At 37.6% G+C, this 1,153,433-nt stretch overlaps 5 protein-coding genes and 3 long non-coding RNA genes across 14 annotated transcripts; 3 read left to right on the top strand and 5 right to left on the bottom strand.

Annotated features, from left to right (window-relative positions):
• Nucleotides 1-350,115: 350,115 nt before the first annotated feature.
• LGSN (lengsin, lens protein with glutamine synthetase domain) lies at nt 350,116-365,068 on the bottom strand. The gene is made up of 3 exons (XM_061347842.1): nt 363,958-365,068; nt 354,203-354,381; nt 350,116-351,483 (listed from the first exon to the last, which is right to left on the bottom strand). The coding sequence occupies exons 1-3, from the start codon at nt 365,066-365,068 to the stop codon at nt 350,284-350,286; spliced, it is 2,490 nt and encodes an 829-aa protein (XP_061203826.1). The 3' UTR covers nt 350,116-350,283.
• A 22,524-nt stretch (nt 365,069-387,592) lies between these two features.
• LOC133209299 (uncharacterized) lies at nt 387,593-394,482 on the bottom strand. Its single transcript, XR_009724649.1, has 3 exons — nt 394,221-394,482; nt 388,765-388,862; nt 387,593-387,734 (listed from the first exon to the last, which is right to left on the bottom strand). It is a non-coding gene; the product is annotated as an uncharacterized LOC133209299 (long non-coding RNA).
• A 40,977-nt stretch (nt 394,483-435,459) lies between these two features.
• Nucleotides 435,460-440,075, bottom strand: LOC133209306 (uncharacterized). Its single transcript, XR_009724651.1, has 2 exons — nt 439,928-440,075; nt 435,460-436,118 (listed from the first exon to the last, which is right to left on the bottom strand). It is a non-coding gene; the product is annotated as an uncharacterized LOC133209306 (long non-coding RNA).
• On the bottom strand, nt 438,063-438,939 carry LOC133209305 (uncharacterized). The gene is made up of 2 exons (XR_009724650.1): nt 438,759-438,939; nt 438,063-438,250 (listed from the first exon to the last, which is right to left on the bottom strand). It is a non-coding gene; the product is annotated as an uncharacterized LOC133209305 (long non-coding RNA).
• Nucleotides 440,076-441,088: 1,013 nt separating the features above from the next.
• On the top strand, nt 441,089-448,769 carry LOC133209304 (uncharacterized). Its single transcript, XM_061347844.1, has 2 exons — nt 441,089-441,127; nt 448,674-448,769. The coding sequence occupies exons 1-2, from the start codon at nt 441,089-441,091 to the stop codon at nt 448,767-448,769; spliced, it is 135 nt and encodes a 44-aa protein (XP_061203828.1).
• Nucleotides 448,770-449,086: 317 nt separating this feature from the next.
• On the top strand, nt 449,087-456,098 carry PTP4A1 (protein tyrosine phosphatase 4A1). Its single transcript, XM_061347843.1, has 5 exons — nt 449,087-449,225; nt 450,694-450,786; nt 451,163-451,293; nt 453,346-453,420; nt 454,648-456,098. Exons 1-5 carry the CDS (start codon nt 449,121-449,123, stop codon nt 454,763-454,765), a joined length of 522 nt encoding a protein of 173 aa, XP_061203827.1. The 5' UTR covers nt 449,087-449,120; the 3' UTR covers nt 454,766-456,098.
• Nucleotides 456,099-477,960: 21,862 nt separating this feature from the next.
• PHF3 (PHD finger protein 3) lies at nt 477,961-533,267 on the top strand. Of its 7 annotated transcripts, none has more exons than XM_061347836.1 (17): nt 477,962-478,188; nt 496,733-496,867; nt 498,284-498,358; nt 498,983-499,144; nt 504,644-506,462; nt 516,863-517,190; nt 518,387-518,564; nt 520,245-520,395; nt 520,510-520,666; nt 521,662-521,778; nt 523,702-523,833; nt 524,413-524,545; nt 524,990-525,185; nt 526,542-526,689; nt 527,371-527,460; nt 528,687-528,882; nt 530,239-533,267. In XM_061347836.1, exons 4-17 carry the CDS (start codon nt 499,003-499,005, stop codon nt 532,410-532,412), a joined length of 5,961 nt encoding a protein of 1,986 aa, XP_061203820.1. In that variant the 5' UTR covers nt 477,962-478,188; nt 496,733-496,867; nt 498,284-498,358; nt 498,983-499,002; the 3' UTR covers nt 532,413-533,267. The 7 variants fall into 7 exon arrangements, with proteins under 7 accessions (XP_061203818.1, XP_061203820.1, XP_061203821.1 ...); XM_061347838.1 differs by lacking the exon at nt 477,962-478,188 and adding an exon at nt 488,405-488,541 and having other exon boundaries at nt 496,730-496,867; XM_061347840.1 differs by lacking the exon at nt 477,962-478,188 and adding an exon at nt 488,410-488,541.
• Nucleotides 533,268-536,364: 3,097 nt separating this feature from the next.
• Nucleotides 536,365-1,115,457, bottom strand: EYS (eyes shut homolog). Its single transcript, XM_061347833.1, has 37 exons — nt 1,115,307-1,115,457; nt 1,113,276-1,113,398; nt 1,097,081-1,097,185; nt 1,084,915-1,085,037; nt 1,083,002-1,083,115; nt 1,081,721-1,081,834; nt 1,081,155-1,081,268; nt 1,060,487-1,060,684; nt 1,058,833-1,058,954; nt 1,035,231-1,035,352; nt 1,009,213-1,009,472; nt 997,054-997,150; nt 995,909-996,016; nt 994,939-995,084; nt 970,737-970,908; nt 970,141-970,219; nt 960,414-960,613; nt 881,564-881,688; nt 876,155-876,279; nt 871,737-871,986; nt 800,096-800,286; nt 798,235-798,326; nt 781,874-782,024; nt 749,918-750,030; nt 726,824-727,053; nt 684,400-684,564; nt 675,031-675,184; nt 641,167-641,275; nt 637,510-637,730; nt 588,123-588,295; nt 578,669-578,851; nt 571,059-571,225; nt 570,729-570,873; nt 564,273-564,447; nt 558,755-558,927; nt 546,289-546,450; nt 536,365-537,653 (listed from the first exon to the last, which is right to left on the bottom strand). The coding sequence occupies exons 1-37, from the start codon at nt 1,115,455-1,115,457 to the stop codon at nt 536,455-536,457; spliced, it is 6,651 nt and encodes a 2,216-aa protein (XP_061203817.1). The 3' UTR covers nt 536,365-536,454.
• Between the last annotated feature and the right edge of the window lie 37,976 nt (nt 1,115,458-1,153,433).

Below are 1,153,433 nucleotides of genomic sequence, written 5' to 3'. Positions count from 1 at the left end.
CGTACTTTCAGATCCTGCGTCTTCAAGACAGGGAAGAGGATTTTGGAAGGGGATGTAATAGATTGGATATTGTGAAATTCCATAAGAAGGTGGGATTAGTGGGTTCCTGTTGCTGATCTTACACATTATAGGTGCATCAAAGACTGCTGGCTTCCCTGGCCAGGTGCTGGTGGCACCAGGGGTTCCCCATGGAGGGTCTGCCAGCAGCGGGGCAGCTGGGGGCACTGGGGCAGGCCCCTCCCTGGGGAACTGGAGAGCAGGGTCATGGGGAGCTAGAGACTGGCCCTGCTACAGCGTCACTGAGGTAGGGGCTGATGGCCCAATGCAGTTGACATGGGGTGTTTTGATGTGGGCAGGAGTTAGGGTAAGACTGGTGTGGTGGGGGAGGCCATAAGAGTCAGGGCTGGTGGTACCCTTGGGCTCTGCAGAGTACAGCTACAGAAGAAGCAGTAATTCAGATCTATAGGATTTGGTCCTGAAAATTCCTTGCTGGGATTGAACATCCCTCACAGATAACTTCTGCTGAGATGTAGGCCAACAGTTTCCAGAAATGAAATACATATTGATTTGAAAGCAGTGAAAATGCTCTCATTTGTTTGACTTGGCAGAGACTGATGGGTATAAATGTTCTGAGCCACTGCTTACATACCCTGAATATCATCTCTGCTTAAAAAGCCTGTTAGTGCCATCACTATTTTATGACAAGGCAAACATTGCATTTGGAAATACACAGGTTACTGGCATACTGCTCTGCCAGGCAGTTGTTTGTCCTGTTAGACTTTGCAAATGATTTGGGGCAAAGAACCAAGCCCTTGCCTGGCCAGGCAGGGATCAGCCATCTGTGACAGTTGGAGGCTAGTCCTTACTGCTAGGTAGCACAAGGTGAGTGTCGGGAGTGTGCATGTTTAGTAGCATGATTGCAGCATGTTCAATGCCAGCTGCCCTCAGTGCCAAAGGATGGCCTGGTAGGGATGTATCTATACAGTCTATGAAACACTTGTCTTCCTCACTCTAAACTATGACCTCTTATTCCCTTCCTATGCATCAAACATTTAGTATTTTCATGTGTTAATAAAGTTAAAACTGGGCAAATTTAAGAAATTATGTTATGCTCAGGCAGCACTTTATGTAATGCTTTCTTGCCTACTTGAGGCAGAAGAGATAGTTTGTCTTTGAAACTGCTGTGTAGTTATTAGAGTGCTGTTAAAATTGTCCAAAATATGACTCTTCTTTGCTGTAGAACATGAAATTAAGAGTGTTGTTAACCAGCATGAATTAGTTTCCATGATGAGAAAAAAGTATCTGCTGCACACATCAGGTCACTGAGTCTAAACTTTAAAGATTTAATACTGCCTTTACCAGTGCAGGCTGTTGAATCTTAGAATTTGTAAACTGGTCTTTTAGTGTGGTTCGAATGTGTACTTGCACTCGACAGGAAAAAACACAGATGTATTTAATTATCAAAAAGTTATGTTTAAATTTACAAAGTTAAAACAAGGAGTCAAATGCCCTGCCTGACTCTACTGTTCTCCAAGTTCCCTAAAACTGTTCTTTAGAGACAAATAAATTGGTTTTAGTAACTTCAGGTGCAGTGTAAAAAAATCTCAATTAATCAGTTGAGCTAAATTAGAAATGACATGTATAATAGTGTTAAAAGTTTCTTCATGCATTTTGCTTTTGAATGAGGTACTGTGAACACTAATCATAAATGTGTACTAAATGGAATAATCATATTAAGGAATCAGTACACCATAACTTGATGTTTTCTTATTTGAATGCATGGTGAATGACAGACACATTAAAATGTACTGCAGCTGCCTGATAAATAATTTTACCTTCCTTAGCAATTATTATGCACAGGAATACAACAGAACTGTCTATCAGTCCTGAAATCTCTTCATGATTTGTATAAGAATGAATACAAATCAATAGTTCTGTTGTATCCTTTGAGCAACCAAGATGGATGAGAACATGGTGACAGTCTGTCTAGGCAACACAAGACAAATGTCTTCAGTGAGTAACAGGATATGTATCACAATGTTTTCCTTCGGTGGTTAATCAAATACATTTCTTTATTGAGTTTGGTGATGTTATACATGTTTTTGAAGAAGCATGCTGTTAGTTTTTCTATCACTGTTATGTAATTCAATATATTGAAGGTATTTATTTTGTTATTATCTTAAATTGTTGAGTCATTTATTTCTAAATATGTCCTTTTCTTTAGAAAACCTTTCCTTCACACGAATACCAAAATTGACTTGTTTCATAACACCTATTCAAGCTCAGGAGCTATAAACGTCTCCAGGAATGTTAGGTTTCAAACAGTAGATATTTTTTTTATTTACGCTTGCTACAGTGAAATCAAGCATCATTCAGCCTCTTAACATGCTGACTTGCAGAGGTAATTCTGAAGTTTCAAGAGCATAGATACGTCAGGCCCAATGCTTTCTTCCCTTTCTGGAGCCCCAAGTATGACAGTCAGCCAAGCATATTAATTATATAGAAATAATCAATTGCACGAATAGAAGATAAGGAAACTTGTTTTCTTCAGAGTAGTTTTGCTGTAGTCCATAAAAATTAGTGTTTAGGCCCCAGGTGGACTCTGATGTGCTGTACTTTGAGAAAGACATAGTTTAACTGAAGAATCTAGGAATCACTGTGACTTAGAAATGATGATTTCAGGGGAAAAGAAAGTGAGTGCATTTTTTAAGTCTAAGGAACAAGTCTTTGGGGGAGGGGGGGGTGGGATAACTTATTGACCTTTTTTTGTGGAGAGCAGTGCCAGAACTAACAGGCTCAGAATCTCCATTACAAAGATTTCAATTTTAAATTGAAAAAAGAAAATGTTTTGGTTGTAGGTGTCTAGGTTTTGCTAACAGGGAGCTGCAGGGAAGCCTCTGTGAGGAGGTTCCAGAGGTTCCAGCTGGTTATAGCCAACCCACTGCAGGGCATGGCTGAACCCCATAGCAGAGGTGGTGGTGACTTGGGGAAAAGTATTCAGGAAAGGGTAAAAAATGCCACACAGGCAGAGGAGGGAAGAACAACAAAGTCAGAGGAGGAGGTGGAGGGACTGGTGCAGGCACCAGAGCAGAGATTCCTCTGCCCCTTGGGGAAGAGCCCACACTGGAGCAGGTGATTGTCTCCTGAAGGAACTGCAGCTTGTGGAAAGCCCATGTCTGAGCAGGGAAAAACTGTGAGGAGGAAGACATGGCAGAGAGAAGCCAATGAGTACCAACCATAAACCTCCATCCCCCTCCGCTGCTCAGCAGGGTGGGGGCTGTATAGTATTCTGGAGTAAAGAAGTGAAGTGGAGCCTTTGACAAGGGCAAGGAAAGGTGGTGTTATAATGTTTGTCTTTTTGTTTCTCACTACCCAAAACTATTTTAATTAGCAATAAAATAAATTAATTTTGACCAAGTGAAGTCTGTTTTGCCTGCAACAGTAATTGGTAAGTGATCTCCCTGTTTTATCCCAATCCCTGACCTTTCTCATCCTATTTTCTTTCTCCATCCTGCTGAGTGAGCAGCTGGGAGAGCATTTTACTGTTATGCAAGGCTAACCCACCACATGAACAAGTAAATTTTCTCTAATGCAAGACTGAAAATGCCAAAAGAGAATGCCCAGGGAGGCTTTGGAAATCTCATTTCAGATTTTTAAAAGGAGGTTACATCAACATTTACCAGAATGAGATAGGCAGAGGATAGACTAAACAATGTCTTGCGATTCTGTACCTTATTTTGCTATCACTTGGTAAGAATGAAACAAAAAATATATAAAAAATTATTTCTAGAATTTTTTTTGACCAAGGAAAAGATATTTTTTTCTGTATGGAGCATACTATCGATCACTTTAGAAAAGACAGCTAAGGTAAATGGCAGAAGTTCCATGAAAATGTGATGAAGCAGAAACTGAAATCAGTCACATTGAAGTACAGTGTAGAAGCATACAGAAACACTGTCATTTTGCATTTATCATCTTATTTCTTTAAATAAGAAGAGGTTGCCGACCAAACAAAAACTTTAAAACTTAGGATAATGTTGTTTCAGCAAATGCTGCTACCTTGCAGTTTTATCCTTCCTATATATCTTAAGAAAGTTAAACTAAAAAATGGAAGGACCACTGGAATAATGACAGGAATAGAGAATCCACCTGGAGAAAAATAACCAAAAACCCTGTCTTGTTCAATTTAATACGGCAGTTGCAACAGCTTAGCAAGCTGATCACTCTTAATAAATAACATATGTGGTTAAATATAAGGGTAAAAAAATGAGCCATTAAATCAAAATACAGCATTAGTCTAGGATCTAGACAACAGTAACTCAAGAAAAGAGTATTAACGGTACACTGCATTTGTACTGGTAATGAGGAGGAAAGTTTTAGCCATTAGAAGAAAAGTGACAATATCCAAATACTTCATTGTAGCCCAGACCAGATCCTGTGGCTTCTGTCCATAAGACTTAAATTGATTTACTTTGCTTAGATGTTTAGAATAATTTACAATCAAAACATCAGTAGATACAAAACATTCATCACTGCAATGCTAGTCAGAAATACCGCAAATCACATTTTTAAAACAAGTATGCAAAATTGGAAATTTGATATGCACAGTACATAAGAGGAGAGAAAGTTCTATTTTATAGATTCTGAAGAAAGACATTGTGTCTGTTTTGTTGTCTACTGAGACGTTATGATCCAGTATAAAAGAGACACATTGTGCATTAAGAAGATGAAATGTATCTACTGCATTTCTTCCAATTATTACTTTGATTTAAATATTTATAAAGCTGGACATTCTCCCACATGAATCAGATGTAAATCATCAGTCATAGATTAGCTGGATAATAGATCTTTAAGATAAGGTGTTTTTTTTTATAAAGCAAGTAGAATTTTAAGCAAAACTTTAAATAACTGTCCTTTATTTTGTGTTTTGTCAGCTGTTCATGGCTGAACAGAAGATGTAAAGTGCAACAATAAATAAAAATAACCTAATAACTTTAGGTGAAATAAGTCTCAGAAACTTTTTTTTCCTCTACAAAAAAATAACAAATCTATCTGAACACACAACTAGATTACAGAACTTGACTTTCTTTCGTTGTCTTTTGCACATACTTAGCTGCAAGTTGCTTGATAGCTGACTGATGCCAGAGGTCTTATCAGCTCATCAGCTGGAGACAGTATAATATAAATTTGTTAAATTTGAATCATACAAATTTATTTTCATGGTTTAATTGAGCAATAATATTTCCAGATTAGTAGCTTTTCCAAGGTGGTTGCTGAAATGATGATATTCTTATAAATGCCATTTTAACCAGGTAGTCATGTTTTAAAAAAATCACATGAAACTCACTTCTGGCATTTAGAAGGGGGAAAAAAATCTTTTTTATTTCACTTTCTCTTTTTTTTCCACATTTCCATTCAAAAGATTTATAATTTACAAAATTATAATTTGAAATTATGATAATCTAGTGTTTGATTTTGCAAGAGATAGTGGAACAAAATAGGGAAGGGAACAAATGACTTAGAAAATTGCTAGTGCTTTACTTTCTGTTTACTTCCCTTTGAATGGCCAAGACTGATATTAAAACAAGGGAATAAATTACTTATGTTGTAATCTCCCCCAATTCAGAAAATCCTACAGATTCTTAGGTAAGTACCAACACATTTCCTGAAAACATCAAGGCAACAGAGAATATGGGTAGAAATGATTTCTGTGTCTGAAAGTGAGGAAATAAAAGCAGTTCAAGCATCATGACAAACCTGCATTGTTTGAGCTACAAAATGCTCATTCTTGAATTGACGTCTAATGATACATTCTTGGAGTACTATTAGCCATTAGTAAGACCGATTTGTCATAGGAACAAGAGACAGTGCAGTCACAGAGAAAGAAATGGCTTATAAGTAAAGAGAAATTTTATCTCTCAACTTCTAACTTCTTGAAAGACTTTGAAGCATTCAGATACAGCCATCAAAAGCTTTATTACATGGAAAAAAATTGTACTTCCTGATTTTGAAATTCAGTTATGATATTTGTAAAGGTTTAGAAGCTGCTTATTAAAGGTCACTTTCTGTGCTGAGTAGGTGGTGTGGTTTAACAGGAAAAATGTTGGAAATAAGTACCGCTCTGGAAATGAAAAATGAAATTTCTCTGTAATCTCTAGGCACATGTTTCTAGACTCTATCTGGCCATGTCCTTCTGTAAAATAAAGCTTTTGACATCTTATACATCAAAATTCAGTGGTTCTTGCAAACTTCATGGGTATTTACCATATAGTAGCACAACTTCAGTTGTATACTGAAAGAGTGAGTTTCTACATCTTGTAGAATTAAAACAAATGTTTAAATACATCCATTGCATGTTTTGAGAAGCTCAGTATTTAAAATATGAGATGAACATACACACATACACATCTCCCGTTCACAACTGAAAATCATGGTAAGATGTTTTAAAGGGCAGTGATGAAAATAGTGTTTTACAATAAATTGCTGGTTTTGTAGAACTTAAATCAACAACTATACAAAAGTAACTTTTAGCTATCTCTTCAGAAGGCCTATCTGTGCCATTGAAGAGAATCTGTGTTTAAATTTTTTAATGTCCCCAAACTGTACACATATGGATAATTTCTTGGAAGCCTCACAGAACATTCTAAGGTGGACTCCTAGTAAGACTTCATTAGGTCTTATCAGCTCAAGCAGAGTGGAAGCCCCATTGCTACCACAATTTGTTTTTTTTCATCGCAAGATGTGTATTTTCGTTTGGGAACTCCCTATCAGTTAGTGTAACTGCTAACACATAATTTATTTAAGGTATTCAGATGTGCTTGATACGTCTTACCTTTACTACCTTGCAGTTTAAAGATCCCAGTCCAACCTAATAATACTCAAGGTTAATCTTTATGAATTAAATCCAAGAAGAGGACTTTAAATGGCATTTAAATGAAAGTTCTTTTCATAAATACAGAATGCCTGCTGCTTTAATTTCATATGCACCTCAGATTTTGAGTATAAAGTTCAAACTGAAAGACAACTGTGCGTTCTGTTTCTGCACAACTCAGCACCTAAACCCATTTAAGATTCAGAAAACAGATCTGCTCTACTTAGTAGGTTTTCTTAGAGCCTACTTAACGTAATTCACAGGAGTGGGATTCTGTACTCTATGGCAACATCCCCGTCTAAAAAACTGTAATAATTTAGTCACTAGCATACATCTAAAGGAGGCTCTACCTTATGAAAACATTCAACCTCTGTTTGATATTTCTTAGCAATGCATCTCGAAAATGATCTATACACTGTTTTGTAGAGAAGGAAAATGTTAACTGCTGCCGAAATTTACTGGAGAAGGAGAGAAAGTCAAAGAAGGTATGGCTGAAGTCTGTTAACAAAAGTCTGAGTCTGAGAGAGAAGACCTCAGGTCACACATTTTCCTAAGAAGGCTTTAAGAAACAAAAATGATATTGGAAACAGAGACCACAGATTTCCTAGTTAATATGTCCATTACGCTATAAACAAGTGTTCTCATTTCTGTTCTCGCACTAGACCCTGAAAATGAAATTTCACAGGATGACACTATTTGGAAACCTCTGGTTTTCCTGTAGTTCATATAAGACACCAACACTCATATTCCATTTTCCTGTATTCCATGCACGAGGTCCGAGGCAGAGAGAAAAAGGCAATTAGCACTGTAATTCGTCACATTGAAATGTCTAGTAGACAAGCATCCAAGTTCAGAAACTGAATCTGAATTCTGAGCTGGGAGATGAAGTCACCTTCCCAGAAGAGAAATCATCAAGCTGCTCTCTGGAAATAAAAATGTCTTCAAACTTAATCTTAAAATTGTGATCTTACACTGTTGCACTAGAAGAGCATCTCCAGACTGAGAATATAAGAGATTAGGCAAGAAAGACAGGCTCTGTTTGCCTTGCAGCCCGATGGTTTGTGTTGCTGGTTCCATGTAGTTTTGACAGTTGCATTTCATAGAATTAGCAGTCAATAAATAATGTGGCTATTGCAACATACCATGGAAAACAGGAATATAGACTCTTGTTGAAAGAGTTCGAGAGCTAAAATCAGTCATGTTCTAAGTAAGGGTAAGCATTTCAATGTCTAGATTACTATGCCACACCTTAGGCATCACTAAATGAATTTTCACCAAAGTGTAAGTGAAATTGTGTGTAAAACTCAAATCTGTTTCCTAATTATATTCAGAGCATGTCTACCAAATTCCTTAGAGGCACCGAGACCCAGAGTTTATGAATCTCAGATGGCCTTAGAAGACAGATAAGAAGAAAAATTTACACCTTTACAAATTTCATGAGAAATAAAGGCATTAGGGACGCTTAAATATTGTTTTGCATTTTATCCCAGGTGCGTAAGTGATAGTTATGTCCTAAATGAGATATAGCTTTATGTCTGGTTTATGAGTGGCAGGTTCTACCTAAAGATAACAATGTTGTAGAAGGTATAAATGAGTACACAATTATTAACTATTTTCTTGGCTGGGTTCCATCTCCATTTAGATGTCTATAATGTTTAAATCCTATTCTGTGTATGAAAGAATGGTAGCCACAATGCAGTGAATTCACTGATGGAAGCAATTCTTTTGAATCAAAGACTTGTTGATTAAAGCTGTCAATTAAACTGTCGACTTACATTGTTAAATTTACCATTTTTAGTTTCACTTTCCATAATGTCTGCCAATATTGTTTCATGCTTCCAATGTAAGACACTAAAATAGTTCATATCGTCAAAAGTAAAAAATTAAATGGTGGAGAAACTGTTTTGTGTAGAGGAATTATTCTGGCCAGTGCTTATTTGCCAATTAATTTATTCACTTGCTGTTTTGCTTTATTTAATCCTGACTCTTCATCTTTATGGTTTTACTTTACATAAAATGATTCTACTTCAGCTGCTTTACTTAACGTCCCTCAAATGAGCTTGAAATCCCTGCATAAATAGTCTTATACGACATACATTACTTTGCTGACATTTGTATGCTTGAAACAGTAATCCTTCAAACACACCTAATTTATACTAAAGAAATGCAAGTGATGTTTTCTTGTAATCAGTAGTAAAACTCAGAACCTGGAGGGACATTTTCATAATTTTATTACATAGAAAATGTGTAAGATGCTCTTAAGTACTGGTCACTTACTTTTCACATTAAATTTACATTTCTAGAGCATTATGTTCTGATGAATTCAACTAAATGTCTTTTAGTTTTTCAAAAGATTATTTCTAAAAGTAATTGCTTGATACAAAGGAGTGAACACTGATATGCTACCATGGGTTTGACTGTTACAAATCAATATGAATATACTCTTACATTTCAACTAGGAATATAGATAATAGTCATACTATACTCCCAGGTGGGTCACAAAATCAGAATTAATCTGTTCCTTGCAAGATTAACTTCACACAGTGAACTGCCTGCTTTGAATTAGTTTATGAATCAAAGAATTACCAGCTTTTCCCAAGCTCTTTTGCACAATATAGGAAATCTCATCATATGAAACTCTTGACTTCAGTTGTGAACACAACAGAAAAGGAAATAAGAAAAGGTTTGTTCTTTCAGTAATAAATGTAAAACAAATCTTATTTTTAGTACTGAATTTAATGCATATAAAGAATATTTGATTATGAAAACTTTGTTTAAAAATAAATGAGACTTCACTGAATTAAATTTTTATACTACTGCTCAGTGACAGAAGTCCAAAACTCAAATATGTGGTTTTTAGAGAAATAGGGTAATAGATACAACACGTATATAATGTTTTGCATCAATGAATTGACATACAGGTGAGACATCTGTGATGATACATATTTTTGGTGGATCTGAGGAAAGAGGGTGATGTTCTAATCCCTCTAAGATGCCTTGGCATGTGCCAAGCTCATTTTCTACAGTGACATTTTGCGACACAAATTCCATTTTCAATTTAAGTCAGTGACAAAATTCCTCCTGAAAGGGCTTCATCCTTCACACTTAAATATTTAAGCTACTCTTAGTCACATCAGGTGGTAGCAGCAAAGAAGCAGAAGACTATTTTCAGCAACATTTGCTCAATATTCTAATTTCCTGTTTCCTCAAGTCCAGTAAATATGTGAGAAATACAAAGAGGAGTTCAGCATAAAATTATAGGTCCTATCCTGGTCTAGCTGGAACTTCAGTACATTCCTGTGAGTCACTTGAATGATGGATTACTTCACACCACCTTTCTGATTCACCGTAAAAGAATGACTGACAGTGGTGCAGAATCTAGCAGCAATGGAACAGGTTTGATTTCATCAATGTGCAGTATCTAGACTTCAAAAGGCAGCTTATTCTTCTTCTAGAACAAATCAATAATGAAAATTTCAAAAATGATGAAATAGATGTGGCAGCAAATGGAAAACTTGAAAACTATATAATGCTCAACAGATGTTTTTTCTTATGATTTTAAGAAAGACGACGGGTAGAAGTGTTGGCCTTGCCAACTTGAAGCCAATATGGAGGAAAGATGAAATATCCATCAATGTAAACAAACAAACAAATCATCTGTGTTAGCTATGAATAGCTATATGTGCGATACAGGATGTTGCTTGTGTGCTGCTGCTAATATAACATTAGAGACAAAAAGATCAGAAAGTGTCAGTATGAAAGTCAGCTGTTGCCCTAAAGAGGTTCAGTCTTTTGGACATCAGTGAAAAAAGAACAGCCATCTTCAAATAAACAACCTAGTAAATGACGTAACAGACTTGTGTAAGAATTGTTTAGGTAAAAGAGTAGAGTAGGGAGATAAATATAAAAAATTTTACAGAGTAAAGAAAGACCTAAAAATTACTATTTTATGGATAACTTTATGACAGTTTGGCTCCAGACTTATTTTTCTGAGATGTACTGATCTTCTTATCATTCATACTACAAAACACTACATCTGTGTTTTGCACAGAATTTTTCTCCAGAAATAGTTTTTGTAGCTGACATCATTAACAATCAACTAGAGAAGAAAGGAAATAAAGAACTGCTGCTTTAATATATCAGTCTGTAAAATATTGTCTCATTGAATATTGTCTTATTGGTTGTTTGAGGGTTTTTTTCTATATACTGGGGACATTTTCTTGGTAAGCTGATATTCAAGCTGAATGCAGTATCCTCCGAATTCTTTTGCCAGAGAGTTTTTTTGCAAAGACAGCTTCTGTCTCTTGTCCCAGGCTTGGATGCTTGTCAATCCATAGTATTTAAGAGCATGCATCCATAATATTTTTTTTCTTCTAAAAATATCAATCCATTTTTTGATAAGTAGAAAAAAAAATTAAAGTCCAGAGTCCAGAGTAAAATTTTTTGTTTGTTTGTTTGGGTTTTTTACATCTTTGTTCTCAGTGATTTCTTAGGCTGGTTGAAGTTATTTAAAAAATCAAAACTAATGGAGCTTTAGAGTTTTACAAGAAAATTTATTACTTTAATATTGCACTCTTGGACTGTATCTGGAAGCTAAAATCTGACTGCTGTAAATGGCTGGTTCAAAAGGATGCATAATTAACTTCAACTCTCCTAATAATATTGTGTTGTGTTTTGACAAGCAAACAGTAAAACCTCAGTATGAACAACTCCTTTTTTTATTGAAATCAACAGACAGAAGCCATAAATAATCGTTACATGCCCTGCTGGTAATATCAATTAGCTCGCATAATTCAGGACCTAATGTAAACAAGTACAGTGTATTGTACCAGAGGTTTCAGCTACAAAGTAAAAAGCTTTGAGATACCCATGAGATAAATTTTGTCTTATGTGTTTTTCAGGGTTAGCAAAATCTGTCATGCTCAAAGATTGTTCCGTTAGACTTCATATCCTTAATATTTTTATTTATCTGTGGTCAACAGCAACAATAGATAATGTCAAGCATGCATTTCAAGAACAGTCATTATGACATAGAAGGCAAAATACAACAGTAAACTCTGAGGTACTCTAGCATGGTGTAGCCTAAGTAAGACCAGGAAATATAAGTGGAATTTCATATGGAAAAGCAGTTTAGGATTCATACATCACATAAACCTCAAAGAACATCTCAAAACCAGATTGAACTGTGAAATGAAAGCAAGAAATGGAAAGTGTACTGAAAGATATGTTCCACCTATACACGTTCTCTACCTCTTGGTCTGCAAGGAAAATGAAAGACGATCTAAATACCAAGCCATCCGTTCGGTGCATAAAAAACTGGCACCTACACAGTACAAGACATTGCCTCACAAGGCAGTGAAGATAGCTGTTCTAACATGGAGTGTGTTGCAGATGCTTTACCAAAATTAACACACTGTGCTTCTCAGTAAGATTTTGTAGCCTAGGGTGGAGCACCTTTTCCACTGAGTTTAGCTCTTCATTGTTCCCCAGGCTACCTTTGATACTGCCAGCACTGCATGGTGCCATGCAGGTAAACTGCTCCAGTGTCTACAATAACGGACAAGTCTTCACTAGTGCCTGAATTGCTGAATACTTGAAGTAGACAGCTCTTCATTTCTCCTGATGGGGCTTTTCTGCCCTTTCTACTCCTTTCCTAGTAGTTTTAGGGAATCCTGCAATCCTGCACTTGTAGGGTATGTGTCCTGGGTTTAGCAGTAGCAGTCATTTTTCTCTTTCTTGGTAGCTGGTGCAGTGCTGTGTTTTGATTTTCGGGCTGGGAACAGAGCTGATAAAAATGATGTTTTGGTTTGGCCAAGGACTTTGTGAGCCTCATGCTCTGCCAGGGAGAAGGGGATGCTGGGAGGAAGCAGAGACAGGACACCTGACCCAAACTGACCAAAGAGGTCATGCCCAGGATGTACCAGAGAGTTACCCGGAAGGGCTAGGGAGACTGCAGGGTTGGAGGAGATACCAGTTGGTGCTTGGTTGGGCTGCGGGGGGGGGGGGGCCGAGTTATCGGTCACCTGGTGATGAGGTGTTGTATTCTCTTCCCTTGTTATTTTCTTTATCATTACTGTTATTGGTAGCAGTAGTGATTTGTGTTATACCTTAGTTACTAAACTGTTCTTATCTCAAGCCGTGGGAGTTGCATTCTTTCTGATTCTCCTCTCCGTCCCTCCAGGAGTAGGGGGAGGGCAAGAAGAGGGGTGGGAGTGGGTAACAAGCTGTCTGGATGGGGTTAAACCATGACAGTGTGGAATAGAAATGAACCAGCTATTCCTAAAATACATAAGCCTCTATTGGACATTTATTTTCCTACTAAAATTCCGAAGAAAGCACTATAGCACCGTACAGTTTTGTGTTTAACAAAAAATCCCAAATACAACAAAAAGCAACAGATTTAGCAGCTCCTGCAGGAGTGACATATTTTTGGATGCTGAAGTCAATTTTAAAATCTGATGTTTATTACATACCATGACTCTACATCAATCTAAATTAACATTTTCAATGCTAGTTGTCAAGAGCTATGATCATCACAAATACTTGCTGCTCATGGTCACCACTGAAATCATTACTCTGAGAGAGCATTCCAGAAAATAAAACTGTGTAAGATATTGAAAGTACTTGAAGCTTGTTCTCACTGGTAAAAAAGTCTAATGTATGTTTTTGAATTTTCCCTATATTATCACAATCTATGTCTGTGCAGGATTCTCAAATCTGACACCCTTTTTTTCTGGCACAGAAAGGATCGAGGGAATTAAAATAGCTTTAATCTATCTTTAGTTTAGTAGTTCATAGCACAGGCATAGGACCAACATAATTTATTATCACTATCCACATTTCCATGCTGCTTCTCAAAGACATTTCCATAAGCAAGTTTCCTGGCAGTTGGTGAGAGCATATTAAAACTCTACATTTTAACGTTAAATTACAAAGATAGGACACTGTCATGTCAAAATGGTATTACATTTAGCTATTGGAAGGTCAGCACCTAAATTTACAGAACAATGATCACTGGGCACTTAACATTGTCTTTTGCAGTCAGTAGTAACTTCACTAAATTCATTCCCATGCACAATCTATGTCTATACAGGAACTTCTAAGATCTTATAAGGAAGGAAAAGAACCCACCAGGACAAAAACCTAATTCATGATGTTAGCAACTTACCTCCCTATTCTTAATCAGAATCACTGCCAGAGGTAGTACGTGTGAGCAAAACACATCACATAAACTATTGTGAATTTCTAGAAGATCCACTGTAAAATTTCTAATAACTCATATTCAAAAGAGCTTCTCTCTTTCACTCTGCAAGTCAATGTTTTATCACCTCTCGGATTTGGTTGGTAATACATGTTCTGTTACTCTGGTGAAGGCTACAGAATCTTTTGATTCATTTCATATACTTCTAAGAGCCATCCTACATCTATAAACAGGTGTGGTACACATTGAAAACTCTCTTGATGCCCTTTTCTACTCAGATCACCTCTGAACACCAGTTACTACTTTATGCTTTCTATCCAGTTAAAACCTACAGTGATTAGAGGTAGCAATCAACAGACACGCTTCCCACACCCCCTGTCTCCAGGCTTTGACCTAGGACTGCTTTGAGCTTCAGGTGGGTTTCATTTTCTGGATGTTTTGTTTCTTTTACATGGTGGACTTTCCAGGCCAAGAGACATGGTTAAATTTATAGTTTGAGGTCACTGGGAACAAATCAAAAGGAGAACAGCTGCGTTGTGACTAGTATCAGTGTTCCGTTAAAAAATGCCTGCCTGTACCCAGGCAAGTTACAGGTACTGGGTGTGCCTCTGTTCTTCAGCTTTTAAGTAAAGTGATCTTTCTCATCTCATCTGTCTTGTCCAGTTGCACCGCTAGGGTAAGAACTGCTGCTTCTGTATTTCTCAAAATCACTTGTCAGAATGAGATTGAAAATATGGTGGGGACATCTGCAGTACAGTTTATCATAGCCAATGAGAATTTCTACAACAGTACTCTTCTTTGGTTTGTTAGTCAATTATTCAACAGCTTTCATCTTCGGTTTTAGACTAAAGGTTCTTCCTGTTCCTCACTCTCTTCTTTCTTTTGCTCTACTGATTTAAATTTTAATAAGGATTTTAAGTATGGAAAGATTTGTATATATATATATATAATACTAGCTATGTGAGAAACAGCAGCAAACTGCTATACATTTTAGTGATCAAATACAGGTTCAGATTCTTGTAATAGACTGAAGGGAAACAGCAAGGGTGCAAAAGGCACAGGTGCGTTTCAGGAAAAGACTCTCAGCTGTTTGTTACTCCCTATAATAAAGGTGTTTAAATAGCATTCTAACTTAGAGCTAAGCTAATGTTAAAGTGTGAGATATGAAAAAGAATAGGCATTTTCAGGCATTTAAAATTTTATAAATCAGTATTTATTTTGACAAGAATTCAAGAAGGCAGCACCATGAAATTAAATTAATTAATTATTCCCAAGCCAGTAATGGCCTTTCAAGCATCTAAATATTTCCCAGCTAATAGACACAGGAGGGCAATTTCTCTGGGGCTGGCAGCTAATTGAGACTTGTTTTTATCTTCTCACTGATATTTTCTCTAAGCATATTTGGCCACTCTTCGCTGCACTCGCACATTAGTGAAGTGTGCAGCAGTGGAATTATAAGGCTGAGAGTCATAATCATCCCTGCCCTGGCAAGGGCTGAGGGACAGCGCACAAGATCTTCCCAACCGCTTTGGGGTGTGCTGCTCACCACAGTTTAGAGACTTTGAAATGCCTTGCTGGCATCAGCAGCTGCTCTCCCTTCTGGCACCTTTCTGCCTATGTTTGCTCCCAAGGCATCTCTCTAGCTGGACCCACTGAGCAGACAACAGCAGCAGCAGCGTCAAGCCATTTCCCTAACTCGTGCTGAAAGTGCTGCTCATAGGAGGAGACGATGGAAAGGAATCGTCTGGTGACACTGACACTAGAGAAGCCCAGAGATGTCCAGAATATATATAAAAAAAAAAGCAGTCAAATCCTCTGTGAGGGTGACTCAGTGGTTAACTTCAAATGAATCATGCAGTGCAGTCATCATTACATGAAGTAGCTGAAAACTTTTGTTTCTGATAACTTAGGTTGTCAGACTCGGTCAAAAACTTTCTACTCCAGAACAAAGGGCTGCTTAGCATATTTCCAAACAGAAATGTCAAAGAAAAGTACTTCAGCTACTTTTCTGTTGCTTTTTCCCCATTTATACTCCCAAACCGCAAAGCATTTATGCATGAGGTCAGCATTAAATGTTACACATGTGATAAAACACTATGCTGAACTAAGTCTTGGCTCTCCTCTTTTCCAAGAAGTCTTGCTCAAACTGTGGTTTATATGTAAGCAGTTTCTTAGCTTTTTCTAGCTGTTATTATTATTGCGAAAAGTAATTATGAATATACCATAGAATCATAGAATGGTTAGGGTTGGAAAGGACCTTAAGATCATCAAGTTCCAACCCCCCTGCCATGGGCAGGGACACCTCGCTGTAAACCATATCACCCAAGGCCTTGTCCAACCTGGACTTGAACACTGCCAGGGATGAAGCATTCACAACCTCCTTGGGCAACCTATTCCAGTGCCTCACCACCCTCACAATAAAGAGCTTCTTCTTTACATCTAATCTAAACTTCCGCTGTTTAGGTTTTAACCCATTGCTCCTTTTCCTACCACTAGACTCCCTAATGAAGAGTCCATCCCCAGCATCCCTGTATGCCCCCTTCAGATGCTGGAAGGCTGCTATGAGGTCTCCACACAGTCTTCTCTTCTCCAGGCTGAACAGCCCCAACTTTCTCAGCCTGTCTTCATACAGGAGGTGCTCCAGTCCCCTGATCATTCTCGTGGCCCTCCTCTGGACTTGTTCCAACAATTCCATGTCCTTTTTATGTTGAGGACACCAGAATTGAACACAATACTCCAAGTGAGGTCTCACAAGAGCAGAATAAAGGGGTAGGATCAAACTCTATTGTGCTAATTTTTAAAATAAAAAAGTTGTTAATTCTAATTTAGTGACCTGCAGCCTGATTATTTTCTTCCATTGTACCAATGCAATAGCCTTAATTAATAGATTAATTAAGTCTTTTTCCACATATAAGGTGGGAGTGCCTTCCTAAGCCTTAGCACAGCTCTGTATTGTTTGTCAGTTCAGCCAGCAACCACACAGATTTCAATTTGGTGTCTGTGAACGTGAAGCCCAGAAGCACTCTGGGAAAGGAAAGAGTAGAGTAATGCATGTTTGCTTGTCTCAGATCTGCCGCATGGCAGGGTTGTAGAAACCACTGGCCCCAGGTGCAGTTTCTTTGGTGGGTCTTACCTATGTAGTGTCAGGGCCAGGTAAGCTGCCTGTCCTTAAGATCAGTAGTTTAAGGCCAGCAGAAATTTGTATATGCACCATACTGAAGTCAGTCATTCTTTCACTGCAGTTCGGACGTCTAATGAAAGACAGGATGACCACAAGAAGGGCCAAGATTAGTCTGCATTAAATAAAAAAACTCACTCAGTCTCAACACTGTGAACCCTAAATATGAAATTCATGGGATGATAAACATTTCACTGTCTAGGTTATAATTCTGTATTCAAAAATATATTTTATTTAAATTCAACATTATGACTGTGAAATAAATTCCTCTATTGGCTTTTACCAAGCTACGCAGGAAAACACAATTCTAAAATATTATGAGTATATATATATGTGGGTATATATTAAAATATTTTAAGATTATGAGCTACTAAATTTGGGTTTATACTGGGAAGATGATTTCAGCTATATTGCTGTGTTAATCGCTATCAAATCAAGGTTCGTGGTTTAGCTACCTTTTAATTAGGAATTTGTTTTTATTATATTTGTCTACAGTCTGGTCCTGAACATTTCGCTGGAATTCTGTGGGCCTGTGCATGGAGAAAATATTTTCAGGATTAAACATCTCTTCTGTAAAAAGTTGGCTCCGTTTTTAATGGCACAGGCTTAAGTCCTCATTAATAAATGGTTACACAATGTAGAACACAATAATAAATAATTTTCATAGTTTTGGTTGCAAGAATAGATTGTAAAATAATTTGCACATTCAGACAGGATTTCTACTTTTGTTTATTAAACAACATGATTTTACGTTTTTTTTTCAAGTATTAATGACACAAATATACTTTAACCTCGTTTTGTCCTTTTTGAACAAAAGACTTTTTTAAAAGATTACTTTTTGTCATCACTTATATTAACATCTGTAAATGTTCAACGGCTACTGAATTCTTCTAGCTGACTTCCCATTAAGTTTCCTTTACTGTCCTTTTGTTTTTGTTTAGTATGTGCTGATTAGTGATTTGATGCCTTATTTGCGTATTTTTCATCTTATAACATTCATATTTTATACTATGTGACATCTGTTCTCCAAAAATATACCTCATTTTATTTCTGCTTCTCAGAAAAATAAGATATTCTGATTCAGGAAATACTACCGAGAACTGAAGTCTTTCCTATACTATGCAGTCATCAACTCCACAAGTTTTCTCTGAGATTGCTGTAACACAAATAGAGAATTAAGTAACTGCACTACAGGACCCTTGTTTGTCTCTGGAACTTTTAAAATTTACATTAAAATTGATGCTATTGTGGTAATGAACTGTCATACCCTGGCACAGTTTCTAGACCACATAAATCCAAAATCTAGTAATACAATTTTCTTAGACTCTCTTACAAGCTTTATTTTTGCTGAAGTATTTATCTAGTTGAGCATTCTGGAATGGCTGTTCCATAGGTGTGTGCACTCACACATGCTGAAGTAAATTAACCTGGGACATGATGTCACATTTTCCAGTAATGTAACCAATTATAGCTTGACAATTTGTTGTGCATTTGCAGTCTCAGAAAATGATATAACCAGCTGTTTCTTTAAAGATACTCTTCCTACCATTGTTTGGTTTGTTTTGGTTTTCATTTTATTTTATTTTACTAGTCCCAGATCAGCATTGCATCCAGGACTTCATCGCTCTAAGACTAGTGTGAACACTGAATTAAGAGGTGATCCTTGGCCCACAGATCAGGATTTATGAATTTGAACATAAGAAATAGTCTACAGAGACAGAGAATGAAAATCTGAGGCAACTAAGAAAATTCTGAACTTTACATGCTAGTAGTGGAACCCAACCATTGTGGAAATGCTGCAGACATTATACCAAAAAGAGAAGCTTAGGGGAATTTAAAAGAGATCATCAGAGGTTTATTGTAGGCATTATCAGGGAAATACTGGGGAAGGAGGAAAGAAGATGTTTGGAAAGAAAATTGTTTGAAAAATAAGGCAGGTGAAAGACTCAGGGACAGGACTGACATCTTCATGGTGAATGTGAAGTGATAGGATGGGAGAGATCATGGAAGACCCTGAAAATGAAAAAGCCAATTGTGTTTTACATTTTAAAGCAGAAAGAATGAGTGAAGCAATACACCGTAAGGCGCAATATTGATACTGACTTAAACAAGTATTTTATTGTGTACAGAGACATAGTCATGGACAAGGCTACAAGGATTCTCAAGATACAGAAGGCAAGCAACAAGATGGCCAGTCTTTCAAATCAGTGTGGGCCTTTCTCCTGTCAATAAGGCCTGAGAAATAGGCAAACAGCTGCAAAAGAAAACAGCTAGAGAAGCCTCTCAGGGCTGTAAATTAGCCCAAACAAGAACATGTAGTTAATTAGACTAAACACGCATTCCAATGTCCTTAACTAATGACCCCCAGAGACGACTCCTCGAAATTCACAGCGCCTGTGCCACAGTTTTATCTACCCAAATTACCAAATGTATGAGTACCAAGAATTGGGTGGGCATTTCACAGAATGGTAATGAATATGTATGTAATAAAGGTATATAAGACGTAAACTGTCTCTGCGGTGAGAGAAGTATCTTTTCGTGTATCTTCTGCATGATAGGCAGAGTGATCCCCCATGCACTCAGTACCATAATAAAGTAACATTGGCTTTCTAACCTGTCATTCTGGTTGGAGAGTTTATTTCCTGGATTTCTGTGACAATATCAAGGAGTCAAAAGGAGGAGTAACAACAGTCTTTGCATCACTGCTCTAAATAGATAATCCTAAATAGATCAGAAAAAAATATTTTGGCTTTTGACACAGAGACCTGAGATTGCTGAAGATTTTGCTTAGTGGCTAAGCCTTACATATCTGTTCAGTGCAAGAGGAAATCTAAAGGAATATTTTTAAGTAACGATCTCTGTATTACAATCTCAGGAATTCTACTGAGAAGAGAAAAAAAAAATTAAAGATAACAAAGACAAGTAGGAGGAAAGAGGAAACCGTGTTTTATCTATGCCCATCTTTGACTAAACATCCTGCTTAAGAAACAGGTCTATTGAAATCTTGGCGTGCAATGGAGATGTTTAGAATGGAACCAAATCTGAGAATTATCCACACATAGATGCTAACAGAATATAAGTGATAATAAATACAGCTTTGGTCTTAAAGTGTTGCCTGTGCTTAGTTGCAGAACAGGAAGAAATTCTCAACATGATTGCCCTTATCCCTGGTCCTTGTTCCTTCTTCATCTCCACAAAATAATCTAAGTATGGCAATGGAGTTTGCTTACAGCTCCTTCAGCAATTGCCTACTGCTACACCTGGAATTAAATTCAGCTATGTGTAAAATGTCAGATAATTTAAGCCACTTGGGGGAATTAGAGAAGAGTTTACAGAGTGCCTGTATTTCAACTAGCCCTAGATAAAAAGGAAAAAAATAAACCTTATTCTGAACAACCAACCTTCTCTGGTATTTTATGTAATGCCACAGATGCAGTACTCATGAGTCCTGGGTTCAGCTGTAGCAGTCCCCTAGGACATCATGTTATTTGAAGGGATATATAAATAGTCCTAAATACATAGAGATAAGAGCTTGTCACTCTGTCATGGAAGTCAGAATCTCATAAAATTTTAAATAATGCACTGATTCTGAGCATATAATAACCTATGAGAAGACCTCTACATGCCTAGTCCTAGTTTTTAGCGTCACTAAAAGTGTTTTTCACATTCTGAAGTCTGCAGTACTTATAAAAAAGATAGCATAGAGATCAAAGTTAACCCTGCTGCTAGCAACAGATACAGCACAGTAAAGTAAACACACTTTCCTCTGAGCAGAAGCTTAGCACAAACACTGGAAAAGTTTGATTATCTGAACACTGGCTGTCTTGAAGGAGATCAAATTGGCACTTAAAACTGCAGCTGAGCAAAGCCATAAATGGTTGTTTTAGAAAGTGTTACAACAGAAAAATATTTTTCATCAATTGCTGAGGATCAAACTTCACCTCTCCCAGAAGAAACTTCCACGAAACTAAGTCACTGAGTACCTACTGGCACCAATGTAGACTTTTCAAAGGTTAAAAACTCTACTGTGGCTGAAGTACTCTAATTTCATGATAGCCTGACAGTGCCTTCTGTTAATAAGTTTTGCTAGCCAACATAAATCAGAAACATTTAGCACCAGACATTTCAGTGTGCTACACTGCACAGAACATAAGCCAGTGTGGCAACAAGGTGCTGCGTCCTTTTGAGCTCCATTCTTTCAAAATACCCCACAGACCAAGGGTGTTTTGCCCAGATAAGACTCCTTTGACTTCACATGTGTTCCTGTGGCTGTAAAGAGCTCTGTGTCTCTATGCCAAAATCAGGGTGACAGGTTCCCCTGCTTCCTCTTTTGGACGTAGAGCATTTCTGTTTACTTTCCTCTACCACACCATAATCACTGATGATTATATTCTTCTTTAAAGTATGAAACCACCTAAAATACAGATCTCTTGAATGGGTAAATTAATAGTACATCATTAGTCAATGAGCTGGCATGCACCTGAATGGAAGAGGAATTTGGCATACTGACTATACTTTCTGAGCCAACCTGTTCTCATAGGTTTCCATGGATTAATTCCACATTGGTGATTAGGTAAATCCTTATTAATCTTTGTGTTTAACAGTCTGATATCTGTGAATTTGCAGACATTTCCATACTTGGTCCTTGAGTTTACCATGGAAGATCAGTATAAAAGTGGAAAAGAAGATTGTAGGGTTGATAAAAGACTTAGCAATATGATTAGAAATTCCTGGTGCATGATGACATTTTAAAGATATATGAAACATCAAACACTTTAAAGCCACATCCTTCATTAACTTTACGGCAGAGTTTGACACTGCCAATTTAGGACAGAGGGTGTGAAATAGAAGGAATTTAACAGAAACCAAAGGAGGAAGGTAAAATAAACCCTGCCCTTCTTTGATTATCATTGAAAAGCTTTTTCTCCTTCCTTCCACTCTCCTTTTCCCCTGAGTGATCAGGAAGAGCATGTGTGTGTGTCAGATAATTCTGGTTTCGGTTTTCTTTGCCTGTTCTTTTCTGCTGTCCATTTTGCTGGTTGTCATAGTTACAGTGACCTCAGTTCTCCTCGTCTTTCAGGGTCTTACAAGGATTTTTTAAGCCTTGTCTTGTAACAGTACTTTGCAATGCCAGCTTGTCCAATTCTTTAACTGTTAGTGTGTTTCTTAATCTGTTTGTCCCAGCAGTGTCCCTCTTTCCTGTGCTGCCTCTTGACAGGCTCCTCATAATAAGCTGGAAGTGCTCAGTTTTCATGTTCATCCCAGTATCAGTTTCTTTCTGACAAGACTTCCTGACTTTAATCTTTCCTTTCCTAACCTTTGAGTAATATTTTGGCCTTGTCTTTGTGTAGCTTTAAAGTGATATTTTTATAGCTCTTTTAGACTGAGTTAAACCAGATAGTCAAACTGTATTATCTCTAACTGCTTTTGCTGTTCTTTTTTACTTCAGTCCCATCCTCTGACTTGTGGTTATAAAGGAGTCTGACCAAGAGGCTTTTGCTGTAGTAGACAGGGACAAGGTCAACCTTGAAACCACAGAAACATGAGATGGCTCTTGGCTTCCCCTCAACACTTAATAGGGTCTAGCAGAGGGTCTCATATTGTCTCTGCCACTCAGGCTGCTACTTTTACAACTGCTGCCATAAAAGGGTCTAATCACTGACACGGAGGAGCAAGTATGGTGCTAAGTCACCAAGGGGTGAGTGGCTCTTACTGGATTCAGGGCTAATCTCAGCAAATGTGAGTATATCCCTTTTGGCACAGAAAACTGTGACTCCCTGTTAGACTGGTTTTGCTTGACAAATTTGGCCACAATTTTGTTTAAAGACTCAGATATCTATGATGATTTCCATATTATCACTCAGACAAGTCTCAGAAACAACTTTTATCTGTGCCTTCTAGGTATTAATTCAGAAATGGACAGTAGACCTGAGGATAACTACTTAGTTATACAGGCACAAACAGTATAGTTGCATCAATAGTGTTATAGAATGCTTGAACAAGAAAAAAGATATCTAACAGTGTTTACTTGGTAAGCCTTTAAAAGACGATGACATATAACTATCTATCCTCTAATATCCATTATGCAATTGTAGACTACCTAGTAGGCAGTCATACCCTTCTTTTCCATACATACAAAGATATCAACTCTAAGCTTGCTTATACGCATAGTCATCCTAAAGGATTTTAGGTATATAGTTACCGTTTAAATCTGCTTTTTAAAAAACATATACCTGATAAATATATTGGAAGTACATCTGAAACTGAAATACCGACAGTAAATGTACACAATTGCAGTTTTAATGGATACCTGCAGCACTCTAGTGGCCGTTCTTCATAAATGCAGCATCAAAAGCTGGGGATTATCATGGACAGTGGAGATCTAAAGGAAAAAGCTCTCAACAAAAATTAAATGGCTACATAGTTAGACATGAAAGTTCTGAAAATGAGAAATAACATACTGCATGCACACTAATTAAATTTGTTCAAGCAAACTTGTTTTAATTTAACAGCATTCTTGCTCTGCATTACAAATACAATACAAGAAGGTTGGAGTGGAATGCATTATAGTTTGTGGTCATTTTATGTTTTGATGTACTAGCTCACAAGTTCAAGACAACTTAGTTACTGGGAACTTCACGTAACTCGTTTTTCCTTCATCCCACTGACTGTAGGAGGAAAACAATAGGCAACATGAAAGGGGAAAAGACTCTCTCCAGTCCTTATCAGGTCCTTCAAAAAGAAGATTTTTTTTTTCCTTTCTTTGCCACTCTTTTTCTATCATTGTGGAATGTCTGTTTTCAGTGCCTACAGTAATAGAAGTCACATTTTCTCCTACCAAAGAATAAGACAAAAATTAATACATTTCTCTATGAGAAAAAAAGGATTTTTATTTGTTTTGCTTGAATATTTAGCTTGTTTTACTACATTATTCACCTCATTTGTTTAATTAGCATCCAGAAACTGCAAGAAGAAGGCATACAAGTGCTTCTATACGGGGAGCTGTGACTGTCAAGATGATGATAAGTAGTAAATTATCTCCTATATGCATATTCATATATTTTCTTTCACAAGAGGTCTAAGTATCAAATGCAAGAATTAACATTTGCATCTTATTTCAATTTTCATCGCATCTGTATGTGAATTACCAGCTGGAACTTATCTAGGAAAAGGAAAATCACATACAGATATTTTATTCATATGATTCTTATTTCAAGGAAGGTTGTAAACAAAAATGTGTCAGTAATTTTGTGTTAAGAGAAACATTCAAATACCAAAATTGTGGACATGAAGAGAAGAACCCTAATCAATTAGAATGAGAAGACAAGACACAAATGTTAAGAAGTTACAAAATCAAGGAATATGGTGTTGAGTCTCTGCACACTATTCTAACCAACAGCAAGTCTTGAGCACAAAGTTAAATAGGTCATATACTACTGTTATATTGTCTTACAGCAAGTGGAGAGATAATGGATGCTAAAATATTAACATTTCCCAAAATGCCATTTGAATAACTGCAAATATGCAACAAATAACTAGGATGATGTATATGTTTGCTTCCAGGAAGAAATGACACAATTTCTTTGCTATAGAAAGGCTCAGAAAAATGTGGCCCCATTGATTTTTGACATTTCAGAAGGAAAGCAACAAAACAGAGTTCTGAGATTTTTCAGCACTTTCACAATTCAGGATGCTAATTGGAAGGATCGTCGTTTCCCTCCATGGACAAGATTTGCTCAGGCTTTCCCACTTTACTCAGTAGCTGCTTTCATTCTGTGATTCTTTTCAGAGAGTTTGAGAGGCAGAAGAGAGGAAAGCACTTTAATAACAGAAAGAAACAAAATTAGGATCCACCCACCTTTACTGAAATTTCAAGAATAAAGCAAACCTGCCCTTCTCAAGGAAGCATCCACAATGCAGTGGATGTAGTCAAGGATGAGACATAGTGTCTTTACATTCCTGAAGAAAGATCCTGTTTGCCCAAGTGACATACTTTAACTCCTAACTAAAATGCAATAACTCAATCTGGAGACATTGAAAGGTTCTTCCTCCTTGTCACTGGTTATTTGGGGAATTCAAGCTGTGTTTCCATATACCCTTAATTCAACAGCATACTAGCTTAGTTGCTGATCCCTTATTCCCATCACAGTACTACCACTGAAGGTCCAGCAACACAGCTGGGTCAGGGAAAATACTTGGCTTGGATGGGTGGGTTCAAAGCCTCTAACAGTTGCAAGGATAGAAGATGAGAATACCTAAAATACCTTAAGACAAACATTATCAAACTGTACCTTTTAACACTATGGTTGAATAGAAGCTGAGATTTTTAATAGCTGGAGTTTAGATAGTCAGGACATTTCCTCAAGTAGACATTAGAAATCACATGAAATGCGTTCATTTATATAGCATTTTTCATTTTCCATAGTTGCCAACCATATGTTAGGAACCAGAGAAAACAATATCAAAGCTGTGAGTTTTTGCACAAGCTTTGTCAGAACAAAAGAGCAGTTGCTTATGATGATGCTCTGGGCATTATCCAAAACAAACAGGAAAACAACTGTATGGTACACCCAAGGATGGTTCAGGAGCTCAGCTTTTAATGGGAAGTGTGCTGAAAGCACCGGTGATCAAATGGGCCAATCACAGCTGTCTGTCCATGAACTACAGCTGAGGAGATCTAACTTGGGAGTAATGAATTCCTTCTTTTTGCCTGAAGCCTAAAACGAGCACATCCAGGAAAATGGTGGAGCTCAAATCCTGCCAGAGTTAGATGCTGTTTGTTCATATATATAACTAAACAATACCAGTTAATCTGTTTCACTACTGCTGCTACCTTCTGCTCAAAAATTATCTCACAATTGTACCTGGGTTTAATACTGAGAAACATTGCTGAAGAGGTTTTAAAATGTATCTGATTGGGAGAAAATGCTTAACACTTCAACTGCAAAACCCATCTTATTTTCTCCTCTTCTGTAAAACTGCATGAATCCCATAGGATCTGTCACCAATAGCAGCCACAGACAACTTTAGCAGCACAGTTTGAAGCCGAGATACAGACAGGACTACTGCAGCTGGCCAAGAATGTATGAACACAGAGGTCAAGGGGAAAAGTAAGAAAGTAGGCATGAGAGTCCATGACATGGAGTCCATTTTAAGTATGATGCTTCTAATCAACAGGATAGATATAAAATTAATTTCTGTCTGGCATTACAGAATACAAGTTAATATTGCACCTTACTGCGAAGACTGTGGAGGGGTAACCTGAATGAAAATAAAAGAACTTGGCAATGATCAGGGTTTAACTAAATCTCTAAAGTTTTAAAATTGTTTGAGATGTACATTGGTGAATGTCACCTTAGACCCTTTGGGTTTGATAAACTTAGATCTGTTTACATCGTCTGAAGAAATGATATTTTCACAGGTAGGTCTTTATTAATTTGATACTTTTCAGTCAATTTGGATGTCTGATGAATAATAATTTTATTTGAAAAATAAACCCTTAATAAAGTTCTAGAACACAGTGAATCTCCATTAGTCAATAGATACATGATAAGAATGTATAATATACATCTCTGATAAACAGAGAAAGTTACTGCAAGTGTATATGCTACTGCTTATTTGTAAGCAAGATGCTACTGTGTTAATGCAAAGTAAAATGTGTGTGACAGGAGGGGATTTATCTTAATGACTTCACAGACCCTCTCCAATTTTAATTCCTAAATCCAGATACAGATACAGCACTAGTGTTCAAATTTGTGTGCATGTTTAAAAGCATACTTGCTTTCCCCTTCATTTCCTTTCTCACATACAAGCTATGGACAATATTAAAGCACACTGTGGTCAGGGCTTGAAAAATACACACTAAGAAAAAGGCATCTTCCCTTTGGCAAATGTCATCACCTCTGCAAAGGTCAGGCTTTCATTGCAAACATACTTTTCACCACTTCCAGTTATGAGGATAATTGTCTAAATGTAAATTAAGTGAGAAGAAAACTGTCTTCATAAAATCTCAGACAAACAGCTCCCCAGCATTTGCGGTTGCTTGGATGTGTCAGCTTTTGCTGCTGTTACTGCAGACCCTCTGCTCAGACCTGAAACTGAGTTGGATTAGGTCATTTCCCCTCCCCTGCTGCCTGGGAGGTGCTGAGCATTGCATATGCAGGCAGAGAAGCCATCTCTCCTGGGAGCAGCACACAAATATCGCTACCTGCCAGGCAAGCCCACACTAGCAAAGAGCCTGTGCCACTATGCTGGCAGCAGCCAGGATGAGAGAGAAGAACTGAGAGGGATTTCTTCAATTTTTTAGCAGGTGAAGGAAAGGACGATGGTACTCACAAGCCAGGAGAAAACTTATGATTGTAGAAACTTGCAGAACTCAGATTTCTTACATCCTTTTGAACATGTATATTTCACCTGTATTCATTTTCCTACTATTCTCTTTCCACAGCAAAAGAAATGCTCAAAAGAGACTGCTGGCGCACACGCCCTTCTGGCATGTTTTGTTACAAATCTCTCTACTTCAAACAAAAAAAATAAAAAAAGTGTATGAGATCAATAACAAAGAAAAAGGTTTCCACAATTTAAAATGACATATCAAATACGAAAGAAGGAAAAAATGAAACTCTGAAAAACATAAATTTCTCTTGTGATGGCCTGTCATTTTGTTAAAGCAAAAGACAGGACCTACCAAAGAAAAAATCCAGTACAGAGGTAAACAAGTTATATTTTATTTACATGTTCTTGCTATTTGTCTTTGAAAAATCCCTGAAATATAAACTTTCTCTGTAGTGGCAAGAAGTGCAATACCAGCTATACCCATACAAATATTTCATCCCTCTGTAGCAGGAAGGCATGTTCCTGAAATGTATGTTTTCTCTTGGGTTATATCTTGTCTCATACATTTTGGTTCAATCCTTTGGGCTGTAGTTTCTACAAAAAGTAAAGAAGCTGTATTACTCACCTTGTACTGGAATTCAATCCCACCCAATGTCTCGATGCAAATCTCATACCACAATATTTTCCTATACAGGTAATCATGCTCGAAGTACAGTTTTATTATCAAAAAGACTTTTTCCCCCCATGTTGAAAAGTTTCTCTTATAAGCTAATCCATAAGGGTTTTGTTAAGTTTCCATTCCTATCCACATATCTGCCATGTGGCACAAGCCACATTTCTTGCTGAATGCATTAGCTGAGCTAAAGCATAGCTTGTTTCTTTGGACACTCTTACAATTTCCATACCTCCTTTCACAGGGATGCAGATGATGCCAATGAGGTGAGAAGCTAAACAATTTTCTCTCCTTCTCTCACCCTCTCTGTGCCTGGAGCATGCTCCACCCCCTAGGTTTTTGCAATAACTAAAGGCTTGTGAGCATGACCCTTCTTTGCAAAGAGATTTTGGAAACATGTTCACCGAGGAAGTCTCTGATCTTAATACATATTCTCAGAATAATAACATCTCAGACTATTGTATTATTGAGTCAGAAGAAAACAATATGGTCTTTTTTTTTTTTTTTTTAGGTTTTAATCAATAAATAGATCTGAATTTAAGGAGTATTCTGCTAAGGTTCAAGTCTCCACCTAGAAAACTATCAGACCACGATAGTCTGATATAGACCAATCCACAGGACCCATTTCACAGCCAGGTTCAGATTTAAAGTTTCCTTTGTTACGACAAAACCTGAAGACTACCTGACCAAGCTTATTGCTTTAAGAAATCTGGTATATTTTTTCCTATATATCTCATTCCAAAATTAAATTCTATGTTGCGGTCCAGTGCTTAGGATTTTTTTTCTTTTATTTTTTTAATGATGAAATTTTAGTCTCCTGGTTACATCTGTGATAGAGTAATTTTTCTTCCTAGTAGCTGGTATGGTGTATTTTGTATTAACCTCTTTGCAATTCTCATCCCCATCCCACTTTCCACTGGGAGGGGGGGGAGTGAATGAGCAGTTGCATGGTACTAGTTCCTGGCTGGGGTTAAACCATGACTGTGAGAGAAATACATACCATTTTTACATGTGTGTAAAATTTACATTTTACAGTGACCAGTTCATATATAAACTTAAGTGCAATTAATCCTTCTCCTTATGATTTATTTTCAGTGCAGAGATTGAGACTGACATTTGCTGCAGAGCGGACTAGATGTTCTATGAACAGAGAGCTTCAGAAGTGTAGCTACAGCCTTGGCAAGGTCAATGGTTAGTGCTGATCAACACTACTCAAAGTTTCTAATTCCTCAGTGATGGAAATGCTAACTTGCTCTTGTCAAAAGGGGGTGGGGGGGGGAATGCTGGAATGTGGTTCACTGCATCTATCATCTTAACATCTGTGTAAATGTGAGTTTGGCACCTATGTGAAACTGTTTATTGTTTCATCAAATATTTCAGCAATCATGTTAATGGAGGCATTAAAACAGAAATCAATTGTATCTTTTGAGAGCCTTGCTTAAATGTTCTGTTAGTTGCTAAAATTGACACAGACCTTTGTATTTTAAGTATTGGTCTTGAACATAAAAATCAAATAAATATATAACAGGATATTTTCATATAAGAAAAAAGAGAATTATATCAGTAATGAAAGTAATACAAGACAATTACTTTTGTAAAATTTTTGTTAATAATGAAGTAAAAAATAATCACAATGAAGTATCAGGAGAGGGTGGTTTTTTCTAGATATTTGCAACTTTTTTGTTGGTAATAATTATTTAGACATAAAGCTGGAGAGTGTAGATGTCCTCTACATTCCTAAGCTACCTCTAATGAAAGGAAATGAATACTTTTAGCATTGCATTAATTTAATAGTAAAATACTTCCATGGTATATTACTGGACAAAAATATTTGCTTTGACTTCATTTGATAGTTAGCAGAAATTGCATTTATTTAATCGTATTATTTTGAAAAACAAGCAGTAATACCTGGCCTCTAAATACTCCTCCTGATTATTGGAAAAGATGTATACAAGTACATCTGGGACTGGAGGGGGGTGATACATCTAATCAAATATCAACATTTACAGTGATAATATCTACACCTAACCAGTCAACTTTTCCGTGCTTAAAATCAAACAGAGAAATGAATGCTTTTGGAAGTAATTCATCCCATAGTAAAGCAGTCATTGAAAACAGATCAAGATGACTGGGACACTGAAAGTGCTGACTTCTCTCCACCGCTATAGTAAGAGTCAAGGGTGAATGCTTCACACATACATATATGTAAAGCTTGATGAATAAATCTGTGCAGTGTGAGAGTGGCATTCTAATGTGATTAATGTAGGCATAACGCGTTTGACACGGTCTCCCACAGCATCCTTGCAGCTAAATTGAGGAAGTGTGGTCTGGATGATCGGGTAGTGAGGTGGACTGTGAACTGGCTGAAGGAGAGAAGCCAGAGAGTTGTAGTCTATGGGGCGGAGTCTAGTTGGAGGCCTGTATCTAGTGGAGTGCCTCAAGGGTCGGTACTGGGACCAGTATTATTTAATATATTCATCAACGATTTAGATGAGGGAATTGAGTGTACTATCAGCAAGTTTGCTGATGACACTAAGCTGGGAGGGGTGGCCGACACGCCAGAAGGCTGTGCTGCCATCCAGAGGGACCTGGACAGGCTGGAGGGCTGGGCGGGGAATAACTTGATGAAATATAACAAGGGAAAGTGTAGAGTCCTGCATCTGGGCAGGAACAACCCCAGGTTCCAGTATAGGCTGGGGAACGACCTGTTAGAGAGCAGTGTAGGGGAGAGGGACCTGGGTCCTGGTGGACGACAGGGTGACCATGAGCCGACACTGTGCCCTTGTGGCCAAGAAGGCCAATGGCATCCTGGGTTGTATTAGAAGGGGGGTGGTTAGTAGGTCAGAGAGGTCCTCCTTCCCCTCTACTCTGCCCTGGTGAGACCTCATCTGGAATATTGTGTCCAGTTCTGGGCCCCTCAGTTTAAAAAGGACAGGGACCTGCTGGAGAGAGTCCAGCGCAGGGCAACTAAGATGATTAAGGGAGTGGAGCATCTCCCTTATGAGAAAGACTGAGGGAGCTGGGTCTCTATAGTTTGGAGAAGAGGAGATTGAGGGGTGACCTTATTAGTGTATATAAATATATAAAGGGGGAGTGTCACGAGGATGGAGCCAGGCTCTTCTCAGTGGCAAACAATGAAGGACAAGGGGTAATGGGTACAAATTGGACACAAGAGGTTCCACTTAAACTGAGAAGAAACTTCTTCTCAGTGAGGGTGACGGAACACTGGAACAGGCTGCCCAGGGAGGTTGTGGATCTCCTTCTTGGAGACATTCAAAACCCTCCTGGACACGTTCCTGTGTAACCTTATCTAGGTGTTCCTGCTCCGGCAGGGGGATTGGACTAGATGATCTTTTGAGGTCCCTTCCAATCTCTAACATACTGTGATACTGTGATAACATTAACCAACAGAGTACGTTGCATTATATAAAATATAAAGTACACAGCAACAGAAATAGTTCAGAAATAACAGTATAAATTAGATGACTTGGAAATTTAAAATAAAAAAAAAAAGTTACCATGTATATTTATGAAAGATTTAAAAAATCCATTAAATATCTTATTTTAGTAATATAAAGGGCTGTGACTAAAATGGCTGTTAGGATTTGGCTTTGATGGAGTATGAGTTGTGAAGAGTATTAATCAACTATTATGACTGTGCAAGTATAAAATATTTTCTACAATAACCTTCCGAGCCTATATTCAGCTATTTAGAAAGATAGACTAAGCTTAAAAAGCATTTGATTAGCCTGTCTTTGGCTACACCTGGTACCTTGAGAATCCATGGTCCCTAAGATGATACACATCCATCAGGTTGTACAACAGGCTGCATTTTATCCATATAATTTAGAAATTAGCAAGAAAGTGATGCTTTAGTCTTCCTTGTTTAAGAACATGCTGATCTAAAAATGCATTTTCTTATTCACAGCTTTCTTCACGCCAGTCAGGTCAAACACAGTCTACACCATAGTCTGTTCTCACAGTTCTCTAATTTTGAGAGTGAACGTGGAGAGACAAAACTGGACTTTACTGGTCTTTACTAAGCAAGCTTAAAAGTCTTATCTCCTTGTTGCAAATACAAAGCTCTTCCTCTTGAAATATTTATTTCTGCTAAATATCACTAACTCATTTTGAATGTATGACACACTGGATTTTTTATATATGAATAACAATCTTAAAATATCTCCAAAAAACTCTCTTCTTGGTGGTCGGAGTGAAGAAGGATTCCTCAGGTGAAAACTGTTTATGATAGAACCAGCGTTCCTTACAGAAAGTGTAAAGTGTTCTTTGTCCCTGTGTTACAGAGGAGGCAAATTGCTGCAATCTGCAGAAAATCATCTTGCTTTTTAGAACTAATACTTTCTAGCCTAAATGTATTGTATTGCAATGGTCCTCCTGAAAGCATGTAGGCTTTCAGCTCTTAAGATAAATTACTGATGTATGTATATTAGCTTCTTGAAGATAAAAGATGCACTCTACAGGCTGCAGCAACATAGATGGAATTTACAGTTGTAGTGCAGACAGTTTTTAAGTATTTATGGCACTGTACATACCCACACTGCACTGGTAATTCCTCAGCTAGCCCCTGCACAGAAGAGGCAGTGGACTGATTTAGGGCACTGAGCATTACCCCATTCAAAATCCCCTGAATGATAACTTTGTTTTTCTTTAACAATCTGTATGCAACAGACAATCTTTCTATGCAACAAGACCAAAATGCTGGAACCTGGCACCAAAGAAGAAATTTTCACCATTGCAAAGTGCAAATAGGCTTGATACTCACAAGGTCACAGGATAATTCAGGCTGGGAGGGACCTTAGAAAGCCTCCAGTGCAACCCTTTCTCAAAGCAAGGATAACTATAAACTATATGCAGAAGACAATATTGCAGGCTGTGAACATGGAGTATTGGATTGAATCCTGACAAGTTAAATACAGGCCTAGACAGGCTTAACAAAATTTAGAGGCCAAATTGTCACGGAGACGTCTGTTTCAGGTTTCAGCTGCAATTAACAGGTTTCATTTCATCTCTAAGTCTCCTCAGCAGCTGATGAGTCTGGAACAATGACCTCTTTAACAATTTTGGAAATCAAGCAAATAAAATTTCACATCTGTGAACGTCAGGAATTAGGTGGTCAAAATTCTTCCCATGAAGGTAGCATTTTGGCAGCTTTGTAAAGGTAGTTTCTTCTTCTTTTATGTTTAGAATAGACAAATGTGTCCATGAGAAACAGATAACATTCCTTTTCTTGAGTAAGTGAAGATTTAAGTATACCTCACCTTGTAATAGATGGAGTAATGGATGGATCTAGGCAAAATTTTTACTTTCGGGTACTTGCAACAGGTTTCCCCATTTGTCTGAAAAGAAGTATGTTTCCATTTCTCTCATTTATTTGATTTTAGGAGCAGAATGTTCAGGAATTCTTAGAAATTTGAAACACAGCAGCAAAGAGTGAAATTATTGGACTATTGGACTATTGATATCTCCATTCTTGAAACCTTGAAAGTGCAATTTCACAACTCAAAATGTCACAGACCAAAGAACTCCCAGGTTGAATAATAAATTAAATGCTTCTTCATATCCACTGTTTTTTTGAGACAAGGGGCTGTTAATGTGAGCTTTCACAAGATAACCTATCTACTTTATTGAAATAAAGTGTTTTTAAAATCTTTCTTGGCTCTGATCAAAACTACAAAAGAAAAAAGAAAACCAAATCTCACCAGCTTGCTATTTTTCACTAAGAAGCTGAAAGGAAATCTCCTACTACTAAATGGTTAGGAGCACTATTAGTGGATTTTCTACTTCAAGATGTTCCTCTGTTAGATTATTTCAAATCTCTATTCATTACAGTAATATGATCCAGAAGAATAGTGGCTATCCTGTGTAGAGTGGAAGAAGCCAAGAGAAGAGGCTGAGAGAAAATCCTTCTATGACATTCAATAGTCCTGTAATCAGGTAATTGATGTAGAACATACTGCGCTGCCTATACAAGGGGATTTGCAACTCCATCACTGCTCTCAAGGACTTTATTTTAAATCTTGAGATATTTATCTCTTTCACCAACAGTTCATCCTGATCCATAAGAATCTCTTAATAGAAAGATATTTTCCCATTGATAATATGATCCCCAATACTTACTTTCCATTTGAGATAATTTTGTTGAGATCCACAAAACCTACTCTTACAATTGTGAGGAAATTTAACTGCCCACTTAAGTGCAAACTACCCCTAAATCAATCACCAAACTTATTTTAATTACTTTTAAAACACATTTTCAAAACAAAGAGGTTTTATTTTAATGGTTAGTAAAATCTCCTTTGATTTTGGTTTTATGGTTATATGCACCCATATGACAAAATCTATCATTTTTTTTTCATATTTTAATCTTACTGCATATTTTTTTCTTGCTTTTTTGCATTTTGTATTGAGAACATCAAAAGACTGTTTTGTTACACTGGAAATAGAGTATACCACAGTACAGGGTTTGAGTGGCAAAGTCGGCTTTTTTCTTTTGCAGGGAGGGGAAGAGGGTATTGCACTGGCTTCTGTGGCAAGCTGCTGCTAGAGGCTTCTCCTGTGTCTGACAGAGTCAATGCCAGCCGGCTCCAAGATGGAGCTGAGGAACAAGAAGGCAGACACGTCTAAGGAGGAGGGAAAAAAAAGCCCCACAGCAACACAACTGCAACTGCTGCCAGAGAGGAGTGAGACTGTGTCAGAAACAGCTCTGCAGACACCAAGGTCAGTGCAGAAGGAGGGTTCCAGGTGCTCCGGGTTCCAGAGCAGATATTCCCCTGCAGCCCATGGTGCAGCCCATGGTGAGGCATCTGTGCCCCTGCAGCCCATGGAGGTCCATGGTGGAGCAGATCTCCATCTGCAGCCCAGGATGGAACCCGCACCAGAATAGGGGGATGCTGAAAGGAGGCTGTGGCCCTGTGGGAAGCCCGCACTGGAGCAGGTTTGCTGTCAGGACCTGTGACCCCGTGGAAGGGACCCATGATGGAGCAGTCTGTTTCTGAAGGATGCGCTCCATGGAAGGGACCCATGCTGGAGCCGTTCATGAAGAACGGCGGCCTGTGGGAGGGACCCCATGCTGAAGCAGGGGAAGAGTGTAAGGAGTCCTCCAGCAGCAGAGACAATGTGTGATGAACTGACCACAACCCCCATTCCCTGTCCCACTGTGGTGGGTAGGAGGTAGAGAATTTGTGAGTAAAGCTGAGCCAGAGAAGGGGGGAAGGTGTGTTAAGATCTGGTTTTATATCTCACTTGAATCTCATTTCTTTGATTTCATTGGTAATAAATTAGGCTAACTTCCCCAAGTCAAGTCTGGTTTGCCCAGGACGATAATTGTTGAGTGATCCATCCCTGTCCTTATCTCAATCCGCAAACCTTTCCTTACATTTACTCTCCCAATGTCCAGCTGAGGAGGGCAGTGGCTTTAGTGGGCAGCTGGTGTCCAGCCATGGTCAACCCACTACAACTTACTTCTCCTCCCAAAATCTCACAAATTAACTATTCTCAGAATAAAACATGTTTTCTTTACTATGCATTGTTCAATGTCATGCAGTCTCTCATTCAGAAAATTGATGGATTCAGTGGATATGATATAAAAGCTACTATGAAAAATATATTGCACTGAGTTGTATTAATGCATGTGAAGATCCTCACTGCAGTACTACATAAACAGCAAAAACTGACTCAGGCTGGACAACAAAATAAATTTTAGTTAAATTTATTTAAAAGATTAAATAAATATCCTTTTTTTCTTCTACAGCTTATAAGGCTCAGAGTTTGTTTTTATGGGGCTGCTAAAAATGCAAATATCCACCCCGTGAGATTTCCAAAAGTATGTGACTATTAAATTCCTGATTAGTTTCTATGAGTTTTTCTATATCATACCACATTTCTGTTGCATCTTGAATTTTCTGAATGCCTTTAGAAACCTTCAGTACTACTTGCATTTACCACAGCATAGAAAAGATAAAATCATTACCTCTACATTTCTAATGATAGTGTGAGAATGAGATATAACCAAGATACCATAAGAGGTAGTAGCAAAGAATGCTCCTCTAACCAAACACTCATGTCAAGTGTGTTGTTTTGTTTGTTATTTTTTAATATGAGACACAGATGCGTCTCTTTATGTGAATAAACATGGTCAAGTTAAAGTACCCGCAGCCGTGTTACTACTGGTAATATGCAGTTTTCTGAGTGACTTGGGGGATGCTGAGGCTTTTTGTGTTTCAGACGGAGTTTGTGGTTCCTTGTTTCCCTGTAAACATAAACTTGAAAAAACACCTTTTTGGTGTAATTTACAGCACAAAATATGTTACCTAATATCAACTAATGGATCTGTAGAAACTTGATATACCTATATAGTAGGGGAACAATATATAATAGAAATGCTTTATATCATCCCTACTGGATTTTTGTTCGTGCTATATCAATTTTCTGAATAAACATCAACTATCTTTATGGCATAGTAGAGATATGATAAAATGAATAAATGGTATTAATGTGAATTAAGAGGAAGAATAATTTGTTATTTCAACTTAGTTTTATAATAATCAAATATACAATCCCCTCTTAAATTAATTAATATTTCATGTAAATCTGACAAATATTATGTAGATCCTTTCTTTTCAAAGTATGATTTTTTTGTGCAGTTTTAGTGACAATCTGGAAGAGATTATCTCTGTTTTCTTTTTTTTTTTTCAGAGTATATTAACCTGAATCCTCTTTAATGTCAATCTTATGAAAATAATACATTGTCAATAATTTTAGATTGACTCATTCTACAGTGTTTTGCAAGTGCTGTCACTCATCTTGGCAAATCTGACTACCCATGGCTTTACTAGACTTCACATCTATCTAATTTTTTTGATAATGTATGTACAGATGGCTTAGCTTGAATTTTTTTTTCTTTGTGTACTGGCAACAAATTACTTCAGGATGAAGTCCAGTGGTACAGACTCTCCTTGTACAAAAATGCCAGCAACAACAGAAGTAATAACACAATTTGGATTGTAATCTGGAGATTGATCATACTTGTTACATCTGCAGATAGTCGCTTAAATTGAAAGCCACTCAACAATTATTACACTAAAAGTTAAGTTTATCTGAAGAAGATACTGAAAAGATCACCAGTATCTTTAACCCATTGTGGTTTAAATGAAAGTACATTCTGGCTACTACCATTCTGTTTCTCTCCTCTTCAGGATGCCTAGTGATCTGACAGGTCCTTTGTCACCAAAGTCTTTAGAAGTGGGATGTCTGAAAAACATGGGTGAGCTCTGCTGAAGCTGTGAGACTGACACTGGAATCATTTGATGAGATCTGTGACCTAGGTAGCATTAGATTAGCTGAATGCAATTCTGCCTGCTGGCTGTGCTACCCACAAATATTCAGGAATATCAAAACCATATCATTGACTACAGCTGGTAAACAGTTTATGGGATTTTACTGTATTTGTCAATTCCATTCTAGGTAGCTGGTCTGAAGATACCATCTACACAAATGTCTGATCTATTTTGAATCATAAGATTGAAAAGATTCCATGCCAAGTAGTTCCATCTGTCAAATTTATGTTTATTGGACCATGAAATTTGTCTAACATCTTGAGCTTTTAGCAGAGACTATCTTCTCCACGTTGAAATCAATCAGATTACTACTGACAAGACAAACCATTTCTACTAAAAAATAGACAGGATTTCAGCAGCTTACTTAATTTAAAAGAATGCCCAGTTTCAAAGAAAATATCACTACTAATACAGCTACTATATACATGTCCTGGTTTCAGGTGGGATAGATTTTCTTTTCTTCCCAGTAGGTGGTATAATGCTGTGTTTTGGCTTTAGTCTGAGAATAATGCTGATAACACACTGATGTTTTAGTTGTTGCTGCTTTTACGGAGTTGTAATACTGCTGAAATGAAATCCACTGAGGAAAAAAAGTGGAAAACCAGCAACAGAAAACTGATGGAGAAGGAAACACACAATGGCTAAAGGAATAAAAGTTGCAGATAAGTTCTTGTTAAAAATGAATGTAGTATAATAGCTATCGCAGTATGACAGCATTCCACCTCTTTGTGTCAGACTTTCTAACATATAAAGGAAGAAGGAAAAATATTTATTTTCCCAATAGGTGGCATAGATTTCCTTATATTGCAGAGACTTTTAGTAATCTCTTAGGGAGCAAGGTGAGCATATACGTATTAATTACACAGGATTCATTGCTGGGGCATTTCCATCTACTGCAATGATTTCCATGACAAAAATTTTAGCTTAGTATTGGAAACGGTGCAGATGAAAAGGTTTATATGATTTAAATTAAACAAATTCTCAATGCTTCATATAGTTATGGTAGAAGTAGACTACAGATCATTCCAACAATTGCTGGCTGTGATGTGTTCGTATGCATATGACAAAGATCTTTAAATAGTTTATAGCAGACATAAAGTCTATTAGCTTTTGTAAACATTTTAAAATTTTTTTCTGTGTAAATATTTTAGAAGAAATCCTCAACAAAGATGCAACTACATAACTTAGACTAATTTGCATAGGGAAGTATACGAGGTAAGAAAAAGTTTGTACATTAATATATTGCAAGTTTCTACTAACTGTAGATAAAAGTTAATGTTTTCATGAATTTATGATTTTAGGAATAGCATAATTTGACTTTATAGACTTTTAAAATACAACTTCCAGTGGAGATGTAAGTATAGGTGATTCTCAAGAACTATCAAATTATGTGCACGTTTCAAAGAAGCAATTACTTCGATGTCCATGGTTATTCTGCTCCATGAATGTAGAATAAACTTCACCATACTATTGTGGGTACTACCCACTTGTAACAGCTACCTCAATATTCTCCATTACAGCACAAGAGTACCTGATTAATGTATACTTTTATCATTACCATAGTCAAATAATACATTCGATTTTTTCATCATTATTCTGCAGAATGTTCCAGAGTGTTATTATGGAACAAAATACAGTACTGGCAACATTAATGCAGGAATGAAGAACAAAGCTAAATATATTCTTATACTGCCACCTGCTAAAAAGTGTCAGGGGTTTAAGAGATCAGAACAAAGCAGAAATCTCTCTTTAATTGCTTCAGGCATTTGCATTGTGCTGTCCTACTTTACAATGTTTTGCATGTTAACTATTCTTCCATAGCTTACTAAATACACATACAGGCATACAAGTTTATATCCATAAAAGTAAGAAAACCCAAACATTTATATATTTGCAATAAAGACATGTCAGGTGTTTTTAAAAACAGCTCAACAAAGCAGGTGATTATTTTGTTGTTATTAACTTCAGCACATAATCAAAGCTGATGGATGCCTTTTAGTGGGCTTCAATGGGTTTTAATTTGGATCCCTTCTTGGTGTCCCATAAGCACTAACTTTGGAAGCCAGTCTCCTTATAGCCAGTTTGGGAAGGAAAATCAGCATGATCAGACTATTGTACTAGATATCTCAGACCCTGACAACATAAACTTAATGACTTTGCCTTCTTCTTTGCCCCTTTCCTAAAATGTTAAAGTTGATAACTATTAATCTTTGAGGAGGTCTTGCTATTAGCTTCAGATTATGCCTAGATGTAATGGAACATGTCTCAGAGTTTCACCTGGAACTACAGGGGAAGCAATTTCACTGGAAACTTTAAACCTGCTTAATGTTTAAAAGGGGTAAAAAATACGGGTTTTTTTTCTCCTCATTAAAATCACAGAATGCATCATATCTGTGACAAACGTAGAGCCCATGTACACTGTAGAACTGATTCCATCTTTGGAGATTTTATCTATTCCCAGCTCAATAAATTATTAACATTTCATGACACTCATTTAGTGAAAAGAGGTGGTGAGAATAGACTTCTAATCAGGAGGAGCCAGCAGGATAGCAGCCTGTTTGTGTGAAAATTCCAGGATAAGAGAGAGGAAGGACATGTTCCCTTTTAAGGTAGCATTCTCCTTATTTATGGTAGCCATAGATAAGATATAAAAAATTCCTTACCACTCTACTTCTGAAAGTTTTTTTATGCTGATAATTTATGCTAAAATTTCAGGAGGTCGCCAAGAGTAGTAATAAGATATAAGGTACTCATCTATAAAACTGAGTATAGTCAGAAACAAAACCAACAACAATAATACAGTTCTGTAGTAAAGGTGTGTTAAAGAAAGAAACCTTTTCATGACATCCCTACAGTCCTTATTTCTTTGTCTGTTAGGAAAAGGATACAAAAGCTTAATCCCTTGTAATTTATTTCATACTGCCTATAGAGAAACAAAGATGAATCAGCCTAAAGACACCTCTCTGGTTTACAAGTCAGGATATTCACCTGAGAGGTCAGAGAAGCTAGTTCCAGTCTCTGCTCCCAGGGCTGTTCTGTTTTGGTTTTGGTTTACTGCTTTGCTGAACATATAGAAACAATAAAAAAAAAAAAAAATAACTGTAAAGGAAGACGCAATGCTGGAAAACATTGACAAACATAAATCCCTAAATTCTTTGGGTTTTACAAAACATATTCCACATATTAATTAGCATAAATGTGTGCACGCTATGTCATAGCAGTTTTTTAAATCATTAAGCCACAACTAGGTCATACCAGTGTGTGCAAGTACAGTATGAAATGCAGGTTTCATTGGGAGGTTTTAGATTTTGCACCATTTTGGCTGAGCTTCTTTTTGTCTATATTTGGCTGTTTATTTCAGTGTTGTGGTATTTAGGAATCACAGGGATTCAGAGGATTGTGTTTAAAGGTAGGCAAAAGTATTACAAAACTTCTGCTTGAAGTTATGAGCCTAGTATAGGTGTAAAGGACCTTGCTGGTCAAAGGAACAAGACTCTCCTGCATTCTGCTAGAAAATTAACACTTAAGAATTGAAAAATTGGTGTGTAAAGAGCTAGGAACTCACACATTTACCCTGGGTAGATGGTGTACACAGTGCATTGCTTGTCATGGTCGCATTCTCATAGTTAATACATGAGTGATCTACAAGTACGCTTTGCCTTTCAGAATGATTTCTGTGAAAGCAGAAAAAAATCAGGCCCACTTCTTTCTCCTAGCTCCTTGACAGCAGAGTACCACGGGCTTAGTGCTTATGTGCCAATTAAAAAAATATTTTTCACTTAGCAGTTGAAGTGTAAAGTAATGATCCTGCTGTTTAACGCAGGCACAGTCAGCTGTAGAGACGGTGTATGTGCCGCAGTCACCTGCCAGCCTCAGTGTCATTATTGCCACTAAATACTCATACTATTTTCCAGAATAACTGTCTCAGTGAGACCAGAGCTCTGAAAAGTAATATGCTGTCAGTGGTAGCTGCTGCTTTCCCATCTGACAGTTAACACAGCTGTTTTAATAAAACACAGTGTCTCAGAAGAAGCGTGTATCTTAGTTTTTGGTCCCATAGTGTCAACAGAGCTAATGGAAACTATCAGAAACACCTGAAAATTCAGTATTAATTTAGTGTGAAGTATGGCAAAAATTTCAGAGTTATTTGCTGCCCAAAAAGTAACAATGCTTGCACAGATTTAAATGGGTGGAAAAAATGGTAAGTGACCTAGCAGGTACATTTACCCTTCTCTTCTTGTACTTATATTCCTAGTGGGGTGCAAAATAGAGAAAAGTTTTAGGGGGTCCTATCATCTGTGAAAAAATTTGAGCCCTTACAGTACTATGCTTTTCTGATTCTAATGCAAAAACATTGTGTGAATTGTGTACTCATTTCCATATCAAAATAAGGACTGAATAGAAACGCATGCCTTTTAAATAAGACATAAATTCAACAATTTATTTTGGAAATCTGCCAATTTTAATTTCCATATCAAAATAAGGACTGAATAGAAACCCATGCCTTTTAAATAAGACATAAATTCAACAATTTATTTTGGAAATCTGCCAATTTTAATTGACGCGATTCTTTCTAAAAATCTTAGGGGACATACACAATATCCATTGTGACAAGAAATGTAATTATCTCATGCATGCCAATTAAATTGTAGCTGACAAATGGAAAAATTAGAAAAGTGTTTTAATTAAACATGCACTGTAAGATGTTCTTAAAGGAGTGAAAACCAAAATCAAAATATTACATCACAATACTACAGGTCAGGTTTGTTGCAAAATCTTTCATTTTGGTGAAAATTAAAAATGTGATTTATTTCTTTTAGCAATACATGACCGAGGCACCAAAGCCTAGGACTGTTTGGCTTCCTTACATTTTCTTTTGATTGTGCAGATGTTGTCTTAATCAGTAACTAATAATTATCAGAAGCATGTAACTCCCTGTAATTCCACTCAGACACTGTTCACTAAATAACAGAAGCCACTAAATACTGTAATTATTTTTAAATGTCCCCATTTCTTTTCTCTTTTCAGGTTTCGTATTTTTTAAAGTAACCACTGTATTTTAAATGCCAAAACATAAATTCTTCTGATACAAAAAAGAGCTCATTTTATCCATCCAGTCACACAATGCAAAGAGCTACCCTTGTGCATTTTCAAAAGAACAGTTTTATTTTAAAGGGGAAAAACAAGTAATCAAATCATATAGCTTAAACATCATTTACTGTTTCCATGAAAAAACATGAATTGTACCAGGCTGAAAACAGTTTAGCACCCTTGAGATATGTCAGTATTCCATATAATATGTTGCACTGTGTTGCACTTTGGATTTCAGGGGTTCTTTTTGTAAGCTACCAACAATTAATAATGCACAGTTGCAGTTGTGAGATATCATCAGAACCATATAGAACATTACTAAATTTGATGAGTTTATTGTATCTAAAAACAGATTTTGGACACATCAAAAACACTGAAAGAACAAACAGCCTGGAAAGCTCATTTCTGTTGTGCTGACACTCCCAAAGCCTGACTTTTTTATTGTGCTACTAGAGTGAGGCACAGAAGTACAACAAAGAGGGCAGAGAGGAAGAAGAAACAGCAACAACATTTTGTCACACTCCTGACTGTGTGTACACTCAAGAGGCAGTGCACAGTTTTCCAGGCGTGATTTGCATGACAGACACCTTACCAGAGATGATCTTAGTACACAATTGCCATTCACCTGCGAAGGATAATTCCCAAATGAGTGCATTAGAGAAAGTACATGGTATGTATTAGAAAAATGTAATTGATCTTTTACCAATTCAGCCAATTTTCATATCCTACATGAACCAATATTGTAAATCTGGTAGTAATATTCATTGCAACATTAGCTCATAAATTATAATATGGGTTGGGGAAAAATATTCAGCACTGAATAGTCTATAAAGATTGTTCAGTAGTTATCAGCATTTTTAAATGATTGTAACTCACCGTGGATATTAAAGGCAACAAGATGAAAGATATAGTAATGTATTTTCAATCATCTTTAGTTCCTATGTGAGTGGGTGACCTCTTAGATGGGCGTATATCCCTATTACATGGAATTTTAGTGTACTAGAATATCAAAGCTGATAACCATTTCCTATTCCTATTGGCAGCTTTCAGCTAAGTACAGAGATTCCATGAAGTACAAGCTGTCAAATTTCAACATGCTTTTCCTTAATTTACAACCAAGAATATTTTCTCAGTTGAAAATTCAGGCAGTTGATTGCAATATTATCACTCAGTTCAGTGCTACACATTGCTAATGCATTCATCTTGGACAGCTATTAGTTCAGAAAAGAGAAACAGGAGGTTAGAGAAGTCGGAAAAACCCGTCAGTTATGCCACTGATGTAATACATCTAAATTTTTAAAGCCATTAGAAATAAAAGATGCTTCTCATGCTTCCCATATTGTATAGTTTCTTAAAGTGCAGTTAATAGCATCATTCAATTTTGGCTGTTGGCATTTACCAAAAATTGAATACCCATGATAACAGGATGACACACCATGTATTCCAGTTAAAATAATGAATCTGAATTATTTCATTGCAGCAAAAACACTAAGCACAGCAACGGGTGATGCTGAGAATGAAGTCAAACTGAAGCCTTGACGGCTACCAATGAGCACAGCATATGTCTAATGCATGGAACAGAAAGCAGAGATAAATCCCATTTCCCAGTTTGTGACCAGTTTCTTCAAACGCCTTGGTAAGAAAATGGATCTTGAGACTTACCACTACCTGTTCTCACAGGCAGTTGATGTTTGTAAGCTGCATTTGTCTTAGAAAAAGGAAAAAAAATCCTCCCAAGTTACTTTGAACTGCTACTGGTTTACTGATTTATTTTTTTTCAGCATTGTCATTGCTATGGTGTTTTGGCACTAGCTGAAAGCAGCTACTTCCGACACTGGTTATATTCCTACATCTTACCTGTCAAAGGGGTGTCAAGCCAGCATGTTTGGTCTGATACACTGGTACTATTTACTGTGAGCCACAATTCTCAGGTAATGCAGTGCTGGCAATACTGTGACTGTTCCTGTGATATGCCTTCTCCCTCACTCTCACCAATGACAATTACATAAGAATTATGTGGGTTTATTGTTAATGTTCAACTTTAATTTCAATTGCATGGCTCCCCTTGCCTTTTTTATACTTCTGCATGTCACAGGGAAGTTACTAGTAAGATAGTAATCATTTGGGGTACATTGCTGCATTTTAAATCAAAAATCTGCAGTAGCAACCTAGAGAAAAGCATTTGACTTACAGAAGTTTCTCTGTCATTATAACTGAAAGTTCTAGCCAAGCACAGATTTACTGAAGTCTAAAGGGAGGTGATAGGAATGAGAATTTCTTGACATGTAAATTGTGAAAACTCTTGCATATGCTTACACATTAGTAATGAGTTAAAGCGGAACATGTAAAGGTGTAACACTGCAGCACTGTGTAATATAAACCAAAGTGGAAAAAAGGCAATTTCAGGAAGCTTTATTAATTTTGCTCTGTTCAATATCCTTTTCATTTTGTCCCCTAGTGTCTGGTTGCTGACACAAAGAAAGCATTTAGAAGAAATAATGAATATTTAACAACATAAAATTGAGTTAGCATTCAGAAAACTTTTATTGGTAATGCCCTTTAAACATTATGGAATATTGTGATTTAAATAGAAAAATGTACTAATTTATTAAGTATTTATTATACACGTTTTTAAAGTGTTAAACTGCTACCTGTGAAACTCCCAAGCAGACTTTTCAGCAATTCATTTCTGGTATAACTGAAAGCCTTCACCAACAACCTTTCTGGGCATACACTTGCAGCAAAAAACAGGAGACAAAATAGAATCAAAAAAAAGTTGCTTACAAGCAGAAGGGAAGCAAAATAAAATTCTGTAATCCTGTTTTTCTGCAAAGAACATCTAGTACTCTGTTCATTCAGTGCGTGAAGTTTCTTGCACTATCTCTTAGAGCTCCATGAAAGAAGACAAAGAAAGAAAAGTGCAGTTATAAGATGTATGCACAGAGAATAAATTGTTCATCCCATAATCAAAGAACCTAGAAAATTGCTGTCTGAGTGAGAAGAGACAGAAACATGCAGTCACAAACCTCCAGGCAGGTTGCAGAGTCCGAGTCATTTTGTTTGCAGGGTAAACCAGAGTTCGCATAATGAGGACAGAATGACTGGAAATGAAAAACTATAAAAAAAACCCAAACTCAAACCCCACAGAAAAACAGGTCAGCAGAAACCGGAATTAGTCAGAACATCTGTGCCCTGTAGCATCTTTCCACCCTGCGGCTGCTCAGGAGAATAGCCCTATAGTACTTACTAGAGTTTTGATGTATCAATCACAGGAACTGATTTCGGATTGAAGGAAAAGTTTAAAGGCGTGACAATTTATATAAAATGTACAAGATACACTTGAAGAATTGTGTTTATGAAGTAAGGAAGATGTTGTGCATAATTAGCAGTCATAGTTGGATAAAACTGCAGAGTTATGAGTTAGTTTTACCCTAGGAAGAGTCATCAGATTTTTTCTGTGCAGCCATGAAACTAGTCAGAATTTTTTAAATTTCACTGAGCTGCTCATTTCCTCTGAATTAAAGGATGTTGTCCTTTTAATAAAGTATTAATATTTTAGTAAAAGATTAAGGAGGGACAACTATTATCCTTTAAAAAATGAAACAGCACAAGAAATTAGTATTTCACATTTAATCAATTCCAAGTGTTCATCTGTTTATGGCATTCTCTTAAGGTAATTTTAATACAAGCCAGGGACATCATTTGCAAGCTTTTCTTATGACACAAAGCATGCAAAAATTTTACTTTAAAGCTGATCTTAAGTTCTAGTATTTAAAAATATTAAAGAGCAGCAGGTTGACATATGGATCTGTAAAATCAAAATCAGTTTGCAAGATCCTTATTTTTCTTCCTTCATTAATATCTAGGTGCCTGTACTGTTGTCTATTGTGAGTATAAGATCTTCAGCTTTCCTCAGTTCCATGTATGAGTAGGCTACACATTGAAATACTGTCTCACTGAGACACAATTTGTGATGTCAAGAGCATGGTTTAAATTGTTTTTCATAAATATATGGTTTACAATATATTTGCTATTCTTGTAAATAACTGTAGGTAGAGTTTCAGAAATATTTTTTATCCCTGTTGTGTTTTGATTACATCAGTAACCGGATGTTATAGAATTTCTGTTTACTGCTTGATGGTTGTCTGAGCTGCGTTAACTGAAAGAAGGCTGAAATCCAAAAAGCCAATATTTTTGACTTAACTCCTTGTTTACAGATGGACTTAGTCTTTAATTAACCTTCACAAAACTGTCATATACTAGCCAAAGAGATTTACAGCCTTCGAAATACAGTTGCTCAAATATGAATTGTGAGAGCTGATGAGTAATATGGGATTTCTGTTTTCCTATATTACATTTTAGGTGCTTACTATAGGATTGTATAAACATCCTTTAATCTGTTTCATACAGATAAATAGTTTTGCTGGGCTAACTTAGAATGCCATTGGCACTTGCTGAGTTATTGTAACTCACATCCTGTTATTCCCAAATTAGACATCACAAGATTACTTTCAAAGCTGAGCATTAAAAGTAGATGAACAGAGGCTATAAAATCTTATGGCAAGAGTCTGCATTTGTATCAGTTGAATGAATCATATTCTAAAGCCAGTAGTTTGTTGCTTATTGGTTATGCTTTGCTGATAGAATTAGCAAACAAATTGATAAATAAATCTCCCTTGAAATAAGAATGTATAAACTTATAGTAGTGTTTTATTGGTTTGTTTCCTCACTATTTTAGCTCCTGAATTTTTTCTCTAGGTAATCTCTGCTCTAGTGCCTGGAGCACCTGCTCCCCTCCTTCTGCACTGACCTTGGTGTCTGCAGAGCTGTTTCTCTCACATACTCTTACTCCTTTCTCTGGTTGCAATTGCTGTTGTACAATATTTTTCCTCCCCTTCTTAAATATGTCATCCCAGATGTGCTTCCATTGTCACTGGTGGGCTTGGCCTTGGCCGGCAGTGAGTCCATCTTGGAGCTGTCTGACATTGGCTCTATTGGACACAAGGGAAGCTTCTAGCAGTTTCTCACAGAAGCTATCTCTGCAGCACTTCCACTACAAAAACCTTGCCATGGAAACCCAATACATACATGAAAACAATCACAGACATATACTGTATTAATCTTTGACTGATATCATGCAACAAAGCTCCAGCATTTCAAACCGATTTTCCCACCAAATTTAGGATGGCTGGGGAATGTTCAGGATGATATCCAGATCTTTGTTTTATTGTTTAACATATGTTATACATTTATTTGCATCTCTCATCACAGAAGAGGGTAAGGGAGGGAAAAAAGGTTAAGGAATTAGGAGTGATTGTCATAAGGAAATAGATCTGGGTTTCCTCACCAACTCATAATTCTGAATGTACCTTCATTTCAGTGGATTAGTTACTTAAATCAAATCAAATGATAAACTTGGTCTAATATAAAACTGCAGACCACAGTAGTTTTAAATTATTCTGCGTTTCAGTATTTACAGATCTTTGTCCCAAAATACAACTTCTTTGTTTTCTTCTGTTTATGAGAATATGAACAAGGCTCGAGAAACAATAAATAATAGTAGCAGCTGTTGTTAGATAAATTGTCATGAGCCACCTCGTAAATTATCTTCAATATTAAATTTTCTGAAAGAATTAGGTTGCAGTCTAAACACAAGCTGCAGTGACTTTGAATCTAGAGTTTAAAAGTAAAGGTAAGTGATCACTATGATTTTTTGCAAATGTCTGTCACGTTAAGTTATTCTCTCATACATTGGTGTATGTAATAACCCAGCCTCTGATTTAAAGCCTGTATGACCGTGCAGTCAATTAGAGACATTAAATCCTGTTCATGAATAAATAACTGCTACGTTTATAATTGCAAAAGCAGACACCGGATATGAACTCCTTACAATTTAAAGCACTGCACAAGATGAATAGCCCATATGGATACTGACTTCCACATATCACATACAACAACCAAGTACACTTCAATATCATTATAAGTCACATCAAAATGCTCATTGAAGTACTATATTTTTGACCCTAGCATACCATCTCACTTTGCAGTACAGCTCAGGAAATGTTTTAGTTAAAACCTAACAAGTCCCTGCGATGACCTAATTCTGACAAGTTACCTGAGTTACAGAACTGACCTTTAAACAAAGCCAGAAAATGAGAAGCACAAGCTAAGGTCAGCATTCTCATGTTCTGCACATTGCTCAAAAGGCCTCTCTTAACTCATCCAAACTCATCCAAACATGTATCAGACACAGTACAACTGAGCAATCAACAGACGAAGGAAACAACAGGGACAAAAACTAAATACTGTACTTGCAGGTTCTTAAGAAGAATTTGTCAATGAGATATGAACAGTTGCTGCTCTGCAACTCTGCTGCAGCTAGGCCACATGACAATAGGATATTAGAAAAGGGGAACAGTTTCTTTATCTTGTGCTACTACCTGTATGCATGAGTGATATTTCAATCAATTTACCTATCTGACTCTTAATTTTCTTCTAACCCACCCCTACAAAGTAGAAAAATTACTTAAAAGTAAGACCCATTTACTCAAAGCTTACAGCATGTCTCAACAGGTGTTTTGATGTTTTATAACAAGAAAATGTTTGGGTTTTTTTAAGAAAATACTGTTTTTATTTTGGAGACAAGTGATGGAATTTTGTAGGTTATACAAGGAAGCAAAATTACGCAAAGCATCTGGGTTAAGATCAAGAAAGTTTAAGGCCCACAGAAGCAGTTTATTGGATTGAAATAATGTAATGGTTTTGGCTGGGATAAAGTTATTATTCATAGTAGCTAGTATAGGGCCATGTTTTGGATTCATGCTGGAAAGTGTGGTTAACATAGATGTTTTGACTGTTGCTGAGCAGTGCTTACACAGATTCAGGAACTTTTTTGCTCGTCATTCCACCCCACCAGCAAGTAGGCTGGGGTGCACAAGGAGTTGGGAGAGGACACAGCTGGGACAGCTGATCCCAACTGACCAAAGGGATATCCCATACCGTACAGCAACATGCTTAGCAATAAAAAGCTGGGAATTCCTCCCAAATATCAACAAGTGGTATGTAAGAGACAAAAACATATAATGACAGAGATAGAAATAAAATATATCACTCTGCAGCATATGAATGCATCAGTTCAAATATTACTGTCAGATGCATCTCTAGACTGACTTCTTACCATCTGTGGCCACAGGTATGAAAACTGCATTGTCTTCAGTTGGAAAGATCATAGAATCATAGAATAGTTAGGGTTGGAAAGGACCTTAAAATCATCTAGTTCCACCCCCCCGCCATGGGCAGGGACACCTCACTCTAAACCATACCATCCAAGGCTTCGTCCAACCTGGCCTTGATCCTCTGCTATAAAAGAATAAATAACTTTAGAAAAAGTATTTCAGGACACCAATGGTCAAGAGATACAGGAATATTTATGTTTGTTCAATACGTCTCTTTTGAGTGCTGGTTGCATGCAAGTACACAGGATAATTCTTGTTTGAGAATTTTGCTTTCATGTCACTAAAATGCTGTTACTAGAAAAGGAGACCTGATTATGGAACCCAGTGTATTAAGTTATTATTTTTGTTAGTTGAGTATTTCCAAATGATACTGGGCAACTGGCTCTAGGCATCCTTACTTGAGCAGATGGGTTGTGCAAGACAGCCTCCAGAAGAACCTTCCAGCCTCATCCATTCTGTGAAATTCCAATGTCTTTCCCATGCTGAGCTAAATGCAGCCTGTTGGCTATGCAGGTATTTCTTCACACAAGAGCAGGGTTATTCTGTCAAGTGCCTTCTAAGAGCAGATGTACACTTTCCTTACAGCTATTCACTCTCAGGGAACAAATTGCTTTTCTTCTGTTCTGCTCAAAGGGAAAGAAAATTCCTCTCTTTGATTCTGCTTGTGCCATTTCCCAGTTGTTTGTCAATAGGACAAATTGCCCTGCCTTTCTCTCTTTCTCCCTTTCATGCCAACTTCAAGGTCTTCAAAATCCTTTTCTCTTGCCAAAGTAATATTCCAAATATTGTCAGTAACTCAAGATACTCTTTCTGAAATCTCTTTTCAGTTCCCTAGCACAGTAAGCAATTCTCACTTGTTACGGTAAAGGAAGGATGGCTATTTTCACTGTTGGGAAAAAAAAAAAAAAGGAAAGTTTTAGAGAACAGCTCATTCTCTCTGTTCTCTCTGCAATTTTTTCTCCTTACAACTGTAGTTACACTTTTCATTTGTTTGTTTTGACGGAATTTTATGTCTTTTTGTGCCTAGCTGCACTCCTGATACCAAGGCAGATACTGTTATAAACAAGGGATGAGAAGGATGTCAAATCAATCAAAATGTCAGATTCCTCCTGTCCTTATTGGTCCTGGTCTTGTCCATGTACCCCATTGGATGTTTCTTTGCTGTACACAGTAATACCCATAGGGTATATAGTTTTGAAACAAACCTAAGCTCTGTTTGATGGTCAAAGGCACATAGAGCTGCAGAAGCATGGGCAATAGATACTATTTGCAAGCTGTGTGCAACGCTAAGAGTAAGTGAAATATTTGACAGAGAAAAATAGGTATTCACAAAATTGCTTGATCTGCATTTCAAAGGAAAAATTGAAATCACACTTCCATAAGCTTGAGGTATTAATCAATGAAGGGATGTTACTGTGTACTGGAGCCACTCTTTCTTCCAAGAATTCTTTCAGCTAAGAATCAGAGATGATTCTTAAAATGACCCAGTTTCAAAATGGCCTGAAGGAATAACAAGCTTTTGTTTCTCTTTTGCCTGTTGAATTTGCTGCTCCTCCATTAATTTTTAGAAAAAACACACTTAAACAACTTGTCTTCCCTAAAAAACATGGTCGACAGCTACAAAACAGGTGTTAATATAAAATATCATTACAAACACCAACAAATACAACTAAAATGAGGAGGAAAAACAAAAGGAAATTGAAATCTACAAGGGCATTATATCAAAACCAGAGATCATCTTTGCATTAACTGTAGGACTAAAAGTGTTGATTTCTGTTTCTGCCTTTGATTTACTATTTAATCCTAGGAATGTTACTCAGGTTCTGTTTTTCCACCTGTAAGGTATGTCTAGTGGAATGTTCTGAGGTTTAATTATTTTTTCACCACTTTGGGGCCTTTGGATACAACAGGTTACTGAACTGAAACAGGTCCTTACAGCACATCCCACAGAATAAATATGAAACAATAAAAAGGATATCTTTAGATCTGTTTGTTTAATTTTTCAGTGTCTAAACAAGTCAATACACATTTATGGTAAGAGTGTTGCCTTCTATATCATGGAGTTTTTCCTTGATCACGAAGGATAAGAAGCATTTTAGGAACTAAATCTTAGGTAGAAATTTAATTTAGGAAAATATATCTTACTCTTGAAGATAGTGTGGGTTTACACACAAGGCTGTAAAAGGATTCTGTACGATGAGTGTCAGAAAACTTTGCACCTCAGAAAATGCAATCCCTTCCATCCCTCAGAATGAACAGTAAGTGAGTTAATATCAATGTGTGCCTAACTGGACTCGGAACATGAGCATGAACTGTAGCTACTGGCTGGTAATAACATGGTCACAGGAAACAGCCATCTGAAAGCTCTTGGCTAAATATCAGTTCTACCTATTGACAAATACCTGTTTTGTATTGCAAACACAGTTATTATTTGCAGCAGTGGAGACTATCAGTGCTGCATAGGACATTTAAATAACAAGCAGCAGCAAGATATTTCAAAACTTGAGTGAGCAGCAAGAGTCATTATCAGCTTCAAACTGTTACAACCTGGGGACTCTTTTCGACCTCAAAGGGAGAACAACCTTTCAAAAAGGACTGCCTTTACCACTCATTAATTATAGATCATGCTGCCATCAAGACAGCGGAATTTTCCAGTCACTCAGAACTGCCTGTTTCTCCTACACTTGACGGGTATGTGTGTATTGGGTTGTCTAGACTGGGTAGATGAGGGCTTAAACCTAAACTCCATCAGGACCAGGAAACTTGAGTTTCTCACTGCTTACTGAATGAGGGACTTAATAATGCATCTTTATAGTCATCAAAACATTGGCTGCTACCATGCATTAAAATACTTGGGGAGGATGTGGTATTGATCTGCACCTCTTTTATTTGACAGTCTGATGAGAAAGGGCCTGGAGCCTGGAGTCTCTGTTGTAGGATTTCAAGTTGAGGGAGGTGATTCTTCTCTTCTACTCCACTCTCATAACACCCTCCCTCCCACCCTTGGAGTACTACATCCAATTCCAGGTCCCCTAGCATAAGAAGGATGCGGATCCACTTGGGCGAGTCCAGAGGAGAACCACAAAAATGATTGGAGGGCTGAAGCACCTCTCCTATGGAGTCAGGCTGACAGGGCTGGGATTGTACAGCCTGGAGAAGAGAAGGCTCTGGGGAGATCTTTGAACAGCTTTCCAGTGCCTACAGGGGGCTACAAGAAAGCTGGAGAGGAGCTTTTTTACAAGGGCATGTAGTGACAGGACAAGGGGGAATGGCTTTAAACTGACAGAGGGTAAATTCAGATTAGATATTAGGAAGAAATTCTTCCCTGCAAGGGTGATGAGGCACTGGCACAGGATGCTCAGAGAAGCTGTGGATGCCCCATCCCTGGCAGTGTTCAAGGTCAGGCTGGATGGTGCTTTGAGCAACTCGGTCTAGTAGAAGTTGTCCCTGCCCATAGCAGGGCATATCATTAGAAATAGATGATATTTAAGGTGCCTTCCAACCCAAACTTTTTCTATGATTTTATGATTCCATGTGATCAAGGAGCATGAACTGCATGCCAGACTTTCTATAGTCCTGCAAGATTTTTGTTCCTTCTGCCTCATTATGTGATTTGAATAAGAGACCAAACAGAAAGAATAACAGCCTTGCATGTGGAGACTGTCACCTGGCTTCAGAAAAAGTCACCAGTTTTAGTCCTTGATATATGGTCTATTCCAGTACCATACACCCTGTATCTTAAGCTTGTTCAAAGTGCAAAAATATAAATCCAGTCCGAGTCACACAAGGCACTATTTTAGTCTACAAGCCATCCACACATTTTGAAAGAAAGGCCTTGAAGAGAAGATTAAGACCTTTAAATCCTGAGTGGAGAAAATTACCTGCTCAGAACATATTGTAAAGCTCTGAAACCTTAAAAAAAGAAAAAGAAAGATTTAAAACATCTTTCCTTCACATATTCAGTTGGCAAGGCTGGCAAATTCAGGTTATGTTTAACTGGAGTGTAACCTCTAAATCAGTAAAATTGCTCTCTTCAGATAATGCTATTCATGATATTTTGTATTTAAGAAGAAACTTATACATTCAGGCTTATCGCTGGCAATTAAAGCTATATGAATGTTCTTTAAAAGGGGTATTCCAGACAAGCCCGTGTCTATGCCCAAAAGCCATGTTATAACTGTTATAGCAGTAAGACAGCAAGTCATTCCACAATAAGCCTTAACCTAAATTCTTTTTGTAGTTTCACTACAGAGCTTCCTTGGATTTTCTCACTTTTACTGCTTTCTTTTTAGTGCAATTAACCATATCTATTTGCTAAAGAAAGCCTAAGAACTTTGTCAGCAGCGCTATAAAACTCCTGCCTAGCAGGACAAATCAATGAAAACAGCCTATTTCTTTGTGTGAGCTGATTTACTTTCCACCTTGTTTCAAGTAATTTCTAAATGTTGCAAAATTCTGAACAAACTAAAAAATAAGAAGTACTCAACATTCCCTCAATGGCTGAACAAATCCTGCAGATCACCAAACTTGTTCATGACACAAAAGTTTCTAGGTGGTTAGCATGGAGATAAAGTTTCATTTAAGCAATTTATTAAAAAAATAATTAATTATTTCAAATGTATCCTTAGATAATGCCTCTTCATTTTCTACCTGTGGAGTTGAAAACAATCAGTAGTGAAGAAAAAAATGGAGGAGTTAATAATATACTATTCTACATTTACATATTGATCTAATTTTTAATTTAAATAATTCAACAATAATATTAACAACAGCAGTAAGTAATAGACTTGAGCTTTTAAGTAAGAAGAGAAGCTGTTGTCAATACTAATACTGAGGCACCTCTATAGTGACTGACAGAAACAGTGAGAAGTGCAGAGACTATGAGGCCTCATGATTTCCTACCAGGGCAATACTGTCCTCTCCAAGATATGCACTCATTAATCTTGGTCCGGACTAGATAACTCTCTTAAACGATGGTTTTTCTATGCTGCCATTGGGGAACTTGCATGGCTAAACAAATAACAGTATTAAGTTTACCCAATTTTAAGAGTAACTGGTAATGGAAGACCTAATACACCTAAATTTAGAGCTTCTTTTACAATATTACTGTTGACTCTTTATGCAGTCCTAAATTATTTCTTTTCTTACAGATATCAATTGAAATGTACAATATACAACTAAAATTGTATATTTCACCATCCTCAACCAGTACTATACTTTTAAAGAAATGAGGGTTTGTGCCCAAACTTAGCAAAGACTTGCATATGGTTTTAATCTTCATGTTCTTGGACATCAGCAGTTTCTACATCCACAAGGTTTATAAGCAAGTATATAGTCAGGTATTTGACAAAGTTTTAATATTTCTTATAAAACTACAGACTTGCTGTTAGGTAGGACGCTAACAAACATTTTAATTTTTAATGTTCTCTGGACTTTCTTATTACTTTTCCCCAAAAGTCTCTCAGATTATAACCTTTCAAAGGCTGAACTTCAGTTTGAAATGAAGGAAGATACCCAACATTGATTTCATCATAACAGAATGAAAAGGTGTTTTACCTCCATGCTGACAGGCAGCTTTAATTCGTCTAGGGAAAACTTAGAGACACATAAGTACAGATTTTAAAAAAGCTTGAAGTCCTTTTAAAATAAAGATGCTGAAGTGTCACTAGCTTCCTTTTCCTCCATTTATTTTTTCTTTTTGGCTACATTACATTATTATACTACTACATCTTTCTGTGGTTTATATTCTGATTTGCCCATTCCAGGGATTATCATTGTCTTGTTTTGCTTTGTTGTGTTGTATTTCAGTGGGGTTTTTTTATTGTAATAATAGGCATATTTCTAAAATTAGTCTCTTTTAAATTATAAGGTGCATCATTCTTAATTTATTTTCCTTCTAACAATTTTCCTAAGCTTCAAGCTTTTTTTGCGTTCTTGCATTCAGTCTCCACATTTCATTATAAGGTTGCTTATAATTTCTTTTATTTAGTGTTTTACTCATCACTTAAAATGGGTTGAATGACAATGACCCAAAAGTTTTCATAAACAATTTCTTGAGCCCTATACATTAAATATGGTATTGTTTTAAATGTACCAGACTATAAGATAATCTTTTTTTTTTAATTTTGTCTTTGCACATATAGCTTCCAATTATTTTCACATTTGTCAATTCTTTGCTCTAAGAAAATGGTCTATTAACCACTTAACTAGCAATGCTATTGCAAGTTTCTCCTTTTTTTCCTTCCAAACTTATGTTTAAGTTTCCAGATTTATTTTCTTTTCCAAGTCACTCTTATTTTATCTCTTTCTGACAAATACTTTTCTGAATTAACTCTGTTGACCTTGGTAGAACTGCTGTTTTTCTGATCTCTCTAGACTTGCCTCATTTAAGTTATTTCTCTCATACAAATACGGTAGAAATTGGAAGATGAGTTGATATGAAAGAAAAAATAGCTTAGCAGTTTTTCACACATAAAATAATGGAAAATAATTCTTTTATAAGAGCAATGAAGAATTTTTTGTCTTTTGAAACTATTACTGAAAAAGAAAAAAAATGAGTAACAGGTAGGATGCTAAATACTTCCAGCAGTTGCCACCAATCCCTAAGCAGTCCATGAAGACCTAATATTTACAAGCACAGAATTCTCATAAGGACAGCAGTGCTATCTTAGATTATTTTTGTCCTGTTGTAATAAGCTAGTTATCACTCAAATAATGCAATTTGTAACCTGAATACAGCTGATCCACTACAAGTGCAATATCTAGCAGAATACTTGTTTGGAAGATTAGCATGCCAGGGAGTTGAGCACCATGTCCTCTCATCCATTCACCCATCTTGTAGCAAGAGATTTATTTTGCCCTTTTTGTGTCCTTTACAAAATCATGACTTTAGAGTAAGTTATGATCTTGAAAAAACACAGTTAGTTATGGATTGCTGCTTAACTTGTCAAAACAACTCAAGGCAAATGAAGCCTAACCATGATGAAATATTGGTCTGCTTCATCACAGTACAAGCCTATATATAACCGCAGATGAAAACTGAAAAATGACAATTGAATGCCAGAGCTTTGTGGTATTATACAAAGATCAGAGATGGTGTCTCCAACTTTTTGAGGATAGGACCTTGATTAATACCTTGTCAGATACTCTACCTTTAAGCTGTCCTCTACCTGACTCAGGGGAAGGGATCTGAACAAAGATTTCTGTGTCTGAAACTTAAATGTAAAAATTCTGTTTAGCCATCACCTAGCATAGACCTTCTTCACGTTTGCCATATAAGCAGCTCATGTGATGCTTCAGCTGTGTTTGATTCACAGATGTTTCTTTCCCTATAATCATATCTGGAGTATACTCTAAAAAAATACTCTTACAATACAAATTCCACAGAACTTTGTCATTACCTACTTTCACATAAACATTGTTTAGTATAAATTTGTAGTCTTTTTTCCTCTCTGCTGAGTTTTGGATGAAGTTTACCCCAAGAATATACAGTGATTATTTCTCGTTAATAAAATAATTACTGTACAGGACTTCAAACTTTTATTTACCCTTGGATTTAAGGAGTGGAAAACATTTCTTGATTTCTGAAGACACTGAGGGCTAGAGGCACAAAGGTGTCTTGAAATTGAAATCTCTCATGCTCAAAGAAATCCCTCAGTCCAAGTTAGGTTCTGCTAACTACTATAGATCTACTAAATGTACTAAAGATTTCTCCAGCCCTCCACACAGATGTGAATCTGTCTGTGAATGGCAGGCAGATCTTTTATATACCCCATACTTTTTTTCCATAAGAGCATTTTACACCTTAATGAAAGCAGCATGCCAATTAGCAAGCTAGTATCAGTAGTATTTGCATTTTTGTAATTAAACCTCAAAAAAAAAGGAAAACAATCTCTGCTAAGATTGTGTTTTGACAGCAGTGTATCCTGATCTGCTAGATGAAGACAATATAAGCTACAGTGTGTTCAAGATTGAAATAGAAACAGAGGATTCAGAGAAGTTAACAAGTTCTTTCAAAAATATTAAATAAAGATGTAAGAACAGTTCATTTCTCCATTGCCTTAGAGCTTCCCACCTCACATCTCTAATCTTCCAGTCAGATCTCAGAGAGGAAGGCTGATAGATCTACTAAACATACTAAATGTTTCTATGAGAAAACAGCTAAATTGAGAAGGCGTTTTCATGGAAATCAGAGCAGACACATTTTGCAGTGAAAGCCCATGATGCATGTGGAACCATATCAGAGTTCAGTCATAACAGCTACAGAAATAGTATTTCACACTACAGTGAGTCTTAGATCATTCCCTTTGGGTCAGGTGTTCTGTCTCTGCTTCCTCCCATCTTCCCCTCCTCCCGGGCAGAGCATGAGACTCAAAAAGTCCTTGGTCAGAGTAAACATTACTGAGCAACAACTAAAAACATTGGTGTTATCAGTGCTGTTCCCAGGCTGAAAGTCAAAAACAGAGCACTGCAACAGCTACTAAAAAGGAGAAAAATGACTGCTACTGCTGAACCCAGGACAGGCGCAAAACGATATGTTATAAAAAATAAGACATCCTTTGAAAGCAATATAGGATCCCTGCACGTTCACATACTTTTGTTCCTCAAGGTACTTTTTCATCTTAAGAAAGGGGAAGGAAGAGGATATTTTCTTTTTTAGTAACCAGGAGGAAATAAAGAAACAGAGAAAGATCTGGGTTACAGCCCTCGTGGCTGCTAGAGGATGCTGTCCTCAGCAGTTGCACAAACACAAAGCATAATCTTTTATCCTAATACAGGCCAAATGTAGACACCAGAGATTTAGATTTCCAACAGCCTTCTGTGCTGAATCAAGAGAATTCGTATCAGGGCATGGTTATGTTAACAAGCTGCTGTTTACTTTTTCCATGTTGATTCTGGCATTAAGGAACTTAATCATGCTCTGAAAGGACTGTGCAGTAATCTAACTGAAATGCAACCAGTAATAACAAAGAGAAGCACTGAAGAATCTTGAGTTGGAGTTGTAGTGTTCAGCCACAGAGTACCAACAGGATAGATCATGATAATGACATTTTAGGCCCTGAACATTCAATGGGCACATTCTATTGACTTCAGGAGTGCTGGGAATTTAGACAACAGCTATACCTTCATGCAAAACAATTGTCTCTCTCCAAAGGTAAAACATGTCTCAAATAAAGGAATATTAGCTCACAGAAAGAAAGCTGGAAGGCGCTTTTGGAGGTCATCTAATCAAAACCCCGCTCAGAGCAGGCCCAATTAAATCAGATTGACTAGGGTCTTGTCCAGTAAAGTTTTTAGCCTTTCCAAAGGCGAGGAATGTCTGGACAACCTGTTCTAGAGTTTATCCAGCCTTGTCGTTAAAAAAACCCATAAATTCCAAGCTGTCAGATCAATATTTTCACCCTTCAGAAGCTATCCCTCCCCAGGAGCACCAGCTCACCATCAGTTCCCACAAGAACATACAGTAGTCCCTTGATGCTCAAGCCTGGAAATCATTGTGATAACTACTAATTAGTTTTCTGGAATCTCAACTTTGAAATGACTTGGTTAATAATGAGATATAAGAAAATAAAAGTCGATATTCATACATGTGTGATATAAAGTTGATATTAACGATGCTGGAATATTCTCTCATGTTCTCATAGTATTATTACTTATGATGAAGTTAAAGAAAAAGAAATCTTGCAGCTCAATGAAATGTAAACTACATCTGCTTTTAAAATTACTGTTTTTTCCTCACCCATTTTATTAGAGCCACGATTTCTGAGGGAAAGTCAGGGATTCACATTATTTTAGAAAGTTATATTTATTTAAATATTTACAGCAAACTATCTTGTGTTCCTAAGTGCCTTCCAGAATAGGAATGCCAGAATGTGCATGCAGACATGACATTTGGCTGGACCAAATGTCTCTTCAACTCGCTAGGCAAAGATATGCATGCAGAGGTATGCTTGTATTTAAAGGTAAACTCTTGGAGGCAGGCAAGGCTACTCAAAAGAATTTAAAGTATTTGAAAAGCCAGGAATATTTGTAGGTACTCAGTGATAGGCAAAAAGGATGACTTTGTGATGGAACATGGCTTGATGCAAAACACCTCTGAAATCAAAGCCATTTATCTATCTTGCTGTGACATTTTGCTAACTAAAACTGTCTGCTGATAAACTAGGCTTCCTTAGCAGAATCATCCTTCTCTGTTAATACATGTAAACAGTGTCTGCAGCATGCTTGCTGCCATCCAGTCAGTTCAGATTGTGAGAAACTTTAGCTGGATTTTGTTTGAAACTAATGATACAACAGATCATAAGAAATACCTTTTTTTTATATCACACTGAATTCTGCGGAGCTGTGGTTGGGAGAAGTAGAGCTGATAGCTGGCAGTAGCCTCTGGGTCTGCTATACCTGTCATTACCACAAAATTAGAGAAGGAGCAAGCAGTGTTTGTTAATTCCCTCGGTAGTGTTTCATTATTTCAAAATAAACGTGAACTGTACTTGGCATTCTACTGTTAATGGTATTTAAAGAGTGAAAAAAACCCAACACCAATGTCCTAAATCACTGTATGGAAAGTTGCTTGTTAAGATTCTCTGAAGTATGGGGGGATAAGGAGATCAATAACTTTTTATTTGCCCACTGTGGCAACACCTCTCCTTTTTGAATGCACAGAATTGCCTGCAGTGTGCCCAAGACATACATTAGAAAACTGTGCCATTACAGCTCATTAGTGAAGGGAACAAGAAAGTCACTACTGTAATTTGCCTAGCTTTTAGCAAATTATCATCATATGATTACAGTACTGTCTCTCACACTTATGACCCTATCGTAACCCTTGCTGCGAGAATACTGACACCAGAATTTTAAAAGCTACTGCCATCATATGATCTAGTTGCTGTATAACAAGGAAGTCATATATTCTAGCACTACAAAAACTGAATTCCATTTTGTGTGTGCAGTATTGCTGTCTAATTTGCACTTCCTATATAGGTGAAACCACCTGGCTTTCAGTCTCTGACCTCCCAGTCTACCTACAAGTGCACACAGGGAACAGCAGTGCAAGCCCTGGAGTATCTTGCTGCAGTTCTAATATGATGAGGTAAAAATCAAGTAATGTCTGGCAGTATATTTTTTATAATTTTTTTTTTGACAGATTGGGGATGCTTTTTGATGCTGAGATAAAATGATTCGTTAGATATGGAACCTTCAGAACAATGCAATTCCTCTTGAGTCAATTTTTTGCCTTTCAGTAACTCTGGACTAAACCATAATGAAATTTCAAGGACTGAATGTACAAAAAATGTATTAACAATAGAACAGTATATAACAGTGGTATAACTTGATGACATCAACACAGTAGCAAGAATCAATGACAATAGAGCAAGTTTGTTGATTGCATCAAACGTGCTGACTTGCAAAGCACAAAAAATTTACCGTGTGTTTAGAGAGTGCTTGGAGGCTATTCAAACAAAAGAAATTTTGTGAATAAATTTAACGTGCTATAAAGCATAGATTTACAACCATTGATTAAGACACAGTTCTTCTTGAAGTCAACTTACTGGTAATTTATGCATAGCATATGTCAAAATAAAAATTTAGATTTAGAATGAGTGAATGCTGTAACAATCAATAAAATAAACTCTCCACAAGACTAAGAATCTAGGGAAAACATATACAACTTATATTTTTTTATAGATGTGTTTATTCCAATTAAGGATAAAGAAGTGCCAGTCTAGGTGAAAAAAAAAAAAAGAAAAAGAAAAAGGAACCAGTGCCTGTGAAAAATTAAAAGGATAAATCTCAGAGCTCAAAGATTTTTTTCTACACGTTTACTTCTGAACAAAATAAAATGGCATTTAAATACTTTTTTTTTTCATTTAAAAGTAGTTACTCCTGACATCTTTACACTATTTTGTAATCTCAGTTATGTGTACAGCATGAACCACAGGCATGGACAGTGCAGAATATTGCTGTGCTTCTTCATTCACATTGGCTGAGCCCCTTTGAATTTTGAATCTAGACAAGCCTAAGTTTAGAAGAGCTAGAAACCTGTCAGCTAGAAACTAGACATTTTTAAAGGAAAGGTGAAGATTCTATGTCCATTGTTGAGACTGCAGTGGTGATGATAAAACTATCATATTGCAATGGATTCCTAAAAATTAACTTTTCATAATTTGCAAATGCACTTAAATTTCAGATGGGCACAGGAGTGTCTAAAACGACTGCATACACAAGAATGTAAGATATGGTGCTATATATTTCTTCATGTGAAGATGGTTGCTGTATAAAAACAATATTTAACAATCTTCATAATTGTTTTAGCTAATTCCAATACAGATAGAACAAATCCGCAGCTGCTGAAAGCAGGTCTATGTCTTCCTAACTTGGTCATGGTTAAAAATTAACCTATTCTGCTTATAAATAAATCTATGCATATGCAAACTGAAACTCTGTCCAAAACTGTTTTCCTGTTAACAAGAGATGACAGCTAGCAGTGATTTTTCTGAACAGGCAACAAAACACACTTTGGAAAATGTTTTGCTCTTACTTGGAGAATTTCCTCTTAAACTACATAATTCTCAAGAATGTATAAGGGTGAGAAAAAATTACAAATTATATTTGACAACAGAGGCATAAAGAAGACAAATAATAATGTAATGTTATTTTTTTCATATATATTGTAGAAATAAACATCTGCATTTTCTATTAACTCAGTTGCATGGCTCAAAATTCAACAACCTATTTTTGTGTTAACAATGTTTGCAGCCTACTAATTTTCTCAGAAGTTCTCATTTTAATAACCTGCACAGGGCAGTTTGCAACTGTATGGCCATCTGCCACGAAGTGATGTGTTTGTCCACAGAGAACAATAAGAGCTAGTCTGATGCAAAGTGATGCTGTGCAGCATTCTCTAAGGACAGGCACAATCACTACAACAGTAATGATAAATAGCAGAACACTATTAACTGAATGTTTTACCTGTTTATGTTGAGTCATAGTATAGAGAACATATCAATGTGGTTTTTTTATTTTTCAGCTGCTCTAGGAAGGTAACTTTGTGCAAAACAAACAGATAACCCCCCCAAAAACACAAAAGGAAAATAACTGCATGTTATTAACAAATAATATGGCAATATTCTGTCATTAAACACCAGTAGGAGTACATCAGGGTTCAGTAAATCAGAGGAAGGGTTTACATTTCAATGATAGACATCTGTTTGAGTTTCCTCAGCTCTGATCACTGCCCAGTACTTCTGAAACTAATTGTGCTTGTAGGCTGTGAGGGTCTGTAAAGATGGAAGCCATATATAGTACTCCTCTTCTGCTCAGTAGACAATTTTAGAAAGGTCATCCACATAACTGCATATCTGAAGCAAAATTTGGCCAGAGGAAGCAGCTGTGAAATAAGCAGAAAGGAGATGGTTGCAATGACATGCGGTAGTTTCCTACTTTGCTTTATGACCAGCCTAGGCAGAGCCACATTTTTTCTGCCACAGCTGTACACCACAGCTGCAGAGGGATGAGCCTTAGGTGGATGGACAAGAATAGCAGAGACACAGTGCACTGCAAAAGCAAAGAAGATACTTTTGCTGAGTGTAGGCTCATGTAGACATGTCACAGTGTCCCTGTAGCTATGCACAAGGGAACATGATCTTTGGTAAAGATGGAAAAAAAAAAAAAAGTGGCCAACTAAAAAAAAATATAAGAAAAGAAGAAAAACATGAGAAACAGCCTCTTCTGCTCCCTTATACAGTAACAAAGTAACATTATTGAGAAGAATCAGGAACTAACAAAGAAAGGCAAACTTTCCTTAAGTGAATGCATTCTGATTCAAGAATCAGATCAAATGAGGATAAAATTATACATCTTGCTGCAATTGCCCCAACTGAGGCAACTTGTCTCCACCCACTCATCACTGCTGTCTAGTCAGAGTTGTCTTCTAGCTGTCCGTCACTGGTTAGAATGAGCTGTGTGGGAAAGACCTTCTATTTAAAATGCTTGAATTACTCCATGTTGTTTTGAGTCAAACAGAGCAAATGCTCCCTATTATTTTGGCACTATTAGACCACCTTGCATTTCTTAGCTCAAGCCTCCTTCCCAGTTTCTGTAGCCAATGCCTCTTTCTCATACACCTTTAATCATAGAGATGTATATCAGGTGTTGAATATCTTTATTCCTTTCAAAGATAAAAAGCAAAATAAACTGAAAAATGTTACTTTGTGCTGCTACCAATTATTTTTTCCTGTGTTAATGGGATCTATTACTTGGAGACCTAATCTGAGAGCATTCAAATCTACATCCTAACACTACTTAATTCCTTAATGTATATGACACTTCACTATGAGCAAATTGCCTTTGAACAAAATAATTGTACAGGAAAAAGCTTATTCAGAGCAGGCACTTGCTACTGATGGAAGGGGGGCATTTAAGGTTTGGTTTCTGCAATTTTTATTTTGTTTCAGGTTCCTTAGTGAGAAAGTAAAATAAAGTATGAGAAAAGTTGGAACTAGGTAAAATGAAAGTCAGGTTCTAGGGATGTGAATTTTTTCATAAAAACGGTCTTCTTTAGAAATTTCTTTTTTGACATAATAATATTTGTTAGAACATGAATGAAGTTTGTGGTGAGTAATCAAAGTTCAAAACCACTAAATACAAATCGCTTAATAATTAGAGTATTAAACTAAATAGAAATATTTCAGGATTTATCTCTTTTTTACACTTTGTAGTAGTACTTATTAATGATTTAAATTTCGTTTCTATTTAATAGTTTTGATGTCAAAGTTTCTGCCATGTCTTTAGGTTACAGAACAAGCTGCTTTGTCTTGGTTCATAGTCTTGTCTTGCAAAGGTTCAGAAAAACAATGATAACACTCTGACCCCTAGCTTTAGAAAAATCAAGCTATGACAGAATTATCGAAGGAAGCAGTACTCAACAAACATGACAATAAAGTTTGATTCTTTTTTCACTCCAGATGTTATATGCATTATGATGCAGTAACAGCACTGCTAAAACCGGTGGATATTACCTTCTGTATTAGATTTCCTTGTTATTAGAATTTTTGTTGCAGTAAAATTTTGTGTTAAATGATGAATGAGAATTCCTTTCTCTGTTTAGTCTCTAAAAAATTGTGTTTGCTTGGAATCAATTTGGTGTAATAATGATGTGAAGAGAAAAAATAAGCATCTGTTCTAAGAATATCACAGAGTTAATGCCTGTATTACAAATGCTGTCACCCAAATAAATGAAGAATGACATAGTTTCCTTTCCACACCAGTGTGAATTTCAGTGCACTTTGATATTACTGAAGTCAGGGATAACCATTAGGTTGAGCTACTGTAAGTCCACAGATGTTTAAATATACATGCTATGCAAAGACTTCATCTCTTTCAACAGTAATCTTCCATTTAAAGAAGAGTTGACGGCACTTTATCACTTACATTCCTATTTCAAATATGCTGAATTAAAACTATTGATCCTAATCAACAGTATACTGCATGCTACATGTTAAAATGTTGATATTTCAAAGTGATGAGCTAGATTCACATTGCTGTAGAGAGTAAATTTGGTGAGATACCAGCAGGGTGATTCAGAGCCTATGGAAAACACATATCAATGGGAAGCAATGGGGAAATGCCCACGTAGGGTGCCATCTCATTCATGGGTTGCATGGGGACTGCAGGCTGCTTCGAAGGGCAATTTGCAATTTGATACATGTGCACTTACACCTGGAAACTTCTAAAAGGAAATGTCAGGCTCAGGGGTACATCTATCTGTCCGATTCAAGTCTCAAAATGAGCCTATTTACCGTTAAATCACTCTTTCATGGTAGGGCACCTACAGAAAGGAATAGCACAGGATTCCTGGCATAATTGTTTAAAGGCACTTGAAAAATAGGAGGTAGAGTTTTTATGTCTTCCCAGTTGCCCAGGGTGGATTTAAATTATCATGATCTGCTTCCCAATCAACCAACCTTAGCCTAGATGTGAGCAAAGCTAAAAGGCACTCTGCTCCATGTAAGGAAACTGGTTAATGTAGCCTTTGCCCTTTACTTCTCATCCAATGCCAACATTATTCCCGTGGGAGATGGGCATTCAAGTCCTTTAGGTAGCTGAAGGATAAAGCAAGTGGAGCTAGAATCCCAGGCTCCTGGTTCCTGCATGAGTGCACTGGCTACAGGGTAAGTTAGCATGCAAACTGCTCTCTTCCAATACTTTCTTCCTCCTTGAAGCTTTTCTGCCCCTCCCTCCCTATTTTGTAAAACAACCACTGTGCTGTGTGTTGAAATGGCTTCTATCTAGTTTGCAAATTATATAAAGAATCTAGAAGGTTAAAGTTCATGCCATCCAGGTCTGACTTGCCACAGAGCTTATGCAGCAGTTGGAAGTGTAATTGTCAGGAAGGCATGTTTGCTAAAATTGGCAGAAGACCAAGTTTTTAGTCTCCTGTAAAAAATGTGTATCAAAATGAAGGCAGCAATAGATTTACAGTACCTCTGGGGAAAAGGCAGAATTTCACAGTTAACCATCTGAATCGCTCTCAAAGTATGTGGTTACACGTTCTGTTTTCCTGAGATCCAGCTCAATATATTTCTCCCTCTCGCTGTAGTTAGTGAGGGATCTAGACCTGATTTTTACCCTCTGCCACACTAAAAGATACCCTTCACCAATTCACAATGTGTAAACTGCAGAATATTGACAGGAATGAGACTCAAGGTAGGTTTTTCCATCAAATAAAGTGTATTGTGAAATTATAAATTTATTTTCAGGTTGATAATGCAAATCAGATTTGGTATGGCTGTATGATATAAAGTACAGATAAAGTTTGCCAAGTTATGAAAGAACAAAATAGCAACAGGACAGGGTTGCCAGCTAAGGGGCTACCGTTGTCTCTACAGAGAAGACACATTTTTTCCCTGTAGTTCTTGCATTGCCAGTTCAGAGAATCCTGTGCCTGGTTTCATGGTCAGTTCAGTTTTAGGGATGCAAGTACCAAACTGAAATACTATACTTGTGTATGCACAAAGGATCAGTCTGATATAGATTCATTAATAAAAAAATAAATTGACAATGTTTTATTGTCACACCAGATGCCTGTGACACCTTTATGCTGTGAATGATCTGATAAGTGAGTGGTACTGCTGCTGTAAGCAGTTCAGGTGGGATTTAGTTCTCCTGATTCTAACAGTCTTCCCTCCCTCCTCTTTTTAATCAGTGGAGAGATAAGGCCATTCAAATAAGCTACCCATTTAATCAAATTTCAATCTAATTTGCAGTGAGATTCACACACAATTGCAGCAACACCAGTGACACCCTAGGGAAGAAACCTTAGGTGTAGGCGCCTGCGCTATAGGTATCTTTCCCATTATGGTCTACTTGCACTGGAAGATTTGTGAGATGAATGCCAATATTCTCATTTACAATTCCCTTTAACAATCTCAGGATTATTTAGTTTAAGAATACCAGTTTGGTTTAGAGGTCTAAGTTGGCATTTTCTTGCCAGGCCAAAGAAGATATTTTTTTAAAAATAGCAATTTTTTGTATTCAAAAAAAAAAAAAAAAGAAGAAAAGAAAAAGAAGTCCATGGTTTTCAGGTTTGAAAAGTGAGATTTTAAAAACTGTCCGGACTCTAGAATCTTTTTGGTCATGATCTAGGAACAACTTGACAAATAATTTTCACTGTTCTCAAATTTCATTTTCAGAAAAAATGTTATCCTGCTTATAAAAACTTGGAACTTCACAAACAGGCTGTCTTCCTTCAGTCACTTCTTAATAAAAAGTGTTTCTCTGGTTATATCACAACATCTGCAATCACATATCACAATATATGCAACAATAATATGTTCATAGAACAGCATGCTTCCATTTGCTTTATATAGATCTTTATATAACACAAATAATTTCAGTGTGTATGTCCAGATAGAGTTACTAAATAGTTATTTAATTGAAAGATTTGCTATGATTTTTATTTTCTAAATGGTAATGGATGCTTAAGGGTCATTATTCTTTTTCTGATGGGTTATTTTGGTTTGTAGGTAACTTTTTATTGATTTATTTTTCATTTACCAGGTGTTTCTACTGCTAAAAAGACTTTTATAGTTTAGTTGTGTACTACTTTCATTAAAGCAGTGTTAACTATATTAGGTCTGGTATTTCTGACAGCTTTGATGTCACTTTTAAATATATCTACTAGTAAAACAAAATCATTAAGATCAAAGCACTGAAGTAATCCATTTGCTTTACATGCTAGGAGAATTAAACAGACAACAGCAGTCACCAGCATTGCTTTCTTAAACAGCATCCAAATCAGCAACACACAAAACCCCTTCCCAACAGATTTTAAATACAGCCATGGTGAAAGCAAAGAAACTCACTGTAGAAGTTGTTTCCATAACTAACTTCAGAGGAGTTTCTAAAAGCAGTGCCTGAAATTCCAGTATTTAAGTCTTTTATCCTAGTTAGTTTTGGGGTTAGCTCAGCAGATATAGCTCCTGTTACAACAAGGCAAACTGGCTTCCCAGCTGCAGTCGATGGCGTACATTGCCTTCAGCCTCTGAAATTAATGATGGGAATCACTGCGTTTTGCAGACCACTCTAAGCTTGCTAGTATACCATGGCTCCTGTTGTGCTTTTGGACTGAAAATGCAACTGCATACTTTCAGTCTGAATATCAACTGATATTAAAAAAAAAAGGGGTGAATGAACACTAAAACTTTTGAAATGTTGGATGCTTTTGCACAGATACTGCTTTTCTCAGTTTTGATTTTTTTTAACCCTACCCAATGCTTTCAGCTAAGACCAGAAAATCTGTTTCAGCCAACAAATCACAGCATCTAAACCCTGCTGAGCTCAGAAACTGGATCCTCCAGAAGATATGTTTGCACTCTGTGGGTCAGATCATTTACCTTATGGCATGTGCAAAGTTGTAGCTTACCTTTCTACAAAAAATGATTAAAGCAATTGCCCTAGAAAATGCGGGTTTGAGTTCCATAAATGCTGTGCTTCTAAGGCTGTAAGTGTTTTGCCCTTTGTTTGTTTCTTGGTTGTTTTTTGTTTGTTTGTTTTTTTTATTGGTTTGGTTTTGGTTTGGTTTTTTTTTTTTTTGTTTTCTTCCTAAGTTCACAAAAAGAATAGCAAATTAATAATTGGGACTGATGAAGTTGGAGTTTAATTTATGTGGCAGTTCTCACATCTGCACTCTGCTATGAGAATTCACATCCCTATCAGTGTATTCAAGTGAATGTCCAGTAGCTGAAGCGCCTGCCAATTTGTGTACGTCATATCACAGAGCTACAGGACCAAGATAGATCCTGACATGACTGGAGAAGAGGTGCACAGCTCTTTAGCGTGGTGAAAACATGTATGTGTGTTTCTGAACTAAAATAGCTTGTTTCAGCTCCTTCTGACTTGCACAATAAAATTTTCTGAAATCCATTTGGAAAAGAATTTTAGCTTGTAATTTTCTTTCTGGAAGTATACAAAGTACATTAAAATAGCAGCTTGTATTTATTTAAATGCAAGAATAAAAATCAGCATATCTTTGCTCACACCAAAAGTTTCCACAAAGGGTGTCACATTTATAAGAGAGAGAAATGGAGACTGTGTCAAAAAAGGAGAAAGGTAAAGGACACAATCAGGCAGTCGGTAGTACCTGTGCCTCGTTTCAAAGGGAGTCCCTTTATGGGATTACTCGTGTATAAAGCTGAGCATGGGAATAATAGTAGAAGGTCATTAAAGCTAATGGAGTTACCACATAAAGAGCTTCTATTGTAGCAGTGCTGAGAAAATGTGTCTGTAATTTCCTCACCTCTGCTAATACATTTGCTTCAGAGGACCCACTTTGAAAAGCAGCAGCTAACTCAGACCATTTCAGCAACATGGGAAATCCTTTTTAAGGTTTCCTGTTCCAAGTCTGAAAGCACCGCAATCACATGATCTAAAGTGCCGATCTGATATAATCTCTGCTCACTCTGTGCTGTTCAAAACCGATGATGACAGATTAATTTTACACCAGTAGACTCCATGCCAGACTACAGATTGCTGCTTTATGCCAAGTAAGTTCCTGTTTATCTTCCCAGCAGGTTTAAAGCATAAAGCTGGAGTAAACATCATGACTTGTTCTGGTTCACTCAGCAAATATATGGTGGTGGAGATCAGACATGTCCTGCTGTGATCTGGCCATGCACAGGTCTGATATTAATCATTGTGGACTCATGGTCTTAGATGTGACAGGACTGGTGTACCTGTCCCTGCAGTGAAAGCTGGAGAAAGGTGAGTCTGTGGAAGAAAATCTTCCAGGTGTTAAAGCTTCAGGCTTGAAATTAGTACCTTAAGCAGCATGCAGGCTTACAGCACAATACAAATTCCTGAATAACATCATAAGTTCTAGAATAAAGGCACATTGTCATGAGCTAAAAAGTTATCCCTTCTGAATACAAATACCCACTCATTGGGTTATCCAGAAACACATCAGGGGAGAGCAGAGAAACTCTGTTGTGTTGACACAGTATTCAAACACTGAGAAATATTTAAAAGTATTGATATGGATTGCTCTATGTCTTCCCTCCTGTGTGGTCATCTTGGTCTTTCTAAAATAACTTCCCACCATTTTTTCGAAATTGTAAAACACGCTTGAAAAACAACTGCAAAGTCATTTGGGAAATCAGATTCTGAGACAGTCAAGAGTCCAGTTGTACAACTCAGTTGTAATGAAAGTCTGTTTCTCTGTATTCAAAAAAAAAAAATCTTTAAGAGGACCTGTATGGGACCTACATCCACCTCAAAAACTATGCTGATGTCCTTCAAATAAGCCGCATTGCTCTTTTCCCACATTCCCTATTCTTTGTCATCTTTCATAAGGATACATATGAAGACAGTAAAAAATGGTTTAACCATCTTGATTTTCTGGAAAATTTCAAGATAATCTCAATATTCTCCTGAAATATATCCCATACCTAGCAAAAGACCATGAACTTATAGTTAGAATGTTGCTTTGTGACATCACGAAAATTTATGAAATCTTACTTATACCTGAGAATCTCACCCTACTACCTTAGCAAGTGTTTAGCATTTGCCATTAGCATTACTAGCATAGAATCATAGAATCATAGAATCATAGAATAGTTAGGGTTGGAAAGGACCTTAAGATCATCAAGTTCCAACCCCCCTGCCATGGGCAGGGACACCTCGCTCTAAACCATAATACCCAAGGCCTTGTCCAACCTAGCCTTGAACACTGCCAGGGATGAAGCATTCACAACGTCCCTGGACAACCTATTCCAGTGCCTCACCACCCTAACCAGAAAGAATTTCCTCCTTATATCCAATCTAAACTTCCCCTGTTTAAGTTTTAAACCATTACCCCTTGTCCTACCACTACAGTCCCTAATGAAGAGTCCATCCCCATCATCCCTATATGCCCTCTTCAGATACTGGAAGACTGCTATGAGGTCTCCACGCACCCTTCTCTTCTCCAGGCTGAACAGCCCCAACTTTCTCAGCCTGTCTTCATACAGGAGGTGCTCCAGTCCCCTGATCATCCTCGTAGCCCTCCTCTGGACTTCTTCCAACAGATCCGTGTCCTTTTTATGTTGAGGACACCAGAACTGTACACAATACTCCAGGTGAGGTCTCACGAGAGCAGAATAAAGGGGCAGGATCACCTCCTTGGACCTGCTGGTCACGCTCCTTTTGATGCAGCCCAGGATATGGTTGGCTTTCTGGGCTGCAAGCGCACACTGCTGGCTCATGTTCATTTTCTCATCGACCAGCACCCCCAAGTCCTTCTCTGCAGGGCTGCTCTGAATCTCTTCTCTGCCCAACCTGTAGCTGTGCCTGGGATTGCTCCGACCAGGTGTAGGAGCAAACTTGCTGAGGGCGCACTCAATCCCACTGTCCATGTCAGCGACGAAGATGTTGAACAAGACCGGTCCCAACACCAATCCCTGAGGGACACCACTTGTTACAGGTCTCCAGCTGGACATTGAGCCGTTGACCACAAGTCTTTGTGTGCAGCCATCCAGCCAATTCTTTATCCACTGTGTGGTCCATTCATCAAATTGATGTCTCTCCAATTTAGAGACAAGAATGTCGTGTGGAGCAGTGTCGAACGCTTTACATAAGCCCAGGTAGATGACATCAACTGCTTTACCTCTGTCCATCAGTTCTGTAGCCCCATCATAGAAGGCCACCAAATTGGTGAGGCAGGATTTCCCCTTAGTGAAGCCATGCTGTCTGTCACCAAGCACCTTGTTGTTTTTCATGCCTTCCAGGAGAATCTACTCGAAGATTTTGCCAGGCACAGAGGTGAGACTGACTGGTCTGTAATTCCCCAGGTCATCCATTTTCCCCTTCTTGAAAATGGGGGTTATATTTCCCTTTTTCCAGTCGTTGGGAACTTCACCTGACTGCCATGATTTTTCAAATATGATGGCCAGCGGCTTAGCAACTTCATTTGCCAGCTCCTTCAGGACCCGCGGATGGATTTCATCAGGACCCATGGACTTGTGCACGTTCAGATTTTTAAGATGGTCTCAAACCAATTCCTCTCCTACAGTGGGCCCAAGGTCTTCATTCTCACAGTCCCTGCGTCTGCCTTCCAAGACTTGGGTGGTGCGGTCAGAGCCTTTGCTAGAGAAGACCGAGGCAAAGAAGTCATTCAGAACCTCAGCCTTCTCCAAATCCTGTGTAGCTAGTTCACCTGAGAGCTTCCTGAGGGGGCCTACGTTCTCCCTAATCTGTTTTTTATTTGCTATGTACCTGTAGAATCCCTTCCTGTTATCCTTAATATCCCTAGCCAAGTTTAATTCTAACTGGGCCTTAGCTTTCCTAACCTGGTCTCTAGCTTCCCGGACAATAACCCTGTACTCTTCCCAGGCCGCCTGTCCTTGCTTCCACTTTCTATAAAGCTCTTTTTTCATTTGAATTTTCCTCAGGAGCTCCTTATCCATCCAAGGAGGTCTCCTGGCCCTCCTGCTGCACTTCCTTCTAGTTGGGATGCAACACTCCTGAGCTTGTAGCAGGTGATCCTTGAAGACCAACCAAGAGTCTTGAGCCCCCCTGCCCTCTAGGGCTATATCCCATGGAACCTTACTAAGCAGGTTCCTGAAGAGGCTGAAGTCTGCTCTTTTGAAGTCTAGGGCAGTGAGCTTGCTGCATGCTCTTCTCACTGTCCTGAGGATCTCAAATTCAACCATCTCGTGGTCGCTGCATCCAAGGCTGCCCTGCAGTGCCACATTTCCAACGAGCCTTTCCCTGTTGGTGAGCACAAGGTCAAGCATGGCACCTTTCCTTGTCGGTTCCTCTCTTACTTGCAGAAGGAAGTTGTCTTCCACACAATTGAGGAACCTCCTGGATTGCTTGTGCCGGGCCGTACCGTCATTCCAACAGATGTCAGGGTGGTTGAAGTCACCCATGAGAACGAGGGCCTGTGAGCGTGAGGCTTTTCCTATCTGCCTATAGAGTAGTTCATCCGCAGATTCCTCTTGATCAGGTGGTCTGTAACAGATCCCCACAGTAATGTCTCCCATCGCTGTTTTCCCTTTAACCCTGACCCACAAACTCTCTGTTATCTGCTCACCTGTCCCCAGACAGAGTTCCATACTCTCCAGCCTATCCCTAACATAAAGGGCAGCTCCCCCTCCATGCCTGCCAGGCCTGTCTTTTCTAAAGAGTTGGTGCCCCCAGCCTGGCAATGTGAATTTACTAGTTTGTGTGATTCCGGTAACTTTTCATGGTCTAATTTTTAACGATTTTATTATACCAGTCAATCCAGATTACGTTTTTGTTTTGTTTTGTTTTTTTTTTTTTTAAACCCCCTTCTTAAAATCATGTATGAGCAATGACAACACAGTGGATTTGCGAAATTTTCAAAGTTCAATGTCAGTGTCAAATGACAATTCTGTAATTTTCTATGACTTCCTGTGACTTTTCCTACCATCTAATTATTGTCTGATAATTTATTTATAAGGGTAAATAAAGCACTTTGCTAAAATATGCTCTTTTATTAATAGTTAATGCTAAAATATGCTCTTTTATTAATAGTTAACTTTTTCTGCTATTTTGTACTTTATAAAATGAATTCCTGGTTTTGTACTCTCAGATACATTTTAAGTTATCAGCTGTCCTAAAATTATAAATGTTCTATTATAGAATACATATGATATTCAGCATTTTAAATAACAAGTTGTTCAAGTCACGCCAAATTACTTTTGTATTATTCACTGAAAATAATAGTTCAATATATGCCTATTTGTACACATGAAGAAATATGTTACCATTTCATTTAAGTAGCATGATAGATTAGAAATCTTTTCCATCTTGAAATGTTAAATAGCAATGTGATTATTGGGCACTTTTTTCCCATTTCTTTTTGTGCTGTGGATAATTTTGTGCATCGTTTATAAGGGCATGTCTCATTTTACAATTAGTTTTCAACTTAGTAGCTTAAAATTTTACCAAACGTCAACTTTTCCAGCAAAAACTCAGAGTATATACATTCTCCTTCCCAGAACATGAGGTGTAACATCTGATGTTAGGTGATTTGTTTTCAGTGCTTTCAAAAAGGAAAATTGACTTTGGTAGTGCAGAAGGAAATGGACAAAGTGGTATGACCGGCTCTTGGTTTTCAGCTGATTTTCCCCTAAATCACTTAAACAAAAAGCCAGAATATCTGAATAAACATTTTATATAATTTTCAAATCCTTTCAGACTGATATACAAGAAGGTGGGTTTGATAACAAGAAGGTCATTGCAAAGCAGGCTATCATCTGTGCAATATATGTTGCCTCCCCAAGATATTTAGAAAGGAGTTTCCAAAACTTCTGTGTAATTGTAGTGTTCTGCTCCCTGACATTTTCATGAAATAGAAATAGAAAAAGCATAGGATGGCCTATTTTGTTCTAAACAGCTTTCTATTTGTATCCCACAAACAGATACTTCTTAGAGAAATACAGACAGCATGACGCACATGCATGATACACAAAATCATGTGGCCATATTGCAGCCTCATGACCAGCTGCTTAGCCTGATGGGCAGCTGCCCAAGGTTAAAGATTAATTTTTTGACCATATCAACAAGCTTATCCAAACCACCCACTATACCAGAGGAAATGGGAAGACATGATCAGAGCAGAAGAAAATGAAGGTCACGTCTTTGATAGCAAGCTGTAGACAGATTATCTCACAGAATTTTTATGTACAAATCAAAAATGGAAAGTCTGCAAGGACACAGGCCTGCCATTGATTATACCACATGTGCTTGACAAAAACGGCAAAAAATTGAATTCCTGAGCTGTATGGGAACCAAGTAATTGAGTATGTTCTTCCCAGTAAAACACGACTTGTACTCTAAACCTTTTATAGTGTCAGTTCTATTCATTGAAAGGCAGGAAATAATTTGTAGCAACACAGAAAGTTTTTGAAAATCAAATTGAAATACAAAGAAAATAATTATTTTTTTTACAAACATAAAGTCACATATGCTATTATGGAAAACAAAGTACGATTTGTCTCTGAAAAATGATGCAGTAGATGTAGCTGTGGAGTCACAGGATTTTTTATGTTTCAAAGAATCTATAGTACACAAATGTCCTGGGTTTAGCAGTAGCAGTCATTTTTCTCTTTCTTGGTAGCTGGTGCAGTGCTGTGTTTTGACTTTCGGGCTGGGAACAGAGCTGATAACAATGATGTTTTGGTTTGGCCAAGGACTTTGTGAGCCTCATGCTCTGCCAGAGAGGAGGGGAAGCCGGAAGGAAGCAGAGACAGGACACCTGAACCAAACTGACCAAAGAGGTATTCCATACCACAGCACGTCATGCCCAGGATATAACTGGGAGAGGGACCCAGAAGGGGCTAGGTGGACTGCAGGGTTGGAGGAGGTATCGGTCGGTGCTTGGTCGGGCTGGGGGGCAAGTTATCGGTTGCCTGGTGATGGGGTGTTGTATTCTCTTCCCTTGTTATTTCCTTTATCATTACTATTATTGGTGGTAGCAGTAGTGATTTGTGTTATACCTTAGTTACTAAACCGTTCTTATCTCAACCCGTGGGAGTTGCATTCTTTTTGATTCTCCTCTCTGTCCCTCCGAGAGTAGGGGGAGGGCAAAAAGGGGGGGAGTGGGTAACAAGCTGTCTGTCTGTGGGTTAAACCACGACTACAAGCAAATCCACAAGTAAAAAGCTGGGTTTTATTTCTGTTACTGCTTCTAATCCAATCTTTTAGGGTCAAAATGTATTCTTTGTATCTTCTCTATAATTCTCAGTGATACAGGAAAGGTAGGCCAAATTTTTCTTCCAGAGACATCTCTACAATTTTACAGAAGTCAATCAAGATGCAGCCTACTACTTAGCTCAAAGTTACACTCTACTGCAGCATATAAGTACACTGACACAACAGGAAGCCAAAGAATAAATGAATACAGGTTCCCCAAAATATTTATGGCTGTATCAATTCTTTTAATGGCTCTTTCATAGTTTATTTTTTGCCAGATTCTTTTGGATATTTGGAGTAAGAAGGAGTGATTCATGTCCCCTCTCTGATCTTACCTGAACAATTGCATGTGATGGTGAGCTAAGAGCTTCCCCTGGCTTGTGTTTGAGTTGTGGTTCAATGCCGATTAGTGAGGAGATGAGTCTCAATTGTCCTTTACAGCCTCTGAAGCCAAGAAGATCATAGAATCATAGAATGGCTCAGGTTGGAAGGGATCTTAAAAATCATTTAGTTCCAACCTCTCTGCCGTGGGCAAGGATGACAGAGAATTTTGCAAACACACAGGTTCACACAGAAGAAGAAACTCAGGCATTTTTGCTATTCAAACCTGGGTGGTGGAAGAAAGATAGTGATTTCAATAAGTAAATGGATATGACCCTAATCAGACAGAAAAAAATGATTTATGGAGTAAGACTATGACAGCTTTACAAAGTCGCATTTCAGTGTGTAGAATTTTATGTCATGAAGCATAAGGAAAAAATGGTCCAGAAAAAAAAAACAGTGCTGAGGTAACTGAGGAAACCCAATCTATTTCTTTAAAATGTCTTCCTTTTTTGCATGATTGTTCATCTTGTCTCGCTGTGCTTGATTTAGCAAGGGCGAGTAAGCAACTCCACAAATTTGGAAGTAACTAATAAAAGTGTACTCTCCTGAACTATAAGCATTTGCAATGGTTGTATATTTCTGTTTGTTGTTTCTTTTCTTATTATTTTTTGTTATTTTTGTTGCCTTACTGTTTACACAGCACTTTCCCATAGACACATCCAGATGTAGATATTTGTCTGTGCCTAAAAAGATTGAATTATAGGATTATCTGGCTTCAGGCAAAATGTTTTTACAATGTAATCCGGTTACTGACTGACAACGAATATCATATTTATATTTAAAAAAATATCACAGGAGAGAAGGCAATTTCTCAAAGCACTAATACTAGTTCTTTGAACCACATACTGATTATAACCTGCATACAAAACTGTTGAAATGAATTGTTTATGTGAAACAAGGACAGTGTATGTCTTTTAATAAACTGCTGACAATAGACAGAGGATGTGCAATGCCACTTTCTCAAAAACCTAAATAGACAAAAACATTGTTTTGACAGTTACATTGTGGGCATTTTTTGTATTTGTTTTTCAGCAGTGCCCATTTTCTTGCCACAATTGACTACAGATTTTACAGTTAGGTTGGTAAACATAATACGGAGCTTAAAAATAAAGATTCACAACCATCTTCCCTTTCAGAAGCAGAGGAAATTTGATCACTTACATGATTTAATATAGAGTATCATCTCATTTGATAACTACCCCTTTCTCTGTACTTTCTTTGAAGACCATTATTCAGCATGGTGCTAAAATGGATCCCACTAACCTATGTATCATTGAATTCCTATTTGAACAGAAGAAACATTCTTTCTCTGAAAGAAATCTCAAATCACTCAGATCTGAGAACATTTCAGGACATTAATATTTTAGAATCATAGAATCATAAAATCATAGAATTGTTAGGGTTGAAAAGGACCTTAAGATCATCAAGTTCCAACCCCCCTGCCACAGGCAGGGACACCTTACACAAAACCATCTCACCCAAGGCTTCGTCCAACATGGCCTTGAACACTGCCAGGCATGGAACATTCACAACCTCCCTGGGCAACCCATTCCAGTGCCTCACTACCCTCACAGGAAAGAATTTCCTCCTTATATCCAATCTAAACTTCCCCTGTTTAAGTTTTAACCTGTTACCCCTTGTCCTGTCACTACAGTCCCTATTGAATAGTCCATCCCCAGCATTCCTATAGGCTCCTTTTAGATACTGGAAGGCTGCTGTGAGGTCTCCACGCCGTCTTCTCCAGGCCGAACAGCCCCAACTTTCTCAACCTATCTTCATACGGGAGGTGCTCCAGTCCCCTGATCATCCTCATGTTCCAACGGTTCCATGTGCTTTTTATGCTGAGGACACCAGAACTGTACACAATACTCCAGGTGAGATCTCACAAGAGCAGAATAAAGGGGCAGGATCACCTCCTTCAACCTGCTGGTCATGCTCATTTTCATGCAGCCCAGGATACAGTTGGCTTTCTGGGGTGCAAGCGCACACTGAAGCTGGATCATGTTCATTTTCTCATCAACCAGCACCCCTAAGTCCTTCTCCACAGGGCTGCTCTGAATCTCTTCTCTGCCCAGCCTGTAGCTGTGCCTGGGATTGCTCCGACCCAGGTGCAGGACCTTGCACTTGGCATGGTTAAACTTCATGAGGTTGGCATCAGCCCACCTCACAAGCATGTCAAGGTCCCTCTGGTTGGCATTCCTTCACTCCAGCGTATCAACCAGACCACACAGCTTGGTGTCATCGGCAAACTTGCTGAGGGCGCACTCAATCCCACTGTCCATGTCACTCACAAAGATGGTGAACAAGACCAGTCCCAACACCGATCCCTGAGGGACACCACTCGTTACTGGTCTCCAGCTGGACATTGAGCCATTGACCACAATTCTTTGTGTGTGGCCATCCAGCCAGTTCTTTATCCACTGTGTGGTCTATCCATCAAATTGATGTCTCCCCAGTTTAGACAAGGATGTCATTTGGGACAGTGTCGAACGCTTTGCACAAGTCCAGGTAGATGACGTCAACTGCTCTACCCCTGTCCCTCAGTTCCGTAGCCCCATCATAGAAGGCCACCAAATTGGTCAGGCGGGATTTCCCTTTAGTGAAGCCATGCTGGGTGTCACCAAACACCTTGTTGCTTTTCATGTGCCTCAGCATGCCTTCCAGGAGAATCTGCTCCAAGATTTTACTAGGCACAGCGGTGAGACTGACTGGTTATTCCCTGGGTTATTCGTTTTTCCCTTCTTGAAAACGGGGGTTATATTTCCCTTTTTCCAGTTGTCAGGAACTTCACCTGACTGCCATGATTTTTCAAATATGATGGCCAGTGGCTTAGCAACTTCATTCGGCAGCTCCTTTAGGACCCGTGGATGGATTTCATCAGGTCCCATGGACTTGTGCATGTTCAGGTTCTTAAGATAGTCTCAAACCAGATCCTCTCCTACGGTAGGCCCAAGATTTTCATTCTCACAGTCCCTGCGTCTACCTTCCAATACATGGGTGGTGCAGTCAGCGCCTTTGCAAGTGAAGACCGAGGCAAATAAGTCATTAAGAAGCTCAGCCTTCTCCAAATCCAGGGCAACCAGATCTCCTGATAGCTTCCAGAGGGGGCCTATGTTGTCCTTACTCTGTTTTTTCTTCACTAAGTACCTGTAGTCCTTATCCTGTTATCCTTAACATCCTTAGCCAAGTTTAATTCTAACTGGGCCTTAGCTTTCCTAACCTGGTCCCTAACTTCCCAGACAACATTCCTGTATACTTCCCAGTCTGCCTGTCCTTGCTTTCACCTTTTATAAGCCTCTGATTTTATTTGAATTTTTCTCAGCAGCTCGATGATGCCAGTTGCATAGTATACGGATTATGTAGATATCCCACAGGTTATCAGATAACAATTGGGAGAATTCTGTCAGTGTTCTACACCTGGTAACACCATCCCCAAATGGAACCTTAAGAGTGTTGTGAAATGAACATCAGGTCTCAGATTACCAGGTCCACCTTTGGTTACAACCACTCCAGTAACTCATTTACATTACCTGCACCTACTGCCTCAAAGCAAATACACTATTTCTGTGATGACAAAAAACTGAATTATTGATTAGACAATTGAAAATAGCATGTTGCGTTCATACAGCCCCTTTTTGGAACTGGAATAGCAGTCTGATCTGTAGGTGATATAAATTAAGGGATGGTATACATTTAGCCAATGCACTTAATTTATGAGGGATGAGACGCAATGGGTGGCCATGGCTCTCATAGCCATAACTGTCAGGGGACATGTTTCCAAGTTACAAATACCAGCAGTGTGTTTTCACTGGAAATTTGTTATCTGTCATGATTTTTAAGTCACTGTTTTGTGGAATTTTTATTTCTATTTTGTTTGTAATGAGTCATTCTTGACGTATCCGTGATGTAGAAGTTAAGAGTTTTACTTTAGTGTGTTATTTATGTCTTGTCTCCTCAGTGTATTTTTACTGCAGAATTCCAGTTACCTTAGCTATGAATGAAGCAGGAATACACAAATGCTGCACAGTCATCACAAATTAAGTCTTGCCTTTGACCACATACTTGGTCTTCTTGCTGCAAACTTTAAACAGCTATATACTGTCATATGGATTTTAAAGGTCCTTCATTGCTACTAAATAGAGGAAGAACAAAGCGCCAGTTTTCAAGTTCGTTGAAATAATTGACATTCAATGACTTTTCAAGTGTGAAACAAACTAAATAAGTTAAATGTAGTATAAAGGAGACAGAAGAGCAGGCAATTAAATGTGAATATTTTAGGGAGGTTTTTTTATAAACATTACCAGAGTGTTCTGTTAACAGTTCAACAGCACGAACATTATCCAAAATGTGTATCTATCTGACCTTGTACCTTCCAGTACAGATTTCCTCTTTGCATCTTGTTGCCTTCAGCAGGAAGCACAAACAATAACAGTAAAGGCTAAAATCCATCAGTTTTTCATCCATACTAGGGTCAATGATGTAGTCGTATTCTTCAGTGGGTAGAAAAAACTAAATTGTGTAGGTCCTTGAGTAGATTTTTTGCATGCATACTGTGTAATGTACTCCTAAGTGATGCTGTAAAATTTCTTCAAAGAAATTTTGATGTATTTTAAGGACTTCTAGAACATAATGGTGTACACATGCATCTAAACTGATACTATAAAAATATTAAATAACAGATGTGATTTGCAAAATGTAGTTTTGTTTAATATTTTAGTTAATATGGGCTTCAGTTTCTTTTTCTTTTTTCTTTGATATATCCTCTGATGAAGAAAAGTATATGCACCTAGAGACTTGCAGACTGTAAAATCACAACGTAATGAAGCACATGCAACTTTATTCATCCCAAATTTTACTTATTCAGTAATATGAATTGTCATTAATTATGGGATCAACAAATAAGTACTGAATTAATCTCACCATTTCACTTCAGTCTTAGAGACACAACATGTACTCGTTTCATTTTTGTGCAAGCAAGCTTTCTGTCTTCCTCAATAAATAAATACTCAAGCAGAACTCTGACGAATCTGTTGGTAGTTTGTTGTTTTGTTTGTTTGTTTTTCTTCTCAAATATTGGTGACTTCTTTTTTAAACTTAAAAAGCCCCTGCACTACTAAATATCACCTGCTTCTTTATAGAAAATTATGCATAGTGTACAGTCTGAAAGCTTGTATAGTATTTCTAGAAATGTAAAATATATTAAAACTTAAGTCTTACTTCCTGTCGTACTATCAGATAGGAAATACTGTTCTATTATGCTGTGTAAATTAAGCTACTCAACTGTATTATTAAAATACGTACTACAAGCAGTGGAACTAACACAACTCAGGTTGCTGCAGATTCTGTCTTATTTCTAAATTTCCCTTCTGCATCCAAAATAGGGTGCCCAAAACTCAATACCCAGTAGAGAGCTTAGTTGCAATATTTGAACATTAGAAATGCATCTCATAATAAGAAATGCATGATAGTGTCTTGACATTATATAAAGCTGAAACATCTAGCATTTTTATTTGCTAATAAGACTCCCAACTTTTAAATTTCTGTAAAATTGGAGACTCAAAGATAAAAGCTGTGTAGAGGGACTTGTTAGCAGAGAATGAGCCCTGGAGTGCTAACTTTCTGATTAAGATAATACTCAGTAGGGAATCTGTTTTGAATTCCTTAGACTGAAGGAATAAATGCCATGGGAAGGATAAAATAAATTATTCCTAAACAAACGTACAGCAAGTGTAGGAGTTTAGGCCCAGAATAATAAGCAAAAGAACTAAGAGATGATCACGAAGGGAAAGATTTGAAGCGTAGGTGGTAAAGAGAATAAGAAATGAATATAACTTTAAAATATCCAAGCAAAGCCACAGATTAAGTTTGGACTTACTTGCAGAAAAAGAAAAAAAAAAGAAAAAGAAAAAAAAAGAAAGCATTTCTGGAAAAGTACAAGGAAAGAACTTAAATATAAGATTCAAAAGCATTGAGAATAAAGTCATAAGCAATAGCTAGAGATGATCAAAGAACCAAAAGAGAGTAGAGTCATTACAGATGTCATCTGGTCAAAACTGGGAAAAAAGGATGTTTAGAAAAGAAAGGCTCACATATAACAAATAAGAAGAGCAAAGTGTCCATAGATACGTTGTAAATAGGTTTAGACAGAATATAGTTTTTAATAGAAGGATTAAAAATTTGCCACTGTGGCTATGTTTTAAAGTTTATCATCTGTAGTTATCTTTCATTCTTATATGATGACCCTGCATATATGCTGAGGTATTTAGGAACTCACAGTTACCTACCTGTGTATTATAAATGTTCGTTTCCATTGAGTGTTCTGGACTAAACTGTTATTTTGGTATTATCAGTAGTTTTTCTATAATATTCCTGTTGGCTCTATATATGGACTGACAACATGAAAGACTGTTAAAACTACTGTTGCCCTGATTTGTATTTTCTCTGATTTTTACCTTTAGAATAAATCACATGAAAACCTTGTACTAAGGTTACCCGTGCTCTCATGGAAGTAGCTCAGAATTTTTTTCCTTCCACTCCTGGGCAAGAGAATGGAGGAAATATTTAATTGGCATTTCTGTGAGGTTGTTCTTGTCAACCCTACACTGAAAAGTGGTATTAGTCACTTTAAAGTTTTAAAGACTTTGGGGCATCCCTGAGATGCTGGGAGGTATTTTATGAAATTGTTTAACTTCTTTCACACTACCTCATCTAAACCATAGGCATTGAACTCCAGCTGTGGTAACTGAGTTTTGTGTGTTGGTTTGTGAAATGTCATCGTGCAATGAAACAAAAATGCTTCACACAGCTCTAGTCAAATATTTGCCCCAAGGGACAGAACAAAAATACTTGTATTTGCCTTAAAAATACTTGTATTTGCCTTAAAACATTAGGAAAAGGAAGTTCGTGTAATGTGTGAGTATACTAATTTTTTTCCTTATAGCATGAAAAGTATCATTAGAGGCAGTAGTGTGAGCTTTCCCTTTCACATGAGTTGAAAATAGTTGTAAGAGCTGCTAAGCTACACTGGCAGGTGGGCAGATTAAGGAAGTCTTTCTCTTCCCACATTTTTTCATGTTTTTTTCTCTATTTTCCAGTGTCCTGGGTTTAGCAGTGGCAGTCATTTTCCTCTTTCTTGGTAGCTGGTGCAGTGCTGTGTTTTGACTTTCAGCTGGGAACAGAGCTGAAAAACAATGATGTTTTGGTTTGGCCAAGGACTTTGTGGGCCTCATGCTCTGCCAGGGAGGAGGGGAGCCGGGAGGAAGCAGAGACAGGACACCTGACCCAAACTGACCAAAGAGGTATTCCATACCACAGCACGTCATGCCCAGGATGTAACTGGGGAGTGACCCGGAAGGGGCTAAGTGGACTGCAGGGTTGGAGGAGGTATCGGTCAGTGCTTGGTCGGGCTGGGGGATGAGTTATCGGTCGGCTGGTGATGAGGTGTTGTATTCTCTTCCCTTGTTATTTCCTTTATCATTACTATTATTAGTGGTAACAGTAGTGATTTGTGTTATACCTTAGTTACTAAACTGTTCTTATCTCAACCCGTGGGAGTTGCATTCTTTTTGATTCTCCTCTCTGTCCCTCCGAAGGTAGGGGGAGGGCAAGAAGGGGGGGGAGTGAGTTAACAAGCTGTTTGGTTGGGTTAAAAGCTCCTCTATTTTCCAGGAACTGAACACTGCTCCTAATTAAAGGCCATAAAACCAGTTTTCATACCAAACCACAGTAACTGATCATCTGACCACTATTTTTAGCTTTGTCATAAACCTCTGGGTTTCAGGGGTCTTTTCTCAAGACAGATCCTGCTTCTCAGGAGAACAAATCCATGCATACTTTTGAATATTCAGGTATTCAACTGACCTTAAAAATAATTTCCATGACTGCAAGAATGTGTGTGAATGATTTTCTGGATAACGCTATGCTGCACACTACCAAGATCAATCCTCATATAAAGAACAAAACCACTGTAATGTGTTCTTAAAAGTACTTGTAAAAACTACCTCTAAAAAGATCAAGTAAAGACCTACCTATGCTAAAAACGTATTAAAAGTCTTGTCAAGATCCCATCTATTTGTTTCTGTAAATAAAAAAAGATTCTGGTACATTCATGAATCTTTGAAATTCAAGATAGAATCATAGAATAGTTAGGGTAAGAAGGACCACAGAGCCCTGGAAGAGGTGGTTAGGGGCTCTGGGGCTCAGACGGGTTTTTCATCAATCCTCCAGGTCAAAGGGGAGGACCTTAAAAAGGCCAGGTGGATTTAGCATGTTAATAAATGGTTAGAACTGTGGTGCCATAGTCAGGGGTTTGGGCATTTAGAACATTGGACTCAATTTGGGAGGCCAGGTCTACTGGAGGCTGGTGGAGCTGCTTTGGTAGACTTGCCAGGCTGATCAAGAAAGCTTTAAACTAGATGTGTTGGGGGAGGGGAGCATTGATCCATCCCAACACTCACAGCCAGTTACCGTCACCTATAATAAATGCTCGGAGCGATGCAGAGATATTTCAGCTGCTCCAACCAATGAGCTGGCTTCATTTGGAGCTCAGCTCAGATGCCTCTATAAAAACAACCATAGTATGGGGAATAAACAAGAGGAATTAGAGATGTGTTCACAGCTGTGGGGATATGATATAATTGGCATCACAAAAATATGGTGGGACGGCTCGTACAACTGGAGCATTGGAATAGAAAGTTATAGGCTCTTTAGGAAAGACAAGTCAGGCGGACAGGGAGTTGAAGTAGCTACTTATGTCAGTGATAGGCTGAAGAGTTTTGAAAATACTGAAAAAGTATGTCCACGAATACACAGTGCAAAATAAAAGCAAGCAAAGAAACTTTGGGCTACCTGTGATCTTTTGAAAGAAATGCATAGTAAAGGTATTTTGTACATCCAATTTTGCACTTGACTGTATATTTATTGAAATCCATAAGGAGTTAGAGGGCCACACAGCTTCTAAGATGTAGGCCTGAGGGTGCAGTGAAGTTGGGTGGCCTTTGTTCTCCCTATACAAATCTGCTTTTCCTTTTCACTTTGATAAAGCTGGCCAGATCTGCTGACTATTGTGTGAGGCCACTAATCACTACCTGCCTATCCTTTCATAGTCCTTTGATACTCATGTTTCTCAAGAAAGAACTAAAAGTAGCAATCTCTGGGCACCATACAATGTGAGAACTGCAGTTTACCAAAGGCTTGTAATGGCCATTCTCAGTGTGCATTCAGACTATAGAGGCATGCAGAATTTCTCTCTGGTTTAGGGGAAGAAGCCTCCCATACCTCAGTGTATGAATGCTTTATGGTTGTATCGTGGATAGGTGCCTGTGTAATACATTCATATAAAGATCTTAAATACATGCGATAATAAAATATACAATTTTTTTTCTTCCCATTTCCACTTCTGCCAGTGCAGTTTTCCTTGAATTAAAACCTTTCTGCAGAGGAATCCACAGACTTGTATAAATGAATAATACCTTGGAGAGGAAGTTAATTACTTCGCATAATTCGAAAGAATGCAAAATATCAACTACTTCTTGATTGACATGTGTATGCCTCCAAGTGAAGCTAGTTAAGGGGGAATAAACTACAAATATGACAGAATTTGAGAAATACAAATGTATTTACTTATGTAATGCATTTAATTCTTTGCTTTCAAAAAATCAAAAACAAGATAATTTTACTTTTTACAAGGAAGGATAAACCAGAAGTATTTTATATCCACTCTGCATGTACTTTTGTTGTACCTTATGTTTGCAGAATTGTGAATTATCCTTTTGTGTATTGAAATAGAAAGTTATAATTCTGACTGTTGTTAGTGTTGTGTTTCCAAAGTCTCATTCAGGCAACAGTCTTAAACACAGTTTTAATAAGATATTTTTACTCTGGCCAATTCAGTCACACTGTGCACAGAGCATGAGGCAGTCAGCTGAGGAATTATAATAGTTCGAACCCTCCGCAGGAACCCAGAATATGGAACCCACTGCCAATAAGGTAACAGCTCCCAGAAAAACACCTTTCAAAGGAGGACGACTGAACCTAGATTCCTACACATTTAAAACACTTGAAACTGATGCATGGTGTGAGATGCCAGTATTTTCAACCACAGCTTTCACTGTCATGCAAAGAATATACTTCTACATTTCTGGTTTTTGCCTGTTTCACTCTGTGTTTAATTAGCTGTTAAGTAAGCATTCCTTTTCCAATGGATTTCACTTCTGTTTCTAAATGACTTTAGACAATGTAGCTGTAAAAGACCCAGAACAACACACCCACATGATATTCCATGGGCAGATGGCATGCTAGCCTGACCTTGTTTATCACTGGACCACATCCTGTGACAAGGTTTGTTGGGTTTTTTTTTGTAATGACTGTAGCAGTCCCAGGCTTTCTATCACATTCCTCCCTTCCCCCCTTCTTATTCAGGTAACACAACTGTAAGGTCAGACAGCTGTTGACTTCATTTTGTAGTACCTAATTCCACTGGAGACCTTTGAAATCTTAAAACACATATTTTAATCAGTGCATCAAGTGATATTTTTTTGGGGGGTTAAAAATTATTCTAATGAATGATATTGCATTTATCGAGATAGACTCTGAACACAGCTTAATTACTGTTAAAAATAAGATTTTTTTTTTACTTACTTTAGGTTAATAAAGAATTCGTTTAAGCTAAATGGTTAATTGGTTTCTATTTGAAAAGTATTTGTAATTTATTGTCCCGGAAGTTTCAAGCCAGCTGTAGCAAGTATAAACACATCATTTTTATACATTAAAAATGCAAAAATTGTCTTTTATATCACATGTTTGAAACATTTTTACATGAAAAATGTAGTAGTTATTACTTAGCACATGTAACAATTTTTTCTCTACAGATTTTCAACTCAAAGTATACATATGTATCTTAATGTTTCCATCATTCTTGTCACTTTTATTAGCTTTTTTCGGTTTCAGCTTCCTTCTAAATTCTACCAAATAAGTAGGAGTTGCAACAGAAAGTAATTTGTGTTCATAAAGTAATAATAAATCCAGGGGAGAAGACCATTTATCCTTCTTTCTGTGAAAACCTCCTCTAGAGTTTGGCTAGTCCAGAAGCTGCCCTTTGAGAAGATAAAAAACTGAAGCTCAAAAGCTGGCACATCTTTGCACATGATAAGGTCAGCAGAAATTTCAGCAGACTATACTCTTTATTTTGGCAGTGCTGTGTATGCAGATATGGCTTCAGCTGCAGTTTACACATCTGCACTTTAAAAACACATTACCACTTTTCATCCAATCCCTAGTCTGTATAAGTGGTAGATTTTAAGCTTTGTGTCAATCCACAGTGCTTTACTTTGGCTTTGGAGTACAGATATGACTCCCGAGCAACTGTGATACATGAAGACTCACTCATCAACTTTCAGGCTAGGAATGATATGTAGGATATATCTGTTTTAAATAAAGGATGAGTCACAAAAGACAAATCAAAAAATGGCCCTACCAGGGACTGTTTTGGAAATCTGTTGTCAGTAACTTTACATATCTTATACTTGTGCCCAATGTATATAATGACAAATTATATATGTCAAAAAAACAGAGAACTCCGAATTAACATGGTGGGGTAACAGGACACTCAAACACATTTGCTAGAAAATATTGGCCTTTCAGGCTCTATCCTGTGGATTCTCTTCTTCAGCAGGCACTCAGTTTTCCTAAAGTCTAGCAAACCGTGCAGTCCCAAATCCCTTCAATCCCATGGCCCCAGGCGCACTGTGATTGTCCTTACCTGTACTATGAGACTGTCATGGCCTTCAGCAGAAGCTTCCTGCACCCTCAGTGCCCCTGGAGGGAGTCTGTAGCCTGCGTGAGCTCCTGAAGGGCATCAGACAATTACGTGTGAAGAACATTAGGTAGCTGGTGTTAAAGCCACAGCAGAGAGTCTTCTTACGGTTTAATAACACTACACTGTCAAGTCTCAGTGCTCATCCAGATGTGCACTGTTTTATCGTAAATACAGGTATTCTCTGAGGGCCTTGCTACATGAGGCGCTATGTAATTTTTTTTAATGAGACTTCTTTAATTCTACATTCTCAGCCTCTTATTTCTTCTAACAAGTGTCTTCTGCATGCTTCTAAGCCAAGGTGCCCGATGGTCTGAGCAATCAACTTTGTATTGCACAATCCCCTGCCAACTTCAGAAACTGTTTTCATCCAAGTCTTATGAATCCTTCGTCAAGATATGCAACACATATGGAGAAAAATAAACTCAGAATGCTTAATATTCATTATGCCGCTAAATCCATATCTTCCAAGTCACTGCTTGAGTCACCCCAGTATCTGCTCCTTGTCTGTACTCTACTTCGTTAGTATATATTTTTGTGATTGAATTTAATACAGTATTCACCTAAAATAGTTGTTCCATATTTCAGAGAAATCCAACAGTACAGGGAAGATAATGATACAAATCAACCCAAACTGAGCTAGCTCTCTAGCAAGTTAAAAGGAATGATGCATATGCTGAAGAAAAATTCTCACTTCATAAGAAGACACAGCAGAGAGCTACACAAGCAGACCCCCTGACTTTCATCTGCAGAACTGAAATCTGACATGTTATTATCTGTTTATACAATGCTACTTCTATTTTGATTGCTTAGTTCTTCCTATCTTAGCATTCTGCTTTCTTTTGTACTTCACTTTGTTAATCCTTAGCTGTTCAGGCTGAAAATTCCTGTGCTGGATATTTGTCTCAAAATGGAAAGCTTTAGGAAAACAGATTTGACAGTTTCTATGCTGAAATTAGCAAATTGTGATATTTTCCCATGTTAACAAATTATTCAGCAATAGATATACTTAATAACCTCTAATTTGTCCAGATTTTCCAACAAAACCTTGGATTTTGCCCTGATACCATGTTATCTAATGTTTTCAGTGAAAATCACACTTATCTGGCAAAATTATTTTCCTCTGAAAAGAGCCACAGTCCTCACATAATTTATTGAGACTTAATTAAGAAGAGCTATTTAGTTACCCAGGGGTTACATCTCTAATGAATGCGCTTTGATCCAAAGAAACCCTGTCTGCATCTGGACTGTATGTGTGTTATCTTGCAGACTTCCTGCGCAGAATTTTACTGAACACCTTGCTTTTAGGGATTATCTTGTGTTCTATGTGTTTTGAATACAATGTTTAATTATGTGATCCAAGGGGTGTTTTTTTAAGTAGGAGTGGGGACTGGAGAGTATCTCAGGAACATTATATATGGCACCTGGGGAGTTGCCAGGATTGTGCAGGAAATGAACCTGGTGTGTGGGAAACATTGCCTCAGTAGCAGACCATGAACATGAATAAAACAAGATTTTGCCAGAGAAGAAAGCAAGATGGCAGAATTCTACCCCACCTCTGCTTCGGACTTCCTATTTGATGTACAAAAAGTCCTTCAGACTGAATGATTCCTTGTCTCTGCTTGCCCCACAACAACCTTAGGCTGTGATTTACAGAGCATATGGACATTTCTACCTGCAGGCAATATCAGGGAGGAAATTTATCTTAATATCTCAATTGTTCAACTCTGAGTGGTAAAAACCCCTAATAATTTTACAGCCAGACCTGTTTTGTCTTTAACACCATTTCAAGAAAAAAGATTGCTACAGTGAATACCTAGTAGAGCTGGTTGAAAACTTCCACGGCGAATTTTAATTACTAAATATGAATTTGACATGGCCAAAATAGTTTATGAGAAAACAACAATTCTATCAAAAGTTTAAACAGGGACCGGACTGTTCTTGTATACAGTTTTTGGAGTATTTCTTCTGAAATTAAAAAAAAAATAAATAAAATGTTGGGGGAATTGACAATTACGTAATATGCCTCATCCTTGTAAGTGTTCAAGGCAAGGCTGTACAGGGTCTTTAACAAGCTGGTCTAATGAGAGGTGTCCCTGCTTATGACAGGGAGGGTGGAACTAGATCACCTTTAAGATTCCTTCCAACCCGAACAAACTATTCTGTGATTCTATGATAACATAAACATTATTGGAGCAGAATTATATCTCACTGTGTTACAGAAGAAAATGCTGTACCTACATTTCATTTTAATCCAATCTCCACATACTGAGTCTCTGCAATTAAAACAAATAACTAAAGCCACATTTTTCTCTCTTGATCTGCCCTTTTAGGTGTTGCATGATGAAAGGATGTATTTCTTTATTGGATCTGATTTTTAAGCTAATACATCTTATATAGCAAGAATGTCCCCTTTTCTTTACACAATAGACTGTGCATTGGCCAGCAGCCCCAAGAAACGTTTCCTCTTTGAAAGAAAAAGGATGGCATCAGGAACAACTCACAGGATGTATCTTCAATAGGTGTCCTGACAGGGGTGAATCAGGTCTTAGAGCAAACTAGTGATGCTGGTTTTGGTAGCTGTGTCCATTTTCCATTCCCATAAAAGCAGGCAAAGGATTTCTACTGGCCTTACTGCAGGTTGCATGATGTAACTCCAGCATGGGTTCTGCGAACAAAACACAAACTCTTGCATCACCTGAGTTTCACTGGTTTTCCTTCCTAAAATGACTTGCAACAATAAATGACGCTCCTTAACCAAATCTGATTTAGAATAAGGTCTGTTGGAAATTAGTCTTTTTGCTAAAAGAAACTTGTAATTGAAAAATGTGCCACACTTGTCAGGTAATACATCATTAGATTATGTCAAATTTAAATATTTTCGTGCTGTGGAGGAATCTGCCTACATGTGTTCCCAGGGCATTACCACTTTCAGTGCCCCTTTTTGTTACAGAGCAAAATTAAAGATTTTGTTTACTTAAGTTGTGGTAAGCCACAGGATAATTTGTGTAAGAACTACCTAAAAAAATAACTCGAAGTAAGACAAAATGTATTGATATTGCGCATCAGGCATTAATATAAAATATATGCTCAGTATCTCTCGTGCTTATGTCTCATTAAAAAAAATCCAAAACAAACCACTGTAGTTTTAGGAGGGGGTTGGTTAGCAGGCATTCAGGTTTGATTTATTATTACATTTTTTATAATTGCAGTTACATATACACACATGACTTCCATGCAGTCTAGAATAGTCTTCCTTATAAATGTGAGGTCTCTCCTTAATGTGAACATGTACATATCTATCTTCAGTCTGACTATACAACTTTGGTATTTATGACTAAGCTAGTTCTGTTAAACATTGAGTCTCTCATAAACAAATCAGTCTGAAGAGGTTATATGAAGTGGTTTTATTAAACTGAACAGCAAAAAATGTGGATTATTCATTACACTGGACAGCAAAACTGCAGGTTATATAGACATTACAGGAAGGTCATAGACATTTGGATGAAACCATATTCTTAAAAGACAGCTTTATTATTTTTTTTTCTTTATAAAGAGGTGGTATGTGGATTTACCAATTACCACAACATGCGTTACAACTGTATTTTATAATCAATGAACAACCAGTTGACAATCCTACAATAAACTATTTTATGCTCCTTTTCAACTGCAAGTATTGCAATACAGAATACTCTTAGGATAACCCACTTGTGAAACTCCACGTTCATTTGCCATTACTTTACTGTTACTGTGAAGTTACTTTAACATTGTATCTTTAGTATACATTCCTAGTATCTGTGCATCTGCAGATTATTTTCACCAGCATGTAGAGAATAATATTTAGAGAAAAGAAATTTATAGTTGTATGAAATCATCTCCTATCTTTAGTGAAAAAAGATTGATTTTGAGATTATTGTTTGAATGTATTACTTAATTTACATAGATAAAGAACAGATTATCATTTTGCTAATCTAGAAAATATTTTGTCAGTCATAAGACTTCAAAGAGGAGCTCTGACTATTCGGCTAAGCTCATTAACTGGCGGATTTCACTAGTTGCTTCCCTTATACAACAGCTCAAAACTTCCCGTTTGCATGTCTGCTTTGAAGCTCCCTGCAGAACAGATGTACTGCTACACAAACGCACCTAAAACCTCAGGATAGTTGTGGACATAAAGGATTGTATTAATCTTGACTAACTTCTCATGCATACAGCACTCATCTGCAGCTAATTTAATCACTCCAAACTCTGTAATCAAGGATAGGAACAGGGGTTTATGGAGCATAACTTGTCTCACTATAAAGATAAAATCGGCCAAATTTGTTGAGATTAATTTTATTTACCCCAAAAGGTGCTATGACTTAGAAGGCAATTAACAAAGTACACAAAGACAGGGTAAAGGAGGATAGTTTATAAAAGACTGTAGGGCAAAAACCAAAAGCCCACCCAGCTGCTCACTCATGACCCTTTCTTTAGGAGGATGAGCTGCAGAGAAAATAGGAAGAACAGGAGAGGAAAAGCTTGTGGGTTGAGGTAAAAGCAGGGAGATAGCTTACTAATTACTGTTGTTGGCAAAAGAGACTCAACTTGGGGAAAATTTAAGTTAATTTATTGCCAATTAAAATAGATTTGGACAGTGAGAACAAAAAGCCAAGCATAAAGCCCACGTTTTCTCCCCCCTTTTCCTGGCTCTACTTCATTCTTTCACTCCAGATGCCACTAGAAAGGGGGTGGAGAATACAGTTTGTGGTCAGTCCATAATAGCTCCTCTCTGCCATTTCTTCCCTCTCACACTTTTCCCCTCCTCCAGCATGGGCTCTCCACAGGCCACAGCTTCTTCAGGAGACATTCACTTACTCTGGCACGGGATCCTCCATGGGTGGCAGTGCAGATATTTGCTAGACAAAACAGCTCCCCTTAGTTGCCCCCAACAGGGTTCAGAGTTTTATGTTCCTTGTTTCCAGCCAGATGTTCAATATGATTGCTATACACCATTTTGAAAATAAAATATATAATGCACTTACAATAGCCATTAGAATGATTAAGGGATGTTTTCCTCTTAAGCCACAATTTTGAGGCTTTTATAAACTGAAAATTATTGCTTGCTGGGATGACCTTTCTTCAGGCATGTTTTCAATGCCAAAGTTATTTCTTTTCTTTGACTAAAGGAGGGGTTTGACAAAATTAAATGTTTCTGGGTTTGAACTGTCTGAGTGGGGAAAAAACATTGAGATGCTTATTTACAGAGTACTCAAAATGGCTTAATTCTATCTTCAATTTTGTGACTCACAAAAGAATAATTATAACGTAAAGCTATTTAAGGAAAAACTTCTTGCTTGAAAATGACATAAAGGGCAAGGTGGAACAGGTCCCTCAGTTTTCCAGATAAACCAGATATGCTTTTAGTGACATTTAAATAGATGTGTATATATGCCTGCAAATAAGTTCTTTATATTGTGTACGGGTTTCTTGTCCATCATTCTGTTGTACAACTTTGCAGCTACTTGATCTATATAGAAGGTAGAGCTAATAGGAAAAAAAAAAAATGTACTTGAGGTTATTTCATTTTTCTTCTTATAATAACTTGTCCTTTGTTACTATATATAACTATACTATGCTTAAAACATTCAGGCTGAAACTACTTGACCCATTCCCAAATCATAATCTAGCTCATGTCCTAAATGAAGTAAGAATCCAGTGACAATTATGATCACTCAATTATGTAGCATAACTTCCTATAAAGATTATTATAGCAAATTATTGAGATTATAGATTTTTAAAGGTATCTCTGTTCTAGTATTTCCCAATTTCTGAGTTTTCTACTTTTCAGCCATATCATTCTTTCACTATGTTGTTACAATCTCTTGGGTTTATTCTGACTATACATTGAGATTGCAAAAATGACATAAATTTTATTTAGATTGCTTGTATCTTAATCCAGCCTGAAATCTTAAAAGTTCTTTTTTCTCTTAAAAATTCCTTTCAAATTATGCATTTTTCCATCTCTGCCACAATGACACATCTTTCTGTCTGAAATTTACTTTCAAGTGACAAAAACCAGCACTGAAATTCCACCCTTTTAAAGTTAATATATGACTTTCCATTGCTTTCAGTGACTACACCTGATTCATCTGTAATGAATGCAAATGAAAAATAACTTCATGAGACTTTGGGAAACCTTATCCCCTCTTGCTTAATATCATCTGTCCCCATGTCAAGCCATGTCTAGTTTACAAAGCTAAGATTAGTACAATTTTAACGCTAAGTATGTGATGGATTTCAAGTTCGTAAGGAGCACTGCTTGATTCTGCCAGTATAATACTTTATCCGTATGCTGTACATATGAAACAAATGTTCCATACATACCACACATTTTTTACAATGCAAAACTCACATTTAAATGCAAAAATTCACTGAGAGTTTCTGATTTTGGTTTTGATCACTCAGATTTTTCTACTGAAATGACTTTGATAAGAGTGAATTGCTTTTCTCAGGGGGAAGTATAATTTTCTGCGGTATGATTTGACTTGGAAATAGTGGAAAAAAACAAAAAACTAAAAAAGAATCATGTTAGTCTACCAAAGGGCCATATTTAGCAAACTAATCACAAGCTGACATTAAAAGTAACCAAGTGGACAAATATGTATATAGTTTGGTATGCTCAGAAGTACTTTGGTGAACCAGAGGCACAGTGAAAACACTTATGATAATTTATACACTAGAATTGTTGGCGCCAAAGAAAATATCCTGTGATGGCAGTTATTAGTGCATCACTGTTGCAACAGAAAGTCAGCAAAAAATTTACAGCTGTAGTAATAGTTGTGAAGTATGCAGTTAGGCTCCGGTTTTAAACTGTGTTAAAATACAGTATTTCTTGCCCAAGCAAACTTTCAGTAATTTTTTCTGGTACCCATCTGTTAAAGGTACTACTGCACTGCTCAGAAAAAGGAGATCACTTCTATGTCAATGACAGTAGCTACTTTGTAGTTGCTTTTTTTTTTTTAATGCAACATATACTATGAAATATTATGAAAGATGTTTAAGTGTCTCATTTTCTACATGATCATTGTGCTTTTAAATTGTCTTCAAGTTTTATTGTATCAAAATGTTTTGATAGCTGTAATTCAATTAATACTTGCCATAATAAACTGTTTAAAGGGAATAACCATAATACCGGGTTTAGGTACTTTTTGAACTCAGCAGAATTTTCTGTAATTAACAGATGACATGTGGTGGAGGTATTTTGTTATTATGATTCTCACCTCATTTTCCTTGGCAAACTCATGTTTTGTTCTTTAGAAAGAGCTTGTTAGTTGAGTGAAACTGTCTTTAAAGCCAACAAAACAATAGTGTTTAAGAAACACTGAATGGGTTCTTTAAAATCTGTAAGAAACACGTTTGGTGCTGACAGAGGGGTTCAACTATTTTCCCTCCAGCTAAGCCTAAAGGCAGTCAAGAAATACAGATTCTCTAGTTCCTATGAAGCCTTCTGATGCTGCCAACCTGAATACTGCTAAAATGCTTAAATGCATAGAAGGACCAATAAGATGGTTTTGTCTTAATGAATTGACATTGATCAAGTCCTTTTAAGATGAAGTAAAGCACAATCAATTTCAGTCACACCCAAAAAAATGTATCAGTAAATGTACCACATAATCATTAAGATGTAAGTGTCATGACATTAAACAGTAGTTTTTCAGTTAGTATCTTTGGCCTCTAACTCAGCTTTCAGAAGAGGAAGAAGGGTGGACCGAAATCATTGAATTTCAGAACTATGACCAATTTTGGGGTTACTTTAATAAAAAAGTCTATTTTATTGTGGCTACTTTAGACATCTTTTTTTAAACGAGATATTTGGGAACCACTGTATCTTTCTGTATTTCATTAGACAAATTATCTTTAAATACAATGAATTAAATAGCTGATCTTCTTTCACTCGCTCTTTTGTCCAGGTGAAATCTGTGTGTATTTTAAGTCACTGATCATTTCAGAGACAGAAGGAAGGTGAGGATCAAAAGCATGAGTCCTATGAATAAATTATGACAAATCTCTAAGCACATGACTTTAAAGCAGGTTAAGGAGAGAGTATTCATACCGCATAATATTCAGATACCTAATCTAGCAGCCTGCATTCTGTGTATATCCAGAACAAAAACAGGATGCAAACTACTGCCTATGTCCATTAGAGGCCTAGGCTCCTAACTTTAGCTGTGTAATGTAGATGATAAACCCTCAGAGCATTAAGCAATCTTAACTGCAACTAATATGGCCGCTTCCACAGTAATATTTTTAAGGTATTAGAATAAACAGTGCTAAAGTTATCAGAATCACACCCCTGATGTATAGCCCACTAAATTTTTCACACAAGCTATCAGGGAGGCTAGAGCTTTTTAAAATTGATATTATTACTGCTCTTAGATTTTGCTTTTCTGTGTCAATTTTAAAACCTAATAAAATAGCATGAAACTTACCAAATGTCCTTCTTCCCCCTCCCCCTTCCCAGCCCTTCTGAAACACAACCATGTCAGATTTTCAGTAATGAAGTTGTCCAGACATGGCAAGCAGGTCTTCAAAAGAAAAGAGAATACTTTTACTTGGATTTTTTCATGTAAGATCTATGTAACAGAACACAGAAAAAGTAAGTGAAAAATCCTTGATCTTAGAACTTGATAGTGCTAGGAAGCTATTTGGCAATTTTTATTCATATTCTAGAGTGATGGTGTCCTCTACAGCCACATAAAAAGCAGATCTGAGAACTAACAGGTTAAACTTCCAAAATTCTCTCATGCTGTTTCACTGTATGATATTAAAAGTGCATAAAATAAACCATACCATTTATTATAGGTGTTTTGGTAAGATAAGTAAGAAAAGTTCTCTTATAGCATATAATAAAAAACTATACCAAATAGCATTTTCAATGGAGATATTTAGGGCTGACAAATGCATTTAGGATAAAATTTCCAACATTAAAAATAGGTGGAATTTCAGTGAAGAATATGAGATTTTCAAATCTTAGAAGATAAAGCTCAACATTGTGGAACTTGTAATGGCATTTAAAATAAGTATCTGTTAAACACTGCCCATCATCTTAGTCTGGAGATTTCTGTAATAGTATGTCTCTGAAGTTATCTGCATCTTGTGATGATTTTTTATTTTTCTTAAGTGTTCCTGTGTCTACACACAAAAAGCTTTATTTACACATTTCACATGGAGCTGGGTCAGTGTGTGCTATGTCTCTTATTCATGCTGCTTAGTAATTGCAGTTTTAAAAATGTTTACTTTAGTGTGGGTGGTAGTGAAATCTATAGTTACGGGTTTCTTTTTAGCAGATATTCCCTTGCTTTATATATATATAATAATATTTGTTGTTTTTATATATAATATATATAACGTTATATCTATTAGAGGCTTTTTAATACCATCTCAGTATCTTGCAGCTCAATTTTTTTTTTTTTAATTATAATAGTAACCTCACTCTACAAATAATAATAAAATTCTCACTGATTGCTAAATTCCTAATACAGCATAATACTGCCTTAATGGATCTGGATAACAGGATCATCCATTTGCAAATGCATATGAGCAGGAAATAATGATGTTAGTGCAAAGTTATGTTTTCATCCTTAAAAACGGGTATAGGGCTTAGAAGAACTGGATTCTGCTAATTTCTATGGACTTTACAAGGAAATGGGGGTGTCATGTAAATGTCTGTTACTGGAGACTAATTTAAGCTGTACCGTCACACACTTGAGTTAAGTAAGAACTATAGTCCAAAAAATATAACAAAAATTAAAGCTGAGACGCAAGCGAGTTCTAGAAATATGATCATGATACCAGACCAAATAAAGTGATAGACCCAAGAAGGTTTATTTTTGGTCTTAGTGCAACTGTAGTGAGTTGAGCCTTTCTAAGATGTGTCAATAGAAGAACATAACCTCATTATAATATACATCTCCTCTTTTTTCAAAAGACAATCCACATTAAAGTTTCATACTAATCTGGGTCCGTAGTGGAACAGATTATTTTATTTTATCCACCAGGAGAATAAGTGTACTCTAGTAAGGCAAAGGAGTAAATTCCTTGTGATAGAATTAGAAGCTAGCTATAAAATAGAACTATAAAATTAAGAAAATGCAAATTAAGAGGCCAGTGAGATTGACATCAGATATATTTTAGTCCCAGTTGTTTCTTAGGCATTACCTGAGACACTTCTCAAATATGAGACAAGGACCAAACCAGTACTAATTCTTGAAAGTACCGTCATTTGGAAATAGAACCCCAGCCTGAATCCCTTTTCCTGAAGTTTTATTAGAGATAATTGTATGTTCATGAGCACAAACAGGTTTCCAGATGTATTTTTCACAAATCTTCTCTTTTCCTTTCTACTCTAAACTATTCATGAAGAAACCTATTTCCTTGAGATTTTGGTTACTTGAAAAATGCATATAAAATATTGTCTATACTTTTTAGGGATGGTTTGTCTTTTAACATCTAAAGATTCTTTGACATGTTAATTTTTTTTGTGCTGGGTTTATCTTCCTACTTACAAGCTCTATTGAATTACAGTATCTTTTCCTTCCCAGACATTGTGATTTGCATTTATTATTCTTATAATTAAATATCATTAAAAATAACCTGCATAATTTTGTGGTAGTCTCATAGTATCTGATCTCCTGCTGTCTTTCTAATGAAGATTGCGGAGGACCACTGATGACTGATGTGACACTTGGGGTGCTTTCTTTTTAACTATTTTCCAAAGTAACTTCCCCAACCACCTTTTGTGAGATTTGAAGTTTCATGCTGGCACAGCCAAGTAGCTATTTAATCTTACAGTGACTGACAGGCGAAATAATTACTGAAAGAAACCAGAGATCCACTGGGGAACGTACGGGAAATTTGCTTTGTGGATTTACCTCACAAATCCATTTGAGCTGCTACATAATAGGTTCTTCTGCATCATTTAATAAGAAAAAGCTAAAATTTAGGCTAAAATGAGCCAGAAACTGCATCAAGATGTGGTAGCACAGAACTATAATAGATGTGTCATTGCAGCTTCCCTTGTCATGCGTGACTGAAAACTGGTATATTTCTCAGAGATTATGCAAATGGTCTGGGTTTCATGCCGCCACAGGGTATGGTTTCTTTTGTGTATGAAAGTTTAGAAACGCCTTTAAAAGCATCCTTGTGATAATGGCTATAGACCTGAAATGTAAAAATGCCATTTTTTTCAGAACATTTGGTTTCAGTAACGTTGTTCAGTTTTTACAGGGTGTCTCTAAGAGCTTAATTTAGTCAAACTATAAATAATGGGGCCATACACATTCCCTTCTACTCTCTGCCCAAAGATTCTGTAAGCAGACAAAAATTTCATTTAGCACAAGGCAATTGCCCTTTGACTTGCAACTGTATGTGAGAAACTTTGATCTTCTTGTAGCTTTCACCTGTCTCAGTTTGATGGATTAACAAAGACCTTATTTTTGAATTCTGAACTACTATTGATCTAGATAGGCAATAAAAATGATCCCACACAGAAGTTTACCTGTTTAAATACAGGTGATTTCAGATGTAACATAACAGTAGAATTTTGCTTCTTCTTTCCCCAAATCTTTAGTAGATTAAATGCCAGGAAAATATAAAATAGCAACGTGATAAAAAAGCAACATATGCATTCTAATATGAAAATAAGTAGTATTAATACTGAAAGTGCTTTTCCACTGTTGCCTGCACCTAGTCTGCAAAAGTTTATATTCCTTGCTCTCTTTCTCTCTCTTCTACAAATCTTTTGCTTCACCTTTCTTATGCAGTTTTACATCTTATCCTTTGTGTTCAGTCTTCCACACACTGGTGGGCAGCTCTTTCAGAACTATTTCTTTGTGAAAGTTCAACAAATCCGAAAACCATCATCTAAACTGAGAAGATAAACATGGGAGCTCACAGACAGTCACTGGAAAAAAATCAGGAAAAAATAATTCCTTTTTGAGGGCAGCTATTCATTTGTGATTTGACATTTTATTTCCAGAAGTAACATCACATCTTTTTATCTTCCTCTTTGTACTTGTAACTTATCTTTCTGAAGTTATCCTCCCTTTTTCCCAGTTGTCCTTGTTCTCACACAATACTAGTCTTTTTTTTTAAAGCTACCATTTATATTTTTATGTGAAAGGAGGAATACCTAGACCAGATTGCTCAGGGCTGGTTATAGTTGGGTTTGAATATCTCTAAAGATGGAGTCTCTACAGACTGTCTGGGCAATGTGTGATAGTACTTGTTTCCTGATGTTCAGAGAGCATCTCCTGTGTTAAAATGTGTGCATATTGTCCCTGGTCCTGTCACTGGGCACCACTGAAAAGAGCCTGGCTCTGTCCTCTTTATGCAGTCCTGTCAGGTATTTATACATTCTCATAACATCCTCCTTTATTTTTCTCTTCTCTAGGAAAACGGTTCCAGGTTTCTCAGCTTGTTCCTGTGGCATGTGCACCAATATCTTAATCACTTTCAAAGCTTCATTTTCTTGCTGGACTTTCTCCACTTTCCCTGAGTATACCCATGTCTGGACACAGCAACTTGGTGAAGGAGCATTTTGTCCCATCATCTAGATCTCAAGGAAGGTGTTATATAGTATTGCTCCCCCCATCAACCCCTGGAGTACTCCACTTAGTAATTCATCTTCAGCTGGACTTGATGTCACTGATCAAATCTCTTTAAGCCTTCCAGTTCAGCCAGTCACTTATCTAGCTTATACTTCTGAGTTTGCATACTTTTAAAAAGTATAACTTGGTCATACTGTGACATAAGATGTTATCATTAAGGTTCTAGATTGCAAAGTTTATGTCATTTAAGGGGAACAAATCATATCAGATTTATAAAGAGATTAATTTGCTCTAAATTTGACCATGTTTCCTCTCTTGATATATAATTCATATGATACATATATAGTTTTTCTTAAACCATGATGTATACAGAAGGGCAACAAAGGTAAATGTAGCCATGATATGGCAGTCTGACGAGTCAGGCTGAGATGACATTCTTTGTCCTTCAAAATTGTAGACAAAAGAGATGCAAAGTGACTATGCAACCAGTGGCAGCGATCAGAAAGCCAATACATAGATGTGATGTTTTTCATAACAGAAAAAAATAGACAGGAAGCCAAAATCAAACCTCCAAGGACATTTCAAGATATGAAATAAATATGAAAACAAACTCAAGTAACAATCAGCTATACACTGTGTCAATTGCTGTACAGGCATATGTGTTTCTCAGTTTTCAGAAGGTTCACACTATTCAAGAGCGAAATGTTTGTCATTCAGTAGTCACAATGTAATGACCTTGGATCTCTTCTGAAACACACACACATTTTCCCTACTGATTTTTTGTTTTTAACATCTGACCTCAATTATTTCTAGGTTTTGAATATATCGGTCCCTGTGTGGCCCACATGATTCTCTAACCTTTTGGTTAACTACGCAGAAGAGCCACACTAGAAAAACCAAGACATGCGAACTCAAAATTGTCTGTTTTCTATTGGTTTAGTTTCATAATTTATACCCAGTTTCAAGCATAATAAGCTGTGTTACTCCTTGACAAACAAATTTCAATAGGAATTTAAAGCTTCAGATGTAAATTATGTCAAATATTTTGAGATAAAATGGTGAACCTGTCAGTTAAGCACACCTTGGAATCCTTTTTACTGCCAGAAATCTACCTGAGTATTTGAATAATAGATGCAACTGAAGTATTCAATAGGCAGGAAAATTGTCACAAACTCAGATAATTGCAGCTGCAAGTTTCTGTAGATATTTGCCTTTGATAACTAAATAATGGCAATATCCAAATTTGGCTTTTCATTGCAAGTACAGGAATATTTAAAAGTTGCTATGGATGCCACAGTAAAATGAAGGCACAAGTCATTCATGTGTGAAAGGTTCACCCTTCTCTGTATGAAGGGATACAGGAATTATTCTATTTTCTCGTTGTGAATATGGAGCCTTAGCCTGTGCTAGGGATTAAAGTTTCTGAAGAATTAAAACTGATCAAACGTATAATGGAGGTCTCATGTGAGCTAGATGAAAATAATATACTAGAAGAACTCAGTGATGTGTTTGATTAAACTGCTTGCATTAAGGACACAATTCACATTTATTTAAACCCTTAAGTAACCCCATTTATTTCTTTACCTGGGAAAATTCTGTTGGAAGTGAGAGAGTGTGTTCGATAGAAACAGTAATACAAGATGAATTTATAAGTTATTAAGTCAGTGTGAACCACCTGGCTAGCTGCAGTCAAAGGTGGTTGATATGGGTAGAAAAGAGGAGGAGGAGATTGTTGGAGAGTATGCCAAGAAGTGAATAAATTTGGTAACAACTCAGTGAGAACACCTTCATGTATCAACTGTGAAAGAAATAAGTAGAACACTGGCAGTAAAACCTCAGTCTTCTAAATACAAACATTTAGGCCAATATGTATTCCCAGAAAAATACCTTTCACATAATATGTCCTTTAATAAATGCTACTCCTTGTGGTTACCTTAAATCCAGCAGATATGTTTCATGAGCACCTACAAGAACATGAAACGAAGCAGGAGCTAGACAAAAACCTGAGTGTGAACAGCTAAAAAGCAGGGTACCTTAGTCCAAGTGTACAATTCCCAAACCCGTTTCCCAGCTATCCATTTATTAAGAGCTTTAGTTTACAGTGTCAAATTTTGAGAGTTATTCAATGATATGTTGTTGTTTCTAGTAGACCTAGTTTTTCAGCCAAATGACTATACCATATTTTGGGAGCAGGGACAGGAATCGTGACATAGCAATTCCTGTGCTGTGTGCTGAAAGAGTCACTTCATCTCTTCTTTCTTCACCACATTCACGTTCCACAGACCATTGTCCTACTGGAGTGCAAGTCACATATCACAGTATCACAGCATGCTAGAGATTGGAAGGGACCTCAAAAGATCATGTAGTCCAATCCCCCTGCTGGAGCAGTAACACACAGATAAGGTTACACAGGAAGGTGTCCAGGCGGGTTTTGAATGTCTCCAGAGAAGGAGACTCCACAACCTCCCTGGGCAGCCTGTTCCAGTGTTCTGACACCCTCACTGAGAAGAAGTTTCTTCTCAAGTTTAAGTGGTACCTCTTGTGTTCCAGTTTGTACCCATTGCCCCTTGTCCTATCATTGTTTGCCACTGAGTAGAGCCTGGCTCCATCCTCGTGACACTCCCCCTTTATATATTTATATACACTAATAAGGTCACCCCTCAGTCTCCTCCAAACTATAGAGACCCAGCTCCCTCAGTCTTTCCTCATAAGGGAGATGCTCCACTCCCTTAATCATCTTAGTTGCCCTGCGCTGGACTCTCTCCAGCAGGTCCCTGTCCTTCTTGAACTGAGGGGCCCAGAGCTAGACACAATATTCCAGATGCGGTCTCACCAGGGCAGAATAGAGGGGAAGGAGGACCTCTCTCTACTTATTAAACACCCCCCTTCTAATACACCCCAGGATGCCATTGGCCTTCTTGAGCACAAGGGCACAGTGTTGGCTTATAGTCATCCTGTCGTCCACTAGGACCCCCAGGTCCCTCTCCCCTACACTGCTCTCTAACAGGTCATTCCCCAACCCATACTGGAATCTGGGGCTGTTCCATACCACTAGAGTATTAATAGTTTGGTGTGCTCAGTACCACAATTCCAAAAAGGATGCGGTACTACTACCCCTTTCTCCTACACTTTATAAGAAAAGTATGTATTTTACACACATTTCAAGTTAGCCTTTCAAGTTAGTGTAATTACACCTTGGTAACCCTGTGAAAGATAATTTTAAGATTTCACTGAAAACTGTAAAAAAACCCAAATCCCAACCCAAACCAAACAAAACTCCCTACATCATCAGGTAATTTTCCTTTTGGTCTCCAGCTGGCTCACCATGCTTTTTTCAGTTTGCGCTACGTCTCATGAGCTAATGCAGACTAAATATTTTTCATTGGTGAAGCTGGCACTACAGGTAGGCTGGGGTAAGAACTACAGGCTGAGAGAAATAGTTTTCTAAAGTTTCCCCTGTAACGTGCAAAAGCTCTTGTTTGAAAGCCTTGGGTGATTTCAGTGCAAAATTAAAAGCAATCTGAGAATGTGTGTATGATGAAGAACATAAAGAAACAATTTTTAAAGGTGCAGCCATTTAACTGTTGTTGAAGAATGGAAGCTGAGACCTAAGAACTGCCTAAGTGAAATTCTCCTCTCTGGGTTAGAGCTTCAGTCAGTTCTCCTTCCATCTACATGGCATAAGAAGTCAATCTTAGACTCTTGGAAAGGCCTTCTAGAACTTCCAGAATTCAGTACTTTTAGAGCTAAAACACTGGAGTTAGTGAATAAAGCTTTTTTTAGCCATGAGCCTGAACTTGAGACGTTAAACTTTCTGTGTAGAATTAACTACTGCTCCCTAGGCAGTGTATTCCAACTTGCTGACTAGCTGAAGGTGCAGATGCACAGAGATTCATGATTTTCAGCAGCTTCTTGATCCATGGGTGTGCATTTTGTGGGGTTTTTTATGGCACCGATACTCCCCATGGTAGGATACAGTACAGAGTATGTGTAGTGTAGTACAGGCAGTCATCAATCAAAGTGCTGATGTGTGCTTCTTAATTTATTCAAGGACAAGAAGGCACATTGTGAGGTTTGACGCAGTACAGAGGGAGAGCTGCCACAGCTATTAGCAATGCTGTGCCTTGTAGAAATACTCATCTGACACTGGCAACAATAAAGCTGTGTTAGCACAACTCCCATGTTAATAAACTAGTAATAAATCATATGAGAAATAGGTTAAGGAAAACAAAACATAAAACAAGTAAAGAATGATGTGTCAGTGTCAAGGCCTTAAGATATTCAAGCAAAACAAATTTCTACTGGCCTTTTTCAGTCATTGCAAGAACTGTACACTTAATTCTGAAATCTTTGAGACCTCTGAGAATTAGAGCTTAACCCAGATCCCTTAAACTCACGCTGAATTAAATTTTGAGGAACATGACTTGTTTTAGGAACAAAAAATAGCTGCAAATAAAAAAGGACAAATATAGGACAGATTTTCTTAGGACAGATTTCAGACAGAATTTCTTTAATAATATGGGCACATGCCTCAAAGGAAGGGTTAAGAGCTTAGTACATCCAATTTCTTGTCACTGTCTTCTCCTGATTCAGAGGTTATTTCTCCATGTGTTTTGCCACTTTAAACAGTTCCTCTCCTTAAGCAGTTTGTGTTACTACGTTCCTATTCAATCAGCCATGTGTATGTGTAAAATGCGCGGTTGATGTTGGTTGTTACTATGCTATAACTTGCTGTGACAACTCCCATTCCTGACATTCAAAAATCTGCATAAGAGTACTTTTATTGCAAATATCCACTTCCTCTAAAAGAATCTCAAAATAATCTATTCAAATCTTTTGTATTTCTAGGAAAAGAAGAATTAAGATTGCAAACACCTCTCAGCTTCAAAAGTCTTTTAGTTAACAAACTGCAAAGCTGAAGGGAGTAGTTATTACATAACTGATATAGTAGTGCAAAAGCATAACTAATCTGAAAACCTTAATTTGTAAAAATTTTCTCAGGATTTAGCATGCAGTTAAGAATGTAATATACATAAGAGGGTGATATAGCCAAAAACTTTACAATATGAGCTCCTGATCATAATAGAAGTATCATAACTAAAACAATACCTAACAGGCAATGATTCAGGCTGCAAAAGCCACTTGTACCTGGCAGTGCATGATGAAAGACAGATTTGTTTACAGCACAACTTAACTATGTGTAATATTATTGACATGGCTGAGACCGATACCAAGCAGATTGTGCTTTTCAGCTCCTTGTTTCATCCAGACATCACGACAGCTGCTCTCATTCCTTTCTTGAGACTTTTGTATGTTTTAAGGAAAATATTTACAGCCATTCATGGTCTACGAGATGTATCATAACTGTATTTCTGATTTTGCTTATCTTCAGCTGAGCAGGATCAGTCTTGATAATGCATCAATTAACCTTTTCTATTTCATCCAGAAAATCCAAATAATGTATTTTGTGAATATCTCAACCCATTTTTGTCTCAGGCAGCACCTGAACCCTTCTTTTTGCTGAAATCCTTATGAATCCTTCTCTTCATACACATACAGCTCCAGCACTTATCTATAATAAATAGGAAATATGTGGGTGATGGAAAGGAATAGGCAGAATTGGAACAGGTTCTCCTGGAAAAAAAATTGGAAACACACACTGTAAAGTCTTCTGTTGGAACTAGATGACCTTAAGGTTCCAACCCTAACCTAACTAGATGACCTTAAGGACCCAACCCTAGCTATTCTATGATTCTACAATTATTTAACAGTGTACTTATATATAAAACACTCGTCTACCTAATATCAGGCTATATCCACTGAATGGCAAACCATTTTATTTCAATAAAAGAAAGAAAACTCAGTAGAGCATGGCAAAAAAAAAAAAAAAAAACAAACACCAAAAAACAAGATGCAAAAAACTCCCATAAAACTAAAACCAAAATCAAAACACCTTGCCATAAAAGCTCAGCCAATTCAAACTAATTGTGTCTGTAAAAGCTTTGTGCAGACTTCTCCTAAATCACATTTTGTATGGCAAGCTACACATTACAATGTTTGGTCTTCTACTATTCAGGCTATTGCCTTTTCAAAAGATTCTCCTCATAAGATAATTAAGAAGGGATGAACATTTACTATACTTGTGTGTTTGCATATAAGATTTGCCTCATGCAGAGACTAAGAATTTGGCTGAAAAATTGAAAGCTTTGGATTGTTTGAATAATTAAAAAGAGAGAATTATACTATAATTTTTTTTGCAGCTAGTGTTAGCTGCTTGAAACAAATAGAAGAAAACAAAAAGAAGGTAATTTCGGGGATAGAGGAAAATTTTTATTTCTCTGTGTGCTCTTGAGATACAGAACAAAAGCAGGTTAATATTAATCAAAAATCAATTCTTTTTTAACTCAGCCTCAGTTGCTGTGACATGTGGCCTTATTTTGCCTGCATAATTACACAGAAGCAAAAGTACGATACAAGATCCATTTTCAGCTTGAAAATTTGATCCTCAATTTGGATTAATTCACTGATATGGGGAAGGTGTCTGAGTTTCTCTCAGTAATGTCAAGATCACAAACTTTAAAAAAAAAAACACAAAACAGTAACAAGAGAGATTCTTGTAAAATGAGTTTTACACACAATTACACAAGCAGCCTTTAAGTCATATGCAAGTCAGCAAGTCTTTCCTTTTGTTGACCAAAACAACACTATAAAAGACACTATTAAATAAAGGCAGCCAAATCTTGTAACTAGGCCTTAACAGGTCAAGAAAATAACATTTTTTTCATTCACACTTGGGATGTATTTCTTTAATGTTTACTCCAGTACGCTTGTAAATTTAAGCAAAGTTTTTCTTTCTTTAATGTAAAGATATTACGTATTGTTAGATTAACCACTTCTTTAATCAGTATTTTAATTAATTCGCATCCAAATGTCATTGCTGCCTTCATCAGATATCAAAAAACCAAGGCCCCAAGCATCTGAGATAAATCACACGACATTTGTATTATAGGATATAAGGTTCTGATACCTTTATCATAGCAAAATAAACAACATCTTGCTCAGCCACTGTACCTAAATTGTTGCTGTCATCAGAGCAAAACAATGTGGATTTAACAATCTTCGTCCAGTAGAATTATATTTGAAAGTCTGGGGGTTTAAAATTTGTTCTACTTTATCCCACTTGACTCCTGCCAGTGTAATTACCTCATTGTTTGATCCAAACATATACCTTTATGGTGATTATTTTTTTTCTATAGATCTGATTTTAGAACTAAGGTAATTCCATATGTTGGACAAATGATCACAGGAAAAAAGAAATCACTTCCATGAAAAGAAAGTTGTGGAAACAATGATTGTGAATCATTTGTGGACATTGTGCTTGACAGGCTTGGGGTTTTTGATGTATCTACTGTGTACTGTGCAGATATGACTGCAACTCATTTTACTGAACCCAGCTTCTGTTATGTGCAGTTTAGTTTATAAATCAGGTTTATATTAGCTGTTTTATATTAGATACTAAAAAAAAAAAAAAAAAGCTCCTGGCAACACAATATTCAACACAGCCTGCAAAACTGCCCAAGATCCTGAACTCAATGTTTAACATGCACTGAATTTAATTGCACTTTGACAACCTGGTGAACAGGACCAAACCTTATTTGCCAGCATGTCTATGTAAATCATAGTCATTTTTTTTTTTCATTTTGAAGCCAGTAGCCTATAGGGTCCAGAAATATGGGGAGAAAAGTGATCTGAGCAAATGTGATCTTCACAAGGAAGTGCAAACGTAACCAGACTTATTGTCAAAAGTTCATGTTTATTTGTCACACAATGCAGTGTAAGGACTTACTAACTGTAGGGTACAAACCAAGAGCTGGAGGGCTCATCAAGCTCTCAGAAATTACTCAGTCCAGCTTCTGCAATGCAGGAGGATTAATTTGCTCAAGAGATCCCCAACAAATAACAATTTAATTTGTTTTCAAAATTTCTGATAAAGATTTCAACATCTTTCTACAGTGATGCCATGTAGGATAATGTCGAAATAATTCAAAGACTTCTGTTTCTCTCTCTAGAATACCTTCTCTGTCTTCCCTTCATGTCAAAGGATGAATTTATGCATTTTTGTCATGATCCAGAAAACATTTTCTCTTTTTCTGTCACTTTATTATAACATTTAGTTTTCTATACTTCAAGGCACTCGAAGTACACTGAATTATCTAGAATTCCTCAAGGTGTCTTTTCTATCCTTTTTCATATATTTTTCTTTTTCAGCCCAGGGATAGCTCCTATGTTCTTAGAGAAATTTTAAAGCTTAACTTGGATAGTTCAAAGAGTGCTTTGATTAGTTTATTATATACATTCATCAGCCTCTCTGAACTTGCATCTTTCTATATTATGTTAATATTCTTTAAGGTCTTCTTTCCAGAATTTGCTTTAAATTTCTACTCAATTTTTGAAATTAACTTGGTGAATCTGGTCAGACTTCACTTTTCCTAGAAAGATTAAAGCAAAAATAAAACCTTTTATCATCATTTCTTTCTTTGTTACACATTTTTTCCTTTCCTTTCCTTTCTTTTCCTTCCTTTTCCTTCCCTTCCCTTCCCTTGCCTTTTCCCTTCCTTTTCCCCTTCCCTTCCCTTTTCACTTCCTTTTTCCCTTCCCTTCCCTTTTCCTTTCCCTTCCTGTTTCCCTTCCCTTCCCTTTTCCCTTCCCTTTCCTTCCTGTTTCCCTTCCCTTCTTTTCCCTTCCCTTTTCCCTTCCTTTTCTCTTTCCTTTTCCCTTTCCCTTTCCCTTTCCCTTTCCCTTTCCCTTTCCCTTTCCCTTTCCCTTTCCCTTTCCCTTTCCCTTTCCCTTTCCCTTTTTCCATTTCCCTTTCCCTTTCCAACCTTTCTTAATTCTGATAAATTATTAAAGTTTCTATTATTCCTTTTTATGTGTCTTGTTAATTGAAACACATTGTTTAATGTGACCCATAGGAAGGGAAGAATGCTGGAAAGCTTGAGGAATGCCCTTATTCTTATTATAAGACAACACAAACTGAGGCAGTCATAATGACTTATTTGATGAAAATTATGCATTTTTATAAAGATCAGGGGTGGGTATAGAAGTTGCTAAAATATTCTAAGTTGCCTGCTAGTGAAGGAATAGTAATAAGAGCATTTCATTTCTTAGGGGAACAAAGAATAGAATACAGTTATTAAAAATAGGAAAAGAGCCTCCAAATAAAGCTAGGAGGTCATATTTAATAACAGACTTAATGGAACATAAAACATTGAGAGCAAAGGCTCAATGGTTATGAGAGCAAAAGGAATATATTGGCACAGGTTTTACTCAAGAATTACATTAGGCATGATGGGTTCTAAGGTAAGATAAAAAGTCAAGAATAAAATTAGAGATCTGAAATTGGTAATTAGGGCCACATTCTAGTCTTGGACTTAAATGCACAACTCATATATACAGCCAAGTAAAGGAAATGTCTCTTCTTTTGAATGGAAGGTGTATCTGATATTGCAGCATAGAAAAATGGCCAAGTGTGTAAGAAAAGAGGAAGAAATGACAACTCCTTTCCTTTCTTTTCCTGTCCTCTCTTCACTGTCACTTAAGCATGGAGTAGTAAGTGTAAAAGGTTTAAAACGTTACATGTGTATAAACCCAGGATAATTCTATGCAGCTGAATTCACAGCCATCCCTGAACTTAAATTATTGAGATCAAAGGACATATTTAGAAATGAGAATTATAATATTGCAGGTTTTGGAATTTCCATACAACGACACAGTTCAATTCCTAAATTTTTTTCACAGTAAACTAAATATTTTGTTGAATGTGCTTTTCTAAACAAACAAAAAAAACCCCAACAAAACCAAAACAACACAATTAGAATCATGGAATCATAGAATACTTAGAGGTGGAAAGGATCTTAAGATCATCTAGTTTCAACCCCCTTGCAATGGGCAGGGACACCTCACACTAAACCATGTCACCCAAGGCTCTGCTCAACCTGGCCTTGAACACTGCCAGGGATGGAGCATTCACAACCTCCCGGGCCAACCCATTCCAGTGCCTCACCACCCTAACAGGGAAGAACTTCCTCCTTATATCCAATCTAAAATTCCCCTGTTTAAGTTTGAACCTGTTACCCCTTGTCCTGTCACTACAGTCCCTAATGAAGAGTCCATCCCCAGCATCCCTATAGGACCCCTTCAGATGCTGGAAGGCTGCTATGAGGTCTCAACACAGCCTTCTCTTCTCCAGGATGAACAGCCCCAACTTTCTCAGTCTTTCTTCATACGGGAGGTGCTCCAGTCCCCTGATCATCCTCATGGCCCTCCTCTGGACTTGTTCCAACAGTTCCATGTCCTTTTTATGTTGAGGACACCAGAACTGTACACAGTACTCCAAGTGAGGTCTCGTGAGAGCAGAATAAAGGGGGCAGGATCACTTCTTTTGACCTGCTGGTCACGCTCCTTTTGATGCAGCCCAGGATACGGTTGGCTTTCTGGGCTGCGAGTGCACACTGAAGCCTGCCTATGTTCATTTTCTCATCGACCAACACCCCCAGGTCCTTCTCCGCAGGGCTGCTCTGAATCTCTTCTCTGCCCAACCTGTAGCTGTGCCTGGGATTGCTCTGACCCAGGTTCAGGACCTTGCACTTGGCATGGTTAAACTTGATTAGGTTGGCATCAGCCCACCTCACAAGCATGTCAAGGTCCCTCCAGATGGCATTCCTTCCTTCCAGCCTATCAACTGAATCACACAGCTTGGTGTCACCAGCAAACTTGCTGAGGGCGCACTCAATCCCACCGTCCATGTCAGCGACAAAGATGTTGAACAAGACTGGTCCCAACACCGATCCCTGAGGGACACCACTTGTTCCTGGTCTCCAGCTGGACTTTGAGCCATTGACCACAACTCTTTGCATGCAGCCATCCAGCCAGTTCTTTATCCACCAAGTGGTCTACCTATCAAATTGATGTCTCTCCAATTTACAGACAAGGATGCCATGGGGGGCAATGTCAAATGCTTTGCACAAGCTTTAGCTGAGAAGGCACAAGTAATTTTCAACTAAGTTGGGTGCCAGCACTGTTCTGGCTATCTTCACAAATAGTGAATGGTCTGAAGTTAAATTTCTTTCCACATAACATCATCATAACACGTATGTAAGTTGAAGAGAAACAAGTTGCTGAAAATAAGGAGCTTGATGGGAAATGGACAAGAATGTTATTATTAACAGACAGCTAAATAATAAGAGTGTAGTATTTATGTCTTGTAAAACTTGTTTCTATCTGCATACCTGTTCTAGTTTCAAACAGCACTGGCAGAAGTGCAGCTTTAGCACAAGCTTTGAAGTACAGCCACCTCCTTTACACCCTCAGAAAACAAGGTCCCAGATCTCCAGCTGCTTCAAGCCAGCTACAGTCCTGCTGAGAGCTCCTCAGTTCTGTCCTTCATCTGCTGACATGCCCACTCTTTTCATTGCACCTCCAGGAAAGACTGGCTGTACCCTTTGGAGCTGAAAGTTCAAAATTGGATTTGGAGAATGAGGAGGGTGGCTGTAACCTTAGGGATACTTTTTTGCAATCTTAGTTATTTCAAATGTTTGTGGCAGTATTGCCTTAGCACGACAGCCTTTATGTCAAACCACTTAAAGGCAAACAAAGGAAGTTCTGGAATCATGTGAATAATTGGCACATATCATGCAAGTCTATTTTTTGTCCTTGAATGAGATTAGCAGACTGATAGGGTAGTAATAGGAGAAGGAAGAGGCTGCAAACATAACTCCGATATGAAATTAAGTTGTGAATGGACATGAAAGGTAGCATCAAGTGTATTTTCTTGCGTGTCCTTTCTTAGCTAGGGTATATCAGTTAAAAAAAGTAAATTGTGTAAATCTATAGCATAGATATGTTCAGAAAATTGTTAAAGTTTTGTGTTAATTTAAAAAAAAAATGCTTATTTCCTATTATAAGCAAGTTTCGAAAAATCATCCAGAGATAAAAAAAAGCTTTGCAATCTCAATCATTTTTGTAATACAACTTCATCATAAGTGATCTGGAGACAAATGACATCTTCTTCTGGGGCTATATAACACCATTTTCTTCTGCACTTGGCCTCAGCACGTCTTAAGCTACAGACTTGTTTCTGGTGTGTAGCTGAATGGCTTTGCAAATTACAATTTAGGTACAATTCTACTGATGATGCAGGTAATAGAAGAAATAGGATTTAGCTGAATCCTTTCTAAATGTGACGTAACAGCAATAAAGAAGCGAGAAAGAAAAAGAAAAAAAAGTCTTTTTTTTGGTTCTTAACAAGGTGCACACATATAACAAGAAGCTGAGCTGATGAATAATGGCACCTGCCATATAATGGCTCTCCGCATATGTAGATTTCATTGGTTGTATCTACATGCTATATTTCTAGAAGTATAATAATTTTTCTGTTAGTTGTTGATGTAATATTTTTATTTATATCCCTGATTTTTTCTTCCAAAGATACACAGCATTTAATTTATTACGAGATTAGACCCCTATTGTTATTTTGCTTAATTAATAACTATTCTGTTGAACAATCTTGTTAAAAATGGATTGTTACAAGTCTAATCTTATAATTATGAAAACAGGACTTAAGTGGATGTTCTGAGAAATTATTTCCATTGCTTAGCTCTTATTGGTTTGGGGGAAAAGCCAAAAAAAGCAAGAAGGCTTCCTTACCAGGGCAGCAAAGGATTGTTTAACTCTGAAAGTAAAATAAAGGATGCCCAGATTTTTGTTCCATCTCATCTCACTGTCAGAATCAAAATATTTTCTCTTTAGATTTTGATAATGAGCAGATGTACACTGATAAGTGCATCAAGTCACACTTTTATTCTGCCTACATAGTAAGAGGTCAGGATGTGTGAATCTAATTTCCTCTGTTTTCCTGAGCCTGAGCCAAGAAAACTATTTGCAGCAATGGTTATAGCCACACAGCTGAAAAAGGAAGAAAAGGATGAGAGCAATAGTAGGGAAACAAGCCATTTCCCCAGCTGGAACTGAGATTTAGTGCTCTGGTAATACAGCTAAACAGTTTCTAGACTGAATGCGACCAGTATCTAGAAAGCTACAGGTAGATTTATGAAAACAGAATTCCATTTTAGACTAATGTAGCCAAATTTAGGAGTGGAATTCAGTTGACGGTTAAGATAAATAAATTAATGTAAATTTCCTAAGCTCCTATTATATTCAATAAAGAGTGGGGTTGTGATGTGGTTGGATACATGTGTGTCCCCAGGACACAGAGTGCTCAGGATAGTCAAACAAGGGTGGCAGAAATGAAGCAAGTATCCCTTTCTGGAATAGTCTTCAAAGGCCAGATGCACTAATGTAGGAGTAGTGGGTGTCCTTGGATGACACCAGATGTTGAGGTTTAGGCAAGAGTGTCCCACTCACAGTCCACACAGAAACAGGACCCACAGCCACCTCCCCTCTCTCTTTACCTTTTTCTCTCTCTTGCTCATTCCCTTTCTCTCTCTCCCATCCTTTCCTTCTCTGTATCAGAGGAGCAAAATGATTCCAGATATAGCAATATGCAGTCAATGTTGAACCTCACTTGTGTTCTCTAAATGAATCAGAGGTGAGAAAAATCAAACAGGCCTGTTATTTGTGGTGAGACCCATGGAGGAGTCATGCAATATCCTAGTGATCCAAGTGTCTAAGCAGTATCTATTTTTCTCAGGATAAATACCTGAATATGGTAGGCTGACCTTGGCTGTTTGTCGTATATCCACTCAGCTGCCTTATCCCTCCACCCTGTTGAGTAAAACAAGCACTGGAAACAATTAGATGCTGTAGTATCGTGAATGCCTGGTAGCAATTGTACAGACAGACATGAATAGTTCTTCACTAATGAAATTTCAGCATTCTAGGAAGCAAATAAAGGATATTAATTTCTTCCATGCAATAAACAAGACAACCAAATATGGCATTCCTTGCAGAGTGGAATATGTTTCAGTGTTTCCATAATTTTCACTGATCCAGGATTCTTCAGTGAGTTCTAGGAATTCACCCAGAGTCTTGACCACTGAAGTTGTCCTCTGAATGCTTGATTCAGCTTGCAGATACACAAGAATATCTACCACTCCAGTAAGAAAAGTATCGCATTCAGACTGCATTAAAATTTCCTTTTACAGTGCTTTCTGGCAGGAAGTAGTATTTCCCCCTCTCTATCTCTTTTAAAATGTTTTTACTCCAGCTACTTTTCTTTTGGGGCCTTTTACACTGTTTTTATGGAACACCTGAAGATAATAATCTTTTCCAGCAGAAGACAGATCAATGAATCTTCAATTAAAATTTATCATCTTAAAAACATATAAAGGCATTTTCAAAGATTTCTTGTGCCCATCTGATGGTATCTCATAGCCCGAAAAGTTCATCTACTGCTCCTGATTATTCCTCACCTGAGGTGATAATCCTGTTTTCTGGTATGATAATCGTTTTCACAGCAACTGATTTTGGTGCCAGAGACAGACCATGACTTGGGTTAGAGAAAAAGTGTCCAAACCAGTTGAATTTACAAGAATTAAAAGATAGAATTTGTTTTTTACATTTTAACAAAAATTTTATAAGAAAAGGTTTCTTTTAAAAAAATTAACCTAAAATGAGACCTACTGTTCCAAGCTACCTTTCAGCATCAGTGAGTATTTTCAGGTTACACACCAATCAAAAGCTAGTGGTTTATTTCCGTCAAATAAAGATTTGTAGAAAGATAAATTTTCATTAAAATTAATATATTCCTAATAACATTAATTAAACCCTTCGGCAAATGCAAGTGAAAATAAAAATATAGTTATATCTAACAGCAGTGACAAGAATAATTTACATACACTGGTGGATATAGAAGATTTTAATCTCTTACAAATGCACTGTACATACATTTTCAAGTATGGGAAACACCTTGATATGCATTCCTATAGGACATTCTAACAGGATGCCATAAGGTTATAGCATGTTTTCTCTAGAATGACTGATTTTCAGGTGGCTTGCAGGTGTAATGCTTGAGAAAGTAAAACTCTTACTTTGTAAGTGGTTCTGCAATACCACAAAATTAGGAATTTTCACAGCATATACAGCAACAGAAATATACTTATTTAAAACATTAGAAAATATAACCATGGTTGTGTTTGTCTTGGATACCAAATCATATTGGAATTTACACAAATGAAATGACTGATTAGATTGCTGCAGCTACTGTTTAAAAGGAGTAACAGTCAAGTTTCTATTGTAATCTGAGACAAATGCTCTGCTTAATCAATGACCAATTCAAGCACAGTTGCTCATCAAACTGAAACAATAAATGATATGGAGGTCTTATATTCAGTACCTAAGAAGAGATTCTTTGTTTATCAAAACTAAAAGCAGCACACCACAGAATATTGATTGATTCTCTGAACTAAATTAAGGATTGGCTGAATCAGTCTGGGTACCAGGATGATACAAAAAATTACTGCCTTTCAGGTAAAGATGGCTTCCTGAAGAGCCAAATATAAAAATGTTTTCCTGTCCAATAACAGCCATGTGATGAGACAGTGACACAAGGGAGAACAATTTTTGATATTTGCACATTCCTCAGAGCGTTTCTGGGTCAATGGCAGTGATCAGAACTTACTAAAGGGAACCTGTCCAAAGGATTTGTCAAGGGACATCCTTTCACTTCTCCACCCTGAGTTTAGGATTTCCAAAATATATGGTACTTCCCCCAGCAAAACTGCATCACTGAACTGTAAAGCAGCAGCAAGTAACCTCTCTCTGGGTTACAGAGACTCCAGGGAAACAGTGTACCCAGGAGGAAATGCTTCTTGCAAGTCACCATGAGTCACTGCTCCAAACTGGCAAAGGAGTGCCAAGGACACGTCCACATCAGTGGAGTGAACTGCACATTTAATGAAAACTCTTGAATTTTGTGGACTATTGAGAGGGCAAAGAAAAGTAATAATAATGAATCACAAGCACTTATTCAGCTGACAACTGCAGCTTAGTTGCAATTATTTATAACACTTCATAATGTGCTAATAAATGTTCTGTAATAGCATGGCATGAAAATGTAATGAAGTCCTAGCGAAACACTCATTACGGCATTCAGCTCTTAATTCCGCTTTGAGAAACGAAAACACGGGAAAATATAATCTGTTCCTGAAACAGTGTTTCCCCTGTCTCATATATTTTTGTCTATTTCAATTATTTATTTTTTTTAAACTTTTCTGAGTTGTAAATGGATTATATTTTCCTTACTTTATAGAAAATCTCATTCTATACCTTTTCTTTCTTGCTGTGCCTATCAAAATCTCTTTACCTGAAATAGATAAATATGAATTTATAATGCCTTGAATTTAACTTCCTCTGCCCCTTTTTTATGCCTACTAGCTCTGCCCATTCCACTGAACTTTTTTTCAACTCATTCTGACATTGAATTCAAAAGTAGTATAGACAAAAATAGTTATACGTGTGAGTGTAGAGTCTGAATTAATTTTCTACCGGCACCATAAATCTAATTTCAAATTAGTTTCAAATTTCTAATTTGAAATGCATTTCAAATGCATTGTTCCAGTAGCGTTTTAGTTTGAATGTTCAAGTCAGGATTAATGCTGGGCTGCCCTACCTCAGGGCACTGTCATAATTTTCTAAATATTTGCTGTGTGCCTGGATATAACCTGGGAAGAATTGTAGAAGAAAAAGAAGCTCTTCAGGGTGCCACCCTGAGAAAGCTTTAATACTAAACGTTGAGCTCCCGAATTCTGCTGACACGGAACATTAAAAAGAAAGTGTTCTGCTTTCCTTCAGCATGTCTTAGATTCTTTCATCTGATCAAAGTCCAAGACCTGAGGGAAAATACCTATACCTATTTTTCTGGATGAGGTCAGACATCATTTAGTTCTTTAAAACAATTGAAAAATTGAGGTAAGAGATAAGACAATGACCAGACTTTAATTATACTTACCTTTACTCTGTCTACACTGAAATACAGTAATGTTTTATTGCTCACGTATGCTAGGCATCAGTTTTTAAGAAATATTATCTGAGCTTATGAAGTCCTGCAAGAACAACCTTCAGCACCTTTCATCATAAGTAATAAGAGCATTTTATCAATCCCTTATTCTCTCCTATGTGCACACTAATAAAAGTACTCCCTACTGGTGCCACTGAACATTTATGCTCTTTGTACAATGAGAAAAAGCTAAAGATCATGTTTTATTGAGATTGCCTATAATGTAACCAAACCAAAAGGCTGCACAGAAAGATACACAGAAGACATAGATTCTTCAGTAGGTGTAGGCCCATTCTTTTCCTTTGTGATATGCCAGTACACTTCAGCCAAATCTCAAGCCTATTACCTTTTGCATCTGCCCGGTGTGCATCTTTCTTATTCCTCTGCCACCTATTCATTGTAAGGATCAGAATGATAGTCCCTACAGATAACTTTTCTGCTTCATTTGTATAAATACTACAGGTTAGTCTGAAATCCTGGAGGAGCGGAATGAAATGTGGATTGAAGCCTTGTTTTAACACAGAAACATGTTAACAAAGACTTGTATAGGTAGAAGGTTTTTACCTGAAAGGTATCTTTCATGCCCTGTCAAAGAATGTGTAAGTAGTATCTTCTGAAAACAACTGAAGATGGTTTTGTCAGCTTGAGAAATTTTAATAGAACTATAGATTCTCTGTGCTTAAAAATAATGTATAATCAGTCAATATCATATTCCTAAATTATTTAGCAAATGCACAAAGATAGATCAGACATTTGATAATAACAGAAGCTCAGCAGTGGAGAAAATTGATTGAATGCACTTTGAGCATGAATAAAAGAGTTGATGATTTATTGACACTTTGTAGATTAATCTGAGGCCACATCAAGCAGTGGAGCAGAATAGTAAGCCTGATTTGCAGGAATTTTAAGAACAATCCTACAGCAGTGAAAAAAATATTAGATCACACTTTTTGACATAAAGTATTTCTGACAGCCTTCAGTGATCTTGAAAGACACCATCTCTAAACAATGGGGGAAAACCTGTGTACTTTGTGACATATGTGACAGATCCATTATTTCAAATGACAAAGAAAAGGTTGAAAAAAAGCTCAAACAAATACAAAATAAATCAAAACCAAAACAGCTCTATTTTAGTATGCTATGCTATGATTTTATGTAAATAATTATTAACTCATCAATTTTGTAAAGACAACATGTCTATTTCAGATTTACCAGTCTAGTCTTCCTTCATATGTGATTGCCTGTTTTGCATTTTATGAGATAATTCGAGGTTGGTATCTAACATGGAATTTTTGGATATTTGATATCAGGATTTGAATTTTGTAACTTCAGGATTATTTTTCCCCCACACCTTAAGTCACGGGTCTATTTTGTTTTCAGTGGACAAGAATGAGAAATGATTGTTATTCTGCTGTATACACAAAATGTGCTTAGACGATACAGACAGATTCTTTTGTCAGTTTCCAATCAGTTTTAGAATTTAGCTAATTTACTCATAGTAGTCTAATAGAAAAATATATATGAGAAAACCCTTTTAAAAGCAATGTGGACTGCCTAAGGGTAGTCAGCAGTAACAGTTGTTAAAAATGCTTGAAATACGTATACTTTTAATCTTCTCATAGTGATAGTGTATAGGCGAATCTACTGTGCTGATAGTTAAAAGCAATCTTCACTATATACATATGTATAAGGGATATAAGAACATGATACGCAAGTGTGTAACATTTGGGAATTATACACTTAAAGTACAGAGATTCTGTAAGGAGTTTTCTACCTGGGGTGATTTACTCAGTATGTGTGAAGCAGCAGAATATCCTGCCCAAATGTCACACAGACAAAAAAGTAACTTTACTTATTTCCTGACTTCATTGTATACAGAATATGAAGAAGACTTGTGGGAACCTTTTGTCTGGAAAGAGATATTCTACAAAATCCTAAATTATATTTCCTTCTAGTAGGTCATCTTGACAAATGACAGTTTTCTTTAAGAATTTGGTAGTCTCCATTTGCATTAATAAATGATACAAAGCAATGTAATATTTTTGATGAATGAGTTTTGATTAGGAAAAAAAGAGGCTATAACTAGACAGAGCAAGATGATAAAACAAAGTGGTCTAATGTAACTGCTTTATGTGTAGATGCTGCCTGTGAGAGAAAAATGAAACATTTGCAAAGACAGCAGTAAAAGTTGACAGGTATTGAAAGTAATGTTTGAACACAAGAAAATTCAGAAGTTTTTATTTTACTCAGATACAAAGGATTCTGGCAAGAGGAAAAAGACAAAAATATTGAAAGACAATATAAAAAGTCAAAAATCAATTAAACAGACACAGCTACAGGCTGGGCAGAGAAGAGATTCAGAGCAGCCCTGCAGAGAAGGACTTGGGGGTGCTGGTCAATGAGAAAATGAACATGAGCCAGCTTCAGTGTGCACTTGCAGCCCAGAAAGCCAACCGTATCCTGGGCTGCATCAAAAGGAGCGTGACCAGCAGGCCGAAGGAGGTGATCCTGCCCCTTTTATTCTGCTCTCGTGAGACCTCACTTGGAGTATTCTGTACAGTTCCGGTGTCCTCAACATAAAAAGGACATGGATCTGTTGGAACAAGTCCTGAGGAGGGCCACGAGAATGATCAGGGGACTGGAGCACCTCCCGTATGAAGATTGGCTGAGAAAGTTGGGGCTGTTCAGCCTGGAGAAGAGAAGGCTCTGTGGAGAACTCATAGCAGCCTTCCAGAATCTGAAGGGGGCATGGGGAGGGACTCTTCATTAGGGACTGTAGTGATAGGACAAGGGGTAATGGGTTAAAACTTAAACAGGGGAAGTTTAGATTTGATATAAGGAGGAAATTCTTTACAGTTAGGGTAGTGAGGCACTGGAATGGGTTGCCCAGGGAAGTTGTGAATGCTTCATCCCTGGCAGTGTTCAAGGCTAGGTTGGACGAGGACTTGGGTAATATGGTTTAGAGTGAGGTGTCCCTGCCCATGGCAGGGGGGTTGGAACTTGATGATCTTAAGGTCCTTTCCATCCCTAACTATTCTATGATTCTATGATTCTATGATCATCTAGTCCAATCCCCCTGCCAGAGCAGGAACACACAGATAAGGTTACACAGGAAGGTGTCCAGGCGGGTTTTGAATGTCTCCAGAGAAGGAGACTCCACAACCTCCCTGGGCAGCCTGTTCCAGTGTTCTGTCACCCTCACTGAGAAGAAGTTTCTTCTCAAGTTTAAGTGGAACCTCTTGTGTTCCAGTTTGTACCCATTACCTCTTGTCCTATCATTGTTTGCCACTGAGTAGAGCCTGGCTCCATCCTCATGACACTCCCCCTTTATATATTTATATACGCTAATAAGGTCACCCCTCAAACTCCTCTTCTCCCAACTATAGAGACCCAGCTCCCTCAGTCTTTCCTCATAAGGGAGATGCTCCACTCCTTTAATCATCTTAGTTGCCCTGCGCTGGACTCTCTCCAGCAGGTCCCTGTCCTTCTTAAACTGAAGGGCCCAGAACTGGACACAATATTCCAGATGCAGTCTCACCAGGGCAGAATAGAGGGGAAGGAGGACCTCTCTCGACCTACTAACCACCACCCTTCTAATACACCCCAAGATGCCATTGGCCTTCTTGAGCACAAGGGCACAGTGTTGGCTCATGGTCATCCTGTCATCCACTAGGACACCCAGGTCCCTCTCCCCTACCCTGCTCTCTAACAGGTCATTCCCCAACCTATACTGGAACCTGGGGTTGTTCCTGCCCAGATGCAGGACTCTACACTTTCCCTTGTTATATTTCATCAAGTTATTCCCTGCCCAACTCTCCAGCCTGTCCAGGTCTCGCTGGATGGCAGCACAGCCTTCTGGCGTGTCAGCCACTCCTCGCAGCTTAGTGTCATCAGCAAACTTGCTCAGAGTACACTCAATTCCCTCATCTAAAACGTTGATGAAGATATTAAATAATACTGGTCCCAGTACTGACCCTTGAGGCACTCCACTAGATACAGGCCTCCAACTAGACTCCACCCCATAGACTACAACTCTCTGGCTTCTCTCCTTCAGCCAGTTCACAGTCCACCTCACTACCTGATCATCCAGACCACACTTCCTCAATTTAGCTGTGAGGATGCTGTGGGAGACTGTGTCAAATGCTTTGCTGAAGTCAAGGTAGACCACATCCACCGCTCTGCCATCATCCATCCACTGTGTTATTTCCTCATAAAAGGCTATGTGATTGGTCAAGCATGACTTCCCCTTGGTGAAGCCATGTTGACTGCCCCTCATAGCCCTCTTATCCTTGTAGTATCTGAAGGGCGCATATAGGGATGCTGGGGATGGACTCTTCATTAGGTACTATAGTGATAGGACAAGGGGTAATAGGTTCAAACTTAAACAAGGGAAGTTTAGATTTGATATAAGGAGGAAATTCTTTCCTGTTAGGGTGGTGAGGCACTGGATTAGGTTGCCCAAGGAGGTTCTGAATGCTCCATCCCTGGCAGTGTTCAAGGCCAGGTTGGGTGAGGCCTTGGGTGATATGGTTTATAGTGAGGTGTCCCTGCCCTTGGCAGGGGGGTTGGAACTTGATGATCTTAAGGTCCTTTCCAACCCTAACTATTCTATGGTTCTATATGCCTTAAGATGGCACCAAGAATAAGGTGTTCCATCACTTTCCCAGGGATGGAGGTGAGGCTGACTGGTCTATAGTTACCCAGATCCTCCTTCTTGCCCTTTTTGAAGACTGGAGTGACATTTGCTTTCTTCCTGTCCTCAGGCACCTTTCCCATTTCCCAAAACTTGGTAAAGATAATGGAGAGTGGTCTAGCAATGACTTCCGCCAGTTCCCTCAGCACCCGCGGTTGCATCCCTTCTGGACCCATGGATTTATGGATGTTCAGGTTGCTCAACTGGTCTCTAACCCATTCCTCATCAACTAAGGCAAACCGCTCCGTTGACCTGACTTCATCTGAGGTCTCAGGGGTACAGGGCTCTTCAGGCCTGCCTCCAGCAGAGTAGACAGAGACAAAGAAGTCATTCAGTAACTCTGCCATCTCTGTATCTTCTGTCACCAGGGCACCCATCCCGTTCATCATTGGGCCTACATTGCCTCTGGTATATGAGGATGGTTGAAGTCCCCCATGAGAACAAAGGCCTGAGAGCTTTGTGCTTATCTGTCTATAGAACACTTCATCCATGGAGTCTTCTTGATCAGGCAGTCTGTAACAGATCCCCACAGTAATGTCTCCCATAGCTGTTCCCCCTTTAACCCTGACCCACAAACCCTCTGTTGACTGCTCACAGGTCCCCAGACAGAGTTCCATACTCTCCAGCCTATTCCTAACATAAATAGCAACTCCCCCTCCCTGCCTGCTGAGCCTGTCTTTTCTAAAGAGCCTGTAACCTTCCATTTCAGCACTCCAGTCATAGGAGCCATCCCACCATGTTTCTGTGATACCTATTATATCATACCCCCATATGTGCACACAACTCTAATTCCTCTTGTTTGTTCCCCATGCTATGGGCGTTTGTATAGAGGCAACTGAGCCGAGCTCCAAATAAAATTGGCTCATTGGCTGGAGCGGCTGAAATATCTCTACATTGCTCCAAGCATTTATTATAGGTGCTGGCAACTGACTGGGTGTGTTGGGATGAAATGATGCTCCCCTCCCCCAACACATCTAGTTTAAAGCTTTCTTGACCAACCTGGCAAGCCTCTTACCAAAACTGCTCTTCCCCTTTGTTGTCAGAGCAGTTTCACCAGCCCCCAGTAAACCTGGCTTACTAAATTGAGTCCCATGTTCTAGATACCCATACCCCTGACTGTTGCTTTGTTGCTTTGTGTTTGAACAATGATGAAGGGAGTTTATACCTTGTTTTCAAATATTTCCGCAAAGTCAGCAGCACAGGAAAGGATTAGAAATGCAACATAAAATTGGAACTTGGCAATAATATTTTTGTTTGATTTTGAGAGAGGTCATAGTTACATCAGCAGCAAAATGATTATAAATCTTTTTCTACATTACTAGCATTATTCTAGGATCATCAGTATTCTTATCTGATCACCTAAAATGCATGGAAAGAACAATAGTCATTAACCAAGGGAGAAAAAAAAGAAAAGGTGTTCATTGCCAGGCACATTTTTTGATTTTAAAAACAAGATAAAAGCTCTATGACTCAAATGACTCAAAGAAAACAATCAAAAGCTTTTTTTGTAGCCACAAGCATTATGTTTACCTAAAAGATTGTGATTATAAAAGCAAATATCTCTTACAGGAAGCTAAAAGAAAAGCTGTCAGAGAACTGGGTAATAAATAGCCCTGAAATTGTTTTCTTTGCTCATTTCAAAAGCTTAAGGCAAAGCTTGTTTGACATTTTACAAATGGGATGGTTTCCTCCAGGTCACAGCCCTGTGTTCTGAGTGCTGCTGGTTATGTGCAACTGGATACAGTCATCGTGAACAGTAAAACTCTTGATGCTGGCACAAACGCCTGCATAATGAGGATTTCTAAACCAATGGCATTTGCTTGTTTCAGTCCCAGAAAGTGTAGAATGTGTCTTTCTGCTTTCTCCATTCAGTTTTATTTCCACTTTTTTTTTGACAGGGGGAGCAATTAAAGGGTGTGGTTATTCTACATAACCCAGAAATTGTAAAGGGGTCAAGGAAAGAAATGTCAGAGCAAAAAAGCTGCTCTCAAAATTAAGATATCTGTGGTCTATTAGTTGTCACCTTGACATATTAATGAAATATGAAAGCTATTTCAAGCTTATATTACCCCTTATGAATATTATAATGAACATCGTATAAACTGTAGGGTAAATTTTGCACCCATTGAAAGCAACGGGAATTTCTACTATTAACCTCGCAAGAATAAGACTTGACTTTACAGTCAATTTATCTCCTGCACTTCATTAATAATCGTTGCTTCCATATTGCTTTCTTTCCACATAGCCAGTATGCATGTAAGTAGTTCACTGAAGCCATCCTTTTTTTTTTTTTATTATTATCTTGTGCTTCCTTAAGGTTTGCTTTTGGTACAGCCAGTGTAAAAGTCAAACAACTAGGTTATGCTATAGTTGCAAGTATCTGAGAGTACATATGTCTGTATTCTACCCCTGTTTGCAATTATGCACTTATGAAGTACCTAATCAGTGCTGTGAGGCAACATTTCTTCCACCTTTTTTTTGTTTTAACCATAATTCTTTTACAACTTTAGGGTTACTGTGGAAACTCCCAGGAGGAAGATACCTTGTGTTACATGTTTCTAATCCTTAAACTGGAACACAGGTGTTACCATAACAAGCTCTGTACACAGGAAAGTAAAAAGCACATCATAAACCCAAGATAATTTAAATATACTGTAAAAGATGGTTAGTTGAGTCCATAGAAATGTACTATTAGAAATTTGTAGGAACTATATACAGGTGAATGTATACTTTTTTGTCAGAATAGTTACTGACCAGTTATTTTAAGAAGTGTTTGTGAGAACACTATGAGACCTTCTCCAGTCTCTTGCTGATGGTCATTCAGGATTCACAAACTTCATAAATATTCCCTGTATCTAAGTCCTGTACGCCTGCAATACGGGAGCGGAGCAGAGCGAAGCGAGATCGGCATCCAGGAGCCTCACCTTGGAGCGACAAGAGCCACCGAGGAGGGAGCCTCAAGTCCTCGACAGGCCTTGCCCAGGAGCCAGCAGCTCAGCTCAGCTCAGCTCACTCGAGGAGCTGACTCACAGGGGGCGGAGCCAGGAGGCTCGGCAGCAGCTGTGAGTGGTTAAAAACCTGCCCTGGGAGCACAGCAAACAGAGTAGGTCGAGGCAGTTTGCTCACTTTGTTCCCGCGAGCAGGAGAGCGGGATAACTGCCTGATCAACAGGACTCGCCTGGAGCGCAGGAGGAGGAAGGACTGCTTGCTTGTGCGGATAGATGTACATGGACTGGTCGACCAGATCATGGTCACAACACAATCAAAAGCTGTAGTGAGGAGTGACCTGAGTACCCAGACTGAGCCTGCCTGCAGACATGTAGACATGAAGGTCTCTGACTGCAGTAAATGCCTGAGCCTGGCACTTGTATTGGAGGGAGCCAGTGACACTGCTTGTGTGCAGTGTGAGCAAATAAATGATCTGCTCAGGCAGGTGGTTGAACTGAGGGAGAAGGTAGAAAGGTTGAGAGCCATCAGAGAATGAGAAAGTGAAATAGGTTGGTGGAGCCACACCCTAAGGCAAGGTCAGAGGGAAGTGGTTGAACAAGTGGTGGGTCCCCTTCCCTCCTACCATCAGATAGAAGGAGTGAACTTAAGGGACAAGGAGGTCTGGAGGGAGGCCTCTCCTCAGAGAGGTAAGCGAAAACCCTTGCAATCCCTTCCTTCCTCCCAGTTACCCTTGAATAACAGGTATGAAGTCTTGGAACTACAGGGCCAGGTAAACGGAGATGGAGGGGTAGGTCTATCTACTGAGTCACCTAGGGCTTGTCACTCACCCCCATGCCTTAGAACTTCTTCAACCAAGAAGAAAAGAAGAGTGATTGTGATGGGTGACTCCCTTCTGAGAGGAACAGAAGGGCCCATTTGTCGACCAGACCCATCCCACAGGGAAGTCTGCTGCCTACCTGGGGCTCAGATTAGAGATGTTAAAAGGAAACTCTCTGATCTGGTGCAGCTCTCTGACTACTATCTGCTGCTGCTTTTTCAGGTTGGCAGTGGTGAAATTATTACAGGGAGGGCAAGGGCAATGAAGAGAGACTTCAGGGCCCTGAGACGGTTGGTTAGAGGGTCTGGAGCACAAGTGGTATTTGCCTCCACATCTGTTACAAGCAAGGGTGAAGAGATAAATAGAAAGAGTCTGCAGATTAATATATGGCTATGTGACTGGTGCCAAATGCAGTGTTTTGGCTTTTTTAATCATGGGCTGCTATATGAGACACCTGGTTTGCTGGTGGCAGACGGGATACACCAGTCCCAGAGGGGGAAAAGGTTTTTGGGGCAGGATTTAGCAGGGCTCATTGACAGGGCTTTAAACTAGATATGAAGGGGGAAGGGGAGATAACTGGGCCTGTTAGAGACAAGCCCAAGAGAAACATGCTAGGGCTTGAAGGATGGTGAACTAGGGAGGACTCTCAATCTATTGCTTCATGTGAGGGAAAGGATAGTTTCCCACAGCGGAAAAAGGGTATCAGGGTGAGAATCAACAGAGCTCACTCACAGAGCTTTAGGTTAGACTCAAAGTGTGAGGGGGGTTGTAGCTGGGTTTGAACTAGTGGGGTATTGTTCTAGTATTAATGAAGACCAAAGGCCTCCTGCTTCCCAAGGGTGCTACTAGCGTGCTCTGCTTGCTCCCTGAAATGCTTGTACACCAATGCATGCAGCATGGGAAATAAGCAGGAGGAGTTAGAAGTCTGTGTGAGGTCTAATGGTTACGATCTGGTGGCAGTTAGAGAGACATGGTGGAACAGCTCACATGACAGGAATGTGGTCATGGATGATTATGTCCTTTTTAGGACTAAAATGTATTGAGTTCTGTCCAGGGGCAGATGAGAATCAAGCGGAAATGCTGTGGGTATGAATTAAGGGACTGGCTGGTACAGGTGATACAGTTGTGGGGGTATATTATAGACCTCCTCATCAGGACGAAGGAGTTGATGAGGCTTTCTACAGGCAGCTGAAAGCAGCCTCACGACTACATGCCTTGGTCCTTATGGGGGATTTTAACTACCCCGATGTTTGCTGGAAGACTTACACAGCCAATCATTCACAGCCTAGGAGGTTCCTCCAGTGCACTGATGATAACTTCTTAATGCAAATGGTGGACAAACCAACTAGGAGAGGAGCGCTGCTGGATCTAGTACTCACCAACAAGGAGGGTCTGGTTGAAGTGGTGATGGTCAATGGCAGCCTTGGCTGCAGTGATCATGAGACGGTGGTGTTTAGGATCCTGTGTGGGAGGAATAGAATACCTAGCAAGGCCACAATTCTGGATTTCTGAAGGGCCAACTTTGGCCTCTTCAATCAATTGCTAAGGGAAGTTTCATGGGAAAGGGTATTAGGTGGTAAAGGGGCTCAAGATAGTTGGTCAGCATTTAAGGACCACTTCTTCCAAGCTCAGGATCAGAGTGTCCCAGCGGGTAGGAAATCAAGTAAGGGAGCTAGGAGACCGTCATTGTTAAACAAGGAATTGCTGGGCAAACTCATGTGGAAAAAGAATCTATGGATTATGGAAGGAGGGGCTGACCACTTGGGAGGAATATAGGACAGTTGTTAGAGGATGTAGGGAGGCAATTAGGACAGCTAAGGCCTCCTTGGAGCTTAATCTTGCAATTCAGGTTAAAGACAATAGAAAGGGCTTTTTCAAATACACAGCAGATAAAACTAACACAAGAGGCAGTATAGGCCCACTGTTGAACGAGGTTGGTGCCCTAGAGACAAAGGATTTAAAGACGGCAGAGGTACTGAATGCCTTCTTTGCCTCTGTCTTTACTCCTGCAGACTCTCCCTGGGGGCCCAAGATTCCTGTAGCCCCAGAAGGAGTCAGGATAAAGGAGGAGTTTGCTTTGGTAGATGAGGATTGGGTTAGGGATCAGTTAAGCAATCTGGACATCTATAAATCGATGGGTCCGGATGGAATACACCTGCGGGTGCTGAGGGAGCTGGTGGAGGTCATTGCTCAGACACTTTCCATCATCTTTGGTAAGTCGTTGGAAACATGAGAGGTGCCTGAAGATTGGAGGATGACAAGTGTCATGCCAGTCTATAAGAAAGGCAAGAAAGAGGACCCGAGTAATTATAGGCTGGTCAGCCTTACCTCCGTCCCTGGAAAGGTGATGGAACAACTTATTCTTGACACCATCTCTAGGCATATCAAGGATGAGGGGGTCATTAAGAGCAGCCAACATGGTTTTACCAAGGGGAAGTCATGATTGACCAACCTTATAGCTTTCTATAAGGAACTAACTAGGTGGATGGATGATGGTAGAGCAGTAGATGTGTTTTTTCTTGATTTCAGTAGGGCATTTGATGCTGTCTCCCACAGCATCCTCATAGATAAGCTAAGGAAGTGTGGGCTTGATGATCAGGTAGTGAGGTGGATCAAGAGCTGGTTGAAGGGAAGAAGGCAGAGAGTTGTAGTCAGTGAGGCAGAATCTAGCTGGAGGTCTGTGACTAGTGGAGTACCTCAGGGGTCGGTGCTGGGACCAGTGCTGTTTAATATTTTCATCAACGACCTGGATGAGGGAAATGAGTGTACCCTCAGCAAGTTCGTTGATGATACTAAACTGGGAGAAGTGGATCACACACCAGAAGGCTGTGTTGCCATTCAGCAAGACCTGGATAAGCTGGAGAGTTGGGCGGGGAGAAACTTGATGAATTTCAACAAGGGCAAGTGTAGAGTCTTGCATCTGGGGAAGAACAACCCCATGTACCAGTACAGGTTGGGGGTTGACCTGCTGGAAAGTAGTGAAGGGGAAAGAGACCTGGGGGTCCTGGTGGATAGGAGGATAATCATGAGCCAGCAATGTGCCTTTGTGGCCAAGAAGGCCAATGGTATCCTAGGGTGCATTAGAAAGGGTGTGGTTAGTAGGTCAAGAGAGGTTCTCCTCCCCCTCTATTCTGCCTTGGTGAGGCCACATCTGGAATACTGTGTCCAGTTCTGGGCCCCTCAGTTCAAGAAGGACAGGGAATTGCTTGAAAGAGTCCAGCACAGAGCCACAAAGATGATTAAGGGAGTGGAACATCTCCCTTATGAGGAGAGGCTGAGGGAGCTGGGTCTCTAGCTTGGAGAAGAGGAGACTGAGGGGTGACCTCATCAATACTTACAAATATGTAAAGGGGGAGCATCAGGATGATGGAGCTAGCTTTTTTTTTCAGTGATGTCCAGTGATAGGACAAGGGACAATGGGTGTAAACTGGAGCATAGGAGGTTCCATGTGAATATCAGGAAAAACTTCTTTACTGTGAGAGTGACAGAGCACTGGAACAGGTTGCCCAGGGGGGTTGTGGAGTCTCCTACATTGGAGATATTCAAGGCCTGCCTGGACAAGTTCTTGTGTAATGTACTCTAGGTTACCCTGCTCTTACACAGGGGTTGGGCTAAATGATCTTTTGAGGTCCCTTCCAGCCCTTGGGATTCTGTGATTCTGTGGTAGGTTTTTTTTAGATCAGTAACTTCACTAGTGTCCTGGGTTCAGCAGTAGCAGTCATTTTTTCTCCTTCTTAGTAGCTGGTGCAGCACTGTGGTTTTGACTTTTGGCCTGGGAACAGCGCTGATAACACCGATGTTTTTAGTTGTTGCTAAGTAATGTTTACTCTGACCAAGGACTTTCTGAGTCTCGTGCTCTGCCGAGGAGGAGGGGAAGCCAGGAGGAAGCAGAGACAGGACACCTGACCCAAACTAGCCAAAGAGGTATTCCATACTACAGCAAGTTTTGCCCAGTATATAAACTGGGACAGTTACCTGGAAGGGCTAGATCACTGCTCCAGTTGGACTGGGCATCGGTTAGCGGGTGGTGAGTGGTTGTATTATTTTCCTTTGTTATTTCCCTTATCATTATTATTATTGGTGGTAGCAGCAGCGGTTTGTGTTATACCTTAGTTACTGGACTGTTCTTATCTCAACCTGTGCGAGTTCCATTCTTTCGATTCTCAGCCTCATCCCTCCAAGAGCCTTGGGGAGCAAGGGGGGGGGGGGGGGGGGGGGAGGGGAGGAAGAAAGAGGGGAAGTGAGTAAGAGGGCTGTGTGGTTCTGATTTGCAGCCTGGGCTTAAATCACAGCAGTTCTTTTTGGAGCCCAACATGGGGCACGAAGGGTTGAGATAATGACAGATCCATCCAGAGTGTGTCTAATCGTTTTTGTGATAAGCATTCATTGTGCCGGATAAATAGTCACTCGTTACAATGCTGATTTATTGGTTCTCAAAGTTGTTGTTCCTGATCTCACAGTTTCAGTATGTAGTACCTTACTTACAGCCGGTATTTGCTGTGTGTTTATCAAGTGAGGGGCTTGGGCTAATGCTCTTGTCTCATTGTACTTTAGGGTAATGACTTGTAATACAATGGAATCATTGATTAGGAAACTGATCTGGCTTATGTTCCCAGTGTGGTCACCAGTATGGTAAGTGCTTAGCAATTACAATTTTGTCTGATTTCAAGAGTTAAGCAGAGTCGGGTTTGAGCCTTGTCTGGGGTTAGATGATGATATCGGAGGACCAAGAGGTTTTCCCCAAGGCTGGACAGCCATGAGTGGCAGGGTGTGTGGGATAGTATGGGCAAGTATCTAGGTCAGTGGGAGCTCCAGTACTTTGGAATTTCACCACCGAACAAGTGCAAAATCCAGAAAAATTAGTAAAACACTTAAATGAGGTGTGTGGTTATTCTGGCCATACCAGAGATGGAGAAATCATGGCAATGTGCTGGGGCTTGGCCTATGCTTACAGGGCCTTGTTCAATGCTATCCAGCACCTTCAAAAGGAAAAAAAATGTTGCTGGATGTGAGGTCAAAGCAACAGACAGTGCAGCTACTCCAGCTCCAAGCACAGCAGCTACACCACCCCCAGTGACAAGTACAGTAGCTACCCAAACTTTGACCACAACAGACAGCACAGCTACTCCAGTTCCAAACACAGCAGCTACACCAGCCCCAGTGACAAGTACAGTCACTATCAAACTTTGCTGCCACAGACAGCACAGCTACCCAGCTCCAAGCACAGCAGCTACACCACCCCCAGCGACAAGTACAGTGTCTACTCAAACCACAATGATAATCTCTGCAGCTTAGCCAGAGGACCAATTCGTACCAATATTGGTTGCCCCTGTATGCAAGAGGAAAAAAGAGGCAAGAAAGATAAAGCAAGGTAAAGACACAATGTACTCACCACCTGTTCCAGCATCTGATCAGGAGTCACCATCACATGATAAAGAAGAAGAAGAAGAGGTGACTTCTCAACCTTGGACCTCAACCAAGCTACGGAATATGCAAAAAATGTTTTACCTGTCAACCAGGGGAGCACATCATCACCTGGTTGCTCCAATGCTGGGACAATGGGGCCGACGGTTATGAACTAGAAGGTACAGAAGCCAAGCAGCTGGGATGACTTGCTAGAGAAGGGGAAATTGACAAAGCAATTGCAAGAGAGTAAAAGCCCCTCAGTCTTCGGAGGCGGCTCTTGGCAGCTGTGAAAGAAAGGTTTCCATACAAGGACGATGTTATGAGTCGTTCGGCAAAGTGGACTACTATAGACAAAGGCATCCAGTCTCTGAGGGAATCAGCCATCGTAGAGATGATCTATCACATCAAGTCAAATAACAGATATATACCCACAGACCCAGATGAAGTTGAATGTGCACGGCCCATGTGCCAAAAACTTACAGAGAATGCACCATAGTCATGTGCCCATTCATTGGCAACAGTAATCTGGAATGACGTAGTACCACTAACAGTGGATGAAATGGTTCGTAAACTCCGAGAGTTCGAAGACAATCTCACCCTTTCCATCATCTCAGCTGTGGAAAAGCTGTCCCAGGATCTCAGACAATTGAGAGATGATCTATCTGATCTATCCAGCTCCCCATGTGTACCAACACAAAACTCAGCTATTAACAAAAGGCATCCTACTGTTCGAGAGAGAAGATACAGAAGGTATATGCCATGGGCCACCCTATGGTTTTACCTGCGGGATCACGGAGAAGACATGAGGAAGTGGGATGGAAAAACTACTTCAGTTTTGGAGGAATGGGTGCATGAACCGAAGAGAACAAAGGTCAAGGCTGATAATCCCATGAAAGGTGCAGCTTCAGTCTCTGGTGAGCAGTTTCCCAGATGCAGTGGAAGAGCTGATTTTACTCCAGCTCCTGTGATAAAGAAGAATAATCCCTTTCAACACGACTTAAGTGTCCAACATTGTGATGACTATTAGAGGGGCCCTGCCTCCAGCCAGGTGGAGGTAGGGGACAACCGGATTTACTGGACTGTGTGGATCAGATGGCCTGACACATCAGTCCCACAGAAGTATAAGGCTCTAGTAGATACCGGTGCACAGTGTACCCTGATGCCATCCAGCTGTCAAGGGGTGGAACCCATCTATATTTCTGGAGTGACAGGAGGATCCCAAGAGTTGACTGTACTGGAGGCTGAAATCATCCTGACTGGGAGAGAATGGCAAAAGCAACCTATTGTGACTGGTCCAGAGGCTCCATACATCCTCGGCATAGACTACCTCAGGAGAGGGTACTTCAAAGACCCAAAAGGGTACCGATGGGCTTTTGGTATTGCTGCTTTGGAGACAGAGGAAATCGAGCAACTGTCCACCTTGCCTGGTCTCTCAGAGGATCCTTCTGTTGTGGGGTTGCTGAAGGTCGAAGAACAACAAGTGGCATTTGCAACCACAACAGTGCACCAGTGTCAGTATCGCACCAACTGGGACTTGCTCATTCCCATCCATCAGCTGATCTGTAGACTGAAGAGTCAAGGAGTGATCAGCAGGACCCGCTCAGCCTTTAACAGCCCCATATGGCCTAACAGAGTGTAGAGACTAACAGTAGACTATTGTGGCCTGAATGAAGTCACACCAGTGCTGCTGTACTGGACATGCTAGAACTTCAGTATGAACTGGAGTCCAAGGCATCCAAATGGTATGCCACGACTGATATTGCCAATGCATTTTTCTCAATTCCTTTGGCAGCAGAATGCAGGCCACAGTTTTTTACTTGGAGGGGCGTTCATTACACTTGGAACTGACTCCCCCAAGGGTGGAAACACAGATCTACCAGCTGCCATGGACGGATCCAGACTGCACTAGACCAGGGACAAGCTCCAGAACACCTGCAATACATTGATGACATTATTGTGTGGGGCGATACAGCAGAAGAAGTCTTTGAGAAAGGGAGGAAAATAATCCAAATCCTGCTGAAAGCCAGTTTTGCCATAAAAGAAATCTTGTGGTTTAAGCCCAGGCTGTAAATCAGAACCATGCAGCCCTCTCGCTCACTCCCTCCCCTTTCTTCCTCTCCACCTCCTCCCCCCCAGCCCCAGCTCTCAGAGGGATGGGAAGGAGAATCAAAAGAATGTAACTCCCATAGGTTGAGACAAGAACAGTCCAGTAACTAAGGTATAACACAAATCATTACTGCTACCATCAATAATAATAATGATAAGGAAAATAACAAGGGAAGAGAATACAATACCATCTCTTGATATGCAGCCCAACCAGAGCAGTGAGCCAGCCTTTCCAGGTAATACCCACTTTACATCCTGGGAATGACATGCTGTGGTATGGAAAACCTCTTTGGCTAGTTTGGGTCAGGTGTCCTGTCTCTGCTTCCTCCCGGCTTCCCCTCCTCCCTGGCAGAGCATGAGACTCAGAAAGTCCTTGGCCAGATGTCATGGTTTAAAACCAGTCAGGTGGCTCTTTCATTCACTCCCCCCCCCCCCCCCTTCTTGCCCTCCCCCTACTCCCAGAGGGATGGAGAGCAGAATCAAAAAGAATGCAACTCCCACGGGTTGAGATAAGAACAGTTTGGTAACTAAGGTGTAACACAAATCACTACTGCTACCACCAATAATAATAATGATAAAGGAAATAACAAGGGAAGAGAATACAACCCCCAGTACCAGCTGACTGATAGTTCATCCCCTCCCAGCCTGACCGATACCCAGTCCAACCCCCCAGTGCCACTAGCCCTTCCGGGTAACTCTCAGTTACACCCTGAGAATGATGTGCTGTGGTATGCAATACTTCTTTGGCTAGTTTGGGTCAGGTGTCCTGTCTCTGCTTCTTCCCGGCTTCCCCTCCTGAGCATGAGGCTCAGAAAGTCCTTGGCCAGACTAAAACATTTGAGCAGTAACTAAAAACATGGGTGCTATCAGCACCATTCCCAGGCTGAAAGTCAAAAAACACAGCACTGCATCAGCTACTAAGAAGGAGAAAAAATGACTGCTACTGCTAAACCCAGGACAGCAGACTAAACACTACTGAGCAACAACTAAAAACATCGATGTTATCAGCACTGTTCCCAGGCTGAAAGTAAAAATCATAGTGCTGCACCAGCTACTAAGAAGGAGAAAAAATGGCTGCTACTGCTGAACCCACGACAACTAGTAAGCACAGAAATCATTACACACTTCACTGAGAATTTAGTAGTAACATGGTAATTAGAACGCTTATACGAAAGTGGAAGAAAAAATTGTCTGTGTAAAGTGCCAAAAGTGCAATGAAAATGGATACTGTCTTGTTGGCTTGCTGCCTGGTTTGCAGCAGGTTATGAATGCAAGTTTGCCAGTGGCTTTCCTTCTGGAGCAAACCAAACAGTTCCTTCTTAGAAGAAATCTCACTATGGCTGAGAGAATGGTTTGAATTCGGGTTAGTTTCCTATTTGTCGGCCATTTAGTCCTTCACAGCAAAACTCCTATAAATCCAAAAACTATTATGTGAATCAGCTTACTGATGTCCACTGAAAGTCAGGAAATACATGTGTGAATGTCTCGTGGCCAAAAGATAGTCCTGATTGTGCTGAGAAACTCATGAAAGTAATGAACATTTTCTTGGCAGTTTTGGATGCTCTGGTGAACACCTTCAGGATCCTGAAGATCTGAAGCTTCTCCAGGATGGCTAGGTTCATCTGATTAATCTCAAAGGTTAAAAACACGAGTCTCAGGTACTATCATGATTTCCCATGATAAGAGCAATAGAAGTGGCAGCAGGGACAGAAGCACTGAAAATGGCAGTGTAAATAATAAGCTGCACAGATTTTACAATGAGGGTCAAACAGAATTTTCTAGCATGTATCAAGTATGTTAACCTCAGTGCTAACAGGGTTGCATGCCATACATGTAACTGACATGCAACCCTTTTTCTCTAAGTCACTTATGTCCAGCGTTCTTTAACGTTCACAAAGCAACTCTGAGAGAAACACATTTATTGACAGGTTCACATAATAGATACTGAAGACTAATCCTTACTAAACCACTCAATTAGCAACTGAACTGAAAGTCAGATGGGGAAATGCTAGTATTCCTTGCATATTGCTGACCTCTGTGCTTTTTTTGGCTTTTTTGTACTTTCTCTTGTCAGTATTTTTCATCTTGCATATTGTTTTATCACTATCTCAATGATTACGCTGTGTCCTGCTTATCTTACGTGATTTTAGCTCATGCATTTATTCCTTCATACCAATTTTCTTTGCAAAATTAAGCAAAGGTTTCACATTCAGGATGCACTGAATTAAACTTTAAATCAGAGACAACTGAAACTGAGGGCCGAGGCTCATCTGGTGATCATGGTGTATGTTAGAAAGGCCCCAGGCTATACAGACACAAAGGTCACTGGAGAACAATTCCATCTGTCATGCAGTACGATGGGGCCAGTGTCATCTGGTATATGCTTACCTTCAGCAGTTTGTACCTACTTGAGTTTATACCTACTTGAGGCACCATCAGGCCTGTGAATCAAGGCAATATATATGAAGTTGTTTACTCAAGGAGTGTCTTACCTTAAGGAAGCTCAATACCATTCAGCCTTCACTCATTTACTTTGCTAGGAACTGTAAAAGCACTGATTACTTAATACACTCTTTTTGTTGTTTAGAGCGCTGAAGTAGCTTCAGCATTGTGAAGAATCATTCATGAAGTCTAGTGTTTTGCCTTTTAGTGCTGCTGTGCATGGTGTAAGAATAGGCATTTACTTATATGTTTAAAATTTCTCTCATTGTGTGTGTCATTGGTGAACAGAAATATTCTATACAATAATATGTCACAATCTCTGTATCCTTAGTTTAATTCTATTTTCATTCTTATGCTCTAGGACCATATTAAAGAGGCTCAGAAGACCAAATGATAAGCTATTACTTAATGCTAATGATTGCACATGAAATCATAATTCTGATAAAATGGAAGAACATAGTTATACTCCCTAACAGGTTGGGAAAATATGTTGTTCGAAATTGCAATGGCTGAAAAAGCAAGGTACTATAAAGAATTCGACCCGTATAAGCATTTCTTTTAAAAGACCATGCAAGAAAAAAACTAGAGAGTAAGATCAAGTTCTACCTTTACTACTTAAAGGGATTAGAATCTCAAGGCTGGCTTTTTTTATCTTTTCTTGGTTGCTTCCCTCAAGAATTAAGGCATTTGCATCCTAAATGTTCCTTTACCTCTTGCAAATTATAACCTGGTATAGGATGCAAGTCATTTTTTATGGTAAATGAGTAAAGTTAAAAGATAAATATTTAATCTGGGTTATCCTATTTATTCTTGAAAAGCAGATGTCTTTCAGAGAATCCAACCCATGGGTTACAAGGAAGATTATTTTTTGAGTTTGTTTGCTTATTTTTCTTTTGGTTTATTTGTTGGTGCTTTTTTTTGTTGGTTATTTGTTTTTCAAGTGAAGAATCTTTAGCAGTTTGAACAAGCTTTTAAACAAAAATAGCAAAATAGATGACTATTTATATATACTGTCTCTACAATATTTTGTGTATTAAAAACCACATACCAACCAAGTGTCTAGCAAAGAAGATTGTCACTGAAATAAAAACATACTCCAAAATATCATGTACTCCAGTTTTGTATCAGTTCAACACACTATATATTTCTCTGGACATATACTATAATTTGAGTCATTCATTGTTGTTTTAATTAGTGGCAACAATGTTCACCACTTTCTGCTTTATCTCCATAAGATATGCCTGATGTATGAGCTCTGACAGTAAACATTAACATGGAGCTAATATGACAGTCTCAGCTTTCCTCTTGAATGGGGTTGTTAAAATAAGCATTTAGGAAAAAGATTGTTCCCACAGGTAACTGGCAAAAGCAGTCTTCATGTAACTCTTAGAAACAACATTTTTACAACTACCAAATGGAACTAATAGATGTCCAAAGAAAAGATGGTTCTTGTTGTGGTTTTGGACTGTTGCAAGCACATCATCATAGCTAAAATGCATAGGTAGAGTGCTAAAGAAACCTGAAGCTTCTTATTTAATTTATCTTAATATAAAGGCAATTTTGCAGAAAAATGTAATTATAATTACAACAGCACTATTAAACCCTTATAGTCAAAAGGCTTTCATTCAGCGTTTTCATTAAATACTTCTGTCTTCGTGGTTTTCAAACTGGGTTACAACATGCATTTTGGTCATAATCTAACACATACAGGGAAAAAAACCTTGCAATTTTATTTAAAATCTTCAAGAAAACACACAAGATTTCTTAGTTACGAAGACAAAAGAAGAGAAACATCCTCAATTCTCTTGCCTTTTTTACTCTATCCCTTTTGTAGTTCTTTCTCAGTAGTTGTCAAAAGAAAAACAAACAAACAAAAAAAGCCCCAGAAAATAAAAAAATGAGTTAATAATTCATTTAATATTTAAAAAACATTTCTTGTAGAAGAGTCACCTTTAGAGAAAACTCCAGAGATTTAAAATAAATGTGACTTTTGAAGGCATACCATCAACACTTAAGTAATTTCGAAAAACTGTAACTTACTGTGCTTCCTCTGCTCCCATCATGGGCTAACAATATCCTTATGTATATTTTCTGGTGCATAATTAAAATTCAAACATGACCATAGATATATAATTCAGTTTACTTCTTTTAACTTAAAAAAAAAAAAAAAATCCCCTCACAGGAATCTTGGCCTAGGTTTGTCTTTGTTTTTTACAGAAAATTAAGAATACATTTTATTTACATCAAGGGCAAAAGAATAATTTTTCAGATTACTAAGTACAAACTTCCTTCTCTATGACTGAAAGCACTAGCTAAACTCCACAAAAAAGATTCAGAAAGATGAGGACTAGCCTCTAAGTGTTTTTCTTGAAGCCATTCCATAATCATTTTTTATTTCAGATCTTTTTCTTTGGTATGTGATTCCCATTCCCAAATACCATCAATGTATGACAGTGCCGTTTGAAGTCACATACTGGCCTAGGAATTTAGTTTGTAGATTATATGTAAACAGTGGGAAATTATTTTTATCTGCACTGGAGCTTCTTCTAAGATAAGCATTCAGATACTCAAGAGGGCACAAACAATCTGCGTAGATTTGCTACTGCCTCTCAAAATGATGAGAGAAATTCAACTGCAAAGTCAGCAAACAGCCAAGTCCCTCAGTAAATTTATGACTTAAATCTATTTATAATTTGGCTTTTCCTCCCTCCCTTTTGAATAATTTGAATAAAATATGAAGTGAAAAAAGAATTTCATTATTCGAGTCTGGACTGTTATATTTCAACTTTTTTCTGCAGCTTTTAGAACCTAGAGTAGGAATGGTAGCTTGTTGTGCTCGAGCCACCTGAGATCTGTGAGCATTTTCAACACAGTTAGGCAGGATTAAGTGGGGAAAAAAATACAGCTGTGCTATCAGTAGAATCTGCAGCCTTGTTCTGCAGTGGAGTGGGTTGTGGATGGTTGCTGTCTTTGGTGTGCGAAATTCCTTCTGATCTTTCTATCCCACTTTTCCTTTTGGATATGGAACTTTGCCCTGTGGAGTTTGACTGCATAAAAATATTCATGTGCTGGTATGGTAACTTTTGCTGTACTGCCATGAAGCCTGATACTTGTCACGTGAAGTCTCTTTCACTGCTGGCCTTTGGTCCACCTGCTATTAAATGTTTCAAAAAAATCCCGACCTAACATCCTCCTCCTCCACCTTGCATTTACTGTATTTAAACTGCATGGTTTAAATTTAAAGTGGTGGGAGATGTGGCTGGATGGGGTATTCTTTCACTCCTCCAGTAAAAAAATAGACTCATCTGATGATTTTATTTGGTTCAGTTGAACTATTCTTTCTAGGAAGCCTAAATTAGACAAGCAAACAAGTAAGGAGGAAAGATAAAATTGTGAGAAATATTTACAAAGACAACATTTCAGGCTACATGCATAGGTCATTTTGACTAAAGAAAAAGGGGATCTTCAGGTAACCATTTTGTATCTTTTCTTTACTACCCCTACTGTCTTTGTCTCTCTGTATGGCTTCCTAAAACATTGGTCCTCCATTTCCTACCATCTTTGCAGACATCTTTGGTGATTCTTCTTCACATCACATACCCCTTCTTCCTTCTGATATGCTGCACTGTGTCTAAGGACATTTCCTTCCTTTGTGGTACTGTATTGCTATATACAGATTTTGAGAATGTGATAAGAATGTGAGGTCGTCATTCTAAATTTGTGAAATGGAGTTGTTCACATGGGATGCTGAAGGTCTACCTGGCCGGTTAGAGTCTGTGATTAATTATGGAGAAGATATATATAAGTAAATAGAAAGTAAGACTAAGGAAAGTATCTCCTCTTGTTTGGACACGTGGATTGCCACAGAAATCAGAACTGGTTTTGGAAATATCTCTGCTGGTGTTGTATGACAAGATTACTTTTAAGAACCTTTTCACTAAGATATTTTCTTATGCAAAAACGGTATACTGGGTTTGGAGATGTTTTATGCAGAGATCCACCTGTTTAGCTCTGCAACATGGATATCTACAGATCCCAATTCATTTGTTGAACACATAAAGCATGTCCTGAAGGAAAAAACATTGATCTTGTCATTGCCACATCATGAGCACATAGCCAACTCAGAATTACTGTTCTGTTCCGTTTGTGGCATCAGTGAGCTGGATCTGAGTAGAAAGGTTTGATGTGGGAATACAGGGATATACAGAGTATGTAAATTTTCACTAACCTTTAAGAACAGTATGAATATAGGATTATTTTTTGATGTTGTAGCAGAAAGTTCTCAATTTCTTTGTTTTGCGTCTGAAATAAGGATACCCAAAGCTATAATTCATTCTAAGCACCTACTGGCATTAATAATTAGAAATTTTTCTGCTATGTAACCAACACAGAAATATGATTCATGATGATTCATTTTTTGTATATTGTTTCAGTTGAATCAGAGATCCAAATACTTAAGCACATAATACAAGTTTGTGTGAAGAAAGCTTTAAATCTGTAAACCATTGAATGAAGCATATATATCCCTACCCGGAAAAGCCAGCAGCACTTACTCATTATCCCACTGGACAACATACAGTACTTTAGGTATGTTCTCATCAAGATTACTTTTTTGTGTTAGCAAATGCTTACAGAGGTTGAATATTTTATGTATTTCATTGGTTTTGAAACACCGAGATGTCTCTGATATATTTCCTGTTAAGGAGGAAAATCTGCATCTAGAATCTGACCAGCTGATAAACAGTCTACTTCTTTAAAGTCCTGTGTTTGACTGTAGTTCTTGCCACATGTAGAAAGATGGTCACAGAACTACATATTTTCAAGTTGTTTTCCAAGGCATGAGGTTTAAAACATGCCTTTTGATGTTTTCTGAGGAGTTGATATCTAAAAAAAAACTAAAATCTGATTTTCATCTTCTTATGCACTATGCAGAGAAAAGTTATGCAATATGTTTCAATTTTCAGCAGTTTTTGTATGGATTTTATTACTGTCTCATACCACATAAATAAAAATCAGCTGAGTTAGAAGTATTATTGCATCACATATATACGCTAAACTTACACTTCATAAAAAGTATTAGAAACAGCTTTAAAGGAACACGATCACATTTAGCTCACATTTTGACAGTCTAAATCTGAAATGGTCTGTTTTATTGGGGAGTATTTTAAAAACTTAAAATACTGCTTGGAGAGGGAGAAAGGTTAACCTTGCAATGTCCCTGTAATGTTTCTTAGGTAGTTTACATTAATGACCTATGTCTAACAAATTTCCCAATAATCTTAAAGAAGAACCTTGGTTAACTTTCTTTTTCATTTTACAGTTTTCAGTTAAGCACCATTTCATTGGGTAAGATTATATTCTGGTACATGTAAAATAGCTCTGCCAATGCTTCATAAAAGCAATATCTTCATCTCATTTTGTGTAATGGAAGTAGGTATTCTCTGTTAATTACATGCAGCGCGAAATGGACTCATGAAACAATTGAGTTCTGGATACTGGTCAAACACCCCAGAGAAAAAGATGGAAAACCAGAGGATTCTTTTTTTTCAAATATAGATAGATCCATTCAAAGAAAATTCAAAGCACTTTCTTTCAGACATAGAACCTGTCATTCTCATGATTGGTTTGAATATTAACTATCACGGGGCTCTGTATCCATTTAATATTCAATATATATTTATTTTTATATTATGTGGCAAAGGCCAAAGTTGAATAGTAACTTCTATTTTTATAGATTTTTCAATCCCATATGTATTCATATGTAGAACTTCCAATAAGAGCCAATTTTTATTGAAAAGAAACTGTTTATACCTTGTTTATAAGTAATATGAAAATATAATTAAGTGATTTAAAAGCAAATTTCTTAAATGAATGTTGTTAAAACTATAGCTCACAGCTCCCTGTAATGTACTTTGAAATTTCTTAAATAAAGTGTCACACAAATTCTCACTGTTGAAATGTGTAGGTAAAAATAGATAAAAATAGACACCCGAAAAAAAGAAAAAAAAAAAGAGGCATTAAATAGTAAAAAGTGTCCTGGGTTCAGCAGTAGCAGTCATTTTTTTTCTCCTTCTTAGTATCTGGTGCAGTGCTGTGTTTTTGACTTTCGGCCTGGGTATAGTGCTGATAACAGTGACGGTTTTAGTTGTTGCTAAGTAATGTTTAGTCTGGCAAAGGACTTTCTGAGTCTTATGCTCTGCCAAGGAGGAAGCGAAGCTAGGAAGAAGCAGAGACAGAACACCTGACCCAAACTACCCAAAGAGGTATTCCATACCACAACATGTCATGCCCAGTATATATGATGAGAGTCTGCAGTGCAGACTTCAGGGTGTAGAGAGTGCCTGCACTGGTCTGGTGAGGGAAAGGTACACAATGGGCAGGGCTGCACTCAGTGCTCCCTGGTGGAGGTCCTCCTGCAGCAGATGGTATTAATAGGCTAGAAGATGTCAGGGTAGCTGAGAGGAAGCAGGAATGCTTGCTCCGGGCCCAAACTGTGCAGAGTCCTCAAGCTTCCCCTGTAGCTCATGGAGGAAAGAAGGAGGCTGTTAACTCTCGAAGCTAGGAATTGGTGACAAAAAAAAAAAAAAAAAAAAAAAAAAAAAGGAGGAAAAGGTCAATTAAAAGCAAGGGACTTCCTCCTAAACCTGTTGCCCCCACGCAGAACCGCTTTGCTGTCCTGCAGGGGGCTCATGAAGAAAAGCACTTTTGCCAGAAACAGCCAGAAACAGCCTGTTGATGCACTAGTAAAAAAGATCTCTACTGGTGCTGCCAGGAAAAAGCGGTGGGTCGTAGTAGTAGGGGATGATGAAATCCATCCACGGGTCTTGAAGGAGCTGGCAAATGAAGTTGCTAAGCCACTGGCCATCATATTTGAAAAATCATGGCAGTCAGGTGAAGTTCCCGACAACTGGAAAAAGGGAAATATAACCCCCATTTTCAAGAAGGGGAAAATGGATGACCCGGGGAATTACAGACCAGTCAGTCTCACCTCTGTGCCTGGGCAAAACTTGGAGCAGATTCTCCTGGAAGGCATGCTGAGGCACATGAAAAACAACAAGGTGTTTGGTGACAGCCAGCATGGCTTCGCTAAGGGGAAATCCTGCCTGACCAATTTGGTGGCCTTTTATGATGGGGCTACAGAACCGATGGACTGGGGTAGAGTAGTTGATGTCATCTACCGGGACTTGTTTAAAGTGTTCGATACTGTCCCAAATGACATCCTTGTCTAAATTGGAGAGACATCAATTTGATGGATAGACCACACAGTGGATAAAGAACTGGCTGGATGGCCACACGCAAAGAGTTGTGGTCAATGGCTCAATGTCCAGCTGGAGACCTGTAACGAGTGGTGTCCCTCAGGGATCGGTGTTGGGACCAGTCTTGTTCACCATCTTTGTCAGTGACATGGACAGTGGGATTGAGTGCGCCCTCAGCAAGTTTGCCGATGACCCCAAGCTGTGTGGTTCGGTTGATACGCTGGAGGGAAGGAATGCCATCCAGAGGGACCTTGACATGCTTGTGAGGTGGGCTGATGCCAACCTAATCAAGTTTAACCATGCCAAGTGCAAGGTCCCGCACCTGGGTCGGAGCAATCCCAGGCACAGCTACAGGCTGGGCAGAGAAGAGATTCAGAGCAGCCCTGCGGAGAAGGACTTGGGGGTGCTAGTTGATGAGAAAATGAACATGAGCTGGCTTCAGTGTGCACTCACAGCCCAGAAAGCCAACCGTATCCTGGGCTGCAGCAAAAGGAGTGTGACCAGCAGGTCAAAAGAAGTGATCCTGCCCCCTTTATTCTGCTCTTGTGAGACCTCACTTGGAGTATTGTGTGCAGTTCTGGTGTCCTCAACATAAATAGGACATGGATCTGTTGGAGGAATTCCAGAGGAGGGCCAAGAGAATGATCAGGGGACTGGAGCACCTCCTGTATGTAGATAGGCTGAGAAAGTTGGGACTGTTCAGCCTGGAGAAGAGAAGGCTGGTGGAGACCTCATAGCAGCCTTCCAGAATCTGAAGAGGGCCTATAGGAGTGCTGGGGATGGACTCTTCATTAGGGACTGTAGTGATAGGACAAGGGGTAATGGGTTCAAACTTAAAGAGGTGTCGTGGTTTAACCCACCCAGACAGCTTGTTCACCAACTCCCCCCTCTTTCTCGCCCTCCCCCTACTCTCGGAGGGACAGAGAGAATCAGAAAGAATGCAACTCCCACGGGTTGAGATAAGAACAGTTTAGTAACTAAGGTATAACACAAATCACTACTGCTACCACCAATAGTAGTAATGATAAAGGAAATAACAAGGGAAGAGAATACAACACCTCACCACCAGGCGACCGATAACTTGCCCCCCCAGCCCGACCAAGCACCGACTGATACCTCCACCAACCCTGCAGTCCAGTCTAGCCCTTTCCAGGTCACTCTCCAGTTACATCCAGGGCATGACGTGCTGTGGTATGGAATACTTCTTTGGTCAATTTGGGTCAGGTGTCTTGTCCCTGCCTCCTCCCAGCTTCCCTCCTCCCTGGCAGAGCATGAGGCTCACAAAGGCCTTGGACAAACCAAACATCATTTTTAACAGCTCTGTTCCCAGCCTGAAAGTCAAAACACAGCACTGCACCAGCTACCAAGAAGGAGAAAAAAATGACTGCTACTGCTGAACCCAGGACAACAGGGGAAGTTTAGATTTGATATAAGGAGGAAATTCTTTACAGTTAGGGTGGTGAGGCACTGGAATAGGTTACTCAGGGAGGTTGTGAATGCTTCATCCCTGGCAGTGTTCAAGGCCAGGTTGGACGAGGCCTTGGGTAATATGGTTTACGGCGAGGTGTCCCTGCCCATGGCAGGGGGGTTGGAACTTGATGATCTTAAGATCCTTTCCAACCCTAACTATTCTATGATACTATGATTCTATAAACTGGGACAGTTACCTGGAAGGGCTAGATCACTGCTCAGGTTGGGCTGGGTATCGGTTAGCCGGTGGTGAGTGGTTTTATTCTCTTCCCTTGTTATTTCCCTTATCATTATTATCATTGGTGGCAGTAGCAGTGGTTTGTGTTATACCTTAGTTACTGGACTGTTCTTGTCTCAACCTGTGGAAGTTAAATTCTTTTGATTCTCCTCCCCATCCCTCTGGGAGTGGGGGGAGGAAGGCGGGGGGGGGGGGGGGTGAGCACACGGCTGCTTGGCTTCTTGGTTGCTTGCTAGACTTAAACCACACCAAAAAGATAGAGCTGTTTTCTCAAAAACTATTAGGGATTTGCACTGGGATCCAACTGAACTAATTTAGACATCGGAAAATTATTTGTCTAAACTTAAATAGTCAACCCAGATCACTTCCTAGTAACCTTCAGGGCCACACAAGATAAATATGCACCTTTAGAGAGCAAAATATTTTTTGCAAAGATTAACGCACAAAACAGGTTGAATGAACTGGAACCATCTTTACCTTCACAGTTCGTGGAGATATATATGTAGTGGTATCTGTACAGTGACTAATTTAGATTTAGACAACATCTAGATTTTCAAAAGTAAAAAAAAATCATTCTTATGTTCTGATACTTTTATATAAAAAATGTTTTCGTACACGGTGTCATTTGTTATGTAAGGGTGATACAGAAATGAAGTGATCCAGTCCACTTTCATTCATTCAGAATGCATCTCTTTGGAGGTGCTCTAATAAAGCAAATCTGCTGACAGACCTGAGATTTCAGGCATATGATTCTTGAGATATGAAGACTGAACTGTTCAAATCCCTGAACCATAATGTTTATATACCAGCAATTGGTATCTTTCTATTCCTATGCAGGTTCAGTCATTCAGACTAATAGGACTTTCATTTTGTCAGGTAAACTGCAAATACAAATAGACTACAAAAATTGTTTCTACCTTTTATAAAATCCACCTGCTTCTTGTGCCAAAAACACAAGATTCAATTGTGTGGAGGGCAAAGTGACCTGTGCTTTGTGAATTTGTGCTCATTAGAAGGAAAATGCCATGAGAAAAATGGAAAGAAAGATAAACAGAGATAAACTCTCAATTTACTCTTCTCATCCCTTTCTCTCACTATGGTTTTTATCCTGATAGGCTGAGCAGACAAAGAATACCCTTCAAAGCCATAAGCTGTTTTAACAGTTTTTCTTCCATGTGAGCAGGTGAAATGTATCTTGATTGAAGACAGAAATTAATCAGAGAAAATAAAAGGGGAGGAAAAAAAATAAAAAGAAAGGAAGTTCAGTGCTGTCCTGTTCTTAGATTTAGATCAAGGCCTTAGTGTTACTTACAGGACTTCTAGTTTTGTTTTAAAAAATTTTGTCTAATGATGGATTACAAAAGATGGCATCATAGAACTTCATTTCCCACAGATAAGATTAATTGCTCTCCTCCCTGCTATACCTGAGCAGAGCAGTCATTTGCATAGTTTCAGCCCAATTAGATGGAAAGCACAGAGAATAGTATGTGAGTTCTACTGCTATCTCCTCCCAGAGTGAAAAGAAAACATATTCACCTTCATGTTTGAAGAACAATTGCTAACAAAAACATCACAAAAGAGATGTGCTCTTTCATTAAATTAGATATTTTGTCTCTTCCTCTGAAATCTTAAAAAAAACCCCAACCATATTATTAGTAAACAATTCTTCATAAAACAGGATGAGAGAACTATTATTTCATAGATTTCCTTGGTCTGCAAAAATCAGATATGGAAAAATACATATACAAAATCAAAAGAGAATCATGCAGTCTGGGTGCCTTGTTCCCCAAACAGACCTAATAATCATAAGCTTCACTAAAAAAAAAAAAAATCTAACTCTCAGGGGAAGCTACACATTCCTGAAAAAGGCAAGTGATACTCCATTAAGAAATAAACTGATACAGTTTAGGAATTATTGTTTTCTTTCTCTTTCCCTTTTCTGTTTCTCTTTCCCTTTTTCTTCCTTTTCCCCTTTTCCTTTCTTTTCCTTTCTTGTTTCACTTTTATTTTCAGATTTGCAAAGTAGAAACTGCTTAGAAATTCAATAGACTAAGGATATCTGCTGTGATATTTTCTTATTTATTAATTTCTTGATGACTTTTGCATGTGAAAAAAAAAAAGTTTTGTCATAGAATCACAGAATTAATGAAGGGCTGATGGTGGACAGGACCTCTGGAGATTGTCTGGTCCTTCCTCCCTGATCAAGCAGGGCCACCTAGAACAGGTTGCCAACGACTATAATCAGACAACTTTTGAATATCTCCAAGGACGGAGTCTGCAGAACCTCTCTAGGAAACCTATCCTACTGCTAAGCTACCCTCACAGTGAAAGTGTGTTTTCTGATGTTCAGATGGATCTCTTACGTTTTAGCATGTATGCATTGCCTTTTGGCCTGTTACTGGGCACTGCTGAAAAGAGAGAGCCTGTCTTTGTCTTCTTTACACCCTCCTTTCAGGTATTTACATACATTGATGAGATTCTCCTCAAGACTTCTCTTTTCTACACTGAAGAGTTAGTTCCAGGTCTCCCAGCCTTTTCTCATATAAGAGGTGTTCCAGCCTGTTAATCATCCTTTTGCCCTTTGGTGAACCTATCCATTTAATTCTTATATGCAAACTTGCTGAGGGTACATTCTGCCCCATCAGCCAGATCATTAATGAAGATGTTAGAGGATTAAACCCAGTGTTCGCTTCTGGGATACACTGGTAGTTAGTGGCGTCTAACTATCCTTTGTGTCACTGATCACAATCCTCTGATCCTGGGTGGGCACAACATTTTCAGGCTACTTTCCTGTCTGTTCATCCAGCACATACTTCAACAGCTTCTTCATAAGGATCCTATGCGAGACAGTTTTGAACGCCTTACCAAAGTGTAGGTAAGCAAAAAGCTGTCCTTTCTTTTCCTTAGTGTCTCTCCTTATGTTAACATGTACCAAAGAAAATTAATTTTATGGCTTGGGCTGGGTTGACAAGCAAGGTCAAGGAAACTAGGATCTGTTCAAAGATGTATATTTCATAGTAAATTAGACCTATTTAAATGATGTTTCTATAAAGACTACAGGAGATAGGAGGACCCTATGTTTGCCTGGTAACAGAAACTGTCCCATAGACCTCATATTTTATAGATGAGTCCTAAATACATTTGGATGTCAGGTAATTACTGCTTATCTTCAGAAATAGTGTTCAAGGTATGAACAGAAGTGGAACTGTAGCTGTACAGGCAATATGACTGATTAGAAGTGTCTTTAACAGTGATCTCAAGTCCTATTGCAATTAATTATCTGCTTTTGAAGCTGTGTCTCACCAGATAGAAATTGCGAATTCTAATGGTGAGCCAGTAGATATCAAGGGCTATGCCAGAGTCAGTTCAAGGCCCAGAGAGATTGAGTATTGTGCTTTCATTTAACACAAGACAAAACAGCACAAATATACTATGATAAGTTGTCGTGGTTTAAACCAAGCCAGACAGCTCGTTCACCCATTCCCCCCCCCCCCTTCTTGCCCTCCCCCTAATCCTGGAGGGACGGAGAGGAGAATCAACAAGAATGTAACTCCCACAGGTTGAGATAAGAACAGTTTAGTAACTAAGGTATAACACAAATCACCACTGCTACCACCAACGACAACAATAATAAGAGAAAATAACAGGGGAAGAGAATACAATATCACTCTTTGAAAAACGAGTCCAACCCAGAAGACCCCTGTCCTTCCAGGTGACTCCCAGTTACATCCTGGGCATGATGTGTTGTGGTATGGAATACCTCTTTGGTCAGTTTGGGTCAGGTGTCCTGTCTCTGCTTCCTCCCGGCTTCCCCTCCTCCCTGGCAGAGCGTGAGGCTCAGAAAGTCCTTGGCCAAACCAAAACATCATTGTTATCAGCTCTGTTCCCAGGCCGAAAGTCAAAAACAGAGCACTGCACCAGATACCAAGAGGGAGAAAAATGACTGCTACTGCTGAACCCAGGACATAAGCAAAAAATTGAAGTAATTATTTTCCTAATGTATAGCTCTCCATATGTCAATTACTGTGTATAATTTACCAGAAAATCCATTATTTCTACAACTTAAAGCTCTTTCTTTTCTAAAAATAAGTACATAGAAAGTTCACTGAGATCTGTTTAATTCATTTTGTTAAATAGACAGCAATGTAAAATCCTGTGGCTATATTTGTTAACATATTCCTAAAACTTGCTAATTAACCTGAAAAACGTAGGCATGACCTAAGAGAATTTTGATTTATTAAACTCTGTTAAGTTCTAAATTTCCTATCAGTTCACCTGTAAAATGACAGATGTCTACAGCTTTAAGCTAACCACTTTGTAAATACATATTCTGGAAATACCTACATCTATGTCCAAGACAGAAGAAATCTATTAAAAAGGGCTCACCTTCTTAAAACTGTTCTCTTGATTTTTTTATTTCCCTCCTTCCCCCTCCCCAGTGTTAAACGGCTCTACTTTGCCAGGAAATGGTAGAATTTATAGGTATCATTAGAGCTAGCTAGTGGGTGAAAAATAGTAATTCATAATTTTCACTATTGAATTTGTACAGGACCTCTATGTACACATTTCCTTCCAGAGACAATGAGATTTAAGGATGTTTCTGCTGACAAAGTGACACAGATATTTGTTTATTGTTATCTTGTGTACCTCCTTTTCATGTAGCTGTTTTAAGTGCACAAGCACAGTAAGATAAGAAGTATTGACCATCTTACTGACATAATAAAAACCAGTAAGATTTTGTTCTCGGAGTTCTTCAATGAGATTATTCTTTCAACAGTATTTGTAATGTACCCAAAGATAATTTTTTTTTCCTCTTATTAATAGCACCTTTGGGGAACATTAATCTTAGAGTAATTGAGAAACACTGGCTAAGCTGTTGGTTTTAAATGACACATTCATAGCTGTCATTTAAATTGACAGTTACAACTGTAATTGAGACTAACGGTCAGAAAGTAACTACTCTGCCATTGAATTTTTACTGCTTTATTAAATTACTGATCTGATGCAACTCTGCACCTGGCTGCAGTGTATAATCATAAGCTATCAGAATCTTTTTAGCACATAAGGGCAGAAATTGTGATTTTGATCCTTCCTGTCATAAAACTTCATATTCTGGTTTCTATTGCTTATGCTGTTGAATTCTGGATGGATATGTGGATGGAAATTTTTTTTTTCAGTCTGCCTATCTAACTGACATCATGTCTGTACAATTTGCTGTGTCACACACCACATTGTGTGACCTTCAATGCAGTATTCCCTCAACTGTTTAGACCTTGCACAGAACCAATAATTATTTCTTACACAGAAAGCAAATAGAAAATATCCTATATGGAAGACCCTCAGTATTGTGGCACAAAGCTCAGTTGTTTCAATTTTTTTTTCCAGTGATGCTTTGCTTCAATTGGGTGTTTTTTAGAGACAAGTACGTGAGTTTGAATTATTTGAATTTATTATTATTTTACTTTCATAAATATTATTCAAAATGGAAGAAAAGACACTCCTTAACTTCTGTATTATTGCTATATGGCATTAAAAATGCGATTCTTTAACAGCTCATCATATTTGCACTTTTTACTCTTTGCAGACATAGTATAATTCTTAAAACTGCTGTTTGTGCTGTTATATTTGTAGAGACAGTTATAGTGATCTTTCTATCAAAATCTGGTATTTGATCACCGTGAGTGCACGTATTTAAATGCTTTCACTAGAATACTCAGGTTGATGTCAGACCTGCAGCTTACAAGGAAATGTGGTGAGATGGCTCCTATGACTGGAGTGTTGGAATGGAAAGTTATAGGCTTGTAGGAAACACAGGGCAGGCAGATGGGGAGGGTGTGTAGCTATTTATGTGAATGATAGGCTGAAGAGTATGGAACTGAACTCTGTCTGAGGACAGATGATCAGTCAACAGAGAGCTTGTGCGTCAGGGTCAAAGGGAGAACAATGATGGGGGACATTACTGTGGGGATCTGTTACAGACCGCCTGATCAAGAGGACTCTGTGGATGAAGCGTTCTATAGATAGGAACAGCGTCACACTCACAGGCCCTTGTCCTCATGGGGGACTTCAACTACCCTGATATCTGTTGGAGGGACAGTACTGCGCAGCACAAGCAAACCACGAGGTTCCTCGATTGTGTGGAAGACAACTTCCTTCTGCAAGTAACAGAGGAGCTGACAAGGAGAGGTGCCATGCTTGACCACGTGCTCACCAACAGGGAAGGGCTGGTTGGGAATGTGATGCTCCAGGGCAGTCTTAGATGCAGCGATCATGAAATGGTCGAAGTCAAGATCCTCAGGACAGTGAGAATAGTGTGCAGCAAGCTCACTGCCCTGGACTTCAAGAGAGCAGACTTTGGCCTCTTCAGGAACCTGCTTAGTAAGGTTCCATGGGATATAGCCTTAGAGGGCAGGGGGGCCCAAGACTGTTGGTTGATATTCAAGGATCACCTGCTCCAAGCTCAGAAGTGTTGCATCCCAACTAGAGGGAAATACAGCAGGAGGGCCAGGAGACCTCCATGGACGGGCAAGTTGCTGCTGAGAAAATTCAGAAGATAAAAAGAAGCTTATAAAAGGTGGAAGTGAGGACAGGCAGCCTGGGAAGAATACAGGGACATTGTCTGGGAAGCTAAGTCAGGAAAACTAAGGTCCAGTGAGAACTGAGTCTAGCCAAGGATGTCAGAAATAACACAATGGTTTCTATAGGTATTTTTCTAACAAAAGACAGACTAGGAATAAAGTGGGTCTTCTCTGAAGGTTACTCAACTGACTGAAGCAATGGATACTACCAGGTGCTTTTAGCAGTGATGTTCAGAACTTTCTTCTTATTAATGTCAGCTAATTGTTGCTAGGTAGGATTAGAAATAGCAGTATAATTCAGTTTAATATTTGGGCATAATTTTAATGTTAAATATGTACTTCATAACCCTCATTTCAAATTTGGTTTAGTCTGGGCTATGATTGCCTTTTTAAGTCATTTAGTCATTTGCTGCTAGATTTTCAGATCTCTTTACTACATTTGTAGTTATTGTGGCAATTAAAAAAATGTCTAATATTGTAGACTCATAAAAAAGTCTCAAATTAAATGCAGCAATGTAATGTAAAAAGGCTTACAGGTCTGCTTATGCTGTGACATTATTTGCCCAGTGGGCTTTCTCTCTGTACCAGTAGAAATCTGGTTTCTTTTCTTTTCCCACTTTGAGCCCTTTGGGTTTATAGAAGAATAAAATATGTATAAGTCAGAGAAGGTTTAGCTCGGTAATCTCTGAAATAAGTGCTATAAGACAGGGGATATTTTAAAGCTCTATCTGGCAAAGCATCTAAGAATTATTATTTGTATTTATATTAAGATACTAGATGGAACCATTTAACAAGACCTTTCCTATTCAGTGCATTAATTGCTAGGGCAGGGTCCCATGCTCTGGGGCTCTGGAATTAATGTATCATGATTGCTTCACATTTAGTCCAGTAACTGTGGAATTTGAAATCTTAAATAAACCTTTTTTGTGTTAAAGCTTTTAAACAATGCAGCAATCAACTATGTATCTCTGAGGGAGAACCAGGTTGTCATTTTCTAACATACAGGAGCTGAATATCAAAACTCACTTTTCATCTATCATATCAAGCTGATTATTTCAGATTGTATGCTAGACGGTTTCAAGAGGAGTAATTTCTGGTCTTAAGACTGTGAGCTATTTTCTGTGCAAGTACTGAAACTAACAGTGAGGCTAAATGTGGGTATCCAAGATGGACTGGAATCTATTTTAGATTACCTCTCTTGGTCCTTCCAGAGGTTTGAGTTGATCTGAAGGAAGATATGATCCTCATTGTCTGCTGAGGAGGTCATAGTTCAAAGAATGACTGAAGGTGCTCAGGAGGCTGGCATTTCATGCCCCTATTTTATTTTTTTTTTTTCTTGTTCCTCACTGACACCAATGTTAATGTGTATTCTTCTTCCAGCCATCTCAGTGGTCCTTCACATTTGTGCTGTTGGACCACAGGATCAGGCCCCTGCTTAACACAGCACCACTCTGTTCCCTGGTCCAGCAGTGATTCTTCAAATGGAAGGCAAAACTAGACATTTCAACCAACATTTCTCTGATTATAACACTTTCTTAGGATTACTAAACCAGTGATAATTTTAAACAATTTCTAATGAAAAGGGATGAAAATTTCTTCTATCAAGTGATACCCAAGTCTGATGAGATTCCATTTATTTTTAACTTATAGACCAGACTTTTTGAGACTTTACAGTCACATTGTGGAAGTATTAGAAAAGAAGAATATTATTTGGACCCCTTTCCTACTTCCAGAATGGAAATATGAAACGTCACTGAATTACAAGCTGCAGCATATGGGTCATTTTCCTTTTGAGTAAAGTTTGAGCCATGCTGGCTGCCATTGTCGATACTTGCCCACTCAATATGAATGGAATATATGAGTATTCTGTGTTTGGAAATGCTGTGGTTATAGTTCTCTAAGAATAGCTGTGGAGTGGTTTTCGATTAGTTCCCTTGTCCATCAAGATACTAAGATGCTGTGACTGCTTTGTCATCATAAATTGCCTGTTGCTGTGAAGGGATACAATTCAGGGCCCACATCTTTTGCTATTCTTGTGGAAAAATGTTTAAAAACACTTCACTATTAGGAATGGTAAAGCGAGTGTGCTCCTACCTATTTTTGATTAGTATTATGGGATGGTGTTATGATGTTCCTATCCTCTGTCTCTCTGCCAAACAGAGATGCTGATCTCTGTTCAGTCTTTCTATTCAGCTGAATGTATGTTAAATCACTCTTCAGAGTTCTGAGCAATATCTAGAACATATTGCAAACTCTGCATATTGTAAAGAAAGATAGCATAACTGAAGTTCTTTTGATATGAGGTGTACTGTGACTGTTCTCTATTAAGCTGAAATGATACCTTAAGGTCGTATGGTACTGTGATTGTGATTGTAGGGGAAGAATTTAAAATAAATTAATAACATACAAGTATCTCCTGACAGTTTACGTTTTATACGTGGCAGTCTGGGTGCTAAACACAAGGCTTACTAGTTGAACTAGCCATGGTAATACAAAGGGAATATACTGAATGAAGTGTTGGCTTAGCTGCAATTAAGGTATAGAATTATTTTCTGTTACTTCATTTATACAGACTGCTAATGCATCACACCTTGGCTCTGCAAAACTGTTAGTAACTTGGATACCAATGTTGCTGCTTTTATTTATTTTGAATGATTCTTTTCACTTTCCAAAATAAATTTAGCAAAGGAATACAAATACTTTAACACATCACAGGCCTTGTAACTGCAAGACATCACACAAGCTTGCATTTATTACCAGCTGTACTCTCACCATTTCTTCTGAATGTTATTTTTGTAATAGACACAGAAAACCTATCTTGCACACTTTAATGGAACATGACAGCAGCAGTTAAGCCTGCATAGGAATAATTGTCTCAACCCAGCATCACAGTCAATTCTTCCTCTGAATTGCAACTAAATTGATAGCCATTCTGTTCATTTGCAGCAATATATGTCTACCTTGGACAAGCCACCTATGCAGTTGAAATTATTTGGCAATATTCCATTTTATTTTCCAGTTCATCTTACTACTGCATAACATTCTGATTAAAACAAACAAATAAAAAGACAGATACAAACTTGAACCATACACTACCAATAGTATATTTTAAGGGCTGATTGAGAAATGAATGTGTTAGCCGGGATTTGCCCTAAAGTGAACATTTTTATATTTAAGTTCTATTGGGATTGATAAAAATCCCATTGCTACACAATATTTTCAACACTCATCTGAAATAATGAAAAAAATTGAAATAACATCTGGTAAATACAAGCAAGTGGCATAAAATAATGGAGGAATAATGAATAATAACTGGGAAAAAAACCTGATACACAGAGTGGTATGGACCATATGGTAGGTGATTAAGGTGTATTTTAACATTACTATATGTGCAATAACACATCTAGAAACAACATTTCATATGACATATAGGCTGTGACCTAATACCTCAGCATGTGTTCTCATCACAAAGGTTTGTGGAAAAAAAAAAAAAAGGTAGGTAGAATAATTTCAAATATAAATTGAATAGTGGTGTTTGACAGTAGAGAACAACTTTAGTGCTATGCACAAGTACAACTAATATCAGAGTAGTAGATACTTTGCCCATTCTTAAAAGGATGCTAAACCCCAGAAGATACAATTAAAAAAAAAGAACAGTCATACTTCAGAAATGTTGAAAAGTTCTTAAAGCATAATACTTTCAAAACTATTTGTCTGGGTCTGAGAAGAACTAGATTACATGGTGCATGTACCTTTACAAGGAGATAAGACCAGATTCTGGAATCTTAACAGTTTGTGGAGAAAAGGCGTAACAAGAACCAAATTCTAGCAGCTGAAGCCAGAAAAAAATTAAATTGGAAATTAAGAAACATGCTTTGACTAGTGAGAATGCAAAGCTGTTCATACAAAATACCATGTTAAATGATGACTCCTCCATTTCTTGTCTTCAAATCAAAGATTGGCTTTTCTGATCAAATTCAGTTCACAAGTGTGATGCATAATGACTTACAAATCTTTCTGGCTGTACACATTATTAATATGGATCTGTGGGAACCATGTAAGTAAACATGATCATATATATGGCTTTATCAGTATTATGGACTTATTTCTCCACAAATAGAAAAACAAAATCATGATGGAGACAGAATAGCTGCTAACATCGCCAAAAATCTCAGAACATGAAATACAGGAGTGTATGAAGGATAACAACATTATCTTGTTATGGTGACACACTAATGTTTTTCCTGTGCAAAGAGGTGACCACAGCAATATGTGCACTTCTCCAAATTAAATGGAAGCCAAGCAGGAGGGCTTTGTTATATGCACTAAAATTTGGCTGATCCATTGTTTTAGTATTTGTAGTTGGTAAATGTTAGTCAAGTCAGATCCATTTAAAGGTCACCAGCAATGAGAGGTCCTCGGATTAGCATATTATTCCCTGGCCAAATACACTGCAAATGACTGCAACACTCTTGGAAACTTCCTACTGAACAAATTGCTCTCTGTGTCCTATACTGCATATGGCATACACAATTAGAAAGAAGTTTGGATGAATAAGGACATCATAAATCTCACAGGTAGATTTAAGTACCATATTCTTCTACTGTATCTTCTCCTGGGGAAGGGAAAGAGTGTGAGGAGTCCTCCTCCTGATGAGGAAGGAATGGCAGAGGTAACCTGTGATGAAATGACAGTAACCCCCATTCCCAAAACCCTGTGCCACTCAGGGGAAGAACATAGAGAAAATCGGGAATAAAGTTAAGCCACGAAAGAATGGATGGGTGAGGGGAAGGTGGTTTAAGATTTGGTTTTAGTTCTTATTTTTCCCTACTCAAGTCTATTTTGCCTGTGATGGTAATTGGTGACTGATCTCTCCCTGTCCTTATCTTGACTCACAAGCCTTTTGTTATATATTCTCTTCCTGGGGGAAGTGATAGAATAGCTTTGATGAGCACCTGGTGTCCAGCCATGGTCAACCTGCCACATGCACTAACAACTTTTTTGAAAAGCACAGCTAGCAGTGGCATTGATGGATATGTGTTCTGTGCTGCTCTTTCTGACGTGACCATTTTGCAGCAAAGCATGCAAATGTTATGGCATCTGTGAGAAAACAACGGCAAATTCTTCTAACCATTTTTACTCAATGTTTATGTATATTAATCATTAAATAATAAACAGTGAGAAACAATTTCTGGAGCAAAAGAATGCAATATACCTGTCTCTAGACTGGTTGTCCCAGTAACAGGGATAGAAAAAATATTCTTCTCACCTGAACTTTCTCAGTCCTTTGACTCCGGAATCTGCTGTTCTCAGCTCCTCAGTGGTATGACTTGAACAGGAGAGCTAAAAATTAACCAGTCTAGTCTTTAGGGCTTGTTCTTCAGAGATGTGAAGTGTCTGATTGGCCTTAAAATGAAAAAAGTACAAAATACATGCCTCCTTGACTGGGTACTCTTCTCCTACAGGTTATTCTATAAAAGATGCATGACCTTACACAACAGCTACATATTAAATAAAATATATTTAAAACTTTCTTGCTATATTTCAACATCCATGATTCTTCAGATTTGGAATAAAGTAACAAAGCTAAAAGAAAATGGAAAAAATCCCATATCTTGCACTAAATGCAAGAAAAAATTGAAAGAAAATATTTTTTTTCACACGTCTTCCTAAATTCTCCTTTTCAGTTCTTTCCATTGATACACTTGTTTTAGCAAATTGTGTTATTTAGTGAAAATAAACTCATAGTTGAGCATCACTAAGAACTGATCCATCATGAGATAAAATCTAAGCATCCTGTTACAAGCTAGTTATGGCCCATAGCAAGAGGCAGCTTAATTACCTAACAAATGGAAATTGTGGGTTTTGTTGGTTTTATTTTTTATTGTGTATTGTGCTTTTCTTGAGAGATTTATGAAGAACATCATCCTCTGTAGGATATTCCTTACTGTGCTCTATTACTACTGAAGTTTTGACAGCTGGTGCATCTTTTTGATGATGTATGCAGGTACCCTGGAAGCCCATAATTCAGAATATAGCTAGATGTTTCTTCCTCTTCACAGCACAGGTTGCTGCTGACTGAATTAGGAATATATTTTAATTAACAATGTGCCTCCTTTCTTTGGAGTCATACCACAGAGGTTTCATGACACCTCTCTGTAGCTACGTTATTATTGTTGTTTTTTTTTTTTTTTTTTGTCATGTCTTTATCAGTTTCTTCCAGTTGAGCAATCCTTTTCCTCACCTATGCTTATGATACGTGCCACATCCAAAGCACATTACGGGAAATTAATTTTAACAAAGTAGAGTGTTTAACAGGGCAAAGCTATACATTATGTAAGTTTCACCACCAATTACCTTCCCTGACCATGTTTTCTGTGCCTTTACGCTCTGTTCTCTGTTCTATGATGTGAAATGAGTGTTAAAAAAACATACATCACATTGCACACTACCTAGTGGGAAATTAATATCATGAAAGAAGTATTGCAAAGCTCAACTACAATTCTTATTAGTCTTATTTAATAAAAATTGATACCTTGAAGAATTAACTGCACTATGCTGAAGCAGGATATTAGCGCAGATTAAAGAAAATCATAACCATGAAAAAATCATGGCCACAGAAATCAGCTTAATCATTAAATGTGCATTTTGGTCAAAATTTTGATGCATGTATCCATGCTGCAGAACACTGCAAAGGTCTCAAACCATCACTGAACTTTGGTTCAAAGTGAATCCCTTCGATGATTTAAGTTTTCAGACTACAGTGTAAGTCATCGTATTTCTGTTCTACTTCTGTCCCATGAGAAAAGTTTAAATATGCAAACAGAATCATAAAGCACATGAAGCAGTATCAGCATTTTGCAGATGCTCTATTACATTACCAGATTTTTTATTTATGAAATTTGCTCTGATGATGTTAATATCAGAGTTTATTATTTCTATTGATGGTAAAACTGTCATTAAACTAATTACTGATGATCAGTAATTAACTACTGATTTTCTGTATTAGCAGAATAATGTTAATTTGTAGGAATTATGTGCTAAATTTTAAAATCCATAGCAAGTAGACTTTTCTTATACATATATAAGAAATATGCATATATATGAATAGTATTCATTCCCAGGCATACTTCTGCTATTTCAGCATATTTTTGTACAATGCATTATTTCTTTCCTCTGGACTCAAAAATCTAATTATCTTAAGAAGCACAAGACGTGGGTCACATAAATTATTCTTTTCTTATCCTATGTATTGTCATGTAGATTAAGTTCAGAACTGTGGATTGTCAAAGAATTCTGTGTGAAAGCTGAAAGGTTCTGTATCAGTAAGCCATTACTAAGAGAATAAGTAGGTGGAGAAAAGGTAGATATGATGTAGTACAAAGAGCTTGTAGCCAAATGAGGGGGGTGTTGCAGCCAGAGAAGTAGAAGCATGCAAAGTAATATAATTGGCATTACTCACCTTGAACCCTGCTGTGGTTTAACCCAGCAAGTGGCTAAGCACCACACAGCTGCTCACTAATTTCCCCCCAGTGTGATGGGGGAGAGAATTGTGAAAAAATTTAAAACTCATGGGTTGAGATAAAGACAATTCAATAAGACATAAAAGGAAGGGAAATAATGATAATGATAAAATAATATACAAAACAAGTGATGCACAATGCAATTGCAACCTGCTGACTGATGCCCAGCCAGTCCCCAAGCAGCAGGCTCCACACCGCCAGCCTATTCCTCATAGTTTTATTGTTCAGCATAATGTCACACAGTGTGAAATATTCCCTGGGTCAGTTGGGATCAGCTGTCCTGGCCTTATGCCCTCCCAGCTTCTTGTGCACCCCCAGGCTCCTCACTGGCAGGGCAGCACAAGAAACTGTAGTCTTTGACTCAGCAACAACTAAAACATTAGTGTGTTATCAATGTTGTTCTCATTCTAAACCCAAAACACAACACTTTAGCAGCTGCTAGGACTAAAATTAACTATCTCAGCCAAAACCTGGACAAACCCACAAACAGCATAACAGGAAAAGAGAGTATAAACATATATAGCACAGTAATGCTGCTGAAAGTAAATCAGGCCTAGATACGTAAATGACCCACAACTAAAAGGGGTGAATAAGGACTTCTGTCTCCATTGCATAGTAGAGCACAGTGAACATCAACACATGCTCAAATAGTAAAATCTGCAAGACAGAAAAAGGATGTAAAACAAGCAAGAAAGTTCTGGTGAAATCAGAATATATTTGCAGAATGAGTGGGATGAAAAATGAAACAAATCCTTAGCTGAAAAATATGATCAGCTTTGTTGGAAGTGGCTGAGAGTCTCATCCTTTCCTTGGGGAAAGGGAAAGAATTGAAAAAAATCAGCAATGAAAGAGCTAAATGGAGAAGAAGCAAGTTGCCCACTTCAGTACTGGCCTTCTTCACTGAAGAGTACTCCAGCTCGGCTACCCCGGCCTCGAGGACTAAGGCCATCGGGGCTGTGACCTTCACTGCCAAGTACAGCATCAACTCTACTGTTCTGCATGTGGTTCTGAATGCACAGCATCAGCACTGTACCTAGGGCAAGATTGTTAAGGACCAGTCAGTTGAATACATAGTGATAATAGTGGGTGATGAGTAAGAACTAAGCCTTGGCAGCAAGTGTGAGGTTGATGAACGTCAGTCTTGTAAAATGCTGTTCTGAAGTTTGAAACTGACTTAAGTTACTGATATTTTAATGATTCCATCACAAAGACCTCTGATTTCCTAATTTGGGGTTTGTTGGTTTTAGGGTTTTTCATTATAGTTTAATGTTTTTTATAGTTATCATTCCTGTGTAGCCATAAAAAAAACCCAATCAAAACAAAACAAAAAAATCTAAACCAAACTAGTTGCTGATTAAAGTCAAATAAGTGCATTCCAGAAGTAAGTGTCTTCCCCTCACCTAGAACACACAGCATGACAAGTAGGTTTTCTTTGAATTAAACTTTCTTCATATTCTAAAGACCAACATAAAAGATGTGACGGGAGCTGGATGAAAGCAGAGGAAATTATACTGACACAGGTGATGAAAGAGCTAGAAAAGCTGGAAACTGTGGAGGAGCTGCAAAATGGTCACCAAAGGGAATAAAAAAGGAGCACTCAGAACAGTGGAAATGGATAAAATCGGGGATTAGCTTCAGTCTAAACTCAAAAGAAACGCTGCTTGACACTAGAATCTGTAGAAAAAAGAGATGGAGTGTCTTGTGGGTTGAGATACACTGGGAGATCGCTCATCCATTACCATCATGGGTGAAAGACAACTTGGGAAAAATTAATTTCCTTTATTGTCAATTAATATAGATTAGTGGGGGGGGGGGGGGAAAGGCAAAAAATTCAAACAGCACTTCAACACTCTCTCCTCCTCTCTGTTTCCCATGCTTAGCTTCAGTTCTTCAATCCTGAGTAGCGCTGTGGCTGAAGAGACAATATAGTCAGTACCCAGCAATTCTCTGCTGCTTCTTCCCTCTCACACTTTTCCCAGATCCAGAATGGGGTTTCTATGAGCCACAGGTTCTCTCAGAGTATCCAGCTGCTCCAGCATGGGGTCCTCACTGCAGGGGGACAATCTGCTTCTTCATGGTCTTTTCCAGGGGAATTTCAGCTCCAACCCCAGGAGCACCGCCTCCCCTCCTCCTTCTCTGACCTTGCTCACTCTTTCTACTCCCTACTCATCTCTACCTGGTATTTTGCGATTTCCTAAACACCTTTTCCAGAGGCACCCCACCTCGGCTGATGGGCTTAGCTGTGCCCTGTGGTGGGTCAGATGCATCTGGCCCGATCCAGCTGTATTTGGCATGGGGCAGCCCTGGCTTCTCCTCATAGAGGAGACCTGCAGCCCCATGTCTAGTTTATAGCATCATAGAATCATAGAATAGTTAGGGTTGGAAAGGACCTTAAGATCATCAAGTTCCAACCCCCCTGCCATGGGCAGGGACACCTCGCTCTAAGCCATATTACCTAAAGCCTCGTCCAACCTGGCCTTGAACACTGCCAGGGATGAAGCATTCACAACCTCCCTGGACAACCTATTCCAGTGCCTCACTACCCTATCAGGAAAGAATTTCCTCCTTATATCCAATCTAAACTTCCCCTGTTTAAGTTTTAACCCATTACCCCTTGTCCTATCACTACAGTCCCTAATGAAGAGTCCATCCCCAGCATCCCTATATGCCCCCTTCAGATACTGGAAGGCTGCTATGAGGTCTCCACACAGCCTCCTCTTCTCCAGGCTGAGCAGCCCTAACTTTCTCAGCCAATCTTCATACGGGAGGTGCTCCAGTCTCCTGATCATTCTCGTGGCCCTCCTCTGGACTTGTTCCAACAAATCCATATCCTTTTTATGTTGAGGACACCAGAACTGCACACAATACTCCAAGTGAGGTCTCACGAGAGCAGAATAAAAGGGGCAGGATCACCTCCTTCGACCTGTTGGTCACGCTCCTTTTGATGCAGCCCAGGATAAGGTTGGCTTTCTGGGTTGCAAGCGCACACTGAAGCTGGCTCATGTTCATTTTCTCATCGACCAGCACCCCCAAGTCCTTCTCCGCAGGGCTGCTCTGAATCTCTTCTCTGCCCAGCCTGTAGCTGTGTCTGGGATTGCTCCGACCTAGGTGTAGGACTTTGCACTTGGCATGGTTATCTCTGCCTTTCTGCAGAGGCATGGTCTGAAGTTTGCAATTCAATAGAACAATCGTGATTCATTCAAATGGCATTTTGTCCAGACCCTACAAGAAGCACCCCAAGAAGCTAGCAAGTTTTCTAACATCTTGTTCTGCCTTTTTTCTAAAATGTAGTAAATGTTTGAGGTATTTCCACAAGGAAACACTGGGTAACTTGTATTGTTCTGCATATGTTGATATTTCCTATGGAAAGTGATAACTGCATTTGTTTTTCTGATACACATTTTGACACAAATACAATTACAGGAAACTTTATCATATGGTGGTTTAAACCACCACAGCTTGTGACTTAGAAAAACAACCACCAAACAGAGAAGAGCTCCTAGTCCTCTGGAAGCTATATCAGCAAAAGGTATTATTGATAAATACACAGTTGTGTGGACAAGGGTTGAAGAGCCTGCATTACACTTGAGATGCTGGGATGGTGTTTTACTGAGAAAACTCATGTATTTTCCATCATAGCTACAGCTTTAAGCACAAATGTGCATCAGAGGCACATAGATCATAACACCACACATAATAGGCAGCCAGAGGTTGCATGTTGCTTCCTTGTCAGGTTCACTAGTTAGCTGTAAGGAGCTAGGATTCTAAATCCTATAGGTTAAGAATTACATTTTGGCCCTTATTGTAGTAGACATATCATCATTGTTCAGTAAAGCTTTAAAAAAAGTGACTGGATTGTTAAGGGATTGTTACTAGGGATACAAGCCACTCATAAGGTGGATCTTCAGGCTGAATCAGTAATAAAGTGTTTCCAAAATACTATTTTTAATTTGTGAGTTTTGGAAGGTAAATGAGATGTATCTGCTACAGCTGGAGTGAATATTTTCATTTTGATTCTCTAAATCCAAGAATTTTATACCCACAAAGTACTTCCTTACTTTAAATGCATATTATATATTTAGCAGTAGTTTTCAAAATCATTTTAATATCTAGACAAATATATTACTCACGGAGGAGGTCTAACATAGAATGTTAGATGATGATGGTTTCATGATATGATTTAGATACAAGTTAAGATGGTGTGGTAGAACGTGATCTCCATTCACAATTCCTACCAAACGGACCTTTAATTAGATAAATTCTGCAACACCTGTGACCTGTATAACCTTGCTACCTTTTATAAGGTTGCCATGTAAGCCAAAAGAATGGTTGCTTGGCATCAAAACCATCCTAGCTACAGGAACTCTCTGATTTATTTAGACTCATGTGAAAGCTAAAAATGTGCCCAACAGTTTTAAGTGCCCTCGACAAAATAAATCCTAAAGACAGGAATCTGAAATTGGCCAAAATAAATTACCCTCTTTCAATCATCTTTGTACGTGATTTTTTCAATTGCATATCTGTTCCTTCCATTGTAAAAATTGTAAAAGATAAATCTTTTAAAGTAATGCTAGCTGGCAACATGGTAGGTTGGTTTTGGTGGTTGTTTGGCTACTTGTCACATCTGGCTGGCATTACCTCCATGTCTTATAATTTGCTCTGAATATTAAGAAAACAGAAACTGTAGTAAACACTTTTATTACTCTTGATGGTTACAGCCATTCAGGCATATATTGCTATCTCACATGGTTTAGAATCAGAAACAGAATGCTTTTTTGCTGCCTTAACTTTTAGATAATCTGTCAAAATATTGTCTTTGGTGCTGCTGCTATTTCTTTATCCAGAAGCACAGTCTACTTCTGCCTTTGCTTCTGAACACAAACAAATCAATCTGTCTCTCACAAAAGAGAAGGGAGAAGCCTGTAAATTATCCCTTGTGAGAGAAACTTAAAAATAAGAGACAAGTGAAATAACATAATAAAAAATGAATAGATATGAAAAAAATACTATTTTCCCCTCATACAGGAGCTATCAGCAGAAAAACGAGAACTTTAATGAATTGCGTTCAGACCCTAATAGAGGATGTCAGTGATGGAAAAGCAAATAGTTTTGTTTGTGTTTTCACCATGGGATAGTAATATTGACTCAAGATGAGCAAAAAAGATACTATAAAGTATAAGAAAGTCTACATTTAAAAGAAATTCTAGGATCCTGTCATCACAGTGCAGTATGCTGCAATTTGATTCTTCTTGCCTCTATCTTCCATCATAATTTATTCAGACAGCAAAGCTAGAAACTTCCAGCTCCTGTCTAAGCCTGAATCTTACCTGGATCAAAAAGTAGAATGAGTCATTGGGATATGCCTACAGTGAAGACCACAATAGGCATGCCTTATCCAGCTTTAAAATAGCTGAGATGCAGTCTCACTGAAGCAGTGTGGCAAAGTACACCTCCCAGTCCTGCATGTGCTGTGCCCATTGACTCTAATTCTTTCACTATCTAACTTAAAACTAGATTGTGTCCCTTCACAACACTCTCTACTTGAAATTCTGACTCATCAACCTTGTGAAGATAGTGACTGCTGCTTGCCCTTAAAGGAGAAGAGGTCTTCTCTGCCCCATCCACAGCTTTGCAATTTAAAGCTCTAAGGCAGATGGTACTCCAGGTCTACAGCTGGAGACATTCAAGGCCAGGCTAGATGTGATTCTAGGCAATCTGATCTAGTCCAAGATGTCCCTGCTCATTGAGGGGGGGGGTCAGACTAGATAACCTTTGAAGGTCCCTTCCAACCCAATTCTATGATTCAGTGAACTTAAGTAGATGAATTGTGTCACCTTACAGCATGCAGTGATCTCTCCAAATAAGCACCAAGCATCCAATGAGAAAAGGAAAATCAAAGTATTTTTTACTGATGGCAGATGTCAAGGTGGCACCAGTGCTGCTAGAGGGAGGTGGTATACAAATTTTTGTGATACAAAGGAATGTCTTGTTCTGTCACTGAATACTTATAGGAAAACTGCATGTTATGTGGTAAGAAAAAAAAAAAATAGGTAAATTGGGACTATGAGACTGTCTCTGTATCTTTGTGATAGCTTGGCAATGGTCATTAATCATATTTGAATTCAACATTGTTGTGATATAAATCTGACTCATGAAGTCATCCACAGATGAGTGTTCAATACCACTGTGTAATTAGTATGGCTGAATATCATGCAAAGAAATTGGATAATACTTTCATAATGAAAAAAATGCAGCATTCTCTCTGATTTTTCTTTTTTTTAGTGGTGTTTTTAAAAGATATTCCCCCTATATCATATGCAAGTTTTGAATGCATTTTATCTGTTTGTGATTTTAAAAAATTACCAATATAGTCATACAGTAAATATTCCTTGTGTTTGTGCAGCTAATTATCCCTAAAACAGGTTCAAATTTTAAAGTGTTACATACTTAGGCTGACTGCTGAACATTCTGAAGCATTCTGAAGGAGAAATGTGGCTATATACAACATGGATTTTGGCCCAAAGCATCCCCTGGGCAGTAGAAATCAATACAGGGCACTGGATTGATCTGGGTGCATGGTGTGAAACAGTGGCTAGGAAAGAAAATGTGATTCTTAATTTCACAGTTTAATCCCAGCTGGTAACTAAGCACCACATAGCTGCTCGCTCCCTAGCCCACTCCTCCCCACAATGAGATGGGGAGAAGAAATGGAAAAAAAGATAACCAAAACCTGGCCACTTAGATAAATTGAAAAAGAAATGAAAAGTGGAAGCACATACCTATTTTTCAATCTCTATGATACTAGTGAGAACTATACTGTGTCTTGTTTTATAAACTCATTTTAAAGCAGTCTTTACATACTGAAAATGGCTTAAAAAAAGAGCTACAAGAATGATGGAAATTCTGAAAAAAAAACCACACACAAAAAAAAAACAAAACCCCAAAGCCTTCATAGTGCAATACTAAACCAGCTCAATCAATTTAGCTTAACGAAATGAAGGTTAAGAAGCAACCTGATCATGGTCTATAAATGCAAACGCTTCTGACACTAAAGGGAAGTTTGAATTATCAAAGGCATTAGAGACCTGCAGCATGGAGCATAGGTCAATTGAAACTAGAAATGAAGCATGCATTTTTACCATGAATCATCACTAACCAACAGAATAACTTAGCTAGATGCTTGATAAGTTCTCTTAGGTTCAGCAGTAGTAGTCATTTTCCTCCTTCTTAGTAGGTGGTTCAGTGCTGTGGTTTTGACTTTCAGCCTGGGAACAGTGCTGATAGCATTGATGTTTTTAGTTGTTGCTCAGTAATGTTTAGTATGACCAAGAACTTTCTGAGTCTCATGCTCTGCCAGGGAAGAGGGGAAGCTGGGAAGAAGCAAAGACAGGACACCTGATCCAAACTAGCCAAAGAGGTATACCATACCACAGCATGCCATGCCCAGGATGCAAACCTGGGGGCAGTTACCCAAAAGGGCTAGATCACTGCTTGGGTTGTACTGGGTATCGGTCGGTGGGTGGTGAGCAGCTGTATTCTCTTCCCTTGTTATTTCCCTTATCACTATTATTATTATTATTGGTGATAGCAGTAGTGATCTGTGTTATACCTTAGTTACTGGACTGCTCTTATCTCAACCCACGGGAGTTACATTCTTTTGATTCTCCTCTCCATCCCTCCGGGAGTGGGGGGAGGAAGGGAAGGAAGTGAGAGAGCAATTACATGGTTCTGAGTTACTGACTGGACTTAAACCACAACATGAGTGTTCAGAAAAAGATTAGATATCTTTCTGGAAAATACATCCCAGCTGAAACAGAAGTACTGAACTTGATATACCATTCAGGAAAACCCAATACATTAACAAGTAGGCCTCTTAAAACCTTTGTATTTAGCCAGGTTTGCTTTTCTTTCTGTGAAGGGACTCTGGGCTTAGTCTGAAATCAGAAATCTGCTCATACACTACATAGAATCAGAATGATTAGGATTGGAAAGGATCTTAAGATCATCTAGTTCCAAACCCCCTGTCATGGGCAGGGATACATGTCACCCTGTCACCCAACTCTGTCCAACCAACTGCCAGGGATGGAGCATTTATCATTATGGGCAACCTGTTCCGGTGCCTCACCACCCTAACAGCATGGCTTTCTTGGGCTGCAAATGGAGCTTGCCTGCCATGTGTTGAAGGTTCTTTATATTGCTTCTGGGGGCAGATTCACCCCTCAGTGCCACTGCAGTCTCTGATTATGAAATATGAAACTGAGAAAAATCTTGATTGACATCAGTAAGAAAGGCTGAGTAGCTAGTCTTTAGGACTCAGGATATATCCTGTAAAATTGTCATATGGTGTGGGGGAGGCTGTTGTGCCTACCCCTTGCACCTGCCCTGATTAAATATGCTCAGAATAAGCAACCTCAGTCTCATGTAGGAGATGACACCAAGATGAAAATAGGAGATAAATATCTTGATACTGATCAAATCTGATGCAGAAATATTTGAGCCTTCTGATGAGTGAGTGAAATTACTCTGTTCTAAGTTTCACAAACCAGAACTGCACAAGTGATAGACAGGAATGATGGACCCAGAAAAGCTGGTCGTAACTGAATCTATTTACAAGGAACTGGGTAAGACACAATGTCAGTAACCATATGATTATGGTTACTTCCAAGAATAGTCAGCTAATTACCTGGTAATCTGGCTGTGGAATAAGACATTCTTATTTACACTGGCATCCCTTTTTAATCTGAGGATAATAAGGAAGACTCAGCATGGGATTAATTCCTGCTTTTTAGGACTCCTTTTCCACTAGTAAAAAGAGTATATGAGCATTCATGTAACCTGAATGCTTCAATCTATACATTTGCTCCTTGTTTAGTGTGACTAAATCCAACTTCTCTTTTATAGCAACACATCTTATAAGTGTTCCTAGTGCAGATTTTTAGTCCTGATTTACCACAAACTGTGGAGGATTAGAGATACCACTTATTTAGGCTGTATCTAAAATTTGGAACCGAGAAACATTTTCAAGTGCAGCCTACCTCCACCCAAGCACACACCATCAGTCTTCATATGCCCTGCCCTGTACCTGGATTTCAAATGGAAAGATGTCCAGTGCATGAGGATCACAAGGGAGCTGCAGGACATGCTGCTCAGCCCCTAATCTGGACAGCCAAGGCACCAAGACCAATTCAGGCTGTCCCATAGCACACACCTGCAGCATAACTAAAGTGTCTTTGGTTGTACCTGCAGAGTCTGCTTCTTTTTCTGCTGAAGATTTCTGTGGAAAGGTGACTGATGCTTCATACAAATCCAGAAAGAAATATCTATTCGTATCTGCTAGGATAAAATGTCCTTTCAACTCTACTGTGTTCAACAGACAAGCTTATCCATGTGTTCATCTGAAACCAGACATGCACTATATGAACACATATTGAAAGAATGTTTACTGGGACAATACAAAATCCCAGACTTAATCTTGCAGGTGTGATTTTTTTGGGAGAATTTAGAAATCTATTTAGCATTACTGCTGGCAATATAGAGAAAACATCAGGTAGGAAAAAGCATTTGGTTCTTTTGCTGCTGGGATTGGGTTTTTTTCTGGTCTTTTTTGGGGGGGGAGGTTTTTTTTGTGGGGTTTTTGGTGGGGTTTTTTTGTTGGGTTTTGTTTGTTTGTTTGTGAGTTTTTGGTTTGGGTTTTTTTTGTTTGCAGATTTTGCTTTCATTGTAAACAACTAATGATACCTCCCAAAGGAATAAGTTAAAATTAAAAGTTTTATGTAACTGCACCCTTTTTAGATGTCTTATGAATACCCAAGTGTAAATGAATGTCCTGGGTTTAGCAGTAGCAGTCATTTTTTTCTCTTTCTTGGTAGCTGGTGCAGTGCTGTGTTTTGACTTTTGGGCTGGGAACAGAGCTGATAACAATGATGTTTTGGTTTGGCCAAGGACTTTGTGAGCCTCATGCTCTGCCAGGGAAGAGGGAAGCTGGGAGGAAGCAGATACAGGACACCTGACCCAAACTGACCAAAGAGGTATTCCATACCACAGCACGCCAGTTACACCAGGAGGTAACTGGGAGTTACCCGGAAGGACAGGGGGTCTGCTGGGTCAGACTCGTTGTTCAGCGGGTGGTATTGTACTCTTTTTCCTTGTTATTATCTCTTATCATTGTTGTTAGTGGTGGTAGCGGTGGTGATTTGTGTTGTACATTGGTTGCTGGACTGTTCTTAACCCATGGGAGTTGCATTCTTTCGATTCTCCTCCCCATCCCTCTGGGAGTGGGGAAGGGGGGGAGCCCCTGGGGGGGGGACGGGACGTGAGCCTCAACTGCTTCCAGGCCGGCACCACTCACTGGGAGTGAGTGCACAAGCTGTCTGGCTGGGTTTAAACCACAACAATGAATCTAAATTATGAACTGGTGTTACATATAGCTATTGATCAAGTAACTGGCTTCGTTGCAAACCAATTTCAAGATGAGACTTTGTTTATAAAATTCATTTCTCTTTCATTTCTGAAAGTGAATGAAATATTAAGGCAACTTTCTTAGTAGACTGTTCTGTAGTGTATTTCCAAACTTAGGAAGGTTGATAAGACATCACTTTCACCCATTTTTAGATAGTCATCATTTATTTGTCTTAAGGACAGAGCTAGAAGGAAGATCGAGGACAATTATCTTATTTCTTGACTAAAAATTGCAGAAAGTGTAGGAAATTACTTGGAAAATATATCATTTGCCATGTCAACCGTCTAAAGTTTATCACAGCTCTTTTCTTTTCTTTCCCCAGGGTCACACTAAATGGTTTTTATTTTTCACACTTACCATGGTAGCATGGAATTTTCAACTGGAGTCCTTTCTTCTGAGCTACACTGTCTCTCTTGCACCATTTTAGATCAGGGGCAACTTGAAAACACAGATACCATTCCAGTGCATATTTAACACAATACAGTAAAATTATTCTGCACATCAGGATTAGTTCCCATATGTTGGACAAAAGTACTCACTTGAGTAACATTTAGAGTATCTGCCAAGGCTGCTTTCATGAGACAGAGGGGAAGAGTGTTTTCTGTTTCCCCTACAAGTGATGTGTTTCAAAATCTATCCCATGTCTCTCTTTTACCTATGTCTTTCTTTTCACTTTGCTGGTTTCTATCTTACTAATTCTAACCTTCAATTTCCTGTTCAGGCTCTCCTCGTTGCAATTTCTCTTATATGTATTCAAGTTCTTTCTCCCATATTTCTTCTGCTTTTCTTTGACCTTGTCTTCTGTCCTACTGCTGGTCTCCCACGGAGTTAGCTGGTTCCTTTTCTTCCTACAGTTTAGTCTGTAAACCTTTTAAAATTACTTTGGTATTGCACACTAAGCATAAATTATTTACATAACACATCATCAATGAATGAAATTAATTACCAGTGAAATTCTCTTGATATTACTGAAGTTGTTCCTACAAACAGCAACAAGAAGGCTAGTTTAGTATTTTAAATGTTGTAGGCACTTTCTCCCTAGAGGATAACAAATCATAGAGGCACCATTCAAAAACACGGGAGAGAAAATGCAGCTTGCATAATGAAGTGATTTTCTTTAATAAACAAGATAAATACATGCCTTGAGTTCATTCTTGCTAGTATAAACATGAACAAAGCACAAAAAATATGACATTATTTTTCTTTCTTTTTATTTCCCCAGGTTATTATTTCAACAACTTTTTTTTTTAGGTGGAGCCAATATGGATTCTAATGCAAATTATGGATAAATCTGAAATGTGGGAATTAGGGTAAAAAACATTTATTTACATAATAAATATGTAAGACAAGCACAAGACAAGAGAAACAAGTTTTCTAATGTTCTGTATCATGAAGCTGAGGGTCTGCTGAATCTTAGACTGAGATGTTCATGATCTTTTAACAGAGAAGTAAAGTCTGACGCTCCTCAGCTTGCAGCCTAATATTACTCTTTTGGCCTTGACTAGCACTCCATTGAAGAAAAGCAGCAGAGATAAAAGCTTTTCTGTGTGCATCGCTTGGGGTGAAGAGAATACATTTTTCTTTATTTTTGGTAGAGCACCACATATACTTGTGTCAGTATGGAAATAATAACTTACTGGAAATTCATACTGTAGATTCACACTGTTACTATTGAAAGCAGTATTTAGGAAAAAAATGTTAACATTTCATGCCTCACATCGCCAGGGAGACTGAGGCTACTGGTACAAAAGCAGTCCTCTGTTTTATGCAGACTCTTGTGGAATGTTCAATGCCTTCAGCAGTAGGTACAGCTCTATCAGGTGTCCTCCAAAGCCTTCTTTATTTGTCTCACTACAGAGCTATCATGTATAAAAGATTCTGGTTCTACAGACCTGGGTATTTCAAAGCTTTTTCTGTACGCCACAGAGCCATCCCCTTTGTTTTCACACCCTTCACACTCATTGTCAAAAATGCATTATAAATAATTCAGAAGGTTAAAACAAAACAAAACCAAACCAAATACCACAAAGTTTTTACTGTTAAGGGGGTGAGGCACTGGAATGGGTTGCCCAGGGAAGCTGTGAATGCTCCATCCCTGGCGGTGTTCTAGGCCAGGCTGGACAGAGCCTTGGGTGGCATGGTTTAGTGCGAGGTGTCCCTGCCCATGGCAGGGCTGGGTGGAACTTGATGATCTTAAGGTCCTTTCCAATCCTAACTATTTTATGATTCTATAAAGTTGAGCTTTATAGGGAACATGTTTTGTTTCTCAGAGGAAGGGGAAATGGAATGATGTTCTAGCCCATTAGGCTAGTGCAAAGGCACATATACTTCTTTACATATTTAAAGGATTGCAAGAATAAATTAATTAATAGAAATAATGAATGGCCTGAAAAATCAGCACATAACAAGTGCCCATATTAATTCTAGCCTTTATGTTTCAGACACCTTTGACTCCTCCTAATTCTTTCCCTTCACACTGACAGTATAACCACACATGAGCTGTCCTTCACTATAAGAGCTTGATTTCCAATATCTAATTTTCAGAAACATGAGACAGTGAATGTTGATTTCAAAACCAATGAATCAAACAGGTTGTGCACATAACTTTTCAAATATCAAGTTTCCCTGTCTTGGACTGTTAGAAGCAGTTGTCCAAAGCAGTGATTTTTAAGCTGTATTTTCTGGATCCTAAGGTTATAACTTTTCAGTAAGTTAAACGACACCAGGGACCAGGACTGAACACTGGTATATGCTTGTTCATGCTGTTAAATTTTTAGTATAGTCATAGACGAGATTTGAGATCCCCTCATCAGGGACCTGTTCCAATATGCATCCAGGAGGTAGTCACACTATATGGGAGGAGTGTGAGAATACTTTTCTTATGAATGCCCACTGCCAACAGACTGTCCTTGCATCATTTTATGTATCGGTAATAGATTTAGACCAAGAGCTCAAGAATTGTTACTTTACATGTGTATACAAACGGCAACTAACAAAAAGCAGTTTATTGTCAGAAGACTATGATATTTTTTTAGATTTTTAGGGAATGTACAAATAGAAAAAGGCAGCAAACGCTAGTGCATAGGGAATTAGTTTGGTGTGCTTTCTCCCTGTATGCAAAATCTATGCCTTACAGCATCAATATTGTCCACTTCAGAAAAACAGTGCATGTACAGTTCCTCAGGCAAGAGAGACTTGTGGACAAATAGTGCTTTAAAAATATATGAGCATATATATTTGTACAAAATAAAACTCAAACACAAAAGATGTCATGTTAGCAAGGCAATCTCAATTCTTTGATGTTAATGACCAATTTCCGTATCTGTGAAACAGAGATAATGCTGGACTTTTCCTTTTTTGACTCAAAGTTTTTTTTCCTCCACGCGATGAGAAAAGACTAAGGAATCCCAGTAAAGATGGTGAAGTAAAACTAGTATTTTTTAATGAAGTACCTGGACTTCATTTATATCACTCATACTTTTGGTGAAAGACCATAGTAAATCTAATTACAACAATTAAAAAAAATGAAATATGAGTTTAAAATGAAGTTATTCTATGACTGTCTACCAGACATGGTGCTTGATACAGGAATGGTAACAGAAGATTAAAAAACATAACTATGCTGTAGCTCAAAGATCCAGACCTTGGAGGCATTAATTAAAGGGTAGTTCTACAAAAGCTAAAGCACTGTTTTGATAACTGTGTTTGATGACTTTCAAGATAGGAAGTTGCAGAGATCCACAACCCTACAAAAAATAAAGTAGGTAGATGTAACATTTGAAAAAGAAGGAGAGTAAGTACTAGCATTCACTGAAAGGCTTTTAATCATGCTTGGTACAATTACAAGCTTCACTGAGATCACAGGAATAGATCTGTGAAGTAAGACCTGGCACAAGGAGAAGGATGCTGAATATAAATCACTCAAGTTTTACATCAGCCATTATAATTTACAAAGTAAAATGCTTCTGATATTGCTTCTGTGTGTAGCAAAAGCCATTATCTCCTCACAGTCAAATTGTGATCTTCAGCCTTTTGGTGCTGTTAATGATCGTTTTCATCTTACTTAACATTGCACATCTAGCAGTCAAGCATCTAACTCTGTGCTAGTTACTCTAGTTTCCCAGAGGAGAGAAATAAGCAGTAGTTTTAGACTAATATGGATGAAGTAAAAATAATTGGAAGATTTGCTGACATTTCTTCAGTGGCAAAAGAAGGGCTGGAAAGAGGCCAGTGCTTACTGCACAGAAACCTGGCATACAAAGGGACCTCTGTGTTTCTCACCCTTTGCTCCCACTGTTTCCCCAGCAAGAGCTATTCTCTGAAGGCTGGAAGGTGCACTTCAGCTGTGCACTCACACTGACAAGTATCCTCTTGACAGAAACAGTGGAGGGCAAAATCTGATACGTAGATGGACTAGAGGACAAAAGTAAGACGCCTGAGCATGCATTTTTTCATACAGCTAAATGAGAACCTTTTGGTTTGAAGTGGTTTAACCTCTGAAGAGTCCTATAGTAACTGCAACCAAAGGCCATGTCTTTTCTCCCTGATGCCTCAATCTGCCTGCTTCAGTCCCATCATGTCTAAGGGCATCTCCATAGCCTCCAACATCCAGGCACGTATTTGTTGTTTTCATTTTGAGTATTCTGGAAGAGGACACTGGGCAACTGCGTTGGGCTCACTTGTGATTGGAGACTTTGCTGCTGCTGAGGTTTTTAGAAAAAAGAATAGAAATGCCTATTGATCTTAGCAGATTGCTATGCAAGAAATACATTCCCAGAAGTTTCAGGTTGTTGCCATTTCTAATTTTAAACTTGCCATCATGTGGTGACCATGACATAATTTTTTTCCACTTGACATATTCAAAGGGCAAACAAGATTTCGTGCACTCGTGTGCTGAATCAACGCTTGCAGAGTATTGTCAGCCTGGCTGATGACAGTCTTATTAATGTTATCAAAGTCATTGAACCTTATAATAACAGAATGATTAGGGGTGGAAGAGACCTTAATGATCATCTAGTTCCAACCCCCCTGCCATAGGCAGGGACACCTTCCACTAAACCAGTTTGCTCAAAGCCACAGCCAGCCTCGCCTTTTACACTTACAGGGGTGGGACATTCACATATAAGTCCCACCAAAACAATTCAGAAAAGCTTTACTCTTGTCATGATGGCTATCATCTGCTGAAATGAGAGTTACATCTGAAAACAGAGCTACAATGGAGATATATTCTTCTAATGGCTAAGGGCAGGCATGCAATTCCTATGAATACCAGAGCCATCCTATCGTACAACCCTTACTTGTAATGACTGTACATTACTCACAATTATTGCATTAAGCCATTATTATTTGATCATTGAACAGTAGTTACAATAAGAAGAGAGGAAGAGGAAAGAGGCTCCTTTTATGTCCTTCTAAATACAGGATTCTTTTAAGAATAAAAACTCTTCATCATATTTATGTATCTCTCTCAATTTTTCTCTTTTCTTTTTTTTTTTTTTTTTTTTTTCCCTGACAAGGTTATGATTAGCCCACAGATATTAAGCACAGGCAGTGAAGGAAGGAACTGAGCACTGAGGAGCAGTAGGGGAAAAAACTGAGCAGAGCAGTAACGTTTCTAGTGAAGGGATGAGGCTGGACCATCAAACCAGAGGACTGAGGAATTTCTGTCTTAAGCTAGTAAGTAATATATTCCCTCCAGTCCTTCCTATCCTGCACATTAGAAGCTTCTCTCAAGCAGCCTCACTAATTTCCAAATAAATATGCATCAGGGGGACCATTCTGCAGTTATTCTTTTTATAGATTCAGCAAGCATAGGAACATGACAACATCAGAAAGAGTTTTGTGCTGAAGAGCTAGTGGGAAAAAAAGGTGAATATAGTGATCCCAGTTCTCAGGTCATATTGATCAGTAAGACTTTATTTCTGTCTTTGCTTAAAAAAAGTTAGAAGCTTCTTATTAACCTAGGAAGCTAGATATAATCTTCTAAAGGGATTGAAAACCAAGTTCAAAAAGTGTTTAGAATGTTAATGAGGTGGGAATGATTACTAGCCATCATATTATGAATTATAAAAGGAAAATATCATTATCATTGTCTAATCATATAAACAAGACATAGTAACTATAATATTAATTTATGAATTGAGGTGCTTATATATATTTATTTATTAGGTGTATGGTAGAATATTTTTATATATACATATAAATATATATATGTCCATGTATCCTTTCCCAGTTGAAAGGGACCTCAGAAGATCATCTGGTGTGTGCGTATATAAAGCTTCATAGTTTTCTGTCTAAAACCTCTACACACTCAGTTTCCAAAAGCCTATATTTCTTTGAAAATAATTTGCCTTAGTATTCTAAGTTACATTGAAATTCTTTTTTTTACTATCTTTTATGAAATGTGAGAATCAGTGCTTTGTAAGTTGAACTACGTTGTAATTATTCTAGCTTCATACTTCAATTCTATACATATTTGCTTGTACAAAGAAGTGTCAGTCTCATAAAATATGACACTTTTGTTTGAGCTAAGTAAAGCCCTTACTCTAAGCATCCAACATTATTATTATTAAAAAAACCCAAAACTTTAAGAAAGTAAGATTAAGACCTTGGATCTTGCCCAATATTTCTGCAAGTAAATTATGTGCATCATTCCACACATTTCACAAAGCTGCATAAGGGTGTGTACATACTTGAGTCTATATAAAATCAAGAACTGAATTTATTAATTTGGGTACTTAACTTGATGTAAATAGTCTGTGAGATATATTAAGATCTGCAGCTTTCATTATTAACTCTTGTTAGTACGAATATCATGCCCTAGGTCATACAGGATTGTAACCTGACTATTTACACACCCACCTCATTTTTTAAAGTTCAGTTTTCTATTCCAGATCATTCAGGAAAGTAAACATCTGGAAGAATATTACATAGATTTCTGAGAAAAAAAATAAACCTGGAGACATTTTAGACCCTCAGGTTTTTTTATCTGACTTTCAGCTGCTGGTCCGGAAGTGTAGAGGTTTCTTTTAAGTCTTGTTTCTTATCTGCCAGACCCATGCAGGCATTTTATATATGCTAAGATGTCCAAAATTGTACAAAATTATTGTAACCAGGCTCCTGAGTATTACTGAATTTAGTTTTTTTGTTTAAAAAATCATGGAAATATAGACCATGGAAATTCAAATTCCCACATATATTTTTTGCCTCAAAAGGGCTTTGTCTTAGTTTTTTTTTTTTGTTTTGCATTGTTTCTATGTCACATAACAATCACAAAAAAAATCCCATAGGCAGAAGGAGAGCTTGATGGATTCAATTGCTTGGTGGATTTTTATTGTAATGTGTAGCAGTGGAATGGGGTCTCCCAGAAACCTTGCCTTTATTTTCTTCTTTTTTCCAGTAAGGATAGAAATCCTCCAACCCACTGTGTGACAGTCTGAACATGTCTATCTTGAAGCAACTTTAAATCTTTCAATATCTGACATCTATGGCATATTGTTTCCTGGTTTCATTAAGTATTTGCATTTTATTACAGTTCAGACAGTCTGGTTTTATGATGGAAATCTTTGCTACATTTGCTTACAGTTGGCATTTCAAGGCCTCTCCGTTGGCCAAGTATGAAAAAAGTCATTAATCCTGAATATATTTTCTTTGATATGGTCCATTTGGGGCTGATGAGAAAAATAATGAGGCAAAATACTGAAGCAATAATAAATTTAATTGTTTTAATTGTCTCACCACTTACTGACTGAGAGTTCATGACTAAATGATATATGATGTAGGCTTCTTTCTGGTTTGGAGCAAAATTCTGAAGAGATTTTATAGATTGCTCATGAAATCTATTACTTGCAGATTGATACATTCAGCACCATATCAGCCAAATATTAGGTCATCAGCATCAGCAGGTCATGGTTGCAAGCTTTTTTCTTTCCTGCTCAATGGAAAAGGAGGCTAAAGCAAATATTCTGTAGCTGTCAAAGTTTAACCATAGCCTGCAACTAAGTACCATTCAGATGCTTTCTCACTCCCTCCCAGTGGGGAAGAGAGAGAACTGGAAAAGTGAGAAAACTTGTGGGTTAGGATAAAGACAGTTTAATAGGTCAAGCAAAAGCCGTGCAAAAAAAAAAAAAAAAAAAAAGCAAAGCAAAACAAAGAATTCATTCACCACTGCCCAGGAAAACAGGACTGAATCATATATAATGGTTACTTGGGAAGGCAAAATGCTGTAGCTAGAAATGCCCACCCAAAACCTTCTTCTTGCCACATCTTCATATGCTGTGCACAATATCATATGGTCTCAAATATCCCATTGGTCAGTTGAGATCAGCTGACCTGGCTGTGTCCCCTCCAAACTTCTTGTGCAACCCCAGCCTTCTTGCTGGTGGGGTGGGGAGCAGAAAAGGCTCTGACTCTGTGTAAGCACTGCTCAGTGAGAACTGAAAAATATCAACACTCTTTTCAGCACAAATCTAAAACATAGTCCCATACTAGCTACTGTGAAGAAAGATGAGCTCTACCCCAGCCAAAACCAACACAGTGGCAAATTGTAAGACTGGATCTGCGGGTTTTGAGAAGCCATCATCACTCTATCCTAGTCTCTATTATATTCTGCCTCTTTTTTTCCTCCAATTGTGTTTATCTATCTAGTCAATATTTTGAAATCATAGAATCATAGAATAGTTAGTGTTGGAAAGGACCTTAGGATCATCAATTGCCAGCCCCCTGCCATGGGCAGGAACACCTTTACACTAAACCATGCCACCCAAGGCTCTGTCCAACCTGGCCTTGAACACAAACAGGGATGGAGCATTCAGAGCTTCCCTGGGCAACCCATCCCAGTGCCTCACCACCCTCACAGGGAAGAACTTCCTTACATCCAATATAAACTTCCCATGTTTAAGTTTGACCCTGTTACCCCTTGTCCTGTCACTACAGTCCCTATGAAGAGTCCCTCCCTAGTATCCTTATAGGCCCCCTTCAGATACTGGAAGGCTGCTATGAGGTCTCAACACAGCCTTCTCTTCTTCAGGCTGAACAGCCCCAACTTTCTCAGCCTGTCTTCATAAGGGAGGTGCTCACAGTTTTTTAATTTCTTCTGTTGGAAAATAGAACAGAAGGACGTGTCCATAATATTCAGTACAAGTGTTAACTGCAACTAAAAGCTCCTGTAATCAGTAACTATGATCCTTAAGAATGGATGTAGAGCAGCAGTAGATTAAAAGGAAGGTTATAATCATAAAGGAAAACTGAAAAGAATATTTTAACTGTTAAAACATACCAAAACTGAAACAAAAAGATGAACTGTCTGCGTCAACATAAAATGATTAAAAAGATTGATCAAGTCTGTAATGGAAAGCAACTGCAAGGGACCAAATGTCCTATGGAAGTGTGAAGAGGAAAACATCAATGAATGTTTTAGCAGGTATGACTGGCCATGTGTTTTCTGTCTTTCTAGTTCCTGGTTATTGTTTGCTGCCTGATTGAACTGAGAAGGAAAACAGGAACTTTTTGTTATGATGCTTGTTCTGACACCATAATGTCTGGCTGAATTCAGTTATTCTAATTTCTTCTCTAAATACTATATGTCTGCCATCAACTTTTGCAGAGAATCACAATGTTGATATTTATAGGCCACACTGGTGTAATAAGCTGCTGTTTGCCTATTTTTCTGTGTGTTAATATATGATCTGATCCAAAGTCAATACTTCTCTTATGCACTGAAGCATGTGTATTTCTTCATAAATACAAAAATATGCATCAATATTGCTTAATCAGAAAAAAGCCTTAATTCTGAACATGGCAGAAGTGAAACGGGGGTACATTGTGGTTTCAATTATCCACAGAATTATAATGTCACTTTCAATAGACAAAAATGTTGATAAGAATATGAGCAAAATATACTTAATTATCAACTTTCTTTAGATTTACATTCATGAAATTTTTAATCAATCAACCTTCCAGGGAAAACTGGATGAGATCTGCTTTATTTATTTTGACATTCTGTATTTTTTAAAAATAGAAGGAAACAAAACCACTCCCCATCCCCTCACCCTCTCTCCTATTTCTTGACTGGGAAGATCAGGCACATAGAAAATTTTTTTTCAGTGGCTCTTTTGTGTCTGGTGTCTTCTTCAAGTTCCTTTTCTCCCTACTGCTGTTCAAAATCAGGCATTAATTTTTTAATTCCTGAAAAAAAATAAACTCCTGCTTATCTTTGAAGAGTTATTAACAAATTTTTCCACTACTTTTTTCATATTTGAATATCCTCAGCTCATAGATTTACATTGTAAGCAATAAGCTATTATTGCTATGATAGTTTGCATGTGTTATTTTATGCATTCTTATTTGCTAAATGACAGTGACATGTTGCTTGTTGCGTAACACACAACTAATGACATCAGGGGCTTCAAAGGCCTTACAAAACTGTGGCTGTCATTTGTGAATGTGAATTCCTCTATGTAGGGAATATGCCCAAAGAGCAAGCGACAAAAATGCAGCTTCCTCTCAATGCAATCCAGATTTATTTATATATAACAGTTTCTATTGCTTAGGCAAGGCATTTCTTTTAAAGTTTTCAGGGGTACTTTCAGGTCCTAACTACTTCATAAAGTGACTCTCACAACACATGGCTGTCAATTTGCATGAGATATCACCTCCAGTCTTAACTTCTCACTAAGGCAGGCAGCTGTGCTCTGACAAATAAGATCAGATATCTCTGCCATTGAAAAGCAGATTTTTATGTCTCCTGTAAGAAGTAGGGTTAAAAAATGTCTTAGCAGTCTGTTTGACCAGACGAAACCTCCAACTTTGTTCAAGTTATTTTGCCCTTCAACTTAAAATAGAACTTATGCCTTTGTATTTTGAATTGATCTGCAAAGCCACTATCAATGTATTTTTAAGGCACCCAGGTGTACCGGATCCAGAAAGTGAGGCAACTAAAAATTCACTGTGACTTTGGTATCTTCTTCTTCCCATATTATGTCCTCTGAGAAAAATTTGCTTCTCTAACAAATGTGCAAGCTCCTTTAACTTAAAAACTGGGCAGATGGAATCACTAAAATTTAATCAGAATAAGAAACAAGATTGCATAAGAAAGGTAAAGTATCAGTAAAAGTAAAATAATCAAACTTGTTAATACATTTTTATTATACATAAATACATATTTAATTAACATATATATAAATACAATATTTAATTCACAATGGATGTACATGCAAACATGGATAATCAGGGATTGTAACTGTTAGTGTATAAACACAGATTTTCAAAAAAGAATGGGTTAATTAAAAAAAATTTATTTTTTTGATTGCTTTGTGTTGCTAGCTTCCTCGTTTTTCAAAAATTTTACCCTTGCTGATAACGGATATTTCAAAGCCTTGGCTATCAGAAATCCACTTTTTTTTTTTCCCTTAAATTCAAGTTCTCAAGATCTAATATTAATTAGAAAAAAATAAAAAAGGAAAGAATTTTGAAACAATCTCTATAAATAGTACTCTTATTTCAATAACTGTCATGATATGCAAGCCTGGTTAAACAGAAAGGAGTGTAGCTACTCCAAAGTGGAAGGGTTAGAGTGTTAAGCCCAAAAAGCTCCCAAGTAATCACATCCTCCTTTCTTTTTTTTAAAAAACCTAAAAGAGACTTGTTAGGATGCAGGTACAGGGCAAAGCTACAGTAATCAAAGATAGTAAAAAAATACAGTTTATTTTTCTCTCTATCATACTGACTTCCTGTTGTATCTCCTGTATCTTAGGGCTAAAGTCAAAACTGGAACACTGGCAAAAGTTCATTTAGCTCTGGATGTCACCCGTAACATCAAGGTATTAATTTATGTAGTTAAAAATTATCTGGATCTCAACAAAGTCACATTAGATCTCCATATCTCAGGTATTGACACCTTAACTCTTTCACTTATCATTCTTCAGTTTTTCTTAATTCTGAAATATCCCCTACCTATTTTTTCAGGCACTCTTGACAGTTTGTTTATACTTTTGATAGTTATACCATCAACAAGCTTACTTTTTTTGTTTTTAGGAACACAGAACCCCCTCTTCATTAAAGAGTTTATAATGTCAGCTAGGAACCATGAACTTTTGATGTTATACCTGACACTAATAAGTGAATTTTGGAATGAAACCTTTTACTGTTTTCTTTGCTCAAAGACAGGCTGACAGCAGACCCTAGCCCTTAGGGATTGCTTTTGCTCAGGGACCTGGATACACTTGGTGGGTAATGCGGGACAATGGGGAAGTCCGATGTATACCTCAAGGGGATTTAATTTTAGGGGAAAACAGCCAATGAACTTAATTGTATGTTGTTGCCTGCTGTGTAATACTTCAATAGCCCATCAACCAGATGTCTTCAGGCCACCAGCGACTAGCCCTGACTTCCCTTCAACCATCATACCAACAGAGAATGAACTTTGACAGAACCAGGCAAGTTCTACAGTAAGGGAATGATCAGCATCAGCAGGCCACGACCCAGTACTGCACACAGCCTCTCCTGTTCTGAAAGACTGTTACAAGAGATGGAGCCTGACATCATGGGCCAGATGGACTCAGCAGCTTTATAGGGATTGGTCCATGCACTAAGATAGAAGTGCACTGAGATCAGAGTGATGGTATATTGAAAATGGGGGATCTGAGCATGACGTGAATGGTATGGAATAAGGGGAGGATAATGTCCTGGGTTTAGCAGTAGCAGTCATTTTTTTCTCCTTCTTGGTAGCTGGTGCAGGGCTGTGTTTTGACTTTCGGGCTGGAAACAAAGTTGATAAAAATTATGTTTTGGTTTGGCCAAGGACTTTGTGAGCCTCATGCTCTGCCAGGGAGGAGGGGAAGCCGGGAGGAAGCAGAGACAGGACACCTGACCCAAACTGACCAAAGAGGTATTCCATACCACAGCACGTCATGCCCAGGGGGGAACTGGGAGTTACCCGGAAGGGGAGGGGGGGCTGCCGGGTCGGACTCGTTGTTCGGCGCGTGGTATTGTACTCCTTTCCCTTGCTATTTTCTCTTATTGTTGTCGTTGGTGGTAGCGGTGGTGATTTGTATTGTACATTAGTTGCTAGACTGTTCTTATCTCAGCCCGTGGGAGTTGCATTCTTTCGATACTCCTCCCCATCCCTCTGGGAGCGGGGAAGGGGGGGGGCAGCCCCTGGGGAAGGGGGGAACTAACGTGAGCCTCGATTGCTTCCAGCCTGGCACCACTCACTGGGAGTGAGTGCACAAGTTGTCTGGCTTGGTTTAAACCACGACAACATGATGGCATGTAGTCACCCCCTGGCCACAGGTGTACAGTGAGCTACTGGACAACTATGAACAGTGTAGCATTGTTCCCCAGCCATCTCAGATTGCCTGCCAGCGCTGCAGGCACACAGAAAAAACTTCCAGCCACTCTGCCTTCCAGAGGGACCTTGACACACCTGTGAGGTGGGCTGATGCCAACCTCATGAAGTTTAACCATGACAAGGTCCTACACCTGGGTCAGAGCAATCCCAGGCACAGCTACAGGCTGGGCAGAGAAGAGATTCAGAGCAGCCCTGTGGAGAAGGACTTGGGGGTGTTGGTCGATAAGAAAATGAACATGAGCCGGCTTCAGTGTGTGCTTGCAGCCCAGAAAGCCAGCTGTATCCTGGGCTGCATCAAAAGGAGCGTGACCAGCAGGTCAAAGGAGGTGATGGTGCCCCACTATTCTGCTCTTGTGAGACCTCACTTGGAGTACTGTGTGCAGTTCTGGTGTCCTCAACATAAAAAAGACATGGAACTGTTGGAACAAGTCCAGAGGAGGGCCACGAGGATGGTCAGGGGACTGAAGCATCTCCCATATGAAGACAGGCTGAGAAAGTTGGGGCTGTTCAGCCTGAAGAAGAGAAGGCTGCGTGGAGACCTCATAGCAGCTTTCCAGTATCTGAAGGGGGCCTATAAAGGGTGCTGGAGAGGGACTCTTCATTAGGGTCTGTAGTGACAGGACAAGGAGTAATGGGGTCAAACTTAAACATGGGAAGTTTATATTGGATGTAAGGAAGAACTTCTTTACTGTGAGGGTGGTGAGGCACTGGAATGGGTTGCCCAGGGAAGTTGTGAATGCTCCATCCCTGGTGGTGTTCAAGGCCAGGCTGGACAGAGCCTTGGGTGACATGGTTTAGCATGTGTCCCTGCCCATGGCAGGGGGTTGGAACTGGATGATCTTAAGGTCCTTTCCAACCCTAACCATTGTAAGATTCTTCATTGCCAACTTGACTTTACAAATGGGATGTGTTTTTTTCTTCACACATGTCTTTTAAGTTAGGTGTGCAGGTTTAATCAAGAGATCATAGAATCACAGAATCACAGAGCAGCAGTTTGGAAAGGATCACAACAATCACCTGGTCCAGCCTTTCTTGGCAAAAACATGGTCTAGACTACATGGCCCAGCACCCACTAGATGGTTCAGCTGAATTTTAAATGTATTTAGTTCTGGTGAATCCACCACTTCCCAGAGGAGCTTGTTCCTATGGACAATTGTTCTTATTGTGAAAAATTTTCCTCTACTGTCCAATTAGAATTTTCCCTGGAGTAACTTCTACTCATTACTCCTCTCCATTTCCAGGTGACTCCCTGTAAAAAGGGAGTTTCCATCTGCTGTTTAGCCACTCTTCAAATACTGGAACGCGGTCAAAAGGACTCCTCTGAGTCTTCTTTTCTCAAATCCAAACAAATCCAGTTCTCTCTGCCTTTCCTCACATGGCAGGCTTCCCAGTCCTTTAATCATCTTTGAGGCTTTTCTCTAGACCCTTTCCAGCCTGTCCACAGAACAGATGTATCAGATATTGGTATTTTCTCTCTGAAATTGGTTTATATTCCTCATTTGTCACCGAGGCCAAAATGTGATGAAATATCATAGAGAAAAATGTGCTTTTCCTTATGCAATCATAAATTAGAGGGTTAGAGGGTGTTGAAGAACATTTGACAGGTTTGTAACCTTAGGATTATTTACTTTATTTGGAAATGTATTCTGCTTGCCAGTTTAGATGATGTTATGAAAGTCCTAGGTTCCTTAGTGATGTTTCATTTCTATATAGTGGCCAGAAGTAATGCCCAAAAATAATGCTTTCTATCAACTCCAGCTGGCTAGGAAAATTTGATTCATCTTGGCAGATTATGACTTGATCACAGCTAGCCATGCCTTTTTCTGACTTGAATATTTATTGCAATTTATTGATCCATGTAGGTAGGAAGCTTGGGAATTCTGACTGGTACTGAACCTAAAGGATGCTGTTCAGGGCAGTTGGCAGCCTGGTTCCAGACTATCTAAATGCTAAGAACTTATAAAATGATGGCTTCCAATAATGTTAAATTTGCTTTGTACAGCAAAGACAGCTTTCTCAGGCGTATACATCTGCAGAAAGCACTTATCTAGAGACTAAAGCCTATCACAGAAGAATTTTTAGTTTATACTACTTCACTTTCCTTTCATATAGTCTTCCTTAACTCAGAATAGTGGTTGTGTATATCCATTTACAAGTGTATATGTTGATCCACATTTAGATACATGTAATGTAAAAGATCCCAAAATAAAATACACCAACCTTCCACCATTTGTGGTCTTGAAAAGAGAAAGGGAATGCCTGAGAAATGTAAATTGTAACATTTATTCTACCAGACACAGAATCTTAGATTATTATGGTGGTACTGATGGTGAATGAAGTAGAGAAGAAAAGAACGGAAGAGGAAGGGCAAAAGGTCAGAAGGTCCTTAATTGTGATCCAGTAAGTTGTCCCATAAATTTGTCCAGGCATGAGCCCTCTTGTTCTCTTTCTCTTCTCTAAATGGAAAGAAAGGGAATGGAAAATATTTCAGCACTCATTGCTGGCAGTGAAGGCAGAGTAAACACCTTGGATAAGGTTAAAGCCAAGGCTCTGTGGTTTATATTCTTTCTACTAACCATCTACCATATGAAGAAAACAGAAGAAAAACAATTCTTATTTATACCTGTACAGATGGTGCCAAAGACCAGGAAAAGAATGCAAAGGACCCACTGAGAATCTTGCCCTCCCTAGTGTAGTCCCACGACCAGTGATGAAAACTGATTTTAAAACCTGTGTACTCTTTATGTAATTGATAATAATGTTTATCATATTATTATTATGTTAGATTTTTTTAAACATTAGTAAATAAGTATATGTCAGCTGTTGCCAGATGAAATCAACATTTTAATGTATGCTCTACTTACTGATCAAATATCTATTAAAATTTTTGAGGGGTGCTTGTGGTATCTCGAGGTAGTTTTTTCTGTCTGAAATGTAAATGAAAACAGATCTTCACTAGCTAGTATTCTGATACAACAGAGTGTTTAACTGTCAGAAACCTGTAATTTATGGTAGTAACCATCACTAAATTTACTAAAATGCTGATGTAATGTGAGCTAGGAACATTTGACAGATTTCAGGGGGAAAAAAAGCATTTAGTATCTGTTTATGAAAGTGAATTGCCTTGAAAAATAAATTGATTCTTTGGTGCTCTTAGCGTTTAATCATCAGATAGAGTAATTGTTAGTTTTATTGCTCAAGTAAATTATCATCTACATACCTCTTTATATATTGCAAAGATATTCTTAACTCTACAGTCTCTGCACTTAATAATCCAGAACTACAATTAGATAATGATAAAACTAGTTCTCTCGTGATTTGCTTTCCTGGGTGCAGTCAAGGAATTTGCTGAAATATATCTGCAGTAGTACGTATCTGCAAGGCCATGCTTGTATCAGTGCTGTTGTGGACAAATTCATTCAGAGAAGAGAAAACTGGCTATGTCTGCAGAATAATATTCTTACTCTTGCCACTCTGCTAGCATCTTCCTCTGTTTGATCCTGTCTTTACAAACCTGTAATCATCAAGTTCCAGGCAGCATGCTCTTTAATGTGAAAATTGAAATAGGCTCAGAAGATTACTTCAAAACTCAGGTACCATAGGATTGTGCCCTGCAGTGTGCTATGATACAATGCAGAAACAGGCAGCTGTAGTGCTGCTTAAATTCTGGACATACAGAATGGGATCAAAATAAACTAGCAGGCATCGTGGGAATGCTGCCAGAAGGATCTTGCAGATTTTTTCATTGTCACCTTCACTTCATGGAAATATAAAGCTTAGTGGGGAGCAAGTGTGTAGTTCTGGTACTGATTAGAGAAGGCAAGAAGAGCTCCTGGAAGGAGGCTTTAAAAATAGTAGGCTTAAAGTCCTAAGCGTCACTCTGCTTATTTGGAGACTTTCATTCTCTGTCTAGATGACACCTTGTCAAGTAATGTGTTTGTGCAAGGACCTGTCTCTGAATGTTGGAAACTCAATTACACCTTGTGTTAACGTGGGTTGATTAGCCAGTGGCCTCCCACATAAAGGCAGTGGCCCTGCATATTTTTTATCTCACTTGAGGGTGGCACTTTGCCATGGACGTTCACATGCTAAAAAATATGCCTTTAAAACTATGTTTCAATGACAAATTTAGCTATTTTGTATGTCAAAATTTCAAGTAGGGCACAGTCCAAAATCACCGTTTCTTCTAAATCAAAGACTTCAGATGCATATATATTCAATATCTAAGAAAAATAATGCAGTGGTAATTGGTTATTTGTTTTGTTGCACTGAGATTTCAAGCATAACCAACCCTCTGTTATTGTATCCGATTGGAGTAAACAGACTAGCTGTGTGATGATTTTAAGAGTTCATAATCTCCTGTCCTTGACTATGACTAAATGGCTAATGGCAATTGAATTGGTATTCATATGGTCGAAGCGCATAGATATTTGAAGACAAAAATACAGAAATGAAGAATTACATTTGTTGTTCTTGCTGTGTTTCAGAGAATATAATTCTGCATTTCAAGACACTGAAGTAAAGCCAAATGTAAATATTATTAAACTGAGTTATTTCATACTAAGTGAACAATGCATATGATGAAGAACAGAGATTGAAATGAACTGTAAACTTTATTCTTGCTATATGTTGAATGTATATTATTAATCAGAATGTCAATTTCACTGTTTCTCATGACATGAACAAAAAGGCCTGGAAAGGTGCTCAACAGAAAAGATTGAGAGCAGTCACAATACTGAGAACTCCATCTTATCATACCTGTCTTTGCAGACAAAGTAGAATATGTGAAACTGAAAAGATAATAATATAGAATTCTATTGGCCTTTATTGTATGCATAGAAAAAGAGTAATTAGTAAGATGGACAGAGAAAGACTTCTCATCAGTGGTTTCTTTAAAAATACAAATTAATTATATTTCTGTAGGCTAAAAGTTCACAGAGGAATATTTCTCTCCGGCTGCAGGATGGGTTTGAGACTAGTTTACATAAAATACAGGTGAACTAAAATCATGACAATCCATTTAACTGGGCAGAAATTTTTATAGGATTTAATATGATGCACTAACTGAGAGAAAATGGGATCTTAAACCAAGTCACCTGTTGGGCAGTTGTTACTCTATTGTATGTGGCATCTCTGAAAGTCATGATGAAAGTCAGTTTATTAGGAATGCTATACTTGTTCCTTGGTGGGGAAAGAGGCCAAACAGTATTGCTTCTCCACTAAAGTTCATTCCGAAACACCACCTCCATAGGGATTTATTTTTCTTTTGCCTAAAACAAGAAGTATTAATTTAGCTCCTCAAGCAAATTCATCTTTCTTTAAATTTTGTGGGCATCTTTTATAGTTGTGCTTATTATTTCTCAGTCTTAACAAATTCTTACTCTTCTCAAAAATAAATGGTCTAATGAAGTTTGATATTTCTTTATCTAGATGGCCAAGTACAAATCAGTCTAGATGTTCCCAAGTTAGCCACAGCATGGATTCTGAATTCTGCTATCTTCTGTGGATCCAAACCCTTCTATACCCTAAACAGGGGCCATATCTTATTCCCAGGTTCCAGCTGGAGGTTCACAACTCAGTTTCGCAGCATATTGCACATAGGTAAAAGATACTTGGAATACTTGTCATTCCAGTCACTTTCAACACAAATATGAGCTTTTCTGTGCCCCAGTGCCCAATCAGACTTCAAATAACTTTTCCAAACATGTCAAATAGCATACTAAACATTCACCTCAATTTTTCTGAACGCTATACAAGCTTTTTCCTACAAATGTTAAAATTATTTGTATAAGAATACAGAAGATATACAAGGCCATTCAGCGAGACCTGGACAGGCTGGAGAGTTGGGCGGGGTATTCTTGATGAAATATAACAAGGGAAAGTGTAGAGTCCTGCATCTGGGCAGGAACAACCCCAGGTTCCAGTATAGGTTGGGGAACGACCTCTTAGAGAGCAGTGTAGGGGAGAGGGACCTGGGGGTCCTAGTGGACGACAGGGTGACCATGAGCCAACACTGTGCCCTTGTGGCCAAGAAGGCCAGTGGCATCCTGGGGTGTATTAGAAGGGGGGTGGTTAGTAGGTCAAGAGAGGTCCTCCTTCCCCTCTACTCTGCCCTGGTGAGACCGCATCTGGAATATTGTGTCCAGTTCTGGGCCCCTCAGTTTAAGAAGGACAGGGACCTGCTGAAGAGAGTTCAGTGCAGGGCAGCTAAGATGATTAAGGGAGTGGAGCATCTCCCTTATGAGGAAAGACTGAGGGAGCTGGGTCTCTATAGTTTGGAGAAGAGGAGTTTGAGGGGTGACCTTATTAGTGTATATAAATATATAAAGGGGGAGTGTCACGAGGATGGAGCCAGGCTCTTCTCAGTGGCAAACAATGATAGGACAAGGGGCAATGGGTACAAACTGGAACACAAGAGGTTCCACTTAAACTTGAGAAGAAACTTCTTCTCAGTGAGGGTGACGGAACACTGGAACAGGCTGCCCAGGGAGGTTGTGGAGTCTCCTTCTCTGGAGACATTCAAAACCCGCCTGGACACGTTCCTGTGTAACCTTATCTAGGTGTTCCTGCTCCGGCAGGGGGATTGGACTAGATGATCTTTTGAGGTCCCTTCCAATCTCTAACATACTGTGATACTGTGATATTCTGTTTTGTACCTGAAGTTTGAATACGTGTCTGGCCCCCACTTCAGAGAAAGTGTAGTCAAATTGGAAAAGCTGCAAAGAAGTCCTATGAAAATGATCAATTTCGCTGAACACTTCTGTTACAATTTTTCTTAGTTTAAAAGTCTGCTGCTTTGTAATTCAGCAGTTTTTGTCTGTCCTTCAATGTACTTTGAATAAAATTAGCTTGTATATAAATAACTTCCTCCAAGGTTATTTTATATAACTAACTCTTCCTTAATGTCCTCAAGAGTTATCAAAATAGCATCACCATTTTTAGGTCACTTTTCACATGGAGGAACAATTTAAGCAGGTGCTGCTCTTTAGTGCATTGGAACCTTGATGAGCTTCTTTACAATTAAATAATTAAGTAAAATTAACTTCCTGCCTTTCAAGTGAAAGATAAGCCACAGAAACTGGGACAGTAGAAGTCCTTTAGATGTCCCATTGGATCATATGAAATAATGAACACATAGGAAGCTATTTATATAACATCTGTCTTAATATGAAATAATTATTTTTTACTGCACCCTCTCAAAGCAAATTTGGGGTTTACATGAGTCAGAATGTTGTTTGTGATTCTTTGCTCTTCAGATCGTCTTTCCACATCAATTATTTTTTCATTACAGTCTTCCACATAGATAACTCATTGCATATTCTAAATACTGGCTAGTGGTAAAAGTTACTTCAAGTGTCAGCAAAATGCAGTTACTGTGCATTAAATGCATATACCACATCTATATGGAAACATACAGGGTAAAGCATTTGAAAATATTGTTTCTAGGACATCCTACTATGTAGGAAAGGCAACACTCATTTTTATTTTTTTTTCCCATTGACTTCAAAGGTCGCCTGAGTTAGCAAGCAAAAATGTAGATGTCTAGAAAGTTGAAGTTAAAATTTGTTAAAATTAATTCCATCCAAGGTCCACTGTCTGAAGTTGTTATGAAAATTTCACTATTTAAGTGGTGTAGAAAAAGAAGGTCCATGCAGGTCAGTTCACTTAGTAACTAAACAAGCACATAAAATACAGTATATTAGTGATTAAATTTATTTTAAGAAGTGACTTATGCAACCTTACTCATCTGCTGATGGTATTTGTTTATGAAAACTTTCCTTTTTTTTTTTTCTACCTGCTTTTGAGCATAATTTAGGTCACTTCAATTTTTAGTGTTTCTTCTTCCCTGGCTAAACTCTCACAGTGTTGCAGCATATTGCCCTCCCTCTCCCTTGCGATCCTCCTGCCCTCACTGTGGCAACTCACCCTCTGCCCCAGGGCAGCGCTAGCTGGGAGACAGGCAGAAAAGTCAGGACTTTCTTCTCCTGGGTACCTTATTCCTTCCTTCAGTGCTCATGCCCACTTCACCTTTGGTATGTTCTTTTTACTATACTGCTTTTTCTGTTTCTCTCCAACCCATGTTTCTGCAGAGTCATGGCTGTTTTGCAGAATGTGATATCTACTGATGCCATTATGATTTCTGCAGCACAGCACTGATGCAGCAAAATGAACTGAGCCATTAGTGCTCATCTCTTTTTGTCTCTTTCATTTTAGTTTGTGTATTCCAGTCACTGTTTTTTCTACTCTTTTTTTCCTTACTCTCTGTTCTTTTTAAAATTCTTTGTCTCTCTGGTTTTCAATTTAGCTATATTTTTCTACTTTCCTGTTAGCATACATAACAATGCTCTTTTTCTTGTTCACAGAATTCTTTTATGGGTATTTGTATTCATGAGTCTGAAGGACACGCAGCTTTAGTTCTGCTCCAGATGAAAGCTTGTATACCTTCCTGTTTATCTTTGTGAGCCTTTTTTCAAGCTGTTCGTTCTCTTTATTAAATATACTTATAAACTGTGCAGTGTAGCATTTGACAATATCAATGTATTTTGCTTACAGGTAAAGTAGATTCTTCAAGGCACAACTATTTATCTATCAAGATCAATAACAGAATTTATAAAATTAAAGAAAATTTCAAATTATTAAACCTCTCAAAGTGAGAAAAAAATAGATCAAATAAATATCCAGTAGGCAAATCAAATAGAAAGCAAAATACACTTGTAGTTTAGCTTTGATTGGTTAATTTGCATGACTCAAAGTCCAAAACCAAATTATTAACTAGTAGGGTCTCTCAAGGGTCCATACAGGGATTAATATTATCTAATACCTTCATCAACAGCATAGTGTAATTGTGTGCAACCTTAGTAAGTCTGCAGATGGCATGAAGCTGAGTGGTACAGTTGATACCCTCGAGGGAAAGGATGCCATTCAGAGGGACCTCCACGGGCTTGAGAAGTGGGTTGATGTGAACCTCATGAGGTTCAACAAGGCAAAGTACAAAGTCCTGCACCTAGGCTGGGGCAATCTCCAGTATCAGTACAGGATAGGGGATGAAGTGATTGACTGCAGTCCTTCAGAGAAGGGCCTAGGGATACTGATAGATGAAAAACTGGATATGACCCAACAATGTGCACTTAATTCTCTGATTTTGTAATTCCTTCATGTGATTTGTCAAAAGTCATGCCAAAACAATCTATTACAAAACATGAATGTAAATCCATTCAGACAGTTGCAATTCAAATTCACTACTTAGAGCTTCCACTGCTTTCTGTATTTATTCAGAGGGTAAAACTGAATGAAATATTGCATCATTATGAAAACTACAGGTGAAGATTTCCTACAAGTCTGCTCATCAGTAATAGTACTTTGTGCCACTTTGTGTCACAGCCCGGTTTTCCACTAAGATGCACATTATTGAAACTAGGATGAGGACTTCATTTTCAGTGAATAATATGTCTGATCACCAAGGATTTGGGTCTTACAATTTTGCATGTATCTATACTGATTTCTGCAAGTTGGTTTATCATTTTAATCTTTTTACTGAAGTCTGCCTACTAGCATGCAAATACACTTCGGATGGTGAGATCTTTACAAAAGATAAACTTAATAATTCACTGGCAATTATTTGTGGAAGCTGGTGACAGACATCTACTCTCCAGGGAAATTGAGAGATGTCATTAGTTTTGGCCAAATGTGCTACCTGTTGTATAAACACAGTGCCTTAAAAAAAGATTATGGGATATGAACTTATGCTCTTCATTATGTGGGCAGAATTCCTCATTGTTGCTGAAAGGTTAAATGCTTTCGTCTGTTGTTATGAAAGCAGTATAAGCTGATGACTACAGCATTGTCCTGAGAGACGCAAGTTCAGTTCCTAACATGACTGGTATCTTGCATCTTAATCTTTAACAAGCATTTCCCTTCTTTCTTCTATATATCAAATTCCCTTGGGCTGAACAGTGATTTTAATTCTCTGTACAGTATGACAAAAATTCTCACATCCTCAAGTCACATGAATAATTGCAATTATTATTCACATCAGTAGTTTGTTTTAATATTCAGTCTTGTTCTTAGATGATCTCTTAAATCCAAATCTTGGGGTTTAAAGTTTTGTTTTTAAGTAGTTGACAAAAGAACTTTTATATTTCAGCAGAATACATGATTAAGAGGTACATTTAAATTTTTTTTATTTCATTTCACACTGGTTTACTGAATTTTCTTTTTCAGTTGTTTGCATTTTAGTTTTATTTTAGACTAGAGAGGTGTATGGCAAACTGTACATACTGGTCTTTATTTAAGTTACATAAGCTTTTACCAACAGAGCTCTGTCTAAACTCATGTAACTCTTGTCTACTAACACATTTTTTACATTAGACCATAAAATAATTTCTAATTTAGTGGTTATATTTTATTCCTTTTCATACTTTAGCCAAACATAATTACATATGTTACGCTCATTTAATTAAGAACAAATGAATAAATAAAAAGACATCTACCATTAAAGCCCAGAGGAAGCATTCTGTAAGTATAGTAAGACTTACCAGAAGTTGTTATTCTTAAAAGTTTTGGAAATGAGTACACAATTCAAGGTCTTTATTATGTGGAAGGAGTAGATAAAATGATTGAAAAGTTGAAAAAAGACATTGCATAAGTAAAAATGTATGCATAAGTACATATACATAAAAATATGTAAATACATATATGAATGCATATATACATATATATACACACATACGTAAATATGTATAAAAAATATTCTGTGTTGTCATGTATACAGATTATCCAACAGTTTTCACAGTTTAGATGGATTTATTTTTTTTTGGACCATGTAGACATGGAATTTTTAACTACAGTTTTGTATGTGCATTCATGCATGTTTTCTAAAAAGTCTTAAAATCATAGAATAATTCAGGTTAGGAGGTCTTTTATCTTAAACTCTTCCTTACAGGAGGATCAACCAGGTTGTTTAGGACTTTATCCAGTCAGGTCTTGACTCCAGGATTGGAGACTGTACAATGGCTCTGGGAAACTTGTTCCAGAGTCTAATCAATCATGGTCATAATGTAAAATTTTGTCACTGTGTCAGACTCTCCCTTTTCAATTTATGGTCATTACCTCTGAACTTCCTGGCATGCACAGCTATGAAAAGCCTGTCTCCACCTTCTTGCCATCTTCCGTGTGGACACTGGAGGGCTGCATACATGCACTTGAAGCTGCCTCTTCTCCAGACTGAAGAAACCGAGCTGTCTCAGGCTGATCTTAGGTAGCAAGTTCTCCAGCCCCCAGTAATGCTGGATGGAGCAAGTCTGCTGGACTTGTGCTCATTCATCAGCGTTTCCTTTGGGGATCACAAACTGGACTGCATATAACAGGTATATTGTAATGAGGACTCAGTATGAGTAGACATTTTCCTCAATCAATTACCACGCTTCTGTAGACATATCCCAGGATGCTGTTCTCTTTCAGTGCTGCCCAGGCAGCACTAATATAGCACATTATAACCTGATGTCCACCAAGGCACGCAGCACCTACTGAGTGGAGTAGTAATTTATAGATCAGCCCTTCCATATCATCACTTTTTAAGGGGTGTTTTTTGAACTAGAATTAAAATGAGAGCTCCTTTTGGAAAGCGACTTTATTTGGGGAGTGAAAAGTATCCTGAATAACATTGCAGAGTTATGTTTTTCTGATCAGGTTGAATTTCCTGTCAACAATTTTCTCCTATTGTAGAAACATTCGTTTTGAAAGTTTCTGTTTTTTTATGTAAAATCCTTCACACCTTCACATGATTGATAAATTCACTTAATCCACTTACTGCCCACCAGTCCTGGAAACATCTGCTTGTCAATAATTTTCTGTTGGCTCAGCACCATAAATTGCAGGCTACATCTTTAATGTCGGTTCCATCTCTTGATTTTACTTTCTTATCTGAGTGTGCTAACTTTTGGTGTGTGAGTCTGAGCATCTCCAAACAGCCTTTGACAAGCATTGGGGAGCTTGAAGTTGTGTAAAGCAATTTGATTATTTGATGTGTTCGGTGTTTGTGCATATTCTTAACAGCTTTGTGTAACAATATAACATTTACCCAAGACACTGATTTTAAGTGGAAGGAGTTAATTATAAGGCACTACTCAAACTACCTTAATTCATGAAGATTGCTTGCTTTATATAGAACTGAGGGCTGAATGCAATCTATAGTCACTGGGAAGAGACTAAGCTTTCTTCCTGTGTTAGGTTTGCCCCTTAGGCAAGGATGTGTTCTCAGTACAGGTCACATAATTGCAGTATAGTCTTGCTGTGCAGGTTTGCTAAGGAAAGGAATAGGCGCTATAAAATAATCCTGGTTGCTGAGCAATTTCAAAGTTTCTACCAGGTAGAAAGACGTGATAGCACTAAACAGCAACTTGTGTGTGTGTGTGCTCATGTGTGTATGCAAGAGTTGCAAGAGGGGGAGTGGTGGTGAGCTAAATTTGTTGCAACTTGTCCTCCTCCCTTCTCAGCAAGTTTAAGAAAAAAATAACACCCTTATACTTCCTAACTATGGTCCCTTTGCAACAGGACTTATTCTTAAAAACCTCTGGATTAAAAAAGGTTGGAACTTGTTTTTGCTTAATATTCATGCAGTAATACATGAGGTGTGAAGATGGTAAGGGCAAAGTGGCTCATGAGGTATGTGATTTGGGAAATGAAGTGTTCAGCACTGCAATCAAACACACCTTCTTAATGAGAAATTGCCTGCTGGGGTAAATCAGAATATTTGCTTTGAAATAAGAAGCAATTATGGATTTTTATATTAGCTGAGATACAGTCCTGTACAACTTTATACAATTTGCTTTGTGTAGGTCATCATGAGGATGCCCAATGAATAATAATCACAGTAATTTGTTAATCTTGGGTGTATATATTGTCCAGTTTTGTGGTGTATATATAGAAAGCTATGCTATTTTTTATCCTAAAGAAAATACCCTTATTCTATATATATACATATATATAGGTATGTATACCTAATTTTTTTGTTTGTAAGAAATTTGAGACATTTTATAAAAAGTATATTCAATTTATGCATGTGCATATGCATTAGGATGAATGGAAGAGTGTTTTATTACATTTCAGAAGTAATTCTTTTATATTTCTAAAAGGTAAAAATAAATAATGTAAAAATGTTTAAAAGCTGTATAAAATTCTAGGCTTTTCTCTTTGAAATCTGAGTTTCCTGTTCTGACTTTGTTGCATGCCAAATTCTGCAGTCTAGAAAGACCTGAGTAATGCAGCAAAGTTTCTTTTCCAATCACTGCCTAAGCTGCCAGCACAGTTTTGGGCCTTTAATAAGAAATTTAACCTCAGCCAGCTGGAAAATTAGATTAAAACAGAATTTCAGGATAATCAGATGCCTCAAGTGAAAAGAGTATTACACGTGCAGACTATGTATATATGAAAAATATTACGATCTTGGAAAACTTTTAGTACAATTACAGGGTATAGGAAAAGTCAGTGTTTTTTAAAGATACTTGGCAATTTGGTGCTCACTTCTGCAAAGCCTTAGGGAAAAATGTAAAATATGACACGGACAGGAAAAGTGAGAGTCATCATTGTCAATGATAAGTCTTAAAGTTAGCTGCCCAAATCCTGATTAATCACCCTCAGTCGCTTTTATGGCCACGTCAAGAAACATGAATCCCCCAGATAGCTTAATACAGCCACATCCTAGGTCAGCTTTACAAATGTGCACTTAATTTTCCTGCATCCCTCAATTTTCCAAATAATGTTTTTTACAGTCTCCCTTCTTTATCAGCTGAGAATATAATTTATAAACAAAAGGCTGACTGAAACTGCTAGCAGAACTTTGGAAGAGAAAGGCAGATGAAAATGCTGAAAAACAGGTCTAAGCTGATCAGCATGTGGATGGTGACTGTACCAAAATACACACCTCCCAATAAAAAAACAACAACAAAAAAAACCCCACAACAAACAAACAACCCCCTCCCCCAAAAAAAAACCAAAAAAAACCCCACAACCAAGGAAAAGCAACTAAAATAACGGTATAGAAGCAGAGACTGAAAAATACGTTGCCAGCCTTTCAGTAAGCCTCACAAGAGTTGTCCTTGCTCAAAAACCCAGATCTTGATGTAGTTAATTGCCCATATAGACTTTGTGATTTGAGAGAAATATAATGTAAACTGGTGCAATCCATATTCAGTGCCAAAAAGCAAATGGAGAGAATGATTACTGTTCATTCTTAAGTCCTTTAAGCCAACCATGCAATTTGGGGTATTTTGTCTTTTTTCGGTAGTTGGAGTTGACTGTGCAATAGATGATAGCTAACAGCATGAAAAAAAACTGCATCAAGAAGTGGTAGTCGCAAGAACACACTGAGTTCCTATGACAACTGAGGACAGTCTGAAGGTTGCAGAGGAATCTCATCCTAAGTATGTGCTACTTAAAATGTTCAAAGAGGATATTTTCCTTTTATTCTTGTATTTTTAGTCAGAATTAGTTGCTTGCTTAGTATCAAATTGAATACTAATAACATATAGTACCATGACAAAGGCTCTGGTTGCAGCTTGACAAGGCTTTGTGAATAATGTAAAACTTATATTCCACAAAAGTAATTAATAAAACTACCATAGGGAGAAAAATTCTGCTTGTTAATTCATTTATTTTAGCTGCCTTTGCTTTTAACAACCATAGAGTATAAGTAGTTCACTGTACAGGGCATAGGCTAGGCTGATAAATTTCATAGGTTTGTAATGGGGAAAATGTTACGTTTCATGCTTTGCCACAGATTAATGGGAAAACCATATTTAAAATATGCAGACAATTTCTATACTTTAAACTGAATTTCAGAGGCATGCTTAGAAGAAAAACAAAATAAAGTAAGAGTTTATATAGGAAAAGAATGGCAATACAATGTTGAGACACCTTGGAACTTCTCTGTGGTAAAAGAGAAATTCATATTATGTGGGTTTTTTCTATGCCGTGTATAAATACATATATATATACACACACCAAAAAGAAAGGCGTGAAATCTTCACAAGCCTTCTGTGTGATTTATCTCTCCTAAACTACTAAATGTTTGACATCTAAGCTAATCATCCTAGGTTCCCTGTATAGTTAGCAAAGAGAAATAGGCATATCCTGAGGGTGATTCATCTACCCTGACTCAGACTCAAATTTTAAAACAAGTTGAAGTGTCTTCTGAATTTTTCTGGAAGAATCTGTTTCAGTAAGGTCAATCTCACATTTTGTGAGCCTGTGAGATGAGTGATGATCTATTCTGTAGATATATATTTTTATACAAGGCCTGTAGAAACTGTTGATTAAGGCAGTGGTAGAGTACAAGAACAAACCACAGGGAATACGTTTTTTCTAGTCCCAGGAGCAGCAAATTAGTGTTTGTGGGTATCAAGACACCTTCAAAATTGTAAATAAATCAGAAGAGAAACTATGCTATACACACAGTAGGAAAACGTTATAATTTCTGTTGCAAAGACTTACGGAAAAGACCTCAATGTGGCAAAACCTGAATTCCATATGACTGAAAAAATATATCTCAGAACTTTCTAATTTCTTTAGTTGCATATGTTTCACACACAATTTCTGTGTAAAGACCTCTCCTTTTCCTCTTTGGGATTCATCAACACATCAGAATAGCCTTTGCTTTTTAGTCACTTTGAAGTCATACAGTGTGCAGAATGTATTTTACACTTTTTTCTTTCTACTCTATCTTTGTGATATTTTAATATTTTCATCTCTTGCTTTCACCATTACTGTTCTCAGGGTACTGTCATGATCAGTCTCATTAGCTGAAGCAATAATCATATCATCAGCAATTACATCCTCCCTAGAAGTATCACCAAGTGCCTCATAACTCTCTTTCTACAGTATTTCACTGACACATTTAATCTCAAATGTTAATTTAGAAAACTGATAATGTCTTCCTGGAGAGTTAGAGGTACCAAAAAAGAGACATACCTCTCTAATTTTCCCTGCTGGGCCCCATCTTTCTTTTCTGAACTTGTAACAAGTTGTTCAATTGTTAATTGATGTTGCAAATCTGATGTCAACCTTAGCAGTGGTAACGAGCATGTTGCTATTTAATCTTCTGGTGTTAAAAATGATGAGTCATTTTTTTGTTCTTTGCTTTTTTTTCTGTTCCCATCAAAGTGCTGATGCATTCTCTTGCGATACCAAGTTTCTGTTATTTTCTGGTTAATCACTTCTGCTAGATCAGAGAATCAAAGAATCACAGAATGGATTGCATTGGAAGGGACCTTTAAAGTTCCATGGCTAGGGATAAATGAAATGGGTTCAGATGGTTTTGAAAGGGTTGTCTTGCCTGTGTTAAGGGCAAAAGACAGCACCACCAACATTTGAACAGAAAAATAGATAATCCTGGTGAGGACTTTGCCTTATTCATGTAGGAGGGTGAGCCAAGCTGAAGTGCATGCAATACTGATGTGGGTAAGAGATTAAAATTATATTTATACAGATTATTAAAAAGCCCAAGTATTTATCCTTCCAAAATAATCCTATATATATGGCATTTGCAAAAGAATAGGAGTGGTTCATCTCATTTAACTTAAAATGTGTGCAGTGTTTGTACTTCTTAGTCTATGAAGAAGAACAAGAACTTTAAAGATCCCAAGATGGATACGTCAGAAAACTTATCTTAAGTCAGAAGAATTACATTTTAGCAGTGCCATTAACAGCACAAATATATAAAATAAGCTTATAATTTGTACTGTTATACCTCGTGTAATCTAATGCATATGAATATTATATGCAGTTTTATAATATATATTTTATATAATTTATAAATAATAATTTATACTATGACATAGTATAAAGACTCCTATAGCATTTTAAGCCTTTTTTCCTTCCAAATTTTCACCAGGGTATTTTCTTAATCCATTCAGCCTTCAGTAATTGATATAGGTTTGCAGCTTGTACGTGCCTGTGCACTTCAGTGGTTCTCTAATGTATGTGTGTTCAGTGATTTGTCAGAAAAAGATTAAATTATGTTTGTAAATTCTGGAATATCTTTTGGTGGTTGATGGTCCAGCCATTCTCTGAATATCCAGACTCCCTTTGGCATTAGTTGTCCAGCTATAACTTTTTGGATCCAACAGGGTAAATTTGTGCTGCAAAGATTGCCTCCAAATTCCTAACGGTTTGCATGCAGGGCAAGATGGGACAGATGGTCTTTGCATGGCAGAAGCTCCCTAGAATCAATTTCACCTCTCTCTGCTAGAACAGCTGACAACAGCACTAATTGATCTCAGTTGTTGCACATTTAGGAGGGAACAGAGAACATGTAAATTCTTACAGTTTCTAAAAGAGATCTATAAAATCTATCATGCTTGCACAAATTCATAGAGGTTTGTTGGGAATGGTGCTTTTTCGTGCAAGATTTAGTTTTTTGGGTTTTGTTTTGCTTTTTTAAATACATTCTAAGCTTTCTCTTGCCAGGAAAAATAGTAACATGATCCAAAGAGATGTGTAGATCTGTCAGCTCTCTGAATGCATCATCAGTCCCATGAAGCTAGTGTAATTTAAAAAAATCTGTAATTTAAATACCTTTGCCCAGATGCTTTTATTGATAGCAATATAATCTATTGTTTCAGAGTAAGAAAAGGAAAATATTTGATTTTTCTAATTAAAATTGCTTAAGTAACAAGTTCTTTTTCAAATTAATGTATCTTCAAAGAAAAAAAGAATTATTAAATATTAGAAAGCATCAGAACATATATATCATAAGCATTACTATGCATCAGTTCCTTTTATGGGTGGATAAAAACCACAGGTTAAGAAAAAGGACAAGTACCTCACATACCATTTTGTGGAGCTCATATGTAGGGCTATGAAGACATCCTGTCATTAACTGTTGTTTATTTATAATGCTAAATTCTATCTCAAGCTGCACCTCAAAATATTTACCAGTAACAGATAGAAGAGTATTTGGTGAATAAAGTTTGAAACATTGCCATTTTCCACTCCACTGTGTAAGTGCCAGTGCTGAGGTCCTGAGGCCCCATATGGGAAAGTACACAGATTACTTTTTTTAAATGAATTCACATTAAAGAATTTCAGCAAAAGCTAGTCAGTTTATAATACAAATTTTTGACTTAGATCTAAACCAGCTCAGTGTCTGAGATTTGCAGTCCAATGTTAAAATTAGCTCATAGTTACTCTAGGAGGCTTCATGGACTATGCACAGTACAGCTGATGCAGAATGAATCTATGAAGTACACTGACAAAAACTATAACCTGTTGTTTAATGCTGTATTAATGAAACATATTATTAAGGAATTAGTTACAGAAGTGGTTCTTGTATAGTGTCAGCACCAGTATAACGTAGATAAATGAGATACATAGCTTTTTGAAATCTCTCCAACAACTTCCATGAAGATTCACCAATGAAACCACCAGATTTCAGCACTGATCTCTTGATATATGTGCAGTGATAACATGGAATTCTTCTATGTCAGTAGATGCAGAATTCAAGGACTGGCTGATGGTTAACAACCCATCAAAATTAGATTGCACATGTATATGATTTTATTCAGTTATTTTAATGAAAATAAAGCTTAAATTAGCTCATTAAAGCTTGAGCCTCTGTATCAGTTAAAGAAATTGTCTTCGAGATTAGACGCTGTTGGCCAGTTGCGTAGCGGACTCTAATGACTGTGACATAGAGGATGATTTGCTATGCTTAAAAGGCATTCAGAGCTCAAAGGGGGATGTAAAAATTTTAAGGGGACTGTGCAAGAACTTGGTAAAAAGAAGTTCACCAGAGGTCAGAAAATAACCTCTTAATTTTCTTGAATTACAAAATGTTTTGGTCTATTAACCATAAATAACATGAAAGTAGCTGGATATTTTCCTACATTATTCTAGTAAAACATCTGGAGTAAACAACAAGGATTTAACTTTCTCTGCAAAAGTAATTCTTACATTAATAATAGCTAATATAATGTCTGTGTCTATTATTTATTTATGATCTGTGAGATGATGTTCTCATCCTGTCAGTCATTTAGATGTCTCTTTCCTAGAACATGTCTGCTGGCTTTCATAGTTTTTTCATATGTTGTTAACTTTATTTTTCTCAGAAAACTACACAGTACTGCAAACTATAATTTTCTTTAAGTTTAAACTTAAAATACTTCAGACTTATTCAGTAATAATAGCTTGTGTACACTCACCCACCAAGTTCTTTCTGTCTGTTAAGATCAGAGTTGAATTCTACTCCATGTAAATGCTTAACAAGTGATGGGAACAGAATATAGCAACTTGATAGGGACAAGTATAAGATGTAAAGGTTGACTTCCATGGGAAAAACAGTGTAAACAGACTTTCTCTACAGAGTACTGTTAGAGCAAGATTTTAAGAAGAATAGTAAAAAAAAAAAAAGGAAAAGTAAAGAAATGGAGAATATGATGGTTAAAACCTTGTATTTGGTTTGTGTGACAAGGGTTTTTGGGGGGCAGGAACCTGCAGGGGTGAGTTCTGTGAGAAGCTGCTAGAAACTTTCCCATGTTTGATAGCCGGTGCCAGCTGGCTTCAAAATGGGCCTGCTCTGGCCATGGCGGAGCCCATCAGTGACAGTGGTAGCACCTCTGGGATAATAAAAAAATCCTGTAAGTGAATCAAGTGGATCAACTTGCCACAAAAAAAAAAAAATAAAATAGGCTTTGCTTGTCATGATTTAACCTAAAGAGTGCAAGAAATATGTCTTTATATTGCTTTCCCAGTTGCTGCTTTGTCTGTAGCTTAGGTGAATGTGTACTTAGGAGAAGTGAGATATAGGTTCTTGTTACCCACATAACATTTAATTCACTGCACTGTTGACTTATTCTCCAAGGTTTTTTTGCTATACACTAATTTGAATCATATTTTCACTTATATTTCCAAACACAATCTTTAAATAGCCAGCTGTGTTTTCCTCTGATCTCACTGGGAATAGCAAAAATTGAATTAAACAAAAATTTGCCATTCACACTCACTTCTAAGCTCCAGAAAACAGAGATGTGCCCTTCAGGACACTATTTTATAATGATATATAAACTTTTCATAAATGGTTGACCTATATCTCATAAAATAATGCAAATAGGAAAAACATGAACTCAAAACAGTAAAAGTGGGAAAAATGGTATCTTGTGGAAAAGCCTCTTATTTTGTGTATTTAATACATAATTTTGCCTAATCTACAACATATGAAGTTTGTCTGCTTTTTACTCATAAACTTCTTTGGCTCATTGTTTAAAGTCCACCACAGAGAGACTTTTTTCAGATTATCCCAAGGAGCTACCTCTTTTAAAAAATATAAACATAGCTTCTTCTTCATGTGTTCCTGGATTTTTTGTTCTCCATATAAGATTTGGGTTTTTTAGAGCTATTTATTACTTTCTAAGCAGTAGCTGAGGAAAACAAATCAGGTTAGAGCTTGTACGTGCAAAAATTAAAGGGAAATATTAACATGGTAAGTCTGTGCCCAGTATGAAAATTCTGGACACTGCATAAATCTTGTTAGTTGCCCTCAGGTCAGTCCAGCAAGCAGTACTTAACCACAGTAGCAGAGCTTGAAAGTGAAAAACAATATCCAAATAACAGAGATAACTGTACTGTGAAACAGAAACATAAGCACAAGTACAGGAAAATGAAGCTGCAGGGTGTTTTGAGGTGTATGAAAGTAAAATGAGGAAACCACACATCAAAACTTAATATTTGGAGAAATAAAATGTAACTGAATGAAAAACCTGCTTACCTTGGAGAACAAAGAAAAGAAGAAACAAAAATAATCTACGGCATATAGAAATTTTTAATGTGGGCTGGTTTGCATAAGTTGAAAAAGTCTAATTAAATGACTCTGCTGTTGGTGTGAAAGGGAAATAGCTCCATTTGGTTTTCATAATTATGGAAATTCATAAAATTATGATCCTTTTATCTGAAGTAAACATTTTTGGAAAAAAATCAAGATAAATTCATTCACATATAAAAAAGCTTTTGTTTTTTTAATTTGCTCAGTCAAAAACCACTTAGGAACGAATAAGCTATTTTTCTAACTTAGGAGAAAAATGTTATAAATATCTGCTGTGTTTGGGGAAATGCTGTCCTCTTCACACTTTGTAAATAAGACAATCTCTTGCACAACACCACAGCTTCACCAAACTAACTGTCTGAATGTGTAGTCTTATTAGACATGCATTCTTTGCTCAGTTTGAAAAAAAAGCTAAAAGATATAAGCTAGCATTAAAACAACAAAGCTAACATTAGTTATCTGATGTAAGTAAGCTTTTGCTAATCTAAGTTAGCAGAAACATTAGAGTGTATTTGATCAAATTACAGTTGCAGACCATGGAGACCTTAAGGTTAAAGTAACTGACCATTAGCTTATTGCAAGATAAAAGTTCCTTGCCACCTGGATGTTGCCAAATATGAGTAGAGTGAATAGAATGGCTCAGATAACAGATGGGAAGTAGAGCTCAACAGTGTAAGGCTGAGCTGTGATTATCACTCGAAAAATGAAAACACTGAGGGTGGACCATTTCAGAACTAGTGGTGATGTGTTTAATGAGATCTGTTACCTGATCTTGTGTCATCTCTGTAACAGTTTAAAGAAAGAGAGCAATGGAGAAATACAAATTCATATTCCCTAGATGAGTTAGATTTGATTCCTGTGTTTGTTTATGTGAAGATTCTACAGTCAAGTGGAATGTTAGGTTTCCCCAGAATCAATAAACCAAAGAATGCTTGAGGTTGGAATGGACCTCTGAAGATCATCTTGTCCAAACACTCTGCTCAAACAGGGCTGTCTCAAGCCATTTGCCCAGGTTATTTTCCAGATATCTTTTCAATATCTCCAAGGATAGAGACTTTAAAACCAATCTGAGCAACCTGTGGCAGTGCTTAGTCACCCTTACAGTGAAAAAGTGTTTTCTGATGTAGCAGACAGAACATCCTGTGTTTCAGTTTGGGCCCATTTCCTCTGGTCACAGGGCACCACTGAAAAGAGCCTGTCTCTGTCTTCTTTACAACCTTCTTGCAGATGTTTGCAACATTGATGAGATTCTCTGCAAGATTCTCTCCAAGAAAGAGATTCTCGTCTTTTCTAGGCTGAACTGCCCTAGATCTCTCAGCTTTTCCTCATATGTAAAGTGCTCCTTAATCTTCCTTGTGGCACTTCAGTGAACTCTCTCCAGTAAGTCCATGTCTCTTTTGTATTAGGGAGTCCAGAACTGTACACAGTACTCCAGATATGGCCTCGTAACCTTCCCACAGCTGCTGGCAATACTTTGTCTAATGCAGCTGAGGATACCATTCACTTTCTTCACAGCAAGGGTGCATTGCTAGCTTATGCTCAATCTGGTGTCCACGAGGACACCCAGTTTCTTTTCTGACAAGCTTCTTCACACCTGGGGGGCCCTGACCATATACTGATGCATGGAGTTGTTCCTCCTGAGGTACAGGACATTACATTTCCTTTTGTTGAAAATCAGGATATTTTTGTTGGCACATTCCTCCAGCTTGTCAAGGTCCTTCTGAATGGTAGCTTAGCCCCTTGGAATACCAGTTACTCCTCTCACACTGGTGTCATCTGCAGACTTGCTGAGGCTACACTGCTGAGGTTTGGAGATTACCAAAAAGGCTTTCAACACTCAGCTATAGTCAAGTAAATGAAACAAGCATGTTTTCTAGGACAATGTTGAACATGACAGGACTAATTACCAACTGTTAGTATACCTGGGAAACAAGGTGCCTGCAATGCCCCACATGGAAAGGGAAAAAATGGTAATCCTTCCTGAACATTGTCTGTCAGGGCTCTAATCCAACTAACAAAACCAGTATTACTATGGTAGGGTTTTTGAAATTTATACTTATTTAGCATATTTTGAAATACGTCTGTCTATCACATACATATTTTGAGTTCCTAAGAGCACATCATGTCCATCATCTACATTCCTCATGAAGTTTAGTTAACCTAGTAAAACAAGCCACTGTTATCTTAAGGATTAAAAGTTTCTTGATGTGTGGATGACAACAGCTATGTTGTTCAGTGTCAAAGCTGATCTCCAAGTCCTGAGGACAGAGCAATCTTTGCTTTTGGGATAGTTGTCCGGGGCTGAGAAGATTCCAGACTGTGGCCATCTGTAACGAACGCTGTGAAAACTTCCAGTTTAAAAATAGCTTGCCGACACTGAGAGTCACATTACCCTTCTGAAATGAAAATGACAACAGAAAAAAGATATTTCTATCTATCTGCTATAGAAATATAACAGAGTTTTTTGCTTATATATGTATTATACACGTAACATATCTAACAAAATAAACTTTCACTCTCCCTCAAAATCAGCTTTCATTTCCTGGAACTGAAGAATAAACAGAAATATAATAATGTATCTTTGTTATTTATTATATTTGGAAAGTATGTTAGATGCAATAGGTAAACTGATAAGATTTCATAAATTAATAAATACACATTCTGAGGCATAGCTCCTATCGTACCAGCTGAAGCTGAAGAAGTGGTGTATCTGGTATCAGCAATCTCTGTATTCCTTTACAGAGTTTTGTCTCTTACCAGTAATCTTTATTTTTTATTTCTTGTACTGCAAATCTTTTGCTAAGTGTAATAGCGAATGGGCTACACTGAGAGCATTTATATGCCTTTAAAACTCTATTTGTAGTCATCCTCAAAAATACAAGAGCCTTTAAGCCTCATTTCTTGAACAAACATGGCTTCTGTAATTACACTGTCCATTTGTTTATCTCTTTTCACATCTGCCTACCCATTTGTTATCCTTTTGATAAAGTGACTCTCCTTGCCAGGTTCCACCAAATTTGGCAGAAGTCACATAAATTCACATGAGTTTTGTACTGATCAGTAGCAGAATGGATGTGCATGTGAGGGAGGACAGGGACAGGATGTGGGAGAGGGACAGGGATATGAAGACTGAAATGGGATTCCTGCCGAGTATAAGGCTGAGCTGAGAGTTAGTGGAGTTGGGAAGTCGGTGAGGCTGCAAAAGGGTAATGGCGCAGAATTACATAGGGACAAAAAGGAGTAGTAAACAGAAAGTTAAAGGAAACAAGAATTTGTCAGCATGCTGTACGAGGCTAATAGTCTAATCTACATAGGTTTCTTAAATAGCATATATGGTGAGACACTGGAATAGGTTGCCCAAGGAGGTTGTGAATACTCCATCACTGTTCTAGGACAGGTTGGACAAGGCCTTGGGTGATATGGTTTAGAGTGAGGTGTCCCTGCCCATGGCAGAGGGGTTGGAACTTGATAATCTTAAGGTCCTTTCCAACCCTAACCATTCTATGATTCTATGATTCTATGATTTGAGGCTTCCAGTTAATTATAGCTCTTTAACAGGAGAATGCAGTGTAGCTATACATTGTGTGTCTAAGTGATGAAGGCTGAAAAAAAAAAAAAAAGAGTAGTAAAGTGAAGTGCTGCTCTTTAGAATATGAAAGGTGTAAAATTCCTATGAATCATAATGGGAAATTCCAATTTTAAGTGCTGAAAATACTTCTCTCAGTTTGCACTTTTGTAATAACTAACACTTAAGGCATTGATTTATTTTCTTTCTTTTCCTTTTGGTTTAGTTCCAAATGGAATATTTTTGTACACTTGAGCTTGAATATATTTTGTACTATTTATGGGGTTGATTTACACTGGAAGCTACAGCTATCAGTAGCTGTAATTTTGGAAAAGTTTTGAAAAGCTACAGCTTTTCAATTTTTCAAGTCAAATTGAAACACAGCTACTGTTTCTTCAAGGAATTATTTCACATTTCATTTAAACATTTAAAATACCAAAGTAATGACTTAAATCCTTACAGTGTATATAACTCATATGACATAGTAAAAGTGTCAACATCAAAGTGAGTACTAAACAAATGTCAAGTGAAAATCAGATCATTTAAAATGTAAACACATCTTATAACTCTGAAAGCTGAAGATAATAGCCGTGGAAGTGCACAGGCCTACACATCCTTAGAATAAAGTTACAAAAATTCACATGTTACAAGGATAACGTAGAACCACATGTCCATTCCTCGGTGATTTATATCAGAAGCAGCTGAATTACCTACAAATGCCTCTGTAACTAACTTGTTCCAAATCTCTGGTGCAAGTCCTTTTCAATAATGCCACTTTCAGATGCTCTTTTTAATGGTGGGGGACTCATTTATTCAAACCAGATTCCTGAATCTCCTCACTCTAGGAATTTTAGGACAAAAATAGGGCAAGTCTATGCATAGATAGTCTCCTTATATTTCCAGATGGTGTGGGGGTTTTGGTTTGGTTTGGTTTTGGTTTGGTTTGTTGTTTTTTTTTAATGGGTACGGGGATGCAGTGCATGACAAGAAAACTGCACCAAGAACAATGAAGCATTGCTTTGCATAAGGAGGCAAAAATGCTGTTATAACACCACATGCAAATCTTCATTTCCTCACCTCAGGCAAGCTCTTTGATGAAGCAAAGGCCAGAGTTCTGTCTTTTGGGGACTCTCAGATGCATTACATTGAATTAGGCCTCAAGGCTAGTCCATCTAAAACCTAGAATTAAGACTTCAATAGTGTTCAGTCAATTTTGTAAAGAGACAGTTTCTTGTAAGCATATGTGTAAAGCATGTAGGAAACTGAGTTGGTACTGTTTAAAATTGTATTAAGTTTGACACAAAAGCGGTCAGGCATTTACTAGCTTTTTTAATACTTTGTGCTTTATATACAGGGGTCCAGAGTAATGCTTTCACTGATTTTTATCAGATAGAAGAACATGTGCTTTTATTTCCCTCACTGATGCCTGTCTTTAAAATCTGACTGCTCTGCTGCATTTCTCTGATTTTTCAAGGTGAGAAGAAAAGCTCAAAGCTGACCTTTTTCAAACATTGAACAATTTCTTCAATATACCAGGCATGGATCAACAACTGATCAGTCTACTTAGCTACTGGTGAAGCAAAAATTAAGTCTGTAACTGAAGTGGTCCAGGTGTTGGGAACAACACCTGAGATAAGTATTTGTAAGACACCACAAGCCGAGCAGTCTTTTCCAAACATGCCTAACTAAAGTTGGTAAGAATCTGCTCACAGAGACTCAATCAAAAGAAGTCAGATGGCAGCTGTTGTGCTATTGTACATAACAATCCACATAATTTTCAAGTTTCCATTCCATTCCATAGCTGGTCACAACGGGATATAACCATTATCATAATGGAAATCTATTCTACTAGACTAAGTTGCAGTGATGCTTACCTTTATACAAAGTGATGTATTTGTTGTATTTGTTGAAATGTAAGCCTTCTGAGGAAAAAGCAGCTTTTTTTTTTTTGCTATGAATGCATTAGTCATTCAATTACGAGACCTGTCTTTAGCTTCTGTTCATACAGCTTTCCTAATTTATACCCGTTTTGGCTCATCCATTTATCATATGGTGAATACACAGTGTACGTCTGCTGGAGCTTCTGACTTGCTTTGCCTTGCAGCGTGTGCATCTGAGGTTAGACAGACCAGGTCTATGCCAGAAAACCAAGTTGGGTTCAAAGCCAGCCCCACCACAGTACACAGATTATTTAAACAGCAAATCAGTCAGGCTAGGCTCAGGCACAGCCTGCAGCACAGCTGGCTATTCAGAACTACTGTACGGTCAACCATACCCAGATAGACTATTGCAAGCCTCCTGCTGTGACTGGCAAGTGGAAAGATGCTAGGGAGAACGCTGAGCATACTCTCCTTGTTCAGAATAGTCTGTTCACATCTTTTCCGTGGAATGTATATGTGATGTCACTTTGTGGTAGAACAGACCTATGTATGGAAGTGACTTACAGTGCCAGTGCTTATCTTCTTGGGCAAAATAAAGCAGGGAAATTGCTGACTGACAGGCTGCTATGCTTGCATAATAACCCTTTTAACCCACACCTTAAAGCAGTCTTAAATCAACGTTCCCAATATCTATAATGACTGTGTGTACTGGCTCCTGATTCACCAGGAACTGTTTACTAATGGTGGGTGTTAAGGACAGTATCTCAGAAAGACACATGAGCAAATGCTTATAGAGCTTCCAAGCATTTTTTTCCTTTTTTGAAAATATATTTATTTATTTATGTTCTCCATTGATTTTAATTAAACTCACTCAAAATGAATCAGGGCATAGAGAAATACTAGTGGTTGCTAATTGAGGCTGGGATTTTAAATTAAATATCTATTGGAGATGTTATGTAGGCTAACTGTAGGCACACAGAAAATATTATGTGCCATGATATTTCTTTATGTAGGCTCAAGAGGGAAGCAGCCATGCTGAAATATCACCAGTAAGTCTATTTCCAGAAACTTCAAGTCAGGAAGGTTCTGTGTCACAGCTTTGCTCTTTATTTTACATGTAAGGGGTGCCAAAGTTATGCCTTAGTGTAAGTCATATTCCCAGTGTCACATCAAGTATGAACGTAATCTGTTTGAATGTGGACTTGAGACTACCATACCTCTATTTGCAAAACCAAAGGAGAAATTTTTAAAGTAGTTAGAATTTAATTTATGATTTTTTTTAGATTGCTTAAATATTCATATATCCAAAGCTTTTGGTGCGCATACAAAATATTAGTAGAAAATCCAGGAAAATAATGCTTCTATGTGAAATATCTCAGAGCTACTTTGCCAGAGGAAACTGCTGCATTCTAAAAGCTTTATTGCTCTCCAGAATATTTTTGGCTTTTCTTTCTTTTTCACTGACTTACATGTTAGTACAGAACTTTAGGAAAAGGACTTTTATTCTTCAAATACTCTGTGTAACTTTTATGGAAGTATAAAGATAAAAAGAAGAGGTGAGGTGGAGAAGGAGGGGGGAAAAGAAAAGGGAGTGGGAATGCAACAGAAGTGAAAAAGAAAATAGAAACAGAAAGCAAAATAAAAAGGAAAAGTAAGAAGATGAAGAAGAGAAGGAGGAAGAAAAAGAGAAAACAGAAAAGAAATAAGAAAACGAAGAAAACAAAAAAGAAAAAGAGAAAACAGAAAAGAAATAAGAAAATGAAGAAAACAAAAAAGAAAAAGAAATAAAGAAAAGGAAGAAAAAAAAGAAAAAGAAAAAGAAAAAGGAAAAGGAAAAAGAAAGAAAAAAGACAAAAAGAAAAAAGGGAAAAAGAGAAAAAGAAAAAGAAAAAGAAAAAGAAAAAGAAAAAGAAAAAGAAAAAGAAAAAGAAAAAGGGAAAAGAAAAAGGGAAAAGAAAAAGAAAAAAGAAAAAATGAGAAAGAGAAAAGAAAAAATGAGAAAGAGAAAAGAAAAAATGAGAAAGAGAAAAGAAAGAGAAAGAGAAAAAGAAAGAGAAAAAGAGAAAAGGGAAAATGGGAAGAAACAGAAAAGGCAAAGGAAAAACATGTGCATGTTCTGGTTCAATATACTTAACAGGACAAAAGCGTATGTTCTAAAATTACTTTCTAGCAAGATAAAGCTTTATTATCCATTAGACTAGTTCAATAAAACACATTTATTTGAAAAGCCTTCAATTGGACATTTAAAAAACAGTTTACCAACTCAAACTTCCTCAAAAAAAATCTGGTCTGACCTGATGAGACAAATCAGGACCACAGCAGTGATTTAATGGAGCAATCAGCAATGTGTCAAATCTGATTGATGTGCCCCTTCAGAAACCTGTCAGGTGATTTGATCCCCACCAGCACAGACAAATCTTCCCCAGAAGACCCTATTGCTAACAGAAGCCGTGGAAAGATTTTTCCAGTCAACATTTTTTTTTATTTTGCTCTTGAACTTAGATGATATTTTTTTGTCCAACCCCTTCACTTTGACTTGATTTGAATAATATTGTCCTGACCCAAAGATGTTATTTATGAGAGAACATTGCTCTTACTTTTCAAAATGTCAAACATCTTATCAGGTGGTGAAGTTATTTCTCCGCTGAAGCTAAATTTAGAAAATAATAAATGTAATTTTCACAAACCAGCAGTTCTACTGGCTATAAACGGATTTTAGAATCTATGAAATTAACAGTGAGAGTCAATAAGCATAGTTACCTTCTTTCTGAATTTTTAATTAAGTTACTGTAGAATGAATGCCGAAAAACGCAGAGAGCAAATAACAGGCATCAACCAATTAGAGGCTCATCATATTTCAAAACAGTTACAAATACCTCCATAATTATTTGGTTTTGTAAATTATGCATATTTGAAAGCTTTATTGAAAAATGTCATAAAAAAATATGTTAACTTGTGTCAACGGAAATCTACATGAGCTGCCTTGCTGCTTCCAAATCTGTAAACTTTAAAGGTCTCTGTCCTCTCTGCTTTACTACCCATTCACAGCCTTACATACAAACATAATTTTTTTAAACAAGACCTTACTGTAATTTGACATAGCAGGCTGCAGACACAATGGTCTTGTGTATATTAGTAAATGTCATTCGTGCTAAGGCCAGGGACACTGAAAGCATTGTAAATAACTTACTATATAAATATTCAACATTATGTAATTAGGAAGTTAGCATACACTGTTTATATAATACTAGGTGCATAATGAAAATAGTATAAATAGGGAGACTGTGAACAAACACTGCCAGCAAAACAAATGAGCTGGGGAAGCTTCTTGTCCCTGTCAGGGCAACTCAGTAAAGCTCTGAAGCTTGCTGTGGCAGAGGTGTGCGCTCAGAGGGAGGTTTCAGGAATGCAGGCATAAAGTGATGGTGGCATCAACATCCTTTCTCCCAGTACTGCTCCCCCAAACCGATGCTGTGCGGAAGGGGAGAGACAGCACATTGCCACTATTGCTCTGCAGCCCCAACCTCATGATCTAGTGTCCTGCCACGTACAGTCTGGGAGCAGTCTGAAAAAAGGTAGCTCAGGACTGAAGGGATCAGAGATGGAGACACCTTTTGCTCCTTGGTCTTTCTGGGTGCTCTGTGTACACACAGCTTTTGCCAGTGCGTTTTTTTCAGCTGCAACCAACAGTCAGGAGCTTGAGTCTACATGAACTAGAGTATGATCAGTGATGGATTTGAGTGGGTAGGTAAGATGTAGGTAGATTTGCAACAGAAAGGAAAGAGAGAATCAGTTTATTATAGAAATTTTATTTATAAAAATTGCTTCTTCACACAAGATCTACAAGCGATTTCCATTATAAAGGCATGAGCTTGTAGGGAGAATTGGGAAGAGAAAGAGCATAACTTCTATAGACTTAGGTCTACATGATGGTGTTTATTTTTCTTTATGAAATGTAAAAAAGTCTGTTTAACCTTTGAGCAGTAGAATAAGGTAATTATTTGCTATGCACTAGCAGTAATATGAAGTGTCATATAAAGTATGCGTGATCTGAATCAAGAGTATGTAAGGTCATTTCTTTTTAATGATGTCTGTTCATAATTAAAATCAACACAAGGGAATTATTTTTGGAGGATAGGAGCTAATCTGTAAATGTGCCTGCTACAGATCTTGTGTCCAGTCCCAGTTTGACTGTTTTATTATAATGCATTTGGTGTGCTTCTTTAACAAAAATCAATTTTAACACCTTTCTGCAAACAATTTCCTTCCTGTTAGAATAATTTTCATTTGTAATTATAAAACCATCAGTGTAACAAGATACACTTGGAGTTTGAATAGTATAGTTTATTTTTAATAACATTTAATGAATAATTGAAAATATATTAATCTAATGAAAATACATTTGAATTTATGATTGTCTCATTTTAATTTTTATTAAATCCATTTGCAAGATTTTTTTGAAGAATGCCTCTACATGTTCTACAGTTTGAATTTGTCATTAAATATCCCAAATAGGATTAAAACAATCTGATCCCTTATACTTGTTTTCTCCTAAGTTATACTCACATGAATGTGGTCCGTTAGGTACATTTGTGAAATTTAGTTTCTGTTAAAATTGAAGGCAAAATTCCTAGTCATGTAGAGAGGTCAATACTTGGCACATGGAAAGGGACAGCATAATCAAATAGGAAGGTCTTTCAGAAGAAATGCTGCTTTCATCTCATTCAGCCTATGCAGCTCCAACTTGAAAGAAAATGATGAACTTTGGCCCTCATTAGCATCTGTAGAGTCTGAGGGTATTCGGCATTTTCTCAGCAGCTTGCAAGTACCATGGCATAGTGTCAAACTAAAAGCCTATTAAAAGCATACATACAGCTCTTGCTGGTTCTGTGGACATAGGATCAGATCTGTTTCATTCGCCCTGAAGGTTAAAGACAGACAGCCTCTGAAGCTATTGGAAACCATTCTTCAATGATGAGTAGACAATGTTTTAAGAGATTCATCTGATGGATTTATCCATCTAGAAGTTGAATGTCTAGTCCAAATTTTCAGGGATTTTTTAAGTTTGCATCTCCCTTACAGAAAAATCTCAGGTTGACTAGCTACTATGAAGATCCTAGCTAATATGAAGAAAAATTAACACTACACCAGGCAAAAAAAAGACACATTGACTAATTTTAGATAGGCATAAGAGACAAATTCACCATAAAGGCAACTGAAATTTCCAAAATAATTATCAGTTTAGGTGCTATCAAGTTTTGTATGTTCAGCTTCAGACATCACAAAGTCCCTTGGGCTGAATAAAACTCTACTGCGTGGGTACTGAAGTATGCCTGTTTTCTGGATGTACAGTAGGCACAGTCTTACAGTATTTACAATTGCTGCATCAAGAAATGACTTGCTATGCAGAATGTTGAACTGAGGCCAACCTCTTAAAAAAAATAAAATCCTTTCAGCTCTAAGACCAGAAAAAGTTAAACCATAAATGGTTTTGATTACAAAATTGAGATAGGAATATATTTACCTCTAAATTGGCTATCCTGGTGATGCAGGTGCTCATTCTGGACTATAAAAACACTTTCAGTGTCATTCTAAAAAAAATTATTACATTATTCTGGTGCAGATCAATGAAATAAACACTGAGATTTCTGGATATTTTTAGGTTATAAACTGCAGGAAGCTGAATATTCATCCCTGATTATCTAAAACTATCTTTAAACTTGAGGAAGTCAAAGATTTCTGCTTTATTGATTTTGATTTTAGAGAAAACAGGGTTCAATATTTTTTTTTTAGTTCTGTTGGTAATGAAAAATTGTTATTCCATCATAAAACTAACAACCTTAATATGTGTGTCCTGAAACTGGCATTAAACACACTCTTTATAGCTACACATCAAATTAATGTGTTTGACTTGGAAAAATCTGACTATATTTGAGAGAAAAAAATCATAGAAGAAGAGTTGTCCTGGGTTTAGCACTAGCGGTCATTTTTTCTCTTCCTTGGTAGCTGGTGCAATGCTGTGCTTTGACTTTCAGGCTGGGAACAGAGCTGAAAAAAATGATGTTTTGGTTTGGCCAAGGACTTTGTGAGCCTCATGCTGTGCCAGGGAGGAGGGAAGCCGGGAGGAAGCAGAGACAGGACACCTGACCCAAACTGACCAAAGAGGTATTCCATACCACAGCACGTCATGCCTTGGATGTAACTGGGAGTTACCCAGAAGGGTTAAGGGACTGCAGGGTTGGAGGAGGTATCGGTCGGTGCTTGATCGGGCTGGGGGGGCAAGTTATTTGTTGCCTGGTGATGGGGTGTTGTATTCTCTTCCCTTGTTATTTCCTTTATCATTACTATTATTGGTGGTAGCAGTAGTGATTTGTGTTATACCTTAGTTACTAAACTGTTCTTCTCTCAACCTGTGGGAGTTGCATTCTTTGAGAGGGCAAGAAGGGGGGGGAGTGGGTGAACAAGCTGTCTGGCTGGGGTTAAACCACGACATGAGTAAAAAAGGTTTATTTACAACTTTGGAACTAGTTTAATATAGAATCTGCAGCAAGACTGTGTAGCTTAAAATCTTTGTGGTAATACAGTCTACATAATCCTGGTATTGCTACTGCTAAAATTGTAATTATTATTAGTGGTGCTGTATCTATGGAATGATTTCAGTTCTGAAATCTATGCATAAGAATGACCTGTATTTTATATACAGTTAGTAAAGAAAATAAAAAAAAAAAAATAGAAAATGCCAGAAAATGCTGTAGGCATATTTAAACACAAGTCTAGGAGACAGATAGTATTTTCTTTCTTATATGAACTTATTTACTCTTTTGATACTAATGGTATTTCTGCATTTACATAAAACCAGAAAGATTCTTCTGCATACTTTTCATAAGACAATCTTATGTCATTATGCAATTGAAGTGCACTTTGTTACATGTAGCATCTTTATGGGATTTACTTAACGTGTGTGAGATGCTCTAACAACCACATCTGGAAGGAAAATATAAAACAAGATAACTGTGAATGGCTGCTCATGGTTTTGCCTATATGTTCAGTTCACTCAAAAAATAACCAAAACCCAAACCTCTCAGTTGACAGACACAGTTAACAACTACAGTTGGATAGAAAAAGAATCATGAAAGTCTTTAAATTCCTTAAGGGTAAGCAATAGCATTTTTCAAGTTTCTGAAAGAAAACAGGTTCAGAGATCAGTTTGTCATATCATTTTACAAGATACAAGGAGACATCTCTTCCTCCAAGGTTATCATCTGCCATATGTCTTGCTCTATAGGTTTGCCAAAACTCACTTAATGCCATATGTCCTAAGCCACTTGTTATTTCAAACAGTACCTCAGCTGTTGCAGACAATCTCTGATAAAAATAGTCAGAAAAAGTTAATGTTTGTGCTTTGCTTCTATCAGAGACTCCATTTGTATATGGTAGGAACCATGAGAGGTGTACATTTTAAACCTTAATATTATTTTCTCCATTAGATAATTTTAAGTGATATGCATAGTTACATGTCCTGTAGCACTCCCGGGGGAGAGGCAACAGGTTTGCCTGTGCAGGCAGAGGTATACCAACCCAAGCATGCAGCTCCTCATTTCCCTAATGAAAATGTTAGAATTTCAGAAGGTTGAGAAACTTGTCAAAATGGTATTTAAGAAGCAGTGTCTAATCATAAAATGTTTACCAATGTAGTGAATAGCTGGAAGGAGTGGAAAGCATCCCCCATCTGTAATACTTTCTGTCTTTCCCACAGCTGGTAGACAGCTGCCTTGTCAAGTAGTTTCCTGAAAATTCATAAGTGTCAGTCTTTCTGAATAAAGGTTTGTCATGTGCCACTGTGTAAGATTCATGATACTTTAAGAAAAACCTTAACTTAGGGCAGAAAGAGTGCAGCAGGCCACACAACACATTAAGCTGTTCTTATTGAGTTAACCACTTTCTTCCACAAGAATATAAGTTAGGGATCTGTGGAAGCAGGAAATGTGTCTGGGGAAATATATTATTGGATTTCATTAAAAATCCTAGAACTTTACCTTAAACATTATAGTATTTGAGTACAGTTTACTACAATCTTTTTCTTAACGTTTGTTCCTAATTTTGAATTTTATTACATTTCAGAATTTTATTTCACATCTGACTTTTAGCCTAAACATTTGTTAAAATAAGATTCAAAGGAAAGCTTGATTTAAAGCCTTGAAAGAAATATATTACAAAAAGATAGATACAGCCAAAAGTGCAAGATCAAAAATGGTGCTCTCCTTTTGATCTTGTACTGCATATGGGTAGCTAGAGTACAAATTTTACTGTTTTCAGGCTGTATTTTGCTTTTCAGCTTGAGCAGAACAAATATTTGCTGATATAGACCCCAGAGACATAAGGAACACTATTTCATTTTGAGTATGATATGAAAACAAAGACCTGACTTCTTTTTGTTAAAATAGAATGGTGGTTCATGAGAATAGAGTTCCCATTTTGTCTTCTGTTCAAGCCTGAGCCTTATACTTTCTGACTTCTCCAGTAGTTTACATAAATATACCATCCTTTATTTAACACTCACTTTTCAACTCTTAGAATCACAAATAATCACTCATTTGTACAGCAAGACTGATTTTCCAAGATAAAATTTAGGGTTTTGCTTTCTAACAGTCTGTTTTCCTGAAGACTTTTCCTGAAGGAAAAAAAGAACACTGGAGTAAAACTCTGTGCAATTGTCCAGCATGCTCTGTTTAACTCTTTTGGAAGTCTGTGAAAGTGTGACTTTCAAAGCAAAAGAACTGAGCCCCTGACTAGACATTCATACACCCATCCTTAAATACAGGATCACAGAATCATAGAATAGTTAGGGTTGGAAAGGACCTCAAGATCATCTAGTTCCAACCCCCTCTGCCATGGGCAGGGAGACTTCACGTTAAACCATGTCACCCAAGGCTCTGTCCAACCTGGCCTTGAACACTGCCAGGGATGGAGCATTTATCACTTCCTCGGGCAACCCATTCCAGTGCCTCACCACCCTCACAGTAAAGAACTTCTTCCTTATATATAACCTAAATTTCCCCTGTTTAAGTTTGAACCCATTACCCCTTGTCCTATCACTGCAGTCCCTAATGAATCATCCTTATATGCCCCCTTCAGATACTAAATATGACCCTCTGCTCTGTCTCACGTGATAGGGGGTAGCTGTAGAAGCAAGACATGAAGAGCAATTTGTTTCCTGGTAAAGTATCAGAAGTACTCATTCCTTCTTTTTGCTTTCTATGCACCACCAGTTTTGTTTTTAGGTGTGTTGGACAGTCTTTGTTTCAACTGTGGTGAAGACAAACTTGTTGCTGCTGCAGCATTCAAGCAGCAAAATTCCCATGGAGCTACTGCAAAGTGGGTAGTGTGAGTTGGGTTTCCTTCTTCTGTTGCAGTGATTTTTATCATTAAAAGCCCTTGAACATGTATGTAGAAGTTCCGAGGTTGAATTACTCTGTTTTATCAGCGGGGCTAGAAAGTGTTGACTGTGCTTGGTCACTTCTTCATGGTTTTCTTTGCTAACAAGGAGATGGAATTACTCTTAAACTTTTTACAATGAAAGGTAAGACTTTAATTTTAAACATCAGCAAGCTTTCCCTTGCTATGAGTTCCAAGGTACTTAATTAGCTAAATTTTATTTGACTGTAGTAATATTGGAGTGATTATTCTTTGACTCAATGATACACTAAGTTTGAAGTGTAAAACAGACATTGCGTATAAGAAGAAATTTTGCTAGACTGGGCAATTAAAATATAATTAATTTCACAGAACCTTGCCTCAGAATAGCTTTAAATATGACAAACTACATTTCAAATCTAACCCTGCATCACTGAAGTTTTTTATAATCTGTATTCCTCCATGCCTTTGCAGTATTTTCAGATTTATTTTCTTTCTACATATAGATTGCCTAATGCATACTATTTTCAGTAAGTTGTCACCATTTTAAAATTAGTGGAAATAATTCACACAGATTTGGAGGAGTTTGAACTAGCACAAGTCTAGTCCAAGGCTATTATTCTCGAGAGCTGTCAAGAGTGATAATAACATACAAACTACTAAATGTAATTGTTCTTAATATTTTCATAATCTGAACTCACTACAAAGCCTTGCACCATATTTGTAGTAAGCCACAATAGCAGATGGACTGTGTGCAACTGTTTGCATAGCTGCAGTAATGCAATCCTCCTTAATTTACAAAGCTCTTCTGACTTTCTTTGGTGACTGTCAATACATGTATTTCTTTAACATGAAGTTCCTCTGCAGCTGGCCTTGGTGAACATAGCTCGGTTTATTCTTCCTGAAATTTTGCCCAAGACTGCAGCAATTTGATCATGCTACATAATAAAAGATTTCAGCTTGCCTTCCTTAACTCTAGACTACATGTAGGGGTACACCACCTTTTGCATATGATGTCCTTCGACATTTCTGGTATCACCGTCAAAAATTTGCATCCCTTGGTCCTTGCTCTCATTAAAACTGAGAATGCATTTGCTTTGATTGTACTCTGAAAATCTGTAGAGTCAGAAAGTCAGACTGTACCTGAGACAGTTCAGAATATTATTATTCTGTCCTTTAGCACAGTTAAAATTTTTGTCACAAAAATTACAAGTATCTGCAGCCTATTACTAATTCTGAAAATGAGAGGCTTCCCACTTGGATTATATGTATTTCCACATCATTTAACTTTCCTAATTTACAAGGACTCCATGAAGTTTCTGTAATATAAAATAAGCAGCAGCTACAATTAATATCATGCCTAAACAAGACTATTTAGTTCCTTTTAGCTGAGAATAAGTTGTACCAAAATGACAGTGACATTTCTTTCAAGTGTTTCATTAGCACAGAAAAAATAAAATCAGATGTCGTAGATCATTTTCAGTAGCAGTAAGTTATAATTTTATTTCTTTTTGCCTTAATTAGGGTTGATTCTGTAAACGGAGCCGCTCACTATGGAACACAAAGTTTTTGTCAAAAAGTATCATTTGAATGAAGAATGACTTTATACTGGCAAAACTTAGCAGCGGTAGCAAGAAAATATACATATTGATAATACCAGCTTACTTCTTTTTTAGAAAAAAATAATCCCTCACCATTGTATTTCAGCAATACCATGTTTTACAGCAGAACACATACACTGTGATTCACTTTCCCCCACATAATTGGGTTTTTCTTTGTCCTATAGCTATAAATTTTTTGTTGCTGTTGCTGATGTTTTTCTGACATTTATAAAATTTGTTGCTGGTTTTGGTCAGGATGTGACTATTCCATATTGTTTTTTCTCTGCAGTAAGACGTATATCTCAAGGAACTATGGGGATCTAGTCCTTGTATGCCCGTTCCTTTTAAACTGGACAGAAAGCATGTCTGTTTATCCTGAAACTCCAGGATAAGGTAATAAGGGTTCTCCAACCTTCTTAGACCTTGCAGCCCTCTTACCCACTGAAGATAATTGGATTTGACCCAGATTCTAGTCTTCAGTATGATGATTGATGCTCCATTGTCTGGGTCTCATCATACTCTCATGGCCTGTGCATACAAAATTTATTTGACCTTAAGCATGCTTTCCTTGCCAAGTCTTACTGCCTGGGAGCATCTTGGTTTCTGCTGATAAAGCTTACTAAGAAACTGCAGATGTCTGTTCCTGTGTAAAAGTGGTGCCACCTACAGCATATGGGCGAGAAAGCCATTCTTCCTCCTGGCCACTACACTGCCTCCCAGAAATCGTGTGAAAACCTTGCAAAGTTTATGTGACATGAATTCCCCGTCACACGTAAAAATTCGGGCATCACAGCTGAGCTGGATGGCTTTTCTTCTCTTATTACCAGTATGGAGAACTGGTGAAATGAAAAACTGACTGAAAAAAACTAGTGAAGAATGTTAATCATCCTCAGCAAGTGTCTGTGTCACCCCACTGACTGTAAGTGAAAATTATTGCTCAGCCTAGCAACAGCTTTTAGATCACGGAAATTACATAATATGACCATCCTTCGATATCCCATTTTGCTCACTCTTTTTTGTTGCCCTTGTTGTGACTAGTTTGCATAATAACATAAAATATTGTGGGAACAGAATCTCCCACAGTTATGAAGTCTATGAATTCAGCACTGATTTAATGATGATTGCAGACATCAACCAATAAGCTGGATCAGATATTAGGCAATTTCTCATAAGAAAAAATAGTTATAGTCATCAAATATAGCTGAAATCTAAAGCAATTTACCTAATGTAATTTTTTTCTTGTCATTTGAACAGTAAGTTTTCTTACATGTCTCTTAACGTGAAAATATCATTAAGGGACAGTTACACAAATTATGAAAAATCAACAACCTGCAATGGTTACAGCACTAATAACTCTAAATAAATGAAATATTATATGCTTTAATATGCACATGCACATATTTTAGACTTACCAGAGGCCACTTTTAGCTATACAAAGCATATTCCAATATGACCAACAGGGTACCAAAAGAATTCCACCTTCCTTTCTCAACACTTAAGTATTTGGGTAAAAAAAAAAAAAAAAACAAAAAACCCAAACAAACAAACAAAAAAAACCCACAGCAAAAAAACAACAAAACAAACAAACAAAAAGCCAAATAAAAAAAAACAAGCGACATCCCAAACAAAACAAAAATAAAAGAGAACATTCCTTTTTGGTTTTGCATACATATACTTTCCAATTTAAAAACTAGTCTTAGAATAGTTCTACTTTTATTTTCCGGTGGATAAATATTGTAATTTCTAATGCTGTTTCTGCACACCTTGAAACATATCCAAGATTTTAAACAACACTAGTGTGAAAACAGTCTGTTTCTAATGCATTCTGTAAGTGCTGTAGGCAGGCTCTTTCAGATGCACTTGAAAAGTTTGTACGTTTCTGAGGCCTTTTGACCATTAAGCCCAGTTACTTGGCTTCTATTCATACAACTATGTATTTTGTAGACATGTAACAGTATATTGTGTTTCTTAAGCAAGGTTCTTGAGTTTTTTAATTAAATATAAAAAAACACCTTTCCAATATTCATACTGCAGAGAAAAAAAAAAGTTTCCCAGAGAACTTTTTACTTTAAGGTAAAAGACATAAATTATCTATAGAAAGTTTCACTTGGACTCCATGAGAATGCTGATAAATAGATATAAAACCAAAAACAAGCAAACAAAATCCAGAAAAAAAATATCACAGCTTTCCCATGAGGAAAGCACAACAGTGGAGCAGGCTGTCCAGAGATGCGATTGAAAACTTTTCAAGACCAAACTGCAAGAAATCCTCAGCAAATTAGCCTGACCCCGTACCTGGACCTGCTTTGAAGAGGACATTGGACTGGAAGGCCCCTGAGGTCCCTTCACACATGAACTATCAATGATCTCATGAACTCACCATATTGAGTCCTTAATGAAAGCATGTCTACCAGTGCATGCTATCTTCTTCCATATCTAAAGGGGTGAAACAAACACAACATTGACGCACGCATCTGCACTGCTAAAACAACATCTATACCATGCCTTTCTTGGCTGTTACAACAGCAATCCATTTTAACCATGAAGAAGAATATGTTTGGTTTTTGAACAATACCTTTCATAGTACCCACAAAAAATTCTGAAAGTTCAGAGCTCCCTATTTACTCTTTAGTTTTCTAAAGTCTGACAAATGAGAACATTGGTACAGAAAGATGAGAACGCAGAAAACAGTGTCTAAAGAAAGAGAATCACACTATGCTTACTGTAGAAAGCTGTCATTATAGTTTGACAAAATAGTTCAGGTCATACTGAATGCTGCAATGAAGCTGAAGCAATAGCACATAAAATGGAGAAAGTTTAAATTGAAGAGTTCTGGAGATTTGTTTCAGTCAGGGCTACAGTGTTATATGTGATTTCTAAAGCTAATGTGCAACACTAGGCACCTTGAACGTGTGTTTAAGTGTAATTTGAAATCAGAAGATCCCAGTGAGATTGAGAGAGAGTATAAGAGTTCATATTCATTTGAACAGGAGCTGAAATTTTATTATGATTATAGTAATTGACATATTTTACAGATTATTTTTTTAATTTTGCACCCATTCAGTCATCACTGTTCATGTTATAGTAGTAGTACGATAGATTACTGTGGGTTTCCATTATTACTAAATTTAATTATTTTTGCTCATGTACCCAGATGTGAATAACATCAAGAGTTCTAATCTAATAATACAGACTGTTTGGAAAATATGTGCTGTCAATTAGAGGGATTTTATAATAGAAACAATAAAAAAGAGTCATTCATGAAAAGTAGTTTTCCTCCCTATGTACTGGCTTCAGTTAAGCAAAGTTGCTTTGAAATTGAAATCATTAATTAACTTTGCCTGGTTTTGTACCAGTCAAGCACTTTCAGAGTTTCTGGAAATCTGTGAAATTGAGTTACCCTGAAAACAAAATTTATGTGGAATTTTTTCCAAATATATTTTATTCTTTCCACCAATAATGTATTATACCTACATTGCTGCCTATCTGTAAGTAAAATAAAGAGGTAAAATTAAGATGGGAAATAACATTGCTGCACTCCATTTTCTAATGACACCTCATTTATGTTTTAAATGCTCATGCAATAGATAATGAAATATGTTATTTACATCAGTCCAATGTAAACTTTTTTTTCTTATTTCCAAGTATTTTAACAGGTACATTAATGATTGAAACAATTTAAGACAGTGTAAAAAATTTATTGAGAAACAGAAAAGCTATATGACCAAATCCCTTACAGAGTGATTCTGTAAATTAATCTTTCTGACAAAGTTGTGTCTTACCTAATTTTCTAATGTGAATTTTACATAGGAAGAGTTTACATTTTAAATTACATGGGTTCGTATGTTTAAAGGTTTATATGAAACTTTTTATTTTTTATTGTTTCAATCTGAGAGGGAAAACATTTTTCTGCTGCAAAGTGGTTAGTAAACAAAATTCATCAATTCTTCCTAATTACGAAAGGATAAACAGCTGAATTGCGTTGCCTAGTCCAGCTTTTAGTTTAAAAAAAGACTAAACATGAACAGAGCAGTTATAAGTACTACCAGGAGTAAAGAAAAGTTTAGGTATATGTAACATTATTCATGGCAAATTGAATATGGCAAAGTGAAAGTCAGAAAAGTGATCAAAGGGATACAATTATACATCCCTTACCCGGTAAGGAGATTTTCCTGTGTCTACACTGCACAACTTAGACTACAAAAATCTTCATGTAGGACCTATTGCATAGAAGATGCCAAAAGTACTTTCCTTCACCTGACAGTAATAAAAGTTGAAAGAGCTCAGCAGTATGACACAGAAAATGTGCACCTTTTATTTCTCAGAGAGTCAATCATGTTCTGCAAGGTCGGAGGCTGACAATAAAAGATTTTTAAAAGCTTTTGGCAAAAGGTATAAATAAAATGCTTTTCAAAATTTGTATTCATTTCAACCGTCATAGCTGTAACATAATGGTAACTATAATAATTTGCTGCATTTTCATCATGCTGGTAACAGTATAACACAAAGGAACAATGACAGATACCTTCCAAAAATGTCCATGCATTTACTGTAAGCGTGTCTATGCTCTTCATAGGGAATGCCAATATTGTTCTATGTGGGTGAGTAAACCTACGACTGTACATAACCTTGCAGTCTTTGGGAATGAATGGTTAATCTTGATAGGTTTAAAATGAAATGATGTGACTTATTTGAATCAATTTTTTTTTTTAATTTAATACAGTATTGGATTCTCATGATGGAACGCCATAGATAGGCTTAAAAAAGCAACCGTAAATCTAGTACTGACCATTAAGTATGGTCATCCAGCCAGTTCTTTATCCACCAAGTGGTCCACCTATCAAATTGATGTTTCTCCAATTTAGAGACAAGGATGTCGTGTGGGACAGTGTCGAATGCTTTGCACAAGTCCAGGTAGATAGTATCAACTGCTCTACCCCTGTCCATCAGTTCCGTTAGCCCCATCACAGAAGGTCACCAAATTGGTCAGGCAGGATTTCCCCTTAGTGAAGCCATGCTGGCTGTCACCAAGCACCTTGTAGTTTTTCATGTGCCTTAGCATGCCTTCCAGGAGAATCTGCTCCAAGATTTTGACAGGCACAGAGGTGAGACTGACTGGTCTGCAATTCCCTGGGTCATCCATTTTCCCCTTCTTGAAAATGAGGTTATATTTCCCTTTTTCCATTCATCGGGAACTTCACCTGACTGACATGAATATTCAAGAATGATGGACAGTGGCTTAGCAACTTCATTTGACAGCTCAAAGTATCAAAGATACTCAGTAGATTGTACAACATGTGAATCTCAAACAAGGCTGAAGCGTTCCTAGGTGAGTATTCTTCATTTTTCTCTATCTATGATAAAGATTCACTCAACAGAGTAAAAAACAGAACATCACAAAAAAATATACAGAGAATATGATGGTTCAGGGAATTAATGTAATTAGCTGAATCTATGCTGGTTCAGTGGTGATTGAAAGTCTTGAACATCTAGTAGCTGTCTGATGACCTCTGTAAGATGCATTAGTTGATATATTCAGTTCCTTGAAGACTTGCATTCACACCATGATCCACATATTCTTTCATTTTTCAGAATAGGTCTATTATTAGGGTGGCATATGAACTCTCATTATGTCAGTATGTCAGATAATACATTGTAAGTGACTGTGATATGTCAGACCTGGTAGGTCAAATAAATCGGGACTCGCTAGTACAGTATTGAAGTTTAAATTCTTTTTCTACCACCAAAAATGTTTCCTGCTGTATCAAAACCTAATATAAACAGGTGCAACTATTAGTTGCCAGTCTCTGCCTTTTTCTGTGCACCATGAGAGCCTTCCTTGGTGGATGTTTTCTATGCTGTGCACAAGGAGAACTGGAAACTGAATCATAAATCTTCAACTCTCCCATTTTGTGCTTAAGTGCCTATCTCTATTCTGTGCCAAAAGATAGCCCAGAACAAACATCTTCCAGCATTTTTTTTTCTGAAGCCATATTAAAATGAACTTCTTCTAGTAGTTTTTTTTCCAAAGATGCCTTAAAACTCCTGGGTTTTGTGTCTCGGTTTGGGGATTTGTTTGTTTGGTTTTTGTTTTGGTTTTTTTTTTCCTTTGAGCACAGTCCATTTCTTCCAAGAAGGTTAACATGCTACAACAGCAGGTAAAGCTTGGAATCAAAAAAACAAAGGAACAAGACCTCTAAGCACCTTCTTTTTGGAGGCACATTTGCCAGCAGGTCTCCTTCTTCCTAATACTATTTTGTCTCCAGATACCTAATGGTAGCCCTTCATATATCATTAGGCCAAATTGCTGAAAGCATTTTGACAGTTCAGATTACTGGAATCACTAGCTAAATGCAAGTAGGAGGCTACAAAAAAGACATATTAAAAACTCAAAACAAGAAAAGCAAAATCACCAACAAACTGGTGTTTATACTTTACAGAGGTGTTTTGGTTTGTATTTTAGTTATTTCATCCATAACTGCAAAATGTGCCAAATAGCAAGTGAAAAATAAACTGTCCTTTGAACATGTAGGACTAAATAATGACTACCAGAGCTTAAGACTACTTCTTCAAGCTGCTAAGACACCAGGAAGTTCTTAAGCTGTAGAGGGAAGCTATGAATGCATTGGTATTATAAAAGAAGAAAACCTGTATACAGTCAAATGAAATTTGATAGAAAAATGAAAAATTAAACCAGGATAGATGTAGTAGCAAAGATTTTAGGTGTCATAGTCTGAATTATCTCTAGCCAAAAACAACATGCATGAAAGGTGTTTCTGAAAGATGCCTGGACTTAATGTTCGTTCTTAGCTGTGTTTTATTCCTCAACTTTTCTAATGGTCTAAGTGAAAGCATAAAATGGCTGGCAGCAAAACATTATTTCAGATGTTTGAAATTTATAATTTATACTCTACATGTAGTCATGGAAGACAGGGATATCACCAAACACCAAGTCAGAGCTTACATAACCTGAACAGTTTTCTGGAGCAGCCTTTCCTTTCTACTGTGTCCTTCGTTATCTGCCTAAAATTCAGAACGATAAACCTGAAAACCTATATTCAAACCTGCATTTCTGGGAAGGCTGAATTGTCAAACTATTAGATTAGGTACTGTACAGTCACCAGAGTTTCAGTTTGGAAATACAAAAAAAAAAAAAAAAAATTTAGACAAAATAAAAATTATTTCAACAGTATACGTTTGGTCTGGAAAAATCTTTGTTGTGGAGAGCTACAACCTTTCTATCTACTGAATGCATCCAAGAGAATTTCAAATGTTAATTATAATATGGTTAATGAATACCTAAAAAGTGAGATTTTTCTGCTGAAAAGGGCTTCTCAGCCTAAAAAAAAGAGAAAAAGATATTTTAAGAACCAGAAGCTGGTGTCTAAATTTATATATAAATTTAGACAAGAGAGAAGAACCTTATTTTTAAAAAGAAAAGTTAACTAGCTATATAAAAAAGCCCAGCTTTATAGTGTTCTATCTTATTCCTCAAATCACCACTTGAAAACTTCAAATCAGTATCAGTTGCCATGCTTTAAAATATGCTGTAATGCAAATTTCATCAGTACCACAAGGATCACTGAATTCTGCAGCCTGGTTTATATAGTATCTTACATTAGAGAATTTACAATGTCCTTAAAAATCTACAGCCTTTAAAAATCTACAGCCCGTATACTGCATGAATAGATCCAGACCTTCACGGAAGCAGTTAGAACCTCCTGTTAAAACACAGAAATTTCCCAGTTGCCTGCTAAACAAAATAATACTCTGCACCTCTTGCAAGCTCAGTTCCTCCTGATGCTGCCTTCTCTGCCAGAAGCTCCTTTGCCTGTGCACAGGTTTTGACAGGTGACATCTTCTTTTCCACCTTCTTATACATCCAAAGAGTTGGCAATATCTTTTGCTGGTCTGGTTTTTGTCCCAGTTCAGATTCTCTCTCTCTGCCTCCAGACCTGTGTGTGGTCAACTTGTGTAAGACCACTGGAAAGGTGTCTGGACACAGAACTGTCTTCCTGCTTCTTGGGACCTTACACAACAGGGCTCATTTTTCTGGCATTATAAATACACCTGACATTATAAATACATCTGGGTAAACTGCTGAATATTAAACGTTTTGGTGGGAATTTTAAGTTTAGAAAGGCCTTTTAATCTAAGTTCAGGTCTAGCCCAGGGAATAAAAAAACATTACATCCCTTTCAAATGACATGGAAGGTCATGGCTAGCCTTTAGTAAATGGCTATAAATTAATCAAAGCACGTTTTGGACAACAATAATGACATAATCATCCTGTACGTGAATGCTGCCATCTGCTTTGGTAGTAAGAAGACATTATGGATTCTGAGTTTGGGAAAACTGTCATTGTTACAGCTCCTAAACTTTGCAGAAAATGTTTTTAAAACATTTTCAAACTCTGTTTTTAAAAATAAAATTAGGAATTGTTCTCTAAACACCATAGATTATTTAAAGAATAACAATTTCATTAACGTATGCAGGATATTTGTCCAAAGAAGATAAAATGCCTTTTTTGCTGTTGTTGTATCCAAGGGGAGAATCTTTCCTCTGAATAATAAAAAAAAAAAAAAATGGAATTCACTTAGTCATTTTGGGGTAAAATCTTAAAAAGAGGAAAAATATATACCCACAGTCTTCTGTAGGCATTTTTTAAATTAATAACTATTCTGCAATTTCTGTAATATAAAATCAAATTGGCAGATTGATTTTAAGGGAATTAGATAATAATGATTAGCATGCTCTTGAAATTTTAAGGCCACTTGCTTCAAAAATTGCCATAAATATAATATTTATCAGGACTACCCTGAAAATAAAATGAAAATAACTTTTTGTCTACTGACAGCTGATGTAATTAAAAGCCTTTGGGAAAAGGTTTTTATTGGTATGGAATAGTTAAGACACAATGTGAAAAAAAAAGCAGATGAGAAACAGAGTCTTGCCTGGATCAAATATAAAAAATAGACATTAGAAGTTTTAGGAACTGCAGTGAATAAAATGTTACTCCTGCTGTCAGTTTTCCTGTTCTTAGTATATTGACATTTTTCAGCCCTGTATAGGCTGTCAAGTTCCCTAGAAAAAATAAAATTAATAAATTAGTGCTCTAGAAATTTAACAAAGGTTTGTGCTTTGTAAACAGAAACTATGGGAGTATGAAAAAAGAATCAAGAAAACATTTTTCAGCACAGATATTTAACATCCTTTCATTGATCTAATTGCACTTGAACATCAGTTAATAGAATTTTTTCATGATCTCATTTACTGTCATTGTTTGCACAATTAGTGGATATCCTTACCATAGCTGCATACCGATACTCAGCAGAGCAATTATGTCATTGAACAGAAATGGACTGAGTGGGAAAATTTTAAGGGATCTAAGAGAATTCTGCTTTTAGCCATATAGTTACTGGCAAGATCCTTAATACTTCTGCTCAGCTGCAACTGTATTTTCATAGGTACGATGCTATAACCTCCTGCCATTTCGGAGGAACTTTTTGGTGCAGGATGAGTCTTAGGTTCATAATTTAAATTAAACTATGTTTTTAAGGAAAAAGGAATTTTAAACAGTAAGGGTAAACATCAAAGGTTATGTTTTCCAAAGTAAGCCAGTTATTTAGGAAGGCAGTTCCTATTTCAAACATGACTGTCACATTTAGAGTCAGATTTTCAGAACCTATGCTCAAAACCAAAAGTTATTCTGCCTGAGTACTGCCAGCTTCTCAGAGTTGAGATTGTTATTGCTTTTCTTTGGAGGATACTTCACCTCTTGAATGTCAGCATGCCTGCTGAGGGATGTGGAGATTAAGACTAGGTGCACACTGAAGCAAAATAAAGTTCCCACCTTGCTTATGCTGTTGGATTTCTTCCATGTCAGAAGCAGGTTTTAAGGAAGACTGATACATACATGAGCCTTTTAACTGAGTAAACTCAAGATGCTGCCACGGGATAAACTGTCTGGTGAAACAACTGCCAGTTCCACTGCCTTCTATTCAGAATTTGAATACTGTAAGGCTATTTTAATAGTTTAATGATTATTTTTTAATATATGAGCACAACTATTAAAAGCCAAGTTAATATCTTTTCCAGTGCATAGTACTTTGCCTTAAAAATGAGTTTGGAAGAAATAAAATTGTTTAACCTACAAAAATAATTAAAAAGATAAGAATATAGAAAACCAAGCTGACATATTTGAATTTTTAATTAAATTTCTAATCATATATATTTAAGTATTTAGTTTCAATCAACTTATTTTAACTCTAAGAAAGCCTGTATTTATTTTAAACTCAAATTTGTAATAGAAGAATAGTCATAGGTAAACTAAAAAAGGAAATTTTATTATTTATAAAAATGGAAGCGCTTTATTCCAGGTGGCAATAGTTTTGGTTTTGATATTGAATGTAGTTCAAACCAAAAGCCAACATTTTTCTCTTTTTTTGTTTTGGACTTAATATTGAATAAAAGGAAATTAATTTCCTTTCCAGGAGTATAATAGGTCTCATCAGAGGCAGAGAGTGTGTGCAGGAGGCTAACTTTGTAAATTGGGTAAGCTTGCACTACTTTTTTGCTGGAGTTGCTGTAGACTAACAAAATGTATATATTAATGAATATATCAGTGTAACATACTTTATTACAAAGAGAAGTTTATGAAAACTAAATGTAATTAAACACAGCATTGATAAGCAAAATATCATAAATAAAACATCAAACATGAGAAGGGAACAAGAAGGGAAATACAAAGAGGAGTTTTAAATATATAGGAAGAAAAACATCTGTAAAGTCTGGTACTCCAGGCAATTAAAAGGAACAAGGAGGAAGTTTGACAGGTGTTTATATTAATATTACTAAGTGCTCAAATGAATTCTTTGCCTTCAGAACTGAAGCTTTTTATCAACATTTGAAGTTTGCATATAATTTTCTAGAGGAAAGAATTATTGTAATAGCACAAAGGCAAGTAGCTCAACACCGCTTACTAAGTTCAACAGAGAAGTGGTTTTAAATTCCATGAAGTCCAATTGCAATCACATATGTTTACAAATAATATACTTGAATCTGGAGCCTATGAAGTGAACAGGGAGCAATGAACTGGTATTTTAGGTACTCTTCTTGTCTGATACTCAGTGACACCTTGATGTATTTACTATGTTTCATGAAAATGTATGAAGGAACAAGTTAGCCTTCCCCCACATTGTGCTGCTTCTGAGGCCATACCTTAAAACAACTTATCGAGTTACAGCATGTGACATTAGTTTAAATGTAATGTTGAGGGTTGTTTCGCAAAGTGGGGACATCACCTGTAATTCTGCCTATAATGTAATCTGTAATACATGAAAAATTAATACAAAGATTGGGAGGGTGTCTTTTCACTGCAGTGAATTTTTGGAGATGTTCTGGTGTCACTTTTAGCAATAAAAAGTAATATCAGAGAGCTAACCAAAATAAGTCATAAAAATGAGTACAGTACAAGCATTCCTAGAGTTGTAAAGAAACAGATAAGGTCAGATGTTTTAAGAGAATTAAGCTCCCACTTGTCCTATAGAAGTCTAGTATTTTTCAATACTTTATATCTTGTTATAATTTGTTCCTACTGGGAACTGTTCAAAACAAAACTCCTTTGAAAATCCAATCTACAAACTCATTTTTCCATCATCCAAGAATGAAAAGAAAGATTTTCTCAGGATTTCCAATATGCATTATAAGTAACTGTTAACAGCAGAAGAAAAAAATTACTATTTGTGCAAAACCTTTTAGGTCTACAATTTAAATCAATTTTCTGACCACTCACACTGATTCACACCTTCTACAAAAAGGAAATCAAGAAGAGGCACTGTATACCTATTGTTCTAGAAGTCATATATATGAACTCTATAAATCCTGAGTCTGAAAGTTTACCGTACATGGAGCTTTAAGTGTAGTTCAAGTACTACAAATGGGATTTGCAAAAATACAGGTAAGGTCTTTCACTGTCATAAGTGATTGGATATATTTTTACTTGTCTAAACCTCTTTACTTTTGCTATTGTAAAGCTGGTACTCATCTTGCTGACAAGTTTACCCACAGTATGACTCAGGTGCCATCATAATTCTTTTTCTCATCACATGTGAAAAAGATAAAATACAATTTGAAACAATGATTGGAAAATAAAAAATAATAAGCTAACACTATTGTCTTCTCAGTTGATAGAATTTTGTTACTGGAATGAAATATTTGGCTTTCTCCCTTTCAAAAAAATGTGACTTGGATTAGTAGATTAGCTGCCTTTTTCTTAAGAACTGCCTGGTTAATACAGTGGAACTGATTAATCCCATTAGAGACCCAGCAGAATCTTCACAGCAGATGGATGCTGACAAAAGATGACCAAAAAAGTTCCAGGTATATATGAGGTGTGATCAGAATCACTCAAGCTAGGAAGGAGACTCAGAAGAGACTCTTCAAAACTGTTCTTAGTTTAATCAGACTTTGGTGGATCTGCTTACAGTAGGACAGCAATCACATATTTTGCTGTAATAGTTGTTGTGGACTCTAGAAAATATGTTTATTTAACAACATGGTAGTTGTTGTACCAGACACATGGCAAGAGCCCAGCATATACCTCTGTCTTGGCAGTGACTCAAATCTTCCCTCAGAAGTTTTCTTTCACTCCTACCCACAGAAGCTTGTTATCTCCTACTGAGAAAATGATGTTTGCATTTTCAACAAAAAACCTATTTGATCTTCCATCCTCCCTTATATATCTGCTGCTTGACAACCTTATTCTCCTCTCTGAAGTTCCTTTCTGAACTGTTCAGTCAGAAAACATGTCTTTCACCTGTTGTGTTAGGTTTGTGTGGAAAGTTCTTGACTGGGGGGAGGAGAGCTGGGGTGCAGGCTACAGTGATGGCTTCTGTGAGAAGCTGTGAGAAGGTTCCCTTATGACCAATAGAGCAAAGGCCAACCAGCTACAAGATGGATCCTCTGCTTGCCAAGGCTGAGACCACCAGCACTGCTGGTAGCACCTTTGGGATAAGGTGTTTAAGAAGGGAAAAAAACCACAACAGCACAACAGCAATTGCAGCCAGAGAGAGGAGTGAAACAGTTCTGCAGACTGAGCAGAAGTGAGGAGGTGCTCCAGGTGCTATAGCAGAGATTCCCCTGCAGCCCATAGTGCAGCCCATGGAGGTCCATGGTAGAGCAGATTTCCACCTGCAGCCTGTGGAGGACCCCATGGTAAAGCAGGGGGATTCCCAAAGGAGGCTATGACCCCATGACCCCATGGGAAGCCCACACTGGAGCAAGTTTGCGAGAAGGTCCTGTGACCCCATGGAGACAGAAGCCCATGCTGGAGCAGTTTGTGGGAGAACTCACACTGGAGAAGCTCATTGAGGACTGTCTGCCATGGGAGGGACCCCAAACTGGAGCAGGTGAAGAGTGTACGGACTCTTCCCCCTGAGAAGGAAGGATTAGCAGAGACAATGTGAAGAATGCAGCACAGAACTGACCACAACCCCTGTTCCCAGTCCCCCCTGCACTGCTAGAGGGGAGGAAATAGAGAATTCAGAAGGAAAGTTAAGCCTGGGAAGAAGAGAGGGGTTTTAATATTAAGGAGTTATTTTCTTATTATCCTACTCTGATTTGATTGGTAATAAGTTAAACTAATTTCCTCAAGTTGAGTCTGTTTTGCCCATGATGTTAGTTGCTGAGTCATCTCTCCCTGTCCTTATTTCAACCTGCAAGCCCTTTGCTATGTTTGCTCTCCATTGTTGGGCTGTCCATACATGGCCTTACAATCCTCAAATCAAAAGAAGTTATTCTCTTATTTTCTTAGCACCATCTCGTGGTTTAACCCCAACCAGACAGCTTTCACTCACCTCCCCCCATGCCCCCCCTTTTTGCCCTCCCCCTACTCCTGGAGGGATGGAGAGGAGAATCAGTAAGAATGCAACTCCCACGGGCTGAGATAAGAACAGTTTAATACCTAAGGTATAACACAAATCACTACTGCTACCACCAATAATAGTAATGATAAAGGAAATAACAAGGGAAGAGAATACAACACCCCATCACCAAGCGACCGATAACTTGCACCCCCAGCCCGACCAAGCACCAACCGATACCTCCTCCAACCCCGCAGTCCCCCCAGCCCTTCCGGGTAACTCCCAGTTACTTCTTCGGCATGACGTGCTGTGGTATGGAATACTTCTTTCATCAGTTTGGGTCAGGTGTCCTGTCTCTGCTTCCTCCCAGCTTCCCCTCCTCCCTGGCAGAGCATGAGGCTCACAAAGTCCTTGGCCAAACCAAAACATCATTTTTATCAGCTCTGTTCCCAGCCCAAAAGTCAAAGCACAGCATTGTACCAGCTACCAAGAAAGAGAAAAATGACTGCTACTGCTGAACCCAGGACACACCATTTTGGGTAGAAAACAACAGTGAATGCCACTTCTGCAGCAAAGTGCTACAGCTGAATGGCTTCTAAAATTATTCCAGTTCCAAGACTAACTGTGCAAGATAATTCCAGAGAAATATCTACAATAAATGTCAGTAGTGTTTTCCTTTCAATAACTTAGTTAAGAGACAAGTTCAGGAATGTGAGTTCTGCAATTTCCAGAAAATTGCAATTGGGTTGGGGTTTTTTTCATAGAATATCTCTGCTGAGAATTGTTTTTTAACAAGGACTATTGTGAATTTAAAAAGTAAAGTTAATTCAATCTGACAATAACAGAATCTTATCAGCCTGTAGAACCAATAATTTTCCTTGGAGGTGTACCTTAAAGGACTAAAAAGAGATTATATTAATTCACTGTGCCTGAAGCAGGCGCTTAAAATTAAAGATCTCATTTAAGTAAATCTCAAACTATTCTGAAAACTAGCTTAAGCTGTTTGTGATGGAGAAATACAAGACCTTTAAAAACAAATATCATAACATTTGATTAGTTCCATTAGAATTTATGTGAAAAACCTCAACCCAGGTTTTAACAGAAGCACCTGAAAAAGGCCATCTGAGCAAACCACCATCACCATCTGGCACAAGGAGATAAAAGTAGCAGCTTCTTTCTGAGAATAGGGCAAGGATTTCATTAGGAAAATCGACTTAAGATGCATTTCACCTTCTATTCAAGGTACATATTTTGCTGATGCCTTTCCCAAGGTTGAGGTAGCTTTCTGGGTTATGACAGTAACTTTTAAGTAAATGCCCACTGGAGATTGCTCCTACAAGGAGGAGGCTGCCTTCTAAAGAGCCATCCTGGCTCCTACCAGACCTTAGCCAAAGGTAAGTCCACCTCCAACTGAGTCTGCCTGCAGAAAGAGATTAGCTGAAGCCTGGAGCTGCTGCCTTGTGCAAAAATCCGATTGTTACTTACCCTAGCGATAGCTGGAAGCTCCTGCTCCTCATCTACCTTCCACTGGGATTTCTCTAGCTGAAGGTAAAAGAACCAGGGTGAATACCAGAGAGGCAGAGACCAAGGCGCTGGGAGTGAGGGAAAATAACAACTCAGTCTGCCAAAGCCTGCTTAGGTCAGCTCTCTGGAACCTCAAATCTATGTGGTAAAAGGTGGGATCAAAATGTAATAATTAAGTCAGAATCTTCAGGCTGAGTCTGGTGAAGAGGAAATGGTGTTAGCTGAGGAGAATCTGATAGAGGGAATACTCTTCCATTGCTAAAATTAACGAGACAGGAAATTTCTCAAAATTGATTTAATTCTCTTTCCTCACTGTCAGAACTCTGATTTGTATGAGAGATGCAGCAAGGTTAAGATCCCTGCAGAAGAAAAGGATAATTTTAAGTTAAAAGGTTGTGAAACAAATTGTAAGTGTAAATTAAACAGGACCTTGCTTTCTATTAATGTATACACATGCTATGCTTTTCATTCTTTATGATTTATAATTCCAGAAGGCATATTTCAGGAGAAACCACATGGAAGATACAGTCTGACAGTAGAAGTATAATGGCAGCTCTGGAGAAAAATCTACCTCCTGCTATATTGCCATAATCTTATACATATCCATAAGGCTTTTTTGTTGACTGACATCGTATAAACAGAAATGGTGACCTCATGAAACTTTTACTTTTCCTATTTTCTACTTTTTATACCAATTAAAAGAAGGATTCCCCTACAGTGCATGCAAAAGCAGTTTGATGGGTTGGAATTATCCAAAGCTAATAGATTAAGCTAGACTTTACATCCTATACAGTGGCTCTGAATAAGAAAACTTTTGCAAGATTCAAGCTTAATAGGGACATGGAAATTAATTGTTACCCATTTCCTGTAATTAATATCTTTATTAATTAATTTTGCTTGGCACACAACATATCCATATGTTCCTATGTACATGGATATCTGTATTTTGCTAATAACTCCATGAGCTAATCAGAAAAATAGGATATCACTAATACCACTATCAAGGGCAAATCCCTCCTTACATAAGAAACAGACTTTCTGTGCCTTCAAAGACTACTATTTACACACAGATTTTGAGATTCAAACATGAAAGTTCAGCTTTTCGTCTCAAATTTTCCTGTGGATACATCTCCGTTAGGGTAAATTAATGGGAGTATTTGTCTGCTGTCTTGAAATATAGTACCAGCAGCACAAAGCCATAAACAGTATACTGTAGTAGCTTTGAATCATCTACAACACATGTTGACTCTATAATCAGATTATTTTCAGTTAATTGATTCATGAATTCCAGACTGCATCAGTTGAAAAATTGATCAGGTAAAAAACCGCTAGATGCTGTACTAACATTAGTATGTATAGGATGCTGCCTACTAAAAGAAGAGGGTGCCAAGGGACTTGTGATCTTTTCTCACTTTCTACAGAATGTCATAAATCATTCACAGGACTGAGAAAGAACAACAAAATATCTCACACTACAAATTCAAAAGTCTTGTGAGTGCACCTATAGAATAGTGCAGGCATTTATGTTCATCATTCACTGATTTAATCCATACAACTCCAGCAATAAGTTTTTTGTAATAATACAGCCACATTTTATCAAGCTGTGTGGACACAGCTGCACTGCAGCATTTAAGTATAAAGGGACACTTATTCTAGCTTATTAATATTTTCTGCAAGCTCAATATGCTTTAAAAGTATGCCACTGTTTTAAAGAACTCTAGGATGAGCCATATATACTATACTGCTGAGAAATTAAGGTTTGGCAGCAGCAATTCAGTGTAGGCAAAATTGAATTAACCCTCCTTTCCCTCAAAGGATGATATCAAAATAACTCATGCTGGACTATACTATCTCTGGAGCAGATAACAGACAATTTTGCAGTAGGAAAAAGTGGAAGATGGGGGAAGACAGGCTAGAAGGAATCTGAGATCAAAAGATTGAGTATAGCTGAGTCTGGGACAGCTCTGAGACTATGAGAGTCACACAAGTTTCCAGATGACTGACAGGGAAACTGGGAACACAGATTGTAAGAGAAAAAAGGGCCATGCCTTGAGTTTGGGTTATTTCCTTCAGCAGCAACCATTACCATGTTCAATTTTGTTTTTCCTGAACTAGCTTCTTCTAGCCCGCCCCAGCCCCAAGGCACCAATCCAGATGTCTCCGACTGTACTTTGCTTTGGCTGTATAATGAAGGCCATTGGCATTTTGCATTCTCTTTATCTGAGAATTCACTGTTTTAGTGGTGGCTATCAGATGCCCACCCAGCTGCTCTCTCACTCCCCCTTCTCAACAGGACAAAGTGAGAAAATAGGTGAAAAAGCTTGTGATGGGTCAAGATAAAGACAGGGAGATCACATGCCAATTGCCAGCATGAGCAAAACAGACAGCTTGGGGAAAATAAAATTAATTTATTCTCAGTTAAAAACAGAGAAAAAACACCTCCTCCTCCTTTCTTCCCAGGCTTGAGTTCATGCCTTAATTTCTGGATTTTCTGCCTTCTTCCTGCTTCAATCCTAGGACAGTGTGGCAGGAGAGGAGTCTGTAACAGCTCCTGTTATTCATCCTGTGTGTTGAACTTCATAGATGTCAGGAAGACACCTGTGTGCGAAATGGCCACAGGAGAGAGGATTAGGACACTAGCTGTAAGTTGAAGAAGGAAAAGAAAGCAATAAAAAAAAATATTATTAACTGGGTAAAACTGACAGTGGTTTTTATGCTTATGAATTTTTACAGAGGTATTGAAAAACGAACACATTAAAAATCAATTTCTGGAAAACTGATAAAATTACGCTGGTCTATTTATTTTCTGTATTTCATGAAGGTTCTTGAGAGTTCCGCTTTTGTCCTTGCAGGTAAAATGAATATTAATAAACGTTAGATTTCTGGTCATTATGCTTGTAGTAAGCATGGTTAAAGCCCTTCCCAAATCTTCGCTCACGAAGCCAAGCCATCAATTCAATTCAAATTTATTTTCTGTATTTTCATGAAGGTTCTTGAGAGTTTTGCTTTTGACCTTGCAGGTAAAATTAATATTAAGAAATGTTGATTTCCTTTATTTTTCTATAGTTTATATTTTATATTCTTTATTTAATATGTACTTCACACTTCAGTTCCATGTGTATTCACAGCAAATCAGATGTTCTAACAGTCAGAAACACTCCAGAGGAAACCATACCTTTGCACTACAGAATGAGTTAGAATTTTCATATTCTCCACAGCACGGCTTTTTTCACTGAACCATTATAAAAGCATAGAATGATAGAATAGTTAGGGTTGGAAAGAACCTTAAGGTCATCTAGTTCCAACCCCCCTGCCATGGGCAGGGACACCTCACACTAAATCATATTACCCAAGGCCTCGTCCAACCTGGCTTTGAACACTGCCAGGGATGGAGCATTCACAGCTTTCTTGGGCAACCCATTCCAGTACCTCACCATCCTAACAGGAAAGGATTTCCTTCTTATATCCAATCTAAACTTCCCCTGTTTAAGTTTTAACCCATTACCCCTTGTCCTATCACTACAGTCCCTAATGAAGAGTCCCTCCTCAGCATCCCTATAGACCCCCTTCAGATACTGGAAGGCTGCTATGAGGTCTCCACGCAGCCTTCTCTTCTCCAGGCCGAACAGCCCCAACTTTCTCAGCCTGTCTTCATATGGGAGGTGCTTCAGTTCCATGATCATCCTCGTGGCCCTCCTCTGGACTTGTTCCAACAGTTCCATGTCCTTTTTATGTTGAGGACACCAGAACTGCACACAATACTCCAAGTGAGGTCTCATGAGAGTAGAGTAGAAGGGCAGGATCACCTCCTTCAACCTGCTGGTCACACTCCTTTTGATGCAGCCCAGGATACAGTTGGCTTTCTGGGCTGCAAGCACACACTGAAGCCAGCTCATGTTCATTTTCTCATCAACCAACACCCCCAAGTCCTTCTCCGCAGGGCTGCTCTGAATCTCTTTTCTGCCCAGCTGTAGCTGTGCCTGGGATTGCTCTGACCCAGGCTTAGGACCTTGCACTTGTCGTGGTTAAACTTCACGAGATTGGCATCAGCCCACCTCACAAGTGTGTCAAGGTCCCTCTGGATGGCATTCCTTCCCTCCAGCCTATCAACCGAACCACACAGCTTGGTGTCATTGGCAAACTTGCTGAGGCCTGTCCTGGGTTTAGCACTAGTAGTCATTTTTTTCTCTTTCTTGGTAGCTGGTGCAGTGCTGTGTTTTGACTTTTGGGCTGGGAACAGAGCTGATAAAAATGATGTTTTGGTTTGGCCAAGGACTTTGTGAGCCTCATGCTCTGCCAGGGAGGAGGGGAAGCCAGGAGGAAGCAGAGACAGGACACCTGACCCAAACTGACCAAATAGGTAATCCATACCACACCGCGACATGCCCAGGAGGGAACTGGGAGTTACCTGGAAGGACAGGGGGTCGGCTAGGTCGGACTCGTTGTTCGGCGGGTGGTATTGTACTTTTTTTCCCTTGTTATTACCTCTTATCATTGTTGTCATTGGTGGTCGCGGTGGTGATTTATGTTGTACATTGGTTGCTGGACTGTTCTTATCTCAACCTGTGGGAGTTGCATTCTTTCGATTCTCCTCCCCATCCCTCTGGGAGTGGGGAAGGGGGGGAGCCCCTGGTGAGGGAGAGGGGGACGTGGGCCTCAACTCCTTCCAGGCCGGCACCACTCACTGGGAATGAGTGCACAAGCTGTCTGGCTGGGTTTAAACCACGACAAGGGCGCACTCAGTCCCACTGTCCATGTTACCAACAAAGATGTTAAACAAGACCGGTCCCAACACTGATCCCTGAGGGACACCACTCGTTGCTGGTCTCCAGCTGGACATTGAGCCATTTGACCACAACTCTTTGCGTGAGGTCATTCAGCCAGTTCTTTATCCACTGAGTGGTCCACCTATCAAATTGATGTCTCTACAATTTAGAGACAAGGATGTTGTGTGGGACAGTGTTGAACGCTTTACCCAAGTCCAGGTAAATGACATCAACTACTCTACCCCTGTTCATCAGTTCTGTAACCGCATCATAGAAGGCCACCAAATTGGTCAGGCAGGATTTCCCCTTGGTGAAGCCATGCTGGTTGTTACCAAGCACCTTGTTGTTTTTCATGTGCCTCAGCATGCCTTCCAGGAGAACCTGCTCCAAGATTTTGCCAGGCACAGAGGTGACACTGACTGGTCTGTAATTCCCCGGGTCATCCATTTTCCTCTTATTGGAATTGGGAGTTATATTTCCCTTTTTCCAGCTGTTGGGAGCTTCACCTGACTGCCATGATTTTTGAAATAAGATGGCCAGCAGCTTAGCAACTTCATTTGCCAGCTCCTTCAGGACCCATGGATGGATTTCATCAGGACCCATGGAAGAATTTCATCAGGACCCATGGACTTGTGCACGTTCAGATTATCTGTCATACTCCATAATAAGACACACTTTCACAAAAAAAGAATATTTTATATATTTTTGTAGCAGTGCTTCATTGGTTTTTTAATACTTTATCTTTAAGCGCAGTCACCCTTTTGCAAAATGTTCAATACTTTGGAAAACAGAAAGGTTATAAGCCATTCAGATTTCTTTTGTGGTACTTCAAACTGCGGAGTCTGAAAAGTTTCTACAGTTCACTGCTGATGGTTCACTTCTCCATAGATGTTTTCTTATTGTACATTGACGCATACAATAAAAACATCTCTGCTCTGAGTCTCATACCTAGAAATATATTCAGAGGGACCTTGACATGCTTGAGAGGTAAGCACATGAAAACCTCATGAAGTTCAATAAGGCCAGGTGCAAGCTTCTGCACCTGGGTTGAGGCAGCTCAAAACACAAACACAGGCTGGGCACAGAACGGACTGAGAGCAGCCCTGAAGAGAAGGACTTGAGGGTGCTGGACAATGAGAAGCTGAACACAAACCAGTAATGTGTTCTTGAGCCCAGAAAGCCAACTGTGTGCTGGGCTGCATCAAAAGGAACATGGCCAGCAGGTGGAAGGAAAGGATTCTCTTACTTCACTCTGGTCTAATGAGACCCCACCTGAACTACTGCTTCCAGCTCTGGGTCCCCCAACATCAAGACAAGGACCTGTTGGAGCATGTTCAGAGTGGAGGTGATGAAGTTGTTCAGAGGGCTGGAGCACCTCACCTATGAAGACAGACTGAGAGAACTAGGTTTTTTCACCTTGGAATCAGATCAGAGGAGACATTACAGAAGCTTTCCAGTACCTAAAAGGGGCCTACAAATAAGATAGGGAGGGATTTTTGCAAGGACATGGAGTGACAGGACAAGGAGGAATATCTTTAAGTTGAAAGAGGGTAGTTTTAGATTGGATATTAAGAAGAAGTTCTTTCCTCTGAGGGTGGTGAGACACTAGCACAGGTTGCCCAGAGAAGTTGTGGCTGCTCCATCCCTGGAAGTGTTCAAGGCCATATTGGACACAGCTTTGAACAACCTGGCCTAGTGAAAGGTGTTCCTGTCACAGTATCACAGTATCACAGTATGTTAGAGATTGGAAGGGACCTCAAAAGATCATCTAGTCCAATCCCCCTGCCGGAGCAGGAACACACAGATAAGGTTACACAGGAACGTGTCCAGGCGGGTTTTGAATGTCTCCAGAGAAGGAGACTCCACAACCTCCCTGGGCAGCTTGTTCCAGTGTTCTGTCACCCTCACTGAGAAGAAGTTTCTTCTCAAGTTTAAGTGGAACCTCTTGTGTTCCAGTTTGTACCCATTGCCCCTTGTCCTATCATTGTTTGCCACTGAGAAGAGCCTGGCTCCATCCTCGTGACACTCCCCCTTTATATATTTATACACACTAATAAGGTCACCCCTCAGTCTCCTCTTCTCCAAACTATAGAGACCCAGCTCCCTCAGTCTTTCCTCATAAGGGAGATGCTCCACTCCCTTAATCATCTTAGTTGCCCTGCGCTGGACTCTCTCCAGCAGGTCCCTGTCCTTCTTAAACTGAGGGGCCCAGAACTGGACACAATATTCCAGATGAGGTCTCACCAGGGCCGAGTAGAGGGGAAGGAGGACCTCTCTCGACCTACTAACCACCCCCCTTCTAATACAACCCAGAATGCCATTGGCCTTCTTGGCCACAAGGGCACAGTGTCGGCTCATGGTCACCCTGTCGTTCACCAGGACCCCCAGGTCCCTCTCCCCTACACTGCTCTCTAACAGGTCGTTCCCCAACCTATACTGGAACCTGGGGTTGTTCCTGCCCAGATGCAGGACTCTACACTTGCCCTTGTTATATTTCATCAAGTTATTCCCCTCCCAACTCTCCAGCCTGTCCACGTCTCGCTGGATGGCAGCACAGCCTTCTGGCGTGTCAGCCACCCCTCCCAGCTTAGTGCCATCAGCAAACTTGCTCAGAGTACACTCAATTCCCTCATCTAAATCATTGATGAATATATTACATAATACTGGTCCCAGTACCGACCCTTGAGGCACTCCACTAGATACAGGCCTCCAACTAGACTCCGCCCCATAGACTACAACTCCCTGGCTTCTCTCCTTCAGCCAGTTCACAGTCCACCTCACTACCTGATCATCCAGACCACACTTCCTCAATTTACCTGCAAGGATGCTGTGGGAGACTGTGCCAAACGCTTTGCTGTCCATGGCAAGTGTGTTGGAACCACATGCTCTTTAATGTACCATCCAACCAAAACCATTCTATGTTTCTATGTCACTCTTTATAGTGGGGGTGAGGTTTTTTTCCCACATTGGATATCTTTAGATTCAAGCTTCCATATTAGAAGAGATAAGCTACTGAGATGGTGTTTCTTTGTGCTCTTCTGCTAAGGAAAGAAACAGATATAACCAAGAAAATATTTCAGCCTCTTGAAAATTAATTAATGGCATAATGTGAGAGTTAGGAAGAGTTTGCCCTATCTCATTTCATAACCTGAAAGTTCCAACTATTTTACTTCCAATCTGAGTAAATTTTACTTGATGTTTTTGAATGGCAAAAAATTCCAGAACCCCATTATTTCATCTGAGTTAAAAAATTACTTTGTACAGTAAAATTGTACAACAGGAATCCTCAATATTTACCATAAAATCTTGATTTTATGACCCATATGTCTTGAACAGGAAATGTTTCTATTCAACATTTTTCACAATAATCACCTACATCCAAAAGATTATTTTTTTCTTCTGAAGAACTGAAGTTGCTTGGACATAAAAACCTAAAGTATTTGGAACTGAAGAAGAAGTTCTATTTAGTTATGGAAAACCCTAATATTGTGATTAAATGTTTTTAAATTAGTTTATTCTACTCAGTCTTCCAATTTTAATTTATTTCTTAGTCTTCAATATGCTATTTATTAAGACTTTCTAACTATGATGTTACCTACGCTTGGGCTTAAAAGGGACACAGAAATCATGAGGACAGGTATGAAAATAAATTATGCTCTCTTTGCATAAACTATGTTCATTTAAACTACAACTTACTTTCATAACTGGTTCAACTTCTTATCAAATATTCATTTATTTAAAGATTTCTATGCAATGGAAATATGGTGTTTGCCTGTCAGCCTTGTTACAATAAAACATTCAGTCACAGATGACAGATATATCCTGCCCATTAAATTGTTTCACAGGGCAAAAAGCTTCACTAGACTCTCAGACTACAGAGCACCCAGCTCCTGATAGTGAGCTATGATGAACTGAACGATACCTTAATTTTCTCAGGGACTAATGTTCTATTACAAAGTCTTGTGGACAGCTAAAGTCATTGTAACTGATAGAATTGACATACACCATACACCTACTCACCACAGCCAAGTTTCCATCCAGTATGTCTATTCATCAAATAAGCCCCCCATAGAAAGTTATTTATGTGTTGTCAGATTTCATAGCATAACTCCACCATTATTTCTGTATCTTATGACATTAGATATACAGGAAAGCATGCGTTGATTATATGCAGGGAATATAACTGAAAAAAAAAATGCATATAGATACCTGAAGCAGCAATAAATCAATACCTCCTTGATCATCTATACCTTTGTTATCTATTGTTGCTTCAAATTAAACTTTGCTCTTTGGTCAGTTAATGTCAATACACTAGCTTGTTTGGAAATCTTACATTTATTGACTTCTCAGTGTTATGAGAAAAACTCATGAGGTCAAAATGAAGTGCATGGACAGCTGCAATACACAGTCGCGGGGGGCCAAGGTAGGATACAAACCTATTCTGGATGTCTCAAGTGTTCATGGTTGCCTGACAGAATATTACTTAGGAGAATGGACACAGAAGAAGAAACAGCGATAATTTATTATTTCAGGAAAGCTGATGAACACAATTCTATTATAAAGACTATCTTTCAGTATTTACATAAGAAAAAAAAATAATTATTGGTTACTTCTCAGACCCAAATACCTACATTTAATTAGCAACTGTAGGGCAGAAACATCAACACCAAGTTTAGAAAAGAAATTCAGTGTTAGGCAGACCATCCTTTTGTCTGTTCAAATTTCATCCTCTCTGCTTATCTTCTCTCTGCAATAATGCAGGAAAAAGCCTTTGAAGAAGCTCAATTACAATACATTTTCTAAATGGCAAGGCATTGTAATGCAAGCTGAATTATCACTAATACAACTTCTGGCAACATTTAATCACTTCAAAAGTGCTTTCAACACAAATGTTTGGAACACAGTTGATGCAATGGGCTGGAAATATAAAGACCAGTCCTATGAGACAGTCTGCAGGAAATTGTTTCATGGAAAATATTGTTTACATTAATTGCAAATAGATTATCAACATCTAGAAAAGATCTTTATAATCTTCAGCATAGATTGAAGTTACACATAATGCCTGGATGGCAAGAAACTGGATGAGCTGTGATAACAATTCAATCAAAGTAGCATAAAGGCTGATAGTGCTCTTAAAATACAGTATGGTCCTCCCAGTCCCATTTCCACTTCCGGTGCAGATTTTTGAAAGATTACCTTTCTCACTGGAAAAGCTAAACCAAATGTCAGCATTATATTTTTTATTCAGTAAAAAATCCACCATCAGCTGCAAGGCTACTGAACACCTGTCTTCACAGCCCATCAGTTCACTCTAGCTATCACTTACTGTCTCAGAAATTCAGGTGACAAAGTACTTACTCTCATTTCAGTTGTGACACAGAGGCTTTGAGGCTTCTTAATCCTTAGAAAGCTTCTTCTGCTTATGTGACATAAAGTAGTGATCACCCAAAACTATAAACTTTGCCTGTTTGTCCATCTTTATAAGATGATGGATAGCAATTTCATAACTTCCTTCATGCAACAATTCTATTAAAAATTCCTGTCACTGTTACTACAAGGACCATATTTAACTGCCTTATTTAGCTATATAACAAAGACTTTTCCTGTCAGCAAATTTTGTTTCAGATACTGAAACTAACAAAAAGCTTAATCTTTTTTAGCTAACACATAGAACAAATACAGTCTCTCTACCTTTGTTGACCTGACAGTACCCCTTGAAATTGTCTACAGGGTCTTTAGGATCAGCTGCTTAGACAATTCATTCTGAGGTTTAGACAATTTCATGATGGAATGAAGGCAGGGTTCTAGCAAGTTTGAATGCTTTCAATTCACTTTCTCCAATAACAGAAACTCATGTCATCTTCCCAGTGGTGCTTTGTATCTAGTTCATCATAATCAGCTGGTTTCTACATCCTTCTGATATGCAGATTAGATTCAGGGCATGATGGAAAGCACTTAAATGTTCTTGTTCTGAGCAGCAAGACTGACTGATCTGTCTGCTGACAACTATACTCAGGTTGCTCACTCCCAGGAATCTATGCAAATAACAGTGAATTGATTTTCCTGTGCATGTTCACCTTTTGGTAGGATTAATGACCTTAAACCCACCACTTTTCTTGGTAAGCCATCAGCCATTAGTTAAAACTAACAGAAGGTGTGAGCTTCCAGCTGTAGAGAATTTATCTCCCCAGAATACCTCAGTGGTGGGAACAGATGAAATTTTCAGCAAACCCCAGATGCCCAGGGCAACCTTCAGAAGGTACAAAGATATTTTTTTGACAAGAAGAACTTAATTTTGCAGCTAAATTAAAGTCTGAAAGGTGTCTGTCAGGGCTCAACAAAAGTAAGCTGCTCCCCAGGGAAGGTGAGCTGCGAGCTGGGGTGACAGCAGGGTGACAGCAAGGTGACAGGGCAGTGTCCTCACCAGCAAGGGGAAAGTCCCACAGGACCCAAGTGAGGAGAGCAGGGCAGGTCCAGTGATGATAACCAGGATCAGTCATGGCCCAGAGATCCCCATGCAGGTCCCTCGTGATGAGGTAGGTCTGAGGTCAAGCTGGGAAGTCAAGTCAGCAGGTCAGGGTCTGTACAGCTGAATTTATTACATGTAGTGTATTTTATGAACCTTTTATGCTTTCTTTCTGTTCTCCTTGATAAAACTGATGATTTTTTCCAAATCTAGGCTTGCTTTTCTTTACGTGTCAGCTGGTGAGTGTCTGCTGCCAGCCTGTGTTCAGCTCTCTAAGCTACCACCATCATACCAAGCTTCTGTTCCTCTGCACTGCTTCACCACATTAGGGCCATAAATGCATCAGTCTACATGGAATAATAACTTGTAACTACCACTTATATAAAACTATGGCCATGCCACATGAAGGTAAGCTAAAGTGAAACAAATATAAGTCCAACCACTTCATCATTAGGAAAGCTGCTGTTGCAGCTGAACCATGGAAAAACAAACTCTAGGCAAGTAAAAATAAGTTCAGACTAAGTGAGCCTGACAAGCCTCAGTCCTGAGGTCTTGCAAATTGTCGTGGTTTAAGCTCAGTTGGTAAGTCAGAACCACACAGCCTCTCTCTCACTCCACCCCTTTCCTTTACCCTCTCCCAGAGGGATGGGAAGGAGAATCAAAAGAATGTAACTCCCAGGGGTTGAGATAAGAACAGTTTAGTAACTAAGGTATGACACAAACCACTGTTGCTACCACCAATAACAGTAATGATAAGGGAAATAACAAGGGAAGAGAATACAACCGCTCACCACCCACCAACCGATACCCAGTCCGACCGATCAGTGATCTAGCCCTTCCGGGTAACTGCCCCCATGGCCATGATGTGCTGCGGTATGGAATACCTGTTTGGTCAGTTTGGGTCAGGTGTCCTGTCTCTGCTTCCTCCCAGCTTCCCCTCCTCCCTGGCAGAGCATGAGACTCACAAAGTCCTTGGTCAGAGTAAACATTACCTAGCAACAACTAAAAACATTGGTGTTATCAGCATTGTTCCCAGGCCAAAAGTCAAAACCACAGCGTTGCACCAGCTACTAAGGAGAAAAATGACTGCTACTGCTGAACCCAGGTCACAAACACAATGCAAACCTATGTTCTGCTATTGTCAATGACAAAACTGTATTTACAGACCACAGGTCTACAATACAACATTTTGCTTGGAGGAAAAAAACAATTTTTTTAGAAGTTACACTAGAAACTATTGCACATTCTTATTCAAAAATCAATTCATATCTTGATATTGGAAGAAACTTTATCATTCTGAAGAGTTAAACAAAATATATGCTTTGGCAAGACTAAGGTCATTCAAACACATACAGAGATTTGGGAGTATTACTAAGAAATATAAGTAGTATTAATGTTCAGATTAAGGCTCATGGCAGTGTGAAGTAACTTATTTCTAAAATTCAGAAAGTTATAGGCCTGCAATATGAAAAGAATGTTTCTTAATCAGAGACGTCTTTGTTTAGTAAGCCACCTCTACCGTTAATATTGGCGTGCTGTCTTTGGTATTTGTTAAATTGCTGAAGGACAAATGCAGTGAGTTTAATGCACTTGTCTACGTATGGTTCTGACATGAATTTAACAACATCTTCTAAAAGAATTGATGGATTTGGGCTGGGAATAAAACATCAATCTTTTTTGTAAATGCTAGTAAACAAAGACACAAATATTCATATAAACAGTTATTGTATAATACTAAGTCATGACTACACATTCCCCTCTGATGTTCCATAAGTTTCAAGAGAGATATGTGACAGCAACTGGAATGCTCTTCATCAAGTTTACAGCTTAATATTTGTGTAGCCACAGTGAGTTCCGGGTCAGCTGAGTTATAGAAAACAAGTTGAAAGAGGAGCTTTTTAGAAGAGTTGAACTATGGATAAGAGTGCTTAGAGACTTAATCCTGTTTTATGAAGAAAAAATTCCAAGAGGCTGGATGTATACCCAAAACATCCAAGCTTTCTTATCTTGAAAGAACTAGATCAGAGATCTTAGTCTTTCTTTGAATATTTTAGCATTCCTATTGCAAATCAGAAATTGACTTATAGACAGTCAAATGGAAATCACAAATACACTAAAGTTAACCAAAACTTTTCAAACTCTGAAGTTTCACCTCTGCCTTGAGCTAAAACTTCATAGATTCAGAATCTTACCCTAAATCAGTAAAGTTGTCTCATCCATATTCTAATCTTGAGTAAAGGATTTTGTCTTGTCTGCTTGGAAGTAGTGGGAGTTGGAAATCTTGATTATTCAGACCTTCCTGCAATTGGATGCTATTTTTGTTTTAGCTAAGCCATGGATTACTTTTCCTAGAAATATCCTCAGGTCATATGATTTTTTAATACCTTGATGACAGGTAACCATTTTTCCTTGGTATGCTTCTACATTAGATGCTCAAATAAGAGGTTTAATTGTCTTGAGAGGTGTCTGGGAAGGACAGTATGAGTTAAAAAAGACTTACTAAGAACATTTTCATAGGCATAACCAATTTCTAGTTAGGAACAATATTAATTGAAAATGCAAATAATGAATTTCAAAAGACACCAAGTAAATACTAATATATTAAGATGAAAATTACTTAAGATAATGTGGGACTCTACATTAAACACAGCTGAAAGGTGCTTGCAAATATCAAAGAAGTAATATGTGTACATAACTCTGTTGTGACCACAACTGGAATGATTCAATCTCTTCTGAGTGTAATATTAACTAAAATATTGTGTTGGAGAGACCTCTATATAAGTAATGATACTAAAGATAAGGATGGCAAAGTAGTTAAGGGTACAGTTAACAGCCTTAAAATGCAATATGTTTTAAGATGTATGCATATTGCATACATCATGGTATTAATTAACCATTATGGTTACAATTAACCATTATGCTACATAAATACTGTGGTTCAGTATTCAGTCTGATCATATGCGCTTTGATGGACTTGCCATAAATGAAACAACCATCTAGTTTCTTAAGTGAAAGCTAAAGTCTAAAAAAATTCCAAGAGGTTATTCTTATAAGGTAATTATTTTAATGAGGCACAAAATTATGTAATTAAAATTGATAGGATGAATTTTATAGAAGAACAGTGAAGTTTATAACGTCAATGAAAATATTTTTGCTCTAAGATCTAGTGGACAGTGAACCGACATATTAACTGTGGCCCTACTTCAAGGAAGAAGAGAGAATTCTCATCTCTTTTGCTGTTTCCTGTGGCTGATAAAATCAGATTGAAAAAGCCTTTAGAGAAAATGCACTTGAGTTTTCGATTCATTTTCCTTGTTATAATCTTTTCCTACACCCTTTTTTTTCTGTTGTTAGGAATGGCATATTGAAGGAAAGAAATAGTCTTACTGTTGCAAAAATGCTTCCTGGGAAAAGAGGTAAGAGCAAATAAATGCAGCTTGAAAGACACTTAGCAAAGGCATTTCTGTTTCTAATATTAGTCTGATGTTAAAAGGATAATGGAACATGTCCAAAATGTCACTGAACCTCTTTCCTCTTCTTGATAATGCAACTCTGAACAAGTTGGCATATAGCACAGACTTAGAGTCTTCCAAAATAGCTTCTTAAGTGAATGCCTCTAAAAACATTTCACATATTCATAAAAATGTGTAAGAAAACTAGTTGATTCAAAGATAGCCTTTAATCTCTATCTAATATTGCAGGCATTCAGCCAGACATATTTGGGAATTATATTTACATTTTCCACATGCTACATAAAAAAAATTTAATTTAGAACTGAAGAAAGTAATAAAAACTGAGATGGAGATAAAATTAAGATTAGATTATTTTCTTGCACAAAAAAAAAAAGGCAAAACTATGAAAATGGTTTCAATTTAGAAGTTGTTTGACTGGGAATTTAAATATGCAATATTCATATTCTAAACCAACCAATGGTTGAGGGTTTTTTTATTTGATCTTTCTATATGACTATTTGCATTTCATTATTTCTTGCAAGTATCATTGATAATATGGGTTTCAATCTGTTGTTGAAATTAAAATGTTTCTTACTAAAGACTACATATGATATAGTTTATTATATTTAGCAGAGATAAATGAAGTATTAAATATAAAGCAAATTAAATCCTGTGCTAGAAAAATCAGTGACAATTTTAACATTAATTTCAATATTGCTAGTATTTTTCCTATGAAGTGTATATTCATTTGTAATCATATCTTTATAAGTCCATACCATAATTTACATGGAATATACTTGTAGCACATTGTACGTATGGACAAAGCTTTTCATATCAAATTAAATCACTAGTATAACTATTGAACATATCTTGGATTTATCTCCAGAGAAAAATTAATATCTATCATTGCAACAGGTTAGTAGTATCTACTAAAATAAAAGCAAAAATTGTTTTTAGTTAGTAATTTATGATGTAGTTAACTGGCATTGATAAAAATATTTATATTGTCCATACATTTCTATGATGAGAATATATTTATTCTATAATTATTTGGAATTGTTTGGTTTTAGCAGCCCACCTCACAACTATTCTCACTGATGCTAGTGGTAATGGTTTAACCAGTAGTTTCAAAATTTTTAGAAGCAGGTTCGCTGGAGCTTTTATTCTGAAGGACTTCACAGCTTTGAAAAGTAAATGAGATATTTACTTTTTATTTACAACCAGTTTTCTATGTAGTCTTGAGAATAGAATTTCCAGTTCAGTTTTCCAGAGTGCATTGTTCAAAGTCATCTCTGAGTTATATATAACTAAAAAGCACCAAGCATTTGGCTGTGAGAAGAGATCAAAAGATTAGACAGGACAGATGGATATGAAGAAACTGAGGTGGAAAGAATTGAAAATGAATATCAATCACTGAATGAAAACTCAAAGTTCTATAAAGCAATCAAGTAATGTCATTAATCTTAGACCTCTACATATCCAATCTACATATCCATCTCTACATGAACCAGTCATCACAGTACTAATTCATGTCATTCTTAAGGGACCACCTTCATTTGGGGGGAAGTGTTATGTGCATCATTAATGTGTGATGGCAGAAGATATGAGGGTGGAATTCCCCTACTTCTTTGTCTTTCAGAGTCATTACAGCTGTATCTCCCTGTAATCAAACATGTCAAGCATCCTTTCACTTGAAATTCAGGCTGAGAAAAATTCAAAACAGTCCCAACCAATTCAAGATGTATTTCAGTGGAAGTTCAGGGGTCACTGAAGCCTCCACAGGCTGAACTCCACACTCTAGACTTCCTCTGAAAAACTGAAGACTCCTTTAAGCCTCCCCAGGCTCAGTTTATATCTGTAGCATGCCAGCACATTGCATCCAGTCCAGAATCAAGGCACCACTGCTGGCACTGTGAACACAGAAGAGAAAACTAGTTTCATACCTTGAAGGTGTATACTCTAAGGCACAGTGATAGGCACACTGATGGTGTCTTAAAGGTAAGACAGCACATAGCAGTGCTCCTATCTCGTCATCAGGCAAACCCTCAGTTTCCCAGTGTATAGCTAATTTTCTAATCTTTACCTTCCTCTGATGGAGGATAGAAATGGAAGGAATACTTTGCTCAGGTTTACAAGCCACTATCCTTTCACTTGAACAACTAAACAAGTTTAATGTTCTTACATTGTGTAATCTTGTCATCATGGGTTAAGTACACTGAGATACCAATTCAAAACTAAACCAACAAAAATCTCCCTTTATGAGCTTATAAAACTGGATTCTTCCCTCAAACTTTGTCACAATATTTGCTATAAGACTCTTTGTTATGCAGTACATGTGTAATATTGATATTCTTGTCTTTAAGAGGTATGATTACCCAATACTTATCATTTACTTGCAGGAATAGAAACAACAAACTGGGTTTTCTCCTTCTCTAGAAGACATTTATGTGAGTTTGAGCAGGCATACAGAAGGGTGATGTTTTGTACTTTCCAGTAGGTAAATTCTTGGAATGTTGTAGTGAAAATGTAGTATAAGGTCTTCCCTAGCTATGCCACTTCTTGTTATAAACATGCTTGCAGCCAATTCAATGTTCTTTCTTCTTAGTAGTGTTTATTTTAAAACTAGATGCAATCTGGATTTTAAAATTCTATTTGAGTAGCTGATTAGATGCAGAAATTTTGCTTAGGATTTCTGCAAGGGCCTCTGTGAGGTTGTCCCTGTATTAACACCTTCCCTTACATTAACTGCATACCACAATATGACATTTTGTGTTAATAGGCTTTTACCAAGCTGGACTCAGAGTTTGCAGGTCTTATGGATTAAAAAAGTTGTATAATGTAGTTTTCCCAATTCAGTGATTTTAGAAAGGATGCAGTGAACTTCTAGTTGGGAAAAGTGATTGCTTTCACTTATTTCTCAGCAGGCACTTGTTTTCATAGTTTTCCACTGTTGTCAGACTTGAAGCACACAGTTGTGTTTCAATAAAATTGGCAAGTAGGAATGTGCTTGTGTCCTCGGTTTAGCAGCAGCAGTCATTTTTTCTCCTTCTTCGTAGCTGGTGCAGTGCTGTGTTTTGACTTTCGGGCTGGGAAAAAAGCTGATAAAAATGATGTTTTGGTTTGGCCAAGGACTTTGTGAGCCTCATGCTCTGCCAGGGAGGAGGGGAAGCTGGGAGGAAGCAGAGACAGGACACCTGACCCAAAGTGACCAAAGAGGTATTCCATACCACAGCACGCATGGCCCAGGGGGGAACTGGGAGTGACCCGGAAGGACAGAGGGTCGGCTGGGTCGGACTCGTTGTTCGGCGCATGGTATTGTACTCTTTTCCCTTGCTATTTTCTCCTATCATTGTTGTCGTTGGTGGTAGCAGTGGTGATTTATGTTGTACATTGGTTGCTAGACTGTTCTTATCTCAGCCCATGGGAGTTGCATTCTTTCAATTCTCCTCCCCATCCCTCTGGGAGCGGGGAAGGGGGGGCAGCCCCTGGGGAAGGGGGGGCTAACGTGGGCCTCGATTGCTTCCAGACTAACACCACTCACTGGGAGTGAGTGCACAAGTTGTCTGGCTGGGGTGAAACCACGACAGCTTGTTATTTCAGTAGTCAACGACTACTGAAGTCATACTCAACTACATTGTTTTAATTCTCTCGATGGTCTAAGTGTCATTTCTCCTATTCTTTAAAAGCCAGCTTTAAAATTAAATCATTCAGACATATCAACTGCAGCATGTAACATGATACACATTAGGATATTTATTAAGCACTTCTCAGCTAAACTTTATAATTCACATTTCCAATGTGTATCTACAACATTTCTGTTGCAAACTATATACAGAGTGGAAACTGGAACTCTGTACTGGGCACCTAAAATCAAAACCTACCTGCATAGTACAAGGAAGAGACTGATAAACCAGACACTCAAGTGTCACTGAAGTATGATTCACTGCCCCAGTTTAATGCTGGGTGTCTCTGAAAACTTTTATTCGGTTCTGCTAGTTAAAACCATGTTACTGCACAGAACAGAATTCAGCATTCACCAACACAGACAGTTGCCATTGTTGTCCTGTCCTAAACTTGTGAGGGGTTTTTCATATTCCATCAATATTGTATATACTACATAATTGTACTTAATGCAAAATATAAATACATACCTTGAATCTGTGGATAGTTTACAGCAGTGATTCCTGTCTTTTAGGTGGTTGTTACCACATGGTGTCCTCTTAACAGCAAGTATGTTCTCAGGGACTTTCCCACTTATGGTGGATACACCTGTTTGGATATCATCCTGGGAAGGATGAAGATATCATACCTCTCCTTTTCTGTCAAGAAATGCTCAGAAGAGCATAAGAAAAAAAATGTTATGCCCACTTGCTGAGATAAATAGGGGCAGATTATGACTGAATAGAAGTAGCGTATGCACACTTAGCCCAGCCCCTTGAATTCACTAAACATAGGTCTAAACTTACCCCTCCAACATACTCAGTATGCTCACTACCCAGTTCCAGGCCATAGAGAGAATTTAAGTTGAACTCACCTACATCCACATTAACATGCAATGCAGTACAGCAGAAGTGGAGCTGTAAAACAAAACGGTTGTTGTTAAGAACCAGATTTCCACATTGTGAGTATTTTAGGAGGGTTCTTTCTGAAAATATTTTAGCTCCATGAAATGTATGCTCTCAGGGTGAGCCTTGTGGCTGGCTCAGTTTTATTCAAAGAAACCCAAATTTATGTGCCCTGGTACTGGTGTAAAGTAAAGCATAATACATAGGAATGATTGGAGATTTTTATTTCTGAAGCACAGTTTTGACCTTGTCTGGAGCACTAACAAAGGTAAAACCATCATATAATCTTCCACTCAAGCTAGCTGTATACAGAACAGTAAATAGCTGATAATACAGAGAACACTGAAGTTATGGTTATACTGAATGACAGTGCCATTTGTCAGTAATTTTAATGATTTGTGAGTCATTAATTTCCCAACAAATAAGAAACTATATCAATCATAATATACTTTTCCTCTTTTTAATTTCATAATGAAATTATTTTCAGATTCTTTTCATCAATGAAATTATTTTCTTTAATTTCCAAATTAATTTTGAAAGTAGTATATCTTAAATCCATTTGGGGAGAAACAGTATAAAACCCAGGAGTTATTTTTATTTTTAGAGCACTTTAAAGCTTTGATTTTTAAATCAAAGAAAATCTTTGTCCCTCAGCTTGATTATCTTAAAGATTTTGTTATTACCCATTTCATATCATTATATTTTTATTAGTGCAAACAGAAAGGTTTTTAGCATCCCTTCTTCCCAGTATGCTCTCTAGGTATTTCAAAGGTTATATTTCTCTTTGTGATTCACAGAGTTACTGCTTCTCTGAAAATTAAAGGCAACATTAGAATGGAAAGCAGCTAACAACTGATACATGGTGACAAAACTGAAGAGAAGTAATTTCCTATGTCAGACAAATTGATACAGAGTAATTATATTTTGAATGTTGAAATAACTTAAATAAATAAAATAAAATAAATATAAAATAATAAAATAACATTAAATAAAATAAAGCCAACCAGTCCAAGCCAAAACAATTACCCAAACATTTCTTAGAAACTTTTCTAAAAAGTACGAGTTGTTTCTTTTAATAATTCAAGGTGAATATTTAATTAACAAAATAAACATTCAATTATGGATATTCCAAATGGTGTGGTGCGCAAGATGCAAAGCTATTAAAATTCATTAGTAGGGTACAACTGTTTTATGTACTTTTAAACTGTAGCCTGAGTTGATTGTGCCTTTTTGTCTATAAACCAGCTGTCCATTCTTTATTAAAGCATCTGTCAATTATTCATAGAAAAAGATAGTAAAAGTGAGTGCAGACAGCTTGTAACTCAGAACGTCACATTATTTCTAAGGAATATAAACGCAGAAAAGAAAATGCAAACAAGGCAAATATAAACAAGAAAAACACATGCAATCTGCATTAAATTTAATCTTTTTTATGGCACCTAATTTTATGAGCTTTAAACAGAGTCATTAATCTCAGGATGAATTGTTCTATTAAAAAAAAATTTCTTCCACATTTTTTGATAACAGTAAGACTGATAATGTAAAAACATTGTCTCTCTCACTCTCCTTTAGGAATTTAAAATTTAGCTATAATGGGTTACCTGAAACTTGGTAATAATGCTGAAAACAAAGCCTTCTATCTCTCAGCCTTCATTAAGCATGGTTAGTGAGATTTTGCTAGACCACTACTTCCTGCAGATTCACAAGTCTGAAGAATATGATTTTGGTCCTCCCAACTATCAAAACAAATTGCAAATGTACAAGTATAGTTCAATGGTTTCATGCTTCTGGTTCACGAAACTATAAGCAGGCCAAGGCTTTAGTTTTGATGTTAGAACATGCTTCTATCTCATGAAAACTGAATTCTGCCCTTCCTTTACCAAGGAGAAATGATAGTTGTGTGACCTAATTTGGATTACATAAGTGTAAGGTGCTAAACAATTGTTTCCCAAAATCTAACGTTTTGTGTTTTTTTCTATTAAGTGATAGATGTCTACTCAATAATTTAACACTTCCGTTAGAAATATTTTCTGAGAAGCTCAGGTCCATTCCCCTCTGGAACAACACCTTGACAAAAGGGAAGGGACTATCTATGTGGTCAGAGACCACATAGCCTAATCAAGTTATATACCGCTGAAAAATTCACCTCCACCTTGTTTAGTAATCCAATGACTTTTTGCCTCTTGAGGAATCCTCAAGGTGAAGATAGGTTAGGGCATGGCCACAAGAACAATCACTAGAAGACTTGAGCTCTGTTGTAGAAGTCACATGCTGGGGGCAAGTCTGACCATTGGTCAGCTTACCAGTCCTGACCCTGCCCCACATTCATGAGTGGGCTGATGTCCTGGCTTGGGTTTGTTGCCTCTCTGATCAAAACAAATACTAAAAGACATCCCCCAGTATCTGCTTCTCCAAGTTAGGTAAAACAAAGATCTGCAATGAGACCTTTTCTTTCCTGAGTGCACACACCTCAGCTCCTCCTCATTTAGTCTCTCAGAGAAAACCCTATTCAGGCTATAACACAAAAATAGTGTGTCTTTTTCCTCTTTCATCAGATCATTTCTCATTACTTTCTGGAACAATAATGTTTTTGCATATTTACACTTTGATAAGTGAAATCCTTACTCGAAAGGAAATTAAATGTGCATTTCAGTAACAGGTCTGTGGGTCTATGATGTAAGATTTACAACTGAATAAATAATGCTTTCTTTTTTTGTCTTTTAATATCTAGTTTACTTCTTGTAGGAGGCACCATGCATTTTACTCTGAAGAGAAACCTAATGAGAAACTAGACACGTTGTTTGATGTTGACTACTCTGTGTCTTTTCTGACTGAATTAAATGACTGTCGATTTTTAGCACTTAATCTCGCAATAATTTATTGCTGATAGAATAATACCATTTTTCAATTACTTTTTCTGCTCTGCTAACAAATGTGGTGTGTTACTGAAAAAGAATCTTTTAACTCTCAATAAAAATAAACACAGCATACATAGCCAAATAAACAATTTTAAAGAAATTTAAACTATTTAAGAGCTGAAAAAAACCAGATGGATAACTGAGAAAGACCCAAAGGTCTAAATTCCTCATAAGAAGAAATTAAATGTATTTATTATTTTGCCAGATTAATTTTCATTTCATATGATCCTGTTTTTCTTAATTACATCCCTGTGAGTAGTTTTGCTGACATGGGAAACAACATGTTTGCCTGAGTTAACCAGAAGACTATGCAAAGAAAGTGGGTTAATGCCATGCAAGGGGCTTGAAACTCCATGTAATCATGCAAACCATCACTTTTTGCAGTTAGTTATTCTGAAATAAACAGCGCAAAAATGAAGCAAATAGTGTGTTGCCTAAAAAATACTTTCTAAAATGTTTTTAATTTCTGCCTCTTGAGTGAAATATGAAGGAAAATTTTGTTTGTGCAATGTTCCATAAAGATTTATTTCAGTATGTCTATTTCTTCAGTTTAAAGTGACTGAGAAAATTTCTACCTGAAAGTGAATTCTGAAGTTCTATATTTTTCATTCACTTTTACTGCAGATCTTTCCAACTATGAAGACGTCACTCAAAATAGGCAACTGCCCTGAAAAGAAATACTGTTATTTTGATTAAATCCATCAAATTAAGAATTCAGTTGCAGTTCTTCTAATACACTTTGGTTTTTGGATACCAAAACCAGCTGTTTCAAAAAGAATAGCTAGAATGGAAATAGGGTAGTGAGACATTTGTCCATGGGTCATTCTTGTCCCTGTAATGTAGAATATATTTCATCTCCTTTAACAGGAGATCAGCAGTGTTTGTAAGAGTCCCCTTGCAGTTCCTGGAGATCATTACATAGCACACTACTAGTTTGTCCCTTTTCTAATGTTATCTATCTCCATCAGTAGCACAATGCACAGCTGATCATTCCAATCGCATGACTGTTTTCTGCAGCAGTTAGTCCTGATAGGTGGAGAATACATGTTTCTTTGGTTTTCTTTTATGAAAACTTACTCTAATATTTTTCTTTTATCTTTCCAAATACTTTTATGAGGAACATTGTCTCTCACTCCTATTTAGAGCCACATTTATGCAACTCAGAATGTTGACTGGAAATTAGTATTGTCAGGAAATTTTCTGAGTGATTCTCCGTACACTGAGTCCATCAACATCAAAGCATTCTGTGAGAAAGGGACACTGACAGTGGTGCTCTGAGGAGATATCTCTGCCAGGAGGGATTTTGGCTGGTTTACTGCCCAGTTGCTGCCTAAAGTGCTGCCCAAGTGTCAATCAAGTCTTCAGGCTATTGCCTGATCTGTCAGCTAGGTTACTGGCATCCAAAGATGCCCCAGCTCAGAATCTGGTTTTGTTTGGCAGGCGGACCATTATGGAGCTGGAACTCAAAAAAAAAAAAAAAAAAACAGGAAAGCCAAGAAATTGCCTCCTTTGGTGACAGGGCGCAAGGAATTGGGAAAACAATCCTCTACATTCTCAGTCAGCCAGCTTCATAAAAACATAGCAGGTGTCCTGCCATACGCTAAGGTAGATGATCAAAAAAGCTCTAAGTTTCTATTTTTGTGGCATTCCAAATGCTCTGGATCTTTCAAGATTTCAGTAGCACATCAATTGCTAAAAATAATGTCACATTAATTTGATTTTTGAGAAATCATATATTTGTTTTATTTTTTTATCCTTTCAAATTACTTACGCACTTTCTTCACTTGCTGTCTCATGAACAGCCAGCTTCTTGCTCTCAAAATATGTTAATCAGTATTGTAACGTTCTCTTTCTTTCATATTCTCGTTTTCTTAAATTGTTATGTCTTGTATTTATTGATATACTTATTTTGCAGTTCTGAGAAATCACTTTGTGCTTCCTGAGCGCTCTGCATATTTCACAACAGTCTCCTAATTCTAGTCAATAAACTAATTATTGTGTTTTCATATAGGAGAATTTCCCTTTGCTGGTTGATTGAAGGATGGTCTTCAGTGTGTACATCACTTGCTTTCTCTTTGCAGAACTATTTGCATCTTTTTTTTTTTTTTCCCTTGGGCAGCTCTGTGTTTGTATTCGAAGGTTTTTTGTTTCAAATGTTTCACTGCACTGTGATCAAGATATTAGTGCATAAAACATAAACATCTAATTTTCAGGCTGTTACCAGTAATGCACTATGTAAAATGGAGATTAGACTACTTCCTCCAAGTATCTGTGTTTTATAATAGAAGGTAGAAGTCTAAAGGATGTAACTAACCTTAGGGACAGCTGCATGTGTATGAAACAACCTATAACTCTTTGAAGCTTACATCTTTTGATGCCAAAAATCAGACAGGATCCAGAGAAAGTAAAGAACTTAGCAGGAAATTGAAAGAAGCAAATTTAAAATTTAGAGAATAATTAAAGACATGGCTGGACTGAAAACCAAATACTTGCACCTCTTTCATAATATTTAAAGTAGACTTTGTTAGCTATTTCTCACAAGATTAACAGAATTAATGGCTTCTTGTGTTGCTTTTATATAACCAAACCAAAAAATAACAATGTACATGTTTTACAAATTCAGGAGAACAGGGTAAGTGAACTTATATTCTTAAACTCATTTCCAGTATTTTAGAGGGGGAGGGAAACTCATATAATATGAACACATGAGGGTCTGAATTGTCTTTTATTTCTTTTCTTTTATGGAAATATTCTTTTTTACCTTTTATATGAAAGAGGTGATGAAACACATCTGTATGCCTAAAAGATGAATCTTTTTGGTAGGAACCTTCTCTCCCTATAAAAATGTCCTCTGCTGCTGTTTCTTGTAATTCTCCAAGAGGGTTCTGTCACTTAGCATATTTGCTGGCAGCTGCATTTAGTCTAATATATTAAAAAAAAAAAAAAGTATAGAAACATAATGGCAGATAATGATACTAAAACATAAACTTGTGTCCAGATAGGTCCTTTCAGTCACTGTTACCATCAAAGGCTGTAAGACTTTTCTCTTGTTTGACACAAGCAAATATGCCTCTCCCACTGTGGAGATGGTCGATACGCAGATAATTGGGTCCTCTGCTCTGTCCTGATCCTTAAATATAGGGTTAAAGTGCTGAAGGGCTGACAGAAACCCTATAAACCACAGTAGTAGAAAGGGGTTCTGGTATGATGAATAAGACCCCCTACATAAGTAAAAGGCACAGATGAGAAGATGGTACCAGGATCAAGTTGCTCCATGTAACATGGCAAAGGTCCAAGGCATGCCTATGAGCTTGCTGTAGGTTCAACAGACTCCTTGGCTTTTTCACTACAGATTATGATGAAAGACTCCTGGACTGAAGAGGTGCAAAGGCATTTCCTAGGCATCTTTGTGCTGCACTTCTCAGAGACGTAGCACAGAATATCTACAACAGTAGCTAAATTCTGTGTCCATTTACGTGATTGTAAATGATTGAAGAATTTACACTGGATTTACAGCCCTTCAGACCTTACAGGCAAGTCTGTATTGTCTTATAACTCTTCTTGTGGCAGAAGGACTGCAAGTCCCACAGTAGCATGTCTACAGTGTGATTGTGTTGCCTTCCAAAGCAATTATTCTTCAGGCATAAGAAAGAACAGATTCCCTGAGACTGCAGCTTCCCTGCAAAGGCAGAGGATAGGGCCTTGGCTAGCACAGATGAACCAGCACTGCAAAAGAGGTAATTTGTATTTATTACAGGGTTTGCACAGATTCCTGTCTCCCTGGAACAAGAAAGAGACTGAGAAAGAAAGACTTTACTTTCTTTTCTAGTTTGTCCTTAATGGCAAAGATCTATCATTCTTTACTCATGTTGAAATTCAAGTCAGATCTTTGCTGCACTGTGAAGTACTGAAGATAATGATAACAAACGAATTCATCATTGAATTAATTTTATTCTTAAAAATGGAGGGGCAACTTATGTGTCTGTTATTGTCCATTGTAGCCTTTCAAGTTTCATGAAAAACAAGATAAAGCTGTTACCAAGAACAATTATCCTAAACCCAACAGAAAGTTTTATTACTTTAGCAGCTTCAAGTTCATATCAACTATGGGATGCTTAAAACTTTAAAATATCTAGAATTTTGATTGATTAACTGACTCATAAAATGAACCTTTTATAAGCCTTTCAATATTAAACATAAATCTATAAAAATACATAACTTCCTATTTTAACAAACTAGACAGTCTACGGCAGGACTTCTACGCTGTAGGAGAAAAAAAATTGGTTCAAAGCCACGTCTTCCAGGCTCCAGATCAGAAGTTATACAAAAGTATGCCAAGGTCTTGCCCTCAGCTGTATTTCCTTTATGCAGTGTTAAAAGCAGTATCTCAGAAAGCATGAGGTGGAGAGACCATTAAAAATATCATTTGTCCATGACAAGGAGGAAATGAAACAACCTCTCTCTGACATAAGTCAAGTAATTTAGTCTAGCTCCTGACACAACTACATCCAAGGTGGCTATACAGTAAGTCAAGTGAAAAGAGATAAAAGGAAATACTGGATGTCAATGGAGTTTAAAATAAGTGTTAACGTGCATTAAATTTTATTTTGGGTTTGGGTTTTGTTTTTAATTTTGGAAAAGATATTATTAGTCTTATTTGCAAAGATTTAAATTTTAATATCAAGAATTAAAGAAGAAAAAGAAAGTTAACCAAACAATTCTTAGCCTGTAAATTCTTTCACTGGAAGTGTGAAATTATAGCTAGAACACAGCCTGGAAAAAAACGCTGCTGCACACAGTTCCTCCTTTGTTTACTGCCAGCTAGACGCCAGTTTTGAGAATGAAAGGAAATAACTTTTATATTATAAATGATAAATCATGGTATCAAAGACTAAAGTAGCGTGTTGAAAACTGTATGAACATCTTCCATGATTCTGATAGAATTGCAGACTTTTCAATAAATTTACACTTAGGTCATTGGTCTCAACATTTATGTTACTATGCTGTGTGATCATACAAAGTGGTCCAAATGGGAATTCAGCAATGCCCTTATAGACAGTCTGAAGCCTCTCTGCTGCCAGCCTTCCTCATTTCATTTGCTATCCCTCATGTTTTGAGGACATAATATCAGCATATACCAGCCCTATCTCAGCACTGGTCATAGAATTTTTCCCTTCTAAACCTAGGAATTTGCTTCTACACTCCAAAATGCAGGTAAATGGGGTTCTGCCTCGCACAGGCTGGAACAGTGTGTTGAGATTACCAGAGTATTAATTCTAGATCAGCATGCTTTGCTGTATCACTAAGCAGAGCGATCAGTACCTCAAACTGGTACTGATGAGACAGTTTTTGGAATTGATGAGAGTTTTTTGCTCAGTTGAATGAAGATGGGATTTCAATCCTGACCCAGCATGCTACCTACCCTCTAATGTACTGCTGGTTCGTATCAAATTTCATCAGTGCACAGGAAAGAATCAACAACATGGGTTTTTTTATATTTTAGGAGATAAAAAAATAAGTAAATAGAAGAATTAAGTGAAATGGCTCAACAGAAATAATACAGAGAGATTAGGATTAGAAAACTAAACTGAAAGTCAGAGAGAGTTGACTTGGTTTCTTGTTTTGAGTTTCTGAATACTTCAACAAAGATGGGTACTTCAAAGTTATTTCTGGTTTTGGTGCCCTTTTGTATTTCAGTAATACAGTTATTTGCTCAAACATACAAACTGTTCAGATAACAAGGGTCATGTGAACACAGACAATGGGAAAATTACCTTTTACTGTCTTTAAAAGACTGGTGAGGACTTGGGGCTTTTTTAGAAAAGCTGAAATGCGGAAATTACATTGTTAAAAGCATTGATCATTGGGAAAAAAAAAAGTTAAAAATTTGTTCTAGTTTCAGCTATGTGTTCTATAAACACTTAGCTTCCTCATAGACCAATTTGCCAGCTACTCTAAATGAGTAGAGATCCATTTAAAGCATTTTATGTCCCTTATGTGGCATAAAAAAATCTTATCTGCCCCCCAAAATAATCTTATCTGGCCAAAAATAATTTTCTGAGAGGTAGTGCAACTCTAAGACATGGCCTGTCATCAGCAGGTTTACTTACACAAAATATTTTGTCAGGACAGTTTATTGACTTTTTCTTTTGTCCTGAGAAAGGTAACCTACAACTTAAAGTCTTCCAATGAAACAGCTACTCTCATTAAAATTAATCTAACAAACAAAAATAGTGTTATTTGCAAGTACCAGTGAATGAATAAAATTGAAGGAATATCTAGTAACTGGTTTTGTGAATTATAAGAATGTGTTCTTTGTACTTGAAAGAAGCAGAAAATTGCAAACATTGATTTTAGAATAGAAGCTATTCGCTTGATTGTCGGGAGAGTGCCCATCAGAGAACAGTAAATTTCACTCACAGTAATCTCTTGGTACTCATGCCAAAAAACAAATGAGAAAATAGCCTTATTTTCTATAACTGCAGTATCTCCAGCTGTGAGACTTCTAATATGCTTGCTGCATCCTACAAAAAGAAAAAAAAAAAAAAGAAGTTGTGTTAAATAACTCTGAAACACCCACAATTAAATATATACACCGCTGAAAGTCTAAAGACTACAAAATCTGGTCTGTAAAACTGTTGAACTATTCTGAGGAAGGTAATCAATCATTGGGTTGATTAGTTTTCCCTTCATAATCATCTTCAGGTAAAGAAATTGGAAATTTAATGATCTCTTTAAACCAGACTTTTGTCCTCATGTTCTCTTAATTTCTGTTAACTTCAATAGAAATGCATGACCATGGGGATGGTCGTGATTACAGCTTATTATTTCTTTAGAGCTGCATGATGTTGGCAAAAGTCAAAATCATTACATTTTTATTAGTTGTATAATTGGGGGCTGACATATTCTTAATGGTGGAATAAATCTGTAGCAGAAATGATGTATCTGAGCTGCTCTGGACTATAACAGTATGGTCATGTCGGTGCAGGTCTGTGACGAGTTATTAAGTTGTCTCAGAATAGAAAATATTGTAAGTACACATTAATCATATATTACCAGCTCATTCATGCCCCAAAACTCATAGAACCATAGAATAATTTACATTTGAAAGAATGTTTGGAGCTGAACCCACTGCTATCTTCAAAGTTAGACCAGGTTTCTCAGAGCTTTGCCCAGTCAAGTTCTGAAGATATTCAAGGGTAAAGGTTTCACAGCCTCACTAAGCAACCTAGTTTAATATTTGATCAACTTCACTGTGAAAACTGCTTTTCTGAAATTTAGTCAGAATTTCCCCTGCTGCAGCCTGTGACTATTGTCATTTTTACTTTCATTGTCCCTTTCCAGGAAGTCTGTCCTCTCTAAAACTGTTATGTATTTGAAGACGGCATTTAGATTACCCCTCAGACTGTTCTTCAGGTTGCACAAACCCAATTTTTTCTGTCTCTTCTTGCATTATGTACACCAGTCCTATAGTCACCATGGTTGACTCTCCAGTTTATCTAAGCATTTTTGCACCAGGGAGTACCAAACTGGGCACAGTTCTCCTGGTGTGTTTTCACAAGAACTCATCAGAGCCTTTTCTCAATACAGTGGCTATACTTCTACTAATACAGCTTAGAATGTGTTTAACCTTCATAGCCACAGGGGCACACTGTTGACTCACATTCAATTTCATGTATACCAGGAAACTCAAGTCCTTTTCTGTATAGCTGCTTTCCAAACACTTGACTCCTCAGCCCATACAACTGCACAGGATTATTCCATCACAGGTGCATGTTTTCACATTTTTATTTATAGAACTTCCTGAGGTTCCCATCATACCCTTTCTTCAGTCTGATTCCAGCTGTCTGGAAACCATGCTCTTCAGCACATAAGTCCTTGCTCTAATTTTCTGACACCTGTAAGCTCATCAGGAGCACATATCATCCTAGCACAGATAACACCACCAGGACACACAGCTACTCAGTCTGCTCCTGGTAATAATCTGGCTATATCGTGTAGCTAGCCAAAAGAACTGCTAACCTTGAGCTCATATCTTCCTGGAGCTATCACACATGTTATTTCAGCCATGGAGGGGTTCATATTACAAAATAAACAATCCACTGTTCATATTATGAAATAAACAATCCACTGTGGTGAAGTTGTCGGCATTGTATGACAATGATGAAGTTCAACTTTCACATATTCAATTTCATATTTCTTAGAGTGATATATGTTTTTATTGAAAGTTTCTTGTGTGCATTTACAACAGAAAGTATATTCTGATTATATAGTCTAGAGGCTATATTCTGTGTTATTAAAAGTTATCAATATTAAAGGATTAAAGGATTAAATAAAAATATTAAAGACAAAACTCTTCACCTATAAAATTATGAGAATAATGAGAAAACCTTCCACCAGCTACACTCAATCAAATAGATGCCTGTGGAAGCAAGTACCCTTAACATATCATCCAGTCAGCAGATTTCCAGAGTTCATCATAGAATCATCATAAAGCCCAGGTTGGAAAGAACCTCTACAATCATCTGGTCCAAACTTTTGTGGGAAAGGGAGCCTAGATGAGATTACCTAGCAGCCTGTCCAGTCACATCTTGAGTTCACCATATAACCTATGCCAATGTTTGAAAATTAAACTGCAACAAAATAAAACTAGACTTCCAAGCTCAGGAAGGTGTCAGTTTCCACTCAAGTTCACAAACAAGGATGTGATTTATCCATTATCTGACTGTGTCCTGGAGACACTGAAGGATTTAGTGGCTATGCAACATAGAGGTGACAAGTAGTCTTACATTTCCAGCATTAAACATGTTCCATACTGAAACACCAGTCACTGAAGTAAGAGTTCATAATCTTTTTAAAGAACTCCTTGAGCATCCCCAGACAAAAGGGGAACACTTCATCTGGAAGCTTTACAAGACATAGGGTTAATGTGGTCTCTTAGCAGCCTCTTACTACTGTCTCTCTTGAACTTTCTATTGGGGTATGAAAAGTGAAATGTAGGAAATTAATTTAGACACATGGTTGGCAGGTAGTTTTAAGTTATAATTTTAAAGGAAAAGTATTAATGGAGAGATCATCAGCTTTCTGCTTTCAACTTCTAAAAGGAATTTCATAATTAGACTTTTTCCATTTCACATCCACAGATGATAAGTGTAACATTTTAATTTTAACCTGATCAGACAACTTGCAGAAATGAGATTTGATTGAACTGTGTTGTGACCGATGATTTCTTTTGAAGGTCCAACACTTTAGTGAGGATATTGAACTCAAGTGAATAAATAATACATGAACATCAATAAGGATAAGGAAACTCAAAGTTAAATAAAGTAAGATGTTAGAGGACAGCCACAGGATATTTAAATGTGTAACACAGACGTTATAATGAAAGAAAGGAATGTAATTAATTTATAACCACAGAAGGAGGCAGAAGAAAAAGTAAGAAAATAATTTGTGGCCGTCACCAGAGATAGGATAAAATGGTGCTGTGCAACAACTCTGTCCTGATTTGTGTGACAAGAGGATCTGCAGTAATATTCTGCAATATTTACAGTGTATACCCCATAGAATTATATTTGACTGTATAACAAGAGGCCAACTGAGAAATCACATTATATGTTAGACCACACAATATAGTTGGAAAAAATGGGCTTGCTTTCAGGTCTGTGAAATCATCTTCAGGCTTTCTTAGAAATTCATGTCCCACTATACTTGCATAGAGAAATGCAAGGGATTCAGCCATTTCAGCTATGCCTCTGGATTATGATGAGATCATATTTTGATTAGGGCTATTAGTGTAGAGTCCTGCATCTGGGCAGGAACCCCAGGTTCCAGTATAGATTGGGGAACGACCTGTTAGAGAGCAGTGTAGGGGAGAGGGACCTGGGGGTCCTAGTGGACGACAGGATGACCATGAGCCGACACTGTGCCCTTGTGGCCAAGAAGGCCAATGGCATCCTGGGGTGTATTAGAAGGGGGGTGGTTAGTAGGTCGAGAGAGGTTCTCCTTCCCCTCTACTCGGCCCTGGTGAGACCTCATCTGGAATATTGTGTCCAGTTCTGGGCCCCTCAGTTTAAGGACAGGGACCTGCTGGAGAGAGTCCAGCGCAGGGCAACTAAGATGATTAAGGGAGTGGAGCATCTCCCTTATGAGGAGAGGCTGAGGGAGCTGGGTCTCTATAGTTTGGAGAAGAGGAGATTGAGGGGTGACCTTATTAGTGTATATAAATATATAAAGGGGGAGTGTCACGAGGATGGAGCCAGGCTCTTCTCAGTGGCAAACAATGAAAGGACAAGGGGAAATGGGTATAAATTGGAACACAAGAGGTTCCACTTAAACCTGAGAAGAAACTTCTTCTCAGTGAGGGTGACGGAACACTGGAACAGGTTGCCCAGGGAGGTTGTGGAATCTCCTTCTTTGGAGACATTCAAAGCCCACCTGGACACGTTTCTGTGTAACCTTATCTGTGTGTTCCTGCTCCGGCAGGGGGATTGGACTAGATGATCTTTTGAGGTCCCTTCCAATCTCTAACATACTGTGATACTGTGATACTGTGATACTGCCCTTGCCTATGTGTAGCATACGGCTTGCTTTCCTTCTTGTCTGATTTTTGTGATATGTAGCGTGTAAGTTTCTATTCATCTCTACAGGATAAACCTGTGCAAGTGACACAGATCTTTGCAGCTGGAACCATGCTTGTTGCTGCTTGCAGCCCTACATGTACTCCAGAAATCAGTTCTTTCATTTTCCAATGTACAAATTGTTATTTAGTGTACCAACAACAACCATAAGATATGAACCTAATCAGAAATAATTAAGAGCCTCCCACCACACCCGTGAATTATGGGCCTCACCTCTTTGGATGACAAACAAAAGATATTTGCTTTGCTTCACAGAAGATGAGCTTTTACATAAAGAAACAACTAGATTACTAACCACAAGTGACCAATTTTTTTCTTTTGGTAATCCAATTTATTCTGATGGAGCAGTGGTCACCACTGATATTATTGTAAATGTGATTGAGGACTATTTTTTATTTTTTTTCCAAATAAAATCCCAATACTTCAAAGAACTCATCAGTCAAAAACACAAAAAAAACCTTTATGACTGCCTATCCTATTCTTGAAATGAGCAGTGCCTGATAGGGCTGCCAGTTTGTAAGAGGCTTGAGATCTTATTTTGGAGATAATTCTGGTGAAATTGCCACTGGAAGGTCCCAAAAGGTTTGGTAAATACAAACACTGTCATCAAAACAAAACAATAAAATATCACCACCTGCAAGGAATACCTCACACTACACTTCTGTTATAAGCACATTTTGCAGAAGTGAGTGGATTAAAAACAACACAACAGCTAGATAGGACTTTTGAGCATATCAAATGTTCCAAGAAAAAAAAAAAAAAGCATTGAATATGAGTGCATTGCTAATTGTCCATATAAAATATTTTAACAAGTTATCATAAGACAGCCACAAATAATAGCTGAAATGTCAAGTTTCATCTGCCAACAAGCAGCATATTTAACTACGAGCTATGGAGATCTTTTGGCAGCATTTCACACAGTACCTGTTTCAATGTACATAAAGTTTCTGAAAAATTGCCTGAAGACAGTTGACCAAACTTAGAGAATTGTTTTGACAAGAAAATGTTTCTAAAACAGCTTTTCATGATGATACGCCAGGGATATGTCAGAAACTAGAAACACGTCTGAATTGCATAGCACAGCTCCTGGCTAAGGATCAGCTTGGGGATAAACCTTTGTAGGCTAACTGAAATGCTGGCAATCCTTAATGTGCTCTTAACTTAAACTAAGGACAAGGCAAGCCTCCAGTGCAATAGGACAGATAAAATGGGATTTTCATGTTACTGACATTAACACTGAAGTTTTCCAAAGTAGGATTATCCACTCCTGTAATACTTGACAGAGGAAAGCATGAGTGTCCAGAGGGAATATAGAAATCCTAAGAAATGCAGTCACTATAGCCCAAAAGCATCACTTTCTGTGGAGTCACTCACCTTGAATTTAGTAATACAGGAGGTGTAAGAATTCAAATTCTCTCTAAAGTCAGGTAGTATTAATGCTGCGGAAAAAATCCTTTGCTTTCCATTTCTGTTGAGAGTCAGAAAGACAAGCAATTCTCAAATATAGCGGGGGGGGAGGGGGGAGTGGATAGAAGGTTAATAAAGGAAGATAATTTTTTTTTCACCTTTCTCACTGTTTAGATTTTTTTCCCCTTAATTCCCAATTTTATTTATCCATATTCATCCTTGATGAAAAATAAAAAAAAAAAAAAAGTACTTTGATTCTCCTTTTAGCCTTTGTATTACAAGCTGGGTCTGGAGATTTTTACTTAAGTGTAAAACCCCTGGCCAGTGAACCCGATGTTCTCTTGGAAGCAAAAGCTGACCTTTTTAGTCAATTCATCTGCTAACAACAAACTAACATTATCTTGACATTCTATGCATTGTTCTAGTTATTTTCAGTTGTTGCTATTGTAACCTACTTTAAGGCATCATGCTGAACACAGATTCAATTTTTAAATGACCCGAAGGTACTGTCAGTATTAATGAAGCATGCCAAAGTTGTCATCAAGTAGACTACAGCAAATGATGAAACAAAGCTGAGCTGCAAGTCAAAAATTAAGTATCTTCCAAAATATTTGACAGAAAGTAAGGACTTATCCAGAGTAAAATCCTCTGTAGTAGTCAAAGTGAACATAGAGGATAAGTGATAACATTCTGACTATTTTAAGAAACTGTAATTTTAAATAAAACACATAGATTCCGTCTTGGAAAATATTTTGTTTTCTGTTTCATGAAGACTGCCACTGAATGATGTGATAAACCTGTGGGCCATATGAAGTATGTTTTTGCCTTAAAAAAGTTTTATTTAAATATATTCATCATCTGTGCCAGGGTTAGTAGTGTTTCCCTCCATAATGTTTGCTATTGAAGAAAAAAAAGTTATATTTAATTAAATTTGTACTGAAAATATTAAACTCTTACTGATGCAGGTATCAAATATTCATGAATTACCAAAACCCTAAATGAACAACACTGAAGCATTTCAATTCAATTTGATGCTAATGCAGACCTCCAGGAACACTTTTTTTAACATCTTAGGCTTGCATAGATCTAGTATAAAAGATAAAAACATTAAGATACAGTGCATACATAAGATTTTTTAACTTGTCAAGGCTTATATGATGAGGACTCAACAAGATAATAGTACAAAGACCTGTTACTCTCAATTCCATAATTGTTTTTATTAAGAAATCTGAGAGGCAGAAAGTCAAAGGGGACTCCATGGGTTCTTGAATGATATACAGAATTCCTGATTGTGAAGAACATTAGTTAAGTTGGGTCAGAATTTGGAAAAGGATAGTTTTATGGTGTTGATTGCCAAATAGTTATGTTTGTAAAATCATTAAACAACTGTAGTGTCTAGAAATAAATAATTGCATCAGCCAAGAGCATTGAAATTGTTTCCTCTTAATATAAGTCCAATAACCTGACAATTACTATCTGAGTCACAGGAAGAACCAGTTGTCATCAAGTAGAAGAACCATGATTAAAGTTAGGTTTGTCAGTTTCTAATACTAAATAGTTATTAATAAAAAAAGGGAAAAGGCAAAAGGCAAAAGGCAAAAGGCAAAAGGGAAAAGGGAAAAGGGAAAAGGGAAAAGGAAAAAGGGAAAAGGGAAAAGGGAAAAGGGAAAAGGGAAAAGGGAAAAGGAAAGGAAAGGAAAGGAAAGGAAAGGAAAGGAAAGGAAAGGAAAGGAAAGGAAAGGAAAGGAAAGGAAAGGAAAGGAAAAGGAAAAACCCCTATGTATAAATAAGCTAGAAAAAAATGTTCCTTCTTTGAATGTTTGTTGCTGGAGTGTTTTTTACAGATATAATTCTCAAATTAGGTTTTCCTCACTTTGGGCACCATCCTTCAAATAGCTCTAAGGTGTATTATTTGTCAGATCTAAAGTGAGTTCGTTTGCAGCTAAGTGATGAGGATTTCTGCTTTGTTTTTCTTTGACTTTCTCATCTTGGAGTCACTCACAATTCTCCTAGAAACAAGTGTATACTGCTGTTGGGAATAGCTGAAAGGCTGAAACTCAAGCTGCCTCCCAACTTGCGTCTGTTTATAGTCAGTTGAAGTATGATGGGAAAGTCCAAATCAAAAGCAGACAAACTTTGAAATTGGGTTAGTTTACCTAAGCAGAAAAATAGGTGTGACTGTTAGTATCATTCATGTTTTTTATAGAAGAGTATCCTGTGAAGCACTGGAGTTTTGATCAACATCTATTTTGAGAATGTCTCAAATCAAAAGTTTTCACTTAGGGTATGAACCCTGTGAAGAGAATTTCAACAAAACAACTAATTGACTTCTAGGAATAGAGCTAAGGAAATTCTTTTGCTTTTGCCATATGAAAAAAAAAAATCTCCTATTGAAGTTCCAGGTAAACTAGCACCTCCAGAGCCAGAAAAAATGATGGCTTTTCCCTGACCTGTCAGATCTGATGCAGCATCCAAGCAAACCAAGACACTATTCTGCAGCTAGTACTCAGGTAGAATAAAGAAGCAAGCTGTTGGACTGGAAGTAAGGGGGGATAAAAACAAATAAACAAAAATGAGAACAGAATGGAGTGAAATGGAAGAAACTGGGAGAGGAGATGGGACTGGCTGTCTAAGGAGACTGGAAGGAGCAAATGGGAAAATGAAGTGCTCGACTTGGAGCTGTGCCAAACCTGCAAAATATGATTTTTCTCCCAACTCTCTCCAGTCCACATAGTGGAAGATAACTACTCTTTCTACCAGTTACACCAGTAGACATAGTGATAAGCTGAATGTGTTTTACCATACAGATCATGCAGGTGTCAGTGCACTTACATATAATGTAAGTGGAAAGGTTAAAACAGAGGTTTTAGAAATCTGTAAAATGACAGAGTACTTCTAATTTTATTAAGTCATTTCTCAAATACTTCCCACCCCCTTGAGTCAGGATTTACTAGGAAAATGTCAATATTTTTCCTTTAATTCAGTTCTTTTATGCACAGAATTTCTAATTTATATTTTCAGTTAAAAATGACCCTTCATTATTTTCTCCTCAGACTTATTGTGCATTTGGCATATATCTGCACAACTGGAAAAACCTCTGTGCAGGTCTAAATTAGTGCCTCCACTAGCTGATCATCCACACTATTCAATGACAAGCCCAGGCGGTCACCTCTTGGCTTGCAGTCTGAAACCTTCTGAGAACCAGTTAGGAAATCTAGGTCCCACAAGTGGAGTGGATGAGTCACAGCAAAACTGGATGGGTGACTATTGCTGAAAGCTGAGAGGCAGTACAAAAATGGCCTCATAAGGTGTGGTAAAGCTACAAATGAGACCTCCAAACCCTTACAGTTCTTTTCAACCCAAAAATCAAAGGTTATTGAAATATTTTCTGTTAGTTTATATTTGTATATAAGTACCCCTCCTGATGATAGCTCTAGATAAGTGATTTAAACATATGTTTTTGCCCAGGAACTAAACCATAGCATGAGTGTTCACAGAAATGAGTGTAGTTTGGAAGGGTCCTTCTTCCCTCCCCAACAGATATGGTACCCAGCCACAGACTGCTGGCATACAAGTGCAAGTCACACAGCATGCAAAAGTCCTGCTATTCCAAAGCCCTCAGACCAGAGGTGGAACCCCTGCCAGACCAGCCTCCTCCCTATAGGCAGGTAAGCCTATGCCACCTGTTTTCTGTTTCACTGCAATATTTATATGATATACAGTGAATAATGCAATGCCTAAGGACATCCATTGACCAGTGAGTGTAAAACAAAGACTCAGATCATTGCTTATCTGCAACCACTGAACATTTTCTGTATTAAATTAAATAAGGGCTGGAGAAAAAGTGCATCATATACTCTGTAATTATATGTTTCAGAAAACACAGGTACAATGGCTTAAAGTAAGGTGGCACCAACAACTGTAAGTCTGTCACTTTCTATCAGAAAAAATTTTGAATTTGCAGACTTTAAAAGGGCTTGACTGTCTTTGCTTGAATCTTTTGTCTGTTATACATATATATATGCATACAGAACTACTACTTGGACCAGCTTAAACTGGTATCAAATAAGCATTTTAATTCTCAATATTATTAAAAGTTAGTATCATTATAACAAGTTTTTCTCCTTCATAATTTTAACAATTTTGTAACATAGACCTTATGTTTCAGCCAAAAAGAATATACACACACTGCAAATAATGTGTTGTTGTTTTTTTTTTCCCTCGGGTGTTCTATATGCAATATCTTGTTCTAATCTGTATATACAGAAAAAAACCTGTATCTTTTGTGATAGATAATATATATTTCATATAAATTCCATTCATATTCAAAGTGCAGTAAGGAGACAGATGTTGGAAAATACATTGATCTTAAAAACTGTGAAAACATAGAGACAGTAACTCAAGATTCCTTTTTGTGTCAACAGGATTCTTCCACACTTCAAATCTTTTCTGCCTTCTGCTGATCCCTGTATTTTTCTCCAACTTGCTAAATGAAAGCCTTTCCTTTAGTAACCAAAATAACCACTTTGTATACTGGATGAGTGATGTTTTTAATTTCTCTATGTTACTTTGGACATGTAGTAGAAAACAAATTGTTATAACTGTACACTTCTGGAAGAGTAAATAAGCATGCTACTTTTACACTGAGAACATCCACAGTGAGTAGCATTTCGTAATTTCAGCAGATCTTTCTTGATCTTGGAAGCAACTACTGTACTAGGAAACCTAACGCATGAGAAACAATCTTAAAACAAAACATATTTCCAGCTCAACAAGAGAGAAAACTCAATCTGTTTAAAAGCTGCTCTCTCCCGTTTTTGCTTATGCTATCAGAAATGCAGGTGCAAAAAAGAAAGGGCTAAGATTTATGACTTTGTTTTCCTATCTTGACTCATACAAAAACTGACATGCTGTCTTTGTTAAACTGTTATTAAAAATATCTGATGGCAACCATAAAAAGATGTTATTATTATCTTTATTAGGCTTATAAAGTTTTATAGGTTAGATGGAATCAAATGCCTCAGTAACTCCAGTGTACACATTTCCTTGGGAACAGTCAAAAAGAACCAAATAATGTGCCAGAAAACTAGTGTAAGAGCCAACATACTTATTCAGTTTTACTTGCAGCTCCAGTATGAAATAAAGCTTTCCTGATTGTCTTGAAGCACTTAGAAATAATGTGGTCTGAAAAATGAAGATTCATTTTAATATATTTGACTGAATTCTTCATCAAATCATAACCTTAGATGTTTACATCTTACTACTAACTTTGATGAAAACAGATTTTGGACCATTATACTGAGAACGGTTCATTTAAGTATCTCAGTTGTATGAGAGGTAAGTAAAAAACAGTAGGGCACAGATTTTCAAAGCTACTTGGGATCCGTGGCTACTGAAATTTTGTTAACTGATGTCTGGAGGAATTAACAAATAACTCATATTTTACATTACAGATATTGCTATACCGTTGAACTGTAATATGCAACTAACAATAAGTAGATATGTCCTTTTTTCTAGTATTGAATTTTCAGTTCATTTTTTTTATCTTTTTTATCTTTTTTTTTTTAAGTAAAAAGTGTTGGTAACCCACCATGTTCCAGTGCATCCAGGTACACACGGAATTTAGTGGAGCTGTCAACAGACATTATGGGGAAACTGTACAATCTTTTTCTTCATTTTCTAGTTATGTACCAGAGGTGGAAGGACTAATGTTGTCACAATAGAAACAGAAGAAACCTACAAAACTGCTTTATTTTATCATCAGAAAACAGAGCAGTGACTCTGCCTTTAAAATGCTTTAACACATCTTTCAATGTGTGGTAGTATATTTACTGTAACCAGACTGGATACCACCATGAAATGTTTGAATGCATGAAATGTCACTGTAATGTGTAACTGTGCAATAAAATATTTTCACAGATGTTGTGAAAATAAAGACACTGTAGTCATTCTGCTTTCCTATTTTGTGCTTTGTACATTTATTATCTGCTTTCTAATTCCGTGTTCCTTTGTCCAATTAATGTACAAGATAGATCAGATCAAACATACCAAACAATGTGTAAAAATCCGTTTTCTTGGCACTTGTATGTTCTTACCCTTTTTCTTTTATTCCTTGTATAACCTCAATATGTTTTGAGTAAGAATTTTCATACTCATTATACCTATATATCAAACTTGAAGAAATTTTGAGAAATGTTTTTGTTTGGGTTTGTTTGGGTTGGGTTTTTTTATTTATTTGACTGGACTGACTTGGTTCCCTAAAAAAGTGTTGTAGTGTAGCTACATGGAATTAAATAAAAATTAATCCAACTTCAGCTTACAGCACGCTTAATAACTTACATTAAACTTGGCATAAGCCTATCACTGAACTGGGACCTATAATGTGAGAAGTTCCCCAATATCTTCCATGAAAAGGCAGCTTGTCTATTTGTTCTTCACCCTGGTTTAGATATACACCATGCTCTGTTGCACTCCAGTCGAAATATATTGTTACAATTTACAATTGTGATTGCAACCAGAAGAAACAACTGTGGAAAAGTTTTACACTGTTAAGATTGTGAACAGAAAATATTCAGTTATTTGACATGCTGTCAAATTCAAGTAGTGCTACAGAAAGGTAATTGTGAATTTTAATTATTGTGCCACAAAATTACTTTTTTTTAATAGAAAACACATCTATTCTAATTAATTCAATTTGGTTGAATAATATTATTCACCGCGATTGAGAAAAATGGCTCTGCCAATGTTTATAGTTTATGTAAGCAGTTTGACTTACTAATGGATGACATTTAAATTTAAAAAATTAATACTGTAGCATACCATTAGAGCATGCTTTTAGTGCTTTATGGAAACCAGAGTGACAGATCTCAAAAATCATTAGTTCATGTGAACTTATTGAAGAATTTCCCTGTGGGAAAAGGTATCTACTGACTTCCAAAGTAATCCTCTCAGCTCCTGCATTGCTCAACATTTTCCATGTGATAGAGCAATGTCTCCTCCTCAAAAGGCTGACTGCCATTCAGATCTAAGTCAAATGACGTAATTGAGAAACTGAAGATAATTGGCTTTTGCCATGACTATGCAGCCACATGTAAGAGTATCAGTCCTCAGCTCCTCCTGCTAGTCACTGAACCCACAGTATGAAAAACTTGGCTGCGTAACTATCACTTCTTGTGGCTTTTTCCTCTTTTTTCTCACTATTCCTTGTCTTATGTTCTTAGTAGTCTCTGGTTCTCCATACCAGGAAGCAGTACTCTAAAACAGAAGTTATTCCAAATATTAGACAAAACAGTTTGAGAAGCTTTCTGTCATCATGGTTTAATATTTTAAAGAATATTCTGCTGAGTTAATTTGGTAGCCTCTGTTCACAGATAGAAAGAGGTTCCTCAGTCTCTCAGCCAATCTTCTGTAAAAATAAAATCACTTAAAAGGGTGGTTTAGCTTGGTAACTAGAATATTATTGTCTGAGTTTCTCTCCCTCCATGGGCCCTTTGGTATATGCTAGGTTTTTGAAACTTAGCATGATTCTGCGGAGAGATTTAGCTGCTTTCTGTCTTTTAAGGGTCTGGGACTACAGCCTGGTAGTTAAGTATAAGCACTTTGCTGCATTTTAATGTATTGTACAATGACTACCATTTCTTCTCAGCATTGCTTGCTTATAAAGTGCATCTACCAGTTCTGAGGCTGAATGACAAAGGTATAAAATGGACTTCAGCATTTTTCTATCTATCTGGCTCAGTATGCATTGCCAGTTTTTTCCATAAAGTGAGGATTTATTTGAGCACAAGTTCATCTTTCTTATAAAAAGTAAATGTAGAAGAGAAGCTTTGAACAGTTTAACTTAACTACTTTTGAACACTAAAGCAGGTATAATGTATGCATTGTTGACTGAAACACATCCCATTTCCTTAGAAGAAAAAATGTGACAGCAAATCCACCTACCACAGAACAAAATTTACATTATGAACAAAAGAGAAAAATATAAATTTTGAATAATACATATAAATAAATGTGTACCATTTATTTTAGAAATTTAAAAATAGTACTTTATTTATGCTCCTACTATTTGAAAATAAATTGTTATCTTTGTGTTCAGGAGTACTGATTCATTATAAGAATGTGATCCAGAATCAATGTTCACCTCTTTAAATTTACTTCCAGCACATAATACTTAAGATACATCCTTTCTTTCAAAGGAACCCTTAGGATATTATCTATGACTAAAGAAGGTAACCACCAAGTATTTTCAACACCACATCCAACAGATACAGTAAAGGATAAAAAGATAGCCAGATAAACCATTATCTGCATGTTCAGACTACACATGTGACTTTATTTTAATCCATACTTATCTGTAACGCAGGTATATAAAATCGTCACAGGTTGAATTTTTGCATCTAGGCACAGCTTCATTCATGTAAATGAATTGCTCCTTGAATACAAATATCCAATAAAATAATTGCTATTCCTAATATTTGAGTGAGTTCCTACCTAGATAAGAAAGACAATAGAAACACAGACAACAGACAGAATAGCAATATATATGCTTCACAGCTATGTTCACAGTCCACAGAAATTAATGCTTTTCAATGATAAAAGGAAAAGGTTTTAAAAAGCAAAATGGGAAAAGCATCTAAGAGCTAAAACTGTCAGTAACTCCACAGGACACAGTGACGGTGGAAAACATTTCCTATGCTGGCAAATGAAGTTGCTAAGCCACTGTCCATAATATTTGAAAAATCATGGCAGTCAGGTAAAGTTCCCGACAACTGGAAAAAGGGAAATATAACCCCCATTTTCAAGTAGAGGAAAACAGATGACCCAGTGAATTACAGACCAGTCAGTCTCACCTCTGTGCCTAGCAAAATCTTGGAGCAGATTCTCCTGGAGGGTATGCTAAAGTACATGAAAAACAACAAGGTGCTTGGGGACAGCCAACATGGCTTTGCTAAGGGGAAATCCTGCCTGACCAATTTGGTGGCCTTCTATAATGGGGCTACAGAACTGATGGACAGGGATAGAGCAGCTGACATGATCTACATGGACTTTCACGACATCCTTGTCTCTAAATTGGAGAGACATCAATTTGATGGGTGGACCACTCAGTGGATAAAGAACTGGCTGGATGGCCGCACGCAAAGAGTTGTGGTCAATGGCTCAATGTCCAGCTGGAGACCAATAACAAGTGGTGTCCCTCAGGGATTGGTATTGGGACCAGTCTTGTTCAACATCTTTGTCGCTGACATGGACAGTGGGATTGAGTGCGCCCTCAGCAAGTTTGCTGATGACACCAAGCTGCGTGGTTCGGTTGATACGCTGGAGGGAAGGAATGCCATCCAGAGGGACCTTGACACACTTGTGAGGTGGGCTGATGCCAACCTCATGAAGTTTAACCATACCAAGTGCAAGGTCCTACGCCTGGGTTGGAGCAAACCCAGGCACAGCTACAGGTTGGGCAGAGAAGAGATGCAGAGCAGACCTGCGGAGGAGGACTTGGGGGTGCTGGTCGATGAGAAAATGAACATGAGCCAGCTTCAGTGTGTGCTTGCAACCCAGAAAGCCAACCGTATCCTGGGCTGCATCAAAAGGAGCGTGACCAGCAGGTCAAAGGAAGTGATCCTGCCCTTCTACTCTGCTCTCATGAGACCTCACTTGCCAGTATTGTGTGCACTTCTGGTGTCCTCAACATAAAAAGGACATGGAACTGTTGAAACAAGTCCAGAGGAAGACCATGAGGATGATCAGGGGACTGGAGCACCTCCTGTATGAAGATAGGCTGAGAAAGTTGGGGCTGTTCAGCCTGGAGAAGAGAAGGTTGTGTGAAGACCTCATAGCAGCCTTCCAGTATCTGAAGGGGGCTTACAAGGGTGCTGGATAGGGATTGTTCTTTAGGGACTGAAGTGATAGGACAAGGGGTAATGGGTTCAAACTTAACCAGGGGAAGTTTAGACTGAATGTAAGGAGGAAGTTCTTTACTGTGAGGGTGGTGAGGCACTGGAATGGGTTGCCCCAGGGAAGTTGTGAATGCTCCATCCCTGGCGGTGTTCAAGGCCAAGTTGGACAGAGCCTTGGGTGGCATGGTTTAGTGTGAGGTGTCCCTGCCCATGGCAGGGGGTTGGAACTAGATGACCTTAAGGCTCTTTCCAACCCTAACTATTCTATGATTCTATTCAAGGATGTGACTTTTCAATATAAAAAATCAAATAATTAAAAATCTGTAACCCCATTTTCTTTGTAAAATATTGAAAATTTAATTATCTTCCCTACAGTTGTCTTCTGGGTCTATTTCCTATAAAAACTTTTCCTACATCTGCAATTAATATTTCTGTACTTCATATTCCTCATTAAATCCATGTTACTGTTCAGTGATATCAGTATTGTCTTATGTTTTCACATTTTTCAGATAAATTTAACTACTCAGCAAGGTGAAAAAGTTGCAAGAATTCAGAAGTATCTTTCTCTGCTTCTTTAGTAATAATTCCATAGATTACACCTTTGTAAAATATATTTTCTGAAATATAATTTATTTTTTTCTAATGCACTAAAACTGATAATAACACCTGTTAAAGTCAACCACAATATTGCAGTCCTCTCATAGAGAATAAAACTTTGTTGTGATTCTGATCAGTGTTTTATTTACTGATGTTACTGCTGCCATTAAAATCTAATTAATCATTCACCAATATATTCTGTAGCACACAAGGGCAACAATGAAAGAAATGCAAAATTTACTTCAGTCATTAGCTATACTGTTGCTCAGAAGTTATTTTCCAAAACAATAAAAAAAATTTAAGAAAGATATTTTTATGGGTTATTTGAGAAAGGACTTTGCATCTAAATAGAATTTCACTGGGTTTATGACCATCTAGTCAATAGAAAAATGCAGATTATAAGATTCTGTTACAGGCCATGAACAACTAGCCTATCCTCTAAGAAGACACAGACTACAGAATCCCTTGAATTAATTCCTGTTTTATCTCAAGCATATTGTTTAATAAAATATCCAGTATAGATTCATAAATATTCTCCAGAGATGGAGATCGCATTAGCTAAATGCCTACTATAGGCAATTACTTTACTTCTTTGCTAGTTCTCTTTTAATAGGTTTCTATTCCCAACAAATTATTGATTACACTGGGGTCACCCCCCCCCAGACTTATCTTTTATTAGACAAATAGTATGAGGCATATATTTCAGTGAGATCCTTGTTTTTCCATCCCTTCCTCATTCTTAAGGTTTTTCTCTGAATCCACTCCAGTTTCTCAACATCCTTTCTGTGCTACAGGTGCTGTATCCTGTCTCTGTTCCAGCAGTAATCCTTCCACTCTCAATATGAAATACACTCACTTGACATTTCCTTAGTATGTGTCTTCCTTTGTATCTGAAAGGTTTTTTGCCTCAAGCTTATCAAGTGGCTCAAATCCACTCTTCCACTCTACTGGCAAAACCCTGTAAACTATGCATAGCCAAGAGCCCATTCCTCTGGGACACTGTAAGAAGCACATCTTGGTATAGATCTTGCTACATACCTTTCAGAAGTGTAACCTGGATTCAGCAATATTATTGTTTTTTCCAGCCACCTTGCAAATAATTGGAAGCTTGGTGGTTTTTTTTTTTCAGTAAAACAATTCTATTTCCTTATACTCCTGTTAATTCGTGTTTACTTCATTATCCTACTTTGAGTGGTAATTGATCAAACCCCATCTCAATTCAAACTCAATGTCATGTCAAACATTCTATAATTAACGCAGTATTTTTTTCCATCCTTTTTGAATGCAGCTACAATGTTGCCTTTCTTATACTTTTGCAGAACTTCTGCAAATCATTTTTAAGCTAATGACAATGTTCCAAGCAACTCCTTTTTGGGAAGCATAAAATTTCCAGTTGCTGTATTTATAATTTTTTTATTTCTCCTATCAACAAAAATTTGAAGATTATTCTCAAAATTGCATCAGCTCACTTCTAAAAGTCTCAAATGATCTGCTCAATAGCATTACATATAAATTAGATAGAACGTAATATTAGACAGAAATGTTTACTGAGGCAATGAGTGAAGTTCAGTTTCTGTGTGTGTCACTTGGCTGGTGGTGAACGGCTGCATCAGGAGCATGTGTGACTCTTTCACTCTGAGTGGCCTTTTGCAACATGTGCCTTCAGTTGGGAGGGTGTACCGTTATTTCTCCTCAGAACCAATAAAAGCATTTCTTTAACTACTGGATGACTGCTTTACCCACTGTACTGTTCTATAGAAGAGTGGGACTGCTCGACACACTATAAAAATGGTTCCCTGGGACTGAATTATATTCCTCACACAAATCAAAACCTTACTAGATGTCTATTTAGACCACAATAGTGTGAGATTCCCATGCCAGTATTAGTTGAAGTGCCCTAAAAAAAAATGTGGTACTTGTTAAAAAGCTCCTAATTAATTACTTATAATTCTTGTCTGAAAATAGTCTTGTGACTTCTGTTGAAAGAAATTGTAACAAAAGGAATTGAATATTAGTAATAAAAAAGAATTTGTAATTAATTAATTATTCCAACTTACCCAGCTACCAATATCATCTTTCTGTGTTCAGACATTTCCAGACATGCAAAAACTTAACCTTTTCTGAATCTAATTATATCTACAAAGCCGGTAGTTAAACCTAAGTATTTGGTTCATTTCCATTAGCATGAATATTAAAAATTATAATTTTGAATATGTATTTTTTTAAGACTACTAAAAAGCAGTCAGAATTTTCTGTATTTACACTTAATGTTATCTCGACAAAATATTAAGGCTTTTTATAGCTGTTCTATTTCCTACATAATATCTACAGACTCATTTAACTCTGCTTGTGGAAGATTTTTTTTTCTTCCAGGAACAATTTCTAGTTGTACATAACAACAACATCTATCCCTCAGATTATTTTTTATAATATTAAATATAGAATTATATATATTATAATTTTATATATATTATAGGTCAAGGCTGAACTAAAGCCAAGTGTTGTCAATCATTGTCATCCACATTCTTTCATAAAAGCATAGCTGCTAGTTTGTTTTGGATTAAATAGTGGAATTTTTTGATGTTTCACTCTGCTTCTAAAATCCAGAAGCGTGGGGAATGACAGATAAAAAAAAAAGCCTAACCCCTAACCTGTCAGATAAGTACCAAAAGCCTGAATGGACAAAAAAAAAATTGTTGTTTACAACTGATGCTGTTTACTCTTTTCTATAAAGAAGTTTCTTGAATCATTAGAGAAAGTGTGTTTCATCTGTCTCTGGTGGGATGCAGCACAGCTCCAGCACAAGACTGTGGTTTTGTCTGTGGTCACACAAGCCACAGACTCATCTAGTAGAGTTCTTGCCATCGGGCCAAACGTGTAGGCCACAGCTGAAACATGCACTGGCTTGTGCTGTTCACATGGCAAGATGCCCAGTCCACTCCAACAAACTCATCCCAGGGTGCAGCTGAGCCCCTGTGGTAAGATGGTTTTGCCTCTGGGAAAGTGTATGTCAGAAAGGACAAAACATTTCCTGGCAGAGAGCAGTGAGAAATAGCTCACCAAGGTGAGAGCAAAGGGAGGGCAGGAAGTTCTCCAAGTGTCGAAGAAGAGACTCCTCTGCAGACCTTGAAGAGGACTCACACTAGGGCATTTCATGAAGGACTGCAGCCTGTGGGATGGGCCTGCACAAGAAGAAGAGAAAAGTGTGAGGAAGAAGGACTGGCAGAGAACAGCGGTTGAGGACTGATCACAACCTGTTTCCTATCCAACTGTGCTGCTTGTGGAGAAGACAGAGGAGTCAGGTGTGACGGAGTTCATCCTGGGAAAAGGGGAAAGGAAGGAACAGAAAGTTGTTATTTTATTTTGTGTCTTTATTTCTTGCTATCCAAATATAGTTTAATTCCCAGTAAATTAAGCTAATTTTCCTCAAGCTGAGCCTGTGTTACCCATGATCACAACTAGTAAGTGATCTACCTGTTTTCCTCAGCCCATAAGCTTTTTCATCTTATTTCTGTCCGCTGTCCTTTTAAGGAGGGGAGGAAGAGAGTGGCTGGGTAGACATCTGGCCCTGTTATTAAACGAAGCCAAAGAATATACATCAGTTGGAAAGATGAAAAATATTAATAGTTACATATCAACTCAATGAGGTAGGATTCAGTAGTGAAAAATTACTATGTAAAGAAATAGTTTAAGATTGTGATTTTGTACAAGTACAGATCGAGGACAGTATTAAACCTGTGCAAACAGTCATCCTTCTTACCTGTAATATTTATTAAACAAAGGGGGGTTTAAAGCATGGTTTTTAATATAATTATCTTGCTCTCTCTCTTTTGCTATATATATACATGTGTATGTACACATATGTATTTATATGATTATAAAGATACCTATTTATTATGGTGTCATTCTTAAATATTTATATGTGTTGTCCGCATGCTTAATTTCCTACTATGCCAGAACAAATGTATTAGAGGATTTTTACAGTAAATTCTCCACTTCTGTAATGGAACAAATGCTCCTTTGACAGCTTAATTATTAAAAGAAAACTGTGGCTCTTTACAACATTTCAGATGTTTGGAGGGCAAATGCCTGTCCTGCAGACAGCTAATGATGTAATTTAACATGTCTCTGATTCTCAAGAATAGCTTCACCACGTTACTGGTATGTCTGTATATTGGAGCAGAATTTATCTGTGTATGTGTTTGTAACTGATCAGCTAAATATTACTCTTTGCCATCAAAAAATACTTGCAGTAAGAACAGATGAGAAAATCAGGTCCAACACTTTAGAGGTTATTCCATCTAATCTCATTCTTCAGAAGAAGGAGCCTTTCTGTTGTAATTAATTCTAACACTTTGACCAATCAGTTCTGAAGTGACTGTCACTCCAGGCTGTTCTTGTCTCAGCTGCACTGTCTTGCAGCTAGTTATCATTAGCTCTTTCACAATACTGTAATTTATCTCTGAGTTCCTTTTTTCTTTCTCACATCTGAGTCTGCTTTTTTTTAAAAGAGACTAGAATAATTTTTTTCTTAAGAGCACACGGGCTGATTTAACTTCTGATTTTCACCAGCACATCAGCATTACTACAGGATTAGGCAATGTTTTCCTTCAGTTGTGGAATCATTAAAAGAACAAAAGAATCAAGGTTGCTGTCAACAACCATCATTTCTAAAAATCAGGATCTAATTATCAGTATGTTTTTACAGCACATTCAGAGTTAGCTTTTTGCAGCAACATCCTGTGTAATGTCAGGGTTTGAATGAAAGCACCTTAAGAGTACACATAGAGTCAGCTACTCATGAGGCATGAAAACATTTTTGAAATAACCTTTCCATATATATCAAGAGAAACTTCTTAGTCAGTCTTGGGGTTCACAGACAAGAGTTTCAATTCTTTAGCAATTGATGCAACAGCGTTGTTGCTAAATCTGATTTAGTACCCTGCAGCCAAAAAAAAATTGTTGCAAAATGAGTGTTTTAGAGCCACTCAAAAAATGATCATCAAAGGTATTAGCAAGAGTAGTTTTAATACGAATTTGTAAAAGCAGAACTTAACAAAGTTCAATGGCAAGATTCGCTCTATTACTACATGGATGAAGCATACAAAGGAAAATATGGGTAAAATCAAGCTAAAATGGTTAAGGCTTCCAAGAAATTAACTTTTGCTATGTCTGAATGTAAATCAATGTGAGTGGCTGGTTCATTCTTTGTAGAAAAACAAGGAGGAGGGAAATGAAGGACAGTCTATAGGAAAAGAGCAAGGAAGAATGGCAGAGTACTGGGCCAAGAAGTATGCTATTGTGCTGGCATGAAAGAACAGATAAGGAGGGATGAACAATTGTGAACTGAGACCTCTGATCTCTCGTGATTTAAGATTTTTGGTCCCATTCCCAGAATATTCTGAGGAAATGGAATAATTCACTTCTTAGGGCCATGCTATGATCTCCTACATTACAATGGTAAGGCGGTATAATTTGCATCCACACCTGTGTTGTAGTTTTTTCTAATAACATAAAATTTCTCCCTCTATTGAGAAAAAAAAAATAAGAATAATATACAGAACACACACTTTTGTGAAAATATTTACCAAATATGACAGTTTATCAATAAATATAATTAAAAAAAAACAACAATAGAGTACTGAATTCAGTTCATTTTTCAACATGTGTCTTTCTGAGATTGTGCATTTTCTTTTCCCGGATCTCAGCCTGTGAAAGTTTAGCCATCCCTGCTGTAAGAAACATCTTCTCACAGAAATATGTTAGGAGAAAAACAGTAAAACAGAATTAGATTAGAGGTCAATTAAAAGGTTTCTGTGTTTGGTTTTTGTTAAATAAAGGCTTAAGAATTGTAACTTATTCACCTGTTATCTGAATAACAGTAATATCTTGAATAATTCCTTATGATATGTCTTCTTAAATCTGTGGAACAGCGTAGCAAATTATATGAACAAATATATATATAAATTAAATGATCAATAAGAACTGGCTACTATAACTGTGAAGTGTGAAAGAACTCAAAGCTGAGATGCGGTTCACAAACAGTAACTTCTTCCAACCTATCATTCAGTATCTGTCATATACGATTCATTCCCCTAATAGAAAGCTTAATTTTCCCACTGAGATCTGACAGTATTCTTGAACTAGTTTCACAGATAATGTATCTGCCACAAGTATAGATTGATGTGTCTTAGGCAGCATTACAGATGCCATTTTCTGTTGATTTGAGAAGAAAGAAATGGGACCACAATTTCACAAAAGTTTCATAGACTTTTTCAAGAAAATTAAAGAAATTTCAAACTGACCTTTAGGGGGAAAAGAGACAACACTTCAGAGCATCCAGCCCAGTAAAAAAACTGACACTTTTGAAATAATGCACACACTTTGAAGACTGAAAATTTGATTGATGTTTAAATTGATCATCTGACAACAAAATGCCAAGATGTTATTCATAAGCATGCAGTTCATTCTGTCCAAGAATTTTATTAAGAACATTTAAGAATGCTAAAAATCAAACTCAAAGACTAGAGGCTTATTTTGCTTGAATATCAGTAAACTTTGGGGATATTGCAAAAGTATTTGTTCTCCATTAAGACATGTTATGCAAGTTGCTCAAAAAAAAAAAAAAAAAACAAACAGGAAAAAGCATAATCATGTTCTCATTAAAGTGAAAAATAGGAAAAATAACATTTTTTGTTTCATTTTTACTGTGTTGAACATAATGGCTTGATAATGTTATGGGCGGTTTTTTTCCCCACACAAAATAAAAAAGAAAACATAGATTAAAATCTGTAAAAATGTAGTATTTAGATGAAGAAAGAAAAGAAAATTTAGCCATGTGATCAACAGCATTTTAGCAGGTATTTTTTTTTTTTTTGCACTCAGAGTCTACCATTTGTAGTACTGGGTAACTAGCAAAGCCTATGCTAAAACATTTTTCTTACAGATTCTATTTGAATAAGGTCTTGTGAAATATAACGACCATTTTCAAGAAGGGGAAAATGGATGACCCAGGGAATTACAGACCAGTCAGTCTCACCTCTGTACCTGGCAAAACCTTGGAGCAGATTCTCCTGGAAGGCATGCTAAAGTACATGAAAAACAACAAGGTGCTTGGGGACAGCCAGCATGGCTTTGCTAAGGGGAAATCCTGCCTGACCAATTTGGTGGCCTTCTATAATGGGGCTACAGAACTGATGGACAGCGGTAGGGCAGTTGATGTCATCTACCCGGATTTGTGTAAAGTGTTCGACACTGTCCCACACGACATCCTTGTCTCTAAATTGGAGAGACATCAATTTGATGGGTGGACCACACAGTGGATAAAGAACTGGCTGGATGGCCGCACGCAAAGAGTTGTGGTCAAATGCCTCAATGTCCAGCTGGAGACCAGTAACAAGTGGTGTTCCTCAGGGATTGGTGATGGGACCAGTCTTGTTTAACATCTTTGTCGCTGACATGGACAGTGGGATTGAGTATAGAATCATAGAATAGTTAGGGTTGGAAAGGACCTTAAGATCATCAAGTTCCAACCCCCCTGCCATGGGCAGGGACACCTCACTCTAAACCATATTACCCAAGGCCTCATCCAACTTGGCCTTGAACACTGCCAGGGATGGAGCACTCACAACCTCCCTATAGGACAACCTATTCCAGTGCCTCACCACCCTCACAGGAAAGAATTTCCTCCTTATATCAAATCTAAACTTCCCCTGGTTAAGTTTGAACCCATTACCCCTTGTCCTATCACTACAGTCCCTAAAGAAGAGTCCTTCCCCAGCATCCCTATATGCCCCCTTCAGATACTGGAAGGCTGCTATGAGGTCTCCACACAGCCTTCTCTTCTCCAGACTGAACAGCCCCAACTTTCTCAGCCTATCTTCATACAGGAGGTGCTCCAGTCCCCTGATCATCCTCATGGCCCTCCTCTGGACTTGTTCCAACAGTTCCATGTCCTTTTTATGTTGAGGACACCAGAACTACGCACAATACTCCAAGTGAGGTCTCACGAGAGAAGAGTAGAGAGGCAGGATCACCTCCTTCGACCTGCTGGTCGCACTCCTTTTGATGCAGCCCAGGATACGGTTGGCTTTCTGGGTTGCAAGCGCACACCGAAGCCGGCTCATGTTCATTTCCTCATCGACCAGCACCCCCAAGTCCTTCTGCGCTGGGCTGCTCTGAATCTCTTCTCTAATATCGTAAAGATTCTCTAATATGGTAAAGATTAAGTTCACACAAATTCATGAAGGCATTTTCATTGCCAAATACCACATCAGAGCTTCATGTTGGACTCCTTAGAGCTTTTGGAATCAGAGATAGACAAGAAGTTTAATGGCACAAAAAACTGAGATTTTCATTTTAACTTACGACACATGAAATACAACCACAAGGTTGTGAAAGGTTTAGCCAGTCATATTTTCACTTGAAAACTATTAATTTATTTATTTTAATTTTTGTGGAACAATTTGAATTAGGAGTGTTACCCGCCACTGGTACTTACTTGTTTGGCATGTGTATATTCCTTATTGTCCAAGCCCATGTTCTGGATACATGTATTTGTAACATTTTTTCTTGTCACCTTATAGTAGGATAAACTCTAGCATTAAATTAACAAATATGATAAAGCCACTAACCTTTTTGTGTTTTAATGATACGTGTATGACAATGTTTTTGGCTTAGTAAAGTGAAGGACAAATGTGTGTGAGGATACACCAGCTCTAAAAGGGAAAGAATGAGTACAAACATACATTAAAAGGAAATCTTTCTATGCTCGTGGAAAAACTATTTGTACTTATGATACTTGAAAGAGACACTTTAATGCATGAAATGAGAAGAAAGCACAATGAATATAACCCACTGCTTATGAGACTACATACTTCCTGACATGCTGCTAACCTGTTTCTGATTAAAAAGAAAAACTGTTTGAAGTCAGAACTTGTCTTAATGATAACTTTGAAAATCAAATTATAAAATACTAAACTAATAACTCTAAAACTTTTGTGTCTGGAATACAGAAAAAAAAGACAGTAAATGAATGCATGAAAGTGATGTGTTACTCTAGTATTACTGACAGAGTGAATGTTTAAGGTATTTTTAAAACTTCTTTGTCTTCAGGCATTATACTTCTAAGAATGTTCTTTTGAAAAATGTGTATTAAGAGAATTTTTGTATATTTATTGAATTCACTATATACAGCTCTATAAAAGTTAAACTAATACATCACCCACTTTCTGTTTACTTTTAGCTGTCATTAAAATAATCATAGTTTATACTGTAAAGCCAGACATACAAGATTCCCAGAGCTCCTTTGGAAAATATTTATGTAATATTTTACAGCATTTGTGGCATAGTCTGTAAATCAATGAAATAGTATTTTTCCTAGTCACTCTACCAGCTATTTAGTGGATGCTTGAAAATAAACTTATTCAGTGTTGTCCCCATGCACATAGACTCCACCTATCTCTTTACATGGTAAAGTTGTCAGTAGAAGGTAGCTGGATGCCAAAAGCAAGACACAACCATACTCATGGAGACTAGTCTACTCAAGAATGCAGGTGGATGAGTGTTTATTACTTTGCCTGTGCAAGATGATGAAGAAAATATAGAAACTCAACTAAATATGCACATGGCATAATGGGATATACCTGTACTGAATAACCAAATGAGGCATGCCCTTCATTCATAATGAATTCTTCTACAGATGTAATACAGTCCCTTTGTCACTGGCTATTTATTTATGAATTTAGTTGATAAATGGGAAAAGATTACTTTTCAATGGAGAATTTGACTTAGTCCCACTGACTTGCACGTTTCCTAACAAGAGCATGCCTTTGTCAAGGGATGGCTATTCAAATGTTGAAAATCATGTAAAAACAGTATACTTGTATAGTATATATGCTTGTATACTTGTAAGATCTGTACTTGCAGAATATTTTAGAATGTTCATTCTAAAAGCTGTGGAAAACTGACATCTCAGAATATGAATTTTGATCTAATCTTTATTAACCACTGATCTGTTGTCTTGTGACCAGAAAAACAAAGAGAAAACTGGCAAAGTGCCATTCAATTCAAATCTAAACTTACAGCTACCTAATTTCTGAAATAGAAGGAATTGCTGGATGGCAGGGTAGGAAACATAAGGTCTGTAGTTTTATTTGAAACTCATTATCACTTTCCATAAATAGAAAATACTACTAGGTAAAAGTGGTGAACCATAATGACAATTTTTCCCTTGGACAAGAACTTTCACTGGTACTCATTGCCATTTTGACTTTTCTACCTGCTGCGTAGTGTGTTTTATTTACTTACTGATTTTGCATGTCAGTTCTCTGAAAACAGGTTAACAACAAAGCTTTCTTGGAACTACAGAAAATTTAGATCGAAGCAAAAATAAGGTCAAGCTTAATTATAAAGGTGAAAAATTTGTTTGACCTTTCAAGAAAATAAAGTTTTGTACAGGGAGAAAAGAAGTATGATGTAGTCATCTGTGTAGAAACAAACTAATTAAAGAAATAAAGCTAGGAAAATAAGTTTTGTGTGTAGGCTTTTATTAGCAACGAACATCATTCATGTCAGGAAGTATCATGGTGTTGGTGCGTACAGGCTCAGCCTCCTTATAATGTCATTCATTATACACACACTAGTGAGGGTAACAGACACTAGCCATCATCAGAGCTGTGTTTCAGTATGGAGCTTAGGAAGAAATGAAACATCCTTTTTGGCTTTCATATGGAAATTCAGTCTTCAACCTAATGGATATCTAGCTTGTCACCCTTACCCATGTTCTTCTTTCTTGATTTCAATGGAAAACAGAATTATTCCCTTTGCTTTATGAAAAATGTTGATTCACATGCACAGAGTGCAAACAATTTCCATGGCATGGCACTATGTTAGATGGAGGGATAAAGATATCAAGAACTCTATGAATTTCTCTTCAAACCTGTCATTTCCACTTTGTTTCACACAACAGAAACTTACCCTGAAAACTCAAAGATTTATGGGTTTCAGGGACAAAATTATACAATTAAATTAATACTGAATCTAATTAACAAGTTAGATTTGGTGCAGCTATATAGAAATTACCTCCTACGGTGCTGAGCAATGTCATGAAATAACTTTGATTACTTCTGAACAACCCAAAATAAGTCAACATCCAACCACAGATATGCATAATTTTGGGGGGAAGGGGAAGGTAGGAAAAGCATTTTGTCTCAGGAAAATAAAGGGTGCTGTAGGAAGTTAGATCTGAGATCTCTTAATCCATGTTAAAAAATAAATGTGATGGATAATGAAAACTTGACAGGAGTAACAGTCATTAAAACATCTGAATTCTGCTGTTGAAATTATTTCTCTTATGTTGTCAAATGTCCTGAAACTCAGACATTATAGTGTATATTCCTCAAGGATGTTTCAGAATATATTTTTACCAGTATCAGCACAAGATGAAGACAGAAATGTGCTTGAAAAAGAAGGAAAACTTAAATGTACTAAATAAATAATCAAAGGACTGTTATTGACCAGTCACCATGTCTAGAACTATAAAGCAGAATATATATGCCACCAGACCTTGGACACCATAGCTGTTCTGTCTCTCTTGGCTTCACTCATAACTGAAGGAAAGCAAGATCCTCCTTCAAAAACCCACTTGGGGTAATAAATTTCACTGTAAATGGCCCAGGTCTGACTAAAAAAAACCTTATGGTCAGATCATTCAAAGTGCAAACTGGTATAATTTCTCCCTTTCAGCTGAGGTGCATTCAAAGCAATATGTGAGTGTTTAAGGGCTTAAGGTTTAGTAGTATGCATATTGCCTAGAGTAACCACCAGGCAAGACCTCACTTAAGAGGAAATGCATAATTCAGGTTTTCTTTCTTACTCTGTCTTTATTACTGCCTCAAGTGTCCAATTGATATAGGAAGAAAAGAAAATATTCACACTTCCAACTAAAGTAGTGGAACTCATGAAAGGAAAGCCATGTACCGTTACTAGTGGCCTGGAGCTGGGGTCCCTGTCTTCACCTTCACTCTTCAGTGCACAGCACAGAGCAGGAGACAACAGACTACTACACTTTACCATCTACGAGGTGGAATTAGTAATTCCTCCTTCACCTTGGGATCTGTGAAATCCTCTTGTAGAAAGGCTACATGGTTAGTTAGGCATGATTGTCACTGAAAAGGAAAAGGGGGACCTTTAAAGGTCTATTCAAACACAAAATATCCTATGATTCTATTACTGTTCAAACACGATTGTGCCAAAAGACGTGGGAAGGCAGCTCTTTGCCTGATGTTGACAGAGAATCAAGACAATTTTCTATGCTCCCTCCTTCCAGTTTGCCCTGGAGTTGTAGGGCACCTAGAATAGCTGCCACAGACCGTTTCCATTCTGTTTACAGATCCTTTTAGCAAATTGCTGGAAAAATTCTGTTTAGTATAATGCATGAAAAGGAATATGGAAGAGTGGGGACACACTTTTTATATGCTTAAGAGAAGAAACAGCATGAACCTTTTGCTTATATACTTCATTGTGGGAAATCATCTCTGTTTGAAATGCAGAATCTTCTACCCTAGGTCCTTCTGGACAACTAAAAATCTATCACTGAAAAATTTCTTAACAGAATGACAAAATTGCAATGCAGGGAGGACTAGTGGACTTCCCTAAGGGCAACGGAAGCAAATCCTGACTAACCACAAGACATCAATGCACCTGTACATGAACCACACTGTTTCTGCAAACAAGAACAAATAATTTCTACTAGTCTGCTTCTCAATGTGGAAAAAAAAAAAAAAAGAGCACTGAATGATTTGCCCTGTTGGAATGATTTATGATACAAAGTGAAAAATCAATTTTTATCTGTGAAACACAACCCATTGCTAGGAAATGTCTCATGTACCACATTAATGAGGAAAATTAATGTCTCATTAGGGTTAACTAAATTAAAAGGAAAATAGTAATTAAAGCAATTTTGTGAACTTCCTTTGGTAGCAATAATGGTAAATGACAAGTAGAAGAACAGAAAAAATGAAAATTCCAAGAGATAATACAACATGACAGAGAAAGATCTACAAAGGGAAGAAGAATAGCATAACTACAGGGAAGCAACTAATGTGACAGTGGTCAGCCATTGTTATTTTAAATCTTACCTTAAATCTAAATACGATACTTGTTACCAACGTTTCACATTAACATTTAACTTACCAGCAGACCATGTATAGCACCTGTCACTGATGTCTGTGTATGTATGCATTCAAAAAATGCAGCTCTCTAAATTCATCAGATTAGAAAGCTTGGAAATCAATTAAAAGAAAAGAACTCTGTTTAGTTTAAAAGAGAAATTCAAAATAAAGCATGCTCAACTTTAAAGAAAAACAATAGAAGAAATACTGGAGAAGTATTGTGATAAAGTCATCACAGAGGCAGAATTTCTCTGGAAAGCAGTTTAAGTAGAGAGAGATCTGGTTTATTTCTGTATTTCAATGACAGAGACACTTAAAGATATTTGATCTGATGTTATCTTTCAGACAACAAACAATGCTTAGCACAAACAAGGTGGCAAGCTCTGAAGAATTATCAATCATGTTACAAGAATCCTTCCTTGTCTTGCAATCAGAAACCTGGTCAACATAGCTTTGAACAAGAATTTATGCATCTCATATAAAACAAACTACATTTGACTTTATTTAGCACAGCACTGAATCAAAATATTGCAGAGAATTAGAATTGGAATGGTCTGGAATCTTTCAGTGTAACTAGCTAAGCTAATGTTATTGAGCTAGATGTACAAACAAAACAAAAAGAAAGTCCTTAGACAAAAGAACTAAAGTCTACTTAAAAAAAAATAAAAAAATACAAGCTGATGGAGCATGAAAATACAGATTCAGTGAGGCAGAGACCGCTTAATGATTTAACATGTACAAAAAAAACACTCCCCTGGGTTCAGGAGTAACCTCGATACTGATCCATGAATCACATATATGACTACTGCCCAAAATAAACACACACAGAAGAGCACATAGCAAACTCTCAGCAGATCTGCAATGATCAGGAAGTATAAGCAGACAGAAGAAGTAAGTTACCAGACCGGACAAGTATCTGAGGTGTGTGTTTTCCATAGATGCACAGTAAGTCTCTCTGTTGTCTTGCCAACAAAGTATCTAAGCAAAAATGGCAAAAGTGAAGCCAAAAGAAAGATATTATGTGGGTAGAGGAAAAGAATTAACATATCTAACGAGAATATTTTATTACATAGAGCAGTTGTAAATATTCTTATTATCATCCCATCAACATTTGGAGGTGTAAGAAGTGAGGCTAAGAGGAAGCACAAACAAGAGTTTGTATGGAGTTTATATGGACTATAGTACTAAGTCTGTAATTTTAGAAGAGGTTTGCTGGAGGCAAGAGAGGCAAGGGTTCTGCAATTTTATAAGCACAGTTTGGTGAGGGGCAGCCTACCCCTTATGCCTAGGAAGACACTGCCTCTTTATGTTCATCCCCCTTTCACCATAACTATATATTTGTGTGGTTTCCTGGTCTTCAAAGAGGCAGACTTGCCTGGAAAAATGGTAGATACTGCTATTTTACTATGCAGTGATTTTAGAACTGTGAAGAATAACAAAAAAAAAAAAAAAAAAAAGACTTAAAACACATTTGGGTGGAAACTTAGTAAAATAAAAGTTAAACATGTATATAAAGACAAATAACTGCTATTTACTGTTTCTGTTACAAAAGTTCTATGTATGTTTATTCTACCTTCAGTTGCTGAAGTGTTAGTAGATGCCTAGCTATAGTTTCTTATTCATTCCCTCTCCCCAAAACACAAAGAAGAGATATGAAAACGCACATTGATGGTAGGAGTCAAACAGCCATTAATAAACAAGTTCTGACATTTTTGGACTCTCAAAATTCTTATTCTGACTCCCCTTAGAAAACCAAAGAAAAACGGTTAGGACCTTGAAGCAATTCTTTCTTATAATCAAAGGCAGGTGAATGATCAGTGAGATTCTCCACCAGGGTGGAAGCACACTTGGGAGTGTTTTGACCTGGGAATGCTTCGAGTTGAGGTAAGAATTGATGCTATTACTCATTCAGCTGGCCAAGTTATTGCTGAGTAAAGTATTTACCTACCTAAATTGAATGCAAGTAATAACCTGTTCTTCTTGCAAAGGGATTCTAGAAAAGAAAAATAAATGAGCTGAACAGAATAAATTATTACTGTGTTGAAGCTTTAGAAGACCTGGGCGGGGGGGCCTGGGGGAGGGGAGGGGCAGGAAAAAGATCAGCAGAATTTAGAATAAGTTAGCAACTGGTCTAATCATTTGTTGGACAGAGTTCCGTGAGTCTGAAAGGAAATACCCAAACTCAGAAAGGTTCAAACTGTGCCACAGATGGCCTTTGGGCAAGAAAAAGCAGTTGTTTATATCACAGAACTCTGAAAAAGCAAAAATATTTTTTCTCTGGTCTGGCCTACCTTTTTTTCAATTTAGAGTTAAACTAATACATCTTTTTGTCTTGTTTTCCTTCATTGGTGGGGATGATCATAAGTTCCAAACAACCTTTATTGTTTTTTCATTGTAAGTTCATCTTTACCTAAGATATGTGATATGGCCTGTTAAGTGCATGACTGTAAACTTGCACAACTATGAAGTAAGCCATTTGAGCTGCTGTAGAACTATTTAAGAAGAGATTTATGTATGCTGATTCATCAAAGGTGAACATTTCACAGAATTATTTCAGCTTCTCCACCCTTCTGACAATGAGTAAATGGTTCCCATCAGAGAATTCCTTGTTTCCCATTGTCACGCATGGTGAACTGCTTCAGAACCTCACTTCGCAGAGTAAAAAGTGGTAGGACAACCTTGACCATGGGTTTTCCCTAAATCAGAGAACCCAGATCTTCCCCTACACAGGATTCAAAAATTGAACTATTTCTGTGTCTCAGGATTTTCTGTTGAGGAACAGAACATGGAAATCATGAGAATCCCAGTTTGATGCCAATGCAAAGCTTCCAAGCTTCTTACCATGAATGTGGCAGTCACAGGGACTACAACACACTACCTTGCCTGAGTGAGTTGACGATGCTTAGGGAAACAAGAAAGTGGAATTTTAATACCACATATAAAAGCTTACATTCTGTTCTGAGACTCATACTTTTTTTTTTTAATCTTGGTTTCTTCTAGCCATTTCTTCGTTGCACGCTCGTACAACTTATTTTGCTGAGATTTAATTCACAATTGCTAATTTACATCAAGTTAATTTTCTTTTTAGAATTTTTCTTTTGGGGAGCTGACTTACAAATAAAGCTCTTCTGATGTCCAATCATGTATGCACACTATTGGCTTCCATCATAAAATACATGAGATCTGTAATTTCAGCTTTGATGTATGACTGTAAAAGTGCTAAGATTTTAAAGCCTTGAGGTGATGTTCAGTTCATTATAGGAAGCTGGCAGTGCTTCTTCCACCAGATAAAAGGAATTTAATTACTGGCATCTACAGGAGACAGTTGTGTTGACTTTGAAAGCTATGATTTCTTTTATACCTAGCTAGTTGTAATTTCTGTGCTGTGCATTTTCCCTGAATGGATCTCACACTTCAGACAAGATTTCAGTAAGAAATCATCATAACAAGAACATCTTTCATTCATTTTCTTATCTCAAGAATAAAAACTAATCTGATGCTTGAAAGGTTTCTGAAGCCTGATGGCAGATTTTCAAAGGTCATCTTATTCTTTTGAGATTTTTCTGCCAAATTTCCAGTGCTTTCTCTCTTTCCTGACTCTTTGGCTGATGTAGAAGAGAATCACCATCTATGTGACAAGTTGTTTATTCTATTTATAAAATATACAGCTTTTTTTTTTGTTTGTCAGAGTGAGGTAGTGACATTATAAATATGTTGTAAGACTCTGGGGTGAGAATTAATTGCTCCAAATTAAATAACATTTTTAGAAGATTTTTCCTTACTGAAGAAGAAAATTGTAGCCTAGTCTACTTCTCTCAAAGAAAGAAGTATATATATTGTGTATATGCAAGGTCTGGCTGACCTTATGTCCTGGGTTCAGCAGGCTGCTTGGGTTACTGACTGCACTTAAACCACGACACCTTGTCATACGTACTTTAAACTAGGTATGAATCCAGCCATTGAAAGCCCAGCCAAAGAAAACCTCTAAGTGCTGGTATTGAGAGATGAATTTTAAAATCACTTTTTCTCAAACCAGAGGATAAGGAAAGTATACAACTTAAGCACTCATTTGGGGGCATGTGTATATAACTGCTTTCTGTAGCATCATTGGGGATCCCAAAACACTCTTTGGCCTCAGTTCAACACAGGCTGTACATGTTTTGAATAGAAATAAATGTAAGTAGTTCCTTATTTTTAAATATGCTGCTTTTCTGAAATGGGCCTTTCTGAGCATAATGTGAATTTTGATCAGACTGAAGTTATCTTTAATTTCTAGATTAAATTTCTATCTTTAACAATGTAAGTGGAATTTAAAAAACATCAGTTGCTCTGTAATAGGAATGGCATACATACTGACAGTCTTCACAGTCTGTTAGTAGCTGTATGTCTGAACTGACAAACCAATTTGGGCAAAATGTCAGTTGATTTTTAATGGGAGTTTTGCTTGTATAAGAATGCAAAATGAGTCTCTTTATGATTATGTGACATACTGAATAACCAGTAGGTTAAAGCATTACAAGAGCTTGCAAAATACTTTTGCAGCAACAGCTAATGTAAATCTAAAATAAACCTCGGTGTATCTTAACTATATGATTACAATTTTGCTCCATTTACATTTCAGAGAATAAAAAACCAAGACAGAGGTAATTTCTGGGCTGTGTTTTTTGTCCTGCAAGATATCTAAATCCTATTACAGGTCCAAGTTTCATTTCAAACATGGTCATTTGGTGGAGTAGATATGAACTTAATGGTACCATGACTCAACAGCACATATTGGAATATTGTGTGTATACATTTAATATTTTGATGGAAAATAGCTTCACCTTTTATAAACTGTTGTTTACCCAAGCTAAACTGCCCACTCATTCTGTATGTTTGAATAACTGCTTTATTAACCCATGTTCAATGACAGATTATACATCCTGATGTAGTATTTTAAAGCCTAGAAAATATATACAAGGTTTCTAGAAAATCTGGAGAGTCATAAATTAAGAACATCTTAAAAACACACATTCTTCAGTGATTTTCTACAGTTACAATGAAGAAGCAAATAACAGTATGATCATTACATACGTATAATGCTCAACCAAGAATTTGAGACTACAGAGGCAGAGATACAAGCATGTATACTTTATACTTGTGGTTTACCCTAGTCAGCAACTAAGTACCACGAAGCTACTTATTCACTCTCCTCACTACCCAGTGGGATGGGGAGGGATGGGAAAAAATGGTAAAACCCATGGGTTGAGACAAACACAGTTTAATAATTGAAATACAGTACAAAAAAAATAACAAGAATAATTCAAAAGATTACAAAAAACTGTTAAAAAAAAATAAAACAACAAAAAAACCCCCAACGATTAAACTCAATTTAAAAAAAAAAAAAAAAGAACAAGCCCAACTAAATCAAACAACAAACCAGCAGTGATGCACAATACACTTCCTCATCACCCCCTGACCAATACACAGCCTATCCCAAGCAGTGATCTGTCACTTCTGGGTAACTCTCCCCAGTTTATACACTGGGCATGCCGTGCTGCGGTACAGAATACCCCTTTGGCTGGTTTGGGTCAGGTATCCTGTCTTTGCTCCCTCTCATCTTCTCATGCCCTCCTCACTGGCAGGGCATAAGAGACTAAGAAGTCCTTGATCAGGGCAAGTGCTACTGGGCAACAACTGAAAAAAACATTGATGTGTTATCAGCATTGCTGTCAGACTAAAGCTGAAACACAGCACTGTACCAGCTACTGGGAAGAAAATTTTTTCCTTCTCCTAGAGGGAGAAGAAAACTCTTCCCCTACAGAAACCAGGACAATACTTTATTGATGCTGAATTATAAAGTTATGTAAAATTAGGAAGTTCATGGATAAATTACTAGGAACAATTTTCACATAATAATCCAAGATTTAAGTAAAGGTGAAGCTACAATAATTATTAGGATAGCCAGACAGGAAATAGAGGCACAAAATTCAAGCCCTTATCTCAAAAATGGAAAATTAATTAGATGCATCATTGAAATGAAAGGAATACAAAAAAGAGAATTTCTGTCATGCTGCATGTCCTACCATATTTCTATTACGTTGCAAGTGCTTTACACTTCTGTCTTTTGGTCTCGCCTTACATCTTTATCTGTAATTATTTTTCTGGTTTTAGGAATTTTATTTTTTTTTTCTTTTGTCTTTTATCTGTCAGTTCCTTTACTTCACACTTAGTTTCTTTCACACTGTTTTGTCCTTCCATCACACTGCTCTCTTGCTCTCCTTATTTAAATAATCCATCAAATAATATTACATGTGACCACTTTTTTAAGTATGACCTTAGACCTGTCTTTAAATCTGATTTCAGATGATGTATATGCAGTCACCTTTGTTGTTAGTTGCTTCCTAAAAAATATACAACAAAGACACCTATTCTTCTTGCTATTTTGGGGCTTTTTTCCCAAGCCTATCCCTTGGTTTTCAAAATTACCAGGAAAAAGAATTGCTAAATATATGGATTACCATGCAAAAAACAACTTTATATTTGAAATTAGAAAAGATTTTTTTAAAAATAATTCTGTACCCAAAGAGTCCTATTAAGTTGGTTTACTTTTTCTGGGTTTATCTACTGTATCAGTGTACTGAAGAGAAGCAAATCTAGACTGCTTTTTTTACCCCCTGGAAATGGCTTCTGACAGTCTCTTTCAGGGAGCAGAAAAGAAAACATAATGAAATAGTGCAAGGTGAGAGCTGCTTTGCTCAAACTACTTCCCAAGATACAATACAAACAAGTTAGTTTCATGACAAAGCTCAGGGTAGGCCTCTGAAACTCAAAATGATTGATAAATTTAAGATGTTTTTGTCTTAAGAAAGAGAGGAGAATACATTTGTGAATTAAGCAACAAGGCTCATTTCATTGATGTTCTTTGATGTTCTTTGTTCTAAAAGCTCTAGAATATGCACTGTGCATATTGACCATCTGCTGAAATCTCAGACCTAGTTAAGGAGTGAGAATAAACCAATGAGTTGTTCTATGCCTCAGTCACATGGAGACACAAGTTTCATACATTAGTTTCATAATAGATAGCAATAACAAGTGCCTTGACAGCCTGTGAGTTATGAGGTAATCATCAAAGAGGCTGTGACTGCAAAAATCTGAGAATCTGAGAAAATTTAGCACAAGGTACCAAAATCAGCAAGGTGATACTGAACTCACAAACTAACTTACAAACTTTCCGTGGAATAGCCTTAGGCTAGTCTAGTAACAACATAGTCCTGAGCTGGGGAAACAAAATAATAACTACTAGAGATTACAAAGTTGATATAAACAAAACAAAACAAAACAAAAAAAATAATTTTTCAGTTTTGTTCAACAATGTTTGCATCTGCATTTTTGTAATAACTGGAGAACCTAAGTAGGTGATATTGTGCTTGGTATTTTAAATACTATTGATGCTCCAGAGAGTTAACAATTTATGTATTTTTTATTTGAAAACAATAACGTTGTTGTAAAGTGATACATTCCTCCCAAGCAGTTTTTTTTAATGTGCTATCCTAACATTTAAGCAACAGAAAACATAATCAGCTGCTCATATAAAACGGATCCTGGATATTAGTATCTCAGCAAATGATAGAGGATGTAACAATAAAATGACAAACGTAGGCTTAGAGTTGCGCAAACTGTCAGAGGGATGTTCAGAAGATTTGGATCTGTAAAATCAGTTGTTAACATTCTGAGGATTGCTGCAGAACTGAATTCTGCTGGACCTAGGAACTGTAAGTGAATTATGCACATACTGCATTGCTGAGAACCATGTGGGGAAACAGTGTGTCATGCTTACAAATATCTTCCTTATGTTTGTTTACCAACCAGTGTTGTCTGAGTAGCATAAGATCGACTCAGAATAGGCTAAATAAAGACTACTAGTCAACTGTAAATTAATCTATCCTCATTCTTATTTTTATTATTGGTCTAAGCAAACTCGAATCCTTAACAGATTAAAATCAAGCCAGATCTATCACATATTTTGGATGATCTTATATCCAAGGAGTGCTATAGCAGAGATGGCAATCGGAAATGGAACAGTAGTAAAGAAAGAGGATTGACACAGTTCAATCTCTTAATGACAGATGAAGAGCTGTTAACAAGGGAATATTCCAAGATACATCTGATAAAGATTATTCTATGAAGGAGGCTATGGGGCTCAAGAGCAAAACTTACTAAGGTTAGAGAAGCTGAAGTTTCATGAGGACTCAATGGAAATCCTTGGAAGGAAGCAGCGTCCTCCAAGCACTCCATCTCTTCCAACCAGAGACAGAATTAGCTGGTTTAAAGTAATCTGTTAAAATTTATCAAGGAAGTATTAAGGTGAAATATGCATACATAGGAATGTTTATAACTTATGAACTTCCAGGTGAATAAAAATGTTTTCTTCTGAAGATGTCATTTTTTATCAGTATAATCAGACATTGACAATACCCAGAAGGAAAGAGATGTAGGTGAGAAATTATGCATATCATGTTAACTTCTCTCAGAATACCATTGCACCTTTGAGGAAGAAGATACCTCACCTTCGGCTGTTGCACTTGAATTGAATCTGAGTGTGACACAAAGAGGTCAGAAGAGCCTTACAATTCATGCTTAACCTATACCTATGATATTGCTTCTTTGCTCTTTCCAAACCAGGACAGTCCTTGGGTGTAATTGTTTAATTCATTTTGGGAGTCTTGAAATATTTGTCTTTGTTCTGCATATGAGGAGAAGAAAGGGTCTATAATTCCAGTTATTTGGGGGGTTTGCAGTACAAGCTTAGAAAGTAAATGTGTTGTGAAATAGAAATACTGGACAAAAATGTGGAATATAAGAATAAACTTTGATCAGCAATGGTCAGAAGAGATCAAGAAGTGGTGCCTTAGGGTAACAACTATGAAATCTTGTCTGTCATTTATAAAACTGGTACAGCTCTCTGAAAATCCCCTGAGTTTAGGGATAATTTTTTTGTGTTGAATCAGTTTGCATATTGCTAGTTATAAAACTAGAAAACATATTATCAACTGTGAAACTATATAATTAGTATCTTTATGGACCTGCAGTTTTTGCTAGATAAAATAAAAATTGTCACCAAATGCAGATGCCATTATGAATATGACAGGTCATTTATGGAAAAAAGGTTGTGTAGAATAACGTCTGATAATTTCTTGGAAACATTAGCATATAGATAGCTATGGGATGTGTGAAATATTGTCAGAAGAATTCTAATCTAAATTGCTGCAATGTCCAAATAGGATTTAGTGTTTTGTTACTATAATGCCTGTAGCAGTTCAGACTCAAACAATTTATAGACCTACCATTCAGCTGTGAATAGAACCATGCATTCTTTCTTCCTGTTAAAATTTTGAGAGCTGTTGAGAGCATAGATTATTGTATTATACAAAGATATGTGATCAAATGTTCAAAAGTGACTAATAATCCTGAGAAGAAATTATGATTTTTTTCCTACAAGACATTTGTATAGCAGGGGCAACTTTCTTTTCTAATTGTACTATTTGGCTAATATTGATAGGAGTGCTTTTACAGTTCCTGCATGAAGACGATTAGGTAAATATTTCCTGAAAAGGAAGAGTTTTTCTGTAGCCCTACTCCATTTAGAAAGCAAAGAAAAAAGAGCTAATCTGCAAAACCACTGCCTATGAGGGGAAAAAAAAAAACAACAAATCATACTGTTTCATGTGTAAATTGAGTGCTCTAAGGCAGCCTACCTTGACCTATGGACTAAGGCAATTCATTGAAATGGGGACCAGAAGTTTCCTGATCCTGAAATCCAAGATTTTCCCTATGCCAAGAAAGTAATTAGATGGTAGTAAAATTAGAATTCTTCTCCTGGGTGCTCAGGGAGCACCACTACTGTATACACTTGAATCCTCCACTGCTTGTATGGGCAGTGCAGATCTTGACTTTGAACTCAGTGCTACGAATCATGGATCAGATCAAAGATAGCACCTAGGAATCATGGATCAGATCAAAGATAGCACCTAATTCTTCACAAAGATGCTTGGCATTTTGTCTGAGAACTTCCACGAGACCAGTCGTATCAAAAATAATACTCTAACAGCTGCACAAATATCTTGTGCTGATCTGGTATCTTGCTCCAAAACTCCACATGGGAAAGTAAAGTCAGAATTCTTCCTGCTGATTTAAAAAGAAGCCTTCCTCTCTAATCATGCCTTTCAGTAATGGGAAATAAGAATTAATTCCTCAATAAATTAAGTAATTTTACATATTTGTATGTAAGTGGGTCAGGAAATATATGTAACATATGATGGACAGGACATAGTTCTAAGCTTATCTGGTGGAAAACAGTATGAATTATAAATGTAACTTAAAAAACTTAATTATGAATGTAATTTACTGTGAGAAAATGTAATATCTGCTTCTGATTTTTTTTCCTAGATTAAAAATCATTAAAACATTCTAAACTTTTTCATATTTGTTCTCTTCATTATGGTAAGAAAATTATTTTTTTGAATGAGACATGATGGGTATGTTCTGGTTAGTTTTTTTTAATTGTTTTTAGGAAGCTGGTTAATTACTGAACTAATAAGATAAAAGACAGTGACAATCTCTTAGGTAGGCATTTCAATTATGGCCCATGTTTCTGTTCTTAGAAGAACATCTACCTACACTTCAGCTAGAAGAACCTTCAGATTATTAGTGATGGCAAATGATATAGGGACACTTCCATAATTACTTAGGAACCAACGTCTGCCCATTCTGAAAATACTGAACCACACTTCCTGTATTAAATTCATGGCCCCGGATGTTTGACTGAAAGGTGATCAATAACTAAAAGCAGCACCATGTGATCTTAGAAAAGCATGGATCTTCTCTAGAAGTGCAGTTGTTTCCCCTGCAGCAGCAGAAATATCATAAGCTATGTGTTTTTATCTACCAGGAAACCTAAAGTAACACAAGATGAAAAAGCCATGTAGAACTGCTGTTAACATGAATAATACTTCATGCTTTCCAAATTTCAAACTTCTAATGATGAACCTGCACTATATTGGGAATAGGGGAAAAAAGAACTTGAACATAAGGATTTGCCAAGTTGAGGGAGGCCATAAAGAGAAACACTTCATTGAGTGCTCTTTCCTAAGATGAACTAAGACACTGTTGTATGTCTATCCTCAAAGCAAGCATACAAATACAAAATGAACCTCTTCATTCTTCTCTGACTTGGCCAACTAATTGCACTGGTTAACTGCTAAAATAGATGTTATGTAACTTCTCTTTCAAATTTTCTAATGCGAGAGTAACTGTCATTAGAAACAGAGTAATTTTACTTGATTGCCCGCTGGCTGCATTAATTGGTGGTTTGATCATGTGAACGCATTGATTTGGTGATTCAGTTTTAATTGTAACTTAGATTTTCACAGTTATCATCACCCTATGCCACTTTTAATTAGCTCTCTAAAACTGTAGTCTATCAGATTGATAATGTGTTTGCTTGATTTTATTAGAAGGATGAGCAAGTAAATATAAAACCATAAAAAATCACATAGGCTTGTATTTTCTCCACCAAACTGCTACATGGGTCATGTACTCAAGGACAAAGATAGCATTAATGTACATGAAGACTGCTTGGCTCACCTTTTATATTGAGTTACTCATGCTTGACTTCATCTATAGAGAATGGAATATGTTCTTTAAATGCTTGATCACGTAGATGAAACATTGGTATGTAGATATTTCATGATGTTTTCTTTGGACTATTTTAAAGAAGACTGGTTTGGGATCAAAATGAATTTTTTAATAACATTTCAATTTTAATCAGAACATTTTTCTTTATTCTGATCATGTGGAAACTAAAATGGAGTTATCTTGGGGAAAAAAATCAGAAATCTCCCTGACTCAGACATAGCTATGATCCTCATGAAAGAGCACAAATTCACTCCAATTATTACCAGAAACAAAATAATCTTTTTAATTAGGAATCTTCACACTTGTGAGTAATCTTCTGGCTTTAGGTGATGAATGTCTATCTGGGGAGCACCTACTCCATTTCTTTCCCTGTAGCTTTTCCAGGTGCCTTCTGGGCTTGCTTCCAGGTTTCATATAACAGCGTACTAGCACTCAAAGTACAAGGTTAGCAGACAACTTTCAATGCAAAAGAAAAATACTTTTTTTTTTTTAATATACCTAAATATTTTTTTAAAAACTACCTAGCTTCAACAGGTAAAATAGAAGGTGTTATTTCAAAACATCCTACGGCAAGCTTGACCACTCTTATGGAGATGAAACACCTGCATTTTAAAATTTAACCAAGGTGAGAAGTTCCGAACCTAGGTCTCCAGCCAACAAAATGAGACTTTTGTTGGAAAGCACAACTGGTTTATTACCATCATGTACCTCACTGGCAACCTGACTTCAGTATCTTCATAGCAGAAATATTAAAGCAAGCAACACAAATAAGAGAGCAAATAGGACAGGGAGAAGAACACTGTGTTTCTCATGAAGCTTAATTTTGAAATTGGTGCCAGGTAACTTAACCACCAAAACTCTTGTGCTTTTGCAAACAGCAAACAGGTACCAACATCTAATAAACTTCACTGATTGAAACTTCCCTATACGGGAAGTATTCTGGATAGGTGAGAGGTTCATGTGTGGAGCTGGGCATCTAAATTGACAGGTAGCTTCTGAAATAGCCCAAGGAGCAGCCAGCACTTTTCTGTGAAACAGATATAACACCAATAAAACAGTGACTTCTTGTTTGAAACCTCACAGGGGCCTGACCATCCAGGAAGCTAGGCACCTTGTCCTCTCCCTGTTCTGTCCCCATAGTAGCTGAGATGTGTAGGGACTGGGAGCATGCTGAGAGTCCCTAACATGTTACCAAGGAACAGTTTGTGATGGCCACCTCTTTTTTACTCCCAGCCCTGCAAGTTGTGGGGAAACATCTGGGGATGTGTTCTTTCCTGTTGTTCACATCACTGTAATATTTATCAGCTGTAAATGATGATGGCCAGAGTCAAGTTCTAGCAAGCACCTCAAGATTTATCACTTGTCAAAGTACAACAGCACTGTTATTTATTCAAAAAAACCTGAAATTTTGCGTGCTTGTTAAGTAAGAAACACTGCATCATTACAGCATCATTATGTTTTAGTTTTGCTTTACAACTTTTGGCTGGATTTCAGGCTGAAGATGAAAGGAAAACATTGTTTCTGAAGACATTTTCAAGGTTGTTGAGCTATTTTGCCTTTCCATTCATTTATATTATTGCATTATGCAGTGTTAAAGTACCAATTAACTCACAGAAAACTTCCAGGTTCTCATGATTATTAATCTCTGCTTTTCAAAGAGCTAACCGAGTTACTGTTGTGTAAACCCAGAGCATTATTCATGAGCCTGTGGCTGAAATGACATTTTTTTTCAATCTGCAACAAGATCAAACATATCCTTAATGAACAAGAGCAAACGGGAAATAAATCCAACAGAGGATTTTGATATTGAATTTGAAAAGGTTCTATCATTCTTGGCAAGAGAATTACATAAAAAACAGAAAAATAATATTTGGATTATGCATGCTAGAAAGAAAGATTGAAATGTATCCTGGTTGCATGAAAACACTAGGAATACTGTGATTATCAACTTTGCTGTGTAAACCTCATAAATATAATTGGGTACACCATTTCTAGTTCACTGCATATGGCATGCGATAACTGTTTAAAAAAACAAGCAAAGAAAAATCCCATAACCAAACACTTTAAGTTTCCAGGAACTCTTGTTCTGTATCCTTAAATAAAATATCACTGATTTCATTATTTTCCCTAGGACTATTTAGCACATTTAGAACAGTATGCAGCAAATCTGAGACTGAAAATTAAAATAAAAATTATTTCTCCCATTTCAAAAGACAAATATAAGTGTATTTTTTGTATTATATTCTTTCTATTAAGCCAGTTTTCGCTGTGAGATGATTCAGTTAGTGGTTTTACCCAAAAATCTGCTTTTTTAAAAATTCCTTTCCATAGTAAAAGTGAGTTTACCTCCATGGTGACCATTTCTGCAACATACTATAACACTGCCATAACATACTATATAACATACTATATAGCATACTATAACTCACTGCCATTAGCACCCACCAGTATGAAGACAGCAAGTTTTTTGCATCAAGTAGTAGAGAGGGTGTGAGGGGCAGTGCCATTCAGTGTTACTTTCCCACTCAATATATACACAGAAGTAAATCCTTGCCCCTTCTGTAAAACTTCCACACAAAAGCTGCGGAGAGGAGAGGGTACCCTTGAAGTGCTGCAGGAAAGGCTTCTGTCCCCGTCACTTGGACAGACAGTTTTTCTTTCTGGACACCTCCCACTTTACATAGTCACTGCACTGGCTATATGGAATTTTTCTATACTTCCATGAGTACCTTACCATTAAGTGCCTAAACTTAAAACAGAAATTAACACCCACATAAAGAAAACTTGATCATAACTTTCAGTTAGTTAAGTACCTTTAATTACCACACTCACATTAGTCAACAAGAACTGGCTATACTACACTCCACTCAAAAGCTGCTTTTATTCACGTGGATTAACACCCCATTCACTTCTTTCTGTTAATCGTGTTTTGTCTGTACTGCAGCATCAAGGGCCCCTTTCCCTTAGGCACTGTCTGTATTTCTCAATGTCTATTTACTTGAAAGATTTTGACACCTAAGTACAAAATCAGAAATGGATACAAAGAGGATGGTAGAGTCCTAAGGTAACAATGAGGTTATAATAATAAAGGAAGAAAAAACACTCATGTCAAACCAGCCATAAACCTAACCAGCTTAATTTGAAGACTGCAGTCATCTAATCTCCACATGTGAAATGGGACCATGTCAGCAAGAATCTGATTGCTGTTTTGCCTAGGAGGGTGTTGCTAAAACTATGTTCCCATCCCTTTGCAGAGGATTAAAGTTGTGCCAGTTTTCATCATTTTGAAGGAGATGAAAAAGGCTGATGAAATATTTGGATAGCATATTGGTGTCGCTGAATCTGCACCTTTCATGAGAAAATAAATTTTGACTCAAATATTCTATCCATTTCTATTGGTGAAGAGTTATTCTGACCGTGGACATGAAGATGGAGGATATGCTTGTATATCACTCAGATTTGTCAGCTAGAGCACAGTCATAGCTGCTTGGGAAAACCACCAAGGAAGACTTATACTCAGGCATGTACAGTGGTAATTTCACCAAAGACTTTATATAAAGCAAATAATTACATAGATGTGAAGTAAAACCAGGACACAACATACATGCAGAGTTGTCACCTGCTAGATTCACACCATGGTATGTCCAGCTTTCTAAGCAGTGTTTGGTTTTAAATAGACTTTGTTTCTGTGCTTAGGTAGAACATTTAACTAAGACTTTAGTAAGAAGAGAAAGAAAATAAACCACTCTTGTGCAGGGTTTGTTGTCTGGGTGGTGGTGGTGGTGGTGTTCAGCTAATTTGTGTAATATTGCTACATCATTTGTACCCAATTCAGTGACAAACTTGTAAAAGGACTTTATTATACTCTGTGCCTGCAACCAATTAAAGGGAAAAGGGCCCTTGTTCAGCTAAGCTTCTGAGTGTTATCAGAATGGTCCTTCTGAGCCCCATTTAGAAGTCTAAATACTTCTGGCTGTTGAAGTGTAGTGCTTCTAAATAATAAAAATTATAAATATCTCTAAACAAATGAAATCACTAGTGGCCCTGTACTTTGCCAATAAACTCTTGCTCAATGAACTCACTGAGCTGAGAACAACAAAGATGATGTAACCGGACAGCATATGGCAAAGTTATGTTTAAAGTTTCCAAGTAGTGTTCTTTTTCTGACTCACATTTAAATTGATGCGCTGTGGAAATAGAGGGTATATAACTCAACTTGTGGTAGAAGCAGATGTTCCAGGCAAGATGAAATTAAAGGAGTATACTTCAAGTATCTGACTTTATATTTTTCTTTGTATTTTTATACCACAAAAGTAATACCACAGATGCCAAATGTAGGTCTATAAGTAGTTTACTGATAGAAGCCATTTTAGATTCAATATAACACACCTTTTGTTTAAAATAATTCAAGGAACTTCATGAATTAAACATTTTGCAACTGCAGGTTCTTTCTTCATTTTTGTTTACTTGTACTTTAAGTAGTAATAATATGTTTTTATGCAGTAATATATCCTGTACAAATGCATCAATTTATTTATGCATCAAAAATAGCCAGACCTGAGTTAAAATCAGACAGGCAAATAAGTCAAAGCACTGTGCACAAATATTTATGATATTGTCATTTGTCTGGAGTAATGGTTTCCAGGTCCAAAATGTTTTTCAGTGCATATCCTCGAAATATTTATGGATTTGGGTATTCAAAGATACGAAAATTCAGTTCCACTTAAAACACTTTACTTTTCACGTGTTTAAAAGCACCTTAAATAATTCATTTCTTTTTGTATTTGAACAGAATTGCTTCAAAAAAAGTCAGCTGTCTGTGAAATGTAAATAAGTACACTAATAACCTTAGAGAATAAAGAAAACCTGGCCACATTGACATAACACTTCTATTTTGTGCAACTGTGATTAGAAATAGTGCTTGTAGAAATAAGATTTGCAGCATGACATCAAATTCTGGTCACCTACAAATGGCTATACTGGATGAGAAAAATAGCCTATCATTATCCTATCCTCAGCAGTGGCCATGAACACAAGTCGAAGGAAAAACAAAAACAGAGAAAGCATTTATGATACCTCCCATGAGTACACTCAGCCTTTGCCTGTTTTATGCTCCAGGGGTCCTGAGACTGATGTGGATTGTTATTTAGTTCTCACCTGGTCTCTCTTCCAAGTACTTCTCTGATAACCTTTGAATCAGTGTAAAATTTTTGCTTCTGCAAAATCCTTTGGAAATTATTTCCATGGGAATAATACCCACTGCAGTGCCCTTGTTCTCCTACTGACAGAGGTAATGAACAGTTTCACACTGTGCTTTTCTTGTCTCATATCATTCTGCAGATCTCTGTCACATTCCACCTGCATCAGTTCTGTTTGAACTGCAGCAGACTCATTGAGTCAGTCTGGCCTCACACAGAAACTATGTCCTGATTCTAATCATTCCCATTGCCTTTCCATGAATCTTTTTTAGTACTAATGTGCCTTTTATTGGTATGAGGGTATCAAAACTGCACATCATTTGCTGGGTGTAGAAGAACTGAAAAATTTGTTCCAGGTGTGTAACGATATTTTCTGGTTCATATTCTGTTCTTTCCCCTAAAATTCTTAACTCTGGATTTGGTTAAAAGGCTACTAAGCACTGAGCTGGTCCTTTCAGGGATCTACAAGACAGAACCTCAGATCTTCCTCATGAGTGATAACAGACATCTAAAATAGCTTTTGATCAGATACAATATTTTAGATAAAACTGGAAGTGTTCAAGGCCAGTTTGGATGCAATTTGATCTAGTGGAAGGTGTCCCTGCCCATGGGCCCAGTCCAGTAAAATTTTTTTTGTTAAATAGAGGCTATCTGTCATGGTTTAAACTCAGTCAGCCATGCAGTCTCTGTCTCGCTCCCCCCCTTCCTCCACCCACTCCCAGAGGGATGGGAAGGAGAATTGAAAGAATGCAACTCCCATGGGTTAAGAACGGTCCAGTAACTAAGGTACAACACAAACCACTGCTGCTGCCACCAGTGATAATAATGATAAGGGAAATAACAAGGGAAGAGAATATAACTGCTCACCACCCACTGACCGATACCCAGCCTGACCAAGCAGGAGACTCCCCTCCTCCCTGGCAGAGCATGAGACTCAGAAAGTCCTTGGTCAGAGTAAACATTACTGAGCACCAACTAAAAACATGGGTGTTATCAGTGCTGTTCCCAGGCCGAAAGTCAAAACCACAGCGTTGCACCAGCTACTAAGAAGGAGGAAAATGACTGCTACTGCTGAACCCAGGACACTACCATAGCTATTTACATCTCTATGTATCATAGAATTAGGTATAAAAGTTTCATCAAACTGCAGTTAACATGGAAACACTAGAAAAAATCTGAGACAGAGGGGTCTACAGATGTAGAATTTCAGATGAACTTTGTAGGACTTCTGGCATTGTTATTACTGTTGCAGTGTTAAGATACCATTTTAGCTATTGAATTTTTTTTATCTCTTTAAAGGTATAATATATAAATTTACAGGAATATGTAAGAAAATAGCCTAATATTAAAAATAAAAATAAAAAAATCTTGGGAAATAGTACCCCCCTGACGTTTTGTCATGGGAGGAGGACACTTATTTTACCTGTCATGAAACAATAACTCCAGAGGTCACAACAGATAGTGAGATGTGACTAAAAATAGAAGAATTCAGTGTGACTTACCTATCTCATTGCTTCAGAAGTTCGATAAATCCATAGGTCAAGGTTTTCAAAGAAGGGTTACAGAGGTCCAGTTCTGAAATACGTATATGTTGAAGCAAAGGTCTAGAACTTTGTCCTGGGTCCTAAATCACACAAAGAGTTTCCAACCTCAGAGTTTTCAAGCAAGTCATAGGCAGAACAGGAACCTCACTGATCTGCTTTTTATAAGATTGAACATTTAGCTGTTCCCACTGAATCCAGTAATACCTGCTGAAAACCTGGCATTTCTGACAGTACCATTTTCTATGAGAACAGCTATGAATCAGGAGTTAAACTAAAGATTTGATGATACATTCCCTATATGCAAGCAGAGGATGTGGGAATCAGTGATTGCATTTAAAACGTCGTTACAGATGTTTCAGGTCTGTACTGCATACAATTTTCATTTAAGAGTGTTAACTCTTAAAACTAGGTTTCTCTCTTCATTTCTGCCAAACACAATTTTCATTCTTCTAATCTAAATTGAACTGTCTGATGCAGCAAAGTACATTTCCTCAATGATAATCCCAGACTTATGTAATTTTCTCACATCCCAAAGTCTAATGTGAAGGATACAGCATGAAGTAATGCTACTTTTATAGATTGGAAAGTAAAATTAAGATAAAAATTCCATTACTGTACTTCATGGGAAAATGTAATTGCAAGATTTGAAACTAATTTGAATATTATTTGAGAAACTGGATGACAGTATGCAGAGCTCTGAAGGACATGGCAAATACCCTTGTTACTCTCTCACCTTTGACAGATGCAAAGGCAAAAGATATCAGCCTGAAAGTGGAAGACACTAGGGTTTTTTTACATTATTTTTACTTCATTCTCACATGAGGACGGTAAGACTTATTTTCTTTATTTCCTCGCAAAAGCCATACTTTAAATTAAGCTTCATATGAAAAAGAAGCTTTAATAAAGATGTGCAAGACATAAATTAATAAGAAATTAAGTAGTAAATGGGTAGAGAGATTCGAGAGCTATGGTTCAGCTAGTGGCCTAGTTGTTTATATGCTAAATCCTTATTAGGCTGTCATCACTATAGTCTTGGAAAAAAGTCAAAACTGTAATATATTTACCCTCTGTAGATCTCAGTGAAAAATGGAAGTAGTTTCTCAATATTAAGCAACCACAGGACTGAGTTATGGAGAGTTTAAAATGATGTTCCTAAGGTCATGCAGGGCATTTGAATAGGGACCTTCTTATTCTTCTGTTTGGTTTGTTGGGTTTAGTGGCTGGTGGTTTTTTTTCTAAATCATATGTATGGCCTAATATAATGTGACCTTGTGCAAGTCTGCACTAAGTACATGTCTGCTCAGTGTTAACATGGTAAATCCTAATCAATGTAATTCATCAGAAAATGAGAGATAAAGAACTGTAGAAGAAAATTAGAAGTCTTAATTTAATTTTAAATGTTTCACCTTTAGTTACTCCAGAGCAAACTCAATTTAGACAATCCATGCTTCGTTTACTTTGGAACACGTAATTTTAAATGTTCGGGTTTGTATATTGTCTCACTTTTTGTACTACTTTTAGTGGAAAAAATATAGAATGAAAGTTAGCAAGAATATGACAATAACTTAAACTTATTTTATATCGTTCAAAACTAATTTGCAGAAAAAAAATGTAAATGATATCTATTTTTTTTTCCTGAGATTTTTCAATTTTCTCAGGCTTTCTAGTGGGAAGAATGAAGAAAAAGAAATTTGAAAATATTAGAAATAAGGTTACACATTATTTTTAGTAACGTATCTTTTCAGAATTCCTTCATCAGAAATTAAAAAAAAGAAACATTGTAAGAATTAATGTCTTTCTATTACTTTTTGTTTCAACTAAACTCAGTGTTTCTCCTTGCATTTCTTGATGAGTATCTCAGCAGCATTTGTTAACACTGATGATAATGAAAGCTAGTTTATGTTAATTTTCTGGCTTGGGGCTATGGTTTCACAATAAAATTATTCAGAGAAAAAATTAGCTTAAAGTATTTCAGTCTCCTTTTGTCTCCTGACACTTCTTCCCACCTCTCAGTCATTCTCACCTACTCACTTTACTGTGTCATAAAATTGTTTGCAAGGTCACACTGCACACCAACCAGATCCTGGACCAGAGGGGCAACAAGAGGGTAGTATAATGCAAACATGAGACCAAGGAAAATCCTTTGTGCTGTAAAACAAGACGTTATCTATTGCAAGATAGACCAACATTTGCTTCAACACAAGGCATCAGAAATGTGGGCTACGCTCTTAGCCTCTCTCTATAAGCACTGGTAAGAACAGTAACTTCTTGGGCAGCAGGTCTCATTCTAAATCCACTGCCTTAGGATAGATAAATAACTCTTTCAAGACCCATATTTCTCTTTTTAAAAATAAATTTATAATTAAATGTTTAAAGTAGGTCAGTTTATTTACATCTATGACATTGTTCTTAAACTTGAAGTTTTCATGAATACATATAACCATACATGTGTGAAGTATATGTGTAATCTCAAAAGTGTAGACAATTGAATAGGAAAAAGAAAGGAGACACAGTCCCTGGATTAGGAATATCCTGCTAAACAGACAATACATAGATGACAAAAAAAGAGGAAATAAAACTAAGTCACTAGTTGGGTCAAATGCAACTTTCATGTTGGTGATTCAGGTTTTTCTGAGTTGAAAATAATTTCACATGTTTAAATGTTGAGTGTTTGGTGTCTATACATTTGAAATGCAGGCTATTACTCCAGTTAAGCACCCTGTTCCTGTACTGCGGATACTGACTTGCAGGTGGTATGCACAAAGCTCACTTGTGCCCAGCTTCTACACTGAACAACAGAACTGCAGCAATGTTCATGGTTATCTGCACGGGATGCTAGGTTTACAGAATGAAAATATTATGATTATTTGGAGCACATGAGTAAGACCATGATAATGTTAGGGGTGGTACGGATACCTGGAAATACAGATCAGAATCCCAGAACATGATATAAGGCTAGAAGATGAAACAATGGGAAGTTACATAAAAGTGTGTTATTCACAACACCAAAACTATTTTGGTCAATGTAATTGAATTGATGCATTAACATTGGTTCAAAACCTTGTAAGCAATGAAGCAATCACCCTTTACTCCTCAAACTGATCTTCTCTATCAACATAAGCTGAAAAAGTAAGAGGAGTTGCTCAGCACTGCACTGTCATCACAGTATGTTAGAGATTGGAAGGGACCTCAAAAGATCACCTAGTCAAAAAAAGTCTAGTCATACTTGCATGGTGCCTGAGATGTTTCTCCAGAGCACTGAAGCAGTGAGGAAGGCAGAGCAATGGCAAGACCTGCCTCTCCTTGCCTCTCTCTTCCTTCTGTTCACATGCAGTCCAAGAACTTTTTATAAAACTGTGATTCGTCCATGTGCACAAACAGAACAGTTGCTTTATGCTTCCAGGGGACAATCTGCACAGTGAACATCTGGTGCACAGAGATAAATGTGCGTGTACACCATCCAACTTGGTTTTTTTTGTTCAAAGTGGATAATGGCAGTATGAGCTCAGTGTTTCTCAATAAACTTGCTCAAAGTTCTGGTTCAAGAGAAAAAATCCTGAGTTACGATAAATATTCATAAAACTCAAGAAGTCAAAGCCTGCTCTCAGGAAAGCAGGGCATACATTTAAGGGTATTTTTATGAGTATATTGATTCCATAACAACACTGTCATAAAGAGACTCTTTATGCTGTTTTGCACAAGGAATGAATTTTATTCTTTATAACAAAATCTATTTAAATTTACTGAATACTAGCATATATTTTGGTCACAATAAAAATGACATTCTAACATTCTCCTTCTACTTAGCCTAGCAAAACAAAATGAATACTTGTCTTCCAAGATATATTTGTATACAGAAAATAATTCCTGTATCTGTAAAAGCAAATAAATTATTCTGCCAATCTGACATATAGAAAAGAGAGACAGAAAAAGAAAATAATAAAAGCAAGATGTGTTCCTAAATTTTAAACATATTTGAATTCCAGAATATTTCATTGAACATAATGAAAAATCACACACCATCTGCAAAATTCATATTTCCTATGGGTTGATTGACAGGAACAGTGGATAGTTGGTTCCAGGCCACGTGTGAATGGTGGCAGATTTTGCTCTCTACAGTATATTTAACAATACCTACGCTGACATTTTATAGAATTACCATGCCAGCACATGACATTATGAATAGAAGATTAAAAAAACATTTTAAACATTTAACTGACTTAATTCCAGCAACTGACCTAATTCCAGCAACTGACCTTTCTTTGTTGACATTACTAAAATGCTGTTTTGTGAAGAAAAAAAGTAGTTTCAATTGCTCACAGCCTGTGAGCTTTTCAAATTTCTACAGAAAAAAATCTTTTTCTTTTTTTCTTTTTTTCCTTTTTTTTAGTGGGGGGGTAGGTGTGGTTGGTTGGTGTGTTTTTTCCCTGGAAAACTGGCAACTTTCATGTTGGCCCGCATCAAAGACTGTTGAACAAGCTCAGCCACAGAAGGAGCAAAAGGAGGTGTCAATAACGCTGAGGGAACATTGTCAGTCAACAGGTTTTTCCTCAAGGTCTGACTCCACTGCTGTCCTCTAGGTAACTATAAATTTCAACAGATAGCCAGATTCTTTCATCAGAAACCTAGCTACGTCCCCAGTTTTTTATTTGGTTGGTTTTGGTCTAATAACATGGCTTAACATTTCCACAAGTTTGTCCTGAGCTACATAACAGCACTCTAGCAGGTGAACCTTCTGAGATTTTTCTCCTTTGATACCCTACTGGAAGAAAACATAGGTGGCCCAGCAAGTGCCATTTATTGTAGCATTTCAGATGCAAATGGAATAAATAAACACCATTTTAACTGCTGTGGTGGTGGTAATTATGGTTATTAAGACTAAAAATCAGAAGAAACCTTCTTTTTTTTTCTTAAATTCAGAATATCAGTTTCTTAAATAGATTCCTAAAAATTAAGCATGGTGGAATAGGTAGTTTGGAAACTAAATTAATGTAAAGATCATATGTATTTAACATTTAAAAGATCAGTTTGCCCATTATATCTCTCCTAAAATTTGTTCTAAAATTATGATTACATTTATTTCCAAGTTTATGTTAGCTTTCTTTCCTCCTACTTACTGTAACTATTTTAATTTCCTTATATTCTCTCAGGTGTTTTCCACAAGCTACAAAAAAACATAATGAATGAATAATACTAATCTAGTTTCTCCTGGCATCTTTCTGTTCCATTCACTTGTAATAAAACATACTCAAAAGAGCTTTTTCTGCACTTCATAGATCTGCATTTTCTTCTGACAGATACTCAGAGTATATTTTTAAGCTCTAATTCTAGTTTATACAGATTTACATTTTAAAATTCCACTAGAACTTTTGTGCCTTAAATCTTTAGTGATAATTAACATTTTTCTAAACCAAAGTGTGTCTGTAAGGATAAACCAGGTTGACATACACGTCATCAACTAGAATTGCTAATATCTGCACAGGTCATTGCATATGCTATTTAATCCCTATAGACAATGATTTATGTGCATGATCTTCTTTTTCGTTATCCTTGTCCATCACCATAAACTGCTCTGTCTTGCTAGAGAGCTGCCTGCTTTGGTAAAAATTTTCTTATATGAAACTAAACAGAGTGCAATTTATCACACTATTTAAAAAGAGGATTTAGGCATTCAAAAAGATGCCCAAAGTTTTGACTGCCTTTAGTTTTCTAGTCAAAACTTAAGGGCAGTCAAAGACATGATGATGAGCTGTCTCCCTGCTACTCTTTCGCTAGGGGCAAAACTTGTCTTCAGCTACAGCAACACCAGCAATGTGGAAGGTCTATCATTTCCTCATGACTTTAGAAAGGTTTTTTGGGCTGTTTCTCACTTTCCTCTACAATCTAAATCAGAATATAATCTTTTAATTGAGAAAGATCTTTTAAATTAAAGCCCTCATTTTTAATTTATATGAGATGCGTATCAGCAAAACAAAGGACCCTTTTTACTGACAACAAGTAGATGAAAATACAAACGTACGATTACTGATGTTTGTATGTTTCAAGTTTGTTAAATGCTCAACATTAATAGCTGTGATGACTGATAGCTTTGTCTATGTTAAGCTAAGTTTAGTGATTTTTCAACCCCATTGCACTTTGAAGTACGTGTTAGTACCAGGGCATGAATCCTCTTTTGAAATCTGCATGAGATCACTCTCTACCTGCTGTGCTTCATTTTAAAATCCAATTCTATCATTAAGGAAAGAGAGCTGTTTCCTCTTTTGCCTATGTGCTCTATTTCACACCAATTTCATCAAAAACTTTCCACAGTTCTTGCTATAAATTGATCCTGTGTAGCCCGGCCTGACCTTCAGACCCTATGAAGTGATATTTTTTAAAAGTTTAAAACCTTCTGCTATGACATCGGTACAGGCAAGAACACATTTGGTCCTCTTGTAATTCCACTGAAACTAATTAATTTACAAAACAAATGATTTTTTACACAAGCAGTGTAAAAAATAGCAGCTAGTACATTCTTGCTCACTCCAGTACCATGCAGATTGCAATCTGATTTTATTCATTTGACTGGAAAGACAGCAGAAGAAAAAGGAAACAGTAATTCCAGGTCTCACTTGACGGCTGCAGAATAGGCAAAAGCACCTTTATTTGAGAGTTACTGAGGTTACAGACTTGGAATCTTTACTGAATCTTCACGGATACCACAGCTGTATATGGCCTATGCTAAATTGTATCCTGGAATCTTGCTCTTCAGTTTATCTGACTCTTCGTTTTATATTTTAGTGTGATCATTTGTTTCTAATACCTCTCCCTACAGGATATAATTTTTATATCCTCTTCCTAATATGTTCCTTACTTAGGCTTCTAATTTTAAAAACTGTTACTGGGTACTGCTGTTCATCATCTTTTGTTAATAGAGAAAAAATGAAGTTTGGCCACACCCTATGTGTCTTTGGTAAAACTATTCATAGTCATGTATTCATACACATTTCTATATTTGAACTCCAAATTTGGAGATATCCAAACCTAAATACAGGGTTTGGGCTTTACATATTATCAAGAGAAAGGTATTTTTACAAAAAAAGATAAGTGTTATCAAGGAGTGAGTTTCCCTAACATTATTTTTTAAAACATTTCTATCAGAAAATAAATACCTTTCATTCCTGGGAGAAAAAAAAATGCAGTTTGCGAAGCACTCAAAGAAAACCTTACACTGTCTGCCTAAAAGGGAAGAACCCTTCTTCTCTAACTCCTGAATGTTTCTGGGTGAGGAAACATGATTAACATGGCTTTGAATGACTATGCTCATAATTTATGATATATTATATAATAATAACACTAATACACAGAAAATATGGTCTGAAAATACATAATATGGAAGAGCTGTTTCTAAATCAATTATGAGTACATTATTATAATATAATCCTAGAGCTGCTTCAGATGTCTCTGTAGTAAGTTCTATGGGACACAGTCAGACAAATAGTGCTAACTTCATTGCTCTGCTGGGCTAGAAACATCAATATTGACCTACCTCTGCAGTTCTGATTGGAGAGAATTTCAGTGAGAGTTTTCCTGGAATTACAATAGTGGAGTCACGCCCACTGTCTTTGCAAAGTCCAAATAACACCACAGATTACTAAACATGTCTTTTCACATATCGATGGATGCATGCAATATTAGCTTTTATATTTGATTTGAGAATGACACAGTAACACAGATGGTGCAATTAGGTGGTTGGCTTTCATATGTTGCACCTGCTTTTATGTCTTAACAACATAATGTTCTGATGTCTCTGGTCATTTTCTTTCTTGTAACATGTTTTTTCAACTGGTGAGAATGTGCTTCTTGTTTGCACTGCAGATCTTATACGGCAGCAAAGTCTTTCTTCACAGGAATATAGAGCCACGTTTTTACTTACCTGTGCTAATAGGACCATACAACTTTTACTCTCAGTTGGAGTACAATGCCGCAGTGTGATGTGTGAAACACAATTGCATTTTGATCACAAAAACTTCACTCTCAGTGAACTTGAAGAAAGTCTACAATGACAAATGTTCTGGACAGTAATGACAATCTACCTTTTTTAGTTGAAGTAGAACATGCGTTTTAAAAGGAGTTAAGGAAAAATAATTATAAAATGTTCCAAGTGCTGTGGCTGAAGAAAAGCTCTGGTTTTCATCTGAAGCACTTTGGTTTATTTTCCTAGATTACAGGGACTTTTTGGATGTCTTCTGACATTAGCTAAGAAAAAAGAGGTTGTTATTTTCATAGTGGCATTTCAAGCTTTTTCAGACCTCTGAAATCAGTGATCCATAGATAAAAGAGAGACAGCAGGACTCGGCAGGGATTTGAAAAAGACTGAGAGGTAGGTAAGGCCATAGCTTAAACCAAAAAGCAAGGATAACTGTCTAGGTTTTAGAAGACTTAACAATTCTGATGACTAACAGAAACTGTCAGCCCTGGATAAGCTGGGAATGAGCCCTTCATGCAGGGGAACCCTCACATTTGGTGCAGCTTCTGGAAGTAAATGTCTTAGGTAGATCATACTCAAACTTCATCCAGTTTAGATTACTGATAACTAATCAGAAGCTTTTCTTTAGTGTTGTGATAGGGCAAGGGATAATGAGTTAAAACTTAAATAAGGGAAGTTTAGATTGGATATAAGGTAGAAGTTCCTTACTGTAAGGGTGCTGAGGCACTGGAATGGGTCGCCCAGGGAGGCTGTGAATGCTCCATCCCTGGTGGTGTTCAAGGCCAGGTTGGACAGAGCCTTGGGTGGCATGGTTTAGTGTAAGGTGTCCCTGCCCATGGCAGGGTGGTTGGAACTTGATGATCTTAAGGTCCTTTCCAACCCTAAATATTCTATGCTTCTATGTGTCTTTTTCGTGAATCAGCAATTTTAGTATGTTAATCAAAAGACTTATAATCACTTCAGCCCTCTGGGAAATATCAATTATAGTATAATAAAATATAAAATGTAAATTTGGAGTTAAAATACTAATCAGAAGAATCATGCATGTGGTTTTTTTAACACCCTTTGCACAAAACACATTTAAATTTCTAAATCACTTAAATTTAGCTGTGTTTTTTTTAAGACTGAGTAACAAAGATCCTTCTTTCAACATGATTTCTTTGTCAATAAATCTACTTAAAAATTAAGAGGGAGACTCACTGAAATCACGTAGCCTTTTGTATTTCCAACTTTTCCTCCACTTTTTCAAATGACAATATTCTCTCCAAAGTTTCCATATTGATTGAAAATTGTACAGAACACACAGAATTGACTGATTTTTGTTTCACAGATAGACCGCACACAGCATGTGTTCAGATTCATACCACAGTGTTTGATAGTGTTTGATAGATCTATCTTTTAACAGATACAACTTTGGTTGTTGCAGCAGTGGATAACAGAATCATAGAATCAGAATAGTTAGGGTTGGAAAGGACCTTAAGATCATCAAGTTCCAACCACCCTGCCATGGGCAAGGACACCTCGCTTTAAACCATGCCACCCAAGGCTCTGTCCAACCTGGCCTTGAACACCGCCAGGGATGGAGCATTCACAGCTTCCCTGGGCAATCCATTCAAATGCCTCACCACCTTAAAAGGAAAGAACTTCTTCCTTATATCCAATCTAAACTTCCCCTGTTTAAGTTTTAACCCATTACCACTTGTCCTATCACTACAGTCCCTAATGAAGAGTCCATCCCCAGCATCCCTATAGCCCCCGTTCAGATACTGAAAGGCTTCTATGAGGTCTCCATGCAGCCTTCTCTTCTCCAGGCTAAACAGCCCCAACTTTCTCAGCCTATCTTCATACAGGAGGTGCTCCAGTCCCCTGATCATCCTCGTGGCCCTCCTCTGGATTTGTACCAACAGTTCCATGTCCTTATACTGAGGACACCAGGACTGTACACTGTACTCCAAGAGAGGTCTGATGAGAGAAGAGTAGAGGGGCAGCATCACCTCCTTCGACCTGCTGGTCACGCTCCTTTTGATGCAGCCCAGGATACGGTTGGCTTTCTGGGCTGCAACTCATACTGCTGGCTCATGTTCATTTTGTCATCCACCAGCATCCCCAAGTCCTTCTCTTCAGGTCTGCCCCGAATCTCTTCTCTGCCTAACCTGTAGCTGTGTCTGGGATTGCTCCAACTCAGGTGTAGGACCTTGCACTTGGCATGGTTAAACTTCATGAGATTGGCATCAGCCCACCTCACAAATGTGTCAAGGTCCCTCTGGATGGCATTCCTTCCCTCCAGCGTATCAATCAAACCACACAGCTTGGTGTCATTGGCAAACATGATAAGGGCGCACTCAGTCCCACTGTCCATGTCAGCGACAAAGATGTTAAACAAGACCAGTCCCAACACCGATCCCTGAGGGACACCACTCGTTACTGGTCTTCAGCTGAACATTGAGCCATTGACCACAATTTTTTCCATTCGGCCATCATCCAGTTCTTTATCCACCAAGTGGTCCACCCATCAAATCGATGTCTCTCCAATTTAGAGACAAGGATGTCGTGTGGGACAGTGTCGAGCTTTTCGCACATGTCCAGGTAGATGACATCAGCTGCTCTAACCCTGTCCATCAGTTCCACAGCCCCCTCATAGAAGGCCATGAAATTTGTAGTGCAGGATTTCCCTTTAGTGAAGCCATGCTGGCTCTCACTAACCACCTTCTTGATTTTTATGTGCCTTAGCATGCCTTCCAGGAGAATCTGCTCCAAGGTTTTGCTAGGCACAGAGGTGAGACTGACTGGTCTGTAGTTCCCCGGGTCATCTCTTTTCCCCTTCTTGAAAATGGGGGTTATATTTCCCTTTTTCCAGTCATCGGGAGCTTCACCTGACTGCCATGATTTTTCAAATATGATGGCCATCAGCTTAGCAATTTCATTTGCCAGCTCCTTCAGGACCCACGGATGGATTTCATCAGGACCCATGGACTTGTGCACATTCAGGTTTTTAAGACGGCCTTGAACCAGACCCTCTCCTACAGTGGGCACAAGGTCTTCATTCTCACAGTCCCTGAGTCTAACTTCCAAGACTAGGGTGGTGCGGTGAGAGCCTTTGGCAGAGAAGACTGAGGCAAAGAAGTCATTAAGAACCTCAGCCTTCTCCAAATCCAGGGTAGCCAGTTATAGGGGAACATAGTTTGCTTCAAATGTGAAGAAATGGAAGTGTCTTCTGTCTGACCAATAACAAAATTGGACATGCAGAACATTAAAATCTGTGATCTTCCTTTTTCTCTTTACACTGGTCTCCACAAACAAATAATTCAGCAGCTGATCTCCCTGCTCTTTCTCAAACCACCTAAACCTTCATTTAAGACCAACACTTTCTTTCAATTTACTTTGCATCTTGATGCCTTTACTTTCCATAGGAGAATCATGTTTACTAATTGCTTCCCAGAATCAGGATCCACAAAACACAGTTGATAAACATATGCAAATCCAAAGAAAATTAAATATATATCAAGTTGCAGACTCAAACGTAAAGGCACAAAGGAAGAGTATTCAGATCTCATCACTTAAATGCAAATTTTTGTAAAACACCTTTTTAAAAATAAGGGGTGACATAAATGTATAATACCTTCAGTTGTGTCATTGTGTAATTTCTCCAGTCTTTATGAATGAAGAGCCTATTAGTATGATCATAGTCCAGGGAAGTAGACACCACCAGACAGTATTTTAGTTTACAGTGTGAACTGCAGATTTATTTATTTTCCAAAACATACAAGATTTAATTTTTTAAAATAGCCAAGAAACTCAGAAAAGGTGCAAACTGACATGCATGTCAGAAATAAATGTGTCTAATATGTTACTGGTCATACATATGACCAATAACTCTCCCCTCCTGAAAAGAGCCAGGGAGTAAGTAAGATGAAAAAGCTCATAGCGGCGGGTAACGACAGGGGATCACTAACTTAGCACCTGCACCCAGTACAGTATATGAATATGTAACTGCATGTGTGCTGGGACAGCCAAACCCATCTGAGTGAACCTTTGCTCCAAATTGATAATCTTCGCTGTACATCACTAAGGAGAAACTCCAGGACAACCATTGATCAGATTAAACAGTAACCATAAAATTAAACAGACACTATTGAAACTGGCTGAAAAGTAATGTAAAAGAAACAGGAATTTGCAGAAAGTGTTGGGAGAGGCCTTGATGTTGGACAAGGAATAATGATCCTGGTGGGCACTGTCAGACATCACTCTCCAGCATCCCCATCCCTGCCTGGGCCACATCTGGCATGTCCTCATGAGTGCAGGAGCATCCTGCACAGAGACAGTGATTCACAGAACAAGGGTAGTGTTAGTGCACTCCTCCTCAGTATGCACATAGGACCATGTGGGTCACCTGTCCATGCAGGACACCCAGGAGACCTGCACCCACACAAAGCAGAGGGAGGGGCAAGTGAGCCACTAGAATGTGAATGTAAATATGGGGGGGGGAGGGGGCATTACTTGTGGAAGAATTTGGGGAAATCTGCTGGACTATATTAACATTTTTCAGGCATCTGGCATTGGTTTATCTGTTGTGTCGTCAGTATCGATCCTGAATGTATAGTTCACTGATTGCCAGTTAACTGTGTCATTAATAAATCAATAAGGCACTTTGATCCTAATTTGGCTTAAACCACAGGAGCTGAGCAGTTTTTTTCCCATGACACAAATGATCTATTGCTACACTGATTCAGAGGCCTGAGTCCCACAGAGAAGGATACATGACCCTGCTTACATCCATAAATAAAGACTCTTAGCTCAAAAGGATCAGCAGTGGCAAGGTTAAAAAAATAGCAGAATATGGAGGGTATGAAGCTCTAGAAAACAGAAGCTCTCATTATAAACCCATTGCTAGGCAGAGTAATTTGAGAAAATTATACAGCACGTTTTGCAAACATCAAGACTCCACTTTTAGGAGTTACTATTTTTTAAATGCATTGAAATAAACATTTTCCACTTGTTATTCACTGTTGATACATAAAGAAGCTAAAGGTTTCAACTATTTTGGCTTCTGTAAGGACAGAATGGGTTTCAGTTGCTAGTTTCGAATGCCAGCGCTTGGTTGCGGAATATGATTTCAAACTGCCAAGTTTGGCTATCCAGTGCAGCATGGATATGCAATAGTAGCCACCATGTAGAACAGACAGGTTAAACTGAAGAGAGAGTATTACAGCAAGACCTTCAATTTACTCTAGGGGCAAACTGCTTCTACAGCAAGGTACAGTCAGCCCAACAGAGACATTAATTAAAGGAAAGGAAAATCTGAACCATGCTCATAACTCAGAAATGAAATGTGTGTGAAAAAATGTCTAAATATTTATCAGGTGCAAGAACAAAAAAAAACCCTAAAACAACTCCCCCCCAAAAAAAACCAAACAAACAAACAAAAAAAAACCCATAACACCAAAACACAAGAAAGATAACTAAATTTAAAAAAATGAAGTATTAAAAAGGGGTCAAAAATTGCTGTGGAAAACCTCTTTCCTGAATCATTCCTTATAGAACAGTTTCATGCGAACAGACAAAACTTCCCAGTGCCTCCAAAACACAGAAAAAAATGATGCTTACTGACTTCCTAGATCCTAAATAGAGACTGTGGGGCAATTTGGTAGTTAACAGATAATTAGACCTTGTCTCTTAAAACATCTTTCTGTTCTAGAGTAGTCTTTAAAAGGAATGCTTGAAAGAAGAACAAAACATTTTCTGTGATTATTGTGTCATACAAAAAAAAAAAAAAAATGAAACCAGAAATTACACTGTCTCCATAACCAAGGTAATATTTTAAATCTACAGGGACCAGAAAACAAACATGAGTTAGTTTTGCTTCTTCTGTATATTCTGGTGCCAACAACAACCCAGAGTATTCTAGATAAATATAAGGTCTTTTAATTTAGAAGTAATTTACTTTCATAAAGTTTATCTTTAATAAATGTAAAAGAAGCATTCAAAGTTGAGAATTTTTTATAGCATTAACATCCAGCCTTTCTACAAAATAATTAATAATAATATTTTATTTTAGACAAAATTTCTTTTTGACAGTCAGTCATAAGGAAAAACTTTATCAGTAATTAAGATATTTTTTTTGCCAGTTTAGTTGTGCTGCTCTTCATTGCTAGACAAAAAACCTATTCATTACCTGATGTACTGAGTTGGCTTGCTGCAAAGCCACACAAGTGATGCTTGCAGAAGTGCACAGGAAGAACACATGATGGAGAGCACGTTACAAAATGCTCCTTAAAATCAACTAGAACCAACTCTGCTTTTTAAATTAGCCCTTTTCTGAATTCTGTAGACCATTACATCATCTATTTCACATAGCTGCTGTGATAGTGTGATAGATAATACGAAGAGGTCTGACAAATATATTATGCTTTCTCACAATCTGCATCAGAACAGAACAGTGTGTACAAATAAAAACAGGTCTAGGAAAGCAGAGGTTTTATTTCTGTTATAAAAAGAGTTACTTTTGAAAACAGTTGTTGAAGAGTATTCCAACACACTTTAGATTAGGAGTGACCTCATTAAGGAAGGAACTTTACAACAGATTGAAATTTTGTATTTTTATTTTTCTAGTGTCACTGGCACGTGCATCTTTTTCTTAAGGAGCATGAGATGTAAAGAGATCTACTTAATTCTCTGTTTTAGTTTATTGCCACTGCATATGTAGCATAACTATGCTACATAATCACTTTGAAAATCTATCGAGCTCATACTTTTCAAGAAATTTGTTAGATTTCTTGTCCCGAGTACTCCTATGAGAAGAGGTTTAATCCAGCTTTCAGTGTCAGCTAGTAATGCACACAATGGTTGAATATGTCTATAAAGGCCTCCAGTATTCTTTTTAAACACCGAACCAATGAGGAATCCTCTGTTTTTCTCTGCCAGATCACAGAAAGGTGTTTCTCATGCTGCCAGTCTTCTTCTTCCCTACAGGTTCTGTAGTTTAAAATTGCTCTTCTGTATTTCCATTTTTTGAACAAGCTACATTTCTCTTGAAAATATGAGCTTAAACATTTTCAAGTCCTTCCAGAATCTTTCAACTTCAGTGTTTTTTAAATATATAGCAACTATATTCTCTTTCCTTGACCTTCTCAACATTTACCTCTCACAAGCAGGAAACTGCCTTTACTGGAAACGTGTTATCCTCACTTGTGTGGTTTATTTAGATACAGATGAAATTAACTAACCTGTTACATGTAGACATAACAGCACTATGCCTTTCTCATCTTTTCCCAGCTCACCTACCAAAAACATTAGATACAGTTTAAGGCAGAGAGAAGTAAAATATAAAGATAGAATCATGCTGTAAGTCCAACTGGTTTTTATGAAATATGCAATATTCATAACACATACTGACTTTATGTCCCATCAAATGAGAATATTACATTGGGATATAGTCAGGATGTTCAACAAATAAATAAATGAAATAAGTTTCTTCTTCTCTTAACTTTCTCAAATCAGATGTGTATGTCAATATCAGAAAAGTAAAGAATTGTGCAAGTGCCTATTCTTGAATTCAGCAGGATGTATGGCTTAATCAAAATTGATTATCATTTTATTATCCGTTTGCTGACAAGATTTCCATAGCAACAGAAATACTAGTATATAATACTAAATCATCAATTTTGTGATTGAATTGATCAATGAATCAAACATATCAGTTTCTTCTCTGAAATATCTAAATTGCTTGTAAGACCCCCACAAAAATGGCTATAAATGCATATGTATGCAAAATGTTTGAAATTGTCTGTCTTTATACTGAAAAGCCCTTAATAATCAGCAAACAGAAGAAGTTTGGAAAAAATCTGAGCTAGACAAAAGTCAACAAATCCCACTACTTCCTGGAATTAGCAATGTAGCAAAGAAAAGGAATGTACATAAGAAAATAAATATTATAAAAAAGATAAGCATTAGCATCATTTTAGTGTAACAGAAATTAAGTATAAAGAAAATGTTACTTTAATATGTAATAGTGGCATTATATGGCCACTACATTGATGGGTAATACCCATGGCTACTCAATAAAGTATGTATTTGGTAACTGGTATCCCAGAAATACTCAGAAGGTATAAAATATATGCATTGAATGAGAAATAGTCTTCGTCAGAAGAGAAAGTTGACATTAATCTTCCTGAATCCTACATTTTCAGTTTGCACCCAAGCCAGCCACTATAGTGAGTTCTTTTAAGGCTTTTGATTCATTATTCATAGCACTGACTATGAATGCACAGTACAGTTCATGTCTCACTTTGCAACTTCTTGGAATAAAAAATACAGGGAAAGTGAAAAGAAAAAACTATTTTTGTGGAATCTTAAAAGAATAACTCATACTTATTCTCCTCTTATGCATAGACCATGTAATTGTTTCAAGCTGAATTCCACAGTTCTGAACAGGTCTGGATATTCAGAAGAATGCAGCAGTTGTCATTTACAAACCACTTTGTCTTAATGAAAGTGGACAGTTAATTTGCTGTCCGTTTTATGACAATGAAGTTTGAACACTTGGACAGCATAAATCCTAACACAGATTGTCCTCAGCCCACCCTCTGTCTCTTTTACCTACCTCATCTTTTCTTCACCCAGGCACAATGAAGTGCCAAGCTCTGAAACTTCATTTGTTTGAATTAAAAAACTGGAATTAATCCTGACAGAACAAATAAAACAGGTCATGTCTATGAAGTGCACATTTCAGTCACCTAAAAAAAAAGAAGACCTTCAAAACCTGTAACACATCTTCTGTACTTGTGAGAGAAACGTTATACTCATGCTTCAGGGAGTAAATAGTGCACATTTTAAATGATTCATTGAGCCATACTCAGCATTGTGGAGTGACAGAGGTCACTGGGCATTTTTTTTTTCCCAAGCATGTAAGAAAGAGAGCTGAAACATGATGAGCAAAAGTTTTGGCAATTTTAACAGAGAATTCTATACCAATGCTACCACAATGTTATGAACACCTTAATTACGGAAGTGCTAACAGCAACTTGCATATTGCATGGTTATTTGGATACCTTCATCATTTCTTGGTTGTTGTTTTTTTTTAAAAAGGTTGAATTTTACTTTAGATTCTGTTGCTTTGTTTCACATTCTAGACATTTAACATAATGCAAGTATTTGAATCTGTGTTCGTCAGTGTGTAAATTTAAAAAAAAAAAATTGGAAGAAGACACAGTGAAAGATGAAAATAAAATACCTTTTTCTGGCGTGTTCCTACACATTAACATTTTTACTTTCTGCAAAAGCCTAGGCATATTTATCATCTTTCCTGAGCTACTACACAAAAGCAAATCAAAGCACTCTTTGACGTCTGCTGAACATCAATCAATTGTATGACGCTGCACATCATAGAATAGTTAGGCTTGGAAAGGACCTTAAGATCATCAAGTTCCAACCCCCTGCCATGGGCAGGGACACCTCACACTGAACCATATCACCCAAGGCTCTGTCCAACCTGGCCTTGAACACTGCCAGTGATGGAGCATTCACAACCTACCTGGACAACCTATTCAAGTGCCTCACACCCTAACCAGAAAGAATTTCTTCCTTATATCAAATCTAAACTTCACTTGTTTAAGTTTTAACTCATTATCCCTTGCCCTGTCCCTACAGCTCCTAATGAAGAGGTCCTCCCCACTATCCTTATAGGCCCCCTTCAGATACTGGAAGGCTGCTATGAGGTCTCTATGCAGCCTTCTCTTCTCCAGGCTGAACAGTCCCAACTTTCTCAGCCTATCTTCATACAGGAGGTGCTCCAGTCCCCTGATCATCCTCATGGCCCTCCTCTGGACCTGTTCCAACAGTTCCATGTCCTTCTTTTATTGAGGACACCAGAACTGTACACAGTACTCCAAGTGAGGTCTCATGAGAGCAGAGTGGAAGGGAAGGATCACCTCCTTCAACCTGCTGGTCACGCTCCTTTTGATGGAGCCCAGGATACAGTTGGCTTTCTGGGCTGCAAGCACACACTGAAGCCGGCTCATGTTCATTTTCTCATCGACCAGCACCCCCAAGTCCTTCTCTGAAGGGCTGCTCTGAATCTCTTCTCTGCCCAGCTTGTAGCTGTGTCTGGGATTGCTCCAACCCAGGTGTAGGACCTTGCACTTGTCATGGTTAAATTTCATGAGATTGTCATCAGCCCACCTCACAAGTGTGTCATTACAAATATAAGGATAACTTGTTGGTCATAGCCTAATGAAGAAAAGTACCCTGGACTTCCTTCCCCAGCTGAAAACTTGAGTTTTGAAAAATAGAGTGATTTTGAACCTTATTGTTTTGTTAATGTCTTCTCTGGCATTATTCCAGCAGCACGCAGAAGAGTATGATTTAGCAGGACATGTGTAATTTAAAAAGAAGCACACCTTTTATTTGGATTGCCATTATTGATCCAAATATCAGGTCTCCAGTCCGAATACAATTGGCTTTATAAGGGAAGTTATTGTATCTTACATGTGTACTGGATAGTACAGTAATGAACAAGTGCCAAATAGAGTTTGCTGGAGCTGAAATAGTACTGACAGAGGTTTTATATATTGCTTTTGGCAATTGAGTGTAATGGCATTATTTTTATTACATCAACATAAAATATACAGGTAGATTAGATAAGTAGAATTAATCTGTTGAAATAAAGATATTTATAATACAAATGACTGAATTCAAGCTAGACCCTGTGGAATCTCCTTATAGCGAATAGAGAGAAAATAAGTAAGCTATGGTACAATTCATCTTACCCAGAACTGAAAGTCTATAACAGCTCAGATGCATCAAAACCAAGGAGGACTCGTATCCAGGATAACTAGGCTGGCAGTAGGCGCTCACATTGTGTACCTCTACGGTAAGATGAGATGACCGATGTGCGCTTCATACAGGAAGAACCAAGACTGGCAAGGTCCAGCCACATGCCTCAGCTTCTCAGAAGCTGGTGTCCAGCAGGATTAGTTCAATGGAGAAAGAAATTACTCAAAACAGCTCCACATCAGTAAGAAATTACTGATCCACAAAAGAAATTACTGATTCGCAAAACAGCTCCACAGTAAGAAATTACTCCAAAACAGCTGAATTCTGGGAGCAATTGATTCCAGTACTGGTTTTCATTAAGATAATTCAAAATTAATGTCGATGTAAATGAAAGATGAATTCCTGAGTAAGAGACAAAGAAATTAAAAAATATTCCTCAGCTTGAGAAAACAGGTTTGCAAAATAAAACATGCTTCATATCAAATTAATACTCTTTTCACTGCAGCTTTCTTCCACAGATAAAGAATGTCCTCTGAGATACACAGTTTAATAAACTGGGGCTTTATACTGATCCCCAAATCAAAATTTTGGAAAAACATGGAAAAATGTCTGAAGGCATATTTGAATATGACAGAAAATTAAGGAAGGTAAAATTTTCAGTCGGTCTATGCAATGGTAAGCCTGACAGGACATCAGCACCACTTTTCTCATTCAAAGCTAATAATCAAAGGCTAGATATGGAGAAAGTAGAAGTGCAGAAAGAATTAGTTTCAGTAGGCTCACTGAGGCTTGCTACGATTGGTAGCATCAGGTTCTGGGCTAAGTCTGTGAAAAAGCTGGATGGAATTGATACAGATAAATACTGAACTCACTCACTGAAAGGAGCATCTCCATCTCAGCCTCTTAGAAGTGGGATGAATGTCTCTAATCTTGACAGCAGCAATTCAGTCTGCAGTAAGAATGTTCGTGAAATATCATTGAGAACCAAAACACAGATAAATACAGATTGGCTCCTAAAAGGCTATGTTATGTCAGTAAATCGGCACAAGAAACCATTGCTCATTTCTCATGAAAAAGATATGCATTCGCAGGATAGTGAAGACCTGATGTGAGTTTCCTTAGGCAGAAACCCTGAATCACTGTTCTACCTGCCCAATTTAAGTGACTGAAATTCTTAGTACTATGCTTAATACTATGATTTTGGTTCATTCGGTTCCTGTTATATGTCAGAAGTTAAAACGTGTGTGCATGTACAGATGGTTCTTTCAAGCAAACTATTTTCCTGAGAAAGCTGTAAAGGAGTTTTGTGATGACAGCCCCCCTGGAGGAATGGGAAAAAAGCTTTCATATAACACTAACTACAATTAGTTCCATTCCTGTCTTGGGGTTCCTAGGTATATTTTATTGAATAAAGTCACTGATAAGGTGGTTCATGTTGCAGGTACAGTCCCTGGGTTGAAAGCATAATGTGATATCACCAGCAACAGAACCATATTTGAAATTCAATTTTTCTGACAAATTCATTAGTGTTATTCTTGCAAATATTTAAATATGCAGAACTGAGGACGCAAACTTGAGTTGCCATTTCTTGTTACCTTTGCTTTATCTACCAGCTTACCACATGTAAGGACTGAGACTGTACTTGAATACATTTTCAAAACATCTGTCTTTCCATGGAACAACAGAATTAGGCCCTCTCATTTTACCACTAAGAGACTACATTTCTACTACAGAACAGCCACATATGTTGGTTTTTTTTGTGATCATCAGAAATAGTGCAGAACCTACCATGGGAAAAATGAAATGTTCATTTCCCCTCTTCACTGCAGAGATTGGAAATATATGGAAACCTATCTTAATTTAGAACCTGCTTTTGTCTTCCTCAACGTTTTACACTCCATGTGCTGGAGTGTAACTCTAAAGCCTTGTCAAGCTTGTTTAAAGAAGCATCATCCCTAGAGCAAGCAAGATAATCAGACCTAACCAGTTCAGAAGTCAGGGAAGAGAAAAATCCCAAATGTAGGATGATGGGTTTTATCACAATGAACTTGGATTCCTTAATTATTTGGTTTTGTTTATCAGGATGAAACTATCTCATTTATTCCTTTTTCCCCTGTTTTCTCACTTACCAAAAAAGGGTTCAGCTGTCTTGCCTTTTTGTGCCTACCCTTTCTATCATCCCCCATTCAGGCATCTGAATGTAGCTCTTGCACAAAACACAAGCAACAAATTCAAAGACAGTAGAAGGAAAAGAAATACAGTTAAGCAGGAGTATTCCATTTTCCTAAGTATTTCACTCATCATTTTCCCTCGAACGCCTACATTTTGGTCTGTCTGTCCCTAGTTGCTGTCATGGCCTTGTAGCAAGCTTCATAGGTAAGAGCACAAGAGCAGGCCAGCTGACTGGAGGCAAAGCCTCACCTCCATCTGCCTGCTGCAGGCTCAGCCCTCCCTCAGACATGGATTGCTTAATTGCGAGTATACGATGCCAGCCTTTTCCTTTGCAAGCGCAGTAACTTTTGGGAAAGCACTGTTGAATATAAGAGACAATTACAATTTCAAAATAGAGCAGTTTGAAACATTCTATTTAATTCAATAAAATGTAATGGCAAATGGTATTTCTTCAAAAATTTCATAAAACAGTATAAAAAATCAATAAAAATCTATTTCCCTACCTCAGCTGCACTATTAGGAAAGCTACACTTTTTCGATTATACCTATGGGACATGATTACTTTGATCCCAATTCAATCTTATCACATTCTTCCTTAAGGAAAGCAAGAAAATTGACAACGGGAAAAACAAAACAAAAGAAAACTACTGTTACAAGGTCCAAAATTCACATTTTACAAAAACACAAAATCTCAAAACATAATGTTCAGTTTAACATTTTTGTAAAATCTATAAGACACTATCAGAGGAATAAACTCTAATAATGAGAGACTTCAGATTTCAAAAGGCATGTTTTTCAGTAGTTCATTACCTGTTTTCCAAGTAATTTTATCATGTAAGGCAAAAAGTTATGTCTGATATAAGATTTGAAGCTGAAATACCACACTCAATATGAAGAAAGCTGGTAATAATAAGAGGATTCAAGGCCATATCCTACAAATATAAAAATTAAAAAGGATAAAAGAATGAAAATATTTTTTATTTCACTTTCTCAAGCATGAGATTCAACATAATATATAAAATGAACTTTCAAACACAAAAACCTACCCAGTCTGAAAATGTGTTTATTTAAATTTCCAGACTAGAACAGAGGAGCACCAGGTGTCTCTTGGCAGAAGAAACACACGTGCCACACTGAGAAGTTTGCACTGATGCATAAAGTCCCCTAGCTCTATCTAGTGGATGGAAAGGAGCATACTGCTTTCTGTGTAAAAGCTGCCTAGTGCTTCTGCTTGCATATTTGTGTGCAACACAAAGACACCCTCTTTTCACTTTGAATGTAGTTATATTGTTTATAAATGGATTCAAGCAACAGCACAATTGGCTGTATTATTTTAGAATACTTCTGTTTTCTTCTTGCCCTGTGCAAAAGATAGGGCTTAACAAGTAATACTGAGGTGGGTTTGTAGAGAAAAATATTATTTTATTCATCAACTGATTATTATTGGACAAAGCCAAGACATTTTTTTTAGTCACACAAGTTCTTCTCTGGAGCTAAACCAGACTTGTGTATGAGTTAGGCAAAACTAACTCTTCAGTATTACTTTCTTCTTTTATTCCCTTTTCATAAACTGCTGTCATACGTTCATGAATCTTTTGTTTACAAAGATACTACTTGTTTCCTTCATTCACGGTCATGAATAAATACCATGACTATGCCACTAATACCAGTATAACAAATAATCTTTCCTTTTTTTACTTTCCTTAAGGCAATTTAATATGACATCCTTTTTTCTCATTTTGATATATACCTACATAGATAAAATAAAAGACAACAGGAGATTAAAATGTTTAGACATGGCTATTAGTGTTCTGACACTTGGCTGTAAATTCAGCCGAGGCTTCCACCTACTCCTGCAAAACCTTGTGCAAGGAGGCTTGCATGTGCGTTCCCAAATCCAGAACAAAGTGGGGTCAGGCAGCATGGTGCAGCCCCCACTGAGCTCAAGGGATGGCCAGAAGCCTGGCATGGAGTGAGAGAGGAAGACTTTGGTGAAAGTAAGGGATCCCCTGATGCCTCAAGGCAAAAATCACCTTTCTCATTAAATTTGAGAAAGTTGTTGGAACTGTCACATCCCTGCAAAAAAGCAAGAGGAGTTCAACGAGATTTCATGAGAGATCACCTATACCCTCCTGAGCAAGTACACTCACTCATTTAACAAGCCATTTGTCAGACTAAAGGATGTGGGAGCTACAGTATTGCTGGAGTTGTCATGCCATTTGTTTGTTATTGTCACACATTGCCTAAGTTTATGCATATTTGGGGTCCCTCGAACTAATGTTTACCACATGGGCTATTTTTGGAGCCCTGCAAGAAATTTATACTTTTGCTGAATGTAGTTCCCAGCATGTTTACTGAAGTGAAAAATAAGTCTGTCTCTTCTGAGAACTCTTGCTTAACTCTGCACATTGTTTGGCTTTTTCTTTTTATCTGCAAATCCCTCTATAGCTGGAACTTCATGCACTGACACAGCATTGATCTCTTGAAACATTTTAACCAACTTTAACTTTCAGTCTAGAGAAAGTTTTTTGAGCAGCCATCAACTTCTTGATGTATTGCAATTTCAGCAAAGGATAGTGCTGTAAACTTCTTGAAATTGCAACTACAATGAGAACCTCTTCAATCTAAATAAGCAAGGACAACCTCAGGAAAGGAAAAGAGAAGAGAAGGGAAATGAAAGATCATAGGTTTAGCTGGCATTAGAGAAAGATTTATTGTACAGCTGTAAGAAGAGACATTTCTAAGTTACATACATCTTTTGGCAGTGTAACATATCTAGCTTCACTCCAACAAGCTAAAGGGCACTAGCAAAAACAGGGTTGTTTTTTTACCCCATATAATTGTGTTTACAGGAGGATTTGCAACTACAAATGTTATTAATAACTCTAGTGCTAAACACTGTGATTTTCTAATGATATTGTAATTTCTTTAAACCAACTGACAGAGCTTATAAAAAATAGGCTATTTTTATCTTCAAAATTGCATCATTTTTAGTATGAAATTTTATCTAACAAAGATACACATTCTAGTCCCAGACTTCATACCCTCACAGCTGCAATACTAATACATACAACTAGAATCACCATATCATAAAAATTAGCTTTAAACCATTTTTTCCTAGCATTTTTCAAAGTATAGATATTTTGAAAGGTTTTCCATAGAAATACGGAAGAGCAAACTCTTCCTGTAGAGCAAACTTTACCAAAATGTTCTTAATTATCTTTGTTTAGACCAAATATCTTGAGAGTCCCATGGAACTACAGATTTCATTTAATCTACTTTGAACCACTAGACTTGTGCATCATAGTTTTTATAATGTGCCATTTTACTTACTATGAATTTGAGGAATTGCTGGCAATTGGCAGAAATGAGAAGAGGCAGTCTGGATTAGTACTTATCATCTGTAAACCACTCAAGTCTTATCATTAATTATTGGGTTTGCCTGAAGCTGAAGAGGATGTTAGAGGAAGTCTGGTGAGAGCTCAGAGCTATCTTGGACAAGGATGCTTAGAAAAATGTTGACTATGAAGAAGACACTATTATGTTTGGGATGGAAACACCTCTGTCCTCTTTGCTGTGAGACAGTAGTTCATTGGAATGATAACAATTCTAGCACATGATAATATGGTTAATAAATAATATTAATATTGATGTGTTAATATTGTATATATATTCAGATTTTGTTGATCTATCTTGTTTCTTAAGCAAAAAAAAAAATCACACAATTGAAATTATATAAGCAACAAATTAATATTAAAAGCTGCAGTAAAAATAGGAATATTATAGTAGTTTTGCAATTCAGTGATTTCACAGCCTAAACTCTACAACATGGGCCAGGATTGTAAAACTGGAAATGCTAGAAACCTACTTTGATGAAAAATTTCAAAATTCCTAAGACTTTTTTTTTGTCCTTTTGTGAGGTGTTCCAGATAATTTGAAATCTCTAAATATAAGATAGAAACATATATAGCATAGATTTCCACTTAATTGTATTAGAACTAACATACTTGTGGCTACAACTTGAGAACCCATTGAGGTTTCTCAACAGAAATTGAGGAATGGACCCATCAGATTATTTCATCTTGATTAGGAAAAACAAAGAGTGTAAAAGCCCCTGCAAATCCTGAATCCTTTTGTTGACAGCACAGTAGTTGCTCATAATGCATAGTTACTGTTTAGACATTTACTTGATATACTGAAATACTGCTATTTAACAGTTTGTAATACATCACCTTCCTAAATGGAGGCTCAAAGTACAATGTGTCCATATAGACAAATATTACCTTCACCATTGTGAAAACCCACACCAGGATACTCCCAGAGAAGTGAAATGGTTTACATCTTTGGCTGAAACACTTTCAACACTTATTTCTCAGACCTTTATATGAGCATTCACTATCATGGTGAAGGGATACCATTTCACCCCCTCCTATTTAAATTATATAAATAGCTACATAGATTGTAAACCATATATTTCTGTCTCCAAGTGCTATCTCTATTGTACATTGCCTATTAGGATTTAGTCATTACTTGAGATCATGAGCTTCATTCCCAAACTGATTATGACTGCAGCTTCTTCTTCTTGCTCGCCTCCAGACATTCAACTGCAAATACAGTAAAAAAAATATGCATTTCTTATAACACTCCCTTATATCTCTTACTATTGCCCTGCCTCCTGTTGTAATTCCTGATTTGCAGACTACTGCTGTAGGCAGTCCTGTAACACAAATAATGAGTCATTGAGAGCAGTATAAAGTGCCTAGGCAAACAGGTGAAATAAGTTACATGCCCAGGAGTGCTGCAGTGAGGCAATACGTAGACTTTAGACAGTGGCCATATATCTAAGGGATAGAGGAAGATATAAGCCCTTTCTCTCTCACCTAGTTGAAACGCAGTTAGAAAAGATGAAATTCACTATAGGAGCCCAGGCCATCCCAAGAGGGCAGTAATAATGAAGCAGCAAGAACAGCCTGCCAAAGGGAAATCAGATGAGGGGTCTATGTCTCTAAAATAATCTGCAAGAGGGGAGCAAACACATGGTAGGGAATGAACCCCTTGCACTGAACAGGAAACAGTTCAGCAGTTAGAAGGGCAAAAAAGAGAGACTCTCTTTTCAAGGGTCAGTGTACATGTAGAAGGTGATATATTCTATTGCCACAGTTCTGAGTTGCAGTTTATATGTCAAAACTCGCATATCTGATTTCACCCTCTCTCCAAGACAGATGGTTATGCTAGTGAAGGAACAGCTAGCAATGTTCCTTCAAAACAGGCACAGACATGGTTTTCAGAGCTATGTCTAAAATGGTAATTGCAAGAGATCTTCTAGCCACTGGTGCCTAAGCCACATCCCATATTAGCCTTTAATGGAATGTATGTAGATGTACACCAGCTTTGTCTCATCCTCCTTCATCTCAGCTCCTATGGGAAGGAAACCTGATCATTCCCTGCCAAAAAGGGACTGACGTACATTTTAATCTTTTTCCATTCTGAATGATCGAGGAATTCTTGTAAATACAAACATATTTATATGAGTCATGGCTCATACTCACTTTTTAACAGGGAAAACTGTAGCCTGCTTGTCAGTAAGCACAAAAAACACTCATCACACCTCTGACAGTATCACTGTGTCAGTAACACTTTGTAGGACTACAGCTGGTATTTTTTCAGTGCTGTTTCCAGAGAGCCAGAGCTACTCCCTAATGGTGTAAAAGCATAAAAGGCAAAAGTCTGTACCACAAAGGGTGAGTACACCAAAGCCTGTCCTTCCTGAGAGGCTCTTCTGATTGTGTATCTTTGGTTTGCTTTGTAAGAAGGAAACGACTAAGTTTACCATTCATGAAGATGAAATTGAGGGCTGAATTGTTGGGTTAAATGCTGCTATTACCATGATGTAATTACAGGGCAGCTTTACTCAAGTAGGTGGATTTAAACTGATGTAAAATATGTAAAAGAAGAGGCTAATAATACTAATACTATGGAAGCTTCCCACTGTTGGATGGTATTCTGTAAACTGAAGGCATTCAGAACAGGATTTTAAAATTAAAGGGTCTGAAAAAGAATACCCTTACACAGACCAGACAGGATTTTCACAGTATAAGGTCTGATACAGAAAATGCTGAGATTGTAGCCTACTATGACAGGAATCATGTTTAAAGCATCAGATAAGCTAGGAGAAATCTTCTTAAAGCTAATAATTGCTTTCATTGTTAATATTTACTCAGCAAAGAGATGTACCGATTATGAAAAAGGAGAAGGTGGCTTAGTTTTTTTCCACCTGTGTCTTTAAATATCTTAGAAAACAATGGCCTAGAGTTTAAACATGTTAAAGGATTCTATGTTTCTATGATTCTATGATTCTATTATTCTATTATTCTATGATATCAAGGAACTGAGTACTGTGATTATTTGGGGAATTGCACTAAAACAAGTAAGATTCTGCATAACTCAGTGGAGGTGAGATTTGCTTGCTATAAGAATCTTTTTTCCTTAAGTCTCCACATTTAAATTCACAACACTAGTGTCTGTTCAAACTGCTTTTTGAATTAAATGCACATAGCTGGTGTCTACACTATAACAGGTATAGGACATATTTTAAGAAAACAACCTAAAGCTGTGTCAGACAGAACTACAAAACACCTCCGCCTGCTGTAGAGAGGAATGGCTGGGCAGTAACTTACTCAAAATCCTGAACAAAGGTAAAAAATACAGTCAGTTATTATGCACTCAGTTGGCAGAACAGCTCTTAAGAAATGACAAGCAAGTATAATGAAAAGAGGATATTTGAAAACCTCTTAATTTTTACATAACTTTTAACAGTATAATTAATGAGAATTATGATAATTAATAATTATGATTTTGATTGGTATTAGAGAATACATAAATGTTAAAAAATTATATGCTTGCATGGGAAAAAAAATAATGCACATTTAAGACACAGTGATCCACAGACAGAAGACTAAAGAAACACTGTTTTTATTTTTCTTCTTTCCAACACTAGAAAACCCAGCAAACCAGAAGGAAATTAATGAGGAAAAAAAAAAAAAAAAAGACCTTGAAATTCTTTTCTGTCTTACTAATTGGCAGCTACATTTTGAAATTATTTTAAGCTCGGTACTATGCTGTGTAATCACTCATGTTCCCACCTCCACTTGTAACATTGCTGCAGGAAAAAAAAATGTTTTTATGGTTCTCTTCCAAATAGGCTCACTTGAATAGTTTGGCCTTACTAAAAAAAAAATTTAAAAAAAAATATACATTTATATTTGTAGTACTTTAAGTTTTGCAAGTCAACAAGAAGCACTGCAGAGTTAAACCTCCTGCTAATGCTTTTTATTGTCCAAGAATCTTTAAAATAAAATTCTCTTGTTTTCAAGACTCTTGGATGTATACTTGTAGACACCAGATAAACTAAGCTGGATACAAATGTGAATGCCACCAACGTGTGAATGTTCTCCCTTAATCTCTGAAATCCAGTCTGCTGGATGCCATTGCAGTGCCTGCCTTTATTGACTGTTGTGTTAGGACAGTTCACACACAGCATGCAGTGTCACTTCCAGGGATTAGAGTCAGATCTTTGTTAAAATGACAGATTAATTATTTATTTACACTTCAGCAAACTCCAGATTAAACCAGGTCTCTATGTGGCTTCTATAACTAATTGACGTTTCAATGCAATGACATCATTTGATAGTACTGGTCATGTGTACTTCAAGGTCAAAGATATGCTCTCAGTAGGGAAGCTCCATAAACACACTGAACTTCCCAAAGCATTTTAAGACATTTCCAAATTGACTTCCACTTGAACCTTCCTCTAGATGAATCCTTCCCACCCACTTTTTTGCTGGTTTATAATATTCCAGGTGTTTAGATGGAATGAAGTATGAATCCTTATGCCTGAAGCAGCCATATGATCTCTCTGTGTTTTGTTTTGCTTTCCCATGATCGACAGCAGCTTTTTGTTCTCATTCTACTGGTTTTATTGATACCTGTTCATCTGCATGAGTTTTCCCATTCCAATTCCAACTCCTAGCAAACCAGACTTCCAGTGAAAACACTCCTGTAAGAACATATTCTTAAGACTGCTTCCCTAGTTTCACAATTTTCAGTAAAAATGTTAGGAAAAGAAAATGTCATTGACTATGATCTGAAGCTACTCATCAAAACAAAACCAAAGCAAGTTTTAAACTGATATTTTCACAGCATTTCTGATAAATACTGCTTTGCTAGTGTCTAGTGAAGACTTCACTGAAGGGCAAAGTATCCTCAAAGGAGAACTGAAAGTTACTTTCAACTTTTTACTTAAAGAATGCATATGCTGCTAAGGCACACTACAGAGCCCCAGGATTAGTTCATCATCACTGTCAGGTGAGGTCAGCAGTGATGGAGCAATGTGCAGAATACCTACACTGAAGAGACTATCTCACTGTCCTTGCATGTCTAACTCTCTTTTGTTAATATGCCCATGTGTTGCAGAGCTACCGTGTTTCCAAGCAGCATAGTGAGCATCCCAAAGGAAGCACAAATTCGAACTGGCAAAAGGTAGCTGCATTCCATGTACATCCTCAAAGTCAAAGTGATTTGCCATTTTCCTTAACTTTACCTGTCAATGACAGATGCCCCTGTATCACTACAATAATAATAATAATAGCACAAATAAAGCAAGGTGCTTGACGGGCCTTTCTGTAACTTAGTGACTTATCATATATGACATGGGAGCTTAAAGGTGAACCTTATTGTGAATCTCCATGATTTAGTGTATATTGCAGAGAAGTGTACCATGTAATTCTGTTGTAAATTTATATTGATTGGCTGCACAATATACAGAACCTTATGGTGTAGCTTTATTATGAGACCCTTCTTATTTCTAGTATCATGCAGCTGTAACTGTAACTTCAGTGTGAAACTGGTGTACTAAGGGGCACAGAAGATTTCACTCACTGTGCAGGTTTGTTGTGACCCTCTAATGATGCGCACATTGAGTCCTTTAACAAGCCGCTAATGCTGTCAGGTGGCCAAAAATATGTGCAACCAGTAAAATATCTAAATATAAAAAGCAGTCTCCAAAGCACAGAATCTGTATTAAACCACATTTGCACATACAGAAAATATCTTTTTCTCCAGGATATCTAATGCCACTTGACATTTGGGTAAGCTCACTCAACTCTATACCTTTCCATTCTATTTGATGGAGTGTCAGAGTGAGAAACAGAGAAAACCTTGATGATGTGTGAGTACTGCTCAGCACTAGCTAAAGCACTGATGTGTCACCAACACTGTTTTAGTCACAAATCTAAAGCACAGCACTGTATGGGCTGCTATGAAGAAAATTATCTCCATCCCAGCCAGACTCAGTACACTGTTGAATGATGTTTAAGAAAGCAGGTTTCAGCAAGGTTGCCCTTAACCTTAACTTTAAAGCCACTGCAACAGACCTATAACAGTATGTCATAGGAAATGATATAATATTATAGGTGTCCTTTGGAGTTGTCTTATCTCTTGCCACTGAGCAGCCAGGGGTACTATGGGAGCTAAGATACTGAGGTGTACCAGTTCAGTGCTTAATATTTGGTGGAGTGAGTCTGTGCCCAGTAGCTTTGAATTCAACTTAATATTCTACAGAAAGAACACATATGGAAGAGGTACAAAACAATGTCATGTATTAACTGCAATGCTGGTGACAGGTTCCATCTTAGGTATCCTGTAACCTTATAAGACAAACAACTAGAACAAAAAAAATGAATAAAAAATAAGGACATAACATTTACCAGGATGGAATGTCATAGCTAGTGTGAGATGGTAGAAAGCACTATTTGTGGATGTTGTTATGATGAGAGCTTAGTGTCAGCAATCAAAAAGCACTCTAAAATTACAGATAAAATTGAACAATTGCTGTTGCATACCTTCAATCAAAGAAAATTGCTTTGGAGTTGCAAAATCATCCAAGTGGTTTCCCACCTTCAGCCAATCATTCTTCATGCAGGAGCTGGATTTGAGACTGCTGCCTTTGTGGGTTTTTCTCAGGCGATGAATTACAGCTTGCACAAAGCACTCTCAACTGCTTAGCCCTCTTCTCATCTTTCTCCACCCACTGTAGTCCTACACACACATTCAGTGGAATTGCTTGTAAATAGTTCTTCTCCTCTTTTCTTTCTTTAAATGCCTAGCCCTGGGACCACATTTGTCTGTTTTCCACAGATGGTGTATTAAAATGTGTTAAAACAGAAAAGTTTCAGAGCAGCTAAATTAATGCTCTGAAACATCCTTGTAGGATCAATTTTTATTTCAAACACTTGAAGAACCTTGAACGTAGCTGAACTTTTTAATTAAAAAAAAAATAATGAAAACATTGCAAAGAAACGGTCTGAGAAAAGGGATTGTTAAGACTTGAATACTACAACTTTGTGAAGGAATTTAATATGTGGAAAATGTGAGTTGTTGGAAGCAGACATGCAGGGCACAGCCATATACTTTTATGTAGTTAGAACAACTTAAAAATGCCCATTCCATGTACTGACAGTTATCTAGAATGTGTAGTTAAATTCCAGTAATTTGAATTATGAGTAAAGGTAGGTTTCTGCTCAGAAATAGACGGCTGGAATAGGTGTGTCTAAGGTGCATTTACTCACTGTGTTTATTATTTTCTTCCAGAAGACAGGAAAAAATTATTTGGAAAGGAAGGGAATCAATACAGGTAAAATGGTGGTACCTATAACAAATAGATTTCACAAAGTATTATAATAAGGTGGAAGTATGAAAGAGTTTATAGCTACAGCCTACTTTAAATTACAGATGTTGAATACTGACATTGAAAAATTTACACATTTGTTGCAATGTTAAAGAACACAGAAAGATGATACACATGCACACACACAAATATAAACGTGATTTTTACTAGATTAAGTTTTAAAAAGTGTTATCAGAAATTAAAATTAGATTTTGAGTCTTATAGTTCATCCTCTACTGAAAAGGCTATGCAAATTCAATAGCTAACCAAGCTTAACTAAACAAATGACAAAAGATACACATTAGCTTTCAGCTGCCATGCTGTATATGTAAGTGCATACACAAAATATACAGGCATATTTTGTATATGTAAGTGCATGTACAAAATATATAGGTATATTTTAGTGGGGGGGGGGGGGGGGTTCAGCACGGTGTAGAAGCTTGAAATCTCAGAGGAAAGTTGCACAGTACACTGCTGCCCTCTGGCCGGAGCCTGAAAGAACAGAGCCTGAATATCCGCTTGTGTGCACAGCATCAGCAGCTTAACGTGCTGCAGAAATGCTAGTTAATAAATCAAATTCTCTTTTCATATATCACAAAATCTGAAGCCTAGTTAGAAGCATAAAATTTCTAAATTCACAAGATACTGTATGGAGGGCTTTGTAGATTTGATGTTGTTTTATTACGCTATCACAAAATAGATCGAGACTTGTAACAAGGTGAGGTGCCTTTATTGTTCATTGCACAGCACAAAGTTTACCTGAACAATGATAGTGTGGTTTTTCAACACATTTTCACTGTGTTCCTAGTGTTTAATTACATTATGTGTCTAACTGTAGCTGTAGGCCAGTTTTTCTGACTGTTTTGCTAGTACATACCTTCTGGTCTACTATCATCCCTGCATAAGCGTATTATAAACAGATTCCCTCATTAAAAATAATGTGATTTATCTATTATTTTTATCTTCTAAAATAGGTAAGTCATTTTCCATTCCTATAAACTCAGCTATAAGCACAGTCTAGTCATTTGTTCTATGATCACAGAGCAACATGAGACCCCAGCAATCAAGGAAAATAAGCCAGTTTATCACACCTGTAAACATTATGCATCTAGGGATCTTGGTACATCATAAACTACATTTCAATATCCCTTATCAAAACCCTGCCACTTTCCACAGACTTCTACCTGGTACCACTTTCTTTCTCTGTAACACTCCGAAGTTTTCCAGACTGTCTAGTCTAAATCTTCCTTTATATAAGTCTTATTCTGTTCTATCTGTGATGGAGAGGAAGATAATAATACTGCTACATAGCCATATCTTTTACATGCCTGAAAACCATTTTTAACATGTATACCCTATCTCCTATTTCTAAGCTAAACACCGTCATTCAGCTCTTCCTGGTAAACACAGACTACCTAGACATGGTCATTTGCTTTGGCCACATCTGTATTTTCTCCAATTAATCTACATGTGCCTAAAGTGTATCACCTTATTAGCAAATCATGAGAATAATTCAATTGTGCAAAAGGACCAGTTTCTGGTTCTTGCAAGCTATGCCCTTGTTTATATTTCCAGCTTCTTCTTTGAAATTGCTGACCTAGTGAAACAAACACAACCCAGACTCCTCTCTGAACAAACATGTACTTAGGCAGTTCACATCCTTGTCTCAGTGTAGTACCGTTGTTCAAATACATGGGTTTTTTTGAGAACATTTCTCCAATTTGTTAATGCTATTTTTTCTTTTATCTTGTCCTCTAGCGTAAGTGTGGGGGTGGAAATACAAGTTCGGTGTTTTCAAAGACAATAAGCCTGTTCTCTATTTTATTAGCCAGGCAATTAGGGAAAACAATGAATACTGGGCTCCAGGACAGATCTCTTTGTCTGCTATTCTATACAATCTTCTGTTTTGACAAGTAATTTTTTTATAATTATCTATTCCTTTTTAGATTTTTCTGTAAAATTTACTACAGTTCTTGTTCCACTGAAATTATACACTGAATTCTCATCATGTTTGCAACTGGTTTCAGATCAGTTTTTATAAATGAATGACTTTTGAAAGTATCACTAAAATTTATAATCTGTCTGTGAGACACACTTTGTGGAAAAACTCTCACTGCACATTATAAGCAAGTGCTTTTCAGTGAAAAGATTGTTGATGTATACTAATAATGATGCAAATGCTAAATGGGCTATATAGCATGCATATGAATATTCTTCCATAAAATTCTATATATCCTAGCTGTTTCTGATTAAAAAAAAAAAAAAAGTCACTATTTTGAGTGAACGTTTATTTAACGTTTATTAATGGTATTGATCGAAAAGCTTAGCCAGCCTAGGAACTATTTATTTACCTGCATTTATTGAATTGCAGACTACCATAATGCCTTTATCATGCTGGCATTTCATAAGTCACCTTCCAGTATGTTAGAAGGATTAGGAGTTTACTGTAGTGCTCCTTATAATTCTTCCATACGCTATGGAAACAACGTCTGACATGAACTAACACTTAAAAGAAGCAGTTGTGACATGGCACAATGCCAAAAGTGGTGCCACTTTTTCAACAAAGATACAAATCCATATATTGTCTGCTTAAAGCTGAAAAGATTAAAAGATGCTTTAATAACATCAGAAATTTCTTATATAAAGCTTTACAGCATCTGGCTGTAGAAGTATCCTGGAAAATCATCAGGACCTTATGCAAAACTACAGATTTCAATTGTCTTCTTTTTTTTTTTCTTTATAACACTGCACAAGTCTAAATTATCTAAGTAGTGATGCTCAAGACATTGATCTTCGACCTGTAGAACAGTGGAGAGTACTTTCAAACAACATTTTGAGATGAAATGTTGACAATACAGCAGTCATTAGAATTAATTTCAATTGAGCAGTATGAAACAATTATTCTTTTCTTGTTGCCTTTCCAAAGGATATGCATGAGAATTTGGTTGAGGGTGCACAAAACTTTAAAAATTCATAACTGTTTATTTTGAAAGAAAATTATTTTATGTTTTCCCACAGAGTTTGTGCTATTTAGAACATATTTAGGAAACAGTATTAAACAAAGTGTTGACCACACTAGCTTCAAGCTGTATTTGTGAACCTTCCTATTTAAAAGAAAAAAAAAAAAAAAGGAATTCATTTGCCAGAAACAAGAAGAGTTTTTATTTAATCATATAACCACTGTCCTTTCAGAGCCTATGTCAATATGAGGACTAGTTAGGAAATACATGTAGGTTCATCTTACCAACTTATGTTATCTTGCTCTAGGACAACCTGTAGAACTTCAGTTCTAGTCAGTTGGGTTTTGTTTCTAAATAGTGACTTTCTATAACTGATTTAATCAGATAGTTGGACGTATACAGCAAAGGTTTAGGTTTTATGCCATTATTTTTTCAATGTTGTGATAAGAAAACAACATGGATAGTACATACATGAAGATAGCACATTATGTTCATTGAAGTCATTTATAGCAGCTCATTATATATTATCTCTCAAAAAGTGACTCTATACAGTGACAATTATAAATCCAAGATGAACCACATAAAAATTGTTTGAAAATTGACGTAGTAAGTAGCACGCCCTCCTACAAATATATGTATAAAATGAAGAGAAAAATAGACTTTTTAATCTGATATTTTTCATTCATTTTGCCATGCTTAAAATTAGGTTCAAAAGAAGTGGAATATAGGAAAGGAACTTAGATATATTCTGAGATTTCAACTTCAAAATGTGGCCAATGTTATGCCATGGCAGCTTTCCAAGTCCCAAAAGAACTGAAAGGGCAATGTAACTCAGTTTTATAAGGTGTTTCACTGAAAAGGCTGAGTATACTTAGGTTCTCTTTAATATGCTTTATTTTTAAAGAATAATTTATGAAAAGCAGATACAGATCTGAAACTGGATTTTGGAAACTCTGGTATGGGAATGTGTTTCAATTTCAAAACCATCTTCTAGATAAACCTTAAAATTAAGATCATTATGCCTGCAGAATCTTAATACAATGTTACACAACCAGCTGTGGTACAGGTTTGCTTAGCCAGCATATCTACTAACATACAGAAATCTTACCACATTAACACACACTATACCTGTGGTGCTGTGCTCTAGTACATCCTTGCCAGATGAAGGAATAGTTTCTTGTAAAACCTGTGTGACTGTTTTACCTGAGTAAGTTAAGCTGTCTGAGCGAGGAAAGAATTTTTATGGATGCCTTTTGCCAAAAGTTTGTGAAGATGGGAGTCGGAAATAAACAGAAAAAGAAGACATAAGACAGGTCAGCAAACAGACAGATTTCCAGAGCCCCTGAAGAAGTGACAGGGCAGCAAAAGATAAGCATTTTTTTCAGAACGGGAAGATCTGGTTAAATGCAGGGCTAGACCTGGTCAATGTAAATCAGCCTGGAGCAAAGAAAAATAGTCCTACTACCTGGAACAGCCAAAAAAAATGTGTCAGATGGGTAAGGGAGAGAAGTAAACATACCCACCAACCACAAACTAAGACAAGGGAATGCATTTATGTGTCCTTAGACTATCTATTTTCTTTTGTGTGCTACCCGACTATAATGTGAGTTCTTCTTTGGAATCTGCTCTGAGTTCAGCAATAGCAGTCATTTTTCTCCTTCTTAGCAGCTGGTGCAGCGCTGTGTTTTTGACTTTCAGCCTGGGAACAGTGCTGATAACACCGATGTTTGTAGTTACTGCTCAAATGTTTAGTCTGACCAAGGACTTTCTGAGCTTCATGCCCTGCCAGGGAGAAGGTGAAGCCAAAAGGAAACAGAGACAGGACACCTGACCCAAACTGGCCAAAGAGGCATTCCATACCACAGCACGTCATGACCAGGATGTAACTGAGAGTTACCCGGAAGGGCTGGTTCACTGCTCAGATGGGCTGGGTATTATCGGTCTGCAGGTGATGACATGTTGTATTCTCTTCCCTTGTTATTTCCTTTATCATTACTATTATTGGTGGTAACAGTAGTGATTCGTGTTATACCTTAGTTACTGGACTGTTCTTATCTCAAGCCGTGGGAGTTACATTCTTTCAATTCTCCTTCCCATACCTCCAGGAGCAGGGGGAAGAAAGTGGTGGGGGTGAAGTAGACTGTGTGGTTCTGATTTACGGCCTGAGTATAAACCACAACAGAATCCCACAAAAAGTTTTTGCGTACCATGCACTACATTTCAAGTACAACACTCTGTAGGCAAAGAGTAGAAGATCCATCAGTAGGTAACTAGCACATCTTCATACCTTCCATTTGACAGAGGCATTGACTGAATCTTGCTTTCACTCCACTGATGACCAAACACTCTCAATCATAAATTGCTACACATAGATCAAAATATTGTGACAAGATAAAGAACATCAGAAATCACTGTTAATGTAGAGGCAGAGTATGAAACAAGGGTTATCTTTAATAATAAAGAATGACAGTAGCAACAGTAACAAAACCAAAGAGCAAATCTAAACCCCACCTCCTGCCATTCCAAAAACTATCTTAATTTACACCAGCTGCCATTTCTAATTTTAGGATAAGTCTTCCCTTCCTTTAAACTATTATTTGCCAGTCTCTGAGTTCACATTTTCACTCATTCTTTCTGGCTTTAACCTACTCTCTGTGCTCCTCTCTTCACACTCATCTTCCTCATCCTTTGCAACATCAGTTTTCCCAATAAAGTTCAGTTTAAGCTCTTAGTTCTCTGGCATCTTTGCCCTTTTTTTTTTTTTCATTTTTCATTCGACTCTGAACTAACCCACTATCAAAACAGACAGAATGCCCAGTGGCCTGACACTCCTGGCTATCTCTGAATTATTCCTTCTTTGAGCCATCATTTGATTTGTTTAAATATCTTTATTCACTATAAGTGTTGCAAAATTCATTCAGCAGTGGAATTCCTGATGTATAGATTATTTTATCATCCCTCCTGTCTTTTTATTTATGGCAATTAGGATACTGATTCCTGACTCCCAGGTTCTACAGCTGCAGTTCTATAGCCTCTCTATAGTGCTCATCATTCTAGCCTAGATTTGAAATCAAAGTCAGATTCTTCTGGTTTAGCAATCCTTTAGCTATTGGGAGAAATCCTATAGCTATACTGAACAAGAAATCCCTCTCCTGCCTCAGTTCTTTTGCCCCCTGCATTGTCCCCACTTATTCCCACATTTCTGCATATCATACAGTCCTATTGCAGTTGCTTTTCACCAATTCACCTTCTCTTTTCTTCTTTTCATCAGCAGGCCTGTTCAATTAAAAAAAATAAAATACAACCCTCCTTTTTAAAAGCCTAATAATGCTTTTTCATGAATATCAGTTTTTGCATTGTCCTGAATATACACAGAAAATAAAATGCAATCACCATGTACTATACAAAGGAGGGGGAAAAAGTTCAATGCTTAAAAACATTTTAAAATATATTTAATAATTTCAAGGTTCTTAGCCATTCACTGTATGCATTTACACAGCATCACTACAGAAGAGTACTCTTCTAAATAAAATACCCCAAGCATTTATTTCTTTCGCTATCCATTTCTTCAGTTTCTAACTCATAATGTTTCATTGCAACAAAGTATCGGATAAAAGTTTCACCTAATGCTTCCTTAATGCAAGAATCTTTCTTAAGTGCAACAAGAGCATCTTCTAGTTTCAGAGGGACTGATGAATGTTTCAGATCAGCAGTGTGATTTTCTTCTTGGAGCATATCATCATACCTAAGTTCTCTCTTAATTCCATCTAGACCTGCAGCAATAGTAGCAGCAAGCACCAGGTAAGGGTTTGCTGCAGCAGAACTTAATTTATTCTCTATGTGAGTGCCTTTTCCACCATGACACTTGACATTAAAGGCACAGCTGTTATCATTATATGCCCATTTTGCATTTACAGTCTCTTTTGTTTCCTTACTGTATTTAGAATAAGGCTTACGGCAGCTGGTGGTAGGAGCCATCAAGCAGCTGATAGCTGCTGTGTGTGCCAAGAGACCTGATAACCAATTTTTTCCAATATCTGAGAGCTCCTCAACTCCATAACCAGCAGAAAACAAATTCTTCTGGCCATCCAAATCCCACAGGCTATGTGACAGAGCCCCTGAGTTGTAGAATCCTGATTCTGAGAAAAAGCTAGCCACATAGTTATATTTCTTGGCCACCTCTTTAATTCCTGTTCTAAATGTGAAAGCACTGTCAGCAGCATCTATGCCAAATGCTGGATGAAAAGTGATCTCCATTTGCCCAGGTCCAGTGGAAGAAGAAAAGCTTTCAATGTTGGCACCAGCGTAATACATTCCTTCAATGAGCTCCTGAATGAAAGTCTGGTCATGGTTATTTAGTATCGTGGCTGCAGGAAAGGATATTGTCTTTGAATTTACAACCTCAGTAATGCCATAAATACAAAATTCATAAGTGAAGGCAGAGCGCAGAGAAAAGCCATTGTCCTGAAGCTGGCTCAGCTGTTTCTTAGCAATGTGCCTTGGTGAGGTCATTAGCGGGTTACCCAGCACAGTGAAGGAATCGCATATCACTCTTGCAGTCTGCTCAGTCCAGGGCAGTACTCGAAATGTTGATAAATCCGGGTTCAGGATTATGTCACAATTAAAATTGGTTGCATTTATGTAATCTAATTCATTATCTTTAGGATTCAGTGTCAGCTCAAGGTAACTTCTGGGCATGGCAACACCATGAATTGCTTTCTCCTAAACACAGAGCAGAATGACAGATTACAAATGAGAAATCAATAGTATTTTTACATATGTAAAATATATAAAACCCAGATTCTCTGTAAGAGCAATTGTATTTTTCCTAAAAGAAGACTGAAATGCAGTGATCACTGAAGAGCAATAGCTCAGTTACTTTGACATTATGAAGCAGAACAAGTTTCTACAAGGTTAGTATGAAAACCCTGGCACCAAATATCCCAATGACCATTTCTTAAATTTCCATAAAGAACTAAAATAATGTTTAACACTTATCTCGCATGGTATTTGTACAACTATGGGCATCACCAGTTAGATGCAAACTTTGTGAGTCAAACTTGTATTTATAGTTACTACATTAGGCTTCCATATCCTCTGAGCATTTCCTTCACATAGGTCCAAGTGACCACACAAGACATACAACTTCAGGCTGCAACTTCCCTTTACATGCCATATCACATACCTCACTGTTTTTCAGATTGAAAGTTTAACTGAAAATTATCACTTCCTGGACATAATAAGTTTGGGGATAAAGTGCAGGGAAGCACCTCCAAGTGAAAAATCATTCCAATGTTTCAGTACTTTGCTTCTAGGTAGCAAAGACAATAAACTTGTAATTATACTTTCTTCTCCATTATAACAGGGAGCTCCAGTTTACAGAAATGAAATGCAGATAGGAGACCAACAAAGGATCATCTGCCTTCAAACAAGCACTTTTACAACTTACCTTACATTCAAACCTTTAGCTGATGAAAACTGCAATTATGCCAAGTTCGGTCAAGAGAAATTTGGCTTATGTTTGCATCTTACCTTTACTCTTCTAAGGGAGAGGATTGCCATCTAAGTGAGCAGAGGAGACAAAACAAACCTAGAAAGGGGCAAGCTAACATCTGAAAGAAACCCAAAGTTTTGCCTGACTAAATGGAAAATTGTTTAAATACTTCAAACTGCATAGAGTGGCTTCTCTTGAAATTAATAAAGTCCACCTTCTCTTAAGGAGGTTGCAGTCCAGTGGTAGCAATTCTCCCTGTGTGACACCCATAACCAAAACTGCACAGTATGGTGAATACTGCTCAAAGATTCCTAAGATGCCCATGTGACAGCAAAAAGGTGTTGAAGGTAATTACCCTGTAGTACTACCTCTCCCTACTCTAACCCCGCTATGTGAAAAAATGAGAAGAAAAAAAAAAGGAAATTTGTATCAGTTGCTCTGTATGTATACATGTGTGTGTGTATACATACACATTGTTTTATGTCAAAAGCTTTACTGTCATGCACAGCCTCGATGTGTTCAGATGGTAAGATAAATACAAAAGCTGTCTTTGAATAAGCTGACTAGACATTTGCAATTTGATATAGCAACTGAAAGAGAAGTTGCAATTAACCTACCACCCCTCACAAAAATTCAAATGACTGAAAGTTTATGCTTATAAAATCCACATAACAACAGAGAGAACAAATTGCATCTAGATTATACAGTTGCAGTTTAGCAATATAGAAAAGGGAAGTAGCGAAAATACAGCTTAGGTTTCAGAACAAACTTCAAACAAAACTGCTCTACATCTTTTCATGTTCATATCTTTTTTTGCGACCCCTCGGTATAGCTTATATATTCATAGTGAAACATGAGTGAAAATATAATGGAGTTATGCACATGAAGCAATATACTGAAATATGTCAGTATGTTTGTTGGAACAAGTCCAGAGGAGGACCACGAGGATGATCAGGGGACTGGAGCACCTCCTGTATGAAGATCGGCTGAGCAAGTTGGGGCTGTTCAGCCTGGAAAAGAGAAGGCTGTGTGGAGACCTCATAGCAGCCTTCCAGTATCTGAAGGGGGCCTAGAGGGATGCTGAGGAGGGACTCTTCATTAGGGACTGTAGTGATAGGACAAAGGGTAATGGGTTAAAACTTAAAGAGGGGAAGTTTAGATTGGATATAAGGAGGAAATTCTTTCCTGTTAGGGTGGTGAGGCACTGGAATAGGTTGCTCAGGGAGGTTGTGAATGCTCCATCCCTGGCAGTGTTCAAGGCCAGGTTGGACAAGGCCTTGGGTGATACGGTTTAGAGCGAGGTGTCCCTGCCCATGACAGGGGGGTTGGAACTTGATGATCTTAAGGTCCTTTCCAACCCTAACTATTCTATGATTCTATGATTCTATGTCACTGAAGCAATATACTGAAAGGGCTGATCAGTCAAGGATACATGTTGTAAGGATTTCTTTCTAATTTGGTTCTTATTTTCTGAATCATTAATATGGCAAATATTAAGTCATCATGCAACCCAATAGTATCTTCAGGTGATTGATGGCTATAAAATTTCTCATAGCTAATATCATTTTTATTCAGTTATTTTCTTTCATTCAGTATTTACTCCTTTTTGCAAATTAGTGATGTGCAATAAAACCAAATCTTTATAATTCATTGAACCTGAAAAAATAATTCTGAAGGAAGAAATTATTAGAAGTCCAGGGAACTGAAATTACTAGCCTTACTTAATTAGATTACTATCTGGGACAGTGGAATAGATTACAGTGATGAAAAAAGTCCAGATCCTTTGGGAGCATTAACAAGTGGAGGGAACAGATAATTTGTTCTAAGGTTGAATTTCTGCCTGCACTATGAAAAAAAAACCCAAACAAAAACCAAAACCATAGAAATTAAGGACAGAGCCATGAAAACACATAAAGATACAGTCAGAAACCAAAAAAAAAAACTTACGTGAAAAAAGCGAGAAGGAATATTCTTTGATCTTGACACACCATGGAGGTCTATTGATTCAAATCTAACAAACTGTACGTTGTCCCTGGCCATCTGCTGCTTAATAAATTCAATATGAGAGAACAGTTGAAGGAGAGTTGGACTTCCAAGGCCGTTTACATCAGGCTCTCTGCTGGATGCTGTAAGTGAAGAGGAATGGTCACATCAAGCAAAATAATGAACGCTGGAATAAAAGCTGTTTCGTAGCGTAATAGTGGGAAACTGTGCCATGGAGTGTAAAAGTGAAAATAAGAAAAATGTATCAATCATGAAACATTTTGGTAAATAAACACACTTACCCCATCCTTCCCACCCACATTCCCTCCCACTCCCCTGTGGGAGTGTACAAAGGCCCTTATTTTTTTGAATGGCCTGTAACTTACACTTTTTTTCAAGTTGATGAGAGAACACAGGAGAATCATACAGAAAAGCCAGGAATTACTGAGGGATACCTCAGATGTTATGTTCAGTGTTCTTAGGAGCACAAATAAGAGCCAGATACATATTTCCCACTAAAAGCTGATAGAATTCAGGTGGCATATTATTTCAATTCTTTTGAAAAAAAAACACGGATAAAGAAACATGGTAAAAGGGGCATTTGTCTTCTACTAAACCTTTCTCGAGACCTCCTGAGGACATCTGCCATTTTCTCCACCACAGGCAGCAGACTTTTAAGAGAAGTTTATGCATTTATGCATTTGCTTTTATAGAGCTGTCTTAACTGTATTACAGCAGCTGTAGGACTGTATAAATTTCTTGATGTGAAAGCAGTAACATCTAAGTTCTGTAATGGATCAGAGTGCTGGGCATAGGCACATCTTCTCACAGACCTCTTGATCTCACAGCCTGCTTTTCTTTTGAGTGCCTACGTATTTTTATTATTCAAAGTAAACTACATAAGGTATTCATTCTCATTTAGTCAATAAACAAGACCAAGAGTAATATTTTATACTAAAATATGAAAAATGTGGAAAAAAAATTTCTACACTTCTAGGAGGAAAGTCCTCCATTATTCATGAGGCTACAATCAGATGAATTTTTGCAGATCTTTTAGATCCACAGTGGAAGATCACTGACAGCAACAGTTCACCACCACCCTTCAAGTGGAAGTTGAAAGCCTTGTCCTGAAGCACCATGAAGGTTGATGGAATACTCCTGATCTCTCCAGTACCAACTCCAGGGACAGAAGTCTGAGGTTTTTTGCCTTTTTACAAGCAGTGGTCAGTCCCTTATTCTACATGTTACATTTCCTGTCTACCACTTGTCACACAGAGATTTTTATGCCTTATATTATTAAAAGTAAAGTTTTACCGGCAACACTTCACATAAGAATATTCTCAGGTTTTGACATAAATTTTGCACATATTTCTTACAATGTCCTGAAATGTTGCCTTTTAAATTTACACATACTGAAAAATATTTCTCAGGTTAAAAACATATAATTCACAGTAAACAACAACTTTGACCCATGTAATTCTTTAAATCAGTATTCCTAAGTTATATATATTATATAAAATAGCTAAGAAAAACACAAATTTGAATGCATTTATATTGTGTATGAATTTATTTTAAAAGTAAAACTACAGGTTTACTTGATTTAAACATCTACCAATGGTAGGTAATTTTCAAAATATTATATATATATTTATTAGTCATCTTCAAGCTAAATTTATTTGCATAAAAGCATAAATAAATCCTTGGATTATATGAAATCACATAAATTAACAGAAAATTCCTATAAAGTCACTTTTTAAAAGACATTAAGCAAGCAAAATTATTAAATAAAGAATTTGTTTTCTCCATTTGTACTTGCTATGATCCATGATAGATCTGTTTTAAATTATGAGACTAAAATTTATATACTGGTCTACTACTAGTCTGAAATTAGGCTATATACCAGTGTAGATAGCTCACTAACCAAAAGACATATACTTATTAATTAACAACAGCCTTTATCCAAAATATGTTAGAATCAATAGAAACACTCACACAGCTTTCACATACACTTTAGAGGCAATTCATCTATCATTTGCAGATTGTCTTTCCCATAGAAATAATAAGTTTTGTAAATAGTATGATAAATAAAAAAATACCATAATGACTTAATATCTCTGACTGATTTTTGGAAACATTAAAATGGATTTCTTTCTTAAATAATATTTCATGAATAACTACTGACAATACTTACTTTTCTCTAGCACAGGTCCCAGAATGTATTTTCTTGGTAGCCACTAAATGGATCACTGACAAACTAAGCCCATGAAGCTAATGAGGAATAAAGTTTGGAAACGTAGAGTAGGGAATTGAGTACTCTGTCTTTTCTGAGTTCATACAGTCATTATCTAGAGCATTAGTTACAGGAGGTAAAGTAGCTAATAAATAAGTATTAGATAAGTCTAGATGATTGAGATACACAGTCTAGGAGTCCTACATTCTTATGAGGGAGGATTGTGTTCATGAGTGTACTGTTTTCTCAGATCTCTGGGTCTCTAGAAATAATGGCACTTTTTTTTTTTTTTTTTTTTTTTCCAGAAAGCCTACTTGTGGAAACATGTATGTAAATTTCACAAGATGCTCAGATTTTGGTTCAGATTTTCATTTTGAAAATCAAATATAAATCCACACTGATCATCTTTCAAAATGATCATCATTCACCAAAGGAGAATGGTACATACAGATTCTTAGATGTCTATATCAAATTAGTAGGACACAGAAAAGCAGTTTGGTTTTCTATGGTTCTGTCTGCATTTCCCATTTAAGTTACCACTGAGAAAAAATTAGTATTACAATAATTCTTTCATGATTAGTACAAAATATCTTTGAACACATCTAATTATCTTCAGATATTTAAGAATATTAATAACACAAAACTAACAATATTACTCAAAAAAAATCTCAAAATTACAAAAATTGTATTATTATTCTTTACTGTGAAAGAGTGGTGCCATTCTTAGGTTGCTAACGTTGAAATAATTTAGATTGCTGAGAGCAGCTGACATCAGGCTAGGGCAAATACTTAATATCAACTTTATCTTCCCAACAACAAAAAAGCACCACAACAGAAAAAATGCACAGGTCCCAGATCAATCTGTCATTATCTGCTTATTCAAAGAAATCCTTTCCCATGGTCCCTTCTTAAATCACACTGCAGCTAAACCAAACATTTTCTCAGCTCTGTAAGAGGTGACCATGTCAAACTGATGAAAAAAAAAGAACGTGCTACATGTTGCCAGGGGACTTCACAATGACAGGAACAGACTGACCTAACAAATGTGGTAATATAGGAACTCTCCACTGTGAAACACAACCACCAATGTAATGTAAGGCAATAACAGCAGACACTAGCAGGTAGACTCCAGATAAGAATCATACATTGGCGAAGGAGATGCGTTTCCATCAGTCTTTCCGCAGTCTCTCCCTCCCACTGTCTCTCCAGCAGCAGCTGCTGCACTGCACATCCTCCTGCTGCCTGTGGGACAGGGTCTCAGCATACCTGAGTCCCATGATGTGTCAGAGAACTCATCCCTGTGCTCTCTGAAACACTGTGACACTTTCTACTGTCTCAGAGCAGTAGGGAAATAAAAACCCTTGCAAGCATAGGAATTGCCACTTCAGCCAAGGCAGTGTTTTATCACATACTGCTGTCTGGCAGCAGCTATTAACAGAAAAAGCAAGGTGTTCTTTGCAAAATAATCTGTCTAAACAGAGTGGGGTTTGCAGTTCCTCACTAAAAAGGCGGTTGTCCTTGGGAGCAGGAAGGTTAATATCCAAATTTGTCTTAATTTCTTCCTCATCCTAGGAAATCTAACACTGGGTGCTGTGAAGATCTGTGTAAATACTGACACCCTTTATAAAAACAGATACATTGTGCTGATGATAACCACTAGCAATGAGTCCCACAGTGTAATTGCACATCTGCACTTTTCTAAATCCTTTGGAAATCCACTGTAAGTGCTCTTCCTTATAGGACTCCAGTTTGGGTATTTAAGAACAGACACCCTATCTGATTTGTACAGCATGTTACTTACTGTTCTCATATTTGTCTTCAAAATTAACAGCCTCTATTTCTGAAACCTCATGTGACAGCTTTTCCTATGCTAGATATCACTCTTATTGCTAGTTTTTAAAGCCTTTATTTTTTATTCCTACTTGGTCTTTAACATAGTAAATAGACATGAGCATCGGGATACCTTTGATAAGTGCTATTGATGTAAATAGTGATTAGAAGCATTTTCAGTTGAAAACATTATGTAATTTACATTTCTTTTTCACCGCCCCAAAAAAGGTAGACTAAAAGTGTTCACTGATAGGTGAGTAAAGTATTTGATTTCTGCAGTCAAGTACATAAAAAGTTGTTTCTTACCTCGTATTTTTGCTCCTCAGCAACTACCCTAACAGAGTAATAAATATATAAGCACTAAATACATTTCCCTCATCTGTTTGATATTGATACTTTCAACTTTTTTCCCATCTGTTTCTTTGTCTCATGATAATCTGCTTTCTTTTTTAATCTTAAGTATGAAGGCTTTTTTACTGATATGGCCATGGGGAAGCTCAGGTCTTTTTAATGAGTTTTATAGGTAATTTAGAGACCAATGAACAGCTTCAATCATCTGTGAATTATTTTTCGCAACTGTATGACAGCAACACGATACAGCTTCTTAGAGGAGCTACATTATCAAGAACTGAATACAAAATAAGATTTTATTTTTCAATAGATGAAAGAGAAATCGCCTATACTGTTTTATTTTGTGAGGCATTTTATTAAAATGGCTCTTCTTTACTGAATGAGAAAATGATCAAAGTTTTACAGAAAGGTTAGAAAATATTCCGCCTAGGCAAGAAGATTTGAAAACAAAATATGCAGATGTCTGAAAAAAATTAAGGTGGATAATACCCACTGGAACCACCTAACTAATAACATGTACAAATCCCAAATATGATGCATCTACAGTGGCATGTCTGTCTTCAAACTCAAAAGGAAAATTTGGATTTCAGGAACAAACCACTGAGCAAAGTTGCATGAACTAAGATATACACTACTGCAAACTAGGTAGCTGCTTCTGGTCTAAAAATGTTTGATCTAATTTAAAAAAATTGGGTGAGAATGAGGTCTAATGGGAAGCAAGGTTATTTAAGGAAGATTTTTGCATGGTACTGAAGGTAAGGACTAAGCTCTTCTTGAATATATTGTAGAAGGAGGTGGATGACAGACATCAAGCAAAGAATGCTTACACTACCCTTACACTCGGTCTAAACTAAATGGTTTGGCAACCTTTCATTATTGCTAGAAAGAAAATAAGCGTCTCCAATGGGTGGGTCTGAATGCACCTTTGTCACACAGTCACAGGATGACTAGCTAACTACAGGCAGTAGAGACAGATGAGTTGGATCTTACCTGAAGGGGGACAAAATAGATCAGAAAAATGGGATGAAAGTGATGAGTATTTTTTCGTTTTGTATAGATTGAGGGGAAAAATGGAAAATCATAGAGTCACAGAGCAGGAAGATTTCAGCTATTTCAGGTATGGAAGATAAAGAACCTAAGAGCTTTGGTATGCTTTAAAGAAAAATGGTTGCTTTTAAGGCATGTGAGGTAAAAAAAAAAAAAAAAGAAAAAGCAAGTTATATATATCTCAGTTTACAAGGAGAAGGAAAGAAAAGGGTGGAAAATATGTATTTTTCAATAGAAAATAAGGGAAAGTTTAGAAAAGAGTGAAGCTTCATCCCTGCTCTGTTCAAGTTGAGTTCAAAATGCAGAGAAAGAAATATTGGGGAAAATATATTGGACTGCAGATAGGGCAGCTCAATAGACTTTTGAAAATGAAGAAGGAACATGAAGGAGCAATACGGCTTTGGATTTTCACTTTAGGAGAGATGCGAAACCAGCACAGATTGTATCAAATACAAAGCAGAGAAGAGTAGCAACTGAAAAACATGATCCCAAGTAAGCCGCAAAGTAAGACTGGTTATTCTGCAGAAATGATTGCAGAGGCAGTGAATGTGAAGTGTCCACTGACCTCCTGATAGTCCATTTACGGCTCCTAAAGAGTCTCTATTTTCTTCACCACTGGCTAGACTTACTGAACAGAATCAGTTCCTCCAGGTAAGCACAAAGGACAGTGAAATCCCAGGGGGAGTTCAAATTTTTTGAAAAGTGTATGGACAAATTTCTTAGTTTCAATGGAGGAAAAGGCCTGAGATATTTGTTTCGCTGAAGTCTTCTTTTCATAATTCTACCCCTAAATACTATGTATTATCATTTGTGACTGCCCTATTACTAAAAATAAGAGCTTTAAACAAGTTTAACGGGACAAGATGAGGTTATTCATTGCAAAAGAAAAGGGAATTGATTTTAGGACTGTTGATGTCTACTCAAGTATGAAATATAGTCTGTTAGTACCTACTTGATATGCTTTCTCTAAAATCACAGTTTAGCAAAGGAACCTTGTGTTTGGGGTCAGCGCTTGCATAACATTTCATGTGATTTTTGAAGTGTTCAAACCTTTTCTATCTGTGCACTTGAAATTTCAACAGTCACTAGGTAGCTACTGATGCTTGCAGCCACAGCATAGACTTATTTTCTTTCTTCAGAAATTTCGTTCTCCTTCCAACAGTTCCTGATTCTGTGCTGGTCATATTTACATGGACTCACTTGGTATGTGCTCCAGAAGATGAGCCCTGTTGAGATGACCTACTCCTGGAGGTGTTCAGGTTTCTGGGACCCAGCCCTGCAGTCTGCCCTCAAGCAGATTTTAACAAACATTTTATCCCAGCTACAGACGAAGAGATGCAAAGGGATTTGGAGTCTTAGGTGACAACCTGATTCCAATGTGGAATCAGGCTGCCTGGAGATTCTGTTGTGTCATAAAGTTCAGAGGAGAGATTTCTCCTAAACCTGTGTGGTAGGACCAGGCTCTGCAGGTCCCTCTGACCGTACATAGTACAAGTCATTTGAAGTCCCTGGCTGTGGTAACCCATGTTCTCCTGTGACAAAGAGAAGCCCAACAGTGTGGTGCACCATGATCCTTGGGAACTTCATATTGCTCAAATAAAGTTATTTAATTTGGACTCCTCTCTGGTTATCATAGTATTTATACTATTATAGTATACTATTTATACATTTATACTATTTATGCTATTAAATTTAGTAGCATGCAGAGCAGATGTAAAAACATCTCAGTTCAGAGAGATCAATATTACATTCTTACAGAACTTACATTCTGTGCTGTGTACACTATACATATACTGCATGCATGCATTTGTGTGTGTGCGTGTGTGTACATGTTATGAAGTGCTATATTACGCTATATGCACAAAATTTCATCTGAAATTTTACTCTTTAGAATCCTCCCTCTTGAGTCTCCCAAGAATGTAGGCACAGAACATATTAAGAAGCACTTGATAATTAATGACTACATACTAATTTGCAGAAGTGTGCATCATTATCATATATAGAGATATAAGCAAATAAAACTCCTAAACTCAGGTTGGTGTAGTCAGTACATTTAACTAATTAGCTAGATGTGTTAGTTTTTAATCTTTCCATGGTGATGAATTAGATTAAAAGAGCTTTAGCTTTAGCTTCAGCTCCAGTTTCACTGACACTGCCCAAGTAATATTTTTTGTACTGGCCCAAATAATTTGCATGTATGTCTCTTTTCTATTATTTTTTTCCCATGTCCAAGCATTTTGGATAAAAGTCCTGACAAGCAATGGACAAAATGCACGGTCAGTAATATTTTCACAGTTTCCAATCCGAATTTTGAAAAAATATATGGATTTATTATTTCAGAGGAATGTTAACCATGTAACTAACATGACTGTATTTCAGTTCTCTGCAGTCCACTGAAACAGTAAAGTTCAGCTACATGTCTTAGCTTTTTTAATGCTGACATCATCTATAGATTGTCCCTTAACTGTGTACTTTTAAAACAATAAGGTATATTCTGGCACTGGCCACAGCATGACACTAAGTAGATCTGAAATACAACCTCTTGTAATTTTTCCAGATATTTTGGATCAAGATTTGCAATTCAAGCAAGTACAAATATTTAAGAACTCCCAATTACAAGACACTGTATTTCATATATACTCAGTGTCGAGATATGTTTAGATCCAAGACTTCAGGCGCTTTCAGTAACTAAAATATTTAAGGTAATATTTTAGTCATAAAAATGAAATATTTATGATTTTATCTTATCATTTTTAATAATTTATCACTGGCAGCAATTAAGTAGTCTTTATGTTAAGGCTCATTAAAGAGTGCAGAATTTTATCTAAAAATGTCTTCTCTGAAGTTACTGAAGGTATTCAATGAAAATTAAATTTCAAACATCTACATTTCAAATTAAGTAGAAACTATTTCTCTGCATTCCATTTACTAGTGGAAACACACACTGAGCCCTACAATTTGTTTGTTCAAAGCCAAATGGAATCCAAACCTCATGAGATTCCAAGAATTTTGGAATCAAAATCATCAATTGTAGGCTGAGAAATAATTCTCTAATCTCTTTATTCTTATAGACATGAATAGAGAGTGATTTAAGCACAAAATATCTTTTCAAAGCTTTATATTTTTCATGCAGTGCCCTGAGTTAGGACTGCTAACATTCATCAGTATCTTGTTCAGGCCTGTTCAAACTGGGTTACACAATATATCTACTGAGAAATCCTATTGTAGCCAATAACATTTATATATTCAGATTTTCTGTTTTCAGAGTATGTACAGCAGTATGTCTACCCTTCTGAAAGGAGACTTAAAAACAAACAAACAAAAAAAAGCAGGATAACTTAATATTATTGTAAAAATTAATTGTTACTATTGTATTTTATTACATAGTTAATAATGGACAAAGTATCCTATCAATGAAGAGATTCATACTTCCTGTATCAGTGAGATAAGTCAGAGGGTAAGATGCCTATCCTGAAGAGCTGATAATATGATCCGAGCCTGATGCTCCTACTGGAAACTTATTAATCTGATACCTATTCAACTGGCAAATTGTTTTTCATTTGCTTCCTGGGATAGACACAAAACAAGGAGCTGATCTAAGCCCATTACATTATCATAGCTAATGGTAGCTTTCAGTTTGCTGATCCAGCTAGCCCTGTAGTATAGCTTTTACAGTTTCTAAGAAATCACAGCATATTAGTAGCAACTAATTGGCTTTATAAACACTTCCAAAATGGACTTATTAAACAGCATGAAGATAGTGGAAGTTCTCTGCTTCGTTTGCTTTTCTTCCCCTGTAGTTTATATGAGATGTTTTTGCATTCCAGTCCTCCCACAGGACAGATATTGAAAACATCATCCCTACATGGGAGCAATTTCTGCTTCTGGAAAGGTTAACAAAAAGGACACTTTAAGAACCCCAGACGCCATCAGTGTCCAGCAGACTTTTGGGAAATGTTTCCTGTGCTCAGTTCAAATGCAGAAATGTTTCAGTCGGAGTGAAAAAGACATGACCACTTGTGTGTGGCAGGTTTTGGCAGGCAGCTGAGATTCATAAATGCTTTTACTTTAAAAAAAAAAAAAAAAAAAAGAGCATAGACAGAGCACAATTTCTGATCCATCCCACTCACACAGAAACCACAGGTGACAATTCTCTCATGCATTGGTTCTGACTAAAGTTTACTGCTTAACAAAACCCCACAAAACAAGAGTAGGAGCATTTTCTTTAACAGAACAGCAGGTGATGTTTAAGTATCCTTACCAGCATGGTCTGCAGAGGAGTCAAAGGGAATTTCAGGAGCATTGTTTTCTGCATGTGGAGAAGCTGCCGGTAGTCCCAGAATGAGTTGATCCACATTGCTTCCCGCTGGTTGCTGCTGATCAGACCCAGCAGAGCTGAGGACCAGCAGAGGTTTGCTCTGTTGCCCCACTGCCTCCTTGTGGAAGCTGTGGTATTTTCGGTTCTCCTCTCCAAAATGAGGACTAAAACTCTCAAAGGGTCGGCCCTGCTTGTCAGCTGTCCTGTCTTGGGGCTTTATGTTTTTCTGAGGGAAAGTGCCACCTGCCTTGCTACTGTAGTTGGGCCTAGGAGCAGGCAGAGAACCTTCACTCAGCAGGTTTTTCAGCTCTTGCAGGCTTTGTTTAGAAAGGCCAGGTGCCCTTTGGAAGGACTTTGCAGCACTGTGTGCAGCACACCGTCCTTGCATGGTTGCAGTACCACATCCTTGTGTGGATACAGCGCCACCCAGGGAGCCCATCTTTGTCATGTGAAACTTGACATCTATTTCTTCCACCCCACCCTGTTCTTGCTTACTCTCTGACTTCTCATCACACTCTCCCCTGCAAGCTGACTCTACGCACACAGTTTTCCCTGCACTGCTTGCAGGTTGCACACCTGTGTGCTGCTCTGTTTTAGCTGTTGCATCTATTTCCTCATCTATTTGACCTAATATTCTTTTCCCAGTCCCATCATTCTGTTTTTCTCGTGTTTCTCCAGACATGTTTTCTTTCACACTGCTGTCAGTATGAGAACTGTCACTGCCCCCTGTGTCCTTCTGTACTAAAGCAAAGCTAGTTGGGTTTTGAAGAGATGGGTCTGATGGTGGTCCTGAGCAACCAGTAGTTCCTTGTTGAGGACAGCGATCTGGGTTTTCTGAAGTGCAGGACAGCTCCATCTTCGCATTTTGTAGAGGAGGTACATACTTTGTAGGACCTTTGACTCCCTTTTTCTTTCTGAAACCACATATATTGTTGCCATCAACTTCGTCATTGTTCCTTTCAGATGTGTTCTGTAACCAGCAACAAAATATACAACCAAATAACAGTAATGAATGAAACAGAACATGGCAATAGAGTACCACCAACAGCTGCATTTACCTTGTAGCACTTCCATTAATTATTGCTCATGGAGGTCTCTGTGGACACTTACTGACCCTCAAATTTTGCTATTTCAGTTTAAAAAAAAACTCACATAATTCTTTTTCTTATGTTTAAGAGCAAAATTGGTGAAAATACCTTTATCGTTTAGGGTTTTTTCCAGATTTAGTGTATTAAAATACAGACATTGTAGACTGTGTGACATCATTTGTCAGACATTTGTCACATGAGACCTTTAAATGTGAAAAAATACCCATATTAATAATTACATGTAAGTATCTTCTTGTTCATATTAAAAGCATTTGTATATTTAAAAAAAATGTCCTGAAACACAGAACACTGGCAATCCATGTAAGTCTGGGGAGCGAAACCTGCTTTTAAATGAATTTCAGGATCTAATTTGGCCAAAACCTGAACCTTCAGGGCAGTGATAAAAAGGAAAAACTCATATTTGTGTGCGTAAATGGGAAAAGACCAAAAGATGTTGTTTACCTTTATATATGGCATTGATGTGATTTATATTGTAGTGCTAGGAACAGATTTCAAAATGGTTGTAATCATGTAGAGAAGGTGCAAAAAGGAGGTATAAAAATTAATTGCTTGCATTATCCCAAAGAATATCAAGAAGTGTCTAGATCATTGTCTCTACTAAATATTCTGATAGTACTACCACAAGTGTGATTAATCTCACGTTGACTGGGAAAAGAATAGGAAATCAAAACCAGATGCATTCAAATTAAAAAATAGTGGGCATTTTAATATTGCGGGTGATCAATTACTTCACAAACTATCAAGGTAATTAATGAATTCTCCACCTTATGATGTGTTAAAATAGAATTCTTAATACAGTTTAACCCAAATATAAATCACTCTGTAACCAGTCACAGTTATATTGCCTCTGAATATCTACTCAAGCATGTATTTAAGACTCAGTAGCTTAACCAGCGGTCCTTGGTTTGTTTGGGTTAAGCTGGAATTAATGCCTGTGAAAACACTGCGAGATCAAGATATATTCTCTGAATTAAACCGTTCTTTACCTTTTCCACAAAGGAATAATTTGTACTCTTTGCAATTTCTGAGTTTCCAAAAGAAATAGGGGTCTGCACAAAAGCAAAGTGAATGCCAGTCTGGATAAGGCAAAAGAGATTCCTGTTGGCAGACAAAAGCATATAGAAGAGAAGGCAGCAGCATCTGATGTGCCTATGGAAGGAAGCAGTTACATGGTCTCCATTAAGGTCATTAACACCTCCCTTTTTCTATATTATTCCTCCCTATTTTTCCTATTTTCTCATTATGCGATTTTTCATCATTTTATAGTCAAAAAATGCTTATGAGTTTTGTTTTAACACAGGCTCATAGAAGTATTTCCTTCCTCTCTCCCCTTTGCTCTAAACTTCTGTGACATGCTGTTTACAGCTACTCTGGGAGCTTGCCAGGGCATTGCTGTTGGTATGAAAGGCAGCTGGCTGCCAGCTCTATAGGGAGAAGGCAACCTGTGCCTGCAACTCCCATGCACATAACTTGAAAATGTTTGTGATGCCCACTTGCAACCAAACACAGTAACTGCCTCATTCACAACATAATTCCTTGTTTACCCCAGTTTTCACTTTTAGTTTTTAATGAACCCATTTCTTCATCTAAAGGTTTTGGTATATTCCCATAATACACCATAATATACACCCCACAAAACAATTTGGGTATATTGCTGATACCTCTACACATTCACCCATGTAGAATAGACCTAATTCCTACAGCTCTGTGTCATTATGGAATACAAACATAACAAAGGAACTTTCCTGAATAACAGACCAGACAAAAACCTGCTTACAATGGAGAACTATAATGGAGAATTATAATGGAGAATTTTAACACCTCCTTTAGTAATACAGGAAAGTGAATGAAGCTGGTGGGGAGAGAGAGAGTAGGGGTGGAGGAACCAGCATCTGTCTAATAGAAAACCCAAATAATTTTAAAATAAAAGAGGCCTCAAATTACATATCTAGATGTATAAAATTATCTTTGAGAGAAAGAAGAGATCCAGCTATGAAAACTATAGTCATAAAAAGATTGTAATTTTTAATGTTTTCATGAAAAATATTTACTTATCCTCTGTGGCAGAGGTTGCTGTCATTAAAATATCCTGATTTCTGCTCCATGAAGTTTTCAGAACTGTGAATCATAGAATAGTTAGGGTTGGAAAGGACCTTAAGATCATCTAGTTCCAACCACCCGGCCATGGGCAGGGACACCTCGCTCTAAACCATATCACACAAGGCTCTGCCCGACCTGGCCTTGAACACCACCAGAAACGGAGCATTCACAACTTCCCTGGGCAACCCATTCCAGTGCCTCACCACCCTCACAGTAAAGAACTTCTTCCTTACATCCAATATAAACTTCCCCTGTTTAAGTTTTAACCCATCACCGTTTGTCCTATCACTACAGCCCCTAGTAAAGAGTCCCTCTCCAGCATCCTTGTAGGCCTCCTTCAGATACTGGAAGGCTGTTATGAGGTCTCCATGCAGCCTTCTCTTCTCCAGGCTGAACAGCCCCAGCTTTCTCAGCCTGTCTTCATACAGGAGGTACTCCAGTCCCCTGATCATCCTCGTGGCCCTCCTCTGGACTTGTTCCAACAGTTCCATATCCTTTTTATGTTGAGGACACCAGAACTGTACTCAATACTCCAGGTGAGGTCTCACAAGAGCAGAGTAGAGGGGCAGGATCACCTCCTTTGAATAACTTGAAACCAGTAACGTAGTCATAATACCATCTGCATTTCTGCTTTATAGTGTATTCCCACTCTCTGTGCTCAAAAATTATGATGAAAAATTTAATGTTGGATTAAGTTTTTTTCCTGTTCTCCCTATTGTAGCTCTCTGAAAAATTGTCAATAAAATGACCAAAGGAAAGACAAGCACATCTTTTTTTATAGCACCTGTTTACTGAAACCAGACAAAGAGTAATTCATGTATGAAAAGCAAAATTTCAGAAAAGTGCCTGTTCATAACATTAGCCATTCTAAATTGTTTCATGAACACAAGGTACCATCCTCACATTATAATTCTTAGTAAAACAAACTCCTTCTGAATAGACATGAACAGGATAAGGACCAGTAACTTGTAAATTTGTTAATGGAAACATTCATTTGCAATAGAACTCTAATAACTAATGTGTATAGTATCCCTGTTAGTAGTCTACAAAGTCTACATATAGTAGTCTACAAAGTCTGCATAGAGTAGTCTACAAAGGCTACATAGAGAAATTGAGACTATGGTACTGCATTTTGGTCATAGACCTAAAAAATATATTACACCCACCACTCTTACACAAAAGCAGTGAACATTTTACTTTTGAATAAACAAAAGTCCTGCATTTATGCAGAGAACAACCTATGCATTACTTAAGGTCCTCAGCACCAGGCACACTGGCTTTTTGCAGAATGACTCCATTTCTAAATAAACTCAGACATTCATGGACTTTCATTTAGAAATCTTACACAGTATTTTCCACAATGAATTAAACAGGGCTAGATATGTTGCAAGGTACAAATACAGCATCCCTTCATATTAAAGACATTCATATGTGTTATGGACTGTCACATGAGTTATGACACAGCCTTGGTTGCCTAGTAGTTTATGTGGTATCTACCATCAGAAAAGGCTAGTACCTGGGCACAGAGGGGAGAGCACCCAGAAAATGGGACTTATTTAACAATTATCTGTTTAACTTTGTATTACTAACATTTAGGTTTTTTCCTACAGAAAACAAGGTTAAGTAAAACAGCAGCTTGCAAGTTATGCTGCAAATGAGCTAGATATATATCATGACTTAACCTTATGGAAACATGTGTCCTGTACTGAAAAGAAAGCAAAACAGTTACAGCACTAGTATGGCAAGAGTTCTGATTTTTTATTTCATTGCTGAATATTCTTATATTTTTCTTGTTGTGTAGAAACAGTATCAGGAGATACTAGAGCTTCTTGAAATTTCTTTTAGCCAATATTTGCTTCAGCAGCATTCAATTTTTGTTTGTTTATTTTCAAATATTTACTGGCACCCTAAGTCAGAGCTTCAGTCTTGAAATTTTCAAGATTTGTTTCTCTTTCTTAGGAAGTGAACACACGCATGGTAACTCAAATATTCCTGCCAGAAGGATTAGGTCCAACATGCAAGCAGTGTGGGCCACATTATGGAACCAATCTGAGATTTAGATTTTTCATTCTAAAGATTCTATTTAATTATCATTTATAGGTATTATAACTGCCCCAAGTTTTGATTTCCATCAAGACTTCTTGCTCTAGTACTGCAATTAGTGTGGATACACCAATCCCTTCTGCACTGGGGCTTTGCGCCTTGTAGGCTTTCAGTAGAGACTGACAAGCACAAGTCCTACAGTAGATGGGATGGATTTAACTTCATATCCCATTATGGATAACTTCAGCTCATACAAATAACAGTTTTGCTTATCTTTACTTGTGTACTTTGGGTACTCAAGAGTCTAGATATCCGCAGTCATCAATGGAGCATAAAGGTAGGAACAGGATAATAGAGGACAGTATCGGCAAGTATTTCAGCACTTTACAAATGAAATTGCTTGCTCTGCTTAACCCAATTACATGCCACTCCTGGCATGCTGTCAGGCTTCTACAGCTGATAGACATTTTATAGCTTGTGGTAACACAGAAAACATACATCTAAAGCAATTTTTCTTAATCAGTTTGTGTTCACTTTTAGGCTTTGCACAAGCTCTGAAGTGGAACATTAACTATATCATGAAATACAGCACTGCTAAAAGGCAGTTCATCTGTAAACCTGCAGGTTGAGAGCATTTGGAAATGTAAAGTGCTGCCTTTGGGAGGAATAATACATGCTGAGTTTTCTGGTGTGTGAAACACAAGTGAAAATCTAAGGCAAATCTTGAAATTTTGCCTTTATGGGTTACTGAAAATACATCCATAACGTTCGATGAGGCAAATTCAGAGGCTGCAGAGGGGACCTTCTGTTTTTCTCCTATTTTTTGTTTGTGTCATGACCTCAGGCAAGACTGCAAATGCTACTGCAGTTTATAAATCTCTCTCAAAAACATATTCAAAAAAAGGGACAGGGAAATAAGAAAAAAGAAACTCACACTATAGCATTTGAAAGGGAGTGGTGGGAAAAGAAGAAAGGGAGTTAGTTTAGAAGATGTTCTTTGTAACTGGATGTATAGCTGCAGAAGGATTTCTATCATAGAAGAAGGTGAAAGAGTCAAGGTACAACTCTAGCAGGAACCTTTGTATGTCTAATCAACAAGATAACCCAATGCTCCTGCTACTGGCTACCCAAAAAAGTGGAGCAAACACTCAGCAAAACGTAAGGGGTCTCAGGCACTTTCTCACTTTCAATTTTGTTTCAGATCATTAACCAATTTTAGACAGTATTTTAACTGACTGTGAAGAGGTGAAATTGTAATGTTCTTTCTGAGCTGCTAAGAATTTTCCAAGAATGAAAGATTAATTTTGCAAAGAACATCAAAATGTCAAAATCTGACATAGCTAGGAACTACAAAAATAAGGGAAACTAAAAGAGAAAAGTAAAAAGTATGTAAATTTTGGTTGTCTGATTTTTTTATTTATGGAAAGTTATACTGCTTCACTTAAGTTTGACTTCCTTTTTTTTCTTTCCTATCATATAAGATAGGAAAAATATTGAAATAATAGTGTTCAGTTTTTATGCTAAAAAACTGAAACAAAATATTTCCAATCTAAGAAAAAAATTTAAAAATATTAAGTGAAGCTGGAGTGACATTATTCACATTGTTTGATTTTTTTTTCCAGCTATATTTCCAAAGTACTACAGTTTTTCAAAACAATTCAATTGCTATGAAAGCATGAATGATGAAGACCCTTTCCTGGCCCACTCTGGATGTTGCCAGGTTACCCTTTACAGCCCCCCCCGGTTGGTACAGTCAAGTTTAATCAATCTTTTAGTCTAGTAACAAATTTCAGAAACTAGAAGTCACCATGGGATGCTGATTAATACCTTACACAACAGTACACATAAAGCAAGTATACCCGTGCCCAAGTGCTTTCCCTGGCCTTTCCCTTGACAGATGAAAGCATTGTTCAACTGCTCCCTCAGTAACCAGGCATTGAATGAGCAGAGGACACAGGAACAAATTATCTACTGTTGGGAATTAATGCAGCTTCATTGGGGTCACTGGAGTTACACAGATTTGCACCAGAAGGGAGTCTGGCCATACAGTCCTACGGAGGACAACACAGACATTTCCAGGGGGCAGCTCCAGGCACAGGGATGGATTTTGGCTCCTGCATGAAGCACTAAAACAATGTGTGCTACGACGAACAGACACCACTGGCTTGTAAGACAGAGACATGAAGATCACAGCACATTGTCAAGATATTGCTGTGACTAATTTCTCCCTCAGTGACCTTGTTGGATGAAGTGGCTATTTGAGAGTGATTTACTGCTACAAAAACCTCCTAGTTAAAGGCCTACAAATGGCATAAATATCAAATGCATGTGCTTATTGTTCAGGTAGAGAAGCTGAAGCACAAACTTGACATGGGTCACAGGAATATGTGTGGCAATATGATCAGAAGCAAAGTCTCCTTTCTTCTTAGAAACTTTTAAATATACTCAAGCTTATCAATGTCCTTCGTGTGAAAATGAATGGAATGAGCGTAGCACACAATACTGTGACACTTATTTTCACATCTGACAAACTGGTACTCCCATCCAAAGCATTTATAATATAAATAATCTTTAGATGAGCTTCTCAAGGTCACTGCCTAGAAACAGCAGAGCTGACCTTATGGCAAGGTTATTTGCAAATATTTTCCCTTGGACTATGCCACCTGTACCACGTTTAAAAAAAAAATTAAATTCAGATAGAGCCTCAAAATGAGGAAGCTGATCTTGCCTTCAAAGTGATTTGAGACCACGAAGGTACACTGGTGGTGTCATCTCCAATTTGTGGCAGTGTAAATGAGGTCTAAAAGCAGGATCCATTTAACAGTTGACTAATCCTCAGGAAGATATTTGCAAGCAAATGGACTTAATGATCTACGAGACTTTTATGTCTAATTTCTATGACTCTTTTCATATACAAAGATGGTCTAGGAAGCAGCCAGTGACTCAGACTAGGTGCATCTCTAGCATATAAAGTATCAATTTGTTCACCTTGATAAAATTGTCTAGTAGTCTCAGGAAGTCTGCCTGCAGTTATTTCCAAGCCACATTACATCTTTCTCTTAAAAAAGCATTTTAATTTCTTGTTTTCACAGTGAGACCAAAACAAGAGGCACTTATTTATTGTTTTGTTTGTTTGCTTGCTTGCTTGCTTGCTGTTTAGGGGTTTTTTTACTTTATTAAAATGTATATATTGCAAATTCAGGACCAGAACCTGTTTTAAAGTCTACTCATATAGAAACTGAGCAGATCCACTTATGTCAGTAGGCTTAAGTCAGACTGGTCCACAAATTGTGATGCTTTTATTTACATTAATGAAGCCGAAGCCAAAAACCAATCTGTTTTCCCATGAATATTAATGGGTCAGATTTTAGACCTTTATTTTTATTACTTTTGATACATTGAAATGCATCAATATAAATGAAAGAAATAGGAAATTAAAATGTGTTAGAGTTGCTTCCTAAAGCAAATCAAGGGGTTTCGGCTTAAAGAAGAAGCCTTTCTTTGATCTGCGTTTGCTTCAGAATTAGACCATGCTCAACATACATGTATGGAAAGCCTTGCATATCATTCGCAATGAACTATTCACTTACTTGAAACCTTAAAGTGGATGCAAAAAGTATTTTATATGAGCATATCTGCTTAGAAATCATTCAGTCAGTCTCTTACCTGCTGAATGAGACCTTCCTTTTTGTTCATGTCCACTTCATTTTAGTTCAGGTCACCATTAGAAATGGCCTAGTAAAAACCCAGTAGAAAGACACCCCGTATTTATAGGCAGAGATACAATAAAGGTTAGTTAAAACAGTATTGCTGTAAAGTTCTTTTCCCAGAAGGCCAAGCAGATATTGAACCATAAAGAGCCATCCCAGTGTGTCATGGCCAAGAGCAACTCTTTCTGGAACAGTGCTAAAGTAGTAAACTGACAAATGGACATTACTGGCTGCATGCCTGCCTGGAAACAAAGACAACTGAGTATAAAATTGTTTTGCTCAACTTTTCTCACAAAAGGCTTTTGTCCTGTAGCAAGCCATTTCTGTTCTGGAATACCAGCTATTGTTAGGCTCCTTAGAGGTAAGACTTATATTGGGCATTATAACAACAGTATGTTATTGAGGCACATGGACAGGGATTTGAAAGGCACAGCACATTGCAATAATAACATGCAGTATTAGCCTGTTATTCTAGGTGCTTACATGTTGTTAATATTGGTGGATGTTGCTGTATTAAAATTAGGGGGAGAGGTCTTTTTTGCATTAGCTATCTTGAAGTGTTGTAAATATTAGATAGTTAAGCTTGTCCTTCTTATGCTTTTTTATTTATCAGGTTTCAACAAACTATATTTAACTGACATTTTTTCATTCAAGTTCCTTTAGGTGATACAACATTACAGGATGACCATATCATGTAGCCCTTCCCAACAACTGATCAATCACTGAACTCAAGCAAGCATGATGTTCAGGTTGGTATATACTTAATATACTTTAAAAATATAAAAGTTAAAATTGCCCCATCAAAATAATGACTGTGGGTTAGGAGCTATAGTTCATAAAAATCTTAGGTATTGACAGTGAAATGCATAAATACAGGTACCCAAATCCCAGACTGTGATTCCAAAAGTCTTTCCTTGTCTTGGAAACACTGAAAGGCCAGAGCTCCTAACTTTGTGACTCCATCTATGCTATTTCTGTAACTGCCCCTGTTCTAAACTGCCTCATTTGTCACAGACCAGAGCAGGCAACAGCTGAAAGTTTATTAGTATTCAATAAATAAGCTTACTTATAAGACCTGACATTTTGCCAAGCAGACATTTAAGAAACCAACACGCAGCACACTCCATAGGACTGGCCTCGTGTAAGACAGGTCAGATGGAAGTCAACATTTTGTTTGTGTAATAAGCACATAAAAGTATTGGCTTTCGCAAATCATAGGTGTTGCTATGTGGATATAACTGTATGAGTTCACACTAAAGACACAAGATTAGACAACAAGTTGAAAATGGACAGAACTCAAGCAAAATGGAGTCACATAGCAAAAGAATTTGTAAAGGTAAAAGAAAAGGGGTGTGAGCTTGATATAAGAAAAGCTAGTACCTGGGAAACATAGGGTTAAAGTACTTTTAGCCTAACTTAGGTCGAAGATAAAGAACAATGTGTTGTAAGTCTGTGGAATTTAGTGGCCCCACTAAACATGAGTAAATTGTTTCACATCATCCTTCTACTTATCAGTTAGTTTAGAGACAGTGCCTCCCAAACATCTGCTAGCTTTGGATACTCCTTGTCTGCCCGTCCTGCAATAAATTTTGCAGGAAGGTCACACTGTTCTAAATCTTTGCCAGCTATCAAGAATTACGGATACAGCTGGTTTCAGCTAGTTTTGTGATTACTGGGGCATCCAGTAGTGCCAAAGGTGAAAAGTACACCGCGAGGAAGACTGCTTACTTCATCTTGAAGACCCCTACTCACATGAGGAAGACTGCTTACTTCATTCTCAAGACCTCTTCCCACAGTCACTGGAGAGCAGTGCGCAGACACCAAGAGGAGGAGACTTATGATAATAAGTTCCTGGAGATAGTTATAATATTCCCCACCTATACACGGGAATTATGAATATGTATGACTAATGCAAAAGTGAAAGTATATAAACCTGTAACAAATGCTAATCAGTGCTCCTCTGGCTACGGTCACATGCCCAGTACTGCTGCTTTTGCTTTATGGATTTTGTCTCTCAATAAAAATGTATTTTGTTCAGAGGAGTGAGCTCGTATTTCACACTTGCAGAATACTTTTTTCAAAAATAGTTGCCCTCAGGCTGCCATCATACCACAGAAAAATTTCACAGTTTCGTTTTTAGGCAATGTACAGGTGTCATAAACCTATAGCTTGTGACTCTATGTTGTGATGAGCTGTAGCAAAAGGAGAGCATTTCTGAGCAGGACTACTCAGACCAAATAGTCTGAGAAGCAGAGGCCATACAGAAACAGGTCTTCTGGCTTTCCTTTTCTATTTTTGTTTCCATTTTGAATGCAAGCATGAAACGTCAGCTTATAGTTTGAAGAAGACACATTTCAAGTTAAAAATCTCATTTGTCAGAGCAATAAGGGTGGTCAAGCACTGGCACAGGTTACCCATAGAAACTCCATCCTTGGAGGGACTCAGAACTTGAGTGTACAAGGCTTTGAGTAACCTGATACAGTATCAAAGCTGGCCCTGATTTAATTGGTGGATCAAACATGATGACTTCCACAGATGCTATCCAGCCTATAATATTCTATGATTGTACATCTGACTCATTTATACATATTGTTAATTAACTTCATTACATTTTTGCAAGTACAAAAGATCTCTACTAGGCTTTGTATTCTGTTCTACTCTGTTCTGCTAATCAGAATATAAAGACAAGAAAGAACAAATTGTGGCTTAAAGAATAGTTTTTGAGGCATCAGTCTTGCAAACATCATTAGTAATGAATAATCTTTTCATTAGCACTGGAAGAATCATTTGTTTCCATCTCAAGTACCTATTAGGCCCTCCTAAAAACAGTATTGGTTTGCTTCATTTTATTTTCTGTACAGAGTGAAGTAGGGGAGGGAGATGGCTCTCTGACAACACGTGCCTGAAAAAGGCTACTGGTTTCAATGGTGCTGTGCAGACCAGAGAAGCTGAGAATCTGATCTAGAAACTGATGGAAGCTCATTTCACATCTGCCACAATACATGGAATACTGCAAAGAGCACCATTTGTACAGTAATACTCATTAACATTCCACCTTTGGCAAATAATATAAATCACTCCAAATCTATTGTATATCCACAAGGAAAATCCATATTAAAAAAAAAAAACAAGAAAAAAAAAAAACTGGCTTTTACATGTTTATTTAGAAAGACATTTTCTGTCACTAAGCTTTTGCAAAAAAAACTGCTGTCACACGCAAGTGAGAGTATTCATAAAAACAAACCTCTCTACAGACTTTCCTCCAAAAAATAAAAGCTCCAGAGGAAGGTATACTAAAAGGAAGAAATATTCTGTTAGTATCCAATAGAGAGAAGATAAAATGAATGGTACCATGCTTATTTTACATTTTTCATTGAATTATGTATAATAGACTTTATAAGTGGTGAATTCCACCAGAAAATCACTGGAAACCCAGTGTAGTGTCTGCACTGGGCACTAAAGAGTCACAGGGTCAAAAAGTATGATTAATGACTACCGTTCGATCATGGATGCAGCTGAGAGAAACATCCCTATTACCCCCACCCCACTAACCTTGGTTCTTGGCTGATGAATGGCCTGGAGCTGTCTGGCTCTACCTCTTTCAGCTGCTTGTCCCGTATTTCGTCCTCTCTTCCTTTTCCACTTGATTACAGAAGCATTTTTCTAGTCTTTAATCCTTTTAGGTAGGTGTAGCAAAATATGGATCTTCCTTCATAAAAAGCCTTGAGATGGTTTCAATCTTAACATTAGCATAACTCTGTGCTTTTTTTTTTCTTTCCCCGGCTCATATTTGCTACAAAGTCATGTTTAACATCCTTAGCAGTGAACCCACTTCCTCAAGCTGTATGCTCTTAGTAGCATCATTGGAAAAGGATCCTCAGAAGAACAACCCATCAGACTGTTCTCTGGAGGAGAAACAGATTTATGAAAAGGGATCCCTTTCTTTTAGAATGTAGAACTAATGAGTTTGTGCAACTGTTTAATTTAAATATGCTGTGCTTCAACCACAGTTTATCAAAAATTAATCTAAAACCTAGACACTTTGGAAATATAACACAGACAAAGGATCACAGAAATGATCACTTAATACTTTAACTACAGGTACTTTGTATACACTGTCTGTGATGAATAAGTGGTAATGAGAAAGTGCAAACTGCTCATTATTCCATTAGCAGCCCTTCAGCAGCTAAAAAATTGCAGCAAATAACTGCCAGTTCAGGGGAGCTCTCTGCTGGGAAGCTGTCAGCAACCTTATACACACAACTTCACCATCATCGTGGCTTAGAACTGTTGGAAAAGGGCGAAGTTTTTATGATAAAACAATTGTATAAAATAGTAGGAATGATTATGTTTGAGAAATTTATAAATCAATAGTGGGATTTTGTATATTAGAAAATTTTGTAACTTTGCAGTTTTGTAACACAGCTGCTCTGTAACCAGTGTTGCAATGGTAGTCTTAATAGCATAACCATATATGGTGAAAGGTGTACGGGTGGATTTATGGGCAGATTTAGAAAAGTATGTACTGAAGACTATACCCAAGTAGAACCTATGCATGAGGTAGCCAGAAGAGCATACCAGAAGCTGATAAGAAAATCCTAGCATCCACACAAGGGTTGGGATATGTCCCTGTAAGGGAAAGGTGAAGAGGACAACCTGAGGAAGACTTCTTACTTCATCTGAGGAAGACTCCTTACTTCATCGGAACGACCACCAGACGACCACCAGAGGGGGCTGCACAAGCGTAGAAGAGGCTGATGTAACATTTATGATGTGGCAATCCTTAATGCATATGCATTAGTTAATGTTGTAACCCGTTCTAAATGTGTATAAATTGCGACCGCGATGTGATGAGGTTGAAACCAGATTTGGGTGCGTACCCCTGGTTTCCCAGCACTGCAATAAAGCACCTCATATAACCATTCCCGTGGTTTTGCATTTGTTCCTACGCTAACAGAACTACTTCTGATTCTAGCTGCAGCAGAGGTTGAAAAGGTTGAAATAAAGAGGCTAAAATTATCACTGCTTGTATTCTCCTCCCATTCAAATTGGTTTTCTAGAAGGGGAAATTTCTATATACTCCAAATTAACATCATTTTAAGCAGCAAAGAATCAGGGCATCCACCAGGAAACTTCCTTTTTCTTCCCAGTAGTGTAGGTTACCTTCAGCTGTTAATTTCTGCAGGTCCGCTGAAATGTCTAAATTGTTCAAAAGATACTTTAGAGAATACAGGTTTTTGTATCTGAGCTAGGTCTTGGATAATGCCTAGTGTTCCTCAGGTTGGAAGAAGGGGGGATTACATCCTGTCATGCTCTCCTAGGCATGGAAAATTTCTCAAGATAATTTTATCATTTTTTCTCATTACCTAAATTTTATGGAATGTGACTACTCCCATTTCTAATCCTGTTTGGTTAAAAGACACATATCTGCACCAACTGACACATCTGCACCTAACTAACATTAGTTCTCTCTTTAAAGAAAGCTAAAGTAGGTGACTAAGGGTTAGCAGGAAAAATTGTTTCCTCCAGTTTCAGAAGCCCTCAAAACAAAAGGCCTTTCACAGCTTCATAGGATTTTTATAACACGTGGAGATTCCCAAAGTGGTGCCAGCTATTTAGTGTAACTAACATCCACACTATGCAGTACTGCATGGATATACAAGCTAAGATGGATTTTCCACAGACCTATCTCAGGAGCTTTTGAGAACCAAGATCCGTGACCTCCCAAGTTCTGAGGCTAGCAATTACATGGCCAGCAAGAGCAGATACTCAGTCCCCCCTTCACTGCCATAAACCTGTAACATTCTGTACTAATACCTAAAGGCTGGCAATACAAAGCCAAAGTTGAAATCTGAATGTCAAGATCGCTTCAGGAAAATCTAACCTAATATGTTCCTTCACCAACAGAATATATCTCTGGTTTTATCTGTAACCCTGTGCCTTGCCATGATTATTAAACAACACTGTAGTTTGTCTTGCAAAAATTGTTCTTTTCTTCTATATTTATTCACAGATGACATAAAAGATTATTCATTATCAAGATTTGCAAAAGACTTCAGCTAGTTAAATTCCATATTGCTACCTAGTAAAACATAAAAATAGAAAATTTATTAGAGCTTGGACTTGCAATGATCCTTATTCAGCTACTGTAGCTATCTTTCTGCTTTGTCCTCTTTTAAGATTTCTTCACATGGTTTTCTTTTCCCACATTCTCACAAGTATGCCTTTGCTATGCATGACCACATTTATCCAGTATCCCTCATTTGTTGCCCAGTGATTTATACTCCAGATATGTAGCTAGACATGCCACAGCAAAGCACTGCTCACTCCTCTATTTGCAGGTGCCAAAAGTTAGGCACTCACAGACAAGGATAGGACTGAAAAATGAGTCTAAAATGTATTAGAAGTTAATGAACTTAACTTTCATATCAATGGCATGCATAAGAAATCTTATCAATAGGTAATAATTATTTTATGCTCATAATAACTACAGCTGTCAAAAAGGTTGATTATTCGAAACTGTAACACTATTTGCTCTTCAAATGATGTCTTAATACAAGCTTTCCATAGTTCCAACATTAAAATGAAACACCAAATCTTATCACACCTTTCCCAGTTTTTTGTGTTCTATATATCAAATGTGCAAACAAAACACAGGGACCTTTTTAATTTTACTCTTAACAACACTTTTTTTTCTATATTTAGAATTTAAAACTGCTCTTCGAATTATAGAGAACCATTGATTAGAAGACAATGACAAGCCTGACACTGCATGAGTCAAAGTGATTCTCTTACACAAGCAGCCAAGCACTTGTGAGTTTGTATCATTCTTAATAAAAGGAATAAAATATGTTTCATCCTTGACATTGCTTCCTCTGTCTAATTAGGTGACTGAAAATAATTCTGTTTCTTTATCTATTGCTTTATTTTTTTTTTGCTTTCATTCTCTGACAAAACTAGAATTTCTCTTCCAGTCTGGAAGCCAGACTGTTCTTCATAGATTTAATAGAGACTTATACTAAAAGTATTTTCTCATAGGCCAGCTTTTATTTGCAAAGCATGTGCTACTTTATTTGCTCCTGTATACAGCTGTCACTGTAATGGAATTAAAAAAAAAACAAAAACTAAACAAAACAACCAGCCAAGTACAGAATAATATTAAGGGGTTTAGGTAAGTCATGAAGAATATAAAATCAAAACAAAAATAAGACCATAGCTAGAAGAAGTATTCCCATGCCCCTAGTTCTGCCCAGTACACCTTGTTCCAGTTTTTATAGCTATCCCTGTGATGCTGTTTAACTATGACACTCTCTCAGGTGAACTGGAAGAAGCTGCACAGCAGCAGCATCACCACCATCTTCTGTGGCAGCTGGGATTTTCCACATTGATTTACCACACAAATTCCTGGCTGATGTAACAGGTATTTCTTGACTCATCAACACAACGGTGTCACAGGCTGAGGTGCTGTAACTGCATAAAGTCTCATAATTTATTCCAGAACCATGCCAATTTGGGAGGCCATGAATCCGCACTGGAATAAGATCATATGGCTACCACCAGCTGTCAGCTTGGACCATGACCAGCCCACCATGATTTGATTCCTGTTATCTCTTGTTACTTGCCATCACCCTCCACAGCTTTTTCTTTTCCATATTCATTCAGTCTTGAAGAGCCCTTTTGACATTTTGCCTAACAATCAACCCCATTTTAGCAGAAGTCCCCACAAGCTCCTGCTGAGACAATTAAGGGAAAAGCAAAAAGTCATTCTATGCTTAGCTGCACTTGAATACATACATAGTCTTCAAAAACTTTCCTAACTAGGAGCAAGAAATCCAAACCAGTCATAAGAGCACAGGAGCAAAGTAATCACAGATGTAAAAATGTAAGATTAGTTATATAGTTTAACCAGAATTAACCTCAAAAATCTGTATTTTTCCTAGGGATCACTGAAATCAGAATACAGTTCTGATTCACAATAGGTTTTGCATTTTCTTGGAACCCTACCTGCCTTAAGAAAGCCAATTTAAGAATCCTTGCTTTCAATAAAAAAATATATTCCCGTCTCATATTTTCAAGGAAGCCTTGAAAACAAGCCAGTGTCACAGGAAACAGTTTCTTAGAGAGCTTTGCGGTTTAGGGGGAGATGGGTTGGTGGCTGTTTTTTATTTTGTCAAACCCTGTGCTAAACTAGCCTTAATTATGACTTTTATAGTGTCCAGTTTCAGTCGTGTGCAGCTTGCTACTGATATCAATGGATCTGCTTCACTGATTTCAGCGGCTCAGCTGACACCTTTTAATCCATTTAATCTGATCCAAACTGATCAGGCCTAGATAAGTGCAGACCTAACTACTTAGTGCAACATTGCTTTAGTCCCTTTGCTACCCACTAATCTCTCCTTATCCTTATATAACTTTAAATCCCTTTTCCTGTTATGGAAGAAATTCTTTAAAACACAATTCTGACCAGGTTCAACTGTATCCGAGACTCAATACTTAAGTTACAGCAACACAGAAGAGGTAAACTGCTGTAAACTACAATACATGCTCTTAAAATCTGAGTTGACCCTACTGATGAAAATACCAGCAGCATTGAGGTTTACACCAGTGACTGGGCCTGATCATGCCTAAGTCTGCGTCAATACAAATAGAGAGTAGTTTAGAGGGACAGCTGCTACTCTGTTAGGATTTCTCTAAGTCATTGTCCCTTGTTTCTTCTCAGCAGGCTTTGAAAATGTTCTCACGTGATAGGTGATTCCAGCTGAAGCTAGGAGAGCTGCAAGCAGCTAAATCTGAGAGATACTTAGTCAAATGTTTTCTGTATTTTCCATGTTTAAAAATCAAGAAATGGTCAAAATGTGTTGGTGAAAAAAAAAGACCAGAATAGAAGTGAATCTTGTAGAACTAAGACCTTTTCAGTCATTCCATGGAAATCTCTGGCAGAACAGCCTCCCAGATAATTAGACAGAAGGGATAAAAGAACACTAAATTCCTAACCTTGTTCCAACTGGCAATTTAACGTCAAATGGAAAATGATTGTCATGTTCTAAATTTACATTAGGTGGCACCATCCTCACAGATTCATGTTTTACGTCAAAAGCTGTAAAACATTTGATCTGAAATAGAGTATGAAATACCTTGATTTGCAACCAATAGAAACATTTTACACTATTTAGACAAGAAAGAGTACTTAGTTGCAGCACAGAAGAAATCTTTGTTACTAAAGAAAAATTGTAAGGAATAGCTAGCAGGAAAGAAGAAATGCCGAGGGATTTACTACTAAACCTTGATCTCTAACAGGCTCATTATGAAACCTGTAATGCACACTCCACCCCTAAACAGATTCTGTTCTCAGAAAAATAATAGCTAAAACCCACTTATGATCCAAGTTATTTAGATGGGTTATGATAATTTTCCAGGACCTAAAATTCTTTAGTTATTAATAAAGGAATTTCTCAAAGAAGTTGACTGAGGCTGCCAATTCCATTTTGTGACATTTATCACTATTTCACAGCATGGTTATCCTCGTGTTAAAATGAAGTCAGAACTTCTGAAACAGTTTCAGAAAAGGAGTGAAGGAGCGGTAATTGGCAACAGCAGCCAATATCTATTTCAACTCTTCTCAAATCACTTATGTGTCAAGCAAGCCATGGACTTAGAATGGTATCCAATGTCTCTAGGTGGTACCCCAGAATCAATGGTAATACATAATAAAGTTCCCTGCATCTGAAGAAAAGAGAAAACAAAACAAAACAAAACAAAACAAACCCACAAAACCCCTTTGTGTATTCTTAAACACATTTCTGCAAAATGTTGTCATTCTGAGGTACTTCAATACTTTCAATGCAGTGTTCCAGCTGGCAGGTCCTATTTCTGTGCCATTAGACTGCCATCACAGTTGAAAATCTCGTTAGAGAGAAATTCTCACAAGACTCATGACAATAGTGCTCCTGGTCTCAAGGAGAACTCTTGAAAGTTATTTACTTAAAAGCTTCAGGTTTAGTTTCACCAACCTTGGAAAAATATAGTCAAACAGATAGGAATAGATGGATGGTAACTGTGTAAATATTTCAGGAACTCAGGAGAGATGTAACTTTCTGTTTCATTGCTCCATCTCTGTAATACTCTAGGAGCTCATGCAATCAGTTTAGGTAACCTGTCTTTCATGGTCCTAGGACTTAGGGTCAAATTTGTAAAGGCAAATAGATGCTATTTCAAATTTTCATCCACACATCTTAGCACTGTTATTGTTAATGATCCTCTGATAGAAATTTCACCTCAGTGCAAGTTCATGCCATTTACCAATGCTCACAGAGACAGGTGACCAAACGGCCTGTAACTTAAATGGGAATTTGATAACAATGTTGGTTTTTAAAATCACACAAGGACCCAATATGCAATTTTAGATACTAGGCAGAGACAGCCTCTGAATCCTATTATAACTGGTGCTAATGGGAGGGCTTTTCATAAGCTTTAAGATTTGACCTAGTAATGATAAATATCCTTTCACTCTGTTTATGTCCAAAGCAAAAACCTATGATAATTTGAATTTATGACTCAGGGTAGGTGATTTAAGTAAAAAGCATGTTAAGGTATAGAAGACCCTAAATACTGAGCCTTATGGTGTTTCATACACACTCACATGCCAGGTGGCATTCTACTGAGCAATGCCTGGGCACAGGGCTTAGCACAGGCCAGCTGCCATTCCTAATAAGTGGCTTAGATATGCCAAATCCATTTTGGAAGGCAGAAGCTATTAGACGTAAGGGCATGAGTCACATGGTTCCAGTTAACCTCCAGATCCAGGAGATGTTCTTGACTATATTTAATGTTTACATTTAGGCTGACAGTCCAATATGGAAAAAGGAGGTAGATATGGTCCTTTGGGCCTACAAGGATGTTTGAGAGGGACTCCTCATCACAGACTGTAGTGATAGGACAAGGGGTAATGCGTTAAAACTTAAACAGGGGAAGTTTAGGTTAGATATAAGGAAGAAGTTCTTTACTGTGAGGATGGTGAGGAACTGAAATGATTGCCCAGGGAAGCTGTGAATGCTCCCTCCCTGGCACTGCTCAAGGCCAGGCTGGACAGACTCTTGGGTGATATGGTTTAGTGTGAGATGTCCCTGCCCATGGCAGGGAGGTTGGAACTAGATGATCTTAAGGTCCTTTCCAACCCTAACTATTCTATGATTCTATGGTAATAGCACATAGGAGGCTATGAAATGTGTGGTTCCTATGAGATACTTGTGAAAGCTATGGTAAGTAAACATGAAAAATTAGTTTCCCCAAAGTCATTGATTGAAGTATATTTGCTTTGTGGTGAAAGCACACATAACACATCTGGTCAGCTACTGGTAAAGTATCGATCTGAAAGTAACAATGAAGTTTGCAAGGGTCCTTAGTTTCTGTTGGAGAGATCTCATAAGCCTGAAGTAACAGCTTTCTCACAACTTTCCTGAATCTGTATGAATTGCAGTTGACATAATTATTAAGACTTCACAAAAATTTGGGGGGATTTTTGCATGTGTGATGGAAGGCTTATTTTTGACGTAAAAACTACCCCTCTGCCAAATTTACAATTCTTGCTTCAAAGCCGAGTGGGGCTGGAGAATTTTACAGAAAAGATCTCAAAGTATTAACATGAGCAAAGTGGCACTTTGTTCCTAGCCTCATTCACTGAAGGAGCTAAATTATTTGGCTGAAATATAACAGCATTCAGCCAGGGACACAGGCAGGGTATGAAAGGTTTTGGCTTAAACTCAGTGCTTCAATAACGTATAAACAATTAAAATCAGTTTTGTGTACTGGGAATGAAAGCTGTCTTCACTGGTGTCTTCAGAGGCACATAGCAAGTGGTGCAGCTCACACCATGTGTAAGACACATAGAGTTCTAAGTCTGCTTCTCTTTCCAATGCTGCAGCAGGGAAAATGATCTTTTAATAGAAATACCAGAATAGTTTAAAAGGTTGTTAATAGCCCAATCTATATAATATTCATTTATTTTCCACCTAGCATTCCATTTTAACTAGAAACTCAAGAAGCAACCAGGAAATAACATCACCTGAGAGTATTCCTAGCATTATTCTCTAGGACATGTCCAAAGCAGAACTCAAGTCTTCCAAGCTCATGAGAGACAAGGAGACTTATGAGGAGTGAGAGATGCATATCAGTCCTTCCTGTGTGCCAGCTGATGTTGAGAAGATGCACATGCCAGTATGACTCAGCAGCAACAGACCTTCATCTCCTGGAGGCTTCATGCATTTGACATCAGAATGACTCAGCATCCATACAGAGAGTACAGAAGTCCTTTGCACAGCTGCATCAGAGCATCTTTAAAAGAACTTCAGAGAAAGAAATGTAATTTTCAAGGTCTCCTTTTTCTTATAAGGTATTGCAGTAACCTTCCTGTGATTGTTTCAATGAGATATTGCTGCATGGGGCTGGCTGTGGCTCCACAAGTCTTACAAAATAGTATTGCATCTCCTCTAAGAAGTTCTTACCATCTTTTCCATCAGATTTTTATATTTGCCAATACTAAAGTAACTAAACACAAGTATTGTAAGATAAGGGTCTTCACTGAATTCTGATGAAAGGATGTCTAGCTACATCCTACAGTCTTGGGCATTTTTTGTGCCTAGAAATGAACAGCCTGCCTTCAACACGTGCCTAGTGAACAGCCTGCCTTCAACACGTGACCAGCTCTACACTCCCTAGCACAAACACACAGCCATTGCTAGGTCTTCCAACTCCAGTGAGGAGTTCTAATGGAAAATTTACACTAAAATGAGCAAGATCCCTTCACCCATGCTTTGAAGGAAGCCACAGCTATCCATCCTCAATCAAGAAGTCCCACACAGAGCACAGATTCACTCCACAGAGGAATCACTGTGTTTGTTATGCTTTCGAGTTCATGAGGTCATCTATGTAGTAGCACAAGGACTCATATTCCCACAAAGAATAACAGACTTCTTTTGACCAAAAGTCAGTTCTGTCAAGCTTTGACATCAGTGATGTGAAAAAGAGCTGGGGGTTCAAATCTGATGATAGACACTTTTACAGTGTCACAGGACAAGTTTTCAGTCACCTTTTCAAACCACAGCTAAGGAATTAACTTTAAAATTAATATGCAGAAAGATTACTTAGGCTGCAAGTCCTTTTGCTGTCATTTACAGTTTTAGCCATACGACTGTGGGACCACAGCTGGTACGTGACCAGCTGTCAAGGAATACAGGCTGAGGAACTGAGGTCTGACACTGGAAGTTAGGAATCATCAGATAAATTATTTCCTGGCAACCTTTATTCTGTTTGCTCATACAATTGCATTTAAATATAGTCTTTAATTATGTAATCACTTCTTCTTCTTCCCTTTTTTGCCCCTTACACTCAATTCAGACAATGGACATCCATGGTAGGTAAATTAAGAATTTTGGAGGCAACCATAGATGTGCAACAGACCCTTAATCTTAAATTATGTTTTTCAGCATAGTTCTTTTTTATATGTGAATTTATATGAACTGACAACATCAGTTAGGTGAATTTTGAGTGTCTTTTACTACAGTTTTGCAAGAGATTAGCAGAAGCAGTCTTTGCTTTTCATGCATCACAAGCTTGATCTCCAAGCATTGCTATGTGAAAAGTTCCAGTATTCAGTTGATTTGTTTCCAGAGAAAATTGTTTGTACTAAACACTAAAATGTGACCATTTTTCATGTGAGACGTTGCACTTTCACTGAACATCATGAAAAAATATGGGATATGAGCAATTGAGGTGCAGTTCCCACAAGGCACAAAAGTAGCATTCCACATTTAAAGAATCCAAACAAACAAACCAGTTTTAAACATAAAAGTCTGAGGTTGAAAATTGATGAGTTCAGGCTCAGACCTTCAGCATTCAATTTTTCACTGAAAAACCAATATTTTCTTTGGGGGAAGATTTCAGTCTTCCCACTAATTCTGCTTCCAAGCAGTAGCCAGCACTGTTTGAAAATGTTACTAGGCAATGGCAGAGCAGCAGCGAACAAATGAAACAAAATTCTTTCCTCAATGTACTTTAGCTTGCATATGAATTTCAAAAGAAGAAACTGTTTCTAGTTTTGTTTACTTAGCCTTTTTCAGCTCCTTTGTTTATGGTTATAATGAAGTTCTAGGGGCAGGATGACCCCCTCCTGAAGAACACTGTGTTTTTGTCCCTGCCAGTCAATTGCTCCAAGGATTGAAAACACAACAGTATGGGTGTTTTTTTTTCTCAGCAGTTTAAGAAGCTTTGATATTTGCTGTTTAATGCCTGTTTACCTTTTCTAACACACCGCTGCCCAGACCTGAAAGCTTTTCCCATTGTTCAGAAGAGGGTTATTAGTTCTAGTTTAATCTGGATAAGTTGTATACTTATATAAGTATATATATTATATATATACACTTATATATATTATATATATATAGAATCATAGAATCATAGAATAGTTAGGGTTGGAAAGGACCTTAAGATCATCAAGTTCCAACCCCCCTGCCATGGGCAGGGACACCTCACTCTAAACCATATTACCCAAGGCATATACTTATATATATACTTACATAAGTATACACAACTAATGTAATATAACTATAATAAAATACTAGGTGACTCATCTGTCATGGCTGCTTCTATTCTGGTCTGTCCGTATCTTCACACTGTTTTTCTAGGTTTGCCTGCAGTTTGCGTATGACTGACTTTAGGCAAATGTTCTTCATTTTGGCTCTTCTTTTCAGTTTCATAACTAAGCCTAAAGTGAGAACACAAAATAAACCAAATAACCCAGGATTGTGATGAAAAACAAAGCTTTCTTAGAAGTCAATAACCTGTGAACCTATTTAATCGGTCAAGAAGATTCAACTATATCATGTAACATGAGAAATATTTAAAACAAAGTTTTAATATGATAGAAACTTCTGGCTGAGGGGCTTTTGAATTAAATCTTTTTATAAATATTTAGGAAAACAGATTTTTCAGTCTGCAGCCCTGAGACTTTTTTTTGGCTTGCACCAGACATCCTGAGCCTGCAGCTAATAAATTGCTGAAATATCAAAATTTAAAGGCAATACTGTAGATTCCTATGGGACTCCTCTTTTCCAACAGCCCTTCATGCTACCAAAATACCCTTACCCCACTAAAATCAGGAGTTTCATCAGAAGTGGCTTGATGCAGATTGCCTATACTATCTCACTGCCTTATTAGAAGACAGGGAATACACTGCACAAAAGAGGCACCTCTAATCTGTTCAAGAAATTACGATTAGTAATTGGTTTTGCTTATCTGAATCAAACCCGCTACTGTGTACTGGATATGGCTCTTCCAGAGAATCTCTGCTGCTTTCTGGAAACATTTCTTGAGAAAAACATTCTCTTTTTATGGCATAGTTATAAGGGATTTTATTTTATTATAGCTCTCATTTTCATTATTATTAAAATAAACATTTCCATGAAACCAGGATTTTTATTCATTGAGAATTATTCATAATGCCAGCACTTTCTTTTATTCATTTAATTATTTTCATCTTTGAATAGCAATAAAACATGTTAGTTACTACTAACTAGTTACTATCTATCATGGTAGAACAGTATAAATCAATTCTTTTTTTTCCATTAACATCATAAACGTATATGTGACATTGCAGTAGACTGTCATCAAAAATACTATTTTCACACACAAATAGATGGTATTTTTATATAGGAGAAAAATGAGTGCCAGGAGAACTTTCACACAACTGTTTCTAAAATAAATGAGTTAAAAACCGGCACAGCACAAAAACATACTGATCTTTGATGCTTTCAGACTACTGTTGCTTCCTGCAGTCCGTCTCTGGAATCTTCATGTCATGTGTAAGTGAATCTAGAGAACAGGAATATGGATACTGCTTGTAGAAAATACTAAAGAAAAAATCAAATCAATAAATTTTATTTTACTAGCATACTTGTTCTCATTTTGTTGCACAAGGTGGTACAGCCATTGCAAAGTTGCCACAAAGAAAGAATTCATAGAATTATGGAATCATAGATTCATAGAATGGTTTGGATTGGAAGAAGGGAACTTAAAGATCGTCTAGTTCCAACCACCCTGCCATGGGTCAGTGACACCTTACACTAGACCAAGTTGCACAAAGCCCCATCCAGCCTGTGCAATGGGGCACCTACAACTTCTCTGGGAGGGAACTGTTAGGAATCCTAAGCGTTAGAAGATAATTTTCTATGAATTTATAACATACTGTTAATTTTTAGTAAGCCAAATAACGTATCCTTAATATTTTTGTGCCTATTAAAGCTTCTGACACATTTTATTAATCCACAGAGGTATAATACTGTAATCAAAGCTACTGTTCTTTTAATCCTCCTCACAATGCAGGTCTTGAACCCAGTTTTTAATTTTTAAGTCCAATCTTTTCTTTTTATGAATACAGACTAATTGTTGCCAGGAATATAAGGGGAAGTACAAGCCATATCTTTGATCCTTATTATAATGTTCCCTATTGCTCAACACAGGCATAGTTTCATCATAGAATCACAGAATAATTAGGGTTGGAAAGGACCTTAAGATCATCAAGTTCCAACCCTCATGCACACCTGGGAGAAAAAAAAAAATTAAACCACACACACACACACACACACACAAAAAAGGAAGAACTTAAAAAATAAAAAACCCACACCAAAAATGTTTAAGTTATTGGTGTTGGATATCCACATGAAAAATTGATCATACATCATACTGTAATGTTTTGTTTTCTTAACATTTGTCAGTACATCCTTCCACCTTTCATCATTCATGATCCTTTCTTTTTCTTTACTAAGACAGGATTTCCATTTGAAAAAGGATTTTCACATGATTTAAAGTATTTTTTTGACTTTTAAAATAATCCCTCAAAAGCTTGCCAAACTCCATGTCTACTGTCTAGTTCCAGAGGTGTCAAGGAGGATCATCTAGTAAGTTCTTCCTTCTCCAAAATGCTTTTATATGCTTCAAAAACTAAAAGCCTTCCTGTATAAATCTACTATTTCTTCATGTACTGGCCCCCTGGAATTCACCTGCCTAGCAATTAATTTTGCCTGTCAGTTTTGAAACATGGAAGATAAAATGACTAATGTGTTTGCAGAAAAATACTTCTTTTTCATGGGGACAAAAAAAAAAAAAAAAACAGAAAAAAAAAACGCCACCACCACTAACCAAAAAAAAAAAAAAAAAAAAAAAAAAAAAAAAGCGCCAAAACCAAACCCAAACCCAAACCATCCATATTTAGCTCTACATGGAGGTAAAACTTTTGGAGCAGTCAAATGACACTTTCTGAACCTTTTCATTGTCATGTAATCTTCACAGCCTATTCCTGGCCAGTATATCTTCTAGAAAGTCTTCTGCTATTGCTGATTTGCAAGGGTAATTTGCCTACCAAGTTTTCAATTCACGGCACTTTCTGGTGGTTTAAGGTGTGGACACTTTTCAGTGGGCAGGTCTGAAAGCACACACTGAACCTATTCCTATACAGTTGATACCTGGGAATTCCTCTACCTGAAGACAAACTGAGCACCCAGGCCAGAACACAGCCCCTCTAACCACCAGCAGTACCCCAAACTGTGCTGTGGGTCCTCCCAGGGAACACTCCTGCCCCCTTTATCAGAATTATGCATATGTATGAAGGAGGAATTTTGTTAAAACAGATTTTCATGGCAAACACATTGCTGCAAAAGCTGGATGATCCATCGAAAAATTATTTTTTAATGAAAAACACTAAAACACAATAGCTCACCTTATCATGAATGTAAAAGTGGTCCTTACTACCTACTGAGCAACAGCCATGGCTTCAGGAGCCTTGTCATCTAAGAGCTGTTATCCCCCTTTGTCTTCTATGAAGCTTCCTGGCCAGGCTATATTTCCCATTATTTGCTGGAGCCAACCCTTACTAGAATGGCATTTCTTCATCAGAACACAGGTTTCATATGGTGAGTTTTTCATTCTGTTCCTCTTTCCCCTATTATTGGACCATATTTCTGAGGTGGAAGACTGGCGCATCCAGGGCTGAAATTCATTCAGACTTCACAGTCTTCAAGCACTACTGGGACTTTGAGATCTATGAGTTGCAGCTTGCTATATTTTCCCTATGATAAATTCACAGCATCAGCTGAGCACCCTGTCGGCTTTAGAGCACCCTTATACTGCCCTGTCCCAAAGACTGGATATAAAATAGAAAGCACACAATGCATTTCTTGTACCTCCAGGCTCCACCATGCTGTATAGTTCAGCCATACATCTGGAAGTCCTGGATCCATTTACAGATAACAGTTACACAGTTCCCTTTTAATGAATCCAGGACTCAACTGCCGCAGAAAGCCAGCAGAATATTTTAATCTGAGGTTGAGGTCCAGAGATGAAGAAAACTGCTGATAGGCAGAGCCCACTTGCCAGCAATTTTTTACCACTTAGAAGGTTTAACAGAAAATGGTATTAAATTCAACTCCTTTCACCACTGACTTAGTCAAACTAATCATTAATTCATTAATGTGATGGGTGGCTTGTATCCATGGCTGAAATGCCACATATTTCAGTCTGACTCATTGCCGCTGCTGAAGTTCTGAATTGTTTTGTCTCACAGTGCTTTCAGCTACGCTGCTAGTCTTTGCTTACTCATATTAATAGCTTTGCCATAGCCTCATGTCTTCCTCTCCATCACCCTCCCAGCACCTGTGGGCACAACCCAATTCTTGTACTCTGAGACAGGCTGCAAGATTTACAGCCTCATCCACAAAAGAGGAATTCTCACTCCTCTGGAGAAGTCAGTCACAGCTTTATCTCTCCTTGTTGCTGAGTGTATGCTACAGCTGATCTAAGAAAGCCTTGGAAGGTGGCTGAGAACTGGAGCTGCTGGCAAGGCAAAGAAGTGGCAGTCATTCCTCACCGCCTCCAAGAATTCATTCTGCAAGGGGGATTTTCCTCTCATTTAAGCCTGAAAACATTCCTAAGAGGAACAGTTTGTCCTCAAGTTGGCATAATGTTGCACTAAACATTTGCCACTTACTGTTCTGCAATCTGTTAAGCTTCCTGTGAAAGCAGTAAGATACCACAGAAGCACTTTTGTAAACAGAGTCCTACATCATTTCATTAAAGTACTGTGGCAATACTTATCTGGGAACAAAACAAGGGGAAGTTGCATCAGTATGTGGGCTGCAAATGAGGCAAGGGGAACCATTATTCTAAATTAACACAGAAAAACAAATTGTATTCAACCATGAAGCTTTTTACGAGGAAGAGCACGTAGAAAATAAAAAATACAACTCTTAACACTAAGCATAGGACATACAGATAGAAATAGAAGGCTGTAATTTGAGAGTAGTCCTGACATGCATTTACAATTGAAAATAAAGAGAAGAAGAAAAACAGCGAAAGTTTCAATAAGCTCTAAAAACGCTCCTAGAAATAAAGGAGAAATGCGCTTCTTACAAAGATTCTGGACAAGTGAGAAAGAAGTTCCTTCCTTTCTCATTGTACAAGGACACCAGCACCACACTAGGCAACCCAGATTCCTTGCTTGTCTAAGGCTGTTGCTATTTCTTTACTTGCTAAATGGTAGAGTTTATTTGCAGTCTTGAATCATAATCCTATTTGCTATGCACTTTACAAGCCCTCTACTGCTAACAATCTAATTACAACACAAGAATTAACAGATAAACGCAGATTAACATCACTCAGTGGATCTAGGAAGTCCTTTCTAGTTTAGCATCTTGGGAAAGCACCCTGAAACAGTGTTGTTCACCATGACAAACACTGGTTGAAGGACATCAGCACCCTAACTGCTGACATCTGCACCCTAACTGCCATCAGTTTTTGCAGCTTTCTGATTTTTTGAATGGATCTTCAGGAATGTAGCAGAATGAGAGCCCTGTACTTGTGTGTATCTCTGAAAAAAGTGATCAGGCTGAACCTACTCAAGAGGTGGCAAGTAACCAGATTGCTGGAATAAACCAGTTAAAGCACTACACTGCAGAAGATTAAACATGCTTAGAACTGAAACTGAAACTGGCTAGACCAGAATGTCCTATGCCTGTGCTACTGACCACTATTTCTCTCCAAACCACAGGAGCTGCTTCCAAACTGACTGGAGGGAATAGCCTCTATTCTGTACTAAGTCTCAAGTACTGCCCAAAACCTGCTGGAAGGAGTCTGAGCTGACCCAGCTCAAACCTGGGACTATGTTAATGATCTAGTACTACAGATGACTGAGTTTATTACTCCAGGAGATTTAGCATAAGGATGTCACCTGTGGCACTAACCTCAAGGAAGTCATAAGCAAGAATTAACTGGAGAACAATGGTGCTTTCAAGATCTTACTGCAAAAGTACACTAACTGGTTTGCATGCCTCTGTGTACCATAGGAAGAAAACAAATTGATACTCTAGAAAGAAAGCTCCTAAAGGAGCTCTTGTTCAGCAGAACATTGCTTGGAAGGGCAAGCTCAGAACTATAAGCACAGAAACTATTTTCTTTTGTCTGCTGCTACTGTAAGGCAATGAGTTTGGTGAGTGCTGCAGAGAGGAAGGCTGAGGAGGAAGACAAGGGCATTCCTATTTACAGACAGACAAGACTGCACCAAAAATGTGCCCTACTTGACTTACATAAGCAATTTGAATTTCTGTTTATGTAAGCAATCCAGATAGACCACAAATACTTTCTAAGTGCTCAGGTGAAAAGTGATTGTAAGTCTGAGAAAATGCTCTGAAATGCAGAGCCCAAGGCTGTGACATCAACTGCAGACCTCTGCATACTAAGGCTGGATGATGGTGAGTCATGACATGCATAAAATGGTAGTATTTGAGAAGCTCATCATAACCAAGTCCAGTGAAATTTATTGTTCTTAATCTGCAATCAACTCAGAACAAATTGACATAATTGAGAGAATCTGACTTGGAGACATATATAAAGATGTATTTTAATGTATTTTAATATTTAATGTATTTTAAAATCTTATGTATAAGATGAATGCATTTTCTGTTCTTAAATGACATAAATGAGCATTACCTGTTTCTAAATGAAGTAATGCTGCATTTCACCCAGTAAAGAAGACAGGCCATAGCTGATTACTACTCATTCTGTCTCTGGGCTGAGAAACCGATTGATACTCTTAAATCCTGCCAAAACTGAACTTTTGTGCAAACTTGTGTCTTACAGTACAACTGAGGATTTACATCAACACATGGAGTTAGATCCTGCCTGAAGGCGCAACTGGATTTACCTTGCTATAAGAGAGACCCTTCAGTCTTTCTTTTTATTTTTTTCTTTTCCAGATAAAAATGCCAATTCCAATTTTACTCCTGGACTGCAGGACAAAACAACTTGTCCTATGTCAAGGGAGTTGGTCTGCCGTGGCAGCTGAAGGGGGATGTGTTGCGCATGAGTGGCATGAGCAGTAGCACACTCAACAGCGTGAGGCAGGTGTCACTAGGCAACAGGAGTAACCATAGTAACTTGCATCCCAAGCGGCGTGCAGATTTCCGAGATTAGTCATTCAACTGGAAAAACACGTTAAAGAAAAAAAAAATACTATCACAATACGACACGGTATCTACACAAATACTGTTGTAATGACGACATGCATTTAAATTAATCTTACTTTACCAGGACCTGTTTGTTCCACCTCAGACTTGAAGAGATTTAGGTCATATAATGGTTTGGGTTGCAAGGTCCCCTAAAGATCATCTAGTACCAGCCCTCCTACCACACACAGGGACACCTTCCACTAGATCAGGCTGCTCAAAGCCCCATCCAACCTGGCACTGAATACTGCCAGCAACAGGACATGGTCACTCACTTTCAGATATTTGGGGTTGCAGCATTAGCGACATAACAAGACCTTTGGACACAGGTCAAATGTTTTTAAATTTGTCATTAGGAAAATACCCTGGAGAAGCTTTAAATGCTACAGGAAAAATAGTAGAGATGCTTTAGATATAACGGACCAGTGAGATTGACCATTCCTTCCCCCAAAAGTTTTGATGTTTAAAAACATTGATGTTTAGTTGGCACATATGATTGTTGGTTGATTAATATCAAAGTTGCCAGTAATCATGTGCCCACATTAATGCCCTTAATGCTTGTCATCTTCTGTGTGCTGGAGATTTCCAAGAAGCAAAGGTGGCTCAGAGAGTGCAGTATCCAGGAGGCCTAAATCAAGCCATAGCAGCAGGGACAAAGAGCAGGAGGGTCACCAGCACCTTCCCTCCAGCACTTGCAAGAGCGCAATTGTGTAGAATACACCCACATTATTTTAACAAAGCCAGAAAGCTTCCAAAATCTTTGGCAGTCTGTGGCCACTACACCCCTGAGCAAAACTCCCAGTTCCAAGCTGCAAACCCTTTCAACCTTGCACATTCCACACATCCCCAGAGAGGCTAGTATCACCAGTTTCTTTCCTACCACTTCTTTCACCTAATGCTAAATAGCTGAGTCAACAAAATCAATCTGTAGTTAGTATAGGCATTCACAAGAGCATGGATTTATCCTTGCACAAAGGCTGTACTCCAACGGATTAGCTCAGTCGTTCCTTATAGGGGCTTGTAAAACAAATTATTGATTCCCAGGTGTTGAAGGGATGCTAATTAGAATTAGAATTCGCAGCAACAGCTATTTCATCAGAAAAACAATTGTAAAACCATATCAAGAAGCTCAGGTGGAAATTAAAAAGTAATCTTTCTTATCTGGATATATTAGCTACTTCAAATATGAATGTAAAGCACTAAACAAATGAAGTAATGATAATACACATGCTATGTCCAACATATCTTGCCTTGCTCAAACTAGTTTACTTGTTTACCATTGGAATGAGTCAGCCCCTGCAACTTACTTTAATCTACTTATTCAACTTTATTAAAATCATGCTTTTCAGTTTTGATCACTAAGCCAAATAATACACAATGTGAGCAAAAAGCTTATGAAAATCTGTATAAACTATTTTGATCAGTCTTAACCAAAAGATGAATTTGGCTTCAAACAATGAGCCTTTCTTTCTATGAAGCCTTTTAGGAAATCCCACTGCAAATATTCTTAAACTTGCATGGTAGCTACTGAGGCTACCATTTACATGCTAGAAACATTAAATTTGATTTACCGTGCACTGCAGAAAAACAGAGGAGAAAGGAAAAAAAAAAAAAAAAGCTGACACGTCATACATTTCCAATACTAACACAGAAACTACACTTTGACCAGTCTTGGGGTTGGGCTTAAGCAATGCTGGGTTCCTGGGACATAGGCATTTAGAAAGAGCTCCATAATTCTGTAGATTTTGCCTCATGAAGCCTAAATGTATATGCACTTCTATACAGTTTCATTGCAGACACTCTCACACATAGTTGCACAATTAGCAGAGATTCTGAGATTCAGGAAAAAGCTTTTTCTTAATCAGAGATGTGAAGAAGGAACAAAGTGGTTTGAGCCTTAGCAATGAGTGGCTTCTTTGTAAATAATATTTCACAGAAAGAGAAGTCTTAGACTAGATAATTAGAATTAATATATCTTATAGTAAGGTGACAGCCATCTAGAAAGACCACAAAGAAAACTGAAACATGACACACTATAATCGATGCTTAATATAAAAAACTATTTGGTTTAGAAGCTGGGCTGCAAATCTCATAACAAATTTATTTTCACATGACTGCCCAGACTTTCTGCTTTAGCCTGGCTTGGAAATGCCTTGGCCTTTCTCACAGTGTTACTGCATTTCTTCTCCCAAACCCAGCCAAAAGCTGAGGCACATCAGACTGCAAAAAATGAAGGAATAAATTATTTATGAAGTAAAACAAATCTCTTCCGGAACGTTGAAGCTAATAAAGCTCGGTTTCCTATAAATTTGTGCCTTGTACTTGCTTGACTTTGACCAGATGTGAGCAATTGAATCATTGCTTTTCACAAACTGCTGTCCAAATGAAGTTTTTCATTCCAGGCTCCAGGCTTCTTTTTCATGCACATTCTAATAGAGTATAAATTTCTACTGAAGGCTTTAATTAACACACTCCTCTAACTGTTCATTTATTCACAGAAAACTTGAAGCTTAATTATTTTTGAGATCTCTACCATTTTGCCAAATGTAATAGAAATCAGATAGGACTTCCCAGTTATTTGGGGGGATTCAGAAAATCATCATATATGTAAAACAACATCGGAACATAAATCTGTATAAACCTCATTTCTGTTTGACAAGATATATATACATTTTTATTTTTAAGTGTGGATTCAAGATTGGTTTGGTTGCATTACTCTGAAAGTTGCTACATTAGCCTGGGTCTGTACTGTAAAAGGTTCAGCTCTGGTGCCAAAATATGAGGGTTCTTGGCTTTTTGGACCTGGTGCTGCCCATAGGACTGTACATAAATTTTATTTAAATCTGGCTTTGACTTCTTTGTGCCATTATCATCTGTGAAGTTTGTGAAGATAGATTCTTAGTTCAAATCCCCTAGCTGCTGCTATTAATCTCTTCATATCTAAACAGTCTCTTAAAGGATGGAAAACTTCTTTATCCCATTTTCTCTTCATTATTAATCTGTTCACTGAAGTGCTGGAGTTGGTTCTGAATGCTAAGGAGGAGCACCTCTTAGCTTGCTAATAAGGACAAACACAATATAAGTATTTTTGCAAAATCCTAACAACTGTGGCTAGCTTTAGAAGAATTTTCTGTGGTGACAAATAAAATCAGTTCTTTATTAAAAAAAAAGTGTGCTGAATTTTCCCAGAGGAGAAATGGTTGCATATGAGATTCTCATACAACACTGCAGTATTTATTTTTGAATGCAGTGTCAGAGCATACAGTTCATACAATGCAATTGAGTACAAGTGCTTTTACATTTCAAACTGCATTAAATGGATCATATCTCACCATTACTGAGCTTAGGGCTGAACAGAAAACAGATATCTCCTCAAGAGGTTGCCTGCAATTGTCTGTTAGTTTTGATTTTTCTTAATTATTTATTTCAACACTTAATGTTCTGCAATTTAATATGCCCGTATCTGTAGTAAACTGCATTTTTAACATTTGTTTTCACAACATTGTCCCCATGGACTTCAATGAAGTCCAACAATATCACAAACAATTTGTGAAATAAGACAGTTCATGGACAAATTCAAGTAAACTAGCGTCACGGCAACTGAAATCGATCCTACCCACCTACAGTGTGGATTTTGGGGCTGAATGTGCCCAGACCAGAAGTGACCTCTCATGTTGCTGAGATTCCCTCACCTGCAACCACTGTTATTCCTGCTGGGCTGGAATAAGACTCTCAGGCCCTTGTGCATGCCCAGTGTGTCCACTGCCCTACAGCATGCACTAGCCTGAGAGGGCAAACAAGAGGGCACAGACACCCACAGCCTTTTTGAAACCGTGTTTCTCATTCTGGCTTCTGATCTGAGCTCTGCCTGTGCAATACCCGCTTAAGAGACATGGATAAAAGGCACAAACAGTATTGGGAATAGACATTTCCCCATTCCCTGCAAGTTTTTATCTTCCTGGCTCCATGAATTTTTTGCAGCCTTTTCTGCACAGTGGTCCAGCTTTATCCACACTATAGACATCTATAAGATTACACTCTAAACTGTTGTATTATATCTTCTGTGAACAGAAAGTGTTCATGCCACTTAACTGAAGGAAGAATTTTTAAGAGATGATAGATTAAATTTTCATTGGTATTTCAGTGAAATATATGGAAGATTTGATATCTGTCCTGATATTTTATTCTTTTTAAGCATGAGTAGCAAATAATAGAGACAAACAAATAGGTCACTTCTTTATATAAAAGTGTGTATCTGATATGTATTGATATGTATCAAATATTCAGATATGCATAAGGAAAGGGAGTTAAAAACAAAAGAGCTACTTCTCCCAATCTATCCATCTTAAGTTAGAAAACAGGCTCATATATTTTTCCTCAGAGATGATATTGAGAAATCTGGAGGAGGAATAATTGGCAATTGAAATTTATTTTAATCAAATTGCAAGATAATTATTGTTTAATATTCTACTTTGATAAAGCTGCTTTTCTGCTTGACACATCTGTTAAGCTGTACATTCAGAACTGTTCTCTGTGAGAACCTGAAAGCACAGATTACTCATCACCACCTAATTTGATAATGTTCACAATCAAGTACATTTGTATTCTGCTATATTTGTTCCACACCTGAAACAAACAGAGTGTATCTCACTTCACAAAGTACACAAAAGTAAAAATGTAGCATTACAAACCTAACTAATTAGGCAATGGTGAACTTCTGTTTAGGTGGCTGAAAAGATTGGCAGTCCCAGGTTGGTTGTTCCTGTCTGTCTCCTGCACGTTGTTGAGCCCACAACCCTGCTGTGGGAGGAAACTTGTAAACAATGCTCCTTTTACTTCAGGCAAAGGTATGTGGGCTTGTACACAGCCGTCTATCACCACTGCCACTGACTATCTTATCAATCTTGCCTGAAAGTAGATTAGAAAATGGATGCACAAGCCTTCTGGCAGACACGTCATAAACAACTAGGTGGTACATTTGGGGCCATTAATGGCTTCCACTGAGACACAGATTCAGAAGGCATGTTCACGCATAGCCTGATTGATGCCTTTTATTTAATTTACATTCTTCATCCAAAAAGTGAGTTTTCTACAGGCAAAAGATTTGTATTGGAAAACATGTCTTAAGAACTTTTCTGAGGCCAGTAAAGGAAATATTTTTTTCCTAAACAATCATCTCCCTTTGCTGTAAGCTTTCTAAAGACTTTTTTCTTGTTTTAGTAAGGAAAATAGGAGCACATGCAGTCATATTCACGAACTGTGACAGGATGTGGTGCAAGAAGTTTCCCTTCCAGGAATTAAATGGTGGTGCAAAGCTGGGCTATAATTTTCTAAGTCACCTGCACACACAGACCCACATCCAAGCACAAAGATACAGTGCACTCCAGAAACTCCAGCGTTTATAGTAGAACAAAGCAGACATTGTTACTGACGCAGAAACCGACGACCAAAAGGCAAAAAAAAGAAAAGCTAAAGAAACACCACTGGTTCTGGAGGTCAAAGAAATTACTTTAGAACAGCTTTCCTCACCTTTCAGAACTGAATATCGAATTGTTGATAAGTGCTTCTGCCATAGCCACATCCTTGGACAGCATATACTGAACACTGCAGGAAACACTACTCAGCTCATTTTATTACTATTTTATTTCCTTTCATCTGGAAATGTGGTTTTCTTCATCTAATGCTTCAACATGACAGTATAAAGTTATGTAAAGCAAAAAATTAGTCAATAAAAAATTGCATTTAAGCGTTCTGTGAGTAAAAAAGATGCTGGTTTTGTTTTTTGCTAGTCCCTTCTTTTTCCCTTTTTTCCTTTTTTTTTTTTTCTTTTTTTTTTTTTTTTTTTTTTTAATCCAGCAGAAAACTGTTATCTCTCTGCAAGGGAGCTTTTTTATTTTGCAATTCTGGAAAAAATTACCCCTTGAAATTACAAGTTCTTGCCACAGAGATGAAACTCATGCTCAGACATAGTGAGAGGCAGCTGCTAAGAGAAGGCAACCCAGGATCCAAGGGTGACCCCAGCATAGGTAGCACCTCAAGAGCAGGGCACAGTCCCATGGGGGCTAGTAGCAGGTTCCTTCAACAACCGTAGCAAGAGATGACCAAGGGTCCATGCAGGGAACTTAGCCAGAAGCAAAAGATATAGGGTTTGAGACAGGCTCAGACATATATCTGAGAGTCCATCCAGGAAGACCAGCCACCTACAACATAGGTCTGAGGCCCATTCAGGAAACAGGCATACCTACACCACAGCTCAGGCTTCAGAACAGACATGAATGACCACTGGAATGGGTTGCCCAGCGAAGCTGTGAATGCTCCATTCCTATTGGTATTCAAGGCCAGGTTGGACAGAGCCTTGGGTGACATGGTTTAGTGGGAGGTGTCCCTGCCCATGGCAGGGGGGTTGGAACTAGATGATCTTAAAGTCCTTTCCAACCCTAACTATTCTATGATTCTATGACCAGAAGCCCTGGGGCAGAGCATGGAGGTTCCCAGTGAGGTTGGTCAAGCCCATAAGGCCAATTGGCACTCTTAGCACCCTGACATATCTCACAATGAAGGAGCTGTAATGTCGCTCTTTATTGCAGCTTTCCATAAGAAAAAGAAAACAACAGTCAAAGAGTTATACCAGTATCAGTGGTATCAAAAACATTTTGTACGGGTCTAACAGTAGAAAGTTTTATCTGGTATTACATTTCTTATATCTATCAAAAACATTCTAAAAGATTATTATACCTCTTAGCATTAGATATAGTCCAACACTAGTCATCATTTCTTATCTTATCATGTATTAAATAAGGATTATTTATCCCTTTTGGTGTTTCAGTTAAGCTCTTTGTTGTGGGTGCTGTACAAGTATAAAATAGAAGTTAGCTTCTGCCCACAGTAAGCTTAGCTCAGCACACCACAATAAATATAAGTAGAAAAAAATGGAAAAGACAAAGGAGTCACACCATATATTAACAAAAGAGAGTGAAATGCCTCTGCATCATTTTGGCTTAATTATTCAGTTGGAAATCACACCTAATTATCAGAAATCCCCTTTGGCTGCTTACCTCCGGTAATATTTCCGGAATACTGTTTCAGCTCAGTGTAAAATTCAGAACACATAATTATTATTTTATTTCTTTGCCATCAATCATTCTCCAGTGATAAGAACTCCTGGCACTGAATTTAAAACAAAAATGATTTTTAATTGCCCTAGGATGTCTGCTGCCTGGCTGAGACAGTGTCTTGAAATAATGGAAAATGTATACAGATGTGCTACTTTCTGAGAAGCAACCAAGGAATGTCAGATGTACAGCATTCTACTCTTCTGAGACGAGCTGGAAACACAGATGTCTCTGAGACAATCTCAAGTTCTACAGAACTGTGAATTTTGTGGATGAAACATGTATGAGTCATAAAGGTCTAACATGTACATAAAATATTTAATAAAATGTATAGCTTAAGCATCTGGCCACTACATAACCTATTGTTAGATATCCTGATTTCTACAGGCAGCTGACAGCGGCCTCACAGTCACAGGCCGTGGTCGTCGTGGGGGATTTTAACTTCCCTGATGTTTGCTGGAAGGACTACTCGGCAACCCAGCCGCAGTCCAGGAGGTTCCTCCAGTGTATGGATGATAACTTCCTCATGCAAATGGTGGATGAGCCAACCAGGAGAGGTGCGCTGCTGGATCTCATCCTCACTAACAAGGAGGGTCTGGTTGAACGAGTGAAGGTTGAGGGCTGCCTTGGTTGCAGCGACCACGAGATGGTAGAATTCAGGATCTTGTGTGGTAGGGTCAGTAGAATAGCAAGTAGAATCGCAACCCTGGACTTTAGCAGGGCAAACTTTGGCCTCTTCAAGCGATTGCTAGGGGAAATCCAGTGGGCTAGGCTGCTTGAAGGGAAAGGGGCCCAAGATAGTTGGTTGACGTTCAAGGACTGCTTTTTCCGAGCTCAAGATCGGAGCATCCTGACACGTAGGAAGTCAAGGAAGAGGGTCAGGAGACCTGCGTGGCTAAATAGGGAATTGCTCGGTATGCTCAAGTGGAAGAGGAGAGTTTACAGGTCATGGAAAGAAGGGCTGGCCACTTGGGAAGAATATAAGGCTGCTGCTAGAGGATGTAGGAAAGCTGCTAGGATGGCTAAGGCCTCCTTGGAATTAAAGCTGGCGAGAGGGGTCAAGGACAGCAGAAAGAGCTTTTTCAAATACATGGCAGGTAAAACTAACACCAGAGGCAATGTAGGCCCGCTGATGAACGGGACGGGTGCCCTGGTGACAGAAGATACAGAGATGGCAGAGTTACTGAATGACTTCTTTGTCTCTGTCTACTCTGCTGGAGGCAGTCCTGAAGAGCCCTGTACCGCTGAGACCCCGGATGAAGATAGGTCAACGGAGCGGTCTGCCTTAGTCGATGAGGAATGGGTTAAAGACCAGTTGAGCAATCTGGATATCCATAAATCCATGGGTCCAGATGGGATGCACCCGCGGGTGCTGAGGGAACTGGCTGAGGTCATTGCTAGACCGCTCTCCATCATCTTTACCAAGTCTTGGGAAACGGGAGAGGTGCCTGAGGACTGGAGGAAAGCAAATGTCACTCCTGTCTTCAAAAAGGGCAAGAAGGAGGACCCGGGTAACTATAGACCGGTTAGCCTCACCTCCATTCCTGGGAAAGTGATGGAACACCTTATCCTTGGTGCCATCTTAAGGCATATCAAGGATAAGAGGGTTATGAGGGGCAGTCAACATGGCTTCACCAAGGGGAAGTCGTGCTTGACCAATCTCGTAGCCTTTTATGAGGAAATAACACGGTGGATGGATGATGGCAGAGCGGTGGATGTGGTCTACCTCGACTTCAGCAAAGCGTTTGACACGGTCTCCCACAGCATCCTCGCAGCTAAATTGAGGAAGTGTGGTCTGGATGATCGAGTAGTGAGGTGGACTGTGAACTGGCTGAAGGAGAGAAGCCAGAGAGTTGTAGTCTATGGGGCGGAGTCTAGTTGGAGGCCTGTATCTAGTGGAGTGCCTCAAGGGTTGGTACTGGGACCAGTATTATTTAATATATTCATCAACGATTTAGATGAGGGAATTGAGTGTACTATCAGCAAGTTTGCTGATGACACTAAGCTGGGAGGGGTGGCCGACACGCCAGAAGGCTGTGCTGCCATCCAGAGGGACCTGGACAGGCTGGAGAGCTGGGCAGGGAATAACTTGATGAAATATAACAAGGGAAAGTGTAGAGTCCTGCATCTGGGCAGGAACAACCCCAGGTTCCAGTATAGGCTGGGGAACGACCTGTTAGAGAGCAGTGTAGGGGAGAGGGACCTGGGGGTCCTGGTGGACGACAGGGTGACCATGAGCCGACACTGTGCCCTTGTGGCCAAGAAGGCCAATGGCATCCTGGGGTGTATTAGAAGGGGGGTGGTTAGTAGGTCGAGAGAGGTCCTCCTTCCCCTCTACTCTGCCCTGGTGAGACCTCATCTGGAATATTGTGTCCAGTTCTGGGCCCCTCAGTTTAAGAAGGACAGGGACCTGCTGGAGAGAGTCCAGCGCAGGGCAACTAAGATGATTAAGGGAGTGGAGCATCTCCCTTATGAGGAAAGACTGAGGGAGCTGGGTCTCTATAGTTTGGAGAAGAGGAGATTGAGGGGTGACCTTATTAGTGTATATAAATATATAAAGGGGGAGTGTCACGAGGATGGAGCCAGGCTCTTCTCAGTGGCAAACAATGAAAGGACAAGGGGTAATGGGTACAAATTGGAGCACAAGAGGTTCCACTTAAACCTGAGAAGAAACTTCTTCTCAGTGAGGGTGACGGAACACTGGAACAGGCTGCCCAGGGAGGTTGTGGAATCTCCTTCTTTGGAGACATTCAAGACCCGCCTGGACACGTTCCTGTGTAACCTTATCTAGGTGTTCCTGCTCCGGCAGGGGGATTGGACTAGATGATCTTTTGAGGTCCCTTCCAATCTCTAACATACTGTGATACTGTGATACTGTGAAAGAGGTAGCAATATAGATAATGGAATCACCCTCCCACCAATGTACATGTTAAAAGAAAGTTTTCTAAAGTCATGAAATGGAAAGTCATTGAAATGAATCACTTATTTAAAAAAACAAAATGGCGCTGGTTTCTCTTTTGGAGACTTGCTGCCTTTCTTAAACTTGTAGTTCAGTTCACCTATCCCCAGAGATCGAAAACTCAGACTTATCTGTGGAGGGTTTGTTTTTAAAGCCACATTTTGAAGAATTTAGCCTTTAAAACAGAAACAAAGGCTGAGGACACAAAGCTGCCTTTTAAATTTTATGCATGAACACCAATTTGATATCACATCTTCGTTAGTGAGAGTGATGTACAGCCTCATCACTCTCTGCTTGTTGAGGAAATTTAAGCCCAAGTAGCTTTGGATTGTACCTTAAGTACCAGACAAAAGACCAACTGGATAAAAATAGTATTTGCCATTGGTTTTGCTGGAACTGCCATTGTACACAGAAGAACGTAAATGTCATTTGGCCACACAGTACAAATGCAAGAGGCAATATGATGAAGTAGGCAAAACTTTTGGGTGAACAAAAGAGTAATGTTCTAATATCAACATTCATCACAGAAATATTTCAAAATCCAGCTCAATGTCCTCCCTGTGTATGGCCTAATTACTGCTCTATGGGGTCAAATTATCTCCTGTGCTCTCTTCACAACCCAATGAAATTGCCTACTTTCCTTCTCCAAATGCTTCATTTCTACAAAGAGAATGAGCAGAACGACTTCTTGGTCATATCACTGTCCACACTTGGTTGAAAGCAGGCTGCAGCAGAACATGTAGGAATCATTCTTTTCTGTGATTTGCACATGTTTTAAACTAGTATAAACAGCTTTAGACCTGTAACAACTTATAAGATAATATTAATAATATCTGAAATCTGAAATAAAGTAATTCTGATAACTTTTGTTGGGACCTCTACTTACTTTATGGTCTTGAGTTCCTGTGTGCATTGGCCTTATTCCTACACAGCATCCACATGCTAAGAGGGTCTGATCTATCCATAGCAGCTGTACCTGACTGAAGGGCAAGGAGCTTACTGAACTTCATCTCACAGCAGGAGGAAAATCCCAGCCAAAAGCAAGGCTTTACGACCCTTAATACCTTAGGCTTTAGTATAGCTACTTTTGGCAGAAAGATCAAATACAATTCAAATCTTGGGACTAGACATCAGTTCCACAAATAAATATAAGCAGGTCAAAGGAGTAGTTCTGTAGTCCAGGCCAGTACAATCACAGATGTTAGATGACATTAAGGAAAATAGGAACCCCTGAAGTCAGCTTGTATCCTCCAAAAATATCAGTAACCAGAACAAGGGTAAAAGATGCTCAGTTTTGGATTCAAATTAATTACATATAGTGAACTGTTGAGCTTATTGGGCATGTAATTGGGTTAGAAAACATTCCTCTGCATAAACTTTGGGAATGCTTTACGCTGTTCGGCAGTAAAAATCTATGTTAATATTTATAGGTCTCAAAAATTGTTTCCTGATACAGATAAAGGTGGTGGTTTGTGGTTGTTTTTTTTTTTGGGAGGGGGGGTGTTCATTTTTCTGTTTTGCTTCTGAATGCAGTATACATACCTATTTCCTGCCTCTCCAGAGGCTGTGCAAAGCAGCCTGGAAGCCTGTGCTAAATGAGAGGCAAACAAGACTCCATGGTGCATGGCTGGAGACTTAAGCCTTTGTTAAATGAACGTGGGTTGTCTCAAGGGAAGAACATACCATGCTTGAGTTCTTACATGAGCTAATCCTTTCAGAAACCACATTGAAAGTCAAGAAATGAAAGTGAGTTTTTATACCTTGGTTTAGATTGTCACTAAGAAGTAATAGTTCTTTATAATTTTTGTGCAAATAATAATACAAGGAGTAGCTGCAAGATAGAATAATTGCTCCTAATAGGAGGCTCAGCTGGTTTTCTAAATGTGAGATTTTACATACAACCTCAGGAATCTGTGCCTAAGATGCTATGAAGATTTCAGTAAATTACATTGTTTCCTAGTATTTCTTTATCCTCTTGCTTCCTTTTTTCCTCTCCTTTCTTTACTCTTATTTCAGAGAGCCATATGTACAGGCAGTGTCTAACATCAATTCTTTAGTTTTTCATGAGTCTGTACTGCTCTTCAGACACATGCAAAGGACTACAGATTGAAAAATCAAAAGGTTGTGAATTCTGGAAGTTAAATACATTTTAATGTGAATCCTGATTCAATTAAAGTTTTACTGAAAGCATCCAATTTAGTCTTCCTTTTTCACTATACTCTCCATAAATAAATCTGTCTTCCAACTAGGCAGTTAAAACAGTATCTCATGACTGTAACCTCTACACACTCTCATCTAGACTGATATGGAAAAGAAGATCTGTCTGTAGTGACAGAACAGGGGGTAATGGGTTTAAACTTAAACAAGGGAGATTAAGGTTAGATATTAGGAAGAAGTTCTTTACTGTGGGACTGGTGAGACACTGGAACAGGTTGCCCAAAGTCGTAAATGCTCCATTCCTGGCAGCGTTCAAGGCCAGGTTGGACAGAGCCTTCAGCAATGTTGTATAGTGTAAGGAATCCTGGCCCATGGCAGGGGGGCTGGAATTTGATGATCTTAAGGTCCTTTCCAACCCTGACCATTCTATGATTCTATTATTCTATGATATTTTCCAGGACTGTTTAGGGAATAAGGAATGTGGAGAATCAGGCATTGCCCCAAAACCTGGTTGAATGAACTGGTAGGAAATCCAAATGGTAATTTTTTGGTTGCCAGACACAGTGAAGAGAAAAATACTGGATGCAGCACCAAAGAAAGCGCTTAACAATTATTTGTTGCCATTATTTCTGAAATGTCTGAACATTAAACATATTTATATAAATTAGGATTACTCTGGTGATAGAAACAGACTACGTTTGTCAGAGAGCTTATTTAACAAAGAAGGTACTCTCTCAGCAAGTTCTTATCAGTGGAAAAAGATAATAAATGTGCTTCATGAATTTTTATTTTATTATTCTAATCTCAAAATTCAGTGTTGACTTGAAGTCAATAATTCTGCTCTATTCCTGTAATGAATTTCTATCTCGCACAGCAAGACTGAATCATATGCGTCCAAGTTTAGGTGCATAACTGAAGTCCAAGATGTAAAACATAAACCATAATGCTCCCCCAGAGGTTCAACAGATTTAACAAAGAATAAATGTTACACTTGTTTATGTTTCTTTTATGTTGGATGGAAGACTAAGAAGCAGTGCAGCTTTATTACATATTTCTATTCAGATATATTTACTTCCATACATCAGAATGGATTTCTGCTGCTTGAAACCCTTATTTTTTTATTTATGCATATTTTAGCAGACAACACCTTTAAAAACATGCCAGTTACAGATATTTAAAACTGCTTTGTTCATCTAAGATGTCATCTCTTATGAAGCAATCCCCAATTACCATTCGTTATCTAACCCCTCCTGAATCTGGTATTTTTCACTCAAGCATAAAAACTTCTACTTGTAAACAGCTTATATTTGACAGACACCACACACAACATTCTGACATTTTTCCCCAGTCAAAGAAAATCCAGTCTCTACAGTAACTCTAAAGATATTCCATAGTGAATTTTGGTTATTGCTTAGAAAGTAAATTCTGTCTAATTTCCAACTAATAATGACTATGAACCAGTAAAACTGAAGAAAAAATCTAGAAGGTTGTGCAAGATTGCATCTGCCTCTTTGGTTAAATTTAGGTATTCCTTGACTTGTCAAGTTTCACACAGTGAAACTGAGATAGACTTGGTTCCTAATTCCTGCACTTAAGACTACATACATTTACATTTTGTGACACCTCTGCTTCTCTGTTATCCTATGATCCCAAATGAATCACTATTATCAATGTACACTAGTATGTATAGCCTATAAATTTAAAGCACAAAAAAGAGGCCAAAAAAGGGCTACAGGAGAGAAAATGTCTTTCTTGGGGAAACACAATACCCCATGGAGCCAGGACTGTAAAATATAGACACCATAGTCTTGGTGTCCAAGAAAATGGGAAAAGATTAACTAAAATCTCATTCCAGCCTAGCTTCCTGTTAGTTTGCTGAGCCCTTTTATATGGTACCAGTCCATGAAGCTATTCAATCTTAGGAAACTACTGCTGTCTTCACAATCCATATGATGTATTAGTGAAGATTTGAAGTGAAATGCATAGTGACTTTTACCTCTGGTTACAGTGATATTGAAGTCCTTTAAATGGGTGGTTAATGTGGATCTCTAGACACTAGCTACCTGAATCTTTATTTTAAAAATATAGTTCCTAGCTTTCATCCTTCTATGTCAATCACCAACATGGAGTTTGAGGTAGTGCTGAGCCTTCTGTTGCCCACAGGAACTGGGTAAAGCTGTTCAACTGAAAACATTTCCTGAAGAGACCAAAGAACAGCTTCCTGCTGCTTCCCTGAGCTTTTCTTCATTATAGATGAGACACTGACAAATGTAAAGTCTGGACTTTTCAGCAGCATAAGCATGGCTGAATCCTAACCCCTGATCAAGAACTATAAATTATTTTTATCATGAGCAATAATTACCTTAAGGAATTCGTATTAAAGCTTCTCAATTAATTCAGATTTTTAAGAAGCTTTTGTCGATGGAGGAAGAATAAAAGTCCTTCCATGGATTACTAACTAGTCAAAGAACAAACAATAAAAATTACAAATAAATGGTAGATTTTTCACAATGAAGGAAGACACCAGCAGAGTCTCTCAAGTATCTGTGTTTAGACATATGATATTAAACACATTCTTAAATGATCTAGTTAAGCAGTAAATAATGATGCAAAAAAGTCTCAAAATGGCACAAAATTAATTAGAAGAGTCATCACGGGAAGTGACAAGGAAAAGCTGTAGAATGGTCTCACAAACCAGAATATCAGCATGACAGAGAGGTAAATAAAATTCACCCTCCAAGAATGCGAATTCATTCCTATCATAAAGGAGAGAAACAATTAATAAGTTTAGAAACAAAATACTACATTTCAAATGATCATGAAGAAGGTGATCCTGGAAGCAGATCTTATGGAAAGTTCTCTGAAAACAATTTTTCCATGTTCAGAAGTGATCAAAATAGAAAATAGAATAGCAAGAAATATTAGAAAAATGGTCAAGAATCAAATAAATTGAATAGAAATAAAGTACTGTGATTCTTCACCAAAGAAACACAGTAAAATAAGAAAATAAGTATAACAGGGGACTTGGAATGTTTCCACATGGGGTATAAACTAAGATTCTTCAGTATGGAAAATAAATAACTATGGGGAAAAGAGAGAAAAGTTTGTTGAAACTGTTAAAGGCAGAGAGAGGGTGAATAGGGAATAACTATTCACTGTTTCCCACAACACAAAGAAAAGCTGGAACAAAATGAAATTGTCAGGCAACTGGTTTAGAAAAAATAAAAGGCAGTATTTATCATGTTACACATTATTAAATTGTAGCATTCATTGCCATAGGATGTTGTGAGTGCCAAATGTATGAACAGGTTCAAAAAGCATTGAGACAAAATTAATGGAAGAATTCATTGAAGACCTGGATTCTGAAAATCCCTGAATCTCAGATTGCTGGAAGTTATAAAAAATCATTCTGTGCCTGTTTGATTGCCTTTCCCAGAGTACTACTAGTAGTCGTTGGCAGACAGACCAGTGATCTAGATAGATGTTTGCCCTGATCTAACAAACTTGTTCTTCTACTTTGAATTCAGCTGTTGGTCTGTGGGTTTGGGTTTGGGATTTTTTTGTTGTTGTTGATGTAAGTATGAACTTCACTTTTATTCTAAAGTGAGCATATTTTAGAACAAAAGTAATGATTAGACTTTTTATCAGTGGTTGGAGAGTGGCAGCAAGCTAGTGATGAAATTACTGGTTTGATGCTGCCCCAGCTCGGGCAATGACTAGAGGCTCTTGCCATTTGCAGTCAGTTTTATACAGTAGAATTGATGGGCTCAGTCTGATTCCCAGAGATGAGATGGTTGCACCCTAAAGCCATATTCACAAAACTCCAAATGAGAAGGACCTTGGTTTAGTATACTGCAGCCCTCTTCATTAGCAAGGCTCGTTGACTAGGGTACATCACAATGCTTGTACTGTGTGCAAGAACTTAATACATCCTCATGTAAACCCTCAGTAACATCACTGAAGAGCATTTTTCTCAAAATTATTGATACTCCTGAGGCTTACTCCTTGCATCTGCCATTTTCCAGGACTGCGGCCCTTGTCTTATTTTAAGTAATCTAGCGAATGGAAACTGGAGACAATTTCTCCTTTCAGAATCCGTGGAAGAGTTTCAATTTGTACAACAGCAAGTGACAAGACAGGTGTTAATGTAGGGAGTATTAATGGAGCTCATGTTTGTGGACTTCATTGCTTTCAGTGATGAGACAAGTGGAGTTTTGCCTATTCATTTAATATGTGTTTTCCTAAAGAAAGCATTGTGCTGTTGAATCACCAAGGGAAAATAATGGAGTAGGCAGGAAAAGGGAAAACAGAAGCAGAGATCTTTTCACATCTTTATTACTAATGCTTTAGTTTGCACGATGCCCCTGAACATAGTCAAGGATTTAGAAATCATTGAAAACTAATAATTAGTTCAGAAAAGACAATACTACTGAGGTTTCATGCTAATAATAAACCATTTCCTTCCTATTTTAAGCTGTGTAGCTCTTTTTCATTTTTTTCTGCATGTTTTGCATATGCGTGTACTTCTTCCTTTACTATGAGGAATTTAAATAATATAATAATTATTTTGTGGAATATATCCAGTTTTCATCAGTATTATTAAATAATGTTGCTTGGAAGTCAGGCAGATTACTAGACATGTGGATTTTGAGGTAAATCATGCCCTGTAGAAACAATCACCAGCAGTTCAGATAGCACAGATGATAAATGAGATAATCAATGGATTTTAGATCCCTGACAAGGAAAGACATAGATCAAGTTCATATCGTTACAACATTGACAAATCCATAACTATGAGAACAGAACTAATATGACTGTTTTCTAATAATTTAAGAGGGTTGAGTTGCTAAATGCATTGGGAATAAACAATCTTTTGATAACTGCAAAATCCTATATGGTCTGCAAGTGATTACATGCTTTCTGCCAGTTTGCTTTAGTCAGATTGCTGCACAGCATCATTTTAATCCAGGTACCAGATAACTGTAAATTTGCCAACAAAGTCAAATCTTTACTTACTGCTGAAAAGAGCCTATGAAATCTGAGGTCCAGATGAACAGACAGCAGTGGGAGGATAGCAGAAACAGACATGACACTGGGTTTATGTTTCATGGTGATCAGTATCTGAAAGACATCAGCAAGCAGCTAATTGTCTGTAAATGACTGTATTTACCAGTTCATGAGAGCAAATTTAAACCTAATGATACTTAAATCCTGCTACACAGACAGACCATAAATTAATTATTTTTAAATTACAGCTTTCTCACAACAGAAGCAAACAAACAAACGAGAAAAAATAATGTTTTAATTTGTTCTTTCAAAGCTAAATTCAGCATTTGTAGTGTTTACATATTGATGGATTGCTGAGGTAGAGATTCTGAATGAATCTCATGCCAATGCAGACAATACTGCACCTAAACTGAAAAGGACTGATTAGCTGTAATCTTGTAAGAGGTTTTTTCAGCTGCCCATTTCTGCCTTCTAATGAAATAACTGCTAATTTAGCATTAAGTGGTAATACCCCTAAGCATTTTGATCATATTTGCTTAATTCATTTCTTTTTGTTTTTTGTTTTATTGGTGACTTACAACAGAAGTGCATCTGCAAAAGAGACCAATTCTATTCTGCAAACTTTTGAGAGGCTAATATAACTATGAAATAGAAAATAATTTGGTTATATGTTATTTCTCATTCTCTGTCTAAAGATCTGAGCACATCACTTTTTATCATGCTCCAGCCTTGAACCTTCCCCATTGTTCTAAAATAAGCTAGTTTGTCAGTCTAGTATTTCAATCCTTCTGTGTCTTCTATACCTTCAGAGGCACACAAATAAGCTGTTTAATACTTTAAATACCGTGGAAGTGTTTCTGCTTGTTCATTTGCTATGCTTTATTGTCTTTGCTGTGTAATACTTGCTTATTCAAACTCTTTGCAATCATGTTTGTTTCCCAACCCCTGAGCAAAAGGGTAATGCAATCACCTTTCCTCGCATTCTTTTCCTGTTAGGTTATTAGCACTGAGGAGTTTACAATCACAACCTGTTGGCAACACATCTTGCTAGAATTTATGAGACATGAAACACCTCACTGCCAAGGCAGTTCTATGCTGTACATTTTTATAAGCTGCTAATAAATGCATTTTGATAAGTGTAACCATACATTCTGAGTAGCAAGACACAGCTTCATGTTGATGTCTTTCAAATGCTGATACCTCATCCAGAACACCTTCCTTCTAAACAAGGTATTTGCTTAGGCACAACGGGATCAGACAAGCCACAACAGTTCTCTGATAGCATCATACATTGAATAGCATAAACTCTGAGGTATGGGGGTGGGTCCAATGGAATTATATACTTCTGATGATGCCTTTTATCTGTGTTTCCTGTAAGATATTATAGCCATATTCAGAATAGTCATCCAGTGCTCTCGAGTTTGATGCCCTGAGTGAAGAGAGGGACTAAAAGCATGTTTAAAGCTGTCACTGACTTTAGCTGTTCGCTTCACTCCTTCTCTAAAGGACCACCATGGACACCTCAGGGGCCTCAAGAAATAAAGGGCATTTTGAGTGTCAGCAGGAAACCCTATCAGATTTTCCAAATTATGAGAAGATGGTTTGATACTTCCTGGGGATGAAGACATTGTTTCTGGATCTGTAAATGGCTTTTCTGAATAGTGCACAAGTATCTCCTAATGTCTAAGGCTACTTGCTACAGTGGAAACCAAGCAAAATTAGTTTTAGTATCCATATGGGTCTACAGGTAGCCCTGGTGAGCAGTACTGTTGGTTCTCTTCTATGGGTATGTATGGGTATCTAAAGGTATATGCTTTGGCTTCAGACTGGTTTCCATTTTATAGGTGTACAACCTGGAAGGAATGATAACTCCCTTCTTGCAGAAGTATATCCATCAGACACAAACATATTGCCAACTATCTCATAGTACACACATTTTGCAAAACTTTGCTTTTTTGGTGACTCACTGATGATAATATTTCTTGCCTGAGCACTTGTCTTTACTTGCAGTGCCATGTTTTGAAACACTACTAGACGCATGCATACAGTCTTCTCTTGTCCTGAGCAAATAGGCATTTTCATATCCTTGCTCAAAACAGACCAATTGCTCCCCTTGCTGTGCTAGGGTTGGCCATGTTTTTTTGTTATTCCGGAATATCAAGGAGAAAGACACTCCTGAGCTCACAGCATAGCATTGTGAGAAATGAAACCAATGCTCCAAGACCTAACACAGGCTCAAGTAAAGAATTGCTAACACCCACTCATTCTTTCATAGCATGAGACACATGGGAATGTCACTGTGCCCATTTGAAACTTCTGCATCTGATCACAATCCTTATAGAACAACTATCTGTTAACATTCATTTTTCTCTAGAAACTCAGAAATTGAGTGGAATGAGGAAAGACCAACAGAGATGGTGATGAAGTTAGCAGGTCAGTCAGTCTGGACTGCACAATTTCCACAGTGTCCCACCAAGCTCAGCAGTGATTCAGTGGCTGGGCACACATCACAGTATAACAGTATCACAGTATGTTAGAGATTGGAAGGGACCTCAAAAGATCATCTAGTCCAATCCCCCTGCCGGAGCAGGAACACCTAGATAAGGTTACACAGGAACGTGTCCAGGCGGGTCTTGAATGTTTCCAAAGAAGGAGATTCCACAACCTCCCTGGGCAGCCTGTTCCAGTGTTCCGTCACCCTCACTGAGAAGAAGTTTCTTCTCAGGTTTAAGTGGAACCTCTTGTGTTCCAATTTGTACCCATTTCCCCTTGTCCTTTCATTGTTTGCCACTGAGAAGAGCCTGGCTCCATCCTCGTGACACTCCCCCTTTATATATTTATATACACTAATAAGGTCACCCCTCAATCTCCTCTTCTCCAAACTATAGAGACCCAGCTCCCTCAGTCTTTCCTCATAAGGGAGATGCTCCACTCCCTTAATCATCTTAGTTGCCCTGCGCTGGACTCTCTCCAGCAGGTCCCTGTCCTTCTTAAACTGAGGGCCCCAGAACTGGACACAATATTCCAGATGAGGTCTCACCAGGGCAGAGTAGAGGGGAAGGAGGACCTCTCTCGACCTACTAACCACCCCCCTTCTAATACACCCCAGGATGCCATTGGCCTTCTTGGCCACAAGGGCACAGTGTCGGCTCATGGTCACCCTGTCGTCCACCAGGACCCCCAGGTCCCTCTCCCCTACACTGCTCTCTAACAGGTCGTTCCCCAACCTATACTGGAACCTGGGGTTGTTCCTGCCCAGATGCAGGACATCAGTACTTATATGCTTGAGACAGAAATATCAACACCTGCAAAACTCCTTCCAGAGCAGTATTTCTGGTCTTACTCGAGCACAGGTTAAAGGAAGGTTAGATAGAAACAGTGGCTACACCAGACAGAGTCAGCTTCTAGTGTAGCTGCCTCCTGCTGCAGCAGCTGAGCTATGAAGCAAAAAGCAGATAGAAAAGTGCTGGATATGGTAGATTTGTGGAAAGTAAAGGGAAGGTTAGACACAAGACAACCCAAAAGATAACGTAAAATACACAAGAAAAACTGGCACAAAAACATAATATATGATTTCTCCAGTGAAGGCAGTGACTATTCATGACCTGACCTTGAAAGTACATGTTGAACTGGTCCTAATCTACCAGCTAATCTGGCTCTGCACAGACATGGCATAACTGCTTTTATCATTAGACTTCATAAGTAAATCTAAAATCAAATAAACCCTTTGTTCTCAAACCTGCAATTTTATAAATTCATATTAAAATCCTACCAGATACAAAATAAAGTGTTCTAATAGAACACTCTAGATTCATTTTTTTGTTGAGACTTATACCTATTGAGAAATACAACATGAGAAATAGCTTGTGGTTTCATATCTCTTTAAAAGCACCAATTTAAGAGCTTTTTCAAGGACTAACAGTGTGTATATATGTATACATAAATAAATACACTTTATAAATATAAAATAAACAAATAAATATATGGTTTCTGATGTTCTGGGAGTTCCAATATCCTATAATCATGAATTATACACAGTACGAACAAAAGAATAGAAAACAGGCCTGTAAAGGAACTCAGAAGGTCATTCACTCTTTCTCTTAGCTGCAGTGAAGGATCAACTTGGCCACACTTGACAAAGTTTGTCTATTCTGTCCTTAAAAGCTTTCAGTAATGCGTATGCCTCAGTCCCCATAAAAAAGAAATTGTTTCAGTACTAAGGCTGGAATGAAACATTAAACATTCAATTTAAAAATCTTCGAGACAGAGTGCAGTCTTTTTTTCCCCTTTTGTTTATGCTTTGTTATAACAAAGTTCAGTACCTTGTTTGTTGACTGATTTGAGGATTTGAGGCACTGAACAACATTTCTTCTCAAAACCAATAGCACTGAGTAAAAAAAAGAACTTGTGTGGTATTGCTTACAAGATTTGTATGGGCTGAATTACATGCAGAAAAGTTTTGTGTGCAAAAACACTACAAGAAGGACTTGCAGGTACTGGTGAATGAAAGGCTGGATGTGAGCCAGCAATGTGTGCTCACTAATGCTGACTAAATTCTTTCTTAATAAAAGAATAATCATTGTTATCTCTTCTATTAAATATGTTTTAGAAAGCAGAGCAAGTTCTGATGGAATTTGAAGGATCTCAAATTTTTATGTGAAGTTAGGCATATCTGGAGCAAGGTTTTCAGATCAGATCTTTCTAAAGTTTTAACAGCTGCTTTGGATAGGTTTTGGATCCTACTACAGCAAAGGTGGAAGCCAAGCTGCTGAAACTGGGACAATGTAGAAACAGAAACTCTGAGCACAAATTAAACAGTCAGGATGACTTACTGAAATGAAGCACTTAGAGCCGTCACATGAAGGATTTTTGGTCTATGCCTGAACTAAGTGCAAGATTAAGCAACTTAAATTCAAGTGTTATAGGTATTTAAGCTGTGGAACTGATTTATTTGCAGTAAGGTCTTAGCCTTAGTGACTGTTCTAAGGTGAACTGAACTGCTTTTAGACTCCAACTGTGTTGCTTAGATTTCCATCAGCTATAATGGGGCTATAGGCATGTCTGTATATTTCTAAGTATAAAAATCTAAACTTTAAGAGTCTTAATTTCTAATCAAGTATCACTGTCATGCATTGCCCTAGATGCCATCAGTCTTTTTTTGTATGTGCCTCTGAATCACATTTCTCCAACAGTTTTTATGAACACCCGTTTATTATAGTGACCAATTTGTAATTTTTCTCACATTGCTCAAATAACAGCATTAAAAATTGCTAATTCATGATTAAATTACATATTTCTTAAGGTTTCATTTTGTGTAGTACAACTATTTCACACAGTTAAAAACTGGCATATTCGCATATGTTCTAGATGTTTGGTGGCATTTATGCTTAGCATAACATGGTCCCATACTCTGGGTTAATGTTCCCTGAAAGTTTAACAATGGACAGACTGCATGACATGAAAATCAGTATATCTCAAGTAATTATTTGCTTATTTATTTTCCCACAAATTTTCCACTATTCATAGATAACGTGCCATGGTAAAATATTCATGTATTTCTGATCCAATCAGGTTGCAATTTACTTTTTGCAGTGAGAGTATACTATTGTTCTTAGAAGTTCAGACAACAATATCTGAAATCTCTTGTTTAGTTACATAGCAACATTCATATCTAATGATAAAGTATATTTCCCCCAAATTTTGCTGTTGATAGTTTCAGTGCTGAATAAAATAGTCCAGGTTTCCAAAGAATGAGATTAAATCTGCCCTTTTTTCACTCTGTTCTTGATTGTAAGCTCACTATAACCTTACAGTTGTTAAAGTACAAGTAGAAATTGAGATCTTTAGGTCTTTATTGGCAATTCCTTGCTGACTGTTCAGACCCGTACATTCCCTTACCTTTCATTTCTGTTTTCCTTCGTGTGTGGTGCTCATGGTATAGTTCAGAACCTCATCTAATTCAGCATGAAAACAAATTTTACTCATCTTAAACATCACTAAGGTGTTGGATTTTGAAGGAAGTTCTGATTATTCTTCCTGCTGTTACATACAAATACCCTTTGAAACTATTTTGTGTTTATGTTTGCCCTGATTTGGGTCACTTTAGAGAGCTCCAAGAAGAAACATCTGATTTCCTCTCTTGCAGTGGTTATGGTATGAAGCTAAGGAAAGAATGATGCATAGGCAGTGCAGAAGGAGCAGTTCCATGGGAACCTCTTTCCAAACAGGCACCCTTTCTCTGTCCCTTTAACTGGAACTGGAACTTGTGGAGCTTTACAAAGGGCTTCCACCCTCTGTAGCTTTCCGCCCACACACCTTTGACAGAGCTGAACATGAATGGGGCTCTGAGCAATCTGATACAGTTGAAGATGTTCCTGCTCATTGCAGGAGTTTGGACCAGGTGACCTTTAAATGTCTCTTTCAATCCAAATCATTCTATGATTCTATGTTCTATGCCTTCTTTGCTGATTACAGCACTACAGTTTTGGATACTCCTGCACATTTTTAGTAATGTTTTATTTCTTTTGGTTTACATCCAAAAGGCATATGTCTAAGTACAAAGGAAATGAGCTCTAGTGGTGATATGGATAGTCTGCTGCTACCTCACATAAATCCTGACCATGGAGTAGTGCACAGACAAATTTTGAAGTTCTATCATTAATTTTCATGTTGGTAAGAGGTATGATGTAAAAAACACCTATGGAAAATGTAAGATGAGTGGCAGAATATGAAACTCTTTTCTTTCTTGCTTGCAGTAACAGATGGGGGATATCCTGTTCCTATTCAATTCTGCCAAAAACTGCCAAAAGTCACTACATAAATTTTACTCAGAATAGGTTTCTTTATCCTAAAGGCTGAAGTGATTCTTTCTCTGTTTTGATACATTAGTATCTGTTAATACTGGCCTAATATGATTTTTGAAATCTGTGATTAAAAAAAAAAAAATTGTAGATTTTATCCTCTGCTTATATAAATCAATTCTAGTGGCCTCTTCTATTTTACTCAACATAAAAATTGAAATTCTTACTTTCTGAAGTTGTTACAAAATATAAAATACACCGAAACAGCAGGCTAAGCCAGGCTCTCCTATATCCCAGTTTAAAGCTACTTTTTTTTTTTTCTTTTTCCCTGTACCAATGAATAATTACATTGTAGAATGAAACTGTTTTGGTGTGGTTTTTTATCTCCTTTGTATTCTGTTGATTAAGGTGTTCTCACATAAAAGCAGAAGACTGCTCCAGATCCTGGTATATTAAAATGAAAATTTGAATATAAGTTTTATCTTCCCACATGTGTGTCCCAACTATTGTTTTTTTGGAAGGAATGTGTATATCCACAATCACACAGACTGTAAAAGCCTTTATCATTCATTGGAAATGGTATAACATCACTCCCCTAAGAGAAAATAGGATAGCTGGGAAGATGTCTGTTTTAGCAATCCTGTCAGGAGATAATTTTCAGTGTAGGTCCCCAAGCAATGAAGTGGCATCCAGTGTAAAGTGATAAAGCATCCCAGGTGCAGAAATTCACACAGTACACGATCTGCAAAATTGGCACTACCTGAGTGAAAGACTTGTGCATTAAGCGTTATTTGGTATTAGATTTCCGCCTCAGAGAATGAAGAGAACTGTTCTCTCCCAACCTTGTAGGGATTGTGGGGAAATAGATGCCTTAAATATTGCAAGGTTCTGACACCAACAGGTAAATAGTCTTTCACATGGCTTTCTAGGATTACACACAGTGTTCAGGACCTATGAGAAAATGATTAGTCTAAACAGATGGACAATGCAAAATAGTGGAGTGGAAAATTTAGAGATGGCACAGAAATATTCTGAGGAATGAAGAAACATTTTCAAGTATAAATCTTCAGAAGCCATGCATATAGTGAAAGAAGCATCTTGTCTGAAAGAAGCTGCTCAGAAGTGTTGGATCCACCAGCACAGACTGCCCTGGTTATTTATTTAATATTATAGGGCTTAAGTGAGCATTCAAGCTTGAAAATGATCATCTGTTGCTCACTACAATGCTCCAAACCAAGAATGAGGTAGGTAAGGTTCATGCCATGAAATATTCACACATAATTGCTGCTCATAGAGCCAGACTTCAGGTATCATGATAACTTTTCCTTATCTAAGGAGGCATTAATCACCAAGCACTTTTACGCATGGGCATCAAATAATGGCTTTGGACAAAAAATTGTCCCAGGAAAATGGTAAATGTGAGAATCTCTGTGAAAATAAATAAAAGCGTTGCAGGAAAATTCTCTTTCTCTTCCATTTTCCTCTTCTTTCCCTCTATCTTTTTTGTTTTGCTCATTCTGTTTTTATTTCACATTTAACCTCCTTCAGAAATTGTATTCCCAAACAAGCCTCCTACTCCCTAATCCTCACTCAGTAACTCCTATAGTGGTGCAAACCAGGCTTTGGAATCAGTGTACTGAAATCTTCCTGTGATTGATAAATCAAAGAATCGACTGTATTTAGATTTTTTAAGGCAGTATTTCCTATGTCTGACTGACAGAAGGAGTTCAGGATGGATGATTTCAACTTCTGTCATTTGTATTTCTCATAATCCAGCCCAGATTCTTGTTTGTTTTGTTTTTCCTTCACATTTTGTAAGATTTAAATTTCTCATTTCTCTTCCTGTCCTCTTTCCCCAGTGTCTTCCCAATCATATCTCTTAGCTCTGCTGGGGTTTTTTTCTGCCTGTAAGAAAAAGATCAAACTAACTTACCCTGTTTCTTCACTGTTTTTACATATGTTTAAGAAATAAAGCTCTCTTAAAGGAAGGACTTTTTTAGTTAAATACAGTCACACATTTTCAGAAATCGATGACAAAACATGATGCAGTATTTCACTGTCTTAGTTTATGTAGTTCACAAAACAGTCCTATGAACTTCAGAATATGTATCAAAGCATGTGTTATATGTACGTTATCTATGCACATATGTACATGTGTGTAAGAATATGGGTGAGACAGAAGGGGAGCTACAGCTTGTTATCCCTGTACATACCCTCAGAAAAAGAAGCTAGCTCCACACAACTCTCCGTAGAGTTCATAGAAACCTTGACAGAAGCCTGCAATGCCTATAATGCCTGTAATGACTATAATGCCAAGGATTTCACAATATGCCTAATATTTTTATCATTTCCTGAAATGACTGATTTCACGTAATATATTTTCTGTGCACTGTTCTTATTATTAAAGTAACACAATTTTAAAGTAAAATAATGTTTGGATGAGACTTGAACTAATAAAGTGATTAGCAAAGAAAAGAGACTCTATTTTTCTATGAGAAACTAGTAAATCATAATTTAAAAAAAAGGATATAGGAGAAGTAAAATAGCTGCTTCTATGACGAAAAGCCAATGTCCGTGAATGAAAGATTTGACTTAGCTCCATGTGTGTATAAAGTCTGACATGACATTTGATACTTTAATTTCCAGATTGGTAAGAAAATAAAGGCAACATAAACAGAACAAAAGTCATCCTGGTCTTGCTAAGACACTGTTGTGCTTGGTACTGCAGAAGTAAGGCAAAAGTCAAGGCTCTTGACTATAATTCTTCATCAAAATGGAATTTCTGGACAATGGTAGTTGCCTAGAGAGACAAGACACTCATAGATACTTAACTTCTTATTCTAGTTTGCACAAGGAAAAAAGAGGAAAAATATGCTTATCATAATTTGTACTTTTTGAATACAAATGCATGACTGTTCTGCCCTTTTTATTGATATACACTTTAAGTATTATCGTCTTATCTGTCTTACAGTTGAAAATAGAAGCTGTCCTAACAGTATTCACTCCATGTAGCTTTATTAAAATCAGTTCACTCCTCTCATTTGCTCCAGTTTTAAAGTCATGTAATTATACTCCTGGTTTGCACAAAGTGCAAGAGATCTCTGAGGATTTGGCATGGGATTGTTCTTTTACAAATGTCAGTGGATTTCATTCTAAAAGATATATATGCACTTCTTATTGTGCTTTAGCTGAGGGATTAATCTGGTCTTGGAAAATAAAAAAGATTTTATGTAAATTAAGTTGCTTATATGGAATTACTGAGTGTCAGGATGCAGATAATTGAAGGTAAGTTGGAGAACACACTGGGCTTTCTCCTAAAAAATTGCCAGTGTGTCTGGAAAAGCAAAAGAACCTAGAAATGCTTCTAAATACTTAATAAGGAAAAAAAAAACCAACCATACTTCATTGCCTCATTTATAGCTGTTCAATACCCAGTATATTTCTATCAGGCACCATGCGTTTCTTAACCAAATAATTATTTTAAATATTTTTGACATAATTTTTATTATTTGACATCATTTTGCACTAATGTTATTTCTTTTACAGAAATTAAACTATTTTGGACTTGTATTGGTGTAATTTTGACCAGAACGAGGTCCTTAGAAGTACCAGAAGGGCAGGTGGCTGAGATAACCATAGCCAATACTTTCCGGGAGAGGAAGTTGGATCAGTTATTTTAAACTTGCCTAACAATAGTTGTTTTAGCTGACATTTTCCATACTGGAAATCTAGCTGAGCCTGGAAACATTTAGAAAATATTATCAGTAACATTTTGGTTATTTGTGAGAGGGGAATAAGGAAAACCATGATGATTTCTACATATTAAGGGGAAAAAAAAAAAACCAAACAAAAAAACCCAAAAACAAACAAACAAAAAAATGTCTGGCATCATGCCTTAGGATTTTATCCCCATCTCACTCTCTCTCACCTTTCCCTCCTCCATACTTTGTACCACAGCTCTGAACCTGAGCAAGATATGAACGTTTCAAGGACTCATCTCTCACTGTCCCTGTGAACTACCATCTTAAATGGCCATAATTGTAAAGCTTTAAAGTGCCACCCACACATAGACATAGGGACATGTGAGAGACAACAAATTAGAGTACTCACTGAACACATCAAAGCTTGACAAGGTTTGTAGTGATGAGTAGGCTGGTTTTGCACTATCTCCATAAAGTAAATGACTGAGCTCATCCACATAGTTTTGGAAATCTTCCCCTTTCCTGGCTGTCCCCAGCTGCTCTGCCTCAGAGAGGTTCTTCTACAAGTGAAAATTGCAACCACATAGCCCGATTTTTTTAAGTGTTAAGGGACTCAAGACTGTAAAAGTTGTCAGAAGGACCTCTCCTCTAGACATACAAATTGCTAAAATTACTACTTTATCTGAAAAATGAGGTCTTTCCAGTTACACACATGAAATTAATGAATTCCTTTGATCTCAGTCTCTCCATACTTCAGCTTCCTACAGTCAAATAGGGATAATTCCATTATTTCACATGGGCACTGAGATAATAAATCAATGAATTTTTGTGGTGATTCCAGATGCAAGAGATACATTTCATAGAAAAGTCTGTGAGAAAGGTAATGATTCAGAGAAGACTCTAAACACTGTGCACTGTCAGCAGTAATGAGTTAGGTAATATTTTGAATATGTTCTTCTATATCATAATACATAGGCAGTTGGATGCCAAATTAAGATTGCAGCTATATTTTTCATTTTGTCACTTACAAACATTTTATTGCTTGGTTTCTCAACCTACTCACATGTTTATGTTTGTGCATATGTCTATAGCCTTTAAAACAGTGAATTTTGCAGCACCAGCACTTCAAGTCTGTAGTTAATGGCAAATTCTAAGGCCTATGAATAGGAAAGGACTTGTTTCAGTCTGCCAAAATAATTGTTATTAAATAATACTGACTTTAGTTTGCTTTTACAGTCTGTTTTCTCCCTGTATGCCCTGCTTGCATTTTTGTAATCTCATGAAAGCTGAAAAGACACTTCAGTGTCCCTCATTGCTTTACAACATTCTCACTGCTCTGCAGTTATGCTACCTGAGCACAGAGCTCTATTTATAAACATTTTAACCTTTCAGTTGCTGATCATAATGAAAAATAAATTACCACTACACTATTGAAGAAAGGATTCACTCCCAGAATTTTGCGTACAGATTATGAAATCAGATAAATGAACTGGAGAATAGTTTACTATTTCTTGCCTTGTTGCACCTCCAAGGGACATTTTTACAGACAAGTTTGTTTTAGCATCACTCAACTTTAAGGAAGGTTCAAAATTTCAGTTTATGCTACATGTCAGTGCATTTAATGCCATTTTTAACTGTTGACAGTTAAAGTCAGCATATATAAATATGCCCTTGATGTTCTAGAGATATGAAGGGGGTTAGCAGGAATATATTTTCTACTTTGTTTTGTCACTGGCTTACTCTTGCAGGTGTGGCTCTCAATTAATAAAGAAATATATTTACTTAGTAAGAAAGTGCCACATTTATATAAATAGTGTCCAAAGAAAGTCACAGCTTGACATTTTAACTAGAATTTGAATAAAGTGGAAATTGTAGTATTCAGTAGCCTAGATAGAAAAGACAACGTGCCTATCTATTTACACTAATACCATGGTTAAATCCAAGATGGAAAAACACCAAAAGTAACAGATGTTGTGGCAAATTTTGCACATCATCAGAAAGAAGATATGAACTGTTGTTTTATTTGTATGCTGTTCAAGCAGTCAGACTTCTAGACACATCCTTTTAAAAAAAAGCATAGCCAAAAAGACTTAGTCTGGACACTGTGACAGCCAAGTAGGTCACCAAGAAGACAGCCTAACTAATGTAAAACAGAAATAATCCTGAAGATAACTAAACAAAAAAACTCGGGGATCTAGCTGAAGCAATCATCTGAATCCTAATGAAAAATAAAATAAACAGGTTATACAGAACAATTTCTCTAAGAGAGATCACTATAAATCCAGATCAACAAAGATTAATATAGCAACAGGAGAAATCTGCAAATCAATTTTACAAAGTAAAAGTCCTTTATCTCAGTGACAAACTAGAGAGAAACTAAAAGCATGCAAGAGAAAATCAGACAAAAGTATTAACTACTACCTCTGGTGTAATATATCAAAGTTAAGGCTAGAATATCATCCAGTAAGTTTAAAGCTTACAAATGTAAAGAGAACATAAAACTTTTGATGAATCCTGAGATCAGGATAATTTGGTGTACAGTATTTATGTTAGAAGTATCACAAAATCCCAGTCAGAAGCAAAATCCCCTATCCAAAAAACATACGAAATCATGATCACTGTTCTAAGCTACGAAGTATAAGCAAGATACAGCCTGAGCTTGCTTTATTCACTGGAGCTTTTACAAGACAAAAATGATGGGGTTTTCTAAATACATTTGCTGTGCTGCTGTGAGTTTATCCATAATGAAGGTCCTACAAATTATGGGTGTTAGGATAGAATTCAGATATATGCATAGGCTTTAAATAGACATAGAAAGCTGCTAGGGACCAAATGCAATATCACATAGAACAACAGCTTTTGAACATTACAGCCTAAGCTTAACAAAAACTAAAATTCAGTTAACTGTGGACTGCATTGAGGTTCCCATGTTATAGCAATAAAAGCAATATATTTTAATCTTTCTTACAAAATACAAATTTGCTTTAGTCGGAAGACAGTTCACATTCAACATTCCAAAAACCGTTCCTCCTGTACATTTTCCTCTTCAGTCAGATAATTATGATTTCTTCAAGTAACTGTAATCGTGTTTGCAACTCCAAACATCTGCCAGTTTTGTAAAAAAGCTGAACAGACAGGCTAGACATAAAGAATTCAGAAAGACCAAGCTCTAAACCCAAGGTTTAGATCTGCTAAGGATTTGACTTCTTAAAATCAGTGATTCAGTCATAAAAGCAAGGATATTCAAAGACCACTGAAAAAACTGAAGGAGTAGGCTCTTTCTGAACACTTTGAAAATCCAAGGTATGATCAACGAACAGAGTAGCATTTATTTTTCTATCATGCACTAATGATTTAGCCAATCAGATTAGAAGAGAGCAAAAACAGCAAAAAACCCCAAGAGTTTTAGTAACAGCACCCATCTCTTATGACTTTGATTAATGCGAAGGTATTTAAACATAGCAACAAACTAACAACAAGGTACATAAGTGAGAATGATTGTAAAGAGCACTGGAACAACTCAGTTCACAAGACAATGTATACCTGTAGGATATGCTTCTAAACCAAACTTCAGAAACAGATTCCCTAAGAGATTCCTGCCCCATTCTCTTCTTTTTTTAATAATCATTGTCTATTCGCATCTTACTGACTGAAATTCTAAGGTCCTGTCTCAGTAAGCTCTGACCTCAAGAGGAAATCTCAACAGGATTATCTGCACAAAGTCTGACTCTTCAAAATTAATTCAGGGACCTAGCATGCATATTCTATTCATTCAGTTACTCAACAATTTATTAAAATTGTGCTGGTTTTAAATTATGTCAGTATTTGCTTTTCCCTCAGCATATAAATGTTTCTTCCTCAGCCTTATTGAGAGGCATGGAGACCTTACATAGTAGTAAGGAAGTCAGATACAACACATGTGCAAGCACTGGTATGTGAAAGGTAACTTGGGCAACAAGTTCATAAGCTGTCAGTAGCTCACTTCAATGTCCATAAGGGCTAGTAGGAAGATTTGCATTTGATTGTGGATACTGGGCCCAAAAAGCAGGTATATTTGGATTATAGGTTTTTCCAGCAACTATCAAAGCTTTAAGAGGTCTTTACTGCAGATTGCTGACCTACATTAGCATTTAAGTATGTAAACAGCATAAATACATGAAAAAAAATGTTAATATGTTAGAATACTTTACGCATTTGTAGTTTCAGGATATTAAAAAATAGATCAAATTTCCCTTTATCAAAGAAGATGGTTAGTTACTGTTGTGGTTTAAGCCCAGCCTGTAACACAGGCATTTTTACACACATTGTTTCTTGTAGTACAACCACAGTGATTAAAAAATCTCAATAAGAAAGTCAACTAATTAATCTAGTCTTTTTTTCCCCTATTCATGAAATAGCAGCAACTAAAAATATTTTTAAATATGTACTGAAGTAAAACCAGTTCTCTGTAAATATCAGTATTTGTTAATTTGTATAATTTACTTGCAGTTATCAGTTATCAGGAACATCATTGGGCTTGTTTTGTCATTATATGAGAGTACAAGTTTACTTAATTATTGTATATTTCAAAAAGGAAGTTTGCCCACTTTTTCTTTAACTTCATTTTGCTTAATCTCATTAACTTCAATACTTTTCCATTCTATTCTTTCCTTTAACAAGATGGACAGCTTAATTGAATATTTCTCTTTGCCTTTCTCATCTCAGCTCTCCAAATCACTAGACAGTGACAAAAGGCAATTGGCAATTATTAACTGGGGCTTGTCTCTACTTGTTTTACACTTTAGAAGTGTTGCATAAATCCCATTATTCTTAAAAAAATGTCCTTTTGCAGAAATTCCTAACTATATTTTCCTTGTCATATCAATGGAAGTGTTAAAACCAGTAACAGCTCGGGTGCTGACTCATTCCCCATTGCCTTCAAAGACATTGGGCTGAATTAATATGAACAGTACATTTAAAGGGTATTTTCCCCATGAACCGAGCAGTAATGCACTGTTTTTAATTCCAAAATGTTGCAAATCAAACTTGCAAACTCCTTTTCCATAATTTTAAGGCAGGAATCAAACAGGTCCTACTGTTATTTTGTTGCTATGTTCAAATAAGAGGTAAGTATCTTGCCAAATTTGAAGAAGAGCTTTGCCTGATATAAAAAACAAACAAAAAAAACAGAAACAAAAACAAAAACTAACCTTTTTCTTTAGAAAATCTAAAAAATTATAATTTTTAATATATAGCTCTGTAACATCTATGTGGCAAAAGCAGGTGATGCACTGGGTTGCAAGTTTCTCTTCCAGTAATAGAATACAATAGCTTGGTATTAGCTCAAATTTACACTAATTTTCTCCTACCTAGTATTTCTACAATATTTTATTCCTGTGCATCCAAAGCAAGTGTTTTCTTCTCTTCTTAGAATTCAGCAGTTGCTAGGTAATAATTCCAAGCCAAATTGCTCCAAACCAAACAGCAGAACTCTCAGTGGCAAATGAGCTAGAAAAGAATTTTCTTCTAGAAAGTTTTGGAATATGTTCCTTGCAAAGACTAAGTAAGATTGGAAATTTGAGGTTTCCTGCTCTCTTGTGCAGTCTTCTTTTTTCTAGAACAAAAGAAAGAAAGGGAAAACTGAAAGATAATATACAAGACGCTCACTTGCAGGCACATGCAGACTTGCTAGAACTGTACTGCATTTTCTACCACTGCAGTCTTTGGAACACATGTTTTTTGCCTTAATGCATCTACCTGTCCCACATACATCCTACTTTCTTCTCAAATTAACTCGTATTGTAACAATCATCTTTTGGCCTTCTCTGTTAAACTGCTTGTATTTCATGGTGAACAGCCAATGCTATTGACTAATTTTATGTAGCTAAAATTAAAGGACAAAAAACTTTACTAAGCTTTCCTTTACTCAAAAAATGGCTTTTTTAACATAAGTTGGTTTATGTTTTTATTTAAGAAGAGATAAATCACATGAAGCTGGGTCTTGTCTGGAAGATTGCAGTCCCCAAAATACCAGTAGTATTCCAATCATCAAAATAGGGCTTTGTAGAGGCCATCCCAGTTTAGCTTAAGTATTGCTCTCCTGACACTGTCATTATATGAACACAAAGCTCTTCCTATTCTCAGCTCCCACTTGCTGTTTATAAATAGCTGTAGTGCTCAGTGCAAAAACAGGTTGCAAACAAGATGGAAAGAACCAGCAGTGGGAAATAAACTACCTTTTTGCTGGGGGCTAATTATTGTTTGCACTGCTGTAATGACCAGAGTCAAAGCACTTGAGTACCCTGTGTGCTTTAGAAATGATCAATGTCCTTTGAATCTTCCTCAGGATTTTGTGGACATGATTCATAAAACAACACCAAAGCAGTCCAGTAATGATTGGTTGATCAAAAGAATAGTTGAGATTAAAAATAATTTCCCTTGTTTTTCCGACACTACCATGTCTTCATGTTTCTTCAGGCAACTTTTCTGCCTGCAGTGACAGGGGAAGAGAAATTTTGGTGGTATGAGGGCAAAGGAGCACATAATGTCACTAGAAGGTCCTCACCGCATTCAGTGGCAGGCGCAATATGTAGGAGACCTACCAGTGACAGCTGCTGCCCACAGCCCATGCGATTTGGCTTGCCTGGGGAAAGGCATGATCAGATTACTTTGTCTGGACAAAGAACAATTTGTAAATAATCTTAAAAGTCTCAATAGAAATTGAAAATTGTTGGATAAGTTTCCCCTTGCAAGGGAATTGCCCTACACATGTACTCTTTAACCTCTTTGACTTTTTTTTTTTTTTAGAGAGATGCTATTAACCTTGCAAAAATGCAGAAAAATTCAATAACCCTATAGTCAAGACAGTTCTTAGCTCAGAAAGTTCAACATAGTGTCTATCTGGTGTGCTCCTAAGACTGAACAGAACCTGTCTTCCCAATACAGCTTGCTCCTGTGCCCTCTCTGCCCCTGATACTCCCGGCTGGAAACCCTTGGCCTAAAATCATATTGCATCCTCTACTCAAAAATCTGAAAAGAGACCCAAGAAAAATATTTAAACACTTGGTCCCAGGAGTAGGTTTCAAAACCAAGGATTTAGCATCCATATGACATATATAGCACACAGCAGTATGTATGTCACTTAGAATGAAAACACAAAAATTTGATACCCTGCTGCCCAGACAATAAAAAAAACCCAAGGATAGTAACATGTCTGAAATCCATCCTTTCCAGTAATGCCGCATGTAATGCCAGACAACAGTAAGGCATTCCTGTCCACTCATGATCCACAGTCATGGATTCTTGCTTGATAGTCAGCTGGGACCAGATTTATTACTTTCTTTCTAGAATGCAACAGAATGGTTTCTGCATAACTGCCCTGAGGTTAACATCCTGTTAAGGAAAGGACTGCCTTGGGTTTAAAATATGTCTGCAATCAGAAACCTAGGGTTTTATTTTCTAGAGATTTTTCTAATTGACACACTAGCTGTATGCTGTAAATGAGGTTCCAGAAAAAATAACACATTTTAAAAAGAGGCAGAGAGGGAAACAGGAACTTATGAACCAGTCAGACAACTGTAATTCTCAGAAAAATACTGCAACAAACAGCAACAGTTTGGAGGTTTTTAAGAGATAGTCTGAAAGATTTGTAGGGAATCCCTTGAGTTAAACCAATTTAATCTCCTTCTAAACCAGACTATAGGCTTTGTAGATAGGAGAAAAGAAGAAAGGATCTCAAGTACTAACTTGCAAGGAGTTTTTTGGTACTACCATGAGACTTTATTTCAAGCAAAGAAAAATGTATTGATGAAACTAAAGTAAGACAGGTGCAGAAGCACTTGAGAAACTTTAAACATTTTTTTAAAGAAAATTTAAAATTAATAGTTCATTGTCCAAAGGGAGGGGTGATGGAGTATAAAACTACAGAAATCTTCCTTACAACTGGCACTATTCAATAATGCAAAATCAGTACATTAGATTATCACATAAAAGAATAATTTATTACAGTTGCATTTTATATTATGTTTTGGAGCATACATAGAATCATAGAATCATAGAATAGTTAGGGTTGGAAAGGACCTTAAGATCATAAGCAGATTGACAGAACTAGAATTATCGTGCTTAACAAAATTCTTTCTAGGGGCTAGCAAAAGTACAGCTGCAAGATGACTAGACAGAAATTCCTTGAAAATGAATTTGGGAGTCACTGTGGTTTGTAAGCCAGGGTGAATCAACACTGTCTTACTGTTGTGAAAATGTAAGCCATACTGGGATGCATGAACAACAGTGTTGCAGACAACACAGTGAAGTAGTGTTTCTACTCCCACTGACATGGATAGATATTAAATTGAGTACTGCATCCTGTTTCAGGCATCTAACTTCAAAGAAGGATTTCGACTAACTGGATGGAACAGGATAAGGAGCAAAATATGTACTCTGGGGCAAAAGACTAAGGGAACCAGTTTGCTTAATTTCAGAAGAAACTAAACCTATAGAACTCCAGCAATGCTTTAAGCAGATGGTCCATTAGTTGCTCTAGAAAATGACCAAAGCTGTGACCAAAGTGCTGTAAAGTATTAAATTTCTTCTATTGTCCAGAGCTGAAGCAACAGTGAAACAGTGAATGCAAATGAAGATGGATCTAGAGGGGAAAAAAAATTAAAAAAAGAAAAATTAAATGTAAACTAGGAAAAAAAGAGTATTTCAAATATTTAACTACATTTGGAAATGTATTCTCAAATATCTGTTTCAGGTCATATAAGTTAGGGAAATATTCACTGAAAACCAAGGTACCTATGCAGCAAGTCTCTGTTTTTAACCAGATGACTAATTACTACCCACAGGAAGGATAGCATCAGCAAAGTCTTCCTTACACCATTTAGTCCAGAACAACTTTGACAAAGAGCCATTAAAAGCAGTAATGCAACTTTCAATACTTAGTTTACACATTCTTAAAAAATTAGATTTCAAATTTAGAAATGAAATCAGAAGTCACCATATATTTTGTCCAATGAAATCAAGTAAAATTCATTTTGGATTATTATACCTCCCTCCCAAATTACAGGTAGATCTTTGACATTGATAATCAGCAAACACCATTTATTACAGACATCAAAATGGGTGGAAAATGGTGCCTCCTAAGGTCTGTATTTCATGTTAAAAGGCATTAAAATGTAAACTCTTTGTTGAAATACATACCTGAAATCTATTTTTTAACAAGATGTATGGTTGAAACTGTATTTTTAAATGGATGTTTAAAGACTGAGCTATTGTACCTTTTATATAAGCAGCAGAAGACAAGGTTTCAATTTGGATGAATGCCCCCAAGCAGAAGGCAGTAACCAGAATCCAGAATTCTTTTTGTGTCACACTAACTAAAGTTATGTCCATAGTTCAGCTAAGGTATATTCGCAGCACAGAGCTTCATTAATCCTACAATCTAGGGATTTGTCCCTTCTAAACTGACATTAATCTCACTGCCAGCCTTTTAGTTTTCATTCTTATTATGCTGAATTTCTTAAAATATAATTGAAATACCCTGTACCTCCTTGCTATTTTAAATCCAGCAATAAGACATAAATTACTAGTTGTTAAATTTATGTGCATTATTGTGGAAACCTTGAGACTTCTGTTTAAATAATTATCCAGAAACAAACAGACCTAACTTAAAATCCTGTTTCTTTAATCACTGTCTATCCCAGATCTACCTGGGCCACCAGTGATACCATTGCACTATGAATATAAAGCATAAATAATCAGTGAGTCAGAAACCAAAAAAGTGAGAAGGTAGACACTTAACTAACAGGTATGGCACATGTGTTCAGCAAGGATTTTTACATCTTGTCAGAGAGTAGTAGAGTAACAGAAGAGATTGAGAGGCCGTAGTCACCCACTATATACCGAAGATGCAGTACAGTCTCAGGATTAAGGGAATCTTCTGAGAGATATAGGCTCAAATCCCAGAAGGTGGAAAAGAAGATTACATTTACAGTCTTGTAGTCCTGAACAAGTGCCTTTGACCTTGCAGTATTAGGCCAATACCACAACACAGTTGTATTTGGAAAGCAGGTGAGGCCCTTCATTTATTTTGCTTTTCTTAAGAGCGCATAATGCTGTAAAAATGAAACTATGATGGTTTCTGTTCCTGAAGGTTTCTAAATGATTTTAAGGTAGGGATAACAAAAAACTGAAACAGATGTTGAAGAGGTTGTAGTATGCCAACTATTGGAACACAGCCAGGACAGGTGAGAAAAGCACCTGTCAGGAATGACACATACTGACCCATAACTTTTTGTGACAGCAAAATGGACTGGATGACTTCCTGAGGTTCTTAGCTAGCTCCATTTTATTCTGATCATCTACCCTCCAGAAGGGATCAGACCAGTTTTAATCTTAGCAAAAGCAGAAATTCCTCCCACAGGTTTAAAGACTATAAATTCACTTGAAATGTAAGAAATTTGGATTCAAATGAATAATTCGAAACATTGAGGTATGTTCTTAGGGCTTGCAAGTACTCTATATGTCATCTTAACTCATATTTTAAATACGGTATCACTATGTAACTTTGGGGTGATGAGTTAAGAGAATGTATTGAAATATTGCAGAAGAAATGTAGAAAATCATGTCCTGTGAAATACTTGATGTACTGTCAACTGACTGAATATATTTATCAATAGTCATATCTGATTGTGTTGCAATTTTATCAGTTTCCACAAGTTAAGTGGATTAAAGTCTTTTTGGTATGTAGCACACCTCAAAGTAAAATATCAGGCAGAGTATGGGCACAGACACTGTTTAGAACTAAGCCAGACACCTACATGGGTTTAGGTATTAATAGGGTATGTTTTTTCAGACGACCGATATGCTAAAGCCATTGGTAAGGAAAGTCTATGTCATTCTATATGGGCAAGACTTGGAGTATCACTTCTGGCATGGCACCCAACCTCACATAAAATCTACAGTTTCAACAGACACAAAGGCGGTCTTCCTATCACAGGTTGTTAGGGAGACTTCTAATGCAAAGATGTTTCACTTCAGTATGGTTATTGTTTTCATATGACTGTATTAAAAGTTATAGGACAGTAAACATCAGAGGTATTCAGGGTATCACAATGTAATTTTAGAATTCACCCTTTATTTTTAGATTTATTCTTGCTTGAGACAGTACCTACCATTACAGTTAAAAGGGGAAAAGTATTTTTAATATTTATAGCCACTAATTTTAAATATTAAAGTTTGACTCACTGAAAGTGTATACTTTAGCATGAATAAATACTAACACAAAGCTAAGAAGTACTACAAATAGGACTATAATTAGACAGATGTGGAAATACCAGAATTTGATATCAGACACTGTGTGCTGTTGAACAGTCATACATTTCTTGCTAATCCTATAATTTCATCAATTAAAAAAATTAGGCATTTGAATACTGAGGAGGCATATGGAATGAAGGGACACCAGATCTTTAGAAAGGACAGGCTAGGAAGACCTAAGGAGGAGGGGGAATTGCCCTTTATGTGAAAGAGCAGTTGGAGTGCATGGAGCTCTACATGCGGATACATAAGAGCGAAACAAGAGTTCAGGTATTGGAGCATCTCTCATACAAGGCCAGGCTGAGCAAACTGGGACTCTTCAGCCTGGAGAAGAGAAGGTTCTGGGGAATATCATCAATGCATATAAATACCTGAAAGAAGAGCATAAAGAAAAATGAAGACCAACTCTTTTCAGTGGTGCCCAGTGGCAGACCCAGTTTCACAAACTGAAACACAGGAGGTGCCATCTGAACATCAGTAAACACTTTTCACATTTTCTATGACATGTCCTAAATTTCCTTCTTGCAGAATAATTTTAATTGCAATTTAATGGTGTAAGCTTGAATCTAAAGACGTAACAGAACTGCAGCAGGGCTTGTGTTACCAAGCTTTGCCTTCTATCTTTCAATCTCAGAATTAAAATCAAAGGCAACAATTTTCAACAATAAAGAAATGCCACCAAATTAAAAACTGACAATGCAGCGGATCAGTTGGCAGAAGAATAGACTGAGTTATGCAAGAGGACCTATAAAGCTTTCCTGTGTCGGTAATTTGCTGATATTTTGCTGTACAACAAAAAACAACACCAAAAAAAAAAAAAAAAAAAAAACAAAGCCGCCAAATGGAAAAATCAATGAATATTCCTCCCTAGCAACTGAGAAGAAAAATCAGGAGCAGTGTGGACAGGATGATGAACAGGCAGTAACTGACTGATGGCTGCAGTAATCTGAAGGGACTCAGCAGAAATCACTGTTTAGTTCTGGCTGCAGCAGTAATACCAGGCAACAAAATGCGGTTAACATTTTAGACCAAGACCGTAAATGAATTTTCACATTCATCAAAAAAAAAAAAAAAAAAAAAAAGTAAAAGGTAATAGTTATCAGTCCTTGCAATTGTAGTACATCTTGTAATTGCCATTAAATGTCAAAGATATTATTATTAAAGTACCAGTCTAGCAGCCTTCATGTGTACCACTGTTGAAAGACATCAACAAAAAAAAATCAGAATTAGATTGCAGTTTTGTGACAGCAGCTGTATAGGATCTTTATGCTACAATTTATTACATATATGGTCATTTCAAATATGAAGAACTATAAGCACCAAAAGCTCTACCTGTAATCCCTATGGCGAGGCTCTGATTTGCTCCCCTAACCTATCTTGAGAAAATATTCCCAGGCTGTCAGCACGAAAGCTTGCTGAGATAAATGCCATGACATATCCAGAATGTCAGACCACTGGACTGTTCCAAAAAGAGTCACTGTAGAAAACCTAATTTAAATGAAATCAAAAGGCCCAACTTTCCTAATGACAGAGCTAACCTACTTTAATAGTAGTAAATGAGACGTTGTAAAAGTGTGTAACAGAAAACTTACATGCGAGCAATATTGTGCAAATTTTTTTGAAACTATTAATCTTTAGGATTACTCCTGTATTACTTAAACACCATCTATTTGAATTGTGTGTTGCCTAACTTCCAATCATGAATGTTAAACCTGATGAGTGACAATTACAACAAGAAGAGCACAACTTTTTCAGTCATAAAAAATCCTTCTTTAGCAGACCTCCAAAGTTTTAAGAGATACTGGGCAGAAAGTCCTTGACTGAGACAATTCTTCCATTGAACAGACAGAAGTAACATGAGTAATTCATTGAATTTTCCCAATAAATAACTGAAATGGGGTTTCACAATATTTGATTGTGTTTGTGAAGTATCGGGAGTAGTTCTCTATTCCCTCTAACCAGTTCCTGACCAGAGTTCCAGAGAGAAATGGAAAAGGCCTTCTCTTCCAAACCCAGCAGTTTTATGAGCTGAAAATAGAAAACAACTCATCACTAAAGCATATGGACATGATCTATCCCAAGATCATGATGCTATACCAGAAATGTTTAGCATACCACATCTCGTATATAAAGTGCCCTATTACACTAAGAGGTGAAAGGATCTGTGCTAAATCCTCATAATGAATTCTGATTATTTTTCTAAATATGCATAGCCAAAGAAACCAAACAAGTAAGAGCCCACTGTAAAATATTTCCATTTTGGTAACGTGCTGGAGCAACACACACAAATTTCCCACAATAATGAAGAGCGTACCACTCTTCAACCAGTTCATTCCACTCAGAACCACAAATACATCAAAAATATCTTCAGCACGTCTGCACAGAAATTTCCATAGCAGAGCACCCCCCCCCTCCTTGTAGCACAGAGCACGTCTGTCCCATCAGTCTTGCTAGAAGCGTTCCTTAGGTAGTATATGCCAGCAGCAGAGGGCTCAGAGGCATGCTGTAACCCTGTGAGGCCAACCCATGGAAATAGAACAGGCTTCCTGACTGCACAGTTGAGCAAAACCTGGACGTAGGAGAAAAATGAATTAATATTTAACAGTCACGAGACTTTTTAAAGGACTGATCAAAATTAAGCAGTTTGAAAACAGACTACAACTGAGAACACCCATCAAACAATAAAGAAGAAAATATGTTAGAGGGGACAATAAACGAGACCAGCCACAGAAATGAAACTGACATAGTGAAAATTGACATGAGCAACAAAGTAATTTAGAAGAATTTTATAGACAAAGAAATTATTATCACTGGAAAAATATAAAGAAGCAGATGGTTAAATTGTAAGTATTAATGAAAGTTAGAAACATTAAAAGCAGAATTTCCAGGTGAAACAAAATGTGAGAAAAAGTGCTAAGAGTAGCAGTGGTAAATTTAAAGGAGTAGGTAATAGGACACACAAAAAATGCCACACAGAGACTCAAGACAGTTGGGTTGGGTTTTTTTTTTTTATAACAGAAAATAAGGTAACTTGAGAAGGCTGTGGTCAACAGCGTGGTATTTCAATAGCTGGTATTGATGCTATTTATAAATAAAAATCTTTCTACTCACAATTTCAGGTTATATATCTAAGGATCACATAAGGATCATTTTTACTGTTACCAAAGAACTGCCCTGGGAGTTGATATTGGCTTACTTGTGCATTAAAATCCCTGGACTCTTTTGAGAATAACAGAAACATTCTTAAAAACTTCTAATTCTTGCTTGTGTTCCTGGTTCTAGGTGTTTGACTTTGCAAGTGTTTACACTAAAATTACACTTCCAAGTGAATCCGAATTACTAAAAAAAAAATCTATATTACTCCACAAAACTACACTGACATCATTGCTATTTACTATTAATCAGTCTTTGCATTACACTCCTTTGATAAAACTGAAAACATGAACATTTAGTGCTACAGCTATGTAGTTAGTTTTATGCCAATCTTGTAATCTTATCAAAGCATTAAGTCAGCTTTCTTTACAACAGCTATTTTCCCTAGAACTGTTGACTTGCATTAATTATATTCTTATACTTTTTTTTTTGTTTTAACCAGCTTAGTCACATGAGTTTTCTGTTAGACAACAGTCTAACCCAGTCATAGTTAACTCACTTAACTTATTTAAACATTGGCATGACATGGGTATAAACACAGCTTTCAGAAATTTCACCACAGAAAGCTACCATTAATATCAGCAAATCAAAAACCTAACCAACAAACCCTTAAGTAAGTTAATTCACAGAATCACAGAATGCTTTGGGTCAGAATAGACTTTAAAGGTCATCTAGTTCTAACCCCACCACCACAAGACGGCACACAGCACAAATCATACAATTCAAAACTGCATTTTTGTCCATACAACTTGTAACTCCATACTAGTAATAGACATGACACCAGTATCTATATAAAATGCCCCTGACCACATTCAGATTTAAAATAGGATTAGTCCACACAAACACACTGAAACTACAGTTAAACTACATTCAACTGATACTTTAACAAATTCAGATTCTTTTATTTCTTTCCAGTATACAACTCTTTGTGGTTTTTTGCCCTCATGATACACAAGACACACCTAAATGGGTGCAACTGACTTCTGTTGAGATGGACTAAGGAAGTTAAGTGTCTGCAAAAAACAAGCACAGTAAAAATCAGAATATTTTATTTAGTCTTTGCGTAATAGTTACATTAGTTTATACATATAGATACACACTTCAAACATAAGAGCAATATTTTAAAGCTTAACTTTCATAACTCCCATAGGAATGGCATTCTCAAACCAGAACACATGTACTAGCAAGAAATTAATACAAACCACTTCAAAGTAATGCATGGATGCTGTGTGACTGGATGCTGAAAACTACTTCTACTTCTGCCTCGAGTTAAACAATAATATATTTTTTGGAAGCACATGAAAGTTGACGAAGATGATCAGAAATTTTAAAAAATTGCTTCCTAACTACATTAGGACTCCCCTTGTTGACAAAAATGGCTGAGAGAGCATATAAAGTATATAGACTTTTACATAAAGAAAGTGACTAGGGAATCTTTTCCACTATTGTACTTCAGAGAATAAGGCAACATCAAATTACCAGAGATTATAAAACACCAGGTTTTCTAAAACAAAAGTAATCATAATGTGTATCTTACCATTATGATTTCTGAAACTGGTATTCTTTAAATTCACTGGTTTAACGCACAACTTCCTATCAAAACTTTCGAAAGATACTGGTTATAGTCGACTACGTACCGGCTAGACATTCAGGCAATGCCCAGATTTTATTTTTGACTCACACTGCTTTAAAAATATATTCAAATTCTACCCTATTATAGCCTCTTATCATAAAAGTGGTATTATGTTTCCTAATACCGCAATACTGGTGATGATCACATCTTTGCTCCTCAGACTAATAATGTTAATTACTTATGAATTCACCCCACTTCTCTTTACAAGCATTTTTTTAGTCTTTAAAGTTCTTCAGGAGCCTTTTCTCTTCCTGTTATTTTCTGCCTCCTCAACTCACATTGTTTCACCAGTTCAGTACCTGGCACCCTGTAACTATCCACTTGTCTATCTCTCCTATAAATATCTCTGTCCTATGATACATGAAATGGTGGACTACTTTATTGTAGAATACTTGTAACGCTCCATGTAACTCATCACCTCACAGTGTAAAACACAGGAACTGCATCTGAAGTACCAACTAGTAAGACATAATTAATCACAACTAGGGGGTCCAGATAGGGACTATCACAATACAAATTAATCTTAAATAGTTAAAATGACACAGGCATTCTTTTTTATTAAAAAGAAAAAAAAGTAAAAAAAAAATCATGCAGTTTTAGACTAAATGATGGTTTTAGACTAAACTTTCTGAACTAAATCCTTTTTTCGTGGAGTATACTGTTCCAAAGAAACTGCCAGTGACTCTTCTTTCCAACCTACTGTGCCACAGCACTGAAAGGATGTTGTAGCAGAAAGTAATTTGATCCTAAAATCCTGATCAGTTTAATGTGCAATGAAAAGTAAACAAAAGCTTGCATTGTTGCAGGGGAAAAAAAGCATCAAAACCCAACATTGTGGATTAAAGCAGGTAAAGAACTGTTTGATCTGTCTCAGAACTCTATCCAGAGCAAGCTGTTCAAACTTGACTGATGAGGGGAGCTGTGTTGACTTTTTTTCCTTCCCTAAAAAGCTTCCTAACACTGTAATCACCAACAAAAAAATCTCACATTATTCCAAGCTGCCATTAACCTTGGGATCATCTTATTATTTGGTAGGATTCTGTGCATATTTTCAAGAAGTCTTACATGGAGAAGTGGAAACAGCTGCAAGTTCATCAGACAAGCCCAGAGTCAGTCAGAAAATAAAAACACTCAAATGTAAATACATACAGCCCAGATGTAGTTTATAACCCAGAAAAGCTGAATGTATTATCCTAGCAGAGACATGGCTCCCAGTCAGAAATTAGCTTATGCTCACCTGAAGTCAGGTGGAATGAAAGATAATACAGACACTGAGTAACACATCTCTCGTGTAGATTACCATGAAAACCTCCTCTGTACAAGCCATGGTCTCTGCAGGTTGTACAAAATCAGACAATTTGGGCAAAACCACAAAGTGGCCATGCTTTGTACAAGCCAACACAAACTGCCGAGATTCAGAATTGAGCTATTTATTTTCTAGATGAAAAACAACTTCTGCAGACTCTTGTAATAGGTAAAGTGACAGTAAAATAACACGCAGAAGAAAGGCGTAACTAGTTAAGCGTAACTAGAACAGTATCAGCCTAACTGAAGCTAAAAATAGCCTGTTATTTCATAAAGCTAGTGCTGACCCACATTGAGGTGTTTTCCAGGCCGGCAGTATCTGGCTGGGGACTGACTCCCATGCCTCCACCAGTTACGCACGGAGCTGACACCACAGGTGTTTCCCACTGCCGGATTCACGCTGGAGACGTCCGCCTGTCAGTAAACCCCGTGTCTAAGAAGGGGCTTCTTAGGGGCGAGAGACAGAAGTCCACGTTCTTTCCCACTCCACTTCTGCCCTTCTGGGCCGATCCCCCACCTATAAAACCAGAAACCATGATTTAATTTGTCTCAAAAGCACAGAATAATTTGCGGACAAAACGCACCGAGAGCTTCCTATTAGCATCAAACTCTCAAAAGAGGTTTTGCGACAGGGGCGTTAAGGCGCTTAGGAATTAGAACGCAGAGCCGCGACTGCTTCACCACCGTCCGCTTCCGAGGCCGGAGTGCCGCAACACGCCATCCCGCTCCCCGCTCCCCCCTCACCCCGCACCATTTCCGCCTCTCAGCCCCGCCGGGCGCCCCACCCTCAGGCACCCCCCAACCCGGGAACTGGCTGTCTGCAGCCGGCGAGCCGCAGCGGCTGCGGAGCGCCCATCGACCGCCCTGTACCCAGGGCGGAGGGAACCGTCTAAAACTCGCCGTCCCACGGGAGTCGGGGGCCGTGCCGGGTGGCTCAAGGCCAAGCCGCCGGTGTGGGGACCAGCTCCCGCGCAGGGTGACTCCTAACCGGAGCCCAGAGGAGCGCCCCGCTCTGCCCGCGCACCGCCGCACCCACCCGGCCCTGCCGCCACCCGCTTCATTCACTAACCGGTTCTCGCCGGCTGCCTCCGCCTCCCGGCTGCCCCCCATCTCCGCCCAGCCTGCCTGCGCCACACCCCCCGGCACCTTCGCTCCCGCCCGCGCGCGCTGGCGGCGCCCCTAATTGGGCGACAGAAACGCTCATCGGTGACGTCCAGGAGCGAGGGTGGGTCCTGGGGCGCCTTTGCGGGAGGCGGCGCCGAGTGTCCCTGCTGGTGCAGCCGCATCCGCTCCGCGCCAGTCCGCAGAGCCGCCCGCCGCCACAGCTGTATGGTTCATCCCCGCTCTGCCGCTGAACCCCCTCCGGCAGCTCCGCGGCCTCCAGCGCCTCCGCGTCCTCCTGGTTCTGCTCCTCCTGCCCCCGGCGGTGGCGCCCGCACCCCGGCTGTATGATCAGGCTACAGTCTTCAATGAGTAACCATATTCCTGTGAGTGTCGCCCGCACGTCCGCGCCCCAGCCCGCATTCCCGGGCCCCTAGCCTCGCCGGCTGTGCGGTCCTCAGGCTGCCCGCGTGTGTCCTGCTACCGCGCCTCTCCTCCCCCTTTCCCTCTGCCTTCCCCGTTTCCTCCATCTTTCTTTGTTCTGTCGCCCGGGCCACGCCGGCTCCGGGCGGCTGCTCGCAGGGCCAGGCTGCGGCTTCTCCCGGCGGGTTACAGGAGAGCCGAAGAAGCTAGGCCCGGTGCGGGGGGGTTCGACCCTTCTGGCTCCCCTTAGCTCCTTCTCTCGCCTGACGGTGCCCGTTCCTTCTTTGCCGGGGAGAAGGAGGGGGCGACCTGTCCGCAGCTCCCGAGCGGTCCGGCCTGGGCACAAAGCCGCTTTGTGATCCTGGCTGCTGCCGGCCCCTCCCGCCGGCCCGGCATTCTCCCCCGCCGGTGTCTGTCTGGCGGCGTATGCCGGGCCGGGCCGGGTTGGGAGTGCGGGCGGCCGCCGGGAAGGGCAGCGCCCTTGCGGCCGGGGCCCCAGCACCCCCGGACGCCGTCAGGCCGGCAGTGGCGGGAGCCGGGAGCCCCCTGCCGGGGGGAGGCCGGGGCCGGGCGGCGGCTCCGGGGGACAAGATGGCTCCGTGTCGGGAGCCTGATCGAAGCGTGATGCGAACCCGTGACCGCCGCAACTGGGGCGACGGCCCGGCCCTTGGGGCGGTGTCACGGCTGGGACAGCAGCTCCTCACTGGGGAGAGACGGGCAGGTCGGGAGCCTGGCGCCCCAAGGCTGACGCGACGCTGGGGGCGTCCGGAGCCTGGGTCTTAGCGGGCAAGCCCCGGCTTGCCCGTGGCTGCCCGCCAGCCCAGTGGTGCGGTGGGGAGCGTGGCCGGGCCATGCCGCTGGCGGCTGGTTGCTGGGGCGGCCGGTGCTCGCTCCCCGCCGTGGCCCCACGTGTGCGGCCGCCGCCGGGGTGGGGGCGCCGAGCTGCTGCTTTGTCTCCGGCGTCCTCGGGTGGACGTGAATCCTTTCCGAAATGAGTTTTACGCAGCAGAGGTGGGGTATGCACGAACTCCCGTATGCAGCTGGCCTTGTTCAGGCCGGGCTTTGAGATGGCTCTTCGGCCGGATGAAAAGTCCGCAGAGGAGTCACTTGAGTACACGTTGAAGTCGATGTTTCTGCAACAGTGTGCCATTATCCCTCAGAAGCTCATAAACGCGGTCAAATTTTGACCGAAGCTGCTTTTAAGATCTTACCGTCTGGCTTTTCGAGGAAGGCATTTTCTTCCGGAGGTGGATCACGGTTTCAGCATCTTAAGTTTTTGCTTTCCTCATCTGCTTGCCAACTCCCTGTTCTCCCTTCCCCCTCCCAGGTAGTCTCGGTGCCAGTTGCTGCCTAGCATCTGTGACCGCAGCACACAAACAATGCAAGGCTTGCTGGTGGTAGTAAATCCTTCAAAAGTGGGGAAGCAAGCAAGACAAAGCGTTATGAGAATCAAGTAATCTACAGTAATAGAAACAGGATTAGTGATGGTTATGTGCAGATCTTGGTTGTGGTCTCGTAACCATCCATGCACATAGCAAATGTTACGAACTGACAAATGCACAGTCTCTAGCGTGAGGGTCCTGCAATTCTAATGTTTCTTAATACTGCTGTAGACAACTTTCCAATATGTCTCCTGCACAGGAGAAGTTTAGATTGGGTATAAGGAGGAAATTCTTTCCTGTTAGGGTGGTGAGGCACTGGAATAGGTTGCCCAGGGAGGTTGTGAATGCTCCATCCCTGGCAGTGTTCAAAGCCAGGCTGGCCGAGGCCTTGGGTGACATGGTTTAGTGTGAGGTGTCCCTGCCCATGGCAGGGGGGTTGGAACTTGATGATCTTAAGGTCCCTTCCAGCCCTAACTATTCTATGATTCTATCTACAGAGTCTTTCCCAAGCAGTCAGTGACTCAGATGTATGAACCCTGTCTCCTTGTAATCTTGTAAAACTGTGAAATCAAAAACCATGAAGGTGACACTTAAATGTCAGTTCTTACTATTCCATTGATGAAACAACAAAGTGTTTTGAAATTGTTGTACAGAAACAGAGTTGTTTTTGGGGAAATATAAAAGAAGCAGCACAACATTACACAGCCATGGCAGGAATTAAGATGGTGAGAAAGAAAAATGGGTGACAGAGCAGGAGCCAAAGAAGGATGTCATTGTCCTATTGAAACTAAATGTGTCAGTAAGACAGTAAATAAATAGAATTTAGCCTTATCTAATAACTTCTATCTTGTGCAGCCTTCCTGTTCTGACAGACTACATGCCACGTAAGAGTGCTGGATCTGTCCCAGTGTGTGGGCTGACTATAAGTGATCACTTGTTCCCTTAAAGATTAACCAGAGCACCCAGATCAGAGTATTACTGAATTCTGAATAATCTAGATAGCAGATAGTAACTTTATTTAAAAAAAAAACCCAACAAAACAGCTAAATTCACTCTCTTAGGTCAATACAAGAGGTACTTCTGTGTTAAATCTGTAACTCCTTACAGTTTTCTTCACAGATTAAACTTCTTGTTTGGCACTCTTACCCTTATTAGACGCAGTAAAATAGAGCAATAACTGTCTTTGCATGTATAAGCTAAATTTCTCATGTTACTGCTTTAAACATAATGGAGTAATTCTTGACTAGGATGGCAGGGTTTATGTCACTTGCTATTGAAGTGACAGCGTTAAGTCATTTTGAGATTCTCCTTTCAGAAACTCAAGGCTGCACTAGACAAGTGCATGGTTTCTGTGATTTATTATTTTTTCCCAATATCTGCTGAAGCTTCTTTGTGGGATTTTTTTTGTTGGTTAGTTGGGGAGGGTGGAGGTTGGTCATTTTGGTTTTTTTTTCCGTGGTCCAAGAAGAACTAGAAACACAACCACATGGCCTTAGTTTTTATCATCTCTGGAAGCTATATTGACTTGTTAGATAGGAAGCTTTGAGATAATTTTTTCTTCCCCCTAAACTGCATTCTTGAATCACAAGAAACATCCTTCCTTCACAGAGCATGTTGCAACAAATTTGTGATAAAACCTTTGGAATCTCCCCTCTGTGATAACTAGTGTATTAATATGTATTTTCTTAGGCCATCGGTCACTTTCTCTGGTCCAAAATGGTTAGTGTTATCACCATGGGTATCCTAATACAGGGATTTGTGTGCCCAGTAGATAGGACACCCATCATGTAAACAGTACCTAATGATGTGCCTCTACTTTGTGTAATGATTTTGCAGTTTGTACCCCTTACCCTCCCACTTCTTGTCTGCTTTAGCAGTTGTTACTTAGGCCTTGGGTAATAAGGGAAAGGGGTGTTTGTCCCTCAGTCTTTCAGTAACTTTTTGTCACGTAGGAAGTTAGAACAATGAACTTACTTGCAGGTGTTCTTAAACTATAATGAAATGTAGTTCTAGTTTTCTAGTTCTGATCCTGTTGTTTCAGTAGTTGAGCAAGTGATAGGTCTGTGACTGCAGAGAATGTGGTAGCACATGGTTGGTTCTGGATATGTTTCTGGTCTATGAACAGGTGGACTGAGCAACTGTGAACCATCTTGCACATCTTCTGAAGGTAGAGTGAAGTGTTCCGTAACTGTAAACAAGCACTTTTGTTTGCATGCTTCTCAAGATGCTGCCTAGTTGTGAACAAGTCAACAGCATAGGATAACTTTATACCTCTCTGCTTTCCACCTGTCAGTAAAAGTCTAGTAAGTTACTTGTTACTTTCATAAGCAGTTTTTGCCAGACACAAGTGATTGTTTCAAACCCAGAATTAACATGCAACTGAATCTACTTGTCAATGGGGACAGATACTTTAGCTTCCAGCCCTAAAGAAATACATGAATTAAAGCTTTTCTTTTCAAGATTAATTCCTCTTGCTTGAATTCTCTTAACTTTTCCTAGCATAAACGATGGTAGATGGTACAATCATAATTAACATTACTTTATCCCATATTGGACAGGATACCTTCTCTTAGTAGGTGGTCCTGCTGTTTTAACCTTAGTTTTGTTTTCCAAGTTTATTTTGATGGGTCTAACAGCCTAAATGTTTGGCTTTCAGTTACTGGTAGGAACAGCTGCTTAATTTCCAAATCCCTGATGTGTTAATTTTCCTCAAGGAAAACTCATGTAAACTGAAAGGAATATGCTGGAATATCCAGCTTGATGGTACAAACAATGAGTTGCTGTTAAGTGTACAATACTCTGCACTTGAGTTTCACTTCTGCAGCCTTAAGCTTACATACACCATCTTGACTTTTTTGATAGCTTACCTACCAACTAGTTAACTGTCTCAGACAATAAAGTAATTTAAAAGTGTATTTCCAAGCTTCTCAAAAGTTTGCTTCTGTAATTTGAGTTTTCTCTAAGCCTGAAGTGGTCTTAATTACTACAACACTCTTTATAGCTGATTTCTTATCCTCCAACAAGTCTTTTTGCTAAAGGGTGAAGCATACTACTCTGGCTTAGTGCCATAACACAAACAGTATGCCAGGGTACTACTTGTCTTTAATTTTCATTTGACTCCCAGAACAGAACTAAACTTGGTTAGCAACGCTGTCTTAAGTGTGCAGTGTGTCCCTGGCCAGAGAAGTTGGTCTGCATGTGGAGCTTTCTGGCTAGGAATGGTGAGAAGTGGTGGCATTCACATCAAAGGAAAATGTGAGCTTTGCTCCTTTGTACTGGGGCAGCAGTAGTTGCTAAGGCAAACAGTGAAAACTCAAGCTTAATATTGTGTAATATACTTGCTTCAACTTCGTGTAAGAATTTGAACTTTGCACCCAGTTTCTAGATACGATTAACAATCTGCATTTAAAAAGTAGGTTTTATTACTTGACTAATGCTTTGCTGCCTGTCTTCCTCTTTACCCCTGTGATCAGTTTGTTTGGTATCGCACTGAGTACTAATTGTATACTAATGGCAGCATGCCTACCAGGCTGGATGAACCCTGATTACATCTTGCTTCCTACTTTCCTTAGTGTGGGGTCATATTTACTGTTTACAATTACTCTACATTCTTTCTTCCCTAAAAATCTCTATCTTGCAGATTGAAAGGTCTTTTATTTACCCTAGTGACCTCATTCTATCTCCTTGAGTTCACTTGCATGCTTTTCTATTTCTGTTTCTGACAACCTTCACTCTGTCAGGGAGAAAAACTGTCTATGGCTCCTCTTAGCAGTCTTAGAAGAGATAAACATGAGATCTGCCCGAGCATTTGAAAAGCAGCACAAGACCTTGTGCAGCACTATCTGCTTAAAGCTGTTCCTGTTCTTTTTTGCTGTTCTGCTTCTTAAACTAATTTGAAGTGATTTTAAATAAGCTAACTTTTGGTCTTTTTTTTTTTAGTTACTATTTTAGGTGTTCCTTAGGTCTGCTCCTAGGAGTCTTTTTAATATACACCTACCTTCTGTTAGGGCATGGCTGTGTCAGATCATGATTCTTGGAGGTCTGAGTCTGAATTATCATGATTCCTGTTACTCTGTTGGCCTTTGACTTCAGAGGGTCTTCCTTATTCCTTTCATGCCTTTTATATTTAGAGTTCTCACTGTTCCTCAAGCTATCACAAATAAAACCTTCATTCTACAGCCCGTACAGAAATACGTATGGTAATTATCTGGGGTGGCTGCCTAGTGCATATGAAATTGTCTTATTAGTTTCCTGTATTTGTTAGCAGGTTTTCTTTCTTTGGGGTGTTGTTTTTTGTTTGTCTTGTCTTGTTTTCTGTGGTTTTGCTAGTGGGGTTTGTTTGTTTTCTTGTTGTTTTCTTGTTTGTTTTTTTTTTTTTTTTATAAATTTATTTATTGAAGCCTTAAAACTTCTTACAGGGAAGCTGTCTAAAAACATGAAAAGGATGCCTGAATGTGTTTGGTCTGCATTTTTTTAGAGGTCTTTTGCAACATTGTGCAATGCTGCTCTACTTATCTGTTACAATCCAATCTCCTAATGATTCTGATCTTTTCTGTTACTACTACTCTGTTACTGAGCTTCCTCTTCTCTGAACTTATGAATGGGGCAAAACTATGTCTACAACATAAAACACTGCTGCAATTCTTTAAATTATAGTTGTCTTTAAGAACTCTTATACTGCCAAGGTACCTAGATGGCCTTTAAAAGGTCCCTTTCAACAACTATTCTGTGATTCTGTACCTCTTAGAAAACTCAACAGTTATTAAACTATTGGTCTGTTGTGGCTTCTACTTAACAATAGTTTTTGTTAGATAGAGTCACTGTAGTCTTATAGTATATGGTTTAATGCCTGTAGTGGAATCTTGGACTAACTTCAAATCCTAGATGGCAGTTAATGACCATGATTTATTTGCATGTCACTTTTTCTTCCTGCCCTTTGGGGAAGTGAATGAAGATACTGGTTATTACCAGCACTTACTGTATAGTTGTCTTAATTTGCTTTCTTATGATTGGAAAGCTTTTCAACACAGGCTGCTGCTTTCATAATCTTTTGAATGGGAGGGTTGGAGTGTAGAACACTGAAATAATGACTCTTATTTTCTCATGCATGCTTGCACTGATTATATATGTGGATGGATGCACAGAGCTCGCTTGTAGTTAAAAAGAGAAATCCGAACGCTGCTGCAGTGAAGTTACGGCTTCTGTTTGCTAGATACTAGATTCATGAAGGCAAAGAACTGATATTACGTAGTTTTAGCTAGACTATGACCACTATCTTGGAATATTAATAAAGTCATAGTGTAAAAAGGCAGTTAAAGGCAGATGAAGGTTGCCTTGAGTCTTCAGCCTCTAGTGTGTGACATGTTCCTTAGTCAGAAATCTGTGTGACCTGAAAGTCTCAAAAAATGTTCAGAAGATCAGTTTTTTTGTTAGCCGACAAAAACCTTGCATCTGCTTCCACAGCTTCCCATTTGAGACAGTTGGATTTAGGTGAATTTTTAAATTTTTTTTTAACTGGCTATTCTGTATGTTAATTAATGATGTTTATATGCAAAGTAAGTCTTTTGCCTTTAAGAGAAGTGACTTTACATCTATGTAGAGACTTGTAGGGTTTCTTTAACACTAGAAATTGCTTGATACTCAGCTTGAGTATCAAACAAGGAATCTCATCCTTGCCTTCATGGGGCTGCTTAAGGTCAGTATAACTTTAGTACATGTTGTATGTCTCCCAGTTCAGAATGTAAAATACACTTGTATGGGTATCCTGGAAAAGCTATACTTTATATAAATACAAGGTTTCTTGAAACTTGGTGTCTTCTTGCTATGTTTATCACATTTGAATTGGTATTTTAATACATTTCCATTTCTGGTGTTGAAAAAACCCTATGTGCGAACTTTGTATTAGTTAAATGCATTTATTTTCAAGTAATGCTTGCTAAGAAAGGTTAACAGGATTCTTGTGTGAACCTGATTCTTGGATTAAAAAACAAAACTTGTGAAACTGCTTAGTTGCCCTGATTTTAATTTTTAATTTTATAATGCTTAGTGTCTTCAAAACCTCACTTCACCTATGCTCATTATGCTTCTTTTTTTGTTTTGTTTTGTTTTTTTACCCTTCTCTTTACAGCAGTTCTGTGGTGTTCTTGGTCACACATTTATGGAGTTTCTGAAGGGCAGTGGAGACTACTGCCAGGCACAGCACGACCTCTATGCAGACAAGTGAACTGTAGAAATTCATTACTACTCCACCAAGAAGCCCCCCTAAGAGTGGTTGACCAGGATAAGTAGTATTGAATTGAAATTGGCAGAGCATTTAACAACAGAATTCAGACCTGGATGGGGTAAACCTCAGTGCACTGCCTTTCTTTTGCCTCAGTATTACTGGATTGAAGAGTTGCTGCTTCTTGTTAGGAGGTTCATTTCATTTCCCATTGCTCCCAACTTCATACGTCCAAGCACTGAGAATTTCACGTGGAGTATAGTGAAGTAGACTTCCGTTTCTCTACATCACTTCTGTATTAGAATTTTTTTTTGAATCCTTTCATAATCTTGTTGCATGTTTATCTAAATCAATATGGCCCGAATGAACCGCCCAGCTCCTGTGGAAATCACCTACAAGAACATGAGATTCCTAATCACACACAATCCAACCAATGCAACCTTAAACAAATTTATAGAGGTAAGGCCAGAACAAAGTTCTTATTGGTGTATTTTTTTTAATGTCTGAACAGCATGCTGTGTTGACAGTTTTCCTCCTTTACTAGTTGATAACAGATGTGGAAGCCATATGAAGAGGTATGACACTATTTGTGTACTGACCTTTTTCAAATACTGATCCAAAGAGCTACAGATAAATCTGCTCAAAAAAACATACTTCTGAAAGTGAAGCAAAGAAATAATTATACCATATAATATGTTGTACATTGGTTAGATCTGAAAACAGGAATTATCTGGCAGAGTTATGTGTAGAATGATACAAAAGTAGGCTAGTGATAAGAATTCACTTTTAGATTAATTTAACGTAACATTTCTCTGCACCTATTGCGTAGTGATTAAAGAGAATAATTAACTATGCATTGTGGATCAGAAGCTTAGGAACAAATAACAGGAGGGCAATATGCTTTCATGACTCTAATATAGCTTAAGGGAATCCTCTGAGAGTCATAGTGAAATTTGTGGTGGTAGGCTTGCTCTTCATCCTGAGCTGCTGAAGCTGTTGTAAGTATTTTGGCACATGCTGCAGTTGTTACTGACTAAAGCTAGGTTGCTTGGCATAAATTTCTAGTATCTGAGTAGATCATCTGAACCTTGAATCTATCATGTTGGAGCTGTGAACTGCACAGTTAAAGTGGATGCATATATTCTAACAACAGGTTTCTCCAGAGTTACCTCCTGGTAAGGTCTGAGCTTGTAATGCAGTCTCTTGTCCAGTGTGGGATAATTTACAAGAAACAGTGAGATAACTTTTGCTTGCCTTTATACTCTCACTACTAAGTCAAAGATGCTTAGGCTACATTTCAGTCATTTCAGTGACAGCTACAGTGACAATGATGGGTTGCTGCAAGGAAAATGAAGACTGATCACTTTTTTTTTCATTATTATTATTGAGGGTAATAGCAAAATGAAAAGCAAAATTTTGTTATTCTTTAGTTACAGTAATTCAGGAACTGGAACATTGTATTGTCCTGTGCTCTTAACAGTAGGAGGTTTTGTAAGCCTGTTCTAAATAGAAGGAGAGAAGGGGAAGATCTAATCCTCATATCAAAATGCTTTTTGTGAAGTATATAGCTTTGCAAACCAGGAAACATCCTGTTCCTTTAAAAGGAATTATCTTTTTGGAGATAGACTACTTATTTCATCAGTATTTGTTTGGATATGATTTTAAAAGAAAAAAGTCTGATCAAATGTAACAAACCTTAATCTTCAGATCTGTTTGCAGCAACAGGTTAAAGGTCTCTGGCATTAGCACACAGGTTTTTAGTTACTTCAGCTGTCTGTATTCCACACAGGGTGGCAAGAATGCCTCTGAGTTTACTTACGGAATATTTTCAAGCGTTGTTAAGCTAACCAACAGAAAATTCAGTCAAGTCAGTTTTCTCTTAAAGCTTGTTGTTTGTTTTGTTTTGATTTAATTTATAATTCCCTAGGAACTTAAGAAATACGGTGTTACCACAGTGGTAAGAGTGTGTGAAGCTACTTACGACACTGCTCCGGTGGAAAAAGAAGGCATTCAGGTTTTGGTAAGTAGTGTAGGAGCAGAGTTTAAAACCAACCCACTCCCTCACCCCACCTCAAAAAGCAATTTCGGTTGACACCACATTATTAGCTCTACAAATGTATTCCAGCAGCTGATGGAGGCAACAGCAGTACAGATGTTTTCTCTTTCTCAGGAAAAAACAGCCAGGCTTGAGCAAAATAATTGGCTCAATGAAAATTGATTGAAAGGACTATATTGCTAATATTGCTATAGTTATACTGCTAGAAAATGTAAGCTAGAGTGGTTCCCTTAGCTGTTAGCTCTTTTTTCCATTGTTCCCTGCACACTGCATATGCACACAGCATACAGCATAAAGAGTTCTATGCTTATGTATTTATATATGTCATCCTGTATTCTAGGATTGGCCCTTTGATGACGGTGCTCCACCATCTAACCAGATTGTTGATGATTGGCTAAACCTCCTTAAAGTTAAATTTCGTGAAGAACCTGGTTGTTGTATTGCTGTACACTGTGTTGCTGGTCTTGGAAGGTGGGTAAAGTTTTAAACTGTTGAATTGCCATGCCTGGTCAGACTTGTTAAGATCAAGTACAGAAGTTTACTTGAGGTGAATGTAAAATAGTCACATACCACGTACTGGAATGGTGTCACAGTTAAAAGTCATTCAGATGGCAAGGAAATGGTTGCAAGTACATATTAGACTTAAAGGATTTTCATTAATAGGTGATGCTATTATCACAGCTCTTTCACAAAAACTACTGGGTGAAATAAGTATAGTCTTGTACCAAGCATACTGATGACTGTCCTATATTATGTCTTGCTAAGTTGTCTTCATTCTAATGGAGGTGGTTTTTTACCAAGTTTTTTCTTCATCCCCATTTCAGCAGTATTATCAGCCTCCTTGTACTGAGGGTATTGTAACCACTAGCCACAAAAAAAGAGGGGTGTTCTTGCACATCGTGACAAACTTTCATCTACTACCTCTTTGGGGGATGAAAAGCGTTTTCCAAAGTCCCAAAGCTTTGTTTCAATTTCAGTCTCAGTTGTGAGAACATAATGGTTTTGCTGCTATTGTTCTAGACTACCTGGAACTAGATGTGTTAAAAAAACAGTAGCCATATTCTAGCCATGGATTTCAGCATATCCAGTATAAAATGTAGGTTTCTGGTCTTGCTGTCCATAAGCCTGACTTATCCACTGTTTGTGTTATGGCTTCACATTAACAAATTTGACTGTAGTGGTGAATGCTACCAAAAGAAGTCCCTTCAGCTGCTTAAAATGTTATCTGCTGGGCTTTCCTCAAAATTAGGCAGTTAATGGGTTGCAGATCCTAGTTTTTTTATCATGTTGGATTTTTGTTTGTGGGTTGTTTTGTTTTGTTTGGGGGGTTTGTTACTTCATTTGGGGGTTTTTTGTTTGGTTTTGGCTTTTTGGTTTCTGTTTTGTTGTTTTGTTTTTTTTTTTTAATCCTTGAACATATGAGACTCCTTAAGCTTGCTATGAGGTGCACAAGTCTATTGTTAGTCTGTGGCATGAGGGTTTGTCGTGAGGGTTTTTTGGGGGGTTTTGTGGTTCTTTTTAAGCCATAAATTGCAAATGTATTTGAGTTTGATTCGTGTCAAGCTTTCCTGACTGAAAACTGTGTTCTGTCAGAAGAATAATACTGTGGCAAACAAGGCAGTCCTTGGGGGTGTGCAGCACCCTGTGGATTGCATCTGTTCCTAAAACTTGTAACGAGTTCTAGGACTTGTCGGTCCTTGTTGCTTCCAAGGAGGCTTGTTTATGGGAATAGAAGCCCATATGCAACTCTTGCTCACTATCAATTGGTTTTGAAACAAACGGGCAAATATTACTTGCATTTTATTCCTGCCGTTCTCTCCTATACCTTAAAGTAGATGAACAAAGCTCGGGTTAATTTAAACCCCATTTTTACATGAGGATGGGTAGCTCAAATGGATGGTATAATGGCTAAGTTAATGTAAAAAATCAATCGGGTGGACTGCGTTGATGAAGCCCGCTACAGGCAGGTAGGAGCAGCCTCAGTCTTGCAGGCCCTCGTTCTCATGGGAGAACCTCATAGCAGCCTTCCAGTATCTGAAGGGGGCCTACAGGGATGCCAGAGAGGTACTCTTTATCAGAGACTGTAGCAATAGGACAAGGGGTAATGGGTTTAAATTTCAGCAGAAGTTCAGGTTAGATATAATGAAGAAGTTCTTTATTGTGAGGATGCTGAGGCACTGGAAAAGGTTGCCAAAGAAGTGGAAAATGCTCCATCCCTGGCAGTGTTCAAGGCCAGGTTGGTCAGAGCTTTGGGCGATGTGGTCTAGTGTGAAGTGTCGCTGCCCATGGCAGGGGGTTTGGAACTAGATGATCTTAAGGTCCTTTCAGCCCCTAACCATTCTATGAAAATCAGCTTCTGCGTGTCTTTTTTGCTTCCTCATGGGAGAAATATCAGATACACAGAAGGACAGAAAAGAGAACTGGGGGAAGTTAACTCTTTTCTAAATATGTATTGGCAAATGGTAAACTGATGTTGGGTTTGGTTTTGTTTTTTGTTTGGTTTTGTTTGTTTTTTTTAACCAGAGCTCCAGTCTTAGTTGCCCTTGCACTGATAGAATGTGGAATGAAATATGAAGATGCAGTGCAATTCATAAGACAGTAAGTATGAAGCTAATATCTAGCTGTTTCCAAGATTTAACATATTGATGTATCCTTGGGCACTAAACCAAAGCAAATTCTGAATACTGTTCTTGTCTTACACTCTCAAAATATTTAGTACGTGTGAACATTTTAACACACATGATGAATACAGGCAGCGTTGTAGGACTTTGCTTGTGTGGTGGGTTTTTTTTCTTGTTCCTGTGGAAACCAGAGTCAGGAAGCAATCATTTGTGCAAGATTTTTTTTTTAATCTAAATAAAACCTTTAACAACTAACCTTCAGTTAGATCTGCAGGGTTATCTTTGTGTATATGAGAGTCAGAATACCTTTGAAATTTAGGTTCTGTCCCATAGCTAGAGCCAACAGTCATTCATGTTTGTGGATCCTTTCTTCTGTATTATATCAAAGTGTGCTAAACAGTTCTTCCTAGTGTGGTATTGTTTATTTGGGGGCGGGGGGGTGTTCTGCTATTCTACTGCAGAAAAATATTTCCTTGGGTTTTTTTAATAAACACATGTATGTTGGATGAGAAAAGTTGTAGTCTCAGTGCCTTAAGTTTGCATATATTTAATTAACTATATTTATAAGAAGCTGCAGATCATATAAACCATACCAGAATACTTTTTGCATAATTGCCAAGCCTTCAAAGAATTAAATTTCGTATGTATGTCTTAGTAGGCTGATGTATATAAAGTGAGAAATAAGCCCAGTACATATTCCAAACGCTCAACAAATATGTACTCTTTTTTCACATAATTTGGTTTGCAGAAACCAAGAAAGCTCAATTTCTGTTAACCTTTTATTATGGGGAATTACAGTGTTCATAATATATACTTTAATACTGCAGTAATCTCCATAATTATTTGAAGAGATTGCGTAACTTCAACCTCAAGACCACCATATCATGTCTGCTTTCTAGCTTCCTTTTGAAGTTCCTTCTAAGGATATTAATATAAGATCACTGGCTTGTGCATATCGGAGGCTAACACACTGTCTAAAATGCTGAGTACTCCTTTTAGCATGCAGTTCAGTGAGGCATTTGTGAAAGGAAGCTACCACCCTCTTTTCTGGCACTTCTAATTATCCGTATTTTGGTTACAGTCTTGACTTAATGGTGGGGTTTTTTTTAAGGGACCTAAAAATATTTTATCTCTGGTTGGTGGTATTATTTCACTGGGCAGTAGATTAATGTTCTGTTTACAATATTTTTTTCCCTTCCTCTAGGAAGCGGCGTGGAGCTTTTAACAGCAAGCAACTTCTGTACTTGGAGAAATACCGCCCCAAGATGCGTCTGCGCTTTAAAGACTCCAATGGTCACCGAAATAATTGTTGTATTCAGTAAAGCTCAACAGCCTATAGTACTTCTTTGGGAATAAAGGATGGAAACTAAAATTAAGCAGACTGCATGCCAAAGACATCAGTCTGATACTTGTTTTTTAGTAGCAAAGGAAGCTTCCTTAGGAGTATTTAATAGGCTGAAGGCTTAGTAGAAATGCAACTTCTGTGTTTAGATAAATATCCATCTGTTTGGAGACCCAGTAAATGTTTTTGCTGTACCCTGTTTCTGAGCTGTCTCCTTGTTCATTAACTACCGGTCCAAATAACCTTTAATCATGCCATTGAGTCATTACCACATAGTTTCAACTACTAAAAATTGGGGTACTAAAAGAAATCAATTTGTAGAGAGATTAGGTGCCAAAATACCCAGCATATCAGCTGTATGTTTTTCCTTATAAATGAGCATAGTTCTGATGATGTGAGAACTACCAGCTTACCCTGGACCCTTATTACCTTTTTTTTTTTCTACAGTCATTTCAATATTTAAGAATATGGCCTCTAAGGTAGTCTTGCCTGCTCACTGTATGTATTGTCTCCCACAATCGCACTAGAATTACCAGGATTTGCACAGTCTTGTCTTTTTAATACTATGAATTACAGTGACTTTTTACCCCAGCATCTGTACTTTTCTGTTACCTGAACCTCTCCATTTTACAAATCATTACTCTCTGGTTACTCATGTAGAAAATCTTTTAAATTGTACAGAAGCACACAAGTCTTTAATGTCTCCAGACAAAAAGCCTTACAGTAAAATTAATGTTGGCACTTCATGTGCAGCTTAACAGAGGGCCTGAAAATGTTGGGAGGGGCTATTTAATATTTCTAGTAAAATGTTGCCTTTGTCTCGTGCAGGAAGTATAGAATATGCCCTTTACTTTAGTAAATATTTTTTTAAAATGTAGAAATGCTTTGTTATTGTAGCTAAAAAATCTTAATCTGAAAATTTCTGAAAAATCTTGTAGTTTCTTTTACTGTACCTATTGGAAGTTGTTTACCAACTATTGCGTTGTTGAAAGTGTATTTTCTTTCTTTTTTTTCTTTTTTCTTTTGTTTTTTTCTCATTGAGTTTCTGCTATGAATTGGGCAGACCTCTGTAATATTTTGTATGCCTTTCAAGTTGCGTAACTTAATATTTGGATACTTGATAATTTGTTTTATTATGTAATTGATAAAATGGTGATGTGTATTAATGTTAGTTCAACCATATATTTATACTGTCTTGGGAATGTGTGGTTATAGTTCTGTGGGAGAAATAATTTTGCCAGTGTTCACCAGCTTGTAAAACCTAGTGCGAGAGCTTAAACATCTAAATAAATACTGAAATGCACTTAAAAAGTCTGTTGAAACGCTCATGACTTTCACTTTTTGGTGTGCTTTGTCTGCAATCTTGAGGTGCCTAAGTTCAGAATTATCCAGGCATCTGTTTTCTTTTAAATCTGGCCCTGAAAGTCCCCTTTGCTGTAATGTTTGCTGATTGTTTTACTCATAAATAAATGTGGACAAAAATTAATAGTAGAAAGTACAATATTTATTTATGTAGCTTGTTTTTTAAATTCCCCACTATTAAAATAGTTGCTTACTGTTCTTGAAACTCTCTTTGCAGTAAATGCAGAAGCATACGCACATCTGAAAAGCTTGGAGAACAATTTTATCAGTAGTCTTAGAAGGTAATTACAAAATAGTATGATACAATGCTTCATTTTCAAGACTGAAGCTATATCCAGACAGGAGATAGCCTAAGAATTATGTGAGCTAAGAGCTGTGTTTGAGTTTACAGTGGTGACCAAACTTCCTGATGAGAACTGGAAAATGTTCTTACTAACCAGCTGAGGTGGTGATCATAAGCTCAGGCCAAAATTAACCTATGGTTAAATATATGTTGTCTTCTTAAGCAGTGAGGTGGGATGCTATGTGCAACATCTTCCTGAATGAGATTTGATGAAAGGTACAGTCTCATTATACTTTGAAATTCTGTATGATTTAAAATGCCTGATAATGAATATAACTTAGCTTAGTCCACAAAGCAGCAAAACTTTTAAATCAGCTTTCCTTTGGAAGTCAAACTTGCTTTAAAGGATATTTTTATAAAGGAATACAGCTTTTGGCTGAGAAAATAAGGCCTTTTCTTTTGGAATGCTGGCCAAAGTCATCAATGTTTCTGTTGTCAAAACGGACTGGACTTCAGCAAAGACATAACCTACTAAAATTCTGTAACTCATAAGTACAGCAGGCTGATGTAAATACTGGTTTAACACAGATTAATATCCACGTTGAGCTAAAACTATTCACTTGGTCACTCATGCAAGTAGGAGGAATCTGTAAAACAACTGCCAGTAAAATACCTGATTTTTTTTTCTTATTTAAATATATCAGTGCAATTTCTGTACATATATCAGATTTTATTGTATTCTCCACATTATTTACACTGGGAAGGAGGGCTGCATTTGGGTTAAGAACTCTAACATGACAGTGATGTGAACATGGTCCTTTGAACTCTTCAAACCTGAGAGTGGACTTGATTTCAGTAGATAGAGATTTCTAAAGAGGAAATATTTTTGCATACTGTCTCTGTTTAAAGCAAAGATGAAGTCAACTTCTGAACTATTCTCACACTTAGACATGAATCTTAAAAAGAAAATACCTCTTCCTCTTTTATCTAACAACTGGTAGTGTTTAGGGACTAAAATGCTGACTACTCAAGACATGAAAATAAAATAGCAGATGGAAATACATAAAACAAATAACAATATGTAATTTATATCAATTCACAAAAGGGAAGAAGATCTTAATGGAATTACTGGATCTTCAGGGTAAAGCCTGGCATGGAAGACATGCTCTAAATGTCTAATTTTAGACGCTTAGAATAGCTATATAACTGTTTTGTCCTTTTTTCAAGAGTTATGTTGTGGCAGTACTTAATTACATTGTAGCACATTTTTGTCCTTTACTAGGCTATGTTTTGTGCTGTGGACCTAATGGCTTGGGTGGGTATGGTTTTTAAATGGTGGTAGTATTACAGGATTCCTTAGCATGTAATAGAAAATACATACTTATGGGAAACGGAACAGGAAGACCATGATCTTACAAATACTGACATAGAAAACATAAGCTCCCTATACTGTTCTGTAATATAGTCTCTAATGCTGAGGAAAGATAGTAAAACAAGATATTCTGTTACTGGACATTGAAAATCAGGTATAAAGTCAAATGTGATTTTCTTGAATCTGATTCTCAAGTTCTGACCTGTCAGTTTCAAATGAAGTCAGTAAATACTGTACTTATATATGAAACTATGTAGTATTGCGTATTTCTGAACAGTCCTGAAGCATTTTAGACTGTGTACTCGGAACTACTGAGGAAAATTCAAATGAAAAAAGAGGCTTATAAAAAGTAGAAGCAAGGACAGAAGGCCTGGGAAGAGTACAGGGAAGTTGTCCAGGAAGCTAGGGACCACGTTAGGAAAACTAAGGCCCAGTTGGAAATAAACTTGGCTAGGGATATTAAGGATAACAGGAAGGGATTCTACAGGTACATAGCAAATGAGAAACAGACTAGGGACAACATAGGCCCCCTCTGGAACCTCTTGGGAGAACTAGCTACACAGGATTTGGAGAAGGCTGAGTTCTGAATGACTTCTTTGCCTCGGTCTTCAATGACAAAGGCTCTGATCGCACCACCCAAGTCTTGGAAGGCAGACGCAGGGACTGTGAGAATGAAGACCCTAGGTCCACTGTAGGAGAGGATCTGGTTCGAGACCATCTTAAGAACCTGAATGTGCACAAGTCCATGGGACCTGATGAAATCCATCCGTGGGTCCTGAAGAAGCTGGCAAATGAAGTTGCTAAGCCACTGTCCATCATATTTGAAAAATCATGGCAGTCAGGTGAAGTTCCCGACCACTGGAAAAAGGGAAATATAACCCCCATTTTCAAGAAGCGGAAAACAGATGACCCGGGGAATTACAGACCAGTCAGTCTCACCTCTGTGCCTGGCAAAATCTTGGAGCAGATTCTCCTGGAAGGCATGCTAAGGCACATGAAAATCAACAAGGTGCTTGTTGACAGCCAGCATGGCTTCACTAAAGGGAAATCCTGCCTGACCAATTTGGTGGCATTCTATGATGGGGCTACGAAACTGATGGACAGGGGTAGAGCAGTTGATGTCATCTACCTGGACACTGTCCCACATGACATCCTTGTCTCTAAATTGGAGAGACATCAATTTGATGAATGGACCACTCGGTGGATAAAGAACTGGCTGGATGACTGCATACAAAGAGTTGTGGTCAATGGCTCAATGTCCGGCTGGAGACCGGTAACAAGTGGTGTCTGTCAGGCATCGGTGTTGGAAATGGTCTTGTTCAAAATCTTCGCTGCTGACATGGACAGTGGGATTGAGTGTGCCCTCAGCACGTTTGCCAATGACACCAAGCTGTGTGGTTCGGTTGATACGCTGGAGGGAAGGAATGCCATCCAGAGGCACCTTGACACACTTGTGAGGTGGGCTGATGCCAACCTTATGAAGTTTAACCATGCTAAGTGCAAGGTGCTACACCTGGGTCAGCGGAATCCCAGACACAGCTACAGGTTGGGCAAAGAAGAAATTCAGAGCATCCCTGCGGAGAATTACTTGGGGGTGCTGGTCGGTGAGAAAATGGACATGAGCTGGCTTCAGTGTGTGCTTGCAGCCCAGAAAGCCAACCGTATCCTGGGCTGCATCAAAAGGAGCGTGACCAGCAGGTCGAAGGAGGTGATCCTGCCCCTCTACTCTGCTCTTGTGAGACCTCACTTGGAGTATTGTGTACAGTTCTGGTGTCCTCAACATAAAAAGGACATGGAACTGTTGGAACAAGTCCAGAGGAGAGTCATGAGGATGATCGGGGGACTGGAGCACCTCCTGTATGAAGACAGGCTGAGAAAGTTGGGGCTGTTCAGCCTGGAAAAGAGAAGGCTGTGTGGAGACCTCACAGCAGCCTTCCATTATCTGAAGGTGGCCTATAGGGATGCTGGGGCCTATAGGGATGCTGGGGATGGACTCTTCGTTAGGGACTGTAGTGATAGGACAAAGAGTAATGGGTTAAAACTTAAACAAAGGAAGTTTAGATTGGATATAAGGAAGAAATTCTTTCCTGTTAGGGTGGGGACGCACTGGAATGGGTTTCCCAGGGAAGTTGTGAATGCTCCGCCTCTGGTGTTCAAGGCCAGGCTGGACAGAGCCTTGGGTGAGATGGTTTAGAGTGAGGTGTCCCTGCCCATGGCAGGGGGGTTGGAACTAGATGATCTTATGGTCCTTTCCAACCCTAACTATTCTGATTCTGTGACAGGAATGAATGATTTTTTATGCTCAGAAAACTGAAGACCAGGGAGATTAACAAGCATAAACTAGTTAGAATCATAGAATAGTTAGGCTTGGAAAGGATCTTAAGATTAAGTTTGAACCCCCCTGCCATGGGCAGGGATGTCTCAGTTTTGGAGATAAGCAGTAATTTCTGAACTAATCAGACACATCTGTATAATTGCAGCAGAAACAGGAAAATGTGTAGTTCTGTATTGAGTGTAAAACCTAGATGAGACTTAAGATCTTGTTTGGCCATAGGAGTGGTAGTAAAGCACTGCTCATTCATGTGAGCATTGTTCATCCTTCCAAGTGAGATGCGGGGTGGGGGGAAAGCTGTGTAATTAGAAGGTCAGATTAAGGTTTCATAGATGACGTTACCTGTATCATTTTTAAGCTTTTGAGTGTTTGTGTACTATTAACAGTTTTTTCATTTTTATTTTAAGTATGTGCAACATTAAGTTAGATAGTAACTGAGAGATGGTATTCAATATTTTGGGTTTGTTGGGATTTTGCTGTATCATGAAGTATTTTCAGGAAGTATGGGCAAAGTTGTCAAACTGGAGATCATAGTTAATCTACTTGGAACAATGCGTTTGGGTTTTGGTTTGTGGGGTTTTTTTGTACACATTTGTATAATCCCACTGTAATAAAAAGAATACTTGTAGTTGAATTCACATTTTAAAATCAGGCTGAAAATTGGTGGGGTATTTATTACTTTGGACTCATCTAACAGATAGAGACTTACACATGAGTAGAGGCTTCCCTTACACTTAGTGAAAGGGATTTTGCACTTCTCAGGCAATTAATCATGTGCTGAGAGATATCTAAAATAGGGTAGAACTCCAAAAGTAAGAGCATACTCTGTTAAGAGAGCATGGGACAGCAAATTCAGTTTGTTATGTTGGGATCTACAAGTAGATTAAATCAATCTCGCCTTACTTGTTTGAGTGCAATATTACAAAGTATCAGGTAAAGTATTGTGTATTCCTTTCAATGTACTTGAGAGATTACCTGCTCCTAATTTGTAATAAGCATTGTCAATTATAACCTGATTTGATTTTGATTGATTTAGATTTATGCTACAAATAATTAGAGCGAGCCCTATCAGGCATTATTTTTCCTCTTGATAATCACCTGCATGAATGCTGCTAACTTTGACAGATATTGTTCTAATGCATTCTGTCCTCAATGCATTGATATTTAATTATCTCAATAACAACACAAGTTACTTATCAGTGGAAAACATCTTTGTAAATTAATAGTGGTTAAACGGTGGTCTGACAAGAAACGATAAGGACAGTGCCAGAAGATCGAGTTGCCTGCTTCAGTTTCTGATTCAAATGAAAACTCTTTCAAAGCACAGCTGAAGAAAACCAAATAGCAGAGTGTTTAGATACATGGGAATGCCCAGTATAGAAATACTCAAACAATAGAAGACAGGTAAGCTGTGTCAGTGTAACAAAACCTGTGGAGACAGTGTTCTTACAAGAGAAGGGATAATTGGTACATAAATCCTGAAAGATACAGCAAGGCCATGAGAGGCCCGAGGAAGCCTAAACAAGCAAGATAAGAAGCTGGAATTAATGGAGTTAATGAGAACTGTGGACTGTTGGCAAGTTTTCGAGGTCAAATTCTCACACCTGTGCTTAACCAATTATATGTTAGTCGCCAAGGGTCTTCAAGACATGTATCCAATCATAATATGCCAAATCATTGTAAGTGCATGTAAGAAATAGCATATAAGGGGTTAAGGCTTTGTAATAAACAGCTTTTGTCTGATCATATTGATCTCTGACTGGGCCCATATATTTTCTGCGGCAAATGGTGCCCCAACATGGGGCACCCCCCTATTTTTCATATTGAAACTGTGGGAATTAAAGCGTGTGGCACTGAAGAAAGTGGAAAAGTGGAGCCGCAGGGACGTTGGCTGGATTCGATCCGGCAGGACCAGGATCGGGAGGTAGATGCCTCGGAACGGAGCCTTGTGAGCCCAGAAAACACTGCACAGTGCAAATAAGGTAACAGCCAACGGGGTCTGGAAGAGGGTTAGGATGGGGAATCAATCAAGTAAAGAAGATACGGTCATCCTTAAGCTCTTCCAGCATATCCTCTCAGTGAGAGGGATAAAATATGACAATAATCTGTCAAAAAGACTATTGCTGTGGAGTAAAGAAAAAAAGCTAATCAAGGGGGTTAATGAAGCTTTTGATCTCAGGACTTCTTAAAAAAAGAAAAAGAAAAATTGGGGCATGCCTGTGGGATGAAGTTACCTGTGGGTCTAAGGAGGCAAAGTCTCTTGTTGCCCCCTGGCTACTACTGAAAGAGACTCTAGCCGCAATGAAGGCTGAGAAACAGGCGGAAAAATCTGCTTTTACAGCTCTCTCTGACTCTCCTTCACAACAGCAGGGCTGGGCACCTACACTAGATTCAGCACCTGGCACTACAGCCATGGTATTGCCCTCTGTTTCGGGTATAAAACATTCTGGCCAATAACCGGCCCGCCGTGAGTTACAAATGTTTGAGGACTGCGCCTTTCCCGTATCCTGTGTTGACAAGGCCTTTACCTTCGGTAGCTCCAGCTGGTACTCGGGAGCCAGTAGCAGCTACTGAGCAACCGAAACAAACTGATGTTAACCCTTCTCATGCTGCTACTGCCCCTAAACTTAATCTCCAAGATTTTTTTTTGCCAGGGTGGGAGTCTCCTAAGGAGGAGAGTGTAACTCCGAATAAATACCCACCTCCACCACCTACACCACCACTTGCATCGCTCCCACCGGAGCCGCAAAATGAGTGGGACTGGGGACGATGGACAAAATCCTTAGATAAACAGTTACAGGACTTGTGAGACCGTCTGGACAAATTGGGGGAGGAGAGGGAGCAAGCCCCAGGAAAACGGGAAAAAATGGACAAACCGAGTAAGATCAGTCCTTGTGATGTGCCGTTACCACTGACTCCTACATCTAATAAAGTTAATCCGAGTGCCATGAGATGGCAAGGCTGCATTCAGGGTTATTATAAATACTCAGGGACAGCCTGTCTGAATTCCTGTGGACTGGAAAGCTATGAAAGGAATTAAGGGAGCAATTAATCAGTATGGGTTGTCTTCCCCATATACACAGCAAATGTTATCTGCTTTCTTTTCTAGTACTGTTCTAACTCCAAATGATTGTCTTAGGGTGGCTGCGATTTATTAACTCCTTCACAGCTCCTACACTTTAAAAGTGGGTTTGAGGAGCTTGCTGCAAGGGCTGCAGACGAGAATTCAGAGTGTAATCCTCATCAACCTTTGCATGGTGTTTCATCTGAAATGTTATTGGGAAAGGGACAATGTCACCCTGATGGAGTACGAGCTCATATGAAAACTGACGTTTTACAGCAAGCACAGCAATTAGCTTTAGCTGCTCTGAAAGCTGTGCAGGAAACAGGAAAACCTAATCCTTCATATACATCAGTGAAGCAGGGATTTACTGAGCCATATATGCAATTTATAGGCAGATTGACAGAGGCTATTGAAAAGAACATTGATCCGGCATCTAATGCTAAAGAATCGATGCTTATGTCTCTGGCTATGGAAAATGCTAACCTAGCTTGTAAGCGTATTTTGCAGGTTTTGCAAAATCTGCTGGTCTTCAAGCATGTTCTAAATGTTTGGATGCATGTTCTAAAGTGGGCACAGCAGAGGAGAAGGCTGGATACATGGCTACTGCCTTCGCTGCTGCTGTTAAACCCCTTCTACAACAAGGTCAGGGTGATCGTGGGGGTACTAAAGGTATGAGATGTTATAATTGTGGACAGATGGGACATCTTAAAAAGCAGTGTAAAGAAAATTAGTTCAGCAACCCACCCCCCTCAGTCTGGTGTTACTGATTTTGCAGACAAATGTATTAAATGTGACAGATTTGGCCACAAGACAATTAATATTGTTCAAAGTTAAAAAAGGATGGAACCCCGTTGGGAAGCTTGAATGTGAGTGCGATGCCACCCCACGCAACGACACAAAATCAGGGTGTCTGGACTGCGTCTCATCCACCACTGCAGGGAGTGCCGGAGTGGACGTGGCAGCAGCAATAGATTTTACCATAACTGATACTTCTGTTCATTGCATTCCATCTAAATTAAATGGGCCCCTTGGTCATGGGTTACATGATTTGCTACTGGGACGATCATCAACATCAAGGAAAGGAATATTTGTATTACCCGGTGTAACTGATGCTGACTATACTGGAAATATTGGGATCATGGTACAAACGCATGCTCCTCCGGTCAACATCCCTGAAAATTCGAAAATAGCTCAATTAATCCCATTTGAGGCAAAAGTCCCTCAGATGGGGTCAAAAATTAGAGGAAATCAGGCCTGGGGTTCCACAGGAATACCACAAATTTTATTCGCTTTGAGCATAGCAAAGCACAAACCTGAGGACCAAGTCTCTTTAAGAGGTTGTGATAATCAAACAATTAAGCTGTCTATGTTAATTGATACCGGAGCTGATATACCATATCATCAATGGCCAAAGACCTGGCTTTTGGAACTTGCCACAGCAGGAGTTGTTGGAATAGGGGGAATGCAATCAACTCAGATCAGTAAAGAATTGGTGGATGTGTTTATGTCTGATGGAAGTCATGCCAAAATTAGACCATCTGTTATTCCTTCTCCTATTGCATTGCTTGGATGAGATGCTCTCAGTCAAATGGGAATGAAATTTACCACAAGAAATTTTTAGTGGTGGCCATTGAAGGACAGACAACCTATAAATTGCAATGGCTTACTGGAACACCTGTATGGGTTGATCAATGGCCGCTGACAAAAGAAAAGCTGTCCCATATTCACCAATTGATCAATGAACAGTTAGAAGCAGGCCATATCGTGCCTTCCACTAGTCCATGGAATACTTCAATATTTACCATTCCTAAGAAAAATGGAAAATGGAGACTGCTACATGACCTCAGAGCTATCAATGCAGTTATGAAGGACATGGGAGCTTTACAACCTGGTTTGCCTAGCCCTTCAATGATACCTCAGGGCTGGAATTTAATGATAATTGATTCAAAAGACTGTTTTTTCACAATTCCTCTACACCCAAGTGACTGTGAAAAATTTGCTTTCTCTGTCCCAGCAATTAGCAAAGGAGAGCCTGCTAAGAGATATGAATGGGTTGTGTTACCTCAAGGTATGAAAAATTCTCCTGTTATTTGTCAACTCTATGTTGTCTGGGCATTTCAACCAATCTGACAAAAACTGCAAAAATGTGTAATCTATCACTATATGGATGATACCCTAATTGCAGGCAAAGATTTAAACAAGGACCATCTGCTCTGCCTGCTACAATCAGAATTAGCGAAAGCAGGACTGGTAATTGCACCAGACAGGTGCAATGTGAAGCACCTTGGAAATATCTGGGGTGGATCATTTTCAGAACTGAAATTAGGCCTCAAAAAGTTAAAATTACCACACAGATAAAAGCCTTGTCTGACGTGCAGAAATTGATGGGTGATATTCAATAGATCTGCCCTTTGTGTGGAATCACAAATGATGATCTGACTGATCTCATGCCCCTTCTAACGGGTGAGTCAAAAAAAAAAAAAAAAAAAAAATAAGAGTTCTATCAAAAGCTCACTCAGAATGAGGCCTTAGATCACATCATGACAAAAATCACTACCTCTTATGCTTCTCAATGGAATCCAGATTTATAGGTTATTCTGTTTATTGTCAACAGTATTATCTATTTAGTCTACCAGCATAGTGGGATCTTCAAAAGACTGATCCTTTATGCATTTTAGAATGGATTTTCCTGCCTTATTGATTACGTAAAACTGTAACTACTCGGTTATAAGTATTTGCTCTTTTGATTGTACAAGGTCGTTCACGTTTTCAGGAAATTATGGGCTGTGATCCATCACAAATTTGTTTGCCACTTACCAGGGTATGGTTAGACTGGGCACAACAATCTAGCTCTGCTTTTCAGTTTGCTCTGATAGGTTTTGTTGGTCCTCTTAATATACATTTTCCACCTCATAATATGTTTACAATGCTAAAGAATAATCAGTTTGAAGATGTTACCTTTTATCCTAGTAAACTTGTTGTAGGATTAACTATCTTTACAGATGCAAGCAAAATCAGTCACACAGCCGGATATGTTTGACAAACAGACGATGGTTGGAAAGAGCAGAAGATACTTGGTCATTTTTCTGATTCGCTCCAAACACTAGAGCTAAGTGCTGTTATTGCAGTATTTCAGCGATGGCCTGACACCTCTCTTAGTATTGTCTGTGATTCTTGATATGTCGTAGGCATTGTTCAACGTACAGAAAGGGCAATTTTACAAAAAGTCACTAATCACAGGTTGTGGATCTTGTTAAAAACCTTATTACATCTTGTGAATACTCGTAAATGTATGTATTTTATTATGCATTTTTGAGTCATTCAGGCCTTCCAGGAAGCCTTAGTGAAGGCAATAACAAAGTGGATAAATTAGTTGCCCCAGCATGGGCAGCACCCTCTGTAAATATCTTTCAACAAGCTCGAGCATCCCATGCCTTCTTCCATCAATCAGCAAAGATGTTAGTTCGACAGTTTGAACTGTCCCTAACAGATGCCTGAGGCATTGTGCAATCTTGTCCCTATTGTCAAGGCCAAGCCGTAGGTATAGGCCTTGGAGTCAACCCTCGAGGCCTCCAGCCTCTTCAGCTTTGGCAAATGGATGTGACTCATGTACCCTCTTTCTGAAAATTGAAATATGTCCATGTTACTATTGACACTTTTTCTCACTTTGTTTGGGCCACTCCCCTGGCTGGTGAGACTGCGTGCCATGTAATCATACATCTACATGGTTGTTTTGCAGCTATGGGAGTACCTTCACAGCTAAAAAGAGACAATGCATCCAGATATACCTCTTCATCACTTTCTAGATTTTTGAATACTTGGGGTATTTCTCATATCACTCATTCTCCTCAATCCTCATTCTCCTACAGGATAAGCTATTATTGAACAAACACATCAAACTCTGAAACAGTTGTTGGAAAAACAAAAAATGGGGGAAGAAGAACTTACACCAATAGCAAGCATACAGAAAGCTGTATATGTTATGAATTTTTTGAGATTGACAGGAGCTTTTAATGACCCCCCTGCCATAATACATGGTCAGGCATTAGGTTCAGGTTGTATGACTAAAACTCCAGGTATTCTGGTCCAGTACAAGGATTTGGAAACTGGCATGTGGAAAGGCCCTGCAGAAGTAAAACTAACGGGTCGAGGTTATATGTGTGTAATTACAGATTCTAGTCTGTGGTGGGTGCCAGCCCGATGGGTGAAACCCTGGAAAGAGTCAGCACGGCCCCAAGACACCCCCACTTGTCAGTGATTAAATGAATTGAAACGTGAGCTTAGGACATCCGTTTTATGGATGTTTTCAGGCCTTCTTAAAATGAAGGGAGCAACCTCTTTTACATTAAAGTAAAAACAAACAAGCAAACAAAAAACAAACAAACAAAAATCACACACACACACACACACACACCCCCCCCCCGAAACCTCTAAACACGCGAGACCAGCGCAGGATACAGATGTATTGTGTGCTTTACTGGTGGTGGGAAGGTCTCTTGTATGCTTTTATCAGGGGTATTGGGCAGATTGTGACAGACCATGGACTTGGAACCCCATATACAACTCGTTTAATACAGTCTCTCTGTGATACTCATGTACTAGAACTTGGTAAAGACAAGTATGTCCAGGTTTCTGTCGACCTTTGGAGACCTTTATAGATATTGCTGGCCACTTCTTCCAACATAGGCTGGCCACCTGTATTGGAATGAGTGTGCATTTTGGTCAGTATAAAAGCCCAAGCCTCATGCGATGTGGGGGAGGCAGAGCCTCTGCAGGGACGCCCGCTAAGGTTGAGCCTGCCACCTCGCACTGCGATGATGCTTCTCGGAGCTGGTTTCCTGTTAGTCTCCACAGAGTCCTTGTGCCACATTCTGTACGTGGGATTGTGTGCTGAGAGTAACGGTTGTCTGGATTTTGTGCTTCAAATATTGTACTTGTGTCGAGTGTGCTTATGGGATCCCATACGTGTGTGTGTGTGTGTGTGTGTTTTTGTTGTTGTTGTCGGGTTCATGTAAAAGCTTAACAGGTAGTAGTTTAACATTTCGGGCAAGAAAGGGTTAATGCAAAAGTGCGGCTGCCGGCAGGTATTTGTAGGTGCTGCTGAGCAGGCCGGCTAGGGTGAGTAAAAAAAATAAATAAAAAAAAAAAAGAACAAAACCTGGAGGAGGAGGTATATTTGTGTCCTCCTGCCTACAGGTCCATGGTGACTGCCTGCAAAGATTGTCAAGCCTTGCCATGAGCTGGACAGACGAATGGAGGAACCTGATGCTTCAGCTACAGGAGCTGACCGTGAATACCCCAAGCAGAATGAGATAGAGGAAGAGAAAAACTAATGATTGCAAAACATCATTTGGGGGCAACTGAAAAGTAACAGCTTGAATATGTGTGTTTGTAAAGTATCTATTGTTAGATGCTGTGATTTTGTGTATAAAAACACCTGTATTTACTAGCCAGTTGTTAATAAGAAACTACACCTTGTATAGATTTGTCACTAGTAAAAGAGATGTTAGAGTATAGAAATTTGCAGTAGCTGCTAGAAAATCCTAAGGCAAAAGATAGAAATATTCTAATACAATGGTAGTGTTATAAAGCAGACAGTGAAACAAATTAAGAGGGTAGGAAAATTCCACTGGTAAGAAATTTCTTTGACTAGTCCCTCGCTGCTATCAGCGTTTTCAATATGCTACTGCACCCTGTAATAATGTAAATCTGTGTGTGTGCCTTGCCATAATAATGACTTGTTACTGGATAAAGCAGGTGAAACTCTGCACTGACAACAAGGAGCAAGGACTGAGGCTGACCAAATGCCTTCTATCACAATCAAGGGCAAGACTGGGTTGGCCTCTGTGTTTGCCACCAAGAACCTTTAGCTCCGCTGCTGGCTGCAACCCAGCAGGCGTGGAGCACTGGGGACACATGCCATGCCAGACCTTGATGTGAAGGATGGCCTCCTCTGTTACCAGAGAGCCATACAGGAGAAAAAAGGGGACAGGCCCAGCAGCCTGTAGTTGGCATATGTTGAAAATATGATCTAGCCCAAATCCCCTGCTTAAGTAGGGTCGTCCAAAAGATACATAAAACAAAAAGGGGGAGATGTGGAGACAGTGGTCTTACAGGAGAAGGGATAATTGGTACATAAATCCTGAAAGATACAGCAAGGTCATGAGAGGCCCAAGGAAGCCTAAACAAGCAAGATAAAAAGAAGCTGGAATTAACGGAGTTAACGAGAACTGTGGACTGTTGGCAAGCTTTCGAGGTCAAGTTCTCACACCTGTGCTTAACCAATTATATGTTAGTTGCTAAGGGTCTTCAAGACATGTATCCAATCATAATATGCCAAATCACTGTAAGTGCGTGTAAGAAATAGTATATAAGGGGTTAAGGCTTTGTAATAAATGCCTTTTGTCTGATCATACTGATCTCTGACTGGGTCCATATATTTTCTGCAGCAAAAACCTAAGTAAGTATATCTAGTGGGCTGGAGTTTTAATTCTACTTTATTGGTAGAAGTTTCTACTGGCACAAATAGATTCTTAATTTTCACATAAACTTGTATGTGACAATATGTCATCAGCAAATTTCACAGATACTTGTTCTGAAGAACTTGAATTACATTTGGGTTTTGGAGAAGAAATAATTGAAGGCAGTAAACTCTTCTTCCCAAACCATAGGCCCATTGTTATGATATTGATCTGAACAGGACAGTGCCGCTCAGCACTGACACATATTTCATTGGCTCCTAACAGGAGGCTACACACTCCTCAGTGTTTGCTTTCTTCAATTCCCTAGTAAATCTGTGTGTCACAAGGTAGAACACGCAAACCTTGAACTTGCCTTTCACATTTCAATTCAACTCTACAACAACTTTTAATTCTTCCTAATAAAAGCACATAAAGGCAATGAGGACATAGCAGACCTGTAAAGCTGGGAAAGAGTTCCCATATACTGCAAATACAACCATGTATTTAAGCTCAATACACAAGGTGTTCTACAGTAACCAGGTCCTTTCTGCAATGCTGCTTTCCTGCCAACTGACCCCCAGCCTGTACTGGTGCATGGGCTATTACATGCCACATGCAGGAGTTAACAACAAAAATTACAATGCTCTTCATCCACTGAAGCAACCATCTCATCAAATGCTATCAGATTGGTCAGACAATTCTTGACCTTGGTAAATCCAAGCTGGCATGCACACAATCCCTTCTTTTTCATGTGCTTCCTGGGAAAGGAAGTGAGGCTGATGGGTCTGTTTTTTCCTGAATCATCTTTCTTGCCTTTCTTGAAGATGTGCACGAGGGTCTCCTTCCTCCAGACACCAGAAACTTCCCCAAACACCATAACTTTTCAAAGATTAGAGAAGTCTCACAAGTCCAGCCAGCTCCAACATTATTGTTGCATGCACCCCATCTGGTTAGTTAGCTTAATTGCTCCTAAAGCTGATCTTTCTCTACTGTGTCTCAGTCTTGAATAAGACAAAGGCTATGAAGGTTATGGAAATAAGAATGTAGAATGAGAATAATTCATACGGAGGCAATTCCAAAGTTTCTTGTTTTCTAGTTGGAGGGGCTGGAAAATGCCAATGTCTAAATTTGGAAAGAACTGACTCTTCGCATTTCAAGTTCAGAGGCAAAAGGTGGTGATCTTTGAATGGTATGAAGCTGTGCCAGGAGAGGTTTAGACTGGACATTAGAAAACATCTGCTTACTGATGGGGCCATCAAATACTGGAACAAGCTCCCTAAAGAGGTGATCAATGCCCCAATCCTGTTTGTGTTTTAGAGGCATGTGAAGAATTGCTCATATTAATATGCCTTAACCAGCTCTGAATTGGGCAGGCAGTTGGACTAAATGACCATGGTAGGTCCCTTTCAACTGGAATAGTAGCCTATTGTGTTCCTTACCCTATCCTTTCTTTTCTTCTTTTTCTTTTATATACTGTGACAAAGCCAGAGGCAAGCACCCAGGAGCAGTTTTGTGTCTATTGCAGCTAAGGCTGGGACTGAACCATGCAACTGCAGTTGTCTCCCTGCATACCCAACGATTCTCCCTGAGGAGCACTGGGAGCAGTGGCCTGTCTGTGTTGGTAGGGCATGAAGGCTAGGAATATCCTGACCTAATACATAATAATATATCCATACAGAAATGATTATTTAACTGCATTTTCATAAAACCTACAATAAGATCAAGAATTGTGCTAAGAAATATCAGAATGTTACGCATAGCTCTTGTTACGTTTGTTTAAGACAGGTGAATTAAAACTAAAGCATGTGTGCTTAATAAGATTTCTTTTCCAACAGCGTGGAGGAATTTTAGCAATATCAAATTCAAATTGTGCCATGCCCACTCCCCTGCTACTTTATGCTCTATCACCGTTGTTGTCAGGAAAAGCACTTAAAACAACTGGTTACTGAACGTGCCTAGAGCGTAGTGATTAATGGAGAACATATCTGCATAGGAAATGCAATGCTTAGCCTTACTGGAAAATCAGAGAGGAAATCTCACACAATAGAAATCAGCTTTACAAGAAACTTGTACAGGTTTTAATGCATAATATATCACATGCACACTACAATGCTTATCAATAAAGCTGTAAGGATTCAGAAAATTATTTATATGAATAAAAATTACTTAAAATAATAACTGATAACTCAGCTCTCTCTTCTTACAAATATACAGAAAATAAGCCCTGATAAATACCAAATGCGCATTTATGCAGTATAAAATCATTTGCTATTGTCTTTTACTACTGTTTTATTGCCTCAACAGAACATAAAAAATAAGGTAAACAGCACTGGAGTGAAATCTCGCTCTAGTGAGATTGAGAGGATTAGTAGCTCTAGCAGCAGTTCCACAGGCAAGTTCCATAGGCAACTGCCCAAACTAGTTTGGGAGATCAGACTCAAAGGCCTGTTTTGTGCTAGCTATCATAGTTTGCTTTCCTCTAGCACTGCATAACCTCATTCAAGGATTTCTTTTTTGTGTGTGTGGTGTACACATATCTCTTCAAAAAAATTTCAACGATATCCATTTTATCCTTCCGGAATAAAATGGCTTTTTTCTTTTTCTTTTTTTTTTTTTTCCCCAGCCTCAAATCTGTGCATTTCATTAGATAATTCTTAATAAATAGCTTGTAGCTTCTGTATGCTTCATTTCTGTACAAAATGTACCCTTAGTCATACAATCAATAGCTAAACATCCTTTGTCTTCAGAACCTTACCTTTGTTCACCAAAGTATAATGTTGATTTTAAAAGCTACAGTCCCTTTCACCTCTGGAAATGAATGGTTTTCTGCTACTTCCTAAAGTACAACATGCAACTACTGTTTGAAATGACTGGCAGCTGCTAGCGAGTTTTTATGTGTGGCAAGAGAATGATCTTATCTTAAACTTGCTGAAAAGGCGGTAAAGTGGAACATGTTACTCCTCCTGTACTAGCTACAGCAAGGAAAGTTGGGCATTATAAGGAAAAATGGTGTAAAAATCAGTCACTGTTAATAAAAAGTGGGACTAGAAAATTTTAGATTATTGACTGTTATTCTTCTGCATTTGAAGAAGTCAAATAATTCTTATTACAATAAGAAATAGAAAAGATCTGAAGAACTAAGTTTTAAATTTTGCTAAGGATACTAGCTCACAGTAATTTACATCAAATAGGGTTTGAATGACCTATCAATGGAGCTTCCTGAAATCTTGATATTGGCAAATCCTGGGTATTGTGTGCAGGCAGTCTGCTGTTCATCCTGGGGGAAAACATGGCAAATGTGGTATGAAAGGCAGTTTTCTAATTATTAAGAGGTGTAAATGTAACATTTATGAATTTTCATGAAACAGAAGGAAAAAAAAAGCTTGCTCAGTGTTGCAAATTCAGCAGATAAATGCAACTGCTGCTTTAGTATAATTCTTTTAGAGGTCTCATTCTGCTTTGTATGACATTCTAAGAAGTTATGTAACTTACAAACTAAATAAACCACTTCCGTTTTAAAATCATTTGAATCAAGTATCTTGAGAGAATTCAAATAGACATACGCAGCCAAAACCAAGATTCTCCTGTGAGACTTTGCTTGCATAGTTAAACTTGGCTAAGGATGTTAAGGATAACAGGAAGGGATGCTGTAAGTACGTAGTGAATAAAAGAGACTAGGGACAACGTAGGCCCCCACTGGAAGCTATCAGGAGAACTGGCTACCCTAGATTTGGAGAAGGCTGAGGTTCTTAATGACGTGTTTGCCTTGGTCTTCAATGGCAAAGGCTCTGATCGCACCACCCAAGTCTTGGAAGGCAGACGCAGGGACTGTGAGAATGAAGACCCTAGGCCCACTGTAGGAGAGGATCTGGTTCGAGACCATCTTAAGAACCTGAATGTGCACAAGTCCATGGGACCTGATGAAATCCACCTGCAGGTCCTGAAGGAGCTGGCAAATGAAGTTGCTAAGCCACTGTCCATCATATTTGAAAAATCATGGCAGTCAGGTGAAGTTCCCGACCACTGGAAAAGGGGAAATATAACCCCCATTTTCAAGAAGCGGAAAACAGATGACCCGGGGAATTACAGACCAGTCAGTCTCACCTCTGTGCCTGGCAAAATCTTGGAGCAGATTCTCCTGGAAGGCATGCTAAGGCACATGAAAAACAAGGAGGAGGTTGGTGAAAGCCAGCATGGCTTCACTAAAGGGAAATCCTGCCTCACCAATTTGGTGGCCTTCTATGATGGGGCTATGGAACTGATGGACAGGGGTAGAGCAGTTGATGTCATCTACCTGGACACTGTCCCGCACAACATCCTTGTCTCTAAATTGGAGAGACATCAATTTGATAGGTGGACCACTCAGTTGGATAAAGAACTGGATGGATTGCCTCACGCAAAGAGTTGTGGTCAATGGCTCAATGTCCAGCTGGATACCAGTAACAAGTGGTGTCTGTCAGGCATCGGTGTTGGAAATGGTCTTGTTCAAAATCTTCGCTGCTGACATGGACAGTGGGATTGAGTGCGCCCTCAGCAAGTTTGCCAAGCTGTGTGGTTCGGTTGATATGCTGGAGGGAAGGAATGCCATCCGGGGGGACCTTGACATGCTTGTGAGGTGGGCTGATGCCAACCTTATGAAGTTTAACCATGCTAAGTGCAAGGTGCTACACCTGGGTCAGCGGAATCCCAGACACAGCTACAGGTTGGGCAGAGAAGAGATTCAGAGCAGCCCTGCAGAGAAGGACTTTGGGGTGCTGGTCGATGAGAAAATGAACATGAGCCAGCAGTGTGCGTTTGCAGCCCAGAAAGCCAACCGTATCCTGGGCTGCATCAAAAGGAGCGTGACCAGCAGGTCAAAGAGGTGATCCAGCCCCTCTGCTCTCATGAGACCTCACTTGGAGTATTGTGCGCAGTTCTGGTGTCCTCAACATAAAAAGGACATGGATCTGTTGGAACAAGTCCAGAGGAGGGCCACGAGAATGATCAGGGGACTGGAGCACATTTCCAACCCTAACCTATGATTCTATTATATGATTCTATAGTTATTGGCCTACTGTTATAAAATATCTCAGCTTTTGAGCTTTTGACAGGAGCAAATACCATCATGCAGCACAGGAGAAAACCTGCCAGTTTGCTATCGTGTCAAACAACTCCTTTATCCAGTTAAGTGTATGGAACAATACAACTCCCTTCTACATTCTGACAACTGGAGAACTAGTAATTAACAGTCAAAAGCAAACCATGTGTAAGACCAGTACAGCAGGGGAAGGCTTTTAAGAAAGTTATTCTGGAACCTCTTGGAAAGAGCTGTGCTGAAAAGAGACTTGGAACTACAAGCAAATAAACTGCCTTCTGATGCTTTCTCTTACGTTCAAGGCACTACTTGACTGTTTCCTGAAAATAAATAGGTTGCTTTCCAGTGGAAACAACTTGCAAGATCTGGATTATTACCAAGTAGCTCATGTGTAAAGGGACAACATGATAAAAAACATTGCTAGGAAAGATAGCAGATGGTGCAGTTGTAATTGGATAAAGCTGATCTACCATTGTATACAGAGATCTCTAATACCTATTCAATTGTCTGTTGAGGTGGATTTTTTCTTTTTCTTCTGTTGTGGTTTAACCCCAGCCAGACAGCTTATCATAGAATCATAGAATAGTTAGGGTTGGAAAGGACCTTAAGATCACCAAGTTCCAACCCCCTGCCATGGGCAGGGACACCTCGCTCTAAACCATATTACCCAAGGCCTCGTCCAACCTGGCCTTGAACACCCACTCCCCCGCCCCCTCCTTCTTGCCCTCCCCCTACTCCTGGAGGGACGGAGAGGAGAATCAGAAAGAATGCATCTGCCACGGCTTGAGATAAGAACAGTTTAATAACTAAGGTATAACACAAATCACTACTGCTACCACCAATAATAGTAATGATAAAGGAAATAACAAGGGAAGAGAATACAACACCTCATCACCAGGTGACCGATAACTCGCCCCCCAGCCCAACCAAGCACCGACCGATACCTCCTCCAACCCTGCAGTCCACTTAGCCCTTCCAGGTAACTCTCCCAGTTACATCCTGGGCATGACGTGCTGTGGTATGGAATACTTCTTTCATCAGTTTGGGTCAGGTGTTCTGTCTCTGCTTCCTCCTAGCTTCCCTCCTCCCTGGCAGAGCATGAGGCTCACAAAGTCCTTGGCCAAACCAAAACATCATTTTTATCAGCTCTGTTCCTAGCCTGGAAGTCAAAACACAGCACTGCACCAGCTACCAAGAAGGAGAAAAATTACTGCTACTGCTAAACCCAGGACATCTTCTTTCTCTTTTTTGTTAAATTAAACCACAATGAAGGTGCTACAGGTGGGCAAGGTAATTATTTATCTAACAAACATGACTATAAAGGGACTGTCACAGCATAGGTCATGGTGAAATTATGCCGACTCTATTAAACTGAGATGGGTCACTGGAGTTACATGACTTTTGAAAGCATAAAGAAAGAACTGAATAGGACAATGAACAATGATCAGATTACTAACAGTGCTTTGCCTTCTCCTTGTGTCAAAAGCAATGAGATCAAAATGGCTGAATGCTGGAAAACTGCTGACATTCAGTATGTAACTGGATTTCACTTCCAACAATAATTTTATTTCTTAGTCTCAACAATGTGGCAGAGGTTTAGCACCTTGTTGAAAGATTGTGCTTAAAAACCCTCTGAAGAAATTACACGACCAGCCCAGTAGCTCAGTTCTGTGCATAATAAGACAGTTTTATTTTTTAAAAGACACTTGCCTTGGAAAGGAGGGAGAATTTCTGTAATTGGGAAAGCATGGGAAGAAAACTGGAATAAAAAAAAACCCTTGTGGTGATTTGCATAAAGGTGATATAAGGACAGACAAAAAACCCCAAACAAGTATGTTAACAACTGTGCTCTGCTTCAAAGGTGTTACTACCTTATTGCAACTACCCTGTGTAGTGCCTGAAAATGTCACTGTTGTCATGCCTTCAGTTTAAAGCATCCTTTTCCACTGTGATGATAGCAAGAGAAATATTTAATGTATTTCAGCCTATATGGCACCACAGAAGGCCCTAGAGAATAGGCATCTCAAAGACTCAAAGCAGAACTGAAAGAAGAAAAAAAAAACAAACAAAAAAACCTGATCCATTTTAACTTCATCTTTTTGTTATACTTTCTGTCCTGCCTTCCTAAGATGCTTGCATTTCATTACAGAATAGGAGGAATATATAAAGGTAGTATTAATACACTCATTCAGAAGGTAATTCTAAATTTGACTTTTAGAAATAATGTTAAAACTTTGTTTTGGGGGTGTATTCGATTTGTAACTTGGTATATGCAGTAAACCCCCAGTACTGCACTTCATAGCAACCATGAGGCTGAAAGAAGCATACAGACATTGCATTTAACTAATGATACAGTGCAAACTCGAGTCCTTTTCTGAGATAACATTATGTAGAGACCGAGTTACTTGAGGTTCTGATGAGGGCTGTTAAAGATGGAATCTTATTAAACACACATGCCTTAATTTGAATTCATCTGCCTTGGACGAACTCGCACCACAAGCGCCTGGTCGGTGGGTATTTGTGCCAAGGTGTGTGCTGCACGTACCTACAGCGCTTATGGAGGACCTGCTTGCAGAAGGGAAGGCCTAGTAGGAAACGTGCGTGCCGAGAGACAGCAGGAGACGCGCCCGCCCCTTAGGGACTTACAGGCTCTGGAAACCGCTCCTGTTCAACCTGTAGCAACCAATGAACGTGGTACGCGGACGGCTGAAGGAACCTGCCCAAGGCCGCCGGCACACAGGAAGAACCGACACCAGTCAGCGTAACACTGACTGCTCCGAGGAGCATCTGCCGTTCGCAAAGGCCTCAGTTACAGTCGCGCCCAACAGCGCGGTGCCGGCTCGCCATCCCCTCGTAGGGCAGCGTCCTGCTCCCATCTCCTCTGCTTTGGCCTTAAGGGGATATACTGCTGCCACCCCTCACCGACCCGCAGGTCGAGCCCTGCCACGCGCATTGCTCGGCACTGCGGCCACGAGGTCCCCGCCTTCGCAAAAGTGCCCGGGACGCGCCAGGCGCGCCATGCAGGCCGGCTCCGGCGGGGCGCCCTCGCGAGGCGTGACGCCTTTGCCCAAGAACAGCAGGTTCCCCCAAAAACAAGATGCGGAAAGCACCAAATCCCCGCACAAGCCCCGGCCCACCCCAGCTCAGCCCCCTGCCCGGCGCCTGCGCACCGCAGCTTCCTCCCCGCCCCCCCGTAAACAGGGGCGTCACGTGAGAGCCCGGGCCCGGCGCAGCTCGCCTGACGCCGCGGGGGCGCGCCTAAGGGGCAACGGGCACGCGGCCGGGACCGCGAGCCGAGCCAGGCCAGGCCGGGCGGGACCACCGGCGCTGAGGCAGCCCGCGCGCACCCTGCTCCCACAGGCCGCGGGGCTGCGTGCGCCGCCCTTTCTCCCTGCGGCGCTGCCGCTGCATCCTTCACTCCGCGGCTCCGGGTTAGCGCTGGGCAGCGGAGCAGGGTGAGTTACCACTGCCAGGCAGCGCTGCGGACTGCGGCAAGTAAAGGGGTTAGAGGGGGAGCGACGGGGACAGCCAGGTTGTGCGGCCTAGTCCTGCCTTCGCCGGGGAACGGCGGGCGGACGGGCAGGGCTGGGCTGGGCTGGGCCGGGCCGGGCTGGGCCTGGCCTGCTGCGGCGGCAGGGCCGCGGCCTGTATTGGCCTGGCCTGACGTCTGGGCCCGGCGCGGTGGGGCGGCCCAGGTGGAAGCCTCCTGCTTCTGACGCGGCGCCGCTGGCATAGGCTATACGCGGAGGCAGTGCGGACGGTGGCAGTTGTGGAGAGGCGGTTCACGGTCTGGCAGCAGGCCCGGGGACGCTTTCTGGGCGACCCGCGGCCGCCCCGCACCGTTCCGCCTGGGCGCGGCCTCGCGGGCTGGTGCTGACCTTGTGGAGGCTGAGCTCTGCGGCCCCAGGGCGGCCGTGGCCCGGGCTCCTCGCCCTGCGCTCTGGCATGGCCTTCTGGCTCCGGCCTCGCTGCCTGCCGCGGCCTCCCCGTTTGCCGCCCGTCCCGGCTTCCGTGCGGCACCCTGCCGAAGGCCCCCTGCCTGCAGCCGTGCTGCGGCTGGCTTTCCCGCACCGCCTCTCCTGCCCTGTGTTTGGTAGGTCTTGCTCCTTCTTAGCAGTGCTTGTCGCTTCCCATCTCATCTCGTGAGCCGCTGATGCCTTCTTGCCCCACACAAAGCTGAGGAACAAACGCTAATTTAGACCCCGCTGTGCTTCCTGCTATTGGTCTGACCCGCTCCGGGCTCCTCCTCCCGTCTCTCAAACTTAGCATCATCAACAATTTCTGTGTTTAACTCTTGTGTATAATACCCACTGTAGGAAGTGCAGGAGAAAATGTGGTCATCGGCAGTATCTGGGGGATTCAGTGGCCTGGTAATATTTCCAGGTCCTGTTCTCGGATGAGATGCTCTTTTTGAGGGAATGTGTCCATACTTCTTGCTTGCTACTGGAATGCTAGTAATTAGTATCTGTGAGGCTATAGAAGAGCCATTGCTCATATGATTGTGAGTGTGCTTTCTGTATGGTCTGCACAACAGAGACCTATTACAGCTATGAAGTGAGGGTCTAGAAGAGCACTTTATGCTGTGTAGGTTGAGTTAGTAGGAACAAGCAGTAGAATGAAGCATAAAAGTGAGGAAGGGAATACAGGAGCATGTGATGACGACAGCTGTACCATACAAATTGTAGCTGTGGTGTTGTCTTTTATGTAGCTGTTAATCCATTATGTAATTTCTATACATTTGCAGTTATGAAAATGGATGATAACATCAGTAACCCGTGGAAATATTCTAGGATTAAATGAAAGGATGGTAAACATACAGCATCTCTTTAACACCATTAATTCATGCTTTGTTTTCATTAGTAAATTAATATTTTGAGGTTTGGAACACAGTGTAAGGGAAATCTTGAAAACCAGGGTTTTATGTCTTAGAATAATTACACTTAGTGTGTAGCCCACAATGAAACTGCTATTCAGCTCCCTTATTTGCTTTGCCAAGTATCTTCTGCTTTTAATTTCTATAGTTAGCTTGAAATATAATGCATAGAAATACACAGTTCTGAACACCTAAATTTTTTTCAACTGTCATTGCCCATTACTCAGTCATTCAGTTTTTATGTGCATTTTATATTTGCAACCTCTCAGGAATTTCAAGTAGCTGAAAGGGCACCTAACTGCAAACTCTGTTCTCTAGATCTAATTCAGTATAGTTAACTGAAATAATTCAACACAGTAGTAAGGTGTTCTTAAGAAAAGAAAAGCTCTAAAACGTCTGCAATTCTTATCAGCCATATTTTGCAACCTCCTCTTTTTAGAAAGCTGAGCTCTACCTCCTGGAGTAAATACTACTAATGTTGTGCAAAGACCTGAGTGGATGTATGCTGTATAATGGTTTTCTAAGCTGTTATTTTAATGGAAGTTTGTATTAAAAAAATGTATTTTTCCCTGGTCAACTTAAATATCATTATATCCAAGTCTTAAAAATAATAAGGGGAGATAAATTATTTGTAGGAAATAATCAACTTTAATTGTTTTATTGTATTACTCAGCCATGCTATGCCGGAAAGTGTTAGTTTGTTGTAATGGCAAGGGAGTATTCTTGAAAGGCAATATTATGAGGTAGCAATGGCAGTGTCCACTAAACGGGGATATGAGTGATCATTACGTAGCAGCAAAAGGCAAAAAATACAGACAGCTTGTAATATCTGCCTGAGTGGTGCCAACATAGCTACATGATGGTTGGTATATTCCTGTGGAATGAAGAAGCCATTAAGCTTCTAAATACTTCTGAAAAACAAGCACTCTAATGTGTGTTTCCAAATTAGTCATTATCAGAGAGATGCTGACAAGTTTAAAAGGTATTTCAAGTGAAATTGTTTGGGTTACTGACAGATAATCCGTGTAACCTGTTACACAGCTTCCCGTTATACTGTGTTTAAGCTGAAAATACTTGAAACAATGCTTGAGGAACTTGAGGGTGGAAAAGAGTTGAAGTGCATAGCAGTAGTGATGGAAAAATAATGTGTCCTCATCTTTTTTTTTTCAGGGGATGTCTCTTACAAAATCTTAGAGTTAGATGCAGTGGTGGAGAGATTAATAGAATGGTATATACTGTTTGTGGTATTCAAGAGTAGTCATTGATGGTACAGCAAATGAAAACAGTGTACTTCACAAATAATTTTGCAAGATTTTCCAACATAAAGACATATTTGTAACAGAACACAACTTCTAGTGCAGCAGTGTGCCTCTTCTAGCTGTAAAGTGAGGGTGAGGAATTTTTTGGGTATTTTTTTGGAAGTTAGTCTGTTCAAAGATAACAGTTAAGTTGATTTTCTGTGATATAATAGTTTGATCTCAGTTAAGAAAAGGCCTCTCTGTACTTTTTCTGCATTTCATTGTATTCTAATTAAATCCTTTGAAATTTGCTTTTTCTTCCTGTTCACTGAAATGAGGTGTAGTTCTGGCTGGTGAATGTAACTCTTTTGGATAGTGAAGGTTTAATAAAGAAAATATCTTGAGCTGTCTGCTTTTCTTCAGATGCCATGATAACAAGTAGTAAGGGATTTCCTGTGTCAGTGAGGGCAGCAGCAAGCTTCAGGTTATAGACAGATTTCTGGGATGTGGTTATTACTTGATGTGTAATCTATTGAGATTTCAGTAGCAGAGTGCTAAGATTCATGTCAGTTGGTGTCTGAAGACTAGTGTGAGTAGAACACAAAAATAGTGTAGAAGAGCTGGTTAAGAACAAATGCTCAGATTTACATTTCTTTTTCTTTGATTTGTGACAGGGCTTTGGTTTTGGTGCCACTAAAAGCTGTATCTTTGATTTCTAAATACGGGATGAAATAGTAAATAATAAATAGGGGATTTACATAAGGCAACATATGGTGTATGCATACTTATAGGTTGATGTTTCTGATGTTCAGTTTTTGTTAGTATACCCGGGCCTTCTTTACAGTAATACTGGTGTTTAAGATGAACCTGTTAAGTATATATTGCTGTTTGGCAGGTCTTGTTTAATGGGAGATGGGTAAGTGAGGAAGATCAAATTTTATTATGCTCAAAGGCCAAAGCTCAGCAAACCATGTTCTATCCAAGTGGTGTTTTTTGTGTTTTTTTTTGGTTGGTTTTTTTTTTTTTTTTTTGAGAAAAGACGTTGAAATTCTTTTTAACAGTTCTGAATGTGGTTTTTGATGGCTGTTTTGGAGTTCATATGCTCATAAATCAAATAGCTTGTCCCATCAAAAATGTTTTGTAAGCTAATTCAGTTCCTGAAGATTGCCCTAAGTGATGGGATTTGAGCTAGTGTGAACCAGAATAGAAAGTGCATTAGTGTGAGAGTTGTAAAGTCGAAATTTTCTTGCCAGCTCTGCCACTGATGCACTGTCTGGTATTGACTTCCTTTTTTTATCCTGTGATGTGTTTAGACAATGAGCTCAGTTGGCCAAAATCTGTTACTGTAGAGGACCTGGGTTTTGGGTTTGGCGTTTGGTCCTGTAGTATTCATGTGTGTCGTGAGTGCAGCACCTAGTGCTTAAAACTGAACTTCCCGTTAATTTTCAGTTAGGTGCTTGTGACCTTAAACTTTAAAGTTGTGTAGATGAGGAAGGGGAAGGTATCAGTGAGCACATGGGATGGTCCAACATCACAGCTCCAGTGAACAGACAGGCATTTTATACCTTGATTACCTTAAATGGTTACAGTATTTGCCAGAAGATTCAGATGAGGATTTTTTTTTTATTGTTACCTGCCTGTGGTGTTACCTAATTTCATTTTTTAATTGAATTGAAAATTTATAATTTTCAATTACAGTGCAATTTCCCTCTTTTAGTGAAAAGTTATTATTTGATTCCTCTGTGACAGTGTGGAGTCAGCTTTTCCCATGTCTTTTGACATTGAAGGTGCTATTTATCCAAATAGCTCTGTTCTTTTTGTATACTTTTCTGACCAGCATTTATTATTACTTCTTGAAGAAATAAATATAATAGGGATTTTTTTTTTTTAAATGGAGTATGTTACTGTTATGTCTAGTCCTTGCTCTCAGTCATCTGGCCTATGGGTAAGCTAAAGGAAGGTGTTTACAGGTTAAGGGACCAAGTCTTGTATTTTGAGTGTTGTGATGCTTCTAACAAAGTCCAGTCAATAACTAGATTTACAAAAGCTTTTAAAAGTACTAGATGGGTTCACTGAATTTGAAGCAACAGACACTATTAAGAAAGGTACATACATGAAAGGGAAGTTAACTGTGACCTTCAGCAGCCTCAAACTCACTGATTCAGGTAGGTCAATAAAGTGGATAGGATCGCAAACAGCTAGGGTTTTGAGTATTCTAAATAAGCAGTGTAAGGGTTTTTTTTCCTTTATCTGGTTATGTTTCTTCAGATCCCCCTTATTCCCAATTTAGGCATTTTTTGTAAAGTTTCTTTGTAGAAATATTGTATGTTTCTGAAGTCTTAACTTCTGAGGACTTTCATAAGCCAGATTTTTTTTTTAAATTCACAATCAGTAAACATACAGGAACCTCTATTTTATATTCCTAAGTTTAAAATATAAGCTAATATAGGAGTGTCAAGTTTCAAATGAAAGCTAACATCTGAAAGTCACACCCTGGGCAGAGAGGGGAGGAGAGGAAGTAATTACAGTGAATGTTATTTAAAACTATGAAACTTACTTTTTGCTTAGTAAAATAAATGGTGTAGGAATACTGTTAAAATGGAATAAAACATATGTGGAGGAAAATAATAAAATATCAAGACAAATACAAAAATCTAAAGCCATGAAAGATGGTATGGTCAGCATGTACATCAGCTAAGAAACACTTAGGCTTTCTAGTGGTATGTGAAATTTGTGATCGCCTCTGCCTGAGGTGGATTTTAGATAAGATGGTAGAGACACGTTGATGCAGTTGGATATGTCCACAAAACTCTGTTCCAATTGCTGTGTTCCAATTAGAAAATAATGTAACAAGTGAACTGATTTTCTGCCTCTTTCACAAACTAAATAATGAGAAACCGTAAAGATGTAGAGTATCTTTTATCCATGTACTAGTCTTCCTTCTACTTGAAAATTAGCTAGAAAGGATATACTTCTTTGAGATCTGAAGTTTCTTTCCTTTGCAAGTGATCATTCTGGCTATTTATCTTTTAATTTTGGAAAGTATTTTAGAGCTGCTAGGGATGTAATGAAAAAGTAGTAAGTGGGAACAAGATAGGAATCTGCCATATCAGATCTTACAGCATGCTTATTTCATACCAGTATTTTTTGGGATTTGAGGTTGTATTATGACATCCCTGACTTAAACTAATTCAGCAGCTGAAGAAATTTTTCTTTTTTTTTAAGCTGACTCAGGCTGAAAAAGGAAACGACGTTGAGACCATGAAGAGATTTTATGGTAAACATAACGTGAGTGAAATTCGGGAAGTCATATTTGATTGACATGCTTTTTCTCGTTAACATGGTTGTTTTTAGTGATGCAATCAGTAATGAAAGATTCCATATGGTGGGTTACTTCTGTGAGTACCTACTGTTGCAGTGGGGAGGCTGAAACTAATCAGTCTTAAAAATGTAAGAGAAATGTACTTTATTTAAGGAATCAAGGAGAATGCTTTCTGTACTTTTAGCTTTTCTTGATGGTCAGATCTTGTTGCTTCCACACTCCTGTGTCTTGCTATGCTGTGTGCTGTAGGCAGTCTCAGTACATGCCCTGGTGTTGCAGGAGCCAGCAGGTAGAAGTTTCATGTCTGCCCAGACTCAACCTGGCTCAGACTTCCTCTGTCATTTTCTCCTTTGCCTTGTTTTTGAATGCTCCTCGTAGTGTTTCTCCATATATGAGACTTTCCATATTCTGTTGCTTCTGATTAACTACCCAGTGGGAAAGCACTTTTGAATTATTGCATGGTGGGGGTACGCTTGGTATGTTCACTTTTGCTGTGAGTGATGCTAGGCCATTGGCCTTTAAGGTTCAAGTGGAGGACACAGCTGTTTTTCAGGGGAACAGTGAATTCCTCCTCCAGGTGGTGAGAGTTATCTTTGGAAATAAGTGACCATGAAAAACTAAACTCTGTTTTTACTTTTACCTCTGGATACTTTTTTCACCGTGTTTCAAATGCAAAATAAACTGTTTGAAATGCATACACTTTAGGCATTGTGTAGGGGCAGATATTTTTTTTTCCTTGTAGCAACTGTTTCTAACAGTCAGCTGTGTAGCAAGAAGTGTGTCTTCTTTCATTGTCAGTCCCACAAATGCTACACTTCACATGGATCTAGAAATGCTAGAAATTTTCTAAACTTGATACTGTACAAGTTATACGCAGAACTGAACAGTGGTTTCTTGAATGACATAAAGCAAAAGTTGGATTTCATGCATTGAAGTTTTGATATGCATTCATATTGTAGAAAATTCCTCTTGAATTTTCTCTAATAACTGGTTAGGTGTCATTGAAGGTGGCTGCGGCCATTGTATGTATAGTTGCTTTCACAGTTATTTTGCAGTGCTTTTAGTGTTCTGAATGGCTGCATGGTAGTCTGGCAAAACTTGCTGGTATTCTTTTCTCATCACACTGCTGAAGTCAGGTTTATTTCTGTCAGGAGTAATTTCTTTAGCAAGAGCTAACATTCTGCTTGAGCTTTGCTACTTAACACTGCTCCTAATGAAGAGGTGAGAGCTGCTTTGGTAACAGCAGTATTTGAGTAACAATTATATAAGTGTTCTCCTTCTTTCCAGAAAGAAAACCTGGAGGTGCATTATTGTAAATGTGTTCAAAGGCCCTGCCATTCTTTAATTTTGGGTACAAAAGGTTTCTGGAGTAATTCAGAGGTGTTCTGTTATTAGTGTCAGGGTTCACCTTCATCTGTTACTCTTGTGCTCCTGTGCTAATGTGAAAAAAAACCCTGAAACTTTACAGGAAGGTGTTTGAAAGTACTGTATTGGGGCATTCATAATAATTTGCTTACTTTAAGCCACTGCAGCTCATGTATTTTATCCTCTGTAATACCAGATTGTTGTAACTACATGGCATAATAAATACAGATTATACAGTGCAGCACGCTTCTTCAGCAGCAGTTAGTTTGCCAGATTAGGAAAATTGTTTTGACAACTGCAAAAGGAATGTGGGCTATAAGTGCTAGTTGGCATGGTGTACATGTGGAAGCACTGCATTGCTTGATAAGAACAGTCCATTTTTTGGTGAGGGAGCTTTAAATTGTGACACACTTGCTGCTGTGAGACTGTTAACTGCTTATGAAATGCACCTGTGTCCTGGGTTCAGCAGTAGTGTTCATTTTCCTCCTTAGCTGGTGCAGTGCTCTGGTTTTGACTTTCAGCCTGGGAACAATGCTGATAACACCAATGTTTTTAGTTGTTGCTAGGTAATGTTTACTCTGACCAAGGACTTTCTGAGTCTCATGCTCTGCCAGGGAGGAGGGGAAGCTGTGAGGAAGCAGAGACAGGACACCTGACCCAAACTAGCCAAAGAGGTATTCCATACCACATTACGTCATGCCCAGTATATAAACTGGGGGCAGTTACCTGGAAGGGCTAGATCGTTGCTTGGGTCAGGCTGGGTATCAGTCAGTGGGTGAGCGGTTGTATTCTTTTCCCTTGTTATTTCCTTTATCATTATCATTATTGGTGGTAGCAGTAGTGGTTTGTGTTACACCTTAGTTACTGGACTGCTCTTATCTCAACCCATGGGAGTTACATTCTTTTGATTCTCCTCCCCATCCCTCCTGGAGCGGGGAGAAAATGAACGCGGCGGGGGGAGTGAGTGAGTGGCTGCATCATTCTGAATTACCGGTTGGGCTTAAACAATAACAGCCTGCTGTGGCCTCACTTTGCTTCTTGCTAGCTGTTGCATCGTAGGACATTGCGTATTAGACTGTTTTGTCATGGTTAGTGTGTAGATACTGTAGAGGCACTGTGCTCTTCAAAGACATAATGCTGTACCTGACCATTGTTCTTTTAAACTGCCCTGTGGGAGAAGGAAGAAAGACTGACATATTTAAAAAAAAATAGCCCCAAAACCCCCCAAAGCAAGCAAAAAATAAAAAACAAAGCCCACAGACAGACAAACAAACACCCAACAAAACAACAAACAAAAACAAAGCAAAAAAGAAACATTTTTAAAGTTCACATGTAGTTTTTGTTAATTTTGGAAATTAAATAGATTGTGTAAATAGGGTTGAAATTGTATCAGAGCTCTTACATGAGTATGGCTAGAATTTCCCCTGTTGATTGCTAAACCAGAAATGTCCCATTAATGTATATAAGGAAGCATATTTACTGTTACAGTAAGCATTAGGAGGTACTTGGATTTGTATAGTGGTAGGTTGCTGGAATAGGGGTCTAGAAAGTAATTCAAGCACTACAAACTCTAAATCTTACTTCTCCTCCTTTTCCTTTAATTAGTGTGTTCATTGAAAAAAAGAAAAAAAAATCCTGTCTGGTGTGTGGGAGAGGGATGATGAAGGATGGAGAGAGAAAGAATGTATGTCCTTCTCCTGTTCCCAAAGCTTGAACAGCTTTGTGTGTGCCAAAACTGGTCTCCCAGACTTTCCTGTATACCAAATTAAGCAGGGCACTGCTGCAGTACTCCATTTTTCTTGCTTCTGTGACGATATTTGCTATAATTCTCTCTTTCCACTCTAAGATGTGCTTATGCTAAGGTTCTGAAGAAGCACTTTAACTTTTTTTTCTACTCTGTTGTGTCATTACACATTCTTATTAGTTGAATCTCTGCTGCAATAGTTGCATTTCTGCTGTATCTCACATCAGTGATCTAGAAAATACTTTCTTGTAGAATGTAGGTGCCAGCTTTGAATACAGTTCCTTCAGTTTTACCTAAACTTCTTCAAAATGGAAGCTTCTAAAAGGCTGCTAGCTCTTTTGAAGGCAGCGCAGAATTCTCATGTACTTGACTGAGGTCAGGTTTTAATCTAAAGTTTCTGTAACTTTATTGAATTTAAGGATAAGTGAAAAATAATAAGGCCTTGCTACTTAAAAATAGTTTCTTGCTATGAAGTACTTGGTAGTTCTTTTATGAACATAAGTACAGTTCTTCTCAGTATTGGGCCTACTGTATCAGGCTCCTGAGCCTTCTCAGCTCCACTAGTGTTGGTAGAAGCTGACCTCACCTTTTTCACATTTAAAGGTGAGGTATACTATCAGTGCTGTTAACCAGGTTAGTTTTATTTCCCCCTCCCTCTAGTGTCCCACTTCTTTGGGTTGGTTAAGGTTTAAACAAATTTTAGAAAGGAAGTGTTTCAGTTACCCACACTGTTGAAGTGGCAGTACTCTGGTACTGATAGCAGAGTTTATATTAACTTAGCATGGTGTTTCTTTTTTTTTAATAATAGTTGGAGAATTGATCTTTAGCTGTGCAGTCAGCCATCCTAAGGCATAAGCAGATTCTTCTGTTTGTTACAATTCTAAAATACCTTAAGCATTCTTTATAAAACACAACAGCCAGAACGATTTGCTGTTTTCTTAGGTGTTTTATAATTTGTAGCTTATTTTCTTATGGTATTTTTCTTGTCTTTCTATAGGGCTGAAAGACACACAGGACTCTTCATGGATATAGTTGATACATTTAACCATTTAATTCCTACTGAACACTTAGATGATGCCCTATTTCTAGAATCCAACCTGGAGAATGAAGGCTGTGAGGATTTTAGTACAAGTCAAAATGTCTTAGAGGATTCGCTGAAGATCATGCTCAGCGATAAGGATCCTATGCTAGGATCTGCAAGTGCCCAGTTCTGTTTGCCTGTTTTGGATAGCAATGATCCCAATTTCCAGATGCCTTGTTCAACAGGTAAATCTTATAATTTTTTAAGATTACAATTTAAATTACAGTTATACTCTAGTACAAACCCTTTTTTGTGATGTAGAAATATTAATTTGGGATTTCTGTCTCCTTCCTGCCCTTTTTGTTACTCTGCTTACATGCCTGGCATGTAAACTGCGTGCAGTTCTTTTTAACTTTGTTGTTTAACCATAGAGGAAGGCTCCTAATCTGGAGCAGGAGTAATTTAGGCTTTGTCTTGAGTATGTGTAAATTATTCCAAATTAAAGTCGTGATTTGTTTAGAGTACATACTGTGCCTCATCAGTGAAGTTGCTAGTTGTCATAAAAAAAAATGTAGTAATTCTGGATTAGCAGTAGGAGTATGAGAGTTGTACAAATTACTGCTCTGACCTCAGGGTTTAGTTCTAGGCATTCTAGTACTGGGTTGATATGGATTCTTAGTGCTTTGGTTTGGTTGGCTTCAGACAAAACCCTCAATGGTAATACAGTTCTCTTTTTCTTTTTTTTTACTGTTTGGAAACAATTTAGAGAAAAGCTTTAAATAAAAATAATTTTAGGTGTTGTGGAGTAGTTTTTGAAGGGTGGGGGTTTTGTGTGTGTGCGTGGGGTTTGTTTTGTTTTTTTTTTTTTTTCCTAAAGTGTGATTAGTCGCTAAAATTCTTTATATTGATGAACAGTTAGAATAATTAAACCAGCTTGTTGTAAGAGACGAAAAGACACTCTTTGCTCAATATTTTCCTATTTGAATGAAAGTTAAAAAAAAAAAAATAAATCTTGGGTTCATTACTGAAAGGTGGTGTAGAGCACTTTATGTCAACATGTATGCTCAATATTTTCCTATTTGAATGAAAGTTAAAAAAAAAAAAATAAATCTTGGGTTCATTACTGAAAGGTGGTGTAGAGCACTTTATGTCAACATGTATTTTTTTCCAGTAACTTTTATAGCTGTTTCTGAAAATCCCAGCCATTTTCTGATGCAATAGATATCTTGTTCCTACTAGCAGGCTAAATTCTCACCTTCACTAAGTTAAGTCTGTTACAGTACAGAGATAAAAGAAACCAACCAAAACCAAAAAATCCAAACTCTGTAAATCAGAGGTAATACTGACTTGAGGTGTTTGAAAGCAAACTACAAAGCCAGAACAAGACATTTGGTCTTTACTACTTTAGTAGGATATTATTTGAGGCCATCCTTAATATTTTTGTTTATTCTGTCTGTAGTCTGTATCCTTATACATTTTTTTAACCCCCAAAACAAAAGCGTGTCAGTCTTAATGTGCATGAGTGTACAACGTACACAACCAGATTCACAGTATCACAGTATGTTAGAGATTGGAAGGGACCTCAAAAGATCATCTAGTCCAATCCCCCTGCCGGAGCAGGAACACCTAGATAAGGTTACACATTCCTCCTCTAATTTTTTTTATTTCCTTCTAATCAAACATGATGCAGATCCTTTTTTCGCACTGCATCCTGTGCAGCCTCCAGTAAACCTATTCTTTTTTTTAATTAACCATTGGGTGCAGATGGATGTTTTTAAAGTTGTAGGGAGACTTAAGGGCTTCTTGGCACATATTTATCCTAAAAGTAATCAGCACTGCAATAATTAATACTACTGATGGTAAAATAATCACAATTAATTTTTCAGGTCCATTAAAATAAGCAAGCTAGCTCTCTTACGTGAGGGCTATTAGTCTGTCTGCAGACTAAGGGAATCAAAAACTGACTAGATTTAGCAGAGTTCATTAATGTAGCTTTTTTTTTTTTTAATCTGAAAGCAAGAGTAGAGCCATATTTCAGTAAGTAAATGAAAACATACAATTTGGAATTAATGTAGTACGCATTCAAAAGGACATGAAATATTCTTGCTGTTGCTTATTCTTTCTAGGTCTTGATAAGAACTGTCCCTATTCTGAGATGGTAGAACCACAGTATGTATTTATAGGGTTTTTGTTTAGTTGAGAATAACAATTATCAGTTCAAAGCAAAGATTCTTTGCGTGTCTCTCTTCCTTGAGTATTTATATAGCTCATGATTGATTTGATCTGTCTGAGACCACTGGTGATCTAACACAGCTTATGTAGTCTGCTGGTAAGGATGCAGTCATACAACATAATAGTACCCTCGGTAAGAATTATGCTTACAAAGCCTGTTGTTTGTTGGTTTGTTTTTTTTTTTTCCCAGACATTATGTGGGAAAGCTAACCTTTACACCAACATCAGTTTGTCTAAAAAATAAAAAAGCATAGTTCTTTACCAACAAACTTGCCTTACTTGCATCCTTAGAGCTACAACTCCATTGGTGTGTCATATGGAATGATGGTGTGCATTATTCTGGTCCTTCCAGTTCTTACCCCTTATCATCTCCCTGCCCCGTATTGCTTTAAGCAGTATGGTAACAGAATGGTTTGTTATTGGCTCTTTCACTAGGGCTGTAATTGTACTTAAAAAATGTATTGTGAGGAAAGTTTTACTAGGTTGAGGTACATTTGTTGTTACCTATTTAAGTTAATGAGGGCAAGACTTAGGAAATACTGGAATGATAGATGATGGTTTTTATGGTATTGATAGCATTCGGGAAGAAAAGACCTTCAAACAGTATTTTGCATAATCCATGCCTAGGCCGTGGAACTGTTTAAGAAAAAGAACAAAATGCTCATGGAAATCAGTCAGAGGGCCAGCAAAGGACAGACTGCTCCATGAATAACTGGAATGTACTCTCTTCAGTCCAGTTTTTAAAGTGGTGATTTCATGCTGTAGCTTATTTGATTGCTGTGAGGAAGCTGAAGACGTAAAGGTAAAAGTAGTTGGACTGAGGAGGTGAGTCAGCTAAAGTGGTATTAGGTGTCATAGACAACATGGAGGAGCAGAAAGTGTGGCTAATACTTCTTTGAAAGCCTGGTTTGAGCAGAGTTCAAGACTATTTGTAAACCTGTACACAAACCAAGACACTATAGTCTTTCAACCCAAGGAGCTTGTACCATGTTCTAAATACGAAATTTCTTAGGTGAACATGGGTATATGTGAGTGGCAGAAGCTTTGAGAATGACTCGTTTCAGGCATGCTTACTCACATACCAAATTACTTGTGTTCGTGACATTTTCTCTACTTCACTTCGGAGATCAAGTCTTTTTGCCCAAGGGTGCTTTCTGTCTTGCTCATAACTTGGGTTTGAGTATGAATTTGTTTGCTATTTTTCTTACAGCTGCATTGACATTAGTTTTTGTTGGGTGTTATTTACAACCTAATCCAAGGTTATTACTCATAAACATTGCATCTGTCTTGCTTAGCTTCCGGGTTTATATTGCACATCATTTACCATGAACTAGCTGTTTTGTTCGTAGCAAGCAAGTGGTGAGTTACCAGTTGTATGACTGTATGTCATATAACCAATAGCTACCAGTATGTTTTCTAAACAGCTCAAGTACTTATCTGTAAGACAGAAACACATAGCTTTCTGTGAGTTTAAGTTTGATTTCCATTCAGTGCTTGTTAGAGGCATCTATCCAGAAAACGCAAGTTTTGTGAGTTGAATTAGAAGTGCTTCTCTTGGGGAGGATGGTAGCATAGAATTGTAGAATAGCTTGGGTTGGAAGGAACTTTTGAAGGTCATCTAGTCCAGCCCCCCTGCAAGGAGCAGAGCAGGGACATCTGCAACTAGACCAGATTGCTCAGAGCCCTGTTCAACCTGACCTTGAAGGTTTCCAGGGATGTGGCATCTACAGCCTCTCTGGGCAACCTGTTCCAGGTGTCATCCTCATTGTAAAAGATTTCTTCCTTGTATCTAGGCTGAATCTACCCTCTTTTAGTTTAAAACCACTGCCCTTTGTCCTGTTGGAATAGGCCCTCTAAAAAGTCTGTCCCTGTCTTTTGTAGAATCTTTCTTTAAGTATTGGAAGGCTGCAGGAGGGTGTCCTAGAGCCTTTTAGTCCACGTCCTCCTTGTACTGGGTATCTCATAATCAAAAGTACTGGTGTGTAACAAATAATGAGGAGCATAGAATGGATGTCTGTTGCCTCTCTATCAATAGGAAGAACTGTAACAATACCAGTAAAGTAGTCTTGTGTTTATGTCTTGGCCTGAATCCACTTTGTATCACAGTATCACAGTATGTTAGAGATTGGAAGGGACCTCAAAAGATCATCTAGTCCAATCCCCCTGCCGGAGCAGGAACACCTAGATAAGGTTACACAGGAACGTGTCCAGGCGGGTTTTGAATGTCTCCAAAGAAGGAGATTCCACAACCTCCCTGGGCAGCCTGTTCCAGTGTTCCGTCACCCTCACTGAGAAGAAGTTTCTTCTCAGTTTAAGTGGAACCTCTTGTGCTCCAATTTGTACCCATTACCCCTTGTCCTTTCATTGTTTGCCACTGAGAAGAGCCTGGCTCCATCCTCGTGACACTCCCCCTTTATATATTTATATACACTAATAAGGTCACCCCTTAATCTCCTCTTCTCCAAACTATAGAGACCCAGCTCCCTCAGTCTTTCCTCATAAGGGAGATGCTCCACTCCCTTAATCATCTTAGTTGCCCTGCGCTGGACTCTCTCCAGCAGGTCCCTGTCCTTTTAAACTGAGGGGCCCAGAACTGGACACAATATTCCAGATGAGGTCTCACCAGGGCAGAGTAGAGGGGAAGGAGGACCTCTCTCGACCTACTAACCACCCCCCTTCTAATACACCCAGGATGCCATTGGCCTTCTTGGCCACAAGGGCACAGTGTCGGCTCATGGTCACCCTGTCGTCCACCAGGACCCCCAGGTCCCTCTCCCCTACACTGCTCTCTAACAGGTCGTTCCCCAGCCTATACTGGAACCTGGGGTTGTTCCTGCCCAGATGCAGGACTCTACACTTTCCCCTGTTATATTTCATCAAGTTATTCCCCACCCAGCTCTCCAGCCTGTCCAGGTCCCTCTGGATGGCAGCACAGCCTTCTGGCGTGTCGGCCACCCCTCCCAGCTTAGTGTCATCAGCAAACTTGCTGATAGTACACTCAATTCCCTGGATCAAAACGGGTCCTTCGGTTAAGTTACATTGTTGATCTTTGTCTACTCTCTGAGCAGGCTTGGTGATTGCCACTGAGTAACTGAATAGGGTTGTCTTCAATTTTCATTGAAGTTACGTGTTTGAAGAAGATTCTTTGCAGGTGATCCTGGTAATGGCTTTGAGCAGATGTAGAAGGAACTCTGACCTTCTCACAAGCTGGAAAGGTTATGGGTCAAAATAACAGCTGTTATGCTGAAATCCTTTTAGGATGTGTTTGTGAAGAATGACTGCTAAACTGTAAAGATATAGCTGAGTTGCAAGTTTGTGGAGTTAGAGTGAGCAGATTGCTGCTCTTACAGCACAGTTAGGAGGTTTTCTGTTATTGAATGAATCAAGGTACAAGCTGTCCATAGATCTTATTATTCACTGCAGCTCCTAGGAGCTTAGCAGTAGTGGAAGAAGCAGTTTACTGTCCTGAAGTAGGTATTAGCAGGAAGACCTACTGTTGATAGGGGAAGCAGATACATGTGTTGTCTTTGCCAGTTGAAGGACGGAATTTGACAAAATGAGGCTTTTGAGAGCTAAGTGCAACCAAAGTTCTTTAAACAAGCAGAAGTGTCCAATACCATATTTTAGGTGTGTGTTTCTGATCATCAGAGTGGTCTGGTGGCTGTTCTTCCAAGAACTGAATGACTGACACAGGAGGGGCTCTTTGGCATTTTTAATCTTTGGGTGGTGTGGGTGGGTGTGGAAGTGTGATTCTGCTGTATTGTGGGGTTTCTTTTGTTTGTTTTCCCTGAGCAATTCATTGATCAGAAGTGAAAACTTCTGAAGCTTAGAATGTGACTTAACTCTTGAGAGCAACACCTTTTTTTCAGCTTTGGATGGTACCCTAGTGTTAGGTGTTCTGTTTTCTTCTGTAATTTCCTGCTGGAAGACATGCTGGAATCTTATCCACTGGTTTTATAAGCTTGTGAGCATCGCAGGTCAGACTGGTCACAGGCAGTTGAACTAAATAACCAACACTCATACTAAGTTGTTATTTCTCAGCTATCACAAGTTCCGTAGCTTTTCAGGATGTCATTTACTGGGGCAGTTTGATTATACATGTAATAGAGGTAACGGAATTTGAATAGCGTATCATTTGGACACATTTCTGGATTTAATAATAAAAAATCAAACCAATTTAGTTTATGAGTGTTTATTAAATCAGGTGTTTCTCATTAATGATGAGGAAAACCAATCCTACAAGAATGTACTAAGACTCTTAAGGACATCTTTTAATTGTCTTTTTTTTCCTGTCCCTCTGTATTGCTGCTGGGAAATTGTTTCACTCAGGTGCAGTCTGTTCTTTCTAGTTTTAGACTGTGTTTTCATGACCTCTGTTGAAAGCAGCATTACCTCTGCTAAAATCGTGATCACCTACTGAATATCTGAAACCAAACCAGTTGTTCTGACTACAAGTGTGTCTTTTCTTTAGATAGCGTCCTGTTTGGGCATGTAAGTCATATCAGGATTTTTTTCACTAAATCCAAATGTGTGTGTGTTTTTCCTCCTGCAGGTGAAATAATTTTGAGTGTAACATTCAGAATGCAGCCCAAAATTGAGTCTAATGTTGTTTCTCTCAAGTTTTCTTACCTCTTTATGCCTTCCTTCCTCCAAGCTGTCCATGCGAACAGTTGTACAGTTTCTTGTGACCAAGGTAGTAACTTTCCTGTATAAAGTTTAAATTTACTATATTGATATTATACTTAGAACCTGGAGAATGTTTATTTTTCACTCTTTTCTGTTTGTAGGTAACAAGCTATCATTTGAAAGCTTTAGTTATTTATTCCTTTGGATCAGTTTTATGGATGGAGAGAGGTTGAATGTGTAATAGGATTTAAAAGGCGGTTCATGTATTTATGAATCACAGAGCTCATATAAAGGCTCTCTTCTTTATAAAATAATTTGCTTTAAAGTGCTTGGTTTGGTGCTGTGTTTTTACTTTGTTGATGAAATTTGTTCTTTACGACTCCTTATTTCCAAAGTAACAGGCTCCTGTGCTAAAGAACCATAAACCAGTAGCCGGTGATGTAACTCCCATCTTTTTTTGAAAGATGCATGTTTTATTAAATTTAGTAATCCTAGTTGATTTTCATATGTTTTATTAAAACGAGAAAATCCCTCTACAATTCAGAGATTAATGAAGAATGGGAGTAAATCTTTAGTGTTTCCCATGGTACTTATTGTGTTTCTTTTCTTGCGCTGGGCAGTTAGTACAGAGTACTCACAGGCACATTCTTTTTTAAGCAGGTTACAGGCTTACAGGAGAACTTTTGTAAAGCAGTTGGGATTTGGTGTTTCCTTACGTAAATTATATCAGTGACCTTGTTTCCCTTGCAAATACATTTTTTTCTGACAGAGCATTTTTAATTCTGTCTATTGGATGTATGCATCACAAATGTCAGTAGAAAAATGTTTTAATATGAAGTATGCCATCTTTATTTACATTCTAGAGACTTAGTAATACCTTAGTATTTCTAATTTTGGCTGAAGAAAATCAAAGGAAGACTTGCATTAATAAAAACAAAGATTTATAAAGTTCAAAGATTTTGATAATGTTTTTAGGGGTATTTTCTTCCCTGTCCCTCTTTTACTACCAGCAAGTAAGGGTTGTTTTGCTCAATTTTACATTGCTGAAGAATTAAAAAATGGCCATGCTTTTGTTTTAATGCATGGAAAATTTTACTTTAAACTTGCAAGTGATTTTTTTTTTTTCCTGCATGTTATTCTATTATTGTATAACATAAACATCAGCACAGCACAGTAGTTTGGAAGTTTAAATACTTCACAAGTAATGGAGAGACTCAAAATACTAAGGTGAAGGCCAGTGGTGTCTTTTCCAGTACAAATATGTTGAATGTGACTCATAATTTCGTTATTTGCAGCTTGTTCAGTTGTACACTGGTGTACAACTTTTTCTATTCACGTTTTTCCTTTATTTTTTCCTTTCTTTTGTATTTTATCATTCTGTCTTAATTTCTGTATTACTGAAATAATCTTAAATATTACTAAGACCATCTGTATCTTTCTAGTTCTGTCTGGTTTTGCTTTTGTTTGTTTACTTTTCCCAGTGCTGTTTTTCTACTTCTGCTTCTTTTTTCATAATTTAATTTCCTAGTCTTCTCTGTATCTATTACTGTTCTCTGTCCCTTTTTCTCTTCCCAGCAGGGTCTGTGTCGAATGCTCCTCATCCTGGGGCCTCATGGGGCTGTACTAGCCGAGTTATAGCTCAGGTGGTTTGAAATTTGCAAGATTCTGTGCTTCAAATTCCTCTGTAAAATTAAAGCTACAGCACAGAGTCTTGTAAGTATGAAAATACTTTAATTCTGATATTTCAAACTGTCAACAGTAGACAAAATGTGTCCCCTTTGTTACTGATAAAGGAGGGTGTGTAAATTCAGTAACTTGAGCAAGAACCTTGTAAACCCGAAGACTAATGGCAGCCCTGAAATCTGCTCCAGAGCTGTTTCAGAAGTCTGAGTAGTTTTTATTTGTAATGTTGTCCTCCATAGCTTGGTAGTTTAGTTCTACAGTGAGGAAACAGAAGAGGATCTGAAAGGAGCCTCCTTTGTCACAGTCTGTTCCCCAATACCAGTTCCACATTTTGAAGGAATGTTCTTTAATGAGAATGCTAATACCAAAGTGCAGAGCAGTTGGTAGGACGCATTTGAGAACACAAGAATGAGCAGCTGGAATTAGGGTGAGAGTCCGTCTTGTTCAGTTTTCCATCTTGGACAGTGGGAAGTATTAGATATTTAGGGGAAAATAAAGTCTAACAGGGCACTTGTAATGTCATCTTTTTGCCAGTGTGTCCTTTTCTCCAGGAGGTAGCTTATAGCAAATAAGTGATGAAAGAATATTTGGATGAGTGGAGTAAGACCATCTTATCAGTCCTCTGCAGCTTGTGTGTGGTGTTGGTTACATAAATACATACACACAGACATAAAGGTGGCTCTGTGGATTGGAAAGTGAAAATTGCCAGTAATTTAATGAGACACACTTTTCCTGTAAATTGATGTGCACAATACAGTAACTAAAAATTATGGTTAAAATAAAATGAGTAAAAATAAATTGTCAGTTCAAGAAACTCCTAGCTTTCAGTTCCTGGCAACCATCTAATTTTGGAGGTTTAGAGTGCGGATTACCTGGTTCCAGGGTCAGGCTTCCTTAAGAGGCTTTTTAAAATCTTAATACTTGAACTTTAACATTACCAGGTGGTTTGGTTGGCTTATTTTAATTTTTCATGACAGGTGCTTGTGGATTGAATAGACTTGTTTAGTCATTAGTAGCAGTGTTTTGCAACTTCCAATTTTCATTATCTTAAAAGTATGTTCATTATTGTAGTGCCTTTGCAAGAACATTATTTTTTTTGAAGTTGTAAGTAACATCGGACTTCAGAAGGAGCAAGAATTGACAGATTTTTTTGAGACAGTCTAAAGATTTTAACAATTTTTATTTTCTGTTGTTTATTTTGATTTCTAAGATAAATTTATTAATTTAAATCAGTTTTAAGTAAGCAATTGATAGAAATTTTTAGGTATCTTATTTCTGTCATATGAGGTAGTTTATCTTAAAAATGCTTCTAGTTAGTTTCCTGAATAGTGAAAAACAGGCATATTTGGTTGTTTGGAGTCTGTGCTGTATTTGTCAGACCCTCCTACATGTTTTGTAAAGTCACATGGGTGTTTGGCTTGATCTTGCAAATTTCTCATTCCACAGGGACCAGGATTCATTAATCACACATAGGATCTTGCGATAGGAGAGGCTACCATTGCAGAACTAAACTTAGAGAAGGTGAGGAGAATGGCTGGTACAGTGGCCTGTCTGTTAGGAAATGTATTTGCAGGAGATACCTCAGCGATCCTTTGTAGGGGAGGTTAGGCATTTAACAAAGATAATATTCTTACTCTCCTAGGAGACTAGTGCATGCTGCACTCCATACTCTTCCCAAAAGGGGTTGCAGATATGTGATGCGGGTGGGACTTAAAGTTTTAAAGTTGTGTCCTGTGAGAAAACTGTGATTTTAAACTCTTTACACTACTGGATCAGCTCTTTCTGCTGTTTACCTTTCTTCACTTTCTCTTAGGTGGGAGGGGACAGTGAGGGGACAGCTGATCCTCTAAGTCTGGGGACCTTCCTGTGGCAAAACAAAACAAAACAGTAAAAATGTGAGTCCACCAAAAAGCTGTAAGGAATAAAGCTACAGAATTTTAAGCTTTGGGTAATAGCTTCTTCTACACTGAAACTGCCTCACATGGAAATTTTGTCTTGCGTTTCTTCATTTTTTCCCGTTTGTTTTTAGACGGCAAATTAATTTATTTTTCCCTGTCTCTTCCCCTGTCTTGCTTGGCATTACAGCTGCAATATTTTTGATCATTTTAAGTTTTAGGCTCTTTCTTGTTTGCTTGTTTTTTCCAGTGATCGGTCTTGATGATATTATGGATGAAGAAGGAGTTAAAGAGAGTGGGAATGACACCATCGATGATGATGAGCTTGTTTTACCTAACAGGAATTTGAGGAGCCGTTGTGAGGAAACATCAGTCACATCACCAAGAAAATCACCACGATTAATGGCACAAGGTGAGCATTCAATTTATTATGTGTATTTGCACATTTAAAGTAAATTAAATTTTTATAATCCCACACCCCTAACATTTATAAGATTAAAGTAAAGCTTTGATGTTTGCTTCTATGAATTCAAGTACAGATACATCATTTTTATTCACTGCAGCTTGAAGTCAGCATCCATAGAGTACTACTCAGTTTGAGTTCCTGTTTAATAAATATTTTGTGTCCATTTTTTGGCCAGTGGTCCTGATAGTAATTTTAAGATTTTGATCCTTTTACCTGCATCAGATTAGCACTGTGGTTCTTCACTAACAGAAGCATGGTGGATTTGCAAATAACATTGGAATATTAGGTTACCGTGTTTATTTTAAATTAAAATTTTAATTCTAGTGATTTTTGTTAGTGTATTTTAGAATCATAGAATAGTTTGGGTTGGAAAGGACCTTAAGATCATCAAGTTCCAGTCCCCCTGCCATGGGCACGGACACCTCACTCTAAACCATATTACCCAAGGCCTTGTCCAACGTGGACTTGAACTCTGCCAGGGATGGAGCATTCACAACCTCCCTGGGTGACCTATTCCAGTGCCTCACCACCCTAACAGGAAAGAATTTCCTCCTTATATCTAATTTAAACTTCCCCTGTTTAAGTTTTAACCCATTACCCCTTGTCTACCACTACAGTCCATAATGAAGAGTCCATCCCCAGCATCCCTATATGCCCCCTTCAGATACTGGAAGGCTGCTATGAGGTCTCCACGCACCCTTCTCTTCTCCAGGCTGAACAGCCCCAACTTTTTCAGCCTGTCTTCATAGAGGAGGTGCTCCAGTCCGCTGATCATTCTCGTGGTCCTCCTCTGGACTTGTTCCAACAGATCCATGTCTTTTTTATGTTGAGGACACCAGAACTGCACACAATATTCCAAGTGAGGTCTCACGAGAGCAGAGTAAAGGGGCAGGATCACCTCCTTCGACCTGCTGGTCACGCTCCTTTTGATGCAGCCCAGGATACAGTTGGCTTTCTGGGCTGCAAGCGCACACTGCTGGCTCATGTTCATTTTCTCATCGACCAGCACCCCCAAGTCCTTCTTTGCAGGGCTGCCCTGAATCTCTTCTCTGCCCAGCTTGTAGCTGTGTCTGGGATTGCTTCGACCCAGGTGTAGGACCTTACACTTGGCATGGTTAAACTTCATAAGGTTGGCATCAGCCCACCTTACAAGCATGTCGAGGTCCCTCTGAATGGCATTCCTTCCCTCCAGCGTATCAACCGAACCACACAGCTTGGTGTCATCGGCAAACTTGCTGAGGGCGCACTCAATCCCACTGTCCATGTCAGCAGCGAAGATGTTAAACAAGACTGGTCCCAACACCGATCCCTGAGGGACACCATTTGTTACAGGTCTCCAGCCAGACATTGAGCCATTGACCACAACTCTTTGTGTGCGGCCATCCATCCAGTTCTTTATCCACCGAGTGGTCCATTCATCAAATTGATGTCTGTCCAGTTTAGAGACAAGAATGTTGTGTGGAACAGTGTCAGTCGCTTTACACAAATCCAAGTAGATGACATCAACTGCTTTACCGCTGTCTATCAGTTCCATAGCCCCATTATAGAAGGCCACCAAATTGATCAGGCAGGATCTCCCCTTAGTGAAGCCATGCTGGCTGTCACCAAGCACCTTGTTGATTTTCATGTGCCTTAGCATGCCTTCCAGGAGAACCTGCTCCAAGATTTTGCCAGGCACAGAGGTGAGACTGACTGGTCTGTAATTCCCCGGGTCATCCATTTTCCCCTTCTTGAAAATGGGGGTTATATTTCCCATTTTCCAGTGGTCGGGAACTTCACCTGACTGCCATGGTTTTTCAAATATGATGGACAGTGGCTTAGCAACTTCATTTGCCAGCTCCTTCAGGACCCGTGCATGGCTTTCATCAGGACCCATGGACTTGTGCACATTCAGATTTTTAAGATGGTCTCGAACCAATTCCTCTCCTACAGTGGGCCCAAGGTCTTCATTCTCACAGTCCCTGCGTCTGCCTTCCAAGACTTGGGTGGTGCGGTCAGAGCCTTTGCTAGAGAAGACCGAGGCAAAGAAGTCATTCAGAACCTCAGCCTTCTCCAAATCCTGTGTAGCTAGTTCACCCGAGAGCTTCCTGAGGGGGCGTACATTCTCCCTAATCTGTTTTTTATTTGCTATGTACCTGTAGAATCCCTTCCTGTTATCTTTAATATCTCTAGCCAAGTTTAATTCTAACTGGGCCTTAGCTTTCCTAACCTGGTCCCTAGCTTCCCAAACAATATCCTTGTACTCTTCCCAGGCCGCCTGTCCTTGCTTACACTTTCTATAAAACTCTTTTTTTCATTTGAGTTTTCCTCAGGAGCTCCTTATCCATCCAAGGAGGTCTCCTGGCCCTCCTGCTGCACTTCCTTCTAGTTGGGATGCAACACTCCTGAGCTTGTAGCAGGTGATCCTTGAAGACCAACCAAGAGTCTTGAGCCCCCCTGTCCTCTAGGGCTATATCCCATGGAACCTTACTAAGCAGGTTCCTGAAGAGGCCCAAGTCTGCTCTTTTGAAGTCTAGGGCAGTGAGCTTGCTGCACGCTCTTTCCTCTGTCCTAAGGATCTCAAATTCAACCATCTCGTGGTTGCTGCATCCAGGGCTGCCCTGCAGTGCCACATTTCCAACGAGCCCTTCCCTGTTGGTGAGCAGGAGGTCAAGCATGTCACCTCTCCTTGTCGGCTCCTCTATTACTTGCAGAAGGAAGTTGTCTTCCACACAATCGAGGAACCTCCTGGATTGCTTGTGCCTGGCCGTACCGTCATTCCAACAGATGTCAGGGTGGTTGAAGTCACCCATGAGAACGAGGGCCTGTGAGCATGAGGCTTTTCCTATCTGCCTATAGAGTACTTCATCCGCAGATTCCTCTTGATCAGGTGGTCTGTAACATATCCCCACAGTAATGTCTCCCATTGCTGTTTTCCCTTTAACCCTGACCCACAAGCTCTCTGTTAACTGCTCACCTGTCCCCAGACAGAGTTCCATACTCTCCAGCCTATCCCTAACATAAAGGGCAACTCCCCCTCCGCACCTGCCAGGCCTGTCTTTCCTAAAGAGTCTGTAACCTTCCATTCCAACACTCCAGTCATAGGAGCCATCCCACCATGTTTCTGTGATGCCTATAATATCATACCCCCATAGACGAGCACACATCTCTAATTCCTCTTGTTTGTTCCCCATGCTACGGGCATTTGTATAGAGGCATCTGAGTTGAGCTCCAAATGAAGCTGGCTCATTGGCTGGAGCAGCTTGAATATCTCTGCATTGGTCCAAGCATTTATTATAGGTGCTGGCAACTGACTGGGAGTGTTGGGATGGAATGATGCCCCCCTCCCCCAACACATCTAGTTTAAAGCCTCCTTAACCAGTCTGGCAAGCCTCCTACCAAAACTGTTCTACCCCTTCTTGATCAGACCAGCTCCACCAGCCCCCGCTATACCTGGCTTACAAACTTGGGTCCCATCTGTCTGGCAAGCCTCCTACCAAAACTGTTTTACCCCTTCTTGATCAGACCAGCTCCACCAGCCCCCGCTATACCTGGCTTACAAACTTGGGTCCCATCTTCAAGGCACCCAAACCCCTGACTATGATGCCACCCTTTTAACCATTTATTAACCTGGCTAATCCTCCTAGCTTTTTTTAGGTCCTCCCCTGTATCCTGGAGAATAGACGAAAAGGCTGTCTGAGCTCCAGAGGCCTTAACCACCTCTCCCAGGGCTCTGTAGTCCTTCTTTATGTTCCCCAGGCTACTACTATGTATATCCCTAGCACCCACATGTATCACCAGAAGTGGGTAATAGTCCGTGGGGCTTACCAGAGCAGGCAGCCTCTCTGCCACATCCCTGATCTGTGCCCCTGGCAGGCAGCACACCTCCCTTGAGACCGGGTCAGGCTGACAGACGAGTGCTTCTGTCCCTTTCAAAGTAGAATCCCCTACTACTACGACCCACGGCTTTTTCCTGGCAGCACCAGTAGAAATCTTCTTTACTAGTGCATCACCAGGCTGTTTCTGGCGCAACTGCGTTTCCTCGTGAGCCCACTGCGGGACAGCAGAGCGGTTCTGCGTGGGGGCAACAGGTTCAGGAGGAAGTCCCTTGCTTTTAATTGTCCTTTTCCTCCTTTTTTTGTTGTTATTTTGTCACCAATTCCCAGCTTTGAGAGTTAACAACCTCCTTCTTTCCTCCATGAGCTACAGGGGAAGCTTGAGGACTCTGCACAGTTTGGGCAGGGAGCAAGCATTCCTGTTTTCTCTCAGCTACCCTGACATCTTGTAGCCTATTAATAGCTCCCTGCAGCTCAGTCACCTGCTGCAGGAGAGCCTCCACCAGGGAGCACTGAGTGCAGCCCTGCCCATTGTGTACCTTTCCCTCACCAGACCAGTGCAGGCACTCTCTACACCCCAAAGTCTGCACTGCAGACTCCCCTCTCATCGGCTCTGTCTTGAGTGCCTGCGGTGGCCACCGCCGGGGCAGCCAGAGCAGAACTCCCAGACCGGGCCCTGGTCATACGGCGAGTGCTCACCATCCCGCTCGCCTGCCCGCATGAAGTGCTGCGCGAACTGCCTCGACCTGCTCTGTTCACCCGCTCTGTTCACCGCGCTCCTGGGTTTATAGCAATTGCAGTCAGTCTTCCATCAGAATACTCAATATGCCTAAGTATTTTAATCAAATTTTAAATTGTGTGGCTGCTAGTTTCTTATGGTTAGGGTTTTTTCTAACTTGGTGAATTGATGGAGTAATTTACAGCACTGCTTATTCCCCCTGTAGTGTAGGCTGAGTTAAAAAAATAAAATCAGGGTTTAAATAAGAGCCTGTGGTACAAAGCTGATGAGTATGCTTTTTAAAAAGACACCATGCAGGCATGGTGTGTTGTTCAGAAAATGTAGGAGATGGCATCGAGTGAGAATATGGTTGAATCTCAGATTCTGGTACTGTGTTTTCTAAAAGCTTTGTAAGCTTCACAGCTTTACTTCCAAACACAATATAACTTAGTTGTGCAACTTTTACTTGAGGTAAAAAAAATTGAACTGTAGAAAAGTACAGTGGGTTTTGATTGCCTTTGTTCTCACTTCTGTTTTGTATATGCTATTCAGAACTTTTGTAGCCATTAGAATAAAGAGGACTTACCTCCATACTGTAGTAGTGTAAAATTGAAATGCAAGTAATTTACTACTTTTTAAAGTAGACAGCTGTGAGGGCTTTTTATGATTTTTGTTTGTTTTTTTTTGGTTGCTCGGTTGGTTTTTTGTTTGTTTGTGTTTTTGAGGGGGGTGTGTTTGTTTGGGGAAGGGTGTTTGGGTTTTATTTGGTTGGGTATTTTAAGTTTAATAAACAGCGAAGTTGTAAGTTCTCTTTGTGTCCAGTAAGCTAAATCAGTTCTATTCTAGATAGGTCTTGTATTTACAAAGAGGAGGATGCAGTATAGCTAAGATATTTTCTTTCTCCCTTTCTAGAACCAGTACGGAGTTTGCGACAGAGCACGCTAGCCAAGCGTTCAAACGTTGCACCTCTAGTTAATACCAAGAAATCATCTGTAAAAAGTGGATCTGCTCCAAAAACTGGACAGAAACAAGAGAGAAGTCCAGCTAAAGAGGCAGATGTTGCTGCACCCTTGAAAACGGAGCAGCCTAAAGAAGTTAGGCGGAGTGCAAGAAGATCAGGACAGATAGAAGGAACTGCAGCAGCAGTTACAGCATCCCAGAGTAATACAGAATGTCCTCCTGGTCCCGAAGACATGAATGAAGTCAAGTCTGAAACCCCATACCAGGCAAAAGTTGAGGAAGCATCCCAAGAGTTAAGTTGTGCTAGTTTAGCGGGAGCCTGTTCTTCTGAAGAAGAAAAAAAGAAAATAACTGAGGTTGCAATGAAGACTGAATCTGAAAATGTTGAGTCAGCTTGTTCAGTATCTGCAGATACTGAAATTACTGCAGTTAAAAATGAAGCAAATGATGTGCTTGATTCAGTGGTCTCTGAAACTTCTTCAGAAGAAAAGTCTGAAAATAAAACAGAGGAATTGAAGAAGAAAACAGAAGAGCACGAACAAAGTGTGGTAACTGGAAAAGCTAATAATCCATCTAGTGTTTGTGTGAATCCAAGTGAAATCTCTGAGACCTTTTTGAGTTTGTCCAGCTCTGTAGAGGAGGGGGTTGATTGTATTTTAGGTTCCCAGAATGTGGAAGTTCCTGATGGAAATACGCTGTCAATAAAGGAATGTATAACAGAACTTGCAGATAATGACAAGGGAATGGAGAAAACTGTAACTTCATCTGAGAAACCGTTGGACAGTACAAATTTTGATAATAAAGACTTAAAAAGCAAAGAGTTTACTTCTGCTGACCCAGGAATTAACATTTTGGAATGCACTGATCTTGACCAGGCAAGCCAAAATGTACAGCAGCAGATCAGCACTGAAGTAGAAAGCCCTGAAGCATCAAAGTCGCAGGATGATGATAAACAAGTTAACATTCCATCAAAATGTGACAAGAATATTAGGCCCCGGCACAGTAAATCTGTTACACAGAATAAACAAAATCTGACTGCAGGTACTCGACAGAAGTCAGGTGCAGCACAACAAGAAATAACACGTTCAAGAACAAGAGCTGGTCTTACAGCTTCAGGTCTTCATAGTCCCTATTCAGCAAGTCTGAAGCGGAATGCAGATGATCAAGAGAGCCATCAGGATTCAAATAACCCAGTTAAAATTAGAAAGAAACAGTCTGACCTGAGTTCGAAATCAAAGAGCTGTATTTCAGGGGTGACTGTAAAAAAGCAGACCAATACAATGCCGAAGAAAATACCCCGAGTTCAAACTTCTGGGCAAGTACAGAAGTCATCAATTCAAAGAGCAAGTGAGAAATCTCCTACTCATCATAGCTTTTCTAAAGATACCCACCACTCTGCATACTCATTGTCAGGGCATGTTTCAAATCTTGGTCAGAAGCAAGCTCAGGGCCAGAAACACCAGCTTGCAACTGTTATGAAAACAAGTAGCTCCACGAAGGAAGAGGCAGAGACAAAAGATCCCACTGTTGTAGAACATCTGAAGGAGGATGATAAAGAAAAAAACAAATCAAAAAGAATTGATAAGAATCTCCAACCTCGGCAGAGAAGAAGTAGCAGAAGTCTTTCACTCGATGAACCTCCGTTGTTCATTCCAGATAACATTTCGACAGTTAAACGGGAAGGCTTGGAACACACCTCTATTAGTGAAAGCAAATATGTTTGGGTGCCCAACAAGCAGTGTGGCTTTTGCAGAAAGCCACATGGCAACAGGTGTGTGTAGCTTTGTGTCTGAGGAATTTATTATTGGTCTCAGAAGATAATTTTTTTCCTCTTTTACCAAATGTTTCATGCTGCTGCTGTTGAAGCAAAAAGGCATAGCCTCGTAATGGAATACTGTCTATTACACTGTCAGTTAATTTCCTTGGCCTCATAATGGAATACTCTCTGTTACACTGTCAGTTAATTTCCTTTGCACTCATACACTTCTGTGTCTTTTAAATAGAGTAGTAGAAACTAGTTTGACAAAATTTACTGGAAATGCTTAGTTCTAGGAATAAATTTGTTGATGATCTCTTGAGGTCCCTTCCAACCCTTGGGATTCTGGGATTCTGTGATTCTGTGATGAATGTGTAATTCTGCTATGCTGCTAAAATGTGTACTTTAAACTTGACTTTTATTCACAGAAGAGAAATAAGGCTAAGATGTCTGTTCCAGATTGTCATTTCCTTCTTTACAGAGACGTCTTAAATCAAAGGATTACTATCAGCCAAAAAAAAAAACCACAAAAAAACCCAAGTACCCAAGTAGCTGTTTACATGTGACTTTTATCTGGTAGAAGTGTGATTCTGTTTTTTTGGTTGTTTTTTTTTTTTTTTCAATTTGTATAGTCATTGTCCCTGCTTATGGCAGGGGGGTTGGAACTGGACGATCTTAAGGTCCTTTCCAACCCTAACTATTCTGTGATTCTGTGATGGCTGTGAGGCTTTCCTGTCACAGGAGTACTGAAGTAGTTGACGGGGGTGGTAGAAAGAATGTAAGTCTCAACCCCAGAAAACTTTCATGTGAGGCATATCTGAAATTGCCTTTAACTAAACCTAATCATGAGTTTGTCTGAAGTTGATAATGTCCCTCTGTGGCAAAACTTACTCTTCCACACTGTAAGTGAACTGAAAAAGGCTGTTGGGTTTCACTAATGAACTGCCACTCAAAGACTTAAGAATTCCTTTATTACCACTTCTTATTTTCTGGATTTTATATTGAAGTATTTTTTGAAGCTACAGTTCTACCTCCCAGCCTTTTTGATGGTTTTTTTTTTTTTGTTTTTTTGTTTGTTTTGTGGGTTTTTTTGGTTTGGTTTGTTGTTTGTGGGTTTTTTTTTTGTTTTGTTTTGTGTTTTATGAACGTATGTCTGATTAGTCCTTTCCTTATGTGAAAGAAAATGGTAATTTTCAGTGAGTGTGCTTTAGAACTCCATATATCAGGGTGAAATATGGAACAATTACCTTTGGTGCCTGAGGTTTTTATAGCCTTCATTTGTAAGAAGAGCCTTTGTGACTTTTATTGACTGCTTACATAATTTGAAAAGCTAATACATCAAATTCATTTACTGTGTGACTATAGTAACTGCATCAGTGTGGCCTATTAAAAGAATTACGGCTATATTTCCCTGCCTGGTTGGTAAGAATTACCTGATTTAAGGGGCACTCAGGCTTATTTCTGTGTGATTTTGTGCTTTTTTTTTTTTTTCTCATTTTTTTGGTTTGGTTTTCGTTTTTTTTTTTTTTTAATGCTTCTATTGTTAGGGCTGTCCCTTTACCATTTGGACCTCTACAGCAGTGTTTAATTTTATGTTACAATATTGTTTAAGTCTGTGCGCTTTGCATTTCCTTAGTTTTTATCATCTTGTGTATTACTACAATGGTAGAAGTATATAGCCTGCATTTCAGTGAATTGTTTAAATTCAGAAAGGCTGCTTCATGACATGAACACTTTTATGTGGATATTTTTAGAGCAAAATATGCTTATTTGGGGTTTAAACTGCTTTCTTAATGTCAGTCTTGTTTTTTTGTTTGGTGATGATTTTTTGTTGTGTTGTTATTCTTGTTTGATTTGTTTTTAATATCTGTTACAAGACTGCTGGCAACCAGCAGTTTCAGGAGAAAAGGAACAGATTTGCTAAATGTAAAAATATACAGAAGTTCGGTATATAGAATATGACTGAGACACACTAGTAGAAGTGAGGAAGCTTGCAGTATTGAGCTTTGTGCTTAATAATAGAAGACTTAAAGACTGTCATTCCAGCACTTTTTACCATCACTATTCTAAAAAATGTTTTAATTTGTTCACGTTATTTTTATTTTGTAGCTGTATGCTGCAAATAAAAACTCAAACTTTTCAGATTCATTTGGTGACATGACGATACAAAAGGAACCAAAGCTTGTATCTCAAGTGCCTTACCATGTTGTGTTTAATTATTGGTGCAAGAGCAAGAAGATGTTTTTAGTACAGTGCAATAGAAAAAAATCTTAACACAAATTTCACTTTCATCCCTTGGAAAAACGTCAAAACTATCAAAATTGAGTTTATTGATAAGGGGGTTTCATTCGCTTTGTGGATTGCTTTTTAAGGAATTTTTGTTTCCCTTTTCTAACAGCCTGGCTGGTCAGTCTGTTTCCTCTATGTGGTTTTTTTTGGGTTTTTTTTTTTTTTGTTTTTAGGGTTTTTTTTTATTCTTTTATCTGCTCATTTCATAAGAGAAAGGAGAAAGTTCAAGATACAAGTATTGTCAAATGACAGTAAGTTCAACAATTGTCAAAGCCAGAGCTAAGGTCTGAAACATTTGTGATTTTGTCCTGCTTTATGGTTATTTGAAATTTGGAGATTTTAACAGTGCTCTGGTAAAATTTACCAGAAAAAGAAGTTGAACTGGAGTTGCAACCTCAAGGTGGAAATAATGTGCATAAGAGCTTTGTAGTACGTCATGTTAATGTAACACATTTAGAATTCAGGCTGCAAATTAGTTGTCACTGGAACCTTTTTGTGTTCCCTGCAAAAAATGAAAAACCAGTAGCTTGCTGTAAATGTAGTAGTAAGCTAGGAAAATTGATTTGGGTTGAAGATTTGGAGATGTGTTGGAGATGGTTTCATCAGCTTTGTTTGTGTGCAGAATCACCGAAGGGGAATGCTTATATTGGCCTTTCACACCCCCAGAGTAAACTTATTGTGCCTGCAGGAAGAGTCAAAGTATGCTTACCTTGCACTACCAGTGCAGTGGGTTTGGCTGTAAAAGGAGAAATCCTTTTTAACAAATGTGACTTGCATGATCAAAACAAGTTTACAAGTTAGAACGTGTCTTGACTTTTAAGAGGCAATATATATTTTTTTCTTTTCCTGTTAATAATTGCATTCTTTGGCACCTGAGCTTTTGAACAATGGCTATTCATACTTTGTTTTCCACTTGTCTTGATGCTTATAAGCTGGAACCAACATAACAGGGTTTTTTTGTATCTTCCATTACCCATAGCGGGTAAGCAATGTTTGGCTTTAGAACTGTTTCAGTCTGTTGGCTTGATGTGTGTTGATTCACCTTCAGAGTTTTACCCTTATAACAAAAAAGTAATTGTACTTTCATGTGAAAACTAAACCATTTTTTGTTTTTTGGCAAGTCAGATAACTATGGTCTAGCTTTGTCCTTAGTAATTTTCAGCATATCTGAAAATAGTTTTTTTGTTTGCTTATGTTCCAGTGCAAAGTTTGAATTATTGTTGTTACTCATTATAGTATTGCTTTCAATTTCTTTGACTTTGCCATTGTATCACATTGATGTTAGATGTTTTCTCATCAGCTAATATAAATCATATATCTAGATTTTCATTGATCCATAGATGAAACGTGTATGGATATGCATATCACATAAATGTTACAGACTGAAGTTACTACCTCAACTTCTTGATGAGTTCATGCAATGATGAAAAGAATAAGTCTTCTCACAAGCAGTAGTTATTTTTCTGAAAACAGATTGAAGGTGTTTAAAGACAGTTGAAGAAAAAAACAATTTTATTTCTTGACAATAGAACTAAGTGAAGGTCATAGCTCTGCTGGCACTGAGTAATCTACTGATGTAAGATTCCTTCTTGTGTGCCTTATATGTCCCCTTCCAATGTAAAGGCGCCTATTACAAATTTTTCCAGTTTTCACCATATACGTTCAAGTTATCTGCAGGCTGGAGAGCTGAACTCCTTTCTTTCTTGTACAGATAGACAAAGCCTAACTACTGTTTTGCAGATTGTCTCCCTTGTCTTCACCAAGTCGTGTTCAATGGAAGAAATTCCATCAAATTCCAGTTAATAATTCATAGCACCTAAGTTGAGATGCTCTGTTTCTAAGCAAATTTTCTCGAAAGCATTGTGTCACCAAGAAAGTTTGTATCTTCAATTTCTTGCTGGTGACTTCCCCTTTTGATTTCTACAATTCTACTAAGTTTTTTGTTGTTTGGTTTTGTTTTTTTTTAATAGGATGTGAGAGTTTGGGCATTCTCTTTTGTTGTTTTTTTGGGGGGTTGTTTGTTGTTTGTGTTTTCCTGTTTGTTTTTGTTTTGCTGTTGCTTGGGATTTGGTCATGCAGTTTGTGTGGTTGTGCACAAACAGGCCTCCTCAGAGCTCACAGAAAGATTAAGTGATGCAGGACCAGAGTTTTACTCCGCTTTAATGTAGAGGAAAAGTTAGTAATATTGTAAAAGGTAGTTTACTGGAAAGTGCAGGAGTTGATTTAGCAAAGATTCAGTATTCCTGATCTCTTGAATATGCATAGCCACTAAAATGTTTCTACACAGCTGTCATACAGAAAATTACTTTGTCTCATGGGTGAAGTTAAAAAAGAAACCTTAAAACTGTTTTTTCCTGTTGTAAACATCACTGGGGCATTTGTTTTTTCAAAGTAGTGCTTATACTTCAGTAAACTATTTTGGAATCAGGCAGTCATGTAATTTTCATAGCCAGTACAAAAGAGAATGGCTAAGAAAGGAGATTAATGCTCCAAACTTATAACCACCCTTAAATTAAGTGTGCATATTTTTTAAGGGTGGGTGCATATAAAAGCAACTGAATCATTGTTGTGACAACACTTCAGAAGAAACAGCCATTAAAATAATTATGATGCCTCAGTTCTAGTACTGAATAGTATATTTTATACTGCACATTATGCAAGATGTCATCAGTTTACAGTCATGGATGATGTTTTTAAGTTTTCTGCCTCTGTTACTGCTTTCTTCCACTGTGAAAGCCTTGCAGCATTTAAAGCTATCAGCCGTGTCCACCCACAGCTGTAGAAAAACTGTATGACCGTATAAACAAAATCGCATTGTAATGTATAATTAGTGAATGGAAGGACTCAGCTGTGGTTTGTATTTACAGCAGTGTCACTTTATTAGTAGATTTTTATAAAGATTATATTACTGTGCTGCAGTATAGGTAGGATTATTATTAACACCATTAGGGATTCAAGCAAATGGATGAGTTGTTTAAAATGCATAGTTTGATATATCTGTATCTCTCTCTGAGTTAGAGAATGTACAATCCTGATCCTGCGAGATGCATTATGTGTGTAGAATCCTCTGGTAGTGGAGCTTCCCTTAATGATTTTTTTTTTTTTTTAAATATGGATTTGTTATTAATGTTAGGATAGGTACCATTTTTGTCAGGGTTTCAGAAAGTTCAGTGATTCTGTTTTTCCTGTTACTGGGCATGTTTCATGCATTTACCTTTAGTTCAAAGAGCAGAGGGATGTTTGTTTCCTTTTTGGAGAGGTTCATTTAACATAAAAACCTAAAATTACAGTTTTGCAGAAAAAAGAAACTTACATAAAAGATGGGCTGTTGGAAATCAATACTTAAAAAGGTTTGCAGTGTATTTTTTTTATGCTGCAAATTTTGTGCAGAGAGATATGCTGATAGTGTTTCTTTGAAGATAGGTTGTTCTTGTTAGATCAAAACCCGACAGTTCATGTCACCTGTATTAGACTTACACGAGCAGTTTCTCTTCTTTTCTTTTGTACATGTTCTTTGTCAAGGTAATGCAGTTTTTTGTTTTGGCACTTTTTTTTGGCAAACAGTTGTTTCACTTCAGCTGTGAATCAAGCCCATGCTACTTCACTGATGTGGACCATAAATGCTGCTAAAGCTGTTACAAATATCTTACTACTAGTAGTGCCTTTATTAGCTGAAGAAATAATTCCATGTAGTATCACTGCTTTAACGTTGACTAGCATCAGTGCAGCTGAGATGTTAATATGACTTTACAATAGATGTTATGGAAGATAGATGAACAGTGCCATTAATGGGGGAGAAAACGCAGACATGAGACATGCTTTAAATATTTGAGTTCTTTAAAAGTGTGTGAACAGTAGTTTTACTCCTCTTAAGTGTACTTTTTGTCTAGGGTGTCATTTTGAATAGTTTGGCCTGACTTTTTGAGATTTGAGTCCTGTTACGGTGTTTTCCCAAATGCAAAGGACTAAAGAGAAGCAATTATTTCTGAAGTAAATTATTTTCTTACATTATCTTAGAATGCCCACACTGAACTATTCTGACAGCTTCCAATTTTTGTATTTATGTCATTCATAATTACAGCTTTATAATGAACAACTGTTTTATTAATACAATGGTTTCTGCCCATTTTAATTGTAAAAGTCTTATTTCATAGTAAGGGATATCTCTGGAAACTTGCTTTTGATACATAAATGGAATGTTTTTTACATACATTTAATTTACATACATTTAAAGAGTGGCTTCTATATTTTGAAGATAAATCATCCAAGCTTGAGTTTTTTTTATCTAACAGATGAATTTAATTTAATACAAATAACACACCAAACAAAATCTTGCAATCCTAAGAGAGCTTGTGGAAAAATTGTATTATTTATCTCTTTTTATGTATCATCCATTACTTTCTAATTTTAAGGTACATCTTTTCATCCCAATGCATGGACTACCAAGAGGATTCTTTAAAGAGATGAAACAGTAACCTGTTGTATGCAAAGGTCCCGATCTACTATAGTACTCTTTGCTGTCACCTGTCAGCTCTTTTTAATTTTTTTCTTAAAGTCTGGTTTTATATTGAAGTCCAGTGAAAACAATTCTGTTATTTAACATGGCACGATTTAACATTTTAAAAGACATTTTTCTTTCTCTTTCAGCTTTACATCTTCCAATCCAGCCTTACAACATGGGTAAAACTCCTGCACTTCAAACTTGAAGCAATCTACAATCAGAAACTTTGGTGTTTTCATAGTCCAAGATATCAGAACCTCTTCAGTCACAACTTTGACAGCTGTGCAAGAGGACATCCTTGATACTTCAAGCCAGGCTTCAGTTTCCCTTACTTCCCTTTTTAGTCTTTAAGCATTGCCCATTACCCAATTATAATTGCTGTTACAAATCATAATTATGTTTTTTGTGCAGTTACATGGAAGAGATAAATATGTAAAAGTGGCCTTATGGTAAAAAAGGATTATTTGCATTACTGGTACCAAAATCAGTGCGTTCTCTTCCATCCTCAGAAGTTGTAGTATTTCAGTTGACTAGTGTGAAAATATAAGTAGAAATAGTGAATTTTTGAGGCAGGCAGTGCTGGTATTCTTATTACCATTTTGTATAACTAGGTTCAAGCAAGATAATTGTAAACATTACATTCTGTTTTATAGTACAGGCTTCATGGACATTTCCAGATTCTCTTTGTAGTCCTAGTTTATGAATTCTGAAGTTTTATTGTTTGTGTTTAAATATAGTGTAATTGAAACCTTGTTGTGAAGACTGGAATGAAGGCAAATGGATATTCCATCTCAGTAGTTTGCCTAAGGTGGTTTGAATGACATCTGTCCGTCTTGGTGTATTCTTAGTGAAAAATGGTCTTTTCTGAACTGAGTTCATTACAGGGGGTCTTTTTTTTTTTTTTTTTTTTTTTGGATAGACCTGAAAATAAAGATATAAGACTGGATGCCTATCATGGTGCTTTAATTATATCCTACACCATCCCTATTGCCCACATACTATGTGTGAGCTAAGCTGAAAAATTACATGTGCTGTCAATTTAAAGTTGAAGATGTGCAGCATCTTGTGTATGTTAGTCTCTGCAGTTAATCTTTTCTGCAAGTTTAGTCTATTTTCTAAATATTAATGAAAATCTTGTTGTGGTTGCTAAATGTTGCAATCTAGCTTTCTCATTTAACAAAATAGTCTCCAATGCTTGAGTTTCAAACTGGGGAAAGATACATACATTTTAAATAAAAATCCAAGTAGCAGTTGTGGCTTCAAGACGGTGTATTCTTGGTTTGCTTTTATTTTTGACTGAAAGTCGTTCATTCATTGGTACACCAAAATACACTTTAAGCAAGAAGCACTTTCCTATACGCTTTGATTTTTACTTCAGCATTGCAGAAATTGATTTGGATTTTTTGTGGCTATTTTCAGTGTTTCCAAAGCTTTACTAATAATTTCTTGCAATAATACAAGATACATCTTATGTAACATATCCTGTTGTGGATCCTTGCAATTGTGAAATAGGCACCCATGCTATATTTTGTGTCATCACATGTTTGGCTCCAGCTTCTCAGAAAGGAGCAGTCATCTTTGTGCTGAATTCTCATTGCTTCTATCTTTGTTTTCCTGTTGTGTTTATGGATGCTATGGTATTACTCTGGTAAAACCTTAGAAGCAGTTGTTCCCTAATGTTACCTTTCTTTTAAATTCACTTTGCTGGAACATGGATTTGAAAAGATTGAGATGCTGACAAAACATGAAGGAAGCTCTGCCTTCCTAATTGAAGCTGCTAAGTAGATGGACAGTTTATTGTTTGCTAGTGATAAGTAATACCACAAATGTACTTGAAGCTCAGGGAAAAAAAAAAAAAAAGGAAAGAATGATAAAATAGTTTGTGAAGAAAACTGGATTGAAACCTTCTTCAAATCTAGCAAACAGCATCACAGGCTAGTGAAGCTGAAAATGACTTCTCAAGCTGCTTGAGTTTTAAAACTACTCAGATTCATTTTGCATCAAAAGATTATTTACTTCAGCAGAATTTAATCCTAATTTATTTTGGGTAAGCAAGGCCACAATATAAGCACAACATACTATTCTCATTTCAAACATCTGCTGTTAGATAGTAAGAACTTTCATCTCTTGCGATATCAGTATTTCTTGACTACAATACTTGCATCATGGTTTTGCAAAGTAGGTAAGTCAACAGATGGCAGATTCTAACCTGAATAGGAACATACATAAATTAGGAATCATTTTTCTTAGACTAATCTTATGAAAGAGATTTATAGGCTATTGGATTAAAGGCACAGGGTTTGCAGGTTGGTGTATTTAGCTTCTGGCATAAATTGCTGAAACAACCAGCATTTTATGAATTACTATGTAAGTATGAAACAAAAGCAAACCCAGAGATACAAAAGGGAAAAGAGAATGAGTGGATTGTGCAAGAGATCTTCCTAGATCATTTGAAAGCAGATCTTTAGTAATGATGCCAGAAGAATCATTACTACCATGTAAGTGTCCTGGAATCACTTTATTGAGGGGTTTTAACCTATGTGATTTTGAAATTTCACATCCCTCCCAAATTGTTCCACTGGCAGTTGTACCTATCAGTGCAAGTAGGTACTAGTGATAATTAAGGAAGTTTTCAAAATGCTCCCACAAAATAATCAGAAATTGTGGCTTTATTTTAGGCTGAGTGATCTTTACTTTGAAAATACTATCTCTACCTAAAGTTACTTTTACTATTAAAGTAATGAAGGACCTGAAGTACCTCTGAGATGAAAGGTGTCCTTTGGTGTTTGAAACATCCTTTAAATAGTTATTAGCTCTGAATAACATAGCAACACAAAAGTGGCATGTACCTTGTTTAAAACAAACCAGTCACTGCAAGCTAGACAGATACAGTTGGAAGGCTCCTGGTTCCATATTCGCCAGTAAAAAGGAATTTTCTGTAAGTATTTCAGTAATAATGGTCTAAGGAATGTGATGTTAAAATAGCAACTAGTTTAGAATAGCTTGATGTTGCTGTGTTCCTCATATTTGTCAGAATGCTTAAATATCTGACTGATGCGGAAGACTGCAGTAGGTATGGTGCAGTGGGTAGGATGGTGAGTGATCATATTTGAAGGAAATAAAGGATAATAGGAACTTGGAAGGAACTTTCCAAACCTTTCAAATACAAGTTTACTGGTTTGGAGAGTGTAGGTGTGTGGTTGGTTTTTGGTTTTTGGTTGTTTTGGTGGGTTTTGTGGTGGTGGTGGGTTTGGGTTTTTTGGTTGGTTTTTTTTTTTTTTTCCTTAATCCAGTCAGGATTTTTTTTTTTTTTTTTTTTTTATTTTTAATAGTAGTCTGAAAAATCCTGTTGGTAGGATTTGGGGGCAGGTTACAAAAACAAAAGGAGGTTATGATAGTCTCTTGGACTACTGCTAAAAGCAGAATGGCTTAAAAAGTATTTCTCAGGAATTCTGTGCCATGTCGTAAGGCTGGAGATGGATGTAAAGCTACAAAGAAAATCCCTTCCCAGGTAAGAATGAATTGTTGAGATGCACCAATCGAAACAAGTATGGTACGTTCTGCTCTACTTGCTGTATCTTCTTTGGTAGTCTGTATGCTGACTTACCTCTTCTTTTGTTTTCAGGTTTATGGTAGGCTGTGGTAGATGTGATGATTGGTTTCATGGTGATTGTGTTGGACTGAGCCTTTCTCAAGCACAGCAGATGGGTGAAGAAGATAAAGAATATGTGTGTGTGAAATGCTGTGCTGAAGAAGACAAAAAAATTGAGTGTTTGGATCAAAGTGTACCAGATAATCAAGTGAAAACTGAAATCCACAGAGAAGAAAAAGAAAGTCAGTGTGAAAAACTGGGGACGTCGAAGCAAACACCTGCTTGTAATCTGAATGTAACAACTGAAAAAACAAAGCAAATGGAGGACACTGGGAAGCACAAAGTCAAAATCTTCGGACGGGTGTGTCTTATTTAATGCTTAAGATGCTGTTAATTATTGGGGGTAGAAGGAATTTCCTCCTAACCCCCAGCTATTTAAAATGCCACGTTTCAAATATTTTTGTGAATCTTAATTTCAAGCTTATCCAGTATTATTTTCAGAGTTACTTCATTTTCTAACTGGTTTGACTGTTTTTTAATGATAGTGATGAACTCCTCTTATACTGAGCAGGGTTATGTGCACATCATATGCATTTGTGTATATACACCTATACATACTGGTGTATATAGAAAAGGTGAAGAACTTCATGCGTTTTTCTTCAGATTTCTAAGCACTTCTACAGGACATCTTATCAATTTGCTGTATGATATAAACTGCAGTTGTTTTAAATATATGTAAAGCAAGTCACGCAGTGACACAGGCTGCCCTGAGAAGCTGTTGGCTGCCCTGTCCCTGAAAGTATGGAAGGCCAGGTTGGATGGGCCTTTGAGCAACCTGGTCTAGTGGAAGGTGTCCTTGCCCATGGCATAGAAGTAGGAACTAGATGATCTCTAAGGTTCTTTTCAGCACAAGCCGTTCTATGATTCTGGGAATATGAAAACAGTATTTTAGCTTGGCTGTTTAAGTTCAGTTTATATGCAGAAGAAAATGCCTAACGTTTTAACTGGGGCCTTTCTACTTTCTCTGTGTCTCATATTATTAGCCGAACGACAATTTGCAAGAGCAGTGAGATGGTTTTTGTTACAATTCTTTAGAGGGTTTCAGTATATAGCATATTCCTCATAACTTAATCCAATAAGCCTTTTTGTCTTTATTTTTGAGTAGTAGTATAATTCAGACACGTAAGTATTGTGTTAAATTTTGGTTTACATGTGCTTTCTAAAGATAAGTGACTTCCTGTGGATATGTGGTTAAGGGATGTTCATTCGTATCCCCGGTCTTTTAAAGTAACTGGAAGCATAGTGGTTTTCAACATGGAGTTTAACTGCAAATTGCCTGTGATGTGTTTTCAGCCAATATTTCAAAATCGTTGTTAACCAGTGCTTTGCAATAATCTGGGATATTCAGTAACCTTTTAGAAAATACTATACATACATCCAGGGAATTCATTATATGCTTTGATTTATACTTTAAAAAAATGTGGAAGATTTGTGGTAATTACATAGTTGTTCATTGTAGCATTCAGTAGCATGCTAACGTGTAAATGTTTACTTCAGGAGTCTGGTGATGGGAAGAACTTGCCAGAGTCCAGAGACTCAGATACGAAAAAAGGGCAACACATTCCTGCTCGAAAAGGATCACAAACTGCTGTAGTTCCTCGGCGATCCCCTGAAGACAAAAATGAAAAAATAAGTAAAGAATCCCTTAGTGTGGTTGAAAGGTCCACAAAATCAGGTAGTGAGGTTTGGTAATGTACTCCATGCTGTAATTCACATAAATGTACAGTGAAGGATAATGACTTTTATAGTACCAGTTTTTCAAGTGCAAATAGGGTGAAGTGAAATGAATCTTAGGCATCTATGAAATAATTCTTCTAAAACAGGTTGCTTGAACTAGGAGGTGACAAAAAGATTTTACGATCACGATTTCAGAATATAAGTTAATCTAAAAATCTTTTTAAGCAGAGGAGAGGTTTGGTAGTCTCATTTAGGACAGTTACTATAAAATTATTAATCAGCACATTTGTCTTAATCTCTTAACTGCTTTGAATTATGCTTATAGTGGAATTGTTTATTGCTAATCTTGCCCATAGCCTCCCTGTTGCAGGACTGTGTTTTCAGAGAGTTGAAACTTTGCCAAAACGTTGCTGGCATGTGGAGGTTTTCCTTTTTCCATGCCTTCCTCAGGCTATTGGTTTTAGTCTAGTTCTTCATCCTCCTCTTGAGGAGAAGATAAGCACAAAAATGCATTGAGCAAATAAAGCATTGTTAGAGCTGCTTTAATAAACAAACCTATTATCTGAATACTTTAAATCACAGTGCAGAATGGCAAACTGGTCTTGGGTCAGTACTACCTTGCTGCCAAGGAGGGGAAAATCAGTAATTTTGATAGGGATCATAGTCAAAATAATGAGAGACTTGATGATCCAACCACACAGTCTTCCCAACAGAAAAGAAAATCTGTCTTTATTAACTACTTGAAAACATAGTTCATTTGCATCTGGTATTAATACATTTTAAATTGTACTTAGTGGCTGAAACTAATAATAAAGAAATAGGGTATTTTACCATCAAACACATAAGTTAGATATTTATCAAGTCTTCAATTTGTTTCAGTTTTCAGAGTAGAAAGTAAATAAATTAATATTATTTATTTCCCATTGCTTTCATAAATAAAAAGCTACTGCTTTGTATTAATGACATTCACAGGCTGAGACAAACAAGCTTTCAGTTTACATTCTGAAAATTTAAGTTTGAAGAAATTTGGGTTTTTGCTTTAGCAGTTTTAATTTGATTAGAATTTTTCATTCATATTATTTGTGACACAAACCTTCTGATGGCCTTGTTTAAGAATGTCTGTTACCTGAATCAGAAGCTGAGATTATTATAATTGAAATAATTCTGATGGCTAACAGATACGGAAATGCTAAGTTTAATGAAAAATGGTATCTTAATGTAAAGTTTATGGTGCTTATTATACGTGCTTCCCAGATGTTTCCCAGATGTTTCTCAGTATACTCATTTTAAAATTAATGTATGCCATTACAGAAACTGAGAGTCAAAATTCCCAAGTAAAATCAAGCTGATGACCACTGGTCATCTTGGTTCAGTGTAGAAGAAAATACCTTTAGTCAAAGAGCAACAGTCCTGTTTGTTTCTTTTAAAGAAGTTTCTTTTGGATTAATCTAATTAAAACAAGATCCAAATAAAAAAAAACAAAACAACCAAAGAAACAAAGCAAACAAACCCCCAAACAAACAAAACAATGAAACAACTAACCTTCCTATGGGTCCATTCCTTTTCCTTGAAGGTCACTTCTTAGCAGTTTAAGAATAAAACTTTATGACATCCAGCAACAGTAAAAGTTTATAGCAGTGGCTTGAGTAGCTTATGTTTTTTAACTGTGTTTTGGTAGGTATTCATGAGAAACAAGAAATTAAGAAAAAGAAAAATGAGAAAGGATCCTTTAGTGCAACACACCTGCCAGCTGTGCCAGCTTCCAAACCTTCTGCTGATCAGATAAGACAAAGTGTCAAGCAGTCTCTTAAGGAAATTCTGATGAAAAGGTAAAGATTTATATATAACTATAATATTAAATTACACTTGTAATTATTTCAGAAGTCAGTGAAAAAAATTATTTGGAAGCATTTGGTAATTTTTGCCATTGTGTTCTCTCACAGACTGACAGACTCCAGTTTAAAGATTCCTGAGGAGAGAGCAGCAAAAGTTGCCACAAGGATTGAAAGAGAGCTGTTTTCTTTTTTTCGGGACACCGACTCAAAGTACAAGAACAAATATAGAAGTTTAATGTTCAATCTAAAAGATCCTAAAAATAATGTACGTATTATTTGTCTGTTGTGCTTTATGTAAATCCTTTAGTTGCTGTAAAGTCTCCTATGTAGATACATTATTAATCCTTTCAGAGTTTATCTTGTTTGGTTTGTTTCTTTCAACTTCCGTCATCTCTTTGATGTCATTTGCCTTGTGCACACAGTGTTCCCTGTGTTCTTTTTCAGCTGTTCCTCATCATTAATTCTTCAACTCCTTGCTCTGAGAGTACTTCTTATAATGGGATTTCAAAATGTAGTAGATACAGCTTGCCTAATGTGTTTGTCTTTATCTCTGATCTGTTATCTTGGTGTCCCCACCTTCCTCCTCCCCCACCCCCAGCCTTTGCTGCTTACTGCACACACTTTTGTTTCTGTCCTGTACCTTGTCTCACTGCTTTTTCATACCCACATTTCTCAAGTTTGGTCTTTTCTCTCTCTTCTGCTTTCTTTGAGCCCATTATTCAGTATCGTGCTTCCTCAGTTTCTATCTTTTATCCTTTGATCAGTTATTCTGATCAAATTGCTTTGTCTGCAGTATTTTACTATTGCAGTTAGCCAGCTGTAGATTGTGTGAGCAGGGTAAGTTCTGTCACTGGCTTCTCTTTACTCATGCTGCTAAATTATGTGGGAACCCAGGAATTTGGTTCAGTCAACAGGCAAAGACATCATCTTAGTACTAACTTCTTTCTGCTGGGTAATACAGGGGAGTTACTGCTGCCATGGGCATAAATTTACCTTCTGTTTTGGAACAACAGTTAATGTGTCTGATCATTAATGTGCATAATGCAGATACAATCTGTTGTGTAGAATAAATGGAACTCTGGAACTGGGGTTTTTATGTTGCAAAATCTAGTACAGCTTCCTGCAGTGTGAGATAACTGTGAAACCACAGTACCCGTATAGCTGTACAGGGTATGTTGTTTGTTTCTTCTCTGCTTTATTCCCAGCTGCAAGCTGCTTCTGTCTTGATAGCAATAGTGAAGCTTTTCTTCTTTCTTCTAGATATTATTTAAGAAAGTATTGAAAGGAGAGGTTACTCCTGACCATCTAATAAAAATGAGCCCAGAAGAACTGGCTTCCAAAGAACTGGCTGCTTGGAGACAAAGAGAAAACAGACACGTAAGATTTGTCAACTTATATTGTTTACTTCACTGCTTAAGCATATCTAACTTCTACATACACTTAATGTGCAAACAGAAAGAACAGAATCCATGTTGCACAAAGCAGGAAGATCTCTATAATTTATTCAGTGTTCAAAACCCAAAGGGTTTGTTTGGACAGAAGTAAAAGAAATAAATTCCTGAAAGGGGGAAACCATGTGTTTTCCCTTGCTGTGCACCTGTGTTGTTGCTTGTCCTTCCTTTCTTCTGTCTTAAGTGTGAAGGCTTCTTTGTCATTATTTCTAACAAGTTTTTAAAGCTCTAGCTGGAGCTTTATAGACACCAGTTTCTTAAAAATGGAGAGAGATCTCTTTGGACAAACCAAACACAACTGTTGTTTGCAACTTACATACTGATGGAGCATGACAGTTTGCTCACCAAGAAGCAGACCTGAAGCTGGAAATCTGATCTGCCACTGTGAAAAGAGTTCAAAGGGGAAAAAAAACCACTCACACCCCCAACCCAGACCCCTACCCACAAAAAGAAGCCCCAAACAAGTTTAAAACAACACCCCCCCCAACCCAAACCAAAACAAAAAACCCAAACAAAAAATATGCCACCAAAAAGGCCCTATCAGAGTTTACTAGGTTAGTTTGGGCATTAATTTTCTTGAAACAGGAAGTCACACTGTATCTGTAGCTGTGTTAACAGCTTAGAAGGTCTAACAGGAATATGAGGAGCTGTATTATTTTTATAGAACATCCTTTTTTCTTAGTAACCTATTTATTGTGCGGTTAGTCCAATTACAGTTAACTGCAGCTGCTCAGAAATGCCTGGTTTATAGCATCAAGTTTTGTAGCTTACAAAATCTGGATTTGTGTTGGCAAAATCTTTTTATATTTGTATGTTGCTTCATAGAACTGAAAGGCACAAAATTCGGGTAATGTTAACTGGCACGCATTTTGTTTTTGCTCACCTTCTGTAGTACATCTTTATTACATTTACTTTTGTAAAAATTAATAAAATACTGAAAACAGACCACACAAAACAACATTCCGCTGCTGTGAGGAATAGCTTCAAAACAAAAGTGTATGCTGCTTGAAAATTGCTGAAGGGGGTCCTAACGTTTCAGAGAAATACTTTGAAATTTCTAGAAGTTGAAACGGAACATGGTGTGTGAAACAAATAACAATGTATTATTTGATGATATTTTTCATTTTATTTAAGCAAGACTTTGAGAGTGCTACATAATGATCTTTTTAAAAGTTTCCCTAACAATGTTCTAGAGTAACTAAGTATTTGGCAGACAGATAAAACAATCATAGAATCTTGTTTCCTTGTAAAACCAGGCTTCAAATACTGGGGACTGCCAAAATAAACTGATTTTGGTTTAAGTAGAACTGAGCTTCAAGAAACAATTTTATAAATAATGGTTATGTTTAATTTTTTGCAACAGAGCAAAGCAGCAGTACTGATCAGAATTAGCATATTCATTACCTTAAGAATACTCTGAAATGTATGGGTTTTTTTGAGGCAGAGTGTTAGGTTTACGTACTAAAAAATGAGCTATTAAAAATTGCACAAATCTTTATGTCCTACATTGTCCCTACTGTTATGGAAATAAGAGTTGATGTGTTTTTCTTCTTTAGCTACTGTAAATTCAGGATTGCCTATCTTTAATTTTAGTGTCAAACGTCTGCTTTATGACATGGTTAAATACATGACCAATAAGGACTTGCTGCATTGTAAGTCAGATTAAGATGGCTGCTTGTGCATTTGCTTTATGAAATTATCTCACACTTGCAAAGTAAGGTTATATTCTTTTTTCTGTATGTGGTTTCCTAATTGTAATCCAATTTTTTGTTTATATATGTAGTATATATGTGGTATTTCAAATTTTATTGTATAGAATTAAACACATATAACTTCTTGTTTTTTACAGACAATTGAAATGATTGAGAAAGAACAGAGGGAAGTTGAAAGAAGACCTATCACAAAAATTACTCACAAAGGAGAAATAGAAATTGAAAGTGAAACACCAATGAAAGAACAAGAGGAAGCCATGGAAATTCAGGTAGAAAAGAAAACATGACAGCAAAGTGTATTCAGTTTGCCTAGGGAGGTTGTGAATGCTCCATCCCTGGCAGTGTTCAAGACCAGGTTGAATGAGGCCTTGGGTGATACGGTTTAGTGTGAGGTGTCCGTGCCCATGGCAGGGGGGTTGGAACTTGATCTTAAAGTCCTTTCCAACCCTAACTATTCTATGATTCTATGATTGTATTCTAATGTTGTTGTAAACTGGTCTGTGTATGATTTTATTGTTTAGATCTGTGATTATATGTTATATCTGATTTAATTTTTTTTTTTATCCTTCCTTACTTTCACCTCCGGGCCTGGTGGTTTTGTGTCCATCACTGTATGATGAATACTGGCAATAGCAGAAAATATATCTTACCCAAAAAATATTTAGGAATACCAATTCATTCTTTTAATGGATCTACAGATTTTGGGATAACCTTTTAGGCTGTACAGCTGAAGGGAGAGCTTTATGTCTGAAGGGAAGAAAATGCCATAAAATATTTAAGCAATGTGAAGGGCAATAATAGGATTATTAACAAGAAAAAAGACTAACAGAGATGTGTTTAACTTCTAGGAACCTCATACAAAGGTGTTTGAAAAGTCAGAGGAAGCTGAAAAAGATAAGGGTATAAACGAATCTGCATCTCCGGACACCACAAGTCAACATAAAAATCATCTCTTCGATCTTAACTGCAAAATCTGCATAGGTAATTTTGAAAGCTTGTCAAAATAAATACGTCATGCTTGTGTAATGCTTTTCAGTCATAACTCTCTGTGTAGCTCAAGGATGTAAATAAATGTGGGTTTTTTTCACTAGTTTGGTGACAAAGATGTAGAAGAAGTGTTTTACTTCATAATTTATGAAAGAGACTATTGAAATGACAGGCTGTGGGCATAAACTTGTCTTCTATACTTCAGAGAAGAAAATCCCTTTAATGTGTGTACATACTGTTTTTTAATTCCTCTTTCTTGTATCCCATTAGTGGTAATATTTATGTATAATATTGCATAAATATGTAATAAAATCAGTTTATGCTGCCCCACTTCAGTGGCAGTTGTAGTGGTTTTGATGCATCTTCCATGTCTTTGAAGGAAATCTTCTTTTGTTTCTTCAATAAAAAATAAAAAACGTTACATTTCTTTCCCTGCAGGACGAATGGCACCACCTACTGATGATCCTTCTGCAAAAAAAGTGAAAGTGTCTGTTGGAGTTGCACGAAAGCAATCAGACAATGAAGCAGAGAGCATTGCAGATGCGCTTTCTTCAACATCAAGTATTTTAGCTTCTGAATTACTAGAAGATGATAAGCAAGACTCATCAAAGTCATCATTCACACCTCTCCCAAAGTAAGATAAAATGTAGAAACAGTATTTTTAAGGGAAAGACACTGTTAATATTGTTAAGCTATTATGACTAAGGCCAATTTTTTAATGACATTTCAGTAATCTGTTTGTGTACTTGAACTTGTACACCTCTGTTTAGGAATGGGATTCTCTTCTGAAGTAAATGATGCTATGCATTTATATAAATAATACTTGGTATATTGTTGTGATTATGAACTTCTAATTGCCATGTTGCCTTTTGGGGAAAAGTAAGCTACCTTACGTTCTATGGTGCAAAAAGATCTAAAAAGGCACATGAGTTCATATTAAAAAGTCAAGATATAGATTTCATATTTTGCTGTTAAGGAACATTGTACAGTTCTGCGTTTGAATGTGTGTGTGTGTGTTTCTATGTATAAGGCTGGGGAATTTGAGATTGCTCTAAACAGAGCATTTACGCTGATAAATCAGGCTAGTTGCAAATCCTAAAGCAACACTTTTCTAGCAATGAGAATTAACAGCAGCTTTTTTGATATTTTGCCATATTTTCTGCCAGTTCTGTCTTTATTTTGTTCCACACTCTACTCTGCTACCTGCTAAACAGGAAATTTCATTTTACGAGGCTGTTTTTTTTCTGGCTTGAGGGAAGGTTTTCTAGAAAAACATTGATTCCCAGTTATTTAGAATTGACCAGAGTTTGTGCTGAAATTCTGCCTTTCTCAGGACAGTGCGCTCCTTTACCGAGGACAGTGGACTTCTAAGTAACTTGCAGAAGTTATTTTGAATAAAGATTAAGATCTTGCTGAAGATTCAAAGAAGCAATTTCTAGTGTAGACGGAAAGAAATGTGTTGTGTTACTGTAACAGCACATTGGTACTGCTAGTGGCTAGCTTAAAACCACTAATAGCGTACCTAGGATATTTTGATATTTAGGAGGAGGCAATCACAGAAGTTGTGGAAGTAATGCATGGGTGAGAAGAGATGAGGAAACAGCTTGTGGGGCAAGGCTGCGGAAGGGGATTGCAGGTATTCAGGTCATGGATAGACAATGTTGCAACAAAATGTGGGAATTAGGAAAGCAGGGTTGAGGATAGGTCAGCAGGTACTATGTTGTTTTCTGTCCGTTCTTAAAAGGTACATCAGTGAACTAATGTGCTGCTTATCTGACTGTCCTTCTTGTAACTTGTTTCTACTTCACTGGAAGATGAGAAATATGGTTGTATGCCTATCTCTTTTCATTGACCTTCAAGTATGCTTAATGGAAAAAGAAAATTCTTAATGGCACATCATTTCTTCTGGAAAGAAAAATGAAGATTTATATTATCTTGTGGGTTATATCATGTTGTAAACAAAGTGATTTTTGTTTGTCTTTTTTTTTAGGTCAGAAACACCTGGTACGGTGGAATGTGAAAGCCTGTTTCTGGCACGCCTGAATTTCATCTGGAAGGGTTTTATCAATATGCCTTCAGTGGCAAAGTTTGTCATTAAGGCTTATCCAGTTTCTGGCTCTTTTGAATATTTAACAGAGGTATGTATATTTACTGCAAAAAATGAACAGTTAATTTATTAACTTCAACAACCTGTTTACATTCTAGGCTAATAATAGTATCATAATGAAACACAGTGAAGCATGATCATTGTACTGAGTAAAGTATTTGTGGGAGGGCATAGGTTAGGGTATGTTTTTCCTGAAGTGTTCCTAAATGACATGAAAGTCTGGTTTTGTTGCTTATAAACAGTGAACTCAGCCATATCCCAGAAGAAATTTATGTCTATATGTACACACACGTCTACGTTACTTTTTCCCTTTATGATTAAGATTTTGAAAGTTTATTATTTACATAGGTGTGGGCCTGTCATAGCAGCTTGATCTTGTGAATCGTACAGATAACTTGAGTGTTTCCAGAGCACAGTACACTTGTTTGCAGTTAATGTTACTGAAATAAATAGTTTTGGAAAGGTGTAGATGAACAGTATTGAATGGTAACTGATTTAGTACGAATCAGTGACTTTGCACTAAAAATGTGAATTTAAATATCCCAAAGTTAAATCAATTTGCTTCCACTGTCGTAACTTTTACTGAGATTTTAAAATTATAATTTGAGAACTGAAAGAATTAAATATGTTTTGAATATATGAACATATACTGGATGAAGGATTTACCACAGTTTGTATGTTGGATTCAGATTTCTCTTGTCCTTTCTCATAGGATTTACCTGATAGTATTCAGGTAGGTGGCAGGATATCTCCTCACACTGTCTGGGAGTATGTAGAAAAAATCAAGGCTTCGGGGACCAAGGTAAGAATTTTACATATTGGAAGTCTTGTGGTGTAACATACATCGTATTTGCCCTCAAGATCTTGGTCTTTTTCCCTGGGGCATTTGCAAAGTACATGATACTTCAAGGTCTGACGGTTAATTGGATGGATGGCAGCTGGTAGTGTTTATTTTCTCGCTATCTAACCTTAACCTTTCAGGTGCTGTTTGAGAATCCTTGTATTCCTTTGAGACAGTAACTCATCATGAATGCTTGGACATCGTGTCTCAACTCTGCCCATTTGTTTTGGTACTGTTACAGTGCACAAAACCATCTTGGTGGGCCTCTGCTGAACTTGTCCCACTGTGTGCAGCTTGTCCTTGTGCTAGGGAGCCCAAAACTAGATGGTGTTCTCCAGGTGCACTCTCACAATATCTAGATAGGTAGAAAGAATCATTTCCCTTGGCCCCATGACTGCTTTGGTTCTGCCAGCCAGCATGCAGTTGGCATTCTTGATGTGGACTCATTGCTGATTCATACAGCTTGTCCACCAGCAGTATCCCCCCATGTCCTTTTATGCCAACCTTCTTTCAAGCCAGTTAGTCCCCCAACCTCTCCTGGTGTATGGGGTTACTCCATCTCAAGGCACATGATTTTGTTTGCCCTTGCTGACCATGTCAAAGGTCAGCCCAATTTCTGAGCCTGTTCAGTCCCCTCTGAATGGCAGCCAGCCCTTCAGCATATCAACCACTGCCCCTGATAAGGTCCCATCTCAGTTTTGAATGATGTCTGCTGTGCCATCTTCCAGGTCATTAATTAAGACATTAAATAACATCAGCTCCAGCTGGGTTGTAGTTCTGGAATCTGAACACTAGGTCTTCTCCCAGTGTTAATGGGTATCTTGACACAGTAACACTACAAAATAAAACTTTCTGGTAATGTTAGAACTAGGGAGAGAAACAATTAAGTGGAAGCTGACATTCTGCCATAAAACTTGGTGTTTAGCTGGCTGATAAAATGTTGGCTTTTTTGTGTTATACGCTGTAATTCTTTTTGTTACACTGAATGCTTTTTGTTTTCTCCAGTTTTCCGTAGTTATTTTTGGCCCTGTTTCTGCTGCTTCTGTCTCCTCTGTTTTCTGCTTTTTTTGGGGAGGCTTTTTTTCTCCTCTGAGCTGTGCTTTTAAATAAAGAGCAGTTACTAAACCAGTTAAAATGTCATAGAAAAATGCATCTGACCATCTTTTCCTCTCTTTTTTTATATACAGGAGATCTGTGTAGTTCGCTTTACCCCAGTAACTGAAGAGGATCAGATATCCTATGCATTACTGTTTGCCTATTTCAGCAGTAGAAAGCGTTACGGTGTAGCAGCCAATAACATGAAGCAGGTGAAAGATTTGTACCTCATCCCTTTAGGTTCCTCAGATAAGGTCCCACATCATCTTGTGCCTTTTGATGGGCCTGGTAAGTACATCTTGGAATTTAGAACTTTATTATCATAATGCTACTTAACAAGTTTTACAACAGAACTATAAGAGAAATTAAATTTAAAAATGCCACCTGTTCTGTTCAAACATGTTTTGAGTTTTCCATAGGTTTCCATATCAGTTTCCATATTAGGTTTACTGAGAAAGCATTAATTTCCCATTGTAAGATTATTTTGTTTACTTTATTGTTGTCAAAAAATTTACTGTGCATAACTTCGTTTCATGTTTACTGCATTCTTCTCTAACCTATGTGGCTTTGTAGGTTACAGTCCCAGTAAATTCAGTAATGCAAGTGAACTGTGGCAGTAGTCATACTGAGTTCCAAATTGATACTGTGACTTTAAAATAGCATTTTTCAATATTTGAAAAGTGCTAATTCCTTTTTTCTCAAGTGTCCCAAACTTCCAAAAAAATAAAAATAAATTTAAAAAACAGATGGCAAGGAAGGAAAGATCCTGAAGTGTCTCAGTTCTGCTTGCACCCAACTTATTTTGTATCAGTTTATATTGGTTATAGTAGGGCTGAAATGAAGAGAGGATGAGGGACAAGAGGTAACAGCCTCAAGCTGCAGTTGAGAAGATTTAGATTGGATATTAGGAAAAATCTCTTCACAGAGAGGGTGCTCAGGCATTGGAGCAGGCTGCCCAGGGGCAGTGGTGGAATCACCATCTCTGGAAGTGTTCAAAAACCGTACAGATGACATGGTTTAGTGGTGGACTTAGCAATCCTGGGTAAAGGTTGGACTTGATGATCTTAAAGATCTTTTCCAACTTGACTGATTCTGTGATTCTTCTTTGGAAGAAGCTAAATTATAGAGAACAAAATACATAGTGAAGAGATGGCTAATAGTGTACCTTGAAACACAGTGCCTTCCTGGAATGAGGGAAGCATTTTGGGAAGTCACTCTTGGGAAATCTTTGAAGAAGTATTTCCAACACAAATTGATGAGGAGACACTGTGGTTGCAAGTGTGCTCTTCACCTTTTTCTTTTTTTTTTTTTTTGCTTTGCTTCCACTGTTACCAGACTGTAGCCTTGTTAGACTAGCACGATGTTTAACTTCAGTGTTTTTTCTTATGTGACTAGATTTCCTTTGTAACTGTCTCATGTTCTGTATTTGGAAGTTATAATGGGCAATATAATACTTAAAGCAATTTTAAGTTGGAGTGTTTGAAGTCATAATTTTTATGTTGGAAATGTTTTTTTATTGTTTGTTATGTTTTAATCTTAAAATGAAGACTTCCTACAATGTATTATAAGAGTATGGAATTATTTTGTTCAAACGATTGCCTTAACATAAAGGAGATGATAAATTGCTGTTACAATTTTGTACAGGGATTGAAATACATCGACCAAATTTATTACTCGGATTGATAATTCGCCAGAAAATGAAGAGGCAGATTACTGCTGTTTCAAGTGTGACTAATAGTTTTGTTGATGAGGCTTCTGAAAGTACCTTGAGTAACTTGCCACCAGAGAAGAAAAGCAAGCCAAACAAACCTGAAGTCTCTCATCATGAGTTGACAATAGAAGAAGAAGAGGAAAATGATTTTTTTAATTCCTTCACAACTGTCCTACACAAGCAGAGAAATAAACCTCAGCAATCTGCTGTAGAAGACGTTCCAGCAGTTACTGAACCGTTGGTGGAAAGTACCAAACATGAACCGCCAAAGCCTCTCAGATTTCTTCCTGGAGTCCTGGTTGGGTGGGAAAATCAGCCTTCTACTCTGGAGCTAGCAAACAAACCGTTGCCAGTGGATGATATTCTTCAAAGCCTGTTGGGTACAACAGGACAGGTATACGAGCACAGCAAGTCAGAAACAAGTACCAGTGAAGATATACCATTATTAAATGAACAGCCAACCTTAAAAGAGGAAAACATGGATGTTACTGATGTAACTACTGAAGTTAGTGAAGCAAAGACTGGTTTGCATGATCTACAAGAATCCACTGACACTGCTGTGACTGTGGATGCAGCAGCTGTAGGGACCTCAAGTTCTGCAAGAAGTGCTGGATCTTTGATAGGACTGAGTCTTAAGGGAAAACCTCCAGATGTCTCCACAGAAACATTTTTAGCAAATCTATCTGCTCATTCACAGAATAAAGAAACTGAAGAAAGTAAAGAAAATGACCCGAAGCAGCAGTTAACTGACAAGGATAATAACGCTGCACAGGAAGTTAGGACCACAAATTCCAGCTTTTCTTCCTCATCAAATGGAGGGAAAAAGCCCAGTGAGAGCAATGTTAATGTAGGCACTGCTGAAGGTACCACTGCTAATGCCTCTAAATCATCTCCATTTATTAATCTTAAGAGAGACCCGCGACAGGCAGCTGGACGGAGCCAGCAGACTAATGCTGCAGAAAACAAGGAAGGAGATGTTAGCAGAAATGAAGACAGACAGAATGCTTCAGGAAGTGATCAAACAGAACCAGAGAATAAGCAGTCTGGAGAAGTGGGTGTAAACCTGTATCAAAGCGATGCACAAACCAGTGAGACACAGTACAGTTCAACTGCAGCAAAAGCAGATAACACAGTTGCATCAAAAGCGGAAGATACCAAACACTTACAGGAGGATGCAGTAATGCAAAACATTGAAACTCTGAACTCATTTAGAAGAGTACCAGCAGCAACTTCATCTCATTTTGAAACCGAAAACTCTTCTCGTTCTGAATTTATTTCCAGTGTTCCAAGCCCTCTTGGAAGTGCTAGCTTCTCGTCTGTTAGACCTCCACAGCAGAATTTTCAGCATCCTAAATCTAATCCACCTGGATTTCAGTTTCAGGCTCCTGCACCTCATAACTTCCCTCCACAAAACAACCCTATGTTTGGATTTCCTCCTCATTTACCACATCCACTTCTTCCTCCTCCTGGCTTTGGCTTTCCTCAAAATCCTATGATGCCATGGCCAGTAGCTCATTTATCAGGTCAGCCACCACACTATGCCGGACCCATTGCACAAGGGCTACCAGTGGCTCACAAACAACCACGATTTATGGGGCCAGAAAATTTTTTTCAGAGTAAAGACAGTAGGAGACCAGAAAGACGCCACAGTGATCCTTGGGGCAGACAGGAACAGCATCTGGAGAGAGGGTTCAGTAGAAGCAAAAATGATCAACACAGACAAAGATTTTACAGTGATTCCCATCACCAAAAGAAAGACAGACATGAAAAAGAGTGGAACAATGAAAAATACTGGGAGCAAGATTCTGAAAGAAACAGACGCAGAGACAGAAACCAGGAAAAAGAGAGAGATAGGAAGAGTAGGGAGGAAGGCCAGAGAGACAAAGAAAGATTGCGATCTCCACACAGTGATAGGGCTGCTGATGTAAAAAGCCCCAGAGAGACTAGAAATCCAGAAAAAAAGACAGAGAAGCCTAAAAGTGAAGAACAGCCTCATGAAAAAGATAAGGAGAGGGAGAAAAGCAAAGAAAAGCATAGAGAACGAGACAGTGAAAAGAACAGAGAGAGACATAGGGACCACAGTGACAGAAATAAAAGCAAAAGGTGAAAAGATACAGGCAGTCTTTTAGGATTTTATTTAAGTAAACTGTTAAGAGTTATGTCGTAAAACTTTGTATAAAACAAAAGCCTGCTAGGATTGTGCCATCTTTTTTATTCTGTGTTGGTGTTTTGCAGAAACAAGTCTGTGTTTTGGTACCGCTTGATGTACCAATACTCATCCTTTTTTTCATTATACCAACTATCGCTAGAAGTAGGAGTTTAATATTTTTAAAAATTTTACATTGCTGTATATTCAAAAATTTTAAAAATTTATTAATATGCAATAAAGGCTTAGAAGTTTTCTTAGCTGATGAAGTTGGCTTTAGTCAAGTCTGCAATACAGTTGCTGCCTTTGGTAATTTATGCTCTCTTCTGTTTTAAGATGCCTGGATAATTTTAAAGGTGAATTTCATACAATAACCTTTTTAAATTGCACTGTTTTTAAAGACTGTAGCAGAGCCTGAGAATCCACACACGTTACAACAAAATTGAACATGCTTGGTGGTGTAAAGAGTTTTTTGAATTATTTGGTAGTACAATAAAATAATTCAAGTATATTTCATTAGTTTTTCAAGTATTTCCTAAGCATCTGAAGCAGTTTGTGACCAGAAATTGGAAGGCTGAGCTGTTCGAATGTTATTGCTTTAAATGGCACTCATTTTAATAAGAAAGCATTTTTAACATGAATTCTTAAAAATATGATTTGTAGTAATAAATTCATTTCTCCCAGCATTTCCCATGCTTCAAAAACTTGAATACTTAAGCTTGTACATTACTTTGTGTTTTGCTATCCTTTTTACTGTAAAATGTAAATATTTTAAGGGATATTTTGATTCTAAAATGATAAAACTTTCTCACATGCTGTGTGTGTTTGATTTCATAGGTGTGAAACTGTAGGCTAAATGAATACAGGAGGCTGAGTTACAGAATGCCAAATTTGTTGTATGCTTCATGGCTTGGTCATTTCAGATTTTGAGGGGCAAAGGGAGGGAGGAGAAGGGCATTGGGACTTACTGTAAATTGATATATTGCAGTGACTGCTATCCACTGATGCAAGCTAGAAAGCCAGAAAAAATGCAAACCTGAAGACAAACTAAGATATCCTGCTCTTACACTTCTTAAAATACACTGTTCATTTTGTTGAGTCTGTCAGAAACAACAGAAATATTCCACCATATAAAGGAAAACTTATTTGTTGTTCTGGTTTTCAGTGTTTTGGTTTTTATTTTACTTTTGAGTACATCACTTTATGTACTGATGTAGCATTTGCACTTTGCTGTAGAAACCTCTTCTTTCCAGAAAGGTCTTTCCAGTTTAACAGCATACTAATTGTTAAGTTTTAATTATGAATCCATTTTAAAGTAAAACTCCATTTGGATACCTTGCAGGTAGCTTCATCGTCAAACTGACTAAAATGAAAAACCTTGCATGGAATAAAGGGGTGGTAGAGTGTTATTAGGTAATGTTTCTAGTAGTTGAAAAGATGCATAAAGAAACGTTCTCAGGTTTTGGAAACTAGAAACAATATTACACTTTTATAGCTTAATAACATTATGTGATTAAATTAGTCTTTTCCAAATTTATTCCATTGCAGTGCCAATGGCAGCAGTGCCATTGAATATATCTGGCGGTATTATGCATGTGTTGTTTAAATATTTCCATCAGAGTTTTTTAGGCATAGAAGTGCATCAAAGCATTGCTTTGGTTTTTAGAAGAAGTTTTAAAATCAGTAGCTCTGTTTGTAAAGGTTTTCTTTTAACCTCTTCCAAAGTAGTCTTTTCCTGGTCCACTGGTGATCCATTTCTCATATTCACATCCATTTGCGCTTCAAAACTAAACTGGGAGCAGTGAAAACTGCAACTGTCTGTACAGAAGGGATGGGAATGCTTTCTAACAGAACTGCAAGAAATAGTTTGCTTGGAAAGAATATGTAAATGTTTTCCAGGTTTGCCAAGTGCTTTGCTACCTGCCTTGTGTATGTAGAATCCAAAAAGAGTCACAGTAAATCAGCTTTTGAGGGAGAATTTTGTTAAGAGTTTAAATAAACAAGCAGCAACAGTTTCCAGGATTTGGTCCTAGAATCTGAGTTGGTGTAATGGGAATAAATCCCATTACTACAGGAATAAAGGATTTTGTCTTCAGTCACTCTCCTTCCAGCACTCATATTAGCTGGAGGTGCTCCGATTACTGGTTTTACACTGAATCACTGCTCAGACCACAGAAAATAGAGTATGCTGATGAGGAACTGGCAGTACACCAGGAGCCCCAGAGAGAACAAGATAAACCCTGAATACATTCCCTTGGCATCAAGTGGCCATAAAAGGCCCTGCTAAGCGAAACGGAAAGAGGGGAAGAATCTGGGGCACCTCAAATGCCAAGTGGTCTTCATGAGCTGCCTGCTGGGGAAAGGGGAAGGAGGTCTTTTGCATCAGGCTGGTCACTTTAGGGCTTAGAGCAGCTGAAGATGATAGAATGAGCCTCACAAAGATATTGGCAGGTACTTATTAAAACATCTGGGGGTAGTTCCATCACCCCACCCCCCCTCCATTAGTTATTTTCAACTCATCCGTAACTGACTTGGCAGTGTATTCATCGCTACATACTGATTACGGTTATGTGGAAACAAATGTGTGTCACCTAGTTTTTACTGTGCTTGTTGTCTCTGCTCCGTATCTGCTTTACGGAAAGACAGAAAACAAATTAGAAATAGTTACTTGCTGTTGATGGGTACCCACTGAAGACTTGTATTCAGAAAATTACTGTACAAGGAGGTGATGATTGATTGTGTGCTTTTGAGCAGTAGTGAAGTAAAAAAGGAAAAGATAGGAATCAATTGCTATTATTTTTATTGAATAATTTTACTTAGATAATAAGACAGCAGTCAAATGATAAATGTAGATACCATCATAAGTCTCTCATTAAGCACATTAAAATAGAATTTGATTTTTTCTTTTTATTGCTCACTTAAGTATAATATAACTTGAGTTTTTTTCAGAAGGAAATAGAATTTTTGCATTTACATATGAAGAGCTCTGTTTACTTTTGAGATTGTAAATTCATGAAGAACATAGTCATGGAAATTCAATTTACTGTGGCCCAAACCTTTGCCTATCTCAAAATTTCCTTTGGGAACACATAAGCGAGACAGCTAAAGCAAAGCAGTTCTTAGACTTTGTGGTTTTCAAGCTGTTGGGAGTAGAAGTTAGTTGTAGGCAGCCAGCCAGGTTCCCACATTCCAGTTGTGAGTGGTTAAACGAAAATGTTTCCCTGTAGTCAAATAAGGGACACCTCTGCTGTGCAAAACCATCAGGTATGTTTTATTATCATCAGTAATTAAGTGAAATACATTTTCTGCTCTTAGGATCATTCTTCAAATGGGAGTATTTTAGTGTGAAGACAGGCTTAAGTTCTGTCGTTTTACATAAATGCATACCCAATGGACAGAAACTCAACTTGGAGGGAGAACAACTTTGTTGCCTAGAATAATCGTTGTGGAGTTAAGAAGTAATTACAGATACTGTGATTAAAAAAAAATATATATAATTACAATAAATACGAGCTTTTTATCCCAAGTACACCTTTTCTTCCCATCTTACTCCCCTCCCCCGTCCCCTCCCAAATTTTACACTTGCCCTTAATGTTAAATGTTGTAAGGGAAACTCTTCATTCTAATGGAATTTAAGAGTTTTGGAGGAACAGGTAAGTTGTCTGCTCATAAAGCAACAACCAGTTAATACTGGAGTGATGGTTGGCTTTATAAGCTAATTACTACCTGTTTGTCTACACACCTATTTCCAGAACAATAAAGAAAAAAACCTCAGACTTTCCAGTTATTTTAAGGTAAATACTAAGGACTACATAGAATTAATTTTCTGAATGAAACATCTGATGACATTTTAGGCAAACTATTAATAGTCAACATTAAAAAAAATAGTTAGGGATAATTATTTGGTGTTTTCCTATGTTGGTTCCTGAGTCTTACACTGCCTGCTACTACAAGAAACAGGAGGAAAAGAAAATTTACCACTTTTAAAGACATAGTTTTTCAGTTAATTTCTGTAATTTCCATTGTAAACATTATACCCTTCTGCTTTCATGAGGTGAATCTTCTTGGAGTCTTGGAAGAGCACAACATCTTTAATTTTACCAATGAATTCCTTGTGAAAAAGCCCTGTAGTGACTGTATTGACTTCCCTGCCAATTTCAAACCCACCAAAATAACAAATACCACCATAGTTTAAAGCAGTGTATTTTCTGTGTGGATCAATATCTTCAAAAAGAATTAGCTCCTCATCAAGGTAGACCTTAATGCAAGTTTGGTTTTGAACTACAGTAACGAAATGCCACCTTTCGTCACAACAGGAGGAGTAATTACTATGAATTAGAGGAACAGAGATTCTTTCTCCAAGATTAATCACAACTTTTAGTGTTCCATTGGCAAGACCAATGGCAAGGAAATCATTATCTTCATCTTCAGCTTTCCCCATCCATACTATTAAGCCTTCAGATTGATTGGTAGTAAAATTTAAAGAAATGCGGCTATACTGGAGGTCTCTTTTTCCATAATAAGGATCTGTGTATTTCATGTAGGAGTTGCCGACAAACTTTGCTATAAAAAAATGGATTTTGCTATCACAGTATTTACCTGACCAGCCTAGTGCACACATGCAGGAATATGAAAACGAAGTAGGTTGAGGAATACAGAGAGCCTGAGACCCACACCTGTGTTGTGAACAGTGAATAGATTTTTCACATGTGCTCCCTGTCCACTCCTGTGGGCAAGAACAAGAAAAGCCTGAGTTTTCAGCTTTACATGTTCCATTATTTTTGCACACCGTGTACCCGCAAACTGTTCCATCACAGTCACCAACATTGGCTCCACCTGTGGGGTCACTCACAGTAAGCTTCAGTTCCCTGTTGTTGATAAGAAGTTCTCGTATACAACCAGTGAAACCTGTGGGTTCATTTTCTACTGCCATTGAATTAACAAGGTTTAAGGAGGACACCCCTCCAACAAAAAAGTCTGTCCGTGTGTCTAGTGCATTCATTCCAGGACTAGCTTTATGAGTAATGTTCACACCATCCAGGTCCACGTAGCCTTCATTGCCAACTCTTCCTGCTTTGAGTGAATGCCATATACTTCCATTTGTACTGACTTTCTGAAAGGTCTGTAGGATGACTGTCTTGTCTCCGAGATTGTAGCGTAACTGTATAAATCCATTTACTAATGATATACATAAGAAGTCACCTGTAACAAGCAGGATAAAATAGTTTTAATTTTTAGAGATGGCACACGGAACAACAGCAAATTCCTAATCCTGATGTTTTCATACCTGTGCTTCAAATCAGTAATTTTCAGCAGTCTTGTATCATCACTGTATCTAAACAACACAAAGGGGAACGAACGTTCCCTGATGAGCTGCTTGTGTCCTTGTGTGGTTTTTATTTTTTTTTTTTTTGTTTGTTTGTTTGTTTTTGGAAACTGAGCTTGTGTTTGCTTCAAAGTAAGAAGCCTGACCTTCTGAGAAGCTTTCCTTGTTCAGAGACTTAGGTAACTGTGAGCTAGGAGGGAATGGGATCATGTTGGCACCCAGGGAGCGTGAGTTGGTGTTCCTATGAAAAGAAGTTTTGGCAAGCTACAAATACCGAAATATTCTTAATTTCTGTATGTTGAATAAAGGCTGATAGATTTATCAGTTTAATGCACTGAAGGTTTGTTTGTGTGAAACACGGTTTTCCCTGCAGCTGCTTTTTGCAGCAGGAATTTTTTGGGTTTAATATCCTGGCAGCTGTAGGAACAGATAAACCTTTTATTGAACTGGAGGTCTCCATGACAAGAAGTATTAGGAGAGAGTTATATTTTCTTGTACTATCAGTGTATCTGTCCTTACAGGCAAAGTAGAAGGAGAATACTGCTCTGAAGTATACCTACAAACATGAAGAAAAGCTGGGAATGGTTAGGAAACAGGAGCTGATACGAAAGTTAAGGGCAGAAACAGAGCCTAATAGGAGAAGGCGACAAAGGGGACAGAAGAGGACAGCAGAAGAGTCTGCAAATGGAAGTCACATTCACAAACTTACTGATATTTGCCTGTGCAATTTAACTTTTTCTTATGTTGCTTTTGGAAATAGTAGCCATCAGGGTTTAGGGTTTTTTGGTTTGTTTGGGGTTTTTTTTAAGTCCATCAGTTAAATTGATAAATAATGTTTGTTAAATTTTAATGTAAATCTTTGTTCCTAATAACTACTAGTAAAACTTACATTTTATGTAGTATTTTTCTAATGAAGAAATACTTTTAAATTTGGAAAGCACAGTTTCCTTACAGATTCAGCATTCTGAAGGGTGGACCTGTTAATGAAATGATAGTTTTCTTGAGGGTTTAATTTTTGAGTATTTCTAATTCTTAAGTTACACTGCCTTTAGTGAAGTTAAAAATGAATGGCTTAGTTTACTGGAGGCTTGTGAAAGTTACTAAAATTGTATCTCTGCAGTAATTGCTCAGGTTCCCATTCAGGCAGATGTTTCAATTAAGATGTTCCAATATGTTAGCGTCTGTAGAGCACATGCATAGTGCCTCACCTTCCCAGCCCCAGACACCCATGGGAAGAATGAGAAGGCTCTTCCTCCTTTCAGCTTCAGTCCAACAATAGCAGGCACTTCCGTGTAGCTAGTTAGTTCCAGTTGTGATTATCTGTTTTATTTCCCAGTGTTTAGTGTTCTTTTTGAGTACCTTATTTGTTTCTGCCTTTTTTTTCAGAAAATGATTACCTTCACTTGTGGTTTCTCTTGCTCAGAGATGTGGCTTTAAGCTTACTTTATTTTTCATTGCATAGTTTGAAAGCACTAATCTTTCTTGTTTGTTTGAGCAGTGTATATAATCTGCTTGTCTGTTGCTTTTTATCAGGACCTTAATCCTTAGGGTACTTGCAGTCAGTTTGAGCGTCTTACTACAAGAGGAAATCTGAGTTAGATTACACTGTAGATAGTATTTACAATCTACAATGTAAAGAGAGGTTGTGGCTGAGTCCTCTGGATTATGCTATAGCACATATTTGAGGCCTCTCTTCAAACTGGAGTAACTTCCTTTTCTGCTAGTTATGAACAAAAAAAATGGCACTTCCCACTTTAAGCTCTCCCTGGGGCTCTCAAGGCACTTTCTTATTGCCTTGGTTAGCCCCCCTCTTTTCACAGATGACTTGCTATTTTAGTCGTTGGGAAGAACAGCAGAGTGTTGAGATAAATTTTAATCATGTGGATGTTGATCCCGGGGTTTAGCTCAGTATTTCTTCATGAAGTTTATCATGCTGTAGGCACTACGCAGGGACAACTGGCTGAAATCATTTGGGGACTCTGAAGTGCTGTGTGCTTGGTGTCCGTGAAACTGCCGTGAAACTGCCTCTCAGAGTGAAGGCAAATTATTGACTTTGTTTCTCTTCACTTTAGCAACCACTGACATTTTCAACAAGGGGCCTCGGTTGTCCCTGTCTCTGAGGGACGGCTTGCACAGCTGCAGCCTGTGCAGGCCTATGCCATCATAAGAATCGCATCCATTATTTTAAACAACATTCTTACTACTGAATTTCCCCTCTGGTCAGTCTCAATATGGGAGGCCATGAACACTGTTCCAGTTTTAGCTTTATTCAGACGTGTCCTGTAAACCCTAACTGGAGCCAAAGACCTTTCTGAGGAGGTTTGCTTCAGAAAGAGATTACATACTCAGTGTTTCTGGACTAGATGTTATGGTCCTTTCTAGAAAATACCAGAAAGTACACAGGACACACGACTTTGCAGCTTTTCAGATTAGCATCTCCTCCAATACAGAGTATTTATCCCCATCAGTAGAGTCACAAAACACAGAAGCAAAGGAACACTTGAGGTGGGCATTCATTGTTCTTTTCTTGTGCACACAAGTCTTTGCTCAGCCTGTGGGATGGTGTGCAAGGGAACTGTAAGGCAATCTTTATCAATAAGGTTGAATCTTCTTTAGATACAGTCTGCTGTAGCTTAGCTGAGTCTTGAAACTGGAATATCTCAAGACCCTGGGTGTTGAACAAAATCTTCAATAGTTACAGCATTCAGTTCTATTCTGATGCTCCTTCCTTCCTCATCTTCTGTGTCTCAGTAAAATAGAAGGGTTTTTATATAGCCCAAATGATTAAAGGTTGTTTCCTTGTCTTCTCAGGCGATAGGCATTTTGTAGCAGGTGTTACCTTAAGGAACTGTTCCGGAGAGAAGATAGCACTTTTACTTGCAAATCCTAGTTCAGGGTTTTCACCAAATGACTGAAGGTCAAAGTTGCTCCATCTGAGGGTGGATTGTCTCTATTCCGCAGTAGAAGCCAGCACTCCAAAACAGTCCCCAAAGCAGGTCTTAGCCTGCTTCTGTATCAGTTGTCAGCATTTCCTAAGCCAAGTCAATTCCATGCCCTCAGCAGTCAAGTTTCTAAAACTGTGAGTTTACGAGAAGTCTCTTGTAAGTGTATCTGACTACTACTGTGAGATCTGGATTATCTATGATGGTATCTGCTTATATGACTTCTTATGATGGATTCTGAAAATTGCTGATTTGACTTACAATGATTAATTCTGAATGCATCACAAAAATTTTCAGCTTGCTACTATTCTGCGTGAGTACGTAAGTCTGTAAGCAAGTTAGTTACAGTCACACGGTCAAGTTTTAAATTCCCCAGACGGTGACAATGCCCTTCCGTGTTCAGCCTTTATCTAGACATGCCTGTGTGTATGTATATCCCCATCTTGAGAAGGGATCATGTTTAAGCAATGGCAGGTCACCATGTTTTTATGTTTCCACAGGAAATCCACATCATAATGTGTCAAAATTTTGTACAGTTGGGAACTCGGGATGTCCTATTCATGCCAGAAGTATTACCATACGTAGCAGATGTGATAGTGTTAAATTTACACAGCTGTAAAGCTGATCTTTGCAGAGGGGCAAAGATCTCAGCAGTTACAGCCTTCACTATCAAATCTGCCTAATGCCATACCTTTCCCAGGAGGACTGGATATGATGTCAGAGGATCTTAGGCTGACAGAGCATGGCAGGGAGGGTGTCCTGGTATTTTTAACATTACTCTTACAGGGTCAATTACCCACAATGATGGAAAGTGTACCCTTGTGCTCCATGTGTATGCATATGAGGCAAAGCCTTTTTTACCTGCCAGAGTACCTGAATTTATTCCCACACTTCACAAATTAACAAGAAGAAGGATTTCCCACTACTTTGTAAAGCCAAAGAAGCTTCCAAAACATCCTTTTAAGTAACTTTGGAAGCAGTGAATGCAGTCTTCTAAGTCAGTGGCATCCACCTTTTTGATGCAGGTGTCATATCCCCAGCGATACAGAGATACAAGTCTCCATAAGGGCTCCTTCTTTGCTCAAAACTCACTGATGAGTTTCTGGACTACTGAAGGTCTAGATTTCATTATAAAGCTTTGAAAGACAGCTGATGCTTGTCGTTTTTCTCATCCTGTGTTACCAAATAGAAGCCTCTGTGTTATTCTGGAACAGAGGCTTTGATGCTTCAGCAGCTTCTGCAAGGTAAGTTGTCTCAAGCTGTAGGCAGTGGTTTTCTGGTTACAGAGCATCTATAGACTTGGTTCTTTCAGCCATTTCAGAGACCTGAGATGGCATCTCTGGAGGTATGTTTGATGGCCTCCGTCTATGCCTTCTGTTTCTTTTTCCTCACCTTTCCATCCTCTAGCACAAGGCCTGAACTTGTAAGTAAGCAGAAAGTTTCTTCCAGTTGGAGCATCACCCCAGAGCAGAAAGGCATAGCTGGGATCTGGAGCGATCCAGCAGGCAGTGTGATGCTCATGCACCTAGAAGGTATGGGTGATTATTGATTTGTAGGTTAGACCATTCAGCCTCATCTATAAAAAATGCTGCTTTCCTTGCTGAAGAAAGTTTTTCTGCTTCCTGTAGCCACCACTATCACCCTGGGATGTCTCAGCAGCTAGAAGCAACCTTCCTTGAGCAACATCAATGTGCCTGTCATAATTCTGATTTGCTTGCCAGTGGCAAATGGGTAACAACAACACTTCATATGCAAAAGATTTCAGGACGATAGCAGTGTCAGATGGGTAACTAGCAGTTATGCTTCTTATGTTGATAATTTCCATAGAAATGATCACAAAACTAGTGACAAAGCAGAAATGATGTCCCTGCTGGCTAAGAAACATGGCTGCCAAGAGAGAAGACTTAACCACCCTGTTCTGAAAGTGGGTGGATAATCAATTTATTTCTGATCAGGAAAACAACACTTCTCCCATGTGAGAATTCTAGAAATTTCTAGAGTATTTCCAGAAGATTTCAGTCCAGTTCCATTATTCTGTTTTTGCTGTAAGCAGTGTCAGAAAACTGCACACATCACACCCCCATACTGGCCGTCTCTGATTTTCATGCTTCAGGGGTTTAAACTGAAATGCCTCAAATATCTGGAGTTGAAGTTCCGCGGGGTTTTTTTCAGACCAGCTAGGTAACATAATCATGTTGAAGAGAGACAGAGCATTGCTGTTCCAAATGTTAAGTATTAAATTCAGCATGAGTCATCCCATTCTGTCTATTAAACTGACTTCCTTCTTAGTCACCCAGTATATCTGTTCTCCCTCATCTCATCGGGGAGCAAACCTTTCCATCAACCTGGCCTGGACTTTGGAAGAGTGCAGACAGTCCGCAGCATAATCCACCTTCATAAACAAACGTAGAGCTTCAGTAATGCTGTGACTCAACAAAAAAGTAATGTTTCTTACTTGTTTTTAGCCAGATTGCCGAGGCCTTCAAATATATAGAATGGTTGCTATGTAAATGGGCTGAATTATTCATTGTTCAAGCTGTTGATGGTCACTTGGCAAACGCTGTCTGAATTAAAAGCTGTCACACTTTTGCTGGTAGAAATAGGATACACTGCACTTGAAAAAATGTGAATTGGGCCTGCTTTCACTGACTGCTGAACTCCACAAATAATTCTGTGTTATCTGCAGAGGACTCACTCAGAAACAGCGCATACAGCTGTCTGTATCTCCCACATTTTTGCCTCATTGGCATAAAACAAGTAATCAAAGCAAGGGGAAAAAGTCCCATTGTCATATCTGCAAGTTTCCAAACTAAAATCTTCATACACAGCTCACTTATTGGGGTTTCTTTTCAGCTTATAACTAACATAGCCAGCGGTGTAAGTTTTGCCAAACTTTGGAAATGGTTTTCTCAGGGCCTGCAGAAATCAATAGTACCAGACTTAAATTTATGATACACATTCAGAAACAGCTGGCAAAGCGAGAAAACCAGTAACTGACAGAATTACAGGAAATTCTGTTAACAGATAAAGATTCATAAGATGTTCTCCATTTTATGCCAATTTGCTAGGTGTTCAAATGTGTGTACTGAAGGAATCACATTGTTAGAGGAGTAAGTAGAATAGCCACCTCACCACCCTTTCTAGAAATGCATGTAATGTTCTTTGGAAAGAACAGAGCAAGAAGGAAATGTTTTAGTGGAATTCTCATGTTTATTTCTTCACCTATTAAAGATTCTTTTTTGACGACGGGAGGATTTTTCGGCAGGCGCATACCCCTGAAGAGAAGGTCCCAGTTTAGTGTTTACATGGGTGACAAGCCAAGCCAGTGTACATCTGTGCCACTCAGTATCATTGCTAAATTGGCTGCGTAATCAGAGCTCATTTCTTTTAAAAAAACCCAGCACTGCCTAGTGAGGAAGAAAAGGAATTGTAATTACTTCCTATTAAAAGGGAATTTGTAAAAAAAAAAAAAAATCCTGTGATTTTGGCAATTAATTTATTAAGTCTTATATAACTGTGTAGGAGAAAAGGCTTTATCTAAAGTGCTTTCTAAACTAATCCCCAACAGAAAGCTCTTTCACATCTGCTGGCTGCTAAGAATACTTCTGAGTCTTTCATCAGTCTAATTCCATCTGGATTTGACAGGCTTATACGAAAGCAAATATAAAGACCTAGACTATTAGCTTTTCCCAAATCTTTCAAAACTTCAGGACGGTGAAAATGGAAGTAAGGAAGTAAAGAAATTAAATTACTCTATAGAGGATGGGGTTTATTTTGAAATGAAATTGTTATGATTCTAGAAAATGATTTAAAGAAAATATTTCTTCCTGTGCAAACTAAACATTCATGAATGGCAACAGAATGAAGGCATGCTCATGCTAAAACACCCCTGGTCCAAGTTAAATGGACTTAGCAGTCTCTTTGATGCTTCCAAAGAGATACTGAATTTCTTTATACACTAGTTGCTTCCCTGACCTCTGACTATTCTTTTGAGAGAGATCCTTTTTTCTCTTCTATTTTTCATGGCCCATGTAATGATTTAGTTTATACAGGAGAGAACTGTTCACTGAGAATCTCAGAATTTGGCCTGTAAGTGATAGAATTATAAAAGATTCATTGTGGAAGACAGAGTTCTTTGCAAATAAATGTATTTGTATTACAGATATGCCATATATTTTTCTTTGAAGCTATTCTCTGCATGTGGTTGAAATTAGAACAAAAGTAAATGGGAGTTACCAGCAGTGTATGATGTGTTATAAGTCTTACAAAAAAGCAGCCTGTTAAAACGTCTGTGGATAGAATAAGAAGTTGGTAACATGGGCATATGTGTTTCTGTGCATATGTGCTTGAATATGTTTATTGAAATGTCTCAAAGCTTTAAGCTTTGAGCAGAGGAATGTAAAAATACGTGTTAAATAGTTAAGTGCTTTTTTTTTTTTTTGTCATGCAAAGGCCTGGTTCTGCAAAACATACTGCTTGATTTTGCTCTAAGATTATGTTATGGTATGTAACACTTCTGTTTAAAAATGTGGAAGATACCACATAAATGCAATATAAAGTATGTTAATAAAGTAATTATAACAGATTTCTACCTTAAAAACTACAATTTAAAATGTATTTACACTGATTGGCAAATAATGTTTTCTTGCCATGAAGTTTTAGGAATCTTAACTCAGTTTATAACCCAGTGTTACAAGGAATCACCTGGAAAATACAGGTGGTAGTAGGCGCAAGTTACTCTTGGGGAGGTTCTGGTTGGACACAAGACGAATGTTTTTCACAATGAGAACAATCAGCCATTGTAATAATCTCCCCAGGGAAGTGGTGGATGCCCCAACATTGGACTTTTTTAAAATTCATCAGGACAGGGTGCTGGGGCATGTGGTATAGACTTTTTTTGCAAAGAAAGGTTGGATCAGATGATCCTCGAGGTGCCTTCCAGCCTGGTGTTCTATGACTTTACGGTTCACCAAAGTTTAAAACACTTCTATAAATAGCGGAAATACCTTATTTAGATTTGTTTTGCACCCTGCATAGCTGGCAAACACAAAACTTTTGCATGTTTTTTGCATGCTGCCCCAGCAAGATTTTCAGCATTATGTAATAAAAAGTTAAACTTGCAGTAAAGCTCATAAATCTCTCAGAGTCTGTTCACTTTCACTTAACTTGTTTGATCAGTTTTTTTATTGCTTTATTTCTGGTCATTTTAAAATGCTGGGCCAAACACCCAGACAGTGAATCCTAGGGTAGCTGCACTGAAACTGTGGGATTAGTATTAGTAAATGTCTGTCATAAAGCTGGCTAGAGTAACTTTTTGGGGTAAAATGGTTTCCTGAACTAATTCGTTAAATATTTGATGGCTTTGGACTAGTCTGCAATTTTATTATGTTTTTTCTTGTTTATGGTTTGTTATGTTTTTTCTGATGAACTCGATTAATCACAGTTCAAAACCCAGTCACTATGGAGAGGGAGTCACAGGGACTGAAGGCCTGAATCACTTCAATATACTGTCTTTCTTCAAAATAAAGGTACCTGCATGTATGATACCAGCAAGCTGGAAGTTTCTTACCTGACTGAGTACCCAAATGCTGTGCAGTGTAAAACAAGATACCATCTGGAGATAGAGGCTGAAACTGCAGTTTGATATGAGTCTTATGCCGGATATAAAAGGGTGCAAATGACATCCATGATGATTCATTACTTCTGAAAGATGGATCACTAATGGAAATATCTGAAAAATACAAGAGGAAGTGTCTTCTGAAAGGTGTTTGTTTTGTTTTGTTTTCATTTTTATGGCACTAGCTGTTTACAGTTATTTTGTATAGTTCATAAATGCTGTACAGAATACTTGCAAATCTTCCCTTTCCAAAGACTAAAAATAACCCAGATACAGAATAAAGCAGATAATAGCAAATGAATGCCATTTTGTCTTCTGTGTGCCTTATTTTCATTAACGATCGATCCCATCATTGTAATGCAAAATAAATATGATCTTGTTAGTGTTCATTTTCAAATAAATATAAGTGCAAATTTTACATTGTTTAGAAATTCAAATGTAAAATACTGTTGCAGGAGTCAGAATAAACATTCATTTCTTCACCATCCAGATTAAAACCTTAGTGAAGGATTTTTAAGGAACTGCTGTGTGTGTGTAATAAGAATGCACAATTTAAATGGAATGTGTTCATTAATTGTTGCTGAAATTCATTCTTAGGGTAATCATGCTGAGATGCTTGATAATTCAAATTGTCCTATCTTATGCTGAAATCGAGCATAATTACAGTGAAGTTACAATGTACACTTTTGACCTATACACAAATCCGTTGTTCTGTCTTACCACTTCTACTCAGCGCTGATTGTTCATATACCCCTAGGAAACTGAGCTGGTTAAACTTCAGCCAACTGATGAATTATTGTACTCTTCTATGCTTGAAACTGTTTCCAGTTTTTCCCATTATAACAACATTATATATTTGAGTTACATTAGTTATTAGCTAATTCATTATGGAGTGCTTGCTAATCTGCTGTATTTGTGGGATCATAGGAATAAATCTAGCTATTTAGAGGTGGAGGATATATTTAGACTTCTGTGTGATAAGCCCTTTTTATTACTTAGTTAACAGCAGTGCTAAATTCCCGCACTCTAAGTGCTTCCTCCCGCAGTTTTCAGTTTTACTGCTGAAGCTATGCTGTTTCTCTTCAGATAATCCAACAGCTTTCTTCGTTTTTGCTCTTCCAATTTCATAGTTTTATAGTAAGCTGTTTGCAGTCAAATATACCTTCAAGGTGTCCTCGTAGTGCATTCCTAGGCAAGCTTATGCTATCTATCTTTCCACACTCAGGTTTTCTGCACTGTGAAAGCACTGGCCATCCAGTTGCACCTTGTATTGCCTATCACAGATGGAACTTGGTTATTAGTTAGGTATGCAGTCAGCATGCTACAAAATTTTGAAATTAGTCTATTTGTCACACCACCTCTCTCAGAATAGGATTCATGGTGTTCCTTGTGGACTGAATCCAGCAGGCAGATGGACCATTGTATAGGATCCAGATCTCTCACTTGCTATAAGCATATGACTTGAGGATGCCTCTTGAATAGGTATTAACAATACGGCTGGCTTTTTTATTGTTCATTTCCACCACCAGATCACAGTTAATACTTCTGAGGAGGGTGCATGGATGTAACATCACAAATTCTCAGCAAGTCTATAAAAGTAAGTTTTAATCTCTGAATAAATGTATGGATTTATGAAATGCTTAAATTATCAGAATCAGGCTTTTGATGACCTGAAACTCCACATATGTATACATTCTCATGCAAACATAATACATTAACAAATCACTTCCATCTTAAGCATCATAGCTGTTATGATATCAAGGCTAGGTAGTGTCTGCAGTAATATATTCCATAATGTCCAAAAAGTGAAGTTCCTGGCCTCTATACTTAAAAGCTGAAAGAAATAACAATAGTTTTAAGAGCAGCAATTACCCTGGAAGATAAATACTAGTAAACTTCTAGACATATTAAGTTATGTAACTTGTATCACTAAATTGTTTTCAAAAGACAAAATAACACTTAATAATTTTCATATGCATTTTTAGGTGCTGTTAATTTTTTTCAATGCATAAGAAACAACGTTCTGCATTAGTACTTAAATATCTAATCCCTATACTGATGTCTCCTTATTTAAAAATCAATCAGAAATAATAATTCATTTTGTACATAAACATCTTTCCTTTATGCATCATTTAGAAGTCAGCCTTCTCTTAGCAAATTTTTGCACAGTGGGACTTACATATGGAGTAACTGTGTCACAGTGATCAATCTTACATTAAAATGTGCTGCTGCTTAAAATGTTATACCAGGTGAAGTGTACAATGAGGTATCTGGAAGTCTTTGTGTCAGATTCAGTCTCACTTTGTCAGTGTAGTTATTTCTTTACTGCTTCTGAAGAAAGCATGGACAAAGGCTAGTGTGAAAGCAAAATGTTCAGCTGCAGCAGGATTGAAATGCTACATTGCTTATCATTGCAAGGTACATGAAAGGAAGATTGTTACGATAAAAAGCCTGGAGCAGAGAGAGAACAAGGATGAAAAAAGGTAATTTTACAGTATCACTCAGAGAATGAATGAAATCCATGGTTTAACATTGCAAACAGAGTAATAAAAAAATAACACCCATATCTTGAGCAGATGTGTGAATGCTTTATAAAGCAGGTATTAATCTGATTGATAGATACCGAATAAAATGCTCTGTTTAATAAAGTTCATTCTGAAACTTCTAAGATACAAATATTTTATTCCCATTTTGGTGAAAAGGTGTTTTATTCCAAATAAATATATCCTAATAAATGTCAGAAAGCAACATGTTTTGAAACAATACAGCAGCACTAACTGCAGGAAGTACTAGAATGCCTTCTAGTTTTCTTGTAAATTATCTTTAGATCCTGTGAGTGCTGATTGTATGCATGGAGGAAGTCTGACTTGACAGGTACATGGAAATGTACACCCATATCTCAGAACAGAATGCTTTAACTCTACTGCAGTGCACAAAGAAGACCAGTATAAAAATTCATTTTTGCAAAATTGCATCTATAGATAGACAAACTTTTAAGGTGAAGAATAAGACAATTTAAGATTTTCAATTTGCTTTTATGGCAAGTACGTGCAAAACTAACATGTCATGTCAAATGCTGTTGATCTTGTGGCAATAAACTTGCCACTCAAGAAAATAAGTTCAGCTAAACTTCCACAAGATAGTTGCTGTGTTACATATGCTTACTCCAGAGAAACTCTTTACTTAAATAAATGAAGTGAAAATGAACATGAACCAGCTTCAGTGTGTGCTTGCAGCCCACAGAGCCAACCGTATCCTGGGCTGCATCAAAAGGAGTGTGACCAGCAGGTCGAAGGAGGTGATCCTGCCCCTTTACTCTGCTCTCGCGAGACCTCACTTGGAGTATTGTGTGCAGTTCTGGTGTCCTCAACATAAAAAAGACATGGAACTGTTGGAACGAGTCCAGAGGAGGGCCATGAGGATGATCAGGGGACTGGAGCACCTCCTGTATGAGGATCGGCTGAGCAAGTTGTGGCTGTTCAGCCTGGAGATGAGAAGGCTGCGTGGAGACCTCATAGCAGCCTTCCAGTATCTGAAGGGGGCATATAGGGATGCTGGGGATGGACTCTTCATTATGGACTGTAGTGGTAGGACAAGGGGTAATGGGTTAAAACTTAAACAGGGGAAGTTTAAATTAGATATAAGGAGGAAATTCTTTCCTGTTAGGGTGGTGAGGAACTGGAATAGGTTGCCCAGGGAGGTTGTGAATGCTCCATCCCTGGCAGTGTTCAAGTCCAGGTTGGACGAAGCCTTGGGTGGTATGGTTTAGAGCGAGGTGTCCCTGCCCATGGCAGGGGGATTGGAACTTGATCTTAAGGTCCTTTCCAACCCTAACTATTCTATGATTCTATGATATCTTTGCTAATCCTATAGAATGAATTTGTAGGACCTGTGTTGTGTAACTACTGCATTACTCACTAGGGTGCTCAGCACTGTGTGGTGTATTGTAAACACAACAGGCATTTAAGCAAATATTTCTTTTCTGTACCTGATTAATGACCCACTTCTCTAAGCTGAGCAGTAGTATCTGATGAAGTTATAGATTTCTAAATGATACCAAGAGAAACTCTAAATCTGTCTAGACCACTTACAGCTATGGAAACACAAAGTTTCTGCAAGTACTATTGCTGAAGCATGATTTTCTTCCCCTCTGCTCTCCGGGTATCTCCTGCTATCCTTGTTTGATCAGCCTTGTAAACTCTCACATATCCTATGTAACTGTTGTTATGATCAAAGCTTTTTAGGTTACATTCTTGCAGCTCAATTTCCATCACTGGAACAGATGTGTTTGTACACATCCCAGTCTACATTTTGATGGCATTATATCACATTACTTTCAGCAAGCCCATTTTGCTGTTCAGCATGTCAAGGAAACTTACAGTGGAAAAGCATAAAAGGCAACATGAAAAACTGAGCTGAAAATCCAAGATGGAAGCACAGAGGCTGTGGAAGTAGGGATGGGCCACCCAGCAGGAATACAAAGCCTCAGAGATGAAGTTCCAAATGAAGATGAAGAGTCAAAACGCACCAGGGTTTGAAACTGGCAAAGGATATGAAAGGAAACAAGGGCTTCCAACAAGAAGGAAACCAGAGTAATGACATGGCTGGCAGGGAGAGACCTCTTTAGCAACGGCCTTGCCCAGAGTAGGGCAAGCCGAGGGAGCAGCCACATCAGCTCCAGAGGCCAGATAAGCAGGGAGTTCCACAGTGATGAGGCAGAAGTTAAGGTCAAGCCTGCAAGTCAGTCTGTGGGTCAGGGTCCAGGTCCAGGTTAACACAACCAGGCAAGGCATGAATGTGATGCTGCTGCAGCATAGATCAGCAAAGGATAAATGGCAGGAGCCTCTAAAAGCTGCTCCTGAAGCAAGGCAGGAGGAAAATCCTGCTCAGGCTTCTCAGCAAAACTGTCTTCAAGACCAGACACCAGCCCTGTCCCTAGGCCAGCTCTGCAGCCAATCAGACAAACCCTCAGGAAGTGGTGGGAGGATGGGCTCAGGGTCCTGGCACTTGCAGTGCAACTTTAGCAGCTCATTAGCAATAAACAACTGTCTGAAAGCTTCAAACTCCACTGTCAGAAATTTTCGATGATTTCATTCATTCATAGAGAGAGAGCGAGGAGCTCTGTCAGTTGCTTTTTTAATTTTGGAAAACAATGAGAAATATGGCTGTGTGGAAGTCTTAAGATGCAATTTACTTAAGGCTGTAGCTCAAAGATTTCTGATGTTGCACAGACATATTTTCCTTTTCCTGTGCAAATATTTGGAAAAATTGAAAACAAAATCACCTTATCTAAATGGATTTTTCTGATGAATTATCACTTTTTATTTAATCTTTGAAGACCTAACTGTTCAGAATTCAGAAACTAATCCATATATAACAAAAAAAGAAAAAAAAAGAAAAAGTATAGCTCAACTTCCATTTTTTAACAAGTAGAGCATGTTAACAGAAGTATAAATTAACACAACTCAAATATGATACTATGATTCTATAACAACAATGTACTCATGAAAGCTGTAATTTTGCCAGGCCTGCAGCCATTAGTAATCCTTGCTGTCCCTGAAGAGCAGAAAATGAGGCAATAGTTATTCTGAGCAATAGTAGAACAGAAGACTGCAATTTTGTAAGCTAAGTCTACAGTTCTGTTTGGTTTTGTTGTAGTGGAGTTGCAATCTTTACTATGAGCTAAATAGACATCTAATTATCTAAGAAGTAACACTGAGGAGCATATAGCTAAATCTCTAAACAGACTTCTGGTCTTCCAAAGCCTAAAATAACTTTTACTAGCCAAAGTCAAAACAGTAGAACTCAGTCTTTCAGTACGACACATATTAAGAGATGAGTGCCAAAGAATAAGTTATATGAGCCAACAAATGGTAATAGGAGCAGATATGAAACCTTGGTACTAGGAAATCTATTGGACCAGAAATTTGAATCTGATTCTCCTGCATCTGAGGGTATGGGTATTATAACCAGAATAAGGGTAATTTCTATTTCAGCTGTCTAATGAATATTTTAGTAAACAAAAATTTCCTAGAAGAGATCAGATCATAGAAGCAAAACCCCAAAACCCTACATACCAATCGCTCAGTGGTTATTATTTTCTTTGAGGATATGACATATACATGGGTTCAAATATTTGCATTATGATAGCGAAAGTGAATGCTTAATCACAAGGCAATTAGGATAATGGGATATAAACAAAATCTACAAATGTTGAACCCATGCCTGCATTTGGTAGTAAGCTTATTCTAGGTACTGAAATCTCTGAAGATGCTTTCAATATGAAACCTGCAAGAAGAAACACCCAGTCTGAGATTCCCTCACTGTAATCATTTTGGCACTGGAAACCTTCAATTATCTGAAGACTAGGGCATTGAGTGGGACTGTGAGTATTTCAGTGCAGCCTGATAAAGCAATTGGAAAAGAATTCTCTATCTGTGACTTTGTAAATCTAGTTTCAAACTGAGATATCCACTTACATTTTTGATTGGATTTTGTATGACAGTAGTGCAAGTGTGCTTTGAGGAGAACTGGAACACAAGAGAGTCCAGGCAGATGACATCAACTGCTCTACCCCTGTCCATCAGTTCCATAGCCCCAGTATAGAAGGCCACCAAATTGGTCAGGCAGGACTTCCCCTTAGTCAAGCCATGCTGGCTGTCACCAAGCACCTTGTTGTTTTCATGTGCCTTAGCATGCCTTCCAGGAGAATCTGCTCCAAGATTTTGCCAGGCACAGAGGTGAGACTGACTGGTCTGTAATTCTCCGGATTGTCCATTTTCCAATTCTTGAAAATGGGGGTTATATTTCCCCTTTTCCAGTGGTCAGGAACTTCACCTGACTGCCATAATTTTTCAAATATGATGGACAGTGGCTTAGCAACTCCATTTGCCAGCTCCTTCAGGATCCATGGATGGATTTCATCAGGTCCCAATGACTTTTATACGTTCAGGTTCTTAAGATGGTCTTGAACCAGATCCTCTCCTACAGTGGGCCCAAGGTCTTCATCAAAGTCAGGGAAATAAGGATTAATTTTGGCATTAAGACACTTACATTTAGCATGAAAGCACCCATTATTTTCAATATAACGTAAGACATGATTAAATTACTTAAATATGTTTGTCACTTGCCACTGAGATGCTTTAGCATCTCCAGGCCATCCGCATGGACCTGGTTGGTATAATAGCAAGCACAGGACCTGCTACAGTTGGCAGCTTCCAGCTGTGAGGAATGCTTGATGGAAACAGAAGGCTCAAACTAAGCTAGTAAGTGGCTGCAGTTGTCCTTTAAATGGTGTTGTGGTTTAAAACCAGTCAGGCAGCTTGTTCACTCACTTTCCCCCCTTTTTGCCTTTCCCTTACTCCCAGAGGGACGTAGAGGAGATTGAAAAGAATGCAACTCCCACGGGTTGAGGTAAGAACAGTTTAGTAACTAAGGTATAACACAAATCACTACTGCTACCATCAATAATAATGATAAAGAAAATAACAAGGGAAGAGAATACAACACCTCACCACCAGCCAACCAATAACTAGCCCACCCAGCCCGACCAAGCACTGACCGATACCTCCTCCAACCCTGCAATCCCTAGCCCTTCTGGGTAACTACCAGTTACATCCCTGGCATGACGTCCTGTGGTATGGAATACTTCTTTGGTCAGTTTGGATCAGGTGGCCTGCCTCTGCTTCCTCCTGGCATCCCCTCCTCCCTGGCAGAGCATGAGGCTCAGAAAGTCCTTGGTCAGACTAAAACATCAGTGTTATCAGCTCTGTTCCCAGGCCGAAAGTCAAAACATGAAAACACAGCACTGCACCAGCTACCAAGAAGGAGAAAAAATTACTGCTACTGCTGAAACCAGGACAAATGATTAAACACACAAACACAAGTTTCCAAATAATAACTGTGAAATAGTTTGTGCATTAAGCCAGCAACTGCACTGTCAGATAAACTCATATGCATGCATACATGTATGTGTGCTTAAGTGTTTGTATGTAAGGTGTCTTGCCATTTAAGTCATGAGCTAAGTCATACTGAGAACTAATTTGTCTTACAATAGCAATCAAAATATGTCAAGTAAAGTTCTAGGCTATGTAGAAAGAAAAAGTCCTTTATAGTAAAAATTATTCTGAAAGTCAGTTTTTGCCATTTTTCATTCATTCATCGTGACTGTGAAGAAGGATTAGTTACAGAACTTGCATTATTTTTTCTTTTCTGATAATTTATCAGGTATTTTCAAAAATTTGCTGTATTTCTTGTATCAGAATAATGGAATTTGATATCAGAATATCAGGAAGATGACTTGAGCTGATACACATTGCCAAAGATGTTTGCCATTTGTTCATCAAAGAAATAGCTTTATTGCTTGAGAAGTATCTCATTAAATTGAGATAGAACAATGAAAAGCTCTTTACATTTGCTTTCATTTCTTTAAGAGCTGTACATTGACATGCAGTATTTGTAGCTATGGAATTCAGAGACTAATACGTAATTGAAGAAATGCATTAACTTATTTCTTTGTGAAAAGGGCAATAGCATTGACTATGATGCCTTAAAGTTAAGAAAAAATCTTTTAATAGATTTTATGAAAGTATGTGGCACAAACTAATCCTATTAAAGAAAACTGCTGAATAATTTTAAATTTATGGAAATACTGTGATCAACACTGGGTTTATTTTAGCCATTGACAAGTCTTCTCCAATACTGCCATCTATAGAGTCTTCCGAATATTACATTGCTGTCCCCTTAAATGAGAATATTACCACGCCTGTGAAATCTTACAATTGACCAATCTGAAATTATTTGGTTCTTCATTCCTCCACAGAATCAAGTAAATTATCTAGGACATAAATTTCATATTCTTACTATCTAGAGGATTTCTAGCTTGTGTGTGAATATATCTCAGTGCTTAACAAAATGTCAGAGGAACTTCATTGACTCCAAATTTATTTTTGCTCGTTTTCCACTGTCTGAAGTGATACTGTTTATGACAAGATGAGAGACGTGATCGAATCCACTAAACAAATAGGGGAAAAAAAAAACACCGGAAAAAAAGAAAAGAAAAGATAAGCCACAAATGTTTGGATGTTGATGACTACTTCAAGGAGATGTCATATATTGCTGCTGTGTGAAACTTAACTCTAAACCTTCATTACTGGCCACTGCTAAAGACAGGATTACTAGCCTCACAGAGGGACACTGTTCTTATAGAGGAATAAGCTGCTGAGATACAATCTAATAGGGATTAGAATACAACTGCAGACAGTCATGGATAACATACCTATTTTTAATGTTCATATCCCTTAATGACTATTAGTTATGAAACAGATATTGAGTTCAAATATATAATAATAATGTGCTATAAATCAAATTATCTGCAGCAAAAGGTGCTTAGGTTGTTGCTTCTACCCCAGGAAGAATCATCCTTGACATTCAAATCTTCGCTACTTTTTCTCACAAGTAGTAATCATACTGAAGCCTATAGGTCTACTATACACTTACAGGAGAGCTGAAACGAGTACCTTAGAGATTTCTCCCTCTTCAGGAACCCTTTAAGATACCTAATTACAGAGGTACTCATTGTGCTAAACAATAAGCTGGAATTTGGTGTGCAAAGCCATGCAGTAGACTCCCCAAAGTGCTGGGAGCTGGAACCTCTATTGGTTTTGAACATTGTGTTAATGAAATAACTATACTAAATTGCATGCTGATGTGGGTTAAAGGTTCACTTAATCAAAATACAATTTAGAGTTGTGTGGTACTTCAGTTGCAAACTTTAAATCAGATGAACAAAAGCCTTTATTAACATTATATTTCAGTGGAAAATGTAACTACATTAAAAAAGATAATCCTAGAAAAACTGTTTTCCTTGCATTCTTAATCCTAGTGGTTAAGGCAGCAATAAACTAAGAATTAACACTGTGCCAGATCTTGGCAATGTTTGGTTGCTCTTTATGCACTTCATGATTTGGGCTGGGTTTGCTGCATTGATGTTACAGTTCTGACCTTTTCAAACCAGTGAGACAGAATTATCTGCTGCTTCATGTGTCATGAGCAGTCTTAGAAGTGGTCTGAGTCCAGATGGCAATGTTTACACTAAGTAAAAAAGACTCCTAGATAAATACTCCATTTCCTCCCTATTTCATTACTGATTTTTATTCTGACAGTATAAATTAATCATTTTTTAATTTGTTTACATCAATTTTACCATTACAAACCCAACACCCTTGTAGAACCATCCTGTCTTATGAGTGTTAATGGGTTTGGACAACACAGAACATCAAAGAAGTGGAGCTTTAATTTATTCTAGAATTACTGTGTTACGCTGCCTTGCCTGAGCAGGCTTTGTTCCTTGGACCCATGCAGATGTAATTTTCAACACCCTTCTCTCTTTCTGGTGCTCCTTATGGATGCTTGCCTGTCCAAAATAGGTCCTCAATTTCATAGCCATCTTCCTGCTGCACTTCAGTCACCAGCCTACTGCCTACCTGCTATACCATTTGATCTTTCTCCTAGAAAAGCAGGTCCTGTCACTACAATGAAATGTTTGATCTCAGAGTGTCAGACCAAAAAATACCAGTGTACTACTCACTGAATATTCATTGATCATGTACAGCCTGTTGGAAAGGCAGGATAATTGAAACTGCTACCCTCTTTTCATCAGTTCGGTTGATTTCTTCTAACTGCCTCTAAAATACATGATTTAATACACATCTCACCACAACGTTCTGAGAATATTGCTCAGTGTTTATGCTTTGGCAATGAGCATTGTGAAAATGGACCTCTCCGTGAATTTCAGGCCATATGAGCCATTAAAACTATGTTTTTTAAGTGATGTTGCTCTCCCTGGGTTTACCTTTGTACTAAGTTTTCCAACTACCAAACACTTGCTCATGCAGCTCTGACTTCTAAAGCTTAACCATAATATACCATATCTCTGTGCTGATAGTCATTGCACCCTTGGTGGTTTGAGTTGCTGCTCTAAGCAGGTTTATTCATGTTACTCTTTAAGAACAGTTATGTCTTCAGCTGCAGATATACTTTCATCACCAATTTACATAGTTCATAAAGAACAACAATAATTTTTAGTGTTTGCTAGGCAAGTTAGTTGTTTGATTTTTGTCAGTTTATATTTAAGCACCCTCAAATTTGTGGTCACAGTAGTCTTCCTTATTGTGGTTCTACCCCTAATGCCCCATTTACTCACTTCACCTGACCTGTCTTCATGCAGTTCATACTGTTCTCCTGTATTTACTGGTTGCTATTATTTGGTAAAGTCCTATTTGTTCTTACTGCTTGTTATTCTTCTCTGCTTTTTCTCTCATAAATCTCATCTGTCTTTTTCTCACACTTCTCCCTCTTCTTTCTTGCACATTTATTAGTCCCCATCATTTGATTACCATTTGTTCTCTCCTGGTCCCTTGGGCTGTTCATTGCTCTCTGTCTCCTTTTCTTTTGGCTCCAATAGCCACCATCAATCCAAAGATGAGATATTCAGTCTTGATAAGCAGCTGCTTTTTAGCAATTTGCCATCAACTAAAAGTGCAAACTGCACTTCAAAAAATCTCATGATAATTCATTATTCTGACAGAGTGAGGTGAAACACAGGGCAAAGAGTTTGGTCAGGACCCATATTCCCTATTCATAAAACCCCATCTTTTAAATAAACCAGAGAGGAACTCTCTAATGTGTTTACCAGATAGAGGAATTACTAAAAGGTTGACAATCTACAAGAAATACAATTTTCTGTTCCTCAGATATGCGCTATTTATACTGGTAATAGTGGCCATCACAAAAAGAACCAAATCTATTCTGAAACAAGAACATGGAGTGTTTACCTGATTAATTACCTGCTTTATGTATAACACCTGCCCTGGTGATCCATGTCCTGAATCCAGATGGCATTACTTTCAAAAAGCTCACTTGAAATGAGAATTCAAAGTTGAAAAGTTCATCTAAAAAGCCCTGAAAAGCTCTTTGCAGCAGATACAATAGAGCAAGCACATTCTTACATGGAATAAAGAATTTAAGAATGACTTCCAACATACTTTGTTATGGTGAGCTTGGGAATTGAACTAATCACTGTAATGCTGCTTTGCAAGGCTTTCTGTCCTCTTGGCATTTAACAAATCACAGCTACACTGCCCATGAAAATCTCATTGAATAATTTGAAAAAAAATGAAGAAACGGATGTAAAAAATAAGCAGTTAGAAAACAATATCTAAAAATGTATAGCTTTTTTTTTTTATTTGTTGATTTTTTTTTTTTCTAATAGAAAGGAGCACCACTTTCTAATATAAAATCTATTTTGTACTTCGGGTCTTTGTGTCACATTTAATTGATATACTACAACATACTGTGTTTTTTCCACCAAGGCATTATAGCATACCTGTATGTACAGTGTACTATCCATTTGACATACCTTGTTCACAATAGGTACCAGTTGTTCCAAGAGGACAGTGACATGTGTAGTCGTTAGGCAGCGGCACACAAGTACCACCTTGCTTACACAGATGCGGAGGAACGTGCTCAGGTTCACACACTGACACTGTTTCTGTGCAAAATGCACCTTTCCATCCAGTGAGGCAGTCACAGCTACAGTGGTAAGGGAAAGGAAAGAATGCAACATTATTACCAAAACAATCAACAAGACAGTAGCAATGTAATCAACACTTTCAAGTCTGGATACCTGTATTTAGTCATCTGAACCAAAATTGTTACGAGAAAAGTGTAGTAACAAAGTTTCTCATGGTCATTTTAGGTTTGTTTTATTGTAAAAGAAATACATACTCAATAGGAAATATTTTATTTTACATCTTAGTATTAACACTAACTGCAATTTTAAAATTAGTATGAATTCTATAAAAATTGTTAAATAAAGAATACAGTTATCATTGATGTTACTAGTGCCCTCCTTACTAAAATGTTTTGAAATAGTTAAAATGAAATATTTCAGATCTGTATTTTGCAACTTAGTGACACTTTAAGATAAGCAGAATTATTCCCTTGATTAAGAGCACTTACAGATTTTTCCCTGGAAGTTTCCTCTGTCAGAGCTAAGAAAGAAAACCTGTATATCTTGACTGATTCTCAGGCCATGTCTTGTATATGTGCAAAATCTTGAATTTTGTTTCAAACTCACTGCACTACACTTTCCCCATTTATCAGCTCACTGTTTCTGGGCAAAACTTAATGAGGATTCTGTGAAACTCTGCTGTTTTACTGAACCTTCAGATAAGACAGCAACATGTAAACAAAGCACAGCCAACAAGCCTTTCAGAGTGATAAACAGCTATTTGGAATGAAGGGGAAAAGAGGACAGGACCTTGCAAAAGCAAAAGCACCTCAATTCATCAAAGTCAGTATCAGAACACTTCCTGTCTCAGCTATAAATGTTATGCTTTGATGCATGAAAGCTACTGAGAAGGGGGAGCAATTTAATTCCCTGAGTGGAAACAGAAATGTCTGTTTCTTGGGCTGGGAAGCAGGGTGTTTGGAGCTGAAGCTACTGCTGTTGGGCAGCATACATAATGGTTCTTCCCCTTTTCTCTTGCTGTGTATAAATTTCTTTTAATTCATGTCTTTTAGGACCTAAAAAAAGCTAGGCTTCTAAACGAGTTGAAAAACATTTGCAGAGAGTTGAACATATTTGTTGTGGGCTACAGTGGCAAAGGTCTATGAAAGAATGAGATCTCTTACTTAACAGTCCTAAGAATGTTAGACTTGGATTGGAAAGTTTAGATCCAAAATTTCCTAATCTTTAGCAAGATAAGGGAAGATGTAATCTTTCAAATCCTTTCCATCATGTGGCCTGCTATGCTGGTCTAGTTTTCTGTATATTTTATTGATTGTCATTGCTTGTTTTTCCAAACCAGGAGAACACAATGGCTTTCAACATCTCTACTGCCTCTACTCTTAGAGATTTAAAGACCCATTTAGAATTATAGAGCATCTCAAATTAGAAGGGACCCATAGGAACTGTTGAGTTCCTACTTCTTGCTCCTAGTTCCTACTGTTCCTACTTCTTGCTCCTTGCAAGACTACCTAAAACTAAATCATATGGCTAAGAGCACCATCCAGATGTTACTTGAATTTCTCAGATATAAATGTAAATTTCATTCTGAGAGCTAGACACCTAATTTTACGTTATGCTTGATGTTGCCTTCCTAGAGATATGTGAGAGACAACTAATAGAGACCACTGAATGCTCAAGTTTAGGCAATGGGATCCTCGAGTAGCTGCTTGAGCTCATGTGCTAATCAATAATGTGATCCAGCTGAAACAGTCAGGGGAACTGAGCACTGTCAATCTCACAAACCAATGCACACATGGCTCTAATGATGAGGTGCTGCATTCAGTTGCCTCAACACAGGTATTTAGTGCCATCTGACATGCCATGGTATATCTGAGGGATCTGCACAAAACCAGCAGATAAGATAGAAGAGCTGCAGAAGACTTGTGTCCTTCTAGACATCCTATAAAGACTGAAGAAGGTGTCTCAGGATCTGTGCTATTAAAATGTAACTGACTGTGTAGGATCTTACACATTTAGCTCACATGGAGTCCGAAGAGATTAAGATTGGAAGGAAATTAACTATACTTAAACAAAGAGAATGATGGAATACTACAAATGTGTCCCATTAAATAAGCCAATTTGGATGACTTTTAGATAGCAAATTCACTCCAAAACCTTTACTGAAGTAAGCCACAATAATTAAATAGAGAAATGCCTTTACTCTTACAAACTATGCAAGTATGTCCTTGCATTGAAATTTAATTCCATCCATGCACTGAAAATGGGTTCAAATTGAATTAAACCTAATAATGAAACAACAGCAAATAAATCTGTGGGGCTCTACCATATAGATGTATGGTTTGATTTCCTAAACTGAAGTGACTAGTGCTATTTAAAAGCTATAAAATACAGGAAAATCTATGTCAGGTTTGGAGATACAACACAAGACTTAAATGAGTCCTAAGCTCTTCTGAAGCAGCAGCTGAAGGCCAAATGGTGTACCCATGAGCATCTAGAGTGACAGCACATGCTTCCATTTAACAAATCGAGTCCTGCTTGTTATGCCTGATGTTCTGTTCCAAGTGCACACAAGACATGCTTTTTCTCTTATTCAGCAACAAGCAATAGCCATAACACATCATAACAATCTGTTATATGCATTTTCTATTTTGTATGATTCTGTGCCATAAGTAAAATAATGGAGCATATTATTGTCCTTTGAATATAAAAGTCTTAATTTTATTATTCAAATATTTCATCTTTCTTTAAAAAAAACATAGTAGTTGTCCTCTCTTGCAGGCCAGAATGTAAAGTGTAATGCTGTATATCCCTGCTTCCATTTAAATCAAAGCATTATCCCTACAGCAACTGAATCTACAGCATTGCACCCTTTCTGGTACATTGGTGAAAGTAAGACATAAAAATAGCTCAAAGGAGCAGGAAAACCTCTGGAGAGACTTCGTTTCAGGAGGAAAAATATTTGAACACAAATCCAGTTCCCTTAAGGACTCTGCTTTCAAAGGAACACAGATAGTTTGAAAACAGAAAGAAGTTCCTTCTGGGAAAATGTGCGATGGCATCAACAGCTACTGCTACATTGACAAAAATGATATGCGTTCTATGTCCACACCTCTTTCTTTGGCAAAGTTTCACTTTTTTGTGAGAGGAAAAGGTGGCCACTACTAGTACATGCATGCTTATATACATAGTCTGTGAAGACCTAGCTGTCCTGAAATACGAGGAGAAGAATATAATTCAGCAGTAAGTCTTGACAAATTAAAAGCAAATGAAACCCAGAAGACAAAAAAAATGAGAACCCCACTATTTTAGAGCAATCCCTAAACAAATCTGGAATCATCATCATCATCATAAACAAATCTGGAATACTAAGTATGAAACTATAATGATGAAAAAGAACTTTGTTATCATATCAAGCTTGCAGTATGGCTATGTCAACAGCTGCCACTCTAGCCTCCCACCTTCTTTCCAGATGTTCTCTATATCTTGCTGGTGGTGGCTCTGTGTATCTTATGGTTGGGAAGATGACTTTTTATAGCTGGGAAAGTTGCTGAAGCAAGGATTTAGAGTGGATGGTGGAGGTGGGTAGATGAGAGTCTGCATTTCTAATACCTTTTTTTCCTTGCAGTTTTGGTTTTGTATCTCCTCTGATATCCTCATATGTGAAACGAGTGCCATTCTCCTTTCTTGTTCCTCAGAAAGGTCAAACACTCTGAAAATTAAGGGTTTAACCTTTCTGGAAAGATCATGCAAAGTGCATTAGTTGGGACATAATGTAGTGCAACAAATGGAAAGCAATCCCAAATTTTATCATTCAAAGCATTTCCTTCGTTTCTGTATTTAAAAGACTATAAATACCCTTGTGAGGGGAATGGGGAGGAAACTGTGCACTGCCTCTCAAGGGTGAATATTTTAAATTTTCGTACAGCCTTACTAGCTTTGTAGTAGCTTCTAGTTTTGTACAGGTTTTCTTGCAGATGAAGATTTGTCTAAGGGCAGGAAAACCAGTTACCATACAACGCTGTCTCCAACACACAGTTATTAGACTGTTTTTAGCTTGACAGGTATGCAGACACTTTTCTTTGTAGCACACAGAATGACAAGTCTTTGTTGTTTTGAAGAAGAATCACACAGAGGTTCCATTGTGCAAAACTTGTGTTTTTCTTCTTCTTGTCTTGCTGTCTGCAATGTTTTCAATCAGTGTCTTCAGATGTTTTAAATCAGCACCTCTGTCGTTTTTAAAAAATATGTAAATACATGTAAATAAATGAGCACATGAGGAAGCACATGAGGGGAAGCAAGTATAATTAATCTTGCCAGATACTTCCAAAATCAGAAGTGCTCCTAAGCAAAGATTTTACAGCTGAGTTACAAAGTGTTTGAAAAAGTGTTTGAAAGAGTGTTTGAAAAAGTGTTTTGAAAACACACACCAGCAATTTGGAACTGCAAATATATTTCCTTCTTGTATGCCTTTACAGTCTGGACACTATGATCCATCTGCGCTTAGTGATGAGGCATGAAAGACGATACACACATCTGGGGCAGCTGTCCCTTCCCACCACTTATTATCCCATAGATCAGCCAGGTGATCAGCTTACATGAACTGAACTAGTTAAACCTATTTCAACATAAGATTCTTACTAATACACTTTGTTTTGATTGAAATTGATTAAGAGCAGGCTAGCCAGCATATCTGGAAAGGCAACCATGAATGAATGCTTGAGTGGCATGAAGACTGACCAGGAAGGTGCATTTGAGAGTCAGGAAAACATCCACAGAAATCACAACTGAAGGCACAGAGAACTGTGTGTATTAAGGAGTGACTGAGCATGAGAGAAGGATGCATAGGTGCTAGGTAAGGAAAATCCTAAGGATTTAAACTGGCTCAGAACTTTCTGATATTGAGCAGTCAGTGGTTTACTCCAGAAATAGATTCTTAGATAAAAAACACTATTTTCCAGGAAACAGAACTCACCTATTTCTATTTCATCAACCATGTTTATATATTAAGGCAGTCAAGCTCTTCTTTTTGCTATTTGTTCTCTGCTAACTAGGTTTCTCACTGAGTTTTTGAAAAATGTCTTTCTTACCCATCTAGTTCTTTCCATGCATTTTTTCATGAATGGATGTCAGTGACTTCAGTGAAGCAGAACCAGTCCATGGAATTTCTTCAGAAAGTTCCCCAGGAAGTGGCAACACATAATTCTAATATATCAGTTTTGATTTTACTAAAGTAAGATTAAAATTCTCTGTGTAATTAAAGGAACTTCAACAGTTTTCATTCTTTCCTTCCTCCTAATAAGGTGATAGGCTCCTGGAAATGTCTGTTACCAAGCCACTAATCTACCATAGTTATAAGTCTAGAGATCAGTCCATGCTGTAGTCTAAACCATATATATATACTTACTAAACAGTAGAGCCACTTTCTATGCACTTCCCACCGTTTCTGCATTTTATTAAACTGCATGGAGAATCTTTACATTGTCCAACACTGCGACCAGAATTGGGGTGACCTTCTGGATTTCCAGGTGATTTGAACTCTTGATTCATGCTGGTGCGAACTTGAACATCAAAAATGCAACCTCAAAAGTCAAACGAAAAAATAAATGAAGTTTAATCTAGACACAGGAAGTCAAAAGAAGCCGAAGAGCCAGACAGTGGACTGAGGAGTGACTAGGTACAATTTTGTGTTTACACATGCATGCTCTTATAAGAATGCTTCTATATAAGATAAAAGTGGTAGCCTGTCACCCCCAAGAAAAAAAACCCAACCCCCCCGCCCCGAAAAACACAACAGGAAAAACAACAACAGAAAAGGAGAACAGACATCAGGAATTCTGTTTAACGTAAAATGTGTAAGGATCTAGAGAACACACAAATAGGCAACGTGGATTTGAAACCCCTTAGGCTGAAAAGGACCCCTTCAAGGAAAGACAGAAATAGTCCTCTTCTTAAGTGAATGTGTCAGTCCCTAGTACCTACAGATCACGTCACACATGATCACATTTTAAAATAGGCCTATGCAGCCCCTTTAGACTCTTAATCTCAGGAAACATTTCTAAGGTTTCATGTGTACTATTAAGGCAAACACTTCCAGGGACTGTTACTTGGTCCTGTGGGCAACTGACCTGGTAGTAGTCATGGTTATATTACAGAACTTTAGAGCAGTATAGCTGCATCCAGGCTACTGATGGGAAATGGTCCCTAGATTATGTTAAGTCCCCAAATACACCAAATAGTTGTTTGGAAAAAATGATAGTTGTCACAAATCAAATATCTGTTGGGGCCACTCTAAGAATATATTTGCAGAGATGATTGGCTGCCAGCGCCTGGATCTATGCCCTGGCATTTTTGTGATTTGGTAATATATTGGTATCCCAAATGAAAAGGGGAGCCAAAGCTTCAGAGTGAAGTAGAGATGTTCCTTACACTCTACCTCCAGGCAGCTTCTGCTTAGGCAAAGACTTTGGAGTGTCCTTGCACTTCCTAGAGGCTGCACACGGTGGTTAGCTTTATGGGTCTAACCTAATTCCATAGTATTTCTGAATCATGTTTCCAGATTTACATGCTTATTTATGTACAGCAAAGATGAAGATTATGCATATAGTATATAATTTTTGATCAAACCCCAAATAACTTTTCAAAATATACCTGAACATCCAGTTGATTTAAAGCCACATTTAAAAGTAGTCTTAAACAATTTTGAAATGCCACCCCCATCTATACATAAATATACACAATTTCAAACTAAAAATCATTTTAGTTAAGTCAGTACAGCAATGTGTTTGGAAATATCAATACCTTTCTAAGTCTGATTTATACAATTTAGCTGTGAATTCCCATAGTGCCTGAAATAATGAGAAAGTAGGCATTCAGCAGTGCATGCCAGAGGCTCATTGCTTAATATTAAAATCAAGGAAAGGATATGATAAGGAGGTTGAAAGTAATCATCACACTTTTTTTAGAAAGTTTGTGCATGATTCACTGAAATCATGTAAGAAAAAGTCTTTTACCTGAAAGATAGAATGAATGTCGCATAATTTATTTCGAACAAATTAGAAATAATATTTACAGTAAGATAACTATTTTAATTATAGTTAGAACAGTGTTCCTAAAAGTAGCTTTTGTAGGCTTTTCCCATATTACACACATTTTGTGGTTCTGTTTATATGGACAGATAACTCATTAAGCAATTTAAAATAACCTGGTTTGATGATTATTTGCAATCTTCATAATATTGCTTCTCTGCTTTTAACAGTGCTGGTTTTAGGTCTCTCTATGCTCACTAAATCCTAAGTAATGTTTCGTCTGTTTATCAGTAGCAGATAAAGCATGTTCTGTTCTCTCCAGTCTTGCTGGAGTGCTAAGAAAAAGCAGCCCAGAGCTCTTTGTAAACAATGGAAAGCACACTGAGTACCCAAGAACTGGTAAGGTCATCATAGAAAATTAACTGTCATTTGTGTTGATGACTACTTTAACTGTACCAGCAGAACATCTAGGTTAGGAACAATTCTTGAGCACTTGTAAACAAAGCATATAGTAGGTGCAATAGTATTTTGGCCCAGCTTTATGAGTTTAACTGTTTTTCTTTAATTTAATTTTCTTAGTTTCTTCTAGTTCTTAGTCAGTGGGATGTAGAGGAAGGACTCAGAGAAGCAATTTGAGCCTGTTGTAGCAAGCACTATAAAACCTTCTGCAGAGGGATCAGCTGATGAATGTGCTTTCTTTCTGACCTGAATTCGCTCTGCTGTGCCTGTTCTGGGCCTCTTTTAATGAGAGACTGCCAACTATTCTGAATAGTGGAGAGGTTTTCTGACACAGCCAAGTCTGTAAGAGGAGCTCAAAAGAAGGTTCTGAATTTTGAGTTAGACTTGGTTTGATCCTGAAGATCAGAGTTTGATGCAAGTAAGCTGAAACACAAGACAGTGTACTCACAGAGGGTATCCTTTTATTTGAAATCTTTTGTCTAGTGACTCCTTAGACCACACTTAGAGCTTTCTGTCAATTACTTTTTTTTTTTTTCACTCTCAATTTAACCTATGGCTTTCACCCCAAGCTAGCAGATCTCTCAAACCACCAAAGAGCTACCAATAATGGATCAAGGAAACTTCAGAGATTATAATAGAAAATACAGCTTCATTACTCAGCCTTAACGTTGTTGGGGTTTGTTTCTCATATATACTTATCACATAAAGAATTTTTTGCAAAAATTTCTCACTAGTGTCCCTTACCTGCTTGTAAGAGCTTGGCACTAATTTGACTATAAAATACAGCCATTTTCAAAATGTACTAAAAATGCAGCAACTTACAGAAGTAGATAATCCTAAATTTACACATTTCTAGAATTCTACCTGTCCTGAAGTGCTTTGTTTTTTCCCTGTTTTTATTCAAGGTTTATGAGTAGTGTGGTGCTTGCCCAGTAGAGAAGGCCCCCACAGTGACCACCCAGTGCTGCTCTGAGCCGTGAGCCAAACACTTAGAGGTCCTGTATGAATCATAACAAACTGTGATGCGAAAGGCAACGCTGATTAAAAATTGCTTCAGGTATCACTTTCCTTCTGGGACATCTGTGATGCATTAACATAAAGAAAAGTAGTCTTTGCCCTGGCAGGCTTGCAATGTATTCCATTTTATTAGGAACATAAACTTTGACCACAAGGCTATATTTGTATCTATTTGGAACATCACTGAGTTCTGGGTTTACTTTAAAAAATGACTTCAGTAGCTGGAATTTCATTTACTTCTTTGCAAAATCATTTCTGTGAAAATATGTCTCTTTCAGTGTGAAAAATGTTTCTCAAAAGTTCAGCTTAATGGTAAGAGCTTCTTTTCCCTTTTTGCTCCTTCATCTAATACTATTTGCTGTGAAACAACAGGTTGCTTCTATAGCCGTACTTAATCCTGTTTACAAGACTGCAGGATCAGTTACTCCTGCTTCTCTGTTCTTCACTTCTTTCTGGCTAAAGACTGCATCATGCCACCATGGATGGCACGTTTCATGCCTTATGATGTTTCATGCCTTACCATGAAACATTAGAAGTTTGCCTCTTTTTCTACCTGCCACCAGATTTCTCTCTGCCTGTTTCAGCTATGTGAAGTCTGGAAACTGAGCTGTAACTTCTTTTTCTAAATAACAGTCTATCTCATTTTGTGTAGGTGAGTCATAGAGCTGAGTTGTGCAGACCTGAACAGAAGGCAATTGCTTTTATACTGCGTTTCAAATTGTCCATAATGAGTAGACTGAGTCTCTCTGGCCACAAGACTTGAGCTACCTAAAACCCACACTGACTTTTTAGAGCTGACGCAGTATGGTCTGCTACACACCTCAGAAAACTCTCAAAGGTCCTTTAGTTGCCCTGTTATAGGTCAATAAGGAAAAGCTGGACACTTAAGTAAACTATACTACCATGTTAACATTACAAAAGCCACATATAAGCTCACAAAGAGCTACAAATTCAGATAAAGCTCAAAGTTAACAGCACCTCAAACTCCACATGAACTTGGTTTCATCAGAGCTCTACCATTACATGCTAATGTTAGGGAAGACCAACAGAAATCCGGTGCTTCACTTTAACCAGTTTTACAGTTTTTTGACAGTTTTACAGGTTCCTCATGTTGCAACTGTGTTACAATGGCCAAATTTCTACAAATGCAGTTTATCACAGAGGCTGAAGGAAGTTTTCTAAATCATTCAAGGTGCCATCAAATATTCTTCAGCCTACCAAAAGAATCTGTAGGTGGCAGTGCACAAATTTCCTAAACATTAAACTCCCAACCTTTTTCTTATTAAGTTACAGTTTATTAAGGACATTTCCTTTCAGTTTTCTTCTCCCCCACAGAAACTCCTTGAGCAACAACTGCTAAAGGCGTGCAGGTAGGAGAGGAAATGGTCTGAAACAGTAGCTGTACACAACAAAAATCCTAAATGATTGCACACTGACACTGGGGACAGTTAGTCTGCAGCAGCAAGGCTGACCTCAATGTTTCTTGACCTATCAGTGGCTGCTTACAAAAGAAGAGGTATACTCTGGTATCAGAAGCAAAATGGTTTTGATAAATCTTGTCTTTAAAAGCAGCCAACATCAGCTTTCCAAAAGTCTGAGTAGTTTAATCAACAACGTGCTAGATAAATTAATCTTGGCTGTCACTTTCAGAGTTTTAATGCGGGCCCCCTATAGCTGTAGATTGGCTAAAGTAAAATGCTTTTATATTAGTGGTACTGCAGTTCCCACTCTAGAGAAGGGCTATGGAAGTTTATTTCTGATCATGAGGATCCTGAGAGCTGAAACTGGGGAGATTTTTTCTGAGCTAGAAGAACAAATGAGGTGCTGGCAACATCTGAAAATGTCATGAGAAATTGGTCATAGAGAAGCGCAGCTCCCTTGAAAGTCAAAATGCTCTGGAGATCGACACAAGCTGCTGCTGGGAAGTGAAGCATGGAATGAATTAGGAAATGTAATAGACTTAATACTGTGAATGGTAGGGACAAAGAGAAAATTGTGTATGTTCCACACATTTGACAAAATTTTGAGGTAAAGAGTTTAAACATTAGTAAAAATAAAAAAAATGGGGTGCTGACTAACAATACATGAATTTTGAACTACTTTTTATTTTTTGGAAGAATCTTCATCTTGCATTTGTAGAAATTTGGTTATCACAATACAGTTGCAACATGAGGAACCTGTAAAACCAGCAAAATGTTTGCGGTTGAAGTGAAGCACAAGATTCCTGTTGGTCACCGCTATTAACATGTCTATTAAAAAATCCAGAAGTATTTCAGAAATATTGACAGTATTAAAATATTTACATAGACATTATGTTTTATGCTATGCCAATTTGCAAGCTGTTAAGAAGTTATGAAATTTATAGCTATTCAACCCATACTTCCTGAAAAAACAGAGACAGATGACATATTAATTCATCTGTCTTTTTGAGTGAAAAGTTAACTGCAGGAAAAGAAATTGAAGTTGAGGAAGTTTCTGTGTAAGAATGAAAAGTAAGGTGATGGCTGGAAAAGCAGCAGTTACATGGTCTTAGTGGAAATGGGGTGTAGCAGTGTATGAAAGTGATTTTTTTCTATTCTTGCCCTTCATAATGTGCCCCAATTTTATAATTGAGAACTCCAACTTTGCTCTGTTATAGCAAAATGTTTTCATTTAAAGGGCTTTCTAGTGCTTAAAATAAATAGATGTTTACCTCACAAATATTAAGCACATTATTTCTATGGAAGTAAGGAATGCAAATACAGAAGTGTTATGAACAAATACTTTATTTCATTGCTAGTCTGGTAGGAGTTGAATTAAGAGTTTTACAGAGCTTCAGTTGCCAGTTTTGTGGTAGGAATAATTATTTGTTAGACAAATAGCTGAAATACAGCTAACAGGAATTACTTGGGTCCTATCTAGAGATGTAGATCATGATGTTAGGGAAAGAAATCAGATTTCATGATGTTTTATCAGAAAGAATCTTCTAGCATGAAAGCTATTACCCAAACCAACACTGCCAGTAGCAATGGTCAGAGCGAGCTGGGAAAAAAATCTAAGCTACTTGACTGCAGAGAAAAGAAGTCCTTCTGGAGTGATGCTGCACAATAGTGACAGATAAGAAAAAATGATACCATAGCAAAATTCCATTTTTATCAGAAATGGAAAGTATTAAAAATATTTAGCAAAACGTCTCTTTGCATAATGTGTCTTAGTTATCACAGTGAAATAATGAAAAAGCCGCAGGAATTTGCTTGGGTGAGCAGGGACATCTTAGTTCTTTTTTTGTAAGAAAAAGATTTCAGATCTTTATTTCATAGGCAGCTGAAATAATTTAATGCATGTTTTAAAAGGAATTGAAAACAGTAGATAATGCTTACCTTGGAAGCTGTTCTTAAATCTGGATCCCTTTGGCAGGAGTTCTGGAGCATATTCCCGATAGCCTCCTAAATAAAACTGACTGAAAACATTGAGTCCAACCAGTCTCCCAGGAGAAGTGACAGTTTTATTCTTCTGATCATTCACCTTTCAATGAAACATTTATATTTGTTACAACAAAGGAATTTACCTTATTTAGGAACTCCCAATGAAGATGGTCCTCTAAACTTAACAGGGAACACAAAAGTAATTTTTAAACTTTCCATATAAAATGTGAATAAAAAGAACACTCTCATCTAAAAGCTATCCTTCTAAAGGAAATGATTCCTTACCTTTAGCCAGCCTTTTTGGAGATATCTGCCAAGACGGATGACATGAATATTGAGTGTCAGATCAAGTGGTTTACTAATGATTGTTGCTGTGCCAGAACCTAGATTGTAACTATATACTACTCTGCCATTACGGAGGCCTAACTCCAGGAAATCATCTCCATTGAGACCTGAAAAGACAAATTTAGAATAACTGCTTATTCCAGTCTTTACTGGATACTGACGCAGAAAACATTCTCCAAATGCACTGAAAATATATCAGTTTTGGAAAATTCTAGCCAGGAAGGTTTTATGTTTTGTATATCTATTTAATATTCTCTGTTTAACTTGTAATACTGTTTCCAGAATTCTTATAGATTAAAATAGAAACTGCAGAAATTTTGAATATATAGGGGTTTTGGAGGCCTTTTTTTCGTACTATAATATGTCAGTGACAACCATAAAGCCTATGTGTTGTTGTGTCTGTTGGATTTAGCAGTCACTGCTGTTCTCCCTGCAACAGGAATAAATTCTTAACTTTCTCCAAAATCTTAAAAAAAAAGCAAATTGAAATTCCAAATCACATGTGAGAATAGCCAATTACTCAGTTCTACTCCACTATGCTTTCAGCTTTCATGGTAGGTACTTTGACAAAAAACTTGAGAGCACCTGCTGCAGTCAGGTAAGGAACCAACAGGGATATGGACTTGAAGCTCTAGCAGCTTCTATCAAGCTTGAACAGTTGTCCTCGACTCAAGAATGCTGGGGACTTTATTGCAGCTGCCCCCACCTAGAGTATTTGTTACTGAAGTTTCTCTGGTCAGAAAGTCATAGGATTTAATTCTCTGAAGTCTTCTTAAACTTTCAGGTTAGAACTCATGAATTTGCAAATATGCAGTAAATAGTTTAAATTCTTTACATTTAGGACTACATGCTGTAAGTATAGTCTGTGTTTTTCAGGTACCATAGTATAAAATCTCACTTGAAAGATCTCATTAGAAAGTCTAACAAAAAGCATATGAGTAAGAGTTAAATTCTTGGACCCATTCCTGGTCATCCAGATACATGGATTTTAAGGCCATCATCTTTGAAGAGAATTCGATCCCTCTTCTCATGTAGGCACGAGTGGAACCACCATTGTTAGATCGTTTTAAAGAAAACACAATCACCCGGTTTCTTTTTAAAAACCCTATCTTTTCTTTTGCATATACTCTTAGTATGGTAAAAGAACTGAGATACAAAGAGTGGTAAAAGGAAAGAAAGTTCCCAGTCTTGGTTTAGGGTGTCCTGAATTGAAATTCAAAGCCATCAGTTTCTTTTTACAACTCTCCTGTGAATTCAAGCAATTTGGTGCTCAATTTCATGCCAGTAAATGATGTTTTATTTGATATTTTCTTGTTTCCCTAAGACTATTTCATTTTGTATTTGTTTTAGTGAAGGTCTCTTCCTATTTGTTCTTGCAGTGTCATATGGTGGCCTTCATATCAAATACGTGTCTTGATGCCCCTGCTCCAAGTGCATGGAAAATTTGCTTCATTTGTAAAAGATAAAGTGAGCTAGCTTCTCCCCCCAAGAAGCAATGATACTTATATCTCCTCCTCCCACTGAAGCTGTGCATACTGCTGTTTCATGTCCAAAATTTCTATATTCCACTTATCTTAGACGTGGTGGGACAGCTCACATGACTGGAATATAGTCATGGAGGGCTATGTCCTTTTCCGGAAAGACAGTCCAGCCAGGCGGGGTGGTGGGGTTGCTCTTTATGCGCGAGAGCAGCTACAATGCGTTGAGTTCTGTCCGGGGATAGATGATGAGCGAGTCGAGAGTCTGTGGGTGAGAATTAAGGGGCAGGCTGGCAGGGGCGATACAGTTGTGGGGGTCTGTTACAGGCCACCGGATCAGGGTGAGGAAGTTGACGAGGCCTTCTACAGGCAGCTGAGAGCGGCCTCACAGTCACAGGCCGTGGTCGTCGTGGGGGATTTTAACTTCCCTGACGTTTGCTGGAAGGACTACTAGGCAACCCAGCCGCAGTCCAGGAGGTTCCTCCAGTGTATGGATGATAACTTCCTCATGCAAATGGTGGATGAGCCAACCAGGAGAGGTGTGCTGCTGGATCTCATCCTCACTAACAAGGAGGGTCTGGTTGAAGGAGTGAAGGTTGAGGGCTGCCTTGGTTGCAGCGACCACGAGATGGTAGAATTCAGGATCTTGTGTGGTAGGGTCAGTAGAATAGCAAGTAGAATCGCAACCCTGGACTTTAGCAGGGCAAACTTTGGCCTCTTCAAGCGATTGCTAGGGGAAATCCCATGGGCTAGGCTGCTTGAAGGGAAAGGGGCCCAAGATAGTTGGTTGACGTTCAAGGACTGCTTTTTCCGAGCTCAAGATCGGAGCATCCCGACACGTAGGAAGTCAAGGAAGAGGGTCAGGAGACCTGCGTGGCTAAATAGGGAATTGCTGGGTATGCTCAAGTGGAAGAGGAGAGTTTACAGGTCATGGAAGGAAGGGCTGGCCACTTGGGAAGAATATAAGGCTGCTGCTAGAGGATGTAGGAAAGCTGCTAGGATGACTAAGGCCTCCTTGGAATTAAAGCTGGCGAGAGGGGTCAAGGACAGCAGAAAGAGCTTTTTCAAATACATGGCAGGTAAAACTAACACCAGAGGCAATGTAGGCCCGCTGATGAATGGGGGGGGTGCCCTGGTGACAGAAGATACAGAGATGGCAGAGTTACTGAATGCCTTCTTTGTCTCTGTCTACTCTGCCGGAGGCAGTCCTGAAGAGCCCTGTACCGCTGAGACCTCGGATGAAGATAGGTCAACGGAGCGGTCTGCCTTAGTCGATGAGGAATGGGTTAAAGACCAGTTGAGCAATCTGGATATCCATAAATCCATGGGTCCAGATGGGATGCACCCGCGGGTGCTGAGGGAACTGGCTGAGGTCATTGCTAGACCGCTCTCCATCATCTTTACCAAGTCTTGGGAAACGGGAGAGGTGCCTGAGGACTGGAGGAAAGCAAATGTCACTCCTGTCTTCAAAAAGGGCAAGAAGGAGGACCCGGGTAACTATAGACCGGTTAGCCTCACCTCCATTCCTGGGAAAGTGATGGAACACCTTATCCTTGGTGCCATCTTAAGGCATATCAAGGATAAGAGGGTTATGAGGGGCAGTCAACATGGCTTCACCAAGGGGAAGTCGTGCTTGACCAATCTCGTAGTCTTTTATGAGGAAATAACACGATGGATGGATGATGGTAGAGCGGTGGATGTGGTCTACCTTGACTTCAGCAAAGCGTTTGACACGGTCTCCCACAGCATCCTTGCGGCTAAATTGAGGAAGTGTGGTCTGGATGATAGGGTAGTGAGGTGGACTGTGAACTGGCTGAAGGAGAGAAGCCAGAGAGTTGTAGTCTATGGGGCGGAGTCTAGTTGGAGGCCTGTATCTAGTGGAGTGCCTCAAGGGTTGGTACTGGGACCAGTATTATTTAATATATTCATCAACGATTTAGATGAGGGAATTGAGTGTACTATCAGCAAGTTTGCTGATGACACTAAGCTGGGAGGGGTGGCCGACACGCCAGAAGGCTGTGCTGCCATCCAGAGAGACCTGGACAGGCTGGAGAGTTGGGCGGGGAATAACTTGATGAAATATAACAAGGGAAAGTGTAGAGTCCTGCATCTGGGCAGGAACAACCCCAGGTTCCAGTATAGGCTGGGGAACGACCTGTTAGAGAGCAGTGTAGGGGAGAGGGACCTGGGGGTCCTGGTGGACGACAGGGTGACCATGAGCCGACACTGTGCCCTTGTGGCCAAGAAGGCCAATGGCATCCTGGGGTGTATTAGAAGGGGGGTGGTTAGTAGGTCGAGAGAGGTCCTCCTTCCCCTCTACTCTGCCCTGGTGAGACCTCATCTGGAATATTGTGTCCAGTTCTGGGCCCCTCAGTTTAAAAAGGACAGGGACCTGCTGGAGAGAGTCCAGCGCAGGGCAACTAAGATGATTAAGGGAGTGGAGCATCTCCCTTATGAGGAAAGACTGAGGGAGCTGGGTCTCTATAGTTTGGAGAAGAGGAGATTGAGGGGTGACCTTATTAGTGTATATAAATATATAAAGGGGGAGTGTCACGAGGATGGAGCCAGGCTCTTCTCAGTGGCAAACAATGAAAGGACAAGGGGAAATGGGTACAAATTGGAACACAAGAGGTTCCACTTAAACCTGAGAAGAAACTTCTTCTCAGTGAGGGTGATGGAACACTGGAACAGGCTGCCCAGGGAGGTTGTGGAATCTCCTTGTTTGGAGACATTCAAAACCCTCCTGGACACGTTCCTGTGTAACCTTATCTAGGTGTTCCTGCTCTGGCAGGGGGATTGGACTAGATGATCTTTTGAGGTCCCTTCCAATCTCTAACATACTGTGATACTGTGATACTATCTCACATGTTCTAAATGAGCGTGCTGCACTAGCAATGCACAGGTACAACACCACAGTACTCTGCTTTTTCTATACAAAAGTTTGATTTTTCTATACAGTTACTATTTTGATGCACCATGAATTATGCAAAAAAGAAAAACTTATTCCAAAGAATTTGAACACACAGCCTCTGTAGAAAATGTTCAATTACATTCAGTTCAATACAACGCAAACACTGTTAATTTTTATTACAGTGATTAGTTCATGACTGAATGAAACAACATTGACTTCAGTTACACTGGCACACTACCAGTGAACAACTTCCAAATGGAAAATAACATTTTTTTTTTAAATTATGACCAAAGTTTCTATTTTTCAGCAACTTTCACAATGTACTTGCTTGTTTTGGCCTGCAAAACTAGGGGCGGCACATTAAAGACAAAGTGTTTTTTAAAATGCTGTCTGGATTTTTAAAAAGCTTTCTTGGAAATTAAGTGCATAAAAGAAATGCAACAGTGTCCATGTTCCACAAAATTGACCTGATGGTGAAGGTAAGGTTAATTAGTAGTCTGCTTAAACAAGACAGCTTTTCACTGTTTGGTTGGCTTTGATTCTTTCAACTTACTCCTTGTCTGTACCAAGAATGGAGGGGAAAACAGATTCTCGAGTAAGCTTCAAAGAAATAAGGCCATCTTAAATTCCCATTCTTTTTGTTGATTTCTGACTGACTTATTTTGGGATTCAAAACCAGTTGATTTTTACTTCTACATTAGTCTTATAAAGGCATAATTTTATCAGCTTAGTTTTTATTACACTAATATAACTGCAAATAGAATCAGATCCAAAATGTTTTAACATTTTATGCTTTCAAGGTTGTAACTTAAATGGCTTCAAACCTTCACTATGAAAACCAGTGGTGGTTATTTGCTAAGCACTAATAAATGCACTTCAGGGAGGAAGTATTTCCTGCTTTTTCTGCTTTCGTATCTGTTATTAGTTCTGTTACTAAAGTTTCTCTGGTCAGAATGCTTTAATTCCCTGAAGTCTTCTTAAATTTTCAGTTTACAAGTAGTTCATTTAAAAATATGAAGTAAATAACTGCTTTAAAATTAGGACTACATATGCTATCATTGGCAGAAGTCCTTTGAAAGACATGTTTAGGGTTTTTTGGGAACACACACACACACAAAAAAACCACAATACATTTTCATTTCAAGAGGGCAGCAAATGAATCTTGGAATTATTTGTTTCAAACTATTTTTTACTGTACAATATTTGAACCCTGCAGCTGTTGACAGAGCACAGTTTTGTACATTCTAGTTTTAAGTGTCCTGCAACATAGGGCTATGGTAAACATAATTTAAAAATAATTTACACTGAGAACAAATGTTTGGTGTGTATAAATAATCTCAGGAGGGTTTGCTTTTACTTTAACATTATTACTCCTACTTATAGAATAACTACCACTTACAGAAGCTTAATGTTACATAAGCTTAACATAACAGCTATTTACATAAGCTTAACATATGTTAGGGTCCAACTTCACTTCTTCACTACAGTCCCCTCTTCTCCACCCCTAACACCAAGTGGGGCATGGTGACGGGGGCCTGTAGTCAATACACAATTGTTTCTGTCTGCTGCTTCTTCCTCCCCACACCTTTCCTTTGCTCAAGAGTATTGCTAGTCTGATGGCTGTGAGAATTTTGGTTTTAAGTGAGATATTAGAACAAGAGTGACTTTGTGGGTGTAAGAGGAAGATCTTATACATTTCTGTATTAGACCACATTTGATAGTAATTCACCAGAGGTTATCCATGACATCAGTGTACAGACAGGTTTAGGCAGATATGGCGAAACAGGGGAATCAGGTAGGGTATTGCAAAGGAATACTTGCTATAAGAAATAAAATGAAGTGGCGAAAGGGGAAAATGAAAAGAGAACATTAAAAATACTTCCTTAAGGCAAGATCAGAGACTGTGCAAATCTTCATGCTCCTCATGTTAAGAGCATTATTGTCAGAACAACAGCATCTCCACTTGATCAAATAAGCAATGTTCATTTGGTAAGAAATACTGCTTTCTGGTCATTGAAACAGGGGTTACTCAGTCTTCCAAGCTATTTAAACTAAGGAGAAAATAAATAAACCTGTGATTTACAAGGCATCTCATTGTTTTTCAGCCTTGCCGACAGCTGGTGCTCTGCTATCTACCCATCATTTGACACGATGCTGAAGAAATGTCTTACTACTCTATGGCGGTGTTCACAAAAATTTACAAGAAAATAATAAAAATCCAGGTTCCTGATAGACAACTGTGTAATAAGCCCAGAATGCTAGCATTCTGGTTGATAAAAATGACATCAGTAAGAGCTGTTTTTTTCTCAGTTCAGCTGTATGTGGTTGCAAGACCTACATTTCACATGACTTTGACATTACAGGGTACAACCTGCAGGCAGGTCTTTCTGAGACAAACTTTAGTGCTATGTATTGCTAAAATCTTAGTACAGATATAAGTAGATTTATATAACCTGCTTCTTATCTGTTTTAATCACACCAAGTTGGATACTATGTAACACAGACTATAGCACAACTTACTGATAGCTAGATTGGGTTAACCTGCATTGAGTGACTTCAGGGGTTAGGGTCTGTTAAGTAAATAACAGAGTCCAATTCTGTCTGCCACAGGGTTGGATTTCAGTGTTGAGAGTCCTCTGGGCTCTGGAAGTGCAGCCCTGTGACAACAGCAGCAATTCATAGCTACTCCTGTGGCTGTTTGAGAACACAGGAAGAAGAAATGCAGGGTAACTGCGGCACATTGGATTGATGGATTGATTTTCCAATAAAGTATCAGTGGAAGAAGATTTGAGGCAGCATCTCTCGAAACTGCATACCAAATGGATGTAACCAATAATGAAATTTATGTTTATGCCTGAAAAGAGAACTTGAATATTCTGTTTTCCATTTATTTTGTTCAGAAATATGCTGCCTCAAGTATCAGATTAACTGATGACTTTAATGAATGGAAGAAGTTATACTTCTTAATGAAAAGAAACATTTATACAGCCTGATTGTTTACTGTGTGTTTACAAAAGAGTATAGTATAAAAGAGATTATTTTCCTCCTAATGAAATTTTAGTCTAAAAATAATCAAGAAAAAAAACTGTGTGTGCTTTTAAAGTACTTGTTTAATGAATTTTTCAAAGCCTGTAAGGGTAGATAATAAAAATAAAGCTTACCTTGACCTTTCTGTCCAGTGAAAAAAATCAGGTTATCTTGTAAAGCTGAGTGGTGGTTTGCCAAATGAAATTTCAAGCTAAATTCATAGTAGAAGGTGATATTTGGGATGGTAGAATAAGCCAGAAACGAGGTATAGCCAAAAGCATCTGTGCCACTGAAACTCGGTTGGCTAATATTAATAGCTGGATTAGAAAAATAAATTCAGTGTTAGAGCAAACTCTTTAACATATATATTTGCAAATTCTATTTAAGAGACTTTTTAGACCTTAAAAACTAATAATACTAAGAGTTCATAACGTTGTAATATTTTACACACATGCAGATATAGTTTGGCTTTCCTCTGAGTGTAATCCTTATTTTTCAGCTCTTGTGAATAGGTTTCTCTTACAAGTGAATTATTGGCAACTACTGCCATCTTCTGGATTCTATGTTACATTGTTGTAAACAGAAGTGCACAAATATTTACTCAAAACTCAGGTAGACGAAAGAAAACAGACATTCTCCCATTAAAAGAACTGCCACCTCTGAGAGATGTGTCCCAATGGCTCTAATTATACGCCTGCAAAAACACACTCCAATTAACATTGTGCCCAAACCGCACACCACTCTGCCATGGAGCTGAGGCCTCTTAATCAACTTTTTGTCCTTGATCATGCTCTGTGTCTGTCAGTCCTATGCCATTCATCACTGTTTTCTTCTGCATTCCCAGTACTGAACAGGTAATAAGGTATGATTTGTCCCATTGACTCACTAACAAATAATGACAAATTATCACATTATATAAACATATCAATATGGTTGGCTAAATTTCCCTTTGTATACATTATCAGAGGTGAGCACAGAAGTGGGAGGTAAAAAAAATTAATTATAGTTTGATAACAATCTTAACAAAGAGGAGAAAATAAAGTGACAAAGAAAAAAGAGAATAATAATTTCATTATCTTTGGATTATGTTCCTTTCAGTGTTCACAGCTAATGTACCTTGAATCATAACTTTACAATACATTGTAAAAAAACAAGACAGATGAAAGGGATAGAGAGAGATGAAGATTTCAGGCTACAGAATTACAATTGCATAATACAGCTTTTTATATTATCATTGACTAACTGTGTACAGTTATTAGCCCAGTGTCTGGATTTGGGATCAGCAGAAATATACACAGGATGATGAGTATAAATTTAGTCCTAAATACCAGCTCACATATTTGAAAGACACTGTTGAAAAAGGAATGCAAATCACTACCAAGCATTGTATTTTCCAGTCTTCCAAGCTGTGGTGGGCTGCGGTCAGTTCACTACACACTGGATATGCTGCTGCTTCCTCCTAAGGGGGAGAATTCCTCACACTCTTCCTCTGCTCTAGTATAGGGTCCATCTCACAGGAGACAGTTCTCTGTGAACTTCTCCAGCGTAAGTAAATCCTTTGCATCTGAACTGGGTTGGCCCTAGACCTGAAACTGGAGGAACGCTTCTGGTGAATAGTTGCCTGTCAGATATAGCCCATTCACTACAACTGTTTGAGCTCTGCCCTTCAGTCAGTTCTTGACCCAGAGCAGCATGTACCTGCTCATCCCACAGTTGGACAACATCTTCAGACTGTAAGGAACAGTATCAAAAGCTTTACTAAAAATCTTCCCTCGTGCCCTTTTCTTTGGATTTGAATAACATTCCAGTCAGCAGAGACCTCCCCAGGCTCCCAAGACCTTTAGTAGATGATCAAGAGAGGCCCTGCTGTAATGTTTGCTAGTTCATTCTGAATTCTGGGAGGAATCCCATCAGGCACCATGGGCTTGTAAACATGTAGCTGAAGTAACTGGTCTCTTACAGTTTCAGCGTCCGCAAATGGAAAATCACTGTTCCCATGCTTCTTGTGCTCCAGCTCAGGGGACTGGGCAGGCCAAAGTCTGTCAGTCTTATTAAAAACTGAGGCAAAAAATATATTGAATGCCTATGCTTTTTCTTCATCCCTATTAATCAGATGACCATCTTCAACAAGTATCAGTCGAATGTTTTCTTTAGACTTGCTATTAACATACTTGAAATGCCATCTTCTTATTATCTGACACAACACTAGGCAGTTCCAACTAATTGAACTTTGGTCTTTTGTGTCTTCTCCCTGCGTAAATGAACCACAGCTCTGTACTCTTCCTGAGGAGCCTGACTTTACTTCCAGAGATCATATGGTTTGTTTTTTCTCTTGAGCTCCATGAGGAGTTCCCTGTTTAGCCAAGATGGTTTTCTTCCCCACTTGCTCAACTTGCAACACAGTGGAATTGCATGCTCCTGTGTATTTAGTTCACATGATCTGCTAGTGCTACGTTAATGATGTTTTCATTAATAGGCAATCCAATTTCCTTACAGGAAACTCTGGGAAGTACAAGGAGGAAAAGGTAAGGGGTGCTGGAACTGCAGAGCAGTGCAGTGTCAGCTAAGCTAAGGTGGTAGTAAAAGACTCTTGATGTCTGGAAAACTATTGTATGAGGAATTAGTGATCCACATAATGGATAATTCAGATATATGCCTTTCCCTCCCCAGCTGCAGTAAACACTTATGTTCCTTTTATTTGTCTTGTGGTATTAGTAGTCATGGAGCCATGGGCCCATTAGCTTAGCTTATTTCTAGTAACTTGTACTCCTGATCTGAAATAATAAAAGTGATTTCACTGCTTAAGTATGAAAATATGAATCTGAAAAACTGGTAATACAGCAGTGACATTAATAGCATGTGTCCTGGGTTTAGCAATAGCAGTCATTTTTTCTCCTTCTTAGTAGCTGGTGCAGTGCTGTGTTTTTGACTTTCGGCCTGGGAACAGCACTGGTAACACTAAATATTTTGCCTGGCCGAGGACTTTGTGAGCCTCATGCTCTGTCAGGGAGGAGGGAACCCGGGAGGAAGCACAGACAGGACACCTGACCCAAACTGACCAAAGAGGTATTCCATACCACAGCACATCATGCCTGGGGAGGCAACTGGGAGTTACTGGGAAGGGCTAGTTCACTGCAGGGTAGGACTAGGTATCAGTCCGTGCTTGGTCGGGTGGGGTGGGGTGAATTATCGGTCAGCTGGTGAGATGTTGTATTCTCTTCCCTATTATTATTATTGGTGGTAGCAGCAGTGGTTTGTGTTATACCATAGTTACAGGGTTGTTCTTATCTCAGCCTGTGGGAGTTTCATTCTTTCAATTCTCCTTCCCATCCCTCCAGGAACAGGGGGGGAAGAAAAGGGGGAGGGGGTGAGAGAGCGACTGCATGATTTATGGCTGACTGGGTTTAAACCACGACAGCATGTGAATGTGCATATGTGTGGTTTGTACAGTTTTTATGACATTCCTCACTTGGAGGGGAGGGGGAAATTAAAGGCCAGCTAAAAACAAATGACCCAGAAAATAAATTCTCTTGAACAGGAAGAGCAGCAATCCAGATCAGCATTCCCCAAAGTCTCTTTCCACTGACCAGAAGCCTTGCAATGCAGGGTTTTTTTGTTTTTTTTTTATCTAAGGAAATTCCCTTTGGGCATCTGCTGTCACTGAACTGTGCTATTTAGTCTGCAGACCCAAACAAGTCTGAAGGTGACATTATGTGCCAGACATAGTTGCACAGAAGCAATTCACTTCCAGTCTGATTTTCACTCTTCAGAGCTTGGAGCAAGTGACTATTCCCACTTCAGCACTTGGAAATTAATTTTATACATGTGGGGAATACATCCTACGGAAATCCTGCTGGAAATCTTTGCACTGTGAAGCATCACCATAAATGCTGCTCAGAAAAGTTTCAAGAAAGATACTCAGAGATTGCTGTGAATGCATACTGTGGATGGCCCTTTTGAGTGTTTATCAATCACAATGTCACAGCAAGGACTCTTTTATTGAAACTAAACCACTGAAGTTTGGTTTAAACCACGAGAATTGACACATTTACTCATCTTAGCAATGCACATTCCATTGAAATGCTTCTTTAAATTTACCTTTGTGTTACGAACTGCTTGCTCTTGATTCCTGACTTAACAAAATACTTCATCTTATGACCAACAGCTTTCCAGAAGGGATCACTTTCTTGTGTAACACATGATTAACAATAAAATCATAAATCATAGAATAGTTAGGGTTGGAAAGGACCATCAAGTTCCAACCCCCCTGCCATGGGCTGGGACACCTCACACTAAACCGTGTCATCAAGACTCTGTCCAGCCTGGCCTTTAATACCACTAAATCAAGAGTTTAGAAGTCAAAGTGTTCATTTCCATTCCTGGTGAATGAACCATTTCTGCTTCACTCACATTTAGAAGGCCATCACAACTCTGCAATACAATTATATCCTGATATTTCCTCTTTAAAATTTTCCTTGCACTCAGATAATTCAAACATACTGGCCTTATGTATTACGGACCATGCCAGTTTCCTGTACCAAACAGGGAATGCTTTCAGTCTGTACCTAGGGCTTAAAAAATTTGAAAAATGAAATAAAGGCGCATTACAGAGATTGCAGAAATTGAACAATTCTTTCATTTTTCAACTCTTGGGGAACAAGAACAGTGTCTTAAACTTTGCATATTTTGGTGAGACACAACAATATAATTTTAATACTTTAATTTCATTGAAACTACTTGACTTTAAACAACAGTGATTTGGACACATTTCTGTTCAAATCATTATAACTAGAATTCAGCTTAATTTCAAAAGAATTTAAGTATGGTGATCTGGACATCTCTCTGACTGTCTGTGCTCAAGTTTGTCTTTAGATCAAGCAAGCACCATGGACGTTCATTTAAGCCTTAGAGCTTATGAAATGACAAATTTCCCTGGATGACAGGCACTTTAGAGCTAATCTAATCCTCGCTTCAATGAGTTGTTATGTCTTCCTGACCAACTTCAAAAGCAGAAATATCAAATATATAGGAATTATTTTAACAAGCATTTTACAGAAAAAAAAAAAAAAGAACATTCATAGCACCACTGGAGAATGCGTATCCTGTATTCGTTTGGTCTGAAATGGTGCTATCTGTAAGCACTTTCATTCAGCAGTGTGACCCTAAAGACTGGAGGAGACTTAACAATCTGCAAGAAACACAATGCAAGCAACTTGTTACTAAATTAGGTATGAAAAATTTTATTAGAGCAGGGCTTGAATGTTGACCGCTTTCACATAAAACTACTAAAAAAACAGAACTCATAACTGGACTCAGTTTAAATGATATAGATCACTTTCTGTACAGCTTAAAAAGCCAAAGTCACCTTGGAGATTGAGTCAAGTTGCCCATGTAGACACAGTCTCTCTACCAAATTGTTGCATACTGATCATGTTCATAGCTAAATATTTCCTGTTTTCTATTTTAATAAGTGACTAAATTCTTATTTCAGGCAACTACACCCCTTTGAGTTGAAAGTCATGGGGGCATTTAACTCCTCAAATCAAGAGTGTTTGGTTATGTGATAAATGCTTGCCCTCACACACACAAAGCAGCACAGAGACAATGGCAGGTGGTGGAACTCAATTATGACTTTGCCTCAGCTACTCCCAGCCCTACCCCAGGAACCATCAGCCCACCACAGGTCCACCCCCACAATCCCAGAGAAGCACAGGGTCCAAAGGAAGGTGGGAACCAAAGTAAGGATTCAGAGGAAGAGACACCCTGTTTGGGCTCCTCCCAGGGGTAACCCAAGAGACTCTCAGCCCTAGTGTCCAGCTGTGGCACTCACCATGACAAATCAGCACTAGAGCACCTTTTAAACAGTGGGGTGCAACTGCTATGGAGTTGGGGACATATTATGGGATGCAGGTGAAGAACATTTTGGAACAGCACAGGATTTATGGATGTCTAGGGGAAAAAAAAAGAGGGAAGAAGGAGGGAATTGGGTGGTTTAGGAGGAATGAGTGTGGGAAAATAGAGGGATACAGGAACAAAAGGGGCATGAAAATGGTTGGCTGGTCAGTATGTTTGTCTGGATGTGTCTTTCATCTGATCAGCACAGTCTGTCCTCTCTTTTAACTTATATTACCATCCCCTGGGGCTACAGACCCGTTCATTATGACTTAGCTATGTAGCTTCATGAGAGAGATTTCAACATATAACAGTCAACTTGCAGTTATAATAACACGGTCATCTAATGATAAAAGCAAGAAAAGATGTGTAGTGAGAGATAATGCACTTTATTATACATATTTGGAAAAAAACAGGCATGATTTTAGGAAGTTTTTCTTGATGTCTGAAACAAGCATAGGTAACTAAGATAAACTCAGAGCAATTGTTATGAGCCTGTTCAGGTTGCTGTATGCTCCATCTGCTTCAGAAATAGAAGAAAAAATCTTTGCTAGTCCCAGAAGCTTGACTGTTTATTTATATAGGTTTTTGCCTCATTTGTCATATTTATGGTAGCCCTGCAGTTTTCTCACTTTTAGAATATTGTTGTTTCCCATAAAATGAGGCATTTTTAACTTGTTCCGCCAAGCATTTTGGTTTTGTTTTTATTTTGTATTTATTTTTCCCAACATTTAATAGTAGCATAGATTTATTATTAGTTTTTCTTATATATTTGCAGAGGTTGATGTAGTTAGAGTGTCTTCTAAGTCTTAACAGATGGTAATTGAAGCTCTGATAGGTGCAAGTTCTGTAGCAGTGGGTTATTTTGTGGTTTTGTTCACATATTTATTTAGCATTACTTTGTCTTTTGTAAATAATATCTGTTGGTAGGAGCAGCAATGCTGGCTTGAAATCTGCAGTTCTATTTGGTACATTTGCTATATTAATTTTATCAAATAGTCACTGTAACTTCTTGCACATTTCTTGTTGATGAAGTCCAAGCAGTACTCAATAAGCATTTAGGAGAAACAAGCTTTCCTTCAGTGTTTCAGACATAAAGTAGTATGCACGTGGTTACTAATCTTAATAGCAGAGACAACATTTTGGTATATCTTAAAGAGAAGATGATTCATTGAAAATCTGTGCACCTAGAATTTAAATTTTATGGACCATTTCTTTCTAGCAATCTTATTATCTGGGCTGTTCATTTTGTTATAGTAAACAATCAAATTTGTGTTCTGTTTCTAATGTAATTTATATTGCTCTAATTGTAATTAGGCAATCTATCACTATCTTCAAAACACTTCACCAAATGTACGCCTTTGATGCTGCTAGGGCTATCCCTAAAGCTGCGCCCAGACTTCACTGCATTGTGGCTGTTTCTTCTCTGTTTGTTCTGTTTTAGCATTTGTGATAAAAAGGCTTTTTTTTTGCAGCTCATTTTAAGTTTCAGTGCAAAGTCCAGCTTAACAGGACTCCTGTCTGTGATTAGTTAATTTCTATTCTAAACTCTCAAGACACAGGTCAATAGAATAAATATTTGTATTTCAATATTTTTTTTGTGTTGTGGACTTATTGACCCTAAATTTATACTCTGTGCTAAGAAGCTGGGTGTTCTTCCCCATTTTGTTTGCTTACAGTGATGATCCAAAAAGTTTTCCCTTTCCATTAAAAAAAAATATTAATTCTTTCTTTGTTTTAAAAGCCTTCAGCTCTCTAGTCTAATCAAATTAATGATTTTGTGTACTTTCCCCCAATTTAGGCTCAGTCAATTTTTACTCTCAATTTAGGGACAGCTAACTACAAAGAGTTGCAAAGAGCCTCATTGAACTACTACAGGGAAAAAGCGTTAGATGATACTCAGTGTTGACAGATGTAAATTGAGATAGATTACACAAACAGTCCTAGCCTTATATAGAGAATTGTGGACTCTGAACTTGCCATCAGTATTCAAAGAAAAAGATGTTAAGAGTTTTAATAAGCAGTTTCATGAAAAACACCAGTGTACTCGTAAAAGGAAATAGGCTGGAAGAAAAGTTTAAGGAAACGACATAGAGTAAACCAGAAAGATGTGTAACAGCGTTATATATTATCACACCTTCAGTACTGCAGTCAGCTCTGGATCCTCATTTTGAAGAGGGTGCAGTGGCACTGAGAAGCAACAAAGAAAGGAAGTCTGGATGACTGAAGATACAGCATGGCTGGTGTTCCAAAAATGAATGAATCTACTTGAACTATTCAGAAATATTTTTTGGGGGGTTATAATAAGGATATATATAAAATCATGAGGGGCATGGAGAGCGTGAACAGGGAAACATTCATAAAACAGGGAACAACTCTGAAACATCTGTTCTCACACAGAAGCTTGAGTCGTTAATGTCATTAGTAATTGGAGCAGTTAAGCAAACAAATGGAAGTACTTCTGCACAAGTTATATACTTAAGCTCTGGAACTTTGGCCACAGGATGTTGTGTATCAAGTTTATATGGACCAATTAGAGAGGTACATGGAAGAAAATAAATCTATCAAAGGCTACACCAGGTACCAAGCGCAGCACAAGAAGCCCCAGTGTCTTGTGATACCACAAGTTAAGCTTGGCTTCGCGAGCGAAGGTTTGGGAAGGGATTTAACCACACTTACTACAAGCACGATGACCAAAGATTACCAAGGAAGTATCATACATGTTTCATACACTTGCCTACACATTCAGTACTGGCCATCAATTATCAGGGTTAGGCTAAAACATGGATAAACCAAACATTAATCTGCTGCAAATTTTTGAAATAAAAATTTTAAATAAGAGTTAGAGATGTATGTGATATGAAGAAAAAGACAATGTAGATTTTGATCTAATCTGAACATTGCTTAATACTTATTTTGAAAAGCACTTCATATGCACTGTTAAATCAGCTCAGAACCAATGATTATTTTCTATATGCAGGTTTTTTCTATCATTACTTCTTATTGCATTGTTAAGGGAAAAGAGAACCTTGGATGTTCACACACAGGAATTTCTGACCTAGAGCAATCGTTATAATCAATGACTGAAGAACAAAAGCCATTCATTTGGTAATATTAGTCAAAATGACCAATTTACTTAGCTTTATTAGTTTCCCTTCATCCTGTCTCCTGTTTCATATCAACACAGTTGGTAAATTTTAATTTGTTCCTCTTTTTGACCTGAGAAATTAATCAAATTTTAACACCTGCGGGTATTTTTACAATCCAGAAAGTATTATTTATACACTCCTTTAATGTACAAAATGTACAACGTAATGCTTCCCTAAGTAGAGGAAAATTCAAGCTACAGGAGAAATTAATTTCTCCAAAGCACCTCTCAATCAAATCTCTCAGCTTCTTTAGAGGTAAATTACTAAAACATCAGATGCTATCTGTTTTTTCCTAGCTTGTCTACTCTTAAATTCTTTGACCCTCTGTCTTCCTTTCTCTGGTCAACACTTTTATGAAACAACAGGCAGTGAGGGTGCTCAGTTGCGACATTTTTTTTGCATGTGATTGGATTTTGGGCTTTGTTTGTAGGTAGGTGGGAAGCTGGTCAGTTTCAGTGTTTTGCTTTCAAACCATTTGGCTTGTTTATTGTATATTTTCTACGAATGATAGTAATTATCACCTATGCATAAAGAAAATGTTTCTTACCATCACTGCAGAGGATGCCAGATCTTCCGTATGGACAAAGGCAAACAGCATCTCGTCTGGACTTTGGAAAACACGTAGCACCATTTCCACATGGATTTTCTTCACAAGTTGCAAACTGGCAGAGTTTTCCAGAGTAAAGTTTAGGGCATTCACAAAACCAATTTTCTGCATCACTGACAAATTTAAATGAAAAACAAAAAAATATGTATAAGTACCAAAATGCCTTAAAAAACCCAGGATGGGTTTTATATTCACAGAAAATCAGTGACATTTGACTTACAGTTGAAATACTTTTTTTTTTTTTTGTTTGGTTTTTTGCTTGTGTACTTGACATTACAGATGCCAAAATGCTTTACGGCATATGGGTGGCATGACTTGAGAGATTCTTTCGGGTTTAATTTTATATTTTGTCTTATCTTTCCTTTCCTGGTAAAATATATGGCTTTTAGCATGTATTACTTGTTATTCGTGCTGCTGCTTTTATAGCACAGTTGAAATAAGTGCTACAGAAAAACAGCTCTGCTATTATGGTTGAAAAAAGGAAAGTGAAAACCAAAATTATAAAGCTACTAGCTTACTTTGCAAATGGAAACGTCATTTGTACATTGAGCTATTATATATAGCTTGTGACAAGACAGTAGGATCTAAAGAACTGAAATAAAAATACTTACAGTAGTGCTTACATTGAAACTGAACCAGAATAAACAGGTAATATCTCTGCTTTCATATATTTTGTGTTCTCAGTCATAGAATAGTAGAATAGGCAAGGGAAAGAAAAAGTCGGAATCAGTCTTGAGAGGTGATAAAAACAAATGTTTAGAAACACACATATTCTGTTTGTATGAATTACCCGGGTTTTAGTATACAAAGGTAGCACAACAGCAGATATGACAGGAAAACCAAAATAAGATAGGTAAACCAGGAGTGTAAGACATTTCTACCTATTACTTATTATAAATATTATTTTATTAAAGGTTTTATTTGATTTTCCCCTTGTTTTATGACTGAAATTAGATGACAGCTAGATAGGTCAATTCATGTCATTACTACACATCCTCAGTATTGAACAGAAACATGTCTGTCCTGTATTTGATAAGGTCAAATGTGCCTGTGGGTACGAACACAGAAGACATGATGTGAGCTGTATCAAACCACAGTCTTTGTGTTTGTCCAGATAATAGCATAATTATTAGGGTGTTCAATGACAAAATGAAAGATACATGTGATGTTTTAAAATCTTGATAATGCTTATGATATTCATACAATCAAGTTGGAGAAAATAACCTAGGGTTGAGAGAACCCCTGTATTTCTTAAAACAGGGAAATAAGTGAACCTTGTGACAGCCTTTGTGCATAGCAATTGATGAGTGCATTTCTAAACTGACCACCTGCAGTTCTGGGGAGAGATGATCTCAGCTGGAGAGACTACCAGAATGAATCTCCTGAATAATGCCTCCAGACACCTTTGCAAAAGAAAATTACTATCAGCTGCAATAATAAATTTATGTGTGTAGCCTATTCTATTTATAGATCTGCTGCAGACACCAGCAGAGGAATGTAAATGAGATCCTGGATTGCTTTTGTTTGTGCAGCATCAAGAAGTCTGCTTTCTACGGTTTTAATATCAGCATTACATGATTCAGCTAATTAAAAAAGAAACAATAAACCGAATTCTTCCTGGAAATCTACAATTGATGGTGATGATCACTACATCATCAAATGTATTTCTGTTTGTTTATAGAAGAGAAGACAGATCATCCTTGCTGACTGCCAATATGCATAGACTTTAGTTTTCATCTTTAGAAAAACAATTTTCACGAATTCTTCTATTGAGCCGTATATGTCACCATTGTCCATTTCTTTTTATAGCCTTACTTTTGCTATTGTAGAAAACATTAAAAATAAAAGCTCTCATAACAAACTGTGAGGAGTTTATTGTTATAAAAATAAGCAATGTTTCAACAATTCACTATTCATGCTGTAACACTCTAATAATGAGTGATTCCTAATGAAGCAAGACGATTTTTAAAAAGTTTTACAAAATCATACAAAACTTGTAATAAAACAGCTAGCCATAGAGAAAAAGTATCACATCACATGAAGTTTCAGATGACTTACTTATTCTCTTTCAAAACATTCTGTCACTGTACTTATAAAGGACAAGATTCCCCATATTCTGCTGAATTAATCTCAGCTGCAAGAAACACATAAATGCTTGAATGACAGTGGACTTCTCTCTTCCTGAGTGGATTTCACTATTTCATGATCCTGCTATCCTTTATAAATGCAAGAAGCAAATGAAAAAGGACAGCAAATCAGAACAGTAATATTTTTTGTCTACGTTGTACCTGTGAATGCTCTAAGAAAAAGTTCTTGGATAGTTGCACACATGAGCTGAAAAAAGTAAATAATGCATTAAAGAAAAAAGAAAATTATCAGAATTTGAGGCTTCAAAATTAGAAACAAATTTGGAATGTTTTTCTGAAATGTGTTATATATCTACACTTGTGTTTGAGTTCAGATGTAGAGAGATCTGAAAGAAATTTGAAGAAAACCTCCCTGTTGTCACCAGTTGAAATGCCTTCATTTATATTGTGGTCTTGAGTGCGTGAACTCAATTTCTTTCAGATGAACCTGCACCCGAAGATTTTCTTACACCTCAGGTACTCCAGCTGTTAGTGGGCATTCAGACCATGGGTCCAGACCAGGTCCAGTGTGATTTAAAGCTCCCTGAAACATGAATAATGGGGATGCTGGGTCCTTAGCATTAATTGATATGCCCTGTATATCTATTCCTATCAAACTATGTTATCTGGTAATGTGGATACATATTTATATGCCAACAAAAGAAAATCAGGTAGCTATGGCGGAGGTTATATACCAGAAAAGACTCCAGATTTTAAACTGAAATATTGAAGAACTCCAGAAGTAGATAGAGAAAAAGACTTAACCATCCAGAATCATATGAAGAAAGAATGATACAAACAGTGTGAGAAAATGGAAGAAGAGACAGAAATAGTGAAGAAAAGACAAGAACAATACTCCTAGAGCAGTGTTACCTCATGTCACCAGACATGATATATAAAGAAAAACGTGCAGGGAAGATGAACTGTCCTCTGAATAACTCTGAAATGGTGAGAGACACACTTCTTTTTATTACCATTACCCATGTTAAAATACTCCTTTTGTCTTCAGTCTAGACATTAGCTTGGAAAGAAAATAATCAAGAAGACTTTTCATGGTACAACATGATACTGGTAGTTCCATCAAATCCTTGTCCTTGAATCTGTATGACATCAGTGACCTGATCTAATGAAATCAAAGTTTTGTGTAAGATTGACAGCTTTGGGATGCCAAAACAGGTTTTGATTAATTCCTGTTTTTAAATATAGCATAATAAGGGGAGGCTGGATTGTAACACATTAATAATACAGTCACAGCTGTATTTAATCACAGTTTTTTGCTTTTAAACTAATTCTGTTTTTAAAAGAAAAGGTTATAATGCCTCTGTGCAACGTGCCATGGGCATAATTTTCACCCTGGTGGTATAGTGCTGTGGTTTTCCAAAGCAGGCTATAATTTTCAATGCGCTTGTGCTTTTTCCATCTCTGAAGTGGGAGCACTATATTCTGCCATTCCCAGGGAAAGCACTGTACATGCCGTTGTTATAGTCACATATGAGAGGGCTTCCCTGAAATGCAAACCTCTCCACACCCTTTAATCATGACAGTACTAAGCTGAGAATGTAAGAAACTATGTGCTGGAGTGGGTTCAATATATTTAACTACAAAAGTTCTTTTAATGCACTCACTATATTGTATGGGACAGTTATGGAAGTTGGAGGAAAGAGCTTCCCAAGCTTCTTCAGTTAATAAATAGTAGGTATAATTCAGTTAATTTTACAGTTGTTACTATTATTTATTGCTACTCCATTTTGTTTTAAAGAACAAGAAACTGAAAGGAGCATCACAATTGATCACTTTAAACTTTAAGTTGAATTGCACTTCATGCAAAGATTCATTTAACCTCCTTATAGAAAAATAACAGGATAATGTAAAGGGGATTAGGATCTTCCTTTGAAAGCTTTGTGTAATAGCCAAATCCACAGAAACTCATTGCAGCCAGAAGGACAACTTCATCTCAACAATAATCTTAAAAATATTAAAGGACAATATACAAAGGAAGCATTTCTTCCTTGTGCACAGCAGGTGTTTTTCTACTATATAATACATCTGCCAATCTTTCCTTGAATTATACAGTGCCTGAAAATCATTTCAGCTTTCCTGCTGCTTTAGTACTTTCAACCAGGTTTCCTCAATTACAGTATCTTCTCTAGATCTGAGTGCTTTTTGTTAACTTTACTGTTTTGAATCCTTTTTTCCCAGTCAGGAATTATTATTCTGAAAGCTCTTGTTATTCACTATATTTTATTTATGTTTTTTTCTTTTTTTTACTGAAAGGACTTATGTATTGGGTCTGTGTGGCCAGGTTTTGATAGGGGGAGAGAGGAGTGGGGTGACTACATAGGTGGCTTCTGTGAAAAGCTGCTAGAAGCTTCCCCAGCATCTGACAGAGCCAATGCCAGCGGGTTACAAGACGGTCCCACTGCCAGCCAAGACTGAGCCCATCAGTGATGGTGGTGGTGCCTCTGGGATAACATGTTTTGAAAGGGGAGAAAGTTACTGTGCAGGAGAAACTGCAGCCAGATAGAGGAGTGAGCGTATGTGTCAGAAACAACCCTGCAGACACCAAGGTCAGTTCAGAAGGAGGGCAGGAGGTGCTCCAGGTGCCAGAGCAGATATTCCCCTGCAGCCCATGGTGCAGCCCATGGTGAGGCAGTTGTGCCCCTGCAGCCCATGGATATTGATGGTGGAGCAGATCTCCACCTGCAGCCCATGGAGGATCCCACACCAGAGTAGGGAGATGCCTGAAGGAGGCTGTGATCTTGTGGGAAGCCTGTGCTGTATCAGGCTCCTGGCAGGACCCGTGGCCACATGGAGAGAAGAGCCCCCACTGGATCAGGTTTGCTGCAGGACTCCTGACCCCACAGGGGACTCACACAGGAGCAGTCTGTGAAGAACTGCATCCCCTGGGAAAGACCTGAATTAGAGAAGTTTGTGGAGAACTCCCATGGGAGGGATGCTACATGGGAGCAGAGGAAGGAGCAGCAGAGACAAAGTGTGGTGAACTGACTTCATGCCACATTCCGTGTCCCCCCAAGATGCTGGAGGGGAGGAGGTTCAAAAAATCAGGAATAAAGTTGAGCCAGGAAGAAGGGAGGGCTGGGGGAAGGTGTTTCTAAGAGTTAGTTTTTTAATTTCTCATTACCCTACTCTGATTTGACTGGTAATAAATTAATTTCCCCAAGTCAAGTCTATTTTGCTCATGACGGTAACTCATGAGTGATCTATCCTTGTCCTTATCTCAACCCACGAGCCTTTAGTTATATTTTCACACCCTTATCCTGCTGAGGAGGAGAGTGATAGAGAGGGTTTCATGAGCATCTGGTGTCCGGTCAGGGTCAACCCACCACAGCTTTCTGAACTGATTCTCTTTATTCAAACTACCACTGACAGGCTTTTTTTAAACCAAGTCTTAATCACTTATGAACTATATCAGTTCTGAAAACTCTTAGGGAAAATATTTCCAGATTGAGTGCACTCATAGAAAAATGTTTTTGCTTTAAATTTTCTTAGAGGCAGGCTTATACTCAGTTATGCTGGTTCTACCATGGACTAAATAGGTTCTCCCATTTAAAAGATATTTTCAAATTCTTTGATCCAGATTAAAAAATATTGGAGTGGGAAGGTACAAATTCCACTTCAAAAAGGAGGATAGGAGAAACAAAAAAGTTCCAATATGTCGTTTGCATGCTGCCGACATGCAAGAAATAGACCATTGTGTAAAAAACAGTTCAGCTCAAATGAAAAATTAATTTTTAGGACCTTGAAAGATGTCATTATTTTCAGGAATTTAGGGTTCTATGATTCTATGATTGTTTTATTTAGGAATGTACACATTCAAATATCTAACACAGTGCTATCGATCTTTTCAGGATCAAGAAGCATCTCCTGCAGTCTTTTGTAAACCCTATTTAACCTCTATTTTCCACTCAGATGGTGAATACACAGGTGATTCCCCATCACAATGGATACACATCCATTGAAAAGTATGATGCTTAAAAAGTCATGCCCTCTCATGTGACAGTTATGACCATTCCTGTCACATAAGAGGATACACAAGTGTGGGTTATCAAGCACTTCTGGACACATAACACTTAATGGTGCATGGTTAAAGATCTCTCAGGAAAAAGTACATCAAGCAGTGGTTGGTCAGAACAATTTATGTGGGCAGAAATCCATTCCCTGGCCACATCTAGGAACAGAAATAATCGTCAGTCAGGCTGAGTCCACCTCAAGGGCTGCAATTAACACTGACACTACTCCTCTCCCCAGTATCTTCTACCTTTCCCATTAATCTACATTTTCTCTTTCCTTGTGTTGTATGGGACAAATAGAAAATAGATAGTATCATCTGCTAAAATGTATTTATAAAAAAGAAATTAAAAATATTAAAAAGTTGAAAGGCTATGATTTTAATAATAAAAAATTAGCACTATATGAAATGTGGTTGGGGAAATACATGAACATTTTAAACAGTGTAAAGTAGAAGCCAGATCTCCATCTCTCACTGAAATCACATGCTGCCTAACTTCAGCTCGTCCTATGAAAATCTCTCATAATTCCTTATGACAGAAAGTTTCCAGTTGCTCCCAGCAGTCCCTAGAGCTCTGAACAGTCTTTTCTCCAATGTATCTGCTATTTTCAGCGGAACTTATAAGCAACATATTCAAAGTAGTGACACTGAACATGGATGTGCAGCATATTGCTTGTTGCACTGTTCTCATTAAACATGCATTGTATATTGTTACTCATTTCTGTTCAAATTTTAAAACTTTTAGCAAAAAACTATTCATTACTTCAATATTAGATTAATTTGTAGGTTGCAGAACTATGTAACTTAGTAATTCCCAAGATTTCGAAGTCTTATCATAGTAAACTGCAGTTTGCTACATTGATCATGAGGAGCTCAAGTGCTCAGATAAGCCATGTAGTCTGGCTTTTGTGCATCAACAGGCAAATGACTACCTTGAAAAAGTAAATTACATGAGAATTTATGTTAGAGGAAACCCATTGCATCACAACATTGTTAACAGTACTTGTACCTTCAAACGAACAAGTCTGTTGCTCTTCCTTGACATCACAATGACGATCCATTTTGTTACATTTATGTAGAAGAATACCATGAAGTTACTCTGTCAGTCTGGCTCTACAGGCTATCTTATCTTGAAAGCTTCAGGGGAAAGGAAATAAGCTGCTCTTTTAAAGAAGACACTTGAATTTACAAATACGTGACTAAGATAACCCAAATTCAGACTGGAAATACATATGTGATCATTTACATTTAAGCATATCAGTGTTTAGAGTAGTATCTATGAGATAAGGGCTTTAACAAATCTTTAACTGATATAAAATATAGTCAATTATAAACATTTATTAATAATTTTTCAACTGTACTATTTAAAATATAAAATCAATGTTTATATGATGAGTAAATTCTTTTAATATTTCACTTTCCATTTGTATTTAGACTACCATTTATTTTTAAAGGTGTCAAGGAGATGAAAAACTGGACTATTTTAAAATATGTTACTATTAATAATCTTTTAATTTGTTAAACAGCAATAAAATTCATACCACGGTGGTATTTGTGAGAAGGGCACCTCTGGCAGAGGTTTTTGCTAATGCAACTGAAACGGAACATCTTCACCAGGATTTAATCTGCTTTGTGATTGTAAAGAAAGCCGAGTAAGAGCAGTTTGTGTTGCAGATGCTGATTTGAGTCTCCAAGATTTTACTGAGCACAACATTCTTTTCTGGCAGAAATTTCTGTAACTCAGATAGCTACCTTTAAATATATCTTCTGTGTGATTTAATTCTGTCTTTTAGTATAATTTAAAACAGTGTTTATGTTTAAGGTATCATTTATATGTTTTCTCTGTTCCAGCAATTAGATTTACGCTTGTCTAGAAATTGCAGTACTGGAAGACTGGAGTGATTCATTGCTAAGGTGCTTCTATTGTAAGCTTTTCCACTACTGTAAATGTTCAACTCCTCAGGTGGCAGCTGTGGCAGCATCAGTTGTGCAGACAGAATACCATGCAGATTCTGATGGTTTAAGGAAGGCTATTTATTGCTAAAAGAAGTCCTATACAGCATGATATTTACATATGGTACTAATTACAGTTTCTCTTAAAGACTAACTCAGGCACATTGAGAGTCTCTGTAATAAATGGTAAAAACAGAAAAAAAGAAGATATTATAGATTGACTTAGTAAACAAAGAACATTTGAAGATGTACAAGTCCTAAGCAGAAGACATAAAAAGTGCTGACATGACTTTAAAACGTCTATAATATATAAACTGTAAGATTTTGTTATATTTGCCCATTTTGTCTAAGGGTGACCTTTAGCTTCAAAGTAGGAGTTATGCTCCAAACAGACAAACTAACCTAGTTTACACAGAACTCCATAAATCTCAAATTTTAGGTAAGACAAGAAAAAGCATAGCTTTTGTGGAGCCCCTTTAGCACTCTATTTGTTACTTATCAAATATCTTTTTGTATATATAGCTAAGCTGTGCTGCTGACATGATACAGTGAGATGAAAGGAGCACTAGATCTATGAATTCATCTAAGAGCCACCAGCATAACTCATAGAGGAGCATGAACTGTATATTAATCACTCCTTCCTTATACGTCACCACCTGCCAGGGGATGGCTGGTAATGTGCCCTCTCATTCTTAAACAGTTGCCTGAAATAGTATTATGTCCTATTTTATGAAGGTTAAGTGTCCTGGAGGAAAGGCATTGTCCTCTTACTAGCCAAGCTATTAAAGCCTCATCCCCCATTCATCACCATTTCAGCGACTACTTGCTGTGTAGTCACTGTGTTCCCCTGTCTGCCAGGGAGTGCAACCTCTGGAGAGCACAACCCTCAGCATGTTCCTACCACTTGTCATATTGCAACGGTCGAGTTTTTCCAAATGCACGCCACAGACCAGGTAAGAAAGCTCCAAAACAGACTTTACTGCAGACAATCTGATAACAAAGAAAAAAATTCCTTCATTCTGTCCCAGAAGAAATTAGAGCAGTGTTCACAGAAGCTTGCAGGATTCGCAACTGTACTCTGACCTACAAATGAAAACTAATGATCTCCCTGCAAAGGAGTTGTGGTTGATGGGGCAGTATCATGCACTCTTTCTTTTCTGAAAAATGAAAAAGAGCTGGTGATCTAGCCGAGTCATTTTTGACATGTCTTATTAACTCATGGGAGAAACTCAGAATCCTTTCTTCCTCCAAGCAAAGCCATACTCCCTTTTAGCTTATGTGGCATACAATCTTGAAATGGAAACTCTTAAGACCTGTCCTGTGGCCAAGACACACTGACACCAAACTATGCCTCCTCACCAGAAACAGTACAGGGTAGCAGAGACATATGATATTTTTATCTTTTGCTACTCTGGTGATGTTTCAAAAATTAACAATTTTGAAATGGTGTGATGGCAAAGAGAAAAGAGGTGTGAAGTGGAAAGCCTAGTTATTACACTCCATCACATTCAGCACCAAGATAAAAGATCTTTTATTCCCCAAAATAGCAGAATGGTTTATGTTGGAAGGGACCACTAAGGGTCATCTAGTCCAACCTTCCTGCTCAAGCAGGGCCACCTAGAGCACATTGCTCAGGATTGTTTCCAGAAGGCTCTTGAGTATCTCCAGGGATGCCACAACTCTGGGCAACCTTTTCCAATGCTCACCCTCCAATAAGGAAGTTCTTCCTCACATTCAGGTGGAACTACCTGTGTATTAGTTTATGCCTGTTGCTTCTTGTCCTATCACCTGACACCACTGAGAAAAGTCTGGCTCCATCCTCTTGACACTCTCACTTCAGATACTTGTATCCATTGATCTGATCCCTTATCAACTGTCTCTTCTCCAGGCTGAACAGGTCCAGCTCCCTCAGTCTTTCTACATATGAGAAAAGGGTCTGATGCTCTAGACCCTTAATCACTCTAGTAGCCTTTTGCTGGACTTCCTCTAGGAGCTCCATGTCTCTCTTGTACTGGGGAGCCTGGAACTCAACACAGTACTGCAGGTGATCTCTCACCAGGGCTGAGTAGAGAGGGAGTATTACCTAATCTTCTTCCTAATCCACCTCAGAGTACCATTGGCCACAAGGGCATAATGCTGGCTCATGGTCAACTTCTTGTCCACCAGGACCCCCAGGTCCTTCCCTGCAGAGCTACTTTCCAGCAGGTCAGCCCCAGTCTGTGCTGGTGCATGAGGTTATTCGTCCCCTGTGCAGGACCCTGCATTTTCCCTTGTTGAACTTCAAGATGTTCCTCCAAGCCCATCTCTCCAGCCTGTCTAGATCCTTCTGAATGACAGCACAGCACTCCTGGGTATCAGCCACTTCTCCCAGTTTTGTATCATCAGCAAACTCCTGACAAAAATGTTTTCAATTAAAAATGCTTTTATTTTTAAAGTTAACTTTTCAATTGTTATCTTATTATTACCACCATGACATTTCTAATACTGCAAACATTTCACATTGCTGAGATGGTCTGTCTTGTGACAGACATTAGGAAAAACATCAGTTTAATTTTTCTACTGAGTTGAATTTTATGCAGGGTTTGAAACACATTGGGTTTTTGACGGGAACTAGCTTTGCCAGAGAATGGGTAGGTGTCTCATGCATTCGATTTAGGTCAAAGTTTGTACTTCATCTATTCTTTGTGTCTCACTGCCAACAAAGAAGCCAATTGCTGCTGAATGCACAGAGTGAGGACATTCTCCCTCTAAAATCTAAAGAGATCATAAGGCAGGTTGATGTGGACATTATTTATGATTTTATACATTGACCTATTACTGAAACGTAGTCTACTGGATACTTCATAGTTCATTACTGTTGCAACAGATCAGACAATAAGGTTGTCAACATCATGCCAACTACCTGGAATGGGTCTCTCTGGGAAAGAGTAAATTTTCTTCATAGCATCCTGTATGGTGCTGTGTTTTGGATTTGTGATGGAAGCAGTGTTATGGATCAATGTTTTAGCTATTGCTGAACAGTGCTTGCACAGCATCAAGATCTTCTCTGTTTCTCACTCTGAGTAGGCTGGCAGTGGGCAGGATGTTAGAAAGCGACACAATCAGGACAACTGACCTGAACTGGCCAAAGAGAAATCTTATACCATATGAGACAGTGCTCAGCAATGAAAAATGAAAGGTTGTCTTTCCAAAGTATCTGTTGCTTGGGGACTGGCTGGGCACTGGTCTGTTGAGGGTAAATGATTTCTTTTGCATTATTTGGATTTTTTTCTTCATTTTCCTTCACTTACAAAACTGTCTTTATCGCAGCTCACCAGTTGTCCTGCTTTTGCCCTTCCAATTGCTCCACATTTTGCTGGAGGAGAGTGAGTGAACAACTGGCAGAGGCTTATCTGTTGGCCAGGGTCAAACCATCCCACTGAGTAACTGACAAATTCCAAACTGCCCTGGGAGCTACAGTAGCAGGAACTGCAATACAGTCACATGTGCTATTCAAGGACAAATGATGTGGCCCAAGGACTGGAAAATACGGAATTTTCAAGGGACATCAACTTTGTGCAATTCTTCCACATTTTGATAACAATAAACATTTGTCAGAGTGAGTTCACTAGCAGGTCAGGATTTATGTGACAACCAGGCTGCCACACATTTAATCAAGAAGTAGAGAGCAGAAACCCTGCATATCCTTAAAGGCTTTAATTCTTCATTTTGACTTTGTTCCTGCTGGCCTGCAGACCACAGTGGACTCCTTGCCTGCGTTCTGAGATGGCAAATACAAAAAATCCACTTCCCTGGAGTCAGTACAAACCCCAGTCACGTGCCGACAGAGCTATGAATAAGTCCTTGGAGCTGACACTAAGTGGGGCTGAGCAGCACACATACGCAGAGACTCTTTGATCTGACCCACTGCAGAAAAAAAGGACTGAAGGGGCAGTGAGCTGCATACTATCAAGGGAATCAACTTAGGTGGTTAACATGTATCATTCTCAAGTTGTTTAGCAACTCTGACCTTTGATTAACATTGGTGATTTTCTCCAAATTTATTGTGAGCATTCTTGTAATAAGAAATACTGGAGGGTGAGACCCAAGAGGATGGACCAAAGCACACCAGGGACTTGATTTTTGTGGGGCATTTTGTGATACTTGTAGATACTAGCTTTGAGAAGGAGGCACTGTTTCTTCACATGCTATTTGTAAGAGTACTTCAGAGAATTAAGAGCTAGAAAATTGCTTCCACTGTTGGCAAAAAATGGTCAGTCAGAGTTCTAGACATGCTGATCTACACTGGATGCTAGGTTTGCCTGGAGTCTGGGACCAAAAGCATCCAAAAACAATTCAGTATTGTCCCAAGACATTTAAGCAGGCAAACTAGCAAATTACAGTCACTTTTAGGGAGAAATATACAGGAATGCTATACCTAGTACAATTATATAACAAGACAGGAATGTGAGAACAGTTACTCAGGTCAGACCAATGTGCGTTTTGACCATTATTCTATCTCTGACAACAGACAAAGCTGTAATCTCACAAAAGAAGATAGCTATAAATCATGACCTGCAGCAAAGAATGTCTTGAATCAGACATGTTTCACAGTCCCTAATAGATACTTTTTATCCATGAACCTCTCTGATTCCTTTCTGAACCCATGCCAGCTTTGAACATTTACACTGTGTGGTGCAGTTCCACTAAGCATGTATCCCTGCTCTGTTTGAATTTCTTTCTTTTTTTTTAATGTGATGTACAAAGTTGTATTAGAAGATGAACAACTATTGTCTATTTGCTTTTCTCATGTCTCTCCTGATGCGGACATCTTTCATAACACTCTTCAAACATTTTTCTTTTCTGCAGTAGGAAATGTCAAGCTAATATGTTCAATGAATGGATTCCATTTCTTCGATTACCCTTCTCACCTTTTTCCCTTTCACATCACCACTCTCATTTTGGAGATGAGAGAATAAAATGACAAAATAATGCAGGGTAATGGAGCCATATTAATTCATATCTGTGCTTTCATGATGCTTCTACCCTCCCTTCCTAAGGATTTACTCTTTGCTTTCTTAATTGCTACTGAACACAGAGTTGGTGTATTTCATAGATTATTCAGAAAGTGCTGCAGAGAATAATAGAACCTATAAACTTCCAAAACCTTTCCTGAGAGGTAGTTTCTGATTCAGAGCCGACCCTTCCATTTGAAAAGTTAAGGTCTTCCCCTCTTTTAATGTGTTTTGCTTCTCAGTATGTATCGACTTTCTTTATATTGAATTTCTATCCACATTTATTTTTCACTCTGTCACTCAGTATTATAACTCTCATACAATTCTTCACAGTTGGCTTGGATGGCTACAGATCAGCCTTTAGAGGTAAAGGATAAAGTAATGAGAACAAAATGTTATAGTGGACCCTGAGCAGTCAAGAACCAACTTGAAGCTGAGAATATTGTAAGACTGGCTTACTTACCATGAGCTTTGGGAAAGACAGCAAAACCTCTGTATTTACTGAACCAAATGCCTTAACTATTTACCCTAAGTGGAATAAAGCTTTTTTTTAATATTTCAAATTCTAGAATATGAGAGAGAACAGGTAAACAATATCAATGCACCAGATACATGCTTAATGCGTAGTTTAAAGATGTGTCTGATACACTGCAGTTACAACTTTCCCTTGTAATTTCAGGTCACCTTTTGTGTCTGTATTTCAGTTAATGTTTAAAAGTGATTCCATAATCATTAAAATGCATATCTAGTTAAAAAAAATGAATTAAAGTTAGGAAAAGGCCATGTTCTTTATAGCAAAAAAAACCCGAAAATGACATCTTGCTTATTATGTCACACCCTGTTGACTTTAATCCAATAAAATGCCAGTTTTAGAAAGCTGTTAATTATATTCTAAGATGCTCTGAAGTAAAATAATATTAAGTCTGTTTCTAAATGTGTTTCCATTCAAGGCAGATTAAGGCAATTTATCTCAAAGGGCTGTTGTGCAGAGATGATAAGATTACAAACACATCCTTATTGTGAAGAGCCATCAGCCATTTCTGGAATATAAAGGAAAGTGGTGCTAAGGAAATATGACATTCACCTGGAATTTTGTAAATTTATATTTTCATCTATCATGTCAATTTTTCTAGAAATCAGCTAATAGAGCTACTAAAGCAGAGAAAATTAATAAAATCTAAAGTAGACTTTCTGCTGTTTAGTCTCCCAGTGTCAGCAGCGATACATTTAGTATGCAAATGTCCTGAAGGCACAAGTTAGTTTATGCCTCCTGCTCTGAGGACTGTGATATGTCTTATTTCTCAGGAAGAGTGAAGTTGCCATTGGAAATTACATTTAAACCTAGTAAATCTCTAGAAAGCAAAGAATAAAAACCATCAAAATACAGATGGGTGCCAGACATCTGCATTTTGAATAAATGCTTCTCATGGTCCAAGGCTCATTACTGTTCAGTTTCTGAATAGTCCTGCTGCATTTATGCGGAAGATATGGTAGGACTGGAATGTGCTAAGAGCTGTGGTATGGGGAAAATCCTTGCTTTTCCACAGATTTTCAGACCTTGGTCAAATCTTTTGAATATTTTCACTGAAGACCACACTTAAGAGAGCAATAGCTTCACTACAGCATAGCACCTACAAAGCAGCCTAAGATCCTTCTGTTAGTGCAACCAACTTGAGTTAAAAAGGTCAACATACATATGTTTTTGGTAATAAAAGAATTAGAGTTAGATGCAAGACTCAACTTTGAATTGGAATAATTTTTCACCTAAGGGAAAACAAGGATTTTTCTATGCTAAGGTTCTTGAGCTGTAAAATCAGTATCATTTTAGTTTTCTGGATGTGTTATAGTGCTATAATGATCATAATGAAGCACTGGAAATATCACAGTATCACAGTATCACAGTATGTTAGAGATTGGAAGGGACCTCAAAAGATCATCTAGTCCAATCCCCCTGGAGCAGGAAACTAGAAGCAGGAACGTGTAGGGGGTTTTAATGTCTAAGGAGATCCCACCTCCTGGGCAGCCTGTCAGTGGTCACCTCACAGAGAAGTTTTCAGGTTTAAGTGGAACCTCTTGTGCTCCAATTTGTACCCATTACCCCTTGTCCTTTCATTGTTTGCCACTGAGAAGAGCCTGGCTCCATCCTCGTGACACTCCCCCTTTATATATGACCCAGATAACTCCTTAATGCATATTTAAAACAAAACCTATTACAACAACTTATATTGTCTGCTCATAGACTCATCTAACACCAGTGATTCAATAGAATGAAGTAATATTTCTACTTCCATTTAGCAATATTTACCCCTTGGCCTTAATTTCAGTGTGTTAGTGTACTGGCTGGAAAAAAAATGTTATCTTATTGTCTTACAAAACGGAAAGGTTTTCATTTGGAGAGGAAATATGAAAGTTGTTGAATGCAAAATTACTTATTTTTTCTGAATTAAGGAAATTACTAGAATTATTTTTGTATTTTTATTTGAAGTCATACTTACAAATAAAAGGTTGCAGAAGCAAAATCAGTAATATCATAGCATTATTAATGTTTTGTACAGTAAACTTACTGAAGATACTTACATGCAAATGGATGTGTGACTTCGTGTTAGCCTGCTAAAAATGGCTGTAGTGCTAGCCAGACTATCACTGGTGTAATAAGGGCTTCAGGATAGTTCCTGTAAGCCTGCCTGAGCCCTTCAGCAGGGGCCTTAGCCCTTTTGCAGAAAACTTTTCTGCAAAACTATACTCCCTTCACTGAAGGTTGTACACAAGCTATCTAGGTTTGATAAATCTAGTTGTGTTCCACCATCTCTAACTGTTGTTTTAGAAGAAACATAATTTTTTTCCTAAAAGAATAGGAACTTGAGTTATTATTAGGATTTTTTTTTTTAAATAAGCCTATATAGAACAATATATTTCTGCTTACAATCAGAAGAAACCCCCAATAGTCTGAGACTTAGACCTGCAAGCCATTGCTGATATTTCAAACAGATCAGAAGGGGCAAAGTAACTATAACTAGTAGGCAAATATCACTATCATAAACAGACATATAAACTTATCAAAAGCCCAAGCATATAAACCTAGGACTATACATGATGATATACTGGATGTAATACCACAGGAAAAGTTTCTCTTCCACCACCTTTTTGAACAGCTGTCAGTCGTTTAAAATAAAAATAAATGTAGCTGTGTAAAAACCCGCCATAAATCCTGAACACAGATAATAGCCAAACATCTATTCAAATCATCTGCAAATAAAGACTGACACTCAGTAAGTGGAAGAAGAAAGCTCACCCTCTGAACGAGTACTGGAGTTCATCTTTGAAAAGTTATAGTGGGGAAATTGAATGTAAAAATGCCACTGGAAGAAATTGGCTTAACAAATCACTTTTGAAACTTTCAAAACTGAAATTTAAATAGACCTGAAAGTCTCTAAATCAAATAAAATAATTCCAGTGGCTTCTATTTACCCCAGTTTCTCTAGTGAGTAAATGAAGACTATTGGCACCATATGCATTTAATTCCTTTTGAAAAAAATGTCAGCTGGTATATACATCATAATAGAAAAACAGCCTTGTAATAGGCTTTTAATAGTGTTAAATATATTCTTTTATGTGTTTATGCCTTTGTTTTCTTTCTCTTTTTTTCTGTATCTAGCATTCTGCCACCCTCCCATCTGAAGTGATTTGTCAATGAAAGTGTCTTAACGTTACATGTTAACAAACAAACATTCAGACAGTGTCTTGTGAAACCATTAAGGATTGTGTCCTATTCTAAGAGATATTTAACACAGAGAGAGTCAGATCTGGCAGTGTAATGTTTGAAGACTCTGGTAACGGATATATTCCTGCAGTTACTTATATACTATGGAGATTATAATGTTATAAACAGAAATCCCAAAGATGTCAATAGATTGCTAGCTTCAACAGCTACTGTGCTCCTTTCTCTGTAGGCTGGAAGTGGTGAATGCTCCATTCCTGGCAGTGTTCAAGGCCAGGCTGGACAGAGCCTTGGGTGGCATGGTTTAGTGTGAGGTGTACCTGCTCATGGCCAGGGGGATTGGAGCTAGATGACCATAAGGTCCCTTCTAACCCTAACTGTTCTATGATTCTACGAAAGATGAGGGGGCTCATATCTCACTGCTGCCCCACTCCTCAAATCTATCTATAAGCAGAAGTGACAAACCTCCATACATTCCTTAATACAGTTCATACTGGTGAGCATTTTTGCTATGTATGCTAGGGGTCCTCCATGTCCCAAAAGTTTGAGAAAAAGGTTTGCACCACTAGGCCACTGTTTATAAGATTATTTCATTATGCTTAAATGCTTGAAAAGTTAAACAGCAGTGTAGTAATTTCATTGTAGGTACAATTGGGGAATGAACCATTTTAGCAAATTAAAGTCTGCCCAGCATGTTACAAATGTTTGTGCATTTGCAATTTGTTATCAGAGTGTAACTGGCTCCTTCTAGCTTTGGTATCCACAGCAGTAAGCTTAAGTACTGCAGAGAGTTACAACCAAGAGCCTTCATCAGTCAGGTTTCAGGATTGCTTCATGACAGTTTGCAATGTTTATGATTCTGGCAACTGTCTGTAATGTAAACTCTGTGGTCATCTGTTTAAAATAATGCTCTTAAAATAATATGATAAACCAGAACTACTATGTAGAATATATTACATATATTATAATGCCCTTCATTTAGCATTATCTTAATGTACTCTGTTTCAATAAGGCTCTGTACATTTGCAATAATATACTGCAATTTTATACAGTTACATAAAAGCCTTACTGAAATAATACTGCACAGCATTTTTATGCATTTCTTAAAATAGCAGAGACATAATGTAACCTAAAAATCATAGGCTATTTAATAATGCATGAGATGTTAAAATTATGCTTCTTTTGTATTGTAAATTGTTCTTCTTTTCTTCATCTTAGTGTTTCAATATGCTCTTCAGCACTCTGCTTACTTCACCCTCCTTCACTGATCTCAATGCAAAGAAGAATAATTTTACAGCACACTACTGCTGTATTTTTCCACCACTCTATAATGCATTATAAGAAGCAGTTAAAAAATAAAGTAGTTCCTTTTGCCCCTGCTTCCCCATTCTCTTTGCTTCATTTGTACGCATTCAGAAAAAGTTGAAGGAACCACTGTGTTTATCTTGATGAATGCTATTTCAGAAATTATAAAAGCAAGGAAGAGATTCAGGGCTCATGATAATCTTATGCATAATTTTGTTGTTCTTTGGACACCCTTAGACATAAAAAGCTATGTACACAGAAACTAAAGACTTTACCTACCGGTCTATGTTTTTCAGTCAACACAAAGATACTATAAAAGTCAGTGTTCACAGAGTTTACCAGAAAAAAAATACCCTTGCCTCTTCAGTTCCTGAAGTAGGCAGGCATTGTCTTAAGTGTACAACACATTTATACAATGAGGGGACCCTAAAGCAGTACAATCCTGTTGCTTAGCAATATCAAACAAAATTAGAAATAATTCCCTTCAACCTATTCCCCTCTGCCCCACACTTGTTCCTTTTCTGAAATATCCAGGGGCACTTATGACTAAGCCATGCTAGGCTTATATCGAGTATGATAGCCTATATTTTCTAAAATATGAAAAAGGCACTTTTATGAAAATCGTTAAGGGAGGTACCAGCCATTATTGGATGTTTAAAATTATTAGAGCGCTACTAAGAACAGGACACATACAGTGACATTTCTGGCAAACAAAACCAGTCTTCAGATTCAGATTCTTTAAAAAATAATACTGTGCCAGAAGCAGAATTCCTGTTTCAAAGATTACAGATTCAGAGAATGGCTGGAAGGCACCTCTAGAGGTCACCTGGTCCAACTGCTGTGCTCAAGCCGGGTCTCCTACAGCCTCTTGCTCAGGATCATGTCCAGACAGCTTTTGAGTCTTTTTTTTGTTTTGTTTTATTCTTTTTTTTGTTTTGTTTCCAGTCCAAAAAGCTGTTTGAGCTTTTAAGGATGGAGACTCCACAGCCTCTCTGGACAATGTGTATCATCATATGTTTAGCTAATTATGTAGTACAAAGCAGGTTATAACAAGTTCTGAATACATTTTACTGCTGATTTCACTCCTTATCAGATAGTTAAAAGGAAAACCCAAGAAATACAGATGCTGACAACCTGACAAAAACCCACTTCAATTTCAAGATAAATTACAGCAGTCAGTCAAATGGAAGTTGCTTATGTAGATGAAATAACACCAGAACAGTCCAAACAGACCATGAAGGAAGTTCATTAGATTTTGAGCATTTTAAATGTTAATAATGCTTGCTTACCATTTGGCTGGCTTGCATTTATAATAAAATTTTCAGACTCACTGTGCCTTGCAAACAAATGCCAAGACATTTTTTTTAGAAACTGTAACACCCAGCTATTGAACCGAATGCTTGTAATTCCAGAAAGCTAAATTTTCTCCAGCATTTTATGTTTACTGAACAGTTCAAATTATAATATTTCTTATTCTACAGGAAATGAATATTAATAAATGCATACGTAACACTTAAAAGTCTTCAAAGATCACAGATTAATCGAATGCCTCTAAAGAATTAGAAGAATCTCTGTAGATGAGACAAATGACGCTGAATAAAGACGCAGAGTCAAAAGAGCTGAGCAATACCCAAGAGAATATATAGCACAGAATATATAGAGAGAGCTATGTTAAAGGGGAAAAGTCTTTATTGTTAGAAAAATACAGTTGTGGGTTTTTTTTTCGCTTCCCTTTTGTATGATAAATACAGATCTAATCACTTTTAATGACGGCCCCTTTTACAAAAATTTCAAATTTATCTCGGCCATGTACTGTAAAATACACTAGGTGGCAGCAAAAAGTAAGATAACAAATCCGTACCATGAAGGTATATACCAAGATTAGTGCAGAAAATATGCATTATTTCAGCAGGGAACAAAGGTGAAAAGAAGGAAATCCTAGTTTTATTTTGCTTAGACCTTTTCCATTAAGTAGTGCAATGCTTAAGCAAGTTGTCCATTGCACTATTATATCGCAAAGCTGAGATATTCACAATGGTCTTAAGGATGACGAAATATAGAGTCACTATGTGGCCCAGTGCGAAGAAAGTCAGTAACAAACCCACTGGTGCTAACAGATGCACAAATGGCTATGCCATGCACTCAATACTTCAGGTCAAATATTTTAGTTAAAATGATACACTGCACTTATATACAAGAAAATGATGAAGAATACATTCCAAAATAGGGCCCCGATTTTCAAATTATTTCTACTGCTTCCTCCCCTTTAATATATTTTGTTTTCTATAATCAGGATTTCAAAATAAAGTCATCCCAAGTTTCATGTATTGACCAGTACATTCTGATTAAAAGTGAATCTCTTCCATAAAAATAAAAAAGCCATGAAAAGCTGTACCACTTTAACCTTATCTAAAATAGCTGCCAGAATATTAGGTATAATACAAAGGACAGCTGCCAAGACATTATACACTGGAAAACATTTGGAAGCTATCATATAGTACTTACCATGGCTCCCATTAAAGTTAATTACGTACATCTAACTGCTTGCCTATACAAGAGACATAAAAAGTTACAACTAACTAACAGAAGTTTAACATAATTTTTATTATATTACAAGAAGGAATCCTTTTATCATATTTTTAACCCCAGCTGGCAACTAAGCACCACACAGGCTCTCCCTCCTAACCCCACTGTGGGAAGAGTAAAAGTGGGAAAACTTGTGGGTTGAGATAAAGGCAGTTTAATGGGACAGAAAAGAAAGAAAATAACAATAGTGATAATAATAATGATAAATTAATTTGAGCATACAAACCATGTGATGCACAATGCAATTGCTTAACACCTGCTGACGGATGTCCAGCCAGTTCCTAAGCAGCTGCCTCCAACCAGCTTTCACCCCAGTTCACATACTGAGCATGACATTATATGGTATGGAATATCCATTTGGATAGCTGTGATCAGCTGTCCTGGCTGTGTTCCTTCCCAGCTTTATGTGGCCCTCCAGCCTTCTCACTGGCAGGGTGTGAGAAGCTGAAAAGTCCTGGACTCAATGTAAACACTGCTTAGCCTCAACTAAAAACATCAGAGAGTTAATACTATTCTCATGCTAAATGCAAACCATAATAATATCCCAGCCATTAGAAAGAAAATTAGCTCTACGCTAGCTGAAACTAGGACAGCCAGGTGGATTGGTATTAAGGTACTGATCTGTGAAGAGGAGGAATTGGACCATGTTGACATGTTCTGTCCTACCGATTCTCTGCAATGGTGTTAACTCCAACAGAGGATGGTGCTGACAGCTGAGGAGTTGAAACTCAGTCAATTTGACTGCTTATGATGTATGGGAAAGCCAGAGATTAGGGAATCTTATATGTAGGACAGCAATTTACCTCATCTCTTCTTTTTTGCTACGTTTGGGTTGGTTTTATTTTTTTGTGTGTGTTTTTTTTTTTTTTTTTATGATCGCAATTGCTTATTTTGGTAACCCAGACTTTATTCCCTTTATATCCTGAATAACTCAAGTACTTTATCATATTTGTAAGCCCACTGAAATCATGGATTTAATGGCAAGTGGGTCATTGTGACTGTCCAGCTTGGGATATGTCATGATGTAGACAACATTTTAATCTCATCACAGTCTGTTGATATGCCTGTTAGTTTGCTTTAGCTATAGCAAATCTCTTAATACGTACAGTCCTTTTTACTGTTTGAAAATAATTTACGTATTCGTAAAGAGGAACTTAGGTTTAGTTAATGTTTGGTTACTTAAGGATGTAATACTGATCTCTCCATTAACTGTATTTTATAATTCAATGGTACACTAATAAGAAGTAAATGTGTCACAGATTAAATATCTAGGGAAGATTACTGAGCTCCCTTTTCTCTTGGACATTCAAAAAACCTTAATGGACTAGATGTAGTTTATGAAGTCAATTAAAATTTGGGTAATTCTTTTCTTAAAAACTATTTTCATTTTCATTAGTACATGCTGACATTCCTTTAGTGCTTTGTTCCCTTTCTTGATCATCAAAATGCAAGGTAACTATCACACAGGATTTCTGAGTTGTTTCCAGGTTTTTGTCCAAGTACACATGTGCAGTGCCTCTCCAAGGCACACAGATATGTTGACATATTTCAGAAAATAATTTTCTGAATCTGGATTCTTAACTGCTGCTCATCTAATCGGAAATGGAAATGTAGAGACTTGAAACACTATTCTTAAATCTCATTTAGTACTTTTGGAAGGTGTGGATACAACAGATAAAAGGTTAAATAACTGCTGCCACTGTTGCCACATCGAGGATTCATGGCACGTATTTGGATTGCTTCTGTCAATATGTAGAACAAGGTCAAGCTTAAGCTTGTGACCCAAAGAGAAAACTAATAAAATAAAAAGGAAGTTGAGCATTCAAGTTTTAACTGGCATGTCTGAGTTTATAGAAAGAAGCACTATACCCTGTCTTGTAGAAGCAGCAATATGGTAGGAATAGTAATTTCTTGGCAGTTGCAGCTATGCTGTAAATGTCTTCCTGAGCTCCTTGTGGAGAATATTTTTCCTTAAAAAAGCCCAGAGGGAAAGACATATCATATAGCAGAGACATGTCAAGGAGGAATTATTTGGAAACTATCAGGACTGGGCTGCAGTACTGGAAGAAGAGCAACGTTACAGAAATAATATTTTTTCAAGTATGGTGCAGAGTTAAAAGAACTGAAAATGCCTTAAAGAACTTAGAATCTAATTAGAGAGAGGTAAGATAGACATGGTTTGTTGTCATATCCATTTGCATAAAAATAATTGGAACTGAGCATTACAAGCTGCAGCATTTGAAAGACTGTAGTGGTTACATATGAATGTCTGAGTCAGCCTCTCTGAGGGTGATGGGAGAAGATGCTGAAATATGACAAACCAGCATAATGGATAAGAAGCAAAGGTTAGAGACAAATTATGATTAATTAGTGCAAAATACAGACTGAAACCCTCTGGAAACTGAAAGATTTTGTTTCCTTCATAATTTACAAACAGTGTGAATACAGTTCTTAAGAGTAGACAAAGCATTATGTGTGGGAAATACCCATACCATTCACTCTTACCTTGTTTTTACCAACTTTAATAAGCACAGTTAAAAAAATTTGGAGTTGTTAAATGAAATATTGCAAGGAAAGCTACCAATATGTATTTCTCGTTTGTCAAGATCAGTGGTCAGTTCAAGCAAAATCTAAGTTGGTCAGTCTGTGAAGTCACTACGTCAGGTAAAGTCAAAGTATTCCTTTGTCTTGGCTGAAGTAAGCCTAAGATTATCTTGAGGTTGCAAATGTAACTGTTTTATTGTGTGCCAGGTTTTCAGTCCCTGCATTCTCTAATTGCATTCTTGAGACTATTATGCTTCATAACAACTTGCTGGAAATGACTGTGGAAGTACTAACAGACCATAGAAAATAAGGACTTTTAGGGAAATACTGATGAAGTTTTCTGAATCAACTGGCTACTACAAGCATATTTGATGTTATTTATTTACATCTTCCAGAGTCCCAGACAAGTGTGTTGTAGGAAAGAATCAGGAATAGAATCTGACATGGTCTGGAGAGGGTTATACACTACGGCCTTTTTATTCTTCTCAAAATACCTGGATCCTGTGAAAACAATTTCACATCAGTAGTTGCACAACAGGGACTTGTGGCACTTTACCTTGCATTGTTAATTACACATGAGAAGTACCAGTTTTGAGGGAGTATTTCACAGTGAGGAGGAAAATTAATAAAGTATATTCCACATGAGAAATCCTAACTAGGATTAGTAGTTCTTGACAGTCTTTAGCGAAGAAAAATGGCCTTTTCTTTATCAATGGTTAATTTCTCTTGAAAGTATAAGTTTTCTGGCAGGCTGTAAATCAACTAATAAGAGAAAGTTGGTGCTTGAGTTTAAGCCCAGCAGACTGAAGTTTTTTACACTCTGATGATCACTGCTTATTTATTTTCTTTATATTTCACAGGCTTTATTACCACAGTGTAGGGCTTAGAGTAGTACAGTGAAAATCAGATTAGAAACAGTTCACTTCATCTGATTCAGTTTTCATTAAAATCCTTTAAATAATACATTAGTACACATTACTTCTGACTTCCTCAAAGGTATGACACTGATCCTGTTCTGACCTGCTCAACTTATTTGCACACTTGGTAATTCCAAGTCATGCGTTCACTTTAGCTCAATGTAAATTGGACTTATGCTGCAACAATCATAAATGTTCTCAATGCTTCCTTGAGTTTGTATGAAACCTGCATGCTGCCAGTGTTGCTCTAAATGGTTTCTGCCTCAAGGATGATTATAAAATCATACCTAACAGCTTCCTTTCAATTTATTTTATATATGAGAAAAATAAATTTTCTCCAATGCAGATTTGTATACTTACCTTCTGAGAAAGCTTCTAAAATATGGGCAAAAATTTGTTTTTTAAGGATTTTAAAGCTGCATGTATAAATGTGTTTACCTGAACAGACCCTGTGGTTTGTAATACTGTATCAGTACTCCACAAGGTCCACCTGATGCTAAGGGGAAGCAGCAGAACAAATAAATAATTGCCTTTCAGAAAGAAAGGGCATAGAATAGTGTGAGAGGTGCATATACCCGGTTGGCCTATTGTATTTTGCAGTAAAACTGCCAGAACTGTTAAGCTGTGTGATACTGGTTCAGTGATCAGATAGGAAACCTCTGCAGAAAACCCAGGTGGCAAAGAATCATAATTGTTGATTCAGCAAGGGACTCATGTTTTAAAAATCAATTCTGGTTAAATGTCTTAGTCTGATGCTAAAGAACACAGCAATTCTCTTTCAGATGAGACCTTAGGTATGAGTCTTTCTTGCTTGCAATTGTTAAAGGTTGGCTGATACTTCAAAAATAACGTATGGCAGATTCATGAAGGAGTAACCTACTGGCTGGAAAACAAGAGGGATTCTTGCAGTTCTCCTTGCACACACAAATACATTATTTCCTACCTGGATGTTCAGTTCTCATTAAGCCAATATTGTTTTCCTTGCTTAAGAAGGCTGCACTTAAGTGGTAACAAAAACCGATCCTTTAAGCATATTTTTTTTGTGGAGACAGTGTTCTCATGGGAGAATGGATAATTGGTACATGAACTCTGAATAATCCCAAAAGATACAGCAAGGCCATGAGAGGCCCGAGGAAGCTTAAGCATGCAAGATAAGAAGAAGCTGGAATTCACTGAGTTATGAGAACTGTGGACTGTTGGCAAGCTTTCGAGGTCAAGTTCTCACACCTGTGCTTAACCAATTATGTGTTACTCACTAAGGGTCTTCAAGACATGTATCCAATCATAATATGCCAAATCACTGTAAGTGTATGTAAGAAATAGTATATAAGGGGTTAAGGCTTTGCAATAAATGGATTTTGTCTGATCATATTGATCTCTGACTGGGTCCGTATTTTTTCTGCTGCAATTTTTCAATTAGATTTCTTAACTACAAAAAAATCTTAATTTTAGACACTATAAGACAGTTGATTCTGTTCAGATGAGGACAGTTACCATTTTGTAGGAAAGGCGTATAAAAAAAAGGATAAACATTGTATTAAGGGTGGGAATATCTTGACAAAAAATACTTTTGACTGCAATAAAATAAGAAATATTACATGTCAAATTCCGCTTTGGATAGTTAGTAAAATGCAAATTTAAAATTGATGGTTTTTAATATTAAAGATGATATTTAAGATCAGTTACTTAGACACTTCAAATGAAATTTCTTTCTTACAGGGCTGTTACTTTCTACCACAATACTCATCAGGTTCTGTAGTTTAAATTTGCAGTCTATAGGTTATTTGGGATTTCAGCTGATGGCCAAAATCGTGTTGACACAGTTGTGTTATGCATGCTGAATTTGCCAAATAATATGAATTTGCAACAAAGTTGTCATGTCTGACCCCAAATAATTCAACCGATTAGTCTGTTAAGACTATATACTAAAGCAATTAAAATTAAAGAATTCACTCTTCTGATCTTTAAACAAAGTCTTCTGGTAACTTTTCCTTTTCCCTCTTCCTCGTTTCCTAGGCAAAGCAAACCCTGAGGTAGACAGGTGTGCAGAAAAGCATATTTGGATGCAAAGTTTGAGCTACTGAAATTAGTTCATTGTTTGTAGTTCTGAGATAGAAGGGAAGCTAGGAAGAGTTAAAAAATATAAAAGTATTATCAATAGCAAGTTATCTGCTTTACGCATGTTGTGTTTGGATTGCTTGCCTCTGGTCTTTTGATCTATTTGCAAGTTCCCTGCTTCCTTTAATACAGCAACATTTAAAATGGTATCCTGGTTTTGCCTGGGACAGAGCTAACTTTCTTTCTAATAGTTGGAATAGTATTGAGGTTTGAATTTAGTATGAGAATAAGGTTGAAAACCCACTGACGTTTTTAGTTGAGGGTAAAGAGTGTTTATACTAAGTCCAGGACTTTTCAGCTCTTCACACCCTGCCAATGAGGGCCACAAGAAGTTGGGAGGGGACACAGGCATGACAGTTCATCTGAACTGACCACAGGGATATCACACACAATATGATATGATGCTCAATGTGTAAATGGGGGTGAAAGCTGGTCGGGGGCCACTGCTTGGGAAATGGCTGGGCATCAGTCAGCAGGTGTTGAGCAACTGCATTGTGCATCACTTGTTTTGTATATTTTAATTCTTTTGTCATTATTATTACCACTATTGTTATTTTATTCCTTTTCTGTCCCATTAAACTGTCTCTGTCTGAGCCCATGAGTTTGAGCTTTCTGATTCTCTCTCCCATCCCACTGCAGGGGTGAGTGAGTGAATTGCTGTGTGGTGCTTAGTTGCTGGCTGGGATAAACCATGATACTGGCTTATACTAAAATGCCAAACTGGGTGATGAGATACAGGCATTCATTCCTTCATCTGGTACAGAAATAGAGCAGACAGTTTGAACAGGCACTGCCAGCATTATCTGTCAGAGCTCTGAATGAGTTCATCTAGATCTGGAAATTTTTACTGGACAAGGGAGTTCGTGTGACATCTTTCTTTTTGGACTCTGGGGGTTTATCTATTTGAAAAACAAAGATGACAGGCTACCCTAAATAGTCAAACAATGTTATGTAAGTGTATTTGCATAAAATTTGGGTTACAAATGTTAAATTATCACCTTCTGCATGCTTTCTGCTGCTGTATATACATTATTTGATATCTCAGAGTATGTTCCTCTGGTCCTTATTGTTATAACTTACTGCACTGTTACACTACATGTGATGCTACCAAATTCTCTTTTGCAAATGTCCTTCAAAGTTATTTTTAAACAATGGTCTCAGATGATCAGACTTGTGTATTGAACTGAACACCATACACAGTCATTTTAATGCACTATAAACAGTTCTTGCAGTTCCTCTATTGATTGTAAAGTGCAATTCTTTTTTTTTATTGCTTTTCAATAACACTGCCATCAGCAGGATATCATTTCAAAACTGAATCAAATGTTATCAGGATGCCTTGTTTCCAATATTTTGTATGGTGCATATTAACTACCAAGACATTGATTCACTACATTTTCAAAAAGGGTGAGAATTCTGTCTTTTAACTTGAGTGGTCTGAAATTTAGACAGCAAGACCAAGCTAATTATCCTCATACCCTTGACAGTCAAATAGGCAGAAAATTACTTCCAGAGAAGGATTTATCAAGTACTAAGACATATGTCTAAGAAGGGCTGTGTACTCTGCCAAAAGTGCCTGCAAGTCTGTGCTGACGGAGGAGGAAGCACACACACAATTTACATCAGACATCTTACTTGCTGGGGGCCTACACTGGTATGGTAAATCTTATTCTAGTGGTTCACCTGAAGGTTGAAAAAGAGCTGTATTCTGAAATTTAGGGTTTGACATCATGCATAGGCTAGTAATGGTAGCTAGTTCTGTATTAATTTTAAAATTAAAAATTTAAAGGTTTCTTTTTTATGTTTTTTAAAATCAGACATTTGAAAAATATATTACAAAAGTTTAAAATACATATCTTAGTGAAAAAGCAGAACACCTGAGAAAGTGTGTTTGTGTGATTTAATAAATTAGCTGCCACTTAATTCTGTTAAATTTAGCAAATCAGATGGAGGCACAGTTACAGAAAAAAAGTTGACATCTTGATAGCATCAACATATCATTATATGACATTCAGTATAGTTATAATTTGCATATGGATAAATTATGATTTCTGTTATATAAAACCATACAATCATAGAATCATAGAATAGTTAGGGTTGGAAAGGACCTTAAGATCATCAAGTTCCAATCCCCCTGCCATGGGCAGGGACACCTCACACTAAACCATGTCACCCAAGGCTCTGTGCAACCTGGCCTTGAACACTGCCAGGGATGGAGCATTCACAGCTTCCCTGGGCAACCCATAGCAGTGCCTCACCACCCTTACAGGAAAGAATTTCCTTCTTATATCCAATCTAAACTTCCCCTGTTTAAGTCGGAACCCGTTACCCCTTGTCCTGTCACTACAGTCCCTACTAAAGAGTCCCTCCCCAGCATCCCTATAGGCCCCCTTCAGATACTGGAAGGCTGCTATGAGGTCTCCACGCAGCCTTCTCTTCTCCAGGTTTAACAGTCCCAACTTTCTCAGCCTATCTTCATACAGGAGGTGCTCCAGTCCCCTGATCATCCTCGTGACCCTCCTCTGGACTTGTTCCAACAGTTCCATGTCCTTCTTATATTGAAGACACCAGAACTGCACACAATACTACAGGTGAGGTCTCACGAGAGCAGAGTAGAGGGGCAGGATCACCCTCCTTTGACCTGCTGGTCACGCTCCTTGTAATGCAGCCCAGGATACCCCTGGCTTTCTGAGCTGCGAGCGCACACTGAAGCTGGCTCATGTTCATTTTCGCATTGACCAACACCCCCAAGTCTTTCTCCACAGGGCTGCTCTAACATATTAGATGAGCTGTGTTGTGTCTCTGTCTGAATTACAAAGTCGTAGAAGAACACCTGACATTTTTTCCAGCTTTCACATTTTGATTGACAGGAGTAAATTCCTGATGAGAAATAAATCTTCTTATTTAACAATCTGGTGTTCCAGACCATTAAAATCAAGGGTTTCCGTAACTGCTGCAGTAACAAACTCAGTACCACGCTATCTCCTTCTTACTCCCCCCACCCTTTCATCATCCCTGCTCCCTGAGGGATGGGGAGGAGAATCGAAAGGATGTAACTCCCACAAGTCAAGATAAGAACAGCCCAGTAACTATGTTATAACACAAACCACTAGTGCTACCACGAATAATGATAAGGGAAATAACAAGGGAAGAGAATACAACTGCTCACCACCCGCTGACTGATACCCAGCTCAACCGAGCAGTGATCTCCCCCTTCCAGGTAACTGCCCCAGTTTATATAGTGGGCATGATGTGCTGTGGTATGGAATACCTCTTTGGTCAGTTTGGGTCAGGTGTCCTGTCTCTGCTTCCTCACAGCTTCCCCTCCTCCCTGGCAGAGCATGAGACTCACAAAGTCCTTGGTCAGAGTAAACATTACTGAGCAACAACTAAAAACGTCAGTGTTATCAGTGCTGTTCCCAGGCTGAAAGTAAAAAACACAGCACTGCACCAGCTGCTAAGAAGGATTAAAATGCTACTGCTGAACTCAGGACACTGCCCTTGAAGATTTCACAGGAAAAGGTGGCCTTGGTCCAACTGGAATGCAAGAGAATGTTTACCAGGAGCTTCCTCTCCTTGGCATCACAGGAAACCAAACCATACATCCTGCATTGGTACTGATTGTTTCCATAGACATTTTGGAATTCTGAGCCGATTCATTGCTGATGTGAGCAGGTGCCACTCCAACAGTCCTATCAACAGTGAATTTGGCTCTAGGTAACATAATAGACAAAATAGTCCATTTAAATCTAAGTGCAGAGAATAGCAATGAAATGCAAATGAAGCCTTCCAGCTTCAAGAGAAGGAAGTTAAATGTGTGATGCAGTTACTAGAATTATTTAGTTCCAGCACAGGTTTGGCAATGTATGGTTATTGGAAATACCTGCATAAATAATTTTCTCAGGTGAGTTCAGTACCTTAAGGGGGCCTACAAGAAATCTGGAGAGGGGCCTTTTATAAGGGCATGTAGTGTCAGGACAAGGGGGAATAGCTTCATGCTGAAAGAGTGTAGATTTATATTACATATTAGGAAAAAGTTCTTTACTGTGAGGGTGGTGAGGCACTGGCACAGGTTGCCCATAGAAGTTGTGTATGCCCCATCCCTGGAATTCTTCAAGGCCAGGCTGGACAGGGCTTTGAGTAGCCTGGTCTAGTGGAAAGTGCCCCTGCCCATGGCATGGGGGTTGGAACAAGTCTTTAAAGGTCCCTTCCAACCCAAACCATTCTATGATTCTGCCTGAGTATATGGAACAATGGATTTGTACTGCTTATGGCAAATTCTAAACTAAACCAAACTAAAAAATGATCTGTTTGTACCATATTTGCATATAAAGAAAAAGGCAGGCAAGCAAAGATACTTCAGTCATAAACTAATCCCTGTAATAAGAGGTCAAACAGAAACAAAAAGATATAATTATTAACAGGAGCAATAATCCAGCAATTAAGTTAGTAAAATAATTAAATGATTGTATTTCAAGTTAGAAGAGTGGGTATTAACAGTGAGGAAAATAATGGCCTAGATATTTTAGTACTAAAATTTAAAGAATTTAAGCATTACAGAAAAAAAAACAAAAACAACCCACCAAACAGTGAGCATAAGCAGACCATGAAATTTGATGTAATAGAAATAATAGAAAAATGGTAAATGTACCATTAGAAGTTTGCTTATGATACCAAATTGGGAAGTGCCATTGACTTTCCCAAGGCACAAGAGGCCTTGCAGAGGGATCTAGATAGATTGGAGGACTGAGCTATGATTACTGTGAGGAATTTAACAAGTCAAAATGCTGGATTCTGCAGCTGGGATGGATAATGCTGAGCACAGGTATGAATTTGGACAGGAGTGGCTGGAGGAGCCCTGCAGAAAAGGACCTGGGTGTTGGATGACCGCAGGCTCAGTGTGAGTCAGCAGTGTGCTCTGGCAGCCAAGAGGGCAAACCACATTCTCAGTACATCAAACACAGCACAAACAGCTGCTCAAAAGAGGTGATCATCTGACTGTATTCAGCATTGCTGTGGATTCACCATGAGTACTGTGTGCAGTGCTGTGCCCCACACTTTAAGGACATGAAGGTCCTTGAATGCCTCCAGAGGAGGGCAACAGACCTGGTGAAAGGGCTGGAATGAATGCCCTATGAGGAAAGGCTGAGAAATGTGGTCTTGTGTTACTGGAGAAAAGGAGGTCAAGGGGAGAATTTATTGCTTCCTACAGACCCTTGAGGAGGGAAAGTGGAGAGGGAGGTGCTGAGCTCTTCTCCCTGCTATCCAGGACATGTGGGAATGGTTCAAAGCTGCCATACAGGAGGTATAGACTGGACATTAGGAAGCATTTCTTTACCAAACAGGTGGTCAGCATTAGAAAAGTCTTCCTAGAAAGGTAGTCGATGTCCCAAGCCTGCCAGTGGTTAAGACATTAGACAGTGTCTGTAACATTCTTTAACTTGGACAACCTTGAATTGGTCAGGCAGTAAAATCAGACAACTGCTATAGGTCCATACAAATAATTCCATTCTACTCTATGCCTAGTCTAGTCTAGTCTATTGTCTATCCTGTTTAATTCTTTCTCAGGAAACAAAGAAAGGGTGACGCACCCATAATGTAAAATAAACATAAAATATCTGGACCTCAGTAGATTATTTACTTGATGGTAAAGTGCTGAACTGTACAATAATGGGTGGGGATGTGCATACCTTTTTTACCTGGTCCACCTTCAGCAAAATGTCCTTGAAAACAACAGCTGATAACTTAGCGATGTCACTGTGCTACAATGTATGTGATGGGACACCCAAAACCACATGAATATTTGTCCCAAACTCAAATTGTTAATTAGGAACTCCATGATACCATCACCCACACAAAGCAGTAACAAAGAATTACAAAGAAACTTTAGAATTCAAGGAGTCAACTTGAAATGCAGTATAGAAGCACAGAAATCAGTTAAAGATGCTGGGAGAGACAGGGTCAGCAGCAGTGACTCTGGTTGGACATCACCTGGTGGTATCCCCAGGCCTGCCTGGGTGAGGCCCATCGTCAGCCTATGGCGGACACTAGCAACCTGCACCCAGCTAAAGACCCACAGTGTGGGAAGGGCACCACAGAACCCACCCTTAGGGTTCAGGTGGAGATGTGTGGAGTCTGCTGTGCTGGTGCCTCACTAGGGTGCCAGCAGCAGCAGCATGGAAGGACACAAAGCTGCAGCACCCACCTCTCCAGAGGAGGATCTGGAGACTTTTCAGTGTTTCCAAAATCCACACTGCCTGCAAGGGGCTGGGTGTACATACCCCATATGCGTAGATTAGTTACAGAAAGTTGCTTAGAAATTTGTAGATGTTTATTAACATTCTGCAGTGTCTAACACTTAAGTTTATCTGGGACATTGCTGATACTCATCCTGAATACTTAGTTCACTTATTGTCACTTCATTAATAAATAAATAATTATATATATCATTAATAAATAATTATTTTGATCGTGATTTAAACTACATAAATTAAGCAGCTTTTCCCTGTGACAAATGTCTGTAAAAATGTTAAGATAGGAAAAGAATTAGCCAGTCCAGCCTGCCTCTACCTTCTTGTACTATGTAATTCTGAGCATGCACAGACTGTTGTGCTTATATATTTTAGGAAAGTCAAAATGAAAGTACCAGCTAATTTTAAAGACCTCTTGGAGCTAGGAAGTGCTTTAGAGGAATCATGTGAATTACTGCCTGAGGCAACCTAAAGTTTGTCTAAACTGAGAAAATAAATGTAGAGAGAAAAAAATGCAAGTGTGGACATCCAAATAATTATCCACATTGCACAGTGACAGATCTGTTTCCAGCTGTATCAAACACAGATGAAAGCACTTAATGGAACAAAGCCTGTGAAGCATTATGTTAGCTAAAACTAGATGCAAAGCTTCACAGTCATGCTCTCTGTAGAATAAAGAAGACCCCTGAATTAGACTCCTACTTTTCAGACAGAATTAATTGGTTATTACTCAAGACTTCCATTGTCTGAAAAAAATCAACCCACTTTCCTTCTCTCTTGAAGGGGAATTATAGTCAAAACAGAAAGAATAAGGGAATTGTGGCGCTGTTTATCAGTAGCTATGGTGACTGCTTGCAGTAAAGGGTAATATGTTCACAGAGGAACAAAAAAACACTCCCTGTGTCCTTCTTTGAATAAAATTAAGCAAAACCAAACCTGCTCATTTTTCATATATGTTTCTTTACCCACGCAAACAGAGTGGGAAGCAAACAAACTTCCTACAGTTCAACACATTAATTGGAAAATTGTTCTAGGAAAAGTGTTGTAACACTTCAGGAATGCTGTGAGATACTATATCATCTCTCTGTGCTAAAGATCTCTCTAATAGCTGGCAGCTTTGTAATAATTAACTCCTTCCAGAAAGCAGAATGATAAAGAGGAGGGAAAATGTTAATAGTTCATGCAATAGTCAGGATTACTGGTATATTATCATTATAAATAATTGGGTCAAGTAGGCTTCCTGTCTGCAACGTACCCTTGAGATGCTGGGTTCTTGTTCATATTGATGTGGTTCTGGGACACAATATTGATTTAATAATGATGATTAAATTATTAAATCAGTGGTAGAAAAACAGGCCAGGTTTATACTTCTGTACATAATTAATTCCAAGATAGAGAGATCTGAACGTGTTTATTGGCAATTGCCCTCTCTGTTTGCACTGCACTTATCCACCAGCCATTTTTAAGATGGAGTACAAAAATGTACCACTTAATCGTGAGCTAATATTCATTCATAGCAGTGGGCTGTAAGGAACATATCAGATCATTGTATTTCAGCAATTCTAAATACATTCTAACACCTAACATATTTAAAGACAAATGTGACAATTGACTTGATATTAGTTCAGAGCTTACGGTCCATCTGTGTCACTATTTATCAGGCCTGTGTGGATCACTGAGTCACTCTATGAAAGGTGTTGAAAAGTCATCTCAAGATGAAAAGACTATTTTTCTTTCAAAGGATGAATTCTCAGACTTCTCAGCAACACATACACTTATCCATGACTGCTACTGCTAGAAGTAGAACAGCTTTTGTCCTTTTCTTTGTCCAAGAAGTGAGAAGGTAGTGGATTTCACTCTTCCCAAGTTTCACTTTACACTGACATCCATAATGACACATGCTGGCAGCAGCAAGCCAGTGACATCACAGCAATTTCTCTCCTACAGAGCCATTCATTCAGCATTTTGAAATGACTCAAACAGTGCTTTATTGTTCTGTTTTCCATCACTTGTTATACCACACCATCTCTCCCATTCTAGCTGGCTACTTTTCTCTATAAAGAATAACAAAAATAAAGTTGGACAACTTCTTAATCAACAGGACTGCAGTAATTTTGGTGGTATTCTCCCTGCCCCTAGTCTTTATCTTTTATCCATATAAACCACTTAAGAATTTCAAGACATTTTTATGCGTGCTTCTGACTGCAGGTCCTTCATTGATTTCTAAGGATGATCCAGCTGAGTATGGCAATGAAACAAGCACCTTAAGAACTTTTATTAGGTTCTAAATGAGACACTGTTTCTCAGGTTTCCCTCCTGTTGTTTTCTGTTCAGTTCTGTAATGCAGATCAATACAATCCAGATTTATCCTAGATGAACAAAAAGTTGTTGAATGTATCCAGCTGTGGTCTTGATTAGATTTTCACTTCACTGGTACAAATCAGAGTAACTCCACATAAAGCAGGGGGATCTCAGCACCCTAAATTGGTGCAATCTCAGATGTAAACAAGAATCAAGTTCCATTTTCTTTCTTCTTCTGCTCAGTGTTAGCTCCAAACCCTGCATCAGAGGATGGTATTCCTTTATGTATAAACACTGAATTGTACAATAATAATTTTTAATTATTACAATATTTTGGCAGAGAAGAATATGCCCCTAACATCTGTTGTCTAGAAAGATAATTGGAGATGCTGCCTGAAAGAATATGTACTTCTGCCTCTGTGACTCATATATCAGTACACAATTTCTGCTTGAAGAAAGTGTTCTGAAGAAATGTTAGTTACAAGCTGGATTATGTTGATTTTATTTCCTTAATACAATAATGTATTCCTGTGGTCTTTTCATAGTACAATGAATTCTTGTGTTTTTTTTTTTTTTTCCTATACTCATTCGTGTTCAAAAATGAAAAACAAAACAAAACAAAACAGAGTCATACCTTAAATGTAATTCCTGTGTTAAAAATGCAAGATAAAAAAAAATATTCTCTGCAAATGATGATAAGTTAGCAGTGCCATGCAGGCTCTTGCCCAAGTGCTTACACGTTTCACTGTGCAAGGATGCCTTCATGAACACAGCATTTCTACTAAAATGCATAATTAGCTAAATCTCACTGGAACTACTTACATAAGAAATGCTTTTGGGAGTGAAGAAGCTTGATCAGCCCACACAGAGCACTCTTCTTTAATGTAGCATAGAAAGTGAAATGAAATCAAGAAGAACATAGGAGGAAAAAAATCAGATACCACAGTAGTAGTGAAAAAAGAGGAAACACTTGAATAGAAGCAAACAACAACAGTTTCCCTTCCTTCCCATGCATACAGAATTTTTCATGCCATTATTTACTAGGATAAGCACCCAGAATGATTATTAAGAGTAAGCAACCCTGAATTTTCTGTGTTGAAAAGGATACTGAAATTAAGCACAGACCAAAAAAGGTAGGAGCAGTTGTAGGAAACGGCACACCAGTGCTGGGCATTATTATTCCTGTTCTCCCGAAGTCTTAATGCAGTAGGGAGGAGGGACAGAGGTTATGGGAGAAAAAAAAACAACACTTCCTAAGTGTCTTAAAATATTGCAGTACACAAAACCACAATCACTACTTAGGTCCCACCAGAGTATAATCTTATTTTTTTTTTCTTTCTGGTAAATCTCAGAATGTTTCAAATGTTAGAAAGCTGAGGGTTTGAGTTTGGGTGTTGATTTTTTTTTTTTCTCTCCTCTCTATGAAATGTAAGTTCTGCAACATTCCTGCTAAGGTACTGCCAGTAGGAAGGTACTGTAATGAGAAGAAAATTGCTTGAATATGCTACTGGGGGATTTACTTTCTCTGTAGCCCTAATTTTATTTAAATGTTATAAAAACACCCTGGCAAAACCCAATTGCTAACAGCTCATCAAAGTGCTCCTTTAGCTCACCTCTAAGATCTGCTGCATTTTTGTTCAGAGAGGCTTTAGTGCAAGGTCCATTTCTCTAGATCGGAGTTGGTGGCATTCCAGTTGTAGGTGGCAGTAACCCACAGCTCTTCCATTTCAGAGCCTAGTGGAGAATTAAAACCATCCGGGCCACATGGAAGAGTTTCACTCAAATGCAGCAGAACAAAATATGGATAACAAGAATTTTTCCTACCTAGGATCCCAGAGTTTTCCTGGCAAAGAAAATGAGATTTTGAAGCACCCATTTACTTACATTATGATCTCTGTTTTTTTTATTTTTTTTTTTATTAATTGTAATTGTACAAATCAGGTATTTTTCTTTACCTCAGTTTTGTTTGTTAGCATTTTTGTTTTCATTTTTGCTTTTGCTTTCTTTCTTTCTTTTTGTTGGTTTGGTTTTTTTTTTTTTTTTTTTAGTTTGGTTTTGTTTTAGAAAAGGACTGTTTTGCTCTTGGACAGTGTAAACCCAATTGTCTACAAAGCAAAAAGATAAATTTAGCATAAACCAAACCTTTTTCATTTTGTCTAAAATTTTATTTTTGTAAATTGGGGTAATCTCTACTGGATGAGCTCAGGATGCTTTGGAAATTCTTTTGTATTTGTGGCTAAGGTTGCAGTGTTCTAGTCTATGGAAAGTTAATCGTACATGTACCTAGCTTCTTAGTGTAAGTTGATGGTAGAATACACAAGTGATCTGTATCAAGGACTTGAGAAATACAGAGGTATTGAAGTTATTAAAAGTGCATAATATCAAGACTAGCCTAAAGGAAATGGTTACAAATTTTAAATAATTCATACTAAAAAAAATCCTACCCCAAAATATGGGCAAAACCATATTTATAAACAAAATCATTATGTGTTCATATATATGAATTTATTTATTAATATTATTTATGGTTATACTTATGTAACAATGTACAACTGTTTTTCCTACTACACAAATATTTATCCACTAAAAGTGGATCAAAGCTGAGTTTTTAACTGCATTAGTTCTAGGCAGGAAAGAAAAAATAAAGCCATGTTCATTTCAATTACCATTTTTAACCTATTCCACATCTAGCAAGATTAGTTCACACCCACAAATGCCATCTTGTTCGTATTAAATCATAGCATTTTACCATCAAACCAGAGGACAAGAAGCCTCTCATTTTTAAACTAAGTATAACCCCACATCTGCTCCTAAATCATCTTTGAGCTTTAATGACCTGCTTGAAAACAAGCAAGCAGCTGTCAATAAATAGTGTCCTGATATTGAATCCTGCTTCATCTGAGCATTGACTCTTGCCTTGCAGCAGCTCATATGCAAAACATGCTATCCTACAGATGGAATCCACTTGTCCTTGCTATTAAGTGAAACAGCAGGACCCAGGGAGCATTTGCTGAAGCTGGAAACCGATTTTATAATTTAGCCTTGAATCTTGAGCTGGCATAGCTATCATGTTATAAATCTGGATGCTGAGTCTCAACACTTGTAAAGCAAATAAAATAAACTCCTGATTGCTTTGTCCTTTTCATCGCATACATACTAAAGCTAGATTTCAATACTAAAAACATCTTATGTTTGTCCACTCAAGGAATTTCAATACCTAACAATTAAACAGGTACCTACCAAGAGCAAAACAAATATGATTTGTCTACCTCACTGTTTTTCAAAGCAGGGGGAGTAGCAAGGATACACAAGGACTGCATCAGCTTTTAAAATGTGAGTGGCTACATTTAACTTACTGTGTAAACAGATGCACATTTATATACTGCATTCTTGGTCCATCATCCCTGCAACAGTGAGAAATCAAGGAACTGTTTTCCAGGGGCAGTGCAAAGCCTGTGTCCCGCTTCAACTCTGCTTCCAGGGTTTAAATGACACTTAAGTAGGCAAATTTCACCCTGGGGAAGGTAAGGCTATAAGAATCAGAAACCGAGAGAAAGCACCAGGAAAAGGAATAGGACTGTTAACTGTTTCCCTGTAGACCTAAGGGTGGGGTGTGGCATTTAGACCTTCTGTCTAATTGACAGATTTGGTATTAGTCATAAGGATGATTCTTTTAGGATGCTCTCGTTTGGATAAAAGGAGAATAGGGATCTATCAGACGTGATTATCAGCTATAAGTGCATTGTAATTTGGAGTAAAAGCACCTTACAGACTGTGCATGCTGGGAAACAGGGAGATTCCAACCCTTTGGCAAACTTTCAAATTACCTTCTCCATTAAATGAGCTTGGGGGAAAGTTAAAAAAAAGGTTAAAAAGCTGTCCACCTTTACAATACACCTTGCTAATGGTTCTTATATCCAAATGGTTTCCGGTCCAATTTACCCTAGAGTTTTCTAAGCGGTTTATTCTTTTCGTTACACTAGTGTATTTACCCAGGTAGCAACTCTGATCCATGTAACAATATCATGAATACTAATGAATGCCAAGAATAAAATATGGATTACGTAGAATGATAACATGTTGAAAACAAGCTTAGCTTGAATTTGGGGATTTAAATCAATCTCTGAATGTTTTGATAAGGTGTGAAGTCCATAATTAATCCCTGAAGTTATCCAGGAAAGAGCTTAAATCTGCGTTAATGAACTACCAGGCTTGGTTTCCAGCCTAGAAACATACTGCACTGTTTCTGAAAATGGTTTACAGAATAGAAAAGTAGATGAATAATTGGATGAGTGTGGCAACTGAAATATAATGGTGATGTGCTATAATATTATATCCGTCTACAACAACAAAAAATCCTGGATATTCTGCAGCCTTCAGATAGTAGCAATCTTTGTGTTTTACTTGAAGATTTGTGTTCGAAATGCTGTTTATAACTCAAACCCCCTTGTTGTTAAGAAGGTTTTTTTTTTAGGTTGAATGTAGGTTATTGATGCCATACCATCTTCTAATATATTTCTGTGTGTTTCTCTGTGACTTTTCTTTTGCTTTTCCAGATCCCCAGCCTAAATAATTCTGAAGAAAATAAATTAAATTAAAGCTTTGAAAAGTAGCAGGGCTAACAGTGACATAAAGAAAGAAGAAAAAAATGGTTATTTACAGGACAGCAATTGTGTAACTTGAACAAACCAGTCATATGTCATTAATACAATTCACTATAAATATACTCCTTCACCAGTCTGTTGGGGGTTTTACCTATTTTCTCATTGACCTGGTCTTTACAACCGGGGGAGTGGTGAGGGGAGGAGAGAAACAAAATAAACCCAATTGCTTTTAGTACACTCACCAACAATGTATCATAAAACTCCATAGTATAGTAAAGAGAAGACAATTATGAACAAAGGAATAATACACACAGCACAACTACAGTTACCATATAATTAAATTATTTGAGTGCATAGACGTACACATGTATCCAGTCACAGAAATGAGTATGAGAAATGTCTAAAAATTCATAAGAGTATTTCATATAACTTATTTCAATGTCACAACCACATTAGAAGATTATAAGAAGCAGCAGCATGGTCAGCCTTCTATGTAGCTTCTCTTCAGAGCAATGTAATGTTTTCTTAGCTGCCTATAAAACTCTTTACTGAGTCAATGTCTGAAGAAATCTAATGCACATACTGACCTCCAAGCCAGATGAATTTTCCAAAGCACACAGAAAGGCTAAATTGATGGGCATATTGAGAAGGTGACCTGAATACAAGAGAACACAGCAACCCATACGGAACTCTCATGCCCTGTGGAACAATACAGATCATGCCTTGACTCCCCTGATCCTCTAACTCATAACTCCTAAGCACTAGCTGATTTTGAAGCAGAAAAGAATCAATACCAGCTGTACCCTTACAAGCACACAAAGAGCACAGTTTAACTTGGTATGACTAATAAGGCTGGTGATAATACAAACACAACTATTGAAAACTGTGGACTGTCCCTAAAGGAAAGATTAAGTTTTTTAAAGCTATGTAGGACATTTTTATTTAGTAATACAGTACCTTAGATATTTAATTAAATAGTATTGATACTGAATAATAGATAAATGAGATAGACAATAGACAACAGAAAACTATTAGTGAAAATAATGACATGGGCTTTCAAAGTGCTGCTGTGAAATGATTTTTATAGTTTCACAGCTAATGTACAGAGATGTTAGATGGCTCGCAGACTATGGAAGATACAAATGCACCTATATTAGAACTTGTGCTGACCACTTCTACCATGATTTGAGGTAACCCAAGAAAGGTCCTGGTGAAGGACAAACAGATTTCTGTGGTTCTAGGGTCCTTTTATCTTCATATGTCCTAAGATATTACAGGTTTCAGAGAACCAGTCTTGACGACCAACAAATGTTGGGGTCAACAAGGCCAGGCTGGATGGGACTTTGAGCAACCTGATCTAGTGAAAGATGGCCCTGCCTGTGGCAGGGGACTAGAGCTAGACAATCCTTAAGGTCCCTTCCAACTCAAAACATTCTATGATTCTGTGATACTATGAAGATGAGTTGTTTTGTACATACTTTTCTCCAAAGTAGTCTTTTTCTTTTTTTTTTACCCTCTAAGAGGGATGCACTAATTTTCTACTTAAATTGCTGATTATGAGGACATATAATAATATTTAGATCTTTGATTTTTTAATTAATTTATCTTCTATGCACTGCTTAGAAGTAATGTAAAACATCAATAGGTCCTCCCAAGTAAAAAAAATTAAAAAATAAAACCACCAAAACCAACCAACCAACCAAACCTCAACATGACCCCCCCAAAAAAAAACAAAACAAAAAAAACCCCAAACAAAACAAAAACCCAAACCCCAAAACCCCCACATTTCCCTCTTTACAACATGCAAGGCTAATATTTAATCTGAAATGACTGGAGTCATATGTGTGGAAGACTGTACAAGCACAATGTTTACTGGCTCATGACAACGGGCAGAGAGAAGTGAGGTACTAGTGAGGTTAACTCTGCCTTTTAATAGCTGGCTGAACACCCACATAATATCTCCTTTATTTCTGTCTTTCTCCTCCCTAAAAGCTTATCTTTTAGCTAGGTTTGGCATTTTGATCACAAAGCTGATTGGCTTTACTAGATCCAAAACCGAAAGCTTACTGGTAAAAAAAAATCCCATTTCCTATATTTCTAAAAAGCAAACTTAAGTGTTGTTACTGAGAAAGAAATAAAGTAGCAAAATGAAATTTGGTGACATGGCAATCTTCTGCATCAAGATGATAACTCGTATCCAGACTTATCAAATTCAACAAGCTAACAAAGGTGAAGGAATTTTCTCTCAAATTCTCTGTTCTGTTATGTGACCTCAGATAAACTTCACTCTTCCTTTCAATGATAAGCTCCCCAAACAGGGATTCAGAACAATGATGTTCTCATACATTCAACTGCAGTAGTCAGGACTGATATTTCATAATTTTCTCTTCCCTTATGTAATTTTCATTGCTTGAAGTGTAGAAATCTATCACTAGTAGGTAGGTGTATATTTTAGCTTAGCCGCAAAGGAGTAAATGTTCTAACATATATTACAGATAGTGCATTATTCATCTTCTGCACAGTCTTGTAATCTTATTGTGAAAACTTACTGCAAACAGCTAGAGCATATAATGTGTCCTTGTGGAAAACTTGCATATTTCACTAAAAGGATTATCTCTGTGGGATTTTTGAAAACCATGAGTACAAATAATATGGCGTGTTTTCATTTTTTGTACACGAACTACATGAAACAACTTATAACAAATAGTACCAGCTAAATTATTTTTCAGGATTTATAGCAGAGTGAAATTCTTATTAAGACTCCATGCACTACTTCTCTAGTTAGACGAATATGTATAAGCAGTGTTTTGAGTATTTCTATATATACTTAAACATCGCACTGGCCTTGGAAAAAGATTCAATTGATTTTGCTGATATGTGTTTTAAAGCTACTCCAAATAAGATACTCCTTTGGGAATCAAAGCTATCAGAAATGCTGATTTGGTTGGGCTGTAATTCTCAAAAGCAACATTAGATAGTATTTCTGGGAATTGAGTCAAAGCATTGTAAGATGACAGGGATTAAAATGGCATTTTTGAGATTTCAATACCCCCAGTAAAATTTTAGCCATCGCAGCTTCCTTAAGTAAAATTGAATTGAGATTATGTATAAACATCACGTTCAACAAATTTTGTGCACAGCTTTTACATTATCTAAACAGTTAGGAATTTGAAGTGATATTTATATTTGGATGCTTGATTTTTCTTTGTGCTCTGTATTCAGCACATTAATTTTCACATTAATTGAATACTAAATCTGCAGAACTGAGAACATAAGAAATTGATTTTTCCACAAACATTTTTAATAGGACTGCCACTGATTAACATTGAAGATTTATACTAAAAGGAGACCACAACATTTCTTAAGTTACTCCACCTGCTTTTCTCAGTATCTGCAGCACTTGGAGTTCTATCACTTAACGAAGTTCAACTATAAGATTTCCTTTAACTTACAAGAAAGCTAATCTAGACCTCATTTTGTAATTAAAAAAAAAAAAAGGTGTTCAAAATCTTATCAGATTATTTGGTAATCAGATCTTTAAGACTTAAGAATTTCAAGATGCTGTAGCATGCTGCATGCAGTTTCTGAAATACTATTTAAAATATGGCTTTTCCTATTAGCTGAAAAGATATAATCCTAATGAGACCACATATCCATGAAGGTATTATTTCTTTCATTATCAGGAGATGAAAATCGAAAAATTACATTCCTTGTGTATTTGTGGTGATTACAGGATTCATGGTGGTTGAAATCTGAAGATAAATGTCTCTCTATTGAAATTCATTGCTAATTGAGTTTGATTTTTCAGTCTTAGTTAATTGATTAACATTAATGGACCCATCTGCTGCACCAATATATGGGAACAACAACAGGAAGAATAATCGCTGTGAGAACAGTTTGAGACACTGGAAACATGATTGTGGGAGCAATTAACTTCAAGATTGTACTCTCAACTCTAAAAGCTAAGCTTGTCTATGTTTACATTTTGTTGAGTCTATACAATTTAAAACCAATGTATTAATCAACTTCTACTAGTGTAGTGGCTGTCATAATTGTCAAATCATTGATGGAGTAATTTTATGAGTTTATTTCCCACATACAGATATGTCTTCTTAACACTATGCTTGGTTTGGCTCATATGAACAGGGGCCACTCAGAATGTTAAGAGTTTCTTAGGTTAATCTTTCCATGCCCTTTTCAAACATACACTTTAAAATCCAATGAGCTTTGAATTTACTAAATTAATCATAGAACTATATGACACGCAAGCCATAAATTTATCAAATAGCTGTCATATTTTTTCCTCTGAAATTAACCAGTCTCTGGAATTTTACATTAGCATGGATATAAAGTGCAGTAAAAGAGCTAGTGAACTTGCAAAAGTGCTTCTAAAAGCAGTAAAGCATTTATGCAGGAGAGTACTTTGTTTTTAAAACTAATAAAATAATGGCTATGTAAAGAATTAGAAATTTACATTTTTACTGAACCGCTCATCTGATACAGCATATATTTAAATAATCTTGAAACAGAATAACTTTTGTGCCATTGTGCTGGTTTTGGCTAAGTTAGAGTTACTTTTCTTCGCAATAGCTAGTATGGGGCTACGTTCTGGATTTGGGCTGGAATCAGTGTCGATAACACAGAGATGTTTCAGTTATTGCTGTGCAGTGCTGGCACAGAGTCAAGGCCTTTTCTGCCTCTCAGACCACCAGTGAGGAGGCTGGGGCTGCACAAGGAGTTAGGAGGTGGCACAGCCAGGACAGCTGGCCGAACTGATCACAGGGACATCCCATACTATATGATGTCATGTGTAGCAACAAATAGCTAGAGGAAGAAGAAAGAGGGGACTTTTGGTGTGATGTAATTTGTCTTCCCAAGTAACTGTTACGCATCATGGGGCCCTGCTTTCCTGCAGATGGCTGAACACCTGCCTGCCAATGGGAAGTGGTGAATGCATTACTTGTTCTGCTTTGCTTGTGTGTGTGGCTTCTCCTCCACCTACTAAACTGTCTTTAACTGAACCCACCAGTTTTATCATTTTTACTCTTCAATTCTCTCCCCATCTCAACCAGAGGAGGGGCAGCAAGTGGATGTCTGGTGCTGAGTTGCCAGCTGGAGTTAAAACATGACACCTGTACAGAGATATTTTAGTTAAAAAAAGAAAAAAAGGAACCTATGCAACATTCTTTTTTTCTTTCCTTTTTTTTTTTTAACAAAAGCAAAACGTGTCTTAGCTTAAAAAGGATTAAGACAACTAAAGATTTCCAGTTCCACAATATATGTTACACTTAGTAGTATAATGGGAAAATGGTGATTGTGCAGCCTATCCTTATCCCCAAGGCCCTGTCTGAGCACCTTGGGATTGTGCCCGGTCCTGGTTCCCCTCACTGGGCTTCATCCTGATCCCCCATCAATGTCCCAGCCTTGCCTCTGCCCATCCCATCATTATGCCCAGGGATGTACCTGATGCCCAAGCCTAGCTGCCCAGAGCCCTCCAGCTGCCCTGCTTGTGTGAGGGACACAGGGATGGACCTTGGCCACCAGGCCCTGCCCTAGCTGGTCCCTGGGGAGCACCTGATGCAGCCAGTGGCCAGACCAAGAGGAGCAACTGGCCTCTGCTGCATCCTGAAATTCTGAAATTCTGCATCTGAGAACTAGGGACACTAATCCCTGTCTCTCACTATCAAAAATACAAAGAAAACAATTTTCCTGTCAAAGAAATTTCTTCTGCATAATTATTGTAATTAATAAAATTAACACTACAGTAACATTTTTATACTTGATGAGGAAAAACAAATAACTTTAAGAATGAGCTTAAAAAATGTTTATTATGAAACACACCTGTCTATGCCAGCAGTATGTGATGACAAGCTCCAGTATTCATTATAAAACACAGCTGAGGTATTTGTGCCTTTTCAGAAGCAAAAGATTTAATTAGTTGCCAAGCACCTGAAGAATAACACACACTGAAAAATCTTTTTTCATGCCACTAAATACTGTAATTGAAAGAACTGGCAAAATTTTAAACAGGTCAATAATACTTTCATATGAATTGTCAAAGTGTTTGTTTTGCCTGATTTTTTTAAAATAAAACTAAGTTGTTTTACAGTAATGAATACACAAATGGACAATTAATGGTGTAGATGGTAATATTTTTTAACATTATAGATTATTTATAGCTCTCATTGGCTTCAGTCTCCTGAATACAAACTCACTATCTGAAGCTAACACAGTTGTACAGTCCACATGCACCCCTTGAACACTGGGTCTGAAGCTTGGAAATTTTTCCTCATAAACTGTACACAAAATGTTCATCTCTGGCTTTTCAAATCTCCTGCTCCACACATGCCATTGTGTGAATCAAGATGATGTGACAGATTGATGACCAGGTAAATAATCAAATAATTGCTAGGATAAAGCAACAAAGTGTGGGGATAAACCTCTGTCTTTGAGCTAAATAGGTATGCTATTTGTAAACAAAGCACTGAAGTACAACAAGACTAACACACTCAAAATTGGTCCACTTACTGAATAGAGGTTGTTGCAGTATGAACATTTACTAAATAGATTCATGATGTTTGCAGGCCCTGCCTGGAAAGAAGTACAGGAAGAGTCTATAGCACATAATCTCTCATCACTCAGGAGATGATTTGCGTACTGAAGCACTGGACAAACAAACTTTGCAAGCATTCAGAGGTTCTGGAGCCAGACCAGCTAAGGCTGATCAGGCGGTACGTAAGTCATTCTTATCTGCTCAGGCCTGTGGAAAATGGAATCAGTATACAGCAAAGTGAAGCATTCCCCAAAGGGGTTTCTGACTCTGGCATTCTGTCAGGTAGAGTCTGTGTAAAATGCCTGCCAATACTCCTGAAAAATGGCTGCTAGCACAGGCAAATTTTCATCCCAGCATGACACCTTTTTTACATCATCTATCAAGAAATTGGTGAAGTGAGGTAGATGACTTATCAAGAAGTGAATCTTTTAGGTCTGTCACTCTTAGCAAAGCAAAAGCCATTTGATTGATTACATGGTATACAGTGGTGGAGCAGTATTTTGTCACATATATGTTTAACTCTCCAGGAAAGGGAATGTTGCATACACTGTAGACAGACTGAAGCTTCAGGACTTTGGGATGCAGGAATTGCTCCTCTGAAGACCACTACCTAGTAACCTATCCAAGGGAGACTTCCAAATCCTGAGAAGTAATTTGTTGTGATAGTTTTTGTTGGCAGCCTTGACACCTAAGAGGAATGATCAGCTTCTTATAAAGAAAAAAACTATTCTGTCAAGTGAACAGTCTGAATTGAGAGCTGCAGAAATTGGATGCAAGAAATGGCATCTAGATCTTCCTAGCAATGTGAAACTTACTCAACATGAACACCTTGTGAACTGACTGAAGAATGTGTACATGGACATATGAAAACCAGCAAACCAGGTGAGAAGAGAAGAGAGGAACCTCCCTTGACCCACTAATGCAGGATGCTGTTGGCTTGCTTTGTTACTAGGGCACTTCGCTGACTCATGGTCAACTAGTCCACCAGAACTAGTAAGTCTGTGCAAAGCTGCTTTCTAGCCAGTCAAATCTGCCTCCAGATGGAATTTCTGTTGCTGATCCTTTGCTCTTTTTGAGCCTGCCCTTCAGCCAGTTTACAGCTCACCTCACTGTGCACTTACCTAGCCAGTACTTAATCAGTTTGTCACCAACAATTTAATGGAAGGCAGTGTTGGAGCCTTACTAAAGTTGAGTAAATAACATCCAGTGTTGTCCTCTCATCTGTCAATGAAGTCATCTCATTGTGGAAGGCTATAGAGTTGGTTAAGCACAATTTCCCCTTCACAAATCCATTGTGACCACTCCCAACCACTTCCTTGTCCTTAATGTGTTTGGAAACAAATTTCAGGACAATTTGTTTCTTCAGCTTCCAATAGATCAAAGTGAGGCTAACCATCCTGTAGTTTGCCCTTCCTGAAAGTAGTCTTCTAGTCCTCAGGAACCTCTCCCTTGATCTTTCAGCGATTATCAGGATTGACCTTGCTATGACGTCAGATAGCTTCCTCAGCATTCATATGACTCCTATCAGATCTCAAGGACTCATGCATATCCAGTTAGTTTGAATGTTCCCTAATCTGATCCTTCTCCACCAAGTATAAATCTTCCTTGCTCCAGACATTCTCCTACATGCCTGAGAGGAAAGGGATTCCTGAAAGTCAGACTTATAAACAAAGACTGAGCCAAAAAAAGTGCTGAGTTTCTAAGTCTTTTCTGGATGCTTTGTCACCAGAATGCCTGCCCCTTTCAGCAGCAAGCTCACATTTTCCCAAGTCTTCCATTTGCTGCTGACATATTTGTAGAAGCCTTTGGTTTGTCTCTGCATGTCTCCTGCCAGCTTAATATCCAGATGGACTTTGGCTTTCCCCGTATCTGTGTATTTGGATATATTCTCTATACTCCTCCCACGTCACCCAGCCATTCTTTTACCTCTCACATGCTTCCTTTTAATGTTTAAGTTTTGTCAGGAGTATTCTGTTCATCCATGCAGGTTTCCTGCCACTTGATTCCTTACTCATTGGAATGGACCACTGAGAGCTTGGAGGAGGTGATCCTTGAAAATCAGTTGGCGGCTGTAGAAAATCATGAAAGTTGTTCTTCCATAGAGCTGCCTATCCCTGGCTTGCACATGCACATGGCTTCTGTGTCTCCTCCGAACAGGAGAGCAGTGACCCATTTCAGAACAAAAACATTTCTGAAAAGGGCTGAGGCCAGCAGTTGGAAAGCAGAAAAGCAGGAAACAAATCCAATAGTCATGAATTATTCAGGACCCAAGCTTTAAATGAAACAGTATTCCATAACGATAGATAACAGGACAGTCGTTAGATGCCAGAGATATCAAGGGATAAAAGAGGAAAACCAGACTCATTACTCCCAAGTACACACTCACTTTCACCATACTGCTAGGCAAATTGTGCTTGTTTTCATAAAGTTCCCTTGCTTTCGTCTGTACTCTAGTCAAAAAAGACTTTGAGATCAAAAACCTGTTTGGTGTTCTTTCTGTGCTTACATCAATCAAGAGAGGCAAAGATGGCACCTCAAAACTTTGATTCCAGGTGTCCTCAACCTAAGAAACACACAGTGATCCAGAGCTTCAAAAGGACTTTAGACTATATTCTGTTCAGCATTTGCCTTGAAGTACAATTTTTAAAATAGACATGGCAGCTACTTCGCAAATATTATCAGTTTTAAACAGAAACATGGTTCTCAAATGCTAACTGCCTTAGGCAGTGATCAAGTTGCTGTGCCCCAGTAGAACCATCATTCAGCTGAACTATCATCCTCTGCTTTTAACCCATGTCACTTTTGGACCCCATTTCCTCTTTTAGCATGTTGCACTTTAACTTTCAAAGGTTCTTTGACAATGATTAGTCACACATCCTGACGGTGGTCTTACCTGTTAGTGCTTTCTTAGCATGATACTGAAGGCCTATGCTGTCTACCCAGGAGTACACCATGAAGATGTGTGAGGGTACAAGGCTTAAAAATATACAGTTTTTAGACAGAAGAATAAGTCTTATGTGTTTCTGTCCAAAACGTCTATAAACAACCTGATTTAGTCACCAAGCCTTGTAGTGGAACTGATCTAGTTGATTGCAAAGTAATTCTGGCAGCAGCCCAATACGTATACTGTGTTGGCAATGTAATTACATTTTGTATCTTTTTTTCATGTGAGCAAGCAAGCTATAAAATCCCCCTGGTTAGGCATGAGGATGTCACATTTTCTATTTCTGCATTATGCAGAATATTATAGTAATTTTTCACAAAGGATGAATCTACCAGTCACAGAGTGTAAACAGATGATAAAATGATTAAAGGGGTGACTCTCACCTTGTGCAGGTACCACCATTGTGACATGGATGATAATCACATATTGGAACATTGCAGTTCTCAACATTCCTCCCTCCAAGTGCCTCATCTATGATGAATAACTCTTTGTTGTTAACTTGAAAATCCCTAATGCATCCTTTATAGCCATGTATCTGTCCAGCACATCGATGAACCTCTTCATGAACAGGAACATTTCCAAGGAAGATTGATCCAAAGGTGATCTGCAGAAACAAGAAAAAATTTATCAGAAAAGAATATTATTTGAGGTATTACTGTAAGCAACCAGTGAACAATAATTAGAGATAAAGGAAATTGCTATTACTTGAAGCTTGCCAAAAGCTATCAAACTTGCTGAAAGGATTAGTTTTTCAAATGTGGTTCTGTGGTTCTCTTAAAAAAAAAATAATAATAAAAAAAGCCATACAAAAGAGTGATTTATTGTATTTACATATCTTCAAATGTGTAAGACAACATGCACATGAATTGGAATTCCCAGCCTTAATCATAATAAACATAGTAAGGATTTCTCATTGCTTCCCTTATTCTGTTCTATGAATTTTACATTCATGGTTGAGTATTTGTGCAGGAATACAGGTCAAGTTTTAGCCCTAAAGACAAAGTTGTTTTTTTTTTTTCAGGATCTGGATCCTATAGGACCCCAAGAAAAGGGGAATACAGAAAAAAGATTGGTTTTTTTGATGAATAACATAAACCAGACCACTATACTGAAGCCCAGGGGGAAAGGGAAAGTTTTAGGTAGCAAATTCTACAGCCACAAATGTCTAGAACTTCAACTTGGTACCAAAAAGCCACCCACAAGTATTTCATACTAGTACTGACTAAACTGTATTTGTGCTCAGCATGATATTTCCTGTGTTACCTGTCACAGAAGTCAAACCTTTCACCATCACATATAAAGGATCTGTGACTTATTTAGCACCGAATTCTACTCCTCAAACCAATGCCTGATTTTCTGGAGCTCTGACATGAGATTTCACCATTCCGAGGTTCCTTTGCTAAATGCCTGTCATGAAGAATTGAAAAGATATATTTTTTTTCCACATGTGTATCACATTGTGGTGCATCTATTTGTACAATACCATTAATCCTGACGGAAGGTGAAACCTAGCCAATCTAAGCCAAGTTGGAATAAGCCAGTAGTATGGAAAATATAACACACTATGTGCAAAGCATGTGATGAGATAATTTATAGAGAAGAGGCTCTTCACCATCATATTCAGACATCAACTGTATAAATCTAGGAAAACATCACATTGTTTTTTTCTGGAGTTTACACATCTGTATGATTTTGCTGTTTCCTATATTGCTTTTATCAGTCTTGGAGCTATGTTGCTGACAATTGTAAGTTTGGAGGTACAATGAACATGAACACCACCAGACAATCCTTTACTTACAAGATCTTTTGTTTCAAAGAGAAAGAAAAATCACTGCTTCTTTTAGAACATGGATAAAATTAAATCAGAGTTTTCATGTGGAAGGAATTCCAAGATAGAGGCTCAGCATTTGTTGAATTCATTTAATATCAGTTTATACCTTTTCAAACAAAACTATGAACAGTCATAGTTATACGCAAGATTTGTAAACAATTTTTGCAGACAGGCATTTTCTCTCTGCTTGTGAACCTGTTACAAAAATGAAGCAAAGCATTGGACTGGAATGTAAAACATCTATAATTAGGAAACATAGTTTTAACTCTCCTCTTGCAATGCAGTATTTCTATTACTTGGCTTATTTTATGAAAGCACTGACCTTGGGGGCAGATCCAGTGCACCACAGAACAACTTCAGTAGCCTTTGTTCAGCTTCTCACATCAATGTATTTTATCATGGTATGTTAGATATGCTAGTACACCATAATACATATTATTTCTCTAAAGGTCCTGTTCTGAATTTAAGTGGAATATATTTTAAGAAAGCACTCATGAATAATGCCTGCAAGTCTTATTAAAAGGTTCAACATAACATTATATTAGCATTATGTTAACTTCTGTAATAGTAATGCTTAACTTTTCAAATATTAATTTGAAATTGTCCTCCTTCACTTGGAGCCTGAGTGGTAAAAAGGATTAGCTTGACCAGTAATGGGAAGAAATTAATTAGTCCTCTTAGTGGTAAGAAATGTCTTCCTTCCTTCCTTCCTTCCTTCCTTCCTTCCTTCCTTCCTTCCTTCCTTCCTTCCTTCCTTCCTTCCTTCCTTCCTTCCTTCCTTCCTTCCTTCCTTCCTTCCTTCCTTCCTTCCTTCCTTCCTTCCTTCCTTCCTTCCTTCCTTTTCCTTCCTTCCTTCCTTCCTTCCTTCCTTCCTTCCTTCCTCTGCTTGTGTACCTCGTAAAGAAAATCAGGGCTCTGAGAGATTAGGAGCAGACCTGTGAAGTGTAGTAGTCATGAACATTCATGCTACATGCCATGGAAGCGGTGATTCTGGACAAACTATAATTTAGTGCCATGAAATACCTATTTGTGGTTACAACATATCAAGTGTATTTATAGAGAGCATCTCTTGTACTATTTTAGCCTAAAAGAATTCAGCTGTCACACTCCAGGACGCTATTCAACATGAACCAAACTGTGGTAAGTGGGAACATTCACTTCAAACCCTCATTTTGTGGTATGAAATGTGGACATACCCCCCAGCCCCAGCCAAATAAAAGAAACAGAGAACAGCTGTCGACTTTCTTAGGAGCCAAGGAAATTTCCTGATTAGGAAAAGAAATATTCTGATGTATGATCTTGGTTCATGACATCAAAGGTAGCTACATGTAAGTTTTTCTACTAGTAAGGTATTGCTGGCTTATCTATGTAATTAGGTACTGATGGGTATGTTCTTTCCTCATATTCTCTATGCAGAAGCTGGCAATAGCGTTAGCTTTATGTTCTGCCAGAGTAAATGAACCTGAAACACAAAGTGAGAGACAAAGCAACCTTCTGCAGCAAAACATCAGATTGATCATCTGGAGTCTAGGAAAAGACAACTGATTGGTCTAATAGCAACATCTAATACAAGTTACTTTACCTCAGACTGAACAAAGACCTAGATACTGACTCACAGAAGAAAGAGGGAAGAAATTCCATTACTAACTAGCAGTGCAATACACTGAGATGTACTTCATGATTAACAGCTCTACAGCTAACTGGCCTGACTTCTAGTGAACAAATTTCCAAAATGAACTGTCAATCACAGTTCATATTCTCAAGTCTGAAAACATTTAAAATGTATCATGCAGAAATAACCTTGTGATGAGAGAATGCATAACAGGAAGAAGTTATGACATGGAGACAAAAAATAACAGAAAAACTCTAGATTTGGGAAAGACGGCATATTGCCCATTTATAATAAGTCTTATGATTCCAATTTCAAAATAGGGACAGTGATGAACTTTATGCAGTTAAAATAAAATTTTGAAAATCAGTTAAATGAAATCAGTTAAAAGCAAATACTGTGGATACTTGATGTGAAAAGAGATACTAAAGAGAACTTAAGTTCTATGATTCTATGATATATGATGATATCTGATGAGGAATTATATTTCTTCCATTAGAAAAAGTTATAATACCTATTCTCCTTTGAAAATAACTAAAGTGCATATGCAGATGAAACGTTCAAAGCAAATAACTGTTTTTTGATATTTTGCAGACTCACCTGAGTTGTTTGATATAAGAGAGAAAGTCTGTGTTGTACAGGAGGATTTCCATCTACAGCCATTTCAATCATACAGTAGCCTTGAGGACTGCTCACAGGCAACATATAACTGGAAGGAAATGGAAAGTATCATTACTACTTACGCTATTGACAGCAGAGTATCCAAACCTCACACAGCAAAAGCAAGGTGAAAAAGAAGTTTCTGCCTCTGTAAAGAATGACAATCTTTGGACACTAATAATTCAAGTTTCATGGCTACTTGGACTACCCAGGAGACAAAATATGCAAGTTTCTTCTAACATCCCTTTTTTATTTGCTTTCCTACTGATTTTGACTCAGGTGTTTGAAATGTATACAAAGAAATCTTTACATATGTAAGTGGGTATTGATAGATTTTAAGTGCTCACTGTGGCTGACATATGTTCTCCCTAGTATAGAAAATGTTGGACGAGTAACAATGCTGAATGATGCTGAAGTCCCTCAATGGAAATTTCCTTTTCCTGCCCTACAGGGGAAACAGAAATAGAATAAGAAATGAAAGGCTGCATGCCTCTGAGCAGCAAGATTACACTGTGATATAGTTACTGCTACTTGGGAAGCATGTTGTTAATGGAAACTCTGGTACTGAGCTTCAGAGATAAAGATGAATATAAGGTTAAGAGAATTTGTAAAGTAAATACTAGAGAGCATTCAATGAAACACTGAGAATTCTTCAGGTTCTTCCTATGATGAGATCCTAAAAAAATGCAATTTATAGTATCAGCAATAAAAATTCAATTGAACAAGATGATTTTTCAAATATACTGGGTTTGTATTTAGAAAGGAAACTTGCATAAACATTATCACAGTGGCAGAATAAGAGAATAGTAGTGAATAGATTCTTTTAAACTGAGCTTTGCTAGTTTTGTAGAAAGCTTCCCAATTACATTTTGCCTCAGTTTTATTTTTCACAACCTTTATAACAGAATGTGATGGACCTCCTTTTAGGAGGCATGCTGAGGTTTACTGACTATATGCACTTTGTACATGAAATCCTATTTGATCAAATCCATATATTTTGGTTTCCAGAGTAAGGCCTTTAACAAGAGCAATGTTAAATTCTTGTGTAACGTTTCACAAATGTTACGCAAAAGATTTTACAAGAGATTCTGAAAAAAACCCAAGCCATATATACAGACTGCCAAATTTTCTTTTTCTTTTTATTTTTTATTTGGGCAAATAGTAAAGGAGGATTGAAGGAAACTTATAAACTATTTTGTGCTGGGATAGATTAAGTTTTATGTTAGGCCATAGACATATGAAAGAGTTAACATTTTTTAAAACCCATTATGTCCTGAACACTGGAAGCATAGATTACTGTTCCTAAAAATGACCTCAGCACAGCCAAAGAGAAATTTGTCTTTGAATAATCCTGAATAAACAACATCAAGACCTACCATGCTCCCGAATGCCTCCCTTTTCATGCACCACACTTTGTTGGTTGTGCACAGCTGCTGTTGTATGATTTATCCCATATGATGCCTTGAGCTTTGTTTTTCTACTATTGTGTCTATGGTCTTACTGTTTCATTTGCTGTCTGTAGATTCAGTATGAAATTTAGTCTCAGTCTGCACCTCCGAGGTTAGTGGGAACATTGTATTGACATGAATGGATATAGTATTGGTCCCCTAATGAATATTTATATCATTCACTGCAGTGCAGTGGTTTCTGAGAGAGTCTTATTTGCGGTATATTTGTATCAGCAGGTGATGCACCCATATTAATAAATCTTACCTTTCCAATGGTTATATTGCTTCTGGTTCCAGAGTAAATTCAGTCAATATTAATTCATTGACTTTTCACTGTGCTCTGCTGCATGGGGTTGAAATGTGTTAAGTTATTCCACCTTTGCGAATATGCAACACTTTTCTGATTTTTGAGCCAGAAAGAACAATGTTTTTAATTTTGTTTTTAAAGAGTGAGCTATTTCAATGGCATATTCTATTATTACCTTTTGAAATGTGATCTAGACCCCTAGATATTCAAATATGCTTGAAAAATGTTAATTTTTCTTTCTTATTTCAGATTAAAAAAAAAAAAGATCATGTTGTTTTAAGTATATTTTAAGTTCCTTCTCATGTAGTCTAAATTTTGCATAACAATCTGCTTTTGAGTGTAAGGAATAAGAAGCAATGTCTGCTGTTCTGAGGATCACCTAATTTTCACAATTCCATTATAAAATGTGAACTGATTAAATAGAAGTTCCTCCTTAAAAATAATGAGTATAATGGAAGATAGTTTTGTGATCGCCTTTTTGGATACTTGAAATAAGGACAATTTTGGAGGAAGTATTTTCAGCTACTATGATTTCCAACCAATTCTTGATATATAAAATATACGTGAATTTTATTTATTATTCCTATTTATATTTCACCTGCTGGGAATTGTCCAGGTAAATCACAGTGTATAAACTTTCTCACATGAAAGAAAATCAGCTCATTTAGGATTTGCAGAGGGAAAAATAACTCATAACCTTTCCTTGATGCTATCTACTCTGAGTGGATACTTTAGTATAGACTTAACATACTCCTGGCAAAGCCTAACCTTTGCCTTGTCCCTGCATTTTAGTAAGGTTTCTGAAGTCCGCATCTCCTGCAATTTCTAAATCAATTTATGGTTTAACACCTTATATCACATATTATAATAGTCTAGCCCACTAAGAGCAAATGTTTAAGTGATGCAGAAAAGTTAGTAAAGAAAAATGTTATCTAATGGAAAAGAAAAGAACAATATGATCTGTGCCAGTTTGATCATTTTCAAGGAATTAGCCATCCAAGCCAAATTCAGCACTGTAAACTTTCACTGCAAATGGCTGGCATTCAGACATTCTCATTGTCTTGTACACATAATTTCTTGTTTTGATTCTGTGCTAGGGGAAAAGAAAAGGTGGAACATTAAAAATAGGTACAATCAAAATAAGCCTTAAATATTTCTTCAGGCTGACATGGTTTTTACTGCAGTATGTTTATGTAGACAAGCCCAAGTACCCTAAATTCATATAGATAATAACACAGTCACCCCTACACAGGCATATCTTGTGATCCATTCTATCTTTAAAGAAATGTGTCAGAAAAAAAAAAAGAAAAAATAATTGCCAAAGATCCCCAGTCCCTATAAACAGCAGTTTCATTACCCAGTGATTATCATCATTAGGTCTCAACTCCACAAAGGAAATAATGCCTTTCTTTTATATTTAAGATATAGCAATGAAATCTTAAATAAAAGAACTGTTTTGTTTGACATCAACAAGTAGATTATAGTGACTAAGTTGTGAGGAAAAAAACCCACAGGCTATAAGCAGCAATGCACTGCCCTGGATATGGAGTGCACATTTGGAATGCTACCTACTTTCTTCAGCATTTGTGCCTTTCTCTGCAAGGATTTCCAAGCAAGTAATACCAGAAATTCCTCTCTGTCTTGTGTCAGAAAGGAAAAACTGTCATTTGAAATGTGAACAGAATGAATATTTTTCATGCTTACAGTACCGCAAAATTAGGACTGTTTGAATTTGCTAGATTACTTGAATATGTTTAGAATAGCTTTTAGAAAGAGGCAGAGCATGGAAAATTACAGCCCAGAAAGACAGTTTTCTGAGAAAATTATGAAAATAATGAAAAATGGCAATTAAACCAGAAATGCTGTCTCTATCTTTAGTATAGCATTTAAACCCATGAAGTGCTACAGTATAGACATATGCAAGACACAATGATACTAGTTTTTTTAAAAAATAGCAGGAAAAAGAATGTACTTGAAATATTCTGTGACAGAAATGACCTGAACTAAAATACCACTTCATGGACCTCTATAACTTGATCATATTTTTCTTATAATCTAAGATTAAATTTGTCATTATCTTGCAACTGGATAAATGCAGTTGTATTATTTCATGCATCTCATAGAAGATTGAAATCCATTATCCACATTAGAAAAGACAAAATGGGACTAATGATTTATTCTCTTGACATTTTTTCTTTATTTTTCTAATTAACCTTATATTATGAGATGCTGACCTCACATTAAGAACACCTGAGCTGTAATTGGCTAATCATTGACGTCTTTAAATTTTGAAGTATTTTTAGTTCAGTTGTACTTTTTCAGTCATTTAGATGCTGAAGGCATTTCAGTCCATCTGCCTCGCATCTCAGTGGTGTATTTCAGTTGCATTCAAAGCCAGTGTATTTTTCCCTCCAGAGACAGCTACAGGAGAGAATGTAATGTGATTCCTACTGCATGATTATTTTTTGTCAGGCACCAAAACTGTGATCCATGCCCATCATACTTATAATGATATAAAAAGGATTTACAGGCCAGTAGAGAAGTGAGTGTGTGGGGAGTAGTTATAGGAAATTAGTGTGGGGTGGGGATCTAATGGAATGTTAGGCACAAAAATCTAAATAGGTCTAGAGCCATGTGGAGCCAAACCTTTTCCTGTAATGTACAGGCCTGATGTAGTGCTTGTTTCCACAATTTGAAATAAGAAGAGGTTCAGCCTTCCTTTATATGCTTGTCTTAGGATAACTTGATTTTTTTTTCATAGCTGCTGTGGATTTTATATAAAGTAGTTAAGAACAAGTATTAACAAAGCATTTTTTACAGGGGCTGTTTCTTTACAAAAGACTCATGGACCTTGACAGATGCAAAACAGAAGTTATAAAGAGTGATTACTCTTTATAACTAGTTGCATCTTGACTAATTATGTGTATGAACACTGAATTTCTATCCAAATGCAATGTTTACTTAACATACTTATACATATGACATATACCAGTGGATATTAAGTATTGGATTAATTTCAGTCTGGAAGTGATATAGAAAGGAATTGTCTTAATCTAGCTAACATTGAGGCATTTCTAAATGAAATGTTACTTGCTATAATCTTGCTCGAGCAAATGTTTTAGCTTAAATTATCACAGCTACTTCACCTGGAAATGTAATCCTATTTTTTTTCTTTCTTTCAAACTAGTCACCAGGTGGCACTCAAGGAGCACAGTAGAAAGAATGAAGACAAAATTCTACTAATGTTTCTTCTAATCATTGGAGAAACTGACTTAAGCCCTAATTGATAGCATGATTGTTTCAGCTTCCAGTTTATATCAAGGGAAACACAGTAAAGTGTCTTAAACTGATTACATATTTGACAACGTGGATGAGAATAGGTCTGGAGACTGGAACTTCTGGATGACTTTTAACTACATTCATGCATTATAATTATTTAATGTAATCATGTAGAAATGGTGCATTAATGCTTGTGTAAACATACTTAAGGAAATTTAGTTTATAGCAATTATGTTTTCTATATAGTGTTGAAGGTGCAGCCATATTTCTAACCCATTAAGGAGAGGCATAACAAAATTAAAATGTCAGATCATCAGGTATAAAAAACCCTACCACCATTTTAACAAGAAACAGCCTCTGTTTTTATCCACACTAAATTATTATGATAAAGGATTTTTCTGAGCACGTATCTCTCACTACTGCAGACCAGGGTTTCTGGTCTTCTGGAAAATGATTACAAAGTAGTTATATACTACTGTCTATTTTCTAATGCCACAGTTGGAGGATTATATTTAGAACTATTTGTTATTTTCTTCCCTACAAACTGACAAACACTAGCCCAGCTTAACAGCTCAACACAGGAAAAAAATCCTCATAAAAATACTCCTTACTGAAAAAAGTGTTGATATTAAAGACACAATATAAAATGACTCCTGGAAAACACTGAAACAGTGGATTCATCTACACCCTTGATTAACCAGAGCAGTTGTCAAGGGAACATCTAACCAGCTGTCAAGAAATACAGAATTTTCAAGAGCAGTGATTTTACTTTTGACTGAACACATTGAATTCAGAAGTGTGAAAATCTGTACTGTGTCTTACAGTTTTAATAACCTCTTGGTACTTCTTTCTAAAATTCTTGCACTCACTATTTTTTTTTCCTCAAAAACAAATCATTATTAAAAAATACTTACTCTTCCTAAAATTATATTCAAAATGCTGCTTTCATGGAAGTTTTCATGTGTCTACCTTATTTTATTTCAACAAGGTCAAATTTTGGTATTTCTTACCACTTTCAATTACAGCACTAAGAACTGAAAATTATAAAAATGAATGTTTCATTTTATGTCTGACATTTTATTTGAAACATCTGTCATAACCTGCAGTATTCAACACAAATATCAGGTTTTCTAGTTGCTATGAGCTGACCGAAATGTAAAAAAAAGAAAAGAGAAAGAAAAAAAGAAAGAGCTGTGTGAAGTTTTGGAATGCATTTAGGGAGGCATTTGTCCTACACCTGGTTTGGAGCAATCCCAGACACAGCTACAGGCTGGGCAGAGAAGAGATTCAGAGCAGCCCTGCACAGAAGGACTTTGGGGTGCTGGTCGATGAGAAAATGAACATAAGCTGGCAGTGTGTGCTTGCAGCCCAGAAAGCCAACCGTATCCTGGGCTGCATCTAAGAAGTGTGACCAGCAGGTCAAAAGAGGTGATCCTGCCCCTTTATTCTGCTCTCGTGAGACCTCACCTGGAGTATTGTGTGCAGTTCTGGTGTCCTCAATATAAAAAGGACATGGAACTGTTGGAACAAGTCCAGAGGAGGGCCACGAGAATGATCAGGGGACTGGAGCACCTCCCATATGAAGATCAGCTGAGAAAGTTGGGGTTGTTCAACCTGGAGAAGAGAAGGCTGTGTGGAGACCTCATAGCAGCCTTCCAATATCTGAAGGGGGCCAATAGGGATGCTGGGGATGGACTCTTCATTAGGGACTGTAGTGATAGGACAATGGATAATGGGTTAAAACTTAAACAGGGGAGGTTTAGATTGGATATAAGGAGGAAATTCTTCCCTGTTAGGGTGGTGAGGCACTGGAATGTGTTGCCCAGGGAAGTTGTGAATGCTCCATCCCTGGCAGTGTTCAAGGTCAGGTTGGACGAGGCCTTGGGTGATGTGGTTTAGAGTGAGGTGTCCCTGCCCATGGCAGGGGGGTTGGAACTTGATGATCTTAAGGTCCTTTCCAACCCTAACTATTCTATGATTCTATGATAAACTCCAGCTGATCCTGAATTTGTTCTAGGCTTGCAGCTCCAGCCAGTTGCACATAAACCTGTGGGCCTGATGGGAGTCATCCAAGATACTGAAGGAACTGGGTGGTGTTATTGCAGGACCTCTTGCCATTATTTTATAATAGTCTTGGGAGTCTGGAGAGGTCTCAGTCAACCTGAAGCTGGCAAATGTCCCAGTTTTTAAGGAAGATAAGAAAGAAGACCCTGGTAATTACATGCCTGTCAGTCTCACTTCAGTACCTGGTAAAATATGGAGAAGGGTATTCTGGGAATTATTGAAAACCACTTCAGAGACAATGGTCATAGCCAATAGTTCATGAGGGGAAAGCCCTTATGATAAGGTCACCCATGTAACTGACCGAGGAAAGCCAATAGATATGGTGGCTTTGGATTTTAGCAAAGCTTTTGATGCTTTTTTTCACAGTCCAGCACACAGCTGAACAAGTTTGTAGTATGTTGGGTGAGCAACTGGCTGATTGGTGAGGTTCAGAGACAAAATAAATGGGGTTACATCAGGCTGACAACCAGTCACCGGTGAGGTTCCCCTGGGCTCAATTTTAAGGACAATTCTCTTTAAAGTTTTTATAAATTACTTTTATTCAGGAATCAAAGGTACATTAAGTAAGTTTGCCCATGATACTAAAAACTAGGAAGAGCTGTGGATTCCTTTAAGGGTAGTCTCTACTTACAGAGAGGCTTTATAGAGAGAACTGAATAGACTAGAGAGCTGGGCAATCACCAGCTGTGTGAAATAACAAGAGCAAAGTCTGAATTCTCCATGTAGGATGGGACAATCCTGAGAGACTGAGAACAACCCTGCAAAAATATCTGGGGGTTTGGGTTGATGGCAAGTTGAATACGAGTCAACAGTGTGCCCTGACAGCCAAAAGGGCCAACTGTGTCCTAGGGTGCATATAGTACAGTATATCTAGCCAGCTGAGGGAGGTAATTGTCCAACTCTACACTGCATTGGTGCAACCCCATCTTGAGTACTGTGTGCAGTTTTGGATGCCTCAACATAAGAAGGACATCAGACAATTAGTGTGTCCAGAGAAGTGACCAAGATGGTGAAAAGTCTTTAGGGCAAGACTTATGAGGAGTGGCTGAGGTCTCAGTTTGTTCACGTTGGAGAAGAAAAGGCTGAGGGGTGATCTCATTGCAGGCTACAGCTTCCTCAAGGCAGGCAGTGGAGTAGGAGGTTATGATCTCCTCTCTCTTATGGCCGGTGATAGGACATGAGGAAGTGAAATGAAGCTGTGTCAGGGAAAGTTCAGACTGGACATTAGGAAAAGATTCTTCATTGGGAATGGTTTATCATTGGAATAAGATATCCAGGCAAGTGATCATGTCACCATAGCTGTCAGAGTTCAAGGAGCATTTGGACAATGCTGTTAGTCAAATGGTTTAGTTTTACGTAGTCCTGTGAGGAGCAGGGATTTGGACTCAATGATCCTCATGGGTCCCTTTCAACCTGAGATATTCTGATTCTGATTAGTTGTCAGAGGTCTGTGTTTGGAGAAGAAAAGAAACCCTAATTATAAAAGGCTCTTCTGATGGGGCAGAAAATCTGACAGTTTTGCTGATGGTTTATTTTCAGTGTTTTCTTAATTGTTGTGTCCTAGAATATCTGGTATTTGTGTAATATTTAAAAGCTGTTCCCCACTATGTGAAGGAAAACAGTTAACAGTCTTTGGCAGCATTAGACTGAACATTATATTCCCCATTATTGCTGACAGCTTCCCATATCCACACATAGAAGGCTGTTCCTCCTAACAATGCTAAAAAATGTTCTGCTATTTGCTCTTAAATTCCTCTTTCATTTCTTTATCAGCTTTAGTAGAATATGTAGGAAAATAACTAAAAATACACAAAGGTGATTGAATTTCAGAGAGTGAGCCCTGAAAGATAGTAAATTAGCATAGTAGTGCACATGAATATTTCTGGGGGTCTAGCTTGCCTTATGAGTATAAGCACTTGCTCTCACGTGTTTCCAATAGTAAGGGCACTATGGCTAGGAGAGAAATTATATTGCTTATCTATCTCTGTGCATTATACAGCTTGGTGTGTTTCTACAGTATAGTGGGTCCTGCAGTACCACATGATTTTTGTTGATTCAAAAAGACATTAGATGTTCTGTTACTAGCTGCTGCTGAAAATGAAAAATATTTTAAATTGAATTGGAGTTTTTTCCTACCATTGTACACAGTGCCTTGTCTTCAGCTCAGTTCATCTCTGAGTGTCCCATATTGCACTGCTGCAAAATACTACTTATGGTTTTCAATGAAAAGAGTTAAAAAAAAGTGCTCTAAAAACCCTTAAGTTTTCAGCAGTTTGACTTTGAAAGTCTTCAAAAAACTTCGTTTTCTCTTTCTTCATTGTAGTTGCAAAGAAGGAAACATAAAAAGGAGCTACCTATTTGTTACCGAACACAGATACACAGTTTTATGGGAATACCAGTCTTAGGCACTACTTTTAACATCAGTTGCCTTTTGAATTAAATGTTTCTGATTTGCATTTGATTATAGATTTATTGACAGTGTTGTTTTATCTATAGAACACACTTGATTTTCTCCCAGACTTTTGGATTTATCTGTGGGAAATAACAAGTACTTCTGTCAACACATTAAAATCTATGAGAAAGTTTGAATTGAGTTGTACATATGATGTTTACACCAGAACTCCTCTGTAATACGCAGAATGATTTGCACAGTAATATCATAGTTTTTGTACGAAATGCATGCTGTTCCCCTATTCCGCCACACAGCTTTTTTCCTTCTTTTAAAATATCTTCAAATTTACATGTCTGAGAAGGAAAAACAAGAAATGGTGAAACCTTATAGCTTTTCCCCATGTGATTTTGCATATTCCAGGAGGTCATAATTTTCTTAACAAAAATCTGACCATATTAATAAAAGTGCTGTTATGTTACCATGTCTAATCTCTCTCACAGATATTTTATACACTTTGCTATAAAGATGATACAGAGTTTGGCATTAAAATTGTACTAGTTGCCTCTTGTTTCTTAGTAGACTGCCAGGTAGAGTAATTTGTTGTACGTTTGGAGAATGTAATTTGTCAAAATTCTGACTTCAAAAGTCAGAGTACTTGCTGGGTATTCTGAGAACAGGCCAAATTCTAACAAAAAGTATAACACATGTTAACAAACTTGCATTAACACAAGAGAGAAAATATGGCTAGCTCTTCCTCAGTTCTGATTAAGGAAGAATAATAGCGTTCTCACATGGCTCTCATATTAATGTTGCTGAGCATTCTCCCATCATACATATATCAAGCTATAAGAAATTAAGTATCCATAAGAAGACAACACATATTGGCTTTCCCTTATTAACATGCTGTGAGTATATTTTGCATACTACCAAAATGAACCTGCTAAATTTCAAACCTGTTTATTATATGTGAGCTTCCATACTCCTCAGTTTTATTATGAAAAGATGTCAGTCTGACACTGATGTTTTACCATGGTTTTGTTGGACAAAACCTCTTCTGTTACATTAAAAGGTATTTTTTTTTTAAGTTTATTTATTCTACTCTTCTATTCCTGTGACATTTTCTTTGTTTAGAGATAAATTAATATAATAAAGGTTCACCAGAAACTGGCTTGATGCAAATCATCAGCTTTCATCCAGTTAGCTCTTAAGGGCATGTTTTGCTAGGCTTGTTGTCATGTCCTTTCTCATAATCCAGTAATAATTAATCTAGTATTAACATAATGAACACAGTGCTTAATATGGCATAATAATTATAAGGAAAATGTGCTTCACAGTGGATTTTGGAAGCTCCTAGGACTTGGAAAGTTACACAGTTCCACAGAAAAGATCCTTGAGAGTAGATGACAAGCTGAAATTAAGTCAACAATGTCATCCTATTACAAAAAATGTAAGCACAATAATGGAATGTACAGATAGGTATAGAGACAGCAGACATATAAAACGTTTTTCCGCTTTCTTCAAAGGTGAGGCCAAAGACTGATGCAGTATTTCTTAACAGCCCACTTTATTAATCAGCAGGAATTTTGATTAATCCTTTTACTGATCTCTGATCTTCTGTTCCCTTATTATCATCAGCATATTTGGTATCTGCATTCCCTCATTTTGATTGTTGCCTGCTACATAAGGCATACTAATAGCCTTCAAATGGTGCTTCACATTGAAGAATATGTGAGACTATATATCTTTACGATCACTACATTGCAGAATGTCCCTTTTTTCTCTTGCTGTGGAGATATGAATAGAATTGGAGAGCCTAAGGAGAACAAACACATTTTATCTTGTCTAATATTGTCTATCAAGCACAGAAGATGCAATTTCTTTACTTAATGTTGGCATACAGTTTTTCACACATCATATAGAATCTTAAAAAAACCCCAGAAATTCATGTTTTCTGTGTAAGCACAGATGAAAATGGTAATATCTACCTAAGGTCAAACAGATGCTGTTTATGCTAGGCTCTACTTAGCTTGCTTTATGCCTCACATACTCTAGCTCTGCCAGTCCAACAGTCAAGTATATGATCCTTTAGTAGATTGGTTAATGGGACTCTTTCTATTGCATATATCACCGAGCATACTACAGGCAGCATGAAACTAAGGATCATTTACTTCATAGGAATGCTTTTCTTCAAGATATATACTTCATGAATCATGACTTTAAAGATATCTGTTCTCAGTCTGGATTCTTAAAGGAAAGTGCAAATTCCGCTCTTAATCATATCTCTGCAGTTGCACTGACTTCACAGGGACTGCAGTGGTATCAACATATCAGTGTGCTGTGACAGCACACTGAAAAACTGACATCTTCATTTCACACACAAAAAAATGGGAATAACACAAACATGCTGGAAAAATTAGTATTAACACTTACGCAGAGTTTTGAAGCTACAACAAAATTTAATATTTATCATCATTATGACAGTTATTGTCAGTTACCCATGATCATGACCATACTGGAATAGATTGTTACAAAACTAATTGTGACAGTAGTCACCAGCTCTTCTGGAAACTTTATGTGCTAATCTGAGTTTCAGGACAGCATGTTCTTAGAAGGTTGGAGAATATGTACTGTGTTTGTGCTTATGTACTGACTATTCTGTTTGATCATAATTAGCTCCTTTGCATATTTTATGGGCTTTTTTCTGTTACATAAGTTCATGGAGCCAATAGCTTTTATTGCTGATAAAAAAACATTTTAAATCCAGTAACTGGCCTTTAAGAACGGAATATTGTTGCTTTTCCTGTTTCTGACAGCTTTGCCTAAGGTTCATGTACTAACTGGGTATTTGTTGCACCTGAAGAAGGCTGTTTTAGTTTCCATTACGGCTACTTTTAACTTTTCTTTGATTCTACATTAAACCAAAGAAAAAGACTTCTACTGTCCTACTTTTTGGAGCTCGAGAGGTGGATATTCCTCAGGTAAAGTGCTTTGAGTCTTTTGCACAGCTCGTTCTTACCTTCTAATCTTGCTTTTCTAATTCCCTTATTTTTTAATATAGATGCAATTTAATTCAAGCAATTTTATTAAAAAATATATAACAACAGAAAGTTTTCTCTTTCCTTCAGCTAAAGCCTCCAGTTATAGCCTATGCAAGACCTAATATAAAGTGCAGAAGGAGTGGAAAAATGAGGGGAATTCAAATATAATTTTAACTGAAAGAATATTCTAATGTGAAAAGAGAGTAAACCCTTTTTCTGAATATTCATTATATAATAGGTTTTGACCTATTCTTTTCTTAAATAGAGATGAATCCATTTCAGCAAACAAAATGGTAAACAAGCTCCCTAACACGGATCTATTATCTCAAAAATAATACATTTTAGGGGAATTAAATTAGGTGATATTGTTAATTTAGAAAAAGTCATAATTGTAATCAATGCAACAAAACAATATTGTATTGATGAAGGGTGAGTTGTGAGACTTCTGCTAAACAATGAACAAATTGAAGCCTAAATTTGATTACATGGAGCAGTTGAACAATAACTTTACAAGATGAGTACAAAAGTACGAGACTTTACCAATGTAGAGATATTTTATTCTCAAGAGAAACTTAACTAGCTGTCCATCATTAGCCATAATATTCTTTTTAAGTACAAAATCACTTGCAGTTACAATGATTTTGAACACCCTGAGAAAGTGTATTGGATTGTGCTTCTATAAAAAATACCAAACCAGTATCTGTAGAAGCATGTTATAACTATATAAGAGACATTCAGTATTATCTCCCAGTGAGCAAACTAACATATGGCAAAATATGAGAGTGCACTCAGTAAAAATCTCAAATTTCAAAATTTATTTGGATACTGTGTACACGGTTGCATTACAAACTATGATATTGCATCTTAAAACTCTTTGTTAAATCACTTATCTACTTACCAGCAAATTGAGTCTTATACGTAAGAAAGTATTGATGAAAATAAAAGAAAATGGTAAATCAGTGTATGTATGTATAGAAGCAATGGTCCCATGAAATGCCTGTGAGATACAAAGATCTGAGAAAATACAGGCATACATAAACTTCTGACAACCCACATTTACCTACAATATGGTTATGATAATTTGCCTACAGTGTTGGGTTGTTTTTTGTTTGTTTGTTTGTTTGTTTATTCATAATTTGTGTGTGTTAAAATGGTTAAAACAGACCAAAAAAAGGTATAAAGAAAAAGAATAATGTATCCAAAATACCATATTTAGAGGTGGGAAAATTACGCTTAATAATAAAAAAGGTAACTTCAAGCAAATGTTGAGGTTTCAATTGTTCTAACACCTCACCAACTAAATGCCTCAAAAATAGTTGGAAATATGCTAACAAAGAGGTCTAGTAGGTAATGCCCTACTAGTTATGGTCAGCTTCCCTGAAGAGGCCTATCACTCCCAGCAGCAGAGCAACTCTTCTGGAGTTATCAGGAGCATAGCATTGCACAAGAGTATAGGGATAAATGTTTATGTTGAGCTATCTTCAGATATAGCCTTCCATTTAGTGTCTCACATAAATCTGATCCTATGAATGAAAATTAGGAATCCAACTGACACATGAATAAATCTGTATCAATGCAAAGTTGTACAGATAACAATGCAGTACTGCCATGACTTTGATTGAGAATCTTCTGTTTTCTTACCTATTACAGACAGAAAAAATACAGTAACAAGTAACATCTTATTTCCACAGAGCAGCACTAATTAATTTTCATTTGTGTAGTCTAATGGTCTAAAATTGCTACCTCCGCTCTACATGGGAAAACTAAAGAGAAAAATTGGTTAAATAATCTGGTTAATGAGAAACCGTCTTTGACTAGAATGCCAGGAGAAGGACCAATTTATATACTTATACTGAAAGTTCTGCAGAGACTCTAAAGCATAAAAACCTTCTATTGCCAAGTAGCTCAAGCCCTGAGGTTGATGCTGGCATTTTTGCTAGCACTCGTAGTCAAGAGACATCCTGCTGGTATTTAGGTTTTATGCATTCAAGTAGGAAAAAAACCCAACAACCCAAAACAAACCCAAACCGAAAAAAAAACAACTAAAAAACCCTGTGGTATTTTGATTTCAGACTTTTTAAGGCTCATGTCTTCTAATCTTTTATAACCTTAAGTCTTTGGACCTTGGAGCTACTCGCACACTGCTGTAATTGCAGCTTAAACAAACCTTATGTGTCTGCTTCTCATTCACTCAGACAGCCTATTCTTGGCCTCTGCTTATCACATTAAATAATTTGGTTCTTCACATTCTCAGAAGCATCTTAGTTGCAAAAAAGGAATAGGCAGACACCTAAAATCTCTTATAATGGAGGAACAAGTGCTGAAGCACATGTATCCTGTACTCTACTCTTCTATAAAGGTCTGAGAATACCTAATTCAGTTGAATGACATTACAGTCAACTGAAAAGGTGGCAAGAGAATGTGGGTCAAGGCATATGGAGCCCAGGAGAGACTCTTAAAAAGGATATCAAATTTTCTACTTCTTAATTTGGAAAATTATTATTTTAATTTCATTCAAGGTGCCAATATATTTTTTTTTGCTAAAGAATAGTTTTATATGTATGACAAGAATAATCATTAATATTTTATCTGTGGAAAGCATTACTTCTTATGTTGTCATAAAGGGCCAAGCAGACCTGCAGAGTATACTGTAGAAGGGTAACTCAGATGACACTGGGGATAAATAATTAATCTTTCTTAGTAAGCTGTAACAACATCCATGAATGTTATCTCTGTGTCTGCAGCCTCACCAAAATTTTCTGTTGTTTGATACCATCTGTAAGAAATAAGATCTTTTTCATTATAATTCTTTCAGGCTCTCTTCAATACATGTAAGAATAATTTGGATTTCAGATAAATGAAAGTTAGCAGTGCTACTTAAAGTTCTGGCCATATTATAAATGTGCTTTCACAAAGCATGAGCAACTCACTTGAAGTTAATAATACAACACAGAAACATTAAATTGCATATCCTCTTACCAGATTTATTGATTCCTGAAGCCTAACTGCAAAGCAATGTAATCAGTTAATTGCATTTTTAAAAAACTTATTTTGTGACTGATACTTCATTGAATGCACAAAGGAGAAGAATGGAGCAGATCTGTGCTTTCAAAATATATACATAAATACAGAATTACATGGAACTTCACTGTTGTAGTCTGAACTGATTAAAGGGGTCCACTCACCTTTAATTGGACCAGCCTCATTAGGTATTTTAAAGCGGTCTGGTTATGGTAATACATACGCTATGTTTTTCACTGTCATCAAAAACCTATGAGCTTTACAACAGCTATTTCAAAGAAATCAAGATTCTCACAGTATTTTCATATGTACTTTGTAGCTGAAGCTGTCTGAATTGCAGCATCCAGCATGAACAGCCAAGAATATTTTGTTAAGCTATAACTAACTACTTTTAAATAAAAAGAAAAAAAGAAAAAGAGTCTGCTTTATGGTGATAACATTTATTCATATTTTTGCTGCAATTTTCTTTAAATATACTCTTAAATATATATGAAAGTAAGGATCATAATGCTTATCCTCTATTTGAATATAAAAAGGCAAAATACAGATTTCAAAGTCATTCAGAGGTGCTTCAATAGAGACTACTGAAATAGAAAACAGTACATTTTCTAATGCATTAGAAATGTACCACCTATTTTTTCAGTCACTTTGATTAGTGATTTGAGCTAAAGTGTATTTTTGAAAAATAAACATTGCTCAAAATTCAGGAATATTAACTACAAAAAAGAAAAAATAGGTAAATATGATGTTTAGATTGAATAAACGTGTGCTCAGAAGCCACACTTTATTAAATTTTCTGTTTTCTTCTTTTTTAAATGAGATAAATTCCATCAAATTTCAGAAACAAAAAGTATGTGATACTCTTGGAAAAGAGCAATCTTGTATGATATGAAAGGTGCTATACTTCATGTGTAGAAAAAATCTTATGTAGAACAGCAGCCTTTTAACAAGATTATATTTTATGAGTGTAACTCATTAAGGAAATTATTAAAGTATAAACAAACAACAATAAGTGTTGCTGTGTATGTACAGTCTGGTTTTCCTTAGAAATGAGGTGCTTTATTTCTTCATTTTGATGTCCACTTTTTCACTTAAATATTATGAATGCAAATACACACATACAAGAAAAAATTGAGATTAACTCTTTCATTTCAGAGAGATGCTCAGTTCTGTTAGCAGTATGGATACTTTAGTTAAAAAAATCAAGTACTGAATAAAGATTTAGTTTATCAGAATAAACATTTCTAATTGAGAAAAATTAATTTCATATTATGCTGTCTCTGATCTGCAACAGTTTAGATTAAATGCAAAAATCAAATCATATGAATTTTAAATATCCTGTTCAATAATGTGAAACTACCAAGTTCCCACCTGGAAGTGTGAATTAATGCAGATTTTACTCCCACTGCAGGAGACTGCTTATGTAAACTAACCATGGTACTACAAAAACTTTGGTGGGAGAAAAGATGCTCTGAAGACCCTAGAGGAGTTACCACCAGTAGGTCCAACCTCTGCATGGAAGTACTGCCTTATAGGAGAAAGTACAGGAGCATTGATCATTCATTGCTTGAAGGTAGACCAAGTGTAATATTACAGACTTGACCAGTCAGGACAGAGTGTGGACTAGGTGGTCCCTCAAGGCTGGGGTGTCATGAGTCACTGGGACTCTCTGGGTTAACAGGGCAAAGACTGGCAGCCAGGGCCTTTCCTACCGCCTCAGCCAGAAGCAGGGCAGCTCTAGAAATGATGAAGAGTTGTTTTCTTATAAGAAAATCCAATAGCTCAAATGATCAAACTGGGGTAACCCTCTGATTGGAAACCCATTTGATGCTGCACAACCCAATGTTACCATTGTCTGAAGAAATGTAAGATGCCTGTACTATCCTCTTTAGAGTGTTAGGCCTAATAAATAGCATTTTAAATGATACTTTACAGAGTCTAAGTGCCTTTCTTACTGTGATCATTTAGAAACAGCATCTCCTGGTGCAGAACATGAGCCTGTGCTGAGCCCAGGATGGGAGGTCAGCCCATGGGTTGGTATTGAGGTTGGGACCTGAACTGGTGGGTTACATGGCCAAGAACAGGCACTGCTGGGAGACACAGGTGCAGCAGCAGAACCTCAGCTGACAGAAGCACCTGATGGATGGGGATTACCACTGGCTGTGTTCATGTCAGGTGGGAAAAGTGTCCTCCAAGGTGTGGGCTCTGAGCCAGCCCTAGCAGCCAGGCATATTCAGGGCCCTGCCAGGATTAGGGTGAACATGGTGCATGGCCTCCCTGCTGCAGCTGTAGCATGGGCTGCAGGTGTCGTGCAACTGTAACAGGTTATTCCTGAGTGAGATGTCTATGTGTTGTGTTGTTACTAGGTACAGCTGTTGTTTAAGTAGTTCTTTGTTTGGTATTCTTGGGTTTCTAATTCTAATTATTATTGGTTTCTTAGGTAATAAAATAAATACTGAATTAAGTAAGGTGTTGTCTTCTTTCCTGGCATAACTACCTGTACACTAATCAATCAAAAATTTCAAGATGAAATCTGGTGTGCAGTGCATTGGCAGAAGGTACTAACTGTAGAGGAAGTCACAAGCTATTCCTCATGTTTCAGCACTATGATTCCTTTGTTTTCCTCAGAAAGACCCAATGTGCTACTTTATTATTTCTTTTTGTCACAGTATTGAGCTCTGTCACCTAGACTATGCACTGCTGACCATCAAATTTTCCACCCACTTAGCTAATATGGATATAAGGGTCTTATGGGAGGCAATGATGAAAGCCAAACTGAAAGGACAGAAAGGACAGCAGTAGGTTAAAGCAATGGTTTTTTTAAATATTTTAATTGAATAGCAGTGTATTTTAGGAAAGACCTTTACTTATCAGACATAAGCTATTTTAGTCTTCAGTTATGCATCTCAGCACTTTGTGATTATTAATAAATTTTATAATAACAAGATCTCCGCAAATCTTTTATCACAGGGAAAGGGCTGAAGCAAAGATAGATGAGAAGTCTCGTCCAAGATCATGTCCTAGGAATGCCAAGTATGTCAAGTAATGAGTGCAATTTCTGTGATTGTCATGGTTATATCCACTAGGTAATTGTTCCTATATGAAGTTACTAGAAATTAGAAGAATCAATCTAAACCCAACTTGCTTTTAAAGAGCACACCCACTGAAATTATTAACTTGCAGCAGTTAAATATTTTTCTGTCTTTGGTCAATATTAAGTACTTTGCTTAATGATGAATCTGGAAAATTTCTATTTATATCTGCCTCTCATTTGCCAACAGCAGCAGAACTGTAGACAGGAAGACAGTGAGCAGCATTAGATCAGCTAATCCTACCTCTGCTTTCGGTAAACAGCTATTGGATTGTTTTTCAAATAAAAAAAAAAAACAACAAAAATACACTACTGTCTAGTCAGGAAGGAAAAATCCAAATCCAAAGACCTATGCCTGGCATGTGAATAGCTGGGTGCATGCTCATGATGATTCAACTATAATATGTGCTGCACATAATTAGATAAGCAAAATAAATTGTTTGAGGAATCTAGTATGGAATATCTGCTGCATGATTAATTAACATTTTTTTCTTTCCACTGTCTTTTTTTATCACCCTTTTCTCATTGGGAGTGTTGGAGGAGCAAAGGAAGTTGTCCTGGGCTCAGCATTAGCAGTCATTTTTCCCCTTAGTAGTTGGTGCAGTGCTGTATTTTTGACTTTCAGCCTGGGAACAATGCTGATAAAACTGACGTTTTTAGTTGCTGCCCAGTAATGTTTACTCTGACCAAGGACTTTGTGAGTCTCATGCTCTGCCAGGGAGGAGGGGAAGCCGGGAGGAAGCACAGACAGGACACCTGACCCAAACTAACCAAAGAGGTATTCCATACCACAGCATGTCATGCCCAGTGTATAAACCAGAGGCAGTAACTCGAAAGGGTTAGATCACTGCTTGGGTCAGTCTGGGTATCAGTCGGTGGGTGGTGAGCGGTTGTATTCTCTTCCGTTATCATTATTATTATTGTTGGTAGCAGCAGTGGTTTTGTGTTATACCTTAGTTACTGGATTGCTCTTATCTCAACCCATGGGAGTTACATTCTTTTGATGCCCCTCTCCATTCCTCTGTGAGTAGGGGAGGAAGAAAGCAGGAGTGAGAGTATGACTGTGTGTTTCTGAGTCACTGGCTGGGCTTAAATCACAACAGAAATTCTGTGTGTCTACTATTGTTACTGCTGAATGCTGATATAACAGTTTGGTTAGGTAGGGAAGAAACAGCCCTTATTTGGCTTAAATCAGAAGCCAACTCTATACTGATGTAAACAGACAACATGATTCTTTTCATAGAGGTAACTGCAAAGGAGAGGGTAAGAAGCTTGTTAGACAAAGTTTTTAATACTTGTGTTTCATCAGCTCAGCAATTTGAAATCTACTTGTCCTCCATCCATGATGATGATTTAAAACATACCGTTTTAATAAGAGAAGTTCCTTGGAGCCCATGGAAAACTATCCTTAATTATCTGGGATTAAAACTAGCAGGGATACTCTCAGCCGCTGACATCTAAGATATCTGAAATGACTGAATATGCTGTTTGAAGGAATAGAAACTTTTAATTTTTGTCTACCTTTTATTTAAAGGTATGCAATGAGATTTGAAAAGTCTAAAATATGTACCTACAATTTTCCCAGTTATTAGGCAATTTAATTTATTTCATCATCTGAGATGCAGCAGCAGTATGCTGTGAAACTTGCAGGTGGCAAAACATTAGTTCATGTTTAGTTCAAGAACTTCTCTTAGGCGAGATGATATATACTGGCTTCTTGCAGCTCAGCCTGTATTTAAACTGAGCGATTCTGTGCTGCTTAATTTCCTACTTAATGTAGCTGTAAATGTTTCAGCCCTTTGGAATTCTGTATTCAACATGCACCTTTGGCATACTTAACAGTCTTCCTCTTCATAACTGAGAAAAATTACATCCTTTCTCTGTCTTCTTAAAACAGGTTTTGAGCAGTTTACCAAAAAAAAAAAATTAAAAATCATTGAAAGAGTTGTGACAGCAAAAAAGCATTCTGCATTTAAGCACTGATTTAGTATCACATGGACAAGAAGACAAAAGCTACCAACAAAAAACACTCACAAAATTGCTGCAAACCTGTCAGAAAACACAAGCTGTAATTAAAATTATATGGACAAATCACTTTAAACCACAAAGCAGTTGTATGAAATGAACAGTGATGTGCCCATTCTCTTTGGATAAAGTTTGTCTTCTATACATTAACTCATCAGATTAAGAATTAGCAGAATCTATAAAGAACAAGAGAGGAATTTCCAAGTTTAAGCCTCTTTTGGCTTATGACTACCATACTTGCCTGAGTGGTAAAATATTTCATATTTAATCTACTGCTAATAAGGGGCAGATTTATTCAGTCTGAGACTGTGCTGGTGACAAACAGAATGGTGCCCATTAGCACCTTGCTACAGGTGTTCAATGAGTGTGATTAGAGACCTGATCCCGCTAAAACCCAAATTAGCAAATCCCCTAAAAGATGATTTTTATAGTCAGTTCAAGAGGAATTCTGTAGCCCTTCACAGCTGATAAGACAATGTTAGCCTTTTCTTTTGGTTGCCTGCCCAGTAAGACTGACACTACCCTCCTGAGCAAAGAGGGCTTTAATATGAGATATATTGATTCCAAAAGCTGTAAGATGCTGATCAGTGTAAAACTTACAAGAAAAAAAATGTTACAGGTGTTATATTGTCTTAAAATATTTTATGTTGAAATGCAGTATATGCAATGAATTAATGTTGTAGGTGTTGGAATGTGTGAACACTTGAATACCATAGGATTACTTTTTAGCATTCTCAGATGTTTTGCAGTTTTTAGTAAGGATGAAGCAGATGGTGATGCCTACCATGTTTCCCTATTATGAAATAGAGACTTCCCCTATTTTTAAGTATGTTCTGGAAAAAAAACCAAACCACTAAACAAAAACCAAAACAAACCCAAACCCAACAAAACAAACCCCAAAACTTTCTGGCTTAAATATGAGTCTTACAGAGGTTAAGAGGAAGCATATGGAATAATATAGGCTTAGAAAACATTCCTTGTCCTTGGGGGAGGAATTGGGTGTTTAGCAAGACCAGCAATACTATGTCTTTAGCTGGGAGAACCTCAGGGCATCACCACACTGAATTCTAAAATTAAAAAACATATATACACATTTGGCATATGCTGCTGCTGAGCTTATTGTCTACATCAAGCAACCAGCAAACTTCACACATGTAACTGTAAGCCTGTTTTATCTGACATATCTCCACCTTATGCTGATCTCCATGAGAACTGAAGAAACACCATTTACAAAGTGGTACAATAGAAACGCCAGATTCAGTACCAGCATGAAATACAGCTAGCAATCTGAGGTAAAGGAGACTCTACAGAAAGATTAAGGGGTAAGTATTTGGTCCAAATAAATTCACTAAAACAAAGTGATATGTGCCTCTCTTCTGTTAAAGGTGAAGGAAGAACTCACAATCCTGATAATCATAGAATCATAGAATGGTTTGGATTGTAAGGGCCCTTAAAGATCACCTAGTTCTACCCCTCTGCCATAGGCAGGGAAATAATAGATATCTGCCTTCAGGAAAAGTGTTTTTCATCCAAGGAAAAAATGGTCAGATTATGCTTTGTCTTATGTGAGCCACAGACTGGTATTTAGTTTTGTATTTTTCACAACATTTGCCATTGAGCAAAACTTACACCATTCCCCAGAAGGTCTGCAAGTATAATCCAGTTATTTTCCAGATGGGTGAACAAAAGAGGTTGCAGAAGATTGCTTCTGACAGTGCTGGGAACAAAACCCAGGGGCCAAACCACCTATCAGATTTACATAAAATGTATTCAAATGCAAGAGAAAATGTATTTTCTGAAGGTGTTTTGAACAGCTGCTGTGTAATTTAGTAGTAACACAGCATGCTACGTTATAGCTCCTATATTCACGTCTCTCATTACTTCCAGTTCACTAGGTGCTGGCAGCTCTGACAAGACAATGTGAACTGTAGGGGGGATAAAACAATTTCTGTGACGATGTACAGATCCTTAGTTCCTGGTGTTCTCACTAAAACCCATCAAGTCGTATCCAGCATCAATGCAAATGGCTGACCAGCACTGCAAACTGCATGGAAGCTGTAGAAGAAAAACCACAGGGACATACATCCCAAAGCTACATATGCACCATTTTCTTAGATAGGGAAAGGTACAGCAAACATGTGGTCCTGCAGTTGAGCAAAACCTCCAGAAAAGGCAGTCTACAGCCTGAAGAGGAATTTAATTTTATTGTAATCCAAACCACCATATTGCATACCCGTTTAACACAGTTTGCTTGGAGTGTGAGCTCAGTGCAGATTTGGCCTTATATAAAGTCTTGTTATTTCACAGTAAAGCACAGTTTCCAGAGACCTAGAGAACCTTTTTACAAATTATGACAAAATAGTTACTATATCCTGAAATGCCCCTGGAAAGACAACAGCACCAGTAGTGCTAGATATTAATTAGTTTCCTATGCTAATTATATTATAAAACTTATAATGTGACTGCAAGAATTCTACAGTATAGTCACCTTTACCTTCTGCTGAGCAACAGAAGAATAAAACCTTATCCAACACAAGGCAGCACTAGCTGTAGTTTAAGTAAACTACATAGGTCACATTTATTACAGTGTTTTACCCACACAACTACGTATGCAAGGAATGTAGAAAAACCTCTCCACAGCTCCTTCTTTGATGGGTTGACTTTGGCCAGTTGCCAGCTACCCACCCAGCTGCATTCTCACTCCCCTTTATAAGGATAACAGTGGGGGAATAAGATGAAAAAGCTCCCAGGCTGAGATACTTACCTATTACAGACATAGGTAAAACAGACTTGCCGTGGGGAAAAATAATTTAACTAATTAATTACTTAAATCTCAGCTCTGGTGCCTGAAGTGCCTCCTCCCCATCTTGTTGACCTCTGTGCTCACAGAACTGCTTCCCCTTCCCCCCTCCACATCTTCCTGTGTGGTGTTTGCCCTTCCTTAAAAATGTTTCCCAAGGCACCCCCACCTCAGATGCGGGGCTCAGCCGTGCCCTGCTGTGGGGGGGCTGGATCTGGAACTGGCTGTGTCCAGCACAGGACAGCCCTGGTCTCTCATAGATGTCGCCTGGCAGCCCCTGCTGCCAGTTCCTGGGCACCCACACTTGGTACACCTTCTTCCTATAAGCTCTGCATGCACTTTGCTGAAAGATTTAAGATATTGACATGTGGATGTAAATATGTTAGCTGAAAACCTAAGTGACTTATTGTACAACCTTGTCAGTACCAGTATGACAGCAATGGCTTTGAAAACTAGTCTTAGCTATTTTAAAATAGCTTACCTTGTTTTGAACTGCATGATGTAATACTAGCATAAATCTGCACACTTAACCTGCTCCTTTTGAAGGTGCCTGCCCTCTAGTTTCTGCTACATTTACCCACAGCTTTGATTTCTTTCTGCAGTCTCCAGTGAAGTGCATTATTTTAATTCTGTATTTCCAGCCATGCCAAGGACAAGATCAAGTAATGGTCACAAAATGACAAAGCATTTTTAGATGAAGGTGATCAGAAACAGATGTAACAGCAGCATCAGTAACTCTATAGGAAATAGATCAGTAAAGCTAAAGACAGTGGGATAAAAGGCAAGGGGCACACAATGATAAGCAAACAGAGGAGAAAGTTTCATGGACATTGTTTGGTCTAATAAAAAGCCAGGTCAATGTGTGCTTCAAAGAACAAGCAGGAGATAACGACAGTCAAGAAAGTGGAGAGATGAAAAAAAAGCTTCTCCCACTTGAATTAATTACACTCCAGAATATAAATACATCACATAATATACTTCAGTTGAAGGGAGAGAAATAACTTCCTTCCTCAGTTGTATTCCTGAGTTTCTTTCAGACTTTTAGAAAGGTGCAGCTCACATGTGTCTCTCTCAGATGTATCTCTGTCTCAAACCTGAACAGTCAAGAAGACTATTTAACCAATGTATGTATGAATTTTACTCAATACGCTCCTTAATCAAGTAATTAAGTTTGCAGCACCAAATTTTCTCACTGCCAGTATGTAAAGCTAGAATTAAACTGGTTAGTTTTGAAACAATCAGCTGTCTGATGTCCCATTTATTTCCTTCTCTTCATATATGGGAACTATATATAAAATATCTGCCTGCAATTCATTTAGAAAGCAAGAAGTTAGAAATCAGGTTATAGCAATTAAAATAAAATAATAGTAATAAACCACAGAGAAACTGTTGCTATTTCTTCCTTCCCTTATCACCTTGAATATAGATTTCCAAATAACTGTATGAAACAGACATCCCTAGTTAGTATATCTGAGGTTCTGTGATGATTTTGGGTTACACAGCTGGATTGAGTATAGTACAATATACAGATCATGTATCAGGATCTCAATGACACATTTTAAAAATCTGTTTAAATACTTGGCCTCAGGACTTTTAAATTTTTGAACATCTTTCTGAGATAGGAAAGCAATACTCCCACTTCAGAGCTGTGCAAGCTAAGTAACAAGCCAAGAGTAACCAGACTCTTTCAGACCACATAGGAAGTTTGCTGCTGAGCTAGGAGCTAATCACCTAGACCAAGAACTGCTCCCTTCTCCTTAGCACACAGGAGAAAATTCAGCTCATCTCGCAGCAGTCTGGACTGCACGACTTCATTGCCTGTTTCATTGTTTGTGGAGACCTGCCCTCTGATTACAGCTACTGGAGCTCATGAGGTATATCAGAGAGCTCAACTGGCTTGTCTGGACACACATTCTCTTCCTTTTCCCTCCACTACTCCTTTCTTGGACATTCATGTAAACTCTAGCTGCCTACTGTTTTTTGATTTTACTGATTTTCAATATTTACAGGGAAAATTGCACTTCCTATTTCTTTCAGCTAAAACAAACCCATAGAGAATTGCAAACTGCTAGAAGCACACTGAACCAATTTTCTTTTTCTGTATTGAACTTCCACTTATGCAACAACAGACTTGAGGAAGAGAATTTTTAAAATTGCTTTGCCTTCACAGGGTCTTTTTTTTTTTTTTTTTTTTTTGCTTGTTTAGCTCTTCAGAACTCACAAATACAACAGTGTGAACATTTACTCTCATCTTGCTTCTTGTGAAGAAGACATGGGTATTTGGCAACATACTATATTGTTATAGTTCCACATGCTGTGCCAAACTAACATGAATTATCATGTATGTGAAGGAACTGTTCTTCCTTCCAAGAAGATCAGAAAGGCTCTGCATTCTGCTTCTTTGATGGAATAGCTGGAACAGCCAAGCATTTTGAAATCTTTGCTATCTGTTTCAGACAAACTTGTTTAGCTACAAGAAGACAAAAAAAGTGAATACTATGAGATCATGGAGCAGAAGCTATCTGTCTAGAGAAACTGCAGAGAGTAAGCAATCCCATCAACAGTACGTGAAATACAATGCTTTATGTATCACAAGGGAAATAAAAGTACTACGGTGTGTTTGAAAGGATCACCATTAAAGCTTTAATACATGAGTACATGAAGGGAGTGTTCTAAAGAGTTTAACAAAATTCTGGAAATTTAGGATAAAAATGGTTTAGAATTTCCCTGATATAATAAAAAGAACACTTACAAATGCTTTAGCTGTAACATTGCTAAGAGGCAAATCATATAATTTTCAAAGCAGATGTATACAGAAAACGGGAGTTGTGTTATAAAGACTATTAGAACTTTAATCTTGCTGTTTTCCTTGCAGAAACACAGAGATTCTTCAAAACTTATTATAATTTTTAAAATTATAACACAAAATCAAACCTAAAAATAAAAGGTAATGAAATGTGCATTCATATTGTTTTATAATGTATACCTTATTTCTGGTGAATATGCAGATCAATGTCTTTATAAGACCCAGTGAATTGTGACATAGAGCTTCAGTAAAATCACATAAACTAAAAATTGCTATTAGCAACATCAATCACTGAGAAATTAATAAATAATTATTGCAATTATCAACAGTGAATTGAAATGGTTTCTTTAATGTGATTACTAATCCTAGAGATTTCTTTGGAAAATGAGTTCTTCTGGTTATTCTTGCTTCTGAAAATTACACTAGCTATTAGTCATCTCAATTTTGATAAAACAGGCAGCTAAACAGGAAGGTGTTAGAATATTCTGAATCATACGATACTTTAGTCATGCTTTGTGAAGGTTATAACTTGAAAACCTAGCAATCTCTTCACATATCTAACTACCAAAATAGTTTTAATATGCACAACACAGAGATAATGAACCTTAGAGATTTCTATGGTTATCCTTTTTAAACAAGTGAATATGGATCTGACAAAGTTTGTAAGTAGTCCTATTCCTATCATAATTTCAATCCTACTGGGAAAAATACAAAGAAAATATGCTGTCTTGAGCCACTTGGTATTTCCTTAAAATCAATAGTTGACAGCAATGGAATTCATGGTTTGAGGGGTATTACTGAAATGTTCAACTTGTCTTTGGGAAAACAAGTGTAACAAAAAATATTGGTCAAAACCGAGAATATCAACCATCATCATTATTTTCGAGTATGATCCTCTATTTAGAGATGAAGACTGGGGAAAATGCAACAAAATTGTTGGCCAGGAATTAACCTTAACCACTGAAAAGGTACAAAACACCTTCCATTTTACCACCAGGCTATACAGGCACTCTCACTGAGACAGTTAATATACAAAATATAAAGCCTAACAAGACAAAAATCATCAGAAGTATTTCTTTTTTTTGCTCAACATCATAATGTGTATGTCTTGTACATTAGTGAAAAGTTAACTCTTCAAGTCTTTATGACTAATAATTATTTAGTTTACATAGTTACGAGACAGTTACACCTGCAGGAAAACAAAATAACATCACAAAATGAGAAACAAAAATATTTCTCTATTTTCAATATAAATGTCTAGGAAAAGGAACAGCTTTATTGAAGTCAAAGTTTACCAGCTGCCACAGGCTTGAAGAAAGGAACTCAAACTAGTCTTTCTTCACATACATGTACATATATGTATGCTATTAATAAATTAATTCCTAGGATACTGTACATGTGCAAACAAAAGCACACATTGGTAGAATTAATATCTTGTGATAATTTTCAAATGTTATGTTGCTATACTAGAAGTCTTTGAATGAGACAGATTTGCTAGTCGTCTCTTAGGATGAGTTAGTTCATCCTAGAAAGTAAATGCAATGCAAAATAAACTACTACGAATGTTACTCTAATTTTTGTGTGTTACCTGATTTTGCTTAATTATGCTAAGTTGGACTGCTTATAACTATAAATACCCCCAACAGCCTTGGGAATACAAATGAAGTATGTTAATTTTTTAAAACAGATAAGAGTATAGGATCATAGATTTTATTTTTCTATGATTTATAAAACAGATAATAATATAGGTAAAAATAACAGCTGTCCTTACTTCTTACAGTGAATACAGTCATCTGTAGCATCTCTTATTCTGTCAAGTAAAGTTTAAATTCTCGTGGATGATACTTTGAAGAGTAGAGGTTAAATTGTGCCCTCCTTTTTTTCAGGACACTGAATGGCTGACAAGAATTTACTATGCCAATTTCAAGCTCAAGCTCAGAGTTATCTTTTTGAGTTAAAAGTCAGCATTTGACCCCAGACAGAATTGGATTTAATAGAATGTCAGATAAGACATAAAATTTGATAACATAGAATAACAAACAAAATTTATTTTTTTAAATTCCATTAGGAGGTTGGAAGGTGCACTGTACTAACAGGACTTAAGAAAGAGTAAATTGTTTAAAATTCAAATAACTTTGTCACTGTTTACACTAATGTTTTTCATGGTACTAAAAAAATTTAAAAAATTTATTCCTTTTGCCATTAAGGCTCACAACATCAGAATCTTTTTAAGTAGATTTGAAGTTGCAGCAATTTCAAAAGAAATAAGGCTTTGTCAGTGGGGAAAACATTGTGAGAAAGTAATAACTTTTGTTTTGCAGATCTATTCTTTTATCTTTTCAGAATGTTTGTCATTTAACACTGATCTCTATTTTTCAGTGGAGGTAGACAACCTAAAGAAAAATTTCAGCTAAATGGCAAAAAGTTCTAGTGAGCGATAATAGTCTGAGTACTGTATGAATTTTTTTTTTCCCCATTAATCCACATATTTAGATGTACTAACTCCTTTAGACTAGATACCTGAGAGCAGATAAGGTTAGATGGAATGACTACAAGCCATTGAATATTTCTTGAATAGCATAAGTAGTCAACAGCTCTTTTTTTTTTTTTTTAATCTTTGAAATATCATAAACATACTTTGCTTATGTTTCCCTGTGGTTTCAGGTAGGTGACTGTATTCCATGTGACTCAGAGTAGACATCATTATGATGGAGGGTGCTGTTCACAACTGTGAGAAGATCTGTCGATGCCTATCACTTCAGTAATACTGCTATCAGTATTACTGAACTGTTGCTATAGTTCACATTTAAAAATTTACATAGGTATGTATGTATTTGAAAAAGACTGAAGAAAACTCACACCTAATTACATAAGTAATTAAATGTTCTTTAACTTTTTTTTTCATCAGTTGTTTTAGCTTCTGGACTAGACATCCTTACAGGTACTCAAATGACATTTAATATAGCTTGCTAACTTGCAAATAAGAAAGCACAGCACGTATCAATCACTTCCATAGTGATATAGCCCTTTTATCTGAGAGAAAAGCAGAATGACATGTGATTTCATACACTATGAACTTGTCTGCAGTAAGGAGACCCTAGGCTAGAACTGGGCAAACAACATTAACTGAGTAATTTATTTAACAAATAAAGCCTTTTATGGATGGCTAAAGGTGCCCATTTCAACCATGAGTAAATGCTTACATCCATACCACTAATTAAAGTGTGACAGAAAACTGGAAACTACATTTGATATCACAGTATCACAGTATGTTAGAGATTGGAAGGGTCCTCAAAAGATCATCTAGTCCAATCCCCCTGCTGGAGCAGGAACACCTAGAGAAGGTTACACAGGAACGTGTCCAGGCGGGTTTTGAATGTCTCCAGAGAAGGAGACTCCACAACCTCCCTGGGCAGCCTGTTCCAGTGTTCCGTCACCCTCACTGAGAAGAAGTTTCTTCTCAAGTTTAAGTGGAACCTCTTGTGTTCCAGTTTGTACCCATTGCCCCTTGTCCTATCATTGTTTGCCACTGAGAAGAGCCTGGCTCCATCCTCGTGACACTCCCCCTTTATATATTTATATGCACTAATAAGGTCACCCCTCAGTCTCCTCTTCTCCAAACTATAGAGACCCAGCTCCCTCAGTCTTTCCTCATAAGGGAGATGCTCCACTCTGTTAATCATCTTAGTTGCCCTGTGCGGAACTCTCTCCAGCAGGTCCCTGTCCTTCTTAAACTGAGGGGCCCAGAACTGGACACAATATTCCGGATGCGGTCTCACCAGGGCAGAGTGGACCTCTCTCGACCTACTAACCACCCCCTTTCTAATACACCCCAGGATGACACTGGCCTTCTTGGCCACAAGGGCACAGTGTCGGCTCATGGTCACCCTGTCGTCCACTAGGACCCCCAGGTCCCTCTCCCCTACACTGCTCTCTAAGAGGTCGTTCCCCAACCTATGCTGGAACCTGGGGTTGTTCACTTGGAAGATACATGAAATATTAATATACAGAATACATTGATAAAGCTCTGTGGGGATGACTACTATGTTCATTAAATTCCACAGCAAAATTCTGACAATTCTGCAGGTAAATAAAATGGAACAGAATGACACTATAACACATAGGCAAGATTTTAATTAATGGTTGCCTAGAATCTTCCAAACAGAAAAGAATCTATATCCTCCATTGTTGTCTAGAACAATCTAAATTTTTTAATGAACTACCATTTAAAATATAAAATTTAGAGAAGAAAAGTGTAAGATGTTTAAAAAATTATATAAGCATTCCTGCTTTAAAAGGTAAAATCCACCCCACTATCTCAAAGAATCAATGGTGACTTGATCATTTAAATCTCTTGCTTGTTACAATTACTTTCCTTTAACCACTGAATTGAAGAAACACCATCTGTCCCCAGTGACAATGACATCATTTTAACCACATATAACATACAGCAAATTTTGCACGAGGAAACACATTTCAGAATCCACATATAGAATGAAATGTGTTTGAACTAATATGCTTTGAATAACTTTAAGGAACAAATCCATAAAGGCAATCTAAACTACATCTCACATGTGTGCTCAAAGCTTTAACTGAAAAGTTCAATACAATCTCAATTATCTAATCACAAAAATTGAAAACCAAACAAATGCACATTTTGAAAACCAGAAATCAAATTATTCTAAAATAAACATAAATGGAAACACAGAATAAAACTGCATTGCAACCAGTTTCTAGTTTCTACAGGCAAGGCAAAAAAAAAAGCAAGCAATCAGAGTTTTATAGCTTTTTCCTATAAAGCTGTCATATCACAAGGACCGTAAAAGCAATGTCTGAGCATTTAAAACTCATTAAATCTTCATCGGATTTGAAAGAAATGGCCATATCTAAGAAAAATAACTACATAGTTAAGAGAAAGCAGTAGTTGTAAACTATGAGTATATCTTAGTTTCCTGCACATTGTGGATGGAGAAACAAGAAGTTTGAGAAGATTAAAATCTTTTTTATAGACATTATTTGTTGTGTTAACTACACTGTTTATCCACTGGAGCCATAGTTGCACCCAGAACTGTAATATCTGTGAAATGAAATCTTATAGACCTATTAGAAGTCAAGTTTAACAGAAATATTGCCTCCCAGTTGGAGTGTTTTCAAATAGAAACAAAAAAAGTTATTTTTTCCAGTGTGTCTCTTTTCCTGCATTACAGGGGGGGGGGAAGAAATCAAAACCCCTCATTAATTATGCAGGTAAAATGTACTGATATAGTTATCTATCTTCAGCAGTCACTAAGAGGACACAAATCAATAGTTCTGTTATGATACAAGATCGGGGGGGGGAGGCTGGGTGGGCAAAAATGCCTTGTCATTTGGTTTTTAATTTGGCAAAGGTTAAGGAAGATTGCTGAAGGATTATAAGTTTATTGCTGCTTGGTGAAGGATATACTGCTCTCTACATTTTGGAAGGACTCACAAGAATAATCACTAGTCGTTTTGAAGGCCAAGCCTGTAAACTCAGATGCATGTAAATCCCCACCAGTCACAGTCTACAATCACACCTTGCAAGTTATTTAATATGCCACTTTTAAAGATAGCAGTATAAATTCCAGTAAACAAAGGTAAAGTGTAAATTGAACTGACATTACTTTTCAATGTAACTGTATACTGTTAATTTTAAGCTGGAAAACGAGGGAAATTTTTTTATTGTGAACATGAACTTTATAACTAGAATCAATCTTTTCAATACCATTTAGCTGCATTTGTTGTTTATTATTAGACTTTGAAATTTGTACAGCATTTTAAAGTCTCAATCTTACAAAGCAGAGACACAGTGCTACCACAGCTAATACAGTGCCGACAGTTAGCTGGGCAATGTCTCACACAAAAGTAGACTTTGCAATTAAAAAAACCCTTTGGAATTATTTGTTAATATTGAGCTTTGTACTTCTAACAAGTGTCTTCAAAGGGAAAAATAAATCTTTATCTGTTGTCTTTTAGGGATAGCAAGAGATAGAATTTTTTTATAAATTTAAAATACATTTACAATTTGTACAAAACCCCTAAAATAGATTAATATACTTTCAACTAACATGTAAGTAGATTTGAATGCATGCTATGTGACTTTGTTTCATTAATATTAGGGATTAATGCTAATATAAAATGAAAGAAAAAAAACTGGTCTAAATGTAGCACAAGAGTAATGTATAGACCTGTGGCTGAGAAGAAATATGACGGAAATGGAACAATTTCTTAAATGATAGATCCTTTCATTCTTCCATATGTTGAAAAGACATTTTATATTTACATTCTAATAACTTTGTTTATAAAAGATTATGGTAAAGCTTATGGGGTGAGAAGAATAGCTCAAAAAAAAGACTAAACAGTCCTTTCTCCCCATATCAATCTACTTAATATACTGACATCTCAATCTCGGAAGGCAAATACAAAAACCTTTAGATGTGATTTTACTTTCATTTTTGGTAGTTAAAAGCAATTTTGAGAATTCTGATGTGCATGTTTTAGAGTAACTTTTTCAGTCTCCTCTAACACGAAAATCGGTCCTGTCTAAAACTACCTTTAATTTAATAACGTGTGCAATGAGTTCCCTGACATCATAAATTCTTACAGTTCAGGTGCACCAATTAGCTCTGATATTTTAACTATTTAATAAATAAAATAGTATCTTAATTATAGTAAATTTAAAATTTATATAGGTGTCAGAATTATTGCTAAACCATTCCTAGGATAAACATTAGTTACTTCATAATATAACACAGCATCTATAATATCTTATTCATAGCTTTTTCCAAACTAGCACATATGAAATTCCATGAATATAAAAGCATTTAATCTTTTAACAAGGCATGATACCAATATATTTTCCAAAATTATAAATTAACCATTCCGTGAACTATTGTGTGTACTGGGTTAAAAATAACAGCAACCACTGTATACTGCTGACAGGACAGTTGCATATGTAGCAATGACAGCTTATAAAATCATAGAATTGTTTAGGTTGGAGAAGACCCTTAAGATCATCAAGTCCAGCCTACACTGCGAGATGTTGTTAGCATGCTAATTTTTTAATTTTTCATCTTAAAAATAAATTAGTCCTATATTTACCATGAGAATTCTGATGCCAAGTGTCATTTATTCAATGTAGAAATTAATAAGCAGAAATTATGAGCTACCAATTTGATAGCAATTTGGTAGCTCAAATTATGAACTACCTCCAGTGTTATGTCTAAATTGTTTCAGCTCTCAAACTGGCTTTATCTGTATCTGTAAAAGTGTCTGAAGTTTGAATGATTCCTCAGTTCTACAAAGGGCAGAACTAATATGTATGAACTAAAATGTCTTTTCAATCAACAACACTACCTTATGAAAAAGTTTTCTAAATGTGCATACAGTTTTGTTTTCCAATATGTCTTGTCTTTTTATTGTCAAAAAAAAAAAAAAGGTGAAGTCAGACTTCATTGCTCTCTCTCTATATATATGACTAAAACTCTTCAGTGCAACACAGTGGTAAGTTCTTACCTTATTGTGATAGGGATGAGTGTACCTTTGCTAATGGATTGATTGACAGATACAGTCAGAATGTTCTGAGAGTTTCCACAGCTGAATCGAACTGTTGGTCTTCCTTCCACAATATACAAGTGCAGGAACTGTTCTCCAAAATTCCTTTCACTAGCTTTGAAAACAAAAATGGAGATAGTCACACTTCTGAAAGTGTAGGACCTTCCAAAACTATTCCACACTACTGGAATGCCATCACCAGTCATAATGCGTGTGTCTTATTATAATTATGACAATTATGTGTTGCAGTTGAGGAGTCTTCTATCAATATAAAGGACTCTGCTTAAGTGACTGTCTGAATAAAAGCAAACTCTGTATCAACAGCTGAAAACAAGACAAAGTAAAAGAAAATAACCAAAAGACAGAACTTATTTTTAGACCAGTGTAATTGCATAAACCTTAAAGAGATATTTACATTAATTGAAGGTGAACATTTCTCTATATTCAGGAGTATTATTAAGGTGCCAAAGGTGAGACAAAAACACCAAACAAATAACAAAAATACTGTATCATGATTTACTATTTCATTCAGCTTTCAACCATATTATAGAAAACAAAGATTATAAGAGAACATCTCCCTGTTCTTATAATCTCTGTAAAGATCATAAACAAGTCACCTTTCCTAATTAATGACACATGTCAGACTTGATAAGAGTAATTGCTGTTACTTGCACAGTTCAAACTAAGGATAAAAGTATATTAAAAAAAAAAATAATCTTCCAGTCTTTGTTCGCTTCCACTGAATAGTGTATTGTAAAGATCACAGCAAAATATTTCTATTTAAATTATGGGTGGCACATTGATAACACCTACAATGGCAAATTATTTTGAATGGGTAATGTTTTATGAATTTGACCTTTGAATTTAATTGTACTTACTTCTCATAGAAGCTAAGACACAGTTCCTGTTTAGGATTTTTATTCCCCATTAAGGCAAGCTGTTAAAATATTAATCTGTTATTTGCTCTATATTTTACCATATTTAACTGAAGTAAAAAAGGCACAATAGCTAGGTCATGAAATTGAATTTACTGGCTATACTTTTTCAGCAGTATTTGAGCAGAAGGTTACTACTTTCTTCTTAACTTCCAGAATCCTACCTATATCCAATTCTCCAGCTTATCTGTAGTTCAGTTGAGAAAAAACCACAACACATACAATATACAAATAAATACTTTATGAATACTTTATGTGGTAGGAGAGAACATTTTCTTCTTTAAGATTACCTGATCAACAACTTTATCAAACATGATGATAAGGAAAAAGGGCGAAATCAAAACATACAGAGGCACAAACTCGACCAACAAATGGAGATAGTAACAAGAACCAAGCCTGGTGGTTTACACTAACTGGTATGGGCATGCAGTGTGTGGGAATGCTTGTTTCAGTAAGATTATCTTATTGAGGACCGATAATGGGTGCCAAAATGGGAAGATAAGGAAAAAGGAAGGCAATAAGCAAAACACAAATGTGACAAACAGCCACAGAAAACAGTAACAGAAGCAACGAACAGAAGTAACAGAAACCAGTCTTACCAGTCACAGTAATGGATGGACTATTATGAAACTTCAGACGTCACTTCAGAGTGCTAACCTGGACTTTGCAATTGAGAAGGGTGCCAGCGTGGGGGTCCAGGATACTGAGGAGGATTGTGTTGGTGGAGCTATGCAAACAGGAAGCTGGGGAGGAACAACCCATGAATGCACGTCCTTTTAAATCTAGCAAGTGCCATGTGTGTGCCTTCACTGAATCTCTACCAGTCAAAGAGAATTTGACTTTCTACAGCCATGTTTTGTGAGTCCTGTAGACAAATGCTGTTGGAATCAGTGCCTTGCCCATGGCAGACTGTGTAGCCAGCTGTGTAGTGTTCTCTGTGTGTCTGCATGTGTGCACACGCCTGTGTGCCTCTGGCATACATGATGAACTTTGCATAGTTTAAACAGCAAATGGGAAAGCAACAGCCATGCCAGTCAGACTGGGATGGAGATCAGGTCTTTGGGCTGGGTTCCAGTGGCTGGGTAAGAAAGATTTCCAGACCTGGAGCTGCTGGAGAACACAGCTTAATATCCCTTAACATTTTTATTCAGAAAGGTAGAAAGAATGTGGGTGTACTTGGAACATATACCTGCTGGAAAGCCTACTGATTTGTTAAGAGAAAAGGATCAATTTTCATTTGGAGGACAAAACGGAAAGGAAAAGGTAATAGCAGATAGAGAGGGGCAACAGGTGCTAACAACTTCCTGATCATTTGCTTTTGTATAATTCATAGGAAAAACATTTCAAAAAGTAAACTCTGCTCTCTAGAGAAGCTTTCTAGTCAACAGAGTCTGTTACAAATCCTGATGACCCCCTGAAATTCTGTTATGCTTGGCCATATTTTGTATTCTGAATACCTAATTAACTCCAAAGACTCTTTAATTTGACTGGATTTTATGCTTTTGTCTTTTATGTTTTCCTCCTACAATAATCTGTTAATTCTCTTTCAAAATATATTGCAGTTAAAAAAGCCACTGCCTTTTAACCCCAGCATAACTGATATATGCACATACTGCATCATTCGTTTCCTTATCTTCTTCTCCCCTTCCTGCACATGCTGTTCCATGCATTTCTAATTTCTATCAATAAGCAAATCTGTAAGCTAAATTGAATTCAGAGAGAAAGAAGTGGGGAGGGTTGTGAATGTATATACTGACAACATGTCATGAAGAAACAAAATTACAGATGAATAGATCATTTCTCCCAGTGAATCTGTCTGTCCATTCATATGGCCCATTAGTAAAAACTTGGACGTAGGTCATTATTATTATTTTTATTATTATTATTAAGTAAAAAATCTGTGACAGATCCTCCAAAGGCAGTATTACCCTTTGAAACTTCAGCAAATGTTAATGCCTGAACTTCAACCTAGGGAGTGCTTATAAGTCACACTTGCTGGAGACTAATATCATTCTTCGTATTATCTGCTAGGTCGTATGAGACCCTTGGAAAGGACAGTCCTTCAAATCATTCTACAGTGAACACGAAAAGGCAGAGTGTCCCTGTGAAAAATTTTGTTCAGGCAATGTAAAGGAGCATATGGTACTTAGCATATATGGTGGGAAATTGCCTCCATGGGAAGAGCCCTAGCCCTTAAGCACAAGAGACATATTCCAGGAACAAACACAGATAGGGAACCATCTGAGTGAAAAAAATGTTGATGGATATTAAGGGTAACTTATCTTAACCTTAGTAGAGATTATGTCAGGGGATCAGGTCAAAGAAACCAGGTCTCAGCAATCATCCTTTCACAGGAAATGGCAAGGTGGAAGGCTATATTTGTATGACTGCAAGCAAGTGGCCACTGGGGTCAAATGGTTGTCTATCTAAAAAAGACAGATTTAAACTCCTATTAAGCTATGGCATGAGGCCTTATTATGCAAAAACATTTTGACACAGAGGAAGGATACTGTGAAATGCTCTGCTTGAGAATGCTAGCTGAAAGACAAATAGACTATGACTGAGTTGCCTGAAATGACCATTCTTGGTTTTAGGAGAGGAAGTAGCACTGGGGAACAGAGATACTGAAAGCATTTCTTATGAAAAAGGAGACGGTGTCCTTAAGGAATGCTATAAACATGGGCTGGGCCACCTGAAATCCAATTGTCAGAAGATATAAACTGCCATATATACTAGAAGTTAAACAATCTGTCCTTGAAGGGATTGTGAACAGCATTACGCTAACCCTGTTAAAAGTGGCAATGATGAAGAGAAGCTTTATAACTGTATTAGGTTTTTTATGACTACTTGAATTTATTTTGCTTTGTGGTTAAATGCCACAATTTGCTTTTATATGTTTTTTAAATTAAAGCATTCAAACAAGTAAAATCATGAAGGAATGAAATAAAAAAAATGGTAAGAATGCAAACTGTATTCAACAAAGAAATATTTCTCAAATTATGTCTAATCTTTATTGGCAAAAATATAGTAACTGTTTATATTTTGAATTTTTTTTCTTCTGACATATTTAAAGAAAAATCTCCTCACAGTCTACCAATAAATTAAAGACAAGGTCCAGACAAAAATTCCAAACAATGTTAGCCCATTGACTGTTACTATTTTTATGCTTATTAAACACATATTGAAAATAATTAGGGAAAACATAATCAGTAAGAAGGAAAGTGGATTTGTCATTGTATTAAAACAGATGATGTCTTATAATCTATTAAATATGATATGCTAACCCTTTCTTCTTGGGTTACTTTCTGTGCCCCCAGTACATGGAGCAATTTTCTACAAATAGGATGTAAACTTACATCCTATCCCTTTCCCCATGTTTTTAACAACCTATTTTTGCCAGCCTCTACAAAAACAGTTAGTCCTTAGCATTTCTTGTTCTTAACCAACAATTGACAAAATCTTCTTTAATTAAGGTATTAAATAGGAAAATGTTTTCCAACAATATAGCTCACATCAGTAAAGTGACATGTGCAGGACACTAACTGATTCTTCTATTCTGCCTATCAGGTAGCCTATATAGTCTATAAGTAGGCTTGCTTTATGTATATACATATTTTATTTTTCTTATTTGTATTTTTATATGGGTATTTACATCAGCTGCTAAAAGCTATGAAAAGAATGCATCAGTACTTCTAAGTGTTCACTTTATTTTAAGATGCATGTATATGAACAAGAGAAGAAGGCACAGATCACCTTTTTGATTCTCATTGGGTGGTATACTACATAAAGATAAATGCAAGTTTTAATGCTTTCATATTTTCCTTTAAGATTCTGAATTAAATATTCTTCTTATGCACGCTTTCAGATTCTAGTCATTTGTACAGCAAAAGCATTTTGTCTGAGATTTCTCATTGAAATTAAATGTTTACTAATTATCTGCTAGAGAAAAGGATGGAACCTCATGACCACCTGGTAAAATTAGGTGTTCTTGTAAAAAGGATAGATCTGCAAGCGGAATAATTAAAAAAAGATAAATTGTAATTATTTTCTAGTAAAATACACATGACACATGCAGATCACTGTGATTTTCTTATTTTTTAAAATATTTTGGACAAAGGCAGAAGATATTTGCTTTTTGAATGTGTGAAACTTGTTGCAACCTTAATCACAAGCTATTGTTAACATCTGTATATTAAGAGAATATGAAAATGTAGGGAACATTAAACTTTTTTTGTAATTCTCTAGTTCTTGTTTCTAGTGAGTGTACTAGCCTCAAAATGACTTTCTGCTGACAGTTCATTTCTCAGCTGTTTGATAGTAGCACAGCAGCAGCAGAAGCAGGAGAACAGCTGGCAACAGCAGCTTCTCTTTTGAAATTGTTAGAATGGAAAATGGAAGACAGAGCAAGGAACAAAAAACAGATGAAGGAAGAACAGAGGAGGCATATAAGCTCATGAATGATATTATGTATATTTATCTGACAGAAGAGTTTGTTGCATAAAAAAATAATAAACTACAAAATTCAGCATAATCTGTATATGCATATTATACTCATTTAGAAAATGTTAGAGATTCAAGTATGATGGGTTTCTCAGAGACAGCAAAGAAAATGTAAGTAAAACGTCTGCTAGAAATCATGAAAAATTACCCTAAGTTCCTGGAACTGTCCCAGCTCAGTGTCCGGGTTAGAACTGAACTCATACCATTTCATTCTGACCCTCCTTTCTTCCCTCTGTCTGGGTTTGTGAAGGGACAAGAAGGGAGCTGTGACAAAGTCAGTGGAGGTCTCAGATATCGGTAACTGGAAAGCACTAGTATCATACTACCTTTCTAGAAGTGCAAAGACAAAGAATGTGAAGTGCTCAAATTCTGCTGTAACAAAATCTCTGTAAACACCTCAAAATCTTGCATTAGCAATTTCCCACAGAAAGCATGAACTCATAACTGAACAGCTATGAGGTTAAATCCAGGATGAGTACATTATCTAGAAAAGAATGTATGTAGAATCACAGAATAGTTTGTGTTGGAAGGGACCATCACAGGTCATCTAGTCCAATGCCTTCAACTAGGTCAGGTTGCTCGAAGCCCTGTTCAATCTGACCTTGAGTTTTTCCAGGGATGGGGTATATACCACCTCTCTGGAAGACCCCTTCCAGTATTGCAATATGCTCATCAAAAGAAATTCCTTTCTTATATTTAGTCTGCCCTCTTAGTTTACAACTATTACCCCTCGTTCTGTTTCTACAGGGCTTACTAAAAAGTCTGTCCCCATCTTTTCTGGAAGCCTGCTTTAGGTACTGAAAGAATGCTATAGATCTCCCCAGAGCCTGTTCTTCTCCAGGCTGAACAAGCCCGACTTTCTCAGCTTGTCTTCATAGGAGAAGTGCTCCATCCTTCTGATCATTTTTGTGGCCCTCCTCTAGACCCACTCAAACAGGTCCATGTCCTTCTTATGCATTTCATTCTTGCCCTTTAGTTTGACCAGCAGATCTTAACTCAGCCATGAGTTTCTTCCAGATTTCTTAAATCTGGGGATCAAGAGCTCCTGCATACTATGGAAAGTGTCCTTCAAGATCTGCCAGATCTGTTCTGCTTCCTTGTCCCTGAAGGCAGTTTTCTACAGGGTCCTACTAATTCTTTAAGCAGCTGGAAATTTGCTTTCCTAAAATTGAGGGTCCTGAATTTACTCCTTGCTTGACCCATATTCCTCATGACCCTGAACTCCACCAGTGTGTGACCACTGTAGCCCAGACTGCCTTCAATCTTGACATCACTGATTAGCACACTTGTGTTGGTGACCATCAGGTCCGGTATTGCAACCCCTCTGGTAGTGCTATTACCTGGTTTAAGAAGTTATCCTCAATGTACTCCAGGAGTCTCTTGGATTGCCTACAGCTCGCTGTGCTACATTTTCAGCTGATGTCAGGGTGGTTAGAGTCCCCTAGGATGACAAGAGCCTGCAAGTGAAATGCTTTCTGTAGCTGGAGTAAGAAGTCTCCCACTGTTTGGGCAGCCTGTAGCAGACACCAACCACAAGATCCCCTTGGCTGCCTTGGTCCCTAGTACTTGCCCATAAGCCTTCAACCTTCTCATGGCTATAATTCAGAGAAAAGCTCTTCTCACTCTATCCATAGACGAAAGTCCCTCCATCTTATTTGGTGGGGTTTATTTTGCACTAATTAAATACAAAGTAACATCAAAATGTCCATAAAATTATCCAGTATTTGAATGCATATAACTGAATTAGGCATAAAGGAACTGTGTTTTTGTTAAATCAGTTTTGGGTTGTAAAGTTGTTTTTTTTAAAATATAAATATATATATATACATACAAACAATGCTAGAAGCAGATTCATTGGGATGCAGAGAATAAAGTTAAGGAGTGTAATGCAAGTCATTTATGGCTGCTGTGGTGTTCTCCCACAGTGTACAAAGAAGGCATCCACATATGTGTTTGTAATTATTGGAAAACATAGATAGTGAAAGAGTTGGAGTTTGATTTTCAGTTACAAATTTTGAATATTTGATGTTTGCAAAGATAGGGAAATTCTTTCTGTGTAAAATGGTGAAGTTGTAAACTAAACAAACATATCCGGCATTGTAATTTCTGTTTCAAAGCCAGCCACCATCCCTCCCTTGCTTCATGAATTTGCTACTTTTTAATAGAATCATAGAATAGTAAGGGTTGGAAAGGACCTTAAGATCAAGTTCCTTGGGCAGGGACACCTCACTGACATGTCCACTGCCATGGGCAGGGACACCTCACACTAAACCATCTCACCCAAGGCCTCATCCAACCTGGCATTCACAACCTCCCTGGGCAACCTATTCCAGTGCCTCACTACCCTGACAGGAAAGAATTTCCTCCTTCTATCCAATCTAAACTTCCCCTGTTTAAGTTTGACCCCATTACCCCTTGTTCTATCACTACAGTCCCTTTCCAACAAGTACTGATAGAAACAAATTTGTCTCTGCTTGTAGGAGTAGAGTACACTTATCCAAGTTTTCAGAAAACGCCACTTCCTCATCAGAATAACAAAGGAGCTTCCATTTTAGATCTTTTTTTTTTTTTTTTAACAGACAAGCTTACTCAGGGCTTATGGGTAGATAGCGAGCTTTACTTTAACTCTTGCTGGAAACCAACTACTTTGGAGTGATGAGGTAAATATATTCAAAGTACTTCCAGTGACCCTCCTTGAAATCCTTTTGAAGGACAAATAACTTCTCTGCAAATTGAAACAACTAACAAGTATAAAACACTTAAAGAGATGCCACCTACCCATGATTTTTAGCAAATTTTACAGCCATGCAGCTTAGGCAGCTGCAGCAACAGGCCAGCTATAACATAATAGGATTTGATATATCATTTTGAAAAGCAGTAAACATAAACATTCAGTTTGGGCTACAGTGTTTTACACCTAAAGAAAGCATAATTAAATAATACCATGGAGCTTATACTATTTTCAAATCTGGCTTATAAATATTGACATAGTGCAGGTGAATTCACATATATTATGTCCATATTAATATGTCAATAACAAAAATAAAATAATTTATATTAAATCAAGATTTCAGTGTGTAGAAAAGCCTTAGGAAACTGCTGTGAACAGAGAATCCTAATGATTTTCCCTTTGTGAAGTAAATCTATTGCATAGATTACACAAACATATTTCTCTACCTCTTCCTGGATTTGGGAAGAAATCACTTCATTTTCCAGGTTTTGCATTTGGATAGAAATTACAATATAAAATATGTGATAAGATATTCAACTGGCAGAGAAGCCTATTTCTCTTGCTGACTAATGAAAAGCACACTGTCTCAGAAGTTCATGCCATATACTGAAGAATGAAATATGCAGGCAAGAAGGAACATTCTTATGTGGTATTATCAAGCACACATCTAACTCTGCAAGTATGCTCTCCAGGGACCAGAAAAGGATCCTCTGAATTGCGAAATCAAAAATATGGCAAATTTTCAGAAACTAAGATACTTCCACAAATCAAACTATATATTGAACCGAGATCACAACCTCGTTATGGAGATGTTTTTCTGTAATAAATTGATCAAAACTTCTTTAACATTTGTATTTTAGAGTTGTAACACTTATCACTGGAGTCATATGCTTACTATGTTCTTTCTTGTCAGGAAGCATCTTTTTCACTTGTAAGTTTATTTTGTTCAATGAGTCATAAATTAAAGAACTTTCCAGAGGAACACAAAGAAGGATTTTTCAAATTTTATAATGCATCACACATTAGAATACCAAAAGGCTTCTACTGCAGTTTAATGACTCATTTTGCAGCTGAATAGGAAACGCCAGCTGATGTACACTAAAGTTAATAAGGACCTGAAGGAGCTAAAACTGATACTTAACTTCAAGTATCATTGGTACTCACTGTAAAGAATTGTGCCATTAAGAGCAGTTGTTTTCACTGACAAGTACAGAGTCGTCAGATTGCTTGTTTCCTGCCCAGATGCAGTCCTGGTCTCAGATACAGATGTCAGAGAAGGTAGTTCCAAATAAGAATTTCCAGTGAAGGATGGAAAAAACAGTGCTGTATCTGTAATGAATAACCAAAAGCTAACTTTATTAAATTATTACAAAATAAAGTGATAAAATAAAATATGACCAGCAAAGCACGCTTAAAAATATTAATTCTGCATACCTGTGAATAGTGTAATCAACTACGTTATTTGCAAAGCATGCATACATATTTAATTTCAAACATTCAAGTTAATTACGCAGAAAATGAAAATGTTCTAGCATCTGCATATTGCCAGAAGCATAAAGAACATTTTAACAGGGACTGCACTCAGAAGATGCAAAGTTAGAAAGATTGCCACAATTTTTAATCTTTACAGATGTGTCTGTGCAGAACTTTTATCCCATGACATCCCTGTGAAGTACCTTTGGTTTATAGTTGTAGACTACAATCACAAGTTTTCTTCATTTTGACGATACTCATATATTTTGGGTTTGAAACTATGATGAGGATGACATTGGGTGGTATATACATTATTCCATTACACTACTCTTGCCTTGCAAATGAATAGTCATAAGAGAAAATTTTTAACTATGAAAGCTTAACATTTGCAACATTTATTGCATTCATTATCTTTGTCATTATGTTTTGTATTATTTTGGTTTGGTATTTTTCCCCCTGTAGCTGTGATAATAATAACCACTCAAGCAAGAAGAAAACAAAGTAGAATAAAAAAAATAATTCTGAATAAAGTAATGCACTAATCAGAACACAATTCCAAAAGAAGGCCTGGAGAGGAAACTGTAATTCATTGGCAAGCATTAGATAAGCAAATAGCTCAATATATGGCAAGACAGCGAAGCATGTAGGAACGCCAGCATCCCAAGCATACCTGTAGCAATATCCATTAAGTCTTTTTGTCTTCTATCTCACATGTAGTAGAAACACCTTTTAAATGCTCTCAATATTTGTCAAACAACATGAAATTCTTTTTCACTATTGCTGCATTTGGCAAAAGTAACAAAATCTAAACCCTACTTTTGAATCACTTTTCACATCTCATCTTTTATCCTTAACAGAATTTATACATACAGCTAACTTTAGACCCAGAATTTGAAATTAATTCAGTAACAGCAGCAAAAAGTTTGATAACAGGGAATAGGTTGATGTAATGCAAACAATTATTTGCAGCAAATTGCAGCCTCACACACAGCATTATTCTTCCTGAAGATTATCAAGATCTATCAAATGACACAGTAGTTTTGGAAAAACTTAGCAATAACCTTTGACAGATTTCCTTAAGATATGCATTAGGAGTTCACTGATAGTGGAATGTTGCTATCAGAATTGTAAGAAATCCATAAACTAAAGAAACACCATAATTCAAAATGAAGATCTTGTCAAGCTCCTGATAACTTATACACATACTTATAGATCCATTCCATAAGCCTATGTTGAACAGTAATATGTAATTCCCTGACATGGGATTCTAGGAAGGAGACATTTTATGTACCATAAGAAATCGCTGTCTCAAACTTATTGTTTTCAATTTATACATATAATTGGTAATAATCAACAGTGAAAAGATGAATTATGTTTAACATGTATAAATAGTACATGAGGATGATTACTGATAAACCCTTTCTAAATATTAACAAAATAGTAGCCTTGAAAGAAAAAAACAAACTGTGAAAAATCATGGAAAAAAAGTAACTTAAAAAAAAATATTGTGGAAAATACATGTATCTACAAGTGGCACCTATACTAAGATAAAACTATGGTTCTGAAAAATCAGTTGTTGCTCCTTGATGTAGTTAATTAAGTTTGTGTATTAAGAGCCTAAAATCCAGGTTTGTGATGAAATAGGTAGAATAGTACACACAAAGCTGCTTGTCTGGAATCTCTTTTTACTCTTCTTTCATTTTACTGAACTCTGAATTAGCAAAAATTGGGGTCCCATGAAGCACTGAGCATTGCTGCACAGTACTAGGTTATGTAAATCAAAGTGAAGGAGGGCATATGCTGAAATTCAATAAGCTAATTACATGCTATCAATGCCAGCTATGATGTTTGTATAAGACTTATTTTATAGGATATGTTTTCTAGTAACATTTACAGATGTCTGTCTTTTAAGATGGTTGTGGGTAATAAGTGATTCTGTACTTCATTTATTTATTCTCTCCTGGGGCCACTATCTACCAGCTGTCAGCTCTGTCCTTGACTCCAGTGGACTCTACTAGGGCAGTGGTCTCCAAAGTGGAGTGCATGCACCCAAGAGGGTACACAAGACCATTTGCTGGGGTGCAAGAAGAAAAATATTAGAACTGCCATAACACATAAATGTAATTTATAAATAAATGTATTTATACATTGGTGTAGTGACTTCAAAAATTTTTTACTGATGGGGTGTGCAAGCCACATAGTTTGGAGATTGCTGCACTAGGGAAAAATTGAAGGACAATAGGGACTTGCCAACTATGTCTCCCACAAGAAGGAGAGGGAATGTAACGGAGTAACCAGCACAGCATTTCTGTAGTATGGAGAATTTCTACAAAGAAATTATGATTCTTTGACGTAAGTTTTACCATTTGCAGAATGTAACTTTTTGAGATATTAACTGTTACTCCAACTAAACAGTGACAAATGTGACACTCTACCAATAGAGAACAGTGAGAAAAGTAGAACGATACAGCTAATCAAATTCATGCAGTACTTCTAGACTCAGACCATGTGCCTGTTTCAACAAACAAAATGGCTTAAGAAACTTAGGACATTTTCTGCATACAAGCTTTATCAGGAAGCAACATAATACAGTGATAAAATTAATATATAAAAAAGATTAATTACAAGACAATTAATGCAACAGATATACAGATTTCAATTCCCCTGGAAGAAATAAAAAAATCTAACATTTTAAGGGTAAAAAGGGAGACTGCAAGTAATTCAAGATATAATACCTGAAAAAATTCATAACAGAGACTACATAGTTGGGTCTTGGATTCCCTGAACAGTGCATATTGTTAAGAATTGCACTTTAACTGTTTAACTGAAGGCTCAGATTTTCTGCTGAAATAAATAGATTATCTGGTATATTATTGACTAAGATCTTCATAATACCACATGTGCAAACAAATTTCCATTATGATCCTATTTAACCTTTCCTTAATTAGAAAATAAACAGCAGTAAGGGGAAGAATAAGGTTTTATACTATTAATAAATTCGAATCAATCTGTTTCCACTTTCACTATGAATTTTGTGACGTTTGGCTTAGTACTGAGTTCTGTTAAATTCTATTGAATTCTGTCCAAAATAAATTTTGAAATCTCAAAGATCAACTGCACCAGCCTCACTAAATAAATTCAAATGAGAAACAAATAACGCTTTTAATAGTAACAAGAAGTAAGGAAAAAAAACCCCCACAAAACAACAAGGCACCAGAAAACACAAAGTCTTTCTGGTAGAAGAGATCTGATGAAACATCTGACCAAACCATCTAAAACCTACAGGGTAGATAACTGCTTTGAAAGTCCTTGGTCCTCTTGAACAACAAAGAGAAATGGATAATCCTATGATGCAAGTCTCCTGAGCTTTTAGTAAACATTTAAAAAGACCAGGTGAATCATGGCCTAAACCTGCCTAGTTCTCTTCATTTGATGTAAAGGGACTTGAGGGTTTCTAGTTTAGCTGTAGACATGTACACCAGCAGTATCTGAAGTTAATGAAAATTCTAACCCTTAATGTCTGTACATCAGAATGAAATGTCCTGCTGGAGGATCTTCTTTAGGCAAAACCAAGTTAATAGAGTAGTTCGGAGTTGAAATGTTAGAGATGTGAACTGACTAGGATGTCAGAAGTTTAAGTCATGGGTTTAAATTCTGAATTTGCTATTTGTATTTTTCAATTACAGTGGTAAACATCCAGAGATGTTACCACAGAGATCTGAAACTGATGGACAGGTTCTGTTCTTGTTCTTCTTTTCCATCACTCAAAGAAAACTGTGGAAATACAGATGATAAAAGCTTTGCCAACCAGTGGATCAGACCTTTTCCTTATTACCAAGAACGAAGGTGTTTCCTTCCAGCACGCAAAAAGGAAGTTTAGCAGCACTATCAAGGGGCTGATGAAAACGTGACTTGCTCTATCCATCTTATGCTCACAGAATATCCCAGGGACCCCAATTTAACTACCTGAGAGTAATACATTCTTTTATCTCATGTTCACAATGTGAAGAAAATCAAAGTGAAATAAATATGATTCAGATAATTCCTAGGGATTATGTCTGGTGCATACAAAATCTGACCTGGGTATTTCATAAGGCATCACACACACCTACAATGGTACAGAAATACAATCAGCATTTCCTTAATGACTGTAACTTTAGAAATCTATGAACTAATTAATTAGTTGAGTTCATCTGTTTCCAGACAATAAAATATGAAACAAAATAGATTTCACCCTTGCTGCTTTCATTCATTTGTTTCAATGCACAAAAACCTGCTTGCTGTAACTGAACTCCTACATCATGAGGCAAAAAATCCCTGTGGAATAAAATGCAGAAGTTGTTATTTATCAGGCCAGTTTAGTGCCTTGTTGATAATGCTCTCCGCTGTCAATTGGGAGATCTGAATTCAGATCACTGACTTAATATCTTACTTTGTAGATTGCTGGGGGCTTCATATGACAGAAAGACGGTATATGCAACTGTGAAGACTTAGAGGAGGCACTGGAAGACAACGGCTCACATAAGCAATCCTCGAGAGCAGGACAGAATTTCATTTTCATTGAAGGAAACTGCCATACATGTGGAGAAGTATTAGATGAAAAGAGTGTAAAAAATTACAGGCAAATAAAGCAGATGATACCATTGAAAGCCTCTTCTGATTTTTTCCATGCAGCCTGGTAACATTTGTATGCAGAGGTACCATGAAACACAAGAGAAACAGGGATGATCAAAGGGATGGTATGGCTTCCAGAGTGAGAAACAGACCAGGCCTATTCAACATGCAGATGAAAATGTGAAAAACAAATGACCGCTCCATGTCTTCTAATACAAAAACTAAGGGCACTCATGGGTAATATCAGGTCACAGTTTTGTAAAGCCAAAAGCAAATGATTACTAGCCATTCACAGAATGCATACCTGTAAGAAAATACAAGAAAACCAATCCACCAGACTAGCAACTATAATAGATTCACAGCTCAGGAAATCCTAGTCTCACTGTCTAAAGGAAGCTGAAGTAATTGTACTTCAGGAAAAATCACATTTGCCCTGTTTTTTATATCCCTTCTAAATATCTTTGGTTTTGCTCAGAGACAGGATATTAAGCTAGATGACCTGCTGGCCTGATCCAGTTAATAATTTTTATCTGACTTATTCTTCTTTCTGTATTACTGCTAAGACTGCATGACAGAACATAAAGAGTTACGCACACCATTTAACATAAAGGAAATTAATGATTCCATAGTTATCTGAAACATATAACAATTGTCATTACATACCACCTAGAGATCAAGTTACCCTCTTTGGCAGTTGCACTGTAATAAGTAGATCAACCCAATGTAAATACTTTATTAGTTTTATTTCAGGAAAAACAATTGATCTGTTAATAGTTTTAGTATTCCTTACATACTGAAAAGTTCAAGAATTGGCTGCTTACCTGACAAAATGGAATCACAGTAAAGCAGCTTGATGTTCATATGCTTTGGGAAACAGGAAACCACAAGAAAAAGAAATTATTTTCGTATTCCTGTTTAGTGCCCTAATCATTCCTCTTCTGATCTCACATTTTAGGAGGGAAGAATCACTTTTTTATTTTTTTGCCTAGACCCTCAGTTGCTGTACACCAGTAAAGTTATAACTTCATTGATTTATTGCATATGAGAATTCAGTATTTCCTGCCAATTCCTGTGTATCCCTAAAATGGAGAATATTATCTGTCTCATAGAATAAGACAAAACTTACTCAGTTAATGGCCACAAATGGTCATTCATATTCAGTTCAAGATTCTGTGAAGACAGTACCTCAACAGAAGGTGTGAAAAATAATCAAGAAGTTGGGTGTCGAAGAAACTGCAAGCAATCCAGGGTTATTCAAAACCCAGAAACAAAATTAGCAACTTGCTACCTGCTTTTACTAATTTAAAAAACAACTCGGTCATTTATCTTTTAATGCTTGATTAGTTTAATCTAAATAATTTACTGTACTTTGCTCCTAAATGTGTTGGATTTTAAAGCAAAAAGAATGTTCTTAATTGATACAGTGCCTAATCAGATGTATTTCGCCACCTGCATTCAAAATGATGCATAAGTACTTAAATCTTTTCCTGAATTTGACATAGAGGAAATTGGGAAGTTATTATCTAATATTTCCTTCAAGCTTAACATATTTGAGAGGAAATATGAACTTCCTGCAAAAACACCAGAGTTTTATCTATTAAAAAAAAAAAAAGAAAAAAATCTATCTTTTTATAGATAAGAGGGAAATGAAGGTCCTTTAGATCTTCATTTCTATTTTTTAATCTCTTCCAATTACAGGAAAAAAATTAAGGTAGCTTTGAATATCAAACCTTAATTTACACTGGAGTTGTCATGATGCACTATTATACTTGATGTTGAAAAGCGGTTTGCTTTTAAGGTCACTGTGACACATACTATGGCAAATTTTAATGAAGCAAGGACTTGTAAAAATCTTTTGAAGTTCACTCATTAATACATTTGTTCTGTAAAGTATGAACATGAGTTTTCACAGTCTTGATTCAGGTCTAACAAACTGGTAAAAGGAGTGAATGAAGTAAAGTATTGGTTTTCAGGGTGAAAAAGGCATCTGTCAGAATACATTTGTAAACTCAGACTTTTCATAACATGTTGGTCTACTAGAGGTCATGTATTACTCATTGTAGTAATAACTGTTTAGTTATACTAATGAATGCAGCTCAATAGCTTCATTTTCAGTTGGTTTACAGTGAGTGTCAGATAATGTGTACAAGTCTACCAAAATTCTAAGGTCATCTTTTTTTGCTTTATGAGATATCAATGTATTTATTTTCAGTCCGTTCAATTTTATATCTTCCTGCTAATTTTAATTTTAATTTCCCTCAGTGGTGCTTGAACACATAAACTAACATTTCTATCCCAAATGATCAGAGAAATACTTGTCGAGTAATTGGCTATAAAAGTCTAATTTGAACAAATATTCAGACTTTTTCACTGTGTATGTCATATTTAGTCAGTTGAAGTGGAATCTTCCATCTGGATAACACTACAGACTAATTTGTCCTATGGTTGGCACCAGATAATTGATGATCAATATTATGTGTGAAATACAAGCTACATTTTTGAGAACATTAAATTTAATGTTCACAGATAAATAACAGTTTATGTATTGCTACAATTGTGTATGTAAGAATTTTTTATTATTTACCTAGGAGATTTTTATGAGGTTTTGATTAGACTTTCCTATTATTATTTAGGCATATAGATGCATAATTTTCAGAATTATGTAAATCTAATCTGTTTGGTTTTTTTAGGTTTAGGTTGCAAAGGTTGTTCCTGAAATTTCTCATTTTCTGGCTATCAGTACCTCCTCTGTAACAGTAAGTTCCTTCAAGTACCAACTGCAAAGTGTTTTTAATATACTACTGACATTCATTTGAGCTATTTATCTCCTATTTTTTACCAAATATTCATACAATGAAGAAATTAATTAGTGTGTCAAGTGATTAACCAACCAATGATCAATTGACATCCTTCTCCTAATGCTTTTAATGTAGAAAACATTGATGTGGCCTTTTTAGATTTCTGTTTTGAAATGAAATTCAGTATGTTCCCTAGGACTTTGCAAGATCTCTAAACTATATAAGAGCATCTTATAGAGGTCCTTATGCCTCTTTATTTTGACACACAATAATTTGTGCTCAATGCATTCAGTGTTTCTCCAGGAAGGTGGCTGTATTTCGTTATTACAAATTACTTTTGGGGTTGGTTTTGTTCGTTTGTTTGATTTCTTTTTTTTCTGGGGAGGATTAGTGTATGAATATACATTCTTAATTAAAAAAAAAAAAAGGAAACAGTAATGTGTCTGCAGATAAATGGGCAGAATATTGTACCACAGAACAGATGACTGAGCAGCTACTGGCACACAAAACCAAAGGAAAAAAAAACCCAGCAAAAAAACCCCAGGACTTAAGTGCAACATCATACTAAGAAAAAATATAAGAAAATTATACAAGTAATGATGCAACAAAAGTAAATATGTGGTATTCAGCGGAAGATTGGATTTCAAAGTCAATGTCATACTGTAGACTCCCATTTACAAAACTAATTAGGTGGTTGAACAATAAAATCCACAAAGCTACAACAGAATTATAAAAATAAATGCTGTATTTTGGCAGAAGAATACTAAAACCACAAACAGCAAGTTCAGCAAGAAGTCCTCACTTCTTGGACCAGAGAGTGTAAGCTTTTCTACTTTATAAGCATGAAATGAATTAATTTACTAGATTCTATTTCTTACTTAAAATGAATCACTGGATTGATTGCAATGTTTTAATTTGTTTAAATTGGCATCTTACGGTATTCCCTGGGATGGAGTATGCCTCGATACTGTTGCTATGTATGATAACAGCCTGAGATTAGCCAGTGACACTGTTTACAAGTGAGAATGAGAAAGGTTAGAAACAACGTGAGCATAAACATTGCTAATTTGTACCCTGTCAAAATGTGTATTTTTAAAAGGAAGCATGAGTGCCACAAAAACAGGAAAACAAAAGTGATTTCTTCTCCATTTTCCATTTATATTAACACCTTGCCATGGCTTTGTGGATCCCCACAGTTTTGATAACGTAATTTATTTATTTTTAGCCAGGATTTTCTGAAGAACTTGAAACTATAAAATGAAAAAAATATCTCCATTCCTTTCCTTCATTTCTAAATATTTGGTACTGTTACATTAGGAAGTACCAAATTAGAAATACCACTTACATAGCGCATGGGTAGCTTGAGATAGCTCAGGAGATGACAGTCCTGGTCAGGCACTTCCTGATTGCCTAAGCTGCCTTTTTTTCCAACCAGATTTGCTTATCCCACATGCCCTTGGTCATCGTGCTTGTAGTAAGCGTGGTTAAAGCTCTTTCTAAATCTTCGCTTGCGAAGCCAAGCCATCAATCAATCAATCAGTAATGATCATTTAAAACATTTGCAGTAGACCATATCTAACATTGAATGGTCTTAGAAAAGTATTTTTCAATTGATTTTTAGGCTATTTACTGTATTAATATTTAATAATGACAACAATAATATCTGAATTGCAACAACTTTGGTTGTTATTTTGACAGTTAGAAGACAACAACATTTGGAGGAAGCAGTAACATTTGCAAATACACGTTCTCTTAATCCCAACAGCAACAATTTCAAAATAGTTTAATTGGGCTCAGTGTTGCAGGCACACAACCAGTTTAGTCACATGAAATCGCAAAAGACTGTAAGTAAGCAATATTATCAGATTACTTAATGAAGAGGCGAACTGAAACCCAGAAATGTACAATCCCGTTCTTTTTTAAATAATTCTTTATTTTTCGCAGCCTTATCCTGCCAAGTTGTAAATTCAATACTGTCTGGCATTACCTTAAATGAATGATTTTATTGTTTTTATGTTGACTGTCTTGGCTTCGAGTGTAGTACCGTCACTCTCACCTTCCAAAACATAACCAGTAGTAGAAATGCCAGAGGAGATGGATGCTCAGTACTAGAGCTTTCAGCTCACGTTCTTGCTTTTTTCCACTGACTTGATGTTACAGTGATGTGGCAAACCCCTACCCTGGGTATAGGTGAAACTAAAAGTGTAACTGTTCAATTTACTTGTAGATTGTCTGCTGTGTGCAAACTGAAGCATGGATTTTTAGACTGTAGCATTGAAGGGCCTTTGAACAATCTGATCTGGTTAAAGATGTCCCTGATCATGGCAGGAAGGTGGGACTAGATGACCTTTAAAGGTACCTTCCAAACCAACCCACTGTATGATTCTGTCATTTTCTTAAAGCAGAAATGACTGAACAGCAGATAAGAATCTTATTGCCTTGCCATAGCTGCTGCATTTTGGGTCAGTGTAAGTCCATCCTGAGAAAGAAGAAAGAGGGAGAAGACTGCTTCCCCAAGGAACAGCTGTGCAAGCTCCATTTGGAGATGGAAGAATCCTTCAGCATGGCTGTAAACACAGACATTCCCAACTCCATCTCTTCTCACCCTCCATTCTGTCTGTTCAAAGAGGCCTGACAAAATTCAGTCAGAGGTAATAAAAAAGTCTATGAGAGTTTCAATAAACCCAGGAGACCACCCTTCCGTAATAGATGTTTTCTATCCCTTTTAGCCTCTTTACAGTAAGGATCTGACTTTCATCTATACAAAAATTTACTTTATTCTAATTTTGTGGTTTATGTTCTATGTGACAAAGATGCCTTTCATGTTTTGGGGTGTTCTCTCTGAAAAGATATGAAAACAATATTTTAGCTTTAGACTGCAGTTTACTTAGGAACCTGTCAAGTGATTAGTACAGACTAAAAGTTCTTATTTCAGAACCACTCCAGTTACTACAAAATACCACATGCTTATTGATAGTGAAGCATTACATATCACCTACCATAATTTACCTTTTGTTTAACTGTAAAGAAATAGATTTTAGCACTGATGTAAAACCTTTTGTATTGCTGTAAGTAGGTCTACTCAAACACGGTGTTGATTTGATTTACAGCAATAGTTTGTAAATGTACTTAAATAAATATACTCAGATTAATAGCAAGGTGGTCAAAGAAACAGCAGATAATAATTTTACCCTACAGAAAAATACTCGTAGACAAAAATTTAATTTTCTCTCTGTCTTTACTGCAGACTTCAAACACATTAGTTTCAAGGTAAGAAAACCTTCTGCTTGATAATAATTCAAGTCCAGGTGGCCAAGCTACATCACCAGAATATGATTTGCAAAATACCAAATGATTTGCAAAATACCAAATGAAGTGACACAAATGCTGGAGAGCAAGTGACAAATTATTTTCCAGTGTTTGCCAAAATTTTAGAAACACTTTCTTGTATACATATGTATTTCCACAAAGGATCTTCCAGGCAAGAAAACAAATGCAGCAACATTTGTCATGTATTAAAGTAATCCTTGTACCTTAAATGCAAAAGAGAATTTCTGAAGCAAGGTATGTAAGCAGCAACAGATCTTTAGTATTCCTCGCTTGATAGTGAAAAACCACAGGAGCTTTTAAAAAATTGTTTGATGCTCTCTGATGCAAGGAATACAAACTAGAACATATATGAATGTTACATGACAATGAAAGTATAAAATATGCCAATATTAAAGAGTTTCTCAGTGAACCAGGACAAGTTCCTAAAATGTCCTTATTATATGATTCTATGAAAATATTAATGGGTTAGTATGCTTTTTTTTTCCTCTTCAGTTCAGAAGGTAACTGCATTTGAGCTACTGAAAATTTGTCTGTCTGACAGACAAAAGCAGGACATTACTGTGGAAGCAAAAGAGACTCACAATTTGTAAATCTCCAAACGCCAGTCTATTCTGAGACTATGAGCACATATTCTGCTTACACAATGAGGTAGGTCTTGTTGGAGATGGCAATGTACGAAGCGAAGCTAAGCAAAATATTTGAAGCTGGTTTAGCGCATTAATGAATAGTGAAATGCAAATGACGTGTAACAGAAAAGTTTCCATTAAACGTTTTCCAAATTAGATTGATTCCTCATTCACTTTTACATATCTAAGGAAACAGCTCTTCTTTTCATCTCAAGATTTGGTGCTGCTACTGTCAAGCAAGTAGCATTTACCTCTGATGATCGTGTCAGTGCTAGAGGACTCACTGCGCTGCACAGCTTTTAAGTACTTTTAAGTGCCCAGAGGATGTAGAAAAAAGACAAAAAGCTCTTAGAAAACACATCCAGGTCTCCTGCATTGTGATGCTGAAATGTTTAAAAAAAACCTGTTATTCTTTAATTTTATCATTATTATATATGAAATGACAAAATTTTAAGCAAATGGAATGGAAAACCCCAGTAAATTAAAAAGTTTTATCACATGCAGATTACATCCCATTAGTGATATTAATCCATCTTAAAAAGAAATTAATTTGAGTAATTTTTAATAATTCAGTGTTAGTGATTGTTGCACTAGAGAATTAATATCATGGTATTGTATTTTCAAATTAATTACCTACTTTAAAATAGTGTGCTGCATGTTTTCATAGTTTCTCAAATTGTCTATTTCTTTCACTGATGTCAATGATTTTCTCATGTAGCGTGATGACTTTCACCATATTCTTAGGGGAGAAAAATGATCATTCTAGCAGTTTTCTATTATAAGACCTGTTTAACAGCTGAGTTGTAATTAAAAAAAATCCAGCACCTGGAAGCTGATACTGAGTTTTTGTAGCACAGACAGGAATCTAAACTGTTCCACTTAGACTTTAATGTAAAGTAAATTCAGGAGAGTCTGACCTTCAAGTCAGTGATAAAAAAGATAGGAAGGAAGCAATTTTATTTTTATACAATTAGTATTTTTATAAAACACAGTGGCAAATGACACAAGAAAAATGACATTATAAACACTACAAGGAGTTTTGAGTTCAGAAGCATTTTGTAGGTGTGATCAAGAGAAAGAAAAGTGAGGAAGATATCAGGGAGAATATCAGCCCAGAAGAGAAACATTTTTCAGGCATGGTTATAATATGCAGATGGAATCCATCTCTCAAGTCTGAATAGGGTTCACCTGAGTGAACCACTTAGATCACAGACAAGTGGCTATGTTAGAAGTATGAATCATGTTGTACAAACTTACTCTTCACTTCATACAACTCTATGGAACTGCAGTTCAGACAGATATGTATTAGGATACTGTATCAGGATACTGTATCAAGGATCCACATCAATTCAAGTACTCAGAGAATTAAGTTTTATTTAGAGGTAAGTGGAGCAATTTTTCTGGTTGGAGCTGTTAAAAACTACAGAGCCTGGACATGACAAGTGTTCTTTTCTCTCCCTTCCTGATTTGGATCAGTGCTTTGTATAAACAAAAACTGTGACAAATAACAACATGAAGTCTCAAAACAAGTAACTTTATATTTTGTTTGACATTTGCATGTCTACCAATTCACACATATTCCTTTGAAAGCCACAAGTAATCATAGAATAGTTGGGGTTGGAAAAGACCTTAAGGTCATCTAGTTCCAACCCCCTTGCCATGGGCAGGGACACCTCACAGTAAACCATGCCACCCAAAGCTTCGTCCAACCTGGCCTTGAACACTGCCAGGGATGGAGCATACACAGCCTCCCTGGGCAACCCATTTCAGTGCCTCACCAACCTTACAGTAAAGAACTTCTTCCTTATATCCAATCTAAACTTCCCCTGTTTAAGTTTGAAACCATTACCCCTTGTCCTATCACTACAGTTCCTTGTGAAGAGTCCCTCTCCAGCATCCTTAAAATCCCCCTTTAGATACTGGAAGGCTGCTATGAGGTCTCCACACAGCCTTCTCTTTTCCAAGATGAACAGCCCCAACTTTCTCAGTCTATCTTCATACAGGAGGCGCTCCAGTCCCCTGTTCATCCTCGTGGACCTCCTCTGGACTTGTTCCAACAGTTCCATGTCCTTTTTATATTGAGTTCACTTGAACTGCACACAATACTCCAAGTGAGGTCTCACAAGAGCAGAGTAGAGGGGCAGGATCACCTCCTTCAACCTGCTGGTCATGCTCCTTTTGATGCAGCCCAGGATACGGTTGGCTTTCTGGGCTGCGTGAGCACACTGAAGCCAGTTCATGTTCATTTTCTTATTGACCAACACCCCCAAGTCCTTCTCTGCAGAGCTGTTCTGAGTATCTTTGCCCAACCTGTAGCTGTGTGTGGGATTGCTTTGACCCAGGTGTAGGACCTAGGGTTAAACTTCATAAGGTTGGCATCAGCCCACCTCACAAGCGTGTCAAGGTCCCTCTGGATGGCATTCTTTCCCTCCAGTGTATCAACCGAACCACACAGCTTGGTGTCATCAGCAAACTTGCTGAGGGCACACTCAATCCCACTGTCCATGTCAGCGACAAAAATGTTGAACAAGACCTGTCCCAAAACCGATCCCTGAGGGACACCACTTCTCAGTCTAACTTTATAACATAATATTACTGGCATGAAGCAAAATAAACTTACAAGTTTGATGTACTGGTAGTAAAATAACAGAACTTTTAGGGATAGCTATTTTCTCCTTTGTTCCATTTATCACTGATATATGGTTAATAGGTATAAAATGAAAGGTTATCTACCATTTTGCACTACCTTAATTCTATCACTTAACATATTGGAGGATACCATAAAAGTAAAAAAAATAAATTTGCTTTTATAAAGCTAAAAAGAACCAATAATCTAGACCATCATTAATTAGTTAATGTGCTGGTCTTTCTACCTTGTTAATTAGGATTTCAAGAGTTACTTCATGAAGTTCAATACTTTGCTGTTGTTACTGTTTATAATCATAGAATCAACTAGGTTGGAAAAGACCTTTAAGATCATCAAGTCCAGCCATTGCCCCAGGACTGCCAAGGCCACCACTAAACCACATCACTGAGGGCCTCATCTACATGTTTTTTCAACACTTCCAGGGACAGTAATCCTACCACTTTCCTGGGAAGCCTGTTTAACACATAATGTGATTCGTCCAGTTTTATACTTGAGATGTTCCACAGCAAATTTCAGTGGCATGACTTTACTGGTTTTGGCTGGGACACAGGTAATTTTTTTCACATGTTTCACTGTATGGTGCTATGTTTTGGACTTGTGATGAAAACAGTGTTTCTCACTTTTGACTTTCCGATTCTCTTTACCATCCCACTAAGTGAGCAAGCAGCTGTGTGGGGCTGAGCTGCCTACTGGGGTTAAACCACAGCACTGTTCTATAAAAATACTTCCAGGCCATCTGGAATGCATTGTAACACAGTTTACTGTTATTTTTAGAAACAATTAATTGTTCTGAAAAACAAGCAATGATCCTTGCTTAGTCTTGGATAATGGAAACTATATCTGGGAAGTATGCATACATGAGAGTCTTAAGATTAAAGATAGAACTGTCAAATTGAGCCTCACTGACTGGCAACTTAAATAATTTCTAAAAAAGATCTGAAATGTCTGAAGCAACAGGATCCAGAACTATAATTGATAGATTAGAAAAACGGTAGTATCACTCCTTTGACAGTTTCATTTTGAAAACTACTTGCACTACTTTAGTGTTAATTTTCTATACATTTTTTCCAGTCTGATGAGCAACTGCAATTGTAAAACAACCTTACAGCAGTGTCACAGCTCTGGCACTAACACCACCAGATATTATGATTGTTTAGTACCTGATAAAGAAAACAGGAAAGCAGTGAACAAAACAATACTGAAATTACATTTACTGCTACTTTTAAATATGCTACTCATCTACTTTACTAATATCTGCTTGGGTTTAAATAGTCATCTATGAAATTACTTCTTTTTCAAATCATAGATGAAAAATGAATATGGGAGGAAAAAACAAGTTTGAAATGAGCTATCATTCAGCACAGCTCAGATACAATTTAGAGCAGCAGCAGTGCTGATGATTCTTTTGAAACAAACAGAATCTCAAAACACACTGAAAGGGAGATAAAACCAAAATATGTTCACAAGAACATGTCCCAGGATAAGGAACACCCGCCCTTTTAGCTTGATGTATCTAATTATTAACAAAGGCACATTCTGCATTTTAGTGCTGTCTGATTGTTCCTCTTTGAACCATATTTCACCCTGAGTCACACCTCAGATATTTTCTAACAGTCTCAGTGCTGATGGATTTCAGATTGGAAAATGTAATTGCTTTTCTTGGTTTTTACTACATTCATTTGGTAACAAACCTACTAAAAAGTGTCACAATGGATGAACTGCTGGTAAATGATCCAAGACATTTAATCTAATTTATCTATTAAATCACTTTAATTAGTTTTGGAATGTCAGCTGTTACTTTCAGATTTAAAAAAAAACCCAAAAATAACAAAACCTCTCATTTGAAAAAAAAAAAAAAGGAAAAAAAAAGACTGCTACATGCTTTCTCAAGTCAAATAACCTCTCACAAATTAAAGAAACACACAGAGATAAACCCCCATGTCATTAGTATACTACTTCCAGTTCACAACTTGGATGACACGAAATAACTAACACCTGTCATTTTGAAAAGTGTTTGCCTTTGTTATCTAATGCCTAGCATAGTCAGACACTGAGTAGTCTTGTTTAAGCTGATTCAAATTTACATTTATTTTAATGCATGTGTATAAATATTGAAATTTGCATTTGGTTTGGGGTTTTTTTGAACATTGCTTATTGATGTCAGATACAGTAGTACAAAGCCAAAATAAAGAGTCTGTAAAGCTAAGTATGACAGTGACTGCTATCACAAAGTGTTTGCAGCTGTTATTAATATAAACTATCATAAAAAATGACTAACATCTTTTTGTATCTTTGGCCAACAGAATGAAAACGTCTTCTGTTTTCTTTTATGCACTGCATATAAATAAACAATAGATGTTTAAAAACTCATTATAGAGTGTGTTCCTTTGTTCCTGAACTGTTTCCTGTACAGAAACTGTTTTGTAAGAGGCTTCATATTGGTTTTAAAGAACTAATTGTATGACATAAAGCCAACAGTTTCTCACTGTTCTCAACAGTGAAACATTTTCTCACTGTTCTCAACAGTGAAACATTTTCAAAATTATACTCAAGCCCAAAATGAATTTGTAAATCATGTTGGCATTACTAAGAGCTCACAGTAGAGGTCTTGCTCTTGCGTTACCCCTTTGGCTTTGTTAGACTTGTTTAAAAATGTGGAAGAGGAACTAAGAAAGAGCAAATAATAACATGAACATAGACTGGCATCTTACCCCCAAAGTCCTACAAGCTGATATATTTGCTTCTTAATCTATAGGAAATTTTCAGTTATATCAAGAACTCTGGGACTTTTTTTATTCTTTGGCAATCAATGAAGTTATTTACTACTATGTCATACAACTCTGCCATGGAACAGAATGTGTGGCAACTGAACAGATACTATTGCTCTAAAAATGTACCGCCTGGTCTTTAATTAGATTCACACATTTGCATAAGGAGGTATCTGGAGACAAAACATATTGATTCTACTTTGCTTATGTTTATGCATCAAGGAGATAAAAAACAAAGTCCTGATGGATCAACAAAATAAATTAATTATAGTTTCTCTACAATTAGAGTGGCAACCCTTCTGTTTTTCTAAGGGGGCTGGGAAGGCACTAGAGCAGCAGCTGGTGCATGTCACGGATTCAAGGTCTACTAAGAGAAACATCAGACAGGAGATTTCCAAATGGGAAAACATAAAGGAGGGATCTGAGTGTATCTTCAGATATGAGAGATCTGGGGTCAAAAATGTCAAGGTGGTGAGCCTGTTTTCAGTTGCTCATCCCTCCAAACAGGCCTTGCATCTCCTATAACCATCGCGTTCTTTGTTTTCTGTGAGAAACAGCCAAGGTAAAGCATAGATGAAGCTTGCATGTGAGTAAAGCTATTACACAAGTAAAACCCCGGTATTGTAAGAACAGGTAGTCCAGCCACTGCCTAGACCAGGATTCTCTTTACGATAGGGGCTAAGAGAAGATACCACAGAAGAAGATACAAACGTGGCAAATATGTACTGATGCTTCTGGAATACTCTTCCGGACTCCAACAATTTGCACCTTGTGGACTTTATGAGCCAAAGATTCTGACTTTTAATTTAGTATGTTTTAACGAATCTCAATCTCATGAATTTATATATGTTTCTTTTTGAACCCATGTAACATTTAGTATCCACAATGCCCTATAAAAAATGTCGCTATGTGAAGTAAACAAGCAAGAGAATCCCCAGTGATTTCAACTAGGCTGGCGGTTCTTTCCCCTCAGAACATACAGTGCCTTAAAAAAGACAAAACCCTTGAAAGAGGTGGGAAAATATGAATTCCATGAAACAGTTATTTGGACATTTTGTTAGCAGTTCTACATTATACCCCAAGAAATTAGTTTCAGAACTGATATTTTTTTTTTTCTGAAGAAATTCATATTTATCCTTAGAATCTAAAAGCTAAGAAAACTTATTATAGGTTTCAGCACATTTGCTGAGAATAATAACAGCAAACAACTGATTCTACTAAAGCAAATTATAAATAGAAGAAATCTTAATGACTAAAGAGTATATAGGCGTAAGAAAAATATAACAAGCTACAATTCCTAATGTAAATAAATAAATAAATAAAAGAAAGAGTATCTTCTATTAAGAAATTGGTTTCTATAGGCATAAATTTACAGGGAGAGCTCAAGAAGCTCTGAGCCCTCTATTATTTCTCTATGCAGTGTGCATTCTGGAGTCATGGGAGAAATTCCTGTTCAAAACCCTCATGTTCATGCAGAGACATCTAGCCTTGTCTGTGTATCTGTAAAAATAAATTTAATTCATGATTAAATTATTTTTTTTTCTTCCAAGAAATACTGACATCTAATGAAAGAATTGAAGTTTAACTAATTTATCTGAAAAAGAACATCAGAGGACATACAACGGAGAGCAAGAACTTGCTAATTTGAAAATAAAAGCAGGAAAATCTTTCCTTAAATGAGCTACAGTTTTGGAAATAGTGAAAATGTTGACACTATACTCATGTTCATTTATGAATTAGATACAGTACCTTAAAATGTTACTTCAGCTGCTCATTACTGTGTCATCAGATAAGATCTAATAATGTGAATCGTGAATCCTTTCAGCACATTTCAGTGCACAGTAAAACATGTTAAATTAAATCTTCTAACAAATGAGAACATAAGAGAATCAATTTTTATCACCATGGATTACAATAATATCCTAAATCGGGTGAAAACTTAGACAGTAGGCTCACTTTATGGAGTCTCTGAAAAATCTATAAAAATAAGCCTTTTGCTTTACTTATTCAAATTTGTGCTTCCAAAAGCCAAATGAGCTTTCGGCTTTTCAGGAAACAGAACACTTCACAATTTAAAAAAAATTGTCAGCTGTTAGAGTAATAATGAAATTAGTACTGTCGCGGGACACATATTTGGAAAACACAGCCTTCTAAAGGACCAGAACACACTTGTTAGCTTAATTAGCCCAAAATAGTAATAAAGAACATCCAACACACACTCAGAAGCAGCTCTTATCATCTATGTTTCCTGTTCGTAACTCACTCATTCTGTATTAGTTTCATTTTATATTAATATAATAAAATGCTATCAATGCAAAACTCAATTTTAGAGTTATACCTTGCTCCTCTGCATGGTATTTTGGCATGATCCTGTTCAGAATTTTTCATACAAAAATAAAAAACTCTCAAGTATGACAAAAGATTTGTAGTGGTCATTTTTAGATAATCTACATAAAGTAAAATATTTCAACACTTTTTGTTCAGGATTTTGTGTTCCATAGACAATTTTTAGCAACATCACCAGCTGTGTGAGAAATATTTTTGTCATAGTTATGAAACAGCTGATGTAGAGCTTCAACCTCTATAGGTATGGCATTGACTGTTGATGTAAAACGACCACTGAAGTTTGTTATAACAAAGCTTATAATAGAATATTTCTATTTCTTTAGGTCTACTACAAACAGAGTAAGGCTAGAAAGTATATCATGGTATCAGTGAGGCATTTATTGACAGTTTCAGTTGTTTAGCACTTCGTTAAATGAAGCAAACTGAAATTTTGACCATGTAAAGTCTGACTCATGCCCAAAAGATGCTATTAGCATGTTAGAATTCAGCTATACTGATTGAAAGGAAACTAAGAAAATTAACATTCACAGATTAAGTCTGGCTAAACTCAATTGACCTTTACGCCTCAGAAGGAGGGCCCATCATCCATGCTTAGAAACACAGAATGACTGGGGTTGGAAAGAACCTTTAAAGATAACCTAGTCCAGCATTCACTGCTTGAGTGAGAACTGTAAATGGATGCACAGACAATGGATATTTCCATGCTGTATGTGAGGCAGCTCTCAAGTAACCTGGAAAACGTCACACATTCCTGCTGCAGGAAGGTAAAGCTCTGGTTACCACACACTCAAAGCACCAAGAGCTTCTCAATCTCAGGCTTCTTCTTCACACCAACTAACCATGTAAAATGTGGCACTGACACCTTTCTACAGAGGTGAGATCACTGTGAGATTGTAAGCTTTCAACAACGTACATGAAAGTACTCGGTGGTGCTATCCCATTTCTGATTCAATGTCAATACCACACCATAACAAGTTGTACTGTGAATAATTTTAATCCCATCAGTTATCTTCGAGGTATTTTTGTCATGTCCTAGAGATAAATGCTCTAAAATGTTACTGTCAGTAATTCAGTAAGGATGCTAGTACTGCTGTTCTATCTGTTACAAGCACTCTGCTTATTTGGAGAAAAGAAACAGGGATCTTAGAGCTTTGCTGCATGAGGCTCTTCAATCATGAAAACCAACCTGCCATTCCAAAGAATAACTTTTAAGGAATGTTCAGTTTCTTAAATATCTTCATATTTTCTTTTTTTTCACAACTTTTTAAAGAAATCCACTAGGTGCTGTAATTTTATAATTAACAGTGAAGTCCATATTTCTGTGACATAAATATATGATGGTGCCAAAGAAGTATATGTTAGGACTGGAATTAGCTGTTTAGCTTACAGACACTGCTAAATGTTACTGAAGGCACATTTAAGACTGCTGCAACATTCCTTATAGATTTTCTCTGCATTTTTTCTGTTTTCCTGACCAAGATATTTGAGTAAACACATGACAGTTGTATTATGCTGCACTGTATTAGCAAAATCAACTGCTTACATATAGATGACCTTTATTCCCACCAATAGAACAAGACCTGTATTTGTTCCTGAAGAAAAGTATATATTGATGCATCATTACTGTCTTAAAATTATGCATAGATCCCCTGAAATGGAACCTAACACCCAATTATGCAGACAGTAGAAACTGTGCTGAGAGGAATTCTACTTTTCTGAAGCATTCTTCATTGTAATAGATAAAATATATTTTATCCACCCAAATAAATAATAAAAAAAAATAATCAGCCAGAGCTGATGATACAGAAAACCGAAAATAAGTGTAAATAGTATAAAATAACGCACAAAAGCCAAGACCAGCAACTGATACTGTCATTCTGTCACTCATTTAAAAGGCTTATTTAGTGGATACTTCATACATAGTAACTTTTATTAATTTATAAGTGGTTCATTAGGATATCATAGGCAATATACATAAATAATGAAAACAATGATTTAGATGAGGGAATTTTGAGTGTACTATCATCAAGTTTGATGATGACAGTAAGCTGGGAGGAGTGGCTGACACGCTAGAAGGCTGTGCTGCCATCCAGAGAGACCTGGACAGGCTGGAGAGTTGGGCGGGGAATAACTTGATGAAATATAACAAGGGAAAGTGTAGAGTCCTGCATCTGGGCAGGAACAACCCCAGGTTCCAGTATAGATTGGGGAACGACCTGTTAGAGAGCAGTGTAGGGGAGAGGGACCTGGGGGTCCTAGTGGACGACAGGGTGACCATGAGCCGACACTGTGCCCTTGTGGCCAAGAAGGCCAGTGGCATCCTGGGGTGTATTAGAAGGGGGGTGGTTAGTAGGTCGAGAGAGGTCCTCCTTTCCCTCTACTCTGCCCTGGTGAGACCGCATCCGGAATATTGTGTCCAGTTCTGGGCCCCTCAGTTTAAGAAGGACAGGGACCTGCTGGAGAGAGTTCAGCACAGGGCAACTAAGATGATTAACAGAGTGGAGCATCTCCCTTATGAGGAAAGACTGAGGGAGCTGGGTCTCTATAGTTTGGAGAAGAGGAGACTGAGGGGTGACCTTATTAGTGTATATAAATATATAAAGGGGGAGTGTCACGAGGATGGAGCTAGGCTCTTCTCAGTGGCAAACAATGATAGGACAAGGGGCAATGGGTACAAACTGGAACACAAGAGGTTCCACTTAAACTTGAGAAGAAACTTCTTCTCAGTGAGGGTGACGGATCACTGGAACAGGCTGCCCAGGGAGGTTGTGGAGTCTCCTTCTCTGGAGACATTCGAAACCTGCCTGGACACGTTCCTGTGTAACCTTATCTAGGTGTCCCTGCTCCGGCAGGGGGATTGGACTAGATGATCTTTTGAGGTCCCTTCCAATCTCTAACATACTGTGATACTGTGAATATAGCAATGCATATAAGAAATATATGCAAGTGATAACAAGCACTGAAGTGCCTTATGACAGCTAGTGGGTTTTGAGAGACACCGTGCATGATTGATAGTATTTTTCTCTTTTCAAGACAGATTCTCTGGAATTTACTAACAGCAGTAGAGGCAGTTCCTTCTCTGCAAAGTTTTCACAACTAAGTACGGAGAACAAAAAGCACATCACAAAATGCAGCTACAACATATTTCAAAGTTCATCATTTACTGGGAGATAAGAGACAGTTTCCTATAGCTACACTATGGCTATGTGTACATATCCTACTGCTGATGATCTTCTGCAGTAGGGTTTTTTTAACAGAAATTCTGAGCAAAAAGAAAAAAATCTACATTGAACAAAGCAAAGTATACTAAGTTTCATATCATCAAAACAAGGGAACAGGTATGCATTTGGTGAAAAGATATTAAAAGATGATTGTATCACATTCCCCAAAGCATCCAAGCTAAATAATTGCTGACGCTTAATGCTTGTCTGGGGGCCTGACTCCTAAAACCAGCTGAAATTTTGTCAAAAGCAGCAAGTCTTTCAGCCATGTGATGATATACCTGATGCATCCACATATTCCACTGGGCATACCTTAATTAGTGACAGACCTGTATTTTATTCTTCAACCATATATTCCCAGCTCTCCAGGACATTTTCAAAATGTACCTGTCTAGATAGCTTGAAAATTCTCTGCAAACATGCAGCGTTACAGTCTGAGATCTCCTTACCAGAAAGTCGTTTGGAAATGCTGGCAAGGGGATAGGTTCACTTGTGAAATGACACACAACTAACTTTGTCATATCTATAATATGTAATTTCACAAAAACTTAATGAAATATGGCAGGAGATTCAATTATCAATGTCTATTACTCACTTCATTTGTGGAGGTATTGCCACAAGTAATGAGATATAAAATGTGAGTCTAAAATTTGGGATCATGAGGTTTGATAAATCCAAATGCAAATATAAACTACAGTATGCATCCACTGAATGAACTTCTATTTAAATCCTTTGGAAAGGCAGACATTTGCTGACAAAATGCTGAAAAAGCCCTGTAATAGATGATACATGGCTGAGATAGCAGCTAACTATACTGTTATCAAATCCAGCGACAGGCACAGCTGCTTAAGCAAACAGTTTAAGATATCTGGAATCAGAGGTACTGTTAGTAATGGCTGTTATTGTGGCAAAAATGATAACTGTATTTTTCACTTTGCTGGTATCTAGGTCTGCTAGAATTGCTTCTGTTATGCTTAGACCTCTATGATACTTCTGAAGCATGCACATTGTCTTGAGAAAATCAGGCACTGAGCTTCCAGTAAGGCAGGCTGCACAATGAGCTGAAACAAGGCTTAGGTGCACTAAGTTACCTTTACCTTAAAAAGATGGTGTTCTGAAGTACATGAAGTGTGGGTGGCCTCAATAATCAGCTACTCACAAGCTATTTCATCTTTATTATTATCTGAACAACAAAAGATTATTACACTGCAACTACTGCTAACCATATATAATGGCAGCATGCTTTGAGCATGAAAATGAAAAAAACCCTAGCAAACCCTCTATTGTCTGTGAAAATAGAGAAAGTGTGAGAGTCTCCTATACCCACAGAGGGGAAAATGGCACAAGCACTGGAAAGAGAACAGTGGGCCGCTGGGTTTGAAAGCCTATTGTTGTGTTTGGGGTTTACTACCATGTGAAGATTGGCACTCACAATTAGTCAGAATTTCTAAAGTGAAAATGCAGTAGCAGCTGCATCACTTTAGGATAAACTAAGCCTGCTGTATTTGACAGCCTGAATGCCAACAAAAAGAAAGGCAGAGCAACTGGCAAAAGTTATTTTAGCTATGTGACACTTAATAACTTGGTTATATAAAGTGGTTATAAGGCACTCATAGATTTTTTTTTCTTGTCATAAATTAAAAACTTCAATGTTTAAGCAAACAACCAAAAATGTAAGAGCTGTCCTTACATAATCTTCAGGCATGTTCACAGCATTTTTTGTCTTTTAATGCTTCTGTGCATCTCATGACTTTAAACAGCGTCTGAGGAAATCTTTTTTTTTCCCTATCTGCTTCTGCTCAGAATTCAGAGTGTTAAAGTAATAATGGAAAAAATGCTGCTGTTGTTGCCTTAGGGTGATGTTGCAGTCTCAAGAAAATGAGGGCTCATTATCAAATTCCCTGGTTTATTATTATTAATGTTAAAAGAATCCAAATGGTGTCAGTTTGAATTGTATGCAGATTGTAGCTAAACAAAATCCAATGAAAACCAACAATTAACTTACATATCAGTTTACCATTTCAGTGCCATAAAACAATAGCCAATTGCATAATAATCCTTGTAAATAAGAATTACCTTTATATTTTCAGGGAAAAGCAGTGTTTCTATTCAAGTGTTTATACTCACAGAGTATTCATTCATGCACTTTAAGGCAGTTAGGAAACTTGCACCTTCAGCAATGGCCCAGCAGGCTCAAACACAACACACTACTGTCTGGTCAATAATCTAATTAGCTTTGGGCTTTGAGTTAAACTCTCCATTTGCCATGGCACAGAGCTGGTTAAACCTTGTTGATCTCCAGGCAACTCCCCTGTCCCTAAGTGCCAATGGCATCACTCGCCTGCATGTAGAGAACCTTCCAGAGCAACAGATAGGGAAGCCTGCATACTGGCAGCCATTCACCAGGTGCCATGAGAACTTAAGACAATCAGAACTGGGTATTGCACCTCTGCCCATATGACTGACACGACATGTGGTAGCTGAGGGACAGGGCAGGTAGAGGCCCCGCATGTGGTGGCTGGAACACTTTGGGTTTCTGGCCCCTGGCCCAGCCCCATGTCTAGGAGTGCTGCGCTGACCTGCCCAACCTCCTCCCTGTGCTGCATCTCCCTACCACATCAACAACCACTACCACTGTTGCTGCGGAGGGGCAGGGATGTTGTGTGAGGAACCTTTAACCTCATCCACCTGGCTTCTTTCCCAGGCTGTCTCATGTACCCAGCCATATGCAGGGATGCCTGTCATTCCTAAGCATTAAATACTTATTTACACTAAAAATGTTTCAATACCTGAGTCCATTTGTCTCCGCACAGTCAGTTCAGTCTCAGACACTCTTATAACCTGATTTAAACACTGATTGTTTATAGCATTCCCAATGAAAAGCTGCTAGAAAAGGACTAACTGAAAATTATACAGTGATTGCTTATATGGCACTTACCATATTAAATTTTAACTCAATGTAGCTCATTACAAAATACACTTTCAACAAAGTTCATGAACAGTGTGGCATCACCACTGATTTTCTGCAACTTTCTGAAGAAAACAAAAGAACATGCCCAGGAGGGACACAATCATCCTAATGTATATTTCGATCATATTAGAAAGTACCTAGATTTCAGCAGGGTAAGAAAGTATTTTCTGCAACTTAGCATTACTGTTTGAATACATACTGCCCATTCAGCAGTTCAGACTAAGTATTTTTATGGTGTTTAGCCTGATAAGTACTTCTTTTGGAAACTTCTTTTGGATAAATTACACATTTAATCCAAAAGAAGGAAGTGCTTATTTTTTGCACTATTTGAAGTCAGAAGTATGCTTATTTTTTGCACTATTTGAAGTCAGAAGTATGATCTGATGAAAGCATGTTTGTGGGACGAATGTACGGGAATGTATACTTAAAGATTCATAAATAATTTGTCACATGCTTTAAAAACTCTTCACATGGTTTCTGTTGCTATTTGGTACACTGATACAGCTATTTACGTCTTGTGCCCAAGAAAGATACAATATCACTGTTATGTCAAAAATAAATAAATGAAAAATTGGTGTCTACAAGGGAAAAGTTACCTAACCAGTTTTAAACCTGCTTTTTCAACTCTGGTTAAATATTAATTTCCCAAATCCTTCTCACCCTGAAATAAAAAGACTTGACTTACTCTTCTTGCTAAATGAGTCTCATTAGGAATGTGATTAATACAGCAAAAATTTGCAGTCCATGGCAAGTTTAGTATGATCAATTGGTAGCCAGTTTTATAGGCTGATAATAGAGAGAGACATTCTTCTTTTAAACTTACACAGTATAGCCTCACTGGATATCAGCAACAAGAGATAAGTTATGTGGATACTCACAAAACGATTCATCTTAATTACTAGTAAGGACACCAACACATATCATATATCTTCAATCTGTGTTCACCTGGCTCAAACTTAAAAGCAATCGAAGTTCAAAGTCTGTAATCACATCTTATTTCATATGTAAATAATTTGAAAGCCAAATACTTGCTTCTAGAAAGCTGAGAAAAAATGTCTGATTAAAAACTATTCTTCTCACATTCTTCATGTTTTTACAGAAGATAAAACTTCCTTCCTGTTGAGTGGATACATAGCACTGTATATCAAGACAATGCCAGGAGTGACAGCTTAGCTACTTAGTCTGCTGTCAAGTTTTACTTTACTATTTTTAAACTACTGTAGTTACAAAATTGCTGGAAAAATTGTGTTAGTTTATCCAACAGTGAATAATATTTTCAGTATTTTAGCTCTCCAGTGGTCGCACGTCTTTTTTTTTTTTGCCTAGCACTCTGGTTAAAATAAAGCTCTCCTACCTGGTTTTCCAATGCAGCTTTCCATTTTCACTAGTCTCTTATAAGGGTGTATTCTCTCAGGTAATGGATTTAAGTGATTTACACAGAGTTAGACCAAGGGAGCAGAAATTTCTGTGCTCCTCAGAGCAGCCACACTTTTAATCAAATATAGCTCATACATCACATTTACAACTTTCAGAGCTCAATCAATAGGATACTTTATAGTCTGTAACAAAATTATCTGGAAAGAAGGAGAAGTACCAGAGGGATGTTAGTGAAGGGCCACTCACACCCAGGCTCTACACCCTGTCTGCCTTTAGGGATTAAACTGCCGATTTTAACAGTGAGTGACCTGTCCCAGAACTCTAATGCATTTATAGGCAACGCACAGTTGGCTGCTAATGCAGTATTTTAGGAGGCTATAATCAATAGTATCAAAGAACAGCAAGTTTTCTATTCCACTTTACCCTAGTTTGGTGACAAGTGTTAGTACTTTTCTCATCAAACTTTAGTTAAAGACTTCTATTCTCGTGGGCAGAAGTTTTTGTGGTTTTGCTAACTCGACAATACTAAATCTCTCTGAAGATGTCTTCAAGTGAGTCACAGAATACCAAGGACTTCTCAGTGCTAATTCAGTTACATGTCTTCTTTGAATTCAATTTGCATATTAAATATAGCAAATTCTTCATCAAGTGTTTAATTTAGATACATAATACTGAACAGTCTCCTTCTATAAAATGTAGTAAAAATTATTGCATTGCACAGTACTTCATCTAGGACTGACGTACATAAGTAAACAGCAAATTCTGTAAAGTACTGATAAAACACCTACATAACTTCAACTATATATTAGATAACTTTTTCATAGCTTCTGGAGTATGCAACAGAAAATAAGAACTTAATCACATTAGATACTTCTTTAAAATGTGTTGCCTACTTATATATTCCACTAACGACAGAAATACGCTGTATCTATTTTGTGTTGAAGATTTATTTACAATTTTCCCCTGCAAAAGGCACCATGAGAACTCTCATACTCTGTTCTAAGACTATAAATAACAAAAAGTATTATCTTGACCTCTTAAAGATGTAATGACAGCAGCTTTCACGAAAATACAAGCCTTTGCCTGCAACTGTTGTATCAATATCCAAATTGCACACATTCTGTAGTGATACCAGGGAGTGCTGGCTAAGTGAATTTTAAGTGATAGACTACTCAACAACAAGTTTTCATTCAGATGAAAATCATCTTAATAGACTGTATTCAGCTAGATTTGCTTTTCATTCCTTTTTGAGACCTCTCCCAAAAGTATTGGCAAATATATGGATGATTTCAGGTTTTGAAGACAGAAGACTAGAACACACTGAACACTGAAGATATGAGAGTTGTTACCAGCTCTTAAAGCATACAAAGGATAAAAATTAGGAAATAGCACTGATACATTCAGACCTTGTATTAAAATTTATTTCCAGTATTACTTTCAGCAACTCGGATGGAGAAAATGCCACCACAGATAGGAAGTCCATTCTCTTGCCAAATTGCAAGTGACTTTTAATATTATGTCTATGAGTGATCATGTTGCCACAGATTCAAGACAGTTCTACATGCTAAAAATGTTAAAGTAAGGTCCTAGATGTGACAGGGTCTTTAATGGGTTTAAACATTTGTCCTTTTCAATATAAACCTTCAATAATTTTACTTTAAACTAAGGTTGGGAGAAAGTTGTTTGGCAGATATATGGCAAATATGATCTGGTGTTGGGTGGTCAGCTTCCAGACAAACCCTCTTCTTGTAGATGGAGAATATGGCACCTAATAAAATTACCATATTTATCTATTTTCTACCAGAAACAGAACCCTCTGATTTATGCCCATTATGAAAAGGTTGTCAATAAGATCTTTCTGGTATTCAGCAGCAATTGGATGGACATACAGAGGCCTGCCTGCATGATCTGGTACAGAAAAATACTTACTAATTCAATTTCTATTCAAAGTTGGCAGGCCACGAATCAGATCTGGTCTACAAGGCATTGTGCTGCAGTAATGCACACAGATGGTAGTAATTTTCCCAAATGTGTGAATTCCCATGCTAATAAAATCACATAATTTATGATTTCTTCACACACTGCTTCAAGACCAATGATTTCTCAGATGAAGTCAGGGCATGACCATCTGTCAGTGATCATAGATATGTATAGAGTGGAGCAATCATGCAGCATCTGGTCAAAATATAATTCAAAAGGCCAATAATGGCTACATAATCTGCAGTATGCTATGATAAAAGTTATCATATCATGAAACAGACTTATGTGTTAGCAAGGCAAGTAATGTTATACTATGGGGCCTGGAATTTTTCTGATTATAAGATTCTGAAATCTTTACCAAACCAGATAAACCCTGAGCTTAGACTTTTCTCAGGAGTAATCATATCAGAGCAGGGTTGTTTAGCCTGTTGACTATATGCTGAGCACCCAGCTTTTAAGAGGAAGCTTTCTTTTGTATCAGCCAATCACAAAGGAAAAGTTCACCAAGATAAAGGTTTTTTTAAATTATGTGTGCAACTGATTCCATTAAAACTGAAGGAAATTGACTTTATGCAATTACTAGACTGACAGGCATATTTTTTATTAATAACAAGTAGAATATGCTGTCAAGAATTTATTATGGATACTTGATGTGCATTGATAGTACTGATATAGAAAAATACATATTTTAAAATTGTTCAGTGCAAATAAGTTTCTTTTGCACATTAATGTTTTGAGTTTTCAAATCCATGAAAGCTTTCTGTTGACATAAAAAAACATTCTGGGTAAAAAAAAAAAAAAAAAGAAAAAAGAAATTACTGGTAATGTACACATATGACTGTTTCAGAGAAACGTTAAAGGTTTGCCTTCTGTGAAAACATGTAAAGAATAGGATCCTTGAAAACACATGGTGTATCTGTGGTTGGTCTTACATACTGGGCAGTGGATTTAAAACTGTTGATCAGAAATACCTGCATCCACAATTTAATGTTAACAGTTTCTCTATCAAGCACTGAATTTGTTGAGACTACAGTAGAAAAAAAATACATCAGTAACTGGAAAATCAGTTTCTTGCAGAGCATGCATGGAGTTGCTTCTGGTGCCCTGAAGTGCTCTCTGTAAGTTACTCCCAGGAATAGGCTTTTGCTCTAATAAATTACTGTAGGTTTTCTTGGGGGTGGAGGCAGGGATACTCTTTTCACTTCCTTATCTGATTGTTTCTTTCCTCAAATACATTCTGTGTTGACTGAGAAACAGTCACATTCTTTGATTTGTGACACTCTATTTTACTTTTCTTTCAGTATGTTTTGCTTTGTTATTTCTTTCCTTACACTGAATATTGTCTGTACAAGTACCTCTACTCCTTCCATGGAACAACTGAATAGCTGGCCCCAGGAAACCAATCCTGCAAAGCTACCTGACATCATCTTTCTCCAGAACCTATCTCTTTCAAGTCAGACTCTCTGGAAACTAATCTCTCTTTATGCTCCACCTTTGTGAAGGTCTTTTTCTTTGCTACCTTTTTATAATCTACTGCGTACAGCCAAAGAAAACAATTTCTGTTGTCTCACTAGATTGATTCAGGCCATCTCAGAATATATGTATTATTCTTCCTCCCTTTCCTTTATTATTCTTGTAGATCTTGTACATATGCAGAGCACCAAGCTAAGATGTGTGGTGGATTCTGTTCTCTGCTGTATCATATATGTGATGGCCCACTGGTCACAAAAACAATGAAAATAAGCGACAAGCTACTGCAGATTTTGAGAAGGACTTATGGAACCACCAAAAAACCCCACAAAATGCAGGCCCTTGGTTTTGTGGTCAAAGATAGGACAAGTAAAACATAGTAATTACTAATGCCAGATTGGTACACCCATATCTGGATATACTTTCTGAAATAATCTCTGGCTGATAGCAGTGAAGTTATTCAGCTATTTATTTGAATTCTCCAAACATTTCCTAATATTGCCTCTTTAGTTGACTAATATATTAATAAAAATTCAACCCCACATTTTAATGATTTTTTTTCCATTTCACCTTCAAGGCATTCTATCACTTTTTAAGATCACAATGGCTGCCAATTCAGTTGAGTCTCATGCTCTTTATTACATTATATCAGCTTTTGAAAACAGCTGATCTGAATGATCAGACATTCCAGGATTAGAAAAGGAAGGAAGTAAATAAGGGCTTTACAACATGACATACCAAAGTAGTTATTGGAAAAACTTATTGGTTTTATTCTGCACATGCTGTAGTCCAAAAACATTAAGGGCAAAAGAAGCAATGCTTACAAACATTATGAAGATAGTTGAAGTTTAACCTTTTCTCAGTTTTTGCTCTCATTCTTCTAAGTAGTTATTTAATACTTATGCTGTCATACCTTTATTCTACTAGAATGTTTCCCATTTTCAGCCAGAATAAAAAATAATAATTGTAGTACAGAAAATATAAATGGAAACTACAAAAAAGAAGAAATGTCATGGATCAGTCTTTATTCAGTGATGACAACAGGGAAACATTCATGCTCCTTTAAGAAAAAAGTCTAAGTTGGACTTGATTAGACTAAACATGATTGGTTTTAGACTCTCCTGGGTTCAGAAGTAGCAGTCATTTTTCTCCTTCTTAGTAGATAGTGCAGTGCTGTGGTTTTGAGTTTCAGCCTAGGAACAACACTGATTACACCAATGTTTTTAGTTGTTCCTCAGTAATAATTACTCTGACCAAGGACTCATGCTGTGCCAGGGAGGAGGGAAAGCTGGGAGGAAGCAGAGACAGGACACCTGACCCAAACTAGCCAAAGAGGTATTCCATACCACAGCACATCATGCCCAGCATATAAACTGGGGGCATTTACTCAGAAGAGCTAGATCACTGCCCTGGTCGGGCTGGGTATCGTTGGCGGGTGGTGAGCAGTTGTATTCTCTTCCCTTGTTATTTCCCTTATAATTATTATTATTGGTGGTAGCAGCAGTGGTTTGTGTTGTACCTTAGTTACTGGACTGTTCTTATCTCAATCCATGGGAGTTACATTCTTTCGATTCTCTTTCCCATCCCTCCAGCGGGTGGGGGGGGTGCGGGGCGGGTGATGAAGGAAGGGGGTGTGAGTGGGTGGCTGTGTGGTTCTGGGTTGCTGGCTGCTGGCTGGGCTTAAACCACGACATAGACTCACACACAGCTTTCTATCAAGAGATAATTAAATTCAGATTTTGTTCAGTAAATATTGTCTCATTTTCAAAGTTACTGTAATCATCATTTATACATAACCACAAAGCACACTCAGCATTTGCAGAGAGCACCTAAAAGCAATGAGAAAACTTCAGGAGCATTTTATGTAGAAATATTTTTCATAAATACTTCTATTTATAATTTAATCACAACATTTAGCATTTTACTAAATACTATAATTAAGCATTTAGTAAAAACATCAGTAGTAAAGAACATCACTTTAGCTTCTTGTCTCACTCAGTTTATCAAATGTGATGTGGTACACAACACTTCTACTCACCTATCTTCCCACCACAGGGGCCACCACAACCACCTTTAGCCACAACTACTGTGAATGCCTTTATCACAGAATGCATCTCCTGCTGACTCATGTAAAATGAGATTACTTCAAACAAATGCTGTTCTAGGTGAGCAAGCTGAGCAGCTACTAAATGGCTCAGACTGCCCCACAGAATGGCATTGCAGCTGATACACAACGTGCTAATATATGCTTTGCTGTGTCTGTAAAGTTAATTTTAGATTAAATTGGTTTGGACTGGAAAGAAAAAATTCTCCACATATGATGGACTACACACGTTTTCCACATAACTGGACTACAAAAAGAATAATGCAAGTTTGTAACAGGAGGCAGGCATTATGCGGAAGACATCACTTTCCATCTGAGCAGGGATTTAAAAACCTCAGACCAGGTCTCCCTTCTTTTTGACACTGTCATGAGTGTAAGGGTAACAAATAAATTGTGTAAGACAAGGAGATGTTAAAAATGTCCCTATCATTATATCATGGCTCATAAAAAAGGAGATACAGTTTTTTTCTGTTCTGTTCACACTGCACTGGAGCGGAGGGTAGGCCAGTCACAAGAGACTGTAACAGCCACAAAACTAAGGGAGAATAAACAAACAAAAAAGTTGACAGGAAAAGAGATACAAATATTATGAGACCATTTCTAGATGCTTTTTGTGTATTATACACATATACACAGTAGCACATATCCAGTTTATTCCTTGAGGAGAAAATTTGGAAAAGAAATGACATAGTATCAGTATTGCACATGGTCTGTAGCATAGCATTTAGAAAGGAAGGAAGAAGCTGTGTTGGTAAAGTTTGGAAAGAAGCAGCGTTTCTGTTATTTAGCGAAGACACTACTTTTAATAACATTTCAGAGTATTTTCATAGATGCCTTTAAGCATTTCTTTAGCTGGTGTTTTGTTTTTTTTTTTTTTTTAGGCAGACATTGATTATATCTTCTCTTAAAGACTCATTAATCAAATGTTAAGGTGGAAGACACGTTTTGTTAGGAGAGCACCTTTTAAAGCAGAGAATGAAAATAGCCATGTTATGAGCAAAAAAAATCATGGCATAGATAAATGAAGACATTGCCAGAACTTTTATAAAAATCCTTATGTCATGCACAATGCCTAAACCTTATTGATTGTCAGGAGCGAGATTCAGCACTACTCCTAGAGTTCTACATAGTTTTGGCAAGCTGTTTATGTGAAAAGTAAGATACAGCAATATAATAGGATAGTATTAATCTACTACTTCTAAAACTGTAACAACTCAGCAGGATTTCAGTGTAGCACTACTGGAGCTGGAAGAAAGAATGAAGAATGTCTCTGTTCTGGAAATACAGCAAATGTATAATGTATTTTCAGAGATAACATAAAACACAGACAAATGCAGAGGTTGGTAACGGCCTTGCTGAAATCTCATTTTAAGAACAACAAAGTAGTAACACACCTCTGCACTGAGGTAAGATGGTAATACTGCAAGATGAAAGAGTTTGTGGAAATGTCAAGTATAAAATATTAGTTTCCATCAACAGATAGTTCTTAGTTTTTTCTTAACATTCCCTGTGTCGAAGATTTTTTTTTTTATTCTTATAAGATACTTTTAGCTGGTTTAAATGTAATGCTGATGAATCCTTTATAACTCCTCATTTCATTTTCTTTTCTAGCTTAGTATTTCAAGAATATTTTCAGTATTGAGCTGCCCTATCACACCAGCTCAGAAATCTGTCCTGTCTGCTGCTAAATGACAGAGTAGTAGTTTCTTTATTATCTTCCCTCCTCCTATCCTTAAATGTCATCAACTGTTTAGCGTATTTAAGAGGGACCAAAGGCCTTATAATCTTTTTAATGTACCTAAATCCCCATGAAACTAATGCTTTGTTGTTTAAAAAAACAACAACAACAAAAAAAAACCAAAACAAAACAAAAAAAAAAAGCAAGGGTGACCTTTGCACCAAACACATTTTAAGCCAGTATTTTGGATCACAATATTCTGTTTTGGCCAAATTTACTGTTACTGTTTCATCAAAACCTTTTGCCTCCCCAGCCTCTCTGGATAAATTTAAGATCCTCAAACATCACTATCTTGATTACTCACAAAAATATTCAGGCTTTAAATCTGGGCTGATATTTTCCCCTTTATTCTCAGCTGCACCCAGGCTGGTCTCTAGAAATGTCAGAAAAAGTGAGACTGATTCTGCTCATCTGGAGCTGAATTTTGTCGTATCATTTCCTGTCTTGAGTCTGTCTGGCTTCATCTTTAAAGGAAGAGATTTATACAGTATGCTGGATTTCAAAAGGCAATGAATGAAATGTCCCTTCACACTCAACTTTTTTTTAGTGCATGTAAATCCTACATTTTCTGCACCTTTTCTATGCATTCTTTTTTTTTTTTAATGAGTGATTTAAACTGCTTTTATATCAAGATCAGAATTAAAATAACAGGAGTTCCTATAAAATTCCTATATAAGAATCTCCAGGAACAAAGGGTTGCATGCTGATTCTACTATGCTCTTAACAAGACATTTAATGAAGTACACGCATACCTAATAGGAATATCCCCATCTTATTTTTTTGTTGTTACTAAAATAACGGATCCACCATTAAAACTATATACAAAGTTTAAATGATAAATCTTTTTTGTTTTGCACTGAGCTGAAGAAAATATCCCAGTAACATAATCCCTGTTATATGAGAAAATGTACGTGATGAGGTGTCTGAAAAGAGACTGGCCTTCTGCTGTTAACTCTAAGAGAAACCTTGAATACTGCATTTTGTCACATCATGCGTATTTTACTCATATAAATTCCTGGTTAATTTATTCTTCTTATTTTGCTGAAGTTCACCAGTTGCTGAAGCAGATTGTTCAGATGAATAAAAACCCCCAGTCACTACAGCTTATGATAATTTAAAAAAGATAATGTTAAGAATAATACCATGTACTGTAAAACATTTTTGGAATTCAGATGAGTCTACAGTTTTCCACTATGAGTGGTAGAGGCTAACAAGATACTTGCCTTTATTCTCTTGGTTTTATTTTCCATATTTATATATTTTCCCTTGTGTTCAGTATGCAAGAAATTTGTGTTATTTATATATAGATATTGTTCTTTATGCAATTTCCTGTCTTAAATATGAATGTAAAATAAAGTAGGAATGTGACACTAAATGCCTCAACTCTTTGCTCTGTTTGATGATGTATTTAGTATTGTCACTAATTCCACTGAAACACAGGGGGACTCTACATGCGAAGTTCTTGAACCTCCCAAACATTCTGCACAGAACGGATCTACAGGCATAAAGAATGTAAATAAATAAGTACAGGAAATTCATCTTTTGAATCCTGAATTTCCTGGGTAGTTGAATACCTTAAATAGATAAAATGTTTTTGCTATATAATTACTTGCATATTTTATGACCACAAACTGTTATTGCAAAAATGTAAAGAAAATACAATTGTAGAAGAAAAGCTGTCTTTTTATAGTATAAGCTGACATCTTTCCCTTGAAGGAGGTTTGCTCTCTTAAGGAGCCCCAAAACAGTGATTTCCTAACATTTATACCTTAAATTTTCCTCCCCTTTGAACAACAGTAGTTCGAGATTTTATGTAAACACAAGCACCACTGTTCCATGAAGACGCATGAAAAGGAACGTGTCAGGCAATCCTAATTAGAAATAATGGGGGGTTTCACAGTTGAGCCAGTTTTATGCTCAGGCCAGGAAAGAACAAAGGCATTTCCTTTGTAACAACACCATGTAAGTGGTCAGTGTCCTCCCAGAATGACCATTCACTTTGGAATTTGACATGAAAGAATCTGCCAGTTGGCATTGTTCTGAGCAGGATGCTTTTAGGGAGTTCCTGATGTTCACTTCACATTCACAGCTAGCTGAAGCTCCTGAGAGTGGTCTGGGAGCAGACCAACAGTTGCACACCTTTGTATCCAGGATCGAAAAAAATCCCGTGCTTTTAATCAACATTCTTGAAATAAAAATGTCATAGTAGCACAATATACTGTTATCCTAAGTCACTAACACAGGTGATTTCACTGGTAAGAGGACTAATTGTTTATTCTGTGCTATAAAAGCAAACTAGTAGTCCTTTCTCTTTCTTACAGGCTACATAATAAAGCTCAAAGACATTATTTAATACCTCACCTGCTTTATCACATGACATTTCCTGTGGAATAATGCAAATGAGTCTAGCTCAGAAAATAAGCACTGCCATACAGCCTGGGGAGACAAATAACATTTCCAGAGATGACTTGATTATCAACAAATTAGCACCAACAGAACAAATGCCAGCAATTCAAGCATCACTGAAAGAAGGTGTTTCCAGAAAATGCCATAAATGGAGAAAAGGAAGAAAAGAAGCAAGTATTTGTCACCTATGCAGCAATGGTTATCTTCAAATGTAAAATGACTCAAAGGTGTTGGGAGATTAGCAGCTGAATAGGTAACAAGGTTTAGAAAAAAATCAATTTTATAGTGACATTTTCAAACAGAAAATGAATGGAAGAAAACTTGTTCCCCACAAATTCTAAACTTGCCATTGTTACATTTTGTGTTATCTGTTCTTGTGTAAAATATGTTATAAAATTGTTTCAGCTCTCTTAAAGATTATTATGACAAGAAAACTTTCATCCACAGTAAAGAAATTGTGCTTCAGATGCCTAATGGTAGAAATGCCAACATTTCATAGGTCTGATCTACATGGGAAAGCAAAGAGGTTTCTACTGCTTTTATAATTCATTTTTCCCAGAAAAGGCTGACTTCTTGAGATGTGCTTATGCATGAAAGCCTTTATAGCAGAATGCTCATTTTTAATAACACTCAAATGATTAAAAAAAAATCTTTAAAAATACTTTACTGCAGCGACCATATGCTAAGTCCAGGTGACTGTGCATGTAACGTGATTACTCACAGATGCATGGCAATATGAAGAACTAACACGTTACATTTCACAAGGTTTGGCTAGTCTCATATCAAAGTGCAAGGTCAGACCTACATGTGAAAGTGCAGAGAACATTAGAATTAATTTAAATAATTCCTTTTTCTTTGCATTGCTCATCAAAATATTACCTCTGTTGAATTCTAATGTACCAACTAAACTGTATGGGAATGGCTAGCTATTTCCTACACACAGTTTTAAAATTGTTGCAAGTGCAACCTGTGTATCAAAGCCAACACACAAAGTTATTGAAATTCTGGATAAATCTTTGGTCGTAAGTATCCCACTATGTTTTAATTTTTAATGTCTTCCTCTCAATCTGAAGGGAAGACTTCATAATTTTTATAAATTTAGCCCAAATCTAAATAGTTAATGTGAAAGTTTTCCATACACATATAAATGCATTTTGTGGGAAATTAATAGATATCTCATATGTTTAGACATTGACTGTGGTTTATAATATCAAATTAATTACTGAAGTTTATACATAGCTCTAAACCTGCTGTTTTTCTACTCACAGAGTCCTATCAAGTTATGAATCATTTTGAGGGAGGGCAAAATCAGTGAAAGAACACCTGAACTCTGAAAAAAACCAGAACATATGGGGTGACAGTCTCACATTTTTCTTTCTGGGTATCTGAAACAGAGACTTGAATGTGGAGATGAAAACACAACTGTCCTTCCTCACTCACACATCTTCATGTGATTCCTCATCCTTCTTTTTGATGGAAGCTGTCACATAATTGTTTTAAATCATACATACATAGTATAAACATTATTAAACAGAAGAATTATGTCTTACTGAGACATGAGATTTTTCTAAATATGGCCAAAATCACAGACCAATTGGACCAATTACATTTATTTTCAAAGCCAAATACATTGACATACTAGTCAATGATGCAAGTTAGAAATGTTAAGTTAGGAAAAATCTCTATAAAACTGCTAGTAAAAGAAAAATCTAATGTTAGGGTGGTATTACAAAGCATTGCTTGACAAATCAGGAATTCTGAAAGTGTATCCCAGGGAACAAATGTAGCAAAGTCCCCAGGTGGGATGGTTGCGAAATAAATGCAGGCAACAACCTCCTATTTTACTCCTGGTTTTGCAGCTTTGTGGAAGGAGGTGACCTTTAAGTAATGTACAGAATATATACAGTCAACATATAAAAATTTAAAAGATCTCTCATTTTTTAACATGACATTTAAATATTCTTTTTATTGGACAATTTATAAAACTTCTACAGAATGAAAAAAAATTTGGTGACTTTAAAAATGTTAATCTTATAATTAACAGTCAGGGACATACTTTCTTTACACATAGAAGACAATGATATTCCAAACCTATTGCTATGAACTTTACACTAATAGACAACCATCTGCCTTCATACTAAAGCATTACATTTTTCCCGCTCTTGTGTGTGGATTTCACAATGAAGCAGACAGAACCTCTTAGCTAATCATTGTTTCATGGATGAAAGAATGACACATTTAATATTAAAGTCAAAAGACTTATTTACCCAGAAAGGAAAAAGAAAAAAGCTAGCTCAGAGTACGCTACCCTTCACTGTGTTCCCTGTCCACAGAATCTCCCCTTTCTAGTGTATGACCTAGCACTCACTACTCAGTAATAAAGTTTAAGTTTATACTGACACCAAATTTTCTATGCTGCATTTAAGGTTAGAGGTTAGAGTTTTTAAAGACAAACTTGTAGCAACTTTTTATTTCCAGATGACTTTGGTAATCTGTAGTATACTTAGGCATATATCCAGCACTGATAGCTTCAGCTTGACTTTGGCAAATACCCTGATTCATACACATGAATTTCTGTTTCATTAGGAAATGGAGCTAGATTTCCACTTTTCAAAATTGTCACTTAGAGATATTTCAGATTCAGAGGTATTTGACTGTAAATATACCATGCATTTAAATGAACTGGCTTGGCCCTAATATGTCCATAATGACTATTTTGACTTGGAACACATTTCTCGTACGGGCAGAACAACCTACTGAAGTTTATTAGTTAAAGTGCAATCAAATAGGAAAATGCAATAATGCATATAATAACACACTATCAAATTAAACCACATAATTAAGATAATAGCATTCACTTTCACTCTAGAAGCTGGTCTTATGAACTGTAAGAAATATACAGTTGTTGCTAACTGGCATATCTTAACCTAGAAATATACAACACATTTTAATGAAGCCAGAGTATCTAAACAGGCTTTGTGTATAAGACTCTGTGGTATGCTATATTGACTGTTAGTATACCAGCTGTGTGATATATTTTCTTGCTGACCTGTAGTTAATTGTTGGTGCAAGGTAGACCACTAAGATGTTTAATAAGTATATATTACTGGAATGCAGACGTATACATTACAGCATGATTAAAACAGGTCACAGCTATCTCTAAGGAGTTAAGAGACAATATTCTTGACTGGAAAAAAGTTCTGGATTGCATAGATGATAATTTAGTTTATCACTTTCAATGTTTAGAGTAAATAATTATAAAATGATTAGAGATGCCCTTATCTTCTGCAATTATGAGTTCTTTCCAGACTTCTTAAAGAACTGGTCTATGACTATCAAAGGCTTATAATGCTAGTTCAGTTGTGCAATTTCTGGTCTCCTTACATGAAATTATCAATCTCATTGAAACTTTGGAATTAAGTAAAAGGACATTATGTTTCCATTACTTTTCATCTGTTAAATACAGGATAAATCAAATCTGATCCTGATCTACCTAAGCACACAATATGACAGCATATGCCCTGCACTGTAGCTGCCTCAGTGAGATGCCGATGAGCCTGTCATATACCACAGTTCTGGCTGACCCAGGATTGCTAAACATGAAGAAGGAAGCTATTCCCTGTATTGATGGTGGGATTGTAGGGTGTAAAAGCAGGGCTCTGTGAAAAGAGGAACTCCTTAATCGGTCTTCTTACAGAAAGGGAAAAAGAAGAGGAACGTTCCAGAGCTATTAAAAGACATCTGATGTAGAAAAATGGATCGCTGCTAAAATCCTATCATCAAGCATAACTGCAAGGCTCTGCAAAGAAAACAGCATCTCTTCCAAGTATAGGAAAAAAAAAGAAAAAGAAGATATCTCATGGAAATTAGACATAACCAGTGAAAGGGTGAAATGATTATACAACTGAGGTTATATTCTCAAAAGGATCTAATTGTTTCAGGGTTTTTTTTAAGGCTTGCATACTGATTTTAGTGAATGGAATAGTTACCAGTGTGTCTAACACAGGATGCTTCAGTCTTAATCTTCAGAGATTTGGTTTCAACTGCAATTTATTGTAATAATCCCTTGCTTTTAATCTGCTCTACAGGCAGTCATTATTCAGTCATATTTTCACACATTTTTGAAACAAAGTAACAAAGAGAGAAGGCGACCCCTTTGTTTACACAGGTAAGATAAACATGCAAAATTCCCTTGGAAATATCACTGAAAAACAGTCAACTCATTACATTGTATGAACTCAGCAGGCTTGTATTGGTTAAATTTCAAAGGAGAAATGATTTAGGATGATGTATTTTTGAATGAGCAACCCAAATATAGCTGTTTCTGCCAATGGACTGAAAGGTTCTTCCATTAATGTCTGTGGCACAGGGAGGTAAGTACTCAGCGCAGATAATATAATTAAAGATAGATTATGTCATTTAAAAAAAAAAACAAAGCCAAACTGTCAAAGACTCCTGGAGACTGACAGATCAACAGGGAGAAAAGATTGGGTCAGTAGAAGGCAGCAATCTTGAAAGAAACATGCTTTTTTGGTTCCACTATTTTATGGTTCAGTTTGCACAACTGCCATGTACTGAAAGCAAGTGCAAAGAGTATGCCCAGATACCAAATGCATAGAAGATATTCACAGAATTAATTACCTAATGACACTGACAACTTGAAATTATATGATTTAGTTTATTATAAAATTGGGAAAGGCTGAAAGATAAAATAGTCTCTGGTATCTAAGCAACACATCACAATTTTTTTTTATTTTAAGCTTACAATCATTGATTACTTTCACACACAGTGAGTGTAATGGCCTACTTTCAGACAGTAATACAAGGTGACGTTAGCTCAGATACACTGTCAACCTAGCAAGTGCATTTTTAACTCTAGTAGCTTGTATTTCATACCATGGCAAGTTCATTAGGAGGATGTTACAGTTATATAACCATAAACTAGACACTTATTTTAGTTTTGGTTTTTTTTTCCTGTGCACTGGTAATGCCCTTCAATACTATGAGAATTATCCACTGCCATTTAAAACCCCTGTACCTTAAAAGTGAAAACAGATTTTGAAGCCAGCTGTAAAATGTCATAAAAAGAACTTTCTGAAATCTAATAATGCAAAATAATTATAACTACAAAATAGCAACATAGATCAGTTTGTCTTACAGCATTGATTCCTTTTACAAATAAGCCCAAATTGTCTGAAGAATTATTTTTTATTCAAATTCTAATTAAATTATGTTCATTTGACTAATACGTGCTTTATGAGCAACCGCAGTACAATAGAAGTACAAATGTGCAGCAGAGTAAAAAAAGCCTTTTTAAACAAAGGACCAGTCACAGTGGCAAAAAAGACTTCAATCTGTAGAAATGGAAACTATATAATCTTTTAAGGAGATCTTCTTATTTTCACAAGTTAACTTTCTTCTGTCTCAGAAATAATACTTTACATAACATGCATTCACACATTGCACAACAATTTGCACACTTTTTTTTTTTAATTTACTCAAGCTTGCTATCTTTACTAGTGCCTGACTGATACCACCAAACTTATGCTGCAAGTAAATATTATTCTAAATACCTCAGTGAATTTACTTCTGAGTTTCCAACAGTAACTGGGATGAAAAGCAGGGAAACATGTTGATCGTCATCTCTTCCCTTTTCCAGCTCCAAAAACCATAAGAATTGCATTTCACAACTAATACAGAAAGAATGACCCACAACTACCTTTTTCGCAGAACCGACCAGTGAAGTGTAGTGGGCAGTCGCACTGAAATGAAGTTGCCCCAGTAGGCAGAGAGAGAGGATGACAAGTCCCTCCATTATGGCACAGTCCATCCTGGCATACAGATGGCAATGTGGGGAAAATCTGAGAGGGCACAACAGGCTCAGGCAGCTCAGGCACATCAGAAGAAACCATAGGAAACGCTGTGGACAGATGTGTGGATACAGGGATCCTGATAGGAAAGAGAAAATATATCAAAACAAACAAAAATCCCAAGACTTTTCCACTTCAGCTTCGTTTAAAAACAGTGTGTGTGGGGGTTGTTTAGAAATTCAGATTATATTTAAGAAAATGTGAGTACATTAGTAATTCCCAAATCAAGTCCCCATTCTGAAATCTATCAGAGAGATAATGAAAGTATTTTTCCCTGAGAGTGCAAGAAATAATGTGCATGCATATAGCACAGTTTGTACATGCTCTCACAATTCCTTTTTAGTGGATGAAAACAATGGAGTGATAAATACAGGCTTGTATTATTAAGCATTTTATTGCTCGAAGTTACCAAATCTCATAAGGCAGTTCTACAAGACGTGACTTTCATACAAGTATATTAAGCATACACAATCAGAAAAGAAATGATGCAGTACAGCAATAGAGTATATTTTAATTCATAGATATGACTGGGATGATGGTGAGAGAAAGGCAGATGATTTTGCCTTCATTTTCCCCCATAACTTTTCTTGTTTGGAATGACATTCTCTGTCTCTTAACTTTTGAGCTCTCACATTAACTACTAGACTGATAAGTTAATCAGTAACCTCCTTTTTTATTATTTCCTACCTCAAAGTTGCTAGAAATAAATGAGCAACACCACCTGTTTGCCCTAATTGCCAGCTCTATTTGTTACTGCTTTTTGTTTCATCCAGAAAGCCAAACTTACAACTCACTAAAACCATACAAATTTAAGGTTACTGATTTACTAACTAGAACAACTTATGTGCATCACAGAAATTACTAGGATGAGGGTAAAGTAAAAAGAATCAACAGTTACAGGAAGTCATGACCATTTAATAAGTTTGCACAATACTAAGAGATAGACTTTATTCATTTTATAAAGTTCAAAAGGTTCTATTTTTTCCCAGAAAGTAACTTTTAATTCTGAAATTTGGCAACAGTAATCTGATAAAATACCTTGCTATTTTTACTTCACTGGTATTTTTAAACTTTCTGAATATTTCTCCTATGTCTTCATGTTGTAAAAAACAACAACAACAAAAAACCAACATATTAGAGAATGGGAGACTAGGTTGAACTGATATGTCACTAACACTTTGGCCAAAACAGAAATTAGAAATTAAATGCTTCATGCAATGATTTATAGGTGTAACACCTTTTGAAATACAGCATTTTCAGCAATGTGTTAAATATCAACAGTCAAATTCTTATTTTGGTGAAAATGGTGGTATATACCTGCTTTACAAAAAAAATAATATTAAGAAAAAATCATACATTGGCCCCTGCTGCACCCTCCCCTCTCTCCTTGTCACCTGCTCTTATATCATCTACCATGTCTGCTTTCATATTGTAGAGATTGGAGTATGTCTTAACAAGAAGCATTTGAAAGGGATGACTCACCATGAAAATAGATTGTGACTCCAGAAGCAGTGTGATGGGGTACCCTCAGTGTGATTTTGCATTCACAACTACAAGCATTTGTCTCCTTAAATCTTATCTTCCAAATTTTTTATATATCCCAGTTAGCCATGACAACCCGAAAACTGATTTTATTAGTTTACTTTTTTGCAACCCATATGTGATGCTTTGGGCCAGGATAGGGTTAATTTTCTTCATAGTAGCTGGTAGGGGGCTACATTTTAGATTTGTGCTGGAAACAGAGTTGATAACAGAGATGTTTTAGTTTTAGAGCAGTGCTTACAGAGTCAAGGCATTTTCTGCTCCTTCCCTCACCCCACCAGCAAGTAGGCTGGGGGTGCACAAGAAACTTGGAGGGAACATAGCCAGGACAGCTGATCCCAACTGACCAAGGGGACAACCTATAGAATAGATATCATGCTCACAATACCAGCTGGGTGAAGAAGGAAGGGGGGGACGTTTGGAGTTATGCTCTTTGTATTCCCAAGTAACTATTACACGTGATGGAGCCTTGCTTTTCTGGAGATGGCTGAACACTTGCCTGTTGGTGGGAATGAATTCCTTGTTTTGCTTTACTCACACGCACAGCTTTTGCTTGACATATTAAACTGTCTCAACCCATGAGTTTTCTCAGTTTTACCCCTCCAATTCTCTCCCCCATTCCATCAGGGAAAATAAGCAGGTGTATCTGAATGTTTAATTAATGGGCTTGCTTAATTGCTGGCTGAGGTTAAACCATAACACTATATTTCTAAAACTACTAACAAACTTCATAATATTCTGAAAGAAAACAATAAAACATATCCCAAGTAAGTATATTGTCTGAAAATATCACTACTGAAAAAATCAGTTATATGCATTGTTAATAGATCACCTTTACAGAGAAGACAATACATGTGGAGAGGCAGGTAGCAAGGAAAAGAATCTAGGAAGAGGAAGGACAGAAATAATTTGAGACAAAGTAAGTATCTAAGGGGAGCCAGAGGAAGGCACAATAATTGAGAAACGGTGGAGCCTGCAAAAGAACAAAAGGGACACAGGGCTTATGTGACAGCAAAGAGGGACATGCTGAGCAATAACGGTAAGGGAAGCATTAGAATAGGATACTGAAGCAGAGACACAGATTGTATCCAAAACAAGATAGCCAAAACACTCACACTGTGGTGCTTAGAAATGAGGATACAGTGATTTCAATATGGTTAAAAGCCATCCACTTGACTGAGAGAAATGCACCCAAAAAGATGTCAGACAAAAAGAAGGCTGAAACCAAATCCCTAAAAGGTTTTGAAGGGAGAAGACATGCTGATAAGAGGCTTGGAATTTTAAGAACATTACTGACTTCCTGTTTATTTCCATTTACACGAATAGAATAACATTTCCATTCATATGATTAAAATTACAACAAAGAAATTTCTGTGTTTATAACCACCCTTTTTTTCTCCTACGGGAAATAGCTAACATGATCTTCATATAGGCTATTCCATCCAGAGTAGCACTAAGAGTACACTAATGTGTGTGTTATCTTCCACCACGCTAGCACAGCAAATTAAAAATGTTCAGTCACCTGCTGCTGAGATTACAACCAGTGATTAAAAAAAAAAATAAATTAAAATCTTCATTTTCTCCCCAAACATAGCCTAAATGCCTGAGAAACTCTGAACTAATTACATAAAGAATCAGGAGAAATTTCTTGGGAGCTATTACTAGGATTTGGGGTTGATTTTTTTGTTCCTTCTGAGGGAAAAAAAAAAACCACCCAAAAAACAACGAAATCACAAACCCCTTAAAACCTTAAATACATCTGGGGAAGAATCAGGGTATAAACTTCACTCTCACTACAAGTAATTACAGAGATCATTTCTTTAATGGCAGATAATCCTATAGATGACCATTGCAAAATTTACTCCTCTTAACCCAGTTGCAACTAATGTCAGGGATAAAAGACTGAATGAGAGGGTATTTGCCTCACTGGCAGGTTGTGCATTCTTGCATCTACTTGGAAGCACTGATCTACAGCTGTGGAAGTTTCACATGCCCTTTCTGATGGGAAGCTACTGTTTTTCTCTAAATTAGAATGACAGGAGTGTGCTTCAAATGACATTTTCAGTGCAAGTAATGCAGCCTGGCTTCATTTTTTGGTTGACATTCTAATCCACAGAGAAGCAAGAAAGAAAGCTCCTTGGTAGGTTGATTTCTCCCTGGTTCATTTGCTAATATTTCGCTGGTTTTGTCAGCCTTTGCTGTGTTGTTCTGGATGTTTTGCTTCTAGATGGTGCCTGACTGCTTATGTGCAGATGCCCTGTGGCTCGCTGGCTTACTGGAAAAGCAGAGAAGAATTTGCCTTGGCTGGTTAGTGGGGCAAAGGTCTGCAGCTGCACCCAAGAGCCATTGAAGCTGCTGCTGCAAATAATCAATGACCTCCGGTCAACACAGTTTAACTAAAACATTTATTTGAACCAAGAGCCAGGAAATGTTTAAACAAACACAGTAATTGAGGTGTTAGAAGTTTTGTCAAAGTGTAACAAAAATAAATCGGGCAAAACTTGGTTCACTGATGTTACCCAACAAGGCTGCAATTTGCAATTTTCTGTTTGCTTGCTTGTGTTTTCCCAGACTCATTGCCTTGCATGTCAGTAATGCACAGAAAGATCTTTTGAGTTGCTGTGAGCATCAACATATTCTTTTTAATCTTAAAATTAGCTCAGCTGAAATTTAAAGGCCTGCAATCTTGTGTTTCATAGCTGAGTGCATGCAAGTTTGAAATGCTTGTCTAAATATAGGTGTTAGTGCAATCTGAAGTCTTGGTTGTTCTATATTGCACTTTGCCACTCAAGCAGATGTATGATAAACTGAATAGCAGGAATATATGAATCATGCTTGATGTTATGTCATTAAAATATAAGTACATATACTAATACCAGCTGTGCTCCCCACTCCCCTGTGCTGTCCTCTTTTCTAAAAGAGCCTGAAACTATTAGCGTGTGGAGTTAGAAGCACTTTTAACCTAGTTGACTCTATGATTCTATCTGGCTTAACATGAGCGAGCAGTGTGCCCCGGCAGCCCAGAAGGCCAATGGCCTGTATCAGAAATGTTGTGGTCAGCAGGGCCAGGGCAATGATCTTCATCTTGTACTTGGCACTGGTGGGGCTGCACTATGCTCACTTCTGTGCCCCTGAGTACAAGAGAGACATTGAGGTGCTGGAGCGGGTCCTGAGAAGGGCAACGAAGCTGGTGAAGGGTCTGGAGAATAAGTCTTATGAAGAAGAGCTGAGGGAACTGGATTTGTTTAGTCTGGAGAAGAGAAGGCTCAGGGGGGACCTTATTGCTCTCTGCAACTGCCTGAACGGATGATGGAGATACAAGGTGGCTGATCTCTTTTCCCAAGGAAGAAGTTATAGGACAAGAGGTAACAGAGGAGGTTAAGATTGGATATTAGGAAAAAATTCTTCATCAAGAGGGTGATCAGGCATTGGGACAGGCTGCCCAATCACTGGTGGAAGTGGTGGAATCATTTCCCCTGCAAGTGTTAAAAAATTGTATAGATGAGCCCCCTAATGTCATGGTTTAGTGGTGGACCTGGAAGGCCTTGGGATAAAGGTTGGACTTGATGTTCCTAAAGGTCTTTTCCAACCTAATTGTTTCTATGATTCTGTGGACTAAAAAAGTTAACAAACCTTCTGAAATGCCCTGGCTGTGCTCTGACCCAGCACTGCAGTGCCTGAGCTACCTGTCACTGATCACCCTGTACCAGTGATCAGGGCAGAAAGCTGGGACTGTTCAGCCTGGAGAAGGGAAGGCTTGGGGGAATCTTGCTAAGATGTAGAAATACCTGAGGGGTATTTTTTTTCTTTTTAGGGGAGATTTATCTGTATGAAGGACTTCAAACCGAAGCCTGCAAACAGAGCAGACTTGTCTCGAAAGCAATTCATTATCAGGCTGATGGCAGACATGTCTACAGAAGCACTCTGACATTTTTCCATGAAGCAGGTTAATGAGACATGCAATGGCACTGGAGTCCCAGTGATAACATCTCCACTGCCCATATCTTCTGGTACTTACACACTTAACATTTTATTACTGAAGTAATGGATTTAGCCTTATCTGATATGAGTGCGATAAGGAAGTTTGTATTTTTAGCTTGTCAATAAAGTAATTTGTGCTGGGAAGCAACTGATGTTATTTGCAATTTTCTTTGGTGGGAAAGTCTGTACATGTCATTTTTCTTAGGTTGTGACAGGATATTATTTTAAGCAAGTGTTTCAGATTTTGGAGCCAAAGGAGAGATTTTCCAAGGGCATTAGTATGCATGGTAGAATATAAATTCAAAACATACTGAAACTGAAAACAACTTCACTTCATGGAAATGTTGGTGTAAACAGGAATAAAACACTAGTAACTTTCATGTAATTTGTCAAGAATGAGCAAAGCCTTTTACAGGTTGTTTATTTAAATATTCACAACCTTGTCAAGGACAATACTTTAAATAGTACGTCACTGATTGCAGTGAATCCTTAGAACAGTGTATCTGCATGCTTACTTTACTGGAGAAACCACTTAAATCACTCAACACAGTAATTTAGAAAGCAATTGAGGAGATTATTAGAAAGGTATATATTTCAGCAGTTTGCATCTGATTTTTATTTCTTCTCCCTCCCTTCCTCCCTCCCAAACCTCAGTGTTTGTTTGATTTGGAAGAATCAGGTGTCTGCCTAATAGAGATGACTTATGATCAGGCATGTCTCTGAAAAATTCAATTCACAATGTATGTTCCAGGCCATAAGACCAGCTTCTCCCTCCCACTAGGCACAATATTTGGTAGCAGAACTCAGTGATACTGTAGTTGCAGCTTTCCATTTAAAAATTCACAGTTGGTCTAACATCATTTGCAACTGCTTTTGCACACACAGCATCTCGTTTAATGGTGCAAACTCTTAGCAATGAAAATAATATATTCAATATATAGTGAAGCTGAGGATGTGAGAATACAATTAACAGATATAATGAAGTTTATGAAAGTTCGGTTTACAAATCCAAAGAAAACATTATGAACTCCAGGATGCATAGCAGTGACAGATATGGGAAGAAATGGCAGGTATGGAAAGACGTGAAAGGGGAAAGAGATGTACTAAGAAACATCTTCCTGTTCTGTTTGCTTTAAAGCATGTAGATTCCATAGACTTTGCAACAGATAAATAAGTTAACGACATAGAATTTGCAGCAACAACACTTTATGTTGAAAGTTTAATAGCAAAAGCCTTCCTAAATAAGACATTGAAGTGAGTTTACCTTAGATTATCTTTGAAAAAAAAACAACCTTATTCCCTAAGTTTAGGACATGACAAATAATGATTTTGCTAGAACTGAATTTCTGTACCAAGTCCAGTCCTCTTTTTCTTGGATTGCTTTCGGAAGTAAGTGAACATCGAATCTTTCAACTGTTCTCAATGATATTTGGCTTAGTTTTGCTGGTTTGTAGACTTTCCCATTCTCCCTTTGACTCTTGACTTCCTAGCATCCAAACAGCAAACTAAGAAAAAAGGTGAGCAATCAAAACTACTGAGCACTGAGTAGACCAATGTGCCAATCTTTAACTTTCTGAAGATCAAACAAATCTCAAATCTGCCTGAGCTTCAGCTTTCTTTTTCACATTTCATCAATAATCACAGTTAGAAAACCTCTTCTCAATTTCATCTTAGCTACTGCTTAGAAAAACAGCACTTAAAATGCCCAAGTATTGCATCTTTACTGATTTATGAAACTACTTATCTTTCTTGAAACTAGTGGGTTTGAATGGGAAAACCACTTTCATTCCCTCCTTGAAGATCCTCTCAGCAGATCAGAAATGTTATTTTTTTATCATGGCACTGTACTTGTACATCTGAAAAGCCTCTGTTAGAACGGAATACAACTATCCTGTCCCAGTCCTAGCTGGCTAAGAAAGATGCTGTGAGAGCCATCTAAAAAATCATGCTTCAAGAAGGCAGTCACTACTGTTTACCAAAGCTTCTATCTAGCTTCAAGGACTAAAGACATTCACCCACCTCAATAATGACGTCCAGAATTTAGACTCCAAAATGGAAGATCTACCTATGAAATTTTATTGCTCAATGTGTCTGTGACGGATAAAGGAGAATCACTTCTTGCTCCTGAATATGCAATTGATTTCCTAAGTGATAATTCTTCTCAGGCAAGACTCCCACATTTAATTCTCAGGACTGCAGTACCTAAACCTTTGGTCTTTGCCTCCAGATGTCTGGAGCCCTGCTTCAAAGAAAGAAAATGAAATGCTTCAAGAGCAATTGATACAATGGAAAAGTTTGTATTCAGATGAATAACCCAAGAGATGGGGAACCACATGCAAACACTTTTCCTTTCTCCACTCATCTCAATGAATGCTTGTTCCATGCAGGACAGAACAGGCTGACGAACTGGTTTGATGAGTTCTTACAGTCCTGGTAGCAGACTAGCAAGTTGATAATTCCATCAAGCTAAGAACACAACTGAAGTCAAGCATTCCATAAACCAGAACAGTGCTCTTACTACTGATATGAAGAACAAAAAGTGAAAGCAAGTATCTGCCATCATTGACTATGTCTTGTACACTCTTCTCAATTTCTTCTGGGCATGCCTAATAGATCTTGCTTCCTGCGAGATACACTTAGGAATAACAAGTAAAGGCATTGTCAGACTCTGACAGGAGTGAGGGGGATTCTAGAGAATGACAGAACTCCCATATATACATAGAAACACACACTTTGGCAGGCCGCAACTTCAATGGACCCTGACTACATTACAGATAAAACGCAGTACATACTTTGCTCTATAAGAAACTATATATAACTATAAGAATAGTTTAGGCATCTGAATAATTTTTAAAAACATTTTGTCATTCAAAGACTGTATGAATGGAGAGAGAAAGGAATATAAAAGGCATTCTGTACCACTCATTATGAAATTACCATAAGAGCAGGCCTGCAAGCAGGAAGACAAAGAAATATGAAATTATTAGTACAGGAAGAGTTAAAAATACAGATTACTGTTACGCATTATCTAGTCTTTCTTTCAGGCTTCATTTCTAATTATAACATAATGCTGGAGAACGGCTGGCATGCATACACACAAACATCATTTATTCATCAGTAATCTGGCATTTAATTAAAATATTACTGCATTCTCATTGAGTGCATAAAGAGAAATGCTGTAAGTATGACAAGTCAAAAGCTTCCTGTGATATTACAGTGAAAAAATATATTACCAAAAGCTTCCTAGATAGTATTTTACAAGTTAACAGATAAGGAACTAAAATAATAGGCCTTTATGTACTTTTATTCTGTGAGGAAAAAATATTTTACAGTCAATAAAGCATGTTTCACAGATGAGAGAGCAAACTACAGCCCATAGTGGATCTGGATACTGAGGTTTACTTAAGAACTGGTGAGATTAAAGCTTTTACCCTGCTTGTTTATCTCACACTTTTCCTCATTCCACCCCATGCCCTGTTATGTTCACTAGTTTTCCACTTCCCTTCCGAACAGGAAGTTTGCTGCTGGTCTGGGAAGCATAAGTGGAAAGCAATGTTAGTTCACATTGAGCTGCTGGTCTTAACTGTTACCAGCTATGATCCCTGGTGTTCATCTCCATGCACCTTCCTCATTTACATTACCTTCCTCCACTTCCAGGATCCTCCAGGCAGGATGTTTACCTCCTTCTTTCCCGGCCCCCTTCTTTTGTCCAAGACGAAGTCTTTTCAGGAGTTCTTATTTTTCAGCACTCACTTTCCTCTCCACAATGCCCAGCACCTATTTTTCCCAACCAAAATAGTCTCTTTGTGTAGAAGCACAATGTGATATCAGCCTCCTACGGGGTGCTTTTGTCTCATGTATCTTTATTAATTAGAAGCTTCAGGATATGCAATTATTGTTTGGTCCAGACATTATCAAAATTTACAGCCACCTCATACTGATTGAAGCTATCAAGAAGGAAGCTTCTATTTGAGAATTCACAGGTTCAGCTTGGGATACTTGTATGTATATTATCTGCTGCCTGCTATTACTTCCAATTGAAATTTTTCTTTTTTCTTTTTTTTCCTTACAGCAGTATCATATTTTAGAGTGTCCTAGTGTAAGAGCCAATACTGGTAGAGGTCTTTTCTTTCTTTCTTTCTCATATTAATATGGTATTACTGTAAGAGTATAGTAAATAAAGTTACACTCTTACTAATGGGATTTTCCTAAAGAAAGGTTGCTAAATGCTGGAGCATGGAATATTTTTTTCTCACAATTTTCTGACCACAGTGCATTTGTATTGAGCACTGTCACTTTACTTGAGAGTGAATAAATACTGTAAGAGTGACAATGACAGCAGTAAAAAGAACAATCAATAATAAAGTAATTAAAATATTTAATACTTGTGACCTTATGTTCATTCCCCTTTCAATTCCAAATTCTCCAAGGCTTCAAAATGCCATCCAAAATAGCCTTTCCCTTCCTAAATATTTGAAGAAATTTTATCTGCCAATAAAGCTCTAGGACAGAATTCACTTTGTCAAACATTATCTGCCTAAGAGCTTGGAAACTTGCCTGACCTATTGCCTTCCTTCTCCCTGTAGACAGTTTATAGGCAGGGAGAAGCACCTCCAGTTCAACCCATTCTAAGAAAAATACCACCTTCTCCATTGACTAGGGATTGACCTGAACAAGCTAACTCTCATTTGAGAATATTTTAGATCTTTTGGTTTATGAAATGGATTTTATAAATCCAAAAGGTAAATGCTGGAAGCCAGTTATTGGTGTTATACATACGTTTATAGTGCCCAGAAACTGAAGAGATTGAATCACTTCCCTTCATTTTCATACCATACTTACTCAATTTTATAACGTCAATGAAATATGTTAGCAGTTAGTTCTAAGAATTTAATGTATGGGCAATGTAATTTGGCCTTCAGCCTTGCTTCTTACAGATGTAAAAACCTTCATATTATATCTCACTATTTTTATAAGGAATTATTTTGACAGTTAAGAAATGCTAACTCATGCTTTATGTCATCTAGGACCTTTTATGAGTAACTAGCAGTGTAGCATCTTAATCTATCTACCCCATAATTTTAGACTGGGTGGAGAAAGGGAAAGTGGGAAAATCTGGCTTCAGAAAGCTGGTCTGGAACATGTATCTTTCAGTAAGCTCACCGCATAGAGACAGGTGTTTTTTTGAAGTTCAAGTCATTTGTGTTCATGTCCTATTTTTGACACTGCTTGCAATTTTAACAGTTTAGGATTTTATAAGCTGACACCCTTCCTTTTCTCCATACATACGTGAATTACTTAAGATTTCTACTATGGCTATGATCAAGCACTGCTTCCTTTAAACTTCAAAGCTTCAAAAGAAATCCATAAACCCATAACTAATGTTATTCTAGAAATTTAGTAACCATTTGAGAAGATGTGAGCAGGAGCTGAAGGGGTGGACACAAACCCCAAACTTTTATTTTATGTGTGATTTCGAGTAAATTGCCAAAAATATACATGAATACCTACAGCAGTTTTTCACATAAAACAATAATTTCTGTACATTCTGAACATCCTACACATTACAGAATTTGTCTCTTGGAAGATCAAATTCTTTTTGTAACCAATTTTTTTTTGTAACTATTTTTTTTGTAACTTTTTGTAACTATTTATTTTAAAGTTTACACATATATTCTGAATTGGTTATGCTTCTGGTTTCTGCTTTTCATATGCTGGGTTTTTTGATGAAAAACAGAAAGAATTTTCTTTTTTTAATCACAAATATATCAAAATGTGCCCTAATTTTTAGGTTAAATTTCTGACACATTTTCTCTTTACCCAAAAGCTGTGATTTCACTTTTAAAGAAGGAAGGAGGAAAAAACAAAAATTACAACAGGATTCAAAGCTGTTCTTTTTCTGAATAGTTACTTCAACAAAGATCAAGAACGTACTTTTTAAAACGTTATACTAGTATTTCTAGTCTGCAGGGGGCGCTGATGCACTGTACTTCTACCGTACTGCAGAGCAAGATTCAGACAGGATATGATTACAGGTTACAGGTACAGAAAAAACACACGAACAATTTATAGTCAATTTAGGCTTTAAGAAATTATGTAATTGTAAAATACCCATATGAATTTTGGAGGGGAATTAATGTTTCTTTTACTGGTAAATATATTTGTTTTTCAGCTGCAATCAAGTAATTTTAAGGATAAAACTGTTTTCTTAACTTTATAACAAAGGACCTTTGAAGGATAATACATATTTCCAGTATTACATTATTTAATATTACAGCCTTAAACAAACAGAAATTCTGCATTCCCTGTAGAAAATAAAATTTTGTTTTACAGCTCCCTGGAGAAGCCCATTTATTGACTGCTGATGACATTTTTGTGTATTGATCAACCAATACAGTTACTATTTGACTCACAGACTCATTTAGGCAAGAACATATTACAGTAAGAAATAATTATGCATTTTAATAAATAATTATGCATTTTGTCAGTTGATTTCTCTATTTTAGGATCTAATCATCTAAGATGTAGAGATCTCCTGATAAGAATGCAAGTTCTCAGTCAGCGGCATACAGTAGGATGCATCAGTTTTGTCTCTTATTTATCTCAGATGTTCATATTGCCTCCAGTTATAAATGTACTTAGCCCATAAGTTATGTCTGTTTAGAGAATTCTTTCTAGAAAAACATGCAATCTAATTTTAACACAGGAACACATGAAGAAGCCACTACTTCAACTGGTAGCTTGTACCAATTATAATCATCATTACTGTTACAGTTTTTTTGGCTTATTATGAATTCAGATGTGGTTACAGCTTTCAGCCATTGGATCTAACATGCTTGTTTCTGCTAAGCTAAAGAAACCTCTTCTCTGTCCAGTTTCTCCTCATTAAACATATGTCCTATCTTCATGTACACTATAACCACCTCAGTCATATTTTAGGAAAAAAAACAGAGTGACTAAATAACAGTCTCTTTCTGTACACCTTTTGTAAAAAGTACCCCCAATTTCTTTGAGGTTTTTTAAATTATAATTTTCATCTTGTGTGCTTTTTAGGTATTGCTCCAGTGCACACCCGTACACAGCACAACCAGTATCGCAATCAATAGTATACACAAAAATGAAATTGTCTCCCTACTTGCTTGTTCAGACACAACAGAAATCATATTTATCACTTTGCTCCAGAAAGTCTTCAGGACATTGTTCTTTGGGGCTTAGCTTGTTGAAAGCTGAACTTCTAATATGAAATTTTGCACAAAGTTAATTTTAAAAGCATTACTACATATTTCCTTTTTTCAGGCTTTCCTTTTTCTCATAATAATTAAACCTTAAACGTTAGAGCAATTTTAGAGGAAATTTATTTTATTGCCAATACCTCTTATGAAGTCAATGCTTATTAGTACAACAAATTTTGATTTATAGGTTCACAATATGTATCTCCACAATGGATATCTTTTGGATATCAATAATAGAAGATACTTAAAAAAAAACCCCAAACCAACAATTCACAAAACCACCCAGTTTTAAAGTTGGACTCTTTAATAATTTTAGATCTGAAATAGTTTTTATTAAAACTGCTCTGCCAAAAAGAAGCTCAAACTATCTTATGGATTGTAAAAAATGTTCGAGACTTTTTTTAAGAATTTACGATTATTTATATATATATATATCTTGTGGATTGTTCCAGTTTTAGCTTTGTTAAATGAGATTTTTACAAACCCGCATATATTTTATAAGTTGTGAAGTCCTGTGGTCTTCACTGACACAGTGAAGGACACAGAATTAATGACAACAGAGAGCTGCTCTACAGAATAAACTGAACTTCCAAGCTTCCCTCTTGACATTCTGGTTGCTAGCAGTTGAAGGCAATTCTTATCACTTCTGTATCAAATTCAAAAGTGAATCTCGAATATGAAAAAAGTCAAAGTATTATACTGATTCAAGCTTCCATTAGGCAAATTATTCCTTTCAGTATTACTCCTTCTTACTTATTCTAATATGCTTCTCTTCACAATACAGTCTGGTTTTAATAATACAAGCAACTGCATCTCCATTGAAAGGCACTCCCTGCACATAACATGGAAGTCATGGAAACCTGCTCCAAGAAAGGTTTAATTATTTGTTAGCATATCACAAAAGGTTTTTTTTCCTATTCCTAGGTTTCTGTAATTGGAATGACATGAAATGCTAGCACTAAAGCTAAGTGTCATTGCAGTCCAATAAGGAAAGCATGCAGTATAATTTATTATTAAATTGATTTTAGACAATTCCTCCTGTTTTACAGTTTGCTTTTTCTGAACCACTGCTCATAACAAATTTAAGACTAGATATTTAGGGAAATATTCCTAAAGCAGAATTCCACCAAGCCATCCATGCACCCATCTGCAGGCTTTAGATGCGCAGAACAAAATGGAGATTATTTTTTTCTATTCTAAGACAGTAGAAGAAGAACGTTGTAATATTCATATACTTGTCTGGCTAGAAGCCCAAGTCAGTATTTCAGGAAGCTACTGAACCATAGCACTTGATGTCTTGTGTCACTAAGATAATTTTTCTTAAGAATTAAGATAAAGTTTCCAAAGAGCATTACAATGGCTATGACATACGACGCTATTAATTTTGTAAAAAATACATATAGTGAAGTTTTAAGAAGGGCTTTACGTTTAGTTTTTATTTTGTGAATCTGCTCCAATTTTGTAGGAAAGTTGAGATGTTCTCAACCCAATCCTTTTTTTTTTTTTTTTTTTTTAATTCTAACAAAGCCCTTCTATTTTCATATTTATGGTATTACTTGGTTTTTAGGGGAAGTTATGCTGAAATCTGAAATAAAAGATGTTACATTAATTCATGAAAATGAGTTTTTTACATAAATCTTAAGGATGTATCTTCTCAATGCATACTTTTTTATGGCTTTACATTTAAAAAAAATAATAATGTTCAAGCCCAGTTCTTGTTTGGATGACAGAGTTTCTAGGAAAGTATAAATACTGAAAGCAATTTGGCAGAAGATAATGAACACCTTTGATAACCTAGAGCAACCCAAAATCATGCGGCAATCTATAGTGTTCCTGGGACTGCAATCTTTGATGTAAAGCAAAAATGGAGTCCTTCACATTTGCTGGAGCTAAAAATACACAGCAGATATCTTGTATCTCTCCACCCATCTGATTACCATATAATCCACAGGTAAGAAAGGCTGAAAGACTGCAAAAAGTCTTTAAAGTTATCTTAGCAGCCTTCTAATTCTGATCACTCTTAACACTGAAGAAGTTCCAAGTACAGAGAATTCACTGTGTTGTCAGCTAGACTGTAATGCCGCCCATAACTTCTGAACCATCAGGCTGGTCCACTAAGCAATGTCATACCTTAACTTTCTTATCTCCTTCCTATATGAGAACTTGTGATGATATACTGAACAAGCACCTGATGGGCTATCTATCTCATTCCCACATTTTAACAATGTGCTGTGGATGGATACAGTGACTTTTTACACTAATTGCAGATATTCATGGGCTTTGAATCTACCAAGGTAAAGAGGTCAAAGCAGACTTATTTTGTTGTTGTAACAGAAGTCTTTAACGAATATTTCTCCTTCCTAAAGTATTTATTTAACAAATTCAGTTCTATTGTGTGAATATTCTGATTAAAGCTTAGAATTTTACTGATGTATAAAGCGGTATATTCTTATGCAACAGTTAAGCATTTTGGGTAAGAGAAGCTTTATAAATTTCTTTAATAAATTTACTAATCATATACAGCAGGAATCACCAGTAATTGGGTTCAATATTATATAACTGCACTAAAATATATATAAAATTGGGAAACGAGCACAAGTTAACATTTCTCCAGCACTGGAGCCTTTTCTTTAGCATGTGAAACAAATACGTTATAAAATAATGAAGTACATACAAACAGTAGTAGGAAGAAAATTTCATTAAAAATCCTATGAATCCTATTCATAAGAAAATTTTCTTTCTGTGCTACTTGTGTCAGAGAGCTTTCCAAAGTATTTAACTGAAATGTTTATTTTCAGTAATGCACTACCTCAGACTTATGCATTGGCATGCATACACTGATATATATACTTGCAAAAGGCTCCTTAATGAAAACAGAAGGAAAAAGTGCATGATACTCCTTTAAGGCTTATTAGCTTCAGTGCAGGCACCTGGCAATTTCAGAAGAAAACAAGATCTCATTACAATTGCTATTATGAATAGAGACAGTGACTGCCACTGAATTCTGTTGAAAGAACTAAGAAACAATCCCCTGTTGGTATAATGCACACACCTAAAGTTACAGCAGGGTAAGTAAGGTCAAGATAAACATCAGCAAAATCTGTTATTAATCTTATAGAAATAGACAATTACCCTAAAGAAGATTTGTGTTAGTTTTGCAGTATGCTGATAAAAGGCAACCTTTTCCAGGAGCAGGGAGAGAAATGTAGTATTTACAAATAACCATTATCTCACCTGCATATATTTGACATATGCATTTCACTAATATCCATCACAATTTACAGTGATTCTGAGGATTTATAAAAGTACGAAAGATTAGATCAGGTACTTCTTTCTTTTTGTTTTTCTTTTCAACATTGAAGTCTGTGTCACTGAAATGTCATTATCTGAACGGGAAGGCGAAGGGAGGGAGGGAGGGAGGAAGGAAGGAAGGAAGGAGGGAGGGAAGGAAGGAAGGAGGAAAGGAAGGAAGGAAATGTAACAGGAAAAATACAGGGAATTCATGTACACATATGGAGCAGAAAGGAAGTTGCACAAGACAAAAAACCTCACAAATGAAAAGAAAACATGCAAAGAAATGTAAAAGATAAGGGAAATCAAAAAGAGCAAATCAAGCAAAGAGAAAGACTATACAAGCAACTCAGGCAGTGGGAAAGGAGGAAGGGGCAATTAGGAACACAGAAAGGGTTATTAGACAGCAAAAGCAATAGATGAGAGAGAAATAAGTAAAAAGATAAATGTAGAAAGAACAAAAAAATGCTTGCTATCATTCTGATAAAATTGCACAGAATTTTTTGTCAACATAATATCATGCATCATATGCGATGAAGACAAATGGATGATATTTCTTATCTTCAGTTCTGTACTTCAGAAACATTTAGTCCAATTTCTATGTTAACCATGGAATACACAGAAAACCTGTTAAATAATTAAAATTTAGTGGTGTCAGTTCTGTTTGTTTATAATTTTCTTCTGCAGTGTGCAGAGCACTATATATACCTTTTTTTTTTCTGTTTCAGAATTAAGCACGTAACTCCAAATTGTTAATGAAAAAATATGAACATGACTACTTACACTGATATGTAAGAAGATAAAGTCTTAATATTTTCTCTTTCACATAAAACAGGACCTCAGTGCTTCTTATAGGATCTTGCATACTAAGATGCAAGTAGACAGAAGAGCTTAAATTTGGAACTCAGTGATTTCCCTTTCAGGTTTGAGCCAGCTTGTGCGTTTGATTAAATATAAGTTTTTCAGCTCAGGTGTACTCATATGACAGAACCCTTTGACCTTACTTGAGTCTTGTATGGATTCTTACAATGAAGTCTAACAGACTTACAATGAAGTCTAACAGTATGTACCACCATAGGCACTTTTCCTTTTCTAGGTGTGGAACGGTATCTGACTTTCATGACCAGCTGAAAAATAACTTTTCAGCAGACCCAACTTTTTTCAAAGTATGTAGTTAATTTCAAAGACAGAAATCAAACATTTCAGATGCCTGGTGTCAGATGCTCTGAGTTGTGATGTTTTATAATACTCTGAAAAAGCAGGAAGCTCCATAAAGAAAGAGACATGTTGAGAAATTGCACAGGAGACTGAACTTCACAAAGGTGTTTGTGGTCTGTTAGGATGTTTGTAAAAATACCACAGAAAACTACAGGATGGAAAGGGGAGTACTCACACGTAAGGAAAGGGATTTAGAGCTTGTTGGGAAGTCAATAAGTGAGGGGAAAGTGGAACTGAGGGCTTACTGAAATTGTATTGTACAGCTCCTGAGAAAACTGCCGTGCATTAGGAAGCCCATCAGTCCTCTTGATCGAATGGAACTTGCATAATGCACATTCAAGAGCCTTTTCCCTAAATGCAAATGGCAATCAGTCTTTGCGGAAATGAAGCTCAGTTTCAGCCTGGAAAAAACACCTTAAGATAAATCAACAGCAAAATAAAATCTTTAAAATATTAACCAGAAATCTGTTTGATGGGCAGTAATGAAGAACTGTGCTTATTATCTCCTATCTGTGAGTGCAAATCAGCCTTGTACATTTGCATTCATCAGTAAAACTCCTCTTAGGAAAACAGCAAACAGTATTTTTCTGTTTCCTAGTTAGGAATGTTTTCAAAAAGGAATAAATTGTGGCTTTGATTGATATAAATATATGCATATTCATATGTGTATGCATATGCTTTATGTATGTGTGTGTGTGTGTGTGTTTGGAACCTTTAAATTTACTACATACTCTTACAGGAATATATAGCAGTCCTAACTCCCAGAGACTAAACCAAAAGTGAGCTGTAGCAGATACCAGCTTTTAATACTGGGATTCAAAGCTTCATTTGTATCTGTCATCCACCTGAACTCTACCTGAAAGTGATACACATTCATCCTGCAAATCTATTCCAGTAACATTTTCTGAAACACTTACAGGAGCTTTATGTTGCATTGACACTTCATGAGTATCTTATTTGCTTCAGAAGAAGGAAAAAAATAATTCATTTTTCTAACAGACCTCATCAGAGATCCATTATTTCCAATTGTCTCTCCTACTACTGTTGGTCATTATATAATCTCTTTCAAAATTGCCTATATATTCACAGCTCGGAGACAGGAATAGTTTAGACAGAATCTTAAAATAAACTTACAAGATTTAAATAAATACATAGCTTAGTATAACTGCAGAAAAATACCTGTTGGAGGCTGACCTTTACTAATTGATATGGTTTTCTTATAACCTTTCTTGAAAGCAATAGCTTCATAGCTCAGGGGACTTCTATGGCTGCAAATCTGCTCTCACAGAGTCAAGCTTAAATTCATTCTCCTGCCCATACCATTATTCTGCTGTTTTTTATTCCACCTTGGTTACATCTTGTGGCAGGAAGCTCTGATGAGCCTTCAGTGCAATACATCCCTCCTAGCTGTTCTGTCCTCCCTGTGGTATTGTGTGTTATTGCATATCTATGAACTCTAGGCTTAAACAGCGATTCATGGGATTAGCAGAAGGATTTGGGCTATGACTTTACAGATTAGCTGAGTTAAATCCTCATACTTGAAAGAGTGCTTCTGAGCATGCAGACATTCTATATCTTTCAGCAGGATCGAGATTATTGCAAGTTTTAAGATCATTGACCTTATCCAATTGCCTGGTGCTACGTTCATCAATTATCTTCTTGAATTTAAGCAGAAGTTTAGCATCTGCTTCCAAAACACCATGAAAGGCAACTTCCATGTTGCTTCCATCTCCCATTTAGTTCTACCAAATAATTCTACCTCCTTTGCAGTGTATGATATTTGCAGTACAAGATTCTGAAGGAACAAAGACCACTCTTGTCCTGCATATATAATGTATTTTAAGCAGATAGTCAGGTATGTATGACAGTGAAATTAATGTTATGGCTTCATTTTTTTACATTGTGCAATTCTCAAAGACTTTTAAACAGTAACTTAAATGGCATTAACAACTGAGATCAGCAACATGAAGTATATACCTATGAAAGGTACTGACTTGTCCTGAAGTAGTGATGACAATAGTTTTTGAAAGGTTAATTAACTGTTTCTAAAATTTGGTTTTGACAGCTGTCTATATTCTTTGCACATATTAGCTCATCGTTAGGTATTTTAAAATTCAAATAGATCCAGTTAAAAAAATGGCAGAACACATCTGAGTAAATTTCAAACCTATTAAAAATTCATAACCTTAAAATTTACTCACAAACCCATACTCTTTAAGAAGTTTCTGCATGTCTCCCTTTGGCTGACCTCCTACACCAAAATAATGAAGCAATCCGTGCTGTTGAGAAACCAAGAAGTGAATCCCACAGCAGGGTAAATGAATGCCACTAGAGTATGGCTAAATATGCAAAAGCAGGGGCATTCAAAAGGATTAAAAGTCTACAAACTGTTGATGATAGTTAGAAAGTCAGTTAAAGACAAATTACAACAGCAAGAACAGAAATGTATAGTGTCACTGAATGGTAAATACAGGAAGGTTTTTACAGAAAGAAATTGGATTGCTTTGAAAGCCACATTGTAGAGTACTCTTAAACTGACAGGCAGCTCCAACTGTAGCAATATTGCATCAACAGAGCCATACGAAGTCTGAAAATACAATATAGGTACACCAGGCTTTCTAATATTCACCAGCTACTCAAGTTTGCAACATATATAATCTATTACTGCTATATTTAAGGAACTTTCTTCAATCAATTTCTCCTTCCTTCTCAACACAAATGTGTTTTCCCAACAAGCCTGTCTTGAATAAAAAGAATGGCTGCTGGGATTCCTATATGCTTCCTGAGAAGCAGAATTTATGTCTAAGGACTGATGATGGTCAGGATGCATGGGGTTATACCTAAAGTGAAAAGCAAAGGATAATGTAAGCTGCCATGTGTCGGCAGATATGAGATTTTTGTGTCATAAAGAAAAGAATGAGTAATGAGAATGCTTGCCACGCTTCCCTGTGGTCCACTCCTATGGGACAACCACGCCACTGAGGGAAATTCAGTCTAATTTCACTTCTGTTTCCCAGCTTTTCACAGACAGAAATACTTGTGATTTGGAGCAGGATGGAGCCAGCTCTGTGTTGACTGCATGGAGCTCAACACTGTTAGGCTCATCTGTAGCATTCTGAGATAAACAGGGGGGTAAAATGAGCATATTGTCCAGAATAGAGGATTAAGAAGGCTCAGCATCCTTCCAGCAACCCTTTAAGTACAAGACTATTTCAACAGTTCATCTGTACAAACTTACCATATTAATTCAATTACTTAATCTGTTACATATACACAGTATTTGCAAGAAACAGCCCTAGAATGGTAATTGCTGAGTTCTGATTGAAATAATGCAAAATTTAATGTCTGTATCATACTGTAAAAGCCATATTTCTATGCTAATTGACTAAGTACGAAGGGAAGTGTCAGAAGCAATACAAAATGTAGTAATTTTGGCATATAAGTCTATAGATTAGAATAGGTAATATAGTATTCTGTATTAAAGAAATTAAAAAAGAAACAAACTCAGATTTTCTTATAAGCCATCTTCTTCCTGTCTATATCCCTCTATACATTATGTACACAGACTGGAAAAAGCAAACTTCATTGGTCTTGTTTCTTGAAGGCTACTGGTTCTTAACTGAATGGTTATATAAACTACTCAATAGGAAAAAAATTAATGAAGAATGTCAAAAAGCCCAAGGGTGCAGACACCTATCTCAGAGAAACTATTCTTTTTGGCAAATGAAAGAAAGCACAGAGGATACTAAGAGTCCTGGGTTTTAAGTTATCTCTCTTTTATCTAGTAGTTTAAAAAAAAAAAAAAGGTGCTTTAGTGTTAGCACAAGAGGGAATGGCTTTAAACTGAAGGAGGGTAGATAGATAAGTTACTAGGAACACCTCACCATGAGGGTGGTGAGACACTGGAACAGGTTGCCCAGAGAAGTTGTGGCTGCCCCATCCTCTGGCAGTGTTCAAGGCCAGGTTGGACAGGGCTTTGAGCAACCTGATCTAGTGGAAGGTGTCCCTGCCCATGGCAGGGGGTTGGAGCTAGGTGATCTTTAAGGTCCCTTCCAACCCAAACCATTCTCTGATTCTATGATCTTGCTTAGGATTTGGGACACCAAAGCTCTAATACCTGTGCAAAAACTAGAACAATTTCCTGCCCTAACCAGAGAAGACAACTGGGATGGCTTATGTTTTTTTTTTTTTTTAATGATTATTTAATTTCTAATACATAAAGAGTTCTTAAAATGAAGATTATTTTCCCCCTAAGTTAATACCTGAATTAAATGCATGAAGCATCTTCCTCACTTGCCTTCATCTCCATGAATTTCTGTTCTGCAAAGGGGCATAGTTCCACAGACAGGTATATCTTCGGTTTTTGAGGAGACCAGTTCTCACTAGGGAAAATTTCTGTGCAGAAATTCAGGAGAGGAGCAATTGCTTCCTTCTTAGCTGGGATTTGCCACAACAGAAGCCAGAGTTCTGTATTTTGTGTAGGATTTATGCCCACAACAGTTTGTTAAATGCACTCAGAGAACATCTTCCAAACAAAATGCCTTGGGGAACTCAAATGGTGTAAAGATTTATTTCTTAGTCAAGGTTGGACAAGGACATGACACTGAGCTGCTGTTCTAAATAAAAATCGAGGTGGCAGGTCTGTGCAGGTGTAACAAGCTGAACTTTATGTTCTGAGTAAGTTTTACACGCAAAAGCTTAGATGTCTAGGACTTGAGTTAGGTGGTTTATTTTATAATGGGTTTGATGCATACCCTCCTTTCATACCTTTGAGTGTGATGTGTGCAAATTCATGAAGGAGCTAATGGTAGAAGTGGAAGCAGAGTTCATATCTCATGGATTTTTAATTAATGATCTAGTCAGTTTCCATTAGCTTTCTAACATTGTTTAAACAAGCACATGAACATTAAGTAAAATATTCTGTAAATATTAGAGAAAAAATTTAAAGCCATATGTAGAAAGGATTATATGAAATTCCCCAGGGATATTGGACATACATGGCCTACAATTAAAATCATACCCTGTTTTGAAAAACCTCATGATCTACAAATGCAACTCACCTCTACTTTCTTTTGTTTTCCACTTTCCTGTATTTAAATCTTTTATAAAAGAGAATAGAATCCTAATCTACACCATTGCCTCTGTTTAGCCTTTTATTTCAATCAGTTAATGACCAACAGCAATGTGAATATACAAAAAATAAAACCTAGTGGGATTTTTATGTATTCAGAAACAATACTTTCCAGCATTTTTCACAATCTCATATAAGTGTAGCACCAAGTCATCAGTATTTGGTAAAAGATTAACAGAAATCCCAAAACCGTAAGTAGAAACATAGCCAGAACATCACCCCAGTTCCCACTCTTGTATTTTCTTGCAGATTATCTTGCTTTGTACAGCAAGATAATGTTTCAGCATTCAGTGGGTGTAAACACTCTAAATAAACTGTCAAGCTTAACTGAACTATTCTGCAAAAAGTATCTTCCATAAAGAATATGCTTCAGAAGCATAGAAGAAAGAATAATATCTCTCCATATATTTTTTTTTTTCTGAAATGGTTACATTTACAGTATTTACAGGTAAACTGTTGAAATTACCTAAAACAGTAATCTTATTTCGGGAAGAAAGCAAGATCAACACAGCTTTTTCTGATTTGAAAAGGCCCAGAAGTTGGTTTACCTGCAGTTGTCAGCATTATTTCTTCCTACAGCACTAGAGAAGTTGAAAGGTCCCACATCATTAATTTCTATAACTTGTATACAGCCAGTGAAATTATAAACAGGTCCAGGTATCTACAAAGGAGAAAAAGCACACAATTCTTTTGTCTGTTGTCATTGTGATCAGTGTAAAAAATAATTAACTTTTTGCAAAAGTTTTGCAACATAATTTAACTCCTGAAGACCCCTCCCAACCTCCATTTTTAATTTAATGAAACGCTATTAAAAAAAATTATATGTGAAAAGAAGTTACAGCAAGATAAGCAGTACTGACTTAAAAATAAACTCATGGAGTTTTGGACATGCAGACAGCCCAACAGGTATTAGCCGAAAGTGGATTTAATTAGGTATTTATTTTTTATAGATGATCACAGGTCATGGAGAATGGTAAACAAGGAAGCTTTGAAAAGTCTACTTTTAAGTTTATTACTTCCCTGCTCAAAAGACGTCTAGTACCATTAATCATGTTTCAAAGATGCCTAAGGAGCTACTAAAAAAGGGAATCAATGCCCCATGCCAGAACTTCTTTTTAGTAGGGATACATCAGAGATCTGTCTCAATTAAATTATTATTGTAAAAATGTTTTAAAATTAATTAACAAAGTTAACAGTATCTACAAAGAGAAAGGCCAAATAATATTTGCACAGTAGTCCTATGGGAAATTACTGTGGTCATCACTTAAAATGGTGTGCAAACATCAGGAACAGTAGATGTGGATTTTTTGTTTTGTTTTGTTTCATTTTTTTGTTGTTTGTTTGGGTTTTTTTTTGTTGCCTTTTTTTTTTTTTTTTTTTTTTTAATGGTTTGGGGAAGGGGGAGAAGGCTAGGGAATGCAAAGGCACACCTCAAACTAGCATCAGTAAGTCCCAGTTCCATTCTAGACAAATCATTAAGAGCTTCTATAAAAAACAGAATTAACAGATACATAGATGAACATAATGTACTGGGGAATAGCTGAGATGGTTTCTGAAAAGGAAAACTGTAACTCACAGGAGGAACACTGAATACGTAAAAAGGATGCCTTGGCACATAGCCTTTGATTTCCAAAAGGCTTTTAAGAAGTTTCTATGCTAAAAGATTCTAAAGTAACTTGGTCACCCTGGGATAACAACAAAAGCCTTCAATATATTAAGAGAATGGGTAAAATAGAAGCATAAACATCGGTAATAAATAGTGAGCTTTCTCAATACGGAGAGCTCCCAGAAATTCCCTCACCAATCTGCATTAGTGTCCATGCCCTTCAGCATATTGACAAGTGGCTCTATGTTTCCCATGTTACTCAGAATAGCAAAAACAAAATTTTGAGCATATGATTTCACAACATGCAAAAACTATAAGGTATGTGAGGATGGCAATACGTATGAGAATTTCTGAACTGACAGTGACTGTATAGACTAGGAATCTTTACACAGGGAAACCCATTATCAAGGAGAGTTAGAACAGAGTGGTGTGCAGATGAATAAAGAGTTTTCACAGTTTCTCACTATACAGGAACAAAAGGACATGAAATCATATAGGTAAGTGTGACGATCAAAGCAAGATAAAGGGTGTACTTTTCATACTCCCCAAAATTAAGCTGAAGAACTCTTCCATAGGAGGTTGTGGACGGTATAAGTCTAAATGGGGTCAAAATTTGATAGAATTAATGGAAGATATTTTTCCAGAATGGTCTTCCTCATCTCTTTTCTCATCATTAAGCATCACAAAAAGAATGGTAGCCTCTAGCCTGTATATTCACCTTCTTCCTTACCAGCCAGTAAAGCACATTTCACATTGTGATGGCTCCATGCTCTGTCCAGAGCCTTGAAATAAAACCACCTTCCATTTTTTTTTAAAGGAAAAAGAGATTCTGAGAGACTGAAATATTTTAAAACTATGTTTACTAAAATAAAAAATCCTAAATTAGAACATGGCAACCATTTAACAGATTTCTGATGTGCTGGGTGATAGATATATTTCCCACTTCCCTTGTCCACCTTTGCAGGGAGGGCACTTTCCTCAAGTTTTGCTTTTTAAAAAGCTCAGTGACTTCAGTGTAAAAAGCATTTGGCATTCTAGGTGCATACAGCTGCTTCTGGGTCACAAGGAAAATTTCCTTTTTGCTATCACTTCTACAAGGGGGCTGAGAGTCACTTCCAAGCTTTAAGAAAGCACCTTGTTCCTCCCAGGGCTGCCCCAGCCTCTTCTTTCCCAAAGGCTTTCTGCCTGGGGCTGCCAAAAGCTCCTTCCAGGTCTCTTGGAAAAAGAGAAATCTCTCCCTCCCAGCAGAGAGATACACTGTGCAAACACAACACAGCTTTTCACTGTTCAGACACTCTGTAAGATAACACACCTTGACATGCTATACAATAAATGAAATGAACTGGCCTTCCAACCCATGGGAAGGATCAAAAAAGTTCACTAACAGTTCGCTGTTTATTCCTTTAGCAGCAAAAGCTCAAGGGCGGTTAAGACTTGGAAACACGTTACTATGTTACTACAGTGCAACAATGTGGAAAGTTATGTAACCGTTTAATGTGGCATTTAAAGTCAGAAAAGTTCAAGTGCTGGAATTTGGAAGATAGTATCTCTGTGCAGTAAACATGTTTTAGAGGATTGTACTCAGGCTTCCCGGAGCTTAGAAAGAAATAAAACCCTCACTCAAAGACTGGATATGAACATGCCTCTTTTCAAAGATACACTTCAGATGTTGAGAGAACAATGCTGCTTGATATACCATGAAAACGGACTATTGATTACAGACAATAGAAGATAGTCTCTCTTCCTTTTTTGACCGTCATTTTGGCAAAGAAGTAAGTGTGATGGACTGCCAGGTCTTATACTCAGCAGTCTGCTTTTGCTGCCATTATCAAGACAAACGACACCACATAATCTTTAAAAATGTGTGTCTGACTAGGTTTCACATTGCTTTTTATAAACACAAACTTTTTATTCTTTTCTTTCTTTTTTTTTTTTTTCCTGCCTTTTGTGAATAGTAAGTAAAATAATTTCAAATTAACAATTCAGGATCTATTGCAAATTTAATATGAACACAGACAGAAAATTAAAGATTTTGAGTTGGAAATTACGTGGGACCCACAATATTGCTTAAAAATTTGAAAAATTAAACATGTTTTAATATTGTGATAGTTCTGCTGCTTCTTCTCTCCCTTACCCGCAATGAAGTTTCGCTAAATATTAATTATGGTTGTTCCAGTCACAGCATGGGTGTTTTTGAAGAAAAGCCAAGCTCTCATTCTTGAGATTGTAAAAACAAATGAATAAATAAATAGAAAACAAAAGGAACTAATAAATGCAGAGGCCAGATACAACACAGTTTTAATATTTACTCAAGCTACTGTGCCTAGCTAAGTTCTTTCAAGAATCTGAATGTCAGGTGGTATATGAAAAATTCACTATGGCAACCTATGATCCATTTTGCACACTGAACAGCAAATTAATAGCTTGGTTTGGGAATAAAAAAATTACCTGTGTGTTTCCCCGAGCACTATTATCAGTGAATATTTTAACAACATGGTTTCCTTCCCCCAGACCAAACATACTGATTGGTTCCTAATTTCTCTTACACTGATATGTGAATATTTTGAATGCAGTGCATTCCTCTAAAGTAATATTAAACCACTTTGTTTTATAATTAGTGCCACACCATAAAAACTCTGGTGAAACAATTACTTGCCTTTGAACTGCTATGCTATCTATAAACAAAACTAGTATCTTCTTATATTTAGGAATAAGCACTATTTATTAATAATCAAAACTATGTAGCTTTTACTTTACTATTTTTGAGAATAGATTTGTGATTAGCAGAGTATTAAAATGTAGACTTTACATGTAGCTGGGTTTCCTTTCATTTCCAAGAATACATTAATATGCTGGCAATCTGTAATACTTAAATTGCCTGAAAATGTCAGGGTCATAGCAACACCAGAAATTTAATTTAACACAATTCAGTATTCAGAAACTATGCAGATATGTTTGACATATAGTTACCACGCTCTTTAAATGCCCTTTATACCTGACAAAAATGAGTACAGATACTTACCTGGTAGGAAAAGTTCACACATATATGCCAAACCATTTATTAACACCCCTTACTGACTAGACCAAATTAAACCTCCTGTTAGGTAGAATTAACCTAGAATTGAGTTCCATGTGAAATCAGCTTGCTTGCTGTTATTTATCTCCAGATTCATAAATAATATAATGAGGCTTTGGCTTATGATCAGAGCATTTGTAAGAAAAATCATAATTAACTCAAAAGAAAACAAAGCAGAGCACAACCTTTCATCATTTGTCTCCAGTCAAGACAAATTTTATATATCTGAAAAATTCTTACTACAAATATTACAATGTACCAGGATACACATTTCAATAATCTTTCATGTCTTTATGATTCCTGTGAATCTTTTGCAGAGAGTTCTATGAATCAGACTCCATAATCAATCAGACATATTTCCCATGAGTGAAAGATATGAACTTTTTCAAATTACAGTATTTTAAACATAAACAAAATGGACCGGGTACACATTTTTGAATGCTCTAGGAACATTTTTATTTATATTTACTAACAATATTTTAAACAGTTTGGAAATTAATGCAGAAATCAAAGCCAAAAATCAACCATGAGATAACAATTTCTCTATTACTGTTCTGGTTCTTGATAGGGGCCAGAATCATATGAAATTTCCATAATGATCTTTGAAATTAAGCAAGTTCTATTCTCAACTCTGTATTCTCTTCAGATTGTCCAAAAAAGCAACAAATTTGACTAACCATATTGGGTTTAATCTGGTTCAAACCTACTGCAGCTGAACTTCAGGATCATACCCACTAAAAAAAAAAAAAAAAAATAATAAAAGATCAGAAAACCAAAATTAAACTTAAAAAACCCCAAACCAAACCCAAAATTCCATGGTGGTGGTGGTGTTCTTTCCTCCCTAAAGAATTTAGTCTTTAAGAAAAGTCATTTTACAACCCATATTTCTCAGTTAAAATTAAATGCAGCACAAAACGAAACTATATAGACTATCAAATTAGCACCAAGGCAAACAGAATGTGTTTAATCCAACAGGACCTTATTCTGTCTTTGTATTCCATTTAATGAGCACTTAAACTTGCTTGCATTTGAGGGAACATGCTATAGATAGAATTTCCCAGTCTCTTCAAGCAACCAAATTTTAAAGGGTTTGTTAAAAATGAAGTGGGATTGGTTGTGAAAGCAAAAGTAAAAAAAGAAGACACTTAACATATGGGACAAGGAATATTGGTTCAGCTTCTCTACTAGTACAGAAATGGGAAGCAAAAATGAGAAGGTATACTTGTAAAACTGCTTACATGCCACCATATATATAATAAAGTGGCTGAAACACAAAAGAACTGAAATATTTCCTACATACTGAGCAGTACTGGTTATTATATGAAACACTAAATCTATGCAAAATATAAAAGTTCTATTTAATCAATGTGTTAATATAATACACATTTTTACACTGCAACTGCGGTTTTGAGTTAAACATCAAAAGAACCATTTTAATTTACAATTAAACACAAATTAACACAACTAAAAAACACAACTAACACAACTAAAAGGGGGTTAAGAAGTAAGTTAAGATTCTTTTCTTTTTCATGTAGCTTCTCTAATGCTTTTTTTAAAATAACCTCTTATTATTCTGAATCTGCACTGACATCTACCATGGATATTGAATCTTATCACAAGACTTTCATGAAACAAGAGTGGTAAAGTATCATAAAACAGGCAGCAGAGCAGGAAAAAAAATCATCCCCAAACTGCCTAGAATGGAAGAGATTTCCATTTCCAATCAGGGGCTCAAAAACTTTTAATCCTGGTAGTTCTCCCATATGTGAAATCAGGAAGTCAGGAGTTCTTCCAGTCTCCTGTGCTTTAAGGCAAGGAACTGAGACTATCCTCTCATGTTAGATTTGTAAAACACCTCCTGGGCTGCTGCGCTCTACAGTGGGAACCAGTCTGGTCATCTGCCTAGTCCCAGATTCTGATGGAGCCAGCTCACCATGTAACAGATATTCACTCTTTCATAATTTCTTTTTCTAAAGTGGCTGGCAATGTAATATTTGAGAGTGTTTCACTGTCAATTTCCTATGATTCTGCCAGTTTATGCTGGATGAAAATGGTTCATTAAGCCACAAAGGATTAATTAAAGTCAGTAAGTCTGAAAGATTCAAGGGTATTGAGAAATTCCATTACCATTTTTATGAAAGTTTGTCCCTGGCCAAGATCCTTATCTTTTAAACTCACTCTTGCCTTGCAGTTAAGGAAGTGCAGTGTTGCATTTCAGAAGTGCTATGGAGAATCATTAAGTAAGGAAGGACTTCCCTAAGTTTCATAATTATCAACATCTGGCTTTTTTGTCAACAATTTCAGTGTTTACACTTACAAGCATAATGCATGATTTACTTACTGTGTTTGCTATTCTTCATAAGCTCAATTACTGTAATTTATCTAATTCTCTCTTATTAATGTGGTACAATACCTTGCCCATGAGCAAGGTGGAAAATATACTGACCTGAGACAACTGAACAGGTAGAGTGAAATTTGGAAAATAGACTTGTATTTCTTAACTAGTACAGACTCTATCAACTGACTGTGGAAATCAGCTCAGTCCCCTGCATGTCAGCTTTTCAGAGTAATGCTGAAGTTAGACATAGAATCTGCTAGTCTAATATAGTACAGTATTACAGCACATCAGAGAAAAAAATGTTTGGAGCCCACCAGCATGAGCTAGTTTCCAGTCCAAGCTAGTTGACTTCTGTAGTTCTGGCTCTTGTCCAGTCAATAACCAATAGCTCAGACCTACAAACATGTAACTGGAGAGATGTTTGTATCAAGTATATATGTTTATGCAGTGATGTATTTGCATCAAGTGTATACATTCATGTACTGATGCATTTGATGATCCTTAGGGTCAGTTTCAAATCAAGGTATTCTGTGATACATAAAACAGGATTCAGTGTGAAACACTTGTTATTGAATCATTAATGTTGAGTTACAAAAAAGGATTGAAACAAGCAGCTGTACCTCTGTCTGAACTAGAGGAGATAATACTTTACCTAAAAAAAAAAATCTACATGTCAAAGTAATTAATACTTAGATGATGACCAGGCTATCTCTGGCATAAGGAGGAAACATTTATGTTTCAGGGAGAACAACTGTATTTATCTGGAATAACTTGAGGTCTTCAGAAAGGAAAAAATGGGTATAAAAGCTAAAATATTCCAACAGAATAGTTTTTTCTTGTTGTGTTGTTTTGTTTTTGTTTGGGTTTTTTTTTTTTTCCTGCTGAATGTAAACTGAAGTATATGGTATTCAGAAGGGATTCATTTTGCCAGTTCTAAGAAAGTTGAAAGTTCTCAGGCAAAGAAGGGAGAGACAAGAAAAAAATGTCTTCATAAATTCTTGTGATTATGTACTTTTTTATATCATGCCTATACATCTTTTTATAAACATCTGCATCTGGATTGTCTGGTTTTGTAGACTGTAAACACTTCTCCCCCCCCCCCCCTTTCAAATCAAAGGGTTTGAAGGTAACACAGTATTCCTCACACAATATATAAACAATATATCAGCTGGCACGCTATGCCTTTCAGAAAATGCATTAATGCCTTTACTTTCCAAAAATGCTTAGAGAATCCTAAATCTAACAGTGTAGCATATTTAAGCTATCAGGACCAGGTGAGAACTTGTATTCCATAGTTTGCAGTGTTAGGAACATGATAAGGAGAGCTGCCTGACACCTAACAAGTAGTTTAGAAAAGTGCATGCATTCCAAGGTCACCAAGACATTAGTCACACGTATTTCTGTTATCAGAGGTGTACCTACAGTAGACAATCACATAAAAATGTTAACCATGATGTGTGAAGAAGGTAAACATCTGTGTAGTTCCAAAATGATTTAATTCTCTTATAGTAAGACAAGACAATTTTTGTGTGTGTGTGTTCTGAACACAATAAACTCTATCAATGAGTAAAAATTTAAAACCTTTATCAATTTTTGATGAGACAGCTGACAGGTTACTATCCACTGTTGTCTGTACTGTCTTTCAGATAGATGCTACTGCCCATGTGCAAATGTAACAGAATAGGAAAACATATTTATAATTCATGATATTAACATAGATTGAGATTACTGGCAGTTTAACTTGGCAGGACTGAGAAGCAGACCCATGACCTATTTCATCATCTCTCCTGAGGAAATAAAAACCTTTAGCAAAGGTGTGAGGTAAGCAGTTGGATTCGGTTACCTAATTATTTGGTTTAGCTTGAATTACCAGTTTGAGAGTCATAGTCCTGAGACTCACGACAGTATGTGTTTCCCCAGAGCTGGGAACTTTCTCTGTACTCCCTACTCATTGCCAGAGGCAGATGTAGGCTCATGTGAAATACTTCCTTTTGTTCTAGCTCTCAATTGTATCTGCCTCCACCTTGACTTGTATACTATTCATATATTTGCCAAAAGACACCTAATCCTGAGATACTCATAATTGCCCTGAATTTCATGTTCTTAGAGGCCTTGCCTACAGCATTTACAAATTTTATTTGGAATTGATAGTGCCCGGGAAAGCCAGAGTAGACAAAAGGGTCAGGTTCACATGAATCTGTATTTTGCACTAGACGATTCAGATGAGAAAACTGGAAGTATGAAACAAGTTCTTCACTTAAAAAATATATGAAACAAGTACTAAAATAATTAAATATGCATGGCAGATTCTAAATAAATTCCTTACTTGTTCTCATCACTCAGGTCCTGGAACTGAGCTCCTTCCCCTCCCTCCCTAGAATTGCTTTAAACCTTAATGCTGCCCTACCCTTCTGAAGATGAAATCTTACTTCTTTTATTTTTACTCTCAACATACTCCAGGCTGTTATTCAGGGGAAACACCACAGAGTCAGCCCTTTCCTTGTCTTGAGATTCCAGAACATTTGTATTCTTTCTGTAGCACATTCCTTCTGGTTCAACAAACTTTCAGCTGTCACATTTTTTTTAAGGCTATTAAAAGCTTTTGTAATTATATATTAAAAAAGTTGGTCATACAATATACACCTTACCAAACTAACAGCATTTAGTTTTCTATTCTATCTCCACAAAGACTACAAGTGTCAGTAATAGCAGTATAGAGATCTGGTACTCAGGGGGCTCTGAACCCCCTCTTCCACTGTTCTGCAGGCATTGAGGCTTCTACTGCCACATCTAACCATGGGGAAAAAAAACTGAAATTTCTTCTCCACCCCCAACTTTCTCCTAGAAACAGAAATATTAGATGAGAGTAAAGAATCATCTTCACCAAGCACTGAACCTGTACCCTATATCTCAAGTAGCAACCAATAAAAAGTCATAGGGAAGAGAAAAATAACATATTATGTGGGCTGTGGTATCTCACTTAACCACAGCATGGTTGAAGTTAACCAGGAATCTCCTTTAACTATATCATAGAATGATTAGGGTTGGAAAGGACCATAAGATCATCTAATTCCAACCACCCTGCCATGGGCAGAAACGCCCCACACTAAACCATGAAGCCCAATGCTCTGTCCAACCTGGCCTTGGACACTGCCAGGGGTGGAGCATTCACAACTGTCCTGGGTTTAGCAGTAGCAGTCATTTTTCTCCTTCTTGGTAGCCGGTGCAGTGCTGTGCTTTGACTTTCAGCCTGGGAACAGAACTGATAACACCGATGTTTTTAGTTGTTGGTCAGTAATGTTTACTCTGACCAAGGACTTTGTGAGCCTCATGCTCTGCCAGGAAGGAGGGGAGGCCGGGAGGAAGCAGCGACAGGACACCTGACCCAAGCTAGCCAAAGGGGTATTCCATACCACAGCACATCATGCCCGGGGAGGTAACTGGGAGTTACCCAGAAGGGCATGGGTCACTTTTTTGGGGTTGGGCTCATTTCAGGGGGTAGTACTGTATTCTCTTCCCTCGTTATTTCTCTTACCATTATTATAATTGGTGGTAGCAGCAGTGATTTGTGTTATACCTTAGTTACTGGACTGTTCTTATCTCAATCCGTGGGAGTTACATTCTTTCCATTCACCTCCCCATCCCTCCAGGAACGGGGAATTGGGGGGGGAAGGAAAGAACCGGGGGGGAGGGGGGGGGGGGGAGGGAGTAGAAACTGTGTGGCTGACTGGGTTTAAACCACGACACCTGGGCTATCCATTACAGTGCCTCACCACCATCACAGTAAAGAACTTCTTCCTTATATCAAACCTGAACTTCCCCTGTTCAAGTTTAAACCCAATACCCCCTGTCCTATTGCTACAGTCCCTGATGAAGAGTCCCTCTCCGTCATCCTTCTAGGCCCCCTTCAGATATTGGAAGGCTGCTATAGAAGTCTCCATGCAGCCTTCTCCAAATTACATCTGATAAATACATAAATAGATCTGATTCGTTCAAATCCCTCTCCTCCAACACCATTAAAGGATTCAGAAGTATTTTGCTTTATGCCAGAAAGCTAACCAAAGATAGACAGAAGGTTTGCAGCATGGGTGAACAGTTTTCACAGCCTGATTAGAAGGCAAAATCAATAGCTTTGTTTTTTGGGTGTTGAATACCCATGAGCTCACAAATGGTAAATAATATAGGCTTATGTGAAAAGCCAAGATATCCCTACCTTTTCAGGTTACATTAACATTTCATCTTATAATTAATTTGTATCAATTCTGAAATACATCCTATAAGTGTATTTGGTTTTAAGGTTTTTTCTTCTATTTTTCCCTATAGTTTGCCTGTTCTCTGAACAATAGTCTGTAACACAGCATTCTGTAACCTTGAATGAGAATCTGTATAATGAGACAGTGGCACAATCCGAGAACACTTTTTCTCTTTACTATTATACACCAAGAAAGAAGCTTTCAGTAGTTGTATACATAACTCTGAGAATTTAGTAGCCACCAGCAAAGTAGGTAAAAGCTAAATAAGCAAATAAGAAGGAAGTCTAAACTACACAGGAGTGACAGGCACTGACACAGTTACTTATCTTTACTCCTTTTTGCCTTTAAAAAGCATAGTAGTAATACTAACAAAATAGGAAATTAATGATTTTATTCTAATGCTCTTCAAAGTTCCTTTATTCTTTCACTTCCAAATGAAAGAACAGAAAACAAGAATTACATTTCCAGTGGTATCATGTATAAAAGCTGCCAATTCCTTTGTTCCTTTCTTGTTTTTATGATGCACACCAAAAATCAGAAATTCACAATGTGATCACCGTGTTCCTCTCTTAATACTGACTCTTTCTTTATACTACAACAGGTTAGTTGGTTTCTATCATTGAGCAGAGTGCACTTCCTACTGACTTGGCTACTTTGACTATTTTTCAGGCTCAGCTATTCTCTGCATGCCCAATGGGTACATTCAGATATTTAGTTTGAAGTGATGCTGTTAAGCAAACAGCACTGAAAGGCTTATTTGCCAGGGATCAGAAATGGACTCCACTTACTATAGTTTTCTATAAAAATTGCCTCTGCTACATTGCTTGAAGTTGGGAAAAAAAATGAAACAACACAGTGAAATGTCAAAGCTGCCAAGATCTGCGAAGTCATTTATTATTACTGAAATATTGGAAACTTGTATGTAGAAGATCAATGAGAACAGAAAATCTTGGTAGTGAGAATGAATGCAGAGAAAGACCATTAACATTATTAGAGAAGCAGGTTCTAGAGGAAATCACACAACTATAAGACTAACTTAGCACACATAACAGGAAAACAAATGCTTTCGATTTTGATAGAATCTCTATTCCTCAGCAAAACTTTTTTTTTTTGTTTTAATATTTTTTTTATTCATCAAATGTGCAGTCAGCTTGAAAAAGATGATGATGCATTATATTTTAGTTTAGTTTGACAAATGTCAAAGACACTATAGAAACACTAGTCGCCCAGATTAACTCTGGAAGGAGCAAATAGGAATCACTATAATTTATACAGAGCCTAGACAAACAAAACTATGAAGATTTTCTCTTTTGGAAGGAAAAAGTACAAAATTAAAGGAACCAGTTGAAGAACTGAAAACATCAAAGGTGGGAGGTGTGAAATTTCATGATTAAAGTGGCAGAAATGTCAGACAATCACCAGCTGGATGACCGCACTTGGAATAATGAAGAACACAAACATACACACACAGAGAAAGAGCTAAGAATTTTATGTGCTAGCACAGAAAGCTCAAAATAAAGATGAAATAACACTTGCCAGAGCTCAAACTGAGCTGGAACTTCCTTAAAATTTGAACACATTGGGAAAGGAAAAGTAGGTGACTACAAGTGAAAGGATCGACCAAGTTACAGATATTGTAGCTGTCACCAAAACCCTTTGTCTTATTAACAGTGGAGAAGCGCTCCTAGGGTTCTCCTAGACTGTCTTGTATCAGCATGCTGCTGCAATAGGCTGCATATTATATTTGCTTCTATTTTAAGTTAATATTATGTCTGTAGAAAGGGAAAAATATGATTTATTTCCACAAGGAGCCACAGAGTGGCCCTGGTTAAGAAATGCAAGAGTTCCACAGAAAAAGCCAGATGGCAGGCCACAGGCATACCAGGGAAGTAGCAGACTGCAGCTGAGCAGAGGAACTGAAACTGCTGTTAGGAGAACACGGCAGAGAACCTGAGCTCAGAAGTAATGGAGAGGAGAAGAGAGTCAAAGAAGATGCAAATTCACTAAACTTTAGAAAGGCAGTGAGGGACTAAAAACTCACCTGCAAGATCATGGTGGCTGGGAGAGGATTGTGTTTAGCCATTTTTCTCCTATTTTTGTCTGACACCATGCTAAGCTTTTATAATAAAGAGATCAAATGTTCTAGATTTTATTCTGCTAAAGCCTGGGATATTTCTTATTTTGAATACTTTTGTTTTTCTTGGTTAAGTATTATCATGTACAGGTATCTTCCTGTAATTTGAGTCAGATCAGGAGTCTATAAATTGTGAGAGCATTTATGTAGCCCTGAGTTAAGATTCAGTGAGGAATTATTTCAACATCCCATTATTTCAACATTCCCTTAATTGAAAGATTAGAGAAAGCATATAACCCTATATGACTATTTTCTTGCTGGAGTACCTTTCAGTATAGTTTCCTGTAATTTGTAAACCAGATACTTCTACTACCTGAAGAGTTTAGTAAATGAAGAAAAAAAAAAAGAGTAAAAAAAAAAGATGCAAAAGTAGTCACTCATCACCAGCAGACCATTGCCCAACTGAGCAATGACTACTTTGGAAAAATTTTCCCCTGGTTTACATCTTGAGCCTGATGCTATGTAGTATGGGATATCCTTTTGCTCAGCTGTGTCCCCTCCCAGCCTCAGGCAACTCGTTGAGGGTAAGAGCAAGAAATTAAGAAGGCCCTGATGCTGTCTAAGCCCTGTTCAGCAACTGCCAAAACATCCCTGTGTTAGCAACTGCTTTGGTCATCAATTTAAAACATAGCATCATACAGGTTGCTATGAAGAAAATTAGCTTCGTCTCAGACTGCCTGACCAACTACAGGCAATCAATATGATTCCAGAATTTCTCAGACATATGACAAGAGTAGTTAGGCTTACCATGAGTCAGTGCACGGAAATACAAACTGCCACTAAAGATGTTAGAGAAATGCAAAGTCATACAAACATTACTTTAGTGATAATGGTGACAGAGATGAGAAAAATACCACAAATTTATGTCCCAGAATACTGTAAAAACACAGCTGTGAGAACAAAGATTTTTTATTAATCTCAATTCAGGTGGCAGTATATGTTATGGAATAATAAATAAACTACCTCAATATACTTTCTCACTACATGCATGCTTTTGATTACTAAGTGCGTATTTATCAGAAATGGCAACAATTTGCTCCACTTGCCATCCAAAGCACACAAGTTTAATCAGTAAAAGTAATTTTCAATGGGATTTTGTGGGATTTAGCAGAAAATTGCCTCCTTTTTTTCCTGAAGAGAAACTCTCGGATTTGCATCCTAATAAGGTAGAGGTTTACACCGAAAACATCATGTCTGTGGCATAAACCACTCTGCTGTTAAACAAAAATGGAGAAAAATCATGCATACATAAAATAGGGACAGATGAATAATTGTTTTGTCTATTAAAATGTCATAAGAAGTTTGCATGATGCATTTTTTCTCATGTGGTTGTATTGCCGCAGCTTATGCCTACATGTTTACCGATATCAAAACCAAGTTAACAGAGGAGTAAATAGATAGCTGAAGATCAGTTCATGATTTTAGCTGTGTGTTTCAAGGAAGGCACAAAGAAATACAAGGTAATATATGAGCATTTTCAGTAATTGCAGAAAGAATGAGTTTGAAAGGGATGAACCTACAGTTCCCAAACACACAAAGAGCAGGCTTCAGTCTGGTTTTTTAAGCTGAAAGGGCCCTACCTAAGTGACATGGAAGTAATTGCTTGTTGCACATTTCCCTTCTAGGTTCACACCATCAGGCTGTATCATCACAAGAACTGCAAAGGAAGATCACAGGCTATTAACTGGCATCTGCTGGTTTGCCTGGACAACAAATCCCCTTTTCTGAGGAGTACACCCCCACTCTTCCCTGTACTTCACTGTTTATAGGGAGAGTACAGTGGCCAGTATTCAAGACGTAGACATAATTCTACCTTGCAAAAGAGACTAAAAGGTTGGGGTGAGCCAGAGTGACCAACAGTTGTGAACTGCATGTGAATTTTATGTGTGAAACCTTTTTTTTGTTTGTTTGAGGAAAATGTGCCCATACACATTTTCAGTCCAAGCAGATACTCTTCCATCAAGCTTCTTACAGAATATCCCAGAGTACCCTTATGCAATGAATGATTATAAGTTATCCTCCAAAGCTTTGGGAGATTGCTTGGAAACAACATAATGCTCAGTCAGTGTCTGGAAGGAGCTCAAAGTGCTTAGATGACAGATGTTTGGGATGCAAGCACTGAAGGGCACTGCTGCATTAAGTCACTTCACCATAATTTCTTAAAGCTTTAAGCTTTGTTGGAAGGGATTGATACCAAACACGTACTCTAAGGGCTCATAAAAGTTATCTGCTAACTGCTCAAGCCTTACTTCTCACTTATCATCAACTAGACTTGCTGAAATTTTCCAAAAAGGGTAGCAGAGTCACACAGAGGAATTACTGAAATGTCATCTTCACAGATGATGCCATCTGTTGAGCTCCATTGCTTACAAAGGAAATTATTTCTTTTAGTTGTTTGTATAACATGTGGAGCAAAACCATACTTACAATTCTCAAAAGTATATACATTATGAGTTTCATCAACTTCCAAGATGTCAGTATGAAGGCATAGCTCCATCAAACACTACAGATCCTGTGTAGCAGACTGCTTGAATGTGCTCTCCTTTCCATAATGCTGTGTGCAGCCACTTTCAAGACAATAATCAGATTTAAAAAATCATCTTCCAGAATGGATCATGAACAATAGGTGAATAAAGGTGAAGTACCTGACAAAGTACCTGAAAAGGTGTTATGTACATACACACAGCCACATTTCCATGTGAGTCAAACAATCAGAAACATGGAAACTGATGGATAAAAAGGTTTGAATATGCTTAGTAGAAATCACCCTAAATGTCTGTAACTGCTCTGAATTTTTCAAAGTGAATACGAAGAAGAGACAAATGGTTAACATTAGAGAAGCAGGGCTCTCAGAAAATGAAAGCATCAAAGACAGGCTGAAAATTTTCTCACAGGACCATTACCACATCAGCCCACACATCAAGATAAGGTGTCAAGGATATGTCTTGCCAACAAAAAAGGACTGTAGCTGTTGCCAGGATCCTCTTGGAATATGCAGGAGCAGTTGACTAATTAAGTGGCAACTTCAAACACAAACTGAAGATCTTAACAGCCAAGTCAGCCTGTCAGCTATGGAAAAATAAGTGCCCTCACAGTTAAAAGACAAAAAGCTATCCTGTAGTCTTGCCAATATATTAAAAAAGAAATGATCACCTGTAAATTCATGAAAGCAACTTCAACTTGCAAGTTCAAAACAGTGTCATACCTCCAAAATGTTCTTCAAGATAAGGTAACAATGTCACAGAAACAGAATCGTATATTTGCACATCATCAAATCATACCTTTGCATATTGCTAGAATATCTTTTCTCTGATAAAATTATTGGCTTTTTCTATGGAGTGTATGTATCAAGGTTTTGGCAGTGAGGAGGCTGCAGAGATGACCTGTGTGAGAGGAGGCTGGGATTGCCCAGTGCCAGGGGCAGCCAGTTCCAGCTGGCTCCAACAGACCCATGCACAGGGCACAGCTGAGCCTAGCAGCCAAGATGGTGATGCTTCTGTGAAAATGCCACTGAAGCAGAGGAGGCATGGAGAAAAAAAGAGAGAGGGAAACAGAAGTGTGAACATTAAGGGCAATATCTGCTCCATGTTGTCAGAGCAGATATTCCCCTGGTGCCCATGGGGAGGGCAAAAACGGAAGTACTAAGGGTACCAAAAGGGGGAGGTACAAATAGCTGAAGAAGAGTTTTCAGCTCTATGGAATAGTTGGCGGCAGTGATGTAAAAGTCCACTAAGGTACTATTCAGAACAGATTAATCAGTTTCAGGTATTTTATTGGTGAGTTCTTAGTGGTGAACAAAGCCCAAGCAGTTCATTAGTGAAACCTAAGGGATACAGGAGAATAAGCTTTTCTTCTAGCAGTCAGTCTCCTAAGATCCCATTTTCCTGTGAAGCACTTGCCTTTACACTCCTCTGATACAGCCATGAGAGTAAAGGAAAAAGACAAAGGAATACACATAGGTACTCGGTATTCCTGGAGGTTTAGCAGTTCATTCATTTTACGGATGACAGTAAGAGGGTAACAGTTGCCAAATTGCCTGGTCAGGCTCCAGCAAGGCCTCACAGATTGAAAATAATCTTGCACGTGTTAATATAGAAGTAAACTTTTACTATGCTGTGTCTGATATTACTCTTTGAATGCTGAATAGAAGTTTCCAGGATCAAACAGCACACTGGATTAGTAGAAGAAGGCAGGCTTAACCTGAGAACTTCCAAAGCCCAAGAACACCACCTCTCAAGGCATGCATGCCTGTGAGAAAACATGTATCCATTTCTTTGCTGGCCACAGTGCCATATTATGACAATACACAGAAGATACTCTGAAGAGGAGTTTAACTTGTGGCTCCAGAGCAAAAAATTCAATAGTGAATTGCCAAGGAGAGGTAGAAAAGAAGGAGTTACCAGTAGGCCTGTGGACTGATGAGCAAAACCCTGTGAGCATTTAGAAGTAAAAGAAGAGGGAGGACTTGAGAGGAAGGGATGGCAAAACCAAAAGAACAGTCCCAGATGTTTCAGTTTTTCCTCATATGAGAGATGTTTCAGTCTCTTAATCATCTTTGTGGCCCTGTGCTGGAGATGCCCCAGTAAATCCATATATTTCTTGTACTGGGATCACATTAATTCAGATGTGGCCTCACCAATACTGAGTAAAGAGGATGAATCCCCTCACTTGACCTGTGGGAAATGCTCTTCCTAATTCATCTGCAGGATACTGTTGGCCTTCCTGCATCACTGGCTCATGGTCAGCTTGCTGTTCACCAGAACTCCAGATCATCCTTTGAAAAGCTGTTCTCCAACCACTTGACCCATCTTATGTTTGTGTATACAGTTCTTTGCCCTCAGGTGCAGGACTTCACAACTCTCCTTGTTGAATTTCATGAGATTCCACTGGATGGCAGCATGACCCTCCGCAGAATTAGCCAATCCTCCCAGTTTTGTACCGTCTGCAAACTTGCTGAAAGTGCACTCTCTTCCATCATCTGTCAGTAATAAAGATGTTGAACAGTGTTGGACCCACTACTGAATCCTGGCATACACTACTAGCTACTGGCTTCAACCAGACTTTGGGTCACTGATCACAACACTCCACGCCTGGTCATTCAGCTGGTTTTTAATCCACCTCACTGAGGACTTACTAACACCTGTACTTTGTCAGTTGTCCATGATGATGTAATGGGAGACCGCACCAAAGACTTTACTGAAGTTGAGGCAGACAACATCCACTGCTCTCCCTTGTCTTCCAAGCTAGTTACCTAATTGCAGAAGGCTACGAAGCTGGTCAAGTATGATTTCCCATTGTAAATCCATGTTCATGACTCCCAGAGACCTTCTAGTCTTCCATGTGTTTGGGAATTGTTTCCAGGAGGGTTTTCTGCATCATGTTCCCAGGGACTAAGGAGAAACTAAGCTATAGCTTCACAGATCTTCTTTCTTGCCCTTTTCAAAGACAATGATATTTACTCTCTTCTTCAGGAACCTCTCCTAATTGCCATTACATTAAAAGATAGTGACCTCACAATGACATCAGATAGCTTCTTCAGGGCTCCTGATGCAACCAGTCAGGCCTCATGGACTTAATGCATGAACTGTGCTCCCTAACTTGGATCTTCTCCACTAATGTAAGTATTCCTTGCTTCAGACTTTCCCTCTGGTCTTGAGGGCCTGTGAGTGCTGAAGGCTGGTGGGCAATGACCAAAGCAATGAAGGCATCAAGTATCTTGGCCTTCTCTGCCATTTGTAACAAGTTCCTCTCTCCTGTTCTGCAATGGACTTACTGTTTCCTAGTGGATGAAAAGTGAATGCCCACGATGGACCTGTCTTGCCAGACAAGATTTGAATCAGTCGTGTCAGTACAAAAAAATATAATATGTCTCAGAAAACGGGGTACAAACCCACAGCTGGCACAAAGATGAAAGGGAGCCAGTGTTGAGTTCCTAAACTCTAAAAGGCAAAGCCAGTTTCTATTTTACATGCTGAGTAATAGGAGAGAAAGAGCTTGAGCAGCCCCTCTAGAGGTACTGCAACAGAAAAATTCTGGTGTTACACAGGAATACACATCTACTTTCCTTCAAATAAATATATATTCCTACAGTGGTATATAAATTCATCTGAGTGTGTTCACCAGTTGCCTTTAGAAATTGAACGATATCATACTATTTTCCTTTTAATTTGTCTTTTATTTCCAAACCCCTTGTTTCTGTCTACAGGAAACACTAGTTATAAAAAGAAAATGTTTCTTCCACACTAATCAGAAATCTGAACTCAAATCTCTTATTAAATTCTCCAAATACAGAGTTTGTTTATATCCTCTTCCCCCATATGTTTTTCAAAAAAATATCTCAAGAGAACAAGGCAGAGAAAGTTTCAGTCATACTTTTGTATCAGCCTTTTAATTTACTGAGGATGCTCTCTGGTTAGCTTCAAGCATTTAGAAAACACAAATCTGAGTTCTCAGGCATTGTAAGTATGAAACAATTAAAATACTTCTGAGAAAAATACTTTTATAAAGTCAAATCTGAGGGGAGTTCAATGAGACAGTGGCAATCATCATTCAGGATTAGCAGGAGACTTTTCTATTTTTTCTTTTCCTTTTCTCCACACATACCTTTAATTTCAGACTCAGAAGATTCAGCAGTTTGATTTCCCCATGCACAGAGAGGCCTGGATGTTTCTAACTGCATGGAAGAGCTTCTGGAGAACTTGGTTAAAGCCATGCATACCAAAACTTTCATACAAGTAAGAAACAGGAATAATTTATTGGGCTCAGCATCCTGATTCTGCCCAGAGTTCTGGACTGCAGACCCATTGTTTTTAATGTCCTGATTCAGTGTGGCTGCTCCTAGTGATGGCCTGCTCCACAGATGGCCCACAACATCTTAACGTTCATTGGCTTCTTTTCTACAGAATATTGTAATTATATCACTAGTTTGGGTGATCTATAGACCTGTAATAAGTATAATGAACCTGGAATTCTAGCATTACCTAATCAGACTGAATCACATTTTTAATCTTCCTTGTAGTAAACAGTTTATACTGTGGATTGCTGACATATTACGTGTGGAAAGTAAATGCATTTTTTTCATGTAGACTTGTGCTATTAGTGAGATTTTGCATTTCTATAAAGCACAGCCATGTAAAAATTTGTATACAATCTTAAAACATCTCCTTTAATTTGATGCACTAGATGATCACTGAAAAAAGAACTTGATTTCTCACCACCAATACTTCCTGGTGAGTGTACTTAAAACAGTGAAAGATATTTTCTGCTTTCTGGTTTGTAATTATGTTGTTATGTTTTTGCTAGATCACATGGTAAATATTAATAATAATATACTATTAATACAACATTAACATATATTAGTATTACTATCAACAGTTAATATAATATTGGTGTTGACACTACTAATATTATTTTTATATAATATAATAATGAATAAATTAATATAAAATTATAATATATAAATATAATATATACACATATGAAAATATAATTTCTTGAAACCAACCTTAATAAAACTAAAAAATGGAGTAAAAATATTTCAGAATATAGCTGGAGAAAAGGCAGAAAAAAGATAGCTGCTTCTAATATACAAGTTTACAATGAATAAGAAGTCTGATATTATAAATGTCAGAAATACTTTTCTCAATATCTTCCTAACAAAATATAAAATGCAATCTGTAACTAGCAAAATTGCCTAAATTAATATGAACTTTTCAATATAGAGTTATCGATAAGCATTCAGGAGATAGGAGTAGTAACCAAAAAGAGTTGAAGGATATTTATGTTTACTTTTACAAATTTTGAACTTATTAGACATACTAGAAGGATTTAACATTTTGATTAATATAGTCTAGGTTTAGATTTTACTATAACTAGCAGAATCCAAGACTTCTGCAGTCTGAGTGAGCAGGCTTTTTTTTTTTTAGCTTTAAGGATTGCAAAGTACTACTACTGATCTGCAAGAATTCAAACTTGTTTCAAGAGGACAGGTCAGCAATAAACTCTCCAAAACACTTACATGAACATATTCAGATGTAAGAAGCACCAACAAATCAATAATATGTCTATAAGCATGCTGATTAATTAGAAAAAAAACCACCAACAAACAAACCAGAATGTGGCACTATACACTACAATGCTCTCCATTCATATCTCTAAGTTGATACTCAAATACTGCAATATCCATGATCATCTTCTGCAGACTTTACAACACACCTTGACTTGAAAGGAAGAATGCAGGCAAGCAATACGGGATTACAGGAACATGTTAGATTTTCCTTGAGGGTATCACTTCTGTGTCTCTGTTAGCCTTAAAGATCTAGAAAGACCACATCCACAGATGGTAAGGGCTACTGACACACTAGTAACAAAGAATCCCAACTGGGAAGCATTGTGTACATCCAGAAATAAATATTTTTTTTAATAAAATATTTACATTTTAAACATACATGACTCAACTGTGGTAGGTAAGTATGTTTAAAAAAAAAAAAATGAACAATTTGTGTGCTTTTAGATACAGCCCACTTTCTGTCAATCTGCTAAACCATTATTCCATTTCAACAGACAAGTAAATATCTGGAAATATCTGAATTCCAAAAATTTGAATTCTACCTTGATGGCAGAAAAATAAACACTGAGATACTATGATGCAAGTAAGAGAATCATGACAGGCACAAGCTGCACCAGAAAAAAAAGCCAGTATAAGGGAAGTAGTTGAAAAAAAAAATAAATATATATATATATAGATATTATCTAGCACAAATCCTTTTGCACTAAAAGTTCATGCAGAAAGAAAAATACCGTGTTAGAGCTATCTCATACATCACCTAACCAAGATGATGATGTTGCTTGTTAAATACTAAAACAGGTTATAAAGAATAAGGCAGAAAACACAGTAATAGGAGAGTTTAATTACTCCCAAGCAGCCTGGTAAGAAATCATGAAAGACATGATGTCGGGACTATATTTTTAGATGCTGTAAATAATGGTTTCTTGGAACCATTAGAGAAACCACAGGAGAAATAACTCTTGATTTTGCATTAAGCTAGGCATAGGATCTGTTTCAATATATAATCAACAAAAAACTCCATTTACAAACACTGACTATAACGTACTCAACTTCAGTGTTCTTCTGGGAATAAAATATGCTTTAAAAATCCACCAAAATAGTTTAACTTGAATGGGACAAGGTTAGTAAGGATAAAAATAAATGGCAAAACTAATGGGTAATATGTTTGCAGGTTACAGCAGAACAGTTCCATGGAGTTCAGATAACTATGTATTCTCCAGCAGAAAAAGAAAACAAGTGTGACTTTAAAAAAAAGGAGCACGAATGACAAAACAGCAGAATAAGACTACTAGCTGAGACCTTTCAAACTGAAATAAGGGTGGAGGGTATCAAGGAGAATACCTGGTAAATTAAATTTACAACTATGCAATTTCTAAAAGATTCTAGAGTATAATTTATTTTAGGCAAAGAAAAATACCCATAGAACCATAGAATCATAGAACCATAGAATCATAGAACAGCCCAGACTGGAAGGGACCACGAAAGTTTATTCCATCCAACATTTCATGGGAAAGGGAGCTTAGATGTGATTATTTAGCACGCAATATTAAATTGCATATTGAAAACCTCTAGTGTTGGGGACTCCAATACGTTCCTCAGAGGGTTGTTCCAGTAATCACCAAAACTATTTAAAACACAAGAAGTAAGAAGCCTGAGGGTGTTCAAAGACAGTATGCAACTTTTCACATGAATCATGCTTTGTACTAAAACACAGGAAAGTGACAAATGCAATACTAGGTTTTTAAAAGGACTAATGAAAGGCCAAAATAAATGAAGTAAACTAAACTCAACAAATGTGTATTCAGAGGGAGTTTCCTAAAATTTGCAATACGGAATGTAAGAAGCAAAAACATGAAGAATGTGACATAAAAAATCAGTGTAAAATTTTGTACAAGGAAGTTATTTCCCCAATAATTAGACTTCCTTGAACAAGAGTGTCATCAAACAGCATAGATAATTTAATTTCCAAAATTATTTTGACAACTTTATTTTAAAATGGTGTCAAAATTATTTTGACACCATTATTTTAAAACTAAAAGTTTTAATCAAAATTGATAATTATGGGAAATTCAGGAAGGTCTGCTTTTGTGTTTATAAACTGCTTAAAAGATAGAAAAAAAGTTAAAAATAGTAGGTCAGTTTTCACATTGGCTATCTGTCACAAATATTGCCGAGTCCAATGCTGTTATACACATTCGCAAGTTATCTGAGAATGTACAAAGTACTGAGGTGAAAAAGTCTCTTGATCACAATAAACTATTCAGTACAGGCAAAGCAGTAGCTCCCTGCAGAAGACTGCAGAATTATCTCTCCACTGAAGAGACAGGATCCCTGATTTCAGGGAAAACATTAACTGTATAAGAACAGAGCATGTAGACCATGATTCTCAATCTAAAGAAGAATGAGTAGCAGTGAGTGTGACAACAGCCAATAAAACAATGAATGACATGTAGAAGATGTATTTTTGGTGATGTGGCAAATATCTAGTCTCTTATCTGTATATTTATATAAAACATAAATATATAAAACAGCTTGAGGAAGAATAAGTAGAGCTGTTAATTAGAATAAACATTTGGGTGGTGCAAAGACAGTTCCAGAGCACACCTTAAATAGGACACCAGAAAGAAAATAGTTGTCAGGATCTAAGGTTGTCATGTCAATATCCAAGAAGAAACTAGACATTCTTCAGGATGTACAGTGCATTTCAAACAAATAAACAGTCCGGAAAAGCCCTTCTGAACACTGTAATCACAAACCTGACAACAGAGCTGAATCAGAAGATTTATAATGTGTGTAAGAAAAGTCAAATTAAAAGGGAGTAAAAGGACAAATATTTTTATCCCTTTTTTTGAAAAATATAGGTGCTGGAATTGATACAAGGAGGAACGGCTCACAGTTTCCACAATGTAGTACTGGAATCCCATAAAGATGTAGGATAGAAGAGTCAACACTGTTCACTTTCATTTTCTGTATCACAGCAGAACCTCAAACTGAAGTGCATAGCTACTACAAGCTAAACACCTGTATTCTCCTATACTTTGAGTGAAGACTAATGCCTGGCAACTAACTCCCAGTTAGTCTATTCTAATCTACAGCTTAAAGTCATGGAGCAGATGATGCTTTAAATAATATCAAATATGAATTACCTTTGAACAACTGTCAAGCAGATTTATGATCTAATGAAAGAAAGTATAACCAGTCTACAGGTCTTATTGTATACATTGATAAAAAAAAAATCCAAGAACATTGAAGCAATTTTTCTAAAACTTAGAGGACTCTGAAGAGATGTGGTAATTTGACTAATAGTCAATATATCAAAATTCTGTCAAAATAAGATGGTTTCATATATCTTATTATTTTTAATAGCTACGTGTGAAAATTTCAGGTATGTTGTGGACTAACAGGAAATTTATGGAGGTTCAGGAACTAGCCCCTCTGATGTTTCAAACTACTCACTCTTGCTTATACCACTGTAGCAAACAGTTGTGGCCATGTAACAAGCTAGTATGCCTTGTAACCCTATGAGATTGGATGTCCTTTCCTCTGATGGCTTCTCCAGGAATCTTCTCAAACTGGACACAGTAGCCCAGGGGGCATTAACTGGATCAGGACCACTGTAATTTGCTTACATCCGTCGACTACTGTAGGAGGATGTTAAAGCATCATCTAAGTACAATATTAGAAATTATTATGTGAAAGTTACTGACAGAGCCCCATTCTGCAGCTTTATCAGATAAGGTGAATGCCAGATAATCAAACTTGAATATGGTGCACAGATTGTACTAAATTCTCCCACTGCTTTATAATACTTTGGCAGAGGAAATAGATCATAAACTATGTATAACTAGGTAGTTACAGAGAGATTACTGTTGCTTTGGTCTATGGAAGCACAGCAGCTGTAGCATACTGTAAACTGCCTTTGGATCATTCTAAATGGAGGGCCTGATACTGTATTTTACATTGTCTATTCCTTCACTCACTGACATTGAATTCAGCGGAAGAGTAATTGAGACAGAAAGTATGTAATTTTATATATTTTAGCAGTAATTTACTGATGGACAGCAGTAGAGCAGTTGATGTCATCTACCTGGATTTGTGTAAAGCATTCGACACTGTCCCACACGACATCCTTGTCTTTAAATTGGACAGATATCAATTGATGGATGGACCACTTGGTGGATAAAGAACTGGCTGGTTGACCGCACACAAAGAGTTGTGGTCAATGGCTCAATGTCCGGCTGGAGACCTGTAATGAGTGGTGCCCCTCAGGGATCAGTGTTGGGACCGGTCTTGTTTAACATCTTTGTTGGTGACATGGACAGTGGGACTGAGTGTGCCCTCAGCAAGTTTGCAGATGACACCAAGCTGTGTGGTTCGGTTGATATGCTGGAGGGAAGGAATGCCATCAAGAGGGACCTGGACACGCTTGTGAGCTGGGCTGATGCCAGCCTCATGAAGTTTAACCATGCCAAGTGCAAGGTCCTACACCTGGGTCGGAGCAATCCCCGGCACAGCTACAGGCTGGGCAGAGAAGAGATTCAGAGCAGCCCTGCACAGAAGGACTTTGGGGTGCTGGTCGATGAGAAAATGAATATGAGCCGGCTTCAGTGTGCACTCGCAGCCCAGAAAGCCAACTGTATCCTGGGCTGCATCAAAAGGAGCGTGACCAGCAGGTCGAAGGAGGTGATCCTGCCCCTTTATTCTGCTCTCGTGAGACCTCACCTGGAGTACTGTGGGCAGTTCTGGTGTCCTCAACATAAAAAGGACATGGATCTGTTGGAACAAGTCCAGAGGAGGGCCACGAGAATGATCAGGGGACTGGAGCACCTCCCATATGAAGACAGGCTGAGAAAGTTGGGTCTCTTCAGCCTGGAGAAGGCTGCGTGGAGACCCCATAGCAGCCTTCCAGTATCTGAAGGTGGCCTATAGGGATGCTGGGGATGGACTCTTCATTAGGGACTGTAGTGATAGGACAATGGGTAATGGGTTAAAACTTAAACAGGGGAAGTTTAGATTGAATATAAGGAAGAAATTCTTTCCTGCTAGGGTGGTGAGGCACTGGAATGTGTTGCCCAGGGAAGTTGTGAATGCTCCATCCCTGGCAGTGTTCAAGGCCAGGTTGGACGAGGCCTTGGGTGATATGGTTTAGAGTGAGGTATCCCTGCCCATAGCAGGGGGGGTTGGAACTTGATGATCTTAAGGTCCTTTCCAACCTTAACCATTCTATGATTCTATGATTCTATGTTGAAAATATTTTTATCGACATATGGTTATACCTGACAATTTTCTGTGACTAAATGGGCAGTTTTGTTTCATCATATGATTTTGATATCACACTATCTCTTTTTCATGAGAAAAACATATGTTTTCTTACATATGCACTACATATTTTAGACCTACATATTTGAAATGTGTGCGCCCACAAAAAAACTCACCAGGTCTAACTGAGAGCATGATTTCCATCTTACAACGCTAACACACTATTATCCTGAGCTTATCACTCAACTATCTCTTGCCATTTCCCAATTATCTGTTGACGTTTCCCCACTGGTAACATGGGAATACCAATGTCCACATATATATTTCCACACTTTCCACTTAATGTTTTATCTTTATTTAGAAGGCTGTTCACTTTGTACAGAAGCTTCCTTTCCTTCTGAAATTTTCTTTTCTGAATCCTTGCAAAGTTTAATTATAAAGATCTGCTTATGTTGAAAAAGAATATGAAGATATAATGACATTTCATATTCTCAATACTAAAATACTATTAAGTCCAGAAATGTAAGTTATTGGAGGAATTATAGCAGCAGAAATAACACTATTACTGCAATCAGCTGTTGCTGTAGGTATTTCAGAACAATCCTTAATTTCCCTTTGAGTGTACCAATCTTCTCTGCAGAGGAACAAGCTACTGCAAACCATTAATGACACTGAAGCTGGCATGAAATTAATTATGCTGAAACATGTCTCAAGTTTTTCTCTTTTTTTTATTATTTCTGATTTAAAATGTCTTCTTTCTGTATGCAATTTGGTTTCTATTCCTGTGTTGTTGATTTTTAGGTCTTATGAAACAGCTATCATAAACAGCTATAAAGCCCCAATGTTTTAAAAAGATGACATTACTTAAAGATTAACTGATTTCACCATTTACATGGTTTTTATATGTGACAAGTCTCAATTATGCCTATCACATTCTTCAATGAAGAAATAAGATACGATTTAAAAATAAGTAATAAACAAAGCTGGCAGAGAACTGAATGGGAGGTTTTTTGCTCTGCAGAAACAGCAGGATGAGACGTCTGTTCCCTCCTGACTGTTCAGCTCTGCCTTCCTACACTCTCAGATGAACCCACTAAACTTTGCAAAGGACAGGGAGTCATAAAACCAATTTCTTGCTGTGCCTGAAACAGTTTGCACTGCTTGAACTTGGATGAATTTGTCCAAGGTGTTTCAGAGATGTGTCTGTCAACTCATTTTCCATCCATGTCTTCAGATCCTTCAGAATCCATAGCTAGGCAAATACTATTTTTATCTTTGGCCTGTGGGTACATAACATCAAAAAACTTTAGATGTGTATGAAGAAGGAGTTGCAGAGATGACTTATTCTGAACTGACCACAACTCCCATTCCCCTTCACCCTGTGTTGCTTGTGGGAGGAGATAGAGGAGCTGGGAATGAAATTGAGTCTGGAAAAAAAAAGCATGGAAAGAAACCTGCTCTCCCTTTAGTCCACAGAGCCAGTCATCTGAACATGGAAGGCAATCATACTCATCAGGCAGTTTCCCCTTGGTACATCTATGTTGGTGGTTCTCAAATACCTATTTCTTTTTCATTTGTTTCTACAGTTTTCTCAGGAGTTGTCCCACTGGCTTGACCAGTTCATAATTACCCAGATCTTCCTCCTTGGTCTTTTTGAAGATGAGCATGATATCACATTTGCCTTTTTCCAGCCACTGGGGACCTCTTCTGATTGCTGTAATCTTCCAGAGCTGATAGAGAGTGGCTTTGTGATAACATCTGCCAGTGGCATGTGCTTGTAGGCATCCCATCTGGACCCATGATGGTATGTCTGGTTTACTTAAGTAGCCCATAACTGTAACCTGCTCTACTGTTATTAGTGTTTCCCCCACCAACCACAGCCACTGGGCACACAGATCTCAAAGTTCTGAGAACTTCTGATTAGTGAAGAAAACTATTAGGTATTATGACATGGCTTCCCTAAATGTTATGGATGTTGTTTCAAATACATCACTGCCTTAAAGGTAAGGCTGTAATCTGTTCTCCTGAAGTGCCTTTCCAAGCTGTGGAAGCAACCAGGGAAAACAATAGAGTGATTAGTCAAGAAATTAAAATTAAGTCTGCTAACACGGTGGGTAGTGGTAACATACATAGTGTTTATCAAGTCTTCCAAAATATGACTATTGTGACTTTGTTTATCGATACTTCTATTCAAAAAGTGTATAATAAGTAGAATGCCAATCAGGTTCATAAAAGAATCAAAACACCTCATTGTGTACATACAGAGAAACAGTACCTTCTCTTAATTATTCCTGAAAGACCTTATGATTTCCTAATCAATCTTTAAGGAGCACTGAAACAATTTTCTTCCTTAAAGAAAGAGTAAAAGACTACCCCTTACAGAACCCCCTATAAAAAATGGCATTAAAGAAAAAAAGGAGAAAACTGTCAAGATAGGGAGGTATAACCCTTCTCATTTTTGGAGAAGAAAGCTTCCACTTTTTAAGACTGAAAGGCAGAGAATAGTTGTTGCACATTGCCTTACATGTGGAGGGCACGCTGACTCTAAGTAATACCAAATAATAAACATACAGACAAGAAATAAATATGTGGAAAAATTCCACTGACACTTCAGAGCTGATTAGGAAATTGCAGTACAGGAAATCCTCAGAGGACACAATATTTCACACTGAGGGCTTCACAGATCATATCAAACTTCAGCCATAAAGGAAGAGGAATCTATCCTGGAAATTAATAATGTAGCATGAGCCAATTCTAGTGATATGGAACTCGTGGCTCAACAGTTTCTGTCACTGAGAGGTAGAAGTTCCTGTTAGAAACTGAAGCAGTCTAGGGTCTGAAGTCACTGCTCTCTACAACTTTGACAATATTGGAAGGTAAAGAGCTGACAGCAGAGTGAAGTATTCCAGTGAGGGAAAGAGCTCATCTAAAACAAGGCAATGTATTATTAGACAGATACTACGAATATCACAAGGGTCATCAGACTTGACTTCAAGAGTGATAAGAGCATTTGTCAGAAGACGCTGAGTCTCAGCTGGAGCAGAAATCTCCCTTGAAGCAAACTGCAGGATGAAGGTCAGAAACAGACCTTTTCAGTTTCTGGAATGATGAAGCTTTTATAATAGAAGCCGGACTGCCTGGGTCAAAGCTGATGATAAGGAAACTTTCTGGAGTGGTTTCCTACTGCTGGGACTGAAAAGTCCACCTAAAGAGAGAACTTGAACAGACAGCTCTCTAACTAAAAGGAAAAATATAGCCTTTATAGAGTGTATGTGGCTTATAACCAACAGACCTTAATAGTGAACCCAAGGAAAACTAAACTTGCCTAAAGCTACAAAAAAGGAAAAATTAAGCAAAATGAAACACCAAGATCAAAATGAACACAAAAATCACAAAGGAGCAAACAAAGGAAGTGAAATAAAAGGTAATATCAAACAGGAAGCTTCGCAGACAACTGGAGAAGCAACCGTGGATGCGTTTTTACCGTTTGGGGAACTTATACGAACATATGTTTTCCAAGTACTAAGAGAGGTTAAGTACCACCAGCTCGAGCACTTGCACATGACTCACATCTATTGCCTCATCTAAATAACAAGCATGTACCATAATATTTCATCTATTAGTCCTGCATTTAGAATAACCTATTTAACTACAACATCCATAAAGAAAGAAAACCCATCTTGATATGGCAACCCAATGCATATATGGGCAAAATATTTTAACAGTAGATTACCCTTAAAATATTGTGGTTTACTGCTATTTCAACTTACCTAAGGTAAACCTAGCTTCTGGATTTTATTTTGCTTTTAGCTAGTGAAGAGCTATTTACCATCTCAAATTTCCTTCTCACACACACATTATTATGTATAATCCTAAAAAAAATTGTTTCTTTACATGTTCCTAAATACTCTCCATGGTTTGAACTTCTTTAAGGTTTCACTATAAATTCTTTCGGGCAATCCCCAAAATTATTTCTCTTAGCTTCTGGAAGATAAGTCATTTAAACACTGAAAATATAATTTCCTTCCACCTTATTAGTATAGAACATTTCTTGAAGACACATTTGTATAGTAAATAAATTTTTATGTGCAACTAATAGGATAAAATATTCCAGATGAATGGACAGTTTGCATATGAACATTTAAATTAAGGGAAGAGTTATATAACTACAAATACTCTTTGGTATGTTTTTTAATGCCATTATGTGATATTTAGAAGTATACCCTTGCCTGAGTATTTTTGAACCCTAAAAACACCTACTCACAAAGACTTCTAAATTGGGCTTCAACAGTATTGTCACTTCATTGGTTACTCTGTTATTTATTATAAGCATCAAAACCACTTCTGTGCTTCAAATGACTGTATTTGCCTGATTATGACTTTTATTTCCCAAAGAACAGAACAGAAAAGAAAAGGTTAAAACAATTGTCACAGAGTGAATCCTACCCAAAAGTACAGCTTAAAAAATGAAATCTGGACTACATATGTCCAGCTCTGATTATATGACTCTGCTTTGCACTAGGAAAACAAAAACCCCCACAGGTTAACTTAGCTACAGTTGGGGGGTTAATAGGTATCCAGACATCACTGCTCAGATAAATGAGTCCTGGACTACACCAACCCAGCACTAACAGATTAGTTTATCGCATTATGCATGGAAAACAAAGAAAGACTTGCAGATAATTTTTATGATGTAATGGTGAACAGCTTTACATTCTGGTAATACATTTGGGACATGAGACTAGAATGTGAAACAATCCAGGGAGCCACACTGGTTGGCTTTATCTAAAGGGAAAATCAGAGTCTGACTTGGAGCTATGTAACTAGCAAAGCCACTGGCACTTTATGGAAACAAATTTATTCAAAAAATTCATATATAGTTATGACATTAGCCCCTTGGGTACAGAGGGGGGCTTTGCACAGGGGTCAAGCTGGCAGGAGCTGGACTGAGTGTCCCCTGGGTGTACAGTGCCAGCCTCAAATGAATTATGGGGGCTGGGATTTTGCTATATGTAAGTGTGAAGTTTAAGTGTTATAGACTAGGATAGAAATTGCTATATATACTCATCCTGCTTTGAAAAAAAAAGTTTAGACCAGAACTCACTTAAGTGGCGTGCATCTATTATAGTGACTACCCCAAATTCCTCCATAACAACAATTCAGTAATGAACCACTTCTCTCCAACCCTTTGCATAACCCTGTGTGTACTCTTCTTCCCTAGTAGTATGCTGGCCCTAATGCACATCATTACTTCTCACCCCTGCATATGCCATTACCCTAGCTGCAAGCAGGGCCCCACACATTCAAGCTCCTTTACTATACCTCTCATTGATTACTGTAGCTCTTCAGGTTAACTTGCTTGGTCTGTTTTTACACACATTTGTCTGTGCTAGCAGAGGATGTAAGCAAAGAGCCTCATTCATTACAGCACCTAGTACAGTTATACTTTTTATATTTTTATATAACTAGGACCTGAGGGAACAGGTACAGAATCTAAATTTGATCATACTTGCTCCTTAACTCTGCCTACTCAAGGCAAACAGGATTGCAGATAATAACTTCAGGTCAGAATGTTGTTTCTGTTCACTTACCATCAGCAAAACTCTGCAAGGGACCATACTCATCTGTTAGATGCAATCCTCAAAAAGCCCCAGCCGAAGTAATTTTAAATATTTGCATAGTTTAAGCCACTTCAGTTATACCCTATTCAATACACCACTCCCCAAATCAAAACATTTTAAATAAAGATAAATAATAAGAAAAAAGTTACCTGTTTTATTGCATAATGATGAGGCAAACCACCAACAAATACGGATCCTGTTTCAAGCCGGTATGAACTGGACCAGAAATTTTTAGGTGTACTTGTCTTTGCAGATATCCTCAGGACTGACATTTCTGCTTCACATGGTACCATACCTTGCCTGCATAAATTTAGAAATAGGCACATTTTACCACCATAAATAGCTTACATTACTGTCTATCTGACAAATTAATTGGGCTGTTACTAAGCCAATGAGGAAAGAAAATCAAGTAAATAAATGATTTTATATTAAAGACTATAAACATAAAAGAAACTGTTTAACAAGCTGCAAATTGGTACGTATTTGGGGTTTGACAATCTATTAAAATGAAACCGTATTGTAAATCTGCACAGTGTAACTGCTAAAAGGGCCAAAGCACACAACAATGGCTGAATAAAAAAGTTAGACAATTTTTAACAATAACAAGAAGGTTTTGTAATTTGAAAAAAAAAAGACATCTATTGACATCAAATATCTCATATATCCTTTTTTTCTACACAAAGAAAGATAACCCAGGAAATCAATTTAAAATAAACTGCATTTTAGAAAGTGCAGATGTACTATCATCTGCAATACTTATCTTCAAAAGCATCATTCCTGAAACTGAAAGCAGTAACATTAAGCCCTTAAATTAATACATATGTTCCCTTCTCCCCACCCCCATGCACACACCTTCTCAACAGTGTTGCTCTTAACAGCACTGTAAATTGTTAACAGTAAACAGAAAGTGCAAAGTAAACAATTTGGATTTCTTATTTTTTTTTTAAATGATGCAAAACTCATTTACATACTGATAACCAATTGACAGCAAGCACTTTGTCTTCATGAAAAACGCACAGGAAAAAAACAGCAGAACTGAACAAGAGTCTCTTGTAGGAATTTTTCTTAGCCTATTCTTCTTCCTTCCCGCAAAACAAATCTGAGTTCAACCAGCTGTATGTTTAAAAATATTCCAGTGCCTCTTTAGTATAGGTGCCACAAAAAACCCCAACACACAACTGTGTGAAAATAGCACACACACACATATATATATATAAAGTCAGAAAAAAAAACAAGAAAAACCCAAAACTATAAAAGCAACAGTCTGTAATTTAGTTTGGATGCTCTAAGTAAAGTATGAATTCAGTTTATCTTTTCTAATGCAAAATTAGGTTCTGAAACATCTTAGTTATAAAAAGAGCGTAGAAATTTTCTTCGCTACCTTCTATCAGATACTGAAATACAAAGGATTTCTCATATACCATTTCATAAGATGTTCTATCATTTTTTAAATTGAGAGCATGTAGACTTCACATTTGCAACATTTGCAGACAGTTCTCTATGTTTGTTTTCCATATAATTCTGTTAGTGGATACTTCCAGGAAAATATGCAAACATGGTACTAGCCTTTTAAAAGAAATAACTATAAATGTTTTTCTGAGCAAAATGGCCTTTTTAACCTAGGATAAATAACTTTGGATAAAGAACATAAACTTTTGTTGTTAAACTCAAGACTCAAAAAGAGAAATAAATTTGGTTTTTAATTCTGTGGACTAGAAATAAACTTCTTACAGGACCAGTCCAGGAGAATTTTTTTCTTTTGTTTTCGCCTCAATTTTTTATGCTTTTTTTTTTTTTTTTAAGCTTGCTAATTAGTAACATGAATGAGAAAAAGGGAATATTTGTAGTCAGAAGTGCAGCCAAGGAAAGGAATGTTTTGTAGCACATTTTGTAGGTATTATAGAATGGTTGTATGTGTAAGCACACACACGAGGTTCTGCAGCACACTGTTTTCATTATTTGCTTAGAAAGGAGATTTGTTTGTATGTCATACACGCATTCTCAGTAGCTCTGTTTGCAATGATCAAGCAGCTTTTACTAAGGCTTGAACCCAATGTGACATCTTGGATATACCCATTTTACAACAGAAAGCTGTGGTGAGATTTTTAAGGAAAAAAATTTTGATTTTTAAATATTTAAAATGTCTTCTCTTTCTGATAAAAGGATATAATATCAATAAATGCATAATATTAGGATCGCAATCTTTCTGAAATATTTTAAATTAGACCTGGTTTAATGCAAAGTAATTTTTAAGAATGGAGTAGAAGAGGGTCAGTAGGGGAACTGATCGGAATTTTTTATTTTTCAAACTAATTAACAGATATCTAATTAAATGAAAGCTGCCCGAACAACTTCATTTATTATTTTAAAATTCCTGTTTCTTCTATACATTTTGATAACTCTGTAACTGATTCCGTGACCAAGTATGTACTTCCATTACACAAGCACCCTATTTCTAAATGTAGTTCTTTTCACATTAGCTTTATGCATATTTGTTAGCTTGTCCTTAATAGCTAATATGATGGATATGCAGAGGTATTATTGTGTGCATATATAAACATATTTTGAAATTAATTACCAGTACTTTATGTCAGAAAACAAGTTAATGCAATTCAATAACACCAGCTGCCTTCGCCCTAAGCTTGTTAGAATGTCAGCCATGCACCTTTGATTGTGCTTAATTGAATCTAGCAGGGTCTGGCCAAATTAGAGTAACAACCATAAACCATTATTGTTTAGCATTTGCTGATAATACAATCAATGGGTCATATATTCACTCCATGAAATTTCCATCAGGCTTTTAAAATTCTTTTTCAGCAATCAGCACATTGGGTGCTTTAAAGGTCAAGTAAGAAGACAGAGCTTTTTGCATAATTATAAATGTGGAAATGCATACAGCGATTCTCAAGCACTTTTGCTGGGTAAGCTACCAGTAATTGTGCCTCAGTCCAACCCAGCAGTAATAGCTCACACTTTCTTTATTTGTACTCACATAAATGTAATGATTAAAGACTGGCCTATTAATTATAACCTGAAGATGAGTTCTGTCTAAACAGAATTAAATCCATTGCCCAATGCCTCGCAGGTTGGAAGGATGGAAAGGTCAGATAATAATTTGATAACTGTTGGGATAACAGTACCTAAACATGACAATGTCTGAATGAAATCCAAATCCTTTTACATAATGACCTTACTTGCTGACATTTGTTAGTAATGATTAAATTACACATTTGGGATTGTCATAAAATGCTAAAAAAATAAAACAGCTTGGGGAAGAGGAGGAGGGAAAAGGGGGAGGTGTCCAGATAAAGTATTGTCAGTCAGGCTGTGCATTCCTGGGAATAAAGCTTCTTTGATATGGCGATCCTGATCAGAAAGGGAAATCTCTTCTTCTAGAAACAAGATTGAAACTTACACCCAACTCTAGCAATTCCACTTTGAAGGTGACCATGCTAAACCACAACAAACAATTCACTAATTGCCCCTGAAGTATTTAGGATGTAATGTTAACATTCAGTCTATTAAAAAAAACCCAGCAGTAGGTTTGCAAACAGCTACGCAAACATGAGTTGTGAAAAATTAAATTTTAATTTTTAAAACAAAAATTAAAGAGGTTTTATTATCATATATTCTAAAAAAAATCCAAAATTTCCCTGATTTTATTAAAGAAAACTGATTAACTAAAGCTAAGAAACATATTTCATTTTCACTGTGTTTATTATTTTACATATTTCCTACCTGAAAAAAATCAAAACAAACTCATGTTTCCCTGAGTATCTAGTAGTTTGAATTTTCTGGTTCCTACTGAAATTTCTCTTTGCAGTTGAATGTTTATTTTTGTAAAATTGTAGGGGGGGGGGGGAAAGACCTACTGTCACAGATAATTAAAAGTTACATTTTCTTAATTCACTTTTTGACCAGCACTGGTTTTGAAACACTTAAGGCTTTGCAAAGGTGTTTGAGACAACTTGAAGAATGGAACACCTGCACCTGTGCAGGTTTTACCCTTGGAGGTTTTCAAAACCTGGCTAAATAAAGCCCCAAACAACTTGTTCTGACCCCTTGGCTGGCCCTGCTTTGCCCAGAAGGTTGGACTAGATACCTCCTGGGTCCTTCTTATGATTCTACAAACCTTCAATATTTTCCTTTTGCAAAAAACGCTGAACCCTGTAGTAACGGGCTTTAGAGAGTAAGGCAGAATCTCATATTACCCTCAGCAGATTTATTTAGACAGAAATTATACCAGTTACACTCACAGTCATTAAATTTTCTCTCCTCAGTAACATGCATCATTTTAGACAGCTCATATCTACTGGTGTTGACTGTGCCTTGCGGAGGCAGCAGGTAACACCTGCTTTCATGTTGCAGATGAGCTAGAATCAGCCATGTATCTTTCCTCATTCCCTCTGACAACAGGCTCATAGTTCCTGGTCCTGGAGCTGATTTTTAAGCTAGTCTTAGAGAGTGATTTAGCTAAATACGTAAGAAAAATTAAGCTAATCACAAGGCATGATGTAAATTTCTCCAAGAAATTGGAGCGGGGGTGGGAAGAGAGAATAACCTCTGTTTCACATTCTAAGGAATGAATAAATATGGTACACTCTTATTCTTTTCACAGAGGTTAAACTTACATTACTAAACCTAAAAAGGTCCACAACATGAGTTCCCGCCCTAACAGATAAAAATCCATATTTTTATGAATTTATCACAATTCCTGTTACAGTTGCCACTCAGACTAGCTGCCACTTCCAGTTCTGAAACTGAGCAAGTTCTGTGGTCAGTGCAATTCAGGAATCATTCCTAGCTTAAATGTTGCCAACCTACTTTACAATAATTACTTTTACAGACATTATCTGGAACCTCTGGTTGGCCTTAGGTACAGAGAATAGTCTTCAGATTTCAGTTTTATTTATTACTACAGATTTAGATAGAGAAAAAACAATGATCCATGCCTCTGGCCATTTCTGTCATTGCAATTTGGAGAGCTTCAAGTTTCCTGCTGTTCACATTATAACAAACTTAAATACTATTTGCACATATTATACCTAGAAAATACGTATTTATTTCAAGTTGATGTAAATACAGTGTAATTTGTTGAAAAGCTTAGCCTAAATGAGAATACTGTATTAAAACATCCAAACAGTGGCAAGTTTAGTGTCAGATCTAGATTTGCAACACCAACATTTTATTTCAAGTGAAACTGAAAGTCTTCAATGAATAAGATAGTTACACAATGGAAATTCGTATTTACAACTCTGTAGGCCAGAATTATTTCTGTGCTGTATACCCCTCCCCCGTCTGTGTTCTCCTTAGTATCATTTCTGTGCTTCTGACATGGGGTCACAGAACATTGAACCTTTAACTATCCATAAGCATGCTTTGATATTCCTCAGAAAATAATAAAGAACAAAGTTTTAAGTATGTTATCAGAGTCTTACTCTATTATCCTTAAGTTTCTGTCCCTGAAATAAGCTGTTTCAGAATTTAATGCAGAAAATGTGTGATCTAACAAGCACTTTTGAGATCCAAAGTAAAAGAAAGCAGCAATTTTTAGTTTTTATCTACTTAAGTAATCTGAGCAAGAATAGAACGCTATATATCACAGATTTGTCTCTTTGATCATTCTAAATTCTAACTTGTGTCTCTTTTGATGGCAGAGTTCTGACAAGGCATAGAATGTGATTTGTACCCAAGATGTGGCATGACTAAACAAGTAAGCTCTTATCTTAAAGAGGCTATAAAACAACAGTTTGTTTCAAACTAATTGGTGGTATTAAGTCGCTGTTAGATGTTAATATGATCAATTTAGCATAATTAAATCCATTGCAGTCAAACACATTGCTCAAAAAAGTCAGTTTTGTTTAGTCTCAGTTGACTCACATGAAGTTTATGAAAAAATAGTCACTTTTTATGGAATATCAAAAACATACACAACATACTGAGTTTTGATTTCATGACAATTTTTCATTCCAATTAAGATTTCTTTACACCCTATTGATGCAAAATAAAATTATATTATTTACCTGCAAACAAATGCACTTAGTTTTAGTCTTTCATTTTATTACAAGATTTGACCAGTGCAGGGGTTTTTGTATACTGTGGCAGATATGCAAGAAGAAAGTCTACTTTCATTATTCTCAGTTTCTGGAAACTAAATGCAAGATATGAAAATATTAAATCAAGTTCTGTCATTATTTCTAGGTTTCGTCCATTTCCACTATTCCTCCTTTTTCTGTGCAATGCTAGTTCTTGTTGAATGAATAAAGCACTTGTAGAGACTTCAGAATAGCAAAGGGTATTCTGATATGTCTGGCAATGCAGAACTGAGATCTTTACTACACATTGTTCAAAAGCAGTATGCTTATGAAACATCAATAATATAACAGCATGATTTATTTATTTTTTCCTGAGAATTAAATTGCTCATTTAAGGAAGACAAGCTTTAAGCTAAGACTTTAGAGAAATTCTGAAAGTGAATGAAGGACTGTGAATATGTACAGTAGATACAGTAGGGCCCAGGTCATCTCACTGGCATTTCTTACACATCTATAGGTGTGGTTTGACAGGCAATTTAGGCAAAGGACTGACTCCCAGCCTTTATTCCATGGGCATTCATATGTTCTTCATGTAGCAATTTGCATTAAAGAAGTAATTTACCTGAAAACGCTAAAAAGTATATATACTTTAACTGATCAGTTTTCTATGTGAGCTCTAGCCACACGAGTCATAGCCAGATTAAAAAAACCCCAAAGAAACAAACAAACAAAAAACCCACAAAAGGAATAGAGGGAGAACAAACCAGGCTGAACATGATAAAAGCAACCAAGTTCCCCTGAGGGCAGAAGTCTCCCTTTGAAGGGACTTTGAATTGTCTTCCTTTAGTTAAAGGGACTTCTCAAAAAAGACATAAAAGGAGCTCCCTTTTTAATAAAGTCGTTTAAGACAGACTTTATTTAGATTTTTAAAAGGTAACATTTTAAATATTGAAAATGTAGAAATAAGTGTGATAGATTAAACAGAAGGCAATTTTATTCTCTAACTTGAATAAATTCTTTACTATACACTGTTGATCCGTAACAAATTCTCCTTCCCTCCATGGTCTGACAAGGCTCATCTTAGCGCTCCCTTATGACAGCAGTCTGCTTTTGTTTAGTTGGTTACTTGGTTGGGTTTGGAGTTTTTTTGTTATTTTTTGTTAGTTTTTTTTTTTTAGGATTTTCCCAGTCTGCACTATTGTACTATTGCTGCAGACACTCTGCAAGCTCTATCCTGTCCTTCAGGGAGACAAAGCTTATTTGCTTTCAGAAAAGGAGCAATCTCCTTGCCTTCAGATGACTCTGACTGAAAGGGAATAATATGAGATAAAGTAAAGACAGCTTCCTTCTTACTAAGTATGTGTTACAGTGTACAGCATTCACACAGCACTGTCTGAATAAACAAGAAGAGAAGACTGCATGGAGACCTCATAGCAGCCTTTCAGCATCTGAAGGGGGCCTTTATAGGCTGTGAAGGGACTCCTCATTAAGGACTGTAGTGATAGGACAAGGGGTAATGGGTTAAAACTTAAACAGGGGAACTTTAGATTGGATATAAGAAAAAATTCTTTACTGTTAGGGTGGTGAGGCCCTGGAATGGGTTGCCCAAGGAGGTTGTGAATGCTCCATCCCTGGCGGTGTTGAAGGCCAGGTTAGACAGAGCCTTGGGTGGCATGGTTTAGTGTGAGGTGTCCTTGCCCATGGCAAGGGGGTTGGAACTAGAAGATTTTAAGGTCCTTTCCAACCCTAACTATTCTATGATTCCATGATTCTAAGACAGCTATGCTGGTTGGCCTACTCTCTGCACATCCCTCTTTCTTCAGTGATAAAAGTGTGGCTTGCGTCATCTTTCAAATACTCATGGTTCCTCATATCTGACTCAGTACAATGATTTTCATAAAAAAATGCCTTCATGTTAGGCAACGTTCAGTGCCTAACAGCAGTCACATTGTTTTTGTTTCTCCATTCCCTGGGACAGCTCTCAAATAGCAGACTTTGAGGTTTGTGGTGAAATGTTATCTAGCAGGTAAAAAAAATCTTTGAGGTGAGAGGGAATTACACCTCTCACATGTCTGCCACTGCTTGTTCATGTAGTTCAGATCACATATATGAGACATAGGGTTAGCAACGTCAGACAGTAATCTGTACCCAGATTTTATTTTAAACTTTTCACTGAAGTATTAGCTGGGGGTTGCTAGCCATAATGACATGGATGAATAAATTCCTCACAAGTGCTGTTGGCTTAGTAAGAGGTGACCAGAGTAGAATGTGTCTTAGGGAAATATTGAAGAAAGTGAAGGGCTTGATTTAACTGAAGTGTGGCTTTCTGAACAAAATATTAGGTTTGATATAAGGAAGTTTTTTTACTGCGAGAGTTCCTTACTTTTTACTGTGTGAGTGGGAGGCACTGGAACAGGTTGCCCAAAGAATTGGTATATGCTCCATCCCTGGCAGCATTCAAGGCCAGGTGGGACAGAGCCTTGGGTGACATGGTCTAGTCTGAGGTGTCCCTGCCCATGGCAGGGGGGGTGGAACTAGATGATCTTAAGGTCCTTTCCAACCCTAACTATTCTATGACTTATAACATAGAGAAGGTCAGCCTAATGGTCCCTTGGTGGTCAAGTGAATGGTCCCTTCTGAAACTCTAAACCTGAGAAATTTTAAAACTCTTATCTTAGATAAAAATGTTAGCCTACAGTACCTTATTCTGTAGTGTCAAAATGATCTAACATGTTCATCCATGGGGGGGGTGGGGGTGGGGAAGTTTCACAAAATGTTTTTAAAATCCTACACTGTTTTTTCCATAAGCTTCTTTTGTGATAGCTGATGCATTTACTTCTAATTACTCTGCATATATTGTATGAACTATATTTACATCCCATTTGAAAACACAAGAATTTAAATTCACTTTGTTAAGGAGGTCAAATGGCTAAGCACATTTAAGTGTCTAAAAGAAAATACTGGATTGTGTGCATTATATATATTTTAGGTCTGTTTTCCATGTAATAAATCCATTCAGAAATAAGATACTGTTATGTTCAATTACTTTATAAATGGAAAAAATATTTCAAATGCATAACAGATGTCAGTCAATGTTATTTTTTGTTTAAAAAATTAGCAATTTAGGTTATTCTGAGAATATAATTATGACTAGTCAGGGAAATTAACAACATGAAGAATGGAGTTACTGTATAGATTGCATGGGAAAGAACAGGATTTAAATATGTTTAAAGGGAGAACCAGCTTAGGACATGTCCTGAGGAAAAGCCTCCAGCACATATATAAATTATTGAGACAGAATCTCTGATATAGAATTAAGTGATATGCAGCAGTCAGTAAGAGAGAGCATGTTGTTTCTTTGGTTTTTTTTACTGAAGATATAGAAAGGAAGGCAATTGTAAGTGTGGAAAAAAATAATTGTGAATCTAGATATAAAAATATAGGTTTGGTTTTGATGATAATGACACTTTAAAGAAGAGATGATAGTTTTGGTAAAAAATTTCTAGTACCAAAGCTTAAAACATCTTTTCAGAAAAAAAAAAAAAAAAAGGAACTAACTGAAATTTGAAAATACCTAACATTAACAGAATATAACTGCATTGATAAACTGCATAGTAAAACTAATTTCTGGTATTTGTGCACAAAAATAATTTTCAACTACAAAAATGCATACTTAAAAAGCAAAATGGATAATTTTATTCACTATCACTTTCCTTAATATTTCTTCAACAGCACATGTTATCAACGCATTCTCAGTGTTCAACTTGCACATAGACTAGTTTGCTTATCTGAATTTATAACTGTTTAACTGTTCAGATAGTTTTTATTGAGATGCTATATTTGTATACACATTGCTATTTCTCTCTAGCATTCACAAAATCATTATTTCTATAGTGCTTTAAGTCATTAAAAAGTGATGATTAAGATCTTGGACAAAAAAAAGTATAACCTTAAAACCATTATTGATTGAACATTTATTCTTAAGAAGCACCACCATTTATTTTGAACACTTGACCTCCAAATAGGAAGACAGATTAAGCTACATTTAAATTAAGTATTTATGAGATAAAGTAATGAATAAAATTAGTCACAGGAGGGAATGTTATTAGTCCAACTCCCCTTCTACATATCTGTGGAAGGATTAAAATCAAATTAATTCTCTCTAAATGTACTGCACAGGTTAGCAGAATTAATTGAAAAATATATGAAGATATATTCTGACTAGCAAGATTTCAAAACTTTTTGTCTATTTAGTGTTTTTAATTCATATTTGGTTTTAATCTCACAGTTCATCAATCAGAATCACCTCTGATTCTCTTGATTCAATCCAGCATTGCCATTTCTGTAGCACTGTCATGCACTGCTAGTGGTCAGTAATAGTGTCACTGTGTAACAGACATCTTTAGGATCTAGAAATTAGTTTTCCACTTTTTGAGCTACTTTTGCTAACAGCTACTCTTTCCCATTGCAAATTCAGTCTCTTTTTCCTTTCAGAGGTATGCCAGAATACTCTTTTTTTTTGGGGAGATATTCTCCACTCCTGCCTTTTCATCTGTGTGATAGTCACCATAAATATTTTTAACATAAATTATTTATCTCTGTCCAAAACCTCCTGTCCTGGGTTTAGCAGTGGCAGTCATTTTTTCTCCTTCTTGGTAGCTGGTGCAGTGCTGTGTTTTGACTTTCAGCTGGGAACAGAGCTGGAAAACAGTGATGTTTTGGTTTGGCCAAGGACTTTGTGCGCCTCATGCTCTGCCAGGGAGGAGGGAAGCTGGGAGGAAGCAGAGACAGGACACCTGACCCAAACTGACCAAAGAGGTATTCCATACCACAGCACGTCATGCACAGGATGTAACTGAGAGGGACCCGGAAGAGGGAGAGTGGACCGCAGGGTTGGAGGAGGTATCGGTCGGTGCTTGGTCGGGCTGGGGGGGCAAGTTATCGGTCGCCTGGTGATGGGGTGCTGTATTCTCTTCCTTTGTTATTTCCTTTATCATTACTATTATTGTTGGTAGCAGTAGTGATTTGTGTTATACCTTAGTTACTAAACTGTTCTTATCTCAACCCGTGGGACTTGCATTCTTTTTGATACTCTCCGTCCCTCCGAGAACAGGGGAGGGCAAGAAGGGGGGGGGTGGGGAGTGAGTGGACAAGCTGTCTGGCATTGGTTAAACCACGACACCTCCAAACTAAACAAAAAAAAGAATCCTTTCAATTTTCTTGAGGTGTCATAATCAACTCATTCCTATTTTCTACCTTACAAATCCAGGTTTTGATAGTAAGGTCATTATTTAAAAAATGTTCATCTAAACTATATTCTTAAATCAGTTTGTTTTCACTGACTTTGCCTCTCTGCAATGAGCTTCCTTGGGAGAGGCCTAGAAGATGAAAAGACCATGAAGCTATCTTCTATCAAGAGTATACTTACTGCATTTTATAAATATTGAATACACTTCTCTAATTAAGCAGCATCCATTACTATTAATATATTGTGGTTTAAATTTTTTATGGAAGATGGCCCATTAAGCATATTTTTATTAAGTAGACTACATGGCATTTACACAGTACATGAAACAACAGATGAACGACTTATTCATTTATGTGTTGTTACATTAAAAAATGAAGGCCAATGTTTAGCACCTTTGCAATTAAATAAAAATAGGATTTTAAAATAAAATAAAATAAATAAATAAAAAAAACCCAAAGCACAAAACAGAAAAGTATCTGCATTTTTTTTTCTAATCTTTTAATCTATGATCTGCTTATCTTACCTGCCTGTAAACCATAAGGAAAATGTAAGCTTTGTAGTATATTCTGAAGGATAATAAATACAGCATATTTTCTACCATATGGATTATCTCAAGCCTTCATTAAAAGCGACCAAAACCAAGCAATAGACAAGATCCAGAGTGAGCATATGTTGCATTATGACATGATTAGAAGGATCTTTTTCTAACTACAGGAATCAGAAAACATCTACAAACCCAAGACAATCAATCGTCAAACGTCCTATAGTTAACTAGTGCAAACCTCAAATCACAAATATTAGGAGTTAAAGGAGAAGAATAATGCACTCCTTAGAAATGAAAATTGTCACATTTTGCAGCTGTTCTCTGGACTGATGGAGAATCTATACCAGTTTTGTAATCCTAATGCTCACAGTCAATTAAAAAAGGTCAAAGGGGATAGACTCATTTTTAAAGAAACAAGTTGCATTTGTGACATTTACTGCATAATCAATTTATATATAATCAATTTGCTAAAGCAATCAACAATTGTGATCTGAGATGAAAAATAAAATAAAAATTGCTCTTTAATCAAGGAGAATATTATTAGCAGTACTGAAATAATTGTTGAAATGAAGCATAATGAATAAAAGAAAAGGATAAATTTCTAATACCTCTGTTACAGATTGGCATGTTTCTGCAATACGTGTTATTTTATCAACTTGTTTTGATGACAAAGATCAAGCAAGATAAATCTTAAAGCAACTAAAGAAGGCAGTTTTATAAGGGCTGGAATGAGAAGATTGTGGTAGAGCATCCCAAACATGTAAACTTCACAATTTCCTTTCCTTCATAATAACCTGCAGAAATGTAATCCCTTGATGACATTGCCCATACATGTTTTACACTTTTGCTGTTTCACTTCCCTGGAAAGATTCTTAAGAAAACCAAAATAATACAGTCAGAAATCTGAAACAGCTGCAATGATTTCCATTAATAGCTAGACTTAGCAAACAACCGTACAAGCCTGCACATAAACCAGAATTCTTAGCTATTACTCTGAGACAAACCTTGGCAACATGTTGGTTTTAGCAGCCAATGCTAGAAAACTAATCTGAGGCAAAAAGTTATATCCTATCCAAAATTATTGAGTTATCTCAGATTTTGATCCAAATCCATACCTTTTAGTGTATTCAATTTTATTAAATTGTTACAATTGTTGTAGCCACAGTATATCCATCATCACATTGTTGTACTTCAGCAATGCTGCCATTTTACTTTCAGCCTGAGTACTCTGGTGAACTATAAGAACTGGATACAGTGCAGTGTATGACAGTAATATGCACATCTATTTGCAAACATTAAAAGGTGTGAAATTTCTTTAATTCACACCAGGAATAATTTCTGTGGGATAAAGGAAGCAGAAAAATATACCTCTGTAAGCAGAAAAGGAAGATATCATCACTACCTAATTTTTACTGTATTCAAACATGTACTACACAGCACTCATACTTTTAAGTCTATTTCTTTCATTTAATACAATATTGTAGAGGCAGAATATTTTTTGCATATGGCTTATCTTCAGTTGCTGAAATGCACTGCTGTTAGTAAATCTGAAAGACAAAAATCTCTCCATTGCAGGGAAAGATCAAAACCACTCCAAGAATTAGGAATACTTTAAGCAAAGAGAATGAGCATTTTCTTTCAACAAACTAGTACAATATGGTATTATTTTTTCATCACCATCTTGTCTGTTCATAATACTTCATACCTGCAAAGAAAATCTCACACTATGCATACCCACTATATTAAAATATCTAGTAGCTGCTACATACCCATTCTGACTTCACCAACATCCCAGATAACATTGTTCAACTTATCTTACTGGAAACCAGTTCTGAGAAAATAAAACAAACTTTTTAAAGCTGTAGACAGCTGTTGAGTAAGCTACAGCAATTTTTAAGTTTCACTATGCCATATTATACTACAGTTGATTAAATTAAATGGTCATAACCCAAGAAATATACATAGTTCAAGAGCAACTTTATAAAATATAATTGTCAATATATCTTTATTAATAAAGAAAAAATATGTAAAGCAGTAGTTATACTTTTCCGTGAAATATATACATTTTCTTAATTAACTCAAGCACATGTGAAGATGCACTAAATTAAAATAAGAAGCAACTTTAACAAAATCATTCTGACATCTGTGCCATTAAGACTTTAAATCTTAGAAGCATAGAATCATTTAGGCTGGAAAAGACCTTTAAGATCATTGAGTCCAATCATTAACCCAGCACTGCCAAATCCACCCCTAAACCAAACCACTACTAAATCCACCACTAAACCAACTGTAAGCACCACACATATATGCCTTTCAAATGCTTCCAGGAATGGCAGCAACTACTTCCCTGGGTAGCCTGTTCCAATGCTTGACAGCCTTTTCAGTGAAGAATTTTTCCCTAATATCCAACCTAAACCTCTCCTGGCACAACTTAAGACCATTTTCCCTTGTCCTATTGCTTGTTACTTGGAAGAAGTGACTAATATCCACCTCCCTACAACCTCCTTTCAGGCAGTTGCAGAGACTGATAAGGTCTCTCCTGAGCCTCCTTCTGTCCAGGCTGAATAATCCCAGTTCCCTCAGCCCCCAAAAGACTTAAGCTCTAGACCTTTCACCAGCTTTGTTGCCCTTCTTTGAAACTGCTCCAGCACCTCAATGTCTTTCTTGTAGTGAGGGGCCCAAAACTGATCACAGGATTCTAGGTGCAGCCTCACTGATGCCCAGTACAGGGGGATGACCACTGCCCTGCCCTGCTGGCTACGCTATTTCTGATATAGGCCAGGATGCCACTGGCCTTCTTTTCCACCTGGGCACACAGCTCATATTCAGACAGCTGTTGACCAACACCCACAGCTCCTTTTCCACCAGGAAGCTTTCCAGCCACTCTTCCTAAAGCCTATAGCATTGCATGAGGTTGTGGCCCAAATGCAGGACCCAGCACTGAGCCTTGTTGAACCTCATGCAACTGATCTCAGCCCATCAATTCAGCCTGTTCAGATCCCTCTATAAAGCCTTTCTATTCTCAAGCAGATCAACACTCCTGCCCAACTTGGTGGTGTCTGCATAGTGTCATCCTAAAACAATGTCCAAAACCATTTCCAGTCTACTAAAGTGAGTAGAGTGATTAATTAATAATTGCTTACTAATTAGCCCAAATCCCAGAAATATTATGCATTCCTTCTCTTTTAACAGCAAAAATCAATGTGGCTCATCTTACCTGAGCTGTCCTGAAATAATTTCCATTCTCTGCAAATGTAAGAAGATACCTTTTTCTTCCTTCCTTTTTAGGCTCAAATGGAACACCAGAAATAGAAGTTGGGTTATTTTTCTTTCCAGCTATTGCCATAGGGTGATTTACAGATTGAAGTTGTTTTCTGCTCAGTAGAGTTGGGGCAAAATGCATAAGAGGTGCACTCACATCATGGTAGCTAGTGCTACCTGAGCAGTGTCAACTAGGGAAAGGTTGTTTTTCTCAAAGGCTCCTACAGTACTTAGGGTTCGGGTATTCATTCATTTGTTTTTTTCCAGGATCTTAAGTCTTCCTTAAAATTAACAACAAAGGAGTAACAATACAATCGTAGTAGATTAAACTAGCTAACAGACTAAAGATTTTATGTCTCCAGCCCTTATACATTTCTTCTGTGTCACTTGTGATTTCAGAGAATTTTGTATTCTCCCACAGTCGTCTTTAATGGACTTGCAGAGTTCCCTGGTTGTTTAGTCATTATTTAGAAGCTGCTTAATGCCTTTATAATCCTTGCATCTCCTCTCTAAATAAAATTCCAATCACACTTTCTCCATTTTGATATTGAGAGGGAGTCAAAAACAGAGAAATCATGTTGTTCAAGATTCTAGACACTTTCATAGTGTCTCAGAGATGTCTTCTATTCCTTCTTGGTCAGAGAGGAGCTTACACTTGCTTTTAGCTTCCATTAGCAAGGTTTGGTTTTATGTTGTTTACTTTTTGGGTAATAAGCACAACTGCTGTGAATTATTGATTTTTGTTCCTTGTATAAGTTTGCACTTACTGTGTGGTTTGGAGCTTGAGCCTAGTTTACCATGGTAGAAAAAAAACCACAAAATAAAGATGACAGCTGAAATGCAGCAACAAACTGTGGTCCTTCTCACTGACTGCTCACTGCCACATCTGAGCAAAGCACAATACAAAAACCTACTACCTACCTCATTTCTTCCTTTCTTTTTATGCTCATTCAATTGCATGTGTTGTTACCTTTGCAGGATTAATATGTCCTCTTATGAGTTGCAAGTCAACAGCAGCAAACTCTTGGTGCTGCTTCTGCTTATATATTTTCCAAGATTTTTCTGTTAGTTACACTCTTATTAATGGAAATTCATGTATTTCGCCTATCCTGGACCTACTGTACAGTAGCTTCTCTGACAGAATGTTTATATTTGCTATGGTACATGATTGCAGTGAGAATAAATTTATTTCTATTAAGCATATCAGTGATGTGATGGGCATTGTCCAGCTGTATTGCAGGTTTAAACATTCTTTCCAAGTTTGTGTTGTAGTCCACGCTGTCATAACATGATTTTACAGCACATGTTCAGGTATCACTCCTAGTTAACGAGATACATTATCACTGGAATTTACTAACTATGCAACTTAGAAGACCTTTGAAGCAATTAGAAACACAGAAAACAGTAAAATAGAAAACTTACCTAATTTGCACTTCATACCAGTGTCCATCATCCACTCTAGCAGTAGTAGTGATGTTTTTGACTTCTGCAGCTTCATCACATAAAAACTGGTACTACAGAGTGGGAAAAACACTTTTATTATATAATTTCTAGTAATTAAACAGTTACAGACCTTAAAACTGAAATTTAAAAATTACAAATGGCTTCATAAAACCCCAAAGGATCAAATGTGCATTCAGTAAAGATAATGTTTCATTAAAGATCTGGATCAGGAAGTCTATTGCACCAAACAAACACAAGCACACATATATGCTTCCTAGCCTGCATGAAAATGCTCTAATCTATGTGTATTTGTACAATCACATATTACAGGCCTGATTTGCAAAGAAGTTGACCATCTGCAACCCAGCTGAAATTAATGTTGGCCATGGGTGAATTTCACTTACCATTTTATGGCCTCCTTACACTTTCAAACACGTAATGTAGCATGGAGACATGAGCACTTTGGAACACCATTTAATTTCCTATACTAATGTGAACAAGCACTTGATTTCATGGTTTGTCTACTTGTAATTGTAGCATGATTGTAAGCTTAGAACCATTTGTTCATAGGGCTTTAAATCTACATTTAACTGACCAGCTTTGTGAATGATTAAGTGAATTCAATTAATTTTAACATGGCACACTGGGATCTCTGAATAGATTTTTGTCAATTAAAGTACTTTCATATTTTATGGTGCTAATGATATGTTAGAAAAATATTTTTCTACATCATTACTTTACCATGAATACAAGTAAGATGGACCTAAAGCCATCAACATTTTCTAAAGCTTGGATAACGTCCTGCTCCTGACTGATCCCATTTGTTGTGAACAAATGGGATTAGTCAAAATAGATAGTCAAAGCATACTAAAACACAGCAAATCAGAATATAATAAAATAAAATAAAAGGTTTTTTATCCTACTGTTTATCTGCAATTTATATACCTTTTTAGTACAATCATGATCTTTAAACGTGAAGGCAAATATAACTAAAATATGCTGTTCTTAACAGTCATTTCATAGCTTTTAGAGAAGAATATAATTGCAGCAAAGCTTTCAGAAATTTTTAACAGGATGATAGAAGATCCATTATAAGAAACGTAGCTTCTTTTTTAATAGCTTTTTAGAGTGTCTTTAGTATTTGCCCATCTCTTCATAAGGCTCAAGATTTATCCCTTCCTCAGAAAAGAAGGAATAAGTTACTAAAGATAAAGGTACACTGGGACACATGCTTTATTCCTTAAAGCTTATAAACAAGTTTATTCTTATTCAGTTTGTCTATTAAAGCCAAGCAAATGTTTGGGGACTTTTTGTGATCCTGTGAAACTGTGTACTAACATAACAGATGAAATAAAAGGCTTCTAGTCAGAGCCACATGGTAACAAAGATACACTCTATTCCCTCTTTACAGTAAATTTTCTTATGACAATTAACTCAGTTCCACAGCCTCCCTTATAATAATTTTAATGAACTTTCACATGAGGAGGTTCAGTCAGCTTAAGCTTCAAATACTAAATAGGATACCTTAATTCATACTGGTTGTGAAGACAAAGTCCACCTTCTTTATTTTTGTCTTTTAATGTGTACTTTTTATATGACACATTCCAATTATAATCACTATTCAATTTTCCTCAAGCACCACATCTTGTGAGACATATTAATAATATTAGCCATGAATTACTTGTAACAGACAGCAAGTTTGACAGCTATTTTCCTTAAAATAATAAAGAACGTCAAGACTCTCTGTAACACTATCATCTTCTACAATAGGAAGCATAAAAAAAACCCCAAAACAGTTTTACAGATCCTAGCTTTAATTCTCCTTCAGGAGATGCCTTACCTGTAAGTTGCCATGTTTGATGAAAAGCTGGATTAAAAAATGTCCTATTGTTTCTGGGCTCTGTTCAATATACAGGAGGAGTCCATGTGGACTGTATGTTTTAAATTCCAAGCGGATGAAGTTTTGTGTGTTCAAATGCAAGCCTTTAAATTCCAGGTAAGAATCACCATAGTAGTGAGTATAATTAAAATCTGTAAATAGAATTGTGATATAAGGATACAAACACATTTTTCTTCTTCACCCACTGCTTTCTTATTCTGCTCATGGTAGCATAGATATAGGATGCTCTTTTACATCTGTCAAGGAGGCAGACATGAATCTGAAAATTTATATTAGTTTTCTTCTGTCAAAGACATAACACTGAGAGTTTATAAAACTAGACATATAGCTTTAGGTCAAATTATATTAAACAGGCAACTAAGATCAATGCCTGAAAGAAAAGGCAATGAACACAATAGCACCTGCTAAGTATCTAGAAACTTTGGCTCCCCATAAGACAAGAATGGTCTTTTAAAAATTAGGCATTCACAGCTTTTGATGAAGAATGAGCAAGTTTGAAGTCTTAGCAGAAACCACAGTATGTAAAGGGAGGAAGACATTCCAAAACCTAGTGATGAAATTGACATCTCAATCAAATATGTCAACTATTTCTGCCTAAAACAACAAACCCCATGTTAGGATGAAACCTAAAAATTTGCCTTCTGACTACATCTAGCTTGTCTGTTTATCTAGATGCCTCTTAACCTCCAGCACCCTGTGCTATACCTGGCAAAGGAAGATGCAGCTCTTAATGAAAAAGGTATGTGAATACATGGCTGCAAGCACATAAGATGATAGAGGGGTACAATTAAAAGGTGTTTCCCCCCCATCTTTCCTCTCTACTCTCCTTTCCTTTTCCCTGTTCTTTATCGTTTCTTCTCCTTCATTCCTTTTTTCCTTCCTTTTTCTTTTTTCTATGTATTTTTTTCTTTTTTCTTTCTTTTTTCTTTCCCTTTCTTTTCTTCATTTTGTTTCTCTTTCTCTCTCTACATGTCTTCCTCCCTCCTTTGTATTTCCCCTTTCCTGCTCTTCCTTTGTTTCTTCCTTCCTCTTCTTTCCCTTTCCATCCTCTTCTTCCTCTTCCATAACGTGTGGTTTTACAGAAGAGCATTCAACATACACATGTTGTGGTATAATCTCGGCCAGTGACTAAGCACCACGCAGACAGTCACTCACTGACCCTGTCTGCAGAGGGATGGGGAAGAGAATTAGTGGAGCAAGAAGTGAGAAAACTCACAGATTAAGTTAAAGATAGTTCTATGGGAGAGAAAAGGAAGAAAATAATAACAATGATAACAATAAAATTAAAATATACAAAATAACTGATGCACAATGCAACTGTTCAATACCTGCTAATCAATGCCTAGCCAGATCCTCAGCAACAACCAGCCCCTCCCAGTCAACTCCCCTGAATTTATATGCTGAGCATGATGTCATTTGGTATCTAGAATAGCCCTTTGGTCAGTTGGGATCAGCTGTCTTGGGTGTGTCACCTCCCAACCTTTTGTGCACCCCCAGCCTACTCACTGGTGGGATGGGGTGAGAGGCAGAAAAGGCCCTGACTCTGTGTAAGCAGTGCCAATCAGTAATTTAAACGTCTGAATTATTAACAGTATTTCTTGTACCCCTCCAGTCTTCTCCCTGGAAGAGGAGAAAAAGAGGCTGAAAAGTCCTTGATTTAGTATAAACACTATTTAGCAACAACTAAAACATCTGTGTGTTATCAGCATTATTTTCCTACAATTTCAAAACACAACAGCTATTACCCCAGCTGAAGCCAGGACAGCATGGGCACTCACTCACACTCAGATGCAGTCATGCACTTCTTAGGTATTTTTATTTGCTAATATTTAAACTGAGACTCAGATCAGTACATTTATCTACTCATAAGGAGTTAAAAATGTGTGTCCCCTTGCAAAAAACGTAAAATGAGGGGCTAAGCTGTTTCATTTTAGCACAGCTATACTGTTTTGATTTTTGCACAAATAGAAATACGTTTTAGTCTCACTTGAAGAATCACCCGGTGTACAATTATTTGTTTAATCAACTTTATGAGACTGTTGAAAATGTAAAAAAAAACATTAACAACTCAACCATCTTGTTAAAAAAGCCAGTGCTCAGATTTCACTGAATCATCTATACAGGGACTCTAAGTATCTTTGAAGGTCACAGATCTGTTTCTATTTTCCAAAAATATGCAAAACTTTAATCTGTTCTGGCATCAACTCCAGTAGCAAATACATTACTACATATGCTTAAATTCTGAACATCAGTGATACTGGGATAAATTGCGAACTCCTATATAAATTGCACTCCAATATATCACTGTAAGACTATGCTGAATTTTATCCTTTCATGACTTTTCAAAAAGCTATTTACAAAGTCAGAGTCACTGTGGTCAAATCCCAAACAAAGCTCTTCTAACAAGTTCTCAGGAAGAGATGGGAAACAGCAAAAAAATCAGTGATATATGCACATATACATGTAAGAAAACAAATAAAAAATTTCGAGCAATACCAATCGACCACTGATTCAAAAAAGATGACCATGTAATTTTACATGTATTTAGTCATTAAAAACTCTGTTTTGAAATATAAGCCTGTATGTGTAAATTTCAGAAAACTCAAAACAAACAAAAACCACAAAATTGCAGAGAACTTCTTCCATTTTATTGACAAGGCAATTTCTCTAAGGAAGGGCAGACACTGCTTTAGAGGATTACCTCCAATCCCTAACCCTTGTTTTTCTTCCTGAGCTCACCACTGAGCTCTAAGTCCTTTCCTTATTCCATTTGCCCCAAGTTGCCCCTGCACATGGTTTTGCTTCTTCTACTGAACCATTCAGTTTTCTCCACACTCCTGAGACGCTGGTATCTAACCACCTCTTTTTGTTGATTCCACTTAGGAGATCAGCTTGTCTGAAAGACAGATAAGTTTCATGGACTTTTTCTTTCCTGAAACTCTAATTCCTTCTGTACATTCTCAGGACTTTGGAGGGTTTTTTTTCTTTTGCATTGGTGTTTTGGTTTGTTTTGTTTTTTTGCATTGTTCTGCATACAATTAACTACACATGTGAGAATACATCAAAATCATGTCAGTTCTTTGGTGTTTTGCCAACACAGGGCATTCGAGCCCCTAGATCTCACTACAAAAATAAAATCATTAATTGAGAGGAGGAAAAAAAAAAGTGAGTGGGGGAAGAAAGCGGTTTATTCCTGGTTCTTGAGACCGATCGGTAACTGAGGGCAGACTGGATTATCTACTAAATTTCAAGAAAGAACAAACAAGAAAAAGCTGGTGGCATCTACATTTAGCTTTCTATGTATAACTGCAATAAGTACACAGAGCACTGCAGTCAATAAATGCACTTTATTGTTGCTAACATCCATATCTTTTTATCTTCCTATGATGATAATGATGCTGCCTTGCAAGACAACATACTCCATTATTCTATGGATTTGAGGCCAGTTTGGTTTCTTATAGGAAATATATTCGTGGTGCTAAGCAGACAGCTTTTTTAAAGAATCAGATGCAGCAAAATTGCTGCAATTGCTCTGTGTCCATAAATATGGAAAGAGCTAATGAGAGAAAGCACTGGGGAATATTTAGCAGACTCAAGGTTCTTGTGAAACCATGAAAACATGCTGCTTGAATCACAAATAACTACATACGTTACCACAAAAGCTATTAACAAAACCCCGTGCTGTGGCTTTATCCATAAAGATTCTCACATTGTTAGTAACAGTACACAGCCTCTTTTTACAGAACATAAGCTTTGCTTATAATCCTTTTATGACTCTTACATGTAGCTTTTTCATTTGACCTCTAGAGTTGGCTTCCTAGATTGCTATTTGTCCTAGTGCAGAGTATTCATCATCACCCAAGCCTTCAGAAAAAAAAAGAATAAAAAAGCTGAAGTTGTATTTTATCTTTCACTCTGAACGTCTAACACTCGCTTTCCTAAGAAACAGGAAAGACCTTTGGCCTACAAAATCCTTTCAGCTGTAGCTCGCTCCCCTGTGTACATACAGCTCCCCTCGTTTTTCTGTTTACATGCATTCACTTTAATGTCAGAACGTTAAAAGGTTTGAGACCTAGCTGTAACGGTAGGCAAATACTCAGGCAGGTGTGCAACCCAGCTGACTGGCAAAGCTTCATTAGGTCTTGCCAATACCTACCCATTTTCCTCTGTTCCACTGAGCTTCAGCTGCAACAGCTTCAGAATGGAGGCCTTCAAAAGTAAAACTTCGTGAGAGTAGGCAACCAAAAGTGTTGTTTTTTAAAAGGCAGGCAGAGACAACAAAAACCTTTTAATATGCTCATGAGCATATGCTCCTGTGGATGATGGAGCTTCTGTACCTTGATATTTCTAACGTGTACCCTGCAGTTTGCATAGATTCAAGCACAGAGAAGATTCTAATACTACTTTTCTTCTTTTATCTGTTTTTTTTTTTTTTTTGTGTTGTTACACCTTAGAACAAAACACTCATGTTCGAGCTATCATTTCTGATATGGACACAACTTTTACATCATTTGCTATTCTTTTAATTAGCAATACATCGCAAAATTCAAAGAGAAGGCATCATTGCTGTGGGAAGATATGAACAATTAATTTGCTGTTTGGAAATTTTATTCATTTTTTTAGAAAGAAGGAACAGATCTCTTACAACAGTACAAAACTATGGTCATAAGAAAGTTATGTTTGTTTAAGACTGGGGAATGCCAAATGAAAAAATAGTTTTAGAAAAGCAAAATGAAAAGCTCAGAGCAAGGCCTGCTTCACTGGGCTGGCTACAGACTCTTCCAGCCCAACTATTGACTTCCAATTGCTGCCATGGACCAGGCTCATGGGAAGAGCATGCAAGGAACAATGCTTTTCCTGGGACAGCCTGTAAGCTGCAACCATAAACAATACTATTTAATATATTTAATATATTCATCAATGATTTAGATGAGGGAATTGAGTGTACGATCAGCAAATTTGCTGATGACACTAAGCTGGGAGGAGTGGCTGACACGCCAGAAGGCTGTGCTGCCATCCAGAGAGACCTGGACAGGCTGGAGAGTTGGGCGGGGAATAACTTGATGAAATATAACAAGGGAAAGTGTAGAGTCCTGCATCTGGGCAGGAACAACCCCAGGTTCCAGTATAGGTTGGGGAACGACCTGTTAGAGAGCAGTGTAGGGGAGAGGGACCTGGGGGTCCTGGTGGACGACAGGGTGACCATGAGCCGACACTGTGCCCTTGTGGCCAAGAAGGCCAATGGCATCCTGGGGTGTATTAGAAGGGGGGTGGTTAGTAGGTCGAGAGAGGTCCTCCTTCCCCTCTACTCTGCCCTGGTGAGACCTCATCTGGAATATTGTGTCCAGTTCTGGGCCCCTCAGTTTAAGAAGGACAGGGACCTGCTGGAGAGAGTCCAGCGCAGGGCAACTAAGATGATTAAGGGAGTGGAGCATCTCCCTTATGAGGAAAGACTGAGGGAGCTGGGTCTCTATAGTTTGGAGAAGAGGAGATTGAGGGGTGACCTTATTAGTGTATATAAATATGTAAAGGGGGAGTGTCACGAGGATGGAGCCAGGCTCTTCTCAGTGGCAAACAATGAAAGGACAAGGGGCAATGGGTACAAACTGGAACACAAGAGGTTCCACTTAAACCTGAGAAGAAACTTCTTCTCAGTGAGGGTGACGGAACACTGGAACAGGCTGCCCAGGGAGGTTGTGGAATCTCCTTCTTTGGAGACATTCAAAACCCGCCTGGACACGTTTCTGTGTAACCTTATCTAGGTGTTCCTGCTCCGGCAGGGGGATTGGACTAGATGATCTTTTGAGGTCCCTTCCAATCTCTAACATACTGTGATACTGTGATACTAGGGCTTCCTCATACTGGGTATTCACCCCTGCTTACCACCTTCCATAAGCCTGGCTGGGACACCAAAACTGGGACACGGAGTGCCGGGCCCCTCCAATGGCTACACCAATGACTCCCTTGTGACTCCTTGCTGCTGCTTGCAGCTGGGTCTCTCAGCATGCTCTGGCTGCAGCACTGTGTTGTCAAATGAGGGAGTTGCAGGGGGAGATGTGTTTCCCACCATCAGAGAAGATAAGGGTGTTTGCAGATATGTGTGCTTGAAGGAATCTGAGCCACCCAAAGGAAAGGAGCAGGCACAGCTGGCGGCCATGGCCCCATGAAGTGGCTGGCTGGCTCTTGAGATGGGGGAGACTGCAGTCTTGTGACCTCTGGTCAATCAGAAACTGCCCAGGGCACTTCTGAAGGCAAACAGGATATTTTAGGAGACCCCTCAGGGCCAGTTCAACCTAGAGTTTATGTCTGCAGAAGGTAACAAAGACAAGTGGGACCATTCCTGGGCTGCCTTTTGTGAGGTATGGAAGCACCAATCCACTAGTCCAAACTGATGTCTCTGGAGGCTTGCTGCCTGGCAGGGCCAGGATCTGGGATTTTGCAGCAGCCTCCTGTCTCAGGTGGTCTACGCATGTAGGAGTGTTTCTTCTTTACTGAAAATATGCTGAAAGTACTTTAGCTTTCATGTTCCTTACTTTTCTATGTTTTATCTCCAAGAGCTCCATTTTTTTGAGGTTTTAATGAGTCATGTCAATCATTCTCTTTTGCATTCTAAAATAAGATCAAGCATTCCAGCAAGTCCTGGAGGACAGCCGCAGCAAAATAATCAGTAAGTTTTATTCTTTAGTCCCTTAAATACAGCAACATACTTCATACTTGTAATCAGCACTTAAAAGGTTTTAGTGTATTTTCAAATGAGTCGTGTTCTTTGGTATGTTTTATTTAGTCTTCCCAGCTGAAACACCTTGAAGACAGATCAGAACAATGGTCTTCAACTGTTATTTCTATCTTGAGGTGCAATGTTATCTTACTGTGATATGCCTCACCTTTGGTTTCACATAACATACCCACAGTTACAGTGAACCTATGTTCTATGCTGTCAGTCTGTGCTGCATGACTAGCAAGGAATTGTAGTTGAAATGTTTTCTAATGTGGCGTGCTAGACAACAATAAAATGTGATTAACATCCAGAACTGTTGTCAGTGCAGCCCACAAGCAGCTTTCAAGCTAAGAAAAACAATAGTTATGAATAAACCCTCTTTACTGTTCCTTTGTCATGCTTACACAGAGCTACAGATTTGAGTAGACTGCAAAATTCTTCTGAAAGAAAAACACAGCTGTTTTAGATCTCCTATAATTCACAGTGTCTACACTTCTAGCCTAAACATATGCATACACACATATACAAACACCTACATAGAATTCATCTGTTTTAAAGGGCTGGAAAATCAGATCCTTAACCCCAGAAAACTCCTTCCCTTTTGCTGCCATTACTGTGTATCTTTCCTCACAGATACATCAATCATGTTTGTTGATGCATGTTTTGATTCCTAACTCCTTCACGTTCAAAAGTCAATCTGCAATACTGTCAGGAATGAGATCTGCTCTTAGCCTCCCTGCTCACCCCATAAAGGAGACAATTGGCTGCATTTTCTATTAATTTTCACTTCTCCCCTCCATTCTGTTCAAAAGCTTTAAAATACAGTTGGAAACAACAACAACAACAACAAAAACCCCAATACATGAAAGGTTTTCTTATTTCATTTTTTCACCAAAGATACATATTCACACAGAACAAAGATCTTTAGAAAGAAGAGAGGCATAAAAAGGACAACAACAGAGATAGATAGATTGAAATTCAGAGATTTCTAGTAACACAAGTAGCAACATTCTGTAATATAGACTTATTTTATAGGAAGTGGAAGTAAAATCCACTTTTAAAAATGTAAATAATTTCTTTATTATTTACAGTATTTGGAGACTCTGGGGAAAATGGGCATGAAACTTGTTTATATTCAGGGATAAGAAGAAATTATATTCACAGTAATTTCTTTTTCTATATATTGAGATATAGATATATATAGGCACTACTTACCAAATTTCTTTGTATAAAATACATAGACCACACACTTTTTAAAATATATTGGGAAAGATGAAAAAAGTTTCTTTTAAACTATTCTAGATTTTTTTTACCTAAAAGAAAACTGAGCACAAGCAAATAGCTCTATTTTTGTCTCTTTTCTATGACTCATATGGGTCAAAAAAAGAGGTTCTGGAGGGTTCCCTGTGGAAAGGAGGCATTGGAATGCTGGACTGACCCCAGCAATGTGGACTATGTCTCACACTGACATACAGTATGTGCCAGTGCAACATTTGTGCTCCAAGAATCTTTCAAAAGTATAATAGAAATGCGTCCATTTCAAACTAAATGGAAATCAGATATACATTTTTTTCGTCTTGGAGAGCTCTAAGACCTGCAACTTTATTCATGAATGCTGAGAATTCCTCAATTACTTTTAAATTATTTTAGGATGATAGATACTCAATTGTAATGCCTAAAATGAAGCTCTCAGTTTTTTTTTATTTCCATTCTGATTTTCATTGATGATTACATTCTGACAGCCAAATTGTTGGCCATTTACAGACAGTCAGGTCAGCACTTTTAATTCAGCATCTTTCCAGAATCACCTGTTGCAGGTAAGGTGTGGCTGTGCTCTACCTTACCAAAACATTTATAGCTACACTGTATTTCTGGAAATAGTTATTTGCTAGTTATATAGGTAATATATGTGTATTTCAACACCCTAAAGCTCCATATTTATTAGCAGTTAATCTAACGTTTCTGGTTTTCTCCACTCCTCTTCCATATACTGAATTTGAAGAGTGCCATGCTCATGCAATGTGGTCTTTCTCTACCGCTGTTACTTGCCTGTGAGCAAGACTTTAATTACCAGTTTTACCTACTTACTTTCAGATGTCAAATTCCCTCTGCCTCTTTTGCACTCAGACATCTATCAGGGCTCAGTATAATATAGTTTCCTGCGTTTAGCAAAACCTTGCTGCAGCCCTGTGCCAAAACACCTTTTGGTGTATTCCACCGATGCTTAAATTAGACTGACAGAAATGTCTTCTCTAAAAACAAGACTACAGAAGATTGCTATTCAAGACATGTCAACTGGCCCAACACACTTGAAAACCTTTACGTTTTTCTTGTCTCTGCATTTATCACTAAGAGGGTTATACCAAATGATTCTCCTGCTACCACTACAGCTAAATTAAATCCAATAATCAACCAGAAAATACAAGTGTGCTACGTTATAGAAAAATTGATATTGAGAAAAAAGTCAGGATAAGATATATGCAATACGGCTTAATGAAGTGAAAGTTTTGTTAGAATGGGAGTGTAGTAACAACTGTGAAGCACTTATTCTGTTGGTTTCTAATACTAAAACTACTTAAAATGCCCACAGATGAAGAAGAGCATGACAATCTTGATGTTTTAAGCATTTCTGTTTTAATTTGATATCGTGCTCACGCATGTGTTGAATAAGTATTTTTCTGTCTACAAATAAATACAATTCCTTTTCTAGAAAATTCACACATGCAGCAACAGCAGTGAATATTATATGCTTATGTATGTATTAGAGTGGAATAGCAGATGTTACCTGATTTTTTTCTTAAAAGTGCGCATAAACAAGTAAATAAACTAATTACTGTACCTTTAAAAATAGTAATTTCTATACTCCTATTCATACATATATCAACTGCAAAGAACTGAGAAGACGGCAAGTCTTAGCCTTTCCTTGAAGTGAGGGAAAACGAGGGCAGAGTCTTGTAGCAGTAATTCATTTAAATTATAGGAGGCACCTGGAATGTAATTAGTGAAGGAAATTGTTTCATTATTATCATTAACATATAAATATTTCCTAAAACAGGATTCTGTTTCAGGCTCAGGTGTGGAATTTAACATAAAATACACTCCATGACTGTATTAATTACAATATTAGCTTAGCGAGATGAACTGAGACTTATGTGACTGCTATCTGTCAGTCACACAAAAGATTTTTTAACATGTGTGCTGGCTCCACAACGTATAGATAATGGAGAGAGGTGCTAAGAGTTACTGCAATGAGCAGGTTAGTAGAAGAGATTCTTTCACTAAAGATATAAAACCATATATATACATATATATATATATATATATATAAAATCCAGAAAAACCCTAGCTGTGTGTGGTTCAGTTTCAGCTAAAACCTGTGAGGTTTTTTCCTTTTTTAAATGTACCATAAGGAACACAGAGAAGATCAAGTAGTATTACAGCAGAACTCAGGAGCAGGCCTTTCCATGGGGATAATTTGGTCTGCTCTCAGCAGAAATTCACAAGCCTCACTAAAATCTTTCCCTTCTGCTGCACTTTCTACAAATTGCTGGCAACTGGCATACAGCCAGCACAAAGCACAGTGCCATTGCTTGCATCTTGATAACCCCCATGGTTAGAAAGCATTAGAGCTGCCACTGGGAGAGCAGGTGTTTCCATAAGAAAAGCTTTTACACTTGTAGTAATAAACCAACTTTCTAATTTCAGTCTCTTACAACTAAACTTAAAACAAACAGAACTGGACTAATTTTAACTTCTTATCAAGTGTTTTAAAGATTATATCCAGTATCAATGGTCACAGCATGAAGTGCACATAGTATGGCTTTAAAATGTCCTTTATAGTATTATAGGTTACTCCAGAAGGCATTTATCTCGCTATTACTCAGAATAAATAATATAGAAGCTTATGGAACAATAATCAAAATGTCGCAATGCATTGCAATAATGGCATATCGAAAGCATAAGTTTTAATTCTATAATGCAGGAAAAAATAGGTCAGTAATCATCCTTCCTCCATTAACCCCCAATACCAAATCAAACACTTAAGCAAGATTAATTTTTACTGGAAAACAAAACAAAATGAAACATTCTTGTAAAATCCAGAGCAAACCAATATTTCTATCGGGCCAAATTCACTGGTAGAGGTTTCATACATTTTGTTGAGGATGCATGTACTGCATCTAGCTGTCTTGGGTTAAGCAGTAGCAGTCCTTTTTCTCCTTAGTAGCTGGTGCAATGCTGTGGTTTTGATTTTCAGCCTGGGAACAGCACTGATAACACCAATGTTTTTAGTTGTTGCTCAGTCATGTTTACTCTGACCAAGGAATTTTTTGAGTCTTGTGCTCTGGCAGGGAGGAGGGGAAGCCAGGAGGAAGCAAAGACAGGACACCTGACCCAAGCTGGCCAAAAAGGTATTCCATACCACAGCACGTCATGCCCAGAATAAAAACTGAGGGCAGTTACCTGGAAGGGTTAGATCGCTGCTCGGGTCAGGCTGGGTATCGGTCGGTGGGTGGTGAGTGATTGCATTCTCTTCCCTTGTTATTTCCTTTACCATCATTATTATTATTGGTGGTAGCAGCAGAGGTTTGTGTTATACCTTAGTTACTGGACTGTTCTTATCTAAACCCGTGCGAGTTCCATTATCATAGAATCATAGAATAGTTAGGGTTGGAAAGGACCTTAAGATCATCAAGTTCCAACCCCCCTGCCATGGGCAGGGACACCTCACTCTAAACCATATCACCCAAGGCCTCGACCAACCTGGCCTTGAACACTGCCAAGGATGGAGCATTCACAACTTCCCTGGGCAATACATTCCAGTGCATCAACACCCTACCAGGGAAGAATTTCCTCCTTATATCCAATCTAAACTTCCCCTGTTTAAGTTTGAACCCATTACCCCTTGTCCTATCACTACAGTCCCTAATGAAGAGTCCATCCCCAGCACCCCTATATGCCACCTTCAGATACTGGGAGGCTGCTATGAGGTCTCCACGCAGCCTTCTCTTCTCCAGGCTGAACAGCCCCAACTTTCTCAGCCTGTCTTCATACAGGAGGTGCTCCAGTCCCCTGATCATCCTCGTGGCCCTTCTCTGGACTTGTTCCAACAGCTCCATGTCCTTTTTATGATGAGGACACCAGAACTGCACACAATACTCCAAGTGAGGTCTCACGAGAGCAGAATAAAGGGGCAGGATCACCTCCTTCTACCTGCTGGTCACATTCCTTTTGATGCAGCCCAGGATACGGTTGGCTTTCTGGGCTGCAAGCACACAGTGCTGGGTCATGTTCATTTTCCCATTGACCAGAACCCCCAAGTCTTTCTGTGCAGGGCTGCTCTGAATCTGTTCTCTGCCCTGCCTGTAGCAGTGCCTGGGATTGCTCCGACCCCGGTGTAGGACCTTGCACTTGCCATGGTTAAACTTCATGAGGTTGGCAACAGCCCACCTCACAAACGTATCAAGGTCCTCTGGATGGCATTCCTTCCCTCTAGTGTATTAACCGTTGTTAAACAAGACTGATCCCAACACTGATCCCTGAGGGACACCACTCGTTACTGGTCTCCAGACGGACATTGAGCCATTGACCACAACTCTTTGTGTGCAGCCATCCAGCCAGTTCTTTATCCACCGAGTTGTCCATTCATCAAATTGATGTCTCTCCAATTTGGAGACAAGGATGTCGTGTGGGACAGTGTCGAACGCTTTACACAAATCCAGGTAGATGACATCAACTGCTCTACCGCTGCCCATCAGTTCTGTAGCCCCATCATAAAAGGCCACCAAATTGGTCGGGCAGCATTTCCCCTTAGTGAAGCCATGCTGGCTGTCACCAAGCAACTTGTTGTTTTTCATGTGCCTTAGCATGCCTTTCAGGAGAATCAAATCATTATCTCGATTCTCCTCCCCATTCCTCCGGGAGCAGGGGGAGGAAGGGAGTGGGGAGAGAGGTAGAAGCTGCATGGTTCTGGTTTGCTGACTGGGCTTAAACCATGACACTAGTGTAGCAGGATAATGGAACTCTCTGTGAATAATTTGTTCTTGTTTCAGATCCAAATCTTGAAAGATCAAACATTCTGATTTAGCTGAAATTAGTGTGAGTTGCTAGCACTACACTGCTCTGGGGGAGGTGATATTTAGGTGATTTGCTGACAAGTATTCTCAGGAGGGTGCTTTTTTCAGTGTAAGATTATTGGGAAAATTCTTGTGAAGTAATAAGTTTAAAAGTGTGGTCATTCTGAAAGCCATCTCTCCTCAGTCACTGATGATACTGTGGGAAGATGGCATTGTAAGATAAGCTACACTTGTTCTTCATGATTTATAGTAATTTTTACCTATTAATGGCACCCTGACTAAAATGACATTCAAGTTTTATCTGTTCAGTATTTATAAGTATGTTGTATTTACTGCAGTTGCAACTTTGCATAAGCATATATTTGCCCAATGAGTTGCAGTTAAATCAGACAAGTGCATGTCTCTAGTATGCCTTGTTTTTGTCATAGTTACGTATGCCAGCTCTCAGTGGTGGCAAACCTGTTAGTGAGCAGGTACAACAGCTGCAGAATGTCTTTATCCTGCACATATGGAACCTGAAAACAATCTCAACTGAGCTGCACCTTCAGACATGGAGAGGATTCACAGTAGTACCTTATCAAACTGCATTTTAGAAATAGGGCTGATGCTATTGATCCTAACGGCAGAGCCTGAAATAACACCTGACTTCTTCTGGTGAAGTTGCCTCTTTCAACTAGTATCTTACACATAGTATTTTATTCACTCTGTTTGCATCTCTCTGCTTTCCTTTCCCTCAAAGTACTTTGTAGTGTAAACATTCTAAACAGTTAGTTAAGAGCATGGTAAACCTTATTTCTACTCCCTTCATCTTATGTCAGTTATTAGAAGCCTGCAGGCTGTCTTGTGTACTGGTATGCATTTTATTCTCCCTTAACTAATAAAGAGCCGCATGCATTCAAAGCATCAACAAAAAAAGAAAAACAACCCTCAGTGAATTTTAATAGCACTCATTCTTAACTTCCTTGATGATGTCCAATAAAGGAGGTGTAACATAGATGCATACAATATACAATTTTCCGTTTCACTTTCTGTATCACAGTGGTCTAGGGTCTGCTAATGCTATCAAGTACTATGGAAACATGCTGCTGTGAATATTTCAGAATATAAATAAAGAATGAATCATTAATAACATAGTAGTCCAGCATTGCACCACATAAAACTCAGTGAATATGTTGAAGGACACACAAATGAAACTCTGGTTAAAAACAGGATCAGGAAATTTAGTAGGTAGCTTTTATGACACATAAGCTACTGGAGAAAAACAAAACTCCAAAACTCAAAACCTAAAATAGATGGTTCATAAATTATGTCTTGAGAGATGTACATTATAATAAATAGTCCCAGCTGCTTTCCTTCCTGTTTTGTATGTGCTGTAGTCACTTCCAACATCTAAATGCAAAATTCTGCTTTGGTAGCTTTTTAATATGGGAACTTGGCAGCTCAAATGATGGGGAAGATTCTGAATGACAGTGCTGCTTAGGTAATTTATTTCAAAATATAAATTTAAAGTAATTTCTGTGCTGAAAAATTAAGTTATACATTTGGAGTGTTAGTGTAAGCACTGCAGAATAGTTTCCCCTCTGTAGAACTTAAAAGCACAAAAGGAAGCTGTCACACAAATTTTCTGTAGCACAAATTTTGCATGAATCCTGAAGAAAATATTAGTGTTCAGACACAAGCCATCTTCCAAAATAATGGAATTGAAACTTCTTACTGTTATACCTGTGTTTATACATGTGTTAATATATGTTTTAATAGTGCTTGGCTCTCGTGTTTTTTATTTCAATGCAGTTTGTACTCTGAAGAAAGTACACTGTGGTCTGTAGAAAAGAATTCGTGAAAAGTTTCCCACTTCTGGTCATTATATTCAGTTAAATAGAAAGCTAACTGCCGTGGTTTAAATGGGCTTAAACCATGACACTAACTTAAAACCTAACTGAAGGGACATGTCTGGAAGAAAAATGGCTTACAAATGCTAGCTAGCTAGCAACCAGGGCTGCAAAACAAGTAAGTTACCAACATACCTTTAGTTTTGAAGGGGAAAAAAAAGCAAATAGGTAAAGATGTCTGCTATCAAGGTTACACAGACAATTAAGGTAGCAAGAACGAAATTATTTGCTTCTGCAAAACCCATGTGAAATAGACAATATTTTAGTATGTTACAAAGGCATGTATTTATATATTTCCAACAGAGCTCAGAAATTAAGATGACAACAACAGAAGCTGGGAACACTGATCATATTTAGAATAGATCCAAAGACAAAAATGTTGCTAGAACACCAAATGCCTAAGACAAAAAAAAGAGGAAATGTACAGTTATTTATGTTTGAGACACATTCTGAAGGTCAACATGAGTTCAAAATTAGTGTCAATGAAAAGGATCACTTAGCCAGTGGCTGGGTTATCTAATTTATCCTTACAAGATCTGGAAAGGAGCTTTATATCAAATTCTCTTCCTGTTCAGTAAATGGAAGAAGTATGACCAGTGGGAAGTTCACTCATCCCAAGGCAACTTTCTAAAAGAATAGAAAAGGCATCTTTTCCACTACTGAAAGATCCCAGATCACCATCTTCTGTTGGTCATTTGGAGAATTACTAGTATCTATATAAGAAATGACTTGCCCAAGAAAACAGTTGGAGTTTTTGTTTGGTTTTATAAATCTCTGGGTATACAGGTAGCAGGGCTACTAGAACTGCAGTCTGCTTTAGGACGGGCCCTTTACTGTTATGAGTTTGAACAGACCAGATGTATATAACATCAGGTCATGAACTTCTTAATATACCTGCCTCCTTTTAAAATAAAAATTGGATATCGATAAGCTGGTTACCAAATAATCACTGTTTCAAATTTATACTTATTCCTTAGAAGTCTTTACACAATTTTCTGACTATAATTGTTTATATTGCTGAAATTATATTAAGTAGGAGTAAAGCCAGTGTATTTTCTACATATTGTGAATACCACTAGTATTTGAAAACAGTCTGTATATTTATCTTCTAATTAGAAAATAAAAAAAGAAAATCTTTGTAAACAGGTTGAATATAAAGCACCATCTTACCTGCTCCTGTTATCTCTAACAATAAAGACAGAAACATCTGAGGATTTGAGGAAGGACTGAGGAGCAAAATTACAATTTGTATGGGAGATGGAAAAACTCTTTTTTCACAGCCAGGCCCACACACAATTCTTAGTTGTTCTGTTCCTTGGTTCTCTCCCTAATCTGGTAATATGCCAAGCACTTCCACCTAAATGTATTTGTTGCCTCTCACAGAAATCTAAAACCTCACCACTGGTAAGCCCTGTGTTCACCTGCCCTATATAAAATACCACTTAAGAAAAAAAATGTTGTCCCATATGCCTGCAAGTAAACATAACTCAGGAAAATCAAGCTACAAATAATGGCTTATGCTTATATGCCACATAGCAACAGTCACTGAGGAATTCTTGACAAACAGTGGATTCTGTTTTGATCAAAACAATGAGAAAAAAAACCTGCAAAAACAGATTACTATTTGGGAGCTAGAGCACATTGTATTTTGTTTCTTTAGAATGTTAGACATGATAAGGATGGTTAAAATCCCTTAGCTACGCCAAACAAAATTTGAAAAAAAAAATTTATAATCTCAGGTATGATGACATTTCATTTATCCGACTCTGCTTAAAATTCTCTCCAAAATGCTAGCTTGATTTAATAGAATGTTTAGGTATGAAATGCTAGCAATTTGAAACAAGTATTTTCAGATACAAAAAAATACAAAAGCTGACTGCTACAGATATTTGTATAATAGATAGGGTTTTCACAAAAAACATTAATGTGACAATCACTTGGTTGAAAAGAAACATTGTAGGATTTCAAATTTATTATTTCCAATTGCTAATACATCAAAAGTAACAAGGTAGTTGCAGCGTATTTTGTGACAACAGGAATGAGTACTGCACACCCTTTTTGAAGAACAGTCATTAATGGAAACCAGAAAAAGCCTGGAATACAAAGTCCTTGTCCTGAAAACTAGTGTTAGCTCAGCACATATAGACTTAGAGTGTAGTATGGCAGTAATCAATCCTTGAATTATTTAGCATGGTCTTTCCAGGGTTAGAGAAATATTGAAAGCACTGATTCTAACTACTGTTGATATAATTCACTGGCTTCTTTACCTGGTTTCTTTCTCTTCATGGGATAAAAATTTGTACACAATTTGGTTATGCTAAGTGAAATTTCAGGCTAGCAAATAATGACTATGCTTAATATCCCCAAGTGAATTTCTTTATTTCTATATTATAAGGAAATATTGGGAAAATATTTAAACAAAACCCCCAAAACAACCAAAAAACAACCCAAAAACCAACCAACTAAAAAAAAAACCAAACACCATACACACACACAAAAAAACCCCAAACCACATAGGAAAGAGAAAGTGCATTGCAGAATTAAGGACATATAAGATCTAACCAATGCCTTTTACAGCCTGCCCCCGAATTTTTATTTTTAAACTGAATACATTTAAATGTTTTAACCCTAAGAGATCCAAAACATCAGAAATTTGTCTTATGTCTTTCAAATATTCAAATTCAAGGTTACATGAAAATTAAATGCTAGTATTACCAATTGTTAGCATTAGAAATAACATTTTCAAGAATAAGAACATTCACAATTTTGTCATGAAGCTTATCCATCTCCATAGGTACAAGTTCTATCAACTTGCTAAAGACAGAATCAAAATTGGCCTCACGTTTAAAACTTGGTTGTTGTAAAGTTCTAATGAGGATTAACTTCTTACTGTAAAGGAAATAGTTAAAAAAGCATTATGCTAATCAGAACATTGAGCTTTGTCAGCAGCTTTAAGCTCTAAGGACTTAAAATCGGCTCACTTATTTAAAGTACGAAACAGGCTTCTCCACCCACAAGGAGCATAGTTCTAAGCCCTCTGAAGGAATAAGCAGCATTTTCTTCTCTTATATGAACAGTAGACATGACAACAATTTACACATACACACACATTACAACCAAGGAAGAGTCATATATATTAGAAACTCCCCCTGCCTGAAGAGGTTTAACCTACAGCTCTCACCTTCCTTGGGAGAGTTATAGATCATATTCATGTCTTAATAATACCATTCTTCAGAAATGAATTGAAAACCCACTGGGACAGACAAAATGAGGGAGATGTCCAAGACTTCCAGTTGTAGCCTAGTTAAAAAGGCTGTCACCTGGCTAGAAGTTTGAGAGGATATGGACACTGTAACAGGATTTTGACTGTATGATTCCAACTGTGCCACAAATACAGAGAAGAATTGCATTTAGATCATCTTTTAACACTAAGAAATTCTATGCTGTTAAAGGAATGTGTCATTTTTGGATGGGAGTTGAGAAAACGTTTGTAAGAATAAAGAAGAGGAGACTGCAAATTAAGTCTGGGAAAGATCGTGCAAATATGGTGGCTTATATCAGTTGAGGTATGCCTGGAAAAGCTAGAAGAAAAAAAGATGACAGTTTTAGTGGATTAAACCTCTTCTCTGGTCTGAAAAAGGTATAATTATATATATTGGGCTTGAAATAATCAAAGACAATTAAAAAATAGGTATCTAAATATTCAGTTTGATGAATAATGAACATTCTGCTTTTGGTTTTTGTTGGGTTTTTTTTACATAATTCAGGGAATTATTGATTGAACACCATCACCACCGGAGTGATCATGCACAAATCCCTATACTGTGGCTTTCTAGCCACCTGAAATGGGATCAAGAGCTACCCAGTACTTGGAAAACTGATAATTTTAAAACTATAATCCACAACCTGTATACAAAGGAGGAACCTGTCTAATGCTAGATAATAGAAACTAGGAAAGGTAGCATCTGGGACTTTGACCCCTCCTCAGCTGCCTGGTGTCTGATTACACAGATCTGTCCACCTGGAAGCTGAAGGTCAGAATTTTCTGCTGTGCATCGACATACACAATAGTACTTTCAAAGAACTAAACAGAGATCATTATTTTCCCTTACAGCAGTACCACAGAGGTGATGGTAGTTCCACTGTTCACTTTTCATGCTACAAAGCAATTAGTACAACATTGAGCCAGTGGGAGAAGCAGGTTCATTTTTGGCTCCGTCTAGTACTCAATATTTGTATCTTCTATGTATTAGCAAATGTCCTAGAAACTAGAAAGCTAGTTCAGAGGGCATTTTGTCCTCCAGAATGACAAAACTCAAGAGGAGGAAAGTATAGATTTTGTAGCCTTAGGTGATAAAAATGCATTTATCTGAGACCAAGCAGACACAGTATGATTAGGATTTGCTTTATAATGGATGGATAGAGAGGTACTTCTACAATATGATTTACCTGAATAATTTTTTATGCATTCCTTGAGATGAATTACACCCTAAAACCATCTATTTCTCTGTATAAAGACAGTTGAGTGTCAGATTCCAAATCCTGCCCTGGGCAAAAAAGAAAACAACATTTATATGGTGCCGTGAAAACCGTGTTTTAAAGGTCTCTTATCACATACTACCCAATCAATACAGAAATGGCTCATTAATTTAGTTAAAATAGTTATGTGATGAAGTCATCCTAGTATCTTTCCCTTTTCTTCACTGTTATTTGCTGTCAACTTTCCTGTTTCCTCCTGAGTCCTAAGCATGACTTTTTGGTCTCCCCAAGAGTAACGGGGGTGAGAGTTTGTAAGGGGGGGTCACAGTGAGATGTCAGCATCCTCAGATTCTAACAGAAAGTGTTATGTTTCTTTCTCCTCAGGCCTGTGCTCTGTTTTGGGTTCTTTTTATACATTTCCCTGTCACAGCCCATTTCCTTCTCTCAAGCTGCCAGCTGCAGCTCCCTCCCCAGCCCTGCCAGCCCCAGGCACACAGAGGGCTGTGTTTTGCCAGGCAGTGACAGGCAGGAGGTGTCATCCCCTCCCCACTGGGGGCCATCTCCAGAGCATAAGTTGGAGCTGGGGAGGCAGCAGTCAAGGGCCCAGTGCAGGGGTTAAACCAGTAACATGATGAGGCTGAGTCCCTGGGGTTGGGACACAGCTGGGGCATCCCCCTGCTGAGGGTAGACATTGTATTTACTGGGTTGCAATAGTTATCTAGTTCCCATATCATTATCATCATAAACCTCCAAAGTTAAGTATTACAAAGTCTATCTTTCATGTTTTGCTAAGATCAAACTCTGGACTATTAATGATCAAGTGCAAGACAAAGAATATCTATTGCAAATTAAGTCAGTCAAGCTGACTTTTCTGATGTGATTAAAAATTACTTTGTATGCCCTTGAAAGCAAGGGGATAAAAAGAAAAGGAGCAGGATAGAACTAAAATTACTAGTTGGTAAAAGCAACTCTATATATACCTGCAAGATTCTGAGAAGTATCTATTCACTCATGTGCGGAAGTAAGAGAAGTTAAATTAATTGAATGAAATCTTTACCTTTTTCTTCCCTCATAGTTCCCCCAAATCCCATAATCTCTAAGAGAAGGAATTTTCAAATTCAAGGAATGTGAGATGACTCCAAATTCAATGAACTTAAAAATTTTTTAGACAAAACAAAGAGGTAACTGCTGCATTTATGGACACTAAATTAAGGAATTTAACACCCAATTTGTCTCTCATATTCACTCAGTACACCCCTACTGATGTCATTGCCCTGATCCTCAACATGCATTTCTTTTCTGCTGTTTATTTAGAAGCCATCTGAAGCACTAAACTGAGTACTTGCATTTTCATTAGGAAAAGTCCTGCTTTTTCTGCTCAACTGAAAGGATAAAGGAATACCACATCAGGATTTTACTGATCACGGAGTTGTTTCTGTCTTAATTTCTGTTAATCTAGAAAGTAACATTATCTGATAAAACTTAGTCCATCAGTGATTCCAAACAGAAGCCTGTAACATTACTGAACCAGAACAAAAGGAAAGACAGCTCATATTCTCTGAAAAATAATCTATTACAGGAACATTTCTTGCACCCTGTCCTTTACTGACCAGGTCCTTAAAATTTTAGAAAATGAACAAAAGAGGTTTTTTAAAGCCTTGAGAAACTGTTTATTTTTCATTTATCAGAATCAAATGGAATGTGTCTAGAACCTGCAGTCTATTAAATACGTAAGTTTTTTAAATTGCTAGTAAAGCTAAGGTAACAAAAAAGGTAACAAACTCCTTATATCTTTACTTAGTTGCCATTTTATTTGGTTACCATGATGTTTGGTGTGGTTTTAAGTCTTCTATTTCTAAATGTGCTGATTAATCATGGGATTTTAAGACACATTCATGTCAAGAAAGAAAAAAAATTATATGTTTAACTACTAGAAATATTACAATAAGAACAGTTCTTATTTTGAAGCCATGTTTCTTACGATTTCTATTATACAGCAATTTGAATTCAAAGTAAATCAAAACCACATCTATTTATTTATTTATTGTTTTTTTTTCTAGTCTCTACTGAAGGAATTCCAGTTCAGATGCATTCATAGATTAATAAAGAAAAAGGGTTACATTAAGGTTAATTCCAAGCTAGCAGAAAATTCAAGAAACCACCTATTGTGTATTTTGACTGTATTGGGCTTAGTGTCACAAAATATTTTTTAACTGGGCCAAATCTCCCACAAGAGCAGCTCAGAGACTTCAGCATGGTTGAGTCCCAAACTCTAGCTGTGTTTTGATCTCAGATATGACTCCCAGTAGAAACCCAATTTAAATCAAAACATATTCTGATTAATCAGTCTCTTTTAGTTTGTGTAAGTGAACAGATGTACTTTTATACTATAAAAAAATAGCAGCCTTCTATAACTGTTTAGTGTTAACTAAATATTTTACATCCTACAAAGAAGGAAGGGTAAATATCAAACTAATTTTCTATTTTTTTCCTATCTTTATCTATTTCTTTGTCCCTGACAGAAAGACAGTGACTTAAAAATTTCATATATATAATACCCAACAAAATTAAACTATGTTATACAAGCCTGTTGTCATTTGTCTTCTGCTGCTCTTAAGACTTCTTCTGGTAAAGGTTGCTTCTGGAATATTTTGGTAATAATTCACACACCATTTTCAGTACAGATAATCTGTGCTGTTGAGGAGAACCATAATATCAACCAAATTTAAGATAATGAATTTTCTCAAAATTTATTTTAAAGCAAGAAAAAACCGTAGTAGTTCATATTGAACACACGTAACAAAACTGGTGTAGTTGCTTGGCAACCAGGATCAGACTTTTTGGAGAAAAACAAATACCTACAGCAGTCTATAGAGATCTGTCTATAACAGAAAGAGTTAGCCAATACTTCTTGGCAGGTTGGTTTTCCCACTACACGAGTTCTGCCTGGGTGTTTTCTTGTGATTAACAGTTTGAATTTCTCTGTTTAGACTGCTGATGGTGTTGTATTCATTTTATTTCTTCGTCTCAACCTACATTGTAAAAGTAGCAACTATCAGGTGAATCTGTTGAGCAGATCCTCTGTCCAGTCTCCAAAATGACTTTGAAGGTTTCTTGGAGCATCTACATTTGCTTAATCAAGAAGTGGCTAACTTTGAACCACTGCTTCTGGGGAGACTTTTCAGAACAGTATCTCCTAGCAGTGTAAAAGGTTGTATTTGCTTTCGCAGCACATTTCAGGCATCAGTACATAGAACACGCCCAAGTCCAACCCTCTTGGGTTTCTGTGCTGTGATGAATAAAGGTGCAGACCTGGACATCTGCAGAAAACTGTAAGTAAGACCTGCATCACTCTTACACTCAAAACAAAACCCACCTGCAGTATGAATGCTTGGAGTACTTTGTGCCTGGCCTAGTGGCATACATTTTTATAATTCCTGACCTCTCCAGTTTGAAAGAGCCCCAAGACTGCCTACTAGAAAAGTTAATGTGAGCTGTAGACAGTGTAAACATAGGCTGCTTAGACATGTCTATAGATGATCTCCAAAACCAGCAGCTTGTTTTCAAACAGCTGAATCAAGAAGATTGAGGTCTGATCCTTTTTTCCTGACTTGGCACTCTATTATCAACATAGATATAGCCTTTCCTGTAAGGTGAACTATATCAGAGTTTTAGAGAAAGAAAAAACTTGCAATCAGCAAAAAATATATTAACTGGGAATAACTGCTTTCTGCACAGATGCTTCATTGCCTCCTATGTTCCAGGTAAAATGCTAATAGCTGGTAAAATATCCTCTGCTCTGAAAGAGAAGTTGATCATTTCATTACAGATTAACCTGGTTTCTACTATCAGATTTGTCACGTATGATGTAACAGCGCTTAGAGGTATGAACTTCAGTGAACACGTAGAGGGATTCCCTTTAGAGAGAACTTAACTCTCTCTAGACTGAGCTATCAGTGCAATGGAAGCTCAACATACAAGGTAAAAGAAAAAGGGAATTGTGGTGCAAACTGTCTTTCTGGTTGAGGTTCATTTCTGTAATCAAGTGTGGCCTTGTGTACACAGAGCAAGTGTGAATCATAAAAGCACCCTCCTGTTTTATCACAAAAAGAGCTAATTATTCATAGCCAATAAGAATAATAAAGGTATCATGCTGCTCTGGTAACTTTAGGTAAAGCCTAACTTTATTTTTCCTTTGGTTATAGAATACTTCTGCTTATATAAATGTGTGTGTTCTCTCACAGCCTTCCCCTTCTATTTCCACCTTTAAAGTATTGTTTAAGGCTTCAGTCAAGATGTCAAGAAAGGTTTTTAAAAAGGAGTGAGAACATGGCAGTATTATAATGAAAAGAGAAGAATTCATTTCTGACCTACAGATATACAGATTTTCTTTAAAATAATTTCCTCAGGTTAATGCTCCCATACTGTGAACAGGATACCTGATGATAAAGGACAAGAGTTTAAATAATATTTTATTTTCTCTTAGGCACTAAGAGAAAACTAAACTTACAAGACTAAATATGCTTCAAAGGGATTAAAAACAGACATAAAAGTGGAAAACACTGCAGAATAAACAAGACAGTGTTTTATCTTTTTTTCCATCTGACTACAGTGGATGAGTAAATCTAAGGTAACTTCCATTTGATTTAACTGTCTGTGGAGAATAGCATGAAACTAGAGCAAGCCATAAAAAGGGAAACAAAGATTCCAAATGTTTCTGGTTTTTCTGACACATAACCAGATGCCCCACATTTCATTAGTGCATGAATAAGATACTGGTAGATATGCTGAAAGTAACACCTTTCTTTTCTATTTAATACTCTAACCTCAAAGAATGAGAATAAAGTGTTTTCTATTAATAGGCCCATATAGATTTCATAGAAATTCTTTACAGCTGTTTACAAGAACACAACTATTGATGGGACTGCACATGGAGGTACAGAATCAGTTTGTATGTACTAATTCCAAATAATACACTTAGATTTCATTATCTCTCTGCCTTTGTTCACTCTGCCTTTGGTTCCTCATTTAACATAATATCACTGAACTGTAATACTGCTTCATATATGAAACCTTCAACAATTTAACTGTTTTTAGTGGTCTTACCAATTTTATCTGTAATGCGGAAGTAGAAAAAGCCTTCTGATGCTTGATACCTATAAACCTGTCATTGTAGATCACAGAAATTCTATTATACCAGTGAACACTTTCTGCTTCAAAAGGAAATGAGCAGGCAAACCTTTTAGGGCAATTTGAGAGGCATTTAATGGTGTGAATCACTATTGAGAAGTTTTTTATACATGTATTAAATCCAATATAATACTTGAGCTGAAGAAGGTGACAAGCATTGCATAATAATTCTGTCACTTCATAGGTTGCACCAAGTGTTAATGAAAATGACATTGGATGACTTAGCAGAAAACAAAACAAAATGCTGTCATTTGAAAATATCACATTTAAATTAAATATTAGAACAAAAACAAACAAAAGAATAAGAAAAAAGAAAGGAAGAAAAATCTGGATGTGAATCTTATTTATATTTTGCTAATAGCAGTAAACCTCCCACCAGTCAATAAACCTCATACTTCCTCCAAACTAGCTCAGCTGAAGTATAGCCCACTACTTACAGAATCAATTTTTTAATTCAGTCAACACCTGTCTCATTATTAGCGAAGAGTTTTCCATCCAGAGCCTTTGATATACATTATAAAGTTTCTTACAGATTTAATAAATGTAGTGTTCCATCTCCTTACTGTTATAAAGGTCTTCACAATAGCTTTTTTGAAGTTTTGAGTTAAAGTATCAGAAATATCAGCAAGGATAGACTTCTCTAGCTTAGATTTTATAACAGTGACTCTAATGCTTCTAACTCATGCCAACACAGAGGTAAATTTCTGCTGTTCAGTGTTTTGTATATTGAGTACTTGTGCACTCTTTAGATGAGCTCAGAGATGCAGGAAAATGAGCAGTGGCTGGTATGGGCTAATTTCTTAGGTTTCATTGCAGGTTTCACAGTGGTGAGCTCTGTGCTGGTAAGACTATTCTGACTATTCTGATGTCTTCACCACAGCAAGCTAGTTTAAAGCTTGGTTCTCCACACCTACATAAGCTGTAGTCATATCTTTGACTATGTTCTATTTAGAATGACTTTTAATTAAATGTTGATGGTGCAAATGTGATGTAAAAGAATATGGAGCTTTGAGAATTTTACTACTCACAATTAGACAAGGATGGTATACAAAATTAACATTCAGGTAATTCTCCTGATTTCTGTCTGTATCTTGCAGAACAGCAGGAATTCCTAGAATTTTCTCCTTTTTTCATTTCATTGCACAAACTTTTCTGTTTTGGTGAACAACTGTCAACCTCAGTAATTATGTGATCAATACTCTGGAGTAAATAAATGTAATTTCATGTAAGACTGTGTGCAAAACAACATCAGAGATAAAAATACAATCTAGGCTGAATGTAGGCACAGAAGAAAAATGTCTTCTAAAGCTGACAATAGTTGAAGAATTCTGCATTCTGTTCTCAACTTTAGTTAGGTAAGCTGGAGCAGGACTCCCCTAGAGAGGCAGAGACACCACTATTTGTCCATCTGCGAAAAAGGGATACTCAAAGAATGCAAGGCAGGAAAAAAAACCAACCAAACAAAAAAAACCCCAAACAACTGATAATTACAAGGCAGTCCTCATTCCATAGGCTTGCACTGTCCCTCTCACTTTTACCATCATTCTTTCTTGGACTTTCTTTTTTGTTGTTGTTGTAGAAGGCAGATCTTCCTTCACTACACTGACTGAGCTTGTGGAAAACATGCAGAGATAAGGCCTTGGAGATAATTAGTACTAGTGTTATAGAATGTATTGCTTCAGGAGGTAGACTGGAAGTTTTGTTAAAATAGGGTATAAGCAAGCATGTAGAACTGCGTCAGGATACAGTGATGAAAATAATAATAAAGCACTGCTGACCGTGTAAAGTAGTCTATGCACCTCTCATGTGCCATCAGGAACATGGAGGTGTAGAGTTCATAGTTGTGAAATGTGTAATATTTTCCTACCCAGGCCCTATGTCGGGATTAAATTCTCTTCCATTGCTTAAACCATGATTTTTATCACTAATTATATTTATTAATAATTACATTTATTAAATGCTTAGAAGCAAAATAGGTTGTTTGTAATAACAGCAGCTTTCCTTTATCCACCATGGTTTGAATGCTGCATGCCAGTTATTTGATTGTCACTCCACTGCATGTATCAGAAGAACTAGAAAAATGAGACATAATTTGCAGTTGAGCAAAGGAATAAAATATCATATGAGTCATCTCTCACACTGTTAATGACCTGAAAAGAGAATATATTGCAAAAAGATCCTCTCATGTACACAAACTTGATTTTTATTAGACAAAGATGATTTTGCTATGGAAGATAAATAATGCTTTAAACATGGTCATTACCACCACCACCGATTATTAAGAAAAGGGTGGTTTCTGGAATGAAAGTAGTAAATCTAATTCTCCAGTTGATATGAATATCATTTTTTGTTGAACCTGAAGGATTTCTGTGAAGAATGACGCCCACATCCCCAACAGGGAAAAAAAATAATCCATTTTAATGTGGTGGTCCAGCTGAGTAGCACATTTTCTTGAAAATAACATGTTTTAAAGCTGCACTGGCAAGTTATTGTCATGACCAAAGTATAGAGTCAGGAACCAACAAAGCTATACCCTTCCTTCTCGGAATTCAACTTCCTTTTTGCATCTTAATTTTGCTGATCCTCTATATGCTCTGCCATATTTACTCCCAACTCTATGAGGAAAAGGACCATGTTTCCACATGACTGTAAAATGCCAAACTCATTTAAGAAACTGCACAGCTAACAGAAAAAAATCACTGTCAGCACAGTTTAATTGAGTTGTACCTTTAAGTTTCACAATTTAGACAAATGTAGCTGGAACTTAAAACCTAATGCAAGCAGCCACTTCCCTGCCCTCCTCCAGCCTTATATTTTTATAGACAGTACTCAAGAAACCAAATATACAGGACATTTCTTTTTTTAAAAAAAAAAAAAAAGAAAACAACCAAGCAAACAAAACCCCAGATATGTAAACCACAACAGAGCTAAGGGTTAAAATTTATCTTTTATCTATCACTTTGTTGTGATATATTATTTACTTTAGTCCCTTTTTTCTTAGTAATTTTTGTCTTCTATTTAAACATTCACCATGTCTACTTACATAAATGCGTTCCCTCAGCTATATGGTGCAATTCTTGCACCCCATCTTTCCTTAGCTTAAAGGAATGTGTAAATCACAGCCCTGTTAAATCTGTAAAATTCCTAAATCCCTAGGAATCCACAGAAGCTCTTTTATCCATGTCATGGATTGCTCACTATTTCCCTGGTGCGACCCTCTTCAGGTTGAGGGCCTTACATGTCATAGGATCACAGAATCATTGAAAGGTTAGGGTTGCAAAGGACCTTAAGATGATCTAGTTCCAGTCCCCCTTGCAATGGCCAGGGATACCTCACACTAGACCATGTTGGCCAAGCCTCTGCCCAGCCCTCACAGTAAAGAACTTCTTCCTTATATCCAATCTAAAACTCCCCTGTTTAAGTTTTAACCTGTTACCCCTTGTCCTATCACTACAGTCCTGTGGAAGGATGGTTGCATGACAGAGGAAGACCTGCACTCCTTGGAGTGAGCAACCCAGTCTTTAGGGTGTAAGGGAAAAGGCCAGGGCCTAGCCCTGGCTCTTGACCTTTCTTGAACGCCTTTAGCTGAGAACAGTAAACAACTCTTGAGGAAGTGCCCCGGGGACTTCCAGAAGTACATCTTGCTTGAGCAATGTAAGCAATCCTGTGGACAGCTTGCCATCACCAATCAGATGAGAGACCGTGGCATGTGACAGCGGGCGATCACCAGTCAGAGGTGAGACCGTGGCGTGTGACAGCGGACGATCACCAGTCAGAAGAGAGACCGTGGCGCTTGACAGCGGGCGATCACCAGTCAGAGGTGAGACCGTGGCGTGTGACAGCGGCGATCACCAGTCAGAAGAGAGACCGTGGCGCTTGACAGCGGGCGATCACCAGTCAGAAGAGAGACCGTGGTGTGTGACAGCAGGCGATCACCAATCAGAAGAGAGACCGTGGCGCGTGACAGTTGTTGGGGACCAATGATAACTTTGCTTTAGGCGCGCGGCTTACTTTAAATCCTATATAAGCACTGCGTATGCAGACAATAAAGGAGAACGATCATACTCATATTGAAGTTGCGTCGTTACTCCGGGCCCGACTCCCGCTCCGACACAGTCCCTAATGAAGAGTCCCTCTCCATCATCCTTGTAGCCCCCCTTCAGATAATGGAAGGCTGCTATGAGCTCTCCATGCAGCTTTCTCTTCTTCAGGCTAAACAGCCCCAACTTTCTCAACCTGTCTTTATACGGGAGGTGATCCAGTCCCCTGATCATCCTCGTGGCCCTCTAGACTTCCTCCAACATCTCCATGTCATCTGCAAGTCTTGCAAAATGACACTGGTTCTTCTGAGTTTGAATTTGCAAGATTTGTCCACAGAATCTTGTATTCTTATTTTTGCCTACTATTTTATTTTTTTTTTTTGTTCTTACCTAACCCCACTGGTTCAGGAATTTTCTGTATGACTGTAGCTGCACATTGCAGCTACAGGAGATAATGAGGCAGAAAACATTCCAGACACCAAAGAATTCCATGACTGCACCTTTGAGTGAAGAAATGATTGCTGCAGTCACATGAGAGGCACTACATTTTATGTCTTAAATTCAGCAAACCCTGAGGATGAGTTAAGCATAGTTTCAGTCTATATTCTTGATCTAACTTTCAACTGAAATAACCCTGAAAACAACAGTATATCATTCAGAAGGAATTCTGTATGGTTATAGAAGTCCTTATGATGACTAACACAAAAAAAAAAAAATCTTTGTATCCCCAAAACCATATCTTTTACACACACAGGGAGTTAGGCATGCCTCAAGGATCATGTCATTCTTGAAAATCAAGATGAAGTGAACTAATGCCCACCTCAGCTTTCCACATTTTACATCTTTTTCATGGCAAGGGTCAGGTCACTCATTTCTCCTCCTTTTGTAATGTGACAGAGAATGACTACTGGGAAAATCTATTCTGCCTGACCAATAGAACTGATCAATCATTGTAACCCACTAATGGTGAAAATAATGCACAGGAAACAAACAAACAAACAAAACCTAAACCTAAAAAAGCCCAATATCTGAGAAATCGGAGCAGGATTTATGTTAAGGATATAAAAAAATCTACAGGAAACATACCCTTTCCTTTTTAACTGTGGTCACTAAACTTAAAAAATCACTATAGATATACATTACATGCTTTTGCCAAAGCAAATACACAGATTGTTTTTAAGGGTTCTTGGGAAAGGTTTTCTATTTCTTTTTGTTTTCTTAGAGTCTCTAGTTTTAAATGGAAGATCTTATAGGAAAGAACTCTCTCTGGGTAAGATAAGACACAGCCAAGTATATCTCACAAACTAAAATTAATTTAAGGCAATAATGTTACTGAAATCCATTTACACTTACAAAGGTTGAGTTAATTTAATAAATAAATAAATAAGGTCAAGTGCTTTGTAATGTAAGATGAGCTTTTTACAGATAACAATATAGAGATGAAAGATGTATCAGCAAAGAAACTAAAATCTTTGCATAATAGTTCAAAATTAGTATAATAATCAGATTAAGAAAAAAAACTGATGTAATTAAGTGGAATAAATGGACATAAACAAGAAGAGTGAAGAATGGAGGATAAACATAGACTAGGATGAAGAAAAACAGGTCATAAAATTGCAATGTAATAATGTAAAGGTATTAGACCAATAGCCCAAACATGGCCATTCTGAAATCAATCTTTCTTGCATTAACAGGTCACCTACAGAAGACATGGAGATATAGTTTTAACATTAAAATAGGGAAAATGTACCTTTAAATATAGTTTTAGGTATCTAACCCAACATACCATGAATTTGAAACATACAAGTACATGCTACACACACAGAAAGCAATATTCATGCTAAATTTCACTAGTCTGAAAATACATACATTTATTAATTCTACACTCATTTGTAAAGAAAGTCTTTGAAGAAGTGTCACTTTCTAATTCCATCCATATTAATTCTTTATACAGACGATATTACATGATCCACTACATCAGATCACAGGGTTTACCTAGAGCAGACACATGCATCGAAGTGCATCTAGTATAACAAGCAGATGATTTTACCTAAACAATCAGAATTTTGGAATATGTTGTACTGATTGCTTTGACTACAAAGGCACAATTTTTAACTTTGGTATTAGAAACCATGTTTGATACATAATAAATGATTTCTTTACAGCAGTGCAGCTTTGACTGTTCTGGGATTAATATGCAGAATACATATCGTTCACAAAGAAAAGATGTCTGGGAGTATCTAGATGTAAAGCAGCTAATACACATTGTTTCTCCCAAAACCTGACAATCTTCTAATGCTTCTGTAACAGACCAGGAATAATATAATTCAGAATGAATTTCATTAATTGTGTCTCAAACTTGTCTCAGATATACTTATTATAAAATATTTACATGAAATCACTCAAATGTTTATAAGGTGAAAAAACATTATCATGGCCTTGCTTTGGCTAGGGGTATAATGTAATTAGGGCCCAAGTTTGGAACACTGTTTAAAAGGACATTCAGAAGAGAACCTAAGTACTCTAAGTCTCAGCACGTGCCATGGATTGATAACCAACAGGAAAACAGTGCCTGAAACTGCTGGAAAGATGCATCATGACAGCATGTCCTGGTTTTGGCAAATCACATAGTGATTTGATTGGCAGCCTGTGCTGAAATCTGGCTGTAAACATCCCCTTGTAACCTAGCGATTATAGTACATGATAAAGATGGGGGGAGAAACATTTTTATATGGATGCAGAGGACCTGAGGTACAACAGTTTTGTGTTTGCGCAGAGCTGCTTGCCAGAGCCCAGTCCTGAGAGTTACCTTCCCCTGACTTTGATGGTGCCTGCTGATCACAGCAGCAGGGGTGGGTCTTGGTTAACAGTGTATGTGTGTGTGCACAGAACACAGCCCTGTGGGTCCCCTCATTAAATCAAAAGTACAAGTAGCAGACTGCTCCTTTCTCTTCTGTGACTACGGGGTCCTTCTATGTTTTCTAACTTGCAATTTATTTTTTTTTCCAAAGATGGCGTAAGACAATTTTATATGTAAAAATCTAAAGGAGTTAAACAGAAAAGCTGATTTACTCTAGCCTTCTTGTGCTGTAGCACAATTAAGTTCCCACAGAGCAAGAATACAATGATCTGAGGACTTCTGGCCATCCTGCAAGTTGAAGACAGGAAGATATCTCTCAGACTGGACAAGAGAAGGCTATAAGGAAACTTTTTTTTTTTTTTTGCCTTTAAATACTTAAAAGGGGGCTTATAAAAAAGATGGGGACAGACTTTTTAGTAGGGGCTGTTGCAATAGGACAAGGGGTGATGGGTTTAAACTAAAAGAGAGTAGATTTAGACTAGATAGAAGAAGGGTTTTTTTACAATGAGGGTGGTGAAGCCCTCACAGGTTTCCCAGAGAGGTGGTAGATGCTCCACCCCTGGAAATATTCAAGATTAGGGTAGATTGGGCTCTGAACAACCTGATCTGTTCGAAGATGCCACGGATCATTGCAATGGAGTCAGACTAGATTACCTTTAAAGGTCTGTTCCAACCCAAAATATTCTGTGATTGATTCTGTGATTCTATGTTGTTCTGAATCCAGCACTGTGACTTCAGTAACAGAACAAGGAGTGCACCACAGACACCTCTATCAGAAATACTAGGCTCCTTTATATTCAGTTTGTAAGTGTACTTACAAGAAGAGTCACAGACTGATCAACTGCAGTGCAAGAATTCAAAAAGGATTTTCATAGATAGTGGTTTCCTTCCAAATCACTTTCCTTTGATAAAGAGAAATGCAATAGTATGTTCTTGTATTGTATATTTCTAATACTGGATCTCAAAGCTCTTTGCTGACAACATCTAGTATATTAATCACTCATTGTAGAGATGGGGAAATAGAAATACGCTGAAATGACTTTTATGAAGTCAACACATCAAAAGCAGAGACTGAAACCAGAAACAAGATGGAAACAACTGATGCTTTCACTGAAAAGTGATCGATATGGTCTTTTCTGAGAACCTTATTAGGGCAGCTGAACTATTGCCTCCTACACTTTAGGGTTTCACTTGACAGTACTCAGATATCATTTGTATGTGGATCCATTCATCTACTCCTCTCTTCCCTAAGAAACATGACACATCTAAGAATGCATTCAATCATGCCCCTACCCCAGCCACCAATACAACCCTTGATAGTCAAACCAGAACTTTTTTCAAATCAACTAAGTAAAAAAAAATGTGTATACTCTCAGGCAACATGAATTTACCTGTGCAATACCTGTGGAACAGACTGCATTTTCTGTTTTTTAAATACATCTTTATAGAAAATTAATTTCGCTGTGGTTTGTTAAAATTTCTATGAAAGCACTTATTAATTATTGAAACATGTAACTCTTTTTTATTAAAAAAAAGCAAAATCCAGACTTCTTCTTCTGTAGTTTTTATCAAGGTTGTACATTTAAAAAGGAAAATAAATAGCATGAGTGTCATCTTCCCAATTTAAATATTGAACAAGCATGAAAAATCAGTAAAGGCAGATATATATGTGTTAGCAGCAAGCTTTTAGGCCAGAACTAAATGAGTGCAAACATTAAAAATATGCAGCTAACCCATAAACACTACTTAAAGGCAAGCCTAGCAGTAATGCACATTGACCAGGAGTTAGTGAAAAGAAATGAGTGGAATTGTACTAGGTCATATTAATGAATATGCCGATTACAGTTCAGGGATCATGAGAAATCTGAATTAGTAACGATTATAACTTGTGCTCATACTAGACAGCTAGAAAACAGAACTGACCAACACAAAAAAATTATTGTATCTGACTTTTTAATTTGCTCTCCATACAGACTGCAGCTAAAGAGAGAAAAAAAGTTACAGCTCTGAACTATAAAGTAACCAAGAAATAATTAACTGTTCCTGTGGTAGGTCTGATGCATTACTAATAGCACAAAATTAAAAATAAAAAAAATGTGCTCAGAAGAGGCATTTTTCCCTGACAGATATTATATGGAAGCTAAACTCTTGAGGAATATAGGCAGATTTGTAAATTCTTGAAAGACAAAAGGTGGTTAATAGTATTAAATTATTTAGCACAGCAACAAAGAAGTTTCCTACAACTTATAAGCAAATGCTGGTATCTAAAATGAAAGAGGGTTGGGGAGAATGGAAGCAGCTAAAACAACAAACACTTTTGTTAAAATAATTGTCAGACATTAATTTTTTTCAATTACTTTGATTGTCAGCTGCTCAGATCCTGTCGTTACAGTGAACTCTGTAGCTGTATTTGCATTCCCCAGCTCTTGGTATATCATTTTCCAGTGAGCAAAAGACAGGAAAATCCTGTGGGTGGCCAATAATAACAGCCTCATAAGCAACTATTCTGCAATCAAGATGCTATTATTATAAGGAAATATTGCTATGCATTTGATATTCTCCTTATCAGACATTTTTTTCCACGCCTTTCAAAAATATGTACTTTGGATTGTAAATATCACGAAAATCCTAAGAGGAAAAAAAAAAAGATAACATAGATAAAGCTTCTGAATATCAAATGTCTCAAGTGCCAGTCCCCTGCCTTTTTCTGAAGGCTAGAAGGAGAGAGGAATATTAGCATGGACTAAGACTCATATGTAGATCTACAGCTTTTAAGGACAGTTAAAGGTAAGCACAAGAAATTAAGCTTTAAAAATGCACTGCCCAGAGTCTACAGGCATCCTAACGTATATGAAATTTGTCAGCTGCCATCAAATTTGTCAGCTGGCTACAGTAACATCTTTAGACCAGTCAGAAAGTATGCCATTAGTACTTGTTTCTATCATTATTCTCATGGATCTTGGTGTTTCATGGAAAAAAAGATTTATACTAACTGTTCACATGTATGAAAACACTCCCAGCATTATTAATTGGTCCTGACAAAAGCAATATTTTTTTTGCTGTATACAACTGAGCAAAAAGCCTTACTTAGTGCAAAGCTTTCATCAAATTATCTACCAGTGAAAGCTGACAAGCTGATTGAATGTGCCAGAGGAAGGAGGAGGTGATATATAACAGTACAATTTTCATTGCACAAAACAATATTTTTAGCCCTTACAATTTGTACTGAAACACATTATTCTTCTCCATTATGGGCAAAGGGGAAATTCTGTAAGTGCCCAAGTCTGTGACTTCTCTAATTTTAAATCTAGCTCAATTGACTGCTTTCTGCAGGGAGGTGACTACATGATATACAGCGCTCACCAGGCATTTGTCTCTTGTTCACATTCAAGGAAATCTGACAAGAATTAAACTCTGTGCAGGCATTACACTGCTGGGAATATTAAAGCTGGGACTTTGCTACATTAGATACAGCGTAATGAAGGATGTTGCATTGCAGTCAATCTAGAATTGATGTCACAGGACAGATGCCTGTGTCACAAACAGAAATAGCTACAGCACTGTCATTCGGTACCTGCTCTAGAGCAAACACTTCTTGACATAACATAATGACTTGCCATCTATGTGGCCTCGTTGTCTTTTATCACAGCAAGAATTGATTGAACTGCCTGGACACACCAGTGTAAATAATGGTCTAATAGTATTCATTATATGCACACAAATGAGAAAATGATACTAACAGCTGATGAGAATGTGTAAAACCATTTGAAAAAACTATAGTAAAAAAGACTTTCTGAACTTCTTTTAAGTGAAATTAGCCAAGTGGTAAATTCAATATAGTAAAATCAAGTAATTCCCTGACCTTTTTTTTTTTTTTTTTGTTATTTTTGGTTGGTTTTGGTTTTTTTGTATTAAGAACTATTTTATATCTATATTTTAGAAACAAATTAGATCAAGAAATTTCAACCAAGTTTTTTCTTGACCTAGTAAATCATATTATACAAGGCAATATAGCACAAACATGAATTTTCTATTTAACAAGAAATGTCTAGTTGTAACAGGTGCTTTTAATTTTAAATAAATAAATAATAATGAATTCTAAATATTATTTAAAGTAATTTTAATTATTTTCTTCTTTATTTCAAAGACTCAGTTACTTGCAGTATATGCATTAAACACTCATTACAGAGAGACTGTACTGAGGTAAAGGAAGTAGCAGTTGTGGCTCTGCAGTACTTTTTAGGGGACCATCCACTAAACCCACACGGCCACAGAGGATGAAGTAATATTTTACCCAAGGTCATGCAGGAGCCAAGTCCTGTAGCTGACTTTTACTTTAGTGAAATGTTTTATAGACTGTGGATGAAAAAATTCCCAGTCTGCCCTTAAAAGCAAGTAACATTACAGGTCATGGCTAAGGTCATCACTGTTGTATGCCTCTGTGTGTTCCTTCAGCAGAATGTGTATTTTACCTCAAGTTCTTCACTTCCAAAGCAAAGTGAACTAAGATATGCATATTATTCAACTACAGTAACAATAGTGTGAAGTGTACCAAGGGAAAAGTTAAACTTGCTACTGTCTCTCCCATAGTACTTCAACATTTTAGGGTTGAGGCAATTCATCATCCCCCCCACCACCAAACACCCAACCAACCAAACAGAACACCACCCGCATTTTGTGTTTAAAGACAACTACAGATGAAGGTCAGCAGCACACACAAACCATGTTCAGTAGTTATTACAAGAAAAATAAAACTACAAAGGTCAAAGTCACACTAGAAATACCTTAGATACCAGTAAATTCCCAGTAGACACAAGAAACTGCTTAGTAAGGAGCAGAACTACTCTTCTTTTTCCAGGGTAAAAAGACTATTAAGATCAAATCTGTTATCGAAAACTTGTACCTGGGACTCTTCTACCTTGTGAGAATGCAAAAATCTGCGTATTCCAGTGGATGATCAGTCTAGATGGAAACTTTACAGGCCCTTTCCTTGACATCTGCTCATAGAATCATAGAATAGTTAAGGTTAGAAAGGAACTTCAGATGATCTAGCTCCAACCCCCCTGACATGGGCAGGGACACCTCGCTCTAAACCACATTACCCAAGGCTCTGTCCAACATGGCCTTGAACACTGCCAGGGATGGAGCATTCACAACTTCCTTGGGCAACCTATTCCAGTGCGTCACCACCCTCACAGTAAAGAACTTCTTCCTTATATCCAACCTAAACTTCCCCTGTTTAAGTTTGAAAGCATTACCCCTTGCCCTATCACTACAGTCCCTAGTGAAGAGTTCCTCCCCAGCATCCCTATTGACCCCCTTCAGATACTGGAAGGCTGCTATGAGGTCTCCACGCAGCTTTCTCTTCTCCAGGTTGAACAGCCCCAACTTTCTCAGCCTATCTTCATATGGGAGGTGCTCCAGTCCCCTGATCATCCTCGTGGCCCTCCTTTGGACTTCTTCCAACAGCTCCATGTCCTTTTTATGTTGAGGACACCAGAACTGCACACAATACTCCAAGTGAGGTCTCACAAGAGCAGAGTAGACAGGCAGGATCACCTCTTTCGACCTGCTGGTCATGCTCCTTTGGATGCAGCCCAGGATATGTTTGTCCCTAGTCTGTCTTTTATTCACTATGTACTTACAGAATCCCTGCCTGTTATCTTTCACATCCCTAGCCAAATATAATGAAAACTGGGCCTTAGCTTTCCTTACCTGATCCCTAGCTTCCCAGACAACATTCCTGTATCCTTCCCAGGCCGCCTGTCCTTGCTTCTACTTTTAGTAAGCCTCTTTTTTCCTTTGAATTTTCCTCAGCATCTCCCTATCCATGCAAGGAGGTCTCCCGCCCTCCTGCTGTGCTTCCTTCTCGTTGGGATACAACACTCCTGAGCTTGCAGTATGTGATCCTTGTATTCATCCAACAGTTTTGGGCCCCCCCTGCCCTCTCAGGTTATATCCCATGGAACCTTACTAAGCAGGTTCCTGAAGAGGCCAAAGTCTGCTCTTTTGAAGTCCAGGGCAGTGAGCTTGGTGCATGCTCTTCTCACTGTCCTGAGGATCTTGAATTCGACCATCTCATGATCGGTGCATCCAAGGCTGCCTTGGAGTGTCACATTTCCAATGAGCCCTTCCTTGTTGGTAAGCATGGAACCTCTCCTTGTCGGCTCCTCTATTACTTGTGGAAGGAAGTTGTCTTCCACACAATCAAGGAACCTCCTGGTTTGCTTGTGCTGGGCCGTACCGTTGCTCCAACTGATACCAGGGGGGTTGAAGTCCCCCATGAGAGCAAGGGGCTGAGGGTGTGAGGCTGTTCCTATCTATCTATAGAGTGCTTCATCCACAGGTTCTCCTTGATCAGGCGGTCTATAACAGATCCCCACAGTAATGTCTCCCATCTCTGTTTTCCTTTTAAACCTTACCCACAAACTCTCTGTTAACTGCGCACCTGTCTCCAGACAGAGTTCCATACTCTCCAGCCTATCCTTAACATAAATAGCAACTCTCCCTCCCCGCCTGCCAGGCCTGTCTTTTCTAAAGAGCCTGTAACCTTCCATTCCAACACTCCAGTCATAGGAGCCATCCCACCATGTTTCTGTGATGCCTATTATATCATACACCCATAGATGTGCACACAACTCTAATTCTTCTTGTTTGTTCCCCATGCTACAGGCATTTGTATAGAGGCATCTGAGCCGAGCTCTAAATGAAGCCAGCTCATTGGCTAGAGCAGCTGAAATATCTCTATATTTCTCTGAGCATTTATAGAGGTGCTGGCACCTAACTGTGTGTGTTGGGATGGAATGATGCCCCCCTCCCCCAACACATCTAGTTTAAAGCATCCTTGACCAATCTGGCAAGCCTTCTACCAAAACTCAATGCTAATAGTATTGTTTAATCATTTCATAGGAAGTCTGGGACTCAAACTTTTGTCTACTGGCTCTATATGTAAATATACTATTTAGCTATAAACATCCCCCTCCCCAAACACTGAATAATAGGGTAACAACTAAGCATGTACACCCCTTCATCTTAGAAAGGTAGAACTGAAGTTCCCTGCATACGTAGCCAATGGTCAGCTAGTGATCGCAGTCCACACAACAGGGGTCAGCAACTCCATCTCAGGAGCAGCAATACAACATTTAAAGTCTTGCAGTGTCTTGCAATCTCATCATGTTTTACTTCTACACAAAAAAAAAAAACAACCTCCTCTTAATCATGAAATGGGAATTTAGTCTGGGTTTCTTGAGGAAGCAGTTAACAGGAAAACCCAAACTTCCCCTTTGGTTATCCCTCCTTGATATCTTGATATTGGTTATCTCTATCTTGTCTATGTCAATATTAAAATCAAAAGAGCTTTGCAATACCTGTCACTTCAGCAGCCAGGCCCTTAGAATAATTCTGACCTGACTCATTGGAGGAGGGTGGTTGGAGTAACGGGATCCTGGTTACTTCTATTGCAGTCCTTTGCTCATCCTCAAAACATCGTCAGCTGTACATAAAACATGGAGATGAAATCTTGACAGTTCTTTAGAACTTCATGGAAATTTTATAACATATATACAAGTTCTCTGGCAGCAGTCTATGGTCAGCTGAGATCTGTAAGTGGAATTAAGTACTATGGAATTTCAAATTACTTGCTAGAATACCAGCATGAGCAGATAGAGAAGCAATACACAAAGTCCACTCACATCCACTTCATTTTGTGTTTCCAAGTGTTTTTACCACCCCAGCTTTGCAGAACACTGAAAAACACTGGCCACGTTAATTTTTGTCTTTCTTATTGCATAGCATATATGATTATTTTACTCCTGTTTGAATAGGTGTACCCCAAAACCAGAATGCAAAATTATCTTGTAAAGTCTGTGCGTGGTGGTGCATGATTGTTCAAATGTTTGTAAGAAAGTTATTTCCTCAGTGGAAAGAAAGAGGTCAGGATCTGAAAGTCAACTTGATACCTAATCAAAGAAAAGAACAAAATCACTAGTAATAAAGTTTTTGAAAGTCAACTGTTTCCTTCAGCTACTTCTATGGAAGCTGACTATTCCCAAAATAGACTTTAAATTACATCTTTACAATTCTTTTATCTTTAGTATAGTAGGATCTGAGGGTGTAATTTGAAGAAAAATAATTTTGAAAAAAGACACAAATAAAACTGGGTTCTGATGACTATGTGCAAAATAAAATATATTCTAATTCAATTTCAGATTAATGTTGTTTATAAAACATCAAAAGAAAATCCTGCAAAAATATGCCAGTAAAGTATGTAGAAGCATACAAACAAGTAAACATAAAGGCAAGTAAAATGACTTTTTTTAATATAGTCATTTCAGGACTCAATTACATATTTAGGGAAATGAATGGATTTATATTTTCCCTCTGTTGTTTGTCTTTTGCTCCAGGTACTGGCCAAAGATGAGTCAAAGATATTGTTACTCATTAGTAGCAGACTAGACAGCAAAAGGACAGCCTTCCAAGAAAGAGCTATAAGGTACAGGAAGTTATTCACACAGGAGGGTTAAAACATGATATTTTTTAATTATCTGTGTATTTTAATGACAATAGAAGTGTGATGATAAAAAAAAAGCCTAGTCTAGAAAAAGAAAACTAGAGAATGTAGAGAATTTTAAATGCCATTTTATGATTTAATGTCCCTGTAGGTCTTTCTGAAAATAAAAGGAAACCAGAAAGTTAAACTACGGTGAAGTTAGGAGAAAAATGAGTTGTGAGAAAACTAAAGATTGCTGCATAAGAACTACAGATAATTTTTTTTCCCCATTAATATAAAAAGAAAATGAGACCAGTGACAGGAAAAAAGAAAATGGGAAAACAAGTAAGAAAAATAACACTGTATGTAAGAAAAATAGCATTATATATCTGGAACAAGAAGGAATTTAGTTGAAAATATTAATAATGCGATGGTAAAGAGTGTCAAAGACAAACTCTCTAGGGTAAATGATAATTCAGCAGCATTTGTTCTCTGTCTTGGAATTCTCTGGCAGAAACTGCTATGCAGCCTTTAACAAATCTTTCTGCTATCCATAGGTTCATTGGAAAATCAATTGTATATTGGTTTCGCTATCTGTCTTAGCATCATTTTCTGTTAAGACATTCTCAGTGAACTCCTAATGAGAATGAAAACTTTGAAAATTTTAAGAGATAATATTAATATGTGAATTTTTTTTAATTTTTTTCCTGTTTACCATGATTGTTTGACAGTACTATTTCTTGACAGTACTATTCTAAAGTTCTTTGCAGTTCCATAAGAAGACCAAAGACTATTTTAGCTTGCTAACTTATTATTTTTGCTTATAAAATTAAATCTATATAATCAAGTGAGATCACTGTTTCTCAGTACAAATTTGCTTATTATATCCAAACTAAGAAACATATATATATATATCTTAAATTATACTAGTACAGGGATAAAGATGCTGGGTATATTTAAACTTCCTGGTTGAACAAAATAACCAGAAGACAAACCTTTAACATAAATATATTTCCCCATAAAATGTGAATATAAAATAATTATTCCATTTCAGTTATTTTTCCAGTAGAGTTTACAATTTTTCCCTGACCTAATTAAAAATTACTCCATATACAGTTCAGATCTATGTCAATTCATTAATGATCTACTACAAAAGCAACAAATAGAAAAAAAAACTCACCAGTTCCCTACAACACAGATTCCACTCAACAAAGAACTGAAAAGAGGAAAACACGAGAAAAGCAGTTCTGAAGACTTCTTAGGTATTGTAAAGATTCTCATGCTTTTGAGAGCTATGTTGTCTAAATCATGTACAAGCAACCTCTTACTAGAAGAATCATGGGTAAAGGACAACGCCTTTCTACAAGGCTTTTCAACACATTAGGTCATAAGAATGATTCTTCAAAGGGAGTAAAACACTCATGCCTTTCTAAAATGTCTCAGTGTTCAGACTTGATTATAGACTGGTTTGGGTTCGAAGGGACTTTAAAAATCATCTGACTGGCCTGTAGTTCCCATGGTCTTCCTTTTTTCTCTTCTCCAAACTGGAGCAAGTTTTTGTCACTGACTCTTTGGGACTTAGAATGACCATTATTGGATCACAATTAAGACAAGTATGATGAAGTCAATCACTTTTGTCAACAAGCTCAGCCTCCATTTTGATGCACATACTACTACAAATAACTACTTCTTGACATGACCTAAATCCAAAAATATGGGTGACAGCGGTGTATTAAAAAAAACAAAAAACCAACCAAACAAAAAAAACCCCAACCAACTAACCAACCAACCAACCAACCACTTTTTCAAAGGATTTTTTAAATTTTTATTTATCTTTAAGTAGAAAGGCAGCATTAAAATTCTGCTCTGGCTATTCCCAGCAAGCTTGAAACCACTAGTGAATACCTAAGGACACAGTATCTTCCCTGGGAGTCTAAGAGGAAATATTATTTGTGCAGACTACAGGGAGAGCAGGATGTTCTGTCTAAGAGCACTCTGTTTTAATATGTTTTCTTGACATCTCCAAATTAAAAACAGAAAAGACAAAACTGTAGCAAGCAAATCAATTGAACAATAGGAAACAAAAAATATTCTTCAACTACTTATAAGTTGACTACAATTTTGGTGAAAGTTGGAGGAGAGAATACTTTTAGCAGACTAGTATAACTTTTAAGAGTACTAGGATCCTGGAGAGATTTGAATAGCAGCAATGATTTAGTAATAATGGGCTGGATTTCAAAAGGAAATACAAATGTACTCAGAGTATAGAAAATTAATTAGCATGCTGTAAAATGACTATTTGATAAATTACTAATGATAAAGACTTTCAAAGTTATAGTTTTTATAGATCTTCCTGGTTTCTCTTGAATGTACTTTATTCTTAGATTTCATTTGTAATTATTTGATGTTTTCCTTATGCAACAACACCATAAAGGATTCATAAAATTTGACAGCTCTTGTATTTTTCAACTTTAAACTTTTCTGAAGAAATTAGAGTTTAGCATTTCAGTTTCCACTTTTTCTCTTATAAAGTGAAATAGCTTTTACAATATGTACCATAGTGGACACGTTTTAAAGTAGCTGTCTAAAAACCCCTGAAAGAAATAAGGATTTCTGCTTCTATTTGTAGAATGTTCTTTGCTGTTACACATACACAGTTTAACAAACAACACAGTTGGAGGTTCAGGAATGGAGATTACACAGAAACAATATGCAGAGAACATGTAACCAATTTTGTTATTGAAAAATGGATATGCAGTTTCTGGATGGACGAGCATTCCTCCTGACCTGAGCTCAAGCACAGCTTGTGCTTTGGGTCTTAGCTACCTTTGTAGGTTGGTAGTGAGACCTGCCTAACCTCATCTGGCTACAACCAGCTATAGCTGGGAACTTCAATTGGTTTATCTGGAAACCAGATCATGTGCTGCTGAGTGGTACAGAAAACCCATAAAAAAAAAATTTATCTCTAGTATGACTCTAGAAAAGCTAATATGTAAGACTAAATTGGGCCTTCTAAATTAAAGTTTTTACTAAAATTTTTACTGCTCAAAATTTGAAAACCCCCCTTTATACCACTGCTTATAACTCAATGGCAATAACATCAGTAAGGACTACAATAAGGACGAATCTTCTGTCAAGTCAAGAGATAGCAACAATGAAACTCTGGTTTTCATATAATGCTTGTGAAGTTTTCAGGATCAAGAACTGTCTCTACAGCTTTCCTGATGTCAGTGAGTTCTTTTGGTTATCTTTGGTCACTGGAAGACTGACCCCTTCCATACCAGCTCTCATACTGAGAACACAGCATCTGCACCATGATGATGAAGGGCAATTGCTGGGGAATGCCCAAACCTTATTTATAAGGATTTCTCCACAGTTAAGTAAATTTGCACACAAAATGAAGAGAACAATTGAGTAACGATTATGAATAGACACTATTTACAGAGAAAATGGAATAGAAGGTTTAAAAAAATGCACCTAGATTGAGAGTGTCCTTGGATATTTCTGTATATACATCTCTGATGATGCTGAAATTTTCTTAAGATTCAGGTGACATAAGAGGTAAAGAGAGGCTTCCAATACATGCAGAGACCTTTCTTGTGCCAGCCCAACCTTCCAGTATGATTTATTCTCATTAATGAAAGCTTTTTCTTTCATATTTTGGCAGTAACATTACTATGTTCATGTTTTTTACTTATTAATATTACTATGAGTTTCATAAAAGGATAAGATTTTTTTTCCTCTCCTTTTAATTTGTGCCAGAGTTTCTATTAGGATTTTGTCTTGAGAACTACTTAATACATGTCTTATTTCAGTCTGTTTTCTCCCTTCTGAAAATACACTCTGTACTTAAATTTTTCCAATGCAAGTTTTCCAATTATCTTACAAGAAAGAAATTTTGTGTTTATGAATATCAGAAAGATAACACTTGAAACCAAAGATGTTAATATTTAGAAATGAGTGCTATGTTGAAAGAGACAACCACCTATTTGTGTACTAACTTAGTTTAAATCCTGACAGATTTGGGATACCACTGCCTTGGTTTCAATGTATCTGGTAATGAGATTTCAAATTACTCAAAGACAAGTCAGAGATATTAGACTTAAAACACAGAGATCATAGTACCATGTCCATAGCCGTAAACAATTAAATCCCTTCAGATTCAGAGCTAGTGACTCAGGTGGGAGCACACGAAACCAAGAGCAATGGATGAAAGGTAATACAGTCTCAGTACCATTAAATGTCAAACCTGTAACTGCTGTAAATTTTCATGTCATTTTGATGAGGCCTGCAGTTAATTGTTCAGTAAGGGGCAGAGAGGCAGCTACTCTGTTTTACAGAGAATTGAGTATTTATCTCATTTGCCAGAACAGTACAGAAGCATCTAAACCAGCACAATTTTCTATTCCATCAGGCTGAAGTCATTTTGCTGGAGTTTCTTGGCAAGTATATACAAATACAGACCTCTGGAGCTCATACACTTAGTCTTAGTCTATAGAGGATTTCCTCTGGTCCTCTGTTCATGTTTCAGGTACAGATAGCTGCTGCTGACTGAAGGGGATTCAAGACTTTATGTCTATGGTTATGTTTTGATATGCATCAAGAAACACATTTCATATAGAATCATAGAACAGTTAGGCTTGGAAAGGACCTTAAGATCATCTAGTTCCAACCCCCCTGCCATAGGCAGGGACACTTCACACTAAAACATATTACGAAAGGCTCTGTCCAACCTGGGCTTGAACACTGCCAGGGATGGAGCATTCACAACCTCCTTGGGCAACCCTTTCCAGTGCCTCACCACCCTTACAGGAAAGAACTTCTTCCTTATGTCCAATCTAAACTTCCTCTGTTTAAGTTTTAACCCATTACCCCTTGTCCTATCACTACAGTTCCTAGTGAAGAGTCCCTCCCCAGCATCCCTATAAACCCCCTTCAAGTACTGGAAGGCTGCTATGAGGTCTCCACACAGCCTTCTCTTATCCAGGCTGAACAGCCCTAACTTCCTCAGCCTATCTTCATACGGGAGCTGTTCCAGTCCCCTGATCATCCTCGTGGCCCTCCTCTGGACTTGTTCCAACAGCTCCATGTCCTTTTTATGTTGAGGACACCAGAACTGCACACAATACTCCAAGTGAGGTCTCACGAGAGCAGAATAAAGGGGTAGGATCACCTCCTTCGACCTGCTGGTCACACTCCCCTTGATGCAGCCCAGGATACAGTCGGCTTGACAAGTTTCTCAGGGTTGTACAGAAGTATTCTTTAGAACTGATTTTGTTGCTTATTAACCTTCTGGGTTCTCTCAAAAACCAGATTCACAAAAGGATTTAATGAACTATTTAACCTGGAACTCCTTAATGTTTACTTTTTTTGGTTTCTACTGAGGAAGCCCAAATTTCTTTGTAGGTAAATGCTTCATGAATGCCCCAATTCAACTAGCTGAAGAATCAGTTGCCATTGAGGAGGACCAGTGCAAAGATTATCTCCTGTCTCATATTGTCTAAATTGTGAAGAATGGTCTGAAACTGAGCACTGGAGAACCATTTTGACTCATTTTTACATTCAGCACTGTTACCCCTTAACTCTGGTATTTTTAACAGATTAAAACATCAGTGGTTTAATCTGTAGAGAAAGATAGTTCTTGGTAACAAAAATTCAAAATAGAATTTGTAGTAACTGACAGAAAAGGTGCTGATTTTAAAACTCTTCAATGCAATCCACAGAGATTAGATACTTAAGAACTATTTGCTTACTCCCTACTTAATATAGTTCAAATGATATAATAAACCACAAGAGAACTCTAAGGCCCTTATGAGGATAGAAGCATCGAGATATACATGGCCCTACTGATGGGGCTTTTATCAGGACCACCTATTTGAAGAAATTCCAGTTTGCCAATCATCTCCATTAAAATAAGCACTCTGGTTCTAAACTGTATTTACAACCTTTTTATTCGTGATACTTCATAGCAGTCTTTCTTTGCCCTTACTGCAGATTCAAATTTGGAAGCACTAGTTTCTGTGGCATCTTTACATGTAGCTTGTGTAGATGCAGTTTTGTTCCATTACCTATCTCCCACCCCAAGAATCTGGCTGATACAATCAGAAATTGGTGATGAAAAAGCTGACACAGCCATTAGGGTTTTTTTTGTGGCTCCCTGAAATGATTTTGCACCTGTGATAGAATGGAGAAACTGCAGCCATTCAGAGACCAGTACAATGTGGGAGATAGGAATCACAAAATCTATATTCTGAATATAGTGCTATCTCTCATATAAGCAGCTATCACAATCACATCATTAAAACAGAAAGCCTTTGGTGGGTACAAGTTTCCAGTCACTATATTTTCAGAACTTCCAAATAACAGAAGCTACTAAAGAGATTTCTAGAAGGGTGTTTGTGGGTTTATTTAAAGTTGCAGTGTACATTAGGAAGTCTAAAAAGTAATGACCAACACATATATTAATAACCACCACATTCTGAGAGCGCCTTCCTCTCCTAAATCAAAGAAGGAAACACATTTTATTGCCACGAGAGGGTATAAAACTGTCTACAAGCCAAGCATCACAAAAAGCATGAAAGTTATGTACGTTGCTTATAGCTCTGTCTTTACTTTTTAATGTGATTGACTGCTCATCTCTTTTACTAACATTTCTATGGATCAATTTTTGCCTTTCCTTTCCCTCTTCTAATGGTATATCAGATTTTCGTTATTTTCTTTCAATTTCTCTCTAATCATTGATTGCTGGCTCTCTTTTGTCACACTTAGGAAATTTTCCCCCAAGTGCTTCTTGCATGTTAAATAGATTGTTATTCTAAGGTATTTATACAGTGAATGGTACTTCTTGACTGGTATTAAATGCTTTATTGGAGCTAGTCTTTGAACAGTGAAAGGTCTGTGTTTGCACAAGGTTCATTCCACAAAGCTCATGTAAGGTCAGGCACCAAAATATGTTCAGGAAACTTTTTTAAGAGATAATTGTTGAGATAATCAGAATATACGGGTACTTTTGATATACTGCTGCTGAAGTTGGACACTATCTGCCAGATCCCTTCCTGAAGAAAGAGGTCAGGAAATTTCTCAATGTACTTGGCAGGAATTTTGTTTTTCTTTTAAGAATGGGGGTGCCAGTGTCACTGTAGCTGCTACCTCTGTGAATTATATCCTATCCTTCTGGAGACAAGAATAAAAAAAATCATTTGTGCACACATGTGCACATATACAGTTTACTTATATTTATATTAGGAACAATGTTTAAGGAGAAATTTGATCATAAACAGAGAGATACCCAGCACAAAACAAGCACTAAATTTACTCCTACAGTGAATTTATACAGTGCAGTAAAAGTCATGCTGACAAAAGAATAAACATGCACTTCCACTTTATTCTGTTCTTAAGATTAGATGTCCACTGTGACTCTACAACCTTCCAGTTAAAAGCTGAAATAACTCCTCCAAACCACAGAGCTACATTTCCCCCTTCAGTTCTAGAAGGTCATGACAGCTTAAGTTTCTGAGCTGATGATTGTTACGCCAAGTGAACTGGAAAAAATGTATAAGGGTTTTGCAATATTAACTTAGAGAGCAATAAAATTATGACTGGCATTCAATGTAAATAAAGGTGAAGTGATGTTAGACACTAAGAACATAGAGACAAGGAAACAGAAAAGACCTTATTAGGCTCATGTAGTGGTGATGTCCCCATTCTATGAATACTGAGTGGTCTGGCCCTTTTGTCATAAATTGGCAGTGTGAAACTGGAAAAATAACAGAGGACAACTTCTTTCTTACTAAATAGAGTAGGAAGGATGGAATAATAGTATAAGAAAGGAATAGGAAGCTATGGGTGACATTAGAAAGGTTAATGAAGCATTCACCATTTTCCAACAGAAAAAAAATGAGGACTTATCTTAAATCTATCTCAGCTGACCAAGGCAAACTAGCAGCAAATGCACTAGTTCGTCATAATTTCCATAATTTTTAAGTCAACCTGTGTCATTCTGCTCTCCTAGGATTTGTTATGGTATTTGGGAAGATGAAAAACAAACATTAGGTTCCATGTTTAATCTAAATGACTCAGCAGTGCTTTGTGTTTAATTAGTTGCCCTGAGCCCACAAGAAAGTATACTCACTCATTTTTTTAGAAATGCACTTGCAAGTGCTACCTTGAAGCATAAAGTTTATTAAATGCCTTTGAACAATGGTACAGATTAAAAAAAAACCCAACAAAACAAAACCAACCCAACCCCCCAGAACAAATAACAAAACAAATCAACCATTTTTCTTCATGCATGCAATTTAGAAGTTGCAGTCACTGGTCTTTCTTTGAAAGCAATATTGCACAGTTATTCCAGTAATTTTCTTGAAATAGTGCCTATGCACTTTGCAAGCTGAAGCTATGCTGTCATAAAACCACCACTGCACTGAGAAGCCACAGTTTTAAGGCTGGGGCAAACACTGCAGAAGTACTTGGAATCTGTGCAGATGGACAGAGGGCAGGGGGGTTGGAACTAGATGATCTTAAGGTCCTTTCCCACTCTAACTATTCTATGATTCTGTGATCCATTCCCATGAGAATCCCCCATAAGGACACCATTAGGATTTGAAGGAGCATGCCCATGAGAGTGACAGTACAAGAACATGGGAACCATACCATCACCACACCTGTGCACATTGGTGGCTTATGCTCAGCTGGCATCCTCTCAGATTCTTCTCAACAGAGTTGCTCCCCAGCCAGGCAGTCCCCTATATTTTTCAGTTACAAGCTCTAACAGTAATTTAATTCTTCTGTTCCTACATCAGATACACCAGCATATTAAGTCTTTTGGCAGCAAACTTCTGCCTCAGTTTCTTCTGGTTTTGGCTTCCCTGTATCTTTGTATTCCAACTCCCTCCCAATTACTCTAGCCACCCCTCTGTGAAACACAGGCAGCCTCACTTACACAACCACAGCTACCTCTATAATTTCACAACATTTTTAGAAAAATTCCTTCAACTTGAAGTCTTAATTTCAAATTACTCATAATATTGTCATGAATTTACTTCTCACAACTTTATTCCCTTTGCAAAGAAGGATTATCTCCAGAAATCTTACTTCTGAAACATTCCTGAATGTGCAAGAACTTTATCCTAGGATTCAAATATGATGAAGACTAACTAGTTCTGCTATTTATTACACATAATTATTGTGTCTTTTGAGCTGTAACCACAGGTATTAAAGCTATGTTTTCCACTCTGGCTACACGCAATACTCTCACTTCACTTACAGAATCAGCAGAGCTTAGCAGACTATTTTAATATAGTTTATGCCTGTCTTGTGCATCATATCCCACAGATGCTTAGCCAACTTATGCTCTGAAATGGGTGCCTCATTAACTGACAAGTTAAATCCTGAATGAATATTCTATACTTGCAGTCTGAATAATGATCTTCTTTGCCACAGGGCAGGGGCATGAGAAATTTTATCTTCACAACTAGAAAATTTTTGATGAGCTACTGCAATTGAGTATTTCAGATGCTCCACATCATTATGGCACATGTTTCTCAATGTAAATGTATATTCTTCCCTATTGTAGGAAGCATAAGCTAGCTGAGTGCAACAGGGAATCATGGAATAGTCAGGGCAGTATGTGACGTTATGTCCACTGCCTGCATGGAACCATATCTAACTTTCCAGAAAGAATCAAAGGTGCAAATCCCTTGAACTGCCCTGTTCCCCTCACCTCTTTCTGTGCTTAAGCAATAACTTGGCTATTCTCCCATGCATTAAGCTTTAAAATATATTTAAAAAAAAAAATGCAATACAATGTACTCTGAGAGAAAGAATGGTGAACTAAAATCTACCACTTGGATTAACAGAATTGCTACATACCTTATATGAAGTAGATTTGAAAACTCTGAGAAATTCTCTTAAATACATTTTAACTTGCATTTCTTTGCTAATGCTGTTGGAAATAAATAAAATCAATTCCTAAAATGCAGAATAGATCAGTTTTCAGAAACTGGAATATACAGAGCCATCTTATACAAGCATACTAGCAAGTTCACTTGTGAAAATACTTTTCACATCATATGCCATAACTATCACACACTAGCGATGTCCACTTACATCATAAAGATACTAAGATCTATTAGACTGGTGATTATCACATCACGCAGATTAAAAGAATAGCAAGAACTACATTTGCTTGAGTGTTTCTTTACTAATTCATTCTGCTATTGTGAATGGGGAGAAAGAACACTGCTGCTTGCACTATTTTCTGCTTTAAGTAACCAACAAATGACAGCATTCGGATAGTGTGATATTGCATCTGTAGGAAGGGAAGTGTCCCTATAATCTTCCCAGGATACCTGTGTCTCCCTGCATTTTCTTCTTGCCCTTTAGTTTTTGAACAGTTAAGTCTTGACTCAGTTATGCTGCTCTCTTGCCTTCCTTACCTGATTTCCCATGCCTGGGAATTGTGAACTCCTGTGCCCTAAGTAAGTCTCCTTAAAGATCTGCCAGCCTTGAAAGCAGTTTTCCAAGGGTCTTACTGATTAGATTCTTGAAGAGCTGGAAGTTGGTTTTCATAAAGCTCAGGGTCCTGACTATATTCTTTGCCTGTCCCACCTTCCTCAGACCTGTGAACTCCACAAATGCATGATTTCTGCAGCTTCCAATCTTGACACCACTGGTTAGTTCACTTACATTGGGTAACCCTCTGATGCAGTGTTGCATCCCCCCTGATAGGGCTATTGTCTGGCTTAATAAGTTATCCTCAATGCACTCCAAGATATCTTGGATTGCCTACAGCCAGCTGTGCTACTTTTCCAGCTGAAATGAAGGGTGGTTGAAGTCCCCCAGCAGGACAAGATCCTGTGAACACAATGACTTCTGTAGCCGGAATACAAAGTCTCCCACTGATTGGGCAGCCTGTAGTAGACACTAACCACAAAGTTCGTTTGTTGCCTCGGTCTCTGATTTTTACCCATAAGTTTTCAATCCGCTTGTGGATATTTTCAGAGACAACTCTTCACACTTGATCTTTCAGATGGATATCTATCTCCTCCACCCGTCCTTCCTTGCCTACCCCTTCTGAACAGCCTGTAGGCAGCCTTTCTGACCCTATCACCACTTCTGGTATAGATGGACCTTTATCCTCCGCATCCATTGACTGGCCTTTCACATCCAGAGCCTCATACCTGTTGTGCAGAGGCATCTGGGAGAGTAAAGTGGGCCATGGGGGGTTCTGTGTGGGCCGTGGGGTTCTTTTCCAAGTGTGGACTTGCATCCGTTCACTCCTTTCCCTTGAGATACTGTATTCAGTTTGGCAGGGGGAGGATTCAGTACTCCCTGGGTCCTGTTTTTTTCTGCTGGCCCTTCCTGTTCCTGTCTCAGTAACACCAGAGGCTGATTCCACCACTCTACCTTCTTCTAAGACTCCCTGATGATTTTTAACCTTTCTATTCCTTCTTTTAGCTCTGCCACCAGGCAGAGCAGATCATCCACCTGGTCACATCTGACACAGCTGCTGTCTCTTCTGCCATCCCATACTAGAGAAAGGCTGTGACACTCCCTGCTGCCAGAGACCTGGATGGCTGCATGTTTTTCATGGGAGCACCAGCTAGGTTGCTACATCTTTTCTGGTGAGTGCAGAGGACATAACTTTGCAGCAGGTGGACAGTATACCCAAGTTCCTTCTGGGAGGTTGATAGCCACCTCACAGAGCTGGTGAGGGGCCTACACCCTTCCTGCAGGAACTGTTGCACCACAAACCTGGGTCAGAACAATCCCAGGCACAGCTACAGGTTGGGCAGAGAAGAGATTCAGAGCAGCCCTGCAGAGAAGGACTTGGGGGTGTTGGTCAATGAGAAAATGAACATGAGCCAGCTTCAGTGTGTGGTCTCAGCCCAGAAAGCCAACCATATCCTGGGCTGCATCAAAAAGAGTGTGACCAGCAGGTCGAAGGAGGTGATCCTGCCCCTCTACTCTGCCCTTGTGAGACCTCACTTGGAGTATCGTGTGCAGTTCTGGTGTCCTCAACATAAAAAGGACATGGATCTGTTGCAACAAGTCCAGAGGAGGGCCACGGGGATGATCAGGGGACTGCTCCCATAAGAAGACAAGCTGAGAAAGTTGGGGCTGTTCAGCCTAGAGAACAGAAGGCTGACCTCATAGCAGCCTTCCATTATCTGAAGGGGGCCTATAAGGGTGCTGGAGAGGTACTCTTTTATCAAGGATGGTAACGATAAGACAAGGTGTAATGGGTTTAAACTTAAACAGGAGAAGTCCAGGTTAGATATAAGGAGGAAGTTCTTTACCATGAGGTTGGTGAGGCACTGGAATGGGTTGCCCAAGGAAGTTGTGAATGCTCCATCCCTGGCAGTGTTCAAGGCCATGTTGGACAGAGACTTGGGTGACATGTTTTAGTGTAAGGTGTCCCTGCCCATGGCAGGGTGTCTGGAACTAGATGATCTTAAGGTCCTTTCCAACCCTAACCATTCTATGATTTTATGAAATATATGTCTTCTCCCTGGAGATGATTGTATTATAAGGATACTTCCCACCCACCCAATCAAAGATATGAAACTGTTGCAACCCAAAATATGCCATTAATAAACCCTGTAACCAAGTAAGCAAACACTAAAAATTTCTTAAAGTAAAGCACATTAAAGGCTTACAAAGGAAGACTAAAGTGCATGGCACAACAGTGTTGTGACAACCAGAAACACATTATGAAATAAATACAAAGGGCAGACTGGAAGTCAGTAGATTTCCATTACAAAATACACAGAAAATCCTGGAAGAGTGGGAACACAGGACTCTCTCTTCTTTAGAAGAGACATAGACACAAGTATTGGTTACATTCCTATCTAAGAATGTAAGCATACACTTCATATCTCTGTTTAAATATTGTAGCCTAAGGACCTGCACATTACTTTAGGTGATGATTAAAGCAAAACACATGGCAGATGAAGCCTCCTCTTTCACTTAATATTAAAATGAAGAACTTCATAAAACTCCCACCTTTTAAAAGGTATTTTTTCTCCTCATTTTCCAAATTAATTCTGGTAGAAAACTCCACTCTTTGAATACCAAATTCATGTTTCACTGAATAAGACATTTTCATCTATAGTTCCCTAACCAGCCTGAGGCAGTTGAAAATTCTCATAATGATTTATGTAACAAAATTTACTCACCTCAACTTCCAAGTACAATTTCAGAACACATCATTAAACCAGTGTAGCAACTGCAACTTTCCACCCTGACACTGATAATTATGTTTTGTTCCTTACTTTTTGAAAAAAAAGGTCAATTGGCATATTTAATTTGGTTGTTTGACTGACCAAACTTACATTGAAAATTGCCAAGTGGTACAACTGTCTCATTAGCCCTGCCTTAGTTAGCTCTGTGTATTCATCTTCTACTAAACAAATCTACTCCATAGGATTTTCTGCAGAGAAAGACAATTAGAACTTTTTTTTTTTTTGATATTAACTGTATTTCCACAACTGTCAGACCAAAATGTTAAGCTCTGTTTCTCTAGCAAGACCAAATATTTCGAAAATGAAGTTAAAGTAAGTCTCAGTATTCATGACACACTTTTCAGTTTCTTTATTACTGTGTCAGTTAAGAGCAAATCTCCTGGAACATTTGTTCCAAGTTCTAGCAAAACATTACACCTCTATCCTGGAGACTTCTACCCCAGGGTCTACAAGAGAGCAGAAATAAACATGTGAGACAAAGAAGCCATATGCCCTTGCCTGTGAAAATTCTCATTTCAGAAGATCTCACTAGGAACAGAATTCAATGATTTTATGGCTTCTTTACACTACACAAGAAAATGGGATGGAGAAAGATAGTATAACCAGTATAACCAATTGTTTACGGTATTGTTGTGATGATCTCGAAGTGAGTAAGTGTTAGAAATGAAGATTAACAGTTTGAAAGTCTTTAAAGTAGAATTCAAACTATATATATATCTCTCTAAAAAAAATGATATTGTAAAAGCACCAGCATGTGTTGGCATTTCAAGGTAAAATAAATCATCTACTGAATTGCACTAAGATAGATGAGCCAAATTAACTTGCTGCAGGTTTGTTTGTTTTTTTTTTATTATTTTTGTTCTTTTTTTTCTGTTTAATATTGGTCTATAACAACCAATCAATAATTCTGTCAAAATGAGGATGGAACTCCAAATTTTGTCATAGGAGATGTAACAACAGCCATATTGTTTGATTTCATAAGTCCCCATTCTCCAGAAGTATTTAAAATGAATAACTGTACAAAGGCAAGAACAGATCAAACATACAAGTGTCTTTGTTAATCTATTACTCTTCAGCTCAGATGCAGATTTTGTGGCTTTCACACTAAAATCTTCAATATTCTCCTCTAATCTTTCCCAATTTTATTATATCTCTTTGAAAAGAGTTAGGAAGACCGAAAGTACAGATGGTAAACAAGATATGAACATCTATGCTGTATCTTTGATGCTATAGAATCCCCCATTTATTTTCTTAATAATTCCTAATACTTTATTTGTGTTTTTTTTGTAATTACTCAGCACTGAACTGACACTTCCATTAAAATATTAGGCATGAACCCCAAATACTGCTCCTTAGTCTGTCACTGTAACCTGAGTCAGGATTTTCTCATCTTCCTTCTATGACTGTTCACCATTTCAGACATATGTCAAATTTTATCATGCCATTTCATAATGCAGTCCCACAGTGTCATAAAGCTCTTTCTTCTGTTCTTCAACTAACTTGCTTTCTTCAGTAAGCTGTTTATCATTGCAATCACTATTTCATTTTCAGGGCATTAAGGAACTTATCAGCTGGTAGAATTTAACTTCTGCTCTCCAGCCACAATAAACATTTATGGTTTTACTGTTTCTACCCTTTAGCTTCTCACTTTCCTCAAAAATCTGTTTTACGGGACTCAGGAGCAGCCTTTGGAAATTTAGAAAACTTTCACCAATCCCTTACCCACATGATAGCTAAATCTTCCATGCCTTTCAATAGGTTTTAAGGTATAATTTCTATTTAAAACAAACCAAACATGTTGACTGCTCTGAACTAGGTCATATTTACCTGTGTATTCACCAATTCTATCCTTAAATATTACTTCTATTACATTACCTGATACAGCAGGACAGAAGTCCTATGGCCTGTAGTTTTCTACAGCTTTCCTAAATCCTGTATGTCATTGCTTTAAAACTGACTTGGCATTGAAGACAGAAAATTTCTGATGTTCATTTTCTCAGTTTATTCAGCTATCGTTGATGCAGTTTCTTTTCCAAAAGCGTCTTTTGAAGACTTGCACTCAAACAAGGGATTCAGCCTAAATGCTTCCTTGGTTTCTTGTAAGTGAAGACAAAATAAAGAGCATAAAGATATAAGGACTGATTTCAGTTTTGAGGTAATGGCCCTGGCTGCTCCAGTACTCCTTTTTTACCTTTATCCATCAGCCTTATGGACTCGCTTGCTGACATCCTGCCTTTGCAATACAGAAGAAAAACGTGTCATTAGATTGACACATTTTGCTAGTGGTTTTTCGAAGCCTTTTTCACCTGCCTTATGTTTTTATGTTTAGCCTGCCAGAGTTTCAGAATTTATCATCTTTAATTCTCCTTGAACAATACTTAACAATACCAGTTGCCTATGGTGCTTTCTGCAGACTCTAAATATTCTGCCATAATATGCAATCTCTTTCATTGCTGCTTTAGATTTGTAGAAAACAGCACTAAATGCTTAAAGGGGACAGCACCCAACTTTCTAGTCCTGCTATTAGAGCAGACAGAAGTACAGATTACTGGGTTCCACTCTTTCCTCCAGGGCAGCTTCCACAAATTATCAACATATTTTAAATACAAATGTGAATGAGTTAAAAAACAGGGCCAGGTGAGACGTAGATAATAAGATTCTGTTTTCCTTCTTTCCCTGGTACATTTTGCCATGTTGTACTGAATAGGAAATGCTAAATGCTTGTATTCCTTTTAGGTGCAAATTTATATCTCTACAGTGTGTGATACTTGATATCTGCTAAATATAACGTGACAGGAAATTAAATCAACACCATAAACACCAGGCAGACTTTAGCTAATTTAGAGGCTGTGCTTTGATCACATTGAGAAGAAAGTTATACGTACCATGACAAATAAGTTACTGATCCTGGCAGTAAAAAGCAGTCTCTCACTAACTCCCTTGCTCTGCAAATACTTGAAGGTGTATATGTGTTATATTTTAATTTCATATTTAACTGCCTTGCTTAGAATATTCAAGAAATATACTTTATGCTTACTGCTTCTTAAAACACATGAATTTTTTTCTATATTAGAAAACTGAAAGTTTACAAAATAGAAAGCTATCCTGATTATAGCTTTATCTCTTAAGGAACTGTTACTACCTTTGCAGAAGCCTTAGCTAGCTTTGCACTTTCCAAGTTAGATATTGTACACACTTATTTCCAAACATTTCTGAATTCACTACAAATTCAGGAACTAAGGCAAGAGCCCTTGTCTTTTATTAAATGGAACTTTCTAATACATTTCTAAGATGGTCTTTTAAACCATGCATTTGTACCTAGGTCATTGCCAGGGGCTTCAGCAATTAAGACAATCTATACACTGCTACTGTTTGCTCTTTTTCTGTTAAATTAGAACATGAAGTAAGAGAAAGAAATTCAGCAGTGAGGGCTGGTATCTTAACTATGGACAAAAAGGTTATTGATGTTTTGCATCAGGATCTTCTTCCTTTTTTTAAATAAATTCAAAGAGAAAACAGAATTAATTATATTTGGGTTATGTAGCCTATTTTTATAATTCAGCTTCATAATCAGTGTATAATCACATTTCCAGTGGCAATGTCTCTTCTCTTTCATACACTGAGAGAATGCCCTTCATGCCCTTCCTCGGAAATTTACAGTGGTACTTATATTAATCTTATTTCTTGTTTGCTTACCTTTTATTTTCAAATTTAGACGAGTACTTTACCTGCTGACCGAAAGTCAATTAAGCTACTTTCATGAAAAAAAATTGAGGAAACAAAATGAACACGAAAAGCTCCACTCTAGTCAGTCAGTTGATTCTGAAAAGTGACTCAAATAAAAATCCTTGATTTTTCCCCATTCCATTTCAAAATTTTAATTTCAGTCTAGGAAACTCTGACTAGGATCTGAAGGAGGAAAAATTATTTGGGTTCTTATGAATTGTTTAACAATCTGCCATTTTCATGCCCTTTACAGGCTTTACTCGAAAACTTATACAGTGGGAATGGCTGTACCCATGCATTGATTTTCTGTGTTGATGAGCAGAAATGTATGCAGCCTGCCTGCTGTTATACTAGCAGAAAATAATGCCCTTTACAGTAAGAGCAGAAGGGCAATATAGTGTTGTGCATTTGAATGTAAAAGAATCAAGAACTGAACAGTAGTAGGGTGCATTAGAACATTTTTTCTTTGAATTACTGATTTTTTTGTTCCCTTGAGCCTGGTGGGACTTTTAATTATGAAAGTGCATCTCACCTCATTTTCTGTCACCTCTTGGGAAAGAAAAACATGTTGAGCCACAAAATAAACAAAATTACCTCCCACTGATTAGAAGGATGAGTCATTTGTTTGCTTCACTTCCATGGATGCAATGTACCTGTATAAACCATTTGCTTGCACCTTATAGGCCAATGCTGTATTACGCCCAGCAAATTACATTTCAAGAGATTACACTATGCATTAAGCAATTAGTTCAGTACTTGAAGAACTGTTATTGCTTTTCTTGCCACTCTTACAATTTCTTTTTTAAATGTATCTGAATGAAATGGTTACCAGGATTAAGCTAATCAAGTCTGTGTCACGCTTGTGTAATAAAGGTATTTTAAGTGTTTAGTAAGTGAAAGCTGCATATGGCAGCAGCCTGTACTGTTACAAAACTGAAGCTATTCTTAAAGTAGGGCATTATTTAAAAGCAAAGATTTGGAAATAAAGTAGTCAGAGATTTTATAATGATTCTCTTGATTATGAGTGGATACTTCACAGTCTCATTGAGTTAATGCTTTATTAATATTACTAAGTTATTTTACTGTAAGTGTTGGTATTGAAATGTTTTCATTTGAAATTAGTAAAGAACAATGATTAGCCATCTATCACAAATGTAGTGGACTAAGCTTTAATAGCTCAACAATACACAGAAAAAGTTTTAAAATGCTGAAGTTCAGTGAGATAGGTGTTTTAACAGCTTTTTCAATTTAAACCCAAGAACACCTGTATCATTTGTATGACCTACACTTGCTTACCCTGCAAACACGGCATGATACATTCAGCAGTTACTATAGCAATAATTTAGTAATTATTTTAAATTGCAGAAAAGGTACTCCAGTAAAACTCACAAAAAATATCTTCATCTAACTATATTCCATTGAAGCTTCAACTGTTGAGGCTTTTTGGGGAGTTTGTTTGTTTGTTTTGGGGGTTTCTTTTCCCCTAATTAAAAAAAACCCAACACACACACACAAAAACAAAACAAAACAAACAAACAAACAAAACAAAACAAAACAAAACAAAAAAAACCCAAACCAAACAAAAAAAAAAGACAACAACTTTTGGTAAAAGCTTTTAGTTACCCACTCTAAGGTCTTGATAAAAAAATATGTACATAAGACTGATACACATATGATGAACATAACAAGTGCCCCACATTTTAAGCAGATAAACTCATAGAGCCAACAAAGATTTTAAAATTGGCATAATAAAACATACAACTTGCTGTGGACTAGAATCTGCAACTCACATCACAGTAAAATCAATTTCATGACAGGGAGCATTACATCCTTAGCAATTGCTTGTAGGATTATATGGAAATTTTGCTTCCCTATTGAATGCACAGATACATAAAACACTTGTGTGTATGTATATATATATGTATATAAGTATTATATGCTATTAATCAGTCTTATAACACTAAAGAATACAAGAGATCCCTTTCCTTTCTAATGAACTGGAAGTCATATCTTTTCTCAGCACTATAAGATTATTGTTTATAACTGGTGGTCCAGAGCAAACAGGCTTGAAAAAACAAAACAAGGGACCTAAAAATAAAATTTAATAAAATTTTTATGCTTACTAGAAGAAAGATTACCAGGAAAGAAAACTTAATATCTGACTATTATTTCTTTACCAGATGGCAACTGGCAAGTTTAAAAGTATATTGTAAATAATCACATCAATTCAAATAAGTCCTGATTTCTGTACTTGTACCTTAAGATAAATGTTCAATCATCTATTAAATGAAAGCCACACTTGTGCACACAAGTGTACCATTTACCTTCAACTCTAGGTCAATAAATATTTTAGTGAAGTTAGATAGTTACAAATAAACATAATTTTCAGAAGAGACATGACCGCAATATTATTTATAGTTGAGGAACAGGAGATCACAGTATGTATATATTTGTCAATCTTTTCTGTGCCTTTACAGACTCTATTATTAGTGCTGGTGGAATAGTTTCATGCTAGCAGTTATTGACATTAACTCAGAAATGTTTCTTATAATTTTTTTTTTTTAGTTCAGTGTAAATATTTGATTTTTATTTATATTAGAAAATGTGTTTTCATGTAAAAGTACTTAAAAAACAAGTGATTACTAAGCTTTCAATGATTAGACTTGTATATTCATTTAAATATGGGATTACAGAAATTTTAAACTGTTCTTAGTTTTTCTAATACACCAACACGCCAGTTCACCCAGATAACCTTGAGAAGTGTGTATTAAATGAACCAGATATGTTAATTCACCCAGATCTCCATTTTTGCACTGCAGTAATTTGCCTTCAAGAGCAACTTACTTTTTGAACTTACAATTTTTAGTGTTTCTTTGTATTTGTAAGATCAGAATGCACCTAGTACAGCATGTTTAGCAATCAAGACAGCATACATCTCTCCTAAGTAACTCAAGTCAAAAGACAGTCAAACTGATGAACTAATAGGACTTAGCCACAGTCCACTCTTGGCAGTTTGCTATTTCTAAGAATATCTAAACTATCTGTGAACTCCTTTTTCCCCAGAGAGCCCAGAGCTCTGTTAGGCGTCTGTGTTCTTTACACACTTCTTAGACAGTCTGAAACCTCTGCAGCAGCCTAGAAGAAAACTAACATATTCATGGCAAAAATTGTTTCCCTACATCCTTAGTCAGTCCCACCTGCCAAATTCACAATACATTTTTTGATCAAAGTCCATGGCAAAAATCTCATAGGATAAGTATTATCAAGGATTCCACATGCAAGTGCTTCCCTTCATGAGAGAATTCATTACTTTCCTTGCAGCAGCTGGGTTTAGTGAGGACCCTGAATCTCTGGCTAGTGTTTTCATTGAAGACATGTTAGTGAGACTTCCTTCTCCCCACACAACACTAATCCTCAGACCACTTACAGAGTGATCATGCAGTGTAGTCTGCACTTCACCTTCACTACAAAGCTCAATAGAACTGGAAATAGATTTCCTCCTCCAGGGTTTACTGAAAATTTGTTCTCATTGACAAAGAAAGAGAACTTCAAAAGAATCAGAGATGAAAAGTCTTGTAGCAAAAGAACACTTCTTTCTCAGGAAAGGCAAAGGAAGGCAAAGTAAAGGAAGGGAAAGCCTCAAGTCCTAACACTGTATTTTCAGAAATGATGGTTACCTAGTTGTCTCTACACGTGGGTAAACTTTAAGATTTGACATACTAAAAAAAAAATCTAGATTTGCTTCCCCACCACCAGTAATTTTGGTTCTCTCTTGTTTCAAATTCCACTTTCCTTAGAGTGCTGTTATATTAAAGCATAAAAGCAATTAAATTCTTCTCACCAACAAAAGAATATTATTTTTACCAATATTTATAAAGATAAATATAGCCAAAGTAATTAATAAAAAAGTCTTAAGCAAAATTCCATCCTTTCCAGAAAAAGATGTAGTATATGCAGAGTACTGGAGGTAGAGCTACTTTATACTTTATAATCCTAGTTTGAAATATAATGATCTTTAGACTTTCTTCCAGTATCCCCACCGTTATGTAAAGTTTAAGTAGCTGCATGCATAAAAAATTAATGTTACCAAGGAAACGATCTCTAAAGAGAGAAGAGAAAGCACGGATGTAAATGATGGTATCTGTACACAAAAAGAAGACAAAAGAAAATCAGAAAATTTGTTCTACTTTTCCATGTCCTGCTATGTTTCAGATGTGATCTTTAAATCAGATCCACCAAAGATAATTTAGTCACTGTTATAAGTTTTCCTTTAAGAAATCACAGCTGTTTTGTTGAAATAAGTATTCTTGGTAGAAATTAAATACATTGTCAAATGTGCTGTTGCACTGCACACGTTTACCACTCCCTTTTGCTTAATATCTCTAAGAGATCATTAAAAAGACTGAATAAAACTGTGACTCGAATATTGCTGTTCTTTTAGGAGCATCCAGTAGTCTCCAACAGTTAAGGGGAAATGCTATATACTAGGATATTTTCTAATACTTGGTGTATTCCCCAAATTAGGATAAAAAACTTCAACAAAAACATCATTCAAACTAAAGACTAAGAAATCAGGAGAAACTGAGAATACTTGGTCCACAGAGTACATAGAGATACTCAAGCATTTAAGATCATGTTACTACCCATGGTTGAAATACTAAGTTGGAAGAGAACTGCTCTTCTGTGTAAGAAAAAATATTCTGATTGTTTCATTTCTACTTCTATCATGGAAAACAGGGCAGACTTTTAACTCATGTTTCTAAATTGAGTATGTTCAGAGTGATTTATCCCCTCCAAACTTCCCTGATTCATTTACTGTTATACTGAATAAATTCTGAATAATTCTAAACAAAATTATTCTCAATTTACTTTTTTAGAGTTACTAGTACAAAAACTGCTTGTGATACGCACAATGACCGAACTGCCATATGACATTTTTTGATACTTTACAGTGCAGTTTATTTGATATTTGGAATATAAAAGAGTTTGCTACAATGCAAATCATAATCTAAGTAAGGATTACCAGCATTGCACCTTCCCAGCTTGGAAAGAAAAAAAAAGATTTTCTGCAGTAAATTATGCCATGAGATGCTAAACCACTTCTCCCCTCTCCCCCTAGTAGAAAAAAAGTGCTCAAGAGATGTACATTAAAACCTTTAGCTGGGGAGCAGCTATTTCCAGCCAATAAAAAGGGTAAAGCATTTTTCATCTGGTATATTCTTGACCTATTCAGGTATGAAAAAAAGGCATAACTCCAACACCTCTTCAGCTATCTTATTTGTCCTCTTATAGTAACAGGTGTTCATAATCAACTGTTTAGTTAACAGATACTGGCAAGGTATATAAAGACATTTAAGGTATCTTTAGCTTCTGAAGCAGAACAAAGATGAGTATTTGAGAAAATTTGCTCCAGCTCCCCACTGTGTATTTACTAACAGGGAAACCGTGTTGCATCTTTCAGTAATAAGAAAAAAAAAATTACTACATATGACAGATTGCTGGCCAGGCCAAATGAAGCCACAGGGCAGTTTACTGTGGCATAATCAGGCATAGTTATCTCAAGAGTATTGAGTAATCAGTTCAGTCTTTATGAAAAAGTGACCCATGTGCCATCAAAGGAAAAAATAGGATTGGCTTATGAAGTCATTTTATGTTTCCCATAACTGCACACAAAGATTTATTAGCTACCTGAAACAAGACAACCCTCCTGGTCAAAGGTCTAAGGTGCATAATACACTCTTGCTCACAACCATAAAAGCCTGTTAAAATTAGAGGTATTGAAAGGGTAAAATAGCGAGTATGCATGACACACAGTAGGAACACTACTGCTTTGCTCATGAGAAGTTATTGCTTCTTGTTTCCATCAGGGTAAATATGGGTATTTTTAGGATTAATACATTGGCAGAAACTGAAAAGAATCTGGAAAGAATACAGGCACTCTAGTTTTCTTTGGGACCACTTACTTGTCATAACATTTCCGGTCTTGCCCCTAAATACGTCACCCTGAATGATCTCACATTCTTGATCAAGTTTCCTGCTTGATTCTTATCACTCGTCACTTATTGTTTACCTCACTGTGCACCCACTTCTGCTTATCGTGTCCTGACCCTACAAAGTCACCTACTTTGTACTTCACATATTTCTCTCCTTTTCACCCTCCCCATCCTACAACTTCCTTCACTTGCAAACAGATATTACAGCACTTTAGAATATTTGTTTTCTTCTTCAAAAGCACACTGCCCCATTACATCTTTACAGATATGACTGAATTGAGAATAGAGCTGAGACTTATATTTAGCCAACAGTTCCTCTATCTTACTGTAATGTCTATGCAAGCAGAGATCTCAATCAAAGGAAGAGAGTTTTTTAGATGCATCAAATCAAGAAAGAATTTTTTTTACCTTAAGTACTTATTATATTTTCTTAGATGGATGAAGTCTGAGAATTCACATCATTTAAAGCTAAATACAGGTCAAGTTTGATCAGAGTTACTCAGAAATGCTATGGTTATTTGCAAGGAAAATCATACATCATCCACCCTTAATGTTTTTCTTTTTTCTCTTCAGTCTTACATGGGTGATAACTGTATGTCCTGGGTTCAGCAGTAGCAGTCATTTTTTAAAAGATAAACCTGATTACATATTTGAGAAATACAAATGTTATCACTAAAGACTTGACTTGATTTTGTTATTTGTACAAAGTATTTCTTCTTGCTGTGAATCACTGTCATCAGGAAAAAGGCTTTTACTATAGATATATCCTGTATGCAATCTCCTTGAAAAGTCTGTTTCTAATTTCTATGGGAAGGAGCTAGTCAGTACACTTTACTGTCAGATATTACACAGTGCTATGAACTAGTTTCTCATGTCAGATTTTAAAATTGTTAACAAAAATGTTATCTGAATATAATTCTGTTACATTTTTGGAAGTTTATATTCTTATGGTTACTATGTCAGCTGATAACAGAAAATACAAAGTGAAAAAATCAAGGTAAAATATTTATGAAATGAAAATTAAGTGACCTAATTTAATAGACAGGCTTAATTGATCTTAGTTTCATTTGACCAAGAGCTCATATAAAATTGATTAAAATGTGAAGGATTTCTACTTTGTTAGGAACATGAAATTATTAACATAGTAGACTGGGTCTACAAGAAATCTGGAGAGGGGTTTTTTACAAGGCCATGTAGTGACAAGACAAGCGGAAATGGTTTTAAAATGAAAGAGGGTAGATTTACGTTGGATATTAGGAAGAAATTCCTTTATATGAAGGCTGTGAGACACTGGAACAGAGAAGTTGTGGCTACCTCATCCTTACAAGAGTGTTCAAAGCCAGGTTGGGTGGAGTGTTGGAGTTCTGAGCAACCTGGTCTAGTGGAAGGTACCCCTGCCCATGGCAGGGGGTTGGAACTGGATGACATTTAAGGTCCCTTCCAAATCTAACCACTCTGTGGAATTCCAAATTTTGATTTCTGACTCACATTGAATTATTAGTTAAAGACTCCTAAACTAGTTAAATTTTCCTAGAAGAAATGAAAATTCAGAGCTTTCATTTTTTTTACACTCTGTTTTTCATAATAATGTAATGCTCCTTCATCTTTCTCCTCAATCAGGTTCTATTCAATCATGCGAAATAGTGTGTGCTGAGGTTTCTGAAAAATGTTGAAATTACATGACACCTTTGCCTTCTAATTCTGTTTTATCATATTGAATTGTGTCCGTTACATTCACTAGATTTGCCATGATTCTAGTGATTCCTTTAAACTCTGTCTTCTCTCAGTTTGGCAAGACATATTATTATTCAGCCCATTTTAGTTTCCCTGTTCTCAATATCTGTAATCATATGCTGATTTAAATGTGTCTTGTTACATCTGCTATATCAAGGAAGGAAATACTTTTAACGTCATTAAGATGCCAGCTATGTAGGTTAGCATGGAATTCCATGCAAAGTGACTGCATCGAACCTTGATCCAGTATTTGCACTATATCTGTAACTGCTAGAAGCCTGAACCTGGCAACTTTCCAGACCTCTTTCACAAACAGTCATTCTCTCCAGTGATCTGATAAAGAACACATAAAGTGTTAATGCAAACCTGACCTGCTTCTGCTTTTATTTAAGTGCCACCTGCTGCCCTGCAAACAAAAGGATTTTGATAGCCTGTAACTTTAAAGTGTGCTTTTTACTCTGCTTCATACTCAGACTTCATGGCAAGTAAGATATATAGGAAAATCTGTGGGAATTCTATATATGTAAATGCCACAGCTAGAAGGAGGTAAAAAGTGTACATAACTTTTTTACTTTCTAAGTTTCTATATGGCAGGGGGGTTGGAACTTGATGATCTTAAGGTCCTTTCCAACCCTAACTATTCTATGATTCTATGATTCTATGATTAGAATGAAAATGAGTACATGGGAAATGATTAGTGATCTCCTACATCACTTAGGCATGCAGAAGTCTATGGGGCTGGATGGGATCCACACAGGGGTACTGAGGGACCTGGCAGAAGTGCTCACCAAGCTATTTTCAATTAGTTATCAGCAGCCCTAGCTAACTTGGAGGTCGCAGTTGACTGGTAGTTAGGAAATGTGAGATCTACCTAGAAGAAGGGCCAGAAGGAGGGTCCAGGGAACTACAGGCATGTCAGTCTGACCTCATTGCTGGGGAGGATTATGAAGCAGATCATCTTGAGCACCTCACAACCCTCACAGTGAAAAATCTCTAATATCTCATATAAGTGTACCCTCTTGTAGTTTAAAGCCATGCCCCCTTGTCCTACCCCTACATGCCCTTGTAAACTCTCCAGATTACTTGTAGTCCCCTCTAGGCACTAGAAGGCTGCTATAATGTGTCCCTGGAGCCTTCTTCATGTTGAACAAACTCACCTCTGTCAGCCTCAGATAACTTGACCTCATGAGTGTAGGTGCCGTATCAGGAGGCACTTCTGACAGTAAGAATTTGATCTGTCTACTTATGCATGCATACTGAAAATGAAATCTACATGGACAAGTGTTCACAGGAAAAAAAAGCCCTGTTATTCTATGCCAAAAAATCATGGTTTACTTGACTTTTGGCACCTTTATACTTATCATCCATAGTTTAGAATCCTTTTCAATTTTCTATGTGAATTAAGTCAATGGTATAAAACCATTTTTCCTACACAACCCCCCAAGCAAAGAATGAAAAGCAATTCTCTTTCTCCTTGGTTTGATGGATATTCATTTTCTAGAAGGCATTTTTATAAAGGAATATAATAGTAACACAGTCCAAACCAATCTATATTCTCTAATGTTTAATTCTAGAATTCACAGTTTTGTGTGTTCTTTTAATTCTCTAAGAGTTCTGATGTTCTTACGAAAGTACTGTTTAAAAAGAAATGTAGCCATCGTCTGTCTCATTTTGGAATGAGAAGTGCAAGTTAATTATATTATATATAAAAATGACTCTCTCAAGAGATAAAAATACATTTTTTCTATACCTACTTTACATTTAAAATGTTAATAATTATATACTGAATTTATATGTAAGTATGATGAAAGCTACACCTGAAATCCTGAAAACTTTACTGTAGTGAAGTGAAACTGTTCAGTTGCTGATTGCCTGCCAGCATTATAGCAGCCTCCAACCTGCTTCTATATTGATCTAGTAGCCTATGTTGCAGAACATAAAGAATAACCATCTGTGTCAGGTACAGCAGCAGGTGCTGTATTCATTGAACAGGCTGCTGCCTGATTACAATAAATCTTTTTGAAGCACCTGGTAACCTTGACAGACACTTTTATCTTTGTATAAAAACACCCCACCACCTCAAAAACTTGTCTGAATAGAAATGAGAAACTCAAGAGATAACATCAGCTCATAAAGGAAAGAAACTGAATCTACTGCAGATATACTGTGAAGTCTAGGTAAGACAGTATTTAGATTCACGAGGAACTCCTTATCATACACAGGCAGTAGTGTCTGCTGATTGCGTGTGTTTCAGTACAATATTGTTAATGTTATTGCAAGGCAGAACTTAAAGTAGGATAACAGGTATGTAAAGATAAATGCTTTGTCACTAACATTTTACAGATTTCTGTTTGCACAGACGAGGCTTGTGCAGATAAACCAAGTAAGATAACTCACTAGAAGATTTAAATAATGATGACCTTTCAGGGTATCTGTCAGGAGGTTTTTGTAGGAAGATGATATACATCAATAATACTTGACCAGACTGGGTTTTTTGTTTAATATTTTAAGTGTCTCATCTGTATTTATTAGTAGATGTATTTTTGAACTCAGAACTATTGTTTATTATGTGTGTTAAAAGTAATTCTTGAGATAAACTACTCAGCTGAATGTTTAAGAAAGTCCTCTGACTTAATGAATATCTCTGTAACTGGACCATGTAGTTTTGTCTCCAGTAATTGTTGAATTTCTTCTGTTGTCACGTGCTCAATAGTAGTTAATAATTTTGTCAAGTCAACATTTCTCTCTCTAAAGAACATACATGATGAAAATGAAGATTATAAAGATATAGTCTTTAAAGGAAAAATAGTCTGACAATATGAATAAAACCATGGAAAATTAACATCTGATTCTTCTGAAGGAAAAGGCAGAATAGAGAATTGTATCAGAGATGTGTGTGTGTGTATTTCCTGTAGTGGGATGCAAGGATGACAGTCATGTGAACTCCAGTGATGTTATTTTGCTAGATGAAGAACATAAATACCCAGAAGTAATAGCAGGAGCTCCCATTAGTGTGTACCAGCTGGTTAATATCACTGAGTTAATCCAAAATATCTCATAAAGTGGAAACTGTTTGCTATGCAGAACTTGGTCTGAGAATTCATTGGTTTTATTCCAGTCATAGAAAATGCTGCACATATTTGGCTTAACTCACTTAAAGAATCAGCAGACTGTGGTTTGATGTTTGTGAGTATCTGGCTGATGAATGAAGCAGTAACAGCCAGATATTTACTAGGAAGAGATGTTCTGAATTTGAGTTTTGTGACTGAGGAAAGATGTCTGGTTTTATATGTATATATTAGTAGAGGAATGAGAAATTATTGGAGGACTTTGTAATCTGCACTTTTCTGATACTGAAAAAACACCTGACAATTTTCAGGAGCTTCTTGAAACAACTTGGAGAGAACTGAAGCTCTACTTGTAGAATCAGTTGCAAACCGTAACCCATATGAGAGTAATGACTTGCCATTTAATTCTATTTCAGCCCTTGATCTATTCCTAATTTCTGAACTCATATCTGTGGCAGATAATCAACAGGCTAGTGCTCCTGTAATGATGATACTTTTTTAGGAAAAGTGTCATTAAGGGACTAGTGATAAATGAGTTTGTATCATGATTATGCTTTGGAAGAGGTACTGACCTTAAATCTATAGAAGTATCAGTAGCCATGTATGGTACAGGCAGATATTAGACTTTATTTTTACTGAGACCTTAACAGATGAACTAAGAAAAAGTGTGAAGAGAGAACACCTGTTGATGTTATCCTGAATACAGCTGAAGACTTTCCAGTGGCAATTAGTCCTCCTAGTCCATAACTCAGTTTAGCCAAATCAGTGGTCAGAAGTGTCGCACCATTGAAAATATCTGACTGGTTTAGGCCTTTAAGTATAAAAATTTAGAAAAAAAAAAAAAACCAACCCAACCAACAAAAAAAAACATGTAAGAGAAAGAAAAAAATAACTAACTTCAGCCCTAGACTGACTCTGCAGCAAATTACATGGACACCAAAACCTCACTCAGTGTTACCAAGGTATTTTATAGCAAACAAATGCCACTCTGGAAATCATATTATTAATAAAAGTGTAAAAGCGGTTTTAGTGACCTCATGAGTGAAGTAAATGCAAATCTCCCATTATTCATATTCTGTATGAGGGCCAAAATCAGAACAAGTGACACTGCTCGGATGTATTAGATTTTCTAACTCAAACTGCTACCATGAATCAATATAAAAAGGAATGAATTACAAATATTACCCATTGAGAACATCAGCAAACTAGCTGACATGATATTCTGGAAGATATACAGATGTAACTGCATTTTCTAACTGCTTTTCACTGTGTCATTACTTACACCAAGAAGGAATATTGCCTATTAAGAATGCAAGAAAACCTTAGAATCATAGAATAGCAAGTTGGAAGGGACCTCAAGGATCATGTAGTCCAGCCTTTCTTGGCAAAAACACAGTCGAGACAAGATGACCCAGCTGAACACAGTATTTCAGGTGTGGCCTGACAGATGCTGAGTAGAGCAAATGGCTTCTTTATTTCTGCTGGTGATGCCTTTGTTGATGCAACCCAGATTCCTGTTGGCTTTCTTTGCCATAGCTTCACACTGTTCACTCATACTGAGCTTGCTGTCCACCAGGGCCCCCAGGTCTCTTTCCACAGAGCTGCTCTCAAGAGGGGCAAATCCCAGCCTGTACTGTATTCTTGCATTGTGTTTACCCACATGAGAGACATTACACTTGTCCTTGCTGAACTTCAGGAAGTTCTTGCTAGCCCACTCTTCCAGCCTATCCAGGTCTTCCTGCAGAGTAGTGCTCCCAAAGTGTTCACTTCTCCACTCAGTTTGATATCATTGGCAAACTTGATCAGGATATACTTGATCCCATCTTCCAGATCATTTATGAAGATACTGAACAGTTCTGAGCCCAGTGTTGATCCCTGGGGAATCCCCCAGGTTCAAACTGGCACATTACCAGTTTGAAAAGGAGCTATTCACCACCACCCTCTGGGTGCAGCCAGTCAGCCAGTTCCCCACCGATCATATAGACCACTTAAGACCATAACGTGACAGTTTCTCTAGGAGGAGTCTGTGAAAAACCCTGTTGAGAGCCCTGGAGAAATACAGGTAGACAATGTCTACCACTTGCCCCACATCAGCTGGGAACACTATTGTAGAAGGTGATCAGGTTTGTCAAGCATGATTTTCCCCTTGTGAATCCATGCTATTTTTCCCAATCACATGCTTCATTTGATTAGTGATAGCCTGCAGGAGATTCATTCCATAACCTTCCCAGAGACTGAAGTAAGACTGATAGACCAATAATTTCCCTGATCCTCCTTTGAGCCCTTCTTGTAGATGAAGGTGACATTTGCCTTCTTCCAGTCTTTCTGGGACATCCTCTAATGTCCATGACTTCTCAAAGATTACAGAAAGCCAGCTCTTTTACACCCTCTGGTGCAAATTGTCAGGGCCCATAAGTTTGTAGGGGTCAAGCTTCTGTAACACTTCACATACCAACTCTTCTTTCACCGACAGTGGGTCTGTGTTTTCATCAACCTGGATTTTTGTTCTCAAGGCCTAGGGCTCAATAGTGCTGGTAAAGACAGAGGTGAAGAAAGTCTTGAGGACTTCTGCCTTTTCAGTGTTGCTGATAATATTGACATCTCCTGCTTAACAGTGGACCAATACTTTCCTTCTGTTTCTGCTTGTTGTTTATAAACCTGAAGAATCCTTTCTTGTAGGTTTTGACATATCTGGCCAATTTCAATTCAGGAAGAGCTTTTGTTTTTCTGTGTCTGTGCACCCCCTGTCAATACCCTTGTAGTTCTCAATGGGTATTTGCCCACTTTCCCATCTCTGGTATCCTTATGTTTTGGTTTTGAGCAGACTCAAGCTCACAGCTAGGCCAAAGGGTTCTCTGACCTATGAAGGTTCCTTCCAACTCAAACTATTCTATGATTCTGATTCTTGTTCCACCTTCTTCCCTCACCTTCAAAGGGCATTAACTGTTTTTTGTGCTTCCAGGAGTGTTATTGAAATGCTCTTGGCACTCTCTTGCTCCTTTATCCTCCATAGAAGCTTCCCATGGAATCCCTCCCAGCTGAGTGCTATCCAAGCTGAAGTTGGCTCTTCTAAAATCTAAGAACTATGTTTTATTACTAACCTTCACCTAGATCCCAGACTCCACAATATTATGCTCAGTGCACCAGGGCTGGCACTAACCAGTATATTACACAGCGGGTTTTCTTGATTTGTGAGTAACAAGTCCAACAGTGCCTCATTCCTACTTGACACATATGTGTATCTCCAAAAGACTAGTCTGTACAGAAATCAAGCATTAAGTAAAACTCATTTACCTAAATTAAAAAAAGCAGTACCCCTGTCTTATTTCTTATACAAGTAATTACTTGGAAAGAGTATAGAAGCAAACAATTCTGAAACTGTAAAGAGGACACCTTATATACATGCTATCTGTACAGTACTAGCTTTAATAAAACGAACAGGCCACAATCTTCAAAACAAAATGTTGCACTTGTGTTAGTGTTGACTTTTCTTCAAATATGTTAGAAATAACAGGATAGGAGTCTCTTGGGCTTCCCAAAAACATCACTATAAACAGTTCAGAGTGGCAGAGATGTTGAGAGGCTTGTTGCAGATATTTTTAGTGAAAAAACTGCCTAGATGCACAGAAAGGGAAGAACTGAGAAAACACGTAAAGCAGGAAAGGCAAATCAAGCCTCCATGGAGTAAGGCAAATTATCTTTCTGTTGCTGACTAGCAGAAAAAAGGAAAGATTGGCATTAGGGTCAGAGATGGCTGAACTCAATATGAGGTATATGAAATTGTACACTCTAGCAAAGCAAACCGAAAACCAAAATCAGAGAAAATGCAATTTTCCCTACTGGATGTGTAAGATGCTTGGAGAAAACACTTTTGAGTGAAAAGAGTAATTTTCCAATTACATATGAATGCAATTAAAAAAGCATGATGGATTAAATTAATGGGAGAAAAGGTAGTACAGGAAGTAGAAAATAACATTCTTAAGAAAAAAATATATTTTGAGTACTCTTACCATTAAAAAAGCACAAACAAGGAAAGAAGACTGACACATGCAATTACTCAGAAGCTCTTTCTACTTACCTTGGGACACTTCTTCTGTATGAAAATCAGGAGAAGAATGTTCAGACCAAAGTTCCATAGACACAGCTAGGGCTGACGGAAGGTCATTGTCTAAAATCTCATCAGGAAACACTTCAGCCACTTCAGTGACAGTTTTCTTGCTTTGGGGGATAGGTAAACAGGTGATATTGTTTATTCCATCAACACAAAGAAACCCAGTGGAGCAGGACTGTATAAGACAATCATTGTAATTAAGCTCACAGCTTCGTCCCTGAAAGAGAATTTTCAAAAAGCCATTTTTAAAAGCAATTTGCATTTCATAGTTACATTAGTTCAAATTATTGCTTCCTCTTCACTTTAAAATGCTGTTTGCTTATATTAAGCTTTCCACACTTTTGAAAGCAAATCTAATCATGTGGAAAATATTGCTTTACTAATTTTATGGTGTAGTCGTATACTTTAAATTTTAACTGAATGACATTTTGACTCTATTACAAATTACCAATATAAATAGTTTTTCCACAGATTTATAACTGCAAAGTATTAAAGATAGTATTTTCACTAGTAATAAAAAGTGTTTAGAATAATCATCTGCAGTTGACATGTAGTTATGCAGAAAATTTTATACAGTGGACTTGGCTGTCCAAAAGCCTGTGGTTTGCTCTGATTGTCAAATTAATGCTCTTTCTTTTTGTACACTGAAGCTAAGTATTTGCTTAAGTATTTGCCTTTTGTCAGCAAATGTTCAGACAGAACCTTGCTAATACATTAAGTTCAGAGATACCTCTTGGAAAAAACATGTAGTGGCAGTCTCAAATTTGATCTGGTACTCACTTTTTATTTTTTTATCAAGACTAACAATTCATGGGAAGCCTGAAATATCCTTCCTAATAATAAATTAAAAATGCTTTATTCAGTGGGTTGTAAAAAAGACAAGAAATACTGCATTTTTATAGCAATAAGTACATGAATTAAACGCATTCTTGAAGTGTGAAATAAACATATTCTGAAGCCAGACCTGAGTTCATTTTATTTTCACTTCCGTTGTAATGAACTAATGGGTTATGTGAAGAGATACAGCTAACTCAGCTAACCTAGAAGGTTCCTACATATCTGGATAGCTACTTAAAATATGCATGGTGTCATCTCAAGACATGCATCTCTGACAACATATCATCATGATACAATTTCTGACGGAAGCTTTTCCTACAGCTGGGGCACATACAGAATCATAGAATAGCTAGGGTTGGAAAAGATCTTAAGATCATCTAGTTCCAACCCCCCTGCCATGGACAGGGACACCTCGCTCTAAATCATATCACCCAAGGCCTCGTCCAACCTGGCCTTGAACACTGCCAGGGATGGAGCATTCACAACCTCCTTGGGCAACCTATTCCTGTGCATCAACACCCTAACAGGAAAGAATTTCCTCCTTATATCCAATCTAAACTTCCCCTGTTTAAGTTTTAACCCATTACCCATTGTCCTATCACTACAGCCCCTAATGAAGAGTCCATCCCTAGCATCCCTATATGCCCCCTTCAGGTACTGGAAGACTGCTATGAGGTCTCCACACAGCCTTCTCTTCTCCAGGCTGAACAGCCCCAACTTTCTCAGCCTATCTTCATACAGGAGGTGCTCCAGTCCCCTAATCATCCTCGTGGCCCTCCTCTGGACTTGTTCCAACAGATCCATGTCCTTTTTACGTTGAGGACACCAGAACTGCACACAATACTCCAAGTGAGGTCTCACGAGAGCAGAATAAAGGGGCAGGATCACCTCCTTTGACCTGCTGGTCACACTCCTTTTGATGTAGCCCAGGATACGGTTGGCTTTCTGGGCTGCAAGTGCACACTGTAGTGCTCAATAAGCATGTGCTCATCGCACTCTTCCCTCAAACAAAATGCTTAAATAGTCTCTCTTGGCTACCTGGCTTGCTATTCACACAAAACTTGAGCAACTTACATTTTCTTAGATCGCTATCAACTCTATTAAATTCATTTATAATGTTGGGAAATAATAGGAGGTGAAAGAGAGAAAGGCAAAAATACAGAGAAAATGAAATTATTAGTCTTATAAGTAGTTTAAATAATTCAGTGTTTAAAATGGAAGAGGTTAAATTGACGGGTTTTGAATGATTTAGATATATCCATTCCTGTTTAAATCAAGTTCTTACTTTACTTTGGCAAGCAGATGAGCTATCTAGTAAATACATGGCATCTTATAAAATCACTCACTGTATCAGTATTCCAAAAAGCATGAAGGAACAGCAGGCCAATTCATATGTCATGTTCCCACAGAATAATAAAAACATTCTTCCTTGATCCATTTTAATTCCACACATAGCACAAATTATCAGTTTGAATAATATTTCTGTCTAATAATTTTTTTAATCCTATAAAACTTTTTTATTCTGACTTTCCCTATTACTTATTAGTGCATTTTTATTACTTTTACATGTAATGGTGAAGAGCATTTCATTAAGATTTTATGACTCATAGAAACAAAGCGGATGTGGATAACCTCTGCTGTGTGTGAAGGGTACATTAAATAGTCATAGATAAATTTGACAGCCTTGAAAGTCTGTCTGTAAATGCTTTAACAGCTTTCATGCAGGTAAATCATAGAATCATAGAATCATATAACTGTTTAGGTTGTGCAGATCTGCATTTAAAAGTATTCACAGCTGTTTCATTTTAAAAGTAAACATCTCTTCGATATGCCACTGGCTATGCTTTCCCTCTCAAAATTTATGAGAAACTTCATGATCCATACTTTATAATCTATACTTCATACAGTATCACATACATAGACTACAGAAGATTTACTTTACACACAGTATAGCTGGAGATCCTTGAATACTTACTTCCGTGGGAGGTCCACTCTTTCCTCCTCACACTTACCCAATAGTTAGGAACCAGAACCCATTAAGGGCCTACCAAATACATATTTTAGGATGTTTAATCACTCTGATGGTTCCTCTCTGATGGTTTTATTTGATGTTCAGAAGATTTTTTTGGGTGAGAAATTAATATCAAAAAACATAGTACAATTCATCTTCTGCTTAGACCTGCTTTGTGATCATAGACTTGCCTGGCAGTACTTGGAAGAACCTTTTGGATGGTTAACATAATTACTTGTCTTGCTTTGCTGTCTTTTTCCAAGTACTATGGGACTCAATCCCTTGCCTGTAAGCTCATTGCCTCTGCCTACCTTGCTGCTATCCTTGGCTTCTGGCCTACCTTTGCTTCTAAAGCAGCCCACTTGACACCTGTGCTTCTTGACATGTGCTAGTATGTACTGGGGAACTCCTTGAGGGAATTGATGTTTTGGGATGGAAATGAGATTAAAGGTGCCTGAGAAGAACTGAAGACAGAAGGGTTTTTTTCTGCTTTTCAGAAAAACTCTTTTCTTTACCATTTTATTGCTTTTTTACTTTTTCCCTCATTGACAGTAAATGAGAATCTTCTGCTGTAGAAAGAAGCCCTGAAACCAGCTAATGTCTGAAAAGTTGCTTTTTCTTGACTTGATTGCCAAGATATATGAAAGTGAATCTGAATCTTACTTGCAATATCCTGTTCCTTCTATTTTACAGCTGTAAACACATCAAATAAATTGTCAGCATTTATAAAGAAAAGGTATTCAAACAACAATTTCAAACTTAGAGTTGTAGAGATAAGAATTACTGAAATAAGAAAAAAACCCTAAAATCATATACTCCTTTTTTCTTCTCATAACTAACCCCAAATTAACAAATGATATAAAAAAAAGATGATATCAAAACTGAAGTGTGATGACATAAAGCACAAGCTAAGATTGTATGTACCAACTGCATGTCTTCAGCTACAGAAAGAGCCGGTAAAAAAAGGTGGTAGCAGCATGGAAATTTCAACCTTACATGAATGCAGCATTGGCATTTAGCCACCCTCAAAGGATTCTTTTGGTATGCTGAACAGAGAGAATAAAACAGCATCAAAGCCTAGAGTGTCAAGCACAAAAAGGAACTATTTGGTTTAGTTACAGGGAACTTGTTTTCAAAGTACCTGTATGCAATAGTCTCAAGCATGAGTTATCTTAGTATGTAAAAATATTAATCAATAAGTGAAATAGAACCATTGATTTGTATGTATGATAAAATTAGTGTTTTTTTTAAATACTAACATACTTTTCTGACTCACAAAGCCATTACATGCACACACTTTTCCACTTTTTGTCAATATCAGATAGCTATTTCTCTGGAATATTAGAGTTACTATTACTAAAACAAAAAAACCAAACCAAACCAAATCAAAGAACAGTTACTAACATACTGTATTTTTCTGAAAAGCCAGGCTTTATCTGAGCTAGGCTAGAAAGGAAAATGATTGCATATTGTGTTTTCCATGTAACAATGAATAGTCAAGCTAAGGGAAGGACAAGAAAGAATTCCAGCATCTCACCACAAATCCTGCCTTGCAAAAACAGGAGTAACCAAAGCTTGGGTCCTGCTGAACACAAATGCCATGTATGCAGGGGTTGGATATGCACTCATTGACATCCAGCTCACAATGGAGGCCTTCCCATCCTGTCAGAAAAGAAACAAAATCCAATCAAAACAACAACAACAACAAAAAACCCAAACTTAAGACTTATTACAATCCAAATCTATTTATAGAATGTCAATAAAAAAAACCTGTGAGTAACTGTAATCAATTATTACATATAAATATATAGAAACATATAGCATAAGATGGCTTTAAACTGAAAGAAAGTAGACTTAGATTAGATATTACAAAAAAAATATTCTCTATGACAATGGTGAGACACTGGCACGGGTTGCCCAGGGAAGTTGTGGTGGGCGGCCCCATCCTTGGAATTGTTCAAGACCAGGTTTGAGCAACCTGGTCTAGTGGAAGGTGTCCTTGCCCATGGCAAGGGTGTTGGAACTAAATGATCTTTAAAGTCTCTTCCAACCTAAACCATTCTATGATCCTATGATTCTATATATTAGAGAAATTAATGTTTGCCAACTTCAGTTTCTGTAGAGACATAAGTAAGCAAACAAGAGTAAAAGCTGAATATATTATTTCTTTACTGAATTAAGTGACTTGATGGGTTGCCCTTTACCTACAGAATTATCTGTATCCTTACCTCTCTTGTGGCTAAGAATTAGAAAGTGTAAAACATTCCCTGAAACCTCTTATCTCCTTTCAGATTGCATAGTGCAACCAAAGCCATATTGTTTTTTCCAAATCTAAACTGAAAGAGTATGGAATTGCCTGTATTAATTTTTGACCATTTTTACCCTATTCATTAAATTTGTGCATTATTGCCACACTGAGGAATGAAAACTGGATATTTAGATAGACGAAAATAGTTACATTACACAACATAAAATAAGGGGAAAAATTTTAAAAGAGAAACTCTGAAACAGATTACTATACCAGATCAATAAGGACAATTTCTGATGAAATACAGGTTTGTGTTTCAATACCATCAGAATACCACCTGCTTATATTTCAATTGTCAGATTACTGGAATTTTTGTCAATAGGCATTTCTTATAAAAATCATTTTTACATCATAAATTAGAGGCCAACAGCTGATCTGGAAGCTGTTTTTTAAATCACATAATTTGAGCCTGTATTGAACTTGCTCCTTAGAGGCTAAACTAAACTGGAAGGAGCCCAATTGCTTGGTAAATATGATCCCAGAATTCTGTAAAATATAGCTAGTTATTGAAAAACAGCAGACTCTGCCGTGATACTCCCACTACCTGTGACATACTTGTTATTTCTCCAACTAAATTTTTCCATTTCTAAACAAACAAATGAATGTAACTTGACTTCCCCCCACAAAAAACCTCCAAAACAAAACCAAAGCAAAATGGAAAAAACCCAAGAAACCAAACCAAAAAAAAACCCAAACCACAACACAAAAGCCCCCAACCTAACAAGAAAACAAAAAACCCCACAAGCCATCTTCAGCTGATAAAAATCTAGTTGTTACCCCTTGCCTGCATTTGCCTCGCAGCATGCATCAAGCGGACCCACCAGTTACATTGCAGTCCTGCTTTCAGCAGTTCTGGCAGAAATGCAGCCTGCCACAGTTAAAGACTTCAGCTGTGAGGCCACTATTAGTTCCAACAGCTGCTGTTGTTTCTTTTGAGCTGTCTGAGATGCTGTTAGAATATCGTTTATATCTCTCTATGCTGCTTCTGCACCTGAACAGCCTGCAGCTGCAGTCACAGATCCTGAACATGCATCTATTGTTCTAAGGGCATGGGGCCTGCTACTGGGACAATAGCTGACAAAATTCATGATCCATTACAGAATGGATTTGTCAGAGCTAAATCAATTTCCTTTTCTGGTATCACATGCTGTCACCACATGCTTCATTTTATTCTCTGGAGGTTTTTTGGAAAGCTGCAGTCATCTGCTTTGTTCCTACTTCTGTCTTGCTACTATCCCTTTTCCATTTTATTAAATTCCAACTGTTGATCTATTGCTGGATATCTCACACCTTCTGCCTGAAGTTCTTTCACATAGTTGCCTTTACAAATCCAAAAATACTCAATGTCATCTCCATATTTCTATAGAAGAAGCTTAGTAGAGAAAAGCAAGACCTATCATATGTGAACAGCAGTAGCCTGCAACAACAGCAAATTTGTTCCAAGCATTTCTAGTTTCTGTCTCTGCAAGATATTTTTAATTCATCTTCTTTAAAGCCCTTTTTTTCAGTTGTGTAACATTTAGAGCTGTTCCTCCTAAAGATTCCCCTGCATCTCCAAATTCACTTGCTTTCTGAGTTGCAACCTTCTTATCTCTTCAGGTGTTTCAGAGACTCAAAAAAGATTTGAAAATTCCATATTAATTGAAATAAAAAGCAAAATATATAACTGTGATGTATCTACCTAATGAATGTGATTCCTTCACTGTGTCTTTTCCTGGTAGAGAAATAATGTAGAGTTTTTTCACCCCTGCTAATGAATGCTATTATGAAAAGAAATGCAAAAGGAAGGCATCTTACACTTTGGCTGGATGTAGTTTAAAACATGTTAGCAGTAGGAGAGAGTTCCAAGACCCCAGAGAAGCTTATTCTACTTATACCAAGCATTTCCATGTACTGTTGCATAGAGACAGCAGTTATAGTCTCTGACTGGCAAGCAACTTCTAGATGTCTATATTCAAATACAGTTAAAATATTACTAGCTTTAAAAATCAGAAAAATCTTAAGGTCCACAATGGGTATGTTCTGTGTGAAGGACTGTAATGATAAAAAAAAATATATTTCAACATTTTAAGTCATTTCTATTGGTGAAGCAATATAAGGCCATATGCAGAACCAGGTAGAGTGAGAGGACACAGTTTTACCCACAAGAAATTTTGATTGTGTAACTATGTTTGGACGAGGTTGAGGTTCTCAATGACTTCCTTGCCTCAGTCTTCACTGGCAAAGGCTCTGACCACACCACCCAAGTCTTGGAAGGCAGATGCAGGGACTGTCAGAATGAAGACCTTGGGCCCACTCCAGAAGAGGATCTGGTTTGATACCATCTTAAAAACATGAAGGTGCACAAGTCCATGGGACCTGATTAAATACATCCACGGGTCATGAAGGAGCTGGCGAATGAAGCTGCTAAGCCACTGTCCATCATATTTGAAAAATCCTGGCAGTCAGCTGAAGGTCCTGATGACTGGAAAAAGGGAAATATAACCCCCATTTTCAAGAAGGGGAAAATGGATGACCCAGGGAATTACAGACCAGTCAGTTTCACTTCTGTGCCTGGCAAAATCTTGGAGCAAATTCTCCTGGAAGGCATGCTAAGGCACATGAAAAACAACAAGGTGCTTGATGACAGCCAGCACGGCTTCACTAAGGGAAAATCCTGCCTGACCAATTCGGTGGACTTCTATGATGGGGTTACAGAACTGATGGACAGGGGTATAGCAGTTGACATGATCTACCTGGACTTGTGCAAAGCATTTGACACTGTCCCATATGACATCCTTGTCCCTTAATTGGAGAGACATCAATTTGATGGGTGGACCATTCGGTGGATAAAGAGCTGGATGGATGGCCACATGCAAAGAGTTCTGGTCAATGGCTCAATGTCCAGCTGGAGACCTGTAACAAGTGGTGTCCCTCAGGGATCGGTGTTGGGACCAGTCTTGTTCAACATCTTTGCTGGTGACATGGACAGTGGGACTGAGTGCACCCTCAACAAGTTTGCCGATGACACCAAGCTGTGTGGTTCGGTTGATACGCTGGAGGGAAGGAATGCCATCCAGAGGGACCTTGACATGCTTGTGAGGTGGGCTGATGCCAACCTCATGAAGTTTAACCACGCTAAGTGCAAGGTCCTACACCTGGGTTGGAGCAATCGCAGGCACAGCTACAGGCTGGGCAGAGAAAAGAGTCAGAGCAGCCCTGCAGAGAAGGAGTTGGGGGTGCTGGTTGACGAGAAAATGAACAGCAGGTCAAAGGAGGTGATCCTGCCCCTCAGCTCTGTTCTTGTGAGACCTCACTTGTAGTATTGTGTGCAGTTCTGGTGTCCTCAACATAAAAAGGACATGGAACTGATGGAAAAAGTCCAGAGAAGGGCCATGAGGATGATCAGGGGACTGGAGCACCTCCCATATGAAGATAGGCTGGGAAAGTTGGTACTGTTCATCCTGGAGAAGAGAAGGCTGTGTGGAGACCTCATAGCAGCCTTCCGTATCTGAAGGGGGTCAATAGGGATGCTGGGGAGGAACTCTTCATTAGGGACTGTAGTGATAGGACAAGGAGTAATGGGTTAACATAAACAGGGGAAGATTAGATTGGATGTAAGGAGGAAGTTCTTTCTTATAAGGCTGTTGATGCACTGGAATGGGTTGCCCAAGGACGTTGTGAATGCTCTATTTCTGGCAGTCTTCAAGGACAGGTTGGACAGAGCATTAGGTGACAAGGTTTAGTGTGAGGTGTCCCTGCCCATGGCACGGGTGTTGGAACTAGATGATCTTAAGGTCCTTTCCAGTCCTAGCTATTATATGATTCTATGATTTATAATAGTTCAGAAAAGTTGTTTTCATCCCACCCAGCAGATACAACCATGGATATGTGTGACAGCAATAATAATAAATGTTGGTTAAAATGTTCAGAATCTCTTTTCAATCAACTTTATTAAATAGCTAGTTAAATTCTGTAGTTGATGTACATTTCCTGTTTGACTGCTTGCTTGGTCAGTAAGTTACATTAGTAAATCACAGAATCGTAGAATCATAGAATATAAGTTTGGAAGGGACCTCAAAGATCATCTAGTACAACCTTTCTTGGTGAAGTGTGACTTAGACTAGATGCCCGAGCATGCTGTCCAGCCAGATCTTACAAGAGTACAGTACTGGGGAGTCCACTTCCCTGGGGAGATTGTTCCAATGGCTGATTGTTCTCATTGTGAAAATTTTTCCTCTTGTGTCCAACCGGTATCTCCTCAAGAGTAACTTGTGCCCATTACCCCTCCTCTTTTCCATGTGACTTCTTGTAAAAAGGGTGTCTTTATCTTTGTTGTCACCCTTTAAATACTGGAACATGGTGATAAGGTCTCTCCTGAGAGAAATCATATATAATAAACCTAGCTCCAGATAATTCTGCAGACTTACTTAATGAACTGGGTTTAGTTTTAAGTGTTTCTAATGTGCTTATTAGAATAGTTAATTCTTTTCAGATTTCATTTTAAAAACTTGACATAGAGAGCTAATATTTGTGCACCCGATAGGTTATATACAAATAGTAAGTTTGATATAATTTACCAATTTTCTTGGTAGTAGCACCAATACAAGGTTTAATAAACTATCGTTGTTTAAGATTATTCTGTCAAATGCCAGTTACCTTTTTGACATTTACAAGTGTATCCACTGATACGATCTTCACAAGTTGAGCCATGTAGACAAGGTGATGAATTACACTCATTAACTTCTATTTCACAAAACTGTCCCGAAAATCCAGCAAGACACCTGAAGCAAACAACATTCAAAGGGGTTATACTATGCATAACCAGCATACAAAACATAGTTTGTGAGGAAAAAATATAAAATGTATAATGTATGTGTAATAACAAAGACACAATCTCATATATTCCTTTCAGGTTTAAGAAGTACTTTACTGGAACTCTTCCACATTTCACATTTTAACCCGTGGTGACCTGTTAGAGGATTTATGATGGCAAAACCCAATAACCCAATCACAGATTTCACATCTGGATCATAATGAAACATAACAGCCTCAGTTACAGTTTACAGGTTCTATGAAGGTGAGTACAAACTTTTCTTAATATATTATTGGGAGACTGTTTACTAAAACAATTTAGTTAACTAAATAACTTCAGCCTCCGTTCAGAAAACTGCTTGTTGAGAAATATTGCACCATTCAATGTAACTACTGCATGAAAACTAACCTTCAGGGTTATTTATAGTTCTAGTTATCAGATGTTAGTCATCTTGGAAAATCTCTTCTGTATATTTCTGGTTGCAAATCCTACATGATCATTTATACTAAAGAACTATGATTTCATACAACTAACCCAAATAGACACACAAGACCTCTAATGAAGCTCAGAAATTTTGCTAATCTCATAATTGACACATCCTTGCATACATACGCACAACTTTATAGATATACTCAAATACATTTTGCAAAACAGGGCCCCATGATGGTATTTACAATACTTGTTCTTTTGAGATGTGTTGTACACATTTCATATGAGACAGTGTATTCAAAAACTTCTGTTGGCAAGTGGGTGGTGCACATCTTGTATGTTGTCTTGGTTCTAATGAAGAGCTTAAAATTTTATGCCCCATTTTAAGGAAGATAAGTACATTAACAAATTACGTTAGAGTAAATTAGAATAGTCATTGTCACCTAGTCCTCAAGCTGCTACATTGTGTGAATGCAAAACACATCACTGGAATGAAGTATCTGCAGTGTCTACCTGAGCTTTCCAAATCCTGAAGAAACAGAGGAGGATAGGCCACAGAAGAGGTATGTGTAACACTTCTGAAAGATTATGACACTGTGTATCAGTAACTACATTTTGGTTTATTTCTGCCTTGACTACTAGAACATATTTGTTTCATTTTATATGGAATACACTCTGGGAAATGGGAATTTGTAATCTATCGACACAATGACAGCAGATTTCCAAAAGTCTACGTCAGTTACAGACCGCAGCAATATACTGCTTGGAAAATGTACAAATTGAAGCACACACTATTATTTTTCAAATACCTAATTATAATGTGCAAGAGAAAAACTTAATGAGTGAACTGTAAGGCCACCTGTGTCCCTCTTTGTCCAGAAGACACTAAGCAAAACTTACCTACTGAGAAGATACAGTTTGGCCTTTCATCCTGTCAGCAAATGCCAAAAACTAGTATTTGAAACCAAATTTGTTCCACCTAACTTCACATGCCTAACTGTAACAACCCTAGGATTCTCTTACACTTGGTGGAATAGGGGGTGCAGAGGATTATTCTGCTCACTGTAAACTTAAATACTTCTCTGCAGATATATTTGTCTTTCCACTGGCTGCACAACATATTAAAAAAAAAAAATTAAAGGAAAAGAAATAGTTGAAGGGAACGACTTCTCCCACATACGTGAATGGAGTCCAGGAAGGATGAACACCTATAGAATAACTGAAAGAATATTCTACAGGAAAAAAGGCAGCTAGACACAGGAAAAATTGGGACCGTTTAAGATCAATTCAAGTTCATACTTTGGGGTGTTCATAGCCATTTCATTTGGAAAAAGGTGATTACAACATCAACTACAAGAAAGACACATTTTTTATCTAAAAATTTAGGACAGAATAACTATACTTGCATTTATCTAAGATGAGTGGTCTTGATTTTTCAGTCTGCAAAATGCAAATACTGAAGAAAAGTTTAAAGGTCTTTTTCAGAGTTCTTCTGCTGGCAGCTTCAAGTGGGCATATTTTTATATATGATGTGTATATTCGCTGACAGGTAGAAACTAGTAAATTCAAAAGCAGTTTACCCAGTTACTGCTGTCATAAGTAGTTGGAGAAGGTTGATATAACTCCAATGGAGAGAATCGATAGAATTGAATCAGCTTCATATCACAGGATACAGCCTGGATAAGCTTTCAGTGATTTTCTACTCAGTTTATATTGACGCTTCAGAGGCACTATACAGCCATGGGCCTAACTCTAAACACTGAAGTAGAGAAACAGATATATGTATATGTATAAATGTTTGGTAAAATATATTTCGTACTGAAAACATTCCAGATATTTATTAAGTGTATAATACTACATAGAGTGATGGTGGCACCACCAAAAAAGAGAGGTTATAAAAAATATTACTCTGCTTTCAAGTAGAAAATATAAAGTCATGAAAGCTCTTGGATATCCAGTAAACCAAATACCACATTAATTAATTTGCACAAAGGACACTTTCTCCCAAGTCAAACAATCATTCAACTTAGAAAATATTTAATACTACTGCAAGTATTTCACATACTGATCTGTTTTATTTATTGCAAAACATTACAATACCACAGTGTTCACTTTGCTTCTGTTCCGATAGCATAATTAGATGAAAATGATGCTTCATGACTGCAGGGGCAGGCACTCTACTAACTAAATGATTCTGAGCAATTATGAAACACCAGCAGCAAACATATTACTGATGCTTGTAAGTCATAAAACAACACCTCAATGTCAGCAGCTTTTGTAAATTTCACAAAAGTGTAATAAATAGTATGCTTTATTAAGAGTGTTAATGACATTAACAATTAAAAAAATTCCTGAGTTTTGTACATTCTTACTTTTTTTAAAATTTATATTTCTGTTGTGCTCCTCCTCATTCATACCTTCCTTCTGTCATTTCTTTTAGTGCATTAGAGGGGACACAAAAAAAAAAAAAGAATATAAATACTACTGACATTAGAAAGTGAAAGCAGGTATGCAAAATAGTTGTTGTGCCGTATATAGTATTAAATCTAACTCAAATATTTCAGAAAACATTTTTATGTGGTTGCTGGGATATGATCATTCTGCAAGTGAAAAACAGGGTCTTTATTTTTTTTAATTTTCATACCAAGGTATGACCACTGCAAATTTTGTACCTTGATTACTACTTAATGAAAAAACAATTCATGTCTTTGTAAGTAAATGCATACTTAGGTTTAGCAGCAAGTATCTCTTAGACCTTATCTGATATAGAAAGCTAATACACTAAGAAGGCTGAACTTTAATACTTAGAAAGGTATCAACGCAAAATCAACAGTTTAGTACCAAAAAGCTGCAAAAAAATAGTGCTCATTTGCTGTAAGCATAATGCATTCACAATTTAATTATCATAGAATCATAGAACGGTTAGGTTTGGAAATGACCTTAAGATCATCTAGTTTCAACCCCCCTGTTGTGAACAGGAATGCCTTATCCTAGACCAGTTTATAGGGATTTCATCAAAGATCTTTCTCTTTTTTATCATTCTCCCCAGATTTTTTTCTCTCATAAAAAATGCTGACATAAAATGGTGCCTCTTTTGTTGCACCTTTACATCAATCATTAACAGGGTTGATCATCTTATTTTGGGCATATGACAATGCAATAGCTGAACAGAAGACTAAAAAGATTCTATTGAATTTGATGGAATTCAAACAGAAAAACCTAACTTCAGTACTTTTGCACTGCAGTAAAGAACAAAGACCGGAATAAGCATTTCAGCAAAATGCTCAGCTGAGGATTAGTGTGGTGTAGAAGGTGACAGTTCATTTTCTTCTTCCAGAAGAACATGGCTAAGGAGACACCATTAAATTTCCTATATAGCTGAAGGAGCCAGTTCTTTGCAGTTTTCAACCTGCATCTGACATTAACTGCAAATTGTGATGCAATCATACTTGCAAACTTTCAGTTTTGAAATCTTTCCTCACTCCCCATTAATCTCAGCTGTATTGGAAACTCTTGTCTTCTAAAATTAATTCAGGAGTTTATTCGGATAACCCTGAAGATCCTATAGGAAGCTAATGGGCATTTAACCTGGTTATGACAAACACTCTTTCAAAAGTGCCTATATTAAGTAGCACAATGAAGAACAGAAGTGAAAAGAAGAGGTATACATGCCTCTAAGTGTCTAAACTGCCCTTAAAAATATACACAGGTTTAGAATCAGTGGCCATCTAGTAAGACCTATCTGAAGGGGGCCTATAGGGATGCTGGGGAGGGACTCTTCATTAGGGACTGTAGTGACAGGACAAGGGGTAATGGTTTAAAACATAAACAGGGGAAGATTGGATATAAGGAGGAAATTCTTTCCTGTTAGGGTGGTGAGGCACTGGAATGGGTTGCTCAGGGAGGTTGTGAATGCTCCATCCTTGGCAGTGTTCAAGGCCAGGTTGGATGAAGCCTTGGGTGAGATGGTTTAGAGTGAGGTGTCCCTGCCCATGGCAAGGGGGCTGGGACTAGATGATCTTGAGGTCATTTCCAAACCTAACTATTCTATGATTCTATGATCCTACATCTAAATTAACCACAAGCCAAATAGGAAACCTGTGAGTTAAAATGAACCTTATGTGTAACTATAACATTTTAGGCACTTCCAAGCTGAAATTCCAAAACCAGGAGGAATCCATTGATCTTTTTAAAGGTGCTTCCTCTTTATGCTTGCTCTTTGGGCTATTGGCTGATATGAACACAGAAAAGACAGGTAATATGTAAGAGATGAGTTTGCCTGTCAATAATTATTTTACTGAATATGTCTTGAGAGAGATCAGATGGGACATTTCAGAGAGAGCAAGAATGCTAAAATAACAAGAGACTGGGAACACTTAGGATAGGGAAATACAGGCTGAACAAAGATCCAAATACCAGTGGTCTTATTACGAAAAAAAATCATTTAAGAAATGGAAAAGGGAAGCCAAGTTTAAAAAATAAAGTGTGGGGTTTAAAATCATACTTCAGTGACAAAAGCTAAAAGCTATCAAGAAACAGAAAAAACAGAAGTGTCAGGCCCTGCCCTTTGAGTAATAAACTTGCTATGGCGCTGCTCAGCTGGAGGTAAGAATAGCTAGTGCCCTAATGATGCTGCATTGAGGCCATGACTACATTTATGCCCCCTTCACCTGAAAGTTTGAAAAGCAGCAGCTCTGGGATAAAGACTGTTCTTGTAAAAGACGAATTTTCTCATCTTCATTGTCAGTATGCAGTCTTTCCAGTAAGTAGTGCTAGTCTACCTTAGGTTTCCTCTTCCTTGCCTGTACCCCTACATCTTTGAAGGGTGTTGGGAGTGATAAAACAGAGATACTTCCAGCCCTATTCTTCTAAAGAAGGCATGCTTCCATCACAGTTATTTTCAAATATGGTTTCAAGTGAGATGTTCAGATTGAGAAGTTCGTTAGTTATCACTACATACTTTCATAACACAATCATTGCACTCTCACCATCCCCAAAAGTACTGAGATAACAAAGACTGCTATGTTATGCCTTGATAGCACTGAAGATTGTTTTGCTCATAGAGGTAGTTGGCAAAAAGATTCAAAGGTTTATACATTCCACATGTACGTGATATCTCAAGCGGTTTCAGATACCTGGGAAGATTCAGTTATTTGGAAAGTGGTAAGAAATTTCTTCTGCCTTGGTCCTGAAGAGTAGGGCTATGTGGCATGGTGTCTGCATAATTGCTTCTCTCACTTATTCCTCTCTTCCACTACTTCTCTGGAGGAGGCTTTTTTTTCCCATTCTTAAAACCAGAGGCTCTATCACTGTTGCTGATGGGCTCAGCCTTGGTCAGCAGTCAGTGTCTTGAAGCCAGCTGGCATTGGTTATGTTGGACAGAGTGGAGGGCTCTGGCATCTCCTCACAGAAGCCCCTTCTGTAGCCACCACCACACACCCCCCCCCCCCCCTTACCGAAACCTTGCCGCACAAACCCAATACACTTGGGTATTTATTTTCTCAGATACGGCCTTCTAGCTTTAGTAAGATGATTTCCACTATGGTTTTCATTATAGAATCATAGAATCATAGAATAGTTAGGGCTGGAAAGGACCTTAAGATCATCTAGTTCCAACACCCTGTCATGGACAAGGACACCTCACACTAAAGCATCTCACACAAGACTCTGTCCAACCCAGCCCTGAACACCACCAGGGAGACAGCATACACAACCGACCTGGGCAACCCATTCCAGTGCCTCACCACCCTCACAGGAAAGAATTTCCTCCTTATATCCAACCTAAAATTCCCCTGGTTAAGTATTAACCCATTACCCCTTGCCCTATCACTAGTCCCTAATGAAGAGTACATCCCCAGCATCCTTATAAGCCCCCTTCAGGTACTGGAAGGCTGCTATGAGGTCTCCACATAGCCTTCTCCAGGCTGAACAGCCCCAACTTTCTCAGCCGATCTTCATATGGGAGGTGCTCCAGTCCCCTGATCATCCTCGTGGCCCTCCTCTGGACTTGTTCCAACAGTTCCATGTCCTTTTTATGTTGAGGACACCGGAACTCTACACAATACTCCAAGTGAGGTCTCCCAAGAGCAGAGTAGAGGGGCAGGATCACCTGCTTCGATCACACTCCTTTTGATGCAGCCCAGGATATGGTTGGCTTTCTGGGCTGCAAACACACATTGCCGGCTAGTTCATTTTCTCATCGACCAGCACCCCCAAGTCCTTCTCTGTAGAGCTGCTCTGAATCTCTTCTCTGCCCAACCTGTAGCTGTGCCTGGGATTGCTCCGACCCAGGTGTAGGACCTTGCACTTGGCATGGTTAAATTTTTTAAGGTTGGCATCAGCCCACCTCACAAGTGTGTCAAGGCCCCTCTGGATGGCATTCCTTCCCTCCAGCGTATCAACTGAACCACACAGCTTTGTCGAGGGCGCACTCAGTCCCACTGTCCATGTCACCAACAAAGATGTTAAACAAGACCGGTCCCAACACTGATCCCTGAGGGACACCACTCGTTACTGGTCTCCAGCTGGACATTGAGCCATTGACCACAACTCTTTGCATGCCTCCATCCAGCCAGATCTTTATCTACTGAGTAGTCCACCTATCAAATTGATGTCTCTCCAATTAAGAGACAAGGATGTCGTGTGGGACAGTGTCGAACATTTTACAGGTCGAGGTAGATGACGGCAAGTGCTCTACCCCTGTCCATCAGTTCCATAACCCCATCATAGAAGGCCACCAAATTGGTCAGGCAGGATTTTCCCTTAGTGAAGCCGTGCTGGCTGTCATCAAGCACCTTGTTGTTTTTCATGTGCCTTAGCATGCCTTCCAGGAGAATCTGCTCCAAGATTTTGCCAGGCACAGAGGTGAGACTGACTGGTCTGTAATTCCCCGGGTCACCCCTTTTCCCCTTCTTGAAAGTGAGGGTTATATTTCCCTTTTTCCAGTTGTTGGGAGCTTCACCTGACTGCCAGGATTTTTCAAATATGATGACCAGCGGCTTAGCAACTTAATTTGCCAGCTTCTTCATGACCCGTGGATGTATTTAATCAGGTCCCATGGACTTGTGCACCTTCATGTTTTTAAGATGGTATCAAACCAGATCCTCTCCTACAGTGAGCCCAAGGTCTTCATTCTGTCAGTCCCTGCGTCTGCCTTCCAAGACTTGCGTGGTGCAGTCAGAGCCTTTGCCAGTGAAGACCGAGTCAAAGAAGTCATTCAGTACCTCAGCCTTCTCCAAATCCAGAGTTGCCAGTTCTCCCAAGAGCTTTCTGAGTGGCCCTACGTTGTCCCTAATCTGTTTTTTATTTGCTATGTATCCCGTCCTGTTATCCTTAATATCCCTAGCCAAGTTTAATTCTAACTGGGCCTTAGCTCTCCTAACCTGGTCCCTAGCTTCCCGAACAATATCCTTGTACTCTTCCCAGGCTGCCTGTCCTTGCTTCCACATTTTATAAGCCTCTTTTTTCATTTGAATTTTCCTCAGGAGCTCCCTATCCATCCAAGGAGGTCTCCTGACCCTCCTGCTGCACTTCCTTCTAGTTGGGATGCAATACTCATGACCTTGTAGTAAGTGATCCTTGAATATCAACCAAGAGTTTTGGACCCCCCTGCTCTCTAGACCTATATCCCATGGAACCTTACTGAGCAAGTTCCTGAAGAGGCCAAAGTCTGCTCTTTTGAAGTCCAGGGCAGTGAGCTTGCTGCACACTGTTCTCACTGTCCTGAGGATCTTGAAATCGACCATCTCGTGATCGGTGCATCCATGGCTGCCCTTGAGCGTCACATTTCCAACAAGCCCTTCCCTGTTGGTGAGCATGAGGTCAAGCATGGCACCTCTCCTTGTCTGCTCTTCTGTTACTTGCAGAAGGAAGTTGTCTTCCACACAATTAAGGAACCTCCTGGATTGCTTGTGCCGGGCCGTACCGTCATTCCAACAGATGTCAGGGTGGTTGAAGTCCCCCATGAGAACAAGGGGCTGCGAGTGTGAGGCTTTACTTATCTGTCTATAGAGTGCTTCATCCACAGGTTCTCCTTGATCAGGCAGTCTATAACAGAACCCCACAGTAATGTCTCCCATCGCTGTTTTCCCTTTAACCCTGACCCACAAGCTCTCTGTTAACTGCTCACCTGTCTCCAGACAGAGTTCCATACTCTCCAGCCTACCCCTGACATAAAGGGCAACCCCTACTCCCCGCCTGCCAGGCCTGTCTTTTCTAAAGAGCCTGTCACCTTCCATTCCAACACTCCAGTCATAGGAGCCATTCCACCATGTTTCTGCAATGCCTGTTATGTCATACCCCCATAGATGTGCAAACATCTCTAATTTCTCTTGTTTGTTCCCCATGCTATGGGCATTTGTATAGAGGCATCTGAGCTGAGCTCCAAATGAAGCTGGCTCATTGGCTGAAGTGGCTGGAATATCTCTACATTGCTCTGAGGATTTATTATGGTTCACTATGGATTGATACAAGCTTCTCTTTGTTCCTGCCCCACATGGCTTTGTGGTAGTTTGATTCAGTTATAGTAGAGGGAAATGCTATGCACTGAAGGTTTTTTTTTTTTTTTGCAAAAAGCAACCAGGACATTTAAACTGAGTGAGAGAGGCAATACACAAACTCAAGAAAAAGGCTGGAAAGGGGCTAGAGAATGTAACTATAATGAGTTAAGTATAAAAGCAATTTGAAGCCTGAAGCTGGCCTACACAGTTTAGGCTAAAAGAAAGATGACTTATTTAGGATGAGGACTTAGCTGTCTAAAGGGGTGCCCATTAATATAATGAAGAACTTATCTTTAAATGTAAGAAAGTTGCATAGATACAAAAACACAGCTCGTGTTGTCCATATCTCCCATATGAGGAAAGACTGAGGGAGTTGAGTCTCTGTAGTTTGGAGAAGAGGAGACTGAGGGGTGACCTTATTAGTGTATATAAATATATAAAAGGGGAGTGTCACGAGGATGGAGCCAGGCTCTACTCGGTGGCAAACAGTGATAGGACAAAGGGTAATGGGTACAAACTGTAACATAAGAGGTTCCACTTAAACTTGATAAGAAACTTCTTCTCAGTGAGGGTGACAGAACACTGGAACAGGCTGCCCAGGGAGGTTGTGGAGTCTCCTTCTCTGGAGACATTCAAAACCCGCCTGGACACATTCCTGTGTAACCTTATCTAGGTGTTCCTGCTCCAGCAGGGGGATTGGACTAGATGATCCTTTGAGGTCCCTTCCAATCTCTAGCATACTGTGTAATATGTGTTTGGCTGACCTATTTAGAAGACATGAATCAGGTCCTAAGAAACATTCACCGATGCAGTAATCTTAAACCTCGAATTAAGCATTTACTATTGTAATATTGACAGATTTACAGAACTCCATGAAATCGTAGCGTTATTGATGTTTTATCAACTGAAGGTCAGACAAAATGCCATCTACCTGATCTCACAGCGTTGTAGGCATCCTACCCCAAGGCTAGCTATGCCTTAGAACTGGGCTAATTGTTAGTAATAAGAAACATCCTTACTTTATATATAATATTTAACAATCTAATGCAGCAGATACTGCACACATGAAACTGATCCCGAGTCTTCAGTCTTGGTTTTCATTACATTAAATTAGATTAATAAAATGGCAAATGCAGCAAGGAAAATTAATGAATAAATAAAAAAAATGGATACCTTATTTTCTTTTTAGTTGGACGTTATGATTTATAAGTGAATAATAAGGTAGAAACACACAGTTCTTGTAATGAATCCATACAAATTATACTGGGAGAATGAAGTAGTTATTTTTCCATTATTTCAGAGGTAGTCAGATCAAGCCTAAGAACATCAATGTTTAACACCAATGTTTCCATATGAAAGCAATAACTTTTTTTTTTTTTTAGATTAAAACTAAAAGAGCAGCAGAAGAATCAGCTAATGAATCAGAACACAGTTGAGGAAAAGTCTGCCTCAATGCCTCCTTATTTCATGACTTCCTCATACTTCAGCAAAAACTCAACTGCCTACTATCTCTTGTATTAACGATTACCAATCAAAACACAAACTGTAAAAATAATCTGATGCATCCCCACAATGCATCTCTATGAAATAGGAAGCTAAATTATTTTACTAACTTATATAATAAGTATGCAAACAAAAAAACTTGCAGTTATTTAAACAAATAAAAAAATAAGCAACTACTTCTACAGAAATTACAAATGTCATATTTTTATCAGTATTGGAAAGATCCAGCAGAAAAGGGGTAAAGTAACTTCACAGACTTGTTCAAACATTTTATGCAGCAATTGAATTATTCAAGCCTAATCAGAATTTTATTGGGTTGCCAAAATATTTTTAACTTTTGCAGGCTCATTCCACATTAAAAGTTAGTAAATCAGTAACAAATTTCAACTCTTAGATGGAGTTTTCTATAAAAATCCAAGATGTCCTATTAGAATCTCCTGTAAAAAAGCAGCAGTGATAACTGTTGTCAGTTTTACTTCATCTTAATCATCTATTGTAAGGGCTACTGACACGCATACATTTCTACATTTCTACTACCCCAAATGTTGGATGAAAAACAATTCCAAAGAGATTGATTAATGATTAAGAGAATTAAATGATGTATTTTGATCTATGACAATTATAGCTGCAGCCACAGTAAAATTTCTTCTATGTGAGTAAACTTTCAGCATAAGAGAAAATCTGCAAGAACTGAAATGTCAGCCAAATGTTTTCCCTACAACTCTACTTCATATCCTGTTGTAACTCATCGCTCTTTGAGTCTGTTTTGTAACTCATTTTTTTATTTTTAATCTGTACCCTTTTCCTCCTCTCTCCCACTCTCTCTTTTATTTGCTTTGTGACCTTTTACAGCTTATGAATAATTTGTGCATCTGTGAGATGTAAGGTTCAAAAAAACCATGGTTCTATAACATAGAAGTTTATTAGGTTTATCTGGGAGCAATGATTAACAGCAATTGCACTTACAAGAAGAGCATTTATGCTGTAACCTTTACCCGCCTATGTGACTCATTCAGCCTTGTAAAATCAATGAACTTTATGGACCAGTCCACAGTATGAAATTTGTTTGTGGCATCAATTTTTCTTCATGTGTGTTAGCCTTGATGAGTGAGGTAATGTTTTGTGTCTCATAATTATGTCGTTATGACTTTGGGCAGAATTATAGATTACTATAAGAAAACTTCTCCTGAGCAACTGTGTTAGCTAAATAGTCCTGTAAATGTGCAATCTCTTTTGACACCAGTTGTGAATTTTTTCTTTTGCAAATCTGCATTCTCTATCCAAAATAAATCTAGTTAACTGCTCTACTGTAGCAGGCCAGCTCTGTCACTGCAAATTTATACTGGAATTGCTATACATTATTAACAAGCTATGAAAAGTCACTGGCTAAATGTCATGGTAGCTGAGATATAGCAGCACCTTGGGATTCATATAGCAAACAGTTTAGTTTTAATCATCTTGGACCACAAGGTGCCTTGACATTTGCGAGGCAACTTTTTCCTTTTTAACTTCCACTGGAATCAGACCTCTATTATCTCACCCATACTTCTCAGCTTTAAATATAATGGAAGGTTTTACTTTCTAAATTAAAAAAAATGAAAAATCGATCAAACATGGATCAATTAAACCTTATCATTCATTTAATCGATGCTCATATGCCAGCTTGGAAAGGAAAAAAGGAAAGGTAAGAAAAATGAGATAATTCAACCATCTTCAGGATTATGAGAGATATTTCCTGTGAAATACATGACCTGTACCTTACCGCTACTAAGACATGACCCTCCTCAGCAGTATTAACACTGAAAACTTTTAAAAACACTACAAAACATGTTAATTTTAAGAAAAAAATGAGGAAGACCACAGGTTGTTTTTTTTTTAATATACATATTATTACAACATGATTCTTAAAAACTTAAAAATTTATTGGAAAAGAATTAATCTATGGTGTCAAATAAATTTGCAGTCATTATCATACTTCACTCCTTAACAGCCAACCTTTTGGATCATAAGTTCCAATGGAAGCCAATGCATCATTTTCTTCAAGATACTTTACTATTCTAAGCCTTGCATCAAGCGCTTCAAACAACTTTCACACTTGCACTTTAAGTAACACTAAAATTGTGAGTGCTTTACAGGTGACATAATGAGCTCATCTTGGTGGAAACTGTTCCACGTTTCACCAGGTTTTGGTGATTTATTACAGATTTTGCTGATTTTTACAGATTTGGCCTTTTATCACATTAAGTAATCCCTTATGGAAAACTGAAAAATGAAGGTATCACATGGGAATAACGAGGGGTAATAGGTACAAGTTATTCCTGTGGAGATTCCAGTTGGAAAATTTTTCACAATGAAAGCAATCAGCCATTAGAACAATATCTACAGGGAAGTGGTGGATTCCCCAACATTGGATACTTTTATGATTTAGCTGGACAGTGTGCTGAGACATCTAGTCTAGGTTATGTTTGCCTAGAAAGGTTGGACCAGGTGATCTTTGAGGACCCTTCTAGCCTTTTATTCTACAATTCTATGTTCACACCAAAGCAAATTATCTGCTATCTGGTCACCCATCTGGTTTGAAGATTGTGGATTCTGGTGGTGACCCAACCAATGTTTCTACAACATATTAAAGAAAAAAAGTGTGCTATTGCTTTTAGATTCTGAAAAACATCTGGAAGGGATTGACACTGGTGTGCATGTGTGTGAGAACTCTTAGTGATTTCTGAGATCCTGTGGTGGATCAGCTTAGATCTTTGTTGTTACTGTCGTTTCACTGGTGGGTTAAACAGATTATCTCCATAAGCACAATGACTCTCAGTTCAAATTAATATGAGTCAACTGCCTTATCACTAATGCTAATGAAAATTGCTATGCCTGATAGCCTTTGAAGTACGTTTCTATTGAGACAACATGAGAAACCAGCCAGTAGGGAACTTACTACAGAAGTCTCCTGAGAGAGCTTTTCTCAATTATTTTCTCTAAAACCCTTCCCAAGGGTGATACTGTGATTAATAACTTTAGAACTGACAGTGAAATTTTCCCCAAGCTATAGGTCTAGCATATCACATCACTCTTTTTCTTTCCTTTCCCTCCTCTGAATCTCCTTGGAGATACTATAAAAAATGAAGCAAGTTTATTTATCTTTGAAGTAAAATTTTGCTTAGAATGAAGTAAAAATAAAATATAGTTACACAGCCTAGTCAGAAAATGTTACTTCTATTTTAAAGAATAGCTAATGTGAATCAAACAGGGAAAAAAAAAAAGTAATAACACACTTGAGACTATATTTGATTTTAGAGGTCTTTCTTCCATTTATTCAAGTACAGTTCATATCTCCTTAGCATCAGAGGCCCTCCTAGAGATTTATAACCTCAAGTAACAAGGCTCATCTTTTTCCTTTCTGCTTTCTTTCTTAGCTTATGGAAGAAGTCATACAGTGATTCAAATATTTTAGAGTTGAATAAAAAAATTATTAGAGAAAAATTAAGTTGAAAAGAAGAGTCACATACATAGTCCAAGAGATATAGGTTCAGATCTTGTAAATGTTCTGATTCTCATAGTCACGAACTTCTCCATATACATCACCGCTTTCTATAGAATGTAGCTTTGAAAGGTAAAAATAATTTGAAATAGGTAATTCATAGTGCCATTCTCTCTGAGAACTGTTTTTAGAACAGGAGCTACAAACCATAAGGTTAGGACCTGTTCACAGTTAACAGCCCCAGATTTTCACTAACAATCAGAATTTACTGTAAGTTTACATAAATCTCTGACTGGTTTAAAGACATGAGACATTTATCACTGTTTTTTGGCCCCATCTCTACTACATATTATTCCCTGAGATTTATATTCACGGCGTAAATGTAAGGCGGAATAAACTAATACATTCACACTTTGTAAGGAATGAAGGAAAAAGAATCAGCTTACACTTAGTCCTCTTAGAAAACCTAGTCAGCATGCTATGCTAGATTAGAAAACGTAGTCAGCATGCTGTGCTAGATACTCTAGTGCAAGGCATCCTTCTTCCCGGAGGAGAAATATTGCATGTAACTGTCCCAAACAGATTCAAGTAGTTTAGACAAGATTGGATCTGGAAGATCTGCAACTTTTCAGCTTTCTTCTGTGTTTGAAAAATAGTTAACAAAACAGAGAAATTATCACCTTTATATAAAAGGAAAAAACGAAATAAAAGAGAAAAGGAAACATAAAAAAAGAAAAAAAAAGAAAAGAGAAAAGAAAAAGGAAAACAAAAAGGAAAAAAAAGGCAATGCAATGGCAGGATAGTAAAGACCATATTTAGAGCTTTATTCCTGACTATATTATTCTATGTGCAATGTGGGCTAGATAAAACTATTTTTTTGCTACTCAGGACACACAAAACTACTGAGGACATAGTCTACATTTTTCTTTAAAAAAGTATATGGACAATAAGGGTTTTTCTTTATTCCCACAGAATGTCTCAGGACCACCACAACACATGCTAAACATTTGCTTATAAAAAGTTCCATACTTTCTAAGGTCATTGTCATTATAAGAGACCTTAAACTTTCTCAGTCCACTTGGATACAGTCTTTATTTTCCCTACGAGAAAAAGCAGATTTTACTGCCAGTAAAATCTCCCACTGTGGTTAACATAGACATTCCTATTAAGTGATAAATTGCATACTTGCTAAATCACAGTTGGTGGGCTGTGACTGAGTTGTAAGAAAGGTTAATCTGTGGAAGACCAGGCAAGAATGAATACAGTAAAATAACCAGAATGGCTAAGCCTTGATGAAAATCTTCTAGAGTTAACACACTCCTTTATTTATTTTACTAATTTACCCAATTGGGAACTAGATGCATTTCTTCACATACCACTAGTGTGGGCAGAATTAAAGGAGGAGCTGGCATGCATGCCTGTGTGTGTTTGTATATCCTTCCTTGACTGATGAAAATCCACCATTCAGACATTTGCTAAAATAATCCAGATTTGCACTCAAATTTCACATACATAAAAGCTATCATTAGCTGGTCAATGCCTGCTCAAACATAAGTCTCGCTGACCAGAAAGGTCAGGAACTAATAGTTCTTGTGCATAAATATGTTAAGACAGGTCCTCAGCTGATGTGAAGACTCATATCAGTCTTGACATACGTCTGTGCTATCCAGTATTCATTCACAATTCTGGATACAAGAAAACAGATTAATATCACACACCACTTTCTTATTCTTCTTTGGTTCAGTTCCCTTGGTTTAAATCAGTTCTGTTCTTATGTGACTGTGTTGAGAAACATGCATATGAAAGTGGAAGTTTTGAATTAGTAGGTTTTATATAGCTCCACTTACAGATACTGCTTTTTAATGTCTTAGTGATCTCTTTGTCCTGCAACAGACACCAAATCATGATATAATTAGCCAAAAATGGTCTTCAGCCTGTTCCAGCCAAGACAAAAAATGAAGCGAAGCTATTTTTATTTGTTGTGCTCCCCATCCCCAGTTGTCTAAGATCTCCTCATTTTCAGAGGGGGAAAGCTGGTGCATCCAGAGAGAAATTAACAGTTTGCTATCTATCCATCCTACCTTGCGATCTCCAGAAAGTGACTCAACTGTTTATTTCAGGAAGGGATAATTTGTAGTTTGAGGGTGCCTGTTGCTTCACTCACTAACAGCAGAACCCACGCACACAGATGCTTAATTTTTGCTAAGCAGATTTAATCAAGATGAATCTCATTATTCATCTTACATTACTGGGTTTTGTATCTGTAGTGAAGATTATTTTTTTTTATAAGCCAGTTAGCTAAAAAACATATTTACTTGTTTGTTCTCTAAAGTTTCTCATTACTCCTAAAATGATTTCCTGCTTATAAATAGCCAGAATCAAACATTGTTCATGAGAAGCATTTTATTTTGAAAGTCATAAATTATGGAAAAGTGACTGCAGTCATGGATTTCTGTTTCCTAAAGAACATGCAAAGCACTCACTCTTCCAAGCTGAAAGCTATCCTGAGGGAGAAATCTACAGGAGTATATACTGGATAATAAAATTCTCACTGAAATTAAATGTACTCTTTGAAGTTGATTTTTTTTTTTTTTTTTTATTTAAGCTACCAAAGATGTTGCTCTAGACATAGGAGGATTTCTGAGACAGAGCACATTTCAAAGCTAAATCCAACCTTGGATTAGTCATACATTTCCTAAAAGATGTCTGGAATGTAAGGACATCTGGTTTGTAAGTATATCTGCTTCACAGCTATAAGGAAAAAGGAGAAAACATAAGAAAAGCAACAAATGAAACAGAACGACTCAAACCTTAAGGAGAAATAGATAACTGAGATTGTAATAAACATGAGACCTTTCAGGTCAGTAACTGATGGGACACTGAAGGAACTAGTCTAGTAGAATAGTGGAGAGGTTCAACCAGAACTTCATAATAACAAGAAAGGGAACATTATCATGCATGTGATGGGAATAGCAATAGAAAGAAGTAGTCATGTGTAAGCAAGTTTCTTATCAGTATGCTTCTCTGGCCAGCCTCTCCACTCAACCCTCATGGTCTGTGCTATCCTTTTATTAAATTCCTTTGCTAACTATTTTCTCTGTAATCATTTCTCTGTTGTGTGTGTAGACATAAGTAGCCAGTGAATTTAAAGCTGGACTAGCAAACGAGAAGACCAGCATCCTGAAACACCTGAGGTCTGAGTCTGCAACTTGGTAAGGGGCCTATTGTGTGACTATGGATATTGGACTTTAGGTCTACACTAATATTTGAGGAATCCATGAATATAGACTGATCCGTGGATAAAGAAGTAAAGGTTGTGTGCAAGTTCTGCTAGTGAAAATCAACACTACCAGTCAGAGAGAAAGACCAGGATTAGGCAATCATGCTAATCATTTATCTGTAACTGATGTTTCGTTTATGTGAGTGTCTATAAAAGGCACTTGTGTGCTGTGTGGCTGACAGGGGGTGTATATGCATTTTTGGAATTTGAATGCAGCCTTATTTCTGGATGGATGTGTAAATAGATAAACATAGAATCATAGAATAGTTAGGGTTGGAAAAGACCCTAAGATCATCTAGTTCCAACCCCCCTGCCTTGGGCAGGGACACCTCACACTAAACCATGTCACCCAAGGCTGTGTCAACCTGGCCATGAACACCACCAGGGATGGGCCTTCACAACTTCCCTGGGCAACCCACTCCAGTGCCTCACCACCCTTAAAGAAATTCTTCTTTGTATCCTATCTAAACTTCCCCTCTTTAAGTTTTAACCTGTTACCCCTTGTCCTGTCACTGCAGTCCCTAAGGAAGAGTCCCTCCCCAGCATCCCTATAGGCCCCCTTCAGATACTGGAAGGCTGCTATGAGGTCTCCACACAGCCTTCTCCAGGCTGAACAGCCCCAACTTTCTCAGCCTACATCAGAGACCAAGTGGGAAAATCCTCTGGGCTTGCTTCTCAGGGTCTACCAGATCCACTGCTCTCCCTTATTACCTTTACTACTCCTGCTTTTCTATTTAAAGTATGAAGTCAGAGAGCTTTGGGGAGTTGGCATCCTTTCTCACTGCCTTGGAAATTTGCCAGAAGACTAAGCTGTTGCATTCTTGGTCACTGCAAACTCTGCTCATGTAAATAGGACTACAGGTTAACTTACTTCCTCTGATCTCTCACAACTTCACGCTGTAACTGACCTTTGTCAGCATCAGAAAAGGTTGGTCCTTGAATTGTAAATACAGCTGAGGTACTCAGTTGTGTGGTGGGTTTTTTTGTTTGTTTTTTTTTTTCCTTTTTTTTTTGTATTTTTTTTGTCATACTGTTCTTTTATTTTGTGAAGCGCTACAGAATCTAATGTGAGAGATCATTGCCAATATTTCGTGCTTCTTCACACTAAGTGCTTGACCTAAATTCCTTTGTGTATATTAGCTTATAAGACAAGTGAAAAGCTCACAAAATGCTGAAGCTGAAGGAGAGCAGAAGAGATGTTACCCAGAGAAATAACCTTTCTGATATAAAGCATTCCACCCGTCTTGTTTTGCAAGTACTATTTAAGACCTCCGTACTTCCCAACTCTGACAACACAGTTATAATATAGAATCATGAGTCCTTCATTAGCAGGCTGCTATTTACTGTCAGGACCAACCTCAGTACCCCCTTAGCTTCTTGTTAGAAACCCCAGGCATGATTTCACAGTGGCTCTCTTGCTGATTCTCAGGGCTAGTCATTCTGACTTTGAATGGTTCAAAACCAAGTGAGCTGTAATAAATTCAATTTGAGAATATGTTCCCAGTTTTACAAACAACATCACAGTTTGTCCCATGTCTCACATCTGTAGTCTTTTAGCTCAGCAGATATTGTATTGCTGAAGGAAAAAATGCAAGGTTTGTTCTAACACTCCAAGACCACTGGGCTGGGTCTTATCAGGCATGATTTGTCTGGACTTGTCTTCTGCTTGCCTGGAGCTTTGTTTTAGGTTTTTAGCTCTAGCAGACTGTTATCTAATTTGTCTGAGTTGTGCTTATCTTTGTACAATTGTGTGTTGCTATGTCTCTTGTTATAATAATTCTGATATAGCTCTGCAACTAACAGATAGTGATAACAAGTACTATTCTAGTGACAAAGTTTATTGTGCACAGAATAAGTTATGTGGTATTGTGGAATAAAAACACTAGATAACAGTAGAGGCTTTGAAAAATATAAACGGGATGACAGATCAAGGCTATAGATGAATCATCACTAACTACTAATCATTGAAAAGATACATTCGGAGCTGGGTGAAACTGGCTTTAGGGTAACAAAATGCAAGCTTCCAACATAAATAAAGCAAACCTTATGTAACAAATGATGTAACACAGAAATGCAAAATCAGTAAGGTGTAGAACATGTTAGAAAATGCTTTAAAGTATCCCTTAGTAAAAGCCCCTCAAGTATGAGAAAGAAGCCCTCCACTGCATTCCCTTGCAAATGATTCAGGATGACAACTTCATGTTTCCATTTCTTTTACCTTTCCCCTGAATTAAACCATTGCAAGTCTGTTAGTTAAGAGTTTAATAACTATTAAACTATTATTACTGTGATTGAACTGCCACAATCGGATAACTTGCATGGTAAGTCTTAGTACTTTTGTAACTGGACTGTTAATACTTCCTTGGCAAGACTACAGTAAATTCTTGGCTTTGCATATAAAGCATGTCCCTAGTCCCAAAGTTTTCATGTGGCATACTGGGAGAGGCAACCAGACTTAAAATTTAGTTCAACCTTTTCCCCCCATCTTTCTCTCATACCTCCAGTGCACTCCCAACCTACAGGCCATGCTGGGTAAAAAACAATCCCCCTGATCCCAGACTGGGCTGATAAAAGGAACAAAATTAAAATATATATTATGTATCCCAGACTGACCTACAAAAGTGAAGCAATAGTGTCACCTGGAAAAAATGTTGCTTGGTCATGACTAGTCACTGCTACTGTGTCATTGACTGAAGAAAGAAACACTGGAAGGTTTCCCATGGCAGTGGTCAGGGGAAGAGGCTGGTGAACTACCATAGCAAGAGGAACTCTGATATAAAAAATGCCTCTAATGGCTAGGAACAACTAACTTTAAATCAAAACTCTTACCTTAGATTCCCCCAAAGCGTGATCACACTCCCCCAAAGCACACTCAGACAACACTACAACCTGTCCAGATTGCAGGCATCCACAGCAATTTTTGTGCAGCAGACAATTATGAGAGCATATAGCTCCATTTAATAGTAGTAGAGAACACTGTCAAGTCAGTTTATGTATCAAGGGACATATTTGACTGCCATCAATGTAGTTAAAACACTTAAAACCAGCATTCCCACAGAAAAAGTCAGAGCAACTCTTTGAAAGGCTAGACAAAGCTATAATAATTCTTGGAGATCTGAAAACAGTTTTGACACAATAAAAGAAAATAGTGAAAAAAAGAGAGAAGTTGTGAAGAACCAAACATAGTCTGAGTGATAGTTTCGTGAGTGCAAACATTGTACTTACTGTTCTATTTTTAACATGTATTTATTGCTTTATTCAAGATGACTGTAGAAGAATAATCTAGAACAGTACTACATACCAGCTTCTGGAAAAGACTGTATAGATGTCATTGGGTTTGAAACAAGAACTGATTTTTCAATAAGAGCTCTTCACATTAACCAGAACATTAGTTGATTTTCTTCTTATACTGTGTAATCTTAAGATCATGTATACAAACAAAAAACCTCTACACTTTGTCACTAACACATGCCTTCCACAAAATATTCACAGCCACTTTAGCTGATGATAAAAAGCAGAAAACTAAAATACGCATAACGGATAAAACAATTATTTACAGAAATCAGTATTCACACTTTCTAAGTGCGACTGAATGAAAAATGTAACTTTCTTTCTTCTCATGACTTTACAACTTTCTTTTCCTTAGCTCAGGATATTCTTCGGGGAAAGCATACCTACTGCATGAGAAGGAAAAACTCATGCCTTCCTTACATCGTCTGTTATCTTACAGATATTTTATGATTCTATGATTCTATGACTGTGTTACACTACCAATGCTGCTGCAAAAAGTTAATCTCCAGTTCCTGATGTAATCTAAGAAAGTGATTACTATAGCCCTTTCCTCTCCCTTACCCTAAATGTATTAGCATAAATATGGTGCTAGGCAGCGCTCAGTCATAAACTGTATTTGTAAAATTCAGTAGTGGAAATAATGTATTATCCGCCTTAACCCATCACTCTTCAGCATTTGACATTAATCTTCTTCTATCCATTGAAAACACTTCTATTATAATGAAACTACTTTCCCACCTTCAAGGAATAAGTTGAAGGTCCTGTTCAAATACTTATCTGCCTAAAACTGCATCTCCAACCCTGAACATCCCATTATATATAATTTTGTTACTTTTTAAGCTTTGTTTAGGACTTACTATACTCTCTGACTAAAGGCTTCTTTCTTGCCATTTTCAGCACATGGTGCCTTCTGCTTATTTTTGTTTCCTGGTCTTTGGCAGCCAGCTATACTTTTACGGGTGGGATTCAGTCACCTGCATAGAGATATCAAGTAGCAGTTCAGGCAATATATTCCACAAGGCTTCCTGCCACTTTTCCAGAAGTGTTTAGCTTTCCCAGAGGTCCTATATCATATTTATGACCATGTCCGTGTCTCAGATTCAGAAGGGAAATTACAATTGCACTTGACACCTATTGTACTCGAGTAAACATGATTTATGTCATTAACACTAGAAGGACACAGGCTCTATATTGACCTGACTGTGGGGTCTCATGATTTGTCTGAGCTTGTCCTAGCCTGAACTGGATTTGCTTTGCTGTAGCAGCTGTGCCAAGCTCAAGTGACTGCTACAGCTCTGGGGATAGCCCCTCCGGGAAGGTTGTCACCCCTTCATGCCCTAAGTCACTGACAAACAGCCCGATTGGAGTGGGGGAGTTCAGCCGGCAGGTTGGGGAAGGAAGCATGCTGTGATATGGAAACACCTGAATTAAACCCAAGGGGACCCAAAAACTGAAGAGGAAGAAGCCCCCAACACCAGCATCATGCTCCTCCTCACAGAGAATGAGCTAATGGTTTCTCAGTTTACCCCACATTTTGCATACGGAAGACTTTAAGATCTGGAGGGACATTGGAAGTATGAGAGTAACACCAAAAAAAGGGCAGCTAATAAAATAAAAAAGATTACGTAATAACTTTAACTGCATTTGCTAACATATTGGGTAATTTGGATAACCAGCCTAATAAAACTAGTTCATGGCTCCACTATATATTTTCTGTTTCCCCTTGCCCATAAGTAACACTGATTGCAACCCTGTCTAGACAACTAAATCTCACCCACCACACCACAGGACAGTTCTCATTTCCATTGCACTCCACAGCCCAAATCACAGTATGAAATGCAGTTCTACGTTCAACTTTAACTGATAAGGTAACAAGCTTTCCCATTATGCTATTGTAAGACCTTCTCCACAGAAAGTGATGTTGAAAGTTAAGGTCTCATGATTAAGTACTTAGCAACAACAGTCAGCATTTACAAGTGAAGGCTTGATTTAACTGGTTTCCTCTACTTTTACTCTTTCACAGAGCTGTCATAAATATCGATTAAGAAAGTTACCTGGCACATTGTAAGCCACTGCTTTAATTTCTTTTATAACATCTTTGGGGGGAGGTGGGTAAGCAAAACGTTCGTTATGACAAACCATGTCCAAATAAAGTATCCACAAACTGCCTAAGAATTGGCCTCCCATCCTAAAAACTGCTGAAAACAAGGGAAAATCCCAGCAAAAGCTGTCCATAAAAAGTTCACCATGTGCCTTTCTCCTATGCTTGGATGCACCATCTTGACAGTTCATGCCTTGTGCTTATATGAGAAGTGGATGATAAAAGACCAAATGTCTTCTCATGGTGACACTGGAAACAGGCCATGCATGATGCAAGGCCATGCTGGGGTGCATCACCAGAGGACATCTCAGACCATCCCAGCCAGGGACTAGAAACATCCTGCTTTTTCCTCACCCTGTACAGAGCTAGGTCACTGCTCTCATGAAGACCTCTGCAAGGCACACAAGGGTGACATTTTCTGTAAGGCAGTCTGGTCAGCCCATGTACAGCACAATCACAGGGGCAGTTCCTCACTGTATGAGAAGGATATGGTTCCTTGCAGACATACTGTAGTCTCTCTCTGCTCTCATACAGCTCTGCTGGTTTCCTGGTTCTCCATTTCTTATTCCTCACATCTTGTTGCTGACCTGGTTGTTACTGGGGGGAAGCAGGAATGACACTGAATGTTGACCTTCCTGGCATGCTTCAGTTGTGAGATCAGAACAAACAAAAAACATGATGCCACATGATAACATATTTTAACCCCCCTTGGCACGTTCTGCAGAACTTCCTTTTTTGTTTGAGGACCTAATACGATTTTGACTTTAAATTTGGCCAAGTAAAGGTCAGACTCTGTCATCTTTATTGAACTAGAGTGTTGTGGTTTAAGCCCGGGCGGCAATTCAGAACCACACAGCTGCTGGCTCACTCCCCCCTCTTTCTCCCCCTGCTCCCGGAAGGATGAGGAGGAGAATCAGCGGAATGTAACTCCTGTGGGATGGGATAACCTGACCCAGGTTGACCCAAGCAGTGATCTAGCCCTTCCAGGTAACTGCCCCTAGTTTACATCCTGGGCATAACGTGCTGTGGTATGGAATACCTCTTTGGCTAGTTTGGATCAGGTGCCCTGTCTCTGACTCCTCCCGGCCTCCCCTCCTCCGTGGCAGAGCATGAGACTCAGAAAGTCCTTGGTTAGAGTAAACATTACCTAGCAACAACTAAAAACATTGGTGTTATTAGCATTGTTCCCAGGCTGAGAGTCAAAAACACAGCACTGCACCAGCTACTAAGAAGGAGGAAAATGAATGCTATTGCTGAACCCAGAACATAGAGAAACTGGGATTACCACAGAGGTAACCCCTTCTGGGAGAGGTTTTGTCAGAAGAAAATATCAGCCCCTTCCTTCTTCCTCCTTTATCTTGTCAGTGAACCAGATTACTGAAAATCAGGATTGTCCAGCTCTACACTCAAGCCCTTATTTACCATTTAAAATTCATACAAAATTTCTGTCTCCCCATTCCCTTTACAGTTTTTAAATACATTCTACAACAGTGAAAAAGAGGCCAAAGACACTGTGACATTTTGCTGCACTTACTGACTCTGGCATTGTGCCAAGCACTTATAGAGGGGACCAAATTTCTCCAATCTTTACAATTTTTATGTTTCTCTTATGCCACTGTTCTCACAGTTCAGCCAATTTAGGATACTGGGACCTTGCACAACTGAACTAAGTGGCTTTCTAAGCCTGATCTGTTCATTCTTTTGAAGTCAATAACTGCTCACTAGATAGAAGCTATAAGTAATATATTTCTCGTTGTGCTTCTTACTGGCAACAAGAAAAACATTAATTTAACTTCTTTGGATGAATGTGAACTAAAGCCTTAAAGAGAAGATGAGTGACTCAAACTACTTTGCTGCTGTTGCCCTGCAGCTCTTAAAGAGAAATGAAATACTGCAGGGGTTCTAGAACTCAGTTACTGTGACTTTCACAGGACAGAATAATTTCACCTACCATCTGCCAAACCATACAAAAATACTGGTTCGGCTTTATGCACATTAAGTCTCCTTGACTCTGTTCAATTCTGAAAAGGATACATATATTTAAGCAAATTAACAAACAATTTATTTCCAGGTGATTTTTGTATGGCAAAGAAACCGCTATTGAAGTGTTACTTTTTTTTTGCTGTAGACTCAGAAACACATCACTGATACATTTACCATTGTATTTTTTATTATTGTTTGTATGAACGTCATATCAAAACAGCCAGATCAAGATCTGCGAGTCTGTACACACAATAAGAGAATGTGCTAGCAATACAAATAGATGAAGGCAGAGGGATGGGAGAGTGGTCGAAGAGAAGTGACAAAGTATCAGTGAGAAAGAACTAAGATTTTTATCCCAGTAAAAATTCCTGAAGCTTTCCATATGGCAGCCATTTCAAAAGTAATATAACTCATCAAATTAGAGTGATCTAAATTTAGGATGTTAGTCTGCATAATGCAATACACTCTAGCTTAATTTTTTGCAATGAATGTATAGTGACTTGCTAATCCTGTCTGACATAAATAAAGAACAATCAAAAGTAATAATCTTTAATTCATTAATCCTGATGTTTGTTATGATGCTTAATACTATATTTCATACTATTGCCTAATAGCACATTTAGCTGCAATGCAAATGATAACATCAGAAGAGGAAATGCAGTTGTATAAGTAGTGCTTTTTTTCAAATTTTCAGTCTGTTTTTTTTTCATGTATACACATAACACAATTAGCACTCAACTAATTCAGAACTGTGATATGTTTATTTATGTAATTATTTGAGATGTTTACAACTACTTTTCTCATATTAATTAACAGGAAAAATGTAAACTATCTCTTGGTTTTTCAGGCTGCGTGTCTTAAAAAACATTCCACTGATGGCATTTTTGCATAGTTCTGTGAATTAATGTTTTATAAAAGTTTCATAAAGGCTTATGAACTCCAGTTAATATTTAAATCCTGCTTTCAGTGGCATCAGGAAATGATCTATCTATGTCAACAGGAGAAAATAGCAGCAACAAAAGTTTCCTTGGGAGGTATGCCCTTTTTAACAAAGGCAGTTCACATATCTTGCAGAGAATTGTTCAGTGGGCACCCCTATGTGCACACAGTGCCTCCTCTCTTGTTTAGACTCTATTCATCACACCTCAAGTTTTCCGTATCTCTTCATCGAACTTTATGTGGTTAGCCTGTGTGAAAGTTTGCACTTTCCTATTCCTCAGGAAGGAATACCTGTAACATACCTAACTCCTGCTTATATTTGTATAACTGTTCACCATGAAGAGTATTCAAATAACTTAGGTCTTACAAAAGTTTAACTATATAATATACAAACTAAATTCTTGGATCAGGGTATTAACAGAAATTGGGTGTTTGATTCTCAAATACATCTGCACACTGCTTTACATCTTTGGCTCTTCCATGCCCTGCAATGTCTCAGTTAAGGAAGACACAGAATTAATTTGTCTTAATACAGGCACAGTTCTGTATTAATATACGTAGAGCAACAGTCATCAAAAAAGAAAGTACATGTAATATGGGGACAAAATCTTTTTCTTGCTACAACAATATTCTACAGACGGCAATCAATGTTGTTCTGTTAGAGACAGAAACTGAAGGACCCAAAATTAATTAAAAAAAAAAAAAAGTGGGAGTTTCATACTTTTCAGGTATTTAAGAAGTCTTACAAATAAATGTGCACACCTACACACACACAGATATTTGTGTGAGAATAAGTTCCTGAAGCTATATAAGATTCTTTGAGTAAATATTGTAAACCAGGATTTTTTTTCTAAAAAAAAAAAAAGTCTATGCAGAAACATATATTTGTACGTTATTACTTTTTTCATTTTGAAATATATATACATTTGCATTCATGTAAGCACTTGTGTGCATACTTAAACTGCCTCTATGCAAGAAAACTGATTTGCCGTTACAAATGGTAAGAGTTGCAGATGTCTCTTAAAATTTTAGCATTATGTGTCAGAAGTGCATTCAAAGGTGTTTGTTTTCTGTTCCTAGTGTTGACTTTTGAATGAAATACATATTAATGTTCTCTTTATATACTCCTAAAAAGCTAAGAAAACACCTCAAAAATTTTAACAATTGGACATATCCACACATTAAATCTTGTAAATTCATGAAACTAATTTCTAGGGTAGGCTCTTGATTTGTGTGTATAGATGTTTGCAACTTTAAAAGTGCATGTACATGGTTAGGCACATGTATTGCTGTGACCGGATGCTTTGATGTAAATTGAATGCTGGCTGTTCATTTGCTATTTAATGAAGAAGTTCTAGGCAGAATGAAGAAAACCAGGAAGCCGTTATCTAAGAAGGCTGCGTTCAATGCATCTGAGATGTAAGTCGGCGAAGATATCAGTCTTAAGGACCTTTGCATACACAAAGAAGAGACACTGTTTTGGTGTAATGAAAAAAACATTTTCCATAGGCAGCTGCATTAAACCTAGCAGTTGTCAATTATAAAGCTGCAGATGTTTTGAAATTTGATAAGGGCTCACTGAGTCCTTTTGGTTTTAGGCCATTGATTTCAAGTGTGCTTGGAGATTTGCTAGAAGGCACAGTGTGCAAATCTATATAAATGAAAGTGCTGGCAAATTGCCAGGGTATTAAACATAATCTCATAATCCAGCAGGTGCTTGCTCTGGGAAAACAAAGTGCTTGATGTGGCTCTCAAGTTTTCTACTAGGCAGTGCCTGGTATGAAACACAGATACTCTGCAGTCTTCTCTTTTAAACAGAAGATTAGAGCATATGTACCTTGTATTTTAAGAAATTATTGTTCCAGTGCTATACTATGCAAGACCTTGGATTGTATGCACAGCTAGAGAATACTAATGAGAGTGATTTTAAAACCTAAATATATACCTAATGCTTCAAAAAAGAAAAAGAAGGTATGATTTCACTTAGCAGTACACCTAACACTTCTTTATTTCCCAGCATATTAAATTTTGTTAGTAGGTGAAACTGCCAAAATAATAAGAATTTGACAGTTACAAGTAGTTTTTTGGCATGGCAGCTGTTTCCAAGTATCTTTTGTTAAAAGGGATGACTGGGACAGGAAAAAAAATATTATTTGGACCTAAAAAAAATAGTGAACATGTATATAAGAAAAAAACTCCAACAGGCTAGAATCGCGATCCAAGCATAAAATATTGATGTCCAAGGAAGAAAGTCAGTTTAGCATACCTTATTACTACTTTGACCTCTGAAAGATACTAAAGAAATTATAATCACGTAATTATAGAATAGGTAGGATTGGAAATGACCTTAAGATCATCTAGTTCCAACCCCCCTGCCATGGGCAGGAGCACCTCACATTGCTTTGTCCAACCAGGCCTTGAACACTGCCAAGGATGGAGCATTCACAACCTCCTGGGCAACCCATTCCAGTGCAGGGTACGGTTGGCTTTCTGGGCTGCAAGCACACACTGCAGCCGCTTCATGTAAATTTTCTCATCCACCAACACCCCAAGTCCTTCTCCACAGGGCTGCTCTGAATCTCTTCTCTGCTCAACCTGTAGCTGTGCCTGGGATTGCTCCGACCCAGATGCAGGACCTTGCACTTGGCATGTTTAAACTTCATGAGGTTGGTATCAGCCCACCTCACAAGCATTTCAAGCTCCCTCTGGATGGCATTCTGTCCCTCCAGCATATCAACTGAACCACACAGCTTGGTGTCATCGGCAAACTTGCTGAGGGTGCACTTAACCCCACTGTCCATGTCAGCTATGAAGATGTTGAACAAACCCAGTCCCAACACCGATCCCTGAGAGACACCACTTATTACTGGTCTCCAGCTGGACATTGAGCTGTTGAACACAACTCTTTGCATGTGGCCATCAGCCAGTTCTTTAATCATACTAGAAGTCAAGTATATCTCGTTCTATATTGCAACAAATGTTAAAAATGAGTTTCAACATGGATCCTAAGCCCTAATAAATTTAGCATTCAATTGTTTTGCTTTCCATCCTGCTCTTGCCATATCCCTGCAGACTACTATATTCTAAATTTAGAAAGATGGCTACCTTTAACTATTTAGATTTCTGGCAAAACACAGATTGTAAGACTGCTTCCAGAAATGTATTCATTAAGCCTGTCAACTTCTGTTTAAACTGATTGTGTAGACATAGCCAGCTTTTTTCAAATATCATTTCATGAGGTCCATCATTCTGCATTCAGCAGTGGGAAGGATCATTGTCTGAGGAACCTGTTCAAGCCTCAAGGTTACAGGCAACTATATGCATTAGAAAATTCCTTCTCCTTCCAGGTGATTTTCTTTATCATGTGTAGCATAATTTACACTTCAACATTTCTCTTCCGCCTTGCAAAACAAATACTGTATACTACCTTTTAAAAATTATGTATATCATAATGCATTTTATTTTACTTTAATAACTCATAGACTGTATCCTTATCAGTAATAATGTATTCTGACTTGCTCAGACATTTTATTCTACTAGAATAAAATGAAGAATCCCAAAGGAAAACCATCATCATCCAAGACTATATCCTTTTCTGAGCAAGGGATAAGCCTTATTTAGTTATTTTGTAGTGCTAAAACTAAACTGAGCTGTTCAGAAATAACAGGCAAAGAAATAGTGTGCAGCTATTCCATAGAAATATATAGTTCTATCTTTAATAGTAAACTGCCACATTCTCTGGATATAGAAAGTATTTCCATTTATTTCTTCTTACTTCATGGATAGTTTTATGGATGTTCACTGATGGGCTACTTAATTAATTTGCAGCTTTGACTAGCAATAGAGGTGACTTGACTGCTGATGAGCAGGCAAAACACACTACATTTTTTGTATTTCTATTTTCATCCTATGTTCAAAGTGATTATCTTTGGTCAATATTCAGAAAGTTATCATACTGATGGATAGAAAATGTGTTGTGAATCACCCAAATTACTTTTGAGATGTTGAAACATCTTGATGAAGCAGTGTTAATTTATCCTTGACTTAGTGGCAAAACACTGAAATAATGCTTCTTTAGAAAAGGGAATAAGGTTTGGTCATATGTTGTACAAGTTCTTACTTTGATAAATACAAAAAAAAAAAAAAAATCACTAAAATCCTGTGTCTTAGAGTCACAGAGTAAAATCTCCTGAGATAAATGAGATCTGCACTACACCTGCCCACCTGTAACTGATGAGATGATTTGCTGTGAACTGAGAAAACAAAGAACAGATGACTGCCATGTGGAAGGTCAACTGGAGAGCAGTCATGAGGAGATCTGACCCTGCTATAATGGTTTAGCCCTATGTTCTGTAAAGAAACAGAGAATCACAGATCAGTCGTTAATACCTTTACATTTCTGTAGCACATATGGGGTGGAGGCCAGAAGGTGACCATTACCCAGGCTAATTGGCTTAGATTGGGAGAAAATTGTAGAGATTTATCTAAGGTGAATTCACCATCAAGGTCATTGTGCTAACCATCCAAGTTAAAAAGCAATGAGTAGTGAAAACATAGTCCCTTGGGGGAGCCTGTCTGCAAACACCCAGTGCTGCAGAGAGGGCTGGGCCTGAAATAGAAGTGCTGCACATAAAGGCCAGACTGCCACCCAAAACTGGGACCAGCCAAAAGTGACTGTCCTGTTACCCCTGGCAGGTCCATGGTGCTGGCCACAACCACACCAGAGGAGCTGGTGCTTTGGTTGGTGTGAATGTATTTATGAATATGAGTGTGTGGTAGAACAGGAACTGCTGTACAGCTGCTGAGTGTAGTTCTGTTCTTGCAGCCACCCCAGCCTTAATTCCCCTGTTACAATCTGGGCCAGCACTAGACCAACAATCAATAGTAACAAAGAACTTTGGTTGCTTCTCTGATATGTCTTCAAATCAGTGTTAAACAAGGGTGCCTTGTAGTAGATGATATATGTACACTGGTAATTAACTTTTTTGTTAAAAGACAGCCTTATTACTAAGCTGAGGAAAAAGCAAAAAGATTTTTTTTTGGACCAATATAGGTCACAGTATTGATTATAACAGAGTCTACAACTCTTAAATCTGTTCTATAAATTTTTTAACAAATCAGATACTGTAAAATTGTTACCCTAAGATGGCCTTTGGAAATGCTACTGTTTGTAATACAGTAGCTACTGCAAACTTAATGCTAGTATACAAAGGTAGGATCTAAATTTAGAAGTCAACAAGCAAATATGCTTAGATACCAAATAAGGTACCTGATGCTCAATCTATGTGTGTAAGACGTGGACTGACAGTGAGGATTTGAAGACTGAATAATTTGATTCTGAGTAACTGACATGCATACCGTATGCATTTCATGATTTTCTTTAAACTTTTTGCTTAACTTTAAAATAGTTATCATCTAGTCCTGTGGGCTAACCCATCTGCAGTTAGAAAGCATTAGTTGCAGTTTTGGAGCACATCTTGTGGTTTAGTTTCTTCCAAATTAAATCTTATTTGTGCACTCTGAGGATGCTCCATTATATGAAACAAAGCATAGTAAATCAGCCAATTAAATAATATTTCAAAAGCACAGTCTACATAAACTAAAACACTAATGTAAACCCTTCCTTAGATCCCATAATATTTGATAAAGACCTTATATTTGATAATATAATACCTGATATTTTATAAATGTCAGTACAGTCATTGAGCCAGCTCAGAATGACAAAGTTAACTGTCTGTAGGGATGTGATTCAGTACCCTACTGTTGTAGGGGCTGCAGGCTCAGACTGCTATCAGATCTGCCATAGATCTGCTAGACTGTTGTGAAAATTTGGGCATTCTAGGCCATTTGCAATGGCATTGATATCAATGCTTAGGCAACAGAACCTGAAAAAGATACTTGAGCTCCAGGTCTCTAGGGAAGATTGAACTACTTTTCAGTCTACAGTGACTGCACTGAGTAGATTTCATTGACTACAGTACCAGCATAGGCAGCTGGCTCTCTTCATATGCCTAAACACAGGCATGTGTGGAAATTTAAAATCCATTTAATGTTTTATTCTGGAAGTTAATTGTCCCAGCTGTCTGCATTGCACACAAAAAGATGCACCACCTGTAATGGTGTGTTGCCACTCTCAGTACCAAATCCAACATTAACATAAATATAGGATGAGCTAAGCATTTTTTTATACCAAAATGGGTGGTCTTTGCTGAGAGTTAGAATTCTATTGCTGGGGTAATATGCTAGATTTCTGATATTACTGCCTAGATAAGACAGTGATTAATGGCTAGATTATTAGCTTTAGAGTACTGGTTTTACTAGATTTAGATCTTAGATTTTACTAGATTGCTATCTTTAGATTTACAGTGATTACCAGCCTAGATTACTGGTTTTAGATAAGACATAAGGGGGAAGGGGAAAAGCTGTGCTCCATACACCATGAGAAATACTTTAAATGGAGAGATGACACAGTAGTTTCCTATCATCTCTAGGGGTCTGGGTTCAAACACAGTACATCATTAATGGAATGAGATCTTGTGATCCTGAAATAATCTGTAACTGAAATTCAATCACCTTTAAAAGTATTAAAGAAGCACTTACTATATTTCAGTAGAAGCAGAGCTTTACTTTAAAGTGCTGTATCTGTAAAACAGATTGGAAATGGAGACTTCTGGAATACTACTGACTGAAAGTCACAAGAATTCACATAATATTAATCACTGTGAATGCTGATGTGGAGCATAAGTGGAAATACACACATATATATGTATAATACAAAAGAACTCTGCTGGAGCTCACTTCTAATAATAGTCCTAATGTATGTAAGAAATTATAAGCAGAGATAGTAAAAATAACACAATTTAAAGAAAATTATAGAATGTCTTGCATTAGGAGAACATATATAAATGCCTTTTTATTTCAGCATTTTTATGCTATTCTGTTAAAAAAACAGAGATGGAAGCTGTCAGTAATTGAGATAGATTATGAGAAGTATAAAGTAGTTTTCCAGCATTCTTATTTTTGTAGTGAATATCAACATTTCCCATGCTCAGAAACTTATTTGCCTGTGATCTTAATGCATACAGTTTAAGAAAACCACAAAAGTAATCTGTTGTTGTCTTTGGAGAGAAGAACTGTATTTTCAGTGAATACACAAAATGAAAGTGACATTTATTATAAAGTACTGCTGTATATCTAAGCTATTCTGGAGTTAACATTGAAATGGGTTGAAAATAAAAGCCTTCTTTTATGACTACTGATGGCACTCCCTCATTGAGTAATGATCTGGAGCATATTATTTGTTTTCTGCCTTCAAAATTACTAGTAATATTCATACACATGCACATGCAGCAGAACTGTATGTTTAAATACTCACTGATGAAAGGTATACTGGTTTTGTACTCAAGTCTTAAAAAAAAAAAGCAATCACTGTATCACAGTATGCTAGAGATTGGAAGGGACCTCAAAAGATCATCTAGTCCAATACCCCTGCCGGAGCAGGAACACCTAGATAAATTTACACAGGAACGTGTCCAGGCGGGTTTTGAATGTCTCCGCAGAAGGAGACTCCACAACCTCCCTGGGCAGCCTGTTCCAGTGTTCTGTCACCCTCACTGAGAAGAAGTTTCTTCTCAAGTTTAAGTGGAACCTCTTGTGTTCCAGTTTGTACCCATTGCCCCTTGTCCTATCATTGTTTGCCACTGAGAAGAGCCTGGCTCCATCCTCGTGACACTCCCCTTTTATATATTTATATACACTAATAAGGTCACCCCTCAATCTCCTCTTCTCCAAACTATAGAGACCCAGCTCCCTCAGTCTTTCCTCATAAGGGAGATGCTCCAATCCCTTAATCATCTTAGTTGCCCTGCGCTGGACTCTCTCCAGCAGGTCCCTGTCCTTTTTAAACTGAGGGGCCCAGAACTGGTCAAAATATTCCAGATGAGGTCTCACCAGGGCAGAGTAGAGGGGAAGGAGGACCTCTCTCAACCTACTAACCAACCCCCTTCTAATACACCCCAAGATGCCATTGACCTTCTTGGTCACAAGGGCACAGTGTTGGCTCATGGTCACCCTGTCATCCACTAGGACCCCCAGGTCCCTCTCCCCTACACTGCTCTCTAACAGGTCGTTCCCCAACCTATACTGGAACCTGGGGTTGTTCCTGCCCAGATGCAGGACTCTACACTTTCCCTTGTTATATTTCATCAAGTTATTCCCCGCCCAACTCTCCAGCCTGTCCAGGTCTCGCTGGATGGCAGCACAGCCTTCTGGCGTGTCGGCCACCCCTCCCAGCTTAGTGTCATCAGCAAACTTGCTGATAGTACACTCAGTTCCCTCATCTAAATCATTGATGAATATATTAAATAATACTGGTCCCACTACTGACCCTTGAGGCACTCCACTAGATACAGGCCTCCAACTAGACTCCGCCCCACAGACTACAACTCTCTGGCTTCTCTCCTTCAGCCAGTTCACAGTCCACCTCACTGCCTGATCATCCAGACCACACTTCCTCAATTTAGCCGCAAGGATGCTGTGGGAGACCGTGTCAAACGCTTTGCTGAAGTCAAGGTAGACCACATCCACCGCTCTGCCATCATCCATCCACCGTGTTATTTCCTCATAAAAGGCTACGAGATTGGTCAAGCATGACTTCCCCTTGGTGAAGCCATGTTGACTGCCCCTCATAACCCTCTTATCCTTGATAGCATTAAGACGGCATCAAGGATAAGGTGTTCCATCACTTTCCCAGGGATGGAGGTGAAGCTGACTGGTCTATAGTGACCCGGTCCTCCTTCTTGCCCTTTTTGAAGACGGGAGCGACATTTGCTTTCTTCCAGTCCTCAGGCACCTCTCCCGTTTCCCAAGGCTTGGTAAAGATGATGGAGAGTGGTCTAGCAATGTCCTCCACCAGTTTCTTCAGCACCCGCGGGTGCATCCCATCTGGACCCATGGATTTATGGATATCCAGATTGCTCAACTGGTCTCTAACCCATTCCTCATCGATTAAGGCAAACCGCTCCGTTGACCTGACTTCATCTGAGGTCTCAGCGGTACAGGGTCTTCAAGACTGCCTCCGGCAGAGTAGACAGAGACAAAGAAGGCATTAAGTAACTCTGCCATCTCTGTATCTTCTGTCACCAGGGCACCCGTCCCGTTCATCAGTGGGCCTACATTGCCTCTGGTGTTAGTTTTATCTGCCATGTATTTGAAAAAGCTTTCTGCTGTCCTTGACCCCTCTCGCCAGCTTTAATTCCAAGGAGGCCTTAGTCATCCTAGCTGCCTTCTTACATCCTCTAGCAGCAGCCTTATATTCTTCCCAAGTGGCCAGCCCTTCCTTCCATGACCTGTAAACATTCCTCCTCCACTTGAGCATACCCAGCAATTCCCTATTTAGCCACGTAGGTCTCCTGGCCCTCTTCCTTGACTTCCTACGTGTCGGGATGCTCTGATCTTGAGCTGGGAAAAAGCAGTCCTTGAATGCCAACCAACTATCTTGGGCCCCTTTACCTTCAAGCAGCCTAGCCCATGGGATTTCCCCTAGCAATTCCTTGAAAAGGCCAAAATTTGCCCTGCTAAAGTCCAGTGTTGCAATTCTGCTTGCTGTTCTACTGGTCCTACCACACAAGATCCTGAACCAAGGCAGCCCTCAACCTTCACTGCTTCAACCAGACCCTCCTTGTTACTGATGATGAGATCCAGCAGCGCTCCTCTCCTGGTTGGCTCATCCACCATTTGCATGAGGAAGTTATCATCCGTACACTGGAGGAACCTCCTGGACTGCGGCTGGGTTGCTGAGTAGTCCTTCCAGCAAACATCAGGGAAGTTAAAATCCCCCACGACGACCACGGCCTGTGATTGTGAGGCCGCTCTCAGCTGCCTGTAGAAGGCCTCGTCAACTTCCTCACCCTGATCTGGTGGCCTGTAACAGACCCCCACAACAGTATCGCCCCTGCCAGTCTGCCCCTTAATTCTCACCCACAGACTGTCAACTCGCTCATCATCTGTCCCCAGACAGAACTCAGTGCATTGTAGCTGCTCTCGCACATAAAGAGCAATCCCGCCACCCCGCCTGGCTGGCCCGTCTTTCCTGAAAAGGACACAGCCCTCCATGACTATATTCCAGTCATGTGAGCTGTCCCACCACGTCTCTGTAATTGCCACCAGATCATAATCTCCTGACTTAACACAGGTTTCTAACTCCTCCTGCTTATTTCCCATGCTGCACTCATTGGTGTACAGACATTTCAGGGAGCGAGCTGAGCACACCGATTTCACCCTAGGATTACAGGAGGCCTCCCAGTCTTCATCAATTCCGGAGCGCTGTCCCACTGAGGCAAGCCCAGCTACAACCCCATCCCCCTTCAAATCTAGTTTAAAGCTCTCCAAATGAGCCCTGATAATTCGTGCCCCAGCATCCTTTTGCCTCTGTGTGATAAACCTTTCCCACATGCCAATGTCCAGACTGGTGCCCTATAAAACCAGCTGTTATCAAAGAATCCAAAGCCCTGCCTGCAGCACCAGTCTCGAAGCCAGTCGTTTATGGACTGAATTTTCCCATTCCATCCTCCATCATCAATGGGAGATGGAAGGAGTGAGGAGAATATCACTTGAGCCCCAGACTCTTTCACCATCCGCCCCAAGGCCCTGTAGTCTTTCTTCATCCCCCTCAGACTGTGGGAGGCAGCTTCCCTTTCACCTGTCTGGAAGACCAGCAGCGGGTAGTAGTCTGTCGGGTGCACCAGGTTGGGGAGCGCCCTGGTGATATCCCTGATCCGGGCTCCAGGCAGACTACACACTTCCCTATGATGAGGATCAACTCTGCATATCGGGCCCTCTGTTCCTCTCAGAAGGGAATCACCTACTACAATGACCCTTCTTTCTTTCTTATCAGAAGCAGTCTTGAGGTGCGAAGTCGACCGCCTTTTCCTATGTGTCCTTGTAGGTGGGCCTTGCACCACATCCTCACCTGCCTCTCCTTCAAGATCCAGGGCCTCAAACCTATTACGGAGGGACACCTGGGGAAGCAGGGCAGGAAGGGAAGAGGGCTGCCCACGATGCCAAACCGGAACTCGCTTCCAACCCTCGTCATCTTTTTGGTCCCCTACCTCTGGGCCACAGCTGCAGGGCAGGGTCTGTCTCGGGCCATCCCCCTCTGTCTGAGAGGCCAGGGGGTCCATCCCCTTTTGGGGGGTATCTTCCTGGAGCCATTCCAACTGGCACGCCAGGGAGTTACTCCACCAGTCGATCTCCCTTTCACACTCCCTGATGCTCCTCAGCGTCTCAACCTCCTCCTTAAGTTTAGCCACCAAGCTAAGCAGATCTTCTACCTGCTCACACCTCACGCAGGTGGAATGCTGTCCTCCCTCCCCCGGCAGTAGCAGGCTCTGGCACTCCCTGCATCCAGAGACCTGCACAGCCATGGTTTGGGTCGGGGTCTCTGTCTGAGTTGCTACAGCCCTCTTACTGCAAGCTCTCTTTCTGGAGACGACCATATTGGTCAGCGGTCTGGGACACCAGCAACAGGGTCAGCAACACGACCTGCTTGTTATTCCCTGCACCTGGTGGGCTGCCCTCTCAGAGGCTTTTTCAAGGCAAGGGGCAGGGGGGTGGTCGCTGTCTCTGTGGGAACGCCCCCCGCACGTCAGCCGCTCTCTTGCAAGGGCTGCTGGGGCTTCGGAGATCGGGAGATGTCAGGAATCGCGATGCCTCTGCACTATCCCCTCTGATTTTCCTAATCTCAGTTGAACCTCGCGGTCTCTGAAGCGTGTCAGCTGCCTCTCTAGCTGGGCTAGTTCCAATCAGCTGACTGAATCCTTTTCTTATAAGTTCAATTTCACTTTTCATGCAATTTTTGGATGGTCTTTTGCTGTTAGTGTTTTCATTGCTAGAAATATAAGTAATATATTTAATTCTGTTGTAAACACTGCCTTCATTTTAAAACTCAGCTAATACATTATGGAGCTTTAATTCTTTTGATCAAAATAATTGTTATTTTTGCCTTCAAATACATAGATACAATGGGAAGCAAAGTACAATTAATAAAGAAATTTCAGCTATTTCAATTAATCTTGAGTACAGCTGTGTAATTCTGGACATTAGTAGAACTATTCCAAGGCTATGCTACCTCAGGATTGGCAGAATTTCATTATAATGCTATAGGGCTGATTACATGGTAGTGACAGAGATTCAAAGATGCTGATAGTTTTTATCTAGTTTGTTATCCTAAGATCATACAATCTGTGATTAATTTTAATGCCTGATTTTCTGTGGTGCTCAAGTGCTCACTGATTTGTTTGAAATAAACATCATGTACTAATAAATCTTTGATAAATGAGCATGATCCTTAAACTCATCTTCCAACAGACATAACCCATATGTTCATTTATAGATAAACTTCTGATAGCATAGCTACCTCTAAAATTTTTTCTTAGCCTGAGAGGTATATTTAACTACTTTTTCAGAGATTTAAGAAAAGCCAAAACCCATGCATCCATTGATATCAGTGGAAGGTAAGTGAAATTAAGAAAAAAAAAAGAAATAAAGAAAGGTATTTGAGCCAGAATTGTCAACATATAAAATGTATCTATCTCTTTCATCTCTATACAGAAGGAAAAAGCCCTAGAGAACTTGGTGTTAGGCTGTGATTTTCTATCCTGATCATAGCAATTTTCAAAGCAGCACAGTATGCTGATACCTCTCAAGTATATCACCCTTTAAATCTATGGCAGCTAGCTGTGACTGAGGACAAAAGAAGGCTGGCTATATCTAGCTTGCCCACTAAAATGTAGCAACCTATAAAACACCACATATTTCCCAAGTACCTGAAGATATTTGTACTTCCTTTGTAATTTCTGATGTAAGTCAATTTCTGTATGATTATGGGACCACAATTTCAAAAGCATCCACCCACAACCAAGCAAATTTTGATACATTGACATTTTTTTGAAATTTCTGAACTGTGTAAAATTTTTCTCCTGATCTTTACATTTTAACTGTTTGATTTTTTTTTAACCAAATGTCATAGTTTCCTTCTAAGCCATCCTCAGAATGCTGTAAGAGAAGGTCTGGTATAAACTTATCTGAAGCACAGCTAAATCATAGAAGAGAATCAGAGAAAATCTTAGACTGGAGGGGTCCTCTGCAGGTTATCTAGGCCAGCCTCCTGCTGGAAAAACACCAACACTGAACCAAATTGTTCAGGGCAACCAAGTCATATTTGGCAGAGTTGCACCCCAGCTACTGTGTCCCTCACCTGCACTGATGCAGGGAGTTAGTGTTACAAGCAAAACTTTGCATTCATCTCTGTTGTAATCCACGAAGTTCCACGGGCTCATTCCTCATGATTTTTGAGGTCCCTCTGGCAGCAAATGCTGCTCTTCAGCTTATCAGCTGCTCTCCCCACTTCGGTTGTTATCACAGGCAATGTGCGGAGGGTGTTCTCTCTCCTGTCTTCCATGTCCCTCGATCAGTGTTAAATAGTGTTATCACTCCCTGTGTCAAATCCTGAGGAGCACCATTTAGAACAGTTGCCTGCTATAACTGTGTTTCTGTGTGTGGACATTTTCATCAATGCTATAATACTCTTTGTTAGTCTCCTTTATAATTTAAAGACCAGCATGTGAGAAGGGGAAAGTGGGCTGGGGATTGACTGAAGAGAACATATAAGAAAAAACATATAAGAACTTTTCTATTTTTAGTGTAAATAATTGGTTTAGGTATTTTTTTACTGTTCCTTTTTCATATGTCTTAATCCCACAACAAGGTGTATAAAAGAGTTAGTGGAAGTATTTGAAAGCTTCTTTCACATACAAGTTTGACTTGACCAAAGGTAACATTTTAAGATGAAATGTATCATTTTTTTTCTGTAACTATAACTGTCACCTGCCTATGAAAATGTAAACATCATTCTTTCTACCTGGTTCAACCACTTGAAAAGGGTACATGAAATACAGCTACAACGTATAGAATGGGCAATAGCTAGAGCTATTTCTCAGCAAGCCACCAATGTAATACACATTTTATACATTAGTTTAAATTATATTGGTCTTACATAGAGCTGAAAAATCAGGTTTGGTTTTCTTCCTTGGCTGCCAATATGAGTAATAGGGTTAGCAGTAAGAAAACACTGTAGACAAGCCTGACAGGAGACAAATAGAAGACTTCACTTCCCAGGTAGCTCATTTTCTGGGACTTTTGTAGAGAAAGATAAAAATAAAACACTAAATGAGTTAAAATTGTGTTAAAGTAAATCTGTGTTACTTTGAAGGGTGTCTAAAAAATATTTTTTCTAACGTGATATACTTTGCCCTGTCAGACTTTTATGAGCCATAGCCTCACCAGACACTCAAAAACAAGGGCTTTTACCTTTATTTAGTGTTTTTAGAAGACATGCTTTCTTTCCTGAAGTCCAGAATCTACAGGAAACTAAAATTAATGTAAATATATAACCTGCCATCCTCTTTGTAGTGACATTTTTGTTATATGTAACATTAAAACCACGTTACTTTCTTCTGTAATGTCTTCTCCACAGTACTTCAAGTTAACAGTTAATCATTGATTTGTGATAACCACTCTCCCTTTTTTCTTGTTTAAAACTTAGTATTTTTACCTTTTGTATACTACATCCATAATTCAATGTTTCATTTTCAGCATACTATGTACATCTGGAAGCTTTCTTCAAGAAGCACAGGTTAGTTAAAGGCAGAAGAAATTTATTACCTCTGTATTGATATCCCTCTAGGTACATCCCCATGGCATTAAAAACAATAATAGTGTGTATTCTGTGGTTCTCCTATACTAAAAAATCTCCAAACCCAATATATGTTTCAGAAAAATAATATTGCTACATTTATACAACAAAATGGTTTTCTGCATAGAATTCAGTTCTGACACATTCACATTTGCGTGAGAGCCTGCAGTAAAAAAACCCAACAAACCTACAGTGCCTTTAAACATACTTCAAAGTTTTCACAGTCTGATTTTAGAGCAAGTTTGGGTTTTTTTTTAAACAGTCAGTTTAAATTGTAAAATTTCTAAAGAAATATTCAATGTTCATATTTAAAGATTATGTGCAGAAGTTACAAAAGCATACTATTCCACAAGTTTGTTTTTTTTAATAATTATGCTGTCATATATATTTCAAATTCTTCCTATATATATTAAAAAAAAAGAAAAAAAGATAAAGAGTATTTATTGTAAATCAAATAACAGAACCACAGAATGGCTGAGGTTGGAAGGGGCCTCTGGAGGTCAGTTGGCCCAATCTCCCTGCTCAAGATGGGTCACCTACAGCAGGTTGCCCAGGACCATGTCCAGATGGCTTTTGAATATCTCTCATCTACTAAGTCCCTCATTCCAACACAGAAGTTTATGAAGTTGGCCAAGCATAATTTCCCCTTGGTGAATACACACTGACTACTTCTGAATGATTCTCATGTCCTTCATGTGGATAGAAATACTTTCAAGGACTAGTTGCTAAATAATCTTCCCAGAGATTCACAAGAGGCTGACTGACCTGTAATTCCCTGGGTCCTCATTCTTGGCCTTCTAGAAAATAAGTCTGATTGATTGATAAAAAATAGGAATGAGATTTTTTTCCTCAGTCCCTACCTCCACAACAAATTCCAGCCTGACTCCAATGGCACCTCTAGGCTTTCTCTTTTGCTCAGCCCTAAACCTAATTTCCAGTTCCATTTAGGAGTAAAGCCCCAGCCTATGGCCCACAGCACAACGTTCCTCTCAGCAAAGATCTCTGTGGCGCCCCAGTCAACCCTGAACCTAACCCTAATTCTAAACGTGCAAGTAGATCACATCTCTGAAAAACTATTTAGTGAAAAAAATCTATACAACAGATTATTAGTGACAGTAGATATCAGCTTTCTGTTTTAATCAAACTGGTATTAATTCTTTCTATTCTGTAACTTAAAGAAGAAAGCCACAATCCCTCTGGTATGATCTGGCAGAGGGGCAAAAATGAATGACTGCACCAAAGTGGCTGTTCATATAAGCTAATAATTCTTCATAAAACCTCTGGTATTTCTTATTTATTTAAAACCTACTGTAATTTCTCATTACAGCACTTACAAATTATCAGTATTTGAGATAACATTTCTCCTACATTTTTTATTTATCTTCAAGCAATTTAAAACTAAGCCATTTTTGTTGATACAACTCAATAAAAAGTACTGCATTATTACAATACTGTGCTTTTTTATATAGTGGTAAAACATAAAATCATTATGAATCTTTTCAGATACATACAATCAAGGGAAGGTGGTAGCAGCTAATATGATCTTATGCCCATAAACAACATTATGAATACTCACAGACACAGACGTTTCTACACACACTGTATAATGTATTAGCATAACAGATTTGAAAGAACATAACAAGGAAAAATTCATAATATTAGCCCACTCTTTGGTAATTTTGTTTAATTTTTATGAACATATTTTTAAAGACTGCTTTCATTACAGAGAATTCAAACAGAACACCTTATTAACTAGCACACAACAGCTGAATGCATAAGCTAATTTATCTAATTGTAGTAATTCTATTACACTGAAAAAACATCTTTTGGAAAGAAGGATGCTCTACCTTCTTTTAGCTGTAACTTCATTAGTGAATAATTTCCTGAGTGTAAGATTAATTTCAAAGATTTGCAAAGTCAGGCACTCTGATGGCTGTTTTAGAAGAGGAAGTGTATATATATAAATGGGAAACCACTACATACAAGCAATCCAGGAGGTTCCTCAATTGTGTGGAAGACAACTTCCTTCTGCAAGTAACAGAGGAGCCGACAAGGAGAGGTATCATGCTTGACCTCGTGCTCACCAACAGGGAAGGGGTGGTTGGAAATGTGGTGCTCCAATGGCAGCCTTGGTTGCAAAAATCATGAGATGGACAAATTTAGATCCTCAGGACAGTGAAAAGAGTGTGCAGCAAGCTCACTGCCCTGGACTTCAAGAGAGCAGACTTCCGCCTCTTCAGGAACCAGCTTAGTGAGGTTCCATGGGATATAGCCCCAGAGGGCAGGGGGTCTGTGACTAGCGGAGCTCCTCAGGGGTCAGTGCTGGGACCAGTGCTGTTTAATATTTTCATCAATGACCTGGATGAGGGAGCCGAGTGTACTCTCAGCAAGTTCGCTGATGACACTAAACTGGGAGGAATGGCTGACACACCAGAAGGCTGTGCTGCCATTCAGCGAGACCTGGACAGGCTGGAGAGTTGGGCGGGGAGAAATTTGATGAAATTCAACAAGGGCAAGTGTAGAGTCTTGCATCTGGGGAAGAACAACCCCATGTACCAGTACAGGCTGGGGACTGACCTGCTGGAAAGTAGCGAAGGGGAAAGGGACCTGGGGGTCCTGGTGGATAGGAGGATGAACATGAGCCAGCAATGTGCCCTTGTGGCCAAGAGGGCAAATGGCATCCTGGGGTGCATTAGAAAGGGTGTGGTTAGTAGGTCAAGAGAGGTTCTCCTCCCCCTCTATTCTGCCTTGGTTAGGCCGCATCTGGAATATTGCATCCAGTTCTGGGCCCCTGAGTTCAAGAAGGACAGGGAACTGCTTGAAAGAATCCAGTGCAGAGCCACAAAGATGATTAAGGGAGTGGAACACCTCCCTTATGAGGAGAGGCTGAAGGAGCTGGGTCTCTTCAGCTTGGAGAAGAGGAGACTGAGGGGTGACCTCATCAGTGTTTACAAATATGTAACGGGTGGGTGTCAGGATGATGGAGCTAGGCTTTTTTCAGTGATATCCAGTGATAGGACAAGGGGCAATGGGTGTAAACTGGAGCATAGAAGGTTCCACATTAACATCAGGAAGAACTTCTTTACTGTGAGAGTGACAGAGCACTGGAACAGGTTGCCCAGGGGGTTTGTGGAGTCTCCCACATTGGAGATATTCAAGGCCTGCCTGGACAAGTTCCTGTGTGATGTATTCTAGGTTACCCTGCTCTTGCAGGGGGGTTGGACCAGATGACGTCTTGAGGTCCCTTCCAACCCTTGGGATTCTGTGATTCTGTGATTCTGTGACTCAAGATTCTTGGTTGGTCTTCAAGGATCACCTGCTACAAGCTCAGGAGTGTTGCATCCCAACTAGAAGGAAGTGCATCAGGAGGGCCAGGAGACCTCCTTGGATGGATAAGGAGCTGCTGAGGGAAACTTTGAAGGAAAAAAGGGGCTTATAAAAGGTGGAAGCAAGGACAGGTGCCCTGGGAAGAATACAGGGATGCTGTCCAGGAATCTATGGAGCAGGTTAGGAAAGCTAAGGCCCAGTTAGAATTATACTTGGCTAGGGATGTAAAAGACAACAGGAAGGGATTCTATAGGTACATTGCAAGTAAAAGACAGACTAGGGACAGCATGGACCCCCTCCGGAAGCTATCAGGGGAACGGGTAACCCTGGATTTGGAGAAGGCTGAGGTTCTGAATGACTTTGTTGCAACGGTCTTCATTGGCAAATGCTCTGAGCACACCACCCAAGACTTGGAAGTCAGATGCAGGGACTGTGAGAATGAAAACCTTGGGCCTATCTAGGAGAGGATCTGGTTTGAGACCATCTTAAGAACCTGAATGTACACAAGTCCATGGGACTTGATGAAATCCATCCATGGGTCCTGAACCAGCTGGCAAATGAAGTTGCTAAGCCACTGGCCATCATATTTGAAAAATCATGGCAGTCAGTTGAAGGTCCTGACGACTGGAAAAAGGGAAATATAGCCCCCATTTTCAAGAAGGGGAAAAGGGATGACCCAGGGAATTACAGACCAGTCAGTCTCACCTCCGTGCCTGGCAAAATCTTGGACAGTTTCTCCTGGAAGGCATGCTAAGGCACATGAAAAACAACAAGGTGCCTGGGGAAATCCTGCCTGACCAATTCGGTAGCCTTTTATGATGGAGCTACAGAACTGATGGACAGGGGTATAGCAGTTGACATGATCTACCTGGACTTGTGCAAAGCATTTGACAGTGTCCTATATGACATCCTTGTCTCTAAATTGGAGAGAAAACAATCTGATGGGTGGAACATTTGGTGGATAAAGAGCTGGATGGATGGCCACATGCAAAGAGTTGTGGTCAATAGCTCAATGTCCAGCTGGAGACCTGTAACGAGTGGTGTCTCTCAGGGACCGGTGTTGGGACCAGTCTTGTTCAACATCTTTGTTGGTGACATGGACAGTGGGACTGAGTGTGCCCTCAGCAAGTTTGCCGATGACACCAAGCTGTGTGGTTTGGTTGATATGCTGGAGGGAAGGAATGCCATCCAGAGGGACCTTGACATGCTTGTGAGCTGGGCTGATGCCAACCTCATGAGTGTGCCCTCAGCAAGTTTGCTGATGACACCAAGCTGTGTGGTTTGGTTTATACACTGGAGGGAAGGAATGCCATCCAGAGGGACCTTGGCATGCTTGTGAGGTGGGCTGATGCCAACCTCATGAATTTTAACCATGACAAGTGCAAGATCTTTCACCTGGGTCAGAGCAATCCCAGGCACAGCTACATCTTGGGCAAAGAAGAGATTCAGAGCAGCCCTGCAGAGAAGGACTTGGGGTGTTGGTGGAGGAGAAAATGAACATGAGCCAGCTGCAGTGTGTGCTTGTAGCCCAGAAAGCCAACCGTATCCTGGGCTGCATCAAAAGGACTGTGACCAGCAGGTCGAAGGAGGTGATCCTGCCCTCTGCTCTGCTCTTGTGAAACCTCACTTGGAGTATTGTGTGCAGTTCTGGTGTCCTCAAAATAAAAAGGATATGGAACTGTTGGATCAAGTCCAGAGGAGGGCCACGAGGATGATCAGGGGACTGGAGCACCTCCCATATGAAGATAGGCTGAGAAAGTTGGGACTGTTCAGCCTGGAGAAGAGAAGGCTGTGTGGAGACCTCATAGCAGCCTTCCAGGACCTGAAGGGGGCCTATAGGGCTGCTGGGGAGAAACTCTTCATTAGGGACTGTAGTGATAGGACAATGGGTAATGGGTTAACACTTAAAGAGGGGAAGTTTAGGTTGCATATAAGGAAAAAGTTCTTTATTGTAAGGGTGGTGAGGCACTGGAATGCTTTGCCTGGAAGGTTGCCAGTGCTCCGTCCTTGGCGGTGTTCAAGGCCAGGTTGGACAGAGCCTTCGGTGGCATGGTTTAGTGTAAGGTGTCCCTGCCCATGGCAAGGGGGTTGGAACCAGATGATCTTAAGGTCCTTTCTAATCCTAACTATTCTATGATTCTATAAATATTTTTTTTTATTGAAGTCATAACTCTATGTTTTAGTGCTGCTTTCAGTCTGAGTTGTACCTGGTAAAGGGATGTGAAGTCACCCTAAAAAATCTAGGTGAATATGGGTTTACCATTTTTAACATTTTTACCACAAGAATCATAGAATAGTTAGGGTTGGAAAGGACCTTAAGATCATCTAGTTCCAACCCCCTGCCATGGGCAGGGACACCTCATGTTAAACCATCTCACCCAAGACTCTCTCCAACCTGGCCTTGAACACTGCCAGGGATGGAGAATTCACAGCTTCCCTGGGCAACCCATTCCAGTGCCTCACCACCCTTACAGGAAGGAATTTCTTCCTTATATCGAATCTAAACTTGCCCTGTGTAAGCTTTAACCCATATCATTTGTTTCTTCACTATGAGGATGGTGAGACACTGGAGCATGTTTCCCAGATAAGCTGTGGATGCGTCACCTATGGAAGTGTTCAAGGCGAGGTTGGATGGGGATTTAAGCAACCTGGTCTAATGTAAGGTGCCCTTGTCTGTGGCAGGGGATTGTCACTAGATTATTTTTAAGGTCCATTCCGACCCAAAACATTCTATAATTTTATGTTTTTGTGATTTTGTGATTGTTTGAATAAAGTGGTTGGTGAGTAGAGATTAAGCAGAATCTTTTTCTCTATGTACTGCGGTATAATGCTTGCCAGAGCTTAGGAAAGACTCTTGTAACATGAGATTGGTCAGACATAAACTAGATTTTGCAGAAACAGATGCAGGCAATGGACCTGCACGTGTGGTTAAATGTATTGTTTCATACATTCCTGGTGCTTAGCCAGGTATACACCTCAGCATGAGCTTTGCGAAAGGTTGTTCTCTTGGATGTTTTCCAGGATGGGCTGGCATCCAGTGACATCTGGCTAAGAGGTAATTTTACAGTTCATTAGTATGTTATATCTGAAGGACTTTATGTACATTCTAAATGTCTGTATTACTTTGCAGTCTACAGATAGGGCTAGAATAAAACAGAAGAGGGAAGAACCTTGATTCTCAGAAAGAAAAAAACAAGAAGGACTTAGAACTCACAGCCATCTTTACATGGAATATAGATATCAGTAAATGTTTTAGCATCATAGAGGTCAATAGGAGAAATTAACTTTTAATCAAACCAAAGCAAAGCAAAGCAAGCCAAACTAAACCAAACCAAAAGATTAAAAATCATCCAAATATAGACAGTGACGTAAAACAGTGTAAAGAACATGAATAGTACAGAGAAATAAAAGAAAGCTGCATTTGATCCCACTGTACGGCAGTCAAGTCACTATGTAGTTATATAATCTATTTGAATTCCCATGGAAGGAGAATACTCATACCAGTATTCATGCAGATTATTCTCACTGGCTCAGTATTTGAGAGCAGTATTTTCTATTGACTTGTGGCAAGTGACACTGAGCCCAGAGACTGAAAAGCAGTCCCAGTGTAAACAGCCAAATCCTTTCTAACGTATAGAATACACAGCTGACAAACATAGCTCACTTTCTAAAGTTTACCTTAGACTTTTGATAAAAAATTCTTGCATGAGCAAAAAAAAAAAAAAAGCCCACCCTACTGTTATTCATACATAGAAATTAAATGAAATCGATCATAATTTTGTTTTTAAAAACATTATTTTGAAATCAGCCAGCAAATGCACTTTTGCAGCAAAGATGACTAAGAGTATGCTGGGCTGCATAAGGAGATTTGCCAGCAGGTAAGGGAGGTGATCCTTACCCTATGCTCAGCGCTAGTGTGGCCACACCTGGAGTGCTGTGTCCAGTTTTGGGTTACTCAGTACAACACAGCAATGGATACCCTATAGAGGGTACAATAAAGGGACACAAAGCTGATTAAGGGGCTATAGCAACTCTCCTGAGAGAAAAAGCTGAGAAACATGAGGTTGCTAGCCTGGAGAACAGAAGGCTAAGGTGGATCTTATCAATGTCTATAAATATCTGGAAGGAAGGTGCACAGATGAGAGAGCTAGGCTCTTTTCTGTGGTGCCCAATGACAGGAACAGAAGCAATTGACACAAGCTGTACAAAGGTGGTAGGTACTTTCTGAACATCAAGAAATACTTTTTCACTGTGAGGCTGACTAAGCACTGGCACAGCTTGCCCAGAGAACTTGTGAAGTCTCCATCTGTGGAGATATTTCAAAGCCATCTGGACACTGTTCTCACAACCGTGACACTAGGTGACACTGCTTGAGCAGGGCACTGGATAAGATGACCTCCAGAGGCACCTTCAAACTTCAACCATGCGGTGATTCTGTGAAACTCTTATAGCAAAGAAACTGGTGTTCTGCATGGTGAAAACCACAATCCCACTCTGCAAGAAGTAACACAAGTATTTTAGCTACTACAAGCCAACAACAAAAAACCCAATTCAGTGTCACTAATGGAAGCCAAATTACAGATAAAATACAACTGCTACAATTTCAAATTTAACCCAAGGATGTAAATGTCCTGTAATAAGATGAATTTTACACTTTAAAGGCTCCATGTTTTGAAATACTGTTACTCAGATTCTTAATCAGCATGAACGCATGCAGTCCTGAAATCCAGATGGTAGTTTATAATTTTTTAAGAGTTTTTCTTAGATACTATACAAGAAAAAACAGATTCAAACCAATAGAGGACTGATGAGATTCACATTTGTCATGCAGATATGAAAGGCTCGATAGCAGTTTAAAGTCTGAAGCTGAAACTGATTCAACCAAGTTTAACCCTGTAGAGTATAAAGCTTCACTTGAAAACTATGATAGTTTCAGTTGTTGAACTTGGTTTCTTTAATAAAAACTGAGTTATCCATTCAATCAAGAAGCTGGCAAATAAAGACAAAAAAAACCAGAAGATACATCAGCTGATTCAGTGAACTTCTCTATAAACTGATCATAAAAAGAATGAAAAATATAGACGTTATTGTTCAAATGCTTAGTCTTATCCTTACCAAGAAACATGCAATAGTGCTACTAAGGGCACTACAATGATCTTGTTTTTTCATTAACTTAAGATATGACAAAAATCAGTCCAAGATACTTATTTTATATAGACACAAGGAATTCTAGGACACCCAGTAAAGCCAGGATTTTGTAAAAGACAGCATGTGCTTCCTTCCAGGTACAGCACTGGCAGCACATTTCAGACATGTCCAGGAACAAAAATCATTGTGGGGCAGACTATCAGAAGTATAGAGGTTCACACTTATACTGATTTTTATGAAGACGAAAGATTTATACCACAAACTGGTATATCTCTTGTGGGATTTATGCACATGGTATTCTGTAGAATTTTGTCTTCTTATTTGGTTGGTTTTGTTTCAGTTATGGTAAACAGAAGGAAAATATAGACTGTCTGTAACAAAATTATTGATGTTAAATATGCTGTGATGTTAAAAATGCCAAAATGTTTGGGGTTGATAACCACATAGATTGCTAGCTGCCTGATGAAAGCTGCAGGGATTTTTAGAGAAATACCGTAAAGTTAAACTAATTTTCATGAGACTTAAGACTCTTGCACCTGCTACTAGGTTTAAAATCTGGCCTTAATCTCCGCAAAGAATAGGACAATGATCTGAATAAAAAACCAAGTTGAGAATAGCTATTACATACCTAGGGAGAGAATCGATCACTGAGCTAGAGAAACTGAAAAGCATTCTAAAATAATTAAGCTTCAAAAATGAGGTATCTGCAAAAGATGTAGCAGTTACGAGCTATCTATTTCATAAAGGTAAAATAAGGGAGGGTTAATATTACACTTAAAAAAAACCCCAACAAAACAACAGCCTTTTTTCTGTTTGTAGGAAAGAAAACAAATATCAGGTAAGAACCATAGTGACTGAAAGGACAGGTGAGGAGTAAACCTTTGATTTATTCTGTAAATAATTTTCTAAGTAAAATAATCCTGATTGTAAAGATTTTCTTATTATAAATTTCATATACTACACATAAATAAATTTACAGCTGAAAATTAGACTGTCAAACAGGAAAGTTACATTTACAATGTAAGGCTTGAGTGTGCTCTGCTAAGTGAATGGAAAAGTAGGCAATGACTTGTATAGAAGCAGGATTAATCTGTAGTACTTGAAGCACTATGTACCATTTCTGTAGGTATAACTCAAGTCACAGAGTATTACAGCAGGGGGAAACCAAATTCTTCACTGAGCTTTGCTATAGGCATGCCTGCTTCATTTAAATGTAGCACAGCTCCAGCTTTTATAATATATGTTCCTCAAGAAAAGTAGGGCACTGACTCTTAGTGAAGCTAAAATGTTTGTCATGTGAATTGTAAACAGTGAGCAACAAGAAGAAAAATATGATGGAACACAAAACTGCACATCTCCATACCCCAGAGCACTCCAGTCCTGGTACAAAAATTTAGTTTAAGCAGAAAAATCACTCACTTTAAACAATGGAGACTATCTAATAGAAACAGCACATATTAATACTGTCAGTGTGACAGATGGCTGTGCAGTACATAATAAAGTAAAAGACATTTTGACGAGAAAGAAGATGCATCTGATAATTTGCAAATCAGAATCCTGGCAGCACAGCGAAAGATAACTGAGTGCACATTTTCTGGTGCATCTTTAATGCTTCGCATTTCAAGGCAATAAAGGATTGAAGGTGAATACAAGTACTGAAAGGGAAAAAAGGGCATGTTTATCTGCTACCAACAAACATATATTATTGCAGCTTTTGGTTGTTTCTAAATAGGCCCATATTAGCTGTATGAGAGTATATGTACATACTTTAAGTATTTTAACAGAGAACCTAATTTAAAAAACAAAAAATCATATTTAGAGTTGACTTATATTTAAAATGCCAACAGTTCCAATCTAGCCACAAGTAAATCAAAACCATGCTTAATTACAAGAATCTCTGCTTCTAACACTGTTGCTTTAATTTACCACATATACTGAGTAATCAAAATTTTTAATCAGAGTATTTCCTCCAAAGATATAAATTCCCACAAAATACCAAATAGACTTAAATTATAAACTGTGTCTTCAGATAGTCAGAAAGTGTTCAGGTTGTATCACAGTATCACAGTATCACAGTAGGTTAGAGATTGGAAGGGACCTCAAAAGATCATCTAGTCCAATCCCCCTGCCGGAGCAGGAACACCTAGATAAGGTTACACAGGAACGTGTCCAGGCGGGTTTTGAATGTCTCCAAAGAAGGAGATTCCACAACCTCCCTGGGCAGCCTGTTCCAGTGTTCCGTCACCCTCACTGAGAAGAAGTTTCTTCTCAGGTTTAAGTGGAACCTCTTGTGCTCCAATTTGTACCCATTGCCCCTTGTCCTTTCATTGTTTGCCACTGAGAAGAGCCTGGCTCCATCCTCGTGACACTCCCCCTTTATATATTTATATACACTAATAAGGTCACCCCTCAATCTCCTCTTCTCCAAACTATAGAGACCCAGCTCCCTCAGTCTTTCCTCATAAGGGAGATGCTCCACTCCCTTAATCATCTTAGTTGCCCTGCGCTGGACTCTCTCCAGCAGGTCCCTGTCCTTTTTAAACTGAGGGGCCCAGAACTGGACACAATATTCCAGATGAGGTCTCACCAGGGCAGAGTAGAGGGGAAGGAGGACCTCTCTCGACCTACTAACCACCCCCCTTCTAATACAACCCAGGATGCCATTGGCCTTCTTGGCCACAAGGGCACAGTGTCGGCTCATGGTCACCCTGTCGTCCACCAGGACCCCCAGGTCCCTCTCCCCTACACTGCTCTCTAACAGGTCGTTCCCCAGCCTATACTGGAACCTGGGGTTGTTCCTGCCCAGATGCAGGACTCTACACTTTCCCTTGTTATATTTCATCAAGTTATTCCCCGCCCAGCTCTCCAGCCTGTCCAGGTCCCTCTGGATGGCAGCACAGCCTTCTGGCGTGTCGGCCACCCCTCCCAGCTTAGTGTCATCAGCAAACTTGCTGATAGTACACTCAATTCCCTCATCTAAATCATTGATGAATATATTAAATAATACTGGTCCCAGTACCGACCCTTGAGGCACTCCACTAGATACAGGCCTCCAACTAGACTCCGCCCCATAGACTACAACTCTCTGGCTTCTCTCCTTCAGCCAGTTCACAGTCCACCTCACTACCCGATCATCCAGACCACACTTCCTCAATTTAGCCGCAAGGATGCTGTGGGAGACCGTGTCAAACGCTTTGCTGAAGTCAAGGTAGACCACATCCACCGCTCTGCCATCATCCATCCACCGTGTTATTTCCTCATAAAAGGCTACGAGATTGGTCAAGCACGACTTCCCCTTGGTGAAGCCATGTTGACTGCCCCTCATAACCCTCTTATCCTTGATATGCCTTAAGATGGCACCAAGGATAAGGTGTTCCATCACTTTCCCAGGAACGGAGGTGAGGCTAACCGGTCTATAGTTACCCGGGTCCTCCTTCTTGCCCTTTTTGAAGACAGGAGTGACATTTGCTTTCCTCCAGTCCTCAGGCACCTCTCCCGTTTCCCAAGACTTGGTAAAGATGATGGAGAGCGGTCTAGCAATGACCTCAGCCAGTTCCCTCAGCACCCGCGGGTGCATCCCATCTGGACCCATGGATTTATGGATATCCAGATTGCTCAACTGGTCTTTAACCCATTCCTCATCAACTAAGGCAGACCGCTCCGTTGACCTATCTTCATCCGGGGTCTCAGCGGTACAGGGCTCTTCAGGACTGCCTCCAGCAGAGTAGACAGAGACAAAGAAGTCATTCAGTAACTCTGCCATCTCTGTATCTTCTGTCACCAGGGCACCCGTCCCGTTCATCAGCGGGCCTACATTGCCTCTGGTGTTAGTTTTACCTGCCATGTATACTATATAACCAGGACAGGAACATATATATAATCTCAAGAGGTAAAAACTTTTTTTACATAAATTGGATTTGGATGATGGCTGAAATGTTCAGGAATGTATTTACTTTTAACAGCAAAATTAATAAATACATATGCCAAATATTCCCAAAGAAACGGTAACATCCTCACCTGAATGCTGTTTCACACACCAGAACCCCATTCTTAATCTATGGAGGTTTCAGGGAATGGCACTTGGAGAATGAAGTCTAGCTGTCTTTAACTGTGCTAATCTCTTTTATTTCATTCTTGTGGTAATGACAAGATGCACAAAATTTTTGTGTTTCTTAGAGGATGATGCATTTACATGCCTTACATCTTCCTCAGCCTCTGCCTTCTTACTTGTGACTATTGGCTGCTCATTTCTACCACATTTTAAAGTATCCTTATGAATTTAAGCTATAAAAAAGAAAGAACTTATTTGCAATTTTTTGGCCTCACCACTGTCTGCAGCAATAGTGACAAACTTTATTTTGGGCTAGAATAAACTTAGTTTAGAAGAAGAACACTTTGTGATCCACACAGATGAATCTGGATATACCACTAACAGTGAATACGGAATTTAAAAGATTTCAGTTAACAGGTTAAATCCAAATTTGAGGCTTATCACTTCATTAAATTCATATGGAATTTTAAAAAATGAATGAAGATAAAATCAGAAAAAGCAGTCTTTCTTCTCCAATGGTGATTTTTAGGGTTTATTGCTTCAAAATGCACATTAGCCATTGAGCTTTTTAAGGAAAAAGAAATAATTCTGTGTACAAAATATTTTGTCTTGACTTTTGGCTGGATTTCACTTCCACTAAATAACTTAGCAGAAAAACATTTATCCAAAACTTTGGAAAATGATCATTTGGAACATGATCATTCAGTCAGCTGATTGGAGCTAGCCCAGCTAGAGCTGCAGCCGGCACGCTACAGCGATATCGAGGTTCTACCGAGATTAGGAAAATCAGAGGGGATAGCGCAGAGGCATCGCGATTCCCGACATTTCCCGACACTTCCTGATTCCCGAAGTCCCAGCAGCCCTTGCGAGAGAGCGGCTGACGTGGCGGGGGGGCGTTCCCACGGTGACAGCGACCACCCCCCTGCCCCTTGACTTGAAAAAGCCTTTGAGAGGGCAGCCCCAGGGAAGAACAGGGAGGTCGTTTTGCTGACCAATATGGTCGTTTACAGAAAGAGAGCTAGCAGTAAGAGGATTGTAGCAACTCAGACAGAGACCCCGGCCCTAACCATGGCTGTTCAGGTCTCTGGATGCAGGGAGTGCCAGGGCCTGCTACTGCCGGGGGGGGGAGGACAGCATTCCACCTGTGTGAGGTGTGAGCAGGTAGAAGATCTGCTTAGCTTGGTGGCTAAACTTAAGGAGGAGGTTGAGACGCTGAGGAGCATCAGGGAGTGTGAAAGGGAGATCGACTGGTGGAGTAACTCCCTGGCGTGCCAGTTGGAATGGCTCCAGGGAGATACCCCCCAAAAGGGGATGGACCCCCTGGCCTCTCAGACAGAGGGGGATGGCCCGAGACAGACCCTGTCCTGTAGCTGTTGCCCAGAGGTAGGGGACCAAAAAGATGATGAGGGTTGGAAGTGAGTTCCAGTTCAGCATCGTGCGCAACCCTCCTCCCTTCCTGCCCTGCTTCTCCAGGTGTCCCTCCGTAATAGGTTTGAGGCCCTGGATCTTGAAGGAGAGGCAGGTGAGGATGTGGTGCGAGGCCCGCCTACAAGGACACATAGGAAAAGGCGGTTGACTTCACACCTCAGGACTGCTTCTGGTAAGAAAGAAAGAAGGGGTCATTGTAGTGGGTGATTCCATTCTGAAAGGAACAGAGGGCCCAATATGCAGAGTTGACCCTCATCATAGGGAAGTGTGTAGTCTGCCTGGAGCCCGGATCAGGGATATCACCAGGGCGCTCCCCAACCTGGTGCACCCGACAGACTACTACCCGCTGCTGGTCTTCCAGACAGGTGAAAGGGAAGCTGCCTCCCACAGTCTGAGGGGGATGAAGAAAGACTACAGGGCCTTGGGGCGGATGGTGAAAGAGTCTGGGGCTCAAGTGATATTCTCCTCACTCCTTCCATCTCCCATTGATGATGGAGGATGGAATGGGAAAATTCAGTCCATAAACGACTGGCTTCGAGACTGGTGCTGCAGGCAGGGCTTTGGATTCTTTGATAACAGCTGGTTTTATAGGGCACCAGTCTGGACATTGGCATGTGGGAAAGGTTTATCACACAGAGGCAAAAGGATGCTGGGGCACGAATTATCAGGGCTCATTTGGAGAGCTTTAAACTAGATTTGAAGGGGGATGGGGTTGTAGCTGGGCTTGCCTCAGTGGGACAGCGATCCGGAATTGATGAAGACTGGGAGGCCTCCTGTAATCCTAGGGTGAAATCGGTGTGCTCAGCTCGCTCCCTGAAATGTCTGTACACCAATGAGTGCAGCATGGGAAATAAGCAGGAGGAGTTAGAAACCTGTGTTAAGTCAGGAGATTATGATCTGGTGGCAATTACAGAGACGTGGTGGGACAGCTCACATGACTGGAATATAGTCATGGAGGGCTGTGTCCTTTTCAGGAAAGACGGGCCAGCCAGGCGGGGTGGCGGGATTGCTCTTTATGTGCGAGAGCAGCTACAATGCACTGAGTTCTGTCTGGGGACAGATGATGAGCGAGTTGACAGTCTGTGGGTAAGAATTAAGGGGCAGACTGGCAGGGGCGATACTGTTGTGGGGGTCTGTTACAGGCCACCAGATCAGGGTGAGGAAGTTGACGAGGCCTTCTACAGGCAGCTGAGAGCGGCCTCACAATCACAGGCCGTGGTCGTCGTGGGGGATTTTAACTTCCTTGATTGCTGGAAGGACTACTCGGCAACCCAGCCACAGTCCAGGAGGTTCCTCCAGTGTATGGATGATAACTTCCTCATGCAAATGGTGGATGAGCCAACCAGGAGAGGTGCGCTGCTGGATCTCATCCTCGGTAACAAGGAGGGTCTGGTTGAAGCAGTGAAGGTTGAGGGCTGCCTTGGTTGCAGCGACCACGAGATGGTAGAATTCAGGATCTTGTGTGGTAGGGTCAGTAGAATAGCAAGTAGAATTGCAACACTGGACTTTAGCAGGGCAAACTTTGGCCTCTTCAAGGAATTGCTAGGGTAAATCCCATGGGCTAGGCTGCTTGAAGGTAAAGGGGTCCAAGATAGTTTGTTGACGTTCAAGGACTGCTTTTTCCCAGCTCAAGATCAGAGCATCCCGACACGTAGGAAATCAAGGAAGAGGGTCAGGAGACCTGAGTGGCTAAATAGGGAAATGCTGGGTATGCTGAAGTGGAAGAGAAGAGTTTACAGGTCATGGAAGGAAGGGCTGGCCACTTGGGAAGAATATAAGGCTGCTGCTAGAGGATGTAGGAAAGCTGCTAGGATGACTAAGGCCTCCTTGGAATTAAAGCTGGTGAGAGGGGTCAAGGACAGCAGAAAGAGCTTTTTCAAATACATGGCAGATAAAACTAACACCAGAGGCAATGTAGGCCCACTGATGAACGGGACGGGTGCCCTGGTGGCAGAAGATACAGAGATGGCAGAGTTACTTAATGCCTTCTTTGTCTCTGTCTACTCTGCCGGAGGCAGTCCTGAAGAGCCCTGTACCGCTGAGACCTCAGATGAAGACAGGTCAACGGAGCAGTTTGCCTTAATCGATGAGGAATGGGTTAAAGACCAGCTGAGCAATCTGGACATCCATAAATCCATGGGTCCAGATGGGATGCACCCGCGGGTGCTGAGGGAACTGGCTGAGGTCATTGCTAGACCACTCTCCATCATCTTTACTAAGTCTTGGGAAACGGGAGAGGTGCCTGAGGACTGGAGGAAAGCAAATGTCACTCCTGTCTTCAAAAAGGGCAAGAAGGAGGACCCGGGTAACTATAGACCGGTTAGCCTCACCTCCATTCCTGGGAAAGTGATGAGACACCCTATCCTTGATGCCATCTTAAGGCATATCAAGGATAAGAGGGTTATGAGGGGCAGTCAACATGGCTTCACCAAGGGGAAGTCATGCTTGACCAATCTCGTAGCCTTTTATGAGGAAATAACACGGTGGATGGATGATGGCAGAGCGGTGGATGTGGTCTACCTTGACTTCAGCAAAGCGTTTGACACAGTCTCCCACAGCATCCTTGCAGCTAAATTGAGGAAGTGTGGTCTGGATGATCGGGTAGTGAGGTGGACTGTGAACCGGCTGAAGGAGAGAAGCCAGAGAGTTGTAGTCTATGGGGTGGAGTCTAGTTGGAGGCCTGTATCTAGTGGAGTGCCTCAAGGGTCAGTACTGGGACCAGTATTATTTAATATATTCATCAATGATTTAGATGAGGGAATTGAGTGTACTATCAGCAAGTTTGCTGATGACACTAAGCTGGGAGGGGTGGCCAACACGCCAGAAGGCTGTGCTGCCATTCAGCGAGACCTGGACAGGCTGGAGAGTTGGGCAGGGAGTAACTTGATGAAATATAACAAGGGAAAGTGTAGAGTCCTGCATCTGGGCAGGAACAACCCCAGGTTCCAGTATAGATTGGGGAACGACCTGTTAGAGAGCAGTGTAGGGGAGAGGGACCTGGGGGTCCTGGTGGACGACAGGGTGACCATGAGCCGACACTGTGCCCTTGTGGCCAAGAAGGTCAATGGCATCTTGGGGTGTATTAGAAGTGGGGTGGTTAGTAGGTCGAGAGAGGTCCTCCTTCCCCTCTACTCTGCCCTGGTGAGACCTCATCTGGAATATTGTGACCAGTTCTGCGCCCCTCAGTTTAAGAAGGACAGGGACCTGCTGGAGAGAGTCCAGCGCAGGGCAACTAAGATGATTAAGGGAGTGGAGCATCTCCCTTATGAGGAAAGACTCAGGGAGCTGGGTCTCTATAGTTTGGAGAAGAGGAGATTGAGGGGTGACCTTATTAGTGCATATAAATATATAAAGGGGGAGTGTCACGAGGATGGAGCCAGGCTCTTCTCAGTGGCAAACAATGAAAGGACAAGGGGCAATGGGTGCAAACTGGAAGACAAGAGGTTCCACTTCAACTTGAGAAGAAACTTCTCAGTGAGGGTGACAGAACACTGGAACAGGCTGCCCAGGGAGGTTGTGGAGCATATTTCTTGCTTTTGTTTTTTTTGGCCTTTACCAATTCAAATGTATTCCCAAATAAATTTATTATATAGCTCAAATTTAATTATTTGCTGCTACTAAATGCACCCTTATTTGCATTCCTTTCTTCTTCCATTAGCAAATTAAAAGGAAGAAAAACCTGTGTCATATTTTCTAAAGGTATAGATTTGTACTGCTCAGTAAATCTAGCTGAGTCCTGCCAAACAGATTTTTTTCAGATTAATCATTGAGACTCAAGAGAAACTGGCAATAATGACTAACATGCTCTCTTAGTATCTTAGCATCTGCCAGTATCTATATAATTTTGTTGAGAAAACTCTACAGATATCTCATTATGAACATCTTCATGGACACGCATCATGAAAAATGATCACATAAAGGGATCTAGATTTTTGCCCTGACGAGAAGACACAAGGGATCAGAGAAGTGCAATGAAGATTTTAAAACATATTTTTTAAAAAATCATGTGTGAATATACATATATTTAAAAAAGCATAAATAGCTGCTGGCTGCTGTAGTACAATAATACAGATGAAACAAATAGTGTAACCTTCTCAGAAGATGGGAACAGCTGTTACAGAGTTTTCGAATGCTGTATACAGCTCTCAGAGAGATTTATATTGACATCTGAGACTGCAGATTCCCATTAGTCGGCCATAGGGACACAACTCTCGTTTACTCTCCATAAAAATGTATGAGTCCTGCTAAAGGCATTTCATGTATCATAAGGATATGTGATAAAGGTGTTCTGAGAATTACTGCTCACTTGACCATTTTATGATTACAAAGTAATGGCAATTGTTAAGCAGTAAAACTGAAGTTACATTTAAGTAAGTTGTAAGCTGAGCATTTTGAAGAGTTGCTCTATCAAGTCTGATGCAAAGGTAGAGATAATGTAACTCTTCTCTCTGCAAAACACTCAAGTCACAATTTCAAGAAACATGAACTTGAAGTTTTTTGTCTTACAGTAGGTTGATAGATAATGCACACCAAGTTTATAAGTTCTGAAATCTCTAGCAGTCAGGTCTTTCAAAGCTTAACACACCTACTCAGGTCCTGTAACACACTGTAATTATTAATGACTGGTGATTTATGCACATACAGACACCTTCTCATCAAGTAAGTCACCAAAATGGTAGCAAAGAAAAAAAGCATATATACCAAAAAAATTCAAGCTCTATTTTTATCTTGAAAGTATCTTGTGGTCGTACAATGACAATTTGCTTCCTGACTCCTATCTATAAGAACAGAGGTTTTTTCCTAACTATTTGAATTTTCAAAATATTTATAGAAATGTTAAAAAATAATAAAGCCTAAAAATTTTATTTTGTAAAATACTAACCAAAATATTAAGTATTTTATCTTTATAATATTATTCCAGCTGTAATATAAGAATGAGACAGAGGTGACATGGATTTTTTTTTCAAGGATGAATAATTTTGACTCAGATATCTTGAGGAACCAAAAGAAGAATGGATGATACAATAGAATATAATATAGAACTATATAGAATGCACATGTTTAAGTGCCTAAGTATAGAGGTTAGTTTTGTGAGACAGGTAATGTAAAGAAAAACAATAAAAGCCTGACACTTCCATTTAGCTCCATGTAGAAGATGGGTGGAATGCTTATCATTGTAATTAATTTCTTCAAGTAATATAATTTCAGACCCTTATTTCCAACAGTCTTGCTTCTTATGTTCTACTCCTATGATTACTAGCTTGAAGTTTTGTTCCTGTCAGCTGAAGAAAGTGTTATTACCTAGTCCTAGATAACATCTGGCTTTTCAGATCTAGGAATTAACACTCTGGTAAGTCAGAAGTACAAAAGCTACATTCAGTCTGGTTTGAAACTTAAGTGGAGGTTACACAAAGAGTTATTGTACTGGGTTTGGCTTGGATAAAGTTAATTTTCTTCATAATAGCTGGTATGATACTTTTTGAATCTGTGGCCAGAACAATGTTGGTAACACAGAAAATTTTTAACTATTGCTGAGCAGTGTTTACACAGAGTCAAAATATTTTGTGCTTCTCACACCACCCCATCAGCATGAACACTGGGGGTGCACAAGAAGTTGTGAGAGAACACAGATGAGGCAGCTGACCCCAAGTGAACAAAGGGATATTCCACACCATATGATGTCATGTTCAGCATGTAAAGCTGAGGGGAAGAAGAAGGAAGTAGGGACATTTGGAGCCATGGTGTTTCTCTTCCCAAGTAACCATTACATATGATGGAACCCTGCTTTTCTGGAGATGGCTGAACACCCACCTGCCAGTGGGAAGTGGTAAATGAATTTCTTGTTTTGCTTTGTTTACATGAGTATCTTTTGCTTTACCCATTAATCTGTCTTTATCTCACTTCACGAATTATCTCACTTTTACCCTGCAGATTCTTACCCCCTCCCACAGGGAGAGTGAGCAAGTGGCTGGCTGGGGCTGAATCATGTTCATTTATTCCTTTGCTAACAGGTAAGTTAAAGCTTGTCAGAATCACCCAGATATCGGATATAAATCTAAGTGGTCCGTTCACTGAATTTTTCAATCATCAGGTTTCATATGCAGTACAGTATTAGCTAGTAAACAACACATTTGTGTATTGCTAATTACTTTTTCTAAAGGAACAGCCTTTTTCATTACTACTTCTTCAAATTTTTTAGAATACAACTGTCTCTCAATTGTCTTTTGTATGATATTTCAAATATAAAATGACCAGGCTACATTGCTTTGTTGAAGATTCAGTAGAGCTGATGCCAGCATCCTGTATTATCAAGAATACAATGATCTGGAAATAATCTTGCAATATAGGAAATAATCTTTCAGGACAAAGCAGCATGTCAGTCAGTGGGAATCAGCATTAGCACACAAGAATTCACACAGCGAAAGAGGTGAACTTTCTTGCTGAAGAAACAAATCAAACATGAAAAAGAGAAATTAAACTGAGAAAAATGAAACACTATAGCCATAAAAATGACACATTTCTCAAGAACTGATTGGTCTGTGTAGTGGAGCGTTTTCTCTCCTAAATGGAAAAGTTAGTTTTGTATAGTATTATGTGACAAGTTTTAAGCTTAAATATCAAACACTGATATATATTATTTGAACTCTGCATTCAGGACTTCAATAAAGAAAATTAATTAGACTATTTCTAGATAAGCCTTAATATTTTGTATTTGACATCTCTGGTAACTATTACATACTTGTGCTAATGGAAAAGCAGTTAAGGAACTAGTTAGACGAAAGAAGTATGAACGACAGAGTTATATCCAGCATTACAACTCACTAAACTTAAATTCAATATTCTGTAGGAAAGATGCTTCCAATATTAAACCTTATATTAACACAAGAAGTGATGGTACTACATATCTGAATGAAAGGCTGAAAATAATCACAGACTAGAAACTGTCGAGAGAAAATAGAGAAAGGATAAGAGAACACAGAAAGGAGATGGCTTAAACTACTATGGTGGTATTTCCAGAGTATAGGGAAATGCGGGAAATAAAGCAAGCTTATCATACTTTCAGATGTTTGTACCATTGATACTGGTTTTCAAAAAGTTTGGGCTTGGAATACAATGGTCTGAAAATCCAGAACAGAGTCAGCAAAATAACTATTTGCTTGATTTATATTAGACAAAGAAAGGCTATGAAAACCACTCCTATAAATACAAATCCATTGCAGACTGAGCATCCAGAAGTTCTACAGAGCATACAGAAATAATTCAGGAGGAAAAATATGTGAAAATAATTCTCCTATATTCAAATGCTTAGGTCAACTCAAAAAAGGTTTCTTACTTGAATGCAGGCCATGCATATGTGTTCAGACCTAGTAATTTGATTGGAATGCGGGAATATCACCCTAACTTAACAGCAAGTGGATAGTCAACATTGTTTCCAAATAAGAAATGATGGTAATTTCAAAGATTCATGATTGCAAATATTATATCTCCTGTAATTAATAAAATGTAAATTTGGCAGACATGACTATTTAAACAGGGCTATTTTGTCTTCAAATATATGAAGATTATAAACACATTCATTAGATGTAAAAGATAAAATAAATCTGAAATATAATATTGAAATATACTAATTTTATGTGTTAGTTATCTTTGAATACAAAATTAACATTTTAAACTTAATTTTTTCCTAAAGAATAGGTGCTTTCAATGTATTATGGCCTGGATTTCTTTACTTTTAATGCTTGGTGTTAAGCTTTGCTTTCAAGAGCTCTTTCAACTTTTTACCTAGTACAGGGAGCTATTCACCAAGGAAATGAGAAACTAGAGACTTTAGTTTATGAGAAAGTACAAACTATTTAGAGACAAAACCTGAAATTACATGCATCTGTCCCCTTCCCCATGGTTCCTGTTCTCCAGAACAGGAAGCTAGCAGCAAGCCACGGTTTTCCTCGTTCCTACTTCTATAGCTTGTTCTATTGACAAGAAGGCAGTGCCAATGATGCACAGTAGTATCGCATTTGCCTCAACACAGTCTTTGTAAAATATATAAATGCTAATAAAATAACCCAGATACTTCAACAGCTTTTCTAGTCTTACAGCTCAGTCCATGAAGAGCAACTAGTGTCTCAAAGACTCCTTCTTATCCATAAATGCTATCCTTAATAACTAGCTATTCCTCTGGTTTTTACATTGCTACAGAATCAAATTATGCTGGGACCAAATGAAACATGTCTTCCTGTTTCCCTCTTTTACAAATACGTTGTGATTTCTGTTGTTTTGTCTAATACTTCAAGGAGTTTAGAAGGAAAAACTAGAAGAAAAAACTTTTGGGGGGCATAAACAGCTGCTTACACCAAGTGCTTTGTTTAAACCCACTCTGCATGACTACAAAATGAATTACCAGAAAACAATAAAGTCTGCTTCAACAGCCAGATGAAGTTAAGTAATAAGAACATACCTACTTATCACACCATTTTCAAACTGATTGAGAACACGCACAATGACACCGTGAATTATTTTCTACTCCCACAAAAATAATATTGCTACTTACAAGTAAAACAAAGTTTACTGATGTGCAGCCTTCTTAACTCCACAGCTCCTTTCAAATATATATATATATATTTTATTATTTGAATTTTGCTACCTATCTGCTAATTTGAAGAGAAAAATGTATCTTTTTTTAAATCAGAGGTAAGCTTTTGGTATGGTACTGGTCATGTGAATAAGCCTTAAACTCGAAGCTAAGTTCACAGTATGGGTCAGCATCAAAGCAGGAGGTAAAAACTGTTAAGTATTTATTATGAGTGGTCTATACTTAAAACTGTGGTTCAAGTTTCTGCTAAGAGATCTATTATGTATTATAACAAAACACTGATAATTATTTGGTCTGAGAAAGTGACACAACTGAATGGTCTTCCAAAGAGCTCTTTGTAAATAGATCAGCTCATCAGGAAAGAAACAAACAAAACCCAAAAGCCAAAACATAATGTTGAGCATTTAGTGATGCTTTTCTCTTTCCACTGTGAATACTGGATATTGAAGCAATACAATTTTTTTGGTTGCAGTTTTACTTGATCACCTTGTAAATTAAAGGGTAGGGCAGTTAAAGTGTTGTTGAGAGTCCTGAAAGCAATGTGGCACAGTGGTATCAAAACGAAGGAGACAACAAAGGACATAGTTTGAAGTGCAAAATCCTTAAAAGTGCAAATAATCTGTACAAAGATAAAATGCAGCTGGAAAAAACTCTAGGTGATTTCACATAGACAATACAAATCATCTCACAAGAGTATTTAATAAGATTTACCATATATTTTCAAGAAAATGTGGAAATCAACAGTGTTAAAATTTCAGGAATGTTTTTGTATTTGGATATTTCTTTTTTTTGTTTCCATTCTCTTGCAAAAATTGTTTGATACTCTTGCCAGTAATGATCCGTGTCACAGAAGATGCCGTAGTGGCAGTAACAAGTATGTATTCTAGTGGGAACATTCTTACTGCACTGCTGGGACTTCACACAGAAGGGAAGTACTTAAATGTGAATGAATAAATATAAAGGACTAATCACACAGCAGGACTTGTGCTTTGCACTACCTTGTGTAGTTAAAATCAGCTATTTCCTTATGCTAATCGTTTAATTCCATCTGCCTAAATCCTGCCAGCCACATGTCTAACATAATGGCATAATTTGTACTTCAGATTGTCATTCACATATCTACCATGCCCATGAATTTCTTCCCATGGTTGATGCTATTGTTGCATGAAATAATCTGCAATATACATGAAAATGGTTGGTGAAACATGTCACTGGAAAAGCTATATCTTTTTAAACAAAGCGAGACTATTTCTTAAGAAAAAAAAAAAAGGCAAAAAAAAAATTTTCTTAACCAACAAACAAAATTTGCAAGATAAATTTTCAGTGAGAAACTTTGTATGCATTGAACCAGAAGGAAGGTTATTCTATACAAATTCAATTGCTAGAACAGCCAGCTTTAGTTTCTTAATAACCTTACGTATATCTGAAATATTTACTGCAGATAAAGCAGTATTAAAAATACAATGTGGCTACACAAAGACTCTATGACTGCATTCTTGTGAACATATATGATTTGCATAATGACAGTTTAAGCATTTTCTATACTTTAACCACTTAACTTTGTAATCTCTACAACTGTAATTTAGCATATTTTGTGTAAGTTTTCTTAGTATTCAGTTCAACGGGGAAAAAGAGATACACACATATATACCCTGCATGCAAGCCTATGATTTGAACCTCCAGCCTTCCACATTATCTGCACGCATCTTTGCGTGTTTAGTTATATATTAGACACAAGAAGTGTCTTTCAGTTGGAGAAAGTTCATTTGGATACAGAGGCTCACTTCTCAGGCTACATTCAAGTGACTATTGCAGACTCTCTCATTGTCACATCTTCCTCAATTCTGAAGAAACTTCCACACGGCCTGTGCCAGGTCCACAGACTGCAGATGTTTAGAGACAGGCATCTCCTCCCACCAGCTAGTAAAATTCCTCTGGCAGCTCCTAAGCACTCCCAATGCAGCACATGCTGCTGCTGCTGCAGGTGTTGCTTTGGCAATAGTGTGAGCTTAACTCTTAAAAATATTCATGTTCAGTTATCACTTTGTCAAACAGCCAACTTTTTCCTGAGGAGAAAAACAAAATGTCTGAGGCTGAACTTTCAGTGTTGCAATGAACATGGCTGGAGGGGGGGGGGAAATCACATTTCCATCCAGTTCAACTAGGGGAACAAAAAAAATCTCTGTGAAGATGTAAATTGTACAACAAGAAGATCCCTGGCACTGCTATAGTTTGTGTCATTCAAGAAGGCAGTTTAACTATGGTGAAGAAAGTTTCTTTAGCAAGTAAGATCTCTCTAGTAGAAGGCTTTATTGGAATGGTTGTCCTGGCAAACTTACTGCAGTTTCACTAGTCCTGAAATTCAGCCATAATATGGTGGTATTTCATAAGATGAGAAAAAGACAGCAGTTTTGATTCTCTCAATTACAAACCTACTTCAAGTAAGCGTGTTAGATCAGAAAGGAAGGTCAGAATAATCTCTCATACAACAAAAAGTCTCAGTTTAAGTGGAAACTGGAATAAGGAACAATATTTACCTCCTGACTGCTATTCTAATCCCCACTGTGATGAGTGAGGAAGGGATAAGCAGCAAGGGGGTGGAAGCTTTGATAATATATCAGCTACTAGTATTCCCCAGCTGAATGCAGTCCCCACCTAGGAACAGATTAGTTCATTACAGGATTCCAGAAGCTTCCTTGTGTGCTGGGAAAAAAAAAGTACACGGTATTTCATTTATGATGGCATTCTAGCATCATCCCAATATACCATTTTTTATCTGTGCTAGCTTCAAAACTCAGACCATGGCTGCAAGATCTATTTTCTGAAGCATTTTCTTACTATTTTTACAAGTTCAGATTAGCTCCAAGCTTTGATTTGTCTGTATTTATCACATAAGTGTCAAAAGACTGATCATGATACATTTGAAACAAAGCACTACATTGTACCTCTCATAGTCTTATTTAAGGTGTGCCTAAAGAAGTGTAAGGTTTAGGGCATGGCCTATGATTGAGATCTTCTAAGAGCTGCCTTTAGAAAATTCAGTGAATAAAGAAACTAAGCTAATGAAATGTATGAGTAGAAGATGGTAAGGTAATACATGAGGAAACTGGGAATGTGATGAGTGCAAAATGGATCTAATCATGCAGATGATAAATGATTTCTGAGAAGTACCCAGTGTTCAGTAATGCTTATGTTGGCTCAAATTCACTCTCTGATACCTTTTACAATAATATGGTCGATCAGTGCTTGTAAGCTTTCAGAAAGTAAATTGAAGAGCTCTGTCCTTTCGATTGGTGCTTTTTTCATTTTTATTTTTTCAAATTTTTTTTTCCCCCTTGGTTATTCAGTACATTGCTTGGAAGGTACAAATTCAAACTAATGGGACTCCCGGAAGAATCACACAGATCCACATTGCTTGGGGGAAAATGTCAATCTGAACTAGAAGCAAAGATGGATCAGAATTACAATAGAAATTTGCAGACTTAAAAATTAGCTGGGTATTATTTAAAAACTAAATATGGAATGCATGTTTTGTGCCTAATGGTAATGTTAAATATTTAACGTCCTCTCTCAGACCACACACATCATGCTATTTCAGTTATTTTACATGTAAATAGTGACATTTAAGAACCATTGACATCTGCACTGCCTCCAGTTTACAGTTATTTTTTAATGTAATATTTTCAGTGCCTACATTTCAAACAGTAAAAGAGCCCTGAATTGAAAAAGTTAAGTATATTTTCTGAACATCAAACCCTGTTATGTCTCAAGTTCTGTGCCCATTTATTCATAGCAACATACAGAAATCATAGTTACCATTTGCTTCAGAAACTAAATTTATTTTTTCCAAGTAAAAGGCACACTTTTTTATGTACAGTGATAACAATATAATAATTTAAAAAGCATCTCAAACTAAATGTATGCTGAATCCAAATAATTGGATTTTTTTTAATTATTTCTCCAGATAAACTCTATTTCACAACAAAACAATGTATACACATGCATATAACTATGTGTGCATAAACATGTATTTATATATATAATATTGGTTATGACAGTTTTCATCATGGAGTAACATTTTACTGTATGAATCATGAGGAAAGGATGTGTCTGAAATGGTATACCAAAAGAGAATGCAGGATTCTTCCACTCACTACCAGCTGTTGCTGCTCTCCTATGTGAATGAGAGATGAGGCTTAGAGAAGATTTTCTTTATTGTTTTGAAGCAGTTGGCTCTGAGTGTAAAAAAGCCATCATGCTGAGCTACCAGGAGCAGCATTCCTTCTCATTTGAAAGCAGGTCATGGATTCAGCTTTGCTCTCAATTTCCAAATAATCTAAGCAATGTGCACCACATGCTGCTTCAGGCCTCTGAAAGGACTCATACTGGTAGCATTCCCTAACACACTTATCTTATTAGTGGTCTGGGCTTGTTGATTTTTTAGTTCAGTTTCTGATTTTGCACACCTGCCACAATGAGGCAACTAAGATGCTTATTTCATTAACTTTTTTTTTTTTTTTTTTTGGTGGGGGAGGCTTAGGAACACTCAGTTTTTCTCTCCAAACAAAGTGAAAAATGGTATAATCACTACAAATTCTGTCACTGCTTCTCAAACAGTGTCCACAGATAGGAAACAAAAACAAATGAGCTGTCAGCATAAAACTCAGAACAAAAGATTGAATTGTTTTTTGTCATCTTATACACAACTTCAATTACTGAGAAAATTACTTGGAAAGGTATTTAGAACCTATCCCCAGAGGTGGCTATTTTTCTATGTCAGTCAGTCATATACTCAACATACTACCCCAAAAGCCCTCTCTAAAGGGTCTCTTGGCAATGGTATGGATGCATCTGGAGCACTATATCTAGTTTCACTTCCCCCTTTGTCTCTCTTTCCCCCCTCCACCTCCTCTTTGATTAAGCAACAGAAGGGAGGTTGGGTCAAAATAATCAGGCATTTAGCTGATGTGATCTACACTGGGAAGCTAAGGGAACTTGTCTAGTTAAATCTTATGTAGAGAAGGCCAATGAGTGCTTGAATAACAGCATGCAATTATTTGCAGTGTTACAAAGATGATGGATATCAATTCTATTTGAGAAAACATAGAAGGGCTAAAAGTCACAGAGTGTGAGTAAGAAGGTTCAATCTGGATCTCTGGGAAAAAAAAAAAGTCAGAAGCTGCAGAGTTCCCTTCTTTGTAGGCTGTTAAGATTTGGCTAAGGAAAGCCACGAGCTAATCTAGGACTGACAACAATCCTACTTTAAGCCAAAAGCTGGGATTTATGATATAAAGGTGCCTTCAAGCCAAAATTTCTATTTTATGACTTTTTTCCCCTCCTGATTTCATGAGACTGTGTAAACTTTTTATTACCAGTATAATGAAGCTGTGGTAGAGAAGCTAGACTGCAGATGAAAAGACAGGCTCTGTGACTTTTAGTTAACCCTTTAAATATTGTTATTTTCTAAGAGAATGCCCAGTAGATGGTAGATGTGCTTTAGACTAGTTGGATGCCAAGTAAGAAGATACCAACCCAATATTGCAGCTACACTGTCAAGCTGTTTTCAGGCAATTTTCTTCCTGTTAGAAGGAAGGAGACATACTGGAGCTAGTCATGCTTCCTCCTGCTGGAATGAGTTCCTCCACTTTGGTGAAAATGGAATTTGTGATCTCTGTAGCTGCAGTGAACGCTCTGTACTGTCAAAGGGGTGGAGGTAGATCTATGGCCTAAAGCAGGTGCACTCTCCAGCAGATAATGCATCTGTTTGTTCATTTTTTGAGATTCTAATTCATAAGTTCATCAGTTATATCCACAAAAACTTAATCATCACTACCTCATCTTCTGCCACTTCTCATTCATAGTGCACATGAACTGCATAGTGCACATCAGTAATATATAAACTTAATTTGTCAGTTAAAACTGATTTGGTATTCTAAACCTGGCAAGACCTGGAGTGAAAAACAGATGCTTCTCATTTTTTTTTTCCCAGTGCACAATACCTCTCTAGAGAAGATACTTCAAATGATGCAATGAAGGCATTGCACAAGCTTCCTATCATCCTGATTTTTTAAAAGTTTACCATACTAAGATAATTTCAATTCTCACATTGCCAGCATAGTACCTAGAGTCCCATTTTGATTTCTGAATCTACCCAGCTGCAGATACTGGAAATGGTTGAGAGATTTACAAACCATAATACAGAAGAAATTGAAGTTGTTACCAGTGTACCAGTTATTACCTTACAATGTTGTGCTTTAACCTTTCCTAAGCCTTGCATCAAACATCACTAAATAGCTGGAAGGAATAAAACCAGGAGATTTTTCCTTATGAAAAAAATAAATATATCAGAATCAACAAATAGATTTTGTTCTTTGAGTAAATGTCTTTACCAAACAGGAAATTTTCAGAAGTGGAATGGGTTGTAAACAGCCAAATTTTAGAACAGTCTCAAAGACCTTTCGTGGCAACTGCAGTCTCTTTCATCTGTTTGGTTGTTTGTGTGGTGTTGTTTTAGTTTTTATTACCCTTTTAAGTTCAGTGGAATATTTAGCATGTAAATGAAATACGTTAATTTCAATAAAGCACTGTCAGCAGGTCGAAGGAGGTGATCCTGCCCCTCTACTCTGCTCTTGTGAGACCTAACCTGGAGTATTGTGTGCAGTTCTGGTGTCCTCAACATAAAAAGGACATAGAACTGTTGGAAAAAGTCCAGAGAAGGGCAATGAGAACAATCAGGGAACTGGAGTACCTCCTGTATGAAGATAGGCTGAGAAAGTTGGGGCTGTTCAGCCTGGAGAAGAGAAGGCTGCGTGGAGACCTCATAGCAGCCTTTCAGTATCTGAAGGGGGCCTATAGGGATGCTGGGGAGGGACTCTTCATTAGAGACTGTAGTGACAGGACAAGGGATAATAGGTTAAAACTTAAACAGGGGAAGTTTAGATGGGATATAAGGAGAAAATTCTTTCCTGTAAGGGTGGTGAGGCACTGGAGTGGGTTGCCCAGGGAGGTTGTGAATGCTCCATCCCTGGCAGTGTTCAAGACCAGGTTGGACAGAGCCTTGGGTGACATAGTTTAGTGTGAGGTGTCCTTGCCCATGGCAGGGGGGTTGGGACTAGATGATCTTAAGGTCCTTTCCAACCCTAACTATTCTATGATTCCATGTCTTCTGTTCCCTACTTCCATTACTCTTGCAATCAACTAATTTCTGCTAGTCCTCTACACTTGCTTGGAAAGCAAAGGTGGGCAAGTCACTTTTTAGAAGTGTCTTCATTCCCCTTTATTTATTATTTGACAGCAAACAGCAGCTGTATTTCCTACCATCACAAGAAGACTGTTGATGAAAAATGAGAAAAATCATAGGAATACTTGGTAGGAACCAACACATCTAGTATGTGAAGTACATATTCCCTCGTGCTCACTGAGAACAAGACAGAGAACCTACAATCTTCCAGGAAACAGTTTCTCTAGGGAGACCTATCCAGCATAACAAATGCTTGTTTGGGGAAAACTGAGTTCCAGAAGAAATAAAAAAGGAAGACTTATACAGCAATATACATGACTTACTTACTTAACACTATTACTGATCATATTTATAACAAGTAAACAATATTTAATGGTAGACATGTGAAGGGAAGCTTGGAAGGGCTTGGAAATTTTATGGGATACAGAAATATCCCTATTTAATGTAAAAATACATTAAAATAACCTTGGGGAAGGATCTTAAACTTATGTTTCAGGGCAATCACTGTCCCTGACCAATTACACTGAGACCTGTACATGGTGGTAGATGAAGAGGTGTAGTTTTTCTACTGATTTCTTCAGGCATTCCTCTGAAATCTAGTTACAAGTACTGAGAACAAGACGAAGCTGAGGCCTGACATTAAATGGCAGTTCCTGTGTTCCATTTACTCTCTCCCAATCCTCTAGAATGAAAACAAGCACAAAGAACTATGCATCAATATTAAAGTTATTGAAAATAATAATAATGCAATTGAATATAATAATGCAAACAGAAGTTTTACAATGCTCAAAAGGTGAGGAAGTTTATTTTAAAATAGTTGTTTAATTTGTCTTTAGCATTAGTGCTTCCTAAGATAAGGTCACTTCTACATGAAGTAATTTAAGTGTACACAGTTGGAAAAAAGAAAAAAATCTGTTTATGGGACCATGGGAGCCATTACCTGGTACTACACTACAGTAGCTTCCGAAAGGAAAATGTTATGCCACTGGGGTTAGTTCTTAAGGGAAAGCACCAGTTCTTCACTGCAGATGAATAGAAACTTGATCTTTAGCTGTGTCTTGCACAACTGAAATTGAGAAACCTTCAGGAAATAATGATCCATCTCAGGTAAAGCCATGTACAGAAAGAATATTTAATTCCAGTGGCATTAATATGCATAATTCATGACACTTTGGAGAAATTGTAATAGAGTTACATTGTATGCCACATTCGAACATAGAACACAATACCTTATGTACGATTTTCACTATAGGTAGAATAAATAACACTTCAAATTGCAGAAGGTTTTTATGGCAAAAAATATCTTTCTGGTACTATTACTTGGTCAGATGGACTTAATTATATTTATTTATTAATATCAAATTCCAAGGTGTATCTAACCACGTTCATGCATATTGGCACACACATGCACTTCTCAAAAATTGTATGGCTCCCTTAGAGACTAATTCTCAAACACCCATTTTCAACACTGAAATTAGATGGAAAACCATTTTTTATTTTTCTGGGCTTTAAAAATGACCATTTCACTCAAATAATGCCCTTTTCCCCTCGTTCTCTTTCCCTTGCACTTGTTTGTGCTCTTCTCTAAGAAGTAACAATCTGTACCTCTGACTGGTAATGTGAAACAGCTCATGCTAAAAATAAAAATAAAAAATAAACAAATGTTACAGAGAAGTCTGTTTTTTTGTGGGGTTTTTTTTCAGCTGTACTTTGTTTTCTCACTTTTTACATGCAGGATATAACAAAACCAAATGGCCATGAGCTATTGTGCACCTTTTTCAGTAAATGCCCTTTAAAACCAAACAACGAACCAACCAAAACCTTTGGAAACTGTTGTTTCATGCAATGACTTGAAAGATACTGTCATTCAAATTCCTTATGTTCTTTATGTCCAAAATTTACAGACAAGTGAATGCAGTTTAGAAAAAGGCTTTCTTAGACAGAAAAGCTGAAACATTAAAACTTCTAACTTTGTTTTAAAATTAAAAGTAATTTTTTTCCCCTTGATAAAAAAGGCAAAGTCATTGTTAGCAATATGTGTGCCATTTGTGTACATGCGCTCAGAATATATATTTTAGAAGGAAAAAGAAAAAAAGAATGCCACAAATACCACTAAGTTTTGAAGACAGTAACAGCAAAAATATCAAAGGTGATATGTATCTGGATCATTTGGGAAGCGTGCTTTAGTATTCCACATGTGACACTGAATAAATAAGCAGCACATTGCATCTTAAACCACTGCGAAACTTTAAATCTTGTTCCAGGTGCTGGATTTTATTTGGGCATGGGTGTTTGGGGTAAAGCTGAATTAAATATTCTTTGTGTGTGACTAGAAAAACCTGAAATGTTCTGTTACAGTCACATTCCCAACTGTTCAGTCACTGCATCTTCTTTAATGGGGATGTGACACAGTTCCCGGTAGCTGTTATTGTTTAGCTTCTGCTTCATGAAGTCAGAAAACAACGTAGCTAGAAAAAACCAAAACCAAACCCATGACCAATATACATATAGGGTAGACACATCCTGTGTCTTTTCAAGGAGTGAGTTTTTAAAAGGTTTGTTAAAAAAAAATAAAAAAAAAATATATAACAATTGGCAGTAGCCATTCAGATATAAGCTTTAAAATGGTTTTATTCTGAGACTGGGCAGCTGGGTGATTTGTACCAGATTTCTGTTTTGCTTTTGTGTGCGATTATTTTCCTACTAGGTTTTAGTACCTCATTTCCAGACACTGCTGTCTGCATTTTTGTAGACAATGTTAATTCTCTAGCAGATTTCACTTTACTGTTGAATTTTAGAAATTTAAAATGGTAAGAAGAATGGTAATTCTAACTAGATGCAGTACTACCATTGTAAATGTCAGTGGTAAAATGAGACAAGACAGAACGTGCATCTAATTATAAAATATGGTAGCCATGTTTGGGATATGTTTCTTAATGCTTTGCCTCTTTTCATGCTCCACCTGTCATGGTTTAAACCCCTTTAACTAGTTTGGGTCAGGTGCCCTGTCTCTGCTTCCTCTTGGCTTCTTGTGCCCCTCCTCACCGGCAGAGCATGAGAGACTGAAAAGTCATTGATAGGAGTAAATATTACTTAGCAACAACTAAAAACATTGGTGTGTTATCAGTGTTATTCTCAGACTAAAGTTGAAAAACACAACACTGCACCAGCTATTAAGGATTAAAATGACTGCTACTGCTGGACCCACGACACCACCATTACAACCTCCTACTGTTTGTGTTTTTTTCTTTTATAGCCTCTTACCATTTGTGTTTTTTTTCCTATTTGTATTTTGCTATTCAATTGGCAAAATGCCTCTGTAGGTATTTGAAATCACTTGATAAAATGTTTGAACATCAATATAACTATCCACTTCAGTGACAGAATGATATTTTTTCCCTGCATTTGCCCAGAAGCGCTACAAGACACAGCTATAGCAGTTATTCCATCAGGCACAGTGTGCACATGAAACATCCTTAGATACATTATCTGTTTGTTTTAAATACTCATTCCAAATCCTGTGATCTTGACCTCCATATACATTTGCTATTATGCAAGAAACCTCTCTAAAATGGATGTGTCTTTGTAGCTGTGATATGTTCCTTTACCTTTCGGCAATACCATACAAAGAGAGCAACATATCAATTTGACCCAATCTGAATGAAAAAACGGAGCAATAAGGCATGTATTAATAAAAACTTATTTTAAAGTATACAAATTATAAACACCAAAGCTTCTTCTCAACAAGATATATGTAAAAAATTTCAGAACTATAATTCACTTGGAGAACTACCTTTTTAAACTACATATTAACATTTTTATGGTTACGGTTTTGATTTTAGTTGAAAGTGTAGAGATACGTTAAAGAGTAACAGCATATGCAGTTTATTAAATTAATTATTTATTTTATATTAGCATGGAGCAAATAGATTCCCTTATAAGCTTGTCACACGTGTAAATGAAGAATTTTACTGTAATTTCAGAAAGTAAGAAAAATACAGGACATGATCTGCATTTTTACTATACTATTTCTTTTGATGGTATTACAGTTAGTACTTTTCACATGGAGACAAGAGAATTTGTTGTTATAAAATTGAATAAATGGTTAGAAATTATCATTAACATAATTACCTATTTTTATTGCTCTGACAGTGAAGTGGTATTTTGCTTAAATAAAGAAGTGCAGTGTAATGGAAACACACACACATATCTATATGCATATTTATAGTTAAAATAATTATACATGGAGTGGACCAGGAACATGTTAGTATGCCAACTTTATCTAACCATTCTCCATGGAAACTGTATCAACCAACTTAAGAATAAAATTGTAATACCTGCGTGAAACACCCTCTCCTGCCAGCATCAATGAAATGCTTGTTGCTGTTATGGGAGGATTAGAGAAGGAGAAAGAAAACATTATGCCACTGTATAAATCACAAAGAGGCCCATAGCTTGGATACTTTCTGTACTTCTTATCCCCTCGTGTCAGTAAAGCAAAAAAATACAAATTAAAAAACAAAATACAAATCAAAAAGCCTGGAAAAAGGGCAACAAGGATGACCAAAAGTTTGAGATGGCTTCTGAAGGAGGAAGAACTGGGAAAGCTAAAAATCTTTAGCCTGGAAAGGAAGGAGCATGGGGAAATATGGAAGTGGACCACAGAATCAAGGAAAGGATGGTTAGGAGCCAGCTTTTCATTCTTCTTATTCACACCAGAATAAGGGAACATGAGATAAAGGTACCAAGAGCAGTGCTCAAAGCTAAAGCCTTTTTCATGCAACAGGCTAGACCTGTGGATCTGCTTGCTGAATGGTACTGTCACAGAACAGCTGATGTTGGCAGGGACCTCTGGAGATTGCCTACTCAAAGCCCCCTCCTCAAAGAAGTTTATACAGGTTTAAGGGGAAACTGCATAAATACTTAGAGACTCACTAATTTCTACTGAACAAACCACAGGACACTCAGGAAATCCCCTTTTTGAGGGAACATGGAAGAGTACTGGAGCAAAAATATTATGCACGCACTTTTTATATTCTTTCCTGCAAGCCACTTATGGCCACTGTTGGGAATAACAATGCTGGGTTAGAGGGTTCTTGGCTTCAACCTGTACATCTATTCTCCTTTTTTCATGTTACCTAATACACAATGCAAACCCTAAAATATCAATGCTTCATTAAAGGTAAAGACTTATGCACTTGATTAGCAAATCAGCAAATCATACAGAACCCATCTCCTTATCTACATACAAGTGGAGGAGCATCTGTTTTCACACAGAGGAGATAGGGAAAGATTTCCACACACACATTCACAGAACATACAAAAGTGAGAACTTACTGTTTTATGACTTGCCTGTTTAAGAAATTTCGATGTTCCAGTGGAGTTACTCCTTCTATATGATAAAGTCACTTTCTTCTTACATTTATCTCAGTGCTCTGACAAACTTAGATACATAGCTCTGTGTAATGTGTACTCTACAACTTCAGTCAGACCTTGCAAGCTATCAACTGCTAAATGAAACGAAGCTTTTCAGTTAACAATCTTCCAACAGAAACCTGCCTTTTCTGTTACCTGGCACATAAGACCTGATTGTCAAAACAAATACCATTAAATCACTCTTTGGGTTGATGGTGGCACACAGCTGAATAAATGCGCCACACATTAAGCCTTTTGAAGTGCAGGGGATCCTTCTGATTATTGCCTGGATACGTTCTGCATAATGTGCTCTAGGTGGCCCTGCCTTGGCAGGGGGTTGGACTAAATGATCTGCACAGGTCCCTTCCAACATTAATGATTCCATGATTCTGAAAAGCAGCTGAAAGGTGCTGGAAAAAAAATCTTCAGTTCTGCATGTAATTCAGCAAATAATCAAATATAATCTGAAAAGTAGATTCAAAAAGCACTAGTCTCCCTTTATGAATTGAGGGATAGCATTAAAATTACTTGTGACCTTGCATATTTCTCAGGCCAACAAAGTTATCTTATGCCACTAAATAACTTTAAATTCTGGAAAAAGATTACTCATGAGTAGATCACAAAGGACAGAATGACATTAAAAAATCACCTCTGTCTTCCCTAACAAAAGCATTACAAAACCCAAATGTGCTATAAATATCCTGAAAAAGTACAGTGAAGCTATAATACTCAAGAAATACCTGAAACACACATTTGAAAAAGGCTCAATGCCAGCATGAGTGGGGAAGGAGGAATACTTTAACTATTGTTGGTTTTACTTTTTTTAAATCCCAAGCCAAGCATGCAAAATGGTCTGGGACCAGAAGGTGAAAAAGTGAGGATGAAACAACTGTGGATTAAATATAATGAAAAAAAATCTGAGTATTTGATGAAGAACAGTTTCTCTTCCTCAAAATACTTGCAGAATACTATGAAAAGGCTTCAGAATTCCTATTATGTACTCATTATATCAACCATATGTAAGTTGGGTTGAACTGTCTTCTGAAAGCCCCACTGAATCCAATGACAGCTTTATTATTAATTTGCTAATTTATACAGTGTTTGCTGTTGTGGCAACCAGTTCCTTTAATTAAGAAGACTAAAATACAAAAGAAAGAAGGTGGGCATTCTTTCAGATTGTAATCTGTTTCCTGAAGCCCTGATTCAGTGGCAGTTTGCCCAGGACAGAAGTGAATTACAACTCCCAACACCCCTCTCATTTCCAGTGAGTTGTTTTAATTTTAAACCAAGGGTTTGAAGACAGAAAGATATTTCAGCTAACACACAATTCAAGGGCTACCCCAAAAGGCATGTTTAATATTTATTTCAGGAAGAAGCCTGTAGGGTTGTTTATGTAATTGGTTCCCACATAATTCAAGAAAAGTTTAACTGTTCACTATACTACTGGGCAAAATACCACATACATCATAACTGAAGCTGGCAGCACTGCCTTCAGTTAAGTCAGCCTGACATTTATCCATTACTGGGCACTTTCCATTATTGGCTGTTTCCAGTTTTACCAACCACAAGCTACCTCAAGCCAGATACACAAAACAAGGAGTCCCTAAATGATACCAGATTTTTGCTTTTCCTCCTGCCCATTCCATAATGAGTGTGCAACAGGCAATAAGTCTCCTTACTCACTTGAGTATCTGTGGCATTTTGCTAGAGTAGAAGCTATTTCTCCCTTCCATATTCTCTAATTATTCTGCTTTTCCCATCCTGAATATCAGTTCCATTCCCCAGCCTGTACATAACTTTTGTTCAGACTGCTTAAAGCAGGTGGAACAAGTCAACTTAATGATTGTTTTGTTTCCAGTTTCCACTCGTACACTTTAGTTGGAATGGGAGCAGCTACCGAAGGGTAAGAAAGGAGTTATGTCTGTCTTCTGAAGCATATTAGTGTTAGAAGGAGCAATGAGCTGAAAAAAGTCATTTCCCTGGACCCCCTCAGAAGAAGAAATTTATGAGTATGACAATTCTTGTTGTATCATTAAAACTGTATCTCACATCAACTTACCTTAGTGTAGTCTTACAACACTCATTAAAACCTTAGTGATCTTGGCAACACTAAAAACCCTTATTTTACTTGTTTGCAGTTTTTCTCACTCTGAATCCATGATCAGCTCCTCCTGATGGCCAATGCTGGACTCAAAAGCAAGTGCAAAGTAGTAACGCTCACAACGTTTGGAATAAGTTCCCAAGCAGAAGAGAGGAGAAATATAAGTAATTTCACTTAGTTCAGAAAATTCATTTGTGAAAGAAGAAAGGGACACTGCAGCTTGAAAAAAGAAAGTCTTTGTGCAGATAGCAGACCACTGCAAAAGTATTTCAGTGCACTAAAAATACTTCACTGCACTGTGAAGCATTTTAGTATGTACTGAGTGGTGTAAACTAAACAATAACGTATTTGTGTTATCTAACAGAGACTATAAGATTAGATGTATTTAGTCAGAAGCCTTAAACAGACAGAGAATGACGATGGATTGTAGGAAATTTCTTTGTATATATGTTGTCACACACATACTATAAATCATAGAATCATAGAATAGTTAGGGTTGGAAAGGACCTTAAGATCATCTAGTTCCAACCCACTTACCATGGGCAAGGACACTTTTCACTAAACCATATCACCCAAGACTCCATCCAACCTGGCCTTGAACACCGCCAGGGATGAAGCATTCACCAGTTCCTTGGGCAACCCATTTCAGTGCCTCACAACCCACACAGTAAAGAACTTCTTCCTTATATTTAACCTAAACTTCCCCTGTTTGATCCCATTACCCCTTGTACTATCACTACAGTCCCTAATGAAGAGTCCCTCTCTAGCATCCTTGTAGGTCAAATATTACCTGTCATCTAAATTTGATCGTAAATAAATTCTCTCTTTGAGTGCAAAACACAGGAGTACATACATATCTGTAAACATAATGACATAGTGATTAAAAAAAAAAATAGGGTCAATTTGTGTCAGGAGTTTCCACACATAATTCAGAAAAGCACTAGAAGATGAGTTTCCAGACAAAAGGGCCTGATGTTAAACAGTGACTGGTTGAATGTAATAATATTTTTGATCACTAGATTGAGCATCAAATTCAACTGAGTTCACGTACTGCACAAAGTAATACCACTGCTCTGAAATCTTAGCAAATAAATGTGTATTAACTTAAGCAGTTATATGACAATATTCATACTAACCTGCAATGAAATGCTCTTCCAGGTCCATCAACACATACACCTCCATTGTAACAGAGAACTGAGTTCAATGCAGGCTCACTGCAAACATCAACATCAACTTCACAAAACCTGCCCGTGTACCCACTCAGGCAAGTACAAACAAACGCATTGACAGCATCTTGACAGGAACCTCCGTTAATGCAGGGAGCAGATTCACATTCCTGAGGAGAGACAAAATAATTGACTACACTGCTTTAAAACACATTACTTATTCATTCATTTCAACAGAAAGTGCAAGAGAATTAATCTGGAGATTAGAATAAGTGTTAGACTTTATTTTAGTTTATGATAAACAAAAGCTTCTAATTTGGGATAATTTTTATTTACACAAAGATCTATTGCAACTGATTAATTTTTGAACTATGCTTGTTCTTATTAATTAATCTTGGAGAGATGCAAATATATTGTTATATAAGCAGTATTACAGCTGTAAGTATGTGCTTTCCACTCATGTTTCCTTTATTAAAAGCTTAAAGAATGTTTTTGAATCATAGTTTATACAATTATTCCTTTTAAGTTTTTATAATAGGGCTTATTCCAGTGAAAAAAGGTCACATTAGTCAGGCAATTCTAGACAGAATACAAAATTATTTATATTAACCAATGCACACAAACCTTTTTATCAGTATTTCCTGATACTTTCTCATTATCAATTAATGCATAAAATTGCAAATAGAAACACGTAGAAGTGTTTATGTATTCACATAATAACAATTCCCTCTGATAAAGCTAACCTGAAAGCAATCAAATTCAAACCATGCAAAGTAGCAGCAAATCAATGTTTCCCCAGAATTACAGGTGAGTTTAGTTAGTGCAGTTGCCAGTGCAAAAAATGTGGTTTTGCTGTTGAGCACAGAAACCGAATTTTGGCCTATATCTCAGGGGAGTTTTGTTTTGCTACTACCACTCAGTCTACCTAAATCTAGTATTTTAAATGTATTCTCACACTCCTGTAACTTTAGGATGTTTAATTCTTTAAGAATATCCAAGGGCACTCAGCTTTCTTTCAGGTACTGTATTTGCTTTGACAAAATGCAAATTCAGTTACCCAGGGGGAATTGTGAGAAAACAACTTATTTTCCTATAAGCTCTCCAGCTGGGTGTATATAGGATGATTTATTAGTGAGCATTATCTAAACTAATTGAATTACATACCCCATGGGAAGATGGGGATAGTTCTACACACTGCCAAAATCCTCTGTCTAGGTTCTAGAAGTAGTCTTTTTGCTATATTAATTACATTTGCATTTGGCAAACATAAGTCTTCTTTGTTGTGCTCATAAAAAAATCTCAATTCACAGTTCCAACTTTCTGCCTTTTTTCCTGTTCCAGTAATTTCTCTTGTCTAGTGTCCTTAATTTATATTCATTTGTATCCATCTCTACTACTTCTGTTATTACAGCTTTGCACTTTAGCAGAATAAAGTATGAATCTATCAAGCAATGGATAATTAAAAAAGTAAAATTAAATAATACCAAAATTAAGTGAACTACCACACTAGCATTATTGCACTCTGCGCCAAACACAGATGATTCTAGGTGGTTCACTGAACCTATCATAGGGCACAGCTAAGTCCGGCAGCCAATATGACACCTCTGGGAAAGTATGTTTAAGAAAGAGTAAAAACCACTGTGCAGCAGAACATGAGAAAGCAAGGAAAAAGTGTGAAAACCAGCCAGCAGACACAAAGGTTACAGAAGAAGGAGAAAAAGGTGGTGGTTCAGATAATCTCCACAAGAGATTCTTCTGAAGCCCCTGCAGAAGACCATTGTGAAACAGGTTGGCCCCTTTAAGCCCATGGAGGACCACAGTGGAGCAGATATCCACACTGCCATGTGTGTGAATACTACACCAGAGTAGGTGAATGTGCGCCAAAAGAAGTTGCAACCCATGGAGTGCCCCTGCGGGAGCAGGCTCCTGGCAGGATGTACAGCCTATGGAGAGGAGCCTGTGCAGAAGCATATTTTTTGTCAGGCTGGGAGGAAGTGTTCTAGGTTTTCATCAGCAGTAAACTAATCACAGAATCACAGAATCCCAAGGGTTGGAAGGGACCTCAAGAGATCATCTGGTCCAACCCCCCTGCAAGAGCAGGGTAACCTAGAGTACATCACACAGGAACTTGTCCAGGCAGGCCTTGAATATCTCCAATGTGGGAGACTCCACAACCCCCCTGGGCAACCTGTTCCAGTGCTCTGTCACTCTCACAGTAAAGAAGTTCTTCCTGATGTTAACGTGGAACCTTCTATGCTCCAGTTTACACCCATTGCCCCTTGTCCTATCACTGGATATCACTGAAAAAAGCCTAGCTCCATCACCCTGACACCCACCTGTTACATATTTGTAAACACTGATGAGGTCACCCCTCAGTCTCCTCTTCTCCAAGCTGAAGAGACCCAGCTCCTTCAACCTCTCCTCATAAGGGAGGTGTTCTACTCCCTTAATCATCTCTGTGGCTCTGAGCTGTATTCTTTCAAGCAATTCCCTGTCCTTCTTGAACTGAGGGGCCCAGAACTGGATGCAATATTCCAGATGCGACCTAAACAAGGCAGAATAGAGGGGGAGGAGAACCTCTCTTGACCTACTAACCACACCCTTTCTAATGCACTCCAGGATGCCATTTGCCTTCTTGTCCACAAGGGCACATTGCTGGCTCATGGTCCTCCTCCTATCCACCAGGACCCCCAGGTCCCTTTCCCCTTCGCTACTTTCCAGCAGGTCAGTCCCCAACCTGTACTGGTACTTGGGGTTGTTCTTCCCCAGATGCAAGACTCTACGCTTGCCCTTGTTGAATTTCATCAAATTTCTCCCCGCCCAACTCTCCAGCCTGTAACCTTCCCAAATTGAGTCTGTGACAGTAATTAGTGACCATGACCAATTTCCCTATTCTTATCTTGATCCATAAGCTGATGTGGGAGTGCAAGAGCAGCTGGGTGTGTGTCTAGCAGCCAGCCAAAGTAAACTCACCACACCTAAGTTTATTCATAGGCTGGAAAACTTTCTTTCTGTCATATCAGAGCAAGTAATCTGTCCAAACTGAGCTGTATTAACTTTAGGTGGGGTGTTCATCACCAAATCTGTAAACGATGCCCAGTACACACACTTTACAGCATAACAATACTCTCCTTCCAAGCTCATTTTTAGAACATGGACAGTTTCAATAACCTATCTTATAAAGAAAACAAATGTTATCACAAAATGAAAATAACATAATTATCATTATTTGTATAGAGTTGTTTTGGTGTGTTTTTGTTTTTTGTTTGGTTTTTTTTTTTTTTCACTTCACCAGTCTGACACACGTTAACCTCATTCCAGTATCTTGGAGTATTCTTGTATCGGATATCCTAGAGTAAAGCAGGAGGGCTCCCTTCCATTAGGCTTTTTTTTTCTGTGTCTGTTTTTTTCTATGAAGCATACACTTTTCCCACTTTGATCTATCAAGGAATCCTTTGAGTTTATGTGTTGCTAACAGGCAATGACCTTGCAAAAAACTTGGTAGTTATAATGGACAAGCTATCAACATGAACTCCCATTGCAATGCTATGGAAAAAATTGCTAATGCTATCCTTAAGTCTCCAGAGAAAGGAACTGTGACTTGCACTTAGCCAGAAGATTGTTCCTCTTTTCATGGCTAGGGGAAACTGAAATATTGTGCCAAGTTCTAGAATCTGTTTATTATGAAGGATGTAAAAAACCTGAGAATATAAAATGATTTAGATACTAGATGAAATGCTTTACAGTAAGCTAAGTGTAAGGAAAATAATACTTAATGGAATTTTTAGGATAGATTTTTTTTTTCTAAAGCCATTATTACATATATATATCTCATTTTCACATGATACTGCTGAAAACACAAATAATATATATCGGTTAAAATGATTAGACAAATTCATGGAATATAAGCCTGCTTCTAGCCATTGAAAGAAATAATCAGCATGAGCTCTTGGCTGCAAGAAGTTCAGAACGCAGCTCTATGAGTGTTCTTAGCTTTAGTTTACCACCTAGAAAACTGAGAGAGAGAGAGAGAGCGAGAGACAATGGCAGTGCACAGTTATTTTCACAAGAAGTATTACAAGTTATGGAGCATTTTAAGTCCCAGAGAAAATCAGTACAAAGCTGACTAACTGGATTCCTGAATCCAGATATATCCACTAGAGATAAGGTCCAACATTACTTTTAAGAGTCATCCACTGTAAAACTGGCAAAAGTAGTGGATCTGCCTCCTCAAGTTTTTAAATAAAGGCTGGAAGTATCTCAAAAACATATTATTTAGGCAAATATAAATTAAATAAAATTATTAGTTTCTACAGGAAAGAATGAAAGGAATATACAGACTTCTGAAGGAAGACAGAATGGTGATTTTCTGTATTTTTACTAAATTATTGTTATGGAACATGAACATCTTCATTCATTTTTTTTAGCATAGCATGACAATTCAAAATTCAAGGCAAAAATTGAAAGAATACTAAGATGTCTGGTTTTGCAACTCTTTTAAAAGTAAGTTTTGCTGAGAATCCTTAGTTCAAACAATACAAAACAAGATCCACTACATTTACCAGAACACACTAGTTTATTATTTCTTGTTCTCTGAATGTCATGGTGTAGTAAAGCTTGTCTGTACTAGAAAGGGCATGACTGTTCCTTAAGAGATCCCTCTTGTCATGGCACACTCCACTGATTCTGCTGGCAGGGAACTGCACTGAAATCTGGACTGTAGCAATTGACCTAGAAAGGCACAGCACTTTGTTCAAGGCATACTGCTCCCTTATCCATATTTGTGGGTCCATACTTAATCTGCCTTTGGAAGTGAGATCATTTTTCCACAAGTCATGTTATTTCATTTCCAAAGCCACAATCCATAGCTTGCAATAATTACGAGGTAATACATTTTAGCAAATTAATAAAAACAGTGAAAATCCATATTTTTTAAAAAAATGTGTTAGTTCAAATCTCTTAAAACAAAATCTAGAAATCTTTTTAAAGTTAGGATTTTTTTCCTTTTTTTTTACAGAAAGGACTGTTTTTCAGTAGTTGTCTTTGGAAACTGATTAGAAATGAAAAAATATTTCTGCTGTCACTTTGAAATCTATTTCTATAAAAGAGATTCAAGGCAAAACAAAATTCTGATGATAGTTGCTTTTTTATTTAAGTGAAGTTTTGCCTTATATCAAAAAGGTAATTATGAAGTGGATTAATTCTGAGCATAGCCAACCCATGCAAATCCACTAAGAGTGGAAAAAGTCTACAGGAAATACACATAAGCTATTTACAAATGTATCTTTCAACATACTTGTAGGTAGTGCAAGTAGTACAGTTTAATTTCCTGTGAATACTTATGACATAAAGCTCCAAGTACTATTTACTGTCTGATATCTTTGTAGACAATTATGAAATGACTAACTGTATGGGAGGACTTGAAGAAGAAAAAGGTAGTAGCCTTAAACACTGATTCAGGGAGTAAAAGCAAGCATCCTGATATTTGGGAGAAAATTGGGTTTGAGTGGAAGTCACTGACTTGTAGAAGGTTGAACCAAACAGAGCTTTAAAACCCAGTTTGATGAAGTTGAAAAGAAAGAGATAAGAAACCAATTCAAAAATAGATACTGCACCACAAAAGAAAGATGTCTTTTAGAGTCATGTTTCCAGTCATTTATGATGGGAACGAAGGCAAAATTATGAATGCTACAGATGCTTATTTCTATTTTAAATTTAACAAAACTACGAAGTGTATTTTTATAACCAGTAAAATTATTACTCTATTTTTTCTGTATTTTTTTTAATATTATCACATACCCATATTATTTACTTATTAACTTCCTAAGGAATTTTCATTTTGTGGATTAAATACACATACAACATTCTGTGGAATGAAGTAGGAAAACTGATTTTCATATTTTAGAGTGTTGGTTTTATCCATCAGCACTCAATTCAAAGTAAGTTGAAAAAGACAAAAATATTTTGCTTCAAAATTTTTGATTATAGACACAAAGAGAAGATAAAAATAGTAAAAATAAATAATATTTTTAATTAACAATGAAGAGCAGGAACCTACTGGATCAGACCAGTGCTCCATCTAGCCCAGATTTCTGTCTATAATAGTGAAAAGGCCACTTTAGAAAAATCATGTGAAATTTGCCACTATCTATAGTCTATGTCCCATGCATCCTCCCAGTAAGCAGAACTGTCTAATCAGACATGGTAAACAGTACTTCCCTGACTGGTTCATTTATCGTTAATTTATGGACCTATAATCCGTAACTTACTTAATTTTTCTGAATCTACTAAGAAATCACCTGCCTCCCTGGTCTTCTGTGGATGCAAGTTCTTGATGTTCTCTGCTTCCCATGAAAGCATTTTAAAATGTTTCTCCAATTCTTTTCATCATGTCCCCCCAATTCTTTTACTACAGAATTTGGTGAAGAAATTTTCCATTTAAGTTTATCTACCAGTGTCATAGTTTTCTAAACCTTAATTGCCTTCCCCTCAGCTTTCTCCAAACAGAATAGTTTCAGAGAGATGTCAATGATTGCTCCAAGTCTTCCTTCCTGAGTTCTGACTGACAGTTCTGAATTCAACTGTACATGGCAATACTTCCCTAGATTTTTGTCTTACACTGATGATTATCCACCACCTTTTCACTCTTTCCATATTGTGATGTCTTTCTACATTTCTCAAATGTGAAGAATTCACTGGGCTTCTCTAGCTATGACCCTACTCTGCCCGAGTGCCCATTTTACACTTTAGCCATCAAGCAATCCCACCAGTTCCCTTCCTGAATTCCTGATTTTGATAGATGCAAAGAGCTTTCTATAAGTTAGAGTATCCTGTAAGAGGCAATTTTTATGTTTCGACTTTTTGATCTTCCTGCCAACATTTGAACTTGTATGTTTTACAGCCTTTCTGTTCTTCCTATGTGGGCAAGCTTTCATTTGTTAAAATGCCAGTTTTCCCTGTTAAATCCTTATGTTTCTTCCTTAAGTCATCCAGGAGCTTTGAACCACTTTGTGTTCTTGAACTGTGGCACACATTTTACATGGACTTTTAACAAATTATTTGTTTGATAGCCCTGAGTCTGCCTGTAAGTTTCTCATGGTTTTGGCTTGCTCCTTTTAAGTTATTTGACAATACATCTCATTTTCACATGGTCTTCATTCTTGAAATTGAATATCTGTCCACTGGATTTATTTGGCATGCTCTTTCATGTTACTGTCATAAACCCAGCTGTATTATAGTCCCTAATAGACATAATCTCTGTCATTAACAGCTCTTGGGCCAGATGCTGGTCTTCTCAGAGGCATACTGAACATTAGTCATATTCAGATTTTCAGTTTTGTCATTCTTATACAGTACTCTTCTATATGTGTCAGAACTTCTCAAGCATCTAGTTTGAATATTCCCTGACAACCATTTTAATTTTCATTCAATAGCCTGGTTCCATAATGATAAATGTGCAACCCATTCCTGTACTGGTTCCTTAAATTTCAAAAGGTTTTCTATTTTCAAATGCATTTGAATTGCTTTTGTCTCTACCAAGATATTAAACATGTACTGAGGCTCAATCTCTGTCTCCCACTCAGGTCTTATATGGACACAGAAATTTTTCAAAGAAAGCTAGATGCATGTCCTAGACCTGCCCAGCCTGAATTTGTAACCTCAAGAATATCCTTCCTACACTTCCCTCCATTAGTGGTTATCAACACAGGTCACATTTATCAGCTTCTTTTCAGCACACCCAAGTAATGTCTCTAGAAAAAATTTGAGATCCAACATCTTTCCAGATGCAAAGCACCTGTATACAAGGCTTCTCTAATGTCATAAAGCCAGTTACCTGTGTACCAAATAATCAAATACTTCTGTTTTTTAAAATACTCTCTGTTGTTAGAGCATCCTTGTAAGACCATACTGTGAGCATCTATTTACAGGCTTTTCTTATGTAAGAGATCAGAAATATGTAGGCCTCACGCATTTATCTATTTCTCCAATTTCTATTCTCTATTCTTCTATTAATTCTCCATTTAATAGAATCTATTAAATTCAGCCACTTACTTAAAATAAACTTACTACTTCACGGTTGTTCCATGGGTGAGTAATCACAGATGTGCTTTGTAGAATAAAAGGGGGTATCTCTCTCTTCTTCTAGTCTTAGATTTACCTATCTGAATCTAGCATGAGCCTACCATGATTATTCAGATGTGCACACACGTACACAGTCAGACAGCCCTGTTAATCAGTGTAAGACTTGCATAGGCATGGTATCTGTCTGAGCAGGATGAATGCAGTGTTAGAGACTTTAAAAGTATGACACCTGCATTACAGTCTAATCTGGGAATTGCACTGCATGCAAATAGAATGAGTATAAAAAAAAATAGCCATCACTCTGACAGACTTATCTGTCAAATATATATATACACTGTTTCTTTCAACGAGTTTTTAATCTATGCATTTTCAAACACCTCAGCATGAAATATGGTTATCTTTTGAATATGATTTTATGCAGTTGTCTACAGATCATTTAATCTCTCATTCTGTTAAAATGGAGTAAAGTGTAAATCATGGATGTTGCTAGACAAAATATTACTCAAAAGTATTTTGTATTAGCATTGGCGACAGCTGATAATCATACAGATTTGCAGTATCATATCATGATGGGCACTCTTTTGAGCTGAATTACTTATTTTCTGATTTTTCTTTCTGAAAAGGTAGTTGGAAGATAATATTACAGCTAGGTTTACTTCTTGTGCAATCTTGTAATGCATTTTCAAAAGAAAAGTTATAGATCTGAAGTATTTTTAATGCTTTTAGCTATATATAAAAATAATGAAAGGCTCTTACATGCATACATAAGTTAAAAAGAACTTTAGATAACATTTTGGAATGTGCTTTTGACAATTCAGAAGCACAATAATAGCCAGATATCACAAAGGGAGGCAGATCTCAAGCCAGATTTTCTCATGAAAGCAAATACATTTGAGAGGAACATATCCCAAGATCTTATTAAACTTTTTGGCACAAAATCTGAAAAAGTCCAAACAAATTCAATACTTCCCCCAAAGTGTGGCCAACATTGTAAGGGCTGTTCCTTGCTATACCAGATGTCATCTTCTACAATATGGTTTGCTGACCACGGGAATCTTTATGGCACAAACTCACATATACAGATGCCTTCTTATACACTGTTGTTCCTCATGATAAAGCAAAAATATTCCTAGATTTAAGAGGAGGAAGCGGGCAGAGTATTTTGTATGCTACCATTCTGTATCATAGAATTCTACAGTTACTTGGATTTTGAGAATTTAAACACTAGTCATGCCTACTTTCACTGCAGCACATTGCACCTTGAGTTTTACCATTCAAACATACAATTAAGCTACAGCAAATGGGGCTTGCAATGTAAATTAGGTAGTTATGTCATTCATGAGGGATAAATGATTTTCAGGTAACATTGGCTTATCTTTCTGTGGCTTTCACATTTATCACTCACACTCCACTTTTAAACATTTTCTTAACTGTCTTTTCTAAAGCATTTCATGTAAGTAATAAATAATGAACTTTTCAGAATGATTTGAAACAACTGGATTTGGCATGCATTTTCAATAAACGGACAGGTTCAGAAGTTACTTAAATGAAAAAATGAGCTTCAAGCAGCATATTACCCTTTCCCCTATGATTAAAATAAAATTTGAAGACATACATTAATATTTATCTCACATCTGGAGCTGGTCCATCCTGGTTCACAAGAGCATTGATATCCATCAATAAGATCTATACATCTGAAATACAAAATAGTGTTATTCAGATGAAGCGATGTAATTCTAGATTCAGCATTAGTAGTATCATTCCATACATTTTCAAACAATGGTCTGATGTAACCTACTGAAATCCATAGCACTTAGTTTTAACAATGGGGCTTAAATGAGTATGTTATGGATGCTGAGGAGTTTTATAAGGATTCTGATTGCCATATTCCAAGATGCCTTCCTATTTCAATCTGTTGGCAGGTAACAGCTGAAGATTTGTTTTTACGTATATTAAACTCTAACTAATGCACACATACTGAAAACTGGTTTATGATAATGAGTAAAAATGAAAGAGAAACAGATAATAAAACAGTGTATTACATTAGTTTAAGCAAGCAACATCTGTCATCTTTAAGTTGCTAGTACTCTTATTTTATGGAAGAACATAATTAAGAGTATATTTATCAACCTTCCCATATCATTAAATCTTAAATATCTCTAGTTAGGTAGATTATCTTGAAGATGGTAATAGTTAAATAAAGATAGCCACCTTCCATGAAGACAAGGATCTGGCAAGCATTCATTAACATTGATCTCGCAGTTTGTTCCAATGAAACCTCTTCTACAGTGACACTTATAAAAACTGATATCATCAATGCAAATTCCATTGTTGAGGCAAGGAGTAGACATACATTCATCTATATTTACTTCACATCTATCACCTGTGTGAAAAACAGAAGATATGAATAAGCTTTAAATTTTAAATTCAAACCAGTTTATTTATTGTTTACATAGTTCCCTATATTCATCAGTAAAGAATATTCCACTAGGGTAACCTATAGCTGCAAATGCCAAAAAGAATGGTTATCCTGCAATACATTACAATGATAACATCCGTAATTTGGCAAGGCAAGAAGGCTTTGAGGGTCACCTTACAAGAAAAATAGTTAAATGGAGAATCTAAAATTTCAAGAGCATCCTGGTTTCAGGTGTAAGAGTTATTTTTCTTCCTAGCAGCTGGTGCTTCTTTATACAGTTATTAGAAAGATGAAAAGCACAGGTTTCCAATAAGAGAAATAGAGAATTAAAATTATATGTGTCTTGGTGGTGTTCTAATGGTTAAAACTTATTTTATCAACATAAAATGAAAATGTAATACACAAAGCTCTTTGAAATCTTTTTTAAGACATTCATTATGAGAGATATGGTGATGTACTTTCCTTCTTGTAATTTTCCTACAAATAAGCACCACTCATCTTTCATCTAAACATCTCAAAGTACTTTAGAAAATACTAATTGACGACCAACACGTTCGTAGGTCTCTCTGTAGGCAGTTGAGCCCCACACAGCTGCTTTTTTCCACCCCATCATGGGATGGGTGAGAGGAAAAAAGGCTAAAAGTGAGAAAACTGGTAGGTTGAGATAAAGAGAGTTTAATAGATAAAGCAAAGGCCAACACACAAGCAAAACAAGGAATTAATTCACTGCTTCCCACCAGCAGGCAGGTGTACAGCCATCCCCAGGAATGCAGGGCTCCATGTGTCCTGGGTTTAGCAGTAGCAGTCATTTTTTCTTTTTCTTGGTAGCTGGTGCAGTGCTGTGTTTTTACTTTCAGGCTGGGAACAAAGCTGATAAAAATGATGTTTTGGTTTGGCCCAGGACTTTGTGAGCCTCATGCTGTGCCAGGGAGGAGGGGAAGCCGGGAGGAAGCAGAGACAGGACACCTGACCCAAACTGACCAAAGAGGTATTCCATACCACAGCACGTCATGCCCAGGATGTAACTGGGAGTTACCCGGAAGGGCTAGGGGGACTGCAGGGTTGGAGGAGGTATCAGTCGGTGCTTCATTGGGCTGGGGGGGGGCGAGTTGTCGGTCGGCTGGTGATGAGGTGTTGTATTCTCTTCCCTTGTTATTTCCTTTATCATTACTATTATTGGTGGTAGCAGTAATGATTTGTGTTATACCTTAGTTACTAAACTGTTCTTATCTCAACCCGTGGGAGTTGCATTCTTTTTGATTCTCCTCTCCGTCCCTTCGAGAATAGGGTAGGGCAAGAAGGGGGGAGAGTGAGTGGACAAGCTGTCTGGTTGGGGTTAAACCACAACACTATGACACGTAAAGTACCCTCCCTTCCTTTTTTTTCCCCACAGCTTTCATTGATGCACATGCTGCCACATGGAACGGGAAGTCCCTTTGGATAGTTGGGGTCAAAAATCCTCTCTATGTCCCTCCCAGCTACCAGTGCATCTTCAGCCTACTTTTTGTGGGGCAGTGTGAGAAGCAGAAAAGGACTTGACAATGTAGAAGCACTGCTCAGCAGTATCTACAACAATGATGTGTTATCAACTGCTTTCAGCACAAACCCAAAATATAGTCTTACAAAAACTACTATAGAGAAATGTAGCTACAGGTAAGTCCCAGCAAAAAAAGAGTAGATTACATATAATGCAAGAGCATTCTGATTTTTTTCACGTGTGTAGGCCAGGGGAGGTGTGGAGGAGATAAAAAGAATGCTGAAGATGACAGGTCCTCCTCTGGAGCAGACAAAGTGTCCAGAAGCCAGAGGTTACACCAGTTCCTCTAGCTCTTTGTTTCACAACAAAAATGAAGCACTTAAGTACTGCAGTCTCAATTCAAAACCATGTATTTTATACACAAATGTTTATAGTTAATGAAAAGTTCCTATAGCCTTTTATCATCGCTATCCATCTGACTACTGGCAGCTTTTTAAAGGAAATCATAGCAGGAATTACAGAGATACCATAATCTTTGTCTAGTCCATGTGTGAATATATAGCCAAAGATAAAAATCAGACATTTGCAATAAATCTATTAACATGCTACACATAGAACTGCTTTAAGATCATGGGAAATGTTTTTTACCTAGTAAAGATTAACAGTGTAAAATAAAACATCTAAGATTCTGTGCTGATGTATGTGGCCTTAGCCCCAACAGCCCTAGAGGTCAAGCTCTAGTGGAACGTGCATGACAGGAGATTGGACTTGGCAAGTGTTCCCTGGAAAATGAGCCCAGGGGGGCTGCCATGTGATTCTGTATTTGATCAGACCTTGGCACAGTCTTACTTGCACTATGCTAAACTATCCATTGGTACAAATTAGAAGGCAGTTCTGAAACCTGTTTATCCTTGTTAAACCACAACAATCCCCCATACCATGCAAGCATTCAGCAAACAGCTCTGATCAATTGAGCTCCTTGGAAGTTCTCTTTTAGCGTCACACTCTGCATCACTAGTGTCATATTTGATATCACTAGATGTAAGCACTTAAAACTTACAGAAACAGATGTTTTGTTAATATATTGCCAAAAACTACATTCAAGATGACAAAAGACAAGTTCATCTGCCCATTATAGAAGATCAAACTATCAAAAATGGAATTCTTGTAAGCCAGCATTAGGAAAGAAAATTCTTGATTGCTCTTATCAAGGAATGCTTCAAAAGCATTGGCAGGCCAAAAGTACTACACAAAAACATACTTCAAGCTCACTTTACTTGCAATTCTGGAAGTGATTATTTTTCTTGTATTTGAATGGTGAGGGCATCTCTATTCCACATGATTATAAAAAACAAGGTCATGCCATGATTATAGATATTTTATCTTCCTGGTCCATTTAACAAAACCCAAGAGTGTTAAAATGTGGTAGTCCTGAGATTTTGGTTTTTTTTTCAGTAAATTAATGATTCCAAGCTTTGCTTTCATTACCAGCTACATTTTCAATCAATCATGCTTTCATTCCTATCTTTCCAATGCTACTGACTAGAAAGGGTATTAGTTTTCCATTAAAATAATCTGCTCTCCTAAGAAGTTCTGCTAATTTTAAATTATTAAATTAGTAAGAGGACATATTAATTAAATGGGTAGCATTAATGTACACAGACTGCTGCTGGCTTTACTATATACTCTTACTAAACCCATGGGAGTTACTTTTTAAAAGTCACTTTCCTAGTAAATCACACAGATTACTTAGGAAATGCAAATCTGTATTTTAAGAGTTAAAGGTTCTCAGTTCAAATTTAATAATTTGTTTTTGATAGTGATATATATATATGAAAGCATAATAATTAAAAACATTTTAGTGTTTTCCAAATTTTTAAGGCAGATATTTCTCATCTTACTTTACGTCATTTTTCTTTCTAGTAGTTGGTGCAGTGCCGTGTTTCAGTTTAGTCTGAGAACAATGCTGATAATACACTAGTATTTTAGTTGTTGCTTAGTGCTTACTCTAAATCAATCTTTTCAGTATCTCATACTCTGCCAGTGAGGAGGGGCACAAGAAGCTGCAATGGAGCAGACACAGGACACCTGACCCAAACTAGCGAAAGGGGTAATCAACACCACAGCACATCATGCCCAGTATATAACCTAGGGGAAGTTACCCAGAACGGACCAATCCTTGGTTGGGTTGGACTGCTTATCAGTCAGCAAGTCATGAGTAATTGCATTTTGCATCACTTGTATTTTCTGAGCTTTCATCTCATTTTTTGTTATTTCCTGGTTTTATCAGTATTTTTATTGTTGGTATACTTTCAATTATGTCTATACTGTACTTTATTTTATGTTATTAAACAGTTCTTATCTCAGCCTGTAGGTTTACATTCTTTTGATACTCCTCTCCATCCTGCCTGGAGAAAAGGGAGTAGGGGTGAACAAACAGCTGTGTGGTACTGAGTTACCAGCTGGGTTTAAATCATGGCAGCTGACAGAACTAAAAGACCATTTTGACTATTTACATTGCTAAAGTTTTCCTATTAAGGGCAGATTACGGATATATCATTACAAGGCATTTCTATTCTTTCCCTCAGATTCAAAGTTTCTTGGTGGAATCAATTACATGTCATGATATCTGTTTTTTTAAAGAAAGTAAGAACAAACTTGCAGTTCTCTTATCTCCCAAATGTCTTTCCCTGCCTGAACATTACTTCATGAATTTTGGTTCCTGTATTTCAGATACACCTGGAGAATAAAGACCCGTTCTGACATTAAACATTGTCCTAAGCAAAGACTGCCTTGGAAGTTGATGTACAGGATTTTACAGTACTTGGACAGAAATAAAGGAAGACTACAGTGATACGTTCTTGCTGAACAATAAGGTGTGGGAGAACTGAGCCTGAGAAGAAAAAACTTATTTAAGGAAACATTATTTCAGGACTCACACTAGTATTCCAAAACCTCATATATACAGCACAAAAAAAGAAACTATAGATTTAGAAACTGTGGAGTAAGCTGCATCACATGGATCGTGTTGTTTGCAGCTAATACTAGGAATAAGGTTAATTTTCATTAATTTTAGTTCTCTATAAACTCCATAAGAAAGAACAATTTCTTTGCATTAACAATATGTATGACTAGCTCTAGTTTGGCACTTTGTTCAGAATTTTACTGAATTAGCCACTCTTCCCCCTGCCCCAAGCAAATGTTTGGGCACTTAAATGGAAATAACCTGTTAATTTGGTTTTCAAACAATTCTATGGCATTTTACTGTCATGTTCTCTTTTATTCTATTAAATATGTTAAGTCTTATCTAGTTTAATTCTTCAAGTTACAAAAAAGGAAAATCTTTATATAATGGACACACTGAGTATTTTTACACGATTTGTTAATTCTGAATGTTTTCTTAAAGAAATGCTTCAATGATTTTTAAAAGCTCTCCAATGGTAAGGTGGGTTTTCATTCATTGAATTGTTAAGGTAAAAATGTATTCAATGTAGCGCAAATAAGAATAGATCAGAAATGTAAAACAGAATCTATTCAATTACAGGATGTTAATCATCTAAAGGAACTATAACTTTTCCTTTCTCAGTAGATTAAATATTATGATTATTTTAACCCTTAAATCTGTCTTTCAGGATCAACATGCCAATATATGTCAACCTCTTCAGATGAAAGGCTGTAGCCATTTTAGGTATCTCAGTCAAACTGGGTTGATTACAGTCAAATCAGATTTCATTAGGTGATTTTGGAATCTGCTACTGCTATAATGCTGAACTAATTATTACTATCTTTGTAGCAATATATCATTTTTTAAACTTTAACGTAATTTGATTTCAGGTTTATTTCCTTCAGTGGATGCATTAGACATATGCAGAGACAGAAGACAGCAGCAGTGAAAGGTAGCAGTAGGAAAGAACAACATTGGATTATTTAAAAAGCAGACTATTTTAAATAATAAAAACATACTGAACAGAGCTATTCTATAAACATTTTCATTTAAATTACTTCCAAAAGAAAAAATGTACTTTGTAATTTCTCACATTATAGACACAAAAAAGCTAGCAATCATTTATGACTGCAACCTAGACAGCCTGTCATTCTCTTCCAATGTGACTGTTATTTATCTTGAAACATGCCTCCTTTTTCAGTTCTTGTGCAAGTATGAAAACTTCCAATAAAAATAATCTTGCTGCATTGTAATCATTATAATAAAGCATTCTGCAAAGCTGGTGTGAAAGACAGACTGTAATACCACAGAACTAGCACTTAAAACTTCACCTGTAAATTGTTTCATAGCTCTGACTGTGCCAGATGTGTTACTGGGATGAAGACATCTATTGGAGCTCTGCTTTACAGATTGTACTTACCGTGCTAGAAACAATGCATTCATACATCAAAGGGAAAATCCTCCCAGTATCTGAAGGGGGCCTATAGGGATGCTGGGGAGGGACTCTTCATTAGGGGCTGTAGTGGTAGGACAAAGGGTAATGGGTTCAAACTTAAACAGGGGAAGTTTAGATTAGATATTAGGAAGAAGTTCTTTACTGTGAGGGTGGTGAGGCACTGGAATGGGTTGCCCAAGGAAGTTGTGAATGCTCCCTGGCAGTGTTCAAGGCTGGGATGGATGGAGCCTTAGGTGACATAGTTTAGTATGAGGTGTCCCTGCCCATGGCAGGGGGTTTGGAACTGGATGATCTTAAGGTCCTTTCGAACCCAAATTATTCTATGACTCTATGAAAAGTACCTCGCAGGTACCATGTTTGAGTGATTATTGACAGTAATGGTAACCTGGGTGTTCCACTGCATGTCAAGAATGCTGTGGAAGGCAAGGAAATACCATAGATGTGAGAAAACAAGAGTATGGAGTAGTAACAGTATTAGTAAGATAGAAAGGAGACAACTATTCTCTTGTTCTTTCAAATCATCCATTCATGGGAAGGATTAGTCTGTCTCTTACCTTGATAAAAACTCAACAGCCTTTTCCAATGCTTGTTTTATGTTCAACCTACTTCATTAATTGGACCTCATTTGCACAATTCCACACCAACATCCTAATCTAGAGACTGTCACATCTTCCATCAAGACTTTCATCTTTTTAACTGTAAATCCATATACAAAATTACACTTTTCTCTCTTTAAGGATCTTTCTCCCCAACTTCAGATCTCACCTAGAATCTCCCTCTTCTGACCACTAGGCATTTATTCTCAACCTTCTGTTAAAACAAAATTGTAATGTTTTTGCATTTCTTCCCTCAGAAGCACATTCCCTCAACATCCGACTGAGTTTTCACAAGCTGTAATATACCTAATAAGGAGAAAAATCAGATACTAGACTTTATCCACTAAGTATTTCAGCACAGGAGAGAAGGAAGTTTTAAACAGTAGTGGGTCCTTCAAGTTGCTTACTTTTTTAAAACTCTCTCAGTTGCAAAACTTGAGCTCCTTGAACATAAGAATGGACCATACAACAAAAACTTCTGACTTATGTGTGACCTCTGAGATATGCAAGCATTCTTACCTATGCTCTCCTGAAACTTTTATCCTACTACTAAGAAAAACAACTCTGAATTTTTCCTACATATCTTTACATTTTGCCTATGACTGATTAACTCATGCAGCTGTAGTCTATGTGTTGTATATAATTATTTACTTATTTTAAAATCATTCAGCTATTCAGTTTCTTTACATAAAGACTTGCTATCTGGAAAAGAAAAATAAATGCATGAAAAAAAAAAAAAAAAACCAAAAGAATTGGTTATTGAAGGAGTACCTGAGAATGGAAAAGAAGAAAACAGGAAATTAGCACAGTATACTAATTTATACATGATATGGGAAAAAAGTGTAGGTCCTTCTATGGCAACTGCAAATTTTATATCCAGTTGAAAAGAGCCAGAAACAAGAGAAAATGAGATAAATCCTTTCAGAATTGCTCATCAACACCTAGTTCTCTTGTTGAAGTCAATTTTGATATTAACTATTATGATAAGACTACTGGAAACTACTTGTGACTATTCCATGAGATGTCATTATAGACGTTAATCAAAAGATCAATTAATAGATTTATGATACGGAAGTATAAAATGGACGTTAAAGTATAAGCAATAATGAAGCAAATTTTGTATAGACATATCTGTACATATAGATATATTTTTGTATAGCATAAAGCCTAAAGTAAAAAAATACTGCTCAACTTAAACATGAGAAGAAATACAACAAACCACAGTGAAGAGCATTTTTAAGGTACAGAAAAAAGCCAACTCATTTGCTAAATAATTTCAGCATGAGAGCATTAAGCCCAAGAAAACATAGAAAATGAGAAATAAAAATATTTTCAGAGATGCCTACGTAATTCTTGTGAAAAACCTACATTTGTAGATGAATTTCATGTCCTAGTACCACACATTTTTTAAAAAATCACCATTCATCTACCAGTTGACCTGGTTACTGATATAACTCCAAGAAGCATGCAATAGTAAACAACTATAAATTGTCAACAGAAGCTGTGGGAAAAAAATAGAATATAATAGTTAACACCGGTAGTTATTTATAGCTTCAAAATCTTAATTTGGACAGACAGAAAATATGTATTCAAACATGTTCTATCTTGACAGTGATCAAGAGCGATAACTGATCATTCTGAGCTGTCTTTTTGCAGAAGAGAGAAAAACCCAAGAAAATAATGAAGAGAAAGAATACATCAGCTGAGCTGTCTGGGATCAGAAGCATAAATGATAAACTGGTGTATGGAAAAATAATATAATAGCATCTCATAATTAAAGAAATGACAATCTGGGATGAGCAGTAGGTGAAAAATTCAGGTATTTAACTTATTACTGGAGGATGTGGAAGATACATCTTGAAAAAAATACAGTATGTAGTAATTTCCAGTAGCTATAAATTTATTTCCATAGCTTTCAAAATGTCCTCTATAATAAACACTTTTCCTGTATACACATATGTACGAAATCACATTGTAAATAAATACTTTAGTCTCCTTAAAAAACACTTTGCAGCAGAATTTTTCTTTCCTCTCTGACAAATTAACTTTGATGTAATATTTCCCAATCACCATATTCTAAATCAACCCTTTTACAAATCTAGAAATATGTTGCCTCTTAAAATTATTAACTGACTGCAAAGAACCTCTACTCATTTTCTCACAGTGACATTAATCTTGTGAACAGCATAAGGTCCTTTTAACATCATTTTAGTGTTGTCTCATTCAGTCTGTCATGAGTCAACAAACTGTAACAAAAGTTTTCTCAGTACCTTGCATGAAAAACTATGCTTGATAAGGTTGCTGAGCTTGTTTTTGCTGATTTCCTCTTCAGAAGGTTTTATGATATCACATTGACTAATACCAGAGATGTAGGTTTTCTAGTTCTATTGTATTTTGTGTCAGTAATAGATTTATTTCAAGCAATCACTTCACTTTCCTCATATTAAGTCATGTTAAATTGGTGCTGATCAGGTTGCAGAAAATTTACGTGGGTGTAAACTATTTTGAAATATCTTTTCGTTGTTTAGACAAGGTTTTATTTCCATTCTGGATGGAAAAGTGAAGAGAACATTACAAGACAAGATTAGACCACAGTAATTAAGACAAACACAGATTAATATACTTGGTCTAAAACTTTGAAGATTTTTTTTATTAAATATCAATTTGAGATCTCAGATATGCATGTATCCCTTCTGCAAACTGCATCGGCCCATTTAAAATATAAAAGTGAATGTAAGAACCAGACATCACCTGTAGCTTGCACTGTATGTTATTTGGATGTTTGAACTCTAGACTGGAGCTCATGTTAAGACCAGCAGCAGCAGAACACTTTCTATTAAAAATAACAGATATTCAAATATTCATAATCTTATGACAGGTGAAAGGGAACACACCAGTTATAGAGTCCAGAATTTGATAACACTCCTATTTATGTTTTAACTGTCTGTCAAAATTATCAGTACTGAAAAACTGACATTAAAATGGTTGAAATGGTTATATCAGTAATCCCCCCAAACCTTGACAGTATCTAACCCTTTCCACTGGTGGTGCACCCACACTTCAAATGTCCCTGTGGGTTTAAAGTATGGCACTGCAGTTTTCCCCTCAAAACTGTAGAAGGCAGTGGAGAGAGGGGTGTTGTAAAGATTTGCCAGCATTATGACATCTTTGCCAGGAGAACTGCGATGGACTGGGATTTCTTTCTTCTCTTTGTTTGAAGGAACATGATGTTGATACTTTCTTCCTTCCTTAATCTTGGTCTTTGCTTGGGTTTCCCTTTATACATTGCCCTGTCACAGCCCTGTTCCTTCTCCTGGCACCCAGCCTTCCTAGTCCAAGCACACAACGGGCAATGGTTTGTCAGGCAGTGACTGGGGGGACAGGGTGTCATCCCTCCCCAACGGGCACATTCCCAGAGCCAAAGTTGGAGCAGGGGAGGCAACAGCCACTGGGCCCAGTGCAGGGGTTAAACCAGCAATGCCCAACTTGGGCCATAACAAGACTGAGCCCCATGCAGTGCCAGGTCAGTACACAGCTAAGCCTCCCTCTGCTAAGGGCACATATCATATTTACTGGATTTCAAAATGATAAAACCAAGTGATACCTAAAGATATCACAGCTTATATTCAGTTCACAGATGAATAAATTTAAAGAAAGGGATGGAGGACAAGATAAAGCTGAAGTCAGTGCAAGTAAAATCTATTAATTTATGACTGAATATTGGAAAAAATCATGACAAAAGTGTCATAGTTGTTAATATTGCCAGAGGAGGTCACATTGTAGCTGGACAAGCTGCAAATATCGATTCAACAGTTATGACATTTTAACTTTGATTTTAAGGACACAGGTTTTACTGTAAGCAATTACTGTATTAAAAATGAGGAAAACTTTTAATACTAAAAGATATCTGAAAACTTGTAAGTGAAAGGCAAATTTCTAAGAACCAAAATATCTCTCATTTGAACCAATACAGATCAATACAGAGAAAAGAGATGTACTGGTATGTTATACTGTCTATGTAATGTATGCATTTCATATATTGCATATATATTTTAATATAAATGTGTAGTCCTAAAGAGAAATACTCATGTTTATTCAATGTAGTTGTTTAGTACCCATTTTAACATTGAAACATAGAACAGAGTCTAAAAATAAAATTAAAATAAAGGAAAATTGGAGAGCTGTATTATATTGCAAAGTCATAAAGAAAAAGATGTTCTAGCATAATTCTAAAATAATGTAAGTAGAGCTTTGTGTAAAAAAAAATTGTATTCAAGTTTACTTCCTTATCAATCTATAACCTAAATTTCTCCAGAATATACTATCATTATGAATACTTTTATAGGTTTGATTTTCTTCTATATTAGGCTTGCTTTATGTAGTCTGTATTAGCTGCATTTAAAACTGAGGCACTTACACGTTTTTATAATCAAATGATAAGATTAGCTATACAGGAAACTGTGTATCTAAAAAAACCTCATCTTTCTCTTCTTGGGACACAAGGAATTACACTTACTATTAATAAGTAATATATTGTTCACATTACAATTTAAATGTCTCATCAGAAATGAAGACAATACTGTCCTTGGAGGTTTTCCAGACCCAACTGGACAAAGCCATAAACAGCCTGGTATAACTTCGTCGCTAACACTGACTTCAGCAAGAGGTTGGACTCCAGACCTTACAAAGTCTCTTACAACCTGTATTATTGTGATTCAAGAATGAAATTTCCCCTGGGAGCTTGACCTGGTGGCCTGGTTAATGGCAAAATGCATGGGATCAAAGGTATGCCATGGGTGCATGGAAGCAGATAACAATGCAACAAGAATTTGATCATGGCTACATGCAAAATTTCTTGTCAATAGCATGTAGTTCATCATAGAGCAGAATTTTTTACAATTCTTATGTTATTTACATGCAGTGAAAATTCAACCTTCCCTCCAAAAAAAAAAAAAAGTATAAAAAAAGGTATGCTGGTTTTCTTTTTCCATTTAGACTGATACTAATCACAAACTAAGACTCTATGCAGGCAAACGGGAAGTGCAAACACTTGCAAATAATCTTAATAACTGGAAATAATATTAATTACTAATGAGAAAATATATTATTTAGAACACAGGCATGCCTTGGGTAGTATATTTAGGTATTAACATTCTGTTCGTTTAATAGCTAGAGCACACCACTTTCACTATTCATTTCAAATATAAGCCTGGCAACTTGGAATAGTACTTAAGGCTGTCTGCAGGGAAGTACAACAGATCTGAGTCATATAATCTGTAAGAACTGGAGAGTTGCCCCATACATTTTTCCACTATTAAACAAGAAAAACCCCAACAGAATTGCTAAGAAAACCACTAGCTTCTTAGCATGAAAGGTCAACTCATTCTGCTTTAGTGAATGTCATGAAGTCATCTACTCTGAATTCTGTTAAGAATAAAATCAGATACTGCTGGCAGAAGTAGCTACAAAGAAAAAAAATAAATCCATGATGGTACCATGGCCATGCTTTTCCAAAATAAGAAGTGCAACTTTACAGAAACTACTCTAACATGCAGCATATTGAGTTCCATGAAAGTGAAAATATCACTCAGCAGTCACTGTTTAGATATTTATTGATGTGACTGACTGAAACATCCACAGGTTTTTAAGTGATGTTTTTATCTAACTAGTTCCCAGTCATGTATTTTTGAGTGCATAGCAAAAACCCCTGCATCATCAGAAATAGTTATTGAAATATTCTTAGTTCATTTGTAATGCTATTTTTTAGAAGTGCTACAGTATCTTAATACAAAAGATTTAGACAAGTACATTTACAACTTACACAAAGCTCAAAGAAATACTGAAGAATTACAGAAGAATAGACTGGCATTATGATGCAATGTTCTTTTGTGGTGTTCTCTCATTAAAGCTGCTTAAAAGTTCCTTTGTCACAGTATTTGTAGCAGAGCAATTTGGGTGGAAACTTAAGAGTTCAATCCTCTGGGCCTTGGTAACTCTTACAGCAGAAACTCCTTTAAAGCATGCACAGTGGCATACTTGAATACATACAAAGACCCACCCCCAAAGTTATATTTGCTGAGACTTTCCTAGCTAGCATTAACAGCTATGAAACAGCTCTAACAGTTGCATCAGGGCTTTCTTGAATTTGCTGTAGCTATAATATGAAGCACTGATTTTTTCTCTAGAGGTCCTAGGTAAATTCTCATCTAACAGCTTACCATAATAGATAAGATCTAACCACTTGACCTCAAACTCCCAAATGTTCTCACTGGACAGGCAGTGAATTCTTCATTTCAAGCAGCTCAAAAAAACTTCAGGGAAAAATTCTACATCTGCTTTACCCTGAAATACTACTCCGATTGATCTCATATATATTACCAATTTCAGTTACTATCTGTTTAGCTAGGGATTGTTTCAGTTTTATTGAATGTTCCCTTGCACTTAGATAGCATGTGTGTAACCTAAGAAAGATATCTATGTGCTAATATCATATATATAAATACTGTATACATATATATAAACACATGCAGACATACATATATTTCATATGCACATGCATTTGCAGGTCTTGTGGGAATTGGTGGATGAAGTGGCTAAGCCACTATCCATCATGTTGGAGAAGTCGTGGCAGTCCAGTGAAGTTCCTGCTGACTGTAAAAGGGACAGATAGCCTCCATTTTTAAAAAGGAGAAAAAGGAAGACCCAGGGAACTACATGTCAGTCTGTCTCACCTTGGTGCCTGGCAAGATCATAGAGCAGATCCTCCTGGAAACATAAGGCACATGGACAATAAGGAGGTGATTCCTGACAGCAAGCATGGCTTCATTATGGGCAAATTGTGCCTAATGAATTTGGTGACATTTTACAATGGGGTTATAGCATTGGTGGGTAACGGATGAGCAACTGGCGTCATCTACTTGGATGTGCAAAGCATACTGTCATGCACAGTATCCTTGTCTCTGAATTAGAGAGGCATGGGTTTGATGGATGGACTTGGTGGATAATGAATTGTCTGTGTGGTGTGGTTGACACACTGGAGGAAAGGGATACTATCCAGAGGGACCTTGACACACTTGAGAAGTGGAAAAGAGCAAATATTATGAAGCTCAACAGGGCCAAGTGCAAGGTCCTGAATCTGGATTGGGCAATCCCAATCACAAATACAGGTTGGCTGAGAAAATGGATTGAGAGCAGCCCCAAGGAGAAGGACTTAACTGACAAGAAACTGGAAATAACATGGCAATGTGCGCTTGCAGCCCAGAAAGCCAAACACATCCTGGGTTGCATCAAAAGGAGCATGTCCAGCAGGTCAAGGAAGGTGATTCTCCCTCTCTACTCAACTCTTGTGAGACTCCACCTGCAGTACTGTGTCTCTGGGTCGCCCAACATAAGAAGGTTGTGGACTTATTGGAGTGAGTTCAAAGGAAGGCCATGATCAGAGGGCGGGAGCACCTCTCCTGTGAAGACAGGCTGAGGGAGTTGGGATTGTTCAGCCTAGAGAAGGGTCTAGGGGGACCTGAGGAAAGCAGCCTTTCAGTACCTAAAGGGGGACAACAAGAAATCTGGAGAGGGACTTTTAACAAGGACATGGAGCGATAAGATAAGGGGGAATGGTCTTAAGATGAAAGCAGGTAGATTTAGATTAGATATTAGGAAGAAGTTCTTTACTGTGAGGGTTGTGAGGCACTGAAACAGGCTGTCCAGAGAACTTGCAGATGCCCCATCACTGGAAGTGTGCAAGGCCATGCTGGATAAGGCTTTAAGCAACCTGATCTAGTTGAAGGTTTCCCTGACCAGGGCAGGGGGGTTGGAACTAGATGCTCTTTAAGGTCCCTTCCAACTCAAACCATTCTATGATTCTATTCAATGATACAGAATTATGATCATGATCCAAAGCATAATGCAAATCACAGAACTTCACAGCAGCACTTTCATAATTAGGACACAACATTTAACCATGATTCTATTCTTGTAAGGCATGGTTTCTTACAGAAAGAGATTGCTATTATTATCATCATCATTATTATTACTGTGATTACTTTTATTACCACTTTGTGGCAACAAGACAGAAATAAGAAGATTGGCATCAATCTTGTTGGCGGATTCTGCAAAATCTGTTACTTTTAAAGACACAGCCAGGCTTTCCATGTATTCCACATGGGAAGTCAAGTACTGAAGGACTTTAGAAGCTAGAAAACTGAGGAAAGAACTATGAGCACGTGTCTAGGTAGCATAATACAGTAGAGCATTAGAGTCCCAAAAAAAGATGTGCACAGCAATCACTCTGGAAGCTTAGTGGATTTTAGCCATGTTAGTATGGCATTGTGTCTGATTTTACCAACGCCTCTAAGGAGAACAAATCAGCACAGAGCTAACAGAATTCTGATACAGCTACATTTTTTAATTTTGGGGTTTTTTGGGGGGTGGAGGGAGAGCATTTAAGATAACTTGCAAATTTTGAGCTGTGCTGTGTAGTAGGTTTAGTCAGCTGTGTAAGTCTAAAGAACCACTGTCCTCCATTTTCCCTAATGATTTAAAAAATGCTCTGTTCTCAAGTGGTTCCAGATCTGGTTCATATGTAGCAAAAAAGTTTACACATGAACTGTCAGAATGCACAGATGTCTCACCTACCACATATTTTATATCGAAAATATTTCTTCTGTTTTATTTTTTGCTTGGTTGGGGGTTAGTTTTTGGAGGGTTGCTGTATGATTTTTTTCTGGAGTAAGGGCTGTTGTCTGTTTTCCATTAGGTATAAATTATTAATATTAAAGAGACCAGATATGGAAAGAGAAAGAATATGTGAGGTGAGACATCACTGTAATCTTGCATTATAATATAGGATTCAAGACTTTGTTTTCATAGAATCATAGAATAGTTAGGGTTGGAAAGGACCTTAAGATCATCTAGTTCCAACACCCGTGCCATGGGCAGGAACACCTCACATTAACCATGCCACCAAAGGCTTTGTCCAACCAGGCCTTGAACACTGCCAGGGATGGAGCATTCACAACCTCCCTGGGCAACCCATTCCACCACCCTAACAGGAAAGAATTACTTCCTTACATCCAATCTAAACTTCCCCTGTTTAAGTTTTAACCCTTTACCCCTTGTCCTATCACTACAGTCCCTAATGAAGAGTCCATCCCCAGCATCCTTACAGTCCCCCTTCAGATACTGGAAGGCTGGAATGAGGTCTCCACGCAGCCTCCTCTTCTCCAGGCTGAACAACCCCAACTTTCTCAGCCTGTCTTCATACAGGAGGTGCTCCAGTCCCCTGATCATCCTCATGGCTCTCCTCTGGACTTGTTCCAACAGTTCTATGTCCTTTTTATGCTGAGGACACCAGAACTGCACACAATACTCCAAGTGAGGTCTCATGAGAGCAGAGGGGCTGGATCACCTCTTTGACCTGCTGGTCACGCTCCTTTTGATGCAGCCCAGGATACGGTTGGCTTTCTGGGCTGCAAGCGCAAACTGAAGCTGGCTCATGTTCATTTTCTCATCCACCAACACCCCCAAGTCCTTCTCCACAGGGCTGCTCTGAATCTCTTCTCTACCCAACCTGTAGCTGTGCCCGGCATTGCTTGAACCCAGGTGTAGGACCTTGCACTTGGTATGGTTAAACTTCATAAGGTTGGCACCTGCCCACCTTACAAGCGTGTCAAGGTGCCTCTGGATGGCATTCCTTCCCTCCAGCGTATCAACTGAACTACACAGCTTGGTGTCATTGGCAAACTTGCTGAGGGCGCACTCAGTCCCACTGTTCATGTCACTGACAAAGATGTTGAATAAGACCAGTCCCAACACCGATCAGTGTTGAGTGATGCATGGAAAAAGAAGCAGAAGTTATTCAAAAGTCCTTACAAATGTTGCTACGTTTAGTAACCTCTATGAAGGTGAAGGAAATTTGGAGGCAAATCTGTGGAATCAAACTGAGATTTTCCCCAATCCATCACACCATTTTAGGGAACAAGTACAATTGGAAATGGGTCTAAGTCGAAACATGTACATGACTGCATGAACAATGTTCTTTTTATGATTATTAAGCAGTCTCCTACATTGATGCTATTCATAAATAACCACGATTCATAAATAACTCACTGCTTCTTTTCAGCAGTCAAATATAAGAACCAGAGCTAGTTCTATTCTTCTTTTAGTGACTCTTATAAATCCAGAAAAAGGAGCTGGCTCTCTTTGAAGATAAATAATAATTAACTATAGAACACAGTGGTGAAGTCACCTTAGAATTGCTATGCTAAATATATTCAAATTAGATAGTAATGAGCATGAAGAACAAACACTTCAGATTCAGATATTCTTTGCCAAAAGACAAGGATTTTTCTCACTAAAGGCACAGATCTGTAAAAAAAAACCAACAAATTTATTTTACTAAACAAGGGGAGTGTGCTGTCATCCAAGTTCTTAATCACCAAATTTAATTTGTATACACAGTGAGAGTTGCTGTTGCCAAACACTTATTATGAATGGACTATAGCATCGCATATTTCAAGCATAATCTGTACAAAAAGTTAGGCAGTTATTCACTGAGTCTCCTTAAGTACCAGAGACATCATGTGCTGTATGAGCCTTTCTTACAAATAGGATTCTTGGCTGTTCAGTAACTTCATTGCTTTGAAACTAGAAATACATTTCTCTACAAATCTATGTTTCTATGATAAAGGCAGCGAGATCACTTAGCAATTATCAATATAGGCAAAATAGACACAGCTTGGCAAAAATTAGTATTTTATTGCCAATTAAAATAGATTTTTGGATGGAAAGAAACAAAGATGAAATAAAGGAGCTCTTTCTCTTTTTCCTATCTTCCTCCTTCCACTTCTCCACTGGCTCAACTTCATTCCCAATTCCTCTACTTCCCTGACCTAAGCATCACAGGGCAGTGGGGGGTGGGAAGTTGTGGTTAATGCATAACAGCTCCTCTTTGCTGCTCCATCCCTCTAGCACACTTTTCCCTGCTCCTTGAGTGGGTCCTCTCCCCAGTCCTTCAAGACATACCTGCTTCAGAATGGAATCTCTACAAGGCCACAGTTCCTTCAGGAAACAATCACATCCTCCTGTGTGGGGTCCTCCATAGCCTGCAGTATGAATATCTGCTTGTGTGAGGAGTGTTTTCCACAAGCTGCAGGGGAATACCTGCTCCACCATGGTCTCTTCCATAGGCTGCAGGCAAATCTCTGCTTCAGCACCTGAAACTCCTCTTCCTCCTCTGACTTTGCTGCTCACAGGTTTACTTCTCAATTTCTCCCTGTGACTCTGAACTTTTGCCCTTTCTTAAATACATTTTCACAGAGGTGCCACCACCTTGGCTGAGGAACTCAGCTGTATCTTACAACAGTGGCTGCATTAGAGCCAGCTGGAACTGCCTGTGTCTGGCATGACTCAGCCCCTGGTATCTTCTCACAGAAGATGCCTCGAAGCTCCACAATTTGCCAACACCTTGACACCTCCACCCAATACTCAAAATAAGATTTCAGTGGCTAAAATAGAATGTGTACTAAACTGAAGTGTATAAATTCAAAATCCTGATTCACACTGCCAATTATTGAACATATGATTCAAAAGATGCCTAAAAATGACTAAGTACAATGAAGTCACTTTTGCTGTGAAGGTTCAGTCATCATTTCTGCAGAGAAGTAATTATTCCTGAATTCTAAATAGCTATTCTCTTAATTTCATATCTGCCCTTACATTCTTATCTTCTCTATGAGATCAGTACAAACTGTCATTTGGAAGTAACTAAGGGTGCATTTAAGTTGTGTATTAAACCGAGTCAAAACTTTGGCTTAAATAACTCGTGTATTTTATCTTTAATGCCAGTTCTGAGCCCCAGCCTTCCTTATCCTGGACCTCAGAACCTGCTGTTCATCTTGTCCATATGACAATGAAAATCTATTTGTTTTTTTTAATACAATGGGCTTACCTAACAAAAAAGTCCAAGATCTAATCTATGAAAAGGGAGAGAAGTTTTCTTTATCTTTTTGACCTTCCCAGCTATTTCTACAGCTTTGTGCTGCCAGCCATCTCTGGCAGTGATTGCATCTGCACCCCCCAAACCTCTGTTTGTATTCCTTGCTATTGATACGCAGAGGAAGGAGAGCAGCTACATTACTAACTGAAGTGACTATTTAGAGTCAAATGGGAGGAATCTCATGGTACACGCCCTGAGATGTCAAAACAAGATGCCACTTACACATCAAGAGAGGCCAAAACTGATTGGCACATCAAGACCAAATTTAACATGTACACTGCCAGAACCAGGTTTCTGTACTAAATATGGAGCTAGTGGTGTCTGTCTTTCAACTCACATGAGTCTGGGGAATTCTGGGTTCATTGAACACACTCCTCATGAGAGGAAAATTTACTGAATGCATTTTCCTGAGAAATACTATAATGTCCGTGCTACAAGTTAGCTTAATTTGTAAAGAAAAAAGGAGGAACTTTTGCTGGTCTTGCTGATTTTCAACACTATTCAGCAAAGATTTCCTGACCCAGGAAGAAGAGTAAGGTGTAACCTCAAGTAGTTTTTGTCTTGAAGGGCCAAGTCTAGACTGCAAGTCCCCTCTCCTGAAAGGTCAGGTCATAAACATTCTTTTTCCTCTCAAGTGACTCAAAGTCTACTAACTAGAGCTTTAAGCCATACTTTCCTGTTGATGAGGGAGACTGAGTAACTGGGTTAGCAGCTGGCAGCAGTCCACTGGTTGTCCAAGGTCAACCCAACACATTATCAGAAAAAAACTTTAGTCTTTGCAAGAGATCTTAGAACTATTTATTTAACCTCAAACAAAGAAATAAAACAAAGATTTGAGAATTACCATGCCTGTCAGAGAAGACAATAATGACTTGGTAACCCTAGAATCCTTCCAAATGAAGCAATTAGGAACTATAAAAAATTCTATAGTCAAAAGATTTGTACTTTTATTAAACCCACTTTGCAGCAGACACAATGACCCAGACCCTTATGCTTTATACTTGATTATAAAATAATTTTTTCATGAACATGAAAAATATTTCATTTGAAGCATGTCTGAATCATCTGGATTAAAATTTGATGTAAGGTTGTTCATCTGGTAAGATTTATAAAGAAGTGATTAACACCTCAGTCATGAAATGACCTTCTGGGTAAGTGATCATAATACAGTATGTTTAATTACTTGTTCCTTTTAAGATGTTGTTCTGTGCAGCTGAAGAGAAATTAATCCTAGTGTTTTAATTAACAGGTTTTTAATAGCAAACTCAGCGGAATATACACGTATTTGTTTTTTCTTGTTTTTTTCTTTACATGACTGTGTACCAGTGCACATTCAGAATGCAACGTCACATTGATTTCTGATAATGCAGATATAGCTATACTCACTGATTAATTTCCTTATTTTGCTTTTAATTTTAAATTGCTGATTAAGTCCCATGTAATTTATAGTTTCACAGTCAAAAGAATTCCACTTGTTTGCACTGTATCGTCAGATTCTCTCAACAAAGGTTTATCTACCAAGCCAAAATTAAATCTGACATAGACTTTTATTCTCCTTTTATTTCTTTAGATTATGAATACATTCCTGTATTTATATTTATGAAAACAAAGGACTCTGGAATCATATAAACAGTCCCTGATTAAGACATTTAAACGGTATCTTAGTGGTGAAAGATGTAAACCGTAGTCCCTTACTTAAAAGACCCATCCTCTATGTACATTAAATCTCAGGTTTGGCAGATTACAAAGTATAACATTTAGAGTTGCTTGTTTCTTTACAACATTTGCAGTACAAACTCAACAGTTCATGTTACAACCATTAACATTCATCACTACAGCCAATGAATGGCTAACCATTTAGACAAAACAGGTTTTCAATTCAGTAACTCAGGAGTACCTTTTAGTTTTGTGTTGTATCTAACACTCAGTTACCACCAATGTACAAACAATAAGCAGTAACAATGGTGATCTTGAGTAAAGAGCTATTCTACTTAGGTCTTTCAGCCACTGATTTTTTCAGTTAGTTCTGTAAACCAGGCCAGACTTTCCCCATACAAAGACAGGATGTATGGAATGAAAATGATCAGACTGGAGAATTGAAGAGTTCACAGAATTTTGTAGCTAATTATTTACCTAGGGACTTCATGCTATGCTGCTTAAGCATAGCATAACGTAAGCATTAAACACAAAAAATTCCAGGCCTGCATCTTTCAACATGAAAGTTTAATGCTATTTCAAATAAATCAGTATTTTTTGCAATGGAGTGTAAAACTAGGAATAACTAATAACGTTTCTGTATGCTGGGAAGTGAGAGGTTAAACTAATGTAAGGAGACAGTTTGTAGCTTTAGTATGCGTAAGTCATAGATCTGAAGGAACAACAGATGTCTGGGCAACAAGGATGATGTATACTATATATGTAGCGGCTAAAGAGCAAATATAAATGAAAGAACAGCAGCAGCTGATAGAATAGGAATAATAAGATCTTGTGTTGTCAAGAGGACCTAGTGGAACTAAGCAATATTGTTTCATGGAGCAAATAGCAGCCAGTCAAAGCAATTAACAAACCAGGGACTAAGCTAGGGATGGAAAGCTGTCACTGGGTCACCTGAACCTTTGATATGGCTTTGCTAGTCAGTGTGATTGATGACAACCAAACATACAGAGAAGGGTACTGCAGAAGAGGGAATGCAGTCATCTGTAAAAGGTATTTTGTCAAAAAGAACACCCCCAAAACAAACCCAAGGAAATGCAGAGGAAAGCAACTATGTACTGTTGAAAAGTTGATTATTTGTTATTATACTTTTGTTGCTTTTCTCCTCTAATACAGCACTGCTTTATTAATTCACTTTCAGGGAAGAAAAGGTTTCTTGAATTCCCAGATCACTTAGTTTTATTTTCCAAAGTATCTGGGGTAAGGACTTAAACCAGGGTTTATTAGTCTTACCTAGGGCTTAAGAACACCATTGTTGCTGTCAATTATTTTCTGACAGAAATCATCTGAACTGTGATCACTTTTTGAAAGAGTCCGCTGAAGTTAGAAAGTAGTAGATTTTATCTTAGCAGTGTTGAGGAAAAGTTGTATTTTAATAGTGAATAAATTATTTTAATGTATTTTTGTTAAACGTATTTAAAATTAAATAAAATTATGAACAAGGTAAAGTAAATCCGAAATAAATACAATTATGGAATTCTTAAAATTTTAAGAGATACATAAGCTGCCAAATTTTTAGAGCTACAGAGATCAGTGTCTAACGACTGCTTTGCTTAGAGATTAGAATTATGCAATAAGCAGAAAAAAAATTAAAAATATCTGATGAAAGTGAATATTTTTAAAATATTTTTTATAAACAAAATGAGATATAGTAACATTATTTGGCCTATCCCATTTAATGTATTGTAATTTTTGTTGAGTTTCCATTCATATTTGGAAGTCTATATTTCAATTACTCTAGTCAATGATTAAAGTTTTCTCTGCACATTAAAACACTTCTGAAATTCAAATTATCATTGTGTAAAGATACACTGTTATGTATCTTTAAAGGGTCCTTGTCCATGATTAAAAAAAAAGCTGTTCCTAAGTGTACAAAATAACTGAAATACACTTACCTTTCAGAGTTAAATAAATTACTTTTGTCATACTGCTATAAATTCAGTACATTGAACATTAATATTTTGTAGTTTCACGTTATTTTCTTTTACTATTTATAATTCCAAAAGTTGGTATTCTCAGACAATATAATAACTTTTTTGTATTGTAGGTAACATAAAAAAACAAAAATGTTAAATATAAAAAAAACAGCTACTGGTTATTTGAATTGTAATTGCTAGAAAAAATTTGCAAAACCTCAAACTATCACAGAGCTACTTCACAGGTCTGGATGCTTTCCATACACTTCATGCATGCTCTTTTTGCTTCATCATCCGGAAAAGCAATGTTTTGCTCTGAGAAGACCTTGTGTTGAAATCAAATTACATTCACTCACTTCTGAGCCTGCCAACACTGCAACTTCATTTTAAAGCCTTAGTTTAACTGCTATAACAAACACTTTGTGGATTAATTATTCATTCAGACTTAGTCTAACTGGTACATTGCATAGCGGATGCCCAAATAGTGTCATTTGAAGGGGAGGGAAAAAATCACTGGTCTTAATTAAGCAACTGCCAATGTATCACTAAATTTTGAGTAATGTTTTAGTGCTTGATAGACACCCAGATATCACCCCACCCTTGTTAGAAAATAACTAACACTGAATAGTAAACAACTATTCTTACAAATTTACTGAAAGAATTTGTACCAATAAATAGCTACTGAACAACTACTACAGCTAATTAAAACAGAACAAAACAAATCAAAACAAAGTCACAAAACCTCCCTAACAAAACCCAGCATCCTATCCTTGTAGTTAAATGTGTTAAAGAATTCAAGTCGAACTGAATAACCCATAGTGAAGAATCACGAAAAGAAAGCACACCTGCAGATTGCTTGTTCCTTTTCAAATTAGCCTCTTAAGACCTTCAGGTACAGCTGTCTTACTTTTATGAATATAATCGGAAATTCTTACAGAAATGTATACAGAAAGGTGAAGACAACTGTTTTAACATCTATTAGTTAGCCCTTCTGAAGAAAATATTGGGGGGCAGGGGGAATCTTTTAAAGTTTTAAGATATAGAATGATATAGATTTTTCCTGGTTTTGCTGAAATGTCATTGATAATTTTGAAGATCACTCCACTGGAAGTATGTGGACTACAGTTTGTGGTGGTTTGAAGAAGGATATACAGCTATATAGATATTTCCAAAACTGTACTTATTTGTTCTGTGTAGAAAATACATTCCTCTCTGTTCAGTGGTGTGAATTGTACCTTTTCTAATCTTATGAATTATGAGGCATTTATCAAAGGCTGAAATGGGTAGGAAAAAACATTTTATACAGAAAGAATGAAGAAATAACATAACTTGAGGCAGAGAACTATAAAAATTTCTGCAAGCAGAGTCCTGTGACCCTACGTGTTTTCAGGTTGCTTAAGCTGGATACATCAAAAACAGTAAGTCTGAACTACTTGTTCTACAGCACGTGGATCATGCATTTAAATGTCATCGCCATTTTAGAGAAATTTTACTGCATCTCTACCCAGTAAACATTTTGTCATTAGTTCTGCAAAAATGCAACAATTAACACTAAATGCAACAGTGTCAGTCGAACAGGTCAGCAAAGTCAGTGGCTGAATCCAGAAAACATTTATTTATTTCACACTATGCAATCTCTCTTTTAATATCTTTCAGTTGAATGTATGGGTGACTAAAGAAATCATAAATCAAGCCTTAATGTAAAGAACATCTTGAGCTACTTAGCAAGAATTGCATCAAAGTTCTATTTGAATTAATAATGATTTATCTTCCAAAAACGAGATGATAATCCTGTGCACTTTTTAAAAATTATTATTTAGTTGAGGCCATTGCTATAAGATTAAAACCCTGAAAAACCTGTGAAATAGGTTTCTCCACTATGGTAGAGAGCTGACCATACCTGTGAATCCAGGTGGACAGAAGCACCCATAGCCACCAAGTCTGTTGATGCAGCTTCCTCCATGCAAGCAAGGAAAAGTTTCACACTCATTTACATCCATCTCACACAGAGACCCATAGTACCCAGGTGCACAATTGCAGATGAATCTTCAGAAAAGAAAATAATCAGGTAAGTCAACAGAAATAAACAGCATGATCTACTCTAATATTGTGAACCTGTATGTATGTCCTGATGTCAGGCTGGTGTTCTTAATCCTTGTCTGTACCAAATAATTAACAGACTTTTGTCCTGGGTTTGGCTGTAAGTTATTTTTCTCCTTAGTCAACTTGGTGTGCCGCAGCTCCCCAGGGCTCACCATACTGATGTTGCCCTTAGCACAGATGCCCACTTGGCGTACAGCACTGCAGTCTAGAACTCCAGAACTTTTCATTTCCACATTTCTGAAGCAAGCAGACTGACGTATTCCTTTTTTAAATCACTGGAAAAATTGTGCACAATAATTTTAGCTGAAGGCATGAGGACTGACTTAAGGGCTAAAGTTCTTCTGACCCAAGTCTCTGAATAACTGTAGAGTGCTGTGGAAAAAAACAGTGTACAAATTTTTCTCTCGCTTACACTTTTAGTAAACACACTAGACAAGGTCATTGTCAGAAACTGAAAAGAGAGATGTAGCACTTTAACTGAAGATCAATTTTCCTTTATTTTACTCCTTTTCCAAATTTATAAAGGAAAAAGAAGAAGAAGATAAAAAGGTAAGGGGGGGAAGAACAAATTGTGCTGAAAACAGCTTCCCTTCTATTTTTCTTTCAGGTCACTTAAAAAACAAATAGGTGAGTTAAGAGCACTTGCCTGCCTAATTTTAGCACAGAATCTTTGTCATGTGCTGAAGATCCCATCCAACCTCAGGGCAATAAGTAGATTTTATACATAAGGAAATCAGAGAATTGTTTTTCATTTAGTAATAACCAACCTGTTTACAAGATCCAGGCAAGTTCCATTGTTTTTGCAGGGTCCTGATAAGCATTCATTTATCTCTGCTTCACAGAGTGTCCCAGTAAAACCATGTTGGCAGGAGCACCTAGCGAAAAGGATATCACTCACCATGTTACTTTTTAGTTTAATATAAAAAGATTTTGGGAAAATGTGGCAAATTTTGGGGAGTATGAATTAGGTGGTTCCAAAATCACGTTTGATTTTTCTTCTGGTTCTTACAAAACTGCTTTAACAAGCCTCACAAAAACAGGGACTGCAGCCCAGGAAATATTTTTTTTGCTATTATTAGTTGAAGGCCACAGCCTTTGTATTGACCCCACTGTGCAGGGGCTCAGAACTTGCCCTGACCTGAGCTCCTTTTCAGTTGGTTTGACACTTAGCCTGGAGCCAGTTGTCTGCTGCCTCTCATGCTTTAGCTTCAGCTCTGGAATTAGCACTTAGGGTGAGGGTGTGACACACTGGGATAATCAGGGTGTTACAAACAATAATCTTTTGAGTCCATGTGGGCTGGGGAAGCTGATAAACACTGCAAAGGAAGTAAATTATGATAAGGAAACATACAAAAATAGCTCCCAGCAGGCCTGAAACTGAAGGTGAGAAAACCCTCAACCGTAAATTTCACATTTCTCCTGGCAAAGAGTCCCAGATACAGGTGACTTGCAGTAGCACTGCCAGTTCTTGAGGAAGACTGAAACCACCTCTCACAGGACACACATGGAAATTGTGACATCATAACAAAAGAAACAAGAGCTAGATAACTGCAAGATTTCCTAATATAACCATTGTAACTACATTGTTCATGAAGCTGTTTTCTATTAGCTTCAACTCAGAGTATTAACGTTATTGTAACTGGTCTAACAACAGCTGTTTGTTATATTTTGATTCCTGAGATGATAATTAGCCCTATGACAGGTTCTTGAGTCCACCTGGATAGTATACATGTATGTCTTTTTGCCCACAACATTCAGAGTGTAATGTAACAGTGTCAAACACACCACAAAAAAAACCTTTACATCACTGAAAGGCAGCAAACATAATACAGGCAAAGTATGAGAAGACTATCTAGATGATAAACATCTGTGCATCATACTGAATAGCTGTCATTCAAATAATTTTCCTCACCTGTAATGGTTAATCTCATCCACACAGAGACCTTCATTCTGGCATGGATGGGAGATGCACTCATCACTGTTAATTTCACAGTAAGTGCCCTCAAATCCTGAAACACAGATTATATTAACTGAATGAGTGAATCCTACTACATAATACAAATGTAAGTCACAGCTCCTCTTAGAGGTTTGTCTGCCTGAGCTCAGGGCCAATTTAGACAATGCACATGGCAGGCCTGAGAAACCTCATCTGCCCTTGAAGTTGTTCAAGAAAGAGCTGAGTAGTAACTACCCCTCCTCTTGGGGGCATCTAAGCTGAGGCTCTTTGCCCTTGGTATCTGCGCTATGCACATGCTTAGTTATGTACCGGCTTATCTGGATGCTGACACTGGCCTTCAGACTAGCTCCCTGAATTGACCTTGGATCTGCCCTGTTCCTGTAGCCTTCACTGGCAATCTGGTGTACTATGGTGATCCTGGACATCTCCATTAGCCCTGCACTGCTCACCTGTTTCAGATACTGTCAGACAGGACCCTTGACAGTGAGGACCCTGCCCTGGCTGCCTTGGTAAGACTCCTGGTTTTCCTTCACTTCCAGAGCAGCCAGCCCTCACTGCTCTCTGACTCCAAGGTCAGGGGCAGCAAGTGGGTTCAATCCTAAAAGAATATTTTCCAATTATTTTTGTTCACCAAATGCATTTCAAGAGAGTGTGGAAGTCTTAACATACTTCAATTAAACAGAAAGAACAAATCTGGATGTAGCATCTGGCTAAATATACTGGGGTAATGTAACCCATTTTAAAGGACTGAGAAGGCTTTCTTGGGGACTGTGAGACAATGTCAGAAACTAAAAGCTAATTCAATAGATAATATATTACAGAGCATAATGGTAGTTACAGAGACCATATTTATTCAAAGCCGTCACTAGTAAAAAAAACACCACCACATTTAACTGATTTCAGTGTTTAATGAAAAAATGTGATCAAGAGTTTATGTCCAGAGTACATCACTTGCATAATACATTATGTTTGCCTCCGTAAGCATCACAGAATATGAGCTTAAGAGAAATAAGACATTTTTTCAGTGTATAATAACACTACTTCTGCAATTCTCTGGCATAAAACATGCTATATCATTCACATAAATAAATAAATAGTTGTGTTAAAATTATGTACAGTGGATAAACTATAACTACCTAGTTGAATTTTGCACAAATTGAGTGTTTTAATTGATGTAGTAATGTATCAATTAAAATGAACAAACTATTTATACTGTAGTGACTATAGTAACATGGCCACTTTTAGAAGACTGACTAAAGAGCATTTATGTTGTTTACCAAACTGCTTTTGAACACCATGTAACTATCAAAAAAACTACAAAAAGAGACACTGAAATTTAGTGTATATTGTCGCAAGACAAAGGCTTTACTGAATTTTCTATTAAAACACGTAAAAATTGGTATCAGCATTTTTTTAGATACTGAAATAAGGACAGTAATGACTTTTATTGTAATATTATGTATTTGTGGTTTCCAAAGTACTTCATGGAAGTGGGCAAATTATCAATGATCATATTTACAATAATATGGCTTATGTTTTTCTAGATGTATTGGGTTTCTGTGGCAACGTTATGGTAGTGGGGGGTGGCGTTACAGCTTCTGTAATAAGCTGCCAAAAGCTTCCTGTGTCTGACAGAGCCAAAGCCAGCCTGTAGGTCAAGACTGAGCCCATCAGCAATAGCGGTAGCACCTCTGGATAATAGTTAAGATGGGGAAGAAGATACTATGCAGGAGCAACTACAGATGGAAAGACGAGTTAAACAGCCCTGCAGACACCAAGGTCAGTGAAGAAGGGCAGGAGGTGTACAGGCACTAGACAGACTTTCCCCTGCAGCCCATAGTGCAGATCATGTTGAGGCAGGCTGTGCCCCTGCATCCCATAAAGGTTTACAGAAGAGTTGCAGATATCCACCTGCAGCCTGTGGAGGACACCATGCTGAAGCAGGGGGTTGCCCAAAGGAGGCTGTGACCCCACAGGAAGCCTGTGCTGGAGCAGACTCCTAGCAGGACCCTTGGCCCCATGGAGAGAGAAGCCCATGACGGTAATTGGTGAAGGATTTCTTCCTGTTCTTATCTCAACCCATAAACCTTTCCTTACATTTTCTCTTCCTTTCCCAGCTGAGGAGTGGAGTGATAGAGCAGCTTTGGTGGGCACCTGGCATCCACCCAGGGTCAACTCATCACATTACAGAAAGTCGTTACCAGAAAAATTAAGCAGCTTGTTCAGAGTTATGGGGAAAGCTGTGGAGAGAAATCTCTCCTGCTACTCCAGTGTATGATCTAAACATCAACCCACATCAAAGCAGTTGGTGTTTTTGTCTTACCAGGATTTTTCTGTGCAAGAGGTTTTCTGTCTAGACCTGACTGAAATGAGTTTGCAGTATTTGTTGAAGTTTTCAAAGCAAAGTTTGACTGCTACGAAGCTGGAAAATAAAGCCTAGAATGTATCTCAAACTAACCCTTCAATTATAGTCATTTATATTCTTGTGATATTATTCTGGGGCTTTTGGGATTTTGGTGTTTTTTGTTTTATTTTGTTGGTTTGGGTTTGTGGTTTTTTTTGGGGTTTTTTGTTTTCTTTTTTTTTTTTTGAGTGTTTTTTATTTTCATAAATATGTTGAGTGTGAAATGATGTCCTTATTTATTTCCTATTTGAGTGGCATTTCACAAACACTTTGTAAAAGAATTTCCATAATAGGGGACAAAAATTCTCTGACCCAGTGTACTGCTCAACACAGGCGACATTGTTATATTTAGTTCATTTTATGCACATGGGCTGGAGCCAGAATTAAGGATCCAAATATTTTTCTTATCTGTAGCATGTATAATCTGCATCATTATACTGCATCTTGAGCCTTCATCTATATTTGTCTGAAGTTTAATTAAGGAAAAAAGAAAAGTAAATAGACTATAACTTTGGCTGTGTCAGGCTAGTTCAATGTTCAGTACTAGACCTGCTCACATTGAGTAGACAGCAGTCACTGATACATGCACACACACACAAGATAATCAGAAGTTGTTCTTTTGACACATGCCTTCCCGGTGCTACTGAATAAGATCAAAAAAGGTAGTAACATGTTTCTATAACTCTGGTTTGATTAAGAAACTGAAGGACATAGTGAATGTGGGAAGCCACAACTACCATTTGTAGCCACCATTTGTAGCCACCTTCCTCATCTGTAATTTCTCATTTTTGGTAATGTTTGGTATTGCTGAAACTAAGTTCTGTTACAGAGTAGAAAGCTATGTCAACGGGCAGGGGAAATGCAACTTCACTGAAAAGTAGAATGCTGAAAGAGAAAGTAAACCTATGTAATATAAATTACCACAAGGTATATAGGCAGATTTTAGTTTGACAAGGTGATCAGGAAAGGGTGTGAAGCTAACAAAGTAAAACAAAAAAATTACTAACAGAACTTGTATGGAATAGCTTCTTATTCTTTTGTGGTACTATATATATATATATAACATTTGAGCAAGCACCACTCATTAAAAAGCCCACCATGTTTGTGAGATTGAAATACACAAAAAGGAAAATGTGAGCATTCATCATTCTGTTTCTGTCTGCCATCCCCACTTGGCTATGGAAATTTTATCATCTTTTTCAAATAAATAGTACTGAAATGAATACATAGAGCATCATTTAGACACATTTTTGATTGCAGTAGTACACATTTTTTCAGCCCATAGCAAAATATAGCTACCTTTAAAAGACATAAAATAAGCAAACGTAGCAGGCATGCTACTTTATCTAGTCTTCCTACAAATAGTGAAAAAGACCATTTTCATCATGAATTTTACTGGTTACCTACCACATTATGAAATAAGTAATCTATGGGTTCAATTTACTATTGAATACTGTGGGGTTTTAACTGACATAAAATTAGCTTAGTTCTTTATATAAAAAGGTCTTTTTTTTCTTAATGACATACACTGTTGAAAATTATATAGAACTATTTTGATGATTATTTGATCCACAATGAAAAATTTTGAAATCATGTAGTTAATTTTCTAAGGATTTTTTAGCCCTTTGTGCAATTTTTACTGAGGATTTCGACAAAAACTCCTGCTTTCAACTAGAACGGTTAATCACAAACCCTCAGATCTGCTTAAAAGGACGTGAAAAAGATTATCAGTATTAAATTCATTCATACTTTCTGTATGTCTCTGCTGTAGCATATTTATAATATATGAAGCTTGTACAAAGGATGTTTCAATAAAAATTTATGCTATTAAGCATATTTTAATTCACACCTGATAAATGTTCTCAGAGTAAATGACTAAAATAAAGGAGTGTAACACTATGCACATCATTCATACAAACTGGAGAGGTCAAAACTCAAAATGTATACTGCAGTGTTTGCATGAAAATATTCATAAAATGTTTATTTTATGGATACACTTGAACAGACACCTATCACAGCACTTTCAAAAGTGCTCTGATCCAAATGATCACTTAAATCCAAAGATCACTAAGATCCAAAAGAACATTTAAAATGCTCATACCTAAGTGGAACTGGTTTAAGGAAAGAATTACCTCGTAGTTTATTTATATAGCACTTGTTGAAGCTATGAGTAACCTCATGGGTCTAACATGCATACGCTCATGTTATTCTTGCATTTTACATGATATTTAAGCACAATTTAAAGGGTAATACATTAGGTTATTTTGTATGAGCTACAACTGCTGCCACACTTAGTTGTGATCTTCTGAGATGCTTAAACTAAAATTAATGTAAGGATGCAATTTTTATAATCATGTAGACATATTTCCAAATTATTTATGTATTGCAAGAGGAAAGATAAAAAGACAATGGGAGGAAACTGACTTAAAATGTTTAATATGTCAGATATATTATGAAACAAACATTTTTGAGTTGCAAACAATTCTGCAGTATGTAAAACAGCATTCACTTAATGCAGCCAACAAAGCTTTATCCATAGTTTATACTCTGATTACAATTACTTTATTTGAATTATAAAACACAGTAATTATAATTTTAAGTGAGCTAGTTTGCAATATCATTCATTGTTGGAAAGCTACAAAATATGCATGGTGCTGTAATGTATTGTTACTGTAGCAATATTTAGTATTATGTGTAGGAAAATAATATGCACATTTAAATGCAACTACTTGCTGCCTTTGCTACTGCCAATCAGTCAAACTTAAGAACCAAACTCTAAATCAACAACAAATGTAAATTATTTGATATAGCTCTCCAGCTGTACACTTTTCCAGATGTCAAACATGAGTGACATCTTAAAAGTGCAGTTTATGACCTTAGTGTTTTTTACGCAGAAATATTTAAAGTTTTCTGAACTCATTGCAAGCCATTCTGAACTTCTATGTGAAAAAATGCACCTCACCAGTGGGGAACAGCAAATGGCACACATGGTTATCATGAATACAGATTTCTGTACCAGCTCCTAATTTCCAATAATTGAATCCAAGAAACAAGTGGCTTTTTCTTTTTTCTTTCGGGTGGCCAGTATAAAGGCTAGACAAATGTCATTGTGAAGTCTGACAAACCATCCAATGTGTTTTGTTAAACATATTTTACACTGTTTTTCCTGTCACATTAGAGAAACTGAAGATGAAAACAAAATCTCATTAAAAAAAAAAAAAAAAAAGACATAGGGTCACAGTCCTTCATTTAAACATTTTTTTTTATTTTAAGGAAAATGTATAGGATTTTTTGAGGAAGTTAGATGTATCTCAGAAATGTTAACAATTATGTTATGTTAACAGTTATGGATAGTAATTTCAAGACTTTCAGATATTAACAGAGATGAAAAACAACTGGAAATCATTGTGATTCTTTGTGTTTAATTTTATTTCTGCATTTTTTTAACCATTCAGGAAGCATGAAAGTGACTTTAATAATATGAAGTCTACCTGTGTTCCACCAAGAAAGCCACAAAAGCAGCTCCTCTAGTCTCAAGCCCTAGTTTTATCATACTCAACATTAACACTAGAGGGCGTGACAGTATGCTCAAATTTGCTGTAATTTGCGTGCAGGAAGAATCACACACACAGAATCACAGAATCCCAAGGGTTGGAAGGGACCTCAAAAGATCTTCTAGTCCAACCCCCCTGCAAGAGCAGGGTAACCTAGAGTACATCACACAGGAACTTGTCCAGGCAGGCCTTGAATATCTCCAACGTAGGAGACTCCACAGCCCCCTGGGCAACCTGTTCCAGTGCTCTGTCACTCTCACAGTAAAGAAGTTTTTCCTGATGTGCACATGGAACCTCCTATGCTCCAGTTTACACCCATTGCCCCTTGTCCTGTCACTGGACATCACTGAAAAAAAACTAGCTCCATCATCCTGACATGCATTAATTTTAGTTTACAGAAATTCCGATACTGTGTAGTAGTGTTGCTGTCAATGGGTGAAGCATTAAATGCTGTTACTTAAAATGGGACAGATCTTACTGTTCCTTCTGTTTCTCTGAAATAGAGGAGGTGGCTACTCCTGGAAACTCAACGATGGGACTTATGTTAGCTGTGAAGTGCAGGAATACACAGAGCATAGAAGATACATATCTGCTGTTAGTTATGGTCATTTTCATCTCCTTATTCCACTGCAGAGAAATATCACAGAATTTACCTCTGCAGGTAACACAGAGGACTAATGGAATTCTTTCCCCATAAGCTCTCTATTGTTTTCATCATCACAGTATAATCAATTGTATTTATCTCCATTTATGAACCAGTGTTTACAAGCAGCAGGTATATTACAATAGCTCCATAAACATTAGTATAAGTATTCAGATTATTCAGTATAACACAGGTAAGTGCACATACCAAAAACAAAGGTGTGCAAAATGCTAAATATGGCAAAAAAAAAAAATATGTTTTCTTTTGTGAATTATTTGCATATATTTCTGAAAGAAAATGGCACTGACAGTCTCAGAAATCTGACAATGTCAAACTTCTGTTCTTTAGCATCTACTTACTAGTTCTGCTTGATATTATTAATTTTGTACATTATGGTAACTTTCGATTAGTCTTATTTGAGACATGGGCTGAAAAATATTATAACTCATTTCAAACTTCCAGCTGTAAAATGCTATAGACAAAAAAAGAAATAATTACCATTACCATGCTAGGTAAAAAGGGCATTAGAAAAGGTGCCACAGGAAACAGTTACTCACAGTAACTCAATAAATGGGGTGATAATGTCCTGAAAAGAGCTGTTTAAAACAAAGACTTCAGAAATTACCCTGAAGCATCAAGAAAGAAACCATAAAGTCTTCCTTTTAGGAAGAGTATTTGGGAGGATAAATAAAAAAAAAAAAAATAGGATGGCTAATTCTAGTGCAAACTCTAGCTATTGTTTCTTCTTAGGGACAGCACAGTATTGTCCCTAGATCTCATTGTCATCTTTCCCTGCAACATGACACGTAATTTCTCTGCACCCTAAAACTGGTGGTTGTAATCTTATGACCCATGCAATTCCTCTGGTATAAGTACTTTTTTCATCTTCTCATGTTCTAACTTTAAAACTTTAAAGACAAAATGAGCACAAAAAAAGATTACAAATTTGAACAAATTTTCCTGAGCTGCCTATGGAGTCAGCAGAATGACATAAATATTTAGCATAAACTACTTGACTTTGTATCTCTGCTTTTGGGTGAAATGAATTCCCTCAGAAAATTTCCTCCTTCTCTTCATTGACTGTACATGGAACACAAGGGGGACCTCCTCAATGAATACTGTATATACTTGTATATATACCTCCTCAATCTAATGTAACACTGTGGACACCAACATCTGGCTAAATCAATCCAGACTTTCTGGTGTATTTGTTCCAATAATAAATACATTATTTAATTGATTTAATTTCCCTTCTGAGTCTTCCAAGTCATTAAAATGCTACTGAACTAACACAAATGCTGACCAAATAACCTGTATTTTTAAAGAGGATAGGTAAAGCTTCGGTATGAACACACTCCCTCTCTCTCTCTCTCTCTCTCTCTCTGTATATATATATATATATATGTATATATATACACACATATATATATAATATTGAACTTAGTTACATGTATTTTTCCTGAGAATTTTCCCATAACAAACTAAAGGAAAGTGGAATATTTCTCCTATTGTAATGAGGACACTGCTTAAGCACCCTGATCTGAGGATATTACTTGGACTAATGAAGATTTACATCTAATTTTAAAGAAAGAGCTTTTAAAGAAAGAGAAAAAGCAGTAATTCGAAAAACTTTCTGAATTGGGTAACTTTGTTCTTCCCTTCCCGTCTCTGTCAGCAACTATATCTGCTCATCTTTCTAACCTTGCTTTGCTTTAGCTCCTAGATATATCTACTAATAATTCTTGCAGCTGAATAAATAACTGTTGAAAAAAGTCTGCCCACGGATTAAGTTGACAAATTATTTTTTGTTTTGTTAATTCTCTGTAACATTTATGTACTTATATTTCCGCAGGTCTATCCTTATGTCTTCTATTTCGTCGTTTTGCATGCCTGTTGTTAACATTCTTAGCCAGAGATCTGATCTTGCACTGTCATGGTTTAAGCCCAGCCGGCAACCCAGAATCACACAGCTGCTCTCTCACTCACCCATCTTTCCTCCCCCTGCTCATGGAGGGATGGGGAGGAGAAGCGAAATAATGTAACTCCCATGGGTCAAGATGAGAACAGCCCAGTAACTGAGGTATAACACAAACCACTGCTGCTACCACCAATAATAATAATGATAAGGGAAATAACAAGGGAAGAGAATACAGCTGCTCACCACCAGCCAACTGATACCCAGCCCAACCCCAGCAGTGATCTGGCCCTTCCAGGTAACTGCCCCCAGTTTATATACTGGGTATGACGTGCTGTGGTATGGAATACCCCTTTGGTCAGTTTGGGTCAGGTGTCCTGTCTCTGCTTCCTTCCGACTTCCCCTCCTCCCTGGCACAGCATGAGGCTCAGAAAGTCCTTGGTCAGACTAAACACTACTTAGCAACAACTAAAAACATCGGTGTTATTAGTGCTGTTCCCAGGCTGAAAGTCAAAACCACAGCACTGCACCAGCTACTAAGGAGGAGAAAAATGACTGCTACTGCTTAAGGCAGGACATGCACTCTGCATTTGCAAGAGTTTTCCTTCATTTTGAATATATCTTTTTTCAGTAATGTGTTCTTTCTTGGAACATAACTGTTTTAAGAAAGCTGAACTATTTTTACCAAACTCCCCTGTCTTTTTTGGTTGCCTTTATGAAACTAACACTTTTGTGCTTGGAATTATTATGTAGAACATCATAGTCTAATGTCCATCCACTACTTTAATTAACCCTCTACTTCTCTTATTTGTGCAGTTGAATTGCTCTTCTGGTCTTTTGCCTATAGTTCTCCCAGGGAATTTATGAACTGTTATTTGTCCATGCTCATCTACAACTATTTAAAGGTGATTCATATACTATAGCTTTGTTCATGTTTCCTAACCTTCTCTTCTGTTACACTAAATTTTCATTTCTATTATTAATTCCAAGAATTGAATTATTCAAGAACAGGAAAACTTGTTGATAAATTAAGCTATAAAATTTTCTACTATTTGCCCTAAATTGTCTTTTCCTCCTCTGTTTCATTTGAATTTATTATGTAGCATTTCAGGAGAAACTAATGGCAGGATTCAGTGCTAGGTATATGCATAGCAGCTTAAAAGACATCTCCTCCCTATTGCCTTGATCAAACCCTTGCTTATCAGTCACTGGCAAAGTAGATGAGAAGAGATATTTTCTATAAAACGCTTGGCAAACGTGCTGTACTGCAGTGATTCCTGAATTTTTGCAATAATAGCTGTCCCTACAACATTCTTGCAACCATGAATATACCAGCATACAATTGTAGAGATCACAATTTTTTTAACTGCTTAACCTAATTCTGTGGACAACTTAAACTTACAGTCTAACACTGCTCCATAGTCTACCATATGACAGCTAAGTTTTGCATTACGAATGTTATAATCTAGCTCCTTGCAGGAAGCAAACATTTACAGCTAGGGTAGACACCTCAAAAGGAAGTTTTACATTTATATTATTTATTGAATTTTAAAAATCTTCAATGCAAAACCAGACAACTGTAACTCCCTGACATACACAGAACAAAGATGTGTATCTTTTCTTTATACTACTACTAATCATGACTTCATGATCTCCCTACCAATTTGCCGTAATAATTCTGTCCTAGGTTAGTATCTTCCATGAAGTCAGATTGTGCCCAATTTGTACTCCATCAGTTTTTGTCCTTTCTGCCCTAGCATGGCATTCCAATCCCAGTTCCCTGAAGTCAGTAGATATTCTCTTTTTCTTCTAAATATGTACCACAGTTAGCAGCATGATTTGTGGCCCTATTTTACCCACCTCACATATGGTTTTCTAAAGATAATCTTTAGAATATGGTAAGCACAGCTACTTTTTGTGACTCTTGCTAAATCAGACCCATACCTTCTAATGACTGGACTGGTAACTACCGTCAAGTTATTTAATTGCATGCCATTTGTTACCAAGTCTTGGAGTAATCTATCTATGTCAGTGTGACTTCTGTTTGCAATCAGATCTGTAATTGTGGCAGGTTTACTGGGAGAAAAAGGGAAGCACATGGAAGATAAAAATAGGAGAATGAAAGAAAAAAAAGACAACTGTAGAAATAATTTCCATAAATTGCTTTCAATTAAATTCCTGTATTTTACTGCCTCTCTTTTTTTGATAAGAGTCCTGAATAAGTGGCTGTATATTTCCTATCAGGAATGATTAACTCATTTCATGAATTATGCCTTTTAGACCTTTGCAATACTGAAGTATTTTCCATTTTACAAGGTTTGTTAGGAGTGCATGTTCACTACCGCTTCACATAACTCCCCTGCTAGTTCCCTGAAGATTCCTAGCTGCAAGCTTCAGGAATACTTGAAGATTCCATCAAAGTTCTCTGAGAATCTTGGCTGCAAATTTTTTGGATTCTTGATACTGTGCACACAAAATGTTTTGAAAAGAAGACTTTTCATAAGAATGTTGAGAAAAGACTTGAACTACATGTCTCTACAGATCATTTCTGAAAAATGTTTCAAAATCACTATATTGTATTAAAAGCTGTTTTTAAAAAGCAGCTTTTCTCCAAGTGGCTTCATTAAGCAATGTGCATACCTTCCCAGAGACCATTTTTTAACTCATCAACTTGTGGTAACCTTTACCTTAATAGTAAAAAACCTGAGCTATAAGCATTGCTGACTTGTATGTATTATCTCTGTATCTTTGAAGCTCAGTAAACAAAAAATAATACTATTGTGGTATAATATCGCAGTTAACATATTTGCTGTCTTTGGTCCCCAGGACACCCCTACCATTTATAGGTATAAAAGTGAGGAGTTAAAAATTCTGCCTAAATTCCAGATTCAGTAATTGTACTTTTGCTTCTTACATTTTCACTGCAGTTTTCATTTGTTAATGTATTCTTCAAATCCTTTGCAGAATTGCATAGTGATGTTCTGCACAATTAAACTCTTGCTTGATGGGCAAGAACTTGTATGTATGAACTATGCACAGTTCTTGTACATCTAGGGAGAGATCATGTCTTTTAAGCCATGGCCCAAGAAAGCTGTCAGCACCTGTTGTGATTTAGCTTGTTGTGCATACTGAGAGCAATCCTCTCTGCCCATTAGGCAGAAGATTATTCCCCTGATGTGCCAGGCCTTCCTGACAGCTCAGCAGGAAAAGGAACCATTTCCAACATGTATATTTTTTTTTACTCTTAACAATTTGCATATATCTTTTCTATTTCTGCCTTTCTATTCTGTCAATTTGGTTTGTCAGGTCTGCTGGCTAGATGCATGTTGTAACAATTTACACAGACATAGTAATTCTGAACGCTGGTATCTAAACAGACATAGATTTAATAAGTACTGTAATATAAGAAATTGATAGTAGGCAAACTGACATCTATCTTAAGTCTTTCATCATAACTGATAAGCCTGCTATAATTAATGAAGGTTTGATCTGCTTTGATAGGTAATACATTTCCCTACAGACAGCATTAAATTCAAATCATTGCAATTTTTCTGCAGAACAACAGACAACTGAACAGAGTAACTACACCAGTTCTTACCTGTTTTGCAAATGCACACTGGATTTCCATCGGCTTGTGCCAAGCAGGTTGAATTGTTTACGCATGGATTGTAAGGCAGCTCACAGGGACTGAAGCGCTGATGGCAGAAGTCACCAGTATAAAATGGAGGACAAATGCATACAAACTGTCCCTGCTTAACAGATTCATAACAGGTGGCTCCATTCAAGCATGGTTCAGAATCACATTCATTTATATCTTCGCTGCAGTCTGGCCCTGTCCATCCTGTTGTACACGTGCACCTGAAAAGAAAAAAAAAAGAGATGCCATAGTGGCAAAATGGAAATTGGCAACTTAAAGTACTGGGCTAAATGAGCTATTAAAAAATAAGAAAAAAAAAAACAAAACAAAAAAACTCAAACAAGAATTTTTTCTGTGCATAGCTTTTTTCTAGACTGCACCGTAAATAAAAGTCATATCCAGGTTCTTCTTCCACATTTTACTGGTGCAAAAGCAAAATTACTTATTCTAAATCACAGGTTTTACCTACCTGGAGAACCACCTAGTTTAGTTAATGTTGACAGAATCACCTGTGAATCTCTTGTAAGATGAAACACCACCAGAAATTATCAAATGTGGAATGCAAAATTCCTTAAGCTTTAGTATTGGAAAGGCATCTTCTCATGTGTGAAACTACTAAGTACTTCAGTGTTTGGGATTAAATGAACCAGGTATCATTCAATACACTTTTAAGAAAGAATGTAGGAGGTCAAAGCCACTATAAGTGATAAAAGAATCCCCTTTTCATTATGTCCTTTCTCTTATTTGTATGCTTTTGTGAATACCTGCTGTTGACAACACAGAAGAAAACTTGGACCAAAATCTCCATTATATCAGATTGCAAATAATCTTATCTCCATGAATTAGGTAGATATCTGATGTTATTTAGAACATTAATATGATTATAAGATTCTAAAAATTCAAAGGTAACAATTTGGTAATGATTTCAAAGTTTGCAGAGAGTAGCTACAGTAAAAGAAGGCTCTATGTGCTTTACAAGATATATGCTCCTGTTACTTTCTTTAACGACAGAATGAATTTCAACAGATATTTGCAACTATTTTCCAGGACAACAGATAATACAAAAGATTGACTACACCAGTCTTGTCTGTTTTGATTGATACTGATTTCAGATATTAAACCATAATGCTTCATAGTTTTAGTTTGATAAAAGGAATTGTTCTTAAATAATACACAGGTCATTCAGTGGAGAATCAATCAGATGGCTCTGTAAGGCATACGTATTACTTATACAATCATAGAATCATAGAACAGTTAGGGTTGGAAAGGACCTTAAGATCATCAAGTTCCAACCCCCCTGCCATGGGCAGGGACACCTCACACTAAACCATCTCACCCAAGGCTCTGTCCAACCTGGCCTTGAACACTGCCAGGGATGGAGCATTCACAACCTCCCTGGGCAACCCATTCCATTGCCTCACCTCCCTTACAGTAAAGAACTTCTTCTTTATAGCAAATCTAAACTTCCCCTGTTTAAGTTTTAACCCATTACCCCGTGTGCTATGACTACAGTCCCTAATGAAGAGTCCCTCCCCAGCATCCTTATAGCTCCCCTTCAGATACAGGAAGGCTGGAATGAGGTCTCTATGCAGCCTTCTCTTCTCCAGGCTGAGCAGCCCCAACTTTCTCAGCCTCCCTTCATATGGGAGGTGCTCCAGTCCCCTGATCATCCTCATGGCCCTCCTCTGGACTTGTTCCAAGAGTTCCATGTCCTTTTTACGTTGAGGACACCAGAACTACACAAAATACTCCAAGAGAGGTCTCATGAGAGCAGAGCAGAGGGGCAGGATCACCTCCTTTGACCTGCTGGTCACACTCCTTTTGATGCAGCCCAGGATACGGTTGGCTTTCTGGGCTGCAAGCGCAAACTGAAGATGGCTCGTGTTCATTTTCTCATCGACCAACACCCCCAAGTCCTTCTCCGCAGGGCTGCTCTGAATCTCTTCTCTGCCCAACCTGTAGCTGTGCCTGGCATTGCTTGAACCCAGGTGTAGGACCTTGCACTTGGTATGGTTAAACTTCATAAGGTTGGCATCAGCCCACCTCACAAGCGTGTCAAGGTCCCTCTGGGACTTGTCACATTTAAGGCGAACTTGGTTCATTTAAAAACACGGTGTTTTCTTTGTACTTTCTAATGTTCTGTTTGAAATCAGTATTACTAAGGAACTTTATCATTTGGAAGTCCTGAGTATTTTAGCAATAAGGATTCAAAAAATAGGTTACTGTATGGTTTTCATGGACAGAACAATAGTTTAACCACCAAAAGGCATTCAGGCATTCAGGCATTCTTAAAGTAACTATGACAAAAATCACTTTTCAGGAGTCTTTTACCAGTTACAGCACCCTAACCACATTTTTGGAAACATGGTTACAAGCAAATATTCTTGTTTCTCTGTGTCTATGCACAACAAACATGTCTGCTTTTGCTACTTGGTAGCTTCAATTTGGTATCTAGAGGCAATATCACTGAACAACCCTGAGTAACAGCAGTTACACTACTTAGCACTATGTTCGATTTTCTCTTTAGTCAGCTTATAAAAGTATGAGACTCTATTATAAATTAAGGATCTCTGAATCACTGACACTGGACATAGCAGAACAGTCTGTTTCAATAGAGCAGAACAAGTATTTTAGTGTTAATTATTTTAAGGATGCTTATTTTTTTCTTGAATATATTTATGAAGTTCTGAAGAAATTACTAAAAGTAAACTATGTGGTACCTTGTTTATGCTCCATCTGTAGCTTGGAAAGCTCATTACATGGAGGGCCTTTCACTGCATATTAGAAGAATGGGGTTTGGTTCTTAAGTGGTCTAACTGTTACAGGTGTAACTGAGGTGCAAAAAGAGTAAACATAAAACATGTTCTATTCCTTTTTTTCCCCTAATGAATTCCATAACTGCCTTTGAATTATCAAAACTATTCTGTATGGACACAGGGAGTATTAGGTCAGATGGAGGTCACTGAAACACAGCATTTTATCTGTACTACGCAACTAGCCAGCCCTACCCTGGCTTCCTGACAGCTACCAGCTGACACAATTAATAACAACATTTTATTGTACTCTGTATTATGGAGAAGTTGTTGGTGCTTTCATTGAATGTGAAAAAAATACATAGAAATGTCTATCACAAGGCCCAGTTTTAAGAGTTAAGACAACATTTTGCCTTAATGACAAATGTTATTTAAACAAGGCGGGGAGGTGTTAGGAGTATTAAAAGAATATATAGCAGAGATTTTTAACTGTGAATTATTGATTAACCTACTATAGTTGATATTCTTGTAGATTATCTGACCAAAAGGCAAAAATCCAAACAATCTTTTTCAAAATGACCAGTTTACTCACTACATTAGAAAAAAAAGTCATCTATGCTTTCATGAGACCATATAAGCAATACAGCCTTTATTGTTCTTTTATCATCTTGCAAACTCAGATAAAAAGATCTAATAGTGGTAGCAAAATACCATTAAAGTTTTCATATACCTTCTAAAGACAAAAATGTAAATATGGCAGATGTAACTTTGCGTTTATTCCTAAATCATTCGGACATTATATAAACTTTCTTTGAACACTTAACACACATACAGGTCAGCTTTCATAAATATTATCTGTTGACTTTCCAACAAACAAAAGCAGAAAGTAATGAAAATATACAACGTAAAGTATATGCATGGATTTGCATTTTACTTCCTGTTTAAATATTAAAGTCAAAGTCTTAAATTTCAAGATATAGTCATGAATGGTACTCAGAAAAACTAGTATTAACATTGTAAGCTTATCAATCTCTGTATGAGTTATTTGGTTCTCACCTGCTTGAAAACTCCCTTTTTATTTCTCATATTGAAGTGAAACCTTATAGGTTTTAAGGAATCAAATAATAGGGAATTGTCTTAAGAATCCCTGAATGGTTGATGCTGGAAAATAGTCCTTGAGGCCTATCTAGTCCCCCCCTGCTCAAAACAGGGTCAGATAGAGGTTCCTCAGGCCTGTGTTTTTGATACTTCAAGTGTCTCCACATATGGAGGATCCACAAACTCTCTGGGGAGCTTATTTCTGCTCCTGACTTCCCTCACACTGAAAAAAAAGAAAAAGTATTTTCTTATCTTAAAGTCGACTTTAATGTATTTCAGCTTTTGTCCACTACCTCTTGTCCTGTCACTGGATACCACTGAGAAGAGTCTGCCTCCACCTTTTTCACTCCTTTCCATCAGCTATTTACACAAATTAGCAAGAGCTGTCCTGAGCCTAAGCCATTTTATTTCAGGATGCCAACCAGAACAGGAATCCACCCTGAATTTTAAGAGTTCTAAAGTTATTTCCTTTCTACTTAGTTCAGCTAAGACACCTGGAAAAAAGCCAAAGCTTGACAAAAGCAGTAATGCAGATGATTATACCAGCACAGAACAAATTTCAGAAGGAGCACTTTTTGGCCTTCAGTCATCTTACAGCAGAAAACCAAAAAAAGAAACTGGTATTTTCAGTCTATATTTGTATTTTGCACCAATTTTTCAGAAAATATCAGTCAAGGAGCTTGCTTTTGCCACAGATACAGGTGTTTCTACAGAAAAAAAAAAAAAAAAAATTCAAGATGCAGCAGAAATGTTTTTGTTTTTTTTTCCATAATGTTTTAGTTAAAGCAACAGGAAACCTAAACTGAACGCTCAGATGCACTGTGCCCACTATTCACCTGCCTCATTATTTGACAGGATCTTGATGAGAAATTTCAAGATGTTCAATGAAGTGTAGGTTAGCCTATTAGTTATACAATACATGCAACAATGGTCCATTCTACAGTAAGAGTTCATGTTGTCTAGTGCATTCAATCAAATCAGCTAACAGCCTGAAAAACCACAGTGCTCAGTAACAAATTTATTTCTGGTAAGCTAGAGGTATTAGACCATCTGAAGTAGTAAAATGAGAGCTTGCTTTCAATACATGCACAACTTTAAATTTAGAGCACCAACACACATCACAAAGCTCTAAAGACATACACTTCCAGTCACCACAGAGGCTTCAAATATTCGTTTTTCTCACTCCTCTTTCCTCCCACAAAACCTTTTGTTCTCTGAAAAGCTTAAAGCACTCTTTGTTCTTCAAGCATCTCTCAGAACCACCTTACATACTTCACCATCTTTCACCTGCAGAAGTTGTATGATGAGTTTATCTCTGATGCTGTTCTGGTGCTACTAGTTCTCCACTCTCATATGTCACTACTAGGTTTTTCTCAGATTTCCACCCATGTCTCTTCTCATCTCATCATCATGCCTGGGAAGATCATGGAACAGATCCTCCTGCAAGTTAGGTGGAAACCTATGGAAGGTAAGGACGTGATCAGAGACAGCCAACATGGCTTCACCAAGGGCAAATCATGCCTGACTAATCCAGCACCCATGGAGTGACTGCATCAGCAGACAAGTGAAGAGCTACAGTCTCTTTACTTCTGTAAGGCCTTTGATATGGGTGCACACAACACTCTTGCTGCAAAACTGGAGGGATACAGGTCTGATGGATGAACTATTAGATGGATAAGTAACTGGCTGGATAGCTGTGTCTCAATGCTCAAATGGAGATCAGTAACACATTATGATTTGTTTCTGTGATTCTGTGATTTTATGACTTTGACACTGCTTGTGACAAGGCCTCCAGCTGTGGGCTGACTTGGCAGTGCAGCAGCTCAGCCTTGCTAGTTTAAGCTCTGTGCTGGGGCCAGAGACTGCTGATAGGGCTCATGTTCCAGTTTCAGCTCTGCAAGTGACCCCTCTAGGAGGGGGTGACCCCATGCCTGCAGTCACTGCTTGACAAATCATAGCCCTTTGTGCTGTGGGGACTGGGGTCACAGCTAGGCTGCAGCTGGGAGCTCAGAAGTGCGCTGCGACATGAAAATGCCCAAGACAGAGAATGAAACTTATTGCTCAATGGGTTCCGCATGGCAAAAGTAGTATTAGTTTTTATTCTGCTCTTTTTTTTTGGCATACTTTTAACATGAGACATATATAGTAATCTTTATGAACACTAGTAATGGGATAGACCTTTTAAATGATTGAGGCAAAGTCATAAAGGATAATAACGGCAAAGACTAAAATTCTTACTTCTTTTATTGCTGTGGCTAAGAAGGCAGGACCACATAAATCCTGAAATAAAAATGCTGTGTTATAAACTTACTCACTCATTGACCTTCTCTGATGTGTACCAGGAAACTTTTGGTTAATGTGAATAACAGATCTTTTCTACACCAGTGCTTTCGACTTCAGGCTCTTGAACTGAACCATACAGTTCAGTGCAGGTGTACAACCAATCCCCAAAGTTCACCTAACTGTTGTAGGAATGATGGGCACTGTGAAAATTTTAACACAAGGATACACTCAAAGGGTATTGTCTAATTTAGTGTCCTGGTTTCATCTGGGATATTTTTCTCCCTAGTAGCTGATGCAATGCTGTGTTTTCGCTTTAGCATGAGAACAATGCTGATAACACACCAATGTTTTAGCTGCTGCTCAGTAGCACCCTGATCAAGGACTTTTCAGTCTCTCATCCTCTGCCAGTGAGGACGGGCATAGGAAGCCGGGAGGAAGCAGAGATAGAACACCTGACCCAACTAGCCAAAGTGGTACTCCATACCACAGCATGTCATGCCCAGTATATAAACTGAGGGGAGTTACCCAGAAAGGACCTATCACTGCTTGGGTCGGGCTGGTGAGCAATTGTATTGTGCATTATTTGTATTTTCTGAGCTTTTATTTCCTCTCTCGTTGTTTCCTGTTGTTGATATTCTATTACCACTATATTTTACTTTATTTTAGTTATTAAACTCTTCTTATCTTAACCTGTGGGGTTTATATTCTTTCAGTTCTCCTCCCCATCCAACCTGGCAAGAAAGAAAGGGGGCAACTGAGTGAACAGCTGTGTTGTACTTAGTTGCCAGCTGGGTTTAAACCACAGCATTTAGTTTCATTCCGGTTTGTGTGTGTATGATCATTTAACACTGCAAGCCAAGCAATTGGGTACATCTAGGATATTCACTTTATTTACTTTAAAAATCTAATCACATTCTGAACTAAAACCCTGGAGTACGCTCCATTTCCTCTAGATAACTGAGGGATCTGGCCTTCAGAAACGTTGCAGAGCACACTAGTTAGGAACAGACTGCGCAATTCTGACAACTGAAAGTTTGTACATTGTGAGTTAAGCCACTCTGAAGATGCTGCTTTGTCAGTGAAGTAAGCTACTTAGTTCAGATCTCAGATGAGCTGAATGAATCTTTCTGGAAGGAATCTATTGATTTACTTATCTTCCTTGGCTATAAAGGAAACTGAGAAGGTAGGCTTATGGATTTAGGGTTCTCTGTCAGATACGCAGAGAAATATCTAGACCAAACCGCTTTCCTCAAATTTGAAAAGATTATTTAACAATCTAAATAATTCATTCAAATTTGAAAATCCAATTCAATGGATTGTTTTGGGGTTTTTTTTAAACTATGATACTTTTTCCAATCTGACATGTTATGAATCCCTGATATTTCAGAGGCAGCTGTATTCTTTTACTAAAAAGGTAGTCTACCAGTGAAAATTTTGCATTAATTTCTGATAGACATGAAGAAGAAAGCTGGAAATATTTCTTAAGGCTGAAAACAGAAGTGGATATTGACCCCACTAAAGAAAAAGGATTCAGAAGGTACATTTCTGGAAAGATAAAGATTATTTTTTTGCTACTATAAGTAAAGATAAGTGTGTTTTTTTTGTGTTCGATGCATAGAGAAAAGCTTTCGAAGGGCTTAGGTAGTTTTCATTCCCTTCAAATTAAATCGCTTCAGCCTTATAGTACTTGTCCCTTTTCTTATTTTTTAGGATGCTTTTTCTCTATTCTGTATACTTTTGCTTCCATAACTCTCTGCTCATATTCTTCATTTCTATAATAACTAAAATTTATTCCTAATATTATGTGCAATTCAGGGACATGACACAAAACAAAAAAATGTTTAACAAATAGACAAAGTTGCATTTTCTTGTTTTCCAGGTATTTCTTCCTTAATTCTCTATGTGAAGCAATGAGTTCACACGACAGGCTCTATCAGAGAGCAAGCTATATTTCAGCATCTACTTTAAGCTCTAGTTCTAATGCAATGCTCTCATTTCTGTTTTCAGAAAAATAATCTTATGTCTTACAAAAAGTATTCTCAGCTCTCAGCTCCTAATTTTTTATTGCAGCTTTTCTTCTTTTTCCATTTTCCTGAACCGGAATATACAACAAGGTTTGGTATCAACAGTCTTAGTCATAGACCATAACCATGTAAAAAACAACAGGTAAAGTACCTTTCCTGTCAGTCTTACCTCGTGAAACTTCTATTTTAGAGGCAGCAGGAATTAATTAAAGGTTACAAACAAAAAAAAAATTATGGCATATTTTTTTACTTTTGTTTCACAGTTTTGGCTGTAATCTAGGCTACTAGATAATACCTACATGCTAGATAATAACTACTTACCATGTTCAAGATTTCTAACACATATTATAAAAAGATTTAAAAATACCAAATCATGCCTTAACAAAACAGGACTTCCTTCTCCTAAATTCCCCAAGTTATATATGAAGGTTATCACAGTCATGAAAATTTTCAAATGCGGATTAGTAAGTCAGCACACAAAGCAGTGTAAAGAGAAAGATCTGTCTAAATCTGTGTTCAGTGCATAAAATGATTTTCTGAGTAGCAGTGTCCATTTCTTGAACTACTGCAGACCCCCATATAGACTATACATGTATTCTGGCGTGTGAAGCTGCTCTTAAACAAGTAACATCATCTATTAAATAAATGTGTTTTATACTTCTTTCTGTTCTTGACAAAATGCAAACGGGAAAGGACACACATTCTTTTTTATCTTACTACCTGTTGTCATTAACATCAAAAGCCACATTGCTTGCCTATGTGTCCTTTATCCCACACTGGAAAAACAACAACAATCAGTGCAATAACAACAAGGTAACTCAAGACTCCATTCAGCAATCTGAGGGAAATTACTTACTTTGCATCTTTTTTAACATGCAGCACTTCTCTAAATATTGCATCTCCCAGAGAGCAAAACATTCATATGTGAAAACACGGCATTAGTAAATCAATACTATAGTGAACAGGAAGTAAAGACCTCACTTGGAGTATTGTGTACAGTTCTGGTGTCCTCAACATAAAAAGGACATGGATACGTTGGAACAAGTCCAGAGGAGGGCCACGAGAATGATCAGGGGACTGGAGCACCTCCTGTATGAAGATAGGCTGAGAAAGTTGGGGCTGTTCAGCCTGGAGAAAAGAAGGCTGCGTGGAGACCTCATAGCAGTCTTCCAGTATCTGAAGGGGGCCTATAGGGACGCTGGGGAGGGAATCTTCATTAGGGACTGTAGTGACAGGACAAGGGGTAATGGGTTAAAACTTAAACAGGGGAAGTTTAGATTGGATATAAGGAGGAAATTCTTTCCTGTAAGGGTGGTGAGGCAATGGAATAGGTTGTCCAGAGAGCTTGTGAATGCTTCATCCCTGGCGGTGTTCAAGGTCGGGTTGGACTAGGCCTTGGGTAATATGGTTTAGTGTGAGGTATCCCTGCCCATGGCAGGGGGGTTGGAACTTGGTGATCTTAAGGTCCTTTCCAACCCTAACTATTCTATGATTCTAACATTAAATGGTATTCAGAGACCACAGGCTGAGAAATGGAGTGCACAGAATCATCGCAGAATGGGTTGGGTTGAAAGGGAGCTTAAAGCCCATCCACTTCCAGCCCCCCGCCATGGGCAAGTATACCTTCCACTGGAGCAGGTTGCTCCAGGCCCTGTCCAACCCAGCCTTGAACACTGCCAGGGATGGGGCAGCCACAGCTTCCCTGGGCACCGTGTGCCAGCGCCTCAGCACCCTCACAAGGAAGAGCTTCTTCTGTAACTCTTCTGGGAAAACACAGGCTTTAGGGCAACCAGAAGCAGCAACTGGAATAGTGTGAGGTGTCCCTGCCCATGGCAGGGGGGTTGGAACTGGATGATCTTAAGGTTCTTTCCAACCCTAACTGTTCTGTGATTCTATGATTCTGTGAATCTACCTCCAGGATCTTGGATGGTATGGATTTGTTTTGGTAGAGAAAAGAGAAGTATTATTTCATTCTTTCAAGAATCAGAGGGAATCAGCTGTTATACAATGTCCAAGAAGCTGATGTTACATAAAGTTAATTTGTTAACTGGTTTACTCAACATCTGAGCTCTATCTGGAAGACTCCTGAACAAAAGGCTTCCATCTCCCTAGTTGCCTGTTTTCTTGTGCTCCTCTATCTTAATTTAATACCAGTCCTTAATGACAAATCTGGTAGTGGGTTTACTGTTGCACCTATGGAAACTGGCACCTGGTACTATTTCCCCTTGAAAATCTCTTCCTCTCTGCTAGATTTCAATGCAAAGGTCCTACTTGATATGAAAATAAGCACAATATCGTTTTTCAGTTTGTATTGCTCTGATACTCTCTGAGAGTTACAGGTAACTCTTGCTATGTTTTAGTACACTCGTTTTGAGACAAGTCCTCTTTGAGTTCAAAAATCTGACAGAAAGATGAATCCTCCATTGAAGAAAATAAAAGCAATCATGTACAAGCAGTTAACAGCCCCTGCAGGAAAGATGTTTGTTAATTGTTTAGCAATGCAACAGTAGTTCTGTCAACTGGCCTCAAAGCTCTTCACCTACCATACAGAGATGGCACTGATTATGGAGAAGAAAAATGAACCCTTTGTGCTAACAAATCTGCTCCAGGCAGAGTAAAGGAGATCTTTCCTGCTCTGTTCCTTGCACCACAGGCAACAACAGAAGACCAAGTAAAGGTAATTACAACTGCTAATCTTTATTAGCAATAATTAGTACAGCAACATGAACTGGTAGATAGCATGCTGCAACTCTGAATTTTTTTGAAGAACGAGCAATATGAATCTAACCCTGAAGATAGATCACTTTGACATTTAGAAAATATATAAGAAAAATAACTAAACTTAATACACACCAATTCAAAAGTTTATGCAAACGACCTCCACATAATGATGACAAAGAAGCATTTCTCTCCCTCCTTTTTCTGATCATTTTTGAATTCTGAAAACACATTTGTCATTTAAGAAGATAACTTTATCAGCATCTTTCCCCAATGTTCTATGCCCATATTTTAAGCTACTTTCAGGATTGTCACTTGACCTTTACTTACACTAGCAGTAGTCAATTATATCAAAGTTTATCCGGTGAATCACTTAGCATGTGAACAACTCTCACAATGCTAATTTGAATTTTTTAACAAATATAAATATATAAGTAAATATAAATTGGAACATTATAAACTCAGATTTTCAAAGGAGCCAGTACAAAACAAAACTTTTGGAAAGGCTACAGAGTGTGTTTTCATCAATATTGACAGTTTAGAAAATATTTTAGAAAAAGTTTAAGAAGCAAGGATGCCTCTGGGCTTAAATTTGTTATTAGAGTAATAGAAAGAAAACAAAAAATGTTTTGTGCAAATTGATCTTCATTAATGATTTAATATACTAAATTATAATCTGTTACAAGTCATTGGAAGATATAAGATTGTAACTTCCAACAAATAACTGAAGCTGTAGCATTTCATCTTGACACAAATAAGTTTACCAAAGTTTACCTAACACAGGCCTTGCTTAAGTTTGCCTAGGAAGAATTATTTCATTAAGCCTATGAAATATTTTTAAAGAAGTGACACAACTTCCAAGCATATAAACAATAGGAAAAGGTCAAAAATAAGCATTTTTAAGTTCAGCTCAGTAAGTAATGACTCAATGTTATTAAAAAAAAAAAACAAAAACCAACAAACAACAACCAAAAAAATCAACCAACCAAAAAAAAACCCTGAAACAAACCAGTCTCATAGAATCAGCTAAGCTAGGTTGTAAAAAGACCTTTAAGATCATCAAGTCAAACTGTTACCCCATGATTGACAAGTTCACCACTAAACCATGTCACCAAGGGCCTCATGTATGTGTTTTCTGAACATTTCCGGGGACAGTGATTCCACCACTTCCCTGGGAAGCTTGTGTATATATGTGTGTGTGTATGCTGCTCAAATACTGCAGTCACAAGATGAGGTAGGTATTTCCCTACTACAGACTGTTACGAAACAAAATTCAATTTGGCATGTCTTTGCAACCAGCATTTCAAAAATAGCTTTGTCCTTAGAAAGATTATTGTTCTGATTAAAAGTTATAAAAGCCAACAACAAAAAAATATTTTCAATTGGTCACTTATGGTTTTATCTACTTTGATACTCTAATATAAAGAATCAAAATTTGACTATGGCTGTCTTACTGGGTTACTTCAATAGACCAAACCTATGAAAATTTTGTGACTGCCCCTTCCCAACAGGGAATGAATAAGCCTAAGAGACATACATAGCAACACTTATGGATGCTCACAGAGGGATGTGACTTTCAAATTTGTGCTCCTTTTTTCTCTATTTGTGACCTTCAAAAGATAAAGTCCTCCTATTATAACTGTGATGATTTTTTTTACACATCCAAAGTGGCTTTCGATGGAAGCAAATATGATAATTATAGATCCTGCATTATGCAGTCTGTTTGCTATTGCTGAAGAGGGAGCACTGCTTTATAGAGAACGCCTAACAGTGTATCTGTAATAGCAGTCTAAATAAACTTCCCTATAATACTTCTATTTAAGAGAACACAACAGTTTAAATCCCAGACATACTTAGAAAGACAATTAACTAAAATTCCATTACCCATAGAAAATAGTGGTGGGGAAAACTATGTTGATTTTCTAATTACGTATTTTATACAGTTTGCAATGCTAGAAGCATTCCATGTGGTTTGTATATTTGTACATATATTTCATATATAAGCAAACATTTCAAAGATGCATCTGCTTCATCTGAATAACTCATACTTTTTGAAATGTTTTCTAAACATAAAATTCTACTCTTTCTCAAAACCAATTTTGTAGTTGCTAGCACAATCTTTTAAAAAGTACATATTTTTAAAAAGTCTTCTATTAATATTCTTTTAATATTCTTTTAATATTATTTTAACATGTCTTAAATGGAAGACCAAAACAAAACAGAACTCTATTTTTATTCCATTAGTTATAGGTCACACTCTGCCAGTTTCACAAATACTAGATTTTACACTATTCTGTTAATAGTCTTGCAGAATTCTTCTTCATATGTTATCTTCATCACCCCAGTAACCTAACAATGGTAATATAATCTACTCATCTAAGGTATGTGAGCACCACTGATAAGATAGATAGTATTTCACTGCTGAACTGCTTGACATAACTAAAATGTATTCACCTACACTACAACTAAATATGTAGACAGGATTAATTTTCTCCCTGTCATCTCCCAAAACGGAGAAAATACTGCCTGAGAAGTTGTCTTGCTGGTTTTCTTAGGCAAATTGTGACTGCTATTGTTTGCTTCAAAAGAAAATGCCTCAAACTGAAGATGAAACCTTGCTTTTGTTTTGGCTGGAAGGTTATTTCAGTGCGAAATACACACAGGTAACATTTTGGCATTAAAACTGAGAAAATTAATTTACAAAAATTTTGACCCTTAACCACTTTAGAATTGCTTTAAGAGGCTAGGTAAAACCTATGAAACCGATGAAATCTGTTTAAACAAGTGAAACGTAGGTTTTGTTAATGATTTTTTAAATCAAGTGAAAAAAAAATACAGATTTTATAGTAAAGAGAATGTCCCGTCCTTTTATGTGGAACTGTTTATTACTCATTCTCCATCGTTTAACTGGATATAATGTCAGCAGCAATGCCCATAATCCTTTCTAAATTTTGTTCCTTTGTGCATCTATTAGACACTGCTGATGCATGAAATATCTAATCTGCAGCTAACAATGACAGATGGTTTTCCCATTCATTTCTAATGAGCCATTTTTAAAGTGTCAGCTCCATTTTTTGTTGGTTTGTTTGTTTGTTTAAACCTCCTATTTTACTAAGATTTCCAGAATTTAAGAAGTGAATATGCTTTTAGGGAACTATTAAATGATGGGAAAAAAACCCAAGCAAAATGAAGTCTATTATGAATCATCAGCAACAGAAGCATTGTAAGAGGTTTGGATTAGAAATTATGACTTGGTGAAGTCTGTCTTGAAAACCTTTTCAGCCATTCTTCTCTTCATTGCCTATCTTATTTTTATCCATTGTAGTTTTAATTCTTACACACACAGCCCCTGCAAAAAATACTTAGTGGTGGCAGCATTTTTGTTATTGCCCAGAACAGTAGCTACATAAGACACACCGCTGAATTCCAATTTTAATATAATTGTTATATAACATGATGGGAACTTCCGTCAGATTTTCACAGGCAGAAAAATACCAAATATTAGAAGTTACATGCTCACTTTGAGGTAACCAAAATAGGTTATGGCAAAATAAATAAATAAAAAATAAATAAATCAAACAATGCTACATGTTGTCATTTGCATTGAAGGCAATAGGGCATGTTTTGTTCTATTTTTATTTATTAGACCAAGTCTCATCATGGTCACCAGCTTCCTCTCTCTCTCACACTTCTCCTTAAGATTTATTCACTCTTTCATTCAGCACTTCACCTCATATACCTGCCTTCTAATGCACCACCATCTTATCTTCAAACCCCAGCAAGAATATTTGCAGATGATCCCAACAGTTTTTCCAAACTTCTGCTTCCTTCACCTCAATACATTTACCAAATTCTGAATTAATTTGTTGAACAGTTCCGTTTTTGAGATGCAACTCCACACAGTTTTCTAACCCACTTTTAGCAAACTCCTGCAGAGTCAATTCTTCCATCTCTGAAAAAATACTTTACTAGTGCTATTTTTAATCTTTCTTCACCCTTAGATGCAAATTAATTTTGTATCTTTTACGTACACCAGAGTACCGAATTCACCTGTTCATACACACTTCATACCGCTTAGTGTGCGCTTGCACAGTTTTAAAACTGGTCCTTGCAGATTTCTCCTTTGGCTCTCACTCCTATTACCTTTCCAATTGTATGTGTCCACTTCTCTGTACATTTTCTCTTCAAGTGACCTTAAAGTCAGGGAGCTTAGTTTTGAGGAAATATAAGAGATACCTAAGGCTTTTCCTCAGAAAGGAAAGGGTACTCAGTTTGCTCATTCTCCACATCCCATCACTGCAGGAATAAGAATTGATATGATTCACTATTTCTCTATCAAATCCATTACAAATTATGCCAAATGAAGTGGAAGTTTACATTCATGGGTTTCTTTCTGCATTCTCACTTCAGCCACCAAAGGAGAAATTAAATGCAACAGAAGCACAGCTCAATCTTATTTTCTTTTCTAACCTTTTTTTTTTATATTTGTCTTAAATGTTTCCATGCAAATATCATGACCAGAAACTGCTGCATTAATATCACGAGGGACCTGCTGGAGAGAGTCCAGCGCAGGGCAACTAAGATGATTAAGGGAGTGGAGCATCTCCCTTATGAGGAAAGACTGAGGGAGCTGGGTCTCTACAGTTTGGAGAAGAGGAGATTGAGGGGTGACCTTATTAGTGTATATAAATATATAAAGGGGGAGTGTCACGAGGATGGAGCCAGGCTCTTCTCAGTGGCAAACAATGAAAGGACAAGGGGTAATGGATACAAATTGGAGCACAAGAGGTTCCACTTAAACCTGAGAAGAAACTTCTTCTCAGTGAGGGTGACGGAACACTGGAACAGGCTGCCCAGGGAGGTTGTGGAATCTCCTTCTTTGGAGACATTCAAGACCCGCCTGGACACGTTCCTGTGTAACCTTATCTAGGTGTTCCTGCTCCGGCAGGGGGATTGGACTAGATGATCTTTTGAGGTCCCTTCCAATCTCTAACCTACTGTGATCACCAATTTTATGTACATAGTCCACTATTATTATTACTCCTAACTATAATAATTATATGGATAATAAATATCTTAGGTTTTGGGCACATATGAAACTTGCTATTTAAAAATGTCAGAATCCCAAAATATATACCCAAACTGAAAAACTGAAAATATAAAACTGTATGCATTTTATATACATTAAACATAGGAGTAGACCAAAGCTAAAAGAGATTTGAAGTGCAGAGTAACTGGTGCATATGTTCATGTACACTTTTCCTCAATTATACTGTCAATGTCACCTACTTAGACCCAAACTTTGAGGGATCTATACATATAGACACACACAAAAAATCTGATGGCTAAAGAAATAAATAGAAAGGCAAAGCATCACTGAGGTTGGAAGGGACCTCGGGAGATCATCTAGTTCAACGTTCCTGCTCACAGCAGCTCAACTACAGCAGGCTGCCCAGGACTTTGTCCATTTGTGTTTTGGCTGTCTCCAAAGAGGAGACTCCACAATCTTTCTGAGCAACTGTTCCAGGGTTCAATCACCCTAACAGTAAAAAAAAAAAAAAAAAAAAAAAAATTAAAAAAATTAAATTTAAATGGACTTCCATGTATTTCAGTTTGTGCCTGTTGCCTCTTGTTCTTTGACTGGGCACCTCTGAGAAGAGTCTGGCTGTCTTTACCTGTGCCTTCTCCCTGTCTCACTGCCCCCTTCCCCAGTATTAGACTCTTTGATCTTGCTCAACCTTCCCTTCTCCAGGCTAAATAGTCCCAGCTCTTTATGCCTTTTTTATTTTGTGGGTACATCACCACTGACTGACCATCTGGTCTTTGTGCCTGTCAATGCAGTCAGTTTTATCTATGATAATAGTGTCTAAAGTCAAGATAAACAGCACCCACAGCTCTCCTATTATCTGTCAGGCCAGTCATCTCATTGAATGCTATTATTAGGCGTAATTTTCATAAACCTATGCTCTGCATCACCATCTTTTCCATCACATGTGTGGAAATCGTTTCAAGGATTATTTGCTCCATCACCTTCCCAGGCATGAGAGTGTTTCACAGATTCTCCTTCTTGCCTTTCATGAAGATATCAGCAATATTTTCTATTTCCACCCTTCTTTTTTCTGCACTTCTCCATCCCATTCTCTGACATATTTTCTTTCAGTTTCTGTCTTTCCTCCAATCCTCATGAACCTCTTACAGTCACCAAGACCTTTTAAAGATAATCAAAAGTGGCCTTGCAAGTTCCCTCAGGACTCATGATACATCCTATCAAGATCCTGCAGCAGGGAGTCTTCTAGTACACTCGCTCCTTGTCTCAGTGCTGCCTCATGGCTCAGGTTCAGCTGAACCAGCTGGAAAGAGCTTCTGGTCCCTTTGCTACCAGATGCTGAATCAACTCTGTAGTTGCAGAGGTTCCTGCAGGTAGGACAGGAGCCCTCATTGTGCTGTTCATATCACAGTCTTCCAGCCTTCATCATCCCTGGAGTCTCCACTTACAAGCTTCCTAAGCACAGCTATTTGCTGGTCCTCTTTCACTACGGTTAAGAGTTTAGGTTCTTGTATCTACAGAGTCTTGGAGAATATAATACTGTTATCATCTCTCAAGCTGCACAGTCTGATTACTGTCTCCTGCAGCTCATTTACTCAGTGGCACTGATCCTTCTCCATCACACAAGTACTTCCTGCAGGCAAGGACACTATGACCTCTAGTCCTAGGCTCAGCAAGTACCCCTAGACTGGTCTGCTGGTCTGCAGCACCATGCCTGCAGAACTGCCTTCCCCCTGAGGACCTCAATCCAGTTTGAGGTCTCTAATATGCTAAGGTAGCTGCTGCTCTGGCTGCTAAGGAGTAGTGTCCTGTAGCACCTCATCTAAATACACAGTGTCCTCAACAGTTTCTGGCCCCCTTCTACCCTAGTGCCTGTGTTGGCTGTGCTCTAGGCTTGGCAGTTACATACTCTTTCCAGCATTTGCTGAAAGGATGCTGGACTGTCCCTAATGAGAAGTCAGCTGGAAATAAACAGCTCAAAGTTTCCATCAATCAAGATCAATCAAGAAAAGTTGACAACAAAGCTTGTGGGAAACTGCTACAGCTTGCTAGCAGTCACTGCCTTCTGTAGCTACCCCTTCACAGGAGCAGCAGGCACCCTGAAGCTCCTCAAAGAGTTCACAGCAGTCCTCTGATAACCCCAGAAACAGTTCCCAGAAAATCAGCCCAGACACTGATGTGCCAACTGCTTTATCGGTTAGCTGTCTCTGTTAGCTGTACTTATATACTTAACATTATTTACACTGGAAGTGTTTAACTGCCTACAGCACTGATAAATTTGAATAACTTTTGTATCACATTTCAGGCACTCTCAAACTATGCCTAGGGTACCTCATTCTTTCAGAAACTGTTTTGTACTCCCTCCATTTAACCTGTGAGTTGATCAGATGATTATTTTCATGTCTTTTTGTGTGTCTGTAATGGAAAGATATTCTAAAACATTTATTTAAAATATGCCACACAATGAGTGAATATACCAGAAGAATCTATTCTACTGGTCAGGAAGGAAAACTTGGTGATCTGTTTGGGGTGGAGGAGGTATTTTCCAGGTACCTACTGTGCATTCTTTTAAATTTATGTTTCATTGGTATTTTGAACAAAAATGCCATAGTACTTTCAGAAAACTGTTGAATAAAGTCCAAAATATGCCCTAGGGGTGCAGAATGTCAGCAACTTTTAAGTAAATGCTACTGAGAAGGCACAGCACTATTTTGTTGTTTGCCTCAGGCAACAAAAACCCTAAAGCTGAATTCACACACTGCAGTATAACAAGCAGCATTCTACACATTTCTGGTTCTTAGCAGTATTACCAGAGACAAAATTATAAAACACTTGTTATCTTTAGAGGGAATACTTGCTTTCACAAATTTCTTTAGATAATTCATTAGTAAATCTCCTGACTATCCATATGAATCTTTTAAAGATAATTTTCAGTAAGAGGTGAATACATGATAGTAAGGTGAAAAAAAACCCAACAAGTCAGGACTAAAGATAAGTCAGAAGTACAACCAATAAATGTTTCAGGAAAGACCTCTGCAGCAAGAGAAAGAGCTGGCAAAAGAACCCTGAAGAAATGCCAGCTAAGAAGCCAGATGCTTGCAAAAAAAATGTTCCAGAGTTTGGCATCTGGGACCATTAAATGCCAAGCTGATCCCCATCTGCGGGAAAAGCTGTTTATTGCTTCTGGGGGAGAAAAAGCAAGAAAGAGTATAGAAGTAGTTTAAAGTGGTTTAAAGGAGTGCCAGTAAAAATAGAAGGCAAACTGAACTCAACATTTAAATTATAATCATATCACAATTTTCTTTTGAATTCCATGATAGTTTAAAAGCCATTCATTTAGAAGTAAACGTATCTTAAAAATATACTGCATAAATATGCATGCTTTTATTCGTGGATCTTTCAGATATTCACCCATCCCTAATTTCCAAATCACCAGCTTATTAAACTTAGTAAAGAACAATTCTTGCATCATTCAGAGAAAACAGAGAGGCTGACTTTAATTCTGCTTTCTTAAAGCACAGACAAACTGTGCAAATCCTCGCCAGATGTGGGAAAAATAGAGCAAAACTATATGTTTCTTTTCTGTAACAGAGCAGCAGGATGGCCAGGAGATCCCCTGGATAAGGAGCTGCTGATGAAAATTCAAATGAAAAAAGAGGTGGAAGCAAGGACAGGTGGCCTGGGAAGAGTACAGGGATGTTGTCCGGGAAGCTGGGGACCAGGTTAGGAAAGCTAAGGCCCAGTTACAATTATACTTGGCTAGGGATGTTAAGGATAGCAGGAAGGGATTCTATAGATATGTAGTGAATAAAAAAACAGATTGGGGACAACGTAGGCCCCCTCTGGAAGCTATCGGGAGAACTGGGTACCCTGGATTTGGAGAAGGGTGAGGTTCTGAATTATTTCTTTGCTTCGGTCTTCACTAACAAAGGCTCTGACCACACCACCCAAGTCTTGGAAGGCAGACACAGGGATTGTGAGAATGAAGACCTTGGGCTCACTGTAGGAGAGGAACTGGTTCAAGACCATCTTAAAAATCTGAATGTGCACAAGTCCATGGGTCCTGACGAAATCCATCCGCGGGTCCTGAAGGAGCTGGCAAATGAAGTTGCTAAGCCATTGGCCATCATATTTGAGAAATCATGGCAGTCAGGTGAAGCTCCCGACAACTGGAAAAAGGTAAATAAACCCCCCATTTTTAAGAAGGGGAAAATGGATGACCCGGGGAATTACAGACCAGTAAGTCTCACCTCTGTGCCTGTCAAAATCTTGGAGCAGATTCTCCTGGAAGGCATGCTAAGGCACATGAAAATCAACAAGGTGCTTGGTGACAGCCAGCACGGCTTCACCAAGGGGAAATCCTGCCTAACCTATTTGGTGGCCTTCTATGATGGGGCTACAGAACTGATGGACAGGGGTAGAGCAGTTGATGTCATCTACCTGGACTTGTGCAAAGCGTTCAACACTGTCCCACACAACATCCTTGTCTCTAAATTGGAGAGACATTAATTTGATAGGTGGACCACTCGGTGGATAAAGAACTGGCTGGCTGGAAGCATGCAAAGAGTTGTGGTCAATGGCTCAATGTCCTTCTGGAGACCAGTAACAAGTGGTGTCCCTCAGGGACTGGTGTTGGGACCGGTCTTGTTCAACGTCTTTATGGGTGACATGGACAGTGGGACTGAGTGCCCCCTCAGCAAGTTTGCCGATGACACCAAGCTGTGTGGTTCGGTTGGTATGCTAGAGGGAAGGAATGCCATCCAGAAGGACCTTGACATGCTTGTAAGGTGGGCTGATGCCAACCTTAAGAAATTTAACCATGCCAAGTGCAAGGTCCTACACATGGGTTCGAGTAATCCCAGGCACAACTACAGCTTGGGCAAAGAAGAGATTCGGAGCAGCCCTGCGGAGAACGACTTGGGGGTTCTGGTAATGAGGAAATGAACATGAGGTGGTTTCAGTATGCACTCGCAGCCCAGAAAGCCAACCGTATCCTGGGCTGCATCAAAAGGAGTGTGACCAGCAGGTCAAAGGAGGTGATCCTGCCCCTCTACTCTGCCTCATGAGACCTCACTTGAAGTGTTGTGTGCAGTTCTGGTGTCCTCAACATCAAAAGGACATGGATCTGTTGGAACAAGTCCAGAGGAGGGCCATGAGGATGATCAGGGGACTGGAGCACCTCCCGTATGAAGATCGGCTGAGAAAGCTGGGGCTGTTCAGCCTGGAGAAGAGCAGGCTGCTTGGAGACCTCATAGCAGCCTTCCAGTACCTGAAGGGGGCCTATAGGGATGCTGGGGAGGGACTCTTCATTAGGGGCTGTAGTGATAGGACAATGGGTAATGGGTTTAAACTTAGGGGAAGTTTAGATTGGATATAAGGAAGAAGTTCTTTCCTGTAAGGGTGGTGAGGCACTGGATTGGGTTGCCCAGGGAAGCCGTGAATGCTCCATCCCTGGCAGTGTTCAAGGCCAGGTTGGATGAAACCTTGGGTGTCATGGTTTAGTGTGAGGTGTCCCTGCCCATGGCAGGAGGCCTGGAACTTGATGATCTTAAGGTCCTTTCCAACCCTAAGTATTCTATGATTCTATGATTCTATCCATAATTAAGGATTATGGTATGCCTAACACTGAATACATTGTAATGGCATAAGACTAGTCCTTTTTCAAGAGCTCAGCACAGGTAGATGACAGTTATACTAATGAAAACTATTTTTTATTCTAAAAAGAAGACATGGTTTCAAATGCTAAGAAGCAAAGAGGGGAGTTACAGGGCAAGGCGTATTTGGGAACTGACTGTGAAAGTAACAGGAAAGAGATAAAATAAGTCCAACTCTGGTTGACAGTATAGTTACCCAAATTGTCAGCTAGCATAAATTATTATCTAAGACAAAGAAAGGTGATTGGGGCATATTTACTAATTGAAGGAGCATTGCTAAGGAAGACTAGCACAGTCTGAAATGACTCAAATGGCCTACTCTAAACACAATTCAGAGTCTAAATGAGATAGGAAAACCAGGGCCTCTTACAGGACAGGATAATCAACGAAGAATTTAAATAAAGAGCATTTAAACAGACAACATTTTTGCACATTATCAGTAATTTCTCACAAGTGCTTAAGGAACTTAAGCCTCATATTTAAAGGTGACATTGGCATTTACCAACTTTTTTCATTTGTCTTTGCAAAAGTTATTGTGAAAGAGGTGTTTCAGAGTCACCTCTGAAAAGAAAAAGCTAGTTCCTAGAATTAGAGTCATATTAAAAGATTAGAAAACCAGCTACAATTTTTTACTGAGTACCCTTGTGTAAACAGTCAAAATGTTAAACAAAAATCAGATCTGTATCTTATGTAGCCAAAGAAAAGGACCACTGCACCCGAAAACCAGATGCTTAGAAGCAGGCTAAAGGAACTGTACGTAATATTTGTTCCAGAAGTAAGCATGCTAAAATAGCATAACTAGAAAAAAAGAGTGTTTCATAATACTGTAACACCACTTACAGAATTTTGTAACACAACTAGGCTTAAATATGTAAATATTACCTGTAATTGAGAAAAGGCAAATGGAGACCTGTTATATAGCTGCACAAGGTGTAAGAAAACATGCCAGAAGCAAAATTTAAACGATAAGAATGCCCAGGCCGGAAAGACGTCTGTCTCTGCAACAGTAAGCAAGTGAAACAAGAAGGGGATCCCTTTTTTTTATTCAAAAAGTAACATCTCAAGGGCATATAAGATCACGGTTTTCTTTTAGAGAGGAAGCATGAAGCATAAAACATTGATGACCAGTGAGGAATGTTAGGGAAGGAAGACAGGCCATTGTGGTTCCTGCTTCTGTCTGAAGAACTCTTGGACTCGCTACCTTGACCTCAGCAGTTAAGAGCCATCAACAGTCACAGCTAGCAGTGCTAACTAAACAGCATCAGTTCCACAGCACTGCAAGATTATATAAACATGATAAATATACATATATAAATAGAAATAATGTTATTTTTAAAGTTAATAATGGTAAAGATTAATGGTGTTATACATGTGCTAATGATGAACAGCAATTAAGAATTAACCCCTGGCAATGTGTAGTATTAATGCGTATTATCAGTCCAGTAGTGTAATTCTGAAGTTTGGAAGTTGCATAGTTTGACAGTCTTTTTAAATATTCCCATCAGAGAGATCATCCATTTCCTGATACATTTGTCTACATATTAATTTACAACAAACTTATATTTAACTAAGTTACAATGAAAAGAATGTATATAGTAAAGTCAGTGAGTCGAGATTTTGGATAGAGCTGTGGTGCTAAGGACCATTAACTGACAGACACAGTCAGCATGATTCCCAGTTGGTGAATCAAGATACTGTAAGAATAACTACTCTCTAATTATTTTTTACTTTTTTAAAAAGGAAAATGCTAGAAAAGAACCATTAAAGAGGAAAAAAGGATAAACTACAGGTATAAAAATAGAACTAGACTTCAGTTTCCACAGAGATTGCAAAACATTATCTTATTCAGCCACTGACAAAGGATAACTTTTCTTAAGTAAACACTAAACCTGTTATAAAGACTACAAGATCAAGAGATGGAATAACAAAATATACTTCAGAAAGTACAATTTTCTGATTAGTATAGAGAAATTCATTGATATGTTATAAAAAGAAAAGCAGCAACAACACATCATCTCCACAAATACTGACAAAATGGCAAACAACATGAATCTGTGGGATTCAATGTAAATACACAGGAAGAATTGAGTACTTTGGAAAGACACTTGGTTAATTCTCCAGATTTTAATGTCATAATGATTACAGCCAAATCCAAAACTATTCTATACCATTAGAATCACTGGTTCATCTATAAAACTATGTTGCTATTATTTTGCAAGAAGATTTGAAGAGATTTTTCACTTAAAGTTTCCCTATGAGCTGATAAGAGCAAAGGAGACAAAAGAGCTTTAATTAGGGCTTGATATTATTAGGGCAAAAGTACTCAAAAGTATCAGGAGAGATGATACAATAGGATAGAGAAGAAATAGGGAGTTTAGCATAATAGATGCTGTAAATGTTCAGAGAAATAGTTTGAGAGATTATGCTGTCGTGAGAATTCAAGTGAAGTTCAAGGGATACTGGAAGTATATGCATGAAACTATTCTGAATTACTGATTTTGCTATCAGCTAGTGCTTGTCCAACACAATACCTAGGCACAGCTCAAGAATGCAAATGATCTTTTTCTATCAAGCAGTTAAAATCCAGTTATCCTGTTTCAAAGACTTAATTTTAAAGATATGGCTGGATATCCCCAGGATCAGGTACATGTCAGTGCCACCGCTTAGCTACCATGAGATGAACACTTGCTTTTGCCATTATAAAGAGAAAAGTGTTAAATAAATGTAAGGGAAATCACACTTTTTTTACATTAATTGTGAAAAAAAGCAGAATGCCTTTTAATATCTGAGAGTACAAACTAGGACAACTCTAATGATTGAAATTAAATTGCTTTAGATTATACAACAAAACTATGAATATAGACTCATTTTCCATATTGTTGCCAAGTCTTAGACTTGTGGTGTTTGCAGTTCAAACCTATTCACTTGTAAACATTTTCTGTAACAGTTCAGTATTTTCCAAAGCCAGAAAAAGTACTTTATGAGCAACTTTTTTCCTCATCAAACAATAGGAAGTCCTTGGATTTGCTCATACATAGTTGGCCTAGGTATGAATAAAGACAGCAGAAGCTGTGTTACCTTCTGCAATATATATAACTCTCCAGAGACTGAAAAAAAATAGGTATAATATAATGGCAGGTAATTATACGTTTGTAAAATATTCTTGCACACGAAACTGTTCTTGAGGGTGGTGAAGCTGTACATTTGCGTATATAATCCACTTTATCATGTAAGAATTCAACCAGTTTATCGCACATAAACAGTACACAACTATGAAATTATTTTTTGTTAGTCGAATACAAAAAACCCTACAAACTTCACAAAAATAATTACAAACAAAAAAAGTATGTCCCAACCCAGTTAACTCTCCCCCCCCCCCAGGAAAAATCAACTTAAAACGTTTTAAAATATTTTCTCAGCCTCAATAGGCTTCATCTTCTCTTATTGGACTGAAAAATTTCTGAAGATATTTTGCCAAAATAGGACAGATACCGATGCAGTCCTAGGATGAATCAAAGTATTTCAGTTAAAGCCTGAATGCAGAATAATGCAAAACTATACATTTTATATGCATTATTTAACTTAGCTGAATTTATGTTTGGCTATCTGTGGAATCATGTCTGCAGCTGTGGTAGGTTTTCTTTCTGACTATTATCTATATTACCAGGAATATAATCATGACACAACAACTAGACTCTGTACTGTGTACAGTTATTACACTGTGTTCTTTGTGCAGCTATATCGGTATCTATTACTGGTTTACATTCTGATACAGGACTGATTTAGCTAGTCCTGACACCTAAACCTAGGTAAATCCTGGATACAAATAACAGAAGCTGATTGCTAGATGGTTTATGGAATCCTTAGCTTCGTAAGCATAAAAAAAAAGAATTACTTTTAAACCATAAATGCATGCATAAAATAAAGACTGGGGTTTAAGTTATGAATACTATGTCAAATTCTCATGCTTTCTCTCAGTGTGCCTGTAAATTTCAAATTTCTATTTTTCTATATTTTAAACCACAAGGTGGCAGCAATGATACAATCTCATCTCCTAAGTGTACAACCCTCCACTCCCACTGCCTTTAAAGTATCTCCTGTGCTTACAGGACATACATGATAGAAAAAGATCCTATATATTATTTGACAAATTAAAGCTCCAGGTTAGATTACTTGCTAAGTGTTTTGAATGGATGCATTTTTTTTTACTTCTCCATCTACAATTAATTATGTCTGCTGACTTCAAATAAACATAAAATAAAGCAGTTTATCTATGACATAAGTTGTTTGCTCATTTGTGTAATAACATTCCATTCCCAAGCTGAGCAATAAAATTAAAACTGGATACATAAGTCTGTCATTCCTGGAACATAATCATACAGAGAGAAGATGTAACACTTACCGATAGCTGTTGAAAAGATCCATGCAGGTGCCATTGTTTTTACAAGGATCTGAATTACATTCATTTGATTCATTTTCACAGAATGTTCCTTCCCATCCAGGTGTACAAACACATTGGTATCTCTGTAATGTAGTAGAGTAAAATAAATAATCTGGGTTTTGGTTTTTTTTATATAATTTTAGTATAAATACAACAGGTATTAGTGTTGATTGACGTGCATTTTTGTCTCCTGACAGGCACTTCACCATTTCAAAACTTGAAAATTTCATAAATATATCAATAGTTTGACCTACAACTAAGATAATGTAGGCATATAACACTACTTTTACCTACCTTTTTTAATAACCAATTTGTGTACCTGCAAATCCTTTACTATCTCTGCCTTCCTTCCCCAAGGTTTTTCTAATAAGATACCATCTCTTATATACAAATATTTTGCTTAGATATTACACAGACATGCCTAAGTTACAGGTATTTCTAACCATCTGAGTTGTTAAGGTTCAGAATGCAGTCCAAATAGAACTCAGTATAAAATAATTTGCTATGGAAATTCTCAGGATTATATAACTATCCAACTTGTTTAACACCCTTAATATGAAATTGTGCATCAGTATCCTAATTAAGCAGTACTAAACAACTCATGGCATAAAAAATACTGTCTCCTACATAGTGTATTAGATATTATACAGGATATCAAATCAGATAGCATAAATGCAAATCTTCTAGTTCTATGGTGATAGTATTGCATACACTAATGATCAGGTGCTGAGTGTTAAATTTCTGACTGATTAAACTGCATAAAACTGCAAAGGGGTGTTTCACATAGTCTCAAAAAAACCCATAAAGTATATTTTTGCTGCCTATGTTCTACCAAAAAAAAAAAAAAAGAAAAAAGAAGAAAAAGAAAAAAAGAGAAAGGTGAACATCTGCTGAACTGATTACTAACTAGAGAGGCCCAGCAATGCAAACACTTCCATTCAGCAGAAGGCTTCTTTTGTGACATGCTTGTTTCTAACAAAGTTTTTTTCTGTTAAAAGTCAGGAAACACTTTAAATAGCAAGCATGTCTGATGTGAATTATTTCATTGCTGGCTAAACATTGCAACAGCCTTCAGGGTAGATTTTAAAGCCTATTAAAATCCATGTATACTGGAAGGCATTAATAGACAGCAAAAAAGTTACTCTTTTTAAAAGCTGAGTACATCAATGAACTGCCATAGCATGATGATCAAATGTGAAATGCATCAGCATTGTGGCATCTACAGGTATTTGCAGTCTGCAAATCATATTGTTGCATTTCAGCTGTTTTATTACCGAATATGCACTTTGGAAACAGAGACCATTGTGTTTCAAGGAGATATGGGCCATGAACTTCTACATAAACAGCAAAATTATTTCATAATATAGCTTAAAAATATAAGTTAAGAATCAGAACTCTAAAGAAAATGCATATTGGGCAATTGTCCCAGAACTTTCTATCGTGATTCTCTAACTCTGCTGTATTTTATTGGAACGAAGATAACAAAATAAAAAAGAAAGAGAAGTTAATAATTTAAGGTCCAGGTCAGCTTGATTGTGCTGAAGTGTCAGATATTGTGGAAGAGCTCCACTGATTCCAGTACTTGAATTAAAATTATTTACATGTATATTCTACTACAGCTGATCAAATTTATCACCAGCCCGTTTGTACATGATGTATTTGCGATTTGTACTTTCCCAACTGCACTCGATTTGTTTTGTGCTCATGTTGACTAACAGAGTTGCTGTGCTTTTTTGGGACACACATATTCTTTCTGTGACATGAATTTTCTGAACCCACTGAGATAAACTTTGTATGTCAGAAAATAAAATTGAAGGGTATCTGTCTGAGTTAAGATAGACCATTTTAACAAAGAAAAATAACAGAAAAATAACTGCATAAAAGTAGGTTGGGCACTCAAGACAGGATCAGTATATACTGATGGGTTAACTACATATTCTAGTCAAAAAAAGAAAGTAATATTTTATCCTTTGTGGTTTACACAGGCAAGGTTATTCCATGCAACTAACTACATCTTGTGACCTGTAGACTCCATCTGTTAAAGAAAGAAAATAGAAAATCTTTATTGATAGTTTACTGTTACTGCTCCATACTCCTGAATTCAGGTTCAAGAACTGCAAAATATCTTCATGAAGAGAGAAGAAAATTGGCAGCGTAAGTCCAAGAATTAGGAAATATCTGAAGTGATAGTAAATAAAAGATTAATAAAGGAGACAGATTTTGTTAAAATATTTTGTGTTTGTTTAAATATAATACTGAAAGACAAACATGGAAAGAGAAAATCATTTTCTGGGAAATTTGCCAAGGACAGAAAAGAGAAAACACATTTGAAACAAATCCCATTACTAGGCCACATGTAACTGTTTTCTATTATTACATCACAGATACACCCAAACTACTTATTAAATACATCATTTTTCTTTTTATTTTTTTCCCCAAGATTTTCTGAATTCTCTGTGTATTTATCAGTGTCATGAAAACAAGTGTTAAAATGGGGAAAAAAAGATGGTACAAAGGCCAAAATGGGGACGACTAATTCATACCCACACATAACTCTTAGACACCTCTTAAAAACTGTTCTAATGGCAGGTTAGGTTTCCACATAAAGCAGGAACGTGCAATAATGACTTACTTCCAAAAAAACTCTCATAGAAATGGGTTATAAAATTAGATGCTAAAGAAGGCTGTCAACAGTTTTGTTTAGAAAGCAGCAGTATTTTTTCTGGTCTCACTAAAACCATCTATCAATCAGCTGCTGAAATTTTATGATTTGCAGATTTCTCATGACATGAGCAAGCACAAAACATTACTTATGTATATGTATATCATGCCTAGAAAAAAAAAAGTGTCATTTCATCTCCATGTAGATTTACAGCGCCTGAAGGTGCCATGTTTCAATAAATGACATATAAGTGTAGGTAGATAAAAAAGGTGTTAATAGCTGTAAGACTTTGCAGAGAAGGACTTTGAGGTCCTGATGGACACCAAATTGGACATAAGGCAAAAACACACCCTTGCAGCAAAAAAGGGTGCAATATCCCAGGCTGCATTAGAAGGGCTGCCAACAGGTTGAGTAAGGTGATTGCGCCTCTCTACTCAGCCTTGGAGAGGCCGCACCTGTAGTCCTGTGTCAATTCTAGGCTACCCAGTATAACACAGAGATGGAGATACTGGAAGGAGTCCAGTGAAGGGCCAACAACATCTCTCAGATGAAGGAAGGCTGAGAGACTGTCCTCTGTGGGACAGTCAGTCAAGGCAGAGTATACTCCAAACAATGTAAAATGACAGGAAGCCAGGTAGTGGCAAGTATGCAGTGAATAAAGCTAGGGACTGGAGGACTAGGATTTGACACCTAGGGTCGTGTTTTAAGCCCAGCCGGTAACTCAGAACCACACAGCTGCTCGCTCACTCTTCCCCATTCTTCCTACACCTGCTACTGGAGGGATGGAGAAGAGAATCGAAAGAATGCAACTCCCACTGCCTGAGATAAGAACAGTCCAGTAACTAAGGTATAAGAGATAAGAACAGTCCAGTAACTAAGGTATAACACAAAACCAGTACTGCTGTCACCAATAATAATAATGATAAGCAAAATAACAAGGGAAGAGAATACAACTGCTCACCACCCACCAACTGATACCCAGCCCAATCCGAGCAATGATCTAACCCTTCTGGGTAACTGCCCCCAGTTTATATAGTGGGCACGATGTGCTGTGATATGGAATACCTCTTTAGTTAGTTTGAGTCAGGTGTCCTGTCTCTGCTTCCTCCCGGCTTCCTCTCCTCTCTCCTTCCCATCCTGAGCATAAGACTCAGAAAGTCCTTGGTCAGACTAAACATTTGAGAAGTAACTAAAAACATCGGTGTTATCAGCACTGTTCCCAGGCTGAAAGTCAAAACTACAGCACTGCACCAGCTACTAAGAAGGAGAAAAATGACTGCTACTGCTGAACCCAGGACACCTAGTCATGTACTTCCTTCCATTTATTTATGGTAATTATATATTACTATTAATTGTAGACAGATTAAAATAAATGGTAGCTTTGAGTTCCTCCAAATCATTTTTTGCTTGTCCTCTAAAGAACATAATAGATAACATCATAGTCGTTCCTTGTACATATCTTTCCCTTTTACAATATACAGCGCAGTATATATAAGAAGAGTGGGCTTCACCAGCTATACATGGGGTTAAAAATGGATTCTTTTTAAATCTCCTGTATACATAGCTAGCACTTTATATGCACACTAGCTTGTCTTTATTCAATTAACTCTGTGTGTGTGGTAAGAAAGTGTTATTTAAGAGAATTTGCATATTTTCCCCTCTCTAACACTGTAAATGAAGAATTAATCATTTCCTTAAGCCCTAGTCAATGTTACTTTACCGGAAAATGGCAACTGAGCATCTGGCAAGTAGAAACTACAACCTTTTTGTTCACCACACACAACAAGGATCTGAATTATGAGCACAGTAAATCTTCAAGCCTGTACTTCTCACGTGTAGGTTCAGTAGAATTTCTACCATACAGATATGTACTCCAGGTACTTTTCCATATCCTGAGCAGAATCTGAATGGAAGTAACTTCATTTCTGAAGATACTATAAAATTAGGTCATTTGGAGGTGGGATTACAGTTTTTAAATTACAGGAAAGACAGCAAGATATCCTGCTTGGAAATAGAAACACACAAATGGAAATTTAGAAATCTCCCTTTATTCTGTGTTCTAAGTTCTTCTGCCAGACTGTTTTTCTTGTGGTGCAACTCTTTTTCCATTAAGGCCAAACAGCATAAGCATATCATAGCACCACTCATCACTGGACATAATGCAAGATTTGACTTTGAGATTTTTTTCCCCTGGAAAATTATGGCTTCTCTGCCTTTACAGGAAACTTTACATCACAAACTTCATTTTGCTAGTGCTAACAGCAGTTCATTTAACCTTGTGAAATAAATGTGAACATAAAAATGTAAGCATCTGTGAAATCGTATTTGCAATTGCTCTAAACCATACTGAGTTCCTAACATTATTTATGCAGCCTTTTATGTTAATTTGAGGGTCTTTTCCGAGTTGCTACTTTAAAACTTCACTTTTAAGTTATTGATTTAACCATTTACAGAACATACGTATTCACTAGCACTAGATTATGCCCATTTTTCAAAATGACAATGTTTTCATTATGCAAGTCTCTTTGCATTTATATCCCAAATGAGCATGCATCCTAAATAAGCAAGCTTATTAAAACAGAACAAAACAACCCAACCAAAAAGAGGATACCTTTTCATTTTCAGCTAGTTTAACCCTTACTTTAACTTTACTAAAGAAAGACAAAATTGGGTGATATGGTTTAGAGCGAGGTGTCCCTGCCCATGGCAGGGGGGTTGGAACTTGATGATCTTAAGGTCCTTTCCAACCCTAACTATTCTATAATTGATTCTATGATTCTGTGCAATGAAGTCCCAGCAACTACGCTACCTTTCAGTCTTCTTGTAATTAATAATTTACCTGATCTTTACGAGATGTAGGAACAGTAAATGTATCAACACTATTGTTCAACAAGTGAAAGAAAATTTGCTTCTGAGGTATGAACAAAATCTGTGATAGGCCCAGTTTTTCCTAGTCTGAAAGACATACATGGCTTGCTCTAATATTTGTTAATAAATCTGTAAGAGATAGTCATACTGCCTAACCCTAACTCATGGCAAATAAACACTGCCATGATTTCGCCAACATGACTATGAATAATGAATTTTAATTGTAGGAACAATTGTGACATGAAAGACTAAAGTGAAAAATAACAAAAAAAACCCATCAATTCTGATATGTATAAAAATGAGAATAGAAAGTCTGATTTCTAAACAGTGCTTTTGATAAAACCAGTGGTTTTGATAAAAACACTATTTAAAAATCACCAAAATCTGTTACTAAGCTTATTATTAGAGTCATTAGGTGCCATATTCTTCTGTTTTAATTTATTATTATTTTTTCTAATTTACTCTTGCTATGTAAGTTACAAATCCATTGTGATTTTTGCACTAAGCACTAAAAAAAAGTGAACTACTAGGAAATAACTTCATATGAAGCATTAGCTATCTACAGAAATCGAGATAACACTATGGACTTTCAAAGGCTTAACCACTCTATTTTTATTTATACATCCTTCCCTAAATAGTTTGATGTCAGAAATGCTGACCAGTACATTTATTTGTCCTTCCAAACCTACTTTTATTCTTTTGCACTCAAAGTTTTTATAAATTATGTATTGTCTGATATCAAGAATAAAACAGTTTCTTTTAATTTTAAGCAGGCTTAAAGGAGAAACAAAGAACATTTTTAATTTCCTTCTCTCTCCAACGTTTTAAATAATGAATTAGTTAAATTAGCAAGAAAAAGCATACTTAAAATGCCTGATATGGGCAAAGTTTGATGAGCTGTAATGAGTTTTGCTTTATACTGGAATATTTCTATATCTGTGTACATTAGATGCATTTACTAAATATGTGCAAAAGTAGAAATTTGAGCTTATTTCAGTAGCACTCCACTAGTAAAAACAAGATTACATTTTCATTCAGTGCAGGAATCAGCTTAAAATATGGCTGGTATCTAGACATGATGAATATTTACAGCCCTGACTGCACAGTACTGTAATTCGTGGCCTCAAGGAAAATTATCTTGAATAGGACTAGTAGTTATTCGCACTGCATGTTTTTGTACAAAATAATTTCTTAAAATGGTAGCTTTGCTAATAGATTCATAATCATTACTGCTTTTGATATTGATAATTTTAAAGTAACCCATCTGTAAATATACAATACCTTGCTAAAATTTTAGTGCTCCTAAATTAAATCAAGACTAATTCTAGCAACAGGATTCTCCTCTAATTGTTTTAGATTTCATGTTCGCATTGAAAATAAATGCTGGACTATGCCTTTAGAATTTAATCAATTATTTCCACCACTACTGAAATATGACAATTCTCATAGTCCAATGGCAATCATGTTCAGGTTTATTTTCTTCATGGTGATTCATCTGTAACATGCTGAAGCATACAGTCATACAACATGGCTTTTACTCATATTGATGCAGGTTTTCCATTTGAGCACAGCCAATATTAAATATTATGTATTAGGTTTGCAGAAAGAAGAAAAATAGTAACAAAACCATGCCTCTGTGATCTTACATTTTTCTATTTGTTTTAAAATGTTATTCTAGGGGAGACACTAGACATGAATATGAATATTAGAAGGCCATTAAATGTATTTAAGAATAATCATTAAACAACTGCGGCAGTCAAAGTGTTTAAAAATTGTTGCTGCAAATTAGGAAAATCGAAGTATTTCTGGAGAAAAGCTAAGTTTTGAATTTTTTTTTACTGTTTTTAGAAATGTAATTTTAAGTATGTGCCTAATCTAACCAGACTAGAAGTAATTTCATTACAACAAACCAAAGTCGGTTTGATATCTCTGATATAATTCATAATCAGCGATAGATTATTTTCATCTCTATTTCTTGACCTCTGACACTTATTCTATTTATACCTTTCTTTCCTTCCTCTCCTAAAGAGTTTACTGCAAAATGTGTCAATCAATTCACCTTTAACATGACAGGTACTGAGTAGCACAGGAAAACTAATGAAAAACAACAGCCTTAAGATGTTTGTACAAAGAAAACTAAATAACTTGTCCAGCTAGTGACAGACATTTGAATAATAGCCTTTGATCAGTGTACCTAGTTTTTCGCTTAGCTCAATAGTGAAAGGTCATAAACACATTCCTGTTGAGCAGAAATACTGAAAGGAACTTGACACACCTAAAACCTTGTCTGGAGCTTTCACTTTGCCCCTAGACCTCAGGCAACAGAGCGATGGGAGCTAACGGCAATATTCCAAAGGGATAGTCTTGGATACTGAGAGACAGAAAGAACACTTTGCTTCTGAATTTCAATCCTGATATTGTTACTAGTAGCTTTTTTAACTAAGTATGAAAAAGCAGTAGAACAACTACTGTTTTCCATAAAACAAAGCTGTCTGGTACCTTAACATAGCAGCTGATTAAGGATATAACCATTACTCCTTCAGTACACTTCAAATACCACGAAGTGTCACTTTTGCCAACCACAGGCTCAAAAGTGGGAGAAAGCTAAAGAAACAGACTGTTCTGAAAATACTTCAACCCAAATATCCTTAAAAGCCCCCAGACATTCATAGAAGTATTTGATGTCAATTTTCCTCTTTTGAACTTTCACTCATCCCTACTTTATAGAGTATTTCAGTATAATAAATCACATTACAAATTAATGTGCTACTTCTATCATACCTAATACAAACAGGTGAGTTTTGAAAGTGCCAAACTTGTGCCCTGTGCTAAGAACAGTTGGCATAAAACCAGTCAGCTACACAACTAACAGACAAGGATCAAGAAAGAAAAATGATACTGTAGCAAACAAATTTTATGTAAACTAGTCCATGTATGAATATGCATTCTTGAAAATATTTTATTTAACCCAATACAAAATTACTATGGACTAGAATAACAGGGTTTCAAAATCCATCTAGTAGCGGTCATAGGCTGACACAGCCTCTAAACTGAACAAAGGAAACTGGTTTCATACAGGAACTAGGAGACTATGAAGAACAAATTATAATCATGGGAGAAAGCAGGAGTGGGGAGACCATGACCTGACCTAACAACATAAAGAAGCAAAACTTTAGGAAAAAAAAAAAAGAAAAGAAAAACCCAGATTTTTTTGTGACAAAATGAGATCAAATCAACCACAATTAACCATAACCTTGTTCATTAACATTAGACTTTTATGATATTAAGTTTATGCCATTGTCTCCAAAACTAAAATGCATGGCATTTTAGTTGCTTACTGCCTGGTTATGGGGTAACTGTACATTGCACAGTGGCTCAGGATTAGGTAACCTGTAGAGAACCTTCCAGAGAGATAAGCAGGGAGCATCCATGCAGCAGCAGCCAGTCACCACTGGGTATTTCCCCTCTGCTCCTGTGGCTGACAGAAGCTGTGGTCACAGACGGAGAAAGCTGGCAGAGATGCTGTGGGAGGCAGTGGAGTGCTTTGGGGCTCTAATGGAGATGCGGAAGTGACCTGCCCCCATGCTGGGAGTGCTTCCCCCACTCACCCCTCCTCCTCCTGCACCATATTGCCTTTCTCCATCCACAGGGCAGGGATGCTGTGTAAGGAACTCTTACCCTGACCCACCAGGCTGCTCTCCCAGGCTGTCCCATTTTCCCTGCCATGGGCAGGGAGGCCTGTCACTTGTTAATATTAAATACATACCTGGGACTAAAAGTGCTGTCATATCCAAACCCAGTTAGTTCTCACTGTCAGTTTGGTTTTAAACAGCATTATTTGGCTCAAAGTCTGTAAGTGATGAAGGCAGATGTCAGCAGCAGCTCAGGCTGATGTCTAGCACCCCTCAGCTGATGTGCAGTAGTTATCCACAGGGTGTTTTCAAATAAATTGGATGGTGCTACTGTCAGACTATGAGCATGCAAATGAAGACACAAAGCACAGAGAATAATCCAGTAGGAAATCATGTAGTTGTAAGAAACACAAGCAAAGCATGCATTGGGAGTTAGGTATTTGAAAGAATGAGAGCATGGATCCACATTCACTTAGGGCTCAAATTGCAGCTCTTGGGACTTAACAGTGCTGGTTTCCACTGCTGTGTCATTGTTCTTTGCCTTTTCAGTTAGATCAGCATGAACAGTTTCAAAAGTTTAAATTCCAGTGGAAACTCCCCCATTTACCTCATACTTCTAGATAAACACCAACATCCAGGCAGCACTGTGCATGCCTTTAAGAGAAAGTTCAGCATTCTTATTGAACAGTTTTGTCATTTTGACCAGGGCCACAGACCCTGGAAGGCCAGTGGATGACTGGAGCTGGACAGATTGGGTCCACAAAAGTGAATCTCATTGTTCCTAGATTCTGAGTCACTAAATGTAATGCAATTGTCTAGACTTTATCCCAGGTCAGAAAGTAACACTGTAGCACAGATGTTTGTATTTTGTAGGCTTCCTCTGTATTGGAAACTAAACCCTGCTGCTCTTCTCACTGTTTCTTCACTCAGTTATGCATTACCAAAACAAAGAGTACATGACTGCTTGATAACGAACAACTGAAGTTGGTTTACACACTAAGAACTTGGAAAAGTCTGTTTAGCAGTCACCCAGTGATAGCTACATTCACAAGTAAAACTTCATGGCAGCTTCTGACTGCAAGATAATTTCTGTAGTTAATACTTATGGTCTCAGAGTGGCTTGTTATAGGAATCAATATTTTCCCAGAAAAGCACAAACTGTGTCCAACAGTCTGATTCACTTGATATGTAACATGATGTGTAAGTCTCCAAAAGTCAAATACAAGTACTCTTCTGAAAACCAAAGTATTTAATTGAAAAATCAATTAAAGTTTGCTTTTGAGGCCTCTTCTAACAATCATATGTCAACTAAAACATGAATAAAGAGGCTGAAGAACAGGACATAAAAGTTCATACTGAGATACATTTTAATCAGCTGGGGTTGTCAACATTTTAAAGATACAGTTACCTACAAGAAAGTGACAGAGAGAGAGGGAGAGAGAAAGGGAACTATGAAATCTGAGAGAGAATGACCAGCCCCCACCAGTTTTAGATACACTTTCTTCTCTCAGGTTTTGCCTCTCTCTTTTGAATATGTTTGCCTTGCTTCATCTTGAAATAGCAGCAGTGTCTCCAGACTTCAATGAACTGTTTCTCTTTTTCCTGAAAAATGCAAGTTAATTCTAGATTTATTAGCATATTAAAGAACTATTAGGAAAGGATTTCCATTATAAAAAATTATACAGGTAAGAGAAAAGGGAATAGAAGGATTCTTCCAATAATATCCTCACCTAATAGTTTACATTCAAATATTAAGAACTGTCTTCCCCTCTTCCTCTGTTTTCCTAACGGATAGTTAAAATTAATTTTAATAGTATTTAAGATGAAGCAATAAAACCATCAATAATTTGTTCTGTAATTAGACTACTGTGCGCTTACAGAAATTATGCTTTAAGAAATTATTTCTTCAGATTTTATGGTTCTATCTATATTTGGTATGATAGAGGTTAACAACTCTTTACCTGTTAGCTCATATTTCATATGAGAGAAAGAAAAGGCTCTCTGACAGCAGCAAATTTAAAGAGTTTAATTCTATATTGTAAGGCTTCAAAAGTATTTAATATTACCTGTAGCTTTTTCTGTCTCATTTCTTCTCTCTGGGAGAGTTTGATCTTATTAAAAGTAACCTTGTGTAAATTGCATGTTGTGGGTCTTCCCGGAGTTTACCTCTTGTTACTCTAATAAAGTTCTATTCCTGAATACTGGACTTCAGGAGGCTCCACACGTTTTAATCATGTTGCAAACACCATACCCACTACCTGTACTTATTACAATTCATAATGATGGTGCATGGTCAGGGCTTTTCTTCATTCTTGGGATTTCAGCAGCATATTGATGAGACAGACAATCTCATCAACAAGCCTCAGGAAGATTATTTGTGTCTGAAATTTGTTTACAAGTTTGATGGATTACATTTCTTTTCCTTTCTGTGTAATTGCAGTTGTGTCATCATTAGGCCACTGACTCTTTTATTCTTCCCCCCTTTTTTCTCCACCGCTAAAGATGCATCCTTTTCTTCCACTCATGGAGTCCTACTCAGGCTTTGGCAGGAACTGGACAACGGTGTGGATTTGTGCAGCCATTGCAGCTAATGGGACAGTAGCAAGGGATACTATAACCCCACAGAAAAAAAAGAAAAAGAAGGGGAAAAATAACCAATCAAATTAAAAAGAAAAATCCCAAATGAAACCTGTAGTACTGTAGTACAGAACTAACAGGAGCATGAGGAGAGTGGTGGCCCGTGGATGAATGTACTGACTTGGGAAGCTTTAAATGGGGAAAAGCAGTAAAAAAACAGAACAGGAGAGACAGATAGGAAACTGGAGATTCAGAGCAATGACATGGTGAAAGGACATAACTTCTGACTAAGCAGTCTTTACTGATATGTATAGATCATTAGCAAGTCTAATTTTGACCATCTTTTGTTAATGGGTCAAATTGTGTTATTGTCGTTGCTATTATTGTTATTAATAATAATAATAAACAACTATTCTTATCTCCACACACAATTTTTCATACTTTTACGATTCTCTCCCATTCCACTGGGTTGGCAAAGTGAGTTAAGGGCTTAGTTGCTGGCTGGAGTTAAACCACCACACACATACATTAAGTCTGCAATGCATTTTTCTCTCACCTACAAGTTAGGGACAGAAAAATGTAACAGAGATACTCTGATACACTGTTGCAAAACAAAAGCTTGACTCTGTTTGATGTGTGTTCTGCTTATTTGCCAGCTTAGCAACAGAAGGAAATTTGGGGTTGGGAAACCTATGATATCATAAAGAAGAGAAAATAAATCATGTATCTGACTGTAACAGCAAAATAATTAGGGCAATTAAAAAAAAAAAAAGGAAAAAAAAAAGAGAAGATTTAGACAGCTGTTGCAAGGAGGTAATATATTCATAAAGACAGGAGGAGGAAAGCCTAAAGCTCTGTGGAAGTCTGTGTTTTCTTAGATCAGCATACATGAGATTGTGTTCACTTGAACTGGATCAAAACTAGTATTATATAAAACTTAACTCTTATATATAAATTACCCAGTTTTAAAATATACTTCTCATTCTTTCTTTCCTGATATGTACTTGTTCATAACTTCTTTTTCCCTAAACCACATTGTTTTTCTGCACTTGTATCATGCATAACAGCTGGGAATGGAGACTCCAGGAAGTCCTCCTCAACTAGTGCTTGTCTTAGCTAACATCTTGATTTTCTCCTCTTGATGCTGAAAGCTTTGGTTACTCTTATAATTCCTACCTGGTCTTTTCTGCCAAAGGTATATTTTATATTGCTAAAAATCACACTAAGAAGTTTTGTTTCTTGAACACAGTTTCTTTCCTTCCCCTCAGTCAGCTACAGGTCAGTATTTCCCTTACTAATGGTCAAATATTTAGTGGAGAAAACCTGAGAGTCTGTAAGGTAGGCACTGTAAATCATTCGGGAATACAGTCAAAACCAAGAAGCAATATAAACCTGGGAACTTGGAAACTACAGGTGTACATAATGAAACCCAAGGAGAAAGAGTTTGTACACAGTCATATGTACTGTGAGAAGATGCATTCAGCTTACTGTTATAAATACTTTTATTAATGAAACTGACATGCTTAAAGCGTGTAAAAACCAGCATCTCTATTACTGTTCATTCCTCAAGCAAGAAGCAGCTACTAAAACATGACTAAAAAGCGTATGTCCATAGCCAGAAAACAATGGGAATGTTGCCTAGGTAATAATATCACTTTAGTTTTGGGACAATGAAAATGCCAAATTTTTGATGTGCCTTTTGTGTCTTTCCCCTGTGTACGCACTCACAGAATGTACATTATTGTTCACTACAGCACTGGGACTTCTCCCTGCAGATGCTTTTCAAGCTTGGACTTCTTTAGAACTCATTTTGTGACAGTCATCCCAGATGGATAGCTAACCAGCAAGTGGCAAGACAGTAAACTAAAAAGTGTATCGTGTTTTCTATGCTGTACAAAATACATGGTTGTTTCTCCTAACAGAAAAAACAATAAAAAGAGTAATATTCAAAACTGTAAATTTCTTACACTAAATATGTATATTTGGACTAATCTAGTTTGACATTTTTCAGCTGATTTTTAAAGCACTACATGTATTTTATTACTGTCTTCAAACATGAAGATCAGAAATCACCTTATAACATGAATCTTACATGAGAGATTGCTATCCAGATAAGCTGAAAACTTTTGCAATCCTCCATCATTTTTTTTCTTTATTATTTCTATATCTCAGCGTTTGCATGTGAATGAAACTGGAACAACAAGGATCTGGAACACTACTCAGCACCCAGCACATCAGAAACATGTATCAAGAAATAAAAAAATCTTTCTCCTCCTTAGTACTCAGAATCAAGGAACTGGAAATAACTCCTTACTAGGCTTCTATTTCATATCCCTAATAACTACATTAAGACAGATGTTACACTGGGATATAAGTCAAGTTTGTCACACAGTGAAGCTATCTAAAGCATCTAGTCATTCCCTTTTAAAAGAAAACATACTTTCTTTGGTATATGCCAGTGTACTGCTAACAACTACTTGGTTCCTTCTTGGTTCAATTCAGCCCAATATTATACCACTGCCAACAAGAACTGTTTAAATTTAGCCTCCTTGCTCTGATGTCTTTTAGGTCTTGGGACAATACACAGGATTTTTCACTTAACTGATATGGCATGGTCTGTTATGGACCAGTAAGAGCTAAACTACTTCAATCACTTGGCACAATTTGTCTGGCTCTGTTAAATGGACCACTGAGTTTCTAGTGGGCACAAAACCAGACAAGCATATGGAGAACATTTATAGGCAATCAGTACACTTACGCATAATTTGCGTATCTCAGCTGACTAATGAGGGACAGACTTAACGTCAGAAATTTCCAAGCTTTTGTCCATACTGAGATCACAAACTGCTGCTTCACAAGATCTGTCCTTTATGAATCTGTTGGCCCAAGCTACTTAAAAACAACCATGTGTTCACATGTTTCTTAGGGTCCATAAGGTTCAGACTAATTTGTATTTTAGTTTAGATTAGGACTATGCTTTGGCATGAATTTCTCAATTGTCCTCACTTAGGTGTGCTCTGCCTCACAACATGCAGTGGTCTCACTGCACGCAAACCAGATTACTTTTGGAAGAAACTGAAGAAGATTGCTTCAACAGTACACCCAATGTTCCTCAATCAATAATGAACACTGAGTCTACAGGAATACGTTCATTATGCTAGAACTACGCCAAAATAGCAAGCTACTGCCCCAAACATGTATATTGCTTGCAGACAGGCCTTAGGTCATGTTGTTTCATGTTGTTTCTGTTGATCTATGTTGCTTAATGTGGCAACAACCTTAGATTAGGTGTACTATGAAACATGAATGAAAAAGACAAAATTTTTCCTTTCTTTGACTATATTTCAATCTCATGACATAAATCTTCTAAAACCTCCATGGCATACAGTTTATGTAAATTGTATACATTTAAAAGCAAGTAATATGCAATATAATATAACCAGGCTGGATGAATTGTGCTGTATGTTCATGAAACTTCAAATTACTATGGCTATATCTACACTAGCAATCAGCAACAGCAACTCTGAAAAGTATTCACACTGAGGACCCAACATACACACTACCTGGATCCTGAGGGTTTTACTTTAAAATAGATTTTAGCTAAACCCACAGACTGAAAATCACTGATTGGAGCCCATTATATGCATGTGTGGAGAGCATTTTTCTGGCTTAGTTTCATCCAAGGGAAATCCTGTTTGCATCATCCAAGTCTTCTCCCCAGTGCAAATCATGTGTAGTAGGTCGGTACAGCAAGGAGATTTGCTGAATAAATGTTCTTGTAATACAAAATAAATGGCAATGTAATCATACCTTACAAGATAGTCCAAAGGATTTGGGTTTTTTCTTGTTAATCTTTATTCTTGAGTTACAAGACTACATATGAGAATAACGTCTTATGAGACGTTATTAACCTTAAGTTATTCCATGACTTTAGACCTCCCTCCAAATGTGATACCTTTTACAGCCTGTGGCACATGATCAACTTCTATGTATACTTTTCATTAGGAAGGAAGAACTTATGGAGCCTGAAACTGGCTTGTTCTGTCTCCAGCTTGCAGCATAACTTTTTGTAACAAAAGGGAACCGGAGCTGAGTAGGCAATCTGAGTGAAACTATAGGAATATGCAACAATGACAGAATCTAATCTGCTTGGCTGTCAACACTGAACACCACAAGGTCTGTCTAGTTTGTATGCATTCATTTAAGTTTGCAAAGACAGGCTGTGAAATTTATGGATAGATGCATTCTCCAAAATGTATTACTTAATAATAGTTATATGTGTAGGGTCTGTCCTCACTAGTAAGATTAGAAAAGTATAATGCAATTGAGAAAGGTCTTCTAACAAGATTCCTTAGAACTTGGGGTATTTTAACAAAAAAGCATTTAAACAAATCTAATAAAAAATACAACTTGTGAAGAAACAGAATGTTAGGATCCTCCAGGAAGTATAGTTCTTCCAGAAGTGCTTTCCATACGTATGCTTCTCTAAGTAAGTACTCAGCCATAATAAATGGCTCATGTGAAGTCTCACATACAGCATAATCTGTTAGTGCTCATTTTTGCATGCTTTTACAGCCACTTGGTCAAGATGAAAGGATACCAGAAGCTTGGCTTTGCACTCACTTTTTCAGTCAGAATTCCTGGAATAGAAGAATAGATCATAGAATTTGCAAGTAACTACATGGAAAAAAACAAAACAAAACAAAACAAAACAAAACAAAAACAAAAGGTAATTATTCTTTCTCTAGGATATTTTCCATGCTAAATTTTGCAAGCCTGAAGGCAGTTTTAAGTAGAGGTTATTGGCTAAAGAGATCCACTAAAATTTACAAATTTTCTGCTAGTCTGTGGGTTACAAACACAAATAGAAAAATTATCAGTTCTACGTATATCATGTGAATTATTTCACATTTTATTATACAAACAGGAAGGAGAGGCTATTCTTTATTCCTTCAGAATTTGTTTTGTTATGGAAGAGACACCATAGTCTAATCTATAATTGATGGAGTAGAATTAACATTCATTCTCTAGAAATGAAAACAGTTTGAGTCAGGTACTATTTCATATTCTTTAAACAAAAGAGAAAAACTCTCCCACCACAGAGGTAAATGTTTTTGTTGCACCCATTTAGAATTTCTTATCAGAGTGAAATTGCCATAAGGCTTGCAACACTGTGTGAAGTGAAATGAATGTAGTGAAAGGATCTTTGACTGCAGCTTCAGGGGGAATCTGTCTTTACGGCATAACTGCCCAATGTAGTAACAGAAAGCCTTGGATGTTCTCAGGATATGTGAGAGAAATAATGTTGGTTCTTGTTTCCCATGGAAACCTTCTGAAGTCAATGGGAGCATTCCTAGAAGCAGGCACTTGCAAATATGACAGTACAGCCCTAGGCTTATAAATATATTTTCTCCCGAATATACACTCCAAAGAAAATACTTCCTTACAACTTAAAGGACATTTATGAAGAGCATTTTGTTTCTATTTTTATTCTCTTTGACTGTTGAAACATTAGCATCTGTCTCTTAATTCACCCTGTAAACGGCTGTGCTTGCTTTCCTATCTAAGCCAATCCTTTTGAACTGGAAACCTATCTTGCTGTACAGTTATTTTGGTATTTTCCCTTAGTACCACCTCATTTCTTTGCTTTAGAATACAAAAGTTTCAGTATTAAAGTTTCTGTCTTGAACCAATCTTGTACTGAAAACAGACAACACTCCATTTAAAGCCTAGATATGATTTCTGAAAAATTCAACCAAAGATGACAATCAAAAGATCATCACACAAGTTGCCTAACAGCACCAAGGTACTGATAAACCTGTTAGGGTTCTTAAGCTTCAGAAAGAGAATAATAAGGTGCTTTCAGGGTGCTCAAGCAGCAAACTCCCTGCTGGCTACAGTACAATAATTGGCACAGCCAGCAGCAAAGGATCATTGAAGTATATCACCAGAGAAGGTTTATCAGAAGACTTGATTTTATTTGATGTTCGACTATCAGTTTATCATATTATCACCCAGCTTCTAAAGTTAAGCATCAGGTGTTTTCCCCTTAATGAAGTTCTTGAAGAGTTAATAGTATATTCAAATTTGCTTTCAGCTGAAATGTGGCATACTTGAGTAGGATCTCTTCTTTCATAAAAAAAGAAAACACATGGAGACCATTTTCAAAACCAGGAATATTTTTTGGTAAAATAAGAGAGCACAAACCTGGAGTCAAAAGAAGATAATCTATGGATACCATTATGGACTTTTTTTAAGGAAAGCAAAAGATCTGCCGTTGATGTAATATACATCAATGTCTGCCACTAAAGCAAAAGAGCTAACCCTGGAATTAGAATATACTTGGCCAGTGGAGCTCTGAAGTTAACAACAGCTTTTCTGTCAGCTACAGTGAGAGCAGAGCAAGGCCAAGGCTGAGTGCTTTTCAGAAACTACTGCAAATATACATCGTATCTACTCACATTGAAGAGTTAAAAACATCTACTATATGGATGCCAGAAAGTAGTCTCCATAGCAAAACCCACCCATATAATGATTTGGATCCATTACATGTATTTGATATAAAAATGTTTGCGAAAAGAAATAATGCAGGAGTTGCAAAATCATATACACCAAGAACTTAGAAAATGCCCGAATTAAGGGGTTTTACCATTCATTAGATATAGCCCCTCTCCATATAAATATCATGAAAGAATTTCTACCAACATGGATTAAATAATTTTCTATCACTTCATTCAGTGATTCATGCCTAAGAGAGCATGAGGAAACTGGTCTGCTCTACAGCCGCAGTAATGAGAAATAAGTTTCTGGAAAAAAGAAGGGTCAGTTTTCTGGTTTCAGTTGAATATTACACTGAGAAAATTAAAATAAATCACACTTTAGCTGAAGTTGGTTCAGCAACTTTATTTTTATAGGTAGAAATTAATTCCTCCTGGTTTTTTTTTCTGAATTTTCAGCTTAAAGCGTGATTTTTAGAACTGCTGAACACTCAACACCTGCAACTGAAGCAAATAGGTGTTATGTTTTAAACTGAAAACTAAATATTTGCAAGATACTTAGTTTTTTTGATGACAAATGTCAAAAAATACATTAAAACAAAATACACAGACACAAAATAATATTTTCATGAGAAAATGACCATTGCTGCTCTCAGAAATTGGTGTAGATGAAGCTTAAATATTTCTACCAGACTCATCTGGCTTGACTTTAGAGACAATGACTTACTGTGATAAAAATTGGGGTGTGAAATTACAGTCTGAGAGCTCCTTTTCAGTAACAGTCCTGATGCTCAGACTTATCCTACAGTAAATCAATTAGTTCATCATAATTTTACTGAAAAATAAATTAGATCTTAATTCTTGCATGCTGTATTGTAAAGATGTATGCAAGCAGTTTTCAAAGACCAAATAACAACCTAGAAATTTTGCTATTTAATTGATTTCAGAGTTATTACTGGGGGCTATTGTGGGCTCCTACCCCTCAGTGACTTTCTGCTCTATAGATCTACTAAAGACAGACAATATATTGTATCCACTTCTCTGCAGCTAAACTTTTTTGTGTAGAATTATCTTCCTTATGAGTCAAAGAAGTCTCTGTAATCTCAAATCTCTTTAATACTGATGCTGGGTTTTTAATGCTTTTGAAGGTACAATCACTTCATGTCCCACCTCAAACAAATATTTGTCTCTATATCATACAAAAATCTAATTTAGGGTAATGCTTTCCAAAAACAGGCCACAGTTCTTCACCCTGTATCTTATGTTGTGAAGTTTTCACTTCTTTCCCTGCTGTTGCTGATTTTTTCTGTCCATCCTCCTTGCTGCTGGCAGAGCTCACAGCACACCATCTGGGACCACCTTCCTGTATCTTTATCACATTGATATGCCATCTGTTCACACATCTTATTGGAAATCCTACCTTTAACTTTCTCTTAATCTCCCTTTCCTCCACTTTATAGCACTTTTATTCTGTTCTGTAGAGTATTTCAAATTCAGTTTTTGAAAAGGCAATTAAAGGGTTTTACTCCTGTGGTATTTACTGACATTGTTGGTTAAACCTAAGACTTTTCATATGTGTCTTCAATTTCTTAAAAAAAAAAAAAACCTAAATTAAAGCATTTAAAATAATGTAGTAAATAAAAAGAATAAATGGAAAGTTGATGCTTGCTTTCTGACTTCAACTTGCAATTAGACATCATAATCACTTTATCCAATTAATGTATAATTCCACAGATCAATATTAAGGACATTATCCTAAGTCAGTACATCAATAGTTAATTTTGTGCATTCCAGTGTCTTTGACTCAACTGGAGTACATCGCATAATGATTAAGTTTTTAGTCTGTGTACTGCTATATCCACTAGCCCTATAGTACAAGGCAGAGGAGGGTGTTACTTAACTCGATCTTCTTCAAAAATTTTTATTGAAGGCCTATGAGGACACTGTTCATTCTTTTTAATTAAATGAAATATATCAGGTATGGCAAGTCAAATTTTCAGGGCAGCAGAGTGAGCTGTATTAGCAACAGTACTTTGCAGAAGTACTGCTGCGGTTGTTAGTCTCTTAAGTGAACTCCCGCTGCTGTATAGCTCTTTTCTGGGATGAGTGATTGGTAATCTGAAGCTGATTTGTCAAACAGGACATTCACAGTTTCAGCAGATGGATTCTCTCAGCAAAGTTAAATGTGCAACTTTGTCACATACAACTTGCATGTACGTGACCTGGGAACTTTAAGGAGCTTATTGCTTGTTGTATGCTGTATGCCATTCATAGTGTGTGCTCTGACCTTTAGTTAAACTTAGGTACTGTTTCAGACCAATTTCAGTGGCAAAACTTGCTCGCTTTATTAAGACCTTAGAGAATTTCCACTCCCATAGAAATCTGGAAATTTTTTGTTGACACAGGCATATCTACTCTTTATCCTTATTTCAAGTGTCAGACCACCTGCTAGCATCAGCAATGAGCAACAGCCTCCTTAAAGTAAGCTACTTCACTATACCTTGAGCATCTCTGGATGTTCTATAATGAATTATATGTTTTGGAGATGATTCTGTTTCTTTTTCCTATTTAGCAGAATGTACAGGAAATTCTGTCTTAAACTGAAATTAAGGATGGATGACAGATTTAGGAAATTAGGTCAGTCCAAAGACCTGACTAATTTCTTTTGGGTAATGTAAACTGTTAACAGTTAACTACTGCTTTTACCCTAGTTTTCAATGCCAGAGATTTTTTTTTCAATTAATCCTCCTTTCATAACTTATGTAATAAGCTAACCTACTTGTGGGTTACACTCTTCAGATATGATCTGTGGAATAGACCTCCTGCCTGTCAACTCTGAATATATTTTTGTGTGAGTGGAAAAACAATAAAAGAATAAAAAAATTAATAGTTCTCTCTCTCCATGTTTCACATAAACCTTCCCTAATGCAAAATGTAGGTTCCTAAAAGACCTGAATTACTGCATTTCACCTTGTTATGAAACCTTTTTCCTTCCACTTAAAAAACAAGAAACTGTACAAGTAATCATAGCTTCTTTAGGTTCAAATTGACAGTTCTGTTAGTGTGCTGGAGAGCTCCTTTACATAACACTGTGTTTTATTGAAAGAGAAATAATTGTGGTTTGACTCAAGCAGTGGCAGAGAGTTAAACATAAGGAGGATATGGAATTGAAATAAAAGAAGTATTATACAACTGTAAGTTTACATACAGCTAATATTTTTTCATTTACTATCTGGTAGGTATATAGAAATAATAGCTTCCACAAACAAAGCTCTGAAGAAACATCTATAACAATTTGCTGCATGGATATCCATATACACTAAAGTGACAGGATTTACATTATATTTTCACATACAGAACAGTACAAACAAAAACTGAAGTCAGAGCTACTGTATGATCCATTTGATCTTATAAAAGTTATTAGGGACAATATCTCAACTTTATACTATACTTGGAATTAATTATTTTAACTTCTTTTAGAACAATTTGCAAATTATCTTGGGTAAATCCTGCCTTACCATAAGCAAAGCCAGAGGCTAATATCCAATAATAGCTTTTTTAGTAAAATATTTTGCTGTTTATATATTTCAGTTTTATTCTGTTTTTATTCATTACGTATACAGTGAATGCAGAAAGCTTCACCCCTTTACTCTTTGGCAGTTCATGAGGACTGCACCCCTCTCTTTCACAGTGACAACACTGTAGCCTTTCAACTGTTCTCATACTTCTCTCATCCTATTATTTTGATCTATCAGTTTGACTGAACAATTGAATTATTTCCACATGAATGAAAATCCAAGATTTCACACTGTTTTATGCAAGGCTCACCAAATGCTTCTTGCTAGAGTGAAAATAAAGACACTTAGACCTTAATCAGATTTATTTTGTAATTACCAACAACAAAAAGATAAATGATTATGAAAGGCAACTACTATCAGACCAACCTTTCCAATACCAATCTCATTTTTCAGTGTCTTGAAATTTTTATATTCGGGCTACAAAAAAAAGACAATTCTGGTTGAGCTGATTGATGACTGAGAATATATAGGATAGGTAGCTGTGCTAATAGTACTAATATTGGCAGCTTTTAGTTTTTGCTGGCCGAGGTGACTTAATGAAGGAAGTGTCTGCTCTGATTAGTTCCTCTTACTCATGTCTCTGATAAGTTGCAATAGATAAAATTACTTCTTCTTCCATGATACTTCTATAGAAAAGCATTTTATAATTTGTCACATATTATTTGAGTTGATATGTTGTTAAGATGACTTTTCTATGTTATAAAAATCGGCTGTTAATTCTGTATATCTGGATGTCAGTAATTCACATAGTATTTCCTTATCATCACATTTGCTTAATCTAATGCCTAGCCATAGATTCACATAGTTGTAGAACAGTGAGGGTTAGAAAGGACCTTAAAATAATCTAATTCCAGCCCCCCCTGCAATAGACAGGGATGCCTTAACCTAGACCAAGTCACCCAAGGATCTGTCCATCTCACTGAATGAACAAATTTGGGAACTGAATACACAATTGATGTCCCAGATTTTATCTGAGCAGCTCAGAGAGAGTTTTGTAATTCCTCAGTTATAACCATTTGTGCTTATGTGTTGGTATACAGTCTCAGAGCACTCCACTGTTAGAATATTGAGAATACAGTTGCTGCATTCCAGCTTCTCTCTACAGTTAGCTAAGCAAAACACTGTGTTACTATCCTTCTTGCTGCTGCTCACTATGTGTTTTACATAATTTTTGGATGTGAATTACATGGTATTGAGAACCTTTATAATACATAAAACTTAAAATTCTGAATATGCCACCCAGACAGACTAATCTCTTAATTGATAGAACGTTTTTATTTCTGAGAAGCTATTTTCAATACTCTTCATGTTTCAGAAATAATATAGCTGAAGAATTCTGAAAATAAATCCTGAAGTACTTAAACCCATTTTTGGGGGTAAGATGCTTTTTAAGCCCATTTGAAGGTAATGTTGTCAGTGTGAGTATTGCTGTCACTTTGAGTCCATAAACAGACCTAGATAAAAATATTATGCTCCTTTTGAATTCCCCAAATTACCATGTTGGCTCAAGAACTGCTTTTAAATTATAAAAACATTGTTCTTTCCCACAGCTTGTACCATTACAAATAAATAAAAAAAAACAAAAAACCCAAACAACAAAAACCAACAACAGTGACTGGAAAGCACAATTATAACACTCTTGACAGGTGTATGGATTAAGTGGAGGTTTAGAACTTGCAACAGGATTACCTTAGCTTTCAGTAGGAAAACTCAGCAATCATTTGAAGTAAAAAAGTACTCTCTACTGACCAGATGTAGATCAACGCATGTAGAATTGTGTTCACAAGAATTGATTATGCAGTCATCAATGTCCTGGTCACATTTCAGTCCTGCATATCCTGGGTTACACAAACAATAGAAGCCATCCACAACTGTAACAGGGAGAGTATTTTAGTAGTAACAGTGGTTTAGCATAACAACAGAATGCAGTAGAATTAAGTAAGTTACAGTTATGACTAATACCTGGAGAAAGATTTGGACTGGTTTTACATAAGGGGTGTGGACGTGTTAAAATATTGAAATAAATGAAATGCAATATCTCAAAATACTTTTTAAATATGAAAGCAGATCAAGTACTGCATTTGTTTAAAGAATTAAAGTATTTTGACATAAGAATTATAAATCAATGACCCATTACTAGCTTCTGAAAAAGTGATGGTATCTTATAGGCTAGTGAGTAATTTTCCATCACAAAACTGTACACAAAGTACATAAGATTTTATCTCTGATATTGTGCCTAAATGAGATGGGCAAGTTAAATGTTTGTTTTGTTGGCTTTTTCTGGGGGGCAAGGAATGCTTTATATCACTATATTAAAAGAAAACTTGCTTGAGTTAAATTTGTCTGCTTAACCTATGATGTATTTCCAAGCTTCATTTTAACGTTAACAAGCTAATGATAAAAATTCTCTCCCTTTTTCACCACAGAATCATCATAGAATCATAGAAGAATTAGAGTTCAAGGGCAATTACACACATGGCAGAACTGAATTCCTCTTAGTAGTGTCAGACAATATAAGGGGCAATAGCCAAAGTTACAGCTGAGGAGGTTTGGATGGGATTGGGAGGCAGGGGAATATTACAAGTGCAGTGCATCAGTGGAATAGGCTGTTTTGAAGCCTTAGAGGTTTTCAAAACTCAGCTAGAAAGATCCCTGACTGGCCTGCTCTAGCACTGTTCATAGTCCAGCTTCATGAGGATTTGACTACATGACCTCCAGACTCCATTCTGATTTCCAGCCAGCACCGCAAGATTCTCTGAAAAGTACCACTTTTTTTTAACCAAGCACAGAAAGTGTCTGATAGGTGGCAATGGCCCCATAAAACTTCCCAGTAAATACTTCATACTTAACAGATGTTACTGAACTTAGCTTCCCAATCCAGACAAAATATAGTAGAATAATTCATCATCAAGTTCCTTCTAAAACCTTTAAATATATCTGTTAGCGAAAGTGTTAAGTTATAGAGTTATACACTATAGAAGGTGCTTAACAGTAAACTGACACTCCATTTGCATCAGTTTGATGTTTAATACCATTTTGGACTCGTCAGAATTATGACATGTACTGACTAACTGCTCCATGAGCTCCTTTTCAGCACCTGAATATTCTCTCATCAAGTGCACAATGTAAGACGTGTTTGGCTAATGTAGGTATCAAAGGAGACAGCACAAATCTCATTAAAATTTCTCATTAGCTGCAATTCTGACCCCCTGAACACTGAAATCCCAGTGCCAGGAGTTGAAGCATTTTGGCAAAAATAATCCTTCTGGTACTGGCTGTGGAGCATCAGACAAGCTAAATTTCAGTAAATTATCCACTGTTCTCCCCAGAGCAGCTCAGTAGCTACAGACTCTTCAACAGAAAGACTACTCTACATTAAAGTGAGTAACCAGACTGAACTCACTGTCATAGCAGTATCCATGGAGGCAAGGGTTAGAACTGCACTCATTGACATTGATCTCACAGCGTGGACCTGCAAAGCCCTTCACACACTGGCACTGGAATCCAAGGGGAAAAATGTCCAAATTCATTTCTTCTATGCACACAGCTCCATTCTCACAGGGATTGCTGGCCTCACAAGGCCTAAACTCACAGTTCAAACCTGAAAAGAAAAATGGCAAAGCTGTCAGTGTTTAACTAATGAACATATCCCTGCAGCTGCTGCCTATTACAAGCTGTATTTTCTTTATATCCCTGGTTAAAATTGAGTTGGAGTGTCTCAGAGGTACAGATATGTATGTTACTCTGCAGAAACATTTATCTGCTTTGTAGAATTACTAACAAAAAAAAAACATTTTTTTCCTGTTTTGTTTATATAATGACATTACATTTTAAAATCATAATAGCTATCTCAATATATTTTAGTTTTTCCATTTACCCTTGTCCTCTAAAAAGGCTCATAATGTATATTTCAGAATAATTAATAAATTTTGTTTTGAGGCTCCTGGTATTTTTTCTTGATACTCTGTTGTCACAGCTACCCTAAAAGCTGTTTATACATTAACCCGTAATCCTGCATGAAATGCAAGTAACCTTGCATAACTGTTCTGCTTGAAATTTGTGACTACACACATTATTTTACTGAAATTATGTATATGTTTTACAATGAGAAACTACTTCCATCATTTACAAGAATACCATACAGTAGAAAGTGTCACACAGTCCATTTCTACTCTTTCCTAACAAACAATCTGGTTTATAACAGATTATGTTAGCTAAACTAATCAACAAATCATGTGATGGTGATCTTGGGTTTCAGTAGCCTTCATATAAACCTTGTCTTTCAGGATTAGATGCAGAGCCCAGTGGCTTTCAGGGTCCCAACAAACTGTGTACAAGCCCCAGTGAGCCCCTTTGTAGCCCTGCCTTGTTGTGGCTGCTGAGGCTGAGCTACCTTTCTGGTGGAGCTCCAAAGGGTTTGCTGCACGCCGTGCCCTCTACCCACTTCTCCATTTCCTTTGCCCCAGCTCTGTCTGCCCAGGCATTCCTTCCTGGAGCAAATTCTCCATGCTCCGACAATCTCCTTTTTCCTTAGACAGTCTGTAAACTTAACAACAGTAATGGGCAATGTGACACTACAATCTAAAGCACCTGGGTAGTCATGAGGAAAATCAGATCCATATAGTTATGTTGTGGTGGGTTGAGCTGGCTGCCAGATACACAGCCAGATACTCTCTCACTCCTCCTACACAGGGTGGTAAAAATAAGATAGAAAACCTTGTGGGTCAAGATAAAGATAGTGCCATCACTTACCAATTACCATCATGGGCAAAACAGACTCAACTTGAGGAAAACTGATCAAATTCATTACCAATTGAAAATAGAATAGGATAGTGAGAAATGAAAACATAAATAAAGCCACTTTCCTCCATCCCCCTCTTCTTCCCAGGCTCCACTCCTTCACTCTAGACTCCTCTACTTTCTCTCTGCCCCTGAGCAGCATAAAAGGGTGGTGAATGGCGACAGTGGTCAGTCCATTACAGTCCCCCTCCACCCCACCTTCCTTCTCACACTGCTCCCATGCTCAAATGTGCACCTCCCAAAGGACACAGTTCCTGCCAGGAGCCTGATAGACCATTGTCTTCTCCACAGGCTGCAGGGGAATCTCCATTCCGGTGCCTGGAGCACTTCCTCCCCTGCTTCTTCTCTCAGGGTGGTGCTCACAGGGTTGTTTCTCACACTTTTTTCCTCACTCCTCACTGCCTGTGCAGCATTTCAACCTTATACATGTTTTCACCAGCGAACTACCACCTTGACTGTGGAGGGGTTGAACCTGGGTACCTGCACCTGGTACACAAGGAAAGGCATGTTCAGGTGATGGATAATAGTACTGAGAATTTTCAGCTTCTCTTCAGGCTCAAAATTTCAGACAAGAATTCCTGACAAAGAATCAACCAATCTTACAGGTCACTTATGGCATACAGCAGCTTTAAATTTGTAGACCAGTTACTAATTAACAGAACCAGCAATTCATAGAGGCTTTTTTTACATAAGTTTGGAGAAACTGAATCAGTTAAGTGGCTAGTTTGTTCTGTAGGAATATACTGAATATTCAATTATGGTTTCAGAAGAATAAGACTTTACAGCAAAGAGATTGAGATCAAGCTACAGTGCCACTTAGTGCCATTCCATGATTTGACTGAAAGCTTAAAATTCTTTAAATTTGTAGGATGTGGTGACAGGATGAAGAACACTCATTGGATAACTTCAGTATTAAGATGACCATGAGATAGAACGTTATTCAACTTTATCTTGGGAAATGTACTTTTAGATTTACAGAGATGTGTTATCAATGAAAGGATCTGGGCTCTGCAATACAAGAGGACAGTCAGGTGCACAGTTACACTCTTGGTATTGGCTGCAGTCAGCTGAACTCACTATCTCCTCCTTTGTTTATACTGTCACTATAGAAAAATATTGTTGGCCTGTTCCACAACAGCTGCCTTTCTTTTTCTACTGGTAGCTGTTAATCATGTAGTAGCACATTGGCTATGAACAGGTCTTCTTCACAATAATGAAACAGGCACTGTCCAAATGTCAGTAGGATTTTAGGTGAGCTGATTCCTTACCATAAGATAAATCATAAAAAGGCTAAATTCTTAAGGCTTCTAATAGCAAAACCAACAAGTAGGAACAGACTGAGGTTAAAAAAAAACAAACATCAACCCTTTGACCCCAGTAGTCCTGCTGACAGAGGAGAAAAAGAACGGCACAAGTTGTTACCTGTCTTTATGTCACCAGTGATCTCTCTGGTGCAGGATGATCCTGCCATAGGCAGCCAGCAGTCTCAAGTCTGGAATTCATGGAATTGCACAGCAAAATCAGCCATACGGCATATTGAGATTTTGCCCTGAAGTTTTCATCTTTATATCACAACAGCTTGACATGGGTGACAACCCTGCTGATTCCTAAAGTGGAGTTCACACCTACACAAATAAACTTAACACATGGCCCACAATCATAAGTCTAACTGTCAGATGATCTATAATGCAGTATTTGTTTTTTTTCTGTGTTGGTGAAAGAATGTTTAGACAGATTTGCCCATCCTCTTACATGCCAAGAGTTTGTGCAGGGATACATTTCTGGTAGATAAAGTAAAAGTCATGCAACAGTGCAATAGTTCTCCAGTTCTTCCCAATTATGGTATTCTTCTCCAATGGTAGGTACTGCCAGTTTTTGTATGAGAACACAGCAGAGATTTTGTGAACAACTGGAAAATCAGGATGCAATAAGAAACAGTGAGGATATATGTCCTAAAGGCCACAGGTTTATATTATTTACAAATACCTGTCCAGTATAAATAGGACTGTGCACAGTTCTGTCTAAGAATGTTGATGGATTTAAAATTTTTAATCTCAGTATCTTGTGGCAAAGTTTCATGAGTTAACTATATATTCCAGAAAAATATTACCTTATTTCAAATATTTCGCTCTGCTGATTCAATTACATACTCAGATTTTTCTGTTTTTTCTTTCTACACTGTTTTGTTGGGGCTTTTTTATGAAATCTTGGATTGATGGCTTTCACTGTGTGCTCTGAGAAAAGGAGCCTGAATCTGTCTCCTCTATTAGCTCATATTAAATGTTAGCCTTCTGTTAGGTATCTCTGAAACTTTATTCTCCAGCTTGAAAAATCTCAGCTTTTCCACTGGTGGAAAAACAGCCTGAAGAAGACATTGAGTATCTCAGACTTTTCCATGTCCTTTGTCAATTCAGCAATGTGATCACATTTTTCTCCATCTTCATTACTGGTAGACTTATAAGAATCTTTCTTCTTGTCCTTACTTCTCTTTATAGTTTTAGCCTCACCTGCCCTTTAGCTTTCCTAATTCTGTTCCCACATGACTGGATGTCTGGGTGAAGAGGTAGCTCACCACTGCATCTACCTTCCATGCAATTCTTCTCTTTAAGCAGAGGCAGGAGTTCTCCATTTGTCCATTTTTCCATCAGTCACAACTGCTTTAGTTTCTGCATGCTGGAAAGAACTGCTTTGAGGAAACTGTCTTTTAAAATAAATCAGTGGGCCTAAGACAAATCAGTTTTCCCTTGAGTGCTATCTCTAATGGGTGCTTGCCAAGCAGATCCCTGAGCAAACTGAAGTCAGTTCACTGAAGTCCAAAATCACGATTCTACTACTTGAATTTCTCATTTCTCTCAGGACTATAAACCCCATCATCTCATTGCCATTGTTGCCAAAGCTGGTTTTGACATTTATGTCCCAAGCCACCTCTTGCTTATCATGAATAGAGAATCCAGGTAAGTACCTCCCCTAGTTTCCCCTTGCAATTGTTTCAAAAAACTATACTCAACTGTTGTATGGTCCAAAACCTATGTGTGTTCTGAGATTTTTGTGTTTTTCCATGTTGTCTTTTCAACAAAAGTTAGGGTTGTAATAATACCCTCACGTGAACTAAGGCCTGTGTTCATGAGTCTTTTTTCCAGTTTCCTAAAGATGAGTTCATAAACTTTTTTTGGATCAAGCTGTTTGTAGCAGAAACCCATCGCAGTATTTCTTTACATGGTTCTGTTTTCATCCTGCCCCATCAGCTTGAGTAGTGCATCACTCATTTCATAGCAAAGATCCATGCGTTCAAGATACTGCTTTGCATGAAGTTCAGGCCAGACTCCTCATCTCCCCTGCCTGTATTTCCAGGGAGCTTGCATCCATCCATTCCAGCATACCATTAATTTGAGCTATATCTGTCTACATTATTCTTCTGGTAGGAGGCTGTAGTACTAAGAAAGCACATAGAATCCTTACTCCTTCTGTCTTTCCTATATTTGTACATTGCCTGTAGGCACTTGAGATGGACCCTCAGTTGCACTCCAAAGAACTATAACGGCTTCCCTGATCATGGTTCTCACAGATAAGTTTTTTGAGATCCATTTACCTTCTGTGGAAGACAACTTCCTTCTGCAAGTAATAGAGGAGCTGACAAGGAGAGGTGCCATGCTTGACATCATGCTCACCAACACAGAAGGGCTGGTTGGAAATGTAACACTCCAGGGAAGACTTGGTTGCAGCGATCATGAGGTCGAATTTGAGATCCTCAGGACAGTGAGAAGAGTGTTCAGCAAGCTCACTGCCCTGGACATCAAGAGAGCAGATTTTGGTCTCTTCAGGAACTTGCTTAGTAAGGTTCCATGGGATATAGCCCTAGAGGGCAGGGGGACCCAAGACTCTTGGTTGATATTCAAGGATCACCTGCTACAAGCTCAGGAGTGTTGCATCCCAACTAGAAGGAAGTGCAGCAGGAGGGCCAGGAGACCTCCTTGGATGGATAAGGAGCTCCTGAGGAAAATTCAAATGAAAAAAGAGGCTTATAGAAAGTGGAAGCAAGGACAGGCGGCCTGGGAAGAGTACAGGGATGTTGTCTGGGAAGCTAGGGACCAGGCTAGGAAAGCTAAGGCCCAGTTAGAATTAAACTTGGCTAGGGATGTTAAGGATAACAGGAAAGGATTCTACAGGTACGTAGCAAATAAAAAACAGATTAGGAACAAAGTGGGCCCTCTCCAGAGGCTATCAGAACTAGCTACCCTGGATTTGGAGAAGGCTGAGGTTCTGAATGACTTCTTTGCCTCGGTCTTCACTGGTAAATGCTCTGGCCACACCACCCAAGTCTTGGAAAGCAGATGCAGGGACTGCAAGAATGAAGACCTTGGGCCCACTCCAGGAGAGGATCTGGTTCGAGACCATCTTAATGACCTGAATGTACACAGGTCCATGGGACCTGATGAAATCCATCCATGGATCCTGAAGGAGCTGGCAACTAATGTTGCTAAGTCACTGTCCATCATATTTGAAAAATCATAGCAGTCAGGTGAAGTTCCCAAAGACTGGAAAAAGGGAAATATAACCCCCATTTTCAAGAAGGGAAAAATGGATGACACAGGGAGTCACAGTCCAGACAGTCTACCTCTGTGCCTGGCAAAATCTTGGAGCAGATTCTCCTGGAAGGCATGCTAAGGCACATGAAAAACAACAAGGTGCTTGGTGACAGCCAGCATGGCTTCACTAAGGGAAAATCCTGCCTGACCAATTTCATGGCCTTCTATGATGGGGCTATAGAGCTAATGGACAGGGATAGAGCAGCTGTCATCTACCTGGACTTGTGAAAAGTGTTCAATGCTGTCCCACACAACATCCTTGTCTCTAAATTGGAGAGACATCAATTTGATGGAAGGACCACCCGGTGGATAAAGAACTGGATGGGTGGCTACACAGAAGGAGTTGTGGTCAATGGCTCAATGTCCAGCTGAAGACCAGTAACGAGTGGTGTCCCTCAGGGATCCGTGTTGGGAGCAGTCTTGTTCAACATCTTAATCGCTGACATGGACAGTGGGATTGAGTGTGCCCTCAGCAAGTTTGCCGATGACACCAAGCTGTGTGGTTCGGTTGATAGGCTGGAGGGAAGGAATGCCATCCAGAGGGACCTTGACATGCTTGTGAGGTGGGCTGATGCCAACCTCATGAAGTTTAACCATGAGCAGCACAAGGTCCTACACCTGGGTCGGAGCAATCCCAGGCACAGCTACAGGTTGGGCAGAGAAGAGATTCAGAGCAGCCCTGCAGAGAAGAACTTGGGGGTGTCGGTGAATGAGAAAATGAACATGAGCCGGCTTCAGTGTGCACTCACAGCCCAGAAAGCCAACCATATCCTGGGCTGCATCAAAAGGAGTGTGACCAGCAGGTCAAAGGAGGTGATCCTGCCCCTCTAATCTGTCTCATGAGACCTCTCTTGGAGTATTGTGTGCAGTTCTGGTGTCCTCAACATAAAAAGGACGTGGAACTGCTGGAACAAGTCCAGAGGAGGGTCACGAGGATGATCAGGGGACTGGAGCGCCTCCCATATGGAGATCGGCTGAGAAAGTTGGGACTGTTCATCCTGGAGAAGAGCAGGCTGCGTGGAGATCTCATAGCAGCCTTCCAGTACCTGAAGGGGGCCTATAGGGATGCTGGGGAGGGACTCTTCATTAGGGACTGTAGTGACAGGACAAGGGGTAATGGGTTAAAACTTAAACAGGGGAAGTTTAGACTGGATGTAAGGAGGAAGTTCTTTACTGTAAAGGTGGTGAGGCACTGGAATGGGTTCTCCAGGGAAGTTGTGAATGCTCCATCCCTGACGGTGTTCAAGGCCAGGTTGGACAGAGCCTTGGGTGAGATGGTTTAGTGTGAGGTGTCCCTGCCCATGGCAGGGGGGTTGGAACTTGATGATCTGGAGGTCCTTTCCAACCCTAACTATTCTATAAGATAGAGACTCATACCGATGATTTTCCTTTTCTGTAATATAATACCCCCTCTTCCCTTTAGTTATTCTTTTTTTCCTGCATTCCCTAATTTATGTAGTTCAAAATTCTCTTCACAGTTAGCAATCCTGTTGGCAGATTCTCTCCTCTTTACTTTTAGATTTATTCCACCTTTGCCCATCAGATCTCATTGCTCAAGTAGGACCTCTCTTGCCTGTACCACTAATCAGATATTAACCCTCAGGGTTTCTATTCCTACCTGCATTGCTGTGCAAAACTCACTGGGCCCCACACAGTCTTTGCTCTTGCTGCTAGAGTTCACTAGTCACTTTTGATATTCTCAGGCTCTCTGTTGGCAGTACTGCTGGTTCCTGCATGAGTAAGCAGCAAAAGGTAATAAGCTGGCACCGGAGAAGCTTTGGGAATTTGTTTCCTGGATCCTGAATCCAGACATCTGACATTCAAATACACCTCCTCAGAGATCAGATCTTGTCAATGGGTGGGTGCCATTCTCCCTCAGAGGAGTGAGTTTATGTATTGTCAACCACTGTTTCATTTTAATGGTACTGGTGAGGGTGTATGAGTCAGGCTCAGACAGCTTACATGCCTCTCCAGATGAAACTGACTCTCCTTTACCTGTTGTCATGTCCCAGTACTTATTCCATAAATGAACCTCTGCAAGTGAAAAGAAAGTCTCCTTCAACTTATCGGAAGTAATCATCTTCCAGCATCCATTGTTGCAACCTCTCTGTCCCCTCATGCCTGTGTATATCTTCTACCTATCCTTCCCCTACTCCTCCAATCCTACTCCTGTATCAGGCTTTTGTCCCTTAAAGGTCTCTAAGAAATTCCCCTACATTTTGTATTTTGTCATCAGTGACGCTGTGCAGCCAGTTCTTCCTCCCAAGCTTCTTCCCCTGCAGCATAGCAGCTCAGCCAAGATGCATGTCTGGCTAGTAAGGAGTTCACGCACCTTTCTCCCATGACATCCGCAAGCAGGAACATGGGTTTATACCTCTTGTTCAGATTCTTGCTCAAGGTAGCTGCCCAGAAGGATATCAATTCCAGTGAAGTTTGTACTGATTTGAATTTACACCAAAATAGTTCCATGACAAAAAGGACTTTTACCCCCTCTTTAAGATATTAGGGGAAACATAAATTACTGCTTTTGTTCTAGCTATAGTAAAACAAAATAGCACAAGCAAACACCACTTACATTATCCTGACATTTATAAAACCTGGTCACAAAGTTGATTACCTGGGTTAACAATCCTATTTACCAAATGCAGCCAAACCTTGTGGTACAGTATTAATTGCTAGTAGTAATCTAAACAACTTTTTCAGTGACTTCTTTCAAGCAACCTTCACCACTCTTTAATTAGAAATTCAACCTCTTTTTCCTCCCTCCCTCTCACTGCATGAAAAATCTTTCTCTGCTTCTGGGAGAAATGGCAAACACTTCATTCATATTAAAACTGGAGGGTAGGGAAATACAAAAAGACAAGAAAATAATAAGAGTGTCTCCCACGCACTCAGTCCCTTTCCCTGAATCAATTATTTTTAACTGTCAGTGTTGAGAATTAATAATTTGAAAAAACATTCCCTCACTCAGAGGATCACAATTGTTTATATTATTTCAATGCAATTCTGAAAATAATTCATTATTAAATAACTGGCTATTAGTGCTAATGAATATAAGTAGTAAGAAAACAAGAAAAGAAAGCTTACTGCTTTAAAGTTGGGTGATTTAAAGTGGAATTATTTTGAAAAATGAACATCCACACAAAGATTAAGGTTGGATAGTAACAGGCAATGGGGATTAAATGCCAGTATGAGTTCACTACTGCTTTTGATTTCATATCAGCATTTTTTTACAAGGCTGTAAATGTATGATTAAAGCTATTTGGATAAATCAAGGAGCCAACAGGTTATAGGTGAAAATTTCTTTAATAGATTAATCAGAAAACAGAATTTCTGTTTTCTGCATTTTTCTCTTTCTTGTTAGAGAATATTTGTGCAAAAATATAAATATTAAATATTTAACTATTACCGATTAATTTTAATACTTTCACTAATATAGGAAATTTCTCACTTGATCTGGTAATTTTCTGAACTAGAAAGCCTGTGACTGCTGACAGAAACAGGGAAAGTTTAGAAACTGTCCTCTCTCACTGACATATTTCTTAATTGGCCATTACAGACTAAAAATCTTGTGTTCCCTAAACATAGTTAGCTGACAAAAAAGCAAAATAAAGTATGCCCAATAGATCAAATGTGAAAGAATCAGACAGAAGATCATTAATGAATTAGTAAGTTCAGCATATCTTTCCAACTGTGCTTATTTCCATTAGACAAGTTTAAGATTTTTGCTTGTTTAATTCTTAGCTATATTTTATTGATTACAAGAATATTGTCTTAACTTTACTAAACAATTAAAAGACTCCCTATTAGAATAAACGTGAACAAACCCCACAAGGATATGCACAAATTATTAAACTACAGTCAGCTGAAGGACAATTTCCTTTTCAGTAGCACAATATATTGAATTAAATATTATACTTCTTTCTCTCTATATATAAGCCTATGCTATGTTTCTCTATTAGCTTACAAGATATGAAATAGTGAATTATTTATTTGGAAAATCCTCTGGTTTTTTTTTTTTTTTAGGAGTGAGTAGCATATTGCATATTCAGAAATGCCATTCTGCTAACATTAGTAAGTTCTCCTTTCTACTGTGTTTGCTTATAATACTTCTAGAGTAGAATCTCCAAATGTAAATGAACACTAAAAAGAATAAATATGGTTGTTTTTTTTTTTTTTTTAAAGATTGCTATGTAAAGGCTATTCTTGCAAGCCAAAACCTTGATTTATACAAATGACATAGAAAATAAATTGCCAGGGATAAGTTTGCACTTCTTTATGCAAAACTATTTATGTTTCTTTGTTTGATTTGCTTAGCATAAATCTGCACATGAAATATTTTTATGTGTAGTATAGAATTCTCCTATAATCAGAAATGGCATCTCTTCAATGTTGTTATTCTTTTTGGAAAATAATTTCATAAAAAAGCCATTTGCTCCTAACATTCTAAGGAATTAGATTTTACAACAGCTTTCAAAGTCAGCATTTTGCCATGATAGTACAGACTGAATCAATGACAAAATATATCTGATTGCAAACTGCTGGCATGATAACGACAATATAGTGAAAATAAACTAACTATGGCTAGTACCAGAACAACAAGTGTGTCAATTGGGTGGCAATTTCCCAAATAATACCACGTAGTCTAGTCAATATTCATCAATGAATATTGATGTTCAACATGCATTTATGAGGACAGAAAGCTCTCAAGCCAGACCAAATGCCATCATTGTCAAATCATCCATGTGAGGGTTTGGACAAGAGAGGAAGTACAACCATGCAGCAGCACCTACACGTGGGCACCAGACTGGGTTGAGCTATGAAGTTAGGAAGTTTCACAGTCCCAGTTCTACTAGCTGTTCTGATGGAAACGGTGATGCTGACCTGATCTTTAGACACTGGCTAACTAAAAGATTTTTGTCAACATTTATTTTATTTTTCAGGATCCAGCTTCAATTATACCTCGTAACACAGGTATAACTGGATATCAGTATAGCTTTGCTTAAACTCTTCTCACCACAGTTATAAATTTGACGAAAAAGAGTGCATATTATTAATTGTTAACAGCATTTTGCTCCAATGAAATAAGACACATTAAGGATGTCAATAAGGAAAGAATAAAATGTGTTTAGTTATGGGAGATATTCTAGTATACAAAGGCAATGAAAGACTACATAAAAATCCCCAAAACCCTCACCTCTAAATTCCTCTAAATGTTTAGGCAACTTTCTGCTTTTCACACTGATGTTCTTTTGAAATTAATGATACAGTAATTAAAAAAAAAACTAAAAAATTTACCATTTCATAGAAATCTGTGGTTTATTTTTTATCAACTTTATACAGCTCAATAGCTCCCATGCACAAAGGCTTTTTCATAAACTTACCTTAAAATCCCAGGAACACTAATAAATAATAAGTTAGATGCTTAAAATCTGAAATTCCTGCAACTCTAAAGATTAAATGTCTTAATGCTAAATAAGAAATAGTCTCTATTAAAAGTTCAAAATTTTAATTTCCTATAATTTTCTATAACTTAGAAGTACCACTAAGCTTGCTATTAATTTATAAACTGCCTGCTTAGCTTGATCTATTTTATGGCAGAAGAAAACAAAACACCTCCACAGCTAAGATGCTTAAAAGCTAGTAAATGTAAATAAAAAACCCAGAAGCACCCTGGAAGTGAAGAGCAAGAAAAAAAACAACAAACCAGCAGAAGCATGCACATATTGATATTACTTGAAATTAAGCCAAGTATTACTTTAACAGTTCAAAAACATAGCAAGTCCTTTCAGTTCAAATTTATAGCAAATCCATCTTTTCTTTGGGATTGCTTGGAATCCCAAAAAATTCCTTTTCCTTGCATTCCTCGGAATGCAAATTCTACTTTCCAAGTATTTTTTTTTTGTGATTCTACATATAATCTATGAAAAGACATTTTCTGTGAAAGCCACATTAACTGAAAATCAGTAAGCTTGTTTTTTTAAAGGAAAGATGTTTGAAAAGCAATACTTAGTACTTTTCAAGTAAAAAAACATTTCCTTAATTGCCTATGATATGCAGACCATGCAACATGCTGGAACAAAGCATGAGATAGACTGACATCACAAACTTCAAAATTAAAACCACACAGAGGCACGTATGTTATTGCTTCATACCTGTATAAATTTCTGTGAAAATAGACAAAAGGAGGAGTTGAATACATTATTTAAGTGCATTTTTTTGTTTTAAAATATACCAATTTACAGCTACTAAACAATGAAGATACGCCCGTATTCATGAAGATATGTCTGTATTCACACCTGTGGATTTTACATTTCAGCATAAAAGGATGATTCACTCTTTCTCAGAAAATAAAAGAATGTTACTAAGGAAAACAATTACCAAAGGGTTGTTTCCTACTGGGATGCCATGCAATGGGAATGCTTTTCATTCTTTTATCTTATTTTATTACATTAGGATTCAACTGAAATGATAAATATATGCATAAAACTTGAAGAAAGATGGTATCAAACTCATTTTTTTTACAGCCTAAGACCTGTGGATGTTATTTTCAGATATAAGAATGGACAGCTTCAGTTCAGGTGGACAAACCCTTCAGTGTTTTGAGATCCTGATCTCATTTTCTTAAAATGTGAGAGATTGGCCAGACATTATTTATAGTAGCTGCTATTAGGTTTTTTTTTTACTATTTTTATTTATGTATTCAACAGATGATCCTACACCATAAGTAAGACACCATCTAGAAAAATAAAGCTGCAAAACTTTGTTTTACCAGATAAAGAAAAAAAACCAACCATATTTGGTAAACTTTTTTTGAGCAATAGCAATGTCTTCATAATTTGTAGGGTAGCCAGGGAAAATGCAACAATATTTTAAGTCTTAAAAAAATTGTGGTTTGCTCATATTTTCTGGAAAATTAAGAATCCGATCCATACAGATTCTCTTTTGCAGTGAATATACCTTGTTTCATCTACATAACTTATATCTCCTTCCAGCTAAGGTTCTTGTGCACCATTCTCACAGTTTGACCAATGAAATTCAAATCCCTTATCTGGTGTAGATGACTGGATTTACACATGCGGTATTCCCAGAGTAGTCATGGCTGTAAAGGCTTAGAAATTTTTTCTTGTGGATCAAGATGTGTCCCAAGCTGTAAACTTATAGCAAAGCTGCAACTACAACATATGCCTCACTGGATTTTTATGTGCAGAGTTCAGCAAATAGGGCTTTAAAAGATGCTTTTGTGTTCTTGGTGCTCTTCTGGAAGGCTACGGATCTCCTACAGGTTTTGTTGTATCTGCCAGACCCATACAGATACCTTGTGCACCCAAGACTGTCTAAATTGACACTAGAAATGACTAAGCAAAACTCTTACTCAATCAGTTGTTTCATTTTGGAAGCAGGAACACCTGAATTTATGTATCTAGATGGTAACTTTTCAAAACAATAGAAAAATCAGTAGAAATATCAGAAAAAAAATCCAAAGAAGTTCTGCAGTGACTTCAAACACAAGCCAAGAGCAAGTCCCAGTTCATACTAATTCCCACTTAGGCATTGTATAGCTTTTTTAGAAAAACTTTTATTGCTTAGAGGCAATGCATGTTTTCTACGTAATATACCACAAGTGTGGCCACTCTGCTTCTCTACCCACAAAAAGCTTATAGGTGATGCAAAGTGTGCTTCATAGTTCCAGGCATCAGTTTCCTTTTTTCCCTAAATAAAATTTTGTTTGGCTGTTCAGTGTCAAGAGAATGGCAAAAACCAGGTATAAACTGATGTTGAACAGGAGATACTCTTTTATGGTCTAATACAGAGATATGCTAGAAAGAGCCACAGGTCTTGCATAACTGCCTTTTTTTTTTGCTGGGTCTTGGCACAGGGAAGACTGAAATTTGGCCTCTGAGCACTGAAAAAGTAATTGCTCTATTATCTCCACTCCAGTTTTTTTGGCTTCATGAGCACTTACATTTCTTACTTATTATCTGTTTTGTAATTAGCTGTTCCCATAATAGAGTGTCCTGTGATGCAAACTCCATTATTACTCTTGCTTTTCAAAAGACTTAAGCATTTTTTTCTGCTGAGTTGCCTTTCTCCCTAGTTTACTTTCTTTTCCAACATGTTTAATGGCCAATTACTGTTTTTGCTTTAATCTTAATTGGAACACATTTGGAGACATGTGTCATTAAGGTTGCAACAAATAAGTAGACATTTCCTCAGAACTGAATTTCAATTTTCCTCTACAGTTACATATATTTGATTAAAAAGGTCGTACCTATTAGCAGCATCTAGACCAAGCACATACAGTGCATTTTTTAAAATGAGTCATGCAAAGGATAAACTTCTTTGCACATTTCTCCATTTATTAAAACCAAGTTATTAAACAGGGGTTTGGGTTTTTTTTTTTAGTTTGCCTTTTTTTTAAGGAAAAAAAGCCCCAGACATGTCAACTTTTACAGGGCTATCACATATCAAATATACAATCTCTACCTCAATTCTTACTTCCTGAGCTTTCTTTGGGAATAGCAGAATACTGGTTCAGTCCATGCATCACTGAAATGTTGGTAGTAAAAAATTAGTTTGGTTCACCTTTTCCTTAAATACCACTGTAGAAAATGGGGAAAATTTGCAGTCTGGTGTGGGAACACAAGATCTGTTCTTAGCTTTTAATCCCAAACACAAATAAAGCAGCTTTATAAATCTTACTTTATTTTCCATAAAAAAAACAGCTGGTCCAAAAACTGTACTGGGATCATTCTCCTTTTGCATGCTAAGAAATACTGAAAAGCAGCATCCCTAATACAGCAACAATGCCCCTTGGCTACACTCTTAACAAGTACTATGTCTAATGGTTATAACTAACTTTATTGATGTGGCCATGTAATACATAAAAATGTTGGCACTCCGAAGTGGTGAACAGTGAACTTGCATTTATTACTACAGACCTGGCTGTTAAAAGAATATTTGAATATTCTGCAAGGTTCTTACAAAACACCAAACCCATCAATACATCTAAATATGGATGGAAAGGCTAATGACTGGGGTGAAGCACCTAGAGGTACCTTGAAACTAGACGTGCAATATTAGAACAACTCAGAAGTATAAGAAATACTCATTCGTTATGTAGTGGGCCAGTTTTACCAAGAAACAGTAAATCAGTGTTTATCAGTGCAGCATGTGAGCATGTGAGCATGTTTTCTACCAAGATACCTTTGAACAACTGAATGAAATGCAGGCGTTGCTCCCCTTCCCTTCACACAAAAAGCAGATTCCAGCTTTAAGTTATATGAACACTTAAAACTAAGAAGATGTAAAACTAAGAAAAACAAACAAACAAACAAACAAAAAAAAAAACTGTAGCAATCCAAAACCAGCTTTGATTTTGCTGGCACAGCTAGAGAATATAATGGATATTTTTCAGCCTTGTAACAAAATAACTAGCTTAAGATAAAAAATGTACTTTGTTAAATTCTCATGGAGAACAGCAAGTGACTGAAAAAAATATGGGTTGATTTGAGGTTTGGAATTTTTTCTTTTTACTCAGCAGAAAAGAATGTGGAGTTTTTCACTGAAAATTAAAGGGTGCATTGAATTCAAAATATGATCATTACAAACTTCTTTCTGTTGTTCTCTGTAAATACATTTTTTTTCAGGTCTGCATTTAACATGCTTCTACATGGAACAGCATGGACATAAATATAGGTAAAGTGTGGATATATATTTTTATATATAGATAAAATATGACAGTGGGGACTATAAAATTTACTAATTCTTGAATTGTGTGTGAATAAGACAGTATTTTCTGATAGAGACATAGGAGCTTTCATTCTACCTTGCAGGAAGCTGTTAGGACCCTAAATGAGATACAGTCTCACAGTATATTTCTCACACACTGCTCTCCTCTGAAGCACTTAGTATCACAGTATCACAGTATCACAGTATGTTAGAGATTGGAAGGGACCTCAAAAGATCATCTAGTCCAATCCCCCTGCCGGAGCAGGAACACCTAGATAAGGTTACACAGGAACGTGTCCAGGCGGGTTTTGAATGTCTCCAAAGAAGGAGATTCCACAACCTCCCTGGGCAGCCTGTTCCAGTGTTCCGTCACCCTCACTGAGAAGAAGTTTCTTCTCAGGTTTAAGTGGAACCTCTTGTGCTCCAATTTGTACCCATTACCCCTTGTCCTTTCATTGTTTGCCACTGAGAAGAGCCTGGCTCCATCCTCGTGACACTCCCCCTTTATATATTTATATACACTAATAAGGTCACCCCTTAATCTCCTCTTCTCCAAACTATAGAGACCCAGCTCCCTCAGTCTTTCCTCATAAGGGAGATGCTCCACTCCCTTAATCATCTTAGTTGCCCTGCGCTGGACTCTCTCCAGCAGGTCCCTGTCCTTCTTAAACTGAGGGGCCCAGAACTGGACACAATATTCCAGATGAGGTCTCACCAGGGCAGAGTAGAGGGGAAGGAGGACCTCTCTCGACCTACTAACCACCCCCCTTCTAATACAACCCAGGATGCCATTGGCCTTCTTGGCCACAAGGGCACAGTGTCGGCTCATGGTCACCCTGTCGTCCACCAGGACCCCCAGGTCCCTCTCCCCTACACTGCTCTCTAACAGGTCGTTCCCCAGCCTATACTGGAACCTGGGGTTGTTCCTGCCCAGATGCAGGACTCTACACTTTCCCTTGTTATATTTCATCAAGTTATTCCCCGCCCAGCTCTCCAGCCTGTCCAGGTCCCTCTGGATGGCAGCACAGCCTTCTGGCGTGTCGGCCACCCCTCCCAGCTTAGTGTCATCAGCAAACTTGCTGATAGTACACTCAATTCCCTCATCTAAATCGTTGATGAATATATTAAATAATACTGGTCCCAGTACCGACCCTTGAGGCACTCCACTAGATACAGGCCTCCAACTAGACTCCGCCCCATAGACTACAACTCTCTGGCTTCTCTCCTTCAGCCAGTTCACAGTCCACCTCACTACCCGATCATCCAGACCACACTTCCTCAATTTAGCCGCAAGGATGCTGTGGGAGACAGCATCCTAGTTATTCTGTAATAACTAGGATACTATTATAGAAAGGCTACAATTGTAGAATCAATATCCTAATAGAAAAGTTGTTATAATAACTCCCCAGCTAGGATACTATAATGGAATCAAGCTCATAAGAGGGCTGAGAGGCCTTCTTAACTCTATAATAGATAAATTGCTGCCAAAGACTTAACAGTGATAATGCACTGGCCAGAACTGCAGCTGAATGTACTTCTGAGCTGTTTGTCTTCTGTTGCTAATATTAAAATCTTTGATTTGTCCTGCACCCAAATCAAGTTTATCTTCATTCCTGCTCCCAGTTCCAACAGTTACTTTGCCAGTAGGGAACGCAACAGAAAATCAGATGGTCCCCTTCTCTGTTTCTAAAGAAGTTAATTTCAGAATGTCCCGAGATATGAAATGTTCAATATACAGGACTATCAGTGTTGTACCTCAGATAACGATAGAAAATGAGGAGAAGAGGGAGATATTTCTAAAATAGCATATTTGCAGGGACTAATATATTAGAACAAAGCAGAAGCAACTATACTAGATATGTACTTAGATTAAATCTTGTATGAGAAGAACATTATACTACAGTATGTGTGAATGGCAGCATGTTAAATAGCATTTCATCATTTAAGTGTGAGGTGTCACAGTTGTAATAGTAATTTCTACTATGCAGGTCAGTGACACAACACCAGTGAAAGCAGACAGAAACAGAGAATATGACTGTCACATTAGGGTAAATAGAATATATTCACAAGCACATATAGTATTTGTGGCACAGATAACTATTATAAATGGCAAAAACATATTGTATAAGTCTGCATGCTATTATTATTTCTCCATTTGGCTTTAGTTGCAACATATGCTCAGTAGCTGCTAGGATTTCTGTGTGGGTTTACACAGGAAACTCTTCAGTAATAACATAATCTGGTATATTTTTTTTTCCTTTAATCAAATCTTGAGCTTCCCTCAAACCAAGATCAAGAGAGTTATGACATAGAAGTACATGGAATTTGAAATTCATTATTTTGTACTTTATCAGGACTACAGGTAAAGGTCTGTGATTTTGGAAAATAGAAATTCAGTTCTTTCCTCCACAGGACAAGGAACTTGGCTGAAGATGTAAAGACTTCAGTTATCATTTTTAGTAATAAGACTGTCATTAGAAGTTGCCAAGGATGCTATTTTGTACCTGGAAGTCTTATGAGTTTTTTCAGTTATCTTTCGAATTATGCATAGATGGACTGCTTGTACCCTCAAGCTGTTCAGCTTAAAGCTTGGGAAAAGTCAAGGCTGCAATTTTAGTGTCAATAATCCCAATGAAGTACTAGAATATATAGAAAAACAAGTGATCTACACTAGCTGTGGGTAAATCTTCTGTCAGGGGAGCACTGGTAGAGAGGAATGCAATTAGCTCTGTCACTGTTAGGGTTAAAGCAATGGCATCTCTGATCTCAACATACTTCTTGAGTGCTCTCCCTGGATTGACTTTACCACGGAAATCAGATTTTCTAAAAGTGGTTTGTGCTCACAGAAAAACTGAAAGTTCATTCACAAATCAGGCTTGTAGAGTTACTTTGCACAGCCTGAACTGTTGGACATTTCAAAAAAAATCCAGATATATCTTGCATAGTCTCCTTGTCAAAATAAACAAATTAGAATAGTCAAGAATATTGGGAAAAAATAAAGATAAATGCATGCTAACCCATTTTTATTGATAGAATCCATTCCTAGCTTAATCTGACAGACTACCATTTTGCATGAATTCACCTGAATGTCCAAATCATGCCCTGACTTCCTTAATTCTACATTCTATATAGCAGAGGTCTGCTATACACATCCTGATCAACTGGTATATTATGTTACTAATAGTAGTGCATACCTTTCCAGTCAGATTCTGTGACAGGAGAATCAAAAAATTAAAATGCATTATGGAAGTAAAACTTTAGATTGCTTTCCAAGTAAATGACAGCATTCATAATAATAATTTATGCCTTTCCACTGAGAAAAGCATACTCAAGTAAATATGTGAAAATATTCAAAAAATAAACCAGATATTCTTGTATAAATCCTACCATTAATATCATGTATTTACTTCATTAGTAAAGCAATTCTATAATCTCTAACTGGCATACAAAAGGTATTTGTTATAGTAATATGATTATTTCCACACGATTACAAAACACAGTTTAACTAGCCATTATGTTGGCTTACTGAGAATCTACTGAAGACTACATTTACAGGAGTTTAATACTAAACAAACAGATGGCTTGAGACTGAGGCAAAGTTATCATATGAAACTAATTATACTTTTATTTATAACACCATGAATCTAGGTAACATTAGAACAAGAATTTGATTTTGAAAGGTGCTGAAAAAAACCTGTAAAGAAGTAAACACTCTCAAAGAATCTTGTGTTTCAACAAGAATCCTATAGATTCTAGACATTCTGTACCAAGAATAGTATGTTTTTAGAGAAGCTCAGTTACCACTTACAAATCTTTGCAGCAGAGTTTAACTTCTCCATCAGGTGTTAGACACTGCTAACTTCCTGAAGGGTAAATACAGAAATACTGGCTTTCTGAAATTTTAATCATTTACTTAAATATCTAAATGAATACTAAAGTCCTCTGAAAATCTTTCACCTTGTGAAACAGTTACTTAAGAGACCAGTATTTCTAACCATGCACTGAAAATTATTTTACATCTTTCTGAGCAGAGGCAAGTCTGATACTGCAGTACTCATTTACTTGTTATTATACTACATTTTATCCAGCTGAACATAAATTAAAACTAATAAAAACAACAAACTAAATTTTGACCATTGACTACAATAATAAGAGCAAATATTAGATCTCAGTCTTTTCTCACGAATGATGAATTTAATGCAACAATTTTCCCTAAAGGGAAAAAACCCTGCTGTCTCAACATACCAAGAAAATTGCCTTTTAATGATTATTCCAGAATCCTAAGTATGTATCATTACATTGAACTGCAGGAGGAAAAAATGTGCTTATATTTAATTTATAAATCAACAAGTGCCTATAATTGAGATTATCACTTGAACTAGATTTCCTTAAGAAACACCACACAATTTGTTATTTTAAATTATAGTGGCAGTGAGTGTTTAAAATTAACCCCCCAAAATTTCTACGAGAATATCATAATAAAGTTTGCATTTTAAGTTTATTTCCTTTAAATACATTCCTTTACATTTCAATAGAAATAATCACACAAAATTTATGGATTCCAAGATAACTATAAATTGTTTTCTGATAATGAAAAAAAAAATTTAGAGACTGATCAATCAAATTAGGGAGGAAAATGTATAGAAAAGCAACCAATCTTTGCAAAGGCAGCCTAATGCTTCTCATTTTGTAAATAATCTTATTCTGTTAACAAACTGATTTGAAAGTATCCACTTTTATTAATAAATAAAAACTCCTAATAGATGTATAAAGGAAGTTTACTCCACATTATTTGCAGCCTAAGGCATAATTGGCTGGTCACTTTAAAAGCTTTGCCTGGGAAAATGAAGGACTAATAATGCTGTAGGAAGGTGAAATGAGTTCAGACAACTGACAGAAATGCTTTCTAAAGTTAATTATGTTTGCTTTCCCCTCTCCCTTGGTGTTCATTACCTTTAAACGGAGCCACACATTGGCAGAAATAATTACCAGGTTGGTCAATGCAGGTGGCTCCATTCTTGCAGGGAAATGAAGCACACTCATCTATATCTGTTTCACATCTTGCACCTTTGAAAAGATGAAAGATTTGAGCATTCGTTAAGACAAACAGGTGCCAATTTCTAATTCATTTGCACTACAAGAATCTTAAGCAACTTGTGAGGAGAAACTAATATAAATCAGTCAAATAAAGAGACACACATAATAATGTCAGCATCCATTAAATTCTTATCACTACAAATACATAGCAACTTTTTTTTGAGTTGCTAAATGGTAACTAATCTTCCCTCTGTGTGGAAGTTTTGAAGGCCTTTTTAAATGCAGGCTAATTTATCTTGTGCTCTTTAGTTTGCAGATGGAGTCAATGTTCCAGTTTGTTGGTAATGCAAATGAAACATTAGACCAGGGCAGATAAAGAGAAATGAGAAGGAAACACAAGCAAATTAGTCAATGATGTCTTAATGGATGTTTTGTGGACTACCTCCATGTGAAAAACAAGGTTTTCTATGAATACAACTCACCAGTAAAGCCGGGCAGACAGCTGCATTCATAACCACCAATAAGGTCTGCACATGACGCGTTATGAAGACATGGAGAAGAGTGACATTCATTTATATTTGCTTCACAAGTTGTGCCTATAAATATACAATCAGGCAAAGGGAAGTTACTGCATAGCACATATAATTACCATCTTTTATTTTAACTGAAGATAGTTCACGTGCTGGAATCTATTTGACATCCTTTTTACATTCAAATTTAGCCATCTATGACAGTATGTTGATATTCTTAATGTTTAAGCTGTTCACTAGTTTTCCTAAAAAATAAGAAGTAGAGTCATTAAACAGATTCCCAAGGCTCCACGCTATTTTCTTACTACATAAATATAGAAGAATAGAAAACAAATTGCATTAAATATGACAGACTGCACTGCACTCACATGAGAGAAAATATTCCTTGTGTTCATGATAAGGCAACAGAGGTACTCCCCAAAAATGGAAAAAAGAGGTCCAATGTATACAAAAACACAGTGTATTCCAGTCGAGACTATAAATAGCAAGCACATAGCTATTGAAAGTATAAAACACTCAATTGCTAATATTTCTAGGGGAAATTAATTTTTTTAGAATTTGAAGAATAAGTAAAAAATTACATCAATTGTGTGGTTTGGGAAGTTCAAAGAATCTTAGTAAAAATGCAAATGATAGCTGTTCTGAATATAGCTAGCAGTAGAAATGTAATATTTTGCCCTGTAACATTTTGCCCTGTAACATTTGAATTACAGGTTGGCTTGTATTTCAGTGACTAAAAATCCACAATATTTAAAATATGATTCACTAAAAATAAAGTGGATGCAATTTAAATTCTTAATCTGAGTTGAATGTAAATAGGTGCAGATACTAATGCATACACTTATCAAAGTGATTAAATTTTTCATATAAATTGTACAAATATGCCAAGAAAAGAAACCTTCCCATTTTTTTCTCCAATTCTATTGTATTAAATCTGCCAACAGTTTAAAAAGCTTACAGGAAATAGTATCTGTGATTTGCAGAATTTCACTGATGCTCGCACTGATCCATTTTCAACAGCTAAGCCATCAGCCAGTAAAAAACACCTAGTCCTATGCTGTCATAAAAGCAAATTAGATAACTTCAGTCAAGATGCACTCATGCTGAATTTACATATTTAAAACCTCTGATGACCCTAAAGTAAGTATACGTGCATCTCATCCGATGTGTTAAAAAATTGGTGTAACACTCAAAATAGATTTACAAAGTTATAGTTCTATGATTTTTTAATACCTTGAAATCCATCTTGACAGATACAACTGAAGGCATTCAGATGATCAACACAAGTAGCTCCATTGTGACAAGGGTCACTAAGACACTCATCCACCTCAGTCTCACAGTTATTACCTGGAAATGAGTGAAGGATTCATTTCAGGAGGAACATACTGGTGGTGAGTTACCAGTGAAAGCAGCAACAGTAAAATGAAATAACTGAGGTTAGATATGGAGGACTTTTAGCAATGAGCCTTGAACTGTCTTTAGAGAATTCATTTCTTGTTGATTAAAGCCAAAAGTGAATTGAATATATAATACTTAGCAAAGATCTGATGGGAATTTTGTAGATTAATTTACAGAGGTAATAAAAAATTTTCATTTTTTTGTATTTTAAAAGCAATAAATTTTTCAGTTTTTCTGAAGAAACATAAAAGTTTAAGAATGATTTCTGATATCAAATATTAAAATACCACAGACTTTTTCTATAATGTTGTTTTTTTTCATTCTTTTCTTTTTTATTATTATTTTTTAATGGAGATCCTTATGGGAAATACTGGTAAACCTTTGTATTATGGCTAGATATTTCAAACCTTTTTTGATACTAATAGAACATTAGATACTGCCATCTATTTTTAAATATGCAGATACACAGAAATAAAAAAGAATAGATACGGATTTGCACTCGAAAATGTTGCACCTAATATTTTTTTCTGGCCTTCAAGATAAAACAAAGCTCAGAAAGTATTTATTTGCATTTTGCATGTGAATTATACAAACAGATGATGGATACAAATTTCTTATTACTTATGGTTAAAAAGGAGATGAAAAGTTCCTGAATGTTTCAGAGGCATTTTGAGGACTTCATTTGGACACAGAAAATGTATGACCTAAACTTATTAATCAATTATGTAGATTTAAGAATTTAAAGAAACATTTCAATAAGACCTCACCAAGAATTAGCAATAATAACATCAATTTTACTTTTATATTTTGGTAATAAAATAATCCAACCATAGAAACAAGATATAGCATTTCACTATATTATAGACACAAATACCACAGCTATTAAATTACAGATCCATCATCTAAATGGATGCCTACGTTAAGACATAGAGCAACAATTTAAGAGGTGTGAAGTCTACTCAAGATCTGAATTCCTCTGGTTTTCTGTGTCTTCCACAACTATTGAGAAAGATTCTAGAATATTCTTATTCCTGCTTCAGGAGACCATCAAAGTCCCTGCAGCTGGATAGGATGCATCTGGGCTTTAGAGCTGATCTGCCACTTAGGGAATTCCTATTTCACTTGATTATTTCATCATAGAGGTGATCAAAAAGTCAAAAAGATCTGAAACTGTGTCTAGAAAGATGTTTTTTGTTTTTGTTTGGGTTTGGGGTTTTTTGTTTGCTTTTTGTTTGTTAACTCTGTACTCTGGAATTACCATGACAGTATGCTGACATAACCAAACTGATTTTAATGAGTAATTTTAATCTAGTCAGACTCTGTACTAAATGACAATGACATGGGTAAGCTTAAGCATGAATAGTTAAACCTGCCCAGGATCTTGGATGTGTATTTGGCAGTTAAGGCCCTTGTTACTGTAGCCTTACTCTTACAGGAAACACAAAGCTGATAATTTAAGACCAGCTTGCATACGGCTGGGAGTTGCAATCACATCAGTGTAAGACAACCTGTCTAAAATAGTATAAAGTAAGAGTTATTGGGGTGGAAATAGTCTCTTGTAGTCAGTATTTTTTACAACTGAATACTTTTACACAGCCAAATACATCTGTGTGCCAGGAAATAAAAGTTGCTTCTTCCTGAATCAGAAGCACATGGCTAATTTATATGTATTGCTACTTTTCAATAACCTTCTTTTCTGTGATTTAGGACTGACTTAATCAGGTTAAACAATACTCCTTTGAACCCACCTATAAAACCAGGTGCACAGAAACAAAGGTAGCCATCCACTATGTCTTTACAGATGCTGGAGGCTCCACATGGTTGTGACAGGCAGGCACCAACAGCTGCTTCACAAAACTGACCAGTAAAACCTGATGAAAAATAGAGTAACAGAAGACAGAAAAAATGTATTATCACATTTAGTCTGAGAAAACAGACGAGGGTGTGACCAATTTTGATGAGAACTTTTATGTTCTTTACTTATATTTAAAAATAACATTTAAAAGTTTCAGTTTCATAATCAAAGCAGTTCTAAATGGAATAAAAGAACTCTATAAGAAAGCCATACTTGCAATAATAATACAAACCATTCAAGCTACAATGGGTCTTCACAAGAATTCAGTAGAATGTCAAATTCTTCAAGTGGTTTTATGCAGATATTCCCATTTTTATTGAAATATTAGTAAGCACACTGTTGATGAAAGCCTTCTCATTTTTATTGTGGTATTGTGTAGACCACACTAAGAAAATATCCTGTTTCCAAGCCAAAAAAAGAAAATTGTCCCAATACATTCTGTAATAAAGCTGATATTACAAGATCTAACAGATTAGGCAACTTACTGATTTTGATTTTATGAACCAGTTAACTTAGAGGGAATAAGAAATCTAATCTTATGAAATACTTAGTATCTGTGTTTCTTATTCAAGTGCTACATAAGCACAAAAACTTAAAAAAATTTCTAAGATAAAATGAGAATCTACATTTTACAGCTAAGTTATATTGGCCATAGTATTCTAGTTTCTGAAGCCATCACCCAGAAATAAAGTCACATGGTTCACTGATAACAACACCTTTTTTTAAAACACACACACTAAATAGTTGTAAATAAATGCTCTTTTTTCACTAAAGCCCAGTTGTTTTCAAATCCAGTAGCTATTTTTTTAATTAATTGATATAAAGCAATTAAAAATTCACTCATTAAGTGTGGAGCAAGGTTCCAAGTGCTGAACATAAATACCAGGTTTCCAACTTTAGACATTTTGTTGTGACTTTTGTCATAACAGATCAGTCAGTTAAAGCATAAGAAGTATTGCTTTCAGTTCTTTTATTAACAAAACATGTTAAAAGTTTCTAAAGACATTTAGATTCTTGCAAAAATAGTGTTCTGGAAAAGATCAAAATAGACTGGTCCAATTTATTATAATGTAACAATTACAGCATGAAAAGTCACTAGAGACTTCAACGAGAGATTTACTTCAGTGAGCTGAATATCATTAATTCCAATGTCTTAAAAATTTGGATACCAAGTCTGGCTGAAGATCTGAACTTCACATTTAATTTCATTTCAGTAAAATATTATAAAAGAATAGTACTCTTCAGTAGCATAGGTATTGCCAGAACAGATTCTAGTGTGACACTGAGTTACTCTATATCTGACCTTGTGCTCATCGTTTTACTCAACAAGGAGAAAGAAGAAGCAGCCTCAGACAAAGTTGTTAGAAATGTGTATTCCTATAGAGTGCTGTGATAGCTTTTAAAATTAAACATAACCCTGTTTCTATAGAATTTATTAAGTGCAGATCCAAAGTAATAGATTATGGCAAAATATTAAAAGTTCAATCCTGCTTGAGGCTAGTCTTCAAATTAAAGGAAATGTAAACCATATCTTTAGGGCCCAACTGAAGAGCTCCTGATCTGGAAGATTTTTTAGATTTTGAACAGCTGGTTCGATGAGGTAAGACAGCAACTTCTGACCGCCAAAGTAAATTGCTGAAAGATACTGTACTTTAGAAATCTTGGCTTCTATAACAACCCTTTGAGGCATAAATACAAGACAATTCACATTAAAGCCGCACTACCCATGCAGTCACTTTGGTTTCTAAATAAGTAGATGCAGAAAGGTGTCTTCAAGCTATATTTCTATTCCATCCCAAACACCAGCTGTGCAATGCTTTCACATAGCTGAAGTTTTCTTCCATGTGGACTGCTATTAAAAATTTAAGCATATCTCATTTTTGCCTTCGTCAATAGCTGTTAACATCTGCTTACTGAAGTGCTACATAAAACTAATGTACAAAATTATGATAAGTAAAATGGAAACATTATTTAGTGATGGTAATGGGTATACAATATAACTATTACATGTGCTTATATGACTGTCATCCAAGTAGAGATACTGAATATAGAAAAGACAAAATAAAAAACAAATATTCATAGTAACTTTATAGATCGCAAATAAATATCTATGTATACTTTTATTTCTGTGTTTTCAATTAATTACCAAAGTGTTGCAGCATGGAAAAATATATAAAATTACCGTACTAAGTTAAAGAACAAAGAGTGGTGGTTTTCAGAGACCAATTTTAATATTCAACAACTTTTTTGTGTAAGGTTTGTCGTCAAAACAGATCCAGCAGCAGTACGTAAGAATATAAACAGAATAGTACTTACGAATATAAAACTAAATGAGCAGATGTATGTTTATTTTTCTTCCACAGGCACTCAAAAGACATTTAATGAATTCAGATAATGGAAATGTAACAGCAAAATTTTTTTTAATATTCATTTTATTTATTTTATTTTATGAAATGCTGCATTTACATTCTTCAGACATTTCTTTCTGACAAACCAAAATGCCTCATGACAAAAGTTATTTTTACTAGTCAGACTGTGACAAACTCTCCAGAGAGATCACTGCATTGTGATCCATTCTGACACAGTCCAGCCACACAGTGACTTGTGGCAATTTCACTACATGGCTCCTTATATTCTGAATGGCAGATACATCTGAAGCTATTAACTGGACCCTCACATTAAGATTGATTGTCAGGGCCAGCAGGATTTAATGCACATTCATGCACTTTTAGTGAACAAATATTTCTTCTGGGGAAAAAGTTATACACTTTTTTTTTAAAATTACACCTGGGAAAAGCTTAAAGAGACTGAAAGAAACAAACGTGAGAATTTAATAAATTCATTTGAAAACTCAAAAAATATTTTCACTGTCATTAAGATTCTTACACACTAACATGTAGCAAATTTCTCCTTATTTGCACTGGATGTGATAACATACAAGACATTTTATTTGTTCAGCTTTTGAGGTAAAAGCGATTGATATTGTTTTTGTCATTCAACTGCTATCATAATGAAATACTACTTTTGCTTGGGTCTTCTAGAATTGCAAATATAATGATTTTACTTATTGCAAAATTTATACAAAATATAAAAACTGTAAAATTATGCATTTATTAATAACATAGTTTAAAAAAATAGGGAAAGTGTAATAAAAGGAAAAATCATCTTTGGATGAAAGACATGGAAAAAAATGCTGCTGTTACCTCAGACAATACAACAGGAAAGTGGTTTATTGTGACCATCTGCTCTAATAAATACATCGGATTGTTGTATTGAAGAAACTGGTTACAACTATAAAACACACTGTGGAAGACACAATTTTCTTTGTTGTATCCTTCTTGTGTACATGGTTTCAGGAACTGTGAGATCAAACCCCACTAATTCTCCATAAAGACAACTGACACTTCACAATTAGTTTAGAATAACAGAATTACACTCTAAAAATCTTAAAAACTTGTCCAAAATTAAAGAGACTGAGAAGTCATGCACATCCAACTTTAAGAAAGCTTTTGTATTCTCTGATGACAGTTCATTTTCACAAGCAGACTTCCTGATATAATAACAGCTGTAATGTGAAAAATGGTATTCTGTTCCAGTGAGAAATTCAATTGTTTTATTTACCAGTCTAGCTCAGGGTAAGTCAAAACTTATGTTTATGTACACATAACCCAAAAGAATGTTAAAACACTTTGTATGAATGTGCTGTTATGAGTATTTAGGGTGTTTGTATTTCAGTTACTTACCTACATATTCCATTCCTGAAATAAATCGAGAAATAGTCTAAGAAAAAATAATTTCAACAGATTTTCAATTTTCTGCAATTTAGGTTTGAGGTAATCCCGCAGTTTTGAAACCTTTGTAAAATTTTCTCAAGTAGTAAGTGAAAAGAATAAAAATCCTAGTGTAAAAGTGAGGTTTTAGCACATCATGTCAGCATTTACTGATGAAATAACATTTCACTGGGTGTTCCTTAAAAAGCTCTACTGGCAGCTGAAAAGTCATGGTTATAATTCACTTTGAATTTTATACTATGATTTTCTGGCAGGAATACTAAAAAAAAAAATATTTATTCCAGCAAAAACTTACACACATCATTTAAATTCAATTTAGTCTGGAGAGGAATCTTAAATAGCAGTGAGTCCACTTTCTGCTTACCTCTCACTCCCTTTGGTATCAACAAATACATGTACATTTTAAAATATTCTTGACACCAGAGCTCTGCCTCAGTCTCATTAGGTTATTTATGGTAAACATGTATGTGACAGTGATGGCAAGCTGATGTACCTGTCACAGTCAACTCAAAAGGATGTTTCATCTAGGCTACTGATATTTTCTCTGAGATGGACTTGCTCTAAGATCACTTCTGATTCAGATAGTTCCCAGTGGATGGACCTCACAGGTGGACCTTGCAGAGCTAGAAGCATACCATATCTGAGCCTGAATCCACATGCATTTCTGGATGCCTTCTAGGTTTTTATTAGGCAACTACTGCTGTCCAGTTTGTCCTAGTCACCTCTGTGCAGGTATTCTTGGCACAAGCAAATTCATTTCCCTTCACTGATATATCTGCAGGTGCTACTCAGCCCTGGAGATTCGTTTTTACCTACACACAGGTAGTGCTCCTACACAAGAAAGTTAAAGGGCATTGTTATTTCCATTTCATCAATGCAGTTCGTTGTGAAATCAAGACTGAAATTACAGGTTAGTATGAACTCTGTGTACCTAAATGCAAGTTATCTGGCATATTTACAAATTAACAAATTGACAGATTAGGCTGAGTTCTCTAACGGTAACGAGCGGTTCTCTTCCAGTTTGCTCACTAATTGCTGGGCACCAGTATTTTCTGATAATAATCCTCATTCACCAAACAACTCTAGCACTACAGAGAATAACATTTTTTTTCCATTAATACCTATAGCTCCATACAAAGGCACAAATCCTTTAGAAGCAGTAAGTTTTAATAGGCTTTGAGAGATGGGCAGTGATTGATGAAAAACACATTCCAAGTAATGTCATGTGGTGACTCTATATGGCAGGTCTACATTTTAACACCACATTGTAAAGTGTTATTAGTAAAGTTCAGGTAGGTTTAGTCTAATAATTTAAACAACTTTAATTATTCATATAGGGAATATGACAGCAATGGACACAAAGCACAGCCTCACGGACAAGCAACACAATCCCACAGTACCCAAATGACCTGAGCAGGCTGAATGCTGGTAACCAGGGTCTGTCATGACCCAGTTATGACAAGGCAGCATGCAGTGACAACGTAGGTCTGAGATCGAGCTGGGAAGTCAAAGTCAGCAAGGCAAGGTCAGATTGGCAGAAGCCTGGTAGTACATTCTGACATACGGCAAGAAACTGTATCACTTCTTGCATGAACTCCTGACCAAATATATCAGCAAGGTTTCTTTTTTCCACATCACCAGTACTTTGCTGAATCCCATTCAGCTTGAATTCTCTGGATCTGTTTTTGCAGATTACTGCCTAGTTGTTCCTGATTTCTATGTATTTGTTTATGACTGCCAAAAAGTACACACCTTTGCTCAACAGAATCTTCACTCTTTTCCGGAACATAACTAGAGGTTTTGCCTGTCTTTCCGACATTCGTGCAATCTGCAAGTTCAGTCATAATATTCCCAATTCAGTCAAGGTCATTGAGGAAGAACACTGATGAAGAACATCAGTAGACCCAAAGCACTTCCAGTGAAATTATTTTCCACACTGAATAGCTATAATATTTTACTATTTTTTCAAGTGTTCTTTCAAGAGTTATGTGCCATTTAGGGATATTTTCAGTAAGACACTGTTCCCTTGGTTTCCATATAGGAATGCTGATGCATTTAAGATATATATCAGCTACTTCTCCCTTATCCAGACAGCTTATTGCCACCTGAGAACAGAAATTACAATGCTTTCAAGTAGTTTGCTTTGAGAAATACATGTAACCCTGTGACTGATGGCAATTTTTTTGTTGCCTTCAGATGCTTATAAGAGTTCCCCTTTACATTTTTTAAAGAATTCAAGTTATACCTGACGGTTCTGTACTTAAACTCCGCTCTTTTTTGCCATTCTGTTATTTGACTTATCTACAAGCCAAGAGCTCTGTAACTGCTCTGAATCATTTCTAAATACCAGAGCTGAAGTTGAGGTCAAACAAAGTATACTTTTATATCTAAGCATTTTGTAGATTCATTTTTTTTCTTTTATGGTAAAGCCTACAGTTCCAGGGACACTGGGACTGCAAAAGCCATACCAAGGGGAGCATGGGCACTGCACCAACATTGCACCTTCATCGCCTTTTTCATCTGGACCAACCATGGTGATGGGGAACTAAGCCTCAGTTCCAAGATGCCTTTTCCATTAAGGTATAGGGTTAGGGTTCAGAGAACCACAAAGCATACAGCTTCAGGGACACTGGGGCTGCAAAAGGCATGCCAAGGGGAGCATGGCACTGCACCAACAAAATCTTTGTTAACGGTTCTTGGGCATCAGCAGCTCAAAGGTATGAATGGTTTCCTAAACATTTCCTGTCTGTAATCTTCATGATTCAGTTTATTTTTTGAGTCACAGTGTGCTTACTTCCTAACACCTTCTCCTGGAGTAAAAGCTTTCATGTATATGCTTCTACTTCATAATAAGGCTTGCAAGAATTCCGTCTTATTTCATGGTACAGTAAACATTAATAACAGTGAACATCCCCAAAAGTAAGAATCTGATTTAATTTTTTCTGTATGTGAGTCTACTCTTAATCAGAATTACTGCTCCTTTGATTCCGTGGATTAAATTGAACAAAAATTGATTCTAGGTTGAACCCATCAATCCAAACATCTCAACTGATCCAATTTTTTGCTTCAAAATCAGTCTACTTTAGTAATCATGCTAACCACCCACTAATCCCACTGAAATAAGAAATATTTATGCATTCATTTATATGTAGCAGGGATAATATATCACTGAGGTATAAATTATAAAGAAGCTGTGTGGTAGATGTAAGGTTTTCTAGAAGACAAAAACATAAGAACATCATGTAAGAGCCTAAGAAACACCCTGTGTATTCAGTGCAATTGTGCATCAAGCCTAGAACTGCCTGAGAGCAGAAAAAGAGATGCTATTTTGGGAGAGTATATTTGCTTGGTGACTTCTAGCTGTCTGCTCCCTTTGAAACTGCCAAGCATTTGGGTGTATTAAAGAAATCAGAGGATCCTTTAATATCCGTTTACAGCCATTTTGGTTGTGAATTTGTCTGATCTCTTACTAAACCTAAATAAATTCTCTAGCTACATCACATATGGTGATGCAAACAAAGAAATGTAATGTTATATGCTAAAAGTTTTTTTGTGCGTCTTAGTCTAAAATCCCACGAAGTTCTTCAAGTACCTTCTTACTTCTTGTGAACAGCCTTCAGTGAACAACAGTTCTGCTTTCAGCTTAACCCCTGCTATCACAATTTTCTTTCAAAGCTTCCTCTCTTTCCCTCATGTTTTCTTCTACAAACTTAAAGGGTCTTTGGTTTTTCATAAGACAGTTGCTCTATTCCATTGATTACTTTGTTGTCTTTCTGAACACATTCTACATGTCCAACATCTTCTAGATTATTATTTCCTTAAATATTAGATTACCTGGGGAGAAGTTCTAAACTTTAAAAAGTGACAACTCACCTCTTCCTTTGAGATTTACCAGTCCAAAGCAAGGTTTCCAGATGATCAACTACTGTTGTAATAAACTTTTTACTACACCACTATAGCACTTGCTTTTGTTTTTTTCCCTTGTTAAAATTCGGTATACGTATGAAACAATTTCCTAGTTGAAGGTTAAATTAGCACATGGGAAAAAACAATATCTCAGAGATTTTTAAACATTTGTGCAAATTCTGGCTTTGGAAAAGCATTGCATATGAACAACCACTTTTTCAGCTACAAAGTTGACTGATTGACAAAAGGTGACACAAATGAAGGTTATGGAAAACTTTTAGATGTGGTCAAATGCTTATGGTCTTACAAACTGTGTGTAGGCACAGGTAGTTCCATCAATTTCTTATCTGAAGTACTGCATTTGTAAACTATAAACAGAATTGGGCAAAGATTCCTCATTTGTAATAGAATCCTGTCCTGGGTTTAGCAGTAGCAGTCATTTTTCTCCTTCTTGGTAGCTGGTGCAGTGCTGTGTTTTGACTTTTGGGCTGGGAACAGAGCTGAGAAAAATGATGTTTTGGTTTGGCAAAGGACTTGGTGAGCCTCATGCTCTGCCAGGGAGGAGGGGAAGCTGGGAGGAAGCAGAGACAGGACACCTGACCCAAACTGACCAAAGAAGTATTCCGTACCACAGCATGTCATGCCCAGGAGGGAACTGGGAGCTACCCGGAAGGGCTGGGACTGCAGGGTTGGAGGAGGTATCGGTCGATGCTTGGTCGGGCTGGGGGGAACGAGTTATCGGTTGGCGGGTGATGAGGTGTTGTATTCTCTTCCCTTGTTATTTCCTTTATCATTACTATCATTGGTGGTAGCAGTAGTGATTTGTGTTATACCTTAGTTACTAATCTGTTCTTATCTCAACCCATGGGAGTTGCATTCTTTCTGATTCTCCTCTCCGTCCCTCCAGGAGTAGGGGGAGGGCAAGAAGGGGGGGGGAGCGGGTGAGCAAGTTGTCTGGATGGGTTAAACCACGACAAATCCCAAGACAGTTTATGTTGGAAATGACTTCTTGCGGTCATCTGGTCTTACCTTCACTAAAAGCAAGACCAGCTAGATGACGTAGTTCAGGTATCTGTCCTGTCAAGATCTGAATATGTCTCCAAGGACTGGGATTCCACAATCTTTCCAGGCAGCTTGTTTCAGCAGTTAGCCAGTGGGGGGATTTTGCCCTTAATATCTATTCAGAATGCTAGTGCATTCCAATTCGGTACGTCACCTCTTGCCCTACCACAGTTTTCATCTCCATGAAGAGCCTTGTTGCCTTTCATGTATCCTCCAAGGAAGCAGTTGTAAACCCCAATAAAATCCTCTATTACCCTTTTTTTCAGGCTGAACAGGTAAATCACCTCAACTTCTCCTTGTGCACCAAATTGCTCAGGCCCTTGGCCCTAGTCCTGGCTCTTTGCTGAACTTGACACAATATGGCAAAGCCCTTCTTTTAGTGGAGAATATAAAATTTAGGTGCAGTCCTTCAGATGCAGTTTCACAAGTCACAAGTAGAAAAATAATCACCTCCAGACTTGCTAGCCACACTCTTCCACCAGCCAGTACTGTAGTCATTGAAGTTGCAGATGTGTATGAAGACCTATGATGTTCATACTTCTTCAAGATGTTTTAAGAAGGCTTCATTTACCTCTTCTTGATGAGGTGGTCCATGGCAGATGCCCACCACACAACCTGTGTGGTTTTGCCTGCTAATTCTTACCAATAAGCTCTTGACTGACACATCGTTCATTCCAAAATAAATATACCAGACACTCTCCTTTGCATAGTGTGAAACCGTCTCACCTTTTTAGTTTATCTTTCTTAAAGACCCACTATCCTTCCATTGCAGCACTCTGTGTTGGCTATCCCGCCATATCTTTCTAAATCCCATGAGATCGCTGCTGTGCAACTGCACACACACTTGTAATTCCTCATGTTTCCATCACCTGCTGCATGCATTTGTACTAAAGAGGGACTCTCTCAGATATGTCACTTTCACGAGTGTGAGAACCTCCCCTACTATTCTGCCACCCAGACATTTTCTCATTGCTCTATGTGCCTTCACATCTCCTTCTTACATCTATTCTCCAGTGATGTATCCAGTTTAAAGACCACTTGGCAGGATAGGAAGCCTGCTGCCCAAAATGCTCTTTTTCCACTTTCTCAACTGGACACATCTCCCACTGTCCCTCAGAGGGAGAATTAAAAGCTAAAGATCTGTCTGCAATTACAGCTACACAGCCAAGAACTCATCTGCATGACATGCCCAAACTTATCTAAGCCTTTGACTTTCCACATTTCCTCTAGTCCCTTCTTCACTTTTCCTAGTGCTCTGTAATCACTCTTCACTTTGTTCCAGGTCTTCTTTTGGCAGTACTCCCATTTGGCTTGGCAACCAGAGGCAGGAGTTTGAGGGCAAGATGAACATCAGCAGTATCTCCAAAGGATCCAGGATCTTAGTACATCTTCCAAAAAATAAACACAAAGAGATGGGCAGGAGGTGCTACAGGTGGCAGAGCAGATATTCCCCTGCAGCCTGTGGTGCAGACCATGGTGAGACAGCTGTCCACCTGCAGCCCATGGAGGTCCATTGTGGAGCAGATCTCCACCTGCAGCCCCATGTGGGAGGACCCCATGTCAGAACAAGTGGGTGTGCCCTGGAGGAAACCCTGTGGGAAGTCCATGCTGGAGCAGGCTCCTGGTAAGACCTGTGACCCCATGGTAAGAGAAACTCATGCTGGAGCAGGTTTGCAGCAGGACTTGTGGGGGACCCACAGAGGAGCAGTCTGTTCTTGTAGCACTGCACTCTGGAAAAGACCCATGCTGGAGCAGTTCACAAAGAATTGCAGCATGTGGGAGGAGCTCACTTTGGAGAAGTTCATACAGAACTGTCGCATGTGGGAGGGACCCCACAGTGGAGCAGGGAAGAGTGTGAGGAGTTTTCTGCTTAGGAGGAAAGAGTGGCAGAGACAACATTTGATGAAATTACAATCCCCATTCCCTGTCTGTCTGAGGAGGTAGAGAATTTAAGAGTAAAGATAAGCCCAGGAAGAAGGGAGGAATGAGGGGAAGGTGTTAAGTTTTAGTTTTGTCCTGGTTTCAGCTGTAACAGTTGGTTTTGGTTGGTTGTTTTGTTTGTTTTTTTCCCCAGGAGCTGGTGCAGTGCTGTGTTTTGGCTTTAGTCTGAGAACAATGCTGATAACAATGCTGGTAACACACCAATGTTCTAGCTTTCTCTAAGTAGTGATTATCCTGGTCAAGGACTTTTCAGTCTCTTATGCTCTGCCAGTGAGGAGGGGCACAAGAAGCCAGTAGGAAGCAGAGACAGGACACTTGACCCAAACTAGCCAAAGGGGTATTCCATACCACAGCATGTCATGCCCAGTATATAAGCTGGAGGGAGTGGCCCCGAAGGGCAGATCGCTGCTTGGGTTGGGCTTGGTATCGGTTGGCAGTTGGTGAGCAGTTGTATTGTGCATCACTTGGGTTTAGTGTTTGGTTGGTTTTTAGTTTGCCCTTTTCGTTTTATTTTCTCTTGTCTTGTTATTTCCCATAGTAGTATATTATACTTCAGTTGTTAAACTGTTCTTATCTCAGCCCAGATTTACATTCTTTTGATTCTCTTCCTCATCCTACCTGGGGAGGGTGAAAGGGGGATTGAGTGGGCACTGGCATGGTTCTGAGTTACAGGCTGGGTTTAAATGACAGCAGGTTTTTATTTGTCATTATCCTACTCTGGTTTGTAATAAATTAAACAAATTGTTAATTTATAACAAATTAAATGGATTTCCCCAAGTAAAGTCTGTTTTGCCCATACCAGTAATTGGTGAGTGATGTCTTCCTGTCCAGTTGAGGAGGGAAGTGATAGAGTGGATTTGGTTGGCCATATGTCATACAAACAGGACCAACCCACCACAGCAACCCTTATGACAACTACTGTATAAATATTGCCCCTTTTTTCTTTTTCCTTCAGGGTATCATAAGAAATCTAAAAGCTAACATTTTCTAGTAAGAAAGCCTGAAACAATATCATTCTATATTAATGAAAGAAAAAAAAATCAACTTTGGGAAAGATTTAGAAATTCGGAATCCCTCAAAGTCACTAAGGTGAATACCACTGGTAGTATTGGTTGATTTCCAAGGCTCTTCATTCATCAGTTTACAAGGCAGGATTTCTGGTACACAGGTTATATCTTGTAAATAAATTCTGCTGACACCAGCTGCATAGCAATTGTAGAGTTTGCTTAAAGAATATTTGCTTGGTCGTTCTCTCTTGTCAAGCAAAATAAGTGACTACTTAGTTGTGTTCTTATGAAAAACTGTATTTCTTTCTTGAATACCACAGAATATTTCTCACTTGAATATTTGACTTCTTACCTGGCAAACAGCTACAGTAAAATTCACCAATCAAATCATGGCAATGGCCTCCATTTTTGCAGGGCTTGGAGGAACATTCATCAATATCCATGGAACAGTTTTTGTCTGAAAGAAAATTAAACATTAAAGCTATAAATCATGCTGGGTTTGGGAAAGCAGAAACGCTGCTTCACAGTGCAAGTGACAAGTACATAATTTAAGTTTTCTGGGTTGGAAACACTATTTCTGCTTAACAGCTTTGAAACTAGAGATATTCATAGATCATAGCTGATAGTGAACAAATTAAATATTTTAAAGGAATAAGTATGAGCTACATTTGCAAATATGTTTTGTGTATTGTAGCATTACATCTGAACACCATAATTAGTTTGACTATATGCCACATTCTAAAAAATATTTTAGAGACTTAATAACCTTGGTAACAATAATAAGAAAAATATTTCTTAAGGTTGCTTCCATGTTTAGATGAAGTCACCTCTCAGATCCCAACAGAAAACCACAAATTTCCTCAATTGTTCTTCATTTTTCTGCATTTAAAGAGATTTAATTGAGTTGGAATTCAAATTAATTCAAATCTGAAACAACAGAATTATAGGAGAATATATAGAAGACTATTTAGAAGACCATACGAGGTGTGGTATGAAAACAATTAACTCATTTGGCATACCAAAGAAAACCCATAGTTCCTCATCTCCCTACGGTGCACTGCATTAATACAGAGCAAGCCCTACCCTGGTATGACTTATACTGTGATCTTTCTGATCCAAAATTGATGTAAAATGAAAGAACTGTAGAGGTTAACAGTTCCCATGAACACCAAAAGCCACTCCAGCCATATAGAAGGAAAACTGTATCTGTGACAGATATAAACGAGCAGAATGGCCACTGGTATTCTACACAGAAAGTGATGGAAGAATCCTTGTTTCACTCAAGTTGGGTATATCAGTTAATGCCTCCCAGGAATCTCATTCTAAGGAGCTGAATTCAAGGATCACATGGGGTTTCTGGGGTAACCAGCACTCGGAGAATTATAGATTCATTCCAGTAATAAATGCATGGCTGGCAGAGGGTATAACCTAGTGCTTTTTCTTAACCACGATATTCTTTGAGCTAACAGGCAAAAATAGAATCTATGTAAAAATCCAACACAACTGACAAAGGGAAAAGTGATGAGAAGGAGGGGGGGGGGGACAGGACAGGACCCTCCTCTTTACACTTTTTCTCTAAAATAATTATTTAGAAAAGGCTGTAAGGGGAACAAAGCAGAAGCTCATAGGCAAGGAGAATGACAGAATCTAGATCAGACTTAGCAAGTGTGTGGGAAATACTGCACACTTATAGTTATCTGCTACATTTAATCATTCACTACAGATCACAAGTCCAGTAAAACCAGTAGAATGAAAGCTTAGTTTTTTATAGGCATTTTTTGTTTGTTGTTTGGTTTCGGTTTCTTAGTATTTTAAATATGTAAAAGAACTCGCACAATTTTTAAGAACACTGGGCTTAAGAGTATTAACTACCATAACATTGTTTTGGAAGTGAATCATCATTCAAAAATTCAAAGATTTCTGAATGTGTTATTTGCAATTTGTCATGTGATAGTGGAAAAGGCAACAACAAACAGATTTTTTTGGGATTTGATTCCAAATGAGAAGGCAAAGTAGTATCTGAAAATGAGGAGAGGAATGTGAAGAACGTGGGTGAGAGCAATTAAGATCCATGGGAAGGGAGAGGGAAGGAGAGAAGGGTGAAAAAGATAACAAAGGAATTCAGAAAAATTTCAAAGAATGCAGAAAATTTCGTATGTCAAGCCTGCTGGGAGGCTGAATTAAGTTAAAAGGCTAATTAAGGAAGTTGCTGCAATAGGACCAGTTATCGTTTTGTGGGAGGAAGGCATGGGGTATTAGGAGACCGATCTGATACTTCCTGATTTTGAAAGGATGAAAATGCCCAACTAGCAAAAAAATGTCAGGTTACTAAGGATAACCTAAGAAGTACAGCGCAAGTAAGCAGGCATGAAATCAGACTGGCAAAGGCACTGAATAAGATATAGCTATCATAGGATGGTCAGGATAACAAGAAATGATGATGTAAGAGCTTCAGCATTAAAGATGAAGGAAAAGTATGGTTTGCTATTAAATGGAGAAGGATGGACACTGATCATGGTAATCATGCCAGATTTTTAATTCTGCTTTTGCTTAACCCATCAGTAAAAAGGTCAACTTCAGTATTGAACAGAAAAGGCAGGCTGGAGAATTGTCACATGAATTCGATGTCCATACAGGATGGTTTGATGAACTTTACAATTGATTAGTGGTTGATGAAAGCTCAGCAGTTTTGTTTGCAAACTTGTGTAAGATAGGTAAAGTACCTGAAGACTCAATAACGTCTGCCTTTAAAAAAAAGTAAAAGACAGAGCGGGGAAATTATAGATCCACTTGTGTAATTTCTTTTCCTGGAGAAAATACAGGAAAAAAGTTACTACACGGATTAGTTATAAGAACCTAAAGTATAAACTAATTTACAAAAAAATGAGCTTATGGAAGCAAACCTGTTCCCTCCTACACTACAGTTCCAGGCCTTGTGGATTATAGAAAAAAAAAAAAAAGTGGCATATATCATAGTCCTTGATTTCACTTATGTTTCTGCTGCTGTTTCATGTGAAATACTAGTAATTGGGCTGGATATGAACTACAAGATATGAGGTGAATAGAAAATGTTGGAAAGCCATTTTCATACATTAGTTATTTGTGGCTTTACTACCAAAATGTATACAGATTTTGAAGAGGTCTACTACCCATCTAGTTCCACTCATTTTTTTTCAATAACAGTCTGGATGGTTGACAATGGAGTATGCTTATTGATGGCAACATGAAAAGGTGCACTGGAGGACAGGATTAGAAGTCTTCATAAATTTTGAAAAATTTGAGATAGAGTTTGAAATAACAAATGTTATCCACTCAGAACAAGTTGAAGATCTCAAAATACAGCAAATCACCAGTTAAGTAGGAATAAACTCCAGAATTTTGTTTCAAATCAAATAGGGTGCCGCGATACATAAAAAGGAACATAACCACTTAGAAGCATAAAATAATCCTTCCATTCGCACTGAGCTGGAGTAAAGCTTCATTTGGAGTGCTTTGCACTGTGCAGTGAGCTGCATTCAACAAAAATGTAGACCAAATGAAGACAGTCCATGTATAGATGACAGGAGTGACAAAGAACTTGACAGCCTGACTTCTTATGATAAACAAAACAAATGGGGTCTAAAGCCTAAATAAAGACTATCTGAATAGAAATTATGATAATTATAAAATAAGAAAAGGCTTCTGCAAGTGTCTTTAATTCTCCATGTTTGTAGCAGACAGGGTAAAAAATAATCCATTTAAACTACAGTGAAAGTTAGATCAGATGATAAGGAGCTACTTTTGATGCTCAGTATAAGAACACACTGGAAATATTGCCTGAGGAAAATAAGGAATGTTGTCGGACTTCTTTAAGATGAGACAAGCATATGAGAGAAATAATGTATGTATAGTATAGGTTTTCTGCTGGGATGAGGATGGAATATTTACTGTTTTGTTCTAGAGTTATATATTTCACAGAGCATACGCACTGTAACACTGAAGAAGGTCCAAAGGTTTTTATGTTCATGCAGTGAATTGATTGTCTGGAAATTTGCTTTGCCACATGGTAGAGTAAGGGTCTTAAGTTACTTGGGGTGCGATAACAGAGCTCCCATTTTGGAACCTTGTGCTTCTGTCCAAATCTTTGTCTCCACTGTGTGTCTCTGCCAAAACGCATTTCTGTCTTAGTCAGATATAACGAAGTTGAGTACAGTATGCAGTAAGCAAGAGAAACAAAAGATGAAAATATTAACACTAGTAGGCAAACACATTCTTCATGCACACCATAAATGTGCATGGTTTAAACTACAGAGGGGTAGATGGAAAGTCCTACTCTTACAAAAAAGAGAGCAGTACAGCTTTCAGCACATTCAACCTGTCTTCACCCCTCAAGTCTTTCTGATGAGAAAATCATAATGAGACAAATGAGCCATTTCATTGCTTCCTTTTTTTTCTGTAGGTGGATGAGAAAAGCCCTTACTCTATTATTTCAACACTGACTTTTAAAAAGACACTTCATTTCCACTCTTTCTTCCTTTCCAGTACCTCCCTTCCGCAGGACAGCAAGCATATACACTAACTCAAATCCTGTGGTAACTTTTTTTAGTTACACGGTATATTTTTCTATGTACTGCAGGTCACTTCTGGTCACTTGCAGCTGCCAGGTACAGGCAAAGAAAAAGACACGTAGGTTACAGCTGCTGAACTGTATGTGAGGAAACAGAAGTGATCTGAAAAGGACTGCTGAGGACCTAAGCATATGAGCCCTATTGCAGTGCTCTGAGGGGAAAAAAAACCCTCAAATGTATTTAAAAAACCAACAATGGTTTTGTGTTGTATTGATGTGTAAAATACTGCTGCATAAAACATTAACTACAATGTTCCATATTAAAAATAAGTGGAAGAATGCAGGAAAAGACACACAATTTATTCAACAACTGAAGAAAGCATGCTGTTGGCAAAGGCTTAAAGAGCTCCATCTGTTTCATTTACAACAAACAAAAACAAGAAGTGACTTGATTACAGTGTAGAAGTGTCTTTACAAAGAGAAAATACTTGAGTAGCAAGAGGCTTTTTCATTTTTGTGTAGAAAAGGTAATGATACACAGTGGCTTGCAGTTGAAGACAAAAATTTAAATAAAATATTTAGTACAAACTTTTAAGTATGTTTGTGATTCTTACTGGAAAAAAATGCCAGTGAAATTCTGACTTGTCTTCATGCATTTGTATCAAGTTTTAAGCCTTTTGGATTCATTGTGTGTTTTAATCAAAAGTAATTAGGTTCAATACGAGGTGGTTAATGGGCAACATTAACTGCCTTCTGGTATACAGTCGTAACGTAGAGCATACAATCACAAATCTACAGGTGAGAAGATTTCCAGAATAAACTTAATCATCCTGTAGCCTTCTATGAGTCTTTTCTGGGAAAACATCAAGAGAAGTCTGTGAGCCAGGTATCTGTGATAGCTTTAGCCCACCCTTAGGCAGCTGGGTTCTATAACATCGTCATCATGTGAAATGTGTTCATCCTGCCCTTGGAGGTTCCTAGGGAGACTGTCACCAGAGCTACCAGAGCAAATAATCCATGCAACTCTGTTTCTTTCTGACTGCAAAGGTGTCAAAGAAAAAAAGTATTCTAACAAAATTTGTATAAAAAGCTTTAAAAATGCCACTTTGCCTTATATGCTTTTCCCCTCTTGCCTCAAGACGCCTCAGATCTGGGCAAGCAATAGCCTCTGATCGACCTACTGTTCAAGTGAAGTCAGTCAACCAGTGCAGTAATGTCCCCACTGTAGCTCTGCAGCCCAGTATGTTTTCCATTGCCATTTCAAGCGTCAGGCCACAGGTTTGGTGTCAAGCTAACACCAGAAGCCTCAGGACATGTCTAGTGGTCAGGTGGATCTTGCTTAATTTGTTTTACTCTTCCTTAATTTTGTAAATTGCATCATGTTATGCTTATTTTTAATGAGATGTAGACAGAAATAACAAGTAGTTGTGCTGTACAGAGTGAACTACTAATGATCCTAGAATAAGGCTGCAGTGTGAAGGAGTCCAGGGGAGAGAGCAGAGGCCTTGAGGATGCATTTGTAACACAGTATTGGGACTCCAATGGTATTAACAGCCCACCTTTGGCCAGTTACTGGTAGCAAAGCAAAAACTTCTAACATAGGAGCTGGGCAAAACCAGTTTCAGGTTTGATGTAAACAACATGGACAAAAAATGAATGTCTAACATATGTAAAATGTCTCAAATATAGAAAAATCAGTAGTTACAGAGAATTGCAGAACTGAGGAGAAAAAAAAAAAAAGGTGTTTAAAAATAAAACAAAAATCAAGACAAAGACCAAAGAGTGAAGAAGAAAAGTCAACAAGTTTTCTGAAGACGGCAACAAATATGGCTCTTAGTGTGCTCACACTAGAACTGGTAACGTCATACCTTTTACAGCATAACTGTGTCATAGAATCATAGAATAGTTAGGGTTGGAAAGGACCTTAAGATCATCAAGTTCCAACCCCCCTGCCATGGGCAGGGACACCTTGCTCTAAACCATATTACCCAAGGCCTCGTCCAACCTAGCCTTGAACACTGCCAGGGATGAAGCATTCACAGCCTCCTTGGGCAACCTATTCCAGTGCTTCACTACCCTAATAGGAAAGAACTTCCTTCTTATATCCAATCTAAACTTCCCCTGTTTAAGTTTTAACCCATTACCCCTTGTCCTACCACTACAGTCCCTAATGAAGAGTCCCTCCCCAGCATCTTTATATGCCCCCTTCAGATACTGGAAGGCTGCTATGAGTTCTCCACGGAGCCTTCTCTTCTCCAGGATGAACAGTCCCAACTTTCTCAGCCAATCTTCATATGGGAGGTGCTCCAGTCCCCTGATCATTCTCGTGGCCCTCCTCTGGTCTTGTTCCAACAGATCCATGTCCTTTTTATGTTGAGAACAATACTCCAAGTGAGGTCTCATGAGAGCAGAATAGAGGGGCAGGATCACCTCCCTCGACTTGCTGGTCACGCTCCTTTTGATGCAGCCCAGGATACAGTTGGCTTTCTGGGCTGCAAGTGCACACTGCTGGCTCATGTTCATTTTCTCATCGACCAGCACCCCCAAGTCCTTCTCCGCAGGGCTGCTCTGAATCTCTTCTCTGCCCAGCCTGTAGCTGTGTCTGGGATTGCTCTGACCCAGGTGTAGGACCTTGCACTTGCCATGGTTAAACTTCATGAGGTTGGCATCAGCCCACCTCACAAGCATGTCAAGCTCCCTCTGGATGGCATTCCTTCCCTCCAGCGTATCAACTGAACCACACAGCTTGGTGTCATCGGCAAACTTGCTGAGGGCGCACTCAATCCCACTGTCCATGTCACTGACAAAGATGTTAAACAAGACCGGTCCCAACACTGATCCCTGAGGGACACCACTCGTTACTGGTCTCCAGCTGGACATTGAGCCATTGACCATAACTCTTTGTGTGCAGACATCCAGCCAGCCAGTTCTTTATCCACCGAGTGGTCCATTCATCAAATTGATGTCTCTCCAGTTTAGAGACAAGAATTCGTGTGGGACAGTATCGAACGCTTTACACAAGTCCAGGTAGATGACATCAATTTCTTTATCGCTGTTCATCAGTTCTGTAGCCCCATCATAGAAGGCCACCCAATTGGTCAGGCAGGATTTCCCCTTGGTGAAGCCATGCTGGCTGTCACCAAGCACCTTGTTGTTTTTCATGTGCCTTAGCATGCCTTCCAGGAGAATCTGCTCCAAGATTTTGACAGGCACAGAGGTGAGACTGACTGGTCTGTAATTGCCCGGGTCATCCATTTTCCCCTTCTTGAAAATGGGGGTTATATTTCCCTTTTTCCAGTGGTCAGGAACTTCACCTGACTGCCATGATTTTTCAAATATGATGGCCAGCGGCATAGCAACTTCATTTGAGAGCTCCTTCAGGACCCATGGATGGATTTCATCAGGACCCATGGACTTGTGAACGTTCAGATTTTTAAGATGGTCTCGAACCAAATCCTCTCCTACAGTGGGCCCAAGGTCTCCATTCTCACAGTCCCTGTGTCTGCCTTCCAAGACTTGGGTGGTGCGATCAGAGCCTTTGATAGAGAAGACCGAGACAAAGAAGTCATTCAGAACCTCAGCCTTCTCTAAATCCTGTGTATCTAGTTCACCCGAGAGCTTCCTGAGGGGGCCTACATTCTCCCTAATCTGTTTTTTATTTGCTATGTACCTGTAGAATCCCTTCCTGTTATCCTTACTATCCCTAGCCAAGTTTAATTCTAACTGGGCCTTAGCTTTCCTAACCTGGTCCCTAGCTTCCTGAACAATATCCTTGTACTCTTCCCAGGCCACCTGCCCTTGCTGCCACTTTCTATAAAGCTCTTTTTTCATTTCAATTTTCCTCAGGAGCTCCTTATCCATCCAAGGAGGTCTCCTGGCCCTCCTGCTGCACTTCCTTCTAGTTGGGATGCAACACTCCTGAGCTTGTAGCAGGTGATCCTTGAAGACCAACCAAGAGTCTTGAGCCCCCCTGCCCTCTAGGGCTATATCCCATGGAACCTTGAGGAGATTTTTTTCCAAAGATGAACCATCTGCTATAAAAAACTAGAGAAAACCATTCTTCTGTAAGATGCTACTTCTGTTTCTCAAATTGGCTTACAAAATGCCTGGGAGGGACGGAAAAATATGCAGTGGTGAAAATGGCTGGTTGCAGATTTTCTTATGTCAAATATCTATTCACTGGTTGCTCATGTTATAACAGAAAATTTAGTCCCAAGAGGTTAATTGAGGCAGTTATAATAAAAATATTAACCTAGTTGGAAATTATCTTGAAATCCATGTTACTTTACATATTTTACCGGTGCGCTCATGTAAAAAGCAAAAAATGTGCTTATTGTGCTGGCCTATCACTGTTCATAGGACAATGACATCCATGACCTTAATTGTTTATAATATGAATAGAAAGCACATGCAAAGAAAAGGAAAAAAGAAAGAGTTTATAGAAAAAGTACGGAGTTAAGGAAAAATTTGGTTTATATCCCACAGTAACTCAGGAAGAATAAGGATTTCAACCATGTTTTCTGGAGTCTTCTGTGTGTGCTTTAATCACTGTATGAGCTTTTCTTGACATGATTACTTTTTATCTTTTATTTGCTAAAGGCCCCCAGCAACTGACAAAATTTTTTTACTGAAAACCAAACCTAACATATTACATTATTGTGTTACAGTTTATCTAAAATTAATTAATACACAGTTACAGCCAAAAAGATATTAAAGTATGTTCTACATACATTGTATTATGCATGACAATTCATCATTATTGAAAAAAAACCCACATTATATCTAAACCAGATAAACTGAAATACAAAAATTATCTTGTAATGCCTCCAGTAGAGCAATAATAAAGTAAATCCCATATAAACTAATTAAACTTCTGATTGAAGAATTAACTTATCTTTTGTCAGACAGTTCCAACTGTTACTATTCACCTTCTAATTCAAACAAGTCAAGCATAGTATTTGCAGATGGAAAACTATTGGAGAAATGTAACATTTGATTTCTCACAAAATAAAAAATAATGAGACACTGTTTGTTTTCTAGATGACTGGAAAAAAAACACTGTTACTGAACTATAATTGATTTGGTTTTCTTTCATGCAATTCAATAGTTTTTAATGTATTATTTTATCAATGTTTTATGTAATGTAATTTGCAACATGATGAAACTTAAACAGACTTTTCTGCACTCTACTGATCATTATTTTTCCACTCTGTTCTATCCTGAATTTCTTGCAGGGGAAGCAGATACAATTACACTTGACATGATGATAAACATTCTCTAATAACCACAGAAATACATATTAAATACATTTGCATGTATGCATAAATAGTGTTTATTTTCCAGCATGTTAAGTTTGCACACACAACTGTGGGGAGCCTGCCCCTGGCAACCTCCCTTCTGGAATGTTTCTGAAAACCAGCAGCCCATTGGCACTGCTGTAGCTGAGCAGAGGGAAAGGCAATCATACTTTCCCTCTCATCCAGCATGGGCCCACTATGGATCACAACACTGGTGGTGAGGAGCTGTGGTAACCATATCACCCTCTTCAGTCTTCAGCTTCCAGGTTTTAGATTGGTTTGAAACACTTTTAGCACTTTGACTACAGATCAGACATAGGCATGTTGTTTGCGTGAACTTGGTCATTACGAGACATCAGAGAAAATACCTGGCTTTGGGGCTGCTTCTGGAAGGGCCATTGATTGGAACAACAATCTGATGCATCTTATGCAACCAGAACCTAGTATCTTCTTCACTATGAGGGTGGTGAGACACTAGAAAAGGTTGCCCAAGAACCTGTGGATGCTCCATCCCTGGAAGTGTTCAAGGCCAGGATGCACAGGGCAACCAGGTCTAGTGGAAAGTGTTTCTGTCTGTGGCAGGAGTTTTGGAACTAAATGACCTTTAAGGTCCCTTCCAACCCAAACAATTCTATAATTCTGTGATCTGTGACTGACTCTAAAGATGGGTGAGCACCAATGGACTTCTCGGGCCAATTCTTTCCTTCAAATTGTTGAGGACAGGACTGGAGATGATTAGCATGGATGGAACAGAGGATGGAGTGACTCAATTATTTTAAACTGTGCAGTAGTCCTGATATTAACTAAAAACATCTGGGTTAGCCAAAAGCTGCCTAAAATAGAACAGCTTTTGCAGACTTACTGAAAACAAAGCTTATACAACGGTTGAAAAAAAATGAACAGGAAAAGATTTTTGAAAGAACAAAAAAGATATCACCTGTTCCCTTGTGATGGAGTGAGGCGAGCTGCAAAACACTGCACAGGCTTTTATAATTTTGGTTTTCAGACGTTCAGTGTTGCAGGGACCACTTGTTTAGCCACAATGGCTACTACAGGATTCCTAAAGCTCATGAGACATGTCAGAGGAATTTACATGGATTTGAACTTCATAAAGCATATTAAAAGGCTTGCAAATTTGTTTAGTCTGCTGTGTAAAGCCTAATACTTATTTAAGTCAATATGTCACCTGATGGGAGACTTTGATTGTTGATTCATAATGCCTCATGATAACGATAAACATGAATGAGACGTAGGCAAAACCTAAAACAAGGATCATGTTACATGCAGAGAATTCATATAGACCATGATACAGGTGAGGAAATCTGATTAGAAATCTCATGAATATTAGTAATAACAAAATTCAGTGCTAACTGCTAAAGTAAAAATCACTTCGGAAACATCTATTTTCTACCCAGTGTTCACTGGTGTCAGCTTCCTAAGTTAGGGATCACTTCACTCAGGCACATGCACACAGTTTTGAAATTCATTTAATTCATAATCTCTTATAAAACTTAAAACAGGCAAAGAGTGGACCCATCACCTATTTGCAGTTAAAAGCCCATGCCTTCTTTATACCAGAGCACTGACTTGCAAAATTCTTGGGTTCCAGTGACAGATATGACCAGAGAAAATCCACCCAAATTAGGAAAACAGGTCAGTAACCAGCATCTCATAAAATTGCTTCCTCCTTTTGTATCATTGGTGAATTCCATTCCAGCCCACCTGATTCAAGGTGCCTTACTACTCAAGGTACTGAAGGTATTCTACTGTTCCCTACTTCACCTATCTTCAGGTTCTTCTAATGCCCAGAATTAACTACTCTGGATGTACAAAATGAGTCCTTTTAATTTTTGTGATTTCCCAGGCTAACAGACGTGAGCTGCCTTTACCTATCTCAATTGCCAGGTGGTTTTGAAACCCTTTACTTGACAAAATTAAACAAAATATTGTGAAATAAGAAGGTGGCAGTGTTGCCATCTGTCCATTTGTCCAGTAGCTCTTTACTATGGGATAGTTATAATGATCCTGTGTATGCTGACTCCCACAAGAGGGCATTTGAGAATAAGCTTTGATTTAATAGAAAGTCTTTTCCTTGTCTTCCTCAGGGCTGCTTCTCCCTGTCTGCCTATTTTTCTTACAGTAACGGGCAGTCCATGCAGCAGGCTGCAAAGTTGCCAGCATTCAGGTGCACACCCTTTTAATAGTAAGAATTGTACGTGAGAGAAGAAGCTTGAAGAAGACTCCCTGCTCCTCTCAGCACTCTCGGGTATTTAGGATGCTGCTGTCCTTCTGATTTTCCACAGCAGGAGAGAGCTGCTCCCCGCATCCAGGCCTGCTCCCTCCCTTTCATGCTATTGCCTCCTCCCGGCTCTGCTTCCAGGGAAGGAACAAGCTCTGCAGTCTGTGAAGCATACCCAGCCAAGGCCATTGAAACAGGCAGCTGTCTCCCTCCTGTCCAACGCTGCCCTTCCAGCAGAGCATTCATGCACAAGGCATGCAACACCAACGTAGAGTTATGTTGCCAGAACAGAACTAGTGAACAGTAAGACAAGCAAACAACTAGGCTTAAGACAGTTTTTGTACCTGACCAGCTCAGATGATAAAGCTAAACTCTACTTGGAGATGCCTTTTAAAATGCTAGGAAAGCAAAAGCACATCTGGGGAGAAAAAGAAAAAAATTAAAATCAGCCCTATATATTTTATACATTTACTGGACTTTATAAAATCTCAGTTCCTTGAGCAACTTTCATCAGAAAAATGCAGTGTGATTGACAGGGTGCTAACAGATGTTGACGAACTTTTGGACTTCTGCTTCTGTGTAGTCAGAGCTAGCTCTGGTAGCTCAGTAAATACAGTGTTTTCCCACACCCAGCAGTGCCAGGGCCTGAGCTGGGTTTCATTGGCTCAACCCCTGAACTGGCCCAGTGACTGCTGCCTCCCCTGCTCCAGGTTTAGCTCTGGAGGTGGCCCTGCTGCAGAGGGGGTAACACCTCCTGCCTGTCACTGCCTGTCCAAACACAGCCCTTTGTGTATCCGGGACTGCAGGGCTGGGGCCACTGCCAGTCTGCAGCTGGTAGTGCAGGACAGGATATGGGCTAGATGAGAAAATGTGTAAGAATAACCCCAGCTGGATCCCTAACTAAGGAGGAAGAAACCCCCACCAGGAACATAATTCCTCTCTTGGGAAAGGGTTCAAGATGGTAACGACTAAGGCCTAGACTCCTCCACGCCTTGAGAAGACTGAAACTGTCACCTATAGGACCCAGAAGGACACTGGAACGTTGATCATAACTCAAAAAAAAAAAGAAAATGGGTAGACATTAGTAAGTTTTCTGGTAAACCATTTTTTACTGTGTTGTTAATGGTGCTTTTCTACATTCAGTATATAATATAGATTTCTAAATTGCTTAAATATTAACTGGATAAACAAAAAACTAATTTGTATCCTCTATATTTCCTTTTCCCCTTTAAAAGGTTTTGAGTGTACCACTGTTATTATGGCTGTATCTTCGTGGGTCATTAACATCAATCCTAAAACTCAGAAAGACATGAAACATTCTTGTACCACTGTCTGCTTTTCTTAGAAGGTAAAAGCTCAAATATATGGTATTTTGCATCAAAGACTCTTTCTAGGGAGGATGAAGCAGTTGTTGGAGGGACCAAACGTAATGACATCTGCAATGGCTGACTGTGCATTTACAAATAGTATGAACACAGATCAAAATACTCCGTGTAATCAGGAGGATCCTTATCCCCACTTCCAGTTCCAGCCAGTAGACTGAATGATTTGTTTCTTGTGGTAGCTGTCCTGTCTCACGAAAAAGCCAGTTTAAGTGAGATCAATAGTACATTCATGATGAAAAGTCTCCCACACAGGAAATGGGGGAGAAAATAGATCCTTTTCATAACGGCCTATTATGCAGTTATGTGAACTTCTATGACTTCAACACAGGCCTCGAGGCACACATTAAAATCTGCCCATAACTCACCTGTAACTGTTTTACTGTTGACAGATTTTGGCTTCTTTTTGTCTTGGAATGAACAGATATCTTATTGGCAAACTGTTTGCATTGCTATAAATCTAGGATAAAGAGTTCTTCCTAAGGAGCACATATGCTGTTCAAGGCTGCCTTGGTGACATCCACACATTAGTTTAAGTTCTTCTGGTTCTGTAATGTCTATTCCATCATACCCCAAAGTAGTGTAGCTGTATTTTCAAAGGAACAGCTTTTCCTGCATTCCCTAGTTCAAACTGACTGCAATCTACTACAGAAAAGTTGTATGTTTTCTATTTTGATTCCTGCAGCATAGCAGTATGTTTTTAAAGCTCCTTCTTTTAAAACTATTGCATTAAAAATGCTTATACTACATAAACAAATACTTTGTAATCACCTCCATTATTTTCATGATTGACAAAAAGTAGGCAAATTCCCTGCAAACTCATGACAGGAAATCCACTTATGAAACAAAAAAGGAGAGCATGATTTTCTAAGAAATAGAGCACAGCTCAGTTTTAAAATTCTGAATAATATAAGAATAATAAGAATAGTTGGCACAAATGAAGAAAAATCACAGACGTTTGTGGAAGCTTCAACTATTACTGGTTTCACAGATTCTAAATCTCTATCATCTTACATTCCTTATGTACTATCTGCCTATTTTTAACCATTCGCAATATATGTATGAAGTGCTCCTAAACTGGATGTCAAACCGCATTACATCCTTGTCTCTACATTGAAGAGACATCAATTTGATAGAAGGACCACTCAGTGGATAAAGAACTGGCTGGATGGCCGCACACAAAGAGTTGTGGTCAATGGCTCAGTGTCCGGCTGGAGACCAGTAATGACTGGTGTCTTTCAGGGATCAGTGCTGGGACCAGTCTTGTTCAACATCTTCATCACTGGCATGGACAGTGGGATTGAGTGCACCCTCAGCAAGTTTGCCGATGACACCAAGCTGTGTGGTTCAGTTGATACACTGGAGGGAAGGAATGCCATCCAGAGGGAGCTTGACATGCTTGTGAGGTGGGCTGATGCCAACCTCATGAAGTTTAACCACAAGTGCAAGGTCCTACACATGGGTTAGAGCAATCCCAGGCACAGCTACAGGTTGGGCAAAGAATAGATTCTGAGTAGCCCTGTGGAGAAGGACTTGGAGGTGCTGGTTGGTGAGAAACTGAACATGAGCCGGCTTCAGTGTGTGCTCACAGCTCAGAAAACCAACCGTATCCTGGGTTGCATCAAAAGAAGTGTGACCAGCAGGTTGAAGGAGGTGATCCTGCCCCTCTACTCTGCTCTCGTGAGACCTCACTTGGAATATTGTGTGCAGTTCTGGTGTCCTCAGCATAAGAAGGACGTGGAACTGTTGGAACAAGTCTAGAGGAGGGTCACGAGGATGATCAGGGGACTGGAGCACCTCCTATATGAAGACAGACTGAGAAAGTTGGGGCTGTTCATCCTGGAGAAGAGAAGGCTGCGTGGAGACCTCATAGCAGCCTTCCAGTGCCTGAAGAGGGCTTATCAGGGTGCTGGGTGGGACTCTTCATTAAGTACTGTAGTGACAGGACAAGACTCAGTGGGTTTAAACTTTAAGAGGTAAAGTATAGATTGGATGTAGGGAGGAAGTTCTTTACTGTAAGGATGGTGAGGCACTGGAATGGGTTGCTCAGGAAAGTTGTGAATGCTCCATCCCTGGCAGTGTTCAAGGCCGGATTGGACAGAGCCTTGGATGAGATGGTTTAGTGTGAGGTGTCCCTGCCCATGGCAGGGGGGTTGGGACTAGATGATCTTAAGGTCCTTTCCACCCCTATCTATTCTATGACACTGGTATTACTATCAACTGAAAAGCTCTATTTACTTCTAAGTTAGTTTTTCTTATTTGCCCCTAACTATACTACTTGCTTCCATAATAGATCTCTTTCATTTTTGTCTTTCCACTGGTCAACAGATTTTGAGCTCTCAGTACGTATTTGTTTGGCTTTTTATTACAACACCTACTAACTGTGTATAATTACTGAGACTGCCACTGCTTGTCTTCCTGTTACAGCTGATGACTAATGCTGCTCCATTTGCCTCTATGAAATCAGCAGCTGAAAGTCAGTTGCTCCAGCCTCTGAAATCACAGCATGTTAGCTGTTAATATGGCATACTTGTGGAGACAGTGTTATTGATTTCCCAGTGATCCTGTTAGATGCTTCTGGCAGAAAGTAAGGCCATGAAGACTGCTCCCAGTGCAAGAGTTACTTTCTTAAAACTGGTAGACACACAAATAAAAGTTCAGTTTACAAGCTATTTATTGTAAGGATTTGATGGCTTCTTTCTGAAGAGTACAAAGCATTCCCTTGCTAAAACTGTATTCTCATTTCTGTCTCAATTGAGTATGTCTCTGATATGATCATCTGAAGACAAACAGCACCTGCTTATAGCTGTCATTGCTCACCTATATAGACTAGGACTCTTTGAATACTTTTTTCCTAGGCAAAGTATAATTTTGCTTTCTATCAATTAATCAAACATCATGCACACTGCTTTCAATTTTTATCATATTACTAGGGAGATTTAAGCAGATTAGCAATAGCACAGAGCATCCTTAATGTTAAAATGCTGAACAAAATGCAATTAAAAAGCTTCTTTTAATTTCAGAAAAAAAATAATAAAAAGTTTAACTGTTTAATGTCTTTCCAGAGTTAAAAGAAATCTTACCAGTGAATCCTGGAGGACAAATGCAGCTGTAGTCTGCAACCAGGTCTAAACAAGTTGAATTGCTTTTACAAAAACCGTAAGTGCACTCATCAAAGTTGATTTCACAGTTCAAACCTTCAAACCCTTGTTTGGAAAAAAACAGAGAGCTATTTATTATTCAGCTATATCTGTGCCTTCTTTTCTAAAGCATGCTTTTGGGTCCCTTTTTCTAAAGAAACTAAAAAAAAAACAACAATTGTTTTCAATTTACTCTTGTAGTAACATTGTCTTGAAGTCTTACTGAAAGATCTTCCTGGAAGATTTTTCTGCTCTGTCATTAACAGGAAAATACATTTACCATCAAATATACTTTAAAAGGAGCTAGTAACTGGAAGAACAAGTTTAGTATTCAGTATTTTCATTAATTTAGTTGAATTATTTGTTTAGCAGGATCTATGTATCTTCTGCCATTTTGAAAGCATTGCAGACGAAGATAAGTGATGCTGGAATTTAGACAGCTGATTATAGTTTTAAAAATCAGCTCTCAAATAATTACTTTTCTACTTTTTCTCTATTTGTTTCTTGTGTCATAGTGACTTTTACCAAAGTCAGAAGCTCAACAGTATTTTATTGTACTTGAAATTGCTGGACAATCTGCACTCCAATAGCCGACATTTTATGCTCTTCTAAATGCATTCTAATTCATGGTCATGGTACAAAATGACTATCATTAGTGTTGTCACAGGCCATGGCTGCAGGAAGACCATGACTAATGCTAAGCTATCAGCACCCTCAGTGCAAGGCATATTCCCGTAATTTCTCAAAGTGACCATGGAACCAATTTCCACTGATCCCTAAATCATAAAACTCTAGAATTACCCTCAGTTCATTAGTAATGTATACAGTAACAGCTCTCATTTGCATTTAGAGTTTAATAAGACTCATGTCTCACAGGTAACAAGTGCAACACAAAATTATCAATGTGTATGCCAAGATTTATTTTTCCATAACCTGGTCAGGCAGATCAGCAGAATGATCTTTCCCCAGCTCAATTTTCAACTGTCTTCAATATCTGTTTTGGCTTCCAATTTAAGCTAATGACAGAGTGTGTACTTACAGGAATTATTGGTAGCAATTTCATCTTTTGTGAAGAGTTTCTGAACTCATCACCACTAAAATACTTGAATATACAAACCCCTGAAATATTATAAGCTTTCAAATAAACTCAGTATCAGTCTATTGTTACAAAGTAGTAAAAAAATCCTCAAACAAGTCTAAGAAAGTTTAAAACAAAGTATCGTTATAAATCACAAACTATCGTTATAAATCACAAACTTGACTTTATTTTTAACTAAATATCCAATTAAAAAAATAAAACCAGCACATACAAATATTCAGAAGAAATCTATTTGTGAAAGTATTTCAGGAAGACATGTAATTTTAAATGTTTTAAAGCATTTTGGTTTTCGCTTTAACTACTTCTTTCTTGAAAACATTCATTTGTTCATACACGTCTGATAACACTGAGCAGTTTATGCATTTCTAAACAAACAGACCTAGTGTTGAAAACCTTTTTTTTCCTTGTCTGTGAAAGTTTTAATAGATTTCTTCAATGAAGATATATTACAGTCATTATTATGGCCATTGTAATTTTGTAATTTACTTGCTATGCTCAGTCATAAAGCTGTAATTTAGTACATTCAGGATAAAATAGACTCTTTGTAAGTTCATTGATTACATTTTCTGTGGATTTCACATACTTCTTATTTGTGTTTTCTCCACTCCTTCAGACTTTGTTAAAATCATGAGGTTCTGTCCAAAAACAGTGGCAGTTACAAGTGTACCTCTCTCCATTCTTAATGAGAATGCTTGTTTTATTGGGTGCCTTGGTGGACAAAGATGCAAATGAGACTTCAGAAAAGAGCTAGTAACTTCCACACAAAGAAAATTTTAACAATGGCTTTGAAGACTGTTAAGCACATATTTTGCAGACTTCAGGCAATTTTTAGAATTGTCAAAGATAATAAAAGTAAATTATATTGAAGAACTTACCTTCAGGGCAAAAACAATCATAGCTGTTGACATCATTCTGACAGACAGCACCATTCAAGCATGGAGACGAATCACACTCATTCACTTCTATTTCACAGTACTGGCCTGAAAAACCTGAAAAGGAAGCAAGATTATCTTTGATTGCCTTCATCTTTATGTGTGCTATTAACATGGAACTTTTATTCCAAACACACTGTTCTGTAATTAAAACCAGTAGGTGTTGCAATCTATATTCATAAAAATTATTTATAAAATGCACAGCTTCTGCAGTTTATTTATGAATTAGATTTCACTCATTTCTGATTCAATATGGCAAAGACATGCAATTGTTACTGGAATAGAGCAATAAATTAAGCAGGAAGTACTTCCAGAAGACATTCATAGTGATATGCAAATATACAGATTTTCAAGTGTTTTGCTTGTATTACAGCCACTTTAATAATCTTATGACAACTTTTTTGAATTTTTCAATGTCAGGATAAGACAGAGTATTGATTATCTCTCACCCGTTGTCTAGGGATTTCTAACATGTAAAGGAGCAGTAAAAACTACAGAGAACAAATACAATGAGGAATAACAAACACATGCCATACAAGTCAGGTCTTCAGCACTTGTAAAGTGTACAGCTTAATACAGTAGATGAGGATATGCTACTAAACAAGGGAAGCAGACACCTCTAAAACAAAAACCCAAAAGACTAATGAAACTTACAGAAGGAAAGGATAACTCGGTTGTTTTGTTTCTTTCAGGTACTCTGACTTGTTGTGTGGTCGGTGCAGTTGCCCAGGTGCTGGCAGTGGGATCTGCAGGTCTACTCTTGTGAGGAGGGGCTGGGGCTGCCCTGTGCTGACACAGTCAGTTCCAGATGGATCCAGCCCACCCACTGCAGGGCACATCTGAGCCCTCAGCGGAGGTGGGGGTGCCTCTGGAAAAGGCTTTTAGGAAAGGGCAAAAGCTCCACAGGTGGAGTGAGAAGTGCGGAGGAGGAAGAGTGAGAAACAATCCTGTGAGCACCAAGGTCAGAGAAGGAGGGGAGGAGGTGTTCCAGATGCCTGTGGAGGATCCCATACTGGTGCAGGTGGATGTGCCCTGAAGGAACTGTGGCCACAGAGAGCCCACACATGAGGAGTGAAGAAGTGTGAGGATGAAGGAGCAGCAGAGAGCTATTATGTACTGACCACAACCTTCACTCCCTGCTACTTGTGCTGATTGTGGCAGGAAGGAGATAGAGGAGTAGAGAATGAAGGAGTACATTAAGCCGGGGGAGGTGGGGGGTGGGGGGGTGGGGTGGAACAGAGATGGCGATGATGTTGTTTTGATTTGTCTTTGTTTCACACTATGCAAACCTATATCAATTGACACTAAATTAAACCAGTTTTCCCCAGTCTAGGTCTGTTTTACCCATGACTATCTGGTAAGTGATCTCCCTCTCTTTATCTTGATGTGTGAGCTTTTCATTTTTTATTCCCCCCTGCTGGTAAGAAGGCAGACTGAGAGTGAGAGGGGGCTCTAGCAGTAAGCCAAGGTCAGCCCACTACATATCTATGGCTGTGTTCTATGGTCCAAATATCCCCACTACTCTTTACACTAACATTAGCACATTCAGTTTGGTTGGAAGAAAAAAATAAATCATAGAATCACAGAATAGTTAGGGGTGGAAAGGACATTAAGATCATCTAGTTCCAACTCCCCCTTCCATGGGCAGGGACACCTCACACTAAACCATGTCACACAGGACTCCATCCAAAACTGCCAGGGATGGAGCATTTATCACTTCTTTGGGCAACCTGTTCCAGTGCCCTACCACCCACACAGAAAATAACTTCTCCCTTATATCCAATCTAAACTTTATCTGCTAAAGTTTAAACCCACTGAGCCTTGTCCTGTCATTACAGTCCCTAATGAAGAGTCTCTCCCCAGCACCCTTATAAGCCCTCTTCACACTGGAAGGCTGCTATGAGGTGTCCACGCAGCCTTCTCTTCTCCAGGCTGAACAGCCCCAACTTTCTCAGTCTGTCTTCATATAGGAGGTGCTCCAGTCCCCTGATCATCCTTGTGGCCCCCTTCTAGACTTGTTCCAACAGTTCCATGTCCTTCTTATGTTGAGGACACCAGAACCATACACAATACTCCAAGTGAGGTCTCAAAACCATATCTTTATTGTTACTAAATAAATAAAATCCATATATAAAATGAAAGTGCATCTGTTGAATGTTTTCCTTCTGTCCAGTTTCTTTTCACATGCCTTTGTGTAATTACTCAAATGGAGAAAAAGCATTTTTTTTAGATGAGGTTCCCAGGACTTTAATTCTAAAGGACGTATAGTGAATGCACATAACAGTATTAATCAGATGTTTACTGATGTAAAGCAAAAAAATCTTGATTTTTATTTCCTTAAAAAATTATTTTTAAACTACAAAATATAAATAAGTCAATTTAAAAAAGTATGTTAGAAAAGGCATATGATTTTACATCTTTCCTTCCTATTTTCATGTCATCTTTAAAGACTCTCAACCTTCTCTCATTTAGAAAACACATTCAAAAGCCTTCAAAATCATCATGAAATATCTATTCATAATGAATTCATGAATACCAGAAAAAATAATTTGCATAGAATCGATATGCGTGTCAGCAAAATAACAACAAATGCAGATAAATAATGTAGAGTCCCAGCACAATCAATGTGTGAGTCGTTTTCCCTCTTTCTTGCAGATTTTTTTTTTTTTTTTTTATGAACTCTAATATGTGGCTGGGTTTCTGACATAAGATACAGAGCACAAACTGCACAGAATGCAACGGAAGTCAGACATTAGACATGCTTTCAAAGACTCTCAGTTTCATCTTAAACTCAACTTTTTTACAAGGCACCACACAATCATATATTTGGATTATTCTGGGTTATTTGGTATCACACATTTCTCATGATTATACCAAAATAGCAGGGAAAATTTAAATAGTCTGTGGTGGTTAAAATGTTGATGGTAGAGGGTACAAATCATGCAGCTTTATGAGATAAACTGTAATGCTTGTGTTCGTTTCACAGATGTTGTAATTTACTGTGAATACTAGCCATGGTGTTGTGTTTGAAAATATGATTAGTCCTTACTTTTTCAGGACACATTACTAAACAATAATGATAAAATATCATCTAGGGAATGTATTTTTTGTTAAGAACATGTTATTTTTCTCAAAGGCTTTCTTCTGGAAGTGAAGCATTGTTTCTATTCGCAGATGCAATAAAAGGCTGTTCAGCTAGAAAGACTTAAATTAAAGGCAGCGAACTCCGTGCTGTAGCTCCCAGGTTACATTTTGTTATTCTGTTGCATTGTGGAACTGGCCTCAATAACCTAGGATGTCCCCACTTGCCCTAATTTGCAATGAGTTTTATCATCCCACCATTTAATTTTTTTAGAAATGTGGAAGTATTTACTATTGCATAGTTGGTAATTTTGAAGCGTTGGTTTTTGCATATTCCATATTGCCTTTTTTTTTTTTTTATGTCACTTATCCTAACAAATTTGTATTGTTCCAGAAATGTAGCTTTGAACATCACAAATTTAAACTTGTTTAATCCACTAAAACTGAGAATTATATGTGATGTGTTTTCTAATTTAATTGCTGAGACAATTGCCATTTTAACATTTAGCCAGTATCACAGGTCCTTATAAATAAAAGAAAAATTAAAAAAAAAAAAAAAAAGGCAAAACAACCAAGTATCCCAGTCTCTTTGTTGTCACAAGTGATTTCATATATAAGTATTAGTGTTATGAAGACTGTCTTCAGCCCCCTTCTATTAGCTGGAAAGAACACAGCAGTCAGCAAGTGAGCAATGAGTCCAGTTTCTACACAACTGAAGATTGTTTAGGAAAGTTTCTCAGATCACTTAGAATCACAGGCCATGAATGGGTCATTACATGAACAGTAACAAGTCTGAAATTCTGTTTTCTTTCCTGAAGATCCAACTTCTATATATTTCATCTAGGATTCTTTGGCAAAAGAGCTATAGCTTATACCAAACAGTCTGACTACATTTCTGAGATAGTGTTGAACTTACGAGACCTGATATGGATGGCATAGATCATGGCTACAGCAGCTTGCACTTCTTAATAGGATAGCTGCTTACATGAAGCATCTAAGCAAGCTATAGATCACAGGCTGAGCTCCATGCTGTGATAACACAGTTTGCTATCTACCCAGTTTAAAGATACCATGATCTCACAGACACACAGTATCATGTTTACTTCCAAGGCTAGTACTACCCAACCTAACTTTCTTCCACTTGGAATCCAGAACAGGCAAATTGCCTATTCTTATTTGTGCCAGCTGATAATCGTATGTTCAAAGTAGAAAAATAATGAAGAAAGGGATTAAATGCTGTTGAAAAAGTATTTACAGAGTCTTACAAACTAGTAAATTTAACAGCAATCCCTTTAATAGAACTGTTTCACAGCTTATCCAAAAAGCAGAACTGTGTATTTGTTAATTATTGGAACAGTACTTTCAGACCAGCTCTATAGTGAGAACATAAATAAAAGCCACATGACACAAAGTGGTAGAAAATAGCAGTTTTATCTGTGTAATGATGGGAATGTGCACAAGTACACAATCTGCATATTTTATACGCAGTTCTGTATAGGAAGAATTTTGCCACCAAAAAAAAAAAAAAAAAACCCAAAACCTCAAACAAAACATAGAATTGTAAAATTGGAATCTATTCACAAATTACTAGATGGGTGCTGTGGTTTCAAGCTTCCAGCGGAAAACATAACAAAATAAATTAGGTTTAAAATCTGTTTCTCATAACCTACCTAACTTCCTAATGAGTAAAGGCATGTAAAACAATTCAGATTTTAAACACAAACAATCATTTACCAATGTATTATGAGATTAGACATCATGAAAATGAAAAGCCAAGAGGCAAAATTAATTACTATAAATCTTCTATTGTAAATTCTAGCAGACTACATACATGAATTGTCACAAGTTTAGTTCTTCTTTAATTAAGGCAGAGTTATTTCTTTGATGTATTATAAACTGGGCACTTTGAAGATCATATCAGACTCCCAGGGACGTTATTAGCTGTTTCACAGGGCTCATCAAAGTTTCAAATTTAGAAGTCCAGTCAGATGATAGAATAAATGTTCAAGAAGTTTGACTGTTAAAGACAGATGGGAACCTTTATTTACTCCTTTAATAGATATACAACTTTCTCAGAAACCATTTCAAAAATCTTTTCTTAGGGGAATGGTAAAGGACAGATTTCCAATACCTCAAGTTTTTTTTCCTGGTTTATTATATTATTTGACAGGTGGAATAAAGCACTATTTCTTTAGCGAGATTATGCTTATTATCTTTCCATTTCCTATGAAGTTTGGAATAAACTTTAGCCATTTTCCATATGGCATGCTCCAAATGCAGAAAAATGAAACTTAATGAAACATTCTTTTTAAGTTAACTGTTGTGAATTATTAGCTAACAATTGCTATTGTCACAACTTCTTGCTGCTTTTCATTTCTGCTGGGGGAATGATAAGAATTTCCTGATGTCACAGAGCAAAAGAGGAGGGATGAGAAACAAGGCTGTAATGATAAAGAGATATTTAGCACGGTGAAAGATAAATTCTTCAGTATGTTAGCTGCTGTTGTTAGCCACTGAAATGTCAAGTTACCCTCACTTTTATTTCTTATAATAAAGAACCTTCATGATTATACCTCTTTGAACAATTCTGTATAGAAAAGATGAGAGAACACTACTTTTCTGATAATTTCTCATCTTTCACAGTAACAGTAGTCATCTTTTATTGTCTGTCCAACAGACGGAGTGTCACACAACGAAAAGAAAAAGAAATAGATATATCAACTTATTAGCAGTGCTCAATAATGGAAAAAAAAAAAAGAAAAGACATTGAAGATCTCACAACTTTTTTTTTTTTTTTTTTAGCATGGCATTACAGCTCAGTACAGCTCAGGAAAAGGAAAAAAGAGAGGTTTTTCAAACTAACAAGAGACCCAAACAAATCACAGGGGAAAAAACGTCTCAGTTTCTGAGAAGTCCTTGCTTGGAAAAAAAATCCTATTAAACTGTGATTGACAATTTTCTTCTCTACAGAGGTATTATGTACTATCACTTCTATATAGCTCGGAAGAAGATGCAGAGCTCAATTTATCTCGAAAGGTTAGGCAACTGAGATCTCGTCAGATTTCTTTAGATGAAGACAGAATAGAAGACCATCTGCTTCCCTCAGAGTGGAGAAAATGCCAAAGACAAAGAAAGAAAAAATACAAGTCAGAAAAACAAAGTAAGATTTTTCTTAGAAATGAAGTCTGAAGATGACCATCTCTGGAATATCATTCCAGTATAAACAGACAGTGGCCTGGGATTACTGGAATTGGGTGGGTATTGGCAAAATATATGGCAAGCAAAGTTGCTATGTTCAGTTGTATTTTCAGAGCGATAGGAGATTTCTAAGATTGAAGTATTGCAGAGAGTTAAAAGAATTCCCTAAAGGAAGGTAGAATATGTTCATTAACTTACATTTATAATGTTCAAAGTTATGACGAGGATGACTTCATCCTAATCGTAACACCAAATATACTTAAGAAATAATTAAAAAAAAAAAAAAGGAATCTGCAGTTAGGAGGGGTGGTGTGTTGATCTTGGTTGAAGGCCAGTTGCCCAGCAAAGCCACTCTGTCACTCCCTTCCTCAACTGAAAAGGGGAGAGTAAATCTAACAAAAAGATCATGGATTGAGATAAGAACAGGGAGAGACAATCAGAAATTACGGTCATGGGGAAAACAGACGCGACATGGGGAAATTAGTTTAACATATTACCAATCAAATCAGAGTAGGATAATAAGAAATAAACCCCGAATATTAAAAACACTTTACACCCTTCCCTTCTTCCCAGGTTTAACTTTACACATATTACCATGGATTGCAAGTTGCACAGGGGCAAACACAGTGCTGCAGACAGCAGAGACTTTTTTAAAGGTTTTCATTACATAGTTCACTTCATGCTATTGCAGTTGTTCAGAGCTGCCTTTGGTATATTCCACATCTAAGAACTGGGAGGGAAGAAAGCAAAGGCATAAGTCAAATCTGTATTTAATTTCAGTCTAAAATTATTTCTGTGTGAATTATCTACTCTGAAAGATGTGAAAGGAAAACATACTGATAGATTTTTATTTCTTTGCCCCTTGTCACATTCTTAAGAGAATTTGTTCTGCATACAGAAAACAATTCAAATGTAATTTGAGTTTATCTGATTTGTTTCTGCTGAAGTAATTTCATTTTCAAGATCGTATTATATGCTTTGACTATGTTTGTTTCTTTCTGATCAGAATGCCATCAAGTGACACCTCTCTCACAAACATTAATTAGCTGTATTAATGTGCTGGAAGAACACGAGAAAGGGTAAAATCTATTTGCATTATTTTTAAATCAAGAATGAGTTAAGAGGGGTGTTTTTAACTACATTATAAACCATGTATTCATGCTTAATTACCTACTTTTAATATAATAAAACCAAATTAGACAAGAAAATAGAAGAAACTAGTCAACTAAAGTATAAATATATTTTCATACTTGAAATTGTACCAAGTTGATATGATTTTAACTGGGATACCATGCAAATTTCACAAGTTCCAAATACATGAAAATAGGAGAAGACATTGATATGAACGTTAACACAGAACATAAAATTATTGCCAGTGGGATAGTACAAGAAATGGTGTGAGACGGGAAATAGTATATTCATATTTAATTAGTTTATGGGAATTCTTTTATGAGAAATGTCTTTCATTTAAACTCCAAAGATGGAGATGAGATCTCTGTTTCCAGTGGTACTAGTCAGTTTTTTCAGCTAATGGAAAGGTAAAATACAGCTTAAAAAGTCAAGAAAAAAGAACAAGATTCACTGGCAAGCAATTCTGTGAAAACAACATTGCTTGCAAGATTCTTTCATGTATATGAAGTTGTTTAAAAATAGTCATTTTATATAGATCTGTGAAGGTATATATGGAATGAGCTGACTTATAATCATGTCCCATACATCAAAGCCTCAGCATTATTTTGTTTTTCAGTGACTAATGTTAAGGAATAAATCATGAAAGAAGAAATATTTTAAATGTGTCACAAATAATCCAAGAAAGTGTCGGTCAAATCTAAAAAGTGCAGTTATTTCGATAGAAAATATGGAATGAAAATATGTGGTGTCTAATATTTTATAATTGAGAATTATGATTGCACCAAAAAAAAAGAAAAAGTCTAAATAATTCCTTCTCTTTCTTAGCAGAAAGATCCCAACCACAGAAAAAGTAATCTGCATCATGAATATGCCAGAGAAATAAGAGATGTTTTCTGAGCCTCATAGGCATGCTGTGTTATTAACGAAAACCCCTTGGATGCTTAAATCTATTAAATCACATAGTTAAACACTAAAGGCTAGAAATCTTTGCTATTACATTTGATTTTTGATGTTACATCTATTTGTAAAAAGGAAACAATACGACTATTTTTTGTATGACGCTCTTTCTACAAAACTACACTCATACAAATGTGGTATAGAATCAACTTCACAGCAGCTTGAATTCAGACACTTTATAGCAAACTAACTTCTTTACAAAGTGGTAAGACTCCTAGACATTTTCCAAAGATGAAACATAAAACTGAAAAACATTTTATGTTACAGTCTTTAAAGTTTTAACTTAAAATGTCAAGCTAAGCCTGATACTGAAGTAGGTTATATGAGAATCCCTTGCACTGAAAAGTAAGGTGCATTTGGAAACTGAACTGTCTCCACCTCCAGAAATGAAGTGAAATCTGCTTGTTGAGAGCAGATTTTTTTGTCTTGATTTCTGCTATTTATGATTTCTTCAGAGAGCTCCATACCAGCTTCAGTGGTGCAGCTATTTGACAAAAGAAGCAGGATTCAGTTGTCTAGATGTAGCTTCCTTCTGCTATTTGAGATGTTCAGGGATATTAAAGGCATCTGCAAAAGATACATGTCTTGGGGACCAAAACGTTAGTAGATGCCTATATTTAAGCAATTGAATCCCCCATTTGGAGCACCTGTGCAGATGTAAATTTGACAGTACTGTACACACTGTAAGCAAGGACAAATTATGCAACTTCAGATTATACTGGATTTGCATGGAAAGGAAGGTAGACAATACAAGAAATCTCACTGGCAACATGAATTCTGTCTTTTCCAGATTTTAAAACCTTAATCAGTCATTTAATACAGCTTGTGGGTATATGCATAATAGGCTCAATCAAATATTAATAAGGAAAGAATAAAGTCCCCAGTCATGCAGGGGATACAATACGGGCAAACTATTCTGCTTCTACAAAATTCCACTGACCTTCATAGGATGAGTTATTCCAGCTGAGAGTGTCTCCAACAATACACTTTCTGGTTACAGTACTCATCTAAAACTGAATAGAATACTGGAGATTAATCTAGAATTATTAAGGGGCAGAACTTCATCTTGAAGATATTTCAGTTTTCTAAATCTGCATCCAAATTTTTTTCTTTACATCTTTGGCTGTTCAGGGTTAAACCATTACTAACATCATGCAGTTAGATTGAGAAAGGAGACATCCATAACTTAGCTATCTTGTCTTTTGCAATCCACCCTGCATCCTATGGGATTTAATGTATTTTTATTTTTTAGGCGATTGGAAGGCTAAGTCTAAGATACCAAAGTATCAGAAAACTTCAGAACAAGGAGAGAATACACACATTAGAATTGTCTAATACAAGGATTAGAATCATCTGTACAGGAGATAAAGCTTTCTTGATAAACTTAAATAAGAATTAAGAACAAACATATAGCAGAGTACAGGTATTAAAAAAAGAAAAACCCCTATATGATTCCCTGCAGAGAAAAATAAAGACAGACTTGCATGTCAGAGATGCTACTCACTCAGACCATAACTTGGGCTTGAATAGAAAAGCATGCCCCTTGACAGAATGATTGTATAAAAACTGTGCAAGCTTAGGCTTCCTGATTTTTAATTTGTACTACAGCAGGAGATCTTCCAGGCCTTTCTTTCAACCTATTCTAATTTTCAAATGTCCCGTGATATTTTTGTTTAAAGATGAAAAGCATCAGAGTGGTTTCTTTCATTCCTGTAAAGTCCAGACTTTTTTTTTTTTTCCCCACTTTTTATTCTTTTAACATTAGTATCTGTTTATTTGAAAGGATGTCATCACTGAAGACAAATTTATAAAGCCACATCAAAGCTAAAGATGCATGAACACCCAAGTATCTCCCACGGATAAAGAGTTACAGATGCCAGAGCAGAGAGGTCAGTTCCAAGTAAGATGCTGAACGTACTTGTTACCACAGTCAGCACAGGGACAACTATTATTCCATTTCTACCTCTAGGCCTGAGGAATTTCTTCCTGCATTTGTGATTTTCATGACTTACAGCTTGAGTTAAAAGAATAACAGGATTTATGGTTCAAATAAAAGAAATAACTTATGATGTGCACACAGTTGCAAGAACATACAACACATCTATGTAGGCAGTATATTCCCTGCTGTAAATGTATTAAAGGCACTATATTTACAAAGATTTGGAGAACTGTTTTTGCTTGGAATTGTTGTGTTTGGGTTTCTGCTTTCCTTTCTTATTGCGTCTGTTATGGTGTTTTTTGCAACGTCTTATTGTATTTTATTTTTCTAACAGATTTTGAACTGAAATAAAATAAAACAATATTCTTGACTAATTGACTGTAAAAGAAATAGAATAGATAAATGACATTACAAATAATAATTGTACATTTGGACTTTAATAACCAAATGGGAACTTCTCTATTCAATAGGCTAAAATTCTCATGCATCTAACTGGGATATACTCCTTGCCCAGCAGATGTACAACATGGATGCCATTTTTCCCAGATAACTATCTCAGGGGACATGAAGCATTGTTAATTTCTCTTAAATAATCCAAAAGAATATTAATAATTACACAACTCCTTAGAGTCATAACTCTGTTTAAATTAGCTGTTCTTAGAAGCAAAGTGCTCAGGACACAATTTTAACCTATGAAAAGCTCAAACGTAAGTTTAAAAATAGTCTGGAGACTAACCTTAAATCAAAGTAACAAATAGTTCAGAGTATGTAGCATTTGAACTTGAATGTTAAGTTTTGACTCTTGCTGGTAAAGCCTGCACAAATCTTATCATATAAACCAATGAGGTTCCCTAATATGCCATAATTTACAGAGGTAAAAATGCTGAATATGACTCCCACTTTGGTTGAATTGACATCCTTGATACTTGATAACCATTCATCACGAATAGAAATACTTAATTTACCTGCTGAAGGAAAAAAAAACACCAAAACCAAGCTGAAATTGAAAATGCAGCATATAAATGCAGATGTGAGTATAGGGAAATATCAAGTAGAAGCCTGCAACTTGTTAGTCATTGTGTGGCCGTATGTCCTGGGTTCAGAAGTAGCAGTCATTTTTCTAGTCCTTAGTAGCTGGTGCATTTCTGTGTTTTTGACTTTCAGCCTGGGAACGATGCAGATAACACTGATGTTTTTAGTTGCTGCTCAGTAATGTTTACTCTGACCAAGGACTTTCATGCTCTGGCAGGGAGGAGTGGAAGCCAGGAGGAAGCAGAAACAGGACACCTGACCCAAACCAGCCAAAGAGGTATTCCATACCACAGCACGTCATGCCCACTATATAAACTGGGGGCAGTTGCCCGGAAGGGCTAGATCACTGCTGGGGTTCAGTTGGGTATCGGTTGGCAGGTGCTGAGGTGTTGTATTCTCTTCCCTTGTTATTTCCCTTATTATTATTATTATTGGTGGTAGCAGCAGTGGTTTGTGCTATACCTTAGTTACTGGACTGTTCTTATCTCAACCCATGGGAGTTACATTCTTTCAATTCTCCTTCCCATCCCTCCGGGAGCAGGGGGAGGATGGGGTGGGGGGAGTGAGCGAGCAGCTGCCTGGTTCTGGGTTGCCGGCTGGGCTTAAACCACAATATCTTATTGTAAATTTTGGTAATATCTGTTAAATAAAGTTGCATATCTTGAATCTTGGAGTTAATGGAGAGAAATGAGAGACAATCACCCATCAGTGCTTCTGCACTAAGACTGCTTAGACTGAGAAAACTGAGGGGTTGGGCTTTTAGAAAGAAGAGCTGGTGCTCAGAAAGATGAGCTCCTGAAAACAAGAAGTGGTATTGTAGAGAAAGGAGTTGGTAAAGAAGGAGGTAAAGATCTTGGCTGGAGGAAAGATCCTGGAAGTGTGGGAAGAGCCTGGAGGTGAGAAAGATGTGTGAAGTGTTCAAGCGGGCGAGTGTGTGGATTAACCAATTGTGGTAAGAGTTGCAATCTGGTTATTAAATAATCCCTGTTATCCAGATGCACTATGGGTGGTCACTTACACTGTTGCCCATGACAGTGGCTTGACTGACACCAATGACATCAGCTTGAAGAAACTGAAATTATGTGACTCTTGAAAGAGAATGTCACTTTGATTACAAGACACAAGGACTTTACTAGGTGGCAAATTTATATCTAAAAGCTTATATTAAACTGACTACAGAAGTACTCTTTGCAAGGTTTTGGAGACTGTGTCACATGAGACACATTCATTTCTACACTGACAAAACAGACCACCCAGAATACAGCTGCTTATAAATGTAAATGGGTCATAAACTGTCCTGATGTTTTTACTGTTGTCATCATTGGTCTTGATGGCTGTTAGCTCATGTTTGGATCATAGAATCACAGAACAGAATTAAAAATCACAGAATCATAGAATGGTTTGGGTTGGAAAGGAACTTTAAAGATCATCTAGTCCAACCCCTTGCCATGGGAGACTGAGCTGTTCAAAGCCACATCCAATCAAACCTTGAACACTTCCAATGATGGCACATGGACAACTTCTCTGAGTAAACTATTACAGTGTCTCTCTACTCTGATTGTAAAATATGTCTTCCTTTTGTCCAATCTAAACCTATACTCTCCAAATTTAAAAACTGCTGGTTCTTGTTCTGTCACTTCAGGGCCTGGAAAAAGTTCATCTCCAGCTTTGTTAAAAATCCCCTTTAAACATGGAAAGGTGGAAATAAGGCCTCTGGTGGATGTACTCTTATTGTCCTCCTAAGCATGAAACACAAATAAGATCTTCTTGTAATTCTTATCTCACCCCAGATTTCAGTATTACTTCAGAACTGAAGAGTCATGTGTGTTAGTGGGGATGGACCGACAGAGGAGGACCATTGTGATAACATTGACTGATGTGTACTAAACAAGGTAAGTTCCACTACATTTCACCGTAGTGGCAGATCCAAGTTTTGAAGCAATTTTTTGTGCTTTGTCTTACATGTTTCTGTCACTGAAACAGTTGCTGCCATCACCAAGTTCAACTTTCTATGTGGGAATTTTTATTAAATTCCCAAATAGTGTAGCGGAAGAGCTGTCAGTGATATGTTTTAAAAAATAATACTTACAGGAACAGTCTTTATATGTTTTCTAATGGGTTCTTACTACGTTTATTGTAAACACAATTTTGTCAAACACAATTTAGTAAGCTCTACAAGTTGTCAAAGCATCACCATTATATTTCCAGCTGTATTAATAGTTGCTAATAAAATCGTTCTAAGAAACAAAATAATATATTAGTTATTCATTCTAGAGAGTACTCTCACATTGTATTCATAATTTGCACTCTTTTGGGTCCTTAAAAAAATCAAAGTGTATGAGAGTTTGTATAAATTCAATGATTCACTGTAGCTTTCCAGAAGAATCAGGGAGGTGGTTGAAGGGCATTTTTGTTGAGTGGCTTTTGAAGTGTCAGAAACACATTTATCAGAGAGAAATCTAGTTTGTCTTAATTTCTTCTACAATTTATATGCCATTTATATGCAGTCCTGCAACTAACTGTACTGAAGACTTAAAAGCCAAAGATACCATCAGCATCCCGAATAATTTAGTCTAATCTAAGGTGAGGGAACGGGGTATCAAAAATAAGAGAAAGCAAATACTGTAATGGTTCAAAATCCAATAAATAAATGACAGAAGTATTACCTTTTTATGTACTACAAATTTAGACAAAGAAATATGAATAGGATAGTTCAGACCTATGTATTTCTATATGTGTAAAGCCAAGTAATTGTATTGAAATAAACAGGAAAAAACTGAATTCCCAGAAATTTAAAAAATCAGATGTCTTCTGAAGGGAGTAGCTGAGCTATGTTAAGTATAAGAAATGAATAACAATAAGGAAAAGATTGCATATACTTGTGATGGCTTAAAAATCAGGACAAGCCAAAGTACAGGTACCTAGAAACATAACTATTGCCACAAGATTTAGTGCTGGAGTGGTAAAATGTTAGTACGATCATTTTGAGACAGCTAAACAAGTAAAGAAAATGGTTAATCTCTATCATCACTTACTACTGAAAAATGTTTTCACCTCTCAGTCACGAATAAGAGAGTAATCTGGTTTTACAGAACCAGTGAGTAAGGGCAATGAAGTAGTTATTTTTCACAGCATTCATGATGTACCATCACCATTTCCTGAAACACAGAATTTTAACAATGATGTGACAGTTTAATGCAAGACCATGGAGACCAACTGCTTTCACTGCTGTTACAAGGTGAGATAACCATGACAAAGTGATTTCTGTATGTGTCTATAGGGAGCCCATTACGAATCTATCATACTGGCATTACAGTGTGAAACTATGATGGGAAGAAAAAATCATTCAGATTTGTACAGCATGACTATGTTGTTCCAATATGAGTTAATGATACATAGCAAGTGAAGTGCAAGCTTGTTTTTAACTTCCTCTTGTATTGTGACTAGAACTCTGCCTAACCACAAAGTTGTGATTCACATATAGTTTAAGACAACTTGATATAAAATTTAATTATCAGAATTACCTTCAGCTAATCATGTATTCTTCTCTACTCTGTGTAAAAATTCTGCCTTTAGGCTAAATCAGGATGTTTCTTTGTAAATTTACCAGCAACAAAAATTCAACTTGTACAGATAAAATACACAAACAAAACCACATAACCAGAAATCAATTATCCATGTTCCCATAAAACAGGGTATCTGATCCTCACTTACACAAATTTCCATTTGCTTTCTCCAATCCAATTATTTTTACGCACCTGCCAACTCAGGGTTCTTTTGTTAACAAAATAATTTTGAGCTTCCTCTTTCAGTACTATGTACTAAAAAATATATTTATGTGTATGTTTCCCAATATGTCATTATTTGCCCTTCATTATCAGTGATTTTCCTTACAGAAGCAGTATTTCCTTACGCACTGGTCAGTCTTTCTTCTTTTTTCTCATAAAAGCCTCCTTTTCCCTGAAGCGTATTTTAGTCAACGTTATTGTTATTCAATTTATTATTGCACTCACTTTTTCTGAGACTTTCAAATAAAAATGTTTCATGCTATTTCTAAATTGTGACTTTTCTTGTTCACTCCTGTCCTTTTCTATTTTCCTAGAGATTTTATTAAACTTCACTTATTTTCATAATCCATATTTAGCCAAATTTATTTATGTTTTATTTTTTTTAGAGGAGCACCAGCCTTAACTTCTTTATTCACTGAACAACTATAAAGAAAATAAGAAGCCTGTCTAGTCAAGATAGATAAATTTACACAGAAAAGAAAACAAAAAAAAAACAAACAAAAAAAAACCCTTATTCAGCATTGTTTTGTATCTCTTGCACCAGGTAACAAAAGAACATTCTGATTTTGTCTGCAAGGATGCTTGCTAGTTAGAGTGCTTCAGGTGTGTTGTTCTATGGCAGAAAGGATTGGAGTTTGAAAAGCCAAGACTTCTATAGTCTCTTAGCTATATAATTAGAAGTGTTTCATTTTAAAAGTGAGCATAGTGCTGGTGAAAATATTGAACAAGCATTGTCCTTCTATACAAGCACTTGAAACAAGTACAATGAAATCCCACAGGTATCCTAAACAATGTGAGTCATTCAGGCTTTGGAGGGACCTCCTCTGAGAGTTAAAGTGTATTTCATATTCCAATATCTATTATACTTTATTATTGAAACTACATAGTGGGGAAGCATGACAAGGTAAGTCAAAAAGCACATCCAAAGAAATAACTTTATGGTCATTTGAGTATCAGGGAGAAAAAGATGACCTGAATGCTAATAAAGATTTGGGATGTGACAGGTGAAACTTAGCACATTACTGTCCACAAAATCTCACAACCTTCAATTCAGGTTTAGCATTTCAGGTTAATTCATTGTAAAATACATAAGTCATAGTGGAAATCAAAAAAGTCTACAGACTGTAACTTAATTTGGCCTTTCCAAACGGAACATGTATTCCTATCAGCTGCTTAAATATTTTTTAACGTATGCTTTACTGATTATTAATCCAATTACACTAACTATTCTTTGATTTAAAGATTAAAAAGAAACAGATAAAAAATGGTAACAGATCTGAGAAAGATAGTAAGTATTTCTCCAGGGAACTGTGGGAACCAGCTAGTTTTAGAAGCAGTATAACTCACAGGAACATATATCTGGCAGGAATTACTGAAGTAATTGAATCAGTCATCTCCCTTCTCATTCCTGAAAGCTGTTGATCACGAAATAAATGCTTCTTTCAAAAGGTGTGTTTTTCACATCTCCTTCAGGAATCTTTTCAGGACAGTGTCATAAAATTAAGGCCTGTGCCAAAACATCAGCTGTACTGGGCGAAAAGATCAAGAGGTAGGCTGAAGTCTGACATATAGTAACAGCAGAGAATTTGTTAAACTGAACTTCCTGATCATCTCAGGATCTAAGAATGGCCTGTACTGCAGAGGAAGACTAAGAAGATTTAATACTTATAAAACACCCAACAGAGAAGAAATCTTGAGTGCAACTAATAAACTAAAATACTTAGATATGTGACCTGTGGTGTTACATTCAGTAAGACTAAATGCAACGTTACTTCTAAAAGTTACTCCCCACCTACTTTGTCAGGGGAAGTCAGGCATTTTAGCTGTAATTAGCAGTCTGTGGAAATCAGACACCTGTGTCCTTAAGGTGTTTTGGCAACTGTCTCCTTGAAGAGAGAAAATGAGGAAAGAGCACTTCCACACTTTGTCATACTTGAGATTTCATTAAAGTTTTTTTGATAAGGTAAATTCACATGGTTAAGCTTAATATGCAGGCCATGAGAAGCAGCAATTATCAGCTTCCAAGGATATAGCTAAAGTTTATTTTCCACATCCTTATAAGATCACAAATTTTGTTTTGAGAATTTTCACTATGGTATTTGAAAATAAATAAAACGTTTAAAAGGCAGATGAAGTCTGAGGTAATGGCAGGAACTAAAACCCATCCAAATGGAAACACAAGAGATGTCCAGGCAGGCAATTTATATAGTACATCTTTCACACAGGGTTTGGTCCATATTAAATTTTAAAACAAGACAATCTACTATTTTTAATGAACTTTTCATCAAAAGTTGTGTTTTTTTTCATTTAAAGACAAAACTTCTTTCCAGGAAATCAAATCTAAGTGCCTGTCTACCATAAACTTCAAGACAATTGTTATTATAAGACTGTTACTTACTAGCAGCAACTGCTTAGAAAACAACTGACCAAGAATATAGTGTTAGCTTAAATTGCTTCTGAACAGGTGTTAGAAATAGTATTTGAATAGGTATAAATTATTTACTTAGAAATTAACAGCACAAATATTCTCACCCACCATGAACATCATTTCCTTTCAACAATGATTTAATGGTTTCTTGTATGGAACTAGTACAAGACAATTTAAATCTAATAAATAGTCAGAGTGGAGGGTAAATTGCTTTTCCTGCTTTCAAGAAGCATGAGGGCAGCTATAAGATGTTGTTAATCAGTTAAAATCTCATCATAATCTTTCCTCATCACGTGCTTATACTATAGCATACTTCAACATCTTACTCTTAGTATGAAGGTCATTCATCCATATGTGTTATGCCTTGAAAGCATAAACAGAACAGTATTACTTATGACACTGAAAATATAAAGAAATTGCATTAAAACATCCGTTAATGTAAAACTTACCAACAGATCAATTCTGTGTCATCTGGGTTGAATACAATCATGAAGATGCACAGCTAAGAATAAGATTTTAATTATTCAGAAGTAAAATAATTAATGAAGTTAGCAAAACACTGAAAATAAAAAATGGTTTACATATGGACAAATACAACCTTTTCATTACTGCATGCAAACTTATTTCTCACTATCATTACACAGTATCACAGTATCACAGTATGTTAGAGATTGGAAGGGACCTCAAAAGATCATCTAGTCCAATCCCCTTGCCGGAGCAGGAACACCTAGATAAGGTTACACAGGAACGTGTCCAGGCGGGTTTTTAATGTCTCCAAAGAAGGAGATTCCACAACCTCCCTGGGCAGCCTGTTCCAGTGTTCCGTCACCCTCACTGAGAAGAAGTTTCTTCTCAAGTTTAAGTGGAACCTCTTGTGTTCCAGTTTGTACCCATTTCCCCTTGTCCTTTCATTGTTTGCCACTGAGAAGAGCCTGGCTCCATCCTCGTGACACCCCCCCTTTATATATTTATATACACTAATAAGGTCACCCCTCAATCTCCTCTTCTCCAAACTATAGAGACCCAGCTCCCTCAGTCTTTCCTCATAAGGGAGATGCTCCACTCCCTTAATCATCTTAGCTGCCCTGTATCTTTAAACAACATTGTGAAACTAAACTAGAGACAAGAGCAGTTTTTCCTCTAACTTGAGAACTATTCCTATTTTTACAGTGATCATGAAATGTTTTCTATTTCATTGCTATTACAGATAATGCTAAAATAGGAATATCCAATATACCACATCTTCAGTCTGGGGTAGGGACAGGGAAATCTCATTCGAGATTATTTAAAAAAAATTGAGTAATCTCTAATAATTAATATTAATTATAGCAAAAACTTGGCATAAGAGAAGTTCAGAGGGTTGGAGGGGAGAAATGCACATATTACTGCTGCATAAAAAGTCCAAATAAGAGGGCTTTTACAGATTTAGATTTTTTATCTTTACTGTACTTCCAGAAAATGATTATAGTAAGATCTGTAAAGAGCTGAGATATAATTTGAAGGACAAAAATGTAACTGACACCAATGATCACTATTTTAGGAAAACAGGAAGTATCAAATAAAACTGACATTTATGGTATGACCACAAGTACATCTGACACAAAAAAAACAAGCCCTTCAGGTTTCTATGTATTTTTTTTTTACTTAGTATCAGAAAATAATACTCTGATTTATGCATCAATGCTATGTAAAATAAGGGGTCCCCAGATTTATTGATATTAAAATTAATGGAGATAAGTGGTTTTGACTATGGAAACTCTGTAGAGCTGGAATGTGTTAGATATGGAAGAGATCTATTCTTGGTCTAAATATATTCCCTATTTTAATAATAAAAATAGAAATAAAAATTAGTAAAATTTGCACCTGGAATCAGAATAATAAATATTGATGTAGACCTGCAAGTTATAAAAAATGACATGGCTTTGTAAGAGGACTGTTTGAACAAACTGTTTCAAGATCAAATGGTTAAACTAAGAAAGTGGGCTGTACGTGCAGGTAACAAACTGTAGTTCAGAGATACGTACAATGGGCTTATGGATCACAGTAACATATCACGTGTTGCAAAAAATATGGTCTCATATGTAAGATGTTGACATGAAGTGAGCAAGAAGATGAATCAAAGAACACTATCAGTGAGACTTGGGCTGGCATTTCTAAAACAGTTTGGGAAAGCTTAAGATATTCAAAACTTTCTCTTGCAAAGACAGTCTTAGAAGCCACAGTCAATCTAATTTGTCTGAACAAATGTGAAACACTGCATAGAATACAAAGATGTAGCAGGCAAACTCTATCAGCAGACTTCCGTATACTTTTTCCCATTCCAGTAGTCAGAGTAACTTGTGATTATTGCTGATTATTTACTTCTAGATATCTACTTCTCAGATGGAAATTTGTAATGCTCCTTTTCAGCCAAACAGCACTTTTTGCTTGGGCTCACAAAAATGGTAGTGACAGTAAGTGTATTATTATGTTCAGATCTGAATGAAATCTATATAAAAATCCATCCTAATTAATCTTAATTCATACAAGACTATGTAGCAAATATTAAATATATTAATATTTGTAATGAAAACAGGCTTTGCTGATTATTTAAAGGGAACAGATAGACATATTAAATTTTACATTGTTTGTAATTTTTATTAATATGATCCATTGAGTCAATCTGACCTTAAGAGGTAAGCATGCATCTGAGATATGAAAATTTTCCAGAAATATCCCTTTATTGTTATATTTATCAGAAATACAAAGAAAGAGGTTTTCTAATGACAAAATTTTAGGCCTGAATCCAAGAAAGCACTTAAGTAGGGGTACAATTTAAGCATGTGAAGAATGGTATTGATTTCATTGGAGGCACTTATATAATTAAGAGTTACTCAGGTGATTAAATGCTCTACTGGACTTGGACCCCGTTGGCATGGCACAGAACTCACCTTTATGCAGAAATGTGGAGTCAGCAGAAGGGAAAAAATAATCTCCTAAACCTTTGAAAATGGGAACTCCGGTGTGGGCTTACATTAGAACTTTTCATTTTTGGAAAACAGAACACCAGCCCAGCTGTAAAACAGATCACATGGCCAAAGAATTGTGTGGCTGAGTAGCATCTCTTATTTTTCTTTAAAAAAAAATATGTTTCTTCTACAGTCATTTTTCAAACTGGAGCAGGCCACTACCAGTGTAAATCAGGGAATGAGTAATCTCCTCAACTAAACTTCCAGAAGACACTGAATGAGTGCGGGAAACTTATTTGTTATATTCCAAAGTGAGAGAATTTGTGGATCGTGTGCTGGAAAGAGACTATCAGTGTGTGAGCGGGTAGGTTGCAGACCAGAAGCCTGTTCACAGATAGGTGCCCCTGGGTGCATCCACCTATTTCAAGAAGGGTGCAGGTGGGATTTCTCTGAGGTTTAGTTAGGCAGCAACACAGTACTGCAGACTCCCACTGAACAGAGACAGTATGCTGCTCAGAAACAGGGCCAGAAATCCCTACATGGCTGCACAGAGTGGGAGGAAGGACATGGCATAACACTGTAAATAAGGACAAGACAGAGGTAAGAGCTGGGGTAGGAGCTGGTCACGCAAACCTCATACTGTGTGTGACTTGTCCCATCCTAGTGTCACCATCATCAGTTCCCCATTTCTTCTCATCTAATAATACTGAGGATGCTGCACAGGAACAGGCTGCCCAAGGAAGCTGTGGCTGCTCCATCCCTTCAAGGTCAGGTTAGATGTGGCTTTGAGCAACGTGGTCTACAAGGAGGTGTCCCTGCCCATTCAGGGCAGTTGGAATTAGACGATCTTTCAGGTCCCTTCAAACCCACACCATTCTATGGTTCTATGAAAATCAGAGATAGAGCTGTAACACAGACATCATAGCATTTTACTGTTACTTGACATTAGTAAAAACAGGGAAGAAACCATCTAAGTTCTAGGTCTCTAAAGCTCTGTGTCAAAAGTGTATGCTAAAAACAGATCAAAGGGTTTATATAAACATTATTAGTGGCATTAATTTAGAATGTCATGGCATTTTGGCACATGCCTGCTTATAGGACTTGTAAGTAAATGACTTCAGCATATGTGTGTGGAATTTATCCAACAAGCTTCTCACAAATTACAAGAAAATCTAAAGTACTGGGGTTTTATCCAAGCTGATTCCGCTTCAAATGCTTCCACTTTTTTTTTTTTTTCTTTTCAGAAACACTCACTGAATGCTTTACAAAAGTCAAACAATTGCAGAAGCAGTGTGAGGAGACAGACTTATTTAAAGTTATGTTTCACAATGTAGCAATTAAATTGTTCTGATATTTTTCATTCCTGCTTTTACAACTGATTTACATAGCCACATAATTAATTATATGAGAAAATTACTCAGCACTTTAAACTGGTACTTAAAACATCTATAACTTTGGTATGTAGACAAATCAGCTACAACAGCACTAGGCTGCAATTACTATCATCTTGTCAACATGTATTCCCATTTGTGAGTTTACAACTGGTCAGTCACTGAATGACTAAATTATCTACACTGTTGGGAGTTTAGACATACCATACCTCGATTTTTAGATCTTTATAGTGAATATTTTTGTGATGGAATAGTTATTTGAAATACTTTTCATGGAGTTAGTCAAACTAACAGTTCTCACTCAAGGATTGACTACAGCCCACTGATTTTTCCTTTTTTCTCAGGTCTGCACCATGAGTTTTTAAATCCCTACTGTTGTGGGGTTTGTTTGTTGCCTTTTTTTTTTTTTTTTTATAATATGTGTAGCTGTCAAAACTGATGACATATTTTTAAAATTCTTCCAGGCAGTTTTCATATCAACTTAAAACCAACAATAAATAAATCCTATGAAAGAAAATAGGTTTCATCTAAAAAGAAATAAGCTTGTTAATAAGAGGTTTCTAAGCTGTGTCCATATTTAACCTTTCTTTCTCTTAGCGCTTATTGCTTTTTCATTGCTAGTTAATCATGTTGCCAGTTCCAGTTTGTTCAGATGTTTAAATCTGTTGGCCTAAATGCTGGTAAACTTATGGCCCATATGAATATGGCTGTCCTAGTAGCTTAGAACACACATAAGCAAGACAAAGTAGGAAAACAGAAACAGATAAACAAATAAGAGAACTGATTACTCATATCTTGAGCAGATTTGAAAAGGCAATCCAGGGTTCACCTGTATCACTCATAGGTCTGACTGTGTTAGTTCTTGCTTTTAAAACTCAGAACAGAAAATGAGAAATGCAATGCAATGCCTTCAGACAGAAAAGAGGAATCTAAAAGCCAGTAGGCTGCACTGCAGCTCATTAGCCACTGATGAAAATGATGCAGCTGAACCTCCCTGCAAGACACACAAAAAATAAACAAAAATGGTTTATATTTGCTGTATCTTGAAGATGAATGAGAAATGGTTCAAATATGGTTTTCTATGTCAGAGTTGTCCAGATAGGCAGTAATATGTAGCCATTTACAGCTGTACTCTGTCTCACAGCTGGATTGTGGCTTACAGCTGATTACAAGTGCTGATAGAAACAGTGCCCAGCAAAAATCAGCAATTATCAATAGATAAAACACCAGATACATAACATGCTACAATTATATTTTATTTGAAGAAAAAAGGTAGGAGATATGTTATACTGTGTGTGAACTAAGGCTATATTCTATTAATCAAGGAATGCATTGAGTACAGGGACAAATTTTTCAGTGTATCCAGCATGTGCTCCTGTGGCTGTAGCATAGCTGAACCAAATTTATAAAATCTTTGCACAGCAAGAAAGAGCTTTAAAATGTAAATATTGTGGAAGCAAACACTGAAGATAGCTTTGTTCAGTTCATTGACCCATATGAAATTTTACTTCATTCCAGGATTTACACAGATTTATTTTACAGTACTTTCTCTTCGATACCTACATCCTTGCTTAATGTTGGTTAACTATAATACAATTACCTTTCTTCATTTTAATTTGTATGTTGTAGATGAGTAGCATATTTGGGTTTTCTAAAAATTTGTAAGGACCTTCGCACCTTTTATTTTCTGTGCATTGTTTTACAATAGAGCCTTACTGCTTCAACTGAAATATTTACTCTGAATTTATTTTGCATTGCCAGTTCTGGATATAGCTACTGCTCTTGTCAGATCTGTCACTATGTTTACTCCCTTTCCATTTGTAAATTTGCTTTTAGCATTCCTTGTAACTATGTATTATTGTGTTAAAAATCAGAGTATAGACAGGAGATGCAGGCTATAGTAAATAAAAGAACTTCAAGTTTTAAATGCATAAAAGACTTAGAGTTTATACTTTTATCTGGCTATAATACTGTACAGCTTGAGATAATTGTTTCTATAGGATTATTTGCAATATCCACAGAGCAATTCACCCCACTTTTGTTCTATTTACACACCAATAGCTGACATAAGCTACTTACCCTGCAATGCTGTATTTAGGGCACTTTTCTTCATACTCTTCAGAACAGCTATAAGATTAAGGCTATTGGTGCTCAATAGCATGTTTTGTAGGGGCAGAAATCTTAATTTTGGACTGATTCCAGGAACATTCCCAAATTAGCTATTTATGCTACCACATATTTTAACTGTGGCTAGCATACCTTTTTCTAGGTATGCTACTAGGTCATTTTAATTTATATATTATGTCTAAATACTAAGTGATTTGAAATGACAAGAATAAATTTCAGCAAAGACAAAAAGCAGTGAGGTTTAGCTGAAGGTTTTACATAACCAAAAAATTGAGGCATAAACAGTCCAGCAGATTTTTGATATATATATTTTTATTCTCTATGCAAGAAGACTTAAAAATACCCTGTCAGGCAATGTGAGTGCCAGCTGGCTCCTGAGTGCCAGCTAGATGGTTCTGTAGGAAAACAAAACCTCCAGCCTGGAGAGAAGTGGATAGCTGTGGGTAAGCTGGCTGGCTTTGGGGTCCTTCAGGCTACTTTCCAAAGGCTTGAAGTCAATAGGATTTTCTGTTGATTTGAATTGTCTTTGGCTCAGATCTTAACTTCCCAAAGCCAAGACCTCCATAGGGAGGACTTTTTTGTGCTAGTCCAGTACATAGCCAAAGCTGAGAAAGATGACACAGTACTTCACTGGGAGGTACTTGTTCAACTTTGGATACTAAGGACTCCTTTCGATTTTATTTGTTCTACATTATGATCACAACAGCTATAACTGTGCATAAAATCATCTGGCAGACAATCAGATATTTCCCTAATTAAATGTTACAAGATGACTTATCCAACCACACCTGCTAGACCTTTAAAGTTTTCTACATATTTTCATATTTATGACACTTTCTGTGACTACATATGGACGATACAGGTAAGTCAGTAATTAAATTGATAATGACATCAAAATAAAAGGATTTGTAATAGAAATAACTGGTCTACTGTTCATTCTTGAAAGATGTTGGGAAGGTCAATATTTTCTATTGCATATAGTTTTGCTTCTATTTTAACAAGATATTCTCAAGCATACGCACACAATTACCAATTCACTGGTGTTTTGTTTTTTTTTTTAAATTGTCATGTAAAAAAAATGACACTTCAACACTCTAATTAATATTGCAAGATAATTACCTTAAAAATCGAAATAGCAACAATGGAAGGCTTTGTATCACAATATATCCTATCTGATATTTTATGTTTCAGTCATTTCTTCAGTTACAACAGTTCCATTAGTTTAGTCCCTTCATGTACTCGTATCAACATGTTAAAACTATAGGAACTCATCTTAATTCCTCCTTACAGCTCAGTAGAAGATGTGTATCCAGAATAATCACAGCTTTATGTGGTTTAGGGCATTGTCCTGCATTCTCTGTTCAGAGTCAAGTCAGTTCAAGTCTCCACTGTATAATGACTGTAAAAACAATTAAATACTTTGCCAGGAATTCTCTTTTCCTCATTTCATTTTATTTCTACACTGAATGTGCTTAATCAAGGGTGAAATACATTTCATTAAGAGTTTTGCATCAGAAAATCAAAAATACCAAATTAACTAAAAAGGGGAGTGCAACAGGTGCAAGCGAGAATATAAACTTGACGGTTAAAGTAGGTGCATGTTCAGATAAAAATGAAAGAAAACAATTTAAATAAAAACCCATGACTCTTCTCCTTCACTGGGTTCTAGGAACATGTATCTTCATTTAATTGTTTATATAAGCAGAGAGAACAGATGACTGCACTATGGATAGAGAGGCTGTCAGATTTGCCTCGAGCAAAATGCATATAATCATAAATGCACTGAAGCAATGCTTATGAAATTTGTTGATCTAACAGTAAATCAGGAGTTACAATACACTATATGTTTCTAATATGCTGCACTTGAAAATTTGTGTGGATAATTGTGTAAACCATATGACTAATGACTTGTCTTGTGCGATTATTTAACACGTCAGCTACTAAACTTTCAAACTTCTAATGTTTAGGGTTGTGGATCTTTATCTAATTGGCAGTCAAAGCAATCATTACCGTCAATCCATGAAAGACGTAAGTATTCTAAAATAGCCTCCACTGCTTAAACTCAATGGATACCAATATTCTTTTTTATAAACAATGATTTTTTTCAAAAAATAACTTTTGATTTTTTTTTTTAATTCTAATCTCATTTGCATTTTAACTTCATATTAACCAAATATTTGACATTCTACTACCTATCAGCATGCATTGTATCTTGGCACTGGCATTATAACTGGCAACTATAAAAACAGGTGTATATGCTTTTCACCAGTTTGAAAAAGAAAACCTGCATTTGATTAACAGATTTAATCTGAATTTAAAAGTTGGCTGTGGGCTCTCACATAATGTCAAATGTCTTTGTACATCTGAATAGGCTGCGCAACAGAACAGAGTTTAACAACAGACAACCATGAAAAAATCCCAAGAGCACATGTGTGGAACATCACTAATTTCAAAGGGCTGCTTTGGGGCAACAGGCTGTCAAAGGTCATCCTGGTGTGAACAGGAACTAATCTGCTGCAATCAGGAAGACGTGGTTGCAACTCTGTCAAAATTGTGGTAAGTAGGTACTGTGGCATAAATTATTTTGACAAATTACAAAGTATGTAAATTAGATTTATTAGGCAGGCTAAGCAATTTACAGTGGTCCAGTGTCTCTATCAGTGCTGACATCAATTTGTGCCTAGGTCATGGGATGGGAATATGTGCTGCTGTTGGATGCACTTTCCCTACACAAACAGCATTGTGACTCATCAAGAGGCTCAATGGTCATTAACATGTGAACATCTAATTGGAAGAGACAGCTCCAGACACAATGGGCTGAAAAAAAAAAAAAAGAAAAAAGAAAAAAGTGGTCTGTGCTCGCTTACACTGGGATAAATTACATGGAACTGATGTCAAGGTACAACTGAATGAGAAATGTTAGTGTCTCACTATTCGCAGGTTGTCTCTCTGCAGATAGTCTTGATCTGTTTGTTTCTACATAAAGAACATATACATAAGGTACAAATCAGTTCTGCCTTATTGATCAGAACAAAGAGCAAGTAGAAAGCATACTATATCATCACTAATCACTGACAAGGTGGGGCCCAGGCAAGGCATCCAACTCATCTTCATCCTACCTCTATGTTGTAGAAAAAATGTGAGGCACAAACGTCTTTTCTCCATGTGCATGAAATAATTTCTATTATACAAATAGTAAATGCATTGAGAGAGAATCCATCATTGAAAAGCTACTTAATGCAAAGTATTCCCATGCTAGCAAAATCATATTCACTTTAATAATGTGTACATATTTTCAGGAAATGTATGTCATGCTTGAGTGAGAATTAAAAACTAACATTAACATCTTAAAAAGTAGTTAACAATCTACTTCAATATTATTAATACAGACATAATAAGGATTATTTTGCACTATGTGACCTCTGAAAGTGTTCTTTATCGTAGATAAATGATAAAACTTCTAATCTGGAAGCAACTATGGTAACTGTAAGTAAACCTAACTTCTAATATATACATTTTGCTCCTCAACTGCCTACTACCAGTATTTTTGACAAGAGAATAATTATTTTTTTTAGCTGTCAAAGTCGTCAAAAGTAGCGATGCCAAAATTGAAGGTTGATAGTCTGCCTATAATTTATCTAGAAAATAATAATTGAGTTAATTTCTTTCAGTTCAACTATAACTGCAGATATCTTAATCTGCATACTCTTTTGAAAACATTTAAATTTGCCTTTATCAGAATTAATTCAATAAGGACTAATCGTCATTCCTTACCTCCTTGTCCTGAATTCAGAATCACGCAAACTGTTTGCTGACACAGATACCACAATATGTAGCAATTGCTATTATGCACAATTTTGCTTTTTCCTCTAACAAAGCTTGAGTGCTCCTTGGCAAGGTCTCAGCATGCACAATGTTACTCAGCACAAAGGAAACTCAATTATCTATTTCATAAAAGCTTTTATAATCATTCCTACCACTGCAAAGCGCATGTGGTGTCCTGAATTCTTTTACATAGCTTTAGCGGGACTGTATGCAGACAGAGGAAATTGTACTACAAATAAAATACATTTAGCACATACAGTAGAAAATGTGTGTGTTTAAATTGTAAGAATTATACATGTAAATATAACAAGAAAGAAAAAAGAAAAAATGAATGGAAGAATATTATAATACTTGATGATAATAAACTATTAATCTATTACATAGCTATTGATAGTCACGGAATCACAGAATCATAGAACAGCTTGGGTTGGAAGGGACCTCCTTGCAGGGAAGTTCATCTACTTCCAAGCTCCCTGCCATGGGCAGGGACACCTTCCACTAGACTGGGTTACTTTCAGCCTCGTCCAACCTGGCCTTGAACGTTTCCAGGGATGAGGCATCTACCACATTTCTGGGCAACCTGTTCTGACGTTTCACCACCCTCACAGTGAAGATTTTATTCAGGTACTAGATGGCTGCTATAAGGTCAATAACAACTGTTGTGGTTTAAGCCCAGCCGGCAACCAAGAACCAGGCAGCTGCTCGCTCACTCCTCCCCCTTCCTCCCCCTGCTCCCAGAGGGATGGGGAGGAGAACCGAAAGAATGTAACTCCCATGGGTTGAGACAAGAACAGCCCAGTAACTAAGGTGTAACACAAACCACTGCTGCTGCCACCAATAATAATAATGATAAGGGAAATAACAAGAGAAGAGAATACAACCACTCACCACCCGCCAAGCGATATCCAGCCCAACCAGAGCAGTGATCTGGGCCTTCCAGGTAACTGCCCCCAGTTTATATACTGAGCATGACGTGCTGTGTTATGGAATACCTCTTTGGCTAGTTTGGGTCAAATGTCCTGTCCCTGCTTCCTTCCAGCTTCAGCTCCTCCCTGGCAGAGCATGAGGCTCAGAAAGTCCTTGGTCAGAGTAAACATTACTGAGCAACAACTAAAAACATTGGTATTATCCATATTGTTCCCAGGATGAAACTCAGAAACACAGCACTGCACCAGCTACTAAGGAGGAGAAAAATGACTGCTACTGAACAACAAAAACAACTATACTACTACTAATTATAATAGGAAAAAGAGGGAATAAACCTCAAGAAATACAACTTATGCACAACACAACCCCTCAACACCCACTGACCAATGCCCATCCCACCCCTGAGCAGCAACTTATGGCTCCCAGACAACTACCCCCTCCATTTATATACTGACAGCTTACAGTATGGAGCACCCCTTTGGCTGGCTGGGTAAACTGTCCTGTTTCTGCTCCCTCAGGGCTTCTCATGCCCCTTCTCACTTGCAGAGCATGAGAAACTGAAAAGTCCTTGATTTAGAGTAAGCACTAAGCAACAACTAAAACGTCAGTCTGTTATCAGCACTGTTCTCAAACTGAAGCCAAAACACAGCATGGTACCAGATAATAATTAAATAAACAACTTTATCCCAACCACTGGCTGATGTCTAAATCTTTATCCACCAGTATCCTCAAGTCTTTCTCTGCAGGGCTGCTCTCAATTCATTTATCACAGAGACTCAGTGATACAGACCTAATACAATAACCTACAACTCTAACAAAATCTGCATATTCAAAAAATATTTTCAGTGGTAGATATTTGACCTTGAACAAGTTATTTTTCAGTGCTTACTAGCTTGTTTCTTTGCTCTATGCTTTTAGTGAAAGTAATATAATAATTTTTAAAATCAAGAACATCTTAACCTTGTCCTTCCAGAATGCAATCAAAATGATTTCTTTTTCACCCTCTGGATAGGTCTAAAAATGAAGGCCTATACAGTAAATAGAAACCATGCAATACCTATCTTAAATCACTTAGAGATATTATCTGTGCAGGTTTTTTCTAAACGAAAGCTTGTTTACCGTGTGTTTTTCTGCTCCAATGATTTCAAGACTGATAAAACCAGAATACTTACTCTTTCATTTCATAACAATTAATACATTAAAAAACACTGTGAAAAAAACCAGAAAATTTAAAGATGTCTTTCTTATTCTTGATATGCTGAATATTTTATCACAATAAAAGTTTGGTCATAGCTCATTGTCATTTACACAGGCAATCGGTAAAACACTTTTATCTGGGTATATCAAGACTTTTTGTCATCAACTGCACTGATTAACAAGTATCTCCTGAATTAGTTCAAGACCCACATTCTACAGTATTATATATTATATGTACAGTGTTATATTCTATGATTCCATGTGGTATGAAGAATACAAAGACTGCATAGCATAAACATTTCTTTCCAACTAACAAGCATTTAATTAAGCTTCTACCTTTTCAATAACCAGGGTATTAGTCATATTATGCACCAAATAGCAATAATTACAAAAATGTGTAGTGATGATAATAATACATAGAATAAAAATATATTAAAAAAAAAAAATCCATGCAGGTTTTAAATGTAACTGAGGGAGAAAACAAAAAGCTTTTGTCACAAAAGCCTGGGGGGGGACCAGCTGGCTTCAAAGATAAAGTCATTACTGATGTGATGCTGCAGCTAATAACACACCCACTTTCTGATTTTCCAATTTTCCGTTTGTGACAAATACAAAAGACGTACAAGTATAGATGTAAAATTTGCATGTCCAAGTGGAGATCAGTGACAACTACTGCTCCTCAGGGGTTGGTGTTGGGACTGTCACTATTTCACATCTTTGTCAGCAACATGGACAGTGGGATCAACTGTATCCTCAGCAAGTTTGCTGACAACACCAAGCTGTGTGGTATGGTGGACATCCTGGAGAGAAGGGATGTCATCCAGACAGACCTTGACGAACTTGAGAGGTGGGCCAAGAAGGATGGAAGGGGACTTTTTACAAGGGCATGTAGTGATAGGACAAGGGGGAATGGTTTTAAACTGAAACATGGTAGATTTATGTTATACATTAAGAAGAAATTCCTTAGTGTGAGGGTAGTGAGGCACTGGTACAGGTTGCCCAGAGAAGCTGTGGCTGCCCCATCCCTGGCAGTGTTCAAGGACAGGTTGGATGGGGTTTAGAGCAACCTGGTCTAACAGAAGGTGTCCCTGCCCATCACAGAGGGGATGAAACTAGGTGATCTTTAAGGTCCCTTCCAACCCAAACCATTCTATGATCATTCTATGATTAATCCTTACTTTATAGTCACAACTCTCTAGTTTTGCATTAAGTGTTCTCACCTTATGAACTGCTCTTGGTCTCACTGTGAAGCAGTTATAGAAAAAAACAATCCAATTTGAAATGTGCACCATTCTGAAATATCATGCAGTGAGAAGTACTCCTTGCCACAATATGCTGAAAATTGTGTTTGAAATTAATTTTTTCTTTTTAAGTAGAATTACTGAAATTCCTGGAGAGGACCTAGACTGTTAATAAATGGTATTTTCCCCTTCGAAACTCAGTTTAAGATTCTAAGAAAAGATAAATTAGTATCTTGAACATTTACTAATTGAGATGTAAAAAACACAACTTGAGTCTCTGATTTTATTTTTTTTTAAACCTTGAGGAGATTATTAATTACATTTTCTTTACCGGAACCTGGTAAGTCATAGTTTTCCCAAGTTTACCCTGTGGGGACAGCACAGCATATAAAGCAACATAGACCTGAGTTAGTTTCACTGCCTTCAAACATTGAAACTATAGCAAAGAAGAACTAAATTACAAGCAGAAAAATTAAGGAAAATTATTATGAATATTTTAGAAATGGCATCACTGACAAGAAGAGTCATTTAAATGTCCCCTGTCCAAACGAACAAAAAAAATCTCTTGCACAGTGGTACAAGAAGACAAATATGTATCAACTGAGCTTATGATACTACTAAATCAATAAAGGCAGGTTTCTCTTAACAAGGTTTCATAGTTTTTCTAAGACTAGTCTGAAAAACGTTTGTTCATGAGATAAAAACAGGTACACATTTTGAAGCTCTTACGGCTTACCAGGGAATGACTAATCACAGTCACATTTCAGGTTCAGCAAATAGTATTAAGTTACCCTAGAGAAATAAGTATATGATGCCAATTCATCGTTAGAAATTGATGCTTTTACTTTGAATGGCCTTGTTATTTGGTGCATTGATGAAATATTAGAAGCTTCAACAAGTGAAATGATACATATGGAAAGCCAAGAGAGCTGTAAGAATTGAGAAAGCCCAGAGAGCAAGCCCAGAGATCATACTCAAACAGCTCTGTCTGTAGAAAAGGCTGAGGCTCTCATAACCAAGACTGGTTTTCCCAATATATATCCAACAATGAATGAGAGAAAGGCCACTTGTGAACCTATGAACTATTTAATTTTCCTCTCAGGTCTACTCTTCACACTATACTGTAAACATATCGGAAACTTAGAGAAGCAGAAGCTAGCTTTGTTTCAAAGGTAGTTTCCCTGTGCATCTTCCAGCTGCTATTTGGACTTCATATCCACTTTAAGAAAGCTATAGGGCAATAGGCATTTTAATAGCCCAGTGAACACTTTGTTTGTGGGGTGGAGTTACAAAGTGAGCTCAGTTGGGATTCATTGGATCTAAATGAAGAAAACAAAATAGGAAACCTTCTCCATAGGTAAAAACAAAAGAATTAAGTGTAAACCCAAACAGTCAATTTCCTCATCCTGACTTGCACTTGTTTTCTTCATAAAAAATGAGAAAAAAAAATTTTAATTTTTAAGTTCCATGTGGTTAGGGTATGACAAGGATAGAGAAATGTCCTCTCTCCTCTTGTGCAATATTGGTTGATTTGTGTTAGGTCTAACCCGAGAGCCTTTCAGATTTATCTGTACGTAGGGACAACGTATAAAATAAAGACCTTCCATTAGAGTGATGCTCATTTCACTTTGTCACAGTCCCATTTGACCTACTCACTCTGATATATAGAGTATTGCTAAGACGCTCATCCCCATACAATATTTAAAAATAGAGGCATCATCTTACTGAAGGAGTACATAATTATGGGCTGCATGGAAATATATGTAATTAATAAGACTTCTGAAGTGCTTGGAGTGAAAAATATAAGCAGGTAGAGAGGCTTGATTTTTTTGTGGATAGAAAGATTTAGGAAAGCTGGAATAGAGAGAAAGAATAAATTCTTGAGTGGAGTTTAATAAAAAGACAAGAACTGCAAAGATTTTGGAATTTAGGATTCTAGTACAAAATATATGGAACAATATGTGTAAAATATGTGTGTGTTTTATGACATTTATATACTTGATAATGGCTGGTGACTTTCTAATATTCTTGTTATAATATTAATTGGCACTTCAAAACTTTATTTTTTAAATGTATTTAAACTATGGATTCTGAGGAAAAGGGAAGGGTAGTTGTCTGCCTTCCTTACCATGACCTGTTCATGCTCTGAATATGTGAATAAGTGTCCAAATGTGGTACTGCTTACAGTGTAATTTGGATTTTCATTCATAGAACCATAGAATGGTTCAGGTTGAAAGGACCTTAAGATCATCCAGTTCCAACTTCCCTGCCATGGGCAGGAATATCTCACACTATTAGACCTTATAACTCAAGGCTCTGTCCAACCTGGCCCTGAACACTGCCAAGGATGGAGCAGTGCACTAAACCCCACAGCAACAGAGTTTGCAGACTTTGTTATTTGCAGAGTTCTCCCATCACAGTCACCAGAGCCACTCTCTGTAAGTTAAATTATTGATACAACTTCAAGGTTATCCAACATAATATTACTGCAATTTTCTTTGCTTCAAAAGATGTCTTTTGTTTTGCTTTGAAGATATGAAAGATAATGAATATTATGGATATACCTTCACCGTTTAATTACAAAATAAACCACCTTTAAACAACTACTAAAAAAAGGGAAAAGTGCACATACACAAATTCATAAGAATAGCACTGTCTTCTACAAGCTCTGCTCATAAATAGTATGTATAGCTGAACACTGGTGTGAACTCCATAACAGTCAGAAACAGTTTTGCACGTATTACTTGCTTTGAATATGATTTAATACAAAAATATTTCATAAGCAGCTTCAGCAGAAATTAAATGCTGGGGACTGATAATAGGCATAGAACCTTCTTAATGGAACAAATAATATTTTTAATAGACCTAATTAGTTTAAGAACCAATTCTTCAGTTGTATTTGGCAACAGCACCCTATTTCTCTCACAGTATTATTAACATTGGTTGACAAGGGCTGGGGAGGGGCGTGGGGAGAGGAAGAAGAAACAATCAAGCACAAGAACAGGACTCAATAGCTACAATGTATAAAAACTATACAGACACTTTGACAACGAAGTCTTCCTTTACAATGCCTTTATATTTCAAAAAAATTGTTAAGAGATGCCTACATATAAGCTTAGGAGCCTAGTTCTGGACTTTTGTTATGGTAGCAGAGTATCAAATTATTAAAGCAGGCTTGCTCTCGTACACCCTTTCTCAGAATCAGTCGCTACACTTTTAAAGTAAGAAAAATTTATTTTGCAATTGTTATTGACGAGAAATTCTCCTACCTCCTAAACAGATTACTGCACCTAAATGTGGTAGATTAATAATTATAACTTGTGCTTTGTTTTTTGTTTGTTTGTTTTGTTTTGTTTTTTTTATAGATCATGGATTTGGGAAACGTGAACTCTAGAACACTAAATAACTCTAGGTGAGAAATAGACAAGACCCAAAATACACTGCTGAACAAAATTCACAGCAAACCAAAGTTTGCAAAAAATAATCTAAACATCCTTAGATGGATAGATTTTGAATTTAAAGTATGATCTGAGGGACAGATATAATAATAATTAATGCTTTGCACTTACACGTGATCTATTATCTGAAGATCTTGAGTACTGCACATTATTATCTCATTAAACCTTACAACACCCCTGTGAGGGAGGAAAGTGCTTTATTATAGATATTTTACAGATGAGTAAACTGAGGTATTCAATTAGGAGAAAACATGGCAGCTCAGTAGCTATATTAGCCCATATTGCCGCAACAGTTAAAAAGCAATTGTTACGATTTTGCCCATTAAGGAAAAACAGAAACAAATAAAGAATCGATTAAAGTTATTTCTCTAAAAAGAGTACAGGCCTTCATTTAAAATACCAATTTGATTTTAACAGCTTAAAATTAGCACTTTGGAACAACCATTTTAAGAAGGAGAAGACAGAGAAAAGGCTTCTCATAGAAGTTAAGGATGTTCTGGTTTTAGAGATTAAAAAAAATATTGCACAAGATTTGGAAGAGCTTTTCAGAGTAAACCTCTTATATTTTTTATAATCAGTGCAATTCAGATATTGAAACTCTCAACTACATAAAAATTTCTCATAAAAATGATCCATCATCAACATTTACAAGCTACACATAATTAAAGGAATAATCTTTCACAACTGTCACTCCAAGGAGAGAATAATTTCCATAATTGTTTTCAAATCCATTAAAAATTATGCTATTGTATTATTTGCCAAGTTAACAGATGCTATTGTAAAAAGCAGAAGTAAACATGCACAAACAGAAAACCACAGACGTGAAATATTAACTCTTTTTCACATGCATCAGCAGAACTGTGTTCTTTCTATTTCAAATGAGTTAACTTATAAAGGTAACTTACTGGAGACCATTGCACTTCAGACAGGTAATTTAATGATTTTCTATTTCAGTTAGAAAACACTTCTTATAAATCAAAATATTAAGCTTAGGGTTTGTTCTCTTTTTTTTTTTTTTAATCTTTTTAACTTGCTAAAATCACATAATTTTGTTAGAGCTTCCAATTATGTTCTTTTAAATATATAATAGCTTCCTTAAAAATTTTATACTTAAAACTTTAAGACTATAGATTTATTTCCCTCAATAAAAATCTCAATTAATCAAATAAATGTTTATAAAATGCAATGACAGCTCTCAGATGGTATGCCTAATAGGGAAAATCACTAAGTACCTTTCAGAACTTTAATTTTCTTTTCTACTCCAACAGTTGGAGGAACAGAAGAATGAAAATAATTGCCCCTGTAAATAGTGTAATTTTCCATTTGTCAAACATTCAGTGTCCACCTAGCAAAATTCCTAAAAAATTCCTTCTATTTACTACTCATACAGAACTACATAAGTGTAGTGAACAGTCTGTTTACTTACAACATTTACAAGGATATCAACGAGTAAGGCATGTTATAACTAGAGTTTAAGGCCAGATGCAATTTCAGCTTGATTTGACTTTCTGTAGACAAAAGGGCATTACAGTTCACCTGGTCTTTCTAGGAAGATTGATTTACAGTTACAGAGCTAGACAATGCACAGGTACATTTGAGGACTTTCTTGAGACCACTGCTGACTGTTTCTACATCATGGAAGTTTTCTCATGAGCAATGACACAACCCTCCATTATTTCTTTCTGATAAACTGCACTCTTACATCTCTCACTATAAACTGTTCTATCCATTTTAGACATTCAGCACTATCCACTCCAATGTTTCATCAGAGTTTTTAAAATAAGCAGTGTGCTATCCTGTCAGTGTTTCGTGGGTGAGGGAAACTGAATGTCCATACTAAACAGGCATTAGCTTATCTATCTTGTCTAGGCTAATAGACGCATTTCTAGTAGACTGGAGAGCTTCATTACAATACAGCTATGTAAACACAACACAAACAACTTCCTTCAACCATGCTAAATCCATCTTCATCATTAGCTACTCGCATTATGTGTTTTAATATGACATAGTTTTAGCCTGTCCTCTTTCATTTTAGAGAATGGATAAAGGGAAAGGAGTTATTGTTGTAAAATTGACGTTTTGAAGCAGACTGACACACATTTTTAATTATAACATGAGTTACAGTTCTTTACAAAAAGCAAAACAAAATAGAGCATTGGATCACACGTAAAAGGATATCCTAAATTAACTTTCTAAAATGTATTTGTCTCGATGTAAGACTTGGGCTTCTAAATTACTTAAGTGCTTTTGACAATTGACTTTTTAAACACCTATGGATTAATCTGTTTATAAATTATACATGGTAAAAAGATGTCTGCTTATGAGAGGATAGACTGTGCTATTAGAACTGCTGCTACTCCAAGAGTGTTTAGGCCGTAATTCCACAAATTACGCTCTTCTTTCCTAAAGAAAGAATCCACATGGGAAGATAGGAAATAAGAAATCTTATTAATTCTGAAGAACTTTGAAGCACTGACAAGAGCAAATGAGTATTTTGGGTTTAGATTGCTGGGATTCTTTTTCCCAGTATTGCTTCTAATATGTGCTGACGTTTCTTCCCAAAATGCTAAGATTAAATGAATACAAGTAATCATAGAATAGAATGGTTAGGGTTGGAAAGGACCTTAAGATCATCAAGTTCCAACCCCCCTGCCATTGGCAGGAACACCTCGCTCTAAACCATATTACCCAAGGCCTTGTCCAACCTAGCCTTGAACACTTCCAGGGATGAAGCATTCACAACCTCCCTGGACAACCTATTCCAGTGCCTCACCACCCTAACAGGAAAGAAATTCCTCCTTATGCAAGATAGTGAAATAAATACAGAGTTAAAATTCACAGACTTTATAAATACGGTGAAAGCTCTCCTGAAAATATAAAACAAAATATTTTCAAGTGTGAAATTTTGAAATGCTTACTTCAATGAAGTCATTTTCTTGTCCTGTCTTTCTTTAAGCTGGATTTTATTTTTTACTCTTTTCCTGAGGGTCAAAACTGGTTTGTGCAGGTGAACAGTAGGAACATTTGATAGACAGGAGAACTTTAGTTTTCATTCAGGTACCTAATATCTAAATGTTTTATTTCTGCCAATTTTATTTTTAGAAGTGTCACTAATAGGGGACCATACTCCAATGACTGTATCATTGTGTACCCCTATACAAAACTTTAGACATACCCTCTTCTGACTCAAACTAGACTATGCAGAGTTTTAATGTGATGGATTATTTTTGATCTTTTCCATTAGTATCTATCTTGAAGCTTTTAAAGACTGGGGAATTCCCCAAAGACACATGTAACAACAAAATCAGAAAGGAGGAAAACTGCTCCTCCTGAGACCCTGAAATAGAGACAAACCAGACATTTTATATCTCTATTGTTTAGCTTCTGATGGAACAAGTAAGC

Source organism: Neopsephotus bourkii, unplaced genomic scaffold (genome assembly GCF_033783945.1).
Source record: "Neopsephotus bourkii isolate Nb327-2 ecotype Australia unplaced genomic scaffold, CSIRO-AGI_Nbou_v1 NB_330, whole genome shotgun sequence".
In the NCBI taxonomy this organism is placed as follows: Eukaryota; Metazoa; Chordata; class Aves; order Psittaciformes; family Psittacidae; genus Neopsephotus; species Neopsephotus bourkii.
This window is presented reverse-complemented; position numbering and strand designations above follow the sequence as displayed.

Excerpts from the sequence above, each read along its gene's own strand:
- LGSN (XM_061347842.1), bottom strand. The coding sequence starts at position 365,068 with ATGCAGCTGTTGGTGGTACTCTATTGCCATGTTCTGTTTCATTCATTA. Across the intron at positions 354,382-363,957 it reads CTCCTCTGCAGACCATGCTG|CATCCAGCAGAGAGCCTGAT; the intron begins GTAAGGATACTT and ends CTTCACTTACAG. Across the intron at positions 351,484-354,202 it reads TTCCTTCTCGCTTTTTTCAC|GAGAAAGCAATTCATGGTGT; the intron begins GTAAGTTTTTTT and ends CTCTGTGTTTAG.
- LOC133209304 (XM_061347844.1), top strand. The coding sequence starts at position 441,089 with ATGATCAGGCTACAGTCTTCAATGAGTAACCATATTCCT. Across the intron at positions 441,128-448,673 it reads CAATGAGTAACCATATTCCT|CAGTTCTGTGGTGTTCTTGG; the intron begins GTGAGTGTCGCC and ends TTCTCTTTACAG.
- PTP4A1 (XM_061347843.1), top strand. The coding sequence starts at position 449,121 with ATGGCCCGAATGAACCGCCCAGCTCCTGTGGAAATCACCTACAAGAAC. Across the intron at positions 449,226-450,693 it reads CCTTAAACAAATTTATAGAG|GAACTTAAGAAATACGGTGT; the intron begins GTAAGGCCAGAA and ends ATAATTCCCTAG. Across the intron at positions 451,294-453,345 it reads TGTGTTGCTGGTCTTGGAAG|AGCTCCAGTCTTAGTTGCCC; the intron begins GTGGGTAAAGTT and ends TTTTTTAACCAG.
- PHF3 (XM_061347834.1), top strand. The coding sequence starts at position 488,298 with ATGGATATAGTTGATACATTTAACCATTTAATTCCTACTGAACACTTA. Across the intron at positions 524,546-524,989 it reads TAACTGCAAAATCTGCATAG|GACGAATGGCACCACCTACT; the intron begins GTAATTTTGAAA and ends CTTTCCCTGCAG. Across the intron at positions 525,186-526,541 it reads TCATTCACACCTCTCCCAAA|GTCAGAAACACCTGGTACGG; the intron begins GTAAGATAAAAT and ends CTTTTTTTTTAG.
- EYS (XM_061347833.1), bottom strand. The coding sequence starts at position 1,115,457 with ATGAAGGCAATCAAAGATAATCTTGCTTCCTTTTCAGGTTTTTCAGGC. Across the intron at positions 970,909-994,938 it reads CTGTCCACCTGGATTCACAG|GTGATAGATGTGAAGTAAAT; the intron begins GTATGGTCAGCT and ends TTTTTCACACAG. Across the intron at positions 798,327-800,095 it reads TCAAACATGGCAACTTACAG|TACCAGTTTTTATGTGATGA; the intron begins GTAAGGCATCTC and ends CCCACTCTGTAG.